This window comes from Schistocerca piceifrons, chromosome 8, assembly GCF_021461385.2.
Source record: "Schistocerca piceifrons isolate TAMUIC-IGC-003096 chromosome 8, iqSchPice1.1, whole genome shotgun sequence".
NCBI lineage: Eukaryota > Metazoa > Arthropoda > Insecta > Orthoptera > Acrididae > Schistocerca > Schistocerca piceifrons.
Genome location: NC_060145.1, coordinates 133,768,247 through 134,893,203, shown reverse-complemented (window position 1 = coordinate 134,893,203; position 1,124,957 = coordinate 133,768,247). Strand labels below are relative to the sequence as shown.

General features: G+C 43.9%; 5 protein-coding genes, 1 non-coding gene and 1 pseudogene across 9 annotated transcripts; 5 read left to right on the top strand and 2 right to left on the bottom strand.

The window, feature by feature from the left end:
* Positions 1–1,665: 1,665 nt before the first annotated feature.
* Positions 1,666–67,994, bottom strand: LOC124712057. Its single transcript, XM_047242352.1, has 5 exons — positions 67,785–67,994; positions 41,440–41,600; positions 28,861–29,127; positions 18,707–18,829; positions 1,666–2,419 (listed from the first exon to the last, which is right to left on the bottom strand). Exons 1-5 carry the CDS (start codon positions 67,987–67,989, stop codon positions 2,309–2,311), a joined length of 867 nt encoding a protein of 288 aa, XP_047098308.1. The 5' UTR covers positions 67,990–67,994; the 3' UTR covers positions 1,666–2,308.
* Positions 67,995–166,480: 98,486 nt separating this feature from the next.
* LOC124711127 (cytospin-A) lies at positions 166,481–1,102,800 on the bottom strand. Of its 4 annotated transcripts, none has more exons than XM_047241015.1 (17): positions 1,102,350–1,102,800; positions 509,620–509,723; positions 400,982–401,245; positions 260,643–260,928; positions 232,014–232,172; positions 228,175–228,326; positions 222,231–222,471; positions 217,560–217,826; positions 217,251–217,439; positions 216,713–216,838; positions 216,455–216,598; positions 212,895–213,057; positions 192,495–192,713; positions 181,854–182,102; positions 170,572–170,715; positions 168,527–168,801; positions 166,481–168,440 (listed from the first exon to the last, which is right to left on the bottom strand). In XM_047241015.1, the coding sequence occupies exons 2-17, from the start codon at positions 509,715–509,717 to the stop codon at positions 168,351–168,353; spliced, it is 3,066 nt and encodes a 1,021-aa protein (XP_047096971.1). In that variant the 5' UTR covers positions 509,718–509,723; positions 1,102,350–1,102,800; the 3' UTR covers positions 166,481–168,350. The 4 variants fall into 4 exon arrangements, with proteins under 4 accessions (XP_047096971.1, XP_047096974.1, XP_047096973.1 ...); XM_047241018.1 differs by having other exon boundaries at positions 192,498–192,713; XM_047241017.1 differs by having other exon boundaries at positions 192,495–192,710.
* Positions 390,839–390,912, top strand: Trnat-ugu. The gene has a single exon. It is a non-coding gene; the product is annotated as a tRNA-Thr (tRNA).
* On the top strand, positions 684,466–684,583 carry LOC124712775 (annotated as a pseudogene).
* On the top strand, positions 701,772–702,269 carry LOC124712129 (circumsporozoite protein-like). The gene has a single exon (XM_047242428.1). It carries the CDS (start codon positions 701,772–701,774, stop codon positions 702,267–702,269), a length of 498 nt encoding a protein of 165 aa, XP_047098384.1.
* Positions 907,406–908,041, top strand: LOC124712128. The gene has a single exon (XM_047242427.1). It carries the CDS (start codon positions 907,406–907,408, stop codon positions 908,039–908,041), a length of 636 nt encoding a protein of 211 aa, XP_047098383.1.
* LOC124712127 (cyclin-dependent kinase 11B-like) lies at positions 908,102–909,202 on the top strand. The gene has a single exon (XM_047242426.1). The coding sequence runs from the start codon at positions 908,102–908,104 to the stop codon at positions 909,200–909,202; it is 1,101 nt and encodes a 366-aa protein (XP_047098382.1).
* Positions 1,102,801–1,124,957: the final 22,157 nt, after the last annotated feature.

The following is a 1,124,957-nucleotide window of genomic DNA, read 5'->3' as shown; positions in this document are numbered from 1 at the left end:
GCCTGGCGTTAGACACGCTGGTATAAACATACCACCATTTCACATAAACTCAAGCCAAAAAGGCGTCATTAACGTTTAAACATAACCTTCCTGCAATAAACAAATCGATGTCCAAAAAAAGTAAGAATATATTTCATGGTATAAAATGCTAATCCATTACACTCCAGTTAACATACGCAAAAGACAGGGCAGACTCATGTGACAAAACAATAAAACACATAGTGGCGTCACAATCATTTTTTTCCTTCTACGATATTTCGACGACTTCATTGGTTGTTTTGTCATATGTAAGGTGCAAATTTCGTTGCTTATTGTTTGGACTTGAACTAAACCGCAAGCAGTGAGCAACGAAATACACACATCAAAAAAAGTTTTGCTTCACTCCGGTTCCCAGAACTCCTGAAGACGGACGTTGACTGTGGATATGATATCACAGACAAAATCGCTTTAACTGCTCAGAGATGTCACTAAACCCGCCCAAAGACGTAAACAATCATGCATAAGCAGCGCATATTAGACGGCAGCCCATCATTTCCAGTCAAACCACCAGGAAGGAGGTACACGGCTCGTGTTGTCTGTAGTTCAGCCATGCCTAGACGGTCAATGCCGCGGTTTCATCGCTTCCGCATTGTTACTTTGTGCCAGAAAGGGCTCTCAACAAGGGAAGTGTCCAGACATCTCGGTTTGCACTAAAGCAAAGTTGTTCGGACACGGAGGAGATACAGAGAGACGGGAACTGTCGATGATATGCCTCGCTCAGGTCGTCCGAGAGCTACTGCTCCAGTGGATGACCGCTACCTACTGATTATGGCTCAGAGGAACCCTGATAGCTACGCCATCATGCTAAATAATGCTTTTCGTGCAGCCACAGGACGTCGTTTTACGACTCAAACTGTGCGCAAAAGGCTGCATGATGCACAACTTCACTCCCGACGTCCATGGCGAGATCCGTCTTTGCAACCACGACACCATGCAGCGCAAAACAGATGCACAGCAACATGCCGATTAGAACGCTCAGAATTGGCTTCACGTTCTCTTCACTGATGAGTGTCACAAATTCCTTCAACTAGACTCCGGTCAGGCTGAATGTCTTAGACACACTGCCCAACGAGTGCAGCAAGTTGGGGGTTCCCAGCTGTTTTGGGGTGGCGTTATGTGGGGCCGACGTACGCCGCCGGTGGTCATGGAAGGCGCCGTAACGGCTGTACAATACGCGAATGCCATCCTCCGGCCGATAGTGCAACCATATCGGCACCATATTGGCGTGGCACTCGTCTTCATGGACGACAATTCGCGCCCCCATCGTGCACATCTTGTGAATGGCTTCCCTCAGGATAACGACATCGCTCGACTAGAGTGACCAGCATGTTCTCCAGACATGAACCCTATCGAACGTGCCTGGGATAGATTGAAAAGGGCTGTTTATGGACGATGTGACCCACCAACCACTCTGAGGGATTTACGCCGAATCGCCGTGGAGGAGTGGGACAATCTGGACCAACAGCGCCTTGATGATCTTGTGGATAGTATGCCACGATGAATACAGTCATGCATCAATGCAAGATTACGTTCTACTAGGTATTAGAGGTACCGGTGTGTACTGCAGTCTGGACCACCACCACTTAAGTTCTCGCTGTATGGTGATACAACATGCAATGTGTGGTTTTCATGTGCAATAAAAAGGGTAGAAATGTTGTTTATGTTGATCTCTATTCCAATTTTCTGTACAGGTGCCGGAACTCTCTGAAGCGAGGTGATGCAAAACTTCTTTTGATGTGTGTATTTTCTCAGCATCCGACGACGGCAACTAGGGGAGCTGTCGAAATATCTTGAAAGAAAAAAATAATAACAGTTACTCGTCTGCAAACTCAGAGACTTGGAAACTTCACTGAGGAAACCTGAAAGTTGATTTTTTTCTTTTCCTATATTGTTTCTCATCCTCTCACGTCCTTGCAGTGATGTTTTGAAGGTAACGGACAGCTCTTCTCAGTGATAGGGGATTGCAAGGTTGAATCTTCTGCGGCCACACTTGTTTCTTATTTGAGTATGAAGAAAAGTTACTTTTTTTATATTTACCTTCCATGTCTTACACCATTTTTGCAAGACCTTGTACTGTGATAACCGCCAGAGAAATCCCAATATCGATATGATGATTGATCAAATACTAAATTATAATATATTTGATTTAGACCAACTTAATTTGCTACCTCTTGTACTTTAGATCACTGTGGATGAGTGATGGATATCCTGCGGAGGATGGAACGTGGACTCCGGTTGGCCATTCCATCAAATCAGGTACTCCATGTACCTACGGTGCGCTGGCTGATTGCAGGCACGTCAAAACCACGGTAACAGAGGCATTGCCTAGCACGTGGTCTCCACAAAACTCCTCCGGCGGTAGCCACGCCCCACCAGGTACCTGTCACAATACAGCGTATAAACTTAACTTTGCAACACATTTAACGTCCCACCAGCAGCGCATGCATAATAGACAACTTCCTTGATTTCCATTTGCTGTATATTGGGTGTCTTTCCTAACACACAGTTCTCACTGGGGCGATACTATATGTAATATGAAATGCAATGCGATTTGCGATACCGTACAAAAGCAACCCGCATTAGTGGAGAGTGTAGAAACGTAGTTGAAGTAACATGACTTGTTCAAACTGGGACGGCAGCAATACAATACCAATACAGTTCTCTGTAATACGTCACAGCGCAACACGGAGTGGCGGTTGCGCCATGCAATTGTATCTTACAGTACATTAGGAGAGAAATTTCAAGTCATTTGATGTGTTTGATAAACAACTGTTTTATGTAGATGATGCAATGCTACATCCATCTCCATTATTATTTCCTCAGTAAATTTTTTACTTGTCGCATAAAAAATTAAACACTATGTTCTCTGCTATATATGCTTTCTCATTCGCTTTTGAGGAAATTATTTGGTAAAAAATACTTCTTTTTTGCATCTTATAGTACGATATCATAGCTATTGCCCACACTTACTGGATACTTGGAAAATAAGCAGAACATAGGGCCTATTTTGAAAAGTTTGCAGCAAAAAAATGCAGTTGCTGGCTCGTTTACATTTGACACACTTTAGGTCAGACAGTGCCGCATACCAAACGTAGCTAACATATCGAAACTGTTTTTAACGTTTGGAGGAGAGCCATACTTCTTTCCAGGCTGAAAAAAATACGTGAAACATTTGAATGTTGTCCGCGTAAAGGCCGGCTGCGAAGTGCCACACGTGCGGCTGTTGCCGCCTGCTGTCTCTCGTTGCTTGTCGCATCACTGCTGTGCGAACGTGAGTGTCGCACGAATAACCTCGTGTCTTATGATCTTTACTGCGGCGTGTCTTATCGTATTTCGTACTGCGTCAGTCACAACTACGCCTAAGAGACGTCAGGGATTTTTTTCTGCAGTTTCTGTTTCTTTTTTTCGTGTGTAAACACTGCACTTCTCACAGATTTATTTCTAAGAGGTGTTCGAAACACCTGTCGTAGTAAGGAAGTCACTGGTCTGCATACGAGGCTCTACAAACCATTTACAATTAGATTAATTACGGGAAGACACACCTATCATCTCCAGACTGGACAGTGCCCGGTTTTTACTCGACTCTCGAAAGCGTGTCTGGCTTCCTCAGTAACTAGGACGACGATCCCACAGGTATAGCTAGGAAAGATATGTTGCAAGCTCTTCCCGTAAAAAAAACTAATTCTCTAAATACCTCAGAAAAGACTCTGCAAATATACTGGCTCACAATAAAAATGAAGCACCGAGAAGGAGAGCAGAAAACTACATAAAACTTCATATTATTCCAGTGATTAAAACATTGAATCAAATTTACAAAGAACTTTGCTGTCTGGGCCCTCTTATCAATATGACATTGAACCCCCTCTGGCCTGGATGCATACACTGATTCAGTTGACTCAAATGGCTCTGAGCACTATGGGACTTAACATCTAAGGTCATCAGTCCCCTAGAACTTAGAACTACTTAAACCTAACTAACCTAAGGACATCACACACAGCCATGCCCTAATCAGGATTCGAACCTGCGACCGTAGCGGATTCAGGTGGGAAGGGTGTGATAAGGCCATCGTGTCGTTTCCCAAGGCAAGCTGGCGCTCAACCGTTGTAGCTGGTCCTTGATATCGTGGACACTGACCGAGCGAGGTGGCGCAGTGGTTAGCACACTGGACTCGCATTCGGGGGGACGACGGTTCAAACCCGCGTCCGGTTAGCCGAGCGATCAAAGGCGTTGCAGTCATGGACTGTGTGTCTGGTCCCGGCGGAGGTTCGAGTCCTCCCTCGGTCATGGGTGTCTGTGTTTGTCCTTAGGATAATATAGGTTAAGTAGTGTGTAAGCTTAGGGACTGATGACCTTAGCAGTTAAGTCCCATAAGATTTCACACACATTTGAGCATTTTTCCCGCGTCCGGCCATCCTGATTTAGATTTTCCCTGATTTCCCTAAATAGCTTGAGGTAAATGCCGGGATGGTTCCTGTGACAGGGCACGGCCGACTTCCTTCCCCATCCTTCACTAATACGATGGGACCGATTACCTCGCTGTTTGGTTACCTCCCCCAAATTAACCAACCAACCTGGATACTGGCTCTGGGATGGAACTGACTTCTGAGCTCGCCCGATACACGTTCTGTCGGGGACATATCTAGGACCTAGCGGCACTGGAGTATCTCAATATCACGCTGATAGTTCATGCAGACACGTGTCACATGTGGAAGAACATTGCCGTGTCGAAAAACTGCACCACGATACTACCGCAGGCTACACACGAGAAGGCTGATGTCCTTGACATACTGAAGTACCGTCACAGCTCCCTCAGTAGGTACCACCTGTGACCTTGTAACACCACAACTCTGTGGACGATCATACATTTTCTATGTGTTTTACGAAGTTTGTCTTATTAGTTGTGCTGATATTATTCTTGTAAATATTTTGTCAAGTACAAATGCAATTTGTTGTTTAAGAAAGAGAATACGCATGGAATTTTAACATTTAAGTTGACATGCTAGCCTATTCATGGAAAACATATTGTCAAAGAGTGTAATAAATTGAAAATGCATTATCGCCGGGCGTGCGAGCGTGCCAAAAAGTAGCAGTTCCGAGTCGCGAAGAGACGATTGGTGTCGATGTTTGTGTGTATACGCCGGTGTGGCTGTGCAAAAGTGCAGATATAAAAAGTCTGTTCCCGAAGTTTGGAACAGTGAAAACCGAAATGGTTGTTTTGGCGGATATTTCATACGTTTAAGCTATGTGCATGGGATTTAATGGAGACAGCACAAATGCAGCAAGAGTAATTCACATAACATCAAAAGTACTGTCGGTCCTCGTTATTGGCTATGGTATGGAAAGAAGATCAATCTGTGCTCTATTTTACCGCTAAGTGAAGCCACTTGACAAACCAACGGCGTCATAAAGTGAAGTAAGATCTACACTTTTTAAAACTGGAAGTGTAAAGGCTGACCAGCTTAGTTGGAATTTTATTGCTTAAATAATATTGTTTTCGTGCATATTGTGACGTAAATAATTTTCCTAGGTCGTTATCCAAGTAGTATCCATCGTATCCCTTTGTACGAACCGAGATAATCAGAAAATGAACTGAAAATGAAGTAAACATTAATTTATTAGATTATGAAAACGTAATTTTTACAACTTTTGGACAACTACGTAATAATGAAATCTTTGGCTATAGTATGAATAATGTCAGAAATAGAATGATGCAAAAGTCAGTATTAATTCATCTGCTAAAAATAAAGTAACTTTGATAATAAAAAAATGTTAGTAAAACTTTACGTAACTTGGACACTGAATTTCATTGTCAAAGCACAGTTCTAATTTATAGCTTGTGGCATAATTTATGAATTATATTACAAAGAAATATCAGAGTAACTGCTAGGTAAATGACAGTCCTTACCAATGAGCAAATTCAAACAGTCTTTGTGCTTGCTACAATTGCGACAGTTAGTATTACTCATATGTTGTATGCGTTTGCTATTGGATTACTATTTGACTACTGTGACGTGTGGTATGAAGTACTTGAAGTACTTGAATACCTAACGCACTGTTCCTACGTCATGACGCCAATAACTATTCTTACCTAAGATTGGTTACGTGTATAAAGTTCAGTTTAAATTTAGTTATTCTTTTTCCGGCGAGGAACTGGCTACCGTTGGCTCTTTTCATTAACGAAAACTCTGAAATAACTTTTTTCCAAATTATCCGCTAACTACTGTTAATTAAAAACTAGTTTACGTAATAAAAATATATAAAGTTAACCGAACTTTGTTTCTAATCGTCATTGCTATAATACTGAACAGTGGCGATTCGGTTATAAATTCATCTACTTCTCTCGGTTTTGCATTATTCTTCGGAGTAGATGCCTTTTCCCCACAGATTAGGGACTTTAGGTACACGGTCAAATAGAAAAGCCTATTTAGCCGAAGAGGTAGGAGGGTTATAACCTAAAGTCATATACGATGGCTCCCCAGACCATGATCCCAGCAGGAACATCTCTCTGCCACTCCAAAACACTGCAAGAATGGAGCTCCTTCCCAGGCAGCTGAACCGAACGAGGTGGCGCAGTGGCTAGCACACTGGACTCGCATTCGGGAGGACGACGGTTCAGTCCCGCGTCCGGCCATCCTGATTTAGGTTTTCCGTGATTTCCCTAAATCGCTCCAGGCAAATGCTGGGATGGTTTCTTTGCAAGGGCACGGCCGACCTCCTTCCGCATCCTTCCCTAATCCGATGAGATCGATGACCTCGCTGTCTGGTCTCCTTCCCCAAACAACCCAACCCAACCCAGGCAGCTGACATACCCTTCGACGTTGGCCACTGGGGACAGTGCAGAACCTCGATTCATCGTTCATCACACTGCGACGCCATTCATCAGCAGTCCACGTGCCCAGACACGGCAGCACTCCAAACGCAGTCGTTTGCGTTGTGGTGTTTACGGCAGCCTACGTGTGGAACGGCTATTCCCTGTTCCGACTGCTGTTAGCCTTCGGCCAACGCTGTGGGTTAACACAGGTTGCTTCAGGGAGTCCATTACCTGTCATCGTATGGCAGGCTTAGATGTGAACGGATTACACAGTGCCTGGTGCACAATGCTGCGATCCCTCAGTATGGCGGTTCAGACGTTGTTGACCAGAACCTTGACGGTATCCAACTATTAACCATGTTGGGATATACCTATTGCACCTGACATCTATTAGGAGATACAGCTAGTATTGTCTTTCAGTGTCATCAACTACACAATAATCAGCTGAAAGGAGCAAAGTGTGGAAGAATAGTGAAGCTGAGTGAGTAAACGTGAAGTTCTGGGGGTGAATTCGTCTCTTTCAGATCTACAACCCATGTGGTACAAATTACTTTATTACCATTTGAAAAAAAATTACTTAGTAAAACTAAATGTAATTAATATTGCTAAAACAAGAGACTACACAGCTTTCCGTGAACACTTTTTTAAAATACTTTTGGGCGGATATGTATTTTACATGGTTCCGGAAATATTTAAAACTGACAACTTAGAAGTCTCCCCTTGTTGTTAGTATTTCCAACTGTTTTATCTTCTGAGACCTTTAAAGAAATATGATTTTTCTTTTGAAGAAGGAGGAGGAGGAAGAGGAGATTAGTGTTTAACGTCCCGTCGACAACGAGGTCATTAGAGGCGGAGCACAAGCTCGGATTAGGGGAAGATGGGGAAGGAAATCGGCCGTGCCCTTACAGAGGAACCAGCCCGGCGTTTGACTTCAGCGATTTAGGAAAATCACAAGAAACCCAAATCAGGGTGACCGGAGACGCGTTGGAACCGTCACCCTCCCGAATGCGAATCCAGTGTGCTAACCACTGCGCCACCTCGCTCGGTTTTCTTCTAAAGGGCTAACGTAATTCGTAAACAGATAGGGAAAACATTCAGATGCAAGTTCTGAATGTTAAACGTGTTATGTAATCTTTTCTTATATACAGAACGTAGTTAGCATTACTCTTATCTTCCTTGTTAATTATTTGGACATCCAGGCATTTAGTACTCTTCATTCTAATTTCACGTTTGTTACATTTTGTCGTCATACTGTTGATATTTCATTCACTGTAATGTATGAGCTAAAATCTACCATACGCAATGTTTGCGCAAGGTGTTTTTAACTCTGAGAACTTTTTAAAATTTGAATAGTTTTAGAAGAATCTGATAATAAATATTTCGTATCGGTTGGTTGATCAGGGAGAGGGGACCAAACAGCGAGGTCATCCGTCCCGATTTCGTATCGACCAGAACGCCGTCTTCCAGCACAGGCACTAGCATTTGGCGAGCTGTACAGCCACGACAAAAGCAGCCTCAGCGTGGAATGTAAAGAGCACGTCTGTAGCAACCAGCGGGTTACTGACTGACTACAGCCTGTTATTGGACCCGCTGACAAAAGGTCATTTTAAGACAAAAGTACAAGTCATTAAGACATTTAACTTGTTGCAATGGGTGCGAATATAGAGAAATGCGATGAAAAGTCTCCGTACATCAGTGCGGATTGAACACACACTTGAAGAGCTGTTCTCATGGTCCAAGTTCCGAGAGAGACTTGTACAGTACTCCCCGCAGTCTCTGGTGTAATGAGAGCACCAGTGCACTGTATGCACCCTGTCCATCCTGTATGTTCCGTCTGATAACAACTCCACTCCTTGATGTTGTTCATTTCGTAAACAATATCACGTAGAGTACCGCAGCGGGTAAAGCACAATGAAGTTGACAACGAAGGAGGTCACTAGCGGCTGGTAACCACAGATTCCCAATATTTCGCAAAGTTTTAGTTAGCAAACCCGCGAAGGCTTGTAACACGCCCGGGGGTGAAATGGCGGGGGTCCCATAATTGGTTATATTTGCTTGCTGCTTCTTGACCGTGCGCCCTGTCCACACTACGTACTTGATAATCCAGCGGCGGTCGTATTGCTTTGCTCCACACTGCTGACGGACCTGCCTGAAACTATGTGTCTAAATATGCAAGCAGGTTAGGGGAGCCAAAAAATGGTTCAAAAGGCTCTGAGCACTATGGGACTCAACTGCTGTGGTCATCAGTCCCCTAGAACTTAGAACTACTTAAACCTAACTAACCTAAGGACATCGCATACACCCATGCCCCAGGCAGGATTCGAACCTGCGATCGTAGCAACAGCGCGGCTCCGGACTGGAGCGCCTAGAACCGCACGGCCACCGCGGCCGGCTAGGGGAGCCACTCAACGTCAAACACAACAGTCCTACGTCAGGTACGAACATCTATTTTCTGAGACGATAAGAAATCACAGGTTGCACTGTTTACATTCTAAGTCCTAACTGCTTATCACAGCTAACATTCTTGATGATTTCTGTCCACAATATCACTTGGAAGAGCGTACGCGTGACCGACGCGACGCGGGTGATTGTTAAAGATGCGGAAGCCGAATGATCGAACGAAAGTTCTTACGCTCGTCACACATACACAGATATTTGGTACCAGTTCTCCTTGACACAAGTAATAATATCACACTGTTCATAAAATTAAATTTTCAGTTCTCAGTTCTCAGTTCTCACTTGTACGAGCGTGCGCGGCTGATTGTTGATGATGCGAAAACGCGATGACCGAACGCACCTTCTCACGTTCGCTTCAAGACACTGGCATTTGAATGATCTCTTTCGTGGTAAACTATATTGCTGATCGGCATTAGTTCATACTGAGAGGCCGAACACGGCGCGGATGATTGACATACGGTGTGACATGCAACCAGAGGATACACAAATACGTTATCGGCGGCACTGTTCATTTTTAACTACATCATTACGCACTTTCCTCTGAATCACTTCCATATTTCATCACTTTACTATAATAGCACTTGTTGCAACACTTGAACTTCTATGCTAACAATGCCTCTCACATGCAGAGCTACCTACAACACAACAGTTCCGTGTCCCGTGCTCGACTCTGCAAAAGCGCTGCCCGCAAAGATACTCTGCAACTAAACCAGCGATGTGACAATACGCTTACAGGCTTTCATGCCTCCGTTGCCGCTGTTAATTATGTTACACCCTGTAAGGAGTACTGCTATCTTTGGTGTTATGACGTGATAAATCGTACTCCTTACACGTCACTGGTTTGTGGTAATTTCGAAGTCGAGTGACGCACCACAAAGGAATTAACCGAATGGTACGGAAATCGATAGATGCGATGTATACGCACAGACAAACAAATTATTACTGTTTCAGAAAAATTGGATAATTTGATGATTTACTTCTACATCTACATCTACATACATACTCCGCAATCCACCATACGGTGCGTGGCGGAGGGTACCTCATACCACAACTACCATCTTCTCTCCCCGTTCCACTCCCAAACAGAACGAGGGAAAAATGACTGCCTATATGCCTCTGTACGACCCCTAATCTCTCTTATCTTATCTTTATGGTCTTTCCGCGCAATATAAGTTGGCGGCAGTAAAATTGTACTCCAGTCAGCCTCAAATGCTGGTTCTCTAAATTTCCTCAGTAGCGATTCACGAAAGAACTCCTCCTTTCCTCCAGAGACTCCCACACGAGTTCCTGAAGCATTTCCGTAACACTCGCGTGATGATCAAACCTACCAGTAACAAATCTAGCAGCCCGCCTCTGAATTGCTTCAATGTCCTCCCTCAATCCGACCTGATAGGGATCCCAAACGCTCGAGCAGTACTCAAGAAAAGGTCGTATTAGTGTTTTATAAGCGGTCTCCTTTACAGATGAACCACATCTTCCCAAAATTCTACCAATGAACCAAAGACGACTATCCGCCTTCCCCACAACTGCCATTACATGCTAGTCCCATTTCATATCGCTCTGCAATGTTACGCCCAAATATTTAATCGAAGTGACTCTGTCAAGCGCTACGCTGCTAATGGAGTATTCAAACATTACACGATTCTTTTTCCTATTCATCTGCATTAATTTACATTTATCTATATTTAGAGTTAGCTGCCATTCTTTACTCCAATCACAAATCCTGTCCAAGTCATCTTGTATCCTCCTACAGTCACTCAACGACGACACCTTCCCGTACACCAAAGCATCATCAGCAAACAGCCGTACATTGCTATCCACCCTATCCAAAAGTTCATTTATGTAGATGGAAAACAACAGCGGACCTACCACACTTCCCTGGGGCACTCCAGATGATACCCTCTCCTCCGATGAACACTCACTATCGAGGACAACGTACTGGGTTCTATTACTTAAGAAGTCTTCAAGCCACTCACATACTTGGGAACCAATCCCATACTCTCGTACCTTAGTTAGGAGTCTGCAGTGGGGCACCGAGTCAAACGCTTTGCGGAAGTCAAGAAATATGGCATCCGTCTGATACCCTTCATCCGTGGTTCGCAAGATATCATGTGAAAAAAAGGGCGAGTTGCGTTTCGCAGGAGCGATGCTTTCTAAAGCCGTGCTGATGCATGGACAGCAACTTCTCTGTCTCAAGGAAATTCATTATATTCGAACTGAGGATATGTTCGAGAATCCTGCAACAAACCGATGTTTAGGGATATTGGTTTGTAATTTTGAGGATCCGTCCTTCTGCCGTTCTTATATACAGGCGTCACCTGCGTTTTTTTCCAGTCGCTCGTGACTTTACGTTGGGCAAGAGATTCGCGATAAATGCAAGCCAAGTAAGGAACCAATGCATTAGAGTACTGTCTGTAAAACCGAATTGGAATCCCATCAGGACCTGGCGATTTATTTATTTTCAACTCATTCAGGTGCTTCACAACCCCAGGGATGTCTATCACTGTGTCCTCCATACGGGAATCTGTACGAGACTCAAACGGCGGTATGTTTGTACGATATACTTAGATATACTTAGAAGAAAGAGCTTCACAAATTGAGCAAGTCAGTACCGCATTGGTCCATCTCTGACCCTTACGCAAGCAGTTATTCGGCTCGGCATTGATACACAGAGTTTCTGGGTGTCCTTCTGAGGGATATCGTGCCAAATTCTGTTCAGTTGGCTGGAGGGCTCTGCCTTTAATGCTCCAAACATTTTCAATTCAGGAAATATCCGGCGACTTTGCTGGCCAAGGTAGGATTTAGCAAGCACGAAGAAAGGCAGTAGAAACTCTCGTCGAGTGCAGGCGGGCATTAGCTTGGTGACATGCAAGCCGAGGATAGCCTGCCCTGGAAGACAGCAGTACGAGGTGCAGAATTTCCTCGATGTGTGGCTGTGCTGCAAAGGTAGCGCGGATGACAACCCTATACAAAGAAATGGCTTCCCAGACCATCACCCTTGGTCGTCGCGCCATATAGTGGACGACGGGCTGGTATCCCATAGCTGTCTGGTTCGTCCCCGTACACGTCGTCGGCCTGGAATCTCATTGAGTGGAGTAGGACTGTCAGTGATGAGATCCGCTTTGAGCTGAGCCCCGATAACCAGCGAAGAAGTCTCTGGAGACGCCCCAGACAGCAGTGGGATACCAGCCGGTTGTCGCCCGCTGTACGGCGCGACAGGCAGGCGTGGCGCTCTGGGGTGCCATATCATTCCATAGTACGACTCCTTATGGCAAGCCATCCTGGGCTTACATTTCACCGAGATAATGCCCTCCCGCAGGCGCCAAGAGTTTCTACTGCTTGTCCTCGTACTTGCCAAACCCTAGCTGGGCCAGCAAGGTCGCCGGATCTCTCCCCAACTGAAAATGTTTTGACAATTATCGGCAGGGACCTCCAACCAGCTCGATATTTTGACGATATGGCGCGCCAATTGGAAAGAATTCGGCACGATATCCCTCAGAAGGAGATCCAACAACTCTGTCAATCATTGCCAAGCTAAATAACTGCTTACATAAGCGGCACAGGTGGACCAACGCGTTATTCGCTGCTCAATTTGTGAAGTTCTTCCTCGTGAACAAATCATCCTATTTTTCTGAAGTCTGAAGCATTTGTTTGTCTGCACATGTGTATCAAAATGGTTCAAATTGCTCTAAGCAGTATGGGACTTAACATCTGAGGTCATCAGTCCCCTAGACTTAGAATTACTTAAACCCAACTAACCTAAGGACATCACACACATCCATGCCGGAGGCAGGATTCGAACCTGCGACCGTTGCAGCAGCGCGATTCCGGACTGAAGCGCCTAGAACCGCTCGGCCACAGCGGCCGGCATGTGTATCACATCTACTGATTTCCTTCCCACTCGGAAAATTTCTTCAAGACGCGTCGTTGTTTTTTAATGAAAAATAAAGATAGAGCTTATGTGGGTAGAGAGCCGTTACGTGGGAAGCGGCCGCGTGCAGCCACTTCATGCACATCTAGTGCGAAGAATTTGATAGATAGTATGACTGTAAGTGGGAAGCATGACGTCGGTTCGTAGGGTAAAAGTCTTTTTGTGATCCGGTTTATTCGCAGAAACACGCGCGGAATTTATGTTTGAATGCACAGTCTCGCGGCGATAACATTGAATAAAATGTTCTCGGGTTTCCAACTGCGTCAATTGCTTAAAACCACACGAGCTTTCGGCCAAGCACTCCTTGGCCATTGTCAAGTGTTATGACTGCCAGTGGGCTGTTGGTGCGCCCTCATATACGCTACCTGCCGGCTGTGACGTCACTGGTGCCCATGACATTGCCATATACGGGCATGTTTTGAGTCGGCGTTCGATGTGCCCTCTTTAACCGCGCGATCGCTGGATCCCACGCAGCGCTGAGCTGCAAGCCACCGTCTCTGTTCAGGGTGTTTGCGGTAATTTTTATTTTAATAGCTTCCTTTATTAATGCCGTTGATGCGAGCCACGACAGAGGTATCGTCAAATTTTATGTGGTGACCGTTTCCTAACGCATGCTCAGCTAACACAGATTTTTCTGGATAGCGTAGGCGATAATACCTCTGATGTTCTTTCCTGCGTTGTTCCACAGTGCGCACTGTTTGTTCGATGTACTTGACGCGGTTGGAAACCCGAAAACATTTTATTACATGCGCGGAATTATTTACGAAATTTGTGGAAGGAACAACAGCGTAGTTGTTAGTAACTTCCATTGGCAGGACCTATCGATATCTGAACAGAAACGAAACGGCATATGGAAAATTGATAACCTGTTAAATTAATGTGGAAATGCTAACAGCAATGGTCACTTCAGCATGAGAGTGAGATGGGCTTAACTTTTAACACAACAGTGGATGAACCTAGGCATTGTTAGAGAGTCTACTACATGCTTAAAGGATAATAAACGAAGTATTATCGATTTATAACGTTGTTATTTCAACGTGAAGGTCACTGAGGAACTTAAATATTGGTAAGTATAAGAGACGTGTTCGTATTAGGCTCTTGCTCAGTTTCGTTTAGTAAGCATATTTTCTCTGTAAAGTTCCCATACTCGACTCTAATAGTCGCAAAATACGTTAAGAGGACCTTTACTACTCTGTACAAAATCAGTATTGGATCAGCAGCAGAATATTTATGCTATACCTATATACCGCATGAAGATGACTGCCTTTCAAGATCTCTGAAGTAATCTTATATTTTCCTATATAGATCACACTTCATTTGTTTATTTCGGCAGACTGCCGTCATTAGATCAGCAACTGAGACAGCAAGTACAATGTATTTCGTCACACAGTACATGACACTACTTGGTTAAGTTATTGATCTTATGATGGCAGTCTACCGAAATGCGTAATTAGAAGAAATCAAGACACAAAAATTTTATGTATAAATGCGTCATGGTCGCACACTTTTACAAAGACTTTTTGTCATCCGTTAGTCTCTGTAACACCCAGTGACAAGCCACACAGGCTAACACGGACTACATTCCACAACTGAAGTTAGAAAAACCATGACCAAGGTGTTGGACGTGCTTGCTGACATCGGATATGGTAGCCAAACTTAGCGTAAGTCAACCAGCCCTCAGCAAACCCAAAAAAATACAATTATCTAACTATAACCATCGCATTAAGGACAACGACACGTTTCCCTGAACTGTCATTTATAATTAGATCCCTAAGAGATCACTAAATGATATCTATATACTTAGATAAGAAACCACCTCTCCCCCTCCCCCCTCCATAAACTCCCATCATCCACCGTAGAATATATGCATAAACTTGACGCACAATGACCCCTAACAATGCGAAAGCACAAATATCTCACACATACTACAAAAAATAAATAAATTATTGTAACAAATTTCTTAGATGACAACATTTTCTCCACTCGACTTATTTTATTTCCTCCTGGATACACTACAACAGTTTCAGCTTTGTAGCCTTTTTCAAATTACTTCCCTTTTCAAATTAGTTACACTGCATGTTGACAACACCTACAGACAATCTACATTATACCTTCAGTTCGTGCAATCAAGTACCAGTACCACATAAATGTGTGGTCAAAGAATGAATATGATGTTTTTTTTTACATATAGTGTGACGAACAATGTTATTTATGTAAAGAATCGAGTAGATAATATAGACATAAAAACAAAACAAGGAGAGATACGCTCTTCAATTGATTAATCTTCACTTTTGTCTTCATAAGTTATAGCGGGCAAACGTATTACGAGTTCCGTCGAGTTAATACTGTTAAAAATGTGTGTTCCAACCGTACATTAAAGATGGGTTATAGAAAGTTATTAGGAAAGCAAAGTTTATTCGTACGTGCATATTCTGTTCATCATTTCGCCCGCGCCGAGAATTCTGCATCAAGAGGATCAAAGCAAACAAGAACAATTTGCGTGAGTAGAAGGAGGGGCGATCAGGAACCAGTATTGTCCGACCAAACCCTACGCACAATGGCAGTAACAAGAAGAAGAAGTACGTAAACTTAAATGCTGAATATATGTATTGAATATTGAAGGTCTGCTGTTATTAATGCCAGTTAAAGTTCACTCAGATAATGAGTGCTTTCCAATTTCTTTCAATTATTCTTCCAAAATTTCTTTCTTGATTATTTAAGCAGTAATTTTTAATCATGTTCCAATATACAGTATATTTTATGCACGCACCCTACTCTCACAGCCACTTTTCATTTATTTCTAAAGAACATTAAGTAATCATCTGAAAAATGCCACAAAGTCGAAAATGAAATACTGTAACCAGAAGGAAATTGAATAACAGTCAAACGGCGACAGCAGCATTACTCATATTTAGACAATTCAACACATACGTGATTCATGACAATTAGATAATCATTATTATCTAACTGTCATTTTAACTCATCTAATTGTCATTTAAAACTAATCACTTAAAACTGAAGAAACTGCAAAAAAGTGGGAATTCAGGAGATGAGATTTGTATAAACTGACAGAACCAGAGGTTGTAGAGAGTTTCAGGGAGAACATTAATGAACGATTGACAGGAATGGGGGAAATAAATACAGTAAAGAAGAATGGGTAGCTTTGAGGGCAGCAGAAGATCAAGTAATTAACAGACAAAGGCTAGTAGAAATCCTTGTGTAATAGAAAAATATTGAATTTAATTGATGAAAGGAGAAAATATAAAAATGCAGTAAATGAAGCAGGCAAAAAGGAATACAAACGTCTCAAAAATGAGATCGACAGGAAGTGCAAAATGGCTAAGCAGGAATGGCTAGAGGACAAATGTAAGGATGTAGAGGCTTATCTCACTAGGGGTAAGATAGATACTGAGACCTTTGGAGAAAAGATAGATACTGAGACCTTTGGAGAAAAGAGAACCCCTTGTATGAATATCAAGAGCTCAGATGGAAACCCAGTTCTAAGCAAAGAAGGGAAAGCAGAAAGGTGGAAGGAGTATATAGATTGTCTATACAAGTGTGATGTACTTGAGGACAATATTGTGGAAATAGAAGAGGATGTAGATGAAGATGAAATGGGAGATATGATACTGCGTGAAGAGTTTGACAGAGCACTGAAAGACCTGAGTCGAAACAGGACCCCGGGAGTAGACAACATTCCATTAGAACTACTGACGGCCTTGGGAGAGCCAGTCATGACAAAACACTACCATCTGGTGAGCAAGATGTATGAGACAGGCGAAATACCCTCAGACTTCAAGAAGAATATAATAATTCCAATCCCTTTAGATTCTGTAGAAATGTTGGAACTCGTGTGGCAATACTGACCCTACGACTTATCTTGGAAAATGGATTAAAGAAAGGGACATCTACGTTTCTAGCATTTGTAGACTTAGACAAAGCTTTTGACAATGTTGACTGGAATACTCTCTTTCAAAATTTGAAGGTGGCAGGGGTAAAATACAGGGAGCGAAAGGCTATTTACAATCTGTACAGAAACCAAATGGCAGTTATAAGAATCGAGGTTCATGAAAGGGAAGCAGTGGTTGGGGAGTGGGACAGGGTTGTAGCCTCTTCCCGATGTTATTCAATCTGCATACTGAGCAAGCAGTGAAGGAAACAAAAGAAAAATTCGGAGTAGGAATTAAAATCCATGGAGAAGAAATAAAATCATCGAGGTTTGCGAATGACATACTAATTCTGTCAGAGACAGCGAAGGTCCTGGAAGGGCAGCTGAACGGAATGGACAGTGTCTCGAAAGGAGGATATAAGATGAACATCAAGATAAGCAAAACTAGGATAATAGAATCTAGTCGAATTAAATCGGGTGATGCTGACGGTATTAGATTAGGAAATGAGGCGCTTAAAGTAGTAAATGAGTTTTGCTCTTTGGGGAGCAAAGTAACTGATGATGGTCGAAGTAGAGAGGATATAAAATGTAGACTGGCAATGGCAAGGAAAGCGTTTCTGAACAAGAGAAATTTGTTAACATCGAGTATAGATTTAAGTGTCACGAAGTCGTTTCTGGAAGTATTTGTGTGGAGTGTGGCCATGTATGGAAGTGAAACGTGGACGATCAATAGTTTGGACAAGAAGAGAATAGAAGCTTTCGAAATGTGGTGCTAGAGAAGAGTGCTGAAGATTAGATGGGTAGATCACATAACTAATGAGGAGGTATTGCATAGAATTGGGGAGAAGAGAAATCTGTGGCACACCTTGTCTAGAAGAAGGGTTCGGTTGGTAGGACATGTTCTGAGGTATCAAGGGATCACCAATTTAGCATTGGAGGGCAGCGTGGAGGGTAGAAACCGTAGAGGCAAACCAAGAAATGAATACACTAAGCAGATTCAGAAGGATGTAGGTTGCAGTAGCTACTGGTAGATGAGGAAGCTTGCACAGGATAGAGTAGCATGGAGAGCTGCATCAAACCAGTCTCTGGACTGAAGACCACAACAACAGATAATCATTGAGCAACAAAGTACACAGATATTTTAGTTTGAAGTATTAAATTCATTTATATACATATTAGATTTAACAAACACACGGTGGAGCTGCACAACAGAAAACACTATAAAGTAGAATACACCGATACTGATAACAAATACAGTCGCCATGAAAGCACAGGAAAGAACAAACATATTACATATCAATAGGAAGAATCAGCTGCAGCTGTACAACCTATCATTGTAACTGCAACAGAACTAAAATTTTGAATCGTTGTTTGGCTGTAATATTATGCAAAAATCCACTGAACATGAATTTTAACAAAATATAAAAATATTAAATAGACATAAAGGAGCAACAAGATGCTCTTAGACAGCTCATCCTCCTCCTTCAGCGCAAGGGGCCATAAATAAGAAGAAAGTTACGTTGTACTTTGTGACCAAATAAAAGGATAAAACGTGTGCACGGCAGACTGGTTTCCTCACCAGGAGATGTCCATCTTCCCGGAGACGGAAGTCGTCCGTGTTGCTCTGCAGACGGTGTGACCGCACGGTGCAGTTGGGCTTGCGGTTGCGTAGCAGGAAGTACGATCTACTCGCCTCAGGATCCTGCAGGCGCAAGACATCTGCAGGTCAGTCATTCGGCAACAATACCATTTGACGCAAAGCTTATAACACTCCTTTCGCTAAATGCTAATTAATAAGCGTTATCAAAAATGTTTAGATGTGTGTGAATTCCTAAGGGACGAAACTGCTGAGGTCGTCGGTCCCTAGACTTACACACAACTTAAACTAACTTATACTAAGAACAACACGCAGACCCATGCCCGAGGGAGGACTCAATCCTCCGGCGGGAGAAGCAGCGCGGTCAGTGACATGGCGCCTCTAACCGCGCGGCCACTACACGTGGCTAAGCGTTATCGCTTTTCCAGGATAAAGTCAACGTGAGCGTGTGTCTAAACAATTAAAGCAGTCGGACAGTAAAACTGTACACTGCCCGAAAAAATAAAAAAACGCAATGTCCTCGAGGACTAAATTAAGTGGCACCAGGGAACAACACGAGGTGTGGCTATGACACGACAGAACTAAACACTTCGTTTCGAAAACATACATATTTAGTTAATGCCACCCTCAATATATTCCGCTCGTTTATCATTACAACGCTCCATGTGAATTTTCCATTGATAGAAAAAGTGCTGGAAGTCTTCCTCTGTGAGTCAAGGGACTGCAGTCTTGTTATTTTTAATGAAGATTTGACCTTGGTGGACAGATAAAAGACACATGGTGCTAAGATGGGTAGTCTAACAATGGGATGTTGTACTACGCCAGAAACCTCTCAACAGACAGTGCTGTCTGATCTGGTGCGTTGCCTTCTTGCTGAACCTCTGACTTGTTCTTCTACAATTCGCGTTTTTTTTTTTTTCTTTTATTCTCACAGAGTTGAGCAAGAACCTCAGGCTAGTAATTTCGATTAACGGTCTTACGTTCCGGAAGCAAGTGAAGATGCACAGTTCAACGAATATTGTAAAAACAATGGTCGTCGCTTTAGTCTCGATTTGCTCATTCGAGCTTTTTTCACTCTCCGTGAAGTTTGGCTCTTCCAGTGCATGGAATAGCGCTTAGTTTTGTGGATCATAAATGAAAAAAGCCAAGATTCTTCATATGTTATCACTCTTTCCAAGAAGTTAGTATCGTTTTCAGTGGTGTACAAAGTATCAGTAGAAACATTTTCACGAGATTCTCTTTGTTTAATAGTGAAAATTTTGGCCATCAATTTCGCACTCTTTTTCCATGTTAAATGGGTTATGTAAAATCTGCATTACGCATTATTTGTCAATTCCTACAGTTTCAGCATTCAATCGAGTAACAAACGACGGCCAGATCGAATCAGATTACCTATTTTTACGATCTTTTCGTCCGTTTTTGATGTTGAAGGGCGTAACAGGCGTGAGTCATCTTCAACATCTTTTCGGTCGTAATGGAAACGCTTGAATCACTCACAAACTCGCGTACGTGATAAATAATCCTCCCCATACACTTCTTTTAGTAAAGGATAAGTTTCAGAAGCACTTTTTAGAGATGTCATGTGAAACTTCAAGATAATTCGTTGCTCTGTTATTACACTTCTCATTCAACCGGCAAACAACAAGACAGCTCTCACACAAACGAAGACCCCGGCCACACTGATTTGTCTACGGACACCAGAAGAGCCGCATCCTGCTGAGGAGGCTTCAATCTTCACAGCTATTGGTAGTGTACTTTGTGACAGCCACAGTCCCGTTATTTTATAGGCGCACTCTGTGTGTACGCTGAGGGACTATAGTGTTAGTGATTCATTTGTAACAGCAATCGCCGGCCGAAGTGGCCGAGCGGTTCTAGGCGCTTCAGTCCGGAACCGCGCGACCGCTACGGTCGCAGGTTCGAATCCTGGTTCGGGCATGGATGTGTGTGATGTCCTTAGGTTAGTTAGGTTTAAGTAGTTCTAAGTTCTAGGGGACTGATGACCTCAGAAGTTAAGTCCCATAGTGCTCAGAGCCATTTGAACATTTTTGTCACAGCAGTCGACGGTCAGATGGGGCTCAGGAGGCCTACCTATGCACCATCTGTTTTGACTCTGCAGGCAGTTCCTGTGCTGAGTTTAGATGTGAGCAGTGTTTGCAACAATCATTCTACGGACAACCATGCCACACCAATGAGTATGTACTCGTCTTGAATAGCTTTCTGAATGGGGTCAAATAGTGTGGATCTGCGAGAAGCTGGACTGACATACCGACGAATTGTTGCACATGTTGGCCACAATGCATCGGTGGTACGTCATTGCTTTTAACAGTGGTCTTTGGAACACTTGTAGACCAGATTCCAGATTTCCGCGTAGTGCCGACGTACACCATGTGATCAAACGTATCTGGACACCTGGCGGAAAATGACTTACAAGTTCGTAGCGCCCTCCATCACTAATGCTGGAATTCAGTATGGTTTTGGCTTACCCTTAGCCTTGATGACAGCTTCCACTCTCGTAGGCATACGTTCAATCAGGTGCAGGAAGGTTTCTTGGGGAATGGCAGCCCATTCTTCACGGGGTGCTGCACTGAGGAGAGGTATCGATGTCAGTCGGCGAGGCCTGGCACGAAAGCGGCGTTTCAAAACATTCCAAAGGTGTTCTATAGAATTCAGGTCGGGATTCTGTGCAGGCCAGTCCATCACAGGGATGTTATTGTCGTGCAACCTCTCCGCCACAGGCCGTGCATTATACACAGGTGCTCGATAGTGTTGAAAGATGCAATCGTCATCCCCGAACTACTTTTCAACAGTGGGAAGCAAGAAGGTGCTTAAAACATCAACGTAGGCCTGTGCTGTGATAGTGCCACGCAAAACAACAAGGGGCGCAAGCCCCCTCCATGAAAAATACGACCACACCGTGACACCACCGCCTCGGAATTTTACTGTTGGCACTACACGCACTGCCGCGCGGGATTAGCCGAGTGGTCTTAGGCGCTACAGTCATAGACTGTGCGACTGATCCCGGCGGAGGTTCGAGTCCTCCCTCGGGCATGGGTGTGTGTGTTTGTCCTTAGGATAATTTAGTAGTGTGTAAGCTTAGGGACTGATGACCTTAGCAGTTAAGTCCCATAAGATTTCACAAACAGTTGAACAGTTGAAATACACGCACTTGCAGATGACATTCACCCTGCCATCGGATCCCCACAATGTGTACCGTGATTCGTCACTCCACACAATGTTTCTCCACTGTTCAATCGTCCACTGATTACGCTCCTTAGACCATGCGAGGCGTCGTTTGGCATTTACTGGCGTGATGTGTGGCTTATGAGCAGCCGCTCGACCATGAAATCCAAGTTTTCTCACCTCCCACCTAACTGTCATAGTATCTGCAGTCGATCCTGATGCAGTCTTGAGTTCCTGTGTGATGGTCTGGATAGATGTCTGCTTGTTACACATTGCGACCGTCTTCAACTGTCGGCGGTCTCTGTCAGACAAGAGACGAGGTCGGCCTATACGCTTGTGTGCTGTACGTGTCCCTTTACGTTTCCACTTCACTATCACATCGGAAATAGTGGACGTAGATGCCTTTAGGAGTTTGGAAATCTCGCGTACAGACGTATGACACAAGTAACACCCAATCACCCGACCACGTTCGAAGGCCGTGAGTTCCGCGGAGCTCCCCATTCTCCTCTCTCACGATGTCTAATGACTACTGAGGTCGCTGATATGGAGTACCTGGCAGTACGTGGCACATCACAATGCACCTAATATGAAAAACGTATGCTTTTGGGGGTGTCCAGATACTTTTGGTCACATTAGTGTACGTTAAGATTCACGCAATGAGCAGCGGTAGCCGTTCGAATGTCGTCCAGGGATGAAATCCGGACACATGTTGCGCCCGCTGTGTCATCGTGGACCATTGGTAAACGTCTTATTGCAGTAGGCTGTGCCTCTGGTCAGGCTACCACTGACACTATAACCACGTCCGCCTCGATTGCCGGCACGGTAGCTTAGCGTGTTTGGTCAGAGGGTTAGCTGCCCTCTGTAATAATCAAAAAAAAAAACAGAGTTAACCGATCAACAACGAACTTAAACGGATGGCTTACGACGTCCGCCCCGAGCAAATGCAACGAACAAAAGCCAACAAAACGAGTGCTTGGGTAGCTCAGTTGGTAGAATACTTGCCCGCGAAAGGCAAAGTTTCCGAGTCTCGGTCCGGCACATACTTTTAATCTGCCAGGATCCGCTGCAGAGTGAAAATCTGATTCTGGGAACGTAATATATATTTAAAGATCCTACAGTGCCAAAAATTCTCTTTTGGCACGGTAGCTCAGCGTGTTCGGTCAGAGGGCTAGCTGCCCTCTGTAATAAAAAAAAACTGAGTTAATGGATCAACAACGAACTGAAACGGGTGTCTTTCGACGTCCGCCCAGAGCAGATACAACGAACGAAAACGAACAAAATGAGAATGCCGGCACGGTAGCTCAGCGTGTTGGGTCAGAGGGCTAGCTGCTCTCTGTAATAAAAAAAAATAAATAAAAAAACTGAGTTAATTAATCAAGGACGAACTTAAACGGGTGTCTCGCGACGTCCACCCCAAGCAAATGCAACGAACGAAAAAAACGAACAAAATGAGGTTCAAAAAAAGAAGAAAACGGTAGCTGAGTGGTCAGCGTGACGGATTGCCGTCCTACGGGCCCGGGTTCAATTCCCGGCTGTGTTGGGGATTTTCTCCTCTCAGGGACTGTGTGTTTTGTTGTCTTCATCATTATTTCAGCCCCACCCGGCGCGCAGGTCGCCCAATGTGGCGTCGAATTTAATAAGACCTGCACGAAGGCGGCAGGACCTGCCCCGTAAGGGACGTAACGGCCAATGGCGCCAAACACTCATTTCCATTTACTGCCAGGAATGGCTACTGTGTTGTCGTGAAAGGATTCACTGGAGAGCGGAATGGCGCTCGATTGCCTTCAGTGATGAGGTAAGATTTTTTCTGTATGCGAGTGATGAACGTACATGTGCATAGCGTAGACCTGGTGACCTACCTATTGCGCAGTGTATTCGCCCACGACACACAGCTCCCATTCTATGCTTCATACAACTGGAGGCCACTACATTCCACACGCTATTATCACTGTGCAACTACCATTGCTTCGACAGGAAGGTGATGTGCTTTTTCAGCAGGACAATGCACGTGCAAATACGGATCCCTCGACACAGCCTGCCCTTAGCAGTGTTCAACAACTAAACTGGCCAGCAACTCTAGATGTCTCGCCAATTAAACCCGTATGGGAAATTAGGGCAGGAACGTACTCTTTCTCCGAGGTTTTCGAGCACTACTCCCGAATGCAGCAAAAGGAGCAAGATGATTGAGATAATTGAAACTTCCTCGCAGATTAAAACTGTGTGCCGGACCGAGACTCGAACTCGGGACCTTTGCCTTTCGTGGACAAGTGCTTTACCATCTGTCTACCCAAACACGACTCACGCCTGTCCTCACAGCTTTACTTCTGCCAGTACCTCGTCTCCTACATTCCAAACTTTACAGAAGCTCACCTGCGAACCTTGCAGAACTACCAGTCCTGAAATAAAGGATATTTGGTCCCGGCGGAGGTTCGAGTCCTCCATCGGGCATGGGTGTGTGTGTTTGTCCTTAGGATAATTTAGCTTAAGTAGTGTGTAAGCTTAGGGACTGATGACCTTAGCAGTTAAGTCCCATAAGATTTCACACACATTTGAACATTTTTAGAAAGGATATTGCGGAGACATGGCTTAGCCACAGCCTAGGTGATGTTTCCAGAATGAGATTTTCACTCTGCAGCGGGGTGTGCGCTGATATGAAACTTCCTGGCAGATTAAATCTGTGGCTAACCCATGTCTCCGCAATATCCTTTCTTTCAGGAGTGCTAGTTCTTCAAGGTTCGCAGGAGAGCTTCTGTAAAGTCTGGAAGGTAGGAGACGAGGTACTGGCAGAAGTAAGGCTGTGAGGACGGGTGTTTGGGTAGCTCAGATGGTAGAGCACTTGCCCTCGAAAGGCAAAGGTCCCGAGTTGGAGTCTTGGTCCGGCACACAGTTTTAATCTGCCAGGAAGTTTCATATCAGTGCACACTCCGTTGCAGAGTGGAAATATCATTATTGAGATAACTTATCGCAGGATACCATTCGGCAAGTTTTGTGATCGTTTGCACACGAGAACAGATGCTCGCGTTGCCGTCATACGGGGGTACACTGTGTTGATGCGACCATTTGAGCATCATTTACTGTGGCATGTGTGTTTTATTTGGTCTGAAATTGTTATCATGTACTCCTACAATGATGAACTATTTGTCACCTCACTCGTCAATAAAATGACGTTGTCCTTGAGGGTAATCTATTTTTGTCCGACAATGTATTAAAAAGAGAACATAAAGGTGTAATCGGGGTTCGTACCTATATTCATTACGCACTATGAATAGGATATAGGGCGGCCGGCGTGGCCGAGCGGTTCTAGGCGCTAAAGTCTGGAACCGCGCGACCGCTACGGTCGCAGGTTCGAATCCTGCCTCGGGCATGGATGTGTGTGACGTCCTTAGGTTAGTTAGGTTTAAGTAGGTCTATGTTCTAGGGGACTGATGACCCCAGACGTTAAGTCCCATAGTGCTCAGAGCCATTTGCACGATTTGGATAGGATGTAGTCGCATAACGGTAAATTCCAGGGTAATACATTTTTCTACGTTTAGAATTGGGAAATAAAACGTAAACTCTTAACACTGGAATTAGGCGAGTACATGTTTGCAACTTCAGTCTCATCTCATCTATAAATTTCCCCGTTGTCAAGCATGAAAAAAGTAATAACAGTGTCTACATTGCAACGTTTATCAACTGTACAGCTTAATAAACAAAGTAATATCTTTAATGAAAATTAATCGATCACTGCTCAAAACAGTATCTGTAGTTTGGGAATACTTTTAATACCTATTTGCACACAAAGAAATGCATAGTACATACGTTAAATTCTGTAGCACCAAGTAATTTTGAACTATGTTCTGGAGCACTTTCATTTTTAGATCACTCTGAGAATTTATGAACAGTAGTAGCTTTTAAGCTGATTTAGTAATGTGACTCATGATTAGAACGCTTTACAGAGAGGTGACAAACGTCACGGGATACTGATCTGCACGTATGCAGATGGCGGTAGTAACGCGTACACAAGTTATAAAAGAGCATTGCTTTGGCGGATTCATGTGGAAAGGTTTCCGACTTTCGGAAATCATTAGAGAATTCCGAGATCCAAGACTGTTCCGAGAATACCAAATCTCACCAACGACAACGCGGCAACCGACGGCCGTCGTTTAGCCGGCCGCGGTGCCGAGCGGTTCTAGGCGCTTCAGTCCGGAACCGCGCGGCTGCTACAGTCGCAGGTTCGAGTCCTGCCTCGGGCATGTATGTGTGTGATGTCCCTAGATTAGTTAGGTTTAAGTAGTTCTAAGTTCTAGGGGATTGACAGTGGTTAGCGCACTGGACTCGCATTCGGGAGGACGACGGTTCAATCCCGCGTCCGGCCATTCTCATTCCTGTTTTCCGTGATTTCCCTAAATCGCTCCACGCAAATGCCGGGATGGTTCCTTTGAAAGGGCACGGCCGACTTCCTACCCCGTCCTTCACCAATCCGATGAGACCGATGACCTCGCAGTTTGGTCTCTTCCCCCAACAACCCCAACCCTCTAGGGGACTGATGACCCCAGATGTTGAGTCCCATAGTACTCAGAGCCGTTTGAGCCATTTGAACCGTCGCTTAACGACCGAGAGTCGCGGCGTTCGTGTCCCCTTGTCAGCGCTAACAGACAAGCAATACTGCGTGAAATAACCCGCAGGAAGATTTGTGGGACGTATGACGACCGTGTCCGTTAGGGCAGTGCAGCGAAATCAGGCGTTAAAGGGCTACGGCAGCAGACGACCCACGCGGATGCCTTTGCTAACAGCTCGTGGCCTTATGAGATGTCTCGATTTCAGTTGGTAAGAGCTGATTGTAGGTCCTCTGGTCCAGATGAATCGATAATTGAGTGGAAATGGTTATGTTTGGCTGCTTGGAGGCCATTTGCAGCCATTCACGTATGGATGACACTGGGGCTTATCACCAGGCCACAATTGTTCGCGAATGGCTTGAAGAACATTCTGAACTATTCGAGCGAATTACACTACTGGCCATTAAAATTGCTACACGAATACAAATGCAGATGATAAACGGGTATTCATTGGACAAATATATTATACTAGAACTGACATGTGATTACATTTTCACGCAATTTGGGTGCATAGATCCTGAGAAATCACTACCCAGAACAACCACCTCTGGCCATAATACGCCTGGGCATTGAGTCAAACAGAGCTTGGATGGCGTGTACAGGTACAGCTGCCCATGCAGCTTCAACACGATACCACAGTTCATCAAGAGTAGTGACTGGCATATTGTGACAAACCAGTTGCTCGGCCACCATTGACCAGACGTTTTCAATTGGTGAGAGATCTGGAGAATGTGCTGGCCAGGGCAGCAGTCCAACATTTTCTGTATCCAGAAAGGCCCGTACAGGACCAGCAAGATGCGGTCGTGAATTATCCTGCTGAAATGTAGGGTTTCGCAGGGATCAAATGAAGGGTAGAGCCACAGGTCGTAACACATCCGAAATGTAACGCCCACTATTCAAAGTGCCATGAGTGCGAATAAGAGGTGACCGAGACGTGTAACCAATGGCACCCCATCGCATCACGCCAGGTGATACGCCAGTATGGCGATGACGAGTACACGCTTCCAATGTGCGTTCACCACGATGTCGCCAAACACGGATGCGACCATCATGATTCTGTAAACAGAACCTGGACACATCCGAAAAAGTGACGTTTTGCCATTCGTGCACCCACATTCGTCGGTGAGTACACCATCGCAGGCGCTCCTGTCAGTGATGCAGCGTCAAGGGTAACTGCAGCCATGGTCTCCGAGCTGATAGTCCATGCTGCTGCAAACGTCGTCGAACTGTTCGTGCAGATGGTTGTTGTCTTCCAAACGTTCCCATGTGTTGACTCAGGGATCGAGACGGGGCTGCACGATCCGTTACAGCCATGCGGATAAGATGACTGTCATCTGGACTGCTAGTGATACGAGGCCGTTGGGATCCAGCACGGCGTTCCGTATTACCCTCCTGAACCCACCGATTCCATACTCTGCTAACAGTCATTGGATCTCGACCAACTCGAGCAGCAATGTCGCGATACGGTAAACCGCATTCGCGATAGGCTACAATCCGACCTTTATCAAAGTCGGAAACGTGATGGTACGCATTTCTCCTCCTTACACAAGGCATCACAACAACGTTTGACCAGGCAAGGCCGGTCAACTGCTGTTTGTGTATGAGAAATCGGTTGGAAACTTTACTCATGTGAGGACGTTGTAGGTGTTGCCACCGGCGCCAACCTTGTGTGAATGCTCTGAAAAACTTATCATTTGCATATCACAGAATCTTCTTCCTGTCGGTTAAATTTCGCGTCTGTAGCACATCATCTTCGTGGTGTAGCAATTTTAATGGCCAGTAGTGTATAAGCTCGATGAACTACTGAAGCAATGTTCTACATTTTTTGTTTTGAGTTTTTAATTTTGCTTTGTTTTGAAGAAATTGCATTTTCTAGATTTACATGATAAACCCGTATCTTTTTTTTTTTACATTTTTTTACTAAATCGTCCTTATGTTCCATGGTACCAATTAACAATTTTTGAATAAGACTCGAATTAAATATTTACAGTTGCAATTTTGTTTTTTAAGTAACAGATGGGAGGCTAACTATGTAGAGCAAAAATGTTCTGTATGTTATGCACCCCCTCTTATATCCTCAGTTTCTAGACAGTTCACCACTTCCAGCTGCTAGGGGAATCTGACAAGAAACTGATCGCCTAGCAAATAAAGCGATCGAAATTAGGTAACGCCCGATAGGTATGCAACACACCTAACGTACAGGCAATGCGGTTAAATCTTAACAGACCAAAGCTACAAGGAAACCTACGGTAGTCTACGCTTACTCGTGATAGTCTACGGTAGTCAACGGTTGTTTTACGACTCCATCGCCATCCTTCGAGGGTGTGGCGTCACAAAAGGACTACCAGAGAGACTGACCATTGGCGCTGGCCGCCAGTGACCGGTACTGGGGTCGCGGTACTCTTCCTCTTCCGTGACGAAGACGCAGCCGCCGCCGCCGGTGAGGTCGTAGGCCTGGTAGTCCCTGCAACACTTGCGCACACATGGCGCCGGCCCTGTGCAGGCGCAGGCGAAGGCGACGAGCAGCAGCTCGCTGCCCACGCGCACGCCGTCCACACAGAATGAGTGCGCCGGCAATAGCGCGCCCTCTGGGGACAAGTCCGACACCAGCAACTCCAGGTGTACCTGCGCAATCATTCGATCATTCATTCATAGTGCTGCGTGCACCCTATAAAGCGAGAAGGTGATATGGAACGAATCGAGTTTTTAAAGATGTAGAACGAGTAAATGTATTAGGTTGGTGGATATGTTCACAGTGTTTTTGTTTTGCATGTTGGTATTTCAGTTTATCTATCGATTGTCATTTTTTATTTGTAGTTCACTGTTGCTATTTGAATTGAATTTTCATATTGTTGTTGTTGTTGTTGTGGTCTTCAGTCCAGAGACTGGTTTGATGCAGCTCTCCATGCTACTCTATCCTGTGCAAGCATCTTCATCTACCAGTACCTACTGCAACCTATACCCTTCTGAATCTGTTTAGTGAATTCATCTCTTGGTCTCCCTCTACGGTTTTTATCCTCCACGCTGCCCTCCAATACTAAATTGGTGATCCCTTGATGCCTCAGAACATGTCCTACCAACCGATCCCTTCTTCTAGTCAAGTTGTGCCACAAACTGCTCTTCTCCCCAATTCTATTCAATATCTCCTCATTAGTTATGTGATCTACCTATCTAATCTTCAGCATTCTTATGTAGCACCACATTTCGAAAGCTTCTATTCTCTTCTTGTCCAAACTACATACCGTACATATTTCACTTCCATACATGGCTACACTCCATACAAATACTTTCAGAAACGACTTCCTGACACTTAAATCTATACTCGATGTTAACAAATTTCTCTTCTTCAGAAACGCCTTCCTTGCCATTGCCAGTCTACATTTTATATCCTCTCTACTTCGGCCATTATCAGTTATTTTGCTCCCCAAATAGCAAAACTTCTTTACTACTTTAAGTGTCGCATTTCCTAATCTAATTCCCTCAGCATCACCTGACTTAATTCGACTACATTCGTTTTGCTTTTGTTGATGTTCATCTTAAATCCTCATTTCAAGACACTGTCCATTCCGTTCAGCTGCTCTTCCAGGTCCATTGCTGTCTCTGACAGAATTACAGTCTCATCGACAAACCTCAAAGTTTTAATTTCTTCTCCGTGGATTTTAATTCCTACTCCAAAATTTTCTTTGGTTCTCTTTACTGCTTGTTCAATATACAGATGGAATAACATCGGGGGTAGGCTACAACCCTGTCTCACTCCCTTCCCAACCACTGCTTCCGTTTCATGCCCCTCGACTCTTCTAACTGCCATCTGGCTTCTGTACAAATTGTAAATAGCCTTTCACTCCCTGTATTTTACCCCTGCCACCTTCAGAATTTGAAAGAGAGTATCCCAGTCAACATTGTCAAAAGCTTTCTCTAAGTTTAAGAATGCTAGAAACATAGGTTTGCCTTTCGTTAATCTATTTTCTAAGATAACTCGTAGGATCAGTATTGCTTCAAGTGTTCCAGCATTTCTACGGAATCAAAACTGATCTTCCCCGAGGTCGGCTTCTACCAGTTTTTCCATTCGTCTGTTTGGAATTCGTGTTAGTATTTTGCACCTGTGGCTTGTTAAACTGATAGTACGGTAATTTTCACATCTGTCAACCCCTGCTTTCTTTGGGATTGGAATGATTAATTATTAATTATTATATTATTCTTTATTATTATTATATTAATTATTATTAATTACTTTATTATATATTAAATTATTATTATACTATTATATTATATTATTAATTATTATATATATTTTCATATTGTCATTTTGTTATCTGGACATACTTAGTGGAGCTGTGGAAGCTAGAAGCTGGAGTGTCAAGCGGACAAATCGTAACATTTCCGACGTATTCTTCTGCTTAGTAGAGGGGTGACGGCAGCTGAGGCAACCAGAAACATTTGCGCCTTGTATGGGGATAATGCCGTTGGACAGCGCACGGCAGGAAAATGGTGTTCTTGTTTCAAGCAGGATCTTTTGTATATTAAAGACTCTCCACTTTCAGGAAGAAATTCGGGGTTTGATGAAGATCGTTTAAATACATTAATCCACAATGATCCGCATCAGTGCACTCTTGAACTGGCAAATAGGAAGAAATGTGATCATTCCACAATCACGTGACATTTGGATGCAATGGGGAAGGTTCAATAATCGGGTGTATGGTGTAAGACGTGTATATTTCTATTGTCTATTGTCAAACCACAATTTATGAAAGATGTTCATATTTTATTAATAGCATTACGAAGGAATAATTAATATTTGTCATGTTGGAAATAATTGTGATAGCAGGGAATGTCTGCACAAAAGAATTAAATTTTAAAAAGAGCGGGAGAGACCGCGTATGGATACATTTTAAGAAAAGAGCGGGAAAGACCGCGCATTGATACATTTTGTAATGGTAGCAGGGACTGTCTGCACCAGAAAGCATTATTGGCGGGAGAGACCGCACTTTAGCGTTCGTAGGAAGTCAGTAGTAAGCGAGAAGTGAAGCGAGTCGGTAGCAGGTCTGAAGCGAGAGGTTGAGAGGAGCGGTGTGCCTGCCAGCCACCAGCTATGATTTACAAGAGATTATAAACGGATGTACAGAGACATCAGCTAACAATTATCATAAGAGGAACTAATATTATTGAATTATTTTTTTGAGAAACTCAAGACTACTGAAGGTACGTTTCCGCAATGCTAGTTGTAACATTATTGTAAAAAGTAAGTCCCATTCGAACGTTTGTAAAACTATTTCATTCAGAATATAATTAATTTTTACCAGCAATATTGCAATACTGATTATAATCCATCCCAAAAACCATCAACCTAAAGCTTTGCAAAATTTTATTGTTGTCAAGAAAAAGTTTAACTATAAATTACGTAACTTCAGTCAAATTAATTAAAGAGAAACGTCAGCTTTGCTATTAAAGAATAACGTCAGCTTTTGGTAATAAATACAGCCACTTATTATGACAGCCCACCAGCAGCTAGTAAAGTACAGTAAAACAGAGTAAGTATATTCATGTCGCAGTTCGATGTAACAGTCAGATGGCGATCCAGTAACAGTAAAAAAGGTAAGGAACTGTTTTGGGTTATTGGAGGTAACGACTGAGGGCCACGACGACGACACATTCTATGTTTCGTCGAAATAATCAGAAAATCACTGTTGATAAGCAGCATTTAAATTTGTATGCGAAGATTGAGAAAGAGAATTAATTTCAGCCGGCCGAAGTGGCCGGTTCTAGGCGCTGCAGTCTGGAACCGCGAGACCGCTACGGTCGCAGGTTCGAATCCTGCCTCGGGCATGGATGTGTGTGATGTCCTTAGGTTAGTTAGGTTTAACTAGTTCTAAGTTCTAGGGGACTAATGACCTCAGAAGTTGAGTCCCATAGTGCTCAGAGCCATTTTTTTTTTAAATTAATTTCAAAGGGAAGATTTCATTTGTTATTATTAAGCGAGAGATAAAAATCTTAAGGGAAGGTTTCATAGGTTATTGTAGAAGGGAAGGTTTCGTAACAAAAGAGATATAGAGGAGACGGGAAGGTTCCAATGGGTACCGCATGACTGCATGCTCTAAACCCAAATCACAAAAATCAATGGGTGGCCAAATGTGCCTTTCTGCTTGCTCGTCATCAATTGGCTCGTGAACAGCACCGGCCATTACTGTCCTGCATCGTTAGTGCTGACGAGGAGTGGTGTCTTTGTGCTAACATAACGAAAAGAAAGAAACTGTTATTCCAAACAAAGCAGCGACTCACCACAGAAAAGCCTGTGTGGTCCACGAAAGATAATGTTACGTATCTGGTGGAACAGCGACGGTGTGATGTGCTACGAATTGCTTCCCCGAGGTGTAACCATTACTGGTGACATTTATTGTCAACAATTCAGACGCCTGGCAGACGTAATCCAGGAACAACGACCAGAAAGACTACATGAAGTGACGCTTCTCCACGATAACGGCCGCCAGTGTTCTGCTGGGCTGACAAAAAACACTATACAGGAGTTGGGTTGGGAAGTCATTCCACATCCACCTTATTGCCCGCCTTCGTGTCCGAGGTCGTTGACGCTATGGCGCTCGACCCGGAGATAAGTCGGTTCGAACCCGGGTGGTGGAAAATTTTCACTGCCAGTATTTCGCCGGCAAGGGCAGCAGAGTGGGTGGCGTAGAGTTCCTGATCACCAAATTTTGCTCCATTGTCCTGGTTGAAATATCAAACCTCTCCGCAGCGTCACGTGAAGTGAGAGCACGTGGCACTGTCGACAGTGATTCGTCCGTGGGTTGCGGACCTTAAGCTTGGTGGACCCGTCGTACTACTCACGAGAGTGGGCTACGTGCCGGAACCAGATTTCACCGTCTCCCTTTCCTCGTCGTCATCGTGATTATCACCATGATCATCATCATCGTCTTCAGCATCATAGAGCAGGCATATTACACTACACACACAAATGTAGCAATACAAAAAGTTGTAATGAAACTTGTTACAAACCAACAAGCAAACAAAACTCCCTTATTCACCTAATCTTGCACCCCCAGATATTCCTGTTTTCCGCTCTTTGTCGAACAATATTCAAGGGACTTCCCATCCGGATGAAAAAGCGCTCCGAACATGGGACGACGAGTTCGTCGCCTCAAACATTCGTGATTTGTACAGTCATTGAGCCGAAAAGTTACTGCACCATTGGCAGACTGTCGTCAATAGTGAAGGAGAAATAATATTGATAATTAAAGTCTCTGTTACGTGTATCTGTTGTGTTTATTGCACTAAAGAGCCAAAGAAACTGGTTCACAGAATGAGATTTTCACTCTGTAGCGAGGTGTGCGCTGATATGAAACTTCCGGGCAGATTAAAACTGTGTGCCGGACCGAGACTCGAACTCGGGACCTTTGCCTTTCGCGGGCAAGTGCTCTACCATCTGAGCTACGCAAGCATGACTCACGCCCCGTCCTGGGCCGCAAAAGGCAAAGGTCCCAAGTTCGAGTCTCGGTCCGGCACACAGTTTTAATCTGCCAGGAAGTTTCAAACTGTTTCTGTGGTGTCACAGCCAGACACCACACTTGCTAGGTGGTAGCCTTTTAAATCGGTCGCGGTCCATTAGTATACGTCGGACCCGCGTGTCGCCACTATCAGTGATTGCAGACCGAGCGCCGCCACACGGCAGGTCTAGAGAGACTTACTAGCACTCGCCCCAGTTGTACAGCTGACGTTGCTAGGAAAGGTTCACTGAGAGTTACGCTCTCATTTGCCGAGACGATAGTTAGCATAGCCTTCAGCTAAGTCAATTGCTACGACCTAGCAAGGCGCCATTTATCCTTTGCTATGTATCTAATGAAGCATGTACAGGAACAAGACCAATGTTCACCAATTGTGGATTAAAGTTATGTATTCCAGCAGCTACGTACTTTTCTTTATAGCATTCATTACGTATCCTGTTCCAGACCTCACGCCAGCCTGCGTGAGCTTAAGCGCGTGCCTTTCGGTTACCCGTCACTGTGGACTGGCTGTCTTGTCAGTCCACAACAGTTTCACCTGCCTAATATCGTGTAAGGCCCCCGCGAGCACGCAGGAGTGCCGCAGCACGGCATGGCATGAACTTGAATAATTTCTGAAGTAGTGCTGGAGGGAACTGACACCGTGAATCCTGCAGGGCTGTCCATAAATCCGTAAGAGTACGAGGGGGTGGAGCATTCTTCCGAGCAACAGGTTGCAAGGCATCCCAGATATGCTCAATAATGTTCATGTCTGGGGCGTTGGGTGGACAGCGGAAGTGTTTAAACTCATAAGAGTGTTTCTGGACGTCGAATTGTACTGCTGGAATTGCCCAAATCCGACGCAATGCGCAATCGACATGAATGGATGCAAGTGATCGGACAGGATGCTTACATCCGTGCCACCTGTCAAGGGTCGTATCTAGACGTATCAGGAGTCACGTATTACTCTAACTCCACACGCCCCACACCATTACAGAGCCTCCACCGGCTTGAACAGTCCCCAGCTGATATGCAGGGTCTATGGATTCATGAGGTTGCCTTCAAACCCGTACACTTCCGTCTGCTCGATACAATTTGAAAGGAGATCAAATGGTTCTGAGCACTATGGGACTTAACATCTGAGGTCATCAGTCCCCTAGAACTTAGAACTACTTAAACCTAACTAACCTAAGGACATCACACACATCAATGGCCGAGGCAGGATTCGAACCTGCGACCGTAGCGGTCGCGCGGTTCCAGACTGAAGCGCCTAGAACCACTCGGCCACAGGGGCCGGCAGTAGTCTACTCCATTTCAGGTGAGCCGGGCGGGGTAGGCGCCTTGTCACAGTCTGCGCGGCTCCCCGCGTCAGAGGTTAGAGTCCTCCCTCGGGCAAGGGTGTGTGTGTGTGTTGTCCTTAGTGTAAGTTAGTTTAAGTTAGATTAAGTAGTGTGTAAGTCTAGAGACCGATGGCCTCAGCAGTTTGGCCCCATAAGACCTTAACAAATCAGTAACAGTTTGCACTGTACGTGCTTGAGCACTGTCCTGCAAAATGATGGTCATGTCCTGCAAAAAGTGTCATCACTTCTTTCTCTATGCTGTTCATTTTTGGAACACAACCTACGACCAGCTTAGAGACAGACTTGATGACACTTTCTGCAGGACATGATCATCGTTTTGCAGGACAGTACTCAAGCACGTACAGTGCAAGCTGTTACTGATTTGTTTGACTGATGGGCCTGCTAAGTGCTGTACCACCTACTGCACTCCCCTGACTTAAGCCCTCGTGAGTGCAACACGATTTGTAAACTGAAGGAAACACTTCACGGCATTCGCTTCAGAACTGCTACAAATTCGTCGGGCAATTGACCGCGCCGCTCGAACTGTCAACACAACTGGCACTGCTAAGAGTATCCTACGACTTCCACATCGCTGGCGACGGGTTATACATAATGCTGGTGAGTACTTCACAGGTCAGTAAAACTTTGAAACACATATCTATTTTGTACGAGCTGTAAATAAATACTTGGTACTATTAAAGTTCCAACCCTCGTATTTCTCTCAAACTGATGGGTGTTCCTTTAGCGTCTTCTTTTCACATCACTGATCCAAATGTATGCACACTATACGTACAGAGATAGTTCACGATGTCTTTACACACAGCTTGAACACACAACAGCCCACAGTTCAGTCTTTCTAGCACAAGAGATAGCATTGTCCACAGGCCGAAAAAGTCTGTGATGGTGGAGTGTTGCAGATAAATGGATCGATCTCCGAGTCTCACCATGAGTGTCACGTCATCGTACAATGATGTTAGAGTAAAACCAGCACAGTAAATATCAGGAGATGGAGAATAATCAGATATCATTTGTTGGTTGATGCAGTGTTCTGCACAACACAGTTCATCCATTTCCGATTCTGTAAACTGCACTTTAACACTTCTCGGTGCATTTTCAATCTCTTACATACGCCAGTTACTGTCCACTGATGCTTCTAACCCAATACTTAAGCGCACTGAACCACTGGCTGTTAAATATAAGTTGAAGTGAAAAAGAGTACAGCACTGGGAGCAATCAGCAGGTTCTCATACACCACATCAACACTCTTCCCTGCAGTAACACCAGAATGTTCTGCGATGGTGCGTATGTCAGAGACCAATACTGACCTGCACCTTGGAGTGGAGGACTCCCAGCACAGTTCTTCTGAGAACTGGGGACTTGTCTGAGTGTCTGCATTACACGAACGAAAAACTAATCTAATCTAATCTACACAGATCAATGAGTGGGATATATAATGGCAGCTCGTTGACCTGATCCAACGAGATAGCCAGGTGTGCTACAGGATCCCATGGTGGTGCTGCCACTGCTGGTCCTGACAAACCAGAGTTCACTGCAGGTCAAGACGAGTCGATGCTGGTCCAGATATACTGGATGTCACTGCCAGTCTGTACACACGAGAGGCCACTGAACAAAGAAGGAGAAAAAAAAGTAACAATAAGCATTCCCAGGCCAATGACATGGAGTTGAATAAAGAAAGGAAACTTGACAGAGATGAGGCTGAGGAGGAACTGCTGCATGAGGTAATAGTAGCAACCACATGTAATGAGTACTTATTTTTAGATTTCTTCTGTGATGGAGAGGCAGATGAGAATCTTGACTGCAGCTGTTGATGCTTCATGCTTCTCCTTCTTCTTCCAGAGACTGACTGCAACTGGGACTGGTGAACTACCGCATCCATCTTACATCCCTTACATCACGATCGCGTGACTGTAAGTTAATTAGCCAATCAATTTATTGACCTTAGCAAGATTTCTGGTCGATTCCCAGTCAGGCATTTCCACTGGAAGGAGTTATTGCATGTGGCGGTATCCCTTAGGGGAAGGCTGGGGTATTTCCCACGATGAACCACAAAGAAAGTGTGCCAAGGGGGAAGGCAGCAGTGTTTTCTTGCAAAAAGCACACGAAGTGTGCCACAAAGAGAGGGTGGGGTATTTCCCAGAAAAGCAAGCAAAGTGTCCCAGAAAGGAAGGCAGCATGGTTTCTGGTCTACTGCCAGCTTCACGTGGCATGGTCGGTGTGTCACAAAGAAAGGAAGTACCATAGGGAGGAGGAAGGCTGTAGTATTTCCTGGACAACAGAAAGTTCCTAGCATAGCCCTGTGCTTGCCGCATCTTGGACACTGGCCACTGCCCCTAGCCCAGTGCTGGGCTCCTTCCAGCGACTACGACTCTGGTGGATGGAGTGTGGATGAGAAAGTTTTTCAGATATGCTTAGCAAGATCTGTGACAGTGTAATTATGTGATTCCTTTCTCTATTAGAATAAAAAACGGTACTGCAATTGTTTTACATTGCCCAAATTGTTCAAACAGTATTCCGCATTATAACTGAACAATAACAATATTCCTATACTAGTGTTAATTTCGAGGTATATTGTGATTTTAGACATATATAAACAATATTCCACACATCATCTAAATTGTTTAAACGCCAGGATCAATTTCGAGGGGTATTGTGATTTCAGAAATAAATGAACAATATTCTTAAACAAACTATTTAAATTATGCCTTATACACACTATATTAGCCTACCATTGTATGTTCTTCCCAGTCCGATATCCCAACACAGGCTGAGCGAGTATTCCTGCCACTTCCAAGGGCGGGGGAACGGGGGGAGGGGCGTGAGGAGTAAGTGACATCACAGGAGTGAGGGGGATTTCTCAGAGGAGTGGTGGGCAAATGGACACGTGCTGGCTGGGGAAAATGCATCATGTCACCAGGGGTTAAGGGGCAATTAATTGATCAATTTAATTAATTTGCATAATTAATTTGACAAAACTCTACCATCTGGTGAGCAAGATGTATGAGACAGGCGAAATTCCCTCAGACTTCAAGAAGAATATAATAGTTCCAATCCCAAAGAAAGCAGGTGTTGACAGATGTGAAAATTGCCGAACTATCAGTTTAATAAGTCACAGCTGCAAAATACTAAAGCGAATTCTCTACAGACGAATTGAAAAACTGGTAGAAGACGACCTCAGGGAAGATCAGTTTGGATTCTGTAGAAATGTTGGAACACGTGAGGCAATACTGACCTTACGACTTATCTTAGAAGAAAGATTAAGGAAAGGCTAACCTACGTTTCTAGTATTTGTAGACTTACATAAAGCTTTTGACAATGTTGACTGGAATACACTATTTCAAATTCAAAAGGTGGCAGGGGTAAAATACAGGGAGCGAAAGGCTATTTACAATTTGTACAGAAACCAGATAGCAGTTAGAAGAGTTGAGGGGCATGAAAGGGAAGCAGTGGTTGGGAAGGGAGTGAAACAGGGTTGTAGCCTCTCCCCGATGCTATTCAATCTGAATATTGAGCAAGCAGTAAAGGAAACAAAAGAAAAATTTGGAGTAGGTATTAAAATCCATGTAGAAGAAATAAAGACTTTGAGGTTCGCCGATGACATTGTAATTTTGTCAGAGACAGCAAAGAACTTGGAAGAGCAGTTGAACGGAATGGACAGTTTCTTGAAAGGACGATATTAAGATGAACATCAACAAAAGCAAAATGAGGATAATGTAATGTAGTCGAATTAAGTCAGGTGATGCTGAGGGTAATAGATTAGGAAATGAGACACTGAAAGTAGTAAAGGAGTTTTGCTATTTGGGGAGCAAAATAACTGATGACAGTCGAAGTAAAGAGGATATAAAATGTAGACTGGCAATGGCAAGGAAAGCGTTTGTGTAGAAGAGAAATTTGTTAACATCGAGTATTGATTTAAGTGTCAGGAAGTCGTTTTTCAAAGTATTTGTATGGAGTGTAGCTATGTATGGAAGTGAAACATGGACGATAAATAGTTTAGTCAAGAAGAGAATAGAATCTTTCGAAATGTTGTGCTACAGAAGAATGCTCAAGATTAGATGGGTAGATCACATAACTAATGAAGAGGTATTGAATAGAATTGGGGAGAAGAGGAGTTTGTGGCACAACTTGAGAAGAAGAAGGGACCGGTTGGTAGGACATGTTCTGAGGCATCAAGGGATCACAAATTTAGCATTGGACGGCAGCATGGAGGGTAATAACTCTAGAGGGAGACCAAGAGATGAATACACTAAGCAGATTCAGAAGGATGTAGGTTGCAGTAGGTACTGGGAGATGAAGAAGCTTGCACAGGATAGAGTAGCATGGAGAGCTGCATCGAACCAGTCTCAGGACTGAAGACCACAACGACAATAACAACAAATAATTAATTTGATATCAGAACTGCGCCAGAACCGACTTTGTCCCACTGCTTCTACTGATCCAGTCGTACATAATGTTTATGGTCCAGAATGTGAGTGCTAATGGGTGGCACAGCTTCTGACGTATCGCCTGGCCACCACAGTCACCATATCTCAATATTATTGAGCCTCTGTGGTATGCTTTGGAGAAAGGGTGCGTGACAGCTATCCCCCTCCCTTGTCGTTTCCTGAACGTGTCACTATTTTGCAGGAGACATGCTGTAAGATTGGCTTGAAATCCATACAGGAGCTGCATTTATACATTTGGAGACGACTGGGAAACGTGTTAAGTGCGGACACTGATAAAACTGACCAAAAATGTCAATTTTCGAGTTATTTTTTATTTGTTAGTACAACTCATGGACAATAAGTTCCCAAAGTTTCAATGTTAAAATTGCATCGGAAGTGTCTGAAAATTAATTAAATGTGTGACGCGGCCTCCGTGCCATGCCCACGTTTTGAAACAGCACTTCAATACCAGCTCAGTGAACAACGATTCTGTGTATTACTTTCAACCAAACATGTGCAGGATACATCTAGAAGGCCGTGATACATACTCTTTGGTTTTATAGATCATCTTTGGCCGATCCTGCACTTCTCAAAAAGTGTGTTCTTAGCGAAACCCAGTATCCAAATGAGTCTCTAAATTCACTCATATGGAAACGATGCCCTAAAAACACATTTGCATCTGCTACAGTTGTCAGAATTGGAACTTATGATGAAGTTCTTGTATTTAATGATGGGAACATCGGGACGATGAAGGTACTAGAAAGACTGGGCTTAAAGATAGGAATTTTCCTCAAGACATCCTGAGAAAAATAGATTTACAGCACGTCTCTGCAGCTGAAAAGTCAGTTGTAAACCTGGTAAAGGAAAGAAGACAGACAACAAGAAACCAGAAGAGAAGCCTTGAAGGGAAAGACGACCCAGAGTACAAATGTGGTGCGTTCTGAAGAAGTGACATAAGGAAAAATGTTAGGTTGAACTTTAAATTGCATTTCCTGAAAAGTTTGTTTCTTAATGTTTATGTAACTTTTCTCAGATTCTATAAATGTTAGAATTATGAAATTTTGTACACATATTTCTGTAAACCTAATAAACGTTGTCTCAAGAGCGAATTTTGAAATTCTGATTGCAAGCTGAGATATGGGGCAAAGTGCTTGGAATTTTGCATGAAGTTAAATGTGTACTTGTGGAATTATAATTAAAAAATTATGAAAATTCCAAAAACCTCATAAGAGGAGCTTACAACATATAAAGAGATGAAACAGAGAAATTTTTGTAGAAATCTTTTGAATACTTCCTGAGAAAAAGGAACATACACTATTTTTTGAAAATAAAACTTCAAATTTCATTTAAAAAAGTTGAACATGTATAATCAAAGGATTTTATATGTAAATGTGTTACTTTCATGTAAAGCGTAGTACAAAATTTCATTGCCATTTCTCCAGAAGTGTGGATGTGGTGCATTTTTAAAATAGTTTGTGTTTTTCATCAACGTTCCCCCTTAAATGCCAATGACTTTCTTGCACTGTATTAGCATAGTAATATATTGTGTTTTTGGTGTTTCCATATTTTGTCCGAATCCTGTACTAGCTCCTCCACTTTTTTAAATTCCCTATATCGAACTCCGTCTGTATAATTGTATTTTAAAATCAGTCTGCTGCTGCCACTTACTTTTTGATGTCCAATGTGCAAGCGGAACTCGTCCATGTCTTCTCCCGGCAAGTTGACCAGCTCAAGGCGCGACTCTTGGCCACAGGGTGCCGTCGTGTTGTACACTGCTCTCAAGCTGGATAGTGCCTGCGTCACAGCTTCCGTATCAGTCGGCGAGTGGTCTGCAACAATGCGCGGAAATATTCGGAATGATACATTTCTTAATTGGACATAGTCCTTATCTAACACACTTGCATTGGATAAAAATTAGCTATCCCAAATATGTAGCACCACACTGCACCTTACATACACAGGCAAGACGACACTAGACTGCACATACAACTCCCTCAGGAATTCAGACCAGCACGCAAACCAAGAGAGAACATTGAACAGTATTTCCAAGAGCAAAGCCACATGGACCCGTACCCATAATAAACATAACCAACATGTTAAATGACAGATATAGAAAGTGAACATCATGTAGCATAAGATGAAGCAGAGGTAACACAAGGTAACACATAACACAACCGTAGCTACAAACCTATATAATTATGTATGGAAACATTAGCGATAGAAATGCATGCAAAAACTACTACATGCAAATTTACAAACAAAGAAAATATTGAACAAAAATGAATAACTCGATGACCCCATTCCGAGATCTGCCTTCATGATGAGCCCCTCAGAACTGACAGTAATAACTATTATAATAATTACTTATGAAATGTAGTTCATGATAGTCTATAAACAGTCACTGACTTTTGTTGCCTGGCACTTAAAACAATACAATGCCATAAATAAACACTGTTCAGTATACGTAACAGTAAATAACTATCCTTAATATACAGTCAAATTATGTACAAAACTTTTAATGGAAAATAAAAAGGCAAAGGCTCGATGAAATTCCGAGGCTTTCCCTACCAATCCTTAAGAACGGCGGGCAGCCATCTTATATATCCTTTCCTATCTTTCTTTTATCCTCTTCTAAATTAGTAACAATTTTACTTAACACACTCCATTTACTTTCACAAATCTGCACTTCATATTTTGCCTAATTTTCTTTGCACCTATTATTATTACTTTGATTTTCTTTGGTGTATATAATATTTGCTTGTAATATGAAACACTTATGTTATTATGTGATGAAAATGTAAAATGTGTGATCTGTTTGAAAATACTGGGTAACAAGTTCTTAAGTATGCAAGAAATGAAATGAAAAATTAAATGAAACACCTTCAGATCAACTTTTGCCCTCAGGTATATAGCGTCCCCAGTGCCAAATTTTTTATCATGTAGCCGTAAAATAATAATTTCTCTGTGTAGGTTTAGATTGCAAAGAAATAATTTATGACAGAATGATCTAAAGAGACGACAAGATACGCTCTTTTGTTAATTTTTTAGTCGACTTCACTTCTTCTTTTGTCTTGAATGTGTCTAGAGGGACATCTTGCGTGTGCTGACGAATGTAAGCATATTTGTATGAGTTAAGCATATAATATACTGATTTAATATTATTGTGCACTTTTAATTTGTAAGAGGTGATCCCGATTTCATGTCCGCCTTCCTTTAATTAACCTGCATTCGAGTAATTTACAGCTCAACAATCGCAGCGGCCGATGCAGCCAACGACGCCATTACGTGGCGATATTAACTTATGAAAAATTAGCGGAAGCGGAAAACTCGCCCGCTATTAGCATAATATTAATTTTTCTCCACAGCCGCACGAAGTTGCAGAAATACTTAGCTTTAAGATTCTTATTTTCAGTAGCATAGCCGAGACCCAGAGCCAGGACTCTGACTACAATACAATGGTTAACGGAGGTAAGAAAATACTCTCGCGCGTGTGTGGGCCGCAGTTGTAATTAATAACTAAAGATCTTTTGCTTTAAAGTGAACTGACTAGCCGAGGAAATTTATATGAAAAGTTTATTACATTGTTCAACTTAAATATCATTTTTATTAAGGCCCACCACGTAAGTCGGCAACAATCAAAAAGTAATAATAACAATAATAATATATACATTAAATTACGACGGCCGACGGACGCGAGATTGGGTAACAAGTTCTTAAGTATGCAAGAAATGAAATGAAAAATTAAATGAAACACCTTCAGATCAACTTTTGCCCTCAGGTACTGCCAACCCGAGATCTACGATATTGCGGGCAAAAACTTGATGGTGTCCCCCCCCCCCCCCCCCTTCGTGCGTTTCAGGTAGGATGTCAAAAATTTTAAAAAAACTTGATTTTTCAAAAATACTTTCATTTTGTAGTGCACATCTTTCTGAAGATTTTGATATGTAAAACATATATGTTCGAGGAAATCTAAAACATCTCATTTGGTCATAAGTGTGCCAAAGAGCTGTGCCACACCTCTTCAGACAGCGTTCTTCTATCACGTGTCACTGTATTTCACTCTGTGTAATTCAAACGTGTATATTTCGTAATGGAAGCCATCAAATCTACATTCCAGGCAGCGGAAATTTAAATGTCTTGTGGTGCCTCTCCTGCTCCCAGTCGGCCCGATTGACGTCCTACCCCCCTTAGAAAAACTCACAATTAATACTGGGGGAGGGGGGGATTATCTGAAACCAGGAGAATAATAACTCTTCAGAAAATTTGCACTCTTTATTGCCTATTAGTTAATAACTTTATCTTTTGTGTAGCACAAAATTAAATATAGGTAACATAAAAAGACTCAATACAAGAGACAAGCGAGACAGCACACATTTCTTCAACCTTAGGTCCCAGCATTTTGTTCTCTCTAATCTTGCTATAGCTTTACACGCCACGGGTGTTGGGACAACCTGTGTTCTGCCCCACTTTCCATTGTTCCCAGACGTATCCACGTTGGCAGTGACGACGTCATCCAATATGGCGGAGTGTAGACTTGGCAACAGTGCATGACGTCATCCAAGATGATGGCCATGATGTCATTCAAGATGGCTTTTGGTGGTAAGTTTGAATTTTGGTGGGAGAAAGGTCAGTTGGGCTACCTCCACTAACTTAATCCACTCTCCCAGAAAAAATGGGAGGAAGCTCAAATTCCAACAGGATAATGCATACACCACAGTTATCTCTACTAAGCTAAGAAAATTGCGGGAAGATAGGCCACTTGGACTACCCCTCCACTAACCTAAGTCACCCAACTGCCACTTCTTACTATGGACTGGCGCCAAGTTTGAACTATGGCAGTAAAAAAAGGTCAATTCACGTCTCTCTACTAAGCTAAGAAAATTGTGGGAAAGAATCGACACTTGCACTAACCTCACTCTCCCACCAGCCACCTCCCCCAGAAAAATGGTGGGAAGTTCAAATTCCAACAGGATACTGCATCACACCATGGTTATCTCTACTAAGCTAAGAAAACTGCGGGAAGATAGGTCACATGGGCTACAACCAACAACCTAAGTCACCTGACCGCCACTTCTTCCTATGAACTGGCGCCAAGTTTGAATTATGGCAGTCAACAAACGTCAATTCGCATATCTCTACTAAGCTAAGAACATGGTGCGAAAGAAAGGACACTTGTACTGACCTCAGTTACCCAACCGTCACCTCCTCCTAAGGATTCGTGGGAAAAGTAAGTTGGACATAAGTCTTTATTTAATCATGTTCATGCAGTACGGCCATCTAGGGTGTTCACAACAAGATCCAGACTCCAACTGACTTAGTACACATGGCCACCACCAGAGGGTGCTCTCATCTGTGACATTATCCAAGATGGCGGCAAAAAGTGTGTTCAACAAGAGCTCCAGACTCCAACTGGCTTAGTACACAGCGCTAACGCCAGAGGGTGCTACTGTGACCTCAGCTGATGATGCAAATACTGTAATCCAAGCTGGTGGCAAACAGTGTGTTCACCATGAGGTCTAGTACATATTGACAACATCATAGAGCGCTACCATGCAGGGGTCAGGAATTTTCTCTGCCTTGTGATGACTGGGTGTTGTGTGATGTCCTTAGGTTAGTTAGGTTTAAGTAGTTCTAAGTTCTAGGGGACTGATGCCCATAGATGTTAAGTCCCATAGTGCTCAGAGCCATTCGAACCATTTTTTAGCTACCATGCACTAGGAATGAATTTTTGCGACTGCCACACCCACCTGGCCTTGCAAGGAAATAGTTTAAGTCTTCACCACGATCCTCAACCGACCACCATGTCCCCTTACCAAACCATGTTGTCAGGCTAATGTACACTAATGTGCACTAACATGCACTAACGTGTAGTAACGTGTACTAAAGTGTACTAACGTGCACTAACATGGACTAACATGCATTAATGAGTACTAACATACACAGTGCATGATGTCATCCAAGATGGTGGGGGGAAATGGCGGGAAAATGACTCTGCCTATGATGGACACAAGTTTTTATTTTGCAAGAAATGTCTCCACCACGAGATCTAGACTCCAACTGACCTAGTACATATTACTGCCACCAGAGGGTAGTGTCATCCCTCCTGTGATCTAATCCTAGTTTGTCGTCTGTAGGGGGCAAATGGTGCGAGAATGACTCAAGCTCTGCTGGGCTGCTGGGTAGAGTAAGGAAGTAGTGCCCTCTATTGGTTTGGAACATTTTATTTAAGGATGGAGTATATTTATCACACTGACACAAAACACTCGCCCTGATGTGCTTGTTGTCACAATACACAGTCTGTAGACACACAAACAACTCCTAATTTACAGGAATAATTTCAGTACAGATCTGCAAACTGCTCCTAAATAATGCAGCACAGTGATGTGCAGACACACTCAGTACTCGTAAACTGTCCAAACAACGCAAACACAGCAAACAGACCCATGCGCAAAATAGTGCAATCAACACCCACAAGCACCGTCCGCTACCCCCGGCCACTAAAGTGCACAGGAGGTTAGTGGCAACCCCCGCCAAGTGATGCAGCTGCCAGCTGTCAAACCACACACAGACGCCTGTTAATGTCCCGCACACATGCGGCAGTGGCGCCCCTTTTATACCTGAGACCAGAGAAATTCCTTTGCAAATGCGTTCACCTAGACACAGGTCCTGGCATGACTGGCCAGGGAAGCGCGTGCTGTCACTGTTGCGAGCCACCGCCAAATGCAGGTGAAAGATGCATCTTATTTTCAGGTATACAGCCACTGTTATACTGACATAGAACTCGAAGGCATGGCCCCCATTTGCGAGACGCTTACAGGCATCATGTGTCTTTACCATTGATTTCAGAGGAATTACAAACCTTCGCAAACACATCTAACAATGTTCTCAAACTTATACTCATGTCATGTGACTATGTACAAAACAATAACTGAGTTGACCTCGCGAAAATTGTATAGTGTCCCAGAAATAGTTTTGCTCGCTTTCTTGATGTCTCAGCCTGTATGAACGAAAATTCCTGCCCTAACAGAACCTGTTTACGAAAACAACGCAGAATAACGTCGAATGCAGTCTTCCTCGTGGACCTAACGTACTACCCACACCATCACGTGTTACCCTCCCTGCTCTCAACATACGCAAATGTTCTCACTGCTATGTAGAGGCGCCTATATCGAGCATTATGATTGGCTCTTATCGAATATACCCCCTGAATTACTGTTGTCGTCAGTATCGAAGCACCATCCGACTTTTTTTCTGCAGATGAGACTTTCAGTGGTAAAATTATTTTGCACAGATCACTAAGGTACATTGACAGTTAAACCCCTAAATTTGTCTGTAGATCGTCAAATACATTCGAGACTCAAAAGGATATTGGAAGCCAGGAACATATTTACTAGTGTAACTGCAGTTAATGTTACGATTGCTGCTACAGTCTGACACCGATCCATGTACAGGTAATGTCTCCTCTTGATGGCTGTGCTTCTGGAATCAATCTCAGTATCTATAGTGCACATAATTTTCCATGTAAAAAAAAATCTCTCACGGTTATCGATGTGCTGAATCTATATGTACATCACGATAGGACACAGAGTAATCTTCTTTAGTCATACCACAACATAAACCACAGTAACTTTACAATGCAATATATACACATTTTAAACAAATAAGCCACAGTAACTTTACAATGCAATATAGACACATTTTACACAACAGTGTAGTTATCTTTTATATCTGTACAGCACCCGAAAAAATTATGGTATACCTACGCTCACACCAGCACCAGCTATATGTCACGATGCGTCTCAGTCCTAGGGAAGCACCGTCTGAATTTTCTTTCTTTCTACAGACGAGACTATTTGACGCTGATCGCCATATTGCAGCGACAACTAAACCTCGCAAAGTGCCATACATATCGTCAAATACAGAAATACTCCTATTCAATTACACTGCTCTCCCATTGATGACAGGAGCTTGAATACAAGAACACAAGTATTTTCGCTTAGCTTACCATAATATTATATCATTTTCGCGGTACTTCTCGATATCGAGCACACAGCAGTAGCCTCCCGATCGCTCACGCAACATAATTCCGAAGATATAGACTGGAAATTGTTTCTGTACAAACTCGAAACTTTAGCAAGGAGGAGTGTGCTCTAGACCACTGAGTAACTAGAAACAAACAGATGAAAAATGATATTTCCACCCGCGAATACCGATCTCGCTGATGTAGCAGATTCCAAATCATCCATATAATTTACAAGGCAACTAAGGTGTTTCTCATGTCTAGAGAACAAGCAAACATCTCTTTCACCTGCTAGATGCACACTTCACAGTCGATCTTCTCTCAACTAAATAAAGGCGCGAAATGTGCAGAAGCAGTCAACCGAACAATTTACATGGGAGGGAATAACAATCCAACGCAAACGCACCTCCATATTCATTCTCAAATTTCCACTTGATCACGAAAGCTGTCCAACACATACTAAGTATTAATTCACTATTCAGTCGTCTAGAGGATGGTAAAGTTAACTCAGATATATTCCTAGACGTCAACAGGCCTTTGCATTCAGACGGATGCTGCCGTTAACGGGAAACGTGAATCATTCCCACCACAGACCATGCATAACAGAATCATTCTAGAAAACCGGTCACATATATTTTTTGCAATTATACTTACAATTAAATGTTATAATTGCGACCTTAATTGAACGGCATTCGACAATGAGCGAAGTATCGGAAATACACCCTGCTGAAGGCTATGGCTCTGGAAAGGGAAATATATGTACCTTCCTTACGACTGGACATAGTCATTTCCCTTACACAAACACATACTTTATAAACCCGATGATCAAATGTGAATATATCACGCATCCCCTACTACTAAGTATAATACTTCGTCAATAGATGATTGCCTACGATACGAAATAATACTGACCAAAAATCAACGATGGGTGTGCATGTCTCTTAGATTTCTTCCTGTGAGTGCTACCATTGTGTCGTAGAAAGAGAGACGTAATCGGCCAGATGTTAAAAAATCCCGATCGCAACAACTACTGCATGTTACTGTCAAAGCGATCTTGGTTCTACAAGTGCACACAAGTATCCATGTTAAAAGCAATACCTGCTTTACGAATCGAGGTATGACATTACCTCTGAATGAGGTGGTATTTTCTCGACAAATACTGTGATGGTGCTCATAGCAATCTGTATTATCAGACCAACACATAGCCCACGATGCAACCTCTTGTTAAATTTATCACATTTTGAAAGTGATTTGGCGAAGGAACGTAGTATGTAAGTAGTATTTGCCACTCCCTCAGGCCGGCCGAAGTGGCTGTGCGGTTAAAGGCGCTGCAGTCTGGAACCGCAAGACCGCTACGGTCGCAGGTTCGAATCCTGCCTCGGGCATGGATGTTTGTGATGTCCTTAGGTTAGTTAGGTTTAACTAGTTCTAAGTTCTAGGGGACTAATGACCTCAGCAGTTGAGTCCCATAGTGCTCAGAGCCATTTGAACCATTTGAACCACTCCCTCAAACCAATAATTCTGTAGTATTTGTAGTGCATTCTGTCTCAAGACCCTATCAGAGGTTCCGTGATATATCCACTGAGTTATAAGCGATGACTGATTGAGAAGGAACACCAACAGTAGTAGTAGATGATGTGCCAATTGAGGTCATAAGAAAATGTACACTAGTTTCTCAGATCTCTAGTGTAACGCTATTTGCTAAAAATCATGTCCATGATTTGGGATGGGTCATTCCATTCAAGCACATACCTGTGTTGGATCCTACTGACAATTCCTTTAATGATTACAACCACTACTCAGTCATATTTCTGGCACTCTCATATCTCGAAACAAGTCACCTTTCCCAAACCTAGCTGCTACAGTAAAATTCCAAAGTGGTTTTAGTCACCCCCAACGCATCTTGCAACCGCTCCCATTTCTACCACTTTCCGCATGTGATTATTCCAATTTAAGTTGGAACTGAGCATAAGTCATATAAAGACATATCCATCACCTCCTGCAAACCATGTAGAAACAGAACGACCTGAGTTACTGCAACAGGACCGTGTTTTGACCATTTGGTGGAAATGCGCGAAATGTGGTACGTCTCCAAACTAGATACAGTTACTACACCCCAAAGCTGATCCGTGTCCCTTCAAATCAGTCAGCCCAACATGCTATCATCATTATACTCTACCCGCAAACAGAGAAAAATTACGAGCTACAAAAGCTCAAATAACTTCATCCAATACAGAAGTCACCTAGGCACCGATGCTGACGCAATGATGCAAAGCTGCAGTGGGGCCCTAGCACAGATAAAGAAATTTCGCAATACTCCCCATTATAGCGCAGCGTGCAGCCATCCAAGTATTCCTGATGGATTAGATGGGTTTGCGAAGGTTTTAGCTACTCTGTCATCAACCGTAAATACATGTGCTGCCCACACAGGTGTCCCACATACGGTAGCTGTGCATTGGAGATCTGTAAGGTCAGTATAACAGTGGCTGCACACCTAAAAGTAGATGCAACTTTCACCTGCGTTCGGCGGCAACTCGCGACTGAGACAGTGCGCGCTTCCCTGGCCGGTCGTGCCAGCACCTCTGTCTAGGTGAACACTTATGTGGATAGGAATTTCTTTGGTGTCAAGTATGAAATGGGTGCCACCACCTCATGTGTGCAGGACCTTAATGGGCGTCTGTGTGTGGTTTGACAGCTGATGGCCACGTCACTTGGCGGGGGTTGCCGCTAACCTCCTGTGCACTCTAATGGACAGGGGATGGCGGATGGTGTTTGTGGTGTTGATTGCATTATTTTGTACATGGGTCTGTAGGCTGCGCTTTGCATTATTTTGACAGTTTATGAGTACTGAGTGCGTCTACACATCACTGTGCTGCATTACTTAAGAGCAGTTTGCAAGTCTGGACTGAAATTATTTCTGTAAATTAGGAGTTGTTTGCATGTCTACAGACTGTGTATTGTGAACCCAAGCACACCAGGGCGAGTGTTTTGTGTCAGTGTGATAAATATATTCCATCCCTATATAAAATGTTCCAAAATAAATAGAGAGCACCCCTTCCTTACTCTTCCCAGCAGCCCAGCACAGCTTGAGTCATCCTCGCACCATTTGCCCCCTACAGACCACAAACTGGGATTAGATCACAGGAGGGATGACACTACCCTCCGGTGGCAGTAATGTGTACTAGGTCAGTTGGAGTCTAGATCTCATGGTGGAGACATTTCTTGCAAAATAAAAACTTATGTCCATCATAGGCAGAGTCGTTTTCCCACCATTTCCCCCCCCCCCCCCCCCACCATCTTGGATGATATCATGCACTGTGTATGTTAGTACACGTTCGTGCATGTTAGTCCATGTTAGTACACTTTACTACACGTTACTACACGTTAGTGTATGTTAGTGCACGTTAGTGTACATTAGCCTGACAACATTGGTTGGTAAGAGGGCGTGGTGGTCAGTTGAGGATCGTGGTGGAGACTTCAACTATTTCCTTCCAAGTCCAGGTGGGTGTGGCACTCGCATAACTTCATTCCAAGTTCGTGGTAGCGCTCTCTGGTGTTGTCAATATGTACTATGCCTCATGGTGAACACACTGTTTGCCTCCAAATTGGATTGCGGTACTTGCGTCATCAGCTGACGTCACAGTAGCGCCCTCTGGCGGTAGCGCTGTATACTAAGTCAGTTGGAGTATGGAGCTCTTGGTGAACACACTGTTTGCCGCCATCTTGGTTTACGTCACAGATGAGAGTGCCCTCTGGTGGTGGCCATGTGTACTAAGTCAGTTGGAGTCCAGATCTCGTGGTGAACACCCTAGATGGCCGTACTGCACGAACATGATTGAATAAAGACTTATGTCCAAGTCCTTTTTCCACAAATCCTTAGGAGGAGGTGACAGTTGGGTTACTGAGGTTAGTAGAAGTGTCCTTTCCTTCGCACAATTTTCTTAGTTTATTAGAGATACGCTAATTGACCTTTGTTTACTGCCATAATTCGACATCAAATTGATATCAAATTAATTGAGTATATAATTAAATTAATCACTTAACTATCCCCTCCCTCTCTAGGAAATACTCAGCCCTTTTCTCTCAGAGATCAAACCTGTGTGCCAGTCCAGGACTTGAACCTGGAACCTTTGCCTTTGAAGTTTGCAAGGTAAAAGAAAGGTTCTATGCATTTTTATATCAAATTAATTGACTAATTAATTAAACTGCTGAATTCACTTCCCCTTCCCTCTCACACCTGGAAATAAATTCGAATTCTGCTGTAAATTCAAATGCTAATTTCATTGCATTACAGAGCATATTGTAGTGGTATTATAATACGTAATAATAATAAAAGTAATAACAAAATATTTATTATTTGTATAAACTGAACTTGTTTATCGCTGATGTGGAAGGATGTAGGTTACCGGGTACTCTCTTCATTATATCACATTTCTAATACTGGCACAGTCTAACTACTACATCACAGTCCAATATGACCGACCTAGAATACTTGTGCTGTCTAAGTCCCCTACACCTGTTCACAGTAAATTCAGAAATTGTCGGTAAATTCAAAAATGAGGGGCAAAATTAAATTTTTTCACTCAGCTGTAAAGCATAGGAGTTATGGAGGTGCAATCGCACATTGATCAAGTGCTAGAGAGTCGCTCTAGCCACTCTCATCAGTAACTGCTGGATGTAGAGAGGATATTTGCGCTGTTAGTCTAGCAAATAGTCCTATATGGGAATAATAATAATAATAATAATAATAATAATAATAATAATAATAATAATAGGGCAGCAAACTATCATTGAAGTGCAAAAGAGTAACCTCCTGCCAATCTACAAGCAAATAGTTGCTGCTGGAAGGGACATAAGAATGGGTAATACTATTAGCACAGTGACCCACAGTCATAAATCCATGCTCCCTATATACAGGGATCATGTAGCAACCGCACTCAGGAATGAAATACACTTATACCATACAAGTTGTATGCTAGCCAACAGTAATGTGGATATACAATGTACGAATTTTTGCATGTATAGTGCTCATTATCTTACTTGAACAAGGCATCTCAAGACAAAAAAACTAGCCAGTCATCTTCAGTGTAGTCCAGCACCATTTACTGACTACCTGAAGAGCTGACCAGCCAGAGCCATCGCGACAGGCTAAGCCATGGCTTACGGTCAGTTGAGCCCTCATGATCATGCCTGCACTGGCCGTGGATGAGCTTCACTAACTCCTAGCATGCTGTGAGACAAGCAGCTGTGGCTTGTACATAGAGTTACAACTGCAGTTCTGCGCCGAGATAGACCCTCCACTTTAAAAAAAATCCAATCCATCCTGTCTAAGACGGGTATTTGCCCTTCTGAAGTCCATCCACGACTACCACTGTGGGATGCCTGCTGGGAATCCGTTGCCTCACAGATCGAAAGCCATCCACTTATATTTCACAATCCCACTGACAATGCTCATGCCGCGTCTTTCCTCCAGAAGATCATCACTGACGCTGTGGAGGCCCAAATTCCTATCAAATTTATCTAACCTCACCGCCCTACTCTTCCTCCACAGGCCGTCCTTCTTCTCTGTGGATCCCACAGGCTCTACCACTCATTCCTGCACACCCGTGACTGGGATACAGTCCTCTGTCACCAGCAATTACAACGACACATCCGCAACCTCTTAACAGCAAAGAAATGGCGGACCTGGTGCACGACATGTACATGACTCAACTTTGCCCTCCCTGTCAACTCCTCCAGATTCTGGTCTGCCTTCCACTGCCACACTGGTAACCATCCCACCCTGCATTATCCCTTTCTCCACAACAAATGCCCCTTTCCTGACAATCTCAGTAAGTGTAACCATTTTACTTACCACCTCCCCCATTCTCGACGATTACTACTCTTCGCCACAGACTTTGAATGCTCCAATACATCCATCCCACAACTCGCCCCCAGTTTCTAGTACTTGGATCAGTTACCCCTCAGACATAAACACTCCCAATACTGCACATAACATCAAACTCATTCTCTGCTCCAAATGAAACACTGCCCCTTGTCACTATGGTGTAACCTAGCACCACCTCAAGGATTTTCCCCCTTCCTGGCTGTCCTTTACCCCGACCTGTGGAAGACTTCCCACGTCCTTCTGTTCCCTAAACCCAAGAAACCCCCCTCTGATACCTCTTCCTATCTTCCCATCTGCCTCACCTCCCTGTTCAGTAAGGTCTTAAGAGTCCATCTCTCCTGCTGTATTTACCACTACCTTAACGAGCACCACCTCCTTACCCAATGTGGCTTTTGGCCCTGCTTCTCAGTTGACCAGTTCCCTAACCTTACCAATCTTCTTTACCTCCAGCTTAACTCCCATCGCTCCACTATCTTTGTTGCCCTCGACCTCCAGAACGCCTCTGTCAGTATATAGCATCCCAGGCTGTTCTTTAAACTCCATCAATTTAGTTCATCTCATTGCTTGCTTCCTCTCTCGTCGTCCCTCTTATTTCACATCCACAGTACCAACACCTGTACTCTGTATCCTACCACCAGCATGCCCCAAGCCTCCGTCTCTTGTATCATGCACATATGCCCAAACAGCCAAAACCTCTTCACCTCCTCCAATTTGCTGATGACACCACCTTCCTGGCCCTCTATACCACCCTTGAATGGTCCCAATGTACCTTTCAAAACCACCTCGACAAGTTCACCACCTGGTGCAACCAGTAGTCCCTTTGCACCAACTCTTCCAAGACTCAGTCAGTCATTATAGGTCATACCAACCCCTCCTTCCGGCTACCTTACCATGTATGATCGTACTATTCACCTACTCTGAAATACCTTGACCTCACCCTTGACCATCCTCTCACCTGGACTCCCATCTCCTTAAAATCCAACACAAAGCCCACAAAAGGCTCTGTCTCCTAAAACTCCTGTCTGGCCAGACATGGGGACTGCATCCTTCCACCATCCTTAACACCTACAAATCCTTGATCCGTCCCATCATTTGTTATGCTAGTGTCACCTTGATTTCTGCCCCACCCAGATTCTATAAAACCCTCCAAATCTTTCAATGACATGCACTTCACCTCACCTTCCATATCCACCTCCCATCTGTCACACAGATCCTCTATGACCTCATCCTCTTCCCACATATTCTCCTTTTCCTTGAACATATTGACACCCTGTACATCACCCACAGGCTCGATCCACCAAACCCCCTGGTGTCCCCTATCCTCTCTACTCCCATCCCATTGCTGTACCTTTACCATTGTGCCCTATTCTCTCTCTATCTCCACACCCTCCACCAACATACCTTCCAGTACCTACCTCTCACGAATTATGAATTTCGACCTGATATCTACCCCTCCTACCAACTCTAACCGCTCCTTCCCCCTTCCCCCTCCTAAGGGCTCCCTCTCTCCTCCCATTCCCTTCCCCTGAGCGGTTTTTTCCTCCCTCTTACATCCTCTCCCTTTCCTGTGCATCCCTTCTGCGTCTCTCCTCCTGACTTGCCTTCCCTCTTCCTCTCCCACCCACCCTCTCTCCTGCTCCTTAGTGCATCCCCTGTACCCCTGTCTCCCTTTATCCTCATCCTACCCCCTCCAGCCCCCCCTCCCCCGCTACCCCCTCCTCTCCTTGATTTTCCTCAGGCCTGTCCTCCCTCAGCTGGTCCCTCCCAGCAGTATTTATTCTTCATCGTGTGTGCTCCTTTTCATGCAGTGGTTTTATAGTGTCATCGTTCTGATGTGTTTTACTGCTGTGGCCAACTTTTAACTTTTGCATGTGACTTCAGCGTATTTTATGTGCTCTGCAAATCGCCAACTGTGTTTTTTATCTTTATGTGGATTTTTTTAACTGTCCCACAATGAATGTCTCCTTGCATGTGTCTATTTTAACCTCCACTGTCTCCCCTTATTATGTTCTTCTGCCCCCTTTTTTATCGCCTTTTATGTGTCTCATTTCATCATTTTATTTGTACTGTCATGTGGCTGAAGAGTGGCGGACTGTGCCGCTGAAAACCCTCCTCTGTCCATATTGGGATGGGGAATGAAAATATAATAAAGAACAAAAGAAGAGGACAGAAGAAATCGGAGCATACATGTGTTATCACATCGCTAAAGTAATGTTACATGCTGATTCTTAGTTTGAAAATCCTGTATAACATTATGGCAAAGCCTGTATTTCCCCTAAGAATTTTCTCATCAGGTTAAAAAAGTCTGTTCTTATCAGCTCAGTATCTATTACATCCTGCATACAGGACTAGGATATTAAACTCATATTTGGCTGATGATGGAGTGCTGAGAGCATGCTCTATTTCTGTCACATGATGCCTTCTCACTTTCTAGCTCTCTTCACGTAGTCAAATCCAGATCCGTCGTGACATACAAAGTCTCTTAACGTAGCCAAATGTCAGGACAGAGGAGCTGTAAATATTAGTTCAATACTACACATCGCTTTAGAAATTGGGTAATACAGATGATTTCATTATGATGGCTGTCTCTTCTTGTAGAGGTGGGAGACTGAATTTTCGTCAAGAGGCCTCACCACAACGAAAAAACGCCTGATTACCGTTGCAGCTCACGAATCATATTCGTAACCATCGTCAAATAGTTACAGACATCCAACGTTAATTACTTTATGTCTGTCGGTTACCTTGTCATGCTAGTGAAAGTAAGTCACTTAGAATTCTGGTATATTGCTCTCAAACTATTCCTGCTGAGACCTGTCAGTCAATGGGGGCAGTAGGATGTTTCATTCACCTCTCCGCCCTCCGGCCCCCCCGCCCCCTCTGATACCTCTGCCTCCGACCCAGCCACCACCACCAGGTCACATGTGAACAGCTGCCCCCACCGCCTGCAGGTCGCGAACCTTCACCAGCATGTCAGAGCTGTACCTCTCCAAGGCGAGGAGCCTCTGGTCGCCTTGTTGGACAGCTGTTAAAGATTGCAGAGTCGCAAAAGCTGTGCTGTCTTCCTCAGGAGGAATGGGCACTTAAATGTCTCTGGGGTGAATACCAGGAGGTTGAACAACATTCTGAGATGTGTTTTCAAGAATTTCCAGAAAAGCTGACCAGTCAACAATAGCAAAATATCTGTCCGCTGACCATCCCAAGCGTGTATGAGCCTGTGGGCCTGGGTTCCCTAAGAATACAATTCTGTAGTAGCAAGAAACAATGACAGGAAGTGAGTCTGTTATTTCCTGATCAGCTGAATGCCACCACCTGCCACTTGATGCTCTGCTTGGGGGCTGCAGGATCAAAGGAGCCTGATATGTAGTCTGTGGTCAGTGGTATTTCGTAACCTGATCTTTAATTAGGGCATTGGGCAGTTTGACTTTCGCAGTGGTGCCCTGACAAAGGACACACTCACAGGAGACCCCAAACAGTGGCTACTATACTGCGCTTTATTCCATTCATGATCTGTAGACCACTTTTGCACGGTTTAGCTATCAGTGCAGTGTGACTACTGTATGTTTCTCGATGTGTACAAAATAGTTTGTCTCTGAGATTCTATTAATTTGTCCATATGCAGAAAGTGACGGTGGGTTTCAAAATACGTCATGAAATTTTAGATATGTAATTGTTCTGGTTTTCCCATCTCTCCTCAAACACCAATGTGTTTCGAAAGGTGAGGAAGACAAATAATAAGAGCCTTAACGTCCCTGACTCTGACTGCAATTATAAACTAAACCTACTCAACGTTTCCATGCACTATCACAGTAAAAAAACCGCCAAAATTGTTTAAATATTCAATACTGCAATCGATTTCCTGACAAATTCTTTAAACAAACTTGATTCCCTACACCATCTTGCATCCTGTAAATTGTTTAAGTAAACAGTATTCCATACACTGCAGTCAATTTCCCGACAAATTCTTTAACTAAATACATAAACTACATTATTCCAAACATCGCCTTGTATCTCGTAAACTGTTCAAATAAACAATATTTCAAACATTGTCTAAATTGTTTAAACAATATTCCACACACTGTGATCGATTTCCTGGCAAATTCTTTAAGTAAATAAATAAACTTTATTCCATACACTACCTTGTATCTCATAAATTGTTTAAATGAATAACATTCCACTCATTTCCTGAATTGTTTAAACAATATTCCATACACTGCAGTCGACTTCCACCCAAGTGGTCAATCAGTTGAGTCTTTTTCCTGCCAATTTCCAGGTGGGGAAAGGGAGTGTAGTGCTGGGGAGTTTGCCAGAGGGGGTCAATTAACTGATCTATTTAATTAATTAGTCTATCAAATAGATATAAAAAGTGTGCTTGCATCGATGAGAAGGGTTCCCAGAGGGATGGAGTGGGAGGAGGGGGAGGAGGAGGAGGAGGAGGGGTATGGGTGGGGCAACAATAGGCTAAGTACCTGTCAATGGAAAGGATGGGTTATCCTCAGGGGGTCATAATCCTCTTAGAAGAACAATAGGTTACGGACCTCCCAATCAAAAGAGAACAACAGGTTTGCCCCTGAATGTATATGTGCCCCTGATATAGGCAACCCACAATGTGTTCTGAAAACAGTATTGTCTCCCTACTAACGACCATATCATCAAGTGACAAAACCAGCTCATTTTCGAATAAACTCGGCATTTGGATTTTGGCCATAGAAGAGAATGACATAGCAGCTTTTCCAGCTGTTTTACCTCATCAAGTGACCTGAATACAGAAGTGGATATCCAAATTCATTGCCTCGATCTCGACTATGGCTGGCAGTTGTTGATTCCACCTGATGAGGAAAATGTATCGAAAGCAGAATTAAACAACTCCGCAAAAGGCCAACTTATAGAAAGTATCATTGGATATAGTCCTCAGATCGAAATTGAAAGAAAATGCTGTCGATGTTTTATGGACCTCAACCGATAGTGAAAATCCGGAAATTGCTAATAAAGCAGTATTTCCTTTACTGTCCTTCACAAAGCCCTATTTTGTGCGAGTCTGATTCTCTACACTGATGACAACAAAATGTGGCTACTGGTGTCGCCTCCTTCATGTGGAAGACGAGATGAGAGTGCGTTTGTCATGATTTTTTACACGCATAGATCTACTTTGCAAGAAACCTTAGGGACAAGTATCTCACTAGTTTTATGACTTTTTGTAGTTCTAATGTTAACATTTATTTTTTATCTCCTGTTTGAGATTCATAAGTTTGCATTGTGTTCATGTGTTACTACCTAATCAGCTTCTGACGTGTGAATGTCGTAGTGTTCTTACATTAACACAATATGTGCTATATGTGCTGTATATGACCGCAGTTACTTATGTTCCTGCTTAATAAGTTTGTTTTATTACATGTCTTATGTTCATGTTCAAAATTTCCTGTTGAAGAGTCTTCCATAATAAATTTGTAAATTTTTTTCTCATAGTAGTTGCATGATTTAAAAAAATCTAGTGTGTGTACTTTATATGTTTGTTTTTTTCATCTATGTATGATGAGATAAAAGAAATTATTCAGATAGTGAAGGGAGACGAAAATTTAATAGTCATGGGTGACTGGAATTCGATAGTAGGAAAAGGGAGGGAAGGAAACGTAGTGGGTGAATATGGATTGGGGGTAAGAAATAAAAGAGAAAGCTGGCTGGTAGAATTTTGCACAGAGCATAACCTAATCATAACTAACACTTGGCTCAAGAATCATAAAAGAAGGTTGTATACATGGAAGAAGCCTGGAGATACTAGAAGGTATCAGATAGATTATATAATGCTAAGACGAGATCTAGGAACCAGGTTTTAAATTGTAAGACATTTCCAGGGGCAGATGTGGACTCTGGCCACAATCTGTTGGTTATGAACTGTAGATTAAAACTGAAGAAACTGCAAAAAGGTGGGAATTTAAGGAGATGGGACCTGGATAAACTGACTAAACCAGAGGGTGTACCGAGTTTCAGGGAGAGCATAAGGGAACAGTTGACAGGAATGGGGGAAAGAAATACAGTAGAAGAAGAATGGGGTAACTTTGAGGGATGAAGTAGTGAAGCTAGCAGAGGATCAGGTACGTAAAAAGACGAGGGCTAGTAGAAATCCTTGAGTAACAGAAGAAATATTGAATTTAATTGATGTAAGACGAAAATATAAAAACGCAGTAAATGAAGCAGGCAAAAAGGAATACAAACGTCTCAAAAATGAGATCGACAGGAAGTTCAAAATGGCTAAGCAGGGATGGCTAGAGGACAAATGTAAGGCTGTAGAGGCATATCTCACTAGGGGTAAGATAGATATTGCCTACAGGAAAATTAAAGAGACCTTTGGAGGAAAGAGAACCACTTGTAAGACTATCAAGAGCTCAGATGGAAACCCAGTTCTAAGCAAAGAAGGGAAAGGAAGGAGTATATAGAGGGTCTATACAAGGGTGATGTACTTGAGGACAATATTAGGGAAATGGAAGACTCTGTAGATGAAGATGAAACGGGGGATATGATACTGCATGAAGAGTTTGACAGAGCACTGAAAGACCTGAGTCGAAACAAGGCACCGGAAGTAGACAACATTCCATTGGAACTACTGACGTCCTTGGGAGAGCCAGTCCTGAGAAACCACTACCATCTGGTGAGCAAGATGTATGAGACAGCCGAAATACCCTCAGACTTCAAGAAGAATATAATAATTGCAATCCCATAGAAAGCAGGTGTTGACAGATGTGAGAATTATTGAACTATCAGTTCAACAAGTCACAGCTGCAAAATACTAACGCAAATTCTTTACAGACGAATGGAAACACTGGTAGAAGCCGACCTCGGGGATGATCAGTTTGGATTTCGTAGAAATATTGGAACACGTGAGGCAATACTGACCCTACGACTAATCTTAGAAAATAGATTAAAGATAGGCAAACCTACGTTTCTAGCATTTGCAAACTTAGAGAAAGCTTTTGACAATGTTGAGTGGAATACTCTCTTTCAAATTCTGAAGGTGGCAGGGGTAAAATACAGGGAGCGAAAGGCTATTTACAATTTGTACAGAAACCAGATGGCAGTTATAAGAGTCGAGGGAAGCAGTGGTTGGGAAGGGAGTGAGACAGGGTTGTAGCGTCTCCCCGATGTTATTCAATCTGTATATTCAGCAAGCAGTAAAGGGAACAAAAGAAAAATTCGGAGTACGTATTAAAATCCATGAAGAAGAAATAAAAACTTTGAGGTTCGCCGATGACATTGTAATTCTGTCAGAGACAGCAAAGGACTTGGAAGAGCAGTTGAACGGAATGGATAGTGTCTTGAAAGGAGGATATAAGATGAACATCAACAAAAGCAAAACGAGGATAATGGAATGTAGTCGAATTAGGTCGGGTGATGCTGAGGGAATTAGATTAGGAATTGAGACACCTCAAGTAGTAAAGGAGTTTCACTACTTGGGGAGCAAAACAACTGATGATGGTCGAAGTAGAGAGGATATAAAATGTAGACTGGCAATGGCAAGGAAAACGTTTCTGAAGAAGAAAAATTTGTTAACATTGAGTATAGATTTAAGTGTCAGGAAGTCATTTCTGAAAGTATTTGTATGGAGTGTAGCCATGTATGGAAGTGAAACATGGACGATAAATAGTTTGGACAAGAAGAGAATACAAGCTTTTGAAATGTGGTGCTACAGAAGAATGCTGAAGATTAGATGGGTAGATCACATAACTAATGAGGAGGTATTGAACAGAATTGGGAAGAAGAGGAGTTTGTGGCACAACTTGACTAGAAGAAGGGATCGGTTGGTAGGACATGTTCTGAGGCATCAAGGGATCACCAATTTATTATTGGAGGGCAGCGTGGAGGGTAAAAATCGCAGAGGGAGACCAAGAGATGAATATTCTAAGCAGATTCAGAAGGATGTAGGTTGAGGTAGCTACTGGGAGATGAAGAAACTTGCACAGGATAGAGTAGCATGGAGAGCTGCATCAAACCAGTCTCAGGACTGACGACCACAACAGCAACACATGAAAAAAATCACACGCAGTGGTGTCGCGTAACTTTGGAGCGAGCTTTACTACCAAAGAAAAATAAAGGTTGAGAATCGCAGGTCTAGGGGACTTGCAAGGTGGCTATATTGCACACATTCTACACATGCACGAGCTGCTTAGTCATAGCCAACTCCGGCCAAATCACGCAGTTAGTGGGGTAGAAACGTGTACACTGTAGCCTAATGCAGTTTTAATCTGCAGCTGCTCTTTAAGGCTCAGCTCATAGACTATAACTCTCCTTCGTACCTTTTACATTCAGAGGTATGGAAAACAGCAATGCTGCTATTGATAACATTTATATAAACACATTAAGTTTGCAAACCCATTGTGTAATTACTTGTAGTAATAAGTGGAAAAGGAGCTGAGATCTTGAAGATGTATTTGCAAAACGCAGACCGGAAAGATGTATTCAACGTACTTGTCATTAATGAGAAATGTAATATGGGCTACAGTTTCCTAGGATGTTAGTTAAGGTGGGTTGGGAGATGCGAAGGGCGACAGAGAGTGTTTGTCATTCTAAGATTTCAAAAGATTTCCAGCATTTAGCTGAGGTAGAGATCCAGGAAATGTTGGCATTAGGTGGGATGAGATGGAAGAGGGGTTTATAGCTGAGCGTAATGGTAGAGAAATATAATACCCCAGGAACGTCCTGTTATTAGTTCGTCTACATTTGCATGGCTACTTTGCAAATAACACTTAAGTGCCTGGCGGAGTATTCAATGAACTACCTTCGCAGTAATTCCCTATTATTCCAATCTCGAAGAGCACGCGGGAAAAACAAACACCTATATCTTTCCCTGCGAGCTCTGATTTCCCTTTTTTTTTATTGTGATAATCGTTTCGACCCATGTAGGTGAGCGTCAACAAAATATTTCCGCATTTGGAGGATAAAGTTTTTGATTGAAATTTCGCGAGAATATTCCGCCGCAAATAAAAACGCCATTGTTTTAATTATGTCCACCCGAAATCGTTTATCATTGTCAGGGACACTCTCTCTTCTATTTCACGATAATACAAAACGTGCTGCTCTTCTCTGAACTTTCTCGATGTATTCCGTTTATCCTATCTGGTAAGGATCCCAGATCGCGCAGCAGTACTCCAAAAGAGCACGGAACAAGCGTAATCTAGGCAGTCTCTTTAGTAGATCTGTTACATTTTTTAGCATTCTCCCAATGAAATGCGTCCTTTGGTCTGCCTTCCCCATAACATTTTCTATGTGTTGTTTCTAGTTTAAGTTTTTCGTAACTGTAATTCCTGGAAGTTTAGTTGGATTTGCGGCTTTAGATTTGACTTATTTATCGTGTAATCGATGTTTAAAATACTTCCTTTTAGCAATCATATGGATGACCTCACATTTTTCAATTGCCAATTTTCGTACCACACAGATATCTTCCCTAGGTCGTTTTACATTTTTTAAAATTTTCTGATGACTTCCTAGACGATAAATCTGCAAAGACGGCTGCTCAAATTGTTTCCTAAATCGTTTATGTAGGTGAGGAACAGAAGAGGACCTATAACACTACCTTGGGGAACGCCAGAAATCACTTCTTTTTTAATCGACGACTTCCTGTCGATTACTACGAACTGTGACCTCTCTGACAGGAAATCAGGAATCCCGTCACGTAACTGAGACCACATTCCATAAGCACGCAACTTCGCTTCAAGCCGCTTGTGGGGTACAGTGTCAAAAGCCTTCTGAAAATCTAGAAATACAGAATCAGTTTGTAATCCCTTGTCAACAGCGCTCAACACCTTGTGTGAGTAAAAAGCTAGCTGTTTTTCACAAAAACGATGTTTTCTAAATCCAGGTTGACTGCGTGTCAATAGACCGTTCTCTTCGAGGTAATTCATAATGTTCTAACACAATTTATCTTCCAAAATCCTGCTGCATGTTGACGTTAATGATAGGGGCCTGTGACTTAGTGAATTACTCCTACTACCGTTTTTGAATGTTTGCGTGCAACTTTGCAGTCTTTGGGTATGGATATTCAGTCGAGAGAGCTGTTGTGTGTGATTGTTAAGTGTGGAGCTATTGCATCAGCATACTCTCGAAGTTGCTTCAGTACTCCGAGGATAACTACCTCTACGTTATTCATGTTAGCAGCTGTTCGTGATTAGAATTCTGGAGCATTTACTTCATCTTCTCTGGTGCAGCAATTCCGAAAGGCTGTGTTCAGTAAATCTGCTTTGGCAGCACTGTTGTCATAGTATATCCATAGCATCGCGCTGAGAAAGCACTGATTGTGTCTTGCCGCTAGCATACTTTACCTATGACCAGATTCTCTTCGGATTTTCTGCCAGGTTTCGAGACAAAGTTTCGTTGTAGAAATTATTATAAGCATCTCGCATTGAAGTCCACGCTAAATTTCGAGTTTCCGTAAAAGATCGCCAATCTTGGAGATTTTTCGTTCGTTTAAACTTGGCATTCTTTTTTCGTTGTTTCTGCAACAATATTCTGACCCGCTTTGTGTACCAAGTGGTATCAACACCGTCGTTTGTTAATTTATTTGGTATAAGTGTCTCAACTATTGCCGATACTACACTCCTGGAAATGGAAAAAAGAACACATTGACACCGGTGTGTCAGACCCACCATACTTGCTCCGGACACTGCCAGAGGGCTGTACAAGCAATGATCACACGCACGGCACAGCGGACACACCAGGAACCGCGGTGTTGGCCGTCGAATGGCGCTAGCTGCGCAGCATTTGTGCACCGCCGCCGTCAGTGTCAGCCAGTTTGCCGTGGCATACGGAGCTCCATCGCAGTCTTTAACACTGGTAGCATGCCGCGACAGCGTGGACGTGAACCGTATGTGCAGTTGACGGACTTTGAGCGAGGGCGTATAGTGGGCATGCGGGAGGCCGGGTGGACGTACCGCCGAATTGCTCAACACGTGGGGCGTGAGGTCTCCACAGTACATCGATGTTGTCGCCAGTGGTCGGCGGAAGGTGCACGTGCCCGTCGACCTGGGACCGGACCGCAGCGACGCACGGATGCACGCCAAGACCGTAGGATCCTACGCAGTGCCGTAGGGGACCGCACCGCCACTTCCCAGCAAATTAGGGACACTGTTGCTCCTGGGGTATCGGCGAGGACCATTCGCAACCGTCTCCATGAAGCTGGGCTACGGTCCCGCACACCGTTAGGCCGTCTTCCGCTCACGCCCCAACATCGTGCAGCCCGCCTCCAGTGGTGTCGCGACAGGCGTGAATGGAGGGACGAATGGAGACGTGTCGTCTTCAGCGATGAGAGTCGCTTCTGCCTTGGTGCCAATGATGGTCGTATGCATGTTTGGCGCCGTGCAGGTGAGCGCCACAATCAGGACTGCATACGACCGAGGCACACAGGGCCAACACACGGCATCATGGTGTGGGGAGCGATCTCCTACACTGGCCGTACACCACGGGTGATCGTCGAGGGGACACTGAATAGTGCACGGTACATCCAAACCGTCATCGAACCCATCGTTCTACCATTCCTAGACCGGCAAGGGAACTTGCTGTTCCAACAGGATAATGCACGTCCGCATGTATCCCGTGCCACCCAACGTGCTCTAGAAGGTGTAAGTCAACTACCCTGGCCAGCAAGATCTCCGGATCTGTCCCCCATTGAGCATGTTTGGGACTGGATGAAGCGTCGTCTCACGCGGTCTGCACGTCCAGCACGAACGCTGGTCCAACTGAGGCGCCAGGTGGAAATGGCATGGCAAGCCGTTCCACAGGACTACATCTAGCATCTCTACGATCGTCTCCATGGGAGAATAGCAGCCTGCATTGCTGCGAAAGGTGGATATACACTGTACTAGTGCCGACATTGTGCATGCTCTGTTGCCTGTGTCTATGTGCCTGTGGTTCTGTCAGTGTGATCATGTGATGTATCTGACCCCAGGAATGTGTCAATAAAGTTTCCCCTTCCTGGGACAATGAATTCACGGTGTTCTTATTTCAATTTCCAGGAGTGTATTTCTTTGAATTAAAGTCACATCTGATCTACACTTACATTGTTAATTTAGAAGAAGTGGAGATTGTCTCTCAGAAGGGCGTCAAGTAAATTTTTATCTGCCTTTTTGATGCGGTATATTTTTCGTTTATTTTGGAGGATTTGGGGGTTGCAATGTTGAGTCTCGCTACGACAACGCTGTGTTCACTAATCCCTGTATCCGTTTTGATGCTCATTATCAGTTAAGAATTATTTGTTGCTAAGAGGTCAAGTGTGTTTTCACAACTGTTTACTATTCGCGTGGGCTCATGCGCTTAGCACAATTTCGCATGAGGTTTTACTCGTACATCCGGATTTAAACATGTATTTTCGCCAACATTTCGAGGACAAAGTCACCACCAACTATAACTGTATGAGTCGGTTTATCATTTTCAGCCATTGTATGGTATGTAAGGAGATGTGCAGTTCATATTAGTTTGCTGGCAATGGTTGGTCTTAAATACTTAACTGTGTTAGTGAGAGAGATGGGTTTGTGGCAGATACAGGGTTGGAAATCTGTACGACGCTCACCCCGATTATGACAGCACCGCACTTGACGTAGGTTAGTTAGTAGTTTGTAGGATTTAGAAGTAGATACCAAAATAGGAACTTGCAGCGATTAGTAATTTTGGCCTGCCTACTGTCAGGGGCACTCTCACCGGGGTTAGCTCGATGAGCAGGGCATTGCAGTAGGTTTATGGTGGGTTGGCTTTTCTGTGGACTTACTTGCACTTTCCGCATATTACTGCACACGATCAGAAGCTTAAAGTGATGTTGAATGGGTTATGGACAAACTGGAAGGTATGAAGGGAGCCAGGCAAGCGATGACGTCAGCATACTGAATGAGATTCGTGAGGGGAGGGACTGATCTGGGAGCGTCTACGTTGTGCAGGGTGTAATGGACGGGGAACATGACAGTGCCTTGAGTCACGCTGGCGGTAGGGTGAAAGTTGTGGAACCATGTGTGTAACACATGTAAGACGGTTGTGAAGGGAGCATGCTATAAAGTGTGTATAGTTAACTAGGAATGCAAACGTTTCTCGTTGAAGAGCAGTCCAGAACAGCATTTCTGTCCAAAAAGTTTATTGGATATCAAGGGAGACTAATATGGCGGACTTTTATTTAATTAATAGTTGGAAGGTGGTCGTTAATCCAATAGCTGGTACGAAAGCCACAGTAAATATTGTGGTCTCTTATGAATGTTAAAAGACGTTGATGGATTAGTTGCATGAGGATGTTATCAAGGTTCCTCGTGAAGACTGACGTGAGGTGGACGGGTCGGTAGTGTGAGATCCGTGAGGATGCAGTAATGTATTTTTTAGAAAGTGGAGGACTGTAAATGCTTTCCACGGCTCTGGAAAGTAAATCGTGTAGAGCATGGCATTGTAAAGGATAGCGAGGGTTTCATAATAAAATCTGAAACACTCCTTGAGGTGAAACTTCCTGGCAGATTAAAACTGCCGGACCGAGACTCGAACTCGGGACCTTAGCCTTTCGCGGGCAAGTGCTCTACCATCTGAGCTACCCAAGCACGACTCACGCCCCGCGCACACTCCGCTGCAGAGTGAAAATCTCATTCTGGAAACATCCCCCAGGCTGTGGCTAAGCCATGTCTCCGCAATATCCTTTCTTTCAGGAGCCTAGTTCTGCAAGGTTCGCAGGAGAGCTTCTGTAAAGTTTGGAAGGTACGAGACGAGATACTGGCAGAAGTGAAGCTGTGAGACCGGGCGTGAGTCGTGCTTCGGTAGCTCAGATGGTAGAACACTTGCCTGCGAAAGGCAAAGGTCCCGAGTTCGAGTCTCGGTCCGGCACACAGTTTTAATCTGCCAGGAAGTTTCTTATCAGCACACACTCCGCTGCAAAGTGAAACTCTCATTCTCGACTCCTTGAGGTGGCGGTGCCCTTAAAGAATTGGGTGGTTCCATTGAATACAAAAACTTTATAGTCATATGGGTATATTGAAATATACCCATTGATGAAATGGGATGAATATTTTTGGAAAAACCTATAATTTCATAGTTTATGCAGCATCCACGGCGATTTGAAGAGCTGGACAACATGCGGCAGTGGGCAGCAGCAGGACTCACTGAGACTGACAGAGTTCTTGGGAAGCCACCACCAGGGGTCGCCTCCGTCGTCCCAGCTGACGTCTGCTCCCGCTCTGCGACACACGTGTCCGGAGTCCAGGACCTGCTGCTGGCCGCAGCACTTCTGCACCAGTGGCTCACCGTCTGACGCCACATCCCAGGCCGTCAGCTCCAGCACAAACAGCAATGCCAGCCGACGCAGCATCGTCACACACACTGCAACGGCACACAATCATCAACTTATGATCAAACATCAAAGATGCATCCCTGCTCCCCTCTCCACCCCATTTCCTCATAGCTTTATCACTCCCTCTACATCCCTGCGTTCTACCTCACTTTCTGTATCGGATACCAAAACACATGGTAGGTATGACACACGTGTGCTGTGGGTGCTGGTGTCACTACTGACCCTTTTGCCTCACGTTTCTTCTTTTATTTATTTATTTATTTATTTATTTATTGTTCCGTGGGACCAAATTAAGGAGCAGTCTCCATGGTCATGGAACGAGACAATACATGAAATTATAACACGATATTAGAAACAGATAAAATGAAATATAAAAAAACATATTCAGGTGACAAGTCGTAAATTTAAATGAAGAAAATCAACAATGTAACACTGGAATTTGCTTAATTTTTTAGCTCTTCCAGGAGCTCCTCGACAGAATAGAAGCAGTGAGCCATGAGGAAACTCTTCAGTTTAGACTTAAAAGAGTTTGGGCTACTGCTAAGATTTTGGAGCTCTTGTGGTAGCTTATTGAAAATGGATGCAGCAGAATACTGCACTCCTTTCTGCACAAGAGTCAATGAAGTGCATTCTACATGCAGATTTGATTTCTGCCTAGTATTAACTGAGTGAAAGCTGCTAACTCTTGGGAATAGGCTAATATTGCTAACAACAAACGTCATTAAAGAAAATATATACTGTGAGGGCAATGTCAGAATTCCCAGATGTTTGTTGCTACAAGGGCCATCAAAATATTTTTGTTTGAGGTCGTTGCTGAAATGTACACCACTCGCCATTAAAATTGCAACACCACGAAGATGACGTGCTACAGACGCGAAATTTAACCGACAGGAAGAAGATGCTGTCATATGCAAATGATCAGCTCTTCAGAGTATTCACACAAGGTTGGCGCCGGTGGCGACACCTACAACGTGCTGACATGCAGAAAGTTTCCAACCGATTTCTCATACACAAACAGCAGTTGACCGGCGTTTCCTTGTGAAACGTTGTTGTGATGCCTCGTGTAAGGAGGAGAAATGCGAACCATCACGTTTCCGACTTTGATAAAGGTCGGATTGTAGTCTATCGCGATTGGGGTTTATTGTATCGCGACATTGTTGCTCGCGTTGGTCGAGATCCAATGACTGTTAGCGGAATATGGAATCGGTGGGTTCAGGAGGATAATATGGAACGCCGTGCTGGATCCCAACGACCTCGTATCACTAGCAGTCGAAATGACAGGCATTTTATCCGCATGACTGTAACGGATCGTGCAGCCGCGTCTCGATCCCTGAGTCAACAGATGAGGACCTTTGCAAGACAACAGCCACCTGCACAAACAGTTCGACGACGTTTGCAGCAGCATGAACTATCAGCTCGGAGACCACGGTTGCGGTTACCCTTGAGGCTGCATCACAGACAGGAGCGCCTGCGATAGTGACCTCGATGACGAACCTGGGTGCACGAATGGCAAAACGTCATTTTTTCGGCTGAATCCAGGTTCTGTGTACAGCATCATGATGGTCGCATCCGTGTTTGGCGACATCGCGGTGAATGCACATTGGACGCGCGTATTCGTCATCGCCATACTGGCATATCACTCGGCGTGATGGTATGTGGTGCCATCGGTTACACGTCTCGGTCACCTCTTGTTCGCATTGACGGCACTTCGAACAGTGGTCGTTACTTATCAGATGTGTTACGACCCTGGCTCTACCCTTCATTCGATCCCTGCGAAACTCTCCATTTCAGCAAGATAATGCACGACCGCATGTTGCAGGTCCTGTACGGGCCTTTCTGGATCAGAAAATGTTCGACTGCTGTCCTGGCCAGCACATTCTCCAGATCTCTCACCAATTGAAAACGTCTGGTCAATGGTGGCCGAGCAACTGGCTCGTCACAACACACCAGTCACTACTCTTGCTGAACTGTGGTATCGTGTTGAAGCTACACGGGCAGCTGTACCTGTACACGCCATCCAAGCTCTGTTTGAGTCAATGCCTAGGCGTATCAAGGCCGTTATTACGGCCAGAGGTGGTTGTTGTGGGTACTGATTTCTCAGGATCTATGAACCCAAATTGCGTGAAAATGTAATCACATGTCAGTTCTAGTATAATATATTTGTCCAATGAATACCCGTCTATCATCTGCATTTCTTCTTGGTGTAGCAATTTTAATGGCCAGTAGTGTATATGCGACGTAGCACGACTCAGTTATGGGTATGTAAGGACCGACATGTAGGCAACTGATAAATGTGACATTCATGCCTTTCCAACATGCGCGAAGTAAATCTGGGAAAGTGAACTATGGCGACGCTCTTACCAGATAGGCCGAAACAGAACCAACGAGCTGTTATCCTTTTCTTTCCTGCTGAAGGACAAACATCGGGGAATGAAGAATATGTATAGAGCAGCATGTCTGGGGTGGTGCGCGATTCGACACGAGACGCTGGTCGATCTGGGAGGCAAGCCTCATCAATTACAGAGTCAAGTAGGAGACATTCGGACACTCGCCCGATAGTCATGATCTCTCCCCATGCGCGAATCACTCCTGCAGTCCCCTAAGAAGGCCCTTGAAGAGTCAATGATTCCTGTCGGTCGAGGATGTGTAGCAGGCAGTTATGAGTTTCCTGATGCGGCAGTACACGGTCTTTCGCCAAACGGTTATCTTCAACCTGCTGCGTCTTTGGGACGATTGTCTCAATGCTCAGAGCTATTTTGTCTAATTGGCATACCTATTCTGGATTGTGTAGCCTTCCAACGGAAACTTTTTGATGGTTTCTTGTGTTTCACTCTCCTGGCCCCATACGCGCACTTTTTCTGTAACAAAGCAATGCACAGGCCAATGCAACATTGTAAGTAGGCTGTTTAGGTTTTTATATTGGTAACGCCACGTAGCGCTCTGTATGAAAATCACTGGCTGTGCTGTGTGCAGTCTGTGGCTGGGTGGCATTGTTGTAATATTCGCTATTGCAGTGTTGGGCTGTTGGCTATTGACAGTTCGTAGCGTTGCGCAGTTGGAGGTGAGCCGCCAGCAGTGGTTGATGTGGGGAGAGAGATGGTGGAATTTTGAGAGCGAATGATCTGGACATGTGTCCATCAGAGACAGTACATTTGTAAGACTGGATGTCATGAGCTGCTATATATATTATGACTTTTGAACACTATTAAGGTAAATACACTGATTTTTCTCTATCAAAATCTTTCATTTGCTAACTATGTGCACCAGTAGCTAGTGCCTTCAGTAGTTTGAATCTTTTATTTAGCTGGCAGTAGTGGCGCTCGCTGTATTGCAGTAGTTCGACCTAACGAAGATTTTTGTGAGGTAAGTGATTTGTGAAAGGTATAGGTTATTGTTAGTCAGGGCCATTCTTTTGTAGGGATTATTAAAAGTCACATTGCGTTGCGCTAAAAATATTGAGTGTCAGTTTAGTGTTGATCAGAGTAAGTAAAGAGAGTAATGTCTGAGAACGTTCAGTAAGAGGTTTATCAGCACAGTAATTCATTAATTTTTCTAAGGGGACGTTTCAACATGTAACATGCCAATAAATGGTGTAATTGGTTACAATTTAGCTGTAACATGATTTATGGGGCAGCCTGTTAGAATTTTATTGCAACATCAGGGTGTATGGAGAAATTTATTATAAATTTGCTATAAAAAGGGCAGTTCATTGAATTTTTTCTGTAACATAACAATGTGTGGACACTGTTACAATTTTGATGCAGCTTGGAGCAGTTTGTTACAATTTTGTGGTAACATGAAGATTTATAGAGTGGTTTGTTAAAATTTTGCTAGAACATAGGTAATCTGTTGCCACTTTGCTGCATCAATGTGATGAATAGAGCATTTCTTGCGATTTTGCTGTAACATGATGTATGGTGAAATTTATTACAATTTTTCTATGACAGAATTTTTTAGTAAGAGTAATTCGCTACAGTTTTGTTGCAATATAGTGCTGTCTGAAGCAATTTATTACAACTGTGTTCTAACCTAGCGCAGTATGTTACAATTTTGCTATAACAAAAGTATGTATGTAGGGTGGAGTGTCATGTAATCTGCACTATGTGAGAGCATAAGTTAACAGTGTCAGCAGAAAGCGACAAACATTTAATATTGCAACATAAAGTTATTACCATATCATGGAGTCAGCGTATATTGTTTGGCTCACTTTGAAAAGTAGTTAAACACACAGCAACCCTAATTTCTTACCTATATAACTCCGTATTACTAGTGTTCTGTACGCAATTTCATCGAAATGACATGTAGTTTTCCCTGTGTGAATGCATATGTACTTTAGCACAAAGATCAAACTATTCTCTTCGATGAGCACACTTTAAGCTGTAAGATCAGCAGTAGAGCCCATGTGTATTTATGTATTTTGGTTTCTCTAATGCATTATACATAGATCGAACAAAGCTTGTCCACAAATGCAGCTTATCTTGTAAGTTTTTTTAGTAGTGCTCTCATCCCGTCCATGCATATTTTTAAATGTTGCAGAACAAACTTACAGTGGTAGCAGCATGTGTGTTTACTATACGAAATCTTATATACTTTCTAAATAACTTGATTTTGGTACATGATCGATTTTTTGTCCAAAATCAGAGATTTGTAATTATACTTGCATATTATTGTATCCATCCTTCGTGTGGTTTAATAAGTAATATAATTTGGCATAGAGGTCGTATTTTAGAGATATCGATCCCAGTGCGTAAGCTTATTCTATCATTGTTTTTCATCATGTTATGTTGTATATAAACATTTCATATGTCATGCAATACGAAGTTATCATTTTGTATTATGAAATTATGTAGTTTGAATGATGTAATGCATTAATGATCTCATCAGAACACATCGGTTTTAGTACAGTTTAGCACGATAAAGCATCAGACAATGTGTCGTCATTATATAGGACACCAGTGAAACATAACAGCAGGTATTTTCAATATCAAAAGTAATTAAACAACTAAATGAATCGCTTCTCTCCCCTAGTTTCATAAACTGTATTGTTAGTGTATGACCTAGCTTTCAGGTTATAATTTCATTTTCTATTAAACAAGTGATCCCAAAGACTGCGACCAAGAAAAGATAAATAATAAATGAAAAGCACCTCTTCGCTTTTGATCTACAATATTACTTTTATTGTGTTAATCGGTTTTCTGCTTACAAGGCCATCTTCAGATATTTACTGAGTATTGTCACCAAAGAAGTTACGATGTTTGCAAACAACATTGGAAGAGAAGTAACACATCTAGACTGAAGCAGAAACATACAGTAAGTAACATCTTTGACAATGTTGTGGTAATGCAATGAAAAAGTAAAAAATTAACAGTAAATAAATAAAAATGGAGTAGACAGGAAAAACTTTAACACAAAATAGGAGCAGCATGCCTACATAACAGTTTTTATTAATAGACAAAACCAGTAAAATAAAATAAAATTTGTACTTGACAAGGATACATCAGGAGGTATAAAACATGTAGAGTGATACACAAACCAATTAAAAGAAGAAACAATTATCAATGTAACTACAGAACTTCAGCAACTTCAATAAGATAAACAGAAATAAATAAATGCAGGAAACTGGAGGAGTTTGAGGGAACATACAGTAAATGCAATCTTTGAGAGTGTGGTGGTACTGCATTTTAACATTGAGATTATATTCAAAACTTTAGCTATGTAACAGTTTGCCTTAAATAAATGAACCAAGTAGAATATAAACAATATTTGTGAGACAACTACAAGAGGTGTTAAACATGGACAGTAATACAAGTACCAGTTAAAAGAAAGTCTTACAATTGAAACTATGGTCTATATGGAATACATAGACAACTTCAATAAAATAAAAGAACTTAATGAGTACAGGAAAATGGGAAAACGTAGGAACAGACAGTGTGGGAAGTAATGAACAACAGAGATGATTATATGAAGTTTAGGAGAGGAGAAGTGTTGAGCTGTGTCTGGTCATTTCGGATTAGATCTGGACTGTGAGCCAGATACTTGTTAATTTCTAGGGCTTCCAGCAGGTGAACATGTACATCAACTTCTTAATCTATTAATCCTTGAGCTATAAAAAATACCTGTATTGCAAATTTTGACGAAGTTACATTCGTTTTCTACAACTTTCGCTAGGGCATCTTTTACAATATCTAGTAATAAACATACGTTGGAGCTGAGATGTTGGCACAGGAATGGGAATTTGAATCATTAGCTACTTATGGATGAAGGCGTGAACAACTGAACTGGGTTCGCTTATTAAATGGTAAATGTGGAGCTACACTAGAGTTGCCCATTCGTCCCGTTTTTCCCAGCACAGTCCATAACTTTCGAAAATGTCCTGTGTCGAAAGTTTTCTTGGAGGACGATCAAATTTCCCACTTTTCTGTCATTCCACTAGGCTTAAGTATTTTACGTTACCGAATGTTTGATTTGCAATGTACTAAGTCTAGTGGAAATATATACGTTTGCAAGTGCCACTTACTCTACGAACTTTGTTTATTTACTGTTAAAGTTTTGCGGTGTTGGTAGCATCAATTCATGTTCACTGTTTCCTGATGTCAAAAAGGAAGTGTAATTTTATTAACGGTACAAAAAGTGAGTTTGCTTTTATCACTTGCTATGAAGAAACTGTAGATGTGCAGTATGCAAATCCAACTTTGCATTTGGACATGGAGGAAAGTCTGAAATTGTGAATCATGTCAAGACGAAGAAATATCGTATGAATGTTCAACCAAAAACGCAGTTTTTGATAAAATACATAAAAGTGTAAAGTACAGTGACAGCGCAGCAGAATAACTATAAAACGTCTTTTGTGATCACATGAGTGCATACATGATACAAAGGTAAATTTCTATGTTCATTAAATTTTGTCAGTACAATTTGTATCCCATTTCCTTCCTTAACTGTTCCAGATTTGTTCCTAAACTTATCATAATGACCCATTTTAATGAAAATGAAATGGACACCCTAGGCTACACCCATCTGTTTTGTTTTTTTTTTTTTAATTTCTAATATTTCTGATTGAGTGAGACTAACACCCTTCCTCTCTATGTCAAGACTTCTACATCGATTATGTAATTGTGGTTTCAGTGTAAGCAATGTCCAGCTTCTGTGGTGTTCTCGGTGTCTAGTATAGATTGTCTTCTCGGTTTATCGAATACAGCAGGACTGACACACTTTCTAGTTGATCTTATAAACTTCACTTTTCATTATGGCCAGTTGCTTGTCTCTTGAAGTGAAGACTCATCTACCTAATGACTGTGGGACATAGAGAAACATAGTGAAACCCTTCACCTTTAGGCGCTACAGCATGGAACCGCGCGACCGCTACGGTCGCAGGTTCGAATCCTGCCTCGGACATGGATGTGTGTGATGTCCTTAGGTTTAAATAGTTCTAAGTTCTAGGGGACTGATGACCTAAGAAGTTAAGTCCCACAGTGGTCAGAGCCATTTTTGAACCCTTCACCTTTAAAATGTTGCGTGTGCTACTGGAAATTTTACGTATAAAAAAAACTACACCATTTCATCTGTCTATGTTGATCTCTGGATGCAATAGAGATGTGGCTTGCTTCTTATATATTCCTTCTTCTTTTTTATTGAGTGTGTTGTAAATAATGTTGAATTCAAATTAATTATTTGTAACTACTGGTTTTATTGTATTAAGTTCCTGGTCAATGTTTTCTTGGGATATGGGGATATAAAGGAGACGGTGGCTCATGTACTGGAATGCTACAACTTTGTAGTCTGTTGGATGTTGAGAGGGAGCTGGCATAAATGTATCAGTAAAGGAGATTTTCTGGTAAATTATTAATTTACGGTTGCTATTTTCTATGTGTAAGCTGATTAATAATGTACTCTCCTAACCCCATATTGACATTTATGTTAGTATGTCACTGGTTTCCATTTCCCAATAATTGAAGTTGTATAATGGAACCATTTCACATACCGAGAATGCCATAGAAATATCTTTACCGACAGAGAACATGTTTTGCCAGTGGCTTATTCTTAAGAAAATCAGTCTCCCATTTCTCCTTAAACATTTCTGCCAGCAAATAAAGCTAATTTAGGCAGGCAGAAATATCAATTTTATTTTTCTATTTTAAAAAGGCTATTCTGTCTATTTTCACTGAAAAATGGTGCTTGGTTAGGTGAAACATTACTGAAAAACTTTTAAAAACTTCAGTAATGGAAGTTCGATTATGTATCACCAATAACATAGTCTCAAGCAGGCTTAACACCGAAATGTTGATGTTTTTATGTACTTAGAGACGGTTTAGCATTGTGGCGCTTAATTTCAAAGTTCACAGTCATATCTTAGGCATAAGGTGAGACGTGGTAATAACATTGCAACACTTGATTGTTCCACCAGCAGGCACTTATGGAACAGTAGCTAACAAGGGAAACTCCCCATCGCATTCTACTCAGATTTAGAGGTAAGATGGTCCAGTGAATAGTCTGTCAAAAACTGAACACAGATCAAGCATCAAAACAGGAAGAAGGTGTACGAAACTGTGAAAAAAGAAACAAAATAGTAACAGTGAAAAGTTCAAGCTCAAGATGTGTAACATCGAGCAAATGCGACTAGACATAGCATTGTGGTTAAGTGGTCACGTCGATGGACTACGAAGGGGGAGACCTTTGTTCAAATCACACTCGTGTCCCAATTTCTTTTTTCCACAAAATTGTGAACTGTCCGTCCGGTCATTGTTCGCTGTATTCAGATTGTGTTTGAATCTTGATGCAATCGTTCGCAACAGCAAAGTGTAAGGAAGGGACCTCCAATCGTGCGTACCTTCCATTCGTTCCACACAAGTAGTACCACATGTTACAAATCTTGCGTTCAGTTTTGGAAGTTTTGACTCTTGATTTCTTTTGTTGTAATATAGTTCACATCCTTTTATTTGTGGTTTCCATTTCTATGAGAGGTGTATCGGAGTCTCGTGTACTGTCACTATTCACCAGATTTACTTGCGATAGTGATATATTCTTACCACATGACTCATCTTCTGTAACCAATGTGTAATAAGACCATTCCCGAGACTACAGAAGTAGAACAGGCACGTCAATGACCGGAAGAAAAATAACATTACAATTTTGTGAAAAAAAAGGCACGAGAAAGATCTAACACCGTGTCCACACAACCACGACGCCACGATTCTTGCAGTCACTCGATGTTACACATCTTGAGCTGGGATCGTTCACTGTTACTCTTTTGCTTCTTTTTTCACAGTTCAAGTACACTTTTTTCTTGTTTCCGTGCTTGATTTGTGTTCAGTTTTTGACGGGCTATCCAGTGGGCCGTTTTACCACTACATCTGAGTGGGCTGCGATGGGGAGTTTCCCTTGCAAGAATGCATGTTTATGTCAACTGTCACTGCTTGCCTGATTAGCATCCATTCTGGCCAACATGTGTTTTGTTCAGCTAAAGGGCCGATCACGTTCGTTTTTGTGAATAGCCTCATTTTGGTATAAAAGGAAACGTCAAATATTAGTGTTGCCTGTTTCGTGAGTTTTGTACAGCTACAGCACAATTTAGACGTGCAAATAGCTTTTGGCCAATCAATTCGAGAGTCCACAGTCAGGTTTTGTGCATCACTTTTGACAGAAACGCATTTTTTGATGCGAAGACGCATTGCCTGACAGAAAAAGCGATACACGGAAAAGGGGAGGCGGAAACGATGTGGCAGTTCAGCGATTGATAGGATACGTGACGTTATTCCTGCGATTACAAAATAGTGTCAAAAAAATGGTTCAAATGGCTCTGAGCACTATGGGACTTAACATCTATGGTCATCAGTCCCCTAGAACTTAGAACTACTTAAACCTAACTAACCTAAGGACAGCACACAACACCCAGCCATCACGAGGCAGAGAAAATCCCTGACCCCGCCGGGAATCGAACCCGGGAACAAAATAGTGTCAAATTTGCAAAGAACATAGCAGTATGAACCCAGTTATTACTGTGACGTAGCAGCCTCTCTGGCCTGGATACACGCGCTGATTCGGTTGGAAAAAATGTTTAGCAAAGTTTTGTGATTATACAGTTTTACACTTATGCATGCTCTATACACTATAAAGACAGACGTGTCTTTACATAAGACGGTTCCATTCTAATAGGGCTCATTCCTTCAGCTGCCTGCGTAGCTATCAGTTCAGATTATTTCACATCACATTGCTTGCATCTAGCCGAGTGTTTGTATACCTGATCTGCCTCATAACACTTCACCTCCCAGTGGGAAGGAAGCAGGAAACTGGAACTGAGAAATGTGCTTTAATTGTAGCCCTGCACCAAGAAGACTATTCTAGTAGAACAAATACGACGAAAACTGGCGTAGACCAATCTACAGGTCAGCTGTTCAATACAACAGGTGTCCACCCCTGGTAGCTGAGTGTTCAGCGCGACGGAATGCCATACCTAACGGCCGGGGTTCGATTCCCGGCTGGGTCGGACATTTTCTCCGTTCAGGGACTGGGTGTTGCGTTGTCCTTATCATCATCATTTCATCCCCATCGACACTCCAGTCGCCGAAGTGGCGTCAACTCCAAAGACTTGCACCAGGCGAACGGTCTACCCGACGGGAGGCCCTAGCAACACGGCATTTCCAATACAGCAGGTGCCATAGCAAGTGTTTCGCGATCTGAAAGACCCAGAGTAACATCGTACAGGGAAGATCAGTTCATATGTGTTCAGAGTAAACGTCAGAGGAATCGTACTGCGCCTGAAGTTCGCGAGGAGGTAAATAGTATGTGAGAAGCTCCAATCTCTGTCTCAAGAGAAAACCTTTAATACCCAAACAAAATAAATTAAAAACATTGCAACGAGCACAACAACATAAAAGCTGGAGCGTGCAGCAGTGTTCCAAGATGTTATTTACGGACGGATCTAAGTTTGAAACACATGGAAGCCATCGTCGAATGTTTGTTCGTTGACTTCGAGGAGAACATAGGAAGAGACAGTGTGTGACGTCAACGGTTAAGCATGGTTAAGGCTCGACCATGGTGTATAAATGATTTGTGAGTGATAACGCCAGTAACATAGTGAGAAATAGTGGAGTGTTAAAGTTCAAATGGTTCAAAGGGCTCTGAGTACTATGGGACTTAACTTCTGAGGTCATCAGTCCCCTAGAACTTAGAACTATTTAAACCTAACTAACCTAAGGACAGCACACACATCCATGCCCGAGACAGGATTCGAACCTGCGACCGTAGCGGTCGCGCGGTTCCAGACTGTAGCGCCTAGAACCGCTCGGCCGCCCGGCCGGCAAGTGTTAAAGAAGGAAGGATATCACAGAATATTGATCAACAATGCAGTTCCATGTGGCAAGAGACTTACTGGTCGTGGCGTAGTTCTGCAGCAGGACAATGATGACGAACGTGCTTCTAAATTGTGCGGAGGGTATGTCAGTAGAAAACAGAAATGTGAGGAATTGAAGAATATAATTTGCCCAAGTCGGTCAGCTCACTTAAATCCCACAGAACTCATATGGGATAAATTTGACAGGGAGGTCAGAAAACTGAGATCGTCTAATATTGAAGATCTACGGAATAATTTAGCGACATGTTGGACTGTAATATCTGCAAAAACACTACAAAAATCTTATCTCCATAATATCAAGAGTTTGTGCAACTGTTCTGAGAGCAAAAGCTAAACTCTAAACCATATTGTATTAAATCGGGTGGTTATATAATTAACGTGCCGCTACTCACGAAGGCTCAGTGTGGGATGTAATGGCAGCGAAACTTGGTAGACGTGCTAAAGCGTTAATGTGACACCGATTTACGTTGGACAAAAATTATTTCAAATTTTGGTCACCAGGTGCACATCTGGCGCTGTACACCGTTTGTATGATTCTATAACATCCACGCTGTCATCTGACAACATAGCGTGAGTGAACAGTACGACAATCGAGAAGAGAGACCATGTGCTGTTAGCGAAACTGTTTTATGTGAACGGAGCAGTTACTGCTGTGCTGCAATGAAAAAGTATCGCCGAGGCAAACGTCTGAGGAGAGGGCAGACGTCATTAAGGGGGGGGGGGGGGGGGGGGGGGGGGTAGGACGTCAAACGGACTAACTTGGAACAGGAGAGGCACCACAGGTCATTTTAATTTCCATTGTCTGTACTTTCACAAATAAATTCATAAAACTTCGTCAGCATGACCAGGAAGAATTCAGGATTCATACTCAAAGCAGTGGAAATTCAAAAACATAACAAAATTAATTTTTACATGTGAAATTTCACCATTTTTTTCACTTACTATTGGCTGCATTTGTTGCTATAGGTACACTTTTATTCGGAAGTAAGAGAGATTCTTCGACGAATTTTGCACAGCATACAAACCATTCTTACAGGTATATGAAACTCAATAATTTATTTAACTTATGAAAAAATGAATGAGCTGTTACAGTTTGAACTTCATGTTTAGAAAAAACTCAAATTTTATAGTTTATTGTCTCAATTTTTACCACTATTTTTAATAGATTTGGAAATTTCTGGAGTTTTGCTTTAAGGAGTTTGTTTTTAATAAGCATACCAAGTTTGAAAGTAACAGGATTTTTAGTTTGGATGTAACATGTACCTAAGAACAGAAATTTGTGTTTTGCGGAAAATGGCCGTTAAAGATTCTGCTTGTGCGAGTATTTGGCTTTCCTTTAGAACTGTCCAGCACCATAAACAGGTCCTTTTTCATTTTCTAAATCAGTTTTCTTCCTATTCACATTCTCATGATGCACTCTTTTTGATTTTATCACCTCCAAAAATGATTTATTTGCTTTCACTACACGCTCTTTGTCTATCGCATACAAAGCTTTGATGCAGTTCACTCCAGGCTTAGTTCCCACTTTCTCTAAAACATATTTCCTGCTTTGCACACATGAAACTGCATCATAGCACCAATAGCAAGTGCATTTCTTCCCACAAAAATGATTTTTGGCAATCTTTCCCATACACAATGGAAAAAACTTTCATTTAGGTTTTGAATACCGTCATGAAGACATTTCTTCAATAAGTTTTCGTTTGCAAGATCCCTGAATATAGGTTTGATGGCAAATATAAACATTCGAATTCTACAGAGCTAAATACACTTACTTACACTGGTAGAGTCCACGCAGAATACGGTGGCCGATGCACAGTGACCAGTTCTCGTACAAAGTGCTGGGCGAGTTCATTCGTTTGTACAGAAGGTGAGGGCGACTGCGTTTGCCACCTTTCGGCCGGTCGGCGATGACAAAATCGAAGCACACAATCTGCAATCTTTCTCAAATTATTTTACAGAAACTATTTGGCAAAAAATTCATTTTTGCGTTACTTGTAGTTTTATATGTTAGCTTCATGATCACATGCATATCATTTCGTTAATGGTTATTGTGATATTTACATGGGAGGAAGACACTGCGCGAAATTCGAAAAACTTTGCAGTGAAAAATAGGGGTCGCCATGATCTTGCGTTTGGTGTATATTATATAAGATGTAGCTGCCCATGGAATTAGGTAACATATTGAATTTTTCTTTAGACTTGGGCGCAGGTCTGTATCCGTCACTAATCTAGAGAAATTGACCTGATGTAGCACACTCATTTGCGATCGTGCTGGGTCAGCGATAAAGTCTGAGAGAAATATTCAAACATTCCTCTTATTTCATAAACGGTTTGAGATATGGAAACGAGGTTTTGGCAAATGGTAGTGCGCATTGAGGATAGTATTTTGCCATATGGTTATTACGCAAAACTTTATTAGCTTCCGTGTTATTCCACTAACTACAGACTTTTTCGATGAAGGAATGTGATTTTCAAAGGCCATAGATAGCTGGTGAAACAAGATTTTGTATCCCGCCTGGAAGGCGGCGCGTGGGTCTGCTCCTGAAAACTGAAGGGTAGGCCGAATGACGAAAGCGAGTAGGAGCAGGAAAAGGTGAAAATCTCTCAGTACTGCAGTGTGATTTAAAATCACCTTTACTTTAGCAAGAAGATGAATACATAACTTTGCATTGAGGTGCGTACCCTTAGACCTGTCATAAGTGGTACAAAGTCTGAATAGCAAGCCAACACCCTCTGAGGTTGAAGTGATGTTTCTAGGCCGTCTGCTCGTAATCAAATGTGCTGAATCCGGAGCGACGCTCGTAGAGCTCCACAGCGCCGGCTAGATGGCACTGTCGTCGGTGTCCCGTAGTGCCAACTTATGAACTTGCACCTACGCCTGGCATCGCTGCTATCGATACCACACAAGAAATGCTGTGTATTTTGGAACAACATAAATGAAGACACTACACGTTTATTTTGTACTGAGTATGTGCTTTTTCATAAGCTGCTGTCCTTAATTTTCCTCACTTAATAAACCACTGTTTCAGAATTCTCTCGCAGTTGTGTCTGCACAAGACGTTAGTGAGGTGACACTGTAAATACCGCTGTGATTTGGCAAAAGAAGCAAATTTTAACATGGCAAGAAGAGGAATGTAGGTTTTGCTCAAATTTCGCGCCTCACGACGTTTCTCTGAAAGTTACAAACGTTTAATAAGCCAGGCGACAATAAATCGCTGCATTTTCAGCTGAATTCTTTTTAGATACGAAGCAAAGCAGAGGAGACATGTTTTTGGGTGTGAAAAGACTGCACTTAACATTTACAAAAAAAATGTGAGCGCAGACTTCAGACCCTATAGCGCCTGCCCGTAACCCCCACTACCACTCTCCACACATGTACCCTACCAACTGCACATCTACCGGCCATGTTATTCTGTGTGGACTCTAGAAAGGCAATTGGTAGGGAACGCATAGGGAGAGTGGTGCTGTTGGGGTTTGCGGTGAGGCGCTGTAGGGGAAATGCTGAAAGCTGGAGGAGAAGTGCCACTGTAAACTGAAGCCTATGCTTCCATTTTTTGTAATTATTAAGTGGAGCACCTCCATACCCATACTTGCATGGTCACCAATCAAAAAGTTCTTCTGTCACCTCTGCTTTGTTTAGTATCTAGAACGAATAACGCTGAAAGTGCAATAAAAGCAAGGATATAGTTTCGCCTGGATTTTTAACCATTTGAAAATTTCAGAAAAGCGTCATGAGAGATGAATTTTGAGTAAAGCCTACAGTTCTCTTGCTCCCATGTTAAAATTTGCTTCTTTTGCCAAAACACAGTGGAGTTTACACAGCCTCACCTCACTACCATATTATGCAGGTGGGCAGTTGTGAGAGAATCCTGAAATGGTGGTTTATTAAGTTTATTGAGTGAGGAACTGTGGAAAAGTAAGGTAAATAGCTTATAAAAAAGCGCATCCGCAGTACACAAAAAATCGTTTAATATCTTCACTTATTATTCCAAAACCCACAACATTTCTCGTTTCACCAGGTATGTATCGCCCTTAAAGATAACATTACTTCATCAAAAAGTCCGTAGTTAGTCGAATAACATGATAGATAATGAAGTTTTGCATAAAAACCAAATGGCGGAATACACTCATGTTTTTGTGCCATCATTTGCCAAAATCTCATTTCGATATCTTCAACCACTTATGAAATATAAGGAACGTTGTTGATATTTCACTTTTGCTTTATTGCTCGCGCGCTTGATCGCAAACGGGTGTGCTACATCATACCAGTTTTCCTGAGTTTGGTGACATAGAGACCGCCACGTACGTCTCAAGACAAATTCAGTATCTTAGCTAAATTTCATACTGTAATGGTACTTGAATTACGTAACCATTTCGGCACCTCACCTCAACCACTCGATACCAGCAATATTCTACTGTGTTTCTGTAAAACAACTAACATATTTCTGTGACAACATTCAGACTTGATTTCATTAATGTAGAGGTACTTCGATACATCGACATGTATATATTGCAATTATATTACTCTTATGTGTATTCTTTCTTTTGTCACCATGATAATTGACGTACTTGTAACTCTGATTTTTGGGCGTGTAAGCGGTTATTGGAGAGTCAAGCTTTGGTCGTCATGTTAAAAAGACACAAATAGTAGTCAGTTTACGAAATGTGAACTTTAACAGTGAGGAAGATATTTTCAAGTACGTTTTCTATTGTGAAGTGGTGTTTTGGAACGAGTTACGTGATATTGCAACAAAAGTAATAAAAAAGAAGTGTAACTTAATTTCGGAGTGCTGATTACTTTTTTTACATTACCATTGTCCTAACTTGCAAAAGCTTAATCTTCAAAAATGGTTTATGAAACACATCTATAAAACTTTTGAATATCGAAGAATAACACCTAGGCCTCTTTGCATCCGAGCTTGGAATCATCACTACCTAGGTTTTCGACGATTGAGCCATGAGTTCACAACGAGACCAGCGTGGGAAACACGAAAAGATGAGTGCCTAGTTTATCCATTATTTCAAGAGATGACTTTATTAACTGTGCTCTAATGACACATAATATAACTTCGTTGTTGCTCGAAAATGCAATATTTAGCACCGTGAGCAACACTACAATCATAATTAATTTTTCACCTTTGTTGTGGTAGGGTTGTTAGAATACGTAGGAACATATTATGTAATATGCACCAAACGCAAAATCATACTGACTGCTATTTTTCATTGAAAACCTTTTCGAATATCCCACAGTGTCTTACTTAAATGCAAATCACAGTAACTGCGATCATTAACGAAGTGATGAACCTGTTATCATGAAGTTGACATACACTATTTGATCAAAAGTATCCGGGCACTGGCTGAAAATGACTTACACGTTCGTGGCGCCCTCCATCGATAATGCTGGAATTCAATATGGTGTTGGCCCACCCTTAGCCTTGATAACAGCTTCCAGTCTCGCAGGCACACGTTCAGTCAGGTGATGGAACGTTTCTTGGGAAATGGCAGCCCATTCTTCATGGAGCGCTGCACTGAGGAGAGGTATCGATGTCGGTCAGTGAGGCCTGGCACGAAGTCGGCGTTCCATAGGATTCAGGTCAGGACTCTGTGCAGGCCAGTCCATTACACGGATGTTATTGTCGTGTAACCACTCCGTCAGTCGCCCTCACCGAATTGCTCTTCGACAGTGGAAAGCAAGAAGGTGCTTGAAACCTCAATGTAGGCCTGTGCTGTGATAGTGCCACGCAAAACAACAATGGGTATAAGCCCCCTCCATGAAAAACATGATCACACCATAACACCACCGCCTCCGAATTTTACTGTTTGCACTACACATGCTAGCAAATGACATTCACCGGACATTCGCCATACCCACACCCTGCCATCGGATCGCCACATTGTGTACTGAGATTTGTCACTCCACGCAACTTTTTTTTCCACTGTTCAATCGCCCATTGTTTAATCTCTTTACACAAAGCGAGGCGTCGTTTGGCATTTACCGGCGTGGTGTGTGGCTTATGAGCAGCTGCTCGACCATGAAATTCAAGCTTTCTCACCTTCTGCCAAACTGTCGTAGTGCTTGCAGTCGATCCTGATGCAGTTTGAAATTCCTGTGTGATGGTCTGGATAAATGTCTGCCTATTACACATTATGACCTACTTCAACTGTCGGCGATGTCTGTTAGTCAACAGACGAAGTTGGCCTGTAAGCTTTTGCGCTGTGTGTGTCCCTTCACGTTTCCACTTCACTATCACATTGGAAATGGTGGACCTAGGGATGCATAGGCATGTGGAAACCCGCTTACAGATATATGACACAAGTGACACCCAGTCACCTGACCACATTCGAAGTACATGAGTTCCGCGGAACACCCAATTCTGCTCTCTCACGATGTCTATTAACTACTTAGGTCGCTGATATGGAGTACATGCCAATAGGTGGCAGCACAATGTACCTAATATAAAAAACGCATGTTTTTGGGGGTGTCCGTATATATTTTTGATCACTATATAAAGCTACAAGTAATGCAAAAATGATTTTTTTTTTACCAAATGGTTTTTGTGAAATCTTTCATGGCGTGTGCCTCGATTCTTTCATCGCAGCACGTCAACAAGTGCCTGAAAGTGAGCAGACACTGGCAGCCTCCCCTTTCAAACAAACGAATGAACGCCCAGCGTTTCAGGCGAAAACCAGCCACTGCACACCGCCACCATATCCTGCTCGCTCGCTGTAATGGACTTTTTAAGCTGATAGACAGTAGATAAGGCCGAATCCGTAGCTAAGTGGCCAGCGTGTCTGACTGCTTTGCCGAGGAACCAGGTTCGATTCACAGTACTATCATGGAACTGTCTTTGATGAGAGGACTGGAACAGTGTGTATCCACCCCAGGGGCGCCGACTTATACAAAATATTGGGGGGAGGGGGGGGGCATACGGGGGGTCTTGCCCCAGGAAATTTTCTAAATTTTAGATGAAAAATAGTGAGTTTTAAAGTTTTTTAAGAATTTTAGAGTCATATGATCAGTGATATAGCTCTGAAAAGACTGAAAGTATATTTAAATAAATCCTAAACAGTCATCTGAAAGAAACATAAAATATTGCTGTTGCACAGTAATAGCACTTTGATTAAAAAGTGAAATAGCTAATTTAAGCTTACTTTGAATAAGGCTCAGGGTTCATTAGATACAAACAATATCTCAAATGAAATGCTTTAATACAATTAATAAAGTTAATGCAGGTTGCCTAAAACTTTCAGTCAGAAAGTACGTAAAATGCGGGTTTTAATTGGGTCTTACACCCTAAAAATATTTGAGTATTTGAAAATAACTAATACAGTACTAAATTAATACACTAATTCAGTACTCAACTAGTACTAATATTTCAAACTGAAAATTTAACATTACGTACGTCTGACACTTCACTCCTTTTCTCGTAAAAAAATTGTTTATTTAGTGCTGACATTTCTTGCACAGTTTGCAACGTGACAATGTTAGGACAGTTGTCAAGATAACGCATCTCGTCCTGAGTAAGTGAAATAACTCTAAACACAACAATATCAAATTTTAATTACAATTTTCTTTACAACATTATTCTTACTACTACATCATGAAGTTGGCCAATATACGATTCCAGTTCTAACAAGGGGAGGCCACGACCTTTGGAACGCGGATTTACTGTGAACTTCGTACACTCGTAGTAATCCATGAGGACAGCAAAATGTGTAAGCAGTACAGCGTACTTCTCAAGCGTTACTGAGAAACTCGCAAGATAATTTCGGTGGTCAAATATATATCTGTGCGTGGCCATTTTAACCATGAAGCGGCTGCAGCCGAGTGGTGACGGCACGGTAGCTCAGCGTGTTCGGTCAGAGGGTTAGTTACCCTTTATAATAAAAAAACTGAGCGAACGGCCCATCGAACAAACTGTACGGGTATCATCGAACGTCCGTCCTGAACAAATTGAGCGAATAATATAGAACAATTTTTTTTTAAGTGGTTGGCGTTCAAGCCGCTGAATCGCTGGATCGAGCTCCGTTCGTCAGCTTTTTTTTATTTTCAGTACAGCCATTTTCTTTATTATTTGTATTAAAATGGATATAATGGGGAAAATACGTCTAATCGGATGAACTTTTATTAAATTTACAATGTGATTTGGCAGTCTACTAATTTTTACTATCAGAAAATGTAATATTCATAACTATCGACTAGTAAACGGCCAAACGCATAACGTGATACTGAAAATGTATGCTTGCCCGTGATTTGAGAAATCCCTTATACCTGGAAGGAGCCCGAAACGACTTGTTACCTCCAAGTTTTGACCGGCACAGACGGCTTTCGAAAGATGAACAATTAATCGTCGCTTTCGGCTTTATGAGTACAAGTTGCAGGATGGTATTTTTCGTAAAAACATGGAAAACATTAAGTTAAACAGCACCAGCTGCATTGAATAAATGCTATGTTTCCGCATACGTAACGTCTTTTGACGTTTTCCGTGGAAAAACAAACCTCGTTAACATTTTCAAAAACTTCTCTTTCAGACGATAGTTTGGAAGCAAACCATACATAACGCAGTATTTCCTTAAAAATCTGGGCTGATAATTGGTTACGCAGTATCGAGTGTATTTTAATAGCGTCTTCCAAGAAGCAATTTCTCGTTCTCTTTCGATTAAATACGAACAGTTTTGGAGACACGGACAAGCATACATTTTCAGTGTCACTTTATGCGTTTGGTCGTTTACTAGTCGATAGTTATGAATATTATATTATTTGTGATAATAAAAATTAGCATACTGCCAAATAACATTATAAATTTAATAACAGTCCATCCGATTACACGTATTTTCCCCATTATATCAATTGTAATATAAATAGTGAAGAAAATGACTGTGTTGAAAATATAAAAAAAATTGACGAACGGAACTCGATCCAGCGATCTAGCGGCTTGAACGCCAGCCACTTTAAAAAAAAAAAAAAACAACATTTTGTTCTATATTGTTCGCTGAATTTGTTCAGGGCAGACGTCCGATGACGCCCGTTCAGTTTTTTCGTTCATCTGTTCGCTCAGTTTTTTTTATTAGAAAGGAAAGCTAACGCTCTGGCTGACACGCTTTTTTTTGTTTTTTTATTATTTATTTATTTCTTTTCAATAAAGATCACTCTGTTGAAAGGAACATGCAGATCATTTCATGGTATAGTATGTGCATTACATATTGAGTGGTGAGAGAAGCGTGAGGTTCATTATCAGCTGTCAAATGTGCACACCGACTGCACCCGGCACATCCCAACTGCGTGGGGGGTCGAGGAAGACTGCCTGAAGATAGTTGGCAGAGGTTTTCCGATAGTGTGACCATCTATGAACCTCAATGTGGGCTTGCTGCAAGAAATACCAAAAGTCAAGTCGCGACTTGGCAGCATCCCCATAGAGGAACGCGATCGTCCAACCTTTGACCCAAATGATCGACTGTGATTTAGTCGCCGGAAAGTAGTCACTCTCCGGATGTAAGAAGGTAGCAGGTGTAATACGTTGCGGGGTCACACGGAGGTAGCAAGCCACCATCTGCCTTCCTAGGAGCCAGACGTCCTCCACCGCGATACAAGTTAAGCGGTGATGGTCGTCATACACTTGGCGACATTTCGGGCATAGTGGAGTGTCCACTAGTACAATTGCATGGAGCCGTCGGTTGGTGTTGAAGTTGCCACAGGCGACAGAGAACCACAGTGCCCGAACGAAGGTAGGAAGGAATTTTTGGTGCACATGTCTCCAAATCTTCGGCCAATGCAACCTGGGGTGTTTGAGTTCAATGACATTACGACTTATCCGTCGTAGCAGCCAAACATAAAAATCCTTCTCGCATGGCGGTCTCGTGCGCGGAAGCTCGTCTCTCATATAACTAAGTTCCACGATAAATGTTGATACAGGATCAAAATGTGGCGTAATGTTGCCCACCGCTACCGGAGGTGTGAGGGACGATGGAACCAGGAGATCCAGTAGGCGGAATGTAAGGGAATCATGTCCGCTACGCCATTGCTTGTACATCGTGGCTAGAAGGAGCGCCGTCGCTCGGCAGTGAACAGTAAGTCCGAGTCCTCCCTCGTCCGTAGGGAGCGTGAGCGTTCCGTATCGCACCTTGAGGGGCGATCCAATCATCACAAAATAGCCTAGTGCTGATTGAAGTCGACGTACGAGCGTGAGTGGTAGGGGCAGGATCTGCGAAATATGCACCATTCGAGAAACCACATAAGTGTTCAGATACTCGACTCGCTGCAAAGGATCAAGGCGCCGTAGGAGATGTTGTCGGACCATGGTACGCGTTGTCTGTAAAATACGTCGGTAGTTAACTGCCGCAGTATGTTTTACAGATGAGGTAAAGTCTAGGCAGAGATAGCGGAATCGTTGCACATAAGGAAACGGACTGATTTCTTCCGGCGTAAGACCCTATCCAACAGGCATTGCTGCCGATTTGTTGATGTTCACTGCACTACCCGCCGTCGCACTGTGGTCCAACAACAGTTCAAGGACCGTCTTCACCTCTTCCTCAGAACGAACGAGCAGCAGGAGGTCGTCCGCATAGGCACGACATTTGAAGGTGTAGCCCCGTAGTTCCATCCCAGAAAGAGAATTTGTTAACATCCCAATTAATGGTTCCAACGCTATCGCGAACAGCAGCATCGAAAGAGGGCAGCCCCGGCGAATGGATCGTCGAATTTGAATGGGCCCTGCTATACGCCCATTAACCTGTACCAAGGATTGTGCGCCCCCATAAATCCTTCTAATGAGACCAGTAAAACGGTCTGGAAATCCCATTTGTTCCAGTATAGCGTAAAGATAGTTGTGGCGCACCTTATCAAAAGCACTGTCAAAATCAACCGCCACCAACGCCGCTTTAAGCCGGCACTCCTCCGCCAGTGCTATCACATCACGGCATTCGCCACTAGCTGTTTGCACATTCACCGATCCACCCGGTGTCGTCTGTTCTGGAGAGAGAACGCTACGAATTAACATACGACATCGGGACGCTAGCAACCGTGCAAAGATCTTATAGTCGGCATTAAGCAGGGTGATCTGGCGATAATGTGTGACCGCAATTCCTGGCTTCGGGTACTGGCACCAAAAGGCCTTCCATAAAAGCCGGTGGAATAGGCGCATCGGAATTTAACATCTCGTTGTACATTTCCGTCCATCGCGGTGCCATTTCGTTGCGAAATTCTCGATAAAATTCAGCAGGAAGCCCATCAGTGCATGGGGACCGATTCAACGCACCTTGTGCGATCGCATCATGTACTTCTCACAGCTAATGTCTTCCAGTAAGGTTCCCGCGGCTTCCACCGTCAGTGTACGGGAGACGTGCGTGGCTACACGGTCGAGGTCATCGACAGGGGCTGCTTCTTCCCGATAGATGTGTTGGTAATGGTCGACGAATGCAGAGACAATGTCCGCTTGACGCGTCACTCTTCGGTCTTCGCGGGCAATTAATTCCCATACCAAAACGCGTCGTCGGTGATTTCGTTCATTCACGACGTGGTGCATGGAAGGAATCTCGTGCCTTATCGTATCGTGACATCTGGCGCGCACCATGGTTCCCTGAAGATGTTTCCGACCTAAAGCCACTAGTTCAGCTTTTATCCTTTTGTGTTCGATCAAGATGTCCTGTCCCGGCGGACCATCGTCCAGGTCGCGCAGTGATGCAAAATAAAAGTCGGTCGTACGGCGGCGCCATTCTGCCATCTCCCTGCTATGTGAGATAAAAGTACGGCGAAACGCCGGTTTAGCATAAGTCAGCCACCAATCAAGCATCGTCGCATACCTTCCAACCCTTCGCTCGCACATCGTCCATGTCTCAAGAATCCGTTGACGGCATTCAGGATCAGTAGATGTTGTATGTTTAGTTTCCATGGGGCCTTACTGTTCCACACCTCTGTAAGGGGAAGAAGCACTGTACAGATGTAAGCGCTGTGATCGGAAAATGCCAATGGCCAGCCTTCCGCGTCCTGGACATCATTTGCATGAGCCCGTGAGATATAAATGCTATCTAATCTGCTCGCCGAATGACTTGTCACATAGGTGTATCCCGGTGCATCTCCATGTCGTAATTCCACGTGTCACTAAGTACAAGGTCGTTGACAATGATTCGCAATTCCTGGCTGATGTTTGCTTGCGGCCATTGGTCTTTCTGGCTGAGGACACAGTTGAAATCTCCACCAGTTATTACACATTCATAACGTCCATGGAATAGTGGGGCAATGTCTTCTGCATAAAATCGCGCCCTTTCCCGCCGCCGATTATTTCCCGTCAGTGCGTAAAAGATTGATGATGCGTGTCCCAAACGTCGTGAAAGCCATTCCCCTGGCCGACGGAAGATAACACACGTTTTCCACTGGGAAGCCATTTCGCACGTAAACTGCCACCCCACTCCCATTGTGATCTCTATGTGACGAATAGGATTGGTAGCCTGCGATGTATGGGAGTGCAGCTATGTGGACTTTTGCAGCAAAGCAATATCCACATCAGATACCCAAATCGTTTCCTTCAGTAGGTGTATTTTGGCCGGTGAACGCACATCATTTATATTTAATGTCGCAATACGGTTCGCATGGCGTTGAATCCCACTCTGTCGAGGCGCAACAACATCTCCCTGTATCGGCGCTGGGGGCTGAGTTAGAAGACGGTCTCTCGCCCCTCTTCCTTCACCTTCAGCAATTATTAGGCCGTCTTCGTGAGTGCCGGCTGCCTCTGTATGAAGTCCGGCGCCTCCTCAATATCGTCATACCACACCTTTTCAGGCAGTGATATATTCGTGTCCATAGCCACAGCATCTGGTTGGTTCAAATGGCTCTGAGCACTATGGGACTTAACTTCTGAGGTCATCAGTCCCCTAGAACTTAGAACTACTTAAACCTAACCAACCGAAGGACATCACACACATCCATGCCCGAACCTGCGACCGTAGCGGTCGCGCGGTTCCAGACTGTAGCGCCTAGATCCACAGCATCTGCGTCTGGAGAGCCAACTGGCTGTCATTCCTCTTCAGCATCACCACGTCCCGGTACCGTCAATGTGACAGACCGCTGAGGGTCTGATCGAACAGTTTCCATTGCCTCATCCTGTTTCGTAGAGGCTGTTGTGTCGTCTTGGTCCACAGGCACATCGTCGTCGGAGCAAGGGGAGTCATCCCGAGGAGATGTCGTGCGACGCCGCCGTTTTCTCCTTTTCGGGCGAACGTTGTTTGCGTGATCTTCCTTCCGTGTCCTCCGATTGTAGGGAATCACGGCTGCCCGACAGAAAAGCATCCGTAGGAACTGGAAGTGTTTCGAGTCCCATCGTTGTACTTGGCGGGAGTTCGGTCGAAACTGATGTTGTCGTCACAGAGTGCGTTTCAGACGGAACAGCATCCTTAGTGGCTGGAACTGCTTCGTGTACTATCGGTGTGCTTGGTGGGAGTTCGGTCTCATCTGATGTCGTCGCCGTAGATTGTATGCTCGATGGAGCAGCATCCTCTGTCATTCCGACGTCTGCTACAAGGTTTCAGAGAGTGCCATCTTGATCTTCCACCGGGGCTGTGTCCTTTCGGTCATCAGCGGACGCAATGAGGGCTTTGGCATAGGTGATCGGTAGTACTGTCATCGCCGGCGACGGCTCCCGCAGATCTGAAGGCAGTTGCGTAATCCGCCGTTGCATACTGTTCAACCTGAGGTGTCCCTCCTGGCCACAGCCAGAACACGTACGTGGTTGACCATCGTAAATCACCACGGCCGACAACCACCAATTGTCAGATAGGACGGTACATGCTTCTGAAGATCAATAGTGATCTGTCGCACTCCGTTAAGAACGGGGTACGTGGCGAATTGTGTCCAGCGTTCTGCCATGTGAACATGTACCGTGCCTATGGCTTAAAAGCCTCGATAACTTCGTCAGCCGGAAGCTCAAATGGCAGCTCAAAAACACGTATTGTCCGTACACCGAGACCAGCATGTTCTACAGTTACCGTGCCGACATTCCCGTCACTATGACAAAATCGGAGACCTGCTTTTGTCGCCTGTAGAATTCTTTCACACGTCGCGTCATTTACCATCTTAACATACACCGTGGGACTAATGATGGACAGGTGAATTCCGACAATATCGTTTGGCGGTATCTTGACTTCCTCTCGTATGAATCGTTCCACTGCTAAAGCCTCTGGTCGTTCGTAGTCTTTGCAGAAATTGAATCGTAATGTAGTTTTCCTGTACTTGTTCGCCATGAGCGTTGTTACTAGCCCGCGCGCAGACTAAGCCCACAAGTAAACAAACAGGCGCACACGCCGCACAGGCGGAAGTATCGAACCTCCGCTTCGCACGGCCGCTAGCGCCGAACTGCGCTGAGCTACCGTGCCGGCACCACACGGCTGCTGCCGCTTTATAGTTAAACTGGCCACGCATATATATATATATATATATATATATATATATATATATATATATATATATATATATATATATATATATATTTGACGACCGAAGATATCTTGCGATTTTCTCAGTAACGCTTGAGAAGTACGCGCTACTGCTTACACATTTTGCTGTCCTCGTGGATTACTACGAGTGTACGAAGTTTACAGTAAATCCGCGTTCCAAACGTCGTGGCCTCCCCTTTTAAGTTCGGTACTATTTAGGATGACAATCAAGTCTATGGAGGATGGTTAGTTTTGTGACAAGCTGAGCAAAAGATTACCCAAGGTTGCTCGTGTTCACAGTGGTCGCAAGCTGGTGAACCAACGAGCTACGCCTCTGCTCGTGGTTTTTGCCTTAGCTGCAATGAGCTGTCGTCTGCATGACTGCTCTTGTCCTCTGAAATTCCTATAAAAGCTAATCAAAACCTTTGCTGATTTTATCAGCAGAAACTCTCCTACTGGCCGAGCGGTTCTAGGCGCTACAGTCTGGAACCGCGCGACCGCTACGGTCGCAGGTTCGAATCCTGCTTCGAGCATGGATGTGTGTGATGTCCTTAGGGTAGTTAGGTTTATGTAGTTCTAAGTACTAGGGGACTGATGACCTCAGAAGTTAAGACCCATTGTGCTCAGAGCCATTTGAACCAAACTCTCCTATGTTTCTTGTGAGGTGAGAAAACATGCACTCATGTCTTGGAATATGGTGATATGCACATGCATGGCTGGAGCAGCAGCATATTACAATGCCCTCTCAGTTCTCGCAAGAACAATTAACTAAGTGGCTGGTTCGTTTCTCCACAGTTGGAGCTCAACGATGCTACAGCCAATATCTAGCTGACTGTCAGCCGCAGTGAACGCAGTGTTCACAAAAACATCTCCTCTGCGTCGTACAGAGCGTTATGTGCCCCATTCTGCACTTAACGCCAGTTTAGAGGAGAGTGTCCTCGAAAATTTTGGTCTTGTCTTTCTCGTAGCAAAACTGTCTCCCACCAAGGTCCTTTTGTGCTCCACGTCATGGCTTTTTCCGACCAATGGGAGCGTTCTTCTTATTTTGTGGAAACTCACTCTACCAATCGCAAAAGCCCTACCATTAAACTGCGTCGAAATCTCGGCACTTTACTCCTTCCCATTTCGTTTCCGCCAATCGGACATTTTGTGCCCACTCCAGACGCCTAAAAGTTACATGTGTACAGCATAAGCATACCATGTGCTGTTCACATGATCAACTGCGTCACTGGTTTGTTCGTATCCATTTGGAAATTCCGAAACGCAGTTTTCTAAAGCTTCTTTCCGTCCCAGTCCGGTGGCCCACGACTTGCTCTCCTGCATGAGTCACCTGGCGCCCGTTCGTAGACTCTCGCCATGGGACGCCCCCTAAGAGCTTTCCGTTGTACTGCCCGTGATGCGCCCTTTGCTCCTGCTTTCACCTGCTTCCAAACAAAACATTTCCTCTAGCTGTTTGCTTCACCTCTTGCTCATTGACATGCAGTATATAGGATCGGTGTGTTAATACCATCAATTGAGTGTCACCCCTTTGCATTACATACTTATAGGCAAATCTGCTCATTTTCGCCAAATTAATTTAGGTGTCATATTCACCTTCCCATTACGATGTATTAAAACTCACATGTAAGGTGCGAAATTGACCTTAATTTAATCTGCCACCTTACATATGTATTTAATTTTCTATTCTACAAAGATTTTTAATATTGCTCTAAATGCCATTATTAGGGCTAGAGTGTCTTTAGAAAGATGCAAATGTTGACTGTCTGACTGGATTACTGAATATGAAGTTGTTGAAGACTGGTCGGATATCCAATTCATCCAAAACATTTCAGTTGGCATGAAAAACAGCCAAGTTGTTCAATGGCTTCTGTCCTATTGTTGATCGAAGATATGACTACAGACGTCTAAGGATGCTAAATGACCGTTCTGCTGTTGCTGTTGTGATTGAAACTACTTGGAGAAGCTTAATGCACTTCACTAATTCACATAACATTTCTCCAACTGCAGGCTCTGGTGTGATGTACTTTCTTACATCATGCATGTTTTTTAAGACCAGTTGTTTTTTACTAGCGATATTAGCTAACATATTCAAGTGTAAGCACAGTCTCTCAGTGTCTAGGTCATTTTTGAAAAACTCAGTTGATTTTTCCAAATTTGTTTCACCTCTGTTTACTAAAAGCAGCCACTCTCGTTCAACTACCTTTACCTATGTGAGTCCAGTTGAAGCAAACCGCTCAGTAATGCTAGATTGCACTGTTTCACAAACTTCAATGTAAATAGCTTTGTAGTATTCCTTTGGAGTTTTGAAAGTTTGTAGTGAGCTGGCTTCGTTGTTTTCATACTTCTTTGTTATACTTCGATTCCTTTTAAACACAATTCCCAAAAGTGTTCAAAACTATCACGCCTTCCATTCAATATACAAATCAAGCCCTCATATACTTTTTCCAGATCAGCAACACTTAGATGAGGGCATTGAATTTTTTCATTAACATCCTCTACTGGGTTCACTGTGTGGCAATAACGATGTAAAAAGAAATAAGTCTTGGACTGTAACATTGACTTAACTAGCCCGCACATTTGTAACCTACCTCTGTTTTGTCCTCTGCAGAAAATGTTTCAAAAAACTCTAGAAGTTCTTCAGAGTTTTTCAGTATTCTCGAGATATTAGAAGCTCGCACAGTCCATCAAGCCTGGCAAAGGGTCTCGTATAAGCCAATAAAGTCTTCATTGATGATTAAGGAATCATTGACAGTACGAATACAAAATGACACTTGTTCATGAATCGAAGAATTACTTGTTTCGCTAACTGTAATAGAAAAATGTTCACTCTTCTTGATTGAAGCCAATACCTTTCTCAACACAGACTTTCATAGTAGATCAATGATCTCGTTTTGAATATCGTGGGATATCCACTTATACCCTGAATGCCCAACCAATCTTTAAACTCATGTATGTCATCCTTTCGGAATTCCAACAATTGAAAAAAATTTGAGTTTACATCTCCGTGCTCTCTAATTGCTAGTCCTTGTTCGCGTAGAAATTGAACGGTAGTAAAAATTATCTCAAGAGCTAAATGGCCTTTCTTCATATCCCTATCTAACTGTTCATTCACATGCAAGGCCACACTTCGGTTAGTGATAGAATTTAGTTTCAGAACACCTTCTTTATGCGTAAACGTACTTTCATGAAGATGGAATTTTTCCAAAGTCTTTCTCCAGTTAGATAACCCTACGGAAGTAAATGCATCTTCTTCTTTTTTTTGAAGAAAATTGTAATAGATTTCCAGCATCTGTCTCTTTGCTGGTTTTTCAAAAAACCTTTTCGGTAGATGCTTCATATTCTAGCAATGTATATTTAGTCAACCTTACCAGATTGTCCAGGTTTCGACTGTGAACGGTTCTCGCCTGAAGACGATGAAGCAATTGACGACACAATGATTGTTGGAGGTTGACTCGCAGTATCAACTTCCAAGCGCGCCTTTTTGGTAACACATTTATCCACTGCAAGCTTAATTCACAATGCACTAAGAGACTAAAGTAAACAAATAAAATATAGTCATATAAAATGGTCCACTAGACACTAAAGTCGGAACACTAAACACGTCTGCCGGCCGAAGTGGCCGTGCTTTCTAGGCGCTGCAGTCTGGAACCGCGAGACCGCTACGGTCGCAGGTTCGAATCCTGCCTCGGGCATGGATGTGTGTGATGTCCTTAGGTTAGTTAGGTTTAAGTAGTTCTAAGTTCTAGGGGACTAATGACCTGAGAAGTTGAGTCCCATAGTGCTCAGAGCCATTTGAACCATTTTTGAACTAAACACGTCTGCGGCATGCACTGAACGAAACTATCCACACTGAATGACTGTGACAGCAGGGTGGGCTTTATATAGCAGCGGCAACCTAATGTCTCGAAGCGTCAAGACCACGCGAGGTGGAGGGTTCCAGGCTCTTCTGCTCCAGACCTTTTGATGTCGGCGCGGCCGCAGCGCTGGCCAGCCGGCGCCAAACTTTACCCGAATGGACAAATTCTAAGTGTGCCCGCAGCACCTTAACAATATCATAATTCACACCATTCGTTTTCAGTTAACCTGCTTACTACCGTAATAATTATTCGTTTTAACCATTACTGACTGTATTTTAAATTTTGTGATTTTACGAAGCATAATATAATCCTATGGAGTCAGCGTCTGTGATCCAGCCTCTTGATGTCCAATTGGGGAGCTGCTCAAGTGAAAAGAAGTGGCGCCAATATCTGGGAAACTGACTACACACAGAGTGGTGAGAAGGAGAAAGTGGGGAAAACTGAAAAAGCACTCCGTTTAAATGCTAGTGCAGTCACACTGCATATGAATAGATTTCATATTCCTCAACAACATAGATCGCAAACAAAATAAAATTTTTCAGTACTATTTAATTATTCTTGGTGTGCTGAAGACATGACTTTTAACTGGTGCAAACTGGCGGTATTCAGACAGATGCAGAGAATTTAACAGATTTTCGCTCTCAGTTTGCTATGTAATCCTGACTTATTCAGTTTCATAAGCAAAAAAGCCTTATACACGGACATCTTGATCAAAAAAATTTATTTCGTTTGCAACCTCATTACAGGCACGTGGAAACTCTTTCCGAGGAAAATAAAGTAGACTCCTTGGGCAGCTTTAACGCAAAAGATTTTGTCTTTTAAACGCGAATTACGAGGGGCGTTCGGTAAGTAACACAACAATTTTTTCTGAAAGCAGGTTGGTTTTATTCAGTATTCCAATACGCCATATTATTCCCCACTCTTCTGGCTACAAAACCCTATTTTTCCATATAAGCTCCGTTCAGTGCAACGGCCTTACGCCATCTTACTGGGGAGGACCTGCATACCTGAATGGCACCACTCCACTGGTCGATGTCGGAGCCAACCTCTGGCTGCATTAATAACCTCCCCATCGCCCAGGCACTGCTCCCCGCGGAGTGCTTCCTTCATTGGGGCAAACAGATGGAGATTGGAGGGTACGAACTCCGGGCTGCATGGTGGGTGAGGAACAAGTTTTGTGAGCTCCTCTCAGGTACACAGGCTTGTGTGGGGTCTTGCGTTGTTATGGAAAAGAAGTTCGTTTGTATTTCTGTGGCGACAAGCATGCTCAAGTTGTTTCTTCATTTTCTGAGGGTAGAACAATATGCTTCAGATTGATCGTTGCACTCTGAGGAAGGCCATCAAACAGAATAATCCAGTTGAGCGCCCCACAAACCAAACATCATCATCATCATCAAACAGAATAATCTGCTCACAGTCCCAGAAGAACGTCGATGAGTTTGCGGTTCTGAACTTTTTCTTCGGATGAGAGGTAGTGTGGCGTCAATTCATGGATTGTGATTTTGTTTCCAGTTCAAAGTGATGAATCCATGTTTCACAACTTGTGACGGTGTACGACAAAAAATTTTCACGATCAGCTTCCTGAAGTACAAACAATTTCGCACAGGCCGCTCGGAGTAGCTGCTCGGTCTAGGGCGTCTGGCCACGGTACACGCGGCTCCCCCACGTCGGAGGTTCGAGTCGTCTCCCTCGGGCATGGGTGTGTGTCGTCCTTAGCGTAAGTTAGTTTAAGTTAGATTAAATAGTGTGTAAGCTTAGGGACCGATGACTTCGGCAGTCTGGTCCCATAAGACCTTACCACAAATTTCCAATTCCCCACAGATGGTCTTCCGTTGCTCTTTAAGGTCTTCCGTTAGGTGGCGAGCAACCCAGCGGACACACTCCTTTGAGCACCCCTGTTGGTGGATAAGTGTGTCAGCACTGCCAACAGATACGTCCAGTTGTGCACCGAGGCGTTTGAATGTGATCTGTCGATCACCTCGAGTGAGACTGTCCGCACGGTCCAACGTTGCAGGAGTCACAGCTTTGTGTGGCCTACCGGACGCGGGGAATCAGACAGGTTTGCCCGACTTTACAGTGTTGACAGACGCTTCGACCAACGACTCGCCGTGCTTTTGTTCACTGCCAGGTCTCCGTAGACATTCTGCAAGTGCCATCTGCGATGCTCTGATTTTTCGTCAAAAGAAAATGGCGGCTCTCTGCTACGTAAAGCGCCACCACCTATCGAAAGTCATAAAACTAGGGTTTGAAGCAGGAATATTCTGCATTTTTTCAGCTGAAACTGGCCTAGAAAAAAATGTGTTGCGTCACTTATTGAACGCCCATCGTACATTGCAGATCAGTCAGTTCCATCTGCAAATGCACAGGGGCGCTTTCAAATGAAACGGCAAACGGTCTTGAAGACAGGTGTAGGACTGGCGGTGTCCTCAAAACGTTTATAGAACTTTACTTGTAATTATTTCAAGGCCACAATGAATTCTCCAGAGCTTAGGGAAATGAACGGCGCTTCTTGTCTGAATTTGTCCCTCCCACAATGCTGTTTTCTTTATAAATGCATCCCCATCAAGCCAGAAATACGTTGTTTATCACCTTGCACTGTCTTTCTGTAGGCAGCGTGCTCTCAAGTTCACTTAAAATGCGAGGTCTGCAGCCGGCTCCGGATGTAATTTTCGTTCCTGTTCTCCTTTTTCCTTCATAACAATAGCGGCTTTTAAATAGAAAAATCGTTCCAGGCATGTCCTTGACTTAACCAATGTAAATGGTTCAAATGGCTCTGAGCACTATGGGACTTAACATCTATGGTCATCAGTCCCCTAGAACTTAGAACTACTTAAATCTAACTAACCTAAGGACATCACACAACATCCAGTCATCACGAGGCAGAGAAAATCCCTGACTCCGCCGGGAATCGAACCCGGGAACCCGGGCGTGGGAAGCGAGAACGCTACCGCACGACCACGAGCTGCGGACTAACCAATGTACTTTGCAGTAATATACAGTATAACGTTTCCATAATGTTCGGTCAGTTCCATCGAAAACTAATGCAGCTGACAGTGGAATAATGCGTGCGGCTTTAGAAAATTTACTAAGCGTACCACCAATTTTATCACATTCTTCACGCCTGCAAATTTAGCACAGAGTGGTTCTTGGTGTACAGAGTAATAAATCCCACCTGTCGATCGCTGTAATTGTTGCTCTTTTATGGTCAACTAAATCTTGAAATTCTTTCTGCATGGTGGTGTAATGTCGTTCCCTAGCAAATCTGCAGCTCCCACTGATTATGTGACTGGGTATGACATAACAGATATTGAGAATTCTTATCTTTCTCTTCTATCACTCCCATTCATTTTGAAAGGTTTGTGACAATAGACAGCTAGGCTTTCTTTCCTGAACGAACACCCACTGGATCTGTGAACTTTTTTTGCACCACGAACAAATAGCGAGGGGTGAACAGCGCTAACACCACAATTCTGTCGAACTGAAGAAAGTCGTGGCGACCAAAAAATGCTTATAGTGAATATGATCACGATATTTATGTGACTATGTTCATTTGAGTACCGGTATGCTGTGAACTCCCCCGTCTTCCCAGGTGGCACAGGGATAACTAAAGAACACATCGTCGCATTTCGTCTGACCCATATAGCGTCCCCAGTGCTATATTACGAAAAGACTTAAAAAACAGTATTTATAAAGAAGAGACATTTAAAAATTGAATAATATATTTTTATCATGTAGCCGTAAAATAATAATTTCTCTATGTAAGTTTCGATTGCAAAGAAATAATTTATGACAAAATGATCTAAAGAGGTGACAAGATACGCTCTTTTGTTAATTTTTTAATCGTCTTCACTTCTTCTCTTGTCTTGATTGTGTATAGACGGACATCTTGCGAGTGCTGGCAAATGTAAGCATATTTGTATGAGTTAAGCATATAATATATTCGTTTAATATTATTGTGCACTTTTAATTTGTAAGAAGTGATCCCGATTTCATGTCCGCCTTCCTTGAATTAACCTGCATTCAAGTAAGTTCAACAATCGCAGCAGCCGATGCAGCAAACGACGCCATTACGTGGCGATATTAACTTACGGAAAAATAGCGGGAGCGAAAAACTCGCCCGCTATTTACATAATATTAATTTTTCTCCACAGCCGCCCGACGTTGCAGAAAATACGTAGCTTTATTTTCAGTACCGTAGCCGACAGCCAGAGCCAGGACTCCGACTACGTGGCAATGGTTAACGGAGGTAAGAAAAAATACTCTCGCGCGTGTGTGGGCCGCAATTATAATTAATAACTAAAGATCTTTTGCTTTAAAGTGAACTGATTAGCCGAGGAAATTAATATGAAAAGTTTATTCCAATGTTCAACTTGTATGCTCATGTTTTAAGATTCTGCGAGTCTAACATTCATTAACTTAACAAATAATTTGAGATTAATATTGTTAAAAAGGAGAACTTCAGGAAAGCATTTAATCGTAAATCAAAATTAAATGAAATATCATTTTTAATTAAGGCCCACCACGTAAGACGGCAACAATCAAAAAATAATAATAACAATAATAATATATTAAATTACGACGGCCGACGGACGCGAGACCCACTAAAGCACCCGATATCAGAGATGAGGGCTATTTGGAAAACGCCTGGGACAATTTGGAGCAGTGGATCCCACGTAGCAGTCAACATCCTCACAGTTTGGTAGTTCTATATGTTCTAGTTATCAAGAGATTCTTCAGCTGGATGATGTGTATCGGAAGAAACTTTTGGACTCTGTTCCTCGCCGACGTGAGACCATCATCGAGCTAGTGGCGCTGCTATTCGGTATTAGCATGATCTCTCGTAGAGGTGGCTAATCTTTTGCCAGACGCGTTTAATTCAAGGGCCATTTTATCTATGATATCTGACTTAATATACTGACGGGAAAAAATAGCAGAACCAAGAAGGTGTTGTGCGACATAAAAGATATTGGTAGACGTGTTTCTTCAGTTGAAAGGTGATATCTATTACAGTTTCGCACCAGCAGCATAAGAGTGGAGGTAGTTGCGTTAGTTACCTTTGAGATTGGACGAGGTGAGGTGATGTTGCATGGGGGCTTAATTAAAAAGAAAGGATAAATGCAATAATTTTTGTAGCTGTGTGACCGGTTACGAAGTCTCGTAACCGGTTGGCCCTGACTAGTATTAACACGCAATCTGACTGCATAAAATATAAAAATAAAGAATGACAAGGAATTTCCGTTAACACAATTGATTAATTAAGTCCCCTGCAACTATAAAAGCTACGAAACAACAAAGCACAAGTGTAACTGTTCTGTGTGTGGTAGTGTGACTCAACGTACATGTATCTGGCTCGGTTCTTCCTCAATACGACAAGATATTTTAAACACCATTCACAATGAACTAATTGGAAAAACCAGAAATACTATAATTGCACATATAATTCTACATGAACACGAGCCAGATGCTTTGTTGACTGAACTTGTGACCAAGAGGCATTATCATTAAAGAAATCTGTAATACTTTTTTTACCTCAATATATATTGACGAGAAATACACTGTGATAATTGCAACATCTTCCATCTATACATTACACCAACCGAACAGCATCTACTCTCTCGCCCAACAGAACAACTGCACTCGACATCTTCTGAACTAGTACTGCCCTCGACATCCTCTGAACTACTACTGCACCAGTGGAGACGGCGGAATAATAATCTTTGGCGCAATCTCTGGCGCTGTGGCTCAGTGTAGCCACCTTTCAATGTTAATCAAGAAAGCCTTTAAGTCGACAAAGACGACATTATCAACACCTCAGTCAGTTTGAAGGAGACGTGTAATAGGGCTAGGAAAAGCTGGATGTTCCTTCTGTAACATTGCAAAAAATCTTGGTAGGAATGTAGCCACTGCATAGGATTTCTGGCAGCGGTGGTCGCGAGAATGTACGCTCGCAAGAAGACCGTGATCCTAACGGCCACGTGGCACTATTGGGAGCGAAGACCACTGTGTTCGGTGAATGACTCTGGCGCATCGTATTGCATCTGCAGCAGCAGTTGGCAGCACTGTTACAAATCGGTTACTTCAAGGACAGCTCCGAGCCAGACGCCCTATAGCCTGGACTCCACTGACCCTAAACCAACAACATTTGCGACTTCAGTGATGTCAAGCGAGAGCTCATTGAAGAGCACAGTGCAGGTTGAAACGTCCCCTTAGAAAAATTATAAATGACTGTGCTTAAACTGACACACAATACTAATAGCGCAACGCAATCTGACTTTCAAAAATCCCTACAAAAGAATGGCCCTGACTAACAATAACCTATACGTTTCATGAATCAGTTACCTCACAAAAATCTTCGTTACTCGAACTACTGCAATACAGCGAGCGCCACTACTGCCAGCTAAATAAAAGATTCTAACTACTGAAGGCACTAACTACTGATAGACATAGTTAGCAAATGAAAGATTTTGATATATATATATATATATATATCAGTTCATGATATCCAATATTACAAATTTACTCTCTCTGATGGACACACGTCCAGATTATCAGCTCTCAAAACTCCGCCATCTCTCTCCCCACATCCACCACTGCTGGCGGCTCACCTCCAACTGCGCAACGCTACACGCTGTTCAAATCAAGCTGCCCAATTCTACAATAGCATATACTCCAACAATGCAAACCAACCACAGCGTTCACACAGCACAGTCAATGATTTTCATATAGAGCGCTACGTGGCGTTGTTGTTGTTGTTGTGGTCTTCAGTCCTGAGACTGGTTTGATGCAGCTCTCCATGCTACTCTACCCTGTGCAAGCTTTTTCATCTCCCAGTACCTACTGCAACCTACATCCTTCTGAATCTGCTTAGTGTATTCATCTCTTGGTCTCCCTCTACGATTTTTACCCTCCACGCTGCCCTCCAATACTAAATTGGTGATCCCTTGATGCCTCAGAACATGTCCTACCAACCGATCCCTTCTTCTGGTCAAGTTGTGCCACAAACTTCTCTTCTCCCCAATCCTATTCAATACTTCCTCATTAGTTATGTGATCTACCCATCTAATCTTCAGCATTCTTCTGTAGCACCACATTTCGAAAGCTTCTATTCTCTTCTTGTCCAAACTTTTTATCGTCCATGTTTCACTTCCATACATGGCTACACTCCATATGAATACTTTCAGAAATGACTTCCTGACACTTAAATCAATACTGGATGTTAACAAATTTCTCTTCTTCAGAAACGCTTTCCTTGCCATTGCCAGCCTACATTTTATATCCTCTCTACTTCGACCATCATCAGTTATTTTGCTCCCCAAATAGCAAAACTCCTTTACTACTTTAAGTGCCTCATTTCCTGATCTAATTCCCTCAGCATCACCCGACTTAATTAGACTACATTCCATTATCCTTGTTTTGCTTTTGTTGATGTTCATCTTATATCCTCCTTTCAAGACACTGTCCATTCCATTCAACTGCTCTTCCAAGTCCTTTGCTGTCTCTGACAGAATTACGATGTCATCGGCGAACCTCAAAGTTTTTATTTCTTCTCCATGAATTTTAATACCTACCCCGAATTTTTCTTTTGTTTCCTTTACTGCTTGCTCAATATACAGATTGAACAACATCGGGGAGAGGCTACAACCCTGTCTTACTCCCTTCCCAACCACTGCTTCCCTTTCATGTCCCTCGACTCTTATAACTGCCATCTGGTTTCTGTACAAATTGTAAATAGCCTTTCGCTCCCTGTATTTTACCCCTGCCACCTTCAGAATTTGAAAGAGAGTATTCCAGTCAACATTGTCAAAAGCTTTCTCTAAGTCTACAAATGCTGGAAACGTAGGTTTGCCTTTCCTTAATCTTTCTTCTAAGATAAGTCGTAAGGTCAGTATTGCCTCACGTGTTCCAGTGTTTCTACGGAATCCAAACTGATCTTCCCCGAGGTTGGCATCTACTAGTTTTTCCATTCGTCTGTAAAGAATTCTTGTTAGTATTTTGCAGCTGTGACTTATTAAGCTGATAGTTCGGTAATTTCACATCTGTCAACACCTGCTTTCTTTGGGATTGGAATTATTATATTCTTCTTGAAGTCTGATGGTATTTCGCCTGTTTCATACATCTTGCTCACCAGATGGTAGAGTTTTGTCAGGACTGGCTCTCCCACGGCCGTCAGTAGTTCCAATGGAATATTGTCTACTCCGGGGGCCTTGTTTCGACTCAGGTCTTTCAGTGCTCTGTCAAACTCTTCACGCAGTATCGTATCTCCCATTTCATCTTCATCTACATCCTCTTCCATTTCCATAATATTGTCCTCAAGTACATCGCCCTTGTATAGACCCTCTATATACTCCTTCCACCTTTCTGCTTTCCCTTCTTTGCTTAGAACTGGTTTTCCATCTGAGCTCTTGATATTCATACAAGTCGTTCTCTTATCTCCAAAGGTCTCTCTAATTTTCCTGTAGGCGGTATCTATCTTACCCCTAGTCAGATAGGCCTCTACATCCTTACATTTGTTCTCTATCCATCCCTGCTTAGCCATTTTGCACTTCCTGTCGATCTCATTTTTGAGACGTTTGTATTCCTTTTTGCCTGTTTCACTTACTGCATTTTTATATTTTCTCCTTTCATCAATTAAATTCAATATTTCTTCTGTTACCCAAGGATTTCTACTAGCCCTCGTCTTTTTACCTACTTGATCCTCTGCTGCCTTCACTACTTCATCCCTCAAAGCTACCCATTCTTCTTCTACTGTATTTATTTCCCCCATTCCTGTCAATTGCTCCCTTATGCTCTCCCTGAATCTCTGTACAACCTCTGGTTCTTTTAGTTTATCCAGGTCCCATCTCCTTAAATTCCCACCTTTTTGCAGTTTCTTCAGTTTTAATCTACAGGTCATAACCAATAGATTGTGGTCAGAGTCCACATCTGCCCCTGGAAATGTCTTACAATTTAAAACCTGGTTCCTAAATCTCTGTCTTACCATTATATAATCTATCTGATACCTTTTAGTATCTCCAGGGTTCTTCCATGTATACAACCTTCTATCATGATTCTTAAACCAAGTGTTAGCTATGATTAAGTTGTGCTCTATGCAAAATTCTACCAGGCGGCTTCCTCTTTCATTTCTGTCCCCCAATCCATATTCACATACTATGTTTCCTTCTCTCCCTTTTCCTACACTCGAATTCCAGTCACCCATGACTATTAAATTTTCGTCTCCCTTCACAATATGAATAATTTCTTTTATTTCATCATACATTTCTTCAATTTCTTCGTCATCTGCAGAGCTAGTTGGCATATAAACTTGTACTACTGTAGTAGGTGTGGGCTTCGTATCTATCTTGGCCACAATAATGCGTTCACTATGCTGTTTGTAGTAGCTTACCCGCATTCCTATTTTCCTATTCATTATCAAACCTACTCCTGCATTACCCCTATTTGATTTTGTGTTTATAACCCTGTAGTCAGCTGACCAGAAGTCTTGTTCCTCCTGCCACCGAACTTCACTAATTCCCACTATATCTAACTTTAACCTATCCATTTCCCTTTTTAAATTTTCTAACCTACCTGCCCGATTAAGGGATCTGACATTCCACGCTCCGATCCGTAGAACGCGAGTTTTCTTTCTCCTGATAACGACATCCTCTTGAGTAGTCCCCGCCCGGAGATGCGAATGGGGGACTATTTTACCTCCGGAATATTTTACCCAAGAGGACGCCATCATCATTTAATCATACAGTAAAGCTGCATGCCCTCAGGAAAAATTACGGCCGTAGTTTCCCCTTGCTTTCAGCCGTTCGCAGTACCAGCACAGCAAGGCCGTTTTGGTTATTGTTACAAGGCCAGATCAGTCAATCATCCAGACTGTTGCCCTTGCAACTACTGAAAAGGCTGCTGCCCCTCTTCAGGAACCACACGTTTGTCTGGCCTCTCAACAGATACCCCTCCGTTGTGGTTGCACCTACGGTACGGCTATCTGTATCGCTGAGGCACGCAAGCCTCCCCACCAACGGCAAGGTCCATGGTTCATGGGGGGGGGGGGGGGGGGGGTACGTGGCGTTACCAATACAAAAACCTAAACAACCTACTTACATAGCCCCCATGCTCCCCACAACAAATTGTTTTGGGCAGTGGCCAATACAGATTTGAAAAAAATTTTCATAATTACAATAACAAAGATATCAAATGCACACACTTATTGATACAATGTTGGTCAAAAGCAAAGATTTTCTCACAGTCCATAAAGACAGTCCTGATCATTCATCACAGTAAAATTGCGCCGGCCGGAGTGGACGAGCGGTTCTAGGCGCTACAGTCTAGAACCGCGCGACCGCTACGGTCGCAGGTTCGAATCCTGCCTCGGGCATTGATGTGTGTGATGTCCTTAAGTTAGTTAGGTTTAAGTAGTTCTAAGTTCTAGGGGACTGATGACCTCAGATGTTAAGTCCCATAGTGCTCAGAGCCATTTGAACCATTTTTGAACAGTAAAATTGCAGTGTTTTTCTCAAAGTCTGAGCAGTAAAAGAAAATGCACACGGAAGTAGTGGATTTCCATGCAGTCTTGAAGAAGTAGTGTTGTCCTTCCAACGGAAAGACAGTGCTGATTCTTGACATGCAGACATGTAATGGGCCAACACAGAGCAAACCCACAGCAGAGTCAGTCGAAGTTTTGAAGACTAAACAGTCTACTTATAAGGTCTGTTCTGTTTTCCGATGAGAGCTGGCGCTGCCTCGGTGCCAGTAATGGCCGTGTGTTGGCTAGATCGAGGCCAGCTGAGGGAATACAACCAAGCTGTCTGACTGCTGGGTACACTGGACATATCTGGAGTTATGATCTGGGGTACGATTTCGTATGACAGCAGAAGCACACTCGTGTTTATCCCATGCACCCTGTCTGCAAATTTGCAAGTCACTCTGGTGATTCGACCTGCTGAGCTGCCATTCATGAACAGTATTCCAGGGGTTCTTTCCCAACAGGATAACGCTCGCCCACATACCGCTGTTGTAACCCAACATGCTCTACAGAGTGACGACGTGTAGCGTTGGCATGCTCGATCACCAGATCTGTCTCCACTCGAACACATTTGGGACTTCATTGGACGACAACTCTAGCGTCATCCACAAGCAGTATTAATCGCCCCTGCATTGACCGATCATGTGTAACAGGCATGGAACTCCATCCCAAAAACTGACATCCAGCACCTGTGCGACACAATGCATGCACGTTTGTATGCTTGCAGTCAACATTCTAGCGGTTACACTGGTTATTACTGTACCAGCATTTCATGTTTTCAGTGGCTTATCTCGCACTTTCGTTAACTTGTGATCTTGCAATACGTATTAATCATTTAAGTATGTTACCTAAACAAATGTATTCACGATATTTCATTACTCTACATTAATTATTTTCTGGTGTTGCGGCCGGCCGAAGTGGCCGTGCGGTTCTAGGCGCTACAGTCTGGAACCGCGAGACCGCTACGGTCGCAGGTTCGAATCCTGCCTCGGGCATGGATGTGTGTGATGTCCTTAGGTTAGTTAGGTTTAAGTAGTTCTAAGTTCTAGGGAACTGATGACCTCAGCAGTTAAGTCCCGTAGTGCTCAGAGCCATTTGAACCATTTTGGAGTTGCGATTTTTTTCAGTCAGTCTATTTTACAGGGTGAAAAGTATTTAAACCGACAAACTCTGGGCAGTTGTAGGGGACATCAAAACAAATATTTTTCCCTATTGTCATTTTTTCCTATGAGGATTATTTAAACCGGTGGAGGCCGTATTACGCTCTTCTGTTGTTACAGGTCGTATTACGTTCTTCTGTTGTAGACAGTGTAGTAGTGCTGTTTGCTAATGGAGCGATACACCTGGAGTGAGTACACTGATATGGTTGGTGCATACTACATAGCGCACCACAATGGACGAGCTGCACAGCCGGTTTATCAACAACAATATCCTAATCGCCGTATCTAGCATCATACGACCTTTTCTGCTGTGTACCAATGTCTGCGTGACACTGGGTCATTTAGCAGATTACCTGGACAGGGACGCCGTCGCACGGTAAGAACGCTGCAATTTGAGGAAGCTGTCTTGCAGCATGTGGAGTGGGATCCTTCAATCAGCACTAGTGCAATTGCACGTAACACGGGGGCGAATGTAAGAACAGTCCTTCGAGAGCAAGTGTTACGTCCATTTCACTTACAGTGTGTCCACAACCTGGAACCAGTTGATTATCCACCCAGAGCACAGTTTTCGCAGTGGTACCTGGAATACTGTGAAATGCATCCTACATTTCCATCCTCCGTGTTGTTTACCGATGAAGCAACGTTCGGGCGAGATGGAGTCTTCAACATGCACAATTCGCATGTTTGAAGTGAGGATAACCCACACGCCACAGTTACCAGCGCTTATCTAGAGCGGTTCTTCGTTAATGCGTGGGTCGGTGTTGTTGGGGACTGTTTAATTGGGCCATATCTGCTACCTAGGCCATTAAATGGCACGCACAATTACAATTTTATAGCCAGAGCATTGCCAGAATTGCTCGAAGACGTCCCGCTCCCTACAAGACAACGCATGTGGTTCCAACACGACGGGGCGCCGACACATTTCAGTCGTCGTGCGCATCGATTCCTGGACCGACGTTTCCCAGAAACGTGGCTTGGCAGAGGTGGTCCTGTACCATGGCCTGCTCGATCCCCAGATATGTCCCCCCTGGACGTTTTTGTGTGGGGAGAGATGCGCAACCTTGTTTACGCAACTCCTGTTGCATCAGAAGAGGATCTGGTTGCCCGGATAGTAGCAGCAGCAGCAGGAACAATTCGGGATACTCCTGGGGTTTTTGCCCGTGTCAGACAGAACATGATCCGACGGTGTAAACTCTGTTTACGTGTCAATGGAGGCATTTTTGAAAATCTACTGTAATTGAAATTGGGTTGTGTTAATGTGTTGTCTCTTGGTCATAAAAAATGGAAAAGTGTTTGTTGGTTTAATTAATTCGCCGCCAGAGAAATCTTCCTCTACCGGTTTAAATACTCCTCATAGGAGAAAACGACATTAGGGAAAAATATTTGTTTTGATGTCCCCTACAACCTCCCAGAGTTTGTCGGTTTAAATACTTTTCACCCCGTATGCTGTCAAAATACACAGAACAAGTCTAAAAGAGCTCCGACAAATTGGAAGCGACAAAGCAGTGATATGAAGCGCTGCAGTGGCGCGGCTGACTTACAAGATGAGGAACAGCACGAAGTAGCTCGATGACTGAACCTGAGGAGGCCGCAGAGATTTCTACCCAGCATCTTAGCCTTACCCCGGGATTCATGCAACCGGTGTGCGTTCGTGGTTTTCTTGCAGTGGCGTCTATCTGGACAGAATTCGATACACTTCTCCGGCCGTGTGTCACGCGGTGTGATGTTACATATTTCGTTACCTCGCAAGGATAACCGCATACGGTCGGTCTTCGCCAATGAAGTGCACGGACTATTGCTCAGCATAACGAAAGTACAAACAACTTACAGGAATGCAGCCAGGTGACGTCTTCGACAACAGTTGATATTTCGACAGGTGAACACCCTGTCACTTTCCAGGCGAAGTGCAACGGCAGAGCTCTATGCAGGGAAATTTAAACCTTCGATAGGTGGAGCTGCGCTAGCCACGAACAATAATACGGCGTATGTAGAGAGACAAAGAAAAACACACATACACACACCGTAAACAGCTGGCGTCACCACAAAACCAAAGATGACCGACTTCAGAAGTTATCGATAGTGAATATTAATTACCAAATGTTGCGCAACTATCATTAATCAAATGAAGCTATATGGTTCCGGAGACCTTTAGAAGTCTCAAACATCTATGATGTATATACGCAGCCTGAAGCGACGAATGAAAATTTGTGCCAAAGCTAGGATTCCAACCCAGGTCTCCCGCTCAGTAAGCAGATGCGCTAACCACTAGACCACCCTGGCACAGTGGCTGTGCTCAACTGCACAGACTACCCATCACGCCTCCCTCCTCAATCCAAATTCTCACTCACACCTCATTTCCCCTAAACTCGAACATCATTGCAGAGGCTCTTAGGGGAGCCTGCCAGAAACCTGGGCATAGGTACCTTAATGAAATGGAGGTATATGGTTCGAGAGACCTCAAGATGAAGTTTCAGTCATTATCTGACTTGACGTTTGGGGGATATTTAGAGGATGTTTCAGTACTGGGCGAGAGCAAACATTTGAAAGGCTGTTCTAATTAAGATTGTGAATTTATTACTCATGTGGAATACGTGACATAACATTTGATTAGCAATAAAATTTATTTACTTCTTAATTTTTAGAAGATAGGATTAAATTAAGTTATAAGAGAGTACCAGCGCCGGCGGGATTAGCCGAGCGGTCTAGGGCGCTGCAGTCATGAACTGTGCGGCTGGTCCCGGCGGAGGTTCGAGTCCTCCCTCGGGCATGGGTGTGTGTGTTTGTTCTTAGGATAATTTAGGTTAAGTAGTGTGTATGCTTAGGGACTGATGACCTTAGCAGTTAAATGCCATAAGATTAAAAAAAAAAAAAAATGTGTACCAGCGGAGATGATCTCATAGGTAATGACATGAAAGTTACCAATCCACGCGGCAAACGAGAATAATCCCACATTAATATTAAAATTGACACACGCAATGCAGTAACAGAAAGGAATAAAACTTCCTCCACTACGACTGAATAGCATAGGAGCAAGAGGTCATGGTACAGAGAGGGTTGAGTCGAAGTCAAAGCTTTCTCACCAAATTTAATAATTTCCGTAACTTCCATGATATTTGAAAATCGTTATATAAATTGGGGTTCATTCTGCATAGAATTATTCATCCCACTCATTAGCTATGCTTGCGGTACATTCGCTTTGTAGACACATGGCGGTCGAGCCTTGAAACAGTCCCAAATGCTGCAACAAGGGAACAAAACTCAAATCTCGATAACTAAACAAGCAACTCATTTCAAGATTACGAGCTAATCACTAAAGGCTATAACTCTCGCTGAGCGGACGGAAACTTGAACTCATTACTTGAAATCGCCAGCCTGCTTACACCGAGGTATTAAATTAATATCAGCATCGTTATGCTCACAAATTTAGAGTACATCGTATTTAAACGGATCAAAACGGTTGATGAAATAAATGAAGCAGTTTCCTAATCAAAACGATTACCTATTCTCTCCAATCAAAACGCAAAGATGTTGCAAACATGTTCTGAAGAATGTCAGGCTTATCATGCTTACCACAGCTGCGTTCAGAACCGAAAGCGAAGATCCTGAGGCGTCAGCCATTGGTTCTTGCCGTGGGGAACCGCAGTCTCCTTTAGAGTAGGGGAGGGGGAGGGGGGGGGGGGCGGGCTGGTTAGCCATTGTGTGCTAGAAACGGAAGAGAGAGAGACATCCTGATTCGCAGAAATTCAAACTCTGTCAGCCAGCAATGGTTGCTGCGAAGACCAGTCTCTTCACTAAACGGAGTGGCGGTCGTTCTCGTAGTCAGTGTTAAGGAGATAATCCAACGGGAAAGCTCTGACTCGAAAGTAAGTACTTTGCTAGACCTCTCTGGAGGGGCACTCCACTACCATCCCTGGTCCGGCACAAATTTTCATTGTTCTGAAATATTCTACAGCTGATGTGGAAGCATAATCACAGTTTGAGAGTTCATTCTTCATTTATAGAATGTTGTACTAAAACGTAGTTTAGCAAGAAACCAGGGATTCTACGACGAATTGGACGTTGATAACGGTTCCACTTATTCTAAAAGATTTTAAAATGCTAATCAAACGTAATCCTTTTGTTGGTGTCGGTTCATCTTTCAACTAGGGCTGACAAGTGTCAGGCTTTAGCCTGTTACGTTCTGCTTTTTACTGTTTTGCCCAGCCAAATACAAGTCCAGCCTGTACGACTTTTTAGCAATGAAACAGAGAACGCACTACTAAGGCCCTTAGGAAGCTAGTGACGTAAGCGCGAAGAATGATTATAAGTAGGAATAAGGAGATACGCCGAAGGAAGATATAGACATATGAACCAATGCTTTTCTTATGTCTGTGTCCTGTGTTTTTATTCGTAAGCCAAACGAGCCTCACACACAATGTTACAAACGCAACACTTGGCGATCAGCCGATGCCAAACCGCCCGGTGCTCCTGCCCGTGCTGAGACAACCGAAGTGCGAGCGAGGGATGGTCTGCGCTGCTCCATCGTTAGGAAGGCGTTTTGCTCGTGCTTCCGCGCGTCATGGCGTTCGTATCAGTGTGCGGCGGACCTTATTGTTTATTTCGTTTAATGAAGAACTTTTAGTTTATTTCGATATAAAATTATCTTGGGAAGAAGACTGAGCAGTTAAGAAGACAGAGGGCTTAGTTTCTATAATAACTGCCGAATTATAAGGTCATTCAACTTTTCTTTGTTCAAGCATGTTCAAGGTTGGTCTCGCAGAAAACTGACTATAATTGTTCATTAACAAACAACTGAAAATAATCAACTGACCGCAGATATACTTCTTGGGTTTAACGCCAGAAGATACTGTACAAACACCACAATATTTCATACAAGCAACTGTTTGACATCTTTAGGTGTTGGTAGATGCTGTTGCCACCGCCCTTCTCTCACAGCTGTATACAACAGAAAGACAAAGGCTTCGCTCGATGATCGTGCATATCGCAAGCTCGGAGAGGATCTAACGGAAGGTTATGATAAATAATTCAGATCTTCTCAAGAAGAGTTCTATTCTGACTAAAGTCATACAGTGCTTGCACCAAAAGGCTGCAGTTCCCCCAAGACCGTACAGCTTACCGAAGATGCGCAAGGATGGGACTCCTCTTCGCCCAATAGTGAGCGACATTGGAGCTCCTACCTATTTCCTGGCTAAATATCTTACTTCACTACTGGAGCTTCTCGTAGACAAATGCGAGCATCACATCCCGAATTCAGAGGACTTCATAGGTCGCCTGAAGACACTTAACCCTAGGATGCCAAAGCCTTTTTTTCTAACTTGGGGGCCTAAGAGGGGGGGTGGGGGGAGTGGGGGGGTGGGGGGTTCGGTGAGCCCACAGGTATTTAATAAGTTTACTGGCGAAAAATTACAACTTTCAAAATGGTTTATGTATTTTAATTAAGGCATTGGTTTATAAATGTTGTTAATTGTTATAAATATTGGATTGAGTGAATAAAAAATTGACATATTGCAATACAAAATACAGATGTGTTCATATACAATAGACTACTCTGAGTCCTCAACTTGAAGGCAAGAGACACACTTCACAAGTTTTTCTGAATGTGTGTACACACGTGTTTATGACTGTCCACAATACTGTTTTCGTTTACTTAGATTGTTGTACTTCTGCTTCTTTGTTTTAGCTTTTCTTACACAAATATGGCATCGACCTTTCCCTGCAGGAGGCTGAGGTGCTTCTGTTGTCACTTCTTTGATTTTCTTTTGTAGAAAAGTCTCCACTGATCGAACAATTTGGTTAGATAACCCTCTTGCATTGGCACTTCTTTCTTCTAACTGCAATTTCACTAGTTCCATCCCAGCTTGCAGAAGATAAAGTTTCTGTTTGTTGTGTTTCTTTTCATGTTGCTGGATGTATATGGTGGTTGCATTGATAGTACAAATGTCGATGAGAGAGTAAAATACAGATAGAGGCCATCTCTTTGTTCCCCTCTTGCAGGTGTACATACGCGCCATTTGATCAATGCTATCAATTCCACCTTTAGTGGAATTATAATATGCATTTATCTCGGTTTTATTCTTCTCTCCTCCAACAGTGCCTTTATCTCGGTGCACTGTTGCCAAACATCAGTAAGTTCTTACTTGGTTTCGTTTTTGCTGTGTAGGACATCAAAGTTTCTGGAGGCCTAGATGTTGGGAACTGCACTAACTCACTGCAAGTTTACAAGATAAATAACAGCTGACTGACATCAACCATCACTTCCTCTGAAAGTAAACCGATCGTTGTGAATATCAAGAATACCAACCAACAAGAAACTAACTTGCATTGTTGTAGAGATGAGAAATACGAAATCCTACTAAGGGAAATTTTCTATAGCATGGATGCCTAAAGGGGGGGGGGGTTGTTGGACCCATAATAAGTTTATTTATTTTTTCTTTCAAAGCAGGAATTTTCTATAAAATATATTGACACTAACATTTCATAAAATAGCCAACAAACAGTGACTCAAAGGGAATCTGTAGCACGAAAGTTACTTGGGCAAAAGCAGGGGACATAAAAAAATTGTGGGTTCAACGAACCCCCCCCCCCCCCCCTCCTTAGGCGTCCTAGGGTTAAGCTACAACCGCCGGATATTTTGGTTAGCTTTGACGTTGTGTATTTATTTACGAAAGTAACTCTGCAGGACTTAGGCCTATATGAGCTTATCAGCAGCAAGTTTGACAAAGACATTGTGTCACTGTTTTGACATGTCCTACCTCAACGTACATCTCACTTAATAGTTAGAATTTTGAACACCTTGACACAGTCGCCATGGGAAGTCCTTTGTCTCCCATGGTGACTAACTATTTTATGGAAGACACTGTGCAAAAAGCACTACAGGCGAGAAGTCCCCAATCTTCCTGGTTTTGGCTATATGTCGATGATACGTTTGTGGCCCCACAGAATAAAGATACTATCTATGTTTCTCCAGCAACTGAACTCGCTCCGCCGGAATATTTAATTCACCATGGAAGTGATGATGTCACCATTAGAAAAAAGTGTGTACGGTACACTGGGAGATAGTGTCCATGACAAACCAAAAGCACAAAAGCTATACTTGCAGGCCACAAGCTGTCATCATCCTGCTCAACGCGGTGGTGTATTAAGTTCTCTGGCACATAAAGCATACGTAGTATCAGGCACCGAGAGGTTGTTTAGTGAGCTACAACACCTAAGAACGGTTTCCAATATAACCGTTATTCTGAAAAACAAATACGCTTTGCATTCTGTTCTAAGCAAATTCAATGCAGGGATGTAAATGAAGATGCGGAGGCACCCACTACAATGACGTTCTTGGCTTGTTTTGGGGGCACGTCTTCAAGAATCATCAAGAGACACGTCAGAAAGTGTGTTTCTCGTCCATCAGTAAAATTGAGAAATTTGTTGTGTTCCGTCGAAGATAATATTGGCCTTAGGAAACGTAGCGCGAAATCTTAGAGCAGACATATCGAACAGCTGTGTTGGACATGATCATCATACACGCCTATTCAATCTGATAAATCAGCGGTAGCGGAGCATCGCCTCAACACGGTGCGTCGCATGTTTCACAAGAAAACTGACGTTTTATCCTCAGCTTCGTCATACTTGGACAGCGTTTTTTACGGCGGTCATACATATCCGTACGGCGGACAATCTTATCAATAGGTATGCAGATTTTCAATTACGAGCCGCCTGGAATCCAATGCTGGCTGCCATTAAATTAAAACGGGAGAAACAGAACTACCATTTCATGACCGGACGTAGCGCATTGGAAAGATTTAACTCAGCTTCAGACCACAGGACAGCAACACAGTCGTTGCCCACAGTGCACGCACAGAAGGCCTTAATGCGTCTCCCGGCATGGGGCACTATGAGGGCCGCTTTCATCCAGGTGTGAGAACCTTCCCGCGCATGCGTATTTCCTGCTAGTGGTCTGATAAATTTCGATGCCTTAATAAATTTAGACTATCGCGCGTTTTGCAGCAATGACAACAGCAACTACCACCACCTGAAGATATCGAACAACTGTATCGATGAAATACTGTGCGATTTGCTCACCATTATCCGGTGGCAAACCCGAGAAGTATATTTGCAACAGGTCCGTTGTGAAAAGACACAACCAAGTGACTATTTATACATTGCGCAGAAGAATTAAAGGACCAGTTTTCTGAAACATCGTCATTTTCCCCCACTGCGACGCAGAAATTTTAAATTTCGCTCGAAAGTGCGTATAAAATTCCTCTGTAATGGTGCAAAAGCGTGGCATCATGTAAATTCGCCCTCGGGCTCGGCGACGTTTCCTACAGCAACATATCAACACATGCTTGGCCGGCCGCGGTGGTCTCGCGGTTCTAGGCGCGCAGTCCGGAACCGCGCGACTGTTACGGTCGCAGGTTCGAATCCTGCCTCGGGCATGGATGTGTGTGATGTCCTTAGGTTAGTTAGGTTTAAGTAGTTCTAAGTTCTAGGGGACTGATGACCACAGCTCTTAAGTCCCATAGTGCTCAGAGCCATTTGAACCATGCGAAAAAAGGACACAGCTCAGGAGCTGGTGTAAGGTGGGTTAATGATGTCACATTGGCGCCAATATTTACCACAATTCTGCCCAACGTCACTGTGGACGTGTCACAAGATGGGAAGCTCGTAACAGCCTTTCTTTTGACTCCTCTGAGTTGGAAGTCAGAGATGCGACGCCCAGCGTAAAATCACGTGCTTTCCTTATGCAGTGTCGCAGAATAGTAAAGAGTTGGAAACGTGGAATATTGTCCAAGTTTCGTTGCGTATGCCGAGAGCCAGAGGCAGTAGGTTAGCCAAGAGGTAAGAGGATTGCACATGTATCGGAATGTGTCGTCACGCAGGGGCAGTGGCCTGGTTACACACAACAGGCGAGAGAGAATTGCTTAGCACGCGGGTTTGTGTTAGACGGAGACTTTCGTGGAGTGTAAGACAGAGGTATAGCGTCAGCTGTACTGCATTTCACAACTTCTCGTAAGTCTGCCGTAACAACACGTAACTCTGTCACAAGAACACCTAAGGGGTGAGTATGACAGATAAATCAGCAGTATAAGTGGAACGAATACGTTCATTACAAACGATCATGTTAATCTTTATTAAGGACATGTTGCAGTAACGGCGGCCCATCCAGCAGCAGATGTGAGGGGACAGTACCAGCTCTGGTCCTCTCTGCTGCTGCTGTCAATCATCAACCCAGGATTAGCAGACATCGCGGCAGATTCGCTCGCCGCCAATGCTGACCACATCAGTGAGCCGTCGTCGAGATCGTGCGGGGCCTAGGCCCTGTGCATCCGCCATCACAACCTGGTGAGCGGACGACGCTGGGGAACTGCAGCCCGTTCCGCCCGTCCACCGCGGATGAGCCACCAGGAGGAGCAGGGAAGAAGACGGGGTGGGATAGAGTACACTCCGCACTACGAGAACGCCTCTCGTGGCTCTCAAAGGCTCTGAGCACTATGGGACTTAACTGCTGTGGTCATCAGTCCCCTATAACTTAGAATTACTTAAACCTAACTAACCTAAGGACATCACACACATCCATGCCCGAGGCAGGATTCGAACCTGCGACCGTAGCGGTCACGCGGTTCCAGACTGTAGCGCCTAGAACCGCACGGCCACTCCGGCCGGTACGCCTCTCGTGCTGACAGCGTCGAGACTCCAACCCGGAGCCTCCTACGCGCAGCGGCCTGCTGTCCACCGCCGGGCCGGCCGGCCGACCGGGCGCTGCCAGCCACGCGCGGCCGAAGTGAGGGCATTCCGCCGCTACGTCACAGCACGCGGCGCTGCGCTAGCAAGACTGGTGCGGCCTGGAGCTGGTGTCATCGCTCCGAGTCAGCGAGGACTCGGGGAAGGTCATTGATATCACCAAGCTCAGCCAGCCTGTGTTATGCGGGCCACATTGTACTCGGCGGGAATAAAGGTGTCATGAATTAATAATGTTTCTTTGGCGTTTCTGACGCGTCCACAGTCATTTCCTAGCGTCCTGTCAACTGGAGAGGTCGCCAATTGGCTTCCAGTCCACCATAGGCGACCGGGACCACCGGGGCGCCTACATTTAGGAGTGGACGAGGAAAATTTCAGACGCACCGATGCTCAGAATAGACACGAGAAGGCCTTACGGGGTGGCATGAAAGACGTCAATGAAACCACTCCTTTCCTTGGGGTTGATTTTCACACATTTCGTTGTCGAGAATGACTGTGCGCAGTGTGATCAGCAACAGGACAACGTTCTTGACAACCTTTGACACTGTTGATTCCCCCCCCCCCCCCCCGCCTCCACACCCACACCCACCACCCAACGGACGATTCAACCCTTCTCTAAGGACAATGAGGAACAGCAACCCCACTAATGTGGTCGTATCGCAGTGGAGTCAGTGCGACTGCAAGTTTTGCTCTGGTGTACAGGGTAGAACCACTAGCGACCTTTCAAAATCATTTGGCGAAATCTGAATGTAAACCGAAGCAGCAAAAGGTCTTTATACTTATTCAGGCCTCCTGCTTCACGCCCTCCCTCCTGTTGGCGGGAGGGGGGGGGGGGGAGGTGGTGATATTGACATGTGCGTAAATAAAATGATAAAGGAGGCCTCTAAGACCATCCAGTTCGGAAACACCCTCAGTGCCACCCATGCAACTTTGTTATGTACTTTAAAAATGTTACTGCAGAGAGACAATCCTTGACCAATTCGTAGGTGCCTGCAGGCAGGCAACCCCTTCGACACCTATCAGATTCCACATACCTGCAAGCAGGTGTTAGAGCAGCTGTATTGCACCACTTACGAGGGCTATTCGGAAAGTAAGGTCCGATCAGTCACGAAATGGATACCACTGCGAAAATTAAAAATATTTTATCTACAACACCTAGCTACACCTTCCAGGTACTTCTCTACATAGTCACTGTTCTGTCTTAGACATTTGTCGTAGCGTTGTAGCAACTTTCCAATACTCTCGTCATAGAAGGCAGCCCCATGTACTTGCTCCCAATTCTCTGCACTGGTATGCAGCTCGTTGTCTGTGCCAAAAATGTTTTCCTCATAGCCAGCGGTTTATGTAAGCAGAGGTGTAACTCAGGGGGAGCAAATTATGGGCTGTATTATGAGTTATCAAGCACTTCCAAATCAAAGACGCCGCAGGAGCATCTTCATTGCCCCTGCAGAGTGCAGCCAAGAACTGTCCTCCAGAAGCAAACACATGACAGTTGTGTTATGTGTGCTGCATAGCGTCAGGAGAAATCTCTCACCAGGCCCTCATACACTACTGGCCATTAAAATTGCTACACCAAGAAGAAATGCAGATGATAAACGGGTATTCATTGGACAAATATATTATACTAGAACTGACATGTGATTACATTTTCACGCAATTCGGGTGCATAGATCCTGAGGAATCAGTACCCAGAACAACCACCTCTGGCTGTAATAACGGCCTTGATACGCCTGGGATTGAGTCAAACAGAGCTCACACAGTTCATCAAGAGTAGTGATTGTTTTCAGTTGGTGAGAGATCTGGAGAATGTGTTGGCCAGGGCAGCAGTCATACATTTTCTGTATCCAGAAAGTCTCGTACAGGACCTGCAACATGCGGGTGTGCATTATCCTGCTGAAATGTAGGATTTCGCAGGGATCGAATGAAGGGTAGAGCCATGGTTCGTAACACATCTTAAATGTAACGTCCAGTGTTCAAAGTGCCGTCAATGCGAACAAGAGGTGACCGAGACGTGTAACCAATGGCCCCCCATACCATAACGCTGGGTGATGACGAATAAATACTTCCAATATGCGTTCACCACGATGTCGCCAAACACGGATGCGACCATCATGATGCTGTATACAGAGCCTGGATTCATCCAAAAAAATGACGTTTTGACATTCGCGCATCCACGTTCGTCGTTGAGTACACCATCTCAGGCGCTCCTGTCTGTGATGCAGCATCAAGGGTAACCACAGCCATGGTCTCCGAGCTGATAGTTCATCCTGCTGCAAACGTCGTCGAACTGTTCGTGCAGATGGTTGTTGTATTCCAAACGTCCCCATCTGTTGACTCAGGGATTGAGACGTGCCATCCGGATAAGATGCCTGTCATATCGACTGCTAGTGATACGAGGCCGTTGGGATCCAGCATGGCGTTCTGTATTACCCTCCTGAACCTACCGATTCCATATTGTGCTAACAGTCATTGGATCTCGACCAACGCGAGCAGCAATGTCGCGATACAATAAACCGCAGTCGCGATGGGCTACAATCCGACCTTTATCAAAGTCGGAAACGTGATGGTATGCATTTCTCCTCCTTACACGAGGCATTACAATAACGTTTCACCAGGAAACGCCGGTCAACTGCTGTTTGTGTATGAGAAATCGGTTGGAAACTTTCCTCATGTCAGCACGCTGTAGGTGTCGCCACCGGCGCCAACCTTGTGTGAATGTTCTGAAAAGCTAATCATTTGCATATCACAGCATCTTCTTCCTGTCGATTAATTTTCGCGTCTGTAGCACGTCATCTTCGTGGTGTGGCAATTTTAATGGCCAGTAGTGTACTTGGAGGGAGACGCTATTTTCTAGGCATCTTTATATGGTCACTGTGCTCTCAGAACACAAAAGAGTGACGTAATGCGAACGACGGTAATACTAGAGACACTGCCCAACACATCTGTGCAAAGCTTCATTGGATGTTCACTGTGGTTGTCCCTGTACAAATGCATTTTTAAAGCTTTGAACAATGGTACACAGGTGGTACTGATGGTCTTGTGAAAGTTGGGCTATCAAAGAGGCCATTAACTGTTTTATTCACGTATGTGTCAATGTCACATACCCTTGCACACACGCTGCAGGAGAGTGTGAAACAGATGAACTGGAAAAGCATAAACACTCTATGCTGCTTTGAATCACATTCAGATTTCATCGAATGGCTCTCAACAGTCTCTAGCGCTTACATTCTGCACGACTGAGCAGCGGTATGTCTGAAATGTTTCTGTCAGTGACCCATAAGAAAACTGCATGATTTCTTCGCTGGGCGTCATGGCTCTGACCTCCACTGAAGATGCATCCAGAACAACCAGTCACCGCTACATTATGTGGAAATGACCACTTGATGTCACAAGAGGTGGACTCACCAGCATGAAAGAAGGTGGGTAGTAATGTGTTGTCAGCAGACGAACGTTAACAACAGAATGAGTCGATCAGAAAATCTCACTGACTATGAAAGTGGACTAGTCACTGGATTACACATGAGTAACAGACCCAACAGGGACATTTCTTCCCTTCTGACGCTGCTCAAGCCAACTGTTGGTGGTGCGGTTGTGAAGAAGACAAGTGAATGAACAGCCACAGCCAAACAAGACCAGGCAGAGCTGATGTACCGATTGGCGGGGTCGTCAAGCACTGCGGAGAGTCGTCGTAAGAAAATCGCATGAGATCAGCAGAAGGAACCGGTCATGAGTTCCGAAGTGATACCAGCAGTCCATCCAGCACAATGACTCTTCGTGTGGAGTTACAAAGAATGGAGTAGAATGGTCGAGCAGATCCTCATAAGCCACAAATTTATGTAGTCCATGGTAAGCGACAGGCAACGGCCTTGCCGCAGTGGATACACCGGTTCCCGTGAGATCACCGAAGTTAAGTGCTGTGGTGACCATCCGGGCTGCCATGCGCTGTTGCAATTTTTCGGGGTGCACTCAGCCTCGTGATGCCAACTGAGGAGCTACTCGACCGAATAATAGAAGCTTCGGTCAAGAATACCACCTTACGACCGGAAGTGCGGTGTGCTGACCTCACGCCCCTCCTATCCGCAAACTCCACTGAGGATGACACGGCGGTCGGACGGTCCCGGTAGGCCACTCGTGGCCTGTCGATGGAGTGCTTTTTTTAAGTGATGGTAAGCGATAGATGAGGTGGCGTACAGAGCGAGGCAACTGGACACTGGATGACTGAAAACGAGTGATTTGGAGCGATGAAACATGCTACACGCCATGGTCACCCGACGGAAGGGTTTGGATCCGGCAAAAGCCTGGAGTACGTTACCTACCATTTCGTGTAGTGCCAACAGTGAAGTGTAGAGGAGCTGATGTTACAGAATGGAGGCGTTTTCCGGGTGTACAAAATGGCCACCTTATTGCTCTTGCAAGTATACTCCAGGGTCAGAGTTATTGAACTATATGAAACAAACTTCTGAACGGTTTGCGTTAGGTCGTTCAAACTGCACTGTTGGCCGCAGGGCATGATGGGAATTAGTAGGTGCATTATGGTTTGGTTTAGCGACGAAGCCCACTTTCATTTGGATGGGTTCGTCAATACGAAAAATTGGCGCATTTGGGGGACTGAGAATCCGCATTCCGCGATCGAGAAGCCTCTTCACCCTCGATGGTTGACTGTGTGGTGTGCAATGTCGAGCTACGGAATAATTTGTGCGATATTCCTTGATGGCACGATGACTATCGAATGGTACGAAAAGGTTTTGGAAGATGATTTCATCCCCATTATCCAAAGTTATAACACCTTTCTTGCAAGCTTGCGCCAAGTATAACGCTATGCTCACAGGCTGCGTTACCCTCTGGGAGGATTTTTAGTGTTTTGACCGTGTGTTTGCCTAATGGACAGAGGGTATCGAATAGTAATTTCGTATATATGGCAATCAGTAGGAAACTTAACAGGCGTTACTTTGGGGTTAGTATAAGTAGAGAAGTGCATACAAATGAAACAACAAACGGTCGCCAGCCTAATTAGGCATAATAATTTGGAGTATTATGTTCATGGAAATTGAATATCAGTAGCTAAAGTGACACTCCCTTTGAATAGTGCACTGTATACACACGACTACATGGCGAACTAAGTTGTAGGTAGCAGTAGTTACCATTTACTCAAATCAGTAATCATAGGAAGATAAATGGTACTTCCCTCTTAATAATAATAGCTACTACTGCAATCATTAATCACCACAGCACTGCGATGTTACTGTATGAAACACTGGACTGAAGTTGGGCATGAAAAGAGTTCTGACTTAACTAACATATAAATACCACAACTGAAATTGAATAATACTACATAGCCACTTTTTATACCCTCATTTATGGGAATGCATCAGATTTCTTTAGTAACAACAAACATCCCAATGATCTGTCTAATATGAGAAAAACTACAATGGACCCATAAACTGATACTGTCTCTCCAGGCAACTCTGTGATTATTTCAAAACCAAAGCGCAATTCACTGCTATTGATTCCTAAATCCACTTGAAATAGTTTATATTTTTATCCTTTAAATTAAATTACTCAAACACAAACCTGAATTAACCTCAACAAATAGTTCATAGTACCAATCAATGCTAAATTAGTTTCATAATAGCTCAATTTATGTGCTTTTTTCACCACCTGTGAAGCAGGTATTTTAGATAGCAACATTCACACCCTATGGCACTGAACTTTATCACATTTAATATGGCAACAAGTCACTATTTAGTTAGAAACAGGATACTCAGTTTCTGCACATTTAGAATGGGATCCTGCATGGGTTCATGCTTACGATAACTTTAAGGTTCAAACACAGGTTTATAGCACTTGAAGTATTATTAAAAAACACTCACACAAATATACTGGTCCATGCTATAATACATATCTGTGTTCATGAACTTGTCAGAGCAGTGGTGCAATAGTGGTGCAAGCAACGGGGCGGCTAACTGGTCTCACACTCTTGATGTTGAATGCTCTTTACAATTTCTTCTTGGCGACGGGTTTTTATGGTTTTAGAGCCATTCTCTAGTACCAAGAGCACCATGCAACAGCCGAAACCACACCCGAGGCAAATTTCCATATAAATCGGCTTCCAAATGCCTTCCTTGGCACCCTCATTGTTTACCGTACAACTGCTAGCCACTGACTGCGTAGCGTTCCCACCAAGTAGCCACCCAGATCAACCGGCAAAACCACCTCTTACTATGCGCCAAGCCACTTCCGTAGCGGAGGGCGTTCCCTACAGCTTTTATACTTCACAAGTTCCCTAAGCATTAACCGGATTTCAATGTACAAATCTTTCTTTACAACCATACATATTTTATAAAATTTCATTATTTTTAAACATTCTTTAACTTTCATCATACATATGCAGGGTGGTCCATTGATAGTGACCGGGCCAAATATCTCACGAAATAAGCATCAAACGAAAAAAATTACAAAGAACGAAACTCGTCTGGTTTGAAGGGGGAAACCAGATGGCGCTATGGTTGGCCCGCTAGATGGCGCTGCCGTAGGTCAAACGGATATCAACTGCGTTTTTTTAAATAGGAACACCCATTTTTATTACATATTCGTGTAGTACGTGAAGAAATATGAATGTTTTAGTTGGACCACATTTTTCGCTTTGTGATAGATGCCGCTGTAATAGTCACAATCATATAAGTACGTGGTATCACGTAACATTCCGCCAGTGCGGAAGGGTATTTGCTTCGTGATACATTAACCGTGTTAAAATGGACCGTTATCCCTGTCATGGCGTGACAGCACCGTATCCTTTTCAACAACATCCGCTCCCTTCCCGCCAACAAGAACCTCTTCCTGCACACCCTTGCCACCCACCACATGGATGCCTTCCTCCTCAATGAAACCTTCCTCCAACCCCACCACACCGTATCCTTTTCAACAACATCCGCTCCCTTCCCGCCGACAAGAACCTCTTCCTGCACACCCTTGCCACCCACCACATGGATGCCTTCCTCCTCAATGAAACCTTCCTCCAACTCCACCACACCGTCCACACTTTGCCCTACCTCCTTCACCGTTCCGATAATCCCCTCCTAATTGCGCGTGGCGGAGTTGCCATTGGTCACCAGCGCCAGATCCCTGTTCGGCTCCAACCTCTCCTTCCCGACCCCACCGAACACCTGATCCTCAGTCTCTTCTTCCCTGGCCTTACCATTACCTGCGCCACCATCTATGTACGCCCTAACGCCCCTATTCCCTTCGACTTCCTCTCCCACATTGACCGTACCTTCTCCTCCTACATGATCACCGCCGACCTCAACATCCATAGTCGTTCCGCCGCCCAGTTACAGCGATGGCATCGGTTCCTCTCCTCCCTTCAAGGCGACCTCATCCCCATCCCCCAGCACACCCATCCCGAATCCAACTCCACTCTCGATGTTATCCTCTCCTCCCCCAACCTCCTTGGCCGCATAACGGTGGATGTCCTGGAGCCTATTGGTAGCGACCATCTCCCTGTCCTCCTCACCGTTTCAGACGGTCGTAGCCCCCGTCCCGAACCTCGTATTGGCTCTGAGCACTGTGGGACTTAACATCTATGGTCATCAGTCCCCTAGAACTTAGAACTACTTAAACCTAACTAACCTAAGGACATCACACAACACCCAGTCATCACGAAGCACAGAAAATCCCTGACCCCACCGGGAATCGAACCCGGGAACTCGGGCGTGGGAAGCGAGAACGCTACCGCACGACCATGAGCTGCGGACGAACCTCGTATTGACCCTCCCCCTAAGTACATCCATGACTATTCCCGTGCCAACTGGAATGCCTACCGGGATACCCTCTCCACCCCGGTCGATAGCCACCCCTTCACCTACCACCACCCTGACGATGTAACCCATGCCGCCTCCTTTCTGCAGCAGACCTTGTCTGAGGCCGTGGAGGCCCACGTCCCTACTGTCGCCACCCACCCCCACCATCCTACCTTACCCCCACAGGCCGTCCTCCTTCGTGAATCCCGCTGCCTCTGCCGTGCCTTCCTCCACACGCGTGACCCGGACACACTACGACGCCACCGGCAACTCCAGCGACACATTCGTAATTTGCTCGCGGCTAAGAAACGCCGGGACTGGCGACAGACATGCACCCGTTTAAATGCTACCCTACCTATCAACTCGTCCAAGTTCTGGTCAGCCGGAACTAAACCCTCCCCTTACTATCCTCATAACGTTAGGAATCCAGTAAAACATCAAATCTCTGATGTCAACACCGACATTGGACTGTTGATGACTGGAAACATGTTGCCTGATCGGACGAGTCTCGTTTCAAATTTTATTCAGCAGATGGACCTGTATAGATTTGGAGACAACCTCTTGAAACCATCGACCCTCCATAGCAGTAGGGGACTGTTCAGGCTGGTGGAGGCTCTGCAATGGTGCAGGGCATGTGCAGCTGGAGTGACGTGGGATGATGTCAACACCGACATTGGACTGTTGATGACTGGAAACATGTTGCCTGATCGGACGAGTCTCGTTTCAAATTTTATTCAGCAGATGGACCTGTATAGATTTGGAGACAACCTCTTGAAACCATCGACCCTCCATAGCAGTAGGGGACTGTTCAGGCTGGTGGAGGCTCTGCAATGGTGCAGGGCATGTGCAGCTGGAGTGACGTGGGACCCTTGATACATCTAGATATGATTCTGACAGGTGACATGTATGTAAGCCTTCTGCCTGAGCACCTGCATCCTTTCATGTCCATAGTGCAATCCGACGGACTTGAGCAATTCCAGCAGGGCAATGCGACGCACTACATATCCAGAATCGCTACAGAGTGGCTCCAGGGACACTCTTCTGAGTTTAAAAACTTCCGTGGCCGCTAAACTCCCCGGTCATGAATGTCATTGAGCATATTTGGGATGCCTTGTGACTTGCTGATCAGAAGAGATCTCCAGCCCCTCGTACTCTTACAGGTTTCTGGACAGCTCTGCAGGATTCATGGCGTCAGTTCCTTCTACGATGGCTTTAGACATTAGTTGAGTCCATGCTATGTCGTGTTGCTTCGCTTCTGCATGCTCGCGAGGACCCTACATGATATTAGGCAGGTGTATCAGTTTCTTTGGCTCTTCAGTGTATATGACCACTCAATAAATCATTTCCCGACACCCAGAGCGCCACTTAAAAAGCTAAGGTATATACGAGAAGTCTCCTAAACCTGTTAAAATTTTGATAATCTGATAATAAAATCCTCTGATAGTGAAAACAGTGAAACGCTCTGAAGCTAATTCGATAAATAAGGACACACAGTATATTGTAATTTTGCTTACCAGTAACAGTTAAACCCAGATAAAATTGCATCTAAACATGAATGAATAGAAATATGACGTTAAGTGGCATGTAAACAAAGATCGCACAATTTGACGGCTGTTAGATTCGAAGTTCCCTCTAATTCGTTAACTTGAACCAATGGCGAGTAAGGTATTTCTTTGTAATTAGTCGGTGTAAATAACTTTTATGGCAGATGCTTGAACTTACATGTCTGGCCACATTTCACAGTACAACACACAAATTCTCGTGCCTAAACGACTGTATAAACACGTCGAAGCACATCCCTCCTAAAGACACATATAATGCGTGCAACGACTAGTACAAATACACTGAAAAGGAAAACAAATATATCATGGCAATAACTACTGTTAGTGGTGCGGTCGACAATCACTGAAGGTGAGCAGTCTTTACAATATACAACTTTTATCTATGGAGAGAAACGTTAAGAGCTAGTCTGTTACAAAGCAGAAAGAAATTAAATTGGTACAATTGTGAGTTCCTCGAAGGGAGGATTGTTTTGAATCTTATCTGTTTTGGGTCGGTGTGATGAGGCGACGGCAATAGCAGCAGTTTGAAGTTAATTGTATGAATCCTTTAAGTTCCCCCAGTCGTGTTCTTGGACTTAATATATCCTCTTTCCTTACATCCTGTTTCAGCTGATGGTGGTAATAAGTTGGGTAGCATCCGCTTGTCGTAGGCTGGAACAAATTATGTTTATGCAGCACTTGAAGTTCATATTAGTTCAGCTGCAACTTCCACACACAACAGTTTGTCACAGTCCATACATCGTGTTTAAATTAACATTCCATTTGCTATAATTTGCCAACTGCATAGTTAGACAGTCCACCTGCTGTTAATACTAATGGCTCATGATAACACAGTTTCTGCGAAAACAGTCACTTACATCGCAATACAGTTCACAGTTTCCACATTGGCTGTTAGCGTTTTAGCATACACCATATTTCGTTGTCAAGAAAAATGAGCAATATTGAATTCACAGTTTATGTAATGCACTTCAGTTCTCAACCGACGACAATACTGTTTGTTCACTAGTGCATTGTCACTGCCACAAGCATAATTCTGCAAAAACCAACAGCATTCGCCTAATACAATGTCCGTTTAGAATGTCCATCATAAAGTCAAATTTCAAATCGAGTCTAACACACGAATGTGCGGTATTAATATCGCGTTAAACGTACTCCATTACTACACACAGTACTTGCTTCCGTACGGCCACACTCACGCGCCATCCGTGACTGCCTGACGCACAGCTTGACCCGACAACTATCGATACCTCTCTTGCTCCACAGTTCTTATAACACTTCTGCCTACTGCATTCCGTTTCAGACAATACATTTAATAAAACTATTTGAAAGATCACCATAAAAAAATCTAAGTCTTTACAGAAGGAACTTCTATAGAAAACAGAATACTAAACATAGTCACACTTCGTGTTCTACACTACACAACCAAATGGAAAATATTCTACGTCATCAGAAATACGAGGGTATTTCGGAAAGTAAAGATACACCGTACGCCAGAGGAACAGAAGAGTTTTGGCGAGCAAGTTGGCAACACTGATGTTAACGTTGAACCGTTAGCTTTCTCCTTGCGGTCGTTCGGCAGTTGAACGTTGCTTCTGGTTGGAGTAGCTCGTGTTTAAAATGGCTGCGCCGATTCAGAATCACGCCAAATGTGAAATGTGCTCCATCATACGTTTTCTTCATGCAAAAGGTCAGCGACCAGCGGATACTCACAAAGAAATTGTTTCTGTTTATGGGAACATTATGAATAGACAAAATGTAACGAAATGGTGTCGTCATTTCTCTGAAGGTAGGACTGATGTTCATGACGAACAAAGATCGGGTCGGCCATCTGTGTGATCTGTGATGCCCTCCTTCGAAGAACGGAGGAAGCAATTCGTGTGAGTAGACGTCTCACATTGAAAGAATTGCATCAGATCATACCGAATGTGTCAATGACAACTCTTTATGACATTGTGACTGTCAAGTTAGGGTACAGGAAATTGTGTGTGCAATGGGTTCCAAAACTGTTAACGGAAGAACACAAAAAGAAAAGGATGGGCTTTGTACTCGACATCCTCACACGCTATGCTGAAGCAGGTGATGAGTTCCTTGGTCACATTGTGACAGGTGATGAGACATGGGTTTATCACCATACACCTGAATCCAAGCAACAATCAATGCAATGGCGCCATTCGAATTCACCAAAAGCCAAGAAATGCAGAACGTCGATTTCAGCGAAGAAAATCATGGCTTCTGTTTTTTGGGACAGACAAGGCATTCTTCTGTTGGAATTTATGCCTCCTGGAACGACAATTAATGCTGCTGCATATTGCCAGACTTTGAAAGTCTTCGAGGGCAATTCAAAATAAACGCAGGGGAATGCTGACAAGTGGAGTCTGCTTGCTTCATGACAACTCTCGGCCTCATACAGCGCTAGTAACCAAAGCACTACTCAAACAATTCAAATGGGACATACTGGACCATCCACTACACAGCCCAGACCTTGCGCCCACCGACTTCCATGTCTTCCATTACCTGATGTCACATCTTGGTGGAAAATCATTCCATGACGATGAAGAGATCAAAGATGAAGTTGAAATGCGGTTCCGACAACAGGCAGCAACCTTCTATGACTGTGGGATACAAAAGCTTGTGCACCGACTTAACAAATGTTTGGATAACGGGGGTGATTATGTGGAAAAATAATAAATAATCCAGTTAATAAGATGTAACTGACGTTTTTTAAATAAATGTTCTATTTAAGGACTGCAAGCCATTGTATCTTTACTTTTCGAAATGCCCTCATATATCTGTGAAGTACAAGGCAGTAAAAGAAAGGAAAAAATTATATCTCGCCATTAGCCATGGCATCACACGTTCCACCGAAGACAAAAGCCACACGTGAACAAGCGATATCGCACACAAACACAGAACATTCAGCTGGCGTTTACCTGCACTGTTAACAGTGTACTTACATGCGGCACCAAACCTATGAGGCAGGCGAATCACAGTGCTTGGCCCTCCAGGCCGCAGAGAGCGGGTGTGACATCGAGGTGTGCAATTTCGTGACGGCCACCTGTACGTATTGTCTCAACTTCAGTCAAGTGATCACAATCATTACATACAGTAGCCAGAATACAGAAGGGACCAATAACGTCTGAGAGTGTTAAGAAATATGTGTCCATTACCGATGCTCCAAATATTTGAAGGAAAAAGTGCACAAATATGGGGCAGGGAGCCACTAGCATTTGGCTTAGGCACATTGCATTTCTGATTACATGTTGAAGGTAATTCATAAACCATGCCATAGTTGAGTACCGTCAGTGGATGTTGGTCCAGACTTCTGAAAAGAAAATTTAATGTATGACTGTCAAATTATATGCCAAAGTGAAGGAGTAATGAAATATCTAATGCCTTATCCATAGGGACTGATGGCCTTTGTAGTCTGGTCCCTTCAACCCCCACAAACCTACCAACCAACCAACCTTATCCATATATGCTGATGAACCAAAACACATGGTGGCGCAGTTAAAAGTACCCCGTCTCCACTTTGAATGTGAATTCAATATTTCGACTTCTGAAATAGAGTAAACAACTACAACAATGGCCAGTTTTATGCAGTAATCGACTGTCAGAATTCTTCTGCCAGCATTTCAGTTCATTTCATCAATGAGGTTAGACGTTTCTCTTTGAGATCACAAAATGAGTTTCTCGATAGAACAAAGAATTGAAATTGTGGAACCATATGTGAAAACAGGTTCGATCAAGGAAACGCGTGAAATTTTCGGAGTCAAGTATCCAGATAGAGGACTACCAGCAAAGAAAACGATACAGATTCTGCATAAAAATTGGCACACCTGCGGATCTGCGCTAAATGTAAAACAGCAAAGAGATTCTTCAGTTCGGACACCAGAAGTTGTAGACATTCACCTAAGAATTAGTAAAAGCCCAAAGAAGTCTACACGAAATAGGTCCAACAGGCACATGTAAGTAGAACTTGCCAGCGAGTATCGAAAAGTCTTAATCTGAAACCGTATCGTGTGACAGTTTTGCAACAATTACTGGAGAATGACAGAAATGTGTAGATTACTGCACGTGGCTTTTGAATAACATCAGCGATGGTTTGTTAGACCCTTTGTGTTACTTCATGAGTGATGAAGCGTGGTTTTACGTTTCCAGTCATGTAAATTCACAGTACACGAGGTTTTGGATAACGGAGAACAACATTGTGTGTCAGCAGCCACCCATGATGAAAAAACGGTGTTTGATGCGGTGTAACAGGAACGCGCACCAGTAGACCAATATTTTTTGACACTGCCCCCAACACGGTTTTATATATGGAAATTGATGCACTTCGTGCTCAGCCCACTAAAAATAAAAGACAATTCTACTTCTTTCAGCGAGCAACATGCCACACATCTAAGGTACCCTGGAACGAATCCATGGTGTCTTCACTGAGGATGAACTATCAGAAAACATTAATCGATATCCAAACTTTATGCCGGGTGTATCCGAATATGCTTAGACGTGGACACCTCTGTACTGATGTTGCACGGGGTCGCTTTCAGCATCTTCTACATATGTTTTCTTCACTGTAGTTTCCATTGTAAATAAATGGTAAGTCCATTACAGCTCTTCAGTTCTGTAATTTCACTGCATTTCCTTTACACACTCATGCTCATAAATTAAGGGTAATTGCAGAATGTGGTGCCACACAACGTGGCACTACACAAAACTGGCGCTAATAGCATAGGCACATAGGGAACACACACGACGCAGATCTGTATGCCTACGGTATTGGTGATAAGTTGAGAAAACTGTCCCGAAACACACGTGCTACAAAACGCCACTGTTTCCTGCACATGTACCCGGACATCAATATGGGATATAATCACCATGCACACGTACACAGGCTGCACAATGGGTTGGCATACTCTGGATCAGTTGGTCGTGGAGCTGCTGGGGTACAGCCTCCCATTCTTGCACCAGTGCCTGTCGGAGCTCCTGAAGTGTCGTAGGGGTTTGAAAATGTGCAGCGATACATCGACCAAGAGCACCCCAGATCTGCTAGATGGGGTTTAGGTCTGGAGAACAGGCAGGCCACTCCATTCGCCTGATATCTTCAGTTTCAAGGTACTCCTCCACGATGGCAGCTCGGTGGGGCCGTTTGTTATCATCCATCAGGAGGAAGGTGCGACGCACTGCACCCTTGAAAAGGCGGACATACTGGTGCAAAAAGATGTCCCGATACAACTTGTCTGTTACAGTTCATCTGTCAAAGACATGCAGGGGTGTACGTACACCCATCACAATCCCACCCCACACCATGAAACCACGACCTCCATACAGGTCCCTTTCAAGGACATTAAGGGGTTGGTATCTGGTTCCTGGTTCACGCCAGATGAAAATCCGGCGAGAATCACTCTACAGACTATACGTGGACTCGTCCATGAACATAACCTGGGACCACTGTTCCGATTACCATGTTATGTGTTCTTGACACCAGGCATTACGGGGTCTCCTGGGACCAGGGGTCAGTGGAACTCACCTTGCAGGTCTCCGGGCTAATAAACTATGTCTGTTCAGTCGTCTGTAGACTGTGTGTCTGGAAACAACTGTTCCAGTGGCTGCGGTAAGGTCCCGAGCAAGGCTACCTGCAGTACTCCGTGGCCGTCTGCAGGCACTGATGGTGAGATATCGGTCTTCTTGTGGTGTTGTACACTGTGGATGTCCCGTACTGTAGTGCCTGGACACGTTCCCTGTCTGCTGGAATCGTTGCCATAATCTTGAGATCTCACTTTGTGGCACACGGAGGGCCCATGCTACGAGCTGCTGTGTTTGACCAGCCTCCAGTCGCCCTAGTATTCTACCCCCCATAACGTCATCAATATGTGTTCTTTGAGGCATTTTCAACACAGTCAGCATTAGCACGTCTGAAAACGTCTGCACACTTTCTCGCTACGCCGCACTCCAACATGCACCAACACATCTCTGCGTATGTGGACTGCTGCCAGCGCCAGCGAGCGACGACCGCACTGCATGGTCATATCCCGAGGCGATTTAAACTCGCAAGCCGTCCATCAGATCGTTGTTTCACCATGTATCAGCATTATCCTTAATTTGTGAGCATGAGAGTACATACATGGGCTGGTTTCATCTGTGCCAGCCTATATGTAAGCGGACCGAAGACGAATGGATGATAATTCTAACGACGAAGTGGGTCGTAAATGGGGAAATCGACTGACGTAAGCGATCTGATAAATGCCGCCCTGTTATGGACCGGCGTCTGGAAAGCAGCATTTAGAAAGCAGGAAATCTGGTCGGTTGTTTGCATGTTATTGTCGTGAGAATAGATGGAAAGTGGTATAAAACTGGTGAAACTCGGAATAGACGACAAGGTGTTAGACGTCCACGCCCCATTACAGAACATGGAGGTCGGAGAGCTGCTGATTCTTTACAGCAGAATAGGTGGCGATCTGTAACAGATCCGATGACAGAGTACAATGCTCGTGTAGGCACAGGTGTTTCGGAGCACAGCGTTCAGGGCACACTTGGACACGGAGCTCAGCAGCAGATGATTCCTACGTGTCCCCAAGTTGACACATCATCATCAAGACAGCAGAGGGCACAGGCTCACCGATATTGGACCCTGGATCAACGGAATGTTGTCGCCTGGTCGGACGCTCCACGCTTCTTGTAAGAGCATGTTTTCCTCAAAGTAACCGCAACACCCACTAAATCTCTGTGCAATGTTATACGGGGTTCTTAGGCCATCTTAGGCCATTAATTCAGTTTATCGACGAAAGGACGAAGTACGAAACTCTTCGGGAAAAGACAGGAATGCAGCAATATAAATCCCTTAGGAATGAATAGCAGATAGCAAATGCAGGGCAACCAAGGAGAAAATCGGAAAAGAACGATCGTCGGGAGGACTGACTCAGCATACAGAAAAGTCAAAAAACCTTCGGTGAAATTAGAAGCAAGGGTAGTAACATTCAGAGTGCGATGGTAATTCCACCATTAAACGCAGGAGAGAGAGCGGGCAAGTGGAGAGATTACACTCGAGACCTCTATGAGGTGGAGAACTTGTCTGATGACGTGTTAGGAAAAGAAACTGGAGTCGATATGGAAGATATAGGGGATCCAGTATTAGAGTCAGAATTTAAAACAGCTCTGAAAGACTTGAAATCAAATAAGGCAGAAGAGATAGAAAATGGTCCACCGGAATTTCTAAAATTATTGATAGAAGTGACAACCAAATGACTATCCAAGTTTCTATGTAGAATTTATGCGACTGGCGACATATCAAAATTTCAAATATAGGCAGGGAAAGTGCGAAAACTATCGCGCGACCAGCTTAATAGTTCATTCATCAAAGCTGCTGACATTATTAATATACAGAAGAACGGAAAATAAAATTGAGGATCAGTTACATGACGATCAGTTTGGCTTTAGGGAAGATAAAGGCACTGGAGATGCATTTCCCACGTTTCGCTTGATAATAGAAATAAGGTTGAAGAAAAATCAAGACACGTTCATAGCATTCGTCGACCTAGGAAAACCTTTTGACAAAGTAAAATGGTGCAAGCTGTTCAAAATCCTGAGAATAATAGGAGTTAGCTATAGGGAAAGACGGGTGATATACAATATGTACGAATATAAGAACCAAGAGGGAACAATAAGACTGGAAGACTAAGACTGAAGTGCTCGGATTAAAAGGGGTAATACAGGGATGCAGTCTTTCACACCTACTGTTCAGTCGACAATCAAAGGAGCAATGATGGAAATAAAAGAGAAGTTCAAGGGTGAGATTAAAATTCAGGGTGAAAGCATATCAGCGATGACAGTCGCTGATGAGATTGCTATCTTGAGTGAAAGTGAAGAAGAATTATACGATCTGTTGGATGAAATGAACAGACTAATGAATAAATAATATGGAATGAGAGTAAACTGTAAGAAGACTAAGGTAATGATATGTAGCAAAAACGAGAACAGCGAGAAACTTATCAAAATCGGGGATCACGACGTAGACGACGTTAAGGAATTCTGCTACTTTGGAACCAAAATTACCCATGACAGGCGAAACAAGGACGACATAAAAATGAGACTAGCACAGGCGAGTCTAATAGTATCAAACATTGGCCGTAATTTGAGAAGGAAATTTCTGAGAATGTGTGTTTGAAGCACAGCACTGTATGGTAGTGAATCATGTACAGTGTAGAAACAGGAATAGAAAAGAATCGAAGCGTCTGGGATGTGGTGCTACAGAACAATGCCGAAGACCAGATGGACTGATAAGATCGGCGAAAGAAGAAATATATAGAAAACACTGACAAGAGTAAGGGACAGGTTGATAGCACACGTATTAAGTCATCAGGAAATTATCTCGATGGTACAAGATGGCACTGTAGGGGCTAAGAACTGTAGGGAAAGGTAGGGATTTGAATACATCCAACAATAATTGATGACATAGAGTGCGAGTGCTGCTCCAAGATGAGGGCAGAGCAAGAGGAGAATTCGTGGTGGGCCACATCAAATCAGTCAGAAGACTGATGAGTCAATGACTAAAAAAAGGGAGGCCATTACTGACCCAGGTAGTCCTTCGATATGAGCTCCAAAACATAGTATAAACTCTTTGCCTGTGTGTATCTTAGAAAACACCTCCTTCACGTACCACCAGGAGGCACGAATGCTCTCCACCATGTCGACTTGACTTTATAGCTTGGCACATAAGGCTCCTCTCAGTCGTTTATCACCAACAACTGCGGGTTGGCCATCAAGGGAGAAGTGCAGTCAATCATGTGGCACATGATGCCATGACTGTTTACTGAAGTTGGATATGAGTTTGAGTGGGTGCGTGGAAAATTGGAATTTTTGTGGTAAGGTCTTATGGGACCAAACTGCTGAGGTCATCAGTTCCCAAGCCTACACACTACTTAATCTAACTTAAACTAACTTACGCTATGGACAACACACACACACCCATGCCTGAATGAGGACTCAAACCTCCGATGGGAAAGTTGCACAGAACATGACAAGGTGCCTCAGACCGTGCAGCTACCCCATGCAATGTGGGTGTGTGCTTCTCTATTCTACCACGTATATGCCTGAGGAGTGTGTACATCACATCTGGTGGAAGATGGCCTTGGAACTCTGCTGTTTGTGGCTACAGTATTCACGGGCATTGTGAGATTAATAAGCATTAGTCGCCAGTGTACATTGAACTTGTATTGTCAGTGCACTAGTGTGTAGACTATACAAACAGTTATTCGGAGCTATCCACTGTGCTGTTGGGTTCTCTAAACTATGTATGTTACTTAGTTTTAGGTTTGAGCTAATCTTGATACTAATTAAAGGGTTTACCAGCTCCAACTTAGCTAACTTACGTTGCTAAAACTGTTTATGTCACAGTTGTTAAGAACAGCTTGTCTAATTCCTAACAGTCCAGTTTGAGCTCTGATGGTAATTTATGCATATTATTTGTGCTGGTTATGTGTAATTTATTTGGTGCTCAGGATTTACTTAAGTTTTGTTTTACTATCTGCTGTTTTAGTTTAACCCTCATGGGTGGTGGCGTTTAAATTTTATTCATACATTCATTCAAACTAGTCTGAGTTTTTAAGTGCGGGACATCCCGCTGTGAGCATTTTGGTTTAACATACGAGCAGATGGTGCGCAAAAGCTGCTATCTCTGGACGTTGAAAAGGTGCGGTGGCAGTTGCACGTCTGTACCTGCTGGGGAGGCTCGCTTATGTTTTGGCATTGTGGCTCGATGGTGCCTTGGAAGTTTCAAAGAAAGGATAATATTTATTTCACAAAACTCTGCAAGAATGCTCGATATTGGTAACTGGAGGAACTACTATCAACTTTCATTAGTGTTCGATAAGGGCCTCCATAAGACTTCATACACAACCAGATAGGGTTGATAGAAGAGATAGAGAAGATCCAACGGAGAACAGCGCGCTTTGTTACAGGATCATTTAGTAATCGTGAAAGCGTTACAGAGATGATAGATAAATTCCAGTGGAAGACTCTGCAGGAGAGACGCTCAATAGCTCGGTACGGGCTTTTGTTAAAGTTTCGAGAACATACCTTCACCGAAGAGTCAAGCAGTATATTGCTCCCTCCTATGTATATCTCACGAAGAGACCATGAGGATAAAATCAGAGAGATTAGAGCCCACACAGAAGCATACCGACAATCCTTCTTTCCACAAACAATACGAGACTGGAATAGAAGGGAGAACCGATAGAGGTACTCAGGGTACCATCCGCCACACACCGTCAGGTGGCTTGCGGAGTATGGATGTAGATGTAGATGTATCGGAGATTTATAAAAACAGATCATTTTTGGTACTATTTAATATCATTATTCTTATAATTAAATTTCACATTATGATTTATCAGTGCTTAATGCTTCCATATAAGAGTGCTCTCTCAAGAGTGAGTTGTTATCATAAACAATTTACAAATTAAGCATGAAGCACACTTGCATTATAACTTGCAGTATGCCATTTCAAGAAATGGCACATTGAAAATTTATCATAAACATGCAAATCAGCAGTATAAGCTACATACTATGATACCTATGACAGAAAACTAATACTACATGATGAAGTGCTAGCAAATGGATAATGTCATTTATGGAGTCGAAGGATGTAGTTTCGCATCCCGCTACATGCAGTTTTTTTCATCTTCGCATTGTTTACACATTCTGGGATTTTCTAATGAATGTAATACAATTATGTTCTGGGACTTTCTTATGAATTTAATACAATTATGTTCTGCAGTATTCAATGCTATTTTTAATTCCATCTCATTAGAGAACAAAGTATGTAATAAATTTTGGGCGATTTCTGAGTGCGTGGTTAGGTAGGAACCCAAGAGGACAGCTTAAATTCCTATGAGTGAAATGAGGCACCATAACATATTATTCTTCCGTGTTACAAAGTTCATAGCAGTTCCTGCAAGTCTCGATATTGCAAAGTCTTATGAAGTGAGTGTTACCTTCAGAGAAAAGGAAGAACTGGCAAGAATGTAAATTGCCAAACAGTTGAAGAAACAAGTTTATTCATAAGCTATACCGGAAGCTACAACTTATGACTGATCTGCATCACTCACCACCATAAAAGCAAATGTACAGTGGAAATGTTCCTGTTATGATAGAAAAGAATTATTGAAAAGTAGTCTATGTGATTTAGTAGCTTGGACAGATTGAAGCGCCGAGCAAGCTGGTGCAGAGGTTAGCACAATGGACTTGCATTCAGGAGGACGATGGTTCAAGCCTGCATCTGGCATTCCTGATTTAGTTTTTCCATGATTTCCCTAAATCACTTCAGGCAAATCTTAGGATGGTTCCTCTGGTGCCGACTTAGCTCCCCAGCCTTCCCAAATCTGATGGGACTGATGAACTTGCTGTTTGATCCCCCGTCCCAAATCAACCAACCAACCAACAGATTGAAGCTCTCTACAGCACCTACCTCTACTGCAGAGGGTGAAGTCAGAGATCATGGTCTCGTGGCACTGCATAGCAGGACCACGAAAGTAATCAGCTTCAAGAACAGCAACAGGAAGTTAGGTAAGAGGTAAAGCTGACACACATGCATCAGGGTGAAAGATCTTACATGAAGTGTACCACACCACAGCCAACCAGCTACAAGGTTACACTTCATTTCAGCATCTTAGTGCAGTAAGTGAATTAGTAGTGCAGAAAGAAGGGAGCATTCATGCAGCAGTGTTGCCTGAACTAATTTGATTAATCAAGAAGAAATAAGTTTATTTTGTGTTAAAACTGAAGGAGTGCAAAGTAGTGTCAAAAGTTGAAAAAAGAATAACAGTTGACCATAATAAAGGGGTCACAGTAATAGATGTTCATGTGCTTAAATAACCTTTGGCATGTGTGTGGAGAAAATGTCACAGATGACTCGGATGAAATCTGCATTGTGTCTTCAAGACTACAGATGCAACAACGATCTCAGAGGGCATTCCTGTGGCAGACAACTAGCAGGATAACAGTGCTGCTCCTCTTCGCAGTGTAGCGGCTGGTCAGCCTGCGAGTACACAGATGCTCATCTCTACATCACCGAGACCAGTGCACCCAATTAGGCCAACAATAAACAGCCACAGGCTGAGATTTTTTGTTTAGAAATTCAGGCTGTGAAGTGTTGTAGAAATACATTTCACACATTTTGTGCTTTAGTATCAAAACAGACTCACAGTATTTCAGTATTATTAAGTAAATATATTGTTGCCTATATTGTATACTAGTTACTACCCACAAAATGGAGGAAATAATGGTTGTCATGAAGAACCAAACAGAGTAATTAAAAAAAATTGGATGAGTTGTCTAATAGCGTAAAATACTTTGGAGAAGAGTTATCTAATAGTCTTAAAGCCACCACAGATGGATTGTCAAATACAATTGAAACCCAAGGAGAAGCACTGTCTAATTTGTTTAATAGTGTTACAGATTTAAAAACACAGAAGGAGAATATAACTGCAAATAAAAACTAAACTCTATCTGAACAGGCCTCGGAAGGCCCAACAGTACTGACAGACCGCCATGTCATCCTCAACCTATAGGCATCTCTGGATGCAGATATGGAGGGGCATGTGGTCAGCACACTGCTGTCCCAGCTGTTGTACGTTTTCATGACTGGAGCCACTACTTTTCAGTCAAGTAGCCCCTCACCTTGCCTCACAAAGGCTGAATGCACCCGGCTTACTAACAAAGCTCGGCAGACCCGACAGTCACCCATCCAAGTGCTTTCCATGCCAGACAGTGCTTAACTGTGGTGATCTGGTGGGAACTGGTGTTACTACTGCAGCAAGGCAGTTGGTATATAACTGCAAAAGTAGATAAAATCTCAACTTTAAAGTTGCCTACAAAGGTACAGACAGAAATAGATAAACAGTGTAACCTAGTAGGAAACAAAGTGGATGAACAGTCTAAAGTGGTGCATGATGAACTTAAACATTAATTAATCAAATCTCAGGTCCATGGGGCTGAGCAGACGTGTGTGAACAATGTAAAGAATTTGGTGAAGTAATCATCACCCCAAACACTTCAACTAGTTTGGAGGGCTCAGCTGAACAAAAAGTACAGGAAAAAGAGGAATCTATCAGCACTACACTTACTTTTGTGGGAAATACAGAGAAACACCAAAAATAATCTCTGTATCCCAGTAAGCTTATAAAAGTCTACAGCGAAAGGCAATCATTTCTGAAAAACATTTAAAATATAAAAATTACAATAACACTGATACGAGCTTTGAAGGTAGCATATCTGGAGATGGTGTGAATACATGTAGTGACACTGATGTGTGTTTGTGTTTTGAAGTTTGTGGAAATAAGAATGTGCGCCTTATGGATTGCCTGAGGCTAATCTTACATTATATTTACATTAATTAAAGCAACAAAGTTTATTATCAGTTAACTCTGTGCTGTATCAGGCATTTTATGTTACCTAGATGCCTTGTAATCACTAGAAAAAAGGGTACTACTTAACAGAAAGATAGAATTTAAGATAATTCTCATTTATTGTTCACTCTCAGTTGCACATCATTAACTATATTACATGTTTCAATCGCTCTGAATCATCTTCAGATCCAAGTAGGTGCATCAGCATCCCGTCTTGTCTACTGAGAAAAACATAAGAGTACTCAAAACATGTAATCTAATTAAAAATGTGAATTGGAGATGGAACAATAAATCAGAGTTTCTTAAACATCAATAAAGATGCTGAACCTCTCAAGATAATTATATCAGCTATAGAGAAAGACAGAAGTAAAGACTTAAGGTATATCTTTTCTCCCAACCTGGGAAGAGGTCATAGTAGTTAATCTAGAGGGCATTATAAATCATTATGGATATAGCATGCCTCACATTGTCAGCCAGAGAACTGGAGGAAAGACTGAGATGGATCAAGAGGAGGAGTTATCCAATATTGCCATGTTAAATAAATTCAAACTTGCAGATTAATCTGTGATCTTTGTAGATTTGGCTGTTTGTCATCCATCAGGTGTCCAAGTTAACTGTTTCAGTATTTCACGTTTCATTTTCCCTGGAGCAGTTTCTTCTTCTTCCACTAGCCAGTGATACACAAAATTCTATCTTACACTGTGCTATCATATTTTTCACTGAGGAACTGGAAATTATTCTGTAACTGAAGGATAGTATGATGTGCTGATGTAAATCAGAAAAAAAAACAGATATAGTTTGGAGAAAAAATTATTGGGCTGTCATAGTTTAGCATGCTATTATCTCTGGAGAGGAAGGGAGGGAGAGAGAGAGAGAGAAATAGAGAGAGAGAGAGAAAGGAGGGGGGAAGGGAGGGCAGGAGGGAGGGAGGAAGAGAGCATTAAAGAAGTGCTTAACAGCTGATGAGCAAAAGTAGTACAGGATACTCAAGCTATACCTGAAAAGAGAGTGCTGGCGAATAAATGATTTGAAATTTAGTAAAAAGGCTACTTTTATTCCTTTACTACAAACCTTATAGCACAACTGAAGGACAGTTGTGAAATTAAGTAGATGTTTCTTATCTTATAATTATGGAGAAGAGTAAATACACCATAAGAGCAAACTTAGAGTTATTCTCAATTGAACTTGAGAAGAGCCTTTCAATAGATACTGTAAGTATGTATCTCAAGAAGTGAAGAATAGAGTTATTTCCCATCAAACTGCATATCTGCAGGATATTTAGTGCTGGTGGAGTGTGGTCACTGTGATAATAAAGAACAATAAACCATTTAATTAAATGATAGTGAGTAACTTGCATGTGATCAATAATTAACAAATGGTATTTATGGGGAGGAAATTTACAATATTGCAAGAAGCATAAGTAGACATTGGAGAGGAGTAGTCAGGAAACATACGTTGGAGTAACCAGATAGAGCCAAGCTGTTACGGGAAACTTCATCACCAGGATGTGTAAAGATAAGGGTAAGATGCTTTGTATGCTGTTACGGACTGAAGATGGGGTATAGGTGCTGAAGAATTGAAGCATAGGTGGACCCTTGGAAATGATGGCCTACACCTAAGTTAGATGAATTCACAGAAGGAATGACTTGAACTTTTTTTTATGTAGAGGATGAATAGAGGGACACTCGCATTGAAGGGATAAAAAGGTATTTACACAGTATCTGCCCATAGAAAAGGGTGCAAGCACAGCTCTTATGAAAGTGGGAAGCAGTAGTCAGTGACTATTAGTCACACCCCAAAACAGTTAAAGGCTAATAGACTTAACTGGGCAGGCATTCATGTTTTTGCACAGGCTTGACTTACCACAAATCTGAGGTGTGAAACTGTAGAGAGTTCTGTAAATTAAAATGTCAGCATGTAACTCCTGATGGTAGAGCTGAACCTAATCATGAAACTACAATGGATGTGTCAGGATCTCGGCAGATTCATCCCCAGGCCCCCAGACTGGAAGGCTGGTGTGCAACCACCAAGTGTGCGGTCCACCATGGATACATTGTGATCTCCAGCAGGCAAAGCATTCCAGAGCATCTGGCAACAGTGCAATCCCATGGCCAATTGGAACATGTGGCGCCAAGCCTCCATTGTTTAAAAATTGTGCATTGTCGTCCTACAAAACATTATTAATTTTGGTTTCTATTGGCATCAGCTATCCAGAGTTAAAATTTTGTGACACTATTTTTCTCCACCCTGTATACTACTGAAATGTCATCCAAATATGACAAAAGCATAATGAAATGTGATCCAGGCACAATGCATTGTGTAATGAGATATCCTCTATGCTAAAAAACTCAGCAGCCACTCTAACCACAAAGTGCACTGTATCCACAATCATACACAAAGGTTGATTTTGTTCTACATACAGACAATGTTGTTTTAGACTACACAAATGTTGGTTCATTGAGAATGTTCAGGTTTTACAAAATCAGACCGGGGTAGTGAAAGAAAACTATTTTATTGAGAGCAAATTCATCTCTGTAATGGAGTATAGATATAATTCCTACAGAAAGTATGTGATTAGTTCTATAAACATTTTTATCTGTAATTTGCTATCCTCCAGACAACTGAGATCCAGGACAAGACCATGAAATCACATGTAAGTAATATGTACAGATAGCGTGCAATATAACGGTTTCACTTTCTAAGATGGATATTGTCTTAGTGAGTACAAGACGAACATATAGAACAGTGATGAACGTACATCATGAAAAGTTATGACACAGAAAAACTAGCCGTGTGTTTGGCTAAAAATTCTGATGGAAGGTCTATGAAGATTCTTGCATTTACTGAGATGAATTCAGCAATTTGCTGTCCACTTCTGGTGTAGTGCAACATGGTGAAGTTTTCTTGTTGTGATGTGGGACCATTTCACACACACACACATTCACTTGTATTAAGAAACTCATTTGGTTGAATTGCAACCAGCACAGCAACCCAGTGGCATGGGAAACCAATTTGCATACCAGGCAGTTGACCTAACTGTCATTGTGTATACTTGGTGCACCACCATTATTAATTTAAACTGTATATTTAAAACACTATGAAACTGCTCTGCAGTGACACGTATGTAGTGCTTGTTGTGGACATTAATTAGAAAAGTGATTCTGGCTCTATGAACTCATTCATCACCCGCATTGGCAGTTTAAGTCACCCTGTGCTAAACATTGAATGATTCTTTGGGAGTTATACAAAAAGATGCCCCCCCCCCCCCCCTCCATGCTAATTCAGATCTGTTTAATGTGTCAGTTTTATTTGTAAAAAATTATTTTATGTTGGCAAAGAACTTTCTTTCAATACAGCTGATGAAGGTTGTACATTAGGTAGTAGTGATTCTGTTGTAAAACTGTTGTGTGTAAACTAGTGACAATGAGCTGTCTGACAGTGTCATGAGGTACAACCCTGAACTATGATGGCATGACTTTTCTGCTGTCCTGTCATCAACCTCTGTCCAGATCCTGATTACCAAGATGACTAACAACGTTGCCTACACCATGGTCTAGTCCATTGGACCTCATCATCATCAACAAAATCATGCAGCCATCACCATCTTCAACACCTCCTCCTGATTTCTGACACTCGCTTCTGTAAAACACAAATTGTAAGCATTGTTTCAGAGCACTTATCCTATATGTTGTTCTTGCAATGTTGTCTGTGAGAAACAATGGAAAGAAAAATAATTATGAAGACATACAAAAGTGTTGAATACTTTGAGAGGTGATAGTACTCATAAAAACAAGAAAAATTGGATCACTAAATATCAGTGCAGAAATGCATACTTTCCAAAATAAGCATGTGTTTATACGAAGGGCTGTACGACACTTGGTTAGCACAGTCATTGCATTGGCGCATTGGCACTCCGTCAAATGTGTCAGCAGTGCAATGTGATGTCTTACCCACAGTACTCCACCTACCATTAGGTGGTCTGCAGTCAGTTGTGTGGTTTGAGTCATGGTGTAGCCTGTGTTACATTTTGTCATGTTTGTGTGCCTTATTTTACAGTTCTGTATTGTCAATCCTGGATACATGTCATGGTGTTTTACCTTTTACCAAATGTGGATTCACATGTGCATTTACTGTTATTGCACTATTTGAATGTTCAAACGGCGTAATACCTTTAGATGGTCTTTCTTCCACCACTTGTTCGCAATGCAAGAGTACTAATCAACAAGTAAAATGGTGGATATGACATTCTGCTCTGGTTTAGGAAATGGACATAGCCTGCAAGTCCGTGGACAAATACTCACCATAATAGTCTTGAGCACACCAGTAATTCCAAACTTCAATATTAAGTCATGAAGTCTAATATTTTGTTACCAAAACATTAAGCAATATGTTAGAATCAAAAGGCTTGCCTGAAGGTCAACACAAAGCAAATCAATTCTTTCACAATAGTCAGCCATAACTGATTATCATGAATCATTGTTTATCCAAAACAAAACAGTTATCTAGAAAAGCTACCATGTATTCAACTGACTGCAGCTCTGTAATCACTAATATTATTAGACTTTATCAAGCATCGAGCCTATAGCGTCCCCAGTGCTATATTACAAAAAGACTTAAAAAACAGTATTTATAAATTGAATAATATATTTTTATCATGTAGCCGTAAAGTAATAATTTCTCTGTCCAAGTTTCAAATGCAAAGAAATAATTTATGACAAAATGATCTAAAGAGACGACAAGATACGCTCTTTTGTTAATTTTTTAGTCGTCTTCTCTTCCTCTTTTGTCTTGAATGTGTATAGAGGGACATCTTGCGAGTGCTGGCAAATGTAAGCATATTTGTATGAGTTAAGCATATAATATACTGATTTAATATTATTGTGCACTTTTAATTTGTAAGAGGTGATCCCGATTTCATGTCCGCCTTCCTTGAATTAACCTGCATTCAAATAATTTACAGTCCAACAATCGCAGCGGCTGATGCAGCCAACGACGCCATTACATGGCGATATTAACTTATGAAAAATTAGCGGAAGCGGAAAACTCGCCCGCTATTAACATAATATTAATTTTTCTCCACAGCCGCCCGACGTTGCAGAAATTACTTTGCTTTAAGATTCTTATTTTCAGTACCATAGCCGAGACCCAGAGCCAGGACTCTGACAATGATACAATGGTTAACGGAGGTAAGAAAAATACTCTCGCGCGTGTGTGGGCCGCAATTTTAATTAATAACTAAAGATTTCTTGCTTTAAAGTGAACTGACTAGCCGAGGAAATTAATATGAAAAGTTTATTACATTGTACAAGTTATATGCTCATGTTTTAAGATTCAGCGAGTCTAACATTCATTAACGTAACAGATAATTTAAGATTAATATTGCTAAAATGGAGAACTTAAGGAAAGCATTTAATCGTAAAATCAAAATTAAATGAAATATCATTTTTATTAAGGCCCACCACGTAAGTCGGCAAGAATTAAAAAATAATAATAACAATAATAATATATATATTAAATTACGATGGCCGACGGACGCGAGATTGGCGCCCAACGTTATGTAGAAAAGCTACCATGTATTCAACTGACTGCAGCTCTGTAATCACTAATATTATTAGACTTTATCAAACATTGAGCCCCAAACTGCTGTGATGACACCTGCAAAATGTAACGGACATTTTCTTGCCATTCAGGGGGATGTGTACAGAATCAATATATTTAACTATGTCAGATATAGAATCATGAGATTGAAACAGAATTTCTCTCTATGTAATTAATTAATATCTTTTCTCCTAATTTCAAGTGTGTAGGCCTACTGTTATTTGTTAAGAAATGCAAAATACGAAAATTCTCCTTCTTGTTACCACTCACTTTCTCTCTCTCATTCTGACCACCAAACTGTAAGGTCACCTATCTGTTACAGTCTGCACTCTTGCCTGAATAGTAACTGATATAAGTTTAACTATGTTTTCATTGTTTAGCCATGTACTTATCCTTTTTACTGATCTTGTATAAAACATGTTCCAGCCTGTCAAATTCATTGGGATTGGTTGGTTTGGTGACACAACAGTTTCACACCATCAGTGCATTATTGTTTATACATTTTCATTTCTACAAGTCAAGCCTGCACTCTCATGTTCTCTACGAAGGCCGATTATCATTTTGTTGCATTGAAAATAAACATTAACATCATCTTATGTGATCAAACCTATTCCCTCTCCAAGAATGACTTATGGATCGTATCAGTCATTTCAATGAAGGTGACAGGTATTTAATCCTTTGAAAATATTAGACAACACAGCAAAATGAGATCTTAGATCATTCATTCGAAAACTCAATATTCCATGACTGTAATATTTCTTGCTGTCAACAATGTGATGAGGCTTTATTTTGCAAACCTTTTATTTACAATTCTAAACATTTATGAAATCCACACAGTTGCAAATATAAAGCTAGCATTAAAGTCAGTAGCACATCCAACAAAATGAGTCATTGCCTTCCATTAGAGTTGTGCTCTACCAACACTATGATTCATTAGTTTTGGTACAGCAGATAAATGACGTAGTACATGGTAGGTAAAGAAACATAAATGAATATCTAAGAAAGGAACTGGGAGCCAATGACTTCTCCTTATTTGTTTGATTGGTTGATTGGTGGTTGTTTCTCTCATAATTAGAACTGCACATCATTCAGTGTTAGCCCATTGTGTATTTTATGTCATTACAGTATATAAATTGTATTATGCAAGTAATAAAAATTAGTTGATTCCAAAACTTCTGCACTTTTATACTAAAAAGAGGAATTACTTTTGACACAAGTATAGTTTACGTGCACAAACATAAAAAGCTATATAATTATTGTTGTTATTTTGTACTAATTAGAATGTTCTTCATCATGATCAAAGGCAAGAGTTTCCTGTATGTATTGATACATGTGAAAGTTGTTTATGAGTAACAGAAATTTGTTTTATATAAGTTTAATGAAGTATTGAAGCAATGTTTGAAATGGAAATTGCGTTTTCTACTCTATTTGATAAATCTATATTACCATTTGTATTTTTACTGAACTCTGCTACACAATACAAAACAATTTTTGAATAAAACCTGAACTGAACTTCAATTCTGCTGCAAATACTGCTTATTTTTAAGTAACAGGTAGGAGGATGACTACATAGAACAAAAATGTTCCTAGGTCATGCAGCCCTTTCTACATCCTCTCTCAGTTTCTAGACAGTTCACCACTTCCAGTTTCTAGGACAATATAACAATACAATGATCACATTCATAAACAAAGTTATTGATATGAGGTGATGCCTGGTAGTCATACCTATATGTTAGGTAATGTGCCTACAAAAACTACCATAGTCGACACTTACTTGTGATATTCCACAGTAGTTCTACAACTAATGTGGTCAGATCCTTGTGTACAAAAACTGCTTTGTTGCCATGATGTTGTGGAGGATACATATTGAGCCATGACAGTCTCTCTTTTAATTGTTTACCAAAATTGGACATTTGTTCCTCAGACGGCAGGATTATACACTTGTCAGTCAGCATATGAGCAGGTAGGCACACTTTCTAGCCAAACACCAACACTACTGGTGAACACCTAGATTTTCCTTCACCACTGATCAAAGGCCTAACAACATCAAAGACAAAGCTTTCATCCACTGAGAGCCACATGCCATTAATGCAGTCTTCAGAGATTGATGAAATCTTTCAACTAATGCGTTGCTTGCTGGGTGGCAACTAGTTGTTTGAACACGACTGCAGTGCATATCTGTAGCAGCTCTTGAAACAGACAAGCCTCAAAGAATCTACAATGGTCAGAAATGATCACTTGTGGTACAATACAGTGAGAAAACCAGTGTGCCAATAGTGTCATATCCACAGTGTCTGCTGAAATACTGGAAAAATGCTTCTAGCCAACAAGCAAACCGATCCACCACCGTTAAAATGTAGCTATAATTTTCAGAACAAAGAAGAGGTCCCACCAAATCAAAATGTAAGTACATAAAATGGACCTTACTCTTCTGACACTGTTAACAACATTGAGCCCAGTGGGGGAATCCTTTCTAATTCCAGGCCATATGACATATTGTGTCAGCAATTTATCTGAAGCCCTCATTCCTGGGTGTGCTAAATTATGAAAGGTGCAAAAAATCTCTTCCTGTGTCTCAGTGGAATGTAAGGATGTAACCTACCTTGTGATGTATCACATCATAAGGTAAGTCCCATCTCTTTTACTTCCACTTTATCAAACACCAAACCATGAGACTGATTAGCCAACAACTAAGCCAATTCAGAGTCTTCCTCTTGATCAACTGCTATTTTCTCCCAGCAGTCTGCCTTGACACTGGTGCTCCTACATGATAAATAATCAGCCCCAACATAATTCATGCCACTTATGTGTCTAACATCTGTGGAGTACTGTGTTATGATGTCTGCCATGTGACATCAAAGGGGCAATTCTAAGTCTGTCATTTGGGAAAGAATGCCACAAGAATTTAACTCCTGCATGAATGGCTGGTAATTCACTGTCTGTCTGTATTGCTCCATTTGCACTGTGTTTCCATCAAGAGGCAGGAAAACAATGACAAAGCATGCCAATCGCCATTGATCTTCTGTTGCAATATCACACCAACTGCCTCCTGGCTGATGTTGACCAAGATTGCCAGTTTGGAATCATGAATAGGATGATGTAATAGCACAACCTCCACCTTAGCATCCTCAACATCCTTATGGACCTGCTGTAGATTCTCGTTCCACAGTACCTTCTTGTTCCCTGAGGTTCACTTACACTTTAGACATGCAGTCAAAGGAGCCTGTTTTTCAGCTGCCTGTGGAAGATGGAGTCAGTAGAAATTAATTGTACCTTGAACTGGGAAGTCGTGGATGAGTTGTACACTTTTGGGGTTTGGAGATAGACCTTTTGCAGAAATAATGAACCCAAGGAGGAGGAGGAGATTAGTGTTTAACGTCCCGTCGACAACGAGGTCATTAGAGACGGAGCGCAAGCTCGGGTGAGGGAAGGATGGGGAAGGAAATCGGCCGTGCCCTTTCAAAGGAACCATCCCGGCATTTGCCTGAAGCGATTTAGGGAAATCACGGAAAACCTAAATCAGGATGGCCGGAGACGGGATTGAACCGTCGTCCTCCCGAATGCGAGTCCAGTGTGCTAACCACTGCGCCACCTCGCTCGGTATGAACCCAAGAAACTGTAAGCTCTCATTCCCAAAAATGCAATCATCTTTGGTGATTACCACTCCAAAGTCCTTGAGCCTCTGAAAAAGGGTTTGTAGGTACTCCTTGTGTTGCTCCATATTGTTGGAGAAGACAAAAATGTCATCCTTGCAACAAAACAGGAATGGAACACCTCTGGGAAACTGGTGAATAAATCTTTGCCATTTTTGTGTGGCATTTTTAAGACCAGAGGGCATAAAGTTGAAACAGAACAAACCAAAGGGAGTTGTGAGAGCAGTCTTCTTCCTGTTGTCCTTTGTGAGCAAAATTGGTGCATATGCCTTGCAGAAGTTGATAACTCTTGTCCCTGCTATGAAATTGTTGTAGTCTGCCACCTGAGGTAACGGATACTTATCAGGAATAGTATAAGAATTTATATGAATTCAGGACTCCACAGTCCCTACACATGCATCAATTTCTGTACTTTTTTTGACTGCATTGATATGTGAGACCCACTGACTATCTGACGGAGACACAATTCCTTCAATAACCTGTCTGTCTTTGTCGTCCTTAGGTGCAGCAAACATTTCTGGCGTAAGCCTGCTTGGTCGGGCTCTTACTGGAGGACCAGGTGAAGTCTGAATGCAGTGTCCATGTCATGCTTGCAAGCGATTCCCAGTTTCCTGACTTCTGCAATCTGGAAATACTTGCAGTATCGCATCGCAACTGCTGGAAACTAGTGCCAACTGAGCCACTTCTAGGAGTCGTTTAGAAACAAGTCTGGAACCAATCAGAAAAATTGCAAAAAATCAGCTCCCAAAATCAGTTCCATCACATTCACCATGAGAAATGGCCATGTGAATGTGTGTTGTAGCCCAAGATGGAGTGTCAAAACTTTTCTTCCCATGATCTCAATTCTGAAATTGAGTTATAGAAACCTTTGAACTGCTGCTTGTAAAACTTCCAGCCAGTAACACACTTCTATCAGAATATGTTCTACCAAAAACTTTGTTTTGAACATGTTGTCCCTCACTAATAACTGGTGAAATTGCTTCTCGATTGTGCACATGAGGTTAATCTGTTTAGTCAGTTGCCTTCTATCTGCCAGCTGCAGCTCCTCAAAACTACAGTTTTCGAATCCCTCCATAAATGTCTTCTGTCTTCTCATAGGCCTTTGAGTTGCATGGTAGTCAATGCCTTCCACCAGCATAAAAACAGTCCCATGTGTGCTGTTATATGTCAGAGATATGTGACCTGTTGGCTGATACTCATCGAATGGTGAGGCAACAGAAATCTTCTTGTATGACATACCCAGATATGTTCCACATTGCCTATGTATGGTAACAATAGACCATAGCCATGGCCCAATAGGCGCAGGAGACAAAGAAGTAGTAGGGTGATTTTTTTTTGTCGACCCTCTCTGGGGTCATCAAAGTAGTTTGGAAAATTGCATGGACTGATGCATTGTCATGCATTTCTGCCAAAATGCTGATGGAGCCAATACCATGAAGTCTGAATTTATGGTTTTTGTTTATCTGTGTTTACTTTTGTTTTCACACCCGCCACAGTGTCTTATAATCGCTTCACACATTCTGTCAGTTGTCCTACTTTGCTTAGGGGCGTAGCATGACACTATACCTGAGTCAGAGCAGCTTTTCCCACCTTCACTGGTAATGCTCAGATTGAGGCCTACAGCCATGCTAGTCTGTTTGATAGTGTTACAACCTTTATGCTCTGAATATATGGCCATCATCTCAGCTTTGTCGGCCAAGACTATCGAGGGTAATTCGATGTGTGCTGCTAAGAGAGTGCTGATTATTGGTGGTAGCCACCTAAGCCATAATGACTGAAGGGTAGCCTTAGGCGACAAATCATTGCCAGCTAGCAATTTTAGCTGTTCCAACATTTGTTTTGGTGGTATGTCACCAGTTGGCATCTCCTATAATAGTTTATGAAATCTGCACTACAGGATTAAATAATAATCTTTGATAAATTTGCTTTAGAATCTCATAACCCTGTGAACTTTACAAGTCTTCCAGTTGCTTAATTTGTGCCTCCTACAAATGTACCACCACACAATGAATGAAGCCTGTCAAGAAAAGCTAGGATGTCAGGTTGCAAAAATATGCTCTCTGCCTGCCTGAACCATAGGTGTGGTCATTTCGCCCAGAAAGAGAGATGTTTAACATTTCGGAAGTTCCTACCTTGAACTGTACGGACTGTAGGTTCATTTCAAGAGATTGCCTCTACTGTAGTGTCCTGTTGAGCTGCATTTTGAAGTTCCTGCTGTGGCTCCAACTTGATTGTAGGGCTGTCAGTATTGTTAATCATGATGATAATTCTTTGACAGTGTCACCACTTTGAACCTTAAGAGAACTGAACTGGTGGTGAGAATTTGACAATTTGTCTTTAAATATGTCTGCTTGTGTCTGTATGTGTGGATGGATATGTGCGTGTATGCGAGTGTATACCTGTCCTTTTTTCCCCCTAAGGTAAGTCTTTCCGCTCCCGGGATTGGAATGACTCCTTACCCTCTCCCTTAAAACCCACTTCCTTTTGTCTTCCCCTCTCCTTCCCTCTTTCCTGATGAGGCAACAGTTTGTTGCGAAAGCTTGAATTTTGTGTGTATGTTTGTGTTTGTTTGTGTGTCTATCGACCTGCCAGCGCTTTTGTTCGGTAAGTCACCTCATATATATATGTCTGTATGTGTGGATGGATATGTGCGTGTGTGCGAGTGTATACCTGTCCTTTTTTCCCCCTAAGGTAAGTCTTTCCGCTCCCGGGATTGGAATGACTCCTTACCCTCTCCCTTAAAACCCACTTCCTTTCGTCTTCCCCTCTCCTTCCCTCTTTCCTGATGAGGCAACAGTTTGTTGCGAAAGCTTGAATTTTGTGTGTATGTTTGTGTTTGTTTGTGTGTCTATCGACCTGCCAGCGCTTTTGTTCGGTAAGTCACCTCATCTTTGTTTTTTTTTATATATATATATATGTGTGTGTGTATCAACCTGTGAATGGACAGTTTGTTGCTGGTCATTCCCACATAGAAAGCTTCACAGTGTAGACAGGTCAGTTAGTAAATCACGTGGGTGCTTTCACACGTGGCTCTGCCTTTGATCATGTACACCATCCCTCCATTATGACAGCTGCCACCCATTCCACATCAAACGGTCCCTTCCCTACAGCCTAGGTCTTCGTGGCAAACGAACCCGCTCCAGTCCTGAATCCCTGAACCATTACACCAACAACCTGAAAACAGCTTTCGCATCCCGCAACTACCCTCCCAACCTGGTACAGAAGCAAATAACCAGAGCCACTTCCTCATCCCCTTAAACCCAGAACCTCCCACAGAAGAACCCCAAAAGTGCCCCACTTGTGACAGGATACTTTCCGGTACTGGATCAGACTCTGAATGTGGCTCTCCATCAGGGATACGACTTCCTCAAATCCTGCCCTGAAATGAGATCCATCCTTCATGAAATCCTCCCCACTCCACCAAGAGTGTCTCTCCGCCGTCCACCTAACCTTCGTAACCTCTTAGTTCATACCTATGAAATCCCCAAACCACCTACCCTACCCTCTGGCTCCTACCCTTGTAACCGCCCCCGGTGTAAAACCTGTCCCATGCACCCTCCCACCACCACCTACTCCAGTCCTGTAACCCGGAAGGTGTACACGATCAAAGGCAGAGCCACGTGTGAAAGCACCCACGTGATTTACCAACTGATCTGCCTACACTGTGAAGCTTTCTATGTGGGAATGACCAGCAACAAACTGTCCATTCACATGAATGGACACAGGCAGACAGTGTTTGTTGGTAATGAGGATCACCCTGTGGCTAAACATGCCTTGGTGCACGGCCAGCACATCTTGGCACAGGGTTACACCGTCCGGGTTATCTGGATACTTCCCAATAACATCAACCTGTCAGAACTCCGGAGATGGGAACTTGCCCTTCAGTATATCCTCTCTTCTCGTTACCCACCAGGCCTCAACCTCCGCTAATTTCAAGTTGCCGCCGCTCATACCTCACCTGTCATTCAACAACATCTTTGCCTATGTACTTCCGCCTCGACTGACATCTCTGCCCAAACTCTTTGCTTTTACCAATGTCTGCTTGTGTCTGTGTATGTGCGGATGGATATGTATGTGCATACGAGTGTATACCACCCCTTTTTCCCCTAAGGTAAGTCTTTCCGCTCCCGGGATTGGAATGACTCCTTACCCTCTCCCTTAAAACCCACATCCTTTCATCTTTCCCTCTCCTTCCTTCTTTCCTGATGAAGCAGCCGTTGGTTGCGAAAGCTAGAATTTTGTGTGTATGTTTGTGTGTCTATCAACCTGCCAGCGCTTTCGTTTGGTAAGTCACAATCATCTTTATATATATATATATATATATATATATATATATATATATATATATATATATATATATATCTCTGATGAGGCAACAGTTTGTTGCGAAAGCTTGAATTTTGTGTGTATGTTTGTGTGTCTATCGACGTGCCAGCGCTTTCGTTTGGTAAGTCACATCTTCTTTGTTTTATATATATAAACAAAGTGGTAGAGCGACCCTGGTAGAAGCTGCCCTGACATGGAGCCAGTAGGCCACGTGACTCCATGACCCAACTCAAATGTCGACACACCATATGTTCCAGCAGCTTACAAAGGAAGTTGGTGAGGTTGATGGGCCAGTAGCTTTACACGTCAAGCAGGTTTTGACTGGATTTCAGCACCAGAATGATGATGTTCTCCCGCGATTGTGATGGAAAGACGACATCACACCAGATCTGGTTGAAGATGACGAGGAGATGTCACTTGTAGTCAGACGAGAGATGTTTAATCATCTGACTGTGGATCCGATTCGGCCCATGAGCTGTGTTGGGGCAATGTACAAGGGCGCTGAGGAGCTCCCACTCTGTAAATAGGGCATTATACGATTCACTGTGGTGTGTACTGAATGAGAGGACTTTCCGTTCCATCCGCCATTTGAGGGTGCAACATAGACGCTCGAGCATAGTGCTCAGCAATCACGTGTGCATCGCTAGATAATGCTCCATTGATGTTAATGCCAGGTACACCTTTTAGGGTCTGATGCCCAAAAACATGTCTGGTCTTTGTCCAGACTCGGGAAGGTGATGTATGGCACCCAATCGTCGACACGTACCTCTCCCAACACTCCTGTTTTCTTCTTTTATAATTTGGCATACGCAGGCACAGAGTTGCTTAAAGGCTATTAGGTGCTCAAGGGAAGGGTGCCGCATATGTCACTGTAGAGCTTGCCAACGCAATTTCTGGTGACCACAAAGGGACTATCTTTCACTGGGTGCACCCTAAAGAACGACGGATCGCGTTTTCTGCTGCAGAAACGATCGTTGTAGTGGCCTGCTCAACAACATCGATGGCACCATGTGGGGGAGATACAGCGGTGACAGCAGAGGAGGTGGTTTCCCAGTCTGCCTTGTTTAAAGCTCATCTGGGTGGGTGTTCTTGGGCGTGATGCCGGGGGAGTGACAGGAAGATGGGAAAGTGGTCACTACCACACAGGTCATCATGTGCTCTCCAGTAGGTAGATGGGAGCAGACCAGGACTGCAAACCGAGAGATCAATGGCCGAATATGTGCCATGTACCATGCTGAAATGTGTGGGGGCACCTGCATTTAAGAGGCAGAGGTCAAGTTGTGATAGTAAATTTTCGATCTCCCTACCTCGGTCGGTAAGCATGGCGCCACACCACAAGGGGTTATGCGAGTTAAAGGTCTCCCAAAGATGGAAAAGGTTTAGGTAGTTGATCAATCGGTGCAGCCAATACGTTCAGGGGTACTGCACTATCTGGAGGAAGACATACATTGCAGGCAGTTATTTCCTATGTCGTCCTTATCCTGACTGCCACAGCTTCAAGAGGGTTTCAAGGGGCACAGGTTCACTACACACTGAGTTCGGGACATAGATACAAACTCCACCTGACACACTATTATAGTCACTACAGTTCCTTTAATATCCCTTATAGCTGCGCAGGGCAGGGGTCTGCATTGCCAGGAACCAGGTTTCCTGGAAGGCAATACAGAAAGCAGGTGTAAAGCTTAAGAGTTGCCATAGCTCAGCCAGGTGGTGGAAAAAACCGCCGTAATTCCACTGGAGGATTATGTGATCTTGAGACTGGGAAGGCATGAAACACTCAATGAGGCAGTCTATGCCTCAGGGTCACTTGCTGCCACCAGATGAGTACCTGTGCGACCGACATCCATTGTGTCCAAGGGCCCAGTATGATCTAAGTCATCAGTGGACGCCAGAATCTCCATGTCATCCTCAGACACAGAGCTTGTAGGTAATGGTGGTGTGGGTGCCACTGCAGTGCCTTTGTTCTGGGCGATCTTTTTCATTTTAGGTTTCTCTCACTGCGCCTTAGGTTTGTCCGGCTGGGAGGCCTTCACTGATTCAGTCTCAGCGACTGAGGAGGATAAAACCTATGACCAGCTACCTGTGGCTGGCAGGTGTCAGCTTTGCCACTGGTAGGAACCTGGGAAGGGAGTGTCCCAAGGGATCCATTCCTGGTGTGAGGAGCTGAAGAAGACTTATGCTTCTCCGGCTGAGAAGTGGGGACTGACTTCCCCATTGGTTGGGGAGGGAGGGGTGTTGCTACTGAAGTAGGTTTTGCAGGGGCGACAGGGAGGGAAGTGCCCCCCACCATCAAGGGGCAGGTGGAGTCTGTCAGCTCTGGGAGCTGTACGCGGCGGAATGGAAGGTGGTAGAACTGTTGTCATAGCGGCAGCGTAGGTTGACGTCATATACACAGGATGTAGCCCATCATATTTTCTCTTAGCTTCAGTGTAGGTCAGTCGATCCAGGGTCTTGTAGTCCATTATTTTTCTTTCTTTCTGGAGAATCCTGCAGCCTAGTGATCAAGGCGAATGGTGCACTCCTCAGTTGACACAGATGGGAGGCGGGGCACAGGGAGTATTGGGATGTGAAGGATGTCGACTATCCTGACAGGTGACAATGGAAGTACAGCGGAAAGACATATGGCCGAACTTCTAGCACTTAAAACACCGCATTGGGGGAGGGATATAAGTCTTTACGTCACAGCGGTAGACCATCACCTTGAACTTCTTGGGTAATATGTCACACTCAAAGGCCAAGATGAAGGCACTGGTGGCAATCTGATTATCCCTCGGACCCTGGTGGACGTGCCGGACGAAACAGACACCTCGCCGCTCTAAACTGGATCGCAGCTCATCGTCAGATTGCAATCAAATGTCCATGTGAAATATAACACCCTGGACCATATTTAAGCTCTTATGGGGAGTGACTGAAACAGAAACATCCCCCCAGCTTGTCACAGGTGAGTAGCGCCCGTGACTGGGCAGAGGTTGCTGTTTTGATCAAGACCGACACTGACCACATTTTGGACAAGCCCTCCACATCCCCAAACTTGCCCTCTTAATGCTCCACAAAAAAAAACTGAGATTTCATTGACAAAAAAATTTCCCATCAACTCTTGTACATACGAGTATGCTTCACTGCCATCCGTAGCCTGGCGTTCTTCCCATGGTGTGGCCAGGGGGATGGGGGGGGGGGGGGGAAGCGGGGGGGGGGGGGGGGCAATGGGGGAACTATTTGGGATATTGGGATAGTATTTATTAGCGTTTAAGTTAAGACCTTGATCGCTTAGAGACTGCTGGTGTTTGACCACCAGCAAGAGATGATGTACTACACTTCATGGCAGGTCATTTGCCCTGATGCCACCCACTCCGACCGACTGGCTACCATGCAGGATATCAGGCACAAACAGAGTAAGAATTCCATTATCGCCGACAGCGCAGAAAGCAATACTGCACAGAGGATGGAGGAAAACACACCCAGGAGGGTGACCTCATCCGACAGCTGGAGAACAAGCGGAAGAGCAGATCCATGCCGACAAAGGATGCAAGAAGTCCAGCACACGATGGACACTATGCACCATGTAAGGCGCCATTACCCAGTTGGCTCACTCTTCGGGAAAATTTCGAAAAATGGAGGTCAAAAACCCTGCAGGGGACCATCACATAAAGGCTGAAATGAGTGAGACTCCTGTTAGTCGCCTCTTATGACAGGCAGGAATACCTCACACCTATTATAACCCCCTGACCCTGGGGGGAGGGGGGGGGGGGGAAGTAAAAATATTCCAATATGCTTCACCACAAACCCACAAAGTTTATTTTAATTTATAAAATTTCTGCATCTACTAAACTTATGAGAAACTGGACTCCAAACTACTTCGAATCTCTCTTTAAATCACAAACACTCAACACTAAATTCTCTTGTCCTATACGCATTCCACAATAGAGTAACCTGTCCAGCAACATAAGAGAACATGCACATGCCCCCCACCCCACCCCTTTAAAAAAAAATAAACTGATGGTTTGTCTTCCGAAATAATAGTAATTCTACATTTATTTCTCACTTAGTGTGTGTACACCACAATCAACAAGAGTTCACAGATGAGTACCAAAGGCCTTAAGACACAATTTTTAACTCAATTACTATATGTAGGCCATTTTTAGAGGATATGATTAACAATTTGTGTGTGTGTGTGTGTGTGTGTGTGTGTGTGTGTCACACATATTTTCCCTTCTTAGCTTACCCAAAGGGAGTGGAGTACATGAGAGTCAGGGACGTAGTGTGGCCAGTAGACAGGTAAATATGTGGATTCAGTTTATTAAGCTACCAAACCCTCTTTTTTCAGTCATGCAAGATATCTAGGTGTTGACCCTCAGTGATATCAATCACATCACCTACATACTATGCACCTGGATAACATGGCATTCTATAGCATGAGCTTTGAAGAACATCTCAGACATATGAGAAAGGTATTAGGTTGTCTGAAGGAGGCTGGAAGACCCAGTCTTACCAATGGGATCCTTTTAATCCATTATTTCTGTGGAAACTTATCATAGAAGTGCTCTAATCCCTTGCCCAGTTGCAGCACTGCTCCTACCAAGTTATGTATGTATGTACTCAGTGATGGGTTGATAAAGCCTACGCTGTAACAAGGTTTGACTGCCCCGAGTTTCCTACCATTGTGCTTCACTCATTTTTGTTAAGTCTGTTTGGATGCTGGCAAGTTCTCCCTGGATGACACGCTTTAGAATTCATTACTTGCCCATGAATTACTTGTTTAACATAACCAATAGCAGCTCAACATATTTGGTACTTTCCACCTGCTATGGTTGTTTTTCTTAAAATAGGGCAGTGCCTGACACCTAGTTTGCTTGGAATTGTATGTTTTAAAATAAGAGTGGCACCCCCATAGTTGTTATATTGAATAAAACCAACAAACTGCAGGGACAGAGTGCTGACTGGAAATGGAGGAAAAAAGCCCCATTCATCTGGAAAAGCATCATTGCCATGGTAGATGGCACTGATGAATGACAGTTCCTCTGACCATGTGCCATGTGTTCCTTGCTGTGATTGATGCAGCGTATGTAAGAAGCAAAATGGTCCAGTATTTATGTCAGGAATAAGCAGTGATGGCGTTTGTGTATGGCCAAGCAGATAGAAACAGTCAACTTTAGTAGTTAAATGGTTGCAGGATTTTAAAAAAGCTAAGGTTCATTAAGTATGTGTTTTCTGGATTGGTATATTTAACTATATAAACAATTTCACAGAGGACCAGGGCCTCAGGTCTGGTTAAGTTCACTTGGGCACTACAGCACTCCAGTGACCAATTTCTAGGTTGTTAGTATTTTGCTAATAGGGCTTGTGCTCATATATTAATTTTGTCTATCCGTGTCAATTTTGTATACTTACAAATAATTTTTCCAAAAGGAGCAGTGCCCAAGGTCTGTGTTCATTTCAGATGGGAGCTACACTCATTCCACGGAGCAGTTTCAAATTTAACAGTATTTGCTAATAATTTTAAGTTTGTGATGATAAATGTTTTGGATTAACTTAAGTTTCATTAAGGATTTTGGTTTTTAAGGATTCAATTATTAAAAGTTTGCTACAGAATTTGTTAATACAATAACTCCAAATTCGCCACATATTTTGCTGCACATTTGTAAGCTGCCAGCATTGTAGAAATGGGCTTAAGCCCAGAGTTAACGAGTATCGCACTGGATTGTGTGGCATTCATGCTTGTGTAACATAAAAGAGTTCTTAAATAAAAATGTATCAACGTGCTCAGGGGCAGTCCACTTCCACACCATTGTGTTGCAGCCTGACCTGCTCCTAAAGTTGTCTTCTGTTTCCTATCCCTGTCCTGAAGGTTTCAGCACTCCTGAGATTCCCAAGTGACTTGTACTTTTGTACTTCCTTCTTTCATCGATCAATTGAAGTATTTCTTCTGTTACCTATGGATTCTTAACAGTCACCTTCTTTGTACATAAGTTTTTCTTTGGAAGTTCTACAATTGCCCTTTTTAGATATGTTGATCTCTCTTCAACCAAACTGCCTACAGTGATGAAGCAAGTGGGATAATTTTACTTCCCCTCTTGTTTCCTTAATTTTTTATTTTTTTTTCTTCATTTTTGACTAATTACTATTAACATACGCGAGTATAATCTCCATTTTCATAAAACAGAAAGGTTCGCTCTCAGTTTTAAAGAATATAACACCAGATCTAATTTTGTGCTTAGTTTGGTTATAATAGAGGGAAACATTCCACGTAGGAAATATATATCTAAAAACAAAGATGATGTGACTTACCAAATGAAAGTGCTGGCAGGTCGACAGACACACAAACAAACACAAACATACACACAAAATTCAAGCTTTCGCAACAAACTGTTGCCTCATCAGGGAAGAGGGAAGGAGAGGGAAAGACGAAAGGATGTCTTTCCCTCTCCTTCCCTCTTTCCTGATGAGGCAACAGTTTGTTGCGAAAGCTTGAATTTTGTGTGTATGTTTGTGTTTGTTTGTGTGTCTGTCGACCTGCCAGCACTTTCATTTGGTAAGTCACATCATCTTTGTTTTTAGATATATTTGTGCTTAGTTTTACGTATGTAATTGATTTTCTAATGTATTTCAATTATACGTAGTTAGTATCTTGTTGTAGGGTGAAATCAGTAATTGTTTCGTAACTGAAATTCTATTGCTGAATTATAAACAAATATAAATTCTGCTTAATTATGAACGTTTAGAGGAACAACTAATAGTATTCTTAAAGGATCTATTTGGATCTATTCGAAAACATATTACCAAAGTAAGTAACAGTTTTATCCAAAGTATTGTTTGTGTACTTATATTTGCTAATTTCATGATATAAGCAAATAATTCAGGCTAAATCTTGTAGTAGAAGAAACTGTTAAAGAACCAATTTTTCGATGTATTCAGTTAATTTAATGAATTAAGTTTTAATTGTAATTTCTGTAAATTTAACTTCCAACAATGTGCAGTTTCAGTGCCTGTAATTGCATAAGAGCCCGATTTTTGGTTCCGAGACAGTCGGTCCACGGAAGAGTTTCAGATGAGAAACCTGTGTTGGGTAGAACAACAATGCTTCAACTTAACTGTGAAGTAATTGTTACACAATTAGGCCAAGTGTTAAAACAATGACAGTGTCAGAGCCTGCTCTGTACGTACCTTTCTATTCTTCAAGAACTGTGAACTTTGTGGTTAGGCTTTTACTGCTCGTAGATGTTCAACAGTAAACTATTGCAGCAGTATGTGAATGTTCACCTGCAACCTATTAATGAGGCTTATTGAAAGTTAAACAGTAGTGCACTGGCCATGTAACTGTGTAATGTTGGGGGTTATGAACAGTGAAAGTAGAAGACTGTGAAACGCAACTGTGCATCTGTCTGCTACAGCATTTACAGTACACAGTAGTTGCGCTTCCACCCCCTATTTTTTCAGCCAGTACGTCAACACCGAGGACAACAAACAAAAAAGGAAAGCAGGGAACATCGTCACACTATGAAATACTCATTACTGGAGTACCTATAGCAGTGGTCTTCAAACTGTGGTCCACATGAATATTCATGCGGCTAACAATTCTCAGCCGTATTTTGTAATATAATGCATCAAGCAACTAACAGCCAAACACAAAACGTCAACTAACCGTAACAGCTTCTTAAAAAGAGTATTTTTCTTGTCCAATAACATACAAAAATACTTAGAGAAACAGTAATATTTTAATTTCAGTTGACCTTGGTGAATCCAGCATGAGCTAAGTAAATTTTGCGGCTTACGTCGGGGGCAGAGTGGTCTGTAGTGTGGTCATTGCAGGGTTAACGGAAGCGAGAGGAGGAAATATTCCATTGTTCGTCTCCCAATGCTGACAACTCAAGGAGTGTGCACATCTAGCACCAATCAGCTGCCATGGTATAAATGTCAAACAGAAGTAACGGACTCGTGAATGTGCATCTTCAAATGTGGTACACGTTTGCAGCAAGTAGTATTTAATCAAATTAAGGCTGTTGCAATACAGTGGAATGAGTAAGAGAAAAATGTCATTTAAAAGAGTTTGTAATCATTTATCATCACATCTCCTACTGCAATTATTGTCTCAGAAACATATTAATTTTTGTAGGTTACAAACTAATAGTGATCGGTAGGGGAATATTGAGCAAAGTGGCCAGGATGGGAGGAGTGGCCATTGCATAATTTTTGCTCTGAACAGCTCTGCTGGCTGGCGGAGAAGTGAGCAGACTAGTTCTAACACAAATCATCATTGTTGTGCATGAGACTGATAGCAGGAGCTTGCTTTTATTTTCTTTTTTTTTTTTTTTTTTTTATTTGAATCATCTGATATAACTCATTTATAGTAACGCTTTTTTACAACATTGATGTTTGGCCTATAAATGTAGTTCCTTGTTATTTATTTTAGTTCTTCTGTGGATCAATAGTGCAACAGGGCACCCAATTGGGAAAAATGGCCACATTACTCGTTGGGTAAGGTGGCCAAGGTGTTCACCTAATGAGAGTTAGTTACTTCCAAGAAAAATCCAGAATACAACAAATAAAACTCACTTCTAATCTGTTTTAACCAGAAAGCTATCATCCACCTCTCTTGCCCTTTATGACAATTTTGAATTAAGTTATATTATTAAAAAATCGTCTCTGTTGTGTTATATTTGGCCTAGTATGGAAGTCCAATAGTAAATGGTCTGCTGCAGTCGCTTGGTATGCCTTCAGACAGTAGTGTGAAGGCCCCTAGAAAATCTGAAATGCAAACCTGCAATCCTGTTACAAAGGCACAGGCCACAATACCTGACGAGGTAAGGAAAACTGGTCACTAGGTAAATCTTCGGAAAAATGCACGTAATTTTTCTTTTTCACTTAAAAATATTTGGTGTGATACCTTACAATATGTAGATTCAAAATGTGTAAGTGGTAACCATGGTTTGGGAAAAACTGAATTTCTATTTGAATGGCTACTATAACGCCCATCACCTATGCGGCCCGAGGTTTTGTCCTACAATGTCCATACTGGCAGTTAAGCAAAACAGCTTGGTACTTCCATATCCCTTTTCTTTGCACTTCAGCCTACTCTTCATCACTACTAAATTGTGATCTGTCTTTATCTGTCCCTGGGTATGCCTTACAATCCAATACCTGATTTCGGAGGCTCTGTCTGACCATGATGTAACATAATTGAAATCTTCCTGTGTCTCCTAGCCTTTTCCAAGTATACATTCTCTTGCGATTCTCGAAGACAATATTCAGTATTATTATTGCAGAACTCAATAGTCTTTCTCCGCTCCCATTCCTAGCACCAAGCCCATATTCTCCTGTAACCCTGTCTTCTACTCCCTCCCCTACAACTGCATTCCAGCCCCTCATGACTAATAGATTTTTATTCCCCTTTACATACTGAATTACCCTTTCAATGTCCTCATACATTTTCTCTCTCCCTCTCTCTCTCTTTCTTCATCTTCGGCTTCGGCTTGCTACATCGGCATTTATACTTTAACTACCGTTGTTGTTGTTGGTTTGCTGCAGATTTTGACGAGAAAAACCTTGTCACTTAACTGTTCACAGTAACTCACTCTCTGCCCTACCTTCCTATTTGTAGTAAATCTTACTTCCATTGTACCATTTTCTGCTGCTGTTGATATTTCTCTATACTCATCTGACCAGAAATCCTTACTTTCTTCCCATTTCGCTTCACTGAGCCCCAGCTATAGCCAAGTTTGACCCTTAGCATTTCCCTTTTCAGATTTTCTAGCTCCCCTACCACATTCAGACTTTTGATATTCTATGCCCCGACTCACAGAACATTATCCTTTCATTGTTTATTCAATCATTTTCTCATGGTCACTTCCCTCTTGTCAGGCCCCTCCCAGAGTTCCAAATGGGGGGAACAAACCTGGTATCTTTTGCCAATGGAGGGATCATCACAACACTTCTTCAATTACAGGCCACATTTCCTGTGGATACATGTTGTGTGTGTTTAATGCACTGGTTTCCACTGCCTTCTTCATCCTTATGCCATTGATCATTGCCGATTCTTCTGCCTTTAGGGGCAGTTTTCCACCCCAAGGACAAGAGAGGGCCTTGAATCTTTGTCCACTCTTCCGCCTTCTTTGACAAAGCCGTTGACTGAAGAACAGTGACTTCTTATGCTGGAAGTCTTCAGCCACCACTGCTGATGATTTTTATTCAAAATTTAAGTGGTGATGGGTTTCAAACCTGGGATCGAGGACGTTTTGATCACTAATCAAAGACACTGCCGTTAGACCAAGGGTGCACTACGAGATAGTAACAGCTGATTATAATACAGTATACAGAGTTAGTTTCCATCAGCTGATTCCACATATCGACATGTAACCAGGGCCAGTTTAGGTACCAAGCAATACAAATCACCACTTGAGGCTCCAAGCTGAGAGAGGCACACAAGTGTGTAATTTGTATACTGCACTTATCACAATTTGTAGCAAAAACTGACATGGGTGGAATGCAGGTGAAGGTTCATCATGTGAGGTGGGTCAGACATTATGGATGGATGGATGGATGGATGGATGCATCCTCTCTTTGTCTTTAATTTTTCTTTCCTTGTTATAATCATTATGAAACACACACACACACACACACACACACACACACACACACACACAGACAGTGAGTGAGTGAGTGAGTGAGTGAGTGAGTGAGTGAGTGTGTGTGTGTGTGTGTGTGTGTGTGTGTGTGTGTTACTCACTCATTCCTTTCCATATTTTCCATCAGATTATTTTCTTTTTCTCTACTATCAATTATTACATTCCTCGTACTTGCAGAAGCAGCACATTCTAATTTAATGTTACATCACACACTCTCCTGTATTTCTGATATCTTTGGGTGTAATCCTGTGACCCCACAAATAACTTCTCGTGAATATGAATCTCATTTGCCATGCGCTAACTACAAGTTGAGTTCTAATGTGTGAGCCTTAGCATCTAGGGGGATTTATCTGGTTTTGATCTGCCTTTTCTACATTTAACTGCCTTACTTGGACGTGTGGTTTTGTAGCAGCAGCAGAATTAGAGAAGAATGAACATAACCACCCACATGGTAATCTATACAGCCGCAGTGCAAGTTGTTAAGAGTATTTCCGTGATAAGGAATATTGAAGTCACATTTAACAGTTTATGTATCATGACTGTTACAGTATATGTTTATTTGTGCATAATACATATGACTAACAAGTATATTTACAATTTAATACATGTATTACAAACAGACTACTATAAAATATCTTTCTGTAGTTTAGGAACTCGCAACAAATCTTTGAAAATCGAACAGCTAAAACATATTTAAACCTTTTTATTTTCCATATGTGATCCATCTCGGGCATTCTTGAGGGCAAGGGAGCAGTTATCAGCTCCTTTAGATTGGATTATGAAAGATCCAAGGCAGCATTACAAACAGGAAAAAAAATCTGTTTAGCTCTGGAATAAAAGAAATACTGCAGGCAGTTTTAGAAGAGCAAGCTGCTTCCACCTATCATATACAACCTGTAGCATATTAAAGCACTGCTTGTACATATTATTGCTTAAGCTCCATTCACTGAAAAGCCACAAAATGTGCAGAAACTACCTACAAGCAGAAGTAAATAAAGTGTACAGTATTGAACAGCATTTTCAACACACGTTAATGCCTATTATGAAACTCAAAGAAACTGCAAAACAACGCAGAGTGGAGAATCATTTCTCAGTTAGTACGCTACTGCAATGGTTTCCTTCTTATCAAAGTGAACAATGTATGTCCACAGATAAATGGAAGCATGTTACATAAACTCCTTCTAGCCCTCAAGATAAACAAATGAAGTTCTGATACTTTACAAGATAGTCCTTCAAAATAATTTTTCATATATAAAAATTACATGAACGAGACAGATGATCAACCGAACACTGATCAGTCATTCATTGTACATCACTTACAAATCACTTCAAAATGTACAAAATGCTCTGAGAGAATGGCTGATAAGTTGCCACCAATCTGATGCACACACAAATATGGAACAGTTTTAGAATGATATAATATTCCACTTCAGTAATAAAAATGATGTTACTCACAGAAGCAGATTTAATATCATTTTCACCTATGTTATTGCCTTTCTGAAAATTTACAGAATTCCCAGTTCTTTGAATAGTTCTTATCAGTTCATTTCCTTAAATCAATACATCCAACAATATATTATTTACATACATATCTATGGAAACAGTTTAAAAACCACTTGCTGTTAAAATGACATCAATAATATACGTCATTTATAAAATGCAGTAATTTTATGACTAGATAATATAAATATAGCTGCTTTTGAATGTATGAAGATTCTACTGTCATATTATGCTACTATTACTAAAACCTCACTGGTTTTCACACACACACACACACACACAGTCAGTTCTTAAAAATATATTGTATCTATTTCAATCAGCAGCTGCACTCATCCAATGTACACAATAAATAAACTAAGTAAAACAGTGATGCTGAGTGTTCTCTAATAAGACTCACCAAATAGAACAGATCTACTAAGAATGTCTTAACTGCTGCTTTTTAAGCTACTTGTTCACTATCATCAGAGAGTAGTTTCATTAATTATGGAGCACTACAGGAGAAATAATCTCACTTTTGTACATCCAAGTTCAAGCCCAGAGCTCCCTTATTTATGGGGAGGGGGAAGGCATTTGACATATAAAGATACTGTTCTGAGCTGCATTAATCAGTTGGAATGTGAATAATTACTTGTTTGTTACCTTTGGACAATACATTAGCATCAATTAATAGTCACTAGTCACTCTGTTCTCTCAATATTTCACAAGAAGCAAATTTCTGAAACACCTCATTCAAACCAGATAATGTCACACCTCTCAATTTGTCCAAAACATTCATTAATACAACAGACAAAAACAGAACATATGCTTCTTAAGCCTTCATATATAAAATCATGAATTAAAACATCTCCTTTTGTAGAACACTGAACAACAATAAAAAGATGCATTTCAGTTAATTTCACGTCTCAAAATGCTTATAAATGGCAGTAACATATGCCATTATTTGCTGCCAGTCTGGTCGTTCCAGCTGAATCATTTCGGACAGATTCTGAAAAAAAGGAGTACATGCATTATTTCATAATTATAATATGTGGAAGTATATGGCAGCAAATAAATAAATGTTCCACAACTAACCAATGTTGTAGGAATGCCAACAGATTCAGCTGCTGCGAATGCTATACAAAAATTTCTCCTTTTTTCACTTGGATTCAATGTGTCGTAGGGCACCTTATCCGGTAAGTATGAATGAAGGATAGCACAAAATGCTAGCCCATCATTCCATGAACTGCTAAAATTTGTGATGTCAATGTTTTTATAGCCAACTGTCTTATTCTGGCACCACTTCAGGAGAGCGTTGCGCTTCGAGCCACCATTTTTTGTTAATGCTGAAAGAGGATCTTTTCTTTCACCTGTAAAATAAATTGCTAATGTAAAACTTACAAAAAGCTACTACAGTTAATGGTTGCTGCCATGTGACATTTAAAATGTATACATGGTATAGAAAGACTCAAGTCTCAAGAACAACATTTCTACTGCACACTGCACAGTACTAATTACTAGGCAGGTCAATTGTTTCATTGATTGCCTTTGCTTTACAAGAGTGATTATCTCAACAAGGTTAAGTGGCCCCCTCTACCCACACACAACTGTATCGATCAATTTATCTGTAAAAGACTCATGACATCAGGGAAATTAGTGTGAAGATCTGGACACAAGTTTAATGTGGCTCAGGTATGCACCCAAGACTGTACTCCACTATAGAACAAAAAGATAATAACTCATTTCCAAGAAATTTTCTTACCTCACATTCTAAAACAATTCATTTTACAAAATTTTATTCTCTTACCGTATCACCTTTCTCCTGTATTCACACTTAACCTGTTATCAGGTAAGTTTTATTCTCATCCCCCTTTTTCTACCAATTTCGATTTCCAGAGTTCATTTAGGAAGTAATGCATGACATTGACAGTGTCTCAGAAATTAAATAATTACTAACTCTCCTTACTGTATGCAGCGGACTGTTTAACTACACTGTATGAAATTAATTTGTAAAAGAAAGTCGCTAACCAAAAGTTTGTTAAACTTAAATATTTTGTACAATGTAAAGAAGATGAAGGACAAGACATGTACATGGAAATACAAAAATTTGGCATCGAAATATGGTAAGGTATGAAATAAGGTAGAATGATAAAATAATATACCACAAACCAACAACAATTGTGCAACTTGGGTGGCAGGCTTGTACACTGCCATTTAGTAACAGTGTAACATTCAAAGTAATAAAAACTACAATAACAAGCATTCAACCTGTTAATACACATTGGTCTTGTGATATTCATCAGCTAAATAAAAGGAGTATCTAAGGAAATTGTTCTTAATTTTATTCCTAAATGTACTAGCATTTACACAAAGTGATAGGGCTCATTCATCGTAGAGCGCAGTGCCCATACGTCTTATCCCCACTAGGTTCCTTGTCAATTTTTGGCTCGTAAAATTAATGTTTTCACTGGAATGTGTATCATAAATGTGAACAGACTTTTTATTCTTAAACATATGGTAGTCCTGGTTAACAATTGGCACAGTTTCTATTATATATAAGTGCAGCAAACAGGTATTATTTTTGATTCCCTGAATATTGGCTTGGCGGCTGATTGAGGAGACGCCTGTTTCATTAGCATTATGAGCCTCTTCTGCATCACAAAAATGTTCCATAACAGTCACTGCTTCACTCTAAGCAGTAATGGTCCTAAAGCAACCTCTATCTGACACCACGAACTGTGTTTAATAACCAACATGCAAGAGAAGAAGCAGCATATCAGCTCATATCAGCACACAGTTTTAATCTGCCAGAAAGTTTCATATCAGCGCACACTCCGCTGCAGAGTGAAAATCTCATTCTAGCTCATTAATAGATGATAAATGAGTAGTGAAAGATCTAGACAACTGGAAATATGGCTACGTAAGGTAGAAGTTTTTGCCCATTCATGGCTGTTATTCTCCTATTTATCACAACAGCTTATTTTTTATCACTAAAAAGTAATTTTACTAAAACAAAATAAGGCTTTTTAACTACTTTCTGCTAGTTGTTACAAAGTAACAAATCTTTAAAAATGAGGTACCCTTTATCCTGTTCACATTGAGCACTAGCATTTAACACACAAAATGTTAAACCAACGTACTTAAGTCACTGCAACTGTTTTTCCTCACAAAATCCATTGTTTTGTTGGCCAGGATTGACACTGGATTAGCTTGTACCACATCTCCCAAGGGTTTGTTATTCTTTAAGCTGTCATTGTAGAGATTTGCTTTGCTGTTTGTGTTGTCTAAACATAAAAAAGAAAAGTAAAAAAATAAATAAATGAATTGCAAAACAGTATAATATTTTGCTGAGTACAAATATAACAAACTGTAACAAAATCCCCTTCTGTATAATACACGTTCTACAACAGATCATAATATATAACACAACAATTTGTGTTGTAATAAAAGAAACTTGTTGAGAGACACTTGTAAACAACCTGCTTTTCCACTGTATTCTGAAACAATCTTGAGTTTTACAAAAGCACTTTGTAATATGTTTCTTACAGAAAATTTCATATCTCACAAGCACACTGTTATTAAATAAAACTGCTGGTGAAATTTAATATTTTATAACAAGTCAGGGCCCAGACCACATAAAAACAAACAAAACCTAATTTTAAAGAAAATTAAATCAATCTGCTGTGTTCATGGAAGAAGTTGTTTTGTTGAAATGAGTCCCAATGGAAAATTCCACAAGCACATGGGTACCAATGGCAATTCTAAAATGAATATCATTAATAGTATGCGTGAATGTGTGGTGTTGCCACAAGACCCAAAAAAATGAATAAAAGGCAGTGTACGCAGAATGGCAAAGAATCAGGCAAAATTAGCATGCCTGAAACCAATTACATTAAGTAAACCACTTGTTTAACTTATATTGACACACAGTATAGCTGTAGGAATATGGGTCTAATTACACATACAATTTGAATACAGCAGCACACAAGATTTAAATTCACTAACTGAAACCTTTTTACCTATCAAGTGCAACACAACAGAAGCATATATATGTTACTTTTAGATCTAAATGATGAATTAATGAATATAAAAACAAAATGTTTTAAATGGTCTAATTTTATGTACACTGGTAAAGAAGTATATCAGCACCCACCATACAGAGAAGATGCAGAGTCGCAGAAAGGCACAACAAAAATACTGTCACACAATTAGCTTTCGGCCAACAAGGCCTTTGTCAAAAGTAGACATCATACACACACGCACACACTCATGCAAATGCAACTCGCACACACATGACCACAGTCTCTGGCAGCTGGAGCCAGACTGTGAACTGCAGGGCATTACAGGAGAGGCAACCAGCTGGGGGTAAGGAGGAGGCTGGGGTGGGGAGGGGGAATGGTAGCAGGGTAGGAGTGGCGGGATGGTAAAGTGCTGCTGGGATCGTACATGAGTGAGGTGGAGAATGGGACAACTAGGTGCAGTCAGGAGGTTAGATGGAGGGTGGTGAAGAGGGCGGAGGATTAGCGGAGAAGGAGAGAAGTAAAAAGGAAAGTACAGAGACGTTCCCTTATTCCCAGCCAGAACTCAGTCCCCCATAGTGTTCCTGCGTTGTGTTTGGCTCATGGAATCCACCCAAATGGCCTTACCATCAAATTAACCATCTCTGGCTGCCACACTCCCTTCCACTACGACCTCCATCTGTTTGGATTCCACCAACCCTTAGCCCCCCCCCCCCCCCCCCAATCAACATAATCCTGCAAAACTGTATCAATCAAGTCCAAATCTCCTTGCAATATCTTCTCTCCATCTGCCAAATTCTCCTGCTATGCAATCCCAAATTCCTGGATCCCATAATACACACAAACTCTTGCCCTCCAGGAACTAGAGCAACATGAACTACGCTACCTCAAAAAACTCTCCAACCTGCTCACTTCCTACTCCCACATTGGACTACCACTTCCACAGCCTGTACAACCACCTCCAAACCTCCCACACATCCCCTCCTAGCCAACAAACCCTGTCTCACAGACCCACTACATTTACCCACCCTCCCTCCCACCACCACATAAAATCCACGACCTAAACAGACCCCAAAAACAAGCATGAACCTTTCCTCCAAAAGCTTTAGCCCCACAGAAGTATTAGCCCTTTCCGAAGGCCTCACCTTTTGACCCACCCTCAAATTAAATCACATAGGACTTGCTGAAGACCTTCTCTCCTCCTCCCGGTCCCTACAGTGGAAACAAATTTTCTCCATCAACCCTACCAATCAAGCTCAACCAAAACCAATGATGAACCCTACCCGACTCTGTTCACTCCTCCACCCAACAGCGATCCCCCCCCCTCCACCCCCCCCCTCAGCCACAAATCAACTCCCGTTAACTTACCAGAATTTCTTAACCTCGAACTTTGCCTCACTATCATTCCCCAAATCCCTGAACATGCAGACTAACCGTACATCCACAGAAAGATACACAACCCACCACCTAAAAACTGATACCAACCCTATAATCCTACCTGCTGACAAAGGCTCCACTACTGTTGTTTTGAACCACACGTATCATCTGGCAGAAGAACTCCGCCAGCTGTCAGGTTCATCCACCCACAAACCATGCCACAATGACCCAATTCCAGAAATCCAGACTCTCCTCAAATCCTTAGGCCCACCCCAGAACCTCTCCCCGAAGTTCACCTCTCTAGTCACCCATACCACTCACCGCTCTCCTACCTTCCACATGCTTCCTGAAACCCAAACCCAACCACACAAGTGCCCCATTGTGGCCTGTTACTGTGCCCCCACTGAGAGAATCTTTGCTCTCATAGATCAACAATCTTCAGCCCATTACTCACAACCTATATATAAGATACCAACCATTTCCTCCACCTCTCCACAGTTCCTGTCCCTTTACCACATGGTGCCCTGCTCATCACTATTCATGCCATCTCCCTTCACACTAACAACCCTAAAGCCCATGACCATACTGCTATTGAACACCCAACTGATTCCGAACCAAACCCCTCCTTCCTAATCCTATCCTCACCGACAATTACTTCTCCTTTGAAGGCACTACCCACAAAAAAATCCAGGGTACAGCTAGGGGCACCCACATGACACCAACCTAAGCCAATCGATTTGTGTGCCAACTAGAGGAATCCTTCCTAAACACCCCAAATTGGAAACTCCCACCGGGTTCAGATTCACTGATGAAACCTATGTGATCTGGATCAAGGATGAAGGCACCTTATCAACAGTCCTTCAGAACGTCAACACCTTCTCTCCCATTCGCTTCACCTGGTCTTACTCAACGCATCAAGCCACCTTCCTCGATGTTTACCTCCACCTCGAAGGTGGCTACATCGGCACCTCTGTCCAAATTGAACCTACAAACCACAAGCAATACCTCCACTTCGACAGCTGCCACCCATCCATACCAAGAAATACCTTCCATACGGCCTAGCCACCCTTGGCTGTCATGTCTGTAGTGACAAGCAGACCTTCTCGAAATATACCGAGGGTCTCACTTAAGCCTTTACAAATGGTAATTACCCTCCCAACCTTGTACAAAAACAGATTTACCATGCCTCTCATCCTCCGGCCACATAGGAACACTCCTCTTGTGAGTCGCTACCACTCACGACTGGCGCAACTGAATTACAATCACCACCAGGGTTTCTACTACCTCTCATCATGCCCTGAAATAACCCACTATCTTTCCCATTCCTCCCGCAGTGGTATTCCACCACCCACTGAACCCACAAAATATCCTTCACCATCCCTACACAGCCCCTGCTTCCAACTCACTGCCTCATGGCACACAACCCTGTAATAGACCTACATGCAAGACCTTCCCTGTATATCCTCCCACCGCCGCCACCACCACCTGCTCCTGTCCTGTCACAAATATCACCTACCTCATCGAAGGCAAGGGCTACCTATGAAACCAGTCATGTGATCTGAAAGCTAAGCTGCCATCATTGTGCTGCATTCTACTTGGGCGCGATATCTAAGAAGCTGTCTGTTCACATTATTGGCCACCAACAAACTGGCCAAGAAACAAATGGACCACCCTGTTGCTGAAGACACTGCCAAACAGGATAGCCTTCATTTCAATGCGTGCTTCACAGACAGTGTCATACGGATCCTTCCCACCAACACCAGGTTTTCTGAATTGTACAGGTGGGAACTCTCCCTGCAATATATCCTACGTCCCCATAACCCTCCTGGTCTCAACCTTAATTAGTCGTCATCTTTACCCATCTAGCCCCTTCCCTGTTCCCATTCCAGCACTACACACAGCCCTCTATTCCACCAACGCACACAGTCTTTTTACTTCTCTCCTTTTCCGCTAACCCCCTGCTCTCTCCCCCCGCCCTCAGACTAACCTCCAACTGCACCTATCTGTCCCACTCTCCAACTCACAATGTAAACAATGGGATTTCATGAACAAAAAAGAAAAACAAAGTAGTAGTAACACGGAGAAGGAATAAAGAAATGCTGAAAGATTGAAAATTAGGAGAGGAAAAAAATAATGAGAATGTTACATCATGTGGTTCACAGATGCCCAGAATCTCTGAGAGCTATATATTTTCAAACTGTTTACATAACAATCTTATCCTGTTCAAAATACTCTCCATTACAACTAACACATTTGTCCCACCAGGGCTTCCACTGTTTGAAGCGTTTTTTGTAGTCATCTTTAAAAAGGGCCAACAGCTCCTCCCTCTTATTTCTTTACTACTTCAAAATTGTCATATTAGTGTCCTTTCATGCCCTTTTTATGCATGCAAATAAGACAAAGCTGCACGGAGACATGTCAGGCACGTAACGTGCGTGGGGCACCAGAGCCACGCCGTTTTTAGCCAAAAACTGTCGAACAGAGATGGCTGTGGGTGCAAGTGTGTTTTAGAGTCTGCAACAAATTCGCTGAACTGAGCTCCAAGATAACCCATTAACCTCTGACAATTAATCGATTGTCTGTCTTCGGTCTGAAAGCACCAGCTCTTGAATTTTTTCAATATTTTCGTCGATTTGTGCAGTTGATGGAGGTCCAGAACGAGGTTTGTCATTGATCAACATGTTGCCATTTTTAAATCGAGCAAACTACCTGTAAACTTGAGTTTGTCGTGTAGTATCATCTTGGTAAGGCACTATCGACATTAGAGCAGTTTCAGCAGCATTTTCACCAAGTAGAAAACAAAATTTCGCAGCTGCACGTTGTTTACTTAAACTTGCCACAATAAAAAACAAAACGAGAACAAAACAGCCCTAGCAAAAACAATCACTGCAGATAAACAGATCAAGCCAACCCAAGAACACAGGTAGCACTGAACTCAGAAACTTGTACTACATGAGCTCCACCCACGACAATGTTATTCCGCTCCCCCCCCCCCCCTCGTACGCTACCAGCAGGAATGGTGGCACAATCCACGCAGACGTTGACATCCCCTGCAACAGCACGATGTAATTACTGATTAATTATAAATATTCTTTGGGCTATATATGGCCACCACAACAGCAGTTTTGAGTCAGTTGCTCCTGATGAAGACGATGTAGATAATTGTTGAAAGCGCGAGGTTTTACCCTGAACTGACACGGCAAGAAATCCACAAGGGTTTCATACGGCTGATAGTGAAATTGGATAAATAAATGAATAGTGCAGTTATGGAATGGACAATTTTAATACCTTTTATGCAAGTGAGTGAACATGCATGTTGTTGGTCCAAAAAATTATAATGAAGTGAATTGTCTGACTCCCTCCAAACCACTGCAAATTTATGACAAAAGATTCGGCTGTCAAATTATAAAAAGCTTGAAGAACATACTGAAGAAACTTTATAGAAATATAAAAGGCTGTAACGATGAATTTTTGAAGAGATATACATCAGAAAAGATGCAAAGAATACCATTTAAATTACAAGGTAACCTGATGTGACTCAGGGGGACTCAGCAGAAGAAGCAGCGTTCTTCTGAAGATGGCGAACAACTGGACTGCCGAAATATTGAATAGAGTTGATTTTAGTATCCAGCTGCAAACCCAACAACACTTTCAAGTATAAGTTAACCTATATACAGTTGCTGACAAATAAAACACCACATATGTTAAAGGAGCAATGAAGAGAGCGTCGTTTAGACACACTCAATATTATGACTGTTTTGAAGGCAATTTCAGTAAATTTTTGATGAACTTTCTTTTCGGAACATTCTGATGCACTTAAAGAGTTCATAAATTAAGCTCAAACAGACAGATATAACTTTGAACAATTTAGATACAATGACGCAAAGAATTTAACATGAAGAAATTCACTGACTGTTTATGAATAAAGGAACAGAATTACTGATTGCTCCACAATGCAACCCTGAACAAAATGGTGTAGCTGAACGAGAAAAATAGAACAGTTGTTGAAGCCACACATTCAACATCGCATTCAGCTAAACTACTGAAATGACTGCGGGCAGAACCCTGCAATACAGCAGTTTATATCTCAGTATCAGAATGCTTACAAGCTGTGGTAAAATTGACCAGCAGGTGAACTTTATCACTTCAGAATCTTTTGCACAAGTTGCTGTTTTCATTTTAATTAAATTCTATTCAATGTTAGTGATATGTCATTTTGGACAACTCTCTAGGTGTGTCATCAACAGGAGTGGATTTAGAGTGTGGTTTCCTTCTAAAATAAAAATAGTTCACAATTATGACACATAATTTGAATAATGAGTAGTCTGTAGTTCCCTCAGTGATCATGTCTGACTTATCTCAGGAAGAATTCTCAATGTGAAATGGAGAGAAATCATCTGTGAAGAAGACCGCACTGGTGGTGACAAATGACATACACAAACCCCAAAGTGCAGTGTCGCTGACTATAGGTCAAGTCCAACTGGTCACACTGCCATAGTGTGTTGTAATGGTAGAATCTAGATATTTGGAGCAATAATGGGTGAATGTCAGTTCAGGTCGACTTTTAAGCTTGGGAGCAAACAGGGGCCCTCGGCACTCATCGGGCAGCAAGACAGAACTCCATGCCCGATACCCATCCAAACTGTGGCACGGATGAAACAGTGATGTAATAAACACCACCACTCCAGACTGGTGGAAAGTAGAAGGGGAAGGATCTGAAAGCATAGTGAACATAAGAAAGGCAACAACTCTACTGAAATGAAGCAAAACAAAAAATACAGAGCTGGCAGATAGGGCAGGCAGTCCAGGAGCCCCTCAGGTTCAGCACTGGGAGACAAACTCCTCAACCATCCCATCCCCACTCCAGTAGCACCACAACAAAGTAAGATAAACATGAAAATGTATTCGATCCTTCCGTTGTGGTTGTATTTGTAGTTAACAGCCATTTGTGTCATTAGAGTTATGGGTATAAATGACTTTGGCATCTACGTACTCACTGATAAGGAAACAACGATGGATAATGGGAAACAGGTTAAGCTTTTAGGGCTGTGGGACATGCAGTCTAGGTACATATCAGGGAGGCGCATGCGAAATGATATGATACAGTTAAATGGAGGAAAAGACAGACATCCAGTGATGTTTTCCAGCCCAGTTTATGAGTCCTGCACTAGGCTGAATGTAGGGGTCTGGGTTCCTGAGCAAAAAAAGAATCCAACATATTAGGACAGGTTAAGGAACAGGCAGACAGTGAAAACATAGTTGAGTGATGGTGATGCCACAACCACAAGGAAACTAGCTCAAACTTCACCGTAATACTGTCTACAGAACTCAATCAGTAACCCCACAATAGGAGCTTGGTCTAACAGTCACAATGGTGATGGTGCTGCTGAACTACAGACCTGTCGTGGTAAAACTAGAACAATAAGTTCGAGTAATAGCGTGGGGTGATTCACGTCCCAATATGTACAACAGAGGAATTCGAGTACATTCAATTTATACACGCAACTATAGTTGAGCCTATGTTTACAGGGTAGCCATAACAGTTTGTTACAGGAAAGTTGCCACAAAGAGTGGGATTGTGTTTTAGTGGAGGAAAAATGAAAGCAATGACCAGGCCATTTTTATGACTCCATGAAGTTGATGCTTGTGAGGGTCACAGATTCAAAGCTGTATCAAATAAAGTCAAATGCAAAGGAATGGATAGCTGAAATATCAAATCAGCCTCATGGAATCCACAAGTCAGCTCGTAGCTATAAGGAAAAGGGGGCACTGAGCACAGTGCAGTGGGGTACACCATTCTCCTCCAAGATGTGAAGTGCCAGGTGGTGCATATACTTTGTGAAAGTCAAAGAAACATGTACAAATATGGCAGCACTTACTAATATAAGCAAGCTGCTTACAATCTGACCAAGTGACCAGTAATGGAGCATCTTCATGGCAACCACTCTGGTAGGTAAACGAAAGACCCCACGATTAGATGACCCAGCACCATTGATGGGTCTTCACCCTCTCTAACAATAGTGATACAATGTTAGTTTCATTCCGCCAGCCACCACTTTCAAGCATGATTGGAGGGACATTCGTTACCACTACCTGTGTAAACAATCACACAGACCTCTTTGGACATCCCCTAAGGCTGGCATGGTTCCTACATTATGCATGGTAGGAATTTGTCTAAGGATAGTGGTTAACAGAAAGATGCATATCTCACAGGGTGATACAAGTTGCAGGATACAACCACAGTAATTGTTGCAGTTCGGAGAGATGGCCGGTGATTTCTTCGTCAACTTGTCTTTTGATCTTAAGGAGGTTTTCAAGCTCTGCGAAGATTTCTTTGATTTATGATTGGAAACAGAAGATGTGCTAGCAACACTACAACCTGCACTGATGTCTGACTCAGAGTCTGCATGGTTCTGGGACGAGGGTTCCTTCGAAATGATCCATCTACAGCCAACACTTGAGAAGACAAATGCTCCACCAACCGAAGATGTGATTACAGGCTGCACAATATTGCTAAGGGAAGAGATGATAAAACTGTCACTATCTCACACCAAAGGGGGTTGCAGTGTAATGTGATGAGTGGTTGAAGTTATATGGATAGGCAAGAAGATTCTTTTTTCTCTCTACGGTTGCCATTAAACTGGTCTTCATACAACAGAGTGAAAACATTCATACTTTTTTTGGTGTTGTATTCTTGGACTGTCTGTTTCTTCTTGTAAATGGTACACATGGGCGAGCTGGAGGGGTGCCATTCATGGTTGTTGATGGAAGTTGTTCAATGGATGTAAGGTATTCTGTCATAGTGATTACACTCACACAGCTAGGTTCACTGGGATATCACGATGACAGTGTCTGAAATGGAAGCACTTAAAATAATGCAGGTGGTTTGCACATGAGGTCTGTCATCACAGCAGTGAACCACGATCTTCACCTTTTCTGCAAGTGTGCTCCCATCGAACACTGGAATAAATGCTTCAAAGTCACCTCTATTATCCTTTAACCCCTTCTGGATACAAAGGAAGAATTGCAACGCCATCATTCCAAGTTGGAATATAATATTTTATCTGACTGTAATATCAAGTCCCGGTGAAAAATAATATCCTGTGTTTTGTTTAAACTTACATGAATTGTAAAATAAACTGGAATATTGCCCAGAGAAGTCGACAAAAGTAAGTCTCAAAACTGTACACAGTTTTGCAGTCTTTATCACGAGGGAGCCACTGCTTGTCTTTTGAAATGCTGTCACCACCTTGTTTATACCTGCATTTCATTTAATGAAGAACTGAAGCTTGGTCATTAGTAATGTCTCACTGTCGTAGCACAGACTACGTGCTGTAGTGAGATGGGTTCTCCATGTTGACACTGTAATCCCTACTCCCACGGCACAGCTACGAACAGTTTGGGGTTATGCTGATGAGCATCAAATTGAGAGTTCCAGCTAGAAGATACTGTCACAGTCTTCTAACTGCCAGTTTGAGTCACTACATGGGAGACTGGTCTGGTGACACTCTCTCTCACCGGAGGGCAGGGAGGGGGGCGGGAGGGGGAGGGGCGGGAGGAGGTGGTTCACCCCACTGTAATCACCCAGACATGGCAACAACCACAAGTCATTGTGAGTGCTGCACAGATACCCAGTGCCCCAATAGAGATGGGCACCTACTTAGTGGTACCTTTGGAGCATTTATGGTACAGATACTTGCACTGTCAGGGGGGCTACAACTGTGCAGTTTCATGGTGACCACACCACGACAGGCTGGCTACCACAATAGTTTCTGGGGCTGGCTCGTAGTTCTCCTAGAACCGGGTGTCAGGTTGAATACTTCCAGACAGATACCCATGATCCATGTTGAGTGCCATTGCTTGCACAATTTGTACTTGCTGAAATTTGGAAAAGAACAAATATCAAACCTGGTTAGGATTCAATATAAGGTTATATCTAGGAAACAACGTAAGTGACCATGAGAGAATGCCGAGATAAGAATTAGGTGAAAAGCTGTAAGATCAGGCAAGGATACAATTTGTGCGGGAATTAGAGGTGTCAGGAACTGCAGTACAGAATAGAAATAGTACTGCAATGACTCGGGGTCCCATGCTTGCATGTGCATGCACACACCCACACGCGCACAAGCACGAAGGGGCCAAGAACCACATCGGGGTGAGGAGACAGTAACAAAATAGCGAAATAAGAGGTGAAGAAAGCTAATGTGTGTGTGTGTGTGTGTGGGGGGGGGGGGGCATGCACTCGTTCCTATCGTAAGATTGCCACAATATTGCAGAATCATTGGGCTCTGAATCAGAAAGTTTCAGACGATGGAAGCCCTCTTGTGGGGGCAATGTCATGGACAAGTACATTGCAGTTGGTTCTGACCACATCTGCAACTGAAACTGTCAATCCTCCTCCTCCTCCTTCTTCTTCTTCTGCTTTATGACCAAGTTTCACTTTTAAACTAAGTGTTGTCTAAAAAGAAAAAATGTTTAGAGTTAACTGTATTACACATACTATTGCATGGCAACTGTATGGCAAGAAATCAACACCAGCGATACATAATAACCTCAGAGCATAAGAGTCGTGTGAAGGATAGAAACAGAAAGACGTTACTTTACTGTTTCAGTGAGTTTACATGATGAACAACACAGTTTACAATAATGGGTTGCAAGGACAAAACACTGCAAACATTCTGATAAGCAATACATTATCTCTCACAAAACACAAGCACGCCATGTGTACAATTGTATTTTCTCAGTGCAGTGTTTTGAAACTGTGTATCTGCTATTCCCCCATGCCTCAGTGGTGGACATGCTAGCACCCGCACTGTGTGGTAGTACAGTTTCCTAAGAGACTTAAAGACACGTTCTGATAAAAAGCCACACACATTCACATCTACAAATTGCTCTCGATGAAATTAATTACAATTTTCTGTGTGGAATGTATTTATGCTGCAGTTTCAGAAATGAAATTTATGAGCAAGTCACATTTCAAGTATAACCTAAAAATAACAACTTGAAAGTGTTGGTCTGCTACCCACCAGTGATTAGATTTCTCCTATTCTGTGAAGCCTTCATATTGTTTGTATTGTTTCCAACAGTTTGGTTATTGCTCTGTTGTTGGTCCCGAAGAGGCGTCTTCACAGAAAAGACAGCATCTGTTTCAGAATTATGCCTACGAGTGAAGTTTGGTGTCTGTGGCATACTTGGATTGCCTGTCGATGTTGCAGTCCTCACTTCACTTGTTATGCTGCTTAGACTGGATGTCGAACTACTTCGGCTTCGTGGACCTGAGAAATTCATCAGTTTTACATTAAAAAGAAAAAAACATGCAACTGCAGTAGCTATACATGACATGACTGCTTTAAATGTGGTACAACTGGTAAAATGTAGCAGCAACATCTACACTTTGCTATTAGTCCTCAGACAGACACTGACTCCATAAGAATATTAGCAGACCAATAGAATTGACCCAGGACAAAGAAGTGGTTCTTTGCACTAGGGCTTGGAAAATTATGGACAAATGTTGATTTTGTCTGGCCCAGTTTGATTTTCTCATAGACGTCTTTACACACACACACACACACACACACACACACACACACACACACAAATATTATACATTAAGTATTTGTCACGTATAATGAATTATTTTTAGAGAAACAAAGTGGAGAATTTTTATCTCAAGGTGAATGACACAGCAACGATTAATCTTGAAGTAGAGGAGAAAAATATCAATTAACGTACGCAGAGTGGCAGGGTTGTCACAAGTTTCCCCAAGTGAGATTCCCTGATTACCAGGCAAAATTTTAGCATTTTTCCCTGACAAATTTTGAGATCACAAGGATACGTAAAGACATAACTTGACAAAAAATGTAAGGACTCTTTTATTTCTGAATGTGTGAGCAAAAATCTGAAGTACTAATATCAACATATTTTGTAATGAACTGTTTTTAAATGGAGAAAGCAAGTCAAATGGTATATATGTTTCAGTAAGACCACTGATATTAATTTTTTCAATAAAACAAAACACATTTGGTGATAAAAATACGCATTTTGTTGGAGTTGCAAGACAGATTTAAAATACCTTCACTGATTCCAGGAATAGCCTTAGAAAAAAAAAGTAGGCCCCTTGAAAGAAGTGTATAAGGCACGTAAGAGTTGTGTAAACAAACACTATAGGTGACCGCCAATAAAATGTTGGTTAGACTATGTTCGTTATCGTCCATTTTTAACCACTGTGTTATGTCTATTATTTTACAGGTACTGTGTAGTTTTTCTTTCAAGAAATACGTGAGTACGTAGTGTACAAAGTGCCAGTGACTGGTACAATTTTCTTCTTCTTATCGCCCATACTTTCTACTATAAAAACTACTTTCAAAGTGTCAAAACAAACTAGAATAAATAAAATATCTATAAAACACCGCACTGTACAATGTACTTGTGGTGTGACTCTCGCAATTCCTGAAAGCCATTACCCATGGCCTCTGGCCTGCCAAGGAACACAGCAGCCCTGGTTTCATGAATAAACCACAAAAATTCACTGCATTACGCCACACATAAACATACCTAGGCTGTGGGCAGATTGGTGAGACTAGATGCGATAGACAGAGGCTCCAAATTAGTGGGAAATGATGGGCTTCAGTACAGCAGGCCTGATCTATTAGATACCCAAAAAAGTGGCCTGCAGTTTTGAAAGTTTACTCATGTGGCCAGCTGTTCACGTGTCATGGACACCATGTCTATGAAATGAGACCACAGTGTTAATCCATGGAACAGATAACTTGCACAAATAATCTGAGAATGAATACTAATGAGGATAGGCAGCATATCACCGTAAAGATGATTACTGAGCCACAGACAGGCACATACAAAAGACAATCACACTCTCACAACTAAAACTTTGGTCATAGCCTTTGTCATAAAATGAGAGCATACACACATTCACATACTCACTCACAGACAACTAACGCACACACGGCCGCTGTCTCCAGCTGCTGATTCAAAAATCTCTGATAATCAGATCCAGACAAACCACTCCTCATGTTTCCCTGTCTCCCATCAGCAGCTGCTAGGCTAGCAACAAGAAGTAGTGGCAGCACTGACTGCAAGCTGAGAATTTCCCTGACACGTTTTAGATTCCCCAATATTCCCTGATTTCCAGAACTTGTGGCAACCCTGAGTGGGTGTTGGGAAAGTAGTTCAATAAACAAGGAGATGCTACACATTGTGCCAACTTATTCCTTACTTTACACATATAACGACACAACCAATTCAGTAATAAAACACACAATACATTCGACCATTTATACAACATGATAACTGTAAATTTAACGTGAATGTTTTTCAGGTATGATTTCATATCAGCAAATAACTTTCATATTAACTGACTGATGCCCGACTTCTATGCAGTAACAACTAAAAATTTGTCTCAAACCAGAAATTTCATTGTCACTGATTTTTCCATCTACAATTTCTCAACTATACCACCAGAGAGCCTACCATGTGGTATCTGAGACCAACATCACTGGATGAACATAGACTGTAGAGGATGAGGTTCACCCTGCCACAAACAACATATATATAGGAGGAAAGTTGCTACTCACCATATAGCAGAGCTGCTGAGTCACAGACAGGCACAACAAAAAGACTCACAATTATTGCTTTCAGCTCTGAAGGCCGTTGTCAACACACACACACACACACACACACACACACACACACACACACACACACACACACACACACACAGTCTTAGGCAACTGAAACCACACTGCCAGTTGCCCTAGACTGCAGTTGTGTGCCTAGTTGTGTTGCCCTGCGTGTGCGTGTGCGTGCGTGTGTGTGTGTGTGTGTGTGTGTGTGTGTGTGTGTGTGTGTGTGTGTGGAGAGGGGGGGGGGGGGCGAGGGGTGGTGGTGCATCTGTCTACTGTTGGTGAAGCCCTTAATCACCAAAAGCTACAATTGTGAGTGTCTTTTTGTTGTGCCTATCTGCAACTCAGAATCTCCACTATATGGTGAGTAGCAACTTTCCTTTTCATAATTGTTACATTCCATCCCGATTTTCCATTGTTTGAAAGTACGTATATGAAATGATTTAAATGTATTAAACGAAATGCAGTGACAGGCGAGAAATCAATGAAGATATACTGACATGAAATTATATTCGTGTAAGGCATCCAAATATATTGAAACTGCTATGTAACAAATATTTTGCAGTAATAGGTGGAAACATCAATGACAATGGAAGTTTGGGCCAGGCCTGCACGTGCAATCAACTACACATTGCACGTTATCATGTGTAAACCACTTCTACTGATAACATTTGGGAGACTTCATCTCATATCATACAGGTCAATAGTGAATTTGTCACATCATCAGTATTTCAGAGTTTGCTGAAGAAACTGTGTGTTGAAGTTCCCATTATACCTCTCCAAAACTGCAATATTTTGATTTTTTGATGATTTGTTCAAACACTACAGACCTCTCTAAATGAGAGTACTTGTGAAAATATCGTAACAAAAGGAAAAACTCAAAAATTGTTATGAACATACCAACAGTGATAGAGATCTGAATTTATTTGCAGTAAATAAATTTGTAACCTTTTGCAAATTTCAAAATTATATTTTCAAAATATGAGTAGTCACAGGATGTTAACTGTCTTGAGAAATAATAAAGTGGAAGGACTGAAATTGTCAGCTATGACATTAATTGATGACATTTTTGAACTGTCAAAATATTTGTACGTAAAAGTAAAAGAACCTGGATTTTTTCTTATTTAGAAATTATTTTCAATAAAACGTTCTAAGAATTTCATGGTACATGAGTTGGTCATTGTACTTAGGGAATGTAAATCACAGTGAGCAATGCTTGTCTGCACAAAAATGTGAGAAAATTTTTAGGTAGATCTTAATCTACTCTCAAGGTCAAAAAATCATGGACACTTAAATATTTAGATTTATCGCTGATTTTAAGTAAATTTCATGCAAAATTTGTATTTCTGAATCAAAATAATTACTTTGCAACATCATGAGTGGCAAAAACAATTCATAATTTTGTTTAACAGCATTTTATAACAGAAATGAGATGTAGTATATGTATACAAATTTTTCTTTTTATGATGATACAAATTGTTATTGTATTTTGTCATGGCCTTCTTTATGACTTTCCATCAACTAAAATTGCCTACAATGTAACACTCAATACTGCACTGCTGAAAAGACTTCATTCCCTCCCCCCAACTTTAAAGCAAAGTATGACAAGAATTGTGAAACATGTCACAAAACTGACAGCATTCATTTCCAAATGATAGTCACTGCTGTATTTCTTACATGTAAATACAAGTTTACCCTTGGAAACAAAACCAGGAGTGTCAGCATGCAGAATAATTATCCGACAACTTATTCCTATGAAAACTTTAGAGTTGCCAGTACATCACTTATTTTCCAGCAGATCTTCCTGGGATGATTCTAATTGACCCGTTTCATCAAGGTAACACACTGTTTTAAGTACATCATCCTCTTGTATTGTGAATCTTCATATGGGATGTAGTTTGTGCTGCACCTTGCCACTTCTTTGAACTAAAAATGCTCTTCTTAGCATATCATGAACCAACGTCTTTTAAAATTCTTTACATTGACGAAGTGCTTACCACTGTAGCTGATTTTCTCCTGCATAACTGTACCACCTTTTTGTGAAGTCGGGCATTCATCGTTCACATGGGGCACTTTAAAACATTGTTGTTGAAATGATCTATTTGTGTTTAGGTTTCTTGTGATTTCGATGCTTTACAGGCAACATGAAACCAACTTTTCCTACGGTTCCTACAGCTCTGACACTTTTGTTTAGAATTCTCTTTACAGTTTTCTTGCTGACACCACATTGTTCTGGAGTCCGTTCTTGTGTCTTCAAATGTCATTGCTTTCAAGTTCCTGTTTGAAGAAGTTATAAATGCGCTAAATAATACCCCTTGCCTGCTTGTGAAACGCATAACTTTTTTTCTTTATTGCACTTAAACATTAACTGATACACATTCCACACATATACTGCTACAAGAAAAAAAGAGAATACAAAAAACCGACAGCTGAATGAATAAGTTGGTTGTCGCGAAGTACAGCAACAGTGCAGCACGTAGGAGCGAGATTCTTGCTGTCTAGCTGTAACTCGCTGCTACCCACTCGGGAAAGAGAATGAATATTATTGGCTGCTAGTGGCTAATCAAGGGGGATGTGCAGAACTGCTGAAAACTGGGCCGCCTTCCAACATGATGTGGACTTTAGGCGTCCATAATTATGGGAATGTATTTCAATTCACTTGGCAGCACGCAACCACAGAAAACAGTTTTGTTTTCATTTGATGTGAGACATGTAAACCAACCGTAAACACTTCTTACGTGGAGACTAACCCTCTCCCCACTGCAACCCTGACTACTATGCGCATGTGTGAATCTGGCAGGTTGGGTGTGCCAGAAAATTTTTTAATAGGTAGCACCTGACTGCTTGTTGCTACTACTGATACAGCTAACAGCCACACTTCAAGTAACTTGAAGCAGGAAAATGTACTGTCCATACGAAACTCAACTGGGCATCCATGTATGCCCACAGGCAACTGCTCAAATGAACTTAATGTAAACAGTTGTGACTTCACGGTTGTCGGCAACAGTTTGTTATGAAGTATTCCACAGTCTTTTGTTATAAACCTTATTACAGATTTTGCTGTTTATCAATTCTTACCAGTCAAAATTACAAAAATTTAATTGAAGACTAAAACAATGAAAAATTTCTGGACTGTAAAAAATTCCCAAAGTTTTCCCAGTTTTCTCCCAGATGAAAAAAATTCCGGGTTTTTCCCACCAGAGTGTATAAACCCTGTCATTGAATTTGTATAGCTGAGCTGAATTTGCACACAGACAAGGATGATCCAACAAGAGCATTACTCGGGAAATGAGAACTGCACACTGATCTTTTCATGATAACCATTTGCAGGAGCATGAGGGAGACAATTGTATCTTGCAGCTCATGAGAGACACTTATTACCTGTCCCACCCACCACTGGTTGTTGTACACACAAGAAATGAAGTGGCTCACTACAATGTATACTGTGGTCTCTGGATTTCACGCACAGTAACAGGCTGCATTTCATGGACAACCATTCTTGCAAAGGATGTGCCACTCCGGGATGCAACCTGGTAGCGGCTCGATTGAATTCCTACCACAGGTTTCATAGCAGACCACTCTTCTCCCTTTCTTAAACAGAATTCCCTTAATGTACTTCCATTTAGAATTAAGACTTTCATGTGTGTTACTAATCCTGATATGCCTAAAAACAAAGATGATTTAACTTACCAAACGAAAGCGTTGGTATGTTGATAGAGACACTAACAAACACACACACAAAATTCAAGCTTTCTCAACCCACGGTTGCTTCATCAGGAAAGAGGGAAGGAGAGGGATAGACAAAAGGATGTGGGTTTTAAGGGAGAGGTTAAGGAGTCATTCCAATCCCGGGAGCGGAAAGACTTACCTTAGTGAGAAAAAAGGACAGGCGCGCGCGCACACACACACACACACACACACACACACACACATATATATATATCCATCCGCACGTGTACAGACACAAGCAGACATATGTAAAGGCAAAGAGTTTGGGCAGAGATGTCAGTCGAGGCGGAAGTACCGAGGCAAAGATGTTGTTGAATGACAGGTGAGGTATGAGTGGCGGCAACTTGAAATTAGCGGAGGTTGAGGCCTGGTGGGTAGCGGGAAGAGAGGATATATTTAAGGGCAAGTTCCCATCTCTGGAGTTCTGATAGGCTGGTGTTAGTGGGAAGTATCCAGATAACCCGGACGGTGTAACATTGTGCCAAGATGTGCTGGCCGTGCACCAAGGCATGTTTAGCCACAGGGTGATCCTCATTACCAACAAACACTGTCTGCCTGTGTCCGTTTATGTGAATGGACAGTTTGTTGCTGGTCATTCCCACATAGAAAGCTTCACAGTGTAGGCAGGTCAGTTGGTAAATCACGTGGGTGCTTTCACATGTGGCACTGCCTTTGATCGTGTACACCCTCCAGGTTACAGGACTGGAGTAGGTGGTGGTGAGAGGGTGCATGGGACAGGTTTTACACTAGGGGCGGTTACAAGGGTAGGAGCCAGAGGGTAGAGAAGGTGGTTTGGGGATTTCATAGGGATGAACCAAGAGGTTGCGAAGGTTAGGTGGATGGCAGAAAGACACTCTTGGTGGAGTGGGGAGGATTTCATGAAGGATGGATCTCATTTCATGGCAGGATTTGAGGAAGTCGTATCCCTGCTGGAGAGCCACGTTCAGAGTCTGATCCAGTACCGGAAAGTATCCTGTCACAAGTGGGCCAGTTTTGGGGTTGTTCTGTGGGAGGTTCTGGGTTTGAGGGGATGAGGAAGTGGCTCTGGTTATTTGCTTCTGTACCAGGTCGGGAGGGTAGTTGCGGGATGCGAAGGCTGTTTTCAGGTTGTTGGTGTAATGGTTCAGGGATTCAGGACTGGAGCAGATTCGTTTGCCACGAAGACCTAGGCTGTAGGGAAGGGACCATTTGATATGGAATGGGTGGCAGCTGTCATAATGGAGGTACTGTTGCTTGTTGGTGGGTTTGATGTGGACAGACGTGTGAAGCTGGCCATTGGACAGATGGAGGTCAACGTCAAGGAAAGTGGCATGGGATTTGGAGTAGGACCAGGTGAATCTGATGGAACCAAAGGAGTTGAGGTTGGAGAGGAAATTCTGGAGTTCTTCTTCAGTGTTAGTCCAGATCATGAAGATGTCATCAATAAATCTGTACCAAACTTTGGGTTGGCAGGCCTGGGTAACCCAGAAGGCTTCCTCTAAGCGACCCATAAATAGGTTGGCGTACGAGGGGGCCATCCTGGTACCCATGGCTGTTCCCTTTAATTCTTGGTATGTTTGGCCTTCGAAAGTGAAGAAGTTGTGAGTCAGGATGAAGCTGGCTAAGGTAATGAGGAAAGAGGTTTTAGGTAGGGTGACAGGTGCTGTGCACAAATACAGTAGCATCTCTTATAGCATCAACAGCTTCATGCTGGAAATTACATCTCATTGCAAGATGTTCACAGAGACCTACAGTGTTGATCAAGCTCATAAAGCTGAAAGCGACTTTTTTAAATGAGATGATGCATCATCAGTCACACACACAAGTTTAGGAAATGCATGGCCTCTAGAAGCTATGTCATCAGTTATCATGCTGATGGAGTAGCATGCATGTGCACTGTCACAAATGAGATCGTCACTGACAATAGCAAAACAGTATGATGTTCCAAGGAAGTGAGAAACACATGTAAATATTGATACCTATAATGTGTGCCAGTGGTAAGTTTGAAATTCGTTCTGCAATAATCAGTTGTCAGTAAAGTTGAAATGAAGAACTAGTGTGGTAGTATTCTGGGATGTGGGCGATTTTACTTCTGCTAAAGCCTGTCTCTGAATCCTCCGGATGTGATGGTGAGCTATTCCTTTCATGACACAATGCCTAACCTCTGTAACAAACTTCTCTGGCTCTACTGTCTTCTTCACCAACCCTCTGCCCTCCAACAATGCATAGGTTACATCACTGTCAATATCCTGAAGGTGTAGTGCTTCAACAGTACCAGGACACATTGCACACTCCTGCAATCAACATTTATCATGCAGCTCTTGACATATACACAGAAGCATCAGGTCCATCTCTGTATACTATTACTGCGATAAATACATGTGCATACTTCCTTCACTGGCTGGCATTTTACCCACTTTGGTCGTAAAGAGTAGAGCTTTGCGAGACCAATTTTTAAACTGGGTTTCTCGTTTTTCGTTAGGAGACATGCTTCTCTTATTGATCTTGTCTCATATCTTTTTACCTTTTTAGCTTTTTCACCATTTTCACCAACAGAGGTAACATCAGCCTGGTTAGGGCTTTGCCTGCTGCAATCTTTGTCACTACTTTGGTAATATCCCAGAGCAACAGTAAGCATATCATCTTGCAACAGATGCCCACAGTAAGAATCTGGGCAATCCCAAATACCTTTCTCGTTCTTTATTTTATGAGCCTTTGACATCAAATAATGTAAGGAAGTGTGTATGTATTTCTGTATCTGCTGATTAGAGTAGCTACCTGGTATCTACTTCAGTAACTGTACCTTCTCAGTATAGTTGGCAGTCAAGATAGCAATAATTAGGTTTTAGAACCACAAATCACATTTTGTGCACATACCACTATTTTCAGGTTCGGCACCAAGTACATCTACATTATACACTTCACAAACTTTTGAAGCTGTTGCTTGTGTAAAACTTGTGTCAATTTCTTCCACTTTTCTTTTTACGTACTGTTTTCTTCTTGTGCTTCTTAGTTTTCTTGGACATTTAAGGAAGGGCATAGTAGGGGCTACAGCAGAAATACTAACATTCAACACATCTATAACTTCTCATACACCCAGGAATATAAACATCTCCAATGTCTTCTTCAATTTCATATTCAGGTGGGTTGTCACTAAATTTCTTTTCATCGTGAATGTAGAAATTCCTGCATAATGAATGTGATGCTAATACCATTACTTGAGGAAGAAGAAATTTGTGCAATACCTCTGACAGATTTCCAACTACTGTGAAGTGTTTTTCACTTTTCTTAAACACCACCTTCTTGTGTCTTTTTTCACAGTTCACACACCTCACTCTCTCACTACTGTATTTCCTCATTACATCTGTAGTCTGTGGAAAAATGACAGAACAGATAGCGTTCTGTGACTTTCCAAATTTAAAAAAAACTGGAAAAATTAACTGCAATTTCGTATTTTCGTCTTAAATTTGTAAGTTAAAGGAAGCCCATAAATGTGTAGGTGTCAACTAAATTTAATGCACTAAGAGGGTGCTTTAACGCAAAATATCTGCCAGGCCTCCAGTACTTTTGGTTTATTAGTTACATAATTTTTGTTGTTCTCTACTGTTTTAAGAGTTAGTTGCAAAATATACATTTTTCAAAAGGCTATACCATTTACAAAAATTAAGATAACCTGAAAATACTTCATTTCTTAACACACATGATATAACGTGTAATATATATTTTTTCCAGAGAAATTCATGACCACGAGTTGACGTAATCTGTACGATTTAAGATGAAATCACCCATTTCATGTTCTTGCATCTTTACTGATGACAATCCAATTAATTCACTCATTTTATTTCAGTGCATTTCATTCACTTCATATTTATTGCAATAACTACAACAGCATTAGTATTTGATACAAATGAATAAGGAAAACAAGTAAAACACACACACGAAGAAATGTGTGATTTATTGGAAGGAAGTTCATGTCACAGGCAAGTAGAAGAAAATCATGTGAAGAAATATGGAATAAAATTTGGAGTTTAATGACTTATTAAAGTCAAGGTGACTGAACTCAAGAGTTAGCTTGGATATGAATTAGGTCACCTTGACGAAATCATCCTGACATTGGCACTTCAAACCTGAAATCAGACTGTCCCATACGGAATTGAGCCCATTTTAGGCTGCACTGTCCTACTAGAAACCGCAATGTAATTCTATACCACTAATACATCATAGTCTTTCTACTGATGTTTAACAATAAGTGCATTTCTGTACCACTACAAAACAATGAAAGGCTTACAGCAATGGGAGTGTAAAATATTGTTATCTTACCACCTTTTGCCTGTTTGGTTGCATTCTCGATGCTCTCTATCAGAGATTTGACAGAAATCTGGCTATCTTGTCGGGAAACTCCAATTTCCCTGCCTCTCAATGTTATCTCCTGTGGAACACTATTTGTCACAGTAGATGTTGGACAGCCAGTTTCTTGCATGGCTGAAGTAGGCACTCTAATTCCCAGTGTAGCTGAAGTCGGTGGTTTTGGCGTGGCTGCTGTAATCCACACAGTACGAAATGCACAAATTTCAGAATAATAAAGACAAGAGATAATTTTGTAATTAATGCAATCACTCAACTTAATATGCACAAGAAAGCCATTTAAAGCCATTATGAATTGTTGAAAATGCAATACACACAGAACACACATACTAATGACCCTATGTTCTGCCTCTCTTCCTGAGAAAAATTAAAAGGTCACTCACTGAAAATTTTAGTGTGGACAAGAGCTAACCTAATATATACAAAACTGAACACAATGTTCTCAAGTTGATAATGCATTCAACAATATGCCATTGTTTGCGCAAATATTTATCACAAGCTAATGTTTAAACATAGATAGCAGTGCCAAAATTATGAATGCTGCATACAATACACACGATTCTTTTTATTTTCCTTTGGATTAGAATTTTGATAACGCAGAAAAAGTTACAGCCACAAACCACTGTTCTCAACTAAACAGACACATCATTCAATATTTCTTTTTTCAGTAAAAATGTGGGATATCATAACTGACTAGGAGATGGTCTCAGCCAAGACCAACCAATTCAGGTCATATTTGGCATGTCACCTGAGTGCAACCTAGAAAGAAATACTCTAAGGTATTTAAGGTGTATATGCAGAGGGAGGGGGGGGGGGGGGGGAATTCCCAGTTAAAAATTCGCTTTCCCTCTGGTGAAAATACACTATACACCATGTGAAAGTAGAATTTTCTTCATGTTAAGTGACAGTATACTTTCCCTCAGAGCTGCAAAATTTATCGGTCCTTCGAATGGTGAAGGTTTTATACACCAGCATCGAACCTCAGAACTTTTTTTTTCATCCATCAATGACAGCAGATACACATGTGATTTAGTCAGCCAATACAACAACACTGTTAAGCAGTGTGATCACACAGATAGGAAAAGTTACCGATTTAATGTAATCTAGACACAGTGTAGCTACAAGAAAAGCTAAGCTCCCATATATAATACAGGCCGTCAAAAATGTTTTGCCATTTCTTTTCGAGGATGTGGTTAGACCACAGCTTAAATCGCAGCATCTGGATATTTCTGACATCCACAATTATAAATTTCACTGCTGTGCACCGAACATTTTATGGGTTACCTGGCTGAATACATGTTCAGTCTAGCACTTGAACTTTTACGTGGAAAAGTCAGTTATGTGTGAAATTGCTAAAGAACTAAATTGAATATGAAAAACTAACCTTGACGCTTGATCCTTTTTAGCCTGTGTTACCCTACAGGATGCATCACACACACATCTTCCACTAAAATTTTAAATAATGCCATAAGTGGCTGGTTTTCTGGGCCCAATATTTTTCTAAGTTGTTGGTCCTTGAAGACTTGAGTTTTGAATGAGATTTAAGAAATTTGTTACACATTCTCACACTTAACGTAATTCATCTTGCGTAAAATGAAACTTACTTTAAAAATATCACTTCAAAAGCCACCATTCACAAAATTTTCCTGTGATGTGTTAGAAATGTAAACAGTTGAAACATCAGACTCATCGAAGGGAGGTCCACAATCTTGTGGGCTCCACATCGAAAGCAGTCTCCTGTTAAGAAGTATTGCATTGTCTTCGACGCATGTTGCTGTCAACAGATGCTAGTGTGTTCACAGTGTTTTGTTGTTGTACATGGCACTTTTTTTCCAAACTGAAGTTTTATTTTGGTATCATTCTCTCATTTATGTTTTATTGCTGCACTACTATTCTGGAGTAGCAAACTTAAATAAAATTCTTTATAAGATATCAATTCTTACAGTCAAAATTGCAAAAATTTCACTGAGAACTAAATCGATGAGAAACTCCCAGAAGTATATAAAACAAAATTAAATAAAAAATCCTGGGTTTTTCCCAGATGAAAAAATTCCCAAGTTTTTCCTGGATTTATCAGGGTGTATCACCCTGTGCTTTGGCTTAACACCCCCTCACTCTCCTTCGTTTTTGAGAAAACCACCCCTAAAGTTTATGATACACAATCGACTAAAAATTGATGTGATTGATAGATATTGGAAAACATGCAATTTTCATCAACATACATGGAGTCCACAAATGCATATTTTCCTAGAAATCGAGGAAAGACACTTTTCTGACTGCTGCCTATGTACCCATAACATAAAGGCTGCTAAATGAAAAGCACTGGTGGTATAGTGACCAAGCAAACTGTCTGCGGAGTGGGGAACCTGTGTTCTATACCCAGTTGCACTCTACAGACCCTTCCCCTTCCTCCCACCCTCCCCACAAACACATACACCCATCCCCCCATTCTGAAACTGGTAGGCATAGGAGAGTTAATAAGGCTAGTAAATCAATAGACTGTAACAACTATTTTTGGCAAATAAATTTCTGAAATAACTTGGATTAATAAAGAACTAAAAATCACCAAGCATATCTAACGAATGCAATCTTTGTGAACTACATTGTTCCATCAGAAGACTGTGAGAACACACTTTGTTTACATTTAAAACATTTCTTTATCAGGAATTAATCTGGATGAATACCACACACGATACATTGTCTGAACAATTGCTGCTAAAAGTTAATCATGAATTATGCTGTGAATCATTATTGCATCAGCTCGACTGTGCAATTCCTGCTGGGTTTCCAGAAGCAGACTAATTCTGAAGCCTCTAAATAAAGTTTTTAACTAGCACACAGGCTTGCAATTTGGCAGTATTACTTCTACCGTGCAAGTCAGTTGACCACCAACATCTATACACATGATTTAACACATGATGGTGTTAGTCTGTTCACCCCAGGATTCCAATACCATACAAAACTTGTTATCAGAAAAGTACGATTTTAAAATGCAGACTGCCACTAGGAATCTTACACAAGTTCTCTGCTACTGAGCGAGATACCTTGGACACTATGCCAGCTATGTTTTCATGTAACAGCGCGTACCTTTTGGGTACATAAATGGAAGTCGAAAAAGTTTCTTTGCTCAATTTCCATGACAATATGCATTTTTCAGAAGCCATATATGTTGACAAAAAGTGCTTAATTTTCCAATTATCTATCGATCCCATCAATTATGAGACAATTGCATATCATAAATTTTAGGGGTAATTTTCTCAGAAATGGGAAGCACAAGTTGATCCAAAACATCTTCGAGTCTTTCATCTCAGATGGTACACACAAGTGATTTGCCAAACATGAGCAGCTGGTCGAGTCTGAGAGCTTCCCCTTGTTAATGCACTGAAACCAGCAGTATCAAAGCTGAGTTATGAACACCATCATACCCTCTCAGGTTCCAAGGTGCATCCAGTGAGTTTTAATTCTCAATCTAAAGAGTTGCATCTCAATTAATGAGACTTATTCAGCAATGCCATCAAAGACTTCCATAACCTGCATCTGCTAAGAAAGCGATGTATTACATACAAGACTGGAAAAACACCTCTTACATACAACATAACATATTTTAAATAAGAAAACTCATCAAAAATTGCAAACACACAGGTTTCCCAGTGAATGCAAAGCAGGCAGTGAGAATCATGAACACATAAAGCCTGAAAAAATAAGGACAAAAAACTCAAGCTTAACAGCATGACACTTAAAACATTATTTGAAATATCAAGAAGAATAAGAACGGCACTAGACAATACACTGCAGAACAATGCAACTACTGCACCCTCATTCAGAACTTCACTCAATTAGTATTGTTTTACATTCAAGTCCCGTATACTAAAATTTTTTTAATGACGTTGAGCCACAGTCATGCAATACTTTTTAAAAAGGTAAACCACCGTTTGACTGTGTATTCTTATGTTTATCTTTTGTACTGTCCAGATTTTGGCTTTTATGTCATCGTCAAGTACAACGCTAAAAGTTGTAAGACCATTATTAAGTCATATCTGTTAAGGCTGTCAAAAGCAAGTAAACAAGGCTAACCCATGTCTTTAAAATTTAACTGTCAAATAAGGTTAACACACATCTTTAAGATTTAACTGTAAAAGAACTTAACTGCCTTAACAAACATAACTTAACAATGATCAAACAACTTTTAGCATTGTACCTGACAACAGTTTAAAAGCCAGAATCTGAACAGTACAAAAGATAAATACAATAATACACAGTCAAATGACGGTTTTCTCGTATACTAGTTCACAGGATCAGCCCTGATGAAGGCCTGCGTATTTTCTTTCTCACATCTGTGAACAAGCAAGTGATGACACACAATAGTACTCGGTGCCTTCATGATGAGAGCAAATTTCAACACAAAAGAAGAAGTGATCACCACCCCTCTTGCATACAAAATAAATCCAACTGGTGAAGAACATACCTTATAACTGTTTTGTTAACAACTAACACAATGATCTGCAACAACTAACACAATGATCTGCCAGCTCAAAGTTAAAAATGGATACCCATTATTGCTGTCATACAAACATCAGCTCTCAGAAAACTGCAAAGCTAAAAACAGGTTCAACAATGCTGCTGCAACTATTGTGTTATGGCGCTGCTAGATTGCATTAGACACTCACTGCTGACACAGGTAATGTTAACTCGCCCTAACTCACAGACATCTCTCTCAATCTGAAGACTACAGAGATGAAAGGCAGAGCGAAAGTGTGAAGAGAGTACCAGTTCATTCTCATGACTCAACTATGTGATTCTGCTCTGCCCGTGAAGGGACAATACTCAATTTTCCATCTTATATGCATGTCCCTCACAGGAAAGGTCACAATATCACTGCTGTGCTACTCACCTTCTTAATGTGCTAGATTACAACTGGGGTTAGCCAGAGGACCAGGTTAACCAGCGAGTAATTTATCAGTTTCACGTAGTGTGGTTCCTCCAATTACGTACGGGGCTATCATAAGAGACGCTGAGGAAGGAGATAAGGCACTCATTTGACGAGAAGTAATGGGATGACCTGACACCAAGTGTTCTGATAAACTTTGTGTGTCATACAAGGGAGCAAGTAAGATGAATTTATTTGGATTTTCAGATTCTCCTGGCAAAATTACTATATCCAAGATTATTATCACACATGTAATTTTTGTGTCTGGGAAGAAATTAGGTATTTAAAATCATGTTTTCCCATGTTCTCATTCTGGGTTGAATATGCACCACTCAAAATATTATGATCCTCTCAACAGGAAAATACTTCACATAGATAGTAGATACTCTAGAAATTGAGTATCGCACTTCTGAAGATTTGAATGGAGAACAGTGGAATCAAAGTCTGCATATATTAGGAATAATGGGAGATATTCTTAGCTTCATTTACTTTATGGTGCTCATAAAATATTTAATGTTGTAGCATTATTAAGTTGTAAATATTTTTCATGCACAACAACATGGAGAATGCCCGAAAAAAGAAGACTGAACTAAACCTATGAAGGTCATTCAATAAGTAATGCCCCACTTTTTTTTCCTTCATAACAGATTTATTGTTAAGAGACAGAATTTGGTGACAATATACATCAACATGTCTTGTCCATGTCCTATTTTTCTATGTAGTCTCCATCACGTTCTATGCCCATATGCCAACGTTGTGCAAGCGCATGTATTCCCTGCTGGTAAAAGCTCTTGTCTTGTAGGTGTAGCCATGTTTTCACTGCATGACAAACACACTCTTCATCTTCAAGTAGCCCAAAGAGATGGAAGTCCGAGGGTACCAGGTCTGGACTGTAGGGTGGATGAGGCAATGACGTCCAACCCAGTTTGGCAGTGTGTTCTCAGGTTCTCAGACTAGTGTGTGGGCAAGATTATTGTCTGATAGAACAAGTCGGAAACGGTTCTCAAGTTTATTCAGAGCCTTCACGTATACCTCTGAATTTGATGGTTGACCCTCTTGGCATCACATCCTCGAGAATGACACAATCACAAGCCCAGAAGGCTGTCACCATGACTTGACAGGCAGAGGGGGTTGCCTTGAATTTCTTCTTTTGTGGTGAATAAGGATGATGATACACCATGGACAGCCTTTTTGTTTCCAGCACAAAATGGTGCACCCAGCTTTCGTCCCCCCCATACTGATCTGTGATAAACAGTCCTCTCCATCAGTCTCAAAACACTCCAACAATTCAGATGAAATGGCCTTTCTTTGAATCTTGTGGTCCACTGTGAGCATTCGTGGAACCCATGGTGTGCATCTCTTTAAGTATTCAAGAGTCTCGATCATTGCAGATGCACTTCCAATGCTGACTGAAAACTGTAGAGCCAATTGTCGAGTCCTGGTGCGCTGGTCACCACAAATAATGGCATCCGCATGATTCAGCATGTCTGTTTCTGCATCTCCTGAGGCTGTAACTTTCTTTACCCATCATCCAACTGTACTCCTATCAACTGCAGAATCGCCTTTTGCTGCACACAAATGTTTATGGATGTTTACCACAGTTTCTTTTTCTGCACACAAGAATTCAATAACAACACACTGCTTGTAATTTGAGTCGTATACAGATGTCATTTTGACGTTGTACTATGGCTCTGCCACCTGCCAGAACAGTTCGAAACTTCACCAGCGCACAGAACAAACATAAAATGTGAAGTACCACCAAGGACATTTGTCTATGTATATTTATGGTTTTTAAAAAAAAATGTGGGGCATTACTTACTGGGGTGGGGAGGGGGGCCGTGGGGAAGAGAGGGGGGGATGGGGAGGTGGCAGGGTATATATTTTCATTCAAAATAAAATGAGTTTGATAACTACATGTCAATGGTTAATAAGATTACAACAACATAGAGTTCACCATTTTATGAGGTGATGGAGATTATTCAGTGAAGTGAAAATAGATTCTAAGTATCTTTATTCTGTCAGAAGTAGCTAAAGTGAAACATATGTCTCAGAAGAACCATTCAGAGGCTCCTAATGAAACGGTGCAAAAGCTCCATCTACCATTTCAAAACAACCTCCCCACCCCCCAAACGCAAGCACTAAAGCATGCACGCGCACACTCAATCACTTTCTCTCACTCTGTAGGCAGCACTAATTACAACAATTCAGGAATGTAGAGTGACATTTTTATTGACCTGTAGCTACAATGTAGAACACCTATCTAATCTGTTGTAACTTAACTAAACTCCATTTTCATAGAACACATTTCACCATTTGTTCATCTGTGACTGACTTTCTGCTAAAGCCACATAATGGATGCAGGAGTGCTTATGTTCCGTAGCATACGTCATAGAATAACAAGAACAGACAAACCGACACTGTTGTGCAAACAGCCAAGCCTGGAAGGGAAAGCATACCAAATCGCATGCTGAAGAAAGGAGATCCTTTTCCACACTGAAACAGTCACACATAGCAGAAGACACTGCAAAGTGACACAGAGATGCTTGTGGTTTGATGCAAAACTTACAACATACGAGAGAACTGCTTGGGCTGGACCATCGCTGTGTTGGACTCTGTGGTTTACTGCTGTCTTTGGCCCTTAACACAACTCCCATTTGTGGCAAGTCGCAAAGTGATGCAGTAGGTCTCTGTAAACTTTCAAACTTGGCTATTTTTGAGAGGAACGAGTCACTTGCTTTCACATCTGAGAATCTCCAGTGTATATCAAAAATCTGAGTTTCATTGTTAGTATCAATATCTGCAAGATCCAAAGTATGTCTGTTTCCTATGGAGCGATGAGACAGTTTATCTGTAGATGATACTGTGAATGAGTCTACTGAGCAACAATCACTATCAGATGCATTGGATGCCACAGTGGCTCTCTCTTTGTTGTCTGGACATGCAAACGCTTTATGAATTATGTTTTTAAATCTTGAAGTGTCATTGTCAGGAAACTTAATCCTTTTTTTTGTCACACGTGGGGACAAATTCTGCTTCCTATGATTAACATTTCTCGTTTCAGGTTTCACTTTGTGCAAGGTTTCCAGGTTTTGTTTCTTATTTGAAGATGGAAATATTTTTTTAAGCTTAAATGTTATTTTCTCATTTTTGTCTACTAAAGTTGCATTTTTATCACAGTGTTTTTCCATGCATGAGTGTACAGACTTTCCTTTCTGGTTATTTTCCTGTTCACTCTGCAAATCCCAACAAGAGCAGCAGATAGTGCCAGACAGATCTTCTGCTTCAGCTGGACTACAATTGCCACATAAATTTCCATTTCCACTTCCTGATAATTGAGAAGGTGCCACACTCTCTTGGAGTAAGGCTTTCCCATTTTCATATAATGTGTGTGGTGTTTTGTTACTGAAAAGCCCTGAGAAACCATCCAGATGATCCTTCCAATTTTCATTTTGATCTGAAGTCTGCACCAAAATTTTGTTTTTCTGAGTTTGTTCAATATACTTATTTTCACCTATATTCATCATTTCCACAGGCCTATAAACAATTATGTCTGACAGTCTGGCTCGATTGTGAAAGTTCACCAACTTTTTGTTACATGTTTCAGCTATAGCTGTAGTATTCACAGAATTTAATTGCGTAGTGGGCTTATTTTCAGAATCTGCAATGTTTTCCACCTCGCCTTCATTAATATCAGGCATTTTATCGTAATACAACCGCAGATAATCTTTATTGTTGTTTGTTGTCACAAGTTTATTTTGCACCTCATTAAAACAATCGGCACTGTTTTCTTCTAACTCCTGACTCTCTCTTGGTGCGACATCTGACTGACCTGCTGTTGAAACATCAGGGAAGGTGTGTGCTCCATGAGACATGTCATGGACTATCATTAAATCTGGTAAGCTTTCAGCTCTTTCTTTAATTTTATATGGACGTTGAGAAACTAGTGGCCTTCCTCTTTGCAATTTTGCCCTTCGAGACCCATCTGTGACATCTTCGCCAGACAGTTTTCTCAGCAGCAATTCCCGATCAATTACTTTCTCTTCTAAGGTATTGCATTCACCTACAATTTACATTAAAATTAAAATGTTTTTAATTTCAATTACATATTTTACTATAAATAAAAACATAATTTGTAATCATCATTACATTACTACACTTTCTTTCAAGTTCTGTTCAGGAAGTCTTTCTCTTATGGGTTTTAGATATTAGGAATAGGTTGCAGTAGTTTAGTACAACTTGAATTAGATTGATGCTTAATCTTGTTTCCTTTTTTCATAAATTTATTTAACATTATAGATTAACATAAAATATATATAGTTTAGCAGTAATATATCCTCCTGTAACAACTAAATGGACTGTTAACACTTGGGTAATTCTCTTAAACTGTCACACTGATTTTGAAACGGAAAACCTTTCCGTCCAGAAAGTAATTATCTTTAAGATTACTGAATACACACCTGAAAATGTAAGGACACACATTTGCAAAATTAAGCAAGTTGTGGATGACCTCCAAGCTACACTTCTCTACAGCTTGTTTGTCACGTAAGAAAAGTGCAAACGTGTCATTACACAGAAGCAGCATCTGAAGCACACCACTTTAATGTTTTACTGTATCTGAATACCAACGAATCTGATTTGTTTGCAATAAATTCAGCAATGACAGTTACATCCCTAAATAGTAATATGTGGTAATTTTGTACTCGTACTCCCAAGCTTGCGCACGGAACCTTGCTTTAAGACATATCCCTCAAAAAATTCATCAGTAAGTTTCCACATTTCCCACATTATTTACATTAAATATCAATTAAAAATCAACTCTAAATTAAGTTTTTGGGTGTTTTGCTTCATTCCTACAGTTAAACCCTTATAATTATTCTAATTGCCAAATAAAAATATCTCACAATTTTGTCTGGGGAAAAAAAAAATCGGAAAAATCGCCTGTGGTTAGAGATTTATGGAAGACTTTATGGAAGACTTTATGTAAAACATTAGCCGGAAGTGCTTACTATAAATTTGAAAGCTCTGGGGTATACAGAATTAATTGTGGTCAAGTATTATATCAGCCAAACTAGCCACTCTTGTTACAAAGGGTTTAAGGAACAACCTACCTTGGGACTGCATTTATCAGAAACCCGCCATAATATAGGGAGCATTCACAGAATGTGTATTCTCCGCAGGGTGGAAGAAGGTAATGCTCTCAATTTATCAGAAGAGCTTCAAATTTATAAAGCCAAAAAACAGGTGCCACGAAGTGTGCTCAATGGTCAAAGCGATGCTGTAGTACTGCTATTTTGCTTTGTTCGACTATGTCTTACACTAACCTACTTTATGCCCACCCCACCCAATAACACTGAGCAAATAAAAAGTTAACTGTTGTTGAATTATATTAACAATGTACTTTTGAAAGAGGTATTGACATGTGATCAGTGTCCAGCACCTGAAAATAGCTTTTAACGCACACTTAGTGATAGCAATGTACTTTATGACCCCACAAATAAATATAAAAAAATGCACATTTCCTTCATTGTCGTTGACTTTTCCTCTCAATCACTTTTTATAGAGACTGTGACATGTAAGGCAGGCCTGAAACTGGAAATATTGAATACAACTTCCACTAGGGAAAATGGCATTTACTACTAAGATTTAAATTTTTTGATGAAGTTTAACTGAAAAATTTCAAACATATATGGAATCTGATAGAAGAATTCATTAAAACTAATATTTTTTTTTTCAAAATTTTAAAATATAAAGAAACTAACTAGGTTACAATTCTTTCAAAGGGTGAGCATAAAGTATCACCCCCGCCCCCCTTTGGTATTGCAAGAGTTAATCGTTGGACACCTCACTTATGAATAAATTGCCTTCTTGTTACCGAATTACCATGCTTTACGTATTTGCTTATTTTCTTGCATTGACTGTATTACCCTCGTGTTCAACTGTTCCTCCTTTGTTTGTACGCCTATTTGACTATATAATCTTATTAACTGACTGGTCCAATGTTTCATCCTCCTCCTCCTCCTCTTGTTCTTTGCATGAAAGGCCTTCTGGCTGTTACATTCTTCCAACCATTTCTCACCTACACTGCATTCTAGTGGCTACAGCAACAGAGGGTGCTGATTACTTGCTTCATTTTTTTTTTCAGTCATTCATTTGGTTTTTCCATAGTTATTTTATCATTCTCGTCTTATTTTGTTAGGTTTTTGTGTGTGTTACTATTTTTTCAATGATCACTGAAAGAGTGCCTCAGAATCACATACTAACATTTAACCATTTCTTTTTTAACAATTTAAAATTTTTAAACTTATTTGTTGTTTTAATTTATTACATTTCACAATGGCATGTTCAAAAGTAGTATCTTTTAATGTCTCTGATTGTTTTTTATTTGAAAACTCTCAAAGCTCAAGTAGCCAACCTAAGCGATCTAAGAGTAAGAGGGCCACCGTCAGGAGGGTTCTGGTTTGGCAATGAGAGGAATCCTCACGTCTGAGAATGTAGCCATATGTCAGCTGAGTGTAACCAATACCGAGCCTACAGAGGACAGCGGATTCCCTGTGAGACACATTAAGTTTGCCATGTGGTTGTGGTCTCCTTAAATGTTCTCAGTTTGTTTGGGACCATCAGGACAGATCAATCCGAGTTCCAGACTTCAACAATCCATGGCGCATGAACGACCAAAGATCCAGTTCTGGGACCCCAACTTCCAGAATCAGCATCCTCATGGCCAGCTTGGCCAACCAGTCAGCTCGTTCATTTCCTGAAACCCCAAAATGACCGGCGGTCCAACCGAAAATGACTGGCCACACCACTTAATGGAAGTCAGAGACAAGATCCTGGATAGTCGTAACCTGTGTGTGATGAGAGCCACATTGGTCTACAGCCTGAAGGCTGCTAAGGGAGTCACTACAGATTAAGATACTTTTGCCAGTGCAAAAACAGACATGGCTCGGTGCTCATTTAATGGCCATCAATTTAGCAGTGAAGACACTGCAGCTGTCTGGTAGAGAGTGGAGTTCACTGTAATGTACATGTGTATGCACAGCCTGTTCATCTGTTGACTGTTGAGCCATGTGTGAATACCACTTCCAAACCAAGACACTTCTCAATCACAACCCAAGAACAGGCGGCTAAAAATTGTGGGGTCAAAGGACCTTTTGAACGGAAGGAGATTTCGAGACAAATCCGGAGTAGGGGCAAAAGCCACGGGAGCAGATGCGATGTCTCCGTGAGCAGAGGTGACAGTGGAGGAAGTTGCAGTTCCGAACAGATACAATGGAGGCATGCAGCAATTGTATCCCAGTTCTCCGTTTTGCTGAAGGAGATAGAGCTCCCTTCCAGGGAATGAGACATGGTAGCTGGGATGTTCAAGGAAGCTACGAACATGTATAGTATAATTCAGCAGCTGTTGTTGGTACCTGATAGGTAATGGAGAGATTCCAACGTCGACTAGTAGGCTGTTCATAGGGCTAGTTCAGAAGGTTCCTGTTGCAAGTTTGACTCCACAATAGCCAACGGGGTCCAGTATTCCCAATGTTGAGGGTAATGCAGAACCATATGCAAGACTCTCATAGTTAAAATGGGACTGAATCAGGGCTTTGTAGAGCAGGGGAAGGGTAGAGCGATCTGCATCCCAGACAGTGTTACTAGTGCAGCGAACTGCATTGAGCTGTCACCAGCACTTTCGCTTAAGTTGATGAAGGTGGGGAAACCATGTCAGCTCTGAATCGAAGAATAGTCCCAGAAAGCAGTGCATCTCAACTACAAGAAGTAACTGACTGACTAGATAAAGCCTGGATGTGGGTGGGCAGTATAACAGTGACTGAAGTGCATGACTTGAGTCTTGGTGGCTGAAAACCAAAATCCATGGATGAGAGCCCATAACTGCACCTTTCGTATGGAATCCTGTAGGCAACACTTAGCAACAACCAAGTTAAAGGAGCAATAATAAAAGCAAACATTGTCGGCATATAAGGAGGGTGATATGAAGACCACACAGTCACCAATAGCCCACTGATAGCCACCTGAGAGAGAGAGATTCTGATTACAGAGCCCTGCAGGACACCATTCTCTTGAATATGGGGAGAGGAGGGGGGGGGGGGATGTACTTGGAATGTATGATGCGACAGGAAGTTCATGACAAAAACTGGGAGTGGACCTCAGAGACCCCACACATGTAATGGACTAAGGATGTGGTGACACTATGTCAGGCCTTAAGTCTTCTGTAGGTCAAAAAAGACAGTGATGTGGTGCTGATGACGTGCAAAGGCCATCTGGATGGTGGACTCCAGGTGAAACAAATTATCAGCAGTGGAGTGGCCTTTGCAAAAACAGCCTTGAGATGCAGCCAAAAGGCCCCGAGACTCAAGGAGCATCACAGCGGCTTGCTCACCACACATTCAAGCAACTTACAGAGGAAATCGGTATGTTGACTGGGTGATAACTGCCCATCTAAAGGCAGTTCTTAACTGGTTGCAGTACCAGAACCAACATGCTTTCTCTTCACTCAGATAGGAAACGACCCTCGTTCCAGATCCGACTGAAGTGGACAAGGATGTGACGTTGATAATCAACTGAGAGCCCATCCATTGAATGGAGCATCATATGGCCCCATGTGGTGGGCAACAGAAGATAAGCGCATTCATTCCACCAGTTGTTTTATGAGCTGAAAGGTGGGGTGGGGGTTATGAGACGCAGATGCGCGAGCATAATGCTCACAAATCTGTTCGGCAACAGTGTTTGGATCAGTACACATGGCAAATCTAGGTATACCTGTGTTGGAGAGGTATGTGATCCAATGGCGGAAATGTACCATTCCCAGGATTCTTGCTTTTGTCATTTTATGAGGTAGTGAATGCAGTCATAGAGCCATTTAAAGGCAACGAGGTGTAACAGTGATGAGTGCCAAAAGAGTCTACCTATGGTGCCTAATGGCTGCAGTGATCTCTGGGGTCCACCAGGGTATCATCTTCCAATGGCGGGATCCCAATTGCGATTGGAGTTAAGGTAGACAGCAGAGGTGAACTTGTCCCAGTCAGAATTATGAAGAACCCACCTGGGCAAGGATCCAGAGGAGCAACGCTGAGGGAGGGAAGAAGATCAGGAAGTGTTCATTATCACACAGGTCATCATGGACCCTCCACTGAACACACGGTAGAAGACCAGAACTGCTAAAGAAGAGATCAATGGCCAAATAAGTTGTGTATGCCACGCTGAAGTGTGTGGGGGCACCAGAGTTCAAGAGTCAAAGATCGAGCTGTGCCTTTAAAGTTTCGATGTCTTTACCAAGGCCAATGATCGTTTACAGATGGTAAAATCCTGTTGTGCCCGTGTCCGTACCCAGACGGCCAAAGCTTCCAACAGTGTAACAAGAGGCACAAGGTCACAGCATACAGTGTCCAGCACACACATACAAACCCCTCTTATAACCATAATCGGTACGATTCTCAAAATAACCTCGGTAGACATGAAGGACAGGTCTTCCAGTTGCTGGAGACCATTGTGACGAAGCAAGCTGGAATAATTTTACTTCCCCCTCTTGCTTTTCCACCTGCCTCCTTAAATTCGTTTCCCCCCCCCCCCCCCCCCAATTTGAACTCATTACTATTAACATAATCTGTATTTCATAAAAAGAAAGGTTGGCCCTCAGTTTTAAAGAATATAACACGAGATCTAATTTTGTGCTTAGTTTTATGAATCTAATTGATTTTCTAACTTATTTCAACTATACCTAGTTAATATCTTTTGTTATAGGGTGAAATCAGTAATTGTTTCATAACTTAAATTCTACTGTTGACTTCTAAACAAATATAAATTCTGTACTAATTATAAACATTTGGAGGAGCAACTACTAGTATTTTTAAAGGATCTGTTTAGCTCTATTCAAAAACATTTTAGCAGAGCTGGCTCTTAATTAATTCCAAAGTAATTAAAAGTTTTGTCCAAAGTATTGTTCGTGTACTTATATTTGTTAATTTCATGATTCAAACAAATAATTTGGCTTAACCGTCGTAGTACAAGTAACAAGTAACAAGCACTGAAAGTGACTGTTCAATTTATTTGAAAGACTGAACTGTGTGGTTAGGCTTTTACTGCAGATACATGACTAACAGTAAATTATTGTAGCAATATATGGATGTTCACCTGCAAACTACTAATGAGGCTTATGGAAAGTTAAACAATAGTGCACTGACCATATTAAATGTTTATATGGTTGGTTGTAAAAAGTGAAAGTAAACTATGGTGAAATGCAAATGTGTACTTGTCTGCTAAGCTATTTACAGTAGTCAGTGTCCAAAGTACAAACTTCATTTTTCAGCCTGTGTAGCAACGCAGTACGTCGACACCATAGACAACAAACGAAGAAATAAGGCAGGTAGAACCACTAAACTGTTTCCTGGATGGCAGTACAGAATGCAGGATATGTGCTTAAAAGCTGCTGTAGCTCAGGCAATGGTGAAAAAACACATTATTATTCTACTGGTCTCAGGGTGTCTGAATACTGTGGGGGCATGAAGCTACTTATGGGGTGCTGGTTACAATTAAAGGTCATGTACTGCCATCAGTTGAGACATCAAAGGATTCACTGACATAGGTTCCCCAGCACCTTGCAGCGGAGATCTGGTTCTTCAGGTGCCACAAGGATCTCCACCTTGGACAGAAAAGGAGAACATGCAGAGTCCAGTGATGTGGTGGCCATCGGCATTTCTTACAAGATGAGGATGGAGAAGATCTCCCTAAATTGGTTTCAGGGACAGAGGAACAATGAGGAGTTCAATGGCCAGCAGCCTGTGGTTCCTTCAGCCACCAGCTGGCATCTAGCTGTGGACCAGCAGGAACTGTGGAAGGAAGCCCAAGGGACCTCTTCCTAGCTAGAGAAGCCAGAGGAGGATGAGATGCCTCCGAGTGATGGATGGGGACCAGTGTTCCTGGCAGACTGGGAGCCAATGTTCCTGAACTGGGTGCAGTGGAAGCACCAGAAGGGATCCCAAACTGCCCAGGATACAGGTATCAATGCAAGGTGCCTACTGTAAGAGACGCAACAGGCACCATCGACAGAGAAGGCAATGACATTACAGCTGTAGCGTAAGACTGTAATTGGTCTGGTTTTAAGATACTTCTACTTTTTTCTGGCCTCTTGATATGTGAGCATGTTCAGTGTCTTACACGCCTGATTTTCTTCTCACACTTGAAAATAGAGTCATCGGGTGAGCAGGGAGAGCGGAGCTTGCCACAGTTTACACACATGGGGGGAGGAACACAAAGAACATTTGTGTGCAGTGGATGACTACATCCCTACAGTTAGATGTAGCAGTACAATGGAGAAACATATGTCCTAACTTCATAAACCTGAAGCTCCTCTTAGGAGGAGGAACATTGTGTTTCATGCCACACCTTGACCTTCTCAAGCATCACCCTCCAAACCCAAGATGACGGCCCTGATAGCAACTCCGTTTTCCCTTGATCCCCTATGGACACAATGGATGAAGTGCACACCCTGTCACTCTAAAGTTGGCCTGCAGCTCATTGTCAGATTGCAGGAGGAGGTCACAGTGAAAGATGATGCCCTGGACCTTATTGAGACACTTGTGGGGAGTGACGGTCACAGGGATGTCACTAAACTTTTCACAACAAAGCAGCACCTGTGACTGGGCAGGAGATGGTGTTTTAATGAGGAAGGAACAGCTCTTCATCTTAGAGATGGCTGCAACATCCCGTATTTGTCTTCAATGTTTTCCATAAAAAAAAATAAAGACTTTGTAACCAGAAAGGTGCCCTCGTCGATCCAGGTACAGACCAGGAATTGGAGGGAGGATTTTGCTCCTTGTCATCTAGTCCTGCATGCCTCTCACAGTGTGGCAAGGGAAGGGAATGCACTAGGATTGTATTTTCTTGCATCGTACAAGGCCTTGCCATTTGAAACGATTTTTGGGACCGTGTAACCACAAGCCGGTGGAAGTTCAAGTCGTTTCATGTGCAAACTATCCGCAACAGTGCCACCCACTCTGAACAGGTGCGCAAGATGAAGATAGTACCGTGAAACTAGAAATCAAGACCAAAATTATGAACAAAGTCCAAGCAGGGTCTACACCAAAAGAATCATCCAATGGAAACACAGAGGAGGTAAGGGATAGTCTAAGTGTAGGTTTGCAGCTCAGAAAGAGGAATCAATGTTGCAACGGCTGGGGCCCCATGGTTACCAAGCTTGTACTCATGAAAGAGTGGTAAGTCCCCTGGGGAGTTCTGTAATGAATACCAGTCCAGTGTTTCTGAAGCTCCTGACATGTCAGCTAGCCTCTCAATACGTTGTAATCTCTCTAACATAAATAGAAACAATTATTAACTAGAAAAGTATTTTATTGTTAATATACATGGCGTTAGAAATACAAAAGATCACCTGTTCTCCTCTCTACCTTCCAATCTCATATTATTGTACCTAACAGGAAAATAGTCAACAACAGATATAAGAAATGTAAATGCCAAGACAAACTTCAATTAACAAAATGTGTAATACACTACTACAGCATACAGCTGGCATTCCCACTCATTCTTTCCTGCATACTTCAAGGGTAAGTATCTTCAGAGTGCTACATGTAAATAACAGACAAGGGAACTTTGTTTATAGTATTTTTCTCATGGTTTAGAAGTACACTCCTGGAAATTGAAATAAGAACACCGTGAATTCATTGTCCCAGGAAGGGCAAACTTTATTGACACATTCCTGGGGTCAGATACATCACATGATCACACTGACAGAACCACAGGCACATAGACACAGGCAACAGAGCATGCACAATGTCGGCACTAGTACAGTGTATATCCACCTTTCGCAGCAATGCAGGCTGCTATTCTCCCATCGAGACGATCGTAGAGATGCTGGACGTAGTCCTGTGGAACGGCTTGCCATGCCATTTCCACCTGGCGCCTCAGTTGGACCAGCGTTCGTGCTGGACGTGCAGACCGCGTGAGACGACGCTTCATCCAGTCCCAAACATGCTCAATGGGGGACAGATCCGGAGATCCGGGAGTACCGCAGGGAAGCGTGATAGGACCTTTATTGTTTACAATATACATAAATGACTTAGTTGACAACATCGGTAGCTCCGTGAGGCTATTTGCAGATGACACGGTTGTCTACAAGAAAGTAGCAACATCAGAAGACTCGTACGTACTCCAGGAGGACCTGCAGAGGATTAATGCATGGTGCGACAGCTGGCAGCTTTCCCTAAACGTAGATAAATGTAATATAATGCGCATACATAGGGGCAGAAATCCATTCCAGTACGATTATGCCATAGGTGGTAAATCATTGGAAGCGGTAACGACCGTAAAATACTTAGGAGTTACTATCCGGAGCGATTTGAAGTGGAATGATCACATAAAACAAATAGTGGGAAAAGCAGGCGCCAGGTTGAGATTCATAGGAAGAATTCTAAGAAAATGTGACTCATCGACGAAAGAAGTAGCTTACAAAACGCTTGTTCGTCCGATTCTTGAGTATTGCTCATCAGTATGGGACCCTTACCAGGTTGGATTAATAGAAGAGATAGACACGATCCAGCGAAAAGCAGCGCGATTCGTCATGGGGACATTTAGTCAGCGCGAGAGCGTTACGGAGATGCTGAACAAGCTCCAGTGGCGGACACTTCAAGAAAGGCGTTACGCAATACGGAGAGGTTTATTATCGAAATTACGAGAGAGCACATTCCGGGAAGAGATGGGCAACATATTACTACCGCCCACATATATCTCGCGTAATGATCACAACGAAAAGATCCGAGAAATTAGAGCAAATACGGAGACTTCCAAGCAGTCGTTCTTCCCACGCACAATTCGTGAATGGAACAGGGAAGGGGGGATCAGATAGTGGTACAATAAGTACCCTCCGCCACACACCGTAAGGTGGCTCGCGGAGTATAGATGTAGATGTAGATGTAGATCTTGCTGGCCAGGGTAGCTGACTTACACCTTCTAGAGCACGTTGGGTGGCACGGGATACATGCGGACGTGCATTGTCCTGTTGGAACAGCAAGTTCCCTTGCCGGTCTAGGAATGGTAGAACGATGGGTTCGATGACGCTTTGGATGTACCGTGCACTATTCAGTGTCCCCTCGACGATCACCAGTGGTGTACGGCCAGTGTAGGAGATCGCTCCCCACACCATGATGCCGGGTGTTGGCCCTGTGTGCCTCGGTCGTATGCAGTCCTGATTGTGGCGCTCACCTGCACGGCGCCAAACACGCATACGACCATCATTGGCACCAAGGCAGAAGCGACTCTCATCGCTGAAGACGACACGTCTCCATTCGTCCCTCCATTCACGCCTGTCGCGACACCACTGGAGGCGGGCTGCACAATGTTGGGGCGTGAGCGGAAGACGGCCTAACGGTGTGCGGGACCGTAGCCCAGCTTCATGGAGACGGTTGCGAATGGTCCTCGCCGATACCCCAGGAGCAACAGTGTCCCTAATTTGCTGGGAAGTGGCGGTGCGGTCCCCTACGGCACTGCGTAGGATCCTACGGTCTTGGCGTGCATCCGTGCGTCGCTGCGGTCCGGTCCCAGGTCGACGGGCACGTGCACCTTCCGCCGACCACTGGCGACAACATCGATGTACTGTGGAGACGTCACGCCCCACGTGTTGAGCAATTCGGCGGTACGTCCACCCGGCCTCCCGCATGCCCACTATACGCCCTCGCTCAAAGTCCGTCAACTGCACATACGGTTCACGTCCACGCTGTCGCGGCATGCTACCAGTGTTAAAGACTGCGATGGAGCTCCGTATGCCATGGCAAACTGGCTGACACTGACGGCGGTGGTGCACAAATGCTGCGCAGCTAGCGCCATTCGACGGCCAACACCGCGGTTCCTGGTGTGTCCGCTGTGCCGTGCGTGTGATCATTGCTTGTACAGCCCTCTCGCAGTGTCCGGAGCAAGTATGGTGGGTCTGACACACCGGTGTCAATGTGTTCTTTTTTCCATTTCCAGGAGTGTAATTTATTGCAGGGTAGCATTAATATGCAACGGCAGTGTTAGTAACACACAAAGCGAATTCAGCAATGAAAGCAGATGTGAACCGAAACAAAACTGAAGACACAGAAAATGAATTGCATTTCAAGGCAGTGGAGCCAAAGAGAATCCTGTTGTGGGAGAAAAAAGAAGCCACTGACTACTAAATGAAATGTGACATTATTAGTAATAGTGAAGAAGTGTGGATGATCTTTGACGTTAATGGTGACTCCCGTAGGCAAGATATACGAAGTGTAAGCACATACACTTCTCAGGTTTGTCACAGGATCGTACTTTGTAAATCCCACAATATTTCATCAATGCAACTAAATATGTCAAGCAGTTGCATCAAAGAAATACTGTACTGATAATTTTCTGTGTTAGCAGTCAATACAAATAGCTCTTGTTCCTACTGTGGTTCACATTACCTTTGTACTTCTCCAGCTGTGCTTCTATGTTTCGCACCTTATCCCTCAAGTTTTTGTTTTCCACCAACAGCTTCTTCAGCTCCTCACTTGCTTCAGTCTTAAAGTCATTCGCAACTCTAACTGTTGTTAAGAGATCAGTCTGAAACTGCTGCCATTCTTCACTCTGCAAGGAAAAATTTCTCCTTTATGAAATCATTAACAAGAGCCAATAACTCGGCTAACGACATGAGAACATGTCACCAATGATGAAGCCTGCAATCACACAGTCATAAAAAGAAGTATGGAATTTTCACATGGCAACAAGTTATTAATTTATAAATGCTCCATTTCATATACAAGCAGTAGCAATGAGGAAATGAAGAGAACAATGAGCATGATATTTGCAGAGTGACTCTCTCACTCTTCAGTGGACTCAGTATTGTTTTGAAACTTGCGGACTGTTTAGAACAGCGTGCCACACACTGTCTTGAATAAGCAATCTGGCCTTTGACAAGGCAATGCTCTTACCAACTGAGTGGTATGAGCATTGTCTGTAAAATGTCAGGTTTGAGGCTTGAGCCCCAGTTCAGCCCATAGTTCAGTCTATGTTGCATACTCAGTCAAGTTGCATACTCTTTTATAGAATTAAGGGCTGAGACACCCAACCGATATATTAGAAGAAGAAGAAGAAGAAGAAGAAAGTTCCTGAAACTGCACTCCCTAATTTTAATGGAGGAAGGTACACATCAAGAACAACTATGTTAGCTTTCTTGCACCATATCAATTTTTTTTTACAAGTTGAATGCTCTATTTACAATTATGTAGGTCGACTCGAAAGAAACTTACAAGCACGTTTCTGGATCACCTCACTGATCACTACAATTTAACTGTGTTATACTACAATTTGTGTGAAACTGTTGTTGTTGTTGTTGTGGTCTTCAGTCCTGAGACTGGTTTGATGCAGCTCTCCATGCTACTCTATCCTGTGCAAGCTTTTTCATCTCCCAGTACCTACTGCAGCCTACATCCTTCTGAATCTGCTTAGTGTATTCATCTCTTGGTCTCCCTCTACGATTTTTACCCTCCACACTGCCCTCCAATACTAAATTGGTGATCCCTTGATGCCTCAGAACATGTCCTACCAACCGATCCCTTCTTCTGGTCAAGTTGTGCCACAAACTTCTCTTCTCCCCAATCCTATTCAATAATTCCTCATTAGTCATGTGATCTACCCATCTAATCTTCAGCATTCTTCTGTAGCACCACATTTCGAAAGCTTCAATTCTCTTCTTGTCCAAACTATTTATCGTCCATGTTTCACTTCCATACATGGCTACACTCCATACAAATACTTTCAGAAATGACTTCCTGACACTTAAATCTATACTCGATGTTAACAAATTTCTCTTCTTCAGAAACGCTTTCCTTGCCATTGCCAGCCTACATTTTATATCCTCTCTACTTCGACCATCATCAGTTATTTTGCTCCCCAAATAGCAAAACTCCTTTATTACTTTAAGTGCCTCATTTTCTAATCTAATTCCCTCAGCATCACCCGACTTAATTAGACTACATTCCATTATCCTTGTTTTGCTTTTGTTGATGTTCATCTTATATCCTCCTTTCAAGACACTGTCCATTCCATTCAACTGCTCTTCCAAGTCCTTTGCTGTCTCAGACAGAATTACAATGTCATCGGCGAACCTCAAAGTTTTTATTTCTTCTCCATGAATTTTAATACCTACTCCGAATTATTCTTTTGTTTCCTTTACTGCTTGCTCAATATACGGATTGAACAACATCGGGGAGAGGCTACAACCTTGTCTTACTCCCTTCCCAACCACTGCTTCCCTTTCATGTCCCTCGACTCTTATAACTGCCATCTGGTTTATGTACAAATTGTAAATAGCCTTTCGCTCCCTGTATTTTACCCCTGCCACCTTTAGAATTTGAAAGAGAGTATTCCAGTCAACATTGTCAAAAGCTTTCTCTAAGTCTACAAATGCTAGAAACGTAGGTTTGCCTTTCCTTAATCTTTCTTCTAAGATAAGTCGTAAGGTAAGTATTGCCTCACGTGTTCCAGTGTTTCTACGGAATCCAAACTGATCTTCCCCGAGGTTGGCTTCTACTAGTTTTTCCATTCGTCTGTAAAGAATTCGTGTTAGTATTTTGCAGCTGTGACTTATTAAACTGATAGTTCGGTAATTTTCACATCTGTCAACACCTGCTTTCTTTGGGATTGGAATTATTATACTCTTCTTGAAGTCTGAGGGTATTTCACCTGTTTCATACATCTTGCTCAACAGATGGTAGAGTTTTGTCAGGACTGGCTCTCCCAAGGCCGTCAGTAGTTCCAATGGAATGTTGTCTACTCCTGGGGCCTTGTTTCGACTCAGGTCTTTCAGTGCTCTGTCAAACTCTTCACGCAGTATCATATCTCCTACTTCATCTTCATCTACATCCTCTTCCATTTCCATAATATTGTCCTCAAGTACATCGCCCTTGTATAGACCCTCTATATACTCCTTCCACCTTTCTGCTTTCCCTTCTTTGCTTAGAACTGGGTTTCCATCCGAGCTCTTGATATTCATACAAGTCGTTCTCTTATCTCCAAAGGTCTCTTTAATTTTCCTGTAGGCAGTATCTATCTTACCCCTAGTGAGATGGGCCTCTACATCCTTACATTTGTCCTCTAGCCATCTCTGCTTAGCCATTTTGCACTTCCTGTCGATCTCATTTTTGAGACGTTTGTATTCCTTTTTGCCTGCTTCATTTACTGCATTTTTATATTTTCTCCTTTCATCAATTAAATTCAATATTTCTTCTCTTACCCAAGGATTTCTACTAGCCCTCGTCTTTTTACCTACTTGATCCTCTGCTGCCTTCGCTACGTCGTCCCTCAAAGTGTGAAATTATAATGTGTAAAATGCATGTTTGACCATCAGCTGCTTTTATTTAAACTCAAATATCCAGCAGTTTCAGTCACATACCATCGTCACAGATTAGGGTTAAAACAATTTAAGCCACTACATCGCATCTGTCACTTCTTAAATAATGGCCACATATCATGTGTAGAGCATGTCATGAATTCCAGTACACAACACAGAACTTTTAGAAGCAAACATAGTAATAAGAAGTGTAAACAGAGCGATACTGACTTTTTATCTTCTCTTCAGTAATGCTCTGTTTATGATTATTATTACTATGTTTGCTCCTAGAAGTTCTGTGTTGTGTACTGGAATTCATGACATGCTCTACACACGAGACATGATCATTATTTAGGTAACGACAGATGTCATTATGTGGCTTAAACTGTGTTAACCCTAATCCATGAAGATGGTCTGTGACTGAAAACCATCGCTATTTGGGTTTAAAATAAAAGCAGCTGATGGTCAAACATGCATTTTATATATTACTTGACGGCTGTTGATAGTCACCTTCCAAAAATGTTTAGAAATTATAATCCAACCTTTACTAGATGAGAATAACAAAACATATAATTTACTGAAAAGGATGGCTGTTTAAATCTTGTGCTGTAGTTATAAGATAATACTGTTAAGTCCATAATCTACACACATTACCTCTTGCTGCCGTAACCTCCTTTCTTCTTCAAGACTCTTTTCCTGTTCAGTCAACTTTTGTTCAGCTTCACTCAAGTGCTTTTGACAGTCTGCTAAAACTGCCTGTAGTTGCTCTTTATCATCTAGGTAGCACTGACATTGCATCTAGAAGACAATGAATATTATTTAAATTGCAATAACAGTTACATAAATTAAAGAAAATGAAATTTTTGGACCGTGATAAATGTAAAAAAGAAGATAAGATTATCATAACAATACCTTAATATCAGAAAGAGATTTCTGCAAGACCTGCACTTCTGTTGACAGTTGTTGTTTTTCTTGTTTAAGACTTTCAAATTTGTATTCCAAATCAGAAAGTGCTGACTTTGCATTATTACGAGTTACCTGAAAGTGAATCATAACTAGTTCAACTATTTCTATGGTGTACAATAACACAGGTCTGTACATGGTAAATTAAAGCATGAAACATTGTTGCTAAAAAAACTTTCACGTGTACTCAAATTATGTATGTCTCATTGCATCTAATATCTTTTGCTGTAAAAATGACTGTGTGCAATATACAACCCAGTGGTTATCTTCAGCACTCTCAATGACTGCTTAGCATAAGCCCGAAACATATTAATGGCTTTTAATGTTTATGAAAATCAATTTAATTCAAATCAAAACAATGTGTGGCAATAGCCAAACAATGTTACCATTTACAAAAATTATGATTGAATAATGATACTGAAAGTACTGAGTCAAGAGTGTCAATTTGCACTGTCCTTCAAAATTGTTTTCCTGTATCAGTACCAACCTTGCACTCCTCCTGCAAGTGCATCAATTGTTCCTCCAACCTAGTGATTTCACACTGGCCACGTAACACTTGTTCCTGCATTGTCGCTACTTGGCTCTCTAGTGTATCCTTCTCTTTCCTGACATTGTCCAACATTTCTTCAACATCAGATTTGTCTTCCAACTCACGAGCTGTCTCTAACTCCTCAATCTATAGAAAGATAATGTTATCAGACAGTGCATCCATTCAAGGTATTATCAATCATTTAAATTTCCATTAACAAGTCTTTCTCATTTTCTTACATATATTCATCTTGAAACAATTACATACCTTCGCTCGTGCATTTTCTAACAGTGTGGTGAGTCTCTGCAATTCAATGAGACGTGATGAGCTTTCCTGTCGAACCTCTGCTAATTCGCGCTCCAATGTGTGCCGTTCTGCTTGCACGGCCTCTAATGTTGCCTCTAGCTTACGCGCTGACTCTCGTGACTGAGCTGCCTCCTCCTGGGCAACATTGGTAGCTTGGCGTAGCTCTGCCACTTGAGTAGTTAATTCCTGCTGTTTAACTAAGAGGCAATCTCGTTTCTCCTGGGCAATCTAGGAATGAAACAGTTTGTTAAATAAATTGTGTCACAACACTGCATCTTTTTAGCATTGACTTCCACACTAAAGGGTCTTTAACTACCAATTGAGAGACTAGTCAGCAAGTTGTTCATATTTTCCATTTAAAAAGAAAGAACTAGGACTGCAATTTTTTTCTGGAGAAAAATACCCACAAACTACAGATCAAAGATATTAATAATACCAATAAGAAATGGATTTCAAGAAGTTAATAAAAATAATGAAGATAATTTTCAGTTTCTGCAGAAAACTTCTGGATGATTACATGGTTACAACCAGAATTTGAGGATCAAACAGAGGCCAGGGATAAATGGTATTTGTAGAAATATGGGAAAAATTAAAAGTATGTGAAATAAAGTAGACACAGGAAATGAAGGTCCAGAAAAAAGTGGAGGGAATGCAATGACAATCACATAAAGAAAGTGTTTAAAGAAACCCAAAACTGGGAAATGTTACAATCAGATTACTTATGGGAACATAAATGTTATGCTCAGGAAGTAACAACTACTTTTAGAAGTTTATCAAAGCTGGTATCTGAGTAGAGAATTAGTTTATGGCAGTGAAGCAGATGGTGAAAAAGATTAGTTTCAACGAACCAACATATTTGTTACATGAGAAATATCCTTTGATAATTTTTTTCTCCTGTAATAAGTATTTGTAATGTGACAGGCTTTGTTCACAAACAGAACCACACAAGGTAAACAGTGTTGCAAACTACTGTAAAATTAATGCAGGTTTGACTTACATTATAATATGAAAGCAAAGAGAAGACAAGCCTGTGGGGTCAACAACTGAGGGCGTAATAAAGAATGTGGCTTGTGTGTATTAGGCAGCATTAAACCATTAACTGCCAAATTGTTTTCTTCAATCTGCATTTATTTCTGGGTTACTTGACTGATATAGAGACTAGAAAGAAGAAAAATGAAATAAAACTTCAAACAAATGCTATAATTTAATTGATCTCCAAATGGAAATCACAGCATGCCACTCTTAACACTTTTTTTTTTTTTTTTTTTTTTTTTCTTTGTGCCATGTTGTTGTTGCAGTCTTCAGTCCTGAGACTGGTTTGATGCAGCTCTCCATGCTATTCTATCCTGTGCAAGCTTCATCATCTTCCAGTACCTACTGCAACCTACATCCTTCATCTCTTGGTCTCCCTCTACGATTTTTACCCTCCATGCTGCCCTCCAACACTAAAACTTCTCTTCTCCCCAATCCTATTCAATACCTCCTCATTAGTTATGCAATCTACCCATCTAATCTTCAGCATTCTTCTGTAGCACCACATTTCGAAAGCTTCTATTCTCTTCTTGTCCAAACTACTTATCATCCACGTTTCACTTCCATACATGGCTACACTCCATACAAATACTTTCAGAAACGACTTCCTGACACTTAAATCTATACTCGATGTTAACAAATTTCTCTTCTTCAGTAAAGTTTTCCTTGCCATTGCCAGTCTACATTTTATATCCTCTCTACTTCAACCATCATCAGTTATTTTGTTCCCCAAATAGCAAAACTCATTTACTACTTTAAGTGTCTCATTTCCTAATCTAATACCCTCAGCATTAACCCGATTTAATTCGACTACATTCCATTACCCTCGTTTTGCTTTTGTTGATGTTCATCTTATACCCTCCTTTCAAGACACTGTCCATTCCATTCAACTGTTCTTCCAAGTCCTTTGCTGTCTCTGACAGAATTACAATGTCATCGGCGAACCTCAAAGTTTTCATTTCTTCTCCATGGATTTAAATCCCTACTCCAAATTTTTCTTTTGTTTACTTTACTGCTTACTGAGCCACTTATTGCACACAAAGTACTACTTTCCTGTGAGCTTATTGTGAATTCCATATTTTCTTTGCTTGGGGAAATTTTGCGCATTCAATCATGTGTCTGGTCCCAGAAGCCTGGAATTCAACTGGAACACTTGAAGTGGATGCCTTTTAGTGTTGATGGACATCCTGCCCTTTTGGGATCAGAGGCGTCAGATCGCTGAGAAAGATATTCCCTTGCACCAACCTTCTGAACTGGAGCAGTGGAATATTTTCATTTGCGAAGCAGTAGATGATGTAGGTGCTGACCAATGCTACAGCTTTTGTGTTGGTGAACAATGGGAAGTACAATTTCTTACCTTGAATTCTCACATAATACTTCTGCACATTCTAGTCCAATTTGTCCATGCCTCCCATGCTTGTACTCTTCCATAATTCCTGGCTGTGTAACTTTTACTTCTTGAGTCTCAGCTTTGCTCCACCTCTTTATTTGGCTTACTGAATGCATTGTCTTATGGTTTGTCAAGAGTTTAAACACAACAGTTATCTTTCCACATTACTGCAATTATCTCTGTGTTCTTGTCAAATCTATAGTCATAATTTCCTATTTGTTCCTTTTTCACACTGCTCTCTCTTTCTATGGAAAGTTTATTCATTCAATTCATTCAGACATTTTCAGTTGCCCTTATCCTCATTTAAGAGAGCTCTTTTACCAAACCGAAACTCATGAAAGATTGACAAAATAAATTTTGAGAAATTTAGGAGATTGCAGAACAAAAGCCATGGTCAGTACAACTGATCCGCCAAGTCATAAAACCAAAACATCGCTTGAGTCTTTAGATTTTCCTTCATAGGCTGACATACAACAACACTAACCGCTTCGGGAACAGCACATGGCCTGCTGTTTGAAACCGAATCTCACTGGTTTCTCACGAATGAATTGTTTTGGATAATGATGTACATAATGTTGAAACATTTGCTTATCAATGCTCAGGCTATATACATAACAAAAAAAAACTTCAGAATTTCATGAAATTTTGTGCAACAGTCCACCAAAGGACGAATTTTGAAAAGTTTACCCCCTTTTGTCAGCTGTGATTCTGTTCAGCTGTGTATTGTCATTTAGTGAAGGTGGTGCTGGATTTCTAGGTATCTGCCGTGGCTTGTACACTGTCTTACACGTTTTATACCAAAGTCTTCACCTCAATTCCAATGTAACTATTCCTCTGGAGGAGCAACATCCAGTGAAGAGCAGTATACATAAGAACTTTTTAAGCATTCCTTGGATAACTCAAAGCTGTGATTATTCTTCTGTGTAGCATGTCAGACACTTTTGTCACAAAATTCTTCAAAGTACTCAACAGCAGACTTTCCTGTTAATGTTACTATCAAAACGTATTTGTTCTGTTCAGTTCCTATTATATTGGGAAATATTTTATTGTAAGTCACATCTTGCACAGTCCAAATAGAAATGGTATTATCTCTCATTTTCTTTTTGGGATGGCCTGCATTCTTCCTCATCCTTCCTTTCTTCACTAGTGTGTACCTCGAAGGTATCTAGTGTACCAGCTGAAAGACTACCTTACAATATATTTTAGTTGGTATCATCGGTCAGACATTTCATCTACAGTATCTGGATGCCAGTAGTCTCATTTACTTTACCCTCATCACCATAAGAAGCCATGAAATTGGTGTTATTTACAATTTCTTCAATTTGTCTTGTTGAAAGCGTTTTATAGCAATTCATTGTGCCTGGGGAGAAAATAGAAATGAAATGCCGTTTTATGCAGAACCTGCCTCGAGCCCCAAATAGGAACCAAAATTCAGAGAGCCCAAATGGGAAAATAAGGCTTGGAAATAAATAACTGGTAAACTACTTTTAAAACCATATTCAGAAAATGCCAGTATACATGTGCCGTAAGTTATTTATATAATTCTATAACTCACACAGTTTGGAAAATTTTCAAAATAGCATAACTCTAAAATGGGTATCATGGCAGTTGGGATAAGCCCATGGGGAAGGCAAATTATCACATTAGGACTAAAATGTGTGCACCCTGCAGACGAAGAGACCGAATTTCAGTACCAGTTTAGTTCCCATAGTTCTAGCCTTTCAAAATGTATATGGCCCCCATCAGAAACAAAATTCTTTTTTTATGTTGTAAGTGACAAGACATGCAGATAAGCAGATTCATGTGCATTTTCTCTGCATTAAGCTCCACTTTGTCAGAAGTAATAAATGATAACAAATATTTCGAACTTTGTTTATGAGACTAACAGTTTACTACCAAAAAAATTGTGCTTACAGTATTAACTTTTAAATGATGCTGTAAACCTTAGTTTGATAATGCCACTGAACTGCAAATTTTACGTAGTTCACAGTGAACAACATGAAAGTACAACCCTCATTTACCACTCCATTCATTTTTCAACATATCTAGTCCCCACTGCAGCACCCCTCTGATCACAAATGGTAGCAGGTAATATTTCTGGTTTGCAAACCACTTAAAATCGCTCCAAGTGAACAGATATTCTCCTAAAACTAATAAACATTTCATCGCAATATTGATCATCAGATGCAAACAGAATGATGTTCTCTTACTTTGAGGAGGTCTAATAATCTGTCATCATGGACAACTTCACCGGGCCCACCCCGCAGCAGCATTCCCTGCAAAGCTTCAGCTTGACTCCGGCTGTCTTCCAACTTTTCTGACTGCTGGCACAGATATTCCACAAGAATGTGCTTATCTTCAACCAGACGTTCATTCTCAGCCTGCAGCTCCTGAAGCTGAGATTGCAAGTCAGAAAGCTCCTGAAGAGTTGCCTGCAGCTCTTCATTGGTGCTGAAACAGTACATACATTCAAATAATATGAAGTGCTCACCATTTCCAACCATCATAGATGTCACATTAATTATTCATATTAAAGTTAATACTTTTCAATTACCAGTGATCTCAGAGCACTAAAAGGTACTGAAGTTATACCTGTGCACAAAATATGTCTCTGTAAACTTAACCACAAATTAACTTTTGTATCATTTCAAGTGTTATACATCAGTGCACGCCTAACAATTACGCAGAGAGGGTTCAATGATGGTCCTCTCTGGGATGGCTGTTTCACACTTTTCCGAAAACGGCAAGAGCTGACAAGTGCGAGAATTACCGCACAATCAGCTTAACAGCTCATGCATTCAAATTGCTTACAAGAATAATGTACAGAAGAATGGAAAAGAAAAATCGAGGATGCACTAGATGACAATCAGTTTGTATTTTGGAAATGTAAGGGCACGAGACAGGCAATTCTGATGTTGTGGTTAATAATGGTAGCAAGACTAAAGAAAAATCAAGACAGGTCGATAGACACACAAACAAACACAAACATACACACAAAATTCAAGCTTTCGCAACAAACTGTTGCCTCATCAGGAAAGAGGGAAGGAGAGGGGAAGACGAAAGGAAGTGGGTTTTAAGGGAGAGGGTAAGGAGTCATTCCAATCCCGGGAGCGAAAAGACTTACCTTAGGGGGAAAAAAGGACAGGTATACACTCGCACACACGCACATATCCATCCACACATACAGACACAAGCAGACATATTTCTGCTTGTATTAAAAAGGGTGTAAGCTGTATATCGACAAAGCAATGATGGAAATAAAAGAATTAAAATTCAAGGTGAAAGGATATCAATGATACGATTCGCTGATGACATTGCTATCCTGAGCAAAAGTGAAGAAGAATTACATGATCTGTTGAACAGAATCGACAGTCTAATGGGTACAGAGTGGATTGAGAGCAAATCAGAGAAAGACGAAGGTAATGAGAATTAGTAGAACTTAAGAAATTCTGCTACCTATGCTGTAAAATAACCAATGATGGACAGAGCAAGGACATCAAGAGCATACTAGCAATGGCAAAAAATGGCTTTCCTGGCCAAGAGAAGTCTTCTAGTATCAAACATAGGTCTTAATTTGAGGAAGAAATTTATGAGACTGTACGTCTAGAGCACAGTACTATACGGTAGTGAGACATGGACAGTGGGAAAACCGGAACACAAGAGAATTGAAGCACTTGAGATGTGGTGCAACAGACAAATGTTGAAAATTAGGTGGACTGATAAGGTAAGGAATGAGGCGGTTCTGCGCAGAATCAGAGAGGATAGGAATATGTGGGGAAACACTGATAAGGAGAAGGAACAGGATGATAGGACATATGTTAAGAGATGAGGGAATGACTTCCATGGTACTAGAGGGCTCTGTAGAGAAAGACAGAGATTGGAATACATCCAGCAAATAATTGAGAACATACGTTGCAAGTGGCACTCTGAGATGAAGAGGTCAGCACAGGAGAGGAATTACGTGATCTACCCATCTAATCTTCAGCACTCTTCTGTAGCACCATGTTCAAAAAGCTTCTATTCTCTTCTTGTCTAACTATTTATTGTCCATGTTTCACTTCCATATGGGGCTACACTCCATATAAATACTTTCAGAAACAACTTCCTGACAGTTAAATCTATACTCAATGTTAACAAGTTTCTCTCTTTCAGAAACGCTTTCCTTGTCATTGCCAGTCTACATTTTATATCCTCTCTACTTCGACCATCATCAGTTATTTTGCTCCCCAAATAGCAAAACTCCTTTACTACTTTAAGTGTCTCATTTCCTAATCTAATTCCCTCAGCATCACCTGATTTAATTCGACTACATTCCATTATCCTCATTTTGCTTCTGTTGATGTTCGTCTTACATCATCCTTTCAAGACACTATCCATTCTGTTCAACTGCTCTTCCACATCCTTTGCTGTCCTTTAATACATACTCCGAATTATTCTTTTGTTTCCTTCACTGCTTGCTCAATATACAGATTGAATAACACCGGAGAGAGGCTACAACCCTGTCTCACTCCCTTCCCAACCACTGCTTCCCTTTCATGTCCCTCGACTCTTATAACTGCCATTTGGTTTCTGTACAAATTGTAAATAGCCTTTTGCTCCCTGTATTTTACCCCTGCCACCTTCAAAATTTGAAAAAGAGTATTCCAGTCAACATTGTCAAAAGCTTTCTCTAAGTCTACAAATGCTAGAAAGGTAGGTTTGCCTTTTCTCAATCTATCATCTAAGATACATCGTAGGGTCAGTATTGCCTCACATGTTCGAACATTTCTAGGGAATCCAAAGTAATCTTCCCCGAGGTCGGCTTCTACCAATTTTTCCATTCCTCTGTATAGAATTCGTGTTAGTATTTTGCAAGCATGAGTTATTAAACTGATAACTCGGTTATTTTCACACCTGTCCACCCCTGCTTTCTTTGGGATGGTAATTATTATGTTCTTCTTGAAGCCTGAAGGTATTTCGTCTGTCTCAAACATCTTGCTCACCAGATGGAAGAGTTCTGCCATGGCTGGCTCTCCCAAGGCTATCAGTAGCTCAAATGGAATGTTGTCTGTTCCCAGAGCATTGTTTCAGCTTAGGTCTTTCAGTGCTCTGTCAAATTCTTCACGCAGTATCATATCTCCCATTTCATAATCATCATGTACGTCCTCTTCCATTTCCATTGTACTGCCTTCAAGTACATTGCCCTTGTATAACCCCTCTATATACTCCTTCGGCCTTTCTGATTTCCCTTCTTTACTTAGACCTGAAATCTTGATATTCATACAAGTGCTCTCTTCTCCAAAGGTAGGCAGTGTCTGTCTTACCTCTAGTGATATATGCCTCTACATCCTTACACTTGTCCCTTAGCCACCCCTGCTTAGCCATTTTGCACTTCCTGTCCATCTCATTTTTGAGACGTTTGTATTCCTTTTTGCCTATTTCATTTGCTGTATTTTTAAATTTTCTCCTTTCATCAATTAAATTTAGTATATATTCTGTTCCCCAATGATTTCTACTAGCCCTCATTTTTTTTTTTACCTACTTGATCCTCTGCTGCCTTCACTATTTCATCTCTTCTATTGTATTTATTTCATCATTTCCCTAATACTCTCCCTGAAACTACCAACAACCTCTGTTTCTTTCAGTTTATCCAGGTCCCATCTCCTTAAATTCCCACCTTTTTGCAATTTCTTCAGTTTTAATTTACAGTTCATATCCAATAGATTGTGGTCAAAGTCAACATCTGCCCCTGGAAAAACAATTTAAAACCTGCTTCCTAAATCTCTGTTTCACCATTATATAATCTATCTGAAACCTTCCAGTGCCTCCAGGCCTCTTCTGCGTACATAACCGTCTTTCATGATTCTTAAACCAAGTGTTATCTATGATTAAGTTACGCTCTGTGCAAAATTCTTCCAGGCAGCTTCATCTTTCACTCCTTACCCCATTTCATATTCACCTAATACTTTTCCTTCTCTTCTTTTTCTACTATTGAATTTCAGACCCCCATGACTATTAAATTTTCGGCTCCCTTAACCGTCTGAATAATTTCTTTTATCTCATCAAATATTTCTTCAATCTCTTCATCATCTGCGGAGCTAGCTGGCATATAAACTTGAACTATTGTGACATGCATGGGATTCATGTCTATCTTGGCTACAATAAATGTGTTCACTACGCTGTTTGTAGTAGTTCACCCACATTCCTATCTTTTTATTCATTATTAAACCTACTCCTGCATTACCCCTATCTGATTTTGTATTTATAACCCTGTATTCACCTGACCAGAAGTCTTGTTCCTCCTGCCACCTAACTTCACTAATTCCCACTACATCTAACTTTAACCTATCCATTCGCTTGTTAAATTTTCTGAACTACCTACCCGATTAAAGGACCCGACAGTCTGCGCTCTGATCCGTAGAACACCAGTTTTCTTTCTCCCGGTAATGACATCCTCCTGAGTCGTCCCCGCCCGGAGATCTGAATGGGGACTATTTCACCTCCGGAATATTTTACCCCAGAGGACGCCATTATCATTTAACCATACAGTAAAGCTGCATGCCCTTGGGAAAAATTATGGCTGTAGTTTCCTCTTGCTTCTTGCACTTCGCAGTACCAGCACAGCAAGGGGTTGATGTTACAAGGCGAAATCAGTCAATCATCCAGACTGATGCCCCTGCACCTACTGAAAAGGCTGCTGCAGCTCTCCAGGAACCACACATTTGTCTGGCCTCTCAACAAATACTCCTTCGTTATGGTTACATCTACCTATGGTATGGCTATCTGTATCGCTGAAGCACGCAAGCCTCCCCACCAATGGGAAGGTTCATGGTTCATGTGGGGGGGATTTTCTGTCATAGCTGCATATAATTTTTAATGTCTACTAGTTTGGAACGCTTCCATTCTTTTCATCCCCTTACCTGCATCTCTAATGTTTGACTAACCCAATATAAACGGCACATTCAAAAAGCTTCTTCAAACTATGTAAGACTTCTGAATGTTCCACTGGAACTATGTAAAAGTCAAAGATTACAGATCCAGAAAATTGTTTGAAAATGAGTGCAGGCATTTGAAATTAGACACCATTAAAATTTAAAAGGAACTGTGACGGACACATAAATAAACAATGAATCCAGCACTGAGATAGGAACATAATTTGTGCCTAAGTAAGGTGTTTCAGCACACTGTTCAGTGTGGATGTTTTTGGAGACAATCTGTGATGCTCAAAGTGATCAGTCATAAGATTGAGATTGTGTTTGGCTATGACATTATTAAAAGGTGTCCACTGCTGACATCATCTTTCTAAATGTTTATTTTTCCAAAGTTTCTAACAATTGCGTACTTTAAAAATTTACAACAGATTATTGTAAATGTTTCATATATTTTCTGGAACTTTAATTTGGGAAGACTGGGCTTCAAATCTCTGGCAATCTCATTTATATTGTCTGTGATTTCTCCATATTGATTAAGGGGAAACTTTTGAAAAAGTTACAGGTGATTTCCTCACAGTCTCTGTCTTATCCAAGATCATGCACAGTGTCTACTAAATTTATTATGAATTAATACCTTTCCACATGATTGTTCAACAAAGGTTAACTTTTGAACCACGACATTTATGCAAAGGGTACTAGATAGCTAATAGTTACCTCTCTCAAACTCTGCTAAACGCCTACAGGCTAGTCTACAGACAGACTTTCAGGAGACTTTATTTTTAGTTACGTAAGAACATTTGTAAAAATCAAAAAGTGACTGAAATAGCATACAGTACACACATTCATGGGGAAAAAACCCTGCTACACAAACTTTCTAGGCAGAAAATTTCCGTTATGCAAATAAAAAAAAATTAAGAATGAGATTTTCACTCTGCAGTGGAGTGTGCGCTGATATGAAACTTCCTGGCAGATTAAAACTGTGTGCCCAACCGAGACTCGAACTCGGGACCTTTGGGTTTCGCGGGCAAGGTCCCGAGTTCGAGTCTCGGTCGGGCACACAGTTTTAATCTGCCAGTAAGTTTAAAAAAAATTAACTTTTTTAGTAGCATGTGGTCACTTGCTTTCCATTACTTACAAAAATCATCAGGAATTTCATTCTTAATAAGCAGACACTTCTCTGAATTACTACTCTCTGTTAGTCAACCCTAACTCACTACTGAATTAAAACTTTAATTACGCATACCTATAGTGAGTCTCTTCCATTTGCTGGATACGATCCTGTAAACATGCAACAGACAGTTGGCTGGCACTGGAAGCTGACTGCCTGTCCCATGATGGAATGGATGTTTCAGGTATTGTTGTATCTGCTGTATCCTCCACTGGTAGTTGTAGGTCCTAAAAGGGAATATCAAATTAAAGACAGTGCTGATCTTGTCTTCTCATTACATGAAATGCTTGAAGAAGAAGAAGAAGAAGAAGAAGAAGAAGAAAGCCTGTGTGTTCATGGATCATTAAAATATGATCACTTCTAAATAATCCTGGTCTCTTGGTACACGTAAAACAGGCCTGGCAAGGTGTGGCTCAAGAGCCATTATCATGCAGTAACTGCTCCCCCTCGAAATTTATTTGCATCATGATGTCACGAACTCGCCACAGCCTTCAGTTTGCTGGTTTGTCGGAGGACAGCGCAAGTGATACCTGAAAGCTTAGGCTCTTGCATATTCACTGGTATGTTGAGCCATTTTGGTCTTGACACTTCTTACAGACCACTACTGTACTGCGTCACGGGGAAATTAGTTACTAAATTAATTTTTTCAGGGTGGTGATTATAGCTTTCACTACCCTTCATAACATGGGAATCCTTTGTTTCTGTGCTCCTGAGCCATTTACCACAATTACTGCCAAAGCAGAGTTTCACACGTGTACACGATAGGTTTTTTCAGACTGCTTTAATCTCGCTATGAATGTGTCACATTTGTTGAGTGAGAAAGAAATTTTAGAAGCTCTCGAAGAAAAATTCAATGGTTCTGGATCAAAGGGACATTTTACCTGAGTGGGAACAGTCTGAAGGAGATTCATATTCATGTAAGCAGCAATATGCTACAATTTTTTCATCGCTAATATTGTAGCTACAGATACTGATGCAATAATTAATACTGAGCTCTGTCTTATCTGTCTGTATTCATCAGATAAATCTTGTGTCACAAAGCACCATCCAACAAGGGCTTCCAGGGTTCTTTGGGGGGGGGGGGGGGGGGGGGGGGGGGGGGGGAACTTGTTGCCAAAACAAGCAGGAAAGAAACAAGTAAGTATTGGCCTGATTGCAACATACCTCTCTGCATACCAGAATACTCCAGGCTTTACCATACAAAACACAATTATATGTGAAATCGCTCAATAACTCACCTCACCCTTTTTATGATAGTTGTAATGTATGAAAGAACTTAAGTAAATATGAAAAATAAACCTTGAAACTTAGTCTTTTTGGTATATATTATTCAGAATTCGTACTGAATTTACAAAATAAAAATTAAGGACTTTTAAGCACCTTTTCTTTACTGACAATAGTTGTGCTCAATGCCGTAGTGAGGTCAAGAATAAAAAATTGCAAATCAATACTTTGCCACAGATGTTATCTTCTCACAGGCGTACTATTTAGTTAAGGTTTCCACAGCCCTTGCCATTGTTGCCAACGTACAGCATCTCCAACTATCGGCACTGCAGTATTGAGTTTACATACAGCAAACGATGTCTGTTGCCAGTAATGTGTGAAGTCGTACCCCCGCTCTATTCTCCATGCCTGAGGTGGGGATAGCCTTATCCCTCTCACCCTAAATGTCATGCAGCTTGAGTGGCCCTCGTAACTGCTTTGGTCTTCGACCTACGCATGCAGTCTTTTTGTCAACTTTTTAACTTTGTGTTAATTTTTAAGTCTGAATTTAATTGCCAAGACAAAAATAAGGATTTATAAGCACCATAATTAAATCAAAGGATAAAATAAGCACTTATGAGGGCTTTCATCGCACAGTTTTTTTCTCAAGTACTTCTAAGAAACATATGAACCTTGTACAATTTTTTTCTTTCATACAAATGAAGTATGATCATGGAACAACTTCAATTTGTTCTTTTTTCTTGTTTACTATTTTCACAGTACTCCCTAATTTTCTCCTCATGCTGTCTTTTCATTTCTTCTGGCCATGTTGTTCCCAATTTCTTATTTCTTCTGCATAGAAAGGCTTCTAAATTTAGTATTTTATTCTTAAAACGGTTTCTGACTTATTATGACTCTTTGATGTTTCTTTCTTGTCATTTACTTATTTCTGTAATCCATGCTACTGTCAATTTCCTCTTCCAAAAATACGATGGTGTTTTTTTTTTTTTTTTTTTTTGGGGGGGGGGGGGGGGGTTTCTTCTGATTCATTTGGTAGAGATGTCCAATAAAGATTATCTTCTTTTACTCATTACTTACAATATTTTCTCTATATTTTTAGAGTGTTTCTCGTTACTACTCATTTTCCAACCATTTGGAGTTTCTATTGCATCTGTTATTTTTCTAATAATCCACACTGTAAATACCTCTACTCTGTTCAGCTTATAGTTCACTGTTACATATTCACATCCATATAAGCAATCTGGTGATACTGCTGTGGAATAGTGTTTTACTTTTCTTTTTCTACATATGCATTTCTTGTTATAGATTGAGATACTTCTTCCATAAATTTAACTTTACATACTGTATGTGCTCACAAATTATGTTTGCTAATTTTGCTTTAACACCAAATTCTCAAATGATTTTATCTATTGTTTCTCTGTCTACCAAATCAAACATTTTCTTGAAATCAATAAATTGTGCTATTATATGTTTGGTGCCTTCTCAATGAGTGGATTTCAAATTGTTAATTACAAATACTAACAACAACAGTAGTTTTTATATAAAAGTATCAGGGTAAGTCTCTTCCAGTTTTGTTAAACAGATATGGGGAGAGTCACATCTGAGAGCATACAAGAAAGAATGGAATAGTAACAGTGTCACGGATTTTGCAGGGCACCACGCCAGTCAACTGGTACTTAGGTGCAAATCAGCCAACATCTTATTTTGGCTAGGAGCTTAATCGTTTTCCAGTTCCAAATGAAATACGTCTATTAATATCTGAAGTATATTACTGTACAGTTTACAGTGTTTATTAACTGCAAATACACCATAATTGCATCTAATTTTTGCACATATTAACGGTAGCTACTTACAATGTTATAGATGCCACACTTTATCAGTTCACAGCATGGTACTGCAACGGACATTATTAGGGGAAACTGCAACGTGAGGCAAGTGGGTAACTGTATCACTGCTTGCTGAAGTTGTTAATTCATGGCCACACTAACCTCACCTTGCCTCCCTCGGTGAAATTGTTTTGTCAAGTGTATTTGTAAGGTACCTACTGTCGAAATGGCATCAGAAGATCCTTCACAGCTCGCAGCACTGTTGCTGGTTTTCAACCACAAAGTGCTAATGGCTGCAGGTAGTAGCTGACTACAGATCTCTCGACAACTCTTAAGCACTGTCGTGGAGATGTTTAGAAAATCACTTTTGTTATTGTTTGAGGTAGGTATGCGAAGATGCTGCATCCAATCAACTGCAACTGTCAGGGATGAACTCATGTCAACTGAAGTATATGGCATTGCTCAAACATGTGTCATAATATGTCTACTACTAAACAGCAACATTACTGGCTCAGCATGAGAGGGATATAGTAGTGCCATCCAGACTGGTATTTTCTTTTATGAAACTCCTGAAATTCCCGGAAATTTCCACGATTTTTCCAGGTAAAATTTAATTCCTCAAGAATTCTAGGTTTGGCAGAAAAATCACCAACATGATATATACAGCATCATTCTGGAGAGCAGCTAAGAAACATGTTTATGTGACGTTGATCAGAAAACTCCCAATTATTCTTACAGGATGATAACAGTACCCTGAACCCAATACAAAAGCCACAGCACAAGTTTTAGAATACATGGAATATAATGTGACCCCAGCCTAAAAAACCCTCTACAAATGGAAAGCGAAAACTTTTTTATACTCACACTGGCAACCATAGATGCAGGTGCAGAACTATGCTGTCGAGCTCCAAGGAGTAGCTGTTGCTTCTCAGAGTCTGAGAGAGGTGAGTGTGCAACACTCAGGAGCTTTGCTTGCAAGGACACGTTTTCTGCTCTCAACTGCTCCATTGTGGAATGCTGTTCCTGAAAATAATAAATAATTACATGATGAAAATTTCGATTCTTATAAATAACAGAACGTTGGCAACTGAAAAGTCTTTTAACCTACTAACTTGTGAATGACGAGTATGCTAAGTGAAACTAGTTCCTCAGATTTGACCTCTACCATTATTACAGCCAATGTTGTCCCTAAGTGATACAGCTACTCTGGGTCAAAAAGGAATTTCGCTCTGGTAAGTGGTGGGACCTTAGGAGGTGAGGAAAAATGTTGCCAGTGACAAATATGTAGCTGCATGTGGGAAGTCAGAAACAATCATACATGAATGCATAAGGCAGGGGAGAAGAGTAGGAGAGCCATAGAAAAATTAATACAGTATAAGAAGAAAGTAGCAGATATGGTGACACAGATAACGAAGGGAACTAGGAGAGATGAATCACAGCAGAACAAGGTGGAGAGGGAATGAGAGGCTGGGGTTCCAGGCAAGCAAATATCATGGATCAGCAGAGCTTATTTCAAATAAAATCCATTGCAAATGGCTGTACTAGTCCTCCCTTTGTTATTGTTTTATGGCAATCAGTCATCCCACTGGCAAGTTTGTTTGCAGTCACATCGGTGTAAGACTCTGTGCATTAGTTGCATGGTAATTAATGATAAGGAGGAAAGGAGTTCCCTTATTGCTCATCATTAGGTGCCTGAAAAGGGATGGATGTATATCAAAACGATGCAGCCCTCTGTCAACTTAGCAGCACAAACCACCACAAAACTAAATCACGTGCTTCTCATTCGTTCACTGTGTCACGAAATGAGGGATATCCTCCCCACACCACACCCTACCCTTGTCCTTGTCCTTACCTTTCTTATTTGTTGGTTGGTTGGTTGATTTGGTGGAGGAGACCAAACAGCGAGGTCATCGGTCTCATTGGATTAGGGAATGAAGTTGGCTGTGCCCTTTCAAAGGAACCATCCCCACATTTGCCTGAACCGATTTAGGGAAACCACGGAAAACCTAAATCCGGATTGCAGGATGCGGGATTGAACCATCGTCCTCCCGAATGCGGATCCACTGTGTCAACCACTGTGCCACCTCGCTCGGTTTCTTATTTGTCCAACCACCACCCCCATGTGTCACACCCATGTTGCCAAAGTAGAAAACCAGCCTCCATACATCCACCCTTCATCATCCCCTTTTTTTCCCTTTGTGCCTTTCATTTCTTATACCATCATGATCTATGTCACTTGTGATAGCAGCCACGTAACAACTACTCTGCTGCGACTAATGTTATTTACATGGCTACATCCCAAACAATCCATTCACATGAATGGTCACCAGTAAGAGCCTACCGCACAAATATTTCTACATCAGAAAAAAAGCATCAACAGCACTAATCATAATATGAACAAATAAGGCAAGAGACATTACATTTTGCAGATACCTATTGTGATCAGTCCAGGTTTTTTTCCTCTCTGTAAATACAGCATCAAACAGAAAGATCAGCTATCTTAAAAACTGTAGATTACTTGCAGTCCTTTGAAATCAACCAGCTGTGTTTACTAATTACATAGCCATTCATTAAATTTGTTAATTCCAATAAAAAAACTGTATTTAAATTAAAAGGCATCACAAAGGTTAGCAAATCACCCCAAAATTTTAACTATACACATCAACCAAGTGATGAAAAGAACTCTTTGCAACAACAGCTATGATTATGTATGATGCAATCGTTGTTGAGATGAATTTCAGTTCCCCATAAAGGGGTGTATCATACCAGAATCTTTGACAATAAATGGCATACGGCATACGACAGGACTATACCAAAACCTTCCATTGGAAATCGATCTGTTTATACTCTCTTCTAGAACCACATTATAAAATATTAATTCTGGTGGTCACAAGGTTACAGTGATAATAGGTAAATCCTACAAAATATTCCAGTAAAACATGTCATAGTTGAGACAAGCAAGTTTGAATTCCAAATGACAGCCCAAATCATTAGATACAGACTACTAGTGAGCTTTGACAAGAATGAGGGGGAAGTAACAGTGACTCGCTTCGAGGAAGCCTGCAGGCATCTACCAGAGGCTACCATGAATCTGCTAATGGAGAGAGAAGTGGAGAAAGGAGTGGAGAAAGGAGTGGAGAATCAAGACAAAATGATGATCATTTCTCTGCCTCAGATGAAAAGAGCACCATCAGAAGCACTTCCCATTACTTGAGAAGACATTCTTTATGTTGGTACGTGGGGAAAAAAACTGTAATAGGAAAAAACAGAAATAACAGCTGCAACAACTGAAAATAAGACATTGTATTGGCATTAGTGCAGCAATATGTACCACATTACTGCATTAACTTTTAATGTCTCAAAATGAGAAAATCTTATCACATTTAGTTGCCTACTGCTATAGCAAAAAAATTTGCAAAATGAATGTACACCTACCATTCGTATCACAAACCTTGCATATATTGCTGTACATTGGTTATTTAATTATAAATACTAACTACATAGCAATGTGTCTTAAGTATCTGACAAAAATGAACATATCACTCTTTGTAGTATTGTTGTCAGTCAGTCAAAATTGGAAGGTTAAGTGAACATAGTTATCTTTACTACTGGACATAAAATCCGTTTCAATTACAAATTCGCCTGCGTTAACACCATTAGTGCATTACAAAAAACGATTTGCAATTAATTTTTCAAGTTTATTTGCCGTCTGTCAGACTTTGTATGGTATTGTGGAGACGTTCACAGAGATTATCACTAAACGTGAATCACAAGCCCTGGGTGAAACAACTTGATCCACTCATTGCCTAGTTATCGTCTCTGGCACCAACCACATGTGGAATTGTGTATATTTACTATGATCGATTTCGAATGTGTATAGATTTATTCTCTACGTGTTCATTCAAACTGCGTTAGAGGCCAGATCTTCAAGTATATTATAGCTGTAGGCCATCAGTTTAAAAATGATGGAAGTGAGAACTGCTTGAGCGCATCTACCAAACGAGATGAGACTGTAATCTGCAAAAACTTTTTGGATAATCTGTAAATGCTACTCGTTGTGTCAATAATAAAAATGGTTACCAATGAGTGGCTCTACGCATACGATCAACTTGTTTGTTACACGTCAAATTCTTGAAATGAAATGTGAACTCGCACTAAAAGCTATCATGTTTTACGAAGACTATCTCCACATAACCATTCCTGTCTCAACTTTTGTGACGTGTTGTCGTTTCTGGTTTCAGTCGCACGTGTATCTTCAAATGCCAGGCTGTGTAAAACACAGTTCTGTTTTCACAGTGTGACAAAATAAAAAAACTATCTTGTTCGAATGACAATTTTGGAACAATCACAATTGAAAACAGGAAAGAAAACTTCAGAACAGAAGTTGGCAAATGCCATAACTAACAATTTAATAGCTGGCAAAATGTCCACTAATTGTGGTGTGTCCCTGGTTTGAATTTAGAATTACGTCATTTTCATCCCTCATCTGGTAGAATGAAATCAATCTATGTCTGTGTATTAAGAAACTAACGAAGTATGAAAACACTGAAATTTCAGATAAAATATTTACAGTGGTCTTAACAGTATTCTTAAAGTTTTTCTGCTTAGTTGAATGCGTGTTGCATTTTACCAATCACAGGAAAATATAATTTCGAAATAGTAAAAGTCTGAATCGATTTTAATAACAAACTAAATAATAAAAGAAAAAAAGCGTGTGCGCAAAGTATTTATACAACTAATTTATACAACTAGCTTTGCTCAGCTTCTAATACGTTGAAAAGCATTTAGCTTCTCTTGTGGGCTCGTAGTCTTCTAGGCATCGAATCCGAAGATTCAGTAACTTCAGGAAATACCTCTACCCAAACGGTTTCCCCAATTCGTGGTAAGCATTTTGAGATTTTGTTCTTCACTAGTGAAGACCAATTTTCTGCTGCATTGCTGTTTGGTGACCGTGGTGGAGTTCGTTAACTGGCGAGGAGCACTGCAAGGCAATCATTGTTGGGGCTTATATGCCTAATTTTTTAATTGTTATCCAAATAAAGAGTTCAATTCCAAACGTCTGCTCAGTTTTAAGGCATTGTTTCGTGCATTTAGAACACCACAAAGCGGCTTTTTTCCAACGTCCCGTTGGCGTATACAAATTCTGTGACTCTCCCTCTCCCACGATTCACCTTTGACAAGTTTTGACGTTCCCTCCTATGTGATTACTTACACAAATTCGAATATTTTGATTCTGATGTGCTCTATTTGTTTTTATCCCTTATGAGCACATTTTTCGAAACATTATGCTGGTTTGGATGAATTGCAGTCGAAGCTTTTTGTTTTTCCTACAAATGCGCTCTAGCCTTACAGCCGGCACGGTAGCTCAGCGTGTTCGGTCAGAGAGCCGGTTGGCCTCTGTACTAAAAAAACTGAGTGGAAGGATCAACCACCGAACTTGAACAGGATGACTTGCGACGTGCGCAACGACCAAACACAACGATCAATAACGAACAAAATGCAAAAAAGCCTTAGATGTAGCTTCTTGTGGTCTCTTCATAATGGTCTGCTGTGTAAACTGAATCTCACACACTGTAGCAAGGTCTTTTGACCTCAAGAGCTCTCGTCTGGAAGCTTTCTGTAAATTTCTTCAAGATGTAGCAAGAACCCTGTGAGTCACCCTGGGCGACGCTTCCTTGAATTTCCTTCTACTATAATTAATTACTACGATGCGTCGCAACCTCTGTTAATTCCCAACGTCTCTGTAGTCACACACGAAAGAAATGCGTTATTTAATGTTAATTTTGAAAATACATTTCCTGACTTTTTTTGACCTATTCACTCGTACAATCGGAGACTCATTGTGTGCTGTAATTTTCGTCTTGCATCGAATGGTGTGGCTACACACACGCGCGTACTATTAACGGAACGAACACATACCAAATGAATACTTTTTGTATGTTATTTTCGCTTCGTCTCCATGTTAAATAATATAACCTGTTTTTTGACAATGTTATGGAAAGTATAGATTACTACTTACCATACAGAGGAGATGCTGAGTCGCAAACAGGCACAACAGAATGACAGTTAAACACGTGAGCTTTAGGCCAAAAGGCCTTCTTCTGAAATAGACAGATGAGCTTCAGAAGGTCTTTTGGCGGAAAGCACACGTTTAGAAGTCTTTTTGTTGTGTCCGTCTGCGACTCATAATCTCCTCTATAAGTTGAGTAGCAACCCATCCATTCGATAATATTTTCATTATTCCATCCTGGATTTTCCCTTGTCTGATATAACCAGTTCTTTGGCAGATAACATTTGGTGGTCTGCTTGTTTAAAAAAAATATACCCAGCTATATATACACACATTTAGAAAGAATGGAAAAGCACAGTGTGCATGATTAAGTCACGCACTATCGAAGAAATGACGGATCCCGAGTTACATCTAATCCATTACACTCAGTGCTTACGAGCCCACAAGCCAAAAGCACTCCAGAAAAGATGTTTTAAGGCTGAGGAAAGTCTGATAATACGACCGAGCGTACGTTTTTTGCTTGCAATCTTTATTTCTCCTTCAGTATTCAGTTTTGCACGTAAAAAAAAGAAAAAACCCTTTTGAGGAGCGGCGTAACTACGGTATGGAAGCCGGGGTGCGTGACCTGGGCGCCTTCGCTCTGGCTCTGATTTGGAGTTCGATTACACAAGATAGGCGGAAAGGTACTGGTGTATGAAGGATTTTCTAGACAAGTGTACATCGCTAATCTGCAACCGGACTTCGACGACGTTACGTCTGCTATTGGGCTATACTGGCTTAAGAGTTGATGGTGCGGTTAGGGTTGCCGTACGTCCCAATATATCGGGACCGTTTTCTTTGTCCAGGCAACCCGGTAAGCCCCTATTTTTTCCCGATTTTGGAAAATACCCGCAGCCATTCACCCCGGTGGAGCCTCGTTTGGGAGCAATGGTCGGAAAAAAAGCTCCGGAATTCCGTGTGATACCCTAGTGCCTTAAAAATAATAGTACTGCAGGGAGTGGGGTTGTGTGTGAATTTTTAATGGGGAATCGTAACCTGCAGAAGGTTATTGTTTTGAATCTCGTCAAGTGATTCGGAATTTTTATTTTTTACTCGTTGCCGAAATAACTTTGACCATTGCGTAAGTGCAATTAATTGTTTTAAATGTAAGGCTTTTTATTTCTACTTCTTTGCAACGTCATGTTAATCGTCGTAGAAACGTTTCCTTTGTCTTCATATTTTCTTCCTATCATTGTTTTACCTATTAGAATCTTTATGCACGTGATTTGGATTATTTTCATTTGTCTATCATAATACCGAAACGTTTGAAATTGTCGATCTAGCGATTAAAAACCAAAATACGAATTAATTTATACTGATTGTGCAATGGCGTCAAAACTATACTTTTCGTTACAAGATGTGGATGATGTGGATGGTGATGGTCACACACGCATTTAAAACGCATTCTTGTTGTACTATGGAAAAAATGACGCAAATGAAGAGGTAAACGAAAGGAGGGATCATAAGTAAAACCGAAATTCAACTACAAAGAGGAACAGAAATAACGAATGCAGTAACAAGTGCGAAATGAAATCGACGTTAATAAGCGAAAATAATCAAAAATCATATGAACAAAGCTCGCTAATGAAAAAAGAATGATAGGAAATAATAGTGAGAGCAAATAAAAAAGTTCATATGATGATTCAATGATGTGACAGAGGAATAGAAATAAAAAAATTATATTTAAGCCACAAAACTGAACAAACATTATCATCTAAGTAATTTCGACAGAGATTTAAAAATAGACAATGTCAAAACACGCGACCAACCTTATGTATGTTAACGGTATCCCATTCCACTATGTTAAGGCGACCATTTATGTAGTATACTTCTGTTTAACGCACTAGCGTATCAAGCTAAATTCCGATTGTTTGAAAACACGGATGCCACCATTACGTACCTCTCCTTGTTAGGCAACAGTCAGAAACGAAACAAAGAGAGGGGAAAAATAATGATAATGATGAAGCAATAAATACATTTCCTCATGTCGTTCATGTAACAACAAAATAATCAAGGACGAAAAGTAACAGTAACTATTCACAACTGCGCAAAGCGTCGCCCTCTAATCTGAATGCACGAATTGCAAACGCTGCGTTACGCAGTCCGCAGGTTTTCCGAAATCAACAGTTTTCCTGATTTCATCAAAGGCTAAAATTATCCTCGCAAGAAGCTCTTCTACGGTGCCTACTGGAGTCTCGTGGACGATTTTCTTCATACCTCTCCACAGATAAAAATTTAAAGCGGTAAGATCTGGCAAACGAACAGCGTAGTGTGGCGGTGCGCCGTCATGTTGGTATCATGTTGCATGACGGACCACCAGAGGATCATCTTCTCAATGCAATGGAAGGACGTTCACATAAACTGCTAAATACGTCCGTCCGTTTAAGTACGACGGGATTAAGCAAACCTGCCTAAATATTCACGCCAAACTTCACATAATTGCCATGCGTATTTTCGTTGTTCCAAATGACGCCGTTTCGAGAACTGAATGGGCCTTTTCTAGTGAAACATGCCTCGTCTTTTCACGGCACCCTCCTTTAGAAATCTGGAATTTCGATGTATTGATTTAGGCCTAAGTACTACAGGGAATACCGATTCCGATAAGGATAGCCCTTTTTTTTTATCAAACCCTCTATTTCCTGTAGGTTATAGGGAAATATGTTCTTGTCGTGTAGGTCTTCCAATACTAAAGCGTACGAAACCTGTCGCAACGAACCGATACGTCTACTGTATTTAGGCACAATCTAAGAGCATCGGATTAACATTTCTTACTCCCGACGAATTATTGCTAATGGCCCTAAAGCTGGTGATAGGATTTGCAAGAACGGTATCAAGAACCTTTTCTTCAAACTGAACGCTCCGAAACTTTGACGTTAAGTGAACTTCGTTTACAACAAAACTTCCGGTCTTCTTCACTCGTCTATCAGCCGCTACAAACTAATTCGCACATGGAATAACGCGGTTCGGAAATCGCGCGTTGTATATTGTGCGGTCTCTTGTGCAATTTGACCCGCAGCGCCGTATGCTAAATGCATATCTCCGCATTCGTCGAAAGAATACCGATGACGCGCCATAGTACCACTACGTTCACTGATGTGGATGCCCTTGTCACGACTGCCTCCATCTTTGTCCCATCGAACCTCTTTCCGTGTACATTCGCAGCTGATCGAACACTTCCGACAAAGCTCGACTGCGTTAATACAATTTTCGGAGATGGTCGAATGACTAGCAGACACAAATCTGCGACACAATCGGGTGCCAGTTATGCTAGTTGTTCTCATAGCGTAGATGGTAGAGCACAGGACCCTAAGCCGTTGGCTCGTGTTCAATACCTGTTACAGTCAACGGTTTAATTTTTGTAACGCTCTCTTTTTCGGATTGAGGAAAACAAACGAATCACACGTTCAGCAACACCGCCTTTGGCAGGCTGCTTCAACTGTCGCGCGTGACGACCTATTGGCCAACTTCAATGCTAAGTAACAGTGAATCGGCGAAACGTAACGCATTCTTTCTTAACAATTATTTCTCAGCACAACCTCCTCTGCAACCGTCTTACAGCTTTCCACATTGTTTCTGACCGACTCGTATAGGGAGCACTAGCGACAATTTCTTCTTTGCAGCAGCGTCACATCTGCCTGAAACGATTTAGTAAAGGCTAAATCTGGAGAGCCCGTCACAAATTTTAGATCAGCTCCTGCTCAATACAACTCCATTGTTCTTTTGTGTTCTTTGCTCCGTCTTTTCACAAAAGCGAAGCCAAGAGCGTAAAGCAACACGAGGAAGGGTCCGAGTAGCTGGTCTGTGTCACCAATCGGCATCTTCGAAACAATGACTACTGTGATGTATTTAAGGAAGACTGGGTTTTAACGTCCAGTCGACGACGAAGTCATCAGGGACGGCACAACCTCTGATTTTGTAACGAATTCGTGTCTTCTTCAAACGAAGATCCGTCAACAACCGATTTGTTTTGAGCGATTTCGAGAAATCTAAATCTGGGAGGCTGGACTAGGACTTCAACTGGCGTGAACCGTAATGCGGGTACAGTGCGCTCTCTCACTCTAGTTCCAGATATAGAAGATATGGTGGAACGACCAAGTATTGCCTCCGATGACTTTTTCATTATTGCATACAGGAGATGGCCACTTTCAAGGAAACGTGCATAAAACGATGTAGCGATCAATACAAAATTACATTATTGGAAACTTGAGGGTAGGAGGAGTTACATAGCATCTGCCTAGCCAGAAGTCTATCATTTCGCACTGTTCATAATGAGCCAATCTTATACAACTGCCCAGGATTAGATCACGAAGTCATTCTTCCAGTCTCTTATAATTAATGACATGTAAAATTGTCGAAAGTGACACCATCTTGAGTGTCGAGTTTTGAGGACATCTTTTCACATTCCAATAGAAGTTACTCCACAGCATTGCAAGATTTGGCCCATTTTCTCAGCTAAGTAGGGGAATGCAACGCAGCAGGAGGTGTAACATGCAACGTCTGTTATTGCTGACATTCTAGACACTGAAAATGCTGCCAACGAAAGCTTCGTAACCATTTGAGGCAGGTGGCAAATTACCTCACAATCTCACAAATAGGTTTCTCCCTTAAACAGATCTTGAGCACGGTGATACAGAACAAAAAATCATTTCCGTGTGGTTCACATGCCTCTCGAAAAACCTTAATATGTTGTTCTATACTGACGCACAAGATGTGTAAAACTAACATATCTTCGGAATCATATACAAAATGGTAGGTAAAGATTTCAATTGCAGTTGCCGAGTCGTAATTTACTCTATTTTGATAAAATCGTTCAATGAAGCACAGCGTGCTGTAACACATTAATACTCATCGAACATTGTTTCATTTCACTTGGCCAGCCGAAACTATGAGAGGTAGCGATGTTAACTCTTCCCGAAAGCATTCCAGTGGTGTTGAGGTCAGGACTGTGGGCAGAACTGCTACTGACCACTAACCATTGCCTCGCAGATGCCGCATTGCGACAGGCTGCATTGTCATGCTGTTATGAACAGTAACTGCCTCCGGACTGTTCCTCTGCTGTATGCAGTACACAATGATGTAAAATGTGCTCATACCTTTCAGCATTTGGCGTTTTCTCAAGCGCAATAAGGAGAGCACACCTTCACCTCTATCACCGCCATATGTAACACAACCTCCTCCGTGCTTCACTGTTAGCATTACAAATGACGCAGTAACATTCCCTAACCAACTGCCAAACCAAAACCCTCAAACCCTCCCATTCGATGGCCATAGGGTATAGCGTGATTTAGCATCCAAAATCACTCGCTGCCAGTCATACACTGTACAGTGGAGTCGTTCTTTGCAACGTCAGTGCAAAAGGTTTCGAGAAAGCGTTAACAGATAAAGAGAGACATGTTAAGGCGGTGATTTTAAGTGCGAAAACCGTTGGAAAAGTTCTCATCTAAGATGTAGTCGAACTCGCGCGCCATTTCGTGTGGGGAAAAGACAGGTCTCAGATTGGCGAATGTCATCAAACAGAAAACTGCGTGTTATGACACTGTAATAGTCATCGAATACTGTTTCATTTCGCTGATTTGTGTTCAGATCCCGTGTGAATTTATGCACTTTATAGTTTTGCGGTAGATTCATATTGGTAACACGAAGTCTCGTCAACCGTGACTTTTTTCCAGAAAAGAATTGTCCACGTTCAGCATGTCGTTCATGCCGCAGTAGGCTTCCACGCTTCACTGTTTTTGTTCGGGAGTTAAGGTGTGTCGGACTAACTTTACACACAAATTTCTCTTTGTTCAGAATTTTATGGAGAGCGTGTTGAACACCTGACTTAGTTATGTTGTTCCATTGCCGTTTAAGACACGAATTATAGACACACGACGGTTGAACATCCACTACTTACACTGCCGCCGGAAACTGACTGGTCGAATCCCATCTGTTTTAGAAGTGTTAGTTCAAGTTGCCACCGTAGCTACTGCGCTGACGTCGCTTGTAAGTCAGGAAAGAAATTAGTCTCCGAACTTTTCGGACGGATGTTGACACAAACTTAAGCACTGATTACAGAAATGTGTGACTTATGAGGAGCTGCTCGACATCGTAACCCTTTCTTCTAACGCCCTACGCACGGTCGTTGCCCTAGGTGGAATGCTGGCAGCACTTTAAAATTCACGAATGATCGCTCCCGCGGATTTCAAGCGATTTTTTACAACCACCTTCCGCAATGCTCGACGGCCCCTGTCCGTCTGTACGTGAGGTGTGGCTCGTCTTGGTTCAGTTGTGGCTGTTTCTTCGTGTTTCCATTTCACAATCTTACTGAGCAGCTTGGGAAGGGCTGAAATGTCCCTGGTGGATTTGTTACTCACGTAACATTCCGTGACTAGTCCACGTTCCAAATGACAGAGCTCTCCTGATCGAGTCCGCAGTTCGTGGCCTAGTGGCTATCTCTGGATCAAGGGGTCCCGGGTGTTTGTGTTGTCCTCCTCCTCCTCCTCATCATCATCATCATAATCATAATCATCATCATCATCATCATCATCATCATCATCATCCGTGGCAGTGGCTTGACTGTACTGTGTAAAAAAAATGGGACTTTGTACGAGCGATGATGACCGCACAGTTGAGCGCCCCACAAACCAATCATCATCATCATCATCATCATCATCATCATCATCATCATCATCATCATCATTATCATCATCTCCTCCTGATCGACCCATTCTGCCGTTACTGCTTCTCTACTGACAATACAATACTCAGAGCCTATTTTTGTACAGGTGGATCCGGCTCTCATGACATCTAGTGGTCAATTCCGTTTACACAAGAGTATCCGGATACTTTTGATGAGATAGTGTATGCACTGAAACACAATTTCATGTGATATAGAATTCTGGTATATAAATGTGTGTGAAGTTCAATTTTTTTCTTGTTCGTTTAGCTATGGCTCCCTACAATAGTTTTGAATACGTAGGCGTCGGAAGATTTCGGGTCTCTAGGGTTATGTGACCACTTGCTGCCAACAGTAGCGGCTAAACAACACTGTAATAGTCATCGAGTGTTCAGATCTTTGTTCGTTGTGGCGCTACAAGGTGAAGAAATTTTAAAATGAAGAGTAATGTAATGCCAGGTGAAAATGCACTATCCAAGGCCTTCGATTGTATAGTTCGCGACCAGCTAACATAATACCTAACCACAAAAGACCTACTACCCGAATACCAATCACGTTCCCTTAAACGTCGCAGCACAACCTCGCTTTACTAAAGGTAACAGATGGTCTGAGGCTTGCCATAGATGCAAATGAGGCGACTATCATGTGCTGCTTCGACTTTAGCAAAGCCTTTGAGACAGTCGAATTCGACATTTTGCTTGCAAAACGTAGCAGCCTAAATTTCTCGCCAATTGCAGTGCAACGGTTTCGCTGGTACCAGACGCCACGACAGCAATGCGTCATGTTCGGCACCATATAGTCACAATGGAGGCAGATAGCATCAGAAATCGGTATTAAACCCTATACATTTTCCATGGTATGTCAATGTTCTGTTGTTAGTTTTGACCTACTGCAAATACTACATGTACTCTGATGACCCCATTATATGAACATAAAGGCAGCTGTCGAGAATCTCAATACCGATCTGTGTGCACTAACAAAATAGGTGCAGGATATAGGGTTAAAACTCATCCTGTCCAAAACCCAAACAGTACCTGTTTGTCATCCTAGTCTCATTAGCCGAATTATTGGGAATCGCTACCAACTTTAACCCTAAATGGGGGCAAATATCAACTTTTCTCCTCCACTCTACGAGTAATAATATACAAATATCTAAATTGGACTAAGCACATAATTGCAATGTGCAAGAAGGTACCAGCATCTCTCCATGCCCTACACAAACATAAAAAGTTCTCCCCTCTTGACATAAAAAATGAACTACTACAAGCACTTAGACTTCCTATTATTGATTACAGTGATGGTATCCTCGAAAGCTTTCCTCAGGCCTGTGCACGTTGCATCTGTGATGTTCGACTCTTTGATCATATTTCACCACCATATGCACAGCTATCGATGCTGCGTGCACACAGGCACAGAGATTTCCATACTCCCTGTCTTCTCTATTGTCTTAACGTACACTGTCTCCCATGTCTCCCCTCGATCTTAACGCCCTTATCTGAAAAACATGGCAGAAACACAGTTCCCATCGTGCCGAAATCTTTTCTGTCCCACTCCATCGTTCATCCGTTTTCTGGAAGCCCTTCCAGCAGCAGGCACCCGACTCTGGAATAATCTCCAGTATTATACACTCCTGGAAATGGAAAAAAGAACACATTGACACCGGTGTGTCAGACCCACCATACTTGCTCCGGACACTGCCAGAGGGCTGTACAAGCAATGATCACACGCACTGCACAGCGGACACACCAGGAACCGCGGTGTTGGCCGTCGAATGGCGCTAGCTGCGCAGCATTTGTGCACCGCCGCCGTCAGTGTCAGCCAGTTTGCCGTGGCATACGGAGCTCCATCGCAGTCTTTTACACTGGTAGCATGCCGCGACAGCGTGGACGTGAACCGTATGTGCAGTTGACGGGCTTTGAGCGAGGGCGTATAGTGGGCATGCGGGAGGCCGGGTGGACGTACCGCCGAATTGCTCAACACGTGGGGCGTGAGGTCTCCACAGTACATCGATGTTGTCGCCAGTGGTCGGCGGAAGGTGCAGGTGCCCGTCGACCAGGGACCGGACCGCAGCGACGCGGGGATGCACGCCAAGACCGTAGGATCCTACGCAGTGCCGTAAGGGACCGCACCGCCACTTCTCAGCAAATTAGGGACACTGTTGCTCCTGGGGTATCGGCGAGGACCATTCGCAACCGTCTCCATGAAGCTGGGCTACGGTCCCGCACACCGTTAGGCCGTCTTCCGCTCACGCCCCAACATCGTGCAGCCCGGCTCCAGTGGTGTCGCGACAGGCGTGAATGGAGGGACGAATGGAGACGTGTCGTCTTCAGCGATGAGAGTCGCTTCTGCCTTGGTGCCAATGATGGCCGTATGCGTGTTTGGCGCCGTGCAGGTGAGCGCCACAATCAGAACTGCATACGACCGAGGCACACAGGGCCAACACCCGGCATAATGGTGTGAGGAGCGATTTCCTACACTGGCCGTACACCACTGGTGATCGCCGAGGGGACACTGAATAGTGCACGGTACATCCAAACCGTCATCGAACCCATCGTTCTACCATTCCTAGACCGGAAAGGGAACATGCTGTTCCAACAGGACAATGCACGTCCGCATGTATCCCGTGCCACCCAACGTGCTCTAGAAGGTGTAAGTCAACTACCCTGGCCAGCAAGATCTCCGGATCTGTCCCCCATTGAGCATGTTTGGGACTGGATGAAGCGTCGTCTCACGCGGTCTGCACGTCCAGCACGAACGCTGGTCCAACTGAGGCGCCAGGTGGAAATGGCATGGCAAGCCGTTCCACAGGACTACATCCAGCATCTCTACGATCGTCTCCATGGGAGAATAGCAGCCTGCATTGCTGCGAAAGGTGGATATACACTGTACTAGTGCCGACATTGTGCATGCTCTGTTGCCTGTGTCTATGTGCCTGTGGTTCTGTCAGTGTGATCATGTGATGTATCTGACCCCAGGAATGTGTCAATAAAGTTTCCCCTTCCTGGGACAATGAATTCACGGTGTTCTTATTTCAATTTCCAGGAGTGTATTAAAGAATTGAATACCATCTCCAGCTTGAGAAAACAGCTGATGACATAGCTACTAAGGCAACAATAACGATTACCACTGTTTCTGTACGCACTCGTTATCTTTGCACATCCTTCTTTCCAACCAGATCTTCCTCATTTCCCAGTATTCTTAGCTGGTGCAGTCTTCTTAAATCTCCTTTCCCCAGAAGTCGCTACGTCAAAAAACATTTATTTTGTACACCCATAAATTCTTGTTATATCTGCCACTACTATTACTAGACCACGTTAAATAGAGTACCTTGTAGGCACACCCATAAAGGCTTATATAGTTGTGAAGTACGAAACACTTCCACTGGCAACACACTGGATTAAAACACTCCCAAAGCTTTTTCTCGTAGTAGTTTCATTACATTATTCTTTTCCCTCCTCGTACTATAAGCGGAAGTGTTCTGAGTCATTATTAAACGCCCTGTCTGTCTATGTTATGTCAGTGCTTACAGTATTTCAGGGAATGAGAACTATCAGCGTCCACTTAGTTGATGCGCCTATTTGTAACTGTAGTTCCACATCCACTGGAGGGAATCTGCTATTGTACCCAGTCCCACAGCTGCAGTTCATGAGAGCGCTTCATGCTTTACATACAATTTAGGTGCTTGCTGCAAAATAGAACGTAGCTTCATTCTTGGGGAGTTTGTTGTTACATGGGCTGTCTTGTGCAAAAGAGGCTTTTTCGTTGTGTCTGAGAAACGTCGCTCGTTTTTTATTACTGAAGTGATGGAGCTACGTGTCTCTTACGTTTGTCGTGTAAACAGTGCTTCATTCCTTGGTCGATAGGCGACGAAAATGGACGCTGCCAGATTATGTAACACTAATACCGTCCATACCGACGCAAGAGGAAACATCCAGTAACCAGTATAAAGCAACTAACATGAGTTTCTAACTTCTGGAAAAAAAAAAAAAAAAAAAAAAAAAAAGTTATTTCAAGTGCCCGCCGGAGTGGCCGAGCAGTTCTAGGCGCTACAGTCTGGAACCGCGTAACCGCTACGGTCGCAGGTTCCAATCCTGCCTCGCGCATTGAAGCGTGTGATGTCCGTAGGTTAGTTAGGTTTAAGTAGTTCTAAGTGCTAGGGGACTGATGACCTCAGAAGTTAAGTCCCATAGTGCTCAGAGCCATCTGAACCATCTGACGTCAAGTCTCTTCTGAAGGTGGGCCCGAGAAGGCTCGAAATTTAGTTAATGGACATAAATATTTCATTAAGGACTGATCTCAAATTCAATTACTCTATAGAGGGCGATAAAAAAAGTTTCCGGTCGAAGGCCGTAAAGCCGAGAATCTGTATGCCAATCAGGCAAAATCGCCGTGAGCATTAAGGCAATCATACCACAGACGCACCAAGTTTAAGATACCAGAATGGTAAAACACGGTGTCCTGCTGCGTGTGAAAGTCCACATCTGCCTGCTGCACATTCTCGTCCGACAGGAACTGTCGACCTTTCGAAGCCTTCTTAAGGGACTGAAGGCGTGATGATTGCATGAGAAGTGATCAAGGGGTGGCTGCTCGAGCGTCTCACACTTGAGCTGGCTATCTTCTGCGTTACGACATTTGCTATATGGGAACGTGCGTCATCATGAAGCAGCAGCAGCCCTTGTTGCGTACCATTCCACAACTTTGGTTTTCGATAGACGTGCTGCCCCCATACACATCTTTATTCTCCGATGGATGTCTACCGGTGTTTGTCATTCGGTAGCCAAGAAAAGAACAACACCACGCTGATCATGTTTGGATGGCTTTGGTAATAACTTCGCCATAGTTCACGTTACGTCATTTACCGCACGCATGTCGGAAAGACATGAATTCCATACTAATCCACTGCCTACATGTCAGTGCTGAATATACCCGCACCGAATCGCGCTACGTTGCATATAGGTTACAGCAATGCTCTCAAACAGAAACTTTTGATCGTCCCCCCCCCCTTGTAACAGTCACGATGCTACACAATACCCATAACGTATAACCTCAGTGGGGCTTGTGGCACGATACCTGGAATTTTTTAGTTTAAGTAACATACACTAGTGGCCATTAAAATTGATACACCACGAAGATGACGTGCTACAGACGCGAAATTTAAACGACAGCAAGAAGATGCTGTGATATGCAAATGATTAGCTTTTCAGAGCATTCACACAAGGTTGGCGCCGGTAGCGACACCTACAACGTGCTGACACGCGGAAAGTTTCCAACTGGTTAAACATTGTTGTGATTCCTCGTGTAAGGAGGAGAAAGGCGTACCATCACGTTTCCGACTCTGATATAGGTCGGATTGTAGCCTATCGCGATTCCGTTTCATCGTATCGCGACACTGCTGTTCGCGTTGGTCGAGATCCAATCACTGTTAGCAGAATATGGAATCGATGGGTTCAGGAGGATAATACGGAACGCCGTGCTGGATCCCAACTGCCTCGTATCACTAGCAGTCGAGATGACAGGCATCTTATCCGCATGGCTGTAACGGATCGTGCAGCCAGGTCTCGATCCCTCAGGTAACATATGGGGACGTTTGCAAGACAACAACCATCTGCACGAACAGTTCGACGACATTTGCAGCAGCATGGACTATCAGCTCGGAGACCGTGGCTGCTGTTACCCTTGACGCTGCATCACAGCAGGAGCGATTGCGATGGTGTACTCAACGACGAACCTGGGTGCACGAATGGCAAAACGTCACTTTTTAGGGTGACTCCAGGTTCTGTTTACAGCATCATGATTGTCGCATCCGTGTTTGCCGACATCGCGGTGAACGCACATTGGAAGCGTGTATTTGTCATCGCCATACTGGGGTATCATCCGGCGCGATGATATGGGGTGCCATTGGTTACATGTCTCGGTCACCTCTTGTTCGCATTGACGGCACTTTGAACAGTGGACGTTACATTTCAGATGTGTTACGACCCGTGGCTCTACCCTTCATTCGATCCCTGCGAAACCCTACATTTCAGCAGGATAATGCACGACCGCATGTTGTAGGTCCTGCACGGGCATTTCTGGATACAGAAAATGTTCGACTGCTGCCCTGGCCAGCACATTCTCCAGATCTCTCACCAACTGAAAACGTCTGGTCAATGGTGGCCGAGCAACTGGCTCGCCTCAATACGACAGTCACTACTCTTGATGAACTGTGGTACGGTGTTGAAGCTCCATGGGCAGCTGTTCCTGTACACGCTATCCAAGCTCTGTTTGACTCAATGCGCAGGCGTATCAAGGCCGTTATTACGGCCAGAGGTGGTTTGTCTGGGTACTGATTTCTCAGGATCTATGCACCCAAATTGCGTGAAAATGTAATCACATTTCAGTACTAGTATAATATATTTGTCCAATGGATACCCGTTTATCATCTGTATTTCTTTTTGGTGTAGCAATTTTAATGGCCAGTAGTGTATAAGAACCATTGTGGAACTTCGCCATAAGGATAACCTCCAGACAAAATATTTCTGATTAAGAAAGAAGCAGTTTACCAAAATAAACGGCTTTTGGGGGAAAAACAGCTAAACTTACTATCAGACAGAAGCATTAATACGACTTTAGGATTAGTAAAAAGACCACTGTCACATGAGTGATTGTTAAGCTTAAGACGAGTCTACAGAACGCAGTGACAGCTCAAACAGCAAACCCAAAATATTCTTGGTTGGACTGCTATTATCTAACCTTTTGCAAACTAAGTGACTACAAAGAGCTCAAAAATGGTTCAAATGGTCCTGAGCACTATGGGACTTAACATCTGTGGTCATCAGTCCCCTAGAACTTAGAACTACTTAAACCTAACTAACCTAAGGACATCACACACATCCATGCCCAAGGCAGGATTCGAACCTGCGACCGCAGCAGTCGCGCGGTTCTGGACTGAGCGCCTCAACCGCGAGATCACCGCGGCCGGCACAAAGAGCTCCCAGTGGGACAAAAAGAATAAAAGCCTTGGCTATCGTGCAATGTGTAATGGTACTTGAATTACGTAACCATTATGGTACTTCACCTGAACCTCTCGATACCAGCAATATTTTACTGTGTTTCTGTAAAGTAGTTGACAAACTTCTGAGACAACATTCAGATTTGATTTCATTAATGTAGAGGTACTTTGATACATCGATATGTTTATGTTGCAATGATATTATTCTTATGTGTATTCTTTCTTATGTCACTATGATCTCTGACGTACTTGTAACTCTGATTTTTGGGCGCGTAAGCGATTATTAGTTAGTTGTTAGAGTGTCGGACCTTGAAAAAGTCAAGTTTTGGACGTCATGTTGGAAAGACGCGTATTGTAGTCTGCTTATAAAATGTGAACTTTAACAGTGAGGAAGATGTTTTCAAGTATGTTTTGTACTGTGAAGTGATGTTTTGTGTGTTACGTGCTATCGCAACAAAAGCAATAAAAAAGAAGTGTAACTTAAATTCGGAGTGCTGATTATTTTTTTTTACATCACCATTGTGCTAACTTTGAAAGGTGTAATCTTGTGAAACGCATCTACAAAACTTTTGAATATAGCAGAATAAAACCTAGGCCTTTTTGCATCCGAGTTTGGAATCATCACCACCTAGATTTTCGACGATTGAGCCATGATTTCACAACGAGACCAGCGTTGGAAACACGAAAAGATGAGTGCCTAGTTTATTCATTATTACATGAAATGACTTTATTAACTGTGCTCTAATTACACCTGCCGCATAATAACTTAGCTGTTGCCCGAAAATGCAGTATTTAGCAGCGTGAGCAACACAACATCGTTATTAAATTTTGACCTTTGTTGTGGTAGGATTGTTAGAAATGGTAACTTGAATATTGGCTCGACAGTTCTAGTCTTACACAGTTCCCAACTGCAAGACGGGATCGTGAATAGAGAAACCAAGGGCTGCATACAATCCAGTATGCTATCTTCCTACGCATGAGTCCTAGAGCGACACTGGAAGGGAAATTAACTGTAGTTGGAGTCAGGATGGGTGGCGGTCAAGTTCAGCCTTGTTCCGTGCATCTACGTCACGCATCCTCCCACAGCCAATGAGCGTTCAGTCGTGTTCCGAGGGCTCTGCTATGAATGTCGTAGCCAATGCGAGCATTAAACGTCTAGAGTTATTTAGCGAATTTTTATTCCATTTGTTGCGAGCTGGCACGGTTGACGATTGTGATAAGCAAGCTCAGCACAATCAAACAAGTAACATAAACTGCAGTATATACGCTTCCTGCACGCGCATGCGCTTACCGCAACCATCGCTTGGAACCGACAACAGTGTCTCCGTCCGTGGCACGAACCGCCATCGTTCGTGGCTGCGGCTATAGTGGGGTACATGTAACCATTTTATGTATCGTGTCCATTGCATGGCCGTCAGTGCAGGAGTGCATCGTGAGATGTGAAGTCTTTTCTCGTCTTCAAAACAGACTGACTGCAGTATTAATATGACACTACGTTCGCCGGCCGTAGCGGCCGAGCGGTTCTAGGCGCTAGAGTCGAACCGCGCGACCGCTACGGTCTCAGGTTCGAATCCTGCCTCGGGCATGGATGTGTGTGATGTCCTTAGGTTAGTTAGGTTTAAGTAGTTCTAAGTTCTAGGGGACTGATGACCTCAGAAGTTAAGTCTCATAGTGCTCAGAGCCATTTGGACCATATTTTGACAATACGTTCTGTACTGGCAAAAGAATTAAGAATCCGTCATCGTCCTTGACTGAACTGGAATATTTTCTTTGCGGAGAATTGTATAAAACGTTACTGACTACGTTACAGGTGATTTATGATCTGCACATTTAGTTTAGAACCATCGATTCCACAGTCTTAAATTAATTCATGTCTGAAGATACTGAGCTACTGAAGGTTATATCCTATAGCTACTTACTTTGATTGCCGAACTATACTGTAATGTGGGACTAGCAACTGCTGACTTCTTTTGACACTACTTTCAAACTGTTGGCTAAAAAAAGAAGAGGAAGATGTTACTTCACTACATGCATCACTTATGATTCCCTTATGTGATCGTCAGTTGCACTTTATTTTTATTCCATACTTAAAATTTTGAAGGCGTGTCTGAATAGTAGCAGTAACGATGAACAAAACATGTGTCTTGCCGATATTATTGTGATTTTTTGATGGCTGACTGGGTAAATTTTAGTCTGGAAACTGATTCGGCCACTTATCCCTTTTTCGTTCATTTCACCTATGGCTATGATCTTTGCGTGCGAAAAATGCGAAGCTTGACAGTGTTTCGGATTGCACATTAAAAAGGTATCAGGGGAATTTTTTTGTCATTAGTGTCATTATTAAACACATCTTAAGATTCCCGACATGAAATGTTATGGAGTCGCATTCCAATAATTCACTTCAATTACTGATGAGCAGCACGGTAATTTGTTTTCTGTCTTTGAAGGAGAACAACGCTGCAAAAATACTTATGCTCATTTGCTGCAGGTGTCTGAAACAATGTACCATCATATGACACAATGGTAGGGTGATAAATGCCTCCAGTGTAGTCAAAATAGTCAAGAATGGAGTCTCCGACCGTCTCTCTGGAAAGAACCTGGAATCTAAAGACCTGCGTTTCACTATCGCGGCGGTTCTGAGAAAAGTAAATATCAGTCGTTAATCAGTTCGCAAACATCTTACACGACGTTTTAAAAATGACGAATTTCGCCGCTCGCTTGGCACATAATTCTTCTCAATCACTGAAAGCGCTCAGCGAACAACGCTAGCAGCGGAGATGTTGAGCTAGGTTCGCTCAATCCAGTTGCCTTCTTTAGCCGCCTGGTCAACACTGACAAGCGTTCAATTCATCATTATAACCTCGAGACAAAGAAGCGATGCAATCGGTGCAAACATGGGGACCCTCATCGGGCAAGGTAGTGTTTTTTTTGTCGCACTAATACGTAATAGCTGTCCACAGTGGTTGCTTCTGCCACACTGCAACTCCCCAACTTATCCTGCACAGGAAACACTAACACTCGCTTTCAAATTTTGCCTCATCCCCGTATTCTCCGCATGCAGTGACTACCTCCTCTCTCCTGGGATGAAGAAATCCTTGCATGCCATGGACATCCGGAACGACACCGAGGTGATTTCCAAGAGGGCACGTTTCCGTAACAGTCAAAATGCAGACTTATACAACCTTTTCTGTCAAATTATTAATCGTTGGGGAAACTGTCGCATTGAACGGAGATTATAATGTATAGGATTACTCTGTCACCACGCTTCATGTTGGCAGCTTGGTTTTCTCGAGGTAATAATCAAAAGGTTGCGGTTACTCCTCGGATAAGATATGGCTGCTCTACACGGGAGGTGAAGTTTACTCCATCCACGCCGCTTCTCACGCTCAATGCCGGTTACTGAAGAATTCTCCACACAACCTACTAGTCATTTGCCGCATCCCCTCTCTACATATACAGCAATACTCCGAAGCCATCTTACGTTGAGTGGTGCAGGATATTTCTGATGTCACAAACTGGTCCCCCCCCCCTCTTTTCCCCTGTTCCACTCGCGTATGGGACATTGAAAAAAAAAAATTGTTATCAATAGGTCTAACTCGTCAATAGGTATCTATATTAGGTCTAATTTCTCGAATTTCCTCGACTTGGTCGTTTCATGAGATGTATGTGGGAGGAAGTAACCTGTTGTCTGACTCTTGCCGTAAAGTAATCTATCGAAATTCAAATAGTAAAGCTCTCCGTGTCGCACAACGCCATTCTTGTAGCATCTGCGACTCGAGTTTGTAGAGCATCTCTGTTACGTTATCGCACGGACTACACGATCAGTTCGTCCTTCCACCGGGAAGGAGGTACACGGATGCTGTTGTCTGTAGTTCAACCACGCCTAGATGGTCAATACCGCGGTTTGATCGCGTCCGCATTGTTACTTTGTGCCAGGAAGGGCTCTCAGCAAGGGAAGTGTCCAGGCGTCTCGGAGTGAACCAAAACGATGTTGTTCGGACATGGAGGAGATACACAGAGACAGGAACTGTCTATGACATGCCACGCTCAGGCCGTCCAAGGCCTACTAACGGCAGTGGATGATCACTACCTACGGGTTATGGGGCCCGGAGGGACCCTGACAGCAGCGCCAGCATGTTGAATAATTATTTTAGTGCAGCCACAGGACGCCGTGTTAAGACTCAAACTGTGCGCAATAGACTGCATGATGCGCAACTTCCCTCCCGGCGTCCATGGCAACGTCCATCTTTGCAACCATGACAGCATGCAGCGCGGTACAGACGGGCCCCACAACATGCCGAATGGACCGCTCAGGATTTGCATCACGTTCTCTTCACCGATGAGCATCGCATATGCCTTCAACCAGACAATCGTCGGAGACTTGTTTGGAGGCAATCCAGTCAGATTGAACGCCTCGAACACACTGTCAAGAGAGTGCAGCAAGGTGCAGGTGTTTGGGATGGCATTATGTGGGGCGACGTAAGCCGCTGGTGGTCATGGAAGGAGCCGTAATGGCTGTACGATACGTGAATGCCATCCTCCGACTGACAGTGCAACTGTATCGGCAGCATATTGGCGAGGCATTCATCTTCATGGACGACAATTCGCGCCCCCATCGTGCACATCTTGTGAATGACTTCTTTCAGGGTAACCACATCGCTCGACTAGAATGCACTCCGTCGTCAGGCCACAAGTGGCCCATCGGGACCATCCAACCGCCGTATCATTCTCAGTTGAGGATGCGGATAGGAGGGGCGTGTTGTCAGCACACCGCTCTCCCAGTCGTTATGATGGTTTTCTTTGACCGGAGCCGCTACTATTCGGTCAAGTAGCTCCTCAATTGGCATCGCGAGGCTGAGTGCACCCCGAAAAATGGCAACAGCGCATGGCGGCTGGATGGTCACCCATTCAAGTGCAGGCCACGCCCGACAGCGCTTAACTTCGGTGATCTCGCGGGAACCGGTGTATCCACTGTGGCAAGGCCGTTGCCACATCGCTCGACTAGAATGGCCAGCATGTTCTCCAGACATCAACCCTATCGAACATGCCTGGCATAGATTGAAAAGGGCTATTTATGGACGATGTGACTCACCAACCACTCTGAGGGATCTACGCCGAAGGGAGTGAGACAATCTGGACCAACAGTGCCTTGATGAACTTGGATAGTATGGCACGACGAATACTGGCATAATCAATACAAGAGGACGTGCTACTGGGTATTAGAGGTACCCGTGTGTACAGCAATCTGAACCGCCACCTCTGAAGGTCTCGCTGTGTGGTGGTACAACATGCAATGTGCGGTTTTCGTGAGCAATAAAAAGCGCGGAAATGCTGTTTATTTTGATCTCTATTTCAATATTCTGTACATGTTCCGGAACTCTCGAAACCGAGGTGATGCAAAGCTTTTTTTGGTGTATGTATATTGTAAGCAGTAACGATCCTATCACATTTCCTTGGGGTACTTTGGAAATAACATTTATATCTCCCTCCCTTTTCCCTTCTTACACTTTCACCCGTCTCATTTTCCACTACTAACTGTGATACGCACTGTACACTAATTTTGCACTTGGCCGCCCTCTCAGTGTAGCACTCCAAGTGGCCGCTACTAATTGGGATGAGTCTTGTACAGCTGCTAAACCTCTGGCGCCGCTCTCCACTTGGCGCCCTAGGCGACGGCTTGTGTCGCTTGGAAACCGGCCCTGCTCACGCCACCAGAGTCTTTATGACGGGATTCCCTTGTCTGGCCGCACCTTCCTGCGAATGGTGACAAGGAGTGCGCGTTTAGTCCTACCTCGTGCCGGAAGGACAACCAGCGTGTGGGCACTGTCAACTGACAGTAGGGCTGCTAAACGTCACATACGGTTAGAGATACCCCGTAGATGAGCGTTTAAAACATTATGGTGTATCGACATTGTATGGGACAGCAAAATCCCATATTCAATATTTTCCCGATAAGTTACTCTTGTCCGTGTATTCATTTGCCGAAATTGCATCAGAGTTGGACCGATATGTTGCTGATCAATATAATGATGTATGAAGTTGTCTTATCACATTTATCGGTTATCGTGATACGTTACATCCCACTAGCCGGCCGGTGTGGCCGTGCGGTTCTAGGCGCTTCAGTCTGGAACCGCGTGACCGCTACAGTCGCAGGTTCGAATCCTGCCTCGGGCATGGATGTATGTGATGACCTTAGGTTAGTTAGGTTTAAGTAGTTCGAAGTTCTAGGGGACTGATGACCACAGATGTTAAGTCCCATAATGCTCAGAGCCATTTGAACCATTTTAGCCATCCCACTACTTTTATCAGAAAATGCGTTTTCATTGAATTTGCAGTTGTAGCGTAAGTTATTTGTCAAAGAAACTTAACAACTGTGTCTACGTACTAGCAGAAGAAGAAGGACACGACGCGCCACGTAGGAATTGTGTGAATATGACGGAAATCGTTATATGTTATGTGCATGTACAGACAAACAAATGATTGTAATTTCAGAAAAGTTTTCCGTGATTTCTCTAAATCGCTCCAGGCAAATGCCAGGATGGTTCCTTTGAAAGGGCACGGCCGACTTCCTTCCCCATCTTTCCCTAATACGATGAGACCGATGACCTCGCTGTCTGCTCTCCTCCCCTACAACAACCCAATCCAATTTCAGGAAAACTTTGTGGTTTATTTAAGAGAAAGAACTCCATCAATTGAGCAAGTCAACAACGCGTGCTCCACCTCTGGTCATTAAGATAGCAGTTGTTCGCCTTGGCATCGACTGATGGAATTGTTGGGTGTACTCATGAAGGATATAGTGCCCAGTTCTGTCCGACTGGCGCGTTACTTTGTTAAAGTCCCGAGCTGGTTGGCGAGCTCTACTCACAATGCTCCAGACTTCCTCAACTAGGGTGCAATCCAGCGACCTCGCTGGCCAAGGTAGGGTTTGGCAAGCAGGAATACACGCAGTAGAAACTCTCGCTGAGTGTGGGCGGACATTATCTTGCTGAAATGTAATCCCGAAGGCTAACAAAACGAGCGTAGAAGACCGTCATCCCGCAATGCCATGAGGGTGCTGTGGATGACAACCAAAGGGTTCCTGCTATGAAAAGAAATAGCACCCCACATTATCACTCCTGGTTGTCGGGCCGTACAGCGGGAGACAGTCAGCTGTCCGAGGCGTCTCCATTGACTGGAGTAGAACTGATCCCTGATGACCAGCGAAAATGTGTCTGGAGACGCCCCGGACAGCGGTGGGATACCAATCTGACTGTCGCTCACCGTACGGCCCTGTAGCCAGCGCTGCTTTTTCACAGCAGAAACCCTTTGGTTGTCATTGAGGACACGCTTACAGCACAGCGGTACGTCGATGATATCCTATACCCCGTTTTGTTGCCCTTCACGGCAAGACATTCTGGGCTTACATTTCAGCCCGCCCACACTGAATGTATCTCCCCAATTAAGAACGTCTGGAGCATTATGAACACGGCCCTCCAACCTTCACGAGATTCTGATGATGAAACGCGCCAGTTGGACAGAATTCGGCACCGTATTCGTCAAGAGGACATCCAACATCCCTATCAATTCATGCCAGGCCGAATAACTGCTTGCATAAGGATCAGAGTAACTACTTTCATAAGGATCAGAGTTGGACCAACACATTATTCGCTTGCCCAATTTGTGAAGCCATTTCACTCCAATAAATCACCCAATTTTTCTGAAATTGGGTATGTCCATCGCATCTACCTGTTTCCGTCCCATTCACATAATTCCTTCGTCTTTCGTCTTTGTTTGTTTTTTAAGTAGTTTCCTTCAGATTATCTAATTCCAATTACACCTCCGAACCAACAAAAATTACGCGTCTGCAATAGCCATCAACTGTCAGCTGTCACGATTGTTGCGTTTCTTTTCTTCTTTTGTCAATAACGACACAGAAGTGGACTCCGTTCAAAGGTGTGCTGTAAGAAACCTAAGTTTCTTGTAGCTTTTAAAATGAGAAGTTCAGATAAACTTGAATTATAGTTACAGTAGTCAGGAATTTCTGGAAACTCTAAAAATGAGAAAAACTTTCTGCCTAAAGCAAACACGATTTTATTAGAGATTAGTCTCACGATGGAATGATCTAATACGAAGGATAGTCAATAATTCTGTAGACAAATTAATGTAGAAATGTAACAGTTTGTAGGAGTTGTACACGACTTTACGTTGGCATCACTGGGATGCCCTTAGAACAGCTGATTCGGGTAAAAATTGTTTTGCTCGTAACCTCATTACTGCATTTGACGATGGCGTGTTCGATTCTAGTCGCCGCATTAGCTGAACAAAATTCAGTGATACTTCTATTGTTTTCAGAAGATGAAGAACCGTCTACTATCTTTTCTTGAATAATTTTGTATGGCAGAAGTTGTAGGAACCAAGGAAATTTTTATTCAGTGGGCAGAGCGGTTCAAAAACGGTCGAACCTCAGTGACTAATGAGCACGTTCTGTCCGGGCAGTTGAAGCGTCAGCTCCTTCGCCTGAAGCTCGCACTGACGGGGTTATTCAAAAAGACCGGTATGTTACAGTTGAACATAGAGCATATAACATTTGCCGCAAATGTTGGAACAAGTCAAAACGTTATCAGTAACAAGCTCAAGTATAACGTGGGTCCCGAAGGAGTTAACGGAACACCACTAGCAAAGAAGAGTCAGAGTGTGGACAGACTTGAAAGAACGCTTTTCATACAACAAGATTTTGACGTGTAATGAAACTTGGATCCACTATTTTGAACCAGTTTCCAAAAGACAAAGCATGGAATGGAAGCACGCCAGCACACCTATCCAAAAGAAATTCAGAACTCAATTATCAGCGGGAAAATGTTGATCGTCCTTTTGGAATGCCCAAGATGTATTTAGTGGTTTTTTGGAGGATCGGTGTACAGTACAGTACGTACTACTCAGACTCTCTGATCAAGTGGAGCCAGCAATGAAAACATCGCGGATCTCACAGAAAAGGCGGAGATACGACATTGCTGGCCCACATCCCAGTTGGCTCAAGATACCATTGAAAAAAAAAATGGGTTGGGAGACAACCAACTCATCCTCCCAGCAGTCCAGATTTGGCTCCTTCGGATTTTCGGTTGTTTGGTCTACTGAAGGAAGCACTACGTAGAAAGTAGTTCAGCAACAACGACGGGGTGAAAGAATTTGTAAGAAAGTAGCTCCATGAAAAGTTACGACTTCTTTGCATCACGCATATAAGACAAAAAGCTAGTTCATCATTGGGACAAGCGTACTAATATTAGTAGGGATTATGTAGTGAACTAGTAAAATATTTATTTTGTACAAACACTGTTTTGCTTACATCAATTTGTCTGTATAATTATTGAATTCCCTCGTATGTTTGTGTTTAATGTCTAAATTTTGAACTGTTTAGTAAGAGCTCTGCAGTATTTACACGTTGAGTGCCTAATTCACTAACTACTGTACACCGATTACGGTAAACTTTCTGTTTAGTACACAGCACAAACCCTTCCCTAAATAAAATTATAACCATCGGGGTAAAAATGTGGAGTTACGATTGGTGTTCGTAATTGGGGTATTGTAGAAGTTGGCAACCTTAGCTCGCACCGACGCTACAGCCAGAGTTACCAACATTGGCGTTCTGAACACGTCAACAATGAGACGGCTCATGTTTACCTCAAGGTCTACGCTACACCTGTTGCGCATGCGCTCAGCGCACTTTCCTCTTATCGTGGCTCAAGCGCGCTTTTGGTCCGCACACAATGCTAGACAGCTGGTAGTAGTATTCTGCCCTGCAAGACAGCGTTATCGGCGTACCTGGAGCCTCTCCCTGAGAGTATGGACCTCGTGCTCGGCGTCGAGCAGAACCGCGAGGCGCGCCTCCAAGCGCGCCTTCTCGCTGACCACCTGTTGGTACTGCGCGGCCAGCTGTTGCTGCTGTTGTTGTAGCTGTTGCTGCTGTTGTTGTTGTTGCTGCTGCTGCTGCAGGGCCAGAGAGCCACCCTCGACGTCCACCATGCTGGGCCCCGAGGGCTCGGCCGCTGCGCCGCCCTTGGGCCCGGCGCCGCCGCCCGCGCCGCCCCCGGCCGAAGACGCCGCGTGTCTGCCGCGAAACAGCGATTTCAGCTTCATCATAATAGCACAGCCCAAACACACAAGGAACAAGGAAACCCCGACGCTCACGGGCTCACACAGTAACAAAACCGAACACGCGCACAACTCCTCCGTGGTGTCTGAGCACAAAGAAAACTTAAATCGAGTTGTATTAAAACACAAGAATGTTACTCTTTTTTATGTATGACCACACAGTCACGTCAGCACATTAAAAACTGTCATGCACATAGCGGGGACAGAACGACACCTTGGATGCGCGAAGTATTCCAACTCGTTTACGCGACCCTATCTCTTCGAATAACAACTCCCAATTCCCGGAGCGCGCATCATTCGACTGCCCCAGCATCACTGAAACCAATCCAAGCGGAATGTCAAGGTGTCCATAAGAGAGAGCTTCACATTACTAAATGCCGACACAAGATCCGGATACTGTTTGTACCACGCAACTAACTCTTGACATCAGTAATGATGCCTCGTAAAGACAGACTGAGAGCGGCAGTCACTTGGCGGGTACAACGAAATCTTTCAAATCGATCACCTGTCAGTCCAAAAGCTTGATCGCTGTTCTCCTCTCCGCAACAGCTTTGGAGGAACACTGTCAATTCTTACTGTCAGATCCTACCAGTAGACACGCAGATCTCTCCACATAAACACGTACACTTTTCCTCCGCTATTCGGCCATGCGCGTCTGTTACTGATGAAACACGGAACACTGCTCAGTCCATAACGAACACGGAGAGCACCGCGCACACCCGCAAAACACAGCAGTCAACTTTCGCCGCGGACTGCTCATACGAGACTGGAGTCAGGAGAGACGAGGTGGTGAAGAGAGAGAGAGAGAGCGCGGTAGCTACAGAGTGGGGGTACCCACGGCATTGGTAGGGGGAGGGGCGGGACGCGGGGCTCTGCCTGTGCTGACCGTTATCATTTCAATGCCAGGCTGGGCTGCGCGGCGTTGCCACGCGCACGCGCAAGAGGCACTACGTCTCACCGGCGCGGCGGTCGGATCGCGAGCTACCAGACGGGACCGTCTCTCCACTGCGTCCTCCGGTCTGTCGCCCACGCTTCAAAACGGCGCGGCGGCCCGGCCGACCTTCGCAAGGACACCTGCGTGCGTTCACTGCCCCGTCCGAGATGTCTCTGGACGCCGACCTACCGGCTGAAACACATGCACACACCTGTCGGAAAAGAAATCGGCAAATAAAGGGTACAGCTCACTCTTCAAGCAAAAGAGCGATGAGACTGGCAGTGACAAATCGCGACAGACTAGATCTGTTTCATATTACACGAGGTACTGCGCCCGGAATGGTGCTGTTTAGTCATGGAGGTATCGCCGGGATAGAATACCTGCTGGACAAAATAAGCGGGGATATTTATCAAAGAACATTAAAGATTAAGGACACGCACAATACACGGAAAGGTAGAACACAGGGAATGATGGAAACGGTGGGACGACGCTTCGATCTGCTCTTATTTGCTGAACCTCCCACAACTCAGTAAACATAAATGAAATATTTTCATTTCATCCATATTTTGCAGCTGTGAACGTGACTGATTTCAGAACACAGGAAGTTAAAATAAAAATGCCTTCAGTCACAACTTTTTCGTGTTTTATGAAGTTATGCGATGCATTTCGGATCATTAGATGCAATTCGTGTAATACATAATTTACATTTGGTATAGAGTTAGGTGAAATGCATATTCCTGCATATTGCTGTTAAATTTTACATTTTGTATTTCATGAATAGTGTGCGGAAAAATGTGAGAAACAGTGGAATAAAAAAGTTAAAAACTTGACCGTACAAACAAGGAAGAACATTTTTAACCTTTTAATGTCACCATACCTTGGTTCATTCTTTCTGTCATCGCACATCACGTCACTCAAGGCGAGCATTTGTTAATGCACTTTAAAAACACTTCTCATATATAATTTAACGTTTGATCATAGATGAAGTTTATCAAGTAATGCTAGAAATGTATTACGAAGTGGACATATGCAAGGAATAAATTTTAAGGTCTATAAAATTAGTAAGTAACTGTGGCTAATGAAATCTGTGTTCATTTTTGATTTTATGGAGGTATATTTGCAGTTGTTCTAATAGATTTAGGGTCTTACCATTGGCTGCATTGTGTAGTATCATTAAATTTTTCCTATTCCGTTACATTACAGTATTATTAAATTATTATTCCTATCCTGTTCATGATGCGTTTGGTTTCTAGCATATGGTGTGTAATAACTCATTTTTCAAGCAAGTTGAATGAAGTGTTTCTAAAATGTGTAAACTAACATGTAAACTTATGTGATGCGATGCGATGTGCGATGACGGAACGAATAAACCAACGTAAGCTGACTTTAAAAATTTTCTTCCTGCTTTACTTGGTACGTTTTCCATTGCTTTTTCCACTGTTTCTCACATATTTTCCGCATCTGATTCACGAAATACAAAACCTAACATCTAACATTCTCAGGAAAGAAACATGCGTTCCACCTCACCCAAGAACAAATGTAAATTTTGTATTACTATTTGTACCTGACGATCGACCTCAGAGTCCGAAATGCATCGTACGAATTAATGACACACGAAAAAATGTAACTAAAGGCATTTTGATTCATACCTCTATCACAGCTCCCGTAGCTGTGAAAGAACCGGCAACCACAACCGTAACCCCGGTTAGCAGTTTAGTACACTGATACCCAAAATTAAAGCAACAAACGGAAGTTTTGGAAAGTTGTGTTTATTTTGCCACAAAACAGTATAAACAGGTGATTGCAAAGTAGAAACAATATAAAGAATACAGAATGTAAACTGCAACACGCAGAACAGTAGACGAAAATGTTCTTCGTTTTTTACAACTTTAACAGATTTGCACACACATTCCGACAACTGGTTAACGTGCTCACTATGGGGTCTGACCACCTCTGGCAGCAATAGATGTCTGACAACGACGGCGCATGGTGTGAATAACGTCATCAATGTCATGTTGAGGCAATTACGTCCACTCTTCCTGCAGAGTAGCTCTCAAGTATTGCAGAATGGATGCAAATGCTGGCGTGATGCATCCCGTCACCCTAGTGCACCCCAGACAAGCTCTATGGGATTCAAATCGGGAGAGCGAGCACGCCACGCTAAGCCATGCGTACAGTATCTTTCGTCTCCATGAAAACATCAACCACTGGTCCTCTATGAGGTCGAGCAATATCAAATCTGGACGCACAGTACCTCGCAACAATCGTACACGAGGTTCCAAGACCTCTTCACGATACCTGACAGCAATTAAACCTTTCCGATTGACTCGTACAATTTCATGAAGAAGTGTTGGATTGGTCAACATAATCCCTACCCATAACATTAGCGATTCTCCTCGATATCTGTGTCTTTCATAATGTTCAGGTCTCGAAATCGTGTTCCACATTCCCTTCAGATGCGAATCGCTCTCCTGTGAAAAGAACATTGGGCCAGTGTTCGACTGTCCAGGGTCTGTGAAGATGTGTCAGAGGTACACATACAGCAGGCCTCCGACAGTAAAGACCACTCTGCTGAAGCCTTCTGTACACCGTTTGCATCGAAAAAATACGTCCAGTAGATGCTGCGAGGTCAGATGCCAGTAGCTGCGCAGCACTAAGGCAGTACGGTCGTGCCCTTACAGCCAAATAACGGTCCACTGTTACTGATGTCTCACGTGGTCGGCCCTGCGCTGGTCTTCGGGATACAGTTTCGATCTCTACAAACTGTCGTCACATCGGAGAAACAACAGAACGATTCACGTTAAGCCATGGGGCCACATGAATTTTGCGACTGTCCTGCTGCCATTCTCCCTATTGCTCTCCATCGCAGAAAAGTCTGGAAAGCGTTTTCTCTGTGCCATATTGCACAAACTGTGACTGTGGACGCAGCGATTGTGGACGTGGAACTACCCGGCAAACACTACTCGGTTCGATACGTGCCCTGGTGTCATCGTTGGCGTGGTTTTCCGTTGACCGCATTGCCATCTTCCGTGAAGGACACGATCCTATGGCCATCTGTTGACAGTTTGTATGACTATATCGTGAATTGTACACAGCACGGTTAAATAGCGGTTTGTTGCTTAATTTTGGACACCACTGTAATTCAGATGTGGTGACTGCCGCAGCCACAATTACACTACTATCCAGAATAGGCAAGATATTGCAGAACAAATTTTTTTCAACGTACTCCGGCAGCACGGAAGCGGTATATTAGTTTTCGAAGGTCGTTTCTGTTTAACATCTTACATGCATTGTAAATCTACAATGGAAATTTAGGAATACACCGCGTGTATCTCTTAGGAGAATTCCCAGATTGAGCCCCGAGTTTTGTAATACAATGAAGACATACAATTAACTATACTAACACTGGTTGCACATCAGCATACAGGAAAGCTAGATCTAGGCTTCAAAATGATGTCAGTTTAAGATTTTACATAGCGTCCAGAAGAAATGAATAATAGTCCAGTAATCCCATTTCAAAGCCAACGGAGGGGATGAATCATTTGTTGGCCGAGGGCAATCGCGCTTATCATTTTCTGTTCAAGTGACGTCGAGCGCGTAGCGACAACATAGTGCTAAGTTCAAATATTTACCTGTAAGGGCGAACAGGAAGCCGCAAATACTGCTGATGTGGTTAACAAGCTTCCTTCTGTGGTATCGCCCCATTAAGGACCCAGAGCCCGGAATTACGATTAACATAAAGCCGCATTTACAGTGGATCTGGAAAACGTGCGTGTTTGCAACATTGTCTACATTATCGACGAACCTATCTCTGTCTGTTCACATCGCCTGCTGCGGCAAGCCGACGTACAAATACTGGGAAAGGAGTGAGACAGGGTTGTAGCCTCTCCCCGATGTTATTCAATCTGTATATTGAGCAAGCAGTAAAGGAAACAAAAGAAAAATTTGGAGTAGGTATTAAAATCCACGGAGAAGAAATAAAAATTTGAGGTTCGCCGATGACATTGTAATTCTGTCAGAGACAGCAAAGGATTTGGAAGAGCAGTTGAACGGAATGGACAGTGTCTTGAAAGGAGGATATAAGATGAACATCAACAAAAGCAAAACGAGGATAATGGAATGTAGTCAAATTAAGTCGGGTGATGCTGAGGGAATTAGATTAGGAAATGAGACGCTTAAAGTAGTAAAGGAGTTTTGCTACTTGGGGAGCAAAATAACTGATGATGGTCGAAGTAGAGAGGATATAAAATGTTGACTGGCAATGGCAAGGAAAGCGTTTCTGAAGAAGAGCAATTTGTTAACATCGAGTATAGATTTAAGTGTCAGGAAGTCGTTTGTGAAAGTATTTGTATGGAGTGTAGCCATGTATGGAAGTGAAACATGGACGATAAATAGTTTGGACAAGAAGAGAATAGAAGCTTTCGAAATGTGGTGCTAACGAAGAATGCTGAAGATTAGATGGGTAGATCACATAACTAATGAGGAGGTATTGGGTAGAATTGGGGAGGAGTTTGTGGCACAACTTGACAAGAAGAAGGGACCGGTTGGTAAGACATGTTCTGAGGCATCAAGGGATCACAAATTTAGCATTGGAGGGCAGCATGGAGGGTAAAAATCGTAGAGGGAGACCAAGAGATGAATACACTACGCAGATTCAGAAGGATGTAGGTTTCGGTAGGTACTGGGAGATTAAGAAGCTTGCACAGGATAGAATAGCATGGAGAGCTGAATCAAACCAGTCTCTGGACTGAAGACCACCACAACAACATTTATTGATATTCTATGCCATGCTATGTTATGTTTGATGATGACGATGAATTTGCTGTAGTGGGGACTCCATTAATAATACTCCGCAATACAAGCAGGCGAAGAGAAAGACTCAGTCGTCGGTGGATGTAAAAGCACTACAGAAAACTAGGAGAGAATAACATACTTCGAGAGCTGAATTTGGAATACGCCGCTGGTTTTCTGAAATTCACTAGTGTGCTGCCGTCTGATTTTAAATTCTAACAAATATGACAGAGCTATTTGTTTCAAAGAAAGACACAAATTTCAGAAAATCAATTCCTGTGAAGCAAAGATTTGCTGTATTTGTGCAGTTTTTGGTAACTGGATATTCCTTCCAAAGCCTTACATATTTATTCCATGTTTCAAAGCCAGCTATATCCCAAACAGTTGCTGCAGTTCGCGAAGCTTCGGTTGTAGGATTGCGTAAAGACAGTTCAATTATGCAGGTAGCATGTAAGTATATGAAAGGATCTTGATTGTCAACTCCCACAACCTCTCGTACAGCAATGCCAAAACTTTACTAAAGAATGACGCGAGGAGATATCCAGCTGCCGATCACCCCGCCGCACCCACGCTCACTGACGTGTATGCATTCAGTTGCGCCTCAACGAGGACACCACTGTTAGCACAGATCTCAGTTTCTTTTCAACGTCAGTGGTGCTACAGTCCACACAAATTGTATCTAACAATACAGCCTTCATTCGCTAAAGTGCCTATTTTAATGCTAGTTCTGTACACCTCTGAAATTGTCTCACGAAGTGCACACCAGGGTCACAGTGACTCTCAATTACTTGTTGGAGAAATTGTATGAAAATAGAACTTTTATAATGAAATTGGACTTCATAAGCTAATCGCATTTTATTTCACTTCTGTCTTGTACTTTTTCATCGAATATTCTTAATCATGCATCCAAAATTCGAGACTGAGTAAAAACTGCCATGGAAGCTCTTCAATGGCGAAACTTGAAAGTGATCCGATCTAAAGACTTTATTTGCAGTTTAATGAGATGAAAATGCTATTCATTTAATGAAACGCACATATTACACGGATAGTTTAAAGTGTTCTCAATCATACATAAAATCATTCATTCATTTTTTCCACTCTCTCTGCATATGGATTTCAATGTTATAGGCAATTGGCCGGCCTCTTCTGTTAGGGACATTTGCTCCAACGATAACTATTCTCACTGTGGCGGACTGTATTTTCTTCATCGCTGTCGGAAGATTCGGCAGACTGATTAGTTTCGGCAATGTCCAGAACTGCCGCAGGAGAATCACCTTCAAAATGACTTTGACCAGGAAAGTCACCCTCGCAACTGTTTCTTCTAACAATGCTGCTCATACAACATCCTCTGTTAGTAAATTATCATTTCTACGCGACATTTTCACGATAGGACAGTTAGACAATGTGTACTCCAAGGTCACAGTGACCCTTCAAAAACTATTTCTTTCAAATTAATTACAAAACGATGTCTCAAAACTTCGAAAGTCTATTCTACAGTAAGTCTCACTCACCGCTGAATTTATGTTGGTGGCAGTGTGGGCTGTGTATGTACGGTAGCGCACGTACTTTAACAAAACAACGCAGTGACCCTTGTGTACTCTTCCAGGGTTAAATATGCATGATGTCATTTCGAATCCTAAGGATAGATTTTTAAGCGTGTTCTGGTTTTTACAGCGTCTATATGTGTTCTCTGTTCAATCACAGTGACTTTAGGAAATTGTAAAAACCAGAGAAACTGAAGAAATATTAACAGGTCCAAAATGTCATTGAGCAGAATCTAATTTCAAAATAATTTTTGTGACTGAAGGTGGAAGTATTTTTTGCCAATAATTTCCAAAGAAGAATGCATACTGATGAACAAGTTCGTTTCCCGTCTTTGCCCTTTCAAAGCATACATTTGTTACAGATTAGTTACTTACATGTTCCATAACTCCTAAACAACTCTTTTTTCGAAATGATGAGGAACCAGTCACTTCATAGGTTCGGTGTACATGATTAGTGTTAACCCTAATGAACACATTACTTTTAGCCTTACTCAGTCATCTACACTTAGATTATTTTTAGCTTTTTAATTTTTTATTTAGTAGACGTTCGCCAATGGAATAGGAGGAGACTTCCACGAAAAATTGCTTGTGGGACATTTTAAGTTATTCGACAAATGAACAAAAATTTTTGTCGCTGCATACTGATCTTTATGAGACACTGGATAACGAAGGTCATTTTATCCGCTGGTGTTGTAGGTGTGGACATCAGTATTCTTCTCAAACTGAGGGTTATTTATGACTAATTTCTTTAACGAATGTATGTGTTGCGATGTTGCAGTTAAAATGCCTAACTCCTCGAAGAGGTACCTGTATCAAGATTGCGGATGAGCACATTTCTTACTGCTAGATTTTGTGCAATGAATACTTCCTAAGTGATGAGTCGCCCAGAAAATTATTCCAAGAGTTTATTGGATGGAAATACACAAAATGTAAGGAGGTTGATTAGTTTGTTTCAAAGGCTAGCAATTATATGAAGAGCATAAGTAGTTGAACTTAAGAATTTGAAACGCAGTCTCGCGTGGTTCTTCCGGTTCAAGTCTTCATCAGTATGTACACCCAAAAATTTGGAGTATTCTACCATATTTCTTGACTTGTTCATGTGCTACATCAACTGTTGGTATGACACTTGTGCACAACTGAACACAACGGTGTTTTTTTTTTTTTGTCAAAATCATGAAAGTCCATTTTCAGAGAACTACTTAGTAATTCTTTGAAAAACAACATTGTCTTCTATTGCTTTTGTCTCTAATACGATTTATTACAAAACTAGTATTATCTGCAGAAAGTGTCAATTATGCTAGTTGAATGTTACGGGGAGGGTCATTCTCATTCGTAACATGAGTGGACTCAAAATTGAACCCTGTGGGACTTCGTGATTTCTCCCCGATTACTAAAATTTTCTACCTTTCCAACATAGTTTGAAATATTCAGCACAACTTAATGTATTAACTGTCATATATGTTTTTTCTCTAGCATGCTGCTACAATAAAAAGTAACCATCGCTCTGCCGTGCAGTGTAAGAACAGAAGGTGTCACCTTCTGTAATAATTTGAACTCACACTATATAGATGAAACTGGCACTACACACCCTATCTCCGCGGCTAAATTAAAGAGCTATCTGTTAGGCAACTCCTCCTACTGCACTGAAGACTACCTTCACAAAGACTTTTATGATCTAGGCTAGTTTATAATTAGAATTAGTGCCCCAATACAGTGATTTGATTTCACGATGTTGCACTTAAATAAAATGTACATCTGACTTCTTTCCACATCCCAGAGAGTGCTCTCCATGGAATGCGACTCACTGGTGACATTACTGATCATCCTGACTTCCATAAGTAAGTAGAAGGGAAAAAAAAGCCCGAATGCCTTGTGCAGTGGGAAGTACTGCATGTACCATGCACTCCACAGCGTTTTGTAGAGTTTGGAACGTATAACGACAACAGCAGAAACCGTAAGCAACGTGGCGACGGCATATCTTCCTGCAAACAGTCTGAAAGGACAACCTGTCAGGCCGGTAATTGCTCAGCTCCACAGCGTGGCGGTCGCTATGGTTACCCGGCCACTGCGACAGCAGCTGAGAAAAGCAGCCGACGGGTAGCGACGAAGTGCTCCGAACCTTTCCTGTGGGGATTTCGATTACTGCTGCGCCGACCTTGAAGGTGGTGACAAAGGGAGCGATAGGTAGGGGAATCTAACAAAACGACAGGCACAGGCAGACCACGGACATCGTTTTTCAGTGCTCGCACTGCCAATGTGTAACAAGAATGCAACAGGTACCTAAAAAACCCTGGGGCTGAGCGAAAAGAAACACACAGTGCGGCAGAAAAACTGCAATGGTCACGAGTTTGCGCACACCACCACAAAGATATAAAAATGACCGAATACGCAAGGCAAGTTCTGTTACCACATAACTAAAACAAGAGCAAATACACTCAAGGAACATCACTAGCAAAGATACTGATGTTAGTAACGCTGGAGAAACAGGCTCAATAGATGATTATACTCAATACTTACAGCTGTTAGCTCCGATTTTTATCATAATTTAACTACAGATCCCTTGCAAAAATACTGTGCCCAATGGCAGGCAAGCCTCTTTAAATCATGATAAATATGAAACTGCACATTCCATGACACAGAAACGTAGCTATAATTATACCACAACATCAATCAGCCACCACTGGAATCACTAGTCTCAAAAAATATCTGTATGTGACAGTTTGTAATGATACGAGGAGTGTTTTTTGAGTAAGTACGGTTTTGAAATTAAAAAGACGTGCTAATATATCTCAATTTTATTTTTACATGAAAGAATGTACCTTAATCTACGCACTGACGCCATTACAATCTGATTCTTCCTTGTTTACGCTGTGTACTGAGTGTTTATAATGCCTCCGATAATCTTCAGTCCCGCCGACTGTGAAGTACGGGCTGTTAAGTCTTAGTGCTAAAGACCTAAAAGCGATCGGTGTTCATAGTGAGATCTGTGCAGTTTACGGAGAAAACATTATGAGTGATGGAATAGTAAGAAAGTGGGTGAGAGCATTTATAGATGGCCGCACAAATGTGCATGATGAACAACGGAGTGGGCCGTCCTTCGGTAGCTAATGAAAGTTTGGTGCAGGCTCTGAGCACTATGGGACTTAACATCGGAGGTCATCAGTCCCCTAGAACTTAGAACTACTTAAACCTAACTAACCTAAGGACATCACACACATCCATGCCCGAGGCAGGATTCGAACCTGCGACCGTAGCAGTCGCACAGTTCCGGACTGAAGCGCCTAGAACCGCTCGGCCACCGTGGCCGGCAAGTGTGTGGTAGCCAATCCAAACAGGACTCACGGGGATGCTTGATGTCTACAAAGGAGGGCGGCACGTATGATCACAGGTTTGTAGAACTCGAAACCAAGGCGTCACGCAAATACTAAAAATCTACAACTAGCAGATGCTTGCAGATAGTAACTAGTCTTTCGCGATAATAAATTGTTTCTAAGTTTGGGAAGAGCAGAGGTATTCTTCAACCGCCTCCCGTAAAGAGAAGGCTAGACTAATAACGACGCGCACAGAGGCATTTAAGCAGTCTATTCTTCTCGTACTCCGGCCGCGATTGGAATACAAAATAACACTACCATGTGGAATCACGTTAAGTACCCTCTAGCGCGCTTTACTGTAGAATTTAAGTACAAGGATGGTTTGATAAGTCTGGTAGATAAAATAAAAACAAGAAAAAATGTTTGTTTCGTAAACAACACCCCTTACTTCAAGACATAACCTCCTCTGAAGGATATACATTTGGTACAATTTTACTGCCGCCAACTTACATTTCGCGGAAAGACCACAAAGATAAGAGAGATTAGGGCTCGTACAGAGGCATATAGGCAGTCATTTTTCCCTAGTTCTGTTTGGGAGTGGAACAGGGGGAGAAGATGCTAGTTGTGGTACGAAGTACCTCCGCCACGCACCGTATGATGGATTGCGGAGTATGTATGTAGATGTAGATCCTCCAGCTTTTTCATCCCATAGGAAGTTATGTTCTTTCAAACTAGCTAAGGTTCAAGCTGGAGAATCTGGGGCTGCCAAGTTTGTTGAATAGGGTGGTCGAGCAAACAATTCAAAGCGCAATTTTCCAAGCAATCTATGAGGATAATTCCTTGGGAATCCAAAATTGTTTCCTCGATGCACTTTGGCCGTCGTTTTGAGTACCGTTTGGCAGGCGTGTAATGATGTGTGTGTGAATTCCTAAGAGACCAAACTGCTTAGGTCATCGGTCCATGTAATGATGGTACCAGGTTTCATCAAGTCACAAATCGGCGCAAAAAGTATTGCAGATTGCGATTAAACAACGCCAGACATTGTGTTGTGACGGATACAGTTTTGGTCGCCTACTAGCAATAGCGGCACCCACTTCGCAGACAGCTTTTCAAAGTCTATTATCCGTGTAGGATATAATGCACTCGCTCTGTTGAGATGCGTACAGTCTCAGCAATATCACGAATTTTCATCTAGCGGTCTCTCATTACCACATCATGGGTTCTGCCACTATTTTCCTTTGTTATGACCTCAACTGGGCGACTGGAGCGCGCTTCGTCTTCAGTGCTTGTCCAATCTAGTTTAAGTTCATTAATCGAATAAATAGTTTCCAATGATGGTGCAGTCAGCGTGAACTTCATCAGTTTCTGTTCTGATTTGTGCGGCAGCCCAACAAATGAAATGAAAAATTTCAATAACACCACGAAACACGGTTTTCTCAATTTTCAGTCGCAGCTGACATACTGATCAATTAAGACTTTGACAACAGTGAACTGTACGCTACAGCTTATCAACCGTGAAAGCTAAACAAAACCGTTCTGTTCTATCATCGAAATTTGCCAGAATTATCGAACCACCCTCGTGTAGAAATAAAAGGCTTCTGGGTTTCACTAAAACATAGCCTTAAGCTCACCACATTCTCCTTTCGTCCGGCAAGATATTTTGTAACACCAGATTATTTCAGTAGGCACGCCAGTGACAAACTCCCCCCCCCCCCCCTCTCTCTCTCTCTCTCTCTCTCTCCCAGCACCCAACGTCCCTATTGCAGTCACTTCGCCGAGTCAGACATGAGCTCCACGCGGCCCGGACGGGAGTTCGTTTCATTCAAATCGTTTCGTGTAAGCCTGAAGCTGAGCCACGTTAATAACCCTGCCATCGCCTGCTTGATTAAATTCCCCGCCGCAGACTTCCAACCCAGTTTCCAAGTTCAACGGCCTCATTGCGCCGCGCCCAGAGAAACGCTCGTCACATCAATTTGATAGCACACAGTGGTTTGATAACCTAGCGTCGGGTACCGTACAGAAACTCCCATTTCATGCTACTTTTCTTCTTGATAAGCTACTTTATTTCCTGCCATTCCTGAACATAGTAATTAAGAGTTTGAAAACCTCATCAGGTATGAATGTACCAGATGCACTAATCACGAATGGAAATCGAAACATGAGTTGATGTCAAAGGATACTAGAAAAGTAATTCTTCAAGAAATTACCAATAACCTATGTTTTGAACACGGAAGGTACACTAGTTGAGGAGGAAGGTAGAGAGCCTGTTTACGATGCTGTTCATGATGTACAACGAGTAAGCAGTAAAGAGAGTCAAGAAAAACTTTTGACACTGTAATTTTGTCATAGACGGCAAAGAACTGGGAAGATCAGTTGAACGAAACAGATAATGTTTTTCGAAAAGAAGTTATAAGGTGAACAACAGAGGTGAACCACGGGTAACTGAATTTAGTTGAATTGAATCAGGCGATACTCAGCGACAAATTAGGAAATGAGACGCTAAAAGCAGTATGAGTTCGTTATTTGGGCAGGCCGAAGTAGAGAGGATTATACAATGCAAGCAAAGTATTTATGAAAGAGAGATGTTAGTTAACATCTAATATCAGGTTAAATGTTAGGATGTGCTTTTTGACGGCATTTGTCTGGAGTGCCGCCTTGTACACAAATAAAAAAGAAACGGACAGAATCTTTCGAAATGTAGTGCTCCAGGAGAATGATTAAGATTATATGGATAGACCGAGCATTAGCGAGGAAGCACTGAGATTAATTTGAGCTAATACATTTATGGCTTTACTTTAGCGAAAGAAGGGTTAGGTTGATAGGACACATTCAGAAACATCATTAAAATGTGTATGTGTGTGTGTGTGTGTGTGGGGGGGGGAGGGGGGATAAATTCTGTAGCAGGAGACCAAGGACTGAACACAACAGGCAGGTTCAACTGGATGTAGGCTGCGGTAGTTATTTGGAAATTGAGACGCTTGCACCCTTAACAACACGACTGGCCGATTATGTGGGCAATAAGGTATACTGACGAGATCAACACGGTTTTCGTCCTGCAGTACGAAAAAAAAAAGCTCTGAGCACTATGGGACTTAACACATTAGGTCATCAGTCCCCTAGACTTAGAACTACTTAAACCTAACCAATCTAAGGACATCACACACATCCATGCCCGAGGCAGGATTCGAACCTGCAACCGTAGCAGTCACGCGGGACAGCTTTACAGATTCTTCCCTTCCGATCGATGACATGCATTTGGCGGAAGGTATACTACAACATGGGTTTATCACACTGCCAGCGTGCTCGGCGGACTTCCCTTAAACGTTTCTGGTATTCACTTACAAGGCTCGTTGAGGCATATTTCATCTCGACCAGCAGTTTCAGCAACTGCTCAGTATCTCTTTTTTTTCAGGGAAGGCCTAGTGCTCAAAGAAAGTGATTGTATCCATGCAACGTAGGTGCGAAGCAGTGTTGTCGGCTCGCTCGGACCACATCACTTATTACACGACATTAATTATGGTTGCTTTGCCTGTTTTTGAGCTCTAAGATTGACGGAAAAAATTATACTCACCAGTAAGTATACACCGGAGACCGACAGTAACATTTTGCAGAGAGGAAGGGGGAGAACTTTCTATAGGACTAGTATCTGAGTGTAATGTTTATAAGGCAGTGATTTTACGTTTCCCTTTGATCTGGCTCCACAGCCGGCGACGTCTAGATGGCACGGCGGTTCGGGCTGCTGACTATGGTGAAGTTTCCGTTACAATCCCCTTCCCCGCCCTTTTAAAGCAGACGTTCAATTTGAGTTACCCTAATCGGCGTGTAAAGTGTGCTGTAGGCGAGTCTGATAATACATGCTGACTATAGAGGTCGGGATCGCTTAGAATAGAACATAGCGTTTGGTTTGCTCTTCAGTTGACTTCATGTCTCCTCCCTTGCTCCCAGCAGTATCATCAATATTGTCATAAGTCGTGGCAAGAATCAGCACATTCTCCCACAGATGACATTGTCCGCATGTGAATTAAAAGCAGTCCTTTCTGCTTCTCAGGCCTGAATGATTAAACGTCTGCGGCAGAACAAGGGGCTCGCAAAATCTGGTGGCGTAAGAGCGGTAGAACCTCTGGAGTGAAAGTGTCGTTTCCATATTGGTGTCGATTTCTTAGTTTGGAAGTTAGTGATCTACATTTATCGACAAAGTATTTGTTCCAGCATGAAAGACTTGCAAGAATTGCGAGTAGTGTACTCGTTCACGGGCGTAACATTGCTAAGCTGTTTTTTCCAATTTTTGTAGCGAACTGTGCGCGCACGAGGTTGATAGGAAGAGGCATGTAATCTATCGTGGAGTCATTAGCTAGTTCGAGGTGATGTTCAAATTAGTACTATATCGGTGAGGGTTCATTACAGCCAATAAATTGCAATGGTATAAGCAGAAAATTAAAGTGTTGTCGTCTGACTCTTGGCTTAACGCAGGTTTGATGCACTACGCCGTTCTCTCTTTGTGGACATTATCCTTGGAAGTTTTGCGGATCATGTCGGAGGAGGTGTAGTGGCTGGTAACGGCGTACGTTTTCGATACCAATGGTTGGATTTCGTAGAGTTTCTCAATGTAGTTTGATTACTGTATAGTACTTATTATGGCTAATTGAAGGGTGCCTAATTTAGCCCCGTCTCTTGGCTTATAGTGAGGCTGGCGAATACGTACGCCAGCGATGGAAAGTTACATGGCCTCCTGATCAGTGAAATGCTGTCTGATATGTCAAAAGTTTGCGTGAACTCAGTGCAGTATAGTAGACCGACGTCGAAACTTAACAGAATGGCAGAAAGGAACTGTCGTGGTTCGAGGTGACCATAACCACACCGTGAATGAAGTTGCCCAATTTTGTTGATGTATCAACGCGAATTGTCAAATGAATCAACAAGGAATGGTATACAACTCGTGGGCATTTAAGACGAACAAAGAACAGCGGCCGTAAAAAATCCCTGGCAAACAGGGAGAGGAGAGGAGTGTCACAACTTGTCAACGACGAACTGACAAGTATTGCTGGTGTGAATGAATGCAGGTTCGTGTCAACAGGTTCCGAGCAGACATGGCTACAGACAGCGAATGCAGTGGACTACTGGAGTCAGATATCTAGCAAAAAGCTATTATTCACTGCGACACGTGAAGTTTTATGTCTTCAATGGGCCAAACACCACGGAAAGTGGACAGTAGCTAACTGGAGGCATGTAGCGTCGTGCGAAGTGTCACGAGTTTGTCTATCATTAAATGATGAAAGCAATGTTTGGACATGCGGCTCAATGAGGCGTTTAACCTGCAGTATGTGGAGGGTGTACTTCAGCTCGGAAGTAGTTTTGTATAGTTCTGAGGGTTTTTTCGTAACACATTTTGCACCCGCCCGCATTCAGGTTACCATGAAAACGAACCGTGATGTTTATTCGACATTCTTTGTGACGAAGTATTCTCCTTTCTTCTGCGTGTTCACGACGAGTTTGCTGTGGAGATTCTTATTTCCCTAGATGTGCACAGCAGTGTTGACAGGATAGCACGCATACGTCCCTGCTTTGACCAACATTCAGACACCCCCTCGCTCCTCGACTGCCTCATTACATTAACCGATCTTGATCTCACAGAAAATGTCTGGGACTATCTGGAACAGCGGATGAAAAGAAGTAATCTGCATCCTCGCGATTGGTAGATCTACGGGATGTAATCATCAATAAACTGCTTCTGCTACATACTGCATACCTGAAGTAATTTTTGAAATCTCTTCCTCGCTTAAGTGAGGGTATTATAAAAACTACACGGTTTTAGCACGGTGTCTGACTTCTTCCCAGCCGACACTTCCGCCTAGTGGCTCCGACCGCTGCCGCCGTCAACGCTGCTCACCTACCATGTTGCAACTCGGGCCGCCGCGGCTAACGAACCGCGAGCAGCTTCCCAGGAGACGGCGGTCGCTGCCCTGTCGCTGTCGACAGAAGTAACAGTGCAATCCTCTGCAGATATACTCGAAGGCCGGCGCCTCTGCGTACCTTCCTTCGCAAATTGCTTTCTTTAAGTGTTTTTACAACCGTTGAGGAAAAGGTTAGTTGACTTAGTTCCACAGCGAATCACCCACATAGACGGCGGGCAGGCTAAACGGGTTTTCGTAGGAGCAGAAATTTTGCGCCGCGTCGTACGTAATGTGCCGGGCGTAGTCCGTCGCCCCTCCTCGACAGTGGCGAAATAGTGAAGGTGTTACACGACAGAGCGCAATACGTAACGCGACAGTGCATTACTTTAGGCGTGACAGGCAAACTGTTTCTGGACGAGTCTAACGCGTTGTGTGCTGCGTTCTAGCGAAGCGATTGCTGGAAGTAAGCTAAAGTTCGGATGAAAAGTGCCTATAAAGCGCGCTAAAAAGCAACAAGTGCATATCAGTACCAAGGAACATAAACTGTTAATCGACGCTGCATCAAAAATATATGCTTGACTGTTTTTCTGAGTTTCGCATAGGTCTGGTACAAGTAAACCTCTCCTTCATCGTCCATCAGCAAATCCAGAAGTTTCGTGTTGTTTTCTCCCACGCAATCAAAAATACTGTACAGTACAGCAACACTTTGCTTGAAGTACAGCACTCACCCAGTTCGCGTGGCACAAAATTTGTACTCCTAGGAAAACGTTGCTTTCGGTAGTTACGAATGTAGAGTCCTGGAGCAGCGTTCAGGACACGCTGGGGCGGGCGCACGTTTACTTTGTTCTGAGTTATGCGAGGTAGCTTGTCTCGTACGAACAGGCAACCAACTTGTTCTGTTTTGTTTTAGGTTGCAAGAACAACTAGGGTCATGCGCGCCCATGTCAGAAGTGTAGGCACAGAGAGGAGTTAAAATCGACTACACTTTAATCCCAATCGACGGAAGAAAAGACAGCTAAAAACAAGGACGTGGAGAAAGGTCTATAAAATACACCATGGAGGTCCTGAACTAAAGATTAAATGTATATAATTAATGTAAATCGCGGTCGATAGCCAGCGCGTTGTTCCCTAAAATGTCCGATAACTTGCATGGCATCCAACTTGCTGTTCGTGCTTTGACAATATCACGCAGTTATTAGTACTTGCAAGCCGTCTTTGATACACTTCGTGCTCTTTTGTAACGGGTGGCGAAAGGGAGGAGTTGGGGATGGCGAGGATCCAGATGCAGAGAGGTGAAGCGATTCGCTCTACACTGAACCTTGACGCGTTCTTTCACGCCAGAGACGCACAGCTTCGTCTTGGACTCACTGTGGCAGTCCTCCAGCCAGACGGGTGCCTTCTAGACGGTAGGCTGGGAGCAGTTCGCCGCCAGCCACTGTGCGCAGTACAGATAGGTATCGTCAAGTCAGCGGCTCGATGGTTTCTGCCTACTGCCCACTGTTTTACATTAATGTACAGTTTCGTAATAGTTGCCTGTAGTGATAGAGAAAACAGTGACTGTACTCGATATATACAGTTACATGGCGGAAGTACACAGTAGGCCAGTAATGTGGCACTGTTCTACAGCTGTCTGTGAAACAAATTTTAAATGATTGAAGCTTGTAATGAAATTAAGTATACAACTGCGATTTTGACACCTTGAAACCACAGGAGAAGAAAATGAAACACAAGTACTTGAACTGTTTTTAATAATCTCTAGAAAGGTATTTACCGAATAATCTTGTATAACTCGTGCATTCTACAGCATTTCTTTCCGTGCGCAGCAACAAAAACAAGTTGAATTTTCAATCTGATCGTACAATTTTTAATGCTTAAATTAGCGAAGACTGGCATTCGCGTTGTCCAGCACTGCCGACTGAGTAGTCTATCAAATAATCTCGTGCAGTGTTCGTTGCGCTCTGAAAGCATTTTGTAGCAGAGCCAGACATCGCATCTTTAAAATTAATTTTACTCTGCTTCGAGTGCGAACAAATTCGTGAAGCAGGACGCAACGTAACACGATGGAAACGTTCCTTTCTTGTCCGCGTCTCCGAGCGTTCGTGGCGTCGCGCGAAGTCATACTCGGGCTGTGACCTGAATCCACATACTCTAGGCGATGTGTCCGGCACGGAACAAATTACGGGGCATATTGCTCCGCAAACTTCTTCGAAAACGGACACGGATCTTTTCTGCGCATTGCTACTCAAACTCACCAGCCTTGCCTTGACCCCCGAGACAAGCTTAAAACACTCGTTACTTCTATACCTCTCATTGAGGCTCAGCAGGAATCGCCGGCCGAAGTGGCCGTGCGGTTAAAGGCGCTGTAGTCTGGAACCGCAAGACCGCTACGGTCGCAGGTTCGAATCCTGCCTCGGGCATGGATGTTTGTGATGTCCTTAGGTCAGTTAGGTTTAACTAGTTCTAAGTTCTAGGGGACTAATGACCTCAGCAGTTGAGTCCCATAGTGCTCAGAGCCATTTTTTTCAGCAGGAATCCAACTACTTTCGGAAGTGTCTCAGATCGTTAGACCACAAGTACACGTAGACCGTGCACATCCTTATCTCTGTCATCTTAGACTTCGAAACAAACATTTAAGGCACGAGACGGAGGACAAAGAGCCGAGTATCTGTCACTAAGCACTAAGCGAAGTGGTAACGACACTTCCAGTTTTTCTCATGTCTGTCTGAAATCGAACAATGATTTCAAGAGTTCAACAACCTTTAGTATCTGTAACACACATGCAGTAGTGAATTTTACCAAGTTTCTTCGAAATTTCTGATATTACTGCGATGGTTTTAGTTTTTATATTTGACCGGGTGAGACGGTAAAAAACAGTTTGAAACACTGTATTGACAGCTTTTTTAAAAGTGATGGAATAATAGTTCTTCAGTGAACTGCTGAATTTGTTTGCACTGTCAGTCATTCAATCCACTGATTCTACTATAAAAGACGACAAAATATCAGTCTGGCAGGAAGCATTTACTTTTCTGACGATTTATCAAAATAATATGTGTGGAATGTTTTACATGTATTATGCTTCTACAAGACATGGCTTTCGTTTCAACCAATAATGTCCGCTATTTAGACAAAATAAGCGTTTACGTTTTATGACGTCTGATTAATCCGGTCGAGATACTGGAATAACATCAAGATAGAAAACTTAACGTATCAGATAACGTTGACTACAGACCTAATTCTTGCAGTGAGGTAGATATTAACATTCTGTCGTCTCAAAATATTCATCGATCATCGACTTTTCATCGATCATCGCATTTTTACGAGATAGATATGTAATGACTCTTATCATTCAGTTCGTAATATTTAGACACAAACACACTCAAACAGATCAATAGCATCTGCTTGGTAACGATACAAGCCTTAGCATCAGCCTGTAAATTCACTTTATTTCGAAAAACGTATCCGCAGTATTTTGTTTCGAAACAATTTTACCTGTGGAATGAAATATTACTTCCCTCTATATATCTTTCGTCGCAACCAAACACTGCACAAGATTTCACCACTATAATGAAGAAACTTTTACTAAAAATACTACAATCACGATAAAAAATAAACTGAAAATTGAGTATTCCAGAAGTTGCCTGCAAATGCATGTCGCCACTAGCCAACTAACTGTTCGAGATGTTTGATTCGGTATAATGACGTCATGCACGGTCTCTATCATGCACGGTCTAAACTCAGATCCGACGCCTGGATTCGAAAATTAGCCCTCTACAGCCACTGCACTGTAACCAACCAAAACATCTCCTCTGTAAACAGAACTGCTGAACAGTTCTAATTTGAAAGGGAGAAGGTCAGCACAGATCACCGCACGTTTCCGCTGGAGGAAACGAGTTTTACGGTAGTTTATTAAACATCGACAGGTCCATCTTGATCATTAGACAACACTACCTGCTAGCTAGTTGCTCCGCGCTCTACTGCGCAGTCTGTTGCTACTCAGCACGTGTACGCCCTATGTACTGCAGCTACCTACCGCCTTGGAACTGGGCAACTGAGCAAGCCTGTTCCCACGAATGGGAATGCACTTCTGGAGACTTTCGAAACTTTCTTCACAGAGAACTATTTCACTGATCACCGACTAATGACCTTCACGCCAGCCGTTTAGCCTCCGGGCGCAACCCATCCAGAAGTGTTAGAGAAAGATCAGCCCATCACCTACCTCCGCCATATACCGGCTTTGGGCACAATAGCCACCTAACGAGCACACAGGCGCTGCAAGGAAATCGTATGGTACATGAGGTCTTCCGCAAAGTCGGGGGAGGCACTGAAAGGTTGGTGATAAATCCGCCCCTTATTGGCTAATATTCCAACTGTATTCCCTCCGGAATGCACCATCTATACCACCAAGCAGACCAGACAGAGCTTTCTAGAACAGAGTTCTTATGGGGCTATTCATTAATTAAGTTTTCTTCTAAGATTGGGAAGAGCAATGCTGGGAACTACAAACGGGCGTTCCTCAAGCAATGTTGAATTATCCTTTAGCTCTTCCTGCATGGCGCTGCTATACGCCAAGAGAAAACACATTCGTGACAGTCTGTGTCCTCAACGAAATCTAATAGTGAAATACACTTGTCTGCAAAACTTAGCCGGCCGGAATGGCCGCGCGGTTCTAGGCGCTACAGTCTGGAACCGCGCGACCGCTATGGTCGCAGGTTCGAATCCTGCTTCGGGCATGGATGTGTGTGATGTCCTTAGGTTAGTTAGGTTTAAGTAGTTCTAAGTTCTAGGCGACTGATGACCTCAGAAGTTAAGTCGCATAGCGCTCAGAGTCATTTGAACCACTTGATTTGCAAAACTTAGGGGCGGGACAGATAGAATAACATGTTAGTAACTATGCAGAAATGAGTGAAAGCGCGGGACCACGTTGCCGGAGGTCTCCCAGTCGTGCACAGGAAGTTGGACTTCACATGGCGTGAGGTCAGTATGAGCAGCCCCTCAACATCAGGCAACCGAAAAGACGGGAATATATATATATATATATATATATATATATATATATATATATATATATATATATATACACATATATATATATATGTGTGTGTGTGTGTGACTATGTCGTTTTATAGTCTCTATCGCTACGGAAAGGAATCCCGGTTCTGGAATTATGGAAGTGTATTAGGTCAGGGGACGCGCCGAGGATCGGGCTGCTCTTACGGGAAGTGCCGGCGTGTCGTGGCGCCAGCCAAAGCACACAGCCTGCTATCGCGCGGCCGCCCTAGGCGAACATTGATTTCCGGCACACGCCGCGCCTTATCTAATCCGTAGGCGGTCCACATGTGCTCGCACCGCGCACTGCGTTGCCGGTATGAGGAAACTCTTCCTGGCGCAATATCCAACACTGTAATGTCACAAACTGAAGCGTCTCTTCGAATATAGAGTTTTCATAGAAACACGTTAACAAAAGCAATAGTGTGTGTGTGTGTGTGTGTGTGTGTGTGTGTGTGTGTGTGTATTGGGGCTAATGGGCGCTCAACGTCGAGGTCATCAGAGCGCCCTGACACACATTGAAGGGAACGAATGTGGACAGACCTAATAAAACTGAAGCACACACGCAAAGAAAGCAGGAAAAGAAAGAAAATGATACATAAGAAAGTGGAACGTAAGGAAAGGAAAACGTAGCAACAAAAATACCACAGTAAATTGTTATTGGCTGGCCACTTACATAAAATATGGGCAAGCTTGTCACACAGTGAGCAAATTAAGATCCTCTCGCTAAAATCTTTGTAAAAACATTTGACATGGCACAGAACTTTAAAACTTTAACCACATTCATCCGAGTGTTGCCTAAAAGAGATGGCAAATCCGCTGGCAAGTCAGCAGAGGCCTGCTGGTCAGAAAATAAAGCGCAATCCAATAAAACGTGGCGCACAGTGACCTGGACGCCACAAGCACCACACACTGGAGGGTCCTCCCGCCGGAGCAGGAAGCCATGCGTCATAGGGCTGTGGCCCATCCGAAGCCGAGTGAGGAGAACCTCGTCCCGTCGACGGGGCTGAAAGGAAGTACACCACACACGCGTTGTGGGCCTGACTATGCGGAGCTTATTGTCAGTCACTTCCAGCCACTCATGCTCCCACCCAAAAGCAATATTAGGGCAGTCACTGTCTAAATAGGAAATAACTATACATTGAAACAGCAAAGTTGAAAGTTGAACAGAAATTTTTGTATGATGTAACTCCAACAAATGACTGTTCCAGAACGGCTACGAATCTAAGAGTGGGGGAAAAAAATCAGACTAAAGGAAACACGAGGAATGACATAACGATGAAAATATAGGAACCGTAACAGCACATAAAATGGTATGTGACTTGGAATGTGAGGAAGCCTTATTTTTAAACAAGGGCTAATCAGGAAGTACATATTAATTATCACATCGTAAAAAAAATCAAGCTGCGGTCATTATGAAACTTCGTGATTGTGTTAGCATTCTCTACATATTCGTCCTTCAATGCGGCACATTTTTCTCAACGGTGCATGACATGGCAGGGGCTTCGATTGTAGAACGCCGCGCGGTCTAAGGCGCCGCAGTCATGGACTGTGCGGCTGGTCCCGGCGGAGGTTCGAGTCCTCCCTAGGGCATGGATGTGTGTGTGTGTGTGTGTGTGTGTGTGTGTGTGTGTGTGTGTGTGTGTGTGTGTGTGTTTGTGTTTGTGTTTGTTTGTCCTTAGCATAATTTATCGTAAGCAGTGTGTCAGCTTAAGGACTGATGACCTTCGCAGTTAAGTCCCATAAGATTTCACACACATTTGAACCTTTCTTTTTTTTTTTACTGTAGAACTCCGCATTTTGGGTTTTCAGGATCGTCTCACATCGAAAACCACCTCGTCATCGTTCTACAAATGTGTCATGAAATCTTTTCTCAATCCTAGAACAGAAAACGTCAATGGGCGCCATGTCACGAGAACACGGGAGGTGATGGCACAATTTGATGGCCCAAAAACCTAGGATGTGTGACAGTGTGACTGTGTCCTGCGTAGAATGAGCTGGGTAGTTATCGTGTTGACTGTGTCCCGTAAGATCGAACGATTTCAGTGGCGTCCTCTAGTGACGACTTGTTCTTTATGAGCGTAATCTGTTAGGGCCACAACATGACAGTCTTAAAAAACACTCAGCATCAGCTTGCCTTATATTGGTTAGAACCTGTCCTTTTTCGGCGTTGGTAAATACACGTGTTTCCACTGGCTGTTTTTCTCCTTTATCTTACAGTCATAGCCACACACCCAGTATTCGTCCATTGTGTTGATTAGGCAGCTAAGTAAGTCAAGAAGTCATCTCGACTGTCTTAACAAAACTCCAAAATTTCTGCTGCTACGTCGTTTCGGCGAACATTTTTCACGCGTAAGGGCAGTCGTGGAAAAACACGCGGGCTGCGACCTTTGTCATGATCGTGCAAAAGGTTGAAAACTTGTCTACGACTGAATTTTTTTCATCATCGATTCGACTGTGAACGCCCTTCTTTGAACTCTACGGCCTCAACCTCTCTTACGATTCCCAGTTCTCCACACAGGTAAGGTCTGCCACTGTAGTTTTTCGCCATTCGGACTTGCCTGACCAAAACTGAAGTTTCTGCGCCACTGTGTCATATGCACCAATTCAACAAGGGTTGCTGCAGCGTTGTTCCTCTTCAAATGCAGTAAACTTACTGACACACGACACGGCACTTTTTCAATGCTGTGTGCCTTTTGTCTTGGTTCCCCTAGCCTCATACTGCGGAGATTTCAGTGTGTAGCTATATAGACATAAACCAGAAAAAGAAACGAAAAGCACGTAACCAGTTTTCCTAGGTAACTGCTAAAATTTTATGACTACCCCTGGAACATGTATGTAAAACTGTTTTTACAGGGGTGCTATCACTATGACAGTGAAACCATTCATTGAAACCAACTTCTTTGCCCTAGCGCCTTCGCTCCCCACCACAAATCACATTTTCAGAACGTCGCCTATTGTTAATTTAGATTCCGTAAAATGAATGAGGAAAGTATGTTTCAGTCTGCGTTAATGTTTCTATTATCTCATCAGTATGACAAACGAATCTTCAATAATGCTGAAGGGAAATAATATGTACATACTCAATTACAGCTAAAACCGCAAGATGTTTAAGCTCATTCCGTGACTGGTGGTTTTTGTGGCACGTGCTGCTGTGAAGGCGCTTTCCGCTAGTATTCGGCACATCTGCGACACGCGTCGACTGGAATCCCTCCGCTTTCCTCTGTCCTTATCTGTTGGCAACTACGTTCATTTTTAAAGTCATTCAACACTACCACGCCTCCCCTCCCTGTCCCTCGCCCACATTCCAGAATTACAAAAGTTTTTCTTCTTTCTTTTTGACGATCTGTTGTTCACTCTCTAGAGAGAGAGAAAAAAAAATCATTCGTACTTCTATCACTCTGCAGGAAGTGTTTTTCCTGCCAACAAATCTTTCATCTTCTCAAAAGATCTTCTATCTCTAGATGCTCTACTTCTTATTTTCCTCCACAAAACTTCATTTTTTTGTCACTACATGTCGTTAAGTACCTAGAAGATTTTACTTGTTCCAAGATCATTTCCACCCAACTATATTCCGAGCGAAACTTTGTATTTCTCTGAATCCAGGATCGCAGTTTCTGAAGACAACGCACTTTAATATTTTTCCAGTTTTCTTGCTGCATCAGGCTTGAGCACTAACATCAGTTTTTTGTGTCATCCTACGACGTCGTCGACGTGAGTTGACTTGCCTTAACTGAGAGGGTTGTAACCAGTCGTATCTAAAACTGACACGCAATATGAGTCATAGAGAATTTACGCAGTCGCCTAAGGAGTTTGGCTATGCTACCAGAGATTTGGCAGGTACCTGCGAAGAAGGAGCGCAAGTAATGCCCACTACTCTGCACATATCTCTCAGCACCGAGTGCCGGCTCCCACTAACCTCTATCCCTCCCTGTCGTAGTAACTGTTTCATAGTCTGATCGTTAGAGGTTCCTTGATAAAAGTATCTCAGTAGGTCGCTGCACGGGACAACTTCAAACATAATTCTATGCTTATGTGTAAGCCTGTGCTGACAAATCGCCCATTCATTCAAATCAACATATTTAACGCGACGAGATAAATTCCGTCCGATGAGAAGATTCAGTATGTGTCGCCTTGCCGTATTACGAGCGGCTCTTTCAGTCTGTGTTAAAGCAAAATTGTCAATAAGAAGGCAACTTTGTCTCTCCATCTCAACCGAAAATTTGATACGAGGGTACGTACTTCGATGCCACACAGGGCAAGAGCATAATCGTGTTAAAATAACGAAAGGAGGAGGATTGACGAATGGGTAGCTGAATTTAAGGCGCGATTCTAGAAATATTCGATAAAGAAATGGCTCACTGTTGGGAACAAATCAGAACAATGGCCATTCTGTGAGCCATCTTACAAAATTTACTGTCCTATAAAAAGTCAGTGGACATGAAAGTATATTAAACCAAATAATGTTGAGAAAAAAAAGGGGGGACTGCTAACAGTTTCAACTTACATTCTTAGTTAGTTGACGATAATTTCGTGCACAAAATTCTGGTTGTTTAATTTTGTCGACGGACGTCGCAAAGTTTCAAACATGTTTGCAGCAACCAACTACGGGCGCCATTAAATTTTGTTACATATGGTTACGCTGTAGTTTGGAGAACCAACAGTAATAACAACATGTAACGTATTGGTAAGAAAGATATATAGTGATGTAAAGAACAATACACAATCTCAGCGTTAGGATACTAGTATAGTCAACAGCGAACAAGAAATCCTTCGCACAAGTAAGTGTCACTGTTTAGTTATTCTCTCACGTATTAAGAAACGACTTGCGATCAGTTAACTTCCGTAATTTACTATCTTCCCCCGGCTCCGTTGATGTTTATTTTATTTCACTTCATGATGTCGTCAATATAAATTTTATTACTTATGAAGCAACCAACATATTTAGGGCGGCATGGGAGAAGAGAATCGGTCGCGATGTTTTTCAAGGACTAGCCACGAAATTCGCCTGACCGAAGGAAATTACCGAAAACCAAGAACACAAAGGGCAGGTATCGATCAGAAAGGGCTCCTTGTAATATAAATCTCAGCCGGTAGATTTGCTTCTTGGCTACTCCCTCTTTCATGAAGCGTAAACCTGTAACCCCTAGAAAGTTACCATGAAGAAATAAGGGGCCAGTCGTTCTAGTACCTGTAGAAGCAGCCTCCATTCACTTTCCCGTCAGTGAACTAGAGACGTTCTATCGCTTTGAGTACTGAAAACCCACTGGGTAACTGGTCACAGAAAATAAACCTTACTTGCCTCTGTCCCATCAAGGTCAAGAGAGTGAACTGCGACAATGGCAGTGGGCCATCAGTGTACTGCGGAAAACACTCTAGAACCGGAGACAGATACCTGTTCATCATTCCTCCGTCCGCCCCCGGTAGCTGAGTGGCCAGCGCCACAGAATGTCAATCCTAAGGGCCCGGGTTAGATTCCCGGCTGGGTCGGAGATTTTCTCCGCTCAGGGACTGGGTGTTGTGTTGTCCTAATCATCGTCGTTTCATCCCCATCGACGCGCAAGTCGCCGAAGTGGCGTCAAATAGAAAGACTTGCACCCGGCGAACGGTCTACCCGACGGGAGGCCCTAGTTACACGACATTTCGTTTTATCATTTCTCCGTAGGAATTTGACGTCTCCGAGGCATGGAAATTTCTAGCGTTGCGACGACAAGCTCAGCCAATGACCATTACCTAAATGTAAATAGCGAAATGGGTCACGCATTTCACATGCAAATGAGGAGCAGCCAGGACGGCAGCTAGATCGAGGCCTTTCAAGCCCAGGGACGTGGGCCGTTTACGAAACAAAGCTGAACCCCAGGAAGCGTAAAAACAGGCGCCCCGCCGCGAAACAAAACGCTCGCCGAGGCGTGAAGCCTGCCACGCAGCCGAGTCGTTCCCTCCAGCTAGCACTGCCTGTAGGAAAAAAAAAAAACCACACGAGATGGTAGACGTACCTAACCGGAACAAAAGTTATAGCAGCGCTATAAAAGGTGCTCTGCTCGACATTCCCATCCAGTGTTCTCGTCGAATAACCCTCTATTAACTTAGACCACTATTAGATATATACTTGGGTTGAATAAAAAGGAGTGGCAAAACGGTGTTAATTCATACGAGACTGTCAGACGTTCACAGTATACGAAGCCGTCAATATCACTCTTATCTCGATCAGCTTCCCCCACGCAAATGGAAGGCGTCGTTCATTGCCAGCGCGTCCATCTCTGTCGGTGTCTCGCAAAGACCGCCCTGTAACATGGACGAGGTCGTCTATTGTGTTGTAGAGAATGCCGCGGAGAGTTTCCTTCATTTTGGCGAATAGGCCGTAACGGCACAGGCTCACATCGGGTGAATAAGGCGGATGCTCCAGTATCTCCCACCCCCACATACGCAGGAGCTCTTGCACGGGGTTCACAGTGTGGTATGAAGGATGATGGAATGCAGTCCATCACCGATCCACATACAGCGAGGAGCTCAACTGTCATGCTGTCCAGGGAGGACGTCCCGAATACATCCTGTCTTGAATGACATCCCTGCCATTTCGAAACACCTTCACCTACCTCGCCATCGTACAGTATGGCAACGCCATCGTACAGTATGGCAATGCTGCACCACGACACGCCTCAAGCAGTCCCTGAAAACGATGTGCGATCCAACCACGTTCCACTTCAATCTTGACCCATGCACATTATTTGGTTTCCTAAACATACAGTTCGGGCGCTTTAATTGGCTTCCCGCACTTTCAGACAGTACACACTGCAACTGACTCAAACACAGCCGTTCACGCTCACTGCACTACTTCAACTGGCTTTCTGCTATCAAATACAGACAGTATGCATGCCATTGGATGCACGTCCTTCATGTTACGGCAGAGTTGCCACTTCTTCTTATCCAACCACAGCCCTATAAATTGAGGGAGATTAGACAGAAAATAATAAAAAATGAAGTATTTCCAAGCGTGGTGTGTTTGTGTGTGTGTGTGTGTGTGTGTGTGTGTGTGTGTGTGTGAACGAAGCGGCCAATACCGAACTCATTTGTGTGAAACACTACTGATACAAGGTGGACGTTACTGGAAGCTGCCCAAGTTGTGGCATGTGAAACGCGGTCCCAAATAACTAAATGGATTCGCCACTGTCACGCCTGAGTACATGCTCTAATAAAGGAAAAATCGCCGCCTTATACTGAAAAAGCAGAAGCTTTCTGGTATCTTAAGGGTATCCCTAGTTGACCACCGTAACCGTAACCGAACAAACAATAGAACATTCCATCATCGTCGGATGTGTATTTTGCGGGCACACGCATCTGACAAGGAATCACCAGTTTCATCTCACAGTTTACGGAGAAGAATGTACATTAAAAAGTTACCAGCTCCGACTAACCTCTTTACCATGAAAACTTGGGCCACAATTCTGATTGTACGCTGTTGTAACTTCCAGAATGTACAGACTTTGGACTTTCGCTCCACCTCACCGCAACTGCCAACGCCCGAGTTCAAGTATTGTACAGCCGTGTGTTGAAAGCAACGGGAGAGGAGGGAGGGGGTGGGGGTGGACATACATGCCCTAGATGTTTTGGGATCTTGTTCGATAACATATTCCACGCGAAAAATAGGCAAGTAATTTCATCACGCATGTGCCGAACTCACACAGTTGTGCACTCAATCTGCGACTATAAATACAGCTTAAAATCAACATCACAAATCTAGGCAACTGAAGAATTATTGTTAAAACAAGTTAATCAACAATTAACAGTTAATTAACAATTTAATCAAGGCAATCACGTCGAAGAATAGAGCATCTTCTGCAAATTTACTTCACTGCAACTGTGCCAAATTTAAAATCTAAAAAAAATAAAGCCCAGCAGTTAGGAAGTGAAAGAATAGGTCTACGCTACTTCTTTATGAAACTCTCATTCGTTTCATTTATTTACACAGCATTTCTGAATCGCAACATAAAACTTTTCAAAGCAAACAGATCGATGGCACCAGGTGCAGGTCAGAAACCAGAAACTTTGAAACATTGAACAATGTACGTTTTCAGTGCCAAAACAGTACTTCACGACCCTCTTACTGCTGCACAGACTTGGGGCTCAGGCATGTGGCTGCAATGGAGCAGAGGGAGTCTCGCTTGTTTAACGTTCAGATGGGCTAGGGTACGGATTCTAATGACCTAAAAACCATCGAATTATGCAACAACTTATGACCTAAAACCTGCATATGAACTTAAAATATAAAATTTGACATTATGTAAGTTTTTAAATAAACGTTCTTGTTGAATTTTTATATACCATCAACTACATTATTCACTTCTGAACCATTTCAAATACAGTTTCGCACAGTTTGAAACTAACTAGTACTTATTTTTGGAATGTCTGCATGTGTGTGAAAGAAACACGAAATAAATGAAAGCATTCAAACAATGAAACCACGTTTTCACTACTGCTCACCAATTGTTTAAAGTATTCCAAATTGGTTACCATGTCTTGTCATTCTTCAGTTTCTGCACAGTTGCACTGTATCACAGGGTGCGTTTTCAGGTTCTCAATTGTCAGTGAGGATAGTTTTATATCTGGTAAAACTCTTCTCCGTACCACAGTACGTCACAAGAGTTTATTTGAAGGCTGCGAAATCACTGCAGGCCAGCTTTGGGTCATTGTCTTCAAATAGTGTGGCAAACCCAGAAAGACTGTCACTAACTTTGACACTTTAGAGTAACCAGGATTCCGCTGGAGGATATTTTGCAATTTGTTGTACCGTCTGTTAGCCAAATGACCACGAGCTCCAGCCAACTTCCTCTGCACATGTTGCACAATATCCACGGCTTCACACAGTTGAATGCCGGCGGCTTCCAGTCGTGTGTTGGCTTTTCATAGCACTGAAATGTTGGCGTTGATGCATGACAAGTTTCCAGCCAAAGTATCTGTAAAGACCTTTGCCACAGTTTTGTTAGCACTTTATTCATTGCTGTCATGCTTACAAAAGCCTGTTTTTATTTTGGCGTAGTTCGTGCTATAAGCCACAGCAACATTAAGCCAAGAACTCCGTCGTGCAAGAACAGATTGAGGGGGGTAGGGGCAGTGAAGGTGTTTGTGTCTGTAATTTCTGTAGCCGTACCAGAGCTTTCACATAGATTTTCTTGCCACAGGAAATTAATTTGTCCACATCAACGTAATTTGATAGCACCTCTCCTGTAACTCTGTGTACCGCTTGTGCAAGGCAAGTGATGTACATTGTACAGGGTAAGAGAATCTGTAGCCCCTTGGCTGCTTTAGCCATGTATGAAACACCATTGTTACTAGCAGTATAACGTTGTGTTTGTGCACACTATCCGGCCACAGTAGCTTCACAGGGTTGTCGAACAAAATGGCAACTGTAGAACTGTTTACTCTGGAGAGAGAACAGATACGATAATACAAGTATCCATGCTCGAGAGCTTCACAAGTTAGGAGCAACGTTTCGCCAGAGCCGTTAACTTTTACAACGCCAGCTACAACATGTGCAACATAACGCCTACCCACATCTATGGGCACCCAGAGATTTTGGTCAGCAACACTAAGTCGTATTTTGTTGAGGGTTAATTGGTTAATTCTCAAAGTAGACTCATCTGGAGCTGGACGTATTGTGTACTTCTCCAAGAACTGTCTGAAGCATGGGTTCTTCAACTTCTCCAACGGGACACCATCCACGCAAGTTCTTTGAAGAATGATTGGACCTCTTTGGTCAAGCAACAGCGTTTGTCAGCTGTTATTTTCAGAACTTCTCTTCGCGCTGCTGCTGTCTTTGACGGTGTTACGGAGTATGTGCACTTTAAAGTGCTTTTCTTCACTAACTTTTTCACAGACATTTTCCTGGTAAGCCGTGCAGTCATACTTTAGGCTGCAAGAGTCGGTGGTCTCGATTAATCTATAACCAATTTATGAAAATACAAACGTAAAGACTTTAAACGTGCTGAAAATACTAAACGCTTAACTATTTTGCTCTAGTCATGACTCTTATCGCCTGAATATTTATCAGCTTACGGATCGTAGAAATTTTTTCTGGGATTCAGCTGGAAACATTTCAATATAAGCACTATTGCTCAGGTCTTCGGTTGTCTCACCTTCACATTCATGGCGACCTTCGGAGGTCTGGACACGAGTTTGGTCCCGTAAATGAACTAAAGATTTATGGGGATGGTCGCTAACAGTTTCATTTGCATTGGAAAAAAATTCTGTGCTATTATCATGATTACTGTGGGAGTAACTAATCTTCAGTAAGACCTTTTGTCGTCTGACGAGTTTTGGTTGGCAGCTGCTACGGCTTGTGTGTCCATTCGCATACAGCTGACTCCTTAAAAGCGGGGCAATCCACGGTGCGAATGCCCTCATCGCGTGACCTCGGGTCTCTGTTTGCGTCGAGGTGCTAATCGCTCGCGTAAGCAGCCCATACAGGAGAAGCAAGCTCGCTAATTGACCTGCTTATAAGGCAGCTGCTGACGACCGACGTCATTTACGACTTCGACTTCCTGTCAGGCGACGCAAGTGCAATGTGCTCTCCAAAGACTTCGCACCTAACAAATATTGTACCGCACGGACGACTGCGAAAACACGCACGCGCTCGAGAGAGGGAGGGTGGAGAGAAGAGTGGAGGGGAATACTCGGTAATTTTGACGTACACCAAGCAAGGTTACTACCGATCCAGCTGCTATTACACAAGAGCTTAGCAATTTTAAACGTAGCTTGTCTCATTCAAGCACTTGCTGGTGTAATGTGACCGCCCATCAACTCTGCCTCAGATAGTCCGTTTGAAGCCCACTGGGTAAAGAGCTCACATTTAGAGTCAGAACTATTAGTGCTGATCGGAAAAAAAGACTACAAGCTATGAGAGGCTGTAGTTGTTTCACGAGCACTGCAAGGACGACATACTAAGACTAATGACATATTCAACTTGTAGCCGTATCTGGTACTACCTCCTCCGCGAGATTGATCGTTAATTCGCAGGAGCGCTCAACCGATGAGTCTGTTTATATCTTGGAGGTGAAATAATTCTTTTTTCGGACCACAATACTTCAATCTGCCTCTACCCTAACCTTCACCTTTCAATGACGTTAAGATTCGTTTTCGCGCTCCTTCTAGCACGACGACTATTACAAGACGGTGATATTTTGGTTTTTTATTTCTTTAAATAGTAACACCATCTTAAAAGAAATGTCTTTTCGTTCAGTATATGGCGATGAGGAGGTATTGAATAGGATTGCGGAGAAGAGAAGTTTGTGGCACAACTTAACTAGAAGAAGGGATCGGTTGGTAGGACATGTTCTGAGGCATCAAGGGATCACCAATTTAGTATTGGAGGGCAGCGTGGAGGGTAAAAGTCGTAGAGGGAGACCAAGAGATGAATACACTAAACAGATTCAGAAGGATATAGGTTGCAGTAGGTACTGGGAGATGAAGAAGCTTGCACAGGATAGAGTAGCATGGAGAGCTGCATCAAACCAGTCTGAGGACTGAAGACCACAACAACAACATGGCGATTCCTTGTCTTAAGACTTATCTCAATGTTTTTACAGCTTTTATGAAGGAAAGCCACGATTTAAGGTGGACTGTGCTAGTAATACGGTGATACCATTGACAGACCGCCATCACAGCAGCCCTAAGTGCATACCGGGTGGTCAATAACACAGCCTGCATTCCTTCTACATTCGTCGCACGAAGTCCTATATTGTATAAAGAAGCATTGCCTTACAAAGCCCATCCGGACATTGGAATATGGATTCACCGACGGACATCACACTGTTAGCAGCCATTCAGCGACCAACGATTATGCCGATTTCTTTTTCTATCTCACATCATTAAGGTAATTTCGCTTTCTCTTCTCATCAGTAATCAAATAATTAACGACTAACCCCTTGTTTGAAGGAAAGAGGAATTCTATCACTCAAGTCGCCGAAATGGCGTTCAGTTGAACGACTTGCACCAGGCCGTTGATTCACACGAAAATTATTATTACAACACTGGACAACTCGTATTTTCAACATCATCGTTATCGTTATCACCACCGTGGGACAGAATAGTAGATAAGAATGCCAACAGATGAATTAGGCAAGTATCAATGACAAATGGATTGCTTACCCCATCTTTTTGACGCTCAGTTCTAACAGTATGTCTTTCTTTTCGGCTCAAAATCACGAGACCAACATTCAATAATGAACATTATGACTCACATGACTTTTCAGATAATTGTTTAATAAGAACAATACCGAGAGAGAACATTTTTCTCTGAGGTCTCCCCTTGCCATCATTTACTTAGCCAGTTGTATGCAACTGTAAGTTCAGCATTACGATTGTCATCTTTTATGTCTCTCCGGTTCTCTTCATTTTAGTAGCAGACTAGTCTCCAACGCGTTTCTTTCCATTTTTTAAATATCTTCCTGTGCTCTGAACTCGTAAACTCGTAAAGTGAAGCGTTCGAGGAATTCCAACAGAAGAGATATATACAGAACAATTAACTTAATGAACGTATGAAAATAAAGCAACCATTAATCTTTATTAACGACAGAGTGTTTCGGCATTTATTAGCATTGTCAAGTTCCCCGTGAAGAACGCGTATAGATGTGAACGGCATTTGTATTTAACTAACTATATTGCACTCACGTCTAGAATTATGTGATGTCTATATTAGGTCGTTAGCTAACTGTCTTGTAACTGTCAATGTTTTAATTAGATGGTAAATGACGTTAATATATTGAAAATAATACTTTAATTATAGCTTGACAGTAGTTTGGGAGTTTTGCGACGTTTTATGTTTACAAAAATTATACAGATGAACAGTGATGTTATATTCACTAAATTTGGTCTCTATTAACTTTGGTTGTTGCATAGGTTATTTTAGAATTATCTACTTTCGTTTTCTAAAAGCACAATAACATATTTGAGATAGTATTTGCCTAAATTCTGTATGCTCGTTTAATATTTCTTGTGGCTATTTTCTCGTGTGTATATAGATTTTTCAATTCTTCAAGAATGTTCATTGTTGTTCTGTGGAGGATTTGGAGTGTATTTTAGGTGGTATCAGCAGTGTGGTTTTGATTTCTTAAATTTGGAAAGAAGCTCGACTGACCATTCTCGCTGCTTCTTGTGTGTTCTTTATATCTGGCGTTATAAGCAGCTATTTTGGTGCATCTTCATAATAAAGCATCCCTGTTAGTAAGTTTGCTTCTATTCCTTTCAACAACTTAATACTACCTAACAGAACTACAAATCATACTACGTATCTGCTCTGTTGCTGTCCTCATCTCTTAAGCGTCTCGCGTAGCAAAGACCTAAGGGATGACACAGGTGTACGCCGCACCAAATGCTAAGCAGTACGGAAATGCAACAGAAAAGCCCGTTAACTTTAATGGTAAAATTCGAGAAACTGCCAAGATGATCTAGTTGTACGTGCTTACCCCATCTCAGGCTAGGACGGGCCTATTATAGACCGAGAAAGATGACCTTGCAGCCGTGAAACCAAGTCCCACGCTGGCGGCCTCGAAGTAAAGGCGAGTACATAAAACTGGGCGACGTCTGCTCGGACGTCTGTACCCGGAGCAGTCCACACAAGGAGGTCACAGCGTCATCCCAGCCGCAGCCTCCTACGCTAATCACAGCGCCCGAGTGCCCCATTAGCATAACACTTGTCCTGACGGACGCAACGTCGCCGCAGCCGCGCAGGCGCGCGCAGCCGACTCGGCGTGGCAGGGCGGCGCGACACAGGCACAAGCGGCCACTTCAGCCGACGTATCCCACGCTGTTACTTTCACAAAGCTAAGCGCATCGGGGAAAATTCTAGTCAACCCCTTAAAAGATCACTGTGATCGCTCTTGAGCGCTACGAATGGTGCAGAACTGGAATCAGGCTGTCATGCGCCACACTACTGCTGATTTAAATCACGGCAGTGAAGTGAATCACGATGGAATCACTGAAACTTTTCAGTCTGCATTTAACGCAGTCTTCACCTCTTAGCCGTGTGAAGATCCACCAGGAACGACACGTGCTTCGGATTCCACGTTAAACTCCATGTCCCCTTTCCCCGGTAGGATTACTGGGGTAAATAGGCAAGTCACCTAAATGGCGTTCAACTGAAAGACTTGCACCAGGTCTTTGAACCACACGAAATAATATTAATAATAATAAAAAAATTTTGGAACAACTGACGATTTTCAGATAAATACTAGTGTATGGCAAGGAAGTGGACTCTCCCAACTGCGACCTAGAAAAGGTAGTCAGAGAGGGGAACACGAAGATTCATAGTGGATTCAGACTAGAAACAAAAAAACAAAGGCATCAAAGTTAATTTTCTAGCCTTTGAAGACGGTACGACCTACTAGCCGAGACCTGGGAAGAAGCCAAAGAACGGTCACTGAACTTCAAGAAGTAGAAAAAAAAAAAAGTGTCAAAATCTCCTTCGAAAAGACCAAGATAATAGCAAACATAAAAAGACACCATAACATTTTAAACTGGGAGTGCAAAAAACAGAGGTAGTCCAATAATTCAATAAGCTTTTGAGAATGGATAGGTTGGTGTGCCTTCGAGAAGAAGGAAATGGAACCTTGAAGAAACGAGGCAGAACTGGCCTTCCAACTCACCAAAATCACAGGTAACAGAAAGTCCCTCTCGTGGAATGGAGAAACAAAACATTACAATACAGTAATCAAAACGGAAGGTCTGTATATAGCCGAAACATCGTGTATCCGCGTTCACTGTTCCTCTCGCTTGAAGATTTTTCACAGTTTCGGCACGGGCACGATGTACGCCAGCTTTTCGGTACTTATTGCTGCTACACTGTTCTACACAATCTCCTAGCCTGCATCTCTTTCGGCAATTATTTCTGGATATTGCAACTTTTTCCTAAAGCCGACTGATAAGAAATAAAAGATCGTCTGCATTATCGTTGACGAATATGTGAAAATATAGATTAGAAGAAGGGACAGGCTGATACGCCATTGTGGCAACACATCAAGGAATCACTTCCATGTTACTAGAAGAAGCTACATAGGGAAAAATATGTAGATGAAGAAAGACTGTAATATATCTAACTAGTTATCGGGGACATGACTTCTGAGTGCTACTCTGTGCTGATGAGGGTGTCGCGGAAGAGAAAGTGGTAATGGCCACACAGAACTGCCTACCCACTTAAAAAGTATATTCCTGTTCAGTCATGTGAGGGCTGTTCTCCATGTCCCATCTCTATATGCCTAACCCAAACATCATTTCAAATCCTAGGTGTCTTTCAGTTACGTACCAAACACTGGGAACTGGAGCGTCCTTTACCCTCCTACCCAACGAACTACCCACTTACAGAACTACCTATCTGACGAATTTCCTGTGTACGATATGGAGTGGCATTTCATTTGGGAAATTTTGTCTTCGTTGGACATCCAACCCAACCTCGTGGATTTTGTTGTCCATGCTTCCAATTGTCGCTGTGGAAGAGCTACTAGGATAATCAAAACATTGAATAGATGAGTTTTAGACCGCACTCACATCACGAAGAATAATCACAATAGCCCTTTTTCGCGTTTCTTCCTTTATGCCACTTGAGAAATATAAATAACTGATGTTTTGTCCTCTTCACCAAAGGAATGTAGACAGTCTTTGATGATTCATTATAAATGAAGTTATAAATAACGACTAACACGCTTGAGACTGATGTCTGACACCAGGTATAAATGAAGAGATAAGAAACTTCTCTGAACTCTTGAGAGTCCGACTGTTTCACGCAAAGCCTCCCGTGATTAGTTTCAACACTACAGCTAACGAGAAAACGCAACTGATCTACGAGTAAGTCTGATGAGCGAACGAGTGTTAAATATCTGCCAAGCAAACAGGCCATGGGCGCACCGAGATAGAAGAAACTTCCATGCGTACTGGTCAGTTTGCGAGACAGGTACAGTCTCAAGCAAAAAGATTGGGTCGTTCATCGTCAAATTGAGCTTGAGAAAGTCGTCCTCTGGCGCACGAGGCTGCAGCCATCCCAAGTGTTTCCAAATGGAACGCGTCACGAAGAAGTGAAGGGAGCTGCGCTGCTGTGCGGAGCGAGTGTTAAGTGGCGGCAGAAACCGCCTTGTCGTGACGCAAGCCCGGCGCAGCGGGCGACCGTCTGCTTGACGTACAGCGACGCCTGTTAAACAGCCTGGCGCCGACATTTAAGCGCCACTACTTAGTCGTGCTGCATCATCCGAGACGGACCACAGTATCAACACGACAAAGTCACACCTCTTCTATAATGACGCAACGAACATTTTCCATGCGATAAAAACCACCGAGTGGCAACATAATCTTGATGTAGCATTTAAACAAATTTCTTACTCGTTATCTCCAGTCGAGTACTTAAAAAATACCCAACACTGCGCTGGTAATCCGAGAAACTGTCATCAGTGAAATCTGCCCACGAAGCCAGCATTTTCGTATATTTTCTACGTGCCACGCGGTCTAGGACGCCTAGTCTCGATTCGCGCGGCTCCCCCCGTTGGAGGTTCGAGTCCTCCCTTGGGCATGGGTGTGTTTGTTGTCCTTAGCGTAAGTTAGGTTAAATTAGATTAACTAGTGCGTACGCCTAGTGACCGATGACCACAGCAGTTTGGACCCACAGAACTTACCACAAATTTCCGAAATTTTTTCTGCTTGTTCGCTAAAATTGTCGAATGTAAAAAGTTGCACTAAATTTTCAGAGAGGCGTTGTAATGCTGAGAAATTACACATCTTGAGGTTTGAAGGAATAGTTGATTTGGCAAAGGAGTCAAAAGAAAACAACACACACACACACACACACACACACACACACACACAGGCGCGCGCGCGCTCGCGCAGAAGGGGGAGGGGTGAAGGAGGGAGTGAGAGATGATGACCGTGGCAGAGCAAGCATACCTTACCTTCTGAGGCTTCAGCGCGCGGCTAATCTTATAACGAGCATCGCGCCGTAACTATTGGTCATTGTGATCGTATGGCTGACTACATGAATTATAGAAACTTCAGAGAGCAGCTACGAAGTAAATGAGGCTATTTATCAAGGGTTCATATTCAAAAGCTTCTGCGCAGGGGAAAATAGTCGACTGACAAGAGTGGCACTACTGCTTATGACCAACCTAACTGGATCTCTTGCAGCAGATTCTGAAAGAACCGCTTCGCTATGTTAGGTTTACGGGTGCTGGCGCCCTTTTTACCGCCATATTCACATTGCAGGTGTTTCCCTGTACATCACGATCTGTCCTTTCCTACAACGGCTCCGAGGGAAGACACCTCTTTAATTCTATGAATTACATGGGCGTAAAAATTTGGGAAAAATACCTCCATATCTGAGGAACGTAACTGCGTTATACCGGGTGGTAATAGTTAAACTTTCTGTATTTAACACGTTATTACACGGAAACTAAGTACCGTATAAGTTCCAAACTTGGTAGCATTAACATCCAGAGCATGGGGTGCATGATTTCCATCACAGCGCCACCATCAAGTTCCAACTATGGTCACAAGGTGCGTTGATCAGTCATCGTGATTCATATAGTCTCACAAAGCTGACCAGTCGCAGTGCACTTTTCGGCGTGTCAACATGAGCGTAAACAAACGGAGCAGGACATTATTGTTGAATCTCTATTATGAAAACTGTAGTGTCGGTAGCTGGACCGACACCGTGATGTGGATGGCTGAAAAGGAATGCTAAACTAACGCTGTGGCCGATAGTGCACGCACGGCAATAAGCATACGGGCGTGAAGTCTGGAACATAAAAACTTATGAATGAATAAGAAGAAAAGTATGTAGATGCTTTTTACTTAACTTTTAATAATTCCTTGGAATACATCTCTCTTGATTACTCGTAAGCTATAGGCACTGATACAAATGGCTCCTTGCTAGTTCGTAGCCATTAACTTAGCTGATGGCTATTATGTCTCTCGGCTAATGAGAGAGAAAGGCTTCGTACAACTGGGCGATAGCTAGGTTCGCGTACAACTGGGCGGTAGCTTGGTTCTCGTACAACTGGGGGCGAGTCCACTCTCGTATCACGAGACCTGCCTTGGTGGTGGCGCTAGGTCTGCGATCACAGTGGCGACACGCGGGTCCGACATGTACTACATGGACCGCGGCCGATTTAAACTACCACCTAGCAAGTGTGGTGTCTGGCGGTGACACCACAAAAACAACAGCTGCACTTCCAGAATATCGCCGACTGAAAAGATTACTGAAGGGTCCTCTTTCTCCGCCTGCAGTGCGGAGCATAATGAAGTCGTTCGACTCAAATGGAGAACTGGGCGTCGCTACGGGAAGAGACCGACGTCCGGTGGCACCACAGGTGGTTGATGAAATCGCTGTTGCCATGGCAGACAACGCTGCGCGCAATTCCCGATCGTCAGGCAGTGCGCGTGCTGTGCCATGACAGCTGACATCCCTGGTCCACTGTGCGGAAGGTGCTTCGAACCATTCTCAAATAGTATCCGTAGAAGACCCATATCAAACAGCAGCTTGCACCACAGGACGCACAAGGACGTGTTGACTACGCTCTCCACTTCCTCGCAAGAACTGAAGTTGACGAGGGCTGGCCCTGGACCATCGTATGGACAGGCGAAGTTCATTTTTCTCTGACGGGTGAGATGAACACACATAATTGTGGAGTGTGGAGATCTTCGCCTCCAGTCACTGTGCTTGAAGTTCCTCTGTATGGTGAACGTGTCACCGTATGGTCTGGCTTCACATCTACGTTAATCATTGGCCCGTTCTTTTTTGAACAGGTTGGCGCTCAAGGACAAAGACGAGCAATGTGACTGACCAGCGTAACTGCTATGTGCTTCGCCAGCATGTCATACTTGCCCTACAGGAGAGAGACGCATTGAGCTCAACAGTTTCCATGCAAGATGGGACCCCACCGCGCGGCGCTCGTGGGGTTTACCTACTTTTCTCCGAAACACATTTGGAAGCGATCGAATTGTTAGCCGATCGTTTCCAAACGCTGGGCCGGCACCATCACCTGATCTCACTCCCTGTGATTTCTGGTTGTGGGGCTACCTCAAGAACGGCAACATTCAGTTTTCTCCAATGCAGCTTCTCAAAAAGTACCCATAATTTGAAGAAAACTACAGTACGACAGCATTTTCACTTAAACATATTAACAGCGGTGGAAATTACATTAACCGTCAAAAAATTTAGCATCTGGACATGGTCTAATTCCGTATTTCTTCATTCGTAACTTACTCCCACACTGTCACCATGCCAAACTTCCATAATACACTCAGTTTCAGAAAATAATCTCTGGCTGGCTGATTTGGCGGAATGTAAAACTCGGCAACAAATAATGAATACAATATATAAGACAATCATACGTAAAAATGATAGCTGAATATGTAACGAAGAGCTGAAAACACCCAGACGTTGCTGCACGGAAGAGAAGCCAGTATTTTCCTGTGTAGGTAATAGTGATCAATATGCTATCTGACGAAATGCTGAATCAACTGTATTTTTTCCTGAGGGAACGATGTTATTTGTGGAAGCCACTGCATAGCTCGTGAAAATACACGTATACAGCAGAAGTCAATGTATATAGTCAAACTTGTCACATAATGGCTAGAAATCTTTATTAATACGTAAATGTATATTTCAAAATGTAATATTTCTGTTCCTGTGCAAATGGCCTGAAAATCCTGATCTGTTCAATTTTAGCAGCTCAGTAATTGAACAAAATAAACTCGAAAAGTCTTTCTTTCAGCGCTGAATGACAATCGACTCTGAAAAGGTAGTAAACTAAAGTGCAATTTGTTTCCTCTCTGGCGAGAAATCTTTCTGGCAGATTAAAAAATGTGCGAGGCCGGGACTCGAACCTGGGACCTTTGCCTTTCATGGAGTACTCTACCGACAGAGCTATCCAAGCGTGACTCGTGGAGTAAATCTGTGAGGACAGGTCATGAGTCGTACTCGAATAGCTCTGTTGGTAGAGTACTTGCATGCGAAAGGCAAACGCCCCAATTCGAGTCGCAGTCTGGAACATATTTTTGATCTGCCAAGAAGTTTCAAATCAGTGTACACTCCATTATAAATTGAAAATTCACTCTGGTAACCAGTGAGAAGTTCGTCATTATCTTTCACTGTGTTCCATCTGCGAGTTTTTTTAAAAAATCATGTTAGCAATAAACAATATATGAGAAAGAAGGGCAAACCAACTGATACATTAACACGTGATCATGGAAGTATAAAGTTTGGAGGAAAGAAGCGATGAAACTGAAACCGTGCAAGTTCTGCATTCTGGTATTTTCTCTCTTCAAGACCTGATGCCGTCTCCTTGATGAAATGAGGGAAGTAATTTCCATTAACACAATACTCCGTCTTGTAGGAGACTTCTCACTATGTCCAATCATCATCAATGTATGCACAGTACTTGTCAAATATCTGAAACACGCTGCAATCGACATTTACATCTAGCTCGCCTACGGAGATATCTCCTTTCTGTGTTTGCGAAATATATGTGAAACAGCTTTCCGTTAAGCAAGTTTACGTAATTAAGAAAATGTGGGATAACTGAATTCGCTGAGAAGAATATTAAAACAGTGTGATTGAAGTGCTGGCGTTGCAGGAAAAACATAATAAGAAACTACTGTTAGGTAAGTATTCACTGAATTGCGTCTATTAACTGATGCAGTCACACGTCATGCTAAAAAACAGTGCGGGTCCGAGGAGCCTGTTCGCCTGTTGGTAGAGTCGGCCTGAGTCGCAGTAACATGATGGAGGAGGAGAACGGCGCTGCTCCAGAAGCTAATGAGGGTGTAATTTTTGGCCTGGTCTCTCTCTCTCTCTCTCTCTCTCTCTCTCTCTCTCTCTCTCTCTCTCTCTCCCTCCCTCCCTCCCTCTCTCTCTCTCCCCCCCCCCCCCCCTCCTGTGAGCAGACGCCGTGTCCAGACGGAGGAACTTCCAGCGCTGGAGACGAGTCGGGTTTGTTTGCTGGACCGGTTTTCACAGCTCTCGCGCCGCTCCGGTTTACTTACGCGTACAAGAAGTGGGTGCATTCCGCGCCTTGCTGTCTGGGGAACTCGGGACTGAGGAGCGTGTTCTGTCTGGGGTATCGCTGGTAGTGACAAGATATGCGGGGGGGGGGGGGGGGGGGAGGGGAGACTGCCGTACAGATTTGACAAAGGTGCAGTATCTCTCTCACACGACTGCATCTGTCGCCAAAAGATAATGATAATCGAGCTGCAGAGGGAACTGAATGAGGGTAGCTGAGCTAGCACCATAAAGGATCGGAAAGATTTGCCCCAATGAACTGGAATTTTACTGCTGCTATGAGGAAAGAGTATTCCCAGTGATTATAAGCTGACGAAAATCATTTTTTTAGATTCATACTTTCTCTGTATGATTTATGAAGCGTGGTAGCTGTGTGATGTACTCGTATATAGGGTAACGTCACGAAGACGCTATCTGGGTCTCTGTTGTGTGGCAGTGTCAGACAACTTTGAAGGAGAGAAGTACTCCGTCTTTAATTCACCAATATGATGGAAAGGAGGCTGTGGTGGTGGTGGTGGTGGTGGTGGTGGTGGTGGGATTCATGGTGGATGAACACGAAGGTCTTCACATCTTCGTTCGCAATCTGAGAATTCTGATAACGCCAAAACCTCCATTGAGTGTTTGAAGATGCATTTTGTCAAGACTGGCTCTTAACGATTATGATGCCAAATACAGTGTGTGTTTCCGCATTTTCTCTCGTGTTTCGGCAGATATTTACGATTTCGTTTTTGTGATGTGTTGCTGGTGTCAGCCTGAACATATATTGCTCATCAGGTATTTCATGCGACACCCATTGTCGACAGGAAGTGTCGGTCTGTTTTCTGTTTCAACCACAGTGATTTTTAAAGCGGAATATTTCTCGGCCATTCGACAGAGCGGTTCCAAGTTAGTCTAGTGCGGCGTTCGTGTAATCGATATGCATAAACAGGGACGGAAAACATGAAGAATAGCCAGTACTCAAGCAGCGACTGAGCAGCGCCGCGCCATGGCGGTGGGAGTCAGCAGTGCTTGAGTACTGGCTATTCTTCATGTTTTACCGTCCCTGTTCATGCATATCGATGAAACGAACGTCGCACTAGACTAACTTGGAACCGCTCTGTCGAATGGCCGAGAAATATTCCGCTTTGAAAATCACTGTGGTTGAAACAGAAAACAGACCGACACTTCCTGTCGACAATGGGTGTCGCATGAAATATCTGATGAGCAGTATATGTTCAGGCTGACACCAGCAACACATCACAAAAACGAAATCGTAAATATCTGCCGAAACACGAGAGAAATGAGTCAGATGTCTCTTAGGAGAGGCGCCCTGTATAACTGCTCACGTGGATGAATTTCGATTTGATCTCAGAATCTGAAACGTACACAGTACAGCTGAGATGCAACGGGGAGACAAGTTACAGACCATCAGCAGCCAACACAGCATAACAGACCCCCGCGCACAGTATTAAGAATGGGCACGACCCCTGGAGGAGCTGTTTTACCACAGCACACAGCAGGCTACGTCGCTACCGAAGGTCGTATGGTAGCAACAAGTACCATAAATATCCTTTTAACTACCAGTGTCTTGTATCATTAAAAAACCTCTTCCAGATATGTAGAGGTGTAGTCTTTTCTAGACAAACGTTTCAGACACCGTTTCAAACGGCTTCATCTGGCTGGGGTATTTACTATTGCCTAGCCGTAGTCTGTGTCGATCTTGTGTTTAACCTTAACCTTGTTTTGTGACTATTCCGACATGTTCAGAAAATATGCTCTCTCATTCCGTTATGTTACTTGAAGCTCTAAATTACCAACTTACGACTACATTAATCTTTCCCTTTGCACTGATTGGTTTGTCACTGTATTCTATAATTAAAATTTACTATGAAACACCGTCGCCATTGAACCGCACTGTTTTGTTTTCTCTACACTACGCCGTTCGAATCCTACGGCTCCATCTTTTGGTGCTTCCCTCTGCGTCTATTGTCCATGCTAATAAGGTACATTTGACACGTTGGCTTATGTAGTGGGACGAAATTAAACGTCACCCATCCACCAAGTCAGCCCAGTTTGCAGGTGACTATAAGTTTAATTTAGTTTTTGTTTATGTGTTTTCTTATTATTTGTAATAAATATGAATTATCTAAAAGTTTTGTATTTTTTTTATGTGTTTCATGTACGGAGAGATCGGCGCAACGAACGGGGACAGCATCTTCGTTGCCGCGACCAGAGAGGAAATTGCTGGCCGCTATACGTCGCGGGTCGACAGCCAAGGAGCAACAGAAGATCCTGGAACCGAGTTGTTGCGTCGTGTTTCTAAAAAATTAAAAATGAATTTTTATACTTTTTTTGTACAACAATGACAAAAAAGATAGAGCTTGGTCTTATTGAAATGTTAGTCACTGTCTGTCAAGGCTCAAGTTCACATCTGTATGTGTAGGAAGCTAATAAAATAGTGTATGCTATTAAAGTTGAAACACGTGTCTTGAAGATTTATTTATGAAGAATTGTGTGAACGGATTAATAATATATTTGACAAGATTAGTAATTCTTACGACGTTCACCGAAACTTTGAGTCTAAAAAGTTTATTTAATGTGTGATTCTGATATCGATCAGATCAAGATAACGTGTGTCAATATAATTTCTGAGGAGAAACAAACGAAATTTAAATTCGAAAAAGTTACGAAAACCAATTGGCCCAAGTGATGTAATTCTCTGCACACGACTCAACTGATGTTTTACAGTTTCGTTCAAGAACCATTCTATGACAATTTAAAAAGAATATAAATCATTTTTTTGAAGTGGGTTGTAACTGACGTAGGTGACGAAGTCTGCACATGGTCATATAACAAACGAAAACCCAATAAAACGTCGTTACACCAAACCGTGGCGACCTTAGAAACAGGACTTGTGTGCAACTAAGGCACACAGGTACGAAACAAGAAATCAAGAGTCCTTCGGAAGTCAACGCGAGTTTTCGTGGAGCCTTCACCAGCCAGCGGCGACTTCGTGGGTGTGGGCATCTGACGGAGCCGCAGCCAAGCAGTACGGTCACGCAGTTGTTCCACGAGAAGGCGCATCTGTTGGGCAGCAGCTGAACGCTGCAAACCCCGACAACCTTTTTTCTCCCTAAACTAATAGGCCCAGTACGTCAGCTGCGGGGCGTTCCTCCGGCTGGTATTAGAGGTGTTGCTGAGGGCTTCGCCTGTCTACGGCGGTGCCGGGCGTGGTTGCCGCCAGCGACGTTTCCGGTGTTCGACTCAGCGTCCGGCCGGTTGCGGAAGCGGGGTCGCAGCATCTCAGCGGCTGCATCGACGGCTGTTACATCTGCAGCCCATAGCAGCACACTGATCATCGAGAACTACAAATTACAATATTAGTGTCCGGTGAGTTTGTTTCAAGTTGGAAGTGGAGTGTTGTACATAGGAAGTGTGCTTTTACAGGATTGTTGATTACAAGTTTGCGTGTGTAAATAGTTAATATTTTACAATAATGTCGGGAAGTGAAATGTCAGACGAAGAGCAATCTATGTCCGATAGGAGCATGAGATCCCTTTTTAGGGCGATCGCTAAATTGAAACAATCTAACGAAGAATCTACTGCTAGATTAAAAGAGGAATTAAAACAGTCTAACGAAGAATCTATGGCTAGATTAAAACAGTCTAACGAGGAATCTACTGCTAGATTGAAACAGGAACTAAAACAGGAATTAAAACAGTTTAACGAGGAATATACTGCTAGACTTAAAGGGGAGCTAACAAAATCAACAGACAGGTTGCAGGAATATCTTAATGAAACCAGTCGAGAATTAAGTGGTAAAATAGAGTCTTCTAAAGTTGAAATGCAGGAAAAATTAGTAGGACTTAGTAATAAGATTGCTGATAATTGTAAAAGGTTAGAAGAATATATCCGGGAATCGCGCGAGGAAAAAGCTCGCATGCGACACGATATTACTGACTTATCCGAGAGACTAGATAGTGTCAATATCTTAGTTGTAAATGAAACACAGAAAAATAACAACATGTTACGAGATGAATTTTCTATGCAAACAGAAACTGTTCGCAGAGAATTATTGAAATCTATTAAAGAGGTCTCTACCAAACCTGTAGAGATTTCTTCAATAGAAAATGTAGAATTAGAGACATTAACTCATCAAGTAGAAAAGGACCATACCGAAATCGAAAACATGAAATTTTTAATTACTGAAATATGCAGTAATCTTGAGACTGCCAAAGATAATAATATTGACGAAGGTATAGAGCGTTCACATCGTGAACACAGTGAAGAATCGATATTAGCTAATCGCGTATCCAATACAGAAATGCGGATACAGGAAATTACTAAACGGTTATCGGAATTAGATAATAACGAGAACATTTCAGGTAGCAGAGGTAATAACATAATCAGAGACAACAGTCGCATCGAATTTGCTAGCACGGACGACAACAATATGAATAAGGCAATCACGGCAAGCCAATCCGATGCAACTCCGTCTCTGCAATCTAAACAAAATCCGACTATTTCTCTCGCAGAATGTCTGGATGACATAACAACAAATTCAAATGTAGCAAGTCGATTTCCTGTATTCAAACCAGGAGGCGAACTGCACCCTACAATCTTTATAAAAGCTTTTGAAACATCATTATCTCCTAAATGGAGTAATGAAAAACGCATTCAATTTGTAATAGGACATTTAGAAGCAGAAGCTGCGGAATGGGCAGTACTGCATAGAACTGAATTCAGGGATTGGGATGATTTTGTTAAGCAGTTTAAACAAAATTATTGGTCAAGAGGAAAACAACAACACTTAACTCTAGAGTTGTTAGACCCTCCTCCATATTCTAAACGGTGGGGAGGTTATAGGAATTATTTTGAATGGAATTTAAACCGTGCTAAATTAATTGAAGAACCAATTATTGACAGTCATCTAATACGAGTCCTAAGTAGTAGGTTACCGTATTACATAAAGGAAAGAAAAATGTTATTCTACGAATTATACAAAACATTAATAATGGGGACGAAACAGTTAACACCCGGGGTGTGTGGTTATATTTTAACGACTTGTTGTATTGGAAAGCACAGAGGGAAAACCAGAGATGGAAAATCTGCATTCCGAAAACGGTTGTGGACGAGTTAATTACTTATATTCATGAAGGTTACGGGCATTTTGGAATTCATAAATGTATTAAACATCTAATGAAGTATTATTATTTCAAAAATATGTCACGTATTGTGAGAAGTATTATTAGGGCTTGTGAAACCTGTCAAAAGGTTAAAGTTAATAACAAATCCAAGCGTTATAAGTTATATGCTGTAATTCCTCGAGGTTTGTGGGATCTACTATCATTAGATTTTTTCGGCCCTCTGCCTCGTAGTTCAGGAGGATTAACATATGTGTTTGTTGTAATGGAATGTTGGTCCAAACATGTGAAACTGTATACTTTGAAACGAGCGAATACAGCAAGCGTTATACGCTGCCTCACCCGAAATTACTTTGTTAACTGGGGCATTCCTAAACGACTTATGTCTGACAACGGTAGTGCCTTTATTAGTCAAAGATTTCAAGATATGATAAGACAATATGGAATCAAACATATCTTAATTTCGAAATATCACCCTCAAAGTAATTTAGTAGAAAGAGTCATGAAAGAATTAGGACGATTATGTAGAACTTATTGTGCACATAAACATACTCAGTGGGCCAAACTAATGCCTGAATTCGAAAAGATATTAAATGAATTGCCTCACCTAACGACGGGATTATCACCTATAGAAATTTTAGGCAAACGAATTATAGGTGAGCCTTTACTAGCTGCTTTACCTTGGCCACCAGTAAATGAGATACAACAAGATATTCCAGACGAAAAAGTTTGCGAACAGATTGTAAAAAATGCCGAACGGAGAATTAAAAGTTATAATCAACAGGCTGTAGAACCCTCATTTCAGGTAGGAGATCTTGTGTTAGTACGATCTCATCCTAAAAGTTCTAAGATCGATAAGGAATGTAGAAAATTCTTCTTTATCTTTGAAGGTCCATATGTTGTACATAAGATTGTACATCCCAAAGCATTACTTCTTATGGAACCTTCATCAGGTGTAATTAAAGGATTATATAGTGTTGATCAAATGAAACCCTTCATTCCTAAATAAGTTAATAATTAGTATATGTCACACACGGAAGAGCATTCATAGTTTATTCATGTGAAGTTTTTCGTGATAGTTACGTATTATTTTAAAGAATGAAACAGAAAGCTTAAACAAGTGTTCTACAATAATCTACTGGTACTTCAAAAAAAAGAGAAAGATAACCAAAAGGGGGATTTATATGGAGGAAATTTTGCTCTTAGGTCTAAAGGAATTTTGCGTATTTTAAATTTACTCGGATAGTAGGAACCAAAGGGGATGGTTAATAGTTTTAGGGACCATGGGCGTCCAGAGCTATATGGCTCACGAGAACATAGCAGAGTGCCTTTAATAGAGGTTTGTAATAGTGTTAATATAGAACACACCAAACGGGGCTCTCTCGCTTGTTTCTCCTAAATAAATGGCCATTACCCAACAAGGTGTCCGAAGGTAAAGAAAGCCGTGCCGAGATTCTAAAGAAAGTTTTGCTTGATTTCTTCTTGACCTCAGGCATAAATAAGGCATTAGGGAAGAGAATGACGTAAAGTAAATAGTACTATTAGATATTGTGAGAAACTTATTAGTAATATACATTCTTGAAAAGAATAACTCTAGTAAATAAATGAAACTATAACTAATCTATCACAATTTGAATGCTCTGTCCTAATGTACAACGTTAAAGAACGTACTAAATTAGTATTTATTAGCAACTATTAACTGAAGAGGAGCAATCTCCCTATATTCGGTTACGAATTACCATAAGAGCACAATTAAGAGTAAATGACAAATAGTCACAACGATATCGTATTAAAAGGATTAAATCTCTCTAATAGCAAGGACTCTAGGTTACGTAAAATGTGAGGAAAATGTATTAACAGTTAAATATTGTATATTGAACAGTTTTAATTTCGGTTAAAACCTGACAAACTGAGCTTGTGGGTGGGGTATGTAGTGGGACGAAATTAAACGTCACCCATCAACCAAGTCAGCCCAGTTTGCAGGTGACTATAAGTTTAATTTAGTTTTTGTTTATGTGTTTTCTTATTATTTGTAATAAATGTGAATTATCTAAAAGTTTTGTATTTTTTTTATGTGTTTCATGTACGGAGAGATCGGCGCAACGAACGGGGACAGCATCTTCGTTGCCGCGACCAGAGAGGAAATTGCTGGCCGCTATACGTCGCGGGTCGACAGCCAAGGAGCAACAGAAGATCCTGGAACCGAGTTGTTGCGTCGTGTTTCTAAAAAATTAAAAATGAATTTTTATACTTTTTTTGTACAACAATGACAAAAAAGATAGAGCTTGGTCTTATTGAAATGTTAGTCACTGTCTGTCAAGGCTCAAGTTCACATCTGTATGTGTAGGAAGCTAATAAAATAGTGTATGCTATTAAAGTTGAAACACGTGTCTTGAAGATTTATTTATGAAGAATTGTGTGAACGGATTAATAATATATTTGACAAGATTAGTAATTCTTACGACGTTCACCGAAACTTTGAGTCTAAAAAGTTTATTTAATGTGTGATTCTGATATCGATCAGATCAAGATAACGTGTGTCAATATAATTTCTGAGGAGAAACAAACGAAATTTAAATTCGAAAAAGTTACGAAAACCAATTGGCCCAAGTGATGTAATTCTCTGCACACGACTCAACTGATGTTTTACAGTTTCGTTCAAGAACCATTCTATGACAATTTAAAAAGAATATAAATCATTTTTTTGAAGTGGGTTGTAACTGACGTAGGTGACGAAGTCTGCACATGGTCATATATCAAACGCAAATTTAATACGTCGTTACACCGCACTTACTTGGCCAACTTTTGAATTTTGCCTTCTGTATTAACTTTCAGCACATTTGCTAAAAAATAAAAAGTGAAAAATAAAAAAAAGATGAAGCTGCAAGCTTAAGGTACAATATTACTACGAAGTGAAAGTATGGATTGTGACTGAAGGCATTTATCTCAGTAGGTCCGTTAATAACTGTAGGCTACGTGTCCAGTTTGGAAATAAATAGTTGCTGATCAACACCAATGAGTACTTTCAACTAATTCTCATTTCCATCACACTCCATGAGCTGAGATATTTTATATGTACCAGTTCAAGCGAAGAAATGGTTACTGCAGCTTGAGGCAGGAGCCACAAGAGGAATTTTCGGTTTAATTAACAACTATAGGCGTTGGAGGAAAGGTCAGAATTACTGCCTCACAGAATTCGAAGACATCAGAGACAATCAGAATTGGGTACTTTCGATGGTTGTGACACTTCAGTATTGCTCCAATTCACATACACTGCATCAGTTACAGAAATTAAAGTTACAGTGCTTTTAAGACGAAGGCAAGGTCGTATCGGAGGCGGCATTCGCTTGTTTCCAGCGGACCTGAGCAGCGGTTCGCGTTAATTTCGGCTACACGGCAAATTCGAAACACGCTGCACCTTGATTTATTCACCTACATGACAAGCATTGCCAGAGGTTAATATCGCGTCACATGCCAGCGAGACCTTTGAATGTTTGGTCCAACGCTTAGCTCTCGATAGAGAAAAAGAAGTAAATGGCAGAAAGAAAGGTAGCCGAGTGAGTGAAGAATGGAACCTTATCTGGAAAACAAAGTGTGCACACGCTCACACCTAATGTCCCTACGGTGCGTGCGCTGGAGACACGTCGGTACGTGTTGTTGAAGTCGTGAGGGCAGCTCGTGCTGCATCAGGGGAACGTGCCGGTTCACAGGCCGCGGTCGTGGGCTCACAATGGCGCTAAGCTGCGTTCGTTATTTTTGTGCATCGTCTCATGTAAATCGTAAATGGTTGCTATGGTGATGGGCATCAAGTTTTTTTCCCCACTTTACCTCTTCGAAAACTCAAACAGGCCAGATCCGTTTACATGGCTTCTTGCTTAGACAGTATTACACCTAATGCACGAGTTGAACAGTTAACTTGTGTTCCAAACTGTGTTCCAAACTGTGTTCCAAACTGTGTTCCAAACTGTGCACTCAAAATTACACATTACCACTGAAGAGGTAGTATCTGTGTAGCAAAAAATCAAAACAAAAAAATGTTTGTACACTCCAGGTAGCCGTCTGCATTCCCACAAGTAGATACTGTAAAATCGTCATTTTTCCGTAAAAGTAAGATAGACAGGAAAGGAAACACTACTGCATCTTTAGTGCCTGAGCAGTACCTCTGTTGTTCAGGGTCTAGGAAATAAATCGGCCGTGGCCCAGTTAAAGCGATCATATCAGCGTTCTCTCACACGACAATATTTAGATGAACCACAGAAAATCTTATTCTGCTTGGCCTAACGTCCACTTTAACGACAATTCTCTCGATTGTGACTCCACTGTGTTAAACACTGCACCAACTCACTCGATGAGGTACTACCACTAGGCATGCAAAGAACAACGTACAGGAACGGCAGAGTGTAAATGAAGATACGAGGTAACAAAACTGTTTGTGGGATGTAGGAGGGAAGGCGTAAGACAGCACCACACACGAAGCGTGCCTTCAAGCACAATGTGTCTTGGTACTGCAGTAGTTGTGATAGCGATGAAACATAACTTTATTTCACCACTAAATTGTGGATGAGCGTTACATTCCTTGCCTAGAATGGAATAGGTAATTACAGGTTCATATTCACTCTCTACATCGCTTTTGTAAATACGGAATAAACTCCAGACTACGGCTTGCATCGCTCAGCAAGATACTGCGCCATATCCCAACCCTGTTTCCTGAAACACGCCAATTTAAAATCACTGGCTACTTCTTGTTGCGCCCACTCGTACGAGTTCTCCAACATGTTGGCCATATTCGCATTCACCGGGAATATTGTTCCTTGTTAGTGGACTCGGTGCGTTTCAGTTGCAATCTGAATCCATTGTCAACACACTGTTTTCTGGAAAGCTTTAGGAACGTATGCAAAACTTCCAGTTACGAACAGTACGGAAAAACTTCGAACCTCACCATCACCACCGCCATATCAGAGGGGTATTTTTCAAAGTTTTGTTTTAGCTTTCCGTTGTGTCCACATTACTTTCATTTTCTGACAATGGGCTCTCGTCCGCTCGTCAAACCGAGTTGTTCCGGTCTTTTTGGGTTTCCATGTCAAGTCAGCTGTTCATTCGTGAATTTTCTCCCAAAGAAATCTGTCTGTTACATCAAGTCTGGTTGCATTAGGTACTCTTTCACATCCGCAATCCACTTTATCGTTTCAATTTACTGCGAGTTTCTTAAAATTCCACAATCTGTCCACTCCTCATACTCATCAGAAGATTAAAAACAGAGTTCAGCCTCCCTGATGTTAAATTTCGTTCGTCTTCTTCCGAAAAGGTTGGCCAGCATTTCACGGTGGGCCGCTAGTTTTTCCCGTCCATGCTACAGCAGTGACGCGCATCTCCAAGAAATGACGCAACAACGCAACGTGTGTGCTGGCAGTGGTGGCTTAGCGCTGTTAGGCACTGCACCCAAGCGATAATTCGGCGTTGATAACGCACTGTGACAACATTACTGTGTTAACATCTCAGTCAGCTTCACCGAGATAAGAGAAACGCTTAAGAGCGTGGAGCGCCTCGTAGGTGAAACAAGAAAGGTGGGAAGTAAGGTCACAGACATAGACGCGGATAAATAAAAATAAAAGGGGCTGGAGTGGAGGTCTGAAGGGGATCAAGACCCACCCGAAGTATTTTGGTAGTAAAAGCAACAAGACTAGGCTTTAACGTCCCGTCGACATCAGTATCATTAGAAACGGAGCACACGCTCTGACTGTTTCAAGGGTGTGGAAGGAAATCTACCGTGCCCTTTCCAAGGGAATCAGCCTGGAGCGTTTTAGGGAAATAGCTGAAAACGTAAATCCAGATGCCCAGACGCGCATTTCAACCGTCGTCACGCAGAATGAGAGTCCAGTGCTCTGACCTATGAACCTCCTTCGGTTGTTTTAGAAGAACCTTATTTAAAGTAAGACAAGTTCCAAATTTCACAGCCAACTTTCTGAGACTAAACTAGCACGAATACTAAACTGTCTCGAAAATGTCAAGGAACTCTAGAAGTTACAAGTTACATTTAACTCAGGACACTTTTCGGCTGTCGGCAGTAGAGGAGCACAATCACAGGATGACCATTCCTGCCGTTTACTACAAATCCGACGAGATAGAGTCCACACGTAGAATCGGCGAACTACGCGAAGCTGAGTAAAGAAAGAATGGAGAGCGCCCCCCCCCCCCCTTCCCCAGACAAACAACAACAAATTACACACTGAGTTCCCAAACGTAGGCGGGAACGACAGACTAATACCGTTCCCATTATTCATGCTCTCGCATACGCAGTGTACAGACCGGTGTTTTTAATCTTAGTGCTTAGCTAAATACTGATTCTGATGAATGCAAATTCCGATTTTATATCGTGGGAATTATGACAGTGTCCAAGTTACGAGAGAGTGTTGCTACTGCTGTTCTTAAATCAATTGCACGACATATGTGCTTGTCAAATTTTCGGAAGAATGCCTTTCAAATGATGCATTTCTTTGGGTTACAGTTTCTTGGAACTTATGCTAAAACATATTGCATTATTATTACTATCGAAATTGAAGGCATCTGTTGTACGCTAAAGGTGGGCGCCACGCCATGTTACACAGGGTGCGGCAGAAAAACGGGCTGATTTAATTACTCTCTAAAAGTGGAAGGGTAGTATTGGGAACCCTGAAAGTTTGTTATATGTTTCAGGTATGTGCGCCATGTGCTGAGATGGAGCGCTGCAGCGGTCCTGAAAGTGCTGTAGCTGTTAAGGCCATTTATAAAAATGGAGACCATGTTGCTGCTGCTAGACGGGAATACTGTCGCTGTTTCAACTTTAGACGCAATGATACTGAACCACCGGTACATGTATTGAGTTAAAATCTTTGAAACAAAAGGAACTGCACTTAAGCTGAAATCGCCAGCAGTCGTCGCTTACAGGAACGAATAGAGCAGGTATAAAATGTTGTGACGAACAGACCAAAACGTTGTGAGGGACAAATTGCGGCAGTAGTGGCGAAGTCTAGTCGTTGTGTGCACAGAATGTTACGGAATGATTTGAAGTTACAGCCGTAATGCATGTTGTGCAGCTGTTAAATGAAAGTGATAATGGAAAGTGAATGACTGACTTGATTAAAACTAGGGACACTGAAGGCTTCTTAAATTTGCTATGGATGAGTCGCGACCCACATCTTCAACTAATTGGTTATGTCAAACAAATACCACCGCCGTTACTGGTGCGAGGATAATCGTCGCCAACTTCATCAATACCCCTTCACACTCAGATAGTCATTGTGTAGTAAACTACCTCTTCAATGGGCATAATTGCCCTTTACTTTTTTGAGGTGAACATGATCCAACAACCAGTCACATCTCAGCGCTATGCTGCCGTGGCTGACATTCCTCGCACCTCAACTCGAACTGTTTTCTGCAAATGAGTATTGGTTTCAGCAAGATAATGTTACGTCTCACTTTGCTCAAAATGGCAGCAAAAAGGGTGTTCGGTAGCCACATCATTTTCGGAATGGGGACTTTTTTGGCCTCGCAGATATTGCGACTTACCAGTCTGTGATTACGTCCTTTGGGGTTCCTGAAACACAGGGTGTATGGTAGACGTCTACACAATTGCGGAACTGAAAGACTTCATTCCCGCATAAATCAAACATTCCAATACATATGCTTGAACGTGCCGTGAACGGTTTACACCGCGAACTGTGAGTGTCAACGTAACACTGCTGACCACATAGAAGACGACATTTTCAAAACATGAACAGTACGCGAAATGCCAAAACCAAGAGTTTCGTTTTTGTGACTGAAAATGTTTCACAATAGAATCCTAGGCCTGTTACGCTATATTCAAACTGGCCTGTTTTCCTACCATTCCCTGTATTTGTAGGGATGGGGAGAACACAGTAAGACTCCATGACTCCACCTTCAAAAACCGAAGGGTATTTCACGTCAGCACAGTATTACTGTCTCGTCGGCATGGATATCATGGAGGCCGGAGCGTTACATTAAGGAAATTGTTGAGAGGAAGGGAAAGGGGTGAGTAGTGAGAATCGGCCGAGTACTTTGTTGCAGAAACCATCCACGGACTTTTATGATGCGATTCGGCGGAAACTAATGGTAATACAGATAAGGAAGGGAAACCTGGACGCGTATTTAAAGCATTTTCCGAAGGGACACGAGTCCAGCGCATCAACCATTTGTCAGTAGTAGATGGCAAGTAGTTCCGATAGAAGGTCCTCGCCATAATCTGAGATACTTCAGTACATTCCACAACTCTTATCCTACTAATAAGTCAATGGAAAGATCGTACGGCATTGATAGCCGTGAGTCTCCACCTGCGGAAGTTGGGCCGCCGAGCTGTAAGTCTTTTGAATTGACGCCACAGTGGGCGATTTGCTTGTCGATGATGAAGACAACACAATACGCAGCCCCCTAGTAGAGAAGTTCTCCGACCCGGTCGGGAATCGGAACCAAGTCCGCTGCATGGTAGTCAGACGCTCTGACCATTCACTTAAACGGGCGGACTAATCATTCAATAAATTACTATTATTTATTAACATCCATTTTATTTTAATCCAGTTCAGTTTTTTCAGCATCTGTGTGACACTCACCCAAGGGTCAAACAAATCCGCGACCATACGTGTTACTCTTCGCTTTCCAGGGCCATCGGGTATAAATTCCCTCCACTTGCGCTGTATTATAGGACACGTGTTTTGTACGCAGTCTTCTTTGCAAAACTGACTGCACTGTCTTAGTATTCTAACAGTGTACCGAAGTCTTCCACCCGGTTTACCGACGTCTGAATCAATCTGACCACTCCTTTTCATATCACAACAAGTTGTCACGCCAGGTTTTATATCAGCTGATTGTTGTGACTGGCTCTGAGCATTATGCGACTTAACTTCTGAGGTCATCAGTCGCCTAGAACTTAGAACTACTTAAACCTAACTAACCTAAGGACATCACACACATCCATGCCCGAGGCAGGTTTCGAACCTGCGACCGTAGCGGTCGCTCGGCTCCAGACTGTAGCGCCTAGAACCGCACGGTCACTCCGGCCGGCGATTGTTGTGACTAATTGATATTTTAGAATACTACATGTTTTCGTCTTGTGAACTATAGACAGTTTTACATTTCTGACATTTTGAAGTAAGATGCCAATATGTGCACCGCTTTGAAATATGAACAAAGAGGCGATCGAATATTTGTGAAGCTTTTTTCAAATAGCGCTTCGTTCCCTTTACACACTTCTAGGACTTGTAGATGGGGCGTGAGTACATAACGTTTTGAGTAGGAACCAATGTCTGGAAGCGTACCGTTTCCATTCTATGACGGTTTCAATTCAGATGTTTAACTCATCCACATCTGCTTCAGCAATTGAATTAGGCGTGACGCAGAACAATTATTGGGTAACAATTCGAAAGGAAACTTAAAGAAACATCCATTCATCATTTAAACACATTTGTGTTTACATTATTCCACAACAAAAAAGAACCCAGCATTCTGCACCTACGGAACAGTAATGACGCATTACAACGGCTCGATGTGGCGACCGTCAACCATGTTACAGGCATTGTACGTACGAAGCATGCTTTGGTACTCACCCTCCATCCCACCTGGTGACACTCCAATGTCTATCGCAGCGGCCAGAACTCGTGACAGATCTTCCTCTGCCTCTACAGGAGTCTCGTAAATTAAACTTTGTCTACGACACCACAAGTGTCCATATTAGTAAACGTTATCAGCTCTACTGTCTCGCATACCAGGGCAAGCAACTCTGGCACTTTTCTCTTTCCCTGGAGGCGTTACACTTTTGAATTAAAATCATCGTCTCTACACGCTCTAGAAGTTTGTAACGGAAATTTCCGAACACCCTGTATATGGCAGCATCGTCTGCGAAAAGTCTGAGGTTACTGTTGTGTGCATAATCATTGACGTAGTACAGGAACAGCAAGCGTCGCAAGACATTACCCTAGGACACAATGGAAGTTACTTCTGAAGCTATCGAGGATTCATGCTGCGTTCCTTCCTACCAAAAAATCCTCAATATAATTATACAAGTTATGCTTGACATCCTGTAAGACTCCACTTCCGTTTAGAAGCTCCTGAGGCAAATACTTTTCGGAAGTCAAAAAAATGCTGCATCTGTGTGACGGTTTTGATCCATGGCTTTCACGATACCATGTGAGAGCAGTCCGAGTTGCCTTTTACATGATCGGTGTTTCTAGAAGCTATCTTGGCTCGTGTGTCTACTTCGGCGATGAGAACAGACCTTGCTATGTTTAGAAGATGCGAAAGAGATTTTCTCTGCGTGTCATTGGAAGAGAACCTTGTAAATAGCCCAACACGTCAACTGGCAAATGACGACCTCATGTTCTCCAAAAAGGTCCACCTTTACCAGCTGCTGTTATTGAAATCACGCATTAATGGTCGTGAGGGCGGTGATCGTGAACATCCATCTCAAATACTGGCAATGAATACCCTGTACGGCGATAGCGCCACGAAAGCTGTCTTTCTTTCCTGTAAGTGTTCGTCTCAGTATTGTCATTTGCTGATCCCTTGAACTCTCAGTACGTCTGAATCTTAGTAGACCATCGGATAAAGAAACGTGTTCCTTAGACGCCCTCCACAGCTGTGCTGCAGCAGCCTTTGTGTTGGAGACATCCAGTGACGTCGTGTCAGACAAAACACCTGAGCATCTCCCAGCTGCTAGCCGGGCCGTTAGAGCTGGGGGCCGGACAGCCGGGGCCTGCAGTAGCGCTTCCCGTTCCCAGCCCCTGCTTTCTCCCGGCATGCTAGTCTGCAGACGGCTGGCGAGGAAAGTTGGCTTTCTTTGTACCCGGCCTGCCTCCCCTCCGCAGTCAGAAACCGAAGGGCGACCCGCTTTGGTGGTCATTAACGCGACGGCATGGTCGCTCCGGCTAGAATCCGAGAAGGGACGGAGGCTTAAAGGAGGCCACCCACTCGGCCGGCTGTAGGCAAGTCCACTCCTGCCTTAAGCAGACGTAGGGCTTCCTGTTTCCGTATCACGGGTATGTGATAAATGTACAAAATGTCTCCAGTTTTTTAGCTGCTACAGCTCCGAATTTCAACTCAACGTTGGCGGCATAGCCTGCATTTCGACACGTCGAGTTTAAATTCAAGCATTAGTATGGAGTGCTAGCTGAAAGCTCTACACCAGCTGAATTTGATTAGCTGAAATGTAATCCCAGAGTGACTAAATATGGTAAACGTCAACCTGCCGACAGTCAAATCTACCCCCCTTGCGTGGCGAAGCTCATGACTGCTACACCTACGGAAGGAAGTGTTTTTATACTATGGACAGAAAATTGTGTGTTGTGTTCAATAGTTTGAGATTCTGCACAAATGAACCACAAGAAAACCACAAATAGAAGTGGCGAAGTTTGAATGAAGTAGCTGCACAGGGTGATTCAGCTGCCCCTACTGAAGTTGTTTTATGCAACCCACAACACGTCTGAATCAGCAACGGCATAGAGAGGCGATAGCCACATAATCTATGAAAGTTCCCTCTCAGAGCTTTGGGCTACTGTTGGCAAACGGAATCTTACTGCGGAAAATACGAGTGAAGATTGGGCATAAGTTACACAGTTTTTTGGATCAATATGTACTTAACTTCTGTCAGCTTATCCAATTGTCTCCAGTCTTTCTTTGTGTAATTAGCGGTCTAGTTACACAGGTTTTGGATGGCTCTGTAAATTTATTCCATTCATAGTACTCTGTCCTTCGTTAATGGTTCAGAAAAATTGCCTTATAAACTGTGTTTCATCATAGGAAACAATGATATTAACAGGAGATATTAAAATGGGAGTGTGGAAGTAACAACTTTCCGATATATAACCCACTATTATCGGTGTTCTGCCCTTGGACAGGTCTCCACATGCAGTTATATCATTTCCTACCCTACCAGTTTTTTTTCATATTTGTTTCCTATCCTTATACTATCCGCCATATGGTATTTTGTTCAGCCTCTTCTTCTTCTTCTTCTTCTTCTTCTTCTTCTTCCTCCTCCTCCCCCTCCTCCTCTCCTCCTCCTCCTGTAACTGTTCCTTCCATAGCATCTATCAGTAAACAATCTTCTCTTATACAGTATCCAAGCCAATTGTGTCTCGTCTTCCTGATTAAATTTAAAATTTCTCTTTCTTCCCCCCTTTTCTCAACATTTCATTTCTCGCTTTGTATACCCATTTTAGCCCTTCCATCCTCCATCTAAAATGCTTTTATTCTTCCTCCTTCCTCTTTCCTCACTGCCCATGTCTCAGCTCTGCATAATGCCACGCTCTATATGAAACATTTCGCTAATAAAAAGATTAATGTTCAGGGTGATCCAGCTGCACCCAGCGATGATGTTTTATGTAACCCCACGACAGAATAATATTGTTGGCCATTTGGCTCTGGAGATGTGAAGCAAATTGTCAAAATAGTAACTGGTAAACTGCTAAATTACACAAAGACGCCGGCCGGAGTGGCCGTGTGGTTCTAGGCGCTACAGTCTGGAACCGAGCGACCGCTAAGATCGCAGGTTCGAATCCTGCCTCGGGCATGGATGTGTGTGATGTCCTTAGGTTAGTTAGGTTTAGTTAGTTCTAAGTTCTAGGCGACTGATGACCTCAGAAGTTAAGTCGCATAGTGCTCAGAGCCATTTGAACCATGCACAAAGACACCTTATTGTACATATTTTATTTATGAAACTACTTTAGAATAATGACGCGGCAAGTCATATATTAATCTTTTTATTGTGTTGTACACAGGAAACGTCTTACTTCCACACTCCCCATTTTGGCATCTGCTGTTAATTTCGTTGTTTACAATTTTGAAACATTTTATAACTTAAGGTTTGTGAACCATTTACACAAGATCAAGTACTGTAAATGGAATAAACTTATGGAGACGTCCAAAACCTGTATGACTAGATCGCTAATTACACAAATGAAGATCAGAGACGCTTGGATATGGTAAGTATGGCAGAAGTAAGGCATTTCTGGTTCCTAAAATATTGTATAACTTATGTTCAATCCTCAATTACATTTTTTTCTTCAGTACGATTTCGTTTGCTAACACGCGCCCAAATCTCTCAAAGAGAGCTTACATCGATTACGTGACAGTCGCCTTCCTGGATACCGTTGCTGATTCAGACGTAGTGCCGGCTGCATAAAACGACATTGGCAGCTGCAACTGGATCAGCCTGTTTAGTCGCATAAAGATCGATAATCAACTAAAAATTGCAGTAAAGTCAACAAAAACATGCAGAACGCCGTATATCAAAAACATCACAAATAAATGGCGTAGCATACAGAGAAAAATGCACTTGAGAATGGGAATCATTTCCCGAAACGCATCGTGCAAAATATAAATGAAACATAATCGTGATTGGTAGCAGAGAAGTCAAATGGTTCAAATGGCTCTGAGCACTATGGGACTTAACATCTGAGGTCATCAGTCCCCTAGAACTTAGAACTACTTAAACCTAACTAACCTAAGGACATCACACAAATCCATGCCCGAGGCAGGATGAGGCAGGATTCGAACCTGCGACCGTAGCAGTCGCGCGGTTCCGGACTGAGCGCCTAGAACCGCTACACCACCGCGGCCGGCAGCAGAGAAGTCATTTGTAAACAAACCCTTTGCTTTTACTATCACAGGATTTCACAAACTGCTTCTAATGGATCAAATCATCAGATTTCAATGATTCTTTTCGTGTCACTACATTTCACTGATGTTATGTCCATTTCATCGAGTCATTTTAGTGAATGTCATTTAGTTGGTATAAACCACTACCACATGATAAACCACGGTGCACCTCCAGTTCCATTCCCCGATGATGTTACTCCCAAGCCTCCTCTGGTAGAACCTGGGATCACGTTCGAAAATAACAGCAGAAAATATGAGTGACGAGGAAAAGGACTTGGAGAGATGACCATGTAGCCCTGTGGTTGAAGTGTCTGCTCTCGCTAAGCAGGTTGTCTGGGGCAAATTTTCAAGACATATTCAAAGCTCTGCATTATCGAGTCTGAAATCAAAGCCATTTTCTGTGATTCGACACTACTTTTCCTAGCGTTGCGATATACGAACAACATTCACTTCACAGAGCAATATCTCCCGAGTTGTACCGTCAGTGTGAACTCTGCTACACAGGAAGCGGTGTTGCACATGTAATTGGTTGCCCTGGCGATCTACACGAAGAATATTGAATCAATAGACAGCAAACACACTCCATTTCTTACTATAGAATGTGTGATTTCCAGATATATGCGATTTAAAAGGTAAACCAATCAGAGCCTTTTTTTTAATGTTATGGGACTGAACTGCTAAGGTCATCAGTCCCTAAGCTTACACACTACTTAACCTAAATTATCCTAAGGACAAACACACACACACACACACACACACACACACACACACACACACACGCCCGATGGAGGACTCGAACCTCCGCCGGGACCAGCCGCACAGTCCAGAGCCTTCATGCATGGTAACTCTAAGATTAACGGAATGAGATTTTCACTCTGCAGCGGAGTGTGCGCTGATATGAAACTTCCTGGCAGATTAAAACTGTGTGCCCGACCGAGACTCGAACTCGGGACCTTTGCCTTTCGCGGGCAAGTGCTCTACCATCTGAGCTACCGAAGCACGACTCACGGCCGGTCCTCACAGCTCTACTTCTGCCAGTATCTCGTCTCCTACCTTCCAAACTTTACAGAAGCTCACCTGCAAGCTGTGAGGACCGGCCGTGAGTCGTGCTTCGGTAGCTCAGATGGTAGAGCACTTGCCCGCGGAAGTCAAAGGTCCCGAGTTCGAGTCTCGGTCGGGCACACAGTTTTAATCTGCCAGGAAGTTTCATATCAGCGCACACTCCGCTGCAGAGTGAAAATCTCATTCTGGAAACATCCCCCAGGCTGTGGCTAAGCCATGTCTCCGCGGTATCCTTTCTTTCAGGAGTGCAAGTTCTGCAAGTTTCGCAGGAGAGCTTCTGTAAAGTTTGGAAGGTAGGAGACGAGATACTGGCAGAAGTAGAGCTGTGAGGACCGGCCGTGAGTCGTGCTTCGGTAGCTCAGATCTAAGATTAACGCTTCATAAAAATCGAATAGGACTGGCTGTTAAAGCTACACGCAATATTACTCGCCTGACAGTTAAGTGTGAAGATACTTACCGTATTAAAAAACGACCACCACTTACCGCATGATATAAACTGTAACGGATCGTTCCCGGCCAAAAAGCGCAGTCCTCTTATCACGAGACTGCATCCAGCGGAATTGAGCTGATGAGTTTAGTCATCATCCAATCCGTCTAAAGTGGTTTGTGTTCGGAGTATGGTAGTTTGGCAAGTTATTTTTTGCCAGCAACCAATGAGAATAAACTTATTAAACGTCCTAGAGACACGTGCGGAAGACTGCATGCGTTCTGCTCCTCATGCTGATATGCTGAAAGACCCCATCGTTTAAATGCTTTTCGAGAGCTACTGGTAACTCGCAGAATCAGACGTAGACCAACAGCCATTTTCTCTGGCAGATATGGTTTTCCAAAGTGTTTACAATTTCTGAAGGTGGTAGGTAATGACCGTTAGAGATCGACAACGCTGTTTTTCCAATACGGTTACAAAAATTCCGATATAGGTTCTCGTGCGTGATCGTGGAATTCCCATTAGTTTTCCCTGTTTTCTAGAGTGCACGTGCTGGGTGTGCGGATGTCTCTTATCATATAGTGGAACCATTAGCTACTTGCCATTAGCCATTGGCTTTGGAGCACAGAACGTGTAACCCTGCCCCGCAGGTCAAAGCGAGACAAGCAACAAATTACTATCATTATAAAACGTGCAGAAGAGCGAAAGATTCACCACCGTATGGCAATACAGTTTTACTGCGAGTCTTCGGAGCAGGAAGTCTCGCAATTGGTCTGGCGCGCCAGAAGCACCTAGGCTACGGCCGCGGTGGCTCTTTAAGACTTCACACGACGCAGCTTTTATTTTTCTCAGGGACGAGACGAAGGAAGGTTTCACAATGTTAAAGCATTCCTCATACGCGACACATACGCTGCCTATTCAACAGAATCGGTATGTTAGTACAACCACGGAATGCCTTAACCGAGCGCAGGCGCGCAGTGACTCAAATACGGCACCTGCGTTCGGGAGAAACCGAGTTCCAAACGCGACCGGCATTCCAGATATAGATTTTCCACTGCGCCCTCGTATAGATTAGGACGAAGCTGGAATGCTTCCACTCCAAAGAACACAGCTGACATCCTTTCCCATCCCTCATCCTTGGGCTAACCGAACAAGCGCTCGATCTTTAATGATCTCATGGTTGACGGAATGCTACCTTTTCCTGTGAATTTAGCTCCCCCTCCCCCCCCCCCCCCAATCCCCTCTAAAAAAAATCTAGCTCCGGAATGCAGTAGCCGAAACTGTACTCACTTGTTTTCCTCGTCGTTAGAAAGTTATTTGAAGCAGGGCTGTCCATGCTCTATCTTGCGCACATCTCTCCCATCTGTGCGTAACAGTTCTACTGTACATATATTTCATCCCGCTAGTTGTCGTCAACCATATTGCATTTCCCATACTTCCCTCCTTTACCAAAGGGACGTTTCTTTCATGCCTGATATTGTGTCCTATCAATCGGTCCCTTCTTTTGGTCCGCCTGTCCCAAAAATGTCTGTTTTCGACAATTCGATTCAGTACCTCCGCATTTTAGTTATCTAGCCATCAAATCTTTTACACTGTTCCGTAGCACCACATTTCAAAAGTTTCTATTCTCTTTTTGCCTCAACTGCGTATCGTCAACGTTTAACTTCAGTAGAAATCAGCGCTCCTGACAAAAAGAAGCGTCCCATTCGTCCGTACCTCGGGGCTTCCGCAGCATCGCGCGAACTCCCACTCGCGGCATGGTTCGAATCCACGTGGTCTTGCTCACGTGCGGCGCGCGAAACGAATTATGCGACCTACCGCTCCGCGGATTTAGTTGTTAACGTTTACCAGCGAACCCGGATCAATTCTCTGCAGTGCTGCGCACGTAAAATACAGTATTAATAAGGATTCCCAGCCTCGTTATCACCCGCGAGACAGGATTAAACTTCACAATACAAAATTCAATAACTAAAAGCCCTGTAAGTGTCTACCGATGTGTCATGTTCGGAAAGTGTACTAGATTTTTATACGTTTTTAGAAATAGCGCATCTGAAAAAACTACAAGATATTGTAAACACGCTTGTTGACTATTTTCCGACATAGTCGCCGTCCCGTTCAATGCACGAGGAGAGCCGTGGCCCAAGAATTTATGAACTCCCGGAAGAACTTTCCCGCCACCTCTGTCCCCTCTTTCTGCGCCTGCTCGTAGGATGAAAACTTTATTCCACTGATGTATGCCTTCAGAGAGATGAAAAAATGATAATCTGAAGGCGCCAAGTCAAGGAAATACTGGGGGTGGATCAAAACAACCAAACCGAAAAGAGTCAATGATCGCTTTGGTGGCTAAGGGCGTGTGAGGACGAGCAACAAGCATACTCCTCTCGTCATCATTCCCATCTTTTTGTTTTGAATGCTTCTTTTGAGCTTCTTTAAGGTCTCTCAATATTGTTGTGCATAGATGGTTTCTCCCTGAGGCAGAAATCAGACCAAATTGACGTCTTTTCAGTCCCAAAACACTACGGTCATGCTTTTTTCGGCCCGAAATTGTGGTTTTGAATTTTTTAGAAGAGGGGGAATTGGTATGACACCATTGTGATGACAGTCTTTTGTCTCAGGAGTGTAATGAGTCATTCACGTTGCATTTCCAGTCACAATAGAGCTCAGAAAATCCTCGCCTTCCAGTTCCGCCAATCCAAGTCGCTCAAGAAACTCGGCGGCGCTACAGACGCGATTTTTCTTGTGCTGCTCTGTCAGTTGTATTGAGCCCCATTTTGCACACAGTTTCAGATATATCAGCGTTTGTGTGAATGTCTCGTATAAGAGTTCTGGAGAGTTGGCGAAACATCGCAGGAATCGGTGGTCTTCACGAAAAATTTACTCAATTTTTTTGTACCAACTCAACAATCAAAATAGGTCTTCCACTTCTCAGTTCGTCATGAACATTTGTTCTGCCTCCACTGAACTCCCTACACCACTTAAACACACACTGTCTGTTCACATTCGTCTGAAACGGTTTTGAATCACGAACAAATTTCGGTAGTTGTTATTCCCTCTTACCGATATCTTTCACGTACCTAGACACTACAGCGTGAGTTTACGTACTGTCACGTTCTTGCAATCTCGCTCTGATCAGATGAGCTACTTCTCCTCCCCCCCCCCCCCTCCCCGTCTACCACTCAGTGTTGACAACCCTGAAGAAAGAGAAAAAGAAAAAAAAAGAAAAAAGAGCGGTGCGTTATGGTCACAGCACACTTGTTTTCTGAACATGTCTCGTACTTTCACGAAAGATTCCGAAATACGGACACTGAACTGGAATATGTTGGCTGCTTACAGTTTATGCACTCACCCCATGTGGTCACCAGTAAGTCCCGCCGATAATGACCATAACGATTTAAGAATATAGAGCAAAGTCAACAGGGGAAACGTCACGCAAAAACATCACACTCAAATTTGGGCAAAACCATATGAAATTTATCGGTATCAATTAATCCGAGCCAAGTCCGTCCCCTCCAGCTAGCTAATCGCTCCACGCTCTGCTCTCAAGGCACTTTTTTATCGGGCAATTCGACGCTCACTAATCCGCACAAGCGACTACAATTCCGAATGAATTACAGGATTTCCGAACTGGAAGCACAACCTCACCGATGACAAACGATCACTTAATATGACTTCCGAAATGTTGCCGATTTTAAAGCACAAACACCGCTCCTGAGGGCCCACGAGTTGCCACCTCAACTCCACGAGAGCTGTCAGGCGGCTCCTCGGTTTCGGGAGCTCCAGACCGTATTTAACGTTCAGACGTTCCAGCCCATCCGAATCAGAAGCTGAAATGAAGGCACTGTCGTTGCCCATTTCCTATTGTTGCGCTTCCGTAAGGTGCTGTGTCCGGACAGGAGATTAAGAACTTTTTCTCCGAAGGATGTTCCGAACTTCGGCCGTCTTGAGGAAGCCCGCCATGTAGACTCCCGGCACAAACCATTTAGCAGGATTTCGGAAAGGTTGACCTATCAGCTCCTGGCATCAGGACAAACGCTGGTAGCACACATGCGCCGCTAGGAAATGACATGTTGGAAAATACGTTTACAAAATACTTTCTAAAAAAGTGATGTTGTGGTCTTGCGGGATTCGTCTCTACGTCTCGCTCTATGATTTTTAACGCCCCACCACACACACACACACTTCCCTCCAGCATTAAATTTGTGATCTCTTGATGTCTGACCATGTGTCCCATCAACCGAGTCCTTTTCATCAAACTGTACCAGAAGTGTCTTTTCTTTTCCCGATTTTGCACTACTACTTCCCTGTCACGCTTTCTGTCCAACTATTAAGCAACCTCTCGTTTCTTGTATTTTTATGCCTGCTACGTATAGAAATTCAAAATGTTTATTAGTCATCAGATTTTTTCCATCTGACCTTCAAGATTCTACTATAGCCCAATATTTGAAAAGGTTCTTGTGAGTTCTGCCCAGTTCACTTCCATCTGCCGAATTCCGCTGGTTTGTAAGAAGACTGACACACCTCCTTTTGTGACCCAGGCCAGTGGGCACAGTAGCGAGACAAAGTGCAGGGAGTGGTGGTGCTACAGGCCAGAGCGCTGCCCTTAGCGGGGAGGGGCAGGGGCAGTAGCGACCGGTCACGCCCCGGCCATATACGGTCTGAGCACGCAAAGCAACGCAGCGCCGCGCCGCGCCGCCTGCTTGGCATTCGGCCAGAGCGCCGCCACTGTCGGCGCGCATTGCAAACGCGACCCTTAAACGGACCGCGGCAGCCGGCCTGCCTGTGTCCTGTCAGCCGCCTCCTGTCACCAGCCCGCTGCTCACTATAGCACAAAAAAATTCCCTCACGTCACACCGATCTGCTGAGTCATACACCGCTACTCTTCGCGTCCAATTTGTGGCAGCATTTTAGATCACACTCCTAAACCTTCCCCTTCCCCCTCGTCATCCCAACCCCGAATCTTCGAAGAATCTAACTGTGTGTGACGCTGAAGTTTTTATCTTTAAATTTGGTCAATAATTATATGAAATAGAGAAAATCAAATTTTTATTGCCCCACCCCTGGAACCCTTTACCTAGACAAGATGCAACCGCGACCGGCTCATCGACTTAACCGTTTAGTAATATAAATACCATGTTCCAACATCATGCAATAAGGCCAAGAGAATGATCTATTGATACAGAACCAACACATATTCAGAAACTAACTTCTCTGTGAAATCCAAGCGGCTTTCTGTTCACGTGAAGTAACGAGTGCTGTCGACCGTGGAGAACAAGTTTATTCCGTTCTACACGTAAAACCCGAAATTGCCAGAGAATTTATTTACAGCTGTGCCCGAGACTCTGTACACGTGGAATTCATTTTTCTCTTATAAAGCTTCTTTGTATATAACGTTTCATGTATTATCGGGATCATGGACGAAGAGCATGTCCGATTCACTAACATAGGAGGAAGCCACATAAAGGAAGCCGTCCGACCGTGCGAAAGCAACTGACACCAAGGTCTATGCCAGCAACACAGTCTGTCGTCGTGCTTTGCCTATCATCATGCATAACGTAAGCTCACTGGGGATTGTACATGTTTAAATGGGAAATGGCTAATTTTTAGCAATAACCGGTATTCGGGGTATAAAAACTCGCTCACCTGCGCCAATTCCCGTCAAGATTTTCGCGACATTACGTTGCAGATACGTACCTTGAAGCTTCTATGGGTGAAAGGTTCTGAGGAGCCAGACAGTGCATGATGCTCTCGATCAGACTTGCGTCGCGCCTCGCTTTCAGAAGGAGTTAAAGCTAGATGTTCTCGAGTCACAGCATGACTCATCTCACTATCTTCACAATATTCCGAAGACTGCATATGCCTCTGTCTTTTAGCCTTTCTGGTGTATTCAGAAAGACTCTACCGTTTTCTATGCACTTTTATTCGTATGCAAAACTAATTCAAAATGTAATGAGTAAGCAAAAAAATGGTTCAAATGGCTCTGAGCACTATGGGACTTAACTTCTGAGGTCATCAGTCCCCTAGAACTTAGAACTACTTAAACCCAACTAACCTAAGGACATCACACACATCCATGCCCGAGGTAGGATTCGAACCTGCGACCAGACTGTAGCTCCTAGAACCGCTCGGCCACTCCGGCAGGCAATGATAAAGCACTCAAATCGCTAAGCAAACATAGTAAATTCGTTTTTCCTAGGGAATAATATAAACATAACCTATCGAAAGCAGCAAAGCGTTGTTGAATTTTTAATATACAAAGCAAAATCAATAAATCCATATATCCTGACCAAGTAAATTCAGTGTTGTTTTGTCTTTCTACAGGTAACATTTCGCCGCTTAAACTCTCGTAAGTACATTTGTCACTTATGATTGAACACCCGAACTGCTAACCCGTGTAGCCGATTTTAGATAAAATTTTAAATAACGGTATCTGTTTTTCAGAGTTCTGACTCTGATGAAATAAAGCCTATATGTTGCCCCCAAACCACGCTCAGGTTACCTATGAAAACCCATGAAAATTTGTCTGATAGTTTGGGAGATCAGTGTGTCCAGACAGACAGACAGACAGACAGACAGAAGCGACAGTTTTACAGTTTTATTATTATTTGCATTGATTAGCGGAAGCCTTTGTGACACCATTACTCACAAGTGGCTTCTAATCACATCGCATGACCATGCACTATCGTCTCAGTTGTGCGACTGGATTCGTGACTTCTTGTCGGAAACGCCACAGGTCGTAGGAACTGACGGGAAGTCATCGACTGAAATATAAGCGACGTCTCTGGTACCCCAGAGAACTTTGGTAACATCTCTGCTGATATTCGTCTACCAAATAAATGAATTAGGAGACCATCTGAGCATTCCTCTTAGACTGCCAGCACGTGATGCTGTCGGTTACCGTCCAGTGAAGTCATCACAAGATCAAAACTAAATGTAAAATGGATCAAGCAACGAGGTTCGAAAAGTGGTAATAGAGCCTGATCAAAATAAAGTGTGACGTCCCGCACAGGAGTGCGATAAATTTCGGTTACACGATAAATCACAAAAACTGAAAGGTTGTTAAATTCAGCAACATACCTAGAGATGACAATTATGAATAACTTAAAACAATGGTGTCTTCCATTGGGGCAAGATCGTATCACGAAATTTCGATCACCAATTGTCTCCTCTGAATGGCACACTATTTTATTGACTTCCACCTACACAGGGAGAAATGAACGTCGTAATAAACTAAGAGAAATCAGAGCTCCCACTGAAAGATTTAGATGTTGCATTTTTCCCACTGGCTCTTCCCAGTAGAAACGCGAGAAATTTTGATGACATTTGGTTTGTGGACATTAGGTCGTGGTCCAAGGCGTATTTCTCTGCCTAACTCATCTTCTTCCAATACTGGAATAATCGTCAGAGGTTAGAGCCATTCAAAGCTATTATAATCTCCAATACACTTACAAGCTTATGGTGCACGTTTCCTACGGCTGATGGCGCTGTACTTCTGGCTACAACTCGGTGACACTTTCTCTTCCGGCTCTCTTTTCATTTGCTGGGCGAATGCTAGGAAGTGAAGACGCAGTCCGCACGGCGCAGTGGAGCACTTTGTCGCCTGGTGGCACCATCAACAGCTGAAGCATGTATGTACGCCGAAGCGACTACCTCACTGAACAGATCGTCATAAACATTACAATATGTTGAAGTCACAATTACAGCGTCATCAGGCGTCGGAAATTTGCACCATAAGGACTCCTTTGCTTCTTTTACTATAGTAACCTTTCTCCGTTTAAAATATGGTTTTACCGATTTAACGATCGGTAATATACTATTACATTTTACATATAATTTACTGAAATGATGTTGTAATAATTGTCATACTTTACAGTTGTCAAAAGCTGAGATAGTCTTATACACTGAAGACCCAAAGAAACTGGTACACCTGCCTAATATCGTGTAGGGCCCCCGCGAGCATGCGGAAGTGCCGCAACACGACGTGGCATGGACTCGACTAATGTCTGCAGTAGTGCTGGAGGGAAATGACACCGAGTCCTGCAGAGCTGTCAATAAACCCGTAAAAGTACGAGGGGGTGGAGATCTCTTCTGAACTGCACGTTGCAAGGCATCCCACACATGCTCAATAATGTTCATGTCTGGGGAGTTTGGTGGCCAGCGGAAGTGTTTAAACTCAGAAGAGTGTTCCTGGAGCCACTCTGTAGCAATTCTAGACGTGTGGAGTGTCGCACTGTCCTGCCTGGAATTGCCCAAGTCCTTCGGAATGCACGATGAACATGAATAGATGCAGGTGATCAGACAGGACGCTTACGTACGTGTCACCTGTCCGAGTCTTATGTAGACGTATCAGGGATCGCATATCACTCAAACTGGACACGCCTCATACCATTACAGAGCCTCCACCAGCATGAAAAGTCCCCTGCTGACATGCATTCATGAGGTTGTCTCCATACCCGTACACATCCATCCGATCGATACTATTTGAAACGCGACTCTGACACTTGTTGACGGAACGCGACTCTGACACTTGTTGATGGCCCTGCATTGAAATCTGCAGAAATTCACGAAAGGATTACACTTCTGCGGCGTTGAACCATGCTCTTTAGTCGTCGTTGGTCCCGTTCTTGGAGCATCTTTTTCCGGCCGCAGCGATGTTGGAGTCTTGATGTTTTAGCGGATTCCTGGTATTCACGGTACACTCGTGAAATGGTTGTAATGGAAAATCCCCGCTTCATCGCTACCTCGGAGATGCTGTGTCCCGTCGCTCGTGCGCCGACTATACCATCACGTTCCAACTCACATAAATCTTAATAACCTACCGTTGTAGCAGCAGTAACCGATCGAACAGCTGCACCAGACACTTCTCTTATACGGGCGTTGCCGATCGCAGCGCCGTATTCTGCCTGTTTACATATCTCTGTATTTGAATACGCGTTTCTATACCAGTTTCTGGTGCTTCCAGTGTAGATGATGCACGCATACAGTACAAATAGCAATGGAAGAAGTACACTTTGTTGTATCCCTACCTTACAGCGCATTAACATTTGTTCGCTAAATGCCGCTCTCAGGCATGATTCGCATGTATTTTAAAAAAAACTTTACTTAGCTCAGAAGTAGACCTACTTTAACTCTGATTACTTGCTTCGAGGTCTTAATATGAATTTTTTATTATTTTTTGTAGTATCTGAAGGTCGCCTATTTCATAAAAAAGTGATTGTGTCTACAAATAAGTGAAGATTACGGAAATTCGATCACTGCTTCATTAAACGAATTTTTTTCAAGAGCTCGCTCTCTCCCCCCAGCCATTTTTATGTATTTCTAAATCTCTCTAGCTCTCTCATTTCTTTATAATGTCGCTAATTCTGTCATATCGACGTCGTGATCATTAGACGCGGGCCAGGTTTGGACTCTACGAAGATAAACGAGTTCTAGGGATCCAGCGCAGCATTTACTTCAAATGAGAAGCAGACCACGGAATGCCTATAGCTGTATCGCTAGTCAGCTATTTGAGTTCCTTTTCTCTCGAATGTTAGTTCCTCCCTCCTCTTAATTACGTGTCACTTCCCTAGGTAGGTAGATGCGTTTGACGTAACCTACCTAACCTCGACTGGAGAGAACGGACACGAATGAGGGTTAACGTAAAATAATTCAATTACTCTGTTTTGGCTTTACTTGTCACTAGCAGAAACGTTAATGTGGAACTAGTCCGAATCACTAACGCAAGGACGCTATTTTTCTTTTGAGTCGTCCGGCCTGAACATGCTCAGCATCTTCGTAACACAGGTAGAATCATTTACATGACAACACTCAGGCAGAAAATTCATCACTACTTAAAGTCGACGCTTGCTAGTGCGTCGCAACCAGCTTTATTCGTCGTTTCCAAGGGCCCTACCCCATTTATGTCAGCCAATATGCGTTGAACACCAAACATCTGCATACTCATGCGGCACAGATGCTGCTCACGTCATCAGTAGCCCCGTATGGCGCTGTTTACTTCCACGTCGCGGAGGTATCCATTACGTGGATTGGCGCAACGTAATCTTCTGTTGAAAATTTCGTCACAGCTGGCACAGGAATTCAGGTGAGTCACTTTCTAGGATTTATCGCTGCCAATCGCTTCCGCGTATTCACTTGTCGGCGGTTTGCAATTTCCAGTAGTGCCTGGCCGCTATTAAGTGATGTACAGTAGCGATAGTACATCTCGAGACTGTTGTAGGGCAATGTCACGGAGCAAGTACTGTATGCTAATTGAGTAGCTATTAACTGGTGCTTACTAACTACTTAGTAGAAGAGACGTCACGGAACGATTGTTGCAACGCTCTAAATTTGGATTCGTGCGGCATTTTCCCGCAGACGGCGAGCACTTAGGAATTCTAATGGTCTAGATCTCACAGCGAGTAGCTACAATCAGTCTTCTCTCACGTATAATTTGTAAAAATTACTAAGCGATACAGCTCATAAATAACACCCTTTTCTGTGGTCGGGATGGGAACGTGGTGACATGGGAGGGTAGCTTTCTAACGCCTGGACCAATTTCTACCAACCTTGGTCCACAACTGTATGTAGCTCACTACACCAAGGAACCTGGAGCACAAGTGCGACGGGGAGACGGCGGAGAAAATGTTGGTGGTATTGGAATTACCAAGCCCGAGCTAGACAGATTTATAAATTAATGCTGATTTCCACAGATGTATGATGTGGAACGCCTGTTCAGCCGTAAATAAAGCAAACCTTATGCAAGCCAAATGGTACCTTGGTCGGCGGCAGTTAAGACAGGACGCTGCATGCCAGCTCCAGAATTATGCTCTTTCCCGCAAATGTAACTTGCTACGTGCTTAATTTAAAGTTTCACTCCATGATAGCCGTATTCCTTTTGTTTGCCAAACTTTATAACGCAAATCTCCGCCATGGCGGAAGCACCATAAGCTGTTTAGCGAATACTGTCTTTAGCAGAGGACTAGTTTCAGTCACAGTTTCATTTTGGATACAGTAAACTTTAGGAGACATAATGACAGCATGAAACCCATGTCCTCTACTAAAGATTCACTGAGCAGGTTATGCCGTTTCCACAACGAGCTGTTTCATCCAAATTTACGCTTTCCCCGTGTCCCCTATATTAATGCTGTGAAGGGTTCATTAAAGAAGCCTCGATCAGTTCTCTCTCTGTCCTCCTCCCACTAGCGGCAGTGCTATGTTTCTAATGGCCTTGACGTCAAATAGACCCTACACAAAGACTCACCTCTTTATCTTTTCTTTCATTTGTAAGACAGGGAGCAGATATGTTCACTCCAGTCGAATCGTTTGCTTAACGCACCAAACATTAGTAGCACTAGCCCCTTCCTAGAAGTCTTTTTTCAACAATGATTTATCAAGTAGCAAAATACCTCAATCCCCCTCCATGAAGCAGAAGTACGATATCCTTAGGTTGGTCTGAGTCTACAGCGGTTTCCGAGCATGGTACTGCTGGTCCTATTAGAGGTGGAATATTCTTATCTCCCTCCGCCAGTTACAGATGCACCAACAGGTTAACATGGACTCCGAACCACGGGACAGCTTTGCATTTTTTGTATTGACATATCATTAGCAGAGGTGAAAGAAAATATGCGAAGACCAACAGGCGACGAGTCGCGGACCTCTTAGCCTGGCACTCTCGAGCTATACAAATGTTCCGTATGACACACAATGAGATAAACAAGTTTGAACAGATGTTGAGTTGGCAGGGTGTCATCTCGTCTGTCATAATACCATTAGGAATTCTCTTAGTTTATCGTTGTCTACTAAAAATTCCTTCCGTCACCTAATCCCACATGAACAACGTAGCAATATTTATCTAAAATTATACTACACAATTTAAAAGGTGTTCAGCGCCGAGTTCATTGTACCCTGTCGTATCTAAAATTGTGATAAAATCCATGACCAGCTCTGTTTGTGCAACTTTTTTTAACGCTGAAACTTCGGAATTGGGCTAGCAATATGCGAAATACCACCGTCCGAGATTTGTGACTGAGGACGGTGCTTTATTGTACAGGCTTCTGAACGTGACCATATTGAAATGGTGAGAACATCTCTCTGAAAGGGTAATAGGACCGGAATTATCGGACGTAGTAACCATTCTTATATTTAAGGCCGACATAATGCGGACCTTCATTAAAACGTTTGCGAGGATGCGCCCGCGTCGTTACGCATATATAAAATCAATGTTTCGGGCGTCTGTTGCAGTGATCAAAACGTTGGTTTTATAAGTAACGTGATGGAGCGGCTACATTATGACAAGGTTTTAGTGAACGGCCGTGGGAAACTAACCTTGCAGATAATTATAACTTTTTATTTTTTTAAATGTAACTTGTGAAGTGATGCGCGACAGAATGCAAGGATCGAAGAGTTATTTACAGCTTTTGCAGAAATTAAACTGTAGTTTGAAAGAGTCGAAGGACGAAGAGGTAGGTTAGTAGCTTATAAGAGAGTGGGGTAGGATCGCAGCTCATCACTAAACGAGGAGGTTCGAATTGGGGATAAAAAAAAAGTCTAGCTCAGTTTCACTAAATGAAGAGAGAGGTTGGCATGACGCACTGTGAGGCGTCAAGGAATAGTGAATTTCATAGTGGAGCGATGAGTGTGAGGTAAGAATTTTGGATGGTGATGTAGGTCGCAGCAGCTGTGCAGAGATCAAATGACTTGCAGCGGACAGGCTGAGATGTTCCTCTACAGACAAATTACGCGACGTACTGATCCACAAATTTAAACGTGAAGGTTCACTGGCGGACCAGGATTAATTCTCTGGTCTGCTACACTACCAGATCCGTCTAAATGAGGGTCGCACCCTCACTGATTCGCGAGGCATGGTTAACTTCTCATCAGGTCAATTTCAATCCTTACAAACCGTATAGCAATCCGACGACTTTTAAGTACATTCCGCGATCCGACTAGTGGATTGGAAAATGTACACCACTAACAGCCCATACCTCGCCTCCAACTAGGTCCCAATAACCCCCACCGATAGCCTCCCCAACAACAGAACAAGAATATAGTTTGAAGTCGACAGGAGATGGATCACACGGTAACACCAATACTTGCATTTCCCAGCAAATAAATATAACGTATCTGCTTCAATAAAAACGTTTCCAAAGCCCGACTCTTTCACTAAACACCACCATCCAATTAGTTACTTCGGTCCACAATCTGATTTGTCGTCTCTGTGCCTAGAAAACCAGAATGAATCAACTCGATATCCATGCCTCTTACGTAGTCTCATAAATTTCCGTGTGGGTAGGAGAGAACTCGAGGACTTACCTTTTCCCAACTGAAGTACGCTAGGGAAACATGACATCCGCCCCACATGGAAAACGAATTCTATACCCAACGAGGACTGCCGGCAGATTCCTCCATTTCGCGAGCTCCAGACCGCTCCACGAAGCTATTTCAAATTTAACCATTCTGGGCTGTCAGAACAAGAAGCAGAACGGAGACGACGATGTTTGATTTGTGGGGCGCTCAACTGCGCGGTCGTCAGCGCCCGTACTAAGTCCCAATTTTTACACAGTCCAATTTTTTTTCCACAGTCCAGTCGAGCCTCTGTCACGGTTGATGATGGTGGTGATGATAATAAAACGACAAACACCCAGATCCCGGGCAGAGAAAATCACCGACCCGGCCGGGAATCAGACCCAGGACCCCGTGATCCAGAGGCAGCAGAACGGAGACATTTTCGTTTGTAAGGTGGCAACGGCCTTGCACCTTACATGAGTCCATTTAAAATGACACTTTAGGTTTTGTTGGAGTAATACTCCAAACTACGGTGTAAGAAATCTATATGGAAACGCATCGGCACGCGAGAATTCCGCGATTTTGTAATTATAAGATTTTGCGGAAAGGCAGTACGCGAGACAGAGCTCGGCTACATCCCAGCCCAGCCGCCGAAGGCTACAGCCTGACGGTATGAATGGTGAACTGGTGCATTTCTGTAATCCGTTTAGAGAGGCCACAGCGGCCGCCAACTTCTGACGGACGCGCGGCTGCAGGCGTTCAAGTGTTTACCAAAACAGAGTAGTGGATAGCTGGACGAGATTTCCTGTGCGTGCTCTCGCCTATGTCCCACTAATTTTACGCCTTCGAGTAACTCAAGTGGGGCAGGCCAGGAGTTGCGAATAACAACCTTTCAACGCAAGAATCTGTTTCGCTACGACGAGGAATCTTGCCAGGAAAATCTAGAGTAGTCTCTCGAGAGAAAACTTCCAGTAAACGTGTTATTGCCCACAGCTGTGGTTCTTCCCAGCCGGAGAGAGCGGAGTTTACTTGTGAAATTTTGTAGAAATAAAAGAATTGTGGAAAAGTTCTATCCCCAGGCCGCACATTGGTCGGCACTGGCAAACTGGGTATTTTGAGAGCTTCTAGTGATGTGATTCGCTCGGTAAAAGTTGAGGTGAGAAAACAAAGGTGAAGAGCGATGTTGCTGGACTCTCGGTAGAGGTCTTCGGTGCTGGGCTAGCCAAGTCGTCTCCCCTCTTGGTCTTTCGTTCTGAGAGGACGTTAGCCGCGCCAGCTCATTGCTGACGGAAACATTGTCGCAATTAGAGAAGTTTACAGACAGCAGTCTGGTGTTTGAATACTGTAGTATTGTACTTTCAGAGACGCCACACGCCAATCGCACGGCCGCGCCGTCGCCGTCGGAGACCGCCGCTACAACAGGAATATTACGGTGAGATCGCTCTCGCTTCGGTCTGTGTTAGGAGTAACGTTAAATAGTTGGATCAATTGCAATTGCTGTTTCCACAGAGGTTTCACGGTACTTTGGACTGTAGTGGTTCTTCGTATATATGTTGTAAGATATCGCGTTTTAGACCGATTTCAACACAGTTACTGCCAATGCCAGTTAGGAGGATAATTTGTAAATTGTTCATTGTGTTTTATTCAGCATTGATCTGAGTGTTATAATACAATTAATGTGATTCAGTAGAGCCTTTACTTTCAGTAGTTGATCCTGAATTCACCCTTCTGCTTTATTTTATTTTTGTGTATGTGTTTGATGTCATTGAATACCCTAAGTGTTCGTGATCGTTCGTGTTTGGAAGTAAAAATAGGTGTGAGTTATCGTAAACACTACCACCGCAGATTCATTAGGGGTGACAGGGCCACATTTAAATCTAGCGTTATCCATTTTTGCGTACAGTTCCACTCCCAATTTCTCTGTAAGTTGTTTGTCAGGGGCGAACACATGCAAAAATCGGACAAGCAACGGGTGGGGTGTTACACATTGGCCATTTCCTGCACCGACTTGCAGTGTGTCTGTAACGTGCCGCTTTCTGTGAGAACTTCTGCAAGTTTTTCTGAAATGAATGGCTGAAAACTATGGCCATCACGGGGAAATCAATGGACCTATATCTGGGCTCGTATGCCCAGACCTTTATGCATTTAAGGGGACCTGCCTGTTACCTCTAAGCCGGGGAAGAGCTCATTCCCTGGCGCACAAAGCAGCCACGGGAATGAGCAAATATACGACGTCCGAAAATGGTACGGTACAAGAATAGCGTGGCGTGCAGCACCAGCCCGACAAAAAAATTTTGTAGAAGGTCCGTATCGTACTTGTGCCGGCGACATGAAAGCACGCGAGCCACAGACCCGCCGCGTGGTCAGGGGCGGCGCCTGGGCGGCCCGTGCGGCGCTGATAACCACGCTATCAGCGCTGACGCAGGCCACGGTAAACAGCCGCGTGGGACGCCACGGCGAGGAGAGCGCCGGGAGCCCTGGTGCGTACAGCGCCTAAAGCCGACCCCACTGGGGACGCGCCAGACGTGGTTTCTAAAGTGGTCGAAGCACGCTCGGAAACCAGCTGGTACATAACACGTCACGTGCTCCTCTACGTAATTCGCGACCGCAGCGCTCTCCTCCCGCAGCTGTAAGCCAGCCATGCTGTCTACGAAAACGGACGTTCACGAAAATCGCACGTTTCTTCCCTTTTCCACATGCTAGCATGTTGTTCTATCTGTAGTATATTAAACTGCGAGGTAATCAGCCAGTGACACAGACAGCTACCTTGCATTTTGTCGGTCACTATTCTCTGAGACGTACACAAAATCGAACAAAGTCATTTCTGAACGGCGAGCGCTCTTGTAAGTAACATAGAAACTCCAGAACATGCAGCAGTTATATATATTAAGACAGTAACTGTTCGCGAAAAAACAGATACCATTGATGATCGTGCAGCTTCTCTAGATTAAATTATAATCAATTGAAACCCTGTTCTTTCGAGAACAGTTACTATCTTCATTTATATAGTTAAAGGCTACCCAGCCATTAACCTTCGTCTGTGCGAATGCGCACAGGTTGCCCGACCTCTCACGGGAATCGTCACCTTAGTGTGCGCGAGTAATGAGTGGGTGGACAAATGTCTATTAGGTACATTACGTATGTCGATTGTGGACGGTTGGGAATGTGGGTCTCACGGGAAACGTGCAAGGGCAGTCGCGCTATTCATCTGTGTCCTTTGTGGCTCAGATGGATAGAGCGTCTGCCATGTAAGCAGGAGATCCCGGTCAAGGCACACATTTTCAGCTGTCCCCATCGAGGTATATAAACAACGCCTGTCGCCAGCTAAGGGTTCCAATTAATTATCATACAGCAGTTAAATTAATGTTAAAGTCCCAGAATCAGTATACAAAACATGACCGTTCCACTGTCACTTCTCACTGCTCGCATATACAGTACATTCCTCTCAGCTCAATACCACACTGGCTTTCGAAATATCAAGAGCGCACTACGTTTTAATTATGAAGTCAAATTTCCATTTTTTCTAATACTGAGATTGTGATATGACCCTTCTCGTTCACCCACATCCCCATATACAACCGTGATTAGTCAAAGCAACGATTCATCGCTTCATTCACACCCAAAATATGCACAATACAGTCCGGTGCTACTGAACCTCACGGGATTGAATGTCTTTCCCCGCGCCACACTTGTTACAAGAAATGGTCAGTTTGGACGTGTCGTTACATCTCGGCTGAACAGTAGTAATGGACAGCACACTTCTCACATTATAATCGAATGCTTAACTGTAAGAAAATGCTACAAGCACACTGTACCTTTCTAATCCGATTTCCTAAGTGATGTTCCACGTCATACTGAATATTAGGTACGAATGTCCTCGTGTGTTACCAAAGAGACACTTCTGTGAGGCCATAAACAAGATGCCATGTACCCTTTACCTGTTTGTTACCCACTTTTCTTGCGTAAGAATCGTATAGATAAGAGTTGCTTCGTTGTCAGTCCAGCGCTAATTCAAGTTCTTAAATTGCAAGGTATATTTCATTATAGAATGAATTGTACAGAATACACCAACACAATGACATTGCATATTGTTTATTTTCATTTAGTGGCTGTCTTTAGACAGGAGAGTAGCAGTCCATATGGCTTTAGTACTGAGCTAACTACGTAAAACTGTGGACAAAGCTACGGCTTTCTAAGCACTTTTGCCTAGTTATCTCGATAGCTGTAATTTCTTCACTATTCAGGTAGTTGCTGACGAAATCAAATATGAAAAACTCTGATCATTCCAAGGCTACCACCATTATCTGATTCAGAACATTAGAACTGTGCAATGGTCAAAAGATCACACAGTTACGCACAGAATCCTCATGTAAGATAAGGATACTGAAGACGCGGAAACTCCTGAGAGATATCAAATCTGCGACATCCGGAAGCTTAATCCTCACTGAAGTAATAAACAAAAACAGGATTTGATTGCTACGATTCCGTAAATGACCAGCAAGAAGCATGCAATAACTGTACTCACAAATCAGTCGAAAGGAAAGGGCACGTGATAACTGTGACAGTTATGTGGGATTTCGGCTTTCATAAATTTTAATGTGACTATCGATAAAGAAATAAAGGAAAACGATAATGTATCTGCCATTCAGCTTTGGAAAGGAGTGTGTGTGTGTGTGTGTGTGTGTGTGTGTGTGTGTGTGTGTACGTCGTCTTTTGGTCTTTTGTAAGAACATTCGCATGTACTTTTTTTCATTCTGTACATTCAAACGGAATATTTGAAAGGTAATAATTTTTAAACGCATCAAATGTTTCGGGAAAGTTTCTCTCATTCATTACCATACAAGCGGGAAAACGATTAGCTCTTACAATTAGTAATGATTTTAGATTTATTTGATTAACCGCCAACATGTTCTCTTCAAGTAACATAAAAGTAGTCAATCTTGGCATCCAGGAAACCGCAGAGTTACAATGTTCATATGTGGGTGTGAATTCCTAAGGGCCCGAACTGCTGAGGTCATCTGTCCCTAGTCTCAGCCACTACTTAAATTAACTTATGCTACGAACAATACACACACACGGCCATGCCCGAGGGGGCATGCCGGCGGGAGGGGACGCGCAATCCGTGACATAGCGCCTGAAACCGCACGGCCAATCCGTGCGGCAGAGTTACAATTGTTGTTGTTGTAAAAACGGCTCTGAGCACTATAGGACTTAACTTCTGACCATCAGTCCCCTAAAACTTAGAACGAATTAAACCTGACTAACCTAAGGACATCACATACATCCATGCCCGAGGCAGGATTTGAACCTGCCACCGTATTGGTCGCGCGGTTCCAGACTATACCGCCTAGAACCGCTCGACCATCCCGGCTGGCTCGTTGTTGTACTTCTCTTCAGTCCAGAGACTGGTTTGATGCAGCTCTCCATGCTACTCTATCCTGTGCAAGTTTCTTCGTCTTCCAGTACATACTGTAACCTACATCCTTCTTAATCTGCTTAGTGTATTCATCTCTTGGTCTTCCTCTACGATTTTTACCCTCCACGCTGCCCTCCAATACTAAATTGGTGATCTCCCGATGCCTCAGAACATGTCCTACCAACCAATCCCTTCTTCTAGTCAAGGTGTGCCACAAATTTCTCTTCTCCCTAACTGTATTCAATACCTCATCATTGGTTATGTGATCTAGTCATCTAATCTTCAGCATTCTTCTGTAGCATCACATTTCGAAAGCTTCTATTCTCTTCTTGTCTAAACTATTTATCGTCCACGTCTCACTTCCATACATGGCTAACTCCATACAAATACTTTCAGAAACGACTTCCTGACACTTAAATCCATGCTCGATGTTAACAAAGTTCTCTTCTGCAGAAACGCTTTCCTTGCCATTTCCAGTCTACATTTTATATCCTCTCTACTTCGACCAACATCAGTTATTTTGCTCCCCAAATAGCAAAACTCCTTTACTACTTTAAGCGTCTCATTTCCTAATCTAATTCCCACAGCATCACCCGATTTAATTCGGCTACATTCCATTATCTTCGTTTTGCTTTTATTGGTGTTCATCTTATATCCTCCTTTCAAGACACTGTCCATTCCGTTCAGCTGCTGTTCCAGGTCCTTTGCTGTCTCTGACAGAATTACAATGTCATCGGCGAACCTCAATTTTTTTTTCCTTCTCCATGGATTTTAATACATCCTCCGAATTTTTCTTTTGTTTCCTTTACTGCTTGCTCAATATATAGATTGAATAACATCGGAGAAAAGCTACAACCCTGTCTCACTCCCTTCCCAAACACTGCTTCCCTTTCATGTCCCTCGACTCTTATAACTGCCATCTAGTTTGTGTTCAAATTTTAAATAGCCTTTCGCTCCCTGTATTTTACTCCTGCCACCTTCAGAATTTTAAAGAGAGTATTCCAGTCAACATTGTCAAAAGCTTTCTCGTAATAATTAACTGTACTCTGTAGTCGCTGCTCTAATTTATGAACGCCTGACGAGATGATTTCCGAAATTCGTGACGTTATGAAGAACACTAACGAATATAATCTATATTAAAAATAACACACGCTTAACACAGGCACACTTACGAGTAGCATGCTATGTTAAAACTACGGAAAATCCCTCTCCATTCCTTTTACAAAATCGTCAGTTGTGCTTAGAGCCCTTGGAGAAATAAGGAAAAAAATAAAAGAAGCAAATTTCAGAGACTGAGTACTGCTAGACTACGTCGGTATAACAGTCTGAAGTTCACTGCTCATCGCCGTTAGACAGGGTTAAACAACTTAAACTACAAACGCAACAGCAACTGCATGACTAATAACATGTTCCTCCTAAATGGATTAAGATCACGAGAGTTTTAGGCTGCAAGTTTGGTTTCTCTGTGTGTGTTTGCAGCCGTGTTCTTTTATTACACTATGAGTCTCCAACATTACCACTACATCAAACATGTCCCTCCATGGTACCACCACCACCACCACCACCACAAATAATAAATTAATTATCGCTGTACTTGCGTGACATAATTTCAGATTATTAATAATAGACAACGAATTGGAAATGCAACCACCGATGCCTACTGTAATAAACTATCCCAGAATTCGTCTAGAATCATATTTAAAAAAACACCTCAAAATCAAATAATGATCTTAAGTCCCCATTATAACAACAACATTTCATGAATTTCATTCACTTTTCTATGTTACAGTAAGAGCATTAGCAACCACAATAAAATGTACCTGACGTGTTTTTCGGATATTAGGAGTTTGCCAAGAAAATATCTTTTTCTTGCTTGAAAATATGCAGTTTATCCGCAAACTAATTTAAATCTTCTGGAAACTTATTATACAACTGTTTTTCTGACTACCCCATCAATGAATTATTTATCGTTGTTCGTGGCGTGAGTTGCAAGTTTCGAGGACGATTTCTTCACGGTGTTGCGAGTACAGTGTTCAGAAGACCACTTCTACTGGCGCCTTTGTAACTGTGTGTGCAACGCTAAACTGTAGGGGAAGTAAAGACTGCTTGTACCCCATGTCTATTGGTCGATGCAAAACGTGTCGTCAAATATTAGCCAGTTTCACTCAACACGCAGACAGCGGCAACTAGCAAGCGCGATGTGATTGTCCTGGGACGCTACAGCTCTCAGCGCGTCGTCTAACAAGCTCGCAGCTGCGTAAACAAACACTAGGTCGCTAAGCGCGAATACGAAAAACAGATATCCGCAACACGCGCATCTTTCAGGGACGAACGAACACGGTGGTGTTTGAAAAACAAGCAGCTACCTAAAGCGTAACAAGGTGGAGGCTGCCAGACGACAACGTGGCAACAAACATACCGACCTTGTTCTGCCGTGTCCTTCGCCGTAGGACGACTCCAGAAGCCAACTGCGACACTAACATCTTATTGTTTTCTGTGCGTCAACTTCCGACATTTTAAAACTTCATAACGCCCGGTGCCCATTGAGGCGTTACCTTTGAAACAGTAGCGATTCAGGCTTCCGCATCGCATTATATTCCCCTAAAAATGCTGAAGATTAGATGGGTAGATCACATAGCTAATGAGGAGGTATTGGATAGAATTGGAGAGAAGAGGAGTTTGTGGCACAACTTGACAACAAGAAGGGATCGGTTGGTAGGACATGTTCTGAGGCATCAAGGGATCACCAATTTAGTACTGGAGGGCAGCGTGGAGGGTAAAAATCGTAGAGGGAGACCAAGAGATGAATACACTAAGCAAATTCAGAAGGATGTAGGCTACAGTAGGTACTGGGAGATGAAGAAGCTTGCACAGGATAGATTAGCATGGAGAGCTGCATCAAACCAGTCTCAGAACGGAAGACCACAACCACAACAACTACAACACCAAACTACCACTATAACGTATCAATAGCATCTCTTCTTTAACATTTGGGTCTGCCAGGTAGTTTGAGCGAGTAGTGCAACGAATAACAGTACTACGGCGCTCTGTTTACACGTCTTTGTCAAGTGAAGCATCCGAGTGTTAGGCACACTGCCTCACATTAGGGCAGGGATGATGGTTCAAAACCATGTCTAGTCACAAAGATACATGGTTTCCGAGATTTGTGGACCGTCTCTAACGACATCGTCGTCAACGGGGCGCTAAATTCTAATCTGTCCCCACTGAGAACTACTTGTGGAAGTGGGAAGCCCAATTCTGGAAAAGACCAGCAATCGAGACCTTTAATTAGCTCTACTAAGACATATCCTGCTAATATCGAAGTCACACGCGATAGCTTCTGCTACTGTTGGTGTGCTGGACTTTTTCCAGAAACGTAACAGTAAATCGACGGTTTACCTCGCTTTACCGCGTACTACATTACCACTACTTTCTAGTTCACGCTGCTGCTGAAATGGGCTCAAGAGGCTGTGAGTTCTCTGTGATAAAGTTTCTCATCAACGGATGTGCCAGACCGTATTAATGGAACAACAGTATTTCATTAACGACTGAAATAGGTGGAATTTATGTGAGCTATGGAGTTAATTAAATCATATATCGTAGACAAGTAGGAACAATTAACCTATGTTGTGGTCGTCGTCGTCGTCATTGTTCTTGTTGTTGTTGTTGTTGATGATGATGATGATGATGGAGCTGGAGGTGATGGCGATGGCGATGTGCAAGAAACGAAGAAAAAGATAAGATTACACTGGGACTTATAAGAAACAATACGAAAGGAATGGGGCGTGGGAGAAATTAATCGCGGTAAAATTTTCTGTTGGAAATGTATTAGAGGCGGTGGACAAATTGCATTGCGGGAAGAATCGCCGTGTCCCTTTCAAAAGGGGAATCATCCGGCTTTTGTTTGAAGCGATTTAAGGACACTATGGAAAAACCTAAATCAAGATTATGGCCGGGCGGGGATTTAATGCCAGTCTCCTCGACTCCTTATTGAGCCACCGCGGATAAGCTAAGGCAAAATGCAATGCCGATGATAGCGAGTGCTCAAAGAGTAACATAAACAAAGTAAGACTTACCGCGTTATTTCTGCCCAAGTGTACATTCGCTAGCCACACTACCACCTCCTTATACAACAACAGCCTTAACAGATACGAAGACACTAACCGAGTAAGGAACACGCCTCATCTGGCTTATGTAGCCCTGTAGCTCCGTCAGGTGGTGTCTCGTGCACACAGCCAGCCACTGTACAAAAGAAGTGTATGGGGTAAGCAGGGCGCTCTGCCAAACCGGTCTCCCTCGCGAGGCGTCGTGAGCAGGCAGGCAGGCAGTAGCAACCCTCTGGGCGCTGCTCGCAGCTGCGTGCGGAGCAACTCGCATATGATTAGGCGCGCACAGGCGGACACCCGCACACCACGCACCGCAAGCGGCGATACAGTCCTCAAAACTCTCTTCTCTTTAGTAACCAGTAACAAGAATTGCGGTTCAAAAGGCTGTAACTTGCTTGGTGCAAAGGCCGTAACCCTAGGCCAGACGAGATTACGCAAATCAGTGTAAATGTAAGTCGTTCATAGCACTGACGCTGAAGAGCGGGTCCGCAGCAGTACACACTTGTATGTGGTGATGTTGGGCGGGAGGGGTAGAACTATTCTGAAAAGGTGTAAGCTTGAGTGGGTGTATAGTTTCCCTTCAACTGTCTTGATCGCACAGCTTTTGAATAGAACTACCGGTTTCCGCTATGAAGTACTTATCGCCCGAGTCTACAACAGAAATAAAAGAAATTAGATTACTAGCTACTAAACTGAGAGATTAAAAACAAATGGCAGATGAAAAACACAATATACCTCTCATTCTTCTGCACCGCAAGTCATAACATGTAAAACTGACACGAGCCAAACCTGCCGTGGATACTTCCACCAATTATACAGGGTCTAACGTATGTAGGTGTAGATGTCTTCGTATGTGGTACATTCATATGTACACACACCAGTGTGTTCGTTGCTTTTTCCTCTGCGTCGAACAGTCTTCCCACAAACACGTCACAAACTTTACGACCTGATGTTTTCTGCACGGCTATAACTACATGACTAAGTAGACTACATCTGTCAGGCCGGGCTAACTTTTTTGCGTCTACACGTCCGCACTTCATCCTGAGCTGCTTCTCAGGGCAAATAAGCATCAGTGGCTTGCCCCTAGCACAAGTACTTGGAGATACTAAACAACCTAAAAACACAAGACTTGTAATAGCTACTGTTATTCTGCATATTATGTAAATACTGATGTAATGTTGTTTAGTACACGGTGCTCAGTTACCAATAGAAATACCTGGATTTATACCCGTTACACCCTGTACATAAGGACGCAAAATGGTCCTAGAGGTCGTAGATGCGTGCATAACGCTCAAATAAAAATACAAAGTAAATAAAATGACATTCATTAAAAGTACATTTGTTTAAAATATTGTTAGATGTACACAGGAAAGTAAGATTACTTTTTTAATGTTTAACGATGTGTAGAACGTATTCGTCCTCTTTCATTTAGAAACAATGAATCTTTATTTCTTGTATCCAATTCAAATTTTAAAGAACCGTGCTTTTAAATGAATTTCCTTTTAATTACTTTGTAAATTTATTTGAATGTTATGCATGCTTCAGCGACATCTAGGATTGCTTTCTGTCCTATAAGAAACTAATTGAAACATGCAAGGCAGTTTTGACTCGTTATTTTTACATGTTTCGACCTTGTTGCAGTGCAGGAGAATTGGAGGTGTATTGTGTTATAACAGAAACTTCGTCATTTGTTTCTAAACTCTTAATGTAGAAGCAAGTAATTTACTTTCTTTCACTTTTTTTGTAAAGTCTGAAGTTGGTTATCGCATAGCCGAAATCAATAATTCTACTCAAAAAGCTGTACGATGAAGACAATTAAATAAAAATTATGTCTATGATGATCGCTCTCCCGATAGTCATTTTATGTCACATTCTGCAGAACGTGTTTTGCGTGTGTGGTGGGGGAGGGGCATTTTGCAAGTAAATACCTTCCTCGTCGTAACTCTCTCAGCAATTTGTTCGTAATGGACATCACAGTCATAAAATTATCAAATAAAGGTGACGTTTGTAAACTTAGGATTTATTTATTTTACTTCTTCGTTCCAAAAATTGTATCGGATTTTTAATGCATTATGAAGTGTTCAGCTCGAACAAGGTCCCTTATCTATGAAAATGGTAGCGTATTCACGTGTATTTTCTTTTTGGTTTACAAACTGTGTTGTTCTTCATCGTTTGACAGATAGACGGTGCACACAAGGCAGGAAAAATGTGCGTGGATACCTCGTGTGTTTACTGAAGACTGCAGTGGTTTCGGCAACAATGACGTGGATCATGTTTTGGCACTTCCTTTTGATTCCTCCAAATTTCAATGCAAGCTTTGGAATCCTTCGTCAATGACTACAGTTAACTATCGTACTTCTGTGATATTCCATGTACCTGCTGATTCCCTATTTTGATCTTGGCATTCGTCAAATCTTGGTCTTCTCTGGTCCTTTATGAAACACCTATATGTTCTCGTTTTGGGTTAGCGACGCCGACAGCGCGTCACTACCGCACAGTATCATTTAGTGCTTGGCCGGAGCATTACATATATAGAAACAAATAAATAAAATAAATACCTAAAATGGTATGAAAGGCGCGCAGACCTCGCTAACAACACTTTAAAGATTTAGAAAATGAAGGGTTGTTTGCATGAACGAAAGTCGGGATCAAGCTACGAATTTCTTCCCAGTACTCTAAGCGGATATTAGACAAAAGAACAAAAATTCAAGAACTGCGTTACACTTCGTCTGCTGGTACCTGAAGTAGAGGAGCCAAAGGAAAAACTCGGCTGGAATAGGCGATGAAGGGCCAACGGCACCGACCGGCCGCCGTGTCATCTTCAGCCGACAGGCGTCACTGGATACGAATACGGAGGGGGCATGTAGTCAGCACACCGCTCTCCCGGCCATATGGCAGTTTACGAGCCCGGAGTCCCTACTTCTCAATCAAGCAGTTCCTCAGTTTGAGAGGAGGCATGAGCCCCCTCTCATATTTCTCTTACTCTGAGTAATTCGATTTTCCTCTCTAATTGCATGCGGTGAAAGTCGCTATTCCTTCACACGCGGAATTCCCACGCAGCATCTCTCGTCACCCGTGTGGTCCGGTGACTGGCGGGTTCTGCTGATCTTGAAAGGGTTAAGCCGACAGGTGTGAGGGAGTCGAGTGGATGGTTACCAGACGCCGACATTGTCGTAAGAGCGGCGGCGACACGCCCACAGGGGCCTGACGGAGCGGCTGGGCTAGAGATTCCGTTACTTCGCAGAAACTTAGTGAAAACATTTTCTGGCGGGCTACCAGCAAGGCGTGGGAATGACTTGTGTTCCCAGGCAGTCTTGGCGGACAAATTCGTTTTCTGCAAAATCGTAAATGTGATTGACTTGCTCAGGGAATAGCTCCGTGACGTAGCAAAACCGGCGCAGAAATTGACGCCAAGTATCTCCGTTGGTGGAATAGTACTGCGTCGGCAATAGAGGGGAATTTTCCGCCGGTTTTCGAGTTGCTGATTGGAACGTTTAACCACGACCACTGTCGTGGGGGCGGCAATGTTCTGTGTTCGGCTTGTACGGGTGCTCTTGAGAGAGTCGGCTCTCGCCTTTCGGTCGGAGTAGGTTACAAGACTGAGCTCTCGCTGCTCTGGACAGCCTGCCCTCTGTTGGCTGTCTAGTATACTTTCATTTAATTGTAACCGTTTGACGAAGTTGACGAAGTTGCTGAAGTTTCGACTTCAACGTAACTTTCCGAGTGCAGTTGGCAATTGAGCGTTCTGCGTACAAGCGGCCTATGTTGTCCGTCTTGAGCAGTTTTGGCTAAAGTTGACTGTACCGGAGCTACTGTGTAACTTCTCTTGTTAAACTCACTCACTCTATCGTCCGTGATTGTGTAGCGAGCCTTCTCCGTCTCCCTCAGAGGCGTATTTGTGTTGCTAGGAAATCTTTAGTCTGGAACAACCAGACCAGGAGAAGTTGTTTCGGGCTATACTCGCGACATTATCATCACCACGACGGGACGTCGAAGCAACCAGATATCGCCTCCAGTACGCCAGATCGTGTTCTTGCAGTTAAGAAGACAGCTTGGTAATGTATGTCCGCAGCACCGGCAGATTAGGGATTTTCCTAGGTGATAATCAGAGCTCAGCAGAGCGCGCCTGTTCGTCTTTTCTAACTTTGTTCTGTCTTGGGTGTTCATTGTCCGAGTTATCACTACTGTAGCAGCAATTAATGTTGGGTTGGCTGGGTGTTTCTCTTAAGATCTGAGTTGCAAGGAATTGGCTCCACATACCACTTTGTCATAAATGTCACAATCTAGTTTATGGACAACTTCACCTTCACAGCATTTATTTGAGTATCCAATTAGATGTATTGTAAATGTTTCGTGTGTTTTGTTTATTATTTTGAGTTTAGTTATAATAAATCAAATTGTTATTTTGGACAGAACTTTCATTCTGTTAATCGGTAGAGCAACCCTTTCATTTCTCACTACATTAATGAAATTTTCCTTAATTTCTATCCAATTAAATTATTGCAGGTGCCAAACACTTTTCTACTCCACTTGCAGGGTCGATTACAGTCAGTTCGCGTTTCTTCTTAATCCATGTGCAACAGCAAAAGTCGTAGTTAGAAAAGGGGGGGCTTAGAGCATCATTTCCATATGAAGATTTGAGAAGAATTTAGTGTTAAATACACTGCTAGCCCCGGCACCTCGCAAGTTTGCCTCACAAGGGCTGAGTGCATCCCGCTTGCCAACAGCGCTGGGCGGACTGGATGGTCACCCATCCAAGTACCACCCAGCCCGACAGCGCTCCACTTCGGTGATCTGACGGGAACCATGTTTAGCACTGCGGCAAAGCCGTTTGTCAAAGTAGAAGAGACGCCCTCAGGAAAATTGTGGACTGCTCTCAGGAGCGCTCGCCTACAATGCGGCGTCGCAATCATCGCACTTCGGTTGAGTTTTCTCGCAAGATGAGGACGGTGCATCAGAACGGATATCCCTATCAAGAGCCGAACTAGTAGCGCGCCGAATCGCCCTCTCTAGTTAGCTCTGCTTCGCTAGGAACACCACATTCCAATGCAATTACCGACACGAAAATGTGGCGGGTTGTGTTAATAGAAACAGAAAACAAGAACTAATTGAGTAACCTGCACTAAGTGATGAGAAGTGTTCCCCATCAGTCACATTCTGGATAATTAGCTCTCGTTAACATTCAGACTGTGTAGTGTCATTCCGCATCCGGAGAGATGTGATCACTTTACACAGCCAACGAAATACGGGACGTTTCGTCAAGGAATCGTTTAGTGAGCAAGAGAACGTTACGCCAAAAAGAGTTGTGAAGAGTCCTTCCACATATCTCAAGAAATGTCCATGCCGAGAAAGTGAAATCAGAGCTCTTACGAAGATTTCTCGCCAGTCTTTCTTCCCACAGACAAGGAAGGGGAGAAATTATAGTGGTAAAAGTAGTACCCTCCGCCACACACCTCGAGGTGGCTTACGGCGCATAGAGGTAGGTGTAGGTAAATGTTGACTGACTGCTAATATTAGCATTAGGTTTATCCGCCATGGCGCGAGCTTATTCATAGCGTGCTGTTGAAGAAGGAACCTGCAGGGTCGGCAAGTTCTGGGGATTCTGCGGCCTGCGGTTTCCGTGTAGCAAAGAGAGAGAAACAGCCACGGTTAGCGAAAAGCTCGCTCCTGGAAGTCGGTCAGGGTAGGCCAGGCAAACTCGGATGGCAGCTCCTGGAAACCGTGCGCCCACGTCCACATGCACCCCTGGCATGGGGCATGTGACTGATGTGCCTCGCACGACCGCCGCAGCGGGAGCCAGCTGCTGCAAGGTCTCTCCCAATCAGTCACGGCTCACGCCACTTCTCAGGGTGGCTCACACCCCTCGCCTGCTTGTTTGGTTCCCTAGCCTGGGATGATGTTTACGAGGCGGTCTACGAGGAAGAACGTTAAGGTGCATTAGCACCTGTGCAATTTTCCGTTAAACACAGGTGCACGTAGCTATTTCACGCAGGTGCAAAGGAGAGCAGGGAAAAGGTCCAAAGCCACGCATACATCTATCAGACTTATCACAAGGGAAACGTGTGCAGGCGCCAGTATCTCCCCATTCAAGCAGGACAGACATCAGCAACAGCAGTGCGCCTGTCCGCGGTTCTGTGCGTTTCCTGCTTTGTTTCAACGTCGCACGCAGTCTGCCTTTTCTTTATCACTACGACTGAGTGGTCTCATGGGAAACAAAAAGAACATTTACTGGATTGTCTGCCATTCCATGTTTGTGGTTCATTAATTTCGTACACGATAAAGAGAGAGTCGAACTAAATGACTCCCTACAGTTTCCTAATGGTACATCGTCTCTGTGTGTCAGATTTTACTTCCTCCTCCAAGCTCAAGAAATAACTTATTTAGTCGCTCAAATCCAGTTCCATTACAATAGCACATCTGAAGCTACAACGCACATACGCGCTCCAATTTTAATCCATTTATTTTCAGGTATACCAGCAATAGAACGTAAATGAAATTTACGAAATAAGTATGTTAGCTGTACTCAGTGAAACCAAGAAACCTTCTGAATGATGGTAGGTATTGTACGGTTTACTCAGTTCCTCCTCCTAGCGTTATACAAAATCTACAAATATAAAGTCTAACCACAGCAATAATAGTAATAATTATAAGACCACAACTTGACAAATACATAGATGTGATCCAGTTACTGCGAATTGTCAACCTGTGTTTATACTACTACCAAACAATATGTACATTTTTGAACACATCATGACATTATGCTTCTACAAAGTATATACTGACGTCTGCTAAAACAATACTAAGTTTCTGAATATGACAACTTGTCGGGTAAAGTGTATTAAAAATAAATCGGCAAGTGTATTAAAAATAAACCTGCACCTGACGACTGAATTTTATTATCGGAAATATATAAAACAGTTGTCGAAAATTTCAACCGTTAAAATAATAATAATAATAATAATAATAATAATAATAATAATGCTTCAGTGAAGTGTACGCCTTTATAATTGACGAAATCCATGGCACTAACTAGGATCATTGCTGGTGACTGCTGTTGGCTCAAATGGCTCTGAGCACTATGGGACTTAACATCTGAGGTCATCAGTCCCCTAGAACTTAGAACTACTTAAACCTAACTAACCTAAGGACATCACACTCATCCATGCCCGATTTAGGATTCGAACCTGCGAGCGTAGCGGTCACGCGGTTCCAGACTGAAGCGCCTAGAACCGCTCGGCCACACAGGCCAGAGGTGACTGCTGTTGGCGTCCACAGTATACGCCCATACATAAGAAGACAGCGAAAATAGATGTGACGTAAACTGAAAGTTTCACGAAAGGAGGCCAGTAGGATGCAGTCCTTGCGCTTGTTTGTTATGCATACAGCAAGGATAGCGTCTCAGCGTAGCGTGCGGCTGCACTCGCTGGGCCAAAAGCCGCAGGCATCTGTATCTACATAGTACAGTGCGTGGCGGAGGGTACTCTGTGCCAGTATTAACTATTTCTCTCCCTTTCTATTCTATACGCCTCTGTTTGCGGCCTGATCTCTATCTATCTTATTCTCACGATATAAGACTATTGTGGTAGCAATAAGGTCGTACAGCTTTCTCAAACACCGCTTGTGAAACAATCTGCGTGAATAAGGCTACCTGTGGTTCACAAGAAGGCTTTTTTTTTCCTCCCTGAAACCGTATCGATTCTTTGAGAGAAGTTGCAACGTAGCAAACCAGAAAATAATATTATGCTGTTATCGATGCCAGGTCTGATGAGCATACCGAAACACGGGTCGCTTACGTAACACTTTTATTTTCTAGATGACTGCTATTATGATCATCGTTCATTCCAGTTTAATTTAAGTTTATAGTTACTTATAGTTACAGAAAGTAGGTGTTGACAGATGTGAAAATTACTGAACTATCAATTTAATAAGTCACAGCTGCAAAATACTAACGCGAATTCTTTACAGACGAATGGAAAAACTGGTAGAAGCCTACCTCGGGGAAGATCAGTTTGGATTCCGCAGAAATGTTGGAACACGTGAGGCAATACTGACCCTAAGGCTTATCTTAGAAGCTAGATTAAGGAAAGGCAAACCTACATTTCTGGCATTTGTAGACTTAGAGAAAGCTTTTGACAATGTTGAATGGAATACTCTCTTTCAAATTCTAAAGGTGGCAGGGGTAAAATACACGGAGCGAAAAGCTATTTACAATTTGTACAGAAACCAAATGGCAGTTATAAGAGTCGAGGGGTATGAAAGGGAAGCAGTGGTTAGGAAGGGAGTGAGACAGGGTTGTAGCCTGTCCCCGACGTTATTCAATCTGTGTATTGAGCAAGCAGTAAAGGAAACAAAAGAAAAATTCGGAGTAGGTATTAAAGTCCATGGAGGAGAAATAAAAACGTTGAGGTTCGCCGATGACATTGTAATTCTGTCAGAGACAGCAAAGGACTTGGAAGAGCAGTTGAACGGAATGGATAGTGTCTTGAAAGGAGGATGTAAGATGAACATCAACAAAAGTAAAACGAGGATAATGGAATGTAGTCGAATTAAGTCGGGTGATGCTGCGGGAATTAGGTTAGGAAATGAGACGGTTAAAGTAATAAAGGAGTTATGCTATTTGGGGAGCAAAATAACTGATGATGGTCGAAGTAGAGAGGATATAAAATGTAGACTGGCAATGGCAAAGAAAGCGTTTCTGAAGAGAAATTTGCTATCATCGGGTATAGATTAGAGTGTGAGGAAGTCGTTTCTGAAAGTATTTGTATGGAGAATGTATGTATGTATGTATGTATGTATGTGTCTATGTATGTAAATGAAACATGGACGATAAATAGTTTGGACAAGAAGATGGGTAGATCACATAACTAATGAGGAGGTACTGAATAGAATTGAGGAGAAGAGGAGTTTGTGGCACAACTTGACAACAAGAAGGGACCGGTTGGTAGGACATGTTCTGAGGCATCAAGGGATCACCAATCTAGTGTTGGAGGGCAGCGTGAAGGGTAAAAATCGTAGAGGGAGACCAAGAGATGAATACACTAAACAGATTCAGAAGGATGTAGGTTGCAGTAGGTACTGGGAGATGAAGAAGCTCGCACAGGATAGAGTAGCATGGAGAGCTGCATCAAACCAGTCTCAGGACTGAAGACAACAACAGTTACTTTTTAAGGTCAAACGAGCTTGTTTCCCGCTTTCAGATCATTATTTTAAGTGAAACTACTCTCACACAAAAATTTCGAAAGATCGCTTTGACACCAATTCCTTAAATCTCATTTCCAAATTGTTTACTCTGGAAGTGTTAAATACGTAACATTCATTAGAAAATTAAATTCAGATAAAATGTTAAGTCATAAAAATCATTTCATATTTGGAAAATAAATTAATGGTTTCTGAAACTCATTTTTACATAACTAATAAAATTTTTTACAGAAAATCATGTTTAATAGTGTCTCAGTTTATGCGAAGAGAATTTCCATTTTTTGGAAAAGTTTTGCCAATACTGAAACGTACGTAAAAAGCATAATTTTTATTGTAAATTTAACCATGTTTAAGCACTAACAATAATTCAAAGTACTTCAATCAATGTACGTTACTTATGTCAGCGGCGGAGCCCGCCAATCAGGTTTTAGTATTTTTTAGTCCAAGGCAGTTTAACTTTGTAACAGTTAAAGTCCAGTGCCATCCTGTGTCAACGTTTGTGAGCACGAAATGTTCAAGGTACAGAAGTTCTATTACATTTTAGAGCGTAGAGAAAGAGAACTATGACCTTCAAATGGAAACATTTGTATGGTTATCAAGTTACGTTAGAAACTGAAAACCCAGGCAGAACTGAGTGGAGGTAAATACCTACGTAAAATTTATCATTCGGTGTTTTTGCCTCTCGATCATGTACATTGGCAATATGTTCCAATAAAATCATCTGTAACGTTTTTTAAGTTCAAACGTATATTAATGATTTTTCGTAAACCATTGGATGGTGATGACACGATTTCTTTTTTTCCTTCAGGTACGTCACAGATTGGGTCCTGCTACAGGTGGGCGTCAGCGATAGTGTTCTGTTGCTCTGTGCATCAGATGCCTTAACCTTTCTGTTAACAGGAGTGATCTGGATTCTTTTTCTGTCATCCGGGGCTATTCTCTGCGTAAGAGATTGTCATTAAATATGAGTTCAGAAAGGGGCTCATTCCGCAATGCATTCAGTGTGAAGTGTAACTGGAATTCAGTTCCACAACGTGTGGAAAGCGTGCCAATGAGGCTGCTGGAAAGCAGTTCTTCATGCAACGCAGAGATCTAGGACAGAGACACCGGCAGAAGCAGCTTTTTTTTGGGAATGGTTTGTTGCGGCCAGCCACGACTTGCTCTTCTGTCCCAGCCTCTTCCTCTCAGAGGATCACATGCAGCCTATTTGTCGGTTATACTCCAGTCTGTTTTCCCCTATACTGCCAAAAACGAATTACCGTGCAATATTACACTCAGGTGATTTCATCGTGCAACAGGACTGTAGACTTGGGAACAAATCACGTGTTACATTCATTTTTTGAGGTGATAAGTGAAACTTTAAATATTCCTCTAAGGGTCAGGACCGTGGTTAGCTCTGGAGAGAACTGAGCTAATGACAGCACCAACTGGTTACCAACAAGTTATGCTGCAGCTATTGCACTGATCAGTCAAGAACACTGTACATTTAACGAATTCCGGAAGTTGCTCAGAACTTGTTAAAATGGGAATTCTTCGCGGGAAGATGCTTATTCCAGCGGAACCTAGACGCAGTTCATATTTTCACAAACGGAAATTACACTCCTGGAAATTGAAATAAGAACACCGTGAATTCATTGTCCCAGGAAGGGGAAACTTTATTGACACATTCCTGGGGTCAGATACATCACATGATCACACTGACAGAACCACAGGCACATAGACACAGGCAACAGAGCATGCACAATGTCGGCACTAGTACAGTGTATATCCACCTTTCGCAGCAATGCAGGCTGCTATTCTCCCATGGAGACGATCGTAGAGATGCTGGATGTAGTCCTGTGGAACGGCTTGCCATGCCATTTCCACCTGGCGCCTCAGTTGGACCAGCGTTCGTGCTGGACGTGCAGACCGCGTGAGACGACGCTTCATCCAGTCCCAAACATGCTCAATGGGGGACAGATCCGGAGATCTTGCTGGCCAGGGTAGTTGACTTACACCTTCTAGAGCACGTTGGGTGGCACGGGATACATGCGGACATGCATTGTCCTGTTGGAACAGCAAGTTCCCTTGCCGGTCTAGGAATGGTAGAACGATGGGTTCGATGACGGTTTGGATGTACCGTGCACTATTCAGTGTCCCCTCGACGATCACCAGTGGTGTACGGCCAGTGTAGGAGATCGCTCCCCACACCATGATGCCGGGTGTTGGCCCTGTGTGCCTCGGTCGTATGCAGTCCTGATTGTGGCGCTCACCTGCACGGCGCCAAACACGCATACGACACGCATGTTGGGGCGTGTGCGGGACACGTAACCCAGCTTCATGGAGACGGTTGCGAATGGGCCTCGCCGATACCCCAGGAGCAACAGTGTCCCTAATTTGCTGGGAAGTGGCGGTGCGGTCCCCTACGGCACTGCGTAGGATCCTACGGTCTTGGCGTGCATCCGTGCGTCGCTGCGGTCCGGTCCCAGGTCGACGGGCACGTGCACCTTCCGCCGACCACTGGCGACAACATCGATGTACTGTGGAGACCTCACGCCCCACGTGTTGAGCAATTCGGCGGTACGTCCACCCGGCCTCCCGCATGCCCACTATACGCCCTCGCTCAAAGTCCGTCAACTGCACATACGGTTCACGTCCACGCTGTCGCGGCATGCTACCAGTGTTAAAGACTGCGATGGAGCTCCGTATGCCACGGCAAACTGGCTGACACTGACGGCGGCGGTGCACAGATGCTGCGCAGCTAGCGCCATTCGACGGCCAACACCGCGGTTCCTGGTGTGTCCGCTGTGCCGTGCGTGTGATCATTGCTTGTACAGCCCTCTCGCAGTGTCCGGAGCAAGTATGGTGGATCTGACACACCGGTGTCAATGTGTTCTTTTTTACATTTCCAGGAGTGTATTTTCTCGCAAGCGCTCATGATTTCATGACAGCATCTCTGTTGAAGAGCTTATGTGAAGTTTGGTAGGTAGGAGACGAGGTACTGGCAGAACTGAAGCTGTGAGGACGGGTCGTGAAGTCGTGCTTGGGGAGTTCAGACGGTAGAGCACTTGCCCGCGAAAGGCAAAGGTCCCGAGTTCGAGTCTCGGTCCGGCACACAGTTTTAATCTGTCAGGAAGTTTCGTATCAGTGCACACTCCACTGCAGAGTGGAAATCTCATTCTGGCAGTATCTCTGTTTCCCCGAGGTACTTTCGTTTAAGATCGGGGAGCTACGTTTTAGATGGGCCACGTGCTCTTAGAAGAAATGAACTGTCCACGTTTATTAGTCGGAAGAAGCCGCATTTGTTTCCAGTGAATCTGTGTTTCGCTGTGGTGCTACTTTCTAGCTTTCACATCTATAAACTCGTGTCTGGAGACTGCTGTCTTCATTGACATTTCGGTAATGTTGCGAAGAGCCTATTTAAGGTATCACAGATTGTTTCCAGTCCAGCTGTCGGATCTTTCAATTTAACTGAGTGCAGTCTGTTTGCAGTAGTGCCACAGTTGTGATACTACATATGTCTCAGGTTAAAAGTGACTAGCGACAGTTATTAAAAACTGTTTCACCAATATGAAGTACTGGGAGTTGATCAGGATCAGCTGATTAACAACAGTTCGTACTAGTAACGTTGACTATTTTGATAAACGGTGTAAAAAAACTGCGATTCGCCGCGACGTTGACGGAACAAGATTACAATTGTGGGAAACACTAGGATGAGCACTTTACGCGCGAGAAATGCAGCAGTTAGGTAGCCTGAATGAAGTTCCTGATATTTGGCACTTCGTTCTAAGCTGTCAAAGGTAGTCTGATTGTGAGAAGTTAAAATCCGGAGATTTCACATCCTGTTCCAAATGTTTAGAAGATCCGAAACTTTCACCAAGGGAAACAGTAACTTTGAAAGTTGTGAATGCCAAAACTGTTACCCTGTTCAACTCTGATAATTTCACGGTCCTCGCTAAGGCGACGGTCAAAGGACAGAACAGCGATGAAACTCTTCATTTCAAACCAACTACAACAGTTACACAACACCGCGCAACCGCCTCCAATTGTCAACACACCTTTAGCATACGGGCACAAATGTGATTCATTTCATTAGACAACATAGTTATAGTCATCTACGGATGATTACTATAGTCTGCTCGACCACTGTAACCGAACTCCATTGTCTGGAGCACTGAGGAAGGGAACACGTGTAACTCTGCTCCAAATAACCATGCCAAGCATTTCCGCCTGGAGTGTAACTCCTGGAAACGCGTCAGAATCTGCGTTGACGTTCTGCTGCTGTTCCTGTCTCCAACTGAATTCATTTTTAGCCACGAGCCGGGAATTCCAATCGGTCATGATCGTCTTGTGAATGTAATTCTCGACTGATTGTGGTTTGGGAGATCTGCTACTTCTAGTTCGCAAAGCTAGGAAATAAAGTTAATTTTTGATAATAAAACCTACGTTTTAAGTGGCTTGGAGCAGTTGACGTGATGGAGATACAGTCGATCTTGCTAATTCGAACACCGATAAATCGAATAAATCATGGAAGAAGACAAAGAACAAATATGGATTCCGTCTCTGATTTGTACGATCTCTTCTAGGGTATTGCTGTGCAGCGTGGGATCCGCATCGGATGGGACTGACGGAGGACATCGAGAAAGTTCAAAGAAGGGCAGCTCGTCTTGTATTATCGCGAAATAGGGAAGTCAGTGCTACGTACATGATACGCGAATTGGGTCATTGACATAAAGATGCTTTTCGTTGCGGCGGGATCTTCTCGCGAAATTTCAGTCGCCAAACTTTCTCATCAGATTGCGAAAATATACTGTTGGCGTCCATTTACATATGGAGAAATGATCATCATAATACAATGAGGGAACCCAGAGCTCACACAAAGAATTTAGTGCTCATTTCTCCCGTGCACCGTTCGAGAGTGGAACGGTAGAGAAATAGCTGGGAGGAGCTTCGATGAACCCTATGGGAGGCAGTTAACTGTGAATTGCAGCGTAATCTTTTAGATATAGACTTCAGAACAGGTGACCTAGCGATTAGCGACGTTGCGGATGTACGTCCTCAACGAGAATAGAGTATGGTGTACCCGCATTTTGGACATAAATCAAAGTAGAAAATGGGCTTCCCAAGCACGCGGGAGGTCATTGAGGTTTTTTTAACTGTGTTTGTATCGGGTATCTTTACTTCGACAATTTCTTAATTCCATCTTGGTCAATCAAACTTTCGTTAAATCTATCTCTGAATTAACTTATTCTGAGCTCCCTTGAACTATAAATTATCGAGAGACGACTGCAGTTAAAAACCACCTCTTCAGATACTCTTTAACGTGATACTGCGTTGCTGCACCAAAACATGTACTAAATGTCCTGACCAATTTTCAGTAGTAATTTGATCTCTTATATGTGTTCCAGAACACTTATAGAGTATAGAAACAACGTACATATTAACTGGTGTTTTAATACAACATACTTTTTAAACTGTTAGTAAGAAAGCGAGGCGATCAGTAAGCAGAAAGCAGGAGAAAGCAAAGGCTGCACTAAAAACTATGTACTAAATTATATGGTGTAAGTGTCCAAACCGTATGTTTCTGGGTCCAAACTGGTTCAAGAATATCGAGAAGCATATTTCGAAAATAAATTCTACAGTCGTTATACGCCCAAAAATCACGATCATCCAAGGAAACGCATGGAGCTTTATCAAAAGTAGAACCACCCCTCTTCACCTTCTACAAACCATACCGAGAAATTTAAACGATGCCGGGTGGCCAGCACTATGCGCATTATGAGAGGCGCCCAAAACGCTGCAACCTGGCAAGTAAACAGGCTCCGCGACACAGGACTCGACAGAATCGGCAGGCAATATGATATAGTGGTCTGGAGAACGCGTAAAAGCTTGACAAACGAGGGGCAATGTTCAATGGAGGTCCGTGCATTCACACAAAGCACATCAGCAGCCGACCTTCCGCTGGCCCTTAACGCTCTTGAGCCTGACGGCCTAAAACTTCAAATTGGGGCGTGCAATGACGAACAGCGCCCCCTGGTGCTTAGTCAGCAGCTGCTTCTCCCGAGCAAAGTGAAGCGGTGGTCGGGTTTTCCCAGAAAAAAATAAAGGAAAAAAAAAAAACAGCAGCAGTCAGTCGTCGTAGGAAAGCCGCTGCTCCATATGGCCGCTCGTGGCGTCTGACAGACACCATGAACGACAATGCACTACGGCAACCGCATCCAATGCCATAGCAGAAAGTATCAATCCTGTCTCCGTCCACGACCAGAACGCTGAGTGTTTAGTGTTTGTTGGCTTCTGGAGGTCTATGGTAACACTCCAACGTTTATTAACGAAAGTACTATCACACGTGGTATCTGTCAGAATTTGAGTCTGGAGCGAGGATTTCTTCGCTGGACAGGGGGGAGAGAGGGGGGGGGGGGGGGGAACAGCAAGGACAGTCATTGACGGACACAGAAGTAATATCAGACTTGCCGCAGAGAAGTATGATCAAGAGTCAGAGAAATCTTTCTTATATATAGGTGTAGGTGATGTTTCTTGTTCCTGAATCTGATTATTTTCATGTCCTTTTCTATTGTGGTAGAGTGATGGTTTGTTTGCCTGAGGTGTTTTACACACACCAAAAAAAGTTTTGCAAGACTTCAGTTCCGAGAGTTCCGGAACCTGTACAGAAAATTGGAAGAGAGATCAACATAAACATCATTTCCGTCCTTTTTGTTGCTCATGAAAATACACATTGTATGTTGTACCACCATACAGTGATACCTTTAGAAGTGGTGGTCCAGATTGCTGTACACACCGGTACCTCTAATTCCAGTAGCATGTCATCTTGCATTGATGCATGACTGTATTCGTCGTGGCATACTATCCACAAGTTCATCAAGGCACTGTTGGTCCAGGTTGTCCCACTCCTCAACGACGATTCAGCGTAGATCCCTCAGAGTGGTTGGTGGGTCACATCGTCCATAAACAGCCCTTTTCGATCTACCCCAGGCACGTTCGATAGGGTTCATGTCTGGAGAACATGCTGGTCACTCTAGTCGAGCGATGTCGTTATCCTGAGGGAAGTCATTCACAAGATAAGCACGATGGGGGCGCGAATTGTCGTCCGTGAAGACGAAAGCCACGCCAATATGGTGCCGATATGGTTGCACTATCGGCCGGAGGATGGCATTTGCGTATTGTACGGCACCTTCCACGACCACCAGCGGCGTACGTCGGCCCCACATAATTTCACCCCAAAACAGCTGGGAACCTCCAACTTCCTGCACTCGTTGGCAGTGTGACTAAGACATTCAGCCTGACCGGGTTGCTCCAAACACGTCCCTGACGATTGTCTGGTTGAAGGCACATGCGACACCCATCGGTGACGAGAGCGTGATGCCAATCAGGAGCGGTCCATTCTTGATGTTGTTGGGCCCGTCTGTACCGTGCTGCATGCTGTCGTGGTTGCATTGATGGAACTCGCCATGGACGTCGGGAGGGAAGTTGCGCATCATGCAGCTTTTTGCGCACAGTTTGAGTCGTAACACAACGTCCTGTGGCTGCACGAAAAGCATTATTCAACATGGTGGCGTTGCTGTCAGGGTTCCTCCGAGCCATAATCCGTAGGTATCGGTCATCCACTGCAGTAGAAGCCCTTGGGCGGCCTGAGCAAGGTATGTCATCGACAGTTCCTGTCCCTCAGTATCTCCTCCAAGTCCGAACAACATCGCTTTGGTTCACTCCGAGACGCCTGGACACTTCCCTTGTTGAGAGCCCTTCCTGGCACAAAGTAACAATGCACACGCGATCGAACCTCGGTACTGACCGTCTAGGCATGGTTGAACTACAGACAAACGAGCCGTGTACCTCCTTCCTGGTGGAGTGACCAGAAATGATCGGCTATTGGATCCCCTCCGTCTAATAGGCACTGCTCATGCATGGTTGTTTAAATCTTTGGGTGGGTTTAGTGACATTTCTCAACAAAGGGACTGTGTCTGTCAACGTCTACCTTCAGGAGTTCTGGGAACCGGAGTGATGCAAAAATTTTTAATGTGTGTACAAATGTTGAATGGCTGGTACCATATTTCTATGCCTCTTTCGTGTTCCTTGTACCTTATTCCAGAAGTTCTGTGTCTGCTTTAAGTATCGGTGTCACAACTGTTGCACTGGAGTTGCTAAATGCTAGGTAGTTGGTATACGCAAAACTATTTTCCTTTATTAGACATTCGTGTATTAAAATATTGCATTGATGTATTATTATTATTCCTTGTTTCTTGAGGATTTTACCAATTCTGTGTGTCACTGTTTCCGTAAGTGACTGTGCACTAGCTTGTCTGTTGAGTTGCAATGTTGTTCTCTTGTTGTGTAGTTGTATTGGTGGTGGTGTTGGTGGTGGTGGTGGTGGTGGTGGTGGTGAGTCTCTGGATGTGTGTGGTGTTTTGTATTTTATTTTTATGTTTGTGTGGATTTTTTGTTCAGTTTTGTTACTAGAGATCCTTGGTATCCATCACTTTTTGCTACGTGAATAATTATGTCCAACTCATTATAGTTATGTTTGTCAAGTGGTGCTTTGTTTAATCTATGGATCATATGTATGAGGGCAAATTCTTCTTGGCCCTGTGGATGGTTAGATGACTGATGTAATATTGTTTCTGTTGTGTTTTTCTTGTATATGCTGAACGAGTGTTGTTTATTTTTCCTTGTGATTTCTATCTCGGAAATTTATTTGGTCTGTCTGTTCCATCTCCGAGATCAATTTTATGTTTTTGTGTAATGTGTGTATCTCTGGATTATTAGTTCTATTTCATTTTCTGATTCATCTACCAAGCAGAGGATGTCATCCTTGTGTCCCCTAATACAGTATATTGTGTTCTGCAGGTACTGTTTTTTGGAAAATAATTCTACTTTGTCATGAAGATGTTTATAACTTTTCTGAAACAAGGGATTGCATTGGCACGCCGCCTTCTTGTAGGTAGATATCTTTGTTGAATTCTAAGTCATTGCGGTCAGTAATGAGGCGCAGGAGTGTACTTATCTCTGTTGTGTGTTCTTGTGGTAACTAATTTTAAGTATCTAGTGTTGTTCCATTACCTTGATTGTTTCTTTGACTGGGATTGCGCACGTTTCCTACATCAAATGAGATCAAAGTAGCTGTATCTGGAATATATAAGTGTTTTTACGTGATTTATTAGTTCATCAGAGTTTTTAACTGTTTCGTCATTTTGTATTTTATACCGTGTGTGTGTGTGTGTGTGTGTGTGTGTGTGTGTGTGTGTGTGTGTGTGTGTGAATTCCCAAGGGACCAAACTGCTGAGGTCATCGGTCCCTAGCCTTACACGCTTCTTAAACTAACTTATGCTAAGAACAAAACACACACACACACACACACACACACACACACACACACAAACACACACACACATGGCCGAGGGAGGACTCAAACCTCCGGCGGGAGGGGCCGCGCAAGCCGTGACATGGCGCCTCAAACAGCACGACCACTCCTCGCAGCTTTTTTGTCTGTCACGCACTGTGTGTTCAACTGTTTTTAGTGCATTTTTAATTTTTGTGTGGAACCTTTCTGTTGAGTGTGACTTCAGTTTTGCGATTCTGTTCTGTGAAATGAATTCAACACCTAGGACAGACAAGCAGAACATTTTAAATAACATTTAAGGACCACAAAAGAGGCATGGAAATATGGTACCAGCCATTCAACATTTGAAGCACACCTGAACCAAGAAAACCACCACCCTACCACAACAGAAAAGGACATGGAAATAGTCAGATTCAGGAACAAGAAGTAGCGCCTACACCTATATATAAACGAGACATCCAAATTCAAAAAGCAATAATAGGAAAGAAACACACAATAAATGGCCAAACTAACATCAGCAAGCAGATGCTACTTAAACTAATAAAACATACTGTTGAGAAATAACCACCGTGGACACGCAAAGTAATATAACAAGCGAGGCAAAATCCCCTCCCTAGATCATTCACCACTGTAGCATGCTAAAACAGTAACTTACACCGACAGTAGATAGGACATGTTAGTTCCCTTCGCAAACACCCAAATGCAGATTATCACCCCCAGTAACATAATAAAAAATAAAAATGTAATATCTCTCTCTCTCTCTCTCTCTCTCTCTCTCTCTCTCTCTCTCTCTCTCTTTTTCTCTCTCTCTCTCTCTCTCTCCTCTCTTCCCTAGTTGGAAAACAAACACAGAGAGCGATAGCAGATGCTACCACCACTATCAGAAAAAAAACCCACTAACGCACTCCGTAATAGCAAACCAAAACACGCAAAATGGCGAGAGGACAGTGGTACTTCCCAACACGAAAATGGAAGTGTGTTCAGTGCAGTGAAAGTACTGTGTGCAAAGACTTAACACCTACACGTGGAAAACGAGGAAAATGCAATGAACAATAAAAATTTGGAATCAACGAAAAGAATAAAAACATGTAAAGCATGTGAACGGTTAATGAACATTGCAAACAAAATTTTAAGAGACAAAAAGCGTTCTGTTACAGTGATCACTTGAATATGCTTTAAACTAAAGTGAAACGCGTGTGGTCGTACGAAGACTTTCATTACAGTTGCTAAAGACAACAATTAACCAGTGTTGAAACGTTTAGAGAACACTACTCTGTCCCTTCCGTTCTCCAGAGCGTGGACAAATTACCATAAGAACTTTGTCAAAAACGCCCACTATACTCTAGACTTCACTGAATTCTTATTCCTTTGTCCTTCATTCTCACACTACATTATGATTTTTTCGTATATAGGGTGGTCTCGCATAATCTCGCTTTCATCGGTAAGTGCCATACAGGACCCCCCAACAGTTATCACTAAACACGCAATTTTGGCGCTGGCGTGTAAACGGAAACGCCCACTCGTGACAGGCGAGGCTCAGTACGGGCGCTGCAGAACCCTCAGTTGCCACTATTAGTCCATTGGGACAAAAAAGTCGCTCGCGTAAAAGGGGCTTCATGTACACCTCACTTGTGAGAACGCTTCAGAAATGAGCAATCTCGATCGCTTTAGCGCGGGCACAGGTCATTGAAACATTCTGATTTTGCCCATTTACTGCCTGTCTCGAGGCACGTTTGCAGCTACGTGGAGCTGACATGAAAGTGGTTGCTCGTTGTCAGGAGCGAGAACAGCTGTGTCGGAAAAGGAAAGCAAAGGAACGGAAAGCAAGCGACCGCCCGCACAGTGATACTGCAGAGCGAGCGGGCAGCCGGCCAAGAAAGCAGCACGTCCGCAGACACTTCCGCCGCTTTCACTGTCGCCCTGGCGCGGCAGCTGCTGTCGCAGCAAACACAGCTCGCTCTGTCGACATTCCTGCTGCGGAGCTCTCTTCTCACCTGGTGTGCCGTCGCTACAGCCGCTCGTACCCCTAGGGCGCGAAAAAATACTTGTGTGCTAGTGTGGTGCGCGACTGAATCTGGCGCAGCCGGTTGGAATCTCGAGGGTGGAAACGTTTTCACCATCACCACTGGCGTAACTAGATCAAGTAGCGGCCAGGGCGAACTTTGACTTTGCGTCCTTCACCCCTCCCCCTCCTACCGACCTCTAATTATCTCATTCAATCCTTCTCATTACTTCGCCTTTATCAGCGTAAAGCAGGTGTAAAGTAGGTCTTTGCTTGATATGGAATCAGATTCCCTTAAGAGTCCCCTCCTTCCTATTTTACTACCCTTCAAATCTATTCCTCCACCACCACCACCACCACCACCACCACCACCACCTCCTCCTCCTCCTCCTCCTCCTCCTCCTCCTCCTCCCTCCAGCGACTACTTAGCTCTCCCAGCACAAAACTGGGTCCCCACGAAACGGCGTCCAGTGGATGCGCCCCCAACAGCAATGTAGTACTTACAACACTAACAGTCGGTATTTGATCCAAAGGAGAAGAGAGACTGTGGCGTAGAGCTCGTGATAAACAGGCTCTAAGCTCAATCCCTGGGCTGAACAGCGAACTTCTCCGAAATATCTCGTAGAGTGAGGGCATGCGACACTGTTAGACTACGCTAGTAGTAGCACCAGGATTCACCCACTCCGTTTTCTCACCACCACCACCACCACACTACACTTTTAATCCATCTCCATGGGATAGACAGAAGATATCTGATACAGAAGATATGTTATTTACAGCATAAGTCCAACTACTAGCAGGAAACGAAGGATGGCGCCCCATAATGTGATCTTCCCACAAATTTCGTAAATTTCCTTTTGAAATATTTACGTATGTGACAGACGTTATCGGTCACTGTTTCGTCTTCGGCAGGCATCGTCTTAGTACAGCACGAATTGAGTGTGCACAATTCTAGACGAGCGTACTTCGAAGTTCAAGTTACTATTTATGTCGAGCAGTAAAAAAAGTTCGATGGCAGATGTCGGTTGTTCAGTAATAAGATTTTCCATCTAGAAAAAACCCATTTTATCCTTTAAGAGAGGTACTTTGAGTTCGTTGTTCTTTTTGTTGTGTAAAATAACTGACTTTCGTGATATCCTTCGTTATTTTAGGCAATCACTTCTAAAAATAGCAGGAAACTGCCAATCATATTTAGTAAGATGTTTACTGCCTTATGAAGACTAGTCAGAGTATAAAACCGCTTCAATTTCTAGCCGAATAAACAGAGTAAACAATAGCGGCTGTTTCAGGAAGAAATGACACGTATTTAAAGACTCTACATATCCTCTCCCTTACAACCACCTCGGTGAATAGGTTTTCACGACGCAGGAAGACAGGCCAATTCCATATCCAAAATGGCCAGTTCCAAACACAGCACTGTTCCAGTGCAGATGGCTGTATTCTTCCTTCCGGCCGAGTCAGCGACCGCCGACCGCGCCAGGCGAGCCGCCAACGGCATATTCTGCATGCGGCGGCGGCGGCGGCGGCGGCGGCGGCGGCGCATTTCCCAACAGAGCAACGGCCTTGCCGACGCAGCGACCTCCAGCTGAAAGAGGCGTGAGCGCACAGCACTACACCGCCGGCCCTAACCGGCTCACGTGCCCACTTTGTCCTCTCCACGCCTGGCCTGCACCTTGCTCACGCGTAACGTAGTGCCGTACAAGCAACAGCGGGACAGGGCACGAGCGTTTAGCCATGCCATTCCTGACCAACGTGTGTGCAGAGTGATCGCGATGGGCGGTTCTTGAAGAAAATAATGACGAAAAATTAGAAGACGGCAGCTGCAGAAGTCACAGCAGAACTGAGTCTCGCACTCGCGAGCCCCGTCGGCATCAAAAGAATACGGAGGAAGCTCCATAAGCAGGGTATTGCACGGCGAGCTGTAATTCCCAAACTGTTCATCAGTGAGGAAAATGCCCGTACACGTGTTGCCGAAGTCATAAAACCTAGACTGTGGAGCAATGGAGGAAAGTCATTTGGTCGGACAAGTCTTGTTTCACACTGTTTGTAACTTCTGGCCGAGTTACCGCCAAAAAGTGAAACACGCTCTGCAAAGTCGCGTTACTGCTGAGTATTATGTCACCATTTTGGCTGATCAGATCAGTCTCATGGTAGACTGTTTGTTCCCCATTAGTGATGCCGTGTTCCAACACGACACGGTTCCTGTTCACACAACTCGCATCGTGCAAGAAAGGTTTTGTTTTCTTTTAGGGCGCGATAACAACTGGGGTCAAACGCGCCTAAGTCAAAACTATAGAACACGAAGGCAGGGAGGAGTTCAAAACGACTAGACGTCAACCCCAATTGACATAAGAGAAAACAGCTAAAAGCAGGGACGTGGAGAAGGGGCTACGAAAGACACCATACAGTAACGGAGGTCCAAAACTAAAAATTAAATGGCCTTCGCCATATTGCTTTGACGGATAAAGAGTAAAACCCCGGCGACAGCCCGCGCGTCATTTGCTAAAACGGCCGATAACTCAGACGGCAAACCCAACTGGCAACGCAAACGGTTAGAAAATGGTTATTCAGTCAGGAAGTTGCGGACAGTTAAAACTTGGGCCCAATGTATACAAAGTGCCGGGGCAGCGCCACTTATCAAATGACGGTGGCTGAAAACGCAGTGCCCAATACACAACCTAGTTAAAAAGACCTCCTCCCGGTGGGAGGGCCGACAGGAGGTCGTCCAAGCCGCTGGAATAGACTTAATAATCTGGAGCCTATTCCCATGAAGTGAGGACCAATGGCGATGCCAAAGGGACACCACGTCCTGACAGACGGCAACACAGAGATCATCGGAGGGAATATAGGAACTAGTAGGCTGAGGTACGAGGACTGCAGCCTTGGCAGCAGCGTCAGCAGCCTCGTTTCCTGGCAGACCGACATGACCAGGAACACACACACACACACACACACACACACACACACATCACCACATCACAGTGGCTCCACGGTTTTCCTTGACCCGCTGCACTAAGGAATGGGCGGTGTACAGCGCACATAGACTTTGAACGGCGCTGAGTGAGTCTGAGCAGAGGACACGATTAAAAAGGCTGTGTGGCCGGATGTACTCCGCGGCCTGATGCAGGGCGAAGAGCTCGGCTGCAAATACTGAGCAGTGTTTCGGAAGCCGGTATCGAAAGACAAGGCTGCCAATGACGAAGGCACAGCCGACCCCACGGTGAATCCGAGAGCCAACAGTGTATACAAAGCTACTGTCGCTAAGTTCCATGCGAAGGTTATGAAACTGAAGGAGATAGAGCGAGGCTGGAGTAGTGTCCCTAGGAAGCGAATGAAGGCCAAGGTTAATAGTGGCCACTTCACGAAGCCAAGATGGTGAAAGGTCCACACCCACCGGGGAAGTTGCAGGTAGTGTGTAGTTAAGCCAGCGTGTCAAGTGCCGAAAGCGGACTCCAAGAGGTAACAGAGAAGAGGGACGCGCCCAATACTGACGATCAGAGGAACCATCAAAGGAGGCGGCATGGTATGGGTGGCCACGCATGTCAGCCAAACCGGCATGTATACCTGCTGAGGAGAAAGTCACGGCGGTAGGACAGTGGTAGTTCAGCAGCTTCAGCATACAAACTCTCAACCGGGCTAGTGTAAAAGTTGCCAGCGACCAAACGGATGCCACGATGGTGGATAGTGTTTATGCATAAACGAAGAGTGATCTCTATCCACCTCCTTTATCATTGCCTGTACTTGCCACTATTTTGCAGTAAGAATGGTGTAAGATTCCTTTGAAAACCATTGAGGACCTACACTTACTGATTCCGAGATGACTGGAAGCTGTCCTGAATGCCAACGGTTTTCCTACATCCCATTAGGAATGGTAATTGTTGAGTTTGTGGTGTTTCCATATTTTTGTCGTATGTAATGCCAGGGTTTGGTGGCTATTATAGCCGGCTGCGGACGACCCCGGCCGGCCACGTCGCCTGCGGAGAGCCCCGGTGGGCGCGACTGACTCAGCATCCGCCGAGCGCCGCTCGCCGCTTCCGCGAACTCCGCCATCAGCTCCGGAGCGAGGGCCCACGTCACCAACGGCACCAGCACATGATAAGCCCGCTACAAATCTGCCGGTGAGAGTTGGGCGTACATGCCTCGAACGGATTAAAGGCTGATCGCAGTCATCTGTGGAGGTACCCACGTTGCATAAATCCTAAGTGGCATCTTGCGTTATGCGACTCGTAACTGAGATATTGCGTTACCAGTACCAACTGCCACATACGACATATACACTATTCACAACGCTGATCCCTGAATAAAAAACTGATCTATCAACAGAGGTCTGCAGACTGTGATAAACAATTTGGTCTCGTACAGCGAGGTATCATGTGGATCGATTACGCATATTGACTTCACATATTCAAGCACTCTAAGTTCGGAATTTCTTTAATTGTTAACAGAAAGACACCAAGTATTCAGCCCCAAGCCAGAACAGGGTCACCGCGAATTTTTAAATGAAATGGACCCGTTGTGGTAATTATAGAGTTGTGCTCACGGCGATAAATGGAGTTGCTGGACACACACACACACACACACACACACACACACACACACACACACAATATTGCAGTGACGGACCACTACTTGTTGACAATCTATATCAGGGTGTCGTCTGGCATCTATCCCATGTACATTCAACGAAAAAGGGACAATATTACGCTCGCTTCCAAAAAATATGGTGACTCTTCGGATACCATATTTTGGCCAACGAAGACAGCGGCGGCTTCAACACGAAATCGCTCATTTCAGACTGTCTCCGTACACATCTGCTTCATTATCGCGAGTCATGAAGTGGATCCTCTGCTTTCCCTAGACAAATCAGTTCTTATGAAAGGTTGCTCGTAAACCATCTGAACTGCTTTCTGTCTTTCAAACAGACAAAAAGCGATTATCCAGCAGCATAAAAAGTTTTTATTTGGAGAAAGCAATGTTCGAACTTTGACTACTGTTAACTACTGGCTCAATCAAGAAGGTTGAAATCCCGCTTGCTCTTCGGTATCACGACGTGTGTGTGTGTGTGTGTGTGTGTGTGTGTGTGTGTGTGTGTGTGTGTGTGTGTGTGTGTGTGTGTGTGTGGAAACTTATGGAGCCAGCTGTTTCTGCACGATAAATCGCATGTCTGAATATTTGTTTATATATGTACGAATTACTCTGAGGGCCTACATAGCGTAGAATTATCGCGCTACGTACGGTCCTACACGACTTGAGATTCTCTCCTGGTGGTTTCAAAAGAAATCAAACACCACACCATTTTACACTGGTAAGACCGTATCAGCGTAAGGCTTGAATACGAATACTGTAGTGATAAATTGAAATACACGTGTTTTTATTCTAATGAAGTGAATTAAGTTTAGGCTAACAGAAACCTTTTCATTTTCCTCGCCTTGTGTTGCCTTGGCCTGCCCACCGTATAAATTCTTTTTCTGGGACCAGAGTGTTCGAAACATGGATGAAATGTTTCTTCCACTACTTCCATTCAACTATTTCATGCAAATGGGGATCTATTACACGTCGATCGATTTGGCTTTAAGAAAGATGAAGATACCACAGAGGCATTTCTAACGTAGCTATTGAAAATGGGAGCAAGACTTAAGGAAAATCAAGACCTGTTCATAAGAGCTGTCGACCTAGAAAAAGCGTTCAACAATTAAAATCGTGTAAGATGTTCAGACATCTGAGTAAGACCTGTAACATGTAATAAGTGCAAGAACCAAAAGTGAGCAATAAGAATTGAATGCCAGAAACGAAGTCCCCGGATTTAAAAGGGTATAAAACAGGAATGAGGCCTCTCACCAAAGAAGCAATGCTCGATATAAATGAAAGTCTCAGGAGTGAGAGCTAAATACAAGGAGATCTGAATGATAAGATTCGCTGATCGCGTACTACCGTCTAGGGAAGTGAAGAATTACAAGACCCGTTGAATGGAGTGAACAGTTTAGTGAGTAGAGAATACGGTTTGAGAGTAAACCGAACAATGTCTGAGTAATGAGGAGTAGCATAAATATGGTTAGCGATAAACTTAAGATAGTAATTGAGAACCGGGAGTTTTACGACCCTGAAAGTAAAAGGAGGCAATAAAATGCAGATTAGCACTGGCAAAGAGAGCATCCCGGGACAAAAGAAGTATGCTAGCATGACACAAAGCCCTTCATTTCATGAAGTTTCTGAGAATGTAGGATAGGAGTACAGCGTTGCATGCAAGTGAATTACGGATTGTGGGAAAAGTGGAAAAGAAGTGAACCGAAGCCTCTGAGACGCGGTGCTGTTCAAGGATGGTGGACATTGTGTGGACTGAAAAGACAAGGAATGAGGAGATTCTCCTTAGAAGCGACGAGGAGAAAAATATGTTGAAAACACTGACAAGAAGAAGGGACACTTTGATGCGACCTAGCTTAAGACATCAGGGCAAAACCTCCATGGTAGCAAATAACTGAGGACGTCGTCTGTAAGAGCTACTCTGAGATGAAGAGGTTGGCACAGAAAAGGAATTCGTGGCGGGCCGCATGAAACCAGTCACAAGACGGACAACAAAAAATTCCACGCAAAAATTTTCTCCGGCGAGTATCTGGTGATCGTCACTGCGTTAACCGAACAATGTCTGACACACGACTCGCTCGTCAACTTCTCACCACGTGTAGGCAGTAACGACACTTCCCCGCGAGCGAGCAATAGGACGCACATCCTTATAACGGCTATACCGCAACAGTCCTACGCGCCGGATACCAGCCGAAGATGGATCATCGCCTGATGCGGAAGTAAGTGCCCGCTACGTGAAAGTGGTTCCTGCTCCGTCCAGGAATCGTGGGGGCGTGTGTGGTGTTTTCCTAAGCACGACCACAGCCACTGGCTTACTCATGCATCTGTATGTCATCATAACACATCACTTTGCCTATATCCCTTGAGTGTGATACAAGCAGCTGCACTGATCAGGTATCTCACCGATGGACCATGTATGAGACAAGTCAGAAAGGAATAAAGAATTCTAGACCGCAGTGGAGATAAGGAAGTCTTGCTTCCATGGGACGACTAACGGAGCGAAGGAGGAAGGATGACCTTAAGTCAAGCACCCAGATCATTAGATAGAGCACTGTCCCAGTGATCTATTCCAAATAATCATGCCGACATTCGCCGTAAGTGATTTACGAGAGATCGTAGAAAACCTAGTAGTGAATCAGCCTCTTCCACCTAAGTGGGAGTCTAATATCTAAACCACCTGTTCACAACGCTCGGTAGGGAAGCGTTATGTGTAACTTAACAAGCCATCAACAGAAAAAAAGGCTAATAATAATAATAATAATAATAATAATAATAATAATGTATAGTCGGTGCAGCGTTTAGTGTCTGGGTAACTCACAGCATTGTTCAGCGAACCAAATGGAACATGAGTTACTCTCCCATGTTACGCACCATCTCTGGTGAAGTTTCGTCAATTTATACCTTACACATTACTGTTTGGTGCAGATGACTGCGATTAATTCGTGAGGTGTGCTTTGTTAAGTATTAGTTGTTTGGCAGAAAGGTAAAGGAGTATGAAGGGAATGAGTATGAAATCGAACATTAAATGAGGGATGCCTTACATCATCAGAAGTCTATATTTGGTTCACGCTTTACAATTAAAAAGCGAAAAATCGCATGTGGGTACAGTTGTCGCAAAAAGTCTTCGCGCCCCCACCAGAATCCACAGCCTCCTAGCGATGAACGGTTTCTGACACAAACCGTCCTATGCAAAACTACCTGCATTCAGAAAGACGCCGAGATTAAATTCTGGACTGGACAACGGGCACCGCTGACAGCCAGTACATTACCTCGAAACTGGTTCCTTGCAACTCCGCAAAAATTTCCACGAAGACTGACCAAGGCAATAGTTCGAAGCGACTGGGACGAACGTCTCTACTGCATCAGGACAAAGTTCCTACGGAAACAACTGTTTATTAATTTTAATTAATCCTTGCGCAGTCCGTTCCTTCCACCGACCAACATACCCACATAGGTAACAGGTCCAGTATTTGATATGGAACACTTTACCAGTCAGTCACCGTGTACGTTCCAAGCTCAACTGTCACTTTTATTGTGAGCACAATGCACGTGTGCCAGTGACCATCCTCTTCTCCTGCTAACAGCATTTCTCTTTAATGTGCTGTCTCCTCCCAAAACTTTCTCCAGTACTGTTAAAGGCGCTGGAGGAGTAGCGTATGTCTAGGGATATTCTTTAACCCCTAAACGAACCTAGCATGCTCCTACCACAACATTCAGCACGTATTATACGTCTCCCCTACGGCATACTTTAGGCGGGCCTACTTCTGGCTGATAGGGCGCCAGGAAACTCCGTCGCACTTCGTCCCTTGCGTTGCTAATAGGCCAGGTCGTGTTCTCCATGTGCGGCCGTCTACGGGTGTCAGATAGAAAAGAAACTTAAAACCCCTCCCTTTTTAATTAAACTAACAAGGAACCACACCGGAATCGGATTTTTTGTATTTTTTTATATTTATGGTACATGAAGGTCAGAACTAAAATATCAGTTCTCAAGGCAGTACCATGCAGCAACTCTCAAAAAATTCCCGAGAAAATAGACTTTTAAGTTTTCTGAGCGTCTTTAATTCCCTAACTCAAGGTTGATTTGTCGGTGGCTTTGTGGCTTTTGAAGTAGAACGCTCTCTTGCCGTGTGGGCCGCCTGGCTTCGATTCCTAGCCACTGAAAACTTTCAAACAAAGGTGCGTATTCTAGCAGCATTTCCGGGAGGCACAAATACGTAAAAATGAACAAATTATTTTTGATGTCTTTTTTAAAATTTAATGTCTTTACTAAAAATCTTTTATAAAAGACCAGTACTAAATAACTCATATTCGTAATGAAAACAATGTTTGTGCTGGAAATGTAATTAGAAATAATATGGTGTGCATTTTTCATAAAAAATACCAGTCGGATGTGTGATCATGAGAATGTATTTCATGAATTTTACATTTAAATGACGTAGGTATTCGAACTGAACGGGGGGAAAAAAGACAGAAACAAAACTCGAACCAGCGATTTAAGTCTCGAGCGCTACCGTTATTTATTTTTCGGTTTTATACGCTTCACGTAGAACATGCACCTTTATTTCAAAAGGTGTATTGGCCAGGAACCGAACCTGAGCCACCCACAACGCAAGTGAGCACTACCACAGGGCCACGGGGCCCTTCGTAACGTAGAATGTGAGAAACGTGAGTTACGGAATTAACGACACCCAGAAAAACTTTCGTTTTCTCGCGAATTTTCGAAAGTTGCAAGAAACTGCTTCGGGGGATTGATATTTTGAGTTCTTAACTTCATTTACCACAAATATAAAAAAAGAATTACAAAAATCCCACTGCCGTGCTGCCTCCTTGCAAGACGGTAAGTCCTCCGGGTATTTCCTCCCTCAGTCTAGGAAATAATGTATTACAACGGAATGTGTTTAATGACAAATGTGCCGGCCGCGGTGGTCTAGCGGTTCTAGGCGCGCAGTCCGGAACCGCGCGACTGCTACGGTCGCAGGTTCGAATCCTGCCTCGGGCATGGATGTGTGTGATGTCCTTAGGTTAGTTAGGTTTAAGTAGTTCTAAGTTCTAGGGGACTGATGACCTCCGATGTTAAGTCCCATAGTGCTCAGAGCCATTAGCCAATGACAAATGTGATAATTTCATGTAGCAAGTTAAGTTTCAATAAACTGGTACGAACATCTAGTCGAGGGCTAGCACTGCTGAGCAAGACAGGGAAATCCAATCTGCTGTAAAAGATCAAAGTCATTTGTCAAATTTTCTGTTTCTCATTCAGGCGGTTGTCAAACAAGCGCTTTAGCGCAACAAGAAACTTTGTCAATTTTAACCTCACTTCTGAATCACATGTCACGCTTACGCGAAGTATTTTGACACTAGTGGGAATGGCTACCGATGCGAACAAAACATTCCTTGCACTGTCTTTAGCATTGTGTGTGTAAAAAAAATTAAAATCCTTGCTCCAGGGAATAGTTGAAATTAGCCGGCCGGAGTGGCCGTGTGGTTCTAGGCGCTACAGTCTGGAACCGAGCGACCGCTACAGTCGCAGGTTCGAATCCTGCCTTGGGCATGGATGTGTGTCATGTCCTTAGGTTAGTTAGGTTTAAGTTCTAAGTTCTAGGCGACCGATGACCTCAGAAGTTAAGTCGCATAGTGCTCATAACCATTTGAACCAATAGTTGAAATTGAAAGATAAATATCTTATATTTGTAGTAAATGAAGTTAAGAACTCAAAATATCAATCCCCCGAAGCAGTTTCTTGCAACTTCATGCAAGTACGACAACGTGAAAAAACACACATCGTCCGTGAAAGAACTGGAGGACTTAGTTTTGTTTTTAATTCCTCTTAACGTCTTTCTGCTTAATATGCGATTGTGGAAAATGTAGAAGTTCACTATTTTGAAATTTGACTGAGGTCTTCTGTTTTTATCCAGATACTATTTTGATCATGGTTCACACAATTATGGAAAGTAACGACACAATGAGAGAAACGCTTGCAGAAAAAAATGCACGGCGAGACATCAGCACGATCATCCGACATCTTGTCAAATAAGCCGTCAATCAAAATTTGTATCCAGCATACAAAACAAAGCTACACACTGCCAAGTAATTTGACAAACAAACAAAGTTCGACAAATTGTTTGACTGTTTACAGCGGCCTTGGAGTGTGTTGCACACAGCACTGGGCTGGCTCAGAACAGCGGTGCGCAGCCGCAATCGTACCGCTACGTCAGATGCCTTTGTAGAAGTGACGGAACTGTTGAGACACTCCAAGGAGAGGGGACCGGCGCGAGGCACCTCTCGCTAGCACTCGGAGGCTGCGGCAGCGGACCACCAGGACAGCTGGACGGCTGGACTCGTTGCGCAACCTCGCCTCGCGGCACAGCTGCTGTGGCTAAGCGCCGCGCTGGACTCCAGGTGCGGGCGTCCGCCGCTGCTGACACCGGCACACTCCATATCCAGCTGCAAGTGGAGCCCCGGTCACGCGTTTACGTAATTAACGCGTACACAGTGTCCCTAAACCCATTTTCAAACCCTTAGCGCATTCAGAAGACGTTGCGCAGTTAATGGTTTTAAAAGGAACCATTCCTCTTAACGTCAAAAAATATACGAAAGAATGTGTTCAGTTCTGTCAAAAATTGGGTCAATGAGCGATACTAATTTAATCTTAGTCTGATTTATGTTATTTATTTACTATTTGTTAATTATTTACCAACTATGGCAAAAGCCTTAGGAGAAAACATATGCAAAAACGCTCATACGGCAATGTCGTATACCAAAGGTGCAAGGAATTTATTGAGCAGCTTTGTAGCGAGAACTTCCAGACAATATTACGGGAAGTGCAGACGAAGTAGTTGAAGACGAGCAGCAAAATATGATGCAAAGATAACAAATCGATAGACCACCGAAACACACTAGTCAAAGTAAGGTACGTGGAACAGAGAGCATTTCCTCATAAATATTAGGATCCTTGGAAAAATACAGTGACGAAACTTTGCCACGTGAATACGCAAGATAACTCCTCGAGGTACACGGGAAGGAGATGGAAGATAGAACGTCCGCGCTCTCTAACGGTACATAGCGTCACGGTAGTCACACAATTCCAACTCCAACCGTACCGTGCACTTATTTTTTACCAAGAGACTCATTCGTGAAGGATGCGCCGTAACCTGTTAAGGTTCTATCTATTGTAAACGATAACTGTTTACAAAGTACGACGTACCACACAGTCGCGAAGGGGAAGCCAGTACGAACAATTTGGTACAGGACACTTGCAGTCTGTAAAGATGGAAAAAAAATCTCAAAGTGGCCTACGAAAGTTATCTAAGCTACTCTGTATGGACGCCACGCTAAGTTTTTTTTTTAGTATCCTCTCGCACCCTTGCTTCGCCGGCCGTTTCGTGAGAGCAATGAAAGAAAAAAAAAAACGAAATCTGTAGATGCTATTGATCTAAACTTAACACTTACAGCAGTTTCATGGTGGAAAGACCAGAAACCAAACGATCAAACTATTAATTTTATCTTGTTAGAATTCACAACACTTCGAGGTAAATTTTACAGACATTAATTTTACATTTTGAAGCTGTGAGAATAAAGAGCGACGCACACACTCTGTGACTTAGGGAACTTCTGTAGTCCAATTTGACGCTGTTCCTACATCTCCATCGAAACTCCGCAATCCACCTTATTGCACGTGGCGGAGGTACCCTGTACCGCTACCAGTCATTTCCTTTCCTCTTCCACTTCGAAATACAGCGAGTGAAAACCGACTGTCTATATGCCTCCGTATGACCCCTAATTTCTCGTACGTCGTCTCCGTGGTCCCTACGCGAAATGTATGTTGGCGGCAGTAGGGTCGTTCTGCTGACAGCTTTAAACGCCGGTTCTCTAAACTCTCTCAGTAGCTTCCTTCGAAATGAATGACACTTTCCCTCCAGGGATTCCCGCCTGTGCTGCCGAATCATATCCGTAACACTTGCACGCTGATGGAATCTACCGGTAACAAACGAAGCAGCCCGCCTCTGAACTGCTTCGATGCTTTCCTTTAACCCGACCTGTTAGGGATCCCAAAAACTCTAGCAGTACTCAAGAATAGGTCTCCCTACCACAATCCTCACACCGCTCGTTCCATTTTATCGTTTTGCTACGTTACGTCCAGATATTAAACGACGTGACTGTGTCAAGCAGGACACTATTAATGCCGTATCCTAACATTACGGGCCGACCGCGGTGGTCTAGCGGTTCTAGGCGCGCAGTCCGGAACCGCGTGACTGCTACGGTCGCAGGTTCGAATCCTGCCTCGGGCATGGATGTGTGTGATGTCCTTAGGTTAGTTAGGTTTAAGTAGTTCTAAGTTCTAGGGGACTGATGACCACAGCTGTTAAGTCCCATAATGCTCAGAGCCATTTTGAACCTAACATTACGGGTTTGTTTTTCCTACTTACCCGCATTACATTTTTCTACATTTAGAGCTAGCTGTCATTCGTCACACCAACTAGAAATTTTGTCTAATTCACTTTACTGGACCACACGTGTCCAGTATCAGAACGTTCGTCTCGACGTCAACCCGACCAATGTTGTAAGTTGTGAATAATTATTTTTCACATATTGTATATGCCGTTTCCGGAAAGACAGCGAAAACTCATTAGCTAGATGGTGCAGGAGAAACCCAGTTGAAATTATAAGAGGGCGTAAGTATGTTAACAATATTTTCTCTGGAATAGCATCCTATGATGAGTAGTTTGAATGGGACAGCTGTTTGTCAGTGCACATTACACATTTACTGAGGGTACGGTTAAACAGCAATTTCATATTTGTACTAGGCTACATCATGTTCTCTAGCTTTCCAGACAATTTTATTACATGAGACTGACACGTTACTACAATGTTACTTATGTCTGAAAATAAACTGATTATTCCGCTGTTCTTTGGAACTACAGACTTGCGTAATCACAAACTGTTCCACCAGGATTTGCTGCACATTTCTCGTTTAATACCAACTCTACACGTTTTAATTATCCTCAAGAGCAACGGTTAATTGTTTTAATTCTTTTGATTTACTCAATGCCCTCATGGTCGCAACATCGAAGCTGTCACTAACAGCATACCTCCGTTTGACATACTTCTCTTAAAACACTTGTCGCTACGTCGACGTGGCAGATCTGCTAATGACATACATATTAACGACAGAACGAGTTTGCAGCAATAGCAAATCTGTGATCCGCTTCCTCATGCTATTCGGGACGACGGCGGTTCAGATCCCCACTTGGCCACCCAGATTTTTGTTTTCTTCGAGTCTTCTAAATAGACTAAGGTAGATTTCCTTAAAAAGGACACTGCCAATTTCCTTCCCCAATCTAAGTTTATGCTCCGTCCCTGATCACCGCGTTGTCGATGGAACGTAAAACCCGAATCTGCCTGGTACTGTACTGTGTGGAATGGTGGTTCTGTCATGTGGTGTAACGTTACGCCGCATCCAGACGCCTTCGCGCTACAAGGAACCGCGAGAATGTCACGCTTGCTGGCAACTTCCGCCGCACACCGCATCCGCAACGGGTGTGACGTCACACTACCCCATCTCTGCCTGGAAACAGATTTCGGCCTCCTGTGTTCCCACAGCCTTGTTCCGTTTTACACTACCGGAGGCACTCCCTCCTGTAATACCACCATTCTTCAGTACTATTCTGGGCTTAACGAATTCATCTCAAACAATGTTTTGTTAGCCATAGAAAAGTCACATTTCATACCACTATTTCAAACTGAATCTAGTGATGCACTTCGAGACCAAGTTCACTAACTGAACAACTTTCATACTGTTGAGAAAGTAGTTCAAATTATTCTTCTAAAACCATCCAGAGATTTACAATGCAAGGGCTATGCAATGCATATGATTTTTTTTCAGAGTTAGTACCGACGACGTTTAGAGAGGTTCGTACGGGTCGAATGACACCTTGAGCGCCGCAATAAGTTACGAAATTATGTCACAGCAGCATAATACGTTATCTAGTGCGCTCTCCCTTTGCTCCACCTACAGTAGGTGTGAGACACTTTGTCATTCGGTTCCCCAATTTGGCTAAAGAATCGGCGGCCAGCACCCACCGCCAACTTATGGACCCAAGATAATGACTCGTCAGAATGTTACAGGTGGATTAGGTTGTTTAAGCAAGGTCGTCCCGACAACCACGACGAAGAAATAAGTGGAAGACCACGTTGTTTCAGAATAGCTTATGCAGCAGGTTGAAGAAAAGTTCGCTGTGATCGTCATGTGACTATTCACTCCCTGAAAGAAAGCTTTCCGCAAGTTTCACGAAGTCTCCTAGGTGAAATCTTGTCAAAAAGACTTTAGTTTAAGAAGCTATGTGCACGGTGGGTGCCGAAAATGTTGACCCGCAGCGCCGAGAATATCGCGAATGGGAACTCGTGAATTTCTTATACGTTTTAAAACTACGGATGAATCCTCTCGCGAGTCTATTGCAACTGAGGGCGAAATATGTGTGTGTGTGTCATTACACTCTCAAGTCAAAAAGTCAGTCTCTGCAGCGGCGATGTACCCATTCTCCATTCTCCAAAAAGTTGAAAGTTCAATCTTCAGAGAGGAAAATCATGGCGTCCGTATTCTGGGACTGGAAAGGGCTCATGTTGGTCTATTACGTGCCAAAAGGGACCACAATCAATGCTGCTGAATACTGTGAGACCCAATATAAGTTGAGGAAAAAATCAAAGACAGGAGGAGGGGAATGCTGACTCCATCATAACACGCCAGGCCCCATACCGCCCGGCATACTCGTCGTCTGCTCGTGTCGTTTGGATGGGACAATGTGACTCATCCACCCTACTCCTCTGGCCTGGTACCCTCTGATTATCACCTCTGCAGTAAATCGGAGAAATTCGTGGGTAGACAGCGCTTTTCGAACGATGAGGTGATCTTTGAGACTTAACAAATTGGCTTTGAAGAGATGGAGTGGACGGTATACAATGAGAGTATACAAAAGCTGGCTTCAAAAATGCTTTGGATCAATTTTGCTACGTACCACATCAGTTTCAATTAAAATTATTCATTTTTCGATTTCTAACAATTATTGTATTCTTATTTTCTCGATGCCTCTCGTAGCTTACATAACACTATGGGGGGCTACGAGATTCTAGAATAAGGCCACAGTTGTATTGACTTTCAAGTACCGCAGGCCGCGAACTACTCAGACACGAGAAGGGCAAAAACGAAGAAAAAGAGGCACGTTCACACAGTGTGTCAGAAGTACTGGTTTTTGTAACAAACATAATTAAAATTTTTTTCATGGTAACGTATCGTTCCCGGCAGATGCAACTACTTCGAAAATACAGTTTTGCGAGATACGTTATTACTCCGAATCGGGTTCCCCTTGCGCCAATGTCAGCTACACTGGCATGGCTGAAAAGAACTAAGTTCTATAAGGGTCCGCCCTCTCCTTTGCTGGAGGAAAAGAAGAATCGACGGTGACGGTCGGGCTCCCATCAGATAAATGGGGGGGGGGGGGGGGGAGAGGGGGGGGAGGGGGGCAAGTTGCTGATGTTAGAAGGCACCAAATACATGTAATGTCTGGAAGTGAAACACTGTAGCTTTCATGTCTGCAATGAATAACACACAGTAATTAAGAACAGTATTCGATCTCTCTCTCTCTCTGGAAATGTGGCGGGGGCGGATGGAAGGACGAGGGAAATCAGACAGGAAGTGCAAGATTGGGAGAACGTGGAATCGTCGAGTCTAGTTCCTGGGCGGCTTTTTCCTTATGTGAAATTTAAATCACCAGTTTTCTCCTCCGATTGCGAAAATATTCTGTTGGCATCCACCTACATAAGGAGAGATGATCATCACAATAAAATAAGAGAAATCAGGGCTCGTACAGAAATGTTTAAGTGCTCGGTTTTCCCACGTGCCGTTCGAGAGTGGAACGGTAGAGAGACAACTTGAAGGTGGTTCATTGAACACTCTGCCAAGCAGTTTATTGTGACTCACAGAGTAATCACGTAGATGTAGATGTTATGGTCGTCTGGGACAGTGTTGTTGTGTTCCAACAGCCCTCAAGACATTCTCAGAAGTCTCGATGTTTTCCTTCAATTGTTGTGGGAAGAATCTGAGTTGTTGGGAATAAATGCTATCCGTTACTGTCACATTACTGCGAAGGAATTTCTAGTACACAGCATCCTCTTTCCCCATCCAAAATGCCTAATATGATTACCACAGGACAAACAAACTTTTACACAGTGACTTTTTCCCCCTCTTTGCCTTAATCATTTATTTACTTTGTTTATCAATTCATAAAAAAGTGCTATTATCTTTCCTAGTCGTAGCATACTGCTCACATTAAAGTATACTATATTTAAATATTTCCTTGCCACATCTTCTTCGATGATTTCTCTCTGCAGACTAGGCAAGTGTTTCAAACCGCTTTTACACAGGTCATCAGCCTCTCCATCGTCTTAGTTCACAAACAGCGTAATTTAGTTCCCATTACACAAAACCAAAGGGATTTTTACAGATATAGTCTTACGTACGACGATTCTTAGATAATATGCTACATAATTCCTAGGATAGCAGCGCTCACATAACGTATGCAAACGTACGAGTTTTTTCAACAACGTAATGCATCATTTCCTACAAGGACGAAAGAAGAAACAATCACTATGATAGTTTTCGGGCAAAACACTGTCATATCTTAGTACTTCATACTTTAAATTCGATTTTCTGCGAGACTCCAAATGTAGATTACCTTTGAGATTCGTGGCAACTGTGTCTCTTGACAATTCCTCAAGAACTTCGATTCCAGTTGATGTACTTGGCAAAGAGCTAAGAAATGCGGTAAGCGAAATACTCTAACCAGGAACGAAGCAGATTGTTTCTCCTCTTTCGTTAAAAAGTCCGGATTGGCAGCTCAAATCAAGACTACCGCTAGACTGTGCACGTGAAACGCAGTCATGACCGTGTTTTTACCAGCGAAGACGCAGCACGCTATCTCACCGGAGAGTTCGCGCTGTGTATTATGTACTCTTTGGACACCGCAGTACCGAGGTACTTACAGTGTGTCATGGCCTATCTCACACGTACCAAGAGTTAGAAATAAACAGAGTTTCTGAAATTTTGAAGGTGGAAGAAGGAAAGAGCGTAATACCTCCAGGAAGTCCATGCCTAGATAAAGCACTGTGGTGTTGAAACCGCCCTTACGGTTGAGGACAGCTTAACGGAACTAAAGCTCGACTTGTTATGGGATCACTATCATGCTCACGAGAAAAGAAAAGGGCACACAATGACAAAACAACCACTGTTGATGTCTAAAAATCTTTTACGGCGCCTGGTGCTGAAAGTGAGATTGTGGGAGAGCGATGGTACCTGCTCGGTATGAAGACCCCTCTTCCTGCGTGCGGCAGGTGGGCTGGCCAGCAGGTGCGGTTACAACGGCGCTTCCCACGGCTGGGGAGCCCTGGCGTATGCAACTGATGCCCAGACCTTTGGCAGTGTGAAACACTAGCTGCGCACAACAGTTACCCACTTGTAACTCAACACTTTCTGCCGAGCATTTCATAGGGCTATTGGAAAATGGTTTTGCGAGGAAGCGAAGTGTACGTTGTGCTCGAGTGCTAGTTTTATTACACTCTGCTGCCGAATGTTTACATAGCCATCTAGGCATGTGCCCTGACAAGCAAGCAAGCAAGAAGTGTAATATTCGGATGCGCTTGAGACTTACTTCTTCAGCGACAATTATTTTGTTTGTTTCTACTTTTTAAGACCGGCGATTAAGATGTCCTAGGACACGCAATCTATTCCTGGTGAACATACACCATCAGGCGTCAGGTGACAATGTCAGTATACATCAGTTTATTTCTAATCAACGTACCTCCGTTCCTCTTGTTACAAGATCGCAAAACTGCATATTTTCCCGGCATATGCTGTCTCCGTGAAAACAGGAAACTCTGGAGCATAAAATAACCGTGTTCTCTGAACCTCTTCGCTTCGATTCTCAGGACCGCCCAGGGTTAGAACCAAATAATGGCACCACTGTACGGCCCTTGACAAAGACGCCGTTGTTGGCGCGCCCTCGCTATAAACACTGTAGGGAAGGCCACTGTGTCATCCGGAAATGCGACGCCTCCCACACAAAAAAGAAGCCGCCCTCGCCGTGGAGATCCTCTCGAGTGATCTGTTGCCATTCAGTTATTTTCCACTAACAGGGCGAGCGCTTTCTTAGATACGACTGCCATTCGCTTATATTCTAATAGCAGCGTAGTTTTTCCCTATCCATGACCGATAGATCCAGATCGCTCTGACAACTGCCAAAAACATCTCTACCATGCTCACATGTTTCTTTGTAGAGTCTTGCTCAAATCTTCGTGTGGGAGGTAGAGGTCAATATCGTGCAACAAATGTTACTCGGGTAACTCAAATACTGTATAAATACGCGTAAAACACTTGCGAGGAAAAGGCGAGTGACAATGTTCTGAAAGTATGTCGTCCTCGTATAATTTTGCATGTTGCGAGATAAAAACTGTGTGCAGCTGTTTACAGGTCTTAAGCTCTGGTTATAAAATCATATCGAATCTGATTATGAAAATATATCGGATCTGGCGATAAATTAAGAAATGCCAGCAGAGGGCATAAAACATCAAGTGTGAAAAGAAATTGAAGACTGTGATGTTGCCTAAAAACCTAAAAGATTTTACCTTCAGTTTCAGAGGATTATTGCCCCTCCTCATACTACAGTTTTGCAATTTTTTTCTTGAATTAAATAGCGACGAATCTCATTGAAAGATGAAGATCAACAAATGAACAGATCTCTTTATCTGCTTATTTTGTTATGTCTCTCAGCCATTTCACGTGAATATTCTTACAGACCCTGGTCAATTTGGTAGAAGAAATTTCCATCACTCTTTAACTTGCTTGAGAAATGAAATAGAGTTCATGGTGTATTATTGGTTATCAGCTCTATAATGTCTACCAGAACCACACGTGACGATTCACGGTGAATCCTCCGTTGAATGGGAATATTACGAATGGAGGTCCCTATAGTGATATGGAAGAGTAATACGCGTGTGTCCGCTTCACGTTTGAACACCTCTGTCTGTTCCATTTTCGTAGTCATCCGCCACACAAATTTAACACTACAATGGAAGAATATGCTTTGTTGATCTCCATGTATTACTAACGTCCTACTTCCAAAATTTGGACACTTTCAAACACATCCTATGGCTCAGAACCATTCGATTTTCCTCCAAAGAATGTGGGATCTGCTAACCAGCTGCTCAACCCTGCAAGTTGCCAACCCCCCCCCCCCCCCAAAAAAAAAAAAAGTTAAGAAATTGGGGGCGGTCAGCCAGTCGGCTCACGGACACAATGCAAGCTTTCACTGACCATATTCTACTCCCAGTAACAGCACCCTTTTGGAAAGCCTCCCTGCATTTTTTAGAAGCCCATTTTAAACAGGTACTGGAAAACACCCACCAAGATAGAAAACTCACTGACCCTTAAGCCTTGTAGGTTCTGAGCGCAAATCAAATTAGATGAATTAAAGAAAATCTGGTATATCACAAGGTTAGAGGAAGCCCGCCCCCCCCCCCCCCCCCACACACACCCCTTCAGACAACTACAATTCAGAGATTTATTTCTGATATGTTACTTCGGATGAGACGTGCGAGTAACTCCGTTGTCATTGCAGGTGTTTCCACAGCTATTTTCTACAAATAAAGTAGGCGTTTTCCGCGTGTTGTAAAAGTGCGCAAAGTGAGAGTTGTTGCAGTGTACATAGATGTATACCGAAATTGTAACGAAGCAATAGAAGAGTCGTGACTCTAGATATCAGTATTTCAAAATGAACATAACGAAACGTTCAGTCAATAACATGAGGATTTTTTTTTCCTTCGAGGGCGCCTAAGAACTGATATAAAGGCAGCAAGCAGCATCTAAGAAGACAGTGACCGTGCGGCCAATGCAATATGCCTGCCGACGTGACGGTGTTGTGGTTACGTATGATGGTTAACGATCCGGAATGTAACTCCCGTCCAACGATCTATTTAAATTGTAACTGGTGCTAGATCACTGCCTGCTTTAGGCGTGTATCGACATTTACAAGCGGTCGGCGATTTGATAAGAGTACTCGGAACAATTCGTATATCTGTGGTTTCTGATGACGCGGAAATTAAAGTAACGTGCGAAGATAAAGACGGGTCGAACATTTCGTTGTGAAGTGCAGCAACAGCGTCGCTCCGTTAGGCTATCACTCGTCAATTAGCAGCTACGAGGTTATCTGGTGCCACTGACTTAACCCTGCCTCTCATCCTGTTTGCTTGCACAGATGAAATCCAGATTACTGTGCAAGCAAAGGGTTCGCCTTGAATGCTCGCCCATTGCAGTCACATACAATGGTTTCAACACAAAAAACTTGTGTGAAGGACGGCTGAGATTGCAAATCTCACCCTGGCTGTACCTTCAGCAATAAATAAATAAGTAAATTACATGAAAATTTCCAGAGGACGTGTTTTTCGGCGTCCAGTAAGTTTACCTTTCGGCCAACAATATCTCGGCTTGATCCTGCAGAGGTTGGTCCAGTGGGAGTTCCTTTCTGGGTATGTCGTGCAACACCCTCATAGGGTGGTCATACTGAGTGTTGAACCAAGGACTATATAAAAAATTAAATAAAATTAACTGAAGCCCAGAATTGATTATAAAACCTCATTAGTTAGAAGCACCGGTACCAAAAATTAAATATTAATTTTGTGGGTGTTCTAGAGGGCAACCGAGAGGTGTCCCGGGTGGTTATAATTAAACTTTCCCTATTTAACACTTTTAACACGAAAACTAATAAGCGTACGAGTACCAAACTTGGTAACATTAATGCCAAAGACATGGGGAAGAGAAATAATGCAGAATTAATTTACCTGAAACACTTTCGATATGCTGCTACGGTATATCATACCATTATATACCGGCACCATTACTGCTACAAAACGGGCTTAATATGGCGCCCATCAGTGTCCATGAGAGTCTGAAAGCAAAAGATTGCATTCTGCACAGCAAACCGAATCATGTCCGTAGGTCTGCTGGTTATCTCTCTTGATATGCTGCGCGTCTGCGCTGCGTGCTGAGGCGCCTTGTCCTCCCTCGGGTATGGGTGCGTGTGTGTTGTCCTTAGCGTAAGTTAGTTTAAATTACATTAAGTAGTGCGTACGCCTAGGGACCGATGACCTCAGCAGTTGGGGCCCATAGGAACTTACCACAAATTTCCAATATGCTGCGCTTCAGATCAGCACGTATGTAAATGTTGCCCTGGTAAACCCCGTCCTTCAGGTAGCCCCACATCCAGAAATCACAGGGAGTGAGACCAGGTGATCCTTTTCGGCCAAGCGTTTGGAAACGATCCGCTAATAATTTGATCGTTTCCAAACGTGTTTCGAAGAAGCAGGTAAATTTCACGAGCGATGTGCGGTGAGGGCCCCATCTTGCATGAAAACTGTTGAATTCAATGCGTCTCCCTCCTTTAGAGGGGGGGGGGTTATGTAATGCTGGCGAAGCACATCAGAGTAACGCTGGCCAGTCACACTGCAAGTCTTTTGATTCTTGAGTGCCAACCTGTTCAAAAAAGAATGTTCCAATGATGATCGTAGCTGCGGTGACACGTTCACAGCAACTTCATCGTAAGTGACTGGAGGTGAAAATCCCCACACTCGGCAACTCTGTGTGTTCACCTCACCCGTCAGAGAAAAATGAATTTCGTCTGTCCATTCAATGGTCCAGGGCCAGCCCTCGTCAACTTCAATCCTTGCGAGAAAGTGGAGAGCGAAGTCAACACGTCCTTGTGCGTCCTGTGGTGCAACAAGTACGGATACTGGTTAAGAGTGGTTCGAAGCACCTTCTGTACAGTGGATCACGGGATGTTCAACTGTCGTGGCGCAGCAAGCGCACTGCCTGACGACGGGGAATTGCGTCCAGCGTTGTCTGCGATAGGAACAGCGATTTCATTAACTATCTGTGGTGCCTCTTCATCATGCTCCGCATTGCAGGTGGAGAAAGAGGATCCTTCCGTAATCTTTTCAGTCGGCGGTATTCTCGAAGTGCAGCTGCAGCATTACTGTTGTTTTGATAATAGAGATCCACCAATAATGTCCTGCTCCTTTGGTCCACGCTCATGTTGACACTCCAAAAAGGCCGGCCGCTGGTGGCCGAGCGGTTCTGGCGGTACAGTCTGGAACCGCGCGACCGCTACGGTCGCAGGTCGAATCCTGCCTCGGGCATGGATGTGTGTGTTGTCCTTAGGTTAGTTAGGTTTAAGAAGTTCTAAGTTCTAGGGGACTTATGACCTCAGCAGTTGAGTCCCGTAGTGCTCAGAGCCATTTGAACCATCTGACACTCCAAAAAGTGCACTGCGACTGGTCGGGTGCAGGTGTGTCAGACTATGAATCACGAAGACTGATCAAGGAGCCTTGTGACCATAGTTGGAACTCGATGGTGGCGCTGTGACGCAAGGAAATCATGCACCCCATGCTCTGGACGTTAATGCTACCAAGTTGGGTACTCATACGGTACTTACTTTCCGTATAATAACGTGTTAAATATAGAAAGTTTAATCATTACCACCTGGTATAACGCAGTGATGTTCCTCAGATATGGAGGTATTTTTCCCAAATTTTGACGCCTATGTAATTCATATTATGTATGTATGAAGACAGTTACTGTTCTCGAAAAAACAGAATACTGTTGACGACCGTGCAGCTTTTTCCTGAAATAAATGATAACTAACTGAAACCCTCAGCTGCCGACAGGTGTTGTTGATATACCTCGATGTGGACAGCTGAAAATGTGTGCCCCGACCGGGACTCGAACCGGGGATCTCCTGCTTACATGGCAGACACTCTTTCCATCTGAGCCACCGAGGACACATGCAACTGCAGGGACTTATCCCTTGCACGCTTCCCGTGAGACTCACATTCCCAACTGTCCACAATTCTACATATGTAATGTATTTTATAGACATTTGCCCATCCACTCATTACTCGCGCACGCTTTGGCGATTCCCGTAAGAGTTTGGGCAACCTGTGCGCATTCGCACAGACGTAGGTCAATGGCTCTAAAGAACATTACATATGTAGAACTGTGGACAGTTGGGAATGTGAGTCTCACAGGAAGCGTGCAAGGGATAAGTCCCTGCAGTCGCGCTATTCATCTGTGTCCTCGGTGGCTCAGATGGATAGAGCGTCTGCCATGTAAGCAGGAGATCCCGGGTTCGAGTCCCGGTCGGGGCACACATTTTCAGCTGTCCACATCGAGGTATATCAACACCACCTGTCGGCAGCTGAGGGTTCCAGTTAGTCATCATTTATTTCATATTATGTAATTCATAGAATTAAAGAGTTACAAACTGTCGCCAAGGTGTTTTCCCTCGGAGCCGTTGTAGGAAAGGACACATCGTGATGTACGGGGAAACACCTGCAATGTGAATATGGCGGCAAAAAGGGCGCCAGCACCCGTCAACCTAACATAGCAAAGCCGTTCTTTCAGAACCTGCTGCAAAAGACGCAGTTAGGTTGGTCATAAGCAGTAGTGCCACTCTCGTCAGTCGACTATTTTCCCCTGCGCAGAAGCTTTTGAATATGGACCCTTCATGAATAGTCTCATTTACTTTGTAGCTGCACTCTGAAGTTTCCATAATTCATGTAGTCAGCCATACGACCACAATGACCAACAGTTTGGGCACGATGTTCGTTAAAAGATTAGCCGCGTGCTGAAGCCTCAGAAGCTAAGGGATGCCTACTCTGCCACGGGCGCTCTCTCTCTCTCTCTCTCTCTCTCTCTCTCTCTATCTATCTATCTATCTATCTATCTATCTTTCTCTGTGTGTGCGCGCGCGTGCGTTTAATGTGTATGTGCTACGAGGATGGCAGTAACTCTTTTTTATCAAGTTCGATAAGAGAAGTGGGTAACCTCGAACAATGGAAGTAACGATGAACATATGGACAACGTTCTTAACGGCCACGTCTTTTACGAAGTAATAGAGGTACGACCATCATACAATACACTGTCTTAAGCAACTCATGTAACTGAAGTAATAACGTAGTGTTATTATTCATTCAACGTATCTGAACCTTTGGCGAGGGTTCAAATCAAGTGGTGAAGCAGTGCCAACGTTGACAACAACGCTTACGCGACCCTCTCCTCAGAACGCTGCAATGGACCAATCAGCCGAAGAGCCGACACGGGCAACGCGGGCCAGACGCTGACGTCTTTTTACCTGAGGTAAAAACAAAAAGGAAACGCAGCGCCCAGACAGCCCAGCCGGGCAACGAACTGCGTTCGCCAGGGTCAGTGGCTTCCAAACTGGCCAAGGAAAGCCGGAACGCGTCGCCTTGCTGGCAAAGGTCGCGGAGGTCGTAAACTCACGGCTCTCCGTCACACAGGACGTGACACCGACAGCAACCGCGATCACATCATGCTGAGGTTGAATTATTTGCCCTACGTGATCGTCCTTATCCGCAACTATAATCTTCCACAATACAGCGACAGATTCATATCACCTTACACTATCAGGAGTTCAGTTATCCAGCGGGTGCCAGTTCAGCTTAAGGAAACATACGATATATATTTTTTTTTTTGGTTTTCAGCTTTTCGCTCTCTTTGATGCATCAAGTTAACTTCCTGCGATCTCACAATTTATACCGCAGTACAGGTGGACGCGAATCGATTAAGAAAGAGAAAATATTATATAGGGTGCTAGAAAAAGGTACGGCCAAACTTTCAGGAAACATTCCTCACACACAAAGAAAGAAAATATGTTATGTGGACATGTGTCCGGAAACGCTTACTTTCCATGTTAGAGCTCATTTTATTACTTCTCTTCAAATCACTTTAATCATGGAATGAAAACAAAAAATGGTTCAAATGGCTCTGAGCACTATGGGACTCAACTGCTGAGGTCATTAGTCCCCTAGAACTTAGAACTAGTTAAACCTAACTAACCTAAGGACATCACAAACATCCATGCCCGAGGCAGGATTCGAACCTGCGACCGTAGCGGTGAATGAAAACACACAGCAACAGAACGTACCAGCGTGACTTCAAACACTTTGTTACAGAAAATGTTCAAAATGTCCTCCGTTAGCGAGGATACATGCATCCATCCTCGGTCGCATGGAATCCCTGATGCGCTGATGCAGCCCTGGAGAATGGCGTATTGTATCACAGCCGTCCACAATACGAGCACGAAGAGTCTCTACATTTGGTACCGGGGTTGCGTAGGCAAGAGGTTTCAAATGCCCCCATAAGTGAAAGTCAAGAGGATTGCGGTCAGGAGAGCGTGGAGGCCATGGAATTGGTCCGCCTCTACCAATCCATCGGTCACTGAATCTGTTGTTAAGAAGCATACGAACACTTCGACTGAAATGTGCAGGAGCTCCATCGTGCATGAACCACATGTGTCTTACTTGTAAAGGCACATGTTCTAGCAGCACAGGTAGAGTATCCCGTATGAAATCATGGCGGTGAATCGAGGAATTACGGTACATACTGACGAAACTAAAATGAGCTCTAACATGGAAATTAAGCGTTTCCGGACACTTGTCAACATAACATCTTTTCTTTATTTGTGTGTGAGGAATATTTCCTGAAAGTTTGGCCGTACCTTTTTGTAACCCCCTGTATAGATAGTACCCCACAACCCTTATATATTTAAAGACGTCACGATTACCAGCCTAAGCTGCTTACTGAATAATATTTTTAGTGACTACCCGTTTCTGTAACACAGACCATCATGTGTCAACAAATATCAAGGTAATACACACTGATCAGCCAGAATATTATGACCGCCTACCTAATAGTCGGTATGTCCACCTTTGGCACGTGCAACAGCGGCGATATGTCGTGGCATGGGACCATTGATACTTTGGTAGGTCGCTGGAAGGAGCTGGCGCCACATCTGCACACACACACACTAGTCACTTAATTCCGGTAAATTTCGGGCAGGAGGACTGATGAGGTCTGACGCCATGTTCAAGCACATCTCAGATGTGTTAGGTCAGGTTCAGACCTGGCTAGTTGAGGGGGGTGGGGAGGCAGCACATGAATTGGAACTCGCCGTTGTGTTTCTCGATATACTCCATCAGACTCATGGGCTTGTGACATGTCTTGTTGGAAAAGTGCCACTGCCGTCGAGAAACACGATTGTCATGGAGAGGTGTACGTGGTCTGCAACCAGTGTACGATACTCCTTGCCCGTGAATGTTCCCAGTAGAGATGGGTAGTTCGCCAATGAACGGGTGCAAAGGAACGGTTCACCAAGATGAACGAAAGGACCCAGGAACGAATTCCAAGGAACGATTGGTTCATAGTTCACTAGTTCACTTCGGTCGCGGCGCTCACTTCGGCAGTAATCGTTCCAGCCTCGGTCGCGTGGTCGTCTCAGTCTCAGTCTCCCTCGGCCGCACTCGTCGTTCTTCGCATGACCACCTGTCTCAGTTCCACTGCCGACTGCTCCAAGTTAGGTCAGTATCCAGATGCTCCTTTCGTTCACTGCGCTCGCCCATTTTGCATGTGTTCCAAAGTGTTCTTGCACTTGGTTCTGGCTATTCAGCGTCCACGACCGGTAATCAAAAAAGTATTTTATAGTTACGTAAATTACATAAAAATTACGTTGTATGTATAGGTACGTCTTTTCAGGTAACAAAAGGGTATATCAGCTCACTTCATTATATCGATAAAGAGCAGAAGACATACTTATAACAAGGCAAGTTTTTTTATTCATATATTTTTTGGTTTCATCGACTTAGTTGCTAAATCAAGTTTCAATAATTTGCTTAATTTTAAGTGTAAGAAATTCATATAAAAAGATTTTCGTGTGTCTTTCATATACAAAACATTACATTTAGGAAGGCTCTAAATATTTTTAAGTTTGGTTGTTTCCATTTTGCATTAGCTGCTAGTTTGGTTTCTTTAAAAAAAATAAAATAACAAAAAGTGGGTTGTGGGTCATTTTGGCTCAGTAGGAAAAGCAGTGCCTCTCCATTTGAAAAGAGATAGATTGCCATAAAATCGTATTTACTTATTATCTCAAAAACATTTGTTCAGAAGGAGCTTTCAAACCAGAAACTTTATTACTGCGAACTTAATTATCATTATTATTGGTATATTAACTTTAATAATGCAACATAAAAACCCAATTTTTACTAAGCGTGTGAGCAAGTGTGATGAGAAAGCCAAATTTTATTTTATGCTTCCATAAAGTCTCTACTTCGCCTACGAACCCAGAGACAACGTGAAGTATATAAAGGGTGTAAACGATTATTGTTTACAACGTAGCATAGCTATGTAGTTGAAGTCGAAACGAAGAATTTTATACAAGACACTTGTGGTCTATTAAGTTGGGAAACAGCCACCAACAGATTTACAAGACCACATGAGCTATAGCCCATGCGCGTGGCATGAGTTTTTCATGTTCTCTTCTCCAGCTCTCTACACATCGACACCGATTGCTTCGCAATTGTTGCTTCCATTAGCTTGTTATTTCTTCTCTGCCTAATTATTACATGTTTGTCTGTTTGTTGTATCTGCTCGTAAAGGGCAACACATCATCCGTAATTGGTGGGCAGTCTGTACTCGGGGCCGATTTTCCGTACACCACCCTACATTATTTCCCTGCGATCAGCCACACAACACTACAGCTGGCTAAACGAGAGGTTCTGCAGAATCACAGAAATTACTTCCAAAATTCTGTAATGAATAAAAACTCCAGGGAGAGAGGCAAGTGACCCCTCTTGGTGCCCTCCATCCTTCAGTTACTTACACTACTAGTTTTCAGTTTTTCATAAGAAACACATACCAAGCACAAATGGACTGTGAACGAGTAAAAAATGAACGGTCCCCAAAAAAGAACGATCAGCAGTGAACTAGTTCCCAAGGATGAACGAGTTTGCCCATCTCTAGTTCCCAGAGTATAATAGCCCGCCGCCAGCTTGTCTCCGTCCCGCAGTATTGGTGGCAAGGGGCTGTTCCTCTGGAAGACGACGGATACGAGCCCTCCCAGAGACATGATGAAGAAGGTATCGGATTCATAGGACCACGCAATGCTTAGTCACTGCGCCAGCGTCCAGTGCCGATGATCAGTCGCGGTTGCCGATGTCGTGGCCGGCTGCTGGGGTCCGCCGTTAGGAGTGTTGAGACACACTTGTACTCTACCCAGCATTAAAAATGTGTTAGCCGGCCGGAGTGGCCTTGCGGTTCTAGGCGCTACAGTCTGGAGCCGAGCGACCGCTCCGGCCGCAGGTTCGAATCCTACCTCGGGCATGGATGTGAGTGATGTCCTTAGGTTAGTTAGGTTTAAGTAGTTCTAAGTTCTAGGCGACTGATGACCTCATAAGTTAAGTCGCATAGTGCTCAGAGCCATTTCAACCATTTTTTATTAAAAATATGTTAGTTCTGCCACAGTTCGCCGCCTGTCCTGTTTCACCGGTCTGCCCACCCTACGACGTCCGACGTGTGTAATGAGGGGTGGCCTCCTAGCCCACGAAGTCAGGACGTGGTTCCACGTTTGTTTCGCCACGTGTTGAAGACGCTCTCCACAGCACTCCTAAACACCCGACAAGTCGTGCAGTTTCCGAAATGCTCGTGTCAAGCCTCCGGCCCATCACGATCTGCTCTCATACATCGTGCGCATTCCCCATTCTACATATGGACGGTAGGCTCACTGATACTGAATGTGCCGTGCGTGTGTCTCACTAAAAGTCATTCCTCGCCAGGGGACTCATCGCCTGGGCGGGTTTATATCGATAGAAGGTCGGTGGTAATAATGTTCTGGCTGGTCAGTGTACTTATCATAGGTAATGATGAAATACACTACTGGCCATTACAATTGCTACACCAAGAAGAAATGCAGACGATAAACGGGTATTCATTGGACAAATATATTATACTAGAACTGAAATGTGATTACATTTTCACGCAGTTTGGGTGCATAGGTCCTGAGAAATCAGTACCCAGAACAAGCACCTCTGACCGTATTAGCGGCCTTGATACGCCTGGGCATTGCATCAAACAGAGCTTGGATGGCATGTACAGGTACAGCTGCTCATGCAGCTTCAACACGATACCACAGTTCATCAAGAGTAGTTAAAAAAATGGCTCTGAGCACTATGGGACTTAACTACTGTGGTCATCAGTCCCCTAGAACTTAGAACTACTTAAACCTAACTAACCTAAGGACATTACACACATCCATGCCCGAGGCAGGATTCGAACCTGCGGCCGTAGCAGTCGCGCGGTTCCTGACTGCGCGCCTAGAACTCAAGAGTAGTGACTGGCGTATTGTGACGAGCCAGTTGCTCGGCCACCATTGACTAGACGTTTTCAGTTGGTGAGATCTGGAAAATGTGCTGGCCAGGGCAGCAGTCGAACATTTTCTGTATCCAGAAAGGCCCACACAGGACCTGCAACTTGCGGCCGTGCGTTATCCTGCTGAAATGTAGAGTTTCGCAGGGATCGAATGAAGGGTAGAGCAACCGGTCGTAACACATCTGAAAAGTAACGTCCACTGTTCAAAGTGCCGTCAATGCGAACAAGAGGTGACCAGGACGTGTAACCAATGGCACCCCATACTACCACGCCGGGTGATACCCCAGTATGGCGATGACTAAGACACGCTTCTAATGTGCGTTCACCGCGATGTCGCCAAACACGGATGCGACCATCATGATGCTGTATACATAACCTGGATTCATGCGAAAAAAAGAAGTTTTGCCATTCGTGCACCCAGGTTCGTCGTTGAGTACACAATCGATAAAACAGGCGCTCTTGTCTGTAATGCAGCGTCAAGGGTAACCGCAGCCATTGTCTCCGAGCTGATAGTCCATGCTGCTGCAAATGTCGGCGAACTGTTCGTGCAGATGGTTGTTGTCCTGCAAACGTCTCCATCTGTTGACTCAGGGATCGAGACGTGGCTGCACGATCCGTTACAGCCATGCGGGCAAGATGTCTGTCATCTCGACTGCTAGTGATACGAAGCCGTTGCGATCCAGCATTTCGTTCCGTATTAGCCTCCTGAACCCACCGATTTCATATTCTGCTAACTGTCATTGGATATCGACCAACGCGAGCAGCAATGTCGCGATACGATAAACCGCAATTGCGATAGGCTGTAATCCGACCTTTATCAAAGTCGGAAACGTGATGGTACGGATTTCTCCTACTTACACGAGGCATCACAACTACGTTTCACCCGGCAGCGCCGGTCAACTGCTGTTTGTGTATGAGAAATCGGTTGGAAACTTTGCTCATGTCAGCACGTTGTAGGTGTCGCCACCGGCGCAACGTTGTGTGAATGTTCTGAAAAGCTAATCATTTGCGTATCACAGCATCTTCTTCGTGGTGTAGCAATTTTAATGGCCAGTAGTGTATATTATGAATTATTCTATCATAAATCTACTCATCAATGGAAAATCATATTGCCCATTATAGCTGTGATGCCTTGTGACTATCAGTAGATATCATTATAGAAGAACAACAACAACTAACATTTCATTTTATTACTGACACTATAGTATTATCTAAATTTATGTTGGTGATCATTACATGTTATTCACACAAATTGAAGGTTGCAGATTCAACTAAATAGCTAGATATCACAATTTCAAGCAACTAAAATAAGAATCATCACACAGAAAATTTTGTAGTGAAGTGAACCAGGAAGCTTGTTTTATTGGCAGAACACTCAGAAGTCGAATCAGATCCACTAAAGAGATTGCTTGCACTACGTTTGTCCGACATCTGCTGGAGTACTGCTGTGCGGTTTGGGATCCTTACCAGACAGGATGGATGGATGGATGGATGGATGGATGGATGGCTGACATCGAAAAAGTTCAAAGAAGGACAGATCGTTTTGTACTAGCGCGAAATTGGGAAGAGAATGTCACGGTTAATATACACGAGCTCGAGTAGCAATGGTTAAAAGAGAGGCGTTTTCGTTTCTGCGAGATATTGTCCGAAAAGTTGAATCACCGCCTTTCTCCGAATGCGAAAATGTTTTGTTGACTCTCGCTTACATATAAAGAAACGATCTTCGTAATAAAACAAGAAAAGCACAGCCTGTACAGAAATACATAGGTGTTCTTTTTCCCACTGGTCATTCGAGAGTGGAACTGATTTTTGTTTCATTAACTACACTTTTTTCAACCTAACAGAATGTGAACATCAGTTATTGGACATAAAATTCCTACAGTAGTAAGACACAGTTCTCCAAAAAAATTCGGAAAATTCTCCTAACATTATAAGATTTCAGACTGCTTTATTATTTTTAAGTTAATATATATAACTGCTGGCAGATTCAATGTTTGCACCATAGAACAACAGAAGTCTGTAATCAGAGAAGGGGGCGCGTGGGGGCAGAAGGGAGCGGGGGGCGCGTGGGGGCAGAAGGGAGCGGGGGGCGCGTGGGGGCAGAAGGGAGCGGGGGGCGCGTGGGGGCAGAAGGGAGCGGGGGGCGCGTGGGGGCAGAAGGGAGCGGGGGGCGCGTGGGGGCAGAAGGGTGCGGGGGGCGCGTGGGGGCAGTAATTCATAGCTTCATTGAAGACTTTCAGTACAATATGGGAACAATCTTTTATCACAGCAAAGTGTTTACCAGTGGACTGCATAGGTCAAATGTGGTCGAACGAGCTTGAACAATATAGAAAGTGCAGAGCAGCCATAACTAATGCCAATACTAAACGAGTCAGTGCCATGATTCTGAATAGCGGACGAGTGATCCCTAATAGTGTGACATATTATATATACAGATTCTGCATGGTTCTGCATATGTAATCGTGCATAACAGGCTCACTTATCACCCAGTCTGGCGACATGGACTCCAAAACAACCCTATGAAGAGCACAATGTAACCTTGTGAAAAGCTATCAGCACTCAGTGCACCGTCATGCTAACGAAGGTGAGATGTCTCTGAAACGAGTTATCACTGGAAATGGGTGCACTTGAAGAGGGCCATCTATTCAGCTCTGATCAACTCCAATCAGCTCTCCCCCCCCCCCCCCCCCCCCATGGGTCTCGGAAAGAATGTGCAATGGAGGACCATGTACAAGTAGGGTGACGAGCTATAAGAAACTATAAAAATTTGTTGCAGATAGTTAGTGACTTACCCTCATAGATAACATCCTTCTACTTTTAATTACTAACTGCATGAAAATGCGAGTATTGACAAATTAAAATTTGATACAAGAACACCGAATAACAAATCGAAATAATACCTTTTAATTTCTAGATACTGAACAGTATTATCTATCTGTGTAACTATCTTTTCACAGTAGGGGTTTCACATATCCATCAAATTTTATTTACTTTCTTGCAATCAGTACCTGATAGGATAAATAAATTATTTTCGTAAAAATTGTGATTTGATAAAAAGATACGGAGTGTAGGAGTAAATACAAACTGCACTGCCCATGTGTGTGTACTTTTATTACTGTAAATAAGTCCATTTACTAAATGAAGAGCGTGTCATTGTTGGACAATTAATAACCTTGTAATGTACTGTGCTTAACAGCAGTCGAGAATCTTCTACCTTCAAAGACGAATTTTTCTATTTTATTTATCACCTCATCCTCTCCACCTGTGTCCATCGCCTACTGCACCCTCTCTCTTTCCATGTCGTCCTCTATCTGTCTCAGCTTTCCCCAAACCATGCCCATGCCCAAGTGTAGCCCCTGCAAAATAGATTCAGAAAGCAGGCTGATACTACGCAACATATCTGTCATGCAGTGTAGCCTACATGTCAGGGGGCTGGAGAGCCAACTCTTGCCCCTGATTTGCACGCCATCCTGCAAACCCGTCTATAAGATAGTTGGTACTATTCCCACATGCTACATCTGTAGTGCATGACAGACTATATGGCAGGGACTGGAAAAAAGTTTGTACCCATATCTCTGCTCGTATTGGAACTAGGAGGTTGTGACCCTGTGACAAATTCGGCTGCAACCCATCTAGGGGTTTGGGAGGATACCTCTCTCTCTCTCTCTCTCTCTCTCTCTCTCTCTCTCTCTCTCTCTCTCGCTCTCCCTCTCATCCCCCCACCACTGCTCCCTTTGTATGTGTAACAGACTGTGTTGTACTACTTTAGGAAGACCCCCAAATTCTCTAGGAATGATTAAAGAAGAAGAGGTCCAGTTTGTAAGGTCTCCCATCATTAGTTTGATTTTTATTTGCAAGAAAAAGACAAGAGATTTTCCTGTAGTTTTCTCATTTGTAGACGCTGAAGACAGCCAATGTGCGGCTGAACCAGTTAGGATTATAATCATTTTTCTGAAACTGGCAGTTAAAGAAGGTGCGTGTGCATTGCGTACTGACCTGGGCGTGGGCGTGCGGCCGCGGAGGTTGTTCCTGGAGGCGACGGCGGTAGGAACTGGCGGCTTCTTCCTTGTATTAGGCGGCAGATCCCTCGGGCGTAGGTTCCGCACTGGGACGGCGGGAGACGCCGGGACCAGCTGGTGCCGCCGAGGCGGCGGCTGCTGCTGCTGCTTCTGCTTCTTCGCGGTGTCCTGACTGCCGCCAGCCGGCTTGCTGCGCACTGGCTGGACACCACCTCGCGTCAGACTCGCGATCACCCGTTTCCTGCATAAATCGTGACCAATCGTCTGATTAACGTCTCTATTCACCGTCTCCCATATATCGAACACAATGTACACTGCTAGGCACTGGCAAGGATAGCGAACAACCAAGTATTACCTGCTGTTTCAATACAGTATACTAGCAAGAATACATTAATGAATGTGTAGGTTATTTGGGAGAATACTGCACACAAAATGTTGCACATAGGTCTGCAACAACGTATCTCGACAATGAGTCGAACTGAGCCCCAACAGCAGATATGCATCTTCAGCCCTACAGCAGAGTTCATCAATCTTAGTGGCTGTCGAGCTCTGGTGTGCGTGACTCTCCTGATGCTATCAATGTATGAGACATCTGGAGGATGTACCGCCCAGGTCAACAGTCGAATAACCTCTGTAACCAATTACGTCAGAGGAGCACGGATAACAATGCGGTCTTGCGTTATCTTTCTGAAAGGTAAGGTCTCAGAACACTGGAAAATAAGGCACAGCCACAAGCCCAAAGTAGTCTATGCAAACAAGAGGTGATCCTGTTGTGTACCCAATGGCACCACATTCCATCACGCCTAGTATTGGGTCCACACGGCGATGACAAATGGAATCTAGTGAAGTGCCATCTCGTCTGACTATCCAACACTGTTACGGCCATTGTGATGCTGGACGCTGAACCAGTTTTGTCTGAAGAGGCGACAAGGGTCCACCAAGCGTCCAGTGTTATTGCTGGACGTAGAATTGTCGGGGAGTTGCTATCTGCTACTGCGTCAAGGGAAACCACAACCCATGACCGTATTTCTAACAGTTTATGGTGCTCTGGGAGTCGTCGCACTGCCCATGTGTGTACTTTTCTTGGTGTAAAGAACTGCATTCACTAACTCAGGGGCATGATGTAGCTGGACGATCCCGCACAGGCTTTGCGAACAATACATTTGTCCTCCCAGGCGGTACACACGTGGAGCCATATTAGCATGGCAGACATAGCATCTTGACCAATGCGATAATCTCAACCACAGTCCTGCAGCTGTCGAAATCAACCAGGTGCAAGTAGATGTTTCTACTCTTTAGGCGATGCATAACACTAACTTCTCATAAAATCAACCAACAAGATTCCAATGCAGTTTCTGAATGAGAAACCCACTGCAGAATATTTCCTTCCATGCAGAACGGTGGTGACGATTCGCCTATCTACTATATGCAAACGCGCTGAAATGCCAATCATTTCCATATCGAAGTAGTTGTAAGTACTACTGTTGCCACTTTCACGTTAGCTGCGTGGCGGCTTCATGATACTGTAATTTTAACTATGTAATCGCAGAAATTATATAAAATCATTAATACAGCATCAACAATAAGAAACTGACATCGTAGTCGAGTACATCAACTCGGAAGTGCTGCTGCATGCAAGATAGGCGTGCTGTCAACAGCTTGCGTCATCTGTACGTAACAAACGCGTGCACATGTTGAAACTACAGCGGCAATTGGCAATGTGAGATGGAGTGAAAATGGTGGGGTAACCATTTTTCTCGGGTGTGTCAACACATGACTTACCAGACGAACAGCGACAGAGGAAATCGCAGATTTAGCAAGCCGAACTCGGAGATAAAATATCGAGTCTCGTGGTTCTCGTAGATAGGATCAGTATCTACAAGGGCTACCCAAGGACAAGGGCTACAACTCGAGGGAGTACCAGCAGTCACGTGATCTCATCCCAAAAAGGTGAGACGGAGATGCCATACCATAGTAATTAAGGTATTGTGTGGACTTTTTCCAAATAATACTGGGCTTGATCGCTCGTTTGGTGAATCATTAAAGATGGCCTTGAGGAACTATGTAAGTGCCAGAGATATATATATACATTTTAGAGAGAGAGAGAGAGAGAGAGAGAGAGTGTGTAAGAAGAAGCTACAGGATGAAAACTGGTGTCCCTACGCAGCATAGTTCTATCTAAATACAGTAAAACTGTGTCTGCCTCCTCCGCATCCGTAAGTAACCCAGTGAATGCTAGTGTAGTCCTCTTGCGTACTCTATGTTGATTGGACGTTCGACACTTTACCTCCATCCTACAGCATCCTGCAGCACACTGCAGGTAAGTTTTAGGGCTTTCCGGTTAAAAGGAACAGAGATCGTAAACCTTTTAAGTATTTATCCCCGAAGAGAACTCTGCATGACGCGAAAGGCGTAGGCACGTCAGCAGGCCGTTAGGTCGTGGAGGGGGTATCTTAAGAGCTGTTAGCTGCCAGTGGAATGCGCACAGGAGAGCAAACATCAAGGCGCGCGACTGACCTCTTATATGCTGTGCAATTTGTCAGCGTTATCCTGTTTTTCTCTATATACTGTACTCCTGTGAAACACCTTCGCTTGGAAGTAGTCATGTTTTAATCGCAAACTGAAAGCATGTTACCTCACATGTTGTCAACACTACACCCTCGACTGAAACAATTGTAAGTTCAAGGGACTTAACAAGCATTTCGAATAACGGATTTCGATTTAACGCGAGTTTGATTAAGATGAAATCAGGAAAAAGTGGAACCAGAGTGTACGTAGTTTCAATAACATACTAATTTCTTCACGAAGGCAGAAATTAATATCTAGAACTCAGAATAAAGTTTTACCAGTTTCATTATTTTTTATTTTAATATTTCAATCGAAATGCACACACTATTTCAATCGAAATGCACACACTATATTCCGCGAATATGTAGGAAAACTGCACTTTCATTAATTTTACCATGCTAAACATTCGGTGTGTACAAAATGGGAGTGCTTACGACAAATCCTCTTAAAAACGAGATTTTGTCTTTATGAATTTAGTGCGCCATTCCCCCACTTGCTGCAAACCCTTCAGTGCCCGAACTAACAGCAAATTACTGAAGCTGTTTTTTCAGGTACATAACCTCCGACATGTGTGTTTGACCTCCACGTTGACTAGGCCACTGAAATAAGCGTTCTTCAAGAGGAGGAGACTCAGTTAGCCGGTCCTCTTTGTCCCTCCCTCCTTATGATACATTTCAGCAGTCTTACCGTTCAGCTTCGTGATTGTGGACAGCGTGGATGACTGAATCCCGAAACCTTCCGCTGCATCCTGTTTTTTCACCACCAGGGGTTCAATAACTCGTTTCTTTTCTTCGGAAGTCTAACGCATTTACTTCTTTCAAGTCATTTTTACAACTTATTTATGAACTGTGGTAAGTTATGCGTTCGTGAGTAAAAGGAGTGCCACAAAGAGTTGAATGACGAAACAATTATCTGAACAACTGACGCAATAATTCGAATTACCGAATGTTGTCCGCTGACTCTACGCTGCGACCTGCCACAGTAGTAGCTTCGACAAAACACACAGGATTTCTTCGATTTATGGAGGTTATGTTAACGAACTTGACGAGCAGTTCGATTTATTGCGAAATTCGATTTATTGAAGTTGGTGTAAGCAAGAGTCGCCTCTAAAAATATGGGTTTGCCTTAACGCATATTTACACAGTCATAGCTGTATTTCGTTTACTCTGTTGCATTCACGTGACTCGTTCGTCCTCTGCGACTGCACCCAAGCCGCCAATAATCGAAAGAACATCCAGCCATACTTTTATTTGGCACAGGCGTATTTCTAAGGAAACCCCTACGAACTGCGAACGATGTTGCTCAAAGACTCCATAAGCTTCTGTAATATTTCCTTAGAGACTGAACTACAATTTTTTCGATACAATTTTTTTTTCCTAAAAACCAGAACAACTTTCGGCATACTTGCGAAATGCCATTTAGTCAACATGCCACCATCATTCGTACTTTAAGTTGGCAAAAGGGCGAAATGCGCTGTACAATTTGCTTCGAATAAGGTCGGCGAATTGCCAGATATCTAACACGGAACATATTAAAAATGGTCCAATATACGTTTAATAACAAGCCACGAAGTACCACATGTGTCAAACACACAAACCTGGACCCAGAACGTCGGCTGCAGCCAGTGAGAATTTTGTTTACCAGTGATTCAAACGCCATTGGGACTGAAGGGACACTACTGGCGACACGTCACGCTCGATTGTTGATGAGCGTAACGACGAACACCGAACAAGTGCTGACGAGTGTTTGTACAAAACGTGATTTCCTTTATGACTGAGAACACCACATAGCTCGACGATGCATGATCCTATTGTAGGTAGTATACCGCAGTTTACCTCCAACCTTTTAACTGCATTACCCATTCAGTTAAAAGGGGCAAATTAACTAAAGAGGAAGACTAACATGGATGCAGCTTGGCATTTTTCCCATAACAAATCATTGACAATGATGAAAGAAGCGGCGATGAATGGAAAATTCTTAGCATCGAGTGAGGTTTGGAAACTGGACTTTTAGCCTGACACCCATTTAGCCACTGCAGCACACCCCGGATTGATGTAAAAAATGGTTCAAATGGCTCTGAGCACTATGGGACTCAACATCTGAGGTCATCAGTCCCCTAGAACTTAGAACTACTTAAACCTAACTAACCTAAGGACATTACACACATCCATGCCCGAGGCAGGATTCGAACCTGCGACCGTAGCAGTCGCGCAGGATGTCGTCAGAATCAGTGATTAGCAAGAGCAGAATTAACGCCGCTACACACAAAGAGCTGGGTGATTGGATAAAAGAAGAGCATGCGGATGGAATATAATAATAATAATTCATTTTGCCTTTTCCCCGGTCCTAATGTTTGTTCAGTATTGATTCACTCGCACTTGGGAACCTTATTCGCCCTTCGGCCCATCTTGTTTTCGCCCTGCCTGTAATTCTGTCCGAGGAACATGTCGCAACATCGCATTTAGAGTTATATGTTATCCTGCTGCAAATCTTTAATTCCGATATCATGCGTTTTATTATATAATGAGGTGAATATTTTGATGTACCTTTACACTCGCGTGCGTCACAGACTGACATCATGTCCACTTTTGTATGTCTAGAATGAAAATGGAAAGCTATGTCTTGTAGTGGGACGCGAAATTGAAGCGTCACCCATCCACCAGTGTCAGCCCAGTTTGCAGGTGAATATAAGTTTAATTTAGTGTTTTGTTTATGTATTTTGTAATATTTGTAATGGTTGTGAATTATCTAAAGTTTTGTATTTATTTTATGTTTCATGTACGGAGAGGGCGGCGCAACGAACGGGGACAGCATCTTCAAAGCTATACGTCGCGGGTCGACAGCCGAAGAGCAACAGAAGATCCTGAAACCGAGTTGTTGCGTCGTGCTTCTAAAAAGTGAAAAAATTAGAATTTGTAATGTTTCTACAACAATGACGTCATAGAAAGTTTACTCATGTTGTAAATGTTCAGTCCTATCTTGTCAAGGCTAATGTTCACGTCTATATGTAGTATATATGAAGATAATAAACTAGTGTACACTACAAAAGTTTAAATACGTGTTCTGAGAATTTATTTATGAAGAATTATATTAAGGAAGAAGTATTACTGATTTATTTGACAAGATTATTAGTTTTTGACAACGTTCATCGCGAGTTTGAGTCTTAAAAGTTTATTCAATGTGGTTTTAATATTTATTAAAGCAGGTAACTTGCATTAATATAATTTCTGAGAAGAAACAAACAACATCTAAAATGAAAAAAAGTTTGCGCAAACCAATTGGACTGAGTGACGTAATTCTGCGCATACGACTCAAATGATGATGTTTTAATTACAGTTTCGTTCAAGAACCATTCAGAGACAACTTTAAAAATATTTTAAATAATTTTGAAGTGGTTTGTAACTGACGTAGGTGACGAAGTCTGCACATGGTCATATGTCAAAAGAAAATCATTTATACAAAACTTACGTCGTTACACTACAGTCTCTAGACTCTGGGGAGACACACTGTCTTCCAGCCCTTCGGGCAAAATGGACATGTGTTCCGAAGAGATTTCTACAGCTATCTTATGTTATTTATAGACCACACAGGTACACCATAAAATGACCAGTTTCCAACACACGCTAGACATTTTCTACTAATCCAATTTATTAGGGCACTAAAGTATATACAGGTGAACATTTAAAACTTGCACCTCTTATTTCCTAAACGGTTCAAGATACCGATAGGACGTTTATACAGGTGATAGTATGCAGAAATGCGCATAATTCTGTTGCAAATTTAATCCTCTTAGCTCTTATCACCTTAAATACTGAAGAAAATTGTTTTTTAAATGGAATGATGTTTGTAGCCCTTGAAAATCCGAATACAGTGATATAACGCACGTTGAAGTTGGCTTTAAATGTTCGCAAAAAATTCGAAAAATGTTATGAAGCAAAAAGGCAACGCAGCCGAAATGGCTACAGAGGTGTAAACTCCGCCCAGTAGAGCTGTCATGGCAAGCTCTCGGTTTATATGCAGGAAGAACATAGCTCTACGCTGCTAACCCCCTAACACGTATTTCTTCTTGGCCCTACTTTATTCATCCAGCTACGAGACCAAACCTAGTCTGAGATATCTACTTGGCAGCGTTTGCAGCCCAATACACGATCCTAGTCGGTTTTTCTTCCAGTTTTAGCTAAAACGTATTTCTTCTTGGCCCTACTTTATTCATCCAGCTACGAGACCAAACCTAGTCTGAGATATCTACTTGGCAGCGTTTGCAGCCCAATACACGATCCTAGTCGGTTTTTCTTCCAATTTTAGCTCATTCCTCGAATATTTTGCGGAAAGTTTCAACGCGAACATTAACGTGCGTTGTACCATTATTCTCGTCTTTCCAAGAGATATAGTCTGTCGTTATGAAGTATCTTGTTGTTTTCTTTTTCAAACATACTTGCTTAAATATATTGGTTAATACGAGAATTTGTAGTATTTTTTATTCTTGTTTTTAGCCCAAAGACTAGTCTGTGGGAGTTCTTCACGTGACTATATCCTGTGAAAGTCTTTATCTTTGCATAGTTTACATCTACATCTATACTCTGCAAACCACCTAGAGGTGCATGGCAGAGGGTACGTCCCACTATACCAGTTATTAGGGTCTCTTCCCGTTCCAGTCACGTATGGAGCGCGGGAAGAGAGATTGATTGAATGCTTCTGTGCGTGCATTAATCATTATCATCTCAGCCTCACGATCCCTTTGTGAGAGATACGTAGGGGATTGTACTATATTCCAAGAATCATCATTTAAAGACTGTTCTTGAAACTTTGTTAATAGACTTTCTCGGGATAGTTTAGGTCTATCTTCAGGAGTCTGGTAGTTGAGATCCTTCAGTATCTGTTACACTCTCCCACGGATTAAACAAACCTGTGACAATTCGTGCTGCCCTTATATGTAAACGTTTAATGTTCCCTGTTAGTCCTATTTGGTACGGGCCGCACGAGTGACTTGTAAGCAATCTCCTTTGTAGACTGACTGCGCTTTCCCAGTATTCTACTAATAAACTGAAGTCCGCCACCTGCTTTACTCACGACTGAACCTTCGTGATAATTCCATTTCACATCCATACGAAGTCTTAAACCCAGAAATTTGTATGAGTTGGCCGATTCCAACAGCGACTCATTGATATTATAGTCACATGATACTACGGTTTTTAGTTTTGAGTTCCTGCTACCTACAACCCCCATAACCGTATGAATCTACTTATATTGCACTCAAGCCCTGGTCACGCTATACAGTTTTAACCTCAGACACGTCTTCCTTCAATTGCTAATTACGATGTCTGTATGCCTCAGGATGTATCCCTTTGACCGATTGCTTCTTTTTAGTTAAGTTGTGCCACAATTTTTTTCCCCAGTTTGTTCAGTACTTCCTCACAAACCCTGTCGCTCCTACAAACGTGCTCTCTGCATTCCGTGCTGCGGTTTTTTTTTTGTTATGGCTGTACTGTTCGCCAAACGCTCATACCTGTGCTGAGAGACGGCGTTGTGACCATACTTATTATCCGATTTTTCGGAAACTATTGGGCGAAACAATTAGATTTTTGTACATCTTCCAGTCTGATATCATCACTCGATAAAGAACTGAATTTGTTTTCATTATCTGCCATACATTCTGCGCAGCATCAAATTAAGTAAAACATTGCACGAAATTTTAAAGAGTTTGCAAAGGTAAATACGAATTGCGAATGGTTGATTTTAGCTCATACCTTGCAGGATACGAAATATAGAAAAAAATACCGAAATTTTATCTAAAACTGAGAGCAGAGCGACGTCACATTTCGTTTACGACTTATTGGGTTTTACATCGGATAGGCGGTGGCGCGTGACGCGCCCATTCACGTCCCTGCGCATCGCGAATCACGGGGTCCTAACAATCGTCATATTCCATGAACGATTCATGATACTGAACCGAGTTTTTCTTTGCAAATGATAACACGTAATGACTCTCATAAGCTTTCCGATAAGTACTCGAAACTTTTTTTATTCGTCGAAACGTGGAAGTAACTTGTCCGCAACAGTCAGGGGTCACCAGCTCAGGACGCATGATGAAGTCCATAGCACTGCAGTGAAACCCAAGCGGCGTTCACAGCACCTGGGGAACGGCGTAGCAAGACGTGTACACGTACCCACAGCAGCGAAAGCATTAGTTATTACATGTACCCATATTGTCATCAGGATTCTTCTACAGCACCACTGTTCGAAAGCTATTCTCTCCGTGTGTTTGCTATCTATAATCCACGTTTCATTTCCGTGTAAGGCTATGTTTCACACAAATACCTTCAGAAAAACTTTCTAAACATACGAGGGCTATTCGGAAAGTAAGGTCCGATCGAGCGGAAGTGAAAATCCCATAAAGCTTTGCACAGATGTGTTGGACAGTGTCTCTAGTATGCCCGTCGATCACGTCACTTCGCTTCGCTTCGCTCTCTCCAGTTCTGACCGCACAATGAGCACATAAAGATGCCTAGCTAAACAGTGTCTCCCGCAAAGTATGAGGGCCAAGTGAGAGACTTCGACTGATGTCAAGCAACCCATATAACATAGCTGTCATGGGTGTCCTCCTGCATGGCAACTCTCGGCCGCACTCTGCAGGGGCAATGAAGATGCTCCTGCAGCGTTTTCGATAGGAAGTGTTTGGTCACCCACAATACAGCCCGTAACTGGATGCCCCTACGTTTCATATCTGCTCGCGTGAACCTCTGGCTTTGGAGACGACTTTTTGTACGGTCAACGAGCTGTAGACAAGCGTAGAGAATTGGCAGGAAGCACAGGCGGCTGCCTTCTATGACGGGGGTACTGGAAAGGTGGTACACAGCTAGGGCAAAGTGTAAGTCGGAGCGGCGACTGTGTAGAGAAGTAGCTGGAAGTTTTAGCTAACTGTAGCAAATAAAACATTTTTTTAATTCTCACAGTGGTTTCCATTTCGCGACCGATCAGACCTTACTTTCGGAATAGTCCTCGAAATTTTGCATTCGGCGTTAAACACGATTCCGTATTCATAAATGCTTTTCTCACTACTTCCGATCTGTGTTTTATATTCTCTCGACATCGATCATTATACAGGGTGTCTATTTTGAAGAGGTCTCTGCGCATGCGCGACAAATGGCAGGAGAGTGGGTGGTACGTTCATCGCTTGTTTGGCCTTTACGAATTCAGTTGATATGGGGCGCTTTCCGGGAGATGACCGCGCGTTCTGTGTGCGAGAGTTTTACAAAAACGGTGATTCGGTGACTGTAGCACAGAGTAAATTTTGCAGTGATAATGGACTGCATAATGTAAATGATGCTCCAAGTGTTACCCTTACCCGAAAATGGATCAAAACGTTTGAGGAGACCGCTTCAGCATTGTCCAAACGGAAATCCGGGCGACCAAGCTAATAAAGAACGGACAAATCCGTGGAGAGTATAAATCGGCGTGTTCGTGACGATGCTAACTTTTCCATTCGTAAGGGTGCGTAGATCATCACTGCACCGCCGGCCGGGGTGGCCGAGCGGTTCTAGGCGCTACAGTCTGGAACCGCGCAACTGCTACGGTCGCAGGTTCGAATCCTGCCTCGGGCATGGATGTGTGTGACGTCCTTATGTTAGTTAGGTTTAAGTAGTTTTAAGTTCTAGGGGACTGATGACTTTAGAAGTTAAGTCCCATAGTGCTCACAGCCATTTGAACCAATTCCATCACTGCACCAAATTCAGCAAAAAGATCTTAAACTGCACCCTTGTTGTTGTTGTTGTTGTTGTCTTCAGTCCTGAGACTGGTTTGATGCAGCTCTTCATGCTACTCTATCCTGTGCAAGCTTCTTCATCTCCCAGTACCTACTGCAACCCACATCCTTCTGAATCTGCTTAGTGTATTCATCTCTTGGTCTCCCTCTACGATTTTTACCCTCCACGCTGCCCTCCAATGCTAAATTTGTGATCCCTTGATGCCTCAAAACATGCCCTACCAACCGATCCCTTCTTCTAGTCAAGTTGTGCCACAAACTTGTCTTCTCCCCAATCCTATTTAACTGCACCCTTACAAAATTCAATTGGTGCAAAAATTACAGCCTCAAGATGCCAGACTTCGGTTGCAGTTTGTTACTGGTGTGTCTGAGTGCTCTTCATTTAACAATATCTTGTTATCTGACGAGGCATATTTTCATCTGAATGGTCAACCCAATAAGCAAAATTGCCGCTACTGGAGAGCAACGAATCCTGAACAGAAGCATGAGAAACCCGTTCATTCCCCAAAAGTTAACATACGTACTGCGAAGTCGGCTCGATGAAGATTTGCGGTCGTGCAGTAACAGTGAGTTTGGAACGTTATGTGACGATGTTAAATGCCTTTTTGCTGCCTGACTTGTAAAACTTTCTTGGTTATAACCAAAGAACATGGTTTCAGCAAGACGAAGACACAGCACACATGTCCAATGGGTCTATACGGAGAGTTCGTGAAATTTTCCCCAGGCAAACTGATCTCCAGGAGGGGTGACTTAAATTGGACCACACGCAGTCCTGATTTGACCCCCAAGGACTTATCTTATCGGATTGTGTCGAGTCTGAAGTGTATGTCAACAACCCGACTTCTCTTGAGCAACCGAAAGAAAATTTTCACAGCGAAGTGGCAGCCATCCCAGTGTCCACATTCCGAGCCATCATGGAAAATTATTTTCATCGTTCAGATGAGGGCCTTAGGCATGCTGGATTGCATTTAAAAGGCATTATTTTTAAGAAGTATATTCCTGAACTGCGTATTTCAATAATAAATAAAAAAAATTGTCGATAGAACTCTACCTCTATTTTTCTGACACATCAAAGTTTCTTTTGAGACACCCTGTATAATAAAATTACGGACCCCGTAAGAGCGAAGTTGGGAGATGCAGGAAGTGGCGCGGCCTGCAGTGCAGCGATTTTGCCGCGGGTGCGGTCAGCGACCTGGCGATCGCCGCCTGCAGTGTACGTGCGTGGACAGAAAGCACGCCGGCTGACAAGGCGCTGGTTTTCATTAGGCGGGCCTGCCGTGCCATAAAGCCGCGGTTCGCCTGCGACGCGGCACTAACTCACCGATAACGAGCGCCGCGAGCCGCGGCTTATCTTAATGAGGCCCACTGGGCCGGCGGCGGCGCCTTCCTCAACACGGCGCGCGCTGCCTCGCATCCAGTCCTGGAACCCTCCCATCCCCACCTTCCGGGCGAGCCTTTATCAGTGGTCAGAGAAATCTAGCTGGACATCGTTTCCCTTGCTATAATAAGAGGCCAGACTAGGAGAGTGGGGAGGTAGCTTGTATACCATTTTATTCTGTGCAAGACAGCTGAAAAATATTTAAGTTACTGTCTTGAGATCTTTCGTCTGAAGACTCATTTCGTTTGACGCACCTCTCCACGGTACTCTATCCTGTACAGGCCTGTTGATCTCTCGACAATGACTACAACCTACACCTTTTTCTAGTTGCGTACTGTAGGTAAACCTCGTCGTCTTCTACAGTTTACACCTCTTTCTTCACACTCTTCCACTCCCGTATTTTCCTCCGGTACCGTAAAGCCTTAGAATGCGTCCTCTCACCGGTTCCCTCATTTTAGTTCTTCTGTACCACATAAATACCAGAGCCAGGTGCTGCAGTGGTTAGACACTGGACTCGCATTCGGGAGGACGACGGTTCAATCCCGCGTCCGGCCATCCTGATTTAGGTTTTCCGTGATTTCCCTAAATCGTTCCAGGCAAATGCCGGGATAGTTCCTTTGAAAGGGCACGGCCGACTTCCTTCCCCGTCCTTCCCTAATCCAATGAGACCGATGACCTCGCTGTCTGGTCTCCTCTCTCCCCCCCCCCCCCCCCAAAAAAAAGAACAAACCACATAAATGTCTGTAACACCTCATTTCGATTCGCAACCATGTCTTATTTGTCCATCCATCTAACCAATCTTGAGCACCAGATTTCGGAAGTTTCTATTATCTTCCTGTCTCAACTGCTTGTTGTCCACGTCTCTCTTCCGTCCAACAGTACGCCCCAGACGAATATCTCCAGGAAAGATTATCTAACACAAATTTATATTCCGTGGTAACAAATTCCTTTCTTTCAGAAACGCTTTTCTTCCTACTATCGCTCTGCATTTTATATCCTCTCCCCTTCCACTGTCATCACTGATTTTACTGTCCAAATAGCAAAATACTACTACGTTTTATTATCATTTCCTAATCCAGTTCCCCCTGCAGCGTCTGATTGAATTCGACCACAGTCTGTTACCGTTGTTTTACTTTGATCAGTGTTCACAATATGATCTTTTTGAAGACACTATCCACTGCGTTCTACTGCCCTTCCAAGTCGTCTCTGACAAAATTAGAAAGCCATCGTGTAACCTCGGCTTTTGTTTCTTCTTCCTGAACTCTAGTTCGCTATGCGAATTACTCCTTTGTTTCCATCATATTTCACTACACGTACAGATTGAACAACATCGGTGATAGGTTACAGCACAGTCTATCATCTCAACTAATGTTCCTCTTTTCATGTCCTCCGTCTCTAGTAACTGCAGTCTGCAGTTGAAGATAACCTTTCGCTCCCTATATTTTCATTCTTGGCATCTTAAGAATTTCGAAGAGCATATTCCAATCAACATTGTCAAATCTCGATAGGTTATCGAGAATAGCATCTGATACTACTGTTTAAACTGTACAATATTTCCATGAGGCGGAGTCACGGCTTGCAAATTTGTATAAACTTATACGCTGGTTCGTTAGAAAAGCGTAGGCGTACAGAGCAAGCGCAACGAACGTTGACATATAGAGCCGTCTATTGGAGAAGTGAACCGCAGATTCGGCATGCGTGGAGCCGGAGTGTACAGCAGCTAGCCGCGGACCGCACAGAATGCCTGCTGGCTTCGATCCCCCATCGGTGTTATCTCGATGAATTCATTTGTCTGCGGCCGACAGTTACTTAGTGCCGCCGATGGTAGTTCCCGGGCTTTGCCGAGTTCAAAACCTGCGTCTTCGTTAATTTTTATCTATAGCTATTTCAACTGTTTCTTTAATGACGGAATTCCCGTACATGTAGGCGGACGCGAAGATCTCTCCGTAATTCATGCCATCTCCTCTGTGCTTATCGTATCTATCTTTAACAGTGCGACGTGACTAACCAGTGTATTATTTTCCGCATTCACACACACACACACACACACACACACACACACACACACACACACACACACACGCGCGCGCGCGCGCGCGCGCGCGCGCGCGACGAGTTTTATATCCCTCTTTTAGGAAACTCAGCATAGCTTGTATCCAGGCCAGAGCACGGAAGACATCTCATTCGTTGTTCCTTGAAGAGCAGCCAATCTCCCAAGAGAACCGCTGACAACAGGACGAGTTTACAGTCTCTTCTGTCTGCTCCTGAGGTTTAATGCGTACTGGTCGGACTGTACAAAGTTTCTCTATTTCTCTTTAAGTAAGTCCTGACAGCAACATGTAACCAGACGTATACGCAGATGTAAGTCTGCAGGCTTTCGTGGCCGTTGTCACTGAAGTTAATATCTTTTAGGTTATTAGGCCGTTAAAATTTTAGCCGATACTACCAGTTCTCCAGCACGAACGCGTGAAAACTCCCCTTTATAAGAGGATGCGACACTCGTCTCTGTGTTTTGGCAGTAGTGGACACCGGAAGATCCTGAGGAAGATCCCAGCAGAGGCGTCGAAACGTCGATCGTTTTAGAGGAAAAATGACGAGGCCGAATATGGTTCAAATGGCTCTGAGCACTATGGGACTTAACTGCTGTGGTCATCAGTCCCCTAGAACTTAGAACTACTTAAACCTAACTAACCTAAGGACATCACACACATCCATTCGAACCTGCGACCGTAGCAGTCGCGCGGTCCCGGACCGCGCGCCTAGAACCGCAAGACCACCGCGGCCGGCGAGGCCGAATATCCCAAAAGATTTTAACTTCAGTATACGTAGATAGTCCTAATACGAAAACTCATATACACTACCTGAAAAATAAATTGAAGCACTCAGAAAAGTATTTCGGTGAATGCAAAACGTGGTCAAAATCAGAAACAAGTTGGCAGTATGAGGCCACTTATCGGTACGACGTTGTTCTCCTCCTGGCCTGCATGTGTACACAAGGTCAGTTGGGAAATATATCAAAAATCCGTTGTAGCCTCTCCTGAAGCAAGATGGCGCACAACTGCTGTAACTGATGCTTGACATCCCAGACACGGGCACTGGGACAGAGTTGACATCGGAGGTGGTCCCACCCATACTCTGTAGGGGAAAGATCTGGTTATCCTTCTTGCCACAACAGCGCCTCAAGATCACACAGTCATTTCACAGAGACACGTGGCATGTGTGGCAAGTATTGTCTCGTTCAAAAATGGTAAACGATACTGTCGCATCAGACATAACTCAAGAGGACGCAGGACGTCCGTAACATACCATTTTGCTCTCAGACTTTCCTCATTCACTATAAGCCGCGACCTGAAGTCATACACGGTGGCTCCCCATACCACGAGGACAGGAGTAACACCGTTGCTCCTCTCCAAAACATCCGAAGAATGGAACCTCTCCCCATGTAGTCGCCAAGACGACCGTTATTTGGGGTATGGCAGAACTGCGATTCATCGTTGAACAGAATGCGGCCCATTCATCGGCAGTTCGTGCTGCCAGGTGACGGCACCACTCCAAACGTAGTAGTTAAGTGTTGTGGTGTTAACGGCAGTGTATGTGCGGGACGGTTGCTCCCTAGTCCGACTGCTGCTGGTCTCCGATCAATGGTGCGGGCTGACTCAGTGTTTCAGGAAGTCCATTACTTGTTCTGGGATGGCAGGAGCAGATATGAGAGGGTTACGATGTGCTCGGTTCACAATACGGTAATCGACTGGAACTTTGAGTATGCCTGCCCATGCAGACCAGCGTCGAGCCACTGTCACATCCGATTGCCCCCAGAGTTGCTCGATTCGACCAGCTGGTCAAGTAATACCTCTTCGAAACTGCTGCAGGTGCTAATAACGCTGTCTCACACGGTACACGGCATCTCTGTGATCTTTACAGTGATCACTCAACATCTGACTAACTTCAGGGCCTTTGTACACCCTATGGAGTGTGCTGATAACACTACATGTCATAGATTTGAGGCTCTTTTAATTCACGTAACCGCCGACGGTGTGCACGTGGAAGACGTTACACTGTCATGCGACCATTTCTTCTATGTGCTACATCTTGTCAGGCAGTGTGTGTAACAATACAGAAGCTTTTACAAATATTTGGTACTGGGGTAGAGGAATACTGATTTATGACCCTTTGGATCGACGCCTATTAAGGCCAAAGTAGTATATGAAAAATTGCGAGCGCTTTGAGACCGCAGGAGATGGGTGCCACTGAAGCGCCGCGATGGGAAGGGGCAGGCCGGCGCGAGTTTGGCAACGCCGTGCAGAGCAGAGGCGGCGGAGGAGGAGCAACGAGCCAGGGCGAGATGGGATGGCGCGGCCCGCAGCCTTCCAGACGACCTTGCCCGGCTGCGTGCAGACGGGAGCACACGCGGCAGCCGTGGCCCACGCCCCCGAGCAGTCCGCGCCCGCTCTGCTCTACTCTACTCTCGCCCTCGTCGGAACACACACTGTCTGTCCTCCCAACCACAGCAACCATCAGCGTAATTACAACGACGTCGCCCAATTACCTTCGGCCACCTACACTCTTGCCACACGACCGCAACATCGAAATTCGCAGGACTACATTGCGTCCACTATCTACACTACTGGCCATTAAAATTGCTACTCCACCAAGATGACGTGCCACAGACGCGAAATTTAACCGACAGGAAGAAGATGCTGTGATATGCAAATGATTAGCTTTTCAGAGCATTCACACAAGGTTGGCGCCCGTGGCGACACCTACAATGTGCTGACATGAGGAAAGTTTCCAACCGATTTCTCATACACAAACAGCAGTTGACCGGCGTTGCCTGGCGAAACGTCGTTGTGATGCCTCGTGTAAGGAGGAGAAATGCGTACCATCACGTTTCCGACTTTGATAAAGTTCGGATTGTAGCCCATCGCGATTGCGGTTTATCGTATCGCGACATTGCTGCTCGCGTTGGTCGAGATCCAATGACTGTTAGCAGAATATGGAATCGGTGGGTTCAGGAGGCTAATACGAAACGCCGTGCTGGATCCCAACGGCCGCGTATCACTAGCAGTCGAGATGACAAGGATCTTATCCGCATGGCTGTAACGGATCGTGCAGTCACGTCTCGATCCCTGAGTCAACAGATGGGGACGTTTGCAACACAACAACCATCTGCACGAACAGTTCGACGACGTTTGCAGCAGCATGGACTGTCAGCTCGGAGACCATGGTTGAGGTTACCCTTGACGCTGCATCACAGACAGGAGCGCCTGCGATGGTGTACTCAACGGCGAACCTGGGTGCACGAATGGCAAAACGTCATTTTTTCGGATGAATCCAGGTTCTGTTTACAGCATCATGATGGTCGCATCCTTGTTTGGCGACGTCGCGGTGAACGCACATTGGAAGCGTGTATTCGTCATCGCCATACTGGCGTATCACCCGCCATGATGGTACGGGGTGCAATTGGTTACACGTCTCTGTCTCATCTTGTTCGCATTGACGGCACTTTGAACAGTGGACGTTACATTTTAAATGTGTTACGACCCGTGGCTCTACCCTTCATTCGATCCCTGCGAAACCCTGTATTTCAGCAGGATAATGCACGACCGCATGTTGCAGAACCTGTACGGGCCTTTCTGGATACAGAAAATGTTCGACTGCTGCCCTGGCCAGCACATTCTCCAGATCTCTCACCAATTGAAAACGTCTGGTCCATGGTGGCCGAGCAACCGGCTCGTCACAATACGCCAGTCACCAATCTTGATGAACTGTGGTATCGTGTTGAAGCTGCATGGGCAGCTGTACCTGTACACGCCATCCAAGCTCTGTTTGATGCAATGCCCAGGCGTATCAAGGCCGTTATTACGGCCAGAGGTGGTTGTTCTGGGTACTGATTTCTCAGGATCTATGCACCCAAATTACATGAAAATTTATCACATGTTAATTCTAGTATAACATATTTATCCAATGAATACGCGTTTATCATCTGCCTTTCTTCTTGGTGTAGCAATTTTAATGGCCAGTAGCGTACATCCATACTCTGCAAACCACTGTGAACTGCACGGCAGAGAGTGTGCACCGTTGTGCCAGTCATCACGGTTTACCATCCGTGTATGGAGCAAGGGGAAAATGAATGCTTAAACAACCCCGTGCTCCCTGTAACTAGTCTAATCTTGTTTTTCTTTTTATCTTTGTGTGAGAGATACCTAAAAGATTGTACACAATCGAAAAAAGTTTTGCATCACCTCGGTTCCTAGAGCTCCGGAACCTGTACAGAAAATTGGAATGGAGATAAACATAAAAAACATTTCCGCCCTTTTTATTGCTCATGAAAACCACACACTGCATTTTGAACCACCATACAGCGAGACCTTCAGAGGTGATGGTACAGATTGCTGTACACAACGGTATCTCTAATAGCCTGTAGTATGTCCTCTTGCCTTGATGCATGCCTGTATACGTCGTGGCATGCTATCCACAAGTTCATCGAGGCACTGTTGGTCCAGATTGTCCCACTCCTCAACGGCGATTCGGCGTATATCCCTCCGAGTGGTTGGTGGGTCACGTCGTCCATGAACAGCCCTTTTCGATCCATCCCAGGCATGTTCGATAGGGTTCATGTCTCGGGGGGCACGAATTGTCGTCTATGGAGACGAATGCCTCGCCAATATGCTGCCGATATGGCTGCACTATCGATCGGAAGGTGGCATTCACGTATCGTACAGCCGACAGGGCGCCTACCATGACCACCAGCGGCGTACTTCAGCCCTACATAATGCCACCCCAAAATGGCAGGGAACCTCCACCTTGCTGCACTTGATGGACAGTGTGTCTAAGGCGTTCAGCTTGGCCAGGTTGCCTCCAAACACGTCCCTTACGATTATCTGGTTGAAGGCATATGCGACACTCGTCGATGAAGAGAACGTGATGCCAATCCAGAGTGGTCCATTCGGCTTGTTGTTGGGTCCATCTGTTCCGCGCTACATAGTGTCGTGGTTGCAAAGATGGACCTCGCCATGGACGTCGAGAGTGAAGTTATGCATCATGTAGTCTGTTGCGCACAGTTTGAGTCTTAACACGACGTCCTGTGGCTGCACGAAAAGCATTATTCAACATGATGGCGTTGATGTCAGGGTTCCTCAGAGCCATTATCCGTAGTTAGTGGTCATCCACTGCAGTAGTGGCTTTTGGGCGGCCTGTACGAGGCATGTCATCGACAGTTCCTATCTCTCTCTATCTCCTCCATGTCCGAACAACATCGCCTTGGTTCACTCCGAGATGTCTGGACATTTCCGTTGTTGAGAGCCCTTCCTGGCACAAAGTAACAATGCAGACGCGATCGAACCGCAGTATTGACCGTCTAGGCATGGTTTAACTACAGACAACACGAGCCGTGTACTATCTTCCTGGTGGAATAACGAACTGAACGGCTGTCGGACCCCTCCGTCGAAGAGGCGCTGTTCGTGCGTGGTTGTTTACATCATTGGGTGGGTTTAGTGGCATCTCTGAGCAGTCAAAGGGACTGCGTCTGTGATACAATATCCACAATGAACGTCTATCTTCAGCATTTCTTGGAATCGGGGTGGTGCGAAACTTATTTGATGTGTGTAGTAGGGTTGGCTCTTCACACTTTCTAAGCAGACTTTCTCTGATAATTTGAATGTATCTTAAAGCGTCTGGTAATTCAGTTTCTTCACCAACTCCGTCGCAAGGTCTCATGGGTCAAACGAATCTGTGACCGTTCGTGCTACTCTTCTCTGTTTATGTTCAACATCCCCTGTTATTTCCGTCTGGTACGGCTCCCACACATTTTGGCAATATTCTAGCATGTGTCAGAAGTGTTTTGTGAACAGTGTCCTTTAAAGACTGATTGCACTTTCCTAGTATTCTACCAACAAACTCAAGTATGCCACTTGCTTTACCTGCGACTGAAACTATGGTACTCGTTCCGGTTTATATCCCTACATAGTGTTACAGCAAGGTATTCTTATGGGTTAGCCGATTCGAAATGTGATATGTCAATATCATAGTCATATTGTACTACATCTCTGTGTTTTTGAAGTGCACAATTTTACATTTCTGAACATTTAAAGCAAGCTGCTACTCTTTGCACCACTTTGAAAAAGTTGCACAAACATTCTCTGCATAAAATTTCGAGCAGTACTTTATTATAGATATCATCTGCGGGGAGTCTGCCAACACTGTTACCGTTGTCTGCTTGGTCATGACTACACACTACGAACAGCAAGCGTTGCAACATACTTACCTGGGGCATGCCTGAACTTACTAACATCGCTTCATACTCCAGTACGATCGTGCTTTTGATAAATAGGGTAGATGTAATACTTAGTCAAACGCTTTTTGGAAAACAAGAAAGACTGTATCCTGACTGCCTTGATCAATGGCTTTTAGGATCTCGTGTGACGAAAGCGCGAGTTGCGTTTCACATTATCTATATTTTCGGAATCGATGCTGGTTGTCATAGAGTGGGTTATTCTATTCGATATATCACATTACGCTTGAGCTCAGTATCTGGAGTCCTCAAATTCAGTTACCAACCGCGTCCAATTACAACGTTTGTGATGAACATGTTGAGACGTCATGTCATAAACCTATTGAATAGTAATACTAAGAAGCTATTTTAAACGGGACAATCGCGCAGAATCAGCATTGAGGAAGGTGAATGGAAGACTTAGAAGGATTCTGGGTCAGTGCTGCGCACCAACAAGAAAACCGTAGAGAAGACGCTACACTTACAGGTTGTAGCACTGTTGCTAGACTTCAGCCAAGAACAACAAAACTGTGGTGGCTGGACCAATGTCATTTACGGAGTTGCGATCACTAAGAGAGACATACAAGATCGCAGAACGTGATTGGTTGCAGCAAGACAACTAACCCATTGTGCCGATGGTCAGTGCTTTTCTTTCGCCGTACAGACTACAGCCGACGGACTCTACCGTACTGTTCCATAGTTTGGAGTCCTTATTAAGTACACATGACTAGGGTCATCGCGCGATACTGGAGGCGTATTGCTAAGATCGGAACAGGTCGTTGTAGCCCACTCGAAATTTGACAGAAAATCCTCCGGGAATTCCGAACCCTGTAATAGAGACACAGATCTCGTGAAACGTTACTGGGTAAATTAAAATAATCCGTATTCCAAAAAGACGGCGTGGCTATCACGTATATTGCAATTGGATGATAATAAAATGAAATTATGGCGCGTATATGGTAAGATAGGCAGTCATTTTTCCGTCTCTCAATATGTGCATGAATTAGGGGAGGGAATGAATATCATGGGTACAAACATTTCTCTTTCAAAAATGTTAATTTGAAGACTGTAGTAGTTCTCTTCCTGTAGTCTAATTTCTTGCTTACCCTTAATCATGGACAGCCGGCCGGTGAGGCCGAGCGGTTCTAGGCGCTTCAGTCTGGAACCGCGCGACCGCTACGGTCGCAGGTTCGAATCCTGCATCGGGCATGGATGTGTGTGCTGTCCTTATGTTAGTTAGGTTTAAGTAGTTCTAAGTTCTAGGGGACTGATGACCTCAGATGTTAAGTCCCATAGTGCTCAGAGTCATTTGAACTATTTGGACCTAATCATGGGCATACTGTTTGAAGAGGAATGCTAAGCGCAGCATAACGTGATGAAATTAATGGGATTAAAGTTTTCGTTGTATTTTGACGAATGACGCTGATAAAAGAACCATTACGAAACATAAGGGAGCTGAAAATCTACAAGAAAATTTAATCAGTGGTTCACCGTGCGTTTCATTACGGAGGTTGTTTCAGTTAGTCTGCATGTGCATTGTAGTGACTTATGAACGTACGGCGTGGTAGGCTGCTTTCAAATGCGAAAATCAGACGAAAAGATAAGTTTGCCTACCTCGGTGCTTTGCCTCGATTGGTAACGATAGTTAAACAGTGCCTTTCCCAACAAAAGAAAACCCGCCAGAGTAAGAAAGTAGCAACTATGCGACTTGAAAGTGGGGGAGAGGGGGAGGTATTGTTCCCGTAGTAATAATTTTGTGTGGCTCACAGCTTGGTGCAAGTCTTCCAACTGGACGTCACTTCGTCGACTTCAGTGTCCCTAACATAGTCCAGTAACCCTACCGGGGCGTTGTCGTCGGTTAAATGTGGAATCCGAACGAATTGTCGTTACTGACGAATCTTCCAGTCAACGAGAGGTGAAGGCTAGGTTAAAGGTAAACTGAAAAAATTCCGTGGTCCGACCTGAATTCGATCTCGTGACCTCACAGTTTCACAGTACGTAATTTATCAAGCACATGTTCTGTAACAGACGTCTCTCTTCTCGCCTCCGCGTTCTGTGGCCACGTTCCTGATTGTAGATAAAGCGCGTATCTCGCCGTGCGAGCTTAATGGTCCCGGGCATTTCTGTTGATAGCTACCCGTGCTTTTATTGTGTAGCCTCCTGTTTTATTTATGTGACTTCAGCGCGCACCTGCAGCAGCACAAAATGCCCTGCAGTCACGCGACCTCTTGTTTCCTTTGGAAATCAAAGGGCTCAAAAGCTTCTGAACGAAATCTGATCTCTACAGTTTAGCGCCAAGCATACTGCTTTACCGACGAGTTAGAGTCAATAAAATATTATATTCCGCTACGAAGGTATGACTGACGTCCTCTTCTCCCTCGCCTTTCTCCATTTATGTCTAAGATTACGGGACACAGAAAACAAATTACTTAATTAACAGTCACATCCTCAGGGGATATCCGTGACGCTAACTTAGTTTAGGAATTCTCTTCCTCCTCCACCTCCTCGAATCGGCCATCTCTGGGGCATACTATTAGAGCTGTGCTTTTCCTCTTCCTTATGCCTTAACTTTACCACAGTATTACTGCATTCGTCTCTGCGCTGTTCCTTCCCTGCTTCAGTCCATGTTTTGCTAGATTCTCGTTTTGTTTTTTCTTGTAAACCAAGTTGCTCTTTGAGTTTCTTCTTGAGCGGAATGCGCTCATGGATATCCTCCAATGTTATCCCCATTCTTCAAGCTCTATTTCTATTTCTGTGAGCCGCACGTTTTTGGTTGCCTTCTTGAGAAAATAACGGACGATCTGCTTACTCAATGTTGTAGGATTACACACGGGCGAGGAAGCATAGAAGACTATCCTCCCTTTACGATGGTGTCTGACTTTTTCGTCATGCCCATATAGTTAATCGTTGAATCGTCGCCTGAATTCATAATTTTCTTTGATCGGGTCTTTGATTTTCTTTCAGATTTGATTTACTATTATTTCAAATTTATCTATCAGACCTTTTCTATTCATTGCAAGGTGTTCTGCCGCATATAGGGCTTTCAGTCATAACACTGTGCATTAAAGTTGCATCCTGGTTTCAAATGATACTCATTTTTTTCTTTAGACATTTTGGGTTAGTTGGTATGGCGTTTCCATTTTTTTGATACATGATGCAAATGCTTCTCAATTGAAAGTGTTTGGCTCTATTCACTCTCTTCGATAGTTAAAACTTATCCGTCCGTTTGATTTCCGTGCCTTCTGACGTTTTAATGTTTGTGATAAATTAAATTCTCTGGGTAGGGGCTCTGGAGTCCTGCCATTGTTGCTTAAACCTAAGTTCAATGTTTTTTTTTCTGCAAGTGTGTAGCTATTCTGGAAAAAAATGCGTGGTCAGGTGCACAGGCCAGATAGTGAAGTGTCAAGTTCATGTTTCTATAGCCAAGCATAACCCCATTTTAACACCTTTGTCTCGTCGAAATAAATTTGCTGGCTGCGAATTCTTTGGCATCAGTTGTACTAGGTATAGACCTACGAGCCTACAGTTGTCCTCGTTGCCTCATTGTCCCTGTTGCGGGAATCAAGTAATGTTGCAAGTATTAGGTGATGAACTTAGTGAACCCAACTACAAGGATTTAGGAAGTGGGGCATATGGAAGTTTGGGTCGGTCTAGGGAACGTGTTTGAGAAGCCAAAATGGTTAAGGCTACCGTTCGTGATAAGCAGGAGACTCGGGTTCAGATCTATGCGTAGCATAGCTGATGTCAAGGAAATCGCTGTCCGCGAATTAATTTCGAGGTATTTCGTAGAGCTGTGGATCGTCAACAGTGGGTTCTTTGAGGCATGCATGTAAGTCAATCTTCGTCTCTCATTCCGTTTCGCGACTCGCGTATCACTTCCTGAAGTATATAATTGAAAATCAGAAGCTCGACTCTATCTCCTTGCCTTACTGCCTACCTGATACCAATAGCAGTTAGTGAATATTTTTGTTATTCATATTTTAGTATCTTGTCTTAGTCGAACACGTTTCGGAGCTACAACTCCATTCTCAACGATTATGACGTAATTTTTGCGAGCGTTAAGACTGCTACAGTTTATCGCCTTCATTTAGAGACGAAGTTCTCAATCTGCATTGGTGAAAAACGCGTCTGACGAAAATGGGAAACTAGGAGTGTCTTTATTACTAACAAAAATATGCGTAACCCACAAATTCATTACCGGATACCCGATCGCATATTTCGTCAAATGTTTGAGCGCAATGAGAAGAAGACTACCTAGTAATTACAGAATGGATTTTTGTTCGAATTTTCACAGCGAAACGAAGAAATGGACAAACGGGGTACAAAATTGATCAGCTTCTGCAAAAAATGGCTCTGAGCTCTATGGGACTTAACTGCTGTGGTCATCAGTCCCCTAGAACTTAGAACTACTTACACCTAACTAACCTAAGGACATCACACACATCCATGCCCGAGGCAGATTCGGACCTGCGACCGTAGCGGTCACGTGGTTCCAGACTGAAGCGCCTGGAACCGCACGGCCACACCGGCCGGCTGATCAGCTTCAGGACTTGTTTTGAAAATAAAGGTTTAATTGTTTGAAAGAAATCAGGATAATTAAGAAAGATTGGTGATATGAGGAAAATAGAAATATTTCACAAGCGAGCTTCTAGCTACGTAAATGAAGAGTCTACCAGTTAAACTCTCCAACGCCGAGATTTTTTGCGCACAAAAGAGTTTTCATTGGTGTAGTAATTGTGGAATTCTTTCTTTCATATTTAAAAATAAAAATATGAATTTACGACACTAATCAAAACATGTTAGCCTTCTGTTGATAACTGGACTCTTAATAATTATAGAATACCAGTCGGTATTTAAATATATTTCGAACTCTGTGAATAAAACTTGAAAATGAAAACAATTTTAATAAACAGGTCAAATGTTTTGTGAAACGATTTGTCTAAAAATAAGAAATAAAATAGGTTAGAGAAACATTCGATGCACCTCGTCTTCTGTACATGACTGAGCATAGGTGCATGAAATGTTTCTGCAATCTATTTCATTTTTTATTTTTACGAAAATCATTTCACAAAACACCTGTTATTTTCACATTTTTAACTGACTATTACTGGTAAGCCTATACGGTTGACAGTCTTTAGCGACGACTGGTTGCACGATAGCCTTGGAGCACGCCAGCTATACTGTGACGTGCCCCAGTTGGTGTGTAGCCGCTGTGGCACGACACCGTTCTCCCTCACACGCACCAGCGGAGCAGAACAGCACAGCCAGCCAGCAGCGAATCTGATCGTTCCTAACTGGGAGGCCGCTGTCACCGGACCCAGAGGGCTGCGTTCGCTTCACTAGCCTTCACCCACATTCGGACGGCTATTGCGCAGTCGGCCACCTGTTGCTGCTAATCTTTCAGAAGACATCGGCGTGCAGGAAGCGACTACCCCTCAACACCAGCGGAGCTGGCAGACATGTTTTTTTTCTTTTCTTTTTAATTCTGTTTCTGTAGCTGAGGCCAGTCACACCGGTTCCAGTCAGATCACCGAAGTTAAGCGCTGTCGGTCTGGGCGACCATCCGGTCTGCCGAGCGCTGTTGGCAAGCAGGGTGCACTCCGCCCTTGTGAGGCAAACTGAGGAGCTACTTGATTGAGAAGCAGCGGCTCCGGTCTCGGAACCTGACATACGGCCGGGAGAGCGGTGTGCTGACCACATACCCCTCCCTATCGGCAACCAGTGACGCCTGTGGGCTGAGGATGACACGGCGACCGGTCGGTACCGTTGGGCCTTCATGGCATGTTCGGGAGGAGTTTAGTTTTAGTTCTGTAGCTGAGGTCGCCAGCGCTTGCACGGAGCCAAGTGGCGCAATCTCTTTTTTTTTTTTTTAAAAAAAAAAAAAAAAAAAAAAAAAAGAGTGGACTCGCATTTAGGCGAAAAGCGATTCAGATCTTCGTCCGGGCATTCGGACTAAATTTTCTATGGTTTCCCGAAATTAAGTGCGACAATTGTCGGAAACGTTTCTTCGAAAAGAAGGTGGCCCGGAATCCTTCGCCATCATTTCCCAGTCCGACCTTGTGCTCGGTCTCTAATGATCTCATCTTTGACGGGAACAAGTGGCTTTTTATAATTCATGAAGTGTTGCAAACACTGTTTTGTTGATAACGTTGTATATTCGTTCTGATCATACTTTCCTTGTACTACGGTGCTTTTTATATATGGTAGTTCTAGTGTAAGTTTATACTACAGTCTACTGCTTTCTGCAAGGAACTTCAGACCTCTTTCAATAGTGACATGTTTTGCCAAAGTCGAGTTTGCACTTTAACTTTTTAAGACGCTGGAGTTCTTTGAACATCTAGCTTTAGAACTTTTACCCGTTTGCCCTACATAAACAGACTGATATGAAATAGAAGTTAATTTATAGATTTTAGTTCTATTAAATTTATCTGCAGATGATGTTGATTTTTCTGTACTGTGGCGACAAATTTTGGCCTATATCTTTTTTTTCTTCTGAAAACCTGTGATATTAGGTAAACGTGAAGTGCAAAGATACGAAAAACAGTGCCTTTAATTACAACATAAGAAAAGGAAAAACACCACAGATGTACAGAAGGACGGAGAATAGAAGCACAGGACGTAAGCCACAACTACTCTCCGAAAAAGTATTTCCAAATTAGTAACTCTCTGAACAAGTTGTTGGAACTATTTTGCAGATGATATGTTTTCAAGCCTAAAAAAGCCATAAAGCTAAAAGATCTTTGTTGTTATCGATATCGACACTGGCAAGATATTGATCGCTGGAATTCCAAGACCGTAAAAATCTCTGCAGTAGTTCCTCCCCATAACCCGATCATACGTAAACGGGCGATGAATGCAGTGTATGTTCGTAAGGCAAAAGACATTTTTTATGTGATATAATTACAATTTACAAAATTTCAGATTATTTACTTTATTTGTAGTGTGAAATATTGCTTCTTCCCCCATTTCATAGTTCTAGGTCAACGGGAAGTACCCTACAGGCGTTGAGTAAATTTTCGACTACAAAATGTGTGTCATAAATGACCGAATATTTTGAGTGCATTGGCTTAGAAGCTTAAGATTTTTCAACTGGCAAGGGACCACAGACTTGACATAAATTTGAATCTGGTAAGTCTACACGTTGCTGAGAAAATTGGTTCTTAACACTGGGACGGACAGACACCAAAGCGATCCTATAAAGGTTACAGACAGACACAGAACCCTAAAAACCATGAAAATTATATACTATTTGTATAAAAATAAGATGATACATAGGCGTCGAAACGTGTTTCGATAAATATAAAAAGAAACACTGTGTCTTCCAGAAGGCGGAGTTTAAATCCCGAATTGAATTGTTTAGGACTGAAAAAAAGACATGAACAAGAGCTTCCAGCACCAGTAACAGGATTATGTATAATTTGTTTGTTATGCTCACAGTAAATGAGCTACACATTGTCGGTTCGAATTTGAATGACATTCTGCTGTAGAAGACAACGCTTTACGTAGTTTATCGTATGTGTAATAGATAAACACTACTGCTGATTTGTGTAACTTCTTCAAAAGGCTCATGTATTGGAGTTACCTTGGTTGGCACAATGTTATTTTCATTACGAGCTCCCTCTGGTATAACATTTTCAATCTCGCCTCGTCTAAATACAAAAGATAACATGGCACTACCGCGTATGCTTGTTACGTGGTCTTCTTGTTAGATCTTGTTTAAAGTGTTTCCCTTCCGAAGATATTATTTAATCTCATTGTTGATGGTTGTGGTTAAGTTCACACATCGACGCTGTTCACTTTTCACTGTTTCAGCTGAGCTGACCGTCCGTCTGGTTTGCTATGGGTCGTAGGGGTACTCCCCAAGCACGCATTAGCGACAGCCTTCCTTTAAGACTAGCACTAAGAGACCGACCTGTCCTCCGGAGTACAGAAACGCAGCAGCCGCTATCTAGCAAATAGGTCCTTACGTGATGCTATACCGCAAGATACCCGCAGAACTGAAATTATCCTATGTACACGTATTTGGCGGACTGATACATTTCTGACAGGCTGAAACTCGTGGGAGCGCTCGCCCACTCCAACTAGCCCACCCCAGCCAGCACGGCGGTCCTGTCTACCGCAACTTGACAAGACACAAGAGTCTCTTGTCCCGCCAATACAATCCCGTTAGTTTGCGTGTGCTTGCAAACAGTGTTAAGAGATTAAGTGATTTTATCTCGAAATGCAGCTCTAGTGGGCGTTAAGAACAGAGCCAAAGATATGTCAGATAACTCGTTTCGCTGAGCCTCTTTCAAGGATCCGTAACGTACTGGATTTCTTCTACCGTAATCAACGCGTTGTCGCCTCTCTCATTTCCAAGTCTATTATTTTCAAAAATTCTTCTGCACTTTTTCGCTGATTGATAGCTGCTACATTCAGCTGTTTGCAGTATGTTAAATGCAGAAAAATATTAAATGAATTCGTCAACCTTCATCACTTCAACTTTTTTAAAAATTCTGGCACACATAACTTAATTGAAATGTACCTTTGTTTACAAGGTTCAACCATTAGTAGTGTCAGTGGACTTTAAATGCCCGGAAATGAAAGTACAGAAGAAAGTCACGCAACATGAGTCATAGTAAGAAGAAGAAATGTACTACCATGGATAAAAACTTGTGAGATACTGTGCCGTTCAAGATACAGAGGGATGACCAGATTTCTTGAAAACATCTTGCTCGCGCAAATAAACAAAGAAACAAAATAAATTCCCGTGAAATGCACAGTTCGAAAAAATGCAGCATGGAAGGTATTGGAGAAGCAGAAATGACACCTTTATCAGAACTGCAACCTCCACCCGTCTGAACCTGCTTACTGTAGTAAAGGCTGCCTCCTCCTAGAATTTTTATACCAAGCTCTTTCCCCAATTGCCAAATTCAATGTTCCCTGTTCCCTCAGGGTGCATCCTATCAACCGATCCCTTCTTTTAGTAACGTACAATAAATTTCTTTTCTCCCCTATTCCTCCTTACTAGTTACTCGACCTACGCATATAATCTTCAGCAATCTTCAATGGCATCATAGTTTACAAGCTATTATCTTCTTGCGTGCTTTGATTCTTGTCAAAGTTCCACTTCCGTACACGGTTACACTCCAGACAACCAAGTTCAGAAAAAGGACTCCCCAACATTTAAATTTACATTCGATGTTAACAAATTACTTTTTTTATATATATGTCTTTATTGAAGGTCTGCATTTCAATATCTTCTCGTCTCCGGCCATCGTCACTTATTTTGCTACCTGAATAGCTAAACTCCCATATTACACAGGATGAATCAGCTAAAACTTGCACCGAAAATATTGTGGAAGTGGAAAGTGTTGTTGATGTGCGGTTTTCAGAAAACAGATTTCTAGTCAGTGGCTCGTATTTTTAGCCAATCAACAGAGTGTAATAATACTTAGGAAGTTTATGTCTTGTTCAAACACACACTTTTTAAATGGAACAATGGCTTTTCACATTAACAGACTAAAAGTAGGGTAAATTAGAATGTCAGTTGTGTTTGTTGCAAGATCCTAGTGCGAGTCGTTTACGAGATATAGTGTTCTGAAAAGTTTGTACACCGCCAATTGCTTTGCCATTCAACCCGCGTAGTTGCTAAGTACGATGTTGTTGAAACTTCCTGGCACAGCCTAGGGGATATTTCCAGAATGAGATTTTCACTTTGCAGCGGAGTGTGGGCTGTGGCTAAGCCATGTCTCCGCAATATCCTCTTTCAGGAGTGCTAGTCTTGCGTGGTTCGCAAGAGAGCTTCTGTAAAGTTTGGAAGGTAGGAGACGAGGTACTGGCGGAAGTAAAGCACTGAGGACGGGGCGTGAGTCGTACTTGGGTAGCTCAGTTGGTAGAGCACTTGCCCGCGGAAGGCAAAGGTCCCGAGTTCGAATCTCGGTCCGGCACACAGTTTTAATCTGCCAGGAAGTTTCATATCAGCGCACACTCCGCTGCAGAGTGAAAACCTCAATCTGCCTTACAGTGTACATGTGTGTTCCTTGAGTGCATTGCGACTTCTTTGTCAATTAGTGTGTGACAGTCCACGCAGTAGGTCGTGAGTGAACATGGATTTACTAACTCAGAAAAAAACAACATGCTCATGATGATGGAGAGTATAAGAAGAATGCAGTTCGTTCTTGCACGATATGTGCGGCAAGATAACCCAACAGACGTCAACCATTTCGGCAATTACTTGTCAATCTCCTCAACCAGTTACGTGATAGGGTAACACCTAGACAACGTAACAGAAGAATGCTGGAAGACGATCCTCTGCGGACCAAGAGGAACCTGTCGCACTAACATGATGCCTCTCCAGTCCATAGTGCACGAAGGACTATACCATGTCTACACGAATTGTTTCCACGTCGTACGCTTGGACGCAGAGAACTTGTACTTTGGCCGGCCCGTTCCTCGGATTTGACGCCTGTAGAATTTTTTCTGTAGGTACAGCTGAAAGACGCTGACTACAAGGGTAGATCAACTACACCCGATGTTACGCAGCAACGTATTACTGCAGCCTGCTCAGGCATCTCCGCTGAAATGCTAGCAGTCGTTCCTTACCAGAACTGGAAGGGTATGTTGCTGCTGGGGGTAGTCATTTTGAATACAACTTGTGATGGTCAGCTGTCTCATCACTGGTCAGAATTCACGTGATTAGTGTATGCACTTGCGTAGTTCTTTATTGTGTGCTACCAAAGGTATTGTACAAGTGTCGGTGCAGAAACTTTTCAAAATACGATATCTCGTAAACGACTGTCCAAGAAGTCTTCAGCAAACACCACTGACATTCTAATTTAGCCTAATTTTAGTCTGTTAATCTCAACAGGTACTGTTCCACTTAAAATTGTATATTTCTACAAAAAAATACACTTTCTAAGCGTTGTGGGTTGGCAGGAGAGCCAACACCGGGTCACTAGAGGAAGCCGAAAGGCACGCGTTTTAGCTCACAAAGGCTGGCGTGAGGTCTGGAACAGGGCAAGGAAATTAGAATTTAGAAAAACGGACGTAGCTGGTGGAATACTTAACTTTAATCTATAACTGGTGAACGTCGCTCTTGACTGTACATTATTCACAATATCAATAGTAACTGCACATGGCGCCTTGCTAGGTCGTACCAAATGACGTAGCTGAAGGCTATGCTAACTATCGTCTCGGCAAATGAGAGCGTATTTTGTCAGTGAACCATCGCTAGCAAAGTCGGTTGTACAACTGGGGCGAGTGCTAGGAAGTCTCTCTAGACATGCCGTGTGGCGGCGCTCGGTCTGCAATCACTGATAGTGGCGACACGCGGGTCCGACGTATACTAACGGACCGCGGCCGATTTAAAGGATACCACCTAGCAAGTGTGGTGTCTGGCGGTGACACCACACTAAGTATTATTACAATATGTTGACTGGCTAAGAATACGAGGCCCTGACTACCAATCTATTCCTGGATAAGTGAACATCAAATGCACTTTCTATTTGTGCATATATTTGGGGTGCAAGTTTTACGTGCTGATTCAACTTGTTTATAGTTTCTCATTTCTTAATTCTCCCAGTATCTTATATTTGTTTTAATTTTGTTGACGTTCGTTTTATAGCCTATTTTTTAGGATACTATCCATCTCGTTTAACTAATATGTCAAGTCCTTTGCTGTCTCTGACGGAATTTCAGTGTCATCGCCAGACTTCAAAATTTTAATTTCTTCGCGCTGCACTTTAATTCCCTTTTCAGATTTCTCCTGGGTTACCTTTACAGCTTGCTCGGTGCAACAGCTTCAATACCATGCGGAAAACGCTACAGCCCTGTGCCCCTTCTCAAACAGCCCATCTTTGAATTCGTTGCTGCCGTCTAAATTGACTGAATAATGTCATCATCATATAAGTTACAAGGTGACTACGAAGAAAGGTAAAGCAAGGGAAATGAAATGTAGTCGAATTAAATGTGGTGATGGTGGGGGAATGAAATTAGGAAATGAGACACTAGAAGTACATTAGTTTAGATATTTTGGCAGCAAACTATGTGATCACAGCGTACGTAGAGCGGACATAAAACGGGAAGTGGCAACAACAGGAAAGCATATCTGAAGGGAAAGAAAAGCTTCTTAACACCTAATACACGCTGATAAGCCAGAACATTGCGGCCACAGTCCACTGCGACGTTGGGTGTCGCCGGGTAGCGTTGCGGGCACGTTACGCGGTAACCTAAGCATTTAAGCGGACCAGACCAACACCGACTCAAAGGAAGGCCTCGGCGCTTGTTGGTGACGTCGCGTCAGCTAGGCACGGCGAACGCCAGGTCTGTTGCAGGCAGAAACGCCTGGGCGTGCTTATCACTATAAACCTCTTATTTTTGGACAAAATGTTTGGTATTGTTTTGGATTCTGAAGTTTTATTTAGATGAAAGATTTTCTTACTATCGTAAAGCTACAAATCCTGTCAAAACGAACGTAGATCAATATGAAAAGACGCTTTGCCCCATTGCACGCTTCGGAAATTTTACATTCAAGTAACTATATTTACTTGATCCATTTTGCTATCGAAACTTACTCCAACCCTCTTACAATGAAATCGTTTCTTTTATCTATTTATTTTCGTTTGACATCGTCACTGGAAATGTGAACTAATTTACATGTGTAAATGTCCAACTGTTGCCAGTCATTAGATTACAGTCTTTTTCAACGAAAGGAATTCAAAACAGGAAACAAAATAGCTTCATACATCGAAAATACTGCTGAGTTTAAACTTTTTTAAACATGCACATTAGAAAAGATAAATATTCCCCTCTTGCAATTGAAAGCAGAAACTTTATAAGATAAACAAATTTTATTTGGTAAAACAAGTATCTCTCTTTTGCCTCCTCTTCTGTCCCCCACCCCCTCCCACAACGTGTACAATCGCAAGATATTTCATTAACATTCAGTGCTCTTCACCCCATAGTCAACCAAGATTCCTAAAGAAGAGCACCAATATGTTTACAGTTTCTTGTAAAAGCAACCCAGTAGAAACGTAACTTCCTCAGATTTACAAATAAGATAAAGAAGCACGAATTCTGTTGCTGCTGGACCACGAAGTTGTTTTTGTATGTCAATCCTTAAAACAGGTGGAAATTTAAGTTCAGGAGTACACTATTTGTTAAGAAGTGTAATGAATTGCACAAATAAGTGATTGCAGAAATCTCTCAGAACACTGTGTGTTTGTCAACTACCGCCAATAGTTTCACATTTTCCTGTGTCAGAGAGGGAGACACCACCATTATGAGTATGCCTGCAACAGACCTGGCGTTAACCGTGCCCAGCTGACGTGACGTCAAGAACAAGCGCCGAGGCCTTCCTCTGAGTCGGTGTTGATCAGAAACGGACAGGGAATCATCCTAGCGAAGATATGGGCTGCAAATGACGAAATCTGTTGAGATAAGAGACTGACAGTGGGCAGAGTTTTATTACGCAGAGCCTGTGAACAACTATCTCGAAAACGGCGAAGGTGGTCGAATGTATACCTGCTACAGTCGTGAGCGTCTACGGAGAGAGGTACGACAGTTAAAGTACCACTATGCGCTAAATAACTGGACATCCACGGCTCTTCACAGAAGGTGGGGTTCGAAGGTTTGTCTGCCCTGTAAAGTAGGATAGATGGTGATCTGTTGCATCTATGCCGAAAGAGCAGAATACTGGTGCACGTACAAGCGTTTCGGAACACACTGTTCATCGTATACTGTTGAACATGGAGCTCCGCAACGGATCATCCCTGTGTGTTCGCATGTGGACACAACGACGTCGTCAGTCACGATTGCGCGGGAAAGGGACCATCGGGATTCGACCGTCGATCAATGGAAACGAGTGGCCTCTTCGGAGGAATCACATTCTTGCTACACTAGGTCGCTGGTCGTCTCCACAAACGCCATCATCGAAGTGAACGGTGGCTCGAAACGTGCGCGCTACGGACGCAGGCTGGTGGGAGCACTATCATGCTAAGGGAGGCCGCCTCCTGCGCTTGCATGGGACCAGTAGTAGCAATCGAAGACGCTGACATCCGCGAAATACCAGCACCCCCTCCCCCTTCATGCTGTATGTCTTCCCCGAAGGCGATGTCATCTTTCAGCAGTATAACTGTTCGTGTCTCGGAGCCAGAACCGTGCTGCAGTGATTTGAGAAGCACCATAGTGAACTCACGTTGATGTCTCGGCGACCAAATTCGGCTGATGTAAATCCTATGGAACCCATCTGGATCGGTATCGGGCGCCATCGCCGAATAAGCATATCAGCGGCCCCTTATTTACACGAATTACATACCTGTGCGAAGACATATAACGCCACAAACCACCACAAACCTACCAACAAACTTTCGGATCCCTGATACGCAGAATCGGTGATATATTTCGTTCGAAAGACAGGCAAGCTAGTAAGTAGGTGGTCGTAATGTTTTGCCTGACCAGTGTAAATTTCAGTGATAGGAAGGTGTTTATCTGGAGTGTAGCGTTGTGCGGAAGTGAAACTTGGATGAAAGCCAATTCCGAGAAAAAGAATGTGGAAGCTCTTGAAACGTAGTGCCGTAGAAGAATGCTGAGGTGTAAGTGGTAGATCCAGTAACTTATGAGGCGACACTGAATCTAACTGAAGGAAAAAAATGAAAAGAATCGCTTGGTAGATTACATCCTGCAGCGTCAAGGAAGCATCAGTTAGGTTATGGAAATTAGAGAGAGAGAGAGAGAGAGAGAGAGAGAGAGAGAGAAGTGGGCGGCGGAGGGGGGCTGGGGGTTGCTAAACTTACAGAGGCACGCCGAGGCTTGAATATGGTGGGCACGTACAAATGGAAGTAGGTTGCGGTAGTTCTGCAGCGCTGAAGAGGCTTGTTCAGGACAGAATGGCGGGGAGCTACTTCCCAACAGTCTTCGGACTGAAGACCGCAACAACCAAAACAACACTGCGTATCTCGTTATTTCATTTCACGATACAAAACAGTCCTTGGTAAGCCTCCTGCACACATGAACAGTAGCTCGCGATACTCCTCACAGCCTGACCGTGTGACGAGCATCTGATGGCTGCTGAAACAACAGGTCACGTGCAGCGAGCAACCAGGCCTCTGTCGTGTCCCGGCCTCTGCAGCGGGACAGGATATTTAAATTGGAGACTAGCAGAATGAGGATACGCCTGGCGTCCTTTTACTTCACTTAGCGTCTGATTCTGGAATTAGGCGGGCACCTGACCGGGAGAAACGGCGATGCTGACACACTTGCGCGCCCTATCGAGTTGCGGGCAGGCGTAACAGGACACAGCAGGGAGGAACGGAGGCACAGGTGTCTCCTTGCACAACGGCGCCAGGTGTCCGCCGCAAGCAGCCACGAACTCTTTTGTTCGTTAAGTTCCTATCGTAACGTGTGTGTGTGTGTGTGTGTGTGCGTGTGTGGCCTATTTAATGGCTGCACAGCCTCCAAAGCGGAACCAGCTAGCTACCCATCTCTCTCTCTCTCTCTCTCTCTCTCTCTCTCTCTCTCTCATGTGTATTTTCACAAAGTCTAACAAGAAGACGGCTTATCGCCACTCCTGTTGAACATCGTACTGGCAAAAATAATCAGATGATGGGCAACGCGTATCATAACGTGCTCAAATTGGAAAAAAAGAAGGAAAAAGTCACTTTGCTGATGACACTGCTATATAACAAACAACAAGGATAAAGCTAAACTAGCGCTTGATAAATTACATGAAATCTCCCGTAAAACCGGACCCCAAATTTCCTACGAAAAATCTCAGTTCAGGACACCAAATCAACTGGAAAACTTCCACTGATAGCACAGCATGGAAAAATCTCACCGGTCACTCACATCAAGTACTTAGGACAAACCATCTACCCACATGACTGGACACAGTCTCCAACAAAGAAAGAATATTCACACTGAAAATGAGTACAAATTTGGAGCACTACAATAAAAGAGCAATATCTCGTAATGCAAAACTACGGCACTACAATACTGTTCTTTACCGGAAGCCCTGTATGCGGCAGAAACCACATAAGGGTGACAAAAATTCATGACACACAACATAGAGAAACAAGACAGGAAAATTCTGAGAAAAATCTGAGGCGCTGTCCCCCGAGACAATCTACATCTACATCTACATGACTACTCTGCAATTCACATTTAAGTGCTTAGCAGAGGGTTCGTCGAACCACAATCATACTATCTCTCTACTATTCCACTCCCGAACAGCGCGCGGGAAAAACGAACACCTAAACCTTTCTGTTAGGGCTCTGATTTCTCTTATTTATTATATTTTCGCATTCGGAAGAGAAAGTTGGTGACTAAAATTTTGTAAATAGATCTCGCCGCGACGAAAAACGTCTTCGCTTTAATGACTTCCATCCTAACTCGCGTATCATATCTGCCACACTCTCTCCCCTACTACGTGATAATACAAAACGAGCTGCCCTTTTTTGCACCCTTTCGATGTCCTCCGTCAATCCCACCTGGTAAGGATCCCACACCGCGCAGCAATATTCTAACAGAGGACGAACGAGTGTAGTGTAAGCTCTCTCTTTAGTGGACTTGTTGCGTCTTCTAAGTGTCCTGCCAATGAAACGCAACCTTTGGCTCGCCTTCCCCACAATATTATCTATGTGGTCTTTCAAACTGAAGTTGTTCGTAATTTTAACACCCAGGTACTTAGTTTAACTGACAGCCTTGAGAATTGCACTATTTATCGAGTAATCGAATTCCATCGGATTTCTTTCGGAACTCATGTGGATCACCTCACACTTTTCGTTATTTAGCGTCAACTGCCACCTGCCACACCATACAGCAATCTTTTCTAAATCGCTTTGCAACTGATACTGGTCTTCGGATGAATCTGTGTCACACATCCTATAAAGGGAAAGCTATGGCCGGCTTGGGTGACCGAGCGGTTCTAGGCGCTACAGCTTGCAACCGCGCGACCGCTACGTCGCAAATTCGAATCCTGCCTCGGGCATGTATGTATATGATGTCCTTAGGTTAGTTAGGTTCAAGTAGTTTAAAGTTCTAGGGGTCTGGTGACCTCAGAAGTGAAGTCCCATAGTGCTCAAAGCCATTTGAACCATTTGGGAAGCCTATGAACAGACAGACAGAACTGTAAATAAATTTAGAAAAAGACGTCTACAGTTCTATGCACACTAATGTAGGATGGATGAAAATAGGATCAAAAAGAAATTTTTAACGTTGTTAATGCAAGCAAATTGAAGAATAATTGGATATAAGAAACACAAGTCGACCTGCAACAACTGAAAATTTCAAATGGTTCTGAGCACTATGGGACTTAACATCTATGGTCATCAGTCCCCTAGACTTAGAACTACTTAAACCTAACTAACCTAAGGACATCACACACATCCGTGCCCGAGGCAGGATTCGAACCTACGACCGTAGCAGCAGCGCGGATCCGGATTTAAGCGCCTACAACCGCTCGGTCACAGCGGCCAGCGTAGTCATTAGAAATCGGGAGAGAGCAGGATGGGGCGCTCCGCGGAACTCACGGACTTCGAACGTGGTCAGATTGGGTGTCACTTGTGTCATACGTCTGTACGCGGGATTTACACACGCCTAAACATCCCTCGATCCAATGTTACCGATGTGATAGTGAAGTGGAAACGTGAAGGGACACGTACAGAACAGTAGCGCACAGGCCGACCTCGTCTGTTGGCTGACAGAGACCGCCTATAGTTGAAGAGGGTCGTAATGGGTAATAGGCAGACATCTGTCCAGACCACCACACAGGAATTCCAAACTGTATCAGGACCCACTGCAAGTACTATGGCAGTTAGGCAGGGGATGATAAAACTTGGATTTCATGGTCGAGCGGCTGCTCATAAGCCACACATCACGCCGGTAAATGCCAAACGACGCCTCGCTTGGTGTAAGGAGCGTAAGCATTGGACGATTGAACATTAGTAAAACGTTGTGTGGAGTGACGAACCGCGGTACACAATATGGCGACCCAAAGGCAGGGTGTGGGTATGGTGGATGCCCGGTGAACGTGATCTGCCAGCGTGTGTAGTGCCAAGAGTAAAATTCGGGGTGGTGGTGTTACGGTGTGGACGTGTTTTTCATGGAGGGGGCTTGCACCCCTTGTTGTTTTGCGTGGAAATATCATAGCACAGGCCTACATTGACGTTTTAAGCACCTTTTTGCTTTCCACTGTTGAAGAGGAATTCGGGGATGGCGACTGCATCTTTCAACACGATCGAGCACCTGTTTATAATGCACGGCCTGTGGCGGAATTGTTACACGGCAGTAACATCCCTTGAATGGACTGGGCTGCACGGAGTCGTTACCTGAATCCTACAGATCACCTCTGGGACGCCGACTTCGTGCCAGGCCTCGCCGACGGACATCAATACCTTTCCTCAGTGCGCCGGCCGCGGTGGTCTAGCGGTTCTAGGCGCTCAGTCCGGAACCGCGCGACTGCTACGGTCGCAGGTTCGAATCCTGCCTCGGGCATGGATGTGTGTGATGTCCTCAGGTTAGTTAGGTTTCAGTAGTTCTAAGTTCTAGGGGACTGATGACCACAGAAGTTGAGTCCCATAGTGCTCAGAGCCATTTTTTTCTCCCCTCAGTGCAGCACTTCGTGAAGAGAGGAGTGTCATTCCCAAGACACCTTCCAGCACCTGATTGAACGTATGTCTGCGAGAGTGGAAACGAAGCGCAGCATTACCGATAGAGGGCGCCACCAACTTGTAAATCGGTTTATCAGCTGTCTATTTCAGTGGCCTTCTGACGCGGAGATACCTATACACAATACACAAGCGGTAGTAAAGAGACAAATGAAGATAGTATGTACGTTTGAACATTACCGAACCCCGAAAAATTGAAATCCTTTTATCGGCACTTACTGTGTATGATAACCAGTTCCGCGTATCGTTACGAATGTTTATTACAGTATACTCAGTGCATAGAAATTAAAAGAGGGGAAAAAATAACAAGTAGGCTTCCAGACGAGACTGTAATTCTGTTAGGGACGGAAAAGAACTTTCAGTATCAACTGAATGGTCCTGAAAAAAAGTTACAATATGAACGACAAGGAATGTTGGAAAAGGATAATGGAGTGTATGTGAAGCTGAAGCATATGATTACCAAATGGGAAGTTGAGAGTAATAGACGTATTTTGCTGTTGGAGCAGCAAAATAACAGAGATGCCAGAAATAAAAAGGATGCAGAATACGTGTCATGATTCCAAGAGTACCTGACTGCAAGAGAAAACTAAGTCAATAATGTGGGATGGACCTTCATCCCATACGAGCGAATCTACACGCACAACGTACAGAGTGTTCCAGGAGTAGGAGGTCAGTATTTAGGGATATGACACGAACGATCATTCGAAGCCAAAAATTCTAGTGAACGTGGTCTCGAAAGTGCATACTGTAAGAGCTGAGCATCTTCGCTACTGTGAAACACTTCACTTCTACCGAACAAGCTCTTGACATACGCATTTTAGACTCCACTTTTACTAGACTTTTTGCTTCGAATGATCTTTACTGTCACAGCCCCGAATATTGAGCATTCATACTGGGACACACCGTATGAGCCTATGTCCGTGGCGTAGTCTCTCTGATCTTTTTCTCGTGGTCCATACGCAAGAATACAGTGGTGACAGCATGAAAGTCCAGCAGTTTCCTTCAGTTACAAGTTCTCTGAATTTACCCAACCAGGTTTCGTGGAACTTTGTCTGTCATCCAAGGATTCTAACTGAAGTTTCCTGGGCATTTATATACGGACTCCACTGGAACAGTACTATAGAGTTGGTCACAGTAGCGATTGATATGCGATTGATATGTGATTTCCTTTACAGATTCATTGCATTTTTCAGAACCCTTCCAACAAATGTAGGATTTCCATTCGCCTTACGTAATACTCATACGTGATCGTCCCATATCAAACCATCGATGTAGAAACTAGATACTACCTGTTTTTATTACTTTGCTACATATATACACATTTTAAGATACCTGTTAAGTGGAAATTTCTCGCAGAATTCCTTAAAATACCCTCTCTCACAATAGCTACGTCAGCTCATAATTTTACAGTCCTGCTGATCCTGACTGATAAATGTTACTGGATCTATTAGCGCCAATTACTTATCAAGACGCTTCGTTTGATGTGACTTCGTCAGTTGACGACGCGATACGCTGACGAAAGTCTGTCGCAAACGGAAATACACGGCTCTGTGTAAACGACGTTTCACATGCTTTTGTTAATTTGTTCCGAATATCAAATGTGTGTATACACTGAAACTTGTTAGGACACACATTTGCGAAGTACTATATTAGGAATAGTTGGTGTTCCAAAGTCGCTTAACAAAGGAAAAAATGGCTTCACGAGACCAACTACCATCCCGTTACGTTGCGGCTCCATGAGGCCTAGACTGGTGACACGAAGGGCTCCCACTAGTTGTGTTGGAATAAAAGTCTTCCAGGGTTGCAAAACACTATTACAAAACACTGCCATAAAATAAGTGATTGCTAGACTGCGTTGGAGTGAGACTGAACACAAGGCACTCTTGGCAAGGCTCTTCACGTACGTACAAAACAGGCAAAACAGTGAACATTTGATTGGCTGCCAAGCTGGTGCTTTTCTCCCTTCTCGTTGAAACATCGACCACAAAGTCATTGACAACTAACCTAAATTCTGCAGAGGTGGCGAATTGGTATATTGGTATTCCAACTCTGGAAGTGGCAAAGACTCGTGTACAATCAATGTCCGACAAACATTCTGTGTGCAGAAATAGGAATGTATTATTCATTCGGTAGTTTCCTAAACAATCCAACTATTCAAAATGAGTACTGTAATAACTGATTAGTCATCACTACGCACTCCCCCTCCCCTTCCCCCTCCTACCACAATGCGCGTTTTCTAGGCGGGTAGTAAAGGAAAATTCTAAGCCATTGACCTATATGCATAAGTTTATTAAAAATATTTTGTTTTGTTTTGCAATGTCTCTCACAGACTTTCAAGTTTACCGACATCCAGAAGCGGCCCTTTCAAAGCGCCGATTGAAGCAGGATGGGGGGTGACACCGAAGGCTAAGCAGACCGTCCGTCACTAAGTCAATTACGTGTTTTAGTGCTGTATGTGCAACGATACAAGCAATTTTTTGTGAATACTAAAACAAAATTAATATGCCAAGAAAGGATAGATTACTTATAGACAGGCAGGGGTGGTCGCATTCTGGCAACAGATAAGACTAGGGTTGTCTGGAACTCTTACTCTGCTTTTATACAAATTATACAGGTTCATTTTAATAAATGGAGAAAGTGCATCAGACGATGCCTGGAAGGATAAGGAGCAAAATAGGTAGTACGGACATGTGAGTGCGTTCCCAGGGAGGTACAGCCACCTGAAGGTGGAGATAGAAGATTTCACCACAGTGTAGTAGCACCTCACTCTTGGTACCAGCAAAGGGACGTCTTCGAACAGGGGTGGAAGGCACGCTGAAAGTGCAGGAAATGTGGCATTGCCGAAGGATGCCTGGTCGCCAATAATGCCCGTCCAACACACTGAGGCTGAACCGGCGCTGACGGTTCGCTGCCACCATACCGCCAAGACTCTCCGTACCCGATGGGTGGCATATGCCTGGGCTTACAAGAATTCATAATCGAGTCTGGAAGAAATAGCGTGATGAATATCTCAAACAGATAACGTCAACGAACAAAAGCGTCTATAAAAACTTCGAAGAATACAACGAAAAGCACATCCTATAACATTCGATGTAACTTATATTCCACTATTCCCTTCATACTCGGTTACGAACCGTCTAGTAAGGTCATCCGAAGACCAGTATCAGTTGCAAAGCTATTTAGAAAAGATTGCTGTATGGAGTGGCAGGTGGCAGTTGACGCTAAATAACGAAAAGTGTGAGGTGATCCACATGAGTTCCGAAAGAAATCCGTTGGAATTCGATTACTCGATAAATATTACAATTCTCAAGGCTGTCAATTCAACTAAGTACCTGGGTGTTAAAATTACGAACAACTTCACTTGGAAAGAACACATAGATAATATTGTGGGGAAGGCGAGCCAAAGGTTGCGTTTCATTGGCAGGACACTTAGAAGATGCAACAAGTCCACTAAGGAGACAGCTTACACTACACTCGTTCGTCCTCTGTTAGAATATTGTTGCGCGGTGTGGGATCCTTACCAGGTGGGATTGACGGAGGACATCGAAAGGGTGCAAAAAAGGGCAGCTCGTTTTGTATTATCACGTAATAGGGGAGAGAGTGTGGCAGATATGATACGCGAGTTGGGATGGAAGTCGTTAAAGCAAAAACGTTTTTCGTCGCGGCGAGATCTATTTACAAAATTTCAGTCACCAACTTTCTCTTCCGAATGCGAAAATATTTTGTTGAGCCCAACCTACATAGGTAGGAATGATCATCCAAATAAAATAAGAGAAATCAGATCTCAAACAGAAAGGTTTAGGTGTTCGTTGCCCGCATCTCGTGGTCGTGCGGTAGCGTTCTGGCTTCTCGCGCCCGGGTTCCCCGGTTCGATTCCCGGCGGGGTTAGGGATTTTCTCTGCCTCGTGATGGCTGGGTGTTGTGTGTTGTCCTTAGGTTAGTTAGGTTTAAGTAGTTCTAAGTTCTAGGGGACTGATAACCATAGATGTTAAGTCCCACAGTGCTCAGAGCCATTTTTAGGTGTTCGTTTTTCCCGCACGCTGTTCGGGAGTGGAATGGTAGAGAGATAGTATGATTGTGGTTCGATGAACCCTCTGCCAAGCACTTAAATGTGAATTGCAGAGTAATCATGTAGATGTAGATGAACTATTGTGAGCCCAATTTTATGCTTTTTAGAGTAGTGGTTATTACATACGGTTAAGTAAACTTCTATAAACTTTGAGGACTTTCAACTCATCTATAGGGAAAAGACGAATTGCTTACCATCTGAAAAATCGCTAGTCTTTTCCTGTCACGATAGACGCTACGACCGAAATAGTTAAAAGCCTAAAGAATAATTTGTACAGCTGATGACTAAAACGCAGTTCAAGTTTCTGACAACTATATCGAGTCACCTCAGTGAAATTTTGGAAACTGGAAGAATTCGTGAAAAGCAGCGGAGACTCGGAAAAAATTGATATTTGATCGGGTCAGCAAATGCGGGTGAGGCCTAACTAGCAAACACGATAGAGAGAAACGGTTTCCGGAGTTCGATCTTCTTCTTTCTCAATTTGCGACACGTGTAAACGTGGCAGAAAATCTCAAACTTGTGGACTGCCCATAAGATGCGGTGACTGGCCGGGTACGGAGCGACAGAACAACACTCCAGCAACGAACAGCGGCAGAGCCAGCCGGGACCTGCAAGTAGGTCGCGTCGCACCGCACCGCCACGTTCATAGCCGCTTTCCCCTTGTGGCCGCGGAATGCTAGCGCCTACCCCACCGACCCTTAACGGCTGTCACAGTAGGACTACACAACTCCCTGCGATCCGAAACGTGCCATGCCTACGTTGAGATGAATAAAGACATTATTCACCTGCTGTATGACTACTTATGCGACCTAGCCAGCTTAACCTATGCATATATACTGGAATGGTCGCTAGACTCCTACGTGACAGTGCCACACCTTTATTACTACACAACCCTGTTTGTCAGCTCTGTACGCCGGGTTACACAGTGGAGCAGCCAAGGTGCTCTGAGCAAATACAGTTTCATACAAAACTTGGTTAAATTAACATTCTACTGCTTATCCTTCACGTCTATATATTTGCCGCCCTCTCGCTAGAAGGCTCCGAACTGTAGCGTGTAACGCAACTGCGTCGACGCGTGGGAAACACGTGCTATAATCCGAGTTTCGAATTCGAAGAGTTCATTCACACACTGAGCATCCTCTCCTTCAGCATGACAATGGCGGACCACACACGAACGCAGCGACATCAGTAGTAATTCGACGCCTTGAGTTCACTGCCATCCATCATCCTTAATACAGCCGCGACATGGCCCCATTCTATTTACATCTGTTTCCGAAACTTATACAACACCTTTACTTTGATAGCGATGAAGAAGAGGTGAGACGTGGTTTCATCAACAAAATCAGACGTTCTAATCACGATATCAACAAACTGGTCTCTCCTTGGGAGAATATGTTCGTCGCCAGGGTAGCGATGTTGAGAAATAAGTATGTAGACATGAGAAATAAGTACGTAGACATGAGGAAAAAAGCTGTAGAATATTAATAACGTTTGTTTTTTCACAAGCGTTAAGAGTTTTCGCATCAAAAAATCGGAGGCGATACTTTTCAACGCGCCCTCGTCTACCCGTAATAGCCAGCTGTACGAAGAACTTTAAATTGGAAACCTGCAACCAATAATCGACGAATCGAAGCAACGGAAGCCACAATTTCTTACTTTTTCCCAGTATTTACGTCCTCGGATTTTCTCCGTAAGCCATTGCAAGTTGCATTCGAATCAGTATTACGAATGTGGTACACTGTTACAATTGCGTAATTGGCAAGGAGAAAATGAGTCTTAAGCCTCTGCACGTGTCCAAATCTCTGGTTTCTTATTCTCTTTATCCCCGCGACAGGTACACGATGACGCCAAGATAATGGTCGTCTGGTCTTCTTCAGATGCACGATCGCCAAATTTATTCTACAGTGTTTCGCACAAACTACGCTGTCATTCTTCCAAGCATTGCAATTTAAGTTCCCCGAGCATTTCTGTTACACTTCCCTCTGGGCAACACCAACTTGTTGCATTAGCAGCGCGTTTCTGAAATCGTTCGATGCCTCTTGTGACACCTACTCAATAACGACTCCTAACGATGGAACAATACTCCAGAATTGCTCGCATTAATGACTTCAAAACTGTTCGCTTTCTGGCACATCGCATTTTACAGAACGAAGTCGTCCATTCGTCTTCCCTGATACTAATTTTGGTTGCTCGTCTCACTTCATATCGCCCTTTTTAACAGAGTTAACGTTAATACAACCGACAAACTGCAGAGATGGATTCCTGACTGTAAGTGGGGGGGGAGGAAGATTCTATGAACGTGTGTCCGGAAATGCATCGTTGCCCCAACAGATGACGCTGCTCCATGTGTGTTGCAGCTGTGAGACTGACGCAGCGTAATGCAAGCAGCCGAATGGTATTCATACCGGGAACGAGAGAAATGGTGTTTGTGTACGGCCAAGCAGATGTAAACGGTCGAGAGGCAGCACGGTTATACCAAAACAAGTACCCTCACAAGCACCAACCCCGTCACACAACATTTCTACCCTTTTTGGGCGTCTGTGTGATCGTGGATCCTTTCTGAAAGACGAACGTGCATGGAGGGTACTTGTTTTGGTATAGCCGTGCTTCCTCTCACAGTTTCCATCTGCTTGGACACACACACACACACACACACACACACACACACACACACACACACACACACGGCGCGTGGTCAAAGGAACTTTCAATTGTCAGCGCCATCTACCGTGGAAACAATGCATTTCCAGACACACGATCATAGGAACTTTTTTCGCCCATTTTCAGTCAGGAATCTGACCCTGTAGTTTGCCGGTTTCGGTTATGTTTACCTTGTATATTTTTATAGGATGTGACATGCTCCGTATGCTAACTATCTGGTTTTTCTTTTTGTTACTAGCGTTACCTTGCATTTGTTTGCATTTTAAGATAGCTGCCATTCTTCACGCTAACTGGAAATTGCTCTTACTGCAATTAATTACGATCGTATAATGACGATGCTTTCCTGTAGTCACATTTATCTTTAGTGTGTATTGTTTCATGTTAATGTGACTGCTATTTTTTCAGATAATTCAACTTGCCTTAGATACTGGTTTCTTAGCACGTGCGAATGTCATTCGCCAATAACACTCAATTAACTCCTCCACCTGAACGAGCCTCGGAAGTTCCACAGGCACACACCAATAATTATCTAATCATACGAAAATTTTGATCAGCATATTGCGTAATTTTGGATTTTATTACCGAGAAGTGTATGCGGGGTGATTATAATTGAACTTTCAAACCTCTGTAGAAATAACACCACTGGTCAGAATGACGTCAAATTGCAACGGAATATTATCGGAGAAGGGGGGGAAACCTATGGCAGAAAAAAAAACTAGTTACAAAATGTAGCAATAGATGGCGCTGTAAGCATCATAATTTAATAGTGGTCAACTACAAATGAACCATATAACAATGCTTAGGGTGTGCATTTGACGTTCAACAAACTACTACTCTGTGTACATAGGTGTAGAGATGTGAGTGATACTGCTAGCTACCTAAGCCCATCCAGCACGTCAAGGTCATATCACATCGGATGGAAAAAATCGGTTTTTAAATGTCCTGACGCCATAAACCGCATAGAAAGCATAATTCCAAATCAAAACGGATTATGAATTTCCATGTGACTGGTGCAAAACATGTTCAATATATTGTCCATCGTTTTCAAGAAGTTGAAATCGAGAAACATCATGTTCCACAACTGATCGAAGTGTTTCCGGGGTCATGTTCAGAATATGTTGCGCAATGTGTGCCTTCAATGTAGCTAAGTTTGCAGTCGGAACACTGAACACAACATCTTTCAAATAGCGCCACAGCCAGAAGCCACACGGTTTAAGATCAGGTTATCGGGACGGCCACGCTGTAGGGAAATGGCGGCTGATAATTCTAAAATTTCCAAAATGGCGCTTCAGCAGCTGCTTAACTGGATTGGAAATGTGCGGATGTGCGCCGTCTTGTATAAAAATGATCCCATCCAAACAGTTGGAGAGCTAGAATGGCGTGGTTGCGCAAAAGACACTCATAGCGCTTACCAGTGACGGTACAGGTAACAAGACCGGAAGCACCTGTCTCTTCGAAAAAAATATACTTAACTTTTTGTTCTGCTTTACGGCAGGTCTTGACATGGGGGAAGCCTCGTCAGAGGGGTCCACCGCATGAGCGTTTAGGGAAGTGATTCCAGTGGTGGTTTCCCGTTGCCTCCCACTGGTGATGATGTGATGAGAACAACACAACACCCAGCCGGGAATCGATCCCGGACCCCTTGGCGTGACAGACCGCCGCGCTGACCACTCAACTATCGCGGCCGATCGAAAAAAATATGGCCCTATGATAAATGATACCGCTAACTCGCACCACACAGTGCCCTTTTCAGGGCTAAGTGATACTGGTTGATTTGCACGTGGATCTTCCGTTGCTCATATTGGACAATTCTGTATATATTGACATATCCTTCAGAGAGAAGTGGGCTTCGTCTGTCCACAAAATCTTCCACGGTCAATCATTGTCCACTTCCACGTGAGCAAGAAATTCTAAAGTGAAGGTCTCTCTTGCTAGCAAGTCAACAGGAAGCAAACGTGCACATGGGTAATTTTGAATGGATAGCAGAGGAGGATATTTCTTAGAATTTTACGCACCGTGCTCACGGGTATGTCCGATGTTCGGCCAATTCTCCATGCACTACTCGTTTGCACATCACCTCTAGCTGCCTCCTGCGTTGCTGTGGCCACTGCTTCCACAGACGTCAATTCGTTTCCTCCCTCTACCAAGTTGCACACCAAAAGAACCCGTCTTTTCGAATTACCGAATCATTTTCTCCAGAGCCAAGGTAGTCATCAGACTAACGCCTGTTTTCAAACCCTTCAGTGTCCGGAACTTCTACAGACGACGTATGCACAGTCATCATTCTTGTAATACAACTTTACAAGCAGAGCGCAATCCTGCATTGAGAGTCGTGGCGTACATCTCAGATGCCTAAGGAGGAAAAGCCGTGTATCAGCGTGTTTATACTAATTTCAATGGGTCGTACGCATGACAAGTGTTTTCATTTATGAATTCTGACACATACAGCGCCATCTGCTGGTCAATTTTCACGCTATTTTTTTTCCTTTGCCATATGTTCTCGTCCTCCTCCTATAATATTCCGTTGGTTGCAATTTGGCGTCATTCTAACCAGTGGTGTTATTTCTAAAGCGTTTTGAAAGTTTAGCACTAGCAAACCCGGCAATATTTTGCAGTTGCTAAATATGTGGGGGAATTGGTATTCATCCTAAACTCTTTTCCTTCTCTCTCTCTCTCTCTCTCTCTCTCTCTCTCTCTCTCTCTCTCTCCCTCTCACCATCACTGTCCATCTAATCTTCTCCCCTTCCTTTGACCTTTAAGCCTTGTTTGTTATCGGAAAGGTAACACTGATTGGAAACTGAAGTAATTTGAAACGAATAGGTAAACGTGTTAGGACCATTGGTATGCGAGAGATCTCTCAATCTGCTGGATCTTTAAGGTTAGTAGCTTCAGTGAGCGCACCGTTTGAATCTAAGAGTAATTGCGATTGTAAAGTTTCAGACGATTCAGATTCCGCAATAATATTCTAAAAATAAGCCGATGAACCTTAAATCCAAGTTTCCTGCTTTGTTTACAACCGGCGACGAGGAAGAAAACAAAGCAATTGTTGTTCAAAATTACATGTAAGGAGAGAGAATACCTATGGGAGAATCAGTATTGTCTAACAGTTTACATGCCCTGCTATAGTAGTTCCAGAAAACAAAAACGCACGATTTTACAGCATGGCTCAGCCCAAAATTTTCTTTCTCGCAAGCGGTTGTAACACCAAACCTGGACATTATCGTTAAAAAAAATTACTGCCAACAACCGTCCGAATGTTTATTAGAACATCGTGTAAAAATCTTACGTTAATCGGTCAAGTGTATATAAGATGTGAGCTGTATATGTCAGTGCTCCCACAATACTTTTGTAAGCCGAACACGGTACGAGCCACGTCGGCATTTGTCGCACAGGAAACGTGACACACAAAAGAGCGTGACGAGAATGCTGCCCAGTCCTTACGACAATATTTACACCCCGACACACGCTGGTTCAGAGATTGGATTAAATTGTCTGTCCATCCTGTACTATATGCACACACAATAATCACGTCAAGAAAATCCGTTACATGTTTTTCAAAGCAGAGGTCAGAAGAACACACTGTTTTGATAACAGCATTCAACCTCAGTTTTGATTATTGTAAGATTCTGTAAAAATAACAGGTTTTTTTTTTCAGATTCTCACAGGTGAGCGACAAGGTTACTTTAGATAGCAGACACTTTGAATTTTATGTCTGAAAGAATAATCGTAAAGCAAATGCAAAGTAATACAAAGATAATTATTAAGTGTTTAACTTTCGCGTTAAAGAAACATTATCTCCTGGTGAAACGGTTTATGATTTTTACTATGAAGCGAAGACGCTTCATTGTGTACTAAGTACACGCGGAAGCACACAGACACCGCAAAATCATTGATGGGCTGTGAACTTAGTGCCCGTGGCACTGTTGAAACAAGTTTCAAGCAAATTTTGTGTAAGGCAGTAAAATAAATCAATTTTATTACATTTTTCCACGCAACTTTTTCACCCTCCCTCCCCCCTTACTCACAAACACACACACAGAAAACAAGAAATAGCGCTAGCTCACTCTATTGTCAGAAATATATGTAATGGGAAACAAATCGTCTAGTTTATTTCCAGAATCAATTCCATCTGATTAAGATTGGCGGAAGTTCCCAAAAGAAACACACACGCCCCTGTGGAGAGGGGATACTATAATATTTTGCAAGTCGTCTTTTGTCGCATTTACATTTTTCGCGAGATGTTAACTGTTTTACAGGGAGTTTATTGCGATATTGTGAGATGTTCATGGGGGGCAGTTGAAGTACATACATTAGTATTTACACAATTTGAGTGACAGCTACGCGTCACTCGTGCTTATCAAACTTAATATGTATGCGTTATCGTTCTGCACGAGCAATCTCAATTACACGCAATGCCGTATCTTCTAAATATAGATAGAGGTCAACAGCAGCAACCTACTTTCCGAAGTAAAGTGCAGCTTCGCGCAAAATCTTCGTGACACCCGAAGCTTTCGTGTCTTGTTTTGCCTACGTATTTTCAATTCGGACAGTAAGTAAGTACAGACCTTTTTTTTTTAACAAGTAAATCTACGCGTAATTTGCTATATCTCTAAATTGGCAAATAAATAAAATATCGTTGTGAGTGCGAAGAAATTTGCAAGCGCTTTTGCACAAGAACATGTAAAATAAATACGTTAGAAATACATATGTATGGTCTAGCTACTTACATGAACTGAGTGTCGCTCAAACTCAGAGACTTACAATAATTTTAAATTATTCCAAATGAGACTATTCTCCGCAATGTTAAAAACAAACTTGATCAAGTTACATGTCAAAGAATACTACACGGAAAAGATATCACAGAGATACTGTATCTCTGAAAAATCAGCTTAGCAGTTCATCCGCAACAAATGATGAAAAATTGAAGTGCATTTTCTCTTTATGATAACAGAACTTACGTTATTTAATGTAGGCCACGATGAACAAACACATAATGCCGTATAAGTAGACTGGAACAGTACTCGAGCAACCGAAGTGAGCTTTGCTTGTGAACATTTCACAAACCTTATTAGGATAACAACAAGGCAGCAGAACTTTCATTAGCGTTTTGATGACTCGCTTAGAGAATGAAATGTGGAACTTTTCGCTCATTCCCTGGTACGCTCACGTTCCTTAAGGTAACAGCAACTCACTGAACAGGATCACGAGAGTCCTAGTCGTTTCATTACAGGTTTTGCTACTTTTGAGATGCTGCGCAGAGGAAAAGGTATCTTCGTCACACAAACCCGTACAAACTCCCTATGTATGAGATACATACTCTTAAGTGTAGGGCAGCAACTGTTCGAAATCTATATTGAAAATCTGTTGACAATTTACGTTTCCACTTGTAATGACATGTAAATAAGAAACTTCTGTTAGAGGGCTACACATAACCACTAAAAATTACGTTACAAGCTATCCTTGACATGGAAGGTACGAAATGAGAGGACATATTGTATCTAAGAGTTAGCATAGCGTATTGTTTGAACAAGATTGTGTATCAATAAACATGAGAAATGAACTTATTGCACATTGTTGGTGGCGTCAACAGCGTCCAGCCATAATTTCGTTGTGGGTTACTTTATTCAAGAAGAACCGTTACCAGTTTCGAATTTATACAGTTCATCATCAGACAGCTCTCCTAATTTCGTCGAAACACGTTACGTTGGATTATTGGTGAGTTGCCCTAGGATAAACAGTTCACATTTACAAACGTGTAAGCCGGCAGCTGTGGTCGAGCGGTTCTAGGCGCTTCAGTCCGGAACCACGCGGCTGCTGTGGTCGCAGGTTCGAATCCTGTCTCGGGCATGGATGTGTGTGATGTCCTTAGGTTAGTCAGGTTTAAGTAGTTCTACGTCAAGGGGACTACTGACCTCAGATGTTAAGTCCCATTGTGCTTCGAGCCATTTGAACGAGTAATACACATGGTTGCGCTACAGACGTGTGTTGTACTGCAACGTACAGCAAATGTCCGCCTGGAATTTATTTTTTTACAGCATTCCCGCAACGAAACACATTCATGCAGTTTTTGTATTTTCAAACGCCCGTTGGTTGTACTTATTAAGGACTTTCTCTGAACACAAAACAAATTGCTTATTCGCATCAAGTGTTTCGACGCTTACGAAACTGTATGTACATGACACTAAACATTACGAAATTTTAATGTACTGTTGTCAGCACTGTTCAAAGAGCACACGAGGTTTTTAAATCCTTTTTCAACGTTTCTGTTCCTCTACCAACTTATAAAGTAAGTTTGTAACGCTGTAATTTACCAAATTTCCATTTATTTCTCTGTATTTAACGCCCAGCATTTAGTATAAAATACATTTCGAATTTATTATGACACTAATGTATGTTTCCTTTCCCGAAATGCCGTAAGTTTGTAACGTATCCTTGCACAGCAGCATCTTTGACACTCATGTACTTTGTAACAACCCCGTAGTTGTTTTTGTGTGTTTTAAATCAGTCAAAACACATGGTGTGGATTAGTAAATTGTTTTGAGGCCCATCTTAATAATGAAAATCAACGAGTTTGAGTGCGAAAATACTAAAAACTACACGAATATATATTGTTGGAGAAAACGTATAAAAATAAATCTTACATGTGGATATCTGACGTACGTTTCATGCAAGACAAGTCCGTAGGACAACCATTTTTATCACACGTTCGTAGCTGTGAATTACTGTTTATGGTAGGGCAACTCACCTATAAACCAACATAACGTGTTTTGACGAAAGCCTGAAAGCCGTCTGATGATGTATTGGGTTAATTCGAAACCGATACTGGTACATTTTAAATAAACTTCCCTCAAACCAATTTGTGGTTTGTAGCTCTTGCACGCCCTCAACAATCTGTATCATGTAACTGCAAAGGCGTCCCATCACGTCTCGAGAAACTGCGTAACAATGCTTTCACGAAGTGTTCGCACGTATAGTACCTATGTTGGAAATATTGTCCAACTTGAGGAGAAATACTGCCCACTGGAGGCCATTTTTGCGATTCGCAACCGAAGAAAACGGGCCTTCATAAAAGCTACAGCTGTCCTCATTTCACAGTTTATGCGCTTCTGGAACGCCCCGTGCGCGCGCGCGCTGTTCTGTTTTCATAATCTTCTTCACTGAGCCCGTTGACCCACAACCGGCAGTACTAAAGATCGCGCTATGATATTGATGCGCTTAATTTCTTAATCAGTTCGTGTTGTTTTGTTCAGGAGTTTGATGCTTTACTTGCAATTGACTTGCACGTCTGCATATACTTTCAACTTTTTATCGATGATTTAGCAGAGTATCTACAATCTTTCACTCTCTTGATGTGTTACTTATTCTCAATGCGGGAGTTTTTCCACTCTAGATAGCACTAATATTCTGAATCTCTGAGAACAAATACGCCGTTGGCTGCACATGATAATATTAATTAGTACTTTATTTCTAGAGCTTCGTCGGACTGGCCGCGCTGTAATCTCCAAACCCGTAATAGAAATAGCCTATCTGGGACGATGCATCTGCTTCAGTCTACTCAACATGTGGTAGCCTGTGATCCATTTTTGTCAATCACTGTGCCTATGATGTAATTATTGACTATGGTGTAGACGATGAGGTGTTGGTGCTGATGATTCACTACATCTTCTGGATGTTTCCTTCCTGATACCGTGTTGCAGACCATGATAACTGTCAGGTTGCTGCGAAGAGCTTTCAGCGCGTTGTAAACAGAGCACACGCGAACGCGAACAGAATGTCTGAAGATGTAGGATTAACGATCCCAGATTGATGACGAAATGAATAAACGATGTTGTGGCAGAGGTAAATGCTTATTTACTGCATATAACTACTACCACGATCAGGTCACAACATGAACTGTATAAGCGTATTCTAACTTTGATTCACGCTACGCTAGGTATGGTAGTATTGGAATGGTATACCCTTGCCTTCTTCCGAGCTTGGAACTGACACATCCAGTCAGCTACTGTGGACTCTGAACAACGGTTTTAACTTGACATTTTTCTCATGTTAAGAACATTGCCACACGTGAAAGAAGCCGTAAGTGACAAATCTTATGATTGACAAATGATTGACAAATGACTGACAGGGAAGACTTTAGATTTTTAGTGTGACACCCATTGTAAATGCAAAACCGCGTGTCGCTGAGCAAGAATACTGAAACATTTAGGGCAGAAGACGTTAAGTTTATTGCCTTATTCATAATCCTATCCTCTGGAGCTCTTGGAAAATGTCTACTTAGCATGAATATTATGTGCCTGTCAGACTCTTAACTGTTCAATATCGTATCCATACCATCAATTTTTTTCTTCAGCGGTTGCAGAACGGTCTACACTTGCGTACTTCGTAGCATACCTATCTTACTCCGTTCAGTGCTTTAAGACGGACGCAACAGATACGAAACTTACCAGCTTATCCGCCACGCTAACATAGACATCTTTTATTGGTTATTATTCAGGACGCGCGAGGCGCTCTCTCAACAGCCTATTGTGTCCTGTTGAGCATACACCGTGCTGCAAGTAGGTCTGCTCTCCACTGACCTCTGGGAAAGTGGCAGAGGCCATCACGTCTCTTCTCTGTGACCAGACATTTAAGCTCGTTGAGCTGACGACTGTCCCTTTGTCACCATATACGACACCAATTGCGCTTATTCCACACAGCGATCGTTAACACACACACACACACACACACACACACACACACACACACACAGCTGCGACCTGTCGCACCGTCTGCAAGTTTTAAAAATCCCGTCCGCGCAGGATATCAGAAATCGTCCTATAACAGAGAGCTTGTGTGCTCTGTTCACTGCCACGTTTTTCTGTGCTTTCACAGAATATGGCACGGTGGTTCCTTTGATCTGTGATCGTCATTTGTCGAGACTATATCGTCACGCTGCCATATATTGCTCTTTCATGCACTTCAGGAGATGTTACAAATGCGCGGCTGTCTGCGGCACTTTTGTTTCCAATTGTGAAATGATTTCTATACAGGCAATATCGTCTTTCTGAAGAAGATAAAATTACGAATCGTGTAAACCGCCTTTGAACAGTAGTGCCGAATTGAGCTGTATTTCAGGCGATGGCAGCGAAAATTTAGAAGAAAGACCACGATTTTATTACTGAGAATTACGACTGCATTGCGCACCGCGAACTGACCGTTCTCAGACCCTGCAGAATAATTACAAGTATTTAGAATAGGAGAACTTATTGCATCTATGAAGCTCAGGTTTCCCAATTATGTTCATATCAAGTTTGAACTAGTGTGTGGTCATACCGACCACCACATTTAATGCCTGTCCATCAAATTCAACTCGCAGTGAGTGCCATGCCCTTTCGTCTCTGAACACTTGTGTATCCGAATGTAATCTGTGCCTACGAGTGGATCTATTGCATGATAGCATGTACAGTGTGGTTATTTTAAGATCTGTAGTACGAACGCATGGGTCACATATGAATCAGTGTGCAGTGGTATCCTCACCAACAGAGGGGAGCAGTGAGTGACGCAATGGCAGTGAGAGTACTTTTATAGTTTGTTCTCTTTACTCACAGTCACGCTAATAGTGTGGCTGCACCAGAACAGCATCTGTCCAACGGTCACCAATTCTGTGTGAATAAATGTTTACTAGGTAAGTGTGTCTTGTGAAAAATGACGAGTAGAAGAGAACAACTCTTTATCGAAAAAGTTACAAAACAAACATTTCAGATTTTAGTTCTTGTTGCTGAATATCGTTATGGTGAGTCTCGTGCAACGTGGAATTATCTCTTATTTCATATGTCGTATAGGGCAAAGAGTAATCCACGTCATGGAGAGTTGACGCGATTATTCCGCCAAAAATTAAAAAAGGAACTGAACCAAACTATGCAGAGTCGGTTCAGCTGAACAACGGACACTGTACACTCTTATCACAACCGTACTCTACTGCAACGGTAATTAGACGTCTTTTAGACATCTTTTTGATCGTCTCCAAACGCTACTTGGAGTGCTTTGTAGAGTTTTGTTGTGTTTTAATGCACCGAGGAAATGTGCTATCATCAGGCAAGTAAAGGCCACGAATTACGAGAGAGTATATGAAAGAGAGTATATGATGTAATTTTCTGCAACGTATTACAGCAAAAACTTATGATCTAAGTTCGCGCCTAACTACAACACTGCTTCTAGCTTCGAGCGTTTAATTTTATTTAAATACTGCAGTAATTTGGAGGGAGATTAGAATTAAGGGAGGAGGAAAAAAACTTTTGAGTGTAGTATTGTCAGACACGGCAAAGGTTTTGGAAACGCAGTTGAGCGGAATGGGTAGCGTATTGAAAAGAGATCATAAAACGGTCAGAAACAAAAGGAAAAGAAGAGTAATGGAATGTAGTCGAATGAAGCTGGGGGAATTCGAGCTGGAAATAAGCTACTAAAAGGATTCTGCGGTTTTCGGCAGCAAATTAACTAGTGCCATTGTGCAAACGACATAAAATGCGGATTGTCTGTAGCAAAGGGAAGCATTTCTGAAAGAAGGGCGTTTGTTACCACAGAACACTACTGAAAATTAGATGGGTTGATCAAACTCCTAATGAAAAAGCACTGAATCTAATAGAGGGAAACTTTGTTAAAGGAGGAGTCATTTGACAGGGCACATACCTAACGACAATGAATCCTAAATATTTTCAACATTTCGCGGCCCTATCAGCAACTGTGTAAATATTAATTTTAATTATCAGCCGGCCGAAGTGGCCGTGCGGTTAAAGGCGCTGTAGTCTGGAACTGCAAGACCGCTACGGTCGCAGGTTCGAATCCTGCCTCGGGCATGGATGTTTGTGATGTCCTTAGGTTAGTTAGGTTTAACTAGTTCTAAGTTCTAGGGGACTAATGACCTCAGCAGTTGAGTCCCATAGTGCTCAGAGCCATTTGAACCACTTTTTTTAATTATCAACAGCAAACGGTGTAACTGAGGCTGTTGGTTATTAAAATTAAAATTAACAATGAATCCTCATCCAGGAAATGGAATAAAGTCTCCTGGGTGGGGGGTTGGGGAATTGTCGATGGAGACCAAGGCTTCAGTGCTAATCAGGTTCAAAATGTGTGGACTGCCACAATTTTACGGAGATGAAGAGGTCTGTATGGAACTGACCAGCATGGAGAGACGCATCAAACCAGTCTTCGGATTGAAGACCACAAAAAATTACAGCTGGTCATGAAGCAGATATCTAAGAAAATGTGCAACGGAAAGTAATATAAAACGAAATTATATTGCAGTGGAAGTAAAAGCCCGCAGTCGACTGTTTCACGGTATCACGTATATCGTGTACGTCTGTTAGAGAAATTTTAACGTACTTTAAACATCAGGAACCACATTTATGCAGTTTTTTCCAAGTCGCCACCTCCATATTTTTAAAGGTCATGAAACTTCTGAGCGCTATACTTGGTTTACACTACGCTCAGCGGATGGTCGTCTATTGCAGTGCACATCCAACGGGTGCCATTACGCTACCTGACAGAGGACCTACTGCAGGTGTTTTCTTGTTGATCTAGCGCAAATAGTATAAAACGCACACCAAAGCATTGAAATTCGCGCCGTCTCCTTGCGAACTGTCGTGATAAATGTTTAACACACAGCGTTTTTGTTTCAGTTCTTCATCGTTCTCTGCTCCGCCAGTCGTCGACTTTTTATTCGTATGTTCTTTCGTGTTCCTCGGCGAAACAAGTGCCTCCTCGAAAGAGGCAGGAAGCGTACTATATGTAACGTTACTGAGAACCATTTACAAAAAAACAATCCGTCGCCACCTTGCGGCTGGGTTTATCGGAGTCTCAGTTTTCTTTTTCGACTGTTAAAATACGCTCACGCTGCAGCTGAAGCCTAATCCTAACTTAGCGCAGCGCTATCGGAGCGGAGAACAACGTAGCGTAGCTCAAGGTTACGAGGTGCATTCAAGTTCTAAGGCCTCCGATTTTTTTTCTCCGGACTAGAAAGAGATAGAAACATGCGCATTGTTTTAAAATGAGGCCGCGTTCATTGTCAATACGTCCCAGAGATGGCAGCACCGTACGGCAGATGGAATTTTACCGCCAGCGGCGAGAATGAGAACTGTTTTAAATACTTAAAATGGCGACGTTTTCCTTACTTTAACAGCGTGCAATCATTCATTTTCTGAATTTGCGTGGTGTGAATCCAATTGAAATTCATCGACAGTTGAAGGAGACATGTGGTAATGGAGTTATGGATGTGTCGAAAGTGCATTCGTGGGTGCGACAGTTTAATGAAGGCAGAAGATCGTGTGACAACAAACCGAAACAACCTCGGGCTCGCACAAGCCGGTCTGACGACATGATCGAGAAAGTGGAGAGAATTGTTTTGGGGGATCGCCGAATGACTGTTGAACAGATCTCCCTCCAGAGTTGGCATTTCTGTGGGTTCTGTGCACACAATCCTGCATGACGACCTGAAAATGCGAAAAGTGTCATCCAGGTGGGTGCCACGAATGCTGACGGACGACCACATGGCTGCCCGTGTGGCATGTTGCCAAGCAATGTTGACGCGCAACGACAGCATGAATGGGACTTTCTTTTCGTCGGTTGTGACAATGGATGAGACGTGGATGCCATTTTTCAATCCAGAAACAAAGCGCCAGTTAGCTCAATGGAAGCACACAGATTCACCGCCACCAAAAAAATTTCGGGTAACCGCCAGTACTGAAAAAATGATGGTGTCCATGTTCTGGGACAGCAGGGCGTAATCCTTACCCATTGCGTTCCAAAGGGCACTACAGTAACAGGTGCATTCTACGAAAATGTTTTGAAGAACAAATTCCTTCCTGCACTGCAACAAAAACGTCTGGGAAGGGCTGCGTGTGTGCTGTTTCACCAAGACAACGCACCCGCACATCGAGCTAACGTTACGCAACAGTTTCTTCGTGATAACAACTTTGAAGTGATTCCTCATGCTCCCTACTCACCTCACTTGGCTCCTAGTGACTTTTGGCTTTTTCCAACAATGAAAGACACTCTCCGTGGCCGCACATTCACCAGCCGTGCTGCTATTGCCTCAGCGATTATCCAGAGGTCAAAACAGACTCCTAAAGAAGCCTTCGCCGCTGCCATGGAATCATGGCGTCAGCGTTGTGAAAAATGTGTACGTCTGCAGGGCGATTACGTCGAGAAGTAACGCCAGTTTCATCGATTTCGGGTGTGTAGTTAATTAGAAAAAAAGTCGGAGGCCTTAGAACTTGAATGCACCTCGTACTTCAGATGGGGTTAGCCCAACGAGGAACACCACGCTGCCATCGTAGTCTGAATACACTGTCGGCTGAGCCAGGCAGCCGCCACATTTTTGTACGAGTAGTCTAGAGATCTCAGGTCATACAGGCACGCGTCTTTATGCCGGCCGAGCCTGTCGCGTCGACAGGGACGTAGCAAGTACGGGGGAAAGCATTACGTTAACAAGTAGAAAGTGTGGACAACCAAAACCAGACTGGACACTGGACCCTATAGGACCGCGAAGTGCGAGCAGCGAGACTGCAACATAGACGTACCATTACAACCGTGGGCCATAGCACTTGACAGGACGTGGTTTGTATTCCGCGGCAAGGAGGAGCCAAATCAAGTAACAACTAACGTGGAGAAATAGCGAAATGTTGGCTTCCGTATTGCGACGAACAAAGTACAGCTGTCATCCCTCATCCCTACCAGGCCTCACATTCTCACTATACTTTATTACAATAGTAGACAGTAACGAATCGTTTCGGTACATTGTATTGCAATTGCTTGTAGCACAGTACGTGGAGAAGCAGTGGCTGGACCATGCAAAGTACCACTTACGATTGCTCGTCTGATAATGAAATTTACACTTCATGTCGAGGGCAAATAATCGGTAGGATAAAAGTGTGTGTGTTCGCACGCAACGCATCACTTACTGCAGTCGCCTATTTACGGGAACAACGCATCGTTCCCTCTTCCTGCTCTTCTTCTTCTTCTTCTTCGTCAGAAGTAAAATGTTCCGAAAACAGTCATCTGAACCACACAGCCTACAAATTCAAAGGTCTAGGCTCTGATCTTTAGCTGGTTCATTCCGTCACCTTCTTTCACCTCAGTGATGGAAAGTGTGAATAACGCCACCGTGAGCCAGAGTCCACATTAACTGGTAGATCGCCCTATAGTCGGCTGGATGAGTTCTTTCACAGATCGAAGGAAGATGAGGGTGTAACTTCCAGTCGACGAAGAAGTCGTTAGAGACGGCGCTCTAACTGGACTTGGCGTAAATCGGCCCTGTCCTCTTCAGAGGAAACATTCCGACATTTGTATCTGGATGGCCGCACGAGCATTTCAACAGCCGCCCTCTCTACTGTGAATTCGGCCCTATCACTGCGCCAGCTTGCTCAACAGAGGACGCGAAGGGAAGGGCAAACCACCTCCAGCCGGACCATGTACAGTAATGTACTGATGTGTTCAAACTAAACCAATGCAGGTCAGTTTTACCTTCACAGCTCCGAGCTTCCGTAGGACGTAAAACGATTCGCTCAGTGATCCTTGTGTACAATTTCCTCCGTGTTTGTAATATTTGTTCATAATGTCATGACCCAGAAGTCGCTAGTTTAGGGTCGACCGAAGTTGGTCCACTTCGGCTTGTTAATGTTGTGTGTCCAGCATCGGCCAAGACTGGCGATCTAACAATACAATAATAGTGTGCCGTGCCGTGTCAAACCAGTAAGAACTTATCTCAGCAATGTGTGACGAAATCGCGGTTTGTCTCCTGCTGCTCCCCCCCCCCCCCCCCGACACACACACACACACACACACACACACACACACACACACACACAGTTTCACACTCAGCTGATGGGTGGAGACTGCTTCCCTCATGGCGCCACCCCCCCTCCCCCCCATCTTTCAGGGCGTTGTAAACAAAAATGGTTCAAATGGCTCTGAGCACTATGGGACTTAACATCTAAGGTCATCAGTCCCCTAGAACCTAGAACTACTTAAACCTAACTAACCTAAGGACATCACACACATCCATGCCCGAGACAGGATTCGAACCTGCGACCTTAGCGGTCGCGCGGTTCCAGACTGTAGCGCCTAGAACCGCTCGGCCACTCCGGCCGGCGGTAATGCACAAATGGTCCTGCAGAAGCGTACAGTGTGTAAGTAAGGTAATGACAAAAAAACAAAAACTATTGTTTACGTCTAATTTTCATAGATAAATTATCACTCAAAATACGTTCACATTTCCCCAGATTTTAATAAAGACAACCTACTGATGACGGCACAGACCTGCTGGGACATGTTTGGATCGCCTGAAGGGAAAAAAGTCTTTATTAACTAGCAGTCCTTATACCCAATAATTCTACATCAAACTACCAAACTGCCGTTTACTTATCAGCTGAGGAACACATTTGTTGTGATTCGTTCTTACATGCTTGGTTTCTTTACGCAGTGTTTCTTTTCTGGAATTGGGCTGTGTAAAAATTGGGACTTAATACGGGCGCTGGTGACCACGCAGTTGAGCGCCCCAAAAACCAATCATCATCATCATATTTTCTGGAATGTGCGAAGCTGACCGAAGTAGCTTAGGAAAGTGACAAGATTATGACGATCCTGCAAAGCAAACTCAATACCACACGTTAGCGAGGAACATACTGACGTACAGGGGGGTACTCAGGGCGGAACCACGCTGCTGCTGCTGCTCATGCTACAGCAGCCATACTGCGCCTGCGCGAAACTGAGAACGGACAACGGACATCATCTGCCTCTTCCTTGCTCAACTGTCACTTTGTTACGTTCATCCAGGTACACTGTCCATCATTAGCCGCGCAGTATCCGCACTGTTTTGGCCCTCCCTCTGCTAAACAAGACGGCAGGGTTCCCCTCCTCCCGCCCCCACGCTCTGTGCCGCTACGACCCAGCCACTGGCTACGCCTCCATCCTCTTACAGCTTTCGTTTTTCACTGCGCCGCTGCGAGCTGAGCCGGCCGACAGCTGCATTCGGAGTTATAACACTCGGGGCCAGCAGGGCAGCCAAATATTTGCACCCGGCAGCAGGGCCAAGTGGCTCGGCCGACTGCAGCGGCAGACACAACACAACACACTGGCAGGGCCGCCCGCCGTCGTCGTCAGCGTGTTGACCCGTAGAAGCGGCAGCGGCCGCCAGAACTACAGCCCGCCCCGAAAGTAGCTTCGCTTCGAGCTGCAAGCTGCAGGATGGGAGTGGCCACAGTCGCTTCCAGTCAAGAGAAATTTGAAACCATTAACCAGCTGCTTGTGACGTCACTTCTTGAAACGCATTTTTAATTACATTTGTTCATATCGCTGGTTGTTGTCATACATTCGTTGGTATCGAAAGAAATTATATCTTGAAGCCCTGCTTTGTACGGGAAGCAAAACACTGTCTCTTCTCTTTAGCAGATTTAGCAGTCGATTTCTTTGGGCTATGTTTTTAATTCATACTGCTTACCGTGTCTCCCACTATGGCTGCAGTGCCTATTTTATCAAACAGTGATTAATGTTAATATTTGCACACTATGAGGGTTTTACTTTGTAGCATCATAACTTTATTCTTAACACAAAACAGGTATTATATTACGTTATTTGTCTTCTAAATAGTAGCATAAACTTTATTAATATACCATATAAAAGTTCTTTAATAGTACGATTTAAATAAAACTCTGTCCTATTTTCACGTTAATTTAACATTCCGACACTTTTCAGAACTAATCGTTTCAAGTCAAATTGTTGTGTGAAATGGGTGTTTCAGCGTCTTGTCGGGTGCCATTCTGTTGTATCACTTCTTTCAAATACTGCGGTATACTGCTAGTGATCTTTTTTAAGTCCGCAGCTCGTGGTCGTGCGGTAGCATTCTCGCTTCCCACGCCCGGGTTCCCGGGTTCGATTCCCGGCGGGGTCAGGGATTTTTTCTGCCTCGTGATGACTGGGTGTTGTGTGACGTCCTTAGGTTAGTTAGGTTTAAGTAGTTCTAAGTTCTAGGGGACTGATGACCATAGATGTTAAGTCCCATAGTGCTCAGAGCCATTTGAACCATTTTTGATCTTTTTTAAACAGCCAGTACGCAGACCGTCCCATTGTTCTTTCAACCGACGATTCAAAGTTTCTTTGGGAGATATTGCAGTGTTTCTGGTACGTCGCTCTATTTCTCGCCACACATTCGCAATAGTGTTGGAGTCTCATGCTGCAGATGGTGTTTGTAAGACTTTCGGGCAGTTTTACAACAAATATTCCTACTACACGTTGTGGGCCTTACGTTTCGGGTCATTGTCCTGGTGAAACATGGACGTGTTTTATATCCCCATTATTCAGCACTTTCATGCAAATTATTTTTTAATATGTTCAGACAGACATTTGTCGATAATATTGCCGATGGACACTAATTCGCCCGCAACAAATGTGGAGATACAGCCGCAGACAAGAACCGTGCCGTCTCCACGCTTTACAGTCGCCTTGACATATGTGACTTTACAGTCTTCTTTCTTCTCCCGCCATTCCACCCTTTGCCCATCCAACATGAAAATGTTAAATTTACTTTCGTAGGTAAGAATGATGTCGTTCCACTATGTTTCTTCCTTTGTAATAAACTTTTTAGCAAAGTCCAGTTTCGTCTTTCGATTCTGTTCATTCACATACAGTTTTCTCCTAGCCACCCTTCCACTCTAGCCACTATTCTTCAATGGTCTGCGAATCGTTTGAAGGTGTAAATTCCTTCCAGCCTTGCTTGCTAATTTGGGTGCACTGAATATACACTCTTATTTTTCGTATCAGATTCCTCTTGTCACGTCCACCCAACTTCTTTAGTTGGGCCTTTTGAGGTAGAGAGTCTACATGGTCCTCATGTTTGAATCGTCTGACGATATCCTGCCACAGTACTCTTACTCATGTTCAGCACTGCAGCAGTTTGTCTATACAAGTTATTTGCCTTTAGTGTTATGAAGAATCAGAGCTGTCCTATATCAAAACTGTTATTAGTTTTGCGCGCCACTGTAATGTCTGGACAGTCAACCGTGCTTGTAAACAAACACTGCCCTCTAACTCATAGTACGTACAGTAGCTTGTGGTTTTGCAGTAGCGTTCTAGCTTCCCGCGCACGGGGTCCCGGGCTGTACAATTCGGCTGATGTTGCACGTCTTGAGCTTGGACCGTTCACTGTTTCTATTTTGCTTCTTTTCTCACAGTTCAGTACACCTTCTTCTTGTTTTCATACTTGATCTGTGTTCAGTTTTTGACGGGATATGCACTGGGCCATCTTACCACCAAATCTGAAGGGAGTGCGGTGGGAGTTTCTCTTAAGATTTCCAATACTAGTTAGGATTCATTTATGATAAATAACCTTTTAGTTCGTCCTGTGCGTTGTGTTAATTACAGCTATACGATTTGTTTTTAAGATATTCCATTCGTCTTATTACCAAGAAATATTTCTCTCATTCATGTATGATTGACCGTAAAGTTGCTATTAGACGTACTTTTTTCGATAAGTGGTAAATTCTCATAATCTTTTCGCTAATTATATGATGTTTAAGTCGCCACGCTGTTAACGTAGTATGTCACATATCCCATGCTCAGTAAGTCACTGGTCACAGCAGACGGCCTAATATCGCTATTTGCTCTGTATCTTGTAGGGACATTATTTGTACAGTAAACCAAAACGCTGCTATATTCAAAGACCTTTTATTATTTCTGATGCTATAAGCTTATTTGGCCTCCATGGCCATAATCAAGCCATCTGCAAACATATGGACTTATAGTACTTCTTTCGTAATATACCGCTAACGCTGTTTCTATCTAACATGTAACTTGTGTTTGTGACTATCTTACGTGTAGCGCAGACAAAATTTTTTTCGCTACATATGTAATGTCTCATCAGCACAATTTCTTGCTGAGCAGTATTCGCTAAGACCTTGTAATATTTTCTGTAAGTTCGATAGCTTCAGTTGACAGCTAAGTGAACCATCTTTTATAGTTACATACACTGCTGGCCACCGTAAATGCAACACCCTGAAGGAAGCATCCGAATCAAGTGAAATTTACACCATGGGTTTGCAGCGATGAGATACGCAACTGATTAGAATTTCAGCGCAGACGCACATCACGCGCGCCTGTGGCGCCACCTCATAGCGCCATTTAAGGCTTGGCGATTTCGACGAGTGTACGTTCGGCACGTGTGTTTACCTTGTGGTTGTTTCACAAGACGATCAGTTATGCCTCGTAGACAACAGCGAACATCTTTTGATCAAGTATCCGAGTTCGACAGAGGAAGGATAGTGGCTTACCGAGATTGCGGATTATCATACAGAGAAATCTCTAGTCGTGTTGGACGAAACCAAACAACTGTAATGCGGATATGTGACCGTTGGATGCAGGAGGGTACGACGGACCGACGTGGTCGATCGCATTCACCTCGGTGCACCACTGCACGTGCTGATAGGCAAATTGTGCGCATGGCAGTGACGGATCGCTCAGTGACATCCCGAACCATAGCACAGCACATTGCGTCTGTAACGCATCATCCAGTGTCTGCGCGTACCATTCGACGCCGTTTACAGCAGAGTGGTCTGTCCGCAAGACGTCCATTGCTTCGTCTACCATTGACGCAGAACCACAGACGTCTCCGTCGCAAATGGTGTGATGACAGACGGATGTGGACGGCAGAATGGAATGACGTTGTCTTTACTGACGAGGCACGCTTCTGTCTGCAGCACCACTATGGTCGGATTCGAGTGTGGAGACACCGTGGAGAGAGGATGCTGGACAGCTGCATAATGCACCGCCACACTGGTCTTGCACCGGGTATTATGGTATGGGGCGGTATTGGATATTACTCTCGCACGCCTCTAGTACGCATTGCCGGTACTTTAAATAGCCGGCACTACATATCCGAGGTGCTGGAGCCAGTTGTCCTTCCTTACCTTCAGGGCTCGGCCACAGCCATATTTCAACAGGATAACGCGCGACCACACGTGGCACGCATTGTCCAAAGGTTCTTCGTCAATAACCAGATTGAATTGCTTCCCTGGCCGGCTCGCTCTCCTGATCTTTCGCCGATAGAAAACATGTGGTCCAGGGTTGCTCAACGAGTGACCCAGATTACATCCCCAGCTGCCACACCAGATGATCTTTGGCAACGTGTGGAAGCTGCTTGGGCTGCTGTACCTCAGGAACACATCCAACGTCTCTTTGACTCAATGCCGAGATGTCTGGCAGCGGTAATCTCCAACAATGGCGGCTACTCTGGCTACTGATTCTGGCAGGAACCACATGTCACAGACGTCTGTAAACGTAGTCATTTGATACTTGGTCAACATGTTATCTACAAGATAAATTTTGTTGTGCTACCTCTTGTCTTTCTTGGTGTTGCATTTACGGTGGCCAGCAGTGTAGTTGACTTCTCTATGGAACTGTGTGTGGCAGTAGTAAATTGTTTTCCAATGTTCGCTGGTGATGTCTTTGCCTGTAAATTTGTTCCATCCGTTATCGTGTTCTATGGAAATGATCGTATGGCGTCAGTGGCCGGGAGTTCCCAGTCGGGAAGTTCGACCGCCAAGTGCAGGTCTTGTTGAGTGCGACGCCACAGTAGGTGACTTACACGTCGACAGTGGGAATGAAATGATGAGGGCAGCACCACACTCAGTCCCTGAGGGGAGAAAATCCCCCTCCCCAGCCGGGAATCGAACCCGGACCCCCGTGCGTGGTATTCCAACGCGCTGACCGTTCAGCTATTGGGGCGCACATCGTGGTCTATAATTTCACTGAAGTCATCAAGACAATTTTTACGTTTTAAGTAGGTATGTTCGTGAAGATATTTGCGTGTGTGTATATAGAGTTTTATTTCTTCTAAGAAGTTGGTGTTGTGTGTTGATGCAAACTCATTTTGTTGTGGCTTCTCTCATGCTGTGGTACGATAATATGGTGTGGTGACTTCAATGTGTGCCAGGGCTGCAGACACTTACATGCAAACAAACAAAAATATTAACACCGCAAAAACATTAATGACTACCATCGTATACACAAAATCGAATTTGTAGAATGAAAGAATTCGTCGTGAATTAGGACATCAGACTTTAATTTTCGACAACCGAGAAGCCAAATCCTTCATTTAAGACTTCTGTAGTTTCCTTTAGTAACTCCGGTAAATCCTGAGAAAGTTTTTTTTCTACGGACGCTATAGGTTTCTTTCCGCGTAGCATTGTCAAACTTAACTGTAGCTCTGGTCATAAAGAGGAAATACGATTTCATCTTCATCGAGGTTAAACATCGCAACAAACGATGATAAAATGTAATTAATTCTCTGACCACGGCAATCGCAGTAATACCTAATGAGTCCAAACTTAATACCCTTTACGAAACTTGGCTTGGCGTCATAATGCACCATCACCGCCGCCCTCATGTACCACAGCCAAGAAGTACGTGCTCTGATCCACTAGATTTCCATCCAGGCTCAACCCTTCGAAGCAACTAGAAAATAATTCTGGCGTAATGTATGTTCTTCAGGTAGCCATTTGGAAAGGAGCATTAATATCTTGCAATAGATAATTGTTGCGGCAGCCTCTTGACCGATAATCGACTCCGTTCTCGCGTGACAATTCTCTGTTGGACAAATTTCTTCATCTAAGGCTATTTTCATTGGAAAAAGAATCATTTTATGTATCTTCTGTGTGCGTCGATTGCAAACCCATCTCCACCCCCCGCCTCATAGGATGATTTCATGGGGAAAATTATACTACGAAAATATAATTTCCTGGTCATAGGTAGGGGTTGGGTTGTTTGGGGGATGAGACCAGGTAGCGAGCTCATCAGTCTCATTGGATTAGGGAAGGACAGGGAAGGAAGTCTGCCATGCCCTTTCAGAGGAACCATCCCGGCATTTGCCTGGAGCGATTTAGGGAAATCACAGAAAACCTAAATCAGAATGGCCGGCCGCGGGGCTGGACCATCGTCCTCCCCAATGCGAGTGCAGTGTGCTAACCACTGCGTCACCTCACTCGGTCCTGGTCGTGAAACCCTTAACAGTACACACACACACACACACACACACACACACACACACACACACACACACACTCACTCACTCTCTGATTGTCTGACTGTTCCTAATCATGGAAAGGATGAAACGCGAACAGAAAACAATTTTCTATAAGCTGAGAGCTTAAAAACGCTTTATACGAACGCACTGTTAATGTATTTATTACTACGTTATCGGGGGCAAGTGGAGGTATTGGATCACTCCAAACGACTAGACAGGAACATACTCAACTTGAAGCTGCAGAAAGCTCTGTTCTTTATTTCCCTTTCCTGTTCGGATATTACCAAGGGGGAGAAAGGAATGTTTCTTCCGCAGCGCCTCTTTGTACTGTAAGTTATAAGGGCATTTTATCATATGACTCCATTCATAATTATCTTTTTGTTATCATCATTCGTTGATAAACTGGAAATTCTTTAGTTCTGCTGTAGTGTCATAAATTAATGTAATCATTTAACACTGCCCCCCTGATATATGGGACAGGGAATATTATAAATACATTATTTATACTTCGGTGCTCTGTGGCTCAGTTTCTGGGAACACGAACATTCTTGATGAATAACGTACAGAAGACAGGGATGCTATCTCTAACTTACCTTTGGTTCATTCACATTTCTTTGAGCTCATTGACAATGGTCTGACTGACTTTAAATAATTAGAAGTGTGAAGTCACCCACATGAGTATTATAAGGGATCCGCTAGATTGCGGTTACGCGATAAATCACACAAATCCGAAGACTGATTACTTAGGGATTACAATTGTGAGTGGCTGAAATTGGAACGATCGCATAGATAAGGTTGTAGGGACAGCGAACCACAGACTGCAGCTTACTGGCAGAAGATTTATAGAAGATGCAACATGTTTACTAAAGCGACTACCTACACTACGTTTCGCCGGCCCGAGTGGCCGAGTGGTTCTAGGCGCTACAGTCTGGAAGCACGCGACCGCTACGGTCGCAGGTTCCAATCTTGCCTCGGGCATGGATGTGTGTGATGTCCTTAGGTTAGTTAGGTTTAAATAGTTCTAAGTTCTAGGGGACTGATGACCTCAGAAGTTAAGTCCCATAGTGCTCAGAGCCATTTGGACACTTCGTTTGTAAGTCCTCTTCCGGAGTACCGCTGCGCGGTATGGAATTGATGGCGAACATCTAAAAAGCTGAAACAAGAGCACCTCGTTTTGTGTCATCGTGAAATAGATGAGAGAGTGCCACAGATATGGTACGAGGGAATCATTAATACATATTTTTCGTTGTGCCAGGACCTTCTCATGAAATTTCGATCACCGACATTTATCTCCGAGTGTGAAAATATTTTGTTCACGCCCATCTACATAGCGAGAAATAATTATCATAATAAAATAAAAGCCCACACGGAAAGACTGAAGTGTTCGTTCACTCCGCACGTCGATTGGGAGTGAAACGGTAGAGATATAGTTCGAAGTTCGTTCGATGAACCCACTGCCAGGCACTTAATTGTGAATTGCAGAGTAATCATGTGTTTATGTGAGACAATGGTGATGCTGATTAAAAAACTCGTCTCCCCGGTAATAATGAACTACTTTGGTATCGGCGCAGTCTTTGAGAACAGAGAAACGAAAGAGTGCGTGGAGAGAAATTTGTACGAGATAATATATATTTAATATTTACGTACCGATACAAACTTTGCTACTTTGGAGGCTCTTTGTTGAGAGAATGTTGAAACGCAATGAAGTGAACCTACAGGAGAGTCAAATGGGCTCGCCATTCTATCTTCAACTGGTTGTGAACCCTGAGAGATATTCCTGTTTTTATATAGCCTACCTGCTGTTTACGATGAGTATGTTAGTAGTGGCGTCTGGTACTTGGTTGGGGTTCGAGGTAGACTGAAGAGAATCGAGGCCATACGACAGAACGTCGTCCAAGTGGAACACAAGACGCCGCACGTGAGCGGACAGCATGGCGGCAGCCTCTGGGAGGAGTGCCGCCCCAGCCGCTGACCCGTAATGCCGGGCCTGATAAGCCACCCAGCTCACACGGGGTCAAGCCGTCCAACCGCTCTACTTGAGCAAACACTCCTGTATCATTTAACGCGCGCTCTCAATGGAGAAACGCTTACCGGCACTTAATGGACGATGCGAATCACGTTGTTTCACGTACAGCAGAAACTTACCGACAGACCTCACAGAACCAAAAATGAAATCCTCGTCACCACAGTGAAGGAGGCATTCAGTAGAAAGAGGAGGTCATTATGTGATAAGGACTGAAGAAAAGGGTTGGCAAGTGTTTTGTTTGGAGTGTCTATGGTGCAGAGGCATGGACAATGAGACGAGAGAATGAAAAAAAGGCTAGAACCAGTAGATAAGTGGATGTGGAGGAGAATGGAGAGGATAAGCTGGATGGGAAGAGTGAGTAATGAAAGGGTTGTTTAGAGGAGAAGGCTGCCAGGGGTTGGAAGAGAAAGGAAGAAGAACTGGATGGACATTCGATGAGAAGAGAGTGCTTGCTAACAGACGATTTGGAAGGACTAGTCTGTGGGAAGAGGTTTAGAGGAAGAAAGAAATATAAGATGATACACGACATAAAGGGAAGTGGAAATTATGCAGACTTTATGATGGCGGCAGAAGACAGGAAAATACGGACTGTTACCAGGTGAAAACCTGCCTTCGAGCAGAACACTAATGACGATGATGGAAGGCTATCATTGGCACCAAAGCTATAGTGTTGTGACACTCACGTGTGACACAGGAACTGAAATAGACGGCAGGGAAGCAAAAGTGTTGCACTTTGTTTCCAAACGTTCGTTTAAAACAGAACTCCAGGTTTACTGCCGCAGTTCAAATCTCGCAACACTGCAAAGTTGAGACAGAACTTACAGTCAGTGGCGTTGTGGAGCTAAGATGCAGCTGAAATTGTTAAAATTGAACTAAGCGCCAGGGCCCCGATCGAACATCTGTGCCGAACAGAATGACCTCCTCCACCGCAACCGTACCACAAAAATTATTCATGGAAAAGGTAATGATCGCTTTTCTTACTATGACTTCCTAATAGCGCGAATCTAGGCCGTCAGGTAGATGCAGTACATCTCGACCTCTCAGAAGTATTTGACTCAGTGGCACACCAACGCTTACCAATTATAAGTACGTAATATGAGGTACAAAAAAAATTGTGATTGGATTGAGAACTACGTCGCAGAGAAGATGAAGCATCTTGTCTTGGATGGAGACTCGTCTACAAATGCGGAACTAACTTCAAGTACGCACCTATTAAATGTATTGGGGCTTTAGGTCTTCCTGTTTACTGTTAATGATCTCTAAGACAATTTAACACCAGCCCAAGCCTTTTTGCAGATAATTCAGTGAACTGCAACAAAATCCCATCTCAAAAAAATTACCCACATATTTAGTCAGATCTTTGTAAGATTTCAAAAGGGTGTAAAAACTGGCAACTAGCTTCAAATGTTCAAAAATGTAAAATTTTGCACTTTACTAAACATAAAAAGATAGTAAAGGAAGACTGTAGTATCGTGAGTAGCAGTCGGAATAGATCAGTGCATACAAATGCCTGGGTGTAACAACCTTTAAGAAACAACCACATGGGCTCAGTCGTAGGTAAAGTACGTGTTAGATTGCTGTTGACTGGTAGAATCCTAGAGAAATTCTATCAATCTACGAAGAAAATTCTGTACAGGACATTCGTACGAATACAGCTCAAGTGTGTGTGACTCGGTCCAAATATGACAACTAGAGGGTACTAAACAAAACATGAATGTCGCAAGACGATAGACGCCAACGATCCAGTGAAAGCCTACTGGAAAAGTTCCAGGGAAAACTGTTGAGAGAGGCAGTTGAAAATATATTACAGCCTCCTACGTAACGCTCCCGTACGGACTGTTAAGACTAATTTACAACCCGCACAAAGGCATTCAAACTATCATTCTTCGCGCGCTCCGTGAGCGAATAAAAACGGGAAGAAGACAAGATATGTCTCCCAATAGCAAGTGCCCTCTACTATCCACTTCACAGTGGTTTGCAGAGAATACATGTTGAATATGTAACCTATCTTCAGACAATATGTAGCTGCTTCAGCGATAGAGTTTGAAATTTGTTTCAAATCAGGAACGGTAGCTCCGTTTCAGCACTAATTTTATCTGCAGAGAGAAAAAAGAATCTTTACACATAGTTAAAGGTAAGGCCACTTATTTTCGGGACGTCATTGCTTTTGTTTGAAGCTTTCTGCTTCGCTCTGTCGTTGGTTGCAGGAAATGAAGCTAGGCACTTACGATAACTTCAGTGCTGCGCATACAGCTGGTACTGACGTATCCCAATATTAGAGCTTGCCAAAATGCTAGAACGCGAATTTATAGCAGAAGAGGGGGAAAAGGAGCTCCGTGCAGAACTTTGCATCTGTGTGCGCTTCTCCCAACGGTGTCTTGGGCAGTGCACGCAGTGACCATATGACGTTACAAGTTAAATGGCTCTGAGTACTATGGGACTTAACTTCTGAGGTCATCAGTCCCCTAGAACTTAGAACTACTTAATCCTAACTAATATAAGGACATCACACACATCCATGCCGGCCGCGGTGGTCTAGCGTTCTAGGCGCTCAGTCCGGAACCGCGCGACTGCTACGGTCGCAGGTTCGAATCCTGCCTCGGGCATGGATGTGTGTGATGTCCTTAGGTTAGTTAGGTTTAAGTAGTTCTAAGTTCTAGGGGACTGATGACCACAGATGTTAAGTCCCATAGTGCTGAGAGCCATTTGAACCATTTGAACACACATCCATGCCCGAGGCAGGATTCGAACCTGCAACCGTAGCGGTCGCGCGGTTCCAGATTGTAGCGCCTAGAACCGCTCGGCCACCCCGGCCGGCACGTTACAAGTTATGTTCAGGCCAAGAACTTGCATGTAAGTTGCAGTCTTTGTGACACAAAATGCAGAGAAAGGATTTCATAGCATTTAGAATTCTTGTATGGTTATTCGATAAACCATTTTTAATATCTGAGCTTTACAGTGATGAGCCGAAACATGACTACTTGGTTAACAGTGTTGCTGCACCTTAGGAACGCAATACAGGAGCGGTTCCCTTGTGGCATGGATTCATTAGGTCCTTAGTAGATTTCCGGAGGAACGTGACACCAGACTTCATGGACAGGCCACTCAATTCTCGTAAATTACGGGGCGGATGTTTGTGGACGCTGAACTGGCGCCCAATAGCGTCCTATTACCTTGAGTCCTCATCAGGATAATTTAATGGACAAGACAATGTTGAGTTCACTGCCATGCTCATCAAACGACTCTAAAACAAGTACGCCCTTGCGACACGAACTGTTATCTTGCTGGAAGATGCAATCGCCGACGGCGATGGCCTACTATCCAGTCGTAACACGTTAATATGCTGTACACAATACTGACGTGACTATTCTTCGCATCTCGCCTTCGTTAATTTATCTCAGTGACGGCCCTTAAATTATACATCTGCAACGATTACAGTAGCCAGTAGGATACATATTCTCATGCCGTATTTAGTAGTTACACGGTCTTATTAATTTGTCTGCAGCAGGAAGACTTATGTTGGGAACAGATCGTCACCGGATCAAAATTTCGTTAATATCAAAACTTGTGTCAATTTGTCCTATGGAAATCGGTTAACACCACAGTGTTACGTTGCAGTTGTCGATGAGATGTCTAGATAATTAGTGTCTGGCTGTCTTCGTAAAATTTGGACTGTACACACTCAGGGATACTGAAAATACCGCAGCAGTAGGAGAGCATCGGACGACGTGGAAATTAACTAAACATAATGATACAGATGAGATATTCACCAGATCGCAACGTCGAAACATGTAAATAAATACAGTGAGTGCAGTCTAACATCAATATCACCACCTTTCGCTGCAATACATGCCGCAACATGATCCGGTACCGAGCTGGTTCAACGTCTGATTCGCCGTCTGCTGTCTTGGGCAGATTGGCCCACAAATCTTGAACAGCAACTTCAAATTGCGCACAGAGTGACGCGGCGGCATCTGGCGTTTCAGCTGGTCCCACACACGGGGAGCAGGTTAGCCGTGGAAGAGTTGGAACATGAATGACTTGGGAAGCCCTGAGCAACTCGAGCTGTATGGGGACGAGCATTATCGTGCCGGAAAATTGCCCGCGGCAGACCACATAGGAAAGGACCCACATGGGGTTGAAGAACGTCATCAACAAAATGCTGGTCCGTTTAGGTTCGACGCACCGCAATTAGAGGGAGTCGGCTATCGTAGGATATGGCCCCTGAGAGCATTACGCTGGCTGTGCGGGCGGTGTAGCGCGCGACGGCTTGGATGGAATTTTACCGTTCACCAGGTTGCCTCTGCACCCGTATGCGGCTATCATCCATGTGTAAAACGAATCTCAAACATCACGTTTTGATAATGTGTGGCAGTCCATGTAGTTCTGGCTTGGCACCACTGTAGACATAGTCGCCGATGTCTGGTTGTTAACGGCAGCCGGCCGAAGTGGCCGTGCGGTTAAAGGCGCTGCAGTCTGGAACCGCAAGACTGCTACGGTCGAAGGTTCGAATCCTGCCTCGGGCATGGATGTTTGTGATGTCCTTAGGTTAGTTAGGTTTAACTAGTTCTAAGTTCTAGGGGACTAATGACCTCAGCAGTTGAGTCCCATAGTGCTCAGAGCCATTTGAACCATTTTTTGTTAACGGCAATACACGACACGGGTGCCTGGATTGCAAATTTGCGTCTGCAAGGTGTCTGGAAATAGTTAGTGGAACAGCTAGCACTCGATGTCTGCTTGCATCGTGGAGCGAGTTAGTGTAGGATCCTCGATCGCTTGCCGCACGATCCGTCGACGTACTCGCCTCGTCGTATTTGTGCTCGTTCCAGACCGGGTAAGTTGCAAGTGTCAATTGCTCCCAACATCTCCTAACTGAACACTCCGAACGATCGACCTGATGAGACGCACGGCGTGTCGACCAGCCTGCGGCTTCCGGCCGATGATTAGGCCCTTCTGCAACTGGACCGACAGAGAAATGCCTGACACGTCTACCTGGCATTCTGTGCCTACTAACGTCCTGCTCGAGTCCGTATACGATCGTCGCGTGTATAACTCATTCCTAGGCATCTTACACAGGGACTCCTGCCTGATTGCAGCGCGACTGCAGGGTCTGTTGGCATGCGCATTGGCACTTTTAGTTAACAAACGTTGTAATGTAACTATGCACTTCACTCCCAGGAGAGCGCTATACTATGGACTATGGTGAAGCGATGCTCAGGGTATATTAGGCGGCGTTACGATTTCCGAGAGGAATGCACGGTGTAGGGTTGAGGGAATTGGAGAGCTGGTGGTGGCTGACTGCTGAAAGTGCGCCGCTACGTCGCTGTGACGACACGGCCACGGCTGGAGGCGTCTGGCGGTAAATCACGTGGGCAAGGCGGCGGACGGCGACACAAACGGCGGAAGCGCGCCGCGCCGGCCCGGAATAACGAACGATGCCCCGGGGCCCCGCGCTGTCTGTCTGTCTGCCTGCCTGCCTGCATATGTGTGTGTCTCCCACACCCAGCGTGGTGCTGCACCCACCGCCTCGCCTCCCGCACTCCATCAAATGGCGCCCCCACAGGCTTTCACTGCCTCAGTAACACCTTCAGCTCAGGTCAGGTATGAAGCTCTTCCTCTGAACACGTAACCTATTCACAAACTGGATCTGGTGGTCCAACAGCAGTCCAATATCAGGTCGTTGAACGACTTCGCCGAGGAGGGGTGAGCGGAAGGGGATAAGTGGTTAGGGAGGAGACGTCAGAGGGAAACTGTACAGAAGTTTACTACTATGAGGTTATTCACAAGTAGCTCCGGGGTTTCAAATGACGACTGAGCGGAAACTAAAAAATATGCAGAAAAATGATACGCTTCAGTGGATGGAGCATCCTTTCAAGTTTCGATTCGCAATACGAGCTGTGGTGTAGTTGCACAGTGCGCTATTGGGTGCCAGGTATTGCGGAACATGACGTATAACGGAGCGATGTGGGAGTTTTGTGTCTTCTGACTTCGCCAAATGTGATGGAGTTGTGACGGTTCTGCGACGATTTCGTACCAAATATCAGGAAGGTGAACCGTCGGAAGATGCGCATTTGCGGCACAGGCCATCAACACGCGGTTATCGAACACACTCCTAATTCACCTAAAACTGATGTCTCTGTATTGTCTCCTCTTCAAAAGTTTGACCATTTTTCTTTGTGGTCAAAACTGTGACTGGTTTTGAGTACCTGGGTATGCTGCAACAATGGCTTATGTGAGGATTACACCAACAGTGGAGACATTTTGCAATAAGGCGGTGGTCCACCACAGTTCCTTTACGTAGTAAAAATCTCCAACAGCGATATGGAGCTGTGGCACCTGCCGGAGATCGAGCCCTTCACAGGCACGTCTGGAGGAAGCAAGGTAGCAGACCCACGATCATACTCACCACGCACAGCGCCCGTGACACGGCCGCGGGACATTGCATCACGTCGCGTCTCACCAGCTTTGAATAAATGTGTGGCCTGTGTGTTGCATCAGGACGTTGGCGACACGGTGGGCTGACATCTGCTAATTTCCTTTTAACGGGGTGAGAAGGAAAAAAAAATGGCTCTGAGCACTATGGGACTTAACATCTATGGTCATCAGTCCCCTAGAACTTAGAACTACTTAAACCTAACTAACCTAAGGACAGCACACAACACCCAGTCATCACGAGGCAGAGAAAATCCATGACCCCGCCGGGAATCGAACCCGGGAACCCGGGCGTGGGAAGCGAGAACGCTACCGCACGACCACGAGATGCGGGCGGGTGAGAAGGAGAAAGCCTCTTAGGATATTTAGCGGAGGTGATGCAGCAACAGAGAGCAGACGTTTGTAGGAAGCGAGTAAGAGTGCACACACTTCAGATACTACTTAAGAACACTTTATTGTTCAATAATTCGAACTTACACGGATGGGTATCATACAATAGCTCTTTATTCATGAATGATTACACCCTACCAGTCCAGCAACCCCACTTCCACAGTACTACGTTTTACTACCAGAGGCGAGTGCTCTGCTAGCGACACGTTCCGATGATACATCAGATATCCGCAAGAAAGTAAGAAACGAGTGCAAGACAGCTCTCATTCCTTGCTGTACACAGAAAGGCGATTCCGCTGTCTGCATTTTATTTTCCTGGCCGACTGGTACCTCTGTACTGTATGAAACAGGATTGTCTGGTCGCAACGTCTATACGGAGGACGACATTGCTAGTACCCCGGCAACTGCAACGAAAGCGTTGGAGACAATACATCCCTGAGAAATTCACAGATGATAGCGCAGACGTGTTTCAAGTAGTGGCTAACTTACAATTTACCTTTAATTTATGTTCCGTGTGGGTTGTATGTTAATATAATAGGAACGGGTGGCACTCTATAAACTTACTGTAAATCTTCAGAATTTTTACATAAGCGAGCAACTGCAAAGCATTAGCGCCTGTTCTAAGAGATCTAGAGCGAGCGTCCGCCTCCAGAGTTTGCAGTGATGAACAAGTATTTCTATATACATCTATATACATAATTCGTAAGCCACCGAAGGCTATCCTGTACCACACTAGTCGTTTCGTTTCTTCTTCCACTCACGAATAGAGCGAGGGAAAAACGATTGTCTTTATGCCTCCGCAAAAGTCAGAGTTTCTCTTATCTTCGTGGTACTTGCGCGAAATGCATTTTGGCGACAGTAGATTCGTTCTGCAGTCAGGTTCAAATTCTATAAATTTTCTCGACAGTGGTCCTCGAAAAGAACTTCGCCTTCCCTCCAAGAATTCCCTTCTGAGCTACAGAAGCATCTCCTTAATACTTGCTTTCTGACCTAACCTACCGGCAACAAATCTAGCAGCCCATTTCTGGATTTCTTCGATGACTCCCCATAATTGACCAAATGAGGATCCCGCACACTGGAGCAGTACTCAAGAATGAGTCGCACTAGCGTCCTACACGTGGTCTCCTTTACAGATTAACCACACTTCCCTAATATTCTCCCAGTACACCGAAGTTTACCATTCACCTTCCCTACTGCAACCCACACATGCTCGTTCCGTTTCAAATTGCTTTGCAAGGTTACGCCTAAATATTTAGTCGATGAGACAATCTCAAAAAGCACACTCCTAATGCTGTATTCGAACAGCACGGGAGTGTTTTTCCCATCTATATTAACTTACATTTTTCTGTATTTAGAGTTAGCTGCTAGTCATCACAACAAGTAGAAATTTTATATAAGTCATCTTGTATCTACAGTCACTACACGACTTGAACTTACAGTACACGATATTATCACCACCAAACAGCCGCGGACTGCTGCTCACCCTGTACGTCAGATCATTTATCCCCTACTCAATATTGAGGATACCGCGGTAGCATTCGAAACCCCTTCGATCTGAGAGGATTCTCAAGAGAATATGAAAAAGGTAAAGTTTGAAGTCAGCGAATAACGTAGACAGGCTACCGTGACTACCAGACCTGCTTCACGCTGTGGACTTCACGCGATGAGAGAATGCCTTCTCTGCGCGATAACAATGGAGATACTATCAAAGACGGTGCTGCCAAAGCATTGTTACTAAACACAGCCTTCCAAAATGCGTTCACAAAAGAAAACGAAGTAAATATTCCAGAATTCGAATCGAGAACATCTGCCAACATGAGTAACGTAGAAGTAAATATCCTAGGAGTAGTGAAACAACTCAAATCACTTAATAAAATCAACTCTTCTGGTCCAGACTATACCAATTATTTTCCTTTCGGAGTATGCTGAGGCATTAGCTCTATACTTAACAATCATATATAACCGTTCGCTCGACGAAAGATCCGTACCCAAAGACTGGGAAATTGCACAGGTCACACCAATGTTCAAGAAAGGTAGTAGGAGTAATCCACTAAATTACATGCCCTTATCGTTAACGCCGATATGCAGCAGGGTGTTAGAACATGTGTTGTGTTCGAACATCATCAATTACCTCGAAGGAAACGGTCTATCGACACACGGTCAACATGGGTTTAGAAAACATCGTTCCTCTGAAACACAACTAGCCTTTATTCACATGAAGTGCTGAGTGGTATTGACAAGGGATTTCAGATCGATTCCGTATTCCTGGATTTCCGGAAGGCTTTTGACACTGTACCACACAAGTGCCTGGTAATAAAATTGCGTGCTTCTGGAATATCGTCTCAGTTATGTGACTGGATTTGCGATTTCCTGTCAGAGGTCACAGTTCGTAGTAATTGACGGAAAGTCATCGAGTAAAACAGAAGTGATTTCTGCCGTTCCGCAAGAGTGTTACAGGCCGTTTGCTGTTCCTTATCTGTATAAACTGTTTGGGAGATAATCAGAGCAGCCGTCTTCGGTTGTTTGCAGATGACGCTGTCGTCTATCGACTAATGAAGTCATCGAGTAAAACAGAAGTGATTTCTGCCGTTCCGCAAGATAGTGTTACACGCCGTTTGCTGTTCCTTATCTATATAAACTGTTTGGGAGATAATCAGAGCAGCCGTCTTCGGTTGTTTGCAGATGACGCTGTCGTCTATCGACTAATGAAGTCATCAGAAGACCAAAAATGCAAAACGATTTAGAAAAGATATCTGAATGGTGCGAAAAGTGGCAGTTGACCCTAAATAACGGAAAGTGTGAGGTCATCTACATGAGTGCTAAAAGGAACTCAAACTTCGGTTACACGATAAGTAAGTCCAATCTAAAAGCCGTAAATTGAACTAAATACCTAGGTATCAGAATTACGAACAACTTAAATTGGAAAGAACATACAGAAAATGTTGTGGGGAAGGCTAACCAAAGGCTGTGTTTTATTGACAGGACACTTAGAAAATGTAGCAGACTTACTAAGGAAACGAGACTGCCTACACTACGCTTGTCCGTCCTCTTTTAGAATACTGCTGCGCGGTGTGGAATCCTTACCAGGTAAGATTGACCGAGTATATCGAAAAATATCAAAGAAACGCAGCACGTTTTGTATTATTGCGAAATATGGGAGAGAGTGTCACAGAAATGATACAGGATTTGAGCTGGAAATCATTAAAAGAAAGGCGTTTTTCGTTGCGACGGAATCCTCACGAAATTCCAATCACCAACTTTCTCCTCCGAATGAGAAAATGTTTTGTCGACACCGACCTACATAGGGCGGAACGATCACCACGATAAAATAAGGGAAATTAGAGCTCATACGGGAAGATATAGGTGTTCATTCTTTCCGCGCGGTATACGAGATTGGAATAGTAGAGAATTGTGAAGGTGGTTCGATGAACCCTCTGCCAGGCACTTGAATGTGATTTGCAGAGTATCCATGTAGACGTAGAAACCAGGACGTGCCGTGAACAGCGTCTTTCACGCGGCCGTCAATGCCGGAAAGTGCAACATTTCCTTACGAGTGGCTCGATGCAACTGGAGCTGTGAACCGACCAGCGTTCACAGCTTGAGAGACGGCCGCGTGGTCCACCAACCTTCAAGGAGGCGAAAGTAGCGCGAGAGCCAAACCTGGAATGTCCGGCCATTACTCCAAAGTCTTCCAGTCGAAAGGTCGCAACCACGTCAGCTCGCTCCGTGCACTGTAAACGGATACAGTAGTCCGTAGGCAACACTTCCTCCCGAAGACTAAGACTGCATCTTGAATTAATGGCATTCGGAAGAAACATTGATTTATATACGCGTCTGAATAAACAACTGTTTGCCGATTAATCCTTGTGGCGTTCATCGCGCTGTGTTGCAGCGACAGTATAAAAGTCGCATATTGCAGAGAATTTTGTGTGTTGGGATTTACGACATACAAAGCAGTCATAGTTCGTGTAAGGACAGGAGGGATACATCAGAAACGACATTACGAAGTACTACAATCAATTCAGAATAATAACACAGCTCTGTGCTCATAGTTTGCAAATTGATCCCGTGTTCCTGCACTTCCGGAAGGTATTCTACTCATCTCCGCACTTTCTTTTAGTGACTGAAATACGAGCTTACCGAACCAACTAGGGATGGGGAAAACCGAGCGGTTAAAACCGGTAACTATTTTAGTTTTGAGAAACCGGTATTTGTTGATCTCTGTTATAACACGTGTTCCTGTTATTTAATAATCTCCAGGTAAAAAACCCATTACTCAATTAGCCATTGCAGCAGTGCTATATTTTTTCGTGTTTAAATAAACCTTTTTTAAAGAACGAATATTTTTTATTCGCAAAATTTGCATTGCTTTGAAATATTGCGTCACTATAGAACATGAAAAAGCAAGCAGTGCTATTTTAATAATAATGCCGACAGAAACGAGCAAGAAGCACATGGCATACAAATTAATACAGCATTGCTGCGACAGTACTGTAACTATGTAGAGTGGTCTGTTAGATTGTCTGCGTGTAAATGTTTTTAAGACTTGTCCTGTCTGGTTTGTATAGTGGTTTCTCACTCCCATCATCCGGTATCAATTGTATTACAAAATGGCAACATCCCTTGTCTGGAAGTAATTTTAGGAAGTGCGATATCAATGAAGTACTATGCTCCTTTTCCTTTAAAAGATTAAAATCAGACGAAGCCACAAACTTGTGGCACAATATAAGGAGAAAATGTAAAGCTTAACAGTTCATTCATAGTGCACAATAAAAATAGAAAGCTGCTGATCTGCTGCTTCTGTCTACAAAACATGCATATGTCTTCTTGTTGCCACTGAAAACAGACAAATTAAAACGAATGAGTTCAACCTCAGATTTCACCCTTTAGCACTCCCCGATTACAACATGATTTTGGAGCAGGGTTTCAAAAATCCAGAACCATTTCGAGAATACTGGTAATCTTTTGTAGAAGTCAACCATTTATCACTTTTCGAGAAAAAAAGCGAACGGTGGACGGACCAAGTTTTATTTTATTTGGATATTTAATTTAATACGAGTATTTCGATTTTATGTATTTTGAAACTGAGAGCAGTCAAAATTTTTCAATTTTCGTTCTGTTTCTACATTTATTACAGGAACTAATAGGAATAAACCATTATTTTGGTCGCTTTTAATAGTTCGTTTAAATTGGCGTTGGAAAAAAAAGACACCGATTTAGCCGAAAACTGTTTCTGAGATAACTGCCGACATTCCTTGAAGTAGCTCGATAAATGGTCTTCCTACCAGGTGAAATTCCAAGTCGTTGGTTAAGGGTTGAATTCGATAGGTATATCGCGGGAGCTGTGTGGGCCTCTTCGCGGATAATGCTGTTCTATACCACATAACCCTAACAGCAGGAAACTGCCGTGATATGCAATTATGCAATGCTGTTGAATATGCAAGAAAGTTTGCAGATTATCGACGCAGGCTTCTGAGGACTAGTGCTTGATTCTCAGTGTGAATAAAATTAACGTACTTCGTATAAAAGCGAAAAGACCAATTAATATTCGTTTGTTCTATTGGGGATAAATGATTGCAAACAGTAACAGTCGTAAAATATATGAAGAAACCGCGAAGAGCGGAATGATCACATAAAATACAGCCGGCCGATGTGGCCGAGCGGTTCTGCGCGCTTCAGTCTGGAACCGCGCTGCTGCTACCGTCGCAGGTTCGAATCCAGCCTCGGGCATGGATGTGTGTGCTGTCCTTAGGTTAGTTAAGTTTAAGTAGTTCTAGGGGGCTGATGACCTCAGACGTTAAGTCCCATAGTGCTCAGAGGCATATGAACATAAAATAGTTGTATGAAAAGGAGATGCCTTCTGAGACTTACTGGAAGAATCGGTAAGGAAATTTAACTCTTACATTAAAGTAGTAGCTTACGGAAGATTCGTTCGAGAAATTCTGTAACACTTTTGTTAGTCTAAGAACCTTAGCAGGTAGGATTAAAAAAACCAGATCCATCGAAGAGCGTTGCGTTCCACCATGTGTGTTCGTTTCGAAAGTGCAATGGAGTTGCGGAGGTGTCCAACAAACTGCACTTTACAGTCGCAGACACAAATAGAGGAGATTTCTGCCTTATGGAGAAATTTACAATGAGAGTACCGATGGCGTACGTTCGATGCGGAGTTGACTGAATGTTTGGAATGTACATCTCTTTAAATGACCACGACTTGAAAATCGGAAAAATTAGAGCTCACAAGGAGTCTTCGCGACATTCGTTCTTCCTGCGCACCATTCGGCAATGAAACAGGAAACGGGAGAGAGGAAAGAATGGAGGGGGAGGGGGAGGGCGGGGAGTGGGCAGCGTCTAATAACATTGGTACACCAACAACATTGGTCCTCACCGCTGCACACCTTAAGGTGGTTTGTGGGGTCTAGATGTTCACGTATTTTATCATCAATAAATCGCAGACTTAGCGTGGTACGTTAGTTTGCTTAGAAGGAAACTTGGATGAAATGTATACTCCTCCAAGTAACGCCTCTATGTACTAAGCGGACGTTGCACGGCTCACGTAAAAGCCCGTTTTAAACAATCGGCTTTTCTCTCTCAATTCACTTCTCGAGTAAAGTGAATTTGCTACAGCGTCCCTGGTGTTTCATTTCTGTACTGAGTCTTGTACGTTTGTGGTTGTCATTTTCGTTTACACATCAGTCCCGAAAATTCTGCATGTGAGAGCTGTCTGCTGAGCAGCGTGGCACCTGAAAGGTGAAAATGTGCTTATGAAAAACTATTCCTTTTGCGGAAAGATAGAAATATAGTAACAAAATATAACGATATTACGGTTTATTAACAATAAAGCAAAATTCAAGTGGATGTCCTTGTCATAGGTGTGGTAAATTCTCTACAGTCCATAACTCTGGAAGGGTAGGAGAAGTGTCGTGCGTACATTCAAAATGTATACATTTATGTGCCCGAGAAAATATATACTTGCAAACACATCGAACGTGGATCAGGCACGAGTATACCGTTGAAAGAAACATTCAGATTTCCACATGGGTAAGGAGGGGTTAACATTTGTTAATTGCGTACTACTTTTTTTGTTTCAGGATATAAACGTTGCTCAATGTCTGCATCCACGACAGGCTGGAACCACACTACAAAATTTCTCTACTGCTGCGCAAAACATCTCGGGTGGGATGTTAGTCACTCCCTTGTTCCGATTATCTTCAACCTCTTACGTGTGTTAGTGTCGCGTTCATAAAACCTATCCTTCAGTTAACCCCACAACCACGTATCACACGTGTTCAGATCTGGTGATCTGGGTGAAACGATCGATTTTCTCCAAATGTGTTACGGAGTAATTGAGTGACACCACGAAGAATGTGAGGTGGAGCTCCAACGTGTATCAAAACAATCGAATCCGAAGTATCCCTCTCTCGTGGACCAGGGATCACAAGTTGGCGAAGCAGATCACAGTACCGTGTGCGGTTCACACTGTATATACTTTGTGTCAGAGGTCGTCAGAGAAAAGTGAACCAATCATGAACTGTGCCGTGAAGCAACACCAGACAGTGACGCACTATGCATGGGAACTTTATGAACGATTGTTGGTGGTGGTGATCCCAAATGAGACAATTTTGAGTGTTCGCTGCCCCAGTGAGCGTGAAGTGTACTTCAGTACTCTATAAAATAGTCTAAGTCCGGATGTCTTCAACCTTTGCAAGAAACATTTAAGCGAAGTACAGTCGAATATCTGTGTCACGTGGTAAAAGTTGGTGAGTACTGTCAAATTTGCACGGATACCATTTCACAGTCGTTCACAGCAATTTTGGAACAGTGGAATACAGAATGTCCAGCTGTCGTGACATTGGCCGCGCACTGCTTGATAATCGCACACTGTGCACAGCATTCTCAGGCATGACATCAATAACTACTTGTACAACTTGTGGCGCAACAGGCCGTCGGCTTCTACGAGGAACACTTCCCAAATCGCCAGTTAATTGTAACTTCCAGATCATATTCTTCAATCCCGGTGCGCAAAGGGGATCTCTCCGTACTCCTCGAATGCGTCGACTCGCGAGGGGTAGCAGCACTACTCCTACTATTTTGATAAAACAGCTTTACGAGTAAAATCCTGTCCGTCTTGTCTAGATTCACTTTAACTTTCGGCTACTGTACCGCACACTGGTGCTACGGTTTCATCCTAAGCCGCCGCAGCCGTACCGGTGTCTACGGTCGAGTCAGAACACTAATACTACCAAACGCATATCCTGCCGTGTACTGTCTGATCATCACTGCTATACAACTGGGCACCCATACGGTAAACAGTTTTCCGTCTACATTCGCTCAAGTAGCGAAAGTTTAATTATAACCACCCTGTAATTAGCGCTATCTTACTTTATGCTGTACGTCTTGTTTTCTGATTAAGTGCTAAATAACATAGAAAATTATTTTCTCGTCAGTAAGTGACTTTACGCTGTCGAAATAATTTTCATTATATCACGCTTATCTATTTAAGTTATTACTTATGCATAGAGTAGGTTTTTTCTCTGGAAAACGTAGATACCATTTTGCGTACAGATATTTCATCTCTCTCGTAGGGGTAGTCCAGTAGGAAGAATATCAGCACCTCGTGGAGCTTTTTCAACGCGTCACAAACACAAAGCTAAGAGCTTTAAGGAGACACTAAAGCACGAAATCCATTTCTTAAGATGAGTGAGTTCGGCCAGAATAGGCTAATTTCCGTCGTTAGCAGACGCCACTACTCTCCCCTATTTTATGCTCATGCTCAGTGTTCAGCATACTCGAAAATTTAGAACACAACACTCGGCATAATCTATAGATCACTGACATCATATTAACACTCGCGACATTGTTGACTGTTGGTACGAAAGGCTCACGCACCTCGAGTAATATGTTTTGACCACAAAGTCGCTCGTTTAAAACGGTTTAAAGTTCTCGCGCTAAATACTGCTTTATTTGTTACGAGGGTCTTTCAATAAGTAATGGCCCACATGTTTTTTCTCAGAACATTCATTTTTAAGTCAGAATTTGGTGACAATATTCATCAACATGTCTTGTCCATGTCCTATTTTCCTGCGTAGTCTCTATCACGTTCTATGGCCGTACGCCGACATTGTGGAAGAGTATGTATTCTCCTGCTGGTAAAAGCTCTCGTTCTGTAGGCGTAGCTATGTTTTCACTGCCTGACTGACTCCATCGTCATCTTCGCAATCCGTTCCCCGTACACCACCTATAAGCGGCCCTAAGAGATGGAGATCCGAGGGTGCCTGGTCTGAACTGTGGGGAGGAATAGGCAGTGATGTCCAGCGCAATTTGGCGATGTGTTTCCGAGGGAGGGGGGAGGGGGGGGGGGTTGTGCGTGGGCGTGCATTATGTTGGAGGAAGATTCCTGCTGGATTCTTGTCCGATTGAACATGTCGGAAACCGTTCACGAGTTTTATCAGTTTCCACGTATGCCTGTGAACTGATGGTTGATCCTGTTTGTATCACATCCACAAGAATGACGCCGTCACAATCCCAGAAGACTGTCACCATGACTTTTCCGGCAGAGGGGGTTGTCTTGAATTTCTTCTTTTGTGGCGAATGAGGATGATGCCACTCCGTGGACTGACTTTTTGTTTCCGGCGCAAAGTGGTGCACGCAGATTTCGACTCTCGTAACGATCCGTGACAGAAAGGCCTCTCCGTCTGTCTCAAAACGCTCCAACAATTGAGATGAAATGGCCTTTCTTTGAATCTTGTGGTACGCTGTTACTATTCGTGGAACCCATCAAATGGCTCTGAGCACTATGGGACGTAACGTCTCAGGTCATCAGTCCCCTAGACGTAGAACTACTTGAACCTAACCAACCTAAGGACATCACACACATCTATGCCCGAGGCAGGATTCGAACCTGCGACCGTAGCAGCAGCGCGGTTCCAGGCTGAAGCGCCTAGAACCGCTCGGCCACGTCGGTAGAACCCATCGTAAGCACCTCTTCGAATATCCGAGAGTCTCAATCATCACAGACGCACTTCCAGTGCTGACCGACAACTGTATAACCAATTATCGAGTTGTGATGCGCCGGTCGGCACGGATAATGGCATCCGCACGATTCACCATGTCTGGAGGAGTGGCTGTGACAGGACGTCCCGAGTATGGCTCACCAAGGAGCTCTATTTCTTCATATCCTGAGGCTGTAACTTTCTTTACCCATCGTGCAACTCTACTCCTATCAACTGCAGCATCGCCATACACTGCACACAAACGTTTATGGATCTTCACCACGGTTTCTTTTTCTGCACACAAGAACTGAGTAACAGCACGCTGCTTGTAACGGGAGTCGTATGTCTACGCCATTTTGACGCTGTACGACGGCTCTGCCATCTGCAAGAACGGTTCGAAACTTCACCGGCTCACAGAACAAACACCAAATGTGAAGCACGAGCAAAGACTTTTGTCTGTTGTTGTGGTCTTCAGTCATGAGACTGGTTTGATGCAGCTCTCCATGCTATTCTATCCTGTGCAAGCTTCTTCATCTCCCAGTACATACTGCAACCTACATCCTTCTGAATCTGCTTAGTGTATTCATCTCTTGGTCTCCCTCTACGATTTTTACCCTCCACGCTGCCCTCCAACACTAGATTGGTGATCCCTTGATGCCTCAGAACATGTCCTACCAACCGATCCCTTCTTCTAGTCAAGTTGTGCCACAAACTACTCTTCTCCCCAATTCTATTCAATACCTCCTCATTAGTTATGTGATCTACCCATCTAATCTTCAGCATTCTTCTGTAGCACCACATTTCGAAAGCTTCTATTCTCTTCTTTTCCAAACCATTTATCGTCCATGTTTCACTTCCATAGATGGCTACACTCCATACAAATACTTTCAGAAACTACTTCCTGACAAATCTATACTCGATGTTAACAAATTTCTCTTCTTCAGAAACGCTTTCCTTGCCATTGCCAGTCTACATTTTATATTCTCTCTACTTTGACCATCATCAGTTATTTTTATCCCCGAATAACAAAACTCCTTTACTACTTTAAGTGTGTCATTTCCTAATCTAATTCCCTCAGCGTCACCTGACTTAATTCGACTACATTCCATTATCCTCGTTTTGCTTCTGTTGATGTTCATCTGATACCCTCCTTTCAAGACACTGTCCATTCCGTTCAACTGCTCTTCCAAGTCCGTTGCTGTCTCTGACAGAATTACAATGTCATAGGCGAACCTTAAAGTATTTATTTCTTGTCCATGGATTTTAATACCTACTCCGAACTTTTCATTTGTTTCCTTTACTGCTTGCTCAATATACAGATTGTATAGCGTCGGGGAGAGGCTACAGCCCTGTCTTACTCCCTTCCCAACCACTGCTTCCCTTTGGTGTCCCTCGACTCTTATAACTGCCATCTGGTTTCTGTACAAATTGTAAATAGCCTTTCGCTCCCCGCATTTTACCCCTGCCACCTTTGGAATTTGAAAGAGCGTATTCTAGTCAACATTGTCAAAAGCTTTTTCTGAGTCTACAAATGCTAGAAACGTAGGTTTGCCTTTTCTTAATCTAGCTTGTAATGTAAGTCGTAGGGTCAGTATTGTCTCACGTGTTCAAATATTTCTACGGAATCCAAACTGATCTTCCCTGAGGTCGGCTTCTACCAGTTTTTCCATTCGTCTGTAAAGAATTCGCGTTAGTATTTTGCAGCCGTGACTTATTAAACTGACGTTTGTCTATGTATATTAATGGCTTATTAAATAGATGTGGGGCGTTACTTATTGAACGACCCTCGTAGTTTACTGAAACTGACGAAACCCTCTTTCGACGTTTGTCGAGATTTAACAGCAGCTATTTTTACGAATATTCATATTGTGAGTTGTAGAATCCCTAGTGGTTCAATCATTGTCTTTGGGACGAGATGTTACTATCTACTGGATGTAAGAGTATGTATGTGTATTTGCCAATTTCCCACACGATCGTCAGTGCAACGGATAACTTCACAGGCGAGTACCAACGGCCGAGACAGTTCCATTTCTTGTTGAGAAGCAGCCAGTGAAAACACCCGTGTCTTTCGGTGTTGCTGCGTTCGGTACTTTTTGTAGCGTTCGTCTCTGCGCTGAGGAGCGGGTGCGGTGGGAACTGCCCGCACGCAGAGCAGCCCGCCGAGCGCCCGGAGTGACGAGCGAGACGCAGCGCGGCTGGGCATCCGTCAAAGACGCGGCGACACTGCGTGTCACGCCTATTAATACCGGCTGACGGCGCGCATCTGGCCGGACAGTCCCCACACGCGTCCTGACTGTCTAAATCGACGTCTCTAAAACACTTATTTCGCCGGTCCACTACGCTGTCTTACAGGGGAACCTCCCCATCGCACCCCCTCAGATTTAGTTATAAGTTGGCACAGTGGATAGGCCTTGAAAAACCGAACACAGATCAATCGAGAAAACAGGAAGAAGTTGTGTGGAACTATGAAAAAAATAAGCAAAATATACAAACTGAGTAGTCCATGGGCAAGATAAGCAATATCAAGTATAGTTTGAGCTCTATAGTGCAGTGGTCCCGTGGTTAGCGTGAGCAGCTGCGGATCGAGAGGTCCTTGGTTCAAGTCTCCCGTCAAGCGAAATATTTTTCTTTATTTCAGCTAAGTTATGATCTATCCATTCGTTCATTGACGTCTCTGTTCACTGTAATAAGTTTAGTGTGTGTGTTTTGCGACTGCACCGCAAAACCGTGCGATTAGTAGACGAAAGGACGTGTCTCTCCAATGGGAACCGAAAACTTTTGATCGCAAGGTCATAGGTCAACCGATTCCCCCACAGGAAAACACGTCTGATATATTCTATACGACACTGGTGACGGCATGTGCGTCACATGAGAGGAGTATGTTGTCGACCCACCTAGCTTGTACACTTGGCGAATGGGTAAAAAGATTCTTCTACGTTGCCCGATTTAGGTTTTCTTGTGGATGTGATAATTACTCCCAAAAAAGTTATGAAAACATAAGAGTTTGTCACATAAACTGCAACAAATGAATCCAAAAGTCTCACACTCGCACACTTTTCCCTGTGCTCTGTCAAAACATATGTTTTTTACGTTTTCAAATTTTTCCGTGTCTAGACCGTCAAATCCTGCATATGTCCAAGCAAATCTGAACATGTCCTGGAATTTTGGAGAGCGAAGTTGATTATGTATGAGTGCCTGAACTTTGGTAATTGTCTGAAAATAAAAAATTAAAATTTTTGCTTGAAAGTAGACTTGAACCAAGTACCTCTAGTTCCGCAGCTGCTCACGCAAACCACGGGACCACGGCACTCTTGCGCTTACCCCGACCTTGATGTGGCCTATGTTGCCCATGGACTACTCAGTTTGTATATTTTGCTTATTTTTTCATAGTTCCACAAAACTTCTTCCTGTTTTCTCGATTGATCTGTGTTCAGTTTTTCAAGGTCTATCCACTGTGGCAACTTATAACTAAATCTGAGGGGGGTGCGATGGGGAGGTTCCCTTGTTAGTAACACCGACGAGAACTGATTATCTTTCTTTAAGAGGTGATAATCTACAGCCGTGGCCTCTTCATCAGACACTTACGGCAACGCCTTGTTGATACCGACTTCCTTTACTGTCCCTCGTCACCCTTCCTATTTGGTTGTAGTTGCTGCAGCTCATTCCAGTGATCTAAGGCTTTCAAAAATTCATGTTCTAAACCCGCCCCTACTTTTTCCCCATGGTTTTACTTTTTAACGTGTTTTTATTGAAGTTATGCAGAAAGAGGAGGCGAATTTAATTTTTCATCGCTTATCACGTTAACATCTTTTTTCCCCATTCATTTCTTTTAATATTTCTCGATTACACTATTTTTTGACCCTTGATGTTTCTGCGATTCTGTTCCCTAGCCACAGCTATACTGCATGTCATTTTTCTAGTCTTGTTTCCACAGAGTGCGCACTTGACAGCTATAGCTTGAACTGCTCCATTTAGATATCTTTATCAATTTCACTTTTGCTTTTTGTTAATGTGGTTATCTTTCTGAAAACCTGTTTAGTCATACATGAACCTGCAGTCACTGTGAATCAGTATGTAAAACATTCTCGGTTTTCTTGCCGCGTCAATTCGGGATAAAATATCTATCGTCGAAAGCTTGAGATTTTATCCCGAACTGACGCGGCAAGAATACCGAGAATGTTTTACATATAAATGCCGTCGCGAAAGACTTCGTTCCCATACCACTCTGAGTCAGGAGACAACGGAATTAATGACATTAAATGACAGTGACCATTGATTTAAATCAACGGGGAAAGGCGAAAATTTGTGCCCGACTAGGGTTCGAACCTGGATCTCTTGCTTACTAGACAGATGAGCTGACAACTGCGCCACCCAGACACAGTGGTCACCACAACTCATGGACTACCCTGGCACGCCTCCCGCCAGACCCAAATTCTTAGCTTTTCCACCCACTACTGATGTTGCACCCCTTGCCCATTATCCTCATTACTCCGTTGATTCTGGTAAGATGATGAGTTGGGTTAAGGGAGCGCTCGACATCACGGTCATCAGTGCCCTGACGAAAAATCAACAGTAAATCTCATTGGTGGGGACGAAGGCTGTCCCCACATGCAGAGCAGTTCATAACGTACTAAAGTCTGCCGCTCTTCCGCACCAGTTTAGGGATGAGGCCTGATAGTTCACAAAATTTCACCACTCTGTTAACACTGGTATCGGTATCTGCGAGGACAGTGGGCAGATCTCCAGTGAGACGAAGGCCTTCCCTATTATCAGTATACCGGACACACGTAGCCACAATATGCTGAACTGAAAGCGGCACACCACAAACGTCACAGAAAGGTCGATCCTCCCCCCGGAGGAGGAAGCCATGTGTGAAAGGGCTATGCCCGATGCGCAGTCTGGTAAGCAAAACCTCCTTCCAGCGGCGAGGCTGACACCAAGTCCTCCAAGCTTTTTAGCTTTTGTGGTCGGTTTGAGTGACCGCAGTTTGTTGTCCGACACCTGCAACCATTCAGTCTCCCACTGACGCATGATGCATCTGTCAGAAAATGAGATAATGGCTTGCAACGGGATGGGACATTGATGGACAGCAACATCCCAACATGCTTCCTTGGCAGCTTTATCAGCCATGTCGTTACCCTGTATCCCAACGTGGCCAGGTACCCGGCAGAAGATCACCCCCCCCTTGCCACGGCATTAGAGCCGCTCTAAGCAGTCATGGATGAGCTGAATCAGCGGGTCTACCGGATACATTTGGTGAAGCGCTTGCAGTGCACTAAGAGAGTCTGAACAGACAAGAAAACTCGTACGGTGATGTCTGTGAACTCACTCTAGTGCCATTAGAATGCCATATAACCCCGCATCATAATTTGTAAATTGTTCTGGAAGACGTACTTAGAAACCCTATCGGGGAAAACCACAGAAGAACCAAGAGCATCTGTATAAATAACGATTCCGGTAAGAGTTCGAGCGTGGTTTGCACCCCACACTGAAGTGATCATTGGCCGTCTTCACCCTAATTGTATATGTGATGTCTGTTCTTTCAGACACTACATTACTAGGGTGTGGATAAGCTGGGAATTTGCGTCTGACGGAAGGCATGCTATAGAGTAATCCGTGCAGTCGCAACGACCACCGTGTCTGGATGGCGCAGTGGTCAGTGCATCTGCCTAGGAAGCTGAAGACCCAGGTTTGGATCCCTGTCTGGCATAAATTTTGAACTTTCCACATTGATTTACATCAATGCCCACTGGTAGTTAGTGTCATTAATTTATTTGAGACTTGTTTTGTCATTACAGTTCTTCTTTTAATATCCATTATACTTTTTGTTATCTGTTACTGTAATTCCCAAGTAGTAAAATTCATTTATTTGCATCAGTATTTCATTGCCTTATTGTCTATCTTAAAGTTTTCCCTCATTGTACGATTTGTGTGTCACCACTATTTTAGTCTTGTTTGTGTCAAAATTTTTGTCTGATACCCTGGAAAGCCACCAACTGAAAATATAGTTCATGTCCCTTTCAGAATGTCGTAGGGCTACTACGGTGCCTCTTTTCGTTGTCTGTATTCTACTTTCTACCCTTAAAGCACATTAATGGAGAGGGAGGACTGTCTTGTCCGACACTTTGTCCTAGCTTCTTTATTAGTGCCATTCATATCTATTTCTGTACTGTGATTCTCAATCCATGGATAAAAACACTCTTTTGTTTGCCCAGTCTATTCCAATTACATCAATTTTTTCAAACAACTATGACTTACTAGCCAAAAATAAAGGTGTCAGACTCCACATAACTCATTTCCAGCTAGATGACAGCTGTCATCAAATCTCTATGTTTTTCTTTTAGAAAATCTACTTGGAAAAAAATAAAAATAAAAAAGAGACACTGCGATCCAGTAAGTACACGCTCAACATATTACTGCAACAAAACATAGCTCCAGACTCATGTCTGTACACAATTGTTACGTGGCTGATTTGTACCACGCTGTGTTATGTAAGGGATCTGTACGAGTAATCACCAAAAATTTAAACACACGAAGTATCTGTTCAGATAACCAAGTTACGTTTACTACGAGGGTGAGTCAAATGAAAACCTTAAATTTGTAATAACAAATCGAAATTTCGCGCCGTTATCCTGTAAGTTGGCAAGCGTGCTACAAACAGCCTGCAGAATGGCCTGTAGGTGGCAGCATAGTGCAGAAGCACAAACACCGTCACAGTATCAATAGAAAGATGGCCGCCCCACTTGCTACTTGCAACAGGGAAGAACAGCGTTCTGTTATTCGGTTTTTGCGTAGTGAAGGTGTGAAACCTATTGAAATTCATCGACGAATGAAGGTTCAGTACGGTGATGCATGTCTATCACAGCAGCAAGTCTACGAATGGAGTCGGAAGTTCGCAAATGGTGTGACTTGAGTGGAAGATGCTCCTCGTCCAGGTCAGTGTTTTGACTCCACAGAACACTGCAACAATTGAAGTCATCGTGAAGGAAAACCGCCGAGTGACACTGAATGACATTGCAGCATGTTTACAAATTAGTCATGGGTCAGCACACCACATTGTGCATGATGTGCTCCAGTTTCACAAAGTGTCTGCAAGATGGGTGCCACGGCAGCTGACTCCTGAAATGAGAGAACAACGTGTTGATGCTTGTGAAGAACTTCTTCGGCGCTTTGAACGAGAAGGTGATGGCTTCCTAGTGAGACTCGTTACTGGGGACGAAAACTGGGTTCACTTCCACCAATCGGAAACGAAGAGGGCGAGCAAGAAATGGCGCCATTCTTCATCACCAAAACCAAAGAAGTTTCGAACAGAACCATCAGCAGGGAAGGTTATGCTGACACTCTTTTGGGAGGAAACAGGCGTCATTTTGGAGCATTACATGCACGAACCTCCTTTAAAAAATAATAATAATAATAATAATAATAATAATAATAATAATAGTCTGCGGCCTGCAGTCAAATCAAAGCGGCGTGGATTGCTGTCAGCAGGTGTCCTTTTGCAACACGACAATGCAAGGCCCCACACTGCCCGTACAAGTTACCTTGCCCCCAACTGATTTCCATATGTCTGGACCACACAAAAACGCAATGGGAAGAAAGAAGTTCCGTTCTGATGAAGAGGTACGCCACGCGGTGCATGAGTGGTTGCGCTGACAACCAAAAGAATTTTTTTCTAAAGGAATTTATGCACTTTGTAAGCGCTGGAGGACTTGCATTGAGCCTGGGGGAGATTATGTTGAAAAATGATACAGCTTTGTACCACTTCTGAAAATAAATAATATTTTTAAAAAATTAAGGTTTTCATTTGACTTACCATCGTACTAGCCTGCTGATAAGATTGTCACAAAAGACAATCTCCTGTCATTAAGCGAAAGATTATTTTCACATATCTAACGCAGTACACGGTTAAAACATCGTAAATGGTTTCACTCACAGAAAGGATCATGCTAATACCATTTAACAGCGCCTCTAGTCTTCAAAATGGCCTCACTTCGGCGAGGATGAGAGTCCACAAGTTTCTTCAGGTACGCTATATGAAGCACAAGCCATCCATTGGTAATTATATGCCGCAGAGCTGTCACATTGCGAAGACGTCTGCTGATTTTCGTAATTGTTCCAAGTATTCCCAGGCATTTTTCCATGGGATTAAAATGTGGATGATTTCGTGGACTCATCGAGCCATATTACACTTCTCCAGTCACCTGCCAGGTACTGCCCATGTTTGTGTTGTCTGCCCCACTGGCTACATGCAGACGTATTCACCGTGGCGAGAAACGGACTTTTGCGACGTACCCGTATCCAAATGTCCACGGAGTTAATTTCATTTTGCACGGTTGGCCCGAGATCTGGATGGGATAAAGCTGCCTTCACTGACAGGCACAGCTGGTGTGCTCCATGAACCATAGACTTAACCAAGGTGGGGCGCCTTGCGTGCCTGAACGAAACAGATGGCTGTACAGCTGTACCGTACGTGTAAAGACAACGGCGGACTATCTGAAGAGAGGCCAGGCAAATATGTAGTTCCTGAAAAGGGGCAAGCAGCCTCTTCAGTAGTTGTAGGAACAATAATCTGGATAATTAACTAATCTGACCTTTTAACATCAGTCAGCATACAATTCCTGCGCTGTTAATGGGCTCAGCTGAAAGCAAAGGAAAACTAAGGCCATTACTTTTTGCAAGGACATTAATGTGTACAGTGGGTTAAATGATGATGGCATCCTCTTTCGGAGATAAAATAGTCAGTTATTCGAATCTCGGGGCGGGGACTACGCAGACGAATGTCAACAGGAAAAAGAGAACAGGCGTTCTACGGATGGGAGCGTCGAATGTAGGGTCCCTTAATCGTGTAGGTGGGTTAGAAAATTTAAAATGGGAAATGGGTAAGTTGAAGTTACGTGTAGTGGCTATTTATTAGTGAAGTTCGGTGGCGGGATGAACAGTCCTTCTCCTCAAGTGAATACAGCTTTATAAATACAATATAAAATAGGGGTAATGCAGGAGTAGGTCTAATAATAAGAAAATAAGAATGCCGGTAAGCTACTACGAGCGGCATTGTGAAGCCATTATCGTGGCCAAGATACCACGAAGACAACACCAACCACAGTAGTGCTAGTCTGTAAGACATAGTTCCGCTAATGATTAAATAATTGAAAGAATATACGACGAGAAAAGAAATTAAACAAATGTTTAAGGCAAACGGAAATTTAATTGATGTAGGAGACTGGTTGGTTGGTTTAAAAGAGGGGGATGGGGGATTCAACTGCTAGGTCATCGGTCCCTCGTTCCGATTAAAATAATTCCTGAAGGGTGGGAGCAAAATAGTCGAGACATACATAATACAGCTGGAAGTAAGGAGAAAACCACAAGAATGACATAAGTGCAACAAACACTATAATGGACAAAACCGGACAAGAAAACCACAGACACACTGAAGAAACATGTAGAAGAGACCAAAACAAGAGAGCAGATTACCATCGCTGGCTGACCATGAGAATAAAAAGAAACCAGCCACTGTGCAACACATTAAAACCTCCACCCTAAGAGCACTAGGGTGGAGGACACAAAGGGACAAAGAACATGCGCTAAAGCTTAGATCAAATGATATAACCCACCCTCACGAATAAAACTTAAAACTAAAGCTGCCGTTGAGGCACTGTCACCCAACACCGAAAGTAGGGTGCTGGGAAAGTTAAAAGTCCGCCGCAGGGCGGTAAAAAGTGGGCAATTCAGCAAGAGGTGGACGACCGTCATTTGTGAGCCACAGCGACACCGAGGTGGGTCCTCGCGACGGAGGAGGTAACCGTGCGTTAGCCACGTATGGCCAATGCGGAGCCGGTAGAGGACAACTGATTATCTGCGAGACGACCGCATGGAAGACTTCCACACATTCGTAGTCTCCTTATGACACGTAGTTTGTTGTGCTTACTGTTATGCCATTCCGTCTCCCAAAGCCGAAAAACCCTGCTGCGTAAGACAAAACGCAGGTCAGTTTCGGAGATGCCCATCTCCAGAAGTGGTTTCCGCGTAGCCTGTTTGGCCAGCCTGTTGTCAAGTTCGTTGCCTGGGATTCTGACGTGTCCTGAGGTGCAAACAAACACCACCGAATTACGGGACCGTACCAGGGCATAGATGGACTCCTGAATGGACCCTACCGAAGTATGGCAAGGGTAGCTCTGATCGATAGCTTGTAGGCTGCTCAAGGAGTCGGTACACAGGAGGAATGACTCGGCAGACCAACATCATCCTGATTAAATTGAGCTTAACTTAAATTCCATAAGGCAGTGAAGCAATTTCGAAGTCTCGGTGCGACGAAAATTGTCAGTCGATCTCCGGAAAACATTTGTAATAATTATTAACTTTCGGTGATCACATGGGGAAGACCGGAGATCTGCAGGTAAGACCGTGTTAGCCCATTTATTGAAAGTAATAAACTGGATATCTTGAGCGTACAAAACGGCACGTTCGTCCAGTGTAAATCAGACGTTCCCCACTGATCCCGTGCAACACAGCGTAGTAAGCAGACACTGTCAATAATAATCAGTTAAATAATACGCGAACACACTTACTTTTAGTTTAGTTCCTGTATTAAATTCCTTCTCATACAGAATCTCATCAAGATGGCGACTAGTTCAACAATACATACATATACATCTTCGTTCTTTCACGGCTAATCGCCAACATTTGAATCCTCCTTTTCATAAGAGAAAACATAGATAGCAGAGAAGCTATTCAATGGAGTGAATGCACGCTCAAGGAATAATAGGGCTTGAAACTACTTTGCATTGATAATCATCGTATATTACAGTTTCAGAATCGGTAAGATAAGAAGAGATATTTCGAGATATGTACCGAGTTATGTAATTTATAAAATTTCTGAAAATATCGCGGAGAGATCGCTGCAAGAGACATTACACACTACTGGTGTCGGGTTTGTCGTTGAAGCGTGACACGCGTCTCGAGCCCCTGTAGTTTAGGTTGTTTTCACGACCATTCTTCTTCCTGTATGTTACACTGCTGCTAGTCGTACACTAGTACTTGCAGACACACTGGACAGTCTGTCAATAAAAGAAGAAGTGGACAACAGAATTCAGTGTTGCTGTGAGCACTACCGAATAGGATAGCTCCTCTTTGCAATTCTGTCACCTCTCCAGGTCGAAAGCGACCAGTCTGCTATTTTCTTTTTTCTGGGGATAGGGGGGGCATTAATATTTTGCCCCGTGATCTCACCTAGTTACTGAAGCTGCAATGCGTTCATTGTAGGGGTAATATCTTTAAGTAAATGTACAGTCAAAGATTTCTAGGTGCAATACTCTGTATTGCTACCTGTAAGAATAGAAGAAGAAATTATAATGTCAGATGGAACGCTTTACTAAATACCGAAAAGGTAAGAAATCGACTGCGACAAACGGAATTAACACATGATGTCATTGTGACAGGCGAGGTGAAACTCTTGCAATATTTCTTCGCCGTCGACGTGACATTCCTCTGCTGCCCAGAGGTACATGCTCACCATTAACACAATTTATTTAATCCTAATGCTTTGCTGAGTGTCATCTAGTGCTGAACATTAGGCCACCGGTGCGTACACTGACTAACATTTTCATCGTGAAGATCTAGGAGTATGGGCAACCCTTGCTCACCGAGAATGTTGAAATGAACATACAGTCGTCGATTCATAGCAGGCAGGAAATAATTCCAGAATCAACATTTATTGCATTCTCGCCTGTCTTTGGTGCAACGGTTGGTCGCTAGTTGCGTTCGGTCAGATCGTGACCGAGAAAATAGGCCACTGCAACGGTGCAGTTGCGGTAGCGTGGGGCACGTGCATTGGGAAACTGGGCCACGTGCGCGCAGATAGGCAGCGGTACACGGCACCCGCGTGTGGCAACCGGGCCAGACAGCCTGTGTGTGTGTGTGTGTGTGTGTGGCTCGCCACCCCCGCCAGCGACGTGGTGACACGACGTGCCGAGAGGTGCGAGCCAGCGACAGCTGTTCCACACTTCCGGCCCGCATGTGTGTCAACACAGCCGTGCCGCGCCGCGCCGCGCGGGAATGTGACAGGAACGGGCTCATCCGACGTTCTTATTTCTGAAAAACTTACTGAAACCAACTTTCTCTAGTAAGCCACGTTTGAGTGAGTGTGTGTGTGTGTGTGTGTGAGAGAGAGAGAGAGAGAGAGAGAGAGAGAGAGAGAGAGAGAGAGAGACTGTTTTCCGCAGTTACTCCTGGTTAAAAACAGTTCTGTGTGTAACAGCATCGGTTCTTTTCCAGTCGCCACACTTTCGCTCTTTGAATTAAAGCAACGTGAGTGGTCCAGGCGTGCTTAGAAACACACACAATTTGATCAATACTTGCGTGCAACATTTCCTGGTAGCCAAAGTGGCTGTCCTTGATAAGGCGATACAGTGAAATAAATGGGCAGCCTAATGACAAAAACAATCTACTGTGCTCCACAGTATTTTTACATTTCGAAGTCGTAGCTTCGTCAGGGCTTTCTGTTATGTAATCGTGATCACTAGGAGTCAACAAACGAGAACAGCTATGGGTGGGTATTGTTATTTGCAAATTGCGAAATTGTCGTAGAATATACAGGGTGACAATTATTAAACTATATAAAATAAATTCGCCGTTACTTCTGAACGGTTGCCGTTAGGACGTTTAAATTGCATGGTTGGCTGCGGGGCATTATGGAAATTAGTGTGCGCTGTATGGTTTGGTTTAGCGACGAAGCCCATTTTCATTTGGATGAGTTCGTCAATAAGCAAAATTGACGCATTTGGGGGGCTGAGAATCCGCATTTCATGATTGAGAAGTCTCATCACCCTCAACGGGTTAATGTGTGGTGTCCAATGTTCAGTCACGGCATAATAGGTGCGATATTCCTTGATGGCACCGCGACTATTTGGAGGTAGTCAGTCAGGCAATTGGAGGCAAGCGTGTGGTACGAAAGCTTAAGGAAGACAAAGGCTTTAATGCAGTAAGCAGTTTCAAAAGTATGTGGTATTAACGCAAGGATGAACAGAAAAGACGGACTAGAGAGCACGATCAAATCAGTCTTAGGACTCTTTGAAAACAAAATCGATCGGGTTACGGCAAAAGCAGCTTCACAACTAGCTTCTTTCACATCTGCAGAGGCCTTCTCAAAATAAACTCTGAAAACGTGCGTACGTAATTGTTTTACAGACGGCGACGACGAATATATATACATTCAACGACTCATGACAAGACCATCTTCCTCAAAAATGAACTAAATATTCCGTAAGTTGCTACTAGCAGGTCTACAGTACAAAAAAATTGCATGCTAAGGAGGAGGTGAGGACTCATGGACACAAGCAATAAAAATGTTCAAAACTATCTCCTTCCTGTATTCAGTATTTCTTATGCTTTATGCAGCTCATGTTTCTTCACAATGGCTACAGTCATTGTGTAGATACATGTGAGGTACGACCTAATTGGTTTAACAATCATCAAATGCAAAATCACTTTGGAGTATCAGCGACTGGCAGAAGTTTTGATGGGGAACACTCCAAAAAATATTTGTTGTGTGGGTATATCTAGTAATTTATAGTGTAAGCCAACTGCCGTGTGACAACACATGCATCAATTAGTACACATGGGACATGTGAACTTCATGTAATGGATCAACGAATAATTTCATTTACCCCCAACAGGATGTTACCCACGTTCGCTCCAAACTCTTACTGCCACGTCTGCCATTATTAATTGAGAATTAAACAATGGCAAAAATTATGTTCAAAATCTAAACTGATTAAGGAGAATCATTGAGTTCACCTTCAGATGGCAGCATACATCTACAACGCAAATTTCACATGCTTTTTTATCCGAAATAACACATCGTGCAAAATGATTTGTGTTTATCTTGGAGTACCGTCATTCAGTGTGAGATATGGAGTATATTTCTTATAAGTTTTGGGGACGGAAACTAACTAGATTGGCTTCAGAAATTGGCCCATATGGTGATTTTACAATTAGTTTTACTGCCTTTGCTCTTCTAAAATTCCTCCCGACTCTTCATGGGCGCCATGTCACTAACTGCGCGGTCCCTCCCGTCGGAGGTTCGAGTCCTCCCTCGGGCATGGGTGTTTGTGTTATACCTAGCAAAAGTTAGTTTAAGTAGTGTTTAAGTCTAGGGACCGATCACGTCAGCAATTTGGTCACTTAAAAATTCACACACACTTTTTGACTCTCCTTGAACACCCAGCATTTTTCTGTTTAAGGAGTAAAACTTAATAGTGGAAACAGTGTTTCCACTCGTGCTGTCACTACCTTTAGTTGAGATACGGATCTACTTCCAGCAAATTTGCAGTACCAGTACGCTATTTTGCCGACAACACATAGAATGGAATCTCTTTGCACTGTAAGGATGTTGTTCAGTCCCATATTTTTCGTTGTCTCGAGAAATATGTTATCTCACTTTAGAATATGTGTTACTTTTTAACTTAAAATCACGTCTACCTCATAAAGAATTGAGAAAGCCGTTCATGTCTGTAGTATTGTACAGCTTAGATTTGATTAATTTGTCATTGACACGGCAAATTTAGCTTTACAACTTGAAGCAATCATTTGGTAAATATTTACAAAACTTTTCGTGCCTTGCTGTTCTGCTAATGTTGGGAACCCCAGTACTTATTAGCAAATATTTCACTGAGTTTACTGTGTCCCTACCTGGCAAATTCTACTTATTTACTGCGCAGTTGCCGTACGTCGTCGGTTTGGTTAAATGTGTTTCGGAAACTTCCATTCACGGGGAGCGAATTTTATTTGGGAGAATGGGCCAAATAAGTTCTTTGCTGGGTCCTACTAGATGAAAAGAAGCCTATGACAGTACGTCAGCAGCGATGATCAACTGGCTACAGATGAAAGGAAACGAGAATGTTAAATACCCGATAAATCTGGAACTATAGAAGAGGGGTGACAAATTAAACACGTAGCTTTTGACGAGCTATATAAAGGACTGAGATTCGGTTATTTTATGCTTTTCAAACATAGAAAATTACGAATCCAAGACAATCAGGTTGCAATACGTAACACCTTTGCCATCTTAATTAGGTCAGATGAATCTTTCTAATATTCGCATAACGTTTTGGAAAATATTCCATAGTATATTTTACACTGGAGTTAGCATGGCTATATTTTTTTGAACGTAAATTCGACATGCTTCTGAGAAATTTAAAGTCAAGAAGAAAAACTACAGTGTCCTGACCTCTCAAAATCCACGTATTAGCGCTTCTAACGAACTTTACATTATGACAAATGCTTGCACAATTTCTGTATTACTCAGAGCTTATTTGGTACTTCATATAATTTTTTTAGAGTACGCAAGATTTTTTTTTACGTAATTAAGTAATTCTGCCGTGGTATTTTCATTCTCTGTTCTGACAAACACTGGTTGGAGCACCTTCTTATCGACGTTACCCTGTCAGCTGCCTTCCGAATTATACTTTGCTGTATCCACTACGAAAAGTAACCAGGCTCTTGCAGAGTACGTTGATAAAACGCTGATGGAAGTTCATTGATTACAAAAGATGGAAATAGCTGGGATTTGAACATACGAATTTCAGTTTGACCATTTACTGGGTGGTGTACAATAGGTGAAGTAACTGTATTGGAAGAGAACTGCAAGCCACGAGTTTCACTGTCAAGTACTAATTAGAAATTATCCTTTATTATGCTTCATACCGAATACGAGATTTTACTATTCATGTAACAGCATAAAATGTGCCCCATTTGCACAAGATTCGGTACCTCATCGAGTGAGAAAATGAAGCTCCCGTAGTTTATTGAAAAATACGTAACGGCCGCAATCTATCAATATGTAAATGTGCTTAAGAAATACATTGCATAGTGCTGCAACACAACTAAAAGATAGACCAAAATTATCTGTATCTAACGCAGAAAAACGACGATGTGATAGCAGACGGCATTTCCCGATGTAACCGAGAAATCATCGGGCAATCGCCGTAAGTACAAATCAACTTAATCTTAACGAACTTTTTTTTCGATCTAAAAGCAAACCAAAATGTAAATAAGTTAATTTCAGGCTGCTGATGATGCTTTATTTCAATAAAGTAAAACGCGACTGGTGAAAGACATCACGCATTTTTGTAGTTGCAGCAGAACAAAAATACCCTCAAGAATCATAAAGCAGCCTGCGAACACCTTGAGTTTTTGTAGTTGCTCTCAACATCGTGTTATTCATTTGATGCCAAGTGATTCATTGTAATTTTAGCTGACAGTAGGTAAGTTTTGGCAGTTTAGTTGTTGCGGTTACTACAAAAAAAATCTTAAATGAGAACAACACTAGAGACTGACAAAATGTTATTTGGATATTAGTTTCCCCGTTACCTACGCGATGGCAGTACTGCGGAGAGAGACCGGCAGTGCAGTTTGTTGCCGCGAGATAGCAGCACGCGACACGAAGTTCCACCTCCGGCCGCCACGGAGCAGCACTATGTGGACATCAAGTCTCGTTTGTACCGAGTCTCGCTAGCAATGGCGGAACGGAGATTCGGTGCTCATACTTAAGTTTGTCTTTTTCTACGACTGACTAAATTTTCGCCAGAATTTCCAACAGGATACCATGAACAATAGTATGGGCAAGCAACGGATAAAGACGATTTGCTTGAATATCAGTGCAGTAAACAGCGACCAGTCAGCTTTGACAGACTTTTCTTTTGTCATTAATTTTGCATTTCATCCTGAGGAGAAGCCTGAAAAAAGCCGCGAGAACTGGATACTGGGTACAGTCTTCCATATTTATATTCAATTTTACACAAATTCCGTCTTCTATAATATCTGAGGTAGAGACTTGACTGGCCCAAAGATTGTTTTCATACCTTAGGATTTGAATGTCAGTGTCCGGACATAAATACCTAAACCAATGCGAAACTCTCAAAGAAAGAAGTTCCAAAAACTCGCCTTTTAAGTTTAGTAGATTTTCGAGCAATTTTAGGTAAAAAAAAAAAAAAAAATTCAATCCTACTGACATTGTCGTCGGTCGCTGAATGCCTAGCATGAAATGTTCCTTTGAAAACGAATTAAAATTTGATACAAACATGCGAAATGACTTGTTGATAAATGGAAAATATATACATCAGTAATACTGTTCAATCTATAGAAACAAAGTATTTCATGAATTTTCGCCTTTTCATTCGATTAGTAACGAAAAATACAAAAATAATTCTATTAAAACAACATGATTCACTTCAAGAATTATTGCGTAAAATTTTTATTTTTAGTAAATATGGATCTTTAACAAAAGTAGAAAAAAAATAGTTGCTACTAGCGAGAGTCCAACCAGCGACTTCAACGACCATTACACTTTTGCGCTACACAGTCAAGTTACCGATCACTATGTCAATGAACTTTAAAACTTTTATATTCGATGTCACGGCAGTAGTTTCCTGTCTTCAAAGTCGATCCGTCAGAACAAACCACAGCTAAAATGCGGTATGTCATGGAATAAAACAACTGGATTCTGATACGGTGGTTGGATCCTCTCATCGCATCGGATTCCGACTGTTTTATTCCATGACATACGGTCTTTTAGCTGTGTTTTGTTCTGACGGACGATGAACGTTGGAACTTTGTTCCCACGCTTTTTGTGTCTAATGTTTTAGCTATACACTGAAACGCCAAAGAAACTGGTACAGTCATGCGTTTTCAAATACGGTGATATGTAAACAGGCAGAATATGGCGCTGCGGTCGGTAATGCCTATATGAGACAAGTGTCTGCGGCTGTTGTTAGATCGATTACTGCTGCTTCAACGGCAGATTATCAAGATTTGAGTTTGATGGTGGTGTTATAGTCGGTGCACGAGCGATGGGATACAGCATCTCCGAGGCAGCGATGAAGTGGGGATTTTCCCGTGCGACCATTTCATGCGTGTACCATGACTATCACGAATCCGGTGAATCATCAAATCTCCGGAAAAAGATCCTGCAAGAACAGGATCAGCGACGACTGAAGGGATTCGTTCAACGAGACAGACGTGCAACCCTTCCGAAAATCGCTACGGATTTCATTGCTTGGCCATCAACAAGTGTCAGTGTGTGTGAATCATTCAACGAAACATCATCGATATGGGCTTCCGGAGCCGAAGGCCCACACGTCTACCCTTGATGACTGCATGACACAAAGCTTTACGCCTCGCCTGGACCCGTCAACACTGACATTGGACTGTTGATGACTGGAAACATGTTGCCTGGTCGGACGAGTCTCGTTTCAAATTGTATCGAGCGGATGGACGTACAGAGGTATGGAAGCAACCTCACGAATCTATGGACCTGCGTGTCAGTAGTGGACTGTTCAAGCTGGTGGAGGCTCTGTAATGGTATGGGTCCTGTGCAGTTGGAGTGATATGGGACCCCTGATACGTCTAGATACAACTTGACAGTTGACACGTACGTAAACATTCTGTCTGATCACCTGCACCCATCCATGTCCATTGTTCATTCCGATGGACTTGGGCAATCCCAGCAGGACAATACGACATCCCAGACGTCCAGAATTGCTATAGAGTGGCTTCCACACTCTTCTGATTTTAAACACTTCCACTGGCCATCAAACTTACCAGACGCGAAAATTATTGAGCATATGTGGGATGCCTTGCAACGTGCTGTTCAGAAGAGATCTCCACCCCCTCGTACTCTTACGGATTTATGGACAGCCCTGGAGGATCCATGGTGTAAATTCCCTCCAGCACTACTTTACGCACTGGTCGAATCCATGGCACGTCGTGTTGCGGTATTTCTGCGTGCTCGTGGGGGCCGTACACGATATTAGCCAGGTCTATCTGTTTCTTTTTCTCTTCCGTGTATGTTAACCTGAAGACGTGCCTTTTAGTGCCACGAAACCGGTAGTGATCTAAAAATAAAGGGCTAAACGCAGCGGTTTATTAACATCCATTATGATTACTCATAGCTGTAGTTGTTCTATTTACAAGGTTGTCCCTATGTCATAACAGTGACCACATCGTGCCATCCCACCTGTAATTTATCTTTGTCGAGGCAAGCATTTATTCATGCATTGTATAGTTTCTGGTCGATTTAATTATTTTTCACACTTTATTATCTGCCAGAAAGGAAGCATACGTTACATCGGCATACCAGCACTCGTCGTTAACCCGTGACGCGGAATCGATTCAGAGCAAGCTCACCTCTCCCTATGCCTGAAACGGCGCGTTAACGGGTTTGACTATTCGGCCGGCTTAAATCAATGAAAATAATAAATGTCGTAAAACAGCTAGCACTAGCCATCTGGAGCGACCCAAAGTGGAATGAGTACATGAAAGAAACTGTTGGGAAAGCAGAATCCAGGCTGAGACTCATAGCAGGAGTCTTAAGGAAACAGTTCGTCCACGAAAGACGAGGCTTACAGAAGACTGGTTCGACCAAATCTTGAGTATTGTTTATCAGTCTGGGAACTTCACGCAGTAGAGTTAACAGAACATTTGATGAAAAGCGGCGCATAAAGTCACAGAATAGTTTAGCAAGTGATGCTCAACAAACTCCAGTAGCAGTCTTAACAACACAGGCTTTGTGGGTGACGGCGAGGTTTGCTAGAGAAACTCCAAGACAGTACCTTGCGAGAAGAGTGCAACCTATTACTTCCTCCCACGTACTATCCGTGAAATGAACACAACGAGAAAATGAGGGGAATTACAGCTGATACGGAGGTTGTGGCCAACTAGAACGACCGGGACTACATTATTTTAATCCTTGAGTACATCGTACACACAAGGGATTTTATCAATCAAAAAGAACATTGGGAGGTCACTGCTGCCAAACTAAGAACATAAAAAATAAATTTATGTACATTTTATATAATTTAAGTTGGAGGGAGGGGAGGAAAGAAAAGGAGATTATTGATGTCAGCTGCATCGAGACATTAAACGGTATTAGCGGCGACGAGGGAAAATGGAAACCGGACTAGGATTCGAATTTGGGATATCCTACTTACTAAGCAGGTGCCTTAAACGCTGCGCCATCCGAGACACAGTATTATCTCAACTGCGCGGAGTACCTCGGCACGCCTCACGGCAGACCCAAACTCCCACCGAGCGGCACCTATCCGTAAACCCTGTCCATTTCCTCCATGCTCGCTACTCAGATTCCCGCAGGAGGTCGGACGTACGTGTGCACCCGCACTGAAGAAGGTGAATCCATTGTCCATCGAGGCAAATCAGTTATATGAATGCGTGGTGTCAATCCTTCCGGACATTTCCGAAAGACCATACACCACGCATTCATATAATTATGTACATTCGATGGCAGTATTTTATTCTTCACACACTGACGTGGATCACTCCTTTTGTACCACGCCAGTTTTGACTGAACTGACATTCATGGAGCACAGTATTTGTTTTGTACACAAATCAAAAAAGTTTTGCATCACCTCCGTTTCGAGAGTTCCGGAATCTGTACAGAAAATTGAAATAGAGATCAACATAAACATTATTTCTGCCCTTTTTACTACTCATGAAAACCACACACTGCATGCTGTACCACTATACAGCGACACATTCAGAGGTGGTGGCCCAGACTGCTGTACACACCAGTACCTCTAATACCCAGTAGCATATCCTCTTGCGTTGATGCATGCCTATATTCGTCATGACATATTATCCACAAGTTCATCAAGACACTGTTGGTCCAGATTGTCCCACTCCTCAACGGCGATTCGGCGTAGATCGCTCAGAGTGGTTGGTGGGTCACATCGTCCATTGACAGCCCTTTTCAATCCATCCCAGACATGTTCGATAGGGTTCATGTCTCGCCAGTATACTGCCGATATGGTTGCACCATCGGTCAGAAGATGACATTCACATATCGTACAGCCGTTACGGCACCTTCCATGACCACTAGCGGCGTACGTCGGCCCCACATAATGTCACACCAAATCAGCAGGGAACCTTCACCTTGCTGCACTCGCTAGACAGTGTGTCTAAGTCGTTCAGCCTGACCGGATTGCCTCCAAACACGTCTGCGACGATTGACTAGTTGAAGGCATATGCGACACTGATCAGTGAAGAGAACGTGATGACAGTCCTGAGCGGTCCATTCGGCATGTTGTTGGGCCCATCTGTACCGCGCTGCATGGTGTCATGGTTGCAAATATAGACCTCGCCGTGGACGTCAGGAATGAAGTTGTGTATCATGCATCCTATTGCGCACAGTTTGAGTCGTAAGATGACGTCCTGTGGCTGCACGAAAAGCATTGTTGAACATGGTGGTGTTGCTGTCAGTGTTTCTCAGAGTCATAATCCGTAGGTAGAGGTCATCCACTGCAGTAGTAGCCTGGGGCGGCCTGAGCGAGGCATGTCATCGACAGTCTCTCTCTCTCTCTCTCTCTCTCTCTCTCTCTCTCTCTCTCTCTCTCTCTCTCTCTCTCCACTCCCTCCATGTCGGAATAACACAGCTTTTGTTCACTCCGAGACGCCTGGACACGGGCCATGTATCTCCTCCTCGGTTGAATTACTGGAACTGATCGGCTGTCGAGCTCCCTCCGTTTAACAGGCACTGCTTATGCATTGTTGTTTACATATTTGGGCGGGTGTAGTGACGTCTCTGGGCAGACAAAGGGACTGTGTCTGTGATACAATATCCACAGTCAACGTCTATCTTCCGGAGTTCTGGGAACCGGGATGATGCAACACTTCTTTTGATGTGTGTATTATGGACATATATAGTTAACTTGCGTTAGAGCAATTTATTAGTTTTTCTGCGTAGTTTGAAGTGACTGTGTGTTCAGTCAGATCTATGACTTTAATTTGTGGTAATACACTCTGAAGCCGTAGCTTTTACTGAGAAGTAATCGCGAACTGCGCAAGGTGGTTACTCTTTTGAGTTAATGATTGTTTTTAGGTAACTGACATTTTTACCATTCGACTGTAGGCACCACACTGATGTCCACAGAGACTGATGCAAAGCATTTTAGTCAGGGCCAAGTTTAACAAAAGAGAATTCACTTGACATTTATTTTAGGCTCCTACTGCTGGCGATCATACCTACACCGGACTACTTATTCGTTGGCGTACAGAATGGGGAAGGCACCAAATGAGATAGTATACGACCAATCAATAAATCACTCCCCGACAGCAGACCGCCACAATGTTTAATTCTTCCCATGCGCCATTCATGAAAGGACGAGGGAAGCGGCTAGCAGACAATGGGAACACAAGTGTATTACGCCACAAACCTAGCACTGCCTTGCAGAGTACAGATGTATGGGCAGAAACGACGAAATAATTTGGTGCACGAATTCTATGTGAGGTAAGCACGTTGGTGTCGATCTGCGAAACACAGCTAAGGGTAATGCATACTTCACTAAGCAGCAGACAGAGTAGTAGTTGTTGCTTACCTTTCCCTGGCAGAGCTAGATGATGGCGTACTGGTCACCACCTGAGGAACGGGCGAGGGCGTCTGCACGCGGGACCTCTTGCGGGGCGGGCTCGGCATCGGACCCTGCAAAAGCCAAAACACGCCAGTTAACACGTGGCGAGAGATGTGACACAGTGGCGCAATCATTCACTTCTCCGTGTCGTCATCTCTTGGAAAGTCAACACTGCCACAACACTGAATACAAATGCTCGGCTCAACCGGAAATCGAACCGCAGAACTGAGTTTGTACTCTTAGTAGGGCACTTACTCTGTTTTATTTATTTACAAAGAGCTACAGTGTTTCAAAAATAATGATGTATGCTTAGGTGGTATCAACGCATCCTTGAATTTGGGGGTAAAATAGAGTGCGAAAATTAGTCCGAAAACAGCCACCTCTGGCAGCAACAATGAGCCTAAGCCTGCTTTGCATCGAGTCGAACTGAGCTTGGATGACAAATAACGAAGCGCCACTCCATCCTGTTTTATGTCTGTGTCTGAGCAGTTCATGCGAGGGTAGTTTGGAAAGTTCTCGGAATAATGTTGTCTGGTTTCTGGGGCGCTCAACTACGCGGTCATCAGCGCCCGTAGAAAGTACCAATTTTTACACAGCCCAATTTTTTTACACAATCCAGTCTAGCCACTGTCACGAATGATGATGATGATGATAATAATGGGATGATGATGACAACACAAACACTCACTCCCTGGGCACAGAAAGCCCCAACCAGGCCAGGAATCTAAACCGGGACCCTTCTCGGAATCAAATACAAAGAAATTACCCCAGTAAAACTATTTTTCAGTGTGGTCTCTTGTACACGAAGGCGCTTGTTCTAGCTACGGTCCAATGCCTTGTTCACATTTCGAAAATTAGATTCCTCCAGACCGGCAAAATACCCGGTAACTTGGGCTGTCACTTATTCGTTTGAAGGGAATTTCCGTCCAGCGAGGAAAGTTTTGAGGTTGGGAAGAGACGAGCTCTGACCGAGCGCAAGAAGGCGAGTTAAGGCGGGTGCGGCAACAATTCTTATCTTGGTTCACTTATTTCTGCAGTGGCAACGACACGTGTGCGGGCGCGCATTTGGTGAAATGTGGCGTTCTTCTTTACCAAACCTCGTCTTTTTTTGGCGTATCTTTTGTTGCAGTTGGTCTAGGTTAGAGTAGTACTGTAAATGTATGTCAAGTAGGAAGACAATCTATCGGCAGAGTACTTTTCTTCTTTCAGAAAACTAGCGCCACGAGCCTTCCGGCCGATCGTATTGCCTTTGTTTTCTTTGATGGTCGTGACATTTTTTCTGTCTTGGGTACAGTAGTGGACTGAAGATTCATCTGTGGTCACAAACCGGCGAGAAACCTTGCTGGTTGTTCTGAAAAAGGGTCAAGCACTGTTCAGTTACTTCCATTCCGATGCGTTCCTGATTCTGCGTTAAGTCGCGACACTCATCTAGCAGATAATTTTCTCGTATCGAATTCCACTGTTAAAATGTGATATACCCGTTCAGATGACATCCCTACAGCTTCAGCAAATTCACGCACTTCCTGCCGGCAATCCTCAATGACCTTGTTATGCATTTTTGCAGTAATTTTTGTGGTAGCGGCACACTTCTGACCAAATTTGAACTCGTTTTTCCACTTGGCAACCGCTCAGTATGAAGGAGCAGAGTCGCCTCTTACACATCGGCCTTCGTGGCGAACATGTCTATGCTCGGTGATATGGACCTCGCGTGTATTGCAACTGAGTTGGCTTCCTTACGAAACATAAGCAGAAATTATGCGGAACGGGCAAAAGAAGTCTCAGTAGCTTCCAGTGAACATTTTAACGCACTAGCGGTTCATTCACAACAACATGCATTCATATATCACAACAACAGCTAATTAAAAATGAAGGAAGTGACCTGTCAAATTTATCGCGTACATGTGCCGTATGATATCTATCTACTGAGACAACTGCTGGAAACCAAATAAACAGTTACTTACTGATTGCAAGCTTACATTATCTGATGTCTGTGCTGTGGCAATTGTTGTAAGAAAAATAAATGTTTATGGTCACTGGAGAGCTGAGCTGAGCTGAGCGAGACAATTCTGAGAACTGCTATAAATAAAATGTACACTTAAGTTAATTGTCATGACACTATCATTTCCACTTTCCTCTGATATTTAGGACAACGAGCTATTCGTTTTTCCTGATCAATCACGAATTCTGTTTTTTCGAAGTACATCGGCGTCTTCCACCTCACATCCTGATATTTAATCATTTACTTTTTCCCGCTTCTTGCGGAAATTCGAAGCGACTTTAATTTCTGTGCGTTTCGGCAAGAACCGCTGTGTATTGCGCAATAAAATCTACTTTAATATATTGAGCTAGCATCGATATTGTTAAACTTTTACTGAGCTTGTAACGACCCCTTAAGCAGTGCCACGGGCTCTTCTTTCCGACGCCTTCGATACGACAACCAGACGGACTACCGTGTACCGCTGGCAGCATATACGGCTACACTGCAGGCGATCTTACCGACTGCCCCTCCCCCAATTTTCTTCATGCAGGAATTATACGATCACTGCCCAGACAAATTTCTAAAATTAGTACGATGCGCTTCTTCAAACCACTTTAAGTAATTGACTTCCAATATTTCCGAGCCCTTTTGTGTATATAAAAATTGGAATGCTTATACAAGTGTCAGTAGATGTGTATATAGCCTTCGTCTCACATGATCACAAATTGAGACATACTGCAGCGTAATTTTTTTGGTAAAAATGACATTTTACTTTTGAATTATTATTTACATGAAAACTTACATATTCAGAGCAAACAAAAATTCCCAACAGAAATGCGGAATATGAAATATATGAGTCACGTAAGACGTAACATCCCTTTCATTTCCTGAACGGTTCCAGACGTCGAAACGACGTTTTTCGCAGTTCATAGAGTGACGATGGGCACGTAACGTTTTGTGTGGATAATGGCCTGAACTCTGCTATCAACCGAGCTATTGAAAGAATATTTTTTTTTAATGGAACAGTATACTTTTTCATTACTGAATTCAATAGCTCTTGGAAAGACTGTTCAATGATACTGCGCTAGTTAAAATTAACGTTGAAAATTTTCCAAAAAAAGGTCCGGGAAATGCACTAAAACTGGAAAGCAATGAGGCTAGAGTCGGCTATTGCGGTGTAAACGCCGCCAAGCACAACTTTCGTGTCAGGCTCAGTCGTTATATGCTGCAAGACAGACCTACGGTACGAAGATAAAAACTCATTTTCTCTATGACACAGATACAGGTTCACCTACAAGTTTTGTATATGGAACTACGACATGTCCTAGCTTATGGCCCATCAGATGGTTCTTAGGAAAACTATATCAAATGTGCCTACGCTTCCAGGTTTTTGTTGAAAAAATATAGTTTCTTCAGGCAGGTTTCCATTCCCATTTCGACAAGATTTGACATTTGCCGTATAAAAGTAGCATGTGTAACTTCTACTCATTGGTGTATACGCCTGCATGAAAGAATGCTGATGCTGAAATGACCTGCCGATAGACAATTCAGTTTCTACTGGTTCTGCAGTGTCGTCAAGTTAACAATCGATAGTTTTGCTACAAAGGCGTGGTCTGGCATGAGTGCGTTTATAACGCAATAACCGATTTCGGCCCACTTGCTTTTCAATTTTAGAATACTTTTCGCATTCCTTTATGAAGAGTTTCAACCTGCGAATTAACAAATATACCACTGTACTCATCTTTTCAACTGATTTCGGATGAATTTAAAAAAGTATATCATTCTATTTAAAAAAGAACGCAAATAGACACCGTCCGAACCGGCCTTGAAGACCCAACGGTACCGACCGGCAGCCGTGTCATCCTCAGTCCTTAGGAGTCGCCGGATGCGCGTACGGAAGGGCATGTGGTCAGCACACCGCCCTCCCACCCGTTGTCAGTTTTCGAGACCGGTGCCATTCCTTCTCAGTCTAGTAGCTCCTCAATTGGCCTCGCAAGCGCTGAGCGCACCGCGCTTGCCAACAGCTCTCGGCACACCCGGATGATGACCCATGCAAATGATGGCCAAGCTCGACAGCGCTTAATTTCGATGATGTGACGGGAAACCGTGTTATCACCGCGGGAAGGCCGTTGAAATTTAAAAAAAAATTAATTCCTTCAATATCTCGATTGATACAAGAATTCAGATTCTATTAGGTTTGTGCGTATGTTCGTAGCGCTTTTTTTTTGCATGTTACTATTCCGGTTGCTGTGGGTTTATTTATCGATTGTCATTTATTTTTTAACTGTAGTTAACTGTTGTTCTTTGAGTTTACTTATTGTCATTTTGTCACCTGGAGGTAGTGGGTGGATATGGACGCTAGAAAACGGAGTACCAAGTGGAGAAATCGGATCATTTCCGACATATTTTTCTGTTCGAGTTCAATAGATGGGTGACAGCAGAGGAGTCAGCCAGAAACATTTGCGCCGTGTATTGGGATAATTCCGTTGGAGTGAGGGCGGCAAAAAAACTGTTTTCTCGTTTTGAGGAGGATCTCTATGTTGTTTGTGGCCCTCCAGGTTCAGGAAGACCTTCGGGGTTTTATGATGGATCATTTAAAGGTATTAACTCACAATGACCCACGTCAGAGTACTCGAGAACCGGCAAATGTGATTAACTGTTATCATTCCACGTTTCTATGCTTCATCATTATTGGTGACGAAAAAACTGAGTGTTTATGCTAACATAAGGAAATGAAGGAGTGGTTGAGCCCAAACAACGCAGCAACTGCCCGTACAAAGACCTGTGCGCATCCACAAAAGTTATTGTTATGCATCTGGTAGAACAGCGACGGTGTGGTGTACTACGAATTGCTTCCCCGAGGTGTAACCATCTCTGCTGACATTTATTGTCAACAACTGAGACGTCTTGCACTCGCAGTCTACGAACAACGACAAGGAAGACTGCCTGAAATGGTGCTATTTCTCAACAACCCCCTCTTGCGTTCTGCTAGACTGCCAAAAAAGCACTATACAGGAGTTGGGTTGGGAAGTCATTCCGTACCATTCTTATTCACCCGATATTGCGTCAGACTTCCACCTCTTCCGCTCTTTACCGAGCAAACTTCAAGGAACTTCCTTTCGGGATGAAAATATACTCCCAACATGGCTCGACATTTTCTTCGCCTGAAAAGCACGTGATTTCTACAGTCACGGATTCGAGAAGTCACTCCAGACCGTTGTAAATAGTGAAGGAGAATATACTATTGAAGACCGAAGTCTCTGTTCTGTGTATCTGTTGTGTTTATCATATGTGTAGCTGTTGTGGTTACCGAACATACGGAAAAACGCTACGAACTTATGCACCGACCTAAAACATTACATACCACTTTACGTGCCTCCACAGCGTACTGTCCTTTGCCGGAAACTTCGTTTCGATATCCGGAGCCGTTTACGAAATAAGAGGGGTATCACGTCTCATATGACTCACACTACACACTGAACAGTAAGAAGTCTCTCCTTTTCATGAGGTTAGTAGTTAAAAATAAAACAGGTTTTCATTCGAAAATTATTATTCAGTATTTCTCATGTAACATCTCTATACGATTATACTTGCAAATACGAGATTGAAATAAAACTAAAACCAAAGATGTTGCACCTAGTGAGAATCTAATCAGTAACCTGAAAGAATTTTTGTCTGCTATGTATACCTCTGTAGGTGTGTACATGACCCCTTTGAAAAGAATAGGGTTCAAACGCAACCAAAATAAACTATTTAGACGATTTCATTAGGTTTCGTGGATCAGTTTATGTAGTCCACTATGTTTTCAGGCGACAAATACAAACTATATAACACATCGCGCAACCTGCGTCGAACTGTAGTCGCATGTTCGTGCGCTACTCTAAGTTTTTAGAGAACCATCAACATCGTCAAATACCGGTATTATTAAAACTTTTTATGTTCGTGAGCGCTACTGTCTAGTGAAAATATTACAAAGACAGATTGAAGTTTAACATTTCATAGAAGAGGATTCATTCGAGGTGGATTACAAGCTCCGTTGCAAAACTAGGGGCGAAGAAAATTGGCCGTGCCCTTTTCTAAATGCCACCCTGACATTCGTCTTATGAGGCTTACAGAAAACATAGATCTGTAAATACTGCTAATTTTCTTGCCATCCATTAATTTAAAATTGTGTTTACGATCGAGCAAAGGTAAACTAACACTGGACTAATTCCCAATAAGCGGGCTTCGAATCCTTGTCTGACCATCCAGAGTTTGCTTTTCCGTGATTTCCCTGAACAGATTAAGGTGAATGCGGAAATGATCACTCACTTTCATCCGTCCTTGTCAAATTGAACTTGTGATGTGTTTAGTACCCTCGTCTTATTGTTAGACAAAGTGCAAATCTAACTAATGTACGTTCGGCAAATGTACGTACTCTTAACTCATCTCCCCGTCATTAGGACTCAAAATCTATTCCAAATCCATCGCCTCCGACTGTACTAACAGGAAGGCCACACAGCAATCGAGTTTTTGTAATTTTTTTATATTTGTGGTACGCGGAGTTCAGAACTCAAACATGAAACTGCCAAAGCACTTTAATGCAACTCTCGAAAGTTCTCGAGAAATTCCAGTTTGAAGTTTTCCAACCAATTTTAATACGTTAAAGTAAAGTCTATTTTTCGACAAGCAATGTGACTCTGTGGTAGAGTGCTTTCCTGCCACGCGGTGGACGCTAGTTTCGATTGGTGGTAGACAAATTTTTAATCAACAATGCCTGTTCTACGAGCATTTCCGTGAACCGTAAAATACATGGACGGAAAAAATTAATTTGTTATGTTGTTTTCTTTTTAAATTTAAACATTCGTTACTATGAAATTTTTGTAGAAGATTGGTACTCAAATTTGTATTTGCGATGAAAACTGGATTTTTGTGTGCGACATGTAATTAGAAGTAATTTTTCACAAAATTGCCAATTGTATCAGCGAATTTTATATACATACGGAGTAGGCATTCCAACTGAACGAAAAAAAATGACAGTAACGAGACTGGAGCCAGCCAGCTATTACCAGTTTCGAGCGCTACAACTTTTTTCCATCTTTACCAGGAGTAGAATCATGAAATCGTAATTTTGTTGCAATAATTACACCTCTGTTGTTTGAAACTGATAAACGTTTTATTCAAAATAATTTCCACTGCTATTTACACATTTCTCCCACCTCTCCGTCAGGATATGAATGCCACACCAAAGAAACAGTTGTTCTTTTGAAGCGAAGCAGTCAGCGAGCCGTTTCCGTGCATTTTCATACGAATAGAAGCGTTGTTCAGCGAGAGCTTGTCCCAGTGATGCAAAGTCTGGAGAATAAGCCTCGATCTTTTCCCTGACCCATTTTTATGTGTGTGATGGGACGTATCATGGAGCAATATGACTGTGTTGCCTTTTTACACATTCCGGTCGTTGATCACGTAATGCTAGTCTTAAATCGATTTTTTGGAGTTCAGAGCGATCTGTGTTCGCGGTTTCACTAGGTTTTAGTGGCTCACAATAGATAGCACCCGTCTGATCCCACCAAACACAGAGCATTGTCTTCTTTCCAAAGCGATCTGGTCTTTCAATGGATGTTGCTGGTTTGCCACTATTCATCCATGCTTTATGACACTTAGGATTTTCAAAATATACCCGTTTTTCATCATCTGTCACTATTCGAGTGAGAACGGACTTTCTTTTGTATCTGGCGAGCAGCATTTCACAAGTGGTCATTCAATTTGCTTGCAGTCTTTCATTCGGTTCATGCGGAACCCATTTTCCCATTTTCTGCGCCATTCCCATAGCTTTCAACCGAAGGAAAACGGCTTTTTGCGTCACATTCAAATGCTTCTCGAGTTACTGTTGAGTTTGAATATAATTTTCATCCAATAACGCCAGCAATTCTTTGTCTTCGAACTTTTTCGGTGGTTTCTCGCGCTCGTCGTTTTTCAGGTCAAACTCTCAACTTTTCAATTTTTTGAACCACTCGGAACACTGTGTTTTCCCAAGAGCATGTTCGCCGAAAGCTTCGACAAGCATTCGGTGCGAATCTGCAGCAGTTTTCTTCAAATGATAACAGAAAACCAATGCTGTCCGCAAATCGTAGTTCGGAGGCACAAGACTCGACGTATTTACAGATACCGATATATGGAACTTGGGTTGTGTGTATTGACATCCGTCATCATCCGTTACAGGAAGCAAATGTCGCAGCAGAAAGCTCGTGAGATCTTAACCACCCAACGCGGCTGGAAGCCCGAGAAGAAATATCTGATCATGAAACTACAAGCGAACAGAGGATGATGATGAAGCAGGAAGAAGAGAGGATGGTCGCGAAGAAAACCGTGAAACAGTAAGACAATCTGGCTATTTTTCTACACAAACCGTTCTAAATACAGTAGCAACATGGTGCATCGATATTTTATGTAACAACTCGGCATGGCATAGATCAAATGAAATATCAGAGAGGAAAATAAATTATAGAATTTTTCTGGGGAGCTTGGAGACTGCGATGGACAACGTTCTTCCTTCGCAAAAATTTTCAAAATTATAGCAGGGTCGACGAATCTGCAGTGTAAGTCCAAGAGGGACGTGATCAGCCAAAGAAAGGCAAAGGTGTCACGATGCCACCACAAATGTCCCCATCTGAAAGACACAAAAACTGCAAAAGCACGTTCTAAATGTGAAAAATACGTATGCAAAATGCATTCCGTTACCAAAAAGATAGGTCTTCACTGTGATGAACGAAAGTAAGTGCATAATTGATTCGTTCATGCACGTTCTGTGTTTTTAAATTGAAATTTGTTTATTTTTTTCTTTTCAGTGTACCGAACTGATCATGATTTGATCACAAAACATGTTTTGTGAACGCTGCAGAAGTAATTTTTTTCTTTCTTTTAAGTTAATTAAAAAACTGATTAAGCGGCTAATGTTACTGTAAGAGTCTCGATTGTTGATGCCAACATGTTTTTTTTTCTTCTTCATAAAGGTTGATAAATAGAAAGCTTTCTTTTTGATTCGCTTTTGATGTCCTCTGATAAAAAATGGTTGTACCTGTGCAGGCTTATTTTTTGGATTAACAATCGTTATCTTAACTTTTGTCAGCTATTTATTAACGTCATTCTACATTCTTACTCGGTGTCTCAGCAGTTGTCAAAGACCGTACGCACGTTGTTTTATTGAGAGAGCTGGATCCACCGTTTTAAAAACCGGCAGCTCACGTTCTAAAAGTATGCGATACAGTACCTCAAAAGCATGGTTTATGAACGACTTTGATGCTGCTTCGTCTATTGCAGCACAGGAATACGACTTTTGGAAACATGACGCAAAGCTAGCGCACAACCACAGAAGGAAAATGGAAACAAGGTGTACAAGTATATCTCTGTTTGTCATACCCTTCAACATCTTTAAAGAGCAGCCCATTTGCAGAATGGGAAGACAAGAAAGACGTTTTCTACCTTTTTACAAATATGCCTAAGAATATCTTAACGTCGTTGCAAGGTAAGTGCCTAATGAGAGTTTATTTTCTAAAGCTGGGCCAACTGTACTCACAATAGAAGTAAGCTGTCTCCTAAAACATTGCTGCACATACTTTTTGGGAAACCTCCGAAAACGTGAATAGTATTCAATGTGTTACGTGAGACTACACAAAATAAGGAAGCAAGTAGAATACCAAGTACAAGTTGTGCTACTTCTTTTGCAAAAAAAAAAAAAAAAAAAAAAAAAAAAAAAAAAAAAAAAAAAAAAAAAAAAGATAGTAGTAGGTGTCGATACTTTCGTTTGGAGTACTCATACGAGTAGTATCGGCGGGCGGATTGACTATTACTCATTTGTATAGTCATCGATACTATGGTGGTATCTGAACGGTGCTTGGTGCGCTCGTGACCCGCGGATGTCATCTAGAGCTCCGACTGCAGCGCCATTGCCTCTGATGCGGGCACTGCTTGTCGGCGAAGTAGGTGGCTGCTGGGGGTTAACTTGTCAAAATGCGTACTTGTATTTATAGGTTGTAGTGCTTCCAAACCCATGGTGCGCTCTCAGCGGTCGGCACGTACTCTCTCTCGTGGAGAAGCGCCTGGAGTCTAGCTACCAACTCGACGCAGATGATGTGCGGGAGGCAGAAGTGTCTGGCGCATGATGGGATATGCACGGCAAAGGCAAAGCGTCGAGAGAATCTGTCCCACGGGGTGTATTCGATGCACGATAATATCCCAGCCAACTTTGCCGAAGGAACGGCTACACATGCTGCTTCTCTGGACTACCAAATTTTACCTGATGCTCCTACTCTCCAGACTTCATACTCTCCCCTCAGATCAAGAAAGCATTGCTTGGTACGCACTTCCAGACCAATGATGTGATTTTGAAGGTGGATCGTTTCCTGAACACCGAAAATTTAGACTTTTATAACCGACACCTCCGCCCCCGTCAAGTCATCCTTCATGGATGGGGAAAATATGAAGAAGAAGTAACATCGCCAAGGTTCACGGTCTCAGCTTGATCTCTTGGAGTTGATAATTAAAACTTTATGACTGCGCGCGGTATTAATGCAGGCGATAATACACTGCTGTAGAACGGAAAAAATTCCAAGAAAAAACCTCAAAGTAAGAAGAGAGAAAAAACAGTCGCTCCACAAAGAAGTAACAGTAGTGTTAAGTAAACAAAGTTTCCCAGTGATACTGCCACATCACTGTCAGCGTATCAGTATTCACCGAAGTACCACTATCTGAATGAACTGTGGAAAACCTCTAACTATCTAAATGACTGAGGTGTTCCACGCATAAAGCCGGTCGGGGTGGCCGAGCGGTTCTAGGCGCTACAGTCTGGAACCGCGCAACCACTACGGTCGCAGGTTCGAATCCTGCTCGGGCATGGATGTGTGTGATGTCCTTCGGTTATACAAAATTGTTAAGGCTTTCGTGGCCACTTGTTGACAAACTGCCTATTGGCTTCTGTCTCGGGTTCTTCGGCCGACGTTCATCTAATGATTTTTCTGAAGTTTCGCCAGCACGAGTGGCTGGCATTGTCAAAGCTTCACCCTCCATTCCCGGTGGTGAACTGGCAATGGAGGTTGAAGCTTTGACAATGCCAGCCACTCGTGCTGGCGAAACTTCAGAAAAATCATTAGATGAACGTCGGCCGAAGAACCCGAGACAGAAGCCAATAGGCAGTTTGTCCTTCGGTTAGTTAGGTTTAAGTAGTTTTAAGTTATAGGGGACTGATGACCTCAGAAGTCAAGTCAGAGCCATTTGAACCTTTTTTTTGTTTTACGCATATATTCTACAGTTCATTAGCACTACACGAATACCCCCGGGCGATGAAGTCATTGGAGACCACCCCGTTCACTGTACTTTTAATGTAAGCATTTACTGACGAGATGTATGTATTAAATCTGAATGAAGGAACCATTCGAAAAGAGTTACACATTCGGAGAGAGTGGTTTTAGGAGACCAAGCTTGAGAACATATTGTTCTTTCATTGGTTTCTTCGTGTACTCTATTAATGCTTCACTTGCGAAACCCTGAAAATACCCTACTTCCTAAGGGAAATAAAGTTACTTGTTTTTTTTTTTTCAGTGTTCTTTTCGTATGTGCCGTTGTTTAGTGTCTCTGGCATTACTTCGTTTTCGCTGTAACTCCGTGGATTTTTTTGAAAGAACGTTTCTAATAAAATGCACTATGAGCGCATTAATTCTGACCCCCCCCCCCCCCGTCTTTAACATCCACACAGATTTTAACGAAGCATACACCATTCGACCAAATGCTGGCGTGTCACACACCACACAGACAACCCACACGACAGCTACGTCTCGCGAATTGCCGCTCGTCGGGATTGCAGGGATTGCGCACTCTGAAAGGTTACTGCAGGGCTTCCCAACCTTTTCAGCTGGTGGATCCCTTCTTCAGTCAAAAATCCATGGCGGACCCCTGGTCTGTTCCCAATGACCCCTCCCCCTCTCCTCCCCCTCCACCCCCCCCCCCCCCGAAGTATCAATAGTCTTCTGTTTAGAAATGAATGAAAACAACTTGAAGGTCAAAAATCGACTTATGAAATAGGTAGTGCACTGACAAAGCAAGTTTAACATTTAATGATGCCTGAGGCCGCATACGTGCCAGCGAGTGCTGTGATTGGTCGACAAAGCTCGCTCTGTGCATGCGTAAAAGGTTTCAGCGCATCTACCGCTGTGAACCGGCGCACAAACGACCCCCGTATTGTTGCGAAGCAGTCGATCAGAGAATCTGCATTCTCCGGCACTAAACTGTGTATGCGTTCTCACTTAGGAACCGCAAAGGCTGCTTGGGAAGCCGACCTGAAGTAAAAGTACACATTTTTTCACAAGAAAAAAATAGTGCTGAATTAGATTTTAACATTTTTATTCAATAACTTTACTCATTATTTTACACGATTTGGTAAACGGTGGCCACGGACCCCCTACAAAGAACCGGCGGACCCCTAAGGGGTCCGCAGACCACACGTTGGGAAGCCCTGGGTTACTGCATTGTGAAGGTATTGGAGGACTGTGGGCATAGCGTTTCGTTTATTAAATGAAGTCAAAGTGAACGCGGACAAGTAGTCCAAATCATCATATCTTTCAACCAGTTAATCGGGAATAAAACGATTTTTGCTAGAATATGTAACGCTGTTCCTTTGGACCATTTGCCTTTATTACAGACGCCGATGCCCGAAGTGCTTTATGTTTAACCCCAAAGTGAAACTCAGATACTGCAACCAACAGAAAGTTGAGTACAGTTGTTACTTGTCACCTATCTATCATGCATTAACAATCAGCCACTTGTCATGCAGTGGTGGAGTGAGTCCGCCTTTCACTGCATACATTTCACATTCACTCCTCAAGCCACTGTGATCTTCGGCTAATACATGTTGTCTAACGTCGTCTTCTTACATTCCGCTAAGTCGTTTCCTCAGTCTTTCCTTACTACTTGGAACCCAAGCAAGAACTTCTACGACCCACTACCTTCCATTCTCCTGGCTACACATCACGAACATCTCCATTTAATTTTCCCAGTCTATGCTCTAATTTATTTACCTCTTATGCCTTTTCTGAGTTCAATTTACACACCTCAGACAGTTTTCGAATGGCTTCGCACTGAAAATTGTGATATAATTTCTTAATCTACTACCCAAAGAAAGTCGATCGTGACCTCTAACAACGAACTCTTTGAACGTGACTACATTTAAAATGAAGTGAATTCTATTTTTTATACGTAAGACATATTTATGACTGTACTACAGTACTGATTGCTGATTCCAGAATTATATCACAAATGAACGAAGAAAGCTGTCGCGTGGCAACCAGATTAAATTATGAGACTCTTTATAGAAGTAAAATTTATTCACTATATACTGGACGACGAAGGGTCGTGTTTTACATACACGATATTGTAATCCACGCGCATCTGCTGGATTCGTATTGCTAAAATATAGATTAGAATATGAAATCCTTGTAACTTCGGAAATAATCCAGACTCGCAAGTTTTAAGAGTAGTTTTGGAATCAGCACTAACATATCCTGAAGGTATGTTATAAATTCTCAGGCTTTTTAAATATTTAACTTACTTTATATTGCTAAGACTGAAACGTCCCCTTTTGAAAATTATACACGACTGTGCTTAAACTGACACACAATGTTTTTAGCGCAACGGAATCTGACTTTCAAAAATCCCTACAAAAAAAAATTGCCCTGACTAACATTAACCTATACGTTTCACAAATCGCTTACCTCACAAAAATCTTGGTTACTCGAACTACTGCAATACAGCGAGCGCCACTACTGCCTGCTAAATAAAAGATTCAAACTACGGAAGGCACTAACTACTGATAGGCATAGTTAGCAAATGAAAGATTTTGATAGAGAACAAATGATTTATTTACCTTAATAGTCATAATATATATAGCAGTTCATGACATCCAGTCTTACAAATTTCAAAACTCCGCCATCTCTCTCCCCACATCCACCAATGCTGGCGGCTCACCTCCAACTGCGCAACGCTACGCGCTGTTCACATCCAGCTGCCCAACACTACAATGGCGGACAACAATGCAAACTAGCCACAGACTGCACACAGCACAGCCAGTGATTTTCATACAGAGCGCTACGTAACGTTGCCAATAAGAAAACATAAACAGCCTACTTACAAGACGCAGACCAATTTTGAGGACATAACACTAGGCTGACTGATATGGTTGCTTTAAACAGCGGTTGCCTTGAGGGAACTTTATTACAATATACATTTTACACGGCATTTTGTGATTTCACATCATCTGAACTGGTGAGAGAACGATGTTTTTAAATACATTTGTGGTAGTTGCCAAGAGTCACTTTACAGTGACATGTTGATGTGGTAGTTTGCATGGTCTTGCAATAAATATTTTTAATTTTTCTGAAATTCACCCAAATGAAAGTTGGCAACAGTGAATAAACATGTCCATCTTTTATGAGTTGTTCACGAAATAAATATTGAGATATGGTGAAATGTTTGATTTGATTTATCAATATCTACATTCCGCATAGCTACAAATACCGTATAGCTCATGTGAACTTCAGGATCAGACACTTTAAATCGACTGCAGCCATCAATTAGTTCACATAACATTGATGAAATCCGTATTTGTCGAGTACTTATGCCATACTTTATGAAGGCTTAGACGATTTAATTAACTCCAAGCAAATGTGAAGTTGTAAGTCCACTGATCACTGTTTTAAGCGTTAAATCGCCATATGCACTGGTTGTAAACTATCAGATTTGGACATTATTGCAATCTTCGGTTTGGATATTCTGTAGTTTAACAAGACGCCCGTTTAGTAGTCTATGCCTGCAACAGCTACACATACAAAAACTCACCAACGACAGTATGCCGAAATTAAAATACGTAATCACCATATTTAACAATAAATTAACGCACTGGAAATGATTTCCAGTCCTAATAGCAAACATGACGGTGCGTTTTTGAACAGGTGTTATGGGTTTTATTGAAATTTAGTGAAATGCTCTCTGGAAACACACAAATCCTAGATAAACTGGTAACTTACACCGTCCGTCCAGGAAGCTCGTAGACTAATTTTATTCCTGGTACATAAGCGACGTCAGCGCTCTAAGGTGGCAGCTTGAACTAACAACTGTGAACAACAGAAGCGTTCTGAACCCGTCAGTTGTGAGCAGGAATTGCTGAGCACTGGACATGCGACCGTACTGCGTATCGACTGTTGTGTCACAAAGCACAATGGTGCAGCGTCTCTAAATCAAGTGTTGAAGACATTCTCCAGAATGTTTTAAAAGGCAGAAGTGTGCGCGAAGTTTGTCCGCACACCTTGATTCCCGAACAAAAACGACACGTGTAATAGAGTAAGAATCACAAGTGTCGAGACGGGGGGTGGTGGTGGTGGGTGGGGAGGAGGGGGGGTGGACCGACGACGACTCATCTCTCCACAATACAATTTCATTCAAGACTTGCAAGTGGTAGACTGTGCCATATTCACATTTTTTCTGTGCCATCAGTGGTACATGATATGATTTTGCACTTTCTATTTCCTCGTACCAGACATTTCACCTGCCGTCACACATCACATCCGTATGTCATCGGGCGCACGCAAGCGCCTTTCCGCTATTTCTAAAAAGCTTTATTTCTTTAAAGTTTATCTTTGTGGACTTTTTTGGTTTTCAGGTTTTTTAAGAACACCCGCAATTTAAACATCCGTCCACGGTGGCATGCACCAACCGTGGGTAAGTCAAGATGTCATGCAGATGGTCCCCTGGGCGTAAGAAACAGCTGCGCCACAGCTCCTCGACGAGTTACTCTCCCGAGAAAACGGCACAAAAACAGAGGGATGCTCATCAGGAGGCAAGAGAGAAGGAAAAACACTCCCGAACAGTCGTGGGACTCTCATGTGCAAACGAGAAAAAAAGCTCATTTAGACACGCACAGCAGAGCTGAGAATCATTGTTGCTGTAACATCAGCAACCATTTAAAGAGAGTTGCTTTAAAAGCTAGAGGGAGATGTTACTGCCATCTTGCTGATTAAAATCAGGACAGTACTGTGGCCCGGAGGGTAGGTTTCTGCGGTTTTAGTCAATTTTTAATCTCTCCTTTCCGTAAGGCACCTCCACTTCCGGAAGTTCCCAGTCACATGATGCGGACTCTACATCTACATCACAACTCTGTAGTTTCCACGTAAGTCTACGGAAGTGGTTCGATGAACCGACTGCCAGACTATTCCCCTAACGACCCACTCTGCAATATCACGCAGGACAAATGAATACGTAGATATTCCAGGGTGAATGTGTGTGTTATTTTAGTACGATGGTCATTTCTCCCAATGCAGGTGGGAATCACGGAAATATTGTGGCATTGGGACGAGAAACCAGGTGAGCGAAATTTCGTGAAAAGCCCTGGCCACAGTGAAAAAGCCTTTGTTTTGAATAATCACCAACTAGTGGTCTGGTGGCTGGCATCCATGCATGTAGATCACGGGCCCTCGGTTCGTGTCCCAGCCACTGTGCACATTTTCTTCACTCGGGGCTGGGTGCTTGTGAGGTTATCATCTCCATCAGACACACAAGTTACCGACTTCGTGTCAAACAGACTTGCACCACGCGTCCAGCCAACGCCAAACGGGCTCTGCCGGGCAATAATGCCAACGACCACACATGATTGCTACCCCAACTCGTTTACGTCACAGCCTCTCATTTTTCTGCGCACTTTTTCGATGTCCTCCTTCAACAGTATCTGGTAAGGAACCCATACAACGCAGCAGTACTCCAGCAGAGGTCGGGCCAACATAGTGTACGCAATCACTTTGGTAGATTTATTGGATCTTCTGAGTGCTCTGTCAATAAAACGCACTCTCTGGTTCGCCACCCCCATAATATTTGCTACGCGATATTTCCAATTTGTTTCTCATTGTAATCCCTACGTGTTTACTTGTATCAACAACATTTAAATCTGTGTAGCCGAAATTTAACGGACGTTCCTAGTATTCATGTGAAGCGCCTCATACAAGTTTTCGTTCTATTTTTTAAGTGTCAATTGCGACTTTCGCACCATGCAGATATGTCTAATTCGTTTTTATCTTCTGACAATTTCAGGAGATGTCAAATGACAGCACCACCTCCAAAGAATGCAAGACGGCAGCTCAAATTGTCTCTTAAATGATTTATATAGATTAAGAACAACGAAACATTGTAACAGTTTTTTGGGAAACTCCAGATATCACTTCGGCTTCTCTAGATGACTTCTCGTCGGTGACTTCAAATTACGAGCTCCCTGACAGGAAATCACGAATCGAGTCACCCAACGGAGAACGCATAGTTTCATGACGAGTCACTTGGGAACAACGATGTTTGAAGCCATCTGGAAATTTATAAACAATGGAACCAACCTGATATCCCCTTGCGATAGCAGTAATTACTTCGTGTGTATAAAGAGACGGTTGTGCGTCACAAGAATGAAAATTTAGGAATCTGCGCTCCTCATGTGTCAATTAGATAGATTTCTTAGAGATATTTCGTAACATTCAAATATAGCATACGTTCCAAAATTCCACTGCAAATCAGTGTCAATAACGCCAAAATAGCTGGTCGTAAAAACATACGGAAGTATCTAAACACGAGAGCACTGGGAAATTTATCACACTTGAGTGTTTCTTACACAAACTCACTGGGACCAGAGTGAAATTTTCACTGTGCAGCGTAGTGTGCACTGTTATGAAACTTCCTGGCAGATAAAAACTGTGTGCCGGAACGAGTCTCCAACTCTGGACCTTTGCCTTCGAGGGCAAGTGCTCTATCCACTTTTTTGTCGTTGATCTCATTTTGTTCTATATTGTTCGTTGAATCTGTTCGCAGCCGACGTCCGATAACACCCGTTTAGGTTCTTCGTTGACCCGTTTACTCAGTTCTTTTATTACAGAGGGTAGTTAACCCTCTGACCGAACACGCTGAGCTACCGTGCCGGCTGCAGACTGAGCTACCCAAGCACGACTCAGGCCACGTCCTCACAGCTTTAATTTCGAGTTCGAGTCTCGGTCCGGCACACAGTTTTAATCTGCCAGCAAGTTTCACAGGGACCAGCTTATGTTGCTTCAGATTGCGCGGCAGCAACTACCAGACGGTCTTACTTTATCCACAAATGTGCACAACCAGATAGCCAAATCTTAAAGCAAAGCTTCGTTAGACATGTTGCTATTGCAGGTACAGTTAACTTGCTTCCCGCCGATCTTTGATGAGACCTATCCTGACAGTTATAAGGGGACCTGTAATTTCATCTAGACTTCTAACCACGGTGAAACATTGCGTATTAACATATTCTTACCTGACGCATTTCTGCCACAAGAAGGAGCAACAAACCTTCCTTAACACAATCGAGAATACTATCATACAGAACCTCAACAACTAGAAGGTGAGTAATGGAAAGTTTTATCAGGATAACTGCGTTCTCTACTGATCCATTGCCCAAATGATTTCCACTTAGGAAATTACAGCACGAAGAAGTTATGCACAAATACTCTAAACAGAAATGTAAATGCATGACACGAAGTTCTGCAGAAAGACGACAGTGTTCCAATTGCTGTAGAGTGAGTAGATGGAATTACTCCATCTATGACGACACGACTGGAACAAAATCTGGAAGTAATACTAGCGAAAGCAAAGTGAAGATTACCTAAATGCGTTAACAACGGAGCTTTTCAGCAATATATTAATCAAGAATAGCGTTAAACTGTAGCTTTGTGTCAACATTTTGAACACTTTGGTGGCGGTGGTGGGGGGAGATGTTCATAAAATGTGATTAAGCACGTCAGCTTCTTTTGAAGCACACAATACACGATGATGACATGTTTCCCCATGGCCACCACTAACTTAACTCACGTATTGTAAAGAGTTACCACTGAAGTCACCGACTCTTTGTCCTTGCATGTATTTTGCGTTGTTTTCATATTGTCTTTCATCAGAATTCCGCCATGACTCGTGATGCTAAGGCACGAGCGTATTATTTTTTCGCCGACCATTATAAAATGAGATCAGAAACCGTATTCGTGTAAGGAAGTGATTTCTCAAAGACAGCACCTGGTATTTGACTCAGCCGGTGTGGATATGGCGATGCAGCATCATCTTCGCCACGTGGCGGGTATCGATTCCGGACAGCCGGTGAAGCCCCAGGTGGCGCCACGTGACTTCCGTGGCGTGTGGGGCTTCCGCTTCTGCTGATGGCCATTTCTGTGCATACTTTGACGGACTACTAATAGAGCAATTGGATCTGCAAGTCTCCGACCAAGCTGAAAACTCAAGGCTTCCACACGTGCTGAATCACTTCTCGCCGATCTTGTTAAGAGCTAAGTGTAGGTATTACGGCGTGCCAAAAAACTACTGCCCATTCGGTAGTTTGGATCATGTTCGCGAGTTTACCATTCATGAACCCTTACTTAGGAGCACAGTGCATTAACGGAATGCAAAGCCGCACACATCAACATAGATCTGTTCTTGTAGCATTAATTCGTAAAGTCCATATAGATAGTCGACGAGACTAATGTAACATTTCTTTGACGAGGACCAAAATCGTGGCTACGACGATATTTCGGATGCGACAAAAGGAAATATGTGCTTACCAAAATACACTATTAAATACGTCTCTTACTGATTCTGAATACCATACATAATGAATCTATGACCAGCATATATTGTAAACACTAATAACAATAATGGGAAATTTATGGGAGAAATATCTCAGTTCGCAAATATCAGACAGCTATTGTAAAATAACTTTTGTACCATAGAATAAATAAGAAAACATTACCCCGCACCAATCTAACTCTTCCTTTCCGTTTCGGTTCTTAAGTTTTATGAGTCATACCGGCCAATTAAAATCCAGGGAGAAGAAATAAAAATGTTGAGGTTCACCGATGACATTGTAATTCTGTCAGAGACAGCAAAGGACTTGGAAGAGCAGTTGAACGGAATGGACAGTGTCTTGAAACGAGGATATCAGATGAACATCAACAAAAGTAAAACGAGGGTAATTGAATGTAGTCGCATTAAATCGGGTGATGCTGAGGGAATTAGATTAGGAAATGAGACACTTAAAGTAGTAAAGGAGTTTTGCTACTTGGGGAGCAAAATAACTGATGATGGTCGGAGTAGAGAGAATATAAAATGTAGACTGACAATGGCAAGGAAAGCGTTTCTGAAGAAGAGAAATTTGTTAACATCGAGTATAGATTTAAGTGTCAGGAAGTCGTTTCTGAAAGTACTTGTATGGAGTGTAGCCATGTATGGAAGTGAAACATGGACGATAACCAGTTTGGACAGGAAGAGAATAGAAGCTTTCGAAATGTGGTGCTACAGAAGAATGCTGAAGATAAGGTGGGTAGATCATGTAACTAATGAGGAGGTATTGAATAGGATTGGGGAGAAGAGAAGTTTGTGGCATAACTTGACTAGAAGAAGGGATCGGTTGGTAGGACATATCCTGAGGCATCAAGGGATCACAAATTTAGCACTGGAGGGCAGCGTGGAGGGTAAAAATCGTAGAGGGAGACCAAGAGATGAATACACTAAGCAGATTCAGAAGGATGAAGGTTGCAGTAGGTACTGGGAGATGAAGGAGCTTGCACAGGATAGATTAGCATGGAGAGCTGCATCAAACCAGTCTCAGGACTGAAGACCACAACAACAAACAACCGGCCAATTGCACACAATTTTATTTCGTACTTAATCTTGGATGCACAATATTTTCTTTAGCCGTCGTGCACTAAAACCACCTAGTGATGGAGTAGAAAAAGCGCTTTCTTTGAATGTTTTTGTAAATCCTACCAAAACATTTCCCAACAAACGTACACGCCAACAGCTGAGAAATTTCGTTCTAATCGGATAGGTTTGCCAACAATACTCAAAGATAAGGCACTTCTGATTCCACCACAAGGTGATAATACAAGAAAAACGGGTACACGGAAAAATTTGCATCCAAGAGTAGACAACATAAAAATTTCCGTCTCTGTACAGCTGTCCTGGAAGAATCGTAAAAGTGAAGAATTGAAATGACTTGAAACGCGTGTATTGGCCATGCTGATGCTCTGAAGTAAAGAGGTAATGATGTTCTTTTGTTCGTCTGTGCAATGATCAAGTTACAGGGGTATTGTCTCATGACTTGATGTGACATTTGTTGCTCAAAGAAGCTTTGCCTTCGGACGCTGAGCTCAGAAAATTGGAGATCTAAATGGCGGATATTTCCTCGGCATATTAGAGCTCTTGAGTCACTATGTTCGAGTTCTTGTAAAACACATTAACAAGGTCAGATACTAACAAGAAGTTGGAAAGCGTTTACAAGTGATACTCAAAATTAATTTATCTCTACTTGCGCTGATCATGTCAGGGGTGTAATGTTGAAACCGAGAGAAAATGTGAAGTATTATTCAATTATTTTTGGTGCAATTCCTGATTCAAATCACACTGAACAAACAACAGTCATTCTGCGTTATATTTACTTCAAGAAGGAAACTGGTAAGTGTGAAATAAATGAAGGGTTTCTGTAATTCGCAGATTGTAATCAGAAAACGAGTGTTACTAGTGCAAGTTTAATTGAAACACTCAATTCCTATTAATGAATGCCGCGGACGGGTTTATAGTTACGGAAGAAATATTAAAGGGGCTTATACAGGAGCTCAGGCACACTTTATTCAGTGATATCATCTTGCAAAACTTTCCCTGTGTGCTTGTTACAGCATTATGTGGAGTACAAGCAGCTGAGAGCCATCATGGAACAGATGCTTTTTCGGAGTTATCCAGCTTCTTTACAACCTGTTCAGTAGCAGTCCTCAACGGTGGCCAATCCTGGAACAGTGTGTTGGAAGCTCTTTATATTACATGTCTGACACCCATTGGCGTGCTCGAGTTGGCGCTGCAATACCAACTGCGGCTCACTTGGATAAGATTGTCTTTGCTGTTGATAATCTTAGTAAATTAAATTTATTAGTTGAAACACGTTCGTGATACTGGGTGTTTTGCGTTATGCTAGATCATTCAAGAGTTTAATCATGGCATCAGTTTAACTGCAGTAGTTGGTACAAATTGACTACAGAAGCAAATTACTGCAATCTCGAAATACTACCACTGTCGTTGAGGTAAGACACTTATTACATGACTTGAAATATCTTCGCGAAAATTGAGACGTCATACTCCCTGATCGAAAGTTGTTGACAGTGCAACTAATATGATCCTGAATTTCCGGGTGTGCGCATTAAGGAGAGGAAACCGTTTTATGATGAAACGAAGAATGTAGTGGGAAGATATGAATTCACAAGATTTTGTCCCGAAAAATGTATTTTATGTCATTACTGGCAGTCTATTACCTAACTTGAAAACGTGATATGAAACAGTGAAGGTTTTAGATGAAACATTTAGATTTTATGGAAATAGTCAAATATCAGGTCGCTGAAGCATGCACGTTATGTATCAATGAATACCATAAGGATGCCACAACAGGTTTAGAATGTGTGTGTGTGTGTGTGTGTGTGTCCTTAGCGTAAGTCAGTTTAAGTTAAATTAGGTAGTGCGTAAGCTTATGGTCCGATTACCTCGGCAGTTTCGTCCCGTAAGACCTTACCACAAACTTCCGATTTTTCCTTTCTCAGGAAAAATTTCGGAATACGAACATATTCAATTCACTCTCTTGACACAGAACATTCTGAATCCTTTTCTCCAGTCTCTATTTGTCGCAACATCTTCAGACAACAGCATCTCCCTCCTACTGTCACTATCTGCGTCTCTCCCTCACTGTCTCATTTTCGTCCTATTGATTTACGGTATATTCCAAAGGCAGTGTCTCGTTCCTCACTGTCTCCTTTCGTCCTTGACGCTACCTCGGTTTTCCCTATACCTGAGCAGCACAAAACCTCTTGAGGGAGGGGGGGGGGGGGAGGGGCAGCTTTTACAGCTTTTTTCCCTCCTAAAACCACGTATTTAAAATTTCGTCCTAAATGCGTCCTCCCCACACCTACGTGTTGAAGTTCGCGTGTCTGGGAGGATCCAGGCCCCCTCCCGCCAAGTCTATGTAGATTGTCAACTCTTCTCTCTTTTATTTCCACGCTGGGCGGAGTGGCCGTGAGGTTCTAGGCGCTACAGTCTGGAGCCGAGCGACCGCTCCGGTCGCAGGTTCGAATCCTGCCTCGGGCATGGATGTGTGTGATGTCCTTAGGTTAGTTAGGTTTAATTAGGTCTAAGTTCTAGGCGACTGATGACCTCAGAAGTTAAGTCGCATAGTGCTCAGAGCCATTTAAACCATTTTTTTTATTTCCACTGTGTCCTCTCTACGTTTCTCTCACTGCTATTATCTCTGTGCATCTCTAATCCCTTTTACTGCCACTGTCTCTCACTGTGAATCAACATCTCCTCTCTCTTTAGCTGCCATTGCTATTGCTATTGTCTCCATTCGTCTCTTTCTCCTTCTCCTTCCACCGGTTCCCTTCTTTTCCTTGCTACAGCAGCGTACTCACCTTATACAAAACCAATTCTACACGTCAGTTAAGTTCAAAAATGGCTCTGAGCACTACGGGACACAACTGCTGTGGTCATAAGTCCCCCAGAACTTATAACTACTTAAACCTAACTAACCTAAGAACAGCACACAACACCCAGCCATCACGAGGCAGAGAAAATCCCTGACCCCGCCGGGAATCGAACCCGGGAACCCGGGCGTGGGAAGCGAGAACGCTACCGGACGACCACGAGATGCGGGCCGTCAGCAAAGTTTTGACAGTTTATTTATGTACTTCGACATATATAAACAAGTAAGTACACATAATTTAAGGTTAACACGAAATCATTTGCTTTACATATTTTCTCAGTACGTTGCGTAACGATCGCTATTCATCAAAAACGCTTGTCTTGTAATTTGTATTATAATAAAGATGTTGTCATAAATATTTTTACACTCATTTTGAGTTCTTATCAGGCATGTTAATATTCTTTTTAGCTAATTTTATGTCACTGTACTATCACTTTGCGTATAACGGGCTTTTCACGCCTACACAAATATGCCTAGGCAGTGTGTCAGTAAGTTTTAATGGTGAAAAAATGATGACTAAAAACAGTTTGGTGATCTCAGAACTCTTACGACTACCGTAGAACCGTTTCTTTATGTCCATAACGTCAGTTTTGCACCTCAGATCGGGTAGTACGTGCATAATTTACTGTGTAAGTACCACAACACTGAACCTCTGACTGTTGGTAACGGATAATGATATCGAAAAAAGTTACCCACGAAAATATCATCTTAAGAACGTGTAACTACTTCGACGAACTGAGGAGACGAAGTATAGAAGTGGCCATCTTTACTTTTCGTACACAAAAATTGTTTTTTCGGATTTTTTTTTTTCAGGAATCACCCATGAACAAAGGGTGCTTCTATAAACTGTCTAAGGTTCACCTTAGACCAGGTGTAATGCACAAGAACCAACTGATTTCCTCCGTTTGCCTAGACTGGAGAAAATATGTAATGTTTACAGTTACATCTTCTACTACGCGATAGCTACAGAATGACAGTTCTTCCGATAGGTATAGAAATGGTCGATAGGCCCAGGGCTATGCAAAATAATTGAGCCCTAATCTCTGTGATCTACAGAACCCGAGGTGTGACCTCCTGCAAAACTGCTTTTTCGCGCGCTGCCTTTTCGAACATATTGGCACCGCGCACCGTCGTTAGTCATGTTTATATCATGTCAGACCTACTTTAAAAATAACAAAATTTGGTTGCTATGTTTGGAAATGGGGTCCAATCATACATCTTGCCCCGACCCCTGTCCTGACTCTCAGTGGCCCTGACCATACTTTCAGAAAATCGGACAGAAGCAGTTACTCAAATCTTCTACCAAGAATTGCGATTACACTAGGTCTCTCAATTTCAGCAGAAGAAGCAATATTCATGACAAAAATGCATCAAAATACATAGAAACTAAGAGATATGAAGTGAGTAAATGTAAATAATTTGGAAAAAACCATAAAGCTGAATGGACTAGAAAAATAGTACAAAAATGTAAGAAGCATATACTTTGACAAAAAGTACCTACAACAAGAAGTGCGTATCTAGAAATATAAGGTGGCGATGAAACAACTTTCGTTCGAAGGCCGTGAAGTCCAAAATTGGCATGACGATCAGGCAAAATCGCCGTGACCATTGAGGCAATCATCCCAGCGAAGCATCAAGTTGGAAATACCCCTTTGGTAAAAGGGCTAAGCGAGGGTTAATCTTCTTTGGACACCTCTACAGAGTAACTCAAAATAAGCTAACGAAAGAAGTACACTGCATTTCTGGAGAAAGAAATTGACAATAGCCTCGATTACTGGACTTAACGAAGAACTAGAAATAAACAACGTAAAGGAATCGAAAATAATAAATCATAGAATAACAGTTTTAGAAGTCTTTCAAAGAAGTAGTGTGAAGAAATCTGGAGCAACATGCACAGACGAAAGGAAAGAAATATGGGAAGAACTTTGAGGAGTAGTAGAAAAACAGCGAAGAAACAAAGAAAAAGAATTCCCGTTATGTGACACTTGTTGGTCATTATGAAAACAAAAAAAAGAGCTCCAAAAGGTAAGGCTTATGGAGTGCGGTGGGAGCAATATAAATTACATCTTAAGTATTATGAGGACAGACCACGGTAGATCCGACTAAGCTCAAATGTTGGCGAGATGAAACAACACGTTCGCGTGTGCCACTGTCGAACGTTTGTAGTTTTCGATTAAAGCGGTGACGGAAATCAAACCCGTTTCATGGGACCCAGTCGAAAATTCAAGTTGCTTACGTAACGGCTTCCAGGGCCAGAAAAAATTAATTTTCAGTATTTCATTTAATTATTGACCAGTTTTAAAAATTTACAGCACTTTCGTAATCTGCTCATTTGGAGGTATAATCTTACATGTGTTAAACGCTTAACGTATTACGGCAAGTATTACAATTAGAAACAGTACAGGTGTGTTAAGACGACGTAACTCACGACGCGCAGATTACGCACACCACATTTATCCTGTATCTGGGAATGGGACGACGTAGCTACTTACACACAATTTTAAACATTTTATTCACTTTTTCTCGCTAATGTGCTTTACGTCAAATACTTACGTCATTTACTCTTTTGTAAAGTAATCAGACGTTTGGAGCTGTTTTGTACACGAGTGTTTGATTTTTTGAAAAATCGAGGGTGTACTGGTTGGATTCTAATGTTCCACTGACGGAATCAACTAGTGTTTAACGATCTGCTAATGGAGCAAAATAGGGGCCCACTTACGCTTTATTTTTGTTCTAACAATCGATCAGAATCCCAAGAACCTGTTATCAGTTCACCATCCGAGGAAGTGGTCTTTGCGTTGCTTGACGAACTTGGATAGGCTCTAGCTATTGTTCCAGCAGTTTCCGTAGCACGGGACGATAGTGGTGGTTTAACATTATGTAAATTTTACGGGATTCTGCGTTCTGCATCCCGTTTTGCACAGAAACAGCATCAAGCACCGCCAATTAACTGTTATCAGTTTTCACTTTATATATTAACACTGTTTAAAAATACGTCACACAAAATCGTAAAGCACTGGAAACAATCGATCGCTGAGAAAGAATTTATTGAACCACAATTTTCGTGCTACAGACTGGCCGAAGTGTATTACGTCATAACATGATATCTCCCACTATGGCCGCCGGTCATGGAACAGATGGATAACCAGTGCCTTTGCAGTATGTTTGTCAGATTTTAATGTATTTCTGTAAAGTTTTCATGCTTGCTTTAATATTTAGTCCGTATAGATACACGTGTGTGCGCGTTATCTCCCGCCGAAAGTCGCAGTGATGACTGGGTGTTGTGTGATGTCCTTAGGTTAGTTAGGTTTAAGTAGTTCTAAGTTCTAGGGGACTGATGACCATAGATGTTAAGTCCCATAGTGCTCAGAGCCATTTGAACCATTTTTGAAAGTCGCAGTGTTAGGTTTTCAAGTTGCAATGCTAAGCACACCGTAGATTAGGCTTTCCCAATGCGTGTTGCCACGTTCTACTGTCTGAGACAGAACTACAGGGTGTGTTGCAGTTTAAAACGTGAGCCGCAGTACCTGATTATCAGTTTCAGTGTGTACACTTCCCAAGCAGATAGCGTCCGAGCATTTTTACAGCAGTTTCTTGACGGGGATTCTGATCATTCGTAAGCAATGATTTTTCGTTCCTATGAGAATGGAGCTAATAAGAATTAATCGTGCCGATTAGTTTCAGCGTCCTGAGTTACGTTGCCCAGATAACGATTGAAAAAACTGAGGTGCACAGCAATTTCGTGATTAAATTAGTACATGAAACTTTATCACACAGTACATAGGAACATTACACAGAAATAAAATATTTCCAGTCGATAATATTACCTATTATGGAATCTTCCAGTATCATATTTCCAGTGGATAATATTACCGGAAAAAATAATTACGCAATCTTCCAGTATCATATGATGGAATTGTTTCGTTACCATATCGCCGTCTACCTCGTGTATCCTGACAAACCGACTAGCAGAGGACGCTTATACTTCGGTACTTCAATGATCACGTTGAAACTGTGTGATAGTCAATTTTGATCAGGGCAGCTGCCAAGCCTTTCAAACGCCAGAAACACTGAGGAGACGGCTACTAACCAGTAACTACAAGTCATATCCATTTGAGAATTTGAATGAGAACATACCACAAAACAAACTTACCCGCATTGCTGCGGTTTAACAGTATTATCGGATTTGTCATGATTCCTCAGTGATTAGTTTTGTTATGACTGTTTCATGTTCATGGATGTCAAAACTGATTTATGCATCTTTGCTTTGGTCTTTCTGTACCCGAACCAGGTGGCGCAGTGGTTAGCACAGTGGACTTGCATTGCATTCGGGAGGACAATGGTTCAAACCCACGTCCGGGTATCCTGATTTAGGTTTTCCGTGATTTCCGTAAATCTCTTCATGTAAATGCCGGGACGGTCCTTTGAAAGGGCAAATTTCCGTCCCTATCCTTCATCTGATGACCCGGATGACCTGGCTGTTTGGTCCCCTCCCCCAAATCAGTATACAGCCTTCCTGTATAACGTTTTCCAGCGGCTTTGAAGTCATAGACTGTATGTGGGAAAATACTCTCGCCCATTCTTCCAACATGATTTAACCTATTTATCGGACGTGCGTAACTTCCTTACAGCATTCTCTTGACACCTCGTAGGTCTTTATTTCAGACGCGACAATTTCTTCTGTATCTAAGTCGAGCGTAGATATCTATTCCTGCTGGCTGGGTTCATCGTTTTTGTTTTTTTGTTAGAATCCCTCATACTGCTCCATGACGGACTATAGGTGCTACTTCGATTCAATGAAAGTTAATCATGGACGCAAGATTGCCTTTGCGTGCATCGCATCAAACGGAGACTGATTTAATTTTGGAGTCAATATCGCAGGAACTGCTTCAACTTGAACTACAACCAACATATTTAAAAACATTTGTGTGTTCCTTTTGACATTTTTCTTCTTGTTAACTGGTTCCCAGTGAACGCCTGTAGTTTAGTATTGTGGCTTCTTTCCTGATCTCAATGTGTGATGTGTCTAAACTTTACGACCTCTGCCCACAGAGAGACTGAATGCTGCCTACTCGCGTTGTCGGCACGTGACGTGGTAAGAGAAGTATGCTAGATGGAGCAGGGACGAGTGGAAAGTCATTCTAATGACAATACGGGATGTAAACGAGGAAATGCACTAACGTGGAGCTCTGAGACTTGCCCTCTCTTTAAAGCAGGATAGGAAGCTGTCTGTGGCGGATCTGACGACGGAGTACAACGCTGCTACAGGCCCAAGTGGTTGGGAGCACACCGTTCGGCGCACATTAGTGGTCATGTCCCTCTGCAGTACTGAGACCCTACATGTTTCCATACTGACCCAAGAAGAACATCGATCACGATTGTAATTGTCACAAGATAATCGAGACTGGACCACGGGTCAATGGTAACGGGCCGCTTGGTCAATGGTAACGGGCCGCTTGGTCGATGACTCACATTTGAAGACAAATGTTTGTAGTTCCAATATATTCTTTTGTTTTTCACTTAAAAATATATTGTGTAATACCTTATAATCTGTAGACTCGAAATGTGTAAGTAGTAAGCTTGTATCAGTCACCATGGTTTGGTGAAGACTGAAATTTCTGTTTGAGTGACCACTGTATCCACTCCCTCCCTCTCGGCTTTTCCTAGCGGCCTGCGATGTAGCCCTACAATATCAATATTGGCTCTTACGCAAAATATTTTGGCGACTACTGCACTATAGTGTTTTCAGGAGAAGGGAAGTTAACTCACAATGTCATTCCCACCAGAACCGCTTTTTGTGAATGCAGTGGCACGCTATCAGGTGCCACCTGCCTGCCCAACAACCACCGGCCCTGAATTTGCGTGAACTGCGTGACCTGTACGTGGACGACTGGTGCGCCACGCCTCGAGAAACTTACAAAAGGCTCGTCGAATGCATGGGACGCAGAACCGCCGCTGTGCTGCATTCCATAACTGGACCAACAAGCTATTAAGCAAGAGATTGTAATGTTTTCACTCATTGGTGTATTTGGGACCTTGCAGCAGTTTGTTTTTACAGGAAACTCTTCTGCCTTGTGCAGTCTTTGCAAGGAGGAGTCTGCGCCACTTTGGTTCCAGATAGCGCGCCGTTAGGTTTGGGACAGCGGAGAGCGAAGTTCTCCCCGAACGCGGAGGCAGCGCGTGCTATTGACTCAGCCGGCGCTACAGCCGTCCCTCCTCCCCTCTCCCCATCACTCCTTGCCGCTGCTACCGTTTTGTGCCGCTCTTTTCCCCGAAGAGGCAGCCCAGACGGCAGTGACGCAGCCGCCCTGTGTCTCGGGTTCGTTCCCTTGTACCGGCAGCAGGCTGCGGTTTCCGCGGTTTTGCCGCGTACGGCCAACACGCCAGCACACTCCAGCAGCGAGGCCGCTGCAAGTGTATCCTCTAACTAGCCGACGCGTGTGCGATCTTGTGGAAGAATACTCGGCAGGAAGAAACGAGAGCAGTGAGCAGTGAGGGGAAAACAGAGAATGAAAAACATGAGTCAGCCTTACTTCAATGACGCAGAGATCGGACATTACAAGGCAACAGTGGGGAATGCACTAGTACAGTAGTTCCCAGTCTGGGCTGGAGGGGGGGGGGGCGGGGGGGGGGGGGGGTAAATATCCTCCGACGGGTAAAATGAAATTTTCTGAGACCTAAAAACAAAATGATTCAATTGTCTTTCGATCACAAAGGTAAATTATTTTTTAAATATAACAATCATTACTATTTCGTGAGACTGTAATACTGCTTTCGTAAGTTATCAATAGTTACCTGTTTTTAAAAATACTATCAGTAACAGGGAACACGCTGGCAGTTGTTACAGTTTGTGAAATGAATGTACGAACATCTGCCTCAAATAGTCTACACCATACAAACTTATTTTCTACCATGCATCAATAACATTTAAAGTGGGACATAATCTCCTTGTACCTTTATCCCGCATCGGGCCAAGGTCGGCACAGTTATTTAAGATTCGGCATGGTTGCTTTAAAGGGTGATCGGTTAACCTTCCCGTCTCCACCCGTTAGCCCCAGGACAGAACATACGCACTCCAGCTAGTGGTGTGTAATTTCAGGGAAAGTTTTCTAAACATTTACGGTTCGTGTAACTCAAGCAACACTTTCTTATCAGTCCGTTATCCGTCTAAAGGTAGCAGGGAAACCGACTGAAAACCATAACTAGGCATCCTGGTACACCGACTCTCGTCGTTAACCGCCGCGCATACCGATCAGGGGCCGGCGCACCTCCCCGTCCCGAAAGCAGCGTTTTAACACGCACATCCATCCGGGCGGGCCTAAACTGTGAAACTGAAATATATCACACACACACACACACACACACACACACACACACACACACACCTCATGACAAAGCCTTCTCATAGTTGTAGGTACTCATTATTATTTCTCTTTCCTGTCTCACACGTTATGTCTGGTTAAAAATGGAAAGTGACGCGGACCTTTATCAAGCGTGACTTCCTTTTAACTGTACGGTACATGTTACATTGCATTTAGGAACTTTCGGGTAATTGAACAAGTATCAATAATTACAGATTTCTATAGTTGTATATATAAGTTTGGATGTAGCTGTATTGTGTTGATGTACTGGTGGATATTGTGTGGTATGACTCCTGTAGTTGATAGTATAATCGGTATAATGTCAACTTTATCCTGATGCTACATGTCCTTTACTTCCTCAGCCAGTTGGATGTATTTTTCAATTTTTTCTCCTGTTTTCTTCTGTATAATTGTTTATTATTATTATTATTATTATTATTATTATTATTATTATTGGCAACTGTCCGGTACAAAGCGTTGGCAGTCTTCCAGTTTCTGTAATTTCAGAGGTTCAAAAAATCCAGCAATCAAGTGATTCGCAGACATTAAGTATAGAGCAAACAAACACTGGTAGCAGTTACTTCTGTAAAATATCTGGGAGTATGCATACGGAACGATTTGAAGTGGAATGATCACATAAAATTAATTGTTGGTAAGGCGGGTGCCAGGTTGAGATTCATTGGGAGAGTCCTTAGAAAATGTAGTCCATCAACAAAGGAGGTGGCTTACAAAACACTCGTTCGGCCTATACTTCAGTATTGCTCATCAGTCCGTACCAGGTTGGGTTGACAGAGGAGATAGAGAAGATCCAAAGAAGAGCGGCGCGTTTCGTCACAGGGTTATTTGGTAAGCGTGATAGCGCTACGGAGATGTTTAGCAGACTCAAGTGGGAGACTCTTCAAGAGAGGCGCTCTGCATCGCGGTGTAGCTTGCTGTCCAGGTTTCGAGAGAGTGCGTTTCTGGATGAGGTATCGAATATATTGCTTCCCCCTACTTATACCTCCCGAGGAGATCACGAATGTAAAATTAGAGAGATTCGAGCGCGCACGGAGGCTTTCCGGCAGTCTCTCTTCCCGCGAACCATACGCGAGTGGAACAGGAAAGGGAGGTAATGACAGTGGCACGTGAAGTGACCTCCGCCACACACCGTTGGGTGGCTTGCGGAGTATAAATGTAGATGTTGATGTAGATTCTAACTCAGCTGATTTCTGATGTGGATGTATGTTTGTTTTGTGGCGCAAAAGCAACTTGAGTCATACGCACCCATGTCACAACCACAGAACACTAAGACAAAAAAGGCGTTACAAACGACTACACGTTAAGCCCAATCGACGGAAGGAAAGACAGCTAAAAACATGAACTTGGAGAAGCGTTTTTAAAAATACTCCATAGAAACAACGAAGGTCCTAGACAATGAGAAAGTGGTGGGGGGATTACCACGTAACAAATGGCGATGGCTAAAAAGACAGTGCTCAGTACGCACCCTAGCCAAAATTATGTCCTCACAGCGAGAGAACCGAGAGGAGGTCGTCCAAGGCGCTGGGAAAGGCTTAAAAACTCTTAGCTTGTTCCCGCGAAGGGACAACCAGTGGTGATGCCAAAGGAACACCACCTGCTGTCAGACCGACGTCACCAGGAACCCACATAAACATCAGTGGCTCCATCAACAGTGAGCAAGTGACAGCTTTCCTGGATCCGATGCACTAAGAGATGGAAAGTGTACAACACACAGGGCTCTGAAGGCACAGAGAGTCGGAGCAAATGACAATTCAAAAGCCTGTGTCGCCAGATGTACTGCATGCCTGATACTGTGCAAAGAGCTCCGCTGTAAATACTGAGGAGTTTTCCGGAAGCCGATACCAAAAAACGTCGGTGCCAACCATGAAGACACACCCGGCACCACGGGTAGTCCGAGAGCCATCTGTGTACACAAAGGTACTACCGTGAAGTTCCGTGCGAGTGCCGAGAATCTTACGGCGATAGAGCGAGTCTGGAGTAGTGCCCTTAGAAAGCGAGTGAAGTCCAAGGTGAACAAGAGCTGGCGCACGAAGCCAAGGTGGTGAAGGATTCACACCCATTGGGAAAGTGGCAGACAGCGTGAAATTATGCTGCTGGAGCAATGGCCGGAAGCGAACTCCACGAGGTAACAGAACAGGGATGCGCCCCACACTAGCTATCAAGGGAGTCATCGGAGGAGGAGGCATACAGGTAGGACGGGTGGCCAGACATGGGAGACGAAGGACATGCGTATCTGCTGAGGAGAAAATCACGGCGATATGATAGCGGTAGTTCGGCAGCTTCTGCACAGAGACACTCAAGGGGGCTAATGTAAAAGCACCAGTGGGCAAACAGATGCATAAACGAAACAACCATAGTCTAGTTTAACACGGACGAGGGACTGGTACAAACAGAGGAGGATAGTCTTATCCGATCTCTAGAAACTACCGCTGGGGATACGTAGGACACTGAGGGACCGGGTACAGCAGGCGACCAGGTAAGAATGTGGGAGGACCAAGAAAGTTTTCTATCAAACACAAACCCCAGGAATTTCATAGTTTCAGTGAATGGAAGAGCAACAGGACCGAGATGTAAAGACTGTGGAAGAAACTATTTGCGCTGCCAGAAATTACAAACTGTTTTGTCAGTGGAAAAGCGAAAGCTATTATCGATGCTCCACGATTAAAGACGTTCGACACAACGCTGAAGACGCCGCTCAAGGAGACAAGTCCGTAGAGAACTGCAACAAATGGCAAAATTGTTAACGAAAAGAGAGCCGGAGAGGCCCGGCGGGAGACAGGCCATACTAGGGTTAATGGCGATGGGAAAGATGACGAGGCTCAGGACGGTACCGTGAGGCACACCGTTTTCCTGGATAAAGGTGTCCGACAAGGCAGTCCCCACAGGTACCTTGAAAACTCCGTCTTTTAAAAATTCCTGAAGGAAAGGGAGTCATATGACCTCAGAATCCCCACGTTTAAAGAGTACAGATGATACCAGCACTCCAGATCGAAAAACACGGCCACAGTCTAGTATTTCCGCAGTAAACCGTTTATGACATGGGTCGACAAAGTGACGAGATGGTCAACTGTAGAACGCCGCCCCCGAAATCCATGTTGTGCAATGATAAGTAAATTGCGAGACTCGAGCCACTATACCAGCCGTGCATGAATCTTACGTTCCATCACCTTGCACACCCAGCTGGTGACAGGTATGTGGCGGCAGCTACAAGGAAGGTGTTTGTCCTTACTGGGCTTGGTATGGGTATGACAATGGCTTCACAGCAGCGTCTGTGAAACGTGCCCTCTGCCCAGATGTTGTTGTACGTATTAAGGAGAAAGTGCTTGCCTTCAAGACAAAGATTCAGCAACATCTGAATGTGAATTTCGTCTGGCCCTTGGGCGGAGAACCAGGATGAAGTGAGAGCATGATCTAGCTCCCTCACCGCAAAGGCGACATTCTAGTATTCCCGATTCTGAGATGAGAAGGGTATCACCCGAGCCGCCTCCACTCGTTTTCGATGGAGGAAGGCAGGGTGATAGTGGGTGGAGCTCGAAATCTCCGCAAAACAACTGCCCAAGGTGAAATAGCAATAGGGTCCACTAGGACATCATCTCCTACTGTCACGCCGGAAAATGGAGAATGGACTATGGCCCCCGAGAGCCATCGGAGGTTAGCCCACATGACGGAAGAGGGAGTGAAACTGTTAAAAGCACTAGTAAATGAAATCCAACTAGGTTTTCTCCTATTCCGAAGAGTGCAGTTTGCCATCGTAGGGTGACAGCTAAAAACGCGGAGAGCACGTCCCACCGCGAATTGCGTCGCGGCATGCCTCAGTCAACGAAGGGACCGGGGCACGGTGAGGCAAAGATGAAGTTCAAGAAATAGAACTCTGTGGCGGTAAGGATAACGTTAGGAATGTAGTCAACCCGATCATCAGCACTGGGGAAATGTTGTTCGTCGAAGGTCGGCAGGGAGGGGTAATGCCTCTAGCAGGCCTTACAAAGCTGCCATTTAGGTGTGCACGTAGGCGGGATACGAATCAGCAAATGGATAGCACACGGGAAATGGTCGTTCGAGTACGTGTCAGAGAGAACGGACCACTCGAGACGATGGACAAGGCGGGCAGTGCAAAGGTGTGGCTGGAGTCTGAAAGGAACGTGAGTCCTCCCGTGTTATGACACATGAGATTAAGTTGATTGAGAAGGTCAGCCAAGAGAGCTCCTCTCGGACAGGTTCTGGGAAGACCCCAAAGGGAATGGTGCGCATTAAAGTCACAGAGCACCAGTAAGGGGTGAGGGAGTTGCCCAATAAGCTGGAGGAAATCTGACCCACTGACACCGAATGACAGAGAGATGTAAACGGTACACAGGGAAGACACAAAGTGAAGGAAAATGCAGACTGCAATAGCAGGAAGCAGGGTAGTCAGGGAGATGGTTTGACTATGAACGTCATCCCCGGTGAACAGCATGACTCCCCCATGAGATGGAATACCATCCCCAGGGAGAAGGTCAAAGCAGACCGGTAAATAATGCGGGAGGTCAAAGCGGTTGTGAGGACGCAATTTCGTCTCCTGGAGGACGCTTTAATTCCACTAATTCCACGAGCATCCGTAATTTTTTTTTTTGGAACTACGGCCGCGAACGTTTCATTGGAGGAGAATCATGATGCACATACCGCGGACTTAACACAGAGCTCCCACACCGCGCATCATGAAAACGAACAAGCTTAACAACGGTAGCGAGATGCCCATAGTGGGTATTGGCACAAAAAATAAAGGGGTGTCACATCGGCGGCTGCCGAGTGCTAGCCCTCGAAGACACCTGCTTCCGGCGGCAGAGGGTGGAGGATCCTGCTCCATGAAATCTACAGAGGCATCGGGCATTCTCCTTCTGTCGGTCTGCGGAGTTCAAGGCAGAAAAACGGTTGGCGGTGCGCATCGGCGAGATGGAGATCGGCTGGGTGATGGTATCACATGGCGATAGCATTGAAGATGATCTACGAGTCAGCAAAAGAAGATTACCGTTTGAGCTCAAACGCCGAAGCGGAGGAAGAATAGGAGAATGGGAATGAAGAAAGAAAAGCGGAACGAAAGACCGTGGAGAGATTGTTCATAAGACTATTGAAAATGCAGAACACATTCCCAAAAAAATCCCAGCCATGTTCCTCGAGGGAGGGGAAGAAAAATAACAAATAGGACAGACATGCAGTACGGAAGGGAAATGATGCTACAAAGGCTGGGGCCCATGGTCGCCAAGCACGAACCAGTCAAAGAGCGGTGAGCCCCCTGGAAGGGGGGAGGGGGGGGGGTTGTTAGATGGGGATGCAAGTCTGAGTGAAACAAGTGGCAGCAGGAAGAAGACTGTTTAATGTTTAAATAGAACTGTCTTTCCTCAATGTGGATAGTCAGCATTATTTTCTGAGGAGGAGTTGTAGAGAGCACTGAAGACTGTTTCGTCTTTCTGTAAGAAAAAGTGGTTACAAATAAATAGTACCAATTGTCTCACTGACTGGTTAGTCCGTCGTTTGTTCAAAGAAAATCCTTTTTCATTCTAAAATTTAGGTAGGCGATATAGTTGATAGTGTGGGAAGGGGGGCGGACTAACAGCTAATGCGTGATTGCACTCTGGGGTACTGGTCTCAGAATGACTGGGAGCCACTGTACCAGCACTCTCCGCGCTAGTCTATCGTCAGAAAGCCTTTTCATCGCTTAAGATCTACTGCAAGCTGCATCCGTTTGAAACTGTTTACTGTTTATTGACGCCTTGATCTCTCTTTCCCCAGTTTTTCCCATCATACTTTTGTCAATTATCTAATTCACTATTTCTGGATGCCGGAAGATATGTCCTAACTGGTAACTTCTTTCAGTCAAGCTGTGTCCTACACTTCTCTTTCCCCTAATATGAGTCAGTACCTCGTCGCTAGTTATTCGATCTGTCCATTTAATATTCATTATTTTTGTGTAGCAAGACATTTCAAAAATTTCAATTCAATTCTTTTCTGTACTGCTCGATGTCCACGTTTTACTCCTGTAGTGGGTTACAGTCCAGACACATGCCTTCAGAAAATACTTCCACGATGTTGGCAGTCTGCATTTTATATTCCCTCTAATTCAGCCCTCGCCAGTTTTTTCTTTTTTAATACTGCCCGAACAGCAAAATTCATCTACTACTTCTAGTGTCTTACTTTCTAATGTAATTCCCTCAGCATTGTCTGATTTAATTTAACTGCATTCTATTACCTTTATTTTGCTTCGATTAATGTTTGTCTTGTATCCTCCTTTCAGCTAATATCCAATCTGTTCAACTGCACTTCCAAGTCCTTTGCTGTCTCTGACAGAATTACAATGTCGTCGGAAAAATGTGAAGTTTTTATTTCTTCTCTAAACTTTAATTCCCCTTCCAAATTTCTCCTTGATTTCCTTTACTGTTTGCTGCATCCAACAACATGGAGGATGGGTTACAACCACTGTTCTCTTTTATGCCCCTCGACTCTTACTACTGTCGTATCGATGGAAGTTATATAAAACCTTCCGCTTCCTGTGCTTTACTCCTACTACCTACAGAATTTTAAAGAGCGTGTTCTTGTCAACATTATCTAAAGCTTTCTCCAATACAACCAAAGCTGTAATCAATATGTTTGCACTGTCAGTATTGTCTCGAGTGTTCCTACATTTCTCCGCAATCCAAACTCATCTTCCCTGAAGTCAACTTTGCCAGTTTTTCCATTCTTGTATAACTATTTTGCAGCAACGATTTGGTCGGATTCTCACTTGTCAGTATGTGCTTGCTATGAAATTTTTCACCGCTTATCTGTGGGACTTTCGTGTGGCTAACACTAGCGTAGCGCCACGGGTGCCACTTCGTTTCACCGTCTTGGACGTAAAATCAGAATCGCAGCATGACTAAACCCGACCAGGAAGAGAGAGAAGCCGACCGCTGGACGACTGAGCGGTGCACAAGCGCAGAAGCAGGGTGTTTCCGTATTTAGGCCGGCAGGTCACCAGGAAGCAGCATGTAGTGGAGTATAGTTCTTGCCGGCTGTCTGGCAGAGCCGCAAAACGTGGTGTGGCGGCACTCCCGTTAGGCGCGGACCACGGACAATGCGCGGTGGGCGACGCTCGTAAAGCTAACGGCCAGGTCTACGTCCAGACTGCACCGAGACTCGGGGCAGCCGAGAACGATACGATTGACCTGTGCGGCAGTCTTGCTGCTTCCGGCATTTCCTTGTGTCACAACATTGCACTCCCAAAATTAGACAGCCAACTGAGTTTTATGACAGCAGTCGAAAAATCAGCAAAAAAATTACGATGCTTGTCCAAGAACTACAGAGTAGATGACGTCTAAACAGGCCGATCAACACTGAATGAACCTCTAAACAACCTTGATCCTTCGTTTCTCTTCATCTTCATTTCCTTGCGGGGGTAGACGACAGCAGAATACGACTGCTCATTTTCCTCGCTTAACGCACTGAAACAAAATCTAACGAGGTGAATATTACGAATAAAACCTACATCGAAACTAGTGGCCATGTGGTGACGGGTACGCACGGTGCAGGTTGTGGCGTTTATGTCGTGTTGGAAGACTATGGTGCTTGTGCAGGTTGAATAGAAGAATATGTTCAAAGACTTTGTTACTAGCTTCGAGTAGAAAGACCCAAGACCCGACAGAAATATATATTGAAACACTTGTAGTGATGTTGTAGGGAAAGTTGTACTGAGACATAAATGTTAAGAAAAAAAAATTCGATACGTTGCGCCGTTATTTAGCACTGAAGTTAGCCAATGAGATCGTCGCGCGCGTAAATTCAAGTTTCAGCTAACGAGACAAAGCACTCGTTGGGCAACACCGCCGCTGACAGGCCGCTTGAATGTGAGCGCGCGACGCCCCGGTTGGCTAAATTCTATGCTAAATAACTCTGAAACGGCGCAACGTATCGAATTTTTTTCTTAACATTTATGTCTCAGTACAATCTGCCCTACAACATCACAGCAAGCGTTTCAGACATTTTCTGACCACCCAGAGAGAGAGAGAGAGAGAGAGAGAGAGAGAGAGAGAGAGAGAGAGAGAGAGAGAATGCAGGCATACCTTCCTCGTGACCTGCAGACCAGCTCTTGCAATTGATTTAATGAGTGTAATCAGCTTAACGGTCTGAACCTCAACCCAAACCTGGATTTTTCCGGTTATACACATGGAACTTTCAACGCATTCTTAATCGTACCTTTCGTCTGACCTCGGAACTACCACTAAGGAACGCGACGTCCCAATCATGGCCACAGTCAAATTCCACACACTCTTTGCTACGTGCAATGTGGAACGTGCGAGACAGATCCTCACTGCTATATTTAATTCCGCCTAGAGGTGTTGGAGACACGTAGCGCAGTAAGGAAAGTATACAGTGTGGACCTTTTTAATCCATAATGGGGAATAATTTGGGATGGAGATGAGATACAGCAAAAGTTTCATCTAAAAGTTGTAGGTGGCAAAGAGTCACGCTTTAGTAGTAACGGCCGTGACCTTAAACGTGATTTTCAAGGTGGATTTGGAGGTTCGAGTGATTTTTTAAAATGGGAACCTTAATACTTGATTCAATATTTGAAAATAGCGGCAAATTTCACGTATAAAATGTTACATTATTCAAGGTCAAGGCTAGTTTATTGAAGGTAAAATAAGCAAAAATGTTTTTGTTCTAGTAGGGATTAATTTAGAGTATAGGAGGGATACAGCAAAATATAATGTTAGATACAAACTGGGAGGGGTATCCAGATGAATGAGAGGCGAGAGGACTTTCAGCGACTTGTAAATAATCTACGTTTTATTTTTTGTTTGTTCTGTCTTGCAAATGCCACAATAACGTTTCAATTAAAATTTAAAGATCAAATTCTGTTTGCTCTTTTAAAATGTGTCACAAATAGGAGTTACCATAAAACAAAACCCAACCTTCGAATCAGTTTCGATAATTACCTACAAAATCATGGTTATTGGTAATATGCGTGACCCCTTAAGCTCCTTCCAACCTGCATCTAACGTTGTATTTTGTTGTATCTCTCCTCTATTCAGAGTTAACGCCTACAAGAATTAAAAATGTATTTGCTTATTTGACCTTCACTGAACTAGCCACGACCTTGAATAATTTATCATTTTATACTTAAAATTTGCCGCTCTTTTCAAATCTTAAATCAAATACTAGTGTTTGAGCCGTGGCGACTCGGTTTGTTGGCCTATTTACCTTTGGCACCAGTGGGATAGTCAACGCGTTACCCAGCCAGGTCGCTGAGTGGCTTGTCGAATGTTGGGCAGCCGCTAAAGAAGGTGACGAAGGTGGAGAGCTCTGGCGACGGGAGCCGCCTCCTGTTGTTTGAAGGGTAAGAAGGATAATTCACGTGTGCCTTGGCTTTAGAGTAGCCAATGGTTTTTAGTGCGTCGTCTTTGATGCCACGTGATTATGTTAATTGGTAAACCGCTTGTGAGCACCCTCTTGGGGTGCGATGTTATGAATTAAGCGGTAACACCGGTGAGTGGCACTGTACCCAGTGGCAATGTCAAGGTACTGAACCAGGTACTGGGTATCAATTTGAAATATAATTGTGATTTAGTAAAGTGTATTCATTCTAACCTACGCTGACGTGTTTTAGTCATAATTGAAGTACGTAGGGCCATTACCGAGTGAAATTTTTTGCCTTGCTTAATGGTTAAGCTGCAACTGTTCTGTACGACAAATCCATTCTAATTGTATCTGTATCAATCTCAGCGAGTTTCCCCTAATCTGGGTGAAAGCCTTGTGAAGGCGTGTATATATATTAGTTTATTTATTTAAGTTTGGCTTTGATTGTTTTATCTAAGGTTACAAGTTGTATTTATCTTGCTAAGGTGAGTCATCATTTGTGGTGTATATTCTGTTATTGTTTGAGGGTGCTGCCTCGCGTGTGAATTATGTTGATTGCGAAACACGCGAGTCTACCTTGGTGTTTGCAGCCGTGACTTCTGGGCCGCTACCTTGGCGGTATCCTGCCCAACGCCCAAGGCCTAAGTTATTGAAGTGGGAGCGCTTTGCCGCGTCGTCTGCCATACCTAGCAAACGTTTAGTAGTTGTCTTGTTCCTGGGAGCTATATATGGGTTGAGCAACTGCCGCCAGTGTTGTAGGCTGTGGAGTTTGGCGGGATTAACTCATGAACTTTGTAAATTACGTTTCAAATTTTTTCTGTTATAAACAAAAATGCTTCGTGTGTATTGAATACCGTTTCCCATTGCTTATGTTGGTAAATCTCAATAGTTTGTCACTTTATGTGTCACTATAATTCTGATGGTTTCATGTTATTAATCTGGAATTTAACTGATCAGTATGTTTTTGTTAAATAAATATTAATTTGGTGAAAACGACTAACTATCTGGTGGGGTCTCCCTTCCAAGTGTTGATGTTTGATCATTTCCTATCCTGAACCTGTTACCTGGGTTTTAGGGTTCCATTTTAAAAAGTATAACTTTCGCCTCAAAATCATCTTGAAAAATCACGTTCAAGATCATGGTCATTAGTTGCAATGCGTGACACTCGTTGCCACCTACAGTTCTATCTAAAACATTTTGCTGCATCTCACATTCATCCGGTTTTATTCCCCCCTTATGTATTAAAACGGTCTAATCTGTATAACCGCAGCACAGACGAATGGAGAAACACAGCCACTGAGCAGTTAAAGTTGAGTGTAAGATGTCGAGCACAGCAGATGCCAGCGATGCACACACTGCTTCGGCCTAAGACACTCTGGGATCCGTCGGTCGGCGACATTCGGTCTCAGGCCCGTTGGAAACTGCAATCGGCCGCCGCATTACCATCAGGCTATGGGAGAGGGCAACGAGGGGAGAATGGATCCGGCGTCGGAGACGGATTACGCAGCACAGTCATACCTCCCTGTTAACCCTAGAAAATCAGGCTAAATCCGGGACATCCAGCACTGCACATGCCGCAAATCCGGCTTCGCGCAAGCGATTAAGTCACCGGCGCACTACTGCACAACCAGCGCGCACACACACACACACACACACACACACACACACACACACACACTGAGACTGATGTAAAAGGGTTAAGATAACACCTAAATGAGCCGGTATATCTCGTCGCCTCTAGCAAACACAGTCGCTGCGGACGTCGTATTCTTTAGGACGCTTGGCTACAGAGGATGCCTCAGAGTTCGACGGCGCCGACAGGAACTGTAACGTCGGCTGTAACTCCGAAACCACCACCTTTCTTGATGCAATTCGAAAGTGATTAACTCGAGCTACTCCGTCAAGAACTTCGTCGATGGTCGCGCATTCGTTTCCGTTGAAATTCTCGTAACATGACATCAGGAATTTCCTGGCTGAAGTAAGATGCGCTATCGCGACTTTCACTCGAATGAAGTGGCCAAAGACCAACTCTGGTGCACTAGTGCTCATTGCAGTGGCCCCGAACTTTTACTTCAACAAAAAGCAGACACACATCATGTTCATCGAGTAGGTGGAAGGCCTGCACGCCAAACGAGGCTCCCCCATTGCTTCAGGTGCCAGAGGGATAGGCCGTGTCGCCCAACACTGCGTCATACCTGTCACGTGTGTTAAATAACGCTTGCCGATGTCCCAGCGCAGACTGCACTTTCCAGAAAGGAACCGACACAACGAACCGCATGAACTTGCGGTGGCGCTCGTGTTGCCGTTTATAGAGGATGCACAGCTTTCAAGTGTATCGTAGTAAGGAAACGAGGCATTACCATAACACCTCCAAAGAAGAAGTCTGATGCAGCAGTGCTCTCTGCAATGCCCTTCGCTGCAGTTAGGTCCGGGAAGAAGACGAAACAGTTGCAGACTAAACTGACGACGTTACAGACTTCAAAACAACAAATGACCGGCCGCAATGGACCAGGCATGGCGCACAGCAAGTTACCCGTCCACCACACCAGGAGCCTGAGCTTACAAGAAATCACTGCCGACGTAACAATAAAGCACAATAGTCAAAAACCGGCGTCTTCGGTCACGCTATCAATAACAGCCCCCTCACCCCCACCCTGCCGCGCATTCGACCACCGAGTTCACCTGCTGCAAATCGTGACAGCGATCCTCGCCCTGGTTCAGAGCTAAAGCAACTTCCGCAACAAATCACGGCTGCAGTAGTGCAGACAGTCCAGGCTACCACAAGTCAACAGCAACAGCCACAACTAGGCTACTGACAGCAGAGGAATGGTCAGCTGCGTGTGAAATGTCAATGCCAATGCCACTGCCGTTCACAAGCAGCAAGTGGAGTTCCGTCAGTCTCTCTAAGATCACGCCACTGCCGCCTGGCTGGTGACAAACACACCTGAAAACGAGGGTAGGCGTCCATGATGCCAACTTCATCTACTATCGTAAGAACAGACCCGCAGCAGGCAGTGGGACAGCCATTGTACGCACATAGTTCTCGCACGTAGTTCTGCCAACAGCAACAGTAGTTGCAACGTCTCCAGACACTGGAAACTGCATGGGTGGCAGCTGACACGACCAATCGCCAGGTGAGCTTTATCGTTTCTTACCACCAACCAAGAGGGACTTAACACTTTGATACGACTCCCTGGTGTGATCTTTTTTGGGGGAATATTTCAAAACCAAGCAAACGGCTTGACGCTCAACGGTTTCCAACACCAGCAGCAGACGACTGCTGTGGGTGATCAAGCAATACCAAGCAGTCTCCACTGGCCCACATTTGCTGACAAAGGTCCCAGCGGCACCGGAATGAGAGCCTGTTATCGTGAACATCGCCACCTGTAATGAACTGCCACACGCGGTGCTTGGGATCACCAGGGATATATTGTCCTAAGATCATGTACCTGTCATGTTTGAAGTTGACAGCAAGGCCACTACTTGTGGCTTGTCATTAGTACCTTTGAAACGTAGGAGGCTAGGTACTGGCGAAAGTAAAGACGTGAGGACGTGCCGTGGGTCGCGCTTGGGTAGCTCAGTCGTTAGAGCGCTTGCCTGCGAAAAGCAATGGTCCCGAGTTCGGGCCTCGTTGAGGCACACAGTATAAATATGCCAAGAAATTTCTTATCAGTGTACACTCCGCTGCAGTGTGAAAATTTCATTCCAGAAGCGAAAACGTGTTGTATATCGATGCCTCATCACACTTCATTGTAGTCTAAAGCTTGCCAGCTCTGTAAAGCACGATAGGCGGCTATCCGCAGCAGATCTGATGACAGTACAATTCTAGTGCAGACAGAAGTGTTTCGGAGGAGACGCTCAACGCACAGAGTTGAACATGGTGCTCCGCGTTCAAATGCTGCCACAACGACATCAACAATTACGTGCGCAGTGAATAGAATATCTTCGATATTGGATCCTGAATCGATGGAAATGGGTCACCTACTCGGATGATTCAGATCTGTTTGTTATGTTAAGTCTATTGTAGGGCCGGAGACACCTCATTTGCGTTAAAAGCTCCGCAAAGCACATACCACACCTTGACGCACGTCGGTGAGTGAAGCTTTATGTCATGGGGGAGATTCACATAGGCTTCCGTGTGTCCCGTGCTAGGAACGTAAGGCACCATGACAGCTGTGGATTAAGTGAACATTATTGCCGACAGTTGCATCTCTTCATGCCTGATGTGTTCCCCGATGGCGAGGACAGCTTCCAGCAAGGTAACTGTGCGTGTCCCGGGACTAGAATAGTGCTACAGATTTTTCAGGAGCACGAAAGGGAACCCACGTTGATGTCCTGATCACCAAATACGCTCTATCTTATCCGAAAGAAACAAATTTGGGGCTCTACTAAGCGCCATATCTGCGCCCCCCAAACCAGGGGCGGTACGGCAACTGCGTGACTGGTACGTACGAAACTGGCGTCCTTATCTCCGGGATCCTAACGCACACTTATGAAATCCATGCCATGCAAAACCGTTACTGTATTGTGTCCCGAAGATGGACCAACATGCCATTAAAGCGGTGATCATAAGGTTTTGGCTTGTCAGCGTGTATGAGCAGTACGCAGTACAAGAAAACGATGAAGAAATGTCACGTATCGCGAATAGCGAAGGTGGTATGAATTTAATTGACACATCGGATTTGTTTGAAATGCATCAGTTAGTGCCAGAGAGATGACTATTTTCGCATAAATGAACCTGACTAATTTCTTATTTACCGATGTGCACAAAAAAGAAAAAAAATCAACTTGTGGTAAGTTCTTATGGGACCAAACTGTTGAGGTCATCGGGGTTAGATTAGGTTAGTGTTGTTTTAACGTCCCGTCGACAACGAGGTCATTAGAGACGGAGCGCAAGCTCGGGTTAGGGAAGGATGGGGAAGGAAATCGGCCGTGCCCTTTCAAAGGAACCATCCCGGCATTTGCCTGAAACGATTTAGGGAAATCACGGAAAACCTAAATCAGGATGGCTGGAGACGGGATTGAACCGTCGTCCTCCCGAATGCGAGTCCAGTGGGCTAACCACTGCGCCACCTCGCTCGGTTAAGGTCATCGGTCCCTAGGCTTACACCCTACTTAATCTACGTTAAACTAACATACGCTAAGGACAAAACACCCACCCAACCACCCCCCCCCCCCCACACACACACACACGCCCGCCTTGGAAGGACTAACCTCCGACGGAGGCAGCTGTGCACAAAAAATTCATCACGTGTACAGGGTAATTAATAGCGTATGGTATGGATATGGCATGCTACTAGTCAAACTGAATTTTAATGTACGTACAGCAAGTGATACTGATTCACTATTATTACTTGTTTTACATGGATTCCGAAGAAACTAGGCAGTCTTAGCAAATACTAAAAAATCTTTAACGTTGACAGGTAATATAATGCAATATTTTTCAAAACACCCATTAAATATTGTTTAATTCGATTACAGGCATAATATATCTAAGCACATCAAAACCAACTCTTGTGCCGACAGCTTGGGGTAGAGCGGTGCCATAAAATCTAAACTCGTATTCCAGATTATTTGACTACAGTATTCTTTACGCATCTTAATTCAATGGAATTGCGCGTAAGTAACTAGCCATCAGTAAACTTACATGAAATAAAAACTATTACTACATCCCAAACTAAGTAAAAAAGGTGCAGCTTTAGGAGCGTGGCTTAGCTGAAAAGCAGTTTAAACTAAGAAGGCTGATCCATTTGGAAAAGGGTGTAGTAACTTGTTGATATGACATTGTTTCTACTGAATGGTTAGTTTCTCATTTAACTCTGTTCCGCTGTGCGACTGACATTTCAGTGAGAAATTTAGTTTCCTCACTAGAAGTATACGTATGTTTAGCAATTTGGTACGACCTAACTGGTATAGGGACCTCGACTTCGCTTCGCTTTCCCCACAACATTTTCTGTGTGGTCCTTCCGATTTTGAAGTGTGTGTAATTGTAATCCATAAGTAATTAGTTAAATTTACAGCCTTTAGACTTGAGATATTTAAAGTTCAACAAAAATTTAGTGGATTCTTTTCAGTGCTCATGCGGACGCTCCCCACTTTTCTTTATTTAGAATCAGTTACCATTTTTCGCACCATACAGATATTTAGAAACTGTTTTTGATCATTTGATGACTATTAGACGGTAAACGAGCGCTTCATCTGCAAAAACTCCAACTAGTGTGCTCAGATTGCCTCCTAAATCGTTTGTATAGAATTAAAAAAAAAGAAAAAACCAGAGGGCCCGTAACAATTCACTAGGGAACGCCAGACATCACTTCTGTTTTATGCCGGCCGAAGTGGCCGTGCGGTTAAAGGCGCTGCAGTCTGGAACCGCAAGACCGCTACGGTCGTAGGTTCGAATCCTGCCTCGAGCATGGCTGTTCGTGATGTCCTTAGGTTAGTTAGATTTAACTAGTTCTAAGTTCTAGGGGACTAATGACCTCAGCAGTTGAGTCCCATAGTGCTCAGAGCCATTTGAGCCAACTTCTGTTTTATTGGACGACTTTCCGTCAGTTACTACGAACTGTGACCTTGGCAGGCAATCGTACAACTGAAACTATACTCCGTAGGCACACAATTTGATTGGAATTCGCTTGTGAGGAACGGTGCCAGACGTCTTCAGGGTATCTAGCAATATGAAATCAGTTTGAGACTCCCTGTGGAAAGCGCTCATTATTCATGTTAATGAAGAGTTCGTTGTTGTTTCACAAGAACTATATTTTCTGTATGCGTGCTCAAAGCTTTATGGAGAATATCTTTAACAGTTTATCTACAGAAGTCGTGCATTGTGATTTTTGACAAGACACTACGGCCTCTTGTCCGTTACTTAACGCTGGCTGCTCGCAACTGATTGGTCCAATGTATGTATGTCGTTTACAGTTATTATTTCAAGCTTGCGAGATGGTTACTGCGCTGACGCCTCTTATTCGTCACGAATAAAATCATTCTCCGAACGCTTTGGACGGGCGGCGTATTTCCGTATGGAAGCGAATGACTTGATTTTACCCTGCGCTATCTATCACACAACACCGCATTCTGGCGTCGCCACAGTACAGTTACCACATGCTTTTCTCACAATCTGCACGTGGACGGGCCCACTCAGCTCCTAATTAGACACGGATAATGCGTGCTTTCGAAAGAATGTAGCATGAAAAATTCATGACGCACATGCATGGCTGTCATTGACCATCACGGTGTCAAACAATGGCAGACAGCTACATCCATTCTCCGTAATATTCTCGCTTGTGTTTCGAGGACCATTTGCAATTTCAAGGAGGCGACTTTGGCAGTGGCGACTCAAGAAACGCTTCCTAGAAGGGTGCTTCAAAAATCGGTCGTGATTTAAAATTCTTCATGTCTGCAGTCGTTCCACTTTCTACAACCAAAAGAAGTTGAAGAAAACGAGTAATGTGGAAAGAAAGTACGGTTATCCCTATCTCGCAACACTTCTTCCATTATCATATCAAGTAATCTATACGAATTTAGAACTCTTGTCTCCTCTTTCACGTTTAATCCTCATGTGGAATGTTGGTGTCACGAAAGACGCCAGAACCCCCAATCCATACGTTCGTAGTTCGGAGTTCTCGTACCACTGTTTCACCCTGCAGATGTTTATGTAGGGTTGCAGACGAACTAGTATATTCCTATATAGTACGCAGTACGCAATTCGCAAATTCCATTTTCGTTATCACATATATACGGTCCGGTCACAATGTTACCACTGACTGTGTTCACATCAACGTGCAATAACCAATCACACGCAGCACGTGGCAGCACTAGCCGTCGAGCGTATGTAAAGCACGTCGGGGTTGGGTGAGAGGCGACACGGAAAACGAAGAGATTCATCTGACGTCCAAAGAGAACGATCATTGGCTTTCAGGCAAAGAGTGGGAGCATTCCCAAAATGGTGAATTGGTTGCGTGCCGCCCTGGTTAAAGTATACCGTCGATGGCAAAATGGCACTATCCAAAACTGACACCAGGCGACAGTGGTAAACCATGGGCCACAGAGGACGGGGGTGAACGATGGCTCCAGAGATGTGTACCGGTCAACAGACGTGCAACTGTTGAGCAGCTGACCGCCCACATGAACCAATGTGCTGCCAACAGTGCTTCCTCAGCGACCGTTTAGCGAACATTGCTGTTTACGGAACACAGCGACATGCCCCTTGTTCACGCACCCACACTGACTGCTGGAATTTGCAAGCCAATACCGCAAATGGATGTCCACTGACTGGTGACAGGTGGCCTTTTGACATGAATCACGTTTTACGCTCCATCGGACAGATAGCCTGCAACAATCGTCGGGAGGGTGCACGCCGGAGGACATTCCTTGGGTGATATTTTGGAAGGCACACTGGATCAACCCCAGTATGCTTATATCCTTGCGGATCATCTCTCCTGAAGAAGTGTTTAGCGAACTGGCCTTCGCACAGCCGCATGGGTCATGCACCCTCGCTGTTTCTTTTTTCTCGGCAGCATGGCATTTACCAGCAGGACAATGCAACGTCACACAGGTCGCAGTGAAGAGTACCCAGATGAGTTAACCGTACTCCTCTTGCCACCGAACTCTACGGGTTTGATCTTTATCGGTAATCTATGGGACCATCTCGATCAGGTTGTTTGCGCCATGGAACCTCAACCGAGAAATCTAGCGCAGCTCGTCATGGCAATGGAGTCGGCTTGGCTCCATATCTCGGTCGGTAACTTCCTGAACCTCACAGACACTCTTCCTGCACGTCTCGCAGCGATCTGCACTGCTGAGGTTGATTATTCAGGTTTTTGGCGTCTGGTCACATTATCGTGACCGGACAGTATTCTCACCCAAATACCCTGAAAGTTTGCGACGTAATTGAACATTAGACAGTAAAACAATTAACACTTCCATTATTAAAGTGCCAAGTTATTTGCAATAGTTCGTTAATGTTGAAGTAACAGAAACTTATTTTTTACGTTTTTCACTAAACCAAAAAATAAGTCAAAGGAGTCTTTGGTTCTGCTTATTTCTAACAATGGCTTCATAATTTGGTTTGGTATCCACCTTTGCACATCGGAAGTCATGTATCAAGTCCATCAAATTATTCTATTTTTTTCATTCCTTTCAGAGTGGGAAGTTCACTTTCACACCCGAAACTCGTGGCGAATCTTAAGATAATAGTTTTAACAACAGATCGCCCACTAGAAAATGCTAGTTACGACGTATGAAAATCAGTATGTAGTAAGCTGCTATTTCTCTGTCCAAGAAATTATGCTTTGACTATCACTCCAGAAATCATTACTTTATCCGCCGAAAATTGTCTTAGTACACAACTCAATTTCCCAAATCTGAAAAAAATTGTTACAATTTATTACCGGCGCCAAGTGATTGCTACCTCTGGATTGACAGCGAAACCAGCTGACAAAAAACTGAAGGTGACCTTGAGTTCTGCTAGTGAAGTAAGAAAATTTTGAAAATGAAGCTTGTAACCTCCCCCTCACTTATCGACCTTAATGACCGTGAAAAATGAAACCGCGTGTACCTATTGGGAATTTTGGAAAAGCAATCGTCACCGAAGTTAACCTGTCGGTAAAGAGGGAGGAAAGGGTTACATCTCAATGAAAGGAAAAATGCAAGTGAAACTGGTGGAAATTAATTTTGAAATAGGGATAAAGTTAATAAAGAAAGTAAATGTGCGGCCGTTACGTTAACAATCAACTAGCGGTAATTAGATATTTGAGATTTGGGGGAAATTACGGTCGCCAGTCCTATGGACAATTACTATAATAACTGAAAAAGAAAGGTTATTACACATATAATTAGCACTAGAAGCGTGGCAACTGAAGGTTGACACGTGTAGTGTGAAAACTGAAAGTTTGTCAGAAGTAATAAATTTCGCTACACTTAATTTAGCAAAAGGTTAATTTAGTGACTGAAGTTAATAGTGAGCTTTCTTTCTGAAGCACATCGAAATACAGTTAGTCTTGGGCTACCTCAACAATCATTTCTAAAGCTACTTGAATCTACGCAATTTAGAAAGAAGAGATTTAACTTTGAACTTGAATTAAACGATTCTGAACAATTAACAATAGTAAAATTTAGTACGTACCAAGCAGAGCTGCAGTCACAGGTAAGCTAAAATACGGTAACAAAACTCGCACTCTTAATTTGTGCTTGTGTAATCTAACTATTGTAACCAGCTATGAATACTAAAATTGAACTTTGAAATTAAAGCAGTGAAATGGAATTATGCTGGCGTTTGAATTTCAGCGACACTCGGGTTCATTTCGGAAAAGGAAGGGACCCTGCTTGGCAATGCAATTGGGGCAATGAGCAACAAAGGTTCATGCTAAGTTGCTGTAATTTTGCGAGGCAAATGGAACAATTTGAAAAGTTGAGGTCTGCCATACAGTTCTGAAACTTTACGTGCTTTTAGTCTTCCTTGTTGGTTGATTGAAGGTTTGAAGCCGTCGATCGAGGTGGTGGCGACAGTCACTCATTGTCGGCCGTCGCTGTTGCAGAAGCTGGATGTTGGCGCGCCTTCTTCTCGACACGGTCACCAGGCGAAACGGGCTCTTGATGTGCGCCAGCTAATGCTTCCCGTCCGCGACACCATGTCAGAAACTATCATCGCGAGTCGAGCGCAATTACATGCTGCCAAACCCCGAAAGCGCGGCAACTCGCGGGAGCGTCACACAACACACCTGCTCCACTCGCTACTCCAGCCAGACTCCCCCAGCTCTGCCCGCGCTCCACGCGGCAGAGTTAACACTACCAAAGATCAAACACACTTGGAGTCTTCACACGACCTATCGATGTAATCGTTCGATAGCAGTTTTCCCTAGGCAAGACCCAGCGTAAAAATACAAATAATATTTACGAAACAAACCAATTATACATCGACATAAATGCATAAATATATATATACAAATAGTAAAACAATTACAATATGTAAAGACACAGAAATGTCATATATTCAGGTAACAAAAATAAGGAAAACAAATTATAGTACAATAGATGGAAATAGGAGGATATGCATTTCCGGCGTTACAAGCTTTTAACGTGTATGAGACTATGTTTACAAAGAGTCCGTATTAACAGTTTTGACTCATGAGAGTGAGATGCGGTCTTTTAACACGGAGACCATTCAAAATTTGATGAGGACTCATTGACTGATGAACAGATGCCCGTTGCAAATTACTGGGAGAGGCAAGAAAGCAAATAAATGAATTAGGACGCAGATTAGAATGGGAGACGTAAGTAAAATAGTTATGAGAAAAGTTAAGGTGGTTTGTACAATAGACAAAAAGATGGCCAAAAGAAGTTCTGATCTGGATTCCAAGAAATAAGTGAAGGTTGCCAACTACAGCAGTAAAACTAATGTATGCGCTACACTTATGCCGAACTGTGAACACTTTTACAGTGACAGCGTTAACAGGTGTTTGCTGCATGCTGTATTGATGCGCAGTAACAAAGGAATGTGACCTCCTTTGGTTGCTGCATTCTGTGGGTCGTTCGTAATGGTACATAAATCACTAGATGGAATGGTATTGTAAGAGATTGCCATTACGATATTTGGTAAGCTTGATGCCTTGACGGACAAAGTGGGGCGCAGAATCTCTACAGGAAAGAGCTTTCAAGAGAGTGAAAAGTTTACTGACAGCCGTAAGCAACTCGATTACACCTACGAAGAGGTTCGCCAAAAGTTGTGTGTAGAATGTGTTGTCTTTTGGTTCTGAAACGTTGACTGTCAGGAAGAACAAAATATTCAGGAAGCTTTGAAATGTGGTTATGGATAAGAATAGAGAAAGTGAAATGGACGACAAATGAGAAATGAGGTGTTGAACAGAGTAGGAAAAAAAGAGGAACTACATGAGGGTCATACAGAACAGCAAAACATCTTGGATGGAATAAATATTACGTAGGAACTGAGTACTTCAGAGAACCATTGAGGGAAAAGAAGAAGAAGGGGGGCGAGGGTTAGGAAGGAGGTGGTTTAAATGCTAACATATGGGAAGAGAGGAAGAAACAAAGGAGAATCCTGAGGACACAGAGATATGGAGGCCATCCAGTTGATACCCGTTTGAGGACAGAGTTACCGAAAGAAGAAGCTAATCTATTACTGCTACGTCAGCCAAGTCATCAGATAGCAGACACTACCCATGTGAAACCGGGGAAGATCGCTAGTTGAATTAATGTTCATTGTTTTTCCAAGAATGAAGACAAATATGACACTATAATACAGTCAACTGTCGCATTATTTTCTTTCTGTATTGACGTGTCTACAGTTGCGTCAAAACAGGACTAGAGCTGTTATCACTGATACTTACAGGTTTTAGGAAGTTTAATGGTATAATAGCTGTCAAAGTTTAATGGTATGGGGCGCAGTGCCTGTAGGTCAATGGAGAATTATACAAGTATATCTTCATCACTTTCGTTGGACCTTTGTCCAATTTCAAAGCGGGGTCGGCCTTAATATGGATGTGGCGATGTTAGTGTCAGAGAGCAGCCGAATACCCTTCCTGTCGCCGTCCCCTACCCCTCGGGACGGAAGTAGGGTATTCCAGCCGTCTGCGCCTAGTGTAAGCCCTGAAACAGAGTGAACATTTTCAAATGTCTGCGAGTTGTGTAACTGAGGCGGACATGGGGACCAGCCTGGTATTCACCTAGTGGGATGTGGAAAACCGCGTAATAACCACATCCAGGCTGGCCGGCACACCGGCCCTCGTCGTTAATCCGCTGGGGGGGGATTTGATCCAGAGCCGGCGCACCTACCCGAGTCCAGGAAGCAGCGCATCAGTGCCCTCGGATAACCTGGCGGGTCAATTATACGAATGTGTGTGTGTGTGTGTGTGTGTGTGTGTGTGTGTGTGTGTGTGTGTGTGTATAGTTATGACTTTCTCACTGGTAACTTAATTTTCGAAGTGGATTTTTACTTAGCCTCCTTATGGCAATCTGTGTATGTAATGGTTTTAAAGGGAAACAGAGTATCAACACTCAAATAGAAACGCCCAAATTTGACAACCAGTCCGGAGCACTGAGTCATTTTGGCTAAAGTCCTCACGTCACCGTGGAGTGTTGCAAGTGGGTACTCTTTAACACTGTGTTCGTCTGTTTGCTCTACCGTTCTGCACTTTGAAGTCCGCAGATGAACCGAAATGAACGAACAATTGTTTCGTGGTGCGTCGCTTTTCTTTTTTTTTTATCTTGGAGTGTATTTTCCTGGACACACACAGTCTGTGGAGGATAAGCTGGTGTTTATACTGTAAAACGAACAGAGCTACCTAAGGACCAATCTTTATTTATCTAATTTTAACAAAGATTTTAATAAATTATTTATTTCCAATCATATCAATAGGCAAAAACAGGTCGGGGTTTACCTTGTACAGGTGTATTAAAAAACCAAGGATGCCCCGGTCGCCCTCAAAACGAGGACAAATCCGGAGAAACCACGACGTATGGCAGGCCTACGCATAGTTAACGGAGACGGAGTGCAGGGTCAGACCTGTGACGTAATTGAGCTGTGCGTGCACCGGCCGCCACTGCCCAGCGCCACGTCCCGGTGAAGCTGGCACGGCTGTCGGCCTGCGTGGGCGTACGCGACATGTCGGGCACAGCCTGTGCTGTGCTGGCCGTGTGATCAAGGGCCGGCCGGCCCCGCGCGGCCGCCCGTGTAATTACGCCATCCTCGGGACTGCCGATACGGCCGGGGGCGTGCCGCGTATGAATAACAAACCACATGATTTATGGCCGCTGGAAATGAAATTAGGCGTGTGCCTGGGCGGCCGCCCACGCCCCAGCCGCTGGTCAACGTCACACACACACACTCGTGCCGGCCTGCCAGTCCACTGATAACTTTCCTCTTCCTAAGGACTGCAGAACACCGTGGGGAGGGTGTTGTCTTTGATAACATTACTGACTCCGTCTCATTTACTTCAGCGTGACAGTTACGTGCGAAGACAAACTGATAGCTAAGTCAATGCCGTTATTGTGCTACCGGGTTGCATCTTTGAGGTCATCATAAGGTCATATTAACTGAAACACCGAAATGATGCATCCATTTTATTTCATGAACATCGAAACAAGGATTTCGGCGAATGGTAGGCAGAGCATTAAGGACCACCTACCTAATAGTCAGTACGTCCATCTTTGGCACGGATAACAGCGGCGACTCGTCGTGCCATGAAAGCCCTAAGGCTTTGGTAGGTCGCTGGAGGGAGCTTGCACCACATCTGCACACCAAAGTCATTTAATTCCCATAAATGTCGGGGAGGGACACCATGAGCTTTAACGCCACGTTCAATCACGTCTCAGATGTGTTCGATCGGGTTCAGACCTGTCGAGTTGGTGGGGGCAGCACATTAATTGGACCTCGCCACCACGTTCTTCGAACCACTCGATCACACCTATGGCCTTGCGATATGACACATCATCTTGGCCGGCCGGGGTGGCCGTGCGTTTCTAGGCGCTTCAGTCTGGAACCGCGTGACCGCTACGGTCGCAGGTTCGAATCCTGCCTCGGGCATGGATGTGTGTGATATCCTTAGGTTAGTTGGGTTTAATTAGTTCTAGGCGACTGATGACCTCAGAAGTTAACGTAGTGCTCAGAACCATTTTTGAACATCATCTTGTTGAAAAATACCACTGCCATCGGGAACCATGATCGTCACGAGGGGCTGTACGTCGTCTGCAACCAGCGTATGGTACATCTTTACCATCACGGTGCCTTGCAGGAGCTCCACTGGGCCCACAAATGACCACGTGAATATTCCTCAGAGCGTAATGGAAGCGCCGCCAGATTGTCTCCGTCCCACGGTACAGACGTCACGTATCTATTGCCATAGAAGACAACGGATTCGCACCCTCCCATCGGCATGATGAGGAAGGTATCGGGATTCCATTCAACCCTCTCCCACTCTGCGTCAACGTCCAATTCCGATGGTCGCTTGCCCATTTCAGTCTTAATTTCCGGAGTCGTGGTGTTAACAGTGGCACATGCATGAGTCATCGGCTGCGCAGGCTCATCGTCAGGTGCACTGTGTGCTCACACACACTCGCACTCTACCCACCATTGAAGTCTGGTATTAGTTCCGCCACACTTCACCTCCTGTCCTGTTTTACCAGGCTGTCCAGTCTACGACGTCAGACATCTGCAATGAAGGATGACCGCCCAACGCCAGGACGTCTGGACGTCGTTTCGCCTTGGTTTCGCCACGTATAGAAGACACTCGCCGCAACACTGCTCGAATACCCGAAAATTCGTACAGCTCCAGACCATCTTTATCTGCCCTCGGTCAAACTCAGATAGATTGGGCGCCTTCCTCATTGCACACGCGGACAGCACGCTCAGTGTTACTATATGCACCGTGCGAGTGTCTGACTAGCAGTAATTCGTCTCCAGGTGGCGCTGCTATCGCCTGAACGGGTTTATACCGAAAATAGGTCCATTGTCATAATGTTCTAGCTGTGCAGTGTATCAATGCCTTTTTACCATTTCTTCCAACGCATCGGTCATGCACCTACCCCGAAGGAGATCTAGATACACTATCGGACCAAAAGTATCCAGTCACCCCAATGTAAAGCTTAACTGACCACATGTCACAAGAGGCGGACCCGGCAGTATAAAAGCAAGCGGGGGATGTTGTGTTGTCAGTACAGAGTAGAAACAGCAGCAGAACGGCTTTGTCAGAAGATGTCAATGACATCTAACGTGGACTATAGTTTACTCGGCATAACTTGATCACTGACAGTTGCGCCGAGCTGGGCGCGGCAGCTTCGCGGGCTTGTTATCTCAACCAATAACTTAACGCGATTTTGTTAACGACTCTATGGGAGCGCCTCATTGTTGTCACAGCTCTGTAGACGACTGCTGTTTTCGCCTCCAGCCTTCAGTGCTTCACAGCTGAAACCTGGCAACAGAACTGCGAACGCCTTCCCGACTGTAATCATTGGATGACACGTGGGAGTCAAATAGACCAGACAAGTCGACCTTTGGTGATTTGATTGCGTAGCAGAAACCACAGCTACACCAAAACCAGCGTACCTCATGTATTGACCGACAAGGACTTTGCGGAAGGCCGTTCAAAAACAAATTAGCATGGAATCAGCGGAAGGAATCATTCGTGAGTTCAATATGCTACCGAAAGTTCAGGTGCGTGGGGAGTTAACAGGGATGGTGTGCAATGTTCGAGCAGCTCCTCATAAGCCATACATTTCTACAATCAAGGGTCAGCGAAAATTGAGGTGGTGTGAAGGGCGACGCCGGCAGACAGTGGACGACTGGAAACGGAGGATTTGGAGTGAAGAATCACGCTTATATTCTGTGGTAGTCAGCCTGGAGAACGTTACCTGCCATTACGGCAATCGGAATTTTGTAATTTTTTTATACTGATGGTAAGTGAAATTTAGAACCTTGATGTCGATCACCCCACTGCTTCAAAACTTGCCTAGAGTAAGGACGATTTTTCGACAAGCAGTGTGGCTCTGAAACTTCCTGGCAGATTAAAACTATATATATTATTACGAAAAATACGAGTCTTCTTGTTTCTAATAACGTGTGACACAGAAAAATCCAGTTTTCATTCGAAACATAAATTCTTATTTCCCGAGCTTCTATTAAAGATTTTTAATCACGATTGTTTAAGTTTAAAAAATTAAAATTGATTTCTCCACCTTTGTGTTTTTAAATCTCACACAAACGCTCTTAGAACATGTATATTTATTTAAAAATTTGAATCTATCATGAATTGAACACAGACCCTACACATGGCAGGGAGAGCACTGTACCATAGAGCCATACTGGCTGACGAAAGAATGAGTGCACATAAGCGTATTAAACGACGTCGGAAAATTTCTAGTCCATTTTCTCGAGAATTTTAGAGTAGCATCTAACTGGTGTCCGGTATTATCATTTGAGTTCTGAACTTCCTGTGCCATAAATATTTAAAAGAAACGCGAAAATCCGATTGCTGTGTGGTCCCCTAATAAGACGATCCCTGAATTTTGGTAAATGCTGAATGGGTGTTGGACGAAAATACGGAACTCTCCACTGAACAGTGTTAAAGCTTTCGTCACTGAACTGTTCATCGCTTACTGTAATTAGGTCCGCGAGATTAATGTCCAAAATTGTTTTGGATTTCTAGTCTATTGAAAGAAGGGACAGGAAATTTAAAAGTTAAGGATCTGTAGATCACGAGGTCATTTGAGACTAATCGGAATCTACAAATAGATAAGAAATTCAATCACCTGCGACTTTTTTTCAAGGAATGGTTCCGTCATTTGCATGGATCGAAATAGGGAAATCACGGAGAATCGTGAACTGCATGGATGGACAGGTCACTGAAGTCTGCACTTTTGCCGCACGAGGCCAGTGTCTTAAGTATCCACCAATCCCTCTGTGTACTGCTGGAAGGCTATTTGTCGGCATGTATCGTCATTATGTAAAGCACTTTTACACTCCACTTCTTCGAACGCCATACTTTCCTGCGCTTATTGCTTGCACGATGATATCCATAAAACACTGAGGATCGTTGCATCTCAAGGCACGGGAAACTTGAGTGTTCACATGACAACACACAACGCGTGTTTATTCTGGCATGCGTGCGACGTCTTCACCGAAGTGTCTTGGACCTGGAGCCGAGATGAAGCATACCCTCAGGAAGTCTATGGCAATTAAAGTCGGGAATGTGGGCCATTAATCACTGTATACCGGTAATTTATAGCTGCCAGAGAGCACAATAACGTTGCGACACCCAGGTGAACACGGAGACCGGCCGATTGGAAGCAATTATCCAATGCCCTGCTCATTATTTCTAGTAAATGTTGTAGCACAGCTGCTGGCACATAAAAGTCCACTATTCCGACAACAGAAAGCGCTTGCACCTGCAGGTTACGCAATAACAGAGCCGAGAATTATGGCTCTCTAAATTATGTTTACAACAACCGCACTGTCTGCCAAACCGTGGAATGTCACAAAAGTGAAGGGAGCTACATGCAACTAACATACAAACGATTGCTGTAACTAGTAACCTGGAGGGAATTTCAACTTCGCTTGCTTGTAAGTCTGTAGCTTAGCAATATATCACCACCTGATCCTGTATTATGGTGTTCTTGTTTCGACGACGACGTCAGTCCGAAAACTGTTTTCATGCAACTCTCCATACTAGTCCATCTGTGCAAGCCTCGTCGTCTCTGCGTAACTATTGGAACTTACATCCATATGAATCTGCTTACTGTACACATCCCTTTATCTGCCTCTACAATTTTTATCACACAACACTTCTATGTTTTACCAATTATACGAATTCATGATGCCTCAGAAGATGTCCTATCAACACATCCATTCTTTTAGTCAAGTTGTAACCTATGGATCATCACGATTTTTTTTTAACATGAGTGCTAAACATTTTACTATATTACCCGCATTTCCAGAATGAGATTTTCACTCTGCAGCCGAGTGTGCGCTGATATGAAACCTCCTGGCAGATTAAAACTCAAAGTTTTAATCTGCCGGGAAGTTTCATTACCCATATTATTTTTGAGATACACTTTGTAGATTTGGTCATCCAGTCGGTGGATTTGCACTCAGTAACAATATAAATAAAACTAATTTACAAAAACGACAAGTTTGCACTAGGAAGAAACCAGGTCGCTTGGAGAAAACCAGTACAGGCGTCAACATGTGATATCGTCAACCCTACGCTGTCTCCATAACAGGAGGGAGAGGGAGAGAATGAGAAAATGAGAGACGGGCCAAGAAAGGACTTGACACGGATAGGGGAAAGAGACTGTCAATGACTTTTTCCACGGAAATAGAAATTATTGAAAGTCGTAAATCAAGATGGCTGGGCACGGTTGTCCTCAATCCTCAAATTTTATCACAGTTATGTAAAAACCTAACACCTTATAAACCCAGAATAATTTTTATCTCATTCCACGTTCGCACATAATTGCACATTTATACACTGAAGCGCCAAAGAAACTGGTATGGCATGCGTATTCAAATACAGAGATATTGAAACAGGCAGAATACGGCGCTGCGGTCGGCAATGCCTATATATGACGACAAATGTCTGACGCAGTTGTTAGATCGGTTACTGCTGCTACAATGGCGGGTTGTAAACATTTAAGCGAGTTTGAACATGGTGTTATAGACGACGCACGAACGATGGGACACAGCATTTCTACTGACAGGTAGAGAAGATGACGCACTATGAAGACACACACAGTTCCAATCCTGTAGCTAGATAACAGTTCAGTGTCTGCAGCCAGCTTAGTGCAGTCCCTGAATTAAGCTACAGCGCAAAGTTTCGCAAGTTTTTTACCGGAGAACTTTGACCATTAAACGTTCTTCTGCATGATTACTTTCAATCATACAATGTATCAGCAATATCTGAAAAACTGTTTGGACTTCACTTATTAGGAATCGATCACCAAATGCCACACATCAAACTGTTACTAATGTTGTACTCTTACTAAATTACTTCTTGCTGTGTTGACACGCTTCTGTTCTAGAGGAACCCTCTGAAGTAACTGTATAATTTGATAGTAATAACAGCGCGCAGCCTGCTATCAATTTTAATGAAGTACAGTACTAATAAGTTTACTGCTACCGTGAATGTTTGGGTTGAATTAATGGTAAAATTCAGTTAAAACATCCAGACAATAACTGGACAAAATCTATAGTCTGAGAACGATGTGTGTGATAGCAAAGAGGAATAAAAGAAAAATTCTACACATCCTGGAATGTAGCGGCTATGTTGCAGCTTGTGAAAATAGTAAACAGGTACAAAAGGATGGGTGGTGCAATAGTTAGGCTGAGATTTGAGACAGTTGCACAAGACAGACAAGGCAGACAAGGCAGGAAAGCTGCACCGAGCCAGTCTTTTGAATGAAGATCGCAACTCAAAAACACATCAAACACCACCACCTCCATTACAGCATCTTTAACAGCCAGCCTGCAGCACCGCTTTGTTTGCAATATACTGCCGCCAGGATTGAAGCTAGCGTCGTCATGCTGGGCTGCGTTCGTGCTGTGACTGTCTAAATACACTCGAGGAAAAACAGGACGCGCCACGAAGGAATTACCTGAATGGGACGGAAATAGGTGGATGTAACGTACATGTAAAGACAAAATAAGACTGCAATCTCATAAAAGTTGGATGATTTATCCAAGAGAGAGTTTCACACATCGAGCAAGTCAATAATGGAATGATCCATCTCTGGCTCTTATGAAAGCAGTTATTCAGCTCGGCACTGGTTAATAGAGTTGTCCGATGTCCTCCTGAAGAATATCATGCCAAATTCTGTCCGACTCGCACGTTATATCGTCAAATCCTGAGATGATTCGAGGAGCTTGTCCATAATGTTCCCTAAGTTCCCAATTTGGAAGAGATAACGGGACATTGCTGGGCAGGGTATGGTTAGGTAAGCACGAAGACAAGCAGTAGAAACTCTCGCCGTGCGTGGGCGGGCATTATCTCGCTACAATGTAAGCCAAGGATGGCTTGCCTCGAAGGGCAACAAAACAGGGCGTTCAATATCGTGCCGCGGATGACAACCAAAGGAGTCCTGCTATCAAAAGAAATGGCGTCCCCAACTCCTCGTTGCTGGTGGCGGGAGACAGTCAGGTTGGTATCCCACCGCCGTCCAGGGCGCGTCTGTACGTTCTTCGGCCTGGAATCGTGTTGACTGGAGTCAAATTGTCTTCAGAGGTGAGCATCGCTTCGACCTGTAGCCCAGTGAAGACGTGCCTGGAGAAACCCCGGACAGCAGCGGGGTACCATACCGTCGCCCGCTATACGGTCCGACGTCCAGGAGTGATCGTCTGGTGGTGCCATTTCTCTTCACAGCGGGAACACTTTAGTTGTTATTCGCGCATCCTTACGAAATTCTTTAACCTGTTTTGTTGCCCTTCATTACAAGCCATCCTGCGCTTAAATTTCATCAATATAATGCTCGCCCATACACGGCGAGACTTTCTATTGCTTGTTCGCATGCTTGCCAAACCCTACCTTTGACAGTAAGGTCACCGGACCTCGCCCCAACTGAGAACGTTTCGAGCAGTATTGATTTTGACGATCTAACGCACCAATTGGACAGAATTTGGCACAATATCCCTCCGGTGGACATCCAGGAACTCTAGACGGTGGCAATTAATGAACTCTATGAAATAATATCGTTATAGCTTCTGAACGGTTTGCGTTAGGACGTTCAAACTGCACGGTTTTCCGCGGGGCGTGGTGGGAATTAGTATGTGCTGCATGGTTTGGTTTAGCGATGAAGCCCACTTTCATTTGGATGAGTTCCTCAATAAACAAAATTGGCACATTTCGGGGACAGAGTTCACGTTTCACGACCGAGAAGTCTCTTCACGCTCAACGGCTGACTCTATGGCATGCAATGTCCAGTCAAGGAATAATCGGATACTTCTTGGTGGCACAGTGACTACCGAACGGTACGTGAAGGTTTTGGAAGATGATTCATCCCCATTATCTAAAGTGACCCTGGTCCGATGGAATGTGATTCATGCAAGACGGCGCTCGACTCCATCGAAGCAAGAGAGTGTTTGACGTTCTGGAGGAGCACTTTTGGTACCGCATTCTGGCTCTGCGTACCCAGAGGGCACTGACATGCGCCTCCATTGGCCGCCATATTCTCCGAATCTGAACACATGTGAGAACTTTTCATGGGACTAGAAGACAAGGTTACAGCAGTAACCCAAAAATCATTGCTGAACTGAAAACAGCAATTCAAGAGGTCATCGACAGCATCGAAATTCCGATACTTCAGCGGAACATGCAGAATTTCGCTATTCGTTTGCGTCACATCGCCAATGATGGCGGGCATATCGAACCTAAATCTAATTATCTGACGTTTACATGTTGAATAAAATGTGCGCACGCCGTAGTCTGTAACGAATTCGCGTTTTTTCATATGGTTCAATAACTGAGAGCCTGTATCAAACAAAGCCAAGTCGAGCAGTGCTTGCATACGGGCCGGAGCTGAAAGAACACGTTACTAACTTGCACAGTTTGTGAAGCTATTTTTTTTGGATAAACAATCCAGTTTGTTTGTCTGTACATGTACGTCACATTTACCGATTTCCGTCCCATTGGAATAAGTATTTCATGGTGCGTCGTTTTTGTTTTGTAATGTATTTTATTTTTTCCAGCGGGCCCCTGTCTCTTTATTGAAATTGTTTCCAGTGTCATCTTTATTAACACTTTATATTAGTTCGCTCTCTTGCGTGCGTGTTCGGTACAAATTTTGCAACCGATTTTAAGCCAACTTCCCAATGAGACAGATACTTGCAACCCCCCCCAAAAAGCTCAGATATGGACGACCTGCAATATTACTTCCCCTTCTTGTTCGGTGTGTGGGGGAGTGTACCACTACCGTTTCTCCCTTTTCCTGCACGAGTCAAAAATTTTTTGCGGGAAGAAAGATTGCTGGTAAGCGACTGTGTGGGTTCGAAACACAATTTTTACCGTCGCTGTCTTTTCACGAGGTGTACGTAAGAGGAAGCAATATGTTTATTGACTCAGGTGAAGAGAAACTGAAATAAACCCGACGTTTACCACATGTCACCATTGTAATCTCATGAAAATGGTTGAAATCGATTGAAAAATTACACACACACACACACACAAGACCAAATATAAAAAATTTAAATAAAAAAATTTTATATAACACTTTTTTAAATCGAACTAAAATTTATGAAGTAATTCTCCTAGCCCTACGCAGATTTCTATCATACAGATAGTCGTGCAAAATTTTTGACTGAAGTTTTTGTATGTAACGACAATACTTGCACGATTTATAACAACAAATGTGGGACGTAAGCAGTACGTAACTGCTGCATGAATAGTTCACCTCCATACTACTATCTATTGTATGCGCCCCACGTTTTTCGTTATAAATCACGTAACTATATTCTAGCTATTAAAAATTCAGAATCATGAATTTTACAGGACAATCTGTATGGGGTTGAGAAATGTATATAGGGCTTGAAGAACTACCTTATACTTTCAAGTCGGTTTTAAAAACGTGCGGCATAAAATAGATTTTTATTTGAATAATTCTTTTAGCACTTTCATTCCACTTATGCGAGACAAGAAATTATATATTGGATTTATTGAATACAGTATGGTAGTTTTAGTACATGACGATTTAAAATCTTATCTATTGCTTATCTTGCATTTTCTGCCTCCAGTGAACTGCTAAACGCTGCTGAAACTTTTTAGCCAATTTCCAAACTGTGGCTAGTTTTGTGAGATCACAACGCCTGGTACTTACTGAGACGACGCCAGCAGGGATGAGTTGGGCGACGCCTTGCGCCGCAACAGTTTTCACGCCAACGCGCGCCGCCAGAAAGAGCTGCTGAATATTTAGCAGCGACAGCGGGCCCCGGGCCGCGGCGGATGGAGGTTAATGCGAGGAGCGCGGGTGGCGGCGGGGTGCGAGCGATGCGGCCCCTCGTGGGGCGGAGTGCCGTAAGCGACGAAACGACAATGATGTGGCTGAGCAGACCGCATCGAAACCACTAGCTTCCTCCGCACTGAAACGTGACGTAACAGTAGGCCCAAGTGTGAGGACAGAATCTCGCCCATAAAAAAAATTATTTCGCGAGATACCAGCACATCAGCAGTCACTTTCACAGAGATTGGGCCTTCTGGTATAAGGAATGCTGGCCGCCTGCGTCAATGTCTACAACCTTTATAGCGTGTGGATGGCGACGCGTAAGCAGAGATTTCTTTAGAGCAGGGCTTCCCAAACTTTTCAGCAGGTGGACCCCTTCTTCAGTCGAAAATCCATGGCGGACCCCTAGTCAGACAAGAGCACAGTAACTTTAAATTTCAGAACGAAACCCATGGGAATTGCAAGCTTCTTAATGCAAGTCCCATGTTCCCAACGATCCTCCCTCCCTCCCCCCCTCCCCTCCCCCCGAAGTAGTCTTTGGTTTAGAGATGAATGAAAACAACCTGAAGGTCAAACATCGACTTATGAAATAGGTAGTGCACTGACAAAGCAAGTTTAACTTTTAATGATGCCTGGGGCCGCATACGTACCAGCGAGCGCTGTGATTGGTCGACGAAGCTCGCTCCGCGCATGCGTAAAAGGTTTCAGCGCATCTACCGCCGTGAGCCGGCGCACAAACGACCTCCGTATTGTCGCGAAACAATCAGAGAAGCCGCATTCTCCGTGCACTAAACTGTGTACGCGTTCTCACTTAGGAACAGCAAAGGCTGCTTGGGAATACGACCTGAAGTAAACGTACACATGTTTTTCACACAAAAAAGTGATGAATTTGATTTTCACATTTATATTCAATAATTTTACTCATTATTTTACACGATTTGGTGAAGGGTGGCCGCGGACCCCCTAGAAAGAGCCGGCGGACCCCTAAGGGGTCCGCGGACCACACGTTGGGAAGCCCTGCTTTAGAGTCTGTTGCAGGCGGATGAGTCATAAACGTGTCAGATGAATTGTTTAAATATTTGGAGTCTGTGACTCTTTTCTGACGAACGCATACACTTTCATGTTATTTACAGTTTCTCACGTAAAGAAGGTGTGCAGGCTGAACGATAACGCGGTGCGTATCCTGAAAGTAAGGTTCGTTTGCTTATACTTCAACGTTGACAGATGAAAACTTTGTTCAACGTTGCACAACAGCTGTGGAATTGGTTCATTGTTTACTTAGCTAAATCTATTGATTTCCCAGTCATTTAACTGCAGGTGAAAGCAAGCAATAATCACTTCACTAGTCGCGAAGTGCGTCCTCTGAGTGCAGAAATATTTACAGCTGGTCAGATTAATCTGGAGTTATCCCTAGTTCACGGGCTTTATTGCTGAGTGGAGAGGGATTGAGACGTTTGAAGTGGCCGTACGAATATGCACGATGAAGGCTCCATATCCTGACCGATGAAATCGTGCAGCAGGTTGACAAATAACTAGTCATACAGACTGATGCTCTGCCTCATTAATTTCCTCATATTGGCCGCACCAGTATTTACTTTAGAGTTACGGAAAAGCTAGGCTATTGCATATTGCGTACCAAGTGGGTACCGAAAATTCTCACCGAGAAACATTCCGCTCCCGTATCGAGGGTAATATTCGGTTAGGAATTTTTAGACCACCGATCCAACATCCCCGACATAGTTTCCAGCGACTATTGCCTCTTCCTACACCTGAAACAACTGCTTGATGAAGAACAGTTTAAGGGTAACTTTGAAATCAATGCAGTCATTTCCCACTGGTACAATTCTCAAGCGGAGGACTACTTTTCTGAGGGCGTGAAGAAGCTAAAGCAATGTTACTAGAAGTGATTTGGGGTGAACGGCGATTACGTGGGAAACGAAGATCATTTGCAGAAAACCAAAACCATCAATAACTAATATATAATTTTTACAATCGAACGATGCTTGCTTTTCGAATACGCCTCGTGCAAAATACATCATGTCAACTATCTTAAGTTACGTAATGTCTGGAACAGTCTGTCTTGTTTATATTGTTCAAAATAAGTGTTTTAATTCGTATTACTGTGCATGAATCACGCACAATACCTGAGAAATGTTATACGATTTCAACAAAAAACTTATGCAGCCGTCTGCCCATCGGCTAAACTTCCAAACTGGTAACAACAAAATAAATTATTGCAGTCACCTAATTTTGATTGGTGACAGCACTTTCTTTGTTTTCGTTACCCTCATTAGCTTCCGAACAGCCGTGCAGTGATTTTGTTCTCACCGTGTATTACTAACACTTCGCATCTGTTCATCAACGAGTAGTTCCCACAACAAATTATTTAAGTTTCAACCGCAGTGAAAAGATCATATAATACCGTCAACTTATCTTATAAACATCCTCTTATCTCTCTCAGATAACTGAGTTTCTTCACGCGTATTGACTGTAATGAGGATCGGCGATAGTTATACTTAGGAAAGCGTCACTGATCAACGCAAGAACTACTGTTTCACTTCCATGAGAGCAAACGAATGCTCAATACCAGGTGATGGGTCAAGTGCCGTTCAGTAAGCTCAGGGAGAATCCTGAAACAAATTTCTCGTCTTTATTAATTTAAACTGTCACAAACCTCCATAGATAGCAATACACTTGAGTAATTTTGAACACGTTTATTCTTTCGTAAATCATGTTTGTACCCACTGTTTCTGACACTAGTATTTTCTCTTTCGCAATTTCTGAGAAGCGACTGCGCTTTTTATCTCATTAGTATGCTCACTTACATCTCTTCAAATACCTGGAAAAGCTGCACTATTTCTCCTGCAAAATCCAATCCAGCTGGCAGTAGACCCCCATCCAACAAAAATCCTGGCATGCAGCCGCACTGATATAGAAGCGCCGCACCTTCCTTGCAGCCACGACCCCCCCTCCCCCCTCCCACACACACTACTTGACCTCTCCCCAGCGGTGATTACATCCGACTTCCGTTCTTAGAGACCATGAGATCATTTCTGAGTTAACCCATCGTAACAAAATAAATAAATAAGTAAATAAGTACGTAAGTAAGGCTCCAATAAATCCATTCCGTTCAAAACTGCACACTCTCCACTCCCTGCCATCTACATTCACTCTCTTGTTCGTTTCCAGTATTCATTCCCTTTTATTCCTAAGGGAAAATCTTCATTTAACTGTTTTGATTGAAGGCTGAGAAGTAGCAATATGATCACACGAGGATATGAGACATTTAAGCTTTATTGAAGGAAACCCTTCACGGTAAAAGAAAAAAAAAAAGATCCGTGGCCTCTCTCTTATTTACAAAGCAATTAAAATTTTGTCATATAGTTAGTCCAAGTAGGTTAACAAAAGGTGTTTTGCATCGTCTTTAAGTCAATTGTTTGGGACTTGAGGATGTGCCTTATTCACGAAACTAGTAGTGAACCAATACTCTGTCCGAACACGCCTTGGAAGCCGCCTTGTCATCGTCAGCTGACAGTCGTCACTGGATGCGCACGTGGAGGGGCATGTGGTGAGCACACCGCTCTCCCTGCAGTTGTCAGTTTTCGTGACCGGAGCCACTACTTGTCCATCCAGCAGCCACTAGCTCCTCAATGGGTCTCACGAAGGCTGAGTGCTCCCCAGTCGCCAACAGCGCTCGGCAGACCCGGACGGTTACCCATCCAAGTGATAGCCCAGCCCGACAGCGTTTAACTTCGGTGATGTGACAGGAACCGGTGTTAACACTGCGGCAAGGCCGTTGTGAACCGACAGGAGATGTATAAAGCTTTTCACAGCAGTTGTTGCAATTTTTTTAAATTCAGATAAACAGTATTGGTTTCAGTACATATCATCATACCTAGGGGAGTGTCGTAGGACCGTTGCTATTCACAATATACATAAATGACCTTGTGGATGACATCGGAAGTTCACTGAGGCTTTTTGCGGATGATGCTGTGGTATATCGAGAGGTTGTAACATTGGAAAATTGTACTGAAATGCAGGAGGATCTGCAGCAAATTGACGCATGGTGCAGGAAATGGCAATTGAATCTCAATGTAGACAAGTGTAATGTGCTGCGAATACATAGAAAGATCCCTTAACATTTAGCTACAAAATAGCAGGTCAGCAACTGAAAGCAGTAAATTCCATAAATTATCTGGGAGTACGCATTAGGAGTGATTTAAAATGGAATGATCATATAAAGTTGACCGTCGGTAAAGCAGATGCCAGACTGAGATTCATTCGAAGAATCCTAAGGAAATGCAATCCGAAAACAAAGGAAGTAGGTTACAGTACGCTTGTTCGCCCAGTGCTTGAATACCGCTCAGCAGTGTGGGATCCGTACCAGATAGGGTTGATAGAAGAGATAGAGAAGATCCAACGGGGAGCAGGGCGCTTCGTTACAGGATCATTTAGTAATCGCGAAAGCGTTACGGAGATGATAGATAAACTCCAGTGGAAGATTCTACAGGAGAGACGCTCAGTAGCTCGGTACGGGCTTTTGTTGAACTTTCGAGAACATACCTTCACCGAGGAGTCAAGCAGTATATTGCTCCCTCCTACGTATATCTCGCGGAGAGACCATGAGGATAAAATCAGAGAGATTAGAGCCCACACAGTGGCACATCGACAATCTTTCTTTCCACGAACAATACGAGACTGGAATAGAAGGAAGAACCGATAGAGGTACTCAAAGTACCCTCCGCCACGCACCGTCGGGTGGCTTTCGGAGTATGGATGTAGATATAGTTGCCTTCTGAGTTTTGACAAATACGATACCACCGCCTGCAGGAATGTGACACTTTTTTAAATACCCTTTATAACGATATGTTTTATGCTTCCAGATGCTTGAAAGTGGCCAACTGTGTAAATGCAACCGCAAATAATAAATTTGCTGACAACTACAAGCGATATTGTGTCTAACCATTTTCGTGTTACAGGCAAGAGGGCTTGCAACACGGTGATATAAGAGGCTGCCGGCACCCGGTTATCGAGCCCACGAAAGGTCAGCGGTTCGGAAACGGCGTGTTGTTGCGGAGAGGGCGTGACGTTGCTGTGACAGCCCGGCCCAGCCGGTAGCAGGAAGCGGCGCGGAGCGGCAGGATGCGGTGCGTGGGCGGCCAGCCAGGCGCTGCGCGGCCCACTGCCGGCCAGCCAGCCCCGTCGATGGCACCAGCTGCCGCCCACGTGGGCCGCACCGGTAACAGCACTCACCGGTCACTGCCTACGCGGCGTGTCCGCTAATCCCCGTCCTGCAGCTGTTCCCTAACCGGGGAATGGAAACACTTGTTGGATGAGCGTAACGCTAGCTCCTATTTTTGACGGTAGATAACTTTTAACACAAAACTGTGTCCAGACATTGGAAGGAAGATATCTAGAAGATGGGTACCACAAGTGATCCGCAAAGCTGACCCCTTCTTTCGTTGACACCCGTCTGTTGTAGCATCTTAGAACATATTCTGAACTGAAACATAACGCCGTATATCCAACAGAAGAACTTCCCCATGCCAACAAGCATGGATACCGGAAACATCGTTCAGGCGAAACCGGACTTGCCCGTTTCTCATGCGGTAAAGAAAAAACGGGTTAGAACACACTGTTGCAGAAACAACGAAACAAACATGCCAAATTTAAACAGACGCAAAATCCCCAAGATTGGCGATCTTTTACAGAAGCTCGAAATTTAGTGTGGACTTCAATGCGAGATGCCTATAACAGTTCCCACAACGAAACTTTGTCTCGAAAGCTGAGAGGAAATTCAAAGAGATTCTGGTTGTATGTAAAGTATGCTAGCGGCAAGACAATCAATGCCGGCCGGGTGGCCGAGCGATTTTAGGCGCTTCAGTCTGGAACTGCGCAACCGCTATGGTCGCAGGTTCGAATCCTGCCTCGGGCATGGTGATGTCCTTAGGTTAGTTAGGTTTAAGTAGTTCTAAGTTCTAGGGGACTGATGACCTCGGAAGTTAAGTCTCATAGAGCTCAGAGCCACAATCAATGCCTTCTTCGCACGATAGTAATGAAAATACTATCGACCACAGTGTTGTGAAAACAGGGTTACCAAACACAGCCTTCCGAAATTCCTTCACTAAAGAAGAAGTAAATATTCCAGAATTAAACCACCAACAGCTGCCAACATGAGCAACGTAGAAGTAAATATTCTCGGAGTAGTGAAGCAACTTAAATCACTTAATAAAAGTAAGTCTTCTGGTCCAGACTGCATACCAATTAGTTTCCTTTCAGAGCATTCTAATGCATTAGCACCATACTTAACAATCATATACAACCGTTCGCTCGATGAAAGATACGTACCCAAAGACTGGGAAGTTGCACAGGTCATGCCAATATCCAAGAAAGGTGGTAGGAGTAATCCACTAAATTACAGGCCCATATTGTTAAGGTCGATTTGCAGCAGGATTTTAGAACATATATTGTGTTCGAATGTAATGAGTTACCTCGAAGCAAACGGTCTATTGACACACAGTTAACATGGGTTTAGAAAACATCGTTCCTGTGAAACACAACTAGCTCTTATTCACATGAAGTGTTGAGTGCTGTTGACAAGGGATTTCAGATCGATTCCGTATTTCTAGATTTCCGGAAGGTTTTTGACACTGTACCACACAAGCGGCTCGTAGTGAAACTGCGTGCTTACGGAATATCGTCTCACTTATGTAACTGGATTTGCGATTTCCTGTCGGAGAGGTCTTCGTAGTAACTGACGGAAAGTCATCGAGTAAAACAGAAGTGATTTCTGGGGTTCCCCAAGGTAGTGTTATAGGCCCCAGATTTTGGAGACAATCTGAGCAGCCGTCTTCGGTTGTTTGCAGATGACGCTGTCATTTATCGACTAATAAAGTCGTCAGAAGATCAAAACAAACTGCAAGAAAAGATATCTGAATGGTGCGAAAAGAGGCAGTTGATCCTAAATAATAAGTGCGAGGTCATCCACATGAGCGTTAAAAGGAACTCAAACTTCGGTTACACGATAAATCAGTCTAATCTAAAAGCTGTAAATTCAGCTAAATACCTAGGTATTACAATTACCAAGAACTTAAATTGGAAGGAACACGCAGAAAATGTTGTGGGGAAGGATAACCAAAGACTGCGTTTTATTGGCAGGACACTTAGAAAATGTTACAGACGTACTAAGGAAACGAGACTGTCTACACTACGCTTGTCCGTCCTCTTTTCGATTACTGCTGCGCGGCGTGGGATCCTTACCTGATAGGACTGACGGAGTACATCGAAAAAGTTCAAAGAAAGGCAGCGCGTGTTGTATTATCGCGAAATATGGGAGTGAGTGTCACAGAAATGATACAGGATTTGGGATGGAAATCGTTAAAAGAAAGGCGTTTTTCGTTGCGGCGGAATCTTCTCACGAAATTTCAATCACCAACTTTCTTCTGCGAATACGAAAATATTTTGTTGACACCGACTTACATACGGAGGAACGATGACCAAGATAAAATAAGGGAAATCAGAGCGCGTACTGGAAGATATGGTGTTCATTCTTTCCGCGCGCTATACGAGATTGGAATAATATAGAATTGTGAAGGTGGTTCGATGAACCCTATGCCAAGCACTTACATGTGATTTGCAAAGTATCCATGAAGATGTAGAAATGTTTAAAGAAACAGACCTCTGCATAACACGTGTAAAACAAAGCATAGACGAGAGATACTCACTGAGACATGTTCGGCTGTTAAGAGTGCAATGAGTACTCCAGCAAAATACTGTCAAATGATCTTTCACGTAAAGACTCTTAGTGGCACCGGAGTTAGTATGAACTGAAAGTGAGAATAGAAAAGCAAAAGCAGAGATGCTTAACTATTTTCAAAGGTTCCTTCAAAGGACCAAAATCCAAGAGAAATGACCCAATTTAATCCTCGTACAACTGAAAAGAAGTATTACTGGCAGTAATGTTGAGAAACAGCTGGAATCGATGAAACTGAATAAAGCACCAGGGCCCGATGGAATCCCAATGAGATTCTACAGGGCGATTTTTTCCATCGTATAAAAACACTAGGGATTGATCGATGAGAAGATACGGAACAAAGAAGGTCTAATGAACCTATTTCCGGAAATGCTTGGTTTCCACGCTAGAGACCATTTATTCAGTCATACATTGTTACAGAGACTACGGTACAATACGCAGTGTGTCATGCAGCCATAGTCACAGTACGTGTCGAAAACTATTTCCATGTGCCTCAACGCACGCTCATACGCGCCGTACTATGTTCTGTCTCACACATTCACATCGGCCAGTCTGTATCCCAACAGTGTCAAAGGCAGCATGAATACGCTGCTCCAGTGCCTCGACAGCTGGAATTGGCTCTGCATACACGATTCTTTTGAGACAGCCCCATAACCAGAAATCGCAGGGGGTTGAGATCCGGTGAACAAGCAGGCCATGCAACTGGACCTCTTGTCCGATCCATCTACCAGGGAAGGCACGATTGAGATACGTCCAGACGTTAACGGCGAAATGAGCTTGAGCACCAACATGTAGCAGCCACATAACGCCTCAAATCATCAATGGCGCTTCTTCCAGCAGAGGAGGCAAAGTCACCCAAAACAAACGCCGATAGTTCCGGCCTGTTAGGTCACATGGAATACGGTCGCCAATTATCCCGACCCACGCATTCGGGCTGCACCGACGCTGATGACTCGCTGTCACCTCCTACGAGGGGTCTGCATACCATCCCACATTTGACAGTTTTAAAAGCTGAAGATATCACCCCGCGTAAAGGCGGCCTCATCTCTGAGTACAATGTATGACGCAGATGCCTGAATTACGGTTCCTGGTGAAGAAACCATGTGACAAAACTGATCGCGATGTGGAAAATCTGTCGCTAGCAAGTCGTGCACACACTGTAAGAGTTAAGGGTAGTAACAATTACTGACACGGCGGTCGCCTTCCACAGTGTTAATCACATTTTCCTCCAAATCTGGTATCCGAAAATTTTGTGTACGTCCGTCACGATTTTCTGCTTCCTGAAACGAAGCTGTCTCAGATAAACGGTAAAACGCTGTTGAAAACATTGAATGCTGTGGTGGTTGTCGGCGGGGATACGTCTCCTGACGCAGCGTTGCTGCCTGCAGCCCATTGCCATTTGCCTTTCCCTAAGTAAACACCATGTCGGCAAACTCTCGATTCGAATATGGAACCATTGTGTATAAAACGTTATATCACATCCACAACAAGGTGAGTCAGCACGAGAAGTGAATGGGAAAAACATTTTCAATTACTATGGCAAGAGAGGGCGCTAGTGCATGACGTATGAGGAACAGTGGCACTCTCTAGGAGGAAACAATTTATACTTTTAATTGTGGCTGTATGGTACAGCGGGTGTTGGACTGCAGTCTCTTTAAACGAAGTATGATTGAATAAATGGTCTCTAGCACGGAAGCCATGCATTTCCGGACTGAAGTTCATTAGACCATTTTTGTTGCGTATCCTGTCATTGACCAATCCCTGGAGTTTCTACACGGTGGGAACACTCACCCTGTATACTGAACCTGCGACTGAGTTAGTTCCTCTCCTAAATAGACCATCGCAGATCCACTAAACATGCATTTCCGGACTGAAGTTCATTAGACCATTTTTGTTGCGTATCCTCTCATTGACCAATCCCTGGAGTTTCTACACGGTGGGAACACTCACCCTGTATACTGAATCTGCGACTGAGTTAGTTCCTCTCCTAAATAGACCATCGCAGATCCACTGAACAAAAAACCGTGCGCAGTACTTGGAAGAAATAACAAGCCATACTAGTTTACAAGAAAGGTAGTAGAAACTACCGACCAATATAGCTGCCATCGATTTGGTGTAGGATATTCTTTATTGTAGAACAAACCTAATGATGTATCTCTAACAGAATGACGTCCTCCATGTCAACCAGCATGAATTCCGAAAACATCTATGACGGGAAACACAACTCGCACTTTTGTCACGTAACATATCGAAAACTCTGGATCAGGGCAGTGAAGTAGATGCACTATTTCTTGATTTCCGAAGAGCATTTAACTCTCTACCACATCTACGCTTATTATCGAAACTACAATCATATGGGGTGTGAAGCAAAATTTGTGACTGGATTGAGGATTTTCTGGAAGGGCGGACGCAGCCCATTAACTTGAATAGTGTGTCGTAGTCAGATGAAGAAGTAACTTAGTGACCTTGCAGACAATATTAATAGCACCCTCAGATATTTTGCAGATACAGTACTGTCTGAACGAAGCTGCATAAATAGTCAGATCTTTATCAGATTTCTAACCGGTGCAAAGATTGGCAACTTGCTTTGAATGACCATAAAATTAAAATTGTGCACTTCACGAAATGAAAAAAGATGTATTCCGTAACACACAAGTCACAATTTGACCTTGCCAACTCTTACACATTTCTGGATGTAACACATTGCAGCCGGCCGAAGTGGCCGTGCGGTTAAAGGCGCTGCAGTCTGGAACCGCAAGACCGCTACGGTCGCAGGTTCGAATCCTGCCTCGGGCATGGATGTTTGTGATGTTCTTAGGTTAGTTAGGTTTAACTAGTTCTAAGTTCTAGGGGACTAATGACCTCAGCAGTTGAGTCCCATAGTGCTCAGAGCCATTTCTGAACACATTGCAGGGACATGAAATGGAATGATCACGAAGGCTCAGTCGTAGTTAAGACAGGTAGTACATTTCAGTTTATTAGTAGAATACTGGGAAAATGCAGTCAGTCTACAAAGGAGATAGCTTACAAATCATTCTTGCGACCAATTCTGGAATACTGTTCAAGTGTGAGGGACCCGTACCACATAGGACTGACAGGGCATATTTAACGTTTACACAGAAGAGGGGCGTGAATGGTGACAGGTTTGTTTGACTCGTGAGAGAAAGTCAAAGATTCCGAAGAAACTTAACTGGCAGACTCTCGAAGAGTGACGTAAATTATCGTGACAAAGGCTACTTACAAAGGTTCCAGAACTGAATTTAAATGATGATTGTAGAAAGTACTACAACTCACCTACGTATCACTCACTTAGGGATTGTTAGGACAAGATTATAATAATTACAGCGCACACAGAGGCATTTAAACCATTATTCTTTTCGCACTCAATACGTGGATGGTATGGAGAGGAACCCTAGTAACTGGTAGAAATGGGGGATCAAGGCAATCGGGTGGATGCAGTATTTCTTCACTTCTGAAAAGCCTTCGATTGGATACAACGCCAAAAATTATTAACTTCGGTACGATTGTAAGGGGTAGGGAACAAATTTTGTGACTCTGCTGAGGCTTTCTTGGTGAGGAGAACGCAGCATGTTATCTTTAATGGATAGTGAACAATAGAAAATGAATGAACTTTTATTACAATAGTTTGTAGTGTACCACTCTGGAGAATACCGTACGAAAAGTATTTCTTTTCGTTCATTATTCTTTCTTACCGTCGAACCAGCGTGCACGAAACGTGTTGTTGTTGGCCAACAAGCGTACGGAACTCTCCCACGAGAAATACAGGTCGTTAAGGTAGAGACGACAACGCACTGCAATGTTAGATCAATGCACCGCCCTTAACTCGCTGGCATTAATAGAGGTAACACGGAAGCAGTGAAATACTGGCAGTAATACCTGTATTGCCACTTCACCTGAACACGTCGGCTCTAACCAGCCCGCTGTAATCGCGTCGACGGCGGCAGCTGTCGGTGGCGAGCTTGTATCATCAGCAGCTGCTTCTACTACCACTACTTTATTACCCTCTCCTAATGCCTAAAAAAGGAAGGCAAGTGTTGCTTTCAAGAGCCCTCTCGGCAGATGAACATATACCTTTTTCTAGTCAAACTTATAAACATCGAAGGCACGTAAAAGAATTAAATATAAAATTTCGTGACAAGGAAAATACTTTTACAATGCTGCTTTTTTCTTGTAGCAACTTAAGACAGCACCCAAAACCAGCATATTTTACAAATTTAATGACGCACGAGAGTACTGTCGTTCTCATATTCGAACGGCGCACAGAGTGACAAAGGATACTGATACAAGCGGCCCCAGGTATTAAAAAACAAAATTAAGACAAGTCCAATCAAACACTGCACAATGCCCTGACGGGATTCCAGATGGACTTCATACTGAGTAGCTAATATTTATCGGGAACGTCTTGGGCTGTAAACGGTAAAATGACTGATCCATGAAATTACATTAATCTCTAACGTCGATAAGATGCGTTAAGTTGGTGCATTTTCTAGACTGGGACGTTTTAATACTGCTAGACAAAGAAAATATAAGCTGCTTAACAAGAAGCAACACAGGTTCTGAGAAATTTACTCATATAAGAAACAGCCCACTCTTTTCACTCATCACGCTTTACAACTATGTTCTGGAGCACTCAGATGAAAGCAATACAGACGGAATAAAGCTTAATTCAAAATTAAACGCCGCAACTCTTAATACATTTGTTCCGCTGCGAGTAAAGAGACGGCCAATGCCTTCATGGAAAGAATGTCTTCGGTTGCCTAAGGAACCATGATTGTAATCATGAGTGTACCTCTTCATTCAAAGCAAATCGACGGCCACAAATGTCTTCCTTCAGGTTTCCAAAAATATAGACATCGCTTGGGAGAGGTCGGGATTGTATGGAGGACGTGTAAGTCAGAGAAACTTCTGCAGCGTAGTGGAAAAAAGCCTGACGACAAAATGCCGACACCACGTCGCCAAGGTTGTTACGCTGGGAAGCCCTTACACATCCTTCATACAGCCCTGACCTCTCCCCGTGCGATTTCGATATTTTTGGAGTCCTGAAGGAAGTTATTCGTGGCCCTCGATTTGCTTAGAACGAAGAGGTACTTGCGTAGATACAACCACGGTCCTGCATTCAACAACTACCATTTTTCCGTGAAGACAATGACCGTCTTGTCTCTCAGTGGCACAACTGTATTAGCAGTTACAGTAGTTACATTTCAAATAAGAGAAAGAGTCTTACTTTTTCCCATCTGTCTGCTTTACATTTAACTGTCCCTTATGCATGCAGATCAACAAGCAGATTCAGTCTTCCTCGATTTGTGAAATTCTTTCGAGACTGTTCAACTTTATCGACTAATGGAAATGCCGTGTGGCTAGGGCCTCCCGTCGGGTAGACCGTTCGCCTGGTGAAAGTCTTTCGAGATGACGCCACTTCGCCGACTTGCGTGTCGATGGGGATGAAATAATGATAACGACAAAATGCAGTCCCTGAGCGGAGAAAATCTCCGACCCAGCCTGGAACTGAACCCGAGCCGTTGGGCATCATATTCCGTCACGCTGACCACTCAGCTACCAGGGGCAGACTATCGACTAATAATCGAGATATAATCATTCGCATTGTCTTCACACACATGCCACTTGCTCAGTTTTTAAAATCACAGAACGAAGTGCGCTACAACGCACGGCGAATATTGAACAGAAGGGGAAAGTAACATCGGATGTGCCCCATGTCACAGTAATAGTACCTCCAGTGTTCTGAATACATCCAAATGAACTATCGGATAGAGTCAGCAGCAGCAGGTTCTGCGCTCGCGGTGATATTGGGTAAAAGAAAGTATAGTCGTTCGACGATACTAAGGAAAAGCAGAACGATTTACAAAAGATTTATAATTGGTGTAATCAATAGCAAATGTTTTTTGAACTGGGTTACATATACGATAAGGATCACGGAGCCGGCAAAGTAGTACTAAGGGACGCGATGTGTAATGGCTTTAACAACTAATATTTGTAACAGATAAAGCGAATGTATGATCGATTTGTTGCAAGGCTGTGGGAAAGTGCAGTCAATCTCTACGGCACATACCATACATGATGCTACAGAGACCAGTCCTAGAGTATTGTACCACTATTTGGAAACCTCATCAAGTAAGCATCACATGAGACACAATCTAGAGAGGATCTGTTAGGTACTAAATAGGACGGAAGAGGGCACACGAAAGTATAACTCAGATTGCCGGGGAATTTACGTCGAGATCTTTGGAAGACGGAGGGAGTTTTTCTGCGGATGCAGAGAGAGTATTCGGTGAAAACTGTGCAACGATCTTTGCTGACACCATCGTACTTCGCGCGTAGTGATCGTAAGAATAAGTTAACAAAGATAAGTATGACTATAAGAATACACGAATTGAATAGCGCAGAAAAATTCCAGTGGTGCTACGAAGTATCATCCACCACGCACTGTGGGGTGGATTTACAGGGTGACAATTACTGAACTATGTGAAAAAAACGTGAATTAGTTACGAACTACAGCGTGCACACACTTTATTCAACATGTAACCGTCACTGCAGATATTCGTATTTAGGTTATGACACTTTCGATATGTCTGCCATCATTGGTGATGATGTGACGCAGACGAATAGCGAAATTCTGCATAACCCGCTGAAGTGTCGGGACATCGATGCCATAGATGACTTTCTGAATGGCTGTTTTCAGTTCAGCAATGGTTTTGGAGTTATTGCTGCACACCTTGTCTTTAACATATCCCCACAAAAAAGTCGCTTGTGTTCAGATCCGGAGAATATGGCGGCCAATCGAGGCTCACGCCAGTGGCCTCTGGGTACCACAGAGCCAGAATGCGGTCCCCGATGTGCTCCTCCAGGACATCGAACACACTCCTGCTTCGATGGAGTCGAGGTCCGCCTTTCATGAACCACATCTTATCGAAATCAGGGTCACTTTGGATAATGTGGATGAAATAATCTTCCAAAATCTTCACGCACAGTTCGGAAGTCACCGTGCCATCAAGTAATATAGTATACATTATCCCGTGACTGGACACTGCACACCACACAGTCACCAGTTGAGAATGAAGAAACTTCTTGATCGGGAAATGCGGATTCTCAGCCCTCCAAATGCTCCAATTTTGCTTACTGACGAACCTACCCAAATGAAAGTGGGCTTCGCCGCTAAACCAAACCATACAGCGCACAATAATTTCCATTATGCCCCGCAACCAACCGTGCAGTCTGAACGTCCTAATGCAACCGTCCAGAAGTTACGATTTTTTTTCATGTAGTTCAATAACTGTCACTCTGTATGTGAAACAGTGTTTTTCACGTCCTGAACTTCGATTGACTATGCATCTAAACGTACGATTGACCATGCATCTAAACGTAGAGGGTGTTTGAAACGGCTTCATCAAAGTTGAGAAAAGTTTATCTTTTCTGTGAATGAAGCTAGTAACTACTGATTAACTTATGGAAGGTTTACGAAGTTTTTGATTTCAGTAGTTAATAAATGCTCTAAATTGTAGTTGCCAATGCGGTGTACTTTGCCCTGTTGAAAAATGAAATTTTTGCCATGTTTTGGAAATTAAGGCCGGTATTACACTATCAAAGTTTCTTTGTGAAAAAAATTGATAGTCTAATGATGAACCTTGTGGAAGTTACACCTTGGTCAAATTTTCTTTGATGAAATTTAGCGCGTCGTCTTGGATATGATCAAACATGCGCTCTTCTTCTGTTTAGTGCAAGAAGAAATGTAACTGCTTCTAGTGCTACCACACCTTCAGCTGTCTCGCATATAATGACTATCAACATGGCTACGAAATTTACGTGGTACGTCGCATCTAGAACTAAACGGATGAAAATGTACGAGTCAGGTGAAGCACTTTATAATGGAGTAGCTTTCCCCTGTCGCAAAAAATCGCAGTGATACGGTAAATCCTTTTGCGGATATAGCATATCTGTGGTGAGTGCTCTGATTGCTGATGTGATGAGTCACTTGACTGAGCACATATTGAAATGTACTCTCGTCCATTCTGAAGTGCCGGCCACGATGGCCGAGCGGTCCTACGCGCTTCAGTCAGGAACCACGCGGCTGCTACGGTCGCAGGTTAGAATCCTGCCTCGGGCATGGATGTGTGTGATGTCCTTAGGTTAGTTAGGTTTAAGTAGTTCTACGTTCTAGGGGGCTGATGACCTCAGATGTTAAGTCCCACAGTATTTAGATCCATTCTGAGGTAATTTTCATGAGACTTCACGTCCTCGACTTGCAGTTCCTGTAACAAGTTCGCCGAAGTACGTTTCCTTTTTCTTTTCTTCTGCTCCTGTTACACATGTAAATATAACGCATTTGTCGTCGGCCACTCTGAAGGAACTATGACGTCGAAGTTCTGCGTTAAAGAAAATCTGATAACAGCATAATACCCCTACAAGCGCGTAGTCAAATATCTTTGTCACAGAGACTATGATGAATATCTAACAATTCAGGGCATCAATGGAAACAAGCTAACGATTTAAAGCTGTTTTTTCTCGTAATGACACACACACACACACACACACACACACACACACACACACACACACACACACACACACACAGAACCGCTAGAGAAATTGCGACCCATTGCGCCGAAGGCTTTCTCGGGAACGTTTGTTGTCTGGCCTGGATTATTTCTGTGTAGTGCTGCGTACGCACTACCAGGCTAAAAAACTGTCGGCAACCTCGTTTTGACCAGCGGGACATCGTTACAATAATTTTTTATACGACTAATCAATGCCCTGTGCAATCAAACCACTCTCAAAAAGCTCCAGAACCAATTAATCGAGCGAGCACCGAAAACAATCACTACACAGCCTCTAATCAGTTTATAGTATCCCATCCACGCAAAAAAAAAAAAAAACGATAAATAAATTTGACTACACCTGGACCTTCCTTACTTGGTGATAGAAGGTACGGACACCCACTGGCAGCTTGTGTTTATTGTTGCAAAATCTAGACCTCTGTCACTGAGTGACAATTCTCAATGCAGCAAATAAAGTTGACAAATTTCAGCCGTTGTTTTGGACTGCAACTTGAATTTCGGACATGTATAGTCCACGAAGGACTATACAAAATAACTGTTGCTATGTTCACTTTGTTTGCTGCACTGAAGATCACTCAGTGATCGAAATCTTGATCTGCTACAATAAACCAAAGTTGCGGCTGATTGCTGTACCTTCTTTCACCAATTGACGAGGAACAAGTTAAAAGGCAGAAGGACACGCGCAAAAACTTCACAATTTTGCACGAAAAAAATATTATTTGGCTTAAGACATCCCCAAGTCGGCCTAGTTGTTATCGAACACCCGCTGCAGTTAGCAGATGTGTCCATATTCTAATACGAGACCTCTGTCCACCTAGCTCGCCCTCTCTGATTACGTCCCTCCTATTTGAAACAAAAACTAGGTAACAGCTGAGCTCTTCACATTCATTCACAACATATGCTCTTGTTAACTCTTTCAGTTTTCCATAGCAAAAGAGAACTACACACACACACACACACACACACACACACACACACACACACACACACACACACACTTTTACGAGGCCGCACACACTGCTCTGTGACGTGCTCGGCGACCAGATAGCAAATGTTTGCAGTTTGTATTTATAGGTTTCCGGTGGAGCTTCCAGAAGGGAGGCCTAGACAAAACTCGCCTGGAAAATCTACGTCCGACGGGAAAATGACCCTTCTTAACTCTTTCACTCATAATAAAAAAATGTATTTAAAAATTTTTGCAAAACTGACCGTTAAGAAAGTGGCAAAAAGGAAGAGTACACTATCAATTGTTCTAAGGGGGTGGTTTCACTTTGTAAGCGCTGGAACGTTTTGTTTTCAACCTCCCATCACTTCATGGGATATGAATTTCGCATTTTTCCAGGACACAGTATCACATCTCATGCCTAAAAGAAATTATAGTCCCAAAAATAAAGTAATTTATCTCAAAGGTACATACTCCATTGCTTTGATTTTGAAACTCCTCATAAAAGCTGTAGCAAAAACTCAAATTTACGTTATAGCAATTTAATATATTTAACTGTTAATGATCTCCATATGATCGCTATAAAGAAAATCAAATGTCACCATCTTCTACAATCACTTAGCACAATCTTCGCGCCGGCTGTAGGGGACTAACACAATGCACCTGATTCGTAGAAGTACCGAGGTGTACCACCAGAGGTGGTCCTGCAACAGCATCGGCGATTTCATGCGAAAAGCACTGGTTCCGGTACTTAAAAAATATTAACAAAATGAAGGCTTCAAGCAGAAACCTCTGGTACTCAAAGGGTTAATGAATAAGTAATCTGGCCATCAGATGAAAATGTTGGGAACTGTTATTTGTACGCAGTAATCTGTTGCTGCCGCAAACCTGTGCATGCTCATCTCCCACTTGTTCTGTTTAGAGTATTTCGCTGTGTCATTACACATGAATGACAAAGGAGCAGGGAGAAGAGAAGACGTGCTTAGTAAGCAATTGAATGAAATACAAAGCGGTGTTCACAATAAAGCAGTGCGTCCTCACTGTTATGTGAAGCACACTTTATGGAAAACGTATGCAGAACTGTTTGTGCAAGTGTGTAGGACTGCAAGTCCCAAAATGATCAGCAAAGCCTGTTATGCAAAGCTTTGTGGCAAAATGGCGCGAAATGGGACCTGTAGAGAATAAAAACTGTCGTTTTCGTTAAAAAGGGGTCAATTCCGCAGCAAATTTTCGCCTTATCTCCGTGGCTTCACTTGCATACACGTTCAACACAGACATTGCAAACATCTCCTCCCCCCTAACTCTGTCCATCTGCTCGTTCCCATTCTTTGGGTACATCTTCTCCTACCCCTCTCTCAGTCCATCTCCTCTCTCTAGTTCCTCTGTCAACATCCAGCTGCCCCCTTCCTTCCCTATCCGTCCCTCATGCTTCCTCTTTCCATCCATCACAACCTTTATCCATCACAAGCTTCGCCTAGCCAAGAACACACACACACCAGCAGCCCTCGCACAAAAATCTGATGAAGCAGTCCGATACTTCTCCTACAACACACTTGTCATGAGGGTGTCAAAGTCTTCAATATCGTTAAAAAAATTAAAGAAAATGGTTCAAATGGCTCTGAGCACTATGGGACTTAACGTCTGAGGTCATCAGTCCCCTAGAACTTAGAACTACTTAAACCTAACTAACCTAAGGACATCACACACATCCATGCCCGAGGCAGGATTCGAACCTGCGACGTCGCGGTCGCGCGGTTTCAGACTGTAGCGCCTAGAGCCGCTCGGCCACCTCGGCCGGCGAACTGTATAGCGGAGGCTTAAGAAATACCATTGTCTTTGTATCTGTGCTCCTATTGGAGCTAGAAGATCATAAACCACACAGTGTTGATACTTGCTAAATATGCTGTTTGTGTGCGAAATTTGTTTGAAATCCATCCTCCATCCATGGCCTTGGGAGGAGATCCCGGAGACACACACACACACACACACACACACACACACACACTGTACTTCATATACATATCAGATTTTCTGGGCCTGTTTTATTTGGCCCGTTCTGTAGATGCGCCGCCAATATGAGCACGGCACTAGGCTGGCGGCGTGTCTCCTTGCGAGAGCTTGCAGACCGTGTCCACGGACGGGCATGCGGTGCCCGCAATAGCAGACATTACTGCCGGCCAACAGCGGCCATTAGTCGTGCCGCCGCCGCCGCCATTATCGGACAGGGGGAAGTAATACGGACAGCAAATCGCGGGTGGTTCTGAGCGGACGTCGCCGCTGCGGTTCCGCTCCGCTGCGGCCAGGCCGGCCTGCACTTCATAACCGACAGCGGCGGCTGTCGCCGCGGTCCCGCCCCCAATAAAGCAGACGCCGGCTGCAGGGCCATACACTTCCCAGAGCAGTGCAACGTCTGCCACAGCGCAGTAACCCTCCTCGCCCGCTCCACGTTGCCGTTCATACAAATGAGGCAGGGTAGAATTTAATATCCACAATGCAGGAAAAAAAAGACTGAAGTCGAGAGATTTTCGGGCGTAAAAGTAGCTTTCGGCGTATGTCAAGAGTATATTCACATAGTGATACCACGCGCTTCATACACCGTCTGCCCCAAATGTTAACAGTCTTACTTTATTCCTGGTGAATAAGCAACGTAACTACAGTGCCAGTTTGTATCGATTAACGGTGATGTGCATTCGGTCAGTTTGTGAGCAGGCAGTGTTAAGTGGTGGATGTCCTGCCGTAGTGTGTCAACGTGTCACCTTTGACATTGTTCTCACATAAGAAAGGGTTTTTGTTATCTCGTCGAAACACTAATAATTTGTATATGTAATTTTTTGGCACCTTTATAGGCGGAAAGATAATTCACATCTGCCCGACGCATTAACGTGCGCTTCCCTTACAAATTCATTCAGATTTCTAAGAATCCATTTTCTTTCTTAAAAGTGCACGACTGGATCTCTAACATTTGCCTTGAGCAGGCTATTAGTAACACCAAAGTTAGCTTTCAGTCAATTGCGGGTCAATCTGGAACAAACTGGGGGTACAGCAAACAGAATTTTCTTTTCCGGCGTAGTGCACGGAAGCCGTCTGAAGTCCCCTGCAGAAATATTGAGCTATGCTGCCTCTATAGCCGTCCATAACTGCGAAAGAGCCGTCGGTGCAGCATTTTGTGCTCGAACTGACCTGTCGACTATGTCCCATAAATGTTCGATGGGATTCATGTCGGATAATGTGAGTGGTCATGTCATTCAATCGAACTGTCCAGAATGTTGTCCAAACAAATCGTCAACATTATTGTGGCCAGGTTAAATGGCGCATTGTCATCCATACAAAATCCACTGTGTTTGGGAACATGAAGCCCACAAATGGCTGCAAATGGTCTCCAAGTATCCGAACGTTATTTCCAGTCAATTATGGGTTCAGTTGGATCAGAGGATCCCGTCAATTTGGTGTTAACACAGCCCACACCATTTATGGAGCAACCTCCGACTTGCACAGTACCTTGTTGACAACGTCGGTCGGTGGCTTCGTGAGCTCTGCGCCAGACACTAACCCTACCATCAGCTCTTACCAACGAAAATTGGGACTCATCTGATCACGCTATGGTTTCCCAGTCGTCTAGTGTCCAACTGATACGGTCAGTAGCCCAGGAGAGTTTCTACAGGCGATCTCGTGCTGTTAGCAAAGGCATTCACGTCGTTTGTCTGCTACTACAGACCATTAACGCCGAATTTCGCTACACTGTCCTAACGGATATGTTCGTTGTACGTCCCATATTGATTTCTGCGGTTATTTCTCGCGGTGTTGCTTGTCTGTTAGCACTGCCGAAACTAGGTAAACGTGCTGCTCTCGGTTTTTAAGTTAAGGCCGTAAGCCACTGCGCTTTCCGTGGTGAGAGATAATACCTGAAATTAAATGTTCTCGGAACATTCTCGACACTGTGGATACCGAAATACTGAATTCCACAACTGTTTCCGAAATGGAATGTCCCATGCGCTTAGCTCCAAGTACCATTCCGTGTTCGAAATCTGTTAATTCGCGTCGTGCGGCCATAGCCACGTCGGAAACCTCTTCATATGAATCACCGGAGTGTAAATGACAGCTCCACCAATGCTCTGCCGTATTATACCTTGTGTACGCGATGCTGTTGCCATCAATATCGCAGCCATCATATCGCTAGCCAATGACTTATCATCTCACTGTACGTTTTTGATATTGGTACTAGGGAGGCGATCTGCAATGTACCGGTCATCCAATCAAATGCCTTTGTAGCGATCTTGGTTTGTGGAGTTTTCTTCAGTTACCAAACCCTGGAGAATCGCCCTCAATTTCATCCCCGACCAACTGAAAAGATGAGAGAAGGAACTGTCAGTGGCGTTGAGAAACAGCTGAAATAGTTAGAAATCAAAAACGCTTCAGGAACCGATGGAAACTGTCGGATTCTATACTGAATTTGCGGCCGCTCTTTTAAATACAGTCTATCGTATGAACCCTCTGGATCGAAACTGTGCCCAGTAACTGGAAGAATGCACAGGCCACACCAGTCTACAAGAAGGGAAGTAGAAATGATCCTCAGAACTGCCGTCCAATATCCTTGACATCGATTTGTTGTAGAATCTTAGAACATATTCTTAGCTCAAATATAATGCGAGTCTCGAACAGGACGACCTCAACGGCAACCAGTATGAATTTCAAGAACATCGATAGTGTGAAACGCAGCTCGCGCTTTTATAACGTGACATGTTGAAAGAAATTTACCAAGGCAGCTACGTAGATGAAGTATTTTTCTATTCCGGAGAAGCTTTTGACTCATTACCACATCTACGCTTATTATCGAAACTAGGATCATATGGACGCAGCGGGTTATCTCGGATGGAGAGTGATCAGATGCAGAAGTAACTTCGGGTGTGCATCAGTAAAGTCTATTGGGACCTTTCGGCACATTTTTAATATTAATGACTATTTGGACAATACTAATAGTAACCTCAGACTTTTTGTAGATGACAGTTACCTATAGCGAAGCACTGCCTGAAAGAAGCTGCATAAATATCCAGTCAGATCTTGATAAGACTAAGTGGTGCAAACATTAGCAATTTGCTTTAAATATTCACAAATGTAAAACTGTGCACTCAGTAAAACGAAGAAACGTAGTAATCTAAGACTGTATCAGTGGGTCACAATTGAAATCGGTAAACTTACACAAATACCTGGATGCAACACTTGGTAAGGATATGAAAGGTGATCATATAGGTTCAGCCACGGGAAAATGCAAGTTGTCTACAAAGGAGATACTAAACGTATACAGAGAAGGGCAGCACGAATGGTCACATGTTTGTTTGATCCGTGGGAGTGTGACACACAGATAATGTAGAAACTGAATAGGAGTACTGATAGACGAACGTAAACTTTCCCAAGAAAGCCTACAAACAAAGATTCAAGAACTGGGTTTAAATGGTGACTCAAGGAATAGCTACAACCCCGTATGTATCGCTCCCGCAAAGATCTTGAGGACAGGAGTATATTAATTATCGCGCACATGAAGGCATTTAAACAGTAATTCTTCCCGCTCTCCATACTTGATTGGAACGGGAAAAACCATAATATTTGGTACAATGGGACGTTTCCTCTGCCACGCACTTCACAGTGGGTCTGCGCAGTATAAATGTAGATGACTTGGCCTGATCACGCACACCTACAGTTACGGGTGGTTTAACTGGTGCACCTAGGTTCGAGAATCTGCCAGCTCACAGATTTCATTCGCCACAAATGATGAACACAGCATACACTGGAATTCCATACTTAACCAACTTTTTACTTCAGTGAGTCACGCTAAGTCTTCGTCAGTCGCATACAGCATCAGACAACAACGTAGATACGTTATCTCCGGGTTCTTGCCTAACGGGAGGCCAATGCTTTGTTTTCGGCAGAAGCCTTCGAATGAGAACAACCTATCCGCTAGAACACACCGGCCGTACGTACAGCGTAACGCAGATACTGCCTTCTGGTGTTTGCGCAACTACCTTGGCGCCATATTAGGCGCTGCCCACACGCTCATAAATCATTGGCTGTCGTCGCTGTAGGTCGGCCCTTTCTGCACCTCGTTCATTCAAAATGCATTGTGCAAATGCGTTCCTCAACTTCACGTACACTCAGTTCAACTACATCACAGCGAACTAACTGCTTCACAAACGTCTCATCTTTCTTTTGCGTTTAACCACTGTCAGTAAATGACTGCAGACTGAACTAGACGTGCCGAAAACTGGTAAGTTAAGAGTCGATATCAGTCTATATACATCACTTTATGACGGCATCACACCCAGAAGAATTTTACTCAAATGGAAGCCCACGCTTTTATATTTATCTATTTATCTAACCGGATCCTTCAGCTGATCTCTCACATCGGACCACAGTTTTACACATCCAACGCTTTTTATATCCCTAATAGTTATTGATGATTATGATAGTTTTAATATAATAATAGCAATGAATCGAGGTAGACGAAATTGAGGAATTTTGCTACCTTCGAAGCGTAACAACACAAGACGAAGCAAGGACGACTTAAATAGCCGAGCGTTCATGGCCAAAGGAAGTCCCCTAGTATGAAGCATCGGGCGTTAATTTGAGGAAGAAATTTCAGCACTGTACGTTTGAAGCACAGTATTGGGTGTTAATGGATCATGGATTATGGGAAAACTGGAAAAGAAGAGAATCGAAGCGTTTGAGATGCGATGCTACAGAAGGATGATAGGAGTTAGGTGGACTGATAAGGCAAAGAATGAGGCGGCTCTAGGCAGAATCAGCGAATATACAGGATGGCTCTGAGCACTATGGGACTCAACTGCTGAGGTCATTAGTCCCCTAGAACTTAGAACTAGTTAAATCTAACTAACCTAAGGACATCACAAACATCCATGCCCGAGGCAGGATTCGAACCTGCGACCGTAGCGGTCTTGCGGTTCCAGACTGCAGCGCCTTTAACCGCACGGCCACTTCGGCCGGCGAAAATACAGGAAATAGTAACAACAAGAATATCAGGATGATAGCATATGTGTTAAAACATCTGGGAACAACCACATGGTACCATTCAATAGGTAATGAATAACTTTTGTTCTCGGACAGTTACGGTTGAAAAAATGCGGAATTTGCCGTGGGATTTGGTGGAATATCCCCGTTTCTGCCCTTATAGTTTCATGAATTTTTAATAGGTGGTCGCGCTACCGTAGCCTCCAAAGAGGCGTTTGTAAAGGAGGTGCGTTCCAAGCACAGCGATATCATTGAGTTTCTCTTTCGCGGAAAACCCGAGTATCGCCGATATTCATAGGCACTTGAAGTCTACGGGAACCTGACAGTGAACAAAAGCACGGCAAGTCGTTGGACGGGACTTAAGTCATCATCGCAGCAAGGTTGTTGCAGAGCTACCAGATCTCCAGCGTGCCGGCCAGCCGCACAGAGGTGTGACTCCAGAAAATTGGAACGTGTGGACAATGTGTTTGCCGCCATAAAAATGCAACCCAAGGCCTCATACAAGCCTGCGCACCCGAGAGCAGCTCACAAAATTTCATTCGACCGTTCTTCCTCATTCACTCTACAGCCCACATATCACGCACCTTCCGACTTCCACCCGTTTGGCCCAATGAATTATGCACTCCGCGGGAAACAGTACGTCGACCAGTGAGTGGTATCATGCGAGCATACAGGCCCTCCCAGTAAGGTGGCATACGACCGTCGCAATGAACGGAAATTATGTTGAAAACTAGGGTTTTGTAGACAAAAGTGTGGGGTTTTGGATCCTGAATAAAAAGAACTTGCCAACAGGAAAAAATGTGTTGCATTACTTACTGAATGCCCCTCGTATTAGAGGGAGCTTTTGAGAGTGCGAAGTATGCGATAGAGAAGGCAAAGATACGTTTATAATGGCTCTTCGCTTCTTCTGGTCCGCAGCTCGTGGTCTAGTGGCTAGCGTTGCTGCCTATGGATCACGGGGTCCCGGGTTCGATTCCCGGCCGGGTTGGGGAATTTCTCTGTCCAGGGACTGGGTGTGGGGTCATCATCATCATCATCATCATCATCATCATCATCATCATCATCATCATCATCGAACGTGGCTAAAATTGGACCGTAAAGATTGGGACATTGTACAGGCGCCGATGACCGCGCAGTTGAACGTCTCACAAACCTAAAATCGTCATAATCGCTTCTTCTGGTCACTGTTTCAGCATGGTTGCTGTTTCAGCCAACTGCTACCACCTGCAAGCAGAGATTCCTGAAGCGTAATAAATGCAAATCCATCCTCCGCGCTCGCCTGCACCTTAGCACAAAGCATGGGCGTTCCCTATTAAAAACGACGTGGCACTTCTTTTACGATCGGCGGCGCCTTTTCGCACCCAGCGTCCAGGCATTACCGCTCCGGCCGGTTGTTACAGCTAGTGCTTGTAGGATAAACGGCCTTATTTACAGGCAACAACAAGAACCCTTGCCGTCACAGGCCACGTATTTCAAGGCGCCTGACAGGTTTAACTACGCTGGCCAGCACTGGTTCCTGAACGTGGCATTTGTGGGGTGAAGAAATCCGTCCTTTGCATCAGACGCTTGGCTTTAGATGTCGCATTAGGCGTTTTAGCTTTTCGTAGTTCTTTCACGTCACCCGGCTATACGGGCATGCCGTTTACGTTCAGTGACGTTAAGGAACCGCAAGAGATCTTAAGGTACGTTTATTTTTATTGTCCTATTTCATTAAGCACTTTGTAGCCGAGTGTGCGGCGATTTTCAACCTTCTGGCAGATTAACGCTATATGCCAGACCGGAACTCGAACCCAGGATCTCTACGCTCAAATCGATGCAGGATGAAAATTCATTCCGGAAACAATGCGCTATGCTGTGGGATAAGCCATTTCTCCACGATATGCTTCTTCCAGGAATGCTGGTCCCGTAAGGAAAGGAGAAGAACTTCTGTGATGTTTGGAAAACTGGAGAAGTAGTACTGGCGGAAGTAAAGCTGGAGGGTGGGTGGTGAATCTTATCTGGATGTTCATCCGGTGGAACAGCTGCTCACGAAAAGCTATTATCTCAGGAAGTTTCATGGAATATACTAAAGACTATAGCGTCTAGCGGTATTGAAAGTATACAAAGTTTGAGTCGTCATTCTTCCGACTGGTTTGATGCGGCCCGCCACGAATTCCCTTCCGTGCCAACGCTTTCATTTCAGAGTAGCACTTGAATCCTACGTCCCCAATTATTTGCCAGCTGTATTCCGATCTGTGTCTTCCCCTACAGTGTTTCCCTGTACTGCCCCTCTACGGCCGTAGATTATCCCCTATGTCGTAGCAGATGTCCTATCATCCGGTTCCTTTTTCTTATCTATGTTTTCCATACGTTCCTTCCTTCGCCTATTCCCAATCCACATTCTGTACTCATTAGACTGGCCTTTAAGCCCGATAGATCTGTAATTATTCTTCACTTTCACTGACAATAGCAATACCTCTCCAAGTCTTATCATTGATACTTTTTTACCCTGAATTTTAATCTCACTCTTGGACGTGTCTTTTATTTCTGTCATTGCATCACCGATGTATAGTTTGAACAGTTGGGGCGAAAGACAGTATCCCTTTCTTGCAGCCTTCTTAATCCGAGCACTTCGTTCTTCGTCTTCCAATCTTATTGCTGCCTCTTGGTTGTTGCACATGTTTTGTATCACCTGGCTTTCCCTATAGCTTCCTCGTATTTTTCTCAGAATTTCGAACACTTGCAGCACTGCACACTGTCGAACGCTTCTTCTAGATCGACTAGTCCCAAGAGGGTATCTTTATTTTTCTTTAATTTTGCTTCCATGATCAAGCGCTATGTTAGAACTCTCTCGTTGGTATCTTTACCTTCACTAAAGCCACCATCTATTTAGTTAACGTTTATCTTAAACACCACATTAGCTAAGTTTCATTCCTTTTTTCCATTTATTTTGTCGTTGAAAATACGTAATACTATTTTTTGTTAACTGACGCATTAGATGTCTTCACTTATCGGTTAAGTCTACTCGAACAATAGAAGCCAAAATATAAAAAGTGCATCTAATCTCTTAAATAAATAAATTTTGATCATTCTTCTGTATTTTTGAGTGCACCTTGGTGGCGTTATGTTTCCAGTTTTCTGTTTATCTAGTACTCTTCCACATCGTTTCTAAGAATGTTCGACTCTTAACTCCACGTTCAAGATGGGGAACAGCTTGATTAAAACAGGATTCTAATTACTGATCTTGCTTAAAAAACTTACCTGACCACCTTTTTACTGAAATTCTTGAATCTTCACGATCTTTCCTCAGCTTCTAAAGACACCCTCTATCTTCGCAATGCATCTTTACTGAAAAAATTACTTTCGAGGCTTCTCCTGCAGGAATTGTTATGTTTTTTTCAGTATAGAATCCACCATCTGAAATGTTATCCGTCTCTTTTTGCCCTGCTTCGTCGACCTGATGAAAATGCAACCAGTCTACACAGGAGCAAAAAAAAAATGACATTCCGTTGAAGTATGTTAGTGATTTACTTATGATGAACTTGTGTTTATTGAAGCATTCACCTTTTATGGTAAGAGTCATTGCCGGTTTGGCCCACAATGGACATCTAGGATGTTATTGGTGTTGAGCGGCACTTAGTGAGCGACGTTAAATTCCAACGAATTTCACAATGTCCCCTTAAGCCATTTACTATTAATTCCTACTCTGAGAATTTATCGTTTAACCAAAGCACAAGTTATATTGTGGAGCATTACGCGAAAGAGAAACACCCCTGCTGCCTACGAGGCAATACGAGGAGCGATGTGTTGTACGGGGACATGCGACTAACAGTTCCTTCAGTCGTTATTGCAACTAGATAAATCCTGACGATGTCGCTGCTTATGTAATCACGCAGCTACTCATTTGGACCCCGTACCAGACTTTCCCGCATCAGAAAAATTTGAGAATCCACCGCCAATCTCTCCCGCGTCCTTCCGCACCAAAGACAGCGACGCTAACCACTCTGCTATGGCCTGTGTGTATTACAGTAAATATTCGGAACTACTTTCTACGTTGTTATTGAATCGCAACACTAAAATGTCTCCAACACCAATGTGCCTACTGTACTCAAATTGACAGAGAGGCTCGTGTTGTTTAACTGTGAACACGAAAAATTTGCTGTCGAATGCGCGGGAATTTATGCCTAGAATGACCAACCAGTCTAGTCGTGGAAAAGGCAATTGCCACGCTAATTTATAGAAATAATTCTGAGGAAGCGTAATTCACGCACGAGAGGGGTCGCTTACAGTATTCTCATTTGGACAATCTTTCAGTGTAGCTAGCCAATGTAGTACCCTTGCCAAATTTAACTAACGGAAGAGATACAAACCATTCACCAGAGGGTTATTTAGGCAGCACATGTGTAAGACAGAAATGATCAAAGTGGCGTGACGGGACGATGAGCATTGCGGTGAGAAGCAGTCCGACAGTCTACTGTCGGAAAGGAATCAGGAAGTACACCAGTCTCTGTAACGTATACCTACAATAATTACCAGAAAACAACATGAATTCTGGTCCATATTGAAGGGAGCCAAACGTCTTCCTTCCCGCGTGCCATCTGCGAAATACCGTATTTTGGACTGCGGAGTACATATGTGAAAATAAATAATATAACGTAGTCTGCACGCTGATCCTATTGTCATCCAGATAGATCTTAGGATTGATCTGATCATCAGTAACTGAGTTGATGAGGACGCGCTGTTCTGTGGCCTACCATTGTCATCAAGCGCCGATGTAATATACGTCGCAGCATCCTGCCTGAACACACATGTAAGCATACCACACAAAAAGTCACCTCCAGGAGACACACAGCTAATACCGTGTAACGTTGGCTTCCTAGTGGCCTCAATTCGGCGAGAAAGGGTGTCCACAAATTTCTTACATGTGTTGTATCCGAGGTCACTGATTGAAGATTATATACCGCAGAGATACCAAACTGCGGGGCGTTGACTACTGCATTTCATCCACTATTTCAGATAGTTCTCTATGGGAGTAAGATGTGGTAGTGTGCCTCAGAGTTCATCAAATGACGAACGGTATCCGAGGAGCTCTGCGAACACAATCGTCACCTTGGAACGACGAGAATGTCCAAAGCATCTTCATTATTGAGATACAGAAGGAAGGACAACACTTGGTACAGAGAATGCTGAAATAAACACCATGGTTCTTCGTTCATGGCAACCTGATAAGCAGTCCTAGTTCGTGGTAGGTCTGCCTCACTGGGCCGCCGGTGAACTCTGCACCTTGGATCATTTGGAAAGCAGCAAAACTGCAACTGTTTGGACGACACAACACGCCTCCACTCTGCAACTGTCCAGTTTGTGTATTGCAGACGTGCAGTTGTACCAGTATGTGTGTGTGTGTGTGTGTGTGTGTGTGTGTGTGTGTGTGTGTGAGCAACGACCTTATGCGAGGAACTCCACTCTAAATGTCCATAACAATATTTGCTCTGAAATGGGATGGGGTGGACCTATATTCCGTGACAGTAGCCATCCAATGACCGGTTTCAAATAGACTGTCACTGACAGATGTGACACCCGTCTCTGTTTCTACGATATTTTTACGAGCTCTGTTCATACTCCGTGTGAGAAGGTTGAGTGGTGGAAGAGGATCACTTATGTTCCTGATACCAGTTACAGACGGCCTACAGAGCTCGAAAGCGACCCACATGCTTATTTATGGGAGTAACTAATATTTTGTCCGCTGAGCTTAGACCATAACAAGGTTCGGTAACGGGTTGCATATTTGAACTAAACGCTGTGTCACCGTTCTGTAACGTAGTTCTACAGGGCCCTGTTGGACGAGGCAGAGAGTGGCTGGACAGCTGTACGGCATCACAAAAGCAGCTACAGTGTGGGGGACTCCCGTAAGTAAGACACGGCTCCAGAGCTCGCCGCAGCCGCGCCCCACGGACGGAAATAGCGGCGCGTGCTGCTCTCCCCAGCTGCGCACCGCTAGCATACTCTCTGCTACTCTCCACGTCGTGTCTGTAAGGAACGAACCATACCGTACCAGCATTCCCCTCCCTTCTCTCTCTCTCTCTCTCTCTCTCTCTCTCTCTCTCTCTCTCTCTCTCTCTCTCTCTCTTTCACGCGGCCCGCCACGAATCTCTCTTCTGAGCCACCTCTTCACCTCAGTGTAGCTCTTACAGCCAACTTTCTCAATTATTTTTATTTGTTGGATATAGCCCACATTCTGCCTTCTTCTGCAGTTTTTACGATCTACAGTTGCGTCTAGTACCATGGAAGTTATTAACTGATGTCGTAACTCATGCTCTACCATCCTGTCCCTCCTTGTCATGTTTCTTTCGTCGTAGATTCTGCGGAGAACCTCCTCATTCCAATCTTCAAAGTCTACGAAATTTTTAATATTCTTTTATATAACTGCAGTTCAAATGGTTTGATTCTCTTCTGCTCCGATTTTTCCACAAAACATGATTCACTTACCTACAGTGCCTTTCTCCGAACACACACTGCTAGAAATTGCTACCTCAAATTAAGCTCTGTTTGATACCATATCTACACCTACATACATACTCCGCTAGCCACCAAGCGGTGTGTGGCGGAGGGCACAATTCGCGCCAAAGTCGTATTTCCACGCCCTCTGTCCCACTCGCTTTTCGCGCGAGGGAAAAAACGACTGAACGCCTCAGTAAGAGTTCTAATTTCCTTAATCTTTGAATGGTGATCATTGCGCGATTTGAAAGTTGGCGGTAATAATATATGCTCTGCATCCTCGGTGAAGATCGGATTTCGGAATTTAGTGAGCAGCCCATTCCGTTTAGCGCGCCGTTTATCTGCAAGAGTGTCCCACTTCAAACTTTCTATGAGATTGTCGCGATGGCTAAATGTAACAGTCACGAATCTTGCCGCTCTTCTTTGGACCTTCTGAATCTCTTGAATCAGACCCAACTGGTAAGGGTCCCATATGGACGAACAATGCATACCAGCAGACTTTATTTTGAGAGAAACGCCCTCTTTTTTCTGTGCTAGTCTGGGTCTTACATCGACCTTGCTTTGTTCGTAATGCGTAATTTTGCTTCCAAAATAAAGTTCCTTGACTCTATACTATTAGTCTGTATTACAGCAGGTAAACAGATTAGGCTGCTACCCGTATACGACACAAAAGATTTACTCAAAGAATCGAACACTTTAGCAAGGAGAAGCTGTACACCGAATGTGACAATTTTTCTTCATTCTGTAGGAACAACAGGAACAGCACATGAATCTCTACCTTGGCGCCGCCTTAAAAAAATTAAAACCGAAAGACGAATCAGAATTCGCACTTAACCGAAAATTTCAGTAACTTACGAAGAGTTATTACATACTGTTGGCCCGAATCAGACAGTAGTAACTAAGGTGATAACGAAACTTTTCAACACTTACATACTACTGCTATTGGATGATTCTTAAAAATTTCGGAAAAAACTAAGTTGCCCCAATCCTCTTTCATTAAAGATGTAGCAGTGTTAGACTGCAGCGTCATTCTGACAGTTTAGTCAACCGACACCGCGATCATTTCCAATTTTAGGAAATGTTTTAATTTAGTTTCCTGTCTTGAACCGTTAAGTTTCGGACACATGAATGACCACTTCCACAGTTTGATACTAATGGCAATCAGATCACGATAGCTTATGTGTTCCGTTAGATTCGAGGCGATTATGCTATATACTGTTCTAGTTTAAGCTGACTCGGCTTTATGAAAAATCAGAACCGTGCTTCCCAAACTTTCCGATACCATTTCCACTGAACGAGATCAGACATCGGACAATATCCACAAAAAGTTTGCCACCCAAGGTTTATACTAAGGAAGAGAACACTTAATACTATTAAAATGAAGGATAAGAAACATAGTTAACGTTTATGCAAATAGAAATCACGTGTTTTAACGTTTTTCTGATCAAGAAATAATGAGTCACTGACACTGTTGGTACTGTGTTTCAGTCAATAATTATATATTCTGTTTGGTGTTTGGCAATGAGCAGCGTAAGATATGCTCCCAATTCATATGGTTCCTCGCTTTTGATTTCATTGCTACTATAGTTAAAAAACACACTTTCACAACTGGAAGTTTTAGCGAGCGGAATCTGCGATTTTAGCGCATTTTCGTAATAATAGCGGATACTGAGCACAGACGTTACACGAAACTGTCAGCTTATAACGTCCCTATAAAAATATTTTAAAATAATATTTTTTGCAGCTCAAGTGAGACGGAGAGAAACTATGGGGAAGAATTCCATTGACAAATGCATGAAGGCAATATATTATACGAACAGGTCCAAAAATAATAGTTTAAAATGATATTGTTTTACTGGTAAGTGTTTATCTGCGGTCTTAAACCGATTTATGTACTATGTACGTAAAAATTCTCTCTCTCTCTCTCTCTCTCTCTCTCTCTCTCTCTCTCTCTATCTATCTCTCTCTCTCTCTGGTTGTCTTCCGAAGCGTTATTACGTATACTACTTATCCAGGTCTGTAATGTAATGCTATGTAACTTACTAAGCTGACGTCAAATAAGATAAGTTAAAGCGTGAGCTGAGTTTTATTTGTAGAAGTATTAAGCCTATCTGAAATAATGCCAGTTTCCAAAATTATAGCATGGTCTGCAGCGGAGAGGAAACAACATCGTTGGAGCGCTGCAGTCCGCCGCCATTACGCAGCACATTTAAAATTTGGATTGTTTTAAAAGTGCGTTATTGTCAGCGCAGACTATTTAATTTTTCCTGCTAGCAAAGCTGAAAATCCGGACCAGACAGTTTGATGACGAATTTGTCAGTCATTTTAAGGTACTGTATGGAATTAGGCCCTAGCTTGTACTACGTCCAAAGGACGAAGACTTTCATACCAGAAAGTGACTATCACATTTGACCTAGCAGCACGATGAAAAACTAAGTGACAGCTAAAAGCACACTTATTTTCACGAACAATATCAAGGTTCATTTAGTTATGTTTTAATGTGTTCGTAAGATATCGAACTTATGTAGCTTAGAACTTGCACAGCGTTGCTAGATTATTTGTACTGTTAAACCAATTGCAGTAATATTGTACCACATACAGTTTTACTGAAGTAATAATAGCAATATTTAATTAACATAATAACAAACTCAAATATTAGTACATTTTCAAAGAATATTTGTAGAACATAATTTAATCAGAGTACGGGAGCAGTGGAAGTTCTGTTCCATGGCAGGCTGGTTTTAGTGTGAGACTTTCGCAAAGTGCAAGAGATGGCACGTTGGCTCGGCTCGAATTTTAGATTTTATGATCTTATACTACCCCTTCACCGAAAATGGTGTTGTAACACAGAGAACCAGTAAATTAAAGAGACACCAGTTTAACATTCCACTCTAAGTCAAATGCACTACGAAAAGCTGCATGGCGCAGTAAATCTTTTACAAGACTGTGGCTACGTGCCATGCAGTACAAAATAAGAGTAATTAAGCATAGAAAGCACGTAAAAAAGTAACGCGACACACTAAGCGTTTTCTCCCTCCGTATCTTCTGCACGTATTTCCCTCCTTAAGCCGTAAATCCGTAGACATGTCACTTTCTTACGCAGCTCAAAAATGCAAAATAATGTATGAGCCGAGAGAGAGAGAGAGAGAGAGACAGACAGACAGACAGAGAGAGAGAGAGAGAGAGAGAGAGAGACGCAGGCAGCAAGACAGGCAGGGACCACCCAGCCGGTGGAGTTTGGCAACGCCCGCCAGCCCACGCGGCCGTCCCACGTCACTCTGCACAGTGCGTACCGCGACGCAGCTGCGCCGAACGCAGTCGCCGCTGTAACACGTCACCACTGCCGCCTCCGTATTCGGGCAACCGAGATCTGCGTTTAATGTCCCGTCGATGAGGAGATTAGACAGGATCGTCAGCAGCAGTGTAACGTTGTTCACTGACCAAGCTGCTTTGCACAGAGAAGTATCGCTGGGACGGTCGTAAGAAAATGCAAAACAATTTCCACAAAATTTCTGATGTACGCAATGATTGGCAGCTCCCTTCAAATGTAGATAAACGAAAACTACACTAATGACCCAAAACATTATGACCATCTAGCGTGTTCGTCCACCTCTGGGACGCAATCCAGCTGTGATTATGCGTGCCATGGATTCAACAAGTACTTAGGTTTCCAGAGGTTTCTGGAACCAACGGCTACGGACAGGCGGTTGGTATGTGGGCGCGAAACTGGCGCCCGACAGCACCCCAGTTGGGTTTCATCGGATTCAGATAAGCCGAATTTGATGACCAAAACACGAACGTGAGTTCATTAACACGCTCCTCAAAGCATTGCTGTACGATTTTTGCCTTGTGACACGGACAATTATCCTGCTGGAAGATGCCGACATTCTTCCCCAACAATTCCCATTCAGGTTCCCCGAGCATTTCTGTTACACTTTCGTATCACTATAACAATTTGTTAAGCATTTCCGAATTCCTTAGATGTCTATCACGTCCACTTAACTACTGGAACAACATTCTACAGTTGTTGCCACTGTCACCTCGTTTACAGTTCCCTTTAATAGATGCACCGCACTTTCCCAGAGCCCTTCCAACAAATCCAAGTCTTCCATTCGTCGTCCTTAATACTGATTTTAAGTGTTAGTCCAATTTCACACCACTTCTTAATACTACTCCTAAATAATCACACGATGTGTCGTGCTCGAGATGTTCATCACCGTAAGGTGGCTTGCGAAGAGTAGATGCGGATGTAGTCTTGTGATCAGATTCTCTAATAATAATAGTTCACGTTGGTATTTGACATTTTCATTTCACTCGATGTTTTATCATGTATCTAGCACTTAGGTCTTCATCTACATTTGGTCTGTATCCGTGGCTTAGGTCTTCGAACCTTGCTGTTCGAATATATTTCATTCAGTTCGTCCCTTTACACATACAATCAGACGATACCTTGTTCTGTACCATACGTAAGCTAAAGGCTACTTACAACTGTAATTAATATCTAACGCTGTAAGTATGCCACTTTCGTTTTTCCTATTATATGTGTTAGGTTTCATAATAACGTCAACATACAATGCTGGTTGTACTTTGCACCTGCAGGTCAGGTTACAACATTTATAAACTTCAGCCTTTAGCTTCTGTTATGAAGCAGTGAAACAGTTATCTTACTCGATATCTATTTATTGTGGCTAACACCTAGACGTTGAACTTGATTTGGTGTATAGGTCTGTCCATGTCCTCTGAAAGTTGGTTTGAATATGACTGACTTTACGAACAGATATTACAAAATGAGCAGAAATAATGCATATTGGTACATCAGCTAAGTTGTATTTTGACTTTCATCATATGTTGTATTTGACGATATAATCTATAGCAAATACCTAGGTACAAGGTACTACGATTCTATTCTTGAAGTTCAATCATTGCAACTGTCTAGAAGTAACAGCCAATGATTCAATTGCACGACTTAGGTTCTATCTATTTACTGGTTTGTAATTAAAGCCATTTAAAACGCTAATAGTAATTGGCAGCTAGACTTTGGGTTACAGTATTACTCCCTTGATTACTGACATTTATAATATTTTTATCGTTGGCAGTATACATACTTAATGTATGTTAAAATATTCCACTGCTTTCAAGTCTGAGCATATTAATTTCCTTCTTTTTATTACGTCCTGGTTTTGTATTAGTTAGCGAGCAGTTTACGTTGGGTATATGGTTACTAGAGATTGTGGAAAACTGAACATAGTTCCTTAAATTTCATGCAACATAAATCTAGCAGAAAGTTCGTTACGTCACTGTTCTTTACATTATTATAGAGGCAGGTCTTTGCAGAACTTAGTTTGTTAGTAGCGCCATCAGACAGCGTTTACGTGTAGCACTAATGCTACATACGTGGCGAGTTGTCTGACAACCGTAGTACAGCTACTTCCTTGTTTCTGCAACTGGCGTTGTGAGTGATGCACCATATTCACTTGCATGTAACTAAGTGTGGCCATAAGAGCCCTGGATACATGTATGTTGCAAATTATATCAATGTGACGACCTTCTTTAGGTAACACTGGAGCTTTATACACGTACCAAATCTACTTTGTATGTCTATTTTTGTAACGATGTATAAAATTTTTCAGTGCATACGTGACTATGAGAGCGATTCATCTCAACAGATTATGACGATGTGTAGTGCATGGTGGCTAATACATACAGCATTAAGTAATTTTTATTGGTGTGTATCATAGAATCGAAGCTTAAATACAAAATGTATGATACTTTTGTTCACATCTTTTATGCAATTTTCTGTGTTTTAGATCTGAAGACAGCTTCTTAGTGAGCTGAAACTAGTACTCAATAAAGGAATTTAAGCGATCTTGGATTTTAATCCATGTACTATACAATGATGAGCCAAAAGCTTATGACTACCGCCCACCGCGAGGCTGTAGCTTGCCTAGTATCGCAGAGGGCACATGCTGTGGCGAGAGAAGTATATGAGCGGAACAGAGACGGACGGGCAATCATTCTAGAGACGATAAGTGGCGCAAATGCGAAAATCCGCCGACTTAAGCGACTCTGACAGAAGCCAGAACATTGTGGCCCCGTGCCCGGGAGCGAGCATCTCGGAAACGGCGAAGCTGGTGGGCTACTCGCCTGCTACCGTCGCGAGCACCTGTGGAAAGTGGTTGAAGAATGCTGAAACCGCCATTAGGTGACGAGATGTTTGACGTCAATACCTCATCACAGAACGTAGGGATCGGAGGCCTTGTCACACTCTAAAGCACGACAGGTGGCGACCTGCAACACGTCTGACAACAGAGTACAGTGCTGGCGCAGAAACAAGTGTTTTGGAGCACACTGTTCAACGCAGTGTTGAACATAATGTTCTGCAGCAGAGGATCCCTACGTGTTCCCATGTTGACGCGACAGTATCGTCAATTATGATTACAGTGGGCACGGGATCATCGGGATTGAACCACAGATAAATGGAATCGTGTCGCCTGTTCGGATGATTTCCATTTATTGTTTAATCAGATCGGTGGTCGTGTCCGGATCCAGGTCGGTGGTAGCTGTATTATGTTACGGGGGTCATTCACCTCGGCTCCCATGGGATCTGCGGTAGTACTCGCTGCTCATTCGCTGCTGGAGTACTGGTTATTTCTCGTGTCTTACTGACACTGTCGAAACATATCGACAAAACGAATATTTTACTACAGTCATTTGGGATTGCTCTACCGAATAGTCACGAAAAACTTCACTTAATAAATCATTTTCTTTCTAACGAGAAACAAACGGACGTTTTCCATCGATGCTGGGCGTCTTGTGAAAGAGGTGTAGAGCAGGATTGATTTGGACTGACTCCAGGTACACATTCCAAATATCTGCCGAAATACCAGAGAAAATGCGCTTTATGTCCCACAGGAGAGAGAGATCAGGCATAGGTAGATGTATCACAAGCTCAAATTGGTGAGGTATATCGGCCGTGGTCTATGGAAGGGTAAGAGAGTCAGAAGAACCAGGGAAAACCCACGTCTGGATGGTCGGGCGGGGATCTGAACCGCCTCTCCTCCTCCCCCCCCCCACCCCGAATGGGAGTGCAGAGTGCTAACCACTGCACCACTTAGCTCGGTGTTCATATTCAATTTTAGTTACTAGGGGGTGCCGGCCGTAACAGCGCCTAAGTGCCAGAAACGATATTTTGTTTTATTTACAATCAGCAGACGAATTTGCGTACTGCATATATGGAACGTTTGAAGTGAGTTTATGCTGAACACCGATGATTGATACTTTTGCACAGTTGTGCAAGTATTTATTTGGCTCGTAAGCAAAATGCTTATTACGTTGATAACCTTGCAAGTTTCTTTTTAATTTAAGGGACTATGAAGCGCGCGGCAAGTGAGTGACCATGCCAAAACCTGTGTTATGTTGAGATCCACGATATGCGGTTGGCTACTTTAATATGATGATGGACATAGCTTTCTGTAAATATTCAGTCATTTCCGGATGTGGAAACCCGTAAGAAACAAAGGACCGGGAAGATCTGTGTACCCTTTCTTGTACTTCGCTGGCTTAGTTCTCCCTTCATAGAGAATTATTATTGTGTAAGTGTTTGTACGAAAGCGCTTGCTGTCCAGTTTGAGACCGCAGATTCTTCAAAACTTCCTTTAGCGCTGTAAACGAAACAACGACGACGTCAAAATACTGTATTATTATACTGTATTGGAGGTTATTGAGTAACGCACATCGAGGAACTTCAATTCTACTTCTGCTCACGAGAAATGTAGCAAACTATTGCGCCATGTTGGTCGTTCTTTGAGAAAGACGGGCTTGTAATTTATCTCCGTATACAATCCGTTCAGTACTTGTCACAGCGATCAGTCTCAACGCCACTTCGGCATACATTGCAGCGCACCACGCAACTTCAGCGTTATCGCGTAACGATGTGGGTAACGTATTCTGACTGTTTAGTTCCCTCCGAAAAGCGGCGAACTCCACACAAAAAAATCGCAAGGGAAGAGTTCGTTAGTTTTCGGCATTTGCATCTGAGACGGTTCCGCTCTCATGTTCCCTTCCTTTCACACTTCTGCCGAAATCTGTGACTAGAATGCACTACAGAGTCCAGTAAGTGACTACAAGAACCGCAGGCAACCAACGGAAATACGAATCGAAAAGCAGCCCGTAGTAGCTAAAGATACTGACATTACTGTTTACGCATTCGAAGCAGCCACATGCCTTTGCTAGAAACATTACGTATAAATCGTCTAGGTCTTCTTAATGCAAGTGAATCCACCAGATGACAGAGGCTTGGTGGGAAGATAGTGTTTCAAATGATATTCTTATCTATCACAGTTTGGTGTAACCTTTCACTGCCAAGGGAGGAAACTTTCGCTCTACCCTCTCTCTTGTAAGGTGTGCGCGATTAAACTTCTGCCTCTTCCACCAGCTGAGCGACGCGCCCACGGTCCTAGCCCCCTCCAGACGCGACATGTAAATCTGCAGTGTTGCGTCCCCGGCGGCCGCGACCTCACACAGGTGCTAACGGTACAATCAGAGAAACCAGAGCCCGTCCTGGCTCTAGAGTTCCCTCACAGGCCTTGTCTGCTGTCAGCCGTGGGACGTGACGGCAGGTTCCGGTGAGTCGCTCTGCCCGACAACAACGAGGCACTGCAAACGCTTTCAGGTGCCACTGGTGAAGGACGCTTTGTGAAGAGGCCAAGCTAACTGTTTTCCTGCCGAGCTGAAGGGGCAACGAGCAAAAAGGTAGTACACGTGCTGCACAGACATGGGCAGAGACCAATGTTCTGGCTCGCCCCCACGATACGAGATATGCTACGCCCTGTTAAACACAACGTAGCTCTTCGTGTGCACCATGCTTATGCTGTCCCTTGCGAAGGCGGCTGCATCTACATATGAGGGGCATTCGAAAAGTGAAGAACTTTTTCCTACAGAAATCTTTATGTAATATAACTAAACGAAACTATACTAACCATACATTTCGATATTCAAGGTACTTTTCTACTTGATCACCGTTCACATTTAGCACCTATCGTGCCATTTTAGCAACTTTTCTATGCCTTCTGTATACTCAGTTGCCGCTAAGTTGATGAACCACTGACTAATGGCTTCTTTAAGCTCATCCACTTAAAAAATCTTTCAATTTGGGGAATAAATGATGATCACTTGAGGCTAAGTCCGAACTCCACGGTGGATGTTGAGACGTTTCCCACCGAAACCGCTGAAGCAAGTCCTGTGTCACTCCCGCTGCCTGCGGACGTGCACTATCGTGAAGGAGAATTATTCCACTGGTTGGCATTCCGCGCCGAAGTCGTTGAAGCGCCTGGCAGTAGGTCGCTGCATTTATGGTCTCATCTCTAGTCATGTAGCCGATGAGCGGAACACCCTTGCGATCCCGAAACACCGCAGACATAATCTTTGTTGTGCTCAAAATTTTATTTTTTATTTTTTGGGATAGCGAATGATGCCATCCCACTGGCTGGTGCATTTTTTCTGGTGTCAGATGTGATATCCACGTCTCATAATCAGTGCCAATTTAATTAAAAAATTCATCAGAATCATTTTCATAGCACTGAGAAATGTAAATGTAGTTGCCGATCGTTCGGTTTCGTGTTCGTCTGACAAAATTTGAGAAACACACCTGACACACTTTTAATAGCTTAGATCTGCACTAACAGTCTTGTACAACATAGTTCTTGAAATGGCTGGAAAGAATGAGTGCAGTCGCCTACCTGAAACACGCTTTGAATTTTTGTTTCAATCCCTGGTTTGAGTCCGTCAGTCACAACTGAGGACCTGTCCGAGCGATCTTCCGTCGTGAACATTTTTCCGTGCGCCATTAAATATCATACACCAGTTCCGAACTGACGCTTTGTTCATTACATTACCGTAAACCAAAATTATCTGTCTATTAATTTCTGTGGGCCTGACTTTTAACCTTTTAAAAAGCGGGTAACACTGGCCACCTCACACAGTTTTCAATCAACCGTATTGGATCGTAGCTGCCGCCAAACTGAAGCAGGTAAGTACCAAGGCTCGTGGTCGGTCGGCGGCAGGGAAGGATGGAGAGGGTGACACAGTCGCGTATAAAATAAAATAGTTTTCTTTACTTTCCGAATGACCCTCATAGGTAAAACAATCTGCACACTTACGGAGCGTTGTACTGAGCACAAATGGCATATTAAGAATGGGAGATTGACAAGTCGGCCATAGCTGAACTCTGGTGAAATGACACAAAATACAATTTGAGAAAAACGAGTGTCTTGTTTCATGCGTCAACGTATTGGGATTCCACTGTAAAGCAGGCGGCCGAGATAAGAACAAGCAGTAAAAATTTTTAACTGAGACCGGAGTACACACTTAGTAGGACCTGAGCGTCGGACTTTGGATATGGAAAGAAAGAACGACGGACGCTTGACACGCTTGTAGGGAGGCGGAAGCGACAGCTTCAAACGTGGCGCCGGTCCCTCGCGCTACGTGACGTCACTGGTCCTGCGACGGACTGGAGCTCCTGCGAGCTGCACAACTCACTTTTCCGCGCACGCGTCACTTCGGCCCTCTCTGATTGATGCCAGAAACTGTGATGGTGGCCATTTAAGCGAAAAACCGTGCCAGCCCGGGCAGTCAGTGGGTTTTACTGCTTACTACGAAGACAGAGATAGCCATCGAAAGCTCGAGGGTATTTTCGGTATGACGCTGTTTGAAAACCGAGAAAATTTTATATACTCAATGTTCATGCATCTGCTGGCTAAAATGCCTGTTTTGCGAATGGAATCATTCAATTCCATTCTGTCTCTTGTGATTATACTACCGAGATAACAAAATTGTTTCACATGATCAGTTTTGACGTCATCGATTTTTATACTGGTTTTAATTTCTCTCGCAATTTTCCTCACTACAATTACTTCTGTTTTTCGGTTTGCTTACTTTTAATTTACGTAATTTAGGAGCATTCTAATAGTTTCTTTTTCGGATTGTGCAACTATCGCCACGCCATCAACAAATCTGATGTAACATTCTTTCGTTTCTTGCTTTTATTCACTTTGTCTTTTCCATCACGATCTAAACAGGTTTCTCAATGAACACTTTAAGGATGGAGATGGGGGACATCGTTGCTTATTCTTTTTCTACTCCTGGCCTCCCCCGCTACCTTATCGATGTTATTTTCGTGCTATGGTTCCGATGCAGCAGATTAATCGGTGTATCCTTGCAGTAAAATCAAATTTTTTCGCACTTCTGAAGAGCAGCTCTTACTACGCCCATGAAGCCTGACACCTCCATTTCCTACAATATTCATGTTTTGTTTAGAGCGCTCCAGAGGGTTACTGCTAAGTTTACGGTTGTTGTGTTTGTTTTTGTTTCCAGCGATTTTTCATCAATAGCGCAATCGCGTAGCAGTTTCTCTCTTAGTCTATTTACGTGCAGTACATTGCATTACATTTACCTACGTTCAGGGTCAGCTGCCTGTCCCTGCACCAGCCATCGATCCTCTGTATATGTTTCTGCATTTTGCTTCCCCCTTCCGGGGTTGAATCGTTCCTACAGGCAACAGCGCCGTCTCAACAACAGAGCTCTCAGAGCTTCCGACAGTATCCACAATCCGGTCGCTTAACACAAATTAATAAATTTTTCTCGGTTTTCAAGCCGCGCCATTTCGAAAAAACACTACAGCTTTCGATGGCTCTCCCCGCCATTGACGTCAGGAATAGATACCACTGTCGGGGCCAGTCACTGATAAAAATGTGGACTGAAAACACACATAAAAGAACTTAAAAAAACACTAACTTGACAGAAGATTCACTGATAGCCAAAACGGCGCACCGTACACTTTCGCTAAAACTTGGAAAGGACTTGCGATGGAATAGTAGATATTCACACACGCACACTGAGCAGTAACGGCTCTATACACTACTGCATTGGGTACCCTAGAAATTAACTTCACACCTTTCGATTTAATCCCGTTTAAGATTAAGATACTCAGTCGTACGTGCTAGGAAGTTCCGGATCTAGTTACAAATCTCGCCTGATACTCGTTAAGTTCATATCTTTTTGCACTGAACGACAGTGCGGTATTGCAAAGAATGCCTTCCAGAAGTCAAGGGTCACGGCATCAACCTGGGCGCCTATGACGAAGAGGATCTCGATTCCATCGACGAACAGAGGAAGCAATGTTTTGCAAGATCTCTTTTTACAGAATCCATGTAGACACATCCAGGTCTGAATAAACCTCATAATATGTGAACCTATAGGATGTCCCAGAACTCTACTACATGAAGGCCTGTCATTATTTGCATCAGTTCGATGAGGCTTGTTGAAAACGGGACTAACTTTCCTCTCCCTTCCTCCCCCACTCCCCCCGCCCAATTGGTTAGCGCTTTCAAGGTTCCAGCGACCTACAATACGCCACTGCTAGGGGGGGGGGGGGAGGGGAGGGGGGGGAAGCAAGTTGTTTCGCATTGTGTTTCCAGAATCTTACATGTGTGTGATCGGGTCCAGATAGCTTTCCACTATGCAGAGACTGTAGTTGACTGGAGAAGATTTACTGTCTACTTTCATTTCTAGACGACAGTTGAGGACATGGTGACAGCAATGACGGAGGCGTCGCTGTACGTACTGGTGACGCGGGAGTTTTGGTCAGAGGACAAACGCGGACGTGGCGCCAGCGCAGAAAAACCTAGCAATGCTGATAGCTGGCGACAGCGACGGGCAGGCAGACGCGAGCCAAGGCCGCCTGGGCGGGCTTATCGCGCCGTAGCAAAGCGCGGAGCGGCGCAGCGCAGCGCAAGCCGGTCACAGCGCTCCGCGGCTCGGCTTGACTGTCAGCACCCAAGTCGCCGAAGAGGCGCCCAATTGGAACACTTGCACCAGGACGTCAGTACTACTGGACCACCACATTACTGCACTTGTCCTCCCGTGGCGGTTATCGCGAACACGTAGTGACGTTACAGTTGCGACGAAGGAAAACGCATAGCATTGTGAATGCTTTCAGGTCAGTTGCGGGTATCCAGTCAAGTGGTTCAGAGTGACCTCATGTAATATCCCGAAAAAACTCACGGCAAACCGACGTTTGAGCCCTCACTGCGCGCCCAACTGCTACCGGGTTAAGCGTCCTGCACACGGCCTCGTCTGGCGGCCCCAATGACCGCTACGTGATGTCAAGCAGATGAAGACATTAGAGCTTCACAAAATGTTGAGAGTACATATAGGTGAAAGCTTGGAATGGAAAATTCGTGTAATTGAACTGCTCGAACACCGGAGTTAAGCACCTTGTAAGCCTCGTACAATTTTGATCATTTCGTGTTCTTCAGCTGAATAACGTATAGCGGAGAAGGATGTTATGTTCCCTGCATGTGTTGACGGCTGTGCTTGTACCAAGCAGTCGGAAAAGTCTTACAGCGTGCTCGTCGTGATCCAAAATGTCCGTTTACCGCTATGTAGCACCATTACATATTTCTGAGTCATGGCAACGGCACGTTTCTGCCATTTTGTGAGAATCTGTTAAGGAAACTGTTGGCGAACTTTCAGTCGACTGAAGACTCCATTTGTTACGAAACAGTTGTGGCGTAATTAATCTACCTGAAAAACTAGCTGTGATAGTTTCTCCAACGTTTACTGTGTACAGTTACTAGTTTTAGAGGGAAAAAAATCAAAATCTTAACACCCTGCAAATTCCCACTTAATGTCTTATAGCTTTTTCGGAGGGGTCGGGGGGTGGGAGGGACGATGATTGATTGATTGATTAATAGAGAGGGGTATGGGACCAAACGACGAGGGTCATCAGTACGGCGATTCCAAAGCGAGTTACAGGAGAAAGAGGGTCTGCTACAAGTGGACGATTTCTGTCAGGGGAGTCAAATTATAAAATAATGAATATTAAACACACACAGTAAAAGCATAAAAGCTGAGACCAAATCTAAAAACTGGGAAAAGGTCGGGCGAGGGGAGGCGGTCAAGGGGCACACACCGTGAAGACTGCAAAAGTAGTCCCAACCACAAACAACTCGCCCCTGCTCCAAAATTAAAGGAGAACCTTATATCAGGAAATAAAAACCACTTTCACAGAGGAAACCTAGGACGAGGTCAACCAAACATGGATCCTCTGCTAATTTTAAAATTAAGGAAGCAGGAAGACTACATTTAACACGAAGGGCCGAAAGAAGGGGACATGCCACCAATTTGAGAGATATCGTTGAGATATCGTCAGTCGGGCGCCACAACCACATTGTGGGGGAGGGTCGTTATGTAGGAATAAACAATGGGTGACCGGGGTATGACCAATGCGTAAACAACACAAAACAGTGGACTCCTTCCGAGAGGAGCGAAAAAGAAGAGCGCCAAACTGCTATAGACTCCTTGATTGTGCGGAGTTTATTACCATGAGCAGTAGCGCTCCGAATGGCATTCCACTGTTGGGCAAAGAGAGATTTGACGTAGATCCGCACGGGGCTCAGCAATATGGGTACATAACAGCCCCACCACACGGACTGGCTACACGTGCTGGCAAATGGTTCAAATGGCTCTGAGCACTATGGGACTTAACATCTGAGGTCATCATCAGTCCCCTAGACTTAGAACTACTTAAACCTAACTAACCTAAAGACTCACACACAGCCATGCCCGAGGCAGGATTCAAACCTGTGACCGCAGCAGCAGCGCGGTTACAGACTGAAGCGCCTAGAACCGCTCTGCCACAACGGCCATAGCAGGGTTGAAAGGGGCTACAGTGGGGAAGGGAGAAGTAAAGGGAGGGGGGGAAAAGCGATCCACACCGTAGATGCCAGGGAGGAAGTTCTTCCCCATATGGCTCACACTAAAAACAGGACATTCTGAAGTGGAGGTCAGACCTCAAGTGGGGACCGAAACGCCAGAAGGGTAAAAGAACAGGCAAAAGGAACAAAATTGCAACCAATACAGGAAACCAGGTGGACCGCCAGATCGACATAAACCAGAACACCGAGAGGGGGGGAAGGAGGTGGCACGGGGTGGGGGTGGGGGAAAAGGAGTGGGACAGGGAAGAAGGGGGGGGGGGCAGGGGGAAGAAAATGCAGCCAGGGTATGAAGAATGGGCCGCAATAGGTTGGGGCCTCATGCACGAACTTACGAAATAACAGTGAGGGGGGGGGGGGGGGGGGGCGGCGGGAGAGGGGCCGACGATGACTCTTCTGGTTTTTTCACCGCACGTTCAGAATACGCACACTGGCTACAGAAAATCATCCTACATGAGCCACTGCAGTTTAAGAAAGATACGTATGTCCATAGCTGCAAAACTAAGAGAAAAAATTATTACGCTTTATCGAATGTCAGTGGCTCAGAGTTAATATTTAACAAAAGGCTTCTCATTTGCCCTACAGTGTAAAATATCTGACCGGTATAACAGCAAATTTTAATCTGCTGCGAAATAGTTTTTTTCCAGAAAACTTACTATTTCACAGACGAATAACAAACCTGCTAACACATGTAAAAAAAAATAGTTTTAAATGTAACACTAGCTACAAGAATATAATTTCTGGTCAAGAATTCTATTGCCACTCTTGTTATAGTTAACGTGCAGCTTATTTACCAGTTAGTGATTAGAAAATCAGTCATTCTTAAAGCGAACTCTGCGCAGCCCTTGTGGTAATACTAATGCTGTTACAGAAACCACCTATGTTAGAGAAGATGTGACCCAAAGAGAGATTAATAAAACGGAAAGAAGTTTTTCACATTCACAAGGTCATTGGAAACTGAGTACAAGCTCTCACTGGAGGGACACTAACTGGAATTTTCGTATAAACTAACGGCCCAGAAATAAGCTATGCAAGAACCCAAATCTGGATGGTCAGCCATCCTCACGAATCCGAGGCAAGTGTCGCTTACTGCGCCACCTCGCGTGGTCTTTATTGAAATTAATGAAAGATTCTTGTTTTTCCAATTTTCTGAAAAATGACTGCGACATTTGTAGCATGTTATTTCGTTTAGTGACAGCTGATTACGAAGCCGAATTGTATTGACAGTAAAGTGGTTAACACTGAATTATGACTTCTTGTCACTTCAAGGTATTTGCCTGCTACAAGAGACTACGCACACACAAAATACGCGAATGTGCGACACTGATTTCTCCGGTTACTATCAGAAATAAACACTGAAATAGTGAATATACGTGCCTAGAGCTGAACTATCAAGGCAACAAAGTCTACTCGCCGTTCAGTCCATATCTGTGATATATCCATGTCTTATCCAGAAATGAAAATGACAGGAGTAAGCGTTCCAGATGGCGGAAACAAAAATTGGATTTTTGGCGCGGATCGGACAAGACTTGAACCATTAATGTTAGCATAGCTTGCAGGCACCAGTTGGTACATCGGAAATAGTGCAGAACGGTAATCCGAGGGTCGCGGTTTGGAGTCCATCTGGATGAATCAATTTCCTTTTTATTTTCTTTTTGTAAGTTACTTACACTGCAAATGAACTGAAAAAATGCTGAACGTGTTATTAATATTTTCATAAAAGGCAGGAAAAGAGAAGGCAGAGGAAAATGAAGTATCGCAAATAAATTTCGAGGAAGGGGTTGTAAGGCGTTCACGACAACTTCGTATACAGAAAAAAGTATTATTAGTGTGTAGTTGATGATTCACACGTGCTGGATTGATATTCGTAGCTTGAACAGAGGATGAATAAATTTCCTCAGCATCTTGCGCACGTTGTGAAGGCCGCAGTTTTATAATTACCTGGTTGTTTTAAAATTTCTGAAGAAAAATTAACTTGGTTTAGTTTCATGAAAGGTTCGCTCTTATCGTACAGCTTGGCAGAAAACCAGTCCAAATATTGGCAAAAACAGTTGGTGACGTTCAATGGAATGTATCTTGATGCAGTCTTCTCGTAAGATTTCTACTTCTCTCTCGATGAAACAAATGCAGTTTAAAATCTTTTTGATCAAATTTTTCATATGACTATTAAAGTTACATCGCAGAGATCGATTAGCGGAATACATTCCGAGGAAATTACTTGAGTACTGTATAATAGATATCCTCCTCCATCTCGAAAAATGTCGCATAATTGTTCATTTGTATGTCCTCACCACGAGTCAATTAAAACAGGAAATTTGTTGTCCTGCACGTGGGGCTTCATCACAGTCTTTTTTGTATATCAAGATGATGTAATTTTACCAAATGTTGATGGAGTAATGGCGAGTTTCCTCCTCTGAAGCGCCGAAGAAACTGGTAGAGACATGCGTATTCAAATACAGATATACGTGAACAGGCAGAATACGGCGCTGCGGTCGGCAAGGCCTACGTAAGACGACAAGTGTTTGGCGCAGTTGTTAGGTCGGTTACAGCTGCTACAATGGCAGGTTATCAAGATTTTAAGTGAGTTTCAACCTAGTGTTATGGCGCACGAGCAATGGAACACAGCATCCCCGAGATACCGATGAAGTGGCGTTTTCCCGTACGACTATTTCATGAGTGAACATCATGAATCTGGTAAAACATCAAATCTCCGACGTCGTTGCGGTTGGAAAAAGGTCCTGCAGGAACAGGACCAAAGAAGATTGAAGATAATCTTTCAACGTGACAGAAGTGCAACCCTTCCAAAAATTGCTGCAGATTTCAATGTTGGGCCATCAACAAGTGTCAGCGTGCGAATCATTCAACGAAACAACATCGATATGGGCTTTCGGAGCCGAAGGCCCTCTCGTGTACCCTTGATGACTGCACGACACAAAGCTTCACGCCTCGCCTGGACCCGTCAACACATAATGGACTATTGATGACTGGAAACATGTCGCCTGGTCGATATGTATTGAGCGGATGGACGTGTACGGGTAGGGAGACAACCTCATGAATCCAAGGACCCATGGACCCAGCATGTCAGTAGGGGACTGTTCAAGCTGGTGGAGGCTCCGTAATGATGCAGGGTGTGTGAAGTTTAAGTGATACGGGACCGCTGAAACGTCTAGATACGACTCTGGCAGGTGACACGTACGTAAGCATCATGTCTGATGACCTGCATCCATTCATGCCCATTGTACTTGGGCAATGCCAGCTGGACAATGCGACACCACACACGTCCTGAATTGTTACAGAGTGGTTCCAGAGACACTTTTCTGAGTTTAAACACGCTGGCCACCAAACTCCCCAGAGATGAACATTATTGAGCATATCTGGGATGCGTTGCAATGTTCTGTTCAGAAGAGATCTCAACCCCGTCGTACGCTTTCGGATTTATGGACAGCCCTGCAGGATTCATGGTCTCAATTCCCTCCAGCAATACTTTACTCATTAATAGAGTCCATGTCACGTCGTGTTGCGTCACTTCTGCGTGCTCGCGGGGGCCCTACACTGTGTTAGGCAGGTGTACCAGTTTCTTGGGCTCTTCTGTGTGTATTTTGTTGCGTACTCATCCACCACATTTTCAATCTACGGTCCAAAACAATATGTGCTCTCCTGTAGGCACAAGTGGACTGTTGGCAATAATTTTCCTAAAAGGGTTGTAGTATTATGCGCTGCATACAAGTGAGTTACTTTGTTCGTATCCTGTGGTTTCACGAAAATTGCTTTAGTGCTACTATGCTCCAGGGTTCGGTGTAGGTCGATTGGGACTGGAAACCAGGAAAGAGAACATACGAGTTCACGTATTTTACTATACGTGACGTTAAAGAAGAGTATTTCGATTGATGTCGACGAATGATATTTCTCTACTTATCTGTCTGATGAGACATTTTAAGTACATTCCCTCCTTGGGGAGTTATTTGCAGACTCCTTGAGAAAGCTGTAACTACAATCCTTTCTTGTAAATTTGCAATCCAATTTTTTTTTCTTTTCCTTTCCGTTTCATGGATTTAACGAAAATATTAGTAAGTACAATGTATTGAGTATTAATTCGGTTTATTTGCAGTGAAAGTAATAAAAAAAGAAAATAAAGGAAAAATTTATTTCCCATGAAGGACTCCAAACTACGGTCCTTGGATTATCGTCATCTACTCTTCCTAGAAACCACGATAATGTAAATGGGTCCGCAACAAGGCGGCAACTTTTTGCTGTAGCTCTCACTTCCATCACTTTCGCTTCAGGTCGAGAACTGCAGTTACCGTAAATTTGGACGAAATTAGTGATGACCAACAGATGCGGTCCCCTTGTAAGTACAAGTAAGGAATAACACACTGCACACAGTCTCCTTCTGGCGTCACGCAGTGTTTCTTGTCCATGTTGATAAGAAGCTTTATGTTCATTGAGTGACAGCATCGCAACTACAATAAATTACTGCTGAAGGAGTTATTGGGATCATTAATGAAGGAACTGCCTCACGAGGAAGGCTACGAACCTCCAGGATTTTAGTTCACTCCTTATCCACTGCACCATATCGCTCAATACGGGCTTTTTTTCCGCTCCGACTGCAACACTTGCGAACGTCACAAAATAATGACTATTCTAACTAGATGTCATGTAGAATTCTAAAACGCTCGTACTTTTTATTATGATGTTGGAGTCACACGTACCCTCATCGGCAATGTATGAACGAGAAAGCTGGCTTACTTTACCTTCCTCATAGGCAGGAGTGGAGGACACAGCAATGCTGTAGAAGTTCTTACCTGAAAGAGAAAGAAAATTTATCAGTTTCACATGCAAAACACTGCTACAGCTTGTAGACAATTTCCTAACCACACACTACCAGATTCAAGAGTGCTTTCCCGTGTTTACACCAACAGAATGTAATACAGACACAGCAAGAATGTGCAACTCGTGAAAAATTTATAGTCCACGTTAACAAGTACGACCAAAAGACACAAACCGTATTAATCAATACCTTTTTTGACCACATTAGACACAGGCTTGGGTTACACTTCTACTGTTAGCGCTATACGCTGAATTGCCTATGATGTATCTTGAAACAACGTGTGGCGAGGGCCTCTCGTAAGGTGGACGGGTCACCTGGTGCAAGTCTTTTCAGTTGACACAACTTCGGCGACTTGCGTGTCGATGAGGATGACAAGATGATGAGGACAACACAACACCCACTCCCATAGCGGAGAAAATCTCTGATCCAGCCGGGAATCGAACCCGGGGCCCGCACATGGAATTCTGCCACGCTGACCACTCAGCTATGGAGGCGGACATGATGTATCATGAGAAGCAGTAAATATTTTAGGAGCTGATAGAATCAACCAATTCGAATAAAATATTCCATGAACATAAGACCAACTTTCCTTGGTTCCAGACATATAGCTGGTTACACAGGTAAGTTTTCTTTACGAGTGTTCAGACACTACTTGCTTTGAGTCTATCGATTTTTTTGAAGTGCAATTTGTAAAGCTGTGCTTGAGTCCACTTTAATGTTTTAACTGCAACTGATCTACGTTGTCAAATTCTGCGGTATCATTTAAGCATGCTGCATTTATTTGCTAATGCTGACTATGCCGATATGGTGTGTGTGTGTGTGTGTGTGTGTGTGTGTGTGTGTGTGTGTGTTTTGCAATGCAGAACAGTGCTGCAGCTTGTAGACAATTTCCTAACTACAGAGTACTAGGTTTACTGGTGTTTACCGTGTTTATACCGAACTGCGTGAGACCGGTGCAGTACCCAGCAGTCGCATTTCACATGAACCAACAAATGGACTGAGTGTAGATGAAGGGCAAGACATTCAGATGGTATAAGTCATTCTGCATCTATTGGTATTCCAAACACAGGAATACGGCGGACTTTAACGTATACACGGCCTCTCCTTACCATTTACAGCAGATTTCACACATTCGAGAAGCAGATGAAACAGAAGAACGGAATTTTCTCGCTGGCTAATTGCAAATCAGTGAGTAAGCCCATCAATGCTATATAGTGATGAAACCATTTTCAATGGTGACAGTGTCAATACAATTCGGACTTACATCGGTTGTCCAACGCCAACCCATGTAACTTCGTGGAGACATTTTACAGAAAGCTTCCCTGTAAATGTGTGGCACGTTATGATAAGCTGTTGACTGAGCATGTTGCGTTACCATACCATATTACAAGGCCTCGATCTCGGCTCACTTGAAAACAAGCATCTATCATTGTTGGAAGAGGTGTCTTAGGCAACAGGGATGGGTATGATCGTCCAGCACGACGGAAACACTATGCTTTCTAGTCTTCGCGTGACGTTATCTAAAACTCTCACAGATGACGTAACGGCAGGAATTATCACGTTTCCTTTCCACCATATTCCCCGGACTTCGCTTACCCCTCTAGGTTTTTCCTGTGGGGATGGTTGAATGCCTATGTCTACACAGAAAAAGTGAACCCAAGAGATGAATTGATCGTTTGGATTATGAATACTTTGTCCCCATAGAATAACGCCAAGACGACCTCACAAGGGGACCGTGGGCTTAGAAAAACAGCATTTCTGGCACGGGTTGGGTGAGGCATGAGCCATTTAGTTAGCATCGTTTCGAAACAGCGGTTGGCGTTGCAGAAAGAGCACAAAATGATAATCCGGGCGTTTTGGGGTCGAATCCCTATGCTGAAACTTTTAACTTTACACTGCAAATAAACCAAAATAATGGTAAATATATTCTATTTCAAATTATGATAAAAGGAAAGGCAAAAGCAAATTAGGGATGACAAATTTCAAAGAAGGTATTGTACGACCCACGCACGAGCTTCGAATAGAAAATTACATTTTTTACGATTTACACATTCTAGGGTAATATTCACCGTAAAACAGAGGAAGCAATTATCTTCCCGGCATATTGCACACTTGATAAAAGCAGTATTTCTACGATTACCAGGTTGTTTTAAAGTAACTACACACAAACCAACTTCTCTCATCGCACGATTCGGCAGCAACCCATGCGTAACACATTATTTCGCCAAATATTGGAAAGAATAGCTGGCGACGTTCAATGAAACGTATCTTGATGTAGTCTTCTCGAGACGCGATTTCTTCTTCTCTCTGGACGAGTTAATAGCAGTTTTTAACTTTGATTAAATTCTTTGGCTGACGATACAATAGGAAATCGCAGTTTTGCAATAGTGGAGTGCATTTAGGAAAGCGCGGGCCGGAGAACATCACTTTAATTCTGCACATCGGCGATAATTTATCTCGGAAACTCGTAGAACTGAGGATCTTTCACCCCACAGGTCAACTAACAGAAGAAATTTGCTGCTCTGCACATATTGTTTCATCGCATCAAATACATCATATTGAGCATTACCTCTGTTTACTTGTAATGTAAGTAACGTAAAGACTAAAAATGGAAAAACTTGTGTATAGGTACTCGACCCGACGACCTTCGGATTTCGGTTCTGTGCTCTTTTTGCTGCGCCAACGTCTGTCTGGAAACTATCCTAGCATGAATGGTTCATGCTTCGCCAGACCTGCGCTAAAAGTTCTATTTTTTTCTAAACTCTTGTTCATCTGTAGCTCCCACTTCAGTCATTTTCATTTCTGGCAGAGCACTACATATACCAAAATCTGGACAAAATCAGTGATAACGAATAGGCGCGGTCCTCCTGTCAGATGAGCAACACATGCCGTTTTCAAGATCATTAATCAGCGGATTGAAATAGAGGTGATAGTTATAAAATCAACTGTGAACCTTACCAATTGACGTTGCTGAACGTCTCCTGTTACTATTTGTTTGAATTATATGCTAACAGCTCTATCTCTGTCCGCGCCGACAGCTGAGTGTTTTTTTTTTTTTGGTAGGGTTTAAGGGCGCTCAACTGCTGAGGTCATTAGCGCCCAGTCACTGGTATTAGAGCACATGGAATCTGCTAAAACTCAAGGGGATGGGGGGACATCAGAAGGACCTGACAAAGATGCGGATAAAATTAGTAAAAAGGTTAAATGTCTTTGGACAAGTCAGTTAAAGTTATAAAACGCAGAATACGAGCAGCTGCTCGAGCGTCATCAGCTAAAACATCCGCTAAAGTAGATGGCAGGGACAGGATAACACGAAATTGACTAAAACGGGGACACGACAATAAAACATGGCGCACTGTTAATTCCTGACCACAAGGGCACTGCGGGGCTGGGTCACCGGAGAGCAGGTAGCGGTGGCTAAACCGGCAATGCCCAATCCGCAACCTGGTCAGAAGGACCTCCTCGCGCCGAGATGATCGGGAGGATGTTGTCCAAGCAGTTGGGAGCGGTTTAACTGCCCGGAGCTTGTTTCCTTGGAGGGATGACCAAGCATCCCACCACAACGACACAAGCCTCTTACATACATCCCCACGAAAGTCAGATGACGGGACACAATGGGAGGTTGGCCGAGGCAGGAGGACTGCAGCCTTGGCTGCAGCATCCGCAGCCTCATTCCCAGGCACTCCTACATGCCCGGGAACCCACAGAAAGCTGACAGAACCACCATTATCAGCGAAAGAATGGAGGGACTGCTGTATCCGTTGAATCAAGGGATGGACCGGATTGGGAGCTCCAAGACTCTGAAGAGCACTGAGTGAGTCAGAGCAGAGTACATACGATGAATGGCGGTGGCGGCGGGCATACTGAACGGCCTGATGGAGAGCAAAAAGCTCGGCCGTAAAGCTGGAACATTGGTCGAGGAGCCGGTATGTAAAGGTGGCGGCCCCGACGACAAAGGCACAGCCGTCACTGTCGTCAGTTTTGGAGCCATCGGTGTAAATAAAGGTGTGACCGGCAAGTCGAGCACGAAGTTCGACAAACCGTGAGCAATACACTGCAGCCGGAGTACCCTCCTTCGGGAGTGAGCTGAGGTCGAGATAAATATGAACCGGAGCCTGGAGCCAAGGTGGTGTCGGGCTCTCACCCTCTCTGAAGGTGGTAGGGAGGGCAAAATCCAACTGTCGAAGCAGGCGACGGAAGCGGACTCCGGGGGGCAGCAGGGCAGACACATACAACCCGTACTGACGGTCGAGAGAATCGGCGAAGAAGGACTCGTAAGAGGGGTGGTCGGGCATAGACAACAGCCGGCAGGCATACCGACACAGCAGTACGTCGCGCCGGTAGGTCAATGGTAACTCGGCAGCTTCAGCATAAAGACTCTCGACAGGACTAGTGTAGAAGGCTCCGGTCGCAAGACGTATCCCCCGATGGTGGATGGAGTTGAGCCGGCGTAAGAGGGATGACCGAGCGGACGAGTAGACGAAGCTCCCATAATCCAGCTTCGATCGGACTATGGACCGATACAAGCGAAGCAGGACAGTGCGATCCGCTCCCCAAGATGAACCGCTAAGAACTCTGAGGACATTAAGGGAACGTGTACAACGGGCCGCCAAATAAGAGACATGTGGAGACCAACACAGTTTCCTGTCCAACGTGAGCCCTAGAAACTTAGTTGTGTCCATGAATGGGAGAACAACGGGACCGAGATGTAAGGATGGCGGAAGGAACGCTTTATATCGCCAAAAGTTGATACAAACCATCTTCTCTTCAGAGAACCGGAAGCCATTTGCCACGCTCCATGAGTAGAGGCTGTCTAGACAACGCTGAAGGCAGCGCTCCAGGAGGCATGTTCTCTGGGCACTGCAGTAGATCGCGAAGTCATCGACGAAGAGAGAGCCCGAGACATTAGGTGGAATGCAATCCATAATTGGATTGATCGCGATGGCAAAATGGGCTACACTCAAGACGGAGCCCTGAGGCACTCCGTTCTCCTGGAGGAAGACGTCGGACAATACGGAACCCACACGTACCCTAAACTTTCGATCCGTTAAAAAGGAATCAATAAAAAGGGGCAGGCGACCGCGTAGGCCCCACCTGTGCATAGTGCGGAGGATACCTCCTCTCCAACAGGTATCATAAGCCTTCTCCAAGTCGAAGAACACGGCTACCGTTTGGCGCCTTCGCAAAAAGTTGTTCATGATGAATGTCGACAAGGTTACAAGGTGGTCAACAGCGGAGCGGCGGCGACGAAAGCCGCATTGGACATTAGTAAGTAGTCGTCGAGATTCAAGAATCCAGACTAACCGAGCATTAACCATGCGCTCCATCACCTTACAGACACAGCTTGTAAGAGAAATGGGGTGGTAACTAGAAGGAAGGTGTCTATCCTTCCCGGGTTTGGGTATAGGAACAACAACGGCATCACGCCAACGCATGGGGACGTGACCTTCGGTCCAGACGCGGTTGTAGGTACGAAGAAGGAAGCTTTTGCCCGCCGGAGAAAGGTGTGCCAGCATCTGAACGTGAATGGCATCTGGCCCCGGAACAGAGGACCGGGACAGTGCAAGAGCACGTTCGAGTTCCCGCATAGTAAAGGGGGCATTATAAGTTTCCAGATTCAGCGAGTGGAAGGAAGGTCGCAGAGCCTCTGCTGCCTCTTTCCTGGGAAGGAAGGCAGGATGGTAATGGGCGGAGCTTGAAACCTCCGCGAAAAAGCGGCCAAAGGCGTTGGAGACAGCCACAGGATCAACAAGGACCTCATTACCTGAGGTCAGGCCAGGTACTGAGGAGTGGGCCTTAATGCCCGACAGCCGGCGCAGGCTACCCCATACGACAGAAGAGGGAGTAAATCTGTTAAAGGAGCTGGTGAAAGAGGCCCAACAAGCTTTTTTGCTGTCTTTGATGACTCTACGGCATTGCGCTCGGAGTCGTTTGTATTCAATACAATTCGCCAATGTAGAATGGCGGCGAAAGGTGCGTAAAGCACGTCGTCGAGCACGGATAGCGTCCCTACAAGCCTCGTTCCAGCAGGGGACGGAAACGCGACGGGAAGAAGAAGTAGTACGAGGAATGGAACGTTCGGCAGCATTGATGATAACAGCCGTGAGGTATTCGACCTGACTGTCACAACTGGGAAAATCGTGGTCCGGAAAGGTCGCCAGGGAGGAGTAAAGTCCCCAGTCAGCTTTCAGTATGTTCCAGCTCGAAGGACGTGGGGATGGGGTGTGGTGCAGGAGACGAACGACACAGGGGAAGTGGTCGCTCGAATAGGTGTCCGAAAGGACATACCACTCGAACCGACGGGCAAGAGTGGCAGAACAGATCGAGAGGTCCAAGTGGGAGTAGGTATGAGTAGAGTCCGAGAGGAAAGTCGGGGCGCCGGTATTGAGGCAGACAAGATTGAGATGGTTGAAGACATCCGCCAAGAGTGAGCCTCTTTGACAGGATGCAGGAGAGCCCCAAAGGGGATGATGGGCATTGAAGTCGCCAAACAATAAGAACGGCGGGGGAAGCTGAACGATCAGGTGCATCATGTCAGCCCGACTAACAGCAGATGATGGTGGAGTGTAGATGGTACAAACTGAAAAAGTAAAAGCAGAAAGAGTAATGCGGACAGCTATTGCTTGGAGTGGGGTGGTCAATGGGATGGGATGGTAATAAACATCGTCCCGAACGAGCAACATGACCCCACCATGAGCTGGGATACCGTCCACAGGGGTGAGGTCATACCGCTCCGAGGTATAGTGGGTAAAGGCAATACGGTCAGTCGGGCGCAACTTGGTTTCCTGGAGACCAAGGACGAGCGGACAGTGCAGGCGGAGGAGCAGTTGTAATTCCTCCCGATTAGATCGAATACCTCTTATGTTCCAATGAAACAACGCCATCGCTAGTCAAAAGGTTGGGGGAACGAGACGAGGGAAGAGCCGGTCACCTCGACGGCCGCGGAGGGCCAGGTTGCGAGGGAACAACGCTACAACCGACGGGAGGCGGATCCGGTTCCATCGACTCGTCGTCAGCCGCGGCCGCTGTCCCTGGTTGTGTAGGAGGGGCCGCATCATTTGCCGACGAAAGGCCGGCGGAGCGCCTGGCAGCAGAGCGTCCCGGCGAAACTGAGGACGGCCGGGAGCAGCGACTCACGGATGGAGCGTCAGACGAAACGCGCTGGGGTGGAGAGGGGGATAGAGACTTCTTCTTGGAGGCCTTCTTTGAAGGCCGAGGAGGCATAGGGATGGTGGGCTGGACCCGAAGAAGGTCCTCACGCGCGGGGTCCGTTTTGGAACGCCGGACCTCGGAAGCTGGGGTCCGGAACGTTGCCCCGATGGACGCCTGAGAAGAGGATCGCTTCTCAGGTGGCGTGGGGGGAGGAGGAGGAGGAAGGGTGGCCCCTGGGGCAGAGGGGATGGGGGCCACGGGGGAGGAGGATTTGGAAGGGAGGGATTTGGGCGGAGGAGGCGGAGGGGGGACAGGAGAGGGGTGAGGATACCGCAGAAGGAGTGGACACAACTGAGGCGAACGAAGTGGTCAATGACACGGGATGGAGGCGGTCGTACTTCTTCCGGGCCTCAGAATAAGAGAGCCGATCCAAAGTTTTGATTTCTTGGATCTTCTTCTCCTTCTGACATGCGGGGCAGTCTGAGGATCTAGGCGAGTGGACGCCAGGACAATTAACGCACCGAGGTGGTGGGGTGCATGTATGTTCCTCACGAAGAGGACGTCCACAATCGCCACAAAGGGGCTCAGCCTCACACCGTGATGACATGTGCCCAAAGCGCAAACACCTAAAACAGCGCATAGGAGGCGGGACGTAAGGTCGCACGTCACACCGGTAGCACATCACCTTTACCTTCTCCGGGAGAACGTCCCCCTCGAAGGCAAGGATAAAGGCCCCGGTGTCGATGCGACGGTCTTTGGGGCCGCGCTGGACTCGCCGGACGAAATGCACGCCTCGGCGCTCCAGGTTGGCCCTGAGCTCCTCATCAGATTGTAGCAAGAGGTCACGATGAAATATAACCCCCTGCGTCCTATTTAGTGCCAGATGTGGGACAATGGATACTGGGATGTCCCCTAGGCGGTCGCACGCCTGGAGCGCCGCCGACTGTGTGGCGGAGGTGGTCTTGAGAAGAACGGACCCTGAACGCATCTTGCCGAGAGCCTCGATTTCCCCGAAGACGTCCTCAATGTGCTGAACAAAGAACATGGGCTTGGAGGTGGCGAACGTCCCCCCATCGGTTCGAGAACAGACCAAATAGCGGGGGAAGTACTTCGCCCCAAGCCGGCGGGCCTGTCCCTCCTCCCATGGAGTGGTCAAGGGGGAAAGGGCAGGAGAACCAGAACTAGAAACGGTACCTTTTCTTTTGAAATACTCGGCCGCAGAGCGACCTGATACATGTTGACGTTTCATCTGCGAAACGTACGCCCCGATACCACCCACTCCGACCAGGGGCTCTCCCCACGGGTGCCACCCAGCCGCAGCAAGGGCCACCTGGCAGGATGACCATTGCCGGGAGTCCTGATGCCCCAAGGAGACGGGCATCTACTCCTTGGCCGACGTGGGGAGGGTGCAGCTCAGGTATCGGCAGCACGATCCCTGTGTTGTCAGGGGGCTACAACCTAGAGGGTACATGACGACCCCACCACAACGGGCTGGCTACCGTGCTGGATTTCTGGTGCCATGGAAAGTCCATCATGATCGCTGGTGCAGATGGAGACGCACTATGGGCGTAACTTGGACAACCCATCACGCGTTGAGGCCCAATTTGAGGAATAGTGGGTATGGTTACAATGCCAGTGCAATGCTGAGTGCCAAGGTCTTAGTGCACTTAGGACCAGTGGTACACCATGTAAGGTGTCCTTCCCCAAAAGGCTCGTACTTCTGTGGAATTTGGAAAAATGGAGGTCAAACCCTAATGGGGACCATCTCATTAAGGCCAAAACGTTTGAGACTCCTTTCAGTCGCCTCCTACGACAGGCAGGAATACCGCGGGCCTATTCTAACCCCCGAACCCGCAGGGGGGACGCACACAGCTGAGTGGTCAGCGCGACGCACTATCATGCCCAGAGTCCCGTGTCGGAGATTTTCTCCGCTCAGGGACTGAGTGTTGTGTTGTCTCTGATCATCATCTCATCCCCATCGACACACAAGTCGCCGAAGTGGCGTAAACTCAAAAGACTTGCACCAGGCGACCGGTCTACCCGAAGGGAGGCCCTAGCCACACCACATTTCCATTTCCAGCTTCATCTCTAACCAATAGAAATTGGATGTGTGTTGTATGGAATATGTTATTCCGATTAATGTACACTATCAGCTCTTAAAATATTTACTGTCCCTCCCGAAACACATTGTACATATAACTTAACTCTTCCGTTTATGTCCAATTCTATATTTATAACCGCACTACCTCAAGCACTTTCTTTTGCATGTTCTACTAGCAAGTAAGTGTTGGAAACAAAATTGGATATTTACTTTCTTTAAAACTGAAGTCCGCCCTAACAGGCTCGGAAGGTCCACCGTTACTGATATGACGGGAACAAGTTTTACCAGTGCGGCAAACAGTTTGCATTTACTATGTTTAGACTGAGTTAATCTGTTACGCAGGTTTCTTTCGATTTTTAGGCCACTGGTGTCCTATTACCTGAGGACAGTGAGTGGTCATGTCAAACCATGTCACGAAGCCACTGATAATCAGATCATATACAACATAAAAGTGTGGTGTGTTTCTTATAATTTGGTCATGTTAAGTTTCAGGATGTAGCCTACTCCACTCGATAGGGAAGAAGGACGCCCATATCTTCGTGTGCAAATTGTGACAATGAATTAATTACACTAGATCGAACAGCGCCTCGGTTTGATGCAAATGCAGAAATACCATTTCAATAACTTCATCCACTACACTGGAAACGAGAGCATTGTGAAGTAGGTCGAGTCTGCTACGCGGGCTGTTCAATAAAGAATGATAATTTTTTTTGACATCATACCTTTACTCAGCCTCATAGTTTTGATGGTCCTCCTCAAAGTAGCCTCCCACGAATGCGATGCACCTGTCCCAGCGTTTCTGACGCTCTTCACATACATGCCGGAAATCATTTTTTTGAAGGGTCCTTCACAAATCGCCTCCGCAGCCTTCTGCATTGCTTCTGAGGGAGGGTGAGGGCTGCACTTCAAGTTGATTTTTGCGAGATATTCATCAACAACATTGGCAATATGCGGCAGCGCATTATCGTGGTGCATCATCCAGCCTGCTTCACGGAAATGTGGTCTTTTGCGCCTGATATGGACTTACAATGTTTTCAGGACATCCATGTAGTTTTGTGCACTTATTGATGTGTGTGCAGGTACAACATGACGATAAAGCTTTCCAAGAATACCAAAGACTGAGATGACCGTAACTTTCCTAGCAGAAGCAACCACTTCTGCTTTTTGGGGGGTTGGAGAACACTGAGCTTTGCTTTTTGCTCTCCAGGATCGAAATGATGTAGCGAAGTTTCATCAGCAGTGATTTCATTTGAAAGAAACTCCGGATCTTCCTCTAACATCAACTTTAACTGCATGCAGACCTGCACGCGAATGTCCTTTTCAAATTCAAATGGCTCTGAGCACTATGGGACTTAACATCTATGGTCATCAGTCCCCTAGAACTTAGAACTACTTAAACCTAACTAACCTAAGGACATCACACAACACCCAGTCATCACGAGGCAGAGAAAATCCCTGACCCCGCCGGGAATCGAACCCGGGAACCCGGGCGCGGGAAGCGAGAACGCTACCGCACGACCACGAGCTGCGGACGAATGTCCTTTTGTTCGGGAATCAACATTCTTGGAACTCATCGCGCACAGACACGTGCCATGTGTGATTTTTCTGTCACCAAGATGTAGGTGGCACCCAATGAAACGTTCAGTATTTCAGAAAGTTAGTTTAAGGTGATTCGTCGATTCTCTCTTTCTCTCTCATAATGACAGCAACAGTGTTGATGTTTTCTTCCGTAAAGGCAGTAACTGGAGCACCGGATCCACCTTCCTTGGAAATTGATTGTCTCCCCTCTTTAAACACTTTAAACCACCTTCGAGCATTGCTATAGCGAAGAACAGACTCTCCATAGGCCTCTGCTGAAGATTTGTTGAGACTTGAGCAGAATTTCAAAGCCGCATATTGTTCCTCGCGTGTTGCGCCGATTGCAGCGGTAGGCGATATTTAACATTTCTGACCTTGCCTGCCTCTCACAGGCGGAAACCAACAGTCCCAACAATGAAACTACTACGGCGAGTCTGTTGCACATTAAGCTAACAGAATATCATACGACTGAATTTTAGTGCGAGAAATTATGGCCATAAAAAATTATGATCGTTCTTTATTGAACAGTCCTCATATGAATGTTTTAAATATTTAGTGTCAGAAAATTTACTATTGCTACGTCAGCTTCCCTAGACGTTTCGTGCTTAGTTGTGTGACACTTCTGGATGGTCAAATGTAACTGTTTAGTGTCTCATCCGCGTCACAGAACTTGCCATCCTCTATTATTCTTTTGAAAGAGTTGACTTCTTGTCTCAACAACACTGAGTCAGACTGTTTTTAGTTTTTTATCGGATTTCTGATACGTCTGCGACTCGTTCCTCTCCCTCTCCCTCCCCATAAAAATTACTTATAACAACTCTGCTTCTGGAAAATTGAATATAGTAATTAATTAGAGCCGACGAAGCTATGGAAAAAAGTTACAGTCACTGCCATGATTACTAATTCGTCCTGACGTAAATAACGATATACACCGATCACAAGGACTCAAACGTCTTGAGCATCACTGTACCTTTGCCCTGCTTTTAAATGTTATGAGCCTGTCCATCATTCTGTAAAAATAAGTCTGAATGTGCACTTGATATGCAAAAGTTATGTCATTCCACAGGTGGCATATAAAACTGACACATAATTCAGGATTTTTCAGCCCATTGAACCTATCAAAAGAGTTCCATGTATACATTAAGGATTCATATGGTTCAAATGGCTCTGAGCACTATGGGACTTAACACTTCAGGTCATCAGTCCCCTGTAACTTAGAACTACTTAAACCTAACTAAGGACATCACACACATCCATGCCCGAGGCAGGATTCAAACCTGTGACCGTAGCAGCAGAGCGGTTCCGGACTGAAGCGCCTAGAACCGCTCTGCCACATCGGCCGCCTTACAGTAAGGAGTTTCGTGATGTGCAGCCTACGAAATGAGGACTAAAAACTATCGCAGCGCCAATAAACGACCTTCGGAAACGACACTGAATGACAGTTATCAGCAGAGCATTGCCATGTTCTTGCGTGGGCGTGTACAGCTGGTTTTACAACTGCGCCGACATTCAGTTACGAGACTTAAGTTACGCCAAGCACTCCGGCTCTACTGCCTTCATTTCAATTGCTTTCGCAGTTTTGTACCGTTCAGTGATTGAAAGAAAGAAAGAAAGAAAGAAAGAAGAACGATTGGTTGAAATTTCATTTCTGGCCATTGTCTTGATCATCCGAGTCGGACGAGTATCACTTCGAAAAGAATGGCAGAGGAAACTGGCTGTTACCTCGCTGATATAACTAACCTGACACACTAAGTATGTGAAGTAAGGAAACAAAAAAAGATTGCGGCAGAACAAGGTTTGTAGTCCCCAACAACGAAACTATATAAGTTTCAACGTAGGAATGACGACTGTTACCCAAGGGGGAATGAAACACACACACACACACACACACACACACACAACAAGTAATCAGCGTGCTGTGTCATTAGAGTCCCGTCATCAGTGTAGATCACACACTGCATTATACTTAGATTTAGATACACAACTTCCCATTCAAATTGCAACACCAAGAAGAAATGCAGATGATAAACGGGCATTCATTAGACAAATATATTATACTAGAACTGACATGTGATTACATTTTCACGCAATTTGGGTGCATAGATCCTGAGAAATCAGTACCCAGAACAACCACCTCTAGCCGTATTAACGGCCTTGATACGCCTGGGCATTGAGTCAAACAGAGCTTGGATGGCGTGTACAGGTACAGCTGCCCATGCAGCTTCAACACGATACCACAGTTCATCAAGAGTAGTGGCTGGCGTATTGTGACGAGCCAGTTGCTCGGCCACCATTGACTAGACGTTTTTAGTTGGTGAGAGATCTAGAGAATGCGCTGGCCAGGGCAGCAGTCGAACATTTTCTGTATCCAGAAAGGCCCATACAGGACCTGCAACAGCGGCCGTGCGTTATCCTGCTGAAATGTAGGGTTTCGCTAGGATCGAATGAATGGTAGAGCCACAGGTCGTAACACATCTGAAATGTAACGTCCACTGTTCAAAGTGCCGTCAATGCGAACAAGAGGTGACCGAAACGAGTAACCAGTAGCACCCTATACCATCACGCCGGGTGAAACGCCAGTATGGCGATGAAGAATGCACGCTTCCAATGTGCGTTCACCGCGATGTCGCCAAACACGGATGCGACCATCAAGATGCTGTAAACAGAACCTGGATTCATCCGAAAAAATCCGAGCGAGGTGGCGCAGTGGTTAGCACACTGGACTCGCATTCGGAAGGACGACGGTTCAATCCCGCGTCCGACCATCCTGATTTAGGTTTTCCGTGATTTCCCTAAATCGCTCCAGGCAAATGCCGGGATGGTTCCTTTGAAAGGGCACGGCCGACTTCCTTCCCCATCCTTCCCTAACACTATGAGACCGATAACCTCGCTGTTTGGTCTCTTCCCCCAAACAACCAACCAGTCATCCGAAAAAATGAAGTTTTGCCATTCGTGCACCCAGGTTCGTCGTTGAGTACACCATCGCAGGCGCTACTGTCTGTGATACAACGTCAAGGGTAACCGCTGCCACGGTCTCCGAGCTCTTAGCCCATGCTGCTGCAAACTGTTCGTGCAGATGGTTGTCGTCTTGCAAACGTTCCCATCTGTCGACTCAGGGATCGAGACGTGGCTGCACGATCCGTTACAGCCACACGGATAAGATGCCTGTCATCTCGACTGCTAGTGATAAGAGGCCGTTGGGATCCACCACGGCCTTCCGTATTACCTCATGAACCCACCGAGTCCATATTCTGCTAAAAGTCATTGGATCTAGACCAACGCGAGCAGCAATGTCGCGATACGATAAAACGCAATCGCGATAGGCTACAATCCGACCTCTATCAAAGTCGGAAAGGTGATGGTACGCATTTCTCCTCCTTACACGAGGCATCACAACAGCGTTTCACCAGGCAACGCCGAACAACTGTGTTTGTGTATGAGAAATCGGTTGGAAACTTTCCTCATGTCAGCACTTGTAGGTGTCTCCACCGGCGCCAACCTTGTGTGAATGCTCGGAAAAGCTAATCATTTGCATATCACAGCACCTTCTTCTGTCGGTTAAATTTCGCGTCTGTAGGATGTCATCTTCGTGGTGTAGCAATTTTAATGGCCACTAGTATATTATTCACATACGCGCTCCATCTTTAGCTGTTTGTGTTTTTTTTTCCATACATATAAACGGACAGTGTCTTCGAATTTCAGAAAATATTTAACAGAATTGATTGAAAACAGTAACGGAGCTTTCAGTGTAAATCTGGTTAGACAACTGGGGACTCTACCTGCACCATGTGTGTAAATCTACTAATCTGTTATGAACAACAAGGACACAATCAGCAATTACCTCGGAACTGCAGCGTTCACGATCGTGAAACACGGGCCAGACTAAACTTACTTTTACAAAGAGTAAACAAACAAAAACAGAAAACAACGTTTTGAAAAGGGTGTATAATTTTAGAATAATTTGCCGTCCATAGCGAATTCATTCTACAAAATTGTTATTTGAAAATGGTAAAAAATTAACATTAACGAAAAACAATAGTTTAATGACTATTAGAGTAAAATAGCATTACGAGTACCTGAGTCGGTTAATTCTCGCCTCTGTCACCTTTCTTGAGTTAAACGTATCATCAAAAGCGATGAGGTGCCGACTCACGTTTTATAGCGTGGGAATGGCCGGTGGCGTGATACAAACGAATGGGGTGAAAGATAATACTGCAGTACATATGAATTTGTTAAAAAAACATTTTTCGGTTAAAGTAACATGTCTTATCAATTTGTAGATGACTATGGATGGGTGAACAACTAATGTCTTTATAACTGAGCTGCTTCACTCGCTTCAAAGGTACTGAAACTCACAGAAGCTTATAGTTGCGATATTTGGAAAGCTTAAGTGAAGAAGCAGAATTTTAAATAACGTCGTCTAACGTTAGGAAACATTAAACCAAGTAAGCACTGCGTTGAGTAGCAGCAATCCTCCAAGAAATCCTAGCAGTAATAGCTCAGTCCAATGGAGAAAAATTGCTATTCTTCTGTGAAGGCGCTAATTCTGCATCGTTCCAATCGTCAACAAAACAAAACTCAATGTTGGGATATATGTGTCGCCGCTAAGGCGAGTGTAGGTTGTTACTGCAAGTCTAGCTCCGCTTCCAAGAACAAGATTCCACCATAAAATGTTTGCTGGTCAGTGCAATGGGATGTAAAAATTAAGAGACCGTTTCGTGATCTTCACAGGTCGTAGGATGCCTTAGATCTGCCGTATTTCTACGCTTCGTCCATTAACAACCTGTTCTGACTGATTAATTTTACTCTGGGACTTTTTTTCTTATTCGTTATATCTTCTAGATATCTCTAATGCAGCTTTTGTGACTGGAAAACTTTCTTGTATGACTGCTACTCGCCTCTGACGCGGACAGCGCACACAGAGGGTTATGTATGTCGTATAATAGGCCTTAATTACAAAATTCTAAATTGGTTGCGGTAGTGATCAGGACTGCACAGGGTCGACTACGGTGGTTAGTGTTCATACCGTGGACCACAAAAGGAAATACCGATACTGCAGATGAAATCACGAGCGATGGCGGCCGAGTTTAGGTTCGCTCTGCGCACCTATGTCAGGCATTCTCCGACAGCCAATGAGCGTTCGGCAGTGTTCCGATCGATCTGCTGTCGAGATCGTTGCCAACACGAGCATTACGGGTGATCGTAGCGAGTTATTTGTTAAATGTCTGTTACATTTGTTGCGAGTTATTGTGCTGATGGTGGTATGCGACAGAGTGCACGTGAGCAAGCGACAGACATGACATACATGATACTTGATTCTTTAAGTGCGAAGACGTGTATGTGCGTGGCTCAGCTTGGGCTTCGAACCGGCATTTCACATCGCCATCCGTGTCACGACCTGCGCGAAACGCCGTCGTTCGTGAACCGAATTTCAGAAGTAAAAAGAGAGACGGCAACGTGAATTCTCTCGCAGTACAAACGCCAATAATTCAGCTTGAGAGTTATACGTGTACGGGGAGTAATTTGTGCAGCTGAGTGCAACCAGTCGCACGTCGTTTGGCGGCGCGGAGCTATCGCGCGCGAGGTGTTTTTAAGAGGCCTCAGCTTGCAGCCGCGGTAATGAGCGGTTAGAGGTCTGGCAGCCGAGCACTAATTGCAGCTAAGCGGCTGCAGCCGGCGCCACAGCAGCGGCCGAGGGGCGGAAGTGGGTGCTGGCTGGCTGCTACGAACGCAGCGTGCAACTGGCAGACACCGTCATGGAGTACAGGCACCTACGGAGAGAGCATTCGGATCCTGTGAACGAGGACTCTGTCCGCAAAACCTCCTGTAGCCCAAGTTACGTGATTTTGGGACGGCGCGTTTTAGTCCGTGTAGTGCTTAACGTACTTCGAGTGTCATTACTTCGCTACTACAGACGGATCACCTTCAAAAGTACGCTGAAATTTCGTATACGCGTTTCACAGACATCTTCATTTGATACCAGGAACTGAAGTCTGCTGCTTAAAGATGCGAACAGCGTGACTATTTTGGTTTTTCCTCACACTATCATAGCTACCTTTCCGCTTTGTTTACGTTTCTACGGTACCGGGATCAGAAGTGAAAACTTACTTTTTCTACATTTTACACTACAGGCCATTAAAATTGCTACACCACGAAGATGACGTGCTACAGACACAAAATTTAACCGACAGGAAGATGATGCTGTGATATGCAAATGATTAGCTTTTCATAGCATTCATACAACGTTGGCGCCGGTGGCAAAACCTACAAATTGTTGACATGAGGAAAGTTTCCAACCGATTTCTCATACACAAACAGCAGTTGACCGGCGTTGCCTGGTGAAACGTTGTTGTGATGCCTCGTGTAAGGAGGAGAAATGCGTACCATCACGTTTCCGACTTTGATTAGCCTATCGCGATTGCGGTTTATCGTATCCCGACATTGCTGCTCGCGTTGGTCGGATCCAATGACTGTTAGCACAATACGGAATCGGTGGGTTCAGGAGGGTAATACGGAACACCGTGCTCGATCCCAACGGCCTCGTATCACTAGCAGTCGAGATGACAGGCATGTTATCCGCATGGCTGTAACGGATCATGCAGCCACGTGTCGATCCCTGAGTCAACAGATGGGGACGTTTGCAAGACAACAACCATCTGCACGAACAGTTCGACGACGTTTGCAGCAGCATGGGCTATCAGCTCGGAGACCATGGCTGCGTTTACCCTTGACGCTGCATCAGAGACAGGAGCGCCTGCGATGGTGTACTCAACGACGAACCTGGGTGCACGAATGAAAAACGTCAGTTTTTCGGATGAATCCAAGTCCTGTTTACAGCATCATGATGGTCGCATCCGTGATTGGCGACATTGCGGTGAACGCACATTGGATGCGTGTATTCGTCATCGCCATACATACTGGCGTATCACCCGGTGTGATGGTATGGGGTGCCGTTCGTTACACGTCTCGGTAACCTCTTGTACGCATTGACGGCACTTTGAACAGTGGACGTTACATTTCAGATGTGTTACGACCCGCGGCTCTACCCTCCATTCGATTCCTGCGAAACCCTACATTTCAGCAGGGTAATGCACGATCGCATGCTGCAGGTCCTGTACGGGCCTTTCTGGATACAGAAAATGCTGGACTGTTGCCCTGGTCAGCACATTCTTCAGATCTCTCACCAGTTGAAACCGTCTTGTCAATGGTGGCCGAGCAACTGGCTCGTCACATACGCCAGTCACTCCTCTTGATGAAGTGTGGTATCGTGTTGAAGCTGCATGGGCAATGCCCAGGCGTATCAAGGCCGTTATTACGGCCAGAGGAGGTTGTTCTGGGTACTCATTTTTCAGGATATATGCACCCAAATTGCGTGAAAATGTAATCACATGTCAGTTCTAGTATAATATATTTGTCCAATAAATACCTGTTTATGATCTGCATTATTTCTTGGTGTAGCAATTTTAATGGCCAGTAGTGTATGTACCATGTGGACACGCAATGGGGAAACTAAACTGTGAAACAGTCGACGACAACATTATCGCACCTGGGAGATAGGGCGTCCCGGTCGGCTTATCGGGAGTCAGCGCGTTATCGGGACTGACAGTATGTGCACAACCGAACTGAAATCAGTGACAATGTGATGCGTTTTCTCTTGTCAGCGCTGTTCTTGGTCACTGTAGAGTCTTTGAGTGTTTCAGATAACTTCCAAGCGCAATAATATCGTGTTTGAATAACACCAAGGGCACAGTCTCACACACACTGTAATATCTCTCTACTTTTCACTTCCAAAGTGGTAACCACTTTGGAAGTGAATGAAAACAGTTTTTAAGTAAGCTGTTAGAAATGAGGATATACAACCTACAATTACGTTGACCACAGGTAATTATTATCGACGAGGAAATCTGGAAAACACAAAAAAGGATCCCAGGAAAGTGCAAGATAGCCTTGATAAATCTAGTACATAAGAAATGCAATAAACAAGACGTTAACGAATACAAAGGAAGTTCTTTGCTACCAGCTGTAAGTCAAATATTTTCCAAGATTTTGCCACACGTGGAAGAAATTGCACCGGACAGCGCTGAATATAAAGGTGGTTTTAGGAACGGCAGATCATGTTCTGACCAAATATTTAGCCTGAAGTCAATAATGCGCTACAGATTACTGAATTCAAAAGGTAATTTAGTAACGTTTGTTGATTTAAAAAAAGCTCTGATTCCGCTGACACACGAACTATGGATAAAATAATCCGAGAATTTTGTCTACACTCTGAATTAGAAAATCTAATTCGAGAAACATTTAAAGACAGTCTCTAAAGTGAAATTTACAGGAAAAATATCTGAGCCCTTCGAAATAAACACACCTGCACAAAAGGTGATGGTATATAACCAATTCTTTTTAAATGTGTTCTAGAAAAAATAATGATAATTTGGAAGAAATACTAAATGAATATGAAATTTCAACAATAAGGCTGGCAAGAGGAAACAAAACCGTTGGAATAAACAGTTTCGCATTTGTGGGTGACTTTGCTATACTTCCTGAAAATGTGACAGCTGATACGACACAAAAATAATCGTTTAATGGAAATAACCAATCAAATGCAAAAGTAAGGCATTAGAACACAGTCGTTAGGAAAATATTAGGCCCACGAGGAAAAACTACGCAGTGTTGGAAATAAAGTAACAATCAAATTCATCGAAACATAGGGAACGTATCAGAAGTAATGAGAAAAAGGAGGCTGGTATTCTTCAGACATTAAATCGGAGTAAGGCAACAGATTAACTAAAAAGATCTTCAAATATTTGTGGAATAAGAAGTCAACAAATTAGACCCATGAAGTACCAAAGAACTTAGGAAAAAATAAAAGCTGAGGAAATAACTGACAGATGCGTTTAGCGAAAAAAGTTTTGTATATCGAATTATTTCGAGGTAGGAGAGAAAAAACTGAACCGGCATGAAGTGGTCATAAGAAAGCACGAAAAAACAATGAACAGGTGCAGGAGTAATGGAAGAAAAGGAGATAACGTGTAAGTAATCGAAATTGGCACGTGGTCATTTGTTGGACCGTCCGATAGCAGCAGCAGCAGCAGCAGCAGCAGTAGTAGTAGTAGTAGTAGTAGTAGTAGTAATAATAATAATAATAATAATGCAGTACCTATCTCGACTACATTCTTTTGTCTTCCTCTTCGAAAGACAGCAACAATGCACCAAGATGTTTTAGTACGTTAGTGAAACAGACAGGACGCATTTGCCTACTCAGTTGCTATTAACAATAATTTCATGAACGGAAAGTAGTAAGCCATTAGGAGAAACCTTAGCATGTACGGAGGGATGTCTAAGTATCAACATTTGGAAGGATGTGTTAATATCCTGTTGCACACCTGCGATGAAGATAAATAATAAATAAAAGCTATCGTAATCCATTCACTGTCTACTGTACATTAGTAACCTATACTGAGATTATTGTTACCAGACTTGTACCGTCGACGATGTGAATAATAAGATGAATTAAGAAAGGGAGGAAGGCTTATTATAAGAGATCACCGTGTATAAAGGGAGGATAAACTTTTTAATGTTTCCCCAACATATAACACACACTTGTGATACTCTTAACATTCTTCGAAAGTGCGGTAGTTAGATGGTCACAGGCAGAATTCGTGTACAATTAAAGACGATTAAAATCCATTCCCTCACCTTTATATATTGATAGAATCGCTGCAAGCAGTCGCTTTCAGCGTGAGCAGAAGTGGTCAGAAACGTGAAATAGCAATGCCTGTTATCATCATCATATCCTCATGAGACCTGTGGAAAACTAGCCGACATCGAATTACCACGAGGTGCTTGAAAGACAATTAATACGAGGTGCATTCAAGTTCTAAGGCCTCCGACTTTTTTTTCTAATTAACTACTCACCCGAAATCGATGAAACTGGCGTTACTTCTCGACGTAATCGCCCTGCAGACGTACACATTTTTCACAACGCTGACGCCATGATTCCATGGCAGCGGCGAAGGCTTCTTTAGGAGTCTGGTTTGACCACTGGAAAATCGCTGAGGCAATAGCAGCACGGCTGGTGAATGTGCGGCCACGGAGAGTGTCTTTCATTGTTGGAAAAAGCCAAAAGTCACTAGGAGCCAGGTCAGGTGAGTAGGGAGCATGAAGAATCACTTCAAAGTTGTCATCACGAATAAACTGTTGCGTAACGTTAGCTCGATGTGTGGATGCGTTGTCTTGGTGAAACAGCACACGCGCAGCCCTTCCAGGACGTTTTTGTTGCAGTGCAGGAAGGAATTTGTTCTTCAAAACATTTTCGTAGGATGCACCTGTTACCGTAGTGCCCTTTGGAACGCAATGGGTAAGGATTACGCCCTCGCTGTCCCAGAACATGGACACCATAATTTTTTCAGCACCGGTGGTTACCCGAAATTTTTTAGGTGGCGGTGAATCTGTGTGCTTCCATTGAGCTGACTGGCGCTTTGTTTCTGGATTGAAAAATGGCATCCACGTCTCATCCACTGTCACAACCGACAAAAAGAAAGTCCCATTCATGCTGTCGTTGCGCGTCAACATTGCTTGGCAACATGCCACACGGGCAGCCATGTGCTCGTCCGTCAGCATTCGTGGCACCCACCTGGATGACATTTTTCGCATTTTCAGGTCGTCATGCAGGATTGTGTGCACAGAACCCACAGAAATGCAAACTCTGGAGGCGATCTGTTCAACACTCATTCGGCGATCCCCCAAAACAATTCTCTCCACTTTCTCGACCATGTCGCCAGACCGGCTTGTGAGAGCCTGAGGTTGTTTGGGTTTGTTGTCACACAATGTTCTGCCTTCATTAAACTGTCGCACCCACGAACGCACTTTCGACACATCCATAACTCCATCACCACATGTCTCCTTCAACTTTCTATGAATTTCAATTGGTTTCACACCACGCAAATTCAGAAAACGAATGATTGCACGCTGTTCAAGTAAGGAAAACGTCGCCATTTTAAGTATTTAAAACAGTTCTCATTCTCGCCGCTGGCGGTAAAATTCCATCTGCCGTACGGTGCTGCCATCTCTGGGACGTATTGACAATGAACGCGGCCTCATTTTAAAACAATGCGCATGTTTCTATCTCTTTCCGGTCCGGAGAAAAAAAAAATCGGAGGCCTTAGAACTTTAATGCACCTTGTACACTCTGCACAGGCTACGGCAGGTATGCAGAAAGCCTCAACCGATAGGGGAAGGCTTGGTATTCTCAATGGGACTGTGGCAATGAACACCAAACCATCTAACACATTCTAACAAGCTGTAGCAGACGGGCTTAGCATGAAAAATAAAGTTTTTTTCTGAATTGTCAGCTACGATATTAATTTGTTGATCTAGTGTTTCAGATCTACTTACTTTTAAAATTATACGATTCACGAGTTTTAGCTGCACTTCAGTTTATATTGCCATATTCTAAATAAGTAAGTACATAAAACTTCTTACATCGACATGTATCCATCTTATTGTGTGTGGGGGCGGAAGGGTGCTTCTGTCTCCACTTTCATTTCCTGACTTCCTTGTTTCATTTGCGAATGGTGCATGGAAGAATGACTGCCCGTAAACACTGATGTGAGCTCCACTTCTGATTTCCTTGTAGTGGTCGTTTGGCAAGAGTTGCGGTAAGAAGTAATGTCGTTTCACTCTACTCTTAACACACGATCTTTGAATATTATCAGTCATTCTGTGGTGTACAACTCCTCTTTGAGATTGTTGAGTATCACCGTAACTTGGCTATCAAATCAGACTGACTGTTAAAGAACCGCTTCCAATGATTTATCAGCAACCTAGTTGTTAGCAGCAATGGACTTGTCCGCCTACTTAATGCGCAACACGTTACACTTATTTACCTTCCTGTGTCATCTGCCAGTCACTGCACCAACACCCGATCCTCTGCAGATATTCCTACTCTTCGCTATAGTCTTCTGCCGTCGAAACCAGCCTACGCAAAAGGGCGTCAACTGCCAACAGGCAACAGTATCTTCAGAGATCATCTGTTAGATCACTTACGAATAGTGTTAACAGTGACAGCCCTAGAACACAATCAAGGTGTTCTCTCGAAGTTACTTCAGTATCTGTAGATTTTGGTCCGTTAAGAACAGAACTCCCAAATCCTGCCACAAAGCTGGTCTAATTTATTACGAAGTCTTCTTTTATTCACCAAACCACAGCGCGGAGCTATTTCTAATTCCTTCCGAACGTCAAGAAATAACCCGGAGCTGTTGGAATCCGTCTCGTTGGATCTCAGACGACGAGAGCGAGGAGAGTTTCGCAGTTCTCTGCTTGTGAAATTCATGTTGATTCCTACAGGAGATTTCCTACGGTAACAACGTCTTCTAATAGCAGATGTAGTAAGCTGTGGTAGGTAAGGCCTACTCGTAGAGGGGTGAGAAGCGAGAAGCAACTGCATACGACCTAGTTCTAGAACAGAAAACCAATACCCTGTATCTTCTAGCTACTATAACTCATGAAACACTGAAAGAAAAGCAAGAGCTTATTGCTTGAGGTACGAATCACTACTCCCAGGAGAACTACGGCCAATAGAGAACGCTCAAAAACGAAGGCGCCTTACAATCTCGATACTAGACAAACTCTGGAAAATACATTCCGAGTCCTTTTCATAATGTGGCAGGGAGACTGGACGTCATGGTACGAGTTAGTAGCGCACATTATTTTTCGTACCTTATAAACAATGTAGCTACATGGTACGCATCGAAGTACTCCTCGGTGATCACTGTATTAAACGATACGTTTATCTGAATGTGGCATGCAGTTTTATATTTTATAAAGGAAAGTGTGTAAAATATGGTACAAACTTTAATATGGGGACACGATACAGGTCAACCTGTTACCAAAATTTATCTCACGTTCCGTTCATTGTCTTCTCCAACTTTTAAGCAGACTATCACCTTCCAGCCTAAGCTAGAAAACAGACTACGCTACAGGTTATTCTGTCACAGCAATCAACATAGGAGGAGGAGCAACGAGAGCACCATCACGCCACAACAGCACGGAACATCTGGTATTATGACAATTGAGAGACTGGTAGCGTTATCGCACACTAGCAGTACACCACAACACCGAACCTGTGGTGTAACATGGCAACTGAGACACTGGTTGTGGCATTAGAAATTCAGTAAGCGACACACCATGATTTCAATTGAAAACAAAATTGGCGAGAAAATATAATTTTTTTACTGTGGTTTTCAGTTTAATTTTATTTAGTATGTAGTAACAGGGGCGCCGGCCGAGGTCGCCGAGCGGTTCTAGGCGCTACAATCTGGAACCGCGCGACCGCTACGGTCGCAGGTTCGAATCCTGCCTCGGGCATGGGTGTGTGTGATGTCTTTAGGTTAGTTAGGTGTAAGTAGTTCTAAGTTCTAGGGGACTGACGACCTCAGATGTTAAGTAACATAGTGCTCAGAGCCATTTGAACCACGTAACAGGCGCAGAAGAAAAAAATAATTTGTGACAGTTCCCATGGATAGTTAAGATGGCAGTGATTAGCGTGAAAAAAAAGAATTGTAGCAAAGATTACTAGAACACCCAAAACAAATTATAGAGGACGCTGGATGTGGGAGGTATGCAGAGGTGAGAGGATTATCACAAGTAGGGATAGACGGATGACAGGATTTCGTAGTTCTTTTTCTTGAGATTTTTTCCAATTGCAGGTTCAGTCCTGTCTGATAAAAGGAAGCTGTAGCTCATAAAAAATCTATTTTCCATCGCCACTACGTTTTTTTTTTTTTTTTTTTTTTTTTTTTTTTTGCTAATGCAGTAGGCCTACATATTTCGGTAAGATCTATGTTACAGGTTGCTTAACCGAGCTAATTCACAACTTATTCCTTTTTCTGTTACGTTTCACCACTCATTCCAGAAAAATTAACAACAGTTTGTTAAAAAAGAAAAAAGTGTAAACGGGCGCCATGTAGCTCGTCTTCAACATATTTAGCCGGCGCGGCAGTCGCAACAGCAACCTGTCTACATTACGCTGTGGCGGAACCCAAGGAATCACTGAAAGAAAGAATGAAATATATTAAATAATAGTCCCTTAAAACGAATCTTTCCCGAATTACACATTGCCTTTGATTACACCAGTGGCGGCAGTACGACCGCTAGAGACAGTAATTTCGTGTCACGAGTACCTAGCTACACGAGAGACTGACTACGTTAAGAACATCAATAGGAAAGTTGGACCCGGCAAATCGCTCTATAGGCTCCTCTGTTACGTTTACAGAGCAAAGACCAGTGAGCCGCAACTGGGTTTACGATGCTCGCTCGTTGGGGCAACGGTGCCTAATTCACTTCAGGCCACAGATAAAATCAGTTGCAAGCGAGCCATGAGCCCCTCCACGCGCCAGCGGCCGGCTGTTCTGGCAACCCCGGTCTCATCAGAGCCACCGGTGACTAGGGAAGATCCGCAGACCTGCACGCCGCAACTCTTCCTTATTGTTCTTGCTGCGCTGCTCCCAACGACACCACTGGGAGACGCGAAGCGCCCGAAGGCCAGCCGCAGCAAAAAATGCAGAAGCTCGTCATCCGTTGTTGCGCTGCGGAGCTACTTAAAAACGCCTTTGTAAGTGCACCGGTGAGCTTTGCTTCTGGACAGCCGCTGTACTGACAAATAACGCGACGTCCATGTTCTGTACAAAGTTTCGAACAACCTGGTACAGCGGCTTTCCAGCCCGCGAGACCCGAATTAACACGTAAATGATACATTTCGCTGCTAAGTATAATACTGCTGCAAATTTAGACTGAGTGTGACAAAAGGTGCCTCAGCGCTCAGTGTGTTGGGAAAGCGTTTGCTGGAGAATGTTATGGAGATATGAGGAGCAAGTCGAGACACTGAAGTACAGTAAGTGGCCAGTAGTCATGCGAAGGCAAAGGAACGTGAGTCGCTCGTCGATTGCCCAGCACTATGTAGTGCATTTCTCTTCGCAGAGTCTTCCTATAAATGGGTTCCTGGCGCCTCACATTCAACTTTATTAGAAGACCATCCGCAGCCCCGTATGGCTCTGCGGAGACGACTTTACGTCCGTTCAACCACCAGTGCTCGTCCTGTGCGGGGATGTATGTGGTTGGTAACACTGTCTCAACTATATTTAAATTCCCACAAAGACATTGTTGACATCGCAAAACACGGATGCTTGTACTATCTGTGACACGCATCCTGCACCAATTATAAGTCCACGTTCAAAGTCGATTAATTCGCTACATGCGAAATTCACAACGCACCTCACTAACAAACAGCTCAAATATTTTGTCTACATTCGTTCCATATGCCGCATCATTCGAGCTTCACAGACGGCAAATACTCAAATACGATAGCCCTTCCGTTGGCTGTTACTGTACACTGAGGCGTCCAAAGTCATGAGGTACCTCCTAACACCGTGTCGGAACTCTTTTTGCCCGGCGTAATGCAGGAACTCTACGTGGCATGGACTCTACAAGTCGTTGGAAGTATCTCGAAGAAATATTGAGCCATGCTGCCTCTATAGCCGCCCATAATTGCAGAAGTGTTGCCTGTACAGTGTTTTGTGCACAAACTGACCCCTCAATTATATCCCACAGATTTTCGATGGGATTCATCTCGGGCGATCTGGAGGTCTCATCATCCGCTAAAATTTTCTTCAGTGTCCCGACATCGCGCGTTGTAATCCATCAAAATTCAACCGTTGTTCGGGAACCAAGTCCAAGAACAAAACTATTTCCAGTCAATGACCGGTTCTTTCAGGCCATTCCATGTAAATTCAGGCCACATCATTAAGTAGCCACTACCAGCTTGCACAGTGATTTGTTGACAACTTGGGTCCGTGGCTTCGTCGGAGTCTCCAGTTATCAAATCGCGATTCAGCCGACCAGGGCAAGGTTTTCCAGTCGTCGACACACACACACACACACACACACACACACACACACACACACACACACACCTAGAATACAGAAGAGGGAAGAAATGTATGTTTTAATACAGCTAATGTCAGAATTATACGCCCGTCCAATTTAGTAAACAGTGTGGGGACCAAACTGCCGAGGTCACCGGTCCCTAGACTTACACACTACTTAAACTAACTTAAAGTAACTTATGCTACGAACAACACACAAGCCCTTGCGCAAGGGAGGACTCGAACGGACAACTGCCACTGGAGCGCGCTGCGACCGCGTGCACCATGTTGAGACAAAAGCATGCTCACGTCACGTCAGCGGCGTGTTGAACTTTGAAAGCTCAACTCTGACGTTCGAAAGCACAGTCCATGTGCCGAAATCTTTACGAGGAATACACTGAATTGTCAGTTTCAAGATGGTGTAAGCGTAATCACCATTTTGTGACGATTACAGAGTTGTGTTTTTTATATTGTTTAGCAAACATACATCTATAAAAAAGGTGTTCTATTAAAAGACCATTTATCGAGGTTCCGTTGTTGTGGTCTTCAGTCCGAAGATTGGTTTGATGCAGCCCTCCATGGTACTCTATCCTCTGCGAATGTCATCATCTCCTAATAAGTACTGCAAACTACATCCTTCTCAATCTACTTACTGTGTTCATCTCTTGGTCTCCCTCTACGATCCCTTCACGCTTCGCAGTGTGTCCTATGAACCGATCCCTTCTTTCGGTCAAGTTAGGCCAAACATTTTTTGTCTCCCCGATTCTATTATTTTATTTAGTTCTGTAATACAGTCACGCCTCAAAAAAAGTTGTTTTGTCCGAGTTTCATACAATTTTGGAAAAAGTAATTCTCAATTTACGTACAGCGCTAAAGAGTCTTTTGTGCAAGACCTGTGAATAGTTTATCTGGATGATGAAATATAGTGAATATCCGAAAAAAGAACCATCAACAAAACCCCGTAAAACAATGTCATTTTTGTGGAGTAATATAAACGTAAACATTTATGACTTCTTAGAGAAAGTAAACTAGCGATTCTCATATGAATTTTATGTTCATCCTATTAATGTATTTTGGAAGAAATTTATACTGTAGAACAATAGTATAAAAGAGTGAAAGAGGGTGTTACGGTTTGTTTTAATTTGTTATTAATGGGGGTTATTAATTTGAGGTGGTCCTCCATTCAGACAAAATTATGATTAGGGCCACAACCTAGGAAATCTTTCCTAAACAGGCCATACATAAATTTAAGATATTGCCTATAACAGTTAGAAAGAACCCAGCTACATTCGATTACGCGAATAGTGGTGAACGTCTTGAGCCGGTCAGGTCGAACGAGTATTTAGGGGATATGAAGCGGGACGATCACACAAAATCAGTATTAAGAGAAGCGAATGGAAGACTTGTGATTTGTTGTAAAGTGGAAGCTAAACTGCGACTGCATAGTGAATCCAACACAAGAAGCCAGTGAGACGAATTCTGGAGTGTTGGTCCAGCGTCACAACGGACGTGGAACGAATTCCGAAACGCACTGCTAGGAAGCTAACATGTCGCTATAAGATGACACGAAAGGGTAACATATGTTAAGGGAAGTGTAATGGAAATGAATACACATGAAGTACTGAGTCCACAAATTGTTTGTTGGGTAACCCTATTTCGGCATTCACGTTCTTTCTACAGCCCTATGAAACAACAAAAAATAAATATATTGCTTCTTAGACCATAGCTGCATCAGTATGCAATAGGACCGTGTAGCTTCTCGAGTTCTACTGACAGAGCCATCGGCTAGGAAATACACACATATAAAAAAAAGTTTTTCATCTCCCCTGTTCCCTGAACTCGGGAAGATAGACGTAGACTGTGGATATTGTATCACAGACCCTATCCCTTTCACTGTTCAGAAACGTCACTAAACCCGCCCAAAGATGTGGAAATGGAAATGATCGTATGGCATTGTTGGCCGGGAGGCCCCATTCGGGGGAGTACGACCGCTGTATTGCAAGTCCTTTTTAGTTGACGCAACATCGGCGACTTACGAGTCAATGATGATGAAAATGATGATGAACTTACAATACCCAGTCCCCCGCCGGGAATCGAACCCGGACCCCCTGCGTGGTAGGTGGTAACGCTACCGCTACGCTAACGATCAGGAATTCCACCAGTAAGGAAGTACACGGCTCTTGTTGACTGTAGTTCAACCATGCCTAGACGGTCAATATCGCGGTTCGACCGCGTCAGCATTGTTACTTTGTGCCAGGGAGGGCCCTCAACAAGGGATTGGTGTTGTTTGAGGGAGGAGACCAGACAGCAAGGTCATCGGTCTCATCGGATTAGGCAAGGATGGGGAAGGAAGTCGGCCGTGCCCTTTCAAAGGAACCATCTCGGCATTTGCCTGGAGCAATTTAGGGAAATCACGGAAAACCTAAATCAGGATGGCCGGACGCGGGATTGAACCGTCGTCCTCCCGAATGCGAGTCCAGTGTGCTAGCTACTGCGCCTCAACAAGGGAAGTGTCCAGGCGTCTCTGAGTGAACCAAAGTGATATTGTTCGGACATGGAGGAGATATAGAGAAACAGGAACTGTCGATGACATGCCTCGCTCTGGCCGCCCGAGGGCTACTACTGCAGTGGATGACCGCTAACTAAGGATTATGGCTCGGAGGAAGCCTGACAGCAACGCCACCATGTTGAATAATGCTTTTAGTGACGCCGCAGGACGTCGTGTTACGACTCAAACTGTGCACAATGGGCTGCATGATGCGCAACTTCACTCCCGACGTCCATCGCGAGGTCCATCTTTGCAACCACGACATCACGCAGCGCGGTACAGATGGGCCCAAAAACATGCCGAATGGACCGCTCAGGATTGGAATCACGTTCTCTTCACTCATCAGCGTCGCATATGCCTTCAATCAGACAATCGTCGGGGACGTGTTTGGAGGCAGTCTGATAAGGCTGAACGCCTTAAACACACTGTCCAGCGAGTGCAGCAAGGTGGAGGTTCCCTGCTATTTTGAGTTGGAATTATGTGAGGCCAACGTATGCCGCTAGTGGTCATGAAAGGCGCCGTAACAGCTGTACGATACCTGAATGCAATCCTCCGACCGATGGTGCAACCATATCGGCAGCATATTGGTGAGTGCCCCGATCGTGCACACCTTGTGAACGACTTCCTTCAGGATAACGACACCGCTCGATTAGAGTGGCCAGCATGTTCTCCATACATGATCGAAAATGCCTGGGATAGATTGAAAAGGGCTGTTTATGGACGACGTGACCCACCAACCATTCTGAGGGATCCACGCCGAATCGCCATTGAGGACGACGACAATCTGAACCAACATTGCCTTGATGAACTTGTGGATAGTATGCCACGACGAATACAGGCCTGTATCAATGGAAGAGGACGTGCTACTGGGGGTTAGAGGTACCGGTGTGTACATCAATCTGGACCACCGCTGTATGGTGCTACAACATGCAATGTGTGGTTTTCATGAGCAATAAAAGGTCTGAAATAATGTTTATCTTTGTTCCAATTATCTGTACAAGTTCCGGAACTCTCGGAACCGAGGTGATGCAAAACTTTTTTGATTTGTGTGTATATTGTTGGCTGTTTCATAGGGCTATAGAGGGAAGCTAAAGTGCCGAGTCGGGATAGCCTATAAACGATGTATCTCAGCACTGACTGATCTCTGTAGTCAAACTTAATGTGTTCACTGATGCTCTAAGCGAACACCACATTGCAGATAGTAACAAATTAAACGAGAGTTCTTGGGGAAAAAGGCGAAGTGGTTTTTGCGGCAGTCAATTGCGCAGGTGTGTTCGACGTAGAGAGTGTAACCATTGTGCTACCAGCAACGTACATCACTTTTGTCAATGATGATTATGACGATAAGGCGGGACACACCAGGGCGCGTAAAGAGAGGCACATAGACTATCTTACCCGTAATAGTCGTACGGAATACACAGACATATGCATTCATGGCTCAGAGAAGCAATTTGAAGGGTTGAAAACAGGTGAGTGGCCAGGTCCAGTAGGCATATCTATTCGGTTTCACACAAAGTACTCTACGGCATTGGTCCCTTACTTAGCTTGCACTTATCGCTAATCCCTCGACCAGCGCAAAGTTCCTTGTAACTGGAAAAAAAGTGCAGGCGACTTTGTATATAAGAAGGGTAAAAGAACGGACCCGCAAAACTGCAGACTAATATCCTTAACGTCGGTTAACTGAGGAATTCTTTAACATATTCTGAGTTCGAATATAATAAATTTCCTTGGGAGAGTAGCGCTTCTGTCCGCAAATAAACAGGTTTAGGATGCATCGCTCATGCGGAAACTCCGCTTGCTTTTTTCTCACGTGATATCCTACGGTCAGCTCCCATAATCGTAGATTTACGGAAAGCGTTTACATGGTGCCTCACTACAGACTTAACGAAGTTAAGGCATATGGAATCGGTTTCACGATCTGTGACTGGTTCGGAAACACACTAAAGAAACCCGTATATTGTCCTCGACGGCGAGTGTTCATCACAGACGAGGGTATCGTCAGAAGTGCCCCAGGGAACTGTGGTACGACCACTTCTGCTCCCTACACATATGAATTATCTGAGGGACAGGTTGAGCGGCAATCTACGACTCTTAGTTGATGATGTTGTGGTGTATGGGAAGGTGTTGTCGTTGAGTGACCGTAGAATGATACAAGATGACTAACAGAATTTCTAGCTGTCATGAATGACATCTTGCTCTAAATGTCGAAAATTGTAAGTTCATGCAGATGAATAGGAAAAGCAAACCTGTAAGGTTAGAGTAAGGAATTAGCGGTGATTTGCTCGACAGTCACGTCTGTTACATATCTAAGCGTAAGACTGCAATGGGATAGGGAATGGAACGAGCACCTCTAGTCGGTTAGTAGATAAGGTGAATCGTCTACTTCGGTTTATTGGGAGAATTTAGGAAAATGTAGCTGATCTATAATAGTGTCCGCATGTAGATTATTAGCGTAGATATTCTTGCGTACTGATAGAATATTTGGGATGCTGACCAGGTAGGATTAAAAGAAGACACTAAGGATTTCCGATGAGCGTTGGTAGATTTATTACCGGTAGATTCGGTGAACACGCGATTATTGAGGGAATGCTCGGTGAACTCAAACGGTGATCTCCTGCCAAACACTATTGATAAAGTTTGGGGAGCCATGACTGCAGAACTAGTCTGTCAACAACGTACGTCGCAGGAAGAAAAGATAAAGAAAAAAATTAGGGTAACTATTGAGGCAAAGACACCCTCGTTCCACTTGTGATACGATAGTAAAGTAGTGAACGAGACCAGTACAAGGTACCCTCCGCCATGCACCATTCGACGTCTTGTCGAGTTTGTAGGTGGGATACTAGGGACACGGGGGAGATGTTCTCCCTGGCTCTGAGCAGTTACACAGCTAACACTCTGCATACGCGCTCGTAGCCCGTCACGGAGCTCTGCGAGACTGCGTGCCGCAGCTCGCGAAGCCCGCCGCCGTAGCGCGTATCTGGGAAATCTACCCCGGCCGGCGCTTCGCGGCGCGGCGAGCACGTGGACGCGGACGCGGCCACCACAGTGGCCCCCGCTGTGCTCGCGCCGCCCGCAGCCCCAGCAGCAGCAGCCGCCGCCGCCGCCGCCGCCTCTCACTCGAGCCTGCGTAGGTGGCGAGAAAAAACTCCCGCGGCCGCCTGAGCGACATTTCCGTGTCGGTCGCAGTCTGCTATCCCGTCGAACACGCCTGCAGATAGCGATCTGGAAAGCGCGGCCGAGCTGGCGTTGCTAGGGGAACCAGACGGTACGCGCTAAGCGTCCCCGCGCCTCAAAAGCCTTAATGGACGGGTCACGCTTCGTTGGCCTGCAATTACACATCGGTCGCCGGCTTCGTTAATCTTGGCCGAAAGCGCGCGCTCGCCGCACTGCGAACGGAAAGCGCTCCCCTGCGGATACCACGGTGTTCGCTATCGGCCCCATTGCGAAATCGGTCGCCGCAGAACAAGTCGTTTCGCTCCCACTTCGTAACTCAAATATCATATTTGGCTCGTTCTAACATAGATCCCGCTGCAGTCATTACAGAATCCATTATAAACCCTTACGACATCTATCTACTTGCGCAAAAATGGGAAAGTCCATAATCACTATCGAGTCGCAGAGGCATATTAGGGTATCGACGCGTTGCTTTTTTTCTATAGTGCCTTAGCAATGGCGGTAGCTAGACGAACTTCGGAGCTCTGTCGCCACCGCCCACCCCTCCCCCCACCCCTAGATACCCTCCCCCTTCCTGCCTACATGTGCCAACTTTTCTTGTTGATTCCTCTTGGCTGCTAAGCATATGTACTGAGATCAACAAGACTTCACAATGAAGTCAATGGTACACATTTCGGTAACAGTTTCTCCACGACTCAGTTCCAAACACGGAACAACACAGCCCAAGGTCGCTATTCCTTTTTCAGAGTTTTACTACCATAAAAAAATAATGAAAAACCTCATCGTCGTTGCGTTCGCTCACTTGGCATAACGAAAGCAACTACACAAGTGTAAATCAGAGAACAAGCATCTACACACTAGGGAGACGTAGGTTTTATGTAATTGTTGCTCAACACGTTCCAACCCGAATATCCTCGTGATATCGATTCAAAACCACGCTCCTGTGGAAACAGCACCAAGAACAGGGGGCCCCGCAGCTACATCCTAGTCACATCTTAGGTTGCAGAAAGGCTGTACGACAGCACAGTGTATGATGTTCAACTGAAGTTTGCAGTATATTAGCACGAATGCTTGTGCAGTTTAGAGTTGAGTTTCTCTTGTGCAAAACAGAGGTGGCGGTTCGCTTCAGCCACTCGAATCTCGTGTTGGAGGAACGGCGTCCAAATTCCTTTCGGCCGTCTAGTTTGAAGTTTTCCGTGGTTTTTCTATTTCTCTCTGTACCAATACGTACACAATTCCTTCGGAAAGGCGATATCGCATTTCCTGTTCCATCCTTGTCTACCAGATTGCTCCGTTTTTATAACCATTACATTCGACGAGAAGGTACTGTCAACCACCTAGATACTGAATGGCATAAATTTAACAGTTAGTAGAAAAATCCGTTGCCGTTACAAAACATATTCCCCCGAAGAAGCATTGAAGGGGCTGCCACATTTAGCATCCCCCGCTTTTCCACACCCACATAAAATACTGTTCTTAACTTTTCAATTTAACAACTGATATTGATACATGATCTCTCGATGAGCAACTACACACCGCCGATGTCCTCGCTTTCCTGGTCAGATGCTGTTGCAGAGAATCACTTCTATCACGATAATCGGGACTGGAAATGCCTGTCATCCAGTGCCATCATGATACATGAGTTTAAAAATGCCAGCCAAATGATAAAAGGAAGACTGGGATTTAACGTCCGATCTATCATTCGGTAATCAGGGATGGAGTACTAGTTCGTACTGGGGTACGAAGTCGTCCATCACTTACTGAAAGGAACTATTCTGTTGGCTTCATTAATTTGAGGAAACCAAGGAAACAATGGAAAGCAATATCACGTTGACCGACCATTGATTTGAGATTCCCATCCTCACGAATGCGAGCTCAGTATTTTAACTACTGCACCGCCTCAGTCATCAACCAAATGGTAGAATGCAGCTGCTGTCTTCGCTTCAGCCGTCCATCACGTCACGTTTTGAGCAGCGCACTATTTTAACCAGCATTTGTACGTTAATCCCTATTTTCTTAGCTTCATCATCATGTATACGTTTTTCAACAAGGTTAAGCTGCGTTCCCAGTTGTTCGGTCTGGAAACTGCCACCCCTACCTGACATAGTCTCGCTGGTGCCTAAAGCATTGGATTCATGTCTAACTACAGGTGTGATTCGAACTTGGCTTCACGATCACAGTGGACTAAATCAGGTGTAGCACAACTGAAGTATGCCGCCGGTGTGGCCGTGCGGTTCTAGGCGCTTCAATCTGGAACCGCGTGACCGCTACGCTCGCAGATTCGAATCCTGCCTCGGGCATGGATGTGTGTGATGTCCTTAGGTTAGTTAGGTTTAAGTAGTTCTAAGTTCTAGGGGACTGATGACCACAGCAGTTAAGTCCCATAGTGCTCAGAACCATTTGAACAACTGAAGTATGCATATTTTCACTAAACACCCACAAATTAACAGTGAAGCTCACACGAGTGAGCAAGGTAGAAATGCACTGGAACAGATGGCAACAGTTCTTGGACACAAGACGTATTACTGGACCGGGAGACAGCACTCGATAAATCAAGAAAATACCACAAACCTAAGTAATCAAAGGACTCTTACAAAATGAAAAAATAAAACAGGGAGAGCAATATAAATTTTGTCTATTTACGGTACACGGCAGTAGAACGTGGTAGATTATCGCAGCGCCGGTATGGAGGCTTCTGCGGTCTGGATGCTATTGTAATTACACGCTGCCATCGCAATTCCGGATGATCCGATGGTCTTAACAAGCGAGCAACAAGATCATTAACTATTTGTAATCAACTATGTTTTATTCATCTCCTGCTGCCTGTAGCACTCAGATAAACTGTCTCATCACTGCGCCTGAAGAGTAGGACCGCGTGGTCTGGAGACTGACTGTACCAGCCGCAGAAACGCTTCTTAATGGCATAGTTCTTGCTGTGTGTGCCATTTAAAACCTTGGGTTTCGAAGAATTTAACTGTACTCATTTGCACGGCCTTCAGCACGCATGTTCTATTACGTTAGACTGACAGACACTGGCTTCTTATAACGGCCAGAACCGTTCCTCTGGTGTGTTCGTGGCCGAAGGATCATTCGAACTTTGTACAAAGGACTCACAACGGAAATCATCATCAAGGCGAAAATTAGTAACTTTTGAATTAATTGCATTACGACCAGCAAAAATTGTGGGCATTTGCTTCTATACCGGGGCATAATTACTATTTATATGGTACACCACCTCTACCCCCCCCCCCCCCCCCCCATGAACCATGGACCTTGCCGTTGGTGGGGAGGCTTGCGTGCCTCAGCGATACAGATAGCCGTACGGTAGGTGCAACCACAACGGAGGGGTATCTGTTGAGAGGCCAGACAAACGTGTGGTTCCTGAAGAGGGGCAGCAGCCTTTTCAGTAGTTGCAAGGGCAACAATCTGGATGATTGATTGATCTGGCCTTGTAACACTAACCAAAACGGCCTTGCTGTGCTGGTACTGGGAACGGCTGAAAGCAAGGGGAAACTACAGCCGTAATTTTTCCCGAGGGCATGCAGCTTTACTGTATGATTAAATGATGATGGCATCCACTTGGGTAAAATATTCCGGAGGTAAAATAGTCCACCATACGGATCTCCGGGAGGGGACTACTCAAGAGGATGTCATTATCAGGAGAAAGAAAACTGGCGTTCTACAGATCGGAGCGTGGAATGTCAGATCCCTTAATCGGGCAGGTAGGTTAGAAAATTTAAAAAGGGAAATGGATAGGTTAAAGTTAGATATAGTGGGAATTAGTGAAGTTCGGTGGCAGGAGGAACAAGACTTTTGGTTAGGTGAATACAGGGTTATAAACACAAAATCAATTAGGGGTAATGCAGGAGTAGGTTTAATAATGAATAGGAAAATAGGAATGCGGGTAAGCTACTACAAACAGCATAGTGAACGCATTATTGTGGCCAAGATAGATACGAAGCCCACACCTACTACAGTAGTACAAGTTTATATGCCAACTAGCTCTGCAGATGACGAAGAAATTGAAGAAATGTATGATGAAATAAAAGAAATTATTCAGATAGTGAAGGGAGACGAAAATTTAATAGTCATGGGTGAATGGAATTCGAGTGTAGGAAAAGGGAGAGAAGGAAACGTAGTAGGTGAATATGGATTGGGGCTAAGAAATGAAAGAGGAAGCCGCCTGGTAGAATTTTGCACAGAGCACAACATAATCATAGCTAACACTTGGTTTAAGAATCATGAAAGAAGGTTGTATACATGGAAGAACCCTGGAGATACTAAAAGGTATCAGATAGATTATATAATGGTAAGACAGAGATTTAGGAACCAGGTTTCAAATTGTAAGACATTTCCAGGGGCAGACGTGGATTCTGACCACAATCTATTGGTTATGACCTGTAGATTAAAACTGAAGAAACTGCAAAAAGGTGGGATTTTAAGGAGATGGGACCTGGATAAACTGAAAGAACCAGAGGTTGTACAGAGTTTCAGGGAGAGCATAAGGTAACAATTGACAGGAATGGGGGAAAGAAATACAGTAGAAGAAGAATGGGTAGCTTTGAGGGATGAAATAGTGAAGGCAGCAGAGGATCAAGTAGGTAAAAAGACGAGGGCTAGTAGAAATCCTTGGGTAACAGAAGAAATATTGAATTTAATTGATTAAAGGAGAAAATATAAAAATGCAGTAAATGAAGCAGGCAAAAAGGAATACAAACGTCTCAAAAATGAGATCGACAGGAAGTTCAAAATGGCTAAGCAGGGATGGCTAGAGGACAAATGTAAGGATGTAGAGGCTTATTTCACTAGGCGTAAGACAGATACTGCCTACAGGAAAATTAAAGAGACCTTTGGAGAAAATAGAACGACTTGTATGAATATCAAGAGCTCAGATGGAAACCCAGTTCTAAGCAAAGAAGGGAAAGCAGAAAGGTGGAAGGGGTATATAGAGGGTCTATACATGGGCGATGCACTTGAGGACAATATTATGGAAACGGAAGAGGATGTAGATGAAGATGAAATGGGAGATACGATACTGCGTGAAGAGTTTGACAGAGCACTGAAAGACCTGAGTCGAAACAAGGCCCCCGGAGTAGACAACATTCCATTGGAACTACTGACGGCCCTGGGAGAGCCAGTCCTGACAAAACTCTACCATCTGGTGAGCTGCAAAATACTAACACGAATTCTTTACAGACGAATGGAAAAACTAGTAGAAGCCAACCTCGGGGAAGATCATTTTGGATTCCGTAGGAACACTGGAACACGTGAGGCAGTACTGACCTTACGACTTATCTTAGAAGAAAGATTAAGGAAAGGCAAACCTACGTTTCTAGCATTTGTAGACTTAGAGAAAGCTTTTGACAATGTTGACTGGAATACTCTCTTTCAAATTCTAAAGGTGGCAGGGGTAAAATACAGGGAGCGAAAGGCTATTTACAACTTGTACAGAAACCAGATGGCAGTTATAAGAGCGAGGGACATGAAAGGGAAGCAGTGGTTGGGAAGGGAGTGAGACAGGGTTGTAGCCTCTCCCCGATGTTGTTCAATCTGTATATTGAGCAAGCAGTAAAGGAAACAAAAGAAAAATTCGGAGTAGGTATTAAAATCCATGGAGAAGAAATAAAAATGTTGAGGTTCGCCGATGACATTGTAATTCTGTCAGAGACAGCAAAGGACTTGGAAGAACAGTTGAATGGAATGGACAGTGTCTTGAAAGGAGGATATAAGATGAACATCAACAAAAGCAAAACGAGGATAATGGAATGTAGTCGAATCACGTCGGGTGATGCTGAGGGAATTAGATTACCAAACGAGACACTTAAGGTACTAAAGGAGTGTCGCTATTTGGGGAGCAAAATAACTGATGATGGTCGAAGCAGAGAGGATATAAAATGTAGACTCGCAATAGCAAGGAAAGCGTTCCTGAAGAGAAATTTGTTAACATCGAGTATAGATTTAAGTGTCAGGAAGTCATTTCTGAAAGTATTTGTATGGAGTGTAGCCATGTATGGAAGTGAAACATGAACGAGAAATAGTTTGGACAAGAAGAGAATAGAAGCTTTCGAAATGTGGTGCTACAGAAGAATGCTGAAGATTAGATGGGTAGATCACCTAACTAATGAGGAAGTATTGAATAGGATTGGGGAGAAGAGAAGTTTGTGGCACAACTTGACCAGAAGAAGGGATCGGTTGGTGGGACATGTTCTGAGGCATCAAGGGATCACCAATTTAGTATTGGAGGGCAGTGTGGAGGGTAAAAATCGTAGAGGGAGACCAAGAGATGAATACACTAAGCAGATTGAGAAGTATGTAGGTTGCAGTAGGTACTGGGAGATGAAGAAGCTTGCACAGGATAGAGTAGCATGGAGAACTGCATCAAACCCGTCTCAGGACTGAAGACCACAACAACAACAACCACCACCTCTGCTCTAGCAAAACAAAATCACTAATGAAATAACTTTAGTCCAAATTAATTGCTACAGGAATATCGTTGCTAGCCTCAAAAGCTTTTTAATATCTGATTAATTCTGATACGGCGGCACCAGTTTGGCATCCCTGAAGAGTGTACCATCACTAGCTCTGTTGCTACTAATAAAGTTCCCTGAAATCACAAAGATTATCATAGAGTTGTGGATTTTCCGTTCTTAAAATCGACACACGTCACATCATCGGGGGCAGAATTTAGTGAGTTTTCGTAATGATCCTGGAAGTGCTGAATTCATGGACGCAAGGATGGTATTTCTATTTGGAATGAACCGGTTATCAAGAAGTAGGAGAAGGGAAGGGGAGGCGAGAGAAGGGGGATGGAGCGGGGGTGGATTGTGCGCAAGAGAACTCGGTCCCTAACCTATTTGCCAGCACAGCCAAGGTTTTTACGACGCTGCAAGAAAAAATAACAATCTGTTGACGCTGATACCAACTACACTTCGTTCAAATCCGCTGAATTGCAGTACATACTCCATTAAACAGCTATCTTGACCAAGTATTCCACAGTTTTGAGAGGCATGTTAACTACTTGGAGGTGGTGCATCGTCCAATCCATTAATTTCTATTTAAAAGCATTTCTATTCCATAATCTGTCAGATATGCGAAATAGTAACTTAATCGAATTTGTGTTGTGAGAACGACATTTCTACCCAGGCTCACATCCAATTGTGAGCGAAACTGATTTCACTGACACATTTAATATCCGCGAAAAGGGAAAGGAAACATTAGATTAAACTGGAAGATGTACTTATCTGCCAGGAATTTCATTTCCTTTGAGCGACCAACACCCCCACCCCCACACAATGCGGCAATCAAGTGAATTATTTTCATTCGTTGTTATTTCCAGCTTTCCACGACTAAATTGAATTATTTATAATTAACAAAAATAAAATGACAGACTATCATAAATTAACATCCAAAGCTGGACGGTTTTGGAAATCCATTCGTTGCCCTCGAGTATGAGCGCCCTTAAACAGTGTGTGTTCGGTAAGGGAAGAAATCAGTGAAACGATCGAAGTACCGTTATCACGCACAGAGACAGTGAACTGTGTTGTGTGTTATCAGAGAATACATTGCATAATTCATTTGACTGTACTGTAGATTTAGTCTCCAGAAAACGAGAACCATCGCCAGAGAAAAAACTGAATTAAAGAGAAACAAGATGTTAGCCGAATGACATTTTTAATGAATTATGAAGTATCTCGATATACGTGAACAGCATGAGTGCGCCTCTTTATGTCGACCCTTATCGCTTCAGAAGTTGTCCAGTAAGGAGAAGCATAAAAAGAAAGAAAATAAAATAATCTAGAAACTGATTGAAATAGACACTATAATTTTTAAGTCGCCCCCGAAACAGACACTCGTCGTACTCTGTCACGAAAGTCAGCATTTTGGCGCCACAATGGTTAGCTGCCTGGGACTGGAACCAGTGTCTCCACCTTTCCATTAATGCAAAAATGGCCAGATAGGACACCAGATGTAAGCGAATGAATTTGTGGTAGAAAGATGATTACTATATAGTGCGAGGCCAACCACCAATGTTCTTAATACATGCTGAAAATGTATTTCATGCTGATGATACTAACGCCAGACTTGTACGAAGAGTCTAGTTTGGTCGAGAATTCTTTTTTTTTTTTCTTGGGAAAGAAGAAAAATATTACAGAATGCCTGTCGACGAGAATGAGTGAGAAGTCATGCAGTATACACAGAATATATCGGAAGAAGTTTTTCCACCACTATTTGCATTAAGATCTTCGCATAACCTCCTGCAGCTGTATGAATAGCCACGTTACAATCAGATACTTTGCATTTCACAACTAACATTCGTTGGACCTTTCCACCGCGGCCAGAGTTTATAGCTAACCAGCTGTACCTACGCGTGGCTTTCGACTACTAATATGCAAATACCAACTTCTTCGGGACGCCAAGCTTGCAGCATGTGCTTTCAGCTTGTAAAATAGGCTCGAGACAAGGCGTTGCTCAGATACGGAACTTGTATCCTTCGTGCTGGGCGAGGATGGGAGGGGAGGGGAGGGGAGGGGAGGGGAGGGGAAAGGAAAGGAAAGTAGGAGGAACGAGAGGTGCTGAGAGTGGTCGTGCGGAAGAGGCGGGCAAAGGGGGCGGGGGAGAGGGAGGGGAGGACACGAGTGCCCACGCCAAGTCTTGAGGATGGACGTCATACCTGGACGTGGCTACTGGCCAGTGGCTCAATCAGAGCGGTCGCAAATTAAGTGCAGGTGCAGGCAAGTGGCGTCGGTGGCGCTTCTGCGCTGGCTCCATTAACGAGTGCGAGATATTCATGGCGCCAGTTAGCGAGAGGACGTGTTAGCGGCCAGTTAATTGGTAGCCTTCGCTTCCCACGCCCCACAAGCACTGCTAGCTTGTCCCAACCTACGGGGGACAGTGCTCGTACCTCACGGCCGCTATGCCCATTACGTGGATATTAATGTAGCTGCTTGCGGCTCGCGTGTAGCCTGTAATATCGAGTCGCGTCCACTCCGCCCAGACTCCTCATTACGTACCTGCTGCGGCGGCGTCCGCAGTATCTCTTCGATCCGCGAACTTATTTACTTCTGAAATGTCTGACATCCGGCCAGAAATAGGCTCTTTACAGGGCGACACGTTCGCACAGTTCTTCCACATATCAAAGTAGTTTTAACGGTTGGCTTGTTTATCCGTTCGCACCAACTACACAGGGTGAATCACCTAACACTTGCACCGCACGTGTTTCAGACCCAGACGGCACTATCGATATTTGTTTTTTACAGAACTGAATTGTAGGCAGGGGAGCTTATTTGCAGTCAATAAACAGACTGAGACGTTGATGAAAGTGCAGTTTTGACAACAGTTACAAATTTTTAAATGGGACAATGCCTACTGACAGTAAAATCCTAAAAGTAGTTTAAATGAGGATGTCAGTAGACGTCAACCTCTCAAAGAATTACAGGCGATATGAAACGGCGCATTACTGCTGCCTGCGCTGCAATTTCCGCTGAAATGCTAGAACGTGTGCAGCGACCGTTTCATGGCAGACTCCAAGATTGTATTGATGCTGGTGCTCGTTTTGAGGACAGGCTTTGAGGATATATGGATTCTTTACGTGCCAGACACCACGGAGACACACTATTAGTCTTTCGTTCGTCACAAGTAATGTACCACTTCACGACAGCTTCGGAGTCGGGTTAACAACTGTGTAGAGCTGCACATACGCATCCATGTCAAGTTCACATTCGTTTGTTCTACAACACTTAACAAACAACTGTCGTCGTTTATAATGTTCAAACTAAGATATCTCGTAAATTACTTGCTCTAGACTCCTGCAACAACCAGCACTGAATTTCTTATTTAATCTACTTTCATTGCGGTGCTGGCAATAGGCATTGTCCCACTTAAATATTTTTATATTTTGTAAATAAATACGTATCAGAAACTCATAAAACACTGTCTATCGGCTGCGAAGCCGCGCCACCTGACTACCATTCCAATCTGTGAAATCCCGATATCAATGGCACCTCACGTTGTCGAAATACATGGTGGTCCCGAGGATATGCAATATTATAATACGTTATTCTACAAATAAAACTTAAGAAAGAAGTCCACATAAACATAGTTCCGCAAATTTTTAGTTACGGCTAATAAAACATATTGCCTGAATTTTAGCGGCTTCCCTAATATGAAGCCATCGCAAAACTACACGAGGTCAAAGTAAAGCACGATTTCCATTTATTTTGTTGTTACTGATCTGGTGAATCTAATAACAGATGTGCCAGACGTGTTTCTGCAGTTTATCTGAGGTTCCAAAAGTCGTGTGACAGCGACATTCACATATACAGATAGCGGTAGTATCGCGTAAAAACAAGGTGTAAAAGGGCAGTGGATTGGCGCAGCTGTCGTTTGTACTCAGGTGAGTCATGTGAAAACGTTGGTCGCACAACGGGAATTAACAGGCACTCAACGTGGAATGGTAGGTAGAGCTAGATGCATGGTAGGTCCGTTTCGGAAATCGTTAGGGATTTCAGTATTCCGAGGTGCATAGTGTGTAGGGTGTCCCGAGAATACCAAATTTACCTCAGACCACAGACAAGCAGTGACCGACGGCCTTCGCTTAACGGCCGGGAGCAGCGGCGTGTGCGTACAGTTGTCAGTGCTAACAGACAAGCAACACTAAGTGAAACAACCACAGAACTATCCTAACCGTACGATAGGACAGTGCGGCGAAATCTGGCGTTAATCAGCTATGGTAGCAGACGGCCGACGCGAATGCCTTTGCTATCAACACGACAAATGGCTCTGAGCACTATGGGACTTAACATCTGAGGTCATCAGTCCCCTGGAACTTAGAATTACTAAAACCTAACTAACCTAAGGTTATCCCACACATCCATGCCCGAGGCAGGATTCGAACATGCGACCGTAGCAGTTGCGCGGTTCCGGACTGAAGCGCCTAGAACCGCTCGGCCACCGCGGCCGGCTTATCAACACATCTACACCTATGTGAGTACTCTGCTATTCACAATCAAGTGCCTGGCAGAGGGTTCACTGAACAACCTTCATGCTGTCTACTGTCTCTCTACCGTTCCTCTCGAATGACGCGCGGGAAAAACGAGCGCTTTAATTTTTCTGTGCGAGCCCTGATTTCTCTTATTTTATGGCCATGATCATTTCTCCTTATATAGGTGGGTACCAACAGAATGTTTTTACAATCGGAGGAGGAAACGGGTGACTGAAATTTCATGACAAGATCCCGTCGCAACGTAAAACGCCTTTGTTTTAATGATTGCCACTCCAATTCACGTATCATGTCTGTGACACTATCTCCCCTATTTCGCGATAATACAAAACGAGCTGCCCTTCTTTGCACTTTTTCGATGTCATCCGTCAGTGCCATCTGATGCGGATCCCACACCGCACAGCAATACTCCAAAACAGGGCAGACAAGGGTGGTATAAGCAGTTTCTTTAGCAGACCTGTTGCGCCTTCGAAGTGTTCTGCCAACGAATTTCAGTCTTTGGTTGGCTCTACCCACAACATTATCTATATGATCGTTCCAATTTAGGGTATTTGTAATTGTAGTCCCTAAGTATTTAATTGAATTTAGAGCCTTCAGTTTTGTGTGACTTATCGCGTAAGCGAAATTTAGCGGATTTCTTTTAGTTCTCATGTGAATAACGTCAAACTTTTCTTTATTAAGCGTCAAATGCCACTTTTCGCAGCATACAGATATCTTATGTAAATAATTTTAAAAGTCGTTTTGATCATCTGATGACTTTACAAGACGGTAAATGACAGCATCATCTGCATATAATCTAAGACGGGTACTCAGATTGTTTCCTATGTCGTTGATATTTATCAGGAACACTTCTTTGGGGACATTGCCTGCAGCGCCTCCGTTGGTCTCTTGATCATGTCTGATGGACGGTAGACGACGGGAAAACAGTGGCCTGGTCAGATGAGTCCCGATTTCAGTTGGCAAAAGCTGACGGTGGAATTCGAGTATGGCCAGACCCCACGAATCCATGGACACAAATCGTCAACAGGGCACTGTGCGAACTGGTGGTGACTTAATGTCGGCGTAGACTGTGTTTACAAGGAATGGGTTGGGTCCTCTAATCCCATTGGACCGATCACTGACTGGAAATAGTTATGTTCGGCTACTTAGAGACCCTTTGCAGCCATTGAGGGACTTCATATTCCCAAATGACTGTCATGTCAGCGGTCCGCAACTGTTCGTGATGGGTTTGAATAATATTCTGGGCAATTCGGACGAATGATTTGGCCACCCAGATCACTAGATATGCGTCCCATCGAACATTTATGGAACATAATCTTGATGTCAGTTTGTGGATAAAATCCAGTACCAGCAACAGTTAAGCAATTATAGACTGTTACCGAGGCAGTAGAGCTTAATATTTCTGCCTAGAGACTGAACGATTTGTTGCGTCCACGCCACGTCAAGCTGCTGCACTATGCCAGGCAAACGGAGAATCGACACACACACACACACACACACACACACACACACACACAGACACAGACAGAGAGAGAGAGAGTACCGATGCAGCGCAGCCGAGGAAGTTGTCGGAGCAGCACTGCGAAATGGCTTGCGGAGCAGCAGTGGTGTGGAGATGGCGACGGAGGCCGGCGCGGCGGATGACCCCTAATGCTGGGGGGCGCTCTGCGGCTTCCCAGCTTCCCAGCGCTGCTCGCGCCTTTTACGTAACGCCGCCGTCTGGAAGCCAGATGACACGTGCGCCACAACGCGACGCGTCACGTCATACCGGCGTCACGTCGCGACACATTCCAGCGCCCAGTTTTCTGCCGCTCCCGCTGCGTGATATCCAGCTAAGACTGCTCCCTGTGCGCGGGAGAGACCCCAAAATTACCGTGGAATGTGGCAGACTGCTAAGTACTGGCCGGAAGGTATTTCAGTTAGAAAATTACAGATTATGCTAAAGGGGAAAACTGTGTGGTGAAATTTTAACCGGGAAGAAATAGGGGCTCACTTTGAGCGGGAAACAAAAGAGCATTCCTGAAGCTCGAGTACGCCGCTAACTTGTTACTCTCGATAACGACGAATGCGAGAAGGAAAACGGAAACAAAATGTCGCTATCAACTCAAACAAACTGGCCAACCTGGCTGATGTGAAGAGTAATTTCGAGACACTAATTTAATTCTAGTGATTTATGGAATATCCCGACGGTACTTGGAGGAACACCTAGAAACATAGTACTGATGTACCCCATTAATATTGCATAGTTAGTTATGAACCAGCTTTCAGCTTTCTACGCCTTCCTCGTAACGTAAGACTAGTCCACACAACAACAGCGTGAGTTTATAGCTGTACGAAGTGTTTTTTTTTCCATAGGTATGTGAAGTTCTACAATTACGTATCTCGAAAACGGCGAAACTCGTCTAATGCTCACGTGGTACTGTCTTGAGGATCTACGGAAAGGGGTAGACGAACTGTGGAACTACCACTAGGCGCTAATTGGTTTGACATCTACGACTAGTCACAGAACGTGGGGTGCGGAGATTTGTCTGTTCCGTTAAGCAGGGTAGATGGTGATCTGTGGCATCTCTGCCGAAAGAGCACTATGCTGGTGCACGCACAATGGTTTCGAAGCACACTGTTCATTTGTGTTGAACATTGAGCTCCGCAGAAAAGTTAAACCTGACTAACCTAAGGACATCACACACATCCATGCCCGAGGCAGGATTCGAACCTGCGACCGTAGCGGTCGCGCGGTTCCAGACTGCAGCGCCTAGAATTGCTCGGCCACCCCGGCAGGCGCTTCGCAGAAGAGCATTCCTACGTATTCACACACTGACCCAATGATATCATCAATTACGATTGCAGTCGGCACGAGTCCATCGTGATTCGACCGTCGATCAATGGAAACGTGTCGGCTCTTCAGGTGACTCCCATTTTTTCCACACTATGTCGTTGGTCGTCTCCGCAAACGCCGTCATCAAGATGAACAGCGGCTCGAAATGTGAAGTGGGCCACGGATGTAGGCTGGCGGGAGCAGTATTGTGTCTTGCGATACCTTCTCCTGCGCTTGCAAGGGACCTGTGATACTGTTCGGGGACACACTGACGGCTGCGAACCACTTGTATCCCTTCATGCTTTATGTCTTTCCACACGGCGATGTCATCTTTCAGGAGTGTAACTGTCCGTGTCTCTGAGCCAGAATGTACTACAGTGGTTTGAGGAGCATTATAGTGAACTCACGTTTATGTCTCGGCGACCAAATTCGCCTGATGTAAATCCTATGGAAACCATCTAGGTCGCTATCGGACGCTATCACCACATACGCAAATCAGCGGCCCGTTATTTACACGAATTACATGTCCTGTGCGTAGGCCTCTAATGCTACATACCTCCATGAACCAACCAACAAACTGTCAGATACTTGATCCGCAAAATCAGTGATTTTTTCTTTCCAAAAACAGGCAAACAAGCTATTAAGAAGGTGTCCTAATGTTTTGGCTCATCAGTGTATCTACACAACAAGACAAGCGTATTGAAATTCAAAAAGCTACGAACAAACTAATCATTGTATTACTTTATACTCGAAGATTAGGAGTACATGGAAGTACGGGGCAAAAACAGTTCAGAAGTGTGTATCAGCACAGACTACGGTCAAAATAACGGTTGAATGGGATGAACGGGCCAAAAAGTGGGCGCGGGAGGAGAGGCTATGGAATTGCGAATGAGAAAAATTATACTACTTTCAACAAGCATATTGAAGGGAAGCAGCATACTCACGCCGTATAAAATTCACATCAGTCTTTCCACTGCGTGCCAGCCAGTCCGCTGTAACTAGCTCTGACGTCATAAATGTTGCGCAATACTTAAAAAAAATCAAGTAAATAACCTGAAACGTTTCTAGCATGTCAGGAGTAATACTAAATCAATGTGTGTTGAATATCAGTTCAATAACTTTAACCATTTTCGAAATTTGGACGTTTTTCTGTAAAAATCATTGGCGCAACAGGAAAGAGCTAGAAACTTAAAAATTTATATTTAGATTCCTTTTTCATAATAATTTAGTAGAAACAGTATTCTGGATCTCACAAATTAAAATTTTAGTTGAAATTAATGATTTTCTGGTTTTTGTCTTAGAAATTAAGGAAGCAAGATAGATTAAGTAGGCGAATAAATAGAGCTAGGATGTTTAAATTTAAGTAGAAGGGAGATCCGTTGTAATCATGAAGATGTGAGAAGTTTCAACTGAATAACTATAAAACTATAGCGATAGCATATCTCCAAAGGGCAAGTTCAGAGCTCGTCTATTGCGTGTAGTGTAATTAAATTAATTCTCTCGCCCAAAATATTTGACTTAGCCATGTCAGACTTTTATTATGATTACTTACCTGTGTGCTGATTGCACATTTAAATTGAAAGCTTCATCGGCCATCAGCAAAGGAAGCAATGATTTATTCGATAACTTAAAGTGGTGCATTACTAGCCCAGCGGCTAGTCGGGAGAGCGGATTTGATCAGGCGTTCCCTTAGCCGTCCGCACCGTGGCTTTATATATAAGAACGCTGCGCGAGAGAGGAAGGCTCCAGTTCTCTCCAGACGCTGATTAGCGCACCACCTGTGCCAGGAGTTGCGTCGGTATCATTGCTATAAACAGCCTTGGATGCCGTAATAAGTTACTCGGGATAGGCGTAACCATGAAATCGTTTTCGAGTGAAGTGTTAATTCTGGGATGACTTTAATGATCTATCTTCAGTTTGCGTATGTCGTATTTTCAAGTGCGCGGGACGGACATTTACCATTATTTAGCGTGGCGTTCGATGAACATTATCATCAAATTATGGCGAGCATTCACTTAAACATTTAATTTGAACAGTTATAGTCGCATCAGCGCATTAGACTCTGAACTGCTCTGGTAGTTGGATTGTGTGGAATCTTTTTGGTCTGTGACTTTCAGAATATAGTGAATATTTTAGAGAGAATGGTTTTTGATTATGAATCCCAGACAATCTCCTAATTCCTCAGAGCTATAAGCTGGAATTCTAATTACAGGCTTCACGTTTTGCTAATCACTTTCTGGTTGCCAATATTGTAGTTAGAGAGCCAGTGTTGTGAACGGCAAACAACAGTATAAATAGGAACAACATTAATAACAATAATTCCACCCACCGCCCCACAATATTAAATTATCTAATGGTAATAAAAATATTAACTGGCTGCTGTTACTTTAGGAAGAGCAATTAATGGAACTTTGTTTGGTCATTAAAGATTCAGTCAGTATTTTTTGATTGTTATTTACTGATAGCCAGAATTTAGAGGTATGTATTAATAAACAGAAATTCGATTTGGAAATATCACTTTTAGTAACGTAAGATCGACACTCATTCGGAGCATGTTCAGCAAAGGTGTAATCTTTCTTTTTCAGTCTGTAACTCCGTTCATTCTCAGTCAGTATAGTATTTACAGTGCTACCTGATTAACCTACATATAATGCACGACACAGATTACAGAAAATCCTATAAATTCCAGTCAGTTCTAAAGGTAGGTATCTTGTCTTTACTGTTGAATAGAATGTGGGCAAGTGAATTGCTAGCATACGAAGCTGGTATATTTCCTGGAATCTAGTTTGCTGTGAAGTACCTATGAAGTCTCATCAACATATAGCACGGGGTCTATTCGTCATCAATGTGATTTACTGCTTTGTGAAGAGGCTACGAAAGTGCTGTTATCCTCTTTTCTTTTTAATGAGTATCTTATCAAGTAGGGTAGGGCTATAATCATTACTGTATGCTATTTCTTTAATCACGTGTAATTCGTTTTCAAAATCTGATTTGGTCTGTAGTGCAGACTATAGGCGCTGCACAATGGAACTTAAGCCTCTTTGTGTCTTACAGGGTTGCTGGGAACTGACAGGTACTACTGTGTCTGTAGAAGTTACTTTCCTGAATATCTCAAAGACTTTTGCTTGCTAATGTCAATGGTAAGGTCCCGATCAGTACTGTGTATTTAAGTTGTAATGTCATGAAATTTAGCTAACCTCATTTTAATATCTTAAACGTTAAATTTCTGGGAAATTAATTTTACGTTTCCTCAATAGACGGAAAGGAGGAAGTAGAGGACACAGACGGTGGCAAAAAAAGTGGCAATGCGAGTGCGAAAATGTGTCAACAAACGACACTGGTGGTCGCAAAATATGCAAGTGTAGACTCTGTGATGTATATGCCCATAAAAAAATAATTATCTGCGGACTAATGCTTTCCGAAGAAGACGTATTGCATTATTTGTGCTGCAAACGGACAAAGAAATGAAGCAGGACTAACTCTGATGACAAACTTCCGAATATGCCAAAAAGGAACTAATGATGAAGAGTTGAGTATAATGCTAAGTTTCTAAGTTTATGTTCATTATTTTAGTTTAAAATTAATTTACTTTCTTTGCTTGGTATAAATAACCCGCATAGGTCGTCTCTGTCTGGCATTTATTCTAAGGCAGGAATCAACAGACTACGGCCCGCGGCCCTTAATGCCGCACGCGACGTCAATTCGTCCAGCCCGCCGAAGGGACTGTAATTTGCTTGATAAATGCATGTAACACTAAACGATGTGGAACATTTAAATTTAGGTATTATGTATAGAATACTATATGTTCACCCGAGCAGATACACTATGTGATCAGAAGTATCCTGACACCTGGCTGAAAATGACTTACAAATTCGTGGCGCCCTACATCGGTAATGCTGGAATTCAGTATGGTGTTGGCCCACTCTTAGCTTTGATGACAGCTTCCTCTCTCGCAGGCATACGTTCAGTCAGGTGCTGGAAGGTTTCTTGGGGAATGGCAGCCCATTCTTCACGGAGTGCTGCACTGAGGAGAGGTATCGGTGTCGGTCGGTGAAGCCTCGCACGACGTCGGTGATCCAGAACATCAAAAAGGTGTTCTTTAGGATTCAGGTCAGGATTCTGTGCAGGCCAGTCCATTACAGGAATGTTATTGTCGAGTAACCACTTCGCCACAGGCCGTGCATTATGAACAGGTGCTCGATCGTGTTGAAAGATACAATCGCCATCCCCCGATTGCTCATCAATAGTGGGAAGCAAGAAGGTGCTTAAAACATTAGTGTAGGCCTGTGCTGTGATAGTGCCACGCAAAACAAGGGGTGCAAGCCCCCTCCATGAAAAACACGACCACACCTTAATACCACCATCTCCAAATTTCACTGTTGGCACTACTAACGCTGTCAGATGACGTTCACCGGGCATTCTCCATACCCACACCCCGCCATCGGATCGCAACATTGTGTACCGTGATTCGTCACTCCACACAACGTTTTTCCACTGTTCAATGGTCCAATGTTTACGCTCCTTACACCAAGCGAGGCGTCGTTTGGTATTTACCGGCGTGATGTGTGGCTTATGAACAGCCGCTCGAAAGTTCTCACCTCCCGCCTAACTGTCATAGTACTTGTAGTGGATCCTGATGCAGTTTGGAATTCCTGTGTCATGGTCTGGATAGATATCTGCCTATTACACATTACGATTCTCTTCAGATGAAGGCGGTCTCTGTCAGTCAACAGACGAGGTCAGCCTGTACGCATTTGTGTTGTACGTGTCCCTTAACGTTTCCACTTCACTATCACATTGGAAACAGTGGACCTAGGGATGTTCAGGAGTGTGGAGATCTCGCGTACAGACGTATGGCGGAAGTGAAAATCATATGGCCACGTTCGAAGTTGCGTGAGTTCTGCGGAGCGTCCCATTCTGCTATCTCACGATGTCTAATGAACACTGAGGTCGTTAATACCTGGAAGTAGGTGGCAGCACAATGCATCTAATATGAAGAACGTATGTGTCCGGATACATTTGATCACATAGTATTCTTCCTGACTGCTGTTCGCGTTAGATTATAGTCTCCAGTGATCAGGACTCATTTAAGTGGCAAATTACAGGCGCTCTTTTCATACATGCATCACACATCACAAGCACATTGTGGGAAAGACATGGATATATATTGAAACCAGTCGTATCTGCTGTTAACTTCATCAGGGGATATGCTCGCCGCCATCGTCAGTTTCGCTCTTTTCTTGAAGAAATTTTATTCTGAGTATGTGACCTGCCTTAGCCCACAGCAGTGAGGTGGCTCAGTTGCGGTGAATTTCTGTTTCGTTTTTACAAGCTCCGCAACGAAATGAATGCTTCTCACTTAAAAATTTAAGAGCTGATCCACAGCTGTCAGATTTTACCTGACTATCGTAGATTTAACTTTTGGTCGACATCACAACCCGCATGAATGAAAGAAACCAGAAGCTTCAGGAAAAGGAAAACATTGTCTGTGGTCTCTACAGAATCAAAGGCTTTCGGAGGATGCTGTCATTGTTTGAAGAACAGTGACGTGTTACATTTCTTCAAGATGTCACCCTTGACTTTAAGAAAAAATTATCTTGACTACTTCTGCTCCAGAATCGGTTTGATTGTGACCTCGATGATGTGCCAGTTGATTTACAGTTGGAGCTCATCGATCTGCAACTTAATGAATTGTAAGAGAAGCACAGAGAATGAAAACTTGTTGAGCTTTACCTCTGCTTACCCGATGCTGAGGTATCGAAACTGAAATAATTTGGCATCAGTGTTTTGAACAACTTATATCTGTGAGCAAACATTTTCGAACATAATATATATTAACTCAGTATATCGAACGTAACTGATGAACAATTTAAAACAATTCTCTCGACTGGACGCAGCAATACCAAACCAAACATTGATGATAGCACAGAGACAAACGTTAGTTCCACGAAGCTCACTAACTTCTTTTGCTGCTTAGCTTGAGAGAGATGTGCACACTACTAGTACGATGTAATTACATATTTTCTGAAGTCGCTTTATTTGGCAATTATATCATTAAATAGTTATGTTGTTGGCTGTGCTCGGTTCATTTTGGCGTTGCACGCCACGCATCCATGATTAACATGGAATACTAAACTTAGTGTCTCGTCTTTTGTCCCCGGAGCTTTCGTTGTGTTGTACGAAATGATGACGATGCATCGCACGCTCCGTATGTCAGGAATCCGGCCCATTGTGAAATAGGTTTGGTGATCTTTGTTCTAAGGTGAAAATGTGTACGGCGTATATCTGCGTACCTCGATGTCAAACATGACTATATTGAGCTTGTTCCTTCCTTTGCTCGGATATAGTTGTCTTTCCCACAGCTGAAAAGTAACTGTTAGCTGACAGGTAGCTGTTAGCTGAGACGTAATTTGCAAGTGCAGCGTCCATGATACGTGCAATTTTAACTAATTCCATTACTGCTCACGTTCTTTGTATTGTGGAATCTTAAGTTTCTAGGGCAAGAACACAGGTATGAAAACTAAAAACATCACAAGTAAAAATAAAACTAGTTGGGGAGTGGGTGAGAGGGCGGGAAGTCTGGCCTACGACGTCGCAGTCTGTAAATCCATCCTTGTGAGCCACTATCGCCAAACAAGAATCTAACGCTGTACGCTATCTCAACTCTGAAAAAGCTGTTGCTTTAGTTGCTCTTCAATGCTGGGGAACCTACTTTGGCATTTTACATTACAACAATCGTTATATGTATTTGAGACACTTCTGGCAATGTGTAAGACTCGTGGACCAGTTTTCCGAGATACGGACTACTCTCAACTAACAACCAGAAATACGCTCTTGTGACCAACACATTTAGAATCAGCCTTATTTCGTCAGTACACGATACATTATTTTCCAAACTTGCGGTAATTCATCACGCTGAACCCATGAACGGCCGTACTCCATTGGGCCAAGGTTAGAGTCTGGAGTCACTATGCTAGTTCTGTTCCCCGGAACGGTTCTTACAGCGACGTTTATCTTTCTCAGCACTTGGTCCGCCTGAGCTAGTAAGATGTAGCTATGAGACGTCTGTCTGAGAACGCAAAACTGAATAAATCTATATTATTCATTTACGACTAAAGACGAGTGTGAACCCTAATATGGAGGGGTCACGAACGTTTCATCAATTGACATAACAGAGCTTTCAAAGACCGTGACACGATTCTCGACAGTCCACTTACAGAGAATTGTTCCCGAACGTATATACAGTATTCAAATTGCATTATGATTTACAACTCCTCCTCGCTTAGCTATGTTCTTTATTACACTTTTTTCCTCTTGGACCTGTTTCAGGAAGTCTTCGTTCCTGACTCGATCTATCCGAATTATCTACAATAGTCTCCTTCAGCATTACCTATCACTCTTTGTGAAGCCCGTCAACAGCCATGACGGAGGGGTCGGATCTCATAAGAGCCTCTTGTCGAAGTTGTGATGAAGGTTTTAGCGGCGTGTGAGACTATCACCAATACGGTTCATGGAGCGGACGCTTCAGCCCTCTGTGTTGGGGTTAGTACAGTACACAGAGAATCTTCATTCTGCAGGACGGTAACAACCCCTCCAGTACTCGCACTTGCCGAAAATCGAGTATGCTGAAACGGCATCTACGATGATACTTGCAGGCGTGGTCGGGTCGAGTTAACGGCTGATTGGAAAGCAACGGATAACCGCCACATTATCTTTCCCTAGTACATTCAGCTCTCTGTTAAAAATGTCATGAGAGCTTTATCCTGAGTAAAATACTCCTGACGCTCCTCTAGAAATCTGACACAGTATAAAGTTAGCAAACCTCTGTCTCAGCGCTCCCACGTCGCAACGTTATCTCTCGTGCAAAATGAGTCTCACCGGTATCTCCAACTAAAATGAGCCGCAGCGCTACTTATGTTTGCCGTAAGTGCGTAACAGACCCACCGATCCAAAACGCTGCAAGGTACAGGAACCACTGACGACAACGTCGACGAACTGTGGGCAGTACGAGTTTCCCAGGCCGTATCCCCGCTACCCACCTCCCATTACGATACGTAATAGCTGCATCACAAACGCTTAATCTAAGCCTGCAGTGACGATACCATCTGAACAATAAAGAGGTTAATAGGTGCGAAGCGGGCACAGGAATAATTGGTTGCGGACTGCAACCCTTTACTCGGCCCCGCAAACGGTTAAAAAAAAATTAATAATCTCTGCCGTGACCCGACGGCCTCTCGAGTTTCGCAAGCGTCGGCACCACGGACGCGTTAACTCACTGCGCTCTCGGTACAATGCAAACTGCCAAATGCGCCACTGCGCTAGGCTGAACGCTCACAAAAAAAGAGAGGATACCACGCAAGGGCAGTTCTCTCTCATTAAATTACACAACACTGTAAATTAGAGTTCCGACACGACAGTGACCATTAAGTGTGTTATGCATCACCAGCAAGTGGTCATTTGTAACCAAGCTTCAAAATTTCCAGTTTCACTCTGATAAATAGGGACGCAACTGAATGGCAAATTTTCCAAGGGGAAAATGCAAGTCAGGAGACAATGAATATCAAAATTAATTTGATATTTATTGACGTGAAAGACAGCAGTACTACCCTTGGTTTCATAAATAACCATTACCAGTGATACTGCGAGTAGAGCCTTGCGAAGTGGGCAGATTACGTTTTGCCTAAGGTTTTCAAGGGTCCTCTAAGCTCTCAGCACTGCACAGTCTATGCAAAGACCTATTGGAAACACTTATTGGTTTATGCGAGAACCACTGGTTCTGTTTTTAGGTCTCTGTATTTTTTAAGGTTCTCCAACTATTTTTCCGTCGATTCTGCTGTCGTCTGACATTACAATGTCGACGATCTACACCCACTTTTTCCTTCACGATTGTATCGTGTTGGGTACTGTGTTTCAGTGTGAGGTAACGTGGAAGCCTCAAGTGTGTCAGTATATTTCTGGCCATTGTTTTCGGGTTTATCTTTCTACCAGTTATTTACCAGTTGCAAATGATAATTCGCGCATATGTTATAGTATACCATATGCGCCACAATGAATCATTTTGTAATCTGCCTCTGCGATCTTTTTGCAATAACTTATTATAGAGTCGATCGTTCCATCAGCATCTTTACAACTGTGTTTTTCGATTCTTCCATTGCGCTCTGAATCGTTGGTTTGATTGCATTCGTTCTAATGGCCTGTTCCCATTCTGCAGAATCTGTACAATTGTGTTGTTCTTTATGTTTCAATTGTTCAGCCACAACTTACGAACACTGTGCTTTATTGCACCAGTTGTCGGAACCCGTAAACCTGTTTTCCATTCCTGATTCTTCGTGTCTTGCTCTTTCAGTAGGTTCTGAGTGTCAAATTACAATCCCAGAAGTGTCGCGTCGTCGTTGTGGGGGAGGAGGTAACTTCTTTGCTACAGCCACGAATTACGCTGCCTGTAGTGCGATCTCCTGACTTTTTCAATGATGCCTTAGAGGTCTAAACTTAGGAGCAGGACAAAGAGCACTCAAGTCTTTTATTCTGATGAGGAAACCAACCAAATGAAAGACTGTATTAACTCTGCTGTCGCCCAGGATATGCGTCGGGCGCTGGGGAATACTGGAAATCGTCGACGAGTTGGCTATAGGAACAGATGAGCAGAAACACTAAACGCCAGAGAATCACACTGTCTGTATTTCCTACTTTAAGATAACCAGAAAAGTGTCTTTGCCAGAAATGAAGATGCCAATCATACAATGGGGGGAAGAAGTAGAAATACAGTGGGTATACTACATTTTTATTTCTTCCGATACGGTTATTTTTTCAAATATTTCGATAATCATGGATGGTAACTTAAGCGACGATCAACGGAAGTGGATACTTACATAATACGAAGAATGCCGAACAGGTTCGACACAAATGGACAGGAGAATTCAATACATTTCCACGAAGCAGGCTATTAATTTACAGGTTGCGCGACAAATTGGATCTAACTGGGTCTACTCGCAGCGCAGGCGAGTGGTCGACCAGTGAGTGTTACTCCAAAAGGAGAGCCTGACTTGAGTTGGACCTTTGCTGCAGATTCCGTATATTCCAGTCGATGCTCTAATCCAGTTTTCCTGTTTCTCTAATTTTTTAAATTTTTATTCATCTGCCAAACGGTTGTTTCCACTGGCCACAGTGTATCTGGAACTGTGATTGGTGCAGTGCCTTAATTTTTCCGTTAATGGATGCTAACCTTTTTTTGTAATGATCACACGTGAGCATGAATGCTATATGAAGTCTGATTCTTTCTTGATCGGCTTTTAACTTAATCACTGATGGTTGAACAGTTGCTCCTAAATATTTACCATTAGAGGCGTGATTGTCATGTGGTGATCTTTCCGTCTACTGAGTATTTTCGTACGAAATCTGCAAACCAGTGTTTCGTGTTTTTTATCTTTTCATGCGAGAGGACTGCAAGATCGTCCACAGATATGACACATTTCATGCGGAACATTTTTGTGTCAATTTGGATTCCTTGACTTTCCTTTTCCCATGTTCTGATAACTGTTTGAAGAATGGCGTTAATGAGTGATTGAGTTCTTCATATGGCGTACTCTGGTTTCTATCTCGAACATCTCCGAAATTTCACTAAATACAACGCGAGGAATTTCACCCTCTCCCCCTCCTGAATGATGACTTATGATGCGACATGGCAACACACACAATCGAGCGTACCATGCAGAAGTTAGTGCGTCATAATGTCAGAAACAATGGGAGTCGTTCTATATTCTTTGTGAAATATCCCAAGGAAGGTAATTCGCTTTTTCGAATCCGGATCTACTAGCAGTTTCAATTATTTTCACTGAACAACATTGTAATACCAATCAAAAAATAATATCTTTTGCAGCTTATATCGCTCCGTTGAGGTCAAGAAGTCACTAAAGGCCATTTGTCGAAGCATACTTAAGTTTCCAAAAAGTTTCACGTCGAATATTATACAACAGCGCAACGGCGACGTAAATGCGCTACATCGGCAGATTTCGATCTTTTAGAGCTACTGATATTTCTGATAATCACGGATGTTCTATCTATGAAGTAGTTCCTCCAAGGACCTTTAGTTTCTGCTGTGAAAGGAAATCGTTTAATAGCAACAAAAAGGAAAGTGATTGCTTCCTTTATTTAACTGGATCAAAAGTTTTTGTATGTTAATCATACAGCAAAGCACGTGTAACGTAAGGCATGAACATTTGTCGATGTCTTTAACTGTTTATGATGCACGCCTTATTTATGGCTGACCTCTAAGGACATATACGATAACGACAGAATGTAAACCTTCGATTGGCGAAAGCTCCTATCAATATTCTACTACGTTTCCTTTAATAGTACTGAACTGACTACTTCTAATGGCAGCGCAGAAAAATTAATAGGAAAACTGCATTTCGTTCTCGCTAGTTCAAATGGCTCTAAGCACTATGCGAGTTAACATCGAAGGTCATCAGTCCCCTAGACGTAGAACTACTTAAACCTAACTAACCTAAGATCACACACATCCATGCCCGAGGCAGGATTCGAACCTGCGACCGTAGCAGCAGCGCGGTTCCGGACTGAAGCGCATAGAACCACTCGGCCACAACGGCCGGCTTCTTACCAGTTCTCCACCACCATGAATAAGAACATCGTTCGCTTAATGGAGTAAGTGGGTAGGTGGCCATCATAATAAAGACGTTTAAAAATAGTTCAGAAAAAACGTAAATGATAAAGGCCAGGCAAGTAATTAACGAGGAAAGAATAAAAATGAAACTAATGTTTCACTAATTCAAAATCGACTGACAACAGTTCTGAAGAATATAATCGCTTAACACAATACAAAAAGAATAGCGCGCGCGCAAAAAAAGAAAAAAAGCACTAGCGTATCCATGAATACGAACATAAAAAATGTGAAAGGTTTGAAGCACAAGGAAATGGAAAGGAGGTAGAGAAGGCTCACAAATTTGCGACGTAACCGGTCTGTACAAAAGAATACCTTTAATTAATGTGGGTTCACACCCTGGAGTTTTTAGTGTCCGTCAGAATAGGAATGAAAGACGTAAAAATCTGCGACTAGTAACTTATAAGAAAACGTCACGTACTATGGTCGATGCAGGCGATTCGGAGGAAAGGATGACGAATACGCCTAAATGCACACAGCCGAGTGTGAAACCAGCAGCGCTTGTTCAGAACTAAAAAAATTGCGAAAGGCATGTCGACAGAGAAATGCTTGCGGTATCAGCTACTGTTTACGGTGTACAGCATGACCAAATTACGCGCTATGCCACGGCCAAGTAAAGGAAAGTGCCTTCAGTCGGGAGGTTGTTTTGAACACAAAGTGCAGTACTACGCATGATCCCGTAAGAGGTAATACGCCCTTCGTTCGCCCCCCACCTGTGGCTCGGCCGACACACCTTCTTACCACTTAACGCGCTATGTGAGGTATGCTGCAACTTTGCACTTCTCAAGTACACTAACCAGCGCCACTGGAGAAAGTCACGTTAACGCTCTTCGAGCGAACAGAATGACTCTGAGCCTTCAAAGTTATCTTCAGCAGGGGCCGGATTTTCATGCACTACCAGATCGTAAAACGTACATGCATTCGTGCAGTATCACTAAACATGCACAATGAGGCACCAAAAAGAAGAATGGGAGGAATCAAAATTTAATTCTATATTTTTATCTATTTTCTTATAAAACAGTACACAACAACGAACTTCTCCAAGTTTTATTAACTTGGGCTCATGCGTTTATCTGAGAGAACAAGTTTGTACATATAAAATGTCACGTGTATACTTAAGTGAAGAAATTTCGAATGAGGTGAGGCCAACCTAGAAGTTTTTTTGCATTTTCTCCAATAAATATAAATTTTATGAACTCTATAAACTGAAAATCCGGATTTGATCTGGTTATATGGTAAGATTATATTTTCCTTCAACTTCCACTTCTTCGTAAGATGATGCCAAATATTTCTTAACCTCTTCAAAAGTTGTGAAGGGCTCTACTCGTGGTTGACCTGAGGAAGTATCATTATTACCGGAGGGAAATATGCAATATTTCATTTGATGTAAATCATGTTTTTCCTAAAATCCGTTTCCTTGAATGCCAACGGACTGTCTTTAATGAAAGCCGCATCAATGCCTCCGAAAGTTTATACGACATAAAACCGAATAAAGTCAGTTGATTCAGCAATTGCAATAATTACAATGAAAACAACTGGACGAAAACTATACTGAATAGCATAACCCTTTTTAATAGAATCAAGAAAATACATGCTAACTTCAATAACTTTGCGGTAATTTGCCGTCTTTTACCCACTTGATTTGATCAAAATAATCACAGCAAAAGTGGCAGAATTTATCCAGGTACCACATTTGGATAAAAGTGTTGTGGTCGCAAAGATGAATCTGGCGGTAGGTGTCTAGATGCGGGCTGGAACTTTCAAGACATCTTCACTAGAAAAAAAGTGAATATATGGTTTAATTTATACTTACTGTTTCAGCTACATATTGCTTTCCCAGCCTACATCATATACGAGGCAGTATCGTTTACCACTACCATTTTATTTAATTTTACTCGTCACAATATTCGTAAAAACTATGAAAATGAGATTACTGCTACATTTTGAGCTAAGACGTATAGTCTGTAAACGTTTCTGCAAGCGCAGCTCCTTGGCTTGCGGGTAGATGTTTAGGAGCACACAGACCCCTGGATAGCGATGGGTAGTGCTAATGAATCGGTTTCCGTCACATCGTACAGTACTGGCAACACTTTCTGTGGCGCATAGCTCGAGACTAATACCATTCATACCATCCACCGTAGAGAGGAAGCACTGGGAGCAGTGAGCAAGGGCACGAAGTATATTTGACTTCTAACGACACCTAGCGAGCCGACCTAGGGCGCCTGAGCTCATTACGAAGTTTACAGACTGTAACAAAAATCACGAAATTACTCATGTTCTCCACTTTTGGCGTAATTCATACGAAAAACGATCTACAAAAGGGTCTATCATTCAAGTTATTGTAATATATGCACTGAAAGCAGAAATATAATCTGCATTATAAATGTCTAAAGCCATACTATTGTATCACGAAAATGTTCGAAACACGCTCTTACTCCCCTTGCAGTTGCATGCAAATCCGTGTATTACTGGTCTGACACCAACGGAATTATCAAGCCGTACTCCAAGAACACAGTCGGCCGCTGTGACCGAGCGGTTCTAGGCGCTTCAGTCCGGAACAGCGCAGCAGCTACGTTCCCAGGTTCGTATCCTACCTCGGGCATGGCTGTGTGTGATGTCCTTAGGTTAGTTACGTTTAAGTAGTTCTAAGTCTAGGGGACTGATGACCTCAAATGTTAAACCCCATAGTGCTTAGAGCCATTTGAAGCAAGATCTGCAGATTTTACTAAGTTGTCTCAGTAGAATGCCAACGGCCTTGCCGCTGTGGTAATACCAGTTCCCGTCAGATCGCAGAAGTTAAGCGCTGTCGGGCTGGGCTAGCACTTGGATGGGTGACCATCCGGTTTGCCGAGCGCTGTTGGCAAACAGGGTGCACTGAACCCTTGTGAGGCGAACCGAGGAGCTACTTGATTAAGAAGTACCGGCTCCCGTCTCGGAAACTGACACATCCGGGTGAGCGGTGTTCTGACCACATGCCCCTCCATATCCGCATCCAGTGATTCTTCAAGTAAACCACAGAATAGCGAAATCAAAACTGCCTGTTCCTTCCCAGTTACAAGGCAGTACCCTTAACAACTGCGTCATTTGACTTGGTATAATAGCGTTTGGAGGAAGCAACATTCAGATGCCTTTCCTGTCACTATGATTTATGTAAACCATTCGATAAGACCAGTTCCCTAGCCTCTACGGAGATGTGCAGTCTGTAGAGTATTAACTGCTTCAGTCTGAGATACGGAAGTCTAAGAGCATGTTAAATTTCTGTACTCTGAGTTCTTTACATTCACTCTGTTTTCCGTTAAATTTTGAACTGTGAACACCTCTGTAGCACACACAAACGCGAAGCGAAACTTCGTTCTGGAGGATCGTTATAAACTGTAAGTAAAAATTACGTTCATGGCGCCGTGAGCCGATGAGTTGACTCCTTCACGCTATGTATGAAAGCAACGCCGCGGTATCTTCGTCACCGCCGGGGAAATCAGTTAACGAGACCTTATTTCTCGCGAGCGTCGAGTGGGTAATTACCGACATCGTGTTATCACCCGATAAACAGACCTCTCCCAATGACACAAGGCAGAAGCGCCTTTGAGGCAACGTGTGTTCCCCATGCCTTTACTGTATCGTCGACTGAGAATTCTGGACACTACGCAGATTGCCCCCAAGTTTTGTTACTTCACACTTCTTGAGAACAAACAAGCTGCTATGGTCATCCATTTATGCTTTAGAGCGAGGCAAGTTTTTTACTCCAGTGGAAGCGGCACTATTTAACGACGTCCTCATTTGTGGTAAACCGTCTTCACTTAAAGACGTCACTTATGGGAAAGAAAGGAGGATTAGTGTGTAATGCCCCGTGGACGATTCAATTATTTGAGACTGGCCAAACGCTGTGACTTTAAAATGATGGAGGCATTAAATCGATCCTAACTCTCCTTGTGCACTTCACAGGAGTATCCAATTACTACACGAACGGAAAAAAAAATTGCAAACGCCACCAAGTTCTGCGACATAAACGAAAGTTGGTGGCGTGTTTCTACTTCTGAAACAAGTCTATTCAAATTTTCGCGCCAATGGTAAAAGAGTGGCGCTAGTAACCCACTATGAGGATGCAAATCAAGTTTTCTTTAAATATACTCTGTAACGGTTGTCAGCGTCAGTTACCTCTGAGATTGAACGTGGTCCCTCGATGTTAGTCAAAAATGCCTTTAAAGCATCAAAGGCGCCATTATTAACACCTCACTGAGTTTGAACGGGGTCGTGTAATAGGCTACTGGAAGATGGATGTTCCCTCTGAGATACTGCAGAAAAATTTGGCAGAAACGTAGCAACTGCACGTGAGTACCGGCAGCGGTGGTCACCAGAATGTCAGGTAATGTAAGGTCCCGAGACGACCAGGCTCCAGACGGTCACGTGGTACTACCGTGAGGGAAGCAGATGTCACCACAATTCCAAATTGGTTATTTCACTGACAGCTTCGAGATAGACGCTCTGTAGCGAGAATTCCACCGGCCCCAAATCACCGCCATCTGCGACTTCAATGGTGTCAAGCGAGACCTCACTGGAGGGCAGGGTCGACGTCTGTTGTGTTTTCTGATGAAAGCTGGTTCTGCCTCGGCGCCAGTTAGGAAGAGGCCAGTTCAGGGCCTTCAGTCAATCTGTCTGTGTGGTAGACACACTGGACCCCCATCTAGAGCTCTCGTCCGGGATGCGAGGAGCACTCTCGCGGTTACCCCACGCACCTTGACTGCAAATCTGTATGTCAATGTGCTGATTCGATCTGTTGTGCAGCCATACCTAAACGGCATTCCAGCGGATGTTTTCCAACAAGATACCGCTTGCCCACATACCGCTGTTGTAACCCAGCAAACTCTACAGAGTGTCAGCATGATGCTTTGGCCGCTCAATCACCAGATCTGTATCCAACAGAGCACGTATGGGACATCATCGAACGACAACGACAGCGTCATCAGACAGACATTATTAACCGTCCTTGTATTGATCGATCAAGTGCAAATTGCATGGAACTCCACCCGACAAACTGACATCCGGCGCCTGTACAACACAATGCATGTACATCTGCATGCTTACATTTAACATTATCCCGGCATATAAGAAAAATGAGCGAACTGCCTTTTCCAATGAGCCTTCCACTGATTCTCGTGCCGTGTCATCAATCCTGGCAGTCAGTCTGCAATGGCAAGTATTTACCCATGTTTCGTCGACCTAACAAAGTCAGGTACTTGCTCCAATAAACAGCATTTCCAGGGAACGATATTATTCTTATTACGCAGAATTCTTCTTCCATAGAACGTTTTTCATCGAAACCCTACCATTCGCAATATCACTCAAAGGACGGCTTTTCCTCTGAAAAACAATTTATTATCTCGTGGTTACATAAGAAGCTACTTCTGGGTAGGATATTCTTTCCACGTGTAACAGTCAAAATACGCTGAAGTGCCTAAGAAACTGGCATACGCATGCGTATTCAAATACAGAGATGTTAACAGGTTGGAAACGGCGCTGCTGTCGGGAACGCCTATAAGAAAACAGGTGTCTGGCGCAGTTGTTAGATCGGCTACTGCTGCTACAATGGCAGATTACCAAGATTTAAGCGAGTCTGAACGTAGTGTTATAGACGGCGCAAGAGCGATGGGACACAGCATCTCCGACGTAGCGATGAATCGGGGATTTTTCCGTACGACCGTTTCATGATTGTGCAGTGAATATCAGGAATCCATTAAAAACACCAAATCTCGGACATTGCTACGGACGGAAAAAGGTCCTGCAAGAAAGAGACCAAAGACAGCTGAAGAGAATCGTTTGGCGTGCCAGAAGTGCAACCCTTCCGCAAATTGATCCAGATTTCAATGCTGGGCTATCAAGTCACAGCGTGCGATCCATTCAACGAAACATCATCGATTTGGGCTTTCTGAGCCGAAGACCCACTCGTGCATCCTTGACTGCACGACACAAAGCTTTACGCCTCGCCTGGACCCGTCAAAACCGACATTGGACTGTTTATCACTGGCAAAATGTTCCTGGTCGGATGGGTCTAGTTTCAAATTGTATCGAGCGGATGGAACTGTACGGGTATGGAGACAACCTCATGAATCCATAGACCCAGCATGTCAGCAGGGGACTGTTCCTGCTGGTGTGGGCTCTGTAATGGCAAGGGGCACATGTAGTTGGAGTGATACGGGACCCTTGATACGCCTAGATACGACTGACAAGTGACACGTACGTAAGCATTCTGTCTGATCACTTGCATCCATTCATGTTTATAGTGCATTCCGACAGACTTGGGCAATTCCAGCAGGACAGTGCGACACCTCACATCTTCAGAATTTCTACAGAGTGGCTCCAGGTATACTCTCCTGGGTTTAATCACTTCCACTGGCCACAAGACTGCCCAGACATGAACAATATTGAGCATATCTGGGATGCCTTGCAACGCGCTGTTCAGAAGGGATCTGCACCCCCTCGTACTCTTACGTATTCATGGACAGTCCTGCTTGATTCACGGCGTCAGTTCCCTCCTGCACTACTTCATACATCAGTGGAGTCCATGCCACGTCGTGTTTGCGGCACTTCTGCGTCCTAGCGGGGGCCCTAGACGATATTAGGTAGGTGTACCAGTTTCTTTGGCTCTTCAATTCACGTACGTCGGCGAATTACGTCTTCCCGAAAATTACTGAGTTCCGTCGTTTAGGCAACGCGCACTCAGATGTTTCTTGAAGTCGCAAAAGCGGAAGTTGATTCTTGTGAATCTACAGCACAGTCTCCCTCGTTATTTTATCCGCGAAGGTTGACAATTTTCAGAGCTGCCGTTACTCATGCGACGACATTCGACAAAAGGTATGTAAGGGTCACCGTTGCCCTTTCCTCCTCGACGTACCATCGCCAATTATATACGAGCTAACGAGACTTTCTCTTCAACGTAGTGCCCCTGCTCAGTTTCGTGCAGCTTGAGGAGAGCGTATCACATAGGTTTGAAATTAACATTACGACACTTTACAACGTTTTGTTAACAGGACTCTGCTTCCTGAAATGTATGTTCAGTGTCGAACTGCTACGCCCTCACTCATGTATGCTAAGAACATTGGAGGATTGTAATAGAAACCTGTAATTTTTTCTGACGTAAACGACACCGCCTCCCATGCATATTTCTTTTGTCACTTAACAAGCTTTTTACATCTGGATTCTTAAATACATTTGTCGTGGAATGAATTCCAGTCAGACAAAATTATTGGATGCTTTTTTTAATAAAAAAGGGCCCCGAACCGACGGAGTTTCTCCAGGCTAAGCAAAGTCTTTCTCCTCTATGTACATCCCTTCCTCTCCCCCAACCTCTCATTCGCACCAGCTGAAAAACAGCTTTGCACAGCACACTCTCTCACAGTAACCACTCACACCAACAGTTAACGTTTAGCTTAGCCGTCAAATACTGAAACATGACATCCAACAGAATGCAACGCCGCTTAACTATTATGTTCGCGATCACTGGGCGCTCCGTTACCGTAACAAGTGGATACATGTTTAGGCGTGTGTCACAAACGTTTCACGTTCCACAGAATGCGCCACGCCCCCACTTGGTTTTAGGATGCCGAATGGAAAAGAACTGTGTGAACACGTTCGTAAAAAACAGTGTACCTATGGTTCACTTTAACAAAGCCTGACACTAATCAACAGAAATTAATTATCTGGATTCGTAAAAATCCATTTTATACGGAAACAACATTAAGTGCAATCTGCAGTGTCACCAACAGACAGCGATAAATACACATGCATGATTGGAGAGCACTCCTTCCCGTTCGCAAACTTTATGGATACGCGTCTGAGAACTTCTATAAGCATTGTAAGTAGGCTGTTTAGGTTTTTATGATGGTAACGCCACGTAGGGCTCTGTATTAAAATCGCTGACCGTGCTGTGCGCAGTTTGTCGCTGGTTGGACACTGAAGTTTTTCGTTAGTGTATTGTTGGGCTGTTGGATGTGAACAGCCCGTAGCGTTGGGTAGTTGGAGGTGAGCCGCCAGCAGTGGTGGATGTGGGGAGAGACGTGCCAGAATTCTGAGATGTTAATATGAGCGGACGATCTGGAAGTGCGTCCGTCAGAAAAAGGAAATCTTTTATTTAGCTGGCAGTATTGGCGCTCGCTGTATTGCAGTAGTTAGAGTGACGAAAATTTTTTTGAGGTAAGTGATTCAGAAAGGTATAGATTACTGTTAGACAGGGCTGTTCTTTTGTAGGTATTATTAAAAGTCAGATTGCGTTGCGCTAAAATATCGTGTGTCAGTTTAGAAACGATCAGAATAAGTAAAGAGGAAACAGTCTCAGTACGTTCAGTTTCACTCTGAAGTTTCAAAATCGCGTAACGTAAAAGTTTTACCAGCAGCCATTCTTTACATGCAAAGGAGAAGTTTCAGCATTGATGCCAGTTGCTAATTATCGTGGCGGGATATACACTGGATGACTTAAGGCATTTCGTTGTACAGCCATTCCTACCATTATAACGCGCACGAACCTGTTTGATTGCGCAGATAACGCCCGTGATATCTGGACCACTGTACCAAAAATTTCCGATGATATGTAAGCCTGTAACATGGACTCGCACGGTTGTTAGTACATGTTATCACCGAACAACGTTCTTTGTGTCCTGCAGTCTTAACTTTATCCAGTGACCGCGGAATCTGTCACTTCGACAGACAAGGTTCTTTAAGTTAGAATATTTGGTAATATGATGGACAAACGGTCTGGTTGTTTAGCCCTTTCCAGTTACTGTGATTCCACACACGCGTCAACTCAACTAAACAACCGATGACCACGTAACTTGAAAGTGCCAAATATTATACCGTCTCCTCCACCTATCACCACTTCTTGAACGCAGTTCTGAAATGAAGTCTTCCTATTTTAACGTTATAGGTCCTGATTAAAATAAACATAAATCAGCTGTGGAAAACAAAATGATCAGTATTGTAACTTGCAAGCTTTTCCGATGCCTCCGATGAGGACGAATTAGCATCAGTTCCACATGGGAAGACGGCGACGGGTGCATTGAGGGAGGAAATGTGATTATTCTACTCATTTCATGGTAATTTACGACAAGCCGACCGAAGGACATTAATAATGTGATCGACTAATACAGCGCACCATTTGTGTACTGCGACCGTCACGCAGGCTCTACAGCGTTAAAGGCTGTTTATTGGCTCGATACAGACGTCAGTGTGTCAACACTACAGATCTGAAATCAATTTCGGTGTAACGATGTTAGAAGAATGTATTTCTCACTTATCTCCTTCGCCACGGGCGTACTTATGCATGCTTGGTGCCCACTGTGTGCGTTTCCGACACCTCGTTGCTTATCGGAAGATATCTGTTGTTGGCTCCATTGTACTATGTCAGTTTGGGCATCGAATACGAACACAGTGTGTATTCCGTAAGAAAAGTACAGTGCGTGACTCAGTGTGCTTCCTCTCACATATTTCCGTGTTCAGAGAGACCAAAGTGACTATGCAACTGTACGCACCCTTCTCTCCGTTGTCTTCCTGTGATAATCCCTATAGGCGATATATGACCATTGCAGCAGATATTCTGACAGCTTTTCTCCAATATCTGTTCTACAAAATTCACGAGAACAGCTTCGCTTTGGCTATAAAATGTCGCAACTGATGCACGCTCAGTGATACTGTCCAGTAGCGACATGAATGCCATAGGGATTATTATATGAAGTCCTACAGCCCTTCATACGGTGACATACGCGAAAGGGACGCTTTTATATTAGTTATTAAACCAGTGGCAGTGGTGGGAAGGTGACGGCGTGTACGCCACTAAATTCAGGACGGTCCGCCATTTCCGCGTTGCGATGCAGTAGGTGATGTGTCGCCATTTTAATCGCACACTTTCAAATTGCAATACGACCAGACAACATGTTACAACTTTCAGAAGAACAGGAAATACGCCAGGGAAAATCCGGGAGGTCCTGATAAAAAAATCACCATTGTGAGAGAGGCTATCATCAAGCGTTCGAGAGAATGGCAGTCACTTGGATGACATAATTTTACTTAAGTGGTCACTTACTAAATCAAAGGGAAGATGTTAATCCTCTCCGAGTTCATTCGTTGCATTTGCGGACGATGGTCCAATCATAGTATGACCTTGCGGATAACAGGACCGTCAGGGACGATACTTACTATTAGTTCTGACGCACCATACAACTGATTGATTGAGAGTGTTTATGGGGCCAAACAGCGAGCTCATCACTCTCGCGATTCCGAAGTTAATCACGGAGGAAAGAGGATCCACTAAAAGTGGACAGATCCAGGCAGGGGAGTCCAATTATACAATAATAAAGTTAAAACACACGCAGTAAATGGCATGAAAGGTGAGAGCAAATCCAAAAACGCGGAAAAAAGAGCGGTCTTTCCATTAGGGAGTGGTCATCGGGTCCCAGACAGAGAAGACATGAAGAGAGGCCCCAACCACAACCACCCTGTCCCAAGAGTAAAGCAAAACCTTAGATCTGCAAATAAAAACCGCTTTACGGGGGAAACTGAGGACCAGTTCAACCATCAGTGAATCGCCTGCTGATATTAAAATTAAGGAATTTAGAAAACCAAAATTAGCAGAAAGGGCCAAAAGAAGGGGACATTCCACCAATATGTGGGATACTACATTGTGTGGGCGGTTCGTTACGCAAGAGGAAACGATGGGTGAGCCTGCTACGACCAATGTGTAGACGGCATAAAACAGTGGACTACTTCCGAGAGGGGCGGAAGGAAGAACGCCAGACTCCTTGATTGTGCACAGTTTATTACCGTGGGCAGTACCGCACCAGATGTCATTCCACTTTTGAGCAAAGATATTTGACGTAGATCCGCATATCCACAGCTGCAATCATGAAAGGGAATGGTGGTAAGTAAGTAACTTCTTCTCTAGCCCAAAGGTCAGCCAGTTCATTCCCTGGGATGCCCACACGACTTGGGACCCAGTGAAAGACAACGGAGCAGGCGGTACGGCGTAGGGCGGAGAGGTGGTCATGGATAGCAGAGACCAAAGGGTGACGAGAGTATCATCGGTCAACAGTCAGCAGGCGGCTCATTGAGTCGGTACAAATTAATACACTGTGGAGGGACGCCTAAAACACGAAATGGAGGGCTCTGTGGATGGCTAGAGCCTCTGCTGTGAACAAACTACATGATCCCGGCAATAAATGGTATTCTAAGCCAGTAGGAGACGCGAAAGCGTATATCACATTACCTATTGTCTTAGAACTATGAGTGTAGAAGATAGTGGCACCCTGAAACTCTGCAAGGATGGCACGTACAAGACGACGGAAAACCGTAGGGGCGATAGAGACCTTGGTCCCTGGAACAGGCCTGTCCTAATCCATAGTCTAGGCACCATCCAATGGAGATAGGAAGTACACGGGACTTATTGTAGTGAGTGAAGATGGAGATCCCGACAGAGGGAAGTGAGACGCAGTCGAACCAGAAATCCCACCCGTGGCCGGTTGTCAGGAGGAAGGCACCCCTCGTTTGATAAAGGACTGCGTACACGGGATGGTCAGGGACTTGGCGAATGGCGATTGCATACGAAACCAGGCGCTGGTTCCGTCGTATGTGTGAAGGGGGAATAGCCGCTTCTGCGAGAAGACTGTCAACGCGGCTAGTGCGAAAGGCACCAACCGCCAGACACAGCCCGCAGTGGTTAAGAGGGTCAAGTATTTGCAGATTGGAAGGAAACGCTTAACCATAAACCTGACTACCATAATCTAGTCTGGACAAGACCAGAGCACAGTAAAGGTGGAGAACAGTGGTACGGTCTGCACCCAAAGATTTGTGGGCCATAACATTAAGCTTCCGCATACGTGTAGTCCTTAGGTGGCGAATGTGGGGCAACCATGTCAAAAATAAGGCCCAAGAAACGAGACTGTGCTACAACACCGAGGAACTGGTCGTCTGAACAGAGTTCTGGATCAGGGTGTACTGTGGGTCGTTTTGGAGGGAGGACACAACATACGACTAGTTTCTTGGCCCATAAGAAGCTTATAATGGCTCAGATCTGATCCGTCCTGCACAGGATAAAGGACCACTTCACTGAGAACAAGTACCTTGCTATTTTACAAGAGGGAGATTGTGCCTGTGACGCGGCGCTAAGCGCCTTCAGATATCGCTCAGAAGAGCAGCGAGTGATAAGCGTAGCAAGTGCTGACAGGCAACAGTGAGTGACAGATTCCAACCTGCGTGCTCTCCCCTACCGCACAGGTGATAGGGCAGGAATGCTGCCGGTGAGCGCCGCCGACTGTGTACCAGAAATGTTTGCACAGCTTATTTCTGCTGCGCACAATGAAGAGCGATAAGGATCAAGCTCCTACACAGAAAGCTATTCCTGGGCTCGTAATTTCGGCGAGAGCCTTCCGTGAGCGCGAGGAGCAGTGCAGTCACGCACGCCTGCGATCGATCAACACGTGTTATCTCGCGACCGGGAAGAATGTCAGGCGGGCTTAAAAGCTCGTAAGCAAAGGCTCACCAGCAAAGGCCACCGCGGTCACTGAGCTTACGATGGAGAGGTGTGGATAAAGAGGTCGCGTTGTTAAAGATAGTCAACAAATTACTGAGGGTAGAAGAAATCGCAACCCCTTCGAGCTGAATAATGTCATTAAGGACACTGCTTCACCGAACATCAGATTAAGTCAGCAAGAATGCTACCTGGAATCAGACGAAAATCTACTCCGTGTCTGCAAATATATCTCCTGTAATACAGCGGTCAACCTGTGTGCAACGAATGATGAAGTGCACCTATGGTACGCAGAGATGGATATACTGGAGTGTTTACCATTTAAGTCTACAAAACAGTATACGAGAGAATAAAAATTACTTAGAACTTGAATGTCAAGAGAAAGTGGCTACAGAGATAGTAAACTTTCTTTCAGTCCCGATTCTACAAGCCTAATATTTAAATCGAAAACAGCTGGTTATGTTCTCAATTGTCAAATTAGGCTGACGCTTAATTGCATGACAAAGAAGCATGACAGTTCATCTTTGGGAATGCACATACAGTCTGGTAATTTTGTTATGGCATATTTGCACGATAAATGTTTTGAACACGAAGGCTATTTCCTTTTATACTGAAATACATTAAGTTTTAGATGGTTAAAATCAATATACACGCATGATAACTGTGGTTTGTCCGTCCGTGCTGCCGTAACACCGCAACCCACCCCTGCAGCAGTATGTATTTCTAGGGGGAAAAATTGGATATTTATAATGTTAGAGATTTTACGAGTATTTTTGAATTCTAACTAATACTCTCGAATGTTGTAAAATAGTGTCGGATAACCTAAAGTACTCCGGAGTATTGTAGATTATTGCCCAGTTTTCTTTACCGTTCTCGAATATTTATGAATGTTTCGAGATATTCCGAATGTTCTTTCTACCGCATATAGAAATGAATAAATGGAGGCAATTTATTTCATATCAGGGCATTATCGTTAAGTACTTAACTGGATTCATGAGTACTTAAAAGTATTTTTTAGCGTTCGAGAGTCCTTGAGCGTGAAATATTAACAGTTTCAAGATTTTTTGAATGTTCATTTTGCATGTTCTCAAGTGATCTGGAATATTCTTAGAAGACAAATGAAAATGAAGAGCGATGTGGGTCTTTTTTAGATATCATTTAATAATTGTGTTGCAAAACGTAAAAATTTTTCAGTCTAACCCACTTTGGCATTACCGTTCACATTCGCGGCCATATCCACCCCAAAGCGCACAGAAAACATTCTGGAGTCACCATGTAAAATCTGTTGTCAAAATTCAGTAAATGCCTCTGACATTTGGGACACTAACTCTTTCTGTCGACTTACTGATGCGGAGCCATTACGGCTGCCCACTTCTTTAAGTACGATTTGGCAGTATCAATGATGTTTGAATTTCTTTCGTAACATTAGTATCGTTAAGAGTGTTGGCAGATTAAGCGATACTATTGTCTGCACTAATATTGTAATAAATACGCAAAATAACACATTACACTGTAATATCTAGATTTGTCTAATGAATACCAGTCATTCGTCTGATCACTATTCAGTTTATAAAATATTTAACTTCGTTGAATCGAGTGTGTAAGACTTACAAAAATTTCACCTTTCTTTTCTCATAACGAATGAAATTACGAAAAGGAAGAGCTGTTCTATTTAACTTTGCTTAAATTTTTTGCGTGTGATTCAAGCTCAAGCTATCATCCCGTAACTTTTTTCCTCGAAAAAATTTAATTTAGACATGTTACGTCACCTTCGCTATTTCGAACAGCTGATTTATTGCATAGTTAGTTACACCCGCTATCATTGTATTGTATTGTATTGTATTGTATTGTTTGTTAACCGGGGTCCTAGAAACGACGTGGAGGCTCCGTCCCCGCCACAGCCGCAGTAGTCCACATCCCCACGACGACTACCGCAGTCCACTCCTCCGCCGCCCCACACCGAGCCCAGGGTTATTGTGCGGTTCGGGCCCCGGTCGACCCCCACAGGGAACGTCTCACACCATACGAGTGTAACCCCTATGTTTGCGTGGTAGAGTAATGGTGGTGTACGCATGCATGGAGAACTTGTTTGCGCAGCAATCGCCGACATATTGTAACTGAGGCGGAATAAGGGGAACCAGCCCGCATTCGCCGAGGCAGATAGAAAACCGCCTAAAAACCATGCACAGACTGGCCGGTCACCGGACCTCGACACAAATCCGCCGGGCGGATTCGTGCCGGGGACCAGGCGCTCCTTCCTGCCCGGAAAGCCGTGGGTTAGACCGCACGGCCAACCGGGCGGGCCCTACCCGTTACCATACTACATACATCTAGCAGTCTCAACAAAGTTGTGCCAAATAAAATTACGCTGAAGCCGAGACAACAGTGACGCCAGTGCAATGGCTGGTACATGGTCACAGAATTATGACCTTCCTTTTTGTCCTTTGATCCAGACAGAGATTCGACAATTATGAAAGAAATTGCCATGTTGATTTAACAATTTTCAGATTATTGTAAGCCGTTCTGGATAGGCACCAACCCATTTTCCGTCTGTCCGTGATGTGTGTAAGCTCTTCCACATACAGACGGATAACAGCCTCAGAACGAACTAAAAATGTAAAATACGCAACAGATTTAACTTTCCTCCCTCATTGCCCGACCCCTTTTTTTTCTTGCTGTTGTGTTTCTCGTAGTAACACCATAAGTCATTGTGTTGCTGCTTCCACTAAGTTTCGAGGAAACGTGGTAATCAGGAGGAAATCTGTGCCTGTGCTGTTTCGTGCAGGTAACACTTCAGATAAACAGTGTCTGTGACAAGCGACACCGCGCAGCCCATTCAGCGCGAGCCCTGCCGCGGCGGCGGCGGCGGCTCCAGCCAGGCTTCCAGCACGTCCCCGTTCTCAGCGGGAGGTCTGGCCGCCACGAGACGCCAGTTTACAGCCGTCTGACGGGACAGCCTCATGACTGCAGAGAAACAGCACTTCGAATTCTAGCGACAATTACAGCAATCCTATAGGCGTTAACATTTCCGTAAATTCAATAACAATAAATAAATACAGCTTCATTGAACACTGAGGAATAAAAAGGTACCAGGTTACGATCATAAAACTTCTGAACTGTTTATTTGTACATAAAGAAATATTTTTAATTTTTTTAAAAAAACCTTTGTGGAAATGCAGACGTGTACGAGGTGAGTGGAAAATTCCAGTAGTGTGCAATTTACAGAAGCTTAAGTTCGCTACGCACAGTATACGAAGTATATGTCAAGATCTTCCGGAGAAGAGTTGATTTAATAGCAAAAGCAATTATGCACTCAACCGTTTGCCGTAACGGCAGATAGTGCACATTATGTGTTTTCCCCACTATATAGTTAACAGAAAAACTGTAGGAATTTCATGTACCTCCTTACAATGCTCTTATTGATGACGAGAAAGTATTTGAGAGGGTAAAGAGAACCGAAGTATTTCAAATGTTACTGGACAAGTGTCTTCCATAGTATCCAGTGAATTAATACGAAATGTAAGAACATACAAAAATTTTAAATGGAATGACACTAGCTGTTTTTATTATTTAAAACTGACTGGTTCCGTGCAGTGTCGCTTGTCTTTCCTCAACGACACAAAATAAAAACAGACGTCTATTTGTTCTAATCCTGCGTTTGTAACGGAGCTAAAAAATTTCTATATAATTACAATATTAAAGTTATGTTACACATCATTTCTCATATTACAGAGTAGCCATTCTTAACGGGAATCTCAGTTTCATTGTCAAATACTGAAGCCATAATTGTATGCTATCGGTTTATATTAAAATTTTAAGGTAAATTTGATGGGCGTAAAAGCCTATATTGTTAACGAATGCCCTCTACACGTATTAACGATGAAGCTCTTATTTCCGTTGAGATTAGTTACTCCTTAGTTACAAGAATGTACGAAAACTATTCTAATTACATATAAATTTCTTTAGCTCTGTAATATTCTAAACACCGGACTGGAAACAACTGTCATTTACTTTTAGACTATTTAATAGGTGTGGAGATCTACGGCCGGCCGCGGTGGCCGAGCGGTTCCAGGCACTTCAGCCTCCTCCTACGGCCGCAGGTTAGAATGCTGCCTCGGGCATGGATGTGTGTGATGTCCTTAGGTTGGTTAGGTTTAAGTAGTTCTAAGTCTAGGGGACTGATGACCTCAGATGTCAAGTCCCATACTGCTCAGGGCCATTTGAACCATCTGAAGATCTACAATACAGCGCCCGAAAGCCCTCAGCTTCTAACAATAAGGACAGCAATCGACTTATGGAAAATACACTCCTTTTTTTCTGCAGAAAAGGATAGTGGATAGCTCCCTGTGGCAAATATGTCCAGTTTTGATTAGGTGCAGATTGTTTAATTATTCTCTTAGTTCTGTTACCAATTGTACGGCATTACATTAAGACAGAAAATGCACGTTACTTCGACCTAGCAAGTGATCAACTGAACGAAGATTCAAGTGAACGACGATTCAACAGAATACCACAAATACTGTCAACCGACTACCTGTCTACAGATGCCCTGTTTCGCTCTAATTCTCATTATAACCCACTACATCTTTCTCTCTGCCAGAAACAGTGTACAAGTTTATGGCTACATTAGTAGTTTTGTCGATGTACGAAGATTTCACGTAGATAAGAACGCTAAAGATTTCGTTAACAGTTCAGTCGGTTGTAAACTTGCTTATTCGATTGTAACTTGCTGCTATTCGAACGTAGAAACTGAGCAGATTATTAGATTGGCACTAGTGTACAAATACAGCGTATGTTCTGTCAGCACACAAGGTCCACTTAAAAGTGACTACTCTGTCGCACAGTGTGAGCTTTATCTAGCCAGATCAGGTTAACGAAGAGCAGCATGACGTACTTCCACCGATAGCCTCGCAGCCCTGCAGCGTGCTGATAAGCAGAAGCCAAAGCACACTGCACGCCAATAACGCAACATTGCGACAATGAGCTTGCTACAGGAATGATCCCACCTTCCGATATAGTTTACCTTAAGAACTCAATACATCAAAAAGTGACACAGGTGCATTCATAAGTACGGTTTGCGTTCCAAAATATTTCTCTGACGACAGAAGCATTTAATCCTGTTGTGTATTATCTCTTCTGACACAGTGGAATTTCAAGTGGAAAGAGATTTCGTAAGCTACCTCTGAAGTATGAGCTGTCATCGCAAAAACCGTATGTTTTCGCACTGCGAGAATGCGTCGTAATTAGAACAGACAACGATAAACGAACGCTGGACCACAGTGCTTGCAGGCGAAGTAGCTGATGATTCGTGTGGTTTGAACTAACTACCCAAAGTTTGTCCTTGCAGTCAATGGGAATTGGTGTGGCGGTACAATCGTAGCTATACTAGAGGAACCTTTAATTATACAATGGTTGCAACTACACCGCGTCAGATGCTCTCGTTGTTTCGTTAATTACTGTAAACGTCTATTAGGATACTACTTTGATAGGTGGATAATTATTTCCCCGTAAGTGAAAGAACAAGGGACGCCTTTTAAATGGCCAGAAGGAACTGCACTAATCTCAAAGAAATCTTACTAATCGGTGCATAGACCTTAGTTCCGTTTCACAGACACGTTTTGAGTAAAACTCCTGTATCACCACAGTAATGGTTATATAATCAGTACCGCTGGCCAAATAAATATTTTCGAGAAAACAACAACCAAATTTTGAAACAGAAAAAGAGGAATGGCTAATGTGAAGTAAAAGTTGCCGGCTACGTTATTGCGATTTTCATATGGTTGAATTTACAAGTAAGATTTGCTGGCACTCCATGTGAATTTCAACCTGTTTAGCAGAACGTGTTAGCACAGCGACCGAACTATCGACTAAAATAAGACGACAATATCTTATTACTCATTGTATTAGATACCACGTCTAGATGCTGTCCGCAAATTGCTAGAGAAAAAACAACCGTTATGATCAGTGTAACAGGTATACATAACGCGCAAGTTACGCCTGACGTCTTTAACAACGTCAATAGTTTTGTTTTTCATATCGCGAATCTTTTGTGCAGAACGAGCAGCTGACTTGGCTGCATAAGATGATCCGTTACGCAGCCAAGTCTTGAGACCTTGACAGGCAATTGACGGAGTCGCCTCTCGGCTCTGGATTAGCACGCACCACATAAAACCAAGAACGAGAAACAATGGAGACGTTTCGAATTAACATTTCGAACAAAACAAATATATTCGTTCCGAGTAAGAGATTTTCACTGCACAGACACTCCAGTGTACGGGGAAATGAAACTGGTATGTAACCACAATGATCAGAACCACCTGGTAACTTTCGGACACTAGGTAACACTAAGTAGGTCAGCAACCATGCGCTTTACGCGCTTTATTTCCGCAGCACCTGTTTTGACATTCAAGTAAGATTTGATGGCACTCCATGTGCACGCCATGTTTGATTTTTGACTTTCAGATAAACATTATTTTACGTTCCTAAAACATGTATCAATACACAGAACGTGATTCCAATTCGGTGTACGTCGAGCATGTGGAAAATCCCTGCTGCGATTGTGTACCGTTCTGAACAGGTTACTGTCTCATCTCTGATAGCGGAAAAAAGGTTTGTTAACATATTACTTCCTTGCACACGTGTCATGCAAATTTTGCAAGACGATAAAAAGTTGTGAAATGAGAGCTCAGATGAGAGCGTAACCACAGAAATTCTTCCGACGCATCATTCGCGAATGCAACAGGGAAAAAGTGAATGATGATGGTATCTTAAATACTCTCCGCAACACAATGTAAGGTGAATTTTTGAGTGTAGTGTAGCGTATGTGGTATTTAAAACACAGCAATAGCGAACTATTGACAATATGGACGTCGGTAGGAAGGTGTAATGAAGACGCGGAGGGTCTCACGGAGGGTATCATCATCTCGATACCCAAACCACACGGTGGCAGAAGGACAAGAGATTATAGACCACTCACTCTCTTTGAACTGCGGCTATAAGATTTTCGCACGCATCCTTGGTGGTCGCCTGCGGTCTTCAATTTCTGATAGACTCCTCAGAGAACAAACACGTCTCGGCGGGAAGAGTAACTTACATACGGCGCTAAGTGACTACCGAGATATCATCGCATTAGCAGCGGCATGCCGAGTGCGTGGGGCACTAGTCGCTGTTGACTTCGATCATGCGTTCGACAGAGTAAACTGAAAAGACGTAATTCAGACACTTAGGTGGAATGAAGTGCGGTAAGTTGCGCTTGAAAATTGAAATTTTTCGCTGTATTATCCGAGACTGCTGAGTTTATAACAATAGCTACGTCATAGTGCAAGTACGAAACGCGTAAAGGCAAAAATCACAAAAAAGGAATTAAGACCACCACAGCCAGCAGATAGGGTATTACCGTGGCATACTTCGATAAACATTTTATGCCGGCCGCAAGTAGGAATGTATAGGATTTCGTGAACAATTAACTATCCCGGCCAGTTGCCAGAGATGTGAGTGGTTTCCCTCTCTGCTTATAACTGGCCAAGGTCACTGAATAAATCTGATGCAGCACACGACACGAGCAACTGGGAACGGGGACGGCGCCTGCGCAGCCAGTGGACGACCGCTCGCAGCAGGTACCTTAGGGGCCACGCCCACGCCAGCGACAGGTGCCCCAGCGGCCTTGACCGCGGCGGCTCTCGACGGCGGCGACGGCGGCGCGGAAGGCCTCGCGCCAGCTGCCGGCTTCCTATCAGCGACGCCTGCAGCGGTCCTGCAGGGTGGATCGGTCGGCGGCTTATCGGCGCTCGTCTTGGGACAGGATGGACCGGCCGCCGCCTTACTGGTCGTTTCGCGGACGGGACCGGTCGCCGGCTTGCGTCCCGCGCTAGCAGCCGGTCTCGGCCTGGCGGTCCCCGCGGCAGGTGGCTTAGCGGGCAGGGAGGCGCCGGCCGGCCGCCGGGCCGCTGCCGGAGGCGGAGGCGTCGCGGAGCGCCGCATGCCGCGCCTCTGTTCTCTTCCCGGCACGTCACGTGCAGAGCGGCGGCGGGCGCTCAGCTAAACTGAGGAGCGGCTGACGCTGCGGCCGCGGCTGCATCGGGCGGGTCGTGGCGCGCTCAGGGGCCGGCGGGCCACGCCGCCTCCCCCACTGCCGAGCCAGCGCCGGCTGCCGCGCGCGATAACAAACAGCGCAGCGCCGTGCCGCGCCGCGCAACTCCATGCCACGCCACAATGACTCATCTGGCGAGAGGTCGCGTCTCTGACCGCCAAAACACTGTCTCCGGCATCTCTCCTTGAATATTGTAGCAGCCGCAGCAACAGCAGCAGCAGCATCATGCCATCAACCAATTGCAGGAAAATAGCGCCTTGGTTTTAGGCTCAATAACTTCTACCTGTCATCATCAGGTGATGGCAATCTGGCTCTCTCAGCATCGCCTGATTTAATTCGACTACATTTACCATCATTTTGCTTTTGTTGACGTTTGTCTTCTATCCTCCTTTCAAGACGCTGTCCATTCCACTCAACTGCTCTTCCAAGTCCTTTGCTGTCTCTGACAGAATTAGTACGTCATCGGCAAACTGTAACATTTCTGGCTTATTCAGCCATCGTATTAGGCTGCAGGAAGCTATTCCCAGGGCAGTGGAGATGCAAGAAGCATAGAGATGACGCAATGCGGGGTGAGGTGCCTGTGACAGATGTTAGATTCGGTACCATTCCCGTGAGAAAGACCGCCTGCATGATGCTGCTGCTCTGTGATTGACTGCGGTGTTCGGTGGTAGGGCGCCTAAACGTTAAACTTTAGTTGCTATTATTAATTAAACCTGTCATCCAAATTACTTAATTTTTTAAATAAACATCTCTCAACAGCCAGCTATCAATCAGTCCTTTCAAAATTATTAAAATCAAAGTATTACTAAAACAAAAGACTGACGATATTACTGCCGATGCACTTCGGTGGCGTTCGGGTCACGCCTTGCTGGCTTGGCGCGCCAAGTCTCTCGGGCAGTCCGGCTCTCCAGTTCTGACCGTTCCAGCGGACAGACATGTTGTCTGTTATAGCAGTATTTCTTTCATGGAATTTTTTTACTACAGTTCCGACCGTCGCTAGGTACAGACATGTTGTCTGTAATACTAGTATTCGATTCATGTAATTTTATTCTCCAGTTCTGACGGTTCCAGTAGACAGACATGTTGTCTGTGGCAGGATGTATTTCATATTCTTTTAGCCAGATATAATGACTGTGGAAAGATATGTTCATTACGTTGTGATCAAGAATAGTTTCTCGTGTCTATATCAATAAAAACGCGAGTAGCAGCCCAAATGAGTTATAGTTTATTCGTAGCAGCAGTTCCTTGCGAAGTTAATTTCAGCCTCAAGAAAAAGAATCCACAACCTGCGTGCTGTTTTCTGCGCTGGGGACATCATCATGAAGACAGCAGGTTAGTGAAGTGTACAAGAACTTATGTATTCCACACAGGGTAGTGGCGACAACTAGGCACCTCACGTCTACTGCATGCACAGTACAAATGTGCTCAGTGACACGTCATCTGCAGTAATGCAGAGGTAAAGAAGGATGAAAGTATTAACACTATCTCACTTTTATTCCTTTTTTCTTCCCGTACAACCTCAAAGTTTTTATTTCTTCTCCATGGACCTTAATTCCTGTTGTTGTTGTTGTTGTCTTCAGTCCTGAGACTGGTTTGATGCAGCTCTCCATGCTACTCTATCCTGTGCAAGCTTTTTCATCTCCCAGTACCTACTGCAACCTACATCCTTCTGAATCTGCTTAGTGTATTCATCTCTTGGTCTCCCTCTACGATTTTTACCCTCCACGCTGCCCTCCAATACTAAATTGGTGATCCCTTGATGCCTCAGAACATGTCCTACCAACCGATCCCTTCTTCTGGTCAAGTTGTGCCACAAACTTCTCTTCTCCCCAATCCTATTCAATACTTCCTCATTAGTTATGTGATCTACCCATCTAATCTTCAGCATTCTTCTGTAGCACCACATTTCGAAAGCTTCTATTCTCTTCTTGTCCAAACTATTTATCGTCCATGTTTCACTTCCATACATGGCTACACTCCATACGAATACTTTCAGAAATGACTTCCTGACACTTAAATCAATACTGGATGTTAACAAATTTCTCTTCTTCAGAAACGCTTTCCTTGCCATTGCCAGCCTACATTTTATATCCTCTCTACTTCGACCATCATCAGTTATTTTGCTCCCCAAATAGCAAAACTCCTTTACTACTTTAAGTGTCTCATTTCCTAATCTAATTCCCTCAGCATCACCCGACTTAATTTGACTACATTCCATTATCCTTGTTTTGCTTTTGTTGATGTTCATCTTATATCCTCCTTTCAAGACACTGTCCATTCCATTCAACTGCTCTTCCAAGTCCTTTGCTGTCTCTGACAGAATTACAATGTCATCGGCGAACCTCAAAGTTTTTATTTCTTCTCCATGAATTTTAATACCTACTCCGAATTATTCTTTTGTTTCCTTTACTGCTTGCTCAATATACAGATTGAACAATATCGGGGAGAGGCTACAACCCTGTCTTACTCCCTTCCCAACCACTGCTTCCCTTTCATGCCCCTCGACTCTTATAACTGCCATCTGGTTTCTGTACGAATTGTAAATAGCCTTTCGCTCCCTGTATTTTACCCCTGCCACCTTTAGAATGTGAAAGAGAGTATTCCAGTCAACATTGTCAAAAGCTTTCTCTAAGTCTACAAATGCTATAAACGTAGGTTTGCCTTTCCTTAATCTTTCTTCTAAGATAAGTCGTAAGGTCAGTATTGCCTCACGTGTTCCAGTGTTTCTACGGAATCCAAACTGACCTTAACTCCTATTCCAATTTTTTTTCTTTCCTTTACTGCTTGCTCAATATGCAGATTAAACAACATCGAGGATAGGATACAACCCTGGCTCATTCCTTCTCAACCAATGCTGCCCTTTTGTGACCTTCGACTGTCTTAACTGCCATCTGATTTCTGTACAAACTGTAAATAGCTCTCACTCCCTGTATTTTACCCCCTCCACCTTCAGAAATTTAAAGAAAGTATTCCAGTCAACGCTGTCAAAAGCTTTCTCTAAGTCTATATATACTATGAACGTAGATTTACCTTTCCTCAACCTATCTCCTGAGATAAATCGTAGATCAGTATTGCATCGCGTGTTCCTACATTTCTCTGAAATCCAAACTGATCTTCCCCGATGTCGGCTTTACCAGTTTTTCCATTTGTCTGTAGAGATTTGTTCAAGTATTTTGCAACCGTGACTTATTAAACTGATAGTTCGACTATTTTCACACCTGTCAGCACCTGGTTTACCACTAATGGCATCATCCGCAAGAAACACTACGACAGAATTTGTCTCTCTAATTACAGCCTACGATAACAAAAACTGTCAGATCTATAGATTTACGTCCATTCAGAACTGTTAGCAATAGGAAAACCAGATGAAAATAGTAGAGAATTTATATTTTCTAAATAAGTGACGAAATAATGGAGAAGTGAGACGAAATGACGCGTCGTCCAGTGTCAATATAACTTTCTACAGGTAACACACCATCGTCAGTTATGTACGTCAAGTATGATCGAGGTCGGCGTTACACACAGATGGTAAAAGCTGCTGTTCTTTCACAATCCAACAGAGAGAATTTTTGTCCTTCATGCAGTGTCCGTAAAGCATATTTGGTGATCTTTCTCAAACTTGCGTTTCGGCAATTGGCATGTGTTTACCGAGAATTAAATGCACAGAAGACGTTAAAATTTATCTAAGATATTCGACGCCCACTGCCAAATGTTGGTTCATCGACAAAACATAAGATTTGATACCGCAGGAGGGCAATGATCCGAAGTGCCGCAGCAGGCTTCAAAGGAACTGGATAAAGGAGAAAGGCGTGCAAGCACTGGATTGGCCCTCACAGTTGCCTGAAGTCAATCCTATCGAAAATGTATGATCGTACATTAAAAAGAGGTTGCAAGTAAAATGATTTCCACTTTGAAACACCTGTCAACGCAAAGTTCGACGCATGTAGAGGTTTCTTCCACGTGAATACGCGGAAGACTGTTTCACGTACGCTTCGCAGATGTGAGGCAATTATCTACGCTGTGGGTGACTGGACGTATTACTAACTGTAACTGCTTTTTTTCTTTTGTTCACATATGATGCACGTATTGTTTTAGTTTCTTCTCAAGTACATTTTTTCTACTGATTAACCCGATCACAATCTTATTTAACGAAGTGTAAAAGACTAGAGCTGCAAATCTCTGTGAAAGGTAAAAAGTGCACCTAATTCCATTACTTTTGTTCGTACTTGGTGTAGTTACCAGGCCTGGTAGGGTATGTAAGGGGTATGAACAGCGTCAGATTTTGAGTGATCACTGCGGGACACGGTAGTATCACATAGTAGTGTGAGATAGGTTTTGAACTGAGCCTCGCATTGGGAGAGTCTATTTCGCTGGCTGGTCTAATTGTGCAAGATTCATACTTGCTGGGTATTTGGATCTGACAGTGCCCTGATGTTTCACTACATGCTAACTTCAGGGTTGACGTATCGTCGCCATGGTTCCGGCCAACTATGTCTGGTCATGACAGCGGAGGATAGCCGTATTGTGCATCAAAAGCACATTGTACAGGTAATGCGCTTCACACTAGTCGCAGATCAGCAGCAGCCGGACTATCTAATTACCTCCCAACGGTTAGGCCGACCTAAACACCACGACACGAACGGCTGAGTTTGGAATTTTGGCATGACTGGGAAGCATAGAGTGAGCTGAAGAATAACAGTGCATTGCGTTCAGCGTTGAGCCGCGGTTCTGCACTACCCCCGACTACCACCGTCGGCGAGTATGGCGGCGAGCCATCCCATTCTTCCAATGTTTCGGAGAGGCACAGCGGTCTTACTGCTCGCATCGTGATGTGGGCAGCTAGCAGGTACTGCTTCAGGTCACGGCCGACGGTGGTCGAGGGAACTTGGGACAAAACGATTCGTCAAGTACAGATAGCACAAGATAGGACGTGTGTGGGATTAGCCCAGATATCAACTTCGTCCCAGTGCCAGTATACGGGGTGTTGTGGACCGTTAACAACAATGGTGAGCCTCAGGAGAGGATGAAACGGCTTTGTGACATCCTTCTCAACCGTATCAGTGAATGCAGCCACGCCACAGGAGCTGCAACGTCATACTGATAACTACGCTCATACAGTGAAGTAGCAAATTTGACTCAATAATGGAAATACTGAAACAACAACAAGGTTATGAACAAGAAATGACATCACATACAGTCTCAACTCGCGAAGTGCTTCACTTTTCAGGCAGCGTGTAGGTATTCTGTAACAACACATTTTAGTTGCAGAATAGTTTCTTTAATTGCGTGTTTTTTACTTAACTGTACATACGTATTTGTCCAAAGTGAGTACAGTACACACACTTGACGCGTTTACTTCACGAAAGTACTTTTTTGTGCCTCATCTGCACCCCACTTTGCTGTGAACAGCAGTGACGTACCCGTTCAATGATGCAGAGCTAACTTATGAGGATCTTATGAGGATGACACTTCAGCTTAATCATACTGGGGTAATGTATGGATTTTTGTTTTATGAAGTATGTTTTATCACATTTTCAAGCTCGTGTTTTAAGTAAGTAACTTCTCATCGTTTTCTAATTTACATAAATTATCATAATTGTATCTTGTTTCCCGTTTCCCGCAAGGTCTGAAGATTGTAATTATGGACCGCGCAGGATTAGCCGAGCTTTCTAAGGCGCTGCAGTCATGGACTGTGAGGCTGTCCCGGCGGAGGTTCGAGTCCTCCCTCGGGCATGGGTGTATGTGTTTGTCCTTAGGATAATTTAGGTTAAGTAGTGTGTAAGCTTAGGTACTGATGACCTTAACAGTTAAGTCCCATAAGATTTCACAAACATTTTAACATTTTTTGTCATTATGGGCCGAAATCTTCAGTCGACCACTTGTTTGTGACCACTTACTGGAATGAAATATTCTGTACTTCCGGGATCACTTCCTATTCACGACTACGTCACAGCTTGTGAAATCAATATTGCAATCGCTATCCCGATTATTGAGGGCATCCATAACCCTAACACTGCTGCCGCCGCCGCCGTATTTTCGGAATCATCTCTATTACCATCATTACCAACATCGCCAGCACTACCGTTATCTTCAACACTCGCATCATCCATCATCAGCATCGCCATTTATTTCTTTAAGCTTGTTCTACCTCTGTTACAGATCTTTTACCTTATTTACCCATTTCAATGTTTAGTTATGGAACAACGTGTTGGACCCATAGACATGCACTGTGTTGTTGCCAATAAATTCAGGCATCTATTTATTCTGATTTCTTCACTCCCTTCACGGAGAAAGACTGACCACACCTTTCCAGTCTGCAAGAACTACCTTTTTTGTATGTCGGTTGTCAAACTTACGTTTTCGTTTCTGTGAAGCTACAATGGTATTTCAAATACTTCTTAAAAGTGGAGTAAAACTTACCACGTAGCTCCGCTCTCCAACATCTCTGCATTGCTCCAAAGGAAATTCTAAAACAATGATCGGTCCTGTGACTTAGTTGTACATTTCAAGGAAGCCTAACTATGGAAACAGTGAATTCTATTTTAACGATATTATTGATAACCAGAGGTTTGGTTTAACTAACTATTTCTATATCATCTTTCACTGGTTCCATGATTTAACTAGTATTCTAAAATTTCGTTCCGTGATCTTCTTCCTCGAATGAAATGATTAATTTTCAACAACACGACTTTTGGGCTACTGTGACGTACTGTAAGAAACTCCTTCCCATCTCTCATACATTGAAGTTGTCAATCATGTGCACGTAAAAATGTCGGCGACAACACACATTTGTCCGACGACTTGCCTTTTTGTTGTTCAGCAATACTATCAGTTTTATTCGTTCTTATTCCTCTGGCGTTATTGCTGTACAATGGTCTTATTGGAAGAATGAGATCTGTTGAAACCCTTCTAATCGAACGATGTTTACATGCTACCCGCTCCCGAAACTGGGTGAAACCAACTTGCGATGCCGCGCTGGTATTGTATAAGAAGGTGGGTAGTTAGAGTACCGTTGGCAGTGACGAATCGAATCACTACATCAAGCGTCAATTCTCTGATCAATAGCCAACTGTCTGGGCATGACCGAAGCGGCGAGAGCTTTGGGAACTGATACTTAAAGGGTCAATTGCTGATCGCTGTCTTTTATCACTCGCCGTTACGCTCCGCAACCTTTTTATAGTCTTTCAGCGAAGAAGCTTGTATTGCGGCACGTTGCTGAACATATTTCGTGCATTACATCACAGACAGATACGGTATTTGGCATTCAGTGCATCATGCGTACAGTTCAGGAGAAAATGCGGACTGAAAATGAGCTCGGGGAAAAAGTTTTGAGTGTAGCGGTCAGTCGACACCGTACTATCTCATTTAAGCAGTCGTGGTTGTTTGAAAGATCAATCTCGAATTCGATCAGCAGATGTCCGTGTGTCACTTATCACTTTTAACCTCTGCAATGTTTGTTAATGTGAAACGGGCCGAACTGCAGCGTGGTTAAACTGTACGTCTTCCTATAAACGAACTAGATACAACAAGTCAAAGGTCGAAGGGAGGCAAAGTCTCCTTCTATTCTCTTCTTGTCCAAACTATTTATTGTCCATGTTTCACTTCCATACATGGCTACACTCCATACAAATACTTTCAGAAATGACTTCCTGACACTTAAATCTATACTCTATGTTAACAAAGTTCTCTTCTTCAGAAAAGCTTTCCTTGCCATTGCCAGCCTACATTTTATATCCTCTCTACTTCGACCATCATCAGTTATTTTGCTCCCCAAATAGCAAACCTCCTTTACTACTTTAAGTGTCTCATTTCCTAATCTAATTCCCTCAGCATCACCCGACGTAATTCGACTACATTCCATTATCCTCGTTTTGCTTTTGTTGATGTTCATCTTATACCCTCCTTTCAAAATACTGTCGATTCCGTTTAACTGCTCTTCCAAGTCCTTTGGTGTGTCGGACAGAATTACAATGTCATCGGCGAACCTCAAAGTTTTTATTTCTTCTCCCTGGATTTTAATACCTACTCCAAATTTTTCTTTGTTTCCTTTACTGCTTGCTCAATATACAGATTGAGTAACATCGGGGAGAGGCTACAACCCTGTCTCACTTCCTTCCCAACCACTGCTTCCCTTTCATGCCCCTCGACTCTTATAACTGCAATCTGGTTTCTGTACAAATTGTAAATAGCCTTTCGCTCCCTGTATTTTACCCCTGCCACCTTTAGAATTTCAAAGAGAGTATTCCAGTCAACATTGTCAAAAGCTTTCTCTAAGTCTACAAATGCTATAAACGTAGGTTTGCCTTTCCTTAATCTTTCTTCTAATATAAGTCGTAAGGTCAGTATTGCCTCACGTGTTCCAACATTTGACCTATAATCTTCTTAAAAGAACCACCACCACCACCGCCACCATGTCTAATACGTTACGAGATCTGATGAATAAAAAAATAGAGGAAAGTTAAGATTGTTGCTTTAATGCTTCAGATGTTCTACCTAATCTCACTTCTCTCCCTTCAATACAACGCACTTAATGTTCACACAATAAAGTGAAACTGTTATGGAAGTCCTCCTTTGGAATGTTGTTCAACTTGTGCGTCACATCTTCCAGGTGTTGATTCTGAATATGCATGTCTGCTTTTTTTTCTTTTGGTAAGTTCGCAGTGATGACACCAAGTCTTGTTACCAGTCATGACCTTTCCAGAGAAGACCCGTTTCGAGTTTTGCACTTCAAACATGTCGCGGGAGGCGTCCACGCGTCGTTTTCTTTTAGTCAAGGTGTGCGCGACGAACTTTGGACACACTTTTATGTTCTTAAAAATGTTTTCAAGAATTTCTAAAGCTTTTTTTAGGTATCTTGCTCCATTATGATTTGTGACAGCAACTACACACTACAGGCACTGCTACCCGACCACGATATTATTGCACTTGGGCTCCCGTGGCCATTATCGGAAACAAGGAGTGATGTTACAGTAGACAAGTACAGTGGTAACTTAGGAAAACTTAACACTGTGAATGGTTTCCAGATAGCTCAGCGTGAAGTGGTTCACCGATAGAAACTAACGAGGAATCCACTGAAACGCCCTCACTTCCAGGTGAAATAATATTATAGTCGACCATACTTAACACTGCTTGCTCTCGACTGGTCTAATGCACATCTGTTAGATCAAGTTGCCACCGTAGTTACTGCGCTGACGTCGCTTATACTCCAGGAATGGAATCCAGCCTCGGAGATCTTGGGCGAACAGTTTATGTTTATAATGACTTACAGGAAAATCATTATGAGAGTGGTAGAACACAGATTTGTGACCCATCGTCTCGGTTGGATGTCCGGTATGTTAACACCTGCGTGAACACAATCGATTTAACAAGCTGTCTCCGATGTGAACGTACATCGTCCCCACAGCCAGTACAACGTACATTAACTTTTTTTTCTCCAAGCAAGTGGACTTACCACCAGACATCTCAACACAAGCGTCAGGAAGGAGAATATGTATTATAGGTAACAATCAGAGGGGTCTCTGTAAGACAGTGATATGAACTACTGTTGTCCTTGTGGTCAAGAATGATCAATATTGCCGAATTTCGGGCCTTAAAATCAATTTGGCACTTACAAAGTCTTGTGTATGTCTTTTAGGCATATTTTGAATTTGTAAATAACTGTACTATCGATGAAAACAATAACAGTGAAACTAATTTGTCATTCCGGCATTATCGCTCAACCTTCATAATGCCATCATGCACGTAAGTGAGGACTATTCGAAAAGTAAGGTCCGGTCGAAAGTGAAATGGAAACCACAGAGAAAAATCCGATGTTTCGCACGTATGTGTTGGGCAGTGTCTGTAGATGCCCGTCAGTCTCATCACATCGCTCATTTCAGTTTTCGTCGCACACTGAGCACGTAAAAATGCCTAGAAAACAGTGTCTTCACCACAATTCCCGTCCACACTCTGCAGTGACAATGAAGATGCTCCTCCAGCGTTTTCTATGGAAAGTGTATGATCTCTCACAATACAGTCCATAACTGGATCCACTTTAGTGTCATCTCTGGTCACATGAACCGCTGGCTATGAAGACAACAAGACAACATTCTGGCTCAGACAAAGAGCTACAGACTAACTTAGAGAAGTGGCGGGAAGCGCAGGCGGCTGCCTTCTGTGACGAGCGTACTGGAAAGTTGGTACAACGTTACGACAAATGTTTAAGTCGGAGCGGCGACTATGTAGAGAATTAGCTGGAAGGTGTACATAAATGTTGCAAATAAAACATTTCTGATTTTCACAGTGGTTTCCATTTCGTGACCGATAGGGACTTACTTTCGGAAAAACCCTCATACTTATGATGATCAGCTGTCAAAAATTATAGTGGTAACTTCTCCACTGAGCTACACGTATTGTGGGTCGACCGGCGTCTTTACGACTTATTTAAAGTTAACTAGATGGTCATATTTTGGAAGGAACAGCATTTTAGTCATACCGGAGACGTCAATAATTGTTCAGATGTTTATTTAGAATACAGTTTATTTTCCAGTACACCCACACGATCGCAGTAAGAAATTAGAATTTTCGGCGGTCAGAGATCGACTTCAGATCATATCACGTATGCAATAGTTCACTCCAACCACATTTATTACTGAAATTGTGGGTATCGTACCGGGAAATGTACTGCACTTTTCTTGGCAGCCAAGGGAACCCGACTCGACAAGTACTACTGGAGCCGTGCCTGTACGAAGTACGTTACATGCAGTCATAAAACACGAGTGAAATGTTGAAATCTCGTAAGCTGGTGTAACGAGCTCTTAGCTCTCGTTAACCTGTCGCAGTTCGACCTTGGAGAACTAGACCCTGTTCACTCTCCGATAATGCACTTGCATCTGGGTAGAATAGTAAGAAATTGATATACAGTGAAGATGAGTACCGTAATTAACAAAATGTATTTCAGAGAGCCTCAACGTTATGGATCCATTAACACAGCAATTACGGTACTTGTGCTCTTAATGAGACGACACAAACTTGGATTCAATAACAGCGTGGTGTTTTGAAGGAAGGCCGAAGCATACGTTAGTTACTAGAAGAAAAAAACTATCGTATGTTCAAGTATGACCGCTAACGATTCCGTTATCCGTTGTGCTGCTTCCTACACTATTGGTCGTTTCATAACTCAAGTACCAGACTAGTTTTTGTGTTGGCGAGTACCGTAATCCCAGACAGCAAACAAAGCGGTTCGCTCCGCATCTTAGATTACCGTAACATACCGCAGGCACGCAGAGATTGTTTCGAAGCCAAGGAGTGCCTCCGAGAGCACACGCTAAGGTAAGGAACATGTACAGGATCCTCTGTCATGTATACCCACTCACTCACTGGAACACTCCTGCCGGCCGTTGAAAAAACTCGGCAACGAACTCTACGTTAGCAACCGGATCACGCGAATTCCGCATCGCGTACGTAATGATTATTATTACTCCGCATAAGCGAAATGTCCCTAGTCATACAATGAATGTGGCAAGGAGCGACGTGCGATTCCGAGCAGCCGTCATCCCGTAAAATAACTCATGACGCATCACACATGTGTCGACCTCTCCCCCTTTCCCCCGTGTCGCTCACTCACACATACAGATTAAGCGAATATATTTGTGAGTGGGGAAAGCTAGTAAGTACGAATGATTATGAATTCTAGCACGCAGGTCACGCATTGTTGAGGTCGGGGAAAGGGCGTTTGCGGATCTTGGCCAGCATGCTGGGTCTATTCCGTAACGCGCTGGCGCTGTAGCAAGAATTAACACAATCGACATATCACGCGCTGAACTGCTCGAGCCCGTACGTTAAGTTTCTTGAGGCGCTGTGTATCCCACCTTTACGTTACCCTGACACTATTCTACGATGTGCCCCGCCACGCCTATCATTTGGCGAGAATCTAGTGAACACAATCCCATCGTCAGTGTAGTGTCGTGCTGTTGTAAAGTCACCGAGATTGAATAAAATATAGCGAAATCAAAACAGGAGAAACTACAGTCGACTCTTGTCTAATTCGAACCTTGATGAACAGAATTCCTGTATCAATCTAATTGTTTATCCAGTCCCTTGAAAATTCCTCGATAGGTCTACGAAATTGACAAATCGAAGCGAGTACCATGTCAGACCGCCGCGCAAACACAGTGTCAGTGGCTATCTAACACTGGTAACTTTGTTTCATGAATCGTTGGATAAAAGTTTCGTCATTCACCTCATCGCAACCCTTCTTTGATCTGTCAATAATTCGTGACTTAGTATAGTATACAAATCAGTTGTAAGAACATTTCAAAGTAGCTAAAATATATGACTCAAGCAGAGACAGGGATCACTGAAGCCGTGAAATGAAAAAAATAAAATATCGAAAATTTTCGTGATTGTGTCATCTACGCGATTTTGTCGATAAAGCTGAGGTAAAACGATTAGACTGCTGGAAACATCTCATACGGAGAGAGGAAGCAGATCCGGGAGGGTGAGTTCCTGGGTCTTTAAGAACGCTTATTGGAGTGAGTTAGAAAACTTAAAGGACAAAACATACCTATGAATAAAAAAAAAGAAACGGAAAAAGCGGAAGCAGCAGCTTAGTTTTTAGGGTAACTTCGAGCAAGTACGGGCGTTCATGGTTCCGTCTGTTGAGCATTATAAAATGAATTAAACTGACGTTTTCTAATGTATTCTTGGAAATTTGTATGTGCTTTTCGTTTGAAATGTGAAAATGAAGTCGGTGAGGCCATGTTTGAGTTTTAGTCGTTCGTTTCTGCTTTTCCACTTTTTTGAAAGAAATGTGAAGTTTATTAAAGCTATTTTTTTAATCTGTGCTCTTCTTTCGCCTTAGCTTCCACCTTGATCAGTTACCATTTCGTAAAATGTAAACCATTCGCCCTTTTCGTTAGGTCGCTTGAATATCAAATTACCGACAGTCTACTGTCTTATTACTCTGCCACAAAACTGCTCTCCAGCGACACATTCCGTATTGGCTTACGTACATTATAACAAACACTATCGGTTTAGTACAGACGCGAACACACCAAATAAGTAAATTTCAATATTCTGCCGGCGTTGATGATATTACAGATTGGAGTTCTGCACCACTAGGTGAAGTATCTGGAAGGAAATCGTCGGAGGCATTCACGTGTAGTGATTTAGGGAAACAACAGAAGACAATCACCCGGAGAGGGATTGGGGCGCAACTCATCGCTAGTAGCGGTCCATTCTAACTGCAGTCACAACTGGTCGTACACCGAAGTAGAGCGGATGTTGCCTCAGATGCAGAGTATTTTTTAAACAACTTCGTCGTGGAAACTTGAAATTACCGATTTTATGACGAAATGGAGAAATGAAAAGAAAAATCTTGCGACAACCATACATAACTATTGCTGTATGTTCTTACAAGACACACTAAACCAAGCGGATGTTGTTCTATTACACGATAGATAAGAAACCATTACATGCAAATGCCGTCAAAATATTTAGCGCTGTACATCAACCAGTCTAAAACGGGATGTCTGCGTCGAACTTTTAGCAAAGAACGCAGAGCACCGTTTGTATTCATCAGAAGAATTCTGAAATCGATTACAGAAGTCCTGTCGTCTAACACGTGCTTCGGTATTGCTCATCTCTCTGGAATTCGCACTGAATAATGGGACAGAAATGAAGAGTCGAAAAGAAGAGTTACAGGACTATTTACGAGCTTACAGTTAAGTGTGAAACTCTCAGATCCCATCAGTGGTGGACGGATATCGACATGAGCAAGGTGATCTGCACCTCGTTGATAGCTGATGCTAAATTTTCCAAGACTGTTTAACGAATGAGTCAAAAGACACATTTAAGGAAAATAATTACTAACAGGGTATAATCTTGAGACAACGAAAACACATGGAAACTGAAGAAGCAATTTTTCTTTTCTTTCTTGTCTTTCAAACAGTCTAAAGTTATTGTACATTGTGTTTTCCGATTACAATTGGATCACACGTAGATGGAGATCAGTTTCAATAATTTTTCATCATGGCGCCCATTTCATACACTGAACACTTTCAAAACTATTATTGGAGCAGGAAGCAGAGGGTCATAATGAAGCAAGTAAGCTCCGCCTCAGTCGCAAGATAAATGGAAAGCAGCAGCTGCTGTGCGCTCAGTATCTACCGTATACCAAGGTACAGGAAGTTACGCGACGAAGGAACGTACTGTTTGGTACATTCTAAAACGACATCGTCTTACATTGTTTCTCAGAGTATAGCTTTTGACGAAAGGGAACTCAAAAAGAAACCATTAGGCGAAAAATCAGGCGAATGCCTGCAATGAGACACTATTTCCACGCTTTTCTCCGTCAAGTAATGCGTATGTGCCAGCTGGCGTTCTCATGATTAAGCATGATGCGACATTTCCGGTTATTTGTCGATGTCATCTGTGACTTGGGGCAAACAAATTGTTTTATACCATATAGCATTAACGGTTCTTATATCTTCTAATGCAATGATCGCATCAGGTACAGTGGAACAACAGAAACATGCAATCAATTTTTTTTTTTTAGAAGTGAATCGTGAACGAACCACTTTCGTTTATTTCACCTAATCTTGGAGCATTCGAACAGTTGACTGTTGCTTTGTTTCCGGCTGGTATGATTGTAACCTACTTTCGTCTCCTGTTACGTTTTGCAATTCCTGGATCGAATTGTTTGAGCACGCACTTGCACGAAATAACGCCAGCCTGTTTTTGAGTATCGCTCAAATTGTACAGAATCGATCTGGCATAGATCTTTTCCACAGCTAAATGTTTAGGCAAAATCGAATGTACTGCGATCTTCAACATAGCTAAGGATGCCTTCATCTCGTGCTACGTGACAGGATGATACCATTCACTTATGTTGCGCCGGTACTGATGTTTTCTCAACCGCTGGCGATTTTTGTCGACTTTCAGGAAGTTAATTGTTGATGGAAGCACGACCACGAGGAAATCCCGAAAACGACTTTTAAGGACACTATATCCATCCTCGATGGCGAACTGCAACTGTTATTTAAACTGGCGATTTATTATGGTATTAAATGCAACAAGTCTTTTTTGATTTTTGATAATTAAGTAATTTTGAGGTTAACGGAGACTCGTCATCTGGTGGAAGTGCTACAGGAACAATACATGGGTCACTTACTCGTCTATTAGAAATTTGGTCGCAAAACGCGTTTTTAATTTTATGCTACTAAAATCTTCAATTGATTTTCAGTTCTGATTACCGCGAGCTTGGCTCCATTTTTCCCATGACGTATTTGACACTGCTGCAAAAACTGTATAAAATAAGGTAGACACTGCGGTGGAGCAGTCGTCTGTCAATTTTACGAACAGCAAGCGGGATAAGGCGATAAGAAAATCATGCAATATAGTTTTCAACATAGCAGTTACCACTTACGACTTCCCGCAGGACTGACAGATGGAAGGTCATGGGCGTGAAACCGGACAGCTACTCACCTGTAACAAACAAAAATAATGTCTGTAAGCATTACGAATTTATTACTTTCTACGGGTAGTATTCTTTATAGCATTGACGCCTTATGTAATACAGAAAAAAAGACAAAAATAAAGAGTCCACAACACAATACCATAAATGACCCACCTATTAAGTTCAGAGAATACAGGGTGATTCAAAAAGAATACTACAACTTTAGGAATTTAAAACTCTGCAAAGACAAAAGGCAGAGCTAAGCACTATCTGTCGGCGAATTAAGGGAGCTACAAAGTTTCATTTAGTTGTACATTTGTTCGCTTGAGGCGCTGTTGACTAGGCGTCAGCGTCAGTTGATGCTAAGATAGCGACCGCTCAACAGAAAGCTTTTTGTGTTATTGAGTACGGCAGAAGTGAATCGACGACAGTTGTTCAGCGTGCATTTCGAACGAAGTATGGTGTTAAACCTCCTGATAGGTGGTGTATTAAACGTTGGTATAAACAGTTTACAGAGAATGGGTGTTTGTGCAAAGGGAAAAGTTCTGGACGGCCGAGAACGAGTGATGAAAATGTAGCACGCATCCAGCAAGCATTTGTTCGCAGCCCAGGAAAATCGACTCGCAGAGCTAGCAGAGAGTTGCAAACTCCACAATCAACTGTATGGAGAGTCCTACGAAAAAGGTTAGTTATGAAACCTGAATGTCAACTACCCGAGGCGATGGATCGGCCGCCAGGCAGCCCGTGACAGAGCACTTCATCACTGGCCTCCAAGAAGCCCTGATCTTACCCCCTGCGATTTTTTCTTATGGGGGTATGTTAAGGATATGGTGTTTCGGCCACCTCTCCCAGCCACCATTGATGATTTGAAACGAGAAATAACAGCAGCTATCCAAATTGTTACGCCTGATATGCTACAGAGAATGTGGAACGAGTTGGAGTATCGGGTTGATATTGCTCGTGTGTCTGGAGGGGGCCATATTGAACATCTCTGAACTTGTTCTTGAGTGAAAAAAAAAACCTTTTTAAATACTCTTTGTAATGATGTATAACAGAAGGTTATATTATGTTTCTTTCATTAAATACACATTTTTAAAGTTGTGGTATTCTTTTTGAATCACCCTGTATATTGGAAGGTATTAAATTGTTCTGAGTTTCATTTATGCACGAGAGAAATGGTGCTTTAACAACAATGTGGCATTCAAATAATTAGCATCCACTATGAACTTACTTCCAGTGCAAAATAATTTTGTTGTAAAGGTTGCTACAGTTTGAAGGCAAACAAGACGTAACGCTTTAACACTATTAGAATAGTACTGGAATACTCTGCGCGTGCATGAAGAACTTCGGCTATTTCTCGACGTTTATGTTTTAGAAATATACAGGAATGACCCAAACATTAATGCCGCCTCCGTAATATCCTGTTGATCCATCTTTAGAACGCAAGACAACAGCGACTCTGAGAGGCATGAATTCGCGAAGTCCATGGTAGGTTTGCGGAGATATGGAGCGTTGGTTGTCTATGTGAAAGTAACGCTATTCCCGTAGAGTTTTGTGGGCGCAGAACTGGCACCCATGAGGGTCCCAGATGTGTTCCATCTGGCTCATAGTAGGCTTCACTACCATGCTCTTCGAAGCAATGTAGCCCGATTCTGGTCTTGTGACACGGACATGTATGCTGATAGTAGATGCTATCGCCGTCGGGGAAGCAGATGGCCCGCAATAATGTTGACGTAGTCCACAGCTGCCATGATGTCAAAGTACTGCCACAGGTCGAAGGAAAGCCCAGGCGAATGCCCCTCCGAGCGCGGAGCTCCCCCGCCGCCCTGGGTCCGTGGCGCGGTGCGTGCTTCGAGCGGCCGTTCTCCTGGATGACGGCGTATCTGGACACGACGATCGACCTGTCGTCACAAGAAACGCGACTCCTCCGACTGGCCGACACGTTTTAATTGATTCACGTACCGTCTACATCAAACAGTGTACTTTGTAATCTTAACTGACGTTGTCGTCGGATCAACTTATGAGCAGGCAGTGGGCATCTGCTACCGAACCCATGTTGAACAACGAACTCTTTATTTAACAAGAGGGCTCCGAAACAATTGTGCCTACAACCCTCTTCTACGCTGTCGTCATGTCTGTCACAGATCTCCGTCTGCCGTCTTTAACAGACATGACTAGCCTTTGACCTCCACGTTCTATGATGAGACGCGGACGTCCAACAAGTAGTTTACTCCAATAGATTTCCCCACTTGTGGCCCCTATCGTCGCAAGAATGATACCCTTTTTTTCTGTTTCTTTGGAGTGTGTTGGAAGACTCATCGGCTGCTAGAGGCGTCCTTCACTTTAGAGAAGTGTTTTTAGAGCCACTGGGATCCAGAAGCCTTCCTCAGACAATCTGAAGTTTACTACTACCATAATAATAATAATCATAATAATGATGTTGTTGTTAGATATGGGCTAGAGTTTTACCAACTTCAAATCGGTACTGGGGGCGCGGATTCGTTGTGCCTTTATTTTGCAGCTGTCTGATGATCCACCGACCTCCGCACTGAAGTTGTCCGAGACTACAGTCGTGTTGTTTTTTTTTTTTAACTCTTGAATAATCGAAGTGTTTAGCAGTGCATTTTGGTTCGCTACGCAGAAAAATTATCTTTGCCATTGAGAGCGATTTCCTATTCGTCTTTGCTCCGCTTATATACTTTTATATGTTACATGAATGCTTAGTTTCTGCTCTTTCGGACATGTCCGGAAGGAACTGAAACCACGCATTCGTATCATTGATTCGCCTTGACAGGCAATCTATAATCTTCAGTCTACATATTGTTCGGCCTCCAGCGGGAATCTAAAAATCAGCGAGCATGGTGGACATGGATGACTGCGGATAGGTGATGCTAGGTAGGAACGTTGGTCGGGTCGCGAGCGTGCCGAGACAGTCCGTTCATTTGCGATGAACGCTGTGTCCGGACGGCGCAACTGCTTAGCAAGCAGGAGATCCCAGGCTCGCGTCCAGGTGTGGCACACGTTCTCACTCTCTTCGATTCCGCATCAAGTCGCCATGCAGCCGATGCCATCAGTTCCTTCCTTTTCTTTCTCCCCCTCCACCTTCAATTTACATAATTATACATTTCCTTAACGGCGTCACGTGTCCACAACGTCGGCATTTTATATCGCGGAGGGTACTGGTCATGCTGTTCTGCCTCAAGTGTGTAACATGTGCCCGTATTCGTATGGACAGAAAATTCTATTCATTTTATAAACGGAAAGCACATGATGTTCTTTTCGCTTATAATTACGAAGTTTATCTACGAAGCGGTGACGGAAGTGTGAGTCAACTTATACCTCCTGTATTGTTTACTGTATTACTCAGCAGCGTATGGACGTCTACATTACGTATGAATTCCTCAGATTTTTCTCTCAGTGGAACAAGTGTGCTTTCCACTCACCTTAACTTGAGGCGAATTTTCTTTTCACCAAAGACGACAGGTTCAGGAGGAATCCCAGTTCGGTTTTACAACAAGCAGCCTATAGAACTGGCCCGTTGCTTAGCTTTCGTTTGTCACCAATCTCTGCTCAGCGCAAAGTCCCAAACCATAAAAGAAACCGCTGATGACTCCTGTATGAGAATGGCAAAATAACGGACCCGCAGAACTGCAGACTACTAGCCTTAACATAGGTTATCTGCAGAGTTCGTGAGCAAACGCTAAATATGACTATATTACATTTCCTTGAGGAAGAGAAGCTTCTGTCCCCAAATAAGCATGGATTTTGAAACCATCGCTTGTGCGAAACTCCGCTTCCCTTCTATCTGCTCTCTGTCGATTATGGATGAAAGGCAACAGGCCGAGTCGTATTCCTAGATCTCTGGAAAGCGTTTGACATAGTGCATCACTGCAGATTTAACAAAGGTCCGAGCATACGTTATAGGTCCTCAGATATGTGAGTAGCTCTAAAACCTTTGAACAAACGTGGTTCTGAAACAGGGACTGTTCATTGAGAAAGGTACCGCTACGAATGCCATGGGGATGTGTGATAGTACCGTTCGTATTCTTTATATACATAAATGATCTGACGGATAGATCGAGTAGCAGCCTGTTACCGTTTGTGATGATGCCGCAGTACACGATGAAGTATCGTGGTTGCGTCACAGCAGGATAATTTTGACAAAGTATCTGCTTTGTTTGATGGACGGCACCTTGCTCTAAATGTAGAACTATGTAAGTTAATGCAGATGAGTCGGAAAAACAATCTTGTAATGTTGGAATACAGTATGAGTTGTTTGCTGCTTGCACAGACTCTTAAGATTAAGTATGTACGCGTAACGTTGCAAACCGATATGAGCTGGAACGAGCAAGCGAGGTCGGTAGTAGGAGAGGCGAATATTCGACATCTACTTATTTGGAGAATTTCCGTGAAGTGTAGCTCCTCTCCAAAAAAAAAAAAAAAATAAATAAAAAAAAATGCTTATACAACACTAGCGTGACCCGTTCTTGAGTATTGTTCGAGTGTTCAGGATCCCCGTAAGGTCATATTAAACGAAGACATCAAAGCTCTTCATAGGTGGATTGCTGAATTTCTTACCGCTAGGTTTGAACAACACGCGAGTATTACCGAAATGGGAATCCCTGGTGGAAGGACTACGTTCTTTTTGTGAAGGATTATTCAGAAATTTTCTAAAACCCGCATTTGCAGCTGGCTGCTGAACGATTCTATGGCGCAAATGTGCATATGGCGTAAGCACAGCGAAAACAGTATAAATAATTTGCGTGTGAGAGAGGAAAAGGAATGACTAGTAGAGGTAGAAGGTGCCCTGCGCCATGCACCATACGATGACTTGGCTGAGTTTGTATGTATATGTGTAAGGGGACGATCAAGAAGTTTCCGTTCGAATGCCGTACAGTGCAGAATCGGTATGCCATTCAGGTGCATCATCTCTCTGACGTACCACGTTGAAGATAGCAGTTTGGTAAAACACTGAATCCTCCTCCGCACAGAAGTCCGTAGCTGCCTGCTGCACAGCCTCGTCCGACAGCAGCGTGGCAACCGCTTGGGGAGAGGTAGGGACAATAGGGCGGATAGTAGAGTGTCTCCTACTTCAGTTGGCAGAACTTCTGCGTCGACCGGTGTGTTGGATCGAATCGCGACTAACACGGAACGTGGCACACCGTCCCACAACGGTCTTTTTCGAGGGACATGCTGCCTCACACACATTCTTCGTTCTCCGATGGATGTCTACCGGTGTTCGTCCTTCGGCAGCCAAGAAAAGAAGAGCAGCATGTTGGCGCTGTTTGGACGCATTTGGTAATAACGTCGCCATAATTCATGTTTCCTCAGTTACCGCGCGCACTTCGGAAAGACATGAATGCCTCCATATCGGTGATTATATACCGCATCACAGTCACGCTTCGTTACATGTACGCTGCAGCAACGCCCTCAAACGGAAACTTTTTGATCGCCCCTTATGTACCAAAGATCCGTCGAAAAGTTGCTTATCCAGGAATTTGACGAAACGTCGTTTCTGACGTAAGAGACGGTGTTTCGAAAGCTAATAATTTTGGTACTATTTTTATAATCTTCAATTATTAATTAGTTTCCACATGTAACAAAAGACCGTTGTTTTCTATTTTGAACAAGGTATTTTTTATTTATGTTAGATGATGTAGATCAAACCTGTTATGCTGCAGAATGGAACTAGTAAGAAAAAACTAGGCTGGCGTTAAGTGTAGTAAGGACACAGCTTGTCAATAGCGAAATAGCTAGGCCCCTGACACAAGGAACAAGCCCTATCAAAGGAACCATCCGTATCCGTATCCGCTTTCGGGTTTTCAGCCAAGTTAGTGATCCCACTTTATGTGCAGTATTCCGATCACCGCTATTAGCGTCTCCTTCAAGTAGTGCAAGCTGAGTTCTTATTCGTAATCACCTCCAGGACTCTAACGTGTGTGGCTGGCGTACAAGCGGCCAGTATGCTTGAGAACACACATCGCAGCAACCGAAGAAAACGTCCGCGTCGGTCGTCTAAGTATTTTTCTTAAAATGGAACCAATATCTCTGCTAAACTACCGAAAGCATACCATTAATCTCGCCGAGAAAGCTTGACAGAGCCATTTCGTTACTTGTCTACAAGCAGTTTCACGAGGGTGTGGGATGTACTACTTATGCGGAGATGAGGCTAGCACTAGACCAACTAACTCAGATATGCCTCAAACTGGTCTTCGTGCTGAAAAAAAAAAAACACCGAACACAACAACCACCCAACTGTTTTAACGAGATTCAGTGTCTCCGAGGCTGTCCAACATCGATACCATCGATACGTTCCTTAAGGATACCAAGAATCAAAATAAACCGAGAAAGCCGACTGCTACTTCAGCTACTAGCTTTTACAGAATACCTCTAATTGCTCACGATATCTAAGCAAATTTTCGGGCAAAAGCTGCAGCACGAAGGAATGACGTGTTTTGCCCCATGTTCAATGTACTTCACTTTTATGACCGAGGTCACATTTGTGATCTAAAAGTTTAAATTTTCAAGGATTCCTTCTCTCTGTAATCGGCAAATACAGCGGTATACAAAGCATACCAGCACATTGCGTGACATATTTAGGAACAATAGTCCAATTTCGTAAATGTTTATTGCGGAGGCTGCTGGCACGGAGTACATTTTCCTCCACTGCCACACATAACGGAGCTACGGCTACGCTATGGCCTAGCTAGACCAGAGTTCACGTATCTATTTTGTCGGGACTTTTTACTAGAAATACCATCATGCGTTGCCCTTTTCAACGCGTAGAAAGCGCTGTCTTATACTGTGCCATAAAAAAAGTTCTCAGTACAGAATAATTATGATTAGTCAACTTTCCATCAAAGACGAGATCATGAGAAAGCAGCACAAGCTCGGATCGAGTCAGAATTGGGAAAGGAACCCGCGTACGTCCGCAAGAGAATTAAAGAAACCACTGAGTATGTAGATCTGGATGGCCAGAGGGGTTTTAGCTGCTGTCGCCTGAAATGGGACCAGTGTTGTTCTACGGCGCCATCTCGCTTTGTTTTCGGCACAGGTAGTGGACGGTATTAACTACAATAAAAAATGATTGTGCTTTGGGCGCTGTCAGCTGCCCAAAACGTCAGAGTACGTGTAACGTGCATCTTTCCTTATCACAGACAATGTAGTATCAACTTAACCATCTGTTCTAGTATCTAGTCCCGTTGCGGGACAGATGAACTGAAGTTCATGCTTCAGTGGATTGTGAACTATATTTGTTACGAGATAATTCAGGACCTATTGAAATTTAAAAAAATATACACATCTTTTTTCTTCGTCTCAGTTTGCATATTACTGTCACAGTACGACTAGTTTCGATCACACTTTCGTCTTCAGATCTATGTAGTCGCGTTACAAACCCGCGGTGTTTATGCAGAAACTATATATTGGAATACTGAAGTAGTTCCTTCCGTCACCCTCTTAACGTTTTTACAAAAGCAAATGCCTCCGCCTTTCCAAGTTTTACTTCTTTCCCTCCTCGTTTCCCAGTCAGTCAATTTTCTTCTCCCTACTTCACTAGTTGTATTTTATCACATGCCTCTTTCTCTTGTATTCATTATGTCAATTGCAATTAGCGCTGATGGTCTGAGTCTGCTTTCCAGTAATTTGTCTTTATTGCTGTACTGGCATGAAATTATGAAAACCTTTCTTTTCTTCTGAACCATATTTCTAAATATTGTAAAATGCTGTATATTAGATGTAATTCATAGCATGCTTACCATAATGAATGTAATGTAAAATGTGTACCAGAAGGCCTGATGGCTCTAATCTCGTCACGTTACATTAACCAATAAATAGAAAGAATGTTGTTTCTGCTGATTATATAGCATGTAGCTTGGATTGCTTCGACACAGACTATCTTGCCTAGAGATGAAACACTAACGCAAATGGAAAATGTTTGAGGAAAAGATAAGGTTGTGCCCGGACATTCGCATCCAGTGGGGACCTACGTTCTCCTTGGACTTTAAAACGCAACCGCACTCTGTGCGCTGAAATTGGTGATGGGGTCTCGTCTCATGTGTTCGTGGGTGTAACAATCTTCTCGGTACAGAAATGATGATGGCCTTAGGTTCCTCACGGTGCTGCAAGATTACTACTTAACTGTTTGGTATCAGGCTCAACACAATAATTTTTAGTAACAAAATGTTCTTATATTTCTCAAACTATTTATTAGACCGAGCGTGGCGTTGTTCCAACGGACACACTACTCTCCACACTGCCCTCAGCGCTTAGCACGTTCAAGAAGCCACACACTACTCTTGAAGAAAGAATAACAGCCGGAGAACAGTTTACTATCGCATTGTATTGCGGAGGTGTTAGCTCTTCCCGGACGCCAGACGATTTGCAGCGCCAGGTTTTCGCGAAACCTACTCTTACAAGGTTGCCACCCGCAAAAGATGCTGCGTAACGTAATTCGTTACATAGTTACAAGAAAACCTACAGTTCGACGAAAAACTGGTAACCTCCTGAGGAATAGGGCTGGACTCAAGTAACCACAGACCGAGCCCTGTTGTAATGAGCCAAAATCCAGCGCCTGGGTCAGTACTTCCACGTTGTTTCGTGCTGCTGTAACTTGAGCTGTGGCGGAGCGCGCTTCTGCAGAAAAGCAGGGTTGAAATGTTTTTCCACTTGCAACGACGGTCGTGGAGTCAAATGTGAAAACGTGCCCGAATTGTTATATCACGAGTGTGACGAAGCAGATGTTACGGACACTGAGGACACAGACGTCGAAGTCAGCGAACTGGAACAGGCTGGCACTCTTCTGGAAGAACAGGTCAATGTGGGAGCCGGTATCTACCTACCCTGATCCCAATGATCAAGGTGTTTCTTGTCACACCGAGGAACTGGGCTCATCAAAACGTCCCAAGTGACTCATATATCCACTTTAAGTTCGCCAAAGGTCGAAATACATAGTCACGCATTCAGAAGTGATGATAATAGGAAGTGTTAGTAAAGGTTACTATCTTTTTGATTATCATAACGCTACCTCTGTTTCATTTGTATTGCATCTTTTCTTTATACAAGTATCATTAGCCACCTATTTTGGTTTACCTTTTTCAGCTAGCAATTGTTAAATTTCCTCTCGCAGGTTGTTTAATATATACATAAGATAATGAGTAAATTATTTAGTTTTATAAATTCGCATAGGACCGGAATGAAAATAATGTCCTGGAGATTAACTTCGATTACAGATGTATGAATCACAGAAAGTGGATCGCCAGGAATAACGCGACTGTACATGTAGAAAAAGAATACCGCAGAGTGAGATATTTAATTCCTCAAAATGACATAATACTTCTGCTAGATGAACAGAAATAAAAATTCTCAAAAACTGAAAAACTGGTATGTTTCGACGAACCCTGGCACTCCTGGTACTGGATGCAGAAAAATGTTGTTGTAATCAAATCTGGAGACAATTTTGTGCCCCTTTAAAAAGGAAATAGGCATCAAAGCGCTAAGTGTAGAAAAAAGGGTATTTTTTAAAGAAAACTGATAGAAGTCCGAAATTTTTAGTGTTTTTTTGACCACGGAAAATTTAGCCAACGCAAATTTTGTTGTCAAAAACTTCGTTTTCCAATATTCCAAACCACATGAGCAGTTAAAAGAATAAAATCTTCTATCCCACCTTTTGCAACGTGTAGGCCTATCTACTGTCTGAGTGGGACTACGAGTGTCTTGCGTCGGTGCGTGAGAAACAGCGTACTGTAGTCCCTCAGAAAACTGAAAGCACAAATTCGAAGAGTTCGTTCACACATGCAGCACCTTCTCCTTCAGCATGACAACGCTAGACCACATGCAAGCGCTGTGACATTGGCGCGCTGCGACATCGGCAAGAATCCGATGCCTGCGTTCACTGCCACAGCTCATCCTCCACGCAGCCCTGACTTGGCACAGTATCGGTTTCCAGAACTTTAAGATTACCTTTGAGGACTTCACTTTGATAATGATGAAGCGGTGCAAGCAGAGGTGACGTCGTGGCTCCGTCAGAAAAATTCAAACATTTTACACAACGCCAGAGTGACTACGTTGAGAAATATGTTGACATGAAGAATAAAGATGTAGAATGTTAATGAACTTTATTTTATTAGAGAATTTCAAGAGCTTTCATATAAAAAATTCGGAAGCATTGTTTTTTCAGCACGACCTCTTCGTTAAACACATATAATCAAGAGCACAAAAATTTTTCTGTGAATCATACGTATGTAGGTGAAGCCGATATTTCTTCACTGTGAATAAATGTAAGATGCGATATGAACACCATAACGTGTTGTTAAAAGCGGTATCGACAAATTTGTTCTGTCCATCCCCATTCTGACGTTTCCCACTTTAGACGACCCGATTTTGTAGTGAGAGTCTCGAGTACCAACTATGCGCTTATACCTTTGCAGACCCGAACGTCCTGTCACGGCTGCATGTGTATCGCCGGACAGATTCCACTCATATCGAACTCAACTTCTTTCCAAGTCCTACTACGAAATTTTTATGCGTTTCGCTTGGCCCTTTGTTAGTTTCTTTTTAAGGAGGCTAATACACGCATCGGCAAGGCAAGCCTTTGAATAAGCTCTGCGAAATGTTTGCATAATGCGCAATTTTAGCGGTCTCACGGATGGTAAGTAGGTGAACAAGGTAATTACGACGCTGAGATATTCATGGCAGCTCCCACCTTAGCGGCAGGCTCACGACCTTCCGTCCCTGCAAAACGCTTTTATCTCCCACCGAAAATTAGCGGTAGCGCCTGAGGCTTTTTCACCTCACTGACAGGAAATATTGTGAGCTGAGTTCTAGCGGGACAGACGTGGTCGTCCACTTTCCGTCATCAACGAGGTCTGCATCTGTCCCACGCGCGGCTCGTACGCATGACCGCACTTCCGCATAGAGACTTCTATTGTTTCTACGCCGCGGAAAGAAAAATATCGCGCTGAAACAAAAGCTGGCTTTCGCACGGCCCTACGGCACGTTTCGCCTCCCGCCATTTGTTCAGACAAGGATAAGATCTATGAATTACAAGGCAACCGAGTCGCCAACGAGTCACCGCTGCCCAGCGGAGGTAGGTCTAGATTTAAGACGTTTTCTCATGAACTTCGCAGAGATAAGGACCTATCAGGCGGTATGTTTTAAAGGACTTGGGAAAGTGATAGTTACTGCCCAGTATCTTTATCTGATGGATAAACGACGTAAACAAGTTGTTTTTTGCTACTCCACCACACGATTATACACACACACACACACACACACACACACACACACACACACACACACAGGTGTAGTAACTGCGACCACTCTTTTGTAACAGTTTTCTGAATTTTCCGAAACACTCACTCCTCCCGTACTTCAGGTAAACGCCTTCAGCTGAATGTTGTTGCTTATTTCATAATTCGACGCGTCACAGGAGCATCCATGAAATTGTGTATTTTCACTCCTTGCTACATCAGATGATAAGCATTTCATAAAAATTACAGAAGGTTGACCAAGAAGTGGGACTTTTGTGATAGGTACAACGAAACAGCCTTCCGAATCGACGGATAATAATAGAATGTTCGCATATGTATTTTAAGAAGATGAAGTCCACGGCTACAACTATTCCAGATAGATAAGATTAAATATCGAGGAAAACTTCATACGCCTCGGTACTGCATTGGTAAAATCTGACCGATTTGCGCGGATTTAAAAAGTATCAGCGTCCGTAGTGAGCATACATTTAATAGTTTGATGCGCCATATGAACAACAAAGCGGACCCCCTTCTCAAGGTCTAGGATCTGCAAAATACAGGGCTATTACAAATGATTGAAGCGATTTAATAAATTCACTGTAGCTCCATTCATTGACATATGGTCACGACACACTACAGATACGTAGAAAAACTCATAAAGTTTTGTTCGGCTGAAGCCGCACTTCAGGTTTCTGCCGCCAGAGCGCTCGAGAGTGCAGTGAGACAAAATGGCGACAGGAGCCGAGAAAGCGTATGTCGTGCTTGAAATGCACTCACATCAGTCAGTCATAACAGTGCAACGACACTTCAGCACGAAGTTCAACAAAGATCCACCAACTGCTAACTCCATTCGGCGATGGTATGCGCAGTTTAAAGCTTCTGGATGCCTCTGTAAGGGGAAATCAACGGGTCGGCCTGCAGTGAGCGAAGAAACGGTTGAACGCGTGCGGGCAAGTTTCACGCGTAGCCGCGGAAGTCGACGAATAAAGCAAGCAGGGAGCTAAACGTACCACAGCCGACGGTTTAGAAAATCTTACGGAAAAGGCTAAAGCAGAAGCATTTCTTAAACAGGAGATTGGAAAACCGATGGATCGGTCGTGGTGGAGATCAAGATCAACAATTCATGTCATAGCCTCCGCGCTCTCCCGACTTAACCCCATGCGATTTCTTTCTGTGGGGTTATGTGAAAGATTCAGTGTTTAAACCTCCTCTACCAAGAAACGTGCCAGAACTGCGAGCTCGCATCAACGATGCTTGCGAACTCATTGATGGGGACATGCTGCGCCGAGTGTGGGAGGAACTTTATTATCGGCTTGATGTCTGCCGAATCACTAAAGGGGCACATATCGAACATTTGTGAATGCCTAAAAAAAACTTTTTGAGTTTTTGTATGTGTGTGCAAAGCATTGTGAAAATATCTCAAATAATAAAGTTATTGTAGAGCTGTGAAATCGCTTCAATCATTTGTAATAACCCTGTATACTATGACTGACACCAGTAATTTTAACATGTTAGACGTGGCCGTAACTTCAACACCAGATATAAGGAGCGCACTATAATGACACAGCAGTAATTTCATAGTGCCTACACATTTAAAGACACTGTCCACACTATTTCAGAGACCGACAAAGCCATACAAATATTGCACACAAGCAACAAAGGGGGATGTATGAATGGAAATGGAAAAATACACGCATGCGAAGAGCGCGGGACAATGTGTTGTACAGACAGACAGAAATAAGTAGCATTAGGTTCTTACAGATGTATGAGTATTTGACAAAACTGAATAGTGAAAGTGTAACAAATAAGTGCCCAGGTTTTTTGCAATATCATGTATATTATATAGCAACAGCTTACAACTCCGATCAGCTGGCGAAAATTTATTTAAGCATCACTCTTCAACAACGATTTTAAATTCTGACTCCAATTTTGTCGAATGACTTAGTATATTAAGTCACGAAAGCCTGAACCTGTTTTTATTTAAGAGAGACACATACTAACGTTTAACTCGCCCAGAAAAGGTAATTAGGCACCATGTTCCCGGTTTACATCAATGGGTTCCATCAACTGGACAGTGGTGACGGCTGTGGCTATCTCTCTGACCTGCTGTTTACTGTACAATGGGCGGTGTAAAAATCAACCCGTCGAGAACGACGTTCTAAGCGATAGCTCATGAGTTTACGTACGTATGCCGCTACGATAATAGTGCTCTTTGAAGTGTCCACGAGACTGGAACGTCGTTGTCATTCGATACAGCAATTAAACACTATGTGATCAGAAGTATCCGGACACCGCCAAAAACAAACTTCTTTCGTATTAGCTGCATTATGCTGCCAAAAATGGTTCAAATGGCTCTAAGCACTATGGGACTTTACGTCTAAGGTCCTCAGTCCGCTAGAACTTAGAACTACTTAAACCTAACTAACCTAAGGACATCACACACATCCATGCCCGAGGCAGGATTCGAACCTGCGACCGTAGCAGCAGCGCGGTTCCGGACTGAAGCGCCAGGACCGCTCGGCCACAGCGGCCGGCCATTATGCTGCCACCTACTGCCAGGTACTCCGTATCAGCGACCTCAGTAGTCATTACACATCGTGAGAGAGCAGAATAGGGCGCTGCGCAGGACTCGTCGACTTCAAATCGGTAATCGGGTTTCACTTTTGTCATACGTCTGTACTCGTCATTTCCACACTCCGAAACATCCCTAGCTCCACTGTTTCCGATGTGATAGTGAAGTGGAAATGTGAAAGGACACGTACAGCATAAAAGCGTACAGGCCGACCTCGTCTGTTGTCTGACAGAGATCGCCGACAGTTGAAGAGGGAAGTAATGTGTAATAGACAGACATCTATCCAGACCATCACACAGGAATTCCAAACTGCATCAGGACCACTGCTAGTACTATGGCAGTTAGGCTGTTCATAGGCCACACATTACGCCGGTAAATGCCAAACGACAACTCGCTTGGTGTAAGGAGCGTAAAGATTGGACCATTAAACAGTGCAAAAACGTTGTGTGGAGTGACGAATCGCTGTACACAATGTGGAGATCCGATGGCAGGGTGTAGGTATGGCGAATGCCCGGTGAACGTCGTCTGTCAGCGCGTGTAGTGGCAACAGTAAAATTCGGAGGCGGTGTGGTACTATGACAGCACAGGCCGGCATTGATGTTTTGAGCACCTTCTTGCTTTCCACTGTTGAAGAGCAATTCGGGGATGGCGAATGCATCTTTCAACACGATCGAGCACCTGTTGATAATGCACGGCCTGTGGCGGAGTGGTTACACGACAGTAAAATTCCTCTAATGGACTGACCTGCACATGGTCCTGACCTTAATCCCGTAGAACACCTTTGGGATGTTTCGGAACGCCGACTCAGACTTCGTGCCAGGCCTCACCGACCGACATCGATACCTCTCTCCATTGCAGCACTCAGTGGAGGCTGGGCTACCATTCCCCAGGGAACCGACCAGCACATGACTTAACGTATGTATGCGAGAGTGGAAGCTGTCATCGAGGCTAAAGGTGGGCGAACACCACATTGAATTCCAGCATTACCAATGGAAGGCGCAACGAATTTGTAAGTCATTTTCAGACTCGTGTCCGGATAGTTTTGACCACATAATGTACGTATGCCGCTACGACAGCTGTGTTGTTTAAATCTTTCACGAGACTAACGTCGTTCTCGTTCGGTACAGCAACTATATACTGGGTGTCCCTCCTAAGAGTCGTCAGGCACATTTTCTGTTTGGACAAGTACTTGTCATTTTCTTCGTGTAGCTGGAGCCAGCCCAGGCAAGTACTACTCGTCACGTCTTTCATGCGACGCTCAATGTCGACAGAAACCATCGGTTTGTTTTCAGTTACAAACGAAACTATCTTTGTAGCGCAATTTTATGTACCCATTCGATAGAGCGATCCCTAATTAGTCTCGTGCGATATACGTTTCATCAATATGTATTAACAGGGGCGGTAAAACACGCGGAATTACTGGTATTCAAGCTGCGACAGCACCGCCCTGGTACGCGTTGAAGTGCTACCGCCACGCAGCTGCGCTGTTCAGTCGCTGCTGGGGTACTGGTTATTATTTGTGTTTTTCCGTCCCTATTACCATGTAGCTGTAGAGCAAAATAACGCACTAGACTAATTTAGGACGGCTTTATCGGATAGGAGAGTAAAATTAAGTTTTTAAAATCATTTTGTTTTTAACGGGAAACGAACCGTAGCGTCCCGTTGATACTGCGAGTCGCATAGACGGCGTGATGAGCGTTATTTATTTGGACAGACTTCAGCTATATATCGAAGAAACTGAACTGCAAGTGTCTTCGGAAACAGAAAATGCGCCTGACGACACATGGTATCTAAATAAGACTAAGATGTTACGGATTAATCCCTCCTGAACACAGATAATAATTATACGATGAACACTCCACAGTTTCCGCCTTCATGGCTTACCTTGTATTTTGACCACCCTATCCAATTTATAAACACGCTATATTATCTCGGCCGAACCTTTGGTCAGAAACGAATACTAAAACCCCACCTACTAACCAACCAACGGAATGCCCACAATAAAACTACTGACCAGGTGAAAATGGGGATTGGATCTCTCCACCACCCTCCACACCATAAATACCTTGGTTCGACCTTTTCTCTCCTAGGCAAACTCTGCCTGGATATCTGTCCCACTGACATTCTATCAGTCCCTCCAAATCCTTTAACGCCATGCATTTCGTCTAGCTTTTGGAATTCGCTTACCCTCGCCTAGCTCATCCTTTTCCCCGTCTCCTCGCCGACACTAACACGTTCACGCAGGCGTATACCGCCGGTGGCTCACCTTCCCATCGGGAGGCATGTTCCACCGGCGGCTCTTGCTCCAGTCTACCAATTACGCTACCAGCAATCCACTCGTCTATGATGTATGAAATATCACCCAGCCGCAACAGACAGTTATGAATACAATTGTGTGTGAGCCTTCGACGTGAGGAAAGCAGATCACATAATTTGTGATTAATTTAGTACAAAATTATATTATGTGACTCGTCGTTCTTTTAAAAGAACGGACTTTGAAAAGAAAAGGTCAATATATTAAAGTAGTGGCCTAGGGCGTTTGAATAGACCGCCAGAAGCAGGAATTCATGAATACGGGTGCAGCCCCACAGCGAGAAACAATTCTCAGCGGTGTCGTGAACGTGTTAAACTCCTCCGTGTATTTTATACTTATCATGACGATGATGATGATGATGATGATGATGACGACGACACCCCTTAACTCTAATTCACTAACACATTCTACACGCAATATGCGTAACACACTTTCCATATTCTATCCGATCAATTTTAACATACCGAAACGAAATCCACCCTGACGTTCACCCCTCCTGTTCAGATTTAACTCGCTCCACCCTATCAGACTTCTGCGCTTCCCTATCTCTTGCCTTTCTTCCCTCTCTCGCACTTGCCTTGATCCCCATCCTAGGTATCCGTATCCCATATTAAATCTACATCCACATCTACATAGATACTCCTCAAGCCACCGTACGATGCGTGGCGGAGGGTACCCTGTACCACTGCTAGTCATTTCCTTTCCCGTTCCATGGAAGAACAACTACCTATATGCCTCTGTATGAACCTTAATTTCTCCTATATGATCTTCGTGGTCCTTAAGCGCAGTGCATAGTGGCGGCAGTAGGATCATTCGGCATTCAGCTTCAAATGCTGGATCTCCAATTTTCTCAACAGTGTTCCTCGAAAAGAACGACGCCGTCTTCCCTCCAGAGGTTCCATGCTTCTTGTTCGGATCTACCATTATCAATTCTAGCAGCCCGCCTCAGAATAGCTTCGATGTGCTCCTCGAATGCGACCTGATACGGATCCCAAACACACTAGCAGTATGTAAGCCGCAGCAGCATCATAGATGTCTTCTCCTTTACAGATAAACCACTCTTTTCTAAAATTTTCCCAATAAACCGAAGTTGATTATTCTCCTCCTCCCTTCCCACAATCCTCACATGCTCGTTCCATTTCATATTGCTTTGCAAAGTTACGCGGGGGTATTTAAGCGATGCGATTATGTGAAGCAATAAACTCCTAATGCTGCATCCGAACATTACCAGTTTGTTTTTCTTACTAATCCGCATTCACTAACATTTTCCCACATTTAGGGCCACCTGCCGCTCATCACACCAACTAGAGACTTTGTTTAAGTCATCTTTTTATCATCCTACAGTCACTCAACTTCGATACGTTACCGTATACCACAGCATCATCAACGAACAAACGCAGACCGCTGCCCACATCGACCGCCAAATCGTTTATGAATACAGATAACAACAGTGGTCCTACCACAATTCCCCTAAAGTAGAGTGGAATGAGAGAATATACATCTACTATCCACCATGTACCAGAGGTACTTCCCTATAAAATTCCCTCGTAAAGACCAGACACACGGACAGGGCAAGAGAAAACAGAGGGACAGAAGATGAACAAGTCCAACAGACCATGCGAGAGGGGAAAGACGAGTAAAAAGAGCAGATAGGGTGAGATCATGGCTCACCAAGCCCAGACAGCTGCTGCCCGGTCTGGGCAGAGGAGGCAACAGTGTGTTCTGCTATTCCCTCAGTAAGCTGATCAGGTTAAGTGACGCTCCCTTAAAGAGTGTGATAAAAGCCCCCTTAACGAATAAAACGTAAAACTAAATCAGCTGCTGGGGCATTGTCTCCTGACACCAACTGTAGAGAGTCAGGGACATTTAGAGTCCGCCGCCAGGGTGGCTAGTTTAGAACAGTTCAGCAACATGTGGACCAGCGTCAAACGGGAGCCACGACAGTGGGGTGGGTTCTCGCGATACTGGAGACGACCAGGAGCCAGCGAAGTATAGCCGTTGCGGAGCGGGCGAAGGACAGTCGAGTGCTTGCGAGAGGCCTGCATGGCGGACCTCCAGAGATTCGTGTTCTTCTTTATCACCCATAGTTAGTTTGGCAGAGAGTGAGCCATTCCATATTCCAGGTTCCTAAAACTTGACGGCGTAATACTGATCAGAGATCTGTTTCCAGAATGTCGATCTCGAGAGCGAGTTTACAGGTAGCCAATTACACCAGGCTATTGGCGAGTTAATTCCTGAAGGTCCTGATGTGGCCAGATGTCCAGACGAAGGCCACTGGGTGTCCACGTTGTTCTACAGCATACAGGGAACTACGGATAGTACAGACCATAGTATGGTGAGAGTAACACTGGTCGTGAACTTGCGAATTGCTCAAGCAGTCGTTGCATATGGGAAGGACCCACTGGTGCAGGAATGGGTATGCTCAAGAGCACGAGAGGTGGCTACCAACTCCGCAGTTGAAACACTGCAGCCATCCGACAACGGGTGCAGTTCAGTATGTCCCGTTTGAGTATAAGCTAAGCCTACGTAACCAGCAACCACCAGGTCAGTAAAAACTATTTATGACCTCTGGGATGAACCAATGATGGAGAAAAATTGGTGGTGAACGGCCTCTGAAATGACAATCATTTAGACCTTGTGACAGGTTAAGACAAAGATACAGCCGAAGAATTCACCACAGCGATGTACGTCAGTGGGCTCAGAAGAGAGGTGTAAGAGGAAAGAACTGGAGTTCAGAGAAGGGACTGAGCATGGACTGCTAGCATACTCCCTGATTTGGGCCGCCATTGCAGGAGATCGATTTCCATGTTTGGAAAGAGGAGATGATTGTTCAGATGCTTAGGGTAGGTACGATATGGGTAGCAAAATTTACAAGCTGCTGTTGGCGCCTGATCTACAATGTAGGGAGTCCAGCCTCCATAAATAAGCTGTTCAGAGGGGTATTTTGAAGGACTCCTGTCGCAAGTCGAATCCCGCAATGGTGTATCAGATCCAGTATCCACAATGCTGAGGAGATGCCAAGCCATATGCCAGACTCCCATAACCAAGACAGGATTGTGTCATGGCTTTGTAAAGTTGCAGGAAGGTGGTGCGATCTGCACCCCAACTGCTGTTACTCAGGCAGCGAAGTGTATTAAGGTGCAGACAGCACTTCGCTTAAGCTTGCGAAGATTATGAGTTCACGTCAGCCGAGAATCAAAGACGAGTCTTGAAAAGCAGTAATTCTCCGCCACACTGAGTAGTTGGTCGTCAAGGTAAATTTCTGGTTGTGGGTGAATGGTAGGACGTTGACAGAAGTGCATTACGCAAGTCACGGCGGCTGAAAACCCGAAGCCATGGGTGAGAGCCCATGTCTGTACCTTTCGTATGGCACCTTGCAGTCGACGTTCCGTGACACCCACACTAGCGGAGCGATAGTAGAGACGAAAGCGTCAGCATTCAAGGAGGGTGGTATTGAATTAAGTGATATTCGAATCTATATTGTTTCAGTGCTCGTCTCTTTTCCGTCTTGACTGCAAATGTTAAACGTCACTGTAGGTTAGTTTGTCCAGCTGGCTGGCCGGCCAGCGCTGTATGAGTTAAATGCGCGGATAAAGTTGTAATCCGCATTATCGCTGAATATATGTGCGCATGACGCAGAGTATAAATAATATACTTAGTGCCGTATTGGACTAAGATAGCTTGGCTTCCGCGCCACGTAAAACGAAATCCAAGGAGATTCTAACAAACGCGGAAGAATACGTGGTGTAACGCTTACATCAGGTTTATTCTTATGGTGTACGCAGTAAGTGTGTGTAACCGTACCCTGTATCGCGGTTGCTATGCCAGCAGAAACTGAATTGAGTACGTGAGCACAGGAATTCCGGTTCACGTATCCCTACCGCCGCAACTTTCTCCAGTGGACATGCTCAGTGCTGGCTGGGCCATTTGCTAACCGCGGCCGCCATACATCGTAACGTATCGGATCTGTTGTAAACAGATCCCGGTAAGCAATGCTGGCCACTGAAATACGAGCCGGTGCGAAAGACCTGCACCTCTGGAGAGACCGAGTTCGTGCGTGCTCCCATACCGGAGAGCTATTCGTCGATTCTCGGGTCCCAGGCTGCTCGGTCCTACGGGGCTACTGTTTCGACAGCTTTAAATGTATAGCAGGAAGTCAGCTATTCTTATCTCCTTTCTACATATCGTAATCAGACACTCATATTTTTCTGGTAAGGCTTTGTTGGAGACATTGTAGGATGATATTGGACGAGAAATACCGCTCCAAGTCACTGTTTTCAATTATTTCTTTACTTAGTCTACACCCTGTAAGGAAGAAAGATCGAAGTCCAGCATTCCGTCGAAGATGAGGTCATTAGAAACGCAGGAAAGTCAGCCGTGGAGTCTTACAAGGCATCATCACAGCGTCTGCCTGAAGTGACTTAGAAAAACCACGGAAAATCTCAATATACGAAAGTTGAATGTGAAGGGAGAGAAGGGAAATGAGAGGGAAGGAACAGCTGACGTCAGCTGGATAGGGACTTCACGCAAAACCAGCGGCGACAAGCGAAAATGCGTGCCGGGCCGGGATCCGAACCCACGACCTACTGCTTACTGGGCAGTTGCGTTAACCGCCGCGCCACCCACATACTGACTACGGTAACTGCGCGGACGATCCCGGCACGCCTCGCCACCGACCCACATTCACACGTTGCGCCACCTATCCCCAGTCCATATCCCCGTCCACCATGCTTGCTACTGCGAGATTCCCGCAGGACGTCAGACGTAAACGTTCATCTGCATTGAATAAGGTGGACAGGTTGCCCAACGAGGCGAGTCAATTGCATAAATGCGTGGTGTGTTTTCATTCGGACATGTCCGAAAGAACAAACACCACCGATTCATATAAGAAAATCTCACTGTCTCTGGCTGGACGGGGATTTAAACCGGATCCCCGCTAATGTAAGTCCATTGTCCTACCACTGCACCACCTTACACAGTGCCAGTGCCTAACAGCTTCTCTTTAATAGTGCTACGTATCTTTTATGCTGAAGCATTCCCATTTTCATAAAGGATGATTCACATTCGTACGTTTTTGTGTATCACCATAAAATTTATCTCTCGTAAATCATATTCAGTGTAATTGTCTGTAATCAATCGGTGCTAATTATATTACGAAGAAAAAGCTTTCACTGCTCTTTGCAGCACTGCACTAAAATTGCTTGCCATTCGACTTTTAAGGTAACACACAGTTATAATGAATATACCTCATACAGAATATCGCTTTAATGTTAAATAAAACGATGACGAAGGTGGTGATCAGTAGAAGAAACGGGAACAGCGAACCGCTCAATATTGAAATTGGGAACGACGCGGTCCGTAAGAAATCAGGGAAAAACATAACTTACACATTAATTACTTAAAATACCGTGCTATCAAAAAACGCTAAAATGTAATTGGACAGTCTAAGTTCGAAATGAAACACTAAGAAGAATAGATGGAGAAACAAGTTGGTTGTTCTTGTACGACATCCAGGAACAGTTAATATGGCGCTGGAAGGAGCAGTACAGAAGAATAGTTAAGACGACAAAGACTAAACTATAACTATCACATTACATCGGATGGTTACAGTACGTAGAGACGATGAGATTAAGACGAGAAAGGAAAGTACAGGACAGCATCACTCCAGTTCAACGACTGAAGGCAACGTTCGGAGTTTCTATTTACAATCTTCATCGTGGCAGGATAATGCCAACCACAGTACTATATATTTCCTTTTATACTCTCTTCATGCTGGCCAGGAGGCTCAAGGCCATTCGTCCAGTACTCCAATTCTCACGTGATAACTCCCTTCATAATGGCTTTTTTCCCTTTCTCCCAGGGCAACATCCATCATTTCTGCTGTTGTAGCAAAAGTGCGGGAGTGAGTCTATGAGTTTGCGTTTAAATTGTGCATCATGTCGAATTTGAGTAGTATTAAGCGACAGTTTAAGGACATTGCGTATGAAGTATATTACTTTTTCGAAGCGCTGGGAAACTGCCAAGAAAAGGTTTGTGATGTTTTCCGAGATACGCACAACACAAACGCAGAAGCATGTCACATCTTGGTAAGAACAGTGCAACGCACGTCACTACGTTCACAAGCGACACATCTTCCGAAAGACGAAAACCAAATTTCAGAAAAAGTTTTTCTCTGTCGTGTTTAAATGTCACGGTCCGAAGCGGATTTGCTAGCCCATTTAAATACTGCGCCTGGAAAACAGTTGTTACAGCTTCTGATCTAGTCACCACAAAGACTATTTCGCTTCACTTAGACGAGGCCGTAAACACCTTCAGTCTAATATTTCTACTTATCCTCCGTTGTACAGAAAGCCACTCCGTCCATAATATCCGAAAATTTTTAAAAACAAGACGAGAACTGACAGCCCAAGCAAGTTTCGAAACCGGTCGCGTTTACATGGGAGTGATAATCTATTGCGGAATTGAAAAACCGGCAACTAGAAACAGATTTACAGAATCGATTTTGAAGTGATCACCCAAAAGCAGTACTGGGAAATCTGATTACGAAATCAGATTTTGGGATCCCCCATGAAAGTGGTGTGTGTGTGTGTGTGTGTGTGTGTGTGTGTGTGTGAGCCAAGAAAGTGTAATCGAAAACGAACACGTGAAAGGGCCATGCTTTTCCTCTCCAAAAAAAAACTTTACACGCCAAAAACCTCTCACAGGGTTGGATGATTTCAAATGGTTCAAATGGCTCTGAGCACTATGGGACTCAACATCTGAGGTCATCAGTCCCCTAGGACTTAGAAGTACTTAAACCTAACTAACCTAAGGACATCACACACATCCATCCCCGAGGCAGGATTCGAACCTGCGACCGTAGCAGTCGCGCGGCTCCAAACTATAGCGCCCAGAACCGCTCGGCCACTCCGGCCGGCGATTGTATGCTATGTTCTGTTTGTTACATTGTTCGAAACTGCGGAAAGACCTGAAAACCGATATACAAAAATCGCTATTGTATGGCCAGAAACAATATTTACGATATACTTTGTTATCGAAGATGTCGTCTATAGGCATCAGCAGGCGTACCGTGAACAACGTTTGTGTGATACTCAGCTCACTGTCTGTTCAAGAGACCCAAAAAGCGGTCTGTACAAGGACTATTGACGAAATATCGATGCATCGATGCTTCTTACAAAAAATATCGATATCTGTCGGCGATATTTCTCGCCCGATATTTCAATGTCAAAACGGCGATATCTAGTGGCGATGTTTTTGTTTTATATTTTTTTCACAATTTTCGGAAAATATTTGAAGTTATTCTTTTGAAATTGTAGTAAGACAATTTTACTCCCACCGTGTGAGAGTCTTTGAGCTTTCATCACATCCAATCTTTCTCTTTGATTGGGTGTAGCCATTATACACGGCTCAAAATAACAACTCCGACTGTATTGGGGGGGGGGGGGGGGTGAATGGAACAATTAGTTGCTGAAAATGATAAACAAAAACCTAAATTACAAGACTAGTCGTTGCGGTGTACGGAGACACGTGAGGGGGAAATGCTGACGTAACCGGCGCTTGGCACTACCAACAGCAGCTGCAACGTTTAGCTTCACCACGCAATTTTGACACTAACTGCCAGGTCGCTGGCATTTGCAGAAATGAAAAAAAAAAAACAAGTGTCAAGACGAAGTGTTCCGGACATGTCCGATACGCGCCAAAACCAACCGACGGACTCATCGGACGCCTTTTATTGTACGATTTACATGCAGGTACCACTGTTAGCAAAGTGGTTATCGCCGAGCGGGAACGCCCATTGTTTTCCTTTCAATTCTTGCTCTAAGGCGTGATAGTCGGCGAGGTTTTAATGAAATGAATATAAATTCACTTAGAAAGAAGACAACAGCAAGTAGCCACTTTTCACAATAAAAAAAACTGAACTCCTCACGAACTGGCCCTGAAGGCCCAACAGTACCGACCGGCCGCCGTGTCATCCTCAGACCCCAGGCTTCATTGGATGCGGATATCGAGGGACATGCTCAGCACACCGCTCACCCGACCGTGTGTCAGTTTCCGAGACCGGAGCCGCTACTTCTCTATCAAGTAGCTCCCAGTTTGCCTCACAATGGCTGAGAGCACCCCGCTTGCCAACAGCGCTCGCCAGACCGGATGGTCACCCAGCCCAACAGCGCTTCACTTTGGTGATCCGACGGGAACCGGTGTTACCACTGCGGCAAGGCCGATGGCCACTTTTGACAATGCTATTTATTTATTTAAATAGCGTCGTTATCGATTTCGAACAGACGGTTAGTTTACATTAAGACACATTTTACAGTAGCTTTCACTTTTTGTTTTCTCAAATGATGGAATTTCCTTGGGGTGGTGCTGCTCTACAACTAAAAGAAGATGTGACAATATCTTTTTAACTGCACAGTTAAATATAAGAATTGCGTGTCTGTACAGATAAAAGATATTTCGTAAATCAAGCAGACGATAACCAGAATGCATGGGTTTGTTCGACGTGCCACATGTGTTAAAGTTACAGAGGAAGTTTTCATTATGCTGCCTATTGAGTTCATAATATGTAAGGGAGCTACACAAAAAAGTGGCGTAACCATAACGCACCGCATTACCGAAGCGCACGACTAACAGCTGAAGCCTTGAAATGTGTTCATGACAGCCATTGAAAATAATTTTTTTGAACTCGTTACTGAAATCTTTGATGTGTGAACACTACAATTCCAAAAGAAAAATGTTCATGTGGTTTTGGAATGAATCTCAGAATTCTGGATAATATACCAGAAAGATTCCTAAACATTCGTTCGGCAGTGCGAGCTGGTAACAGACAGTTTGTCTTTCCAGAAGAGTTAATTAAGTGAGTAATATCGTTTTTCGGTCTTTTCGAAAGCCTAAAAAGTATGAAAGTCAACTAAATATTAAAATCCAGACCTAATCAAGATTGCTTGGAATTTTTTTCCTGGGCACGAGGATTAGGTACAGGGTGTATATGAAGTCCGTGAACACTTTCAATTATCTATTGAACAAGAACTAAACATTATACAGATGTCATGCAAATTACATTTTGAAGAGAATCTCTGAAAGTTTGTTTTACAGACATTCGACATGCGAACCATGAGTGCTGCATCCTCATTGAATTGTTGCAACTACGAACAAAACTCAAAACCCTTGTCTTTGTCGTCGTCATTGAGCTTCTGCACTAGCTCCAGTTTTAATTGTTTCATAGACAGCTTCTGTCGCAGGCCTTTGCGTACAATCATTGTAGCCATTCTAAGTTCACGGGATGCACGACACACCGATTGCTTTGGACTCCTTACGAATGTCTCTCGTACGCACTCCGCATTCACTTCACTCACATTCGGACGTCCGCTTCTCTTTGCCGGGTACAAGCAACTCCTGCCAGTGGTAAAGGGCCTTCCTTGTTGGTGGCTTCTTACCGTACTTCGTTCTGAACATAGCATACTTGTTTTTGTTTAACACACAGAAAGCTTGCTCCGCACCTGAACTCGCCATGTTTGCGACTAGCGCTATTCGCATATTACCGAACGACGCTGTGGTGGTATATAAAAACTGTCAAGGGTTTCTCTTCAAAATGACATATGTATTATATCTGTACAATGTTTGGTTCTTGTGAAATAAATAATTGAAAGTGTTCCCGGAATTTATGTACAGCCTATATACTTCATAATAATCGTACGCCATTTGAAGTAAGCAACAGAGTGAGTCTCCTTATATTGATAGGTACCTAAGTGGTATTCCTTTATCTGGAAACAGGGTTGTTACTGAAGTAATGAACTCAGAATATTGTCAGTGTGACGTCGACTGAGATTGTGAGCTCCGCAGTTTCATTACTAGTGAGCTCCGTGTTGTTGTTGAATTGTAAACGCAAGAAATCCCAGGAGCTGTGAACGTCGAAGAGAATTTACTAAGCGATTATAATAACAATGCGACGACTCTGTAATCTCGGATGTTCTTGCAGATGCGGTGAAACAGACTGCAGGCTATATTGCAGTTGAGTAACAACTATTGATAAATCGTTGGGTTTTCTAGCAACAAAAAGTACTTAAAGTATGCCTGCCGCTGTGGCCGAGCGGTTCTCGGGGCTTCAGTCCGGAACCGCGCTGCTGCTGCGGTCGCAGGTTCGAATCCTGCCTCGGGCATGGATGTGTGTGATGTCCTTTGGTTAGTTAGGTTGAAGTAGTTTCAAGTCTAGGGGACTGATGACCCCAGATGTTAAGTCAGATGGTGCTTTGAACCATTTGAACTTCAAGTATTTTCAGTTTTAATGGAAATGGATAGTGCAAACAAAACAGTTTAAAGTCTCTGTGCTCCACTTTCAAACAAAAGTTTGATGAAGTCCACGATCAGTTATTGCTCTTTATAGAAGAACAAGAACATTTTTAAGGATTAGACACGTGGCTCCCTCGCCGATCCGCCGCCACCACCTCGCTGCACCGCCAAATATGATGTTTCGCAAGGAGGGTCGATCGATCCACGGAGGAAAATGGGGCACCATAACACGTACAACTACAGAAGGCAGGGGACAATCTAAAACGAGCTATCGCCACGGCTCAACCATTATGGTGATGGTGATCCAAATCCATTAGGAAACGCTGCGAGAGGCGCGTCCTTCATCACGGAATGATCTACTATTGAAATTCCTAAAGCGTACGTCGTCTCGCTCACTATCGACAGCGCGAACAAAATGCCATTCACCGTCTCTCCACGAAATTCAGTAACAATCAGTCGTATGTACAAAGACATATACAGCCCTTAGCTGCTTCTGTCTACAGGAGAGCGTAAACTATCTGTCTGCTACCTGCTGTGTGTGTGTGTGTGTGTGTGTGTGTGTAGGAGGGGGAGGAAGGGGGAGAGCGCCGATTGCGCGGTATGGAATCCGCTTCTGACCCGTTCACTTTAGCTGCGCGGCATTCATTTTACTGAAAAAAGAGAGGGACAGGTTTCGCTGCGCAGTAATGTGATGTGAAGTGATGAACGAGCCCCTGGTATGTGAGTGAGGGGCTCCGTAACTCAAAGAGTGCCCGCTGGAAGGGGCAGAAAGGGAAAAGGAGAAAGACGTATCCGCGTTCCTCCAGGTTCACACACCGGCGCCGCCACTGACCCGGTAATTGATTTCACTGAACTACACCAGCCTTTCATACGTACGTCGCCATTGTGTGTTCACGTCTGTGTATCTAATTGCTGGCGATATTAAACCTAAAACACGACTTGTAAATACTCTGTCCAGCTACATTACTGTGACCATCTGTCAAAAACCTGAGTAACCACCTTTCGCAGCGCAGACCACTGCCAGATGTGGAGGAATGGTGTCAGTGATGTTCTGGGAGGTACCGACATGGATGTGGATCCGTGCCGACTCCAAAGCCGCGGCCATCTGCGCTACGTTCCGCAGTTGAGGATCCATGGTGCGAACCGCCCGATCGATGTGGTCCCACAGATTCTCCATTGAGTAAAATCCGGGGAGTTTGGAAGCCAAGGGAGTACGACAAAATCATAAACAGCGAGCTGTGACACGTTGCACTGTTCCGCTGGTTGATGCCAACGTGACGAGGAAAAACAAATTGCATGTAGGGGTGTACATGGTCCCTAAGGATAGATGCATACTTTTGTTCATCCATTCTGCCTTCCAGAATGACGAGATCGCCCAGAGAAAGGCACGTAAACATCCCCCACACCACAACGCCCCCTCCTGCGGCCAGGGTCGTTCCGATAATTGTTGCAGGGTGTTTCCTTTCAGACGTTTCACACCAATGCGGGACAAAACATGATTCACCTAAGAAGGCAACCTGGCGCCACTCAGTTGACGTTCAGTTGCGACATTGGCGTGCACATTCCAGACAGTCTTAAATTAACAGCATTCAGCATGGGTGCATGTAACAGGCGTCTACTGCGGAGATCCGAACGCAGTAACGTTCCATGAAGGGTCTGTTTGTAGTCCCTTCGTTCATCTGGGCGGTCAGTTGCTCGACAGTTACACGTCTATTCGCCCGAATAGATCTTCAGTCTTCGTCACCTCTACCGCCTATGGTCCGTCGTGCAACATATCTGCCTCGGTGCCGGTTTTGGATAGCACCGTTTTTCCATAACGGTGTAATTTAACCACGGCGGCGCGTTAACAGCTTAAATTCTTAGCCACTTCCGAGATGCTTCTACCCTTGGCCCGAAAACCAATGATCATGCCCTTTTGGACGTCAGATAAATCGCTTTGTTACGAAAACGACTGCACTGTTTCAACGTCCCCCGGACAAACTTTCACATACCTTCCATTGGTAGCGCTGCCACGTGCCGTCTGTGAGTGGTCACTTCACGCTGACGTCGAACACAGGCAGTGCTCACAGTTACTGGATCGTGTAATAACCATCGTCAAATGAAATTCAGCGTCCTCAGAGGTACACAGGGGCCAAAAATAAAGGCCTTCGACAGTATACAGAGAATCTCATTTGGTAGCTGTTACGGGCTCAGATTTTTAAATTTCTTTTAGAACTGCTACGCTAAATCTTACACATGGGAGATTAGGAATAAAATGTATAAAATCGAATTGCTCAACGACCTTCATAGCTTGCACTTCTGGATTACTACGGAGTTATCCGAGTTGAGTCGCGATAGTACTTTATGACTATAGCCCTACGGGCAAGTCTCCAATTAATATGACTTATGCTGGATTATGTGCGAAAACTTAGAAACAAATTCGCGAGAAAGTATCACCAGTAAGATGCAAAACGCACTAACGAAAAACTCCATGAAGAAACCCATCGAAATGGAACAGCAGGCCAAGAACTTGAAGACTTAGCATCAGAGCGGCTTAGCATCGCTTAGTCAGTGAACTGAGCCTACCGACGAGAGACTTTATAACTTAAAGCTAGGAACAACGTTCTGCGAACAGCGCAATTTTAGGAAAACGATACCTTATAATGTCATATGGAAGTACCAAACACTGGTATGGAATTCGACTATGAAAACCAGATAAATGCAGGCTCAGAGGAAACCAACATTTACAGATGTGATACGATTAGACTGGAAGCTATCTCCAAACACGAAAAATAATGGCTTCATCTGGTTAGGTGGACATTATGTGAATTAATACTCCCATTCAATGGTTATGATCCCACTCGTGCCCGCTGATTTGTTAGTTTCGTACTTTCGTTTCCAGTAACAACCATTACGCGGAAGGACTTTCAAGGCGCCTGCACACTGCTCACTGACGTTCTCAGCTCTCTCATTCGTGTGAGTACGATTGGTACCTAAGCTTCAGCATGTGTGCTTATTTCGAGACATAAGATACAAAAAATTTGAAGAGAAGCTATTTACAGGGTGTTTCAAAAATGACCGGTATATTTGAAACGGCAATAAAAACTAAACGAGCAGCGATAGAAATACACCGTTTGTTGCAATATGCTTGGGACAACAGTACATTTTCAGGCAGACAAACTTTAGAAATTACAGTAGTTACAATTTTCAACAACAGATGGCGCTGCGGTCTGGGAAACTCTATAGTACGATATTTTCCACATATCCACCATGCGTAGCAATAATATGGCGTAGTCTCTGAATGAAATTACCCGAAACCTTTGACAACGTGTCTGGCGGAATGGCTTCACATGCAGATGAGATGTACTGCTTCAGCTGTTCAATTGTTTCTGGATTCTGGAGGTACACCTGGTCTTTCAAGTGTCCCCACAGAAAGAAGTCACAGGGGTTCATGTCTGGCGAATAGGGAGGCCAATCCACGCCGCCTCCTGTATGTTTCGGATAGCCCAAAGCAATCACACGATCATCGAAATATTCATTCAGGAAATTAAAGACGTCGGCCGTGCGATGTGGCCGGGCACCATCTTGTATAAACCACGAGGTGTTCGCAGTGTCGTCTAAGGCAGTTTGTATCGCCACAAATTCACGAAGAATGTCCAGATAGCGTGATGCAGTAATCGTTTCGGATCTGAAAAATGGGCCAATGATTCCTTTGGAAGAAATGGCGGCCCAGACCAGTACTTTTTGAGGATGCAGGGACGATGGGACTGCAACATGGGGCTTTTCGGTTCCCCATATGCGCCAGTTCTGTTTATTGACGAAGCCGTCCAGGTAAAAATAAGCTTCGTCAGTAAACCAAATGCTGCCCACATGCATATTGCCGTCATCAATCCTGTGCACTATATCGTTAGCGAATGTCTCTCGTGCAGCAATGGTAGCGGCGCTGAGGGGTTGCCGCGTTTGAATTTTGTATGGATAGAGGTGTAAACTCTGGCGCATGAGACGATACGTGGACGCTGGCGTCATTTGGACCGCAGCTGCAACACGGCGAACGGAAACCCGAGGCCGCTGTTGGATCACCTGCTGCACTAGCTGCGCGTTGCCCTCTGTGGTTGCCGTACGCGGTCGCCCTACCTTTCCAGCACGTTCATCCGTCACGTTCCCAGTCCGTTAAAATTTTTCAAACAGATCCTTTATTGTATCGCTTTTCGGTCCTTTGGTTACATTAAACCTCCGTTGAAAACTTCGTCTCGTTGCAACAACACTGTGTTCTAGGTGGTGGAATTCCAACACCAGAAAAATCCTCTGTTCTAAGGAATAAACCATGTTGTCTACAGCACACTTGCACGTTGTGAACAGCACACGCTTACAGCAGAAAGACGACGTACAGAATGGCGCACCCACAGAGTGCATTGTCTTCTATATCTTTCACATCACTTGCAGCGCCATCTGTTGTTGAAAATTGTAACTACTGTAATTTCGAAAGTTTGTCCGCCTGAAAATGTACTGTTGTCCCAAGCATATTGCAACAAACGGTGTATTTCTATCGCTGCTCGTTTAGTTTTTATTGCCGTTTCAAATATACCGGTCATTTTTGAAACACCCTGTAGGTATATTAACTAACTGCACTAACAAGCCTTAATATTGGTCTGTCTTCCGTTTTCAAATTTTCATTACAATTATTAAGGAATGCCAAGCACGTCATTCTTTATTGTACGTATATTTCTTGGAATTTAATTCTTTAATCCCGTTTTTTAATTAAGAATTTTTTGCAGGCGACAGTCACATTTATTAGGAAATCCAATTTTATATTTCTGTAAAATATTGACGCTGTTTTTACTGCACGCCTTCAAGGATGCACGTAACAATCTTGTTGCTTTGTTATAAAATCGAACGATAACCAGCATGTACTTTACAACCCGTATTTTTTTTCAATTTCAAATTCACGTGTCATTGCAGTCTGCGACGTTTGTCGGCTCTGGTCAATGGAAGCAGTCACAATGGTATGCCTGCTATTAGTCCAATCTGAGAAGACGATATCGAACCGTCGGCCCAGACATGTCCACGTCCGTTGCGGTGCTCCAACGTCACGGCAGCTGTTCTGTCCGTTACGGCCTAGCGGGCAAGACGACTGTCATATCGCGCTGTGGTCACACTATGTCGTCCAGTACCCTGTCGGCGCTGTGTACGATCCTCTTCTCTCCACTGGTTCCATATACGCGTCACTTGTGAAGCAGCATGACCTTTACTACGAGTCGCAATGTCACGGATCGACAGACCCGCGTCCCGGAGGTCATTTTATCCCGTTCGAACGCACTCACATGCCATTATTTCACCCTGTGATGACGGCGAGACATCGTGGCACTTCGTTACACTTCCCACTTCACTTGATATGACAGCTCCGCACCGACTGAGCGTTGCGTAACACTGACCTCTCCCGTCTCAAAAAAAGAGGACGTTGTTGGACCTACTTGCACGTTACCTCTCTGCCACTTAAATAACTGATTGCAGTTCTCCTGTTCTATGCGTTCTCTTACCGTGACGTGTTGCATACCACCGCTTCTGTTTCACTTTTTACCGACAGTAGTGCAGTTTTTATGTCTTTTCAAACTAGAAACTTTAAGAAGCGCCTTTATTTTTCCAGTAAGTGTAGTTGCACCAGTGTACTGACTTCATTCACAATAATACTTATATAGTGACTGAAAAATTTAGTCTCCTCCTTATTTCTCTGTTCCCACTTTTACGTCTATCTCTCAACAATTTTCTTTAAACGATTAGTCGCTAATTCTGCAAAACGGATCTGGAAACATTAACCGAGAAGCACACCATCCGGGGTGACAGGCGTTTACGCACAATGTCGTTCCCAAGCAGCAGCATCTTCGAACATTCGAAGTTCTACTCCCAGGCTGTTGAGCGCACCTGGCCACTGTCTCCTCATTTTTAAGTCTGTCGCTCACTAAAAGTCAGCAGCCTGGGTAAGAGTGAGTTGGCGTGAATGTGATGCGGATGGACGGCCACACTGGCACTGGCGGAAGATGCCGGGCGCGAAAGCTTGCAGTTGGCTCTTAGCACACGGGCTGCTAGGAAAAGACTTGCCCCCTCCTTCCAGAGCAGTCAGATTATAGCTCACAGAAGATACTAATATATAATCGGTTAATGCATCGGAGAAGTGACACGACAGTATGCATCACCTAAATGTCTAAGTAAACGGAATCTCACAGCCATGAAGTAAGTAATATTTGAAAGAAAAAGAAAGTCAACTGTTACTAAGTACGAGGGAAGGTCGCTAAGTTAATGCACAATAATTTATTACCCGAAAGTTTAATAGGTAACAAAAAAATCACGCATGTACTTACATATTTACCCAAATTTTCTACGCAGTCACCAATGTTCTCAATACGTTTCTCCCATATTGCTTCCAGTTTCAGTACGCCGTGTTCGTGGAAGTCCGTTTGGTTAGAGTATAGCCAAATCCAGACTGCTGATTTCACTTCCACATCTGTCGCAAAGCAATGCCCCGCCAGGAATTTCTGCATGGCACCAAACAGATGAAAGTCTGGCGGTGCAAGATCCGGACTGTACGGTGGATGCTGGAGCACCTCCCACTGAAATCTGGCTATTTTATCACGAACAGGAGCAGCAGCATTGGGGCGAGCAATGTCATGAAGAAGTTACCATCAACGTCGTAGCGTTTGTCACGAAGGGCACGACGCAACTTTACCACAGTTTCAATGTATGCTGCAGCGCTCACAGTGGTCCTGTGTTCTGAAACGCCCACCAGTAACACACAACGCGTATTCCGTAACACTGTCACAAGCGCTATCCTAGCAGACTGAGTCATTCTGAATTTCTTTCATACTGGGGAACCAGCGCATTTCCTTTCAATAGAGGCCTGCTTGGTTTCGGGTATGTAGTGGTACGCCCATGACTCGTCACCAGTGAGGTTTCCTTTCAGAACGTCCTGCCCTTCTGCAGCGTAACGTGTTAAGTGATTCAGGCTTATCATTCGCTGGCCCTTGTGATCGTCAATCAGGTTCTTAGGCACCCAGCGAGCACCAACTTTACGAATTTTCAGCATGTGATAAGCAATATCGTACACCGCACCATATGAGATGTTTAACTGTTGCGATACGGCTCACATTTCCAAATGTCTGTCGTTCAAAATTGCTACCCCCATGGCTCCGATGTTCTGTGGGTTCTCAGCTGTTACCCGCGTCCTGGAGCGTGGCGAATCACTAAGGTTCACACGGCCCTCTTGGAAGAATGCACACCAACTAGGGACATTGCTACGGCCCAGAGTCGTCCCCATACACGGCTCACATTTTCCTACGGATTTCACTTGGTTTATGACCTTTGGCCCACAAAGATCGAACCACATTTCACGGCTCATCACAAGGTGACGACAATAACATGAGCGCCATGTTTGTTTTGTAGTTCAGGCTGTTCTCGCTAGAGATGCACATAGAAACAAAATTACTCTGTGGCCCAAATTTCAAAATATAACGTCGGATAATTTCAACATTCCAGCTGCAATATCAGGAGAGCCAAATTAATGTGCGTTACTTTCCGATCCTCCCTCGTAATAGGGAGCAGTAAAATTCCACGAAACTATTCGTGGCTTCCACTACCATCGTCCGTGGCCGTATCTCTGCGGGAGTCTTCGGATTCTGCGGTGCTGCCGCCTGGGCATGCCTTACGGCGATTCGCATCACACTGTCCCGTCGTGATCCTGCACTCATCCTCAAATTAAGGATAATTGCAGAATGTGGTGCCCCTCAGCGTGGCATTAAACTAAACTGGCGCTAATAGCGTAGACACATGGGGAACACACACGATACAGATCTGTAAGTCCACGTTATTGGTGATAAGTTGAGAAAACCGTCCCGAAACACATGTGCTACAAAACGCCACTGTTTCCTGCGCATATACTCCGATATCAAGATCGGATATTATCACCATGCACACATACACAGGCCGCACAACGGGTTGGCATACTCTGGATCAGGTGACCGAGCAGTTGCTGGGGTATAGCCTACCATTCTTGCACCAATGCCTGTCGGAGCTCCTGAAGTGTCCTAGGGGTTTGAAGACGTGTTGGATGGGGTTTAGGTCTGAAGAACAGGCAGTCCACTCCATTCGCCTGATATCTTCTGTTTCAAGGTACTCCTCCACGATGGCAACTCCGTGGGATAGTGCGTTATCATCCATCTGGAGGAAGATGCGACCCACTGCACTCTGGAAAGGAGGACTGGTGCAAAATGACGTCCCGATACACCTGAGCTGTTACAGTTCCTCTGTCAAAGACACGCAGGGGTGTTCGTGCACAAATCATAATCCCACCCCACACCATCAAACTACGACCTCCATACAGGTCTCTTTGAAGGGCATTAAGCGGCTGGTATCTGGTTCCTGGTTCACGCCACATGAAAACTCAGCGAGAATCACTGTTCAGGCTATACCTGGATTCATCTGTGAACATAACTTGGAACCGCTGTTCCAATGACGATGTACTGTGTTCTTGACACCTGGCTCTCCTGTAACCAGGGGTCAGTGCAATGCACCTTGCAAGTCTCCGGGCGAATAAACTATGTCTGTTCAGTCGTCTGTAGACTGTGTGTCTGGAGACTACTGTTCCAGTGGCTGCGGTAAGATCCCGAGCAAGGCTGCCTGCGGTACTCCGTGGCCGTCTGCGGGCACTGGTGGTGAGATATCGGTCTTCTTGTGGTGTTGTACATTGTGGACGTCCCGTACTGTAGCGCCTGGACACGTTTCCTGTCTGCTGGAATCGTTGTCATAATCTTGAGATCACACTTTGTGGCACACAGAGGGCCTGTGCTACGACCTGCTGTGTTTGACCAGCCTCCAGTCGCCCTAATATTCTACCCCTCATAACGTCACCAATGTGTGTTCTTTGAGCCATTTCCAATGCATTGTCACCATTAGCACGTCTGAAAACGTCTGCTCACCTACTCGCTGCACCGCACACTGACATGCACCAACACACCTCTGCCTATGTGGACTGCTGCCAGCGCCACCATGCGACGACCGCAGTCGAATGCACCGCATGGTCATACCCTGAGGTGATTTAAACCCGCAAACCGCCCAGCAGAGCTTTGTTTCACTATGTATGAGCATTATCCTTAATTTATGAGCATGAGTGTAGTAATCTTCCTGCTAACCGTGCACGTTTCGGCAGTAGGCTTCCCAGCTCTCGGTGGTGACTTACTGGTAGGGAGCGTTGGTGGGGGTTTTCTTATTTTATTTGCGGCAGATATATTCCGTCACGCTCCGCTCTGAGTTTTCTTTTTCTTTTTTTTTTTAATTCGGCCATGCAAACTCAACACCATTCAGATCGCAGTTGTGAGGCTGCACTCTGATAACTTTATGACCTTCAGCGGTGGTCCATTGGTCGAGGTCAAATGAGTCTCTGGCGCGCCTGTTTTGAGAAAATAAATCTACTTCCGAATGTTATGGTACCATCGGATATTCTGTAACCACTCTATCACCGTAATCTTGGGTGTTATATTTGACAATTTTTCGACCTGCCTGCATTGGTATGGTGCATTATCCAACGCAATAATTGATCGTGATGGAAGGTATGAATGCACCACCTCATATCATTTGTGAAAGATTGCGGAATTCATTTTGCCGCTAATAGCCACTTTGCGAGGATTTAGTCCAACAATGGGGTTCAACTTTTTTTTTTTTTTTACATACACTTCCTATAATGGAACGTTCTGGAGACTCTTCCGCATGCTTAGACATCCGTCACTCCTTCGCTTCGCAGCATTTACCACAGCTGATGTTGATTTCTATCCACGTCTCATCTAATTAGAAGGTTTCGATGCCAGCTCCTCTATAGTTTATCTTTTGCGCTAAGAAATGAGGGCGCCAGGACGCTACGTCTGCGCGTTTGTTAAGCAAGTGTCTTCTTGTCTACCTTCTTTCACTTCAAGCCCACGGTGTTTAATACGTTTGTCAAGGAGGTAGCACTTAAACCCTGGTTTATCTTTTTCTTCAATACTGGCAGAAATTTACCCACTGTTGATACAGTTTTCTTAAGGGTACAGAATTCAAATGTGTCGAATTACCCGCTCACTACAATCTTCGGTGGTTGTTTCAAGCTCGCCAGTACTTCACCCACGGGCAGTAATAGAAAATTAATTCTTAGTACGTTGGTCTACACTCTACACTGAATACATCGAAATGAGGTAAAATAACATATGATATACAATTGTGCTACCATACAATATGGTTTAGGCATTAACAGCGTGCATAAGTTACAGTGTTTAACGCACACAATATGTGCACTGAAATTTTTGTCTGTCGTAGGGAATACTAAGAGCGACGGGATCGGTAGAGTACCTTATACTCGCTCCCAGCAGCCAAAGCGTTAAGTTTTGGTCCAGCTAAGAGTCGCCTAACCTATTTTAAATAACTATCCTGCGTAACGAGTCAGTACTTGCCAAGTAAAGGGCGTTAAGTCCAAGTTACTTTGCGCATCTCCAGCTATGTGTAACATCATAAAGAAATACAGCCATAACTTCAATGACATTCGGTAATACATAAAAAGAACAGAAAAATTGAAGTACCTGAAAACTCACAACCACACATTTGTAAACAGATGATTTAGAAGTGCTACCAGGAATCAGTATACACCCAAAATGTATGTATAATTAAGTAATTTTCTTTATATTACAGGCCCCTGATGATGCGTAGTATACATAGGCGAAACATGTTTGGTTAGAAACAAAACAAACTTTCAGTTGACGAAATTTTCTAATCTGTATCAGAAACCTAATAGGATGATACCTTTACACCTAAGGAAGTACAGTAACATTTATAAACCCGGCCCTGTCTGCGAAATGTTGTGAAACTACGGTAAGCATGGATTCGCATCTACATCGGATCCTCCCTTCAAAGTGCTGAACTGCTTTTGTCGGTGCTGGTACCACTAACTGTGTGTTGTGGCTGCAGAGATACGGCTGGCGTTATTAGAGTGACGGTGTTTGGACACACTGGTGTCAGAATACCTAGAAGTAGCGACTCGGGCGAGCAAGAAAGTGGCAGCGGCGCACTGGGACAGATAGCTATCGGCTGGGCGGGACACGGCGCAGGGACACGGACAGGGAAACAGGTCCCTCTTCGGCGCACGCCTTCCGGGTAGCCACTGGCGAGCCGAGCCGAGCTCAGCTGGGCTGGGCTGGGCTGCAGGCGCTGACTCACGACACGGCTAGTTTCTCTCCGCAGGACCAGCGGCCGCCACCGCCACTTCCCGTTGCGCAACGGTAATTAGCGCTGCGAAGGTCGCCACCGCGAACCCGCGCAATTCCTCCCACGAGCCAATCTGCGCTTTCTGCTCCGGGAGCTACATATCCTCTTAACTGCGATTCACTAGATACACGATATCATCACTCCGATGCTTCGTCCTGACCGTTTCACTTTAGCGCCCAGTGCCTACAAAATACACTGGTGCGCAAAACTTAACGACGAAAGTAGCTTTCGGATGGTATGTCATTGCTAAGTAACATAGCTCGATGAAATTTTGATCACAGATAGAACAGCTGCAGTGTAGTATACGTGGTGGCTCAAAGAAATATGCAGTGAGACGAACGCAAATGACACTTATTCAAAGATAAGAGTGACGCTACAGCCACCGTGACGATTGTTGCCTGGACGTTACAGAAGGTGGGACATGGTTCTTAATAGGGTGTGTGGTCACCACGGACGGCGAAGTATTGTCTGCCACGTGCTCCCATGCTAGCTCCAAGTTCGGGAAGAAGACTTTTCCATTAATCCACCAGAGCGGCTGATAACTGCTGGATGGTCGGTCGTGCATGCCAAACTACGCCTCCCCAACGGAGTTAATTTTGGGTAGTGAGCAAGCCAGTTCATTCGCCGAATATCCTCTCTTTCCAAAAGCTGCTACATCTACACTGTTCGGTGCGTCGAGCATTGTCATTCATAACAAAGAGTCATGGTCGAATACATCCGTCAAGACCCCCATGGGGAAGGAACACAGTGTCAGATTAGCAGTGACCGTTGAGTGTACCGTGTTCAAAGATCTGGAGGTCAGTACGCTGATGAAACATTATGCCTCCCACACCCTAACATCTGGACCAATAAAATTATCACGTTCGACAGTGTTCCTGAGTGCATTACGCGTTCCACTTCGCGCCACATAAGCGTATGTCCAGAATCGTTACTCAGACTGCATCAGCACTCATCGCAGAAGAGCTCGCGACCCCTATCATCGTTGTTCCACAACCTATGCTCTTGGCGCCATCGCAAACTATCATGCAGCTATCCGAGTGTCAACGGAACTTTACATGCTGGTCGTGGGCAACGAGACCACCTCACTACAGTCGCTTTGCCACTGCGTAGCGTGAGATTGCGTTCCTTGCAGTCCTGGCAAATGTGGTTGCAATTTCACCTGTTACTTGACTTACACTATGTGATCAAAAGTATCCGGATTCCTGGCTGAAAATAAAAGTTCATGGCGCCCTCCATCGGTAATGCTGGAATTCAATATGGTGTTCGCTCACCCTTAGCCTTTGTGACAGCTTCCACTCTCGCAGGCATACGTTGCATCACGAGATAGATTTCTTGGGGAATGGCAACCTATTCTTCACGGAGTGCTGTATTGAGAAGAGGTATCGAAGCCGATCGGTGAGGCCTGGCACGAAATCGGCGATTCAAAACATCCGAAAGGTGTTCTATAGCATTCAAGTGGGGACTCTGAGCAGGCCACTCCATTAGAGGGATGTTTTTGTCGTGTGACCACTCCATGCATTATGAACAGGTGCTCGATCGTGTTGAAAGATGAAATCGCCATCCTCGAATTGCTCTCCAACAGTAGGAAGCAAGAAGGTGCTTAAAACATTAATGTAGGCCTGTGCTGTCATAGTACCAAGCAAAACAACAAGCGGTGCAAGCCCCCTCCATGAAAAACACTACCACACCGCCTCCGAATTTTACTGTTGCCACTACACACGCTGACAGACGACGTTCACCGGGCATTCGCCATACCTACACCCTGCCATCGGATCTCCACATTGTGTACAGCGATTCGTCACTCCACACAACGTTTTTGCACTGTTCAATGGTCCAATGTTTACGCTGCTTACACCAAGCGAGGCGTCGTTTAGCATTTACCGGTGTGTTGTGTGGCTTATGAGCAGCAGCTCGACCATGAAATCCAAGTTTTCTCACCTCCCACCTAACTGCCATAGTACTTGCAGTGGGTCCTAATGCTGTTTGGAATTCCTGTGTGATGGTCTCGATAGGTGTCTGCGTATTATACATTGCGAGCCTCTTCAACTGTCGGCGGTCTCTGTCAGTCAACAGACGAGGTCGGCCTGTACGCTTTTGTGCTGTACGTGTCCCATCATGTTTCCACTTCACCATCATATTGGACACAGTGGACCCATGGATGTTTAGGAGTGTGGAAATCTCGCGTAGAGACGTATGACACAACTGACACCCCATCAGATAAGTGAACTGTCCATAGAAAAATCTATGACAATTATCGAAGCAAAATACACGTGGCGTTAAAGTCAACGGAATGCCCTTTCGGCGCATTAAATTTGAGTTTTATGTTCGTTAGTAGATGACAGTGAGAAACGTAAGCATAACTTAATTTTTAAATTTAGAATCGCTGTGAAGTTACGTAAAAAATTATGATACAATAAACCCTCACAAATTCAGACTCAAGTAACTCTGAATTAGCGAAATGAAACGCCACCTTACAATACCCGACATGATTCGTGACAAGGTTGTTCATTGTAATATGTATTCCGCACCCTGTTCTTTCCCATCTGCTCCCCCGTTATTTTGATAGCAAGCACGCAACGACGATGAATCCTTCATGCCGAATCCATCATGAAGAGTTGTTTTATATTCCATCTCCGCGATCAGTCAAAACTGTAATAAATTGAATATAGTGGGAAGTATTTCAAAAATTACAGTTCGGTTACTGTAACACTGTGTTATAATCCGAATTACAGTTTGACGTAACTTCAGAAAATATTTCTTTAATTCTTGCTTTCAACAATTCGGACTGAGACTCACTCGAATTAGTCCGAATTGGTAGCATCTCACAGCAGGCAGCAAATAAACGAGGGCAACTGTTACAAGATTTTGAGGTATAAAATAGGAAAAAAGTGACAAATTTTGAGATTCGGAGACCTTACCAACGATCAAAACGTGTTTTCTATGTGAGAAAGGCTAGTACCTGCGAATGAGTTATTTCGAAAGGAAAAGACAAAAAAGCAATTTACGAAGAAATTCATTTGGACCATGCTTCTGTAAGGGCGTGAAAACTTAACACTGCTGAAAACAGAATATAACGCTTAGTATAAGTGATACTGAGCTGTGGCTTTGGTGAAGACTAGTAAGAACCAGTTGGACGGAAATAAAATATCGTGAGAAAGAGAACCAAGGCAAAGTGAGGTGCAGGTAACCAAGTCTCAAAATTATTAAGAAATTTGAAGGATAATACAAATTACACCGGAGTCGTTGCAACAACAATGCATAGCCTTTAGAAGATAGTGATGATGATTTGTCTTAAGCTCCTCGACGACTTTTATATATAATTTGATGGTAGTGTTTTGCGCTTTTGCTTGCCACTTTCTTCAAAACGTATTTTGAATTACGTGAAAACCGTAGGTATAAACAAGCTAAACGTATCCCGTCAACGTACTTAGCCCACAATCTTTTGACATCAAACGGAAAAAAGGTTCTACAAAAACAAAATTACCTAGTCCAGCTGTGAAACAATATAGGGGAGAAGACAAGATGATGGGGGACATGGGAAAAATCGGAAACGGCACTGTAATCACTTCAGGAAGGCAGCATAATTGGCAGCGCGGGGTAGCCGCGTGGTCTTGGGCGCCTTACGACGGTTCGCGCGGTTCTCCCTCGTGCGCGCGCGCGTGCGCGTGTTGTTCTTAGCCAAAGGTAGATTAAGTAGTGTGTAAGCCTAGGGACCGATGACCTCAGCAGTTTGGTCCCATACGAACTTACCACAGATTTACAAATTCTAGAATAATTGTTTGATCTTATTTAAGCGTCGTCAGAATATATTCGAGTCCATTTCTAAATTAACTGGCACGTTATCCGATTATTAGCGGGAAGGCTAGGGAGCATCGAAACTTTACTTGTGTGCGTGTATGCTATAGTAGGTGATTTGGAGGTGGACCATTTGCGAAATTTAGTTAACGTAACTGCCACATCTGGCGGCAACAACGGGTCAAACTAGGCGAGCAATCGGGTCTCATGCAATCTCATTCTGTTTGAACTTTCTGTCCATGTCTTCTAGCGAGTGTTGTGGGCAACGCATGATCCGATGACATCATGGAGGCCGGTAACAGAGTGCTGCCAAGTGCCTCAATACGTCAGAGACGTGCCCAAATGACCAAGTTAGTGATTTTATTGGGTACTCTGTAATATCCCATACCAATACGCCAGGTGCTGGGCACGTATGACGATGATTAAAGCAGTCTGGCTGGTAACATCCCTTCCTTTTGAAGCCTCAGCTCACGAGTGTGTCCATCGTTATGCTGTGTGGATAACAGAGACTCCTCTGAAAAGATGACACGGTGCCACTGAAGCGTCGAGCGTTATAGTCGTACGCACCACTATCGGCGTGCCCCCCCTGTACATGTCCAATAATAGTAGTCGTGCTCGCAGCTGGTGGTGCTCCAGACGCCGCTTTTTTTTTGCTGCAAACATATTCCCGACTCTAGTTACGTGACGTCGCTGACGATCCTGCACAACCGAGCGAATAAAGTGCCCGTCCTATCGGGTACCAATCGCATGGTGTCGCCGAGATTCTGCGCAGCGTTCAGTATGGCACGGCTGAACCTATCGATTTCGTGTTCGTGTGGAAGTCGTGGGGTTCCGACCAACGCGAGCAGCAATATCACGGAATGGTAACTTGCTGTCTCTCCCTTGTCAGATTAGCTTAGGCTAATGAATAGGCGTTTCGGTGGATGGGTGACGGAGGAGGAAGAGGGGGCGGCGGCGGCGGCGGCGGCGGCGGGCCACCTGTTGGGACAGCCTCCTGGTACTGAAATGTCACGTGGGAGTGGGTGTTGTGCCCTGCCATACCATACCGTGCCATCCCAACACTATCGTCTCCAAACATCTATTCAGTGGTGTCGCTTGCGTGGCGAGGCGATAACTCGTGTGTACAGTAGAACCCCTCTAATCCGACCTTGGATGGTCCGTCACTCCGGTTAGTCCGACCGTGCTCAGGCTCGCGAGCCTGTGCCGACTTGTCACTGACTGGACGCCTGTCGGGCCATTGTTGTTGTGTCTATCGCTGTGCATATTTTTATACTGTGCGTTATTGTGCAGTTTTATCCTTTGTTGGGATTAAAAAACGTCGTCGTTTGCTTTATTCCGTGTTCTCTACAGTACTTATTACTGTAGATTCATTGTGTGTACAGTTTTCTGTTTTTCAACATGTCTGGATTCAAACGTAAGCACGTAGCTCTTTCACTAAATGAAAAATTAGCAGTGCTACAAAGACTGGACGAAGGAGAATCGCTCCAAAAAATTGCAAAGGAACTGAATGTAGGTTTTACGATAATTAAGGATTGGAGGAAGAATAGGGAAGACATTGAATTCTATACAGTTACGACTGATGGTGAAAACACTCTGAAGAATCGCAAAACATTAAAAAAGCCTAAACTTGAACTGCTTGATAACGCATTGTGGATGTGGTTTTGTCAAGAAAGAAGGAAAGTATCTCCAATATCTGGGCCAATTCTCAAAGAAAAAGCGATAGTTTTGTACAAAAAACTGGAAGCCGAAAGTAAATTTGCTGCCAGTGAAGGCTGGATTGATCGTTGGAAAACTCGTCACGGTGTCCAATTTGTTTCTATTTCCGGAGAAAAACTATCTGCCAATGCCGCAGCTGCTAAGGAGTTTTCCGTTAAGTTTCAAGAAATTGTAGAAGAAAATGAACTGTTACCCTGCCAAGTGTATAACATCGAAAAGACAGGGCTGAACTTTAAAATGTTGCCAACAAAAACGCTCGCAGCTTCAAATGAATCCGTGGTAGGAACGAAACTTATAAAAGATAGAATAACAGTTATTCCTTGTAGTAACGCAGATGGTACCCACAAGCTCCCCTTGTTCGTCATTGGCAAAGCTAAGAAGCCAAGGGCAATCAAAAATATAAACTTATCTTCCTTGCCGGTTTATTACCGCAATCAAAAATCTGCTTGGATGGACTGCAACCTTTTTAAATCCTGGTTTTTCGAAGAGTTTGTGCCATCGGTCGAAAAAGACTTTAAGCAAAAAAATCTGCCTGTTCGTGCTCTACTGCTTTTGGATAACGCACCATCACATCCATTCGAGGAAGATTTGGTGAAATGGGACTTAAAAGCTCTCTTTCTGCCTCCTAATGTGACCACACTCATCCAACCAATGGATCAGGACGTTATCGAATGGTTAAAAAGGCGATATCGCAGGAAGTATATCAGCTCAATCTTGGAAAAATCTGAATGAGGTCATAACTTGTTTGAGGCAATGAAATCCCTGAGCATCAAAGATGCTATGTACACAATCGCTGCAGCATGGGATGAACTGAAACCTGACACACTGCGTAAATCGTGGCGTAAGTTTTGGCCACTGAAAATGAGCATACCGAAGATGAGAAAAACAACGACACACTGGAAATCGTTAAAGATCTACAAACTCTGGAGCCGAACGTCCCTGCCAATGAAGTTGAAGAGTGGATCAACGAATGTGACAAAGCCTGCGACACTTTTGAAGAACTCAATGGCGACCAGATTGTTGTCGCTGTTAGCCAGGAAACTGTGAATGAGGACTCGGACAGCGAAGACGAACCCCCCACCCGGATTTCACGCAACGACGCAAAAAACGCTTTTGACATCGCCCTTCAATACATCGAACAGAATCAAACTTCAACTCCAATGGACGTTCTGTGGATAAAAAAATGGGACACTGCAGCTACATCTGGTATAACATCTGCTAAACAAAAATGTATCACTTTTTCCAAGTAATTTGTTTTCGTTTTTACTGTAAAAACAATCCATACAGTCAAATCATTCCTCAGTTTATACATACAGTACTATAATTTGTTTGTCGTTTTTCCTTTTAAAACCAATACATATTACAGTGTGTGTAGACTTTTTTTAGTTAATATATTGTGTAACACTGTGTAAAAAACATCTTTTTATATTAGTGTAGACATCTTTTAGTTCTAAAATCGTTTAATTTTTTGTACTTTATGTCTTTTTATATTTTTTCCAATAAATATTAGATTTTTCGGATAATCCGACCTTTTTTACGTTCCGACCGTGGTCCCGGTCCAGAAGGTGACGGATTAGAGGGGTTCTACTGTAGTTTGTAGCATTTAGCACTCTCAGCTCCGTCTCCCTTTCTTATATTATCATAGAAATTGTTGAGCAGCAGTTTTCTAGCAACTAAATTTACTACAGTGTCATCTAACGACAAAGAATTTTGTTCATGGGTGAGCGATACAGGATGTATGTACCGTAGTTGACACTTGGCACTCCCGGATCCTGCTCAGTATCGCAGCTGTAGCATTAAAGATAGCGATGTGATTCATTCTGCCGCGTGGTAGAGGATGAAATGTAATGACACTGTATGAACAACCGATATTTTGACTGTTTTATTAGGCAACCAATTTCGTCGCGCCAGTCATGTCGCATTAAATATGAAGTACCAGTGATGATGAGATTCCATACTCCGAGGAGCGTAGGGGACGATGCGGGAGACCCGCACCGCCGTATTAGGCAAGGTCCTAGCGGAGGTGGTTTGCCATTGCCTTCCTGCGACCGTAATGGGTATGAATGATGATGACGACGACACAATAAGACCCAGTCACCTCGAGTGAGGAAAAAGCCCTGACCCCGTCGGGAATCGAATCGGGACCCAGTGCGCGGGAAGCGAGAACGCTACCGCAAGACCACGTATGCCAGTCGTAGATGTGTAAGACGAGGCAACAAGACATGCACAAGCGGTACTTTTGTCATTCATACGACAGGTCTGAAGATGACCTGATTGGAACGCCGAAACTGGTTACCTACTAAAACAGTATCAAAATAACGACTGTTGGTACAGTATTATTAATTTAATCGACCAGCCGCTGTCCCATGCTCCAAAGCCCTAGGTGGAGTTACGTTAACTGGCAGAGAACAGGTTTGTAACGTTTTCGAGTGTAAGCACACTTTGTGCCGATTGATATTCAGCGTCAGCTTTGCAGAAATCTTGGGTTGGACATAATGAGCAAGAAGTAGCGAATTTATAGTGCAGATTTCTGAAATCATTCAGAGAAGGGTACAGTACATAAAAGATAAAGTAACACCCTCCGCTGCCATCACGATTTCAGTTGCTCCTGAGCTGTCTTTCCTTGAAAGTTTATTGATACGATTACAGTATTCTCAAAAAAGTAGGCCAGGACATTATGGTATCAAACCACGTTTATTTCTAGTGGAATCCGATATAAATGTGACGGCCCTTTGCAGCTGCTTCCGCTCTGAACGACTGCCATCAGACTACTGTCTTTCAAAACAGTTTATCGTTCGAGATGATTTTTTTCAGGTATATTATATGTGGCGACTATGACAAGATATCCTGAGAGCTCCAATCGACATAGTATGTAAATTATAATTTATTTGGAATACACCAATAGTGACTTTATATGAATCTTAATCTTGAAAAAATTTTATTTCATAAAACAACCTCTTCAAGATTACTACTTCTTGTAATCGCATGATTTTTCACGTATTGTCTAAAATCAGCGACACTAGAGATCATCCACACTTTCCCCAACATAGATGCAGGACGTATTGCACTAACTTGGCAGCGCTAGATTGCTGAACAGAGTAACATGCGAAAATTTAGACAAGAACAGTGAGAAGGAGTTGTGGTTCAACCACCGGAGACCTCTCTGACGTTAGCTTGATAACTGAAAAAATGAAGAATGAGGCTTAAAATCCAGTCGACAAAGAGGTGATTAGCGAAGAACTTCAAGTTCTTATTGGGAAAGAATGGAGAAAAACTATTCAGTGTCCTTTTTAAAGAAACCATCCCATTTTTTACTTAGAGAAACCAGGGAAAACCAACTTGTATAGCCGGAAGGGGATTAGAATCCTGAACTCCACTATACTAGTCCTATGTTTCCTCACTCTTCTATCCCTTTCGGATTGCTTATGAAAGCAGGACTTACGAGAAAGAACACTTTTCTAATATTTGTTGACCTAAGATAATCGTTAGAACACGTCATGTGGTTCAAGATCTTTAAAAGCTTCTCAGAATTATAGGTATACTCCGCAGGGAAAGATGATTAATATACAATACTTAGAAGAACAAAGAGGCAACAGTAAGAATGTAATACCAAGAATGAAACGCTTGGTTAAAAACCATGAAGCAAGGACGCAATATTTCCCTTCTATTGTTTAACCGCCGCATCGAACAAGCAATGAATTAAGTAAAAGATCCAGGAATGGTATTAAAAATTCAGGGGAAAGGATATCAATGATGAGATTCGCTGATGAAATTGCTATTCTCAGCGAAAGTGAAGAAGCATTACAGGATCTGCTGAATGGAATGAAATCTAATGAACACACAATATGGACTGAGGATGAACTGAAGGAGTGGTAAGTAATGATGATCAGCGGAAATGAAATTAGCGATAAATTTATCGAAACTGGAGCGAAGAAGTGAAGAAGTGAAGAAATTCTGCTACATTGTAACCGATACGTGATATGGCGCCTCTAACCTCGCGGCCGCTGCGCGCGGCTGCATCATGGTCTGTAGAAAAATAGGGAAAGAAGAAAATCGAGGTGGTCAGGATGATGTGGAAAAGGCATATACTGAAAATTAAGTTGACATATTTAGTAAGGAATGAGGTTCTCCGCAGAATCGGTGAGTAAAGGAGTGCCTGAAAACTAGTTATCAGAAGAATGGTCAGGACGATAGCCTGTGTGTTAAAAAATCATGGGATACCTTCCATGGTACTTAAAATGAACTGTCAAGGACAAAAGCTATGGGGTAAGACACAAATTTGAGTACATCTAACAAATAACTGAGGACTTTGGATGTAAGAGCCACTCTGAGGTGATGAGGTACGGACAGGACAATAATTATAGCGGGCTGCATCAAACGCGTCAGAAGAGTGACGAAGAAAGAAAGTACTGAAGATGGTGAAATACCCGTGATGGAGAATGCAGTGTGCGGCCGTCTGTCATTATTGACAACACAGGGTACATATACGAAACTTGACAGCCTTTTTCCGCATATTCCCTCATTCTGAAAACTGCAGCGAACTGTTCACTATCAATCACAGGATGCTCAGAGAACGTGTAATGTTGATGCTCGACATTTCTCTCCCACACATAGATGAAGTCGAAACATATTTTACAGGCATTCAGAAAGAATTCGTCCGACAGCTTATTCTATCGTATTAAGGTTGTTCCAATAGGTTCCATCTATCAATGTGACTACTAAGAGAAGACGGCGTACGCAATTTCAGTATCATTCGATGAATTTCTTTGAGGTGGGACTACAAGCTATATCGCCTGGAATGATGATTGTCTCACTTATCGAGATGAAAATGTTACTAACAGCTCAATCATTTGTTATCCGTCGCAATAAATGGTTCCAGGAAATTGTCTTCTGTATTGTGAAACTTGTGTATTGTCATGCTATGTTCAGTACATCAGTGGGAGTGGGAACACTAAGTCTGCACTTTATCCACTAAATGTGTTCTAATTTGTTAGAAAATTTCATTACACATCTTACGCCATCCACAATATAAAATGATGAGTGAATTGCTGCTGTCAGAAATTGTTGCGACCAAAGTTTTCAGTAATAATAATAATAATAATAATAATAATAATACAATAATAATATCAAAAACAACAGTGCCGCGCAGTGACAGATTAGAGTACCTCAACATCTGATTGCCTATTCCAGTCCTTAAGTTGTCTTGTGCACGGAGAACAGTAATTTAGTGTTATCGTTTATTGGATAGTAAAGTGGATGGTTTTTAAATGAAGCGAATGATAACAAACGTTAAAAGAACGAACAGTAATGTTTCACATTCCGTTGACGTTTTCACACAGGCATACATTAATGCAGTCAATTAAAAATACTTGTTTATCAACAGTAATAACAACTAGAATCTGTAGTACTTCTATAGCTACGAGACCATGTCTTATGCACCAGACATTATATTAGTCATGTCATGATATCCTCAATGTGCTCTAGTAACGCTAGCTCTTCTCAATTCATGAATTTGCAGTTGCGAATGAGGACTACCGTCAGCAGCAGAATGTAATGACAATGAAAATTTATGTCGGACCGGGACTCGAACCCGCATTTCCCGCTTATCGGGAGCGGTCGCCTACCATTTGGCTATCCGTGCACGACTAATGGCCAGACCCGAACTACCGCATGTCGTCAACCATGTGTCTACGCCAATTTATTTGATGTGTTTCATAACGGCTGTGGTCGCCGCAGTGCATCGAGTAACACATGCACTGCAATACCGAATCACATCAATTTCTGTAGCGCCCCCGTCTCTCCTTTTGCCAGCCTCCGTTCTCGCACGCCATATTTCTATTCGCGACGACACAGAACGGAGTCCGCAAAATTATTTTAGTATGGATTTAAAATGCTAAATAATCTGAAATTAAAATGTGCTCCGCGGATATTTACGTAATGTGCGGAACGCGGGTCTGCTGAAGCCCAGGAGTGCGGCCCGCCTACAGCCTGACTGTGGGAACGCTTGGTGCCCGCGCGCCACGGGAGTGTCAAGCGTTGCCTAACGGCCAGGCGAACCGGCGCAGCGTATCAAGAACTTACACCTGACCCGCAGTGTCAAAAGGTCCTAAGGAGCACAGCTATTCGCTTTCCCAGTCACTTGCCGGCACATTACACACACACACATACACACACACACACACACACACACACAGTAACGGAGAGCGGTGTTAAAATTACGAAACCAACTCAATGCAGGCAAGCAATAAGACATTTTAACAAGGCGCATGGCACTTCCACATTTTTAATTCAACTTCGCATGCCGTTAGTACTATGCAGTAATTCCTCACAGTTACGCAATTCCTACAATTAAACGCATTTACGTGGTTATCAGTAAATAATCCGTTATTGCTAGAGTTTACGAAAGCACGTTGTAGACACAACGGAAAGGACTTTGTGTATTGAGGAGACACCTAGCTGCTCGTTACAGTGCGTCACATCAGACCAGCGCGCCATTAAAGAACACTGATAGGTGTTATGAAGAGACATCCACTGTTCGTACAATATCGCAGCAATGTCGGAAGTCACTAATTTACAGGTGCAAGGAACACTCGAGGCACCAGTTGACTTAGGATAAAGATTGAAAGGCAGCAATTTGAACGACTCTTATCGAAGTGATGGAAACTAACCACTTTACAAGTATACACGATACATGATTAGCAGTAACACTGATGAACAATTCTTTTTTCGTCCTACTCGTGCAGCTATCTTAAAAACGATGCTTTCTTCTCAGACTGTTTTTTAAATAGAAATTCGTCCATGTTATAGAAACAGTTATCCAGGAGAAATGATTTTAGGTTAGATTTAAAAATTGTTTAGTGATTTGTCACACGTACTATGGTATTTGTTGTTGCATCTAACTTCTTTCTGAGGTACTAACAGCTTTAATAATGGTCAGAGAAGGTCATTTTTTCTTCTAATGTGATAGGTTATTTACGATAAATTTCGTTATCTAATGTATGTTGGTGGGGAGGCTTGCGTGCCTCAACGATACACACAGCCGTACCGTAGGTGCAACCACAACGGAGAGGTATCTGTTGAGAGGCCCGTTATAAAGAGTATTTCAAAAAGGACTTTACAGCTTTGAAGTGTTATAAATTAATTCATGTAGTATTTACAAAGGTGATTGTAGTGTCAATTTGTAGGGAATTACATGAAGTCTTGTCTCGTTTAGTTCGCTAGTGCCGAATCGCGCCGTAAGGGGTGCTAGCGGCAATTGCGTTAAAGATGGCTGCCTTCACTGGACCCATGCGTGTGTTTTGGTTTGAAGAATCGAAGTCGGCGACAGCATTTTAGCGTAATTTCCGTACCAAGTAAGCTAAAGATCCTCCTAGTAGGCCTACAATTTAAGAGTGATAAACACGATGCTCGGTAAGACATGGGAAATCATCTGGTCGTCCAAGCACATCTGAGGACGTCGCTGACTGAGTGAGACAACGTTTTGTTAACAGTCCTACGAAATCGACACGGCGTAGATCTCGTGAACTCATATCCCACGTACGACCGTTTGGCGTGTGTTGAGAAACAGTTTGCGTCTGAAACCGGCAGATTGACGATCGTACAAGCAATAAAAGACACTGATAAAATTGCTCTCAAGAACTTCTGTGCGGATATGTTACATCGATTACATGATTATGAACATTTCTTGAACAAAAATCATCTTTTCTGATGAGTCGACTTTTCACTGAAGTGACAAAGTTAAACTTAATTGTAGGATCTGGGGCTGTCAAAATCCACATCGAACCTTGCAACTTGATCGTGATAGCCCTAAAATGACCGTTTTTTCTGCATTGAGGAAGAACAAAGTATACGGCCCCTTTTTTTCTGTGAGAGAATCAACGAGATAGAATACCTGAATATGTTTTAACAATTTTTGATATCAGAGATCGATGAGGATGACCTAGAACGAAATGTTTACTTCGTGCAAGATGGTGCACAGCTCCACTACCCGGCTGAAGTCCGGCATTTTCTCAGTGACCTGTTTCCAGGTCAATGGATTGGCCGTAACGTGCCAATTGCATGGCCCCCATGTTCCCCAGACCTGACACCAATCGATTTCTTTATGGGGATTCATTAAGAATATCGTGTTTGTACCTCCTGTGCCGGCTTCTCTACCTGAATTTTGTAGCAAGAATTTCCGCAACCACTGAGGAAGTTGCACCTGCAATGCTACAGCGCGTTTGGGAAGGTACTGACTTCTGATTGGATGTGCGCAGGATAACCAAGGGAAGTTACGTACAACATCTTTACTTTAAGGTACAAAAACCTTGATGTGTTTACCTACAAAATAAAATTACACCCAGCTCTATATCTTCTTTCAGTTTTTACGAATTTAAATGAATTTTTAAAGTTCTATAGTCCTTTTTGAAACACCCTGTATTCTGACGATGTTCATCGACATCTTCTGACTTTCTCCTTCTGGAGTATAAGCCCCGAACTCCTGATCACTGCATTTTTTGTTTTTTAAATTTGTGTTCCTCTCAATGTAAGAAGTGGTAACCCCATCTTCAATTTCACTTTTCAGAGTTGTTCGTGCTCCCGGAAAGCGATATAAGTAAGTACGCAGCCACACCAAAGAAAAGTTTTGAATCACCCCGGTTCCCAGAACTCCTGAAGATAGACGTTGACTGTGGATCTTGTACCAAAGACACAGTTCCTTTGACTGTTCAGAGATGACACAAAACCCGCCCAAAGATGTAGACAACAATGCATAAGCAGCACCTATTATTACACGGAGGGGGTCCGACAGCCGATCAGTTCCAGTGATTCCACCAGGACGGAGGTACACCGCTCTTGTTGCCTGTGTTTCAAATCATGCGGCGACTCATTGTTTATAGATTATTCAGTGACACCGCGAATGCATCGTTTACTCGTGCACGCGGTTTGTGACATTTTAATTGGCCCTGCCGCACCACCTGGCGAAGCTGGACAGTTTTTGCTGTGAAATAGTGTGGAGATACGATAATTAAATCTGCTGGTACGACCGACAACCGTTTTTAAAAGTACAGCACTGGAAAGCCTTAAGAAACATAAATTACTATTATTTATTTTACGAAATGCCCCGCTTAGCCTGATTTAGCGTATAGCTCTAACAGATTTCGAGTTGCGAAAGTTAGTCGAACCCACAAAATCTGTGCGTAATCTCAGGTCTGCTGCAAAATGTCAAGCGACCTTGAGAGAGAGAGAGAGAGAGAGAGAGAGAGAGAGAGAGAGAGAGAGGTTAGAAGCCACAGGCCCATAGAATTTTAGACACGGAGCGTCGCGCATCTGTTGTAGCTTCCGAGACGCTTGGAGACTCACGAAGGAAGGGGTCATTTACACGGTGTACGACAAAGGGAGAGACGTCGTGGATTTACACGTAGAGCGTGGGACATTTCAGTGAGACTGCACTAGATTACGAGCCATTAATTTAAGTTGATAACCAATTAGGCATCATAAGGAGAGCGGATGAATACTGTAGGCATCGTGGAGCGCTGAAATGGAAGAAAGAAACCGTTGGTATGTGTTACTCTGGTGGCAAAATGTCACTTCCATAACGAAGTGAGCCAGAGGAACCCCTAGAAAATCTTTCATGGAACTACTGATATGTGAGTGCAGCCGCTAGTAATATCCAGTTACCAAATAAATCAAGTTAGTGGCTAACTCCTGTTCGGTAGTACTCTCTTCTTTGTGAGACTACTTTCACGAAACTATACTGTGACAACGACGTAGTTCGCCCAAGGAAATCATCCTCGTAGTGAGAAGATATGAACCCAAGGGGGGGGGGGGGGGGGGTAAGAAATGGCTTACTTGCCTTTGTTTAATTTTTAAAATGTTTCATCTTATTTTTTCCGGACAGTTTTTGCGACTCAATGCCTGCGGCGTCGGTGGAGACCTATCTCGCCATCCCCTTGGTACGGCCCTGTGCGTGGGTATGTCTGACCCATTTGTTGTGTCATTTAACTGGGAAGCTTGTTAACTGTCTGGAATCAAAACGTGATGGAGGGTGCTGCCAAAATGAAAATACGCACGCCTCTTTGCAACCGCTGGGCCGACGAGCGGCCGTAACACCACGGCGTGGAAAGTACAAAAAGCGGGTCTCCAGCGGGAGAAAGTGGCCCTCCGCCCATTGGCAGACAGACACGCCCAAGACTGGCTGCGACTGCCGCAGAATCGATTCTCGCCCGACTGCAACGTGAAGTCACTGAACTCCGCCAAGGTGATGGCCTCCGGCCCCCGCGCCAACCCCTTCATAGCGCACTTTTATCTCGTCACGGTCCGTAGCGTGAACGGTGAAGGTGGTAGTTACGCTGCAATTAACCAACTGCCCTCGAGACCCTACTGAGCGGACTCCTCAACTCTTCGTAGAAGACCCACCAAGATGTTACACCTTATCACCTACACCACACGTGCGGCAGCAAAGGAATCTCCCCAGGTCATGCAGCGTTCAGCTGACCATTTTCAGGTCGTAACTTCAGTATTCGGCGCTTCTGGGCGAATGGTCTCAGTGTCGTGAGCAACAATTATTGAATCCGATATCCTTACGCATGCACTTGCGTCAACTGCGCCTTAAGCTCTGTATAACTCCGTCTACACAGTTAGCTTCGATACGTGGACGACATTCGTCTTTTGGCCGGGCGTGGAAAAGGTGAGCTGCACAATCTCGATCAGCAAATTAACGGCCTGTATAAAAACACCCAGTTCACGCTAGAACAATAACGTAATGTGGAACTTCGTTCTTGGACGTGCAGGTTTACAGAACTTCCAAAAGCAAACAGGGATACACGGTCTACTGGAAACATACCAAAGTCGACTCGATCGTACACGCTGTTCCATCCTATACACGTTGACCGCTCGAGCCCACCTCGTCAGTTGTAAAAATATCAAACTTTGGACAGTTGCAAAACACCTTCCGAGCCATCGGATAGGGCACTGTAACAACAAGAATTGCTGAATTCAATAGGAAGCCACATACAAAAAATGAAAAAAGAAATGGTCCCCATGGTGTGCTTACTTTACGTCAAGAGCGTCAGTGGTCGAGGAATGAAGGTGCTTCGTCGAAGAAGCATTAAACCAATTTTCCAAAGTGGGGGCATTTCGTAGCGTCCATTAAGCATACATCAACGCTGCAGATAGATACCAGATACAGCGAGAGTGCAGTGCCGCCTTCTTCGGGGAAACCCAAAGGCTTGTTAGTACCCACCTAGTAGAGCATGAGCACTATGATCGATTGGGGCAGCACAACTCAGCAGCAGTAGCGGAGCACCATTAGGACTGGGGAGTGTCAGGAGACACGTGGAATTGGAAGACCGCCGTACATGTGAACACGCAAAATCGGAGAGGCACGCAAAATCCTGAAGCTGTCTGACAAGAACAGGGAAGGCGGCTACAGGTTCCCGGCGCTCTGGCTGCCAGCAATCCCAGACGAGTGGGCGCCTGAGACCGCAGGGCAGCTCGACTCGCCGGACACAGCCGTGGCGGGGACGCATAACCGGCGTCGTTCCTCCGCTACTAACAGTAGGAAAACTCTGCCGTTCCCGTCCCCGTTCCGAGAAGCTCGTTGATTCGTAGCGCGCCACTGATTGCCGACACGCCTTGTAACCCCTCACTTTACTGCAACTCATCAGCTTCCTATCCCCTCCCTCTGAAAAATAAAATCTAATAAACGTCAGTGGTCTAGTGACGTGATTAGAAAAGGAATACTTTCACCAATTCCTCAGCTAAAGATGGCCGCAGCAACACGGCCGAAACGTCAGTTTATTATAGTATTTAAATCTTTCAGTATTTTGTAAAATGATACGACAGTACACGCAGAAGGATTTTAATCAGATTGACACAGGCTGCAGGAAACCATGCATTTATATCTAAGGCCAGAATTTTTACTCGCTCTTGCCTCAGCGGCAGGGAAGTCCTACACGGAATACTATCGATCTTCCTGCGTATCCCAAACTGTCCCCAGTGCGGTGACGCCTGACGTGGAGATCGCCGACTCCAACCCACGTGGTTGAAATAACAGTCAGCGGAACGTGGAGTGTCAGTGCCTACCGGCTAATGGTGCACTGGGGGTCATGGGAGAGACGCCGAAGCTCTCTGCAGTATATTCGGAAGGAAAGAAAGCGAAGGAATGTGAGGGCCGTTTTTTATTCTGATTTCTTCAGCCCAGATGAGATTACCGACTGCTTTCGCTCTCAGATTTGCCTCATGCTTATACAATTTGAACGTCAGCGCCTGGCCATCAGTTTCCTAATGCAGTGCAACGCAATTAAAAAGAAAAAAAACTAAATAAGCCTTCGAAAATTAGATGATTTCCGACCACTGTCAACTAGAAGAAATTTTTTAACATAGGTGCTGGTAGCTGAATGCCATAGCTTAGAAGTCGTCGGTTTGAATCTCGTTTGTAACAAATTTTTAAAATTTCATTTGAATTTCGTATTAACATATGTTAATAAATACTGAATGAATTTTTAATTTAAATTAAAATCGTTCTATATTTATTAATATTGCAGAAAAATAAAATCTGGTATGCAAAATGTCTTGTGAAATGAAACACACACACTATATATATATATATATATATATATATATATATATATATAGAGTTTAATCTCTAGAAACAAGACGGTATTTGCTTTGCTTTGACGTTAATTTTACATTATGACTACTCGCATTTTAATGCGATTAGTGATTGGAAGTAGAAACATGTTTTCATTGGAAAAAATAGTAGAAACAAATAAAATCAAATATAAAATTACTTGCTAGGAATTCTTTGCTGAAAGTAATTGTCTGAAGTGTAGCGTAATACAGAAATGAAACGTGGACGATAGCCAGTTCATATAAGAACAGAAGATTTTGAAACATGGTGCTACAGAACAATGCTCAAGATTAGATGGGTAACTCTGAAAAGAAATAAAAAGTTAATGATTATTCAAATCAGAGGAGAGAGCTTCATCGTACAACTGGACTTAGAGAAAAAGGAGATAATTATGTTTGAATAGATGGCCAAGTGTCCTGGTGCTTAAAACAACGTCTAACACTCAACTCACTAAAAAGATAGAACGCAATGGTCAAATAAGATTCATGTTACCCCCATGGTCGTCAAAACCAGAATGTAACGCACTCTGTTTTGCTGAGCCCTTGCTGAACCTAGTGCGTAAAGTCACATTGTACCATTAAGGGTGCTTTTACTAATTTGCTACGAAATAAATGCTAAGGCTTTAATTGTCCCAACACAACATATCCGGGGCATCAAGAAATTGTGAATGTGGTGGTAACGCAGGAAAGTTTGAACTGTAAAAATCGTGAAGAAAGACCACGTTTTGACTACAGTAACCAGGTTCAAATGGTTGTATGTTAATACAGGTATGCAGAGATACAGAGATACAGAGGCACGTGCAGGATTAAGGCTGTTGCCTATCGTATTTAGTGGTTACCAAGTACTGGGTATTCCAGTACAGTTTCATTACTACCTGAAACGTTTCATTGCCCGCATGTTTTCTTCCGCGCACGCAGTTCGTACCCAATGCGGCCCGTTCCGAGGTGGTGGTTTTCATATTCCTGTAATTCGTTATCCTCAGCGAACTCTGAGCTCGTTGCTCGCCTGTCTTTTTTTACCGCTCTTCTTGCCGGCTCTGTAGTCCCCGTACACCTGCAGTTTTTAACATCAGAGGGACCAAGTTGTTAGTCATACGAAGTACCGAATAATGTTGTCCCTCGCAATGTTTTCTTTCCCGTATCCAATTCATGTCCGACTCGGGGCGGAGTGGTCACTACTCCTATTCCACAGACTCCGTTTCACACAACCCTTCCGCCTTACGGCAAATGGCTGTCTCCGCCCCCAACAGCCTACGCGAGGCGTGGCAGTTCAATATGGTATTACTTTGATTTCCCAACGAAAGCACATCTTCAGACGACGGCTATTCCTTAATTTGGCAGTACAGTGATGTTGACTATTCAAGAGAATGTAGAAGAGCAGAATTTATTCAGGAAAGAGAACCAACTCAAATGGTGGAATCAAGAGTAAGGTTATATTCTCAAGTTGGTAGATTAGGAAAGTAGTATTTTTGTAATGGCTACGCCGGTAATTAAGTTCAGTACCGAATGATCCGTAACGGTTATGTTTGTCGAAAATACTGAGTAAATAAGGTACAAAGGGTCGTCTTCAGTTTTAAAGCCCCCAAAGAGAATAGGTATTCCGACAACAACGTAACACACCATTCCATCACACTGATGTGATCAGCACCTGTGCTCGACGTCAACGTGGAGTAAACACTCACAGACGGCAGGTGCCAGCAATAGCAGTGGAGGGCATATATAGCGCGTCGAGTAGACGCGACAACGACTGCACGGTTTTCACAGTTTTCCGCAATGCGGAAACGATTATTGGCTTTCGAGCCAAAGATAGAAGCAGATCCAACACGCGTAAGTTTGTGAACTGTTCGCTTGCCGCCTTAGTTGAAGTACACTAGGTGATCAAAAGTATCAGGACACCTGGGTGAAATTAAGTTCGTGGCACCCTCCACCGCTAATGCTGGAATTCAGTATGGTCTTGGCCCACCCTTAGCCTTGATGACAGCTTCCACGCTCGCAGGCAAACGTTCAGTCAGGTGCTGGAAGGTTTCTTGGGGAATGGCAACCCACTCTTCACGGAGTGCTGCACTGAGGAGAGGTATCATTGTCGGTCGGTGAGGCCTGGCACGACGTCGGTGTTCCAGAACATCAAAAAGGTGTTCTTTAGGATTCAGGTCAGGATTCTGTGCAGGCCAGTCCATTACAGGAATGTTGTTGTCGTGTAACCACTCCGCCACAGACCGTGCATTATGAACAGGTGCTCAATGTTGTTAAAAGATGTAATCACCATCCTCGAATTGCTCTTCAGTAGTGGGAAGCATGCAGATGCTTCAATCATGAATGTAGGCCTGTGTTGTGATAGTGTCACGCAAAGCAAGAAGGGGTGCAATCCCCCTCCATGAAAAACACTATCACACCGTAACATCACCGCCTTCGAATTTTACTGTTGTCACTGAACACGCTGGCAGATGACGTTGACCAGGCATTCTCCATGCCCACACCCTGCCATCGGATCGCAACATTGTGTACCGTGATTCGTCACTCCACACAACGTTTTTTCACTGTTCAATCGTCCAACGTTTACGCTCCTTACACCAAGCGAGGCGTCGTTCGGCATTTACCGACGTGATGTGTGGCTTATGAACAGCCGCTCGAAAGTTCTCACCTCCCGCCTGTCATAGTACTTGCAGTGGATCCTGATGCAGTTTGCATTCCTGTGTGATGGTCTGGATAGATGTCTGCCTATTACACATTACGGCCCTCTTCAACAGTCGGCGGACTCTGTCAGTCAACAGACGAGGTAAAAAAAATGCTCTAAGCACTATGGGACTTACGATCTGAGGTCATCAGTCTCCTAGACTTATAACTACTTTAACCTAACTAACCTAATCACATCACACACATCCATGCCCGAGGCAGCATTCGAACCTGCGACCGTAGCAGCAGCGCGGAGACGAGGTGAGCCTGTACGCTTTTGTGCTGTACGAGTCCCTTCACGTTTCCACTTCTCTATCACATCGCAAACAGAGGACCTAGGGATATTTAGGAGTGTGGAAATCCCGCGTACAGACGTATGACACAAGTGACACCCAATCACCTGACCACGTTCGAAGAGTGCCCCATTCTGCTCTCTCACGATGTCTAATAAGTACTGAGGTCGCTGAAATGGAGTACAATGCATCTAATATAAAAAACCGTACGTTTTTGGGGGTATCCGGATACTTTTGATCACATAGTGCATATCGCGCATTGCAAAATGGCGATATGCAACACCGGCGCCGAGGGAACTGTAGTGCAGCACGGGGCACAGATGACAGGGGTGAACAACGGCTGCGGAGAGAGATGTGCAAGGACGAATCCACATGCACCTAACTGCCCAAGGAGGAGGAGGAGGAGGAGGAGAGTAGTGTTTAACGTCCCGTCGACAACGAGGTCATTAGAGACGGAGCGCAAGCTCGGGGAAGGGAAGGATGGGGAAGGAAATCGGCCGTGCCCTTTCAAAGGAACCAATCCCGGCATTTGCCTAAAGCGATTTAGGGAAATCACGGAAAACCTAAATCAGGATGGCCGGAGACGGGATTGAACCGTCGTCCTCCCGTAACTGCCCAAATGAACTAACGTGCTACCAACAGTGTCTCCTCAACGACGCTTCACGTTGCTGCGTATGAGCCTTCACGACGGGCACCTGGTTCATGCACCCATGCTAACTGCTGTTTATCGGAGAGGAAGGCTGGAAATGCACCCGAATACGACAACTGGGCGTCCACCAAGTTACGACAGGTGGCCTTTCCAGATGAATTCCGTTTGCTCCATGTATCAACACAAATATAGGTCTATCACTCAAGACCATAGCGACCCCTATATGCACTCTTTTTCCTGGGCACGATGAGATCTATACAGTGAATCGTGTCACCATAGCTCGCAGCGTACGTTCGAGGTTCGAAGAGCATCAGAATCATTTTACCTTTCTCTCCTTGTCACCGAACTCCGCGGGTTTAAACCAAATCGAGAATGTGTGCGACCACGTCGATCGGGCTGTTCGCGCCGAACCCTAGTGCAGCTGGCCACGTCACTAGAGTTTGCATGACTCGACATCCCTGTTGGCACCTTCCAGAACCACACAGACACTCTTCCTGCACATCTCGCAACGGTCCACGCCGCGGAAGTGGTAATGCATGCTTTTGACAGGTTGTCACAATGTGACAGGACAGTGCATAACACGCCTCTCAACCGAGTTGACGGCAAAGTCGAGAGGCAGCGACTCGGCGGCGGCCGCAGCTGCGGCGTCGGCTACCAGCTGGGCGGCGCGGCGTGCAGACGCCGGCATTCCGCGCTGCCAGCCGCTGCGGCTGACCCACAAACCCGCCGGAGTGTCACGCCGCGCTCGCAATCTGCTTCCCCACGCAGTTCCGGCCGTTCGCCCCCGATACGGTGCACGCCACAGAGTGCACCGGCCTCGACAGCTGGTGGTCCACAGTTCCCCCACACATTCGCACACCGTTGGTCTCCATCTGCTTTTAATGGGCTCAGCAACACTGGAGGAACATTTCGGACTTTTCAGCGGTCATTACATCACATCGTATCACGTACAATCATCATCATCATCATCATCAGCATCATCGGTGTTTTGCCCTTAAATGAGTGCAGTTAGACTGAACTACATGGCCAATTCCTTTTGCTGCCTTCCTTGCTGCCCAAAGTTCCCCTCATTCGCCTGCTGTGTTTCTGTTTCCGGTCCTCTATCCATGCTTCTTGTCGGCTTTGTGTCTTCGGCTTCATCTTGGTTGCCTTTTTGGTTGCCCATATTTCTTTCACCTTCTGGCTGTGACCTTGTTTGCGTTCTTCGGTCCATTTTACGCCTGTTCGTTTGTGACAATGTATCTTAAAAATGGCTCTAAGCACTATGGGACTTAACATCTGAGGTCATCAGTCCACTAGAACTTAGAACTACTTAAACCTAACTAATCTAAGGCCATCACACACATCCATGCCCACGGCAGGATTCGAACCTGCGACCGTAGCGGTCGCGCGGTTCCAGACTGAAGCGCCTAGAACCGCTCGGCCACAGAGGCTGGCACAGTGTGTCTCACGTAGTTTACTTTTTTAAATGAGTTTCTGAATTTTATTCTATCGTTTATTGTGTCTAGTGTGATGTTGAGTTGGTCGAGTTCGTTTTTTTACCTTTGCCACCCATTTGTTGTTTCTAGTGGTTTCTGTTTGGTCAGTCTGTGTGATGGCATTCTGTATAGGTGTCAACAGAATTGTAGTCTGCGATTTCTAATGTTTTCTTTCATTTTCTCCGTATGTTTGTATAGTTCCTCTGTATGTTTCTTGATCCATATTCCATTGTTGTTAGTTGCGCCAGACATTTTCCTAAGTATTTTCCGTTCTACTTCTTCTAGTTGCCTGATACGCGTATGCTCTACGATTAGTGTGGTCTCTGCCGCATACAGTGCTTCAGGGAACACCATCGTGTCGTAGTGGCATAATTTGGCTTTTTGTGAGATAGACTTCTTGTTGTAATGATTCCACACTACTGTGTATGCCTTGTCCAGTTTAGTATTTCTTTCTTCGTTTGAGTCTTATGTCCGCTGATTCGTGGTGTTTTGTAAATCGTGCCGTACTTTGTGTTCAGAGATGAGAGTTTCTTTGTGCTCATGAACTGTCTCTTTTCATAAGATATATGTACTCCAGTTTTGGAAGCGATTTCGTGTTTTTTTTTTCAATAACTTCTTTTGTTTCGTTTATACCTTTCGTGACAATTGCCAAATAGTCTGCAAAAGCCAGGCATTTAATCTGTACGTTTCTTGAGGTTATCCCCTGTTGTGTTATTTTCCGTTCTTTTATTACCTTATGTAACACTAGATTGAAAAGGAGAGGTGAGCGTCGATCGCCTTGTCGGACACCTGAGCGAATTTCAAAGGGCTCTGATAGTTCCCCACAGAACTTTACTTTGGAGGTCGTGTTGGTCAAGGTTTCTCTTTTACAGTCCGTGTTTTGCTGTCTACTTTGTATTCAGCTAGAATTTGAAGACAGTTTTCGGGTCGTCGATAGAGTCGTACGCCTTTTTGAAATCAACAAAGGTAATGAGCAGGTTCTGTTTATGTTGTAAAATCACTTTGAGATTCTAAATTTGTTCTGCACAAGACCGACCTTTACGGAAGCCTGCTTGGTATTCCCCAATGAAGTGCTCGGTCAGGCATTCTAGCCTGTTTAGTAAAGCTTTAGAGAGGATCTTGTGTGTGACCGGTAGATATTCATCTGTAGTTGTTCGGGTCAGTATTGTTACCTTTTTTCGTGTAGTGGGTGTATCAGGGCAATTTTCCACTCGTGAAGAATTTTCATGGTTTCCCAGATATCTTCCAAGATCCTGTGGATTTATTTGGTGAGTTCTGGGACTTTTAACTTCCAGATTTCCCAGAGTTCCGTTATGATGCCGTCTTCTCCTGTTGCTCTACGATTCTTGAGTAACTTTATTATTTCTGTAACTTCTTTTTGAGTTGGAGGTTCACTATCTGAATTGTACGTGCTTGTTTCTGTCATCAGTTCTTCCGTGTTAAGTTTTTCGAAGTACTTTGTCAGAATGTCAGAATTGTTTTTTGTATTGGTTTCTAGGGTTCCATCCGGTCTCCTGGATGGTTGATATCCAGTCATATTTTCTCGGAACGTTCTATAGAAGTTTCTTGTATTGTTCTTCGAAAAAGTCCGATTCGATCTCCGTCAGTCGCCGTTTATCATACTGTCTTTTTTCACTGCGAATGATTTTGCTTCATCGTTTGTGTTTTCAGGAAGTTCATCAGATTCTGTGGGGATTTATGGTCACTAAATTTTTTCCATGCACTGATTCGTTGGTCAATAGCTTGGTCATGTGTGGTTCCACCAACGGTGTTTTCTTGTGCATGGTGCTTGTGCTGGTTTCGTGGCCTCTCGGATTCTTCCTGAAAGTTGTGTCCAGTCTGTCGTTTTCTCCATTTTAATTGTGTCTAATATTTGTGTCTGGTTTAAAGTAAGGTATTCTGGATCTGGTCTAACAATTTTGTTCTTCTGGAGCTTTTTTTTGGGCAAGAGACGAATCCTGATCTGTAGTAGGTGGTGGTGGTCTGATTCGAAGTACCCTTTACGTGTGTGTCTGTTCAAAATTTCTTGTTGTGAGTCTCTCTAGACAATTACGTGGCCGATTTGTAGTTCTTGCTTTCGGATGGGGAATTTCAATGTGGTAAGTTTCGGTGTTGGTTCCTTGAATTTTGTTGACATAATGGCGAGGTCGTGGCTTTTGCAGAAGTCTATCAGGTGTTTTCCATTTTTGTATGTCTCCTTGTGTGGAGTGTGTTTTCCTTTTCTTTTCCGAGTTTAGCGCTGAAGTCTCCCAGTATTATTTGGACTATGTGTAGGAATTTTCCTTATAGTTTCTTCCACTGTCGTCCAGAAGTTATCAATTTCGTCCGGGTTTTCCATGTTGTAGTCATTAGTCGGTGCATGTGCGTTGATTACTGTGTAGGATTTGTTGGCTGATTTCACTGTGATGGTGCTGATTCTTTCACTTGGTGAGGAAAAGTCGATTATGCTGTCCGTGATGGACCTGTGTACTGCAAATCCTGTGCCAAAAAGCCGTGGGTTTTTCAGTTGTCTCGATGGCTTTCCTTTGTATATTCTAAAGCTCTCCGTGTTGAAATGGCCTTCGTCTGTGAATCGTGTTTCTTGCAGTACACATTTTGATTTGAAATTTTTCGAGAGTGTTTGTGAGGTTTCATCCTTCCTGTCTTCATCATTGTGTTCACGTCGAGTGTGCCGATGTAGTGTTTGCGTTTGGTCTTGAGGGAGTTTGAGAAGCTCCGGTTCTTCTCATGATGTCCATAAGCCCCCGGAATCCGATGCTGACGACGATCCCAGTCTATTGACTGGGGCCCGAAGTAGTGAGATTTTCGTCGTCGTACCATCATCATGTTGGATATATGGCATGCTACGGTATACTTCCTTGGTTTCTTGGGACTATGTGTGTGTGTGTGTGTACCATTCCATCGACTGTGTTTTGTTTCACAACTGACATGCTTGATCCAAGTTTCATCTCCAATAACGATACGATCGATAACTTTGTTACCATTTTTTGCTCGTGATCTTCGAGGAAGGTCAGTGCTGCAGCCGATCTCTGTTTTGGATTCCGTCAGGATTTCGGTAACCCACCTAGCACAAAATTTGTGACGACCAAGCTTCTCCGCCACAATTTCATGCACCTAACTCTGTGGAATCTGGGAGAACTGTTGCGGAAGTTCCATAATCGTTGATTTTCCACTGCCAGTTCGTGAAGCTACGCCAAACACTGCGGTCCTCATCGTGAACACTGGTACGTTCATTTTTGAAATCATTGACCATTGCCTCACTCAGCTTTCACTCATTACTCATTTTCCGTACACATCACGAATATCGCGACAAATTTCAACTGTTTGCAGAGTCTTGTGAACGAATAGCTAATCGCAGAACTCGCCTCCCAAGTGAAGAGATTTTCTATTGCAGCGCATATTTTAACACGTCACACGAAGCAAATGAGCACACACACTGACGACATGCTACCACCGCTGGATGCGTACTGAGTGTAGGAACGTTATGGCACCAAGATGACGGCTGTAGTCCCACCCATCGCCGCCATAGACTAAGACATCTCTTACTTCCTGCATGGCCCTCGTTCAAAGGTCTTGCAGAAAGCGCTGTCGATAAATAACTGAGGCAAACGAGAGGAGCTGTCGCCCAACATACCTGATGACAGTTTATTTGGCAGGACTGTTGTTCATGATACGCATCAGTGTAACCTTTCGATGCGTACAGCGAGGTCGCTCCAAAACGTAGGGAGAATTTCAACATGAAAATTTTTCCTATTTCACTGTTTGGACAATAATTTGGTTCAAAATTAATGTGGAAGTTTTTTGTTGATATGCACGGCCTTCAGAAACTGACTGGCCAGCACAGGCAGCCGTGTGGCCACATGATCCTGATTGGTGTTCACGACACATTGTGCCGTGTGCGGCACGACCTTTCAGGTTGGCACTAGTCAATCTGTGTTGGTCGGCCTGCCCTGCCTGTGTATGTGAAATTCCTCTAAGGAAAGGGGTTTATTTGTGAAACAGGTAGGATTTGAAAGGAGGAAGATTCGTGGTTGTAGAGAGGATGAACGCATGGAGGAGTGAAAGAACCTGGGCTTGTGTGGAAAGCGGGGCGCTGTAATTCCCTATCTTTCGGAAAACGTCGATAAATGACAACGCACTTTTAGAAATATCATTAGAAGAAAGTATCTGAACACAAAATCTGGAACAGGAAACACAAAAAACTTGGTACGAATAAAAATCATCAGTGGGTTCCGTCATCCTCCTGATCTACCATAATTGTTTATGAAGACATTAACATGTTCTAACTCTTAATGTTAAGTCTTTGAATGTGGTTATTATAACACGTAAGCGTTAACTTCTTAGAATCATATTTAAGCGACACTCAATAACGTACGTCAACACTTAACAAAACACAATTCACGAGGCTAGTGTTGAACACTCGCAGTAGACCATTGTTCCCATGACGTCAGACGCATTAGGCAATAGCAGAGGGGACCCCCCTGAACGGGGCCTGTCGGATTGCTTCTATTGCTTCTAGTTGACAACAACGGTTCAACCACGGATGCTAATGTGTGACGTGACAGCTCAGATTTAACAGGAGAGCTGTCTTCTACATTGACGAGAAATTACTGGCAGGCAGCAGCGTGCACGAAGAGCTGGACGGACAGTTCACAGTAGTTCCGCTGTCTCCAGCCGAAATACCTAAGCATCATCTTAGGAAGTCAGAGGCTTAACAGCAGTGAACAGTTGCATCATACGCTAACGTAGCCGACAGCTACGTACATAATTATTTACTTAACCATATGTGTTATTCCGAGATTCATTTAGTGTATACCGGTGCACCTACTTTCGCCAGAGCTAAGGAAAGCACTATCCATAATTCGTGCTCCCTTCTACGTAATCATACTCTCTACCTCCTGTGACGGAACTAACGAAGTTTAAGATTTAACGTCCCGTTGACAAGCTCAACATACTCTGAGCACAAGCTCGGAGACGGCAACAATGAGGCAAAGGAAACATCACATTTAGTCATTAGGGACACAGCCAAGCACCTAAATCTTGACATGTGAGCGGGAATTCGAACCTCAGTGCTCCAGAATGCAAGACCACTGTGCAAACCCCTGTGCTATTTCTACGGATCTCGTTACTGCACTGGCCCTAAACGCACGTGACTCGACGAGGACATGAGACCTAAGTCAAAAATGTTCATTTGCCAACTGTTCTCGGGCGATAAGCAGTCTTCCTATATTAGCCTGCTTTCCAGTGTTCAGCCGAGTTATTGATTCCGTTTTTGTGAACGATACATCGACGTCCTATCCAGTAACATACAGCTGTGATGTACCTGCTATCTGTACGTCAACGAACGAGTACGGATGCCAAAAAAGTTGTTATACAGTTTACTCCTTGCAGTAGTGTTGCAGTCTCCCCCCACTCTCCCACAAATACACCTGTTCCTACTTGTTCCTTAAACAGAAAAAAGCTTGTAATATTTCATGATCCTAATTTTGAAGTGGTTGGTGACCGTGTAAGTTTCTTGAAAAATAGGCTGTTCTCAAAAACCGTCTGAATAATGTATCATCGCGTGGGCTATTCTGCCAGCTTTAATCTCATCCACGAATTATTGTGGCTTTTGTCCTCCCTTCCTTCATCCACGAATCGTTGTGGCTTTTGTCCTCCCTTCCTTCATCCACGATTCCCTAGTTCATGATACGTGCTCACACGGGTACGTACATTAAAAATTCAAAACCGACAGATTTTGGCCTAATATTAATATGGACTGTCTTGTTACAAACCTGTCTCCATTTTTAAATGTATTTTTGTTTCATTCTGTGTAACAAATAGCTTGCAGTTGGCCTTGTGCTGGGCGCCTGGCCAGGTGAATTCTCCACCTTTGAGAGGGTGGTGCCGGTTGGAGAAATGGTAACTAGATTTGGTGCTCTCTACAGCATATTGCTCGATTTAAATCCGGCATACTTTATCACAAACGTGGAACGCTGAAGCCGAGACTGCATCTCTTGAGGAGGAGCGATGGGTAATTCAGGTACTCGACCACGAACTACTCCACGTTCCACTGTCCTGCAAAACACTAAAAATAGGGCTCAACCGCGGCGACACTGCTGATGCAGTGCAACAGACGTAATTGAGCGCCGTATCTCGCCATTTCGACCCATCGAGCAGCTGAGTGTGGATAGCCACAAACGTACGGCGGCAGCGCTTGTGACGTTCCTGCACGGAGCGGAGCGGTGGCACTCCAGATGTCGGGACCGGTACCGCTAGAGCCGGCAGTTGTGCCAGGGCTACAGTTAGGCGCCACGCCGTGCCAGGGCGCTGCGTGACGTGATGCGACGTGCCCCGCCATGTCTTCATCAGCCAGGGGTTACCTGCTGATGCCCCGCGGTAGATGAGCTGCGCAGCCTGCCGCCAACCTGACCTGGCAGGCCATAGGTAGGAGCCCCCCCCCCCCCTCTCTCTCCCTCCCCGCCTCGAGAGACAGAGAGAGAGAGAGAGAGAGAGAGAGAGAGAGAGACACTAGTAAGCACGCTGAACATTTGTCAGGAGTGCTCAAGAAGTTTTAAGTCAGTTCACGCAATCAAGTTCATTTATCTCTAAGTTCGTAGCATTGTGCTGTCGGTGTCAATTTCTATAAAATACATCTGTGTTTTCGGGAAAAGTTCCTTACAGTCCCCTACTGTTGTGGTTAGTGCGGCTGGAGAACTACTGCACGTGATTGCGGAAAAACGTAAAGAGGGAACGCCTTCCAAAGGGCAAGATGCTTCGGGTCCTTCAGTGATTATACAGAAGGAACAGTTCTACTCATAGCAGCACTCTATCGTAGATCTAGGGAACGTCGAGGTGCCTTCATGAACACCATTGTTAACCGGCGAGATTTGTGCTAAGTGTAGTTCATTTACTGGATCACTCGTTGCTAATTTCTCATGGCAGCGCACTTCATGTGTATCACAATGCCATGCAAGGAGCACGCAATTACTCAGGGTGATATCGCGCTGTAAGTACAAGCACCGGAGAGTACTGAGAGCTTTAGAGATGGGGAATTTTGCATGGAGGAGAAGGGGGAGGGGTGGCGTGGGAAGAGGAAAGAAAGGAAGAAACTACGAGTGTTTTGTCTACTTATTCCGTACACTTATTCGGACTTTCTCGTAATTTAATGGCCCGGCGATACCTAACCATAAGAAGCATAAGTAAATGGCTCTGAGCGCTATGGGTCTGAACATCTGAAGTCATCAGTCCCCTAGATGTAGAACTACTTAAACCTAACCAACCTAAAGGTATGATACATATCCATGCCCGAGGCAGGATTCGAACCTACGACCGTAGTGGTCGCGCGGTTCCAGACTGAAGCGCCTAGAACCACTCTGCCACAGCGGCCGGCACAGAAGTCGAGCCCGTCTCACTAGGAACATGCGCTAACAGCTGTAAAAATCAGCTGAATCCGAGCTTCTGCAACTCCAGATTCGAGAATCCACGGAATTCTTGCCGTAGAGGCTACGTATGAGGAGAAGAGGACACGAGGCATACTATTAAATAACACTCGATAACTAATAATTTAACATAGTTTGTGGCTTTACATCTTCGTAGGAGTTACTTCGACACATCATATTCCTAAAGCTATCAAGACTCTCCCACTGATGCCGCAGCCGCAGGGGTTTAAGGAACTAAGGTGCGCTAATGTCACTAAGACTACATGCCATACCGAATGTGTTCACTCATTAATTAATATCCGCAGTTAAATTTAAAATTGCGAACTATAACAATTTCTAAAGATTCGTACAGCGTCGGAAATTATTTCCAGGACGAAAACATCGTTCCAATATTCATATGGCCTATAAAACGGCGAATATTAAGAACAGGAGCTAAATATGTAATTTTTTCTACACACCATATGATCTGGTTTGCTGTGAAGATTGTTTGGTTATCACACGTCCAGACAGAGCGTGTGTGTGGGCGAACGCGCGCGTGCCCTTGCCACCCCAGACTTTCGAACTCACATGTCCAGTCCTTTATATTGGGACATATCATTTAAATTGGACTAAGAACTACGGTACAATTGTTTATTTCTCCCCTTTACAAAACGTTGCTAGACCTGAAAAGCATGATGACAAAAAAAACTCACAGGACCGACTGGGGAACTGAACTCAAAACATTTCGACTTAATCTGACTCAACCATTTAGCTACCACCGCAGATGCTCGCTTTCATCCACTACGCGCCAAACCTGTAGTACGCCAACTTATTGCTGAAAACACTGCCGGGCAACAGTGGCCTGCAACGTTCCCGAAAATGTGGCTGCAATTCGTGTGGCCGGCAAAATTTTCCGAGCAACACTGCTAGACTATATTTTCGGCATATGCAATTTCTATGGTTCATGTAAACGTTCGTGAAGAAATGTAGGCATAATGAAGTCGTTACTAAACCACTGGAGTTTGTAGTAACAGCGAAATATCTGATAGTAACCGAACGGAGAGATCACGAGTCGAACGACCGAATACAGCTACACTACTGGCCATTAAAATTGCTACACCAAGAAGAAATGCAGATGATAAACAGGTATTCATTGGACAAATATATTATACTAGAACTGACATGTGATTAGATTTTCACGCAATTTGGGTGCATAGATCCTGAGAAATCAGTACCCAGAACAACCACCTCTGGCCGTAATAACGGCCTTCATATGCCTGGGCATTGAGTCAAACAGAGCTTGGATGGTATGTACAGGTACAGCTGCCCATGGAGCTTCAACACGATATCACGGTTCATCAAGAGTAGTGACTGGCGTATTGTGACGAGCCAGTTGCTCGGCCGTCCATTGACCAGACGTTTTCAGTTGGTGAGAGATCTGGAGAATGTGTTGGCCAGGGCCGCAGTCGAACATTTTCTGTATCCAGAAAGGCCCGTACAGGACCTGCAACATGCGGTAGTGCATTATCCTGCTGAAATGTAGTGTTTCGCAAGGATCGAAAGAAGGGTAGAGCCACGGGTCGTAACACATCTGCAATGTAACGTCCACTGTTCAAAGTGCCGTCAATGCGAACAAGAGGTGACCGAGACGTGTAACCAATGGCACCCCATACCATCACGCCGGGTGATTCGCCGGTATGGCGATGAACACACGCTTCCAATGTGCGTTCATCGCGATGTCGCCAAACACGGATGCGACCATCATGATGCTGTAGACAGAACCTGGATTCAACTGAAAAAAATGACGTTTTGCCATTCGTGGACCCAGGTTCGCCTTTGAGTACACCATTGCAGGCGCTCCTGTCTGTGATGAAGCGTCAAGGACAACCGCAGCCATGGTCTCCGAGCTTATAGTCCACGCTGCTGCAAACGTCATCGAACTGTTCGTTGTATCGCAAACGTCCCCATCTGTTGACTCAGGGATCGAGACGTGGCTGCACGATCCGTTACAGCCATGCGGATAAGATGCCTATCATCTCGACTGCTAGTGATACGAGGTCGTTGGGATCCAGCACGGCGTTCCGTATTACCCTCCTTAACCCACCGATTCCATATTCTGGTAACAGTCACTGTATCTCGACCAACGCGAGCAGCAATGTCGCGATACGATAAACCGCAATCGCGATAGGCTACAATCCGACCTTTATCAAAGTCGGAAACGTGATGGTACGCCTTTCTCCTCCTTACACGGAGCATCACAACAACGTTTCACCAGTCAACGCCGGTCAACTGCTGTTTGTGTATGAGAAATCGGTTGGAAACTTTCCTCATGTCAGCACGTTGTAGGTGTCGCGACTGTCTTGTGTGAATGCTCTGAAAAGCTAATGATTTGCGTATCACACCGTCTTCTTCCCGTCGGTTGAATTTCGCGTCTGTAGCACGTCATCTTCGTGGTGTAGCAATTTTAATGGCCAGTAGCGTAGTTGTAGGGAAGGCAGAGCCAGGTTCTGGGGAAATGAACTTCATCCACGAAATAAATTGCTCGTAAGGTTTTCACCCTACATTTCGGGAATAGGGCTGGTGAATCTAGGAATCTTACCGACGTACATGTCCATTTCGCCGTATCGTGGAGCCGTTAGCGATTAACGATTAGCGACGGGAGGGCGAGAACAAAGCGAAACCCGCTGCAAGCTACGTGCCCCGTGGCGGCGGCAAATTACATCAGTGTCCGCTGTCCGGTCCCGGACGACGGCACGGAAATGGGCGGCGGCAGCAGCGGCGCGCGGGTGGCCAGCTGCGCCTGCCCGATAGGCAAGACGCGACGGTCTTGATATTCCCGGGAGATTTCAGCGACTGATTGCGAGCGCCAACTGCGGATTCATGACTACAGCTATGCGGAAACAATACAGCGGGGAGCATAGGCAAGATGTACTCTAACAAATGTTTTAGTTGTCGCGGGAAGTGGTATGGGAATGCTAGAGAAAACTAGACAGAAATCTGTCTACATATACACTGAGATGAGCCGGCCGTGGTGGCCGAGCGGTTCTAGGCGCTTCAGTCTGGAACCACGCGACCGCTACGGTCGCAGGTTCGAATCCTGCCTCGGGCATGGATGTGTGTGATGTCCTTAGGTTAGTTAGGTTTAAGTAGTTCTGAGTTCTAGGGGACTGATGACCTCGGATGTTAAATCCCATAGTGCTAAGAGCCATTTGAACCATTTTTTTATACACTGAGATGACAGTCGTGAAATATCAAAACGCCCATGTACATATGGCGATAGTATCGCGCACTGAAGATATAAACAGCAGTGCATTGGCGGAGCCGTTATTTGTACTCAAGTCATTCGCGTGAGTAGGTTTCGTGCGTCATTATGGTCGCACGACGGGAATTAACAGATTTTGAACATGGAATGGTAGTTGGAGCTAGATGCATGGGACATTGTATTTCGGAAATACGTAGGGAATTCAGTATTTCGACATCATCACGTCATCAAGAGCGTGCCGAGAATACCACTTTTCAGGCATTACCTCTGACCTTGAACAACGCAATGGCTGACGGCCTCCACTTAACGACCGACAGCAGCAGCGTTTACGCAGAGATATCAGCGGCAACACTGCGTGAAATAAGCGCAGAAACAATACGGGACGTACAATGAATGTATCCGTTAGGGTAGAGGCGAAATTTGGCGTAAATGGGCTATGGCAGCAGACGATCAACCCGAGTGCCTTTGCTTTCAGCACAACATCGCCTGCAGTGCCTCTCCTGGGCTCGTGAACATATTGGTTGGACCCTTGACGACTGGAAACCCATGGCCTGGTCAGGTCAGGTAAGTCCCGACGTCAGCTGGTAAGAGCTGATTGTAGGATGCGAGTATGGCGAGAAGCCCCATGGAAGAAGTTCTCGAAAAGGCTCTGCCCGAGCTCATGGTTGCTCCATCATGATGTCGGCTGTGTTTACATAGAATTACTTGGCCCTCTGGTGTAACTGAACCGATCAGACTGGAAATGGTTATGAACGGCTACTTAGACAATTTGGAGCCATTCATTCATGGACTTCACGACAATGCGCCATGTCACTGGTCCACAATTGTCCGCGATTGATTTGAAGAACATTCTGGGCAGCTCGAGCGTTGAGCAGCACGTTGAACTCTGCAGCCTCAACGTCGACGTTCGACAATACCGTCGGTGTGCCGACGGCTTTAGGGTATACCGCGTGACAGTCACGCTGATGAACCATCTAGCCCGAACGCTCCAGACAGACATGAAATGGAAAGATCACTTGAGGTCCCAGCCAGATAGTCGACTTCGATTTATTGGGAAAATTCTAGCTTATCTGTAAACCAGATCGCGCACAGAGCTTACGTTTCCCGTTCTCGAATACTGCTCGAGTGTTTGAGATCCCAACCAGGTCAGGTTTAAGGAAATCTTCGGAGCCGTTCAGAGGTGTGTTACTAGATTTGTTAGTGGTAGTTTCAATCAACAACGGAGTATGCGGAGAAGCTCGTGAGCTCAATTGGGAGTCCCTGGATGGAGGATAACGCTCTTCTCACGAAGCACTATAAAGAAAACTTAGAGAACTGGCATTTGCAGCTGATAACAGAACGATTCTACTTTCACCAACGTACATTTCGTCTTAAGTCCACGAATATAAGACCAATGGAGCACACAAATGCGAGTATGTCCCTGTTCATTCAAAAGACTGACTGAAATGTGGGATTGCAGCTGCCTCATTCTATCTTCCTCACCAACTTGGAAAATGTTGCCAAAAGTGTGGCTTGTGAGCTCTGTTAACATGCAACTCACCTCAGACACTCCTAGATGTAAACACAATGCGCACGACACACACAAAACACACACACACACACACACACACACACACACACAAAACACACACACACACACACACACACACAGCGGTGCACTAGTGCGTGTGTGTAAGTCACTCATACCCATGCACTCCTAGTTGGCCTTTCTCACTCATTCCGCTGAAGTCATCCCTATCCTTATCTCTCACACACCATAAAAAGGCGTGAATATGTTAGCATGCCAAAATTTTTGGAAAGAAATTTTTAAGGTGCTAAGGAAGATAAATTGATGCAGGTTGTACTCCTCTTGCAGTCAGGCTTTTCCCAGCTCCAGCAGGGCTTGTAACTCAAGAAATATATAGGTCAGTAAAATTCAGATAGTTTACTTATGAGAAACTGAAATAACGGAAAACTTATATTTTTTCTGAGAATTCGCGTGTGAACTTATGGTGCCTAAGTAAGCATCTTAAGGCCCACCACAGACCACATCGAATACAAAAAGGACCAACCAATTTGCTCCATCTGCCTAAGCTGCAGGTAGTATGTCGCATTTTGACTCTGTATTGTAGGGCAGTGACACTGAGACGATGCTCCTCCTGGGTACAAAAATTGTCCCTACGCTAAGGGCTATCCAAAACACTTTACCTTATCTTTTTATAATCAATACAACCCGAACTAGGAGCACCGGAAAATCCCGTTTTTATGCACAGCGTTTAGAATGTACAAGGTACGCATTCTGTCGTATGCATACCGATAAGTGAAATAAGGGCCCGTGAGGAGACACATCGACAGTCGTTTTTTCAAAACAAAAAAAAAGGCTCTGAGCACTATGGGACATTACATCTGAGGTCATCAGTCCCCTAGAACTTAGAACTACTTAAACCTAACTAACCTAAGGACATCACACACATCGATGACCGTGGCAGGATTCGAACCTGCGACCTTAGCGATCGCGCTGTTCCAGACTGAAGCGCCTAGAGCCGCTCGGCCACACCGGCCTGCAGTCGTTTTTTCCCTCGCTCTATTTGCAGTCAAATGAATGACTAGTAGTGGTATAGTACGCCCTCCGGCACTCCGCCATGGACCATACGGGAGTATATGTAAAATGAATGTATGTGTGTGTGTGTGTGTGTGTGTGTGTGTGTGTGTGTGTGTGTGTGATGTAGTAACAGTAGCTTCCCCGTGTCGCCCCTGCTTGTACTGTGACAGCAGAGCGCCAGCTACAGGCGGGGACACCGAACCACGCAGGCGCGGCAGGCTGAGCAGCGCCTTGGGGACAGGTGTGGCGTGGCGTGGCGTAGTGTGGCCGCGGGCGCGCCTCGCAAAACAAGCCGTAAATCAGCGTCGCCCGCCTGGCCTTGAACAAGGTCGCACCGTTACCGAGAAGCGAACGCGGCCGGCCGCCAACACGCCGTGGCTCCAGCTCCAGGAGCCGCGGCGTAGCGCGGCCAGTTGTCTCTGTACACGTCCCACCTACTCTTCTGTCTTCGTACTGTCCAATCCTGGGTCTGCACTTTAGATCAGCCAATGGCCGGTGTTTGCGGCATCTACTGCCAGCTGGGTTAGTGTTCTTCGTCTCTTCACCAGGCTTGGGGGCGTCTAATGAAGAGATGACGGCAAGTGCCATAACCCGATTTCCCAGGATTGTCGCTCACTGAAAGGGGGTTCAAAATAAGCGAACACGTGTATCGACTTACCCGTAGATGCTCGACCGGTTCTGAGAAAACTAGAGTGAAAGTTTTCGAGGTACTCTATGTGCCTTCTAGCGCATGATGAAATTCACCTGAAGCAGTGGCACAATGGCTAGTGTCACAGTTTTCCATTTACCTATCCATGCTTCCCATTGTATGTCGAAATAACGTTGTCCTTATTCGCTTACGAACTGTCTAACTGGTGAACAAATTGCTAAAATAGAAGAGTGATAAAATTACATGTAACTGTTTTCGGTTAAATTCCTGTAGTGTATCTTGATTCATAATCAACCGCAAGCGCCAGTTTTCGGTTAATTGATCCGTTATGCGTAGCTTGCGACGATATTACTGCCAATGCGTGAAATCTTCAAAAGTGGTAACGACAGTTCTGTCCCAAATTCCATTCGTACGAAGAAGCGTCGCTGCATTAAATTTGCCTTTGCGCGATGTTTGTGGTCTTCGAGATTTCTATGTTCCGAATGTTTCTAGGGTGTAGCATACACAGGAATGCACTAAATTTTCCTGAAGAATAAACGAAAGAATAAAATGTGAGAGCCGGCTGGCGTGGCCGAGCGCTTCTATGCGCTTCTGTCTGGAACCGCGCGACCGCTATGGTCGCAGGTTCGAATCCTACCTCGGGCATGGATGTATGTGATGTCCTTAGGTTAGTTAGGTTTAAGTAGTTCGAAATTCTAGGGGACTGATGACCTCAGATGTAAAGTCCCATAGTGCTCGGAGCCATTTTTGAAAATGTAAAAACTGATGGAAGAATGAGAAAGTACGAGAAATTAAGAAGACTGTAGCCATTGAAAACAAATCACACAAACACACACATTTTACATTGTAAATGTATGACTTATTGTGAAACCGAGTTGCAATTTCACAGTAATGTAACGAACGCTCTCGTATCCCTTAATTTGATAAACATCTGTTTAGGAACCTTCTACGAGCATAGGTAGATAAACTAAATAAAATAAAAACTAAAAACCGGGTGTTGGAACACGGGGCGCGACGCTAGCCACTGTGCCACCGCTTCGATTAGCGTCCCCGTGCTAAAACGCATACAAATTACGGCGAAAACTTCGGCCGTCGTTTCTCAGACACGGTGGAATATCTACGGATAAGCCCAGGTGCGTGTTTGCTTGTTTTGACTTCTTCATTGAGCGTACTTACTACGAAATTGGGTAATGGCACTTGAGTGCTCTTCGCGTAAGAATATACGAAAAACCGACAATACAATGTAATAACATAATGAAATACTACTAACTAACTACGCAAATTGCCTCGATTTTTCCAGAAATACAAGAACATCTGTTTCGTTACTTTGTTCTTATCCGTCCGGTGGAACTATCGTAGGATGTTTAATGTTGGTTTTTACATTGCTTTGGATATTATCAGCATCGACAGTATGGTCGTATGAAATATCAGGCGAAATTTATGACTGAACTGTGGATTTCTTGGTAGGGAAAATGCATCATGCTATCTCGGACGGAGCGCCATCGATACATGAACTGTCTTCAGGTGTTTCCCAGAGAAGTACGTTGGGTCCCTTGCCGTCCATTATCTATATTAATTTGTAACACCTCAGTTTTGTAAACGTGGCACCTACCTATAATGAAGTACTGTCTGAAATAAATATTTTTTTCACATCTTGAAAACATTCGAACGTGTTGCGAACATGGGTAATTTAGTTTAAATATCCTCAAACGTAGATCTTTGCATGTCACGAAAAGAAAAGGCGTAGTATCCAATGACTAAAATACCAGTCATAATTTCTGCATCAATCGAATCACAAAAATATCAAAGTAACAATTTATGGGAATATGAAATAATATAATTATACAGTCTGAGTCATATGTAAACCATGTGACAGACTTTTGTTCATTTGTAAAATATTATGGATATGCAATCAGTGTACAAAAGAGGTCACTTACAGTGTGTTTGCGAACACTTAACAAATAGACATATGATGACTGGTTTGCTTGACCAATGGCAGAGCGTCACAGAGATCTTGAAGAAACTGAACTGGAAGGCATTTACGAAAGGTACATACAACATAGTGAAAGCCTGACTACAAAGTTTCAGGAATCGGCTTTGAATGACGACTACAACCGACTTCGTATCGCTTCCGCAGCGATCGATAAGACCAGCCTAGATTCATATAGCCCGCACCGAGGTGTTTAAGCAATTTCTCTTACAGCGATCCATACCAGAATGGAACGGCATAAAACCCCAGCAACTGGCTCAATGCATTTCACAGTCCTTTGTGGAGTTTATATATATATATATATATATATATATATATATATATATATATATATATATATGCATGCTTGCATATATGAACGTGGATTTAGTTATTTTGTCAGTCTGTGATGATACAATGAAATTCAAATTGCGATATCTATAAATTTTTTATTTACTTAAACAGTATCGAGCGACAGTCGACGGAGTAAAATGATCGATCTTGTACGAAAGATTAGTGTTAAGGAAACCTGTATAACTATTTCAAAAAGGACAAGTGTTATGTCTGTCAAATGTTCATTCGACAGAGAGGGTATTTTGTAAAAAATAAAATATAGAAATGAATATAAGTCATAAATGTACTTACTGTAACATTCTAAGGGTATTAGAAAACGTAATTCAGTTAAATCAAATGAAATCATAAAGGTTGGGAAACCACTATGGGTTTTCGACGGCCAGTTTTTGCATGACCTTGGTGCGAGCACCGCAAGGGAGTCCAGTCTTGACAGTGCGCGTATCGTGGCGTGCAATGTCTAACGATGTGATCCTTGAGCAATGACAATTCGGAGTGAAAGTGCTTAATGTTTGGTGTGGCGGTGGTTTATAGTTCCTGAACTCTTCTCCAGATTATTTCCTGTCGGATAGCAAGTATATCCGACTACTTTTATATGATTGAATATGGATCCGATGATACATCTAGTTAATTTGGCTACCGCAAGTGGGTGGTAGTTATTAATTAATTCCATCACTGGAGACTTGACGAGCCAATCCAAATTTTAATACAGCAAGCACCAACTTCAGCACCAATTCCACTGTAACGAACCAGGCAGGTCATTTTTATTTTAACAGTATATAGCAGTGTATTAGAATGTTAATATCAGCCCCACGGTTTGGCAACTTTCTAATATTGTTTTGTTAAAATAATTTGTTAGCATGTTGTCCAAAAGTCATACTAATCCGAAGTTCCCTGTCCATTATGTTAAATATAAATTTTGTGTCACTCTGTGTCGTCGAAAGATCGTAGTGATTGTTGTTACGACATTCTTCCAGGGTCATATAAAAGTAACTTTCAATAATAATTGTTTACTTTCGAATTTAAGAGAGGAAATATGGTCGCTTTGATATGTCGCTGTAAAGTTCAATTTAATGAGATTTCTTACCTTTAAATTTGCTTTATCGGAGTATTAACTTCACATAATTATTCAAGGTAAAGATGGCAGCCATTAAGCCATATAAGAATATCTCAGTCTGCTTCCATCTTGTTTCCAAGTAAAATTATTGCCTGAAAACTGTTAAAGTAAATTTACTGCTGGCACTTTTCTAGACAAGCTGAAATAAAGTATTTAAATTGCTCCTTCAGAACTGGCGACCAAAACAATTTTCGTAGACATAGCAGTCTTTCTGTGGATCTATCGTAATGTAAGACTACATAGCTGCTAGCTGTTTGCTGCAACAGTGCGGATAGAACCAAATCCAGAAATGCCATATAAAGTTTTGTGTGTGTAATAAATTGTGATGAGTACCAAGCCTGAAAATTGAACACCATTATCTACACCTCACTTTGGAGAGAAGCTTAGAACATACATACATATATAGTGTGTGTGTGTGTGCCTTGCTAATAATATTCTGTTAGGAAACACGCCTCAGAATGTGTGTTAGCGACTGTAGTTAATGTTAGTAATAAACAGAGTAATGTTTTTCAGTTTTAATGAAAATGCTCTATTTAGCAAACTGCAAGAGCTCCATGGCAGACCGCACTACAATTACTGCGTGTAAACTGCCCTATAAAGGTCCCCAGTCAGTAAGAGATTGCAGTCGAGAGCCCCAAATAAAAATTCCCCTCAGCATTTACTCGCCAAACGTGGTGGAAACGGAACACCAATATGACTAATAATCATCCTTATCCAATCCCCCATACATCAAGGACTTGGCATCACGGCTTAGAACCTGCGGCTACCTCGGGTATACTGGGTCAAACCAGTCAACCTAAGCTATCTTCGGCTCAACAGCACGTAGGTCTGGCCAACCGCGAACTGCAGGTTCTACGTGTTTCAGATTAAACCGCGTTGCTCGCTGTATGAATTACAATGCTGAGTGATCAGCTAAGACGCGCCTCATCCACATCCCCATTGGCTCTGTCCAGCAATCTAATGACCCTGGCAGTGGTTTAGTGCACTCCTCAATAAGGTAATTACGTAATGACGGTCGTAGCCACGAAGATGGGGGAGGTGGTTTTCTAAAGTCCAGACGTAGTGGCGAAGCGGATTAGCAAGGAAGTTCAGTCGTTTTTTTACTGATAACGTGGGAGATTATATTTCTTGCCGGTTTCACTATAATTTGACTTACCACAACGCCGTTTCATAGCTGGTAATGTGCCACACACCACAGTGATAAAATCGGATGTCGATACTTAGTATTGCAGCTGTATGTGTGGTTTATAACCTCCTAGCTCCAATAGGAGCAGAGATACAGTCCAAAAACGGTTTATTCTAGCGTCTGGAATATAAGCTGCCCTACTACAAGGCAGGCATGTTATATGGGAACAGTACAGGCCTACCAACGCAACCAGCTTTACACGACACCACACATGTCAGGAAAAAAACAAAAAAACCGGCAGGTTGAGATGGATAGAAGAAGGGATGCACAGAGTGAAGGGAAGGGGGGAAATGGAGGAGACTGTGAGGAGGCGAATTCATTGTGAATGTTGAACGCATATACAAGTGAAGCTGTGGAAAAAATGCCAGTAATTTATATTCTCAATGGCTTATACTTCATTTTTATGTATTACATGCTTATAAAGTAATAAGTGTTAATTTGTGTTGCTAGATATGCACTCTGTTTTATGTATTTTGATTTAATAATTATTTTTTCCATTTTACTGTCCTGCATATACTGCAAAATTTTCTAGTGCATTCTGCTACATCTTTTCTCCAAGGATTTAAATTTATTAATTCGATGGATGTTACCTATGTACTTACCCACTTTGCTGCCTTTTGTAGTCATGATTTTTTCAGTTGAACTCCTAGGATCTGTTCTATTGTCTATTCCCCCAAGATGGTTCATTTCAGCAACTTGTTAGATTGTGAAATTAATGCAAAATCATTCGCAAAAGTTAGTTTACCTTTTCTGTATGTATTGAACCGGGGACCTAGAAACGATGGAGAGGCTTCGTCCCCTCCGTGGTTCACGCCTCTGAGACACGCTGATATCTGCGGACCACCTGCATCCCTTCATATTTGATAACATCCCCGGTCGCGATGTCACCTTTCGGCAGTATAATTGTCCGTGTCCATGAGCCAGAACCGTGTTCCAGTGGTTTGCATTACAGTGAGCATTACAGTGAACGCACGTTGAAGTCTCGCCTGATGTAAATCCTATGGAACCCATCTGGGTCGTCGTCGGACCCCATCACTGCGTACGCAACTCAGCAGCCCGTTATTTACCAGAATTACATGACCTGAGCGTAAACACCTAGTGCCACATACTTCCACAAACTTGCCAACAAATTGTCGGATCTCTGATATGCAGAATTAGCGATTTACTTCATTCCAGAGACGAATAAACAAGCTAGTGAGCAGGTGGTCAGGATGCTTTGGCTCATCAGAGTCTGAGGCGTAAATCTTACTTTAATTTATGTAGTAAACACATGGGAAGAGTTCTGGTGAGATCGCAGTAGTGTCATCAAACCATATTTTTAGTCAGCCATTTTTCACCAATAAAACTTTATGACGAGGTGTGTGTGTATAATGGGCACTTCACGCTTATACAAATATGCCGGAAGTGGTACTACAGTGACTTGAAACTGGCTAAAAATGGTCTAAACATGACTGAAAAAAAATCTGAAATGACTGCCTAAAATTATGTAAAAATTGGAAGACTGCAAATTCACGAAACATTTCCAGTAACATTTTTCCTCTTAAGATAAGCGTGCAGAAAAAATTTAAAGCGAACGGTTTTGTGCTAACCTTATATTATACATAATTATTTGTTGTTCGTAAGTGTCTAAGGACATGCAGGTGTCGAATTCCGAATTCCGATTTGGAAATTTGCGGTAAGATCCTATGGGACCAAACCGCTGAGGTCATCGGTCCCTAAGCTAACACACTGCTTAATCTAACTTTAACTTCCGCTAAGGACAACACACCCATGTCCGAGGGAGGATTCGAACCGAGGGGGGGGGGGGGGAGGGGGGGGGGGACGCGAACCGCGACAAGGTGCCTGAGAACACGCACGTCGCAGCGGGACTCTGTTCGCATTGCACCTCAGTACGTCGCACAGTCCTCTTTTCTTCCGCAGTGATAGTCGTTGCCTCGCACCTAAGCTGGCTGTGAGGGAATGTTAGTCATTGCATGTACTTGTTACATGGACAAGATTACAGAATTAGTACATGTTATTTGATTGCTATTAACCACAGAGTTTCAGACTGGACATCATTGAAGTTAAGTACTCAAGTGGTTCCTGTAATATAGTATATTTTAACCACGCGTGCATTTTGTGTTTTAGTGAAAGGAAACCGGCCACCCACTTATACCACCCCCCTCTCCTCATCCAGCCAGGAACCACGAAACAGTACAAGAGGGCACAGCCATAACATGAATGGTCAAAAGTTTACTGCCTATAGAATTACAGCGCAGACAGCTGTAGCACGGAAAAGAAGAGAACCAGCCAACAAATTTTCATGCGCGAGCACAAAACAGGTAGAAAAGTGAGGAACAAGCTGCCTCGTCTACATTCCGCCTTCCTCACCAAAAAGTTTGACGTGCGAACATAGTCGCGCTTTTTTGTACTGAAAGAGAGTAACAGACAATGCCAGTGGCAGAGTAAGATAGGGGTGGGAGAGACGAAGTGGCAGCGAAAGAGAAAGAGATGAAGCAACAGCAGTGGAAACAGAAGGCAGAGGAGACGATGGAAATTAAAAATACGGTTGAGTGTAGACCATGGCTTTGGAAGGAAGGGAGAGGGGTCTGGACCCTCCCATGCGGCGAATTTTGACACATAGGAGAAGGCGTACGTTGGACCGAAATTTTAAGCACCTGGGTATAGGAGATAAAGTAGGAAAACTGTGTGTGTGTGTGTGTGTGTGTGTGTGTGTGTGTGTGTGTGTGTGAGAGAGAGAGAGAGAGAGAGAGAGAGAGAGAGAGAGAGAGATATGTTCGCATGCAAAATTTTTTTTTTGAGGAAGGCGGAATGAATATTGACGCAGCTGGTTCCTCACCTTTCTGTCTGTGTCTTCTAAAGAGAATATATTCTCTTTTTGTGCTCCGACAGGAACCCGCTGGTAACTTGGGTTTGCGTTGTAGCAAGGGTGTCACTGTAAGAGGCCCTGGAACCTTGAAACGACATTCGCTCAATTTACTACGTCTAGGCATCAAAAGTCACTTCCAATTTGCATTCGGAATTACGATTTGCTACTGTATTTACTGGTAGGAGGCCTCTGCTTCACCCAGCCTCTGCGTAATTAAAGTGGACGGCAGCCAAGGCATATGATGTAAAAATGAGATGATGAGATATGCTACGCAGTGGTAATACGAGGGGTCTCTTCGAATGATACTCGTTTGGTCCCCTGCAAACTCATAACGCCAGCCAGGCAGTGTGCGCTAATCATGTATGCCGAGTAACACAAAGCTGTGCAAACAGCGACCGCAGGCGACTGGGATAATTGTGTGTTGGACCCCTGATCGATGCACATCACCCGGGAAACGGCCATGTCTTTCATTAGACAGGTTACAAACAAACAAACAAACAAAACAAAACAAAACAAATATGTGAATACGTCCGTTACCAGGCGGACGTATCAACAGCAGTTAGTCACTTGAACGTAGGTACAGAAGTAATGTATTTAGTATATGGCAAATACAGCAAACCGCGACATGTAGTAGAGTTGATTAAGATACGTCAAACATAAAATGTACTAACTGATAAGTGTAACATGTAAAACCACTACAACACTAGCAATTCTAAAACCAGGGAAAACTAGCAATGACCCACTAAGTAATCGTCACATCGGACTGCCCAGTACATTTTACAAACCATTACAAAGGTAAATTTACAAGGGAGTAAGACCACTCTTCACGAAAATGTAACATCTGAGCAAGCCGGAGTCGGATCAAATGTAAGTAGATGTGAACAGGATTTCGCTTGAAAATGATTTACAGAAAGAAGCTTGTATCAAGATGCCAGGAAATTCAGTTACCTTTTGTTGATTTAATTGCAGCCATCAATATTTTATTGTTAGTTGCACTGCTACTTAAACTTCCTAAGACCACTAGGGTCAAAATGACCCGTAAGCATACCACACATACCTCCCTTGTTTTACAAACTACCATTTTCAAAATATATCACTTTCTCTCCCTCTCTGAGTCAATTATAACTAACTGCGTTTGTTTTAGTTTTATATTTAAGACACATTAAAATTAATGGTTTTTGCTCCAAGCGTCACTGGCGTTAGTATGATCGCAATTGCGTGGTTCTTGATTTTAACATTATGAAAATAGAATGACGGCTGTTGCGTTAAACAGGTATTAATTAGATGAAACACCTGAAACAATGAAAGTAATATTTCCTGCATATCTTGAATCCACCATCAGGGTTTCTTGCCTCACCTTGTGTGTGTTGACATGTTGGTGTTTTGCCTCAGCGTTTCATCGAATTACATTATGAGTAGGAAACATTTGAATATCCCTAAAATACCAGTAATTTTGAATGAAGAGGAGGAGTTAAGTAAAATACAAACTGATGACAGTGGGAGTAATGCTATTATTCGTGAAGGCAGTGAACCAGGTGGAGATTCTGATGAGGACGATTAATATGATCATAAAGATGATTTAGAAAGTTTTGGTCATAAAGTTGGTGATATTTCAGATCATTGGTTTCAAGGAAGTATTTCAATACCATCTGTTTACAAGAAAAGTAATAATAATAATAATAATAATAATAATAATAATAAAGTAGTATGTAAGTAAACACGTAAAATAGTAGCCCCGTTGTTTTCAGGTTCACAAAAGGAAAAGGAAGACGGAGAAAGGAAATGATGTTAGATTATAGGGAGGCAGACATTGCGGAACATACTCAAAAAATGGTTCAAATGGCTCTGAGCACTATGGGACTTAACATCTCAGGTCATCAGTCCCCTAGAACTTAGAACTACTTAAACCTAACTAACCTAAGGACATCACACACACCCATGCCCGAGGCAGGATTCGAACCTGCGACCGTAGCGGTCGCGCGGTTCCAGACTGAAGCGCCTAGAACCGCTCGGCTACCAACGGCCGGCGCGGAACCCACTGAAGACGCCCAGATTCAACGTGGCATAATTTAAGAAATGTACTCAGCAGTTAGCATCTGAATTGTTTATGAAGTCCAGAATTTTCAGTATATTTTGAAGTGGACCACCAAAGAAGGTATGGTATAGATCCTGAGAGAAGAATTTGAGTGTTTTCTTCGGCGCCTTATAGCTGCACGAATGTACAAATGCCACATTGAGGGTGTAGTGCATTTATGGAGCGAAGAGTGTAGCCGACATATTTTCGGTAGTTACATGGCTAGGACCCGATTTACAGAGATATCACGCTGTATTCCGTTCAATCATGCACAGCAGCGCCGACAGAACAGCCGTGACAAATTGGGTCTTATCAGGGATGGTTTTGAAACATGGGTCAATAATTGGACGGTATTTACGAAACGCATACTACAGTTAAATAACAACAGGTAACCTTGGTTGTAGGTGGCCGTTTCGCCAGTGTATCTCCTCAAAACCAGGAAGGTATGGGCTTAATGTGACAGCAGAACAATAATAATATTATAGTCATTGTCACAAATCTTCAGATGCACAGAAGGAATGTCTAAGACCAGCCAAGAGAAATAAACAAAGGAAAAGGAGTAGTGTTTAAATTTACAAAATTTCTCCAGGAATGGTAAAAACATCACAACACGTAGTTTCTTCACAAGTTTTCTGTTGCCAACGGAATCAGAACTATAACAGATGACTAGGCTTGGAACAATTAGAGAAAATCATCGTGAACTACCTTCAGAATTTTTCGTAGGAATGGAAGAACTGCAGCTTCAAGTCTATTCGGATTCCAGCAGTCAACTACAGTAGTGCCCTACAGCCCAAAAAGGTTAAGAGTGACATTGCTGCGTACTACGCATTTGAAAGAGGGAAGCAAGTAAAGGTGAGGCATTAAAACCTATTACAAACCTTGACTATACTAAGCGAGGATATATTAGTCGACCGAAGTACAAAAGTGTGACTAGATGGCTTTCACAGTTTGACTGGACTTAAATCCTGAGTGGAAGAAAGAAACCGGCTACAAAACACAATTTTTTCTTTAATTGGGAACATCTCCAGTAGAGAAAAAAAAGTTGGCGCAGCAAAATCCCTCCTCTTTCAGTACACGTGTGAAGAGGGCAAAAACGTGGACGGCGCTCCTATGCGTATGTTCTGTGGAAGAAACCTCAGGGAAGTGCAGAAGCTATTTTTCTTTTTTGTCTGCAAAGACTAAGAGTTGCTTTGTTTGAATTGAAATGTTATGGAAGGTAAAGGATGGAACGAACATTTAGAAGTGCTTGCTCATGTAATTTTCTTGTTTTCAATTAAGTAATTTACGTTTCTATGTCAGTCAAAATAAATTAAACACTGGTAATACTCGTATATCCCATGTAAATCACTTGGGTCGTTATGACCCTGTGGTACACGGTGAAACAAAAAAGATGGCTCCTGTTAGGAGGTTTAAGCTGAAAGGAGCCATACGCTATGGTAAGCTCACTAAACTGATGTTGACTACGCTTAAAAAACGCTCATCCAAAGTAACTACAGTAAAATATTCAACTTAATAACGCGAGGGAAGAAACTGAATTCCCCAAGGAGCAAGGTAAGATCTTTTGTTTAATTTACCTACAAGCGGTATGGGGGGAACAACAACCCAGGAACATACCACTTCGTCAGGAAGAAAAAGAGGCGGAGAAATCGTTCCAAGTATATACAGAAAGGAAGTGTCGACGGGATGGTAAATACTATTCATTCCTTCAGAGGCGAACTATCTGTTACGTGAGCCAGTTATTCGCCGAGATGTACTCAGGTACGCGGAAGTTGTCCGGTATGTAGATGAAGCCTGCAAATGCAACACGTTGTGGATGTAGCCTATTGAGTATATTTTCTTTATTTTGGCAGGAAGCTACCATGTGCCGTTTCCATTTTTAGTTACCTGAATACCTGCAACACATTCGATTGGGTAGACTAACCAGCTACAGCTCCAGACGGGTGCTTCCGGATCTCAATGAATCGTACTGATCATCTGAAGCCAGACAGTATGTTAGTCGTTGCTCATTTTAGGAAGCACTGTTCGTCTAACTTCCAGTACAGATCGCACTGTGTCAGCCATATTTAAAAATATTTCCGGTTTCGATCCGAGCAGTCATCCAACACTGCTAAAATGAAAAACTTCTCACGCAAGATTTTAACGGTAGTTTAGTAAACGTAATAGGACTGATGGCAACAGAGTACCATTCTGGAATGACGTTCTGATATTTTGATGAACATCAATGTCACTGTACATAGTGTTAGGCCTACAATGAATAAGTACGAAGGAAGGAAAGGAGGTTTACATTTGAATGTCCCATCAACAACGATGTTATTAGACACTGAGTACAAGCTCGGATTAGAGAAGGAAATCGGCCGTGCCTTTCGGAAGAACCATCCTGTTATTTGACTTAAGTGATTTATGGAAACCACGAAAAGCCTAAATCTGCAAGGCGGAAATGGAATTTGAAACTTCGTTCTCCTGAATGTGAGTCCACTGTACTAAACACTGCTCCACTTCGCTCCGTGCCAGTACTAAAGACAGGTCGTGAACGTCATATTCTTATATAGATGTACCTGTAGACGGAGAAAAATCTGCGAACGGGCAATAATTTATTTACAGATAATACCTAATGACAGGAGTGCAGGCTGTAACACCAGGTACAAAGAGCGTACTTCACACGACACAACAAGACTATGTAGATCACTGCACACCAGACTCAAAGAACATCGCAGAATTTGGAAGCTGCAGAAAACTGACTACCCTTCACAGCCTGGAAACCAAAAAACCGGTACGTAATCAATGCAGAGATACTGGACTCTTAGGCACAACGGACATTAACACACATTGCGCGAATACTAATAATCAAGAGACACAATAAGAACTGTCTTAAATAGCTACTGAAAGAACTGATTTCAGTTATTCGCCACTGTGTGATACGGACAGAATGGCTGGCAGAAACTTTGCGATTGCCCAATCCGTCTTAGTTAAACTGCGGCCCAATATAACTATGCGCCACTGATTTTATTATTATTATTATTATTATTATTTCTTTACTTTCTCAGACGTTAAGTCTGGTTAAAAATGGAAAGTGACGCGGACCTTGATCAAGCGTCACTTCCTTTTAACTGTATGGTATGTGTTATATTGCATTTAGGAACTTTCGGGTAATTGAACTTGTATCAATAATTACAGATTTCTGTAGTTGTATATATAAGTTTGGATGTAGCTGTATTGCATTGATGTACTGATGGATATTGTGTGCTATGACTCCTGTAGTTGATAGTATAATTGGTATAATGTCAACTTTATCCTGATGCCACATGTCCTTGACTTCCTCAGCCAGTTGGATGTATTTTTCAATTTTTTCTCCTGTTTTCTTTTGTATATTTGTTGTATTGGGTATGGATATTTCGATTAGTTGTGTTAATTTCTTCTTTTTATTGGTGAGTATGATGTCAGGTTTGTTATGTGGTGTTGTTTTATCTGTAATAATGGCTCTGTTCCAGTATAATTTGAATTCATCATTCTCCAGTACACTTTGTGGTGTATACTTGTGTGTGGGAACGTGTTTTATAACTTTATGTTGTAAGGCAAGCTGTTGATGTATTATTTTTGCTCCATTGTCATGTCTTCTGGGGTATTCTGTATTTGCTAGTATTGTACATCCGCTTGTGATGTGATCTACTGTTCCTATTTGTTGTTTGCAAAGTCTGCATTTATCTGTTGTGGTATTGGGATCTTTAATAATATGCTTGCTGTAATATCTGGTGTTTACTGTTTGATCCTGTATTGCAATCATCAATCCTTCCGTCTCACTGTATATATTGCTTTTTCTTAGCCATGTGTTGGATGCGTCTTGATCGATGTGTGGCTGTGTTAGATGATACGGGTGCTTGCCATGTAGTGTTTTCTTTTTCCAATTTACTTTCTTCGTGTCTGTTGATCTTATGTGATCTAAAGGGTTGTAGAAGTGGTTATGAAATTGCAGTGGTGTAGCCGATGTATTTATATGAGTGATTGCTTTGTGTATTTTGCTAGTTTGTGCTCATTCTAGAAAGAATTTTCTTAAATTGTCTACCTGTCCATAATGCAGGCTTTTTATGTCAATAAATCCCCTTCCTCCTTCCTTTCTGCTCAATGTGAATCTTTCTGTTGCTGAATGTATGTGATGTATTCTATATTTGTAGCATTGTGATCGTGTAAGTGTATTGAGCGCTTCTAGGTCTGTGTTACTCCATTTCACTACTCCAAATGAGTAGGTCAATATTGGTATAGCATAAGTATTTATAGCTTTTGTCTTGTTTCTTGCTGTCAATTCTGTTTTCAGTTTTTTTGTTAGTCTTTGTCTATATTTTTCTTTTAGTTCTTCTTTAATATTTGTATTATCTATTCCTATTTTTTGTCTGTATCCTAGATATTTATAGGCATCTGTTTTTTCCATCGCTTCTATGCAGTCGCTGTGGTTATCCAGTATGTAGTCATCTTGTTTAGTGTGTTTTCCCTTGACTATGCTATTTTTTCTTACATTTGTCAGTTCCAAAAGCCATATTTATATCATTGATGACTACTTCTGTTATCTTTAGTAATTGATTGAGTTGTTGATTTGTTGCTGCCGGTAGTTTTAGATCATCCATGTATAGCAGATGTGTGATTTTGTGTGGGTATGTTCCAGTAATATTGTATCCATAATTTGTATTATTTAGCAGGTTGGATAGTGGATTCAGGGCAAGGCAGAACCAGAAAGGACTTAATGAGTCTCCTTGGCATATTCCACGCCTAATCTGTAGTGGTTGTGATGTGATATTATTTGAATTTGTTTGTATATTAAGTGTGGTTTTCCAATTTTTCATTACTATGTTTAGGAACTGTATCAATATAGGATCCACTTTGTATATTTCCAATATTTGTAGTAACCATGAGTGGGGTACACTATCAAAAGCTTTTTGGTAATCAATGTATGCGTAGTGTAGCGACCTTTGTTTAGTTTTAGCTTGATATGTCACCTCTGCATCTGTTATCAGTTGCGCTTTACATCCTCGTGCTCCTTTGCAACAGCCTTTTTGTTCTTCATTTATAATTTTGTTCTGTGTTGTATGTGTCATTAATTTCTGTGTAATTACTGAAGTTAATATTTTGTACATTGTTGGTAGGCATGTTATGGGGCGATATTTAGCTGGGTTTGCTGTGTCTGCTTGATCTTTAGGTTTCAGATAAGTTATTCGATGTGTAAGTGTATCATGGAATGTGTATGGGTCTGCAATGTAACTGTTAAATAATTTAGTTAGATGTGAATGTATTGAGGTGAACTACTTTAGCCAGAAATTTGCTATTTTATCTTTTCCAGGGGCTTTCCAATTGTGAGTAGAATTAATTGCTTGAGTGACTTCATGTTGCAAAATTATCACTTCAGGCATTTGTGGTATCATCTTGTATGTGTCTGTTGCTGCTTGTATCAACCGTGCATGACTGTTATGTTGTACCGCGTTTGACCATATGTTGCTCCAGAAGTGTTCCATGTCTGTTATGCTTGGTGGGTTGTCTATTTTAATGTGTGTGTTATCTATTGTCTGGTAAAATTTCTTCTGGTTTGTGTTGAATGTTTGGTTTTGTTTCCTTCTATTTTCACTCTTTTTTTGTATCTTCGAAGTCGTTTGGCCAATGCTTGTAATTTCTGCTTCTTTTCATCTAATTGCTCTATCGCTTCTTGTTGTGAGATTTTACCTAACCTTTTTCGCTTTTTTTTTGACATTTCATTTCTTATAAATTGTGTTAGCTGTCCGATGTCCTTTCTCAGTTTTTCTATTCTGATCTGTACCCTGTGTTGCCATGCTGGTTTTGTGGGTTTCTTCTGTGTGTTGGTTGGTTGGTTCTGATCTCTGCCTAGTGTGTATATTTAGTGTAGTGAGTGTTCCTATATAAAACAGTAGTTGTAACTCTTCCACAGTTGTGTTTTCATTTATTTTGTTGTGTATGATTGTGTTTATTGTTGTTTCGACTTGTGGGTTATTTGGCGGTCTTTGCAAGAATGGTCTAATGTCTGCATCTGTGTCTTTGTATTCTATGTGTGTCAGCTGAAATTTTTCTTCTATATCTAACATGTGTGTTATTATTATTATTATTATTATTATTATTATTATGTTAATGTTAATATTAGCATATAATTTTTATGGTAGTTTTACATCCTCTGGCCCAATGCTTATGTCTCTATCCCATGCGCAATAACGTCTATGTCAGTACCACTAGACCATAGCCCAAAACGTAAATATTGAAAATAAATTTTAAACAGTCAGTCAGGGAAACCGTGATAGTGTTTTTCTTCGTATTCTGTTTTGCGAAGCATGAACGTTGAAAGCGTCAGTGAAGTCAACAGAAATTGTTAATATATATAATACATGAAACAGTGGAGATGAGAAATTACTGACCAGCTTCCTGTAGTAATTCTAGTCATCTGTACTCTGCTTTTAGGCGTGGAGTTCACTTATATATAACACACATAGTGATATGTTAAGTTGTATTTTCCAGCGTTCACTTTGACGCTTCGTGGAATAACGTGCGATATTCGTTGAGGGAGATAGGCCGTGAAACAAGTAATTTTTTTTATTCCACGTTTAGAGGCTCTCATTGTAATACGGGCGACCTTCACACAATACTGAACTATCCAAACCAGCAGTCATGTGCAGTTATAGAAGCCTCATAATATGTTAATTATGACACACGCGTCTCGTGTATCATCTTAGGTGATTGGTGTGCAGTTCTGTTTGTTGTGAACTAGAAAGCCGCCTCACATTACCTTCTGAATTCCTCACAGGCACGAACAAAGGCCACAGCGCTGCAGTAAAGTTTCATACCTAAAATAAAAAAAAAATATATCAGTTATGCATGTATTGCGTTCACAACTCTGAACTATTATTACAAAAATATCACGAAAATACAAGTGATATAGACTACCCTGACCAAATGAACATGTAACAACAAAAGAGTGAACTCATATTAATCACTGATCCTCGCAGAGTACTTCAGTGCCTTTGCGGACCACATTTGGTTCTACTGTTAGCGTTATACGCGCCTAAACAATACACATCAGATAAATGTAGAGCACGATATGTTCACTATTCAGTCTAATGAACCCTTTTCCAAGTGGACTAAATTGATCGTTAAAAACTAGGCTCTTGCTCGATGTGGCAGGTTGACCGTGGCACTTTAAGTTGCCGATTCTGCTAATCTTTCGTACCATTTGTAATAAATACTTGGATATGTCCGGCACACGATTTTAATCTGCCAGAAAGTTCCTGGCTATCAGCGAAGATACTTTTTCCACTAAAATCCGGTCGCCGCCCGCCCATTGCCATCTCCCTGTTTCTACGTGGATGATGATTGGTTTGTGGGGTGCTCAACTGCGTGGCCATCAGCGCCCATACCAAGTTTGTTTTTTTTTTTTTTACGTTCCAATCTAGCCACTATCACGAGTGGTGGTGGTGGTGATATGACGAAGAGAGTACAAGCATCCAGCCCCGGGCAGAGAAATTCTTGCGTGGAGACCATGTCAGCCTGTTCGTGATTGATATATAGGTCCATCGTCTTCCAGAGCGAGACGACACGACACACATCCGTGACAATGTTAGTCGCCGACAGCAGTCCACTATGTAGCCCAGAACCGATGCAAGAGTGCGCCGCCTTCATGAACGTTATGGGCCTCTTGAGGTGGATGTAAGCCACTGTTACCGACAATATTCCCACTACCTTCGTATATTTTTGGGTGTGCTTTCCATCAGTCCGTGTACCTCCCTCGGAACACATTTTCTTCTTCCGACAGGGGCCATTTCCTGCAGTCTGCTCCACTTAGCAAAATCATCGTGTATAGAGAATCTATACAGGGAAAAACCTGAGAAAAATATTAGAAATAGAAGAGGAAGTAGATGACGAGATATATACGACAATGCGTGAAGAAATTCACACAACACTGAAAACTTTCAGCGGAAAAAAAAATGGTCCCTGGAGAAGATTACATTCCCTCAAAACCAGTGAGAGCCGTGGGAGAGCCAGACATGGCAAAATTATTTCAATCGGTGTGCAAGATCTACGAGACACGCGAAATACTCTTGGACTTGAAGAAGACCGTAGTAAATCCAATTCCAAAGGAGGTAGGTGCTGAAGTGCAGTAACTCATGGTTGCACATGTATTTTTAAAAGCAATGGAAACACGGAAGGCAATACCGACTCTACGAATTATCTTAGAAGATAGTCTTCTTTTTATTGATCTAATGGATTGAAAATCCATTAGCATATGAAATCGTCTTTGACTGCCTTCTTCACATCTATGAAATGAAACTTTTTTCTTATGTTATCAACATACAGAAAGAAATTCGTATTAAGTTCCTATGGAACAAAACTGCTGAGGTCATCTGTCTCTAGGCTTACACACTACTTAATCTAACAAACTAACTTACGCAAAGGACAACACACACACCCGAGGGATGACTAACCTCCGACGGGGGGAGCCGAGCAACATACAACACCTTATACAACTGCACACAATATTGTAGCAACGTTCAGAGTGTATACGCGAATTATTAGGTTGGTGTGTAAGTTGGTAGCGGTTTTCTTTTGCGTGTCTGTATTCCGGTTGATATTGGTGTATTTCTCGACGGCCACTTCATCTGCAGTTCACTGTTGCTGTTTGAGTTTACATATTGTTATTTTGTCACTAGGAGACAGTGAATGGAGAGCCGCGGACGCTAGAAAGCATAGTGCGAAGTGGAGAAACCAGAACATTTCCGACGTATAAATATCACGTATCACAACACGCCTTCAGAGCATCATGTGATCGCCGGTGACAGTGACAAATGAATCACTGACACTACACCCCTCATTATGCACTCCCCTAAGATGTCTGTGTCTGGTCTTGTCTGTCCGTTTTCAGCCAATATTTTACCTCGACATCCTTTACCATAAAGTCCTATTTATCGGGTATATCCCGATTACCAAGCACAGTGGTTCGACTGACGTGGAAGTATCCCAGACAGGAGCGTTGCCGGGCAGAAGTTTCCCGGACGGCGCGGTGCGCCACGGCAACAGTGAAGGCCAACGGCTGACATTTGCCGCAGCTTCCTGCGCTGCCACAGACGCAGCCGCCACCACCCCCACCAGCGGCTAACTACTCAATTGGTCGCTTCCTGTCAGCCGCCGCTCGCTGCACCCACACGCGCCTGCAGTCGACTGCTCTGGACTCCTTTTGCCGAGAGAGCATCGTACCTCGTGAACTGTCTTAAGATCATATAATGACACTGTTAGAACACAGCCGTTAGGGTTGTAATGGTCCAGCGAAATGCTGGTGGCTTTCAGATAGGGCTGCATAGTCCAGTGAAATGTCAGCCTGCCGAGAGGCCTGGTGGTACAGCTGTGACGTTCAAGGAAACTGATGAAAAGGGAAATCATCGTGAAATTCAGTGTATCTACTATGGCCGCGCCCGTCGACTCGTCCTCTGGCTACTGTCTGCGCCAGACTCTGAGATTATGGGTTGGTCTTCCCATAATCCTAAATCGCCTGTTGTAGCAGAATACAATGCTGATATGAAGAGCAAGAGATTTCTCCAAAGATAGTCCATGTTTTCCAGAATCGTATCGAAATTAACTTTGAAAAACCCTGGCATGATGTAGCTCTTCGCAGAAGAATGCTGTCAACAGAAGTAGGAATTGCGCAGTGGAAGTGCCTGAGTTATGTTCCTGGTTGGCTGTAAGAACGAAATCAGTTTCATGGAGCTGCAGAGACCTCGCGAAACTGTGATTTGGTCGACATCCCTCACAGCTTTGGTTGGGGAAATCTTTGGCCCTTTCGTGGCGGAAGTGGTGTTTCGGAGGGTACTGCTGAAGTCTGTAGTCAGTGATTCTAAATCATCAAAAAAGCTATTTTTCGAATAGGCAAAGCCTGGAAGAATCCGTATTGTGTTTGTGCGCGCGGGGGTGGAGTTCTGATGCTGAGTTGCTGGCTTTCTGGGTGAGTGGTGTGATTTTGTGTGTGGTACGAGCACGTGCGCGGCAGGTAGAGGTCATACAACACACTGAGGAACCAGCCGTTATATGGAGGTGGTGTTTGATAGAAGTGATCAACCTGGCGAGGTTCAATTGGAGCCAGTAAACTCGATTTATTTCTGTGGAAACCGGAAGTGTGGCGTTATTGCGTATCTCGACTAATTCATTAAGTAGTGTTGGGAGCCACCTGGATGTTGTGTATTGAGTATTAGTGGCGTACATTTTGCCTTCTAGTGATCGGATCTCACTTTTCCGGAAATCAATGTGGTTGCAACAAGGCATTGATCAGTGCCAAAGGTGTACTAAAAATTTAACGCAGTCTCGCGGGTCAAAGTGAAGCTAGTGACCCTCATTTGGTCTCATTTCAGTAGAGTAGCAATGAAGAGGATTGATCGGAGTACGCTCATAGAAGTTTCGAGTTAATATTTTGTGCCACAGCGAAGACTGCATGGAATCTGACTGGCCACGGGTGGTATTCCCTACGGGACTACAGAAACTTAAAGGAATGGCGAAAGGAACCTTTCAGACCCTTCGTGTCAGCTATCTTCCTCTATAATCGACGTCGCTGACGCAGGCCTCTGTGGGTCGCGCTCGATTCACCGGTAACCGGTTCGCATACTGGTGGCGGTCGGCATTTTCACCGCTAGTATTGGAGTGGCGAGGCGAGACGGTGGTCTGAAGTGAAGGGATAGGACACAATGGTGATCCGCACGTTGGATGAGAACGTTGAGCGGGACGGTCGCTCGGTGCCATTCGAGAGGAGTAGACGATATTCCAGCCCCAGATTTCATCTCTCCCTTCTCTCACATCACACTACACTCACGCCCATTACAGTCACCTACGCTCAGATACATCTCAGCTCAACTGTCATAACGTCCAGTGAGGCCACCGTGCGCTACATACCCCTTGAGATCTCCAGTAACTTTTGTAAGTATGAACCAATGGTGCCTGTAAGCTTAGGAGTGCAGAAATCTCATTCACGGCTTTTTGTGACCAGATGCACCAGTTTATCAATAAGGTGCATTGTCTATTCTGACTATGCTGCGGTACACCTCTCATTGGATTCATGAGGTTTCACTCTTCTCTAGGGTTCCATCAGACTTTAAAATCTTTTAAGTAGAGTGATTTGTATCACTAACAGATCTTCCAAAAGGGTCACCATATTTTCTTCGGTTTGCGGTCGTGGTGTACGCCTGTGTCTATGGAATAGCCCACTATTACCGTGGACTGTATCTGGACAATCCGCAAATATAATGGGCAGTGATCAAGTTTCCGACAGGGGGCACTGCTACCGCGTATAGGTAACGTAGCGCGACCCCGGGTATATGAGTACTGTCTTTTAGGCAAGGGATTGATGAGGCATTCGTGTCTTTCCGACGTGCGTGCGGTAAATGCAGGAAAGTGAACTATGATGAACTTGCTACCAAAAGGACCAATGTGCTGTTATGTTTTCTTAGCTGCCGAAGAACGAACACGCTCGCATACCCAGTGGAGAACGCATGTACGGGGCCAGCATGTCCGCCGAAAACCACCATTGTGGGATGGTGCACCGAGCTCCGTGCTGGTTGCCATTCGGTCCTTTAAAAATGAGGCCTTTAAGGGTCTACGATCCTTATCGGACGACTACGTGCAGTAGGCCATTACCCACTTCACGCAGCAGGAGACGCTGTTTTACCGAACGAGTATCCTCGACCTGGTGCGTCGGCGGGATGATTGTGTCAACGCTCACGGCGATTTTTCCTGGTTTGCATATAGATTGTGAGCTGTACGGCCTTCGAACGGAAAGATTATGACCGCCGCTTATGCAAGCCTTACTCCTTCCTATCGTATTTTCTTACCAGTATCGCTTATTAGTCACATAAGATGTACTGGTGATGAGAATCAGACTCTTCAACAATGTCCGTTTTTACTATGAACAATAATAATAGTCAAGCATACGACGACTGCGCACATTAGATAACGGTGCGTATATTATATACTTTCGTGCACAAAACATTACGTTGTGAGTTCTGCATTTCTGCTGCCTGGCGCGAGATTAATACTAATTCATCCACATACCATCAACGATTCTGTTCGGAAGCTACAGATACAGACGTACATCCGGTGCCCGCGTACGGTACTCACTTTGATTGGCTGTTCTGATGAATTTCAAATCCATTCGCAACACTAGACAATTCGCCTTTCTTCAAGTGTAAAAAGATCCCACAGTGCGTAGCGTCATTGAGCACACGTCTTCACGGCGTAGCTGTCCATTATACTGCTCGCTACCACCACATCACCACCGTGCTTCTATTTTAGTTTGCGCAGACATCGCTTGCAAGCAAAAGACACCTATGTTTCATTCTCCAGCATATCGATGCCGTCTTCTTCTTCTTCTTCTTCTTCTTCTTCTTCAGTCCGAAGACTGAATTTATGCAGCTCGCCACGTTAGCCTGTCGTGCTCAAGTCTCATCCTCTGTTCGTAACGGTTGCAGCTTTGTCAAGCATTGGTCCCCTCTCTACATAGTTAACGACGCTGTCTTACCGAAGTCTGCATTCCTTGACTGCTCACTACGTGTCGAGTCAACCGATCACTATTTTAAGTAAAGTTGTGTGCAATAACGAACTGTCTTTCTCCCTGATTCGATTCAGTGCCTGTCCATTACGACTGGTGGTCAAAGCTTTAATTACAGTCTCGAAAAAAAGTTCTATAGTTAATTCTTCGTTTGTTTTCAGCTGCACGTCTGGTGTCTCGAAGCCACAGCCCCGCAGCACGCAGGCCGGAACATGGCGCACCAGAGAACGCCAGCACAGAGACCGGAACATCGTGGGCTGCTCCATTTTTTGCTCCGTGTGCTGGAGTGCTGTGACGCGGGAATTTCATTGCGAACCAGGACTATAGACGTGTACCTGCAAAGAAATTCATTACGTGACTTTAGTTTCGGAAGTGACAGTTGAACGTGTGAGTGCATTACCGGATTTTGAAAGCTTTTCTCGTCTTGCCCACGTAGGACTTTACTCAAGAAACCAATTCGTAACACTTAAATTTACATTCGACGTTAACAAATGTCTTTCACAAATTTTTTTTGTTACGGCAGCGTGCATTTTATATGCTCTACAGCGCTACTATCGTCCCCCCCCCTCTCTCTCTCTCTCTCTCTCTCTCTCTCTCACACACACACACACACACACACACACACACACACACACACACAGTGTTTATTTGTTCTGCTTCCGAAAGATCAAACTTGACCATTTTTCAGAGTGACTCGTCCTAGTTTAACATTTGCCCGTCACGCACTTCTACCTGCCGCGAAGTGTTTTATTTCCTTCGATTTTCCCCAGACTTCTTACTACGGCATAGACCATCAATTCGAACAATACGTGAGCTTTCGTACCTCTGGGTTGAAATTCGTTTGACGCAGCACGTCTTGTGTATCACTCACGGACGGGAGACAAGGTCCGCTGTAACGGTTACAGGGCGCCCAGAGCGTAGCAGAATCGCAGCGCCGCGGCGTGACGTGGGGTGCAGAGCAGAAAACAGCGGAGACGGCAGATGCGGCGGCCGTAATGACAGGCGGCGTGGCGCCGCGACGGCCGCAGACGCCGCCGTAATCACAGGCGCCGCCTCGTGACGGAATGCGGCCGCCGCTGCGGCTACCACGGCAAACACAGTGCTGCTACCAGCACCGCCTGTCTCCCCTTAGCTGTCAACTCTTTGTCGTAAATCGTCAACACGATCTTCCTATTACTATGCACATGTCCTATCACTAACAAATACTATGCTATCCCCCAAACCCACAACGACCCTCTGAAGTTCTCGAGTTATTAAGCATAAAATACAGGAAGCCAAAGTCCATCTGCAACATTTTTTTCACACAACCCACACTTCAATTATTGTCATCTTGCAACGTCGCGCGTATGCAGGCAAGCTAATCGGTCGCCTAGAACTCTTACAAATAAGATGAATTTGCAAGGCAACGTAGTACATAGGGCAACCACCGCTACGAGTATCATCTTGGGCATTAATAACTAGTTTAGCTGTATTTAGTTCTTTATTATTGGTTCACTACAGGTTTCGTGAAACTAAAGCCACGACTCCAGGTGAATCTCTCTCTAGATTCAAAAGGAATAACAACCCCGAAATAATTTTGGGCCAGAATGAAACACCACCTGAAGATGGAGCTTTCAGTGCCACGAAACCGGTAGTAATCAGTCACTAAAAGGACTAAATACAGCTGCAGCGGTTATTAATACCCAAGATAAGGTGAATTTGTTTGCCAAGCTGTGCGGCCTCAAGTGCCGCCGCGGCCGCTCCAGGCGAGTCACGTGCAAGAGCGTCAGCTAAGGGCCGGATACGGGGAAAATCCCGGTGTGGGGACTGTGGACGACCAGTCGATCGCTTAAGAGGGCCGACTGTCCTCCCACAATGGAGGGCTTTGAGACAAACTGTAATACGGCTTCTTACAGCTCTCTGAGAATCTACGAGGGTCGTTCAGTAAGTGAAGGCCCACATTTTTTGTCTCAGAACTTATTTATTGTTAGGCGTCAGAATTTGGTGGCAATATGCATCAACATGTCTTGTGCATGTCCTATTTTTCTACGTAGTCTCCATCACGTTCTATGGCCGTACGCCAACGTTGTGGTAGAGCATTTATTCCTGTTGGTAAAAGCTCTCGTCTGTAGGCGTAGCCATGTTTTCACTGCATGACTGACGCTCTCGTCATCTTCACAGTGTGTTCCCCTAGAGAATGTTTAAGAGGCCTTACGAGTCCAATGCAATTTGGCGGTGTGTTCCCGGGAGCGGAGTAGGGGCGAAGGGGGGGGGGGGGGGGCGTGCATTATGTTGGAGCAAGATTCCTGCTTGCTTCTTGTCCGATCGAACACGTCGGAAACGGTTCTTGAGTTTATTCAGTCTTTACGTATGCCTCTGAATTGATGGTTGACCCTCTTGGCATCATCCACGAGAATGACGCCGTCACAATCCCAGAAGACTGTCACCATGGCTTTTCCGGCAGAGGGGGTTGTCTTGAATTTCTTCTTTTGTGGCGAATGAGAATGTCACTACTGTAGTCCGCTGTTAGTATTCGTGGAACCCATCGGAAGCACCTCTTTGAATATCGCACAATCTCGATCATTGCAGACGCACTTCCAATGCTGGCCGAAAATTGTAGAGCCAATTGTGGAGTTGTGATGCGTCGGTCGGCACGAATAATGGCATCTGCGCGATTCATCTTGTCTGGAGCAGTGGCTGTGACAGGACGTACCGATCCTGGCTCATTATAGAGCTTTGTTTCTGCATTTCCTGAAGCTGTAACTTTCTTTAACCGTCGGCCAACTTTACTCCTATGAACTGCAACATCATCGTACACTGCACACGTACGTTTATGGATGTTCACCGCGGTTTCTTTCTCTGCACACAAGAATTCAGAAACAGCACGCCGCTTGTAACGTGAGTCCTATGTAGACGCCATTTTTCGCTGTATTACGGCTCTGCCATATGTCAGAACTGTTAGAAACTTCACCGGCGCACAGAACACACATCAAATGTGAAGCACCAATAAGGACCTTTGTCTATGTATGTTAATGCCTTTTTTTAAAAAAAAGGTCATTCCTTATTGAATGATCCTCATGTAATAATTTACAATCAAATGCTAACGTAAACCTGTGCACGCCGGCGATCCCTGAAAAATGAGGCGCATCCAGCGACATAATTTCAATATCTTTATAACTGCTGAAGTTACTAACACATTTTAATCGGTTCATACAATTTCAACAAACGATGTCTCTCATGATAGCCGGTGCAGTATAGGTATCACCTCTGAAACTTACGTATCTGTATCCGTTTTTTCCTTGATTAATTACAACTTTACATCTTGTTCGACAGAAAATCGTGTCCGCCAGAATCACACAGTGATGATTACAGCATCAGCACCTCACATTCAATCATACTTCTCTATTTATTCAATGAATAGTTTACTATTTATCCAATGAATAGTACTATTCTGCCGGTGAGTTTACTTAAATGTTGATTAGAAATGCTATTAAAAATTATCCTAATTTAAAAATGGTCAGTGGCATGTGTTAACGGACACCACAGCTGAACAGAGCTGCAAAAGACACTTCATTAAATGTACCTGCAGTCAGCTGTATAATGGAATGACAATGAAGGTTTGTGCCAGACCGGCACTCCGGCCCGGATCTGTCGCCTTACCATTTGGCTATCCGGGCAAGACTCACGGCCACACCCAAAACATCCTTATGTCGTCATAGGTGTATATACAACTTTTACTCTTACATTCAATGTCTAAACTCCTGTATTTTCATTGTCATTCCATTGTACAACTGATAGTTGTCCATATTCTCAACTGCAAATACATTTAACGTACTTCATAATGGCTGCAGTCGCCGCAGTGCCTGTTGCTTCGGACATGCATTCATGTCTGAAACACCTCTGCATCGTAATTCGGAATAACACAGGCACTGCTGTCTAGTAAAAATGGCTCTGAGCACTATGGGACTTAACTTCTGAGGTCATCAGTCCCCTAGACTTAGAACTAACTAACCTAAGGACATCACACACATCAATGCCCGAGGCAGGATTCTAACCTGCGACCGTAGTGGTCGCGCGGTTCCACACTGTAGCGCCTAGAACCGCTCGGCCACCACAGCCGGCAATCCAAGCTGAAGGAAAATTTATTAGAACTATAACCGTGTATCATGACACGTCAGAGAAGGCAAGGGACTTTAAACAGCAGTTGAATGGAATGCACAGTATCTTTAAAACAGACTATCAGATTAATGTCAGCTACAGTAAATGATGGGTAATCGAACCAGGCGATGCTGAGGGGATTACGTCAGCAAATGATTCGGCAAACTAAGTACACTGCTTTTATTATTTGGGGATCAAAATAACAGTGCGCCACAAGTAATGAAGAACCTGAACGTAGACTGGTAGTTGAGTAGAAAAGCTTTACTGTAGAAGACTTAAATTTGTGTTCGATGTTAATATTTTTGAGTTCGGAAGTCTCTTCTGAAGTAATCTGACTGTAATAAAACTTCGTATGGTGGAACATGCACGTTCAACAGTACAGACAAGAAGACAATAGATTCCAGTTGCAATGGAGATCCGGCAGTGTTAACAAAAGCCTATTACAGTACCGAGACACCATCGGAATTAAAGAGACTATTTCAAAGCGTAAACAGCTCGCAATCTGGCGACCGTGACAGGATGCACTCCGGCACAATACACGCCTCGCAATTTTGCGGCCGTGGCATAATGGACTCCCTCGCCTCGACAACCACTCTGCCGCCGCCTGAGGAGGGAAGGCAGTAATTTCCAAAGCGCAAGTGCGAGTCCGGAGTTCGTGGTTTGGGAGGTCCGCCGCGCGGCGGCGCCGAGCGACGCCCACGGCGTGACTCAGCCTTGGCCGGCGCCCAAGCCGGAATCTGCAGCTTCGCAGAACGCTGCCTGCCTTTTCTGGAAGCCGCTTCGCACGGCGCCGTGACTCCTGCTCCAGGGAGTTCCAGCAATTTCACGGTGTGGATATTGTGTACCGCATTATAGAGGCTTGCCTCGGCGCCAGATTACTAACAGTTGACCCAGATATTTTGTGCAGTACTGTACAGGACGAGAAAATAAAATCGAATTTTGTCAGGAGTAGTACTGAAAAGAAATGAAATCTTAAGCAAGAGCTGCTACTTGTGATCCTATAATATAAAAGCGTTTGATGTATAATACGGTGGAAGATTTAAAATACAGATAAAAAATTTGAAAGTGTGAAAGAAATAAACGCCATGTAAAAGGCAAATGACATCATACACTCTACCATAGTCCAAAGACGCGCTGGTAACTTTCACAAAAATACTCAGAGAAATGTTGAATTAGTCACATTCCGTCTTAAGGAAGTTACACAGGAGACTTCTTGAAAACAGACTCCCGTAAAGAAACAAATCACAGGGAAATATGTTTGGGTATAGATAAAATTTAATGTCAACATATCGTAATACACAAATTTCAATACTTCTCGCAAAAACTCAGATATTAAAACTCACACAGAAAATAGTGTTCAGTTCTGTGACTATAAATACATCACAACTTAAATTTGAGGAACCTACCTCATCGCCTTCATGGAGTACCACAGTTCTACATTTGATGTTCACATTATTATAACTACTGATGATTTACATATGAAGTAATCTGAGTTGTACATAAAAAAACAGAGAAAAACAAATTGTCGAAATGCAATTCTTAAGAACTAGAAGAGTATATTGAAATTACATTTGCTGTACGTGTCCCACAGAGACCTCTCCGACAAGTATTTATAAAACTGTTGTGCAGTACGTACACACTCATTTATATCTTCTTGGACTTTGTAGTTCTCTTTTCCTAAAACAGTACAAAGCAGGACCAACATTTATAAGCGTATCTACGAAGACTAGATTTTAACACCTTTGTACAAGCTGTTAACTACACGACTAAGGAAGAAAATTCGTAGTCCTGACGGCGGAAGGTACTATTTTTACGTAAGCCTTTTGTTCGCCGTTTTCCGGTGATCACATTTCATCTTTGAAGTGCAATTCCAGAAGGAAAATAACTGCCTAACATCTGTCGTAACCTTTGACTATTCAATATACTACACAGGATTAACCAAAATTTTCAGAGGTGATAGTGTGGATCAAAACGATGGAAAATTGTCTAAAAACGATGGAAAATTGTCTAGGAAATATGGGTTTAACATGCATACCTTAAGATCTATGAGCACTTATTCAGTAGAAGAGATGTGTTTCAACAGTAGCGAACATAAGTGTTCATAGCTATCAAGATATGCATGTCAGAACCAAGTTTCCTAGACTTAATTTGATCCAATTACTGCCGGCAGAAGTGGCCGAGCGGTTCTAGGCGCTACAGTCTGGAACCGCAGGACCGCTACAGTCGCAGGTTCGAATCCTGCCTCGGGCGTGGATGTATGTGATGTCCTTAGGTTAGTTAGGTTTAAGTAGTTCTAAGTGACTGTTGACTTCATAAGTCCCATAGTGCTCAGAGCCATTTTTTTTATCCAGTTACTATCTCTGAAAGTTTGTCGGAGTTGTGGTTGACCCTGTACGGTTAAGACGGAGATGGTGTGGCCGTCAAGAAGAATACCAAGGGAAGGAGATCGAAGCGACAAGTTAGTCTGAATTTATGAACGAAATGTAACATTCCACTTCCAAAACATGTCAGTGTTAATGAGATGGTACTTTAAGGTGATCAACTTTATAACTGCGATTAAGGAGACATACTCATGAAAATGACCAAAAATTTGAAAAATATCTTTGTCTATAGAAACGTATGGTTTATGGGCATTTTCATTTTCCGTTTGTTCTAAAATTGAGGTTGAACGTAATATTGCACAGGCGCCACACCCATATGTCAGTTTGAAGTGCGTTAGAATACGTGTTGCATTATTTTGTTCTTCCGTTTTTCCCGTCGTTAGGTACGGATCGTTGACACAGGTGTTTTCTAGAAGGCACTGACTCCCGGAACCAAAGTAGAGGCATGTCTAGAAGGCTATGGTTCGAATGTAAACAAATATCTGATAATATATGATTTCGGAATTTCATGCGCGCGCGCGTGCGCGCGCCGAATGATACACATGAGTTGCTTCAAAAGTCGCCCCCGGAAACTTTGTCTATAGGCAGAGCTTCTAAATGTAAACTTTCGCTTTCTGAATGTAATAAGAACAAGCCTAGTAGTATTCTGAGCAGCAATAACGACGAAAATGTTATTGTGAACCTAAGTGTGCTGTCAAGACTTTTGAAGAGTGCTGTGAAATTTAAGTACTGCAATTGTGAAGATATTAATGACGTTTCTGAAGACATTTCAGCAAGGACGGGTCTTTCAAGTCTGTTAGTAATTGCCTGTAGCTCGTGTAAGATGCACAATGATACTATGACATTTTGTGTTAGGTAGGCCTATGGTTAATGTACTTTGCTACTGTAATGTTTATCATAGCTGGCATTCATCAAAAACGCTAGCTACTACGTTAAGAAGCAACAGTGATAGTTTTGCTAGTATAAAAAGTTCTCTAGTTAGTCAAAAGCAGAAACGGTGGCCCGGTGCTGCCAGCTATAATTATAGTCAAGGCCTTGAACGTGTGCCATATGACAGCACATTGGCGAAGCAGGAAAGTACTCTCCCTTCATTTCTCCGAACGAGACGGATCACGAACCCGCCTTCTTACTTGCACATTACTGAACCTATTTCAAAAACTTCCAATTCGGAAAGGTCCTCATGAGCTTGAGATAGCAGAACGTATGTAACGTAGAACGAAGGAATTGGATGCGCTGACGGTAGGGGAACGACCTAATATTCGCTGGAAGTGGTTTCGGCTGGAAGGCTTTCACGACCTGCTCTATGGCGCCCCTCGGCCTCGTGTTTGCCCGGAGGCCCGCCACGTGGAGGCCAGCCGGGCACCTGCTAGGGTGGTGCCGACACTGGGCGGAAGGCCATCCGCCAGCGCCTCGTAACCCGGCAACCCCTCGCTCAGGCTGTAAAGCTGCCACCACCCTACGGCGCAGCGCCCTCCCTGCCCGCTGTCTCAACACCCGCACAGAAAGCTTGCTTTTCTTGTCTTCCCCGCTGACGCAAAGACTGACACGTGTGCGGTACAGAAGCTCACGTGTACCTCTCCCTCTGGCTCAAGCGTCTTGTGAATCTCCTCCGATACTAGATTCGTCAAGCTCAATTTATTTCGCCCTCTTCATCACACTAGGAGATAGACGAAATGCTCTAAGACTTCATGAAGAGAATAGTAATCAATACCAAATAAGGCAGATGCTGACGTGTACAAATACTATCTATCCATCATTTTAATAATACACTCTTGAAAAATACTGATATGATTTATTTACAGAAGCATGGAGACTCAGTTTGGGTGCCGGAGAAATTCAGAAACACTTAAGGAAATACCGGCACTACGACTTGCCTTTAAGAGAAGGTAAAGAAAGGCGAATCGCTATTTACAGCAAAGAAGATGGAATTTTCTCCTTCTGCTGCTTTATCAACTGCACAGAAACCGGACTGCAGTAACGAGAACTGAGGGACATGAAAGGGAAGCAATGGTTCAAAAGGAAGTGAGAGGCCGTGTTATTGTTACTCTACATTGTTTAACATTTCAGATAAGAAGGGACCTGAAGCTTTCGAAAGACTGTGTTACAGAATAACGCTGAAGATGAGATGGGTGGATCTGATTATGAGTTACTGAACCGAACTGCAGACAAATGTATGGCCAAGATTGATTACAAAGAACGATCAATTTACAGGATACATCTAAAGGCATCGAAGGATACCAATTTGGTAACGAAGGGGAAGAGTATGGAATAAAACTACGAGGTACAAACAGAGTTCATGTTGCGCACAGACGCCGTAAGGGCTCCCCTGCAACCTCCTTATACTGGGCCCTACCAAGTACTGCGACGTAATGCCCATACTATAGATATCCCGCAAAGTCGAAAAACTTTCAGGGCATTCATTGAAAGAGTGAAACCAACACGGACCTTACCAACGCCGAAGCACGAAAGCACTCTTCCAGTTCAGGAAGATCGAAGATAAGGCGAGCCTACAGCCAGTCGAACTGAAGAGACAGTGCCAAGATGCCGGAGGACTATAGAATAACCAATCACACCTGTGCTCACACTGACAACTGGTCGTCCGTACACGAGTCGAATTCAAGAACCTCTAGATCCCAGATGCTCCGAATAAGGGACCAACCAGTGAAGTGCATTGTTTCTTCCTTGGACGAGTAGCTGATTTCGATGGTTTGATGTTTATTTTTCGTTTTTCTTTTTTGTTTAGAGCTACTTTTACACCAAGTAAGTATATGTGGGCTTTATTTCTGTCCTACACCCCCATTAGATCTTAAGTTCACATTCCCAAGTGTTTATGTAAACCCCAGAGAATAAAAATTCCGCCCTATTTCACGAAATGTTCTTAATATGAAACAAGATTTCTATTGACTACTAACACTATGCCGTCCGGTGACACCACAGTGGTGTCGTGCGCGAAATAGCGGTCAACGGCCGGCGACACCACAGTGGTGTCGTGTGATAGTATCGCGCAGTGGCCGACAACAGCACTTTAGTATGTTTTGCATTCTGTTGGTGTTTTGTTTAGGTAACACTAAGTTACGTCAGCAAATACGTGCCCTTTTGCCGTGGATGACGCAAGAGACGTTGCGATTAGTTACGATGAATACGTGGACGTCTTGTCTGACGTTTCCGACGACTTGGCCGAGTGGGAAGAAGACATCGAGTATAAAAAAAAAATGAAAGTGAAGCAGAATCGTCGGAAGATAGTGAAATACGTCCACTAAGAATTCGGCGAACGCTACGGTTGCCAACTGATTCGGATGAATCAGACGAAGAAGACAGACTACGCTTTACTGAGGACCAATAATAAATTTGAAGGATCTCTCGGTCCAAACTTATTTCCCTAAGATACACAGAGCGTTGAGGATATCGTAGAATTGTATACTGGAACGATCTGTTTGAATACATTAGCAACGAAACCATCAAATACTACAGTCAAAATTGCAATAGAAGAAGCTGGATAAAAAATGTCAAATTTGTCGACGTTACGGGACCCGAACTTAGAAAATGGTTTGAGCTTGCTATCCTTATGGTAATTGTAAAAAAGGCAAGGATCGATGATTATTGGTCAACGAATCCGTTGATACACACAGTGATATTTCGCAAAACTATGTCCCGCAACCGATTCAGACAGATGATTTTTACATTTTTCCGACAACAACAATAAACCGGATAATGCCGACAAGCTTTTCAAAGTGCAGTTCGTAATTGATTATTTTTCCAAAAAGTTTAAAGAAACCTTTAATTAAAGTCAAAACATCTCGATGAAGGAATGATACCGTGGTGTGAACGGTTAAATTTTAAAGTTTACAATCCGTCGAAAATTACGAAATATGGCATACTCATTCGGATGCTGTGTGATTCGAGTACGGGATACAGTTCCTCATTCAAGATATATAGCGGCGCTGGACAGCCTTTAGCAGAAACAGTGATGGAACTATTGACACTTTCTTATGGAAAGTGGCACCACCTCTACATAGATAATTATTGTAACTGTGTAGAACTTGCAGAGAAGTTGCTCGAAAAGAAAATTCGAGTTTGTGGAACGATACGGCAAAATATTGAATTTCCGGAAAAATTAAAGCGCGCAAAAGCCAATGTGTTTGGAGCTTGTCATCAAAGGAAATGTGATGCACTCGCGCAGGTATGGAGAGCTTCGAAAACTAAAACGATACGAATGATCTCTACAATACATAACGCCGAAGAAAATGTAGAAAAAGCAATTACACAATAAAAAACCTGAAAGTGTATTAGACTACAACAAATACATGAAAGTAGTGGATCGGGCAGATCAGTATTTTAGTTATTACCCTATATGTAGAAAAACTATAAAACGGTCAAAGAAGGTTTGCGTTTACCTGTTGAATTTAGCATTATTTAATGCGTTCCGTACATGGCAATATTTCAATACAGACCACAAGAGTCTCCGATTTCACGATTTTTTATTGGAAATGACTGATTCGTGGATAAAAAACCATGTAACTGCTTCTGAGGAAAACGTGGGGGGTTGCCACTACATCGCGTACGTCTCATGATTCGGTTGACAGGCTTTCTAGTCACATAAAGCAACACCAGCTAATACTTATTTCCTAAACGAATAGACGATAACGAAGGAACTGCCATGTATGTGCTATGTGCGTTACATCTTGGAGACTGTTTTTCTCCATATCATACGGAACAGAAGTACTAAGTAGGAAAGACAATGCAAATAAATATAAGAAACAAATTTTGTATTTATTTACGTATGTATATCTTCTAAATTTTATGAAAGTAGGGGAATAGGGTTGTGAACTTATGAAAACTAACGACGAGACTAGTAAAACTTAACGATTTATAATCTCCCGACAATGTCAAGAACGGCCGGCAACAAGCCAAGTAATCTGAACTAGCGCTGCCGGCGCCGAGAGAATACATTTGTACAAGACGTGCGGACGGCAAAGTGTTAAGCCCTAAATCCGTTATCACACTTCACGATGATCATTGACGCATCTTGTAATTACTAACAGGGAGGAGGAAGAACTGGTACATTTTTTTAATCAGTTTTTGGACGAACATCACAGGCACTGCGCCTCATTTTTCCTAACCACCTCTACTTGTATTATATACAGTATCTCATTTCAATAAAAGATCTTGCCTGGCGCAACATAAAAGCATTACGTCAGTCAGTCAGTCACAGTTACACAGTACAACGACAGACGGTTCACCAAGTTTGTAACTTTTCCTCATAGCGGCATTGGTGCACCGGCGCTCCTTGGTCGATCCATTGTAGCCCTGCTGTCACGGCGCATGCTGGTATGGCCTGGTATTCGTGTCCAAACCGCATCTGACTACTGCTTGACGGCCGATCAACCATATTAGAATGTTTCGGAACAGATTCATGCACGGTTTATTTCCCCACCTGTAACTTAACCCTGTCGCTCAGCAATATTTGTCTTTACAGCTTCCTATACTTACTGGTTGTTAGGGAAAGAATCAAAAGCTCGTGCTGACTCGCTAGCAAGGCGCCTTCGATTCCCGACCGGTTTGGGATTTACTCCGCTTGGGAGAGGGATAGATTTCGTGTCGTCGTGACTTGCACTAGATGGCCAAACTTCCCAGAAGGGAACTCCCGGTCACGTATGCCACTCGCAGATTTCATTAGAGAAAGTAAAACAGGCGAGTGGACAATATACGTAAGCGGATCATTGCAATCGTACGAATAGGCACAGTTAAAATTCGCTAAAATGCTAAGTACTCGTATTAGACAGAAAAAAAATTTCGGTCACAGCTCCTCGAGAAGTCTTTCATTTGGCTTATGAAATATTGTGCAAATATCGCAACGAAATTCGACGTTTTACGCTATGTTCGTAGCTACCTGCAAATATATTAAAAACTTTTTGCAGTTAACACCAATCCGAAACCACCTTATCTTCACAGTCGATTTTTCCGAGTGAGTTGTATCGTACTGCTTTAGGAAATCCATATCCGGACAGCGTCGCTGAAATATGAAGAAAATCGAAGATGGGCAGTCCGGCAAGTTCCTGTAGCGAAACATCCTCCGTACGGACTCTACAACAACGCCTTCGTCACACGGGACGACTTGGCTAACGCAGACGTCGCGAAACCCGTGGAGCGCCACGTCTGTTCCCGTTATTTCACTTTGAGGAGCCATTTTGTCACGTGATACACAAAATAGATTCTGCGATATTTCGGCACCTTACCATGTAAAATGGAAGCAATAAGAAGCAACATGGACATATATAAAGAGGGAGGAGGGTTCAGGGGTGTCCTGATCTCTCCCCCCCCCCCCCCCCCGCCCTTTATCTTACGCAGACAACACTAATATTACCCGAATATTCGCTTTGTGAACCCCCATGCCTCAAGTTAGTAGTCACGCGCCGCAATTGGTTTAGGTAGCAACAAACCTTGAGTTGCGGTACAGCAAACGACAGCTGTGCCCTGAATTGGGATTTGCCTTCCCCGGACCTCTCCCGCAACCCTCCCATCACATCGCTATGTGCGCCACGGACTGAAGTCAGTCGAATATGTAGCTTCTAGTCAACAGTTAACGGTGAAAATTTCGGGCGTCGTGATTCAATCGAGCTTGTGCTTCGTGTCCATTTTCTTGATTAGTCACGATTGAAAAACTATGAAACTGGAAAGTCAGAAATCTCTATCATCAGGGAACATATTCTTGAATTTATCTATGCACACGATGTTTCAGCTCAAGCACTGGCAACAATGATTAAATAGATCTCTTTTAACGTGGATATGGATAGATTTATTGGGCAAGGCATTGATGGCACTACAGTGATGAGCGGCCGTTTACAAGGTTTGAGAACAACTTCAGAACAATAACCAAGAGCACAATTCGTACACTGTGTGGCGCACATTCTCAATTTAGTTCTCTAGCGCATTCATGCGAGATACCTATGATATGGAACTGCAAAATAACTTCTCACTCGACGCTTATCTCCCTCTGTGAGACGCGGTGGACCGAATAGCATGTGAACTGCAGAATTTGCAGAAATGCTTCCCGTAGTACGCGCTACACTTGAGACACTTCAAGACGGTGCTAGCAGGGATGTCGCCACTCAAGTGCACAAACAGCAGACCACCTTAGAAAATTGCCTGTTTATTGTGTTGCTAGTTATAATAAGGAAAGTTTTTCGACGTACACCGAACCTAAACAAAGTAATGCAAAAGGTCAATGTTGACTTGACAAACGCTTGCAGCTATGTGAAAACAATAAAAACTACTTTGCAAAATATTCGGAATGGAAGTCAATTCTCAGCCTTTTAGAGCAGGCAAAACAGATGAGATAAAGTGACAGTTGTTCCAAGAATGACTGGAAGGCAAACCAAGCGTAGCAAAGTCCCAGGAGAAACTGCCGAAATATATTACCGCCGAAACTTATTTTATCCTTTCATTGAACATATGATTACGGAACTCGATGGTCGTTTTAAACCACATGAAGAAACGAAGAGATTCAGATGCTTTTACCTGAGAAAAGCAGTAAAGATTCCATCACTAAAGAATGTCTTAAACAGGTAGGACGAATATTTGTGGGGTGAAAATTCAGGCACAGTGTTTCTGAGTGAATATCGGATATGGCACCACCATTGAAAAACTGTACAGCAAAAACCTGGAACTGCAACAAAAACTATTGATCAGTGCAATGAACCGTTTTTCCGTTTCATAAAAAAGCATTATCTTGGCCACACTACCAGTGTCTACTGCGATCCCAGAAAGCCTAAAGACGCTAAAAACTTACATTAGAAATAAAATGGGGGCTGACAGAATTACTGCCTTGTCTTGTTCATTGTGATCTGGCAGTGCACCTAGATTCTGAAGAAATTATGAATAAGTTCTCAATAAGACATAAAAGGCTAAATATAATGCTTTAAAGTCATTTTTGTTCTTTATTGCGTTACAGTAACTTACGACCTAGAGATGCAGCCAAATGCCCAAGTGTCACAAACTAAAATATAAACAAAGAATACTGTAATAATATTGTAATATTTTATTATATAACACAATTAATGATATAATTTACTGATATATAAGTATCCACAATTTTAGATTTGTATCTTTAATCATCCATGAGTACCTGATTACACACATTACATACTGTTTATTTGAAGATGCCTAGATTAATTAGTGCTTGCCTGCAGCTTTACTTACATCTGATGTGATTTCTAATGTGCTTATGAGATTTTTATTTTCCAACTGATTGATTTTACTGAGGATAAATAACAGCTCTTTTTTATGGTGTGAACGAAGTTCTGTGCAAAATCTAGTTTACCTTCCGAAAATGCAGTGATGGACACACCCTTTTCAAAAGCTATAGGCACGTCAGTGAGAGCCACTAACGTTCCCTACGTCACAGACAGAACACGCTACACGCCAATTTGTATTAATTGTCGGGCTCAGTAGAAGCCCACATTCGGCGGATTTTATGTTATACTGTACACCCTACAAATGTATGTTGTTTCTAATCACCAGCATACTTAATGTCAGGTGACGCGTCGTTATTGTTGGTTAAAGAATTTTCGTATTTAGTTACTTTCGTGTTAAGACTCGCCTGTTACGAAAGCAAGCCATTTCAATGGAACAGCACATTGAACATTAACGAAAAAAGCATCAGTGTTGTTAGGATCTGTTGTAACTGTCAATAACATATCAGAGATTAAAGCCTTTAGAGAACCTCAACATAGATGTGACCGTAGAAAATTTTAATTTTTATTCTTGCTTTTGTGACCATAATAAGAGTCCAGGCTCCATAGGCAAACAGCCAGCCGACATTAAGAAATAGTCCACCAGGACGTAGGGACAGGATAAGCGGCGGAATCTGCCAAGTATGGCTTGTTGATCAAATAACTTAGTGTTTGACTTTCTGCCAGAGGAAGCAGCACGACTCAAACTTGTGTAATGGAAGACGCAAACACCAGGGCGATAATACAGCACGAGTGTGTCAGTCACGTGCAGAAAAGACTCGTGTGGAACCAAATTAAGTTGGGTGCAGCTAGAAGCGAACGTGTCTTGTGGAACCGAAGGCATTCTTGCGCAAGCCGACCTATTACAAACGAGAGTGTCGTGTGGAACCATAGATATTCTTGTGCAATCCGATCACTTAGAAATGAAAGGGTCGTGTGAAACAAAATTAACTCGTGTGCGCCCAAGTACACGAGAAACAAAATAAAAGCCCAGGCAGCGGAATAGCTAGAGGCAGAGATTCAGATGCACATTCAGAGCCAGTGCCGGCAGTTTGGAGATTCCGCAGGGAGACGCCAGCGGGGCCGGGTAGCCCCATAGCAGCCGATACAGCTGATGAAGACTTCAACTACGAGAACACGGTGATAGACTGATGGACACTCAGGAACCGCAAGTCAAATAGGATTTTGAGAGTTTCATTGGAATAGCGTTGAACGGAGGCTGTCAGTCTTTGTCTCAATTACTTAGATTTCAGTGCTAACCAAGAATAAGTGATTGCTTTGTACTTGTTTCTTATATGTACCGGCAATTAGCTTTGCAGTAGCAAGTCCGAATAAACAGACAATCTTACTAAGGGGTTTAAAGTCATACACCTCACGTAAGTATATGTGAGAATAAACTTTATAGAAACTAACCAATCTTTTCTGCCTATTCCAATTTTGTAACCTTTTTTCAGGAAACTTATTTGCTTCATACCAAGGAGATTCTCTCCCTCTCATCTCCGATATAAGGGTTGACACCAATTTATAACTAACCCATTGTCGTTAACGTCCCGATTGCGCTACGCAGTTCGCACTTCATTCTGGTATAGCGAGGCTGTGCCGGGACGCGACATAGAATACAAGGTCGATAGTGACAGCGCCTAAGCGTAGCATAGTTAGTAGGGACCGAACGTTACCGAGTGGTAAGGCTCGATTCGATACTAGGAGGATTCAGGTCCAGCTGTATCCTATTTTTTCCACCTTCGCGTTTGCTAAAAAGTGTGTAACTTTCTTATGAAACTAACAGAAAGAATTTCTGTCGTATTTGATATGTGCAGATATAAATGCACTCTGTATCAGGAGTGAGCTTGTTCGATTTTGGGAACTTATTATCTGATGTCCTTACTGAATTGACATGTATCTTTCCTTCTTGTTTTATTACATTTTTACGGATATTGTTTTATTAATGCACGCCAGAGACAGAACAACATGCCTAGAATATGGACAATGGAGGAAATGTGCGTTTTAACAGAGCTGAAGCGGGAATTTTACGCGCGCCCGTTGGCGAAATAAAGTGGACAACGGCCGCTGCAGAGTGCCGCCAGTCGTCGCAGTGTGATGCCGGCACTGTATGCCGTCACGTCGAACGTCCCGCCGGCGTGAGGAGCGTGGTGAGCCGCGGCGGCCGACACGGCAGAGCTGGTGTGGTGTGGTGTGGTGTGGTTGTGGTTGTGGTTGTGGTCCCGGCCAGCCTCCGGCAGCGAGCGCGCGTGGGCTCCATGCCGCTCCTCCCACGTCCCTGCGGGCGCTAATTGTTTGATAGCCTAGCCTTGTGGTGACGTCACGAGCCGGGCCCATGCACACAGACCGCCGTCCTACGCCTCGGTCAGCGCGCCTGTCTGTAGGCTGGCTACACCTCCAGACGTTCAAGTGTGCATTACAGCTCGTTATCCCAGATAGCCGACACGGACACGGCACGCTATTGTCTAAGGTGCACCGTGATCCGTTATACCTTGTCTGAGAACTCGCGCACAGAGTCATGTCTCTTATGCATTACAGAGACACACAGAGCTAAGTGAAACGTGATCTAAACCAATATAGGGAAGTGCTACAACACGAGATAGGGAAGCTCCACCACCGCAGCAGCCTTGTGGACGTACGTACAGCAAGTCACCAGCGTAAGAAGTAAGATTCATCGAAGAAAACGTGACATTCGAAAATTAAATTTATTCCTTTGGAGAAATACAACCAGCAACAAAAGAAAGACACGATGTAAGAAATTAGAATTTAAAGGGTGACAATTATTGAGCTTCATAATAGAAAAAACGTAAATTAGTTACAAACTACAGCGTGCACACACTTCATACAATGTGTAAAGGTCGCTACAGATATTTGGAATTAGGTTATGACATGTTCGATATGCCTGCCATCATTGGCGATGATATGGCGCAGACGAGCGAAATTCTGCATGACCCGTTGAACTGTCAGAACGTTAACACCTCATGAATGGCTGTTTTCAGCTCAGCACTCAGCAATGTTTTTGGGGTTATTTTCTTTAATATAGCACCACAAAAAGGAGTCATGTTTTCGTATCAGGAGAATATGGCGGCCAATCGAGACCCATACCAATGGCATCTCGGTACCACAGGGCCAGAATACGGTTCCCAAAGTGCTCCTCCAGGGCATCGAACACACTCCTGCTTCGATGTTGTCGAGCTCCATCTTGCATGAACCACATCTAGTCCAAATCAAGGTCACTTTGGATAATGGGATGAAATCTTCCAAAACCTTCACGTACACTTCGGTACTCACCGTGCCATCAAGGAATATCGCACCGATTATTCCGGGACTGAATACTTCACACCACACTGTCACCCGTAGAATGTGAAGAGACTTCTCTATCGCGAAATGCGGATTCTCAGTCCCCCAAAGGAGCCAATTTTGCTTATTGACGAACCCATTCAAATTGAAGTGGGCTTCGTCGCTAAATCAAGCCATACAGCGCATACCAATTCCCATCATTCCCCGCGACAAACCGTGCCGTTTGAACGTCCTAACGCAACCCGTTCAGATATGATGGATTCGTTTCATATAGTTCAATGTATATCCATTTATAAGCATGGGTCCGAGTGCCGAAAATTACCATCTGTTTGGATATATGGCAAGGTGATTTTTTATTTTTTGTGGTTTTAGGGCGCACAACTTATGGCAAGGTGAGTGGGATGTAAGTGATAAGGGACGTAGACTGTACGACTTCCTCCCTGACATAAGGGAGCGGTTAAGAATGAGACATCGATCCCAGCCGCGGTATGGTACATTTCTTAACCGGGCACGGACCTTATCCCACGCACTTAAACTGCGTGAGTCTGAGGCAGACACCTACATGCACATACGGGGAAGAAGGTTCCGCAGAACACATTGTGTTTTTCTGCGGGCAATACGCGAACAATAGACATACACTACACTTAGATTACACAGATACAGACATAGATATATACACAGCAATAAGAGACGAAGAACAATGGGCTCAATTAAACGCACTGACAAACAGTATTTCAAAAACAACACATGAAGAGTATATGCGGACACGACATCACAGACATGCATATGTGCAGCGTAACAGAAATGTCCAGAGGATGGACAGCGATACCCACAGTGACAGCGAAAATAGTGACAATGAGGAGGAACAGGAGGAGGAAGCTGAGTTGTGACAGTAAATAAGCAAATTGCTGGCAATCTAGCCAAGAAAACACCAAATACTGTACATGGATGCGCACCTGAAGTAGTTAATACATAGGATTAGTAACAAATAGGATAAGCAACATTATTTCTCTACTAATAACCGTGTGTGTGTGTGTGTGTGTGTGTGTGTGTGTGTGTGTGTGTGTCTGGCGGTCAACGGCTCGATGAAACCATTCCGAGGTATTCACCGTCAGTCACACTCGGCGATGGTACTAACAAATCTCTCATCTATCCTATCTTCTTTTTATATTCTTCTTAAAAAACAACAAAATTTTATTTATATTTCAACCTTAAATTATTGTTAATTTGAAAATTATCATTCTTTGTAAATGTTGTAGATAAAACAAAAGGAAAGAAAACTGTAAAAACATGAAAAACGAAACTTGTAAGATGTACGACCTGTTTTAAACATCAGGTAACATGTCTATAATTTGGCAATAAATAAAAATCTGCTCGTCACTGAATGGTTTACTAAAGGCTAATTACTTTAGTCTCAGGATCAAACCACACGTAAAACGAACTAACGACTAAAACGAACTAACGACTAAAACGAACTAACGACTAAAACGAACTAACGACTAAAACGAACTAACGACTAACACGAACTAACGACTAACACGAACTAACGACTAACACGAACTAACGACTAACACGAACTAACGACTAAAACGAACTAACGACTAAAACGAACTAACGACTAAAACGAACTAACGACTAAAACGAACTAACGACTAAAACGAACTCACGACTAAAACGAACTCACGACTAACACGAACTCACGACTAACACGAACTCACGACTAACACGAACTCACGACTAACACGAACTAACGACTAACACGAACTAACGACTAAAACGAACTAACGACTAAAACGAACTAACGACTAAAACGAACTAACGACTCAAACGAACTAACGACTCAAACGAACTAACGACTCAAACGAACTAACGACTCAAACGAACTAACGACTCAAACGAGCTAACGACTCAAACGAGCTAACGACTCAAACGAGCTAACGACTCAAACGAGCTAACGACTCAAACGAGCTAACGACTCAAACGAGCTAACGACTCAAACGAGCTAACGACTCAAACGAGCTAACGACTCAAACGAGCTAACGACTCAAACGAGCTAACGACTGGAACGAGCTAACGACTGGAACGAGCTAACGACTGGAACGAGCTAACGACTGGAACGAGCTAACGACTGGAACGAGCTAACGACTGGAACGAGCTAACGACTGGAACGAGCTAACGACTGGAACGAGCTAACGACTGGAACGAGCTAACGACTGGAACGAGCTAACGACTGGAACGAGCTAACGACTGGAACGAGCTAACGACTGGAACGAGCTAACGACTGGAACGAGCTAACGACTGGAACGAGCTAACGACTGGAACGAGCTAACGACTGGAACGAGCTAACGACTGGAACGAGCTAACGACTGGAACGAGCTAACGACTGGAACGAGCTAACGACTGGAACGAGCTAACGACTGAAACGAGCTAACGACTGGAACGAGCTAACGACTGAAACGAGCTAACGACTGAAACGAGCTAACGACTGAAACGAGCTAACGACTGAAACGAGCTAACGACTGAAACGAGCTAACGACTGAAACGAGCTAACGACTGAAACGAGCTAACGACTGAAACGAGCTAACGACTGAAACGAGCTAACGACTGAAACGAGCTAACGACTGAAACGAGCTAACGACTGAAACGAGCTAACGACTGAAACGAGCTAACGACTGAAACGAGCTAACGACTGAAACGAGCTAACGACTGAAACGAGCTAACGACTGAAACGAGCTAACGACTGAAACGAGCTAACGACTGAAACGAGCTAACGACTGAAACGAGCTAACGACTGAAACGAGCTAACGACTGAAACGAGCTAACGACTGAAACGAGCTAACGACTGAAACGAGCTAACGACTGAAACGAGCTAACGACTGAAACGAGCTAACGACTGAAACGAGCTAACGACTGAAACGAGCTAACGACTGAAACGAGCTAACGACTGAAACGAGCTAACGACTGAAACGAGCTAACGACTGAAACGAGCTAACGACTGAAACGAGCTAACGACTGAAACGAGCTAACGACTGAAACGAGCTAACGACTGAAACGAGCTAACGACTGAAACGAGCTAACGACTGAAACGAGCTAACGACTGAAACGAGCTAACGACTGAAACGAGCTAACGACTGAAACGAGCTAACGACTGAAACGAGCTAACGACTGAAACGAGCTAACGACTGAAACGAGCTAACGACTGAAACGAGCTAACGACTGAAACGAGCTAACGACTGAAACGAGCTAACGACTGAAACGAGCTAACGACTGAAACGAGCTAACGACTGAAACGAGCTAACGACTGAAACGAGCTAACGACTGAAACGAGCTAACGACTGAAACGAGCTAACGACTGAAACGAGCTAACGACTGAAACGAGCTAACGACTGAAACGAGCTAACGACTGAAACGAGCTAACGACTGAAACGAGCTAACGACTGAAACGAGCTAACGACTGAAACGAGCTAACGACTGAAACGAGCTAACGACTGAAACGAGCTAACGACTGAAACGAGCTAACGACTGAAACGAGCTAACGACTGAAACGAGCTAACGACTGAAACGAGCTAACGACTGAAACGAGCTAACGACTGAAACGAGCTAACGACTGAAACGAGCTAACGACTGAAACGAGCTAACGACTGAAACGAGCTAACGACTGAAACGAGCTAACGACTGAAACGAGCTAACGACTGAAACGAGCTAACGACTGAAACGAGCTAACGACTGAAACGAGCTAACGACTGAAACGAGCTAACGACTGAAACGAGCTAACGACTGAAACGAGCTAACGACTGAAACGAGCTAACGACTGAAACGAGCTAACGACTGAAACGAGCTAACGACTGAAACGAGCTAACGACTGAAACGAGCTAACGACTGAAACGAGCTAACGACTGAAACGAGCTAACGACTGAAACGAGCTAACGACTGAAACGAGCTAACGACTGAAACGAGCTAACGACTGAAACGAGCTAACGACTGAAACGAGCTAACGACTGAAACGAGCTAACGACTGAAACGAGCTAACGACTGAAACGAGCTAACGACTGAAACGAGCTAACGACTGAAACGAGCTAACGACTGAAACGAGCTAACGACTGAAACGAGCTAACGACTGAAACGAGCTAACGACTGAAACGAGCTAACGACTGAAACGAGCTAACGACTGAAACGAGCTAACGACTGAAACGAGCTAACGACTGAAACGAGCTAACGACTGAAACGAGCTAACGACTGAAACGAGCTAACGACTGAAACGAGCTAACGACTGAAACGAGCTAACGACTGAAACGAGCTAACGACTGAAACGAGCTAACGACTGAAACGAGCTAACGACTGAAACGAGCTAACGACTGAAACGAGCTAACGACTGAAACGAGCTAACGACTGAAACGAGCTAACGACTGAAACGAGCTAACGACTGAAACGAGCTAACGACTGAAACGAGCTAACGACTGAAACGAGCTAACGACTGAAACGAGCTAACGACTGAAACGAGCTAACGACTGAAACGAGCTAACGACTGAAACGAGCTAACGACTGAAACGAGCTAACGACTGAAACGAGCTAACGACTGAAACGAGCTAACGACTGAAACGAGCTAACGACTGAAACGAGCTAACGACTGAAACGAGCTAACGACTGAAACGAGCTAACGACTGAAACGAGCTAACGACTGAAACGAGCTAACGACTGAAACGAGCTAACGACTGAAACGAGCTAACGACTGAAACGAGCTAACGACTGAAACGAGCTAACGACTGAAACGAGCTAACGACTGAAACGAGCTAACGACTGAAACGAGCTAACGACTGAAACGAGCTAACGACTGAAACGAGCTAACGACTGAAACGAGCTAACGACTGAAACGAGCTAACGACTGAAACGAGCTAACGACTGAAACGAGCTAACGACTGAAACGAGCTAACGACTGAAACGAGCTAACGACTGAAACGAGCTAACGACTGAAACGAGCTAACGACTGAAACGAGCTAACGACTGAAACGAGCTAACGACTGAAACGAGCTAACGACTGAAACGAGCTAACGACTGAAACGAGCTAACGACTGAAACGAGCTAACGACTGAAACGAGCTAACGACTGAAACGAGCTAACGACTGAAACGAGCTAACGACTGAAACGAGCTAACGACTGAAACGAGCTAACGACTGAAACGAGCTAACGACTGAAACGAGCTAACGACTGAAACGAGCTAACGACTGAAACGAGCTAACGACTGAAACGAGCTAACGACTGAAACGAGCTAACGACTGAAACGAGCTAACGACTGAAACGAGCTAACGACTGAAACGAGCTAACGACTGAAACGAGCTAACGACTGAAACGAGCTAACGACTGAAACGAGCTAACGACTGAAACGAGCTAACGACTGAAACGAGCTAACGACTGAAACGAGCTAACGACTGAAACGAGCTAACGACTGAAACGAGCTAACGACTGAAACGAGCTAACGACTGAAACGAGCTAACGACTGAAACGAGCTAACGACTGAAACGAGCTAACGACTGAAACGAGCTAACGACTGAAACGAGCTAACGACTGAAACGAGCTAACGACTGAAACGAGCTAACGACTGAAACGAGCTAACGACTGAAACGAGCTAACGACTGAAACGAGCTAACGACTGAAACGAGCTAACGACTGAAACGAGCTAACGACTGAAACGAGCTAACGACTGAAACGAGCTAACGACTGAAACGAGCTAACGACTGAAACGAGCTAACGACTGAAACGAGCTAACGACTGAAACGAGCTAACGACTGAAACGAGCTAACGACTGAAACGAGCTAACGACTGAAACGAGCTAACGACTGAAACGAGCTAACGACTGAAACGAGCTAACGACTGAAACGAGCTAACGACTGAAACGAGCTAACGACTGAAACGAGCTAACGACTGAAACGAGCTAACGACTGAAACGAGCTAACGACTGAAACGAGCTAACGACTGAAACGAGCTAACGACTGAAACGAGCTAACGACTGAAACGAGCTAACGACTGAAACGAGCTAACGACTGAAACGAGCTAACGACTGAAACGAGCTAACGACTGAAACGAGCTAACGACTGAAACGAGCTAACGACTGAAACGAGCTAACGACTGAAACGAGCTAACGACTGAAACGAGCTAACGACTGAAACGAGCTAACGACTGAAACGAGCTAACGACTGAAACGAGCTAACGACTGAAACGAGCTAACGACTGAAACGAGCTAACGACTGAAACGAGCTAACGACTGAAACGAGCTAACGACTGAAACGAGCTAACGACTGAAACGAGCTAACGACTGAAACGAGCTAACGACTGAAACGAGCTAACGACTGAAACGAGCTAACGACTGAAACGAGCTAACGACTGAAACGAGCTAACGACTGAAACGAGCTAACGACTGAAACGAGCTAACGACTGAAACGAGCTAACGACTGAAACGAGCTAACGACTGAAACGAGCTAACGACTGAAACGAGCTAACGACTGAAACGAGCTAACGACTGAAACGAGCTAACGACTGAAACGAGCTAACGACTGAAACGAGCTAACGACTGAAACGAGCTAACGACTGAAACGAGCTAACGACTGAAACGAGCTAACGACTGAAACGAGCTAACGACTGAAACGAGCTAACGACTGAAACGAGCTAACGACTGAAACGAGCTAACGACTGAAACGAGCTAACGACTGAAACGAGCTAACGACTGAAACGAGCTAACGACTGAAACGAGCTAACGACTGAAACGAGCTAACGACTGAAACGAGCTAACGACTGAAACGAGCTAACGACTGAAACGAGCTAACGACTGAAACGAGCTAACGACTGAAACGAGCTAACGACTGAAACGAGCTAACGACTGAAACGAGCTAACGACTGAAACGAGCTAACGACTGAAACGAGCTAACGACTGAAACGAGCTAACGACTGAAACGAGCTAACGACTGAAACGAGCTAACGACTGAAACGAGCTAACGACTGAAACGAGCTAACGACTGAAACGAGCTAACGACTGAAACGAGCTAACGACTGAAACGAGCTAACGACTGAAACGAGCTAACGACTGAAACGAGCTAACGACTGAAACGAGCTAACGACTGAAACGAGCTAACGACTGAAACGAGCTAACGACTGAAACGAGCTAACGACTGAAACGAGCTAACGACTGAAACGAGCTAACGACTGAAACGAGCTAACGACTGAAACGAGCTAACGACTGAAACGAGCTAACGACTGAAACGAGCTAACGACTGAAACGAGCTAACGACTGAAACGAGCTAACGACTGAAACGAGCTAACGACTGAAACGAGCTAACGACTGAAACGAGCTAACGACTGAAACGAGCTAACGACTGAAACGAGCTAACGACTGAAACGAGCTAACGACTGAAACGAGCTAACGACTGAAACGAGCTAACGACTGAAACGAGCTAACGACTGAAACGAGCTAACGACTGAAACGAGCTAACGACTGAAACGAGCTAACGACTGAAACGAGCTAACGACTGAAACGAGCTAACGACTGAAACGAGCTAACGACTGAAACGAGCTAACGACTGAAACGAGCTAACGACTGAAACGAGCTAACGACTGAAACGAGCTAACGACTGAAACGAGCTAACGACTGAAACGAGCTAACGACTGAAACGAGCTAACGACTGAAACGAGCTAACGACTGAAACGAGCTAACGACTGAAACGAGCTAACGACTGAAACGAGCTAACGACTGAAACGAGCTAACGACTGAAACGAGCTAACGACTGAAACGAGCTAACGACTGAAACGAGCTAACGACTGAAACGAGCTAACGACTGAAACGAGCTAACGACTGAAACGAGCTAACGACTGAAACGAGCTAACGACTGAAACGAGCTAACGACTGAAACGAGCTAACGACTGAAACGAGCTAACGACTGAAACGAGCTAACGACTGAAACGAACTAACGACTGAAACGAACTAACGACTGAAACGAACTAACGACTGAAACGAACTAACGACTGAAACGAACTAACGACTAACACGAACTAACGACTAACACGAACTAACGACTAACACGAACTAACGACTAACACGAACTAACGACTAACACGAACTAACGACTAACACGAACTAACGACTAACACGAACTAACGACTAACACGAACTAACGACTAACACGAACTAACGACTAAAACGAACTAACGACTAACACGAACTAACGACTAACACGAACTAACGACTAACACGAACTAACGACTAACACGAACTAACGACTAACACGAACTAACGACTAACACGAACTAACGACTAACACGAACTAACGACTAACACGAACTAACGACTAACACGAACTAACGACTAACACGAACTAACGACTAAAACGAACTAACGACTAAAACGAACTAACGACTAAAACGAACTAACGACTAAAACGAACTAACGACTAAAACGAACTAACGACTAAAACGAACTAACGACTAAAACGAACTAACGACTAAAACGAACTAACGACTAAAACGAACTAACGACTAAGACGAACTAACGACTAAGACGAACTAACGACTAAGACGAACTAACGACTAAGACGAACTAACGACTAAGACGAACTAACGACTAAGACGAACTAACGACTAAGACGAACTAACGACTAAGACGAACTAACGACTAAGACGAACTAACGACTAAAACGAACTAACGACTAAAACGAACTAACGACTAAAACGAACTAACGACTAAAACGAACTAACGACTAAAACGAACTAACGACTAAAACGAACTAACGACTAAAACGAACTAACGACTAAAACGAACTAACGACTAAAACGAACTAACGACTAAAACGAACTAACGAGTAAAGTGAACTAACGAGTAAAGTGAACTAACGAGTAAAGTGAACTAACGAGTAAAGTGAACTAACGAGTAAAGTGAACTAACGAGTAAAGTGAACTAACGAGTAAAGTGAACTAACGAGTAAAGTGAACTAACGAGTAAAGTGAACTAACGAGTAAAATGACTGAAGTGGATCATAATCGAAACTACTGAGGAGGACACTGCCATGATGTGGCGATCTTTAACAAAAGTAGATGGTCTAGGAGGGTATGGAGGTGAATACCAGAAGAGTGTCAAGGAAGCTATCGACTCCAGTTTACTCCAACAGAGGGACAGGAAGGTAGTAAAATGTAGAGGTTGGGAAGCGATGTAAGACATTAGCTGATTAGCTGCAAACAACTTAAAACACACACACACACACACACACACACACACACACACACACACACACACACACTATATAATCTAATGTCTTTTTTGTAAGGAATATACCCGACTTTTTCCATTCCTGTCAATAGCCTGGCAACTAACTAGACATAATCTGAGAAACGTTTTAGTAACAAATATTTGAGTGATTTGTATATGCCATATGACGAGCACCAGTGGCTTCAAACGCGTCGCAAATAAATTAATGTAATAATATTAATAATCTTTGAAAACTGCGACTCGTTATGGCAGAAAAACTGTGTTATAACGTACAGTCGTGCAAAACTAAACTCAAAATAAGACAAATGATTATATAGGCAATTTCAGGCGCACTTCCAGTGTATTTCGTAATACATTATAGCGTCAGGCTCATTCTTTCCCCTCTGTGGTTACGGTACCATTCAAAAACCAACCAGCCACAAGGTTAGGTGCTGTCAAAGTAGTCGTTGCTACCGACCTGAGCAATTTATTTCAAGTTTAAGGAGTTGCAGAGACTTTGACAAAATTCCCACTTCACCTAATGAATGGCGGCTCTCTTGAGATGTGGGTAAATTTAAGAATGCCTATATATGTTCTGAGGCATGAAGTGATCACCAATTTGGTATTGGAGGGCAGCGTGGAGGGTAAAAATCGTAGAGGGAGACCAAGAGATGAATACACTAAACAGATACAGAAGAATGTAGGTTGCAGTAGGTACCGGGAGGTGAAGAAGCTTGCACAGGATAGAGTAGCATGGAGAGCTGCATCGAATCAGTATCATGACTGAAGACCACAAGAACAACAACAACACATAGAATAGAAGGAACCGAATAATACCTAGTTACAAGATCAGTGGAAGATATCACAAACAGATGAAATCATGTAACTCTGTAGGAGTAATACTAAGAAGTCACAAGGAACGAGACGAACGTGTAATGTTAGTATTAGGAATGACAGATGAAGACAACTGTTGCGTGTGTTCTGGGGAAACTCAAAACAACTGTGAAGGAAATCGCATAAAAAACAACGGTGTGACCAACTTTAGAGTACTGTTCTAGTGCTCGAAGTCCTTACGAAGTAGGCATGACGACAGACATCGAAGGAATTCAGAAATGCACAACCCGCACGAAAGTGTACCAGAAACGCTCGGGGAGCTTAAAATGAGAATCTTTGGAACACAGGCAACGTAGCTCTTGCGAAACCCAGTTAGGTAAATTTAGAGAACTTTTATTCGAAGAAAACACTGCGACCACTGTCCTGTCACCATCTTGTGTCTCGTGTATGGTTCATGAGAATTAGGTAAGGGGGATTAGGGCGCGCAGGGCATATACAATGTCTTCCCATCGCTAAATACGCGAATGCAATAGGAGAGTGACTAGATGAATAAGGCGGGAAAACCTGTGCCGCTTTTTAATCATTTAGTAACGCTGCTCCTATCTCGTGAGAGAGATCGCTCGGTGTAAACAGGACAACAGCGACGACATTTGTGCCGAGCTCCGGAAGCCGACCTGCCTCTGCCCGCCACCCCACCCCACCCCTTGCCGCCGCCGTGACCCACGAGGGGGCCCGGACGGCTCGTGTTCGCGTCACTCGACGCGCTGACGTCACACGTCTCCAGTATCCCGGAGGTGACGCATCCCGGCCGGGGGCGCGCGCTGGGGTGCGAACCCAGCTCAAGCACACAGCGTTAAGTCTTAGATTACCACGAAACAGAAAAAAACAACCAATTGAGAGTGGCGTACGCTCCATCTCTACGCTGTTAGGGAATTTAATCGGCTGCGATGCAGACAAATAACTGTCGAGAAACTGAATGATACTTGGAATAACCCTTCAGATATTGTGAAGGCATTATACTAAATTCCAGAACACGCAACAGACGCCCGAATATTACGCACGAACTAGGGTTGACGATGCGAATGGAACCGGATGTGCAATTAGAGCATGAATCATAAGCTTAATGATTCTGCAAATTACCCACAGAAGTGTCTGCCATCAAGGCAGAGGTGTTAGCCATTTTAGAAGCAGTTAAGCACGCAGTAAACAGCAAAGGAAATAGGTCTGCTGTCGGTTCGGAGTCTCAGTTTCTAATCACGACCCTTAAAACCCGTTTTGCAGAAGCAGCAACAACAGCAGCAAACACCCTGACGTCTATCAAGTTACTCAGCAATTCATCAGTCTGCAAAATCAGCTCAAATATGTCATGAATTTCGATCAATGTCATTAAACTCGATCGAAGGTCACAGCTGCATTCGCATCAACGAAGACTCTGACGAATTGCCTAAGAAAGTGCAGCTTCCGGCATACCACACCACCCAAAGGTACCGCAGACTGGTCTCCTACGGTGGCTTAACGATGGGTATGTCGTGGCAAGAAGAATGGAGTAAAGGAACTGATGACACAGCGAATCATCATACAGAGACAATGCGTGTAGCCCCGGCAGCTCATTGAATACCAAGCAAACAATATCTATTTCATACAAATGAAGCAAGTATGAAGTTCAATAATTTTGTTTTTAAGAAAGGAACATCTACATCGAGTGGGACTAGTTGACGCCACTGTTCTTGCGTGTGGAGACGAAGAAGATGAACCACATATTAAGATGTACCGAGAAGGAAGCCAGGATAGGTGAAATACTAAAACAGGGTGTATACGTGGACAAGGAAAAAAAAAAATTCCCGGATTTTTCCCGGTTAAAAATAAACTTTCTCCCGGGTGAAAAAACACTTCCCGTGTTAAGTGAAATATTTTCCATGCTAAACTTAGCAATCCTTTGAATGGTTATGATTTTATACACGGGCGTTGAATTTCCCGGCGCTTTAGAAAACGAAATTCAGGAAAAAAGACACGTTTTGGAAATATCTTTGATGTGCAACAACATGCACGCTGCGTATTTTCTTATTACGAAAATGTACGGTGGAATTCCACCAAACACCGCATGTTACTTTCCGAATCACTGAAAACGAGATTGAGATGCGCTTCTGTAAGCCTGTTAAAGCTCATGTCACGTGATCTCGCCAGCCGGTGACGGCGGATATTCAGAGCATAGGACACGTTATGTAGTCTTCTAACAGCAACATCACTGTTAAGTAGCGCGAATACACAAACAGGGAAAGTTAATAGTTTAAATATATACATAGTGTCACAAGAAAAGCTTTGACATAATATTGGTCTCTAAGGTGAAAAAGGTGCAAGAGAAGCTAAGCTTCTGCATATAATGTTCTCTTTTCCGCGTGTTACCCTTAAGATATATCACACAAATATGCCAGTAAAATTGTTAATAATGACAAATGTCTGATCTTCAGGGTTCGAAATTCTTCTGAATGGTTCGTCATCAAATAGCTAATTTTTGAATGAGAGTCAAACGCTCTCATTTAAGAAGGTCATGCTACATTCTCGCACATAGTTCAACTTGCGTAAAAGGATATTTACTTTCAAAGTAAGGCCTTTCAAACCACCATTCACAATATTTTCCCGCGACTTGTTAGAAATAGGTCCGTTTCAGCAGTTGCCTGAGAGCGCAGATAACAGGCGACACTGCGCTTGCGCAGCTACCATGACGTAGGAAGCCGGTAAGTACGTACGTATAAAACATTGAAAGATAATACATCATGTCATAAAAGAAACAAGACAACAGAGGATACCCCAAGAGCATCGGAATTTCGTGAACCATACTAAAATGTGCACATTTAAAGTGCACATTCGTATGTCCAGATTCCGAACGAAGTAGACTTCGACCTGATATTAAGCTTTTCAGTGTGGTTTTCGGGATTTAAATTTTCTTGGAGCACCAGTACTGTATTACATCATGTTTGGTTCTTTATTATGGCATAATGCCATACGTGCTAGAAGATGAAAACGTGCACTTGAAATGCAGCGAACAGTTGAAACTAGCTAGTACCGGTACTGTTGAATTAAATATTTCGTTTCAAATACACATACTGCCTCTGCGGAAAAGGTTAATAAAAGCCAAATTTCTTTAGCAAACAGACAAAAAACAACTTCACGGTCAGGGAAGGTGGAAATAAAATAAAATCTGAAACTAATAACATATTTTAGCCTTCTGTAATAATGTGAATGTATTTTAATTCACTTGATAGCTCCCGACCACAGACATCCGTTTTTTTTCATTTGACGTGAGAGTAAACGAGGGAGAAACAGCAAAATCACTAAATGTAAACACCGGTCACGTGAAGACTACCCACTATATATCAGACTACTTGCGCATCATCCCCGGATCTACGATATTTGCGAACCGGGTCAATATTAAAAAAAATCGAATTTTCAAAAACATGTTCATCTTGTAGCGCATATCTTTCTGAAAAGCCTGAAACATAAAACATGTGTGTTCGAGGAAATGTAAGACGTGTCGTTTGATCGTAAGTGTGCCAAAGTGCAGTGCCACGTCTCTTCAGACAGCATTCTTCACTCGGACGTCACTGTATTTCGCTCTGTGGAACTGAAACGTGTATATTTTGTAATGGATACCATCAAACTGTATTCAGGACAGTGGAAATTGGAATGTCCTGTGTTGCCTCTCCTGCTCCCAGTCAGCCGGTTTGATAGCCTGCCCCTCTAAAAAAAAACTCGCAGTTAATAGCGAATGGGATTATTTGTAATCGGGATAAAAAGAATTCTTCAGAAAATTTGCACTCTTTATTGTCTATCAGCTAATAACTTGCCGTTTTGTGTGACAAAATTAAATATAGGATACATAAAACCAATTAAGAGCCAAGCAATAAAATACACATTTCTTCAATTAGCTCCTAGCATTTTTTTCTATGTAATCTTGCTACAGCTTTATATGGCGTGCTTTCCTCTCTGCGAAAGAATTTATTACCTCATCAAAGTCCATCAAACATTTTACTACATGAAAAAATCGAAATGTCGTTGTCTAAAACTGAAGAAGCTGTTAATACGAGTAATACCCAAGACTGGTGTGGTTTCTCGATCTGATTACGTCTATTTCGTCACTGTCTGCTAGATAAAACAAAATAGGCCTTTCTAATATTGCAGCAATTTAGTAACACATCTAATAAAAGAGACTGTTTTGGCACAAATGGTCATTTTTATATAGCTCGACAGAATATAATTCAGGAAGTACCAATATCAAATGCCTATGAGGCCTACTACAAGCAAAAAGCTTTATGTTAGGAAATAGTTTCACATTTCATTCAGACGCACCAGCATGAGGTCGGAAAGTAGTATTACGAAATTTTTTTATAAATTTGGAATTGTCTTATTCTTCCATAATTTGTATAATGTCCCCGTTTCTTCTCCTTCGTCGTTCTAACAAACAATCTTATCACCAATTCTGTAGCTATTCCTGCCATTGTCAAAATTTGTTCGCCGGTTAACTTCACTAACCCTGGCAGAATCACAGGTTTAGTTATCCTGCGATTATTCTCCGGTTAGGCGTTGTTACATATTCGTACAACACGTTTTCCGCGTTACTTCCAGAATAGAACTTAAGCGCCTGACAACTGGTCTTTACTAGTTTAGCTATCTGGCCCAAAATTGTCAAAATTACATTTTCTTGGATTCACCGAGAAGATAATACGTGATCTTTCTCACCTGTTATTTCTGTTAGTCTTTTATTTCCATTCTGGTTGTCTGAATCTATGGATTTCGCTAGTAATTGTAACAACGCTGATCATTCGCAAACCCAATCAACCACATAATCAGACAGAGATTGCCATTAATCCGTTCGGCTTTACTCCGCTCAGTTCATAGAGCCCCGTCCCCTTTTGCCTGTGGAATGTTTATTTCTAGATGCGACGAGGATTCTCCTGACAGACATCATGTGCACTACGCACGCATTCAATGATCAACTTATGATTCTTTCAGAAATCAACTTAAAATGTGTTCAAAAATGTTCAAAAACTTACAAGGAAGGGGTTTCAAAATCATACGAATAATCGACAGACCAATGTGCGCTGGATGCTAGGCGCTTTGTGAAACACGTTTTTTCCCCTCAAGAATATGAATTTGGCGCCATCTTTTCCCAGTAGCATCTAGCTGCTTGCTGCGACCGCTTGCACAGCCAACAGTCACATTCCTGTAGCCAGAATCGGGAAAATCTACTCCTCACACGCGACAACTGCGCATGCGCATGAGCCCGCTCGTAACTGCTAAAACGAATCTAATGTAAACAGTTGACTTCACGCTTATCGGAGGCAATTTGTTGTTATGAAGCATTGCATCTGTCTTCCTAAAGCCTTTGACACATTTTGCTGTTGGCATATGCTTGCATGAGCACTGTGTGTCGTCGTTGTACAAGGCGCATTTCCTCTGCAATTTATTTTCGTTTTTTCAAAAATGGTTCAAATGGCTCTGAGCACTATGGGAGTTAACATCTGACGTCATCAGTCCCCTAGAACTTAGAACTACTTAAAGATAACTAACGTAAGGACATCACAAACATCCATGCCCGAGGCAGGATTCGAACCTGCGACCGTAGAAGTCGCGCGGTTCCGGACTGAAGCGCCTAGAACCGCTCGGCCACCACGGCCGGCTTTCGTTATTTTCTCTTTTGTATTTTATTGTTGAAGTGTTATTCTGCAGAAGCGGGATACAGTAATATCCATTGTTAGAGTATCGGTTCTTACCAGTTAAAATTACAAAAATTTAACTGAAAACTAAAACGATGAAACATTCCCGGAATTCTAAAAAATCCGGTGTTTTCCCAGTTTTCTCCCGGATGAAAAAATTCCCGGGTTTTTTCCGGATCTCCCGGTTGTCCCGGCTCGTATACACCCTGTAAAACAGTTAACAGCCAAGAGTGGACGTGAAAACGGGTCGTATAGTGAGTGGTGGCTGCATACCTTCGTGAGGAAGGAAACTGCCGGCTAGAGGCAAGGTTCCGAGTTATAGTCCCGGCCCAGCACACAGTGTAACTGCCAGGAACTGCAAACAGACGTCAGAGTTTATAAATCTCTGTAGAAATGTCTCAAGAAGTACGATTGGCCATATAATCTGTTATGGACCAAAAATTTAGATCCTACGAGTAACTCATTATGTGTTGTTCTGCTGTAAACATGACAAAGACCTGAAACTTCCTGGTAGATTAAAACTGTGTGCCGGACCGAGACTCGAACTCGGGACCTTTATCTTTCGCGGGCAAGTGCTCTACCAACTGAGCTACCCAAGCACGACTCACACCCCGTCCTCACAGCTTTACTTCTGCCAGTACCTCGTCTCCTACCATCCAAACTTAACAGAAGCTCTCCTGCGAGGTTCGCCACTAACGCTGAACAAAAATTTTCCATCTTGACATTCGCCACATTGATCTAGTCACTGGAGGCTGTTGCCCTCTTCCGAGTTACGTTTGGGGATGAATGCTCAACGAAGCGTTCGCGTCGGCAGATTAGACTTCTTTACTACATATTGCCGGAATATCTGGCATTTTATTAACATTACAAACACTTGTTACGTCTTTCAATTAAACGGAAGCTAGTCATGTGATGACGCGCGAACCACGAGCTTTCGGCAGGCGACCGATCAGGAAAGCGTACTTTCTAGACCTAAGTACAATGTTACAAACTTATAACAGGGCTATTTGCTGACCATTATACCTGCAGTATACAGGATGAACAAAAATTCGCGCACACTGAAGCGACAGAACGATCGCTTGAATAGTAACTATAAAAATGTACTGCAAGCAAAAGCTGTCTGGCAACATTGTAATGACATGTACGACAAGTGTCTTGATTCAACGCTTAGCAGCCGCACTGCCCAGTTGCTGCAGTAGGTAGAGTTAGAATACTGCCGGCCGGTTCGAATACTGCCCCGGGCATGGATGTGTGTGATGTCCTTAGGTTAGTTAGGTTTAAGTAGTTCTAAGTTCTAGGGGACTGATTACCACAGATGTTAAGTCCCATAGTGCTCAGAGCCATTTGAACCATTTTAGAATACTCTTGTTAGAGAGTTCCATTCCAGGTCTAGAGTTAATTTTCTTTTTCTTTTTAAGTTTCTCTTTTAAATTTTCTATTGCTCGGCAGAGGTTGTGGTGCCAACATTATGGTGTCTACACCCGCATACTTTTCAAGAAATGTGCGAAGGTATTTATGCAGTGCCCGTCGTTGTGAAAAGAATTGTTGGTAGCGCTTTTGTTTTACGGCCTCCTCGTTTGCCTGACTTAAACACAAACTGATTTCTTCCGCGGAGGCACTTTGGGGAGCATGTTTGTTCTACTCCACTGATGACACGTGGAAGAAGCGGTAGATAGCTTCCGTCTTGCTCTTTGAAATGTGAATGCTGCGAGGAGTTCAGATAATCATGGTCTTTGAGTCACTAAATGTTTCAAGAAGCAGGGAGATCGTTTCACGCATGTGCTCAGAAGACTGTATTTTGTGAAATACACGATGTCAACGCCAGTGAATTTTAAAAAATACAACTGACCACTCTTACTGAATGTAGAGCATCTGTTTAAAAACACATTAAGTTTTGTAGTTATTTCTGCCTTATGACACACTGCATATCCTTAACTTATATTTGAAGTGTCTGACGAATGATTGTTACGTTTAACGTTTAAAAATCTGTAGTCTTAGGATACGTATCGTTTTAGAGATGGTGTACCCTATGACATTGAACAGATCAAAATTCAGGAATTTAAAAAAAAATTCAGCGATAGTCGGAATCTTTCTAACTAGAGTAGTCTAATGCGGAACTGTGTCGTCTCACAGGAAACCTTGGTAACCGCCACCGTCTGGCAGGGCAGGGCAGCACTGCTCGGCAATGGACTGTGGTTCTCATGTGAGGAGCGGCCGCCCACGTACTAGTGGGGCGTGGAGGCGACCTTCGCGATCCACCTGTGCACGCCTGACTGTCTACCGTGCCGCGCGTAGCGCAGAGCAGACACACTCAAGTGATGCGGTTAGCCCGCCTTCAGTTCTCCAAATCTTCACTAAGCTACTTTGAAGAGCAGTACCGATGTCCTATCCTGATAATGTTAAATTTAACATATTTATATGCAGTTTCCTCAGCAATTACCCAAGGTAGTAAAAGGAAACTTTTCCAGGATATAGAGTCTTATCTTACACATTGACTGGACTACTATCAAATCGACAACTTTGTTAGGAGTTAACATATGAGTATTTTTATGGGTGTCTTAAAAATTTATGTAGCTTTAAAAAAATATTTTTATGATCAAACTATGACAGCTATCTCTACTACTGAAGATCCACAAAACATAATACCGCTGTCAGTAAGAGCCAAAATTTCACAACTTTAGCTTAAGTAATTTCGCAGTTAATGGTAAACATTTGCAAATAAGGAAGTTTTTCAGAAATCGCACTTTAATGTTGAAGTAAAGAAAAACTCACTACTGGGTGAAGAGACAGTCTAAAACTCTCCAGCTTTGTAATCTTTATCTTCCTCAGGATCAACCAGATTCGGTCTCATTCTCCGTCTTGCTCCTTTTGTTGTATTTTTGACCACAATATCTGCTCTGGGAGCTCGCTATCAGTTCACTTCTTTGAAGATTCTACATCTACGTCGATACTCCACAATTCACCTTACGGCGCGTGGCAGAGGGTATCCTGTACCATAACTTGTCATTTCCTTTCGTGTTCCATTCGCAAATAGAACGAGGGAAAACTATTGTCTATATGCCTCTGTATGAGCCCCAATTTCTCGGATGCTCCTCACGTGGCAATAGAATGGTTCTGCAGTCAGCTTCAAAGGCTTGTTCTCTACATTTTCTCAGTAGTGTTCCTCGGAAAGAACATCGCCTTCCTTCCAGGGATTCCCATTTGAGTTCCCGAAGCATATCCGTAACACTTGTGTGTCTTTCGAACCTACTAGTAAGATATCTAGCAGCCCGCCTCTGAATTGCTTGGGTGTCTTCCTTCAATACGACCTGGTACGGATCCCAAACACTCGAGCAGTACTCTAGAATAGGTCGCACCACCGTCCTTTACGCGGTCTCCTTTACAGGTGAACCACTCTTCCCTAGGATTCTCCCAACAAACCGAAGTCGATCAATTGCCTTCCCTACCACAGTTCTCACATGCTCGTTCCTCCACATACCGCTTTGCAACGTTATGTCCAGATATTTACACGACTTGACTAGGTCCAGGAGCCAGTTATACTGCATCCGAAAATTACGGGTTTATTTTCCCTACTTATTCGCATTCACTTACGTTTTTCTACATTTAGAGCTAGCTCTTTTCATCACACCTACTAGGAATATTGTCTAAGTTGTCTTATCTTCCTACTGTCTCTCAACTACGACACCTTATCGTACACCGCGGCATCGTTAGCAAACAACCGCAGATTGGTGCCCACCCTGTCCGCCAAATCATTTATCCTGTCACACTTCCCTTGGGTACTCTTGACGATACCCTTGCCTCTGGTGAAGACTCGCCATCGAGAATAACGTACTGGATTCTATTACTTAAGAAGTCTTCGAGCCATTGGCGTATCTGTGAACTTACCTCATATGCTTGTTCCTTAACAGTCTGCAATGGGGCACCGTGTCAAACGCTTTCAGGGAATCTAGAAATATGGTATCTACCTGGTGCCTTTGATGCACGGTTCGCAGTGTATCACGCGAAAAAATCGCAAGTTGATTTTCGCACGAGCGATACTTTCTAAAACCATGCTGATTCGTGGACATAAGCTTCTCGGTCTCAAGAAAATTAATTATATTCGAACTGAGAATATGTTCTAGGACTCTGCAGCATACCAATATTAGGGATATCGTGTGTAATTTTGGGGGAGTCGCTCGCGCCTTTTTTCAGTCGCTTGGGACTTTGTACAGGGCGAGAGATATATAAATGCAAATTAAGTAAGGGGCCAGCGCTGTAGAGTACTCTCTGGAAAACTGAACTGGGATTCCATCCGGACCAGGTGATAATTGTTTTCATTTCCTTCAGTTGCTACTCTATGTCAGGCTTATTACTGTCATCCATTTCTTCTGCATTACGGGCCAGATTTTATTCCAAATTGCTTCAGAATCTTTATTCCGCCTGTATTTCCGCCACTGAAGCTGATCAAAGCATCACTGACCTCAATACTTAGTGTTTTCAAGCCCACAAATGTTTTTGGGCAACCTGGTCCACATAATATCGTTGAAAGACTAATTTACGTTGAGTCACTGTTTCAGAAGATGTGGATGTTCTAGACGTCTACATAACTAGCTTTATTACTGATCCAGCCGCTTCAGGGACTATGTTTCTATAATTACATTCGGTTCCTGCTGCCTCAGCTTTGTCCGGTATTTACACCAAGCAGCTGAACACACGTTGTGTAGTGGCTTCTCATCCAGTCAAACGTAGTCTAATGGTTTCGCATCTTCAAGCTTTTTTGGTAGAAGAGTTCTGCCTGATTTTACGCAGTCTAGTACCTATTCGTTTCTGCACATGACAGACACATTGTAACTTTTGCAGTTTTAGGTCACCATTTGGCTTGCTGTCAATTATTGATTTGAATGGACTGGGATCACGATCACCAATGAATTTAGCAGAGCGAACCCGAAGTTGTTCTTGAAAGTGCTGAAATATCTCCTCAGCTGAGGCACTTTCCAGTCCTCCACTGCCCCCCCCCCCCCCCCCGCCACCCTACTCATGTGTTCTCTCACAGTTGTATTCATCCAGTTGTTTCTTTTCATTATTGGTACGCACTTTTCTGCATCCATGGCAATGTTTTGACTTCAGCATCAAGGACCTTCCCGGCATCAATACTTATGGCAGCTGCACAATATTTTTTAGGATGATCGCCCCATTGCGTCATGATCCCTCAGATGCTATGCAAATGTTATCGTTACTATAATTTTCTTCAACTGCTTGCACTGTTGCAGATTTCGTTGATTCTTCTGCGATTACTTTTACTGTTTCCCCTAACGTAACCGTGTATCTTGAAATATTAGTAAGGAGAAGACAGATTCGTAAGAGCACACCACGTCTTTCCAGCTCTAGGGCCTTTATCGATGCATATCAGCTCACAGAAATATCTGTCGTTTGTTTCAATAAGATTGTTTTTACATTTTTCAGACGTCCAAAACCCTCAATTCGAAGAAGAGAATTCCAAAACTAGTAACTAAACCGTTTCTTTTGAAGACTTTTCAGAAATTATCATCTCTTCACCACAAATTACAGCATGCAGTTTGATTCGACATTGTTTTTAGTATACTTGAACACAACAAACTAATATCACTGGCACTGGTTTCACTGTACGCTTCATTACTGTTCATAAATTGCTTCTGGGAAGCTTTGTGGTTAAGAACTCTGTATAGTGTTGCTTACTTTAAACTCATTCGCTAGATGTGAAGTTCCAAAAGGTTATGTTCTGTAAAATCTATTTCCCTCATTTCTTCTCTTCTTAAATATTCTCTTTGGTATAAACATATTAAAGAGAGAAACAACTCAAGGAGCAGGAAGTCCAAATATACACAACGAAATGTGCAAGCAGGATGTTTACTGTAAGTTAACATAAACCGCTACGTTCTAGAGCAAACAGTTCCCGAGACAGCGTGTCGTAAATTAAGTGCTCATGAAAAACGTACAGAAATTACTTGTGCAGTAAATTATTTCAAAATAAATTAAAATACCTTCAGTCATCCAAAATAAACGAAACATACATCAAAAGTAAAGAGAAAACTCTAAATAACTTCCTATAAAAAAATAAAATTCAACATTATATACCCACGCACCTCTTACTCCCCCTTAAGGCTGTGCTCGTCCGCGTCGGTCCCCAGTCAAGCTCCATTCAAAGCCGCTGACAGGGTGAAGTAACAGTATGCGCTCTGTTTTCGGAGTATTTTGTACGTTAGTAGCTTCAGACATTTCTTTCCGATCTGTCACACAAAGCGCAGTTAACAGTATCCTTCACAGACTGAAGCCGTCACCTGGGAACCCAAGGCAACTTATGAAGCGAAACCAGCTTAAAATAAAAAAACACAAGGAAGATATGATGAGTTAGAAATTTACGTACGTAACCTAACGGCGTCTGACGCCGTACTGCGAAGAATAAAGGATCATGTTTTCATGGCCCGTCGACGTCAAGACCACTGGATACTAAACGCTCTTTTTTAACGGGAAGAAATCGACAGATACGATTTCGGGAGCACCCCAGTGAAGTGTTATAGGACTGTCACTGTTCAGACTATATAGTGCGTGTCCCTCCTAACAGTCGTCAAGCGTACTTTCTCTCGAGTTTCGGCAGGTAATTGCCATTTCGACTGTTGAGCTAGAGTCAGCCCAAACTAATACTGCTCATCGTGTATTTCATGCAACGTCCAGTATCGACGGAAAACGTCGGTTTGTTTCACGTTAAAAACAGAATTATTTTGAAAGCGGAATTTTTTGTATCAATTCCATATAGCATCCCACATTACTCTATCGCTAGATTCGTTTCAACGATGTTCACCAACAGCGACAGTAAAATACGAAGAATAACCAGTACTCCACCAGCGACGGCGCCGCCCTGGTCGGCGGTAATTTCTACCGCCATGAAGTAGTGATTATCAACGTCGGTAAACTATCGATTAATCGATAGCGTCTGCACTATCGTCTCTATCAGTAGTCTGGTGTAACTATCGATAGCCATATCCTTTACAAAGCAATTCTTTCGTAACTGGCTCCTCAAAAATTACGTCCGGTGGGGAGGGGGGGGGGGGGGTGCACATCGATGGTAGATTGCATGGAGGTATTTAATCATTTAATCAACACCAAATATGGTAGTGCCTTAGCCAGTCTATACTGTTTAAAAACGTTTGTTGTTAATAGATTGGCCACTGTGGGAGAGGGGACATGAGAGAGGGAATTTTCTTGTTTGTCTTTCAGTGACTACAACTCACGACTGTGTGCATCTCGTATTGATCAGATACTTATGGTAGAAATTACACACGTAAATAACATGGATTGATGAATGCGCATTATACAGACTGCCATCTTCAAATGTGTGAGCATACTTATATATAGCATGGAATACAAACGTAAATAAAATTGTTGTATTACTACATAGTTAGTAGAGGAAAATATGACATTTTAAAGATTTCGTAAATGTTTGTGATTGTACTGCATAGCGCTTTTTAAAATAAATACTAATATTATTGTTATTAATTAAACACTTCCGCTATTGTTCTCTTCTGTTTCTAAGCCCTCATTGTACTTACAAGTGTTTTCAATTAGACATGTTAATGTAGAAGGTGATTCGAAAACACAAAATATTGACGCAATCCTAACGCCCCTGCGCCACTTCCGCTTTTGTAGGAGCACAAATATCGTTCATGTATTAGTTGCCCGTGTTCTGCTCAATTAGTGGTGCTTGTTCCTTAAGGACACACCAGTTCCTGTAAAACTGAATACAGTAAAAGCACAACCTAACGAGCGTCAAGTTTTTCATTTGCATGGTGGCTGGAGATAATAATTAGAAACATACATATGTAGTTACGTATTATGTGATTTCGTAGTATCGCAGTGCGTATTCGGAAGTGGTGCACGTGAGATATGAATGTCTCAATGAACGTTAGACAACACTGATCTATTCTTGCCAAGAGCTGACGGCGAATGTCCGGGAATATTTTTGCAAAAACTCCTAACCCTGTAGGTATTTCTTAATCTCTTGCCCGTTCAAGCTGAAACCCCTTGTTTGAAACTTGTGCAGCGGGTGAAGTAGCTCACCATTAATTTTATTTACTTTTGAGCATTATGATTAATAATTTTTCGAGTGCCTCGAGGAAGAATGCTGCCCCTTAAGCTTCTAGCTCTTCGGGGTATCGTAGGAGGCAGCCTCAATGTGCCAACAATGGCTTCCTTGTCACTCATTTCGTTCTTTAAACGCCACACAACAGGATTATTCTTCGTCAAGCAACTATAGTGCCGCACCTGTTGAATCTCTCTCATTGGCACCAGTGAGACAAAGAGCACAGTCGTCAGAAAGTGTTCGGAATGGTGCAGACGTGAAACGATTAATACATTTCGCGCGCCACCGATAGTCTCCACTGGCCGAAGATGACTATTAGAGTTTTTGTTGATGTTTTGAAAATGAATCGTAAAAATCAATCATCAGTGTGGAATTTTTTCAAGAAAGTGGGGATAGTTGTCAGTTTGTGAAGTGTACCACCTGCATTAAAGAATATAAACAATTAATTTAAGAGACCACTTAGAAAGACAACATGGCGAAAAACTACAGAACCATGAATTGGTAACAAAATTGAAAGGTGAGAAATCAACTTGTAAACTAGATCAAGTGCAAGAGGTGCAACCAAAAAAACTGAGCAGCTAATTGTTTTAATGAAAGTCAGTTGTACGATGTCAGTTCAAAAATTTAAAAAACTACTTTATTCTCTTTATGTGCAAATGATCGCTATTGATATGCTGCCTTTCAGAACTTCAGACTAACAAGATTTGAAAAAAAAAAAAAAAATTATTCATGACGTAGACATCAGGTGTGAGTTGCCACATAAAAACCACAATCAAATGATCTTTGATTCATGCTGTGTTACGGTTCATTCTTGTGATCGGTACATGCCAGTCTAAGTCCAGTCGGTATAGCTTGTAAGTTTTTCTTGGCTGCTTAACAGCCTCTACACTCGCAGGCATACGATCAATCAGGTGCTGGAAGGTTTCTGGGGGAATGGCAGACCATTCTTCACGGAGTGCTGCCCTGAGGAGAGGTATCGATGACGGTCGGTGAGGCCTAGCACGAATTCGGCGTTCCAGAACGCCCGAAAGGTGTTCCATATTCCATAGGATTCAGGTCAGGACTCTGTACAGGCTAGTGCATTACAATGATGTACTTGTGGAGTAACCATTGCGCCAGAGGCCGTGCATTATGAACAGGTGCTCGATCGTGATGAAAGATGCAATCGCGATCCCCGAATTCTCTTCAAACGGTGTGAAGCAAGAATGTGCTTAAAACATCAATGTAGGCCTGTGCTGTGATATTGACACGCAAAACAACAAGGGGTGCAAGCCCCCTCTCTTAAAAACACGATCACACCGTAACACCAGTGATTCCGAATTTTACTGTTGGCACTACACACGCTGGCAGATGACGTTCACCGGGCATTCGCCATGCCCACACCCTGCCCACTGTGTACCGTGATTAGTCACTCCACACAACGTTTTTCCACTGTTCAATCGTCCAATGTTTACGCTCCTTGCACCAAGCGAGGCGTCGTTTGGAATTTATCGGAGTGATGAGTGACTTATGAACAGCCGCTCGAAAGTTTTCTCACCTCCCGCCTAACTGTCATAGTACTTGCAGTGGATCCTGATACAGCTTGGAATTCCTGTGTGATGGTTTGATAGATGTCTGCCTATTACACATTACGACCCTCTTCAACTGTCGGCTGTCTCTGTCAGTCAGCAGACTAGGTCGCCCTTTACGGTTTTGTGCTGTACGTGTCTCTTCACGCTTCCACTTCACTATCACATCGAAAACTGTGGACCTAGGGATGTTTAGAAGTGTGGAAATCGCGTGTACAGACGTATGACAAGTGAGACCCAATCGCCTGACACGTTCGAAGTCCGTGAGTTCCGAGGAGCGCCCCATTCTGCTCTCTCACAATGTCTAATGACTACTGAGGTCGCTGATATGGAGTACCTGGCAGCAGATGGGAGCACAATGCACCTAATATGAAAAACGTATGTTCTGGAGGGTTTCCGGATACTTTTGACCACATAATGCATCAACTATATGTTTAAGTAATACTACCATGGAGCAGCGCTGCTCAGGCGTTGCGCCACTTGAGTACTGGTTACTCTTCGTGTTTTACTGTCGCCGTTGGTTGATATCGATGAAACAAATATCGCACTAGAGTAATTTGGAATCTCTCTGTGGAACTGGCACGTAAAATTCCGCTTCAGCAATATTTTTGTTTGTAACGGAAAACAAACCGACACTTTCCGTCGACAATGGACGTCGCATGAAAGACGCGATGAGCAGAATTATTTTTTGGGCTCAGTCCGGCTGAACATTGCAACAACGACGTTGTAAATATCTGCCGGAGCACCACAGAAAACACGCCTGATGACTTCTAGCAGGATCACCCTGTATAAATTATCTAGTAGATAACAGTGTGCTCAGTGAGCCTGTTCCCAAATAATGGCGAAGTATATACGAATATTAGGCTAGAAAACTGTGGTTAACTTGAGGAAGACCTGCAGAGGATATAGGGATGGCGTAGAGGCTGCCAGTTGACAATGAACCTAAATGAGTGAAGTATTGTGCATAAATAGGCGAAGGAATCTATCACTGTACGATCACATTACACTCGACAAATCACTGCAAACTGTAACTCCTGTAAAATACCCTGCTGTTACCATCCAGATCGACCGGATCGAGCTACGTAGAATGACCACGTACAACAAGTTATAGGAAAAACAGATGGTAGGCCGAGTTTCAATGAGAGAATATTAAGGGCAGGTAATTCGTCCACGAAGATGGTGGCTTACCGAACACTCGTTCGTACGGTTCCAGAGTATTGCTCATTAGTCTAGGAGCTACAGCAGGTTGGCTTACCAGAAGAGGTAGAAGACGTAGAGAAGAGCGGCGTGTCGCGTCACAAGACCGTTTAGTCAGTGCCAGAACGCTACGGAGGTTCTATACAGACTAGTGCCAGACGTTCCGAGGCAAGCCCTGTGCATCTTCAAGCGGTTTACTTTCGAAATTTCATGAACTTGTGTTCCACGGATATCCGGACAACATACAGTACTACTTCCTCTCATACGTCTCGTGATACGACCAGGACGAGAAAATCAGAGGAATTAAGAGCCCGGGTGGAGATTTATCGCGAGACTTTCTTCCCACGCACTATTCGTGAAACAGGGAAAGTGAGAAAATACTAAAATTACCCTCCGCCACAAACCTTGAAGTAGCTTGTGGAACGTACATATCGATACGAAGCTTAAGCTCAGATTGTAGAAGGCAATCTGCCATCTCAAAGATCTGGACATTTGCCTTAAACGATTTACAAAAACCATCGAAAGCCGCCTGCAACTCGGTGGACAGACAAGATGAGAACAGACGTCCTTCCGAATGCGAGTCTATCGCCGCAACCACTGCATCATTTAGATCGTTGGACTTAAGGCGGTGTTCTTACTGCGAGCGACTATCTTAACACAGGTGACAGGTATAGGAAAGATAACGCGGTATATGATTGCGCAAGGGTGGCATGAAAATGAGTAATTACTATCCTTACGTTGACTATAACGCCAAGGAGACTACGCTAGTAGCTTCAAAGCAACGCGCGTCTATTTCCCAATGAGGTTGTCTCACCGATTAATCCGGTATGCTTTGTGCAAGCAATTCCTGTGCTGGTATTCGTATCGTAGTGTTTGATTTAAATAGCCACAGAAGGAATTCCAGCAGGTACGAAACATTACATATGCGACAACAGCAAGGCCAGCAAGCCTGTCCAGGAACTGTCCTCGGCATTCCAGCAGGTGTCAAGTGGAATTAAAGTACGCAAGTCATTATGAAAACAACAACCTGTCGGGCTGTACAGTACACGGCAGTCTGAGACAGCGAAGTACTGGCGACAACAGCGAAGGCGAAGACGCGGCGGCACGTTGTACTCTGAGGAATGAAAGAAATAGTACTTAACTTTGTTTTGTTACGTCTGACGACGCCACTCATGTTCCTTGGCCTCCATCCTGACAAAACACTAGAAGTTTTCAGCGCGGAAGTGAGTGACCCCTACAAACGGTGAAGACCAATCGCAGAGAGAGTTATTTCATGTACAACATTGTAAGTGATGTGTTTTATTCATATTTATTTATTTACAGTTCCATGATAAAAATAGCAGCTCTATCTCAAATTTCAGATTCTCGCTAGTGGCAGTTTTGTCAGGATGTGTGCATGTGAACAATGGTAGTGCCAAATACATGAATGCCAGTAGTAGTAGTAGTAGTAGTAGTAGTAGTAGTGTTGTTCGTACTAGAGAAATCATTTTCAGTGACGGCTGGTATGAAACTGAGGATCATGTACACAACTGCGACTCAGATGAACATCTTGAATATGTTCCTTAGCGTAAATGCGCTTCCGAAAGTGAATGCTGATCACATAAACGTGAATCTTTATCTAACATAATAAACAATGTAATGTCCCTTATCATCGATTACTTCATTTTACGTGACTCTGTGACGTTAGAAATGGTAACAGCCATCGTTAACTTGGCTGCGTAAGTTTCTCGCTAAACTTACTTTTGTATTGTGCTGACTCAGATTAATTTTTCAAATTGTTATACTTTATTGTTGCAAAAATTCTTAAAAAGTTGTTGATGCAAATCTTTATATCAAAAACAAATTCATAACTTTCAAATATGTATTTCTCAGGGCTTTCGCTATGAAGCTTCGTCAATTTGCCCAACAAGAAAACAGTGATGACCGACGTTAGGTGCACCGAGTTTGAAAGTAGAGTAAGTACCCATTGACGAATTTTCTAGAATATGCAGTAGAATTTACCATTTCAGAAGTGTCATTCTACATAATTGAAAAGAAACCAGACTTATCTGAATAAAAATATCGCACTGGATGTACTTGACATATTTGTGAGCTGTTATTGAAACTTTACTATACCGTTTCTCGAAACAACCTACTCATCCATATCCATTGTTTATGGGCGAAGTCTTTAACCTTGCCTTGTTGGTCAAAGGCAGGCTGGCGACCATTGATTTAGTTCGTTAATGCAGCACTGTTTCAGTGCTGAGAAATAATCCGTAACCGTCAAAAAAGTTTTTCGAGCGGAACAAAGATAGCGTAATTTCTTTCACGCGCCACACACTGTCCGTAACGTGGATTCTGGCAGTAACCTCGAGTGAGAATTTGCGCGACGTCACAGGTGCTCAGAGGTGCAGAAAGGAATGTGTGCAGTGAGAGGAAAGAGTGTTTCAGATTAATCTTAGAGACAACAGAAACAACAAACCCACGCGCTGTTCGGGCTACTGTGGCGCTCTCTCTACCTTTGTAAGGAGCTGACGTTAGATGTTATAAATCGCTCGAAAAAAAAAAAACATTCAGTAAGTAACTAGTCCACCAGCTGCTCTGATAGTTGGTTTTCGCTATTGCTGTCTCTTCAAACAGGCACCACGCACCAACATTATAGATTTCACGTCTATCGCAACTCAGCAAGTCATGGGCAGCGACCCACGATAGCACGTTTCTAGTGAACCCTTTCTTCTGCAATAGACCGCAATAAAGAGAAAACACTGCCGCTGCTCTTTCGCTTCGCCGCATTGACTGCAGACAGGTGACAAATCTGAGCGCCACGAAATAATTCTGGCGCTTTCTTTGAGTGTTCGCGAGCCCGAGTTGTTGAAGAACTGGAACGGACTTGGGCGATTTCTTGTTGCGTGGTTACTAGGAAAACGTTGGGATGAGAATCAACAGAGCGGAGAACTTCCGGGTGACTTTAGAAGCATCCTCGATCAACTGGCTGATTGAAATCTCTAGAATGGTGCTACCAGCAATAAAAAGAAGTCTGCAAATCGTGCTAAGTAGCAGCAATCTGTTCTCTTCTGGTTTTTCTACCGCGCTGCTCCTTCCTTCGTGAAGGGCGTTACTCATCGTCCGTCTGCCGCTTCTAATTGGGTTGGATACCACTTTTGTCGCTGTAAAGTAACCTCGCCATTAACTGTGGCAGAGTGAAGTGGGTGGTATGAACGTGTACGTCATCGGTACGGAAACAGTGTGAACTCAATTTCACTTTTTACCCTTTCGAAATTGTAAGCTTAGGGTCGATGACCTCAGCAGTTTGATCCCATACCAACTTACCACCACACACATCTATCGGAAAGGAGTTACTTAATGTTTGCCACCTTGTTAATTGCCAGATGTGAAAAGTGAAAAAATCCTAAGGCCGGCTGATGACTGAACATCACACATTTGGATTAGTAATCTGATTAACATCGAGCAGTCACTGGCGTAACAAATGGGAACAGTAGTGCTACTTAGAAATGCTTATGGCAGCCACAGGAAATACGCAATCTAAAACTTAGAAAATGTTTCTTACTACTGAACAATTATTGTTTCAGTAATATCATTTCCATAAAGATTTCTTATTCAGACATTGACGTTGTGCATCTAAATAGTGGTCCACAGCACCTAACTGAGTATGCTAACTCAGTCTTCTTGCACGATAGTAAGTACCGATTAAAGTGAACATTGGAAGTCTACAAAGTCCGATGAGGTAACAGGAAAATACAGCACCATCACCTCAGATCCATTGGTGGCTCGAAACTTTGATACAAACTTAACAGATCACAAGGTGAAAGAGAGTGACGGAAAGGTCAGAAAATCAGTTTCAGAAATTATCTATATATAGCAGCTTGTTTTACATGTGCAAGCCTGGGAAGGATAGAATATTATGTAATTCTACTCACTGAGCATATAGAATATACTAGAAAGAATACATTATTGCATTTTACGTCATTTAGAGGGTGTATAGGATTTGGAATTTAGTACAGCTGTAACAGTTATAGCCCCGGTGCTAGACCACAGTATGACCGCGCGCATCGGATGTTGCATGTGAAACGGTCTAAATATTTGGAGTCCTGTATATGTGAATTCGAACGTCAGGATACTGAGCCAAGACCTGTATCCAAAGTAAATAAAGAAGCCTGCTGTTCTATTATAAGAGAAAGTTAAGACTGATGTTACTTTACGTTTGGTATTTGGTTACCATATTTGAAGTGACGGCTTTCGAATTTATAATGCGGTTGGTCGGTTGCTTTGAAAGAGGGGGGGAGGGACCGAACTGCTAGGTCATCGGTCCCTCGTTCCGATTAAAATAATTCCACAACGGTGGGAGTAAAATACTCGAGACATATAAAACACAGCTGGAAGAAAGGAGAAAACCGCAGGAGGGCAACCAACACTGAAATGGACAAAATCGGAAAAGAAAACCACAGACACACACAAGAAACATGCAGAAGAGATCAAAACAGAAGAGCACAAGGCTGGCTGACCATGAGAATAAAGAGGAGGAGCCAGACACACTGCAACACACTAAAACCTCCACCCTAAAAGCACTAGGGTGGAGGACACAGAGGAACAAAGGACATGCGCTAAAACTTAAATGATATAACCCACCCTCACGAATAAAACGTAAAATTAAAGCTGCTGTTGAGGCATTGTCGCCCAAAACCGAAGGTAGGGTGCTGGTTAAGTTAAAAGTGGGCAGTCCAGCAAGGGGTGGACGACCGTCATTTGAGAGCCATAGCGACACCGCGATGGGTCCTCGCGACAGAAGAGAGAACCGTGCGTTAGGTACGTATGGCCAGTGCGGAGCCGGCAGAGGACAACTGATTCCCTGCGAGAGGACCGCATGGAAGTCTTCCACACATTCGTAGTCTCATTAATGACACGCAGTTTGTTGTGCGCACTGTTATGCCATTCCGTCTCCCAAATCCAAAAGATCCTGAGGCGTAAGACAGAGCTCAGGTCAGTTTCGGAGATGGCCAGCATCTCAGCAGGTTCGTTGCCTGCGTTTCCAACGTGTCCTGTGGTCCACACAAACACCCATGAATGACGGGACCGTTCCAGGGCCCGAACGGACCCCACCAAGGTATGGCGAGGGCAGCACTGGTCGACAGCTTGTAGGCTGCTCAAGGAGTCCGTGTACAGGGCAAATGACTCGCTACAGCATGAGCGGATGTGCTAAACAGCACGAGATATGGCCGCCAGCTCTGCAGCGAAAACACTTCGTATGTCAAGGAGTGCTGTTCAATATGCCCTCCATAAACTTAAGCAAAGCCTACGTGACCATCAACCATGGAACCGTCGGTGTAAACCACTTCATGGCCCCTATACATGTCGAGAATCGAGAGGAAGTGATGGCGGAGAGCCGCAGGGTTAACGGAGTCCTTAGGGTTGTGCGAAAGGTCCAGACAAATCTGCGGCCTAGGTGTACACCATGGAGGTGTTCGTGAATGGACCTCGAGGAGAGGTGGTAACGGGAAGGACTCCAGACAGAAGGGACCGTACGCGAACCGCAATCTTAAGCCCTGACCTGCGCCGCTGATGCGGAGATGAACCGCCGTGGTTAGGAAAAGGAGACGTTAACTCGGATGCGCAAGAGAACTACGAACGTGTGCAACGTAATTTGCGAGCAGTTCTGCACGCCTAACCTTCAATGGAGGGACTCCAGCCTCCACCAGGACACTGGTCACCTTCCGTCGCTGGGCGAACGCCGTTGTTCTGCACTGGGTCGAGTAAACGCAACGCTGAGGGCGCCGCCGAACCGTAAACTAGACTCCCATAGTCAATGCGGAATTCAACAATGGCTCCGTAGAGCTGCAGCAGCGGAGAGGGATCTGCACCCCAATTGCTGCCGGCCGGTGTAGGCGCTTCAGTCTGGAACCGCGCGACCGCTACGGTCGCAGGTTCGAATCCTGCCTCGGGCATGGATGTGTGTGATGTCCTTAGGTTATTTAGGTTTATGTAGTTCTTAAGTTCTAGGGGACTGATGACCTCAGCAGTTAAGTCCCATAGTGCTCAGAGCCCAATTGGTGTTGCTCAGGCAGCGGAGGGCATTGAGTTGCTGCGAGCACTTCCGCTTAAGCTGACGAAGGCGAGGAAGCCAAGTCAATCGGGCGCCCAAAACCAGTCCTAAGAATCGAAGTGTCTACACTACAGTGAGTAGATCGTCATTAAGGTCAAGTTCTGGTTCTGGATGAACGATGCGACGCCGACAAAAATTCATGAGACACGACTTCGAAGCTGAAAACCGGAAGCAATGACCAGAGCCCGTGACTGCGCTTTGTGAATGGCTCCCTGTAGGAGCCGCTCATCCTCACCAGTACTGGAGTATGGTATGCTCCTGTGCTCTGACCTGCGAAGAAAATCTAGAAATTTTAACTATTGAGCTTCATTCATGTACTGTAACATCCGTGTACAAACCACCCAGTGCGAGGTTCAAATTTACGGAGCCTGGAAATTTCCATTCAAAAAACATTAAAGTTGTACTAGGAGATTTTAACTGTCACGGTCTCGCATGGGGTTATAAAGAGACAAATGATGATGGCGAAATACTGGAGACCTGGGCAGACCAGGCTAAACTGAAATTGATACATCACCCAAAGTTGCCTGCATCATTTAACAGCGGAAGATGGAAAGGAGGATATAACCCAGATAACATCTTTGTCTCCGAAAAGGTATCCCTGCAAACTGTAAAGCAAATCTAGGACCCAATTCCAAGATCGCAACACAGAGCAATAACTTGCTGCATTACTGCAGTAATCAAATCAGATATAATGCCCTTTAAGAGACGCTTCAATTTCAAAAAAGCTCATTGGGAACTTTTTACAGAGGTCCTCGATAAGGAGATCTTGGAAATTAAACCAGAGATACAATCATATGAAACTTTTATAGACCTTGTCAAGAAAATCTCTCGACGGCGCATACCTAGAGGGTGCCGAACCCAGTATATCGCTGGACTAAATGGTAGCAGCAAGGAAGCTCTGAAAAAGTATGAAGAACTGTACAATAAGGACCCCTTCTCAGAGGAAACGATGCAGGCAGGTGAGGCACTGATGTCTGGTATCTCCGAAGCGAGAAAGGAAAAGTGGTGTAACCTCCTACAAGAGACGGACATGAAGCACAGCAGTAGGAAGGCATGGAAACTGGTCAAAAGTCTCAACAACGACCCAACAGAACCACAACCAAATTACAGTGAAGTTACACCCGATCAGATAGCTCACCAACTACTCATGAACGGAAAAACTAAAAGGAAGATCATGAATGGCAAAATTAAAAGAAAATTGAACGAGGAGATTAGCTTCCTAGCTCGCCCGTTCTTCATTCAGGAGCTACAAGATGCCATCAATGATTTGAAAAACAATAAGGCCGCTGGCCTCGACGATCTGAGATCTGAGCAAATTAAACATTTTGGACCGGGAGTACAAGCATGGATCCTAGAGCTAATGAATAACTGTATTACAACAATGCAAATTCCTAAACTGTGGAGGAAAGCTCGGGTTATTGCGTTACTAAAACCAGGGAAAGACCCAGCTGAAGCTAAAAATTTCCGGCCTGTATCACTGCTTTGTCATTTATTTAAAGTGCTGGAGCGAATGGTCCTCAAACGCATAGCTGATTATGTGGACAAAGCCCTCATTAACGAACAAGCTGGATTTCGACCAGGAAAATCATGCTGTGGCCAAATCCTTAATCTCACACAGTACATAAGACGGCTATCAGAGAGGAGAAGTAACTGGGGTCGCATTCCTGGATCTCAGCGCTGCATATGACACAGTTAACCATAAGTTGCTTACCCAGAAAGTGTATGTCATTAAGGACTACACCCTTTCTATGTTCGTGCAATGTCTGCTACAAAACAGACGCTACTATGTAACCTTACAATCTAAAAACAGCCGATGAAGGACACAGAAAAATGGACTTGCACAGGGTAGTGTCTTGGCTCCAATATTATTTAACATCTATACCAATTATCTTCCCATCAGCCGCCAGACACGAATGTTCATATATGCTGATGATGCAGCAGTGGCCACACAGGATAAAACCTTTGAACAAGTGGAGGAGAATCTCACAGGAGCCTTAACAGAACTTGCTACCTATTACGACGCCAATAATCTCGAACCAAACCCTAGTAAATCTCAAGTATCCGCCTTCCATCTTAGGAACAAACAAGCCAAACGGAAACTCCGAGTCATGTGGCAAGGGGAAGAGCTGAAACATACAAACAGCCCAAAATACCTGGGAGTAACATTGGACAGAGCACTTACTTTTAAGCAGCACTGTCACAACACTAAAAAAAAGGTCTGTGCCAGGAACAACATACTGCGGAAGCTAACAGGTTCATCGTGGGGAGCTCAACCACATGTTTTGCGCACCACGGGTCTGGTGCTGGGTATCTCAGCAGCGGAATATGCGGCGCCAGTTTGGAGGAACTCTGCTCACACTAAGCAAGTTGACGTCGCCGTAAACGAAACTGTACGTATTGCCACAGGATGCCTCAAACCAACTCCCACAGACATCATTTATCCCATCATAGGCATAGCACCACCCACTATCCGCAGACAAGTAGCCGCCGAGATCGAAAGATCAAAACAAAAGAATGATCCTCGACACCCGATGGTTGGTGGTGGTGGTGGTATTGCTCCTGAAGTAGGTTGTGCAGGAGCAACAGGGAGGGAAGTGCTCCCCACCACCAACGGGGCAGGTAGAGTCTGATGGCTGAGAGCCAACTACGCGGCAGAAAGGAAGATGGTAGAACCGTTGTCGTAACGGGGGCGTAGGTTGACGTCATATGCTCAGAATGTAGATCCTCATTTTCTCTTAGCCTCAGTGTAGGTCAGTCGGTCCAGGTTCTAATATTCCATCATCTTTCTTTCTTCGTGGAGAATCCTGCAGCCTGGTGAGCAAACTAATGGTGCCTCCATAGTTCACACAGATGGGAGGCGGAGTACAGGAAGTATTTGTATGTGAAGGACGTCCACAATCCCGACAGGTGACGCTCGAATCACAGCGGGAAGATATACGGCCGAAGTTCCAGCACTTAAAACACCACATCGGGGGAGGGATATGTGGCTTTATGTCACAGCGTTCGATAATCACCTGGAACTTCTCGGGTAATGTAACATCCTCGAAGTCTAAGATGAAGACACCGCTGGTAACCTGATTATCCCTCAGACCCCAGTGGACGCCCGGACGAAATAGACACCTCGTCGCTCTAAATTGGCGCGCAGCTCTTCAGACTGCTAAAGAAGGTCCCTGTGAAATATGATACCTTCGACCATATTTAAGCTCTTACGAGGCGTGATGGGAACAGAAACATCCCCCAGCTTATCACAGGCGAGTAGTACTTGTGACTGGGAAGAGGATGCTGTTTTGATTAAGACAAAGTCTGGCCGCATTTCGGACAAGCTCTCCACCTCCCTTAACTTGTCCTCTAAATGCTCCACAAAAAACTGAGGTTTCATTGACAAGAAAGATTCCTCCTCAACTCGCGTACATTAAGTACGAGGTGCCGGGGTGAGTAAGCTTCGCTGCCATCCTTAGCCTGGCGTTCCTCCCACGGTGAGGCCGGGGGGTGGGGGGGGGGGGGTGGGGGGACACGATTTGGGGTTTTATTTCTTAGCATCGAAGTTAGACCTTGACCGCTTAGAGACTGCTGGTGTTTGACAACCAGCAAAATATGACGTACTAAGCTTGATGGCGTGTCATGCCCCCTGATGCCACCCACTCCAACCAGGGGCCCTCCCTACGGCCGCCGTCCAGCAGCAGCAATAGCCACCTGACAGGATGGCCATTGCCGGGAGTCTTGATGCCCCTGGGTGATTGGCATCTACTCCTTGGAATACGTGGGGAGTTAACGGCGCAGGCACCAGCAGAGTGATTCCTATGGTGTCAGGGGGCTACAACGAACAGGGTACATGGCGGTCCCACCACAATGGACTGGCTGCTGTGCTGGATATCAGGCGCAAACGAGCTAAGAAGTCCATTATCACGGACAGCGCAGAAAGCGATACTGCACAGAGGATGGAGGAAAACGTACCCAGGAGGGTGACCACGCCCAACAGCTGGAGAATGAGAGGAGGTGCAGATACACGTCGACGAAGAACGCGAGAGGTCTCAGCACATGATGGACACTACGCACCATGTAAGGCGTTCTCCACCAATTGGCTCGCTCTTCGGGAAAATTTTGAAAAATGGAAATCAAACCCTACATGGGACCATCAAATAAAGGCCGAAACGTGTGGGACTCCTTTTTGTCTCCTCTTACGATAGGCAGGAATACCTCGGGCATATTCGAACCCCTGGACCCGCAGGGGGAAGGGGGGGGGGTTTATAATGCGAAAGGCCATAGTCCGTAGATAGCAGATGAAAATTCATTTTCCAGTTCGCTGATAAAATGTTGGACTTCCCGTTATCCGCTGCGAGGCTAGATTAACTATCCGTATACAAAAGACTGGGTGAATACGTCTAAGACACACACTCGCTGTTGTATTCGAACAGGAAAAATTTTATGGGAAGTGCTGCAATATGAATTACTCTTGTGCAATGGCTTTTCAGTTTAGTCCCTCGGTGAATAGATGTCGCGCTGCGTTTGTTTCTAAAAATAAAGCTATAATCGGTACCACTATGACTTACGACGTCAACGAAACACTCTTATTGATTTATAATTAAAACTGGCACGTTTTAATTCAAGATTTAGAAGAAAAGAAACCGTCTGCAATTTGATTAATGAACCGAAAGTTTACTTACATTCTGTCCTGTCATTCCAGTTAATTAGGGTAGTGGTTATTTACATTTTCTAGTGTTTCTCAATTCTCAGTGCTATCTCCTCCTCAAAACTTTACAACGAAACCTTTTCGTGTGCATATTCTCACAGGAGAAAGCACAGTTTATTTCATCCCGCAAGAATACGAGAGGATTCTTAAAAATAAGCAATGTATACATCGCCATGTCAAAGAATAGTTTTTGTTCTTTATAGTTACATGTATGCCGTTTTTAAAAAAACTCGCTGGCGCTGCTTAGATTTTTTCACTCTGTCACAGATGTCACTTCGCGACAGTTCATGTCCTCTCTACGGAGTCTTAATTTCAATGGACGGGAATACTCTCGTCTTTCTCAGATCGTCTCTCGCCCTCATATCACTGTTTCCGGCACAAAAATCCATTTTACTTCCACTTTCTGTGTACCTATTTCAACATTATAAACCGAAAATATTGCAAACCAAAAAATATAGAATAATAAAATTTCTGAAATACGTTTGTCTGGGTAACATATTTAACCGATAGTGTTGCAAGACCATAGGTGAATGTACGTGAGAGACGGTATTGCAAACGTAAACTGTTGGCACGTTAATAACCGGAGTAACCGCCAGTATGTTGAATGGAAGGATGCAAACGCGTATGTATTGTGTAGTACAGATACCGGGTGTCGGTTTGTGTGATACAGTTCCACGTGTGTTGCACTTGGTCTGTTAATACAGGGACGGTTAACGGTCGTCGCGGATCACGCTGGAGTTGTCATTTGATCATGTCCCATATGTGCTCGACTTGAGACAGATCTGGTGATCGAGCAGGCCAATGTAGAGCAAAATGGGTTACAACAGCGTTATGTTATTGGAAAACACCCTCTGAAATGCTGTTCATGAATGGCAGCACAACAGATTGAATCCTCAGACAATTTTGTTGCCATGGTGCGCGGGACAAACACGAGAGTCGTCCTGCTGTCATACGAAATCGCATACCAGATCGTAGGTCCAGTGTATGTATGACCTTGGTCGCAGACCCTAAACAGGCTGCCTTCTAGCCAACACACGGCCATCACTGGCATCGAGGCAGGACCAGCTTTCATCAGAAAAAGTAACAGACTTCGACCCTTCCCTCCAGTGAGCTCTCGTTCGACACCACTGATGTAGCAGATGTTGGTTTGGCGTCAGTGGAACGCACACTACAGAGGTCTGGCTCCGAACTGTCCTTGTAATGACCGACAGTGACAGTTCATTGTGTCACTGCGGTAACAAATGGTGCTCAGATCGCTGCTGCACAAGCAGTACGATGCTCCAGAACCTTACACCAGAAACGATGGTCTGCCCTCTCGGTAGTGCCACGCAACCGTCCGGATCCCAGTCTTCTTGCGACCATATATTCTCGTCACCACGACTACCATCGATTACGTACAGTGGCTACAGTCATGCCAAGTCTTTCTGCAATATCTCAAAAACAACGCTCAACTTCTCGTAGCCCTATTACACGAGCTCGTTCACACTCAAGAGTTGTTAATAGTGTCTTTGTTGCCTTAAAGACATTCTTGACTAAGATCAACTCACCACGTCAATCGCAAAGGTAACTAACGATCACGTCCGTGCCAGCGCGTACTTTAAGCAAACCTCATTTTCATCCCCATAGTGGTGCTACTAACGCCACTCCTGTGCGACTGGCGCGAACTCTGGATAGGTATCTTTCAGACGTAGGAAACACGCCTACAAACTTTCGTTTATGTCGCACAGCTCCTCCTTGGTATCGGGAGTTTCATCTGTGTATTTCATTCCTGTGTTGTGCGGAATTACCTGCATCTGATGGGGTGCAAAAAAACGCACTGCTTGTAAACGAAATTTGCGTGGAAGTATACGAGTATATGCGAAAGTGTTACCTTACGCTACCACGGCATCGGGTAGAAATGAGCTGGGGATAACGTACGGGTACATCATTCCATGCTGCCTGAACTGTACCAGAGACCCTCTATCGTAGAGCGTTGAGATTTGTGGGATGACGAAATGGTTTCAAATGGTGAGAGCTTTGGAAAATGTCCTGGCCAGGACAACAGTAACGACTTCTGTATCGAGGTAGGTGAGGGCATCATGCAGTCTTGCGACCTCGAGAACAGAGCACGTTCGGAGCCGCCACACATTGATACTTAAATGTTAATAGAATTCGGAGACCTGGGGATCGTCTGAGAAGATGGCGTGGTGCCACTCTTGAGTCCTACGTTGCCGTTAGGCGTAGAATTGTCTGAGCACCTCTAATGCCGTCAGAGAAAGCCGAAACAACGGTCTGCCCGCTTACAGCCCGTCGGGCTGCAGACAGTCACACCGGGCATCTGGGTACTTGCGTTACAGCAGACAAGCCCATTTTCTGACTCTGTGTAACTGATGTGACGTGGCTGTACGATCCTGCATGGTTGAGGGAACGTGTGTGTGACCTCTCGGGCGCTAACCGCGCGTGGGCCCGGCATGCTGCATCTACATCTACATCCACATCCATACTCCGCAAGCCACCTGACGGTGTGTGGCGGAGGGTACCTTGAGTACCTTTATCGGTTCTCCCTTCTATGCCAGTCTCGCATTGTGTCTCGGAAAGGATTGTCGGTACGCTTCTGTGTGGGCTCTAATCTCTCTGATTTTATCCTCATGGTCTCTTCGCGAGATATACGTAGGAGGGAGCAATATACTGCTAGACTCTTCGGTGAAGGTATGTTCTCGAAACTTTACCAGAAGCCCGTACCGAGCTACTGAGCGTCTGTCCTGCAGAGTCTTCCACTGGAGTTTATCTATCATCTCCGTAACGCTTTCGCGATTACTAAATGATCCTGTAACGAAGCGCCCTGCTCCCCGTTGGATCTTCTCTCTCTCTTCTATCAACCCTATCTGGTACGAATCCCACACTGCTGAGCGGTATTCAAGCAGTGGGCGAACAAGCGCACTGTAACCTACTTCCTTTGTTTTCGGATTGCATTTCCTTAGGATTCTTCGAATGAATCTCAGTCTGGCATCTGCTTTACCGACGGTCAACTTTATATGATCATTCCATTTTAAATCACTCCTAATGCCTACTCCCAGATAATTTATGGAATTTACTGCTTCCAGTTGCTGATCTATTTTGTAGCTAAATGATAAGGGATCTTTCTTTCTATGTATTCGCAGCACATTACACTTGTCTACATTGAGATTCAATTGCCATTTCCTGCACCATGCGTCAATTCGCTGCAGATCCTCCTGCATTTCAGTACAATTTTCCATCGTTACAACCTCTCGATACACCACAGCATCATCTGCAAAAAGCCTCAGTGAACTTACGATGTCATCCACAAGGTCATTTATGTATATTGTGAATAGCAACGGTCCTATGACACCCCTGTGGCACACCTGAAATCACTCTTACTTCGGAAGACTTCTCTCCATTGAGAATGGTGTATGGCCCTCCTGAACCCATAGATTCATATTCGCCCGACAGTGGTGGGATTTTAACAAATGTGACCGATAATATCGCAGAACGGTAGACCGTACGATTCTACCATAGTGGAATTCCGACACGTGCTAATAAGCATTTATTCCCCTTCCACGAAGTGTAACAATCTTCTCACAAACAACCAACGTTCAGTTGCGATATTTGCATATGGAACCCGCCGCATATTATTTCCTTATGCTCTTCCCACTCTGTGCAGCTGTGCTGAAACTCTGATCATTTGCATATGCAGGTACGTCATTCCATTTTGACCTTTGTTCTAAGCCGCCTTTACTGTGTTCAGTTTTAATGGCCAGCAGTGTATCATCTCGTGCGACAGCTTTGCATCGGACCGACGTCACCGTAAGCGCCGCCGCACAGGCAGAGAATCGCGCAACCAACGCAACAGGTTACAGCGGGGAAGGGAGCAAGTGTTTGGCGCGGCTGCGTGCCGGTGCCGTTACGTTGCGGGCTGCGCGCCCGCGGCAAGGCGAGGCGAGGCGAGGCGAGGCGAGGCGAGGGCAGGCTGGCCGGGGCCGAGCTAGCTGAGCGGCATTCCAGCGGCTCGCGGAGGCGGAGGCGGCAGGCCGCCCCACGCCGCGCCGCACCATCACACGTGTCGTACACGCGGCCGGAGCGCAGCGTCAATATTTGGACGCCGCCGCAGCTCCGCACACGCTACTGCTGCACTCTCGCCGCCAGCAGGTGCCGCGGTCACACTAACTCGCGCCCAGCCTTCAGTCCACGAACGCGTCCAGCACACTAGCTAGAGGCGAGTGTAACACTAACGTATTTTCGGACCCCATACCTGATGATGAAAAATGCTCTAATTACAATTATCTATTGATCCCGCCAATTTTGAGTCGACTGCTCGTCATAACATTTAGGGGTGATTTTCTCAAAAAAGTGGGGGTGTTGACCCAAAATATCTTAAATTCCTTCGTTTTAGGTTGCACACAAGCGACCTGCCAAATTTGAGCCGAATCGGTTGGCCGCGTCTGAGGCCTTCCCCTTGTGAGATGATTTCGAAGTTTGACCGCGCATATGTCTAATCGACAAAGCTGTCTGACTGTAATTTTGAATTTGGCGAAATTAACAGAAAAACCAAACGGACTTTAACCTTGGCAGTTAATGAAAGAGGTAAAATCATAAATGAATGAATGAAAAAAATGAACGGTTGCCAGCCCAATTAGGCACATTAATTTGGAAATATATATTTGAGAGAACTGACTATTTGTTATTGAAGTTACGTTTGTTGAGATTTCCCTTTGAATAGCGCACAGGATACAAACTGACAGTCCACTCTGAACTGTGTGTAACAGCTGTTACCAATAACGCACACACCAGTAAATTATACGAAGTACATTCACACCAAGCTCATACTAAGGACCGCTACACTGAAGGGCATTATTTAAACACTGAAATGTTACTGCATGAAGTGCAGAACTAAATCTGGACATGAGGGGCTTTTATCTTGAAGAAAAAAAAATACAAATACACTACTCAAACTGCTCTACATGTATCAGTTTTTCCTTAGTAACAGTAATAGTTCAATTTTTTCCTAATAGGTGGAGAATATGATGGGGACCCATAAACCAGTGTAGTGTCACTGGTCAAAGTTCTTTGACTACTCCCGTAGAGAAGATTAACTCAAAAAGCTAATATTGACTTCACTTGGAGTAGTTCATAATTTACTTTGCAAGACAATAAACTACAACACACGGCTTAACTTCAAAAAATGAACCATTCATGATAGAAATCAAAACCGCACTATTTTTTAAAATGAGCATAACTTATTTGCCTGTTCATCACCTGTGAAGCAGGTATTCTAGACAATAATATTTACACAATCTTGCACTGTAATCCTACAAAACTATATTTTGTAATAAACTAAGGATCTAACTTCTCTTATGGTTTTAACTTTAACTACTCCTTTTACATAAGACAATAAATCACTTTTAAACCCTCGAATGGTTCCAGTAGCACTTAGGCGATGACCCTGCGTAAGTTCTTGATCAGGATAGAAAATACTATTCCGGACACGAATTTGTGTTTTTTGAGTATTATTGTAACACAAAAATTAACTGGTCCATGCCTAGATGCATTACTGAATGTATGAAGTCAGTAAAGCTGTGGCGGTGATTGGTGGCAAGCGACATGGCGGCTAACTGTACTGACGGCTCTTTATGTTCGAATGCTCCATTGAAAGATGTAACTGTACTCCATACTCATGTGGAGACTGGAGTGCGCTAGAGTATTTGCCGGGATTGTCTGCCACTAGAGGGCAGTATTCTGCTAAATGACGTGTGAATAGGCTTTTGACACACACGAAATTCAACAAAAAAGAAATAATTTACAAACCAACAGACAGTAACACCGCCGTCGATTTCGTTACAGGAAGATATACTCAATTCCCGTGGTGTGTTGAATACCAAACGGAACAATGATGGAATCACTGTGCGTACACTACTGCTGTAAAAATTAATTCATGTTCATGGTAACTTATGCTTATCACAATTTGGTCCCAATGAAAAGAATAAGAGAGAAACCCTTGTTTACATTATTTCTTGAATATTTGGAAAAACTAAAGGATGCCAACGATTACAGCGCATGCTAGGTAATTCGCTTCTTAAAGTGAATAGTTCTTAGTTGAACGGTATTTGACATCGCTGCCGTATGCCAGTGATAAGCGAGGAAACAAGAAACAACCTTATAATTAACTGCTGTCTTACCACAAAATATCTCGGCAATTCAATGGGAAGAGGAACACGATAGCCATGGTGTTGTAGGTGCGTATGTACCCATGTTACTGGCATTTTAGGCGAAAGCCATTTAATTGGAGAGATTAAATGAGCGCAGCGTTAGAGAGAGAAAGCCGTTTAAAAGGCTGGAAAATTGTACTGCGCCTGAGCAGAATATAGCATGCGAAAGACCGTGACATTTAGACTAAATTATGCAGCTATCTACTCTGATCTTAGAAATTCTTCCACGCATCTAATAAGACAGCCGCACAGGTAAGCAGGTGCATTTCTCTAGATGTTTACTATCTCAACAGGCACATGCACCTTTCGTTAAATGAGCAAGACCGCGCTCCTATTTACGTTTCGTCGTTTTCTAATGTTCCATGTAAGTATTTAGCTGTAGTCAGCTTCGTCGTTGCTTGACCTTCCTCTCAGCGTGTTGTACGTTGTTAATTATGCTTTGTCTATACGTATCGACAATACACTGTATTTTAAGTTAGCAGTTCGTTTAACAACAATGTTGTCATCGTCGTCTCCAGTCCAGAGACTGGTTTGATGCAGCTCTCCATGCTACTCTATCCTGTGCAAGCTGCTTCTCCCAGTACCTACTGCAATCTACATCCTTCTGAATCTGCTTAGTGTATTCATCTCTTGGTCTCCCTCTACGATTTTTACCCTCCACGCTTCCCTCCTATACTGAATTGGTGGTTCCTGGTGCCTCAGTACGTGTCCTACCAACCGAGCCCTTGTTCTAGACAAGTTGTGCCACAATTCTCCCCAATTCTATTCAGTACCTCCTCATTAGTTCCGTGATCTACCCATCTAATCTTCAGCATTCTTCTGTAGCACCACGTTTGGAAATCATCTATTCTCTTCTTGTCCAAACTATTTATCGTGCATGTTTCACTTCCATACATGGCTACACTCCATACAAATACTTTCAGAAACGACTTCCTGACAAATCTGTACTCTATGTTAACAAATTTCTCTTCTTCAGAAACGTTTTCCTTGCCATTGCCAGTCTACATTTCATATTCTCTCTACTTCGATCATCGGTTATTTTACTCCCCTAATAGCAAAACTCATTTACTACTTTAAATGTCATTTCCTAATTTAATATCCTCAGCATCGCCTGATTTAATTCGACTACATTCCATTATCCTCTTTTTACTTTTGTTGATGTTCTTCTTATATCCTCCTTTCAAGACACTGTCCATTCCGTTCAACTGCTCTTCCAGATCCTTTGCTGTCTCTGACAGAATTACAATGTCATCAGCAAACCTCAAAGTTTTTATTTCTTCTCCATGGATTTTGAGTCGTCCTCCAAATTTTTCTTTTGTTTTCTTTGAATAATATCGGGCATAGGCTACAACCCTCTCTCACTCCCTACTCAACCACTGCTTCCCTCTCGTGCCCCTCGACTCCTGTTAACTGCCATTTCGTTTCTGTACAAATTGTAAATAGCCTTTCGCTCCCTGTATTTTGGCCTTGGCACTTTCAGTATTGGAGTGAGGGTTTTCCAGTCAACATGGTCAAAAGCTTTTTCTAACACTAGAAATGATAGAAACGTATATTTGCCTTTCCTTAACGTATCTTGTAAGGTAACGATACAGCCTCAAAACTGCAAGCTAACAGACACCTTGGTAGCAAATTTCACATTTTTGCCTTTTTGTAGAGGTTTAATGCACCATCGACCAAAGGAATGTAACAAACGAAAGATACAACTAGATTTAGCACTGTTTTGGAGAAGGACTGGTAGAAAGCTGGTTTAATGGAGTTTCTCGTATATTACGTACACCACTGAGGAAATTAACCCATACTAAGAGCTAAGATACTTGCTTTACAGACCTGCGACGTGCCTGCCGTTGCGTCAGCAGCAACAGTACTAGATGTAACAGAAGGAACTTATGTATGAGAAGAAAATAAATATGATATTATTCCAACACATACTTGCTGGTTATTGCAAAGATGAAAGCAGCAACTAGACACTGTTAATAATGCTATCTATTTACACAAATAGAGCCGTTACCGGATCCGAACCGACAGGTTATCTTCAGACGGCTGTTAACGTTTCTATTACAGTAGTAGTTGTTTACACTGTTTGTCGGCGGTTTTCCTCCCTTGAGGTGAAAGTTCCTTGGGGTGGTGGTGTCCTAAGAAAATTTGGAACAAATGTGCCCCTGAATTGTAATTGTACCTAGTAACGTCATTCTCGCAACGCCATCTGAAGCAACATTGTTGCGACTTCCCTTGATGCAGCAACAGAGAGCATTATTTAAGTTGTAAAATTTTCAGATGCTGGAACACACCTATACAAGCAGAAAACCACCCTCCCTCAAAAGCGAATGATTATTTTTTTTTTACAAAATACTGTTCTGAAATTCACATTTTACAAAATTTCTTATCAAAACACAAACCACAATATTTAATATGAACAAAAGCCGCTACCTTCTGTCACCATAGCAGTGTTACTTTGGTCGGCCTAGTTCTTCTCGATACATATCGGTGCAAATCTCTAGGTTTTGTGACTAGGACGCCTTGTTTTCAACTGCTGCCAGCCCCAACCTTCATACAGTTGAGCTGTGGCTGCTCTGCGAAAGTATGTCCAGTATTAATCGATAAATAATTTAGTGATGAATATATGCCTGGCGCATCGGCTTCACGTACAATTCAGACTTCCCGAAGAGTTATGGAAAAAGAAAACACGACGTGAGATGGTAAACGGTGTTAGATGTTTTGTAAACGCTTTAAATGACATTTGTGTTCTGCTCGTTGATTGTATTACAACTGAATTAATGTTCATTACTACAAATAAGCAACACAGCTGAACAGTAACATCCCTATAGCACGTCTCCACGAAATGTTAATGTAATGTGCCATCACTACCGTAGCACCAGATCGGTGTGCGGCGCCGTGCGCGCAGGTGATCAGCAGCTACGGCATAAATTACGACGCGGAAGGAACAGGATTTCGTGAAAGCACATTACACAGACGCTCTTGTTGAAACACTCCATGCGTTATTTAATTCTCATTGACATTCATAACACGAAACGCCGCCACGGTACTAGATCGCTCAGGTTGCTGGCTGACGTAAGCAAAAGATGATGTACCAACCGGCGATGCTCAACTAATCTTGGGTATACTGAAGAAACAAACAAAACTCACTCACTCACTCACTCACTCACTCTTCGCCTGCATCGTTTTACGTTCGTCAGCCGTTTTCACGTTCAGTGGTGCCGGCGCAGCGGCAATGAGTTACGTTGCGATTTGACACACGTGTACTCATAAATCTCCGGTGCCAACTTGTTCCAGTGAGTTCGGAAAAAATTCCCTAGGCAGTGCTGGAACGCCGTTCCGGCCGAAATCAAGCCCTGGCAGGGAGGTCCTTACACACAACACAGGAAACCGGACGCTCCTTATCGTCTTACGGTTTTGGGACCTGGCGTGATAGTACGGAGTGTTACTGCGTACCTATCACGAACGTGTCCGATTCGCATAGACGCTTATCTGGCTAACAGCCGTCATTTCTGTCGTGTTAAGGCCAGCGACTGTCTTCCTGAGGCCTGCACGGTGCTACGTTTCAGCAAAATAACGTAAGACCACGTGTTCCCCGTGCTGTTCTGACCGAACTCAATACAAAGGGTGTGACTATTGTCCCAGCAAGCACATTCTCCAGTAAAAAGATCTGGCCACCACTTGTCGGAAGTCTGGCCCAACACTCCATCAGGTACCAGAATTTATTAACTCCGATGAGTTGAATCAGCATGAAATAACGTACCCGTATCTGTCAGTCAAGGTATGTTCCACTATGCCCTAGTGGGCCAATATCCTAAGTTCTGATATTGTTAATATTTGCAGCCATTTTCCTCGGTTGCTAGTAAGAACATCAATTATGGTTTATCATGAAGATAAGAAACTTCCGTCTTTTGCAACTGGAATTTATTCTTGAGTGTCGGACATGTTTCGCCTGTTCATGTTAGTGATCTTCAGTGATCTATAACACAGATAAAATTGTTAAATTATATGTTGATCTGGGAATTATTGTGATTCTGAGTCAGAATTGTAAATACAAATAGAGCAAAACAAACTATGTTTGTGTTTCTAGTGTACACTGCTTTTTGTGTCCTGTTGATGCAGCCGTTTGTTGTTCTGTATGTGCAAAATTAATATGGTGGAAGTTCCTGCCAGTAAATATTTCTTTGCACATAACCTACACTGTAGAAAACTGCCCATGCTTGCACTGCTCTTCGTCATATGCTTTACAGGTGACAGAGGGATCATGGGACAGTGGAATATCTCACTGGGGTTGCTGAAGGCTGACTTTTTTTATCTTTATGACGAAACAGTTTTGCTCCAAAACACCTATAAATTTTATCATACAATGCCCCTAGTACGCTGTAAGTTTATACATACAATACTCAAAATTTCATTAATTATTATCCATCCTAGCGTTGCAATTGTAATGTCTAAAAACGTCGATGATGCTTATGTCTTTTTTTTTACACCATAACACACACACACACACACACACACACACACACACACACACAAACACACACACACACACACACAAACACACACACACACACACACACTGTGGAGACACAGGATTGATGAGTCACTACGCACTTTAGAAAAATTTAATGAGTACAGTGTAATAAGTTACTGAGAACATCTAATGCGAGGCGATATAACATCCACCCACATTCGTGCCTAATGTACTTAACTCGGGAAACAGCAGGCAACACAGCGCGCTCACCGCAGCAGGAGTTTTGCGCTCAGCATACGCCGATTTCGCCCCTAGCGGTACCGACGACTCTAAACCCCAATTACAACGGACCACTTGCACGCGATGTGTGCTGGCCTGGCCTCTTCGTGTCATACGGCTTCCGTGACTGCCACGATCCGCCGGCAACGCCGCGCGGCGTCCGTGTACAATTTCCGGTGACCAGACTGTGTCGACAGAGCGCCAGCGAGTCCGCTGCTAGCGAAACAGGAAGACCGCTGCCTGCCATCTTATCTCCATCTCATCGAAGTCTGCAGGGCAGCCAGGAGAGGCGAAACACCTCTGGAAGAATCTCAGATGTGATCAGTGTGCTCGGCAGCTGCGTGACGAGTGGAAAGTGTGTACAAAGGAGGCATGCGCTCTAGAGAGAACACACACACACACACACACACACACACACACACACACACAAAGTTTTCATCTAATCCTAGATTATTCTGTTTGGTGAAAAAATTATAAAGTAATACACAAAATCTACCTAACTGAAACGTTCCTCTCGTCCGTGCCACGGAAGCCTCTTTATGACGTGTGCGCCTGAACAAAATTACTCTAAGCACAGTTTCGCGGGTTTGATCGGAAACGTTTATGGGTGGAACCGAATTAATTCCCTGCTCTGCTACACTAACAAATCAGTCTAAATAAGGGTCACCGCGCCTCGCTTTGATGCCCGGTACAAGACAAATTCTCACTACTCCGATAACAACGACTGAAGTCCTTCAGCTGCGTAACTACTTCCAGAAAGAGTCCTAGGTCCGAGCACTGGACTAGGAAACACACCGCCTGAACTCCCTACAAAGCCTCTAACTTGCTCCTACAACTTCCGCCAATCTCCACGCTAATCAACAGAAACACAGTTCACTGACAAAGAAAACTTCTCACTGAACTCATATTCCCATGGAAACAAATGGGATTATTTGCTTAAATGGAAGCTTTGTCATGTCCGTCTCTTCCGCTACACACTATCGTCCATATAACTGCTGGCTTCGCTATCTGATTTAATGGCTCTACCCACCGACCACGTGCATCCTCAATTGAAGACAACACTCGCCTAGAGTATCGGAGAGTTCGACATGAAATCAGTCTGCGCTTGGAATGCACATAGTTGTGTTGTGCAAGGAACAGCTCTTATTGTTTACGAAAAATCACCAGGTCCAGAATTCTCAAATTTTGTTGTGGTTTGACTGGTTTAATGCATCTCTCCATGCTACTCTATCGCGTGCAAGTCTACCTCCGAGTAACTACATACTTTTCTATCTGCTTACTGTATTCATCTCAGTTTCCTTTTATCATTTTACCCCCACCCCACCCCCAAATCTCCCACAGTACAATCAAATACGAAACTGATGGTCTCTTGATGTCCCACAATGTTTCCCATGAACCGGTCCTTCTTTTAGTCCAGTTGTGCCTCAGATTGCTTTTCTCCCCAATTCTATTCAGTGCCACTTCATTAGTTCCGCGATACACCCATCTAATCTTCAGCATTTTTCTGTAGCACAATGTTTCAAAATTTTCGTTTCTATTCTACTCTGAAGTTTTTAGCTTCAATTTCTCATGTCCATATCAAGCTGCACTCCAGATAAATACCTTCAAAAAGACTTCCTAACTACTCCGCGACGGACACAATAAAATTTCACCTCAATTTCCCGCCGGAACGGGTCAAATTGGCGATGTAAGAGTGCGCTGTCGTTTTTGCCTAGGTCGGAATCGGCGAAGCTTTCTTCCGATGGAGTTCCACGGGATCAGCGCCCAACAGACCGACGAGCAACACTAGGCGTGATTGTACTCGCGCGAAGGGCACTGATTTGACGTGACGAACTTCCATGTGTCGGCGATGCGGCCATGGAAAGTTTTTGGGTTGCCCGTGGCAGTTTCACGTATTTCTGGTCGATTGTTTCTGGAAGTAATCTTATTAAGTCAATTCCATTGTGTCACCATAGCCAAAATGCAAGCTCAAGTAATTGTTCCCTATCTCAATATTCTGTCTGTGGAATTTGGTCCACGTCCTTGCTGACATTTTTCTTTTTCTCTTTACGACGCTTGTAATGAAGCTGCTGTCCTAGCTGCTGATGTGAGTACGGTTACTTTGCTGCCACGAAGGACAAGTCATCTTCCAGACAATGCTCTATTTCTATACCGTGTAGTTTAGATTCCAAAAGGTTTACTTTGACTTTCAAATAGTTTAGCGTTGAAATTTTTCATTGAAATGCAATTTGTAACTGTCTTAAAGCTCCTTTTTTCGATTTGTTTAAATGTTTAATTCTCAATTTGGAGCAATTAAAGACAGTCGACATGAAAAAGTAATATTTTTGCAATACTTGGCATTTAACAAACTACTTGGCAAATACTGTGAAATATATTGCACGCAATGAGCCCAGTTCCGCCACTTGCCACATCCCCTCTGCTGGATATCAAAATGGAATGATCGCATAGGCTGAATCGTAGATGGAACAGCGGGCAGGCTTTGTAATTGGTGAGATACTGGGAAAATCCTATTAGTGTATAAAGGAGAATGCTTTTACGAAACTTCTGTGCGACTAATCCTATATCACTGCTAAAGTTTCTGAGACAAGCACCGAAAAGGTTTATGATGTGATATCGAGTGTATTCAACGTGTCACAACGCTAATAGTCCCAAGCTTTGTTTGAATCATAGGAAAGCGTCACCGATATCCTGAAAGCCTAAACTGGTAGACAACTGAAGGTAGACTCGAATCATGCGACTATAGAAAACCAGCATGACACGAGAAATCTTCTTGATATACGCCACAACTCCCCTACGTATCGCCCGCGTGGGGAACGAAGACACGATCACGTTATTTGCAGCACACACAGAGGCGTTTAAGCAGTCGTTCTTCCGGCGCTCCATACGAGAATGTAAGGGGAAGAACCCCTAGTAAGTGGCAAAACGAGACTGCATTGCTCTTAGTTGTGGCTTGTCGACTATAGATCTAGATTTATGAAAAGCACGTAAAATCACAACCCGGATGCCGAATGAGGATCTGAAGATTTTAGTCCCGAATGTGAGTGAACTGCGCGACCTCAGTACGAATGGGAAGTTCATTCCTCTCCCGCAAAAAGGAGGTTCTCAGAAATCATCGCTGACGCCGCGTTATCTGGAATTATAATGCAGCAAACTCAAGAGACTAAACCCGGCGGGACCTTCCTGAGTGCAACGAGGCCCTACGATGTCTTGGCGTGTAGTTTGCTCGCAGAACCATGGCGCGTCCACGGGACGATTAATCTCCGCCAACACGCAACGCGGTCCCGTTTGAGCGATTAACATGCGCGCATCCATCATCGTTCCGCTCTACATGTGTCGTTTTCTCCGTGGCCACGACGGCTCGCTTTCCGGACCGTGGGTCAAGGAAGCCGATGATTATCACAACCGGTAACAACTAACTTGCCGGACTGATTAAGACACCGGGTCCACTTTCGAAGGTTGCGAGAGACAGGGAACATGTGAAGCAGGCCCCCAGTACATGTGATTGTTTATTACGTAGTCGCTGTACGTCAATAGACAGTTCCAGGTGTGCGCGATGAAATTGTCACTCATCCAACGTATGTCGTAATGGTCTGCTTTCCCGATGCGTGATTTTCATTACCTTCACGCAAACATTGCACGAACCGCGTTCTATTTAAAAAGGAAATATCTCGCCGTTTAAATCACGCGTAGTACTGTCAGATCACAAACTGGAATTTGGCTTGTGGAAAAAATTTCTTAATTGCTTAGCTCTCAGTCTGGTTCGTATTTCCGACATGCAGTAGTCACCGAGAAAGAGGCACGGTTACTAAAATGGGTGACGTTTCAGTCTCAAGCACTGCAGAAACGAACAATCCAAGTTCATATGGTTCAAATGCCTCTGAGCACAATGGGACTTAACATCTGATGTCGTCAGTCACTTAGACTACTAACTACTTAAACCTAACTAACCTAAGGACATCACACACATCCATGCCCGAAGCAGGATTCGAACCTGCGACCGTAGCGGTCGTGCAGTTTCAGACTGAAGCGTCTAGAACCGCTCGGCCACATCGGCCAGCAACAATCCCAGTATTCTGAGGAACATACCTATTATTGTGTCTAATCTAACGACCAAATGTTGAACTAATTCGTTTACAATCAGCTACTGAAAAGGGACCACCAACTGTGGAAACTTACTGGCACACCTGTTAATTACAATGCTACATCCACATCTGCCTTATTTCAGTTCTGCAGACTTTTTCAAGCACCGTCAATATTAACCAATGGTACTCTGCATTATATTGATGTAAGTAGTAAAAATGCACATTAGTTTTCGGTATTATTTATGTAACAAACTAAACACAGGAGAGCATTTTAATAAATATGAAAGATGCAGAGGATATTCTCTTAAGATTACCTAGAGAATGCCGTACGGTAGATGCAGATTCTTCAAAGTTTTATTGCCACTAGTCTAGTGTTGCGAGAAGAAACTGTACTCTGAAAATTCAATGTCTGGTCATTCCGAAGCTGATTGACCACGGATGTCCACTTCTGATTATCGACATTTTCATTCTAACAGTGGAAAATGCTTCATCTGCCAAACATTTCATTCTCGAAAAAAATGTACACGAATTTTTGATAAACATACGCATTTTCACAGAAGACCCTTACGAAAGTGCTAATACGGAACTGTACAAGGGAAGCAGTTTATTTTAATTGTATCTGTAATTATGTGCCTGCAAGTCTTCTTAAGAACTTAACAGGCAACCTACACTACTGTTCGTAAAAAGTGTAACACTCAGAAGCAATCTGTCTGCAACACGTCACGATAAGAAGACGTGTAGGACAGCGGAACCATAATAAGTGATTTAAATAGCAGAGATGTGGCGTGCACACAGGCCCAATAGCGCCCTTGTTTGTGTGACCGGACAGGTCAGTGATAAGAAACGCTCAGTCGGTGCGGAGCTGTCATACGAAGCAGAAACGTGTAACCAGGTGCAGCTATGCCTCAGCGGTATCTCAGAGTGGAATATCGGCATGTGAGTGCGTTCGAACGGAGCAGAATGATTGGTCTCCGGGAGGCAGGTCTACCGTGACATTGCGACTCGTAGTAAAGGTCATGCTGCTTCACAAGTGACGCGTATATGGAACCAGTGGAGAGAAGAGGATCGTACACAGCGCCGACAGGGTACTGGACGGCATAGTGTGACCACAGCGCGAAACGACAGCCGTCTTGCCCGCTAGCCCGTAACGGACAGAACAGCTAGCGTGACGTTGCAGCACCGCAACGGACGTGGACATGTCTGGGTTGACGGTTCGATATTGTCTTCTCGGACTGGACTAGTAGCACGCATACCATTGTGTCTGCTTCCACTGAGAAGAGCCGACAAACGTCGCAGGATGCAATGAGCACGTGGACGCCGACACAGGCGTGCTGTGGCAAAATGTGGTGTTTTCGGACGAGTCTCGCTTCAGTTTGTCCTACAGTGCTGGCCACATACCCGTTCGACGCCGCCGTGGTGAACGCAATGGGGTAGACTGTATTGCTGAGCGACGTAGCCGACGAACACCAAGTGTGATGATTTGGGGCACCATTGCCTGTAATACGTGATCTCGCTTCCTACGTCTTGGGGCCAATATGAACAACTACCGCTACACCAAGGAGGTTTTACAGCCTGAGTACTGTCACTCCTGCAGGCTGTTCCACATGCCAACTTTCGATAGGACAACTCCCGGTCGCATGTGGTGAAGAAAGTGCACGCCTTCTTCGTAGAACGACGGGTACCACTGCCGCCTTGGCCTTCCCGTTCCCCTGACGTATCACTAAACGTATGTCTGCGATATGGTCGGTCGGCAACATGTTCGTTCAGAACCTCCTGGCACCACAATTGATGCCTTGTGGATATAAACCGCGTGGGCGAGTGTTCCCTGGTATAGTTGAGCGAGTTAGGAACACGAAAATGCTGAATGGTCAATAGATTTGATTGAACCAAGTACGGCTTTAGGGCGACTGTTTCAACTGTAGACATTGCTACTAACCTTAAACAAAATATAATTTAAACAGTAGCTCACGAGAACTAGGAGCTTGTGATGAATTCGGTATCTTTGAACGGGAGGATAGCTCAGAGTGTGCCTTATCAGCATTAGTCGATCACAGCATTATTGCATCTGGGGGTGAGGTTGCTTCAGTCGGCTTTTCGTGAGTTTTTATCGTGATGTTTCGCGAAGACAAGCTTAACCACATTATAGTATATGGGCAGCTGCCTCGAAATCATTCACAAAGCGATCCGTTTTCCTCAGTCACCACCGTACTTGTTTACTGTAACGTCAGTGCGCGTTTCCGCTTACGGCCACTGGAGGCGAAGTGCAATAATATTGTAGTCGGGTAATAACAATCACTTTATTAATAACTCTGCTAATCGCATTCTTGCTTATGTAGGAAAAAACTTTCTTTATTTCAATTAAAACTCCCAGTTGAGGGAGCCGTGGTCGATACACAAGGTGTAACTAAATAAGCTCTACAGACAGGGGCAAGTTACTTACACCAAAACACTTGCTCTAGAACGCGCGCCTTAAGAGTTATGAACACTTGCTTACAGTTCTTAAGGTACGCACTTTGGAATACACGTTTACTGGATTGTTTTCTTGTTTTGATATAAAGAATTTGTCCTCTAGAGACCGTGAAGGTAATTTAGTTACATTCTCTGTAAAATTGAAGTTTCGTTTCAGATTGCAGAAAGCACTGAGGGAAAAACGCTAGGTGCATCAAAGGCTGGAGGGGCCCCTAAACTTGTATAGCTGTAGAGGGTACCAGCATTCGTCACGCGATTCGAATGTTTTCCTCTAGGGCGCCCCCGGTCAACCGACATTTAGAAAATCAGAAAAGAAGGTGGTGCTGAGTTCGATGAAATACGGATGTCTCCCTTGCGCCATGGAGTACTGTAGTGCCCACCAGTTATTATCACGTAATTGGCATCACGTAACAAATGGTGCTGCCCTTTATACTGCTCTATAAACCCAAGGCCTCTTAGAGCCCTTCACGCAGATGCCGATTACCTCCGACCGTGTCTTCTACACTCTGAGCCGAAACGTCAGAAACAGCTGCATCGACCGGCGCCTCTCAGCACGGACGTTTTGAAGGACGTGAACGTCTACACTGTCCAGGGTGTGCTGAATGCTTCATTCCCTTGTCAGTGTCGGTTGAAGTATTTTAGGTCATACATATTTTTCGGTCAATGCCTCGCTTGCTGATGCAAGCTGCGACCATCCAACGCAAGAGGGCTCCGAATTTTAGTGTGTAACATGGTGGCGTGAACGCCACTATGTCGGGACGTAAGAACCAGCGTCCTTCTCCAGAAAACTGAAATCACGAGTTCGAACATTCAGTACACACATGGAACACTGTCTCCTTGAACATGACAATGCCAGACCACACACGAGCACTCGCGACATCTGTAACAATCCGACGCCTTGTGTTCACTGTAATCGATCATCCTCCATACAGTCCAGACTTCACCCTATCCAATTTTCATCTGTTTCCGAAACTTACAGCCGGCCGAAGTGGCCGTGCGGTTAAAGGCGCTGCAGTCTGGAACCGCAAGACCGCTACGGTCGCAGGTTCGAATCCTGCCTCGGGCATGGATGTTTGTGATGTCCTTAGGTTAGTTAGGTTTAACTAATTCTAAGTTCTAGGGGACTAATGACCTCAGCAGTTGAGTCCCATAGTGCTCAGAGCCATTTGAACCATTTTTTGAACCGAAACTTACAGAATACCTTTGAGGACTTAGTTTTGATAGTGAAGAAGCGGTGCAAGCAGAGGTTAGGCTATGGCTCCGTCGACAAAGTCAAACATTCTACAGCGATGGTATCAATTAACTGGTCTCTCGTTGGGAGAAATGTGTTCGTCGCCAGGGTGACTATGTTGACAAATATGCAGACATGAAGAATGAGGACGTACAATATGAATAAGGTTTGTTTTAATTTTAAAAAATTCACATAAATTCGAACATTCCTGTTCAGCGCGCCGGCGTTTGATAGTATCGTTTACGTTTTCTTTACAATGCTGCCATTGTTAAGTACAGGGTTATTACAAATGATTGAAGCGATTTCACAGCTCTACAATAACTTTATTATTTGAGATATTTTCACAATGCTTTGCACACACATACAAAAACTCAGAAAGATTTTTTAGGCATTCACAAATGTTCGTATGTGCCCCTTTAGTGATTCGGCAGACATCAAGCCGATAATCAAGTTCCTCCCACACTCGGCGTAGCATGTCCCCATCAATGAGTTCGAAAGCATCGTTGATGCGAGCTCGCAGTTCTGGCACGTTTCTTGGTAGAGGAGGTTTAAACACTGAATCTTTCACATAACCCCACAGAAAGAAATCGCATGGGGTTAACTCGGGAGAGCGTGGAGGCCATGACATGAATTGCTGATCATGATCTCCACCGCGCCGAAAATTCAAAGCGTTTGACTTTGTCATCGGGTGCCAGGGCTTGTAGCAATTGTAAACGGTAAGGCTTCTGCTTTAGCCTTTTCCGTAAGATTTTTGAAGCCGTCGGCTGTGGTACGTTTAGCTCCCTGCTTGCTTTATTCGTCGACTTCCGCGGGCTACGCGTGAAACTTTCCCGCACGCGTTCAACCGTTTATGCGCTCACTGCAGGCCGACCCGTCGATTTCCCCTTACAGAGGCATCCAGAAGCTTTAAACTGCGCATACCATCGCCGAATGGAGTTAGCAGTTGGTGGATCTTTGTTGAACTTCGTCCTGAAGTGTCGTTGCACTGTTATGACTGACTGATGTGAGTGCATTTCAAACACGACATACGCTTTCTCGGCTCCTGTCGCCATTTTGTGTCACTGCGCACTCGAGCGCTCTGGCGGCAGAAACCTGAAGTGCGGCTTCAGCCGAACAAAACTTTATGAGTTTTTCTACGTATCTGTAGTGTGTCGTTACCGTATGTCAATGAATGGAGCTACAGTGAATTTATGAAATCGCTTCAACCATTTGTAATAGCCCTGTATAGTTGATCTGCAGGCGCAACGAGTTAAATCAATGTTCTTCGAAATGAAATACCTCCACCGGTGCTTCAGAGATGAACTGCGACAGTAATAGACGGTATTTAGCGTATCATTTTCAAGCCGTCCAGGTGTTTTAGTCCTGTATCGGTATGGTAGTCGCTTCACGTAGTCTTCAGCTGCTGGACGAAGGGGTTCTGTCGATCTGAAGAGAATGGAATGGATTTTCCATAATCATCCTAAAGATCTAAACACTTTGTTTCCCAGGGAAAGAAATTTCTCATGATGACCGTTGCAGGAAGGGTTCCAAACACGGGCGCGCATATTGGGGAATTGATTGCCTTGGTTCCAGATGTCTTGTCAGAGGGCAGCACCTCTCACGCAGGAGCAGGGGATTGTCTACGACAATGCCTACTTTTTGCTTCCGTTTCCTGACTGGCTGAGCGGTGTGTAGTTTACGAAATCGAGGCAGTCTGCCAACAGCCCTCGTGCGGTTGAAGTGGCAAGCCGTGGGCGCTTTGTGTTTTAACGCAGTTATAATTTCGGATTTATGGAGTGCGCGGTTTTCCATGATCGACGAAGTTGTGTTTCTAGTACGGTAAGCCGACGAAGTATTCGAATGTGTGTTCCCGTGCTCGAGGGTCGCTTACTACTTATGCCTTTCTCTCTTCTCTGGGATTATTGCAGTGTGAACTTTTCCGATGAGTTAAGAATTCTCAGGCAACGTGAAGCCGGGTAGCATTGGTTTCGTTGGTTGGTTGGTTGTTTGAGGTTAAAGGGACCAAACAGCAAGGTCATCAGTCCCTTGTTTCAAATAGACTCCATTCTGCTAACGGGACATCTCAGTATAGTCAGAAAAATAAAACGGATAAAGGGGAAACGTAAAAGGGCAGTCACGTTGTCATTAGTAAAAACAAATGAGGGAAGTTGGCAAGAGAACGAACCCAACACTATGCTGAAACAGCATAGGCAAGACCACCTGTGACTTTAAAGGTACAACTGCTATAATGCAGAAAGTACGTATGGGAATAGAAAAACTAACCAAGCCTTAAAAAGAAGGGGTAAAAACAGAGTAAAAGGGAAAGAAAAGAGGATTCCGGTCAGGGAGGTGAATCGGGAATCTCTGAACACTGCCTACAGTGGGAGACACCCAAACACTCACCGCCCTGCCCCAACACCAGAGGGAGATTAAAAACTTTAAAACTGAGAATAAAAACCACTCTCCCGGAGGAAACCTAGAACCAGAGAGACCATCCGGGAATCGTCAGCCAACATCAAAGGTAAAGTGTGGGGGAGTCTGTACTTAGCACGCAGAGCCAAAAGAAGGGGGCATTCAACCAAAATGTGGGCCACTGACTGGAAGGCTCCACAACCACATAGCGGGGGTGGCTCATCACGCAAAAGGAAACCATGGGTCAGCCTGGTATGGCCAATGCGGAGACGACACAGTGTGGTCGAGTCCTTGCGGGAGAGGCTAAAGGAAGAACGCCATGGGCCTGTATTCACCTTAATGGCACGAAGTTTATTAGACAGTGGAGTAGCCTCCCAAGAATTGGCCCATGACTGTGCAAAGTGGGATTTGATGTGAAGCCGTAAATCCGCTGCAGGAGGGGTTACAGAAAACGGGGGGTAAGTAACTGCTCCCCCAGCCAAACGATCAGCGAGCTCATTACCCGGGATACCCACATGGCCCGGGACCCATAGGAAGTCAATGGAACAAGCAGCACGGTGAAGATCAGCGAGATGGTCATGGATGGCAGAGACCAAGGGATGGCGGGGAAAACACCGGTCAATAGCAAGAAGGCCACTCATCGAGTCCGTACATAACAAAACGCGGTTGTGTTGGGATTGTTTAATAAAGGTAAGGGCCCGGGAAATTGCCATCAATTCCGCAGTAAACACCCCACATGAGGGTGGCAGTAGATGATTTTCCGTTCCAACAAAGGACGTGAAGGCATACCCAACATGATCAGCAGATTTAGAGCCATCAGTGTAAAAAACAACAGCATCCCGAAACTCCCATAAAATCTGGCGGAAAAAGGAACGGAACACCACCGGGGGGATGGAATCTTTCGGACCGCGGCGGAGATCCATCCGAATTCGAGGCCGAGGAACTAACCAAGGAGGGGTGGAGGGGAGGGAGTGAGGAAGACAGGACAAAGAAGGAAGCCGAAAATCACGGGTAAGAGACGCAAGGCGCAGCCCAACCGGTAAACCCGCCCGAGGGCGGGAGTCAGGCGGGCGACGTCCATGGTCTGGGAATAGGATAGAATAGGAAGGATGAGCGGGAGAAGAACGGATAGTAAGGGCATAAGACACCAGAAGCTGGGACCGCCGAACAGAAAGGGGGGGGATCCCAGCTTCAACCAGGAGACTATCAACAGGGCTAGTAGGGAAGGCACCGGTGGCCAAACGGGTACCACGATGGTGGACTGGATCCAGCACGTGCAGCGTGGAAGGAGCAGCTGAACCATAAACTTGACAACCATAGTCCAAACGTGACAGAACTAGAGCACGATAAAGACGGAGGAGGAGGGAACGGTCCGCACCCCAGGAGGAGTGGGCAAGGAAGCGAAGGACATTGAGTTTACGGAAACATCCTACCTTCAGGAGTCTGATATGGGGCAGCCAAGTGAGCTTGTTGTCGAAAAGAAGACCTAGGAAACGAAACTGTGGAACCACAGGCAATCTTTGTGCAGCGAGATAGAGCTCTGGATCAGGGTGGACCGTAGTACGGCGACAGAAGTGGACCACCCGCGATTTTAAAGGAGAGAATTGAAACCCGTGGGAGAGGGTCCATGCAGAGGCACGCCGTATAGCCACCTGGAGCTGCCGTTCTGCAGATGGCATCGAGGAGGAACTAACCCAAATGCAGAAATCATCCACATACAGGGCAGGGGCGACCAAGGGACCGACAGAGGCCACAAGTCCATCGATAGCAATGAGGAAAAGAAGGACACTCAAGACAGAACCCTGTGGGATGCCCGTCTCCTGGGTCCGTGGAGAACTAAAAGCAGTACCAACTCGAACTCTGAATGACCGATGGATCAGGAACTGGCGGATAAAAATCGGGAGTGGGCCCCGAAGACCCCACTGATGAGGGTTAGTAAGATGTGATGGCGCCAGGCCGTGTCATAGGCCTTGCGAAGGTCAAAAAACACTGCAACCAAATGGCGGCGCTGGGAAAAAGCCTGCCGAACTGCGGATTCCAAGCGAAGCAAATGATCGATTGGAGATCGTCCCTCTCGAAAGCCACACTGGTAAGGGGACAATAGATCCCGAGATTCGAGGACCCAAGTGAGCCGACGGGCTACCAGCCGTTCAAGTAACTTACAACCAACATTGGTCAAACTAATTGGCCGATAGCTGTCAACAGATAGGGGGTTCTGACCAGGCTTAAGGACAGGAACCACAATGCTATCCCTCCACTGAGAAGGGAAGTCACCCTGGAGCCAGATACGGTTAAACACCCGAAGAAGATGGTGCCGTTGTGGAGCACTGAGATGTTGAAGCAGCTGGTTATGAATGGAATCTGGGCCAGGAGCCGTATCATGAGAAGCAGATAGAGCAGAAAGAAATTCCCATTCAGTGAAAGGTTCGTTGTAAGATTCTGACTCACAAGTGGTGAAACATAAGGTGACAGCTTCAGCCTGCTGTTTTTGATGAAGGAAAGCAGCTGGATAGGAGGCCGACGCTGATGCCACTGCAAAATGGGTCGCAAGATGTTCTGCGAGAACTAATGGGTCTGTACAAATGCCATCTGGGAGGTGAAGGCCTGGGAGGGTGGACTGCCGATGGCAACCTTGGAGAGAGCGAAGTGTAGCCCATACCCGTGACAGAGGGACAGTGGAACCAAGGGAAGAAACGAATCGTTCCCAACATATCCGCTTGCTCTGTTTGATTAAATAACGGGCTTTAGCGCGAAGGCGCTTAAAGGTAGAAAGGCTGGCTACAGATGGGTGCCTCTTAAAGTGTTGCAAAGCTCGACGGCGATCACGGATGGCAATGGCCGTACTCCACCACGGGACTTGCCGACGACGAAATTGTCCAGATGAGCGCGGGACAGCAAGGTTAGCAGCGCGAACAATCGCGTCAGACACGTCACGTAGGACGTCATCAATACAACCCGACAAAGAGGGAGAAAACTCGACCTGTGCAGTATATAGAGGCCAATCGGCGCGGTGGAAAGACCAACGAGGTAACCTCTCCATCGGGGAGCGGGAAGGGAGCGTGATAATCAACGGGAAATGGTCACTATCACAAAGGTCGTCGTGTGGCGACCAGTGTAATGAAGGGAGGAGAGAGGGAGAAGAAAGAGAAAGATCAATGGCAGAAAAGGTACCATGACCAGCACTGAAATGAGTAGGGGAGCCATCATTAAGAAGGCACAGGTCGTGGTCTGCAATAAATTGGTCGATAAGAAGACCTCGTCTAGATGGAAAGGCACTGCCCCACAAAGGATGATGAGCATTAAAATCCCCAAGGAGGAGGAAGGGAGGAGGAAGTTGCTGAAGAAGGGTGGTTAAGGCAGCAGGTGTAAGAGTCCTGTCAGGAGGGAGATAAAGATTGCAAACTGTGACTGCAGAGTCTAAGTGGACCCTAACAGCAACCGCTTCCAATGTAGTTTGGAGAGGAATCCACGTGCTAGCAATGTCTGTACGGACCAACGTACAAACGCCACCAGAAGCCCGCAAGGGTCCGACCCGATTTCGACAGAAAACACGGAACCCACGGAGGGTCGGTGAGTGAGCATCAGTAAAATGAGATTCCTGGAGAACCACACAAGCTGCTGAGTAGGACGAAAGAAGGGATTTCAATTCCGGAAGGTGACGATAGTAGCCATTACAATTCCATTGGAGAACCACAGAACGATGGTTTAAATGAGGGCTGAACACGCTAAATCCAGTCATACCGCCGGGTCCCCACCCGTCACCGACAAGGAGGGGGCGACATCCATAAACGACAGGTCAGAATCCGGTTGTGAAGCCGGGGAAGGGACCTCCGGTGACACCAGAGGCTCTTTGTCCCGGGACTTATGTTTCTTCTTCTTTTCAGGCTGAGATCGAGGAGGGCTGTGTGGCATAATGGAGCCAGCTGCAGCAAGATCAGGAACAGAAAGAGACCGGGCGACCTGGGGGCCGATAGACCGCGGCTCTCGCGGTCGCCGCGCTGCAGCAGACCTTTGACCTGGAAGGTGCCGGGAAGGGGCATCCCGGGAGAGGCGCCCTTGACCGGCAGACGCCGAAGGAGTGGGACACTTCTCCGGCTGGGGAGGGGGAGCGGCGCCCAGAGGAGAAGGTGTGGGAGCCGCAGGGGAGGGGGGAAGGAGAGGGGTCCGGGACGGGGGTAAGGAAGGGGGAGGAAGGGATGAAGATGTAACCAAGGCGTAACTAGATGTCATGGACACAGGGTGCAATCGTGCATATTTCTTACGGGCCTCTGTGTAGCTTAAACGATCAAGAGACTTATACTCCTGTATCTTTTTTTCTTTCTTATAGACTGGGCAATCTGCTGAACGTGGAGAATGACTACCATGACAATTTACACATACAGGAGGGGGAACACAGGGACTCCCCTCATGGAGTGGACGTCCACAGTCACCACAGAGAGGGTCCTGGGTACAGCGAGAAGACATGTGGCCAAAACGCAAGCACTTAAAACACCGCATAGGAGGTGGGATGTACGGCTTCACATCACAGCGATAGACCATAATCTTAACTTTCTCAGGAAGGGTATCCCCTTCAAAGGCCAGGATAAAGGCACCAGTATCAATACGATTATCTTTAGGACCCTTCTGAACACGCCGAACAAAGTGAACACCCCGCCGTCCGAGATTGTCCCGAAGTTCCTCATCAGTTTGAAGGATGAGGTCTCTGTGAAAAATCACACCTTGTACCATATTTAGAGACTGGTGAGGGGTAATGGACACGGGAATTGTGCCAAGATGGGTACAGGCACGAAGGGCCGCAGATTGGGCAGCCGAAGCAGTTTTTATCAGTAATGAACCCGACCGCATCTTGCTCAGGGAGTCCACTTCGCCGAACTTGTCTTCAATGTGTTCCACAAAGAATAAAGGTTTGACACTGGTGAAAGTATCTCCATCAGTCCTGGTGCAAACTAGATAACGGGGGAAAGGTTTTGCCCCTAGACGACGGGCCTGACCCTCCTCCCAGGGGGTAGCCACGGAAGGGAAGGCCGAAGGGGCAAGAGAAGCAGCACTTGAGGAATCAGTACCACGCAGAGAGACGGCCGCAGAAGAGCGGCCAGAGGTTTGGACCCTTATGCGTTTCATCTGCATAGCGTCCGCCCTGATACCACCCACTCCGATCAGGGGCTCTCCTCACGGGCGCCACCCAGCCACAGCAAGGGCCGTCTGGCACGGCGGCCATTGCCGGGAGTTCCGATGCTCCAGGATGACGAGCAACCACTCCAAGGCATGCATGAGGAGGTCACAGCTCAGGTATCAGAAGTGTGATCCCTGTGTGTTCAGGGGGCTCAACCAAAAGGGTACATAGCGACCCCACCACACGGGCTGGCTACCGTGCTGGCTATGCACCCTAGCATCAGACAACGACGTAGAAGAAAAGGTGGAATATACTAGGAGGGCACACGTCGGAGACACTAGGTAAGGTGCTCTTCCCCAAATGGCTCACACTACGGAAGAGAAATTTTGGAATGGAGGTCAAACCCCAGAGGGGGACCAAGGAATGCCAAAAGGAGGAGATGATTACGCAACAAAGCCAGAGTGTAAAACCAACAGAACCAGGAGGATAGCGGGGGCCAACATAAGCAAGGACACCAATAGAGGGAGAGGAGAGGGCGAGGGGAAAGGGGTATGGAGGGGAAAGGAGGGGAAGGGAAAGGAAATGCAGCCCGGGAGAGAAAGAAGGCTGCAATGGCTCGGGGCCCCGTGCTCGCCACGCACGTATCCACGAAAGAGTTGTGGACCCCCTGGGGTGCATTGGTTTCGTGAACGAGACGGACTTTGTTAGGCTTAATCATGTCACAGGTTTCTTTACAAAACGTGACAGTGACGGTTGTTTGACCTTTCCCCTGGTGACGCTGAACGGAGTTCCCGTCCGATGATCTGGGTGAAAATCAGGGGCAATCACTACTAGCATTTCAGAGTATGCAGACACAATAGCGCCTTTCTTAGCAATCATATACAACCGCTCACTTGACGAAAGGTCTGTTCCTAAAGAGTGGAAAGTAGCACAGGTCACATCAATATTCAAGAGAGGAAATAGGAGTAACCCACTGAATTACAGACCCCTATTACTGACTTCAATTTGCAATAGGATTTTGGAGCATATACTGTACTCCAACATTATGAATCATCTTGAAGAAAATGACTTATTGATACATAACCAACACGGATTCAGAAAATACAGTTCTTGTGCAACGCAGATAGCTCTTTATTCCCATGAAGTAATGAGTGCTGTCGGCAAGGGATTTCAGATCGATTCCATATTCCTACATTTCCAGAAGGCTTTTGATGCCGTTCCTCTCAAGCGATTATTAATCAAATTGCGTGCATATGGAGTATAGTCTCAGTTGTGTGATTGGATTCGTGATTTCCTCTCAGAGAAGTCACAGTTCGTAGTGATAGACGATAAATCATCGAGAAGAACAGAAGTGATATCTGGTGTTCAGCAAGGCATTGTCATAGGCCCTCTCCTGTTCCTGATTTACATAAATGATCTAGGTGATAATCTGAGCAGCCCCTTTAGGTTTTTTGCAGATGACGCTGTAATTTACCGTCTAGTAAAGTCATCAGCCGATCAATTCCAATTACAAAATGATCTAGAGAGAATTTCTGTATGGTGCGAAAAGTGGCAATTGGCACTAAAAGAGAAGTGCGATGTCATCCACATGGGTACTAAAAGAAATTTTGGGTATACGATAAATCGCACAAATCTAAGGGCTGTAATGTGACTAAATACTTAGGAATTACAATTACAATCAACTTAAATTGGAAAGACCACAAAAAAACAAGGACTGCGCTTTGTTGGCAGAACGCTTAGAAGAGGCGACGAACCCACTAAAGAGACAGCCTACATTACACTTGTCCGTCCTCTGCTGAGCTGTGTGGGATCCTTAGTAGGTGGGACTGACGGAGGACATCGAAAAAGGGCAAAGAAGGGCAGCTCGTTTCGTGTTATCGCGCAATAGGGGTGGGAGTGTCACTGATATGACACGCGAGTTGGGGTGGCAGTCACTGAAACGAAGGCGGTTTTGTTTGCGAAGAGATCCATTTACGAAATTTCAATCACCAACTTTCTCTTCTGAATGCGAAAGTATTTTGTTGACACCCACCCACGTAGGGAGAAATGATCGTCATAATAAAATAAGAGGAGTCAGAGCTCGAACGGTAAGATCTAGGTGTTCCTTTTTCCCGCGCGCCATTCGAGACTGGAATGGTAGAGAAATAGTATGAAAATGGTTCGATGAACCCTCTGCCAGGCACTTAAGTGTGAGTTGCAGAGTAGCCATGTAGATGTAGACAGTCGAAGGCGATTTACTGAACTGTTAACGCTAGATCTTTCCAATCCAATGGTAGGAATCTTACCTGAAAGCACTCAGGTACCAATAATGATTTTAACTATCAACTTTTGGGTTGTAAAGCTTAGCCCTGTCAATGGATAGTGTTGCACAGTAGAAAATGAATCCGAGTTCGTTAAACACGTTTCCGATTAAATACGCGAAGCAGTGTGTGGCGTCCTTGCTCTTGCGCTGTACATCGCCAGCTGCTTGGATTAAGGGCTCCGCGGTGACTGACTTCGCACGACGCCACAAAAGCTTCGAGGGCGGACCAAATGAACGTTTCAGGTATTAGTAAAGTGAGCCAGCAAAAATTCTGTATACAGAAACGGCGGAGGAAGTGACTTCATATAGTGATAAGTATGTGATTTCTCCCTTGTGTTAAGTGACAAGAGCAGAAAAAATTCCGGATTTTTCCATTTTATTGACAATTTTGAGGGTGTATGATGCAACTAAACATTATCACAGTTTCCTCGTGAAGAAAATGTGACGTACTCTACTTTCTACAATGAAGTATTTGGCCTGAAGTGACTCTTCGTGAGCATGTACCTTTCGCGCGCTCAAATTTCACATTCAGAATAGTATGTATGTGCCCTTCTACTGTAACCTATCTACCAGCTCAGGCACCAACACACAGCTGCATGTGCCCGACAGGAGTCTTTCTTCCCTTTGGCCCACGCAACCTGGCGGCTTCGGCGTGGTCACGCGCGACTATCAAAAAAATGGTTCAAATGGCTCTGAGCACTATGGAATTTAACTTCTGAGGTCATCAGTCCCCTAGAACTTAGAACTACTTAAACCTAACTAACCTAAGGACGTCACACACATCCATGCCCGAGGCAAGATTCGAACCTGCGACCGTAGCGGTCTCGCGGTTCCAGACTGACACGCCTAGAATCGCACGGCCACACCGGCCGGCACGCGCGACTATCGACTGCGCCCTCAGAATACAAGAAGAGCATTTCTCAGTCAGTTGGCCGCCCTCGCTGCGCGTGCCTCCGTGCATCGAGTGGCTGGGAGACACGCCAGCTGTCTGTGCCAATCACAGGTCTGGGCCCTCCAACTGTCCCACGGTAGCGGGGTAGCATGTCCAGCTCAACGATGGGCAACTTGACCTCTGCAACCTGTCACAGTAACCAACACACTTCTACGCCCATGCGACTTCGGCCTTACCGCTTAAAGGAGGAACGACCATGAATCACAGGAAAGAAACAGTTCAGTGTCCCGTTGATGTTTTCACAGCTTACGATGGACGAGGATAGATGAAGGCTATCGTTCGCTGCCTATTTAAAAGCAACACCCCGGCATTCATCTATGAACACTATGAAAAAAAAATCTATTGGAATTGGAGGTCCAAAACACTATCTCGGTTTGCAGATCTGGTAGGACGAGACTACAGGTCAGGGAAAAGGTACGAACAGATGAAATTTCAGAAGGTAAACGTTCTTTGCATTCTACTCACGAGGCAGTGCATTTTTGTGTTATTCCTCTGGGTGCAGTCTGTACCCAGCAGAAACAGGTAATAGAACAGAAAAGCTAAAGTACTTTGTTGTATACGAAGGCTATATTTGGTCACCAGAAGTGGGTCAAAGATACGTTGTACGACTGCGAAATGGGAATTCCGCAATAAAGGCAGTACACGCAACACTTGAGAGTTACTGTTGAAATCTTTACAAATTACTCGAAGAGAAAGTAATTTTCCGTACTTTCGCAGTTGGATCACAGAGACAACATTACAAATATTAAAGCTTATACACAAGCGCACGGGCTGTTTCACTGCACCGCAGTCGTGAATAAAACAGGAACTGGCCGAAGTGTACACCTGTCCACATGGGGCAGAACTACGGACAGCTGCGTGGATATCAATTCTGAAACTGTGCACATTGACGACTATGCTATGGATAAATGTGCATGGCATGTGACTTGCATTTTATACTACTTACGAAGACGATGTAACCACATAGACCAAGCACTTGAGAATGAGTTACGCTCGAAATTAGCCAACAGCCTTTTGAAGTAATATCCTGATGGAAAGGACGTTCTTTAAATAATCAATGTAACACATCCTGTCACAGAACTGACCTCACACCAAATTGCTACGAGCATGAAGCTAGTGTACGAACATAATATGTCAACACTGACAGGTTGCCAGACAGAAAGGTGACCTTTAGAAGGTTGTGTTATGTACCTCCTGTGTTCCATACATTAGCTGAAGCGATCAAGCTATGAGCGGACCTGTTTGAGGTAGTGATATATAGGAAAAACGGAGAACTATCACAGTCCTGTCCAGGGGAGTACAAACAAAAAGCGCCAGCGATTCAAGAATATCTTACTGCCGACTACGACCGCTGGGAATAAATAATATAGTCCCGTGAATCTACTTACAATGTACCCTAACACAATACGTGTGTTAGTATGGTGTGAACCTGGGAGAGAGTGTGAAATGCAGATAGTCTTATTCGAAATGTGAAGCATGGCGAAAGTTCTTTAACGTTTTAGATGACTATTCATTTTTATCAGTGGTTCCGATGGTCACACAGAGCTGAAGTAGCTGGAAGTCTCCATAAAAGTAATTTTAATGGCCATATTCGTTCAGAAGAAACTTCCATTTTCTTTACACATTATGAGAAAATTCAGTAGCGAATCATTCGGAATTGGTTTGAAGCAATCTCCGCGGGTGCGTAGTGTAAACTGGCTGCCAAAGGGAGCATCTACATCTACATAGATACTCTGCAAATCACATTTAAGTGCCTGGCAGAGGGTTCATCGAACCACCTTCACAATTATCTATTATTCCAATCTCGTATAGCGCCCTTTAAGCTCCCAGGGATTCCAAGATTTTCGAGAATCTTAATTTCAAGTCTGAAGTCTGATAACAAATAATAGAATATTTTTTCCGTGTGATATAATTTCACATTAATGATTTTCTATTTTTTGTTTCTACTTCTACTGTGGAACCTTGATTCTTACCAGAGTTCATGATTCTAAGTCAACGAGAAATGCCCTATAGACTTCGATGAGTTTGCAAGTACCAAAATGTATAACCTACATAGCGAATCTTTTGATTGCATTAACTTAGAACCTTCAATTTTTTTTTTTACATCGCCAAGGGCCGTAGACGTTCGTATGCAACAAATTTCTATTAGAAGCGACTATCCTTTCCTGAGAAAAAGGGTCTGTAATAGTCGGACAGACAGACGACTAACGAAGTGATCCTATAAGGGTTCCGTTTTTACCGAATTAGGTACGGAACGTTAAACACGCGTCTCATTAGAGGAGGCATGTTAATTGGAACAAATTTATCCTTATGTATGGTGGTAGGAAGAACTCCATTAACATCTGAAAAAACTTTTTTATAAAAACACAACCATTTTAGCGGCCTGAAGCCGCACCATGAGGTGCAACCTACGCGGTGGAAAGCAAAGTACAGTGTCACCACATTTTGTGCGTATTAAAATTAATGGAGGAATATACTCATAACGTTAAAAGATCATAGGCATAGATAATGCTCCTAGCCAAAATTTACTATTCAGAGAATATCGTCAGTACTACGGCGAGAGGAAGGAAAAGATGTGTTCCATTTTTTAAAATTTGCCTGCATCTAAAAAGAAAAAAAGAAGTATTTTGTAGGAAGCAGAAGTTAAACGTTTTAAACAGAGGCCAAATTGTCGATAAATTCTCACTGCTAACAGATACGCCGAGGAACTGAGCTGTTCAAGCCACGGAGAGCTGGCCAGAGCTCTAAACAAAAAAATGTTCTGTGGAACGAAAAACCAGTCCAAGTTGCAATTTTTTCCTTTTCATTCGTTCGATGACTAGTTTCGGGCCGAGGCCCATTTTTACATCACAACATAGTCGAAAATGACATTTCCGAATATGTTAAAAATATGTGATGAACACATACAGCGCATACAGATAATTCCAACATGCTAGAAGTTCGTAAAAAATTGTTCGCATAACAAGAGTTCATGGGGACGCTATTGGATTGTGACATGCAGACATTCAAAGATACAGTGTGGAGAGTAGAAGTGAAGCAGTCATTAGAGCCCTGCCATAATCCAATTGTGCAATAAAAGGAGCCGAATCATTCTGAATCCAGAGTTAAGTTCTGTCAAATGATGCACTGAGACTGGCGGTCGTCACTTTGAACAACTGCTTCGTGGCACTGTTTTGGGACGATAACTTATTAAATCATGGGTGGTTTTATAAACATGTCAGCACCTGTCTTCTTGGGCTTAGAACTGTAACATCCTGTACCACATATACACTGAGAAGACTAAAGTCGCTGGATAGTGATATGTACATATAAAGGTGGCGTTAGTATGAAAGTATAGTTATAAAAAGGCATTGCATTGACGGATCTGTCATTTGTACTTAGTGATTCATGTGAAAAAGTTACCGATTTGATTATGGGCGCACGACGGGTATTAAAGTTTGAACGAGCAATGGTAGCTGTAGCTAGACACATGGGACATTTCATTTCGGAAATCGTTAACGAATTCAATGTTCCGAGATCCACAGTATCAAGTGTGTGTAGAGAATACCAAATTTCAGGCATTACCTCTCACCGCGGACGATGCGGTGACCGACGACCTTCACTTAACGACCGAAAGCTGCGGCGTTTTTATAGAGATGCCAGTGCTAGCAGACAAGCAACACTTCGTGAGAGAACCACACATCAATGTGGGACGTATGACGAACGTATCCGTTACCACATAGCGGCGAAATATGGCGTTAATGAACCTTGGCAGTAAATGACCGACGCGAGTGCCTTTGCTAACATCACATCGCCTGCAGCGTCTGTCCGGGCCTCGTGACCAAATGGGTTGGAGCCTAGGCGACTGGAAAACCGTGGCCTGGTTTGTTGAGTTCCGATTACAATTGAAAAGGGCTGACTGTAGTATTCGAGTATGGCGCAGACCCCACCAAGCCAGGGAGTCAAGTTGACAAAAACGCTCTGTCCAAGATGGTCGTTGCTCCACGAAGGCGTCTGCCGTGTTTACATGGAAAGAATTTGTCCTCTGGTACAACTGAAACGATCACTGACTGGAAATGGTTATGAACGGCTACTTTGAGACCATGTCGGTTGGATCCTGGACGAATAGAAAACCGTGGCCTGGTCAGATGACTCCCGATTTCAGTTGGGAAGAGCTGGTACCAGTGTTCTATTGTGGCCCAAATCCCACGAAGCCATGGATACAGGTTATCAATAAGGCAGTCTACAAGCTGCTGATGGCTCCATAATGGTGTGGGTTGTGTTTACATGGAGTGGCCTGCGCCCTTTAGTCTAACGGAACCGATCATTGACAAAATGATCATGATCGACTACCTGGAGACCATTTGCAGCTATTCATGGATTTCATGTTCCCAAAACAACGGGGGAATTTTTATGGATGACAATGCGCCATGTCACCGGGCCGCAAGTGTTTGCGGTTGGTTTGGTCACCAACGAAACATTTATGGGACATCATGGAGATGTCTGTTCGTGCACAAAATCTTGCACCGGCAACATTTTCGCAATTATGGAAGGCTAAAGAGGCAGCACTGATGATTATTTTTGCAAAGGATTTCCAACGACTTGTAGAGTCCATGCAACGTCGAGTTGCTGTACTACGCAGCTTAAAAGGAGGTCTTGCCCGATATTAGGAGGTATCCCATGGCTTTTATCATCTCAGTGCATAATTTTAACGCGATGGTTTGGGACACCGTTTATGTCTGTTTTTCTTGTTAAGAGCGACGTGTTGAGCTGTAGCTCTGCACGTTGCTGTTAACGGAAGGAAATCAAATGACGTTTCGGGAAAGTGATAGCACCGTTAATGTTTACAATCCTCGCACAAACGAAAAAATGGCTGACATCGAAATAAGTGTCCAAGGAATAGAAAAGCAACTGGAATCACTCAATAGAGGAAAGTCCACTGGACCTGATGGGATACCAATTCGATTCTACACAGAGTACGCGAAAGAACTTGCCCCCCTTCTAACAGCCGTGTACCGCAAGTCTCTAGAGGAACGGAGGGTTCCAAATGATTGGAAAAGAGCACAGATAGTCCCAGTCTTCAAGAAGGGTCGTCGAGCAAATGCGCAAAACTATAGACCTATATCTCTGACGTCAATCTGTTGTAGAATTTTAGAACATGTTTCTTGCTCGAGTATCATGTCGTTTTTGGAAACCTAGCATCTACTATGTAGGAATCAACATGGATTCCGGAAACAGCGATCGTGTGAGACCCAACTCACTTTATTTGTTCATGAGACCCAGAAAATATTAGATACAGGCTCCCAGGTAGATGCTATTTTTCTTGACTTCCGGAAGGCGTTCGCTAGAATTCCGCACTGTCGCCTGATAAAGTAAGAGCCTACGGAATATCAGACCAGCTGTGTGGCTGGATTGAAGAGTTTTTAGCGAACAGAACACAGCATGTTGTTATCAATGGAGAGACATCTACAGACGTTAAAGTAACCTCTGGCGTGCCACAGGGGAGTGTTATGGGACCATTGCTTTTCACAACATATATAAATGACCTAGTAGATAGTGTCGGAAGTCCCATGCGGCTTTTCGCGGATGATGCTGTAGTATACAGAGAAGTTGCAGCATTAGAAAATTGTAGCGAAATGCAGGAAGATCTGCAGCGGATAGGCACTTGGTGCAGGGAGTGGCAACTGACCCTTAACATAGACAAACGTAATGTATTGCGAATACATAGAAAGAAGGATCCTTAAATGTATGATTATATGATAGCGGAACAAACACTGGTAGCAGTTACTTCTGTAAAATATCTGGGAGTATGCGTGCGGAACGATTTGAAGTGGAATGATCATATAAAATTAATTGTTGGTAAGGCGGGTAGAAAATGTAGTCCATCAACAAAGGAGGTGGCTTACAAAACACTCGTTCGACCTATACTTGAGTATTGCTCATCAGTGTGGGATCCGTACCAGATCGGCCTGCGGAGGAGATAGAGAAGATCCAAAGAAGAGCGGCGCGTTTCGTCACAGGGTTATTTGGTAACCGTGATAGCGTTACGGATATGTTTAATAAACTCAAGTGGCAGACTCTGCAAGAGAGGCGCTCTGCATCACGGTGTAGCTTGCTCGCCAGATTTCGAGAGGGTGCGTTTCTGGATGAGGTATCGAATATATTGCTTCCCCCTACTTATACCTCCCGAGGAGATCGCGAATGTAAAATTAGAGAGATTAGAGCGCGCACGGAGGCTTTCAGACAGTCGTTCTTCCAGCCAACCATACGCGACTGGAACAGGAAAGGGAGATAATGACAGTGGCACGTAAAGTGCCCTCCGCCACACACCGTTGGGTGGCTTGCGAAGTATAAATGTAGATGTAGATGTAGAACTGATCTAATGGATACCGTCGGCATCGCTATGAGGCGCTTTTCAGACTATGCTGTTGTCTGTCTGAAGAGTGCAACTCCAGGAGACAGTAGCAAAGTGCAGAGAGACTTCCACGTGGTTAGAAGTAGTGCCAGGACGAAGTTGATCCCGAGCGTAAGTACATATAACGTAACATGCTAGGCACAGATAGGCGACGTAATCCACTACTGTACTGTGACACTGTTGATGACGAATCACTGGGAACAGTAACAACTGTTTAATGCCTATGAGTAGGCGTCGTAAGCGACCTGAAGCGAAATTTCCATACAGAGCAGCTAGTTGTCAGGCAGATTTTCATTGGAAGAATCGTGAGGAAATGTATTTCACACACGAATGAAGTCGATTATATAATACTTGTTTTAATGCTTGATGAGAAATGCTCATCAGTCTGGGACCCGTACGAAGTAACAAACAGAAGAGGCAGAGAAAATCCAACGACTGGCGGCGCGTTTCGTCGCGGGTTCCTTTTACTCGGCGCCAGAGCGTTACGGAGATGCCGAACTAACTCCACTGGCAGACTCTACAAGAGAGGCGTTGTAGCTCAAATAGAGGTATACTGTTGATATTCCGACGGAGAAATGTTCCGGGAAGAACCTGGGAACTAATTCTCTCTCACATAGGTTTCACAGAATGTCTACTCCGAGAAAACTCGAGAAATCAGAGGTAAAAGGAGTGCTGACCGATAATCTTCCCATGCACTAATCGCGAATGGAACAGGGAAGGGGATAGAGTGATACCAAAAGCAACCTCCGCCAGACACCCTACTGCGGCTTGCACAGTATACCGCGACGCACGGACGGTACGGCAGAGTGAGCGGCGCCTGGCTGCCGGATACCCGCACCACGGTGCGCGCCACGCCTGCTGCCCGGCAGGGGACGGGGAAGGAAACGAGATCGGCGCGCCGGTGACCGGAAGCCGGGGCGGCCACGTCCGCGCGCTGCGGAAGCGACACGGTGGCCGGCGGGCCGCCGCGCCAGCCAGCTCCTGCCCTCATCCGTCGCATACACCACGGCTGCATGCTGCACGTCTTCCGCAAGACGAAAATCGAATTTCCGACTCTGTTTCACGCTATAGTGTTTAAATGGTAAGGACTGATGGGCATTCACCTCCCCAATCAAATACAGCATCAGGAAAACAGATGTTCCAGTTTCTGATTTAACCAGAACAATCGCCATCTCCTTCAGTTAACATTTAGTAATGCATGCTTGTACGCATTTGTAACTTTAATTACGTTCAACTTAGAATTTTAAATAGCGCATTAATATACACATTACATCGACCTAGATAATACCATCATAAATAAATTAAAAAAAGACACCGGTGCAAGCAAGCATGCAAGCAAGACACCGGTGCAAGCAAGCATGCAAGCAAGACACCGGTGCAAGCAAGCATGCAAGCAAGACACCGGTGCAAGCAAGCATGCAAGCAAGACACCGGTGCAAGCAAGCATGCAAGCAAGACACCGGTGCAAGCAAGCATGCAAGCAAGACACCGGTGCAAGCAAGCATGCAAGCAAGACACCGGTGCAAGCAAGCATGCAAGCAAGACACCGGTGCAAGCAAGCATGCAAGCAAGACACCGGTGCAAGCAAGCATGCAAGCAAGACACCGGTGCAAGCAAGCATGCAAGCAAGACACCGGTGCAAGCAAGCATGCAAGCAAGACACCGGTGCAAGCAAGCATGCAAGCAAGACACCGGTGCAAGCAAGCATGCAAGCAAGACACCGGTGCAAGCAAGCATGCAAGCAAGACACCGGTGCAAGCAAGCATGCAAGCAAGACACCGGTGCAAGCAAGCATGCAAGCAAGACACCGGTGCAAGCAAGCATGCAAGCAAGACACCGGTGCAAGCAAGCATGCAAGCAAGACACCGGTGCAAGCAAGCATGCAAGCAAGACACCGGTGCAAGCAAGCATGCAAGCAAGACACCGGTGCAAGCAAGCATGCAAGCAAGACACCGGTGCAAGCAAGCATGCAAGCAAGACACCGGTGCAAGCAAGCATGCAAGCAAGACACCGGTGCAAGTAAGCATGCAAGCAAGACACCGGTGCAAGCAAGCATGCAAGCAAGACACCGGTGCAAGCAAGCATGCAAGCAAGACACCGGTGCAAGCAAGCATGCAAGCAAGACACCGGTGCATGCAAGCAAGACACCGGTGCAAGCAAGCATGCAAGCAAGACACCGGTGCAAGCAAGCATGCAAGCAAGACACCGGCGCAAGCAAGCATGCAAGCAAGACACCGGCGCAAGCAAGCAAGCAAGCAAGACACCGGCGCAAGCAAGCAAGCAAGCAAGCAAGACACCGGCGCAAGCAAGCAAGCAAGCAAGACACCGGCGCAAGCAAGCAAGCAAGCAAGACACCGGCGCAAGCAAGCAAGCAAGCAAGACACCGGCGCAAGCAAGCAAGCAAGCAAGCAAGCAAGCAAGCAAGACACCGGCGCAAGCAAGCAAGCAAGCAAGCAAGACACCGGCGCAAGCAAGCAAGCAAGCAAGCAAGACACCGGCGCAAGCAAGCAAGCAAGCAAGACATCGGCGCAAGCAAGCAAGACACCGGCGCAAGCAAGCAAGCAAGCAAGCAAGACACCGGCGCAAGCAAGCAAGCAAGCAAGACACCGGCGCAAGCAAGCAAGCAAGCAAGACACCGGCGCAAGCAAGCAAGCAAGCAAGACACCGGCGCAAGCAAGCAAGCAAGCAAGACACCGGCGCAAGCAAGCAAGCAAGCAAGACACCGGCGCAAGCAAGCAAGCAAGCAAGACACCGGCGCAAGCAAGCAAGACACCGGCGCAAGCAAGCAAGACACCGGCGCAAGCAAGCAAGACACCGGCGCAAGCAAGCAAGACACCGGCGCAAGCAAGCAAGACACCGGCGCAAGCAAGCAAGACACCGGCGCAAGCAAGCAAGACACCGGCGCAAGCAAGCAAGACACCGGCGCAAGCAAGCTAGACACCGGCGCAAGCAAGCTAGACACCGGCGCAAGCAAGCAAGACACCGGCGCAAGCAAGCAAGACACCGGCGCAAGCAAGCAAGACACCGGCGCAAGCAAGCAAGACACCGGCGCAAACAAGCAAGACACCGGCGCAAACAAGCAAGACACAGGCGCAAACAAGCAAGACACAGGCGCAAACAAGCAAGACACAGGCGCAAACAAGCAAGACACAGGCGCAAACAAGCAAGACACAGGCGCAAATAAGCAAGACACAGATGCAAATAAGCAAGACACAGATGCAAATAAGCAAGACACCAATGTAAATAAGCAAGACACCAATGTAAATAAGCAAGACACCAATGTAAATAAGCAAGACACCAATGTAAATAAGCAAGACACCAATGTAAATAAGCAAGACACCGATGTAAATAAGCAAGACACCGATGTAGATACTGCATCAATATACAAGGGACATTTCATTATAATGCACACAATGTTTTTTATTTACACGTTTTTCCCCAATACGTCTTTGCACTCCTTCAACGTCGTCTCCCTGCTTCTCTATGACGGAATCCCAACGTCTCTGAAGCTTTGTTACTCAATCTAGGACACCACTTCTGTTCGTCTGTCAAATGGCTCGGGTAACTGTGGTAAGAAGCTCTATCAGAGTAAGATAACGACGTCCGTGCATAGGTTTTTTCAGCTTCGGGAAGAAGTTTAAGTCTAGTGAAGTAATGTCTGGGCTGTAGGGACGATGCGGCAACAGTTCCCATCTGTATTTGCGCAGTTTTTGGGCTACAACATTGCCAATATGTGGGCGAGTATTAGTAATGAGGAGCCCAGCCACAAGCAACTGAGGTCAAGGTTTGTTGTTTTGTCTGTGCAGGCTCTGCATAAAGTTACGATAATACACTGCTGTGACAGTTGTTCCACATCTGTATCTGTCATGATCATTCCTTGGTGATCGTAAAAAAATCATCATTTATTTCAACTTTGATTGGGTGAGTCGACATTTTTTTGGACGAGGAGCTCTCCACTCATTGTAATGCGATTTCAACATCGGTTCGAAGTCTGCCAACCACTTTTCATCAAGATCGACCATTCGACACTAGAATCTTGACCTTCACGGTAGAATCGTTTAAGCAAGGTTGCAACGTCCAAACGTTTCTACTTCTCTTGAGCGATGTAACATTTTGAGATCATCTCGCAGAAATTTCTCTCTTCTTCAAACCATTTGTCAGAAAACGGAATACTGACGTTGGCGCTTTAGTGAGATCCTCATTAGTCGCACTGCTATTTTCAAGAGCGTCTGCCACTAGTTTCAGAATTCGTTGGTCTGTTGACGTTTTCGGCCTTCCGGCTCTTTTATTATCGTCTACGCTTTTACGACCACCACGGAAACAACCCAATGTGAAACTGCACTACGGTGCACTGTGGACTTACCACAAACATCACTTAAGGCACCGTGGATTTCTGTCGGATTTTTGCCGCATAAAGTTTGGAACTTATGTACGACCTCTTGTCTTCAGTCAGTCACAGTACCATGTACCCCTGCGGGGTACATTTCTACCTCTCGCCAATTTTATGTCAGAGTGCACAGCGAAAACAAACATACGTGCTTATTCCTCAATCTCCCAACTAAATGACGAAATTTTCATTGTTGTTGCATCAAGTAATGCACAATGCATTATTTATGAAATGTTCCTTGTAAATAATACATCAAATGAAACAGCAACTCAAATGATTTTCTTTGTATACGTGCGGGCACAGGGCAGAGTATGGAGCGCCAAGAGTGAATGAATAACGTGTTGGACGACTAAGTCTTTCAAGCGTAGCACCAAGCGATCAGTTGGGAAGGCTAGTCGTGAATTATAAATTCCAGTGATGTCTCTGTGGAGACTTGGGGGACGGTCACAGCTACATCTTTATCGTCTGCAGTTGTTAAAAGCTCTAAAGCCAACAATACAGTTTACGCGCCAACTTCGCAAACTACATACTGCTGCATGACGATGATTTTCTACATCGTGTCATTTTCAGCGATGAATCGACATTCCACCGACGTGGAAATCTGAACACACTATGTGCGCAGCTGGAGGTCAGCAAATCACCACGAAACTGTACAGCTGCAACGAGACTAAATTTAATATTTTTTGTGCCACATCCGGGTGGAAGATTTGTGGGTTTTTTTCGGTGAAGCAACTGTAACTGGTGCTTCTTACCTAAATACACCGTAAGTTTGCTTCTTTCCTCAACTGGAAGAAACTGAACCACAGAATTTAATTTGGCAGCAAGATGGTGTGCCGCCTCACTTCGGTAACCCAGTACGCGACATGTAAAACGACATTGTACCTGACCGGCTGGATTGGACGCAAGGGGCTGGATGACAGTTTCTTTTGCATGACCACGTTCACACACGATCTGGCGCCATGCGATTTTTACCTTCGGAGGTTCATAAAGGTCTACTAACTGACACTCTCTACCTAAGCAGCATTGGTGCAACAATTACTACAGGCATACTGACCGAAGTTGGGGAAGAAAACGCCTATGGACTTGGTATGTGACGAATGGTGCTCACACTGAAAACTTGCGAGAAGCTCTTTAATTTGATTTATTATTTGTAACTGTAAGTTGAACGTAATAAACGCCACAGAGCCTAAAAACCTGCATATTCATTTCGAAACACCCTGTATTTCCAATTCTTCTCGTCTCTACAAGAAGTCAGTCCGTCCATGTTAACCGGAAATTTTTAAAAACGAAACGTAGCCTGACAATCCAAGCATATTTCAAAAACATGCTGTGCGTTTACATGGGAGCTAAATTCGACTGTGGAAGTGGAAAACCAGCAGCTAGAACCCGAATTGCAGAAACGATTTTGGAACCTTCACATGACCAACCCGAAGCGGTATTGGGTGACAGGTTCATGAAATTCCATTTTAGGACGCCACGCATCTAATAATCGAAAATACTATGGGGAAGGCGAACCAAACATGGTGTTTTATTGACAGAACATTAGAAGACACAAATCCACTTAAGAGATTACTATAGTATGGACGATCGTAGTATAGGCAGAGTGTTGCTGCGTCGTATGGGATCCTTGCCAGGTTGATAGACGACATCGAAAAAGTTCAGAAAGGGGAGATGGTTTCGCATTACCGCAGAAACAGTAACAGAAACCACAGCTCGCAAGGAAAGATAGTCTGAAGCTGATTCGATGATACCTCTGCCAAGCACTTAAAGTGTGGATTTCAGAATAGTAGTGAAGATCTGGAACCCGTTAAGATATTCCCGTGTTATTCTCTCCCGCCAAATGCTGCAGTGTCAGGTTTCCAACTTCAGTCACTAAGCATAACAGATTACGCTTTCTCTATCTATGTTTCACCACGTTTTACTGTGTGGCCCGGAACTGTAGAAGCTGTCCCTGAACTTTTTTGTATCCACAGGTGAAAACTTCAGAAGTTTATAATGCGACGCATTAACGTGAGCTCTACTGATTGATGATCAGTCGAGGCATGTGGGACAAGTCAGCGTCAGCAACGAGGAGCGGCTGCCACTTCCGCTCGCTCTTAAAAAGAGTGACGGTGAAGGTATGTGACACTGGTTACCACACTCCTTGCACTTAGTGAAAACTACAGTAATAGCACTCTCGTCGCATTGTCAGTTTCCTTACGACGTAAATGGACCTAAGGAGAATCAATGACAGAAAAGTTTTTGTTCCTTGAATAAACTTTATTATGTCGCTCAGATAATGTTCCGACCACTACGGTCGCAGGTTCGAATCCTGCCTCGGGCATGGATGTGTGTGCTGTCATAAGGTTAGTTAGATTTAAGTAGTTCTAAGTCTAGGGGACTGATGACCTCAGAAGTTAAGTCCCATAGTGCTCAGAGACATTTGAACCATTTTAATGTTCCGGAAGTCGAGAAACCCGAGTTCAGTTTTAAGAGGCGATGAAATGTTATTCAATCTCGACATTGGCTAAGCAGTAAAAGAAACTAAGGAGGAAAATACAGGGAGTTACAAAAAGGTACGGCCAAACTTTCAGGAAACATTCCTCACACACAAATAAAGAAAAGATGTTATGTGAACATGCGTCCGGAAACGCTTAATTTCCATGTTAGAGCTCATTTTAGTTTCGTCAGTATGTACTGTACTTCCTCGATTCACCGCCAGTTGGCCCAATTGAAGGACGGTAATGTTGACTTCGTTGCTTGTGTTGACATGCGACTCATTGCTCTACAGTACTAGCATCAAGCACATCAGTACGTAGCATCATCAGGTTAGTGTTCATCACGAACGTGGTTTTGCAGTCAGTGCAATGTTTACAAATGCGGAGTTGGCAGATGCCCATTTGATGTATGGATTAGCACGGGGCAATAGCCGTGGCGCGGTACGTTTGTATAGAGACAGATTTCCAGAACGAAGGTGCCCCGACAGGAAGACGTTCGAAGCAATTGATCGGCGTCTTAGGGAGCACGGAACATTCCAGCCTATGACTCGCGACTGGGGAAGACCTAGAACGACGAGGACACGTGAACTGGACGAGGCAATTCTTCGTGCACTTGACGATAACCCTAATGTCAGCGTCAGAGAAGTTGCTGCTGTACAAGGTAACGTTGACCACGTCACTGTATGGAGAGTGCTACGGGAGGACCAGTTGTTTCCGTACCGTGTACAGCGTGTGCAGGCACTATCAGCAGCTGATTGGCCTCCACGGGTACACTTCTGCGAATGGTTCATCCAACAATGTATCAATCCTCATTTCAGTGCAAATGTTCTCTTTACGGATGAGGTTTCATTCCAACGTGATCAAATTATAAATTTTCACAATCAACATGTGTGGGCTGACGAGAATCCGCACGCAGTTGTGCAATCACGTCATCAACACTGATTTTCTGTGAACGTTCGGGCAGGCATTGTTGGTGATGTCTTGATTGGGCCCCATGTTTTTCCACCTTCGCTCAATGGAGCACATTATCATGATTTCATACGGGATACTCCTGTGCTGCTAGAACATGTGCGTTTACAGGTACGACACAACATGTGGTTCATGCACGATGGAGCTCCTGCACATTTCAGTCGAAGTGTTCGTACGCTTCTCAACGACAGATTCGGTGAGCGATGGATTGGTAGAGGCGGACCAATTACATGGCCTCCACGCTCTCCTTAACCCAACACTCTTGACTTTCATTTATGGGGGCAGTTGAAAGCTCTTGTCTAGGGAACCCCGGTACTAAATGTAGAGACTCTTCGTGCTCGTATTGTGGACGGCTGTGATACAATACGCCATTCTCCACGGCTGCATCAGCGCATCAGGGATTCCATGCGACGGAGAGTGGATGCATGTATCCTCGCTAACGGAGGACATTTTGAACATTTCCTGTAACAAAGTGTTTGAAGTCACGCTGGTAAGTTCTGTTGCTGTGTGTTTCCATTCCATGATTAATGTGATTTGAAGAAGTAATAAAATGAGCTCTAACATGGAAAGTAAGCGTTTCCGGACACATGTCCACATATATTTTCTTTCTTTGTGTGTGAGGAATGTTTCCTGAAAGTTTGGCCGTACCTTTTTGTAACACCCTGTATGTGGGGGAATGAAGATCAGGGGAAAAATATTAAAATTTGAGGCTCGCCGATTGCAGGTCCATCAGCCAAGGACGTGGAGGGGTAGTTGAATGGAAATCATAGCGCCTTGGAAAGAGATTGCAAGATGAACAAAAGCAGAAGTAGGAGCGGGGTACTGGGTTGTGATCGAATTTAAATAAGGCGACGCTGAGAGAATAACATTAGGAAACGAGAATAAAAACCGGTGGGCGAGTTTTTGTATTTGGGCAGGGGAGTAATGACGGTTGAAGTAGAGATGATGCAAAATGAAAACTGTCAATAGCAAAGGAAGGCGTTTATGAGTAAGAAAAATTTGTTACGAACTAACGAATTTTAGTTTTAGCAATTCATTCCTTGTCTGAGGTAAGCTTTGGCGATTGTGATACGTGGACGATTGACATTCCGAACAATAAGAAGGATGTGATGCTACAGACAAACGCCAACAAACAGCAACATCTGTTAGTGTTTAAATTAGTGAAACGAAATTTTATTAGACATTACTTTGATATGTTACAGTGAAGTGAAGTAGATCTTTATATGTCTGAGTACATGTTGTTTAGTAGTGGCCAGGCGCGTCATACATGTTACGGGCCCGCGCCATCTTAGATCACCCTGGTGCCACTTGCAAACGAATTACGTTTCGCCTTTCGGTTAGACGGACAAGTGGGTCGAGAGCATTGCTTCGCGGCGCGGCTCGTGCTACACAGAGTGGAGGTCCAGCGTGTGTCAGCCGTGAGTTTGGCCGCACCGCGCTGCGCCTGGCCGCCCTGCGGATCACGCCCGCGGCGTTCTGAAGCGGAACGCCGAGGTCGATGAACGGCCCTGCGGAAGGAGCCAGCGACCTGCTGCCGCCGCCGCCGCCGCCGCCGCCTGCGGTCCGCTACCAGCGCAGGCACCGGCCCGGGACGCACGCACGCCGCGCCACCTGCTCTTTGATGGCACACGGGCCCAGCAGCAAGCAATCAAGCGCAGATGATTACCGAACACCCAAGTGCAGCATACCCCAAGCCCAAATTTGTCACCGCCGGTATCATGACATCAAAAACTGCACGAATCCCCTGCATGTCATCGCAAATCACTTGCGCCACCACATCCCGAAATGACACCAACCACCGCCAAATATTTATCAAAAAGACGTATGACCAACGAGACCGAACTACGTTTACAAAGGAAGTACGTACGGTCATGAATCCTAGTAAAGCTATTCGGATGTTGGAGAACACATGAGCACAAAAATGGAAGGAGGACGTCAGCGACCGGCACGTCACGCTCTCTTCTAGGAGGGACCGACGCTGTGCCGCATAAATGCAAATTCTGAGGAAGATCACTTCAACTGCTTTACTGGCCATTACAACTGCTACACCATGAAGACGACGTGCTACAGACGCGAAATTTAACCGACAGGAAGAAGATCCTGTGATATGCGTATGATTAGCTTTTCAGAGCATTCACACAACGTTGGCGCCGGTGGCTACACCTACAATACAAAGTGCTGACATGAGGAAAATTTCCTACAGATTTCTAGTACACAAACAGCAGTTGACCGGCGTTCCCTGGTGAAACGTTGTTGTGATGCCTCGTGTAAGGAGGGGAAATGCATTCCATCACGTTTCGGACTTTGATAAAGGTCGGATTGTAGCCTATCGCGATTGCTGTTTATCGTATCGCGACATTGCTGCTCGCGTTGGTCGAGATCCAATGACTGTTAGCAGAATATGGAATCGGTGGGTTCAGGAGGGTAATACGGAACGCCGTGCTGAATCCCAACGGCCTCGTATCACTAGCAGTCGAGATGACAGGCATCTTATCCGCATGGCTGTAACGGATCATGCAGCCACGTCTCGATCCCCGAGTCAAGAGGTGGAGACGTTTGCAAGACAACAACCATCTGCACGGACAGTACAACGACGTTTGCTGCAGCATGGACAATCAGCTCGGAGACCATGGCTGCGGTTACACTTGACGCTGCATCACAGACACGAGCGCCTGCGATAGTGTACTCAACGACGAACCTGGGTCCACGAATGGCAAAACGTCATTTTTTCGGATGAATCCAGGTTCTGTTTACAGCATCATGATGGTCGCATCCGTGTTTGGCGACATCGCGGTGAACGCACATTGAATGCGTGTATTCGTCATCGCCATACTGGCGTGTCACCCGGCGTCTCTGTCATTTTGTTCGCATTAACGGGACTTTCAACAGTGGACGTTACATTTCAGATGTGTTACAACCTGTGGCGTTACCCTTCATTCGATCCCTGCCACACCCTACATTTCAGCAGGATAATGCACGACCTCATGTTGCAGGTCCTGCACGCGCCTTTCTGGATACAGAAAATGTTCGACTGCTGCCCTGTCCAGCACATTCTCCAGATATCTCACCAATTGAAAACGTCTGGCCAACGGTGGCCGAGCAACTGGCTCGTCACAATACGCCTGTCACTACTCTTGATGAACTGTGGTATCGCGTTGAAGGTGTACACGCCATCCAAGCTCTGTTTGACTCAATGCCCTTGCGTATTAAGGCCGTTATTACGGCCAGAGATGGTTGTTCTGGGTACTGATTTCTCAGGATCTATGCACCCAAATTGCGTGAAAATGTAATCACATGTCACTTCTAGTATACTATATTTGTCTCATGAATACCCGTTCATCATCTGCATTTCTTCTTGGTGTAGCAATTTTAATGGCCAGTAGTGTACTTTTGGTGGGTGTCCGAATTCTACCTATAATTAGTTCATTATTACCACGAAGTGTGTATTACTCCGATGTTTCCGTAATATGCAACCTGTTTGTTCACCACTGCCACACTCCTTCGACCCTTTTTTTCCACCTGCCTGTACAGGACTGTTTTCTACAAGCTGAGCGTCTCGTCTATTCCCGCTTTCTCAGAGCATTCGGCAACAGGGAAAATGAACTAAAAATTCGGGCGCTTATAAAAGGGGTGAATGCTTTAAAGTGTCTCGTAAATCGGTGCCATGGTTTACGATCTTGATAAGTCGTCTACAGATTCTTTCTAGGTGATTTTGAGATATCGGGAAAATCAAACGGTTCTAGGTAACATTTTGCAAAAATGGAAACCACAATCTCTACGTCCTGGTACGAAGTAGAGCAGTCTCATCTCCAACCGGTATCTAAAATTCATACACGAAACTGAACATAGTTTGGGACAAGCATCAACACCACCGTCGCGACAGTTGTATGCATAAAAACGTGAAAAATAATTAGCTGTGATATTGAAGACTGCATCTTCATTGCTGAATTGAACGACGATGCCGTTATTTCTCCGAGAACGTTTTGCTCATGACCTGACACAGGCTCTGGCTTATTCGATTGGGGTGTTGGAAGACCTGATCCAGGCGAATCTCTCAGCTGCTGGAGAACCGCCTGATGTGTGGTCTTCACGAGCAGTTTGCCACAATGCGGCAGGCAGGCTGCGTGCCGACTTATCAACACAGGCTGGTCGGCGACGCCCAGGTGGCAGAGGGAGTCCTCGTCTCGCGCCCGTGTTGTTTGTATAATCTAGCTGCAGGTAAATTTTGATTTGTTACTTTCATTTGCTCAGCCAACATTATCTCTAGACGTTTTTTGAACGATGGATCTTATTTAATGGAGGATGCAGAAAAAATGTAATAAACGGAAATAATACAGGTTTCATAAGTATGCGAAAATAATGGTGCTAATCACTGTCTTTAAGTGAAAACAATTTGAGTTTATGGAATCTCGAACCAGAGTTGTTACTGAATTCGTGGCTCCCTAGCAGGTAGAACTCAGCATGTCGTTAATGGGACGATATCGACGGCGGACTGTGCAATGATCTTTAGACGGTGTGTGCTGCTCCCAAACGTATGTTAACTAATATATTGCGCATAAATCTGTGGAGTGGTCCATTATTGTACGATTACGCTAACTCTGTTATAACCCTGGAAACAGTACCAATTGTAGAACATCTGGAAGTAACTGACCAGAGGGATCAATCGTGTGATAACCAAATTACTTGCAGGGAAAGCAGATGCCAGGCCGAGAGTCATTGCATGAATGAAATGTAACTCATCCTTAAAATACGTGGCTTACTGCGAGCAACTTAAGTATTTCTCGTTACTGTGGAACTCTAACCAAGTGGCTTCAAGGAAGTCGACAGGGCAGAGCCCACTAAGAGTGGTGTGGTTTATCAGGAATTCGCTTGGAAACCGCTAGAGTGTGACAGAGATCAACGAAATCCAGCCGCAGACGTTGAAAGGTGGGCGTTGAGCATTACAAAATATTTTGCTCTTCAAATTCTGAGTTAGTAGGTTTGTAGAGGAATCAAATAACTTTGTCTCTCCTCCTCTTCCCTACCCTGCCCATTTACCAATACATCGAATGAAATAACGATGAGAAAAAATTTAAGAAATTAAATTAACACGGAGGCTTACCGACAATTTCTCTTTCCATGTACCACTCACGAATGATACATGAAAGGGGGGAAAAGTGGTGGGGGGGAGTGATAATGGTACCAGACGTTTTCCACAGCAAACCATAATACGGTTCGCGGAGTACAGATGTAATGGTACAGTCATTCGGTTGCACATAACAATTCTCCCTTCCCCGATGTGTGATGCTCAGCTACATAACGCTATAATTAATGTGTCTACAGTTCCAGTCTGAGTCTTCATACAAATGGTGAAAGCGGTCAGTAATGGTGATTTTGTTGGCACAAATGGTATATCATGCTACAGTTACAGGATACATTTATGCATCACGGCACACAATGCCCATTGTTATAGCCAGTTTTGGCGAACAAGTGTGTGTTTCTTCTGTTGTTTGTTATTAAACTACTGTGATTGTTCTTTTAAGAAGTTCCAAATTACTGATTTTCCAATGCTACACAACCGATTTTAAATGGTTCTACAGAGAGAAAAGCAGACTGGCGCGGGGCCCTCTGACCTCTGTGGCCGCTCTATCTGACCATGTCGATCGACCTGATGACCAGGTAACTACTGGCCCAGCCACTGGTACAATGCACGCGGGGTGCTACGAGGACGCAGGGAAGCCTCCACCTTCGTCCACGGTTGGTATGAAGATACCGTTAAACATGTACAGCCAGAACATCGCATTGAGATTTCTTCAACGAAAAATGGACGAACAACCCTGTCGTCCTAAATCTCGCGCCACATCTCGAGTTTCTCCGCACGTTGACTTTACCGTCGACATCCTATATCGTCGACTGCTATGCAGCCGGTACTTGACAATTTGTTCGTTTCAACCACTAACTCCTATACCTCGGCTGAAAAAAACTGTGCAGTAAGAAAATCAGAAACCATGTACATTGAGGCGAGGGAGGAAGGGAAGGGAAGGGAAGGAACTAGCAATATCAGCTGTATCGGGAATTTATGCGAAATCCGCGGTGAGGAGTGAAATGTGTGCCAGATCGGGACTCGAAGCCAGAATCTCCTTCTTACTAGTCAGTTGTGTTAACCACTTCGTGAACAGACACCACGCATTCAAATAAAACCAGATTCTCGTGCACGTTCAGTGCCCACTGAAGAACAATTCCCGGTGGTCAGAATCGTCTTCGGTCAAAGTTTGTATGGATGCCACGTATTACCTGCTCTGGCGGACACTCATTTGCGTAGAGATGTTCTTGCGTTGTCTACGAACCTGTTTTTTCGAGTTTTTGGGGCCACGGTATTTTATGTTATCCGCGTTCGGGGCGTTGTATTACAAACAAACGGTTCATTCGGGGTGGAACAACTCCCAGCCAACGCAGTGTCATTTTGTTCTTAGTTAGTTAATGTCATTTCTTTTTTAATCAGTCCATCTCTCTGATAACAAAAGAAATTAGTGACGGCTTCTATAATTTTTGAAGGAACTTACACTGAAGAGCCAAAGAAACTGGTACACCTGCCTAATATCGTGTAGTGCCCCGCGAGCAAGCAGGAGTGCCGCAACACGACGTGGAACGGACTCGACTAATGCCTGAAGTAGTGCTGGAGGGAACTGACACCATGAATCCTGCGGGGCTGTCCATAAATCCAATAGAGTACGACGAGGTGGAGATCTCTTCTGAACAGGACGTTGCAAGGCATCTCAGATATGCTCAATAATGTTCATGTCTGGGGATTTTGGCGGCCAGCGGAAGTCTTTAAACTCAGAACAGTGTTCCTGGAGCCAATCTGTGGCAATTCTGGACCTGTGGGGTGTCGCACTGTCCTCCTGTAACTGCCCAAGTCCGTCGGAATATACAATGGACATGAATGGACGCAGGTAATCAGAAAGGATGCTTATACACGTATCATTTCTCAGAGTCATGTCTAAACGCATAAGGCTCCACTCCAACTGCACACACCCCGTATCATTACAGAGCCTCCACCAGCTTGAGCAGTCCCCTGCTGACATGCATGGTCCATGGATTTATGAGGTTTTTTCCATAATCGTGTACGTCCATCCGCTCGATACGATTTGAAACGAGATTCCTTCGACCAGGCAACATGTTTCTAGTCATTAACAGTCCAATGTCAGTGTTGACGGGCCCAAGCGAGCCATGAAGCTTTGTGTCGCACAGTTATGAAGGGTACACGAGTGGTCCTTCGCTCCGAAAGCTGATATCGATGACGTTTCGTCGAATGGTTCGTACGCTGATACTTGTTGATTGCCCAGTATTGAAATCTGCAGAAATTTGAACGTGACAGAATTGCAACCGTTCCGCAACGATACTCTCCAGTCGTCGTCGGTCCCGTTCTTGCAGGTTCTTTTTCCGGCCGGAGCGATGTCGGAGATTTGATGTTTTACCGGATATCTGATATTCACGGTACACACGCGAACTGGTCGTAGGGGAAAATCCCCACTTCATCGCTACCTCGGAGATGCTGTGTCCCATCGGTCGTGCGCAGACAGTAACACGACGTTCAAACTCACTTAAATCTTGATAACCTGCCATTGTAGAAGCAGTAATCGATCTCAGAACTGCGCCAGACATCTTTGTCTCATACAGGCGTTGCCGACCGCAGCGTCGTATTCTGCCTATTTACATATCTCTGGATTTGAATAAGCATGCCTGTACCAGTTTCTTTAGCGCTTCAGTGTATGACTAACCCCGTACAGCAGGAGCAATGGCAGCCAGTTCGCTACTGTCCGAAGGGCGTTGGAAATGCTCAAAACGTCGAGTTCGATTTACAGCAGACCATGAGTCAGTCGTAGAGAAGACTGGAAACGTGCTAACGACCTCTCCCTGCGCAGTGCCTTGAACCTCGAGCTCCGGCCGATGCGTCGCCGTGACCTCGGCGTGCCGCCCTTTTTGCCGGCGCGCCCCCATGGGGACGGGCCGTACATCAGCGGACAGGTCCCTATTAATAGCGGTGGCTGCGGGTAGCGCCCACCGACTGCAAGGTCGGCGTCCCGACCCGCGGGCCGCGGGCCCGGCAGCCATTAGCATGCGCCGGCACAGGCGCACGGCAGACGCACGGCCAACTGGCCGAGGTACCGTTGCGACACCTGCCGTGGCGGCCGCGGCACGACGCTGGCTGGACGGCTGGCTAGCTGCCCTCTGGCCTCCACCGCGGCCACGGACACTTCTCGCTCGGAATGGCTGTTACGCCACCGACGCTTTCCGTGCCACCATCGTCACGTTCACATTGTAATATTTCTGGCTTAGTCAGCCATCATACACTACTGGCCATTAAAATTGATACACCAAGAAGAAATTCAGATGATAAACGGGTATCCATTGGACAAATATATTATACTAGAACTGAAATGTGATCACATTTTCACGCAATTTGGGTGCATAGATCCTGAGAAATCAGTACCCAGAACAACCATCTCTGGCCGCAATAACGGCCTTGATACGCAAGGGCATTGAGTCAAACAGAGCTTGGATGGCGTGTACACCTTCAACACGATACCACAGTTCATCAAGAGTAGTGACAGGCGTATTGTGACGAGCCAGTTGCTCGGCCACCGTTGGCCAGACGTTTTCAATTGGTGAGATATATGGAGAATGTGCTGGACAGGGCAGCAGTCGAACATTTTCTGTATCCAGAAAGGCTCGTACAGGACCTGCAACATGAGGTCGTGCATTATCCTGCTGAAATGTAGGGTGTCACAGGGATCGAATGAAGGGTAAAGCTACGTGTCGTAACACATCTGAAATGTAACGTCCACTGTTCAAAGTGCCGTCAATGCGAACAAGAGGTGACCGAGACGTGTAACCAATGGCACCTCATACCATCACGCCGGGTGATACGCCAGTATGACGATGACGAATACACGCTTCCAATGTGCGTTCACCGCGATGTCGCCAAACACTGATGCGACCATCATGATGTAGTAAACAAAACCTGGATTCATCCGAAAATATGACGTTTTGCCATTTGTGCACCAAGGTTCGTCGTTGAGTACACCATCGCAGGCGCTCCTGTCTGTGATGCAGCGTGAAGTGTAACCGTAGCCATGGTCTCCGACCTGATGTCCATGCTGCTGCAAACGTCATCGCACTGTTCTTGCAGATGGTTGTCGTCTTGCAAACGTCCCCATCTGTCGACTCAGGGATCGAGACGTGGCTGCACGATCCGTTACAGCCATGCGGATAAGATGCCTGTCATCTCGACTGCTAGTGATACGAGGCCGCTGGGATCCAGCACGGCGTTCCGTATTACCCTCCTGAACCCACCGATTCCATATTCTGCTAACAGTCATTGAATCTCGACCAACGCGAGCAGCAACGTCGCGACACGATAAACCGCAATCGCAATAGGCCACAATCCGACCTTTATCGAAGTCGGAAACGTGATGGTACGCATTTCTCCTCCTTACATGAGGCATCACAACAACGTTTCACCAGGCAACGCCGGTCAACTGCTGTTTGTGTATGAGAAATCTGTTGGAAACTTTCCTCATGTCAGCACATTGTAGGTGTCGCCGCTGGCGCCAACCTTGTGTGAATGCTCTGAAAAGCTAATCATTTGCATATCATAGCATCTTCTTCCTGTCGGTTAAATTTCGCGTCTGTAGCACGTCATCCTCCTGGTGTAGCAAGTTTAATGGCCAGTAGTGTATTAGGCTCCAAGAAGCTGTTCCCAGAGCAGTGGAGATGCAAGAAGTATATAGATGACGAAATGTGGTGTGAGGTACCTCTGACAGATGTTACATTCGGTACCATTCCCGTGGGAAAGACCGCCTTCATAATGCTACTGCTCTGTGATTGGCTGCTGTGTTCGGAGCAAGGGCGCCAAAACGTTAAAATATAGTTATTACTTAAACTACTCATTGGAATGACTTGAGTTTTTAATATAAATATCTCTCTACATCCGACTATCAATCAGTCATTGTAGAATTATTAAAAACAATTTAAATCAAAAACAAAAGGCTGATGAAATTGCAGACGAAGCACTTCGGAAGCGTTCGGATCACGCCTTTTCTGGTATGGCGCGAGAAATGTTTCGGGCTGTTCGTCACTCTGGATCAGGCAGTCGAGATGTACAGTCATGTTGCCTGTGGCAGGGTGTGTTTGCCAGTATTGAGTATTAAAAGATTCACTCCGGTAGTCATGAGGCAGTCACGTGCCAGAAATAGTGTAAAGATACATTTTCGTAAACATTGTGTTTGGTCATGTACTTTGCTGTATCAGAAGGTGGTGTATTAAGAACAATTAGTCTTCTCGTGTGGCTATGTTAAAATATGCGAGTGGCATCCCAAAGAAGTGATACATTATTTCAGAACAGAACCTCGCTAGAAGTCAGTTTCGGCCTCAAGATACAGAACCTACGACCTGCGTGCTGTTTTCTGCGCTGAGGGACATCAACTTGAAGACAGCAGGTTAGTGAACTATAACAGAACCTTCGTATTCCACACAGTGCAGTGGAAACAACTAGGCACCTCACGTGTACTGCATGCGCAGAACAAATGTGCTCAGTGACACGGCATCTGCAGGTAGAGGAGGATGATCCTTATTAACACCAACAACCAATTCATTCTTCCTATCTTGCCGTAACATTCGAGACGGATTTATCGTCATGTTTCCACAGTGACAGAAGAAATGGCGGTCTAGAACTGCTAACATTTATGACTATTCGTAGCCGTTATATTGTCACTTAAGGTGGCAAAAGTCACGGGACAGCGACATGCGCATATACAGATGGCAGTAATACCGCGTACACAAGGTATATAAAGGCAGTGCATTGGCAGAGCTGTCTCAGGTGATTCATGGTGAAAGGTTTCCGACGTCATTATGACCGCACAACGGGAAGTAAGAGACTCTTAACGAGGAATGATAGAGCTAGACGCATGGAACATTGCATTTCGGAAATCGTTAAGCAAGTCAATATTACAAGACCCACAGTGTCAAAAGAGAAATTTCAGACATTACCTCTCACCACGGGTAACCGCAGTGGCCGACAAGCTTCACTTAACGAACGAGAACAGCGGCGTTTGTGTAGAGATGTCAGCAACATTGCGTGAAACAACTGCAGAAATCAACGTCGGACGTACGAGAAACTTAACTGTTAGGAAATGTTGGCCAAATCGGGCGTTAATGGGCCATGGCAACAACCGACCGACGTGAGTACCTTTGCTACCAGCACGACATCGCCTGCAGCGTCTCTCCTGAGCTGGTGACCATATCGGTTGGGCCCCAGACAACTGGAAAATTGAGGCCTGGATTAACGAGTCGCGACTTCAGTCGGTAAGAGCTGATGGTAGGATTCGAGTATGCCGCAGACCCCACGAAGCCACGGACCCAGGTTGTAAACAAGGCGCTGTGCTCCATAACAGTCTGCGCTGTGTTCACGTAGAATGGATTGGGTCCTCTGTTATGTTCAGTTAATTGGAGACAGTCTGCAACCATTTATGGACTTCATGTTTCCAAACAACGCTAGAGTGTTTAGACAATGTTATATGTCAGCAGGCCACAATTGTGCACGATTCCTTTACAAGAAATTACTTAATATTGGTTTAGCAGATGTCAATATCATCTTAACGGAAGTCTAATGCCGTGAAATATCGAAACATGTACATCAAATTTTTGTGCTACCAGCAAAGTACATACATAAAAGTGTACGGAAAGTATGACTAAGATACAGGTTGGCTATAATTAAAATTTCGCTACTTGAGCGGTCTACCCAGCGGGAGGCCCTCGTCACACGCCATTATTATTATTATTATTATTATTATTATCATTATCATCTAAACAGTAGACAGTGCTCAGTCTACAAAGCTTGAAGTAGCGTAAGTTTAATTGTAACCTATCTGTGTACGGAGAGGTTTTACACTACTAAAAAAACTCACTTCTTCGAACCCTTAATTGTCCCCGTTATGAAGCGCAAGTTTGAAATTTGCCTCAGAGACGTCTACAACATCCATAATGGTGCGAAACTGTGGCTCCCTGCAACGTCCCCCTCGGGCTCGGCGACGTTTGAAAAAGAAAAAGCCAGAGCTCAGAAGTTCGTGTGAGGTTAAAGACGGGTTAATTATATCACATTGGCACCAAATTTGACAACAATCTGTAGCGTCGCCAAGTTTGTTCCGAGCGAACGTTCGTTTTAGGATAGCTAGCTGCATGTAACTTCGGACATCTGCCGGCCTAACCGGGAGCACACGCTCATCTGTCACTACCTGCCGTGGGAAAGCCATCCAAAGTCTTGTACTAGACGCGTACATTCACCACCTATAATAACCTAAATAAATGGTATTAAATATTATTCAATCATTTTCAAAATCGGTACACCACCTTTTGACATGCAGGAGAAGATTGTACCAAATTTCAGCTTTATACCTATCATAGTTTCAGAGATAGAAAAAATTGCTAAGAAAGTACAAAACTGACACTTAGGGAACTAAATTCAGTTTGGAAATATAATTGTTTTTAGATAATACCAAAGGATAAACTAACAGAACTCTCAGTGTGCAGAATTGAGATTTTCATATTAAAACTTTATTTTTCGTTTTCGTAATATAAAAATCAGACTATTATTGGTGTCTAAGATTGTTGTGTGAGTATATGAGTGAATGAGAGGGTGTACGTGGGACATTTGTCAAATTTTAATCTTAAGTAACCTGCCGGAGTTAAGCAAGCCTGTCGTGGGATAATGTTCATAGGGAATTTACCCGCTTCGCTGATGACGTATGTCTAGGCAGCCAGAAAGTCAGCTGGAGTAAAATCTGCATCTAAAGAATATTTTCAGAATTATCTCCTTTTCGTTTATTAAACATTATTTTAGTATCTGCATGTCAGATTGACGTAAATGCGTCTGTGTATAAGGATTGGTGCAGGCCAGTTTTGGCGGGAGTATGATCATGAGGGAGTATTCTGATTGGCAGCGACTTTAGTCAGCCAATCATAATTGAGACGGTTCCCGCTCGTTATCAGATAGACATACGGGGAGTGAGGCTAGAGGAAGAGAGTCGCTCGCTAGCTTTGAACGCGGACCGTCATGTTACTCGTGCCAGTCAAAATAATGTGTAAAATGAAGAAATAATTGGCTTCTCACGTCCAGATTGCGTGGCCGTAATAGCAGTTGCATTTACGGACAGTTTTGTGAAGTTTGGAAGTTTTGAAATTGTTTTGTTGGAAAGATATTTGCGTGTGAAAATTTGGCCTTCTTAGTATCCGCGTGGCATGTTTCAGTATTCAACCATTGAGCATTTTCGGCGAGCAATTTCTTTTTTGAAATCCACAAGAAGGACCGTCTGTAATAACTCAAATTGGTGGTGAAATTAATGTCTGAGAAAGCGTTGTTTAATCCGGGTAGGATTTGGACAGATTTCTGGCTGCTGTGCGTATGAAATCAGTACACGAGTTGTGAACAAAAAGAAAATAGCAAATAGTTTAAATGTGGACTGAATAGTACCGTTTCTTTGGCTGTAAGGACAAAATAAACATTTTTTATGTGGAAATTGGACATTTTCCAGAAGCCAATCCATTTTCTTACCGCCCGATAAATTTTTAAGTGACCGTTTTTCTACAGAACTTTATTTCATTACTACAGTTGCGCGGCCACAGTAATTGTAGATATTAGATGGCGTTTTCTATCAACGCTGCTTTTACATCATCTTGTAGGAATATACGCTGCCGAGTGAATGGACATCGAGCCGACGCCGTTCTGAAGTAGGTGAATTTTTATTAGCAGTACTGCACACGGGATTCAAACCCCGCCCCGCCACATATTCTGCTCAAAGCCATCGTGGACGATCAACATGATTGGAAGGCCCTCACACCATCTCTTACCCATCTTCCGCTACTTTTTTGACGCCTCGGCAGTGGAGGTCAGAACACCGCCACCGAGCGTTGGAATCGAGCCGTTTTCTTACGGGTAGCCGCGGAAAACATTTCAGGCACACCGCCGCTCACAATCGACACAAGTCCTCTGGAGGTAGTATACAGGGCGCCAGTGAAACCGCCCCTTCCCTTATTAGAGAACTGATTACCAGACCTTTCGCGGTCGAAAACGATAGTTCACAGTTCGACGAGCAACAGTACGACGCTCTTTACAACTTTCGCTGCTGCTGACACCCCGCCGGACGACTCAACACAACTCTAAACTGATTGTGGAGCTGTAAACTCACTGAACGTGAACTGACCCCTTTGGAGTCTTCTCAGAGCGCAATTATTTCCTCAGGTATACGAGATGGAAACATCAGGAAGCAGTCAGAAGCATTCTACGAAATCTGAACGTGATCCGAAGCAGCAAAGGATTTTTATGATTATTCAGCCATCCTGTTTAGTGTCCTCCTTTGACGTGACGACGTAGGCGTACAATGTTGAGCTGTGCATAAATGAAACGGCAGAGTGTCACTCTAACAACCCCAGTTCGGCAATACCTTTGGTGCCACCAATGAACCTTTGCGGAGCACGTTAAAATGTACCTCGGAATGTACACACGCCGTGCTGTGCGGCGATCTGTATGGTTGAAAATGTACGTACACTATGTGATCGGAAGTATACAGACACATGGCCCAAAATGACTGACAAGTTCGTGGCGCTGCAATTCAGTATGGTGGTCACCCAGCTTTAGCCTTGATGACAGCTTCCATTCCCGCAGGCATACGTTCAATCAGGTGCTGGAAGGTTTCTTGGGGAATGACAGCCCATTCTTCACCGAGTGCTGCACTGAGAAGATGTATCGATGTCGGTCAGTGAGCCCTAGCACGAAGTCTGTGTTCCAAAACATCCCAAAGATGTGCTATAGGATTCAGGTCGGGACTCTGTGCGGGCCAGCCAGTTACAGGGATGTTATTGTCGTATAACCACTCAGCCACAGGCCGTGCATTATGAACAGGTGCTCGATAGTGTTGAAAGATGCAATCGCCGTCCGCGAAGAAGGTGCTTTAATACCTCAATGTAGGCCTGTGATGGTGCCACGCAAAACAATGGGTGCAAGCCCCCTCCATGAAAAACACGACCACACCATAACACTACCGCCTCCGAATTTTACTGTTGGCGCTAAACACGCTGGCAGATAACGTTCACCAGGCTTTCGCCATACCCACACCCTGCCATCTGATGGCCACATGGTCTAACGCGATTCGTCACTCCGCTCAACATTTTTCCACTGTTCAATCGCCAAATGTTTACGCTTCTTACACCAAGCGAGACGTCGTCTGGCATTTACCAGCGTGATGTGTGGCTTATGAGCAGCCGCTTGACCATGAAATCCAAGTTTTCACACCTCCCGCCTAACTGTCGTAGTACCTGCAGTAGATCCTGATGCAGCTTGGAATGCCTGTGTGATGGTTTGGATAGATGTCTGCCTATTACACATTACGATCCTCTTCAACTGTCGGCGGTCTGTCAGTCAACAGACGAGGTCGGCCTGTACGCTTTTGTGCTGTCCCTTCACGTTTCCACTTCACTATCACATCGGAAACAATGGACCTAGTGATGTTTAGGAGTGTGGAAATCTCGCGTACATACGTCTAACGCAAGTGACACCCAATCACCTGACCACGTTCGACGTCCGTGAGTTCCGCGGAGCACCCCATTCCGCTTTCTGCGCGATGTCTAATGACTACTGAAGTCGCTTACATCAAGTACCTGGTAATAGGTGGCAGCACAATGCACCTAATATAAAAAACGTATGTTTTGGGATGTCCATAATGTAGTTGATACGCCACGATTGCAGTATGGACACTTCCTGCTCCAAGACGACCGGTTTCAACCGTCTTATGGTGCCACCATCTGATCTAAGGTGAAAATGAAGGTAAGGAAGGGTGGAAGGGGACTACAATTCATATGAAGGATATAAAAAAATGTACAATATTCCACAGATCTTCTGGAACTTGCTATATAATTGCCATGTTACATTCATGAAGTCTACCCGTAAGAGGCACTCGCCACGTACACAGGACTTGATAAAAACTAAGTCTATAGAACACACACAGTTGGTAAGATGCACAGAAGTAATGAAAAAGTCGGCGTTAAAAATCCTTGTATCGTGCATGCAAGCTGATGAACGTATTCGCCAAGCTTGCCGCACATCATAACGCTGCCGACGGAGTATTGACAGAGTGTAAGTAGGTTGTTTAGGTTTTTATGTTGGTAACGCCACGTAGCGCTCTGTATGAAAAATCACTGACTGTGCTGTGTGCAGTCTGTGGCTGATTTGCATTGTTGGAATATTTGGTATTGTAGCGTTGCGCAGTTGGAGGTGAGCCGCCAGTAGTGGTGGATGTGGGGAGAGATGGCACAATTTTGAGAGCGGATGATGTGGACGTGTGTCCATCAGAGACAGTACATTTGTAAGACTGGATGTCATGAGCTGCTATATATATGACTTTTGAACACTATTAAGGTAAATACATTGATTTTTCTCTATCAAAATCTTTCATTTGCTAACTATGCCTATCAGTAGTTAGTGCCTTCAGTAGTTAGAATCTTTTATTTAGCTGGCAGTATTGGCGCTCGCTGTATTGCAGTAGTTCGAGTAACGAAGATTTGAGGTAAGTGATTCATGAAAGGTATAGAGTATTGTTAGTCACGGCCATTCTTTTGTAGGGATTATTGAAAGTCAGATTGCGTTGCGCTAAAAATGTTGTGGTCAGTTTAGTGATGATCAGAATAAGTAAAGAGAGAAATGTTTGAGTACGTTCAGTTTTGCTCAGGTGTTTGAAAATCAAATAACGTAAAGAGGTTTATCAGCAGTCACTCTTAATTTTTTAAGGGGATGTTTCAAGTGGTGGCAGACCCGGTACGAGGTTATTTATCTCGCCGCTGGATGGCGTAAGTGGAACATGCTAAATAATAGCTTATGGTGGTTGCAAGTAATGAATAACGGTACTCAAGGAAGAAAGCTGCATTTTTCTGTGCCCAATATAACAGTTAGGAATGCCCTCTAGCCGTACATATAAAAATACCGTGGGTCGGTGCCCGTATAAAACGTGTTTTACTTACATACTGTGCGCTTGTTGACACTGCGAAAACAAGTGATGATAAATTTAAAAAAAAAACAGTATCTTTAATTTACAGAGCAATATGACGTAAAAAGAAGAACCCGCACTGCTGCGAATGCACTGTCGAGAACTCTTGTCTATGACTACAAGCACATTGTATTCTAGATCAGTTTAACGAGACAAATGTATCCTGCCACTCTTTTCCGCAATTTTTTGAAGTCAGCAGTGAGACCGCTTGCTGAGATTCTCATCACAGCCTCCAAATAGAGCATATAAGAGCCTAAATTTGTTCTTTTTTCTTCAAGCAAGAAAAGTTTTGCTCACAAATATGTGTAGACCAAAATATACAGAACATTTTCCCGGTAAATTTATTCATACATGGAAATTTTCTTGCAGGCAAAGATTTGCGAAGGCCAACTAATGTCACAGGATGATATATGTCTTTCACGGCGCGATGCGAATGCCTGTCAATAAGGAAATTGAAAATGCCCTAATAGACGCTCCTATCAGCCGCTGGAAAGTGTCAACTTTCTTTGTGCGATTAGTATCTACACTGTGCTGTGTGCACGGGTAATGCCGTAGCCATCCTAATGGAAATCCTCGGTCGCTCGCAGGAAAGAAAGCTCTGTTCAAAGCGGATTTTTTTTACTGTCTTGGCGGGCTACACAAGAATCCATGAAGGGTCGCATGTGGCCCGCAGGCCGTTATCTGCCCAATCCTGTGCTAGGCGATTCGCCAAAAAAAGGGAAATCTAATCGACCACGAACACTACGCACAGCAAATCCTCAGTATGATTCCAAAAATCGAATACACAGTCTGTATCAAATGTGTGTCCTGTCTTTGCATTCGCAAAGGCTGAAACGAATATCTCAAATAGTAACACTCAATGAGAGATCCAGATTATCTTTTCTGCAATACGAATACTCAGCGAGAGAGATATGTAACTAACAAGCAATGTAATGACTCTGCACAACACTTACCTATCATCTGGGCTTCGAAGTTAAAAGCGTAAGTCTCGACACTTACCTGCAAAAGAACAAAACAAATGTCGATTAAAATCAACATACACAGTTAGTTGTTATAAATCGTATTACAAACAAAATAGTTTCCAGCATTTGTACTGCGTCTGTCGGAGCATTGGTTATTTTTTTTTTTTTTTTTTAAATCTTGATTCAATCCATTACATTATACATAATAACCCACTACCTGACTACATTAGTGGGTCCTAATAATGATACAGAGAAAATGCAGCTTTCTGTTCTACACTACAGGTAATTTTATTATTATTATTTACTCTAATCTTACCGCTATGAGGCTCTAAGCTACTTAATCTACGAGGAAACTACATGCTACCTGCAGCGTTACAAGTGTGCCAGTGCTACTACAAACCTACTAGTTGTTGGCCAGGCCCACTGAGCTGACCCAGTGGGCATGCCCCTGGCACTGGGCTGGCCCTTAACTTAGTATCGCTGCAGTCTATTCTAAGGTGTTATCCTATCTTCTACATCTACTCTAATTACATAAGTCATAATCGGTGTGCGTTTTAGTCCGGTGTTTATGTACCCCCCTCCCTCCTAGTCCAGGGCAAAGCGGATTCCAACCGTGAAGCGGCTGGCCAGTCCCTACCCGGCGGTACAGGAAGGGTGCACGAAGTCTAAGTCGGTGAAAGTTTTTTTGCCTTTAATGATGATTGTCCCTTAAAAAGTTCTTAAGTACCTTTTTTGATATCTCATCTGTGAGTTTATTTAGGGTGTTAAAGGTGTTGTCGTGCCTTAATAAGTGGTACGTGTCATTGTTTGGTAGCTGTTGTCTTAAATCATGGGCTACATCATCGAAGAGGTGGCACTCATACACCACATGTTCTGGGGTGCCTTGCACTGCACCACAGTCACACGCTGGTGTAGCCTGCTTCCCAAACCTACATAGATATGTTGGATATGGTCCATGTCCAGTAAGGAAGTGCAACATTCCTCTCGTAGGCGTGAAAAATGTAAGTTTTATTCTTTCCTCTATATCCGGTAGCAGCTCATAGGTTCTGCGTCCCGTATCCTCACTGTTCCATTGTTCTTGCTACAGTTCGACCCCTCTCTTTTTAATGGCGTACTTGTCCCCAGCATAAACCCCAAGTATCTCCCTGATTTTGTCCCTGTTCTCCTTTTTCGCCCAGTTCCAGGCAGCCTGCTCACGAATTTTTATGTCCAATGGACAGATTCCCATTAGCACTAACAGCGCTCCCCCAGGTGTTGTCCTGTAGGCCCCTGCTGGACGTAGAAGCATGTTCCGCTGCACTCTTCTTACGACCATGGCAGGCACGACCCTCGTGAGTCTGTGCGCCCAGACTCCTGATCCGTATCCTACTATTGAGGTCAAGATGCTATTATGGTATAACTTGATTAAGTTGGGTGGAAGGTGACACCGCTTATGACCAATTCCGATGAGATTGTTTAATAGAACCAAGGATTTCTGAGATACGGTATCAATGTGTGATGCAAAGTTCCACCTCTCATCGATGATTACACCCAGGTATCGGGCCTCGCGGCGCCGAAGAACTGGCGTGCCATTAATTCTTACAGTGGGGTTTCTGACCAATTGGCCTTTGAGGAGTAGGTATGTGGATTTATTGGGCGCAATGGTCATTTTGCTTTTATGACACCACGATGTTAGTACAGTTAAGGCTCTCTCCACTTTCGGCTCTAAGTCCTCGCGGCTTCGGCTGCCGACCAGCAGGAGGAGGTCGTCAGCGTATGCTATGACCTCTAGCACATCGTCACAGTTCTTTAGGTCTTCAAGTAGTGGCTCCATATCGATGTCCCAAAAGAGAGGTCCTAGGACAGAGCCTTGAGGACATCCTTTGGTAACAGTCTTCCTGACTATGCCGCTAGGGGCCGATAGCCAGACCTTCCTGTCTGCACAATAGCTCCTCAGACAGCCGTATAGTAGCCCTGGGCAGTTCTTCTCCCGCAAGCAGGAAAAGAGTGAGGGCCACCACAGGTTGTCGAAGGCGCCACTGATGTCCACCATGATGCCGACGACATACTTGTGCGTGGTGGAGCCACAGACCTCGGCAGCCAGGGCGATTGCGTCAGACGCAGAACGCCCAGACCGAAAACCGAATTGTCTGTCACTCATCCCGCACAGCATGCGGTGTGCTGTCAGTCTGTTCGCCAGTAGCCTCTCAAAAAGTTTGCCCAGTACGTCTAACAAGCAGATGGGTCTGTAAGACTTAATTTCTGTGGGATCTTTGTCTGGACTCTTTTTAATGATGATTACATTAGCTTTTTTCCATATTTCTGGGAATTTCCCGAGTTTCAGACACTCGTATAACTTAGTGAGAGGAGCTACGAGCTGGGGGGCAAGGAATTGCACCACTTCCGCAGTAATGCCGTCCGGGCCAGGAGCTTTTCCTCTTTTGAGGGCCTTGATCTGGGCAGCAACCTTCCCCTCAGAGAAGGGGTAAGTTCTAATGTTATTGTTTTAGTTCCTTCGGTCTTCTCTCCTTATTCTTTTTTGTTCTTCTGTCTCGTTTTCCTCCACATCGTCAGGTAACAGGACCCGAAGGAAGGCCTCAGCAGTTTCCTGCCACGTGCCCGTCATCCGGTCCCCGTCCCTGACGGTGGATAGCACCATAGGTGATCTTATCTTTTCCCGTACCAGTTTGTACGGGACTCCCCATGGGTCTGTAGCCAATTGGCTTTTTACGTAATTTTCCCAGCTTCTAAGTCTGACTGCCCTTAGCTCCTGTTGAAATTGATCCTTACTTTCTCTATAGGTCTGCAGCCATCTTTGTTTTTCTCTCCAGACGACACTCCGCTGGTAGTACCTCCTTGCCCTCCTCACAGCCTGGCGCATCTGTCCTAATTCGACCGACCATGGTGTGGGGGTGGCCGCAACGGCTCTCCTTCTGGTTGGTACAGCAGCTCGCACCGCCCTGGTGATCGCCTGTACAAGTTCTTTGGCGCATTCTTCCACGTTTTCGTCACCCTCCAGCAATGTCGGGATGTTGCACTCTTCCGCGAGACGGTCCCAGTTGGTCTTGTCGTAGATGAGCTGCAGCTCCCACCCCATGTCCCAGTGGCACTCCCTTTCCCCAATAGTGAATGTAATTAAATTATGATCACTGGTGGTTGCTCTGTCCCACACTTTCCAGTTGTCGACTTTTGTGGCCAGGTTTGGTATTACTAACGTAACGTCAATGTTTGTGCCTTCTCCCCCGCCGCCAATATAAGTGGGGGGGTTCCCTTGTTGGTTGGCAACCACCAGTTGCAATGCCATGATAGTCTCCTCAGCCTTTAGTCCCCGATCGTCGTGCGTGCCACTGAACCATAGGGGGGACTTTGCATTTATATCTGCCGTCACGAGCATCCTGCGTCCCCGCAATGCCGTGGCAACTTGTGTAAGTGTCTCCAAGAACTCAACTATTTCTCTTCCATATTGGAAGTATATATTGGAGATGTATATCACTCCTGTAGGTGTTTGAAGTTCCACGACATTGCAGTGTTCGCCAGAAAACTGCGCAAGGACTGTGGCTCTAAATGATCTGTTGGTAATTACTACTGCAGCTTTTGGCTGTAGGTCAGAGTGTATGACTTGCCAATTGGCAGCCATGAATGGGATCCGCCCCGCTTGGGAGTACGGTTCCTGTAAACAGATTGTGAGTGTTTATCTGACCCACGTTTAGTTGGCTCACGTGGGAAGTAGGTATGAATATGTGATTCTGGCCAGTTTTTGGACCAGTCGTGGGCTACTCTGCCATTAGTTATCACTGCTTGATAATATAATTCATCCATGTCGAATTTCTCATTTCTTCTTTCGAAGACCTTTTTGACTAGATCTCGCAGGGCTCCGAAGTCAGTGGGGAGATTCATTGTCTTGAGCTGGATTCTGTCCACAGCCTCCATTACCGGAAAGGTGACATCTCTACCATACTCGTGGCCGACACGTACCACATGTCTCAATGCAGTACTGAGGATTGCCGGCTCCTCTAATCTTGATAGCTGCAATGCATGCTCCAGGTTGGGGTATATTCGTTGGGGATCAATTCCCATTACACCCCGGGATGGTGAGTCAGAGGATGGATTTGAGCTGCTCACTTCATTATACTGGACATGTTCGGTGGTTACTACTTCTTTCCTATGAAATTGTGAACTCCCAAGTACAGGATGCCTGTGGGGTCGAGAATGCTCTTGGTTCGACCCAGGTCCCCAGCAGCATTGGTTATTACGCGGGACTCGCATTTGAAAGGGCCGGGATTAAAATTCTCTTCCAACAATCCTAATTTAGGTTTTAGATCGTTTCAATTAAATCGCGGAAGACAAACACCGCAATAACCTCCTTGAAGGAAACTAAATAGCCGATTTCCTTTGCCATCCTTGACGAACTCTGCTTGTGTTGCATCTGTTATAACCTAACCGTCGATGAGACGTTGAGGGTCAAGGTACCTTGCTATTCTTCCTTTCACTGAATCACCCATTATACTGTGTGCAAAGCGTACAGCAGCAAGATGTTAGAACTTTGGAATGTATACGACGATTCCACGGCGATAAATATGGTATATTGTCGAGGTTTTATCCCAATGCCTTCCACCCAATCTGTAAATACTGTGCAAGAAGGCAGCTTTGTTAAGCTACCAAACTTGTGAGAGGGCTGTTTCAATTTTTTCCCAACCTCCGATCAGTCGCGAAATGAAAACTAAAGTCAAAATCAAAAATGTTTTATCTCCAACGTATAGGTACAGCTTCCCGCTACTTTTCTACACAGACGCGTCTCCGACGTAGGCATTTGGCGCAGTGTGCTACAACTCGCCAACATCCTCGTCGTACAAGGCAAGTAGCTGTGCTTTCCGCCAATTCTCTTGGCTGGTTTACATTCCGTTACTTGCGCCAAAATGTTGTCTCATAGCCAGCAGTTCACGTGAGCGAATAGATGAAAATATAAGGTCCAGGTCGTACGCTGAATGATCGAACATTTTCCATCGAAAACGCTGCAGAAGCGGCGTCGTCGTCTCTGCAGTGGGCGGTGGAGCATTGTTATGAAAAAGTAAGCGTGACAGTTAGGGTATGTGGGCTGCATGACATCAGGCTGAACCCCTCAGCAGGCACTTCACATTTGGCGACAGACTGTTGTTGTAAGTACTTTCACATGATCACTGCACACTCAGAAATGAAAAGTGTCATTTGAAGCAATCGACGGACGTCTAGAGACGTCGCGCAACACATTTGTGCAAAGCTTCACCTAATTTTCACTGTAAGGTTAATGAAACTTCGCGATCGATCGGAGCCTTGGAAAGAAAAGCCCTCGAACATGCGTATTAAATGAGCCGTTTCGACAAGGAAAAGAGGTGATACCTCACCAACAGCAGAGTCTTTTAGATTCATTCTCGAGCAAGCAGGAACGTCGAGCATAGTTAGTACTTCGATGGGTGACTGCCTGGGAACAATGGTGCCATATGAAGACTTGCAACATGCCGTTGAGCCATACGACGATCATCAGCTAATTGCTAGGGAGTCTGACTGCTGCCCTCCCCTCCACAACCGCTCTCCCGTAACGCAAGACAAAGGTTCCTAAGAAACAAAAAAGGTGTTAGTGTATCCTCTAATTTCCTGAATAACTGCAAGGGAATAAAATACAAGGCACTATCGAAGAACTTACGCGGCACTGAAGTTTGGCACGAATGTGAATGTCTCCCAATTTAACTGAGAAACAGGAACTTTATTTTGAGGATTACAATGTAATTATTGTTAAGTCTTCGAGTAGGGTTATCTTTCGAAAACCAGTAGCGTGCAGCAGCACAGGTGTAAATGGATAAGTTTAAACCTTCATTAGTACAAAAGCTGATCGAGATGTGAACAGTGATGATAAATACAGAGGTAACCATATCCCGAGAAATTTTTACTGTTTATCTAAGTGGTCAGTAGAGACGCCTGACGAACTGTCTCCGGTGATGCAGATTACATTCCACACAATGTGCCATTCCCCTACATGCTGACATTTCGTTGTTCGTTCGAAGAGCCTTGAAACTAGTGGCAGAAGGAGTGGCTGTTAGTGACGGACAGTAAGCTGCTGTCAGTGGAGCCAACCATGCGACCGTGGCGTTCCTCACACCAGTCACTCCAGCAGGTGAAACTGACGCTGACCCTCCTCCGAATAGGACATTGCCTCTTCTCCCCCACCCCACCTCCCTCCGCCACACCGTTCTGTAACACGTTGCTTCATACTCTGATGAGAGGAGGCCTCCCTGATGCCTGTGACTGGGTGCAGTATATGATGAGGGAGAAGCAAATTTAGTCCGGGTCTACCTTATATTTTTGCTGAGGAGACGAGTGTGGTAAAGATTTTAAAAATTTATGAAGTATCTGCACTCCAGCCTAAGCCTAAGCCTGGATACTTTAGTGTGTTGCACAGTGGCGGATTCATCTCTGTTACTACAGCGATCAGCCAGCCCATTGTTTGGTACGCTAATTCTTTCCACAGCTTTGTCCTTTGTAACTGGAAGTTTTAAATCTGCGAACTACGTGATTTCTGTGCGCATGTGGGAATGTTTTGGGAAGTTTTTGAAATTTTTCATTATACTTCGCTTCATTATACCGTGCGCTATCCACTCTCTTCTCATCAAATTTAAGTACGGGCGCTGAGGACCTTGTGCGCCCACACAAACGTATTGAGTGACAATTTAGATCTATCACGGTCGTCTGTCGATCTTATGGTACTCAGTAACCAGGTCAGGGCCTCTTCGCTAACGGTATGCCGTCCGTAACGATCCGCATTAACTGATTTTGCGTTACAAACGCACGCAGGCACACCACAATTACACTCAAGAGCCAAAGGAACTGGTACACCCGTATAATATCGTTTAATGCCCCCGCGACCATACAGAAGTGCCGCAACACGCACGGACTCGACTAAAGTCTGAAGTAGTGGTGAATGGAATTGACAACATTAATCCTGCAGGGCTGTCCATAAATCAGAAGTGTGACACACAGGATCCCATGGATTCATGAGGTTGTCTCTATACCGGTACACTTCCACCCGCTCGATACAATTTGGAACCAGTCTCGTCCGACCAGGCAACATGTTATCAGTCAATATTCCAACGTCGAAGTTGACGGACCCAGACGAGGCGTAAAGCTGTATCGTGCAGTCATCAACGGCACACGAATGGGTCTTCGGCTCCGAAAGTCCATATCGATGTTGTTTCTTTGAATGGTTCGTATGCTGACACTGGGTAATGGCCCAGCATTGAAATCTGCAGCGACCTGCCGGAGGGTTGCACTTTTGTCCCGCTGAACGGTTGACTTCACTCTTCGTTGATCCCGTTCTTGCAGGATGTTTCTCCGGCCACAACAATGTCGGAGGTTTGGTGTTTTATCGGATTTTTTATATTCAAGATACACTCATGAAGTGGTCGTAAGGAAGAACCTGCACTCCATCGCTATCTCGGAGATGCGGTGTCCTATCGCTCGTGCGCCGACTGTAACACCACGTTCAAACTCAAATCTTGATAACCTGCAATTGTAGCAGCAGTACCGATCTAGCAACTGCGCCTGACATTTGTCTTATAGGGACGTTGCCGACCGCAGAGCAGTATTCTGCCTGTTCCCACCTCTATTTGAATACGGATGCCTACATCAATTTCTTTGGCGCTTCAGTGTAAATTGTGGCTTGCCTTGTACCACACCGGCCTGCATATCAGGTAGACTCTTGCGTTTTTGAACTGTGTTGTTTTTAGGAGGCGTGGGCGGGAACCACGTCAGCTTCGGCCTTAACAGTTTTAAAAACTGCCAGTTAACTAAAACAATGGCCGGTTCAAAATATTGACGAGTAATTTCATAAGCGTGTCTACAACCGCTTCCAAGAAACTAACCTATTTCATGTAACATTAACATGGGATTCAATTAAATTCTGAGCTCTGTCTGCGTTAGTTCAGAAATAAAATAGTATTACGACAGGCAATTTGCTACTAACATAGTACTTAAGCCATTTAATGAAAGCAGGCAGATAAGGGCGGTCTGTGAAAGTCGCATGAGAACGTTTGTTCTGCCGCAACTTGTAGTACCGCAGGCTTCTCCGAATACCGTAGTAGCAGGCGACAAATGCAAACTCGTATGGACAAGCCGAAGAACAGCCGCTGTCGCCCGATACATGCATTTCAACCTGCCGTATAAGGATCTCACTGCCAGCGCGGATACGAGATGGGCTGCGCGCGGCAGCAAGAACAGTTAAGGCGAACGTCAGGACATCAGATATGAACAGCCCCCTAGCGCCCAGTGACTGAAATACGAGGAGGAGTTAATGTAAAGAAAAGGCAGCGGTGCGGCGTGATAACGGGACAAGTGCGCCTGTCGGTTGCGCGCAAATTACAGACCACATCTCCCTAACGGGAAGGCGGGCGTATACGGCCGGCATAACTCGTCTCCGTGTCATTCGCGGGTCGTTAATATCGCGCGTCCTTCGCCGGTTCAGCGACCTCTCAACCGGCGACACTCCGCCGAACGAGCTCCGGGAAGGGAGCACTGAGTGCCAGCTTATTTTGAATTATCGTTAACGAAAACACGCAGCAGACTGACAGGCTGTTACTTCCAAACGGAGAAGGTCTCTCAGGTGGGAGAGATTGACTACTCTCCGTAGATGAATTATTCGGTACTGTCTCATAATTTTCGGATGGGCTTTATTTCTTCTTGCCACTGCCACATAGCGAACTACTCTAGACGCCTTCTGCTGCATGGCCACGAGAATATATGACTAAAGATGTATAGATACATCTGTTTACTTCTTTCCGTGTGTTATTTAGAACTGAGACGTCGACTTAACAGTAAATTCTCTGCGATAATTCTGAAACACAGAATCTCTAGAGTTCACTCTATTGTTATCTCACATATGATCCATTCCCTGGAAAGTGAAACTTCTCTGAATGTAACACTTCCTGTTCCTTTGTTTACTGGCAGATCAACGCAGTTCGTGTAATCAGACCACCGCTGTATATTGTCCATATTCACGTCACGTCCGTTTATTTTTATGTTAATACTTCAATTCTAATTGCGTAAATGATACGTCCGTAACCACGGAATGACTCGTATGGAAAAAAATCTAATGAGAAATAATTTCCCTGTGATGATCTCAAAATAATCTCCATATAGCATTGGTAATAATTATTATTGTCATTGACTTAGAGATGATATCTGGCATCTCTCCACAGATTTATTGTTACACGGGTTGTGCCCGAAAAAGAATAGATACAAAATTGTTTCTGGAATGTTCCACTCCTGAATAACGCCACAAGTGACGGCTGCTACGGAGATTCCCGAGGTTTTAACGACAAAGATTTAGTTCCACGTAAGGCGAAAAGACACTTCTGATGCTGAGCAGGCTAGTGAAATATTTTGTCATAAATATTTTACCGCCCACTTGCGATAAAGACCCCACAATCGTATTTAACAGATACTTCCTGTAAGTACAGTTCTCTGTTTCCATATCTGACTGTGTATGCAGCCACGATCGATTCCGTCCGGGGGGATTAACGCCGAGGGGTATGCGTACCAGCCAGCCTCGCTGGCTGTGGTTTTGTAGGCGGTTTCGCACGTCAGACTAGCTGAATACTGGGCTGGTTCCCATTTTCCGCCTCAGATACGCCCAATGCAAACATGTCGAACGCTTTCTCACGCTTTCAGATAGAATTTAGTCTGTATGACGACTGGGTACACTGCTTCTGTTTTGTCTAATACTGATGCTCCCTGTTTCAATTGAAAGTCCCTGTTCCACAATCTAATAACTGCACTTTTTTCAGCTAGTCATATAGCTATGTAAGCGTGTAGTAAAGGAAACAGCAATGTTAAACAGTTCTAAAATGTTTGATTAACAAAAATTTTAATGCTTTTATTATTCCGTGAATGTATTTGTGGCTCCAAACTACTTGCCTACAGGATGATGGAAAGGTCAAGGTTCGTCAAACACTAGTACAGCACTTATTCACATTTTCATTATATTTTCTTTATTTCCCACCCAGTAATGACAGATAATGAAATATATGCATCAGTTTTCTGTATACTGCTAAAGAGTTTTCTTTGGGGTGTACACAAATTTCACTGTCTTCAATTAAGTTCGTAAAACATTCCAAATGCATTTCCAGTACAAATTACATTTTCCAAAACGAAAAAGTCGTACTTGGTACACATTCGGACCACAGCAACAAGACTAACAACCCCTCATCTATACAAAGACTATCACACAAGCTCGTGTCAAAGACTAATTTTTGGCACATATGACAAACGATATATTGCATTACAGCATGAATCTAGTTTCTTCTAGTGCCAGCAATTTATCAAATTAACTTCTGTACATAGTTAGTTACATACATGTATGAGCAGCTATAAGGATAATATGCTTCTTGAAGTTAGTAATATATAAAAAAATTATAAATCTTTATTATTGTACATAATTCTGAAACAGAGTTTCGTAATAATTATGGTGTATGCCATATTGCCAGAACAACAGACGTTTCTCTCTCATGATTTTGCTTACGGAAAATTGAATCTGCTTTCAACAAAATTGTATGTTCTTCATTTAATAGATAATAAAATGTTAACAGAAATTTCGTTACCAAAATATTGTGAGTGCGTAATTCATGCCGTTTATGGACAAATGAAATGGAATTTATATGGTAATTGACTTCTTTAAAAAAAATCTTTATTAAAGAGAAACTTGGAAAAGTATGAAACGTAAATAAATATTTCCATACAATAAAACGATCCCACACGGTTGGCATCATCTGTGTCTGATGGAATCGCAAATTCCGTCATATAGGCTTTAGTATCGCTAATTACTGTGTATCAAAGAGCCCCATAATTCTGGTACGTTATACTTGGAGACCGATGACCCTAGCTGTTTGGTCTTCTTAAACACTTACTCAGGATCAGCATCCGATTTCTATACTTAAACAAATGTGACATACCTAGTCTTATTTGGGCCTTTTGTGTTTTATTTATATTTTTAAAGTATTGCGAAGATTCCAATATTACAATATTTTCCCAAGCAGGAGCTTTTAGAGTTGCCAAAATGTAGTGAGAGTCTATTCCCAGAGCCAGACAGACTGAGCCGTATATATGTCCTGGCAATATAGTGCTTACAAGCAGGTCTGTGTGAGAGTAGCAACTCGCTACTTGGAAGGATTTAATGCACGCAGACATACAGATAATGGATGGCCCAGAGAATGGGCGTAACACTCATGCTTTCGTTATGTAAGTTCCTTTGGCTGTAAGGATGGCTGTGTGCTTCCTACATGATGACATCCCTTTAAATTTTAGTCATGTGACATCCTCTAAATCTAACCTTTCCTAGAAAGTGGGCCGGCCGCGGTGGCCGTGCGGTTCTAGGCACTTCAGTCCGGAACCGCGTGACTGCTACGGTCGCAGGTTCGAATCCTGCCTCGGGCATGGATGTGTGTGATGTCCTTAGGTCAGTTAGGTTTAAGTAGTTCTAAGTTCTAGGGGACTGATGACAGATGTAAAGTCCCATAGTGCTCAGAGCCATTTGAACCATTTTGAACCTAGAAGGTGGATCGGCAGAACTGATCGCGTTTTTCTTGGCCTCCAAGGTCCCTGGACCTTACGCGTATAGGTTTTTGCCTGTTGCGATGGTTAAAAGGTGAAGACAACAAAGGAAAAGTAAACGGAACGACTCGATTGTTCAGGCAGCGACTAGTGCTGTTCACATGAAAGACCGCCAAGACGGTCTCGGACGAGCTACACGTGGCTTTGAGAAGAAAACTGGGAAGTGCACTGCGTTGGTGCGGGCGTGGAGGGCCCCCTTCTTTGTTAAAGTGCACTGAAGTCTGATGCAGAATTTGTGATAGTAAACCTTGGACTTAAACATTTGACTTCGCTGAACACCTTTCGTGAGTATTTGTTCGGTTACATTCTAATTTCTCAATATTTTTAACCATTAAGTACAGTATACGTTAGATGAGATGTTTCATTCCACATTTACTGTTCTTCTTAAACTGTGTACGTTAATTTTTTATCATGCACATCCTATAGACTTTTGTTGAGAGGACGAACAACATGATTTCTATGATAATCGTTGGCTTTCAAGTGATTAAACTTTGTCGCTATCAGTCCCTTTATCTTCAGAATGCTCAGCAATGGTGAGGATTGTCAGGGTTTTATCGAGGTGTATCATCTATTGCTGATCTAATATTAGGTTAAAATAAGTGTGGGTAAGATGAAGATGGAATGATCAAACGAACAAGTTACTACAGACACAAGCAGTAGACTTAATGCACGTAATTTCGGCTAGACTTTTGTTTTACCTCACCTATTTGCATTTCCCCACTTAGGCACTCATTCACATCCTTTCGTGCGCACTACGTTAGATCCTCCAGTCTTCCCAGACGTTTCTATTCTAGACCCTAATTTTTTAAGACCATTTAAGTCATCTTCGAGTATTCTCTCTCTCTCTCTCTCTCTCTCTCTCTCTCTCTCTCTCTCTCTCTCTTTGAAGTATGCTTACTCCAATACATTTTTTCGACGACCACGTCCTCACTGCATTACCTAAGCTACAGTTCTTCTACAAGGTAAGATTTCATGAACTGAGTCACTAGTTCAACAAACCTTTCTATTACCAGTAATTAATTTCTTAAACTGTTGACGATTCAGCGGGAGAAAGAGCCTATCTGCGAGGAATTTCATATGGAGTAAATTTATTAAGTTTACTCAGAATGCGAGCGTCTGCATCCGCTGCCGTTATCAGCATGAATGTACGTCATCGCGTCGTTCTGAAGCAAACTAATGCGGAAAAGTTTGAAAGTAATCTCGAGGAAGGAAAATACAAGTGTCCAGACTGCCATTGTAACAGGAAATAGAACAATTAAACTGAGAAAAATGAACTTTTATCTTCATATCATTTGCGCCCACAACTTCGCAGCTACCGAGGAACTCTGAAGCATTTTGGGCACAGTAGACACTGAATCACGTTGCTTGCTCGTTTTTATATTCATAGTATGTGCCAATATTAAAGCTGCATTTCTTCACAGTGTTCCTCGATATCCCCACTCAGGATCATAATTGTTTAGCGAGTTCCATACCAACCAGCTTTCACTGTGTCCAGCGGTTAGCTGCCCGGCTGCTGTCGAGAATCTGCGGAGATGAGGCGTTGTCTTCTACCACAGTACCAGCTTCGCCTTGTCTGAAGCATCTCAAATGATTTTAAGTTATTTTTGGACGTCAGCTGTTGAAAGGAGAAGGCAGTGTTCACACAACGGTTGGGCGCCGTTCTGCTCCACTTCAAGTCCCTCCATACCAGCACCCAGTTATCTGCCTACAGAGTGTGGCACTGCAGAGTTCATCAGAGTAGGTTTGAAGCAACCTGTAATCGGCTTACGCGTTTCGTCCATCTGCCTGATAACATAATCATTACCAGACTGGAGAAGTATATTCCACAGCAGAATAATGCCAGCGCTTATGTGCGGATTGTTGAACTGTGCGAGTCCTATTTTGACTTCCAGTTCACGAATCAGATTTTTTTCTTGAGGAGATTTTCCATGAAGTTTGCACATTAGTTTCTCCAGCATGTGATTCCAAGCGTCCGACAGACAATATTCTACTGTACATCCACATCGCTCTACGATCTCATTCGCCTCGAATGTCGCTGGATGGTGACGGAGAAATTGCAGACAGACGTTCGGTGCACGAGGAGAAAACTAGAAACGAGCCACCAACGGAGCAGCTCCACTTCACAAGAGTGCGTTATTAGTGCAGCCGTAGTACCACATGGTACGTCATTACCTGCGAGTCAGAGGAGACAGGCTCTGGCGCACAGCTCGGCGAGAGCGCGTTCGGCGGGCCACGACACTGAACTGCCGAGTACCGCGAGGAGCTCGTTATAAAGACGTCGCGTCCCACGAGGAGACAGCTTCAAGGCGAGGTTACGTGCCGTGCTCAGTTTCCGCGAAACGAGCGAAAACAACGACCAGAACGACCAACCTCGAGGGCGCTTCCCTTGCTACTTCGAACAGCCACGCCACTGCCGGTAATTACGCGGAGGGACCATTCGAAACGGTCACAGACCGCTCTGCCCACATTTTCTGGGAGTAGTAGAAATCCCGCTGCCGAGGACAGTGTCTGCAACTGCTTTCTTGTAACTACAGAAGGTGACCCGCCCGAGTAAGTAACAATTACTGGAGTGTCCAATCCGAAACGCGCTTGTGCCCACGCTGAATACAGTTTGCTTCGTACTGCGATATCGTTCTTCAGGGACAGCGATTCAAGTGGCATGAATGATTATATCCTCTGCGCAGGATAGTTAGTGCAAGACAAACACTTCCCCCGTTACACAGTATACAACACGGATGTATCCAGTCGCTAATTATGCAGTCAAAATTAGGAACTTTAGACAAAGCTTACAAAAAAAAGAGGGAATTTTAAGATTGTACATCAACCAAATTTTACTTCAATATTAAGGTATGTTAAACTAACGAATTGACAATTCATCGACAGTTACATAAAAATCATTAAAAATGAAAGACTGACGTCGTTAGATTTTTACTTTCAGACGAGGAAAGTCTCTATTCGCCTCACTTCTGGGATCTGTTAAAATACTTTATATCGATAGGACAATGTATTCCATCTTTAAAAATAGTATACACTTTAAAGTATCTCTTTGACTATCGTTAAATACATTACAACGTAAGTCATCCGTGACTGCCCTATTATTGGTTTTTCCTAATTTATAGCTGGAATTTGAAGCAGTACAAAGCAAGCATGCGCAGCATTTTTGCTTCATTGGAGCTAAATAGTTATCCGCTACTGTGACTACTGCCTGTATTTCAGGATCGACACGCCTCACGGCGTATAAAATTTCGGAAGACAGTAACGAACTAAGTGTCAATTACTATTAACTTGTAAACTTGATATCACTGAAAGAACTGATGTTAGAAATTACGATACTCAACGGGGTGTTTGTTTCTTAGGAATCAAACGAAGAAACTTAAGATGCTATCTGATTCAACAGCGAATACGACAAAGACACACAAGGTTAAAACAAGCCAAGGCCTCCTCAAAAGGGTCGTGTAGTCCAGTATGAATTTACGGTGTTTAGTCGGCTATGCAGCATTCTGAGCGGGCGGGAAAGCATATTAAAAGCGACGATGCACCTGATTTACCTTACATTGGTTCGTTTTGATGAGAGCTGGACCTCTGAGCTAAAAATCTGTGAAGAAGCAATACACTGATTAAGAAACAGAGAAGGGAAAGATGTATGTAATAGCTGGTTACCGTCCAAAGCCACCTTAATTTTCGAATTAAAGAGATGAAGAATAGCCTGAAGTAGGCCCGTCTTAGAATGAGTATCATATTTCCAGACATTCGCAAGACATTTAACTTTGATTTCTGTATTCCAGCTTCCGTATACTTCGTCCCTTCGGCTTATTTGCTGCTACACTACATTACACGGAACATCAATTGCCACGTGTATGAAAGATGATCACTGGAGAACGGCTCGATCGATTTGGCTGATTTTTTTGTATGTTCGTAGTTGTCAATACAAGGTAATTTTAGGAAAAATTTTGACGGTATTTTTGTACGGAAATCTCAATGAAAGGAATGTGACGGCCGGTTTGACACTTCTGCTGTCGCATGTTTTCATAATAACGAATTCCGCAGTGAATATTGATCTTTTACGAAAATAATAGAATTGACAGCTTGATTTCAGTGTGTTATCGGTGATCATATCTTCGATGTGTTGCAGAGATTTAATTGATGGCAGTTGGTGGTAATTTCGTGCGTTGCAGACATTGAATTGATTTCAGTTGGTGGTTTATTTCCTTGGGAAAAAGAGTCACCAGTGGGGCGTCAAAATATTGGTCGGCGTACGCGCAACGCATGCTAACCACATGATCGTCTAGTAAACGAGACTGACGAAGAGCGTAGACGGCGTTTGGAGGCAAATCGAATAAAAATTTCTGGAGCGCCACCCATTATGACTCTGGAACAACGAATACAGTCGCGCTCGACACATTCAGTTAGAGCTTACGAAAAAACCGGACGACCAACGTTACTATTCGAACTGAACGTTTGGCGTTCAGATACGATCCAGCAGCCGAATACAGGGAAGTTATGTTTATGGCTAACTTTATAATCCTCTATTCATAGATTAAAATCGTGCGAAATACTGTCATTGAAGCTACTATCCTCACAAATCCAGGAGCTGGAAAGTCCTCTCTAACATCCCATGTCCTAATTATTACAACTGATTTATCAATTCATTTTGATTTATATTATTCCCAATCAAGGTCCCATTTGCATTAGCAGTAAATAAGGTCAGGGGGGGGGGGCAGACGGACAGAAAAAGGAGGAGGAAATGGATATTAAGGAGGGGAAGGAGGAAATGGATAGAATGTGGGGATAAGAGATCTACAGGTAGCAGGGGCAAGGTGTGGACACACAGATAGGAAGAAGAGGAGGAGGAGGAGGAGGACAAAGTGATTGGAGAGGGGGTTCGGAGGAGGAGGAGGAGGAGGACAAAGGGATGGGGAGGAGGAGAAGGAGATAGAGAGGGGGGGTTAGAAATAGAGTAGGAAGCATATCCATTTCTCGTACATATTTAGCAATTGCGAAAGATTGCCATGCTCGCTAGATGTAAATAAAAAGAGAATGCATTGAATAAGAAATTATGAAATGAACTGACAAGAAAGATATTTTCCCGTTAAAATGAGTAGTGACAATGGGTGCTGTTGCCGTTACAAGGAAGATGGTGAAACACGCTGTGTCTTAACGTGCTGATCTTAACACACGAATTACTAACAGCGTCGGATGTCCCGCTGCATGAGACACCGCGGCGTGTTTTAGAATTTAACGCAGGACTTAATGCTGAAATCCTGTGAGTAGGGACTATACGACTTCACATGTTAGCGACCTGGGCCACAGCGGCAGGTACCAAGGGGTACCCACTGCTGTACCCACGTAAAGGATACGGCTGAAATTAAAAGATGTATGTCAGCACGATCTCAGGTCAAAACATCAGCTGTATCACCATCAGATACTAATCTCAAGTTACTGAGCACAATGGACTTAACATCTGAGGTCATCAGTCCCCGATAACTTAAAACTACTTAAAGCTAACTAACATAAGGACATGACACACATCCACGCCCGAGGCAGGATTCGAACCTGCGACCGTAGCGGTCGCGCGGTTCCAGATTGTAGCGCCTAGAACCGCCAGGCCACACCGGCCGCCAAAGTTACTATAACAAACTGAAAAACTTTTAACACACGCATGAAGAGCTGCAGTTTTGTTGAAGAAGGAACATATTGTGCAAGGTAAACGAAAGGCACTGAACGATACAAGATGGATTCTGAGTTCCACGATCACATCTTCGGTGATCTGCGAAACATCGATAGGATATTAACACACACCAGACGCCGAAATTGTTTGGAAACGGGGTCCTTAATTCCAATTTCTCTGAAGATCGAGGGATAAATGCTTTTTAGCTATAATATTCGTACGAATGGGGGGAGGGGGGAGGGGAGGTATCTTTTAGTGTCTCCGTAACACCACCGCTTGCGTCTCTCATTTTGTTCACAAATCTCAGAATAATTTCAGAAACAGCAAGAGTAATCACAGCAGTCCTGGACAAATCAAAATGCGAAGGCTTGAGACGCTATTAATGGCTAAGACTTCCAGACAGATGCGTCGGAACTCGGATCGGCACGTTTCCCTTTCGCTGGTGAAGTTACTAACATCTGAGGCACGGGGGAACCTATCATGATCTGCCCTCACAGCGCCAATAGACCAGTACGTCTGTTGGTGATGGTTATCAGTTTGTAGGAGGGGGACATTAAACATGATGGACCGCTTGGTGCTTTTTGAGAATTGAACCGCTCAGTTTGCAGGACTGCTACGGTTCCACTCTGTCTCCTATGACACTGTACTCAGTGGATACAAGGCGGCTTGAGGGGTTGGGCTTGCAACCCTCCCCCTCGTAGCCCCGCGGCAAACAAAAGGTTGCACTCCACCGCAATCAGGCCAGAAGCCCGTTCACGGGTTGAGCGTCACAGATTACCTTTTATCCCACGTTCAGTACTGAGTCAGATGGTGGTGGCGTAATTACGACAATGCCCTTATGATTGGATTGTTTGGAGGGAAGAGACCAAACAGCGATGTAATCGGTCTCATCGTATTACGGCAGGACGGGGAAGGAAGTCGGCCGTTGCCCTATCGAAGGAACCATCCCGGCGTTTGCCTGGAGCAATTTAGGGAAATCACGGAAAACCTAACTCAGGATGGCCGGTCGCGGGATTGAACCGTCATCCTACCGAATGCTAGTCCAGTGTGCTAACCACTGGCCACCTCGCTCGGTTGCCCTTATGATCAGGAGCGACAGAGTTACCTACCCACTCTGCCATTCCCATTTACGATTCTCCATTTCCATACAGATAAAGTACGACAGTTTCCCCAAACTGATCAGGGCAGATTTCTTAACCATTCATATTCAACAGAGCCGTTATGTTGTTAATGACATCGTCCGAGCGAGAAGATCCAGTTGTTGAGACAATGAGCTCAAATTACGGAGACGGTGAATTGAGATGCCTGTTCGGCTATACGTGTTTGTCGGCGATACTTCCTCAGAAAAATCAAAATGCAGGAGAAGGATCGTTCGTTCATGAAGGACACATTCTGTTTCCTAATGTTTTCTTGTCCAATCCGATAGAATGCTCAGTATCCAACAACCTCATCTTTCGAAATACAAATTCTCTTGTCTTCCATTATTAAACGTCAGCATACTCATTTAGTGTGTGTGATCTAACTTCTCCAATACTTTTTCCCAAATTTTATAGTCATTCAGTTGTTGACCCTTTTACAATTTTCATTTATGTTTTTAACATTTATCGTTTATTATGTTTGATATGTTAATCATATACGAGGGCAGTTCAATAAGTAATGCAACATTTTTTTTCTGAAACAGGGGTTGTTTTATTCAGCATTGAAATACACCAGGTTATTCCCCAATCTTTTAGCTACACAACACTATTTTTCAACGTAATCTCCATTCAATGCTACGGCCTTACGCCACCTTGAAATGAGGGCCTGTATGCCTGCACGGTACCATTCCACTGATCGATGTCGCAGCCAACGTCGTACTGCATCAATAACTTCTCCATCATCCGCGTAGTGCCTCCTCGGATTGCGTCCTTCATTGGGCTAAACATACGGAAATCCGACGGTGCGAGATCGGGGCTGTAGGGTGCATGAGGAAGAACAGTCCACTGAAGTTTTGTGAGCTCCTCTCGGGTGCGAAGACTTGTGTGAGGTCTTGCGTTGTCATGAAGGAGGACAAGTTCGTTCAGATTTTTGTGCCTACGAACACGCTGAAGTCGTTTCTTCAATTTCTAAAGAGTAGCACAATACACTTCAGAGTTGATCGTTTGACCATGGGGAAGGACATCGAACAGAATAACCCCTTCAGCGTCCCAGAAGACTGTAACCATGACTTTACCGGCTGAGGGTATGGCTTTAAACTTTTTCTTGGTAGGGGAGTGGGTGTGGCGCCACTCCATTGATTGCCGTTTTGTTTCAGGTTCGAAGTGATGAACCCATGTTTCATCGCCTGTAACAATCTTTGACAAGAAATTGTCACCCTCAGCCACATGACGAGCAAGCAATTCCGCACAGATGGTTCTCCTTTGCTCTTTATGGTGTTCGGTTAGACAACGAGGGACCCAGCGGGAACAAACCTTTGAATATCCCAACTGGTGAACAATTGTGACAGCACTACCAACAGAGATGTCAAGTTGAGCACTGAGTTGTCTGATGGTGATCCGTCGATCATCTCGAACGAGTGTGTTCGCACGCTCCGCCATTGCAGGAGTCACAGCTGTGCACGGCCGGCCCGCACGCGGGAGATCAGACAGTCTTGCTTGACCTTGCGGCGATGATGACACACGTTTTGTCCAACGACTCACCGTGCTTTGGTCCACTGCCAGATCACCGTAGACATTCTGCAAGCGCCTATGAATATCTGAGATGCCCTGGTTTTCCGCCAAAAGAAACTCGATCACTGCCCGTTGTTTGCAACGCACATCCGTTACAGACGCCATTTTAACAGCTCCGTACAGCGCTGCCACCTGTCGGAAGTCAATGAAACTATACGAGACGAAGCGGGAATGTTTGAAAATATTCTACAAGAAATTTCCGGTTTTTTCAACTAAAATTGGCCGAGAAAAAAATGTGTTGCATTACTTATTGAACTGCCCTCGTAAATGTGCTTGTCTTTGCGCCATCTGGCAGACTAGCGCCCTCTGTCCAGAAAAGTAGCATCATGGAAGGCACTTCAGTTTGACGGGGAAGTTGCACAACAATTTACGAGTTGCTCACTGTAGCTAGGTTCTGACGGTATCTTCCATATTTTTTTATACATCGTACATAGATATGCCAAGTTTGGAAAGAAGCAGTTAGTAATGGGGACTAAAGAACCGGGGAGGAAGAGCCAGGGCCCTAGCCGGAATTTTAAAAAAATATAAAAAATCCAGGTTTGTAACGCTTGATAAGTAAGAAACGTTACCAACGAAACGTTACCAACGAAACGTTACCAACGAAAAATAGTGACTTTAAACTATCGTTATTTATGTACACACAACTGCATGTACTCTGTAAAGGACAAAAACTGTTATGCTCCGCAAATACAGAAAATAGCAATGAGTATGTCGCTTGTGCTCGGAAACAGTGGTTGCAAATGCTACTGATGTGTTCGAAAGACTTTTGACAATTGTTAATACACGAGATAGACGCCTAATAAGAAAAATACTCTGGCAGAGTATTCGTTACTTTAAAAACAATTATATTAAGCTTTACATTCGTTTATCAATGTCTGAAAGAGGCAAACAGTCCAGGAGCTAATTCAAATACTACCGAACTGTTTTACACTCGACAGTGACGTCACAGCGTGATCAGTATGCCAAATCCCAACATTACTACAAGTTTACGCACCCACAGTAGCGAAGCTAGCGGGCACCACCGTAGAAATGAAGTGTCTGTATATTATATAGTCTGTGCTAAATATATAAAAGGGTATTGCGTTACTTTTTATACAGTGGTGGTTCTCAAAATGATGCAACGAAAAACACTTTCGTAAAACTACTAAAATAAATCAAGCAGCGAATTCCGTAATTTTATCTGGGGCTCCCGTAAGACGGTAATTTTACCCTAGGAATCGTGATAATTACAGACAAATCGCAACACTTGGCATGTCCGAGTAGATACTGTATGTAGTTAGAGAAGTTTAAGAACAGTGGTTTATGTCTGTTGCACATATGAGGTTGATTGCCTGGTCAGTCTAAAACTGTCATCCTTTTATGAACTTCTGATCAAGACAAAGTTTATATTTCTTCTAAAGATAACCACGTCGTACGCAGTTTTTGAATTCTAGTACTTCAATATTTTGTTCGTTTATATTATACACTCGCTGTTTCACAATTCTGCTACAATACGGAAGAGGTGGAGCCAATGACCACTGATATTTCTGTTTTCGCAATAACATTCGCAGCTCTATGGTATAAGGATGACGAATGGAAAGAACAATCATTTCCATTAAGTGATCCGGAGCTTAGAAAACAATTTTCACAGCAGACACCGTTGGGCCAACAAGCAGTGGCAATTTTTTTTTTTTTTTTGGAAGAATAGAAGTTTTTATACCATTCAGGGCTTGAACCAGAGAACGCAGGTAAGTTCTTCGTCGCGAAGCATCTTGGTTTCCTAAACAATAACTTTATGTAATCGAGGAGAGCTATTTATGTCAATGAGAATATAATTTTGTAATTAGTGCGAGTTATCCCCAGATTGAAGATCTCTTAAATAATTATAGCGACGTCTTCACTAGCTTACGCTATGATGCTTACATTAACTAGGACATATACTGTTTGGTCAATGGTTAGAGCACAATATAATGCTGTGGTTACCCTCCTTATTACTGTCGGATAGTTGAGAGATCCTGAATCGTTTATCTAGGGCACCATTTAGCTGCTAGCAGAGCTAGCATTACGCCTGTAGTCACGGCAGCAGTCTGTCACAGACTAATTGCTAATCGGAGCACGCCAGGTTTGCTAGCATAGACAGCTGGCGATGCTTGGCCGGAACTGCGCAGTACGGAGAGCGTGCTCCCGTGCTCTCCAACTACAAACCCAGATTCGAGAACCGCGCACCTGGCGGAAGGCCATCTGTGAATGTCTCGAGAGTGCGAAAGCTGCAAAGCGACTCACACCACGCACCTGCACGCCAGTGGTATTGCCCGTTTATGAAGTTCCGTTATACCTCACACTGTCAGGCGGCGGCGGTTATTGGAGCCCCTCAACTACCTTGTCATCAGCGCCCGTACGAAGACCCCTTTTTTTTTCATAGTCCATTCTAGCCACCGTCACAAATGATGATGATGATGATGATGAAATGGTGAGAACAACAGAAACACCAAGTCCCCGGGCAGAGATTAGAGAATAGATTAGTACTTGTTCCATAGATCATGAATACGACAGTTCGTAATGATGTGGAACGTGTCAGGTTAATAAAAGGTGTCTATACAATATATTACATTACACGAAACAGTACATGCCACTTAATAATTTTTTTTGGTGGGGGTTCGGGAAGTACCCACTTACTATATCCAAAAATTCATCTAATGAGTAAAAGGAGTTGCCATTAAGAAATTCTTTTAATTTCCTTTTAAATGCTATATGGCTATCTGTCAGACTTTTGATGCTATTAGGTAAGTGACCATAGACTTTTGTGGCAGCATAATTTACCCCCTTCTGGGCCAAAGTTTTAGATTTAAGCTTTAGTAGTGAAGATCATTCTTTCTCCTAGTGTTGTAGCCATGTACACTGCTATTACTTTTGAATTCGTTCGGATTGTTAATAAAAAATTTCATAAGTGAATATATATATTGTGAGGCTACAGTGAAGATCTCTAGCTCTTTAAATAAGTGTCTGCAGGATGATCTTGGATGAGCTCCAGCAATTATTCTGATTACACGCTTTTGTGCAATGAATACTCTTTTACTCAATGATGGGTTACCCCAGAATATGCCACACGGAAGCAGAGAATGAAATTAGGCGTGTTAAGCTAATTTACTGAGATGTATATCGCCAAAATTTGCAATGACCCTAATAGCGTAAGTAGCTGAACTCAAACGTTTCAGCAGATCCTCAGTGTTTTTTCCAGTTCAACCCCTCATCAATGCATACACCTAGAAATTTTGAATATTCTACCTTAGCTAGCGATTTCTGATCGAAGTCTATATTTATTAATGGTGTCATTCAATTTACTGTGTGGAACTGTATATACTGTTTTGTCAAAATTTAATGAGAGCCCATTTGCAGAGAACCACTAAGTGATTTTCTGAAAAACATCGTTTACAATTTAAACAGTTAATTCTTGTCTGTTGGGTGTGATAGCTATACTTGTATCATCGGAAAAAAGTACCAGTTTTGCATCTTCGTGAGTATAGAATGGCAAGTCATTAATATATATTAAGAACAACAGAGGATCCAAGACCGAACCTTGCGGCACCCCATTCTTGATTGTTCCCCACTTTGAGAAATTACCAGATTTTTGCGTATTATGTGAACTGCTTATTTCAACTTTCTGCACTCTTCCAGTTAGGTATGATTTAAAACATCCCGGCCCGGCCGGGAGTCTGACGGTGGTGTATTGGGAAAGAGACACTGCTTGTCTTTATTTATCTGGTCTCTAGCTACCTAGGTAGTTTCAAGAAACCCTTCAATAAAATAATGGAAAGTGAGTAACAAGGCTAGGAAACAAACATCACCAAACTTGCATATTGCAACTGCGCAGGCTTCGGAGGTCAGAGTCAGTCGATATGAAAGATTTCTTGATATCGTCTCGAGTCATTTTTGTAACAGGTGTCACTGAATGAAATCGACGTTTTAGCTGTACCTGCAGCTACTGTGAGTAGACCAAGGACTAGAGACGAAATGCGAAAGCACGGTCGTCAGTGTAATGTTAACACTTAGCACTGAAAGCACATTTATTACTAACACCATCGTACAGCCAGAGCTAAACTAACCGCCAGCACCGTGAGTGCAGCTATCTATGTTAATATCTGATATTCCAGAATACGCAAACACTCGAAGCATACAATATTTCTAGAAGCTTCCAGGAAGGACAAGTACTAAATGACAAATAATACTGGTGATTGGATTTGAACTAGCAATTCGCAGCACGCCAGCAAGTGTCGGTAAACACCACGCTTATTGCAGCCACCAGACATCGTGGCAATGTGAAGCGGTGTCAAACTATGACAGACTCAGGGACAATAATTCAAAGCTGGCAATGGAGACTCCGTGCCCTGAGGTTTCGAGATTTGTGAAATTCCACTTTTCCCTGAACCAATATTTCTTATCTGTAAAACATTTACTCGTTTTAATGACTAGAAACGAATTTTTTCTGAGTTGCCACGTCAAGAATCTGCACCAATATTCTAATTTCTGCTAATATTTACAGTTTTATCAATAACTGTTAACGTTATAAATTCTTAGTGCCCCCGGAAATCCCCTAGTTACTATTATCATTCCGTGCTATGCCATGACATTTGTGATCACCTCAAGCATGTACAGAAGGAATCATTACAGGAAGACGTTTCGAACTGTGGCCACTGGAATGCAATATATTATCAATATTTTATGACACTTACATGCAGTCAGATAAGCATGGACGTACACGGGCATAATGTATCATTAAAAAAATCGTCTGCAAAATTCTTAAAGCCGCCTAAGGCCGAAACTGTACAACTGTACGTGAAATACACAGAATGGCAGCTGAAGGCATCAAGAAATCATTCAACGCAACTGCAGATCCCGTCGTTACGAAAAGTATAATATCAAGACACTTTCATAACAGATGCGCATCGTGTTTCAAACCATACGCTCTTCACAGCATGCTCATTGTCGATCTGAAGCATGACGCCGCAAGAAAGTAAGGATTATTAACACTGAAATTATGAAAAACGAACCGAAGCTTGAATATTCTGTGGTGAACTAAGTAACGTGCTCGTTTGGAAACGGGTCGGTAATCAGATTTTTGAAAGATTAAAAACCAACCTTCGCATTTACATCTACTTGGAATCTCACGTGCATAGACCTAGAGCCCGACAAGCCACGGATAATGGCGGAGATTCCTGAAGTCGAGAGCGCCGGAGCTGGCGACGACTACTACATCAATCTAATGATACCTTTTCAACTTTCCTCACGCGAGTCCACTAGCAGGTCATTTCCGAAGCGGCATCTCAAGAGCGGTTTGTAAGAAAATGACTCAGTATGTGTTCCCATTAAAGCTCATTTCAATTTATCTTGTCTTCACATTATCGCAGCCACACGCACACAAGTGCAAATACGAGGTCTGTTCAAAAAATACAGGAACAATCTTAATTTCGCCCAATGGTGCGTTGAAGCACAATGCTGTTGGCCTACCTGCACACGCCTGTGTTTCATGTCTAATTGTCGGAAGTTTCATTGTTCTATGCCTGTTAGTCATTGTTCAGTGCTGTACTGAGTAGAATGTTGGGTTGCACAGTTTGCCAATGTAGAGATTGCAAAATTAGAGGAGCAATGTGTCTGCATTAAATTTTGCGCGAAATTCAAGAAAATCTTAAAATCTTTACAGAGACACACCAAATGATGCAGGAAGCCTATGGTGATGAGTGCTTAAGCTGTGCTCGGCGTTACGAATGGTTCACAATTTAAAAATGGCCGGACGGAAGTTGAAGATGACACTCGTTTAGGATGCTCTTCGACGTCGACTTACGACGCTCATGTCAGAAACGTCAACGAAACTGTGCGTGGCAATCTAAGACTGTCCGAGGGATTGCAGAAGAATATAACGTATCAGTTGGATGATGTCATGAAATACTGACACAGCATATTGGAATGCACCGAGTTGCCGCCAAATTCGTGCCACGGCTCGTGGGTCAAAATCAGAAAGACCTTCGTCTCACAATCTGTGAAGAGCTTTTGGATTGCGCAACTGAGAACGAGATGTTTAAGAGAATCACAGCTCGTGATGGCACATGAGTGTACATTTACGCTGTTGAGATCAAGGTTCAGTCTTCACAATGGGTCAAGAAAAGTTTTTCAAGACCAAAAATGTTCGTCAGGTCAAGTCAAATGTCAAAGCCATGCTAATAGTTTTCTTTGGCTGTGAAGGTATCAGTTGTGGAGGAGAGTATTTCAAAGGAGACCATGCATAGTAAGTAAAGGCGCACGTAGAAAAATTTTGTAGACAAAGTTCGGGAATTTTGTGAACACACCTCGTACATGTGAGTCACGTACACTTAACACACGAGTCCCACATTCGCGAAGGAAAGATTTCACTCTAACGAATAAAAATCCTTCCAATTAGGTGGCTATAGCTACTCCAAAAGATCTGGCAGCCGGCCATGCCATACGGTTTTACTTTTTACAGATAAAATGCTGTGGCAATCGGCAGCCCAGTTTCTCCGGATGCGGGGAATTTCCATCGTGAAAAGAGAGAGAGAGAGAGAGAGAGAGAGAGAGAGAGGTTTGCGCAGCTGGACACCTGCACGGGAAGCAGTAAGTCACGGGCAGCGCCGGCGCTACGGAAGTTGCGCAACAAAACGAGTACACCGGCGGCGGCGCTCGCTGCGCCAAGACACCTGCGCCGCGCCTTCGCCATTCGCACGCCCACAGTTCCGCCACGCCCGGCTCTACTCCGAGCCCGACCCACGTGGATGGCGTAAACAGCACGGCTCGGTCTGTGTTGGTCGCGCGGCAGCCGCTTCCAGTGCAGCGTCAGACACGTACTTGTGGACATTAATATGGTGTGTCCACCCTTCGGTTAAGTACGCTAGGGGACGTTTTCAATGAGGTGTGTCAGTATCTGTGGATGAATGACAGCGCCATTTTCCTCAAGAGCCGAAATCAGAAGTAATGATGTTGGACGCTGGAGTCTGGAGCAAAACTGATGTTACAACTGATCCGACAGATGATGCAGGCCGGTCCACTTCAGGAAGCATACTGTCCACAGACCATCGCCCCACAGGCGACAAGGTGCACAATCATGTTGATACGAAGTCAGTCTCAGAAATGTGTTCGCACCTCTTCTTAAGCGCAAGCAGCGGACAACACCCAACCACAAAAAACGCCATATACTCCTCCACACTTCACTTTTGCCCTCCCGACACTACACACAATGGGTAACGTACTCCCGGCATTTGGCCAAACCGAACTCTTGCCACAGGGTACAGCGTCATTAATCGCTCCAAATCACTGAACTCCAGCCATCTATCGTCCAGTGGCGTCGTTCTTTACACACCTCAAGCGCCGCATAGCATTGAATACAGAAATGTGTGGCCCATGAGGAGCTGCTCCTGATGCACAATCGCTGTTCTACCTGAACTGCTTGGTAGCACTTTGATAAAGACCAGTGACTCCTTCGACTGATTTCAAGGGACAAGACTAAGTCTGCCCAGTCTTGGTTTAGCTGTGGTTCTTCTTCGCGTTTACACTTCGACAGATTCGTTACTCAGGTGACATCAGTGACAGGCACATTCTGCTGTTACAGCTTTCTGCTGACAACCCGACACTCCCCGGCTCCTCCCACGCTGGCGGGTCCGCCTCTCTTGACATCTAGCGATAAATTTTCTCTTACGTAAAGGTGTCCGGAAACTTTTGACCAGACAGTGTACTGTTGGATAATTCCACGAAGTTTGCTGATAAAATAACGTTTATTTGTTTTTTGGGTAATAAATTTCTTTGTTCGTCTACATCAATGTTTACCACCTCAAAATTTTCTCATTAGACAAACTTACGCCACCGATTTTTCAATCCCTGAAATACTTCTGAACAACACACACCAAAAGAAGTTTTGCATCACCCCGTTTCCCGGAACTCCTTAAGATAGACGTTGACTGTCGATATTGTATCACAGACACAGCTCCTTTGACTGTTCAGAGATGTCACTAAACCCTCCCAAAGATTTAAACAACCATGCATGAGCAGTGCCTATTGGATCCCCTCCGTCTAACAGCCGATCGTTTCCGGTCATTCCACCAGGAAGGAGGTACACGGCTCGCGTTGTCTGTAGTTCAACCACGCCTAGACGGTCAATACCGCCGTTCGATCGCGTCCGCATTGTTACTTTGTGCCAGGAAGGGCCCTCAACAAGAGAAGTGTCCAGGTGTCTGAGTGAACCAAAGCGATGTTGCTCGGACATGGAGGAGATACAGAGACGGGAACTGTCTATGAAATGCCTCGCTCAGGCCGGCCAAGGACTACTACTGCAGCGGATGACCACTACCTAAGGATTATGGTTCGGAGGAACCACGACAGCAACGCCACCATTTTGAATAATACTTTTCATGGGGCCAGATGACGTTTTACGACTCAAACCGTGCATAATAGGCTGCATTATGCGCAACTTCACTCCCGACGTGCTACTGGGTATTAGAGGTACCTGTGTGTACAGCAATCTGGACCACCACCTCTGAAGATATCGCTGTATGGAGGTACAACATGCAATGTGTGGTTTTCATGAGCAATAAAAAGGGGCGGAAATAATGCTTATGTTGATCTCTATTCCAATTTTCTGTACAGGTTCCGGAACTCTCAGAACCAAGGTGATGCAAAACTTTTCTATGTGTGTTTTTCTGATGGCCTCTTAGCTCTCTCAGCGATACGTGTTCAATGTTATCAGTCCTTTTAACACTATAGTATTTTAAGGTTTCTCTGTTTCGCCTTGTCTGGCGAATATGGGTGCATATCATATCTAATTTTTGTCTTTAATATGCGTTGGCAGGTCGGGCTATGTAATTGTTGCTTTATCGTAGAGGTTGCTTCTTTTTGTTGTCGCTAGCATGCCTTTCACTACTCGCAGCCTCACTGCTTCGTTTACTTGTGGCTTCTTTCGTAGCCCATGAAGCCATTTAGGTCACTCGGCGGCGAGTGGTTTGAACTCCGTCCTGCTTGCAGTAGCTCATATTACATATGACTACGCCCACGAAGTGACGTACGTCCACCTTCCTCTTCGAGTTTCATAGCTCACCACACAAGAAACTCTTTCCGCAGATAATGACTCTGCACACGGAACTCATGCTCAGTTCTCCTACACTTGTTTTCTAGCATGCGTGCCAAGAACGGGCCTAGGAAACTGAAACAGAAGCAGGTAAGTTTATTGATTAAGATGTGGATATTAGGTTTCAGAAATGATCGGATAATACTAATACATATCATGAATGAGAAAGGCACCAACTCAAAAACGAAGCATCTGCTGATCCAATGCGTTTATCAATCTCTTTTTTTTACGTCACAGTACTATCCACATACTCAAATTTATTCAATGATCTTAGTGTAACTACCCCGTTGTTGATGCCCCTAGCTTCATGATTTTTAGGACCAACTACACAAGACATTACTTTGTTACTGAGCGAGACCAATGAACATCCCTCGCAAGGTGATATCACAGTATTCTTGTTCCACTTAATATTTGCGGCTATAGCCACATGGATGAACATCACTGCATTTCCTACTTCGATGTGAGTCTTCTTGAAGCTTCAGACCTTTTACAAATTAGTAAGTCTCCTGGCGGATCCGTATCTTGAGGCGAACATTTTCCACATTTGTCAATCCCGAACATCACGATTCACCTCTCCCTGTTGCCGTTACAGTTGAGATACAGAGATGGCGAATGAAACAAGTGGAATGACAATTTCAAGTGCTTACGCGCCCTCCTACTAAATCAAGACGAGAGGCTCCCCTCAACTGTACCGCTCATTTCCGCTGCCTACTGCATCACGTACGGGATTTTTATTCAAATAATGTGACACAGGACTCCACTACCACCTGGATTCAAGGGTCGAGCTATCGAGTCTTGTTGATAGAATTTGTATGCCTTCTGAACTTGCGACCGAGTACGTCTTCCGGCGCTCTTACGGTGTCTACTTCTTCCAACTGTTCGGCGTTATGCTCTCCAGCATGTAAGACGTTACCCAGTGAGAAATTGTCGAAGATCTGAGCACCAGTGTCCCACTTACAATCGCAATGAAATAGATGGAAAAAGCTGCCGTAAGAACATTATAGCTCACGTTAAACCTTGCGACAAAGACCTTGCATTTATCATCGTGAAGGCTGCTCAGTATCTTTAGTGGACGGTGGTAAACCAGAGAACATCCCGAAAGATCTATCACGTGTCAGAAAGCACTATCAGCTGTAATATTTCTTTGCGAATTATGTAAGTATTTTTTAAAGATCGTAGCAGTTTCACGAATTTATCTTTCCTGTTAGCTGCTATATTGTTCTCGTTTTCAGTTTATTTAAGTGGCTAGTTACTTTAGTTTGATTGAAACGAGGAAAATGGAATCGGAGGGAACAGATTATACGAGACTGAGGACGACGGCAACACAAGTAATCAATGTGACACAAAATGTGCAAGCGGTGACACTGAAATTATAAACAACCACGAGAGGATCGGAGAACTTTACTTGCTACTACCCCCCCCCCCCCCCTACAATAAAAAAAAAGATATGCGTTTTGATTCACCAATACTGTTGCGGAGAACCGTATCGACAACGTAAACACACTCTTTTGCTATTTTACGTTCTTGTCGCGGAAACGTGGATTAATCGATCCACATTTGAATATGACACCAAACAACATATTGCCCTTCAGAGTCAAGGGATCCTGTCAGCCTTTTCAGTCACAAAACCTTCAATCTTATGCACCTAGAGTTACGTTAAACGATAGCTGCAGCGCCGACAGAGAGCACAGGGAACATCATTCATTTTGTGCAAGCGCGATTCACATCATAATAACATGTTTCAGTTGGCCAAGGGCGTTTTCGCTGCAACAGGCATGCAGCCAATCACCATCTCTTAACCCAGTGATTAGAGCGAATATTATGCGGCAGGTTGCAGTATTCGTATTATCTCACAAGATAGCTATCTACCTATGATAAAACGCACACTAGACTCCCCTTACAAGTAAGTGGAGGAGAGAGAAGCCTGCACTATCTTACGATTTTTTTCTCAACTTCATTACAACTCTAATTGCGGTCGGAAACTTAATAACTACTACTCAAAATGCTCCGCCAAAGAACTGGATCACTGCACAAGAGACTTTTACAGACCTTTACGTTGGAAACCAGTAAAGAAGGAAAGAACAGAATTAACTCTGTTAGACATTTCTAGTTACAAATGTTGTACACTGCGATGCTACACCCGCTTTAGCCTAGACCTTCTGTTTGCCATGGAACTCACGATACGGCAACATTTCGAAGCCTTGTCGTAATATACCACACGCACGAACTCGTCAGCTGACTGCATTGTAATGCTGTGAGGCGAGGTTAAGTGACTACAGTGTGGATCGCAGCTAACGTCATGTCAGAACAAGAATCCAGCTAGGGAAGTTCTCTCTAACGAAACATGTCGACGAAATTTATTCTCCCTTACATTGGTTGGTTGGTTTAAAAGAGGGGGAAAGGAACAAACTGCGAGGTCATCGGTCTCTTGTTTCCGGTAAAATAATTACACTAGGGAAAGAAGAAAAGAAAGGAGGCGTATAGCACAGTAACAGGAGAAAGAAAGATCCAGAAGGACAACCAACACTACTAACAAGGGAACCTCCCCATCGCACCCCCCTCAGATTTAGTTATAAGTTGGCACAATGGATAGGCCTAGAAAAACTGAACACAGATCAATCGAGAAAACAGGAAGAAGTTGTGTGGAAATATGAAAAAAATTAGTAAAATAGACAAACTGAGTAGTCCATGCGAAGATAGGCAACATCAAGGACGCTGGGAGTATAGGTGCGCAGTGGTCCCGTGGTTAGCGAGAGCAGCTACGGAACGAGATGTCCTAGGTTCAAGTCTTCCCTCGAGTGAAAAGTTTAATATTTTATTTTCAGTTTATATGACAACTCTTATGTTTACATCACTTTTTTGGAAGTTATTATCACATCCACAAGAAAACCTAAATCGGGCAAGGTAGAAGAATCTTTTTACCAATTCGCTAAGTGTGCAAGTTAGGTGGGTCGACAACATATTCCTGTCATGTGACATACATGCCGTCACCAGTGTCGTATAGAATGTATCAGATGTGTTTTCCTGTGGAGGAATCGGTTGACCTATGACCTTGCGATCAAACGTTTTCGGTTCCCATTGGAGAGGCACGTCCTTTCGTCTACTAATCGCACGGTTTTGCGGTGCGGTCGCAAAACACAGACACTAAACTTATTACAGTGAACAGAGACGTCGATGAACGAAGGGACAGATCATAACTTTGCGAAAATAAAGAAAGTAAAATTTTCAGTCACGGGAAGACTTGAACCAAGAACCTCTCGTTCCGCAACTACCCACGCTAACCACGGGACCACAGCGCTCCTGAGCTCACGTTCTCCTTGATGTTGCCTATCTTACGCATGGACTACTCAGTTTGTATATTTTACTAATTTTTTCATAGTTCCACACAACTTCTTCCTGTTTTCTCGATTGATCTGTGTTCAGTTTTTCAAGGCCTATCCCCTGTGCCAACTTATAACTAAATCTGAGGGGGGTGCGATGGGGAGGTTCCCTTGTAAGGACAAAATAGGAAAAGAAAACCAAAGAGAGAAGCAAGACACAGGTAGAGGGGATAACAACAAAAAAGCAGATGACCGTGGCTAGCCGGCCACGAGAATAAAAAGGAAAAGCAAGCCACACCGCTCACATTAAAACATCCAGCCTAAAAGCATTGGAGTGGAGAACACAAAGGGACAAATGACATGCTCTAAAACTTAAATAGGAAGATAAACCCAACGTCATGTATAGAACGTAAAATTAAATTAGCCGATGAGGCGTTGTCAGCTAAAATTAATGGCAACGAGTCCGGTAACCGAAGAGTCCGTCGCAGGGCAGCCAAAGAAGGAAAGCTCACCAAGATATGGGCCACTGTCAGCCGGGCGCCGCACCGACACTGAGGTGGGTCAACGCGGCGCAGGGGGTAGCCCTGTGTCACCCAAACGTGGGCAATGCGGAGCCGACACAGAACCACAGATGGCAGGGGTCTGCATAGCTGGGCACCAGGTTTCCTGGAGGGCAACGCAAATAGCAGGTTAACAGTTGCCGTAGGTCGGCCAAGTGGTGGAAAAAAACGCCGCAATTCCACAGGAGGAGTACGTGATTGTGTGACTGGGAGGGCATGAAACACTTAGTCAGGAAATCTACGCCTCAGAGTCACCTGCTGCCACCAGATGAGTACCTGTGCGATCGACATCCACTGTCTCTGAGGGCCCAGCGAGATCTAGGTCCTCAGCAGACGCCAGAATCTCCATCTTATCTTCAGACACAGAAATTGTAGGTAGTGGTGGAGTGGGCACCACCACAGTGCCTTGGTTCTTCCAGGTCTTTTTCTTTTCAGGTTTCTCTGGCTGCTCCTTAGGTTTGTGCAGCTGGGAAGGCTTCATTGAGTCAGTCTCCGGGACTGGGGAGGACTGTGAAGCCCTATGACCAGCTACGTGTGGTTTCTTCAGCTACTGGTGGGTGTCAGCTTTGCCACTGGAAGGGACCTGGGAAGGCAGTGACCCAAGGGATCCCTTCCTGCCAAGAGGAGCCAAAGACGACTTCCGTTTCTCCGGTTGAGAAATGGGGAATGACGTCCCCGATGGTAGTTGTGGTGGTGGTGGTGATGGTGGTGGTTGGGTGTTGCACCTGAAGTAGGTTGTGGAGGAACAACAGCGAGGAAAGTTCCCTCCACATCAAGGGGGCAGGTGGTGTCTGACGGCTCTGAGAGCCAACTGTTCATGGCAGAATGGAAGATCGTAGAACCATTGTTGTAGAAGCGGCGTAGGTTGAAAAATGGTTCAAATGGTTCTGAGCACTATGGGACTTAACATCTATGGTCATCAGTCCCCTAGAACTTAGAACTACTTAAACCTAACTAACCTAAGGACATCACACAACACCCAGTCATCACGAGGCAGAGAAAATCCCTGACCCCACCGGGAATCGAAGCGGCGTAGGTTGAAGTCATATAAACAGGATGTAGCCTCTCACTTTCTCTTAGCCTCTGTGTAGGTCAGTTGGGCCAGGGTCTTGTACTCCATTATTTTTTTTCTTCCTTTCTTTCTTTCTGGAGAATCCTGCAGTCTGGCGAGCAAGGTGAATGGTGCTCTCCACAGTTAACACATATGGGAGGCGGAGCACACGAAGTATTGGGATGTGAAGGACGTCCACAACCCCTACAGGTGACACTGGAAGTACAGCAGGAAGACATATGGCGGAACTTCCAGCACTTTAAGAACCGCATCGTTTGAGGGATATATAGCTTTACATTACAGCGGTAGACCATCACTTTGACCTTCTCGGGTAATGTGTCACCCTAAAAGGCCAAGATGAAAGCAGTGGTGGCAACCTGATTATCCCTCAGATCCCAGTGGATGCGCCAGACGAAGTGGACACCTCGCCGGTTTAAATTGGCGCGCAGATCATCGTCAGACTGCAAAAGAAGGTCCATTTGAAATATGATACCCTGGACCATATTTAAGCTCTTATGGGGCGTGATGGTAATGGAAACATCGCCCAGCTTGTCACAGGCGAGTAATGCCCGTGACTGGGCAGAGGGTGCTGTTCTGATCGAGACCGACCCTAACTGCATTTTGGACAAGCCCTCCACCTCTCAAAACATGTCCTCTAAATGCTCCACAAAAAACTGAGGCCTCATTGCCATGAAAGATTCCGTATCAACTCTCGTACATTCGCCAGGGCGAATAAGCTTCTCTGTCATCCTTAGCCTGGCGTTCCTCCCACGGAGTGCTCAAGGGGCGGAACGATTTGGGTTTGTATTTCTTGGCATTGAAATTAGATTTTTATCGCTTAGAGATTGCTGGTGTTCGACCACCAACAAGAGATGAAATGCGACACTTCATAGCGTGTCATCCACCCTGATACCACCCACTCCGACCAGAGACCCTCCCTGCAGGCGCCACCCAGCCGCAGCAAAGGCCACCTGGTAGGATGGTCATTGCCGGGAGTCCCTGTGCCCCAGGACGATGGGCATCTACTCCTTGGCATACGGGGAGAGTCAACGGCGAAGGGACCAGCAGGGTGATCCCTGTGGGTTCAGGGGGCTACAACCAACAGCGTACATGGCAGCCCCACCACAATGGACTGGTTACTGTCTTGCATCTACATCTACATCTACATCTACATCTACATTTATACTCCGCAAGCCACCCAACGGTGTGTGGCGGAGGGCACTTTACGTGCCACTGTCATTACCTCCCTTTCCTGTTCCAGTCGCGTATGGTTCGCGGGAAAAACGACTGTCTGAAAGCCTCCGTGCGCGCTCTAATCTCTCTAATTTTACATTCGTGATCTCCTCGGGAGATGTAAGTAGGGGGAAGCAATATATTCGATACCTCATCCAGAAACGCACCCTCTCGAAACCTGGCGAGCAAGCTACACCGCGATGCAGAGCGCCTCTCTTGCAGAGTCTGCCACTTGAGTTCGTTAAACATCTCCGTAACGCTATCACGCTTACCAAATAACCCTGTGACGAAACGCGCCGCTCTTCTTTGGATCTTCTCTATCTCCTCCGTCAACCCGATCTGGTACGGATCCCACACTGATGAGCAATACTCAAGTATAGGTCGAACGAGTGTTTTGTAAGCCACCTCCGTTGTTGATGGACTACATTTTCTAAGGACTCTCCCAATGAATCTCAACCTGGTACCCGCCTTACCAACAATTAATTTTATATGATCATTCCACTTCAAATCGTTCCGCACGCATACTCCCAGATATTTTACAGAAGTAACTGCTACCAATGTTTGTTCCGCTATCATATAATCATACAATAAAGGATCCTTCTTTCTATGCATTCGCAATACATTACATTTGTCTATGTTAAGGGTCAGTTGCCACTCCCTGTACTAAGTGCCTATCCGCTGCAGATCTTCCTGCATTTCGCTACAATTTTCTAACGCTGCAACTTCTCTGTATACTACAGCATCATCCGCGAAAAGCCGCATGGGACTTCCGACACTATCTACTAGGTCATTTATATACACTCCTGGAAATGCAAAAAAGAACAGATTGACACCGGTGTGTCAGACCCACCATAGTTGCTCCGGACACTGCGAGAGGGCTGTACAAGCAATGATCACACGCACGGCACAACGGACACACCAGGAACCGCGGTGTTGGCCGTCGAATGGCACTAGCTGCGCAGCATTTGTGCACCGCCGCCGTCAGTGTCAGCCAGTTTGCCGTGGCATACGGAGCTCCATCGCAGTCTTTAACACTGGTAGCATGCCGCGACAGCGTGGACGTGAACCGTATGTGCAGTTGACGGACTTTGAGCGAGGGCGTATAGTGGGCATGCGGGAAGCCGGGTGGACGTACCGCCGAATTGCTCAACACGTGGGGCGTGAGGTCTCCACAGTACATCGATGTTGTCGCCAGTGGTCGGCGGAAGGTGCACGTGCCCGTCGACCTGGGACCGGACCGCAGCGACGCACGGATGCACGCCAAGACCGTAGGATCCTACGCAGTGCCGTAGGGGACCGCACCGCCACTTCCCAGCAAATTAGGGACACTGTTGCTCCTGGTGTATCGGCGAGGACCATTCGCAACCGTCTCCATGAAGCTGGGCTACGGTCCCGCACACCGTTAGGCCGTCTTCCGCTCACGCCCCAACATCGTGCAGCCCGCCTCCATTGGTGTCGCGACAGGCGTGAATGGAGGGACGAATGGAGACGTGTCGTCTTCAGCGATGAGAGTCGCTTCTGCGTTGGTGCCAATGATGGTCGTATGCGTGTTTGGCGCCGTGCAGGTGAGCGCCACAATCAGGACTGCATACGACCGAGGCACACAGGGCCAACACCCGGCATCATGGTGTGGGGAGCGATCTCCTACACTGGCCGTACACCACTGGTGATCGTCGAGGGGACACTGAATAGTGCACGGTACATCCAAACCGTCATCGAACCCATCGTTCTACCATTCCTAGACCGGCAAGGGAACTTGCTGTTCCAACAGGACAATGCACGTCCGCATGTATCCCGTGCCACCCAACGTGCTCTAGAAGGTGTAAGTCAACTACCCTGGCCAGCAAGATCTCCGGATCTGTCCCCCATTGAGCATGTTTGGGACTGGATGAAGCGTCGTCTCACGCGGTCTGCACGTCCAGCACGAACGCTGGTCTAACTGAGGCGCCAGGTGGAAATGGCATGGCAAGCCGTTCCACAGGACTACATCCAGCATCTCTACGATCGTCTCCATGGGAGGATAGCAGCCTGCATTGCTGCGAAAGGTGGATATACACTGTACTAGTGCCGACATTGTGCATGCTCTGTTGCCTGTGTCTATGTGCCTGTGGTTCTGTCAGTGTGATCATGTGATGTATCTGACCCCAGGAATGTGTCAATAAAGTTTCCCCTTCCTGGGACAATGAATTCACGGTGTTCTTATTTCAATTTCCAGAAGTATATATTGTGAAAAGCAATGGTCCCATAACACTCCCCTGTGGCGCCAGAGGTTACTTTAACGTCTGTAGACGTCTCTCCATTGATAACAACATGCTGTGTTCTGTTTGCTAAAAACTCTTCAATCCAGCCACACAGCTGGTCTGATATTCCGTAGGCTCTTACTTTGTTTATCAGGCGACAGTGCGGAACTGTATCGAACGCCTTCCGGAAGTCAAGAAAAATAGCATCTACCTGGGAGCCTGTATCTAATATTTTCTGGGTCTCATGAACAAATAAAGCGAGTTGGGTCTCACACGATCGCTGTTTCCGGAATCCATGTTGATTCCTACATAGTAGATTCTGGGTTTCCAAAAACGACATGATACTCGAGCAAAAAGCATGTTCTAAAATTCTACAACAGATCGACGTCAGAGATATAGGTCTATAGTTTTGCGCATCTGCCCGACGACCCTTCTTGAAGACTGGGACTATCTGTGCTCTTTTCCAATCATTTGGAACCTTCCGTTCCTCTAGAGGCTTGCGGTACACGGCTGTTAGAAGGGGGCAAGTTCTTTCGCGTATTCTGTGTAGAATCGAATTGGTATCCCGTCAGGTCCAGTGGACTTTCCTCTGTTGAGTGATTCCAGTTGCTTTTCTATTCCTTGGACACTTATTTCGATGTCAGCCATTTTTTCGTTTGTGCGAGGATTTAGAGAAGGAACTGCAGTGCGGTCTTCCTCTGTGAAACAGCTTTGGAAAAAGGTGTTTAGTATTTCAGCTTTACGCGTGTCATCCTCTGTTTCAATGCCATCATCATCATCATCATCATCATCATCATCATCCCGGAGTGTGTGGATATGCTGTTTCGAGCCACTTACTGATTTAACGTAAGACCAGAACTTCCTAGGATTTTCTGTAAAGTTGGCACATAGAATTTTACTTTCGAATTCACTGAACGCTTCACGCATAGCCCTCCTTACGCTAACTTTGACATCGTTTAGCTTCTGTTTGTCTGAGAGGTTTTGGCTGCGCTTAAACTTAGAGTGAAGCTCTCTTTGCTTTCGCAGTAGTTTCCTAACTTTGTTGTTGTACCACTGTGGGTTTTTCCCGTCCCTCAGTTTTACTCGGCACGTACCTGTCTAAAACGCATTTTACGATTGCCTTGAACTTTTTCCATAAACACTCAACATTGTCAGTGTCGGAACAGAAATTTTCGTTTTGATCTGTTAGGAAGTCTGAAATCTGCCTTCTATTACTTTTGCTAAACAGATAAACCTTCCTCCCTTTTTTATATTCCTACTAACTTCCATATTCAGGGATGCTGCAACGGCCTTATGATCACTAATTCCCTGTTCTGTACATACGGAGTCGAAAAGTTCGGGTCTGTTTGTTATCAGTAGGTCCAAGATGTTATCTCCACGAGTCGGTTCTCTGTTTAATTGCTCGAGGTAATTTTCGGGTAGTGCACTCAGTATAATGTCACTCGATGCTCTGTCCCTACCACCCGTCCTAAACATCTGAGTGTCCCAGTCTATATCTGGTAAATTGAAATCTCCACCTAAGACTATAACATGCTGAGAAAATTTATGTGAAATGTATTCCAAATTTTCTCTCAGTTGTTCTGCCACTAATGCTGCCGAGTCGGGAGGTCGGTAAAAGGAGCCAATTATTAACCTAGCTCGGTTGTTGAGTGTAACCTCCACCCATAATAATTCACAGGAACTATCCACTTCTACTTCACTACAGGATAAACTACTACTAACAGCGACGAACACTCCACCACCGGTTGCATGCAATCTATCCTTTCTAAACACCGTCTGTACCTTTGTAAAAATTTCGGCAGAATTTATCTCTGGCTTCAACCAGCTTTCTGTACCTATAACGATTTCGGCTTCGGTGCTTTCTATCATCGCTTGAAGTTCCGGTACTTTACCAACGCAGCTTCGACAGTTTACAATTACAATACCGATTGCTGCTTGGTCCCCGCATGTCCTGACTTTGCCCTGCACCCGTTGAGGCTGTTGCCCTTTCTGTACTTGCCCAAGGCCATCTAACCTAAACCTGTGCTGGATATCAGGCAGAAAGCGATACTGCACAGAGGATGGAGGAAAACGTATCCAGGTGCGTGACCTAGCCCAACAGGTGGAGAATGAGCGGAAGTGCAGATCCACGTCGACGAAGGATGCGAGAGGTCTCAGCGCATGATGGATACTATGCACCATGTAAGGTGCTCTTTCCCAATTGACTCCCTCTTCGAGAAGATTTTGAAAAATGGAGGTCAAACCCTACAGCGGACCATCACATAAAGGCCGAAACGTGAGAGGCACTTTTTAGCCGCCTCTTACGGTAGGCATTTGAGGTACTGGTGCGTAAAGTATGCTGGACCACCACATTTGAGGGTTCCGCTTTATGGTGGTACAACATGCAATGTGTGGTTTTCATGAGCAATAGAAAGGGTGGGAATGATGTTTATGTTGATCTTTATTCCAATTTTCTGTACAGGTTCCGGAACTCTCGGAACCGAGGTGATGTGAAATTTTTTTATGTGTGTAGTTCTGCCTGTAGTCGGGTTCGCTCTGGAGCAGATTAATATCTGAGTACTGGCTTTGTTTAAAGGGTTGTCTTGACTATTCAGATAGTTCATTCTATCTGAGACTTTTTTCGAAGGAAGTTGTGGACATATACCTCAAAAGAATTTCCCTCATTGCAGGTTGATGTTTGACTAACATATTTGCGAGAGCATAGGTACGGATCATCTTCGGAAACAGGAATAATTGATTAATACAATCCAGTGCGTTATACTGTACCTCTAGTGTTGCACAGAAACTATGGTGACATCGTGTGTGTTCCAAGGACCTCTAATGTTTTAATGTTTTCATTAAATGATTTATCGGATATGAATAGAAGCACTAAGTTTGTTCGTTGACTTTGCAGACGTATAGAAGTAAGTATTGTCGTTGGACAAACGTACTGAACTGAAGAATTTGCCAAAATGTTCGTTTTGTGTTGTGATGGTAGCTCTATTTAGAGATTAGTGAGCTAAAGGTGATAATGAAAAGAAATACAGCAACACCCTGATTTCAAGATCAATGTTGAAAATCTTTAGCATTTCGTATGGAAAAATATTTAGGTGTAGTAGTAGTAGTAGTAGTAGTAGGCGATATGAATTTGTTACAGTCCCGTAAAATCAGTATTAGGAAAGGCGAATGGCATGGTTGTGGAACAGTGCGGTGCATCTGTAAGGAAAAAAAGCATACAACGCACTATTGCAATAATTCTATGAAACTGTTGCAGTCTTTGGAGTCCTTATCAAGTGGGGATAAAAACTGACGTCGATTCGTTTCAGAGACGCTCTGTCAGTACCGTAATAGCTCCGTATTGCCCATGCAAAGGCCTTATCAAATACTCACGGACCATAAATGGAAATCGACGGAAGAAAGACGACGTATTTCTCGCGAAACCCTGTTGGGAGCATTCAGCGAAACTGTAATGGACGAAGACTGTGCTACCCTTCTGCTGCAACCATCTTATTCCTCGCGTAGCGATCTAGAGAGATTACTTCACGTACAGAGGCGTAGAAACAGTAGGTTTTGTATCGCTGTACAGGCGAATAGAATAGGAAAGAAAACCGGTAATACTGGTATTATGTACCCTCCGGCAAAGAAGCTTGCGAAGTGTTTGTAGGCATGTAGATGAAACCACTTACCACTGAAATTTCTTTGCAAGACCAGCATATGACAGACAACAGTAGATCGAAGCTGACTCATGTGGATGCGCGAGATTTGCAGCGATTTATGGCGTGCGCTGTCATCCGCCCTGCCAGGTCGTTACGCGTGGATCGGCCACATATGTCTGGCGTGCTCACGGGCCTTCAGCTGTCGGCGCGAGGCTCTTTTGTTTTGTTTTAGGATGCAAACAACTTAGGTCTTAAAATGCCATAATATTAGAACACTAATAAGTAACAGAGATTAGAAGTGACTACACCTTAAGCCCAAACGGAAGGAAAGAGCTGAAAACAAAGATTTCCCCTTAGAGAAAGGTCCACAAAATATGTCGTATAGACAGTCGAGGTCCCGAACCAAAGATGAAATATTCTTCGCTATACGACTACGATGGATAAAAAGTAAAACGCGGTTGACAGCGGCGCGTCGTTCGCTAAAACGGCCGATAACTCAGACGGCAAACATTTACTGGAACGCAAGCTCTTAAGAAAAGGCCATTCGGTCAGGAAATGGCTACTGTCAAAGCTAATCACAATGAGCACGAATTGGTGGGAGATCACCACTTATGACGATGTCTAAAAAGGCAGTGCAATACGAAACCTAGCTAAAATAATCCTCTCGCGACTAGACGGCAGAGAAGAGGTCGGCCAAGCAGCTGGGAGCTTTTTGTTCCCGTGAAGATAAGACCAGTGACGATGCCAGAATGACACCGTCTGCCGACAGACAACACGGAGATTATCAAAAGGAATGGAAGAGCTGGCAGGTTGAGGTAGCAGGGCTGCAGTCATGGCAGCAGCGTCAGCGGCCTTGTTTCTCGTCAGACCAGCATGACCAGGAACCCTCACGATCAGAATAGTGGCCCCTCAAGAGATATGAAGTGGAAGCTCTCCTGGACATGTTGCAGTAAGGGATGGACTGTGTACAGCACACAGATGGTCACGGAGAATCAGAGCAAATGACACTATTAAAACGTGTGTTGCCGGATATACTGGTTGGCCTGACAGAGGGCGAAGAGCTCTGCTGAAAAAATCGAGCGCTGTTCTGGAACACGATACCAAAAATGGCCGATGCCAATGACGAAGGCACACGCGACACCACGGCGAGACCGAGAGGCATCAGAGTACACACATTATTATAGCGATGTTACGTGCGAAGGTCGTGAAACTTAACGGCGATAGAGCGAGGCTGGAGTAGCGTCCTTAGGAAGCGAAGAACACGGACTACCGGAACAAGCCAAGGCGGTAAGGAGTTCACATCCATAGCAGGGACGTAGCAGGTGGCGTGAAGCTTGACTGCCGGAGCAGTAGTCGAAAGCGAACATCGATCGACTCGAGGCGCTGGCCGCGTCCCTGGCTCGCAGCAACTCCACGGGCAGAGCCGTCTGCCGGGATGCATACCCTCGCCGCAGACTCCCACGTCGTTCACCGGAGACGATTTTGCGGCAATTACAGGTAATGGTGCGGCCATTCTGTTACCTTGTGGAAATGTTGTCCGCCCTTAAAAATATCTGAACCCAACTGCTCGCAGCTCTGTTACGTTCCTGTTGACTTTTTTAAAGCCACTTTTACGACCCACTAAGTTATCTTTATGTTTGTCTTTATAAACCTGCACTCACCAGTCCAGTAGTCGTGTTTTCAGCGTCATCGCAGTCCGCTACTGTAGCTTCACACCCAAGCATGTCTTTCTAATTTTTTTTAACCTATCTATCAAAATACGGAATACCACGGTCCACGCTTCGACCCTTAAAATGTCACTTTCGTATTCTTTCCTGATGACATACTTCTTAGTAGTGCCCGCCGGGATATCTGAATTTAGGGTCATATTTTACTCAAGATGACCACATTTTAGAGCAGAATGTTCTCGGAAAAGTAATGATTGTAGCTTCCTCTTGGTTTCAGCCTTTCACAGTACTAACATATAATTGACATATTTGCTAACTTAAGAGGTGGAATCAGTCAATACTTTTCTCCTGTAACAAATGAAAAGCGAATAATTGACGGTTATGGTCTTAAATACAGCCTTGTACGAAAGAGACTCGCGGGTAATAAACAGTTCAGACAAAAGGACAGGAGTTTTGGAAACGTGATATCACAGGAATATGCAGAACATTGATAACTAATGAGGTGTTGAGCCTAGTCGAGCAAAAATATCTTTTGCGCAACTTTACTATAACACGGGATCGGTCGATAGAACACAATCTGCGGCATCAAAGGATAGTTAATTTGGAAATGTGTGAAATATGAACTGTAGAGAGACAATAGCTTGCGTACATATGGAGGTTGAAATGGATTAAACGGGCAGTAGTTGCTTCGATATTAAGAAACTTTCATAAGATGGAGTAGCGTGAAGATCTGTACCAAGTTACTTTTTTATTTATTTTTATTTATTTACTGGAGATACAGAACTATTCTGCAACATGTTCACGACAGACACATCTGCCACAGTTGTAAAATACTTTACCGACCCGAGTCTTGCACGACGAAAGTCGCAGTACACTACCACTGCTTCGGGGTCTTAGCCCGCCCAACAGGTGCGTCTGAAATGTATTTCGGCCTTTAGTTTGTGCTGTTATTTATGTTAGCTTTCCATGTCATGTCTGTTGCACTTTTTCTGTCATTAGTCACGCTGTTTTTTCTTATTTTTGTTAAGGCGAACATCTCTCGTAATGAATCGTCATTACTTTCTGTTACCTGCATTTTTAGACATTCGTACGTGCTTTTACCTTAGTTGTTCTCCACTCGGTGTTACGCGCCCCCCCTTCGCGGTGTTCACCACGCATACGGCCCGCAGCGTTACTGCTCAGTTCGCTTGCCGCAGACACAAGGGTCACACAGGCGCGCTGTATCAGCGTTTTCAAGTATCGTCCTCTAATTTAGGCGTTTTCGCGTGGTTCGTCATATCAAGTTGTAAGCTGATTTGCGCTTTTTGCAGCGCAGGCAAGTTGTTTTGTTTAATTCTGGTTTCGCGCGTGACTTCCACCTAATGTCCAAGGGTGGCTTTATTGTTATAAAATGCATGCATTCCTAGTGAGAATTTTGGGAAGAGAGGAATTTTCCACGGCCGCGATTGAAAGTTAGGATGTTATTTAACGGTCCATCGACGGTAGATGTTTTCATATTAGTTGTTAGGGCATGGCATGAAGTCCAACTACTGCTGGGTAGGCGATGTTCCATCATTTTATCTGTTTTCCACTTTCTTACGTCAATCTTTAATGTTTTTAAAATTTCTTAATCGCTTGATGAGGTAGGTTACAAGTGTTTTACTTTAGATTTCAGAAACACCTTATGGGGCTCAGATCCCGAAACCCTGGGTGTGTTTAGTGACTTCTATCGTGCAAGACTTCGGTCAGGAAAGTATTTTACAACTGTGGCGGATTTGTTTCATAGGTATGCTTCTGCTTGCCTCATCGCAAAAGGAAAAGCAGACGAGCGCATCAAATAACGGACCTTTTATTTCGATGACATCTCGTGCATTAGGCAAATTTAAGATTGACTTGACAGGTTCTCCGGCAGTTACTCGCTAGAGTAATATATATAATCACGATGTCTAATGACTGCTAAGGTCGCTGATATGGAGTACCTGGCAGTAGGTGGCAGCACAATGCATCTAATATGAAGAACTTTTTTGCGGGTGTCCGGATGAAGATAGTGTATATGAAGATAGAATTTTGGAAACCTCATCAACTGGTCAGATAGTGTGTTATAAAAAGTGTCGTCATCCTTTTCATGCACCTCTTTCAGATGGAGGCGCAAACGCACTGAAAATGTTATTTTTCGTAGCTTTCAGTCAACGAAATATAAAAGAATGTTTATATTCTTGACTCTGTACTGTTACATTACGTCAACGGAGCCGACTTTCCAGTATCGTTCGAGCACGGATCTTTGACACTACTTAGCAGGAATAAGTCGTTGGGCACACAGACCGATGCAGTGGTACCCGAAACTGTTTTGCATTTTATTGCCAGAGTTCATAGAATAAGTTAGAACACACACGCGGTCGTTTATGTACGATAGCCTGATGGCGCATTTCTATTGTTAGTTACGCTACTCGAGTGAACAGTAGACTATACGCAATTTCGGTCTAGTCCTGCGTTTAACTGGACGTCATCCTGGAATGCCGGCGAGAATGACGTAGGCTACTGCAACACACTTCCAGAGCTGATGAAGTGGACGTGATTCCCTTAGAACGTAAAATGGGACGAGAGTTTAAAAACGGCACAAGTTTATTTTACGTAATACGGCTACATAACGTCTGCTGCGCACGGGAAGCTATTATTTAATATCCTGTACATGTCAAGTTATTACCCAATAAAAAAATGGTATGCATATGCGATACTGTTGATTCCGCCATAGTGTGACTACTACTACTACTACTACTACTACTACTACTACTAGTAGTAGCTTTGTACCGCCAATGTTGCTGTCAGCTTGCAGTTAACTAGCACCCAATGAGCCCTTGTTACTTACGCGGCCCACTAAAGGTATTACTGTGCAATATAAACTGTTGAATAAAAATGTTCGGTAGTATTGTCCAATATTTAGTTTCGCTCGAAACGTTGGATGGTCAAGATACCGATACTGTGGCAAAACGCTCTACTTTGTTTCAAGCAGAAGGAAAGGAGGTGGATGAAAAATTGTATAATGACAACCAAAAATTCACTCACGAAAACTTGAGAGAACTGAGGTTGAAAGAAACAAATCATTATCAGAAGTTTTCACGTGTTGATGGCCAAAAATTCTATACATTACTGGGAATGGTTGCCTGTATAATTTAAATATACATAATGCTGGCTAAGCTGACCACATCGTGGACCCTAAGAAAACTGCTCTAAATACCAACGTGCTTGTTCCACTATTTCGTCATTGTCTGCACCATTGTTCTTTGAGTCTCCTATTCGATTAAATTATTCGATTTCAGAAGTTTATTCTTATAGAAATGTTTTAAAAAGATCTCTTTAAGCTGGAAAGTAACCTTCTGTAGTTAGTTATTAACAAGTCACAAGAATCATTCTTAATTTTCCGGTTTTTGTATTTACCTGCCTTGACATCCAATAATGCCGGAAATTATTTTTATATTTCGACACAATCGAATATGAATGATTTTGTTTTGACCAAACTTTAAAACACGCTTTAACACGAATTTTGTATCCCGTCTATTTCACGATGCAAGGCACAGAAGATAAAAACTAGTTCTGAGGCATGTATATATATTCATTTGCAATGAATCTGGGTTTAAAAAAGTGCAACAATAAAATCGTCCGTTTTACCACTTTTTTCACAGTACTCCTGAGCAGTGTCAATACGTAGTGGAACATCCTCTTGCTCCTATACACGCTTGAATATGTCGAGGCATAGCATCGATGAGATGATCAAGTCAGCGTTGGACCAAGTTGTACCACTCTTTAATGACGATTCCACGTAATCGCGCGTAGTACGTAGTAGTCCTTTTCGAAGTCCAAAAACAGCTCTTTCAATCGATGCCAAACGCATGCGATCGGGTTAATGCCAGAGGAACAGGCAAGTAACTCCATTTTAGTGATCCTAACATGCTGAAGGGATGTGCTCACGAAAACAGCACAATGAGCACGCGATTCATCATCTATTAACATGAAACTGTCATCAAAATGTGGGCGATACGGTCCCACTATTGGTTGAAGAATCTCGTCCCTGTATCGTAGAACAGTAAGATTCCCCTCAAAAACCACGAAAGATTTACAGTGGCCCCATGTAATGCCATCCTAGAACATCACTCCGTCACAACCTTGTTGCACATGTTAGCCATAGTGGTGGAGGCATTCAGTATTTCTCCAGACTCGTCAGCTCTATTACCAGAGTACAAACAGATGCGAGTTTTATGCGTTAACAGCACACGACGCCAATCCTGGGGCGTGCATACAGCATTATTCCTTGTCTATCTGCAACTGAGTCCACGGAGTAGTCACGTACGACGTGGTGCTCACCATGTTCGTCGGGAAAGGAGATTCTCAACATCCAATCGTATCCTAAGAATCTGATGCGGTACATGACCACTCACTCACTACTAGTGTGTTATTTTCTACTGAAATGCTGCAATCCCTTGGAGTGCGTTCTACCCGTAAACTGCGCTCATGGTACATGTGCGTGTCTTTACAAAAATCGTTAGGGGTGACATTCCTGTCGATACAGGAACTGTCACAATAGCAACACATCTGCATGACGTATCAGAGTGATGCGAAGCTTTTTTGTTGGTGGGTGTAGAAGCTACACAAAAGCGAATACGAAGAACTTGAACGAAGCACTTGAGCGATTGGCAAGCATATTGCCAATACTGCACACAGTCGACAGTTTCTCAGGCAGTTTCTGATCTGCTCGGTACTACACGATCTCTGAGCCTAAAAATACAACAGGCCCTTTGTCTCATCTGTGCTGTTCATTACAGAAATCTTTCCCGCGCAACACGGCCGACTTGTGACTGTGGTGAAGGACCGCTTCGAAGGCGCGCAAAGCCGCCACTGTGTTAGCGACGGACGAAGATACACAGGACAGGAAGCGGCCGCTTCCAACTCGCCACTGCGGCTGACTTAAAACACCGCGTGCGATCGCCGCCGCTCTAAGCCGAGGGTTCACTGACACGCCGTCTGGTTTCTTGTGCGCGTGCCTCAGTGGCCTGAAGTCAGTGGCCATTCATCGTGGTGGACGATCTGATCGCTGTTCCCATTTTCTGAGTTTCAAGACGTTCTTGCATAAACTGGAATTCTTTTAATGCTTGTTCGTGCCAGCCTTCACGATACGCTGCTGGACCTAATTTACATATGCGCCTCGTCGTTACAATGGGGTGCATCACCTGTGGTTGGAAGCAGGCAGTCTTGTTGGGAAGCTGCAAGTTACTGTCGATTATACGTGCGCTACGATTAATGAATGCTGTTCGCAGTAGCTGCTATTAAACACTGTGCTATTCTTAACGCACATAACTAACGTTTCTTTAGTAAAATAGGATTATGAGTGTCCTGAAATATTATGAGCAGCATCATCCTCATGCATGATTGTTATTTTTCCATCGGAAACTTTTAAATAGCTTTAACCACAGGAAATAACTACATGCTACCCCTTTGTAATAGAGATAAAAATAAACCTACATTCTCAGTTCAGTATAGCGTGTCGTCTCCAATGGCGAACTAGACAACGCGGCATCTGTATACAGTTAAGTGCGTCGAAATGCCTTTAAGAATGATATCAAGATTCCACCGAGCGCTCTTTTCGCTTTCAGGGAATAAGAGCTGGCATTGAATACGCTATGAACCGGTTTGCCGAATGTCAGATACACGTTTACAAAATTCAGTCGCTTAAGTGAGGCACAATGTAATGAAGTCTCGAATGCTTGCCGGCTGTCAGCACTTGCTCTACTGCGAGGAAATTCGAAAGAACTTAGCGCTGCCTTTGGAGGTAACTGGGACTGTCTACATAGTTTTGCACCGCGTAATTGCATCCAGACCCTCTGCCATTGTTGCGGTTTCCTGTGACGGTCGGAAAATCCACGGCTGATCGGAAACACCACGCGGACGTCACGAGTCGCGAAGTCGATTGGCCGAAAGTCCACGACACCCTCGACATGACCAATCTGGCCTCCTACAGGCCACCTACGAGAAACAGTACAAACCTCCAGCACCGTTCTACGTGAAGAAGTGCGTAAGGAAACAGCTAGGATTGACTCTCGACCAATGGCATCGAATTCTCTTCACTGATGAAGTGCAGGATTTGTCCGACGTTTGAAGATCGTAGCAGAAGAGAGTGGGAGCGATCAGGTTTCAACCCAAGTCTCAGGCATGTAGTAACACCGTGTATTTCAAATCTTCTAAATAATATAGTTTGTATCTTCGACGAGCAGTTTCAGCCACTATAGGTCATCTTCAGATTTAAAAATCGTCGCAGCAAATGGTGTGCATCGTCAACAGTTGACTTGTCGTGGGTTTTCAGATTTGAAGACTGTCTACACTGGCTGAAATCGCTCATCGAAAATAAATTCCTGATCCACACTTACTCAGAAGATTTGAATAAACAGATAACTATGTCAAATTTTAGGACAGTTTATTTCACTGATACACACTTTAGAACAGACTACCTTTATTTTAAACATTGTTTTTAATTCACAGTGAAGTTTTTCTCTCACATACGTTCGCAGATACGAAGGTGGTGTAGAACTTTTGAGCATTTATTACTAGAGGGTCTCCTCCGATTCAAATTTTCAGCGGATTATCTGTGTCCAGAATTTTACTTCCGCGAGTTTTTTGGTACCATGCGGCATAGAAAGAAATTTATTAGAAGATAATTCCATTTTCCACTTTAGCTGTATTACGATCACAATCTTTCACTTCACACGATCAGCTGATTTTTGGCGATGTGTCATTTTGAACTGTTTACTCGTAGCATGTAAGCCAGTGTATGCTGTATAGTTATATGAAAGATGTGCATGTTATGAATAACATGCCGATCCATTGAAGTAAATGACAGTGTAATACAATTAAGGCGGAACATGGCGTTATCTTCTGTACTTCTGTGCTTAAGAATGGCCATAATTCGTTTTTACACAATTCATATTGACATCCAAGTTGCTGCAGAAGAGTAGAGGCGGGAAGTTTTTATGTCGTGGGTTGTCAGCTGTTTCAGTATCAGGCATTTTTCTCGTATTCAGTGTTATCCGCCTATTTTCAACACGGTAATTCTCTGGACAGAAAGGTCTGATTCTCGTAATAATCGTACGACCCACGCCACAACTTGGTATTGGTTGTGAATACAGTGTTCAGGGACATTTCTCTGGCGTATTTCGTGAAAATACGAAACGAGCTGCTCCTCTGAACTGTTTCGATGTGCTCCGTCAATTCTGTCCTGTAACAATCTCATGCCGCGCAGTGACACTCCAGTAGATGACGGGCCCGTAGGAAAGCTCTTTAGTAGATTTCTTCCACCTTCTTAATCTTCTGTCAATACAACGCAGTGTTTGGTTTATCCTCCCTACACCATTTTCTGTTGTCTGACATCTGATGGACACCTAGCTTCACGCTGGGTAAAATGAATGTAGTTCTGTCTTAACCGTGTTATATTTCAACTTTCTGGTAGATAAAGATACCGCGCACTGACGCTTCCTCTTTGGTTCGCTCTGACTGGTTCCGTGCAGATGTCAAGTGCGTGCCAGCAGCTTCCCCATCTCATCTGAGTCAGAGCACTGTTGCATAAACAACGGAACAAACGTGCCAAATTTCAACAGACGCAGAATCCCCAAGATTCGCGATCTTTTACAGAAGCCCGATATTTAGTGCGGACTTCAATGCGGGATGCTTGTAACAGTTCCCACAAAGAAACTTTGTCTCGAAACCTGGCATAAAATCCAAAGAGATTCTGGTCGTATGTGAAGTATGTTAGCGGCAAGAAACAATCAATGCCTTCCCTGCGCGATAGCAATGGAGATACTATCTAAGACAGTGCTGCCAAAGCAGAGTTACTAAACACAGCCTTCCGAAATGCCTTCACAAAAGAAGTAAATGTTCCAGAATTCGAATCGTTGACAGCTGCCAACATGAGTAACGTAGAAGTAAAGATCCTCGGAGTAGTGAAGCAACTTAAATCACTTAATAAAAGCAAGTCTTCTGGTCCAGACTGTATACCAATTAGGTTCCTTTCGGAGTATGCTGACGCATTAGCTCCATAATTACCATATACAACCGTTCGCTCGACGAAAGATCCGTAGCCAAAGACTGGAAAGTTGCACAGATCATACCAATATCCAAGAAAGGTAGTAGGAATAATCCACTAAATTACAGGCCAATATCGTTAACGTCGATATGCAGCAGGATTTTCGAACATATATTGTGTTCGAAAATTATGAATTACCTCGAAGAAACCCGTCTATTGACACACTGTCAACATGGGTTTAGAAAACATCGTTCTTGTTAAACACAGCTCTTTATTCGCATGAGGTGTTGAGTGCTATTGACAAGGGATTTCAGATCGATTCCGTATTTCTGGATTTCCAGAAGGCTTTTGACACTGTACCACACAAGCGGCTTGTAGTGAAACTGCGTGCTTATGGAATATCGTCTCAGTTATGTGACTAGAACTGTGACTTCTCTGAGACTAGATCTGTGACTTCCTGTCAGGGAAGTTACAGTTCGTAGTAATTGGCGGAAAGTCATCGAGTAAAACAGAAGTAGTGTTATAGGTCCTTTGCTGTTCCTTATCTACATAAACGACTTGGGAGACAATCTGAGCAGCCGTCTTCGGTTGTTTGCAGATGACTCTGTCGTTAATCGACAAATAAAGTCGTCGGAAGATCAAAACAAACTGCAAAATGATTTAGAAAAAATATCTGAATGGTGCGAAAAGTGGCAGTTGACCCTAAATAACGGAAAGTATGAGGTCATCCATGTGAGTGCTAAAAGGAACTCAAACTTCGGTTGCACGATAAATCAGTCAAACCTAAAGGCCGTAAATTCAACTAAATACCTAGGAATGACAATAAAGAAAAACAAATTGGAAGGAACGCACAGAAAATGTGGGGAAGGCTAACCAAGGACTGCGTTTTATTGGCAGGACACTTAGAAAATCTACTAAAGAGACTGCCTACACTACGCTTGTCCGTCCTCTTTTTAGAATACTGCTGCGCGGTGTGGGATCCTTACCAAATGACGGAATACATCGAAAAAAGCTCACAGAAGGGCAGCACGACTTGTATTATCGCGAAATATGGGAGAGAGTGTCACTGAAATGATACAGGATTTGGGCTGGACATCATTAACAGAAAGGCGTTTTTCGTTGCGACGGAATCTTCTCACGAAATTCCAATCACCAACTTTCTCCTCCGAATGCGAAAATATTTTATTGACACCGACTTAAATAGGGAGGAACAATCACCACGATAAAATAAGGGAAATCAGAGTTCATAAGGAAAGATACAGGTGTTCGTTCTTTCCCCGCGCTCTACGAGGTTGGAATAATAGAGAATTGTGAAGGTGGTTCGACAAACCTTCTGCCAGACATTTAGATGTAGTCTTCAGAGTGCCCATGTAGATGGAAATGTAAATGTAGATGGTGAAAACGAATCGTTAAGTAATGTGAAAGGTCAAAGCGGTCGTAAGGGTGCAATTTCGTTTCCTGAAGGCAGTGTACAAGGGGATGCTGCAATGCTAAAAGCAGCCATAAATCCTCTTTGTGGGACGGAAGGCCGCGAACGTTCCATTGGAGGAGAGTCATGACGAAGAGATGTAGGGGTGTCACCTCGGCGGCTGCCGAGTGACAGCCGACGTGGATCCTGCTCCGTGGAGTCCACAAAAGCATCAGCTTGTTTGTGCGCACTGGCGATGCGAAGGCCAGCGGGCTATGGTACCACGTCTAAGACGATCTTCGGGTTGGCGAAGGAGAAGACCGTTTGCTTTTGCTGGACTCCTTCGAGCCTTTCCGGTTACAGGAAGCCGCGTGTGGTGTTTGGCTGGAGGCCCGGAGGAAGTCTACAAGGGAATACTGTTTCTGTCCTTCCGTCCTACCGGTTGTGTAGCTGGTGGCTTCGCCCCTAGAGGCTAGAGGTTGGCTGTTTGTTGCACAACTGGACAGGGGAATGGCGATGCTACCTCGACACTGGGCGATTTCGCAACTTCAGAGCTGAATTTCAGGTCGCATGTCTGCGTAGCCATTTCATTCATGGAGCGACGGATAACAAGAACGGAACTATAGGTGCCAGACGGGAGACCACAGGGTTTACGACTAGCCAGCGACTGGGTAAAGCACTCTCCTTTACCCGGATCTCTTGAACAGCCCACTCCTCAAGATACATGGGACAATCCCATGACGCGGCGGCATGGCCGCCATTGCAGTTGATACAGTGGGGAGGAAGAGGCAGACAATCGCCCTGATGTACATGCCTACCACAGTTACACATTTCGCTTGGTGTCAACAGGACGTTCTAGTGTGGTTGAAACGATGCCACTGACAGCAGCGCATCGGGTTAGGAATTATGACCGGACTGTGATAACTTCATAGCCTGCTTTGATCTTGGACGGAAGCACCACATTATCAAAGGTGAGAAAAAGAGTGCGGATGGGTACTACGTAAGAATCTATCTTTTCTATTACACGATGGACGGCAATGACACCAAAATCAGAGAGGTAAGATTGGATCTCGGCCTCGGTTAGACCGTCGAGCAGCATGGTGTAAATTACACAACTGGAAGAATTCAAAGTTCTATGGGCATCGACACGAACAGAGTAGCCGTGAAGAAACGCGGCAGCAAGCAGTTGTGCTTGAGAATCAGAAGTAGTCTCCAAAAGCGAAGTGCCACTCCGTAAACGAGGGCAGGATTTCACAGGGCCGGCAAGTGCATCAACACCTTTCTAGACAGTAAACGAATCTACCGCGGCGAAGGGCTGACCTCCTTCAGTACGTGAGACCATGAGGAACAGTGGTGCAGCGGGAAGGGTCTTTGAATCATTAACCTAGATACGTTTACGTTTAGTAGATTGGTTGGTTGGTTGGTTTAGAACAGGGGGGGGGGGGGGGGGACCAAACTGCGAGGTCATCGGTCCCTTGCTCCCAGTAGAACAATTACCCAAGGGAAAGAAGAAAACCAAGAAGACATACGGCACAATAACAGGAGAAAGGAAGAACCAGAAGAACGACAGGGACAAACAAACACTAGAATGGACAAAACTGGACAAGAAACCCACAGAGATGCAAGAAACAGGAAGAAGAGATTAAAAGCAAGGATGCAAATTACCTTGGCTGGCTGACCATGAGAATAAAAAGGAGAAGCCAGCCACTCCAACACATTAAAACCACCTTAAAAGCCCTAGGGTGGAAGATACACAGAGACAAAGGACATGCGCTAAAACCCAGATCAAATGATAAAACCCACCCTCACGATTAAAACGTAAAACTTAAGCTGCTATGAGGCATTGACGCCCAACACCGAAGGCAGAGTGTTGGGAGAGTTGAAAGACCGCCGCAGAGCGGCTAAAAGTGGGCAGTCCGGCAAGAGGTGGACGACTGTCATTGGGAGCCACAGCGACACAGAGGTGGGTCCTCGCAACGAAGGAGGTAACCATGTGTGAGCCACGTACACATTCGCAGTTTCCTTCGTAACACGCAATTTATTGTGCATACTTTTATGCCACTTCGTCTCCCAAAGCTGAAAAATCTTGCAGCGTAAGACAGAACACAGGTCAGTTTCAGAGATGCCTATCTCCAGGAGAAGTTTCGGTGTAGCCTGTTTGGTCAGCCCGTCAGCAAATTCATTGCCTGGGATTCCGACGTCACCTGGGGTCCACACAAACTCCACTGAACGATTGGACCGTTCCAGAGCAGAGATGGATTCCTGGATGTTCGCTACAAAAGGATGGCGGGGGTAGCACGGGTTAATAGCTTGTAAGGTGTTTAGGGAGTCAGAAAAGAGAAGAAACGACTCACCAGAACAGAAACGGATGTAACTGAAGTGCACGAGAGATGGCCACAAGCTCTTCAGTGAATACACTGCAGACAGCGGGCAAGGAATGCTGTTCAACACGACCTCTGTGGACATAGGCGAAGCCAACATTACGATCAGCCATCGAGCCGTCGGTGTAAACTTCAGAGCACCGAAACACATCAAAAATCCAGAGGAAGTGACAGCGGAGAGTGGTGGGGATAACGGAGTTCTTAGGGCCATGCGAAAGGTCCAGAAGAAGCTTCGGCCGAGGAGTACACCATGGAAGTGTACGTGAATGGACCTCAAGTAGAGGTAGTAAAGGGGAAGACTCCAGTTCAGAGAAAAGGGATCGCACGCCAACCGCAATCGTGAGCCCTGACCTGGGCCGCCGATGCGGGACATGAACTGCCGTGGATGGGAAAAGGAGACGGTAATTCGGATGCTCAGAAGAACTACAAATGGGTGCAACATAACTGACTAGCAGTTGTTCACGTTGGATCTGCGATGGAGGGACTCCGGCCTCCACCAGGACACTGGTCACCGGACTTGTTCTAAAATCTCCCGTCGCTAGACGAACGCCACAGTGGTGCACTGGGTCGAGTAAACGCAACGTTGAGGGCGCCGTCGAACCGTAAAACAGACTCCCATAGTCAAGGCAGGGTTGAACAAGGGCTCTGTAGAGCTGCAGAAGTGTAGAGCGATCTGCACACCAGTAGGTGTTGCAGAAGCTTAAGCTGAAGAAGGTGAGGTAGGCAAGTCAATCTGCGTCGAAAAGAAGTCCTAAGAATCGATATGTCTCCACTACAGTGAGTGGATCGTAATTAAGGTAAACTTCTGGTTCCAGATGAACGGTGTGACGCCGACGGAAGGGCATGAGACACGACTTCGTGGCGGAAAACTGAAAACCGTGGGCTACAGCCCATGACTGCGCTCGATGTTCTACATAGATTCATGTGTAATGAGAAAAGGCGAAGAAAGCATAGGCGTAATTACTTTTAGCCAATCAAATAACGAGAACTTTAAATTGTTTTCTATAATGTAATGAATGACTACAAAACTACATTTTGTCTTCTATATTCAGATTGTGAAGTATTGCGCTAAGGAAAGCTAAATCACCAACATCGAGAATGGCAGCAGAAAAGTAACGTCCTTCTGTGCCTAAGGAACTGTTCTGGGACGATTCATGGGAAGCATTAGTATCAATGTAGGAAGCCGATGGAGATTTAATTAGTTACTAGCCTGTAGTACCCCTTTTCGCCCTCATTCCAGCGAAGTAGCGAGGTATCACGGGCTTTAGATGATACTGAAAGTGTTGGAGAACCGTCCTGATCCATGACCGCTCACCCATGGATCGCATCTCACGAAGACTGGTGGAACATAGACCCAGACGAGCACTTCACGCTCAACTGTCTTTCAGGCGTGCTCACTAGGACTGAGGTCAGGTAACAGAAGCGAACACTATTTCCAAGGAGTACTGAACCACTTTGATGCAGTTCTGGAGCGACGGGTGTCGTTGGTCAGGTTATTCGCGTGCTGTTTCAGGCGAACAAACGGATGCGCATAATCGGACAGTATGTAGTTGGGCGATTAGAAAATGGACTCACCAAGGTCCCCATTCCATATCCCTCTCTACAATATTTCCAAAGCCCGGCTGAAAGGAGCTCCGTTTGCAAACCTGTCAGTTGATTTAAAAATATAAACTCTGACAAACTTAGCTTACTTTCGTACCATAGACTCCTACGGAATCATTTTGGGGAAATGACGTCGAGGTAATGTTTACATACACACACAGCCACACAGCTCGGTTCATGAAATCACCACCAGGTATCGAAAATGTAGTTACTTTGGTAGAAGCGCGTTCGCCATTCAAGAATAGACATTTGCAGTAACTCGCCAAAACCATCGAAAGTGTCGCTGCTCGTAAAGAACAGTTGAAGCATCCCTCAAGGATCTATTCCTGGTCAGTTCCTGCGTCTCTAATAATTACTTAACAGAACCAACTGCTGATATAAAAATGCTTTGCTCTTGCAGCTTTGCGCTTCAGCAGTTCCCGTGCAGTAATACGATATCTGTAATTGAGAGTTGTGGACTGTTTTGCAGATGCTTACCAGTAGCGTAGAAACCAGACCTACGGTAGCCTAAGCGTACGTCTGAATGACTGCGATGAATTTTTTAAATTAATACCTAAATAAAAATGTATATCATTCCTCATCCATGTACACCACCAATCTCATCTAGGATCTGTAAAACTAACATTACCTCATTTTTTCTGTAAATAATTGTATTTCTAGCATGTTTCCCTGAGGATCCTTAATTTGAGTTCACGGAACGAACAGTGTAATCCAGAATGATCCCTGTGAGCAGGATGCACGGCCTCGTGTGATCTGACATACTCGTGTTTTGTCATAGGCGTTTGCCAATATTCATCACCATCAGTCCAAGCGATCATTCTGCGTATTTCGAGCCTCCACCAGCAAAACTCCTGCGTCCATTCTGATCTCTTGGGACTGCCGTGCAGTCCTAATATGTATGGGCGGCGGTCCTCGTTGGCAAGAGTGTTCACCTGTTGTTCTGGAACATCGAACTGGAGAGTCATTTGAAGCATCGTGGCTAGTGGGTCCGCTACTACAATGCGCAATACAATTTTTTTAGTAACATTACTATAGTAGCCGTAGCTACGACTATTTCCATTTGAGCTGACCAAGTTTGTACGACTATCAGCGAATGATCTGTGCCACACGATTTAATTATTTTTTCCAATGCACGTGTACCACATGCTATCGTTGGAGTTTCGTGTGGCACGAGAGGAAGAACCGTGTGACAATGAAAAGGCTGTCTCCTGAAGAGTTCAGTTATGCGATCCTGCTCTGGAGGGACCCCGTCAGGTAGGCGGACCAGAAATGCTAAAATCATAAGCGCTTCTCCGTGTTCCTGCGAAGGCGGAACGCATTTGGGCAACTCCGTCAATAGCGGTAAACATGAGGTACCTGAGAACGCGATACGGCAGCATTTAGCGTTACTGATGACCCTGGCAACACCAGTTGACCGTGCTGCTGAATGTGCCTACCTACTTTCCCCGCGGTACTGTGCAGTTCCAAATTATGTAAACGACGAGCTTGTGGGAAGTGGTTATGGCCTTCGTCATGCCTTATGGGCGACGAGGTCACAGCTTTAGCTTGCGAGTGCTTGGAGTGTACCTGTACCCAGCTAGCTCCCTCTTCTGCGATAACGTTTCTACTCTTCGGCGGAGTGTACGATACAACCCATCCGCAGTCTCGCGCGTTAAAGCGCCCTTCCGGAATTTGGGGACGTGAGCCTTCCGGATAGAATCCACCTCGCGGATTAACGAGGAGGGTGGTGAGCCATTCAGCTTGGATGTCGTTTTTAGGCGGTTTTCCTACTACGTAAATATCGGGCTTGTACCAACATCCTGCCTCAGATAGAAGCCAAGCAAGCATTTATTGGACGTTCTTACATTTTAAGTGAGCCGGGATGTGAGAATCAGTCAAAATAAAGAATTTTTTAAAATGTGTTAAGTACCCCAGTTCTTCCTGAACAAGAATGTGTACGGTGTGTAGAATATGTCTGAGGTGTAAAATTAGTTTCTCGTTATTTCTGTTTTACATAAACTATGAGAATTTTACTGACTTATATGAAGTTCTTTTCATATAAATGACAAGCTCTTCTCTGGCAGGAAAACGAAGGGAACCAGCGGAAAAACGCTCTTATCTGAGGAAAAAAGACGAATATCCTCCTGTTACGAAGATTCTTCCTCATCACCTTTAAAAAATTTCCCAGAAATTTTGGACTGCGAAAACATTCGCGCTTTTTTATTTTGAGAGGAAGAGATAGTGGCATTGGGAAACAGATGTAAAAGCAATGACTCCTAGAAGATTGTAGAGACTGGTTGGGGGTGTACAAAGAGGGAAGGAGACAATGACAGGGACACAGCGGCAGTGGAACAAGTTGACGGTGACAGAGCAGTGTAAGAGTGGAAGAGATGTGAAGAGGAGGATGAAGGGGAAGTGACTGTTAGCTTGTGATAATAACAGACAATCTATAAGCATGAGAGAGAGAGAGAGAGAGAGAGAGAGAGAGAGAGAGAGAGAGAGCACAGCAGCAGTGGGAATGAATGAATGAATGAATGATGATGATGATGATGATGAGACCGTGGTGTCACCGCCAGACATCACACTTGCTAGGTGGTAGCCTTTAAATCGGCCGCGGTCCGTTAGTATAAGTGGGACCCGCGTGTCGCCAGTCAGTGATTGCGGACCGAGCGCCGCCACACGGCAGGTCTAGTCTAGAGAGACTTCGTAGCACTCGCCTCAGTTGTACAGCCGACTTTGCTAGCGATGGTTCACTATCTACATACGCCCTCATTTGCAGAGACGACAGTTTAGCATAGCCTTCAGCTACGTCATTTGCAACGACCTAGCAAGGCGCCATATTCTTCAAGAATGTATTCTGAACAGATATTTTGAATCATGTACCGTCAAGAGCGACGTTCATCGTTAATGGATTAAAGTTAAGTATCAAATTAATTACGTCCGCTTTCTAAATTCTAATTCCTTGTCATGTTCCAGACCTCACGTCAGTATAGTTCTTCCCTCCTCACGCCAGCCTGCGTGAGCTAAGACGCGTGCATTTCGGCCTCCACTAGTAACACGGTGTTAGCTCTTCTGCCAACACAACAGAGACAGTAGTAGTCAGGCAGAGCAAGAGGGAGGCTGATAGGAGACAATAGTAATAGTATTAGTAGTAGTAGTAGTAGTAGTAGTAGTAGGAGGAGGAGGAGGAGGAGGAGGAGGTCGGAACGAAGGAAACAAAGACAAATTCATTGAGTTGAGCTGAATGAGTAAGTGTGAATGGGCAAGTGGGAGCGGACTGGTATGATTGACTATTGGATGTGAGTTACAGTTACGGGAGCTTGCAGGAGTGGGATGTGAGCTGCATGTTAAAATGAGCGCAGATATTTTCGCACAGAAGACTTTTGGTAAAATTTTAAATGTGCTGACGAAAATATAATGAGCCAGCTGGTACCGCAGTTTTCAGCCATTCTTTTAAACAGGGGCAAATCGTGGATATTCTACACTGTGCAAAATTAGTGAGTCTTTCAGGGAATGTCGCAACTTTTGAAGATACTGAAACAAAGCTGAACTCCAGTGACCTGGCTGCCTTCAAATACGCTCCAGTGACGTCTTGTGAAGTAGAGAGGAGCTTTCTCAGGTACAAAACTATCCTCAGCGACAACCGTAGATCTTTGACAATGGAAAACCTGAAAATGCACCTTGTGGTCCAATGCAACTTCGCAGATACTGAAGATTGACATACGGTGTTAAATTATGTGAAACGCTTTAAATACTAAGTAGAAATAAAAACATTGTTTTACTGTTTCGATAGATGATCTTTTCACTGTACTTTGTGTTTAGACAATAAAACATTCAGACATTCAAAAAATAGGTGCAAATTAGTCACAAACCCTACAGAAAGAAAGAAGTATACTTACAATATTTTGAGAAGTGAATTTCGTATTACTTTATGGTGAATAAAAAATTAAACAAACAAGAATGCTTTAAATAAACTTCTATTAAGTCATTTTATTTTTTAAGGTCATATTTATGTAAGTTTTAGGTCATAAATGTTTGCATATTTCACTGTTTTTTTAGGTAATTAAAACCTGGGCCCTATTAATAAGTAATTTTTGTGAGCGTTTCAATTGCCGAGGAAAGACTTTTAGAATTCAAAACATAGTTGTTAAAAGTTAGTTTTTCAGTCGTTCAGCAAGTTCAAATTCTCCCAACGTCTCCTCACTAAAATTCTGTTCAAGTTGTGTGTCGCCGCACTGCACTGAGCGGAATTCAGTTGCACAAAACTAAATCTAAAGCTTAATGTGCTTAGGATAACTGAGTGTCCTCGTATTGCACAGCGCGAGGCTTTCTTTTCTTTAGCTCGTTAGGCGCTGCGCTGTATTTCAATGTTCATAACTTTTGATGAAGTGCTGAATTTCCGTTGACACAGATAAGCTATAAAAAACTATTAGGGCCAATTTAACATCAATCAGGAAACAATGTCCTTCACAACTAAGCACTGCATTTCAAAATTAGTATCAGGTTACTGGCTGGCAGTTCGGAGGTTTTACTCGTTGGCTAGCTTGTGTTTATGTCACTGAATGATAAATGAAAGGAAGTAACACTGAGTGGTGTAACGAAGTGTGTTAATCCTTGGCCTCTTTTATACATCGTTTATCAACTTCTGCATTTGTTGCACATATGCCCTAATGTTATGCCATTAAGCATATTACCATTTCTGGCAGTCAGCATATGGCTACATAAACTACAGGCAAGATTCACAAAAGCTACTTCATAAACACTTTATTCCATTACACTGTAGGACTCAATCTATTTAATAGCCTCTGATAAACGTCTGAAATATGAACACTGTAAATATTCTAGAATCTTATTTCTTATAAGCTATCGAATAGCATAGCAGATTTTTCAAATAATTGCTGCGAGCCATATATTGTTCCCTGTACTTAAGGGAACAAGAAAAACATATGTCTATAGTTTTACTCACAATCAAACGGTGTGAAATTTATTGAGCTGCACCACACAGTGGGATACATAAGCTCCACACAGTTGCTAGTATTTTAGGTTAAACCGGTTTCACCACCTTGGGTTTACATTTCTGAAAGGGGCAATGATGGGAGTGAAGCTATTTAGATCCACTGTGCTGTATGGATTTGTTGTATAAATTTGAACTTTGTGTATGCAAGGGCAAGTTACATCGTGGATTCTGAGAATCAAGGAATGTCCTAGTTGTCCCTTTGTCAACATCAATGAAGGAAATCGCCAGAACAAATATAGGAGTCAGAAACAGTTGGTTCAGTGGTCGAAACTTTATTTCCTAAAGGAAAATTATGAGACTGTAACAACTGCAGTCTTTCTTTGTACATAAAAGAGATCTCGTTAGCTACTCCAGGATGATACTGAGTCTCACTAAAATTGGGAACTACATTGCTCGGTACAAGAGTGTAAATACTGTGTGTTTTGTTTACAAAAATCCTTCAACAGTAAAAGTGATGAAAACGATGCTCTGTTTATTTTAAGCATTAACGAAACTTAATTTACACGGTATATACGACCCGGGACAACCGGGAAAAACCGGGGAATATTTTTAGAATTCCGGGAATTTTTCATTGTTTTAGTTTTCAGTTAAATTTTTGTAATTTTGACTGGTGAGAACCGATACTCTACGAAAGGATATTACTGCATCCCCGTACTGCAGAACAATATTTCAACAATAAAACAAACCAGAGAAAAAACGAAAATAAATTGCAAAGGAAATGCGCCATATACAACAATGACACAGTGCTCATGCAAGCGTCTGCCAACAGCAAAATGTGTCAAAGGCTTTAGGAAGGCTATGCAATGCTTCATAACAACAAATTGCCTCCGATAAGCGTGAAGTCAACTGTTTACATTAGATTCGTTTTAGCAGTTACGAGCGGGCTCATGCACATGCGCAGTTGTGTCGCGTTTGAGTAGTCGATTCTCCCGCTTCTGGCTACAGGAATGTGGCTGTTGGCTGTGCGAGCGGTCGCAGCGAGCAGTAAGATGCTACTGAGAAAAGACGGCGCCAAATTCATATTCTTGAGGGGAAAAAACTTGTTTCACAAAGCGCCTAGCATCCAGCGCACGTTGGTCTGTCGATTATTCATATGATTTTGAAACGCATCCTTTTAAGTTTTCGAACATTTTCGAACACATTTTAAGTTGATTTCCGAATGACTCATGAGTTGATTATTGAATGCGTTGCCTCTAGAAAGAGACTTTCCGCAGACAAAAGCGGACGGGGCTATACGAGCTGAACGGAATAAATCCGAACCGATGAACGCCAATTGCTGTCTGATTATGTGGTTGATTGGGTTTGCAAATGTTCAGCGTTGTTATAATTACTAGCGAAATCCACAGATTCAGATTACCAGAGTGGAAATAAACGAGTAACAGGAATAACAGGTGACAAAGATTACGTATTATCTTGTCGGTGAATCCAAGAAAATGAAAATTTGACAGAAAAGTTTTGGCCACATCGCTACACTAGTGGTCCCCGGCTAGCAGTCGCTTAAGTTCTATTCTGGAAGTAACGCGGAAAACGTGTTGTACGAATACGTAACAACGCCTAACCGGAGAATAATCGCGGGATAACTAAACCTGATTCTCGCAGGGTTTGTGAAGTTAATCGGCAAACAAATTTTGACAATGGCAGAATAGCTACAGAATTCTTGATGACAAGATTGTTAGAACGAGGAAGGAAAAAAAACAGGGACATCACAAAAATTATGGAAGAATAAGACGATTCCAAATTTATATAAGAATTTCGTAACACTACTTTTCGATCTCGTGCTTGAGAAACTGGTGCTTATGAATGAAATTGAAGCTATTTCCTAACAAAGCTTTTTGACTGTAGTAGGCCTTGTAGGCATCTGATATTGGTACTTAGTGAATTATAGTCTGTCGTGTTATAAAAATGACCGTTTGTGCCAAAACAGTCGTTTATTTGGTGTGTGTTACAAAATTGCTGCAATATTAGAAAGGCCTATTTTGTTTTATCTAGCAGACAGTGACAATATACACGTAATCAGCTCCAGAAACAACACCAGTCTTTGGTATTATTTGTATTGACAGCTTATTCAGTATTAGATAGCGACATTTCGATTTTTCATGTAGCAAAACGTTCGATGGACTTCGATGAGGTAATGAATGAAAAGCACGCCATGTAAAGCTGTAACAGGTTAGAGAGAAAAATGCTAGGAGCTAAGGATTGAAGAAATGTGTACTTTCTTGCTTGTCTCTTGTTATTGGTTTTATGTATCCTATATTTAATTTTGTCACACAAAACCGCAAGTTATTAGCTAATAGACAATAAAGAGTGCAAATTTTCTGAAGAGTTCTTGTTCTCCCGATTACAAACAATCCCATTCGCTATTAATCACTATTTTTTTAAAAAAAAAAAAAAAGAGGGGCAGGCTGTCAAACGGGCCGACTAGGAGCAGGAGAGGCACCACAGGACATTTCAATTTCTACAGTCCTGTATAGGTCTGATGGCATCCATTACAAAATACACACGTTTCAGTTCCACAGAGCGAAATACAGTGACATGCTATAGAAGAACGCTGTATGAAGAGGCGTGGCACTGCACTTTGGCACACAAGACCAAATAACATGCCTTACATTTCTTTGAACACACGTGTTTTATGTTCCAGACTTTACAGAAATGTGCTCTACAAGATGAACATTTTTTTGAAAATCCGATTTTTTTAGTATTGACCCGGTTCGCAAATATCGTAGATCCGGGGCTGATGCGCAGAGCAGTCTGAGATTCGCTGTTTCCACTTCGTTTACTCAGACGTCAAATGAAAACAAAACGGATATCTGTGGCCGGGAGCTATCAAGTGAATTAAAATACATTAACATAATTACGGAAGGCTAAAATGTTATTAGTTTCAGATTTGATTTTATTTCCACCTTTCTGACAGTCAAGCATTAATCGCCTTGCAGAACACTGAAGTTATTTTTGTCTGTGTACTAAAGAAATTTGACTTATTGACCTTTATCGCGGAGGCAGTCAATGTATTTGAAACGAAACGTGTAATTCCACAGTAGTGGCTAGTTCCAACTGTTTGCTGCATTTCAAGAGCACGTTTTCATCTTCTAGCACGTATGGCATTGTGCCACAATAAAGAACCAAACATGATATAATATAGAACTGGTGCTCCAAGAAAATTTGCATCTCGAAAACCACACCGAAAATCTTAACATCAGGTCGAGGTCTGCTCGATAGGGAATCTGGACATACGAATGTGCACTTTAAATGTGCACATTTTAGTATGGTTCACGAAATTCCGATGCTCTTGGGGTATCCTCTGATGTCTTGTTTCTTTTATGACAATGTATGATCTTTCAATGTTTTAGACGTACGTAGATACGGGCTTCCTGCATCACGATAGCTGCGTAAGCGCGGTGTCGCCTGTTATTTGCGCTCTCTGGCAAATGATGAAACGAACCTATTTCTAACAGGTAGTGAGAAAATATTGAGAATGAAATTAACGCTTTTCAAACCACCAAAGTAAATATCCTTTTACGTAAGTTGAACTATATGCGAGAATGTACCATAAATTTCTTAAATCAAAGACCGTTGACTTAAAAATCTACCCTGATGAGCCATTTAGATGAATTTCGAACCCTGAAGATCAGACATTTATGTCATTACTAAAAATTTTACTGGCATATTTGTGTGATATCTTAAGGGTAACACGCGGAACAGAGATCAACATTATATGCAAAAGCTTAGCTTCTCTTGCACCTTATTAACCTTAGAGACCAATATTATATGTGAAAGCTTTTCTTGTAAAAACACTATGTACATATTTAAACTTAACTTTCCCTGTTTGGTTATTCGCCCTACTTAACAGTGATGTTGCTGTCAGATGACTACATAACGTGTCCTATGCTCTGAATATCCGCCGCCATCGGCTGGCGATATCACGTGACATGAGCTATGACTAGCTTACAAAAGCTCATCGCAATCTCGATTTCAATGATTCGGAAAGTAACCTGCGGTGTTTGGTGGAATTCCAATATATACGGCCCAGAGGAAGACCAAGAGATAGATGGGTGAAGGGAGTGAAGGAATGTGTGACGAGAAGAGGAGAGAACTGGACGAAGGTGGAAGAGGGGGAATGGTGGAAAGACAGAACACGATGGAAAGGCTTGTGTTCCCGACAGACCCAGCCAGTGGCTGGAAACTGTCCAAGATGATGATGATGATGATGATGATGAATACGAAAATACGCAGCCTACATGTTGCTGTACATCAAAGATATTTCCAAAACGTGTCTTTTTCCTTAAGTTTTGTTTCCTAAAGTGCCGGGAAATTCTACGTCCGTGTAAAAACCATAACCATTCAAAGGATTGACAAGTTTTGCAGTTCCGAGGGAAAATATACTGTCGCTCAGCACGGAAAAAGTGTTTTCACCCGGCAGAAAGTATTTTTAACCGCGTATACACCTTGTTTTAGTACTTCCACCAAATAAGAGAATGCTGTTTTAACACTGCTGAGCTGTTAACAGATAACACGACTTGCGAAGTAATAATACCTCCTAGGAAAGTGTTGTCACTATGGGAACATTAGGAAGTATCGCTAGCTTTAGAGGTGGAAGAAAAAAAGTTAGCATGTTCTTCGCAACTGTGTCTAGAGATTTTTTCAATATGGATAAGTTTCTTTAGCACTGTTTTCGCTAAGAAAAAAGAATTGCGAAAATGCTGTAGCAACAGTGACACAGAAATGTTCGGCGCGAATGGACGTGCACTCAACTTAGCTGAAATTGAAACCAGAAAATGGTGTTTTCATTCACAAACGAAGTCATGATGTGACATTTTGAAATATCGAAAATGAAAAACGTGTGGCCCAGTTATACCACGTATTACAGACACAGTAAACAAAATTTCAGGGCTTTAACAACCAGCAGCGAATGTTGTTGGTCAGGTGACCTCAGGAAAGTGACTGCAGCGGATGTATGTTGCGTCCTACCTGAGATGACTCCCCGGGAGGGGGCTGAAATCTCTGCGAGCGACGCAGATTGAGCCTGGGCGTTGAGCGCACAAGCTCTGTGGTTGAGCATCGAAGAGGAGGCGTGCGGGGCATCGTCCCGATATTGCGACTGTCACAAGATTGCTAGTGCGGGGCCGGCGTACGCAGCGGCATATGGTAAACAGCGGCACGGAGGCGACTGCCTATCACAGGACGTTTCCGGCGCCGCGCACGTCGTTCGAATTCTTATCAGGGAGCGCTGCGGTTGGTGGCGCTACCGGCTAGAGGCAGCATACGCAGGGTGTACGCGTGGACTGGCTGGCTGCTTAAAGCTCTCTACACACGCACCAACCGACCGGCCGACAAACTGAACGCGTGGAGGTGTTTTGACCGACAAACCGACGAAATTTCCTTGTTTGGATGTTGGGCGGCTAGGATGACACGGCAGTCGACACACCCGCACCACTTCAACCGACAAATTGTGCCGGGTATAACGCTGTCGAGCCAACGGTGTTTGTGGGGCACGTCGTGCGAGGAATATGGCAACGGAGATGCAAGAAATGAAGCACCTATTTCGTTTTTTAACGAATCCATAATGACATGTGGTACACAGAGAGACAGGGGAAGTTACAAATTTTTTGAATAAAAGTCCGTCGATTCTCTGTATTTCGGTTTTTAGTTTTATTTCCAATAGAAACCGAAATACAGACAACTTACGTTTTAGATTTGATTTCCTACACATACAGGAAGTAAAACCGAAATATACACAGTTAATAGACATTTATTTATAAAACACACTTGCTTCACTGTTATAAGTATTAAAATGGTCCATCCTATATCCAAGCCTTCTGCTACGAAGAGCACAATGTGTGTGTGTGCGCGCGTGTTTTTTTTTTCACAGTTTCAACAGTTGCTAAATGTCTCTTTTTTCCTGTTTCCCTGTTGTATTTATTACATGATGTGTGCCATCACCACTTGTACTCTTTCTTCTTCCCATCTGAAATGAGATTAGAAATTTACCCGGCATCTTTTATGCTACATACATAGATAAATTGATAAACAAGTTTGTTTGCGTGGCGCCGGCCGCGGTGGTCTAGCGGTTCTAGGCGCTCAGTCCGGAACCGCGCGACTACTACGGTCGCAGGTTCGAATCCTGCCTCGGGCATGGATGTGTGTGATGTACTTAGGTTAGTTAGGTTTAAGTAGTTCTAAGTTCTAGGGGACTGATGACCACAGAAGTTAAGTCCCATAGTGCTCAGAGCCATTTGAACCATTTTTGTTGGCGTGGCGATCCTCCGCAGCAAGCATAGAAATACTTATTTTGTAAATAAAACCGCCTTTTCCTACTCAAGCTCAAAATAATTGTTACAACAATAACATAGTCACAAAGCTAAACAACAAAATTTTAAGTAAAATAAAAGTAGAAAGCACCAAACCACAGACAACACCACAATAGAACCAAACACAAACACGCAGTCCCATAACAACTATACAGGATACTCAGAAAAAGATGAAAGAAAACACAAGAGGATACGCCGGCCGGAGTAGCTGTGCGGTTCTAGGCGCTACAGTCTGGAGCCGAGCGACCGCTCCGGTCGCAGGTTCGAATCCTGCCTCGGGCATGGATGTGTCTGATGTCCTTAGGTTAGTTAGGTTTAATTAGTTCTAAGTTCTAGGCGACTCATGACCTCAGAAGTTAAGTCGCATAGTGCTCAGAGCCATTCGAACAAGAGGGTACACAGTGACATACAAACACAAACTCACCCATAAAATCACCAACATTTTTAAAAGGCAGTGAATAAACATAGCATACACAACGGACAATTCTATACAAAAATTCATCCCAAAACTGCCAAAAACAGAGACATATAACAGAAAGTAGGAATATATCAACTACAGTGTAACACTTGTGAAGGCAGATACATAGGACAAACAGGTAAAACGTTCTGTGTCAGATACAAAGAACACATGAGAGCCTGTAAATATGGGTCAAACCACATCACATTTCCAGAACACCTAAGAGAACATGAGGACAAACCAACCATTAGAGAAGGTGACATGAAAAATAATTAGAATCAACACTAAAAAACACTTCCTAACCCTGCTAGGAAATAACGACATACAGAAAACCAAAGCAGAAACGAAAACCCTGTTGAATAATAAAGTACACGTGGCAAGCAATTCATTATTTACACTAATAGATAAAATAATAGAATGACGCTCCCAAAGAGTATTAATATGATAATACCATCCCATATAATAATAATACCACCCAACATCTTTACACTCACTTATCAATGAACCCATCCACAGAATATTGAAACGAAGTCAAATTAGCTGTTACCAAAGCTTTCAACCACTCGCTATCAGCTAGTACATTCATATTCAACACAATACGGTTCAAACGACCTCCCCCCCCCTCCCCCCCCCCAAAAAAAATACACACTCTTCAGTTCTCTCCCTCATACACACACACGGTATAATCATCATGAACAGAAGTTAGTCTTGAACATATGCTTCGTTAGGTTGGCAACAAGTAGGTAAACACGGCAAAGAGGAGGAAACACGATATGGAGTTGAAATATTTACGTTGTTAAAAGCAGTGTCCGACGGCATAGTTATATCGAGTGGCAGATGAACAATAGTACTCCACGAAAAAGGAGAAACATGGTGAACAGTGTGAAGAAGGTCAGAACTTTTGTCGGTAATAAACTGGTAGAGCGACCTCCTAGACTAGGTCAGCAAATCGTAAGTAATTACCTTTTTACATAAAAATTGCGACGTGAATTGTTTAATAATCTAAAAATAACAAAACTGTATCGTTATAGATCCGACTGATGATGCCTTAGAAGAAGAAAAAGGCGAAACGCGTCTAGCATAAATAAATTAAGTGGCAGCAGGAAAAGGCGGTTTTATTTAAAAACAAGAATAAATTGATTAAGTTTACACGAACATCTTTTGTTTTATTCATTTTCCCTTGCCATGATCTATTTCGTCAGGAAACTATAAAACACGTTGCAGGTTTCGGGAATCATTTTAGATAATAACTGTGGGGATACAACTGCACTAAATTTGAAGTACGGGTAACTTCTGCCAGAAGCGAGAGGCCATAATGTAGCAAGAGCCTATCCTCGCACCTACAGCCTGTCTCATGAGTATTCTTTTTCTTTAAGAACGGTTTGATGTTCAGTATTTCCGAAATACATGTTTCACCCACTCACAGATAATTCCAAAAATCATCTGTTCCCAACGCCGTAAGTAACAGAACATGGGTGAATTTATTTCTTTGCATAAACCACTTGTTTGCCCATAGCTTTCTCTCGCCCCCCACTTTTTTTGTCTTGTTACGTCCGAAACAACGTACGCAAACCCCAGTCTTTGTTTCTATGCAAGTCCGAAGGAGATCTCGTAAAATATAAACTCGGCGAACTTAACATAATTTGCAAATGATAAGGTTGTTCAAAAATGGCTCTGAGCACTATGGGACTTAACTTCTGAGGTCATCAGTTCCCTAGAACTTAGAACTATTTAAACCTAACTAACCCAAGGACATCACACACATTCATGCTCGAGGCAGGCCCCAGAGGGAGTCCCAGTTCTTGGAGAGGACATGGTTTTGACCTTGAAATTTCACGCTCTCGTTTCTTCTCTTCTAGTGCAAAGGATGGCTGCGTCCTTCAGACTTTACTAAAACAGCTCTACAGTGTAAAACTGAATGTAGATTTAGCAAGCCATCAAGGGTCTTCTTCATCCACATACATACGGTGGTGGTGGTGGTGGTGGTGGTGGTGGTGGTGGTGGTGGTGGTGGTGTGTTGGGACTTATGGGCGCTCAACATCGAGGTCATCAGCGCCCTGACACACATTAAAAGGAACGAATGTGGACAGACCTAAGTAAACTAAAGCACACACTCAAAGAAAGCAGGAAAAGAAGGAAAATGCTACATAAGAAAGTAAAACCTAAGGAAAGGGGAAACATAGCAACAAGAATGTCACAGGAAATTGTTATTGGCAGCCCACTTACATAAAATATGGGCGAGCTTGTCACACAGTGAGCAAATTAAAATCCTCTCCCTAAAATCTTTGCAAAAACATTTGACAGGGCACAGAACTTTAAAACTTTAACCACATTCGTCCGAGTGTTGCCTAAAAGAGATGGCAGGTCCGCTGGCAAGTCAGCCGCGACACGCTGGTCAGAAAATAAAACACAATCCAATAAAACGCAATCACCACAAATTGGAGGGTCCTCTCGCCGGAGCAGGAAGCCGTGCGTCATAGGGCTGTGGCCTATTCGAAGCCGAGTGAGGAGAACCTCGTCCCGTCGATGGGGCTGAAAGGAAGTACACCACACACGCGTTGTGGGCTTGACTATACGGAGCTTATTGTCAGTCACTTCCAGCCACTCATCCTCCCACCGACGCATGACCCGTGAGCTCAACAGCGAGGTGAGTGCGTGCAAGGGGATAGCACACTGAGATACTTGTGGGGCGAGACATGCCTCCTTGGCTGCGAGATCTGCCCTTTCATTCCCAGCAATGCCAACATGCCCCGGAACCCAGCAGAAAGCTACAACCTTCCCCAGTCGCTGTTGTCGGAGGAGGGCATACATACGGAGACGCCCTTCCGCACACGGGCAAGAGTGACAGAAATTCGTGAGAATTTTGTACTGAAAAAAAAAGTCTGTACCCAGTTTCCAGGAGCGACCAGATTTCGAAAGTTATGCCGACCGCAGCGCCAATTTTAAATCAGTAGCGACGCAGCGTCCATGGACTGTTTGTCCACATCACTAAACGGCTAACCCGGTTCAGGCTCCATGCTTTATGGTGCATGGTCTCATTTGCAGTTTGGCTATCGGACGGCTTCTAGGGACAACGAAAATTTAGTGTTCAACATTTCATATAATTACTAACCGAATTTAAAATTTTTAAATTCTGTCACAATCTACACGTTAAGCAGTATCTAATCTTCACACATTAAGACAAGTATTACAGTTAGAAATTGTGCATACTCTTGAGGGAGCGTAAGTCACGGCACGCAACTTGACTTCATCCAGAATTTGAGGACGAGACCGCTTAGCGGCATACAACAAACGGTACACGTAATTTCAGATCTTTACGAAACTTTCTTTCGCCTCTATGCTTAACGTCAGATATTTAACACTTTAAGCTAACTCATTTTTAATTAAGCATATGTTAGAAGCTGTTTTTCACAAGGGAGTTCTATTCTTTAAAGAATCGCGGGTTTACTGAATGCACTAAGTCTGTAAGAAACACAGAATGAGATTGCCTTTTTAAAATCGCAACATTACGGTACAGAGATAAACCAATGTAACGTACAGCGCACAAATGGTCAGAAATGCCCCTAATTGTTTCATTACATACTTGCCGAATCAGAACCTGAAACAATCACATCCATTAAATGCCCTGTTTTTATGTTGACTTCAACGATGTACTTGACTTCAACTATAGGTTACGGGTTTGGCAACGAAAATTGTGTTCGCTACTGATCACCGATAAATCTGAATGTAACAGGAGCTGCGACACAAAATAAAGAAAACTAAGGAATTAACAATCGTAAGGCTTTCAACTTTGTATTTCAAGGTTACTCTAGTCCGAAAGTGTCTTTACAGCTAAAAAATGTCCGGTTGTTACAACAGCAAAAATCACCCGCTGAAAATTACTGGAAACTGCAAACAAGGAGAACCCACCACACAGATGGCTGATGGGGAGGCCCAGATCTCCGACGTACCGCATTTAAGCTTTCACTGCGTCGTTTCCACGCCTGCGAAATAGGCGTTGACCGGACAAGTAGCTGTGAAAAATTTGTGAAAATTATCTGCGCTCCTGACAGCCTAAACACCACTCTCACGCTCCACTTATTTCTCACACCTATCTGTTTTCTGAGAGGTCCTGGGACAAGTTACATGAAACAGAGGCAGCGTGAAACTTAGCGCGGTTCGAGCGGCATGATATTGTAATGCGGATTCGTTCTGCTACGGTTAACGTGTCCCCAGAACACTTCCATTCCTCATCTATGACGGAGCCTATCACGTTACTCTTAACTTTTACTCCGTAAGCTAGGTAATTGGTGATGGAAACCTGGACGGTACTGCGGGATCAAACCCAAGTACAGCGTGTGACGAACAAAATAAAACCATGTGCCTCAAAATGACAACGAGTTAAACGACGCTCGCCGGTTCAGGAAATTACGCAGCTAGTAGAACTAACTTATTCCACATACAAAGTGAGCTGAGTTGCGAAAGAACTGTCGAAAACATACAAAAAATATCCAAAATATTACCAAAATCTAAATTCAATAGGAAGTTATATTGATAAACAGCAGTCGATATGACCAGATCTACGGAACAAGACACAGATTTTGTGTGAACAATGTTTTCTGTACAGTGCCTTAATTTCACGTTCGGTGAGTTCAGCTTATGGAAGCTGTCCCCTACAAAAAGTATTATTTCACTGCGAAAAAAGGCGGCTCTGGCGTACGATTAGTGCGAGCAACTTAAGGTATACTTTCTAAAAAGGAAACTGAAAGTGAATACGTGAGTCACATGATACTTGATCAGCTGAAATATATATTGGACTTGTTTGGTACGAAAAGCGACAGCAAGTTTCAAGTAATTTAATGTTGCAGTCTGAAGTACACGTTATGCTTCTTAAGTAACAAGCATTTAATATGTGAAAATTTAAGTTGAAAGAACGAACAGTTCTCAGTGGGAAACTACCGATTAAGTGAAACTTCGTGGCAGATTAAAACTGTGTGCCGGACCGAGACTCGAACTCGGGACCTTTGCCTTTCGCGGGCAAGTGCTCTACCAACTGAGCTACCCAAGCACGACTCACGCCCCGTCCTCACAGATTTATTTCTGCCAGTACCTCGTCTCCTACCTTCCAAGCTGTGAGGACGAGGCGTGAGTCGTGCTTGGGTAGCTCAGGTGGTAGATCACTTGCCCGCGTAAGGCAAAGGTTCCGAGTTCGAGTCTCGGTCCGGCACACAGTTTTAATCTGCCAGGAAGTTTCATATCAGCGCACACTCCTCTGCAGAGTGAAAATCTCATTATTGATTAAGTGCTTGCTATCGACCGCTGAATAGTATAGACCGCTGTTGCAAGTTAACTGTATCAGAATTTGTTTCGATCCTTAACATGTGGACCCGCCCACATGTTGCGACTACGTTGCAGAAGTTTCGCTGAGAAGCTCTTACACATCTTCCGTACAGTCACGATCTCTCCCCGTGCGATTTCCGTATTTTTGGAGCCCGGAAGAAAGACACTTGCGGACGTCGTTTTTCTTCGGTCGAAGAGACGGACGTCTTCTTAAAAATCATGCTTCCGCAGGCAACAGCAAACTATTTTCGATGAAGGCACTGGCCGCCTTGTCTGACAGTGGGATAAATGTATTAACAGTTACTGCGATTAATTACGTTTTTTCAATCCGTCTTGTTTTCATTTGACTGTCCCTAATAATTTTTGATTTAACGGATAAAAGACCCAACAGACTGTTTGCAGAACACAAGGAAACGCCCCGACGTGCACTGCCGCGTGTGCTAAACATGCAATAGCACTTACTAATTATAGGGTGCGCATTAGGCAACACAAGTGTAGCGATCAGTGACGACACTGTACTTGTTGAGCTGATAGCCACCTGCTTGGTAGCCACCTTCTCATTAGCGTTCACATCGATGATGCTGCCTAACCATCGATGAAAAGAGGTGCTGAATGCCGATCTCGAGCTGAGCGACACATGCAGGATCCTCTAGTAGCAGAGACGCTCTCAGAACGTACGTGAACGTAATCTTTCATGCATCACTAAAGAGACTAGCGCTCCTGGAAGAAAGTATATCGCCGATGACTGTACAAGTTGCTCATCGTGTAATCTAAAGTATACTGTGCCAATGGGGATTATTTTGTAGTCGAATAACTTTATTTTGATAGTCTCCTGCTTTCTTTATTTTATGCCATCATTAAACGAACATCTATTCTTAAGGCCTAATTGACGTAGCACAGTTTTTAGTGGCTGCAGACATATGAATTAGCTCGATAGGAGTATCCTCAGAATGTTTGGTCCGACCCTAATGCACTCTTCTCACTCGTTCTCCTCGTTTCATGTGGCATCCTACATCTCTATTATTGTTCTTTTTCGGCTGTTCCATAAACTCTTCAGGCGACGTCAAGTAGCTATAAGAATCCGATTTCAGTAAACAGTTATTGTCTCTTGATGCCTGCGAACTCAAAAATCTCAAAGGAATTTCCACTTGGACCACTTCATGACTTTCTGTGTTTCTGGACGTCAGGCAAAGAGAGATCAGGTATGCGCCGCGTACAAGAAATCTTGGAGAATGTTGAGGTGAAGCATAAAATATTTACTGTACTTGTTAAATATAGAAATGTATTTACAGGTTAGCGGGTAAATGTACTATCTCCCCTCTATCAGAACACATGTACCATTCCTGAATGCCAATGGAAGAGACTACTGTGAAGTGCATGCGTATGACTACATAGCAGCCAGAGAGAGAGAGAGAGAGAGAGAGAGAGAGAGAGAGAGAGAGAGAGAGAGAGAGGCGTGCTTTGATCACTCTGAATGATTGTTAAGCTTTAGAACCAAATTACAAGCCTCTTTCTCTTTTTTTTTTTTTTTTTTTTTTGTAACCAATCGCCCAGTTACAGTTGATACCAAAGGTGCGACACACAGACGAACAGACAGCAATGTAATAGCGCAGACTTGCCGTATGTTCTTTTAAACACTTCGAATATAAATAATAGTACACTGAATGCGTTACTGATATTATAAAGTAGTTCATCGTCGAGATAAGTTAAAAGGTCCAAAAAGCAAATGAGATCTTTCTGTAAAGATAATGCTAAGATAGCGTAAACTTCATGCCGACAAGTTCGTAATGCCGTCTGACTCTTTATCGCATAATGTAACATCGTGGAGCATGACAACACCATTAAAACTGATTGCCTGATACTTTACGATAGTGGAGGATCTAGTAAATCGTTCATGAGAACGAAGGCCTACATAATTTTTTTCCTTGCGGCTGGTGCGCGGAAAGGAAAGGGACTCGGAACGTGATTCACCTGTTAGTGCGTGAATGTGACACAATGCAACGGAACAAATAATGCCACAGCGAAAATCTGCGTATACGATGGTGATTCACGTTCGTGACTGGGTGAATAGCAGGCTTCTTTATAGCGTAAAAGCTTGGCAGCCAGGTTTCAACTACAACCCTGACGTTACAAGTCAATGTTTAAACATTACTGCCCGGAGTAAGGGAGTTGACCACAATTTACGCTACACGCACATTTTTGAGGAAGCGATTGGAAAACTCAGTTTGGCCATCGTGATGTCGGTCTTCCACGTATGTTAAAAATCGCGCCAGATAAATTCTTTTCTCCTGCCGTTGTCATTTGAGCTTGTTCTTCGGTAGTAATGAACTGACGGTATACGTGACGCCATAACACGCAGATGATTGCTGTTACAGGTGGCCAGTGTTTTTGGATAATTGATACAGCTGAGTATTCCAGTACTTTCAGGTGCGAAATGCTTCTTTCTTATAATTGTTCGTTTTCTAAGTAACAATTATCGGTCTTAAATAGTATTCTAGTCCAATTCAGAAAACGACGGTAACTGTACTGTTATCATTAAAACGAGACGGACAGAAATACAATGGCTATTTTCTCAGCAGATAACACGTTAAGATTTACCACGGCTACAAGGTGAGATAAGGATTTCGTCAGTACGATACCAGCAACGACATAGTGGTCCGTTGATATTGACAAATCCTAAAATCCGACAATTTTTTTACTAAACATGTAACTTGCAATACAAGTACGAAGCGAAAGGTGGCATTGGCTTTTCCGCAACTGTCGCAATAACAATGATATATGAAATTCGTGCTAGAATTTGTGGCAAACATAACATGAAACGTGTTTACCGCCCACGTTGTATGTGCAATAGAATGTGACTGCAGCATTTTTCTTGGTCAGCTTAAGTACAAACTGGAAGATATACACTGAAGCGCCAAAGAAACTGGTATAGGCATGCGTATTCAAATACAGAGATACGTAAACAGGCAGAGTACGACGCTGCGGTCGGCAACGCCTATGTAAGACAAGTGTCTGGCGCAGCTGTTAGATCGATTACTGCTGCTACAATAGCACGTTATCAAGATTTAAGTGAGCTTGAACGTGGTGTTATAGTCGGCGAACGAGCGCTGGGTCACAACATCTCTTAGGTAGCGATGAAGTAGGGATTTTCCCGTTCGAGCATTTCACGTGTGTACCGTGAATATTAGGAGTCCGGTAAAACATCAGATCTACAATATCGCTGCGGCCGGAGAAAGATCCTGCAAGAACGGGACCAACGACGACTGAAGAGAATCATTCAACATTACAGAAGCGCATCCCTTTCGCAAATTGCTACACATTTCAATGCTGGTCCATCAACAAGTACTAGCGTAGAAATCATTCAACGAAACATCAGCGATATGAGCTTTCCGAGCCGAAGGCCATTCGTGTACCCTTGATGACTGCACGATACCAAGCCTTAGGCCTCCACTGGGCCCGTCAATACCGACATTGGACTGTTGATGCCGGCCGGAGTGGCCGAGCGGTTCTAGGCGCTTCAGTCTGGAACCGCGCGATCGCTACGGTCGCAGATTAGAATCCTGCCTCGGGCATGGATGTGTGTGATGTCCTTAGGTTAGTTAGGTTTAAGTAGTTCTAAGTTCTAGGGGACTGATGACCTTAGATGTTAAGTCCCATAGTGCTCAGAGCCATTTGAACCATTTGGACTGTTGATGACTGGAAACATGTTGCCTGGACGGACGAATCTCGTTTCAAATTGAATTGAGCGGATGAAAGTGTACGGGCATGGAGACAACCTGATGAATCAATGGACCCTGCATGTCAGCAGGGGACTGTCCAAGGTGGTGTAGGCTCTGTAATGGTGTGGGGCACGTGCAGTTGGAGTGATGTAGGACCCCTGATACGACTCTGACAGGTGATACGTAAGTAAGCATCCTGTCTAATCACCTGCATCCATTCATGACCATTGTACATTCCGTCGGACTTGGGCAACTCCAGCAGCACAAGGCGACACCCCAAACGTTCAGAATTGCTACAGAGTGCCTCCAGGGACACTCTTCTGAGTTTAAACACTTTCGCTGGCCACTATACTCCCCAACATTGAACGTTACTGAGCATATTTGGGATGCCTTGCAACGTGCTGTTCAGAAGAGATCTTCACCCCTCGTACTCTTACAGATTTATGGACAGCCCTGCAGGATTCATCGTGTCAATTCCCTCCACTATCTGAGACATCAGTCGAGTCCATGCCACGTCGATTTGCGCACTTCTGCGCGCTCGTGGACCCTACACGACATTAGGCACGTGCACGTAAGTCGTTGGCTCTTCAATGTATATGAACAATGTTCCGGAGGAGAAAAATATGCAGGGATTCACAAAAGAAAAAAAAAACCACATAAATCCCACTGCACTACCACCCAATCAAAAAGTCACAAGACGATGTTTCTTTCTAGATGACCTATAATCCCGAGTCACATATCGACAATACACCTTTCACTTCTGTTTACATTGCTCCGTGTCTGCAAATGCTTTTTTTTTTCAGACTGTCCAAAGATAAGCAGCGATTGTCTGAAAAGCACGAGGAAGACGCATATTAAATACGTACTGATTAGCTACAACATTTTAAGAATCTATTTATCGTATTTATTTATTTAGCTCCTAGCTACATCACTAAAACCCTCCATCATCACGAGGAACTCCTGTTGGATCGCCAGGGAAAGCTCTCAGAGGACATTCTTGAGCCACATGGTGAAGAGCATGCTTTTCAGCGCCACAATCACTAATTGGAGAAGTTATTTTCTCCCACTTGTGGAGAGAATTGGCACACCTGTCAGTTTCTATCGGTTAAGAACCGACTAGATCTTCCGTCACTATTCAGAGCCAGGTGGCTTGGTCGATAAGCACGGCATCTTATGTTGTTCCGTTGCAGCATTAATCTTCATCGTTACAGTGAGCGAACTGAGATCAGAAGGAGGTCACGTGTCAGGACGGGGGAGAAACGTAAGAGGGAGGCAGAAACAGTGTCCCCCAGTGTAGCACACTCTAGCGTTGCCAGTTGCCAGGAAGGCGAGCAGCCGCTGAGGCGTGAAATACACAGACAGAGACCACACTGACGACACCGTACTGTGTTCCCTCTCCACGCAGAACATATCATGCACCTAGGAACTCGAATTAGTACGAAAAGTATCTATACTTTACTCATCAGTATTACTGTAAGAAACGTATAATACTAATAAAAAGTATCAACTGAAACTTTCGACACCTTAGGGTATAGGTACATATCTGGCATAAAAAGTTTTTTTAATATCATAATTAAGTAAACTCCATCATCTCAAAACCACATTTTTCTATTTACGCCCGTCTTCCATCCACGTCGTTATGTATTTATACTCACAAATACGTAACTCTCTATTCAATCTTTATTTGTCGTGTTAAGTTGTGAGGTGTTTTCTCACATGATTACTCATGTTTAAGTATTTCCCGAAGACAGCAAATTTTTGAAACAAATTTTGCAACTCATATCAGTATCACCAGATCATCAAAATACTGTCAGGCTCGACTTCTAGATCGCGCAGTTCCGTCTACTGATTAATTTCTGCACTTAAACTTTTTGCAACAGCGGCAAAAAATACAAACACTGGAAGTAGGTAGATTGCAGTTATTCCGGCGCAAATCTAAATCTGGTACTCGCTATGTGTCGAAAATACAATGCATAATAGCCATAAATAATAGGATATAGGTATTGTTTTACTTTCAGTTTTTTAAAAAGTTTATACAAGTTGTAATTTACTTACTACAACGATTTATTTATTTAGTTGTGAGCAGTATTTTTCAACAACGCAACATTGTCAATAATGCTTAATTTTTGTTAGACACTTGCCAAATCCGCGCAGAAAAATAATAGTTTATGGGGGGAGGGGGGATGACGCAGCTTCGGTAGTTCTGCCAGGAGCGCATGGCCGCCTCGGCACGCTTCTCGTGACGAGAGAAGGGGATGAGGGTGAGACCCGCTGTCGGCCTACAGCCTACTCATCTGGAACAGCACTAGCGAGGGCACCGAGCACAACGTCCCGTGTTCCTGCTTGACGGAAAAGAAGGAAGGAAGACTGGGTCTAACAACCCGCCGACATTGAGGTCATTAGAGACGGAGCACAAGCTCGGGTTGTGTCAATGAGGGGGAAGGAAAACGGCCATGCCCTTTCAAAGGAGGTATCCCGGAATTTGGCTGGAGCGATTTAGAAAAATCACGGAATTGGAGAGAAAAGGAGTTTGTGGCACAACTTGAATAGAAGAAGGGATCGGTTGATAGGAGATGTTCTGAGGCATCAAGGGATCACCAATTTAGTATTGGAGGGCAGTATAGAGGGTAAATATCGTAGAGGGAGATCAAGAGATGAATACACTAAGCAGATTCAGAAGGATGTAGGTTGCAGTAGTTATCCGAAGAGGCTTGCACAGAATTGAGTAGCATGGAGAGAGCTGCATCAAACCAGTCTCAGGACTGATGACCACAACAACAACGGAAAACCTAAATCTGCGTGGCCGGACGCTTGTTTGTACCGCCGTCCTCCTGAATAAGAGTCTCGTGCGCCTGCTTGACGAACAGACTAAACAGTCATGCCTAAATCCTAGAAACACGAGATGAAGTAAATCTATAGTAATAACTATGTAAAGCTGTCGTGTCTGTTTGAACACCCTTCTCCAAGGCCAGGACACGAATTTTCATGGGGTTCTCGCAGGTAATTTGAGCATAACATGGGGCAAATGGTTCAAATGCCTCTGAGCACTCTGGGACTCAACTGCTGAGGTCATCAGTCCCCTAGAACTTAGAACTACTTAAACCTAACTAACCTAATGACATCACACACATCCATGCCCGAGGCAGGATTCGAATCTGCGACCGCAACGGTCGCACGGTTCCAGACTGTAGCACCTAGAACCGTTCGGCCACTCCGGCCGGCAAACATGGGACACCGTATAGGCTTTATTCATGAACATAAGATCACAGAAAAAAAGATGTCGTAACTGAAACTTTTATCCATACTAATATTATAAATGTGAAAGTATCTCCGTCTGTTACGTTTTCGCCACTAACCCGCTGAACAGATTTAGATGAAATTCGTATGGAGATAGCTTGAACTCTTGAGTAAAAACACAGGCTACTTCAGAAATTGTGTAGTACAAGATACTTATTGATTTGAAAAATATTACGTGAATTAGGGAAAAATGTTCACTCTTTGAAATAGATATATACTCTTTAACTTTTGATCTTTATCATATGCAGGAAAATGCTTTTATTAGTTGATGTGTGTTACGCGATACGATTCGAAGTAATGAATTCAATGCTCGTACACTCTTCAACGCGTTTAATTCATATTTTCACACTATCTGTTGCGTTTTGTACACGTTCTGTAATGTATAGCTACTTCAAGGAGCACGATACATAGATGTTCGCCCGTCCATGTCCTTCCGTACGGAATGTTCGGCAGCGAGGCTGTGCGTGCCGACGCATCGTGCGTTGGGACTGCTTGGGAGGGGGGCAAGCGAGGCGCACATTTCGAGTTATGCTTACCCGAAGAGACAAACATGTGACAGCGCCGGTGTTATAGCACGTACAGTAGCTTACTTACTCACCATCACTCATCACAACGGGCTGAGCGGTTCTAGGCGCTACAGTCTGGAACCGCGCGATCGCTACGGTCGCAGGTTCGAATCCTGCCTCGGGCATGGATGTGTGTGATGCCCTTAGGTTAGTTACGTTTAAGTAGTTCTAAGTTCTAGGGGACTGATGACGTCTGTTGTTAAGTCCCATAGTGCTCAGAGCCATTTGACCCATTTTTGAACTCATCACAACAAAATTACTAATATGCGGGTGTAGCTGCAGCTAACAGCTAATAAAAAACATCACACAGACTGGCAGACAATAGCACGCAAAAAACTGCACCATACGCTCAGGTCAGTTACCCTTAGAGAAGAGACTGCAGTGCTTAACGCCCCTATCCGACAGACGTATCACCGATGTCACATGCCCTCATTCTCCGAGACACTGCAGAGAGATTTATATTTTAATGCAGGATATTGCCATAATTCTGATGACCAGCAACTATACGCCACCATCTCTCCTCCCCTCGCCAACTGCCGGCCGAAGTGGCCGTGCGGTTAAACGCGCTGCAGTCTGGAACCGCAAGACCGCTACGGTCGCAGGTTCGAATCCTGCCTCTGGCATGGATGTTTGTGATGTCCTTAGGTTAGTTAGGTTTAACTAGTTCTAAGTTCTAGGGGACTAATGACCTCAGCAGTTGAGTCCCATAGTGCTCAGAGCCATTTGAACCAATTTCGCCCACTAAATATTGGCAGTAAAAATTTCATCCACCGCTGGGATTCGAACTGGCTGCGTGTAAGTTGTGCCTCACCGCACTGCCAGTTGTTAGTGACCTCAGCTATGGGGCGAGGTAAACGCCTGATCTAACAAAATTGCAAACGCTCTTGAGCTACGAGAATTTTGTATGGCGTGACGCCCACATGTGCTCCAATTAAAAGTTTTCCACCGTAACAATGCGTGCATTTTCTGCAGCAACACAATGGCAGGTGGTGGTATTGCACCTGAGGATTGTAACAAAGCCGCATTTTTGCATTAAAAGCTTAGAAAGGAATGTTTTTTTTTTAATTCGGGACCTCGATTCCTGACATGCCTTCCCAATCCATTATACTTAAAAAAAATTGCCTTTCAGAGGGCGTGTGCAGATTTTTATACGTAAAAACTCTTAAAATCAGACACCAAGAAAGCAGAATGTCTGAAATACGATGATTTCAGTTGAATCCAATATGCTGGACTAGCGAAGTTCTGACATCGACTAATATGAATGTAAGACAGTCAGCTGATGCGAGAACTGTGAGAAAAAAATCACCTCAAAACACAACAAATATTCTAACACGTGATAAACGTAAACATAACGCTCACAGTAACACCAACGATACCGTGCTGTAGTCTAGCCACTTTACCAAGCGACAGCCGGCCGCGGTCGCTGTGCGGTTCTAGGCGCTCAGTCCGGAACCGCGCGACTGCTACAGTCGCAGGTTCGAATCCTGCCTCGGGCATGGATGTGTGTGATGTCCTTAGGTTAGTTAGGTTTAAGTAGTTCTAAGTTCTAGGGGACTGATGCCCACAGATGTTGAGTCCCATAGTGCTCAGGGCCATTTGGACCATTTTTGAACCAAGCGACAATGTCGACGCTAAGCTCGATTTACAGTTGACAAAAACATAAAACGAAGTTGGCTGATGAGACATCATATCCTTTGAGAGGTCATTCTCATAACAAATTTATGTGTGAACCAAAACGGTCGATTTCTGATGATATGCCAATGTTGGTCACGTTGCAGTGGATGGTAATATTCTACCTTAGCAGAGTGGAAAGAAACTGCCATTGTGAGAGGCCAGAAATGAGGGATAAAATAATACCTGTAGAGTGGTGCAACCATACAGGGATGTTTGGAACTACACTGTGCAACAAAATTACACGAAGTTTAAAAATGTACCTGTGTAGAGAACACATGCGATGAGACTCCTAGTCGCCTGCAGGCAGGCAACCACTTGACACCTCTTAAGTTCTGGCATGCCTAGCAGGCAGCCAGGACCCAGGACCCTCCCACAGGTTTTCTCTGCGCAGGTAAATTTTTTAAGTGCTCAAAAAACGTGGGCGGGTGGCACTGACAGTACAGCCAAAGTAGTGGGACGCAGAGGAACTCTTTCCTGCTTCATTCACGTATGTGTCAATGCTGCACGCATCCGTGATCACGCCGCAAAACAGGAGGACCTGAAAAGTATAGATATCCTTTGCTGTTTCAGACGGCATTCAAATTTCTTCGATTAGTTTTGAACAGTCCCTTCTGGTTCCACGCTGTACACCAGAGGAAATATTGTGGTCGCGCTGCTCTCCAAAGATGTGAAATCACGTTTAATAGGGGTGCAGCCCCACGGTGTCCCTAGAAAAGAGTTAAAACGTCCGAGGGAGTCACCTGTGTCAAAGTTTGTCAAGAACATTGTTCTGTTGCTCACTGTTTGTTGTTGTTGTGGTCTCCAGTCCTGAGACTGGTTTGATGCAGCTCTCGATGCTGCTCTATCCTGTGCAAGCTTCTTCATCTCCCAGTAACTACTGCAACCAACATCCTTCTAAATCTGTTTACTGTATTCATCTCTTGGTCTCCCTCTACGATTTTTACCCTCCATGCTCCCTCCAATACTAAATTGGTGATCCCTTGATGCCTTAGAACATGTCCTAACAACCGATCCCTTCTTCTAGTCAGATTGTGCCACAAGGTTCTCTTCTCCCCAATCCTATTCAATACCTCCTCATTAGTTATGTGATCTACCCATCTAATCTTCAGCATTCTTCTGTAGCACCACATTTCGAAAGCTTCTATTCTCTTCTTGTCCAAACTATTTATCGTCCATATTTCACTTCCATACATGGCTAACCTCCATACAAATACGTTCACAGAAACGACTTCCTGGCATTTAAATCTATACTCGATGTTAACAAATTTCTCTTCTTCAGAAATGCTTTCCTTGCCAATGCCAGTCTTCATTTTATATCCTCTCTACTTCGACCATCATCAGTTATCTTGCACCCCAAATAGCAAACCTCCTTTACTACTTTAAGTGTCTCATTTCCTAATCTAATTCCCTCAGCATCACCCGACTTAATTCGACTACATTCCATTATCCTCGTTTTGCTTTTGTTGATGTTCATCTTATATCCTCCATTCAAGACACTATCCATTCCGTTCAACAGCTCTTCTAAGTCCTTTGCTGTCTCTGACAGAATTACAATGTCATCGGCGAACCTCAAAGTTTTTATTTCTTCTCCATGGATTTTAATACCTACTCCGAATTTTTCTTTTGTTTCCTTTACTGCTTGCTCAATATACAGATTGAATAACATCGGGGAGAGGCTACAACCCCGTCTCACTCCCTTCCCAACCACTGCTTCCCTTTCATGTCGTTCGACCCTTATAACTGCCGTCTGGTTTCTGTGCAAATTGTAAATAGCCTTCGCTCCGTGCATTTTACCCCTGCCACCTTCAGAATTTGAAAGAAAGTATTCCAGACGACATTGTCAAAAGCTTTCTCTAAATCAACAAATGCTAGAAACGTAGGTTTGCCTTTCCTTAATCTTTCTTCTAAGATAAGTCGTAGGGTCAGCATCGCGTCACGTGTTCCAACATTTCTACGGAATCCAAACTGATCTTCCCCGAGGTCGGCTTCTACCAGTTTTTCCATTCGTCGGTAAAGAATTCGTGTTAGTATTTTGCAGCTGTGACTTATTAAACTGATAGCTCGGTAATTTTCGCATCTGTCAACACCTGCTTTCTTTGGGATTGGAATTATTATATTCTTCTTGAAGTTTGAAGGTATTTCGCCTGTCTCATATATCTTGCTCAGTTTTGTCAGGACTGGCTCTCCCCAGGCTGTCAGTAGTTCTAATGGTATGTTGTCTACTCCCGGGGCCTTGTTTCGATTCAGTTCTTTCAGTGCTCTGTCAAACTCTTCACGCAGTATCATATCTCCCATTTCATCTTCATCTCATCTGTTGCTCATGGCACTTCCAATTGTTTGCTTACGAACGGAAAATGTGTGGGAATCAACGCCTCATGGAAAGGGGTGGTTTCATGGACGCTCTTTATGCAACCATCCTGATGTCTTTTCGTGTGGATTATGAGCTGCGGTGTGTCTGAAACGTTTTCCTCGGCCACTCATACGGAAACAGCGTGATTTCAACGCTGTGCGTTGCGGTTCTAACCTCCACTGCAGAGGCGTCAAAAGAAGGGGTGAAATGTGGGTAAGTGGGGTGCTATGGCCTTCCCGTCGTATGACACGTCCAGGGTGGCCTTGGGCAGAACTGTAGTGACATTTGGTGCCAATGTGACACCACTAACCCACCTTACACCTGACAGGAACTTCTGAGCTCTAGACATTCTGTTTGAAGCGTCGTCGAGCGCGAGGGTGATTCCGCAGGGCGCCACACTTTGGCACCATTACAGAAAAAGGTTGTAGGCACCTTTGAGCCAAAATTCAAAAAGATGTGTCACAATCGGAAATAATTACGGAGTTTCGAAAAGTGATTCGCTGGTGTGCTGTAACATAAGTGAACATATACAGGCGAGCGTTATACCTGAGCTTAATCGCAGCATATGGACGACGTAATATCGGCGAGCCCCTGTATTACAGTAAATCCGATTGGTACTGCCAACTGAGCTCATACAGCCTACAAACCGGCAACTACAGGGAAGAAGATCCTCCCCCCCCCCCCCCCCCACGCAGATTTTATTATCAGACTGATCTCCCTGACGACCAAACTGCAATGTTGCGGGTACGGCGGAAGCAGAAGCTGAACCAGAGGACGTCGTCGGTGCCCAGCAGCCTACCCGCTACTAACACTTCTTCACGCCATGCGTGAACTAATGCCGCTGTCAGCATAAATCTGGCAGTATCCGTACTTTTCATCCACACTGTACCAGAAGAAACGAAAAATGTAATGACAGTAACGAGAGGAGGTGGTGACAGTCTCGCATCCTGGTGACTCGTCGATTTTGTGATGGTCAACTTGCAACTGCAAGCATGGAGGGAATCTACATTATATACCGTATATACAGGGCGTTACAAAAAAGGTACGGCCAAACTTTCAGGAAACATTCCTCACACACGAAGAAAGAAAATATGTTTTGTGGACATGTGTCCGGAAACGCTTACTTTCCATGTTAGAGCTTATTTTATTACTTCTCTTCAAATCACATTAATCGTGGAATGGAAACACACAGCAACAGAACGTACCAGCGCGACTTCAAACACTTTGTTACAGGAAATGTTCAAAATGTCCTCCGTTAGCGAGGATACATGCTTCCACCCTCCGTCGCATGGAATCCCTGATGCGCTGATGCAGCCCTGGGGAATGGCGTATTGTATCACAGCCGTCCACTATACGAGCACGAAGAGTCTCTACATTTGGTACCGGGGTTGCGTAGACTAGAGCTTTCAAATGCCCCCATAAATGAAAGTCAGGAGGGTTGAGGTCAGGAGAGCATGGAGGCTATGGAATTGGTCCGTCTCTACCAATCCATCGGTCACCGAATCTGTTGTTGAGAAGCGTACGAACACTTAGACTGAAATGTGCAGGAGCTCCATCGTGCATGAACCACATGTTGTGTCGTACTTGTAAAGGCACATGTTCTAGCAGCACAGGAGTATCCCGTATGAAATCATGATAACGTGCTCCATTGAGCGTAGGTGGAAGAACATGGGGCCCAATCAAGACATCACCAACAATGCCTGCTCAAACGTTCACAGAAAATCAGTGTCGATGACGTGATTGCACAATTGCGTGCGGATTCTCGGCAGCCCACACATGTTGATTGTGGTAATTTATAATTTGATCACGTTGGAATGAAACCTCATCCGTAAAGAGAACATTTGCACTGAAATGAGGATTGACACATTATTGGATGAACCATTCGCAGAAGTGTACCCGTGGAGGCCAATCAGCTGCTGATAGTGCCTGCACACGCTGTACACGGTACGGAAACAACTGGTTCTCCCGTAGGACTCTCCATACAGTGACGTGGTCAACGTTACCTTGTACAGCAGCAACTTCTCTGACGCTGACATTAGGGTTATCGTCAACTGCGCGAAGAATTGCCTCGTCCATTGCAGGTGTCCTCGTCGTTCTAGATCTTCCCCAATCGCGAGTCATAGGCTGGAATGTTTCGTGCTCCCTAAGACGCCGATCAATTGCTTCGAACGTCTTCCCGTCGGGGCACCTTCGTTCTGGAAATCTGTCTCTATACAAACGTACCGCGCCACGGCTATTTCCCCGTGCTAATCCATACATCAAATGGGCATCTGCCAACTCCGCATTTGTAAACATTGCACTGACTGCAAAACCACGTTCGTGATGAACACTAACCTGTTGATGCTACGTACTGATGTGCTTGATGCTAGTACTGTAGAGCAATGAGTCGCATGTCAACACAAGCACCGAAGTCAACATTATCTTCCTTCAATTGGGCCAACTGGCGGTGAATCGAGGAAGTACACTACATACTAACGAAACTAAAATGAGCTCTAACATGGAAATTAAGCGTTTCCGGACACATGTCCACATAACATCTTTTCTTTATTTGTATGTGAGGAATGTTTCCTGAAAGTTTGGCCGTACCTTTTTGTAACACCCTATATAAGCTGCTGAAACTGCTGTCAGGTACGGCCTCTCAAGCTCGGCAATGCTGAAACTAAACTGCGGAATGCTGTTCGCTGGGCAATTGCAGCAGTAAAGCAACGCCCGAGTTTCGTCCAAAGCCGGCAGCGTTTATTGGTCCACTACGAAGCTTTACGACGTTGAAACAGTAAATATGGTTGATTTTAACACAGGTTAGAGGGCATGCTAGGTTTGCTAAAAACTAGAAGAAAAGGCGGCAAACGAATGCAAAGTTACTGAGAGTTGTGTAACACTGCACCAATATCAAACGCCGCGCCTGAAGCTACGGCCACGCGTCCCGTGGTCCGCGCGCAGTGGACGGAGCCGCCGGCGCAGTGAATCAGGCCCGCTCGTCAAACATTTACATGCTAAATTGCCGCCGTCCCAGGCCCGACAGCGACGGCCGCCTGTCAGCGCACGCTGGCTCCGGCTGCTATTACGGACGCCGAGGCGTAATTAAGAGCGGCCCGATCGCCGCTGCCTTCCGCGGGGCAATTACTGCGATTTACGTGGCCGTATGCGCTACCCGCGCCGCCGTCCGTTCTTCTCGACCGCGGACCTGCTGTCTTCTCTACCTGCGTAGAAGCGGATAATTTGCGCGTCAGTTTTGCCGCAAGTTCGCGAGCGGTAAGACTGGGGGATTTTCAACCGAGTGAATATTCATTTCATACCGTGTTTGGTTCGGAACGAGGGCACCATCTGTAATCTAAATTTTCGGAGCTGGAAAGATGGTGGGCGCCATCCTTTGAGACTAACATGCCGCACACATCGTGTTACTACAGGACGGCAGGTCGAAAATTCTATACCTTCACGAAACTCACAGATACGGAGTCAGAATGGACAACAATACAGTGCTACTATAAATGATTCATTCGTTTTCCGAACGTATTACGCGTGCACACATGACATGCGTGGATCCAAACGTAGACTCAGCGCGTTTGCATCTGCATTCACCAGCGCAGTGCCTTGATAAAATGGCCCCAAAGGAAGAAAGCTGATATTCGGCGAAAAAGCAACCTTCTGCTGATCTGGAAGTGTTAATCGTCGCAATTTCAGAGTGCAGGGCACTGAAAATCCTCAAGACTCCGTGGCGCATGAATGAGATTCACCGAAGAGTAATGTTTTCTGTGGACAGTGACAGAAAAAGCAGTATGGGCTGTTTTCCTTCTGTGAAAGGCTATAACGGCTATCTCTTGCTTGATACGTCGTGGTTGCGGCTATTTCAACAAGTGATTGTAGATTGCGAAATTTCATCTTGGAACACGACGGAGCGTCCACTTAATGAAGTATCGATGTTCGGCGCTAACTCAACGACGAACTTCCGCGTCGCTGCAATAGGGATAGTGGTGAAGATGATTTGGCTCTGTTTCAATGCGCCCCTACCCCTTCTCCTCGTCGCATAACTCTTCCTTTTGGGGGCGCCTAAAGCACCGTGTTTGTGTATCCCCGTTGGCAAGAATACTAAAATAGCTGCAGAACGCATCAACGCCGCTGTGATCACCATTCACACGATGTTGCTACATTAAGTATGGAACGAACTTGACTACCGCTTGGACGTGTGTCGTGTAACCAGAGGGGCACTGACAGAATATTTGTAGATGGCAAAATGCAAACTTGGTGAGTTTACGTTTCTATTCACGCATCAAGCATGTAATACTTGGGAAAATATAGAGCTCTGAAAATGAATACTTTATAATAGCCCTCTATGTTACTCTATTACACCTGAACAAGATTACCAAGGTGTTGTCTAGAAGTAAAACAATGAATACAAGATTTATCATAGGATACAAAGTGAGAAGGGTTAAAATACAACACAAATAAAAGAAAAGGAAGTAAAGATGGTAGGAAGAAATACACTTCTCGTGTCTGCCGCGGGTAGCACTGTTGAAGTCCCACAGTACTTCATTTTATTGTTTTTGTTGTGACATTTCATGGTAGAGAGAGAGAGAGAATAACTTTACTTGCCGGCCGGAGTGGCCGAGCGGTTCTAGGCGCTACAGACTGGAACTGCGCGACCGCTACGGTCGTAGGTTCGAATCCTGCCTCAAGCATGGGTGTGTGTGACGTCCTAAGGTTAGTTAGGTTTAAGTAGTTCTAAGTTCTAGGGGACTGATGACCTCAGAAGTTAAGTCCCATAGTGCTCAGAGACATTTGAACCATTTTTAACTTTACTTGTAAACAATGCAAATAGTCTGGCCAAAGAAACTATAGACTAAGAATCAAAATGCTGACTGCACTTCGGGGTCATCCGCTTGTGGACCATCCCAAACGCTCTACTGATTGCTGGGTCGTATGACAATCGATAGCCGTGATCGCTGCCCTCATCACATTACAATGCAAGGTACGGGGTGGCAAAAACCCAACCAAATAAGGAGATATGGAGAGGAACATTTTATTGAAGGAATTTGAATCACCTATCGTAGCCTTTTAATAGACAACAGTTGGAATTACGTATGTCGGAAAATTGCCACCTGCTTCTATCCCTTAGAGAGTTGGTACTGTGCTCAAGGCACTGGAGTCGCATTCGAGAAGAGTGACGTTCAAATCCTCGTCTGACTATCGAGATTTGGGATTAATCTGTATTGTTTAAGCCAACTGCCGAGTTTGGTCTTACGAAAAAAAGATGGTCGATTTTCTTCCTCAGTTTTGCCCATTGCGAGACCGTAATCCGTTTGCAATGAGCTAGTCTTCAACGGGGCGCTTAATCACAATCTTCCTTTCCTTTCTCTCTGAGTTTACGTTTTCATTCGCCTTCCTTAGAGCTGAAGTTCACTGCTGCCGACTGCATCATCTCAGTTGATACTCCACTTCCTCTTGGAAGATAGGTTGCAAGTGTCAGTCGTCGTCATAACGGTGTTCTGCGTAGTGGTGAGTGCATTACATCGGAGCTGAGCGGTTTCAGAAGTGGGCAAATAGTTGGTGGTCGCATGGTGGGTGCTTCCGTAACCAAGGCAGCCGAAGTGATTGGTGATCCAGGAGGCCCCATACCAAAGCTTTATACTGCATACAGAAAAGCGGGAAAATATCATCCGCTAAGTCACAACCCCGACGAAAGGGTGTGTTGAGTAATCGTGACATACGGTCACTGAAGAGGACTGGACGAAAAATAAGAGGACGACATCTGCAAAATTCACTGAAGAAAGGAATGTCGCGAGCGCGAACACCAAAATAGCACGAAGGGAGCTCCATAAACACGAAGGCGAGGGCGAGCCGGAATTGCAAAACCTCTCAGCAGCGATGCAAATTACAGCAATAGGAAAACGTGGTGCCGAAGCCATAAAACCGGAGCAACGGAAGAGCGCCGTTTTATCGGATGAGTCTTTTTTCACAACGTTTCAAAGTTCTGGCCGAGTTTACATCCCAAGCGTGAAAAACGGTGGGACTTCGGTGAAGATATGGGCAGTCATATCGTTTTATTCTATGGGCCTCATGGCTACTCTGGAAGGTCACAAACAGCCAATGATTATGTGACCATTAGAGCTGATCAGGTGAAACCTATGATACAATGTTTCTTCTCCAAATGTGACCGAGCGAGGTGGCGCAAAGGTTAGCACACTGGACTCGCATTCGGGAGAACGACGGTTCAATCCCGTCTCCGGCCATCCTGATTTAGGTTTTCCGTGATTTCCCTAAATCGTTTCAGGCAAATGCCGGGATGGTTCCTTTGAAAGGGCACGGCCGATTTCCTTCCCAGTCCTTCCCTAACCCGAGCTTGCGCTCCGTCTCTAATGACCTCGTTGTCGACGGGACGTCAAACACTAACCACCACCACCACCACCACCACCACCACCTCCAAATGTGATGCTGTGTTCAAAGGCGACAGGACACCGGTCCACACAGCTCGTATCACGCAGGGCTGGTTTTGTCAGCAAGAGAATGAATTGTCGCATCTCCTAGGGCCACCAAGGTCGCCAGATCTCGATACTATCTATCGATTCTGAAACGACTGGAGGCTGCTGTGAATTTCAAGAGGTTTCCTACTTGGAATTAGGCACGGTTATGTGTTGTGTTCCTCGTGTTCTCATATTTTTGTGCGCCAGCAATAGATGCAGATAACCCCAGCTACTCTGTGTGGTTGTGCTGAAATGCAGTACAAGCATGTAGTACACTTAATGGTGATTGTATGTTTATTGCATGTCACCTTCATGGTGCTTGAATTTTAATGCCCAATAACGTATCTTTAGAAGAAGGCCGTCAGTGTAGACTCATTACACGGAATTACTGTAACGCCTCTGCGGCGTGCGGTGTGGACTCGATACACTACCACACAACGAAACACACAGATCCTGAATGACGCGCCAGTTTTGCACTACAAGGTTGGTATCGTGGTCATTTACTGTTTCCATCGAACGCTGAAGGAATAGTGTGTAGTAGTGCTGAAAGCCGACTAAAAATGCGCAGAATGTTGCGCGTCGTCATCAAAAAGCGTAAATCACGGATTTCAATACCTAAAACTCTCAAGTAATCACCTCATCTTCTTTTCTTTCTTGTCTGATTCTGGAGATAAGAACTTTCCCCAATGCAAATATTCGAACTTAGGCATATGTACAGAATGACACTGCGTGGCTCGGGGCTTAGATATGTTTTGGCTAAATGTACGTGAATATCAAAACGCCGCAAGTAACACAGCAATCGGAAACATGCGTTGTAGAGTAACCTGCGGCGAAGCGCAGATGTGCAGGAAAAGCGCGGCCTTTGCGTCAGACCAGAGATAAAATCCCCGACACTCAGGGAACAGCGCGGTCCGTTGGGAAGTTCTGGGTCTCACGCGCCGACGGCGAACAACAACAAGCGGCGGACGCAGCGTGGGTGGACGGTTCCTGAGTAGGACACGCGGAGAATCTCGGCCAGCCAAAATAAGATAAATTGACGCCCGTGCAATACGCTGACGGCTCTAACACTAATTAATTGCTTAGCCAATTATTTCTGACGGGAATATTTATGAACACGCGGCACCGGTTTATATAGCCGCAAAAAAGGTCATACAACACATCGGCCGAGGAGCGTAGCTTGTGCGGTTGGTAGCTCTTAGAATCAACGTTGAGACCCGTTGTTTCAGAATCTGCTTCTGTGCACCTTTTTCCGCACAAACGCCACACCGTACACAAACACCTATCCATACAAGTTTCCCAGGCGCTTTATAAACGAATGTATGAACATGAAAGTGAGTTGTTGCGTTTAAAGAACTAAAAGGAGAAATACTCGAAGTAGTAAATAGCGTCCCATTTGACAGTTATTTACCTCTCTTTCTTTGTTATTATAAGAACAGAGACATACACTAATGCAGTTTACCGATTCATTTCGTTTCTCCAGTTTTTACCAATGATGATTCATCCGGAACCATTTTTTTCATGTTTACAGACTTCACATACTTGAGTAGCTGCTCATTTTCTTAACAAGAGTTCACATACTTGAGTAGCTGCTCATTTTCTTAACACTTACATCAAGCACTCCATTTATTTTTTTATTCTAGTATTGGTGTAGACACTAATAAGCTAACAGCAGCATTGAAACTTGTCTCTGAGTCGAAAGAAAACACTGCACCTTTGATGTTCCTAAGCCCGGTCTGATTGATCGGATCAGAGGAAGAATGGCCTACATAACTAGCAGCGTGCTTCTCGAAAGAACCATAGCGACAGTGTCTTAAGCGATTGAGGGAAAACCTTAAAGAGAGAACGCGAACTTGAACCGTCTTCGGAGCCAAGTGTGCTGCGTTAACCACTGTGCCACTTTTCTCACCCGACAGGAAACCTCAAATAATTGAGTAACTAAGCGACTGTTTTAGTCTTCGATGACAAATAGCTACTATGCCAACTACGATATATTTTGTGAACATCTAAGAAGTAAACATCCGACAGAAATATTGTTGTTCCTTTTGTTGTTGTTGTCGCGGTTTTCAGTTCGAAGAATGGTTTTTTGATGCAACCCTCCACGTTTGGTCTATTCTGTGCATATATCTTCATATCTGCATAACAACTGCAACCTACATACACTTGAAACTATTTACTATAGTCTCCCTCTATCATTTTTACCCTCCCCCCACCCCTAGACTTCCCTCTATCACAAAATTATCTATTTCTTGAGCCCTCTGATTGGTATCGTCAGTCATAACAGTGACCACACACGCGCGTGCAGATGCAGATTCGATTGTCATGAAAAATGGATGCCTGAACTAAAAATATATTAGACAGCAACCTGCCAAAAGGCTGACGGAGGTTCTCTGAACATTCACACTGCATGATAGAACAAATACTGATGGCGGGACAAAATGCGACACCTGGATGCAATTTCATTTGCTTGTAGGATGCAACTTGCCTCTGACTTCCATTGTTACTCGATTTTACTCGATATTTGGACGCTTCAGATATTAGCTGTTACAATATGTGATACGATGACTTGTATTTACATCCGTCTAATGGATGTAAGGTAAGGTTCAAATGGCTCTGAGCACTATGGGACTCAACTGCTGAGGTCATTAGTCCCCTAGAACTTAGAACTAGTTAAACCTAACTAACCTAAGGACATCACAAACATCCATGCCCGAGGCAGGATTCGAACCTGCGACCGTAGCGGACTTGCGGTTCCAGACTGTAGCGCCTTTAACCGCACGGCCACTTCGGCCGGCTGTAAGGTAAGGAAACGCGACTTGCAACAGAATGATCTATAAACACATCACAGTGATGAAATGATCTAAAACGCGTTTCTCCACTGGGTGCTGAGGCACGCAGAGAAACGGATGCGGTAACGGATAAAAAACAGTACTGAACATAAATCACCTCAGAAGAAAACACATGAGAGCGGGAACTGGAGTATCATGTTACTAAACACTTAACTACAGCAAGAAATAAAGAACATAGTGCACGCCGTCTCATTTAATGTTTCTTGTTCTTCACGAAAGGTTCTTAACCATCTGTTGAGAAAGTGCCACCAAAAAAGCTTTTAGTCGAACCCGTCCTTGGCACAACTTCGAAATACAGAAAGGTCTTCATCGCACAGTTCTTTATTAAGCGTTACGCGGTTTCCAAATTTCATCATCAGAAAAACTGCGGAATACGGTAAAACAAGATTAACGATAGCAAATATGTACATAATAACGTAAGTATGTATCTTACTAATCCATGTACAGAATTTTCAGTTAATATCGTACTTCCACTTAAATCAAACTTTAGTAAAAAGCACACGAAAATGAGCACATTCGAAGAGCACCACTGCCAAACTGACTGTGGCGTTCAAGCTATCTGACAAGTAAACGAAGACCGGTAAGTAGCGCTAGCATTGCCCACACGAATGAAGTCAAAGAATATCTTACAAAGAAACTAGCGGCAAACCACATGTCAGAACATGCTACTCTCATGGAAGAAACACTCATATATTGACAGCAGGTAAAACTTACGTAGCATGAAATATGCGTCGGTAGGTATCATCGTGAACAACATAACAGGGATAGTCGTTAGTCCATAACCAAAACAGAAGACATGTTTGCAACCAGTAACTGGTGTAGTACTACGTAAATATAAAACTAATATACACTCCTGGAAATTGAAATAAGAACACCGTGAATTCATTGTCCCAGGAAGGGGAAACTTTATTGACACATTCCTGGGGTCAGATACATCACATGATCACACTGACAGAACCACAGGCACATAGACACAGGCAACAGAGCATGCACAATGTCGGCACTAGTACAGTGTATATCCACCTTTCGCAGCAATGCAGGCTGCTATTCTCCCATGGAGACGATCGTAGAGATGCTGGATGTAGTCCTGTGGAACGGCTTGCCATAGCATTTCCACCTGGCGCCTCAGTTGGACCAGCGTTCGTGCTGGACGTGCAGACCGCGTGAGACGACGCTTCATCCAGTCCCAAACATGCTCAATGGGGGACAGATCCGGAGATCTTGCTGGCCAGGGTAGTTGACTTACACCTTCTAGAGCACGTTGGGTGGCACGGGATACAAGCGAACGTGCATTGTCCTGTTGGAACAGCAAGTTCCCTTGCCGGTCTAGGAATGGTAGAACGATGGGTTCGATGACGGTTTGGATATACAGTGCACTATTCAGTGTACCCTCGACGATCACCAGTGGTGTACGGCCAGTGTAGGAGATCGCTCCCCACACCATGATGCCGGGTGTTGGCCCTGTGTGCCTCGGATGTATGCAGTCCTGATTGTGGCGCTCACCTGCACGGCGCCAAACACGCATACGACCATCATTGGCACCAAGGCAGAAGCGACTCTCATCGCTGAATGACGACACGTCTCCATTCGTCCCTCTATTCACGCCTGTCGCGACACCACTGGAGGCGGGCTGCACGATGTTGGGGCGTGAGCGGAAGACGGCCTAACGGTGTGCGGGACCGTAGCCCAGCTTCATGGAGACGGTTGCGAATGGTCCTCGCCGATACCCCAGGAGCAACAGTGTCCCTAATTTGCTGGGAAGTGGCGGTGCGGTCCCCTACGGCACTGCGTAGGATCCTACGGTCTTGGCGTGCATCCGTGCGTCGCTGCGCTCCGGTCCCAGGTCGACGGGCACGTGCACCTTCCGCCGACCACTGGCGACAACATCGATGTACTGTGGAGACCTCACGCCCCACGTGTTGAGCAATTCGGCGGTACGTCCACCCGACCTCCCGCATGCCCACTATACGCCCTCGCTCAAAGTCCGTCAGCTGCACATACGGTTCACGTCCACGCTGTCGCGGCATGCTACCAGTGTTAAAGACTGCGATGGAGCTCCGTATGCCACGGCAAACTGGCTGACACTGACGGCGGCGGTGCACAAATGCTGCGCAGCTAGCGCCATTCGACGGCCAACACCGCGGTTCCTGGTGTGTCCGCTGTGCCGTGCGTGTGATCATTGCTTGTACAGCCCTCTCGCAGTGTCCGGAGCAAGTATGGTGGGTCTGACACACCGGTGTCAATGTGTTCTTTTTTCCATTTCCAGGAGTGTAGATCGTAGTTGTGAAAAAATAAGTTTACAACCACCACAAAATAAAATGTGACCTCCAGTAGGTATCACCAAATGTAGTCATATTACAATAGTCGAAAATACAATAAATGACATACAACAGAATCATTAGGTGAGCCAAGATTAACGGCAACAACTTGAAATAAAAAGGAAGCTATTATTACAAACAGAGGGCTCACCTAAATGATTGTGTTGTACGTCATTTATTATATTGAATTATGACTACATTTGGTAATACTGAAGTAACACTTTATTTTATGATGGTTGTGAACGTACTCTTTGACAACGTACATTTTATTTCTGATCTACATCCATTTTTTACATTGAACTACACCAGTTAAAACTTGCAAACATGGCTTCCGTTCTGATTATTGCCTGACGACTATGTATGTTACGAACTTCTAGCATACTGGAATAATTACAGATCAGCAATTTCTGTTGATCAGTACAATTGAAAACCAGGCAAAGTCGCAAATTTCACTTTTTTTATTCAGTTGATCACCAGTTTCGGGCTGCGACCCATTTTCAAATCATCCAGATAGTGAAAATTGTACTGCAAAAAATACATAAACCACGTCAAAAATATATACGTTGAAAGGTGGCTACACTGAGTCACAGCGCCAGAGATTGCGCCAAAGAGTTTTATTCCGCCGCCGCCACTGGCAGTGCTTGTTCAGAAGTTGCTGTGGGCAGTAGTGCTTGTTCTTAAGTTGCCGTGGGCAGTGCTGGTTGAGACGATGTTGATAGCAGTACTAGTTGTGAGCATGTGGTGTGCAGTTGTTCTGATGGGCTAGACAGCCGATATTGTTCGAATGGGGATGTTGTAATGATCAGAGTGTATTTTTCGTCAATATATATGAAGGTAAAAACCATTTTTTTTAATTTCCTAACTAAGAATGTCTCTTGGTCACAGGTTCAGTCAACAAAGCATCTGGCTTGTGTTCATGTATTAGAGTGTAATTCTGGTTTCTATGTGCAATTATAGTATTTCTGGTTTTTTTAATTACTTCAGTGTAAATGGTGTTTAAAATATCTTGTCTTATTGAGGAAGAACCGTGCCAGATGTGTACGTTGAATCACACTTCCACACACAAAACAGCTACACTTGTGCTTTGCTGTTTCGTAGCTTTTAGAGTTGCTGGGAACTTAATTAATTAATTGTGTTAACGGAAATTTCCTTTGATTCTTTGTTGTTATTCTATGCAGTCAGATTGCGTACTAATACTACTCAGGGCCAACCGGTTACGAGACTTCGTAATCGGACAAACAGCGACTAAAATTAAATTTATTTGCATTGTATTTAATTAAGCCCCCATGCAACGTACTGTGAAGCACAAATGAACAGTTGCAGCGCATACGGAGTTGCACACCGAAACCAGTCATCAAGTAAATAAAAAAAAGTAAAATTTCCAAGTTTGGCTGGTTTTCCATTGCACTATCTCTGCTTCGTTGTTCAAGATGCTACCTAACGACGTACATTTCACGCTACGTAAAATTTTCCCTTCTGTCAATACGTGAGATTTTCCTTCATAAAAGTGGCACAAACGTGTCTTTGTCAAGTTGTTCACGATGTTCTGATATGTAGTAGTTCGTCGCTGTATATAGGTTTCTTTGTAAAGTTACTCTTTGAGTTCATTTCTGTGGTCAATGCTCGCGCTACATACCGGTATTCGTTTGCTTCTTAGATAGCTTAATCGCCACAGCTTGGTACTGGTTCTCTTCGAATGTTCTCACTGTCGTGAGCTTTTTAGAAAAGTTTGATTTAAATGTGAGTATGATATTAATTGAGAATTCTGTAAATGGCTTATTGAGACGCATACTTAAATTATTATGCACTAATTTGCTATTGTTAATCTCCTTGTGCGCTTTATTCCACAGGTTCAGTCTGATGATGAAACGTGGAAGTGTGTAACCCTTAATAAAGAATTAGGTGACCATATATTCGTCTGCTTCTATGTGGCTGTATTTCTCCATCAAGTAATGGAATACGTCTGTACAAAACGAAGGACAAAGAGCGGTTTCCCACTATAATCGGCACACGCAGTGGATGGGAAACCATATACTTGACTTTTGATTAACATGCTATTTTTTCTAAATTAATACACTAATAATATTTGCTTACATAGAAGCGTTTATTAGAATCTAGACTGACATATAGTACCGCCATCTCCAAATTAGAGTCGAACTGGTCTTACAATTGAGACAACACAGCAGCCCATTTTGGGACAGAATTCATATACGCTCTCTTGCGTTTCAAAATGCTTTCGAAGGGGACCACATCTATTAAAGATTGGTATATTTTCATTTATATTTGATGTAAAGAATTTACAGGACAATGCTGATACATGACAGACAGATACCCATAGTCCCCTCTACATTTTTCATGCCCCACTTCATCCTCCATCTGCATGTTTCGATAGTAACAAAAGTCGAAACTACCGTGTAACTCGATAATGAGCTGTTAAAAAGGGAAAAATTATTCCCTGAAAGTGGCTACGGTCGAGTGCACTACGTCTTTCAATCTCTCACAATTCCGAAACCAGGATTGGTCGCAATTAAAAACTGATTACCTGGCCCTTCAGCAGGGTCTTCTCCGCCACTGCGAGAAGTTCCATTGATTTTACGATTAAGCAAATTGTGAAGAATTTCATTGAACGTCGGGATAATAATGGCTATGCATTGCATTTCATGTCATACAAACATAAAACAAGAAACGACAATACAGCCTGTATACAACGCTGTTTTAATTTAGAACAACATAACTACTCATATCTTGAGAATCGAACTGTTGCTTTCCGCACGTCGTTTGTAATAGAAAAGAGCTTGTAGTAGACGAAGTGTGTTTCACAGCAACGAAGATGAACACGTTTTCATAGTTCTTAAGGCATGCATTTTACTGCCCATATTTATTCGACAGTTTTGTCTTCCATGCTATCACCTCTCAGAATATGGAATACTGTTTTTTAACGCCCTGTATATTCTTTCCGCCAGCAGTTACGTCTGTCTTAATGCCATGCCATCACACTAACATTGCGAAAACGGTGAAATAAAACGAAGTAAAAATAAAATCACACCAACATTATCCGAAGGCTTCCACTAAATCTGAAATTATGTGAAGATCTGCATGTTATAAAAGTGCGTCCGCAGCTTAGTGGTCAGCGCCTCTGACTATTGTGCGGAGGACTTGGGTTCGATTCCCAGTACTACCACGAATTAGTGCTTGGTGGGGGAACTGGTACGGGGTGTACACAGGCTCGTGAGGCCAACTGAGAAGCTACTCGAACGAGAAGTAGCGGCTCGTAAGTCAAGGAAGCCGACAACTGCCAGGGGAGCGATGTGCTGACCCCAAGTTCCCCCATGCCGCATTCGATGACGCCATTTGAGAGGATAACACGGTGGTCGGTCGGTCCCGACTGGCCCATAAGCGCCATAACGTGGAGCTTTCTTTTTCTATGTGACACAAACTAAATTATCCGACTTGGTCATCTAACCTAGAAACATGATCGACGCTGCAATGACACGTTCGTTACTTGGTTTTCTGCACAAGTTTGTGGCGGTATGTTTGATCAGTCGTCTTTGAGCTTTTCGTGGGTCTAAGGACAAGGAACGGCCGGAGGCCAGCATCGTTATTGAAAATTGGAGTTAATCTCTGTAAAACGCAAGTCATTGCATTGTATACGACTGACGTAATTACATTAGTTGCACCAGGCCAGCTTATTTTGATGAACTGACTGTTAAATCGATTACAGTATTTCAGAGTTAGCCAGGAGTTACAAGGCGCAGTTTTCATAACGTTTATTTTCAAGAATATACATTAAAGTGTGTTAATTTGAAGAATTTTACGTGAAGTTATTGCAATATAACTACTCCTTGTAACACATAGATGTGCTTTGTGTGTGTGTGTGTGTGTGTGTGTGTGTGTGTGTGTGTGTGTACCTAAGGGACCAAACTGCTTAGGTCATCGTTCCCTAGACTTCCACACTACTTAAACTAACTTACGCAAAGAACAACACACACACACACACACACATGCCCGAGGGAGGACTCGAGCTTCTGGCGGGAGGGGCCGAGGTGCTTTGGACTTTAAACTTTAACAAAGGGAATAATTTTATGTAAAAAGCAGTAACATGCACATTCAGGGCCACAAATATTCGAAGACGGTTGAGGCAATATGTTCCGCATACTCCGGGATTTTGAGTATTAGGTGCCTACTTGACGGGTGTTCCATTTGAGTCAGAACTATCATTATTCAAACGCACATTAACGGGAGACTGGAGTTTCCAGTTAACCCCCACCAACTGCAAGATTTGCCACGGGTACATGTCAGGTTAAGCAATTTGTCGTAAATTTTACGTTACATGATGGATTTCTCTGTTTTCTGATTTAATTTTACTGTAGATAGGTTTCAACAATTGCTTGAAAGAATTCTGAGTTACGAAGTTCGCTAGCTACAATAATTGAAATACTGCAGACGTTAAACGAAACACGGGCACAGTAGCACAGCGTTTTAAATCCATACTGTAGAAATTCGAGCAATAAAATCAGTGCTCTTTGGTAAGGTGTGGTGTGGTGTGGTGTATGAGACAGACGGAGAGTTGTCATCACCTACCAGAGAAGTTGTTCACCATTTTGAGCAACGAGGTTTGTGATTGTACACGCAGAGAAACAAAAACGTGATCCTAATATATTTTTATTACTCATTAAATGCAGTGTCAGCTATTAAAATCAGTCGCATGCTTTTCGAAAATGAACAAGACATGTGAACCAATAAGTTGGGACAAAACGATTCAAAAGCAGAACAGAAGATAAGTACGCTGCATCCACTGATGAAAATTGGGTCTTCACAGCTAGCGAGATGGCGCAGTGTTAACATTCTGGACTGGCATTCGGAGACGGGCGGTGGGACGGCTCAAATCCGCTTCCCGTCATCCAGATTTAGGTTTTCCGTTTTTCCCTAAATCACTACAGACAAATGCCGGGATGGTTCCTTTCAAGGAGTATGGCCGACTTCCTTCCCCATCCTTGAAAGAGTCCGAGCTTGTGTTCCGTCTCTAATGACCTCGATGTCGACGGGACGTCAAACCACAATCTTCCTTCTTTCCTCCCTTGTATTGGCACGACTGTCACCTCATTTGATAAGCGAGGGGTCAGAACAACAAACCTATAAGCTGAAGACGTGCTAACAATACTGAGCCGTACAATACGTAATAACATACCAAATGAGTTACATACTCAACGTGTATTTACGTAGAATGCGGTTGGCGAGCTCTATTATCCTGTGAAAGGTCTTTCTGAGGAGCAACACTTGAGACACTAGATCCATTTTCTGGGAAACACTTTTCAGATCCCAGTCTGGATTTCTCAGTTTAAGTTTCCCTACAGCTAAGGATGTGAACGCCGGGATATTTCCTTAACGAAGACAGCTGCTAGAGTCCTATACCAGACAGTGCATGTGCTCAGTCTATAACGATCTCTGGTGGTAAATAAAGTTCACTTTCTTTCGAGGAATCACGTTACGAGCGGAAAGATTGTCAACCAAGGAAGGTACTCGACTTGTGAGTCGGAATCAAAGTGATTTGGTGAGGACATGGAATCGGTTCCAATTGACAGGTAGTGTTGAGATCCTATACCGCATAGATCGTCCAGGTTCGTTATGCACCCACGATAATCGATGTATACCACTTCTGAGTCAAAGGAACCATGCGCTGAGTGCTCTAGAACTGAATTCGGCGATCGAAAGAGGTTACAAGACGCCATGTATCGCATCAAACGCTTAGGATGCGATTGGATGTTACGAAGCCACATTCCAACTCTTAGGATGAGATTGGATGTTGCGAATTTCCGTTGCGACGACCATGACCAGCACCACGTCGTACACGACAATACCATGGACACCTTTGCAGACGAGCAAGAAATCATGAAGAACGTGCGCCCCAGGATTGTTGTCGGGTGTTACTCACGGACGAAACTCGGATCTGTTTGATCCCTGATAAACGCAGCTAACGTGTTTGGAGACAACCCGGTAACATCGAACTCCTCCAACATTGTGTCCCACATGTGCAACAAGGTGGTGACGGAATGGTGTTCTGGGTTGACGATACACAGGGCACCGTATACTTCTCGTGATTGTTGAGGGCAGTCTCACTTCTCTACTGTACAGGGACGCGATGGTGCTGTCAGTACTTGGTGCGCATCGCCAACATTTTCGTGACATCTCGATGGATGACGACTCGCGTGCTCATCGTATTGTTCTCATCATTACGTTCCTTCAGCAAGCAAGGATCACCAGAATGGCGTGGCCTGTCTATTCCCCCAAATATGAACGCAATCAAACATGTGTGGGATCAACTGAAGCGAGCTTGTTTTGGAAGCCGAAAACGACCACGTACTACGTGCGAGTTACGTTAAATCGCCATCGAAGAGTGGAATAATTTGGACCAAGGCTGACTTGATGATCTCTTCGATGGGTTCAAGCTTGCATCTGAGGAAGGGACTTCCAACACGTATCGACGTCCTCGGGAGTGCTGTGAAAATCCCATGGGAAACAGGCCATTTTATCACCAAGCAACAACAAAAAATTATTTTACTTGGTGAACTGGAAACATTGCAGATTAATAAATTCGCATACCTAAGAGCCAATGTATATTTTACATGCCATGAAATTCGAAATAAAGGGATGATGTAAAACTCTTATTCATATGTGTATACAGAGCAGACTATCGTTCTCCATAAAGGTCATAATGTGTGACCATACAACACGTCCATTACGAGGTATTTAGTTCTCTTCACAAACAAAATCTGGAGACTAAATTCTTGTGTGCCCCGGTGGTAGAGCAGCCTCAGATTGGTGCGATACTTACTGCGATGAGAGCAAAACGCAAAGATCACCCAGCGCTTCCAGCAGCGGCCCAGAAGCGCTGGTGTACGAGGCTCGTCCTCGATAGACTCACTCCGCCGCTGCTGCAAACACTGGTAATATTTGTTTTTTTTTTTTTTTTTTTTTTTTTTGCAGTCGCGCGCGATGGCTGTTGGTAAATTTGCGCTTCAACCTCGCTAGTTCTACCGTTTCCCGGGTCGGTGAAGAACTGCTGGGCGTAATGCAACCTGAAGAGACCTGTGGCAGCAAGTGCCGAGGAGGTCGAAGAAAGCGGTCGTTTAAGTGGCAGAGAAGAACACAGGCGAAATTGCAGCGGCGTGATCTTCTGCCGCAGCCAAGCACTATCATCCGATGCTACGTGCTTGCGCGGGGAGTTTCTCCCGATTAAACTTGTTCGGCACCGAGAAAGGGCGAACAATAAATTCAACACCACGAGTAGCAATCTCGAAACGCCACTATGTATATCTCCTTCTGTCGTCCAAATTATGAACTCGTTCTGTTGCTCCAGTTATAGTAACTGAAAATAATCGACTTAATTTATCGATTGTTCTGAAACTGAAATAGCCATAAACTGATCCGTTTTGCGTAGTATTGATACTGATGACCTAGGTAGCCTGAGAAAGTAAAGAAAATGCAGATGAGAGAGATCTTAGACGATCTACCCATTCGATAAACGTCGCACAATGAGCGATGGCCTAATAGCGGGACTACCCACACACGTAAATTCGAGGGTTGGTACATCAATGGCGGCAACTATTTATTTATAACTTATGCAAAATAGATACATGTCTTAACGTTCTTCAAAATAGTCACCGGCATTGTGTATCACCCTTTGCCAGCGATATGTAAGTCGTTGGATACCTTAAAGGCCCGTCCACACGTAACGATCTGTCTGCGCAAATGTCTGCGCACATCACATCTGCGCAGACAGATCGTTGCGTGTGAACAGAAGATTTGCACCAACCTGAGGTGTGTGCAAACCTGGAAGTTGGAGTTGGAGGTTTGAGCGAAACCTCTCAAATCTGTCGGTTCAAACCACATCTGCGCAGACAAGTTGGAGCGTGTGGACAGGAGATCGTCGCAAATCTGGCGCGAAACAGCTGTTTGCTCAGTCTAGTGTTTGTATTTGTGTGCACAGGGCATTAAAATGGCTGATACTCGTCAGTGTTCTCGAGAGTTTGTAAGTGAATTCATTGAAATATACAGAAACCACCCATGTTTGTGGAAGATTAAAAGTAAAGAATATAGTGACCGAGACAAAAAGACAGCAGCATACAATGCTCTAATTGAAAAATTGCGGGCAGTTGGCGCCTCGGCAAACAGAGAAACGGTAATAAAAAAATAATTTCGTTGCGAACTGGCGAAATTATTTGCGGATGGATGTCGAAACTTATAATTATCTCTTAAAGCATGTAACCCCTCATATTATGAGAAAAATACTTGTATGAGAAGGGAAATTTCTCCTCATGAACGCCTGGCAGTAACATTAAGATTCCTAGCAACAGGAAGGAGCTACAATGATTTGGAATTTTCATCTGCAATATCGAAACAAGCATTGAGTGAAATAATACCCAACACATGTGAAGCTATTTACGCTTTCCTGAAAGATGAGTTCATGAAGGCAAGTCAAGTAAATTAGTCTGTCAGCGAACTGTTTACCGAAAAGAGTTATCCAAAGTTCAGAAATCTAGAAGATCTGGTGTAGGAGTAGATCAAGTATACCAGCCAACGTTATGGTATTTTGATCTACTTGGCTTTCTTAGTGATCAAGAAACGCCAAGACCAAGCAGGAGTACAATTGAAGATGAAATTGGAGTGCCAATGTGCGAGGAAATGGAACACGAGGTTATGTAAAACAAAACAGGTTCGCCCTGCAACTCTCGCAGTAAATTTACGTGACAAAACTGCTTTCGCTTTAGCAGCCACTGTCTGCACCATTTTGACCGCTTTCTCTGTTTCCTGCGGTTGGTCTGAATGTTTTTTGCAACACAAGTTGTGAACACAGACCACAACAGAACTTCCTCCATTTCTATTTTTCAAAATAACTTAATTAAATTTTGACGTTTTCGGGGAGCGTAGTCGCTTGCCACTGATATTTCTTTTCTACACCGACAGATGGCGGGCGAGTAGTAGATTGGGGTTTGTGTCGTGTGAACACACCACATTTGCAGCGATCTTTTGCATGTACAGACATCTGCGCCGATGTCTGCGCAGACAGATCGTTGCGTGTGGACCGGGCTTAAGTAGCACCAGTTGTGTTGACAGTTGGGCTGTTGATAAATACCGATACTTTTCTTATAAACACCGACCTATATCTATGACGTTTTCTCACAATATATCGATATCAAAATATCAGTGTCGAGAGCCGATATGTTCATTTTATATTATATTTTTTTCCTAATTTTCAGTAAATATTTGAAATTGTTCTTTCGAAACTGTAGCAGAACATAATTTTACTTTCACTTGGCGGCAGACAACCCCCACGTTTACCCAACGACGTCGTCAGTTACGTTTACAGTGGCCACGGTATCGCAGAGACTGGATCGTGGGTCAATGGAAACTTGTCCGTTTGTTGGTTGGATCACGTTTCTTGTTACGTTGAGTTGATGGTCGAGTCCGGATACGCCGTCATCCACGCGAACAGCTGCCCGACACTTGCACTGTAACATGAACGCAGACCGGCGGGAAAAGCATTATGCTACTGGAGACATTCACCAGGGCTTCGTAGGAGCTACGGCAGTAATCGAAGTCACCACGACAGCTGTACACTAGGTGAATGCTATTGCGGACCACCTGCAACCGTTCATGCTTAGACGGCGAGCGCATTTTCCCTTAACAAAAGTGTGTGTCACAAGGCTATAATTGCCCTACACTGGCTTGAGGTGCATGATAGTGAACTTACTGTGGTGTCTTGGCCAGCGGACTAGCTTGATCCGAATGCGATGGAACTTACCTGGGACGCTATCGGGTGCCAGCTCCGTGCCCACAGACAAACGGTCCGTAATTTACAGTAATTTGACCAGTACGTGTAATCCGATTAAAATTACATGATAGCTGATGTCTCACATTTGCCGCTACAATGTTGACACAGCGTCTGACGGCTACCACTCAGTTACAGGTGAGACACAACACGACGAGTTGCTGTTAATGTGTAACGCAGACCGATGTTGGAGGTGACTGCCCGAAATATGTCGGAAATGCGAGATGTTCTGTCAACAGCTGATTTTAAGTGATCAATAACTGAAGTGCGGCGAGCGACGCAATTTGTAGCCCTGAATTTAAACTCATCTTCTAAGCTACCCGCAGCCTCGTGATATGCTATGAATCCGAGAAAGCCGCGCAGGATTAGCCGAGCGGTCTGGGGCGCTGCAGTCATGGACTGTGCGGCTGGTCCCGGCGGAGGTTTGAGTCCTCCCTTGGGCATGGGTGTGTGTGTTTGTCCTTAGGATAATTTAGGTTAAGTAGTGTGTAAGTTTAGGGACTGATGACCTTAGCAGTAAAGGCCCATAAGATTTCACAAACATTTGAACATTTTTTTGATTAACACTAACATCTAAGAGCAAATTCAAACCACAAAAATCAATTCAACGCTAAAAGCAAAGTGTAATTTCTCGCTATCATTGGTTAACTGAAAGTATCATCACAGTGGCTACACGAGCTGCCGCGTTACCAATCGGATGAGCAGTCCTCGTTCGCACTTGGTTACACATTATGGGCGACTCAAGCAGATTCCGGACGAAAAAGAATGATAAGAAGAAAAATAAGAGTAAATAAAAAAAATGAGTACGAGATGAAATGACGTGGCAAAAAATTACAAATACAGTAAGAAGTTATTTTTATTCCAATTTAGATGGAATAAGAACAATAATCAAAGTATTTTGATTCTATTTAGAAATAAAAAAATTAGTTGCATTTAACGAAATTCGAACCCACTCCCTTTAACATAGCATATTAATACGCTACCAACTGCGCTGCGCTACGAGACTGAATTAATTTGATATACTTGTGACTGTGGTTACCCAGTAGCAACGATTAATTGCAGTACTCAAAAATTACGCTTCACGCAATTTCGTGCAAAGCTTATTTAATGTAAGCCGATCTTTGTGATGATGCTACTTCTGACGAAGTATTGGGTAGTGTTTAGTCAGTACTGTGCATGAAACGTATTTCATTAGCATCGTTTTGTTTGTTTGTGTGTGTGTGTGTGTGTGTGTGTGTGTGTGTGTGTGTGTGTGTGTGTGTGCGCGCGCGCGCGCGCGCGCGCTGTTTTTGGTGTGGTTATCATTTGTGATGAAATGCGAAATAAAAGTGCCAGATTCTTGATTCGGGATCCAAACACATCAAGAAAGAATGCCGGACCGACTGGAGGAAACCAGCTCCAACGTTTGAAGTGTCAACTATCAAGTAATTTCAGTCGGACTATAGGTGTCTGGCGGCACATGCCTCCGTAAACCAAGGACTTGTTGAATCCATGATGCGCAGAATCACCGCTGTACTGCGTTCCAAAAGAGGATCAACACACTATTAAGCTGCTGGTCATGAAGTTCTGACTCACTGGTGTTTGAGTAGACTTCCACAATTATGATGGAGAAGTGTGCAGAGCTGCATTAAACCATTCATCGTAATGAACATTAGAAAACAAGAACTAAAAACATAATCCTTGTCGGCCAAACCAAAAACTTTCCTCTTACACTCGTGACAACCTTTTGTTAGTAAATATCGACAAAGCAGAAGACTAAACTGCCAATTTCGGAGCAAGCGCGAGGCACCACCTAGAACGAATATATCTTCCAATTAAAATCCTGTCCACTTCCGCATGCACAATCTGAACTACTTGATGGTCACTTTTGATTTCTGAGTAGGAGTTCTGGGCACTGAACAGGTAAGTCGTGTCTGGAAGAAAACCGTCTAAGCAGTTAGTAAGCGATCACGTTCCTTTCAAAGGAAGACTGAACTGCAGCGAAATGCTAACAAAAGAAATGTGAAACTATAAGGTGCAGTCAGATGATAACGAGACAGATGGAAAATGGCGAGTAAACCGTATGCTGTTTCAAAAGTAATCACCATAGCTTCTAGTACATTGATCCCACTGCGAGACGAGGCGCTCAAAGCCTTCGTGGAGAAATGTTTGCGTTTACCTACAGTACCATTGTTTTACCCAAGGTGCACACTCTTCGTTCACAACAAACCGACGGCCACGGACGTCTTCAAAAATGGTTCAAATGGCTCTGAGCACTATGGGACTTAACATCTGAGGCCATCAGTCCCCTAGAACTTAGAACTTAGAACTAGTTAAACCTAAATAACCTAAGGGCATCACACACATCCATGCCCGAGGCAGGATTCGAACCTGCGGCCGTAGCAGTCGCGCGGGTCCAGACTGACGCGCCTAGAACCGCTCGGCCACACCGGCCGGCACGGACGTCTTCCTTCATGACTCCAGAAATATGGAAATCGCTAGAGGAGAGGTCGGGATGTATGGAGGATGTGTAAGGGTTCCCAGAGAAACGTCGGCAGCGAATGTGGAAAAGTCTTGGCAACATGTGGGATGAACAACAACCTGAAGAAAGACATTCATGCCGGCGAAGCGATGTATGCCTGGATACAATCATGGTTCCGTAGGCAACAGATAACATTTTTCCATGAAGGTACTGACCGTCTTGTCTCACAGTGGAATCAATGTACTAGCAGTTACGGCGATTACTTTTGAAATAATGAACAGTTTACGTATCTTTTGCCATATGTATCACTTATATTTGACTGCCTCTTATAGACAGCAATGAAGTGTAGACAAAGACCGTTTTAAAGAGAAGATGTATGCGGAACTTTTAGAAAGGGTTATGCAGATCATTTGTAGGCCTTGAATTAAGAGTTTTATTCCGTACTTAAATTGAAAATAAAATGAATACAACAGTAACCACTACTAAATATCCGATCGCTGACTGCAGACGTACTAGCAATGTATGTTTCAAGGCGGCAACGTCAGCAACAAACATTTGGGTGAGCACGTACACTAATAGTTCTCAATATATGCTATTGCGCATACCGCACTTGTGTTACCAACAGACGTCTTCAGTCCCAGGCAATACGGCAGAAAATCTCTAAACATTCAACCAAAATTTATGCGTTACTTACTATTGCTATTCTTTTTTCATTTTAGGAAAAGTTACCTGTCACTGGTATAATATAACGGGTTTTCAGTTCTTCTCGTTTCTGCACTTCACTGAAAACTCTGACTAAAATGCTCTCGAATTCTCCGCCCCTCCCCCTCTCGTCTCGTATGAAAGATAATGCAAAACACCTATCAGTATTGCGCGACTGTTTTGTTAAGTGGCAAATCTTAAGAACTTTAGTGCAACTAATGTTAGAAAGTGTGCAATAACGACTTAGCAGATAAGATAAAGCCCGACTTGACGGCCGCAATCGCTAAGTACAATTACAATGGCGACCTGTTGACGTTTTCCAACAGAAGCGTATTACGTCCAGCGCTGACTTCATTATGTACTCCTTAAAAGAAACAGTTCGCAGCAATTCATTACAGTTGCACGTTTTAATCTCTTCGTGCTTGTGCAGAGACCTCAAACCTCAGAGAAAACAATCAATTAAATACAAAATACTACAGTCGGAAGACGCCTTATGGTTGCCCGTGAAGAAGTCGTTCTTGTTTGTTAATCGGAGAGAATTTCATTTCATAACTCTCGATGTTTAAATGTAACTGATTTCGGCAAGCCAACATGAAGTCATCTACATGTCCCGGACATTGACACTGAAGAGACAAAGAAACTGGTACCCCCCGCCTAATATAGTGTAGAGCCCCAGTGAATACGCAGAAGTACCGCAACACAATTTGACATGGACTCGATTAATGACTGAAGTAGTGCTGGAGGTATTTGACGCCATGAATCCCGCAGGGCTGTCCATAAATCCGTAAGAGTACAAGGGGCTGAAGATCTTTTCTGAATAGCACGTTGCAAGGCATCCCAGATATGCTCAATAATATTCTTGTATATGGAGTTTGGTGGACAGCAGAACAGTTTAAACTCAGAGGAGTGTTACTGGAGCCACTTTGTAGCAATTCTGGACGCTTAGGGTGTCGCATAGTCCCGATGGAATTGCCCAAGTCTGTCGGAATGCACAATGGACATGAATGGATGCAGGTGATCAGACAGGATGCTTACGTAGTGCCACCTGTCAGAGTCGTATCTAGATGTATCAGGGTCCCATATCACCCCAACTGCACGTGCCCCACGACATTACAGAGCCTCCGCCAGCTTCAACAGTCCCCTGCTGACATGCAGGGTCCATGGACTCATGAGGTTGTCTCCATAACCGTACACAACCATCCGCACAACACATTTTGAAACGAGATTCGTTCGACTTAGCAACGTATAGATGATGTTTCGTTGAATGTTTCGCATGTTGGCTCTTGTTGATGGCCCAACATTGAAGCCTGCAGCTATTTGCGGGAGGGTTGCAATTGTGTCACGTTGAACGATTCTCTTCAGTCGTCGTTGGTCCAGTTCTTGCAAGACCTTTTTCCGGCCGCAGCGATGTCGGAGATTTGATGTTTTACCGGATTCCTGATATCCACGGTACACTCGTGAAATGGTCGTACGGAAAAATCCCCACTTCATCGCGACCTAAGAGATACTGTGTCTCATTACTCGTGCGCCGACTATGAACATGGTGTTAAACTCACTTAAATCTTGATAACCTGCCATTGTAACAGCAGTAGCCGATCTAACAACTGCGCAGCCACTTGTCTTATATAGGCGTTGCCGACCGCAGCGCCGTATTCTGCCTGTTTACATCTCTCCGTATTTGAATACGCATGCCTATACCACTTTCTTTGGCGCTTCAGTATATATCAACCTCCCGACTGCACATGGTATAATGCAAATGAATCAGAATCAGACCTAAATGAGACATAACTAAGATGCTACGGCAATGTTGGTATTCGCTACTGGCTGTTTCATCACTCACGATTACAGCTGGCTAACTACTGAGGGTTGGATGTCAGTTGGTACCTCTAGTCTATCATAACGCGCAAGAGACAAAAAATTTGTGACGTCCTGAAGTCGTCACACAAATACAGTGCAACATCGCCACTAGCCTTGATAATGACATATGGGCGAGGAAGAGAGTCCAGAAGTTTCAAGTATGCAACTGTGGCCACTCATCGTAGATCAGACCGCTTAGAACTAACGGGTAACGGCGATGTTAACAGCTAAATTTCACCCACTGTTCTAAATAGTCCTAGACATCTTCAATCAGATTAAGGAGGGCGATTAACCGAGCTTGTCCAGGAAGCGATATGGTGCCTGGACGTTCGACAGACCATAAACGTATGCGTGAAGTCCTTTGAACACGGCTATCGGCATCTTCGAAGATGGAGGTGTCCACAGAATACTCTTCACGAAGATGTGGAAGAAAGGGCATCTACTTGTCATCGAGAATGTTGAAATAAAAATCCTGGTTTATGTTCACGGTAACCTGAATGAGGGTGCCCCTGTCATGGAACGAAAAACAGTCCCAAAACAACGCTGAGCCACCTTCAGCCTGAACGTCAGCATCCACACACTGCGGATTAAATGCCTTCTTGGGCCCTCGGTGTATTCGACGCCTTGCATCATTTGAAAACAGGCAACATAGCGATCATGAAATTAAATGGCAATTGCTTAATCTTTCTGACATTAGCTGTGTTAAGCATGGAGATATTATCTGTTGGCGACACGAAAATTTGCACCGGACCTGGTCTCGAACCTGGATTTCCCGCGTGTCGCGATTGGTCGCCTTAAACACTTTGGCTAACCGAGCATGCTTCAAGGACCGATACAAACATCAGAGATTGTTAAAAATAAGTGTTACGAGCCTCTATGTGGAAAATAACGATAGTAATACTAACGCTGAGTATGTCTGTCGCCTTGAAACTTGGTGGCAGGCGACGGGATCATAGATGGTATGAAACATGGAACTTTGGGTCGGTCCTGGAAGCATGCTCGCACAGCCGAAGTTGTTAAGGGGATCGCTCGCGACAATTTTCATGTGTCACCAATAGGTAATATCTTCATACCTAATGTAGCTAATATCATGAAAGTTCCGCAACTGCGAATAAATTTCATAAATTAAGTATAGCTGCAAGATAGTCACCACTGTCTGTTTCTTCGGACATTGTTAAAAATAAAATAGCGATTCGCTGGACCAATTCAGGCACCCCTTATTTTTACCCGCCAGGTATGCCTTGTTTGTCAGTCATGATCTGTGTCTTTTACCACTGGAAGACATACGTTTTAAAAGTAGTACCCCGCAAATAATCTTACAGTAGCGAACCCGGCAGTGCTTCTGAATTGCTAAATATGAATGGGAATCGGATGTAAGTCCTAAATGTCCGTCTCTGCCCCCCCCCCTCCCCCTCTCTCGGTCCATCCTGTCCTTCCCCGTCTGTCCATCTCCTTGTCCTCCCTCTCTCTCTGTTTATCTCCTCCTTTCCCCTCCCTATGTTTCATTCCTCCCCCTCCCCCTCTCTGTCCGCTTCCTCTTCCCGCCTCTCTCTGACTTTGAGCGTTGTTTATTGCTGTAACAAAGAAAACCATGATTGGAAATGGAAGTCGCTTAAAATGAGCGGGTAAATCGGTCGGGATCAATGGTATACGGGGTATGAAGAGACGTCTCCAGCTGCTGTCTCTGTGGGGATAGTAGCTTCAATGACAGTATTTCACATGATTTTAATGTGCGAAAGGGTAGGATTACCGAGCTTCGAACGGTTCAGTTTCCCTAGTAGTATTGTAATAATGAGCCGAAAACCCATGACAACTTACCTGCTTTTTGTTAAAACCGACTGCGAGGAATAAAACGAAACAGCATATTGTTCTGTACGCAAGTTTTGTTTAAAATTATACATAAGGAGAAAAATGTACATGGGACAAACAATCTGTCTAATGGTTTAAATTCCCTGATATAATAGTTAAAACTGACTGCGAGAATGAAAACTGAACCACACATTTTCACAGCAAATCAATTTTTTTTTCTCGGAGTTGGTTTTAACACAAAACCTGTACGTTCTTGTTTAAAATAATATATAGGCTATGTCCGTCTGAATGTTTACTAGAGTATTGTGCAAAAATTTGAAGTAAATCGGTCAAAAACTTTTCGAGATTTTTGCTAACAATATTTCCCTTTCACATGACGTATAGACATTCATATACCATACATACAAAAAATGTAGTCTATGTCCGTTCGAATTATTATTACAGCATTGCATAAAAATTTGAAGTAAATTGGTCGAGAACTTTTCGAGATTTTTGCTAACAATGTATCTCCTTCATGGAAAAGGATTAGTCTTTGTGTGTCCAAACGTCTTTTAGACTGTCATGTAAAAATCTGGGGCAAATCGGCCAAAAACGTTTCGAGATTTTTGGCAATAACGTTAAACTACAACTTGACTTTATATACTCGTAGTAGTATAGATGATCGTTCCATGTCATATAACATTCGTAACCCTCTCGAGATCAACAGCGGAAAGCTTCTGTAATGGTCTCAGGCCCATTTCCTGCAGAACAGATTGTCTGAAGAGCCCTAAGATTCGAAGGACACAGAAGTAACTGAAAAGGGGATGAGACAGCATTGTAGCACATATCTTGCGTTATTCGATCTACGCTGAGCAAGGAAACAGATAACTAGGGGGAAATTGGAAAAAAAAAGTAGTTAAAATTCGTGTAAAAGGAATAAAAAACAGTGGGGCACGCAGATGACGCAATTGTATCTCAGAAGGCAAGGGACTTGAAAGATCAGTAGAAAGCCATGGATATAGCGTCTTGAAACTAGTATAAGATGAACAATAATTGAAGTGAAACAATTATAATAAGTGTAGCTGAATTACGTCAAGTGATGGTGAGAAAATTAGATAAGAAAATGAGACGGTGAAAGTGGAAGACTGGATTTGCTGTTTGGGCAACAAAGTAAGGGACGGATACAAAACGCAGACTCGCGATAGCAAGAAAAGCTTTTTTGAAAAGAGAAGTGTTCAGAAATAAAAGAATTTAAATTTCAGGAAGTCGTCTTGAAGATATGTAGCCCTGCATGAAATTGAAATGCGGACAATAAACAGTACAGTCAAGAAGAGAACAGAAGCTTTTGGAACATGATGTCAAAATGGATTTTGAAGATTAGATGGGTAGATCGAGAAATTACCGAAGAGGTACTGAATTGAATTAGGGATCCATTTTATTATAAGGAGGGATACATTGGCGGACACATCTGGAGGTATCAAGGAATGGTCTAAATCAACATCCTGTGCAAAACGTGAAGTGCGTGGTAGAGAATGCTTCACATTGTACGAAGCATTAGTTTCTTCGCGTTTCATTCGCGTACAAATCGCATGGAGAACGGTCGTTGAAATGTGTCAATAAGCGCTGTAGTTTATGTTGTCCCCGCGGTCCCTACCGAAGTAATACGTAGCGAAGGTATCAAGAAGGAAGGGGGGGGGGGGTTGCAATATACTCCTATATTCCTCAGTTAATAATGTCTTTTCCCGGAGTAGTTAGCGTATATCTGCAAACGCTCTCCCATGGGTCAAACGAGGTTGTGATCATTCGCGCTGCCCTTCTTTATACACGTCCGATATCTGCCGTCAGTATTATTTGGTGTGGATCCCATACAGCTGAGCAGTATTCTACGATGTTAATTTGGTAATAGAAGAAACGGAAACGGTAAAAATTGTAGAATGAGAGCAAAACTTAAATACAATAAACAAATGGAAATGCACGTAGAGTCCATTAGTTATTCAGTACTTGCCCAAAGCAGACTAGCGAGGGGAGTGAAAAATGTTCGTTGTTGTTGTGGTCTTCAGTCCTAAGACTGGTTTGATGCAGCTCTCCATGCTACTCTATCCTGTGCAAGCTGTTTCATCTCCCAGTAACTACTGCAACCTACATCCTTCTGAATCTGCTTAGAGTATTCATCTTTCGGTCTCCCTCTACGATTTTTACCCTCCACGCTGCCCTCCAATACTAAATTTGTGATCCCTTGATGCCTCAGAATATGCCCTACCAACCGATCCCTTCTTCTAGTCAAGTTGTGCCACTAACTCCTCTTCTTCCCAATCTTATTCAATACCTCCTCATTAGTTATGTGATCTTCCCATCTAATCTTCAGCATTTTTCTGTAGCACCACATTTCAAAAGCTTCTATTCTCTTCTTGTCCACACTATTTATCGTCCATGTTTCACTTCCGTACATGGCTACACTCCATACAAATACTTTTAGAAACGACTTCCTGACACTTAAATCTATACTCCATGTTAACAAATTTCTCTTCTTCAGAAACGCTTTCCTTGCCATTGCCAGTCTACATTTTATATCCCCTATACTTCGACCATCATCAGTTATTTTGCTCCCCAAATAGCAAAACTGCTTTACTACTTTAAGTGTCGCATTTCCTAATCTAATTCCGTCAGCATCACCCAACTTAATTCGACTACATTCCATTATCCTCGTTTTGCTTTTGTTGATGTTCATCTTATATGCTCCTTTCAAGACACTATCCATTCTGTTCAACTGCTCTTGCAAGTCCTTTGCTGTCTCTGACAAAATTAAAATGTCATCGACGAACCTCAAAGTTTTTATTTCTTCTCCATGGATTTTAATACCTAATCCGAATTTTTCTTTTGTTTCCTTCACTGCTTGCTCAATATACAGATTGAATAACATCGGGGAGAGGCTACAACCCTGTCTCACTCCCTTCCCAACCACTGCTTCTCTTTCATGTCCCTCGACTCTTGTAACTGCCACCTGGTTTCTGTACAAATTCTAAATAGCCTTTCGCTCCCTGTATTTTACCCCTGCCACCTTCAGGATTTGAAAGAGAGTATTACAGTCCACATTGTCAAAAGCTTTCTCTAAGTCTACAAATGCTAGAAACGTAGGTTTGCCGAAAAATGTTCAAAGGTGTGTGAAATTTTATGGGACTTAACTGCTAAGGTCATCAGTCCCTAAGCTTACACACTACTTAACCTAAATTATCCTAAGGACAAACACACACACCCATGACCGAGGGAGGACTCGAACCTCCGCCGGGACCAGCCGCACAGTCCATGAGGGCAGGTGACTCACACCAATCTTCGTATTGATAACAAGAACAACATCGACACGTGTGAACACCTACAAACGCGCAGCAGTCACCCAAACGCGCGACCTTCTAAGGAGCCCATCGGCTTTGACCGTCGACTAGCGGCTCCAGCTGGCGGGGATTAGCGCGGAGCGGTCAGCGGAGTCCGTGGAACCCGTCCAAGACGTTTCGGCCTTCCGCAGCTGGGGTCGTTAAACTGGAGGAGTCTCCGGCGCAGAGCAGAGACCGCGGAACGCGGCGAGATGGCTCGTTTTATGTCCCTATTGACGCCACTCGGCCAGCTTCCCTGTTGTCCGGGAACACCGCGCGGCGCTTCCTCAGCACTCACTGCTGCGCCAGCCCTGTTCCGCGTTGCAGGGACGATCCGTTTTCTGGAGTTTTCTTCCATGGCTGGTTACAATCAAGACCAGAAATTAAACCAAGATTGTAATTCAGAGTCCTGATTTCTGCATTTGTACCTACACCTACACACATACTCCGCAGGGCACCACTTCTGCCACTACTAGTCATTTGCTTTCTGTTCCACTCGCAAAATAGAGCGAGGTATAAATGACTATGTACGACACCTAATTTTCAGGAAAGTGTGATCGGACTGTTGCTGTTTACAATACATATAAACGTCTAGTAGAAAGCGTCGGATGCTCTTTAAGGCTATTCACACATGATGCAGTTGTCTGTACCAAAGTAGCAAAACGACCTGCAGAGAATTGATGAATGGTGCAGACTCTGGCAGTTGACCCTGAACATACATAAATGTAACATACTGCGCATACACAGGAAATGAAATCCACTACTCTACAGCTACACTATTGATGACAAACAGCTGCAGACAGCGTGTTGTGTACATAGTTCCGCGTAGTCAGCGCGTGCACAACTTTCCCACTAGAGCGCGCCCCGCTAAGCACAACAGCGCAGGCGCAGCGCTCGTCCGTCTCCGCACTACGGGATGGCGCTGCCATAGAGACGGACCAAATTCTGCTTCCGCCGATCCGCGTATTAATATGTAACGCAGGCAATGAGATTGCTGCTAACGTAGAACCTTTTCTCCTCGCGGATCACACTTGCGCAGTGATACATGAACGCGCGAGGTATTATAACGAGTGTACAGACCTCCGATTAGTCGGTCTGCAGTTGTCTGCACCAGTCTGCATTAGTCTGTACCAGTCTGTAGGAGTTCTACATTTGTCTGTACCAGTCTATAGTCAAGTTGTACATAGCCATGAAGATAAATGTATATACACTTTTGTCAAGTATCAGAGTTGTATGTGAGAATAAGATTAATGTACCAATACCAAAGGAACTTCAGATTGTCAACTGTAAATAGCATCCAGAACCAAGTTAAGTAATTTTTATGATTGTTATTATTTTAATAAACGTGTGTGAAAATTAATCAAGTTCTGTTTAAAGTTGGTCACCGTCAGTCTGCTACTCTAAGCGCGCCAGTGGCATTTCTATCGTCTGACTTAACGGCAGAAGATAAACACGCCACGATAAGACCACGAGACATATTGCTGACACTCGCCTACTTCGTTAGAGCGACAAGTCAAATAATCTGATGGTGTGTGTTACAGCACGCACACCACACAGCGTCTGCCGTAAAATATTAAGGCGTAACAACCCGGAGCGACCTTAAGTGGAATGACCACATAAAACAGATGGTGGGAAAAGCAGTCAGCAGACTCATATTCATCGGAAGAATCTTAAGGAAATGTAACTCATCCACGAAAGAAGTGGCTTATAAGGCGCTTGTCCGCCCGATTCTTGAGTATTGTTCGTCTATCTGCGATCCCTATCGGGTAGGACTGATAGAGGAGATAGAGAAGATCCAACGACGAGCGGCGCGTTTCGTCACGGGATCGTTTAGCTGGGGAGAGAGCGTTACGGAGATGCTAAACAAACTCCACTGGGAGATGTTACAAGAGAGCCGTTATACATCACGAAGAGATTTACTATTGAAATTTGGGGACAGCAGTTTTCAGGAGGAATCGAGAAACATATTACTTCCCCCCACATACATCTCGCGTACTGACCACGAGGAAAAAATTCGAGAAATTAGAGCCAACACAGAGGGTTAGCGATTATCAGTCTTCCCATGCACTGTTCGCGAGTGGAACAGAGTTGGAGGGATCAGATAGTGGTACGGAATGTACCCTCCGCCACACACCATTAGGAGGCCTGCGGAAAAGGTGTAGATGATGTCGATGTAGAATCTCTCTAACCTTATCTTCATGGTCCTTACGCGAAATGTATTTCGGCTGTAAAAGGAACGCTCTGCAGTCAGCTCCTAATGACTGTTCTTTAAATTTTCTCAATAGGGCTTCTCGAATCGTCTTTCCTCCAGTGATCCCCATTTGAGTTCCCGCAGCATCTACGTAATAGTTCCGTGTTGTTTGAATGTACCGGTAACAAACCTAGCAGCCCGCCTTTGGACTGCTTCGATGTCTTCTGACTTGGTGCGGATACCAAGCACTCGAACAATACTCAAATACTCAACAATGAGTCGCACTAGCGTCCTATATGCTGTCTCCTTTACAGATGACTCACACTTTCCTAGAATTCTCCCAATAAACCCAAGTCAGCCATTAGCCTTTCCTACCGCAATCCTAACATGCGCGTTTCATTTCACATTGCTTTGCAACGTTACGCCGGAATACTTAATCGATGTGATTGTGTCAAGCGGCACACTGTTAATACCGCATTGGAATAGTATAGGTTTGTTTTTCCTACTTATTTGCATTAACTTACATTTTTCTACATTTAGAGCTAGCTGCCATTTATCACACCAATTAAACTTCTGTCTAAGTCATCTTATACCTTTTGCAGTCACTCAACAACGATACGTTCCCACACACCACAGCATCGTCAGCAAAGAGCCGCAGAATGCTGCTTACTCTGCCCGCCAGATCATTTATGTATACCGAAAAAAAAACAGCTGTCCTATCACACTTCCCTGGGGCACTCCTGATGATACCCTTGTCTCTGATGAACATTATCCGTCGAGGACAACATAATGGGTTCTATTATTTAAGAAGTCTTAGAGCCACTGTGAATCTATTCCATATGCTTGTAGCTTCATTAACAGTCGACAGTGTGGCACGGTGTCAAATGCTTTACGGGAACCTAGGAGTTTGGAATCTGCCTGTTGTCCTTTATCCATGGGTCGCAGGACGTCATCTGGGAAGTGAGAAAGTTAAGTTTGATCTGTGAACAGAAGGTTTTCCCTCTCAAGGAAATTTATTATATTCGAACTGAGAACATGTTAAGGATTCTGCAGCAAACTGAGATAAGATATTGCTCGTGTGTGGATCCCTACTAAGAGTATCTGTCTATCTGGGTTCGAGTCACTCTCCGCCGTGCAGTTAATCGTTGTGAAATTTCATTTGAGCAGACTCTGTTACATAGCTATTCTCTGTTGCATCGGTCTGGGATCTGAGTCCTCGGTGCTTGGCTGGAGATACTTAATGCCAGCGTACCAATCAGATGAAGAAAATTTGCTATTCAAATTTTTGAAAGGGTTGGAGACTCGTGTTCGGATTCTTCACAAAATACAGCTCTCAAGGCAGCATTCAGCCCTGGCGTCTTGGCATAGATCACACGTTGCACAAGAATTAGTATATATGAACATAACACACAATACTTTAACCTAATATCAAATGAGCTGGTATAACTAAGTATTCTTGTGTTTAAGGGATACAACATACACAAAACATCTACTGAAACATTTTCTTTTTAAACGTGCATGCTATCCTTTGGTCATATGATGCAGATACATGTTCATCCGGAATCCAGAAGGCACATGCTACTAGTCTACTGTAGTATGCTATAGTGTTACATCACAAGGTTTATAATTTAGAACTATAGACTAAACTATAGTACATAACACCGCACTACACTACGCAGCACCACACTACACCAAACTGCTGTACTCGTTATCAGAACAAAATTAGAGTTCCTCATTTCTCTGGACAGTTTACACCCGGTGCGTGTGGCACAACGCAGGATTAACAGCGGTTGTGCTGCCGTGCCGCGCAAGGCGAAGAGATTGGGAGGCGATTGTCAGCGTGTCAAGTGGTCCTTCCTTCTCCTGGCTGCTTCCGAAAGGTCGTTGCAGTTGGATCCTCAGCCGTGCTGCGTTTCGTTGTCATGCTGTATGGCCTCACTTCTCGTTGTTAGTCTCTCGGAAGCGTGGACTTGCAGCTTGTAAGCTGATATTTTGGCTGTCAGCGACATCAGCTTGTGCCAGAGTTCCTCACTCTTTGTTACGTTCTACATTTGTGGTATTGCTGATGAAGACGTTCAGGTATGCATCGTTGTGTCTAACAGCACACTCCCAGACGATGTAATCCGGGGTGTCAATTACTCCTTGTCGTATTTTCAGTAAGTAGCTGGGAACGGACCATGTCCCGAGAGGTCGTGTATAACTCCCTTGCTCGGAAGGAAATATTACATTCTTGATCTTTCTTTTACGTTAGAAGTAAGTGGTAGGTTCTCCTCCCGGTTTCCGCTCTGTGCCACATTTCTAGCCATGCATACCTTGCTTTGCTTATATGATGTGTACCGCTTTTACCTCATCGTATTCGACCCCTTTGAGAAAATACTGTGCACCTCTCTTCCTTTCCGTTAAGTCTAGAGGTAGCAAGTCCAATATCACCAGCATCGTCTCTGTCGATGTTGCCCTATACATGCCTGTCAGGCGCAGGAGTACACTTTTCTATGCTCGCCAAAGAGCCTGTGCTTTCTTCATCTTTCTGGCTCTGTGAGTCCATACACTCGACCTATAGCCGACAATAGCGATTAAGATTGCGTTGCGGTACATTCTTACTGCACTTAAAGACAGCTGGAAGCTTCTTTGGTCTATTGCTGCTATTTTGTTATGGATTTAATGCCTCTCTATATGTGCACGAAAGTTTTGCTTTTCATCGAAATTTATACTAAGGTAGGCCCTACCTATACGATTCTTTTTTTTTTTTTTATTTGCACGTGGACGTATTTCTGATTGTGTGATTCTTCGATCTTGATAATGTTCCTTTAGTATTATGTAACAATTACTTAGGCTTTCAATAACTTCCCTATTATTTTCCTCTCGTTTACCCCTTGTGTTGGCAGAAAGTGTTCTCACAATCTTGCTCCCTGTTGCATGTAGTTATCAAATAAACAGCAAGCGCCAGTCTTCTGTTCATTGGTAGGGCACTGGAAAAAGACCATCAGACTACAAAGAAGATTGCTTACAAAACACTTGTGCATCTCATCTTAGAATATAGTTCAAGTGTGTGGGATTTTATCTCAGTCTGAAGCAGGAAGTAAACTGAGAACTTTTTATGCACCAGCTGAAAGTCGTTCTTTCCTTGTAACATCCGTGGATATAGGTTTATAGTATAATAAAAGTACGTACAGGTATTTTACATTGCTTCAGTTTGTTTTTCAGTAGCGCTTAATTGTCTATGTCTCTCTAACAACATAAGCTCCCTCAGGTAGGACTGTATCAGCAGCCCACGAGGAAAGGGCTCAACTGAAACTTGGAAACCCTGATGATAGAGCTTTCACTTCGTAATATGCGTTGTTGTTTTTGATGCTGCCGATGTGGTGGTCCGGAAACTACTGTAGCCTACATCCTTTTGAACCTGTTTATTGTACTCAAGTACTGGTCTCCCTCTACAATTTTTTCCCTCGCACTTCCCTCCATTACCAAATTATTTCATGCCTCAGAGCATGTCCACCTATTTGATCTCTTCTCTTAGTCAAACTGTGCCTCAATTTTTTTCTCCGCTTCGGTTCAGTACCTCTTCACTCGTTGTTCGCTCTACACTTCTAATCTTCAGCATTCTTTTGCAGCACCGCATTTCAACAGGTTATTTTCTCTTCTTGTCTAAACTGCTGATCGTCCATGTTTTACTTCGATACATGGCTACATGCCAGGTAAATACCTTCAGAAAAGATTTCCAAAAACTGAAATTTATTTTACATGATCACAAATTTCTCTTTCTCGCAAGTGCTTTCCTTTCTATAGATAGTTTTCATTTTATATCGTCTCTGCTTCGGCCATCATCTGTTACTTTGCTGCCCAAACAGCAAAATTCGTCCACTACTTTTGGTACCTAATTTCCTAATCTAATTCCCTGAGGTCCGCGAGGTTTACTTCGACTATATTCCATTACCGCTGTTTTACATTTGTTGATCTTCATCTTAAAACTATTTTCAGACAATATCCATTCTGTGGTGTCGACCGAAAAGTGATGCCCCAGGTTACAGTCGATAATTCACAACGGCACCACTAGCTAAAGACAGTCGCTGACAGACTCAGCCAAGAATGAGAGACGTCAGAGGAGAGACGCCCTCGAGTGGTACCATACGCTGCTGTTGCTGGATGTGTACTTACGTCAGAGCGCACCGCCGCTCGTGCCACTCGATAATCGACGATTAAGGGTGCAGCATCAACTAAGTTCAGATCCAGCAGCGCTAGTATTATTAGTCAGAACTGTGTATCAAAGTTTAAAGTTAATTGTACACCGAGATTTGCTGTCGCTCAGTGCTACTTCAGTATAAATTGTTGTTCTTGTACGCGGCGACAGTAATTTCAGGTGGACATGGAATGCATCTAAATTAGGTATTCTACACCGATCAGCCAGTACATTATGACCGCCGGCCTACTATCGATATAAACCTGTCCAGGCGATAGCACCGTCACCTGGCGAGGAATGGCTACTAGTAGACACACGCACGGTTGCACGTAGTGTCAGCGAGCGTGATGTCCGTGTGTAGAAGGGGGAAAGTGGAGGATCTACCTGAGTCTGACCGAGGGCAGATTGCGATGGCCTGGAGACTCGGCATGAGCATTTCGGAAACTGCACGCCTTTGCGGCTGTTTCGAAGTAAGTATACTGTGGTAAGCGTCTTCAACATGTGGCAAAACCAAGGTGAAACCACGCCAAAAAGAAGAGGGTTTGGGCGACCACCCCTCATTACAGAGATCGGACGTCGTAGACTGGGCAGACTGGTAAAATAGGACAGGCGGCGAACTGTGGCAGAACTAACATCAAACTTTAATGCTGTGCAGAGTTCAACTACGTCTCGACACACATTGCACCGCACACTCCCAACGATGGGACTCCGCAGCCAACAACATATGCATGTGCCGTTAACATCACGACATCGGCAAGTACGACTGAAATGGCCACGTGACCATCGGCACGGGAAGTTGACGTTGTGGCAAAGCGTTACATGGTCTGATGAATCCCGATATCTTCTTCATCGTGTCGGTGGGCGGGCGCGAATCCGTTGTCTTCCAGGGGAACAGCTCCTTTTCACCTGTACTGCAGGACGGTGAGTAACTGGCGGCGGCTCCTTTATGCTTTGGGGAACATTCACGTGGGCGTCTAAGGGTCCAGTGGAGCTCGTGCAAGGGAGCATGATGACCAAGGAGTATTGTACGCTGGTTGCAGACCACGTACACCCCTTCATGGAGATCATGTTTTCTGACAGCAGTGGCAATTTTCAGCAAGATATGTGCCATGTCACAAGGCCAGAAACGTGATGGAGTGGTCGAAGAACATATTAGCGAGATCCAGTTGGTATGCTGGTCCCCCAACTCGCCAGATCTGAATCCAGTCGAACACATCTGGGATACGACTTAACGTGGCGTCAGAGCTCATCGCCCCCCTCCCCAGAAACTGCGGGAATTAAGTGACTTGTGTGTGCAGATGTGGTGCCAACTCCCTACAGCGACCTACCCCTCATTGCCTCCGTGCGACGCGTCACCGCCATTATTCGTGCCAAAGGTGGACACACCGGCTATTAGGCAGATGGTCATAATGCTCTGGCTGATCAGTGTTGTAAGTAGGCTGTTTAGATTTTTATATAGGTAACGCCACGTAGCGCTCTGTATGTAAATCACTGGCTGTGCTGTGTGCAGTCTGTGGCTAGTTTGCATTGTTGTCTGCCATTGTAGTGTTGGGCAGTTGGATGTTAACAGCGCGTAGCGCTGTGCAGTCGGAGGTGAGCCGCCAGCAGTGGTGGATGTGGGGAGAGAGATGGCGGAGTTTTGAAATTTGTAAGACTAGATGTCATGGACTGCTATATATATTATGACTATTAAGGTAAATACATCATTTGTTCTCTATCAAAATCTTTCATTTGCTAACTATGCCTATCAGTAGTTAGTGCCTTCAGTAGTTAGAATCTTTTATTTAGCTGGCAGTAGTGGCGCTCGCTATATTGCAGTAGTTCGAGTAACGAAGATTTTTGTGAGGTAAGTGATTTGTGAAAGGTATAGGTTAATGTTAGTCAGGGCCATTCTTTTGTAGGGATTATTGAAAGTCAGATTGCGTTGCGCTAAAAATATTGTGTGTCATTATAGTGTTGACCAGAATAGGTAAAGAGCGAAATGCGAAATGTCTGAGTACGTTCAGGTCTGCTCAGCTGTTTGAAAATCAAATAATGTAAGAGGTTTATCAGCACAGTAATTCAGAAATTTTTCTAAGGGGACGTTTCAGTGTTTATTAAAGAGTTGCAGTCAAATGAACTGTTATTTTATGTACGTGTTGTAGTATCCGTTATACCACCTTATGGAGTAAGTCGAGGCTTGCTGCGGCACACACAACTTTCCGTTCAACTGCTCTTCCGAGTCCTCTTATAAGGTCGTCGGCAAATCTCGAAGTTTTTATTTCTTCTTCCCGTACTCTAAATCCCTTTCCAAATTTATCTTTGATTCGCTTTACTGCTTGCTTAAAGTATGAAATGAATAACATCGAGGACAAGGGGACGACACTGTCTCACTCCCTTTCGTCCCCCCCCCTCCCCCCCCTCAAATCTAGCCATAAATATCACAAGTTTCGACATTTTGAAGCTTGTGGTAAAACTTACAATGAGAAAACTTTATTACCAAATACTGTTCTCAAATTCAGGTTGTAAGAGATCCATGATCAAGGAATTTGTTGCTAGCGCACTCGAGCAGATGTCATTTCGATGGATTGCTCACGCGCTGCCTGCGATATGTAAGCTATAAGAGAATCTCAGACCAAAGAGCAGTGTTGACAGCAGTAGGAACTGTGTAGCAGTTGGAGTTAGTAGTAGTTGCTAGCGAGCAGTCCGGTGTATCGTGTTGGCTGGGCCGGTCGTGTCGAGCGATGGCGGAGCCTGAGCGTTGTAGTATAAGGTAAAAGCAGCCTCGCGCATATGTAGTATTGTTATATCAAGTCCCATGTAAATGTTTAACAAAATCTCTTAATAATAATCTTTCTCATAAAAAGTAACTTTTGACAATCATTCATGTCAATTTAAAGAATTTACTAATTTCTCCAATCCTTGGTCATCCCGATTATTGAAAGGAAAAATCAGTTGTTTCTTTTTATACATATCGGCCAGCATTGCACTGAGCTGCGCCAGAAAAATTTCTTATAGGAGCAGATATATACGCGTTATCCGGCGACCTAAATGAGGTAAGATTTTTCAATTTATTCAGAATGAATTTTCAGGGCCATGTCGCAGCACTGCTGACGTCCAAAATTTACCAGTTTAAATTCACAGTCAATTATTGAAAGGTTATAAGTGAGTCGCAATTTTTTATTGAGAGATTAGTAATATTGTGTTATTAGTAGGTTACGAAATTTTACTGTTGGGAGGTTATTAGACATATTATTTATCTGTGGGGAGGTTACAGGGTTTTTAAAACATTATCTCTCATAATCAAAATAATAAAACCATAAGTAACAGGCGCGACTGTCTGTCCCCGCAGCAATGTTACTTTGCTCCCTAGTTTCGCTCCATACATATCCGCACACGTCGTCAGCCTTAGTGACTGTGACATCACATTTTCTAGAGCTTCCAGCCGCAATTTTCAAACAGTGGCATAGTAGCTTCTCCGCGAAACGAAGTTTTTTGTGTACAATTGTATTCCTAGGTTTTGAAATCCTTCACCATTTATTTCCTGGGAACATTTCTGACTGATATAAAATCCGCTCGACAGGCATTAACATACTCGTACTCTGAACACGGAATGGCAGTTGGGGCTGGGCACATGGGATATTCCATTTCGAAGATTGTTACGGAATTCAATATCCCGAGATCTACAGAGTCAGAAGTGTGCCAGATAATACTAAATTTCAGACATTCCTCTCACCATGGACAACACAGTGGCCGACGGCTTCACTTAACGACCGAGAGCAGCGGCGTTTGCGTACCGTTGTCAGTGCACTTTTGTCACGTAAAACGATTACCATAAGTCGTCGTTGGCCCCTTTCTTGAAGGATCTTCCCTCGGTCTCAGCAATGTCGGAGATCTTGATGTATTACCGGATTGCTGATATTCACGGTCGTACGGGAAAATCCCCACTTCATCGCTACCTCGGAGATGCTGTGTCCCATCGGTCGTGCGCCGACTATAACACCACGTTCAAACTCACTTAAATCTTGATAACCTACCATTATAGAAAGACAGTTGTTGCCTTATATAGGTGTTGCTGACCGCAATGCCATATTCTGCCTGTATACACATCTCTATATGTGGGGGACATGAAAGGGAAGCAGTGGTTTGGAAGGGAGTGAGACAGGGTTGTAGCCTCTCCCCGATGTTATTCAATCTGTATATTGAGCAAGCAGTAAAGGAAACAAAAGAAAAATTCGGATTAGGTATTAAAATCCATGGAGAAGAAATATAAACTTTGAGGTTCGCCGATGACATTGTAATTCTGCCAGAGACAGCAAAGGACTTGGAAGAGCAGTTCAACGGAATGGACGGTGTCGTGAAAGGAGCATATAAGATGAACATCAACAAAAGCAAAACGAGAATCATGGAATGTTGTCGAATTAAGTCGGGTGATGCTGAGGGAATTAGAATGAGACACTTAAAGTAGTAAAGGTGTTTTGCTATTTGGGGAGCAAGACAACTGATGATGGTCGAAGTAGAGAGGATATAAAATGTAGACTGGCAATGGCAAGGAAAGCGTTTCTGAAGAAGAGAAATTTGTTAACATCGAGTAGAGATGTAAGTGTCAGGAAGTCGTTTCTGAAAGTATTTGTATGGAGTGGAAGTGAAACACGGACGATAAATAGTTTGGACAAGAAGAGAATAGAAGGCTTCGAAATGTGATTCTACAGAAGAATGCTGAAGATTAGATGGGTAGATCACACAACTAATGAGGAGGTATTAAATAGAATAGGGGAGAAGAGGAGTTTGTGGCACAACTTGACTAGAAGAAGGGATCGGTTGGTAGGACATGTTCTGAGGCATCAAGGGATCATCAATTTAGTATTGGAGGGCAGCGTGGAGGGTAAAATCGTAGAGGGAGACCAAGAGATGAATACACTAAGTAGATTCAGAAGGATGTAGGCTGCAGTAGGTACTGGGAGATGATGAAGCTTGCACATGATAGAGTAGCATGGAAAGCTGCATCAAGCCAGTCTCAGGACTGAAGACCACAACAACAACAACAACAACAACAACAACAACATATTTCTATATTTGAATACGCATGCCTATACCAGTTTCTTTGGAACTTCAGTGTGGTTATGTTGCGCCTCAGTTTACATGTACTACTTATTTTACATTTCCGGTGCCGACTTCTTCCAAATAGCATTAAAAAAAATCCTTGGAGGTGCCGGAATGCCGTTCAGGTGCGTTCCAGCCCACATTAAGCCCTGAGTGAAGCCTCGATCGAGCAGTAACAGCACTTCCCAGAGTTAGACGCAGAGGTACGACTCGTGGCAATGATGTCAGCTTCACGAGGTGGCGACGCTACCCGAGGCCAGTAACGCAAGTGAGTGACGGGAGAGCGCCTCCGTCATGCCACGAAGTACACTGCACACAGTACTCACCGATGGGCAGGCGCGAACACAGAGCAGTGGTGAGGAGGGCGCGCGAGTGAGTGAGTGACTGCCGGTGCGTGCGGCCGGCTGCGCGGCTCCTCCCGGCATTGTCCGCCGGCAGCTGGCAGTATCTGCCGCCCCCGGGCTTGTCCAGACTCGCTGCCGCGGCACAAAAAGCTGCGCCCGGCCTGGCCGGCTACACACGCTACTCTCACTTCCCGTGGCGCGCTGGATGCTCCAGGTGAGGCGAGGTCACGTGCGGTGCGGGTATAGGCAACGCAGGACAGGGTCCTCCCCACCCCACCCCACCACGGCACGAGAGCGCGTGGCCGGCAGCTGATGCAGAGGAGCGCTCTCCGCGCGTGTCCCCGACACTCCGCTCTGACGCTGACTCACAGATTTTGCTTGGGTCAAAGTATACAGTTTTGGCCAGTGGAACCTGAACATTTATTTGTTACCACATTTGCAATTAAGATTTCTGCTGAAAGGAAGCAGCGCCTCAGGTCCTGTGTACTAGTAAGTCCTAATATTTTAATCAGGATGGAAAAAAAAGAACAGACCAGTTAAAACCGATACCGGTATTTTACTTCTGAATAGCTGGTGTTTTTCGGTGTTTGTTTGGTCACTTATAACAGTGTTATTTCATTTTTTTAATGAAACGCAGATTAAAAAACCTGCACATCAATTTTCCATAGCAGCAGCGCAAAATTTTTGGTTTTTAAATAAAACTTCTTTTAAAAACGAGTAACATTTCCATTGCTTTGAAATATTCGGTTGTTACAGAAACTGGGAAAAGCGAGCAGCACTATTTTAATAACAGCGCCTACGATTAGAAACTATCAACAAACATATCCCTTACGAAACGGTACAGCATTTCAGAGAGGATAATGCACCTGTTGCGTTCGCGTGTGGCATGGTGTGGCGTGTACGTGCAATATGGAAAACTAGTGCCCGCCTGGTCTATACGGTACTTTCTTGCTGTCGTCTTCCGGCCGGCCGTTGTGTAGCCGAGCGATTCTAGGCGTTTCAGTCTGGAACCGCCCGACCGCTACGGTCGCAGGATCGAATCCTGCCTGGGGCATGGACGAGTGTGATGTCCTTAGGTTAGTTACGTTTAAGTAGTTCTAAGTACTAGGGGACTGATGACCTCAGAAGTTATGTCCCATAGTGCACAGAGCCATCTGAATCATTTTTGTCGTCTTCTGTAAACAGTTATATTTGAGAATGGTACCCTTCCTAGTTTGGAAGTCATTTACGAAGTGCGGGAGCAATGAAGTTCAATGCTCCATTTGCATTAAAAGGGTACAAACGGGAGGAGGCACAAGGAACTTACGATATCATAGAGAAAACATCAACAATGTTCCTTGGAAGAGAAGGTACGCCTGACTGATATATGTATAATTTTATTGACTTTTATAAACTAGGAGTAATAACTGTGGTTGCTTCAAAGTGAGAAACTGATACCATCCAAAAGTGACGATGAAGGGAAGACATCGGCTTGTGACCTTTCTCGAAATAATTAAGAAACAGTTGCACAAAAGAAATTTTATTCCTTTAACCTGTTCACCCACATGGCCCTTCTTCAGAACCACGTGACCACATCAATATGCTGCCTGCCTCTTATTGCTAACAATCGCAAGTAGTGCGATAGTTATAACCTTCTGAAGAAAGGCAATAGTACTTGAAACCGGTTAAGGACATCCAATTTCTTTCGTGCAACTGGATGGTCATTAATTCGATAGTTACAATTATAGTTGCGGAAGATGGATAAAATACTAAACTTCCGACTTTTCGCTCTCGCCGTCACCGCACCCGTCTCTTCATCTTCACATTCTTTGCTGGACGCAAATGAGAACGATTTCTGCCGCAGCCTCAACGCCAAATCGATGCTGATCTCTTACTCTTCCATTTCCGTTAGAATTTTCAGTCTTTGTTCGAAGTCTATATTTATTACTGCATGTAATAGCAATAAAAAACCGAAAAACGGTTATTTAAGAAACTGATACACTTCAGCGGTTTTAACAGTGAAGTTAAAGTGGAGACGAAAAGGTCGGTGTAACCCGATAACCGGTTGTTTTAATGATAAAAGGCATCCCGAATTTGAATCATGTAATGGCCAGTATTCGGTCGCTCCTTCACCTCCCCCCACCCCTCCAAACAACCCTCACCACACACACACACACGAGCGATTTACCAACCAAATTCAAGCCAGTATTTCAAAAGCCACTCTGTTGTAAAGATCTACTGTGTAAATTGAAATGCACTGCCGGTAAAAAGCGCAACGCCCTGTAGGCCAACGTCATTTTATAGACAGGTGAAGTGACACGTAGTTCATCACTGTAGCAGTAGATGATTAATTCAATCCAAATGGAACGCACATGTCACGGTAAAGAGTCCTCAGTACACTGTGTAAACCCCCCCCCCCTCCCCCCCCCCCCCCCCCCCCCCCCCGGCGTCGGCAACGCCCTGTAATAAATTGTCAGAAGCATCTTGTGCCTTTTGTTGCCATTCGGCAATGGTTCTTGCAGGTCCTGGAGAACGAGCAAGTGCCCGCTTCTTCAAGTCAGGGCACTAGTACGGGGATAACAGCCTATGCAATGTAGCGGGCACTGGTTACTTCATCTTGCAGAAACGCCAGATGTGTTCGCGAGTTGTAACTGATGGCTCGCCACACCATAAGGCCTTTTGTGGGACCTGTGTGTCGTGGAGCAATCCACTCCGGAATAGACAGCTCAACTGATCTTCGCTGTACCCGTGTATGCCCATCAATCGCATACAGATAGATCCCACTCTCATCACCGAAGACGACAGTGCGCCATTCCACCCTCCAGTCGACTCTTTCACGACACCAGAGTAGCTGCCATGCTTGGTGGTATCATAGTGTCAGTTATAGCCTGGCCGGAAGCGCATATGATCTTGTCAACATAAGAATAAACCTGATGTAAACAAACACAAACGCGATGATTGGTTATAAGCCTTAGCACACGTACACTGATGTTGTTGCGCTCATGGAAGTAGGTCCTACTTCGTACTACGTATGTTATTACTAAGTTACGTTAAATGAAAATTTAAGATATTAACAGCCATGAACGCTTTTCTTTCTCACGCTTTACCTACATTGTTTTTATTACAAAAATCGTGTACAGTCACAGCCTGTGCAGCGTTGTACTCTGATTATGCGCAATACGAAAATGACCAAGGTTGCTTCTTGTACCGCAGTGAAACACGCGTGTGGAACACGGTTAAAGAGTGCCGAGAACTAGCATGTTCTTGATGTTGTTAAAAAATTTACGGGGGTAAACGGGGGTAACTGGCTTTGGAGTTTATACAGTTGTCGCAGTAATACTCGTTGGTTGTGCAGCGGAATTTGGTAGTGTAACCAATTGCCATTCATGGTTCGCTGGTTCAAATCTCGTCTGAGTTTTTTTTTTCTCGTTCAGGTTGAAATACCTACATCTCGTAACTGTAAAATTCATCATCATTTTATGACTAATGCACGTCTTCTTATTTCTAATTACTTATTGCACGCTAAATTCCTGTTTTCATTTCAAATACAAATTCTTATATATCGATATTTTATGAAATACTGTTAATAAAAGTTGCTTAAATTAAGAAAACGTAACAGTTCAATTTTTAAGGCTCCATGCAAACGGGGAAGAATACGTAGCGTAGTGTTTATATCAGGTTTATTCTTATGATGAATAGAGAATAGTCCTGCTGCATGTAAACGGCTCCCAATGGTCGCTCACGACACAACAAGTGCAGCTTGTGCCTAGATATCGTCCGTGAATGATGTTCGGTCGGCCACCGCTGCTCGCGCAATGCGTCAGTCTTGACGTTGGTCTGTACTACGCGGATATCCATAACCTGATCAGCAGGTGTGGTTATGTTCCATAGACCACTGTTGAAAGCAGCGACACACCACCGATACGGCGGCCCAACACGTGCAACAATCCGTCGCTACGTCCATACAACTTCCACTATCCCGGAGGGCTACAACGCGAGTCTGTTCAAGTGGCTGGAGCTCTTCTGCAGGAGTACGTACTCGACGGTGAGGTATGGTTGTACAGTAGAATGAATATTGCAAACAACGTTCGTCCCTAAACTCAACGCAATTACGGCCTGCAGAGTCAAAACAGATGGCGCACAGACAGGCCTTCTGAGCCCCACCTCATTTCCGATAACCGTGACAAATGAATCCCTAACGCTGGAATCACTCAGTGTGTACATATTACAACCTGGTGCCACCGACCACAGTGCTTGACGGTGTTGCATTATCGCTTTTCTGGCAGTGTATGTGTGGCAACAAATGGAGTTGACCTCCGCATGTCGACTAATATTAGGAAAAAAAAAAAGATAATAATGAAACTGTAGGCTATTTACTGAATACATTACATTTTACCTTGGCATCAAGTATGTTGTGTGCCAGTACATATTTCTAGTCTGTATTTCGCAAATACATTCTGAAGACTTAAATCGGTTTTTCGCTTACCAGCCTTACAGTTAAACTACACATTGGCTTTCCAAGTTCGATGTTCTTATAGAAATGTTATCAATAGAAGCACTGCTGGTTTACGTAATACGTGCTATGAACTGAATGAGGGAAGTTTACAATATATGGAAATGCAAGAGAATTAAGTGTGGTTGTAGAACATAAATGCCTTAAACAATTAAATTCAAAACGTCCTCTTAACATTACATCACTCTGTTTAGAAGTAAAAACTTTAATAATGCGTCTAGTTGTTTTATCAAGAGTCAGATTAGTCCCATACTCGTGCAGCCAGCGTAGAGGAGCAGGAACAAGAATCTTTCATCGCCGTTCTGGGCAAGGTCCTACCTCGGACCTGTTCTCAAGTGTCAAGTGTGTATCTGTGTCGTGTGGATGACTGTGGTAAGTCCCGGTACAGTGTAGTGTTGGGTCTGTGTCATTACGGATGAAGGGAGAGGACAGACTCAACCCTCCTCTAGAAGAGCACAACGGGGACTGACGAACTTAACGTTCCCATCCGACGGACGAAACACCAACAGTATCAAATGCCCTCACTTCATGACGTTGGTGCTAAGACTCGTTATCAGGGACCTTGCGTCACCGCCTCTCCTCCCCTTGCTGGCCGCATAAGGACAGTGAAAATTTTCCACCACCAGTATTCGAACCGGCTTACCTCTGAGTCGAGCGCCATTCCACAGGCGTGCGTTAGCAACCTCGGTTCAGACTCGTAGTTGTTTCATAAATAATTCAAAATCACCAGCTGAATCCCAATCCAATACATAGAGGTTTCCCACGAATTTCTACTTCTGCAGCGTAAGCTTCAAAATTGTGCTCACTGTAAAATCTAAAAAATGTTGTTAAATTTATATTACTTGTTAACATCAAAGACTACCTCCGTTCAACTATACACTTCAGAGTGGTTCTTCTACATCTACATCATACTCCGCAAGCCACCTAATGGTGTACATTCGGTACCTCTACCTGAGCCCTTCAACCCTGTTCCACTCGTGAATAGTGCGTGGGAAGATTGACTGCCGATAAGCCTCTGTGTTGGCTCTAATTTCTCGAATTTTCTCCTCGTGGTCAATACGCGAGATGTAAGTGGGGGGGAAGTAACATGCTGTCCGACTGCTCCTCGAAAGTGCTGTCCCGAAATTTCAACAGTAAATCTCTCCGTGATGCACAACGCCTCTCTGTCAGTGGAGCTTGTTTAGCATCTCCGTAACACTCTCTCACCAGCTAAACGATCCCGCGACGAAACGCGCCCCTCGTCGTTGGATCTTCTCTATCTCCTCTATCAGTCCTACCCTGACAGAGATCCCAGATAGACGAACAATACTCAAGAGTCGGGGAAACAAGCGCCTTATAAGCCCCTTCTTTCGTGGATGAATTACATTTCTTTAAAATTCTTCTGATGAATCTGAGTCTGGTATATGCTTTTCCCACTATCTGTTTTATGTGGTCATTCCACTTAAGGTCGTTCTGGATAGTTATGCGTAGATATTTTACGGCAGACGCTGTCTCCAGCTGTTTGTAATCAATAGTGTAGCTGTACAGTAGTGGATTTCTTTTCCTATGTATGCGCAATATGTTTCATTTACTTGCGTTCTTCTTCCCTAACCAACGATAAATTCTAACGCGAAGTCCTTATTCCACGCTGGATTAACGAAACAAACATAATTACGCTTAATAAGTATATACTGCGACACGTCGTTTATCCGTTGCATCCAAGTAATAATGTTGCTTGTGAATTACGAGCGATCAGAGATCGATCGCTACGATCAACGGTTTGTCCAAACACGTGTCATCTACGAACAGATAGCGTGGCCTAGCGACTGATTCCTGTGATCCTTCGCTCATGTGTGTGGGGCCCTGGGCATTACTGGATAATCTTGCAAGGTTTCGAACTTTGTCCTCCACTTTTTATTTCGTAAGTTTCCAAGTAGCATTAGTAAGCATCGACTCGGCCGTTGTCTTTTAGGAGTATTGCTTTCTCGCATTTGATTCTCGAGTTACATTCTGGCGGCTTTCGCAAGGAGCCATCTATGTGCACATGTTTGCATAGCAATTGATGCTCTGCCTTCTATACACAAGTCAACATTTCCTCAGAAATAATTATAACTTCTGATATGCATTCACATGTTCTGTATACTTCGCGCGCGCGCGCGCGCGCGCGGGGGTGTGTGTGTGTGTGTGTGTGTGTGTGTGTGTGTGTGTGTGTGTGTTTTGGGGCTTATGGGCGCTCAACGTCGAGGTCATCAGCGACCTGACACACATTAAAAGGAACGAATGTGGACAGACCTAATAAAACTGATGCACACACGCAAAGAAAGCAGGAAAAGAAGGGAAATGCTAGAGAAGAAAATAAAACGTAAGAAAAGGGAAAACGTAGCAGCAAGAATGCCACAGGAAATTGTCATTGGCTGGCTATTTACATAAAATATGGGCGAGCTTGTCACACAGTGAGCAAATTAAGACCCTCTCCCTAGAATCTTTGTAAAAACATTTGAGATGGCACAGAGCTTTAAAACTTCAACCACATTCGTCCGAGTGTTTCCTAAAAGAGATGGCAGGTCCGCTGGCAAGTCAGCCGCGGCCCGCTGGTCAGAAAATAAAACGCAATCCAATGAACCGTGGCGCACAGTGATGTATACTTCGTGCTTGAGACAATCCTGCCTTCTGTTGTTTGGTAATAATCGCCAGTAACCAAGCCGCTTTCTGCGCTGCTAATAACAAGTGACAGCTTTAAATACGAGATGGGGATTTGAATTTAAGATGTGCTCTTCGCAGCTAGATTCAATATCGAAAGGTAGTGTTCCGAGTTACGCCGAATTCAGCAGTCCAACAGGTGCGGGAGCGACTGGTATTGAATTCGAGAGCTTGTGAGACATCATTTCCTGGGCTGACGCTTCGCCGCAAAAGTTATACCTGGATTAACTTTTGTTTTCGTTTCTCAAACGAGAGATGCTCTATTCTTTCTGTAGATCAGGTTCCAGGTAGCAAGGTCTTATCGTGGAGTAACTTGATCTCACGGGGATTTCCCTAACTCACAGTCTTCGGTTCAGTTAAGCTTCGCAAAGGGAAGTCTCAACTTCTGTTTTCTTTGGCCTTGGTGTCGTCTCTAATGACGCTGGTGTGACGGGTAATCTTTCTTCTCCTTCAAAGATGCAACTGGAACACATGTTGTGAAAGCAGTTCTTTGTACATCGCTGAACGCATAAACCTCTGTGTTATGTATACATTAGTTACTTTTGGGCGTACATGACGCTAACATTTACTGTACGAAAGGAGCCAATTCGAACAGATCTTTAGATGAGAAGTAAAGACGTACGAGTTATTAGTATGGGAACGGAGGAAAATATATACACTACTGGCCATTAAAATTGCTACACCACGAAGATGACGTACTACAGACGCGAAATTTAACCGACAGGAAGAAGATGCTGTGATATGCAAATCATTAGCTTTTCAGAGCGTTCACACAAGGCTGGCGACGGTGGCGACACCTACAACGTGCTGACATGAAGAAAGTTTCCAATCGATTTCTTATACACAAACAGCAGTTGACCCGCGTTGCCTGGTGAAACGTTGTTGTGATGCCTCGTGTAAGGAGGAGAAATGCGTACCATCACGTTTCCGACTTTGATAAAGGTCGGATTGTAGCCTATCACCAATTGCGGTTTATCGTATCGCGACATTGCTGCTCGCGTTGGTCGAGATCCAATGACTGCCAGCAGAATATGGAATCGGTGGGTTCAGGAGGGTAATACGGAACGCCGTGCTGGATCCCAATGGCCTCGTATCACTAGCAGTCGAGATGACAGGCATCTTATCCGCATGGCTGTAACGGATCGTGCAGCCACGTCTCGATCCCTGAGTCAACAGATGGGGACGTTTGCAAGACAACAACCATCTGCACGAACAGATCGACGACGTTTGCAGCAGCATTGACTATCAGCTCGGAGACCATGGCTGCGGTTACCCTTGACGCTGCATCGCAGACAGGAGCGCCTCCGATGGTGTACTCAACGACGAACCTGCATGTACGAATGGCAAAACGTCATTTTTCCGGATGAATCCAGGTTCTGTTTACAGCTTCATGATGGTCGCATCCGTGTTTGGCGACATCGTGGTGAACGCTCATTAGAAGAGTCACTATTCTTTATGAACTGTGGTATCGTGTTGAAGCTGCATAGGCAGCTGTACCTGTACACGCCATCCAAGCTGTTTGACTCAATGCCCAGGCGTATCAAGGCCGTTATTACGGCCAGATGTGTTTGTTCTGGGTACTGATTTCTCAGGATCTATGCACCCAAATTGCGTGAAAATGTAATCACATGTCAGTTCTAGTATAATATATTTGTCCAATGAATACCCGTTTATCATCTGCATTTCTTCTTGGTGTAGCAATTTTAATGGCCAGTAGTGTAGTACTCTGGTAAGCCAAAAACATTGTGACCATTGCCCGCTGGTGTAGCGGATACGCGACACTGTAAGGTGCGTTTACACCTGTGCACCTTGCGGCTGGTCGTCGTGCGGCTATAGCTTGCCCCACACTGAAGTAGAGGCGCCCAATGTGAATGGAATCACTCGCACGGACATGTTGAGGGAGAGGCATGCACCTACATGCGTGCCTATAATTGCGTGCGGGACAAGCACTAGGACTAGGAACACAGATGTAAACGCTCCTTAAGGAAAGTATACAAGCGGAGGAGAGACGAATGAGGAATCATTATAGCGGCGGTATGGGCCGCAAATGGGGAGATCTACTGACACGGGCACATTGTTTCGCACCGGTGCCTGGGAACGTGTAACGCGGAATTGGTCCCATGCTCCCTGCTAATGTTATGAGCATCTACGGAAAGTGGTTGAAGGACAATGACACGACGGGTAGGCGAAAAGGCGACGGACGTCCATACCTCACAACAGAAAGTGGAGATCAGAAGCTTGCCCACTCTGTAAAGCTGGATATGAGGCGATCTGTGAATCATCACACGACAGAGTACAATGCGGCAAAGAAGAGCGGCGCGTTTCATTACACATTACAGGTTCATCTACTACGCACGAAAGCGCCACAGAGATGATCCATCAACTCCAGCGGCAGGCGCTGTAAGAAAGGCTTTCTGAATCAGTGTTGTTACTAGAACAGTAAGAGAGGGGGGGGGGTATGGGGGGGGGGGAGGAGGACTGAAAAAAATGGCTCTGAGCACTATGGGACTTAACTGCTGAGGTCATCAGTCCCCTAGAACTTAGAACTACTTAAACCTAACTAACCTAAGGACATCACACACATCCATGCCCGAGGAAGGAATCGAACCTGCGACCGTAGCGGTCGCGCGGTTCTAGACTGTAGCGCCTAGAACCGCTCGGCCACCCTGGCCGGCTGGAGCACTGACAGTGGTACACAAAGTGCGCTCCGCCATGCACCGAAAAGTGACTTGCGGAATGTAGATGTAGATAATGGTCGTTTGGTGCTCTGGGCAAAAATGATGCGAATTATGGCCGATAAAATTAAAACTGTGTGTGTACCCACATACTGTCGCCCGCATTGTAATGGCGGGGTGGAGTATCAGGTGATTACTTTCGATTCTACTTCATGACGTCAGTATTACTGCACCTGCCTATACAAGAACAAATTGAAGATAGTGAAACAGTGGGAACGTCCATTCTGGACTGGTTGAAATACTAAGCGGTGGGAGCTCTTCTTAAAAACTATATACAAGAACGATGACTTCTTTAAAGAAATGAGGAACATGTATACGTGTGCGAAACCACAAGCTCTAATCTGCAGCTTTCGTGCTGTTGTCTAGTTAATCGATGCTTAGCTCGGAGGCGCAATCTCTGACATCTCGCGATATAAACTGCCTCGATGCATTGAGAAGAAGACGAGTTTTAATGATACTGCTGCCCGAGTTTCATTCAGACGAAAGTACCTTTCGTAAGCGAGACGCTTCCTTCTAACTCGAATTGTGTGCTAGTTTACGATTTTATTTCGGATATACAAACAGTCGCATCAACACGATGAAGACGAGAGGAGGCGGTTACTAAGTGATACAGTCAAACATTTACATAAATCGCTCCCGTGGGGTAGCGTGCCGTCGTTTCGCAACTTACCGCCTGCAACGTCATCGAGCATCAATAGATTTGGATGAAGAGCCTTAGAAAACTCGTCCTTGGTTCAGCTTTCACACATCGTCGCTGCGATGAAAATGAGATGGAAAGGCACAACAGCTGTATGCAGCATGTTCAAAATCTGCGCCCGCACCACGTAACCGCGTTATCTCCCAGGGCGCTCTCCGTCGGGTGGAATTAGTCCGGTTGTGCTGCCTCATTTCACGGGGAGGTGTGAATACGATGATTGGGTGCTACTAACGCCCTTCACCTAATCTTTTCTTCTACATCGTTCCGGTATAGTACCAAAGCAATACGATACGATCACATTCCTCGGCAAATGATTCGTAATTGCATACTTCCAGAAACACAGTGACGTAGGCCGCATGACAGGTAATTCACAGTTGCTGCTACAAATCATCCACATTTCCAGTGATAATATCGTTTCTGAGGCTACGAGAAAACTGCAAGATGTGTTACTTTGCTTAAAATTTTGTCGTTTGGATGCAAACAGCGGCTTCCCGCCACGTTTATGCGTTGTCATTAACTAAGGATACTTCCAATTGCATAAGAAAGTTGCAAATTCGTCTGTATATAGTATCTGAGTTAAGCGCCCACTTCTTTGCCGTTTGTGTGAACGTTTATTGAGCTTTTGGGCACACGGACCGTTCCAGTAACTACGTGTAAGAAATTTGGTCACGGTCGTAGACAACCACCATCATGAGATCTCTCCTGACCAGCACGTTGCAGGGCACCCCACATACGCTCAATAATTTTCATGTCTCGGGAGTCTGATGGCCAGCGGAACTGTTTTAACTCAGAAGAGTGTTCCGGAGCCACTCTGTAACAATTCTGGACGCGTGGGGTGTCGCAATGTCCTGCTGGAATTGCCCAAGTTCGTTGGAATACACAATGGACATGAATGGACCATTTTACGGCCGCAGCGATGTCGGAGATTTGATGGTTTACCGGATTCCTGATATTCACGGTACACTCGTGAAACGGTCGTACGGGAAAATTCCTACCTCATCTCTGCCTCGGAGATGCTGTGTCCCATCGCTCGTGCGCCGATTATAACACCTTTTTCAAACTCACTTAAATCTTGGTAGCGTGTCATTGTAGCAGCAGTAACCGATCTAACAACTGCGCCAGACACTTCTTGTCTTATACAGGGTGTTTCAGAAGTGATGGTCAATATTCAAGGGTATGACAGGAATGATCATTCGAAGCAAAAAAGTCAAGTAAACCTGGGCTCTAAACCGCATGGTGTTAGCCACCGCAGCGCATATTCTGCCTGTTTACGTATCTCTGTATTTGAATACGCTTGCCTGTACCAGTTTCTTTGGCGCTTCAGTGTATAATCAAAATTAATTTCCCCCCCCCACCTCTTTCTTTTCTATCTCAAGCAGCCTCCCACTGTACAAAAGTATGTCCTGTGCGAGGTACAAAATGCAGAGTGACGTAAGTAAAAGTTATTCGAAGAAATAAGTTGCTAACACTATTGGTTACATATCAGACAACTAAAATAAAGAGTTAGGGCTGTTCATAGGGCCTGTGTGATCAAATTCCAGATTCATTATGGAAACATGCATGTCAGCTTATGTTATCAGATTCTTTCACAAGGTGTAGGCACTCCCGTACGAGACTTGTCAGCTGGGCCATAGGCCACAGCTAGCCGTGGGCAAACCATTTCCAGTAGAACCATGCCTAGTACAGCACTGCACGGATGAAATCAATACCGAGAGTTATACTGCACTGCTTTCTTATATTTATTGTATAAACTACATCGCACCTCAGCACGTAGCAGTGTACATGTCTTGATAGCACGTTCCAAGTGGTCAGTTTTATATTCTGCATCTGTAGCCACAGCGTACAGTATGTTGCGTCGCGGGGCGGACAAAGTGTATCACAATCATTTTACCGACTTCCTTGTCCATCCGCAGACGGTGCGAGGGAACAGCTGTTGGTATCTCTTCTATAAGTACGAGTGTTTTTCATTTTTCCTTCATGGCAACTGCGCGGGACGTTTGTAAGAGAGAATCGTTTGTATTTACAAGTTCAGCAGCTCTCACTCTCATAATATTAATATCAACTCATACCGTTAACACGAACTTTTTCTCGTGACTCTCATGAGAAATTGTTACCTACTCTTTGAAGTTCACTGGCTGACTAAAGCACCCTTAACGAACCGAGCAATTCTTCTTTGAGTCTCCTCTGTGTTTTCCGAAAAGTCATTTTCCTGCGTGGCAATGTTTTCTAATTTTAAATGAACACTTTATTTCATTTCATCAGTGATGGGTACCTTGGTCCGATAGTGTGTCGTCACTAACTTAGTGGTAATACACTGTCTGATCAAACGTATCGGGTTTCCCCTGTGTGATCCGGGACTGATCACTAGATGTCATGAGAGGTGGACCATTGTAAAAGGATGCGGGAAGTACTGCGTTGGCAGCGGAGAAGCAGTAACAGCAAAATAGGTCGGCTATGTGAACTCTGTGAATTCGAACGTTAACTAGTTACTTCAGTAACAAATCCGTCAGGAACAGTATAACCCTTTTAAAGGTTCCCATGTCGACTGTAAGTGCTGTCATCGTGAAGTCCAAATGCGATGTGCGATGGAACGACCGCGGCTAAACCAAGACCAGGCAGTCCCCATCTACTGACTGACTGACTGACAGGGACCGTCGAGCATTGCAGAGGGTAGTTGAAAAAAATCGCAAGAAATCATCGGAAGATATCACTCGTGAATTTGAAAGTGTTGCTAGCATCTCAGCTAGCACAATGATTATACGTAGGGATTTAAAAAGAATGGTGCAAAGTGGTTGAGCAGCTTCTCGTAAGCCATACGCTTCTGTTGTCAGTGTCAATAGACGTTTGAGGTCAGGTAAAGAGCGATGCCACCGAACAGTGGACGACTCGAAACGAGTGATTTGGAGTGATGAATAAGGCTATACCCTGTGGCAATCCTAGGATTTGGTTCCGGCGAATGCCTGGAGCACGTTACCAGGAATTCTGTGTATTGCCAACATTGAAGTATAGACAAGGCGGTGTTACAATATGGGCCTGTTTTTCGTGTTTACGCTGTGGTTCCCTTATTGCACTTAAAACAAGAACATTAAATGCGAAAGGATATTAACAAGTTTTACGGTATTGTGTACTCTGTACAGTAGAGGAACAGTTCGGAAACGATAAATATTCAACATGACAACGCACCTTATCATAATTCAGCATCTGCGAGATAATGGTTATTTGCCACTAACATTACTGAAACGGACTGGCCCGCCCAGTGGCGACCTGAACCCAATGAGACTTCTTTGGACTGAGTTAAAAACTAGATTTCGCTCTTGATCCCGGCGTCCAACATCGCTACCTTTTCTAGTTTCGGCTCTTGAGGAAGAGTGAACTGCCATTCCTCCACAGACATTCAGATACCTAACTGAAAGTGTACCCAGGAGAGATCAAGCTGTCATAGTGATGAAGGGTGGACACACCACATCTTAATGTCCACTAACAGGTGCCCAGGTACTTTTGATCAGCTAGTGTATGTTACACACTTACAGCACGTCATGATGCACTGATCACTGTCAAAAAAACATTTAATGGCTTTCCTTATAAAAATCAACACAACCATATCATGTATAGCAAAACCTGTATGTGCATTGACATTTTACGTTATCTTGTTCTCTAGTGTGATTCAAGTTAAATGTTGACGCTGATCATGACTTTCGTTATTTTTCTTACCACTAGGTCACTTGATGACGTCCAACAGAGCGAAATTAGTAACTGTTGTGATCTTCAGTCCAGAGACTGGTTTGATGCAGCTCTTCATGCTACTCTATCCTGTGCAAGCTTCTACATCTCCCTGCACACTTCCCTCCAGTACTAAATTGGTGATCCGTTGATGCCTCAGAACGTATCCTAACAATCGATCCCTTCTTTTAGTCAGGCTCTGCCACAAATTCCTCTTCTCCCCAATTCTATTCAGTACTTCCTCATTAGTTACTTGATCTACCCTTCCAATCTTCATCATTCTTCTGTAGCACTCTTCTTGTTCTAGGCGCTTCAGTCTGGAACCCCGCGACCGCTACGGTCGCAGGTTCGAATCCTGCCTCGGGCATGGATGTGTGTGATGTCCATAGGTTAGTTAGGTTTAAGTAGTTCTAAGTTCTACGGGACTGATGACCTCAGATGTTAAGTCCCATAGTGCTCAGAGCCATTTGAACCATTTGAACTCTTCTTGTCTAAACTATTTATCGTCCATGTTTCGCTCCAATACATGGCTACACTCCATACAAATACTTTCAGAAAAGACTTCCTGACACTTAAGTCTATAAACGATGTGAACAAATTTCTCTTCTTCAGAAACGCTGTCCGTGCTATAGACAGTCTACATTTTATATCCTCTCTACTTCGACCATCATCAGTTATTTTTCTCCTCAGATAGCAAAACTCCTTTACTACTTTAAGTGTCTCATTTCCTAATCTAACTCTTCTTGTCCAAACTATTTATCGTCCATGTTTCTCACTTCCATACATGATGCCTACACTCCATACAAATACTTTCAGAAACGACTTCCTGACACTTAAATCTATACTCGATGTTAACAAATTTCTCTTCTTCGGAAACGATTTCCTTGCCATTGCCAGTCTACATTTCATATCATCTCTACTTCGACCATCATCAGTTATTTTACTCCCTAAATAGCAAAACTCCTTTACTACTGTAATTGTCTCATTTCCTAATCTAATTCCCTCAGCATCACCCGACTTAATTCGACTACATTCCATTATCCTCGTTTTGCTTTTGTTGACGATCATCTTACATCCTTCTTTCAAGACACTGTCCATTCCGTTCAGCTGCTCTTATATGTCCTTTACTGTCTCTGACAGAATTACAATGTCATCGGCGAACCTCCAAGTTTTTATTTCTGCTCCATGCATTTTAATTCCTACTCCGAATTTTTCTTTTGTTTCCTTTACTGCTTGCTCAATATACAGATTGAAAAACATTGGAGATAGGCTACAGCCCTGTCTTGCTCCCTTCTCAACCAATCCTTCCCTTTCGTGCCCCTCCACTCTTATAACTGCTGTCTGGTTTCTGTACAAATTGTAAATAGCCTTTCGCTCCCTGTGTTTTATCCCTGCCACCTTCAGAATTTTGAAGAGAGTACTCCAGTCAACATTGTCTAATGCTTTCTCCAAGTCTACAAATGCTAGAAACGTCGGTTTCCTTTTCCTTAATCTATCTTCTAAGATAAGTTATAAGGTCAGTATTGCCTCAACATTTCTACCGAATCCAAACTGATCTTCCCAGAGGTCGGCTTATACCAGTTTTTCCACTCGTCGGTACAGAAATTAGTTACTCGCTAATAAAATGAAATAAAATATTTATTACAAATAAAAAAAGACAGGAAAATGACTTCTTTCATTAAATTTATAGCGGCTGTGGGCACAAGAATTTGGTAAAGAAACGTTCAGAAGTTGTAAAACTGAACAAAATACCAAAACTCAGGGTATTATGTAAGTACATCTAAGTGCACTTTTCTTTCCTTACTCTTTGCGCTATTTTAAGTGGTTCAGGTAACACACATATTAGTGGTTAACCCAGAATTTATGCTCTGAGTACGTTTAATAAAAGGGAAATTCTTCACGTAAACCGCTGAAGAAGGGAGCATGCTGTTTAAACGACCCGTGACTATACACTATAAACACGACACCTTACCTCACTATGGTACACTGAATATAGGCGTCTGTACTCAACAGATACAGTTAAAGATACTGCTCTCATACACCGTGGAAAGGGACCATTCTGTTAGGAGGAACAGAACTCTTTCTGGCTGAACAGCCCCATGTGGTTTCCCAGCCAAAGATGAAACCCGACTGTTTCTTTTTTTTGATCGAGATCATAAAAAAGACCGACGATGCAAGTATTACGCTCACTTACTAAAACAGTTATTTAGAGTCATATTTGAAGTCACGGACTTCAAAAAATCCTCAGGAAATGTGGGATCCTTCTACAGTTCGCGCACTTTCGTCGAAACGCAACACACAAAACAAAGTCAACCTACAAAACAACGTCGTTGTTGAACAACATCTGGCTCACTGAGTATTTACGCGAAGTGCGTCTGCGATTCCGAACATGACAGCAATAATCAATAACACACTACCGTTATTTATAAATATGACGTATAACCATTACAAAACTGTTCAACCCTGTATGTGCGATATATGAGGCACGAGAAATACCACCTTCAAGATGAATGTAATAAACACAAGACCAAAGAGTGCTGGTGGTGAGAGGTGTGAATACACCGAGTCATCAGGGTAATAAGTCATGGTTGTCAAATATTTCATCGATTTCTCCACAAACGATACAATCAATAGCAAATACTGACCTCGGAGAAGATCAGTTTGGGTGCCGGAAAAATGTTGAACCACGGGAAGCAATAGTGGTTCTTCCAATTATATCAAAAGATATGTTAAAGAAAGCCAACCCACATTTACAGCGTTATTAGATTTTCAAAAGCTTTCGACAATGATGACTGCAACATACTATTTGGAAATTAGAAGCCACTACGGATAAAACACAGCGGGCGAAAGGTACAGACAGCAGGCTGCCATTACCAGGCTAACTGTTGCTTGACGCCTCAGGTATGTGACCTGCTAACCTGTCCCTTCCTTTAATCAACTTGTGGCAGGAAGGTCTTATTTAAAAAATGGCTCTGAGCACTATGGGACTTAACCGAGCGAGGTGGCGCAGTGGTTAGCACACTGGACTCGCATTCGGGAGGACGACGGTTCAATCCTGTCGCCGGCCATCCTGATTTAGGTTTTCCGTGATTTCCCTAAATCGCTCCAGGCAAATGCCGGGATGATTCCTTTGAAAGGGCACGACCGATTTCCTTCCCAATCCTTGCCTAACCCGAGCTTGCGCTCCGTCTTTAATGACCTCGCTGTCGACGGGACGTTAAACACTAACCACCACCACCACCACCATTATGGGACTTAACATCTGAGGTCATCAGTCCCCTAGAACTTAGAACTACTTAAATCTAACTAACCTAAGGACATCACACACATCTATGCCCGAGGCAGGATTCGAACCTGCGACCGTAGCAGTCCCGCGGTTCCGGACTGCAGCGCCAGAACCGCACGGCCACCGCGGCCGGCGAAGGTCTTATTTACACGATCTATTTATCTACTCCTCAGCATTCTTCAAAAGCTTCTATCCTCTCTTCTTGTCTGAACAGACTGAAATTATGAGTCGAAGTAAATGAACGAAAGTCAGTAGCGAATAAGGGAGTGAGACAGTGTCATGGCCACGTTATCCAATCTGTACACTGAGCAAGAAAGTTAGAGAACCCAGGGAGGGGAGAAGAATTAAAACCTTCAAGGTTGCTGATCAGATTGTAATTCTATCAAAGATGACCTAGTACTTGGAAAAACAGTTAATCAAGATGGACAGTGCCTTGGAAAGAGGTAGTAAAATAAAGACCGACAAAAATAAAACTTGCAGCTGAATTAAACTACGTGATTCTGAGAGAATTAGAGTAGCAAATGACACAATAAAATATTAAATATACACTTTACTACATAGGTAGCAAAATAACTGACAACGACAAAAGTAGAGAAGATATAAAATGCGAACTGACAACAGCTAGAGCCGCTTCCCCGAAAAAGAGCAATATGCTACTAATATCGAATGTACAGGGTGACAATTACTGAACTTCATGAAAAAAAACGTAAATTAGTTACAGAATACGGCGTGCACACACTTTATTCAACATGTAAACGTTACCACAGATATTCGTATTTAGGTTATGACATGTTCGATATGTCTGGCATCATTGGCGACGATGTGGCGCAGACAAATAACGAAATTCTGCATGACCCGCTGATGTGTCGGAACATCGATACTCTGGATGACCTCCTGAATGACTGTTTTCAGCTCAGCAATGGTTTTGGAGTTATTGCTGTACACCTTGTCTTTAATATAGCCTCACAAAAAGGAGTCGCATGTGTTCAGATCCGTAGAATATGGCTTCCAATCGAGGCCCATGCCAGTGGCCTCTGGGTACCCCAGAGCCGGAATGCGGTCCCCAAAGTGCGCCTCCAAGACATCAAATACTCTCCTACTTCGATGGGATCGAGCTCCACCTTGCATGGAACACATCTTGTAGAAATCACAGTCACTTTGGATAATGGGGATGAAATCATCTTCCAAAACCTCCACGTACCGTTCGGTAGTCACCGTAACATCAAGGAATATCGCACCGATTATTCCGTGACTGGACATTGCACACCACACAGTCACCTGTTGAGGGTGAAGAGACGGATTCTCACTTCCCCAAATGCGCTCAGACACGTTGTACCGTGACATTTTCACGTGCAAATGGCCGACGACAACAAGGCGAGTGCGCATGCGCATACTAATTCCCGCCATGCCCCGAGACCAACTGTGCTGTTTGAACGTTCTGATGCAAACCGATGTGACAATTTTATTTTATTTATTTCAGTAATTGTAACCCTGTAAATGAGTTAGGTAGCCCTTCTGTAAGTGTTTGTTTGGAATGCAGCCTTGTGTGGAAATGAAACGTGGGCGTTAAACAGTACAGGCAGGAAGCTTCTGAAACATGGTGCTACACAAGATGGCCGAAAATTAGTTAAGTAGACCGAGTAACTAATGAAGAGGGGAGGATTGGGGCACAGTACAACTAAAAAAATAAGGGACCTGCTGACTGGAAGGGGAAGGCGAAAGCTTGAATACAGTAAATATGTTCAAATACATGCTGGGTGCAGTAGCTATGCAGGTATAAATATACATACACGAGACAGACTAGCTTGGAGTAGAGCTTCTAACCAGTCTTCTGGCTGAAGACTACAACAACAACGACGCACTGTGAACAGGCTGTTAAATGTCGTGGTGTAATTCGCAAAATAATCGATGTGAAATTACTTGCTAAGATCCGGCTTCCAGACAATAATCATTCCGTGCAGTGGCTACAATAGTTCACTTGTTTTGTTCAAATGGCTCTGAGCACTATGGGACTTAACATCTGTGGTCATCAGTCCCCTAGAACTTAGAACTACTTAAACCTAACTAACCTAAGGACATCACACACATCCATGCCCGAGGCAGGATTCGAACCTGCGACCGTAGCAGTCGCGCGGTTCCGGACTGAGCGCCTTAACCGCGAGACCACCGCGGCCGGCATCACTTGTTTTGTTCATGCGGTTCGTACGAAATCATATTTTCGTGAATGGTCGAAGGTATTATTGAGAACGACCATTGTTCGGAATAAATTCGGATTCTCTTTCACCTTATCCTGGGAGGGAGAGGTTTGTACCCGAAAAGACGTCGTTCACTCACAGCGTAAAGGCGTGCCTTTTACTTGGCTGACAAGCAGGTAATTGTCTGCATGGCTTCGAACGCGACAGCAGGGCAAAGCATCTAGCGAATGACATCATTCTAGGCTTCCCAGAGTCGTTAAGAAACACTGTTCCACACGCTTGCAAATGTCGGGGAAAACTTTTAATAACTATATAATTTCTCTGTGATGTCACTGGATCGCGAATGCGAAAACAGCAACCACTACCGGCTTAGTACACCAGGTGGCTTCGAGGAAACCAGTTCAGTATTTTTTTTTTCTCCAGCGAACGTGTTACTTTACACGCCAAGGACAGCAGCAACATTAGTGACGGGTCGAAAAATTTGACATCCCACGCAGTCGCCCACTAAAAAGTGTCGATCATAAAATATGCTGGTACCACTGGTCTTCTGTAACAAACATCTAAACGCGAGAATTACACCGCCTACGTGGGCACTAGCAAAAACAGTAACCCGAAGGTCTTGTTCGTAACGTTGGTAAGACTGTGCAACAAGCATTAGTTGTTAATTCTATGAACACACTTGCAGCTTTGCAGCTGTTTCCCAAATATTTTGTCTCTGTCGAAGGAGAGCGAAGCGTTTGTCTTAAAAGAAGATGCGAACATTCGTGTTCAGATGCAACACACGTCCCGCAGAGAATAGCATTTCCAGTATCTTCTCTGACCACGAAAGCTGAATTTTTTATTTTACACTGTGGCATAACTACAAAAAATGGATATTAACAAAGTGCTTTAATTCAGAAGTGAATATGATAGACTTTATTAATACTACAGTTCCGCTGGAGCTGTCTCCAGGGAACGCAACCATGCAATAGCGTTTGGAGAAGCCTTTTGTAGTCGTTCCAGTTTCCTTGAAATCTTCAGATCGGGCATTCACTAGTATGTGTTTAAATATTTGTACGATTCCGTCACAGTCACATTCTGGGATGTGTACAATACATCATTTATAAAGAGATGTCTTGCAACTTGCAGGTCTGGGTCTGATGCCGGTGACAGGAACCTGTATATTTCTTGGCATCTGTATGCCTGTAGGTGGTACGGTTGGGCCAGCCTCAATCTCCAGTACTTGTCTGTGCAGCAATGAATACCCAATTAGCACTCCGGCGTTCGTCTAAATTGCTAAGAGTTGGTTTGTAGTGTGACTGTTACGATCATATACTGGTGTTCTATATGTGAGCCTGGTGTGTGCAAGGCGAGGGAAAATTTTGCTGGCGAGCCAGTTTACAGGAACCGATCTGGTGCATGTCTTGCTCCGTTCTCGGTCCACTACCTGTTGTCTTAGATTTGGTGATGCTATATAGAGATATGAAGCCGGGCCACTGGCTTCAACTGTAGCTTGCCAGTGAAGAGTCTGATTGTGTCGTTTAGCTAGACATTAATTTTGTCAACATGATCGATCCTAGTTCACACAGGAGCGCAGTATTCGACAACAGAATAGACAAGCGGTTGTGTTGAAATGCGCAAAATGTCTCCCTGCTCTTCCGAGCTAGTTCCAGTCTCTGTTCCGATAATATTGTTTCCACCTGTAAATTAATTTCCTTGTCCGGTTATTCCTAGAATTTCTGTCGGTGTATCAAATGTTCAAGCAACTTATGGTAATGCAGCTGGGTGACGTCTTCGACAACCGCCGATATTCGTATAGCAACCAGAGAGTGCTGTGCAAGGAAATTTAAAGCACCTTTTCTGTTGCAGAGCACTGCCTCGGCAGCGGTGGCGGTCGTGTGGAATATAACATAGAGATTCTGGCGTGCACTTCTAGCTATTTGGGGCAGTGTTATTAAAGAAGCAGTTGAGGTAAAACTAGCAAGTGACGTTCCCTGAGTCGGAAGACTTCTGTACACAAACTGACACGGATTTAGAAAGCATCGCACTTGTGAAACTCAGCTTGCCCTTTTTCACATGACCTCCTATGAACCAGGGATAAAGGGCAACAGGTAGATTCCATATTCGTAGATTTCCGAAAAGCGTTTGACACGTGCCCCACTGCGGACTGTTAACGAAGGTACGAGCATACACAATACGTTCCGAGATAAGAGCACGTCGAACACTCCTTAAGTAAAAGAACCCGGTACGTTGTCGTCGACGGCGAATGTTCATCAGAGACAAGGGTATCCTCAGGAGTGCCCCAGGGAAGTGTGATAGGACCACTCTTATTCTTTATATAAATAAATGATCAGATGATGAGGTTGGGCAGCAACCTGGGTCTGTTTGCTGATGATGCTGTGGTATACGGGAAGCTGTTGTCATTGAGTGATTGTAGCAGGATACATGATGACTTACACAAAATTTCTAGTTTGTGTGATGAACGGCAGCTTGCTCTAAACGTAAGTTAACGCAGATGAGTAGGTAAAGCCATCCCATAAGGTTCGAATACAGTATTAGTGGTGAGGTGCTTGACAGTCACGTCGACTAAATATCTAGGCGTAACGTTGTCATGCGGCATGAAATGGAACGAGCACGTAAAGACGGTAGTAGGGAAGGTAATGGTCGACTTCGGTTTACTGGGAGAATTTCAGTGATGTGTAGCTCATCTATAAAGGAGATGCGTATACAGCACTAGTGTGGCCCATTATTGAGTATTCTTCGCGTGTCTGGGATCCCCATTGGGTCGGATTAAAGGAAGACATCGAAGCGATTCAAAGGTGGGCAGCTAGATTTGTTAGCGGTAGGTTTTATCAACCTGTGAGTTTATTACGGAGATGCTTCGTGAACTCAAGTTTGAATTTCTGGTGGGAAGACTACGTTCTTTACGCGGAACACTACAGAGAAAATGTTTAGCATTTGAAGCTGAGTCCACAACGATTCTACTGTCACCAAAGTACATTTCGCTAAAGACCACAAAGATCAGATGAGGTAAGAAAAATTAAGGACCGTACGGAGACATACAGACAGTAGTTTTCCTCTCGATCTCTTTATGAATAGAACAGCAAAGGAAATTCTAGTAGTGATACTAGGCACTCTCCGCCACTCACTATACGACGGCTTGCAGAGTGTCTGTGTGTAGTTAGATGTAGATGAATGGAGATGGAGGTTTTCAGTAAAATTATGTTTGGAATCCTACTCTCTCCTTCGTCAAACAACAAAGAGGCAGACTTAACGCTAAGTGTTCACCCCTTGGTAATTAATATTCACATCCGATAACTTCTCTGGTCGATCGTCTTCGGTTGTGTGGTGGCGCTAGTTGTTTAAAGTCTGGGTGGTGCATTTCTGCATACGTCGAACTATGTTCAATTCGTGATCGGCGTAGCCCCGCCCATCGAGGGTTGAACTTTCGTTGCAAAGCGATCCCTCGTTGCATTTTGCCTTGAAAATGACGGGTTGTTCACCTATCGAAATATCGGCAGTTGTCAAAGCTGTCACTCGGCTGCATTGCCATAAGACGCTTGAACAATGTTCCTAAACGTTAGTACAGCGAACACTGGGCTTAACGATCCGAGGAAAGAGCAGGTACTGCTTCTGCTCTGATGCTTTCATGACTAACATGCGCTCACAGTCGAATGCAGAACGCTAATTAATGTATGAATGATTATAACTAGAGAAACCCCAGCACAGGGTAGGTTCATAAATGCAGGACAGGGCACAGACAACGTGAAGACGAACACGTATTACTGTGAAGGCCTACAGATTGCCTCCGTGGTTTCTAATGTTAATCGCGGCGCAACAAAAAATGAGATTCAAAATATGCTACACAGCTAGCTACATTGATACTAAAACTCACACTATAATGCTGTAAGAGGCGATCAAAAAGATTCGCTGTTGAGCTGTTGCTGCGGCGTGTACGCAACGTAGCGCGACTGTGGCGCCGGTATAGGCACCGAGGTGTGGGCAAGGGATTACTGTGCCATTCGTGTCTTTCAGACGTCCGTACGCTCGGGAAAAGCGGAAACGTTAACTACGAAGACGGTATTACCAAATACGTCCAAACAGAACCAACGTGCTGTTTATTCTTTTCTTGGTTGCCGAAAGGCAAACGTGCGTAGACATCCATCGAAGAATGAAGAATGTATATAAAGCAGCATGTCTGACGAAAACGACCGTTGTGGAATGGTGCGCCAAATTCTGTACTGATCGCAGTTCGACACAAGACGCCCTCCGATCTGAGAGCCCAGCCTCATCCGTTACGGACCAACTCAAGTGGGAGACACTCGGGTACCCACCCAGTAGTCCTGGCGTCTCCGCATACGACTGTCACGCCTTCGGTCGCTAAAAAAAAGACTCTGAAGGGTCAACAAGTCCCGTGGGACGAGGGTGTGCAGAAGGCAGTGACGGACTTCTTCACGCAGCAGGACACGGTGTTTAACCAAACGGGTTATCTTCAACCTGGTGCGTCGAGTGGGATGATTGCCTCAATGTTCACGGCAATTATGCCAGCGTGGCATACCGATTCTGAACAGAACAGAAATTTGTTGATCGCCTTTTATAAACAAAAATCGGCATTTACTTTACGGTGACTACACCAATTATTTTCTGAGATGAGAAGGTCGGGAGCGGGCCTTACTCAGCTTTGAGGAGCCAAATGACAAGACTTTCGAAACAATAAACTGTGATACAGAGACATAGGCCACCAAAATAATGTCAAATGAAACTATGTCACTAGTATCAGAACCACACAACATTTACAGTTTACAGACGGTACGAAATAGATTTTCTTTTTTCATAGCAGGAAGTCTAATTTCATTAAACATAATTTTTTTTTAGTTGAATGTTTCTCGCTGCCATACTTTATCTGTATAGACGAAATATTGTACACTGTAACTCTCGTCTGCATCACACACACACACACACACACACACACACACACACACACACACACACACACACACACAATTTTAACTTTGTCTACTACAATTAATAACACTGTCACAGGAATAAGTTATAACACTCCTAAACATTGGTTCTAAACAGGGATTTCAGGTGGTCTCCCTTGGTTATCAAGAAAATGCGGGGGAAGCTAGAAGTCGCCTCCCAAATATTCCCAACTAGGATTCCCTCTGCACCACTCCCGTAAGACATTTGACTGTAAATGGTGAATTTTTACGGAACCGAAATTCAAAAAGTCCACTATGCTCCTTGGGCATTCTCTGAATGAAAAGTGAAAAAAACTTCCAACTATCGTTCTGGCTCACGTACACTGCACATGTCGAGCAAGTCATCAATTTTATTCTGTGTACGCACAAACAAATATGCCTGGATATTTACTAGTCTTTCTTATATTTAGAATGGGCCATATTTTTCCAGATTTAAACTAAAATTGAAATTTTGAAATTTGTGGTAAATGCCTATGCGAGCGAAATGCTGAGGTCATCGGTCCCTAAACTTACACACTATTTAATCTAACTTAAATTAACGTACGCTAAGGACAACACACACCCATGCCCGATAGAGGACTCGAACCTCCGACGGAGGGAGCCGCGCGAACCGTGGCAAAGTCCCTCAGACCGCGCAAACCGTGGCAAAGTCCCTCAGACCGCACGGCTACCCCGCGCGGCAGACCTAAATTGAAAGTAGTTTCAGTCCCCCATTTCTAACCACGATTTTCGTTTGTTTCCTTGGTAGTAAGGCATATAGAACCTGAAATCCCCTCCCATATATTTTTAGTTTGGACTCCCTTTGTCCAGCTACTAACTTGCCTGGTACTGGGCTGTAAAGTCCCTGACTCTCCAAAGGATCATTTACTCGAACGGATCCCCCAATCAAAATGGGTACGGTATGTAAAGTACTAAAAGAAAGATCTTCAAAAATGGTTCAAATGGCTCTGAGCACTATGGGACTTAACATCTATGGTCATCAGTCCCCTAGAACTCAGAACTACTTAAACCTAACTAACCTAAGGACAGCACACTACACCCAGTCATCACGAGGCAGAGAAAATCCCTGACCCCGCCGGGAATCGAACCCGGGAACCCGGGCGTGGGAGAAAGATCTTCTTCGTATCCTTATCTACAGGTCTGACATAATCTTGTCGTTGCCACAGTTATAGATTGAGAAAATAGGTTATTTTTCGGCACCATGACATTTAATTTCAAAAAGAAATTACTAGCCACCGGCCATCTTCAGATGACAGTAGGAAGCAGCAGTTCACTCACAGGAACGCTGAGAAAACCATATTGTCAGTGTGCCTGTGAGTGAATTATTGCTTTCTCTTATGAACTGAAGACAAGAGCAGATAAGGTCCGAAACTTCCTGTTGAAATTATATGATTCTGCCGGACACTAAACAATTTTTAATGGTATTTCAATAATCACTGACGTCTCCATCACGACCGAGATATCTTTATTCCCAATTACAATTTGTTAAGGAGCATTGTAATGCAAAATGTTATGGATGGAAACCGAAGTCTGCGCTCCTGCAGCTAAATAAGTGATTCTTTTTGTTGAATCTTTTGCAATACCGATTGAGGAAAACAATGGTGTTTCATACGGACGGACAGTGCGGGTGATGCTGTGTAAGACATACGTGCGAGCATTTCAAGGGCCACCTAGTCCTTACCTGCGATGTCTTTCAGACAATCATATGTATTGTCGATCTAGTATCGTGTGTGTGAACGGAAAGAGAAGTTGAGGCTATTACGAGTGCATAACTACGGGCTGCCCATATCGTCGTTTGTGTAATGTAGCGGTTATAACGTCTGCTTCACACGCAGAAAGTACCGGGTTCGATTCTGCGTGGGAACACGGATTTCTCAAATATTTTCAACTTTGGGTTTCTCGTTTCAACCGATTTCTCAAGTCCTTGTAACCCTGCTTCAGGTTTTCAGTTGTTTTCTAAACTCGACCAAGGCGAAGCTGGGACGCTTCCTTTCAATAGGATACCATAAATTTCCATTCCCATCTATGACAATCCTCTCCCTCCAATGACCTCATCGTTTGCGGCGGGACATTACACACAGGTCTTCCTTTCCTCTTTATACACCATTCTACGTGTAGATACGTTACAGCCTCGATTTCTTCTCAATTCTGCAGAGATCGATGTACAAGGAATGCATTATCGCTGATACGGCTTATCAAAGACAATGTCAGATAGATGACTGATTAGATACGCTTCTGAATGAGTCTGAAATAGTTGCTCTCAAAACACCAGTGTTCGTGCGTATCCACTGTCGTAATAAATGGAAGATAGGCAAAAACAACAGTTACCTCGATTTCTTCACAGAGAAGGAACAAATACAAGTTTTCAAATCGTTGCTTTGAAGATTATGTTGATTTGAAAGCGAAGTAATAGATTTGCCTCGGATACACTGTCCGTGCGATGTCATATTATGTAGGACACGATTTTACTCATAGCAGCTATTAATTCGGTGAGAAATACTTGGTCCAGACCGTAACAGGTTCTACAGAATGATTACCCTTGGGCACAGAAATGAAATAGGATTGAATAATGATCATCACATAACATGATCTTATTCAATTCTGGAGAATTGATAAGTTGAACAACACAGTTTTACGTGTAGCACATCTTTGCAAAGTGAGTATTCTTTGCTAATGTTCTCTACATGTTACCGTAGTAGAATTTAGGACGGAAATAAAACGAAGGTGGAAAATGACTATTATACAATGTAGCGTAAGAAAGTTATTAATGTAAAGTCAACAAATGATTAAATTCCAAGTAGAAAATATCGTTTGTTGCTGCAATACATGCAGTTATTTGGTTCCCTGTTTATTAATTCACTCAATATGATTCATATAGGGGCTAAAGCGAACAACCAAATATCGATACCAACGATATTCAGAGAAAGTATATGGTTTTAGGAGCGATTATAGCGCAGCAATTATTTCTGTTATAACACTAATACACTACGAAATCGCACTGTCCACACGAGGACTATTTCAAAAGCCGGTCAGAGTAGCCGTGCGGTTCTAGGCGCTACAGTCTGGCACCGAGCGGCCGCTACGGTCGCAGGTTCGAATCCTGCCTCGGGCATGGATGTGTGTGATGTCCTTAGGTTAGTTAGGTTTAATTAGTTCTAAGTTCTAGGCGACTGATGACCTCAGAAGTTAAGTCGCATAGTGCTCAGAGCCATTTGAACCACTATTTCAAAAGTAACGGCCAGCTGGATGAAAAAAAATAGCACCACTTGCAGCGTTCTGCTGCTTCTTGATAGGGAAAAAGAGGACGATGTACAGTCTATTGGTTTGATCGATTTAGCGAATTTATGTCACATGTGGCGATTTGTATTTATTACTCCAAATCAATTTTCTAAATAAGCATTACTTTTATCACTTTATTCATTTCATAGCTGTTATTTTTACATTAATTTCATTATATATTTCAGAACAAAATTCAGTCGTCAATTGCACAGATAATTTTATTTCGCTTTACCGATTTCAATAAATTAGTTTCTCGTTTCGGAAGCCTGCAAAATTGGGCATATTGTAAATCATTAGACCTTGGCCATGCATCTGACGACAGAATTTTATTCTGAAAGGCATATGTTTCTTACAAATTTTGTAGTAATTCCATCACCGCAAACAGGTGGCCAAATAATATTTTTTGTTTAACTTGGGTCTGGCGATCTGCGGTCACATACACCAATACTGTTGTACGTTTTAACAGCACAGCCGGCCGGTGTGGACGTGCGGTTCTAGGCGCGTCAGTCTGGAACCGCGCGACCGCTACGGTCGCAGGTTCGAATCCTGCCTCGGGCATGGATGTGTGTGATGTCCTTAGGTTAGTTAGGTTCAAGAAGTTCTAAGTTCTAGGGGACTAATGACCACAGATGTTGAGTCCCATAGTGCTCAGAGCCATTTCTAACAGCACACCTACATCTACATACACACTGAGGTCCCGTAAGTCATGGGACAGCGACATGCACATAAACAGATGGCGGTAGTATCGCGTACACAAGGTATGAAAGGGTAGTGCATTGGCGGGGCTGTCATTTGTACTCGGGTGATTTATGTGAAAATGATTCCGACGTGATTACGGCCGCACGACGGGAATTAACAGACTCTGAACACGGAAACTGTAGTAGGAGCTGGAAGCGAGGGACATTCCATTTCGGAAATCGTTAGGGAATTCAGTATTCCGAGATCCACGGTGTCAAGAGAGTACCGAGAACACCATATTTCAGTTGTAATCAATGTGGGAAGTACGATGAACGTATCCGCTAGGACAGTGCGGCGAAATTTGGCGTTAATGGGCTACGGCAGCAGGCGACCGACGCGAGTGCCTCTGCTAACAACGCAACATCAGCTGCAGCGCTCTCCTGGGCTCGTGACGATATCGGTTGGACCCTAGACGACTGGGAAACCGTGGCTTTGTCAGATGAGTTCCAACTTCAGGTGTTAAGAGCTGATGGTAGGGTTCGAGTGTGGTGCAGATGCCACGAAGCCATGAACCAACACTGTCATGTTTACATGGAATGGACTGGTTCCTGGTTACACTTTGCTACTTGAAATCCATACGCAGCAATTCATGGACTTCATGTGTCCAGACAACGATGAACTTTTATGGACGACAATGCGTCATGTCACATTCTGGACAACTCGAGCGAATGATCTGGCAACCCAGATCGCCCGACTTGAATCCCATCGCACATTTATCGGACATTATCGAAAGGTCAGTTCGTGTACCAAATCCTGCACCGGCAACGCTTTCGAAATTATGGACGGGTACAAAAGCAGCATGGCCCAATATTTCTGCAGGGGACTTCCAACGACTTGTTGGGTCCATGCCACGTCGAGTTGCTGGACTACTCCGGACAAGAGGAGGTCCGACATGATATTAGGAGGTATCCCGTCACTTTTGTCTCCTCAATGTATATACTCCCCAAGTGATTTTACAACGTACCGTTGAGGGTACAAGTGTGTTCACATAAAGAGAAAAATAACCGTATATACGCCTCTGTACGTACCCTACCTATCAGACCTTGTTTGCACGATTCCTATGCGAGGAAACGATGGTGGCAGCATAAGGGTCGCACAGTCTGCTTTGAATACATATCCTCTACATTATCCCAACTGAGTCTGACAGGACCTTTCTCTTCTTTCTTCGACGAACTCCCTTTTTCAGTTCCCAGACCATTTCTTTTGCACTTCCGTATGAGTTGTGTCGACCTGTTACGACCCTAGCAGCACCTCTTTCAGTCCGTCCCATGCCTCTTGTCTTGTTCACTTGACAAGGACTCCAAACACTGTAACAGTACTGTAGAACTGGTCGCACTAGCGTCTCGTATGCGATTTCCTTTACAGATACGTTGCACTTTCCCAGCATCCTTCCAGCAAATCTGAGTCTTTCGTCCTTCATTCCTAAAACGAATTTTACGCGCATCTTGTGGTATCGGTAGCTACGATGCCACGGCGTAGGTGCAAGTTCGTAGGTTGGCACTACGACACCGACATCAACGACGGCGCCCTCTAGCCAGCGTTGATCAGCTCTACGAGCGCCGCTGCAGATTCTCCCCATTTGATCCCGAGGAGACGACCTAGCAACAATGTTTCTATTTCACAGTGGGCTAACCACTACTTGTAACTTAGGAACTTGATGTACGGCTTCACATCCACGTGCTCATCTGTACGCAAAGTTAAGTAAAGGTGATTTTAGTTCACACTGCAGCGCCGAGAGTTCTACCTCACCTGCTCCTCCTAGCTTCCTACATTCGGCCTACCCTTCAGTTTTCAGGAGCAGACCCACGCGCCGCCTTCCACGCAGGATACAAAACATCTCATCTCTAATTCTTCTTAGCATTTTCCCTAAACACTTTCAAGAGAGCTGCAATGCATCAAACCCAGAGGAAATTCTGAACAAACTTTTCCGCGATTCCTTTCGATTGTCCAGCGCGGTACTTCTCTGTACACAGCAACATCATCAGCCAACAATCTTACAGCGCCACTGACCCAATCTGACAAATCGTTTATGTATTTTGAAAAGCCCTACTACGCTCCGTGGAAGTACCCCTTGTGGTGTCCTCCGAAGAGCGAGAGCCCAAGGCAAGGTTGGCAGCTCTCAACGAAACCACAAGTAAACAGAGTCGCTGCCAGATGCAACGACGAATGAGAGACGGTGATGTAGATACGCCAGGAAGAGTTTCCATACGCCACCGCATCGGCTCGGTTGCTTACGTCCGAGCGCAGTGCCGTCAGTCCAGTCAAAAATCATTGGCAAAGACGACAACATCGTCTCTCTGCCGAGACAGCAATGCGACAGTTACAGAACTCGGCATACAAGCTTATAGTCACCTGTATTTTGTAAGAAGAGACTAGTATTTTATTCCGTATCGAGTGATACGGTAGTGCTCAGTTGTTGTTGTTATGGTCTTCAGTCCTCAGACTGGTTTGATGCAGCTCCCCATACTACTCTGTCCTGTGCAAGCTTCTTCATTTCCCAGTACCGACTGCAGCCTACATCCTTCTGAATCTGCTTAGTGTATTCATCTCTTGGTCTCCCTCTGCGATTTTTACCCTCCACGCTGCCTCCAATACTAAATTGGTGATCCCTCGATGTCTCAGAACATGTCCTACCAACCGATCCCTTCTTCTAGTCAAGTTGTGCCACAAGCTCCTCTTCTCCCCAATTCTATTCAATACCTCCTCATTAGTTATGTGGTCTACCCATCTAATCTTCAGCATTCTTCTGTAGCACCACATTTCGAAACCTTCTATTTTCTTCTTGTCCAAACTATTTATCGTCCACGTTTCACTTCCATACATGGCTACACTCCATACAAATACTTTCAGAAACGACTTCCTGACATTTAAATCTATACTCTATGTTAACAAATTTTTCTTCTTCAGAAACGCTGTCCTTGCCATTGCCAGTCTACATTTTATATCCCCTCTACTTCGACCATCATTAGTGCTCAGTAATAAAAACTCATGGCATTCCTGTGGACAAGGATCGTTACCAAGTTAAGTATTTAATCTTGGTCAAGTTGCACTAAAGCGATTTAACATTTTATTTGTTGTAGTATCACCTCGGCCCCTCCACGAGTAAAGCTAAGTATCCACCAGTGTACTGAAGAGCGTTACTTCGTCTGGTACAACCCAACCGGTGTTACTTTAGTTTCTGTGCAACACTGACCGTTTAGTAATAACATACTTGGTTCTATTAGGCAAATAGATTTCTAATCATCGAACAGCTGCAAAGGTACTCCGTACGATCGTACGTTGGTTAGTGGCCAACGATCTGGTGCAATTTCGAACGCCTTTCGAAAACCTCGGAACGAGTTAGGTACCCGATGACATGCACTTATCGTTTGCAATATGTCGTGTATGAATAAACACGAACGGTACGCAACGGTTGATGAACGTCGCTGAAGGAATGAGATAGTTAATAATAATACCTCAGTAATACCTTTATTACTTGCAAACGCTTAGCTGTGTCCTCAGCAAACCACAATGATTCTCTTGCACTTAATGACGTATAGCGTTCATCGTTCGGGAAACGCGACCTCCACCAGGCGCAAAACAAAGTACACAGATGTGACTTTGGGAAGAAGTTGTTGGCGCACGTACACACACAGCTCTCTGGTGCTCGCACCGCAGACGTCGCGCTCAAGTGTTGAAACACAAGAGGCGGATCTTCCACAAACATGGCCGAGAGAAGGCTTATTACTACATAAACGAAAACACACACACACACACACACACACACACACACACACACACACACACACACACACACCAGATAATTCGGCGGCGGTATAAACATGAGCGACCGGAGATAACGCATCCGCCCGTGTTTGTCTTTTCGTGTGTGTGAAGAGGTCTGCAGTGTACGTGACAGGCTGAGCCGGCGCCATGGGCAGCCGGAGGGGCGGGAGACGAGCAGCCAAAACATTCCGGCGCTAGGGGAGCGACGGGGCGTCGTCGCAATCAATACCGACGCCGATCACGTCTGCGCCGCCCTAGACAACACTACTGTGCACCGCCGGCGCTTCTCCACAAAGCTGGTGCTTCCTCGCCGAAAGCAGCTCATACTTCCCATATACGACTATCTTGCTGTCATTTATAAATACAGTGAGACAACGTATTCAGCGACATTCAAATACACTGCTTGATAATTGCTAAGCAAAAACTGACTCTTGCTAAGGAACAACCGACAATTGTTCCCGAAGAACCGACAACTACTATGTAACACCCGACAACCGCTACGGAACACCAGACCCATGATTGTAAAACGGAATGTACAGGGCAGGATGTGTTAGCTGCAGCGAAGCCTGTGTACGAACGTCCTACATGCATCTGGCAGTTCATGCAGTACGATGTTGGACGAATGCTGCTGTGGAACCGATTAGCGTGGCATTGCATTTAGTATGGCAACTTGTCTGCAACACAACATCTGAGTGTTTACGATCGTCGGCGAGCAGTTGGACGGCTCGAAGCCGGTCAAGTGTCACTGCTGTGGCCACAGTCATTGGTGTATTCAAAACTGCCCTCTCACGGTTTAAAACAGGCCGCCAAAGTTGGAAATGCTATGCGAAAGAATGCCGATGGTCGTAGACGGATCACAACACCGCAAGAGGGTCAACATATAGCCTTAATGGCGAAAAGGAACGCACATTTAACTCCTAGGTAAATCGCTGCAGACCTTGCAACGCTATCGGTACGTGTGCCTGACAGAACCATTTCGCAGCGATTAAAGCAGGTTGGTTTTGTTTCGTATACTCACAAGAGGGTAAAATGCATGCCACTTCAACCGCGCTATTGTCGAGAAAGAGTTCGTTAGTGTAGAGACCACGATGGTTGGGGGTGAGCAGCAGTGGACCAAAGTGATTTCTCCGATGAATCTCGCTTAACTGCGGCAAGCGATTCTAGCCACCAGTTAATGTGGAGAAAGATTGGAACACGTTACACACCACAGAATGTTTACGCACGTCTTCTGTATGGTGCGGGCGTTATGGTGTCAGCAGGCATTACGGACAAGGGTCGAACACCGCTGCATATATATGAGCGGGATATCGTTACTGTGCAGCGGTATTGCAGGGAGATTATTCTGGATCATGCCACCCTGTCTAGAGGTGCGGTAGGTGCCGACTTCCTGTTTATGGACGACAATATCCATCCGCACAAGATCACTGAGGTGTTGGACACAGAGGAGAGTGATGATATTGAACGTATGGAATGGCCTACGTACTCCCAGGACCTAAACCCTATAGAACATACCTGAGATGCTCTTGAAAGATGTGTTTCTCAATGAATCCTCCTCTCCGAACCATTTATTCAAGAATTGAAAACCGCCTTGAGACAGGATTGGGAGAATATCCTCCAATGACTCCTCAACAGTTTGGTATCCAACATGAATAAAGGTACAAAATGTGCATTCGTGCCACAGAAGAGCACATTCCTCTCCGAGAGTTCGATGTCGAGCTTTATGTTGGGAGTCTGATCTGTGTCAAACATGAACATTATCTGTGCCCTGTTATTTTGCTTTCCCATTTTTCGTTATAAATATACCAGTCCACCTTTATTACGTACGTACTGTATTTCATGTCGTCCATCATTGCCTGTGATTATTCCTTTGCAACAATGTCTCTGTTCCTTCGCAGTTGTCAAGAAGTAGAGTTACTGGCTACAGTCTTCGGCAGCCGGGTGTCTTGCACAAACTTTTTATGCTGTGGACTCCGGCGCCGGACGTGCTTCCACCTGGAAGGCAGCACGTTCCACGTCAGAGCACAGTATGACCCGTTCTCTGAGAGGGAGTCCCGCACGGTTCGGCACTCGGTCCCCTGCTGTACATTCCGTAAACAGTGGATACGCAATCGTGCCCACGCGTGCAGATCGATCTGTAAACCGGCAACACGGCGCCATTTACGTGGACCATGAGCGCCTAGCTTATTCAGATCAGACTCTACTCTGCGTGTGACGACCTAATGCCATGGGAGGCAAAATGTGGATTGGTTTTCAATGCAGTGAAGAGCGAAACACACGTTTTAGAGAGACGTTCAGTACCCGTAGACTTAGACATCCTGTGTGGTGCAGTGCAATGGGGAAGCATGGCCAAGCGTCTGGATACCACTCTCAACAGCCGCCTAACATGGCTCCGACTCGTCGAAGAACTCGGGGGTAAAGCGCAGGTGGGGCTGCGCCAGACCCACCTGCTGCTAAATCATACGTCCTTTACAACACCTGCACACCTCTAAGGATGAAAGACAGCCATGTCAGAAGATGATGCAGTATCAATCAGTGCAGAGCGTTCATAACAGGACACAAACACCTATTAAATTATCACCGAAAATGTCACAACAGTAGTCCTCGTTTGGTTGTGGACAATGGTTAGAAACTCGTGCCTCTACCTATAGGTTCTTTGCAGCATATGGACTGAAACATCTTTGGTACCAATCTTCAACAAACTATCAGTGTTTTCATAATAAATAGCTTTAGTACTGTGCCCTCTTTAAATTTTCTCACTTCGACCAGTTACGGACAATTCATTTTTATTTAGGAATGACAGTCCCGAGTATTTACGTTGATAATGCCAGTAGTGTTCTGAGATAGCCGTAAATGCCAATAATATTAATGTGCCTAGGACGTGTGTGTGTGTGTGTGTGTGTGTGTGTGTGTGTGTGTGTGTGTGTGTGGCTTTGTTCTTGCTTTCACAAAATTTTTGCCTCTGTAGATCTTACTGCATGGAAATGCCCTTTCAATCGTCTTTTCGGTCTTCCAGTCCATACATTTAAATCTTATTCGCTCATATTTTTTCGAAATCTATTTTCCTTTAGGTTTCAATACCTTCTCTAATGGCAGTAACATCTGACGTATCACAGGTTCTCGATGTTTACTGGGTAAATTCAGGTAAATGCTAACATGTCCTCTGTCTTTAATGACTTCGCAGCGACAGACCATTGAAAGACAACGCGTAATTTTCCTTCTGTTCTTCATACACTGAAATTTTGCGAATCATAACTTAAACAAACGGGAGAAAAGTTATAACTAATAACGTAAACGTAACAAGAGAGATACGGAGGTGATTTCCAGTTCCAAGTTCCCACACGGATGTCCCATGAATAGTCAGTTGCAGGCTCCGAAGACTACTTAACTACAGTTGCGTACGTTGGGAGGTCAACAACTTAGTGACGGGCATTATGTGACGTAATTTTTGTATTACAAATGGAGGCAATTTGCGCACGGAGAAGACACATGAGATGCGCTAGTATGACACAAACCTCTTCGTACTGAAGCAGACGTCAAAAGTTTACAGTCTTCCCGGGTCTCAGTACTTAATATGGCATGAGGTTGATGTTGATAGTACTGTTCTTAGACATTAGTAAAAGAGTCTAATTCAGGATATATAGACGCATTCCTGTCATAAGAAGGCACGATACAACAAGCACACTGAGAGAAAGCTTGGTGCCTCGATGAACGCTGTGTACGCTTCACGACTCATAAGTAAAGAACAACAGGGAATGGCTGTGCAAGTATTATTTAACTATGAACGCGAAGACTATCTGACGGGCTACAAGTCGGAATGGAATTTAACGAATCTCCCCTGCTTCGGTCACAAGTCGGCAGGGAAGAGTTCAGGGGGAATACTACGTGAAATACGTAAATAAATAATTGTTCTTGGTACAGCACATGATCGGAATATTAGCCACAACATTAACAAAATAAAGAAGGGAAGAATCAAGAAAAAAATGGTTCAAATGGCTCTGAGCACTATGGGACTCAACTGCTGTGGTCATAAGTCCCCTAGAACTTAGAACTAATTAAACCTAACTAACCTAAGGACATCACACACATCCATGCCCGAGGCAGGATTCGAACCTGCGACCGTAGCAGCCCCGCGGTTCCGGACTGCGCGCCTAGAACCACTAGACCACCGCGGCCGGCAAGAATCAAGAAACTCCAAAACAAAGGCTGTGAAAGAATTTTTCGGGACCGCATAAAACAACATTTTTTAATGGCATTTACAGAAACGTAAAAATGCCGCGCGCTGCGAGTGAGACACAAACACAGACGGAGCAGTTACTCAAACAACAGAGCTACACTACCTTGGGCGAAGCTGTTCTACCAACAGCTGAGCTACAGTGTCTGAGGACAGTATCCTTCCACAGAAACGGGTATCCTTCCAAAGAACGGCGGAACCCTGCAGTATTCGTTTGCTTCCTAAACGCATGTACGTAATCCGGTGGGCTGCTTTGCGTCATTTGTCTAAAATCCCTCACCCTCAGGCTTATTTATATGATTTACAGGTCTCCGTCACAAACTGTGCACAGGCTTGCGAAGTATTTATGTACGTGTAAATGTACAGAAACGTAAAATTGTGCACACCACAAAACCGCAGAAAAATAGCGTCGTCTGACTACAATAATAATGAGTCATAAAATGGCTCTGAGCACTATGCGACTTAACTTCTGAGGTCATCAGTCGCCTAGAACTTAGAACTAATTAAAGCTAACTAACCTAAGGACATCACTCACATCCATGCCCGAGGCAGGATTCGAACCTGCGATCGTAGCGGTCACGCGGTTCCAGACTGAAGCGCCTAGAACCGCACGGCCACACCGGACGGCAACAATGAGTCATAATTATAATCAGTCAACTCATAAAAATATCTGAGCGTCACAGTTCGTATTGATAGGAAATGAAATAATAACATTGACTCAGTCGTAAGTATAGTAAGCTGCAGGCTTCGCTTTATACGTAGGATACTGGAAATTTGCAATAAGTCCGCAAAGGATACAGCTTACGAACGCCTTGTGCGACCCATCCTAGAATATACGAAGGTCATTTCAAAAGTCTTGCACGCTGCCCATGTGCGAACGTCACGATGGTGTGATCAAGTTGAAATTCATGTCAGTTGTGAGCAAGGCTTTAGGCGTGACGGTAGTATATGTTTTTGCTGGTTCGCGTGACTGGGTCGAGACTAATTCGGTGTTAAAACGGAAGTAGAAATCGAGTCAGGTCGGACTGCACGTAGTGACCAGCGTTCCTAAATCAAAATCGAATTCCTACGTGGAAAGAACCCAGCACAGTACCGCGGCGGTCTGCTCGTTTCCGTGAAGGTCGGGCAAGCACTGAGGACAACCCAAGAAATGGAAGGCACCAACTGCAACAGATTACACCTCTCAAGTTATTGTGACTAACATTTTCAGATAAGATCGTCGAAAAACGTACCAGGAAATTGCACATGAGGCGAGAATGTCTCACTTCAGTCTGCAGAATCCTAACTGAAAAAGTTAAAGATGAAACAAGTAGCTGCCAGATGGTTTCCGCATGATCGGAGTGAAGATCAGAAAAAGTTCGCGAAATAATTGCTTCAATGTTAACGAACTGAATGTGAACAGTTTCTGAAAAGGACTGTTACACTTGATGAAATATGGAAACACAGCCACAATGAAAAAGTTCCGATTTTCCACGCCCAATAAAATTCCGCCGCCAACGACCAAAGTTGAAAGTGATGATGATCTACGCGTACGACATGAATGGAGTAGGAAATGTGTAGTGTCTGTAACAGGCGCATACAACAAGCTGTTTCCGCAAAATGCTTTGCGCCCAAAAATTCATCAGAGAAGGCGAGACATGCTTGCAGCTGGTATCCTCACTTTGCACGTACCAGTGCGAGAAACGTTCGAAAAATATGGACGGGAAACACTTCCCCACCCATCATACAGTCATAACATGAGTCCACCAGTGTTCGATTTGTTTCTCAAACTGAAGGAACAACCCCATGGAAAACGTTTTGATACAGTTGATGAACCTCCCAGTTATGCGGCCAGAGTAATCAGACAGCCCAACAATGAAGGTGCCCTATCTGGCATACAAAAGTCGCCAAAATGTTGAGAAGCTGTCATAAACAAGAATGGAGATTATACCGAAGGCCTGTAAAGGTATTTTGTAAAATAAATTATTTTCTTCAGTTCTATCTTACAGTGTGCAGAACGTTTGAAATGATTCTCGTAGTTCGAGTGCGTTGTGCCTTTAGCAAACAGGGCTAACAAATGAGACTGATGGCATACAAAAAAGGGCAGCACGAATGGTTCTAGATTTATGTGACTCGCGAGAGAGGGTCGCAGAGATGAGAAACCTGAATTGACAGACGCTTGAAGATAGAGGAAGACTATCCCGAGAAAGCCTACTTACAATGTTCGAAAAACCAGCCCTAAGTGATGATTGTAGGAGTGTAGCAGGACCCGCTCCGTATCTCTACCGCAGGGATCGGGAAGACACGATTGCACTAATTACGCGCAAGCAGGCGCTTAAGTAACCATTCTTACTGCGCTCCGTACGCATTGGAACGGCAAAAACCCTAAAATCATGCATAACCGTGCTACGTCATGCACTTAACAGTGGTTTGCAAAGTGTTTATGCAGCTACAGGTACATTTTTACTCAACAGATACACATTAGAAAAGATCGTACGTTGGTACAACGCTATCAACTTAAGACGTGCGGTCGTTATAAGAGTAGTGCCATGAGATAAGAGTGACAGGTAGGGTCACAAAATTTAGACAAACAAAAGCGAGTCTAAACCCCGGCGCTGTGCTTTTCCAGGGACCGGCATCGCCGGGAAAGAACAGCTGCACAATGGGACACAGCCGAGCCGCCTTAAAAAGGCTATAACCAGATATTCATGCGACGCGAACTGCGTGCATCGAGCCATTGTTTTCAGGCGACGCTGTCGACAGCAGTGACTGCCGGCTAGCTATCCCACGGCGATGAATAAACTCTCACTTTGTGTGCTCTCCCAAGGGCGCCCATACGACAGTTTGTAGGGGAGGGGAAGAATATTGTTAATATTTTGCAAGACGAATGGCGACTTCTAAGTAAACATAAAAAAGTCGCAGTTCAGACCCCGTTAAAAACTTGCGTAATATCAACTTATAAATTATTTTCTTGATAGTAAAACAACACCTGACTACACCACACACACACAATATATTTTGCTATCCTTCATTGTCCCCCCCCCCCCCCCCGCCCCGTTTTTAATGTTATGTCTCATAACTAATAAGCACTACAAATTTCATGACAGAGAGCTAACCAGGTGTTTATGAAGCCGCAGAAAACCCAAATCACGGTAGTCCAACCTGGATTTGGACCTTGTTGCACTAACAACGAATTCAACATTTCAGTGGTCCGCCCTCTCATAGAGCAACCGGTGTAGATAAGATGATGATCTGCCCTGTTGTAATACGTAACCAGTATATAGTGAAAGATAAAGTGCTGGATGGCAGAGCGTAACGTCCTATGATCACAAACACACAAAACATCAGGAACGGTTATTAAGTTGGTTACTATGGCATGAAAGTAATTAGATATGACTTTGGATTCGCTGGCTACGCTTCGCAGAGGTAGCACCTCGTTTGAGCATTTTTGTTTCAGCATGTTGCAGATCTTGCGTTGTCGTGCGTCTTCTAGTAAAACACGAAACGATTAAAAACAGAAAAATCTGTGTATATGTTTCGACGATAAACATGTTATGTTGTTACAATGAGTGGCCACAATGTTTGAAACAGTGAAAATAACTGAAATATATATACTACATCCACGAGACGAAATGAACACACAGTCTTTCCAATCTTTTTATGTCTTTCTCTATTTCACTTTATCTTGAGGTAATATTTGAATCTCTGCATTCAGGCAGCTGCTAATGGCCTCAGAAGTAGTAGGAAATATTTCATCGCGAAGTTGTAACACACTCGTATGTCCGTGTTTTCTTACAAATAAATTTATTTCTTGCTAAATTCCGCCTTGAACATTAACAATGTTTTCTTCTTTCTATCCAGAAACGTTTCGCTGAAATTACAGCATCATCAGACACGATTTTCCACACAGAATAAAGTAACGTTAATCTTAACATGCCCAGCAGTAAATTTTCGTTGTAAAATACTTTTCGCATTAAGCTATGTACGGTTGCAGATGAAAAACTGAACGAAAAATAGCTGTAAAGAAAAATTCAGAAAAACAAAAACCAACATTATGTGGTGAGAAGTTACATATAATTTTTTGTTTGTTGTCACGTTTGTGAAAAAGTTTTCTTAAAAAGTGAAATTTCTGTATTTATAGACGGTAGGGAGCAATTTTACTGTTCTTTAATAAAAAGAAAATAAGGATACTCACTGATGATGTTGTAACTTCAGCAAAACATGTCTATGTAAAAGGAGAAAAAAATGTATTTGCTCAAGGCAGAATCTATCCAGAAACAACTTTATAATATATTTATTTTGTACTGCTGCAGCACCTAGAGAAAATCATAACGTGAAACGATTTTCCAACGGCTAATTTTTTTCACAATTAATTGCACGTTCACAATTTGCATTTTCTACCATAGTAGAATACTTGCAATGTGTTTCATCCTCTTGCCACCCTTCCTCACTAAACTGAACGTCGCTGCTCTGTATAAAGAAAAGACTGAAGATTTGTGTTTAAAACACCGTCGAATTCATTAACGACGGAGCGCAGTCTCAGACTGTGGAAGGAAATCGACAGTGCCATTTCAAAGAAACTATCGCGGCATTTGCATCAAGTATTTTAGGGAAATGACAAAAGGAAAACCTACATATGGATGACCAGACGGGAGTTTTAACTGCCATCTTCCCGAATACGATCCCAGCGTAACATCACTGCCCCATCACGTTCGGTTACTCATTGTAGTGCTTAGAGATACGTTTGTTTACTTGATCTTATCCGCGATGAAAATGATTAGCACTGCGCTTGTGTCTGATAATTCAGTGATAAATGCAAGCCATCTTCTATCACAGAAAGCATTTTTGTTAATCAACAGTATATTTCAACAGAGCAGTGGTAAACTCATCTAAACACTCAGTTTTCGGTTTAGCTGCGAACAATTTACTATGGCCTGGTGATTCTAATTTCTGTGCGGCCTTCGAAATTTAGATTTATCGCGTATTTCCTAAATCCTTAAGGCAAATGCTGAGACGGTTCCTTAGGAAGACACATGGCCAATTTCCTTCCCCGGTTCATTCAAGGTTGTGTCTGTGTGTAATAACATCTTCGTCGACAGGAAGTTCAACCTTAACTTTCCTTCTTTTCTTTGCTGTGAAGACTTACAGCTCCATTTTCGTGCTGGTAACAGTTACGCTACAGCCATCACATGTTTATATAGTTTTTCGTTGTCCTACTGGCAAAGTTGTACGAGTCTGTTTACATCTGATGTAAGTTTCCTGTAAGCGTAAGTGCTTTTGGATCGAATAGTTCCGAATAGAAAATACAGTCACAGTTTGAAACAAGTGCATAAATCAGAAACGCAAGCGGAGAGGGGCACTTACCCATGATTGCAGCAGTGACGACTGACGGGTCACATCAAACGAAGCAGTAGTCGAAAGCAGATCACTGATCGCACGAAGATCACCCCACAATTGAAAGTTCTTTAATTTCCTGTTGAAAGAAGCGTAATAACACTAAAAGCACTACACTGTATAGTCGCCGAATGACGGGGCTGTTTGGAACTGGCGAGTGGGGTGCGTCGACAGAATATAAGATCGAACGAGGGTGATTTCACCCTCCACGCAAAACGACGCCGCTTCCAGTAGCAACTCCCCACTCTGGTTTGTAGAACGGTGCACTATATTCAGCGCCAGAGACACTGTTGGGGCGGTGCTCGGGGACAGCGAAAAATAATTCAGAACTGCCGACGTAGGGCTCTCCTTTTAGCAAAACAACGCAAGCGGGCGCCGTTGTGCGACGACGGGCTTACGGCGTTTGCGCGCTGCCGCTACAGCCGTATGCCGACTACTGGCTTTGGACGTGGGCAGCGGTGCGCGCGGGACAAGCACAGGAAGAGAATGGATGGCAAGAGGGGTGGGGGGGAGGAGGAGGGGGGGACGCATTATGGGCGGGGGACGGGACGCGGTGTGCGCGCGCACCGGCCGGAGGTAGGGGAGAGAGGAAGGAGACCCGGGTCACGGCGAGCACAAAAAACGCCCAAAAACAGTACAGCCAACCTGGCGCGGAACCACGTTTGTTTACATCGGCGTCGGCAGACGGGCGCCGTCGGAAACAGAGCGCGCGCAGCTTTCGGATGTCCTTCTCCGTCAGTCTTAAAGGCGGGAGACACCTGTCTGTTGCAGGATGTTCTTTTACGCTGACGATAAGGATTTAGTTTCCATAACTACACATATTACAAAACGCTATTTTTCTCTAACTTCTGGTTACCTAGACATGTAGCAGAATTTATGTGCTACCTGCTGTAGCCATCGCTTAATTTCTATAGAAGTTTAAACTTAAGTATTATAATTTTTCTGGAAAACGAAAATCTTCCCTCTAAAAATCACCATCGATTTCGTAATCAGCGATTTTGCCATCTCTGTTCGTCCATAAAGCCCACAGCACCGTACGCGAAGGTCCCAGGATTGGTGCTGTGTTTCGCGACTTCCGGAAGGCATTCGATATTGCCTCACATTGTAGTGTACTGAACAAAATACTAGTGCGTAGAGCAGAGGGTCAGAGTTTTTAAGGAATTCAGGAGTGTGTGGCAAACAAAACTCAACCTGCTGTTTTTAATTAGATGAAATCGGCAGATATGAACGCAATTTCGGGAGTGTTATAGAGACATTACTACTTACAATACACAGAATGATTTCCTAGTGACGTTACTAACTTTCAGGGATGATAAGAAGGCTAAGTGCATCAATTTTAGATGAGGGGACCCTGATCCGGAAACGACTGAGTCGAAAGTAGTAAAATAAAATCGTTCTGATACTTCTGAAAGTGGGCCTCTTCTACTGCAAGCCCTTTGCTTTCCACAGTTTGTGAGGTGGTTGTATAGAACAAACGAAGAAAAAATCGTCTAACAGGCATGGGCTCTGAAGTACATACCTTAAGAGTTATGAGCACTTGTTCACTAGAAGAGGCGTGTTTCAAAGTAGCAAAGATGAGCAAGCGCTGATATCTCGAATGGTGTAAGCTTCAGAGCCCATTAATCGTACATTGCATCATTTAACGAAATAATAAGCAACCAGTTGCAAAAAAGAAATTTTTTTCTGTACCAGTTTCGGACACTTAGTGTCCTCCTTTAGAAAGTTATATCTTTCGCATTATTTGCGAGTGTCAGCAGTAAGAGGGATACAGCAAAATACCATGGTCATATGATTCACAACATGTGCACAAAAATAGTATACAGAAGCTGAACAACAAATGTACACATAATGCCAGAACAGGATAAATAAGTTCGGTGTGCCAGATATCACGCTTGTCTGGTACCACGCATGTCACGCGGGCCGGTATTGACATGCGGGCCGTAGTTTGGAGATCATGTTCTACACAACATGATAATTCTTTAATTTCCTCAAAAGCTTCAGAACACCAGAAATTAAATGGCAATACTCATCTAAATCACCTGCAATTGTTGTGCGTGTCTCTTTTAACTCATAAGGAGCATTTTTGCAAAACGGCAGCAAAAGTCAGAGAATGACCCAAAATCCTCTACAAAATTACTAGCATACATTGACAAGCGAATGACTGCCGTATCGAGGTGCAGAATTTTTCTGTTCTGTATGGATCCATGGCATAAATTGACGCCCAGTTGAATGATACCCCGATATGAGGTACAATTAAATGTGTGCCATTTTAAGCGGCTACCAATATTATCCAAAACCTTTCTCGTCTTCGAAGGCTAACAGTAATAAAAAAGAAGTTGTTGAGATGAAGCGCAAATGCGCATTTATCTACACTCCTGGAAATTGAAATAAGAACACCGTGAATTCATTGTCCCAGGAAGGGGAAACTTTATTGACACATTCCTGGGGTCAGATACATCACATGATCACACTGACAGAACCACAGGCACATAGACACAGGCAACAGAGCATGCACAATGTCGGCACTAGTACAGTGTATATCCACCTTTCGCAGCAATGCAGGCTGCTATTCTCCCATGGAGACGATCGTAGAGATGCTGGATGTAGTCCTGTGGAACGGCTTGCCATGCCATTTCCACCTGGCGCCTCAGTTGGACCAGCGTTCGTGCTGGACGTGCAGACCGCGTGAGACGACGCTTCATCCAGTCCCAAACATGCTCAATGGGGGACAGATCCGGAGATCTTGCTGGCCAGGGTAGTTGACTTACACCTTCTAGAGCACGTTGGGTGGCACGGGATACATGCGGACGTGCATTGTCCTGTTGGAACAGCAAGTTCCCTTGCCGGTCTAGGAATGGTAGAACGATGGGTTCGATGACGGTTTGGATGTACCGTGCACTATTCAGTGTCCCCTCGACGATCACCAGTGGTGTACGGCCAGTGTAGGAGATCGCTCCCCACACCATGATGCCGGGTGTTGGCCCTGTGTGCCTCGGTCGTATGCAGTCCTGATTGTGGCGCTCACCTGCATGGCGCCAAACACGCATACGACCATCATTGGCACCAAGGCAGAAGCGACTCTCATCGCTGAAGACGACACGTCTCCATTCGTCCCTCCATTCACGCCTGTCGCGACACCACTGGAGGCGGGCTGCACGATGTTGGGGCGTGAGCGGAAGACGGCCTAACGGTGTGCGGGACCGTAGCCCAGCTTCATGGAGACGGTTGCGAATGGTCCTCGCCGATACCCCAGGAGCAACAGTGTCCCTAATTTGCTGGGAAGTGGCGGTGCGGTCCCCTACGGCACTGCGTAGGATCCTACGGTCTTGGCGTGCATCCGTGCGTCGCTGCGGTCAGGTCCCAGGTCGACGGGCACGTGCACCTTCCGCCGATCACTGGCGACAACATCGATGTACTGTGGAGACCTCACGCCCCACGTGTTGAGCAATTCGGCGGTACGTCCACCCGGCCTCCCGCATGCCCACTATACGCCCTCGCTCAAAGTCCGTCAACTGCACATACGGTTCACGTCCACGCTGTCGCGGCATGCTACCAGTGTTAAAGACTGCGATGGAGCTCCGTATGCCACGTCAAACTGGCTGCCACTGACGGCGGCGGTGCACAAATGCTGCGCAGCTAGCGCCATTCGACGGCCAACACCGCGGTTCCTGGTGTGTCCGCTGTGCCGTGCGTGTGATCATTGCTTGTACAGCCCTCTCGCAGTGTCCGGAGCAAGTATGGTGGGTCTGACACACCGGTGTCAATGTGTTCTTTTTTCCATTTCCAGGAGTGTATAAACTGGACGGCAGTTCATGGAAGCAGTTGAAATGCAAATCTCGAAATTCTCAATGGCAAATAAGGCAACGGCTGGTTGAATCGCATTACGGTACGTAATGAAAAAAACTAGAGTGAGCTGCAAAACATTCTGAACAACTGGAGTCAAATTCCTACCAAACAGGCAGCGTCGAGGGTTTAAAAGGTGGCTACGACAAGAAAGTGAACCGAGTTCGGGTGAATCACAGGAGGTGCAACTTCTGGCTCCAGACGTTGGGGCAGGTTTCCTGCTCTCACAGCGACTGAGGCGACATTACGCAGCCTGGCCAACGTCATAACAGTGCTCGGTGCAACGGAAGGTGTTCGATGATGTGTGGACACGGACACTGACCGACGCCGGAGGTCTGCAGACACGCAAGACTACGTAGCAACATGTACGCGGTAACGGCTGTAAGTAACACTGTTTGAGCTACCTCCCGCAGTGACTTCAGAGCTCGCTCCCGTGTGAGTAATACGTATGAGTGTGTGCTGGTCAACTGTTGATCAGGTGCACACTTAATAGCCGACCGTTGTCGAGCGGTTCTAGGCACTTCAAATGGTTCAGATGGCTCTGAGCACTATGGGACTTAACTGTGGTGTCACCGCCAGACACCACACTTGCTAGGTGGTGGCCTTTAAATCGGCCGCGGTCCGGTAGTATACGTCGGACCCGCGTGTCGCCACTATCAGTGATTGCAGACCGAGGGCCGCCACACGGCAGGTCTAGAGAGACTTCCTAGCACTCGCCCCAGTTGTACAACCGACTTTGCTAGCGATGGTTCACTGACAAAATACGCTCTCATTTGCCGAGACGATAGTTCAGCATAGCCTTCAGCTACGTCATATGCTACGACCTAGCAAGGGGCCATATTCAGTTACTATTGATATTGTGAATCATGTACCGTCAAGAGCGACGTTCCTCATTAATGGATTAAAGTTAAGTATTCCACCAGCTACGTCCGTTTTTCTAAATTCTAATTTCCTTGTCCCGTTCCAGACCTCACGCCAGCCTGCGTGAGCTAAAAATGGTTCAAATGGCGCTGAGCACTATGCGACTTAACTTCTGAGGTCATCAGTCGCCTAGAACTTAGAACTAATTAAACCTAACTAACCTAAGGACATCACACACATCCATGCCCGAGGCAGGATGCGAACCTGCGACCGTAGCGGTCGCGCGGTTCCAGATTGTAGCGCCTAGAACCGCTCGGCCACTTCGGCCGTGGGCGCTTCAGTCCGGAACCGCGCGACTGCTACGGTCGCAGGTTCGAATCCTGCCTCAGGTATGGATGTGTGTGATGTCCTTAGATTAGTTAGGTTTAAGTAGTTCTAAGTTCAGTCACGCGGCCTGCTCCCTCTTTCACCTTCCGCCCAGTGACACGCGAACCTACCACTATCTGGCACCCACTCTGGAGTAAGGACGGAGCGGTCAGATGTTGCGTATCGGAAGCCGCAGCGACATCCGAGCCACCAGGGGATTCCAGTGGCACCAAAGGTGTCGCAGGTCTCATCACTTGCGCCCCGACGTCACCGCAACTTCGAGCTTTAGCTATAAGCTTGTTGACGGTAGCCAACGCAGCTTCCAACTGTTTACGGACAGCAGCCAACTCTACTTGTGTCCGCTCACAACAAACACAGTCCCTAGCCACATCGTACTGTGTATAAAATAGATATGTCTCAAATGGCGCTACTGAGTTTGAAAATACACCAAAGGCGAATAAAGTAACACTAAAAGTTGGTGTGCAGATTTCTCACTAAACTCTGAGACCACAAGCTATTAAACAGAAATAAATTTCTCTACACGGAAAATTTACACTAGGAAGCCGCCTGCACAAGGATATTCACACGACTTACGCAAAAACAACAGCTTGGATCCTTCGAGGCAAAAAATTAACAAGTCTATGGCAAAAGTCCTCATCGATGGCAATTCTCTCTCATACAGACTAAACCAAATCCCACAAAGCACTGAAAGTTCTCGGAGGAGGTTCAAATGGTTCAAATGGCTCTGAGCACTATGGGACTTAACATCTGAGGTTATCAGTCCCCTAGAACTTAGAACTACTTAAACCTAACCAACCTAAGGACATCACACACATCCATGCCCGAGGCAGGATTCGAACCTGCGATCGTAGAAGTCCCACGGTTCCAGACTGCAGCGCCTACAACCGCACGGCCACCGCGGCCGGCCCGTATAGAGAATCGTGGTCTTCCAGGTATTAAACGTCTTGTTAGCTCATCATTATCTTTAAATCGTCTAATCCATCTCCTTGCTGCGGAAGCATCAACACCATAACGACGTCCTGCATCAGATGCACTAATACCGTTTTCAGAGAGAGTAATTATTCGCTCGCAAACATTCACATCAGCCATTTTGAACCGGATCTATAACGTATGCCAATCAGCTGAAACGTTTCTCTTATCTGAAAACTATAGAGACGCTAGGTGGCGGTCGAAGTAATTACAAATAAATACATCAGTTCTTAATATTTTCACTATCACCATTTGTCTGTTGGTTTAAAGTTAAGACTGATAAAAAATGGAATCTTTTGGAAGTATGTGGAACCTATAAATGCATACAACTGCACAATTTGTAGCGACTTAAGGTTTAAAATATTACCTGGACAGGTCTAAATAAAAAAAAGACAACTGACTGCTGTTAGAATCGAACGCACTTTACGTTCGCAAACCGTCAGCTTATACACTCGGCCACTGATACAGAGGTGAAACGCTCGTCGTTGTAGTAATTCTTACAGACGTGGAGTTCTTGTATTTCAACCATTTTTACGTGCTCGAATAATCTTTTCCAAAACGAATGATACGATGAGCAACTGCAATTAACCTCGACGTTTACTATATTCTAACTATTATATTGCCTATATTTGATTATGTAAACACGAAGCTGAAGTTCCACAGACCGTTGGAGTTGTGGACACTGGCACTTCTGAATTTGGGTACGCGCAGTGCTCTGTTCTTGGACTCTAAATTATTTGTGAAATACTCGAAGGCACCGTGACAGCTGTGGACTACGTGAACATTATTGCGGATCTTCTGTACACCTTCGTGCTTGATGTCTTCGCTGAAGGCGATGGCTACTTCCAGCACGATAATATCCGTGTCACAAGGCCAGACTCGTGCAGCACTGGTTTGAGGAACATGAAAGTAAATTCACGTTGTTGTGTTGGCCACTGAAATAGCCTCACCTGAACGTGATGTAACACCTGGGACGCTATCGCTATATTACCTCTTCTCCTTGAGCGCTGATCAATGGGAAATAAAATATTTTTGTAATCGTCTTGTTGACTTTGAATCGAAATTGATTCTGAAATCTTTCACAGATTTGAATGAAATATCAAATTGAACATACTGATTCCCTTAACGAAAGTAGTGGCTGGAATACGGCGGCGCTCAGTGCAATGCGCATCAGATTGTAGAGCTCGACGACTTTTATGCGGGGTTTGTGAAATTAATTAATCACCGTCTACATGCTCGCTCGCAGAAGCTAGTTAAGCTCACTATGTGTTTGGAGAGACCTTTACTAATAAATCTTCCGTCATGAAATTCAACAACTTGTTGTATAATGGGCAATGGTATTTATAATGCTAAATACAATTACACCTCGCCGGCCGGAATGGCCGAGCGGTTCTAGGCGCTACAGTCTGGAGCCGTGCGACCGCTACGGTCGCAGGTTCGAATCCTGCCTCGGGCATGGATGTGTGTGATGTCCTTAGGTTACCAGAATGAGATTTTCACTCTGCAGCGGAGTGTGCGCTGATATGCCCGCGAAAGGCAAAGGTCCCGAGTTCGAGTCTCGGTCGGGCACACAGTTTTAATCTGCCAGGAAGTTTCGTCCTTAGGTTAGTTAGGTTTAAGTAGTTCTAAGTTCTAGGGGACTGATGATCTCTGAAGTTAATTCCCATATTGTTCAGAGCCATTTGAACCATTTTTTTGAACAATTACACCTCAATCTCCAGTACAACTCCATGACCAAAAGTAATGACAATACATGCTTCTCTTCGATAAAGAATAGAAGCGATAGAACGTTCCATAGAGATCAGGCCCACGGAGCGAAGCAGTATGGTATAATACAAATAATGTTAACTCTGATCAGTAAACTGGTGTACTGACAGTATAATAGTTTGAGCTGAATATAGAAGTGAAACATTATAAACGGCGTATTATATGGGGCGCTAGCTATGCGCCCTCGAATTTATGGAAATTTCGTGACCTTCGCGCAGAGATTTCGCGCTTCCTGTTTCCGGAAAATCTACGAAGGACTAGTCGAATTGATACCACGTAGCACACCTGGTGTATTTCGTTTAGAATGTTGAACAAACACGCTTTTAATCTGGTTGTGATAATGTTCTGGCTGATCAATTCACGTGGCTCGATTCGGGCTACAACGAGTCACAAAATACACTGAAGAAACTAGTACCTAATACCGAATAGGGCCCCCGCGAGCACGCAGAAGTGCCGCAACACAACATGGCATGGACTCGACTAATGTCTGAAGAAGTGCTGGAGGAATCTGACACCACGACTCCTTAGGGGTGGATATCTCTTCTGAACAGCATGTTGCTGGTGAGTTTGGTGACCAGCGGAAGGGTTTAAACTCAGAAGAGTGTTCCTGGAGCCGCTCCCTAGCAATTCTGAACGTGTGGGGTGTCGCCTTGTGCTGCTGGAGTTGCCCATGTCCGTCGGAATGTACAATGGATATGAATCGATGCAGGTGATCGGACAGGTTGCTTACGTACGTGTCACTCGTCAGAGTCGTATCTAGATGTATCAGGGGTCCCATACCACTCCAACTCCACATGCCCCACACCATTACAGAGCCTCCACCAGTTTGGACAGCCTCCTGATGACATGTAGGGTCCATGGATTCATGAGGCTGTCCATCGGCTCGATACAATTTGAAACGAGATTCGTCCGACGGGCGCAGGCGAGGCGTGGGGCTTTGTGTCGTGCAGTCATCAAGAGTACACGAATGGGCCCTCGGTTCCAAAATTCCATATCGATGGTGTTTCGTTGAGTGGTTCGCACGCTGATACTTGTTGATGGCCCAGTATTTAAATCTGTAGCAGCTTGCGGAAGAGTTTCACTTCCGTCACGTTGAACGATTCTCTTCAGTCGTCGTTGGTTCCATTCTTGCAGGATCTTTTTCCGGCCGCAGCGATGTCGGAGATTTGATGTTTTACAGGATTCCTGTTATTCACGGTACACTCGTGAAAAGATAGTACAGGAAAATCCCCACTTCGTCGCTACGTCGAATATGCTGTGTCCCGTCGCTCGTGCGCCTACTTTAACGCCACGTTCAGACTCACTTAAATCGTGATAATCTGCCATTGTAGCAGTAGTAACCGATCTAACAACTGCGCCAGGCACTTGTCATATATAGGCGTTGCCGACCGCAGCGCCGTATTTTGCCTGTTTAAATAACTCTTTATTTGAATACGCATGCCTATACTAGTTTCCTGGGCACTTCGGTGTGATACTGTATCACTTCAGTGTAATACTGTACTACAAATCACACAGGTAAGGAGGTAGATATCATTCCGGCAGATGTACGTCTGGGTCGGTACACGGGTAACGTTCTCTGCTGCTTGATTGTACTCACCAGAGGTGTGGAGCGAAGAGGAATTCTCGGCTCGCCTCGGCTCGGCTCGGCTTGGGTTGTGGAAGAAGCCGCAACAACGGCAACTCGACTAGTTATGCGCGAATACCGCGGGCGTCGACCTCCTGTAGGATAGCGCGGGCGGCGTACGGCTGAAAGACAGCAGAATGAGCTAATTATTTAAATATGCAGCGTTTCTTTCTGCGGGCAAGTACACACGCACACGCACACGCGCGCGCGCACACACACACACACACACACACACACACACACACACACACACACACACACACACACACAAGAATTACGTGCGCATATTCATGCAATACCATCTCAGCACAGGAAAGATTCCACTGCAGCGAACAAGAACGCGAAGAATACGCCTAGTACAAACGGAAAATAGACAGTCGCGGTGTTGCAACACGGCGGTCGTAGGGATGCAGCGAAACAGGAGTGAATTACTAGGATCGCTTTTCTAATTTGTACTATCACCACGTGACACTATTGACGTGTGACGTTACTACTGTTTTCAAATTTGTCATTTCTTATTGTCAAAAGAACGGCAGCTCCGGAACTGTCAGAGTAGTTTGCTTACAGCAGCTGTTTAAATAATATGTGGTGAAAAGACTGCAAATTTCATTGAAGGTTTTCTTCGGGTGATTTTTCATGATTTTCGCGTAATCCTAACTGAACAATGATGCCTCCAACTGCCCAGTTCAGCTACTGGTAATCAGTCACCTTCAGAAAGGTCTGTTTAAACTTGGTTTACAAATTTCGTCAGCATAGTGCTTCTGTCAGCGACGAAAGTCGTGAAGGTCTACCAAAATTGATTATTTTTCGAAAAAAAAACAAAAAAACACAGTGAGCTGCATGGGTGAAGGCGATCGACATCCTGCGTATCGAACACTGTTCCCGATGGATTTCGCACAAGTTGACCGAAACTCAAAGAAGGCTCGCGCAAACTGAGGACTGGGAATGGAAAGGGTTGTAAGTGCCAAAACTCATGTTTATCAGAATAACAAAAAATGTAAGTCTTTTTGTACATAACGTATTTCTATAGTCTGGATTTCAATGCAAATGCATGCTGCCTGCATGTTCCCACGTTTTGGCCATTTGGGAAGTGACTGTATTTTTCTCACATTTTATCGGTATAACTGCATGAATTTAGACACTTATAATGCACAATATACTATTTTCTGGTTTAGGTACACATATTGGAATATTCGCATGATACACCTTTTTAAGTGCCTTTTTTTCATATGTATTGCGGCTAAAGCGCAGAACGTGACTAATTTCGCGAGTTTTGTTGTAGTCTGTAACGCCGCAGTAAGCTACACGTCGGTAAAAGTCAATACACTCGTATTTCGTGCCAATAACTTTAAATAAAAAATGTTTCTTTTTGAGGGCCAGCAGCGTAATATACGTCTGATAACGACATCATTGTTAGAACAGATGCACCAAAATAGCTGCTTATAATAACAAATCTTTATTTACGACCGACTGTTTCGGCATTTATTACCACTGTCAGGTACACCTAGCCTGATGTGACGTCCATATTACGTCGTTAGTGAGCTGCCTGATAACTGTGACTTTTAATAAGATGGTAATGACGTAATATATTGAAAATAAAATGTTAATTACAAAGTGACAGTAGTGTGACAGTTCCACTCTTACGACTCCACACGTTTATATCATCATCATCATTTAAGACTGATATGCCTTTCAGCGTTGAGTCTGGAGCATAGTCCCCCTTATAAAATTCCTCCATGATCCCCTATTCAGTGATAACATTCGTGCCTCTTCTGATGTTAAACCTATTACTTCAAAATCATTCTTAACCGAATCCAGGTACCTTCTCCTTGGTCTGCCCCCACTCCTCCTACCCTCTACTGCTGAACCCATGAGTCTCTTGGGTAACCTTGCTTCTCCCATGCGTGTAACATGACCCCACCATCTAAGCCTGTTCGCCCTGACTGCTACATCTATAGAGTTCATTCCCAGTTTTTCTTTGATTTCCTCATTGTGCACACCCTCCTGCCATAGTTCCCATCTACTAGTACCTGCAATCATCCTAGCTACTTTCATATCCGTAACCTCAACCTTGTTGATAAGGTAACCTGAATCCACCCAGCTTTCGCTCCCATACAACAAAGTTGGTCGAAAGATTGAACGGTGCACAGATAACTTAGTCTTGGTACTGACTTCCTTCTTGCAGAAGAGAGTAGATCGTAGCTGAGCGCTCACTGCATTAGCTTTGCTACACCTCGCTTCCAGTTCTTTCACTATGTTGCCATCCTGTGAGAATATGCATCCTGAGTACTTGAAACCGTCCACCTGTTCTTTGTTCCTCCTATTTGGCATTCAATCCGTTTATATCTCGTTCCCACTGACATTACTTTCGTTTTGGAGATGCTAATCTTCATACCATAGTCCTTACATTTATGATCTAGCTCTGAAATATTACTTTGCAAACTTTCAATCGAATCTGCCATCACAACTAAGTCATCCGCATGTGCAAGACTGCTTATTTTGTGTTCACATACCTTAATCTCACCCAGCCAGTCTATTGTTTTCAACATATAATCCATAAATAATATGAACAACAGTGGAGACAGGTTGCACCCTTGTCTTACCCCTGAAACTACTCTGAACCATGAACTCAATTTACCGTCAACTCTAACTGCTGCCTGACTATCCATGTAAAGACCTTTAATTGCTTGCAAAAGTTTGCCTCCTATTCCATTATCTCGTAGAACAGACAATAACTTCCTCCTAGGAACCCGGTCATATGCCTTTTCTAGATCTATAAAGCATAGATACAATTCCCTGTTCCACTGATAGCACTTCTCCATTATTTGCCGTAAGCTAAAGATCTGGTCCTGACAACCTCTAATAGGCCTAAACCCACACTGATTTTCATCCAATTGGTCCTCAACTAATACTCGCACTTTCCTTTCGACAATACCTGAGAAGATTTTGCCCACAACGCTGATTAAAGAGATACCTCTGTAGTTGTTACGATCTTTTTCTGTTTCCATGTTTAAAGACTGGCGTGATTACTGCTTTTGTCCAGTCTGATGGAACCTGTCCCGATTCCCAGGCCATTTCAATTATCCTGTGTAGCCATTTAAGACCTGACATTCCACTGTATTTTATGAGTTCCGACTTAATTTCATCCACCCCAGCTGCTTTATTGCACTGCAGCCTATTGACCATTTTCTCCACTTCCTCAAATGTGATCCTATTTCCATCATTCCTATCCCATTGTACCTCGAAATCTGAAACATTACTGATCGTATTTTCACCTACATTGAGCAACTCTTCAAAATATTCCCTCCATCTGCCCAAGGAATCCACAGGATTCACCAGCAGTTTTCCTGACCTGTCCAAAATACTTGTCATTTCCTTCTTACCTCCCTTTCGAAGACTGCTAATTACACTCCAGAATGGTTTTCCAGCAGCTTGACCCAAGGTCTCCAACCTGTTTCCAAAGTCTTCCCAAGATTTCTTCTTGGATGCTGCAATTATCTGTTTGGCTTTGTTTCTTTCTTCAACATAACTGTCTCTGTCTACCTGAGTTCTAGTATGTAGCCATTTTTGATACACCTTCTTTTTCCTTTTACAGGCTGCCTTGACTGTGTCATTCCACCAAGCTGTTTGCTTCATCCTACCTTTACACACTACTGTTCCAATACATTCTTTAGCCGCTTCTAGTAATGTGTCCCTGTACCTTGTCCATTCCTTTTCCAATGACTGTAATTGACTACATTCAACTAACTGGTACCTTTCTGAGATCACTGCTTGACTGACATTACTTTCGTTTTGGAGATGCTAATCTTCATACCATAGTCCTTACATTTATGATCTAGCTCTGAAATATTACTTTGCAAACTTTCAATCGAATCTGCCATCACAACTAAGTCATCGGCATATGCAAGACTGCTTATTTTGTGTTCACATATCTTAATCTCACTCAGCCAGCCTATTGTGTTCAACATATGATCCATAAATAATATGAACAACAGTGGAGACAGGTTGCACCCTTGTCTTTCCCCTGAAACTACTGTGAACCATGAACTCAATTTACCGTCAACTCTAACTGCTGCCTGGCTATCCATGTAAAGACCTTTAATTGCTTGCAAAAGTTTACAAAGCGTACAAATTTGTAGTCAGGGTGCGTGGGATAACCACGAGAGTGCTCCTACTCTCAAACAAACTCGCACCCTAGACCATAACTCCAGATGTAGGTTCAGTGTGTCTAGCATGCAGAAAGGTTGGTTGCAAGCTCTAAACTGGCCTCCTCCTACACACGGATATCGATGTCGATGGCACCAAGGCAGAACCAGCTTTCAACAGAAAACAAAATACATCTCAGTAGTGGGATGATGGCAGTAGTGGGACACAATTGATATCAAATTTATATGGAAATTAATTACATAGATCAATTAATTACCGCCTCCCCCAACACACCCCGACACCACCCCCACCCTGGATGACGTCTTGGGTTTTTCGCAGGCGTCATGTGGGTCCACACACCCTCACCATCTCCCACCTGCCGTACTGGCGGGAGTTTCGGATTTTGGCGGGAAATTAAAAAATGGCGGGAATTTCTTTGTCCCAAGGCTTTGCTGATGTCCCATCCCAACCCCCATCTAGGAATTGGCAAGAAATTCAAAACGGTGGGGGCCCTTTCCCGGACTCGAATCTAGTGAAGCTAAGTCACAAAAAGTTAAAACTCCGAAATTATTTTTCTCTGTCACTTGCGTACTCATTTCAATGTCATAAGAAGTTCAATAAATACAAACATACAACAAAAAGTTATGGCAAATCACCTGCAATAGAACGACACCTTGTAAAGCACTGTGTTGTTGAAACAAAACTTCGGGTTGATGACAGGTTTGCTGCTCTCGTCTCTGACTAATCAGCTTACTGTGTTGTCAAAATGTCGAAGCTTACTCCCACATCATTCAGAACAAGTGCTGCTTCGACTGTATATAAAAACAGAGTCGTGCTGAAGAAGCGCTCCACAATTAGGCGATATTTGTCCGCTGGATCAAATTCCTCTTTCAATACATCCAAGTAAACATTCCTAGTAGAAGTTCTATACGGAGAATTATAAATCCGTAAGAGCGATGTGATACTTGCACTGTAATTATAGTTGAGAAAATCTCGATATTTCGTAGTCGTAATGAAAGACTAAGAAGACGCATGTCTCGGGGAATTATCCTGTAATTGCAAATTCTTGTTAGATTTTAAATGAGTCCTACCATTTTTGTGATTTTTTGCAGGTCATTTCGCAGTGCGTGAAGTATCGAAGTGATCTAGGCAGCGACATAAAACTTTTGGCACAGTAATATTGCGCTAGTGAGAATAAATTTTAATAACTGAAATAAAATTAACTATGACTGGTTTGAAACTTGACAACCATTCCATTAATCACAGTAGAGAGAACAGAAACATATCTTTATTTTTTGTGAACAAATGCTTTCTTCCGAGTCTTCAGAGATACCACTGCCCAAGTGATCACAATTTTGTTAATATTTGACTGACCAGTGATGGTGAATTTCCAAAGATATAACTGAATGTTTTTACTTCTTTCATCTTTCCAATGATGATCATTTTCTTCAGATAACTTACTGTAAACTCAAAAATCTTTCGTGTGTGGGATTACTTTTAAATTCATCTAACTAGGCAAGTAAACGAAGTTAATATAATGAACAGAATGACAAACTGCTGAGGACAATAATAAAGGTTACGAACGAAAATTGATATCGTTTACTTCCCAAAGGCTAACAGAAATAGGCCATTATAAAGTCGAGGCTCTGACAGCGTTACGTCCCGTAATGACACGAAAGTGAAAATTCGGAAGCTGCGCGTGTGTTCACAGGAGCGACCTGACGTGAGACATCACAGTGATGACAAACTGCATCTACAACAGCAATGCGACACGCGGGTTATGGAACCTACGAGTAGCTACGCATGAGGCACGCCCAGCTGTATCTCAACACGACACAGACGGAATGGAAACAACGCCCCTTTGCCCACCGACAACCAGTTCCGGGTAAAACAGAAACGCACCATGTCAACGTTGGAAGTGAACCTTTGGGAGATAGACTTGCTCTCTCTCTCTTTAGGGGCTTGATCGTTGTTTCATCTTCTTCCCAAGGCTTCACTGAATGACGGACGTGCAGCATCATATTTTCAAAACAGTCTCCTGGCCACTGATACCGAGTTGCGAAGTTATAGCTGCTATTTTTTCATCAAATAAATGTCTCTGGCAGTATAGCACATCGAGTCCAGTTTCTCCGTGTGTCACGATGCAGCGGAGAACGAAGAATAGCGACCGCAAGATGTTTTCAGGCATCGCCAGCAGCTCCCCAGTTGATAGCGAGCTAAGAATTGTACACGGTGTCGCACATAAAACAGTTACGCCTCACGTACCGGTTAATCATCTGTAGTCGAAGTGTCTGTGAAGCGGCAACAATGCATCAAAAGTTGGCTACACTGCATTTTATCGGAAAGTTGTTTTCCTGCGCCAGTTGTGAGAAGTTCGTGTTGCTGAGTTGTTACAGAAACGTGGCAGTTTGCATTAGAACAGTGGATTGATATTATGGAGTCTTACGTTAAGACAGGCTCCATCAAGCAATGTAAAGAAATGTGTCAAGCAAAGTACCCTGGTAGGAAACTCCCCACGACCAGTACTGTTCAAGATCTGTACAGGAATGGAGGGCTGCAGCATCCGTTCAGAATGTACAGAGGAGTAGGCGACGGATAGTGATGACCCCTGAAACTATAGACAGAATCCGCATGGACATTACGAGAAGTCCCCCACAGCTCAGTAAGGAGGTTATCGCAGCAAGTTGGTGTATCTTGTACATTGTGTCATCATGTACTAAAAGATACGAAATTAAAAGCCTATAATGCGAGTTTGGTCAAAGATTTGAAATCTGAGAATCAGGAAAAAAGATTTCATTATTGTAGCTAGCTGCTACCATCAACTGGTAACAGGTACTTGGACCACTTGCTGTACAACACATCGTATGAGGTCTGGTTTCATTTGCCAGGTTTTGTAAACTCCCAGAATTGCAGACTGTGGTCACAGGACAACTCATATGTTTTACACGAAGAATCTCTCCACTCAAAAGAGTGGTGTGCGTTGCCCGGCATACGCAATATTGGGCACATATTTTCCAACTACACCTTAAACAGTGCCCGGTATCTTGAGATATTTGACTCTTTTTTTTTCTGCCGGCCTCTGTGGCCGTGCGGTTCTAGGCGCTTCGGTCCGGAACCGCGCGGCTGCTACGGTTGCATGTTCGAATCCTGCCTCGGGCATGGATGTGTGTGATGTCCTTAGGTTACTTAGGTTTAAGTAGTTCTAAGTCTAGGGGACTGATGACCTCAGATGTTAAGTCCCATAGTGCTTAGAGCCATTTGAACTCTTTTTCTATACATAGTTAACAGACACAAAGAAGCTGTATGCAGTTTTCCAACACGATGGAGCAACCGCTCACACATCCAACCAAAGTACGGCCCACATCAGCAGCGTGCTCCTTGAATACAGAGTGGTCAGTAGAGGCCTCTGGCCTCCGACGTCCCTAGACTTAACATCGTGTCATTTTTATTTATGGGGCACACTAAAAATCTAGTTGTAAGCTGATAATTCTCACACAATAGACGATCTTAAACGGAGCAGTACTAACAACATCACGGCTGCAGAATGACGGCATGTTGCTGGTAACGTCATCACGCGCGGTCAGCGATGCCTGGACAGCCATGGCCGCCACTTCCAGCATCTCTTATAAACAGGTAACTACACATGTTTTTAATGTCACTATTATCTGTTCTTTTTGAGTAGGCTCACTGTTATTTGAATCTCAGGCGAGAGGTGTACTGGTTTTATGCGGGACACCCTCTATCACGATGCATTTGTAACTATTGAGCTGAGAAGAACTTACGTTGCACAGTGATGAATACCCGCATTATGTCTTCAATAATATCAACTGCAGGTTTTGCAAATTAAGCATCAGCTATACAAAACTATTTTGTTGCTGGTACGAAATATTTATGGAATCAAGCTCCCGGCAATCTTCTGAGAACGGGTAGCGGATACATTATGTTCGATGTGGCGATTTCACTTAAAACGAATTGAGGGACTGCACATAGCCATGCTCCCTTTTCGGTGCACTGCAACATTTTACACCACCTTTTAGATGACATATATAGACATGGAGGTTCATTTAATCAAGAATAATTTAAGATGAATGATTTGCTTTGATTTTACGTTTTCACATTGAAAATGTTACCAACACTGTTTCTAAAAACAAAAGTAGACAAATGAAGCATAACTAATGTCAGACTTTGGGTAAGTAGTTACTGTGTACCACGATATTCCCTCCAGCTTTTTATATATTTTGATTGTTTTTACCTTTTACACCGATACGTCGTAACTGTCAAATTGACTGAAACTGGTTGTACAATAAAGATCTCCTGTGTAGTTATGTGATTATGCTTCGAAAAATTCATAAAAATTGCTCGACCGATGGCTGTTGTTGTAAATGAAGCATTCTGGTGAAACCAATAATTAACTTGGGAATGATTTAGTGCTAAATTCAAAATTTAACAAGGCCACTTGGAGAAAGTTTTAGAAATTTTATTTCATCAAGGAAAAAAGTCCAATCTTTGCGTCTTTACAAGAAATTGCAAAACCTATTCAAAAACTGTTTCACACCACATGAATCTCTGCGAACGACTTTACATCCAGAGGGGGCAGCCACTGAAAGAATAAGCCTTGTGGAGCTTTAAAAAATTTACTAATAAATAAAACGAAACATAGCCAAAATAAAAGCACCCTGTTCGAAAGTGCGCATTTGTGAAAACAAAATCGGCTGTGAGGAGAGATGCTTTGACGAAACACAATGCAAGTTTCAACTGATTCCAGGTATGCCCAATTTGGTTCATCTTAGCAGGTGCTGCAGATCATTCCTTTCGCTTTTGTTTCCCGCCTGTTTGAGGCCGGCTTCCACAATGCAGGCGAAGTGTGGTCATGCATCAGCGTTTGTAACAAAGAATCCGTCTCTGAAATATAGACGGTGGGGCTGGACAATAAATCGAACGATTCTGTACGGATACCTCAAAACCTCAGATTACACTCGATAGGGCTGAGAGACGGCTACCATCTACACATGAGTAACCCATCTTATTACTGAACCCGTGGAGACAGTCATTAGTACGTGGTAATCATTAGATGACAGACAAATCATGCCCTCGTCGGTACAGGGAACCAGACGGTAATGATTAAGGTTCCATTCCAGCTATTCTCTTGGCCGCAATCCGCCCCCGCAGCTCCGTGGTCTGCGTGTCCGGATGCTATGCGGAGGACCACGCTCGATTCCCAGCACTGCCAAGGACTTTTCCTTTGTGAGAGGACTGGAAGCGGGTGCAGTGAGCTTGCTACTTGATTGAGAACTAGCGACACCAAGGTCAAAAAAGCAGGTAAAGACTGGGAGGGTGGTGGAATAATACTATGTCCCTCCATATCGCATCCAAATGACGCTATTGGCAGAGGATGACATGGCGGTCGGACGGTTCCGATTGGGTCGACTAGGTCAGAACGAAGAACTTTCCTTTTTTGCTATTGTCTTGCCCACCTCCTTCACGCTGAACTGTGGTGCTGTGCTGGGATGTTCGTATTACTGTACGTAATGGGCGCCTACAGGCCGAACTGATCGTGTGGAGGCCGTTTGTTTACTGTCTAGATTATACAGTTCTCCCACTTGTCTCGAAAAAGGCGCTGACCAGTTCTGTTGCATTCTCCTCGATACTAGCCACATCTTGGTTACAGTGTCTGTGTGGTTTTGAGTTACATTTTTTCGTATGGCTTATTAAGCCAATGGCAGTATTGTATCTCTTGCTGCATTTGTCACAAGAATATCTAGCTGCTGAGGCACGAGCAGTGGTAGCACTGCGAAGTCTTCTCTGCTTTAATCTGCCTAACAAGCCTTCATCATGCTTCGACATTCTAGATGATATATCATTAGACACTCTGGTCTAATGTGAGCCCGTGCCTCCCACCTGTTGGTGTTGATGCCAAAGCTCTCCATTACTCGTTTGCACGAGTCCTTGAACCTCCATACAGGACGTCCTCTTTGTATTTTGGTTGTAGAAATCTCTCCAAGCATTACCTCACGTGGTAATCTCTTAGAATCCATACGCAAGACGTGTCCCAGCCAGCGGAGTCGTCTCTGCTGCAAGATAGCTGAAATGCTGTTGCAGGTAGTTTTAGATAGTACTACTTCGTTGGTCACTCAGTCCTTCCACGTTTCTACGAGGATGGATCTCAGGCACCGCATATGGAAAGTATTAAGCCGAAGTTCTTGCTTCGCATAAGTGGTCCACGCTTCCAATGTATACAAAAGGATGCTGAGGACGCAAGTTTGATATAAAGGAGTTTTGGGGGTCAAAAAGAGTTTGTTGTTTTCCAAAGCTGTAGAGAGCTTGTCAAAAGTTTCTGCAGCTCTTCCAATGAGAGCATCAATCTCCTTGTCAACGGACATGTTTTATTCTACAGTGGATCCAAGATAGCAAAAGCTATCCACGACTTGCGGAGTAGTTCCATCGAGCTATCTAAGTGCCATTATTTACAGGTAGCGGTCATCGACTTCTGTTGGCGATCGTAGGAGACCACTATGAGGTACATCTAAATGTTTTGTGTCTCGCGATTGCTGTTTAAAGTTCGAATGACATCGCTGTGGTGTTTGCCAAATCAACGGTCAACTTACCGGACAATACCAACAAACTTTCGTGCCATAAAGACACGACGCTCACTCTGTCTAAGCCCGACACGACACTTCTAGGAAAGTTAACAGACTGAACAGTGTACACAAGGCTCATTGTTTAGTCCTCGGCTGGAGACACAGAGCTCTCTGCTGAACTGCATTGAGAAAGCGCGCTTATATGGCTGTTCTTCGACCGCCCGGAGAAAGTGCTCTTATTGGTCAGACGCACAAGCAGCACGTCGTCTTCCTTGGTCAACAGCCTGTCGTGTCTCGGCGACGAGGCGATCCACAGTAGCAAAGGTAGAACGACTCGGCTGTGTTCGGTATGGAACGCCGTCTGATACAGCAGTGCAGCCTCGTGATCGCAAACAAAAAATCGCTGCCCACTCATGAAATGAATATCCTACCATGTTTGAATGAAGTGAAATATCAGTGGACGCGCAAGGATAAGGAAACAACTAACGGGCACGGGAAGTTGCAGGTCATTTATCGCAAATCATTTATTACTTCACAAAAGTCCAAGAATCTTTACTGCATGGATACCAAAAACACTAATAAAATACAGACAGTTACTCTAAAATTTCTTCAACTGAACCAGCTGATGATTCATTAGTTAATTTAAACGAATAAAATGCACCAATTTAGAAAGGACTAACAAGCAAGTAGTACAATCAAATACAACTCAAACAAGCGCTTAACGCTGGGCAAACTATGACAGCAGTGATGCTAAAGATTACAGTTCCAACTTTAGGCTGGCCAGAGGGGGTGCAACGAGCACAGAAACACTTCACAACCCAAATGTCCAACATCTGATCAAACAGAAACGCCCTTTGGACATAATCACGATACTGACGTGAAAAAACAATAAAATACCATTTAACGAATTGAGCCTTACACCAATGTTGAAAGTATTACGTTAAAACCAAATTTCAAACAGAGAAAACATGGAAAGGGAAGGTACGGCAGACTACGTTTGAATAACATGGTTTACAATAACTGGCACTTCTGGTTAGATTAACGCCCGATTGCTACGAGATATAAACTCAACTTATGTGGGATGCTGTAGCACGCCAAGAGGCCGCAACGTCTCAGAGGCAATGGTGAGACGGGAAGAGGCGCGCCGCCCGCGCGCACATAACACAGCCGACGTAGACAGGCTACGCCCGATGAACCGGTGGGTAACAGATAACAACACGGACTAGCGCCTCCAAACGCTACGAACAGCTCGGAGAGCAAACAAGTAAACATATAATTCATGCATAATAATCGAAGGACATATGAAAATGCTCAGACCAAGATAAGAAACTCAGCGTGAGCGTGACCCCAAGCCCCAACCAAACCTTACGTATTAGAACAAGACTATTACAATAAGAATTATGAAGAAGATTAACCGTTTAATCTTAGAACGGTTCAAATGGTTCAAATGGATCTGAGCACTATGCGACTTAACTTCTGGGGTGATCAGTCGCCTAGGACTTAAAACTAATTAAACGTAACTAACCTAAGGACATCACACACATCCATGCCCGAGGCAGGATTTGAACCTGCGACCGTAGCGGTCGCTCGGTTCCAGACTGTAGCGCCTAGAACCGCACGGCCACTCCGGCCGGCTCTGAGAACGAAATGTAACATCAAATTTATGTAATAACCGAGAAATCATAGGGTACTCAAACACATTATCTTCAGCGACTTAAGAGGTAACAGTCAAATCTTGAGGGCTAACGCTCAATCAACTACAATAGTAATTATATTTAAAACAATAAATATCAATTTTCTGAAAGGGACAAAATCTCACCACATTTATGGAACTTAATTAACCAAATGAGTCAATATTCACTGAGCCGCTAGCGTTTGCTTACCACGGCCGCAGTAAATTTTATAGTCGTTACATCAGTCAGGGAAGCAAGAGCTTCCAATAAGAATAAGACTCAATTTCCATCTCAGAGGCGGCCTAGAACATATGAAACAATTAATTTCCGGCCCGAATGATAAGATAAGCAGACATTGAACAAGCTGCAGTTAAAAGAAATTTTAAAACGCAACAATATGGCACTCAGATAATGTCAAACAGAGGCAAGGTAAATTTCTTGAGACGGAGTGAAAAACGATCGCGAGGGATTGTTGGCCGGGATGTCCCTTTCCGGGACATTTGGCCGCCGTGTTGCAAAGTCTTATTTCAGGTGACGCCACAATGGGCGATTTGCGTGTCGGTAATGACGTCAAACGATGATGAGGACAACACAACACCTAGTCCATGAGCGGAGAAAATCTCCAACCCGGTCGGGAATCGAACCGGCTGTATGGTAGGCAAATATGTTACCACTCAGCTAAGCAGGCGAACTGAGACGGAGTGATGGAGAACCACAGGCAACCCAGCGT

Bases quoted from the DNA above. Each gene is read 5' to 3' on its own strand.
- LOC124712057 (XM_047242352.1), bottom strand. From the start codon at position 67,989: ATGCTGCGTCGGCTGGCATTGCTGTTTGTGCTGGAGCTGACGGCCTGG. The intron at 18,830-28,860 runs GTCAGTCTCTCT...TTGCGCCTGCAG, and splicing joins ACTGGCGGCCAGCGCCAATG to GATCCTGAGGCGAGTAGATC. The intron at 2,420-18,706 runs GTGAGGAAACCA...GTATTGTGACAG, and splicing joins GGGAAGATGGACATCTCCTG to GTACCTGGTGGGGCGTGGCT.
- LOC124712127 (XM_047242426.1), top strand. From the start codon at position 908,102: ATGCAAGCAAGACACCGGTGCAAGCAAGCATGCAAGCAAGACACCGGT.
- LOC124712128 (XM_047242427.1), top strand. From the start codon at position 907,406: ATGCAAGCAAGACACCGGTGCAAGCAAGCATGCAAGCAAGACACCGGT.
- LOC124711127 (XM_047241015.1), bottom strand. From the start codon at position 509,717: ATGCCGAGCCCGCCCCGCAAGAGGTCCCGCGTGCAGACGCCCTCGCCC. The intron at 217,827-222,230 runs GTAAGAGAACAT...TTTCATTCCTAG, and splicing joins GATTATTAGACCTCCTCAAA to ATTGCCCAGGAGAAACGAGA. The intron at 217,440-217,559 runs GTATGTAATTGT...ATCTTTCTATAG, and splicing joins TAGAAAATGCACGAGCGAAG to ATTGAGGAGTTAGAGACAGC.
- LOC124712129 (XM_047242428.1), top strand. From the start codon at position 701,772: ATGCAGCACACGACACGAGCAACTGGGAACGGGGACGGCGCCTGCGCA.